The following is a 948761-nucleotide window of genomic DNA, read 5'->3' as shown; positions in this document are numbered from 1 at the left end:
GCTAATTTATGGTGCTGTGACTAATTTCCATTCCTTGTGCTTGGAGTTGCCTCGCTAATTACAGGGATGTTTTCTTGGGTAATTGCGCTGCCCGCACCACCGCCCCCCCCCCACACGCCCCATGTGGACTTTGATGGGCCCCCACGGGGTGGCTGCGGCGGGGCGCTGCCCTAATTAGATTGGCTCCCTTAATTAAAGGGAGATGTGGGGGTGCAAGGAGGGGTGGTGGCCCTGAGCCCCCTGCTACGGAGGCACGCGTGGGGTTGGTGTGTCCCCAGGCTGCCCAGATGTGTGGGGTGAAGTCAGCCCTGAGATAGGCACTTGTGGGCTTGCCGGGATGGAAGCAGAAACCAGAGGAGCCCTGTACCCTAAACACTGACATCTGAGCATCCAGCCCATTGGAGCATCCTTCCCATCCAAGCATCTAGCCCACTTCAGCATCCATCCTTTCAGAGCATCCATCCCACTTGAGCAACTATCCCATCCAAGCATCCATCCCATTGGGGCATCCTTCCCATCTCAGCATCTATCCCATCCAAGTATCCATTCCACTGGAGCATCCTTCCCATCTCAGCATCTATCCCATCCAAGCATCCACTCCCCTGGAGCATCCTTTCCATCTCAGCATCTATCCCATCCAAGCATCCATCCCACTGGAGCATCCTTCCCATCTCAGCATCTATCCCATCCAGGCATCCATCCCCCTGGAGCATCCTTCCCATCTTAGCATCCATTCCACCCAAGTGTCCATCCTACCCAAGCATCCATCCCATCCCAGCATCTGTCCAATCCCAGCGTCCATCCCCACCAAATTCACCCCACCAGGCTGCCTACACAGTGCAGGGCTCCTATCAGGAACCATCCCTAAACAGAAACCCTGGTGGCTGAGCCCTCAGCACTCATGTCCCTGTGCTGCCTGCCATGCCTTAAACCAAATCTGCTGCCTTCATTTTCCATGTGGAAGTCACTCATGCATTTAAAATTATTAGAGAGATAATCACTTCCTTGAAATAATTCCAGCACTCATTTGTAATAAAAAAAAAATCTTTCAAAGGACCCTCAGTTAAATGGGCTCAGTGCTACTTTCTGTATCACACAGGTCAATTTGATTCTGCTCCATCCTCTCTATACAGCTAAACAATTGCTTTTCATAAACTGAAGAGCGGAGTGAAAGCAGCCTTTAATATCCACCCAGAGATGGCCTTGAACACTTTTCCTTAATAACAGCTTGACATCTGAAATTCCACATCTTTATTCCTCCCTTATCGAAGAGTTGGTCAAGATTGCAGAAAATTAATGTCATATTAATAAAGACTAATAACCCAATAGCCAATGGCAGCAGGAAGATGAAGAAAAGGCCCCGGCCCCCAGCTATGGAGACCACAGGAGAAGCATCACTTCCAGATGGGACTGACATGTCTCTGCAGGACTGGACCACAGCCACCTCACTCACATCCAGTAGGACCTTGCCAGGGAGATGCAGTGAGGCTGGTGAGGGGTTTAGAGGGCATAACACACGAGGAGTGGCTGAGGGAACTGCAGTTGTTTAGTCTGGAAAAGAGAAGGCTAAGGAGAGATCTTAGTTCTCTACAACTACCTGAAAGGAGACTGGAGTGAGGCTGGTGTTGATCTCTCCTCCCAGGTAACTAGTGATAGGATGAGAGGAAATGGGTTTAAGCTGTGCCAGGGGAGGTTTAGATTGGGTATTAGGAATGGTTTCTTCCCTGCAAGAGTGACCAGGAATTAGAATAAGGCTGCCCAGAGAGGTGGTGGAGTCACCATTCCCAAAGGTGTTCAAGAAGTGTGGAGATGTGGAGCTTCAGCACGTTTCAGTGGCCATGGTAGCTGGGTTATGGTTGGACTCAATGACTTTGAAGGTCTTTTCCAACCTTAATGTTCTGTGATTGATTCTATGATTCTATGATTGAGTCTATGGTACTCTGATTGATTCCATGATTCTATGCTTGGGAGAGACAATTCTGGCTGTACATGGAGCTCCCGGATTTGACCCAACCAAGGGAATTCCACCCTGGCACACCCTGTGCTGCTCCAAGATGACTTTAAACCTTCATTTAGCCTGGAGATGCATTTCTCCATGAATTTGGGACCTCTGACAGCTTGAAGGAATGCCACTATTTTCCTTTTACATTAAAGAAATAAAGCATTTCAGCTCACGTTTAAAGGCTAGGAGACCTGGCTTCAGAGACCACTTACACCAGAGACCTGAGTAGGGAAGGAATTGAGTTTCTCTACCACAGAGTTAACGGAAACCAAAACACAGATAGGAATCATGCATGTGACACCTGCACCTCATGAAATTCTCCACCACTGGCCAGCCTCTTGCATGTGTCTTCCCCACACTCCTTTCCCAGTCATTATCCCTGCACTTGAGGCTTTGAGCTTGGAGGGACTGACCATGTCATCTAACAGGTTCTGGCACTTCAGTTTTGAAGTTGGGCAGACTTGAAGCTCCCTGCAGCCTGTTGTGCAAACAACAACTGCATTTTACATACACTATGCTGAGCAGAATGGTTTTCTTCTACCTGGGAACAGTCCTGGTCTTTGTGATTTGTCCATGGAGGAGCAAGGTGCTCTGAGCTGGAGTTATTAAAGAAAAAGACAAAAGCCCTGACATGGCCCATTCATGGCTTTAGCCTGGCTGCTCCTGTGTTGTCCTGAGCCAGCACTCCTGCTCTCCTTGCTCCAGCCCATGCTGCAGTACTGCTCAGCTGGCCTTTGGGCTGGCAAACAGAGACAAATAAAAATCAGAATCAGCACAGCTCCTACCCCACAATGCAACAAAAACCCTCCTGGAGGGTTTTCCTGAAGGTGCCCAGAGTGGTTGTGGAATAAACTTAGAATAAACTTAGAATAAACCAAACCAGGTTGGAAGAGACCTTCAAGATCATCGCGTCCAACCCATCAACCATTCCAACCCACCTAAACAACTAACCCATGGCACCAAGCACCCCATCAAGTCTCCTGAAAACCTCCAATGACGGCGACTCCACCACCTCCCCGGGCAGCCCATTCCAATGGGCAATCACTCTCTCTGTATAGAACTTCTTCCTAACATCCAACCTAAACCTCCCCTGGCGCAGCCTGAGACTGTGTCCTCTTGTTCTGGTACTGGGTGCCTGGGAGAAGAGACCATCATCCACCTGTCTACAACCTCCCTTAAGGTAGTTGTAGACAGCAATAAGGTCACCCCTGAGTCTCCTCTTCTCCAGGCTAAGCAGCCCCAGCTCCCTCAGTCTCTCCTCATAGGGATTGTGTTCCAAACCCCTCACCAACTTTGTTGCCCTTCTCTGGACTCGTTCCAGCAAGTCAACATCCTTCCTAAACTGAAGGGCCCAGAACTGGACACAGTACTCAAGGTGCGGCCTAACCAGTGCAGTGTACAGGGGCAGAATGACCTCCTGCTCCTGCTGGCCACACTGTTCCTGATGCAGGCCAGGATGCCATTGGCCCTCTTGGCTGCCTGGGCACACTGCAGGCTCATGTTCAGACTACCATCGACCAGTACCCCCAGGTCCCTCTCTACCTGGCTGCTCTCCAGCCACTCTGACCCCAGCCTGTAGCTCTGCATGGGGTTGTTGTGGCCAATGTGCAGAACCTGGCACTTGGATGTGTTCAATCTCATGCCGTTGGACTCTGCCCATCTGTCTCCTTCTCTAGAGACTTTCCAGACTTGTCTGTGTGACCTGCCTTAGGTGATCCTGATTTGGCAGAGGTGCCGGACTCGATGATCTTCAGAGGACCCTTCCAAACTCTACCATTCTTTGATTCTATGATTCAGCAGCCAGCCCTGCCCTGCTCTCCAGAGCCAGTGACCCATTTTGGTGCTCTGAACAGAGATGGGTGCAACCTACTGGCACCAAACCAGCTGCCAGCTGCCACAACTGAGCACAAGATGAGGGGGGTCTCTCACCCACTCCCACCCTGCTGTCATATCACACTTTACCCAACTAGGCACTGAGGACTGAGCTGCGAATGTCACACAACGCTGTTGAGGCTGCGCCTGCATCCTGCTGCCAGGGACCATACAGACATATGAGATGCTCACACACATAAAGCACCTTCTGAGGCTTTGCTGCCAAAAAGGAAATATAAAAAAAAAAAAGAAAAAAAAAAGAGGGGAAAAAAAAGGCATCTCCCCCCATGAGCTGCCTTCAGTGCTTCGCCTCTAATAACTTGGCATATTCACTTAATACAGCCTGGCTCCTTCCAAGTTGTTAGCGGCGGCAGGAGACACAGCCTGAACATTGACCTGGTTTGCTTGCCAAGACAGAGCAAAGAGAAACCTTCACATAATCATTTCCAAACATTAAAATGGCTCCATTGTCATTATAGCTGAGAGATTGAATTCGCCTCATCAAAGCGGCGTGTGACAGGTGACTCAATAGGATGGTGCCAAGCACAGAGGCAAGGAGATTAGCAGGGCACTGATATCATTATTTCCGCCTATCACAGATTCGGCAGGGAGGCAATTGTAATTTCTGGGCTTATTAGTCTGCATTTGCAGGAAAAAACCTGGTGATAAACCTCAGTGTGACAGCCAGGCATTTGTGCAGCAAGTGCTGTCATAGTGACACTTAGAAAATGCCAATGTGGCTGCGTTCTCATAATCCCCCCTAATAGAGGTTAAAGCATGGCACAAAGGCACTCTTATCAATGATTGGGACACTAATAACATTTGCATTTTTAAGTTAAGTATAGTAAGTAAAGACTAAGGCTCCTCTCCCTGGCTTTGACAATTAACTCGCCACTGGGAGAATAAAAGCAAAGCAGAAATTTCATCTGGAACTCCTCTGCTTTGTGGTGGGGTAAGGATCCTCACTGGGTCGGTGTTCGGGGACAAGCCACAGCTTCCCGCCTCACAGATTCACAGGTGGCATCGGGTTGGAAGGGAAACTCAAAGGTCATCTTGTCCAGCCCTACTGCAGGCAGCAGGGACACCCCCAACTACATCAGGTTGCCCAGGAACACATTAAGGCTCATTTTGAAGATCTCCAGGGACAGGACCTCAACCACATCCCTGGGCAACCTGTTCCAGTATTTCATCACTCTCATGGGAAAGAACTTCCTCCTGACATCAAACCTAAATCTCCTCTGCTCCACTTTCAAACCACTGCCCCTCGTCCAAGCCCTTCTAAACAATCCTTCCCCAGACTTCTGTAGGTTGCCTTCAGATACTGAAATGGAGCTCCAAGGTCTGCCTGGAGCCTTCTCTTCTCCAGGCTGAACAGCCCCAACTCTTTCAGCCTGTATTCATAGGATAGGTGCTCCAGCCCTCTGATCACCTTTGTGTCCCTCATCTGGGCCCAATCCAGTAGGTCTATGTCTCTCTTGTGTTGGGGTACTCCAGGTGAGGTCTCACCAGAGCACAGTGGAGTAGCTGTCTGTGGCAATGCCAGTGACGAGCAGTGTGAGCAATCTGGCAGTGCAGGCCTAGAGCCTGACATGGTGGTAGGCCATGCTCAGCATAAGTGCAGAGCCAGCTAGCAGTTTAGCAAAACAGTGCTGTGCCTGCAGCATGTAACTAAAACAGGGCACTGGTAGCTATAAACACAGAAAGTTCTCTTGGGACAACAGGACATGCACCTGCATCAACAAACCTCCTGTGTCATTAGTAGTTGGACCAATAATCTCCAAGATTCAGTATTTCTAAGGTTGGAAGAGACCTCAAAGATCATCGAGTCCAACCTGTCATCACTACAGACCTCATGACTAGAGTAGGGAGGACACTACTGCCCACTGCAGGCTTGAACTCATGACCTTCCCATTAAGGGTCTGATGTGCTACCAACTGAGCCACCTGAGGCTAAATCTATAATCTATAATAGTGCGATGTGTGGTCACTCCTAGGGAACCAATGAAGCCATGCCAACAAGGCACTCCAGGTTTATATAAGTTGTAGAAGTTCCCTTGCTACGTACTTCTGCCTTTCCTTTCCCTTCTTCTTCTATGCTTTACTTTACTGTGCTATACTTGCACCATAGGCCTGCACCATAGGCCTGCAATACTGGAAGAATAAAGGAACAATACTCAATCATATTGGTCAGCTGTATTGACTCCAATCTCCGTCGTCCCATTAGCTGTCCATGACTGGGAGATGCCAGTGGAGCTGGGATGGAGCTGGCCAAGACAGAGGATGGATGCTCATGGATATCACAGAATTATAAAATGGTAGGGGTTGGAAGTGACTTCTAGAGATCATCCAGTCCAACTCCCCAAGGAGGATCACCTAGGGCAGGTCACACATGAACACATTCAAACAGGTCTTGAAAGTCTCTAGAGAAGAAGACTCCATAATCTCTCTGAGCAGCCTGCTCCAGGGCTCCATCACCCTCACAGAGATGCTTGCCCCCAGCATGGGGCTCCTGGGAGATGGGGGGTGTTGCCTGAAGAGGGAGGAGACATCTTGGCTGCTTTTACAGACTTCTACGAGTGGCTGCATTTTGGAGACACAAAATTTTGTGGGATTTTTTTTCTTCTCTACAGCCTGAGGCCCCCTGGCCATGACCCCATGTGACCGTTTGAGGCTGTGCCTTTAAAAGAGGGACGCTGTGACTGAATGTTTTATAAACAAAGGACAGGTCTAATTTCATTGGTAGATTGGTAGAAAGCAAATTTAAGTTCAGTCTTCAGTCTTCGAGAAAGGTAACAAAATCATTGACATTCTTCTGGATGCAGGTTTTGCCATCAAACGAGACAAGGTGAAAGGACCTACCACAGAGATTCAGTTTCTAGGAGTGCGGTGGCAGGATGGACGCCGACACATTCCAGTGGATGTGGGAAATAGAGTCTCCACCATGGCAAATCCCACCAACAAGCAAGAGACCCTACGTTTCTTGGGGATAGTGGGATTTTGGAGACTGCACATTCCTGGATACAGTCAGATTGTGAAACCTCTGTATGATGTGACTCGAAAGAGAAACCATTTCCACTGGGGACCTGAACAACAAGCAGCCTTTGACCAGATAAAGCAAGAGGTAATTCAAGCAATGGGTCTGGGACCTGTCCGAGATGGTCCAGACATTAAGAACATTTTGTACACGGCTGCAAGTGACAATGGTCCAACCTGGTGCTTGTGGCAAAAAGCTCCAGGTGAGACACGTGGACGACCTCTTGGTTTCTGGAGTCGAGGTTACAGAGGTTCAGAGGCTAATTATACTCCAATAGAGAAAGAAATTTTAGCTGCCTATGAAGGAGTAAAAGCATCTTCTGAAGTGATTGGAACTGAATCACAACTTCTCTTAGCTCCCAGATTACCAGTTTTGAATTGGATGTTCAAAGGCAAAGGCTCCACACCACATCATTCTACAGACTTGTGACCGTTTGAGGCTGTGCCCTTAAGAAAGGGAATATGGTGGACGGAAGTTGGTAAACGGAAAGAATAATCTAAACTATTTCATTGGTGAAGTGGGAGGAAGCACCTTCTGAACTGGGAGTGAACTGGGCATTTCCAGCACTTCTCTGTCAGTCTTGCTTCCGCCTCTTCTTCGTGCAGCAGCTCTGTCTGTGCTGGGCTTTCTGCCAAGGCCTCGGCCTTGAAGACCAGATAAAGGCCGGTATTAACTCCCTTCCAATTAACACGAACTGCTTCTAACATTTTTTTTTTTCCTCTCTTTTCTCTCTCTTTCTATCCCACTCTGGGGAAAGGGGGAGAGAGGGGAGAGCGGAGGTGGGGAACCCCCTCTGCTGAGGGGGGTTACTTTCATTTCTGTGTTACTCTGTTGTATATCTTTGTATATATTGTAAATATTGTAAATTTGTAAATATTCCCCTGCATATCCTTCATTGCTTTGTAAATATAAAGCTCCACTGCTTTGCTAATTCAGCTTGTGAGTTTTTTTTCCTTTCCCTTCAATTATTTTTTCCCTTTTACCTTACAAGGGGGAAGGGAGGAGGCTTCTTGGCCTTACCCTTCCACCCCACCACATTTTTTTTTTTATTGGCGCCCAACGTGGGGCAGATAATTAGTTTAATTTATTATTTGATTGATTTAGTGTTTTCTAGCTGAATTAGCAAACATGAAGGTATTGTGGATTGTGGAGCGATTATTCTTTTCAATTTTTGGGGCTCTGATTTACAGATATTGTTTGGGTTTGATTTTGGATTACCTGGATAAATATTTGGTGCAGACAATATATATGTGGGTTATGTATAGAGTTAAACTATTGTATGGAAAATATATTAATTTATTATGGCCAGTGAGATACAAAAATGTTACCTCCACCACTCTCCCAATTGAGATAAAGGGTTTTAAGATTCCACCGGAGGAGAGAGTAACTTTAGGTGATGCCTGGGATCCAAAGGTGATTTATGTGATGTGTATAAATCTGTTGCTGGTGATGGTAATTGCATATTTACTGTTCTCTCTGCGGCGAGAGAGAAAGATATCCAGAGCTTGTTTTGTTATTAAAACTAGATCAAAAAGAAAACGCCGTGGCTCTCGATCAGTACCAGAGTCATCTAGTGACGAGGACTGTGGAGAACCCGTGTCAGTCAAAAAGAAGGCTAAAAAGTTAATTGGTAAAGCAGCTCTAAATGACTTTGCTGATTCTGGCAAGCAGCCAAGGGCATCGGCTGGTATCAACATGGCGCCTACTCCTTCTCCCACTCCTTCTCCTCCTTCTTCTTCTCCGTCGGCCATTAACGGAGCAATGTCACTTCCACCCACTCCCTCAGTGGGACCGGAAGTCACTGCCCCAGCAGCTGATTTATCTCAGGACCTGTCAGCTTCCATTAAGGTGGCCGTAAATTCAAACACAGCTCCAGTTAAGGTGGCTCCTTTAAAGACTAGAGGTGCAAAGGCCAAAGATGGAGAAGAAGAGGAGCTGGAGACTGATCCTGGTGAGGGGCCCTCTACTCTAAAAGATCCTGCTGAGGAGGAAGAGAAGGTTTGTTTTAAAGATCTAGCTAACCTAGTGAGATCAAAGCAGGATAGAGATGAAGTTAGGAAGGCAGCTGGCAAAGGTGGTTCTCAGCTTAAAGAGATCCTTAGGAGAATGACAGCAGGATTATATGGACAAAAAATTCAGGGAGACGAGGAGGAAGATGATATTTCAGTGTGTTCGTCACCCCGTGAGGAATTGCGAAATGTCCGTAAAGATTTCACCAGGGCAGATAAGGAGCCAGTTCTAGCTTGGCTTAGTAGGTGTTATGATACAGGTGCTCCAGCTCTAACAGTTAGAGACAAGCCAGCAGCTCAGTTAGGAACTCTCTCAAGGGACAATGGAATAGATAGACATCTAGGCGAAGCTCTCGGTAAGGTTAATCTGTGGATACGCCTTTTAATAGCGGTTGCTCTGAGATACCCTTCCCGAGATGATCTTCCATGGAATCCTAAACCCTGGACTACCATAGATGAGGGAATTAAGCGCTTGAGAGAATTTGCTGTTAGAGAGCTACTCTATGGTGAACATGAAACTCTGAATCCTGATGACATTCCTGTGGGTATTGGTCTTGCTAAAAAGATCATCAAGCTTGCTCCTTCTAATTATGCAAACATTCTGGCAAGCAGAATTGTGTCAAGAAATTATGGTGGAGCTTCTCCTACGGTTGGCCAATTCAGTGATCAAATGAGACAATTGGAAGATAGCATGACACGTGGTTCTTTGGTTTCAGCCATTGAAACTCTGTCTGGAAAGATTGAGAATTGCATGAAGGATCTGAAAGATTCCATATCCCAATTGGCACAAAGGGATAATTTCAATTCTTCCTCCAGGTGGGTACAAGTCTCATCTGTGAGGAATACACGTCCTCCAAGGAGGTCATTCCAAAACAGGTCGTTCCAAAACAGACCACCAAGGCAGTCACGTAGAACTATTTGGATAACTCTGCGTGATCAGTTTGGTGAGAACATGAACCGCTGGGATGGCCAACCAACTTCTAATCTTTTCAGGAGACTGAGGGAATTGCAAAGTGGCAGAACCGAGGTAGCAATACCAGAAGGGTAGCTGTTACTTCCACAGTTCCCCAGAACGAGTCTTATGGCTCCAACAGTGGCTCCCGTTATAACATGCAAAGTTATAACCCTGCAAACTATGTGCAATGCACATGTGCGCATGTTCCCCATAACTAGGGGTGCCCTGCCTCCCGCCAGGGGGAGGAGAGGGATAACAGAGATAATAGAATCTATTGGGATGTGTACATCCAGTGGCCTGGCACTTCACAATTTCGGAAGGACAGGGCCTTGGTTGACACAGGAGCTCAGTGCACCATAATACCATCAAATTATCAGGGATCAGAGTCTATAACTATTCTTGGAGTCACTGGTGGATCTCAAGAGTTAAGTAAGGTGGAAGTTAATATAAGTCTAACTGGTAAACAATGGAGGAAGCATACAATTGTGACCGGACCTCACGCACCTTGTATTTTGGGAATTGATTTTCTGAGAGAAGGGCGTTTCAAAGACCCTAGAGGTTACAAATGGGCTTTTGGAGTAGCTTCTATAGAAATTGATGGACAAAAATTGAAGCTGTCTGCCAGACCTGAACTTTCTGATGAATCTGCAGTTGTGGGACAACATAAGATACAGGACATTAAATTGCCGGTTGCTTCTCAGACTGTGCATCTGCGGTGGGTTTGGAAGGGTAAGGCCGAGAAGCCTCCTCCCTTCCCCCTTGTAAGGAAAAAGGGAAATAAAATTGAAGGGAAAGGAAAAAAAAAAACTCACAAGCTGAATTAGCAAAGCAGTGGAGCTATATTTACAAAAGCAGTGTAGGATTTGCAGGGAAATATTTACAAATTTACAATATCTACAATATATACAAAGATATACAACAGAGTAACACAGAAATGAGAGTAAGCCCCACGGCAGAGAGGGGGTTCCCCACCTCCTCTTTCCCCTCTCTCCCCCCTTTCCCCAGATTAGGTTAGGAGAGAGAGAGAGAGCGAAAGAAAGAAGTTAAAAGCAGTTTTGTGTTAATTGGAAAAGCAGTTAATACAGGCCTGTATCTGGACTTCAAGGCCGAGGCCTTGGCAGAAAGCCCAGCACAGAGATAGCTGCAGAGCTGCTGCACTGTGGAAAGGCGGAAGCAAGACTGAAGATAGAAGTACCAGAGTGCCCAGCTCATTCCCAGTTCACTCCCAGTTCAGAAGGTGCTTCCTCCCACTCTTCCAATGAAATTTGTTTAGACTATTCCTTCCGTTTACCAACTTCCGTCCACCATATTCCCTTTCTTAAGGGGGCAATGTCAACCGGCCACAGCATCACAGACAATACAGAACCAACCGTGACACTTTGTTGCCCATTCAGAATCTGATTCGTCAGTTGGAAAGTCAGAAAGTCGTCAGCAAAACTCATTCACCTTTCAACAGTCCAGTGTGGCCTGTGCGGAAACAGAATGGAGACTGCCGTCTGACAGTCGACTACCGAGCCCTAAATGAAGTGACACCACCTATGAGTGCAGCAGTGCCAGACATGATGGAGCTACAGTATGAGCTGGAATCCAAAGAGGCCCAATGGTATGCTACCATAGACATTGCTAATGCATTTTTCTCTATTCCCATAGCAGAGGAATGCAGGCCTCAGTTTGCTTTCAGCTGGAGAGGAATCCAGTACACTTTCAACAGACTGCCAATGGGCTGGATCCACAGCTCAAGCATCTGTCATGCAGTAATCCACGATGCTCTGGAGAAAGGCGGTGCTCCAGAACACATCCAGTTCATCGATGATATCATCGTCTGGGGTAAAACTGCTGAGGAAGTCTTCGAGAAAGGTAACAAAATCATTGACATTCTTCTGGATGCGGGTTTTGCCATCAAACGAGACAAGGTGAAAGGACCTACCACAGAGATTCAGTTTCTGGGAGTGCGGTGGCAGGATGGACGCCGACACATTCCAGTGGATGTGGGAAATAGAGTCTCTACATTGGCAAGTCCCACAAACAAGCAAGAGACCCTACGTTTCTTAGGGATAGTGGGATTTTGGAGACTACACATTCCTGGATACAGTCAGATTGTGAAACCTCTGTATGATGTAACTCGAAAGAGAAACCATTTCCACTGGGGACCTGAACAACAAGCAGCCTTTGACCAGATAAAGCAAGAGGTAGTTCAAGCAATGGGTCTGGGACCTGTCCGAGATGGTCCAGACATTAAGAACATTTTGTACAAGGCTGCAAGTGACAATGGTCCAACCTGGTGCTTGTGGCAAAAAGCTCCAGGTGAGACACGTGGACGACCTCTTGGTTTCTGGAGTCGAGGTTACAGAGGTTCAGAGGCTAATTATACTCCAACAGAGAAAGAAATTTTAGCTGCCTATGAAGGAATAAAAGCATCTTCTGAAGTGATTGGAACTGAATCACAACTTCTCTTAGCTCCCAGATTACCAATTTTGAATTGGATGTTCAAAGGCAAAGGCTCCACACCACATCATGCCACAGACTCAACATGGTCTAAGTGGATGGCTCTGATAACACAGAGAGCTCGAATGGGAAATCTTGAAAGACCTGGTCTAGTGGAGGTGATCTCAAGTTGGCCTGAAGGCATCAACTGTGCTAAACCTCCAGAGGAGAAAGTAACTCGTGCTGAGGAAGCTCCTCCTTACAATGACCTTTCTGATGATGAAAAGAAATATGCTTTGTTCACAGACGGTTCCTGTCGTCTTGTTGGAAACAAGCGGAGGTGGAAGTCTGCAGTGTGGAGTCCAACACGCCGAGTTGCAGAGGCGAAAGATGGAGAAGGAGAATCCAGTCAGTTCGCAGAGGTAAAAGCTGTCCAGCTAGCTCTCGACGTGGCTGAACGTGAGAGATGGCCAAAGCTTTATCTCTACACCGACTCATGGATGGTAGCCAATGCTCTATGGGGTTGGCTAAAGAAGTGGAAGAAGAGTGGTTGGCAGAGGAAAGGAAAACCCATTTGGGCAGCCAACCTGTGGCAGGACATTGCTGATCGAATCGAGAGAATTCCAGTGAAAGTGTGACACATCGATGCTCACATTCCTAAGAGCAAAGCTACTGAGGAACAGCAACACAACCATCAGGCAGATCTAGCTGCAAGAGTTTCCCAAGTAGACATGGACTCTAATCTTGATCTCGACTGGAAACACCGAGGTGAGATATTCTTAGCTCGGTGGGCTCACGATACCTCAGGACATCAGGGCAGAGATGCGACATACCAATGGGCTCGTGACAGATCCATAGACATTTCCATGGATGCTATCACACAAGTCATCCATGACTGTGATATTTGTGCTGCTATTAAGCAGGCAAAACGACTTAAGCCCTTGTGGTATGGTGACAGATGGTCCAAGTACAAGTATGGTGAAGCTTGGCAGATTGACTACATCACTCTACCACGTTCTCGTTCTGGTAAGCAATATGTGCTTACTATGGTAGAGGCAAACACTGGATGGTTGGAAACTTATCCAGTTCCACATGCAACTGCACGCAACACCATTCTCGGTCTGGAGAGACAGATCCAGTGGAGACATGGAACTCCAGAGAGGATTGAGTCAGACAACGGAACTCATTTCAAGAACAACCTTGTAAAGAGCTGGGCAAAAGAGCACGGTATTGAGTGGATATTCCACATTCCCTACTATGCACCAGCTTCAGGGAACATTGAACGCTGCAACGGTTTGTTGAAGACCACTCTTAAAGCCATGGGGGGTGGATCTTTGAAAAACTGGGAAAAACATTTAGCACAAGCAACCTGGCTGGTAAATAGTAGAGGTTCAGTGAACCGAGCTGGACCTGCACATTCAGATTTGCTACGGAAAGTAGAAGGTGATAGAGTTCCTGTTGTTAGAGAAAAGAATCTGTTAGGTAGAACTCTTTGGGTATTTTCGCCCTCAGGAGAGGCTAAACCTGTCCGAGGAGTGGTTTCAGTTGAAGGTCCGGGTCACACTTATTGGGTAATGCAAGAGAATGGTGAAATTCAGTGTATTCCACAAAGAAATTTAACTTTAGCCGAAAGAGGTTGATTTCGAACTGTTGTACAGCTACATCGCGTCCATAGGAAGAATCAACGAGGAATCTATGGTGCACGAACCCTGAGATCCCTGAGAGCCCTGAGTCAACTAAGAGACCCTGAGAATCCCTGTTTTCTTTTTCTTTGCTTCATCGGCAAAGAAACAAACTGTTTTCCATTTTTCTCATTTTCTGATTTTCTTGGACTTTTGAATCATCTACATCTGAGCATAGCTGGAATGGACTATGAACTTTACTTACGAACTGTAAATATCATTTTGGATTGGATGGACAGTATGAACAGCCAATGAAATTGTTTAGAAGGGGTGGACTGTGACCGTTTGAGGCTGTGCCCTTAAGAAAGGGAATATGGTGGACGGAAGTTGGTAAACGGAAAGAATAATCTAAACTATTTCATTGGTGAAGTGGGAGGAAGCACCTTCTGAACTGGGAGTGATCTGGGCATTTCCAGCACTTCTCTGTCAGTCTTGCTTCCGCCTCTTCTTCATGCAGCAGCTCTTTCTGTGCTGGGCTTTCTGCCAAGGCCTCGGCCTTGAAGACCAGATAAAGGCCGGTATTAACTCCCTTCCAATTAACACGAACTGCTTCTAACATTTTTTTTTTTCCACTCTTTTCTCTCTCTTTCTATCCCACTCTGGGGAAAGGGGGTGAGAGGGGAGCGCGGAGGTGGGGAATCCCCTCTGCTGAGGGGGCTTACTTTCATTTCTGTGTTACTCTGTTGTATATCTTTGTATATATTGTAAATATTGTAAATTTGTAAATATTCCCCTGCATATCCTTCATTGCTTTGTAAATATAAAGCTCCACTGCTTTGCTAATTCAGCTTGTGAGTTTTTTTTCCTTTCCCTTCAATTTTTTTTCCCCTTTTACCTTACAAGGGGGAAGGGAGGAGGCTTCTTGGCCTTACCCTTCCACGCCACCACAAGACTCAACATGGTCTAAGTGGATGGCTCTGATAACACAGAGAGCTTGAATGGGAAATCTTGAAAGACCTGGTCTAGTGGAGGTGATCTCAAGTTGGCCTGAAGGTACCAACTGTGCTAAACCTCCAGAAGAGAATGTAACTCGTGCTGAGGAAGCTCCTCCTTACAATGACCTTTCTGATGATGAAAAGAAATATGCTTTGTTCACAGACGGTTCCTGTCGTCTTGTTGGAAACAAGCGAAGGTGGAAGTCTGCAGTGTGGAGTCCAACACGCCGAGTTGCAGAGGCGAAAGATGGAGAAGGAGAATCCAGTCAGTTCGCAGAGGTAAAAGCTGTCCAGCTAGCTCTCGACGTAGCTGAACGTGAGAGATGGCCAAAGCTTTATCTCTACACCGACTCATGGATGGTAGCCAATGCTCTATGGGGTTGGCTAAAGAAGTGGAAGAAGAGTGGTTGGCAGAGGAAAGGAAAACCCATTTGGGCAGCCAACCTGTGGCAGGACATTGCTGATCGAGTCGAGAGAATTCCAGTGAAAGTGTGACACATCGATGCTCACATTCCTAAGAGCAAAGCTACTGAGGAACAGCAACACAACCATCAGGCAGATCTAGCTGCAAGAGTTTCCCAAGTAGACATGGACTCTAATCGTGATCTCGACTGGAAACACCGAGGTGAGATATTCTTAGCTCGGTGGGCTCATGATTCGTCAGGACATCAAGGCAGAGATGCAACATACCAATGGGCTCGTGACAGATCCATAGACATTTCCATGGATGCTATCACACAAGTCATCCATGACTGTGGCATTTGTGCTGCTATTAAGCAGGCAAAACGACTTAAGCCCTTGTGGTATGGTGACAGATGGTCCAAGTACAAGTATGGTGAAGCTTGGCAGATTGACTATATCACTCTACCACATTCTCGTTCTGGTAAGCAATACGTGCTTACTATGGTAGAGGCAAACACTGGATGGTTAGAAACTTATCCAGTTCCACATGCAACTGCACGCAACACCATTCTCGGTCTGGAGAGACAAATCCTGTGGAGACACAGAACTCCAGAGAGGATTGAGTCAGACAACGGAACTCATTTCAAGAATAACCTTGTAAAGAACTGGGCAAAAGAGCACGGTGTTGAGTGGATATTCCATATTCCCTACTATGCACCAGCTGCAGGGAAGATTGAAAGCTACAACGGTATGTTGAAGACCACTCTTAAAGCCATGGGGGGTGGATCTTTGAAAAACTGGGAAAAACATTTAGCACAAGCAACCTGGCTGGTAAATAGTAGAGGTTCAGTGAACCGAGCTGGACCTGCACATTCAGATGTGCTACAGAAAGTAGAAGGTGATAGAGTTCCTGTTGTTAGAGAAAAGAATCTGTTAGGTAAAACTGTTTGGGTATTTTCTCCCTCAGGAGAGGCTAAACCTGTCCGAGGGGTGGTTTCAGCTGAAGGTCCGAGTCACACTTATTGGGTAATGCAAGAGAATGGTGAAATTCAGTGCATTCCACAAAGAGATTTAACTTTAGCTGAAAGAGTTTAATTTCAAACTGTTGTACAGCTACATTGTGTCCAAAGGAAGAATCAACGAGGAATCTACGGTGCACGAACCCTGAGATCCCTGAGAGTCCTGAGTCAACTAAGAGACCCTGAGAATCCCTGTTTCTCTTTTCTTCGCTTTGTCGGCGAAGAAATAAACTGTTTTATATTTTTCTCATTTTCTGATTTTCTTGGACTTTTGAATCTTCTGCATCTGAGTATAGCTGGAATGGACTATGAACTGTAAATATTGTCTTGGATTGGATGGACAGTATGAACAGGCAATGAAATTGTTTAGAAGGGGTGGACTGTGACCGTTTGAGGCTGTGCCTTTAAAAGAGGGATGCTGTGATTGAATGTTTTATAAACAAAGGACAGGTCTAAAGTAATTCCATTGGTGGATTGGTTGAAAGAAAATTTATGTTCTGAGTCCGGCAGAGATTTCGGGCAGTCTCGCACTTTTTCCCCTTCCTTTCGCAGCTCACAGTTTCTGGGCTTTTGGCCAGACTGACCTTGGACAGATAAGGCCTCTACTAACATATTCTGCTTTAATTAACAATTGCTCTTTTTCTCTCTTTCTAACCCTCTTTGGGGAAAAAGGGGAGAAAAGGGGGGGTACGGGGGGGGGGGGAACCCTCCTCAGCAGAGGAGGGAATTTCATTCCTGTGTTACTTTGTTGTATATTTCTGTGTATATATTGTAAATACTGTAAATTGTGTGTATATATATATTCCACTGCATATCCTAAACTGCTTTGTAAATATAGCACATTCTCTTGCTCATCTGGCTGTGCTTGGCTGTGGTTTTTTTCCCTTCACTCACAGGGGGGGAGAAGGCTGAGCCTTCCCCTCAACCCTCGACACCCCAGCAAGCACATGTGCTCACAACAGGAATTTTGTAAGGGAGAGAAGGGAAAAGAAAAAAATTACAGGTGGTAAACTCTTACTTTTCCACATTTAAATAAGAGACCAATTAAGAAGACTACATAATTCAATTCTTGAGTGAGTGCCACTGAATTCAATTTGTTTCAGGTCAATGAATATAATGTGAAGTTATTAACAAAAAGGTCAGGGACTGCATATAAAATATACACACATGACACAGGCAGCAGTAATTAGTACACATTTCACATGTTCTGTGGAGCAGACATATGGTGGAGAAAATCTTAACAGGATTAGATGTTAATAAATGTTCCCCTCTTCCCCCCCTCCACCTCCTCCTCCCTATTTAAATGGGGTTTAAAGCTATTCCCCCCAGAGTTCCTGGGATCCATGGGAGGTTAAGGACCCACAACTCACACAGCAGCCCTGGATCCTTGGGCAAGAGAATGCACCCAACTCACCAAACCCAGGGTTCTTTGGGATGTGTCCTGGACACCGTCTCCAAGAAGCCAGTTAACAGCATCTCCCACGTGCTGGGGGTGTGTGGGGTGGAGCCCATCATCCACAGCTCCACCAGCTTCTGCACAGACAGCGTGGGCAAGATTTTAACATCTGCTCTGCAGCAGAGGGGAAGAGCAGTGCCTGGCTTTGACAGCAGCTCCTACAGCCTGCCCATTGCATTGTGGGTAGTTGGAGGTGTCTCCTCCCGCTTCCACTCTGCCCTACTGAGACCACATCTGCAGTATTGTGTCCAGTTCTGGGCTCCCCAGTTCAAGAGGGACAGGGATATACTTGTGTCCAGTGGAGGCTACAGAGATGATGAAAGGACTGGAACTTCTGATGGAGAAAGGCTGAGAGACCTGGGGCTGTTTAAACTGGAGAAAAGAAGACTGAGAGGAAATCTTATTAATGCTTATAAGTATCTGAAGGGTGGGTGTCAAAAAGAAGGGGCCAGGCTCTTCTCAGTGGTGCTCTGGGATAGGACAAGGGGCAATGGATACAAACTGGAACACAGAAAGTTCCACCTCAACATGAGGAAAATCTTCTTTACTGTGAGGGTGCTGGAGCCCTGGAGCAGGCTGCCCAGAGAGGTTGTGGAGTCTCCTTCTCTAGAAACTTTCAAAACTGTCCTGGACACGTTCCTGTGTGACCTGCCCTAGGTGATCCTTCTTTGGCAGGGGTTTGGGTTGCTCAAGCCAGATCTCACAGGTGGTGGGGTGCCTTGGGAAATAGCACTCGAGAGCACACATCTCTGGCTGGCCTTTTTCAACAGTAAAGGTCAGAGGCCAGGTCTGGTTTCAGGACAATCCAGCAAAATGCTGCCCTAAGCCACCGCTTAGGAAAAGCCCTCAAAGATCATTGAGTCCAACCATCAATCTAACACCACCATGGCCATTAAACCATGTCCCCAAGTGCCATGTCCACAAGTTTCTTGAACACCTCCATGGAGGGTGACTCCACCACCTCCCTGGGCAGCCTGTTCCAATGCCTGACCACTCCTTCTGTAAAGAAATTGTTCCTAATATCCAACTTAAACCTCCCCGACACAATTTCAGGCCAATTTAAGAGAAGATCTACTCTAGCCAAGAGCATTCTCCCTGTGTCAATCAAGAATTGAGGCTGTCCAGGCTGGACAAGAGAAGGCTCTGGGGAGTCCTTATAAGTACATTTCAGTATCTGAAGGGGACCTACAGGAAGGATGAAGAGTGACTGTTCAGAAGGGCTTGTAGAGGTAGGATGAGGGGCAATGTTTGAGACTGGAGCAGGGGAGATTTAGGTTGGACATCAGGAGGAAGTGAAATGTGGAGTCACCATCCCTGGAGGTGTTCAAGAGGGGATTGGACGTGGCACTTGGTGCCACGGTTTAGTCATGAGGTCTGTGGTGACAGGTTGGACTTGATGATCTTTGAGGTCTCTTCCAACCCTGGTGATTCCGTGATTCTGTGAAATACTAGAAGAGGTTGCTTAGGCATATGGCTGAGCCCTATCTCTTGAGACACTGAAGTCAGACTTGATGTGTCCCTGAGCAGCCTGATGTAGTTGGAGGTGTCCCTGCAGGATTGGACGTGGCACTTGGTGCCACGGTTTAGTCATGAGGTCTGTGGTGACAGGTTGGACTTGATGATCTTTGAGGTCTCTTCCAACCCTGGTGATTCCGTGATTCTGTGAAATACTAGAAGAGGTTGCTTAGGCATATGGCTGAGCCCTATCTCTTGAGACACTGAAGTCAGACTTGATGTGTCCCTGAGCAGCCTGATGTAGTTGGAGGTGTCCCTGCAGGGGTTGGACAAGATGAGTTTTGAGTGTCCCTTCCAACCCAACGTGATCTATGAATCTGTGAATGTACAGAACATGGCACATACAGGCCCTTGGTTTTTTCACTGGCCAGATCCCTCCATTTCAGCCAGTATTCATCTCCTGTCAGTAAAACAGCTATTTTTCTACTTACAGAGATTTAAACTCCTATTTTTCTCATTGGCTGCTAGCAGATGAATGCCTGCCTAATTCCAGTATCAGCTTTGGGAAGCAGGGCATCTTTGGGACTATGGAAACATCTTTACATGTGAATGGCTGCAGCCTTTCTGGAAGGAGCAGCAACGCTGTGAAGGACAGGTTAACTGATGCCTGGCAGCTTCCCCAGCACTAAATCTTATTTATAGAGATGCTCTGGTGTCCATTCAAATCTGCTCGAGATTCTTTACTGGGAAAAGATCATCACGTTAATGAGCCAGATGTGTTTACTTGCTCTGATGGTGGCTTTTTTCCTTCACATCTTCTGTTCAGAGTGAAATATGCAACCAATATTTCAAGTTATACTTTATCTCCAGTGCTGCCTGATGTGTTAAAGGAATTAAGTCATTTGTATATATTGACTAATAATTGTAATTTATTACTGAACTTGTTAGCATAACCCTCCACTGGAGATAGCTGTTTGTTTTGCCCGTGCCCTGCTGTATTGTTGTTGTGTTAACTGATGGCAGAGAGCAACAGGAAAATGCAGGAGCAAGAAGTGGAGAGCTTCAGGAGTGGGTATGAATCATGCTACCATATGGGCACAAGCCCAGATATATATGGGTCTAATATTACATAGAACCATACAATGCTAGGGGTTGGAAGGGACCTCCAGAGATCACGGAGTCCAACACCCCTGCAAAGAGGACCACTTAAGACAGGTCACACATTCGTCTGTAAAGAGCAAACTCCAAAGTGAGACTGACTCAGATAGGTTCAAGGGGGAATTAAACCCAAGATGAGTGTGCTAATTAGCACTTCCCAGGGATCGTATTAATGCTTACAAATGTCTGAAGGGTGGGTGTCAAGAAAAAGGGGCCAGGCTCTTTTCTGTGGTGTCCTGTGATAGGACAAGGGGCAACAGATACAAACTGGAACACAAGAAGCTCCACCTCAACATGAGGAAAGACTACTTTACCGTGAAGGGGATGGAGCCCTGAAGCAGGCTGCCCAAAGAGGTTGTGGAGTCTCCTTCTCTAGAGACTTTCAAGACCAATCTGGATGTTTTCTGTATGACCTGGACTAGATTATTCTGCTTTGGCATGGGGCTGAACTTGATAGAATAGAATAGAATAGAATAGAATAGAATAGAATAGAATAGAATAGAATAGAATAGAATAGACCAGGTTGGAAGAGACCTTCAAGATCATCACATCCAACCTATCGTCCAACACCACCTAATCAACTAAACCATGCAACCAAGCACCCTGTCAAGTCTCCTCCTGAACACCTCCAGTGATGGCGACTCCACCACCTCCCAGGGCAGCCCATTCCAGTGGGCAATCACTCTGTGTAAAACTTCCTCCTGACCTCCAGCCTGAACCTCCCCTGGCACAGCCTGAGACTGTGTCCTCTTGTTCTGGTGCTGGCTGCCTGGAAAAAGATACTAACCTCCACCTGGCTACAACCTCCCTTTGGGTAGTTGTAGAGAGCAAGAAGATCTCCCCTGAGCCTCCTCTTTTCCAGGCTAAGCAACCCCAGCTTCCTCATGATCCTCAGAGGTCCCTTCCAACCCATACCATTATTCTATGATTCTATGGCTAGAGAGACTGGATCCTAGTTCCACAGCCATCTGCAGTGGCCCAGCTTCACCCTGGGACCCTCACCACGTGCCAGCCTCCAGCATGACATAAGGTACAAAGTGTACCTGGGATAGGATGAGTTTTTCACAGAATCACATAAACATTCAGGTTGGAAAAGAGCCTCAGGATCACCAAGTCCCACCCGGAACCCTACTCCACAAGGTTCACCCCTAAACCATATTCCCAAGCACCACATCCAAATGACCTTTAAACACATGAAGGGTTTGTGACTCAGCCAGCTCCCTGGGCAGCACATTCCAATGCCAGTTTTAACTGGTTCTACCAAAACTGATTCATTTCTCCCTGCTTACAAAACTGCAACACCACCACTTCATCTGTAGGGAGTGGACCAAGGAAGCGCCAGCTCAACACATCACTGAATATACCAAGTGGAAGGGTGAGAAGCAAAGCAAAGCAACAGATGTATTTTCTTTTCAGCTAAAAAGTGATTACCCTGCAAGTGGCCCATTTCTTCTCTCCCTGAATCCCTCCTTTAAAAAACTCTGAAGCTCTTTACTTTTCATTTTACTCTTTGACTTGCAGGTCTAGGGAGGTTCTTCTCCCCCTCTACTCTGCCCTGGTGAGACCACACCTGGAATACTGCATCCCATTTTGGGCTTCCCAGTTCAAGAAAGACAGAGAACTGCTAGAGAGAATCCAAGGGAGAACCATGAGGATGATTAGGGGACTTGAGCATCTCCCCTGTGAACAGAGACTGAGAGCCCTGGAGCTGTTTAGTCTGGAGAAGAGAAGACTGAGAGGGGATCTCATCAATGTGTATAAATATCTGAGGGGTGGGTGTCCAGTGGAGGGGGCCAAGCTCTTTTTGGTGGTGCTCAGTAATACGACAACAAACAACAGGTTCAAGCTTGAACGTAGAAGGTTTCACTTCAACAAGAGGAGAAACTTCTTTACAGTGAGGGTGACAGAGCCCTGGAACAGGCTGCCCAGAGAGGTTGTGAAGTCTCCATCTCTGGAGACTTCCAAAACCTACCTGGATGCATTCCTGTGCAGATTAAGTGATCCTGCTTTGGCATGGGGGGTGGACTTGATCTCTTGAGGTCCCTTCCAACCTCTAACGTACTGTGATATTGTGACTGGAAGAAAATGGATAAAAAAAGAAGAAAAATATCTATCTGAAGCCTTTGGGTTTTATTTTACCCCTTTTCTTTTGTGTTTCCTTTTCCTTTTCTCAACAAAACCCACGACCACCTTTCCTCTAACACACGACATGACTCCTGAAACCTCTTCCTGACATGGCTGAGCCCAGAACGATGCCTCTAACCATTTCTGACATCACTAACTGGATTTTTCATTAATGCCACTAGGATTTGCTCAGCATTTCTGCACATTTTTAGGGAGGCAGGTAATGATAGGACTAGGGGGAATGGGAAAAAAATAGAAATGGGTAGATTCAGATTGGATGTTAGGAAGAAGTTCTTCCCCATGAGGGTGGTGAGACACTGGCACAGGTTGCCCAGGGAGGTGGTGCAAGCCTCATCCCTGGAGGTTTTTAAGGCCAGGCTGGATGTGGCTGTGGCAACCTGATCTAGTGTGAGATGTCCCTGCCCATGCCAGGGGGATTGGAACCACCTAAAGGGAGGTTGTAGCCAGGTGGAGGGTTGTGTCTTCTCCCAGGCAACCTGTGACAGAACGAGAGGACACAGTCGCAAGCTGCGCCAGGGGAGGTTTAGGCTGGATGTTAGGAAGAAATTCTTCCCAGAAAGAGAGATTAGTCATTGGAATGTGCTGCCCGGGGAGGCGGTGGAGTCCCCATCACTGGAGGTGTTTAAAAAGAGGCTGGATGAGGCACTTGGTGCCATGGTTTAGTTGCTTAGATGAGGTTGGACTCGATCTCGAAGGTATTTTCCAACCTGTATTCTGTAGATGACCCTTGAGGTCCCTTCCAACTCTAACAATTCTATGATTCTAAAATATCCTTAGAAAACAAAACACAAAAACCCAACCCAACCCCCTCCAGCCCAGCGAAGCCAGGGGCAGGCAGAGGTGAGGGCAGACCTCCCAGGCTCGGGCCAGCGCAGCCTGCCGCCGGCAGGGCTCCTAAGCCCCTCGGCCAGCCCCGCAGCACGCGCGCGGCGCCGGGGAAGGGAGGGGCTGAGGGCTGGGGGCTCTCAGCTTCCCGCCGCGGCGGGGTCAGTGCCTCCCAGCTCGGCAGCCTCTTACAGCTCCCATTCCTCGGTGTTTTCATTAACTGAAGATTGCAAATGGGTCAGCAGATCTATACACTTTTTGTGTTCTCTCTGCTGGGTTTATTTATTTCTTTTTTTTTCCTTTTTTTTTTTTTTTTTTTGTCTGGATGCTGAATAAGGAAACCTTTCCTTCAATAGATAGATTTATAACAAAAAAAAAGGGGGAAAAAAAGAAGGATCCATCACACAGCAGCAGGCTAGCCTTGCTCTGTTTTGACCTTTCTGAAATTAATTTCCCAATCTTAGCTTTCAAAATCAGAGGCTGAAAAGACCTATTAGATCAGCCAATCCATCTTATCACTGGCACGGCGGCGAGTGGAGACCCCAGCTAAGTGCTCCTCTACACAGCAAAAAAAAACAACCCAACATTCTGGAGTCAGATGGGGCAGGAATTTAAAGTGAAAGACCTGTTCTAGAATATTCTGCACATGGGTGGTTTATAAGGGCTTGCAGTGATAGGACGAGGGGAAACGGTTGGAAAGCAGAGCACAGGAGGTTTAGGTTGGACATCAGGAGGAAGTTCTGCACAATGAGAGTGGTGAAATGCTGGAAGAGGTTGCTCAGGGATGTGGTTCAGGCTCCATTCAAGATCAGACTTGATGTGTCCCTGAGCAGCCTGGTAAAGTTGGAAGTGTTCCTGCTGACAAGATGACCTTTGAGGGTCCTTTCCAACCTGATGCAACCTGTGAATCTCTGACACCTACTCTGGAATTACTGCAGCTTTTCCTGAGTTTGCTTAGAATCATAGAATCAACAAGGTTGGAAAAGACCTCAAAGATCATCAAGTCCAACCTGTCACCACAGACCTCATGACTTACTAGCCATGGCTTCAAGTGCCACATTCAGTCCCCTCTTGAACACCTCCAGGGATGGTGACTCCACCACCTCCCTGGGCAGCCCATTCCAATGGCTAACAACTCTCTCTCTGAAGAACTTTCTCCTCACCTCAAGCCTAAACTTCCCCCAGTGCAGCTTGAGACTGTGTCCTCTTGTTCTGGTGCTGGTTGCCTGGGAGAAGAGACCAACCCCCTCCTGGCTACAACCTCCCTTCAGGTAGTTGTAGAGAGCTGACTTCTAAAGCCAAGCACTGTAACAGAGGAGAGGGAAAAAAAAACCCAAACCACATTTTAGGCTTAGTGCCTCTCTCTGGAGTGTTTTTCTGGGGAGTAATTCACTGATCCTTTTTCCCCATGCAGGGGTGCTGCCCACAGGGAACATCCACCTGGGGAGGAGAGGAAAGGATGCAAACCTAATTGCAGGGCTGAGCTCCCTGTGGCTTCTGCAGGAAATTTACTTTCTGCTTCCAGAATCAGTGATGGCCTCAAAGAATTTGGGCCAGAGGAAGATATTCTAGTCTGCAGGTACTTGAAGTGATGTTAAAACACCTCTTTGACAGGTGGCAAAGGTCTTCCCACAGGATTGGTGCTTTTCTGTATAGCAAATAACTCAGCACTTTGGGGTGAAACCCCCAAAGATCAAGGACCTACACCACATGTGCCAGGAGCCCAAGGGCATGGCCAGGTCCAGCTGTCCTGAGCAGCACTCCCAGTCACAGAATCACTGAATGCCAGGTGGGAGGAACCCCAAGGATCATCTGGTCCAACCTTTCTAGGTGATAGTGGAATTGAAATGAGGTGGTCCAGCACCCTGTCAAGCTGAGTCTTGCAACTGTCCAGTGGAGGGGAATCCATTCTTCCCTTGGGAGATGATTCCAATCTCTAACTGTTCTCATGGTGAAACATTTTCTTCTGGAGTCCAATGGGAATCTCCCCAGGAGAACTTGTCCCCATTGCCCTTGTCTTTTCCATGTGACTCCTTGTAAAAAGGGAGTCTCTATCATCTTGGAAGCCACCCTTTATGTACTGGTATGTGGTAATAAGGTCTCCCCTATGCCTTCTCCATGGTGGACATCCCCTTTAGGGGAAGGGCAGCACTCCCAGGGCCTCATGTCACTCTCCTCCCATTCCCTTTGGTTTTACCTAATACCTGGTGATGCCATGCTTGTGGCATTGCTCATTCTGCAGTTAGCACTGCTCTATCCCAGCCCAAGGGTTGTGTTTTAATGCCAGCACTGCCAACCCTGAGGGAATACCCCAAAAAGCAGCTCTGACCTGGTGAGGGCAGGGCCAAGGTCCTAGCTGTGAAAGCACCTGACAGAATAGGGACAGTGCTAACAGATTTCATAGAGGACAATTAGAAAATAAGTCACCTGAAGGAGATTTCTGGGTGGTTGACTGCCAGAACAATGAGGGTTTGTAATGCTGTGAACCATATCTAACATAACTATCTACTCCTTTTGTGATACATCCTACAGAACTCTGCTCCAGTGACACTGTGGGAGTGTCACAAGTGAATCACCATGGTATAAGACATCCTTTTCCTTCAAATCCTCAAATGGCATAACTTTTCACATTGTTATTCCACATGTAGGGGGTCTGGGAAGGATGAAATCACAAGATCTCATCAGGTCAGGCTGGGAAGAATCCCAATCCACCACCCAGCAGTGTTCTTTAAGGATGCTAAACCTCGGGTGAGGTGGAAGGGAAGTAAGGCTTGATGGACACATCCATTAGGTACTCACACCAGCTCAGCATGACAAAGCTCTCTCCAGCCCATGGCCTAGGGCTTGTCTTGTTGCCAAAAGGAGGGTTCACCCCCTGCAGCCAGCAGGAGATGGGTGCTCACCAAGAGTCCACCAGTCTGGAGGGGATGGGTTACTCTCTGCAGATCTTAGCCTTCATCTTCAGGCTCTGCAAACCCACCACCCATCCTAGATGGCTGTGGCTGACATGAATCTGGCCCTTCCCCACTCAGCCATGCCTGCAAGGTTCAAACCCACAGGATGTGGCATCCCCAGACAGCCTGCTTGCCTCTTGGGAAGTGGCTGGGGATGTCTGATGGTGTTGCAGCCGTGGGGGGGGGTTCAGAAGAGCAGAGCAGTGCCCTTACAGAAAGCAAAATGAACCAGACCAACACAGCATTGTTCAGACCAACTGGGTTTCCAATGCTGATGATGTCAGAAGTGTAGTCAATTAATTAAAAAAAAAAAAGACACACCCCCCCTGCCAGGCCAGAGCAGGCTTGTGGGGAGCATTTTGCTGCAGCCTTGGGGTTTCCCATCTGCACTGTAACAAACCAACACTCTGCGTGCCATGCTGACTGAAACTCAAATACCTACCAGACCTCAAAAAGTCATTGAAGAGAGGAAATTGTCAGCAAGTCAGTGTCTTCTGGAGGGTCCTGGGGGGTCAGCATAGATCAGGGATGGCTTCACTCAGGCTGGAGGGAAATCATTTGGTGGAGATGGCAGTGGGGATCCCTCCAGCAGCACCCCACCCTCGTCAAAGGGATGCATGGACAGACACACAGAGAGGGGAGACACCAGTGATGCCGGTTTTGCTGCTGGTGGCAAATGAACACCAATGCCACGAGGGGCTTTGGTCATGGTGAGAGGAGAACACATTCAAAAGTGTTTGAAAATGAGTTTCTTGCTACCAAATTCAATGGGAATGAGCCTCTGCCTGGGCCTGCAGTAAGTCTGTTCCTAAAGAAATGGAAAAGGTCTATAAACACCTCTCAGTTGAAAGCCCTTTTTACATTTCCCTCAAACACTGCAGTTCGGTCGACAACTGTAAGTCTTTTCTCATCAAAATGCCTCTATTATGCCTCTGCTGCTACTGCCCTTCTCAAACATCACTAGATTGTGAGGAGCTGCCACTACACCCTCACAATGGGGAGAATGGAGAGCACACAGATAAACCGGAGCTGCAAACTTTGTGCACTCAACAAGTCTTCTCTGCAGACAATTGGGGCCCAAAAGGATAAATATTGACACATTAAGCGATTTTCCTCCATTTGTTTTTTTGTTGATGGTCTGAACGATCTGATGGGGCAAAATTTCACTTTCCCCATATCTGGGGTTCTTGGCTAATAGAAACAAATAAAATGAAAGCTTCTGTCCACAATGGGTTGGGAGCATCTATTGTTGGCAGGCACTAATCGGATTAAATTGGCTCCTGGCTCTATTGCTAGGAGGCTAACTCAGTCCTAAATTTTTTTTCCCTTCTCAAGGGGATGTGTCATTGTTGCCTTTTTTTTTTTTTCCTTCTCTCTCTTTTTATTTTTTTTTTTAACTATTTAAATCTGAGGGATAGAAAGGAATAAGGAACAGCTCGAGACGACGGCCATGCCCACCGGCCCGCACACAAAGCGTGGGGCTGGCAGTCACAGCCATGCTGCAGGGTGGTGGTTTGGGGTGGCTGGAATAACCATTCATTTATTCTTGCTTTATCCTTTCTTTATCATTTAAAAAAACAACACAAAACCAAAAAAACACTTTTATTTATCCTTAATTTATTTATTGTTTACTCCTGGCAGATTTTGATTGGAATCCAGAAGAAAAAGGTTTCACCACGAGAACAGTCAGACATTGGAATCATCTCCCAAGGGAAGCAGAGGATTCCCCTGCATGGGACAGTTTAAGACTCACCTTAGCAGGGTGCTAGGCCAGCTCATTTCAACTCCACTATCACCCAGAAAGGTTGGAGCAGATGATCCTTGGGGTTCCTTCTAACCTACTATTCTGTAATTAATTATTCTAATTATTTTTTGTTGTTATTAACATTTATAACAAACATGACTCTATCCCCCTCTAATTTAACTCACTGTATTTTACCCATTGCCATTTCTCTGCTTCACCACAGAGACTGGCACATTTCTTAAGGTGGGGACTCACATTCACAAGGCTTAGCATGAAGCTGTGGGAAGCAAGAAGGAACCCAGCTCTGAGGAGAGATTTCAACATTCCTGATGGTTGGACTCGATGATCTTAGGAGGTTTTTTCCTCAACCAGAACAGTTCTATGTTGGTCATGAAACAAATGCAAAGAGGAAACACTGAGTTGATACTTGCTTTACATTTCTCTTAAAAGCACTAGAAACAGTCTTCTCTCCTGCACACACTTCACCAACAAACCCAACAATGGAAACTTTGAAACAAAAACCAAGCCGGTAAGATTTGTAAGACCTAGGGAGCCCCTTCTCCTGCCTGGAGCCAGTCTAGCATCCCCACTGCCGCCGCTCCCCTTTGGAAATGGCATTTAAACCCAAGCACTAAGGCACCCGGGCAGGAAAAAGGCTCCCTCCTTCCACGCCGGGCTGCGCTCAGGTTGCTTCCCATTAGCATTTTAATCCTTACCCCAGCACCAGCCCCTTAAAAGGCAGCAGAGGCGTTTATGCAAGCAGCCGAAAGAGACGGCCTTAAATAATGTCGCCTTTGGAGGGAGGCCCGTGAGCCGCGAGGTAAATTTTTTTGCCCACACTCTGATAATTTTCAAAGCTATTGGCAACCTGGGAATTTTCCTGCCTTATCGCCAGGGCTCAGCTAACTTCACTAACACTAATCAGAGCTGGAATCATTCATTCAAGGATTGCATGATCATGTTTTTCTTTAGCGGTGACAGCTGCCTGAGCCGTATTAGCAATGCAGATGAGTCAGCCTAATAGGTTAATGCAGAACACGCGAAAATTAGGTTTAATCCCCAGTGAAATAATCTAACATTTTCACATTTCTTGATGTTGGGATAGAGACATTGGTGGTGACTCAATTAGGTGTAATGTACATCAAAGCAAATTTACCTTCTGGCTGAACCTTCCCCGTAGTTTAGATAGAAGAATATAAGGGTTCTTTACTAATTGGCCAAAGGCTGTGGGGGAACATCACATTAAAAGCCCGCGCACCGCAAGAATTGTGCTTCGGATTTGGACCGAGGAGAGGTTGGGCTTTGCAAACAGCCCAACACGTCCCTTTGCCAGGACCGAGCTTTTTGTGCCCGTCCAAGGCGCGGCTCTTTGCAGCATGTCGTTTACAAATGAAAGCGTTTGGGACTCGCTTTATTTACGTGTCTTTTGTTGTTGTTTGTTTTAAACTCTCTTAATTTTTAACCTCCCGCACTGAAATATCCCCGCTGAGGTGTGAAAGGGCTTGGATTATAAAAGAAGCATAAAGGGAAAACAAACCAAACCAAAACCGAAACAACCCCAAAACTACAAACTAAAGAAAAACAAACAACGCCCCCCCCAACAACCCACCCACCAGTGTGTGGTTGCCTAACGTTTTCATTCTTGGGGAATAACATATCGAACAGCAATCGTTCTCAGTCATAAAGGGAGGGGAACAAAAAAATTACATGCCCTCCGTTGCCAAATTATTTTTTTGCCTTGACATCTTAATTCTTAATCCTTGTGTGTGGTCAAATCAGTCTACTATAGACAACCAATCAAGCAATTATTCCTAAATTATATTTGCCCAACTCTCATTGATTGGTTATTCTTTTCTTATTGGGTAAGCTCATTAATTCTGAGCAGTTTGCTTATTATGCTTTCCACATAATTTTCTTTCTGAGCCTATCTACTCACACCAGCCTGCTGATGTTTCAAGATGCCATACAGAAAAAAAAGGCCGAGTGATCTATTGCATTGTCTCTTCCAGCAATTACAATTCACATTGCTGATTAACTTTGATGTGAAAACTAATGAGATAAGGCAAGTTATCAAGGCGGACCTGATCGTCATCTCATTTATAGAGCATTTGCCATCAGTGAATGACAAAAACTAATGAAGATGTATCTGACAGCAGGCTGAGCCGAGGCAGAATTTCGATTCTCATCAGCAAGTGCTCTGCTTCCAACTCATCAGTCTATCTGAAACATGTGGAAATTAGCTTAATAATGAAAACACTTCATCCAAATAGACAAATATTTACATTAAAATAGCGCCATGATAAATAGATATTAAAGATTTTATGCCTTCTTGAGTCTAAACAATGGAACACAAAATTTGTTCTGCTATTCACTAAATCATCCCCATAAACCTCCTCACGTGCTGCTGTACCTGCGAGCTCCCCGCTTTACGGCTCAGAAGCATTTCTGGGCTGCGGCTCTCCCTTTCAGAAACACACAGAGTCTGGGCTGTAATTAATTAATGCCTGTGCCGTGGTAGCTGGCAGGGGGAAAAAAAAGGCAGGAGAACCCAGAGTCAGCGACGGGGGTGGATTTGTCCCTGTTTGGTGGGGACCGGGAGGATGTCCTGGCACAGGGAGCTCCCAAAAAGCAGAGTTTTAACAGCACCAGCAAAGAAGCAAAAGATGCTGATGCACGTTGTGCCTCGGGGACAGATTTATACCATGTATACAAGGAATCTGGTTATGGTTTGGTGATTTTTTCCCCCCCTTCCCCTAGACAAAAATATAAAGTACAGATATAATTCATGTAAATACATCAGCAATTCATGCCTGAGCCAGGGCTGCCAAAAAGTCTCCTGTGATATCAGTCTAGTTTAGAAATGTCCCTGATAACAGGGAGGTGGGCAGAGCTGCTCCCATTTTTTAATAGTATGGCTTCAGTATCTTTATTTATGGGAGACTATTTAATATTTGCTGTGCATTTTTCTCACATGCTTATACTATGTCCAGTATGATTTTTATATCTGAGATATTCATTAATCGACCAGGATCAAAAATACTGCTTTGAATTAAAGAGAAAGATGTAAGGCAGAAAGTGAAGTAAGGCAGAATGGTGAAACTCTCACCTTAGAAATTATTTCAGTTAAAATAAATAGTTGGTATAAGACTTTTCTATTCTTTTCCATTATCACGATTTGTTTTCCCCTCTCTGAAAAAGAAAAATATATCTGGACAGCACGTGCCAATGCCTCTCCCGGGAAGAAAAAAATAAAACAAGAGGGGAAGGAAAAAACAGGGGGAAAAAATCGGGGGAAAAAAAACTAACCTCAAACAACAGGGGGAAAAAAAAAAAAAACCCAAACATATTGCTACCAGTGTAAGAGGAATTTTTACATCGATTTAAAAAATATTATCCGACTAGACTGGAAAAAAAAGAAAAAAGGACAGACTTTGAGGGAAAAGCTGCAGGAGCTTCTGTAAATTCCACACCCCAACAGCTCCCTGCACGCACGTGAAAAAAGGCTCAGATCCTGACCAAGTTCCGTGCGCCAGGAATCGTGAGGATGCTGGGGCTCTCCGAGCCGCCGCCGCTGACAATTCCCATCTCACCCTTCCCATCCCACCTTCCATTCCCCCGCGTTTGGAGGAGATGCGAGGTGCACGCCTGCGATACCCCGAGCAGACTGGCAGTGTGCGTGGCAGATTAGCCCGCACAAAGAGGCCGCAGCCCGGCAAAGTTAAAAGAAAAGCCTGTTATAAAGAAACGGCAACAAATTACTACTTCAATGCTAGATTAAATGTAAAAACTCATCACAGAACTGCAGATAAATCCTATATATTAGAAGAAACCATAAAAGTACTTGTTCAAGAGCTAAAGGCATAAGTGGAAATTTGACCCCAAAGATTTTTTTCCCCCCTTTTTTTTAATAGCCTGCTAAGTTTATAAAATTTCTCAGCTGTGGAGAGGGTTAGACGTTCCCTCGGTGTAATGCTCAGCAGCGCGGAGCTAACACGTGCGGGTCGGGCCGGCTAATGAAGTCAGACAGAGATCTGAAGCAATCAGAAATAAGATGACAGCAAGCTTTGGTTTTGTTTTTTTTTTTTGGGGGGGGGGGGGGGTGTTGCAGGGGTTTTATGTTTGGGTTGGGTTTTTCTGGGGGTGTGTGGGGTGTTTTGTTTGTTTTGGTTGTTGGGTTTTGGTTTGGTTGTTTTGTTTTTTTTTTCCTTTTACCTAGCCAGTGAAGCAGGATGGTTTCTCTTTCACCACTCATTCACGCAGCAGGGAAAACCATTGATCCCATCCTATTTCCCTTGCTACACGGAGCCATAAGGACAGGTACACAGCCACCTTCCTCCCAGCCCGGAGCTTGGCGTTTATATGGGAACCCAGCAGCCACGCTGCAGGGTGAGGATGCTCAGAAGGGGTCAGAACTTGGCGCTTTTGGTTCATAACAACACGTGAGATCGGGTCAGGCTTTCTCTTTCCTTCCTGCACACCCATTATTTTACATTTCTAAAATACAGGGCTTGGAGACTCTGATTGCTTGGTTTGGTTGCTGTATATACATAAGAATACCTATATCTGCACGGAGGGGACCTACAGAGAAAGGAATGCTGCCTCTCCCTCCCCCTCCTTGTCCTTTATCCTGGTAGCCTATTTTAATAAATAATTAGAGGCAGCTAAAGGATTTGTTCATTCCAAAAGGTCTCCCCTTCACATTTCTCGGAGGTTCAGCTCAAGGAGACACCACAATAAGAAGGCTGACTTGGGATCCCTATTTCACAATGTCATTATGAGCTAGCATTTAAAATGAAGGGGGAAAAAATAAAAATGTATATTATACCTAAAAGCATTACAAGGTTACAGTCTTGTCTCTGAGAATATTTAATGCTGCCAGGAAAGCAGAGCTGCTGCACTGAGGAGGAGGTAAAGGGGGGGGAAGAGAAAAATCCTTTCTGAAATACAAGCTTAGAAAAAAAGATGTTGGGAGCAAGCATGGAGTTCATTTGCATTTCCAATGACTAGGACTAATCCTCCTCTACCATGTTTATTTTTCTTATTACTTTTCCTAATTACCTTCTTTTTTCACTTGTAGCTTTTTCTCCTCTCTCCTTTCCCTGCTCCTCCTCCCTGTTCCCAAACACCCACCATGTTGTTGGATGACCAAGGGCTAATGGATGGCCTATCCATACATCCTCCTAAAAATAATGGGGTGAGGGCAGATGGGTGCCTCTGTGCCACTGCCCCTCAAACCACTGGGGCACTCGCAGCAGCCCCTCGTGCAGCATGGGTGCTGGGTTGCTTTGTCAGGGCCTGGTAAGTGATGTTTCTGCAGTTAAGAGCAGAGGGGTTTGGGGCAGGGTCCTTGGGGTGTGGTGCAGGCAGCGGGCCTCATCCCGATGGGGTTGTGAGATGCATGTGCGATGACCTCTTGGCAAGGTGCACCCAGGCCTTGGAGCTTCTAATCAGCTCCTGAAAGGCACCGTTGCCCCAGGAGCTGCCCCAGTAACTGCATGTCACCGGCTGAGGCTGTCCCCTTAAGAAAGGGAATATGGTGGACGGAAGTTGGTAAACGGAAAGAATAATCTAAACTAATTTCATTGGTGAAGTGGGAGGAAGCACCTTCTGAACTGGGAGTGAACTGGGCATTTCCAGCACTTCTCTGTCAGTCTTGCTTCCGCCTCTTCTTCGTGCTGCAGCTCTCTCTGTGCTGGGCTTTCTGCCAAGGCCTCGGCCTTGAAGACCAGATAAAGGCCGGTATTAACTCCCTTCCAATTAACACGAACTGCTTCTAACATTTTTTTTTCTCTCTTTTCTCTCTCTTTCTATCCCACTCTGGGGAAAGGGGGAAAGAGGGGAGAGCGGAGGTGTGAAACCCCCCTCAGCCGAGGGGGGGAACTCTCATTTCTGTGTTACTTTATTGTATATCTTTGTATATATTGTAGATATTGTAAATTTGTAAATATTCCCCTGCAAATCCTACACTGCTTTGTAAATATAGCTCCACTGCCTTGCTAATTCAGCTTGTGAGTTTTTTTTTCCTTTCCCTTCAATTTTTCTTTCCCTTTACTTTACAAGGGGGAAGGGAGGAGGCTTCTTGGCCTTACCCTTCCAACCCACCACACTGCAGGTGGCACCAGTGTATGAGACAGGAAAATCAAACCAAACCCAACCTGCCACAAAAGAGACAGCCACCCAACACGGCTCTTACTGACAAATTTAGCTGTATCATCACATCAAGACCTTGCCAAAAACCAACACAGTTTAATCTTTAAAGCCCTGTTCAAAATGGCACTCAGCAAAGAGTTAAGACATGAAACTGGGGCCGGTATCTTGCCGGCAATAAACATCTACTGTCTTTGACGAGTAATTTACACTACTAAATGATTGCCTGAGACCCGCCACTAAACTGCTGTTTCAGTATTATCCTAAAATTTGCTAATAGAGTCTCTTTCAAATAAATTATTAAGTGATAATGAAAAAGAAAAGTCCTGCTTTGAATTTTTATATATATATATTTCAGCAGAGAAGAATTTTTCATTTAAAATAGTTACAGCATGCCTTTTGATTTGGAGTTTAAAGTAAATAATATTTGTACATCTAAAACGTACTCAAGACAAATGAAAAGCCTCTAGATGCCTTTGTATGAGATGCTGAAGAGCTCTACAAACTTAAAAGCACAACCTCAATTAAGCCCATCTTCATCTGGGAAAAAAAAATTAGCAACTGAAAGCTGAATATATTAGATAATGCACACTTGCAGAAGAGCATTCTCTTAGCAAAAAAATTCTTGATAACCAACCTAAAGCAAGCCTTAGAGTTGCTCAATGCTAATTTTGTTTGAAACTGTTTAACTAACTACGCATAGATATCCATATTCAACAAAGCCATAATTAATGTCAACCTTTCCTTTGGCTCAGCAGACATCATAACGAGCGGGAAAAGTACAAAAAGATTTTTATAGCAACTAATTTAAGGACAATAGGGTTGACCTCTAGCATTTCATTAAATAAACGGAGCGAATAAAAGGAGAGCGACAGTATTCATCCTTGTTCAATTCAAGCAGGCAATTTCAAAATGCAAATCATAATCTGCAGATGTTGGAGCCTGATATATATATATTTTATTTTATTTAATTTAATTTTTTTTCTTTTAAATATAATTTGTTCTATTTAAGAACATCAGACATTGGAATTTTCAATAAGAATCAAACCCAATTCCTAGCTTTCTCGGTTTTAGGCGGAGCGGAGCGTGCCTGCGTGCGGAGGTCTGTGGGTGACTGGGGCTCCCCTCCCTCCCCAGCCGTTTGAAACTCGCAGGGTGAACCATTCATTTCATAGATTAGCTCCAAAACCTTTTAATGGAGAACTTCTAGTAAGCCAGGCATTATTTCTGATTAGCACAGCCCACAAGCGCTGCTGCGTTTACAGCCGGGTATGGAGGATGAGAAACGCCGTGGGCCAAGCCCACCCAGCTCCTCATCCTCCCCACTCACGGAGGCTCAGCATGCGAGCCCAGGTAGCACAGGGAGTGATGGATACAGCCCCCAGGCTGTGATGCAATGGGGCTGGTCTGGCTGCGGAGAGGAGTGTCTCCAAAGGCCACATGAGCCTGAAGCAAGATGTGGCAGTGCACCTCAACCAGGGCACTGCAGGGAAAACATAACAGAAAATGAATTTTCTTGGGAAGACCACCCCAAACCTCAGCAGCCTGGATTCTCTCCTGGATGTCAAGGGAGAAAGCAAGGAGATTTTGGTTGGGCTGTGGGTGATCTGCTGTCTTTCATCTCTGGAGGAACTAATTCTCACACCAGCTGGACATTTCCCACACACCTGCCTTCTCCACAGATTTAAGGGAGGATGAACACATGCTGGAGCACCGCACTCAGAGAAGAGAGCAATGGGGAGGCAGCTCCCATTCAGGAGATATTCTACACTTCGCTGACAGGCAAGGAAGAAGGGGTGGAGGGGTGGCCCTGTACATCAGGGAGGCACTAGATGCCATTGAGATGGAGACTAGGGACGATTGGGTTGAGTGCTTGTGGGTAAGAATTAGAGGGAAGACTGGCAGGGCAGACATCCTGGTTGGAGTCTGTTATAGACCACCCAACCAGGAAGAAGATGTTGATGAAGCATTCTATAGGCAGCTTAAGGCTGTCTCAAGATCTCCTGACCTTGTTCTCATGGGCGACTTCAACCTGCCTGACATCTGCTGGGATCTCAACACAGCAAAGAGGAGACAGTCTAGGAGGTTCTTAGAGTGCATGGAGGACAGCTTCTTATCCCAGGTGCTGCATGAGCCTACCAGGGGTAAGGCTATGCTTGACCTCCACTTCACCAACAGGGAAGGGCTGGTGGGTGATGTAGTGGTCGGAGGGTGTTTAGGGGCCAGTGACCATGAGATAATTGAACTTTCGGTATTCGGTCAAGCTAAGAGGGGCAGCAAGAAGACCTCCACTCTGGACTTCTGGAGGGCAGACTTCAGGTTACTCAAGGAACTAACTCAGAGGGTTCCTTGGGATAAAGCACTTAAAAATAAAGGGATCCAGGAGGGTTGGACCTACTTCAAGGAAGAACTGTTGAAGGTGCAGGAATAGGCTGTGCCAGTGTGCTGGAAGATGAGACGCCGGGGCAGACGGCCAGCCTGGATAGGTAATGAACTTTTAATAGAACTAAGGGAAAAAAAGAGGGTGTATCATCTTTGGAAGAAAGGTGAGGCAACCCATGGAATGTTTAAGGATGTTGCTAAATCATGTAGGAAGAAAATTAGGGAGGCAAAAGCACATTTGGAGCTTAGACTGGCCTCTGCTGTGAAGGACAACAAAAAGTCCTTCTATAAATGCATTAATAGCAAGAGGAAGGGCAAGGACAACCTCCACTCCTTGGTGGACATGGAGGGAAACGTATCAAGGCAGAGATACTTAACACCTTCTTTGCCTCAATTTTTACTAGCAGGACAGAATGTCTTCCAGAAAGCTGGCCTGCAGAGCTGGCAGAAGGAGCCAGGGAGCAGCACAGTTTCCCTATGTTCCAGGATCAGCTAGTTGCAGTTCTCCTCAGCTGCTTGGATCCCCACAAGTTCATGGGTCCGGATGGGATCCCTCCTAGGGTGCTGAGAGAGCTGTCAGATGAGCTGGCCAAGCCACTATCCATCATTTTTCAGCAGTCCTGGCTCACTGGAGAGGTCCCAGAGGACTGGAAGCTGGCCAACGTGGTGCCCATCCACAAGAAGGGCCGGTTGGATGAGCCAGGGAATTACAGGCCTGTCAGCCTGACCTCAGTGCCAGGCAAGATCATGGAACAGGTCATCTTGAGTGCAATCACACAGCACTTAGAGGATGGCCAAGGGATCAGGCCTAGCCAGCATGGATTTAGGGCAGGTCCTGCCTGACCAACCTGATCTCCTTCTATGATCAGGTGACCCGCCTGGTGGATGTGGGGAGGCCTGTGGATGTGGTCTACCTGGACCTCAGCAAGGCCTTTGACACCATCCCCCATAGCAAACTGCTGGCCAAGCTGTCAGCCCATGGCTTGGACGGGAGCACACTGCGATGGGTTAGGAACTGGCTGGATGGCCGAGCCCAGAGAGTGGTGGTGAATGGTGCCACATCCAGCTGGCGGCCAGTCACTAGTGGTGTGCCCCAAGGATCAGTGCTGGGCCCTGTGCTCTTTAACATCTTTATTGATGATCTGGATGAGGGCATTGAGTCCATCATCAGTAAATTTGCTGACGACACCAAGCTGGGGGCAGGAGTTGATCTGCTGGAGGGTAGAGAGGCTCTGCAGAGGGACCTCGACAGGCTGGACAGATGGGCAGAATCCAACGGCATGAGATTTAACACATCCAAGTGCCGGGTTCTGCACATTGGCCACAGCAACCCCATGCAGAGCTACAGGCTGGGGTCAGAGTGGCTGGAGAGCAGCCAGGTCGAGAGGGACCTGGGGGTACTGGTCGATGGTAGGCTGAACATGAGCCTGCAGTGTGCCCAGGCAGCCAAGAGGGCCAATGGCATCCTGGCCTGCTTCAAGAACAGTGTGGCCAGCAGGAGCAGGAGGTCATTCTGCCCCTGTACTCAGCACTGGTTAGGCCGCACCTTGAGTACTGTGTCCAGTTCTGGGCCCCTCAGTTTAGGAAGGATGTTGACTTGCTGGAACGAGTCCAGAGAAGAGCAACAAAGTTGGTGAGGGGTTTGGAACACAATCCCTATGAGGAGAGACTGAGGGAGCTGGGATTGTTTAGCCTGGAGAAGAGGAGACTCAGGGGTGACCTTATTACTGTCTACAACTACCTAAGGGAGGTTGTAGACAGGCGGATGATGGTCTCTTCTCCCAGGCAGCCAGCACCAGAACAAGAGGACACAGTCTCAGGCTGCACCTGGGGAGGTTTAGGTTGGATGTTAGGAAGAAGTTCTATACAGAGAGAGTGATTGCCCATTGGAATGGTGTGACCGTTTGAAGCGGTGCCTTTGACTAAGGGATACTGTGGCCGAATGTTTGTAAACGAAAGACGGATCTAAACTAATTTCATTGGTGTAGAGGCAGAAGCACTGCCTTAAGTTTGATTCCCAGTGGGACTAGTCTCAGTCTTGCTTTTCCCTTTGCAGCTCACAGCTTTCTGGGCTTTCGGCCAGGCTTGACCTTGAAGCAGATAAAAGCGTGAGGCCTTTTCTAACATTCTAACACATAACTGCTTTTTAATGAACAGTTTCTCTTTTTTCTCTCTTTCTAACCCTCTCTGGTGAAAGGGGGAGTGAAGGGGGAGCAGCGGTGGGGAACCCCCCTCAGCAGAGGAGGGACCCTCATTTCTGTGTGACTTTGTTGTATATTTCTGTACATATTGTAAATACTGTAAATTCTGTACATAAACCTGCATTTCCTAAACTGCTTTGTAAATATACAGCACCCACTCCTTTGCTAATCCAGCTGTGTGTTTTTTTTTCCTTTCAATTTTCTTCCCTCTACTCACGGGGGGGGAGAAGGCCCCAGCCTTTCCCCCAACCCTACGACAAATGGGCTGCCTGGGGAGGTGGTGGAGTCGCCATCATTGGAGGTGTTCAGGAGGAGACTTGATGGGGTGCTTGGTGCCATGGGTTAGTTGATTAGGTGGGTTGGATTGGTTGATGGGTTGGATGCGATGATCTCAAAGGTCTCTTCCAACCTGGTTTATTCTGTGTATTCTATGTATTCTATTGATCCACAACTTAAAGTTCGTCACATCTATGCCAAGTCTTCTTCATTTCCACACTTTAATAACACTACTTCAGCATTTTTCACCTTAACAATCTGAAGTTGGAGAAGAGATGCCAAGAGGTCTAAAGAGACCAGAAGATGCCTTGCTGCATCTGACACGTGGGTAACACGAGTTCCTCCCTCTCCTATTTCCACACTGAAGTCGACAGTGTTTTACAAGTTTGTGGAGGATAATCCACAGAGCACAGAATCGGATCAGCCTGGAAAACCACAGAGTTTCTCTTAGGAATTTGCTTTGGGGTGTATGGAAGGGTTTTGGGGGAAGGAAGAGATTTTCTTTGTTTATTCTGACAAATACACAGACTCGTGGGATGAGTTTCTGGCTTTGCTGAACTTGGCCGTAGGTGACAGTGGATTGATGCTGAAGTCTCCTTAGAGAGTAATTTCCTTCCTCTAATAAAGGGAAAGCGTCCCAAGTACCCACCACATGGACCTGAGTTACTGCTAAGTCACAATGAAAAGGATCTGTACAAACATGCATATTAATTAAATTGCTGTTGATTAGAACATGAGCTGAAATAAACAGTCAGAAGCATCACTTGGGAGGAGACAGCATAATCACACCGTGGCTGGCAGTCAGTGATGCTTCAACCCAAGCAGAGCAGAGCAATTTCTGGGATTCACAGATTCATAGAATGGTTTGGGTTGGAAGAGACCTTAAAGATCGTCTAGTTCCAACCCCCTGCCATGGGTAGGGACACCTTCCACCAGACCAAATTGCTCAAGGCCTCATCCAGCTTGACCTTGAACACCTCCAGGGAGGGGGCATCCACAACCAAACTGGGCAACCTGTTCCAATGTCTCACCACCTTCACTGTAAAGAATTTCTTCCTAATCTCCAGTCTAAATCTGCCCTCCTCAAGCTTTGCTCCGGATTCTGAGATGCAAAGCACAGGGGTTTTGCAAGACCCTTCCAAAAGGGTCGCTCAGGAGCAGTCAGCAGCCTCCACCCCTCTGGCCCCGGGCATGGAGAGTGAGGAAGGGCTGAGGTCTTGCCAAGTGCCTGCAACCCTCCTACACAAACAGACCCTGCAGCTGTCGCGGGGCAAAATAAATTACTTCCGGAGGGTGCAGGGAATAAATGAATTCATTCATGCAAAAGTGAAGGGGACATTGTTTTCCTCCTCCTCCTCCTCCTTCGAGAGAGAGAGAGAGGAAAAAAAGAAAAAAAAACCACCCCAACACCCTATATATTAAGGTATCAATGAACAACAAATTCATTCTGTTATGACACAGGAAATCTAAAAGAGAATAGGCTGCAAAACAAACTTGATTTATCTTCGCCACACATGCAAAAGGGAAGAGGGGGGGAAAAAAAAGAAAGAAAGAGAAAAAATTTCTCTTGTTAGCTGTTCTGATTAGAGAGGGTTCTTTGACTGGCAGGTTTGGCTCGCCAGCCTCTTGACTGCTGCTTAGAATTCAAGCCACACATGGAGAATTATTTTTTGTTGGGTTTGGATTTTGGTTTTTGTTTGTTTGTTTGGTCCCCCGTCCCCCGTCCCCCCCCCCCATCTCCCGCCAGTGCTTTAGCAGTTGATGCTAACTTCTTAGATTAAGGCTGTTGCCTTAGGTTTATCCTCTTCAGCAACAGTGTGTGCACAATACACCTTCAGAGCACGGTTAAAAGCAGGCTGCAGATGTGCATAATCTCTGCATGACAAACAGGAGATGTGGAGGTTTGGGTTGCTGGGGATTTTGTTGTTGTTGTCTTTGGGGTTTTTTTGTTTGTTGGGGTTTTTTTGTTTGTTTGTTTGGGGGTTTTCTTTCTTTTCTTTTTTCTTTTCTTTCTAAAGGCAGAGGAACTCTTGTTCAAAGAACCTGAGCCTTTTGTTTTTACTTTGGCAACCTTTGTTTTTAGACTAAAAAAGGGGAGGGGGGAAGAGAAGATAACAAATTGGAAAGGCAGGCTCTGACCAGACTCTGCTTCTCAAAATAAGACAAAAAGCAAAAGACTGAGCCTCCTTCATCAGCCCCTTGTCCTTTCCTCCTGTGTGCTGGGAAGCCTCCAGCACTCCTCAGCTTCATCCTCTCCTCACCTCCCTCCAGCTGCCCTAAGCCCACACAGGGATCCCCATCAGCTCCATAACATGTTTTCAGGCACACATTTTCCCTCAGCAGATGTGGCATCCCCAGACCTCACCCTGGAATGGGTAGAGGTGCAGAAGGTGCTTCTGGCATAGCATCTTCTACCTCTACATCTCCAGAACAAACATCACCCATCCTGTCACAGGAGCTCTAGGGGCACAGGAGGGTGGGAATCAGGTGACACCTTCACTCTGGCTGTTAAACAGCCTCCTTGGGATTATGCTTTTGGTACCTGTAGGGTTACAACCCAGCACAGCAGCTCTCCATCCCCCCCCTGCAGATGTGGTCACTCCTGCCCTTCCTTTCCACGTGCCCCATTCAGCATGGACACGTACTCGTGCTTCTCTGAACGTGCTCTGATTTGTTTGCTGCACACTATTAAACCCACAGTGTGGCTGAGATACAAAGCCCATATTGCTCTTATTTCTAAAACATTTGTGCTGAGCTATTCTCTCCAAGTAACATTAAAAAAAAAATCTCTTAAAAGTGAGTGTAACGGGTCAGCCCTGCCATAGAAATGGAATTTGTACACTTGTATGCAGCTGCATGAAGCACTCAGCTTGCAGGGGAATAATCCAAAAGGTTTTAATTAGGGAAACCAACAATAAATGAAATAATATGAGCTAGGATGAGAACACTTGAAAGTAAAAATAACTCAGAGATATGTGGCATGTTTGTGCTTGGAAGGGAGATGGCCCTCTCCAGAAGGGCAGACATGAGCATTTTTCGCCCTGCCCAGCAACCCTGAAAGAAGGCACAAAGCGGTGCCCAGCTCCAGTCAAAGGGGCTTTTCAGGGGCGGCAGCCCGGGCAATGCCCAGCACATTAATGCCGAGCACATCGCTGGACCCGCGTGCAGCCGAGCCGGGAGCCCACCCCTTCCGTCAGCTGGTGACTTCCTAAGCCTCCCGGACAGCTGCACGTCTGTCTGTGGCTCTCCGAGACGCCTCATCCTGCCCGAATTTCTTGGGAGCACCGGCTCCAGAGGGGGTCCCCGAGAAAGGCAGGATGCGGCCGGGCTTGAGGGGCCGAGGCCAAGCAGCGGGGTCCTCCCCGGCCGCTTCTTTACACCCATGTCACGCTCCCACCACAACCGCTCCTCTGTGCTTGTTTGAACTGTCCCTCCCAATTAGCGGTAATAAGTGACTCTGTAAAGATAAGCAAACACAGCGCATTCATTAGCCCCAGCAGCCCCCTCCCTCCCAGCAGCTCCTGGAGATCCCCAGGGCCCTGCTCCAGCGGCGCCCCGAGGATGCTGAGCACATCTCCCCTGGCCTCAACGAGCCCTGGCAAAAGGCAAATTAATGACGAGTCGTTCCCGGAGTTTGCCTGAAATTATTTTATTCTGCCCATCTCCCCAAGAATTGATTCCCCTCTGCCTGAAAATATGTCCAAATCAATACGCTAAAGCTAAGAGCAGGAAAGACATGCTCGAGCCCCATTTATTTAATCCACTTTTTTGAGGAATGGCACATAATTTACCGGGCAGGAATGGCTAAGTCTTTCCAGAGCCAGGACTAATGACAAGCTATGGGAAGCCGGTGCCTCCATCCATCTCCTGGGCTTGCTGCGGGGCCCTGTGCCCGCCTGTGACAACCCTGAAGACTCTTACGGTGCCAGGCTGTGTCCTCTGTCCTTGTCAGGCAGGGAGAGATGGATGTGAAGCATATTGTGCAGGATGCCAATCAGGGAAATAATTTCAAAGCTCTCCATCAGATGAATGACAGAACGCTGGAGCAGGCTGCCCGGGGTGGCTGTGGAGTCTCCCTCTCTGGAGATACTCAAAACCCACCTGGATGTGTTCCTGTGTGATCTGGTATAGGTGATCCTGCTCTGGCAGGATTGGACTGGACTAGATGATTTTTTGAGGTCCCACTGGCCCCTAACATTCTGTGTGATTCTGTGAGTACTTTCAAAAGAAGACAAACACCCACCAAAAAGGGTGTCTGGCTGCTGCCCAGCTGGCACACCCTGCTTCACCCATATTTGTGCACCCTACACCATTTCTACAGATAACATGGCCTGCAGGCTAACATTTGCTCCAGGCTATTAGAGCACATAATCAATATTCCAAAATCTCATAGAAACAGCCCTCCCATGTTGCTTTAGGGCAGTAAACTAGAGACAAAACAACAACCCTGCAACTGTTGGAGGCAAAGGTAGTGCAAATGTCCTACTCCTGCTTGAGAGCTCCCATCTGGCACCCAAAACCCAAGACACCTTCCCAGAGGAGCAGGAGCACGCACCAGCATCAAAATTCTGTGAAATGGCTGCTCAGGAGACACCTCAGGCTCTATGGCAGGATGAGCTGTTAAGGCAGAAATCTTGCAGCTAGGAGGCAGCTGAATTTGGGGAGGGGATAGGCAGGACTGTCAGCTTTCCCTGTAGACCTGGCTCTGGTGCAGTGAGCTAAACCAGCTGTGGAGCAAACACTAGCTAGGGAGTGAACTAAAGATGAGGCTGGATGTATACAACAGAGGCACAGAAATGACTGGAGCAACATTTAAGGCTGAACTACATCATTAGCAGGACAATACACTCCCCAGAGCGACTGAATCCAGCTCCCAGAAATAAATGGCATGAAGGACACTTGGCAGGACAAGGATGTGCCACCTTGTCACAGGGCTGGGACCTAGATCTGGGGAAATTTTAGCAGCACATGCTGGTTTCCATTTAAAGTGCTCCATCCCACCTTGCAAATGACACACAACCTGCTGACTGACCAATGGAGCAGCATCTGCAGCACACCCCATTTACAAATCCTCTGCATGCTCTGCAGGGTCCCACATTTTCCAGGGCATTAAACTCTACCCACCCCCCCCCCAAAAAAAAAAAAAAGCTTCATGGCAGCTGTCATCCTCCTTGAGGGGGGTGGATGGCTGGGCTCCTTGCTGGAGACCATCAGTGTCACTCTCGAACCATCGGTGGGTGAAGGACGAGAGGGCACAGTCAGCCCCAGCAGCCCCACCATGCCCCGAGGGCACAGCAGCAACCAGCCTCTTTCTGGGGGTTTCTCATTGCTTGCCTGAAACGGAGGTGCAAGAGCAGCATCTGTCACTAAAGTGCAGAGGGAAACCAGCACATCTGTGTGTACACATAGCTGTATGGGCTCACATATGGCTTCCCATGCACTGTCATGGGAAGGTTCAAGGAAAGGACAATCCAAACTGCTTTGAACAAGTGAATTCAAGCTTTTCTGCTTGCTACAAGCCCTTGAAGTGAGCATCTTTACATAAAACAAAGGAATAAGGAAGCAAAGGATTGCAAAAAACAAACTCCACCATTTGCTGGCTTCTCCTGTCAGGTTGTAACTTGGGCACATCCTGTAGTGAAGGATGCTTATGGTCAAGATTGTGCCCATAACATTTGTGTAGGATATATTTTCTCTGTGTGTTAACCCTCCTTTGTTCCCCCTTCTTTCTGGGGGCAGCAGGGGGGATCCTGGCGCCACTGAGTCCAGGTAAACAGCCTACCTGGGCGTGGTCTCACCCCTGCAGTACTAGAGTCAGGCTATATGTTTGTTTCCCCAAGTATAGTATCATAGTATCATAGTATCAGTCAGGGTTGGAAGGGACCACAAGGATCATCTAGTTCCAACCCCCCTGCCATGGGCAGGGACACCCCACACTAGATCAGCCTGGACAGAGCCTCATCCAGCCTGGGCTTAAACACCTCCAGGGACGGGGCCTCAACCACCTCCCTGGACAACCCATTCCAGGGTTTAACCACTCTCATGGGGATGAACTTCCTCCTCACCTCCAGCCTGAATCTCCCCACCTCCAGCTTCATTCCATTCCCCCTAGTCCTATCACTACCTGACATCCTGAGAAGTCCTTTCCCAGCCTTCCTGTAGGCCCCCTTCAGATACTGGAAGGCCACAATTCAATACTGGAAGGCCACAATACTCAGCATATACTCAGGCCATATTTGGTAGGTGTCAGTTGATTGGTTAATGTTTGCGTTGGCAACAGATGCTTATTGGACCAGTATTCACTGGGGCAAATGGTAAATAGGGGTCGTTTGGTAAATGAGCCCCCCCCACCTCGGTGTTGGAGCCTGTGTGTGTGTGCGTGCGTGCCAGCCAGTGCTTCGGGAGGCCTCGTGGTCCTTTTGCCACCGTCACCCAGCTGCGTGCGGTGCCGTGGACAGCACTCCGTGGGATCAACCGCTGCGTGATCCATCGTAGGAGAAAACCTGGTAGCCCGTGTGAACCAGCGTTGCTGACCTGCCACTGCCCCCCTCCAAGCGAGGAAACTTTTGTATCCTGGGAGAGAACAGCAGAGCCACACGGTGCGGCCACAAGGCCGGCGCCATTTCCTGTCTCCTTATTACGGCACATCCGTGCCACGTTCTCTGGATTATAAACATTATTGAAGAAAGACTCCACGAAGTTCCCAGCTTGTGAGTAAGCCAAGCCCTTCTTTATAGAGCCTCAGTTAGCATAGCGTTTATATTGCTCCGGGTGGAGGGTTGCCGGTCACTGACCAACCCCTCCCCTGCCACTCTGACTCAGTTTAGATTATAAGTTCTGTGAATCATTTTGATTTAAATGCCCATATATAACATTCTGTAAAGATAGTTCCACTAACCGAATATTGATACCTGTGAAGGGCGATTGTAAATACCCCATTACAGAGTTTGTACATATATAAATAAACTTATATTTTCATTGATGGATCTACCGCGCATTTCTGAGGGCATATCCATGACACATCCTTTCCCTGCCTCTGGGAAGCAGGGAAAGAAAATTCCTATTCTGTCCAGGGGCTTCTGACAAACACCCTCTTTGGCTTCTCTGCACAGCCCAAGGGCATCACACTCCCACACCCATGACAGTTCCAGGCTGGAAGAGAATTACTGCTGGCCCCATTTCACCAACGAGAGACTCTGACCTGGGGAGATGCCAGGGTGGGAGAGGGAATCCAAGGAAAGAGCAAAACAAAACAAGGCTTGAAGTCAGACTTGTTGAAGCCCAGCCCAACTCCTCAGAGTCAGGGGATAGGAGAAAAAGTGATTTTGTGTTCTGAGAGAGGTTATCCGTGCTCTGCATTTCTGGCACTGCAGTGAGCCCACAGCCACCTTGGCTGGGAGAAGGGCTCCTCACTGGGCGGCTGCAGCCCAGCTGCTGCACTGCCTTCAGCTGCAGTTGGCTTCACTTAGAAGGGATTTTTCTAGATTAAAAATGATGCTTCTCTCCCATTCAGAATGAGAACATCCATGAAAAGGAGTCTTTCATTATAAATTTGTGAGTGCTGGACAGAAAAAAAGTTAAAAAAAACTACAGCCCAGAAAACAACATGGCCTTTATTTCCTGGCCAGAAGCTCCTCCATGGGTGATGCACCTCCTGCAGCAGCCTCAGCAAGGGCTCTGGAGGGCTTAGCACAGCCCAGGCTGCACCCAGCCTTCAGCAATTCCCTTTGCACAGTGTTACAAGCACAGGGCAGGGAGATCAGAATCGTAAAGGGAAAACTGTCAGGGCCAGGCCACTGATTGCTTCCCTCACCTCCCTTACATTTAAACAGGCACAAATCCCCAGCTGTGGCAGCAATGTAAAGTCAGTTTATTGCTCATTAAAATATTTGAAACAAAATAAATGCTTTTGCCAAACACTATATCTCCTCAAATAATAATGCACCAGCTCACAAAAGAAAAACAACCGACATTCATATTCTACTGCAAAGTTTTATTTCCCCTCCCAGAGGAGAGGGAGGCAGGCATTGCAATTCTGAATTCAAATACTGTATAGGAATACAGTAACTATAGTTCTCAGAGGGTTTGTGCAAATGCCAGCAAAACAAACCCCAAATCAAATTTATTAGCTGGTGGAGATCTCTAACAATTTTACACAGTGACTGATAAAGCCATCTGGGAATTTCTTTCAGCATTAAGTGATTTAAAGTCCCTACAGAAACTTCATTGTCTGTGACAATGTAGGAAGACTTTCTCAGTACTGAGGAAGGCTAGAGCAGCAGTGGCTGGATTGTTTGTTATTGCCACTCTATGTTTTCCTTAATCTGGAAGCCCACCAGGAATCCTAATAGCCAGAGGACTATAAAGGGAGAAAGTGAAAATTAATTAAGCCCCCCAGTCTGTGTTTTAAAGGAACTATCTGAGCTTTGATTGCAAGGGGGAGATGCTCACTTCTGCTGTAAGTGTGCTCACAGAAAATGATACATGGCTTATTCCCTCTTTAAGATCAGGCCTTAAATGCCCACAATCTGTTCTGCATAGAGTGCAAGTGCACGGAGGAGGACTCCCAGCCCTGCGGTTTTGGACACAGCCAAATCCCACCGAAATAAGCAGGAGGCAGAACTGGGCTGGTTCTGTGCTGCTGTGGGTGCCAAGCTGCTTTCTTGGGGAAAGCAATGAAAGCACGGCCTGGTTCCTGCTCTGGGATGAGAGATGCCCTTCCCCAGGGTGAGTGGGGAGGAAGGTGAAGGCACAGCCAGTGCCTTCAGCAGTCTGCAAGAAAGCCAGGAAGGGACTTTTCAGAAGGGCTTGTAGTGATAGGATGAGGGGAAATGGGTTGAAGCTTGAGAAGGGCAGATTTAGACTGGAGATTAGGAAAAAAATCCTCAGAAAGATGGTAAGACACTGGAACAGGCTGCCCAGGGAGGCTGTGGATGTCCCCTTCCAGAAAAGGTGACCAGGCTGGATGAGGCCTTGAACAACCTGGTCTATTGGAAGGTGTCCCTGTCCAGGGCAGGGGGGTTGGAACTAGATGATCTTTAAGGTCCCTTCCAACCCAAACCATTCTGTGAATCTCTGCCACATCCACACCACCCTGCCCAACTCCTCTGCAACCATTTTGAAAAGCAAACTCAGACATACCCAACTCAAACTGGCCAGATTTGTATCAGCACATTCAGAACTGTGTCATTTGCATTTTAGCTGTTAAAATATCGAGGTGGGGGTGGGGGTGTTGGTGGTGGGTGTTATTTAATCAATCATCACAGCTCACAAACTCCTAAGTGAGAGAATATTTTTTTCTGATTGCCTCTGCTCCTATCTGAGTATTTCCCAAACCCAACAGACAGTTCTTCATTTCAATTAGGGGAATGCTGATCGTTAGCTAACTAATAAGGACCAATTTTCTGTCACAACTATTTCCTAATTAAATTCAAACCAGAGATTTCTAACCCAGATGGTCAGTGATGCTACAGATTTGTTTAAATTTGTTATCACAGTAACAAACTACTAATTAGGGTTTGTAAATACACCAATTCCCTTATGACTCAGTTGTTAGTAATGCATACAACCAGTTTATTAAAGCACTAATTGTGTCTGGCTTTACTTGGGCCTAACACATAATCCACTTATCACATACTGGTACCAACTCATTTTGAAGGGATTATGAATGGAATCATAAATGAGGTCTCGCATCCAGTTCCCTGGTGCTGTTAATAAAGGTTTGGTGTCATATTTAGATGATTTTCTGCCTCTGACAGAGAGGCCTTGCAGTGATGCCGGCCCTCTGTTCTCCAAGGGGTATTTAATGAAAAAAAAAAGTACTGGATACCACCCCAGGGCTTCAGATAGTCAGCAAATCACAGAATGGTTTGGCTTGGAAGAGACCTTTAAAAGCCATCTCGTACAAGCCCCTCTGCATTGAGCAGGGGCATCTCCTACTTGATCAAGTTGGTCACTACATCACAGAATCATAGAATCACCAAGGTTGGAAGAGACTTCAAAGATCATCAAGTCCAACCTGTCACCACAGACCTCATGACTAGACCATGGCACCAAGTGCCATGTCCAATCCCCTCTTGAACACCTCCAGGGACGGTGACTCCACCACCTCCCTGGGCAGCCCATTCCAATGGCCAACGACTCTCTCAGTGAAGACATCAGCCAAGCTCCTCAAAAGGAGCCCAAATGTTTCCCAGAGGCAGCATCAAATCAACAGCTAATCCCTGTTTAGTTCCCACTGAGGTCAAGCTTAGCACCTCCATGGGCCTGAGTCTTTCACATGGAGCTCGTGAGATCCCCAACCCTTGGCCTGAAGCCCTCCAGCAGCATGAGACTTGATCCCTGTCTCATAGAAGGATGGTGGAGAACTCCTGGTGCCACCAAACCTCCCCCTGCTAGAAGTGCCGGATTTTTCTCACTCTGCAGAACAAGAGGACACAGTCTCAAGCTGTGCCAGGGGAAGTTTAGGCTTGAGGTGAGGAGAAAGTTCTTCACTGAGAGAGTTGTTAGCCATTGGAATGTGCTGCCCAGGGAGGTGGTGGAGTCACTGTCCCTGGAGGGGTTCAAGAGGGGATTGGATGTGGCACTTGGTGCCATGGTTTAGTCATGAGGTCTGTGGTGACAGGTTGGACTTGATGATCTTTGAGGTCTCTTCCAACCTTGGTGATTCTGTGTGACAGCCCTCCCCACAGACCCCCTGAATGGGATTTCATGGGCACCCCCTGTCACGAGGAACATAAACCAGCAGCGTGCTGCTGCCAGAGTGTGGTGGCAGAACACCCCATGGCGGCCTGGGCTCCATCGAGTGCGTGCAAAGTAGGAAATAAATGATAGATAACTGTGAATTGCAAGGTTATGTAAACATGGAGGGGGGTTGAGAAGAATCCTATTAAACCATAAAAGAAAAGCATGGATGTTTTATCACATCACTACGACCCAAGAATGCATTAATAAATAGAATAATAGATAATGAACCATGGAGTACAAGGCTAAACTATCAGCCATTGTGAGGATCCTGTGACAGTATAAACAATGAAGGGGAAGAAAAAGCTTTGTTGGTCTGTCACCAGAACCTTGTAGTGTATCTTTTATGGCCTATTTTAATTAATTCACAGCACCTATCATTCTCCTCCCCTAGTCCCTCATTTTCCTCTCTCTTAAATGCAAATTCCCATGCTTGGCTCTTCCCTCACCATGACTTCCCCTGTTAAACTTGGGGGTTCTGGGGTTTCAACAGCACAGCAAAAACAGATTTCTGCTTTCATATTTCCAAAGGGTTACTAGAATTGTTTTCTAATGCAAAGCAGGAGTACCTCTCAGCCCTGTTGCAGTCCTTGCTGCTCCTCCAACAGGAGCAGAAATGATCAGAGAGGTTTAATTCAATCCAAAGTGATGATGCCCGGAGACACACCTGCAAGAAAAAAAAGCATCAAAGCTGCTGCTTCTCTTCCTGCTCTCCAGCCTTCTGCAAACAACACTGAGAGTTATTGGAGGGGACAGGAAATTAATTCAAAAGATAGTCCCCTCGTTGTAGGCACTACTGAGACTCACTAACACTTTATTTTCATGGCACTGAGGTGTTTTTGTCGTGAATTAGGTACCCAGGATACATTTAGTGTAGATTACTTTTATTTTTACAGCAGTGTCGTTAGGTACAGAGGACTGAGGACAGAGGGATGAGCACAGCGAGCTCAGCTGCAGTAAACTTCAGTCTTACCTCTGCTACAACCTGAAATACTGATCAGGTTTCCATGTAAAAACCAGAAGGGCTTTTGACTGCTGTGCTGGCAGCTTTCACAGCTTCATAGAAGGGTTTCACAGTATCACAGTATAACTTAGGTTGGAAAGGACCTCGAGGATCATTGAGTCCAACCTATCAACACAGACCCCATAACTAGACCATGGCACCAAGTGCCACGTCCAATCTCCTTTTGAACACCTCCAGGGTCGATGACTCAACCACCTCCCTGGGCAGCCCGTTCCAATGACGAATGACTCGCTTGGTGAAGAACTTCCTCCTCACCTTGAGTCTAAACCTCCCCTGGCGCAGCTTGAGACTGTGTCCCCTTGTTCTGGTGCTGGTTGCCTGGGAGAAGAGACCAACCGCTTCCCGGCTACAACCACCTTTCAGGTAGTTGTAGAGGGCAATGAGGTCTCCCCTGAGCCTCCTCTTCTCCAGGCTAAACAATCCCAGCTCCCTCAGCCTCTCCTCATAGGGCTTGTGTTCAAGGCCTCTCCCCAGCCTTGTTGCCCTTCTCTGGACATGTTCAAGTGTCTCGATGTCCTTCTTGAACTGAGGGGCCCAGAACTGGACACAGTACTCAAGGTGCAGCCTAACCAAAGCAGAGTACAGGGGCACAATGACTTCCCTGCTCCTGCTGGCCACACTATTCCTAATGCAGGCCAGAAGGTGGCCTGCATTGGGGTGCATTGGGGTGGAAGGGACCTTGAAGATCATCTAGTTCCAACCCCTCTGCCATGGGCAGGGACACTTTCCACTAGACCACGTTGCTCATCCAGCCTGGTCTCTCCTTCAAGGAGGGGGCATGTATGACCTCCCTGGGCAACCTGTTCTGGTGTCTCACCACCCTCACTGTAAGGAATTTCTTTCTAATCTCCAGTCCAAATCTACTCTCTTACCTGGTGGTAGTTGGTGCAGCACCAGTATCTTGTGTGACTGCAGTCTCAACCAGCAAGTTTCAGAGGGACTAGAGGGGCTATATTAAACACAGGGAGACTGGACACATGCCCCCAAATCCCAAATTATAGAGGTGGCAAACACCACCTGCAGCAAAAGGTCACCCAGGGAGCCCATACTGGATCCAGGCTATGCATTAGCAGCTACTTTAAACTCATGATTACTCCTCACATTTCAGAAAGATGCTGCAGGTAGCTGTGAAAAGCCAGGCAGCTGTTGGCTTGCTCCTTACAATATAAAGTGAATGCAAGAGACAAAACCCTAGCAGCAATCAGTCATCTGCACTTGCCTTTAGTTGTTTTTGGACTATTTGCACCCAAGTCCATAGCAACCTTTCACACCTGTCCCATGCTACTAAGTATCCTGCAGAACAGCTGCACTGCACCAGAGGGTCACTGTCCCCAAGGATGGGACAAGCTGGGAAACCACCTTGCCAAGGCACAGGCAGGGAGGTGGCTGCCCTCACTCTCAGGCTGGAGAAGCCTTACTCCTGATTGCAGAGGAGGCAGAAAGCAGGCAGCTGCTCTGCCAGGAACACACTGCAGGCCACTGAGGAGTACAGCCATGTGCTCAACAGACTCTGGAAATAAGTGGAAGTCGAATAAGTTTGCCACTCTTTGTCCCCCCCTTTCAATATCTAGCTTTGATCAAATCCTTGGATACTCAAGTGGTTGTTGACTTAATGTAGTAATGAGACGTAGCCTTAAGTGAGGCTATTTCTGTGCCCATTCAGCCTCCCCAAGAGCAAGAGATGCAGGAGGAAAAACCTCTTCTGGTCTCTGCAAGCTGGAGGCAGCACAGCAGAGCCCACAGTACAGGCCTGGCTCCAACTACCTTGTGATGCAGCAGGAGGATCTGTATGGCCACTGCTAACACAAGACACACTTAGTTGCATCTTCTCTTAACACACTGCAGCCTTACTAGAATGGTGCTGGATAACAACAACTGAAAAATGCCTCCTCAGAAAGCTGCACCATGCCCAGAGCACTTCCAGAGATGGCCTAGGAGGAACCCATTTAGAGACCAAGCCAGGTCCTTGAAGATGTCAAGCACATGATGTCCCTCAAGCACGTGATGTATTGTAGGATCTGGGCAGCGAGGTCCCTCAGCCGGAGACAGGGTTGTGGTCTTCTGACAGCAAGCATGGTCTGGAAGAAGCCATGCAACAGCAGGGAAAGCCACTCTGCCCGGCTCCAGAGTGCAGTTAAGCCCCATACATGCACTGGTGAGTAGCACTGCACAAAGACCAGCTCCAGGTTGGGGTGAGGTGCTCGAGCAATGCACAGAAACTGCCTTTTCAGCATGCACCTGCAAGGATTCCTTGTCACAGAGAGGGAAGCCCCACGGCTTTGGACCCTGCAGGTGATGTGGGACATGCTCTAGGCTACAGAAGCAGTGCCCAGCCAGTGGCACAGCCCTTCACATGCGGCCTCAGAAGAAATTTGCAGCAAGCTTTTAAAATCTAGAGGGCTGAAATTCAAAGAAATATCCTTCTTCCCTGTACACTGCTGGGGAGAAAGAAAGCAGCAGAAAGCAGAGAGCACAGGTGAGGTTTCTGCAGGGGAGCATTTCATGAGCCAGCTTATTGCTAGACAAGATACGATGGTGCCTTCAGAGCGCTGTGACTTGCAGCACAGAGCAGGCCTGGTGTTTCACTCACACTTTGTCTTCCAGACAAGTGCTATTTCCTACTTTAATACAGCAAACATGCTCTAGTTTTGTGCTGATGATGGAAATCCTAGCAAAGTTTACTCTGGAAGGGAGGGCATATTCCAGTCTACACCAAAGCCACTGCAAGGGACATGCCTCCTGCTCTGGGAGGTGGGCCACAAAGTGGCTCTGCACCCCATGTCAGTCTTTGACTCTCATCCCTTGCCAAGCAACCAGCCCTGAGCACCAGCCAAACTCCAGCTGGGGTCTGGATACCAGATACCATGAACACTGTTGCATCCTCCTCAAGATCACTGGTGAAGAGAATAGAATAGAATAGAATAGAATAGAATAGAATAGAATAGAATAGAATAGAATAGAATAGAATAGAGCAGGTTGGAAGAGACCTTCAAGATCATCGTGTCCAACCTATCATCCAACACCACCTAATCAACTAAACCATGGCACCAAGCACCCTATCAAGTCTCCTCCTGAACACCTCCAGTGATGGTGACTCCACCACCTCCCCGGGCAGCACATTCCAATGGGCAATCACTCTCTCTGTATAGAACTTCTTCCTAACATCCAGTCTAAACCTCCCCTGACACAGCCTGAGACTGTGTCCTCTTGTTCTGGTACTGGGTGCCTGGGAGAAGAGACCAAACTCTGCCTGTCTACAACCTCCCTTCAGGTAGTTGTAGACAGCAATAAGGTCACCCCTGAGTCTCCTCTTCTCCAGGCTAAGCAACCCCAGCTCCCTCAGTCTCTTCTCATAGGGCTTGTGTTCCAAACCCCTCACCAACTTTGTTGCTCTTCTCTGGACTCGTTCCAGCAAGTCAACATCCTTCCTAAACTGAGGGGCCCAGAACTGGACACAATATTCGAGGTGTGGCCTAACCAGTGCAGTGTACAGGGGCAGAATGACCTCCCTGCTCCTGCTGGCCATACTGTTCCTGATGCAGGCCAGGATGCCATTGGCCCTCCTGGCTGCCTGGACACGCTGCAGGCTCATGTTCAGCCTACCATCAACCAGCACCCCCAGGTCCCTCTCTGCCTGGCCGCTCTCCAGCCACTCTGATCCCAGCCTGTAGCACTGCATGGGGTTGTTGTGGCCAATGTGCAGAACCCGGCACTTGGATGTGTTAAATGATGGCATCCTCCCAAGGAGATGGGTAGGCTTTCTACACTTACATCTCAGCCTCATAAACCAGAACCAGCAGGGTAGGAGAGGGAGAGGAAAGAGCCCAGGAACCCTGCTAAAAACATCCAGACCCAACCAAGGTAAGAATTCTCAAACTGACAGGGAGCAGCTCAGCCAATTAGGTTTTTAATTCCCCTCGTTATGCACAGTTGGTCAATAAATTCTGCACCAAGCAGCTGCTCTAATTCTTAAGCCCATTAAACCCTACATATGATGGGCAGCAGGGAGGGGCTGCCGGGGGGCACATATGGCACTCCTTGAGATATGAAACATTCCCTCTTGTGCATCTGGGTCACCCCCACCCAGCCCCACTCCTCAATAGGTATTTTATGAAGCCAGCAAATAAGAATGTATATAAATATACATGCCAGAGGCACACACACACCACATATGGAGAGAATAAATAGGTGACTGGATTAGCTGTACTTCAGGATTTTTTTGGTTGGCATAATAATAAAGCAGGAGAGCACAGCCAGAGAGGTCAGGGGATGTCCCTTCACCATCAGCAGTACTTGCACCCTGCAAGGTGCCAGTAGAGGGACCAGGATGACTCCAGCACCATCAGTGTCCTCAGTCCTGAGCTGACCACAGCACAAGCTGTGGACATGAGCACCCACATCAGCGCCAGGAGAGATTTTCTTAGTGGACAAATTCTCTGGTCTGCTTGGTTCCTCTGTTCTGTGGCTGAGCTGAACCATGGCCTGGCAAGACTCATTTCCATCCTTTCCCATGGAAGGGCAGTGGAGGCAACCCATCACCTGAAACTGTGTCAAGAGAGAGATCTGCTTGGATAAGTCCTATTCCACATACCCATGTGGTCCCCACTCTGCCCAGGACAGCCTGTCATGGTCAGGGGTCATATCAGATGTGTGCTGTCACAACAACAGCATGAGATCTCTTGCTTCAGAGCCAAAAGGCAAATGGAGACACAATCTGAAGGCCTTGTCAGCCTTGATGGTGCCTGTGACTCAAAGTCCCCTCCCTACTGCTAGCAGAAGGCAAAAGGACACAACCATATTTGCCTTCAGTTCCTTCCCATGCTTCAACCCAAGTTTCAGTGAAGTCATTATTGAAGCTGGGCTGCAGATCAGGCTTTTATATCTCCACAGCAATGCACAACCTTTTGGGACAGGACAGTTAACCTGCCTTCTTGTTCTCCAACTCACCTCCATTGAGGTGAACCCACCATCACCTTCTCAACAACACAGGAATGTCCTCAACCCCTCCAGCTAACCTATGCAAGAGTTGGCCACCACTGGCCTACTAGAGGGACATACCCAAAGAGCTAATAATGCAAGAGGAGAAGGACAAGACACATCTCAGTCACCAACACAGCGTGAGAGACTGCTTGAAAAGTCAGTCTGGGATTTCTGTGTCTGAAATGGAGGGAAAGGATCCCAAAGAGATAGACAGGCAGCCAAATGTAGGGACAAGCAGGATGAGAGATGAAGGGAGGCAGGAAAATCACGAAGCAGTGAGGCAAGCCCTGAGAGGGCTGGGTCTGACTCAGTGAGGGACCAGAAGCTATGACAGCAATTCCCAGAGCAAAGGGGCAGATGGCTTCAGCGGTGGTATCCGACTGGCTGGGGTGATGAAAGACAGTGGGGGAAAAAAGAGGAATATATTGGGAGTGGAGAAGCAATCAGCAGCTGAGGCAGTTTTTCTTGCTAATTGGCAACCAGCTAACATGTTAATGACAAAGTTACTGCACAGTCAAGACAAAACTGGCAGCAGAACCATCTCTATTCCTTGTCAAACACACTCCTCGCTGCACAGACCCTGCTGCTGCCATCAATGTGCAGCACTTCAAGCACCCAAAGTCTTGGGAGCCTCCCCAAAAATGCAAATATGGCAGCAGCTGCATCCAATCCAACCTGAGAAGCAGCTTGAGCCCTGGACCTCCCTCCTTCCACACTCTGGATTAAGCCATGGCCATCAAAAGCCTCATCATTCAGTGAGCAGGAGGTTATGGTGCCAGCCCCATCAGCCCTCACTCTCTTGGCTGCAGAAGTCTGACCACAGCCATGCAGGCATGCATGCTTCTGGCAGGGCTCTGACTAATGGCAAAGGGTTTTGTGCTACAGCAAGAAACACACTTTGCTTAATCATTGGCTAACTGGTTATGACCCAGACCTGTGACAACATTTTCACACCTGGCACCCATTGATAGGAATAGGGACCTAAATATTTTACAGAGTCAAAGATTGCATCAGGTTGGAAGGGACTCTCAAAGGTCTTCTTGCCCAATCACCCTGCAGTCAGCAGGGACACCTCCAACTACCTCAGGCTGCCTAAGGACACATCAAGTCTGATCTTGAAGGTCTTCAGGGACAGGGCCTCAGCCACATCACTGGGCAGCCTGTTCCAGTATTTCACCACTCTCACTGTCAAGAACTTCCTCCTGATGTCCAACCTAAATCTCCCCTGCTCCATTTTCAGACCATTGTCCCTCATCCTATCACTCCAGGCCCTTTTAAACAGTCCTTCCCCAGTGTCGTAGGGTTGGAAGGGTAAGGCCAAAAAGCCTCCTCCCTCCCCCCTGTAAAGTAAAGGGAAAGAAAATTGAAGGGAAAGGAAAAAAAACTCACAGCTGAATTAGCAAAGCAATGGAGCTGTATATTTACAAAGCAGGGAAACACAGGGAAATATATACAAATTTACAATATTTACAATATATACAAAGATATACAATAAAGTAGCACAGAAATGAGAGTTCCCCCCTCTGCTGAGGGGGTTCCCCACCTCCACTTCCCCCCTCTCTCCCCCTTTCCCCAGAGCGGGTTAGAAAGAGAGAGAAAAGAGGAAAAAAAGTTAGAAGCAGTTATGTGTTAATTGGAAAGCAGTTAATACAGGCCTTGCAGTTTATCAGTTTTGTCAAGGTCAAACCCTGGCCGAAAGCCCAGCACAGAGAGAGATGCTGCTCGGCAGAGGAGCAGAAGAAAGACTGAAGATAAAAGTGCCAGAATGCCCAGGATACCCTCCTGCACTCCCAGTTCAGAAGGTGCTTCCTCCCACTCTACCAATGAAATTAGTTTAGATCCTTCTTTTTGTTTACCAACTTCCGTCCACCATATTCCCTTTCTTAAAGGCACAGCCTCAACCGGTCACACCCAGCCTTCCTGTAGGTCCCCTTTAGATACTTCAATGCAGCTTCAAGGTCTCCCCAGAGCCTTCTCTTCTCTAGGCTGAACAGCCACAATTCTTTCAGTCTGTCTTCGTGGGAGAGGTGCTCCAACCCTCTGTGGCCCTCATCTGGACCAGCTCCAGCAGGTCCATGTCTCTCTTGTGTTGGGGCCCATTATTCCAGGGCAAGGTCTCACCCTCATTTGCAAACTGGTTATGACCCAGACCTGTGACAAGATTTTCACACTCAGCACCCACTGATAGGGACGAGTGACCTAAATATTTCCCAAGTTTGGACTTGGTTTTGGGGATTAGAAGAAGTGGTCCCACTTCCAGTTGTTTAGCTCTCAGTATTAGATTAGCTTGAAAGGTTATTTGCAGAACTTGTGCCATCTAGCCAGAGTGCATTCTTAATTCTTAGATGATATATGAAAATAAGGTACCCCCTGTGAGTTGCATGCCTACTGCCCAGCAGGAAAACAACAGCCCTCCTGCCTTGGTTTTCTTTCCTTATCAGCATGCAAAGGCACTAGAGCAGTGACAAGCCCTTAAGCTTTAGTCAAGGCAAAGGGCATAAATGAAAGTTTGCTTGACTTCTGTGAAAATAGAGCCTGCAAAGAGGCTGTTACTATAATCCCATCCAGCCTAAAAATGTAATTTCCTCACTTGGAAGGCTGGCTGGAGCTGCTATTCATGTTTCAGTCCCCAGCCTGTGCCTGATTTCTTGCCAGAGGCGGTTTCTAGACTGGAAGTCAAACACAGGTTTTATTGTGGGGAATCAAATGGAGCCATCAGCATGTGCTGAAGTTGTGGCAATCAAAGCCTTCCCACAGCGCCCTGCTATCTCCCACCTGCCACACACGGCTCTTGAAAAGCAGACACACAGCCTTGGTTTGAAGCAGAATGCCAAGCCAGGAGCCTGGAAGCCCAGCCAGGCACAGAGAAGCCCCCAGCCCTGCTCTGTGCTGTGCTGCAGATCAAGCGCAGCACGCTCTGCCCCTCCAAACCTGCCAAGAGCCAAGCATGGCAGCACTCCAGGCTGCTGGACAACTCCTATCACTGCCCCACGTTTATCTCAAATGAAAGAATAGGTCCTGTTTCCCTGAACTCGCCAGCAGCTGGAGTCTGTTGGTGTTCTTTGCTTTCAGTTGAAGTCTGGCTCTTGCAGCTGTCTTCCCTCAAGCTGAAGACTCGATTTTTTGGGGGTTATTTGGGTTGGTTTTCGTTTGTGTTGGGATTTTTTTTGATTGCTTAAGAACAACACTCAGAAGTAGACCTCTGAACTGCTTTGCTTCCCACCCCAAGGACAGTGATTTACCACAAGACACAACAGAAAGCTGCCAGGCAGGGCACAGCAGGGTTTGACTCCCACCCCAGCAAACCAGCAGTTTAATGCAAAGGCATCAAAACACCCCAGGAGGAATTAGCATTATAAAGGATTCCTGGCCTCTTTGCATGTGTGAGGCTCTTCATCAAGAGACAGAGAAGAGATAATTACTTGAAATAAAATATCTGCATGCTAGAAGTCTGATTAAACCTTTTCCTTCTGCACCATCAGAACATTCACTGTATGTTAGACAGGATCCTGACAACTCTGATACCTCCTTTAACAGGACTTCCTTTCCCCAAGCTTTGGAGACGGTTGTATAAAGGTTACCTTCTGCTGCAGGGCAAGGCAAGGCGAGGGCCTGCCACATGTTTAGGGGCTCTAAGGGTCTCCTGTGCCTTCAGCAGCCACCTCTTAACCTCTGCATTGGTAGAGCTGCAGGGGAGGTGATTTTAAGTGGCTAGAAGCAACAGCAGCACAGTTTGCAGGCAGCAAATTCTTGGATTCATCCCACGTGCAACACTGGAAGGTGTTTGGCCTTACAAGTTTCATTTGTTCTCCCATTGCTACAGGAGCACACAGAAGTCACCCAACAGGAGAAGGAGAGTTCTAAATCTTCACCACTGAACATCAGCACATGCTAAAAGAGACCATGTGTTGAGGATTGTTTTGAGCAAGAGGGGCCTTGGGTCCCAGGAACGCCTGTGCAATTCAGGCCTTGAAGAATTCCCTGTTGATAATATAGTGGCGCCGTAAGAGATGTGAGAAAGTGCTGATTGCTTGGTATGCTAAAGCCCAGCTGCCCCTGAGATGGGAGGCAAGCAAGATAAGGAGGAGGCGAGATCTGGGAAAGAGAGCAATTAGGCCGGATAGAAGAATTCCACAGAGTTGTGAAAACAATGATGTAACCTTTTAGAGAGCAGCCAATAGTATGTTGCCAAGTGGGCATAATTATAGCAAACTGTATATAAGATGTGTCTGATGCTCAATAAAGTTGGATTCCGCTGATCAAATTGGTCGAATAAGCGGCCCCTTCTTGCGGCAAATGGCGCTCGAACACGGGACCCTAATGAAGACAAAGGTTAGGGTCTAAGAAGTTCTTCGGGACTTGGGAGATTCGGAGTAAGCCGGAGGCAAGAAGAAGGCTGGCCCGGGATAGCAGTACTGGAGGCTGCAAGAAAAGGGAAGACAGCCTTGAAGCCGAAGACGCTGTAGAGCCGGGAACTGCTTAAACGAGGACTGTGCGCACAGGTATTAACGTTTAAATACGGACATGGATAGGCAGGCAGCGTATGATTTATTTATATGCTTTTTAGAAAAGCGACAGTGTAAGTTAAATTTTAAAAAGGAGTTGGTGCCGCTGTTAAGCTATGCAGAAGAATTAGGATATTTTAAGGATCCAAATGAGGTGTTTGAAAGATTGCAGTGGAAAAAGTCTGGACAAGACTTGTGGCTGCGTGGGTTAGATGATGAAAAACGAGCAAAGGAGTGTGGAAAATGGTGGAAGATGGTTATGACAGCACTGGATCAGCATCATGCTGAGCAAATGGCAGCTTATCAAGCCAGGGTACGATTAGATCATACGGACCCAAATGGAGCAAGTGTTACACATGCTGGGTTGCCTTTGTCAGAAGAGGTTCAGGATTATTTAAGAAAGGAGAAGGCTGCGTGTGTAAAAGGGCTAGGTGGCAGAGTTGAATTACAATCTGTAACACAGGACTCTGGTGAGGAGCCTTCCCCGTCTCTTTTAGCTGAGCAAATTGTACAGGAGAAGAAAGTAGGTGAGGGAGAGGAGACAAACAGGGCGGTAGATCCTGGAGGTGGTGTTAAAGATCATGCAAGAAAGCACGCAGAGTATTGGCGAAAGGTTGCAGAACACTTAAATGCCGAAGGAGATCAGGAAGGGCTTAGCCGGCTGGCTGCTTCACATCAAGCTTTTCCAGTAATGTATACACAGGTCCCTGGGGAGCAAAATGTTGTTCAGGCTGATGTAACTCAATTGCCATGGAAATTGTTATCTCAATTAAGACAGACTGCGAGTCAGTTTGGGGTTCAATCTGAACCAGCTAGACAGATGATTGATTTTATTTATATGAACTATAATATGTTACCTAGAGATTCTTATAATGTTATGAACCTGATCCTAACAGCATCTCAATTTATGACATTTTTGAATGAGTGGGAACACCTAGCTAGACAATCAGCTGGAGTACAAAGACAGCAAAACGATCCATTATTTGGTGTAACAGTAGATCAGTTGTGTGGAACAGGACAGTATGAGAGACCAGAGTTACAGGCACTTTTACAGCCGCCTGTTTTGCAAGCATCAGCCCAGATAGTAAGGAGGGCTTTTGAAAAGCAGAAGGATGGAAATGCAAATCCTCACTATATGGGAATTAAGCAAGGTAGACAGGAACCTCTTGGTGAATTTGTAGATAAGTTGCTTGCCGCACTTAGAGCAGCAAGCGTAGGAGAAGGTATCCGAGAGGCAATTTTAAGGCAGTGTTTAATGCAGAATGGGAACCAGCAGACGCAGCAGCTTATTACATCAGCAGATCCTAGATGGACGGTAGCCGAATTGTTGCAGAGGGCTCAGGACTTGCCAAGCAATCCGATGGCCATGTTGACGGAGGTGATTGATAAGGGATTACAAAACCAGGCTGAGGTGTTGTCAATGACAATGACAAAACAGCTTGAGCATAGTCAACAGGTTATAGCAGCCTTAGTACCTTTGCGCACAAACTCCAAAGGGCAAGGCCGACCCTATAAGCAGTCATCAGACGAAATACAGTATCATCGAAAAGCGTAAGGCGGAGATATCGTCTAAAGTAATGCCTGGACTTTTGGCCCATAGATCCGCTTTAGGGCATTTCCCTAGCGGAGATAGTTATTTTGATGAAGCTTGTTGGAGAGAATACAGGAACAAGTTGTGGGACTTGGTTATAGATGGTGATAAAACTGCTATAAAGCTGCAAAAGTCGTGGCGAGAATGCATGAACTGTGTTAAAACCTCTGAACTGAAACAGCGAATGGCTGCTGCAGTTAGAGCAACTTTGTCAGGACAAGATGCAGCGCCAGGTGTATCTGAGTTGCAGCTGAAAGATGTGTCTGAGAACTATCGACCGATCGACCGGGGCCGCCCCCGATACATCTTGCGGCGACCACACCACGTTTACCAGCCGTCACCACTGCCGTTTGCACACAGCGGGGAAAAAGCCGGAAAAAGGCAGCTCAGTGTGTTCGACCCCTTTTTATCAACACCTTCCTCTGACATCGCCAGCGACGGCTCGGATTCGGAAGACAACACCGGCAACGAGGAATTCAAACAGCGCCGACTTTGCTTTACGGCCTCTCTTAGAAAAAATGGAGCGCTTGAAGGCTCGCGGTTACAGCGTTCCTGCCACCGCACTCCTCCCGCAAGCCCTGCCGGCCCCCGCGGATACCGACGGCTCCGACCTAGGCGGTACCGGCTGACGCACCACCGACACCGACAGCACCGACAGTAACAGCGGAGCAGCTGCCACGGCAGCAGCCCCCACCCCTTTCCCCCACAGCGGCTTTAGCCGCACTACTCTGTTTTGATTTAAAGCAACAGTACTCATTTTGTCATTTCTGATTGTAACGTCTTTCAGAGATTTGTTATTTAGAGTTTTGTTAAGTTTTTCTAATAAGCATAATGAATAAGTAAGCATTTGGTATTTATAAGTACTTAGTACATAGTAATTGCAGTAAGGTGTATGCACTTAGTTAAGAGTTCAAATTGTAAGATTTTCTTTTGGTTCGAACCTTCTTAGTTGTCTGCCTAGGCATTTCAAAGGAGCTCCATGTAATATAGTTAAGGAATGTATAAACAGGTTTTAATTTTGGAAAGTGTTTTTTAGTTAATGTAACAATTTTATTTCTTTTTAGACACTGATTTGATGGATTAATTTCAACATAGTTTTTTAAGGTTTTAAGGATTTTTTGGTATTAGCATAAGTTAAGGTTTGTAGTAAATAGGTATTAATTTTAACAACTATTCCTTCACTAATGTGCCGAAGAATCAAGACTAAGAGGAAACAGCATTTCCCATGAAGTCGAACATCGATCACAATAACTGTTATGATAATCTAGGGTCAAAAGCATCAATCAAAAAAAATATTTTGTCCTGAATGCTGAATTTGAAAATAGGCAGTTTGGGCTGGTAAATACAGAAAACCTATTTTGTGGTGAGATAAAGGATTTAAATCCCCATGGAAAATTATTGAAAGGGATTGGCATAAGTGGGAAATAAAGACTAGAGAAATTTTAGTTGGGAAATATCAGGAATAATTAAAAGGATTAGTAAAAGGAAAAGTAAGAGACATAAGATTTTGAAGGAAGAGGAATTGAAATAACAAAAGCACAATGGGAAATGGTAAACGAACTAACCAAGGAAGTAGAGAAGAGACTCCAAATGGAATTTTGAAGTGGGTTAAGGAGTTAAAATCTGTAGGGCTCCTGAAGAATGTAACTGCTGCCGAGAAGAAAATACACCCGGCTGCTGGTTGCACCCCAGCAGGCCGAGGAGGCAGAGTTAACATATACTGGTGGAGCCTAATTTTGATCCTAATCCTATTTGCACATAAGGAGTCCAATCGAAATCAAAAACCACGTTCCCATGTGTGGAATCTTGATCAGACCGGAGAGAAAAGACTTGAACTTGAAAAAGCAATAATAAATTTTTTTGCTACAGTTGAAATTATGATGAATGCAAGCATAGATGCAATAAAAGTGCAGCAAATTGAAATCAATAGTCTCTCGAAAATATCTACTCAGAATAGATTAGCTTTGGATTTTTTATATGTTAAGGAAGGGGGTGTATGTGTAGTCATAAATGTAAGTTGTTATAGTTATGTTAATCTAGATAAACAAGTGGAAACAGATTTACAGGCGATTGTAAACCACAATCAGATATTACATCAGATTTCTTTGGATGATACTTCTTCTGGATTTAAAGAAATATGGGATAAGTTAACTTCTTGCTTATCGAATATAAGTTGCTTTAAAAAATTGTTTGTAATACCTGTTGGAATAATTGTAATACTGATCTGTGTAATTCATTGTAATTGTTGTTTTAAAATGGTAAGACCTTTAGGTAAAATTGTTTATGCCAATAAGTTACAAGCAAATGGTTATGATCAGAAGGTGATCAAAACAGAGGAACTTAATTATGATCCAATTAAGAAGGTTCTGAAATATCTGGAAATTTTAACACAAATCAATGGTGACAAAAAAAAAAAAAAAAAAAAGGGGAATTGTGATGAATATACTGGTGATTTGTGTCAAAATTATAAGACTTAGAGTGCACTGGGATTAAGGGTCAGGATCTTGTGAGGCCTGTTTAGAGGGTAAAGAGAAAGAAACCTATCTTGCAGACTTGCAAGGACACTGTCTGGTTAATTGGAGACATCAAGGCTGAGAAGGAGCTGTCTTAAAGATAAACATTCAGAACTAGGAATTTGTTTTCTTCAGATAAGAAGCCTGCACAATTGGGCATGCGTGAAAGTGGATGCTTTGACCCTTACCACACTGAATGTAGGGAGAAGGGATTTATATGTTATCTCACCAGTTCGCTATAATTTTACACACCTAGAGGGAAAATCAAAATTCATAACAACACAACATGCATTTTCATTTTCGGTTGAAAACATCAACAAATGGTACCAATAAGAGATCAGTATTACTAGGATGAGCAAAAACACATTATTATGGGTAATTTTATATTGGGCAAAGCAATGAAGCTCTTTTGCTCTTGCTGATTGCCTGCAAGTTTTCTGTCTGTGAAGCTAGAGCCTGGCCAGATCTACCTTTACAGATTAAAGAAATCTTGCTACCATTAAACAAATTATGATTTTTGACCATCCTAGAGAAAATAAAGATGCAACATAACAGGTAATAATGAATTGATTAAACTTTTTCAGACGTGTCTGATAGGGATACCCAGACTTAATGTAAATATGTTTGTTAATTATAGTAGTAAGTTTTAAGGTTCTTAGGTATCATTGTACTCATTTTGATTATTGTTAAGCTTGTTATAATTGTATTATGCAAAGTGTTCAAAGAATAACCTCCAAGGCCTTACTTGCACAAAAGAAAAACGGGGGAATTGTTGAGGATTGTTTTGAGCAAGAGGGGCCTTGGGTCCCAGGAACGCCTGTGCAATTCAGGCCTTGAAGAATTCCCTGTTGATAATATAGTGGCGCCGTAAGAGATGTGAGAAAGTGCTGATTGCTTGGTATGCTAAAGCCCAGCTGCCCCTGAGATGGGAGGCAAGCAAGATAAGGAGGAGGCGAGATCTGGGAAAGAGAGCAATTAGGCCGGATAGAAGAATTCCACAGAGTTGTGAAAACAATGATGTAACCTTTTAGAGAGCAGCCAATAGTATGTTGCCAAGTGGGCATAATTATAGCAAACTGTATATAAGATGTGTCTAATGCTCAATAAAGTTGGATTCCGCTGATCAAATTGGTCGAATAAGCGGCCCCTTCTTGCGGCAACCATGTAAATTAGCACCAAGCCTGCTGCCTTGGGAAATCCAAGATTTCTTGATGATTGCTACCAGTACAGAGGCACTAAGTCGACCTCAGCAACCAGCTGCAGGAAAGCCACTCTCCAGCCCCCTCCAGGCAGTTAATGAGATTCACTGTAATTAGCTCTGTAAGAGATGGGAAACTAATAAATGGAACTAGCCACTGAATCAGTACATAACTTTTATGCTTTCTTCCTTTTGGTTCTCATATTGCTGCAGTAAGAATCGATTTTATGCTTGAAATGAAATGGCACAAGTCTGTCTTGGGGAGGCACTGGGCTGTGAGCCAGCAGCCCGGCGGCTACCCAGGGCAGAGGGCTGCAGAGATGAGCACACAGCACTGCAGGATCCACACCTGAGGAACAACCAACAGAGCTCAGAAAGCCTCAGAAAAGAGCTTGTGGGTTCAAAGCTCCCTGTATTTTGCACTGGGCTGGTAAATTTACTGGTCTGTGTCAACAAAAGCATCCATCTTACCAGTTACCAGATGCAGCAGTTGTGGGGCAGGCGAGTCGCATGGAACAGAGTTCCTCAGGCAAGGCAGTTGCACACCAGCCCTCAGAGCTGATGTCTGACTGGAGAAAAGTGAGCTGCAGAAAACCCTCTGCATGGGAGTGTGAACTTGGGGGTCCAAAGCCAAGGTAGGAGCAGCTGCCTAGGGCAGCACTGAGCTCCAGGAATTACACCACATGCAAGGAAAGAGCACCCGGCATCTGCTCCAGTGGGTACCATGACCACACCATGCAGGCATTTGTGCAGATTTATTGCACCTCCTGCAAACAGCATAAGCTCACTCATACTGGTACAGATCAGAACTTGCTGCTCCAAGTAAATTAACTACAAATAGCATTGCTATGATCAGATTAGTTGCCATCTCCCTACCTTGTAGATGGACACAGATTTTTGTGGCCAGCCTTGCTCAGCCTGCCTGCTCATTTTTCAAACTGCATTAGAAAGACTTTAGCAAGTTTCTACAGACAGGAGGACCTGCAGTACTGGGTCCATATTCAGGACCAGGGGAACATAGTTTTTAAGTCTTAGCAAGTTTGTCAAGGTCAGGTTATTCAATGTAATTCATCTGTCATTTTAAGAGCTTACCAAAGATGCTCCCCAGAGGTCTTCACCCCTTCAGAACAGGGCTACACACAACTGAGCTGGTGCCAACAGAGCATGGGGCTAGAGCCAGACCCAGTAGCCTAGGGGATTGAAGCCTCTGGAGACTGTCACCTTAAGGGGTCCCAAAACAGTCTGGAAGACAGATTCTGTTTCAGTGATTTCCCTTCCCTGGGTGCACATTGCCACTTCCTGCTGCCCCAAGAAGGTGAAATCACAGGATGTTAGGGGTTGGAAGGGACCTCTGGAGATCACTGAGTCTAATCCCCCTGCCAGGGCAGGACCATAAAATCTAGTGCAGATCACACAGGAATGCATCCAGACAGAGCTGGAAAGTCTCCAGAGAAGGAGACTTCACAACCTCTCTGGGGAGCCTGTTCCAGTGCTCTGTGACTCTTACAGTAAAGAAGTTCTTCTTCATGTTGAGATGGAACTTCCTGTGATGTAGTTTACATCCACTGCTCCTTGTCCTACCACAGGGCACAAGTGAGAAGAGGCTGTCCCTTCCTTCCTGACCCCCAGCCCTCAGATATTTATAAACATTTATTAAATCCCTTCTCAGTCTTCCCTTCTCCAGACTTAAAGAACCCCAGGTCTCTCAGCCTTTCCTCACTAGACAGTGCTCCAGTCCCTTAGTCATCCTTGTAGCCCTCAGTTGGACTCTCTCAAGTAGATCCCTGTCCCTCCTGAACTGGGGAGCCCAAAACTGGATGCAAAAATCCCTTGTGATCAGGAGGCAGGGACCATTTTCCTTTAATAAGTTGCACTACCAGAGTTAGTAACAAGAAATTGACAAGACTTCTCCCTTGCCCTACCCATTTCCTCCAGAAATGAGCTGACAATGGATGCCTCTTGCAGAAACATTTCTGTATTGCCTTTCCCCTCTCAAAACCATTGCAGCAGCTCAAAACTAATGATTATAGAGGTTGCCTTCTGGGGTTTGAACTTGGAGCTCTCAATTTCTTCTCATTTGAGAATTGGGAATTAAGTGAAAGTTTGAATTCAACACAAAGATCACTTAACACTACAGATGTGAAGGACACACCTCAAAAGACCTAGGGCAGTAGTTACAAGAGTCAACACTCCAAACCTTTAATTGTCAGGCTCACTACTTCACTTGTGGCAGCAGAGACAGATTTGAGGACAGAAGTATCTCCATCACTTCAGATTATTTAGAGCCATAATTCATCAGGAAATCAGGTTCCTGGTGGTCATTAGCATTAATTATTCTGAAATGCTCCACCCCTGAGAAGAGGAAATGAATAAGGATGCTGCAATCTGCCAAGCGATTTGCTGATACGCTACCTGCCTGTCAATTAGCTGTCTGCAGCAGAGAGCATTCTAATTAAAACATAAGCAACACCACCTCCTCCACCCCCACCCCCACCCCCCTTTGAAGTTCCAAGAAAACAGCCAGCAAACAATTGTTGAGGACAGTTCAAATGCATCTGTGCACTTGCTGTACAACATTCACACAGTGTTACACCACTGCTGATTACGACAAACAAAGCCAGGGAGCAGAAGGGACAATAGTCTGTAATCAAGGATATCTGCATAATAGTTTTCCTGAAGGATATTTGTGCAGGTGAGAAAAAGAGGAAAGCATTGTTTCCACAAATGGTAATTTCCTTCTATCTCAAAGCATGAATCCCCTTTGGTAGTCGGGGCATAATTCAATTAAAAGGGAGAATCCTGTGAGGGGGAATGAAATCCATTGGTTCAACTGGGATGCTGCAAGTCACACCAAGAGAGAAAATGGCATTTGGGCCTGACATTATGATTTATTTCCTACTCAGTATCTTGTAATTCCTACAAGATAAGCCCAGACTAACCTGTGTACATGGGGGCTGTGTCTGATCCTCTTTATTTTCTCTTCTTGAGTGCAGGACTGCATGCTTCAACCTTATCTTTTAAGAGGCCAGCAAAATAAACAGTTATATTTTCACAAAGGCAAAGCAACTCCTGCTCTGCACCCAAGGCAAGATCAGCTGGTGTAAGCCTACCCCATGGACTCAGAGGAGATTTACAGGGCTGCTCAGAGCCATGCCAAGATCCTACCCCAGTGCTGCCCACTCACACATAGAATCAGAGAGTTGGAAGGGACCACAAGGATCATCTAGTTCCAACCCCCCTGCCATGGGCAGGGACACCTGTGGTAGGGTTGGAAGGGTAAGGCCAAGAAGCCTCCTCCCTTCCCCCTTGTAAAGTAAAGGGAAAGAAAATTGAAGGGAAAGGAAAAAAAAACCTCACAGATGAATTAGCAAAGCAGTGGAGCTGTATATTTACAAAGCAATGTAGGATATGCAGGGGAATATATACAAATTTACAATATTTACAATATATACAAAGATATACAATAAAGTAGCACAGAAATGAGAGTTCCCCCCTCTGCTGAGGGGGTTTCCCACCTCTGCTCTCCCCTCTCTCCCCCCTTTGCCCAGAGCGGGTTAGAAAGAGAGAGAAAAGAGAAAAAAATTAGAAACAGTTATGTGTTAATTGGAAAGGAGTTAATACAGGCCTTGGTAGCTTATCGGTTTCAAGGCCAAAGCCTTGGCCGAAAGCCCAGGAGCTGCAAGCTGCTGCCCGAAGGAGAAGCGGAAGCAAGACTAAAGATAAAAGTGCCGGAGTGCCCAGGATACCCTCCTGCACTCCCAGTTCAGAAGGTGCTTCCTCCCACTCTTCCAATGAAATTAGTTTAGATCCTTCTTTTTGTTTAACAACTTCCGTCCACTATATTCCCTTTCTTAAAGGCACAGCCTCAAACGGTGACAACACCTCAAACTACAGCAGGTTGCTCACAGCCACATCCAGCCTGGCCTTAAAAACCTCTAGGGATGAGGCTTCCACCACCTCCCTGGGCAACCTGTGCCAGTGTCTCACCACCCTCATGGGGAAGAGCTTCTTCCTAACATCCAATCTCAATCTACCCATTTCTATTTTTGTTCCATTCCCCCTAGTCATCCCACTGCTCAGGGCACCTGGGGAGCTCTGGAAACTTCATCCTGCACTCTTCATGACTGCCTGTTCTGGCAGTCCCTCTGGAAACAGCAACCCTGGGCCAGAAATCAGGCTTCTGGGCTTTGAGCTAAGCAGCACCTTCTTCCAAGGAAGGCCAACCTCCTGAGATGTTGGCAGCTCACCCAGTACTTCTGGGTTTGGACATGAGCATTGATCAGTAGAGCTTTGACCGAGGTCAAAGCTTGCACCCATTGAAGAGCTGCTGTGAGACCATGGGGGACAAACTCCTCTGCTCCTCTTTGGATGTCTCAAACAGTTGTCCAGGTCCAGCATGGGAACAGAGGGCCCTGCTGCCAGGCCCTGACCCCTGGCCAAGCTCTCTTCCCTCCACCCCACTCCCCAAAACCCACACCCAAGAGGGCTGAGATACACCCAGAGTACTTTGCTTAGTGAAGATGTCTCTCCTGCTCTAGGCAAGTGGTCCCCATGGGAATCCTTAGATGACTTCTATCTGAGCTTGTATCAGCAGCAGGTGCCCTCAGCAGATTGCCCTAGTGTTGGAAGCTTTCTCCAAAGGCAAATACCCTGAGACAGGCCAAGGCTGCTGCGTTCCACATTGTGTTAGAGTTCAGTGTTACCTCTTTGCACAAGGCAGCATTTGAATCTCTACAGTTCCCATGAGAACATAGGAACAGTTATGGATTGCTAGGAGCAGCCAAGTGGGAGACTCCAGACCAGGGTCCAGAGCTCAAGCAGTGGGCTGCTGCTCTTGCAGTGGATGAGCAGCCAACTGGCAATTTGGATTTACAGCAGACACCCCACTGTTGCCACAATTCATAAATCCACTGATAGCTGAGGATGCCAAGAACTCTCCTGCTCTTTATCCCATGTGGGCAGAAGCCAAACAGAAGGAGTGAATGTAGCCAACCTGACCTTCATTAACAATAATAAATCAGTTCCAGTGAATGTTTGCCAACTCAGAGCAAGGAAAGTTCCCTTCAGCCACAGCAGAACTATGTATTTGAGGACAGAACTGCAGCAGACCTGGAGCTTGTTGAGCTCTTAGGCTGAAATGCAAAGACCAACAGTGAAACACAAGCTGCCACTAACTCCAGGCCACCAGTAACAGCTAAGGTTCAAAGAGGACACATGGTCCTCCTCAGACTTTCCAGAGCAGCTCTTGTCTCTGATTTGTCTTGGACAAGGAATTAAAGCCCCCAATTAATGATTTAGTCACAATGCTTTTGTAAACCATCATGCTCTGTGAGGCTGGAGACATGCCTCAGCCTTGCAGAGACCTGCACACCAGAAGCAGGAGGAAAGGGGGCACACAGGGTGCCAGCCACCCTATCCCAGTGAGCAGCACAGCACCTAGTGGATAAAAAAAAACACCTTGCATAGGACCAATATCACCTCTAAAACCACCTGCAAACACCCATTCCAACTAGGAACAAAAGGAGATGCATACCTCCCAGGCTTCCCTGCCCTCCTGCAGCGTTTCCCCAGAATGCTCAGCACAGGAGAATCCTCAGCAGCTGGGAAATCACAAGGTGTCAGCCATCCCCACTGGACAAAATCCAGGCTCAGGAGCCCTGCCTGGGTAAAGTACCATTGTCTGCCAGCCCAGAGACACTGCCTGGGCCATGCTCAGCCTACAGAGCCTGCCTGCATTTTTCTCTCCTCCCTCGGCGCCAGCCTTTAAGGGAACCTCAGCTCATCTCCTTGGCCACCAACAGGAATGCCCGGGAGGGGGGATGTGTTTTGATGCCTCTGCCCTTCTCAGAAAGATGTCAGGCACCCCTGGTCTGCTAACAATTTGTGAATTCATTAATCCGGCTAATGGAGCTCATTTCTTGGCTATTTCACAGCCACCTTTTTCAGGGCAGTGGGGAGAAGCCATGTGCAGTATTCCCAGCAACACTTAGTTACCTTTGGAGGTATTCTTAGTTAACTGACCCTGCTGCTGCTGCTGCTGCTGCTCCTCCTCCTCTTAAAACCTCTCCCTACATCCCTTCAAGGGAAGGTCTTTTCCTCTCCAGGCCCTTCTTTGCACTTCAAATTCCCAAGCACAGGTAAACAGACATTAATTCTGGCCTGTCAGCAGGCAAAAAAAAACCCAAACCAAAGAAGTTAATTCAGGTACCTGCAACACTGCTGTGCAGCATTGCAGTTCTCTGCAGCTGCATTAGAAAGTCACCTGGTGTCGTAGGGTTGAGGGAAAGAAAGTTGAAAGGGAAAAAAAACTCACAGCTGGATTAGCAAAGGAGTGGGTGCTGTATATTTACAAAGCAGTTTAGGGAGTGCAGGGAAATATATACAGAATTTACAGTATTTACAATATATACAGAAATATACAACAAAGTCACACAGAAATGAGGGTTCCCTCCTCTGCTGAGGGGGGTTCCCCACCCCTGCTCCCCCTTCTCTCCCCCTTTCCCCAGAGAGGGTTAGAAAGAGAGAAAAAGAGAAAATTAATTAAAAGCGGTTATGTGTTAGAATATTAGAGAGTGTCTTATCTGCTCCAAGGTCAGGCCTGGCCGAAAGCCCAGAAAACTGCGAGCTGCAAAGGGGGGAAAGCAAAGTGCAGGAATGCCCAGGATTCTCTGCTGTACTCCCAGTTCAAAAGGTGTTTTCTCCCAATCTACCAATGAAATTAGTTTAGATCCGTCTTTCGTTTACAAACATCCAACCACAATATTCCCTTTCTTAAGGGGACAGCCTCAAACAGTCACACCTGGCCAGCAAGTTTTACTTCAACTTGTTGTATTTCTTTTATGCAGTTCCATTTACTGTTACCTCCATAACACCCCCATGAAAATGTCACCACTCCACATCAGTCTCTTTTCTCACTGCCTCAGCCTTTCCCAAGGAGTCAGGTGCCCACACAACCTGCCTGATAACACAAAGCCCTCTTGTTGAAGCCTAACTGCAACTGAGGAATTAAATGATGCTTCCACCTCTGCTGGGTGTGAACAGACAAGCTGGGGACACTACAGCAGAGCAGCCACCCCAACGTGAGCTGGAGGAAAAGGCAGTTTTGAAGATCTTATGCTTCACGCTTCACCTCCCACTTCTGCCTGCCTGTACTGTCCCTCACTTGCTGCCTGAAGGAGCACTTCCAGGAGGTCAGTGGCAATGAACTGCAGGCCTGTGTTGTGTGGAACACCAGGAGATGCAGGCACACCAGCTTACTTTAACTTTCACTTCAGGAGTAAAACTTCATCTAAATTTGAGAACAAAAGCATTCCTATTTGTCCTTGCACATCAAGGATTAGGACTATTGAAAGTGTTTTCCATTATCATCTTGTCACTTCCTCAGCTGCTTAATCTTCTCCTTGCTGCTTCTGCCTCCCTCTTGCCAGCTCTCCCACCACCCTCAGGATGCTCAGGGCTGGCAGGGTGCTCCCAGGAATGCTCAGTGGACTGGTTGGTTGTCCATTCAGCTCCCTAACGAGATCATTACCACAGGCTAAACACCAGGCTGACCCCACTGCCCTGCAGGAAATGAGGCAGGATCAGCACAAGGCATTCACAGGCCACTGGGATCACCAGGCAGCTCACCAGAATCCCGAGGCAAGGCAGGGCTGGGGCACCCGCAGCAGTCCCCCACCCCAGCAGGGACATAGGAACCTATAGGTCTAGAAGAAAAGGTGGGGTTCCTCTTTTGGAAACAGCTGGCACCCCATCTCATCCCACCCACAAGAACTGTTGTCCTCCAAATGCCATCCTGCACCCACAATACCTCAGCCTCCTGCTCCACACCCACAGTAGGATCCTCTTTACCACTGAGCCCAAATCCTGTTGGAGAAACACCCATCAAAAAGAACTGAAACGTCTAAAATCCTTTACTACCAGAGTTCTGGCAGACAGGGATGTTTAGCAACACAAGCATTGCAGGTCAGAATGAAGTGGTTGGGTTAGATCTCCAAACACTACCCTGCAATTAAGGTTTCCCTTAACCCCAAATTTATAACATGATCTGCTGACAGACTGTGGCAAACTCCAGTTTTAAGACACCCCAAGTGCTCTGGGAACTTGGGTACCAGCGTAACACACGCTGATAGCTGGTGACAACCAAGTGCTGTCACATCAGTCAGCACTGCAGCAAACAAGCATTATTTGCCCATCAGCCCCTGACAGCCATCAGCACGACCTGGGAAAGAGGCAGGAGACATTTAACACGATTTGGACAAAGCCCCCATCCAGCATTATCATCTCTAAGTGAAAGGAAGGCAGCTGGGTCTTTCAAACCTCCAGTGGAGGAATTCAGTGCTATCTCCTGGCTGACAGGAGGAAATCTCCATGCAGCCATAATCCAAGAGCAAAGTGATTTTGTAGTTTGCAAAATTAATAGTATTTAGCCTGCTAGTTTCTGTAGTAACCAGCCCCACCATCCATCCCTGCCTGCCTGCAACAAGGTCTCTTAAGCATTTCACATAGTACTTATCCATTTTCTTGCTCTCACCTCTCTCTCACCTTTACTTTCAGCACAGAATGCAACACAATCCACTGCCACTAAAGACCAGGCTGAGAGTCAGATTAAAATTATCCTTGTTTGCCCTGACCTCTTTTCTCTGCAGGAGAGTGTCCCCCCATTCAGCAGCTAAATGAAGCAGAAATGATGGAGTGTTTGTTTTCCCTGAATTTTCCTCAGCTTGCCAGTAAATTTACAGCCACAAATATGAAGTGTTAATTTAATGTTCCCACTGAGCATCTCATTGTCAACAAAGGCTTCAAACCATAAGAGAGGAAAAGGTTAGCTCATGCAGAAAATGACCCTTATGGTTTGATTGTCTTCTGGTCCAGACTAGCAGCAAGCAGAAAGCTAAGGGCTTTGACTTCCAGCCTAATGCATTTGATGGTGATAAATGGAAGCTCTCTACCTCGGTGCAAAGCAGGAATCACCTGTAATGCTCATTTATTTGTCTGGGCTGGCAATCTCTGCAAAACCAAAAAGGGAAACGGGCTTCTCTCCTCACTCCCACAACTAATTTGACAGAAGAGAAACGTTAAACCCTTCATTATCCCAACCTTGAAGGGAAGGGGCTTGCTCACTGGAGATTACAACAGAACATTAATGGTGGCATGAAGCATGAAATTGCTTTCTTCACCTGATGCTTCAAAACTTTAAAGCTTCAGCTCTGGGGATGCACAAGAAAGTTCTCCCAGTGACAAGCCAAGGGAGGAAGGGGGAAAAAAAAAGAGAGTTTAAATAATCAAAAGCTGTTATGGACTTCTTGTGGCAGAATTACACATGCAGAAAGCTTTATTCTCAGCACATTTTAGCTCCTTTATCTGCTAAAAGGAGCTAAACACAGGCTGTAAGTAATGTTTACAGCAATAATTTACAGACCAACCAGAGCATGAGCAAATGCATCGTGGAATCACAGAGTGCCAGGTTGGAAGGGCCCTCAAAGATCATCTGGTCCAACCTTGATAGCTGATAGTGTAGTTGAAATGAGGTGGTCCAGCACCCTCTCAAGCTGAGTCTTAAAACTGACCAGGGTAGGTGTGACCGTTTGAGGCGGTGCCTTTAAGAAAGGGATACTATGGCCGAATGTTTGTAAACGAAAGACGGATCTAAACTAATTTCATTGGTGGAGAGGCAAAAGCACTGCCTTAAGTTTGATTCCCAGTGGGACTAGTCTCAGTTGTTCTTCTTTTTCTTCCTTGCAGCAGCTCACAGCTTTCTGGGCTTTCGGCCAAACTGACCTTGAAACTGATAAACTGCAAGGCCTGTATTAACTGCTTTCCAATTAACAACTGCTTTTTTTTTCCCTCTCACTTTCTAACCCTCTCTGGGGAAAAGGGGGAGAGAAGGGGGTACAGGGGTGGGGAACCCCCCTCAGCAGAGGAGGGAACCCTCATTTCTGTGTGACTTTTTTGTATATTTCTGTATATATTGTAAATACTGTAAATTCTGTATATATTTCCCTGCACTCCCTAAACTGCTTTGTAAATATACAGCACCCAGTCCTTTGCTAATCCGGCTGTGCATTTTTTTTTTCCTTTCAATTTTCTTTCCTCTACTCACAGGGGGAGGAGAAGGCCCCGGCCTTTCCAATGCTTTCCTGGGGAGATTATTCCAGTCTCTAACTGTTCTCATAGGGAAACATTTTCTTCTGGAGTCCAATGGGAATCTCCCCAGCAGCAACTTGTACCCATTGTCCCCTATCTTTTCCATGTGACTCCTTGGAAAGTGGGAGTCTCCATCATCCTGGTAGCCACCCTTTATGTACTGGTCCAACCCTGTTTGGTACCTTTAGGAAAAGAAAAAAATGAAATCCTCATGGTATTGTGGAATACTACATTGAAATTAAGAATATTATATATATATATATATATATATGTTTTGGTTTTTTTTCCCATATAAAACTAAACTTGGAAGCAAAATGGAGATAACACATGCTTACACAGTGTTGGAATAGTCAATGAGTGGTGAAGAGGAATGTTTTTCACCATGAGAACAGTCAGACATTGGAACAATCTCCCAAGGGAAGCAGAGGATTTCCCTATATTGCATCATTTGAAGACTCAGCTTGACAGGCTGCTGGGCCATCTCATTTCAACTCCACTATCACCTCGAGAGGTTGGACCAGATGATCCTTGGGATCCCTTTCAACCTGACATCCTGTGAAGTTAGTTCAGCAACTTCTTTTGTGCCCTGGCAAACCCCACTAATTAAACTGGCAATTTCACAGGCTGCTCACACTCATTCACAGTCTGCCCACACTGGTGCTCTGCAACACAATTTTTTTTATTTAGAATAAACGTTTATTTAGAATAAACCAAACCAGGTTGGAAGAGACCTTCAAGATCATCGCGTTCAACCCATCAACCAATCCAACCCACCCAAACAGCTAACCCATGGCACCAAGTACCCCATCAAGTCTCCTCCTGAACACCTCCAATGACGGCGACTCCACCACCTCCCTGGGCAGCCCATTCCAATGGGCAATCACTCTTTCTGTATAGAACTTCTTCCTAACATCCAACCTGAACCTCCCCTGGCGCAGTCCCTTCAGGTAGTTGTAGACAGCAATAAGGTCACCCCTGAGTCTCCTCTTCTCCAGGCTGAGCAACCCCAGCTCCCTCAGTCTTTCCTCATAGGGCTTGTGTTCCAAGCCCCTCACCAACTTTGTTGCCCTTCTCTGGACTCGTTCCAGCAAGTCAACATCCTTCCTAAACTGAGGGGCCCAGAACTGGACACAGTACTCGAGGTGTGGCCTAACCAGTGCAGTATACAGGGGCAGAATGACCTCCCTGCTCCTGATGGCCACACTGTTCCTGATGCAGGCCAGGATGCCATTGGCCCTCTTGACTGCCTGGGCACCCTGCAGGCTCATGTTCAGCCTGCCATCAACCAGTACCCCCAGGTCCCTCTCTGCCTGGCTGCTCTCCAGCCACTCTGACCCCAGCCTGTAGCACTGCATGGGGTTGTTGTGGCCAATGTGCAGAACCCGGCACTTGGATGTGTTAAATCTCATGCTGTTGGATTCTGCCCATCTGTCCAGCCTATCGAGGTCCCTCTGCAGAGCCTCTCTACCCTCCAGCAGATCAACTCCTGCCCCCAGCTTGGTGTCGTCAGCAAATTTACTGATGATGGACTCAATGCCCTCATCCAGATCATCAATAAAGATGTTAAAGAGCACAGGGCCCAGCACTGATCCTTGGGGCACACCACTACTGACTGGCCGCCAGCTGGATGTGGCACCATTCACCACCACTCTCTGGGCTTGGCCATCTAGCCAGTTCCTAACCCATCACAGTGTGCTCCCGTCCAAGCCATGGGCTGACAGCTTGGCCAGCAGTTTGCTATGGGGGATGGTGTCAAAGGCCTTGCTGAGGTCCAGGTATACTACATCCACAGGCCTCCCCACATCCACCAGGCGGGTCACCTGATCATAGAAGGAGATCAGGTTGGTCAGGCAGGACCTGCCCTTCCTAAATCCATGCTGGCTAGGCCTGATCCCTTGGCCATCCTCTAAGTGCTGTGTTATTGCACTCAGGATGACCTGTTCCATGATCTTGCCTGGCACTGAGGTCAGGCTGACTGGCCTATAATTCCCTGGCTCATCCAACTGGCCCTTCTTATGGATGGGCACAACGTTGGTCAGCTTCCAGTCCTCTGGGACCTCTCCAGTGAGCCAGGACTGCTGGAAAATTATGGATAGTGGCTTGGCCAGCTCGTCTGCCAGCTCTCTCAGCAATAATTATTCCAATATAGCAAAGCCATAACATTAATTGGTCATTTGCTTATGAACCCTGTGTTACCAGGAGAAACATGCTGAGGCAGAGGCAGGATGCTGCAGCAGCGCCTTACCACAGGCCTCTGGGCGTTCAGTGCTTACCTGGGGGCATTAAACACACATTAAGGTTCCTGGTGCATCACAACCGGCTGAGCCAGAAAAGCCTGAAAGCAAAGCACAGCATACAGCAAGGAAGCAACCTGCTTTTGGCTCTCCTTGCTCACACCTTGCTCCCATTCATTTGACAAGTATCATAGTATCATTAAGGGTTGGAAGGGACCACAAGGATCATCTAGTTCCAACCCCCCTGCCATGGGCAGGGACACCCCACACTAGATCGGGCTGGCCAGAGCCTCATCCAGCCTGGGCTTAAACACCTCCAGGGACAGGGCCTCGACCACCTCCCTGGACAACCCATTCCAGGGCTTCACCACTCTCATGGTGAAGAACTTCCTCCTCACATCCAGCCTGAATCTCCCCACCTCCAGCTTCATTCCATTCCCCCTAGTCCTATCACTACCTGAGATCCTGAGAAGTCCTTCCCCAGCCTTCCTGTAGGCCCCCTTCAGATACTGGAAGGCCACAATTAGGTCACCTCGGAGCCTTCTCTTCTCCAGACTGAACAGCCCCAACTCCTTCAGTCTGTCCTCATAGGAGAGGTGCTCCAGCCCTCTGATCATCCTTGTGGCCCTTCTCTGGACACATTTTAGCACATCCATATCCCTCTTGTAATAGGGGCTCCAGAACTGGACACAGTACTCCAGGTGGGGTCTCACCAGAGCTGAGTAGAGGGGGAGGATCACCTCCCTTGGCCTGCTGGCCACACTTCTCTTGATGTAGCCCAGGATCTGATTGGCTTTCTGGGCTGCAGGTGCACATAGGTAGGGGCCTGAACCATGACACTGAGATGTTACAAATCTACATGCAAAACTGAGACTCAAATGGGACAAGGAGACCAACCAAAGGGGATCCCAGCAAGCCCACCAGGCACTAACTGAGGCCTGAAAACCCAGACTGCACTGCCAGTCTGCTGTCTAAAATGCACCTCCTTTTGAAAAAGCTACTTTGCAACACTTGTGCTTCTAAAACTAAACAAATCCCTGTATTAGTAGTCAGAATTAAAAACCAAGTGTATCAGCCACACCCAGAAACCATTAAAATCCACAGAAGTTTGTCTCTGAGCACTGAACACTGGGACATTTTGAAAGCCTTGTACTCAAACATGACATAATCTGTATCAAAACCTTTTCAACTGCTATCATTTTGACTTCCACAGCCTGCTTGTATTCAAACAGGTAAGCAGAAGAACATTTCATACAGTGCCAAAGCAGCATTTCCAGCCCAGGCAGTACGAGGCAGACAGCTACTTCAGACATCAGAACTGCAGCTCTGAGGTTTCATAAAATGACCTAAACTACCTGAATGAGTTAAAACTCATCTGGCTGACTGTTAGGTTCTTGAGAAGCAGCCCTTAATGTCTCATATGAATATTACTGAAATCATAGAATGGCAGGCATTGGAAAGGACCTCTGAAGATTAAGTCCAACCCCTCTGCCAGAGCAGGGTCACCTAGGGCAGGCCACACAGGAACACATCTGATTAGTCTTGAAAGTCTCCAGAGAAGGAGACTCCACAACCTCTCTGGGCAGCCTGCTCCAGGGCTCCAGCACCCTTACAGTAAAGAAGTTTTTCCTCATGTTGAGGTGGAACATCCTGTGTTCCAGTTTGTAGCCGTTGCCCCTCGTCCTATCACAGGACACCACTGAAAAGAGCCTGGCCCCTTCTTCGTGACACCAACCCTTCAGATATTTATGAACATTAATGAGATCCCCTCTCAGTCTGTTCTTTCTCAAACTAAACAGCCCCAGGTCTCTCAGCCTTTTCTCCTATGTTGCAGTCCCTTCATCATCATCATCATCATCATCATCATCATCATCATCATCATCATCATCATCATCATCATCATCATCATCATCATCATGCTGGACTCTCTCCATTAGCTCTCTGTACCTCTTGAACCAGGAAGCCCAGAATTTGACATAATACTCAAAATCTGATCTCACCAGGGCAAGGTAGAGGGGGAGGAGAACTTCCCTTGACCCACTGGCTACACTCTTCTTAATGCACCCCAGGATACCATTTACCTTCTTGGCCACAAGGGCATATTGCTGTCCCATGGGTCTATCAGGACTCCAAGGTCCTTCTCTATGTTGCTGCTTCCAAGACAAGCTGCTTGGAAACAGGTGAAGCTGATGGCTCTTAAAACCAATTCAAGAAAGACAGGGATCTGCTAGAGGGAGTCCAGTGGAGAGTCATTGGGATGATTAGGGGACTTGAGCATCTCCCCTGTGAAGAGAGACTGAGAGCCCTGGGGCTGTTTAGTCTGGAGAAGAGAAGGCTCAGAGAGGATCTCATAAATGCCTATCAATATCTGAGGGATGGGTGTCAAGTGGAGGGGACCAATCTGGTTTTGGTGGCACACAGTAATAAGACAAGGAGCAAGGGATACAAACTTGAACATAGAAGGTTTCACCTCAACATGAGGAGAAACTTCTTTAGAGTGAGAGTGACAGAGCCCTGGAACAGGCTGCCCAGGGGGGTTGTGGAGTCTCCTCTGAAGACTTTCAAACCCCACCTGGATGCATTCCTGTGGGGACTACCCTAGGTGATCCTGCTTTTGGCAGGGGGGTTGGACTCGATCTCTGGAGGTCCCTTCCAACCTCTAATATTCTGCAATTCACAAACAACAGTGGAAAATGAACTCTAGAAGTCCCCTTTCTTCAGCAACAAACACAGAATTCAGGATCTAAAAAAAAAAAAAAGAAGAGACATTTAAGTGCCTGCAAGGCACACAGGTATGTCTGGAGAGACAGTTGCTTTTCATTCCAAATGTATTATTCAGTGTTTAGAAGCACCCTGCCAGAGCTCACTAACACTGCCCAAACCCCACCTTGCCTTTGGTAACCATTTGCTGGTCACACTGACAGTTAGCAGGAGTAATTCTGAAAACAACAATTCATTCTCTTCAGTCCTTCCTTAGCACCCTTTTCAGCCTGCAATTTCTGTGATAGGAAAATTACAGCCCTGCTGCACTGTATTATGTGCTATAAATGTTATTGCAATTAAGACAATGAGGAAAGTTCCCGCAAAACGAAGTTGTTTAGGTCATGCTTTCTCCATCTTTCCCCAAAACTCAAGTAGCTGTCAAAGGGTAGAAAAATGTTTCCATTAGCAGAAGGTGCCTGCAAACAGCAGGAGCTCAGAAGCAACTCAACCCCATCAATGGCAAGGTTTTTTTTTCCCCTCTCAACAAGTCATTTGCCTAGGGTAGGCATGAGGGAGAACAAGGCATTATTAAGTGTAGCCAGAATCCTAGAATAGCTTGAGTTGGAAGGGACCTTCAAGATCATCTAGGTCAAATACCTCTGCCACAGGCAGGGACACCTCCCACTAGACCAGCTTGGTCTTAAACAGTTCCAGGGATGAGGCATTCACAACTCCCCTGGGCAACCCACTCCAGTGCCTCACCACCCTCAGAGTGAAGACCACTCTGCTTGTAAGAACAGAACTTTGCCAGAAACCCTCAAGAAAGAAGACTTGCCAAGATTAGCCAAGATTATCCTCCAGGTCCCCTCCAACCTGGTATTCTATGACTCCATGAAATCAGAATCATTAAGGTTGGAAAAGTGGGCCAGGCATCCAGCATCCTTCTGGCAGTGTGGAATAATGCTAGGATACCCTAGTGGGGATTGCCCACCAACTTCCTGGGAGATTTTCCCTCTTCATGTTCACAACATCCATCTCAGATGGTCTTCTTCTGGCCACAGACCCAAATGCCTCTTGAGCTTTGTGTGCTGGTGGGGGTAATGTAGGTGGAACACAAGTCAATGTCTCCATTTCAAGAGCAGGAAAATGGTTTCTACACATCAAGAGCAGAGCCATACAGCAGCCAGGCTGCCCTTTCAGTTCTGCCTCACTTCTTTCTTCCCACCCTCCAGCCATAGCTAATGATCATAGAATCACAGGATTGTTTTGGTTGGAAAAGACCTCTAAGATCATCAAATCCAACCATCAACCCAACACCACCAATTAAACCATGTCCCATTGTGCCATGCCCACAGAGCTCCTGAATACCTCCAGGGATGGTGACTCCACCATCTCCCTGGGCAGCCTGTTCCAATGCCTCACCACTCTTGCAGGAGAGAAATTTCTCCTAATCACAGTATCACAGTATCACAGTATCACCAAGGTTGGAAGAGACCTCAAAGATCATCGAGTCCAACCTGTCACCACAGACCCCATGACTAAACCATGGCCCCAAGTGCCACATCCAACCCCCTCTTGAACACCTCCAGGGATGGTGACTCCACCACCTCCCTGGGCAGCCCATTCCAACCAGGGTCTCTCTTTCATCCTTTTGCATACATTTGTACCTTGACTGTGAATATATTGATCTTCAACCATCCACATTTCTCAACAAACATGCTACACACTACAGGCATGACAAGGATAGAGCAATTTGCCTGTCAGCTGAACTGCACTGTAAATTTATGAGGCTATGTTTTCCCTCTCATTCTATTCAGTATTCCCATCTTATTTTGTTGACATTCATTTCTCCATCTGTCCACAGCCGGTGAAATTAGTCTATCAGTCTAATGAGCCCATATCAGTCATCACTTCTCAGTCATCAGAGAGTCTTTAATGCAAATTGATGCTTATCCAACCTAAATCTCCCCTGGCACAATTTGAAGCCATTTCCTCTGGTCCTATCACCCAATACAAGAGAGAAGAGACCAACCTTAAGTCAGTTCCAACACTGAAGTCAATCAACTATTTCAAACCCTTCTTGGCTGACATTCAGTAAGTGAATTTTGCAAGGAAGAGACCTGCACATTATTTTGGTACTTTTAAAGTAATGATAAATACAGGGACAGTATTTTTGACAGCTTGTTTAAAAGTCTAAACTAGATAGATGGGGACAACTTAATTGCCACAGCAGCTCAGGGAAGTGAGCTGGGCTGGACCCAGGGCACACAGGAATGGACAGGGTTTGGATTTAAAATGCTTGCCTGAAGCAGCCACAAGTTTGTGCCGAAATACAGATGTCTAATTAGCCCCAGAAGGCTGAAACATCCCAGCTGGCATCAGGGGCTGGACTCCGTATCAGAGGCCTTCTCCAACAAAAGCAAGTTCAGGATTACCTTGATGTGACACAATTAGAAATAAGACCTTCCTGGGCCCTTACAGCTCCCAGTTTCACATGTAACATATGGGCAGTGCTGGGCAGACTCAGGAAAAACACTGCACCAGGTTTGCATTGCAGACACCTTGTACCTTCACTGATCTCATGGAATGGCTGAGGATGGAAGGGAGCTTAGAGCTCATCTACTCCAACCTCCCCACCATGAGCAGGGATGCTTCTCAACTGGACTTGGTTGCTCAAGGCCTCATCCCACCTGGCCTTGAAGACCCCCAGGGAGGAGGCATCCACAACTTCCCTGGGCAGCATATGCCAGAGTCTCACCACCCTCATACTGAAGACTTCTTCCTAAGATCTCCCTCAGCTTCAAACCATTCCACTCTTGTCCTATTGCTAGACACCCTTATGAAAAGTCCATCTCCAGCCTTCCTGCAGGATTCCTTCAGGTCTCTCAGCTGGGTGTCAAGCAACTGGTTAGTGTAATATGGTTGACACTGAAGAGGAAGGAAAAAACATAGAATGGAAAAGCATTCATCATTTACTCCAAGGTCCTGCAGCCAGCCAGGTGGAAGCTTGTCTTTCATATACTCAACTCCATTCATGAAAACACATTATCTTGAAGCAGGCATTGTAGGAACCACATGCACAATATTGACTTCATGACATCACTAAGACTGGATGTTTCAATCATTTGAAGTGAAGATTAGCAGAGTTACAGTTTGAGCTGGGTGCCCCCCTGCAGCGTTTACTTCCTGTGTCCAGAAATCCAGCCCAGGGGTGGACACAGGAAATTATGTAGTATTTCATACCACAATCCTTTTGTGGTGGGTTAACACCTTTTTCTGAAAACAAAAGAAGAAAGCAGGGTGGAGGGCTTGTGGGTACTTTACACTCCCTGAAGGGCGTCTCCCCCCGGGAAAGCTGAGTCTGTTCCACTTCCCCCTCCCTGCCCAGCAAGGGTATAAAAAGCAGGACCTCATAGCTGTTGGATCTCCTTTTTGGCTCCTGCCTCTGCTGGATGAGAGCTACTGCAGCTGCTCCCCTGATCCTCAGCCACGTGGCTGGACCTGATCCTTCTCCCTGCTGCCTCTGCGCCTCTTCAGAGACAGACTGGTTTTGTATTATTTTTTTTCTATTCCCCTCCCATCCATTCTTGTTCCTTGCCCTTGTGAACCTTATTCCCTGTTATTGCTATATATATATATATTTGAAGAAAAAAAATTATTTGCCTCTCTACTTCCAAGCTGACTCCAGATTGTTGATTAGTGGATTTGCTCCTTACCTTTTTTTTTCCCTCCTCTCCCTGTTTGGAGGGAGGAGGTGGGGGGGGAAGTGGGGAAGAGATTCTCAGCCTTTTCCCCATTTGAGCTTTTAACTCTCAGTTAAGGCTCCAACCACTACACCTTTGCACCACTATAAGATGCAGTGCAGAGTCTAGCACTGTCTCTTTTCTTCCTCCTCCGTCAGCCGGTAACTGGGGGAGATGTCTCCTGGCTTTGGGCCTGGCTAGGCCCAAGGACATGGGGGATGGGCAGTCTCAGATCTGGCCAGCTGAGACTAGCCTAGCAGTGGGAGGGGGAAGAAGGAGCCCTGGGGGTCTTGGGTGTACCCTCAGGTGGGGATGGGATCTCTCTGGGTCTGCTTTGGGATTTTTCTTTGTCACTCTGCTTTTGCTTTTCTGTAAAAGTTCACTGCTTTCTATTTAAACTTTCCATCACTTTTGCAATCCGTTTGTCTGAGTGTTTATTGTTGCCGGGGTGGGGAAGGGGGCTGCCTCAACCCAGCACATTCTTGGCAGCAGAGGATGGTTAAGGTGGGTAGAGGATCTGCCCCCAACCCCTTTACATTCTTGGCGAGCCAGCCAGGAGTAGGAGTTGGTTATTGTGGCTACTCTGCAGATCGGATTGCAAAAGATAAGAGAGTTTAAATTTAGTTCTGGGCGTCGTTCTGGTTTTTGGCAGCTGGGGGCTCGTGTTGTTGTTGGGGCGACTGTGTCAGTTCTTGTGGATTGCAGGGGGACTCCTGGTGCGTGACCGGTGGCAGAGAGTCCCTCCTGCTATTTCTAGCAGGGGTGGTTCTTAACCATCGGAATGGGGGCACCGCTTGAGAATGCGGGACCTGCCTTCCCCCACCTTTATTCTCTGCGGAGCGGTAAAAGCGGCAGGGAGTGAAGTGGGGGAGGAGCAGTGGCGAGCAGATCAAAGTCAGGTCCGCTCTCACTGCGGGGTAGGGCCAGCCGCGGCGAGCGGGCGAGCTCGGCTCCCTATGGGCGAACAGGGACTCCAGCTGAAAGCTGTTCTCAAGGGCCCTGAGGACGTGCTTATGGTTTTTGCTGGAGGAGACGTTTGAATGCCCGAGGGGTGGAGGCGATTTTGATTCTGTACCGCGGCGGCAGAGGTGGACGGAGCCCTGCTGTGTGCTCGGGCGGCGGCAGGACCGGCCGTGCGCTCGGAGCGGCAGCGGCGGTCCCCGGCCGTCCACTTGAGCTGCGGTGGCGGCGGGACCGGCCGTGCGCTCGGAGCGGCGACGGCGGTCCTGGCCGTGCGCTCGGGCTGCGGAGGGGCCGGCCCTAGTCTCTTCCCCGACCTTTTCGGAAGAGTTCCGAAAATGGCGCCGAGCACCTGGCTCCACCTCCCTTCTTCTCACTAGGTTGTGGTGCAGCCCCTCCCTCCGCCAGGGGAGGTTAAGTTGTTGGATGCTGTCACGTTTTGGTACGCGAACGCCTAGCGGGAAGGCGGTGTACTGTGATAAGCATCTGTAGAGCCTCGGGCCGCGGCTGGAAGCGGTCAGCACTGGGCTTGGGATAGGTCCGTGCAGGGTTGTGAAAGGCTCAGCGTGCTGTTTTCCTGGAGGGGTGGAGAAGCAGTTAGAGCCTGATTGTTCTGACTGGCTTGCCCCAGGGGTGGAAATATGCCGCTGAGTAAATAGAGATGGGAATAAAGGTTGGTTGAGAAGTTGTGAGGTTCCTTCCAGGTGACCAGGATGTCCAACGGATCCATGAAGATCTTGCACCGCAGAAGAGTGAACTCTGCATCGCTGAGAGGTTCTACTAGATGAGGGAAGAAGAACTGGAATGGACTGACACTAGAGCCTGAATGAGAGACTGTTTGGGTGGACGCCCAGATGAAGATACGGACTTTGCCGAACATGTCATCGGAAGATTTCTGATTTAATGATGTGTTTGAGTGCAAAGATTGTGGTATGAAATAAGGGGTGGTATGTTACAGTTTGAGCTGGGTGCCCCCCTGCAGCGTTTACTTCCTGTGTCCAGAAATCCAGCCCAGGGGTGGACATAGGAAATTATGTAGTATTTCATACCACAATCCTTTGCACCACTATAAGATGCAGTGCAGAGTCTAGCACTGTCTCTTTTCTTCCTCCTCCGTCAGCCGGTAACTGGGGGAGATGTCTCCTGGCTTTGGGCCTGGCTAGGCCCAAGGCCACGGGGGGATGGGCAGTCTCAGATCTGGCCAGCTGAGACTAGCCTAGCAGTGGGAGGGGGAAGAAGGAGCCCTGGGGGTCTCGGGTGTACCCTCAGGTGGGGATGGGATCTCTCTGGGTCTGCTTTGGGATTTTTCTTTGTCACTGTGCTTTTTGCTTTTCTGTAAAAGTTCACTGCTTTCTATTTAAACTTTCCATCACTTTTGCAATCCGTTTGTCTGAGTGTTTATTGTTGCCGGGGTGGGGAAGGGGGCTGCCTCAACCCAGCACAAGCAGAGACCTCACCTGCATCTTTCTCTGTCAGTTCAGTGCTTTTTGGACACGCTCTGCAGCAGCAAAGCTCCTTACAAAGGAACAGCCACAAAGAAGTCCTTATGCCTTTGTAGCTTTGTCCCATTAAATAAGAACAAGGACTGGCAGTTGCTTGTGCCCTTTGTGAAACCAGAGCAGTGCCCTGGTTGGACATGACTAGGCCCAAAACAGGTTTCAGTAAGATCCCTAAGAAGCTGGGGGAGATAGACAAAAGGAAACATGTACCAATAAAAAGCTAGCCAAACCTGTTTAGCAGGTATCCTGACCACTCACCACTGTGCTGATGCCCAGAAGGTGATTGGCTAAGTTTCAAATCACTTTTCTGCCAGTGGTCAGTTTTGTTTCAAAAAAGCAGTTAAACAGAGGGGTTCTTCAGTAACCCGGCCCCCTTTTTTTTTCCCTTTGGTTCTGGCTCGTCTTCAGCCAGCGAGGTGTGTGCTACTCGCCCATCCCCCTCCACCAGCATCCACCACGTGTACTCCAGTTTCACTTTCAGTGTCAGGCAACGTGCTTGGGTCCTATTTTTACTTTTCCTTGGCTTTACAAAATTATACCGAGAACAGAATTCTGGATTATAAATTTTCCTGCCTGCTGCTCTCAACACCAGGTCTTGGACTGATTCAGAATGCGGAAGGATCATTAGTTTAAATTCTACAAGCAACTGAAGGCCGTCTCAAGATCATCAGATCTTGTCCTTGTCGGCGACTTCAACCTCACAGATATCTGCTGGGAACTTACTTCAACAGAGAGGAGGCAATCCAGAAGATTCCTGGAGCAAATGGAGGACTGCTTCCTGACACAGCTGTTAAGCGAGCCTACCAGGGGACAGGCTCTGCTTGACCTGCTGTTCTCCAATAGGGAAGGGCTGGTGGGAGACATTATCGTGGGAGGCTGCCTAGGGTGTAGTGCCCACGAGATAGTAAAGTTTTCAATATGCAGGGAGATAGGGAGGACTGCCAACAGAATCTTCACCCTGGACTTCCGGAGGGCTAACTTCAGCCTATTTAAGAAACATGAACTAAGGGGTTCAGGAGGGTTGGACCTACTTCAAACAGGAGCTCTTGAAGGCACAGGAACTGGCAGTTCCCACGTGCCGAAAGGCAAGCCGGTGGGAAAGGCGACCGGCCTGGATGAGCAAACAGATCCTGGAGGATTTAAGGGGGAAGAAGAGGCTGTATCACCTTTGGAAGGAGGGGAAGGCTTCTCGAGGTATGTTCAAGGAAGTTGTTAGACTATGTAGGAATAAAATTAGGGAGGCAAAGGCCCAGCTGGAACTGAAGCTGGCCACCTCAGTCAAAGATAATAAAAAGCATTTTTATAAATATATTAACAATAAGAAGAAGGGCAGGAAGAACCTGCACTCCTTATTGGACCTGGAGGGGAACACAGTGACTGAAGACAAGGAAAAGGCTGAGGTCCTGAACACCTTCTTTGCCTCAATTTTTAACAGCAAGGCAGGAGTTCAGGATGAGTGGCCTCCTGAGCTGGGCGATGGGGTCGGGGAGCAGTGTAATGCCCCGGTAATCCATGAGGAATTAGTTCGGGACCTGCTGAGCCACTTGGACACTCACAAGTCCATGGGACCAGATGGGATCCATCCTAGGGTGCTGAGAGAGCTGGCAGATGAGCTGGCCAAGCCGCTCCCCATCATTTTCCTCCAGTCCTGGCTCACCGGTGAGGTCCCAGATGACTGGAAACTGGCCAACGTGGTCCCCATCCACAAGAAAGGTCAGATGGAGGAACCTGGAAACTACAGGCCGGTCAGCCTGACCTCAGTGCCAGGGAAAGTGATGGAGCAGATTATCCTGGCGGCAATAACTGCGCACCTGAAGGATGGCCAAGGGCTCAGGTCCAGCCAACATGGATTTAGGAAGGGCAGGTCCTGCCTCCCCAACCTGATCTTCTATGATCAGGTGACCCGTCTGGTGGATGTGGGGAAGCCTGTGGATGTGGTCTACCTGGACTTCAGCAAGGCCTTTGACACTGTCCCCCACAGCAAACTGCTGTCTAAGCTGTCAGCTCGTGGCTTGGACCACTACACTCTGTGCTGGGTTAGGAATTGGCTGGAGGGCTGAGCCCATAGAGTGGTGGTGAATGGTACCACATCCAGCTGGTGGCCAGTCACCAGTGGCGTCCCCCAGGGATCAGTGCTGGGCCCTGTCCTCTTCAACATCTTCATTGATGATCTGGATGAGGGGGTCGAGTCAGTCATCAGCAAGTTTGCAGATGACACCAAGTTAGGAGCAGATGTTAGTCAGTTAGAGGGTAGAAAGGCTCTGCAGAGGGACCTCGACCGACTGGACAGATGGGCAGAGTCCAATGGGATGGCATTTAACAAGTCCAAGTGCCGGGGGCTGCACTTTGGCCACGGCAATCTCATGCAGAGGTACAGGCTGGGGTCGGAGTGGCTGCAGAGCTCCCAAACAGAGAGGGACCTGAGGGTGCTGATCGACAGCCACCTGAATATGAGCCAGCAGGGTGCCCAGGTGGCCAAGAGGGCCAATGGCATCCTGGCCTGCATTAGGAATAGTGTGGCCAGCAGGAGCAGGGAGGTCATTGTGCCCCTGTACTCTGCTCTGGTTAGGCCGCACCTTGAGTACTGTGTCCAGTTCTGGGCCCCTCAGTTTAAGAAGGACATCGAAACACTTGAACGTGTCCAGAGAAGGGCAACAAGGCTGGGGAGAGGCCTTGAACACAAGCCCTATGAGGAGAGGCTGAGGGAGCTGGGATTGTTTAGCCTGGAGAAGAGGAGGCTCAGGGGTGACCTCATTGCCCTCTACAACTACTTGAAAGGTGGTTGTAGCCGGGAAGGGGTTGGTCTCTTCTCCTAGGCAACCAGCACCAGAACAAGGGGACACAGTCTCAAGCTGCACCAGGGGAGGTTTAGGCTCGAGGTGAGGAGGAAGTTGTTCACCAAGCGAGTCATTCGTCATTGGAACGGGCTGCCCAGGGAGGTGGTTGAGTCACTGTCCCTGGAGGCGTTCAAGAGGAGATTGGACATGGCACTTGGTGCCATGGTCTAGTCATGGGGTCTGTGTTGATAGGTTGGACTCGATGATCCTCGAGGTCTCTTCCAACCTAAGTTATACTGTGATACTGTAATAGAATCTCTTGTCTGAATATTGCTTCGTAAGTGATTCTGATTATTGACTTCATAAAGCATATTGGACATTAATTTCCTTCTCACCCTCTGCCTTTGCTCCACCAGGGAGCAAAGGAGACCCACCTTGTTATTGAATCAGGAATTGCAGCTCCTTGCTCTCCCTTCAACTTTGAGTTTTATATCAGGAGTATAGTTAGTCTAGATCGAATCCTTCCTCTGTCTAAAGTGTTCACATCATTAGTATCACCAACATTTTGTGTAAGTGATTCCCCACTTGATACCCGAACCTAAACAAATTGCAAATAAGTTTATTAACGTTTGGCACAGAAAAGTTATTATTAATAAAATAAATTAATTCCTTTTATTAATTGATCATCCTGCTTATCAAGCGTTAGTAGCCTTATTTTCTGAATTAATTCAATTCAGATGGTGCAGATCAAAGCAGGCTATCCAATGCTGGAATACTTACATAAAATGGGGTACGTTATTAGACATTCTGATTTAGAATGGGCTAGATATAATTGCGAAAATCTGAATGCAATCATTAAAAAATTGGCTGAGAGTGCGACTGACCTATGTTGCGAACTTACAGTTGAAAGATATGCTGTGGTGCTGGGCTCCTGCATAAGTCAGTTGCAGAGAGAATTTAAATGTTATCATCCTGCTTATCAAGTGTTAGTAGCCTTATTTTCTGAATTAATTCAATTCAAGCAGCTGCTGACTGGCTTCCAGTGGACCAAAAAGTCAGCAGTGGAGACACCCCTGGAGAGGTGGTTTTGCTACACAACAGCCTATCTGGTGAGGGTTTACCCTGGAAATGCAGCAGTGTCAGCTGAGCTATCCAGAAAACAGAATACAACCTAAGCAGGTGTCTGTATCCGCACCATCCCCTTTGTAGTCCCAAGCCCATGCTCAGACTCCTGCAGAAACTGGTCTCTGTCCAGAACCCACCTGCCTTGCTGTCCAATGTGCTATAGATCACCTCTCACTTGTGCTTCAATTACTTTCTTATCATATACCTCAGAGTGTTTTGCAGAACAAGACATATGCCATAATCCCCATCCTGGGCAAAATCAGAGTGGCTTTCAAAGGGCACCCAGTTCTTCCTCACTAGGCTGCATGTGCAAAGCCTGGACAGCATGTGAGCAGAAATGTCATTTCTTCAGAACTCTGCCACACAGGAGAACTGAGAAACAAGATAGCTTTGACAGATGTGGAAACCATCACAGATTCACACATTGCATCAGGTTGGAAGGGACCCTCAAAGATCATCTTGTCCAACCCCTCTGCAGTCAGCCAGGACACCTCCCACTACATCAGGCTGCCCAGGGCCACATCAAATCTGATCTTGTAGGTCTCCAGGGATGGGGCCTCAACCATGTTCCTGGGCTTTTGCAATTTGCAGTTAGGCAGAAATCATTTGGGGTGACAGACAGGAGACTGTGTGGAAGGTCTCCACAACTCCACATTCAGGAGATTGAGAAAAGCTCTTACAGAAGCTGAAAGGGAAGACTGGGTGCTGACCAGACAGGCCATTCAAGAGCAGCTCCCACCCTCGTGGCTGGATGTTCCCCAGCCCACTGAAAGCCCTTTTTCCTCTGCCAGGTGCCCAGGCAGCAAGGGTGATCTGGCAGGTCACAGAGCAGCCCCAGCGCTGCCTGGGCACACCGCCCCGCAGCCACATGTCCCTAATGGCTCTCCCCAATGTGCTGCCATGTTCTGCTGATTAGTTGTGGGTGATCTGAAATGTCAGGCTAATAGCCTTGACAACTACTGCCAAGGTTACTATTAAAAAGAGATTTGCCACCTGTAATGTAACTGTTTGTGAGTGGAAGAGATGATGCTTAAAATACAAAGCAGTAATAAGTATGAATTACTGAAACAAACCAGAAATAGACTTTTGTTTTTGCTCAGCCTTTCCTGCCTGGTTCATGAAGGGATCATGTCCTTGCAAGGCAATTTGCAATATCATAATTAAGACAGCAGAACCATTAAGGACAGAAAGCCTCCTGCTAGAGCATCCCCTCCAGCCGCACCTCTAATGCATGGCTACCTGCACACCCATCCTGCTGCGGAGCTGCAACCTCTACACCCACAAACTCCCAGCCCAGAGGGGGAATAATAGGAAGCAAAACATCTCCTCCTGCAGAGGGAAAGAGGGACAGAGCTCTTCACAGCCCTGAATGAAATACTCACCTCACCCAGGATGGAACCAAATCAATCCGCTCTTCCCCAGATGCATTTTATCTGAGCAGTTTCTCCTGGACCGCAGCAATTTGCTATGATTTGCTTCCTCTCACTATTAGCAACTGTGGTGGGTTAACGCCTTTTTCTGAAAACAAAAGAAGAAAGCAGGGTGAAGGGCTTGCGGGTACTTTACCCTCCCTGAAGGGCGCTTCCCCCTGGGAAAGCTGAGTCTGTTCCACTCCCCCCTCCCTGCCCAGCTAGGGTATAAAAAGCAGGACATCATAGCTGTTGGATCTCTCCTTTTTGGCTCCTGCCTCTGCTGGATGAGAGCTACTGCAGCTGCCCTCCTGCTCCTCAGCCACGTGGCCGGACCTGATCCTTTTCCCTGCTGCCTCCGCACCTCCTCAGAGAAAGACTGGTTTTGTATTATTCTTTTCTGTCCCCCTCCCATCCATTCTTGTTCCTTGCCCTTGTGAACCTTTTTTTTTTCCCTGTTATTGTCATATATATATAATTTGAAGAAAAAAACTTATTAGCCTCTGTACTTCCAAGCTGACTCCCGATTGTTGTTTAGTGGATTTGCTCCTTACCCTTTTTGTTTTTTCCCTCTCCCTGTTTGGAGGGAGGAGGGGGGGGGAGTGGGGAAGAGATTCTCAGCCTTTTCCCCATTTGAGCTTTTAATTCTCAGTTAAGGCTCAAACCACTATAGTTTTTGGCACCTCCAATGTGGGGCTTGGAAATTAATCTTGTGTTGGGAAAGCAATACGTTTTTCTGAAAAAGGTGCTGGAAGTAGAAATGGCAATTTTAAAGAACCTCATGGTCCAAGCCTTTGCATGGGCTTTTGCCTGGATCTTTTGGACCCACATCTACAAATTAATAACTTACCATGTGGTGTGGTTAATGATAGAGATGCTGATCAAGTGGATAAAAACTTTACCAATTAAGTTAGGCATGTATCTCTTGAATTCATTGAATTTCACTGTCAGTGGTAACTTTTCTAACATAGGAAACTTTCCTGAAGCAAGTTATGAAACCAATGGTGTAGATAAAAGTGCCTGTGATGGAAAATTGCTCTACGTTGCAATATGCTCCATATGCCTAAATGTAATCCTTATAGGGGCATTTGCTGTTGGGTGGGGGACGAGCTAACCCATTAAGAGCTGTTTGGAGGGTGATAACACACTCCTTTGTGCTCTTTAATGACTGGGGGCGTGTCTGCTGTGGGCATTGTTAGCACTCTGTAGACACAAAGAGGGAGGGGTCGGGTTGTAATGACTGTGCCAGCTCTCAGCCTGAGCCCCAGGCACAAGGGTTTGCCCCACCACCAGCTGTTCCTCAGTTGACTGCTGATGCTCCTGCCAATGCAGTCTCTCTAGCACCGGTCACCACATGCAGGAAAAGAAATCAAAAATCATCGCCAAGCACAGATGGTGAGGAAGGAACCTCAGCAGGCCCCAGCACCTCACAGAACCCATCGGTGGATGAAGATGATTCAGACCAGGAAATAACTGTTACATCGCTGCCCAGAAAGGAACTAAGGCAAACTCGTCTGGATTACGCAAGGAAAGAGGGTGAGCCAATACTAAGCTGGGCCCTGAGATGCTGGGACAAGGGGGTGGACACAGTGGACCTGGATAAGAGGGAGGCGAAGCTTTTAGGCTCCGTGACTCGTGATGCTGGTCTGGACAAAGAGTTAGCCAAACTTGATGGAATACACATTCTCTGGGCCCGGATTCTCAATGCCATCAAGAGCCGGTACCGCTCAAGAGATGACCTGCCCTGGGCCCCAGTTAGATGGACAACTATGGAACAAGGCATTCGGTATCTGAGGCAGATGGCCGTGGTGGAAATAATTTATGGGGATGGCCAGCTCCCTTTGGACCCAGATGAGGTGCCCATGAGACGGCCCTTCGTAAAGAAACTCACCCAGGGTGCTCCTCAGAAATATGCTCACACATTAGGAGGGGTACTCTTGACTGGACAGGATGGAAGTCCTAAAACTGTCTGTGAGTTTGCCAATGATTTAAGGGAATATGAGGACAGCGTAAATCAGAAACCCCTGATCTCAGCCATAGAAACTATAGCTAAAGACATTGTCAAAGAGATCGAGACCTCCATGTCTGAACTGAAAAAGGGGAGCGATGCCTCCTTTCCCCCTTCTCCTTCAGAATGGGTCCAGGTTTCAGCAATCAGGAACAGGCGACCTTCCCCTAGGAGATCACCCCAAGCCAATCGGGGAATGTCAAGGGGGTTTCTGGAGGTTCCTCTGTAACCATGGAGAGGACATGGACACCTGGCATGGCCAACCCACCTCTGCCCACTGGAACAGGGTGTGGGAACTGCAAGGTGGGCACCACGGGGATAACTCATCCAGGAGAAGGGCTGCCCCAGTTTCCCGGAGTGGTCCCTCTCGCTCAAGAGACCCTTCCCCTAGTAACACAGGACCGTGTGACAAGTGTGGACATTGCCGTCAGCATTAGAGGTGCCCTACCTCCAGCCAGGTGGAGGCTAGGGATAACAGAGTATACTGGGATGTGTACGTGAAATGGCCTGGCACTTCAGAAGCCCTGAAGTACCGAGCTCTGGTGGACACAGGGGCCCAATGCACCCTGATACCATCGGGGTACAAAGGGGCTGAGCCCATAAGCATTCAAGGAGTCACAGGAGGCTCACAAGAGTTGACTGTACTGCAAGCTGAGATAAGCTTGACCGGGAATGAATGGGGAAAGCACGACATAGTGACTGGTCCAGATGCACCTTGCATTCTTGGCATTGACTTTCTGCGGGAGGGATGCTTCAAGGACCCTAGGGGGCACAAGTGGGCGTTTGGGGTGGCAGCTGTGGAGACTGCAGGCAAAGAACAGCTGTCCACCATGCCTGAGCTGTCGGATGACCCCTCCGTAGTGGGCAGCCATAAGGTGCAGGATTTGAAGTTACCTATTGCCTCTCGCATAGTACATCGCAGGCAATACAGGACCAACAGAGATTCTCTGCACCCCATACACCAACTGATTCGACGACTGGAGAGCCAGAGGGTGATCAGCAAGGCTCACTCCCCCTTCAACAGCTCGATATGGCCAGTACGAAGGGGGAAGGGGTTGAAACCAGTCCCCCCAGGCTGGGGTCTGGGGGTGATAAGCCTGAGCCAGAGGTGAAACCAGCAGCCCGGATGAAGTGCATGTACACTAATGCACGAAGCATGGGCAACAAACAAGAGGAGCTGGAAGCCTTGCTGCAGCAGGAAAGTTATGATGTAGTTGCCATCACAGAGACGTGGTGGGACGACTCACGTGACTGGAGCGCTGCAATTGATGTCTACAGGCTCTTCAGGAGAGACAGGCAAGGAAGAAGGGGTGGAGGGGTGGCCCTGTACATCAGGGAGGCACTAGATGCCATTGAGACAGAGATTGGGGATGATCGGGTTGAGTGCCTGTGGGTGAGAATTAGAGGGAAGGCCAACAGGGCAGACATCCTGGTTGGAGTCTGTTATAGACCACCCAACCAGGAGGAGGATGTTGATGAGCCATTCTATAGGCAGCTTAAGGCTGTCTCAAGATCGCCTGACCTTGTTCTCATGGGTGACTTCAACTTGCCTGATATCTGCTGGGATCTTAACATAGCAGAGAAGTGGCAATCTAGGAGGTTCTTAGAATGCATGGAGGACAGCTTCTTATCCCAGGTGCTGCGAGAGCCTACCAGGGGCAAGGCTATGCTTGACCTCCTCTTCACCAATAGGGAAGGGTTGGTGGGTGATGTGGTGGTCGGAGGGTGCTTAGGGGCCAGTGACCATGAGATAATTGAATTCTCATTATTTGGTCAAGCTAAGAGGGGTAGCAAGAAGACCTCCACTCTGGATTTCCGGAGGGCGAACTTCAGGCTACTCAAGGAACTAATTCAGAGGGTTCCTTGGGATAAAGCCCTTAAAAACAAAGGGGTCCAGGAGAGCTGGTCCTACTTCAAGGAAGAACTGTTGAAGGCTCAGGGACAGGCTGTGCCAATGTGCCGGAAGATGAGCCGCCGAGGCAGACGGCCAGCCTCGATGGTTAAAGAACTTTTAATGGAACTAAGGGAAAAAAAGAGGGTGTATCACCTTTGGAAGAGAGAGGAGGCAACCTGTGAAAAATTTAAGGATGTTGCTAGGTCTTGCAGGAAGAAAATTAGGGAGGCAAAAGCGCACTTGGAGCTTAGTCTGGCCTCTGCTGTGAAGGACAACAAAAAGTCCTTCTATAAATACATTAATAGCAAGAGGAAGGGCAGAGACAACCTCCACTCCTTGGTGGACACGGAGGGGAACATTGTGATAAGGGATGAGGAAAAGGCAGAGATACTTAACACCTTCTTTGCCTCAATTTTTACTAGAAGGGCAGAACGTCTTCCTGACAGCTGGCCTGCAGAGCTGGCAGAAGGAGCCAGGGAGCAGCATAGTTTTCCACTGTTCCAAAATGGGGTAATTGATCTGCTCAGCCGCCTGGATCCCCACAAGTCCATGGGACCAGATGGGATCCATCCTAGGGTGCTGAGGGAGCTGTCAGAGGAGCTGGCCAAGCCACTATCCATCATTTTTCAGCAGTCCTGGCGCACTGGAGATGTCCCAGAGGACTGGAAGCTGGCCAACATGGTGCCCATCCACAAGAAGGGCCGGTTGGATGAGCCAGGGAATTATAGGCCTGTCAGCCTGACCTCAGTGCCAGGCAAGATCATGGGACAGGTCATCCTGAGTGCATTAACACAGCACTTACAGGATGGCCAAGGGATCAGGCTCAGCCAACATGGATTTAGGAAGGGCAGGTCCTGCCTGACCAACCTGATCTCCTTCTACGAGCAGGTGACCCGCCTGGTGGATGTGGGGAGGCCTGTGGATGTAGTTTACCTGGACTTCAGCAAGGCCTTTGACACCGTCCCCCATAGCAAACTCCTGGTCAAGCTGTCAGCCCATGGCTTGGACAGCAGCACTCTGAGCTGGGTTAGGAACTGGCTGGATGGCCGAACCCAGAGAGTGGTGGTGAATGGTGTCACATCCAGCTGGCGGCCAGTCAGTAGTGGAGTCCCCCAGGGATCAGTGCTGGGCCCCATCCTCTTTAACATCATTATTGATGATCTGGATGAGGGCATTGAGTCTATCATCAGTAAATTTGCTGATGACACCAAGCTGGGGACAGGAGTTGATCTGCTAGAGGGTAGAGAGGCTTTGCAGAGAGACCTCGACAGGCTGGACAGATGGGCAGAGTCCAACGGCATGAGATTTAACACATCCAAGTGCCGGGTTCTGCACATTGGCCACAACAACCCCATGCAGTGCTACAGGCTGGGGTCAGAGTGGCTGGAGAGCAGCCAGGCAGAGAGGGACCTGGGGGTACTGGTTGATGGTAGGATGAACATGAGCCTGCAGTGTGCCCAGGTGGCCAGGAGGGCCAATGGCATCCTGGCCTGCATTAAGAACAGTGTGGCCATCAGGAGCAGGGAGGTCATTCTGCCCCTGTACACTGCACTGGTTAGGCCACACCTCAAGTACTGTGTCCAGTTCTGGGCCCCTCAGTTTAGGAAGGATGTTGACTTGCTGGAACGAGTCCAGAGAAGGGCAACGAAGTTAGTGAGGGGCTTGGAACACAAGCCCTATGAGGAGAGACTGAGGGAGCTGGGGCTGCTTAGCCTGGAGAGGAGGAGACTCAGGGGTGACCTTATTGCTCTCTACAACTACCTGAAGGGGAGTTGTAAACAGGCAGAGGTTGGTCTCTTCTCCCAGGCAGCCAGCACCAGAACAAGAGGACACAGTCTCAGGCTGCGCCTGGGGAAGTTCAGGCTGGAGGTCAGGAGGAAGTTTTACACAGAGAGAGTGATTGTCCATTGGAATGGACTGCCCGGGGGGTGGTGGAGTCGCCGTCACTGGAGGTGTTCAGGAGGAGACTTGACAGGGTGCTTGGTTACATGGGTTAGTTGATTAGGTGGTGTTGGGTGATAGGTTGGACGTGATGATCTTGAAGGTCTCTTCCAACCTGGTTTATTCAATTCTATTCTATTCTATTCTATTCAAATGGGGAATGGAGACTGACCGTGGACTACTGTGGCCTGAATGAAGTGACTCCTCCGTTCAGCGCTGCTGTGCTGGACATGCTGGAGCTCCAGTACGAGCTGGAATCGAAGGCAGCCAAGTGGTATGCCACAATTGACATTGCTAATGCCTTTTTCTCCATCCCCATTGCAGAAGAATGCAGGCCACAGTTTGCTTTCACCTGGAGGGGAGTACAGTATCAATGGAATCGGTTACCTCAGGGCTGGGTCCATAGCTCAATCATCTGCCATGAGGTGATCCAGACTGCCTTGGAGAAAGGTGGAGCCCCTGAGCATCTGCAGTTCATCGATGACATCATTGTATGGGGTGAGACAGCAGAGGAAGTTTACCAGAAGGGTAAGAGGATAATCGACATCCTGCTGGAGGCTGGCTTTGCCATCAAGAGAAGCAAGGTGAAAGGGCCTGCCAGGGAGATCCAGTTCCTGGGTGTTCAATGGCAGGATGGCCGTCGCCACATCCCTCAGGAGGTGGTGAACAGGGTAGCCACTATGGTGCAGCCCACGAACAAGAAAGAGACACAGTCGTTTTTGGGACTTGTGGGCTTCTGGAAAAATGCACATTCCCGGGTACAGTCAAATTGTGAAGCCTCTCTTCCATGTAACAAGGAAGAAAAATGATTTTGTGTGGGGACCTGAGCAGCAGGTGGCGTTTGACCAGATCAAATGAGAGGTGGTCCATGCTATGGCTCTGGGACCTGTTCGAACTGGGCCAGAGATCAAGAATGTGCTGTACACTGCAGCTGGTGAGAATGGTCCTACATGGAGCTTGTGGCAGAAGGCTCCTGGTGAAACCAGGGGCAGGCCCCTAGGTTTCTGGAGTAAGGGGTACAAAGGCTCTGAGGCCAACTACACCGCAACAGAGAAGGAAATCCTAGCTGCCTATGAGGGCGTCCGGGCTGCCTCTGAGGTAATTGGGACTGAGTCACCTCTATTTCTAGCTCCGAGGCTTCCAGTCCTGACTTGGATGTTCAAAGGGAGAGGCTCAACCCCACATCATGCCACAGATGCTACCTGGAGTAAGTGGATGGCCCTGATAACTCAGCGAGCTCAGATGGGGAACTTCGAATGCCCTGGCATAGTGGAAGTGATCACCAACTGGCCAGAGGGTGCTGACTTTGGAATGCCACCAGAGCAGACAGTGACCCGTGCTGAGGAGGCTCCTCCATATAACGATCTCCCTGACAACGAGAAGGGCTATGCTCTATTTACAGATGGGTCCTGCCAGCTTGTAGGAAGCAAGCGGAGATGGAAGGCAGCTGTCTGGAGCCCAACAAGGCAAGTGGCAGAAGCAAGGGATGGAGAAGGTGAATCCAGTCAGTACGCAGAGGTAAAAGCTGTCCAGCTGGCCCTGGATATAGCAGAACGAGAGAAATGGCCAGTGCTGTACCTCTACACTGACTCCTGGATGGTAGCCAATGCCTTGTGGGGGTGGCTGAAGGAATGGAGGAGGAACGGGTGGCAGAGAAAAGGGAAGCCTGTTTGGGCCACTGACCTGTGGCAAGACATCGCTGCCCGCCTGGACAGGCTGTCAACCAAGGTACGGCACATCGATGCACACATCCCCAAGAGCAGAGCCACAGAGGAGCACAAGCACAACCACCAAGCAGACCTGGCTGCTAAAATCTCCCCAAGAGACTTGGACTGGGAACACAAGGGTGAGCTGTTCTTAGCTCGCTGGGCCCATGACACTTCTGGCCACCAAGGGAGAGATGCCACATACCGGTGGGCTCGGGACAGATCCGTGGACATCTCTATGGAGGCCATCTCACAGGTCATCCATGAGTGTGACATCTGTGCTGCCATCAAGCAGGCCAAGCGCATGAAGCCTCTGTGGTATGGGGGGAGATGGTCGAAATATAAATATGGAGAGGCCTGGCAGATCGACTACATCACCCTTCCTCGGTCTCACAGTGGCAAGCAGTACGTACTGACCATGGTGGAGGCAAGTACAGGGTGGCTGGAGACCTATCCAGTTCCTCATGCCACTGCTCGCAATACCATCCTGGGCCTAGAGAGACATATCCTGTGGAGACACGGCACCCCCGGGAGGATTGAATCAGACAATGGAACCCACTTCAGGAACCATCTCATAAGGGACTGGGCAAAGGAACATGGGATTGAGTGGATTTACCACATCCCATACCAAGCACCAGCTGCAGGGAAGGTCGAGCGCTACAATGGCTTGCTAAAGACCACCCTAAAAGCCATGGGGGGTGGAACCTTCAGGAACTGGGAAAAGCAACTAGCTCAAGCCACTTGGTTAGTGAACAGCAGAGGATCTGTGAACCGAGCTGGTCCTGCCCAGTCCGACCTGCTGCAAACAGTGGATGGAGATGGAGTTCCTGTGATTGCTGAGAAGAACCTGCTGGGGAAGTCAGTGTGGGTTTTCCCTGCTGCTGGTGGGGGCAAACCAACCCGAGGGGTGGTCTCGGCTGAGGGTCCTGGTCACACGTACTGGGTTATGTTAGAAACTGGGGACATTCAGTGTATCCCACAGCAGAATGTGACTCTGGCTGAGAGGGGATGAACTCAGAGGAGGCAACACTCATCAATGTAATTATGTGAATAGTTATAAGTTGTTCTAAGTTTCTCCATCCTAGCTTAATACCAGCCTAGCATCCAGGACTCAACGTACCCACTGCACACCAACCCAAAGAGCTCCTGCATCATCTCACCTGCACCCGTTCCTGATGTCCTTACAGCAATGGACTGTTCCCTATGTCACAGTATCACAGTATCACAGTATCACTTAGGTTGGAAAGGACCTCGAGGATCATCGAGTCCAACCTGACACCGCAGACCCCATGACTAGACCATGGCACCAAGTGCCACGTCCAATCTCCCCTTGAACGCCTCCAGGGTCGATGACTCAACCACCTCCCCGGGCAACCCATTCCAATGCCGAATGACTCGCTCGGTGAAGAACTTCCTCCTCACCTCGAGTCTGAACCTCCCCTGGCGCAGCTTGAGACTGTGTCCCCTTGTTCTGGTGCTGGTTGCCTGGGAGAAGAGGCCAACTCCCTCCTGGCTACAACCACCCTTCAGGTAGTTGTAGAGGGCAATAAGGTCACCCCTGAGCCTCCTCTTCTCCAGGCTAAACAATCCCAGCTCCCTCAGCCTCTCCTCATAGGGCTTGTGTTCAAGGCCTCTCACCAGCCTTGTTGCCCTTCTCTGGACATGCTCAAGTGTCTCAATGTCCTTCTTAAACTGAGGAGCCCAGAACTGGACACAGTACTCAAGGTGCGGCCTAACCAGAGCAGAGTACAGGGGCACTATGACCTCCCTGCTCCTGCTGGCCACACTATTCCTAATGCAGGCCAGAATGCTATTGGCCCTCCTGGCCACCTGAGCACACTGCTGGCTCATATTCAGGTGGCTGTCGATCAGCACACCCAGGTCCCTCTCTGTCTGGGAGCTCTCCAGCCACTCCGACCCCAGCCTATAGCTCTGCATGGGATTGCCATAGCCAAAGTGCAGCACTCGGCACTTGGACTTGTTGAAAGCCATCCCATTGGACTCTGCCCATCTGTCCAGTCGGTCGAGGTCCCTCTGCAGAGCCTTTCTACCCTCTAACTGACTAACATCTGCCCCTAACTTTGTGTCATCTGCAAACTTGCTGATGACTGACTCTACCCCTTCATCCAGATCATCAACGAATATGTTGAAGAGGACAGGGCCCAGCACTGATCCCTGGGGGACACCACTGGTGACTGGCCTCCAGCTGGATGCGGCACCGTTCACGACCACTCTCTGGGCCCGGCCCTCCAGCCAGTTCCTAACCCAGCACAGAGTGTAGTGGTCCAATCCACAGGCTGACAGCTTAGTCAGCAGTTTGCTGTGGGGGACGGTGTCAAAGGCCTTGCTGAAGTCCAGGTAGACCACATCCACAGGCCTCCCCACATCCACCAGGCGGGTCACCTGATCATAGAAAGAGATCAGGTTGGAGAGGCAGGATCTGCCCTTCCTGAATCCATGTTGGCTGGACCTGAGCCCTTGGCCATCCTTCAGGTGCGCAGTTATTGCTGCCAGGATAATCTGCTCCATCACTTTCCCTGGCACTGAGGTCAGGCTGACTGGCCTGTAGTTTCCAGGTTCCTCCATCCGACCCTTCTTGTGGATGGGGACCACGTTGGCCAGTTTCCAGTCATCTGGGACCTCACCAGTGAGCCCTACAGCAACGGACTGTTCCTGATTTTTTTTTCTTTCCCTTTCAAAGACAGACTGATTCCTGATTCTTCTCCACATGCCTGCCCAGTTCAAGCACCACCTACAGTGACCATCACCAGAGAGAGAGAGAGACTGCCCTGGGAGAGAGCGAGCCGGGATAACAAGAGACTTGCACCAAAGATTCAAATACCACGTGTCAAAATTGCATGAAGGGGCTGTGGCAGGAGAGAAGTGGAACAGAGGGGTGGATTGTGGTGGGTTAATGCCTTTTTCTGAAAACAAAAGAAGAAAGCAGGGTGGAGGGCTTGCGGGTACTTTACCCTCCCTGAAGGGCGTTTCCCCCTGGGAAAGCTGAGTCTGTTCCACTCCCCCCTCCCTGCCCAGCTAGGGTATAAAAAGCAGGACATCATAGCTGTTGGATCTCTCCTTTTTGGCTCCTGCCTCTGCTGGATGAGAGCTACTGCAGCTGCCCTCCTGCTCCTCAGCCACGTGGCCGGACCTGATCCTTTTCCCTGCTGCCTCCGCACCTCCTCAGAGAAAGACTGGTTTTGTATTATTCTTTTCTGTCCCCCTCCCATCCATTCTTGTTCCTTGCCCTTGTGAACCTTTTTTTTTCCCCTGTTATTGTCATATATATATAATTTGAAGAAAAAAAATATTTGCCTCTGTACTTCCAAGCTGACTCCTGATTGTTGTTTAGTGGATTTGCTCCTTACCCTTTTTTTTTTTTTCCCCTCTCCCTGTTTGGAGGGAGGAGGGGGGGGGAGTGGGGAAGAGATTCTCAGCCTTTTCCCCATTTGAGCTTTTAACTCTCAGTTAAGGCTCAAACCACTACAGCGACTCTGGAACCAAGGGTTTGAGAATATTCCTAGCCCCAAAGAAACCCATTTAGCTGCTGTTCTGCTTGACATTTCTTAATGTTTTCTCCCCCCCAAGAAATCCTGATTTCAAACATTTTTATGCTCCATGCCAGTGCCACAGCAGGGAGCAATTGCCACAGTTCAAACTCGGAGCCAGACAGACACAGGAGAAAATGAAACATGGATAACAGTAAGAAACTGTTAATGGCCAGAAATATTCTTTCTGCAGGTCCAACAACAAAGTCTGAAGGAGGTAAGTCTATGTGCACTAACATGACATAAAAAAAAGTGATTATTCAGCCATTCATGGGAACAGAGCTATTGATTCAAGTAACAAAGGGCACTATGTATAAGCTACAGTGAGTTTGCTCTTTTTAGCCTGGGGAAATTGATTTTCTTAAACTTTCCCTTGAACCTGCAGTAGGGTTTAATCTGAACCTAAAGGAGCCTTTTAAGAACTCCCAGAAATTAAAAAAATATATCTCTTCATTTCACACAGTTTGAGTTCCTGCTGTTACAGCAGAAACCAAAGAGACGCAGGAGAAAGAGGGGAGAGGAAGTGATAATTGCATTTTGTTACTGTTACCAAGAGACATTTGGTCACGTGCATTAAAATAACACAAACACTGAATGGCAGCGAAGCAAAGCGTAAGACAGCTCAGTCCTCCTACAAGACTTTGAGGCTGAAATTCAGCAAGCAAAAAGACAGAGAAGAGCTGTGAGAATGCACTAAGCTCATCACAAACAATCTGTGAGCATACAAAGGATGTAGAACAGCCAGTGAGCCATCTTTGCATCCTTCTGGGCAGGTTTTGCTCTGCTGACCAGGCAGAGAAGCAAAGATGCCCACAACAGCCAACACTAAGCCCTTTGTATTGGCTTTCTGGCTATAAACAGGTGGCAGATGGAAGCAGCATCCATGGTGAAGGCGTTGCACCAAGCCATACCGGAGAAGCAAGAGGCAACAGCAGGAACTGAATACAGGCTTGAGACTGTCCTTGGTCTCTGATCCCACCCAGCTGTGAAGCCCATCCCCAAGACATACACCTGTCTCTGCAGGATGATCTTCTGAACCTGAGCAGGGTGTCAGGAAGGGAGCTGCACCCTGCAGGAAGCCCCAGGTAGGAGACAGGGGTTAAACAGGAACATCTAGGGCAGCAAGTATCATCTGCTTTAGCTGTTACTAACACCAAGTCTTAACAAGTCTTAACAAGGATGAATCATGGAAATTCTGCAGGTTAAATATCAGAAGAGCATGTGGAGGTGTGGTGGGTTTGGAAGGGTAAGGCCAAGAAGCCTCCTCCCTTCCCCCTTGTAAGGTAAAGGGAAAGAAACTTGAAGGGAAAGGAAACAAAAAAAACTCACAAGCTGAATTAGCAAGGCAGTGGAGCTATATTTACAAAGCAATGTAGGGTTTGCAGGGGAATATTTACAAATTTACAGTATCTACAATATATACAAAGATATACAACAGAGTAACACAGAAATGAGAGTGACCCCCCTCAAGACAGAGGGGGTTCCCCACCTCCGCTCTCCCCTCTCTCCCCCCCCCTTTCCCCAGAATGGGATAGAAAGAGAAAGAAGAGAGAGGAAAAAAAAAATGTTAGAAGCAGTTTGTGTTAATTGGAAAGGAGTTAATACAGGCCTGGTATCTGGACTTCAAGGCCGAAGCCTTGGCAGAAAGCCCAGCACAGAGACAGAGCTGCTGCACGAAGAAAAGGTGGAAGCAAGACTGATAGAAAAGTCCTGGAAATGTCCAGTTCACTCCCAGTTCCGAAGGTGCTTCCTCCCACTCTCCCAATGAAATTAGTTTAGATTATTCCTTCCGTTTACCAACTTCCGTCCACCATATTCCCTTTCTTAAGGGGGCAACGTCAAGCGGCCACAGTCCACCCCTTCTAAAAAATTTCATTGGCTGTTCACACTGTCCATCCAATCCAAAATGATGTTTACAGTTTGTGATGAATATACTGGTGATTTGTGTCAAAATTATAAGACTTAGAGTGCACTGGGATTAAGGGTCAGGATCTTGTGAGGCCTGTTTAGAGGGTAAAGGGAAAGAAACCTATCTTGCAGACTTGCAAGGACACTGTCTGGTTAATTGGAGACATCACGGCTGAGAAGGAGCTGTCTTAAAGATAAACATTCAGAACTAGGAATTTGTTTTCTTCAGATAAGAAGCCTGCACAATTGAGCATGCGTGCAAGTGGATACTTTGACCCTTACCACACTGAATGTAGGGAGAAGGGATTTGACCATCTATTCTAAGACTAATCATCATATGCCTGCCTTCTATTTAGCATAAGTTTGCTTATGTAAATGATGTAACTATATAAGATGAAGAAAACTATTGTAAGGGTGCTGTGGAGGTGAAGTTTTGACCCCTCCCAAGCCCAGCGCGCTGCTTTGCTTGCTGATATTGCTTTTATTACCTTTTTTACAACCTTTTAGTGCCAATAAATCAGTTACCAAAAACTTTTACCTGGAGTCATCTATAACAAATGGTGCATTGGCCGGGAAATCGTCTGAACCTTCACATCTTTTGAACTGCAAATGAAGGGGCGCCCCACAGCATTTTCTGTGGCTTCATTGTAGTCCAAAGACGGAAAGGTCAGCACGATCAGAACTCAATAGAGGCAAGCAAAGAAATTTTTAATTTTTTTCTTTTAATTTTTTTTTCTTTTTCTTTTATTTTCCTTTTTTTTTTTGTTGTTTGACGTCCAATTGGAGGACGTGGACCCCGTAAAACTTCGTATACGAGATCCAAGCGACGACAACCACGGTGGTGAGAATACCGCTTGGGGGGGGAAGGATTCGGCTACATTTGTATTCGGCTACCATAGTTTGAGTGTTTGAGTCCGCTGTTTCAGGTTCTGCAAGGGGGGAGGTACGGTGGATCTGGTGCGGTGGCTCTGGCTGGTAAAGAAGAGGGGTATTCGTGAGTAGGAATTATTTTGATTATTCCGCTTGCATGATTATTTGTGGTATTGTTCCACTTGAATGAGTATTTGTGGTTTATTCCACTTGCCTAAGTATTTGTGGTAGCCAGGAATTGTATTCGTGAGTAGGAATAGTTTAGGCTGTTCCACTTGCATGAGTTTTTGTAGTAGCCAGGAATTGTATTCGTGAGTAGGAATTGTTTAGACTGTTCCACTCGCATGAGTATTTGGAACTCTTTGGATTTTTTTTAGTTTTTTATTTTAGTTTTATTTTATTTTAGTTTTATTTTATTTGTTTATTATTTGTAAGATTTGTGGTAGTCAGGAGAAAATGGGACAAAAGAAGAGTAAGTCATCAAGGCAGGGTGGAGAGAAGGCTTTACCTTCTATTCCACCAGAGAGTCCATTAGGGTTGCTCATTCAATATTGGGAGGATGATGGTCAGAGAAAAGGGAAATCAAAGGAAAGAATGATTCACTACTGTATGGAGGTATGGCCAAAAGAACCATTAAGACCACATGTGTTTTGGCCTATTTTTGGATCTTCTGAGGATTGGATTTGTCAAGCCTTAAATTTACATGTGAACTCTAAAAAGCCTTTTAATCAAGAAGAGAGTGAGTATGCTGACATTTGGATTAGGGCTTCATGGCCTTCTCCTGTTCCAATACTGGCATTAAAAGCTGAGGATAAGGATAAGAGCAAAGAAAAGGAGGAGGAAAAATGGGAACCCTTGGACAACTTACCACCACCTTATCGCCAGGATAGGGGTCGTCAGAATCCCCCAAATCCTCCTCCTCCCCCTACTTCACCTCCCCAAACAAGAGGTAGGACTAGGAATGACAGGAATGAACAAGAGGGAGACATTGTAGGATTACATCCACTCAGGGAAGTACCTATGGGGGGGCAGCAAGGAGGAATAGGGTTTGTGACTGTACCTCTCAGTACCTCAGATGTCCGCAGTTTTAAGAAAGAGATGGGTACCTTGCTGGATGATCCCTTAGGTGTAGCTGAGAGACTGGACCAATTTTTGGGTCCCAATACATATACTTGGAAAGAGATGCAGTCTATTTTGAGTATTCTATTCACTGCAGAGGAAAGAAACATGATTAGACAGGCTGGTATGAGAATATGGGAAAGGCAGAATCAGGGGGGGCCACCAGGAGATCAAAAGTGGCCTAATCAAGACCCTGGGTGGGACCATCAGCAGCCCCAAGGGAGACAGAATATGAGTGACCTGAGAACTATAATAATACAAGGAATTAAAGAAGCTGTTCCTAGAGGACAGAATTTTGATAAAGCTTTTAGTGAACAACAGAAGAAAGATGAATCTCCTACTGAGTGGATGGAGAGATTGAAGAGAAGTTTGCAGATGTATTCTGGAATAGACCCCAATTCTGCAGCTGGAGTGACCCTTATCAGGACACAGTTTGTTGCAAAATCATGGGGAGATATTAGGAAGAAGTTGGAAAAAATCGAGGACTGGCAAGACAGGGGATTAGAAGAATTACTACGGGAAGCTCAGAAGGTATATGTGAGGAGAGATGAAGTTAAACAAAAAACAAAAGCTAAGCTGTTTCTAACTGCTGTAAGAGAAAGTCAGAAACCACAGGAAATAACACGGGAGTGGAAATGGGATAACAGGGTTCAGAAAAACGAAGTCCCTACTTGTCATTACTGCAAAAAGAAGGGACATATTCAGAAAAGATGTAGACAAAAGGAGAAAGATGAGAAAATGTTTAAGGAAGATTAGGGGTGTCAGGGGCTGTATATTTTGGGGACAAGAACATCAAACGAGCCCTTGATAAAGTTACTAGTAGGTCCCCAGAAGGAGGAGGTGACATTTTTGGTAGATACAGGAGCAGAAAAATCGACTATACAGAAGATTCCTAAGGGGGTTGAGGAAGGAAAAAAAACAGCAACAGTAATTGGAGCTAAAGGGGAACCTTTTAAGGTGTCACTGCTTGAAAATATAGAAATAGAATCGGAAAAAAGGATTTGTCTAAATGATTTGTTAGTTGTTCCAGAGGCTGAATACAATCTCTTGGGAAGAGATTTAATCATAAAATTGAAATTGAATTTAGAGAGTCAAGAAGATGGTTTGAGTGTTCGATTATATAAGTTAACTGCAAAGGATGAAAAGGATATAAGTCCAGAAGTTTGGTATGAATATGGGAGTAGAGGAAAAATTGATATGGATCCAATTAAAATTCAAATAATAGACTCAAGTAATCCTATACGTATAAAGCAATATCCTATACCATTAGAAGGGAGAAAAGGTTTGAAACCTATTATAGATGAATTAATAAACAAAGGAACACTAGAACCCTGTATGTCTCCTCACAATACCCCAATCTTACCGATAAAGAAATCAGATGGAACTTACCGTTTAGTACAAGATTTAAGAGCAGTAAATCAGAGAACATTAACTAAATTTCCTGTAGTAACAAATCCATATACATTGTTGAGTCATTTGACCCCAGAATACACTTGGTATAGTGTAATAGATTTGAAAGACGCTTTTTGGGCTTGCCCCTTAGACAAGGACTCAAGGGATTTATTTGCCTTTCAGTGGGAAGATCCTGAAACAGGAAGAAAACAGCAGTTAAGGTGGACTGTGTTGCCTCAGGGGTTCACCGAATCACCAAATTTATTTGGACAGACTTTAGAAAAACTATTACAAGGTTGGGAAATTCCAGCAAATATTAAACTCCTGCAGTATGTGGATGATCTGTTGATAGCAGGAAGAGATGAGGAAGAAACTCGGTCAGCCACAATACAGCTGCTAAACTTTCTGGGGGAAAACGGGCTTAAGGTTTCAAAGTCAAAACTGCAGTTTGTAGAGCAGGAGGTGAAATATCTGGGACATTGGTTAAGTAAGGGTAAAAAGAGGTTGGACCCTGAAAGGGTGTCAGGAATATTAGCATTAAGGGCTCCTGAGTGTAAAAAAGAAATCAGGCAGCTGCTTGGACTTCTGGGGTACTGTCGATCATGGATAGAGGGATACAGCGAAAAGGTGAAATTCCTGTATGAGAAATTGACCCTTAGTAATATCAAGTGGAGTCCAGAGGATGATGAGCGACTGGATAACATAAAAAGAATGTTGATTGAAGCCCCTGTTTTAAATCTGCCTGACGTGGAGAAACCATTTGACCTTTTCGTAAGCACATCTAACCACACCGCATATGGAGTGTTAACCCAGGATTGGGCTGGAAGTAAGAAACCTGTAGGGTATTGTTCCAAGTTGTTAGATCCTGTAAGTAGGGGATGGCCAGCTTGTTTACAAGCCTTAGTGGCAACAGCATTATTAGTAGAAGAAGCACAGAAAATAACTTTTCATGCTCCTTTGAGAGTATACACTCCACATAACATAAGGGGGGTGCTGCAACAAAAGGCAGAAAAATGGCTAACAGATAGCAGAATTTTGAAATATGAGGCTATTTTAATGGAATCACCGGAACTTGAGCTTAGGACTACCAAAGCTCAGAATCCTTCACAGTTTCTGTTCGGAGAACCACCAGAAGACTTACAGCATGACTGTATCGAGATAATTGAGTTACAAACTAAAATAAGACCAGACTTAAAGGACTTTGAGTTGGATGACGGAGAGCGACTATTTATAGATGGGTCTTCCAGGATAGTGGAGGGAAAAAGAAAATCAGGATATGCCATCGTAGATGGAGAAATGAGGATAGTTGAATCAGGTCCTTTAAGTGCCAGCTGGTCAGCCCAAGCCTGTGAACTGTATGCTCTACTCCGAGCATTAGAGTTGTTAAAGAACAAATCAGGGACTATCTATACCGACTCTAAATATGCATATGGGGTAGTGCATACCTTTGGAAAACTTTGGGAGGAAAGAGGATTAATAAATACTCAGGGAAAGGGGCTTATACATCAGGAGTTAGTGGTAAAAGTCCTTAAAGCCTTAAGGGGTCCTAAAAATATTGCAGTGGTTCACATAAAGGGACATCAAAGGGGATTAGAATATCACATTCGTGGAAACAATGCTGCAGATAGTGAAGCAAAGAGTGCTGCCTTAAGGAATCAGGGAAGAGATCTGAAGATTTTACACTTAGAACAAGAAAACCCAGAAAAAGCTGAATTAAAGGTTTATCAAGAGGAAGAATTGAATAAAATAAAAGAAATGGGGGCCATACTGAAGGAGGGAAAGTGGAATCTTCCAGATGGAAAGGAAGTATTACCCAAAGCTTATGCTAGGGTAATTATGAATAGGTTGCATGCTCATACTCATTGGGGTTCTAAGGCCTTGGGAGAGGCCTTCCTTAAGCAGTATGCCTGCATTGGAGTATACGAGATAGCGAGACAAGTAACACAGGGGTGCTTGACATGTCAGAAGATAAACAGAAAAACATTCAGACAGGCAGCAATGGGAGGAAGGCAAGTGGCTGTAAGACCATTTGAAAAGATACAAGTAGATTTTACTGAATTACCTAAAATAGGGAGAATTAAGTATTTGTTAGTCATAATAGATCACCTCACCCGGTGGGTGGAGGCTTTCCCTACAGCAAGGGCTACAGCACAGACTGTAGCAAAAGTGTTATTAGAAGAAGTGATTCCAAGATATGGAATAATCCAAGTAATTGACTCAGATCAAGGGACACACTTTACTTCTAAGGTTGTGAAATTATTAATGCAAGCCTTGGGAACTAGGTGGGAATACCATACTCCGTGGCACCCTCAGAGTTCCGGACGGGTGGAGAGGATGAATCAGACCATAAAACAGCAGTTAATGAAATTGATGGTGGAGACACGAATGTCTTGGATTAAATGTTTACCATTGGCATTGTTGAACATTCGAACCAAACCCCATGGGGATATGGGTCTTTCCCCCTATGAACTGCTATATGGAATGCCCTATATCCAGGGGATGCCCCTTAAAGATAATTTAATTGAAGATTGGAATATAAAGCAATATGTCATCCAAATTGGGAAAAGACTGAATGAGTTACGGAAAATGGGTATATTATCTCAGACCCCACCTTTGGGATTCGCTATACATGAAATTAAAGCTGGGGATAAAGTGTTGATAAAATCATGGAAAGAGAAATCATTGTTTCCCCTTTGGGAGGGACCTTTTCTTGTTTTATTAACCACAGATACGGCTGTCCGGACTGCTGAAAAAGGGTGGACGCATGTTTCGAGAGTAAAAGGACCAGTTCAGGAATGAATGGGACCCCTGAGCCTGGAGAGATAAAAGTGACTCGGCGGAGAAAGTGAAACTGTCATCAGTACGACTTCCACGCCACCTACACAAATTGCTTGAAGTACCTCCACAACTGCAGCGAGTGCCGACAGACCAGATAAACATTCTAATAGACATAGCACCACAGTCGGAGGCTCTGGAGCATGTGATCTTGAATCTGCACAGCACGAAAACACTGAAGAACATCCTCATTCCATTCCGTGTATAAAACATCATAGAACTTATGAAGGATGGGTGACTTGTAAATGTTTTAATTGTTGTAAAAAATGGTTTTATATTTCTCATAATCAAAAAAATATTTGGTCCTGAATGCTGAATCTAAAAATAGACAGTTTGGGCTGGTAAATACAGAAAACCTATTTTGTGGTGAGGAAAAGGATTTAAATCCCCATGGAAAATTATTGAAAGGGATTGGCATAAGTGGGAAATAAAGACTAGAGAAATTTTAGTTGGGAAATATCAGGAATAATTAAAAGGGATTAGTAAAAGGAAAAGTAAGAGACATAAGATTTTGAAGGAAGAGGAATTGAAATAACAAAAGCACAATGGGAAATGGTAAACGAACTAACCAAGGAAGTAGAGAAGAGACTCCAAATGGAATTTTGAAGTGGGTTAAGGAGTTAAAATCTGTAGGACTCCTGAAGAATGTAACTGCTGCCGAGAAGAAAATACACCCGGCTGCTGGTTGCACCCCAGCAGGCTGAGGAGGCAGAGTTAACATATACTGGTGGAGCCTAATTTTGATCCTAACCCTATTTGCACATAAGGAGTCCAATCAAGATCAAAAACCACGTTCCCATGTGTGCATGAATTCTCTTTCAACATTAGTAATGATATACAAATTAAAAGGAGCTAAGATCATAACCCCATTAATCATATTGATGATAGCACCATTTGAAGTAAGGTCATGGGAACAAAACACTTATCTGCATCTATTGAAAGGGATAGTGAATAGTTATAATTTGACTGATTGTTGGATCTGTTCCCGGCTACCTAAAAATTCGGCCCATGGGCTTCCTTTAATAGGAACAGCCTTTCCTAATGTAACAGAAATACAAAAAGTATTCCAAAATCATAAACATGAGGATCATATGGAGATTCCACAATCTCAGTTAAGGTGGAAATTACAATTTGAGGAACCTTTACATGCGAATATGCCAGTACCTTGTGTCCAGCGATGTTGGGAAATAACTATAGACAAGAATAAAGGGGGAAATAGAACTGACCCTGGATGTGGAGATGTAATTTTTATAGGGCAATATTCAAAGTGTTCACAATTTATTAGCTATGGAGAAGCAAATATGTGGAATCTTGATCAGACTGGAGAGAAAAGACACATACCTAAAGGATGGCAAATACCTATTGGATCAGGATGGTATTGGATATGTGGTAAAATTGCTTATAAGGTATTACCCTTAGGATGGCAAGGAAGATGTGCTATAGGACCAGTCTATCCTCATATCTTTATAGTAAATCAACCACAGGGATTACTTAGAAGCTTTGCAAGAAAAACTAAGAGAGGAGCAAATCCACTAGTAATCAGACATAGTAAGTTTCATAGTTTTGCTAGGTGGTTTCTGCCTTGGCTTGGAGTTAGTGAACTTGAAAAAGCAATGGTAAATTTTTCTGCTACAGTTGAAATCATGATGAATGCAAGCATAGATGCAATAAAAGCGCAGCAAATTGAAATCAATAGTCTCTCGAAAATATCTACTCAGAATAGATTAGCTTTGGATTTTTTATATGTTAAGGAAGGGGGTGTATGCGTAGTCATAAATGTAAGTTGTTGTAGTTATGTTAATCTAGATAAACGAGTGGAAACAGATTTACAGGCGATCGTAAACCACAATCAGATATTACATCAGATTTCTTTAGATGATACTTCTTGTGGATTTAAAGAAATATGGGATAAATTAACTTTCTGGTTACCAAATCTAAATTGGCTTAAACATTTGTTTGTAATATTTGTTGGAATAATTGTGATATTGCTATGCATAATACTCTGCAATTGTTGTTACAAAATACTAAGACCTTTAAGTAAGATTGCTCATGTTAACGAGTTACAAGTAGAGAATTATGATCAGAATGTGATCAGAACAGATGAACCTAGCCATGATCCAGTTAAAGAAGTATTGAAAAATTTAGAAATTTTAATACAAATCAATGATAACAAAAAGAAAATGGGGGATTGTGATGAATATACTGGTGATTTGTGTCAAAATTATAAGACTTAGAGTGCACTGGGATTAAGGGTCAGGATCTTGTGAGGCCTGTTTAGAGGGTAAAGGGAAAGAAACCTATCTTGCAGACTTGCAAGGACACTGTCTGGTTAATTGGAGACATCACGGCTGAGAAGGAGCTGTCTTAAAGATAAACATTCAGAACTAGGAATTTGTTTTCTTCAGATAAGAAGCCTGCACAATTGAGCATGCGTGCAAGTGGATACTTTGACCCTTACCACACTGAATGTAGGGAGAAGGGATTTGACCATCTATTCTAAGACTAATCATCATATGCCTGCCTTCTATTTAGCATAAGTTTGCTTATGTAAATGATGTAACTATATAAGATGAAGAAAACTATTGTAAGGGTGCTGTGGAGGTGAAGTTTTGACCCCTCCCAAGCCCAGCGCGCTGCTTTGCTTGCTGATATTGCTTTTATTACCTTTTTTACAACCTTTTAGTGCCAATAAATCAGTTACCAAAAACTTTTACCTGGAGTCATCTATAACACAGTTCGTGAGCAAAGTTCATAGTCTATTCCAGCTATGATCAGATGTAGATGATTCAAAAGTCCAAGAAAATCAGAAAATGAGAAAAATGGAAAACAGTTCATTTCTTCACTGACAAAGCGAAGAAAAGGGAAACAGGGATTCTCAGGGTCTCTTAGTTGACTCAGGGCTCTCAGGGATCTCAGAGTTCGTGCACCGTAGATTCCTCGTTGATTCTTCCTTTGAACGCGATGTAGCTGTACAACAGTTCGAAATTAACTTCTTTCAGCTAAAGTTAAATTTCTTTGTGGAATACACTGAATTTCACCATTCTCTTGCATTACCCAATAAGTGTGACCCGGACCTTCAGCTGAAACCACCCCTCGGACAGGTTTAGCCTCTCCTGAGGGTGAAAATACCCAAACAGTTTTACCTAACAGATTATTTTCTCTAACAACAGGAACTCTATCACCTTCTACTTTCCGTAGCAAATCTGAATGTGCAGGTCCAGCTCGGTTCACTGAACCTCTACTATTTACCAGCCAGGTTGCTTGTGCTAAATGCTTTTCCCAGTTTTTCAAAGATCCACCTCCCATGGCTTTGAGAGTGGTCTTCAACAAACCATTGTAGCGTTCAATCTTCCCTGAAGCTGGTGCATAGTAGGGAATATGGAATATCCACTCAATACCGTGCTCTTTGGCCAAGTTCTTTACAAGGTTGTTCTTGAAAGGAGTTCCATTGTCTGACTCAATCCTCTCTGGAGTTCCGTGTCTCCACAGGATCTGTCTCTCCAGACCAAGAATGGTGTTGCGTGCAGTTGCATGTGGAACTGGATAAGTTTCCAACCATCCAGTGTTTGCCTCTACCATAGTAAGCACGTATTGCTTACCAGAACGAGAACGTGGTAGAGTGATGTAGTCAATCTGCCAAGCTTAGCCATATTTGTACTTGGACCATCTGTCACCATACCACAAGGGCTTAAGTCGTTTTGCCTGCTTAATAGCAGCACAAATGTCACAGTCATGGATGACTTGTGTGATAGCATCCATGGAAATGTCTATGGATCTGTCACGAGCCCATTGGCATGTTGCATCTCTGCCTTGATGTCCTGACGAATCGCGAGCCCACCGAGCTAAGACTATCTCACCTCGGTGTTTCCAGTCGAGATCAAGATTAGAGTCCATGTCTACTTGAGAAACTCTTGCAGCTAGATCTGCCTGATGGTTGTGTTGCTGTTCCTCAGTAGCTTTGCTCTTAGGAATGTGAGCATCGATGTGTCTCACTTTCACTGGAATTCTCTCGATTCGGTCAGCAATGTCCTGCCACAGGTTGGCTGCCCAAATGGGTTTTCCTTTCCTCTGCCAACCACTCTTCTTCCAGTTCTTTAGCCAACCCCATAGAGCATTGGCTACCATCCACGAGTCGGTGTAGAGATAAAGCTTTGGCCATCTCTCACGTACAGCTACGTCGAGAGCTAGCTGGACAGCTTTTACCTCTGCGAACTGACTGGATTCTCCTTCTCCATCTTTCGCTTCTGCAACTCGGCGTGTTGGACTTCACACTGCAGACTTCCACCTTCGCTTGTTTCCAACAAGACGACAGGAACCGTCTGTGAACAAAGCATATTTCTTTTCATCATCAGAAAGGTCATTGTAAGGAGGAGCTTCCTCAGCACAAGTTACTTTCTCCTCTGGAGGTTTAGCACAGTTGATACCTTCAGGCCAACTTGAGATCACCTCCACTAGACCAGGTCTTTCAAGATTTCCCATTTGAGCTCTCTGTGTTATCAGAGCCATCCACTTAGACCATGTTGAGTCTGTGGCATGATGTGGTGTGGAGCCTTTGCCTTTGAACATCCAATTCAAAACTGGTAATCTGGGAGCTAAGAGAAGTTGTGATTCAGTTCCAATCACTTCAGAAGATGCTTTTACTCCTTCATAGGCAGCTAAAATTTCTTTCTCTGTTGGAGTATAATTAACCTCTGAACCTCTGTAACCTCGACTCCAGAAATCAAGAGGTCGTCCACGTGTCTCACCTGGAGCTTTTTGCCACAAGCACCAGGTTGGACCATTGTCACTTGCAGCCGTGTACAAAATGTTCTTAATGTCTGGACCATCTCGGACAGGTCCCAGACCCATTGCTTGAACTACCTCTTGTTTTATCTGGTCAAAGGCTGCTTGCTGTTCAGGTCCCCAGTGGAAATGGTTTCTCTTTCGAGTCACATCATACAGAGGTTTCACAATCTGACTGTATCCAGGAATGTGCAGTCTCCAAAATCCCACTATCCCTAAGAAACGTAGGGTCTCTTGCTTGTTTGTGGGACTTGCCATGGTAGAGACTCTATTTACCACATCCACTGGAATGTGTCGGCGTCCATCCTGCCACCGCACTCCCAGAAACTGAATCTCTGTGGTAGGTCCTTTCACCTTGTCTCGTTTGATGGCAAAACCTGCATTCAGAAGAATGTCAATGATTTTGTTACCTTTCTCGAAGACTTCCTCAGCAGTTTTACCTCAGACGATGATGTCATCGATGAACTGGATGTGTTCTGGAGCACCGCCTTTCTCCAGAGCATCGTGGATCACTGCATGACAGATGCTTGAGCTGTGGATCCAGCCCATTGGCAATCTGTTGAAAGTGTACTGGATTCCTCTCCAGGTGAAAGCAAACTGAGGCCTGCATTCCTCTGCTATGGGAATAGAGAAAAATGCATTAGCAATGTCTATGGTAGCATACCATTTGGCCTCTTTGGATTCCAGCTCATACTGGAGTTCCATCATGTCTGGCACTGCTGCACTCATAGGTGGTGTTACTTCATTTAGGGCTCGGTAGTCGACTGTCAGACGCCAGTCTCCATTCTGCTTCCGCACAGGCCACACTGGACTGTTGTAAGGTGAATGAGTTTTGCTGACGACTTTCTGACTCTCCAACTGACGAATCAGATTCTGAATGGGCAACAAAGAGTCACGGTTGGTTCTGTATTGTCTGTGATGCAATGTCTGAGAAGCAACCGGCAATTTAATGTCCTGTATCTGATGTTGTCCCACAACTGCAGATTCATCAGAAAGTTCAGGTCTGGCAGACAGCTTCAATTTTTGTCCATCAATTTCTATAGAAGCTACTCCAAAAGCCCATTTGTAACCTCTAGGGTCTTTGAAACGCCCTTCTCTCAAAAAATCAATTCCCAAAATACAAGGTGCGTCAGGTCCGGTCACAACTGTATGCTTCCTCCATTGTTTACCAGTTAAACTTATATTAACCTCTACCTTACTTAACTCTTGAGATCCACCAGTGACTCCAAGAATAGTTATAGACTCTGATCCCTGATAATTTGATGGTATTATGGTGCACTGAGCTCCTGTGTCAACCAAGGCCCTGTACTTCCGAAATTGTGAAGTGCCAGGCCACTGGATGTACACATCCCAATAGATTCTATTATCTCTGTTATCCCTCTCCTCCCCCTGGCAGGAGGCAGGGCACCCCTAGTTATGGGGAACATGCGCACATGTGCATTGCACATAGTTTGCAGGGTTATAACTTTGCATGTTAGAACTGGAGCCACTGTTGGAGCCATAAGAGTCGTTCTGGGGAACTGTGGAAGTAACAGCTACCCTTCTGGTATTGCTACCTCGGGTTCTGCCACTTTGCAGTTCTCTCAGTCTCCTGAAAAGATTAGAAGTTGGTTGGCCATCCCAGCGGTTCATGTTCTCACCAAACTGATCACGCAGAGTTATCCAAATAGTTTTACGTGATTGCCTTGGTGGTCTGTTTTGGAATGACCTGTTTTGGAATATCCTGTTTTGGAATGACCTCCTTGGAGGACATGTATTCCTCACAGATGAAACTTGTACCCACCTGGAGGAAGAATTGAAATTATCCCTTTGTGCCAATTGGGATATGGAATTTCTAAATTCATCCTTTAACTCTCTTATGCAATTCTGTATATCACCGGACATAGTTTTAATGGCCGAAACCAAAGAACCACGTGTCATACTATCCTCCAATTGTCTCATTTGATCACTGAATTGGCCAACCGTAGGAGAAGCTCCACCATAACTACTTGACACAATTCTGCTTCCCAGAATGTTTGCATAATTAGAAGGAGCAAGTTTGATGATCTTGTTAGCAAGACCAATACCCACAGGAATGTCATCAGGATTCAGAGTTTCATGTTCACCATAGAGTAGCTCTCTAACAGCAAATTCTCTCAAGCACTTAATTCCCTCATCTATGGTAGTCCAGGGTTTAGGATTCCATGGAAGATCATCTCGGGAAGGGTATCTCAGGGCAACCACTATTAAAAGGCGTATCCACAGATTAACCTTACCGAGAGCTTTGCCTAGATGTCTATCTATTCCATTGTCCCTTGAGAGAGTTCCTAACTGAGCTGCTGACTTGTCTCCAACTTTTAGAGCTGAAGCACCTGTATCATAACACCTACTAAGCCAAGCTAGAACTGGCTCCTTATCTGCCCTGGTGAAATCTTTACGGACATTTCGCAATTCCTCGCGGGGCAAAGAACAGTCTGAAATATCATCTTGTTCCTCATCTCCCTGAATTCTTTGTCCGTATAATCCTGCTGTCACTCTCCTAAGGATCTCTTTAAGCTGAGAACCACCTTTGCCAGCTGCTTTCCTAACTTCATCTCTATCCTGCTTTGATCTCACTAGGTTAGCTAGATCTTTAAAACAAACCTTCTCTTCCTCCTCAGCAGGATCTTTTAGAGTAGAGGGCCCCTCACCAGGATCAGTCTCCACCTCTTCTTCTCCATCTTGGGCCTTTCCACTTCTAGTCTTTAAAGGAGCCATCTTGACTGGAGCTGTGTTTGAATTTACAGCCACCTTAATGGAAGCTGACAGGTCCTGAGATAAATCAGCTGCTGGGGCAGTGACTTCCAGTCCCACCGAGGGAGTGGGCGGAAGTGACGTTGCTCCATTAATGGCCGACGGAGAAGAAGAAGAAGGAGAAGGAGTAAGTGCCATGTTGATACCAGCCGATGCCCTTGGCTGCTTGCCAGAATCAGCAAAGTCATTTAGAGCTGCCTTACCAATTAACTTTTTAGCCTTCTTTTTGACTGACACAGGTTCTCCACAGTCCTCGTCACTAGATGACTCTGGGACTGACCTAGAGCCACGGCGTTTTCTTTTTGATCTAGTTTTAATAACAAAACACGCCCTGGACACCTTTTTCTCTCGCCACAAGGAATACAGAGAAAACACATTAGTTATCACCAGCAGCAGAATTATACACATCACATAAATCACCTTTGGATCCCACGTATCACCTAAAGTTACTGTCTCCTCAGGCGGAATCTTAAAACCCTTTATCTCAATTGGGAGAGTGGTGGAGGTAACATTCCTGTATCTCACTGACCCTAATAAATTCACGCATTTTCCATACCATAATTTAACTCTATACATAACCCACATATAAATTGTCCGCACCAAATATTTACCCAGGTAATCCAAAATCAAACCCAAACAATATCTGTAAACCAGAGCCCCAAAAATTGAAAAGAATAATCGCTCCACAAACCACAATACCTTCATGTTTGCTAATTCAGCTGGAAAACACTAAATCAATCAAGTAATAAATTAAACTAATTATCTGCTGCACGTTGGGTACGCCAATAAAAAAAATGTGGTGGGTTTGGAAGGGTAAGGCCAAGAAGCCTCCTCCCTTCCCCCTTGTAAGGTAAAGGGAAAGAAACTTGAAGGGAAAGGAAACAAAAAAAACTCACAAGCTGAATTAGCAAGGCAGTGGAGCTATATTTACAAAGCAATGTAGGGTTTGCAGGGGAATATTTACAAATTTACAGTATCTACAATATATACAAAGATATACAACAGAGTAACACAGAAATGAGAGTGACCCCCCTCAAGACAGAGGGGGTTCCCCACCTCCGCTCTCCCCTCTCTCCCCCCCCTTTCCCCAGAATGGGATAGAAAGAGAAAGAAGAGAGAGGAAAAAAAAAATGTTAGAAGCAGTTTGTGTTAATTGGAAAGGAGTTAATACAGGCCTGGTATCTGGACTTCAAGGCCGAAGCCTTGGCAGAAAGCCCAGCACAGAGGCAGAGCTGCTGCACGAAGAAAAGGCGGAAGCAAGACTGATAGAAAAGTCCTGGAAATGTCCAGTTCACTCCCAGTTCCGAAGGTGCTTCTTCCCACTCTCCCAATGAAATTAGTTTAGATTATTCCTTCCGTTTACCAACTTCCGTCCACCATATTCCCTTTCTTAAGGGGGCAGCGTCAACCGGCCACAGGAGGGAAGCTGTAGTTAGAACACCAATGGATCACTGCTCAAGGGACAGCCAACTTGCCTGGGGTGTTCCAGACTTGTGCCTTTCCATCTTGGAATAGACCAGGCACCTTTGAGACCACCAGTAGTTACAAGTGAGATAGTTGCCCAGTTGCAGTAGGAACAAGGTCCTTGTCAGCAAGCTCTGTGGGAGTTCATTGGCAGAATAACCTTGTCCTGAGCCTGTGCCTGCAGGCTGCCTCAATTCACCAGCCACACATCCTTGTCTCCAGGCATACCCCATATCCCTGTGCCAACAGCATCTGCACCTTGCTAATCACAGACCAAGCACTCGGCACCCACCAGACCTGAGCCCACTGGGGCACCAGAAGCTAAATACTGCAGTGCTAACATCAAAGCCCTCCATCCAGGTGGGACATGCCACCTTGTTACAGTTTGAGCTGGGTGCCCCCCTGCAATGTTTACTTCCTGTGTCCAGAGGTCCAGCCCAGAGGGGTGGACACAGGAAATTATGTAGTATTTCATACCACAATCCTTTGCACCACTATAAGATGCAGTGCGGAGTCTAGCACTCTCTCTTTTCTTCCTCCTCCGTCAGCCGGTAACTGGGGGAGATGTCTCCTGGCTTTGGGCCTGGCTAGGCCCAAGGCCATGGGGGGATGGGCAGTCTCAGATCTGGCCAGCTGAGACTAGCCTAGCAGTGGGAGGGGGAAGAAGGAGCCCTGGGGGTCTTGGGTGTACCCTCAGGTGGGGATGGGATCTCTCTGGGTCTGTTTTGGGATTTTTCTTTGTCACTGCACTTTTGGCTTTCTGTAAATGCTCACTGCTTTCTATTTAAACTTTCCATCACTTTGCAATCCGTTTGTCTGAGTGTTTATTGTTGCCGGGGTGGGGAAGGGGGCTGCCTCAACCTAGCACATTTCTTGGTAGCAGAGGATGGTTGAGGTGGGCAGGGGGTCTGCCCCCAACCCCTTTACATTCTTGGCGAGCCAGGCAGGAGACAGAGTTGGTTATTGTGGCTACTCTGCAGATCGGATTGCAAAAGATAGGGAGTTTAAATTGAGTTCTGGGCGTCGTTTTGGTTTTTGGCAGTTGGGGGCTCGTGTTGTTGTTGGGGCAACTGTGTTAAGTTCTTGTGGATTGCAGGGGGACTCCTGGTGCGTGACCGGTGGCAGAGTCCCTCCTGCTGTTCCATGCAGGGGTGGTTCTTAACCATCGGAATGGGGGCACCGCTTGAGAATGCGGGACCTGCCTTCCCCCACCTTTATTCTCTGCGGAGCGGTAAAAGCGGCAGGGAGTGAAGTGGGGGAGGAGCAGTGGTGAGCAGATCAAAGTCAGGTCCGCTCTCGCTGCGGGGTAGGGCCAGCCATGGCGAGCGGGCGAACTCGGCTCCCTATGGGCGAACGGGGACTCCAGCTGAAAGCTGTTCTCAAGGGCCCTGAGGACGTGCTTATGGTTTTTGCTGGAGGAGACGTTTGAATGCCCGAGGGGTGGAGGCGATTTTGATTCTGTACCGCGGTGGCAGAGGTGGGCGGAGCCCTGCTGTGTGCTCGGGCGGCGGCGGGTCCGGCCGTGCGCTCGGAGCGGCGGCGGCGGTCCCCGGCCGTCCACTTGAGCTGCGGTGGCGGCGGGACCGGCCGTGCGCTCGGAGCGGCGACGGCGGTCCCCGGCCGTGAGCTCGGGCTGCAGCAGCGGGACCGGCTGTGCGCTCGTAGCGGCGGCGGCGGTCCTGGCCTTGCGCTTGGGCTGCGGCGGGGCCGGTCCTAGTCTCTTCCCCGACTTTTTCGGAAGAGTTCCGAAAATGGCGCCGAGCACCTGGCTCCACCTCCCTTCTTCTCACTAGGTTGTGGTGCAGCCCCTCCCTCCGCCAGGGGAGGGTTGTGTTGTTGGGTGCTGTCACGTCTGGGTACGTGAACGCCTAGCGGGAAGGCGGTGTACCGTGACATGCATCTGTAGAGCCTCGGGCCGCGGCTGGAAGCGGTCAGCACTGGGCTTGGGATAGGTCCGTGCAGGGTTGTGAAAGGCTCAGCGTGCTGTTTTCCTGGAGGGGTGGAGAAGCAGTTAGAGCCTGATTGTTCTGACTGGCTTGCCCCAGGGGTGGAAACATGCCGCTGAGTAAATAGAGATGGGAATAAAGGTTTGGTTGAGAAGTTGTGAGGTTCTTTCCAGGTGACCAGGATGTCCAACGGATCCATGAAGAGCCTGCACCGCAGAAGAGTGAACTCTGCATCGCCAAGAGGATCCATTAGATGAGGGAGGAAGAACTGGAATGGACGGACACTAGAGCCTGAATGAGAGACTGAGTGGACGCCCAGATGAAGATACGGACTTCGCCGAACATGTCATCGGAAGATTTCTGATTTAATGATGTGTTTGGGTGCAAAGATTATGGTATGAAATAAGGGGTGGCGTGTTACAGTTTGAGCTGGGTGCCCCCCTGCAATGTTTACTTCCTGTGTCCAGAGGTCCAGCCCAGAGGGGTGGACATAGGAAATTATGTAGTATTTCATACCACAATCCTTTGCACCACTATAAGGTGCAGTGCGGAGTCTAGCACTCTCTCTTTTCTTCCTCCTCCGTCAGCCGGTAACTGGGGGAGATGTCTCCTGGCTTTGGGCCTGGCTAGGATCCCAGGATGGGATGGCCGTTGTCTGCATTGCCTGACAGCTCCCCTGCTCGCCCATCTGGGCTGCTGGATCCCATGAAGGTGCCGAGCACCCTGCACATACCACCTGTCTCTGCAGTGCTGGGTCCCAGGGAGGTGCTGAGCACCCCATACATCCTGCTCAGCACCCACGCCTGACACAGCCACACATGGGGCTGTTTACAGCTTCTGCACACCACCTCCTTTGTGGAGCTGCTGAAAAACCCCAGTGTGCTGTACACCACTGTACATTTACATTGTTGTTTACCCCCCTCAAAAAGGCAGTAAATGACCTTTTATTCAAACAACAATTCCTAAAACAAAACCAAAAAACCCACCACTGTCAGAAGATCTGTGAGCAGAGAGGGACAGTTATTCGAGCAGCAGCCAGCCCTGTGTGCTATGCAAACAAACCCCACACTCTCTGTTCTCACAAACCTCCTGCTGACTTTGCAACTAATTTTGTCAGCAAGGAGAACACACTGAGCTGACATCAATGCATCAAGGAGACCAGAGCCGTTTGTTCCTAACTTTGTTACAAACACTGATCAATCGATTTCTGCCTGGCATGGGGAGGGAAGAGCCCACCGCCAAGACAACACATATGGGGAGATTTGTTTTAATGGCACAAAGGGCAATTAGGCACCCCAACCTTCCAGGGAAATTAGGCTCCTCGTGGAACCTCTGTGCTTTTAAAAGTCTTCCCCTTATGCTCAATTGTTGTGGGTTTGGGATAAAGGCCCAGCCTTCTCCCCCCACAAAGTGAAGGAAAAAAAATTACCACAGCTAACCACAGCCAGATGAGCAAAAAGGGATGCTGTATTTACAAGCAGTTTTTAGGGACTGCAGGGTATATATACACAATTTACAGTATTTACAATATATACACAGAAATATACAGCAAAGTAACACAGGAATGAGATTCCCCTCCCCCTGCTGGGGGAGGGTTTCCCACCCTGTACCCCCTTCTCTCCCTTTTTTCCCCAGAGAGGGTTAGAAAGAGAAGAAAGGAGCAGTTGTTAATTAAAAGCAGTTATAAATTAGAGCAAAATGTTAGTAGGTTTGCAGGCCTCACACTTATCAGTCCAAGGTCAGTCTGGCAGAGAGCCTAGAAGCCACAAGCTGCGAAAAGGGAGGAGGGAAAGTGCAATGAAGAAAGTCTCAGCTGGACTCAAAACTTAAAGCTGCACTCTACCAATCCACCAATGAAATTAGTTTAGACCTGTCTTTTGTTTATAAAACATTCAGCCACAGTGTCCCTTTCTTAAAGGCACTGCCTCAAATGGTCACATCAATGGAAACAAAATCCATTGTCAAGCCTCCAAAAGATGAAACAAAAACAAACACCAAAAATCATCTGCAACCAAAGGAATGGTTAGTGGGCCTGCACAAAGCAGTTCTGAGTGCAGCAGAACAAAAGCCAGGGAAAAGCTCCTTGCAAAGTGAAGGAGACCCTACCCCACTTGAGCAGCCTTCTGTAACGTGTCTTATATGAGAGCCCAAGTGTCAAAAATGAAGAAAACACTAATCAGCTATCAAAAAGAATTAAGTGGTCTGTAAACAGCAGAGCATGTGCTTATTTACTCAGACACATCTCCCCAACGCTAATGCCCATTCCCTCAGCTGTCAGCACTACAGCAACACTGTCAGGCTGCATCCCAGACCTTGCAAAGTCTAACATGGGCTACTCACAAGAGGCAGACCATGTCCCGAGGGGACTGAAGTCTGAGTACACAAGGAACAGGCAGAAGGCAAACAAAGGATTTGGTTGAGGTGAATTTTGCAACAGCAAACCCAAGGCAAAGCATTCCAGATCATGAAGTCCAACATCCCATTCAGGGGCTCAGGTTGCTTAAATCCCCTCCACCATGCAGCAGCCCAGCAGGATGAACCACACGAGCAAAGATGTGCAGCTCTTCAGACACTTTGCAGAACAGAGATGCTCATTTATACAGCTCACAAATTAACTGCCAGAACCAGCCACCAAGGGATGATCTCATGCCATCCCTGAGAGCCTCACTTGGAAGCACAGTTCAGAAGTGTCAGTGACACTATCCTGTATAGTAGCCCCGCATTGGTCCCTCCTCACCCTCACAGTTGATTAAAATTATAAATTAATTATAAATTAATACACATATGCATTTCAGGTGTGAAATAGCAATGCCAATGTTGGAATTTCCAGATGCAAGCTGTCAGCAGGATGGCTACTAAATGTTGGGGGTGTTCAGTCTGGAGAAGAGAAGGCTCTGAGGAGACCTCCTTGTGGCCTTCCAGTATCTGAAGGGGGCTCCAAGAAAGCTGGGGAGGAACTTTTTAGGGTGTCAGGGAGTGATAGGACTAGGGGGAATGGAAAAAAATAGAAATAGGTAGATCCAGATTGGATATTAGGAAGAAGTTCTTCACCACAAGGGTGGTGAGACACTGGAACAGGTTGCCCAGGGAGGTGGTGGAAGCCTCATGCCTGGAGGTTTTGAAGGCCAGGCTGGATGTGGCTGCGAGCAACCTGCTGTAGTGTGAGGTGTCCCTGCCCATGGCAGGGGGGTTGGAACTGGATGATCCTTGAGGTCCTTTCCAACCCTAACAATTCTGTGATTCTACTCACTGCTGCATTGGGACTCTCAGACAGCATTTTCCTTAGAGAACTTCCCTTGAAAACCCATTCAACTCTCTAGCCCTGTTAAAAAAAAACAACCCAGAAGTACAAACCAAACATCCAAACCAAAGTACCCCCAGACCCTATAAAGCTGTAAAACAAGTTATGGAGCCAGAGTTTTCCAGCTAGTTCTTTCCAACCCTTTGGAAAACAGAAATCTGGTACCTGGGTCCTCTCTAGTTCACTGTGCTACACACAAGAGAAACATAGCTGCTGTGGGTGCTCTCCAAAGCTGAGGGAAGGGGTGGTCTGGTTTGGGTTTTGGTGCTTCCCCAGCATGGCTGTGGTCAAAACCCTTGGCCACAGCACTTGAGGCCATGGTGGTGTTAGGCTGATGGTTGGACTCTATCTTAGAGGTCTTTTCCAACCAAAACAATTCTATGATTCTATGGTTCAATGCACCAGGGGAGGTTTAGATTGGACTTTAGAAGAAACTTCTTCACTGAAAAGGTTATCAAACAGTGGAACAGGCTCCCCAGGGAGGCAGCTTTAAGCACCCTCAGAGGTGTTTAAAAGATGAATAGACGTGCCGCTAAGAGACATCGTTTAGCACCAGCCTTAGCAGAGTTAGATAATGATTGGCCTCAATGATTTTAAGGTCTTTTCCAAACAAAGCAATTCTATGATTGTGTTAGTCCAACATACACACACCGTGCATCCTGGGGAAGCTAACAAAAACTTCAATAGAGGCAGTAATTCCACAGCTAATTTAAGAGGGGCTATAGAAATAGCTCAGCTGACCATGAGGAAAAGAGTATTTTTATTGAGAGAAAACTGACCCGTACTGAGGGCTGTGGAGCATCTACCGTTTCACTGGGTCTCTTCTGTACGCACAGCTAGATGGTAGGACAGCACTGAGGAAATACCTGAGCCCCCCAATCCAGCTGAGCTCATGGCAAGATTAACCCTGGCACAGCTGTTTCCATTCTTTGCAATGCAAGTATGCCCTCAGGTGTGTGAAACAAGCTGCACTTTTGCAGGCTCCCAGCCACCAACACTATGGTTCCGTTCTGAACAGAACAGATTTTGGCCACAGGTCTAATCAAATTTTTACCTAAACGTGTTTCACCTGAGCTCCAGCCTGTAGTGTGTGCCAGCAACGTTAAGATGTAATTTCCACACCCAGAACTGCTGCCTGAGTTGGTGCAGCTCTCTGGGATCCCGCCTGGTGGATGTGGGGAGGCCTGTGGATGTGGTCTACCTGGACTTCAGCAAGGCCTTTGACACCGTCCCCCACAGCAAACTGCTGACTAAGCTGTCAGCCCGTGGATTGGACCATTACACTCTGTGCTGGGTTAGGAACTGGCTGGAGGGCCGGGCCCAGAGAGTGGTCGTGAATGGTGCCACATCCAGCTGGAGGCCAGTCACCAGTGGTGTCCCCCAGGGATCAGTGCTGGGCCCTGTCCTCTTCAACATATTCGTTGATGATCTGGATGAAGGGGTAGAGTCAGTCATCAGCAAGTTTGCAGATGACACAAAGTTAGGGGCAGATGTTAGTCAGTTAGAGGGTAGAAAGGCTCTGCAGAGGGACCTTGACCGACTAGACAGATGGGCAGAGTCCAATGGGATGGCTTTCAACAAGTCCAAGTGCCGAGTGCTGCACTTTGGCTACGGCAATCCCATGCAGAGCTATAGGCTGGGGTCGGAGTGGCTGGAGAGCTCCCAAACAGAGAGGGACCTGGGTGTGCTGATCGACAGCCACCTGAATATGAGCCAGCAGTGTGCCCAGGTGGCCAGGAGGGCCAATAGCATACTGGCCTGCATTAGGAATAGTGTGGCCAGCAGGAGCAGGGAGGTCATAGTGCCCCTGTACTCTGCTCTGGTTAGGCCGCACCTTGAGTACTGTGTCCAGTTCTGGGCTCCTCAGTTTAAGAAGGACATCGAAACACTTGAACGTGTCCAGAGAAGGGCAACAAGGCTGGGGAGAGGCCTTGAACACAAGCCCTATGAGGAGAGGCTGAGGGAGCTGGGATTGTTTAGCCTGGAGAAGAGGAGGCTCAGGGGTGACCTCATTGCCCTCTACAACTACCTGAAAGGTGGTTGTAGCCAGGAGGGGGTTGGCCTCTTCTCCCAGGCAACCAGCACCAGAACAAGGGGACACAGTCTCAAGCTGCGCCAGGGGAGGTTCAGACTCGAGGTGAGGAGGAAGTTCTTCACCGAGCGAGTCATTCGGCATTGGAACCGGTTGCCCAGGGAGGTGGTTGAGTCATCGACCCTGGAGGCGTTCAAGGGGAGATTGGACGTGGCACTTGGTGCCATGGTCTAGTCATGGGGTCTGTGTTGATAGGTTGGACTCGATGATCCTCGAGGTCCTTTCCAACCTAAGTGATACTGTGATACTGTGATACTGTGATCCCACTTGCCCTTTGCCTAGTGAGTTCACCAGTGCTTTGGAGACACATTCCTCATACTACACGACTGCAGAGCACCTTGCACAGCAGTGTAGGTGCAATCCTTTAGATGCAAGGATGATGAAAACAAACACCACCATCTTTCAAGTGAACACACATATTGGGTTGTTCAGCAGCCGTCTCTTTGGTGGTCAGCAGCCATCTCCCTGCCCTCTCCTGCCTATTTCCACAAAAATAGCAGAGCTCCAGCTCAGCCTGGAACTGGGAAGAAGACAAGAAGGTGGCACTGGCTGCAGGCAGAGCAGGATTTTCAAGTCCTTCATGCTGAAATGAGTTCTCCTAGCAGTTTTGAGCATTTAAACAACTATAAATATTGACTGGGTGTATTTATAAGAATCAGCATAGCTGGAAAAATACCAAGAAGGAGCTGGCAGGAGAAAGCAGGGATGCTTCATAGATTAAATACACAAGTACTTGCATCCTACCTAGGTGATGGATGGTTAATGAACTTTTAATAGAACTAAGGGAAAAAAAGAGGGTGTATCACCTTTGGAAGAGAGGGGAGGCAACCCATGAAAAATTTAAGGATGTTGCTAGGTCTTGTAGGAAGAAAATTAGGGAGGCAAAAGCGCACTTGGAGCTTAGACTGGCCTCTGCTGTGAAGGACAACAAAAAGCCCTTCTATAAATACATTAATAGCAAGAGGAAGGGCAAGGACAACCTCCACTCCTTGGTGTACACGGAGGAGAACGTTGTAACAAAGGATGAGGAAAAGGCAGAGATACTTAACACCTTCTTTGCCTCAATTTTTACTAGCAGGACAGAACTTCTTCCAGACAGCTGGCCTGCAGAGATGGCAGAAGGAGCCAGGGAGCTGCATAGTTTTCCTTTGTTCCAGAATGGGGTAGTTGGTTATCTGCACAGCTGCTTGGATCCCCACAAGTCCATGGGACCAGATGGGATCCATCCTAGGGTGCTGAGAGAGCTGTCAGAGGAGCTGGCCAAGCCGCTCTCCATCATTTTTCAGCAGTCCTGGCTCACGGGAGATGTCCCAGAGGACTGGAAGCTGGTCAAGATGGTGCCCATCCACAAGAAAGGCCGGTTGGATGAGCCAGGGAATTATAGGCCTGTCAGCCTGACCTCAGTGCCAGGCAAGATCATGGAACAGGTCATCCTGAGTGCAATAACACAGCACTTAGAGGATGGCCAAGGGATCAGGCCCAGCCAGCATGGATTTAGGAAGGGCAGGTTCTGCCTGACCAACCTGATCTCCTTCTACGATCAGGTGACCCGCCTGGTGGATGTGGGGAGGCCTGTGGATGTAGTTTACCTGGACTTCAGCAAGGCCTTTGACACCGTCCCCCATAGCAAACTCCTGGTCAAGCTGTCAGCCCATGGCTTGGACGGGAGCACACTGCGATGGGTTAGGAACTGGCTGGCTGGCCGAGCCCAGAGCGTGGTGGTGAATGGTGCCACATCCAGCTGGGGGCCAGTCAGTAGTGGAGTCCCCCAGGGATCAGTGCTGGGCCCCATGCTCTTTAACATCTTTATTGATGATCTGGATGTGGGCATTGAGTCCATCATCAGTAAATTTGCTGACGACGCCAAGCTGGGGGCAGGAGTTGATCTGCTGGAGGGTAGAGAGGCTCTGCAGAGAGACCTCAACAGGCTGGACAGATGGGCAGAGTCCAACGGCATGAGATTTAACACATCCAAGTGCCAGGTTCTGCACATCGGCCACAACAACCCTATGCAGTGCTACAGGCTGGGGTCAGAGTGGCTGGAGAGCGGCCAGGCAGAGAGGGACCTGGGGGTGCTGGTTGATGGCAGGCTGAACATGAGCCTGCAGTGTGCCCAGGCAGCCAAGAGGGCCAATGGCATCCTGGCCCGCATCAAGAACAGTGTGGCCAGCAGGAGCAGGGAAGTCATTCTGCCCCTGTACACTGCACTGGTTAGGCCACACCTCAAGTACTGTGTCCAGTTCTGGGCCCCTCAGTTTAGGAAGGATGTTGACTTGCTGGAGCGTGTCCAGAGAAGGGTAACAAAGTTGGTGAGGGGCTTGGAACACAAGCCCTATGAGGAGAGGCTGAGGGAGCTGGGGCTGCTTAGCCTGGAGAAGAGGAGACTCAGGGGTGACCTTATTGCTGTCTACAACTACCTGAAGGGGGGTTGTAGACAGGCAGAGGTTGGTCTCTTCTCCCAGGCAGCCAGCACCAGAACAAGAGGACACAGTCTCAGGCTGCAGCAGGGGAGGTTCAGGCTGGAGGTCAGGAGGAAGTTTTACACAGAGAGAGTGATTGCCCACTGGAATGGGCTGCCCTGGGAGGTGGTGGAATCGCCATCACTGGAGTTGTTCAGGAGGAGACTTGACAGGGTGCTTTGTTGCATGGGTTAGTTGATTAGGTGGTGTTGGATGATAGGTTGATCTTGAAGGTCTCTTCCAACCTGGTCTATTCTATTCTATTCTATTCTATTCTATTCTATTCTATTCTATTCTATTCGGTGCTCAGCTCCAGTAAAGCAGGATAGCCACAGTACTGACACTTGAGCTATTCTGGTGTGCACAGCCTGAGGAGCCAGTCACTGAAGCACTAAGCAATATCACTCATTATAAAGCAAGGGTCTTTGGGAGCCCTATATATGCCTTTACTGCAGAGCTCCTGGCCTCAGACAGAGGCAGCACAGTTCATGCAGGCATCTGGCCCCCACCCAGGCTGGCTGCTTCAGCAGGAGCACAATATGTATTCTCCCCTTAGGCTATTTACTCACAGCTACAGATGTTGTCATAACAAAGATCTAAAGACAGATGGACAGAAGGGGAATAGTGTTGCAGCACAGACACTGAGGGCTCTATTCTTCAGCAAAGAGCATCTGACTTCCCCACCCGGCCCTGCAATTCATTTGAAAATCATCTGGGCTGGTGAAGCTTGCTTTCCTCTCTTGCAGGACACAGATGAATGTAAGTGAACATCATCTTAGCTGTTTGTTTCTGTGCTGAACTGAGCCCTTATAATTCCACAGAAAAAACCCAATTGTTTCAAATCAAGTGGCTAAAGCTCGTGGCTGTATTGGGCAGTGTGCAGCTTTGCCTCCTGTTGACCTGCCCCTGCCAAGGAGCTGTGCTGGGAAAGCAGAGCCTCCCACTAATATCTTCAGAAAGATAGATTTAAAGGGTTGACTTTTCCCACAGAATAAAAAAACCAAAAAAAAAGCAACTTTAAATCACAGAAGGGACACCAAGGATCATCTGGTCCAACCTTTCTAGGTGATAGTGGAGTTGAAATGAGGTGGCCCAGTACCCTGTCAAGCTGAGTCTTAAAGTTGTGCACTGTAGGGGAATCCACTACTTCCCTTGAGAGATGATTCCAATTTCTAACTACTCTTCTGGTGAAAAATTATCTTCTGGAGTCCAATGGGAATCTTCCCAGCAGTAACTTATCCCCATCACCCCTTGTCTTTTCATGTGACTCCTTCTAAAAAGGGAGCTGCCTACCTCCTGGTACCCCCTTTATGTACTAGTCCATGGTAATAAGGTCTCCCCTAAGCCTTCTCTTCTCAAGGCTAAACAAATGCAGTTGTCTCAGTCTTTCCTCACATGGCAGGTGGCACTAATTATCTTCAGAGAGCAAGATTTAAAGGGTTGACTTTTTCCACAGATGAAAGAATAAAAAACAACCCCAAACTTGAATGTTTTCTGGGAGACAGCAGCTTGCATTTCCACAGCTCTACAACAACACAAAAGTGTTCAAACAGCAAAGGAACATAAACATTCTGGTAAACAGAACTAGAAAAACTGGGAGAAGTTTGTGCTAGCCTGGGGCTCAGCAGGGTGGATTGTAGTGGCTTGGGCCCAGCATGGCAGCAGCACATCCTGGTCCCAGTCTCTGCATCTTCCTTCACACTGCTGGAAGATGACTGCTGCAGCAGAGTGGGTAGGTGCTGGGGTTTAGGACTCAAGAACCCAGAGCTGGCTTTGAGAGCCACAGAAATCCCAGTGCATTTGGAGAGAGCATACTGGAATTGCCAGGTGGTATTTTAGCTACAAGTCCCAAACATGATGCCTAGCAGTCAGTGATGGAAACAACCACAGAGGGTGGCCCAGTGCTGGCTATGTCAGCAAGGCTTTGCAACAGTGCTCAAAGCTCTGCAAATGTGCTCAGCACTGTTTTGAGGTGTTTGGTCCTGCTCTCCATGTGGCCAAGACAAATTACAATGTCTTTAAAGTCCTGCTTGTCTCAGTGATGTAGGCAGTGACCCTGACATTAAGCCCATTGCAAAAAGCCCCAGACCCACCAGGTTCACGGAACCTATGCACTTGTACATGGTCTCTTCACACACCACCAGCTGACTGGAAGCCTTTCACTGCAAACCAGCCCTCCCTCAAGCACCACACAAGCTAGAAAAGGGATTCTGTTTTTTAAACAGTTGCTTTTTTAAGCTTCTCAGGCAAACTACAGTTCAGATCCTTCACAAATGGCGGGAAAAAGATATTGCCTGGAACCATGCCCAGAAAAACTCCAAAGTCGAGCCTCCTTCTGACTCCACGCAGTTGCTGGCTCCCATCACTCGGACGTGATGCCATCTGGTGCTTACAGGCAGCAAACCCAGCCACTTCCCCAGCAGCACTGAGGCTCCTCCTGAGCAAAGAGTTCAGGAGATATTCGGGGGGGAAAAAGCAGCTCCCAGCTTAGCAAACACACAGTCATTCACAGCATTTGTTCTGCCAGAAGGTTAACATTCCCCTTGCAGCACACCGACTCACAACCTATCAACGAGTCTTAATGCTTCAGGCTGGGTTTCAAGGAGGATGTGGGTAACAGTTAAACTTTTGATTTTGCTAATGTCTCCACTGGATGGGGATTTGCAGTTCTGGACTGCAGACACCCCTACTGCTGAAGAGCTGTCCTGGCACAGCACTCAGCACTGGAGCAGCCTCCCATTCCAGAGCCACACGCTGCTGGTCCTGAAGGGTCTGTAAAGAGTCTTTGAAGAGCAAATAAATGAGATGACTTCATAAAAAAAAACCCAAGGAGCCAAGTGTGGTGAAGGCACATTGTGCCCAGATGTTGAATCTTGTCCCAGCATGTGGGCAAGTTCCCCCTCCTCCAGGAGGAAGACAAAAGCCAAGGCATTAGCCAGGCTTGCACGCACCCAGTGCATGCAGCGCTCGTGCTGACACAAAGTATGGGCATAATTCTAGCTTCACGCTTTCTATAGGCTGAAGCCAGTTGTTTATGAGAGTGCCCATTGGTCAAGCCCAGCCTCGAGGAATCTATAAGTATCACCCCAGTTGGTAAACAAGTTGCCCCCCTCATTCGCTTTGTCTCTGTGCTTGCTCGAGAGAGTAACTCTCGAGCTGCAGCCTCTGCCATTGAGCTTATTGTTGTTAGCTTCTGTTATACATGCACACATACTGAAAGCCTCTGCATCGTTAAGAAGCCCAGAGGGAGGACCTTCGCTGTTTCTGAGGAATCCAGCATCACTACAGCCAGTCGTACCGACCGGGAGAGCCCATTGTGCCACCAGAGGACTGGACCAACCCCCGAGGGTAAGATCTGCCCAGCTGATGGGGAGAAGGGACTTGATCGATACTGAGTCCACGTATGCCTAGCCCCGCCATAGCGGGAGAGGAGCCGCCCCGTGTGCCAGTCTGAGCCCTGTGAACCTCAGGGAAGACTAAAGCATTGTTCGTACCCATACTGCACCAAACCCGGGACCACTCCGAGTCGCGCTGTTCCTTTAAGCTCAGTAAACGAGAATCCACTGCCTAACGCAGCCGCATTCTCTCCCCGAGGCTGTTTACATCAGCCCCAAGAACCGCCGTGGTTGGGCCAACCCCGTAGCTTTGCCTGCTGCCGAGTCCTCCGAGCCCGCCTACCGGCAACCATCGCCCCGCCCTGTCGTGAGGGCCGATCCCACGGGCCGACCCCGACCAGGTCCGATCCCTGTTGTCTGGAGGGAATTGACCGAGTCCTGAAGGGAACCTGCTTCTGTGCTAAGCCCAGGTTCCATTATTCCCTCTTCCCTGCTGTGAAGAGAGGAGACAGTAACCCAACACCGCCATCCAACTCGACTAGGAACCAGTCCAGTGGCAGCCGTCTGCAGGACCCCCACCTTGCTACAAACAACAGCTACAGAGTATCTTCCACGTGCTTTCCATCCACTAGCACTCAGTTCAAAGTATCCGTGTCTAGCAGAGTAAGCGCTGATGCATAGAAAGATTGTAATATTGCTGTGTATAGCCAGAAGCCGCCCGTGTCCCGCCGAGTCGCCATCTAGTGGCCAAGCGGCAGAACGGCACCCTTTGTTATGTAAATAAAAATGGTCTATTTTTAATTGAACCATAAAAATGGTTCAATTAAGTTCTAATCATAGCGTTAAGCCACTTGTGGAATCTATTTCACAAACGTGCACTATAACATGCATATAAGTTGGTGATTCATCGGTTATTAATAGTTTGATAAAAATAAAAAATAATATTTTCATAATTCATATTTATAAATATAATAACCTCTTCACTACAGTAATGGCGCAGCGAGCAGGGTGCACAGCTGTGAAATATTTCCATAACTTGGGATACAAAATTACAGCCCCAGACTTGGAATGGCCAAAATTAAATTGTAAAAATATAGATGGCATTTTCACAAAGCTAAGAGAACCCAGCAACGAACACGCTGTCCTGATGGCATCTTGTATTATACAGATACAGGAGGAAATTAAATTCTTTGACCAAAAGGTTTCCCAATTGGAAAGGGAACTGGCAAAGTCAGAGGCAGAAAGGAGAATGAGCATGAACTAAATCTGCTCTGAAAGAAGGAACAGTGGCTTCGTTAATAGCGTTTCCTCCTCCCCCCCCAAGACAGTTCTGCTAGAAAGAGGATCACTGACTTTTCACCTCAAAATTCCCTGCAGTTCATGTCTATGATCCAGCACACCAAAGCTGGGTAAGTTTTGGTTTATTTCTCACCAGCAAGCATGCATCAAGAAGAAAAAAAGAAGTCTGACTCTTCCCACTGAGGGATGCTCAATGTTTCCTGGTTTTTAACACCTCTCCTCAGCACCCAGCCACCCCTGAAGGCAAGCACCTTGCAGATTCATCCAGCCTGGGCACTCCTTCAGGAGCAAGATAGAAGTTTGTCTTCCCAAGCCAAACACTCCAACTGCCCCTCCAACCTGATGCTACCCTTGAACTTGGCCTATTTTCAGCCCATAGTGGCACATCAGAGGTCCAGCAGCCAGATGCCCAGAAGAGCAGACATGGCTAATACAGGGGATGGCTAGTGGGCAGCAGACCTTGTACAAGGACAACTTCCTGCAGGTGAGTTGCTCCAAATCAAATCACCAGTGTCGAGGGTTGAGGGGAAGGCCAGGCCTTCTCCCCCCCCGTAAAGTGAAGGGAAAGAAAAATGAAAGAAAGGAAAAAAAACACAGCCGGATTAGCAAAGGATTGTGTGCTGTATTTACAAAGCAGTTTAGGAAATGCAGGGGAATATATACACAATTTACAGTATTTACAATATATACAGAAATATACAACAAATTAACACAGAATGAGATTCCCTTCCCCCGTCAGGAGGAAGGGTTTCCCTCTGTACCCCCTTCTCTCCCCTTTTTCCCCAAAGAGGGTTAGAAAGAGAGGAAAAAAAAGAGTAATTGTTAATTAAAACAGAATATAGTTAGAGCAAATGTGTTAGTAGAGGCCTTATCTGTTCAAGGTCAGTCTGGCCGAAAGCCCAGAAGCTGTGAGCTGCAGAAGGAGAAAGTGCAAGACTGAATGAGACCAGTCTCACTGGGAATCAAAACTGAAGGCAGTGCTCTGCTTCTCCACCAATGAAATTAGTTTAGACCTGTCTTGTTTATAAAACATTCGGCCATGGTGCACCTTTGTTAAAGGCACCGCCTCAAACGGTCACAGTCCACCCCTTCTAAACAATTTCATTGCCTGTTCATACTGTCCATCCAATCCAAGACAATATTTACAGTTCGTGAGTAAAGTTCGTAGTCCATTCCGCCTGTACTCAGATGTAGATGATTCAAAAGTCCAAGAAAATCAGAAAATGAGAAAAATGGAAAACAGTTCATTTCTTCGCTGACGAAGCGAAGAAAAGGGAAACAGGGATTCCAGGGTCTCTTAGTTGACTCAGGGCTCTCAGGGTTCGTGCACCGTAGATTCCTCGTTGATTCTTCCTTTGGACGCAATGTAGCTGCACAACAGGTTGAAATAAAACTCTCTCAGCTAAAGTTAAATTTCTTTGTGGAATACACTGAATTTCACCATTCTCTTGCATTACCCAATAAGTGTGACCTGGACCTTCAGCTGAAACCACCCCTCGGACAGGTTTAGCCTCTCCTGAGGGAGAAAATACCCAAACAGTTTTACCTAGCAGATTCTTTTCTCTAACAACAGGAACTCTATCACCTTCTACTTTCCGTAGCAAATCTGAATGTGCAGGTCCAGCTCGGTTCACTGAACCTCTACTATTTACCAGCCAGGTTGCTTGCGCTAAATGCTTTTCCCAGTTTTTCAAAGATCCACCCCCCATGGTTTTAAGAGTGGTCTTCAACAAACCATTGTAGCATTCAATCTTCCCTGAAGCTGGTGCATAGTAGGGAATATGGAATATCCACTCAATACCATGCTCTTTTGCCCAGTTCTTTACAAAGATGTTCTTGAAACGAGTTCCATTGTTTTACTCAATCCTCTCTGGAGTTCTGTGTCTCCACAGGATTTGTCTCTCCAGACCAAGAATGGTGTTGCGTGCAGTTGCATGTGGAACTGGATAAGTTTCCAACCAACCAGTGTTTGCCTCTACCATAGTAAGCACGTGTTGCTTACCAGAACGAGAACGTGGTAGAGTGATGTAGTCAATCTGCCAAGCTTCACCATACTTGTACTTGGACCATCTGTCACCATACCACAAGGGCTTAATTCTCTTTGCCTGCGTAATAGCAGCACAAATGTCGCAATCATGGATGACTTGTGTGATAGCATCCATGGAAATGTCTATGGATCTCTCACGAGCCCATTGGTATGTTGCATCTCTGCCTTGATGTCCTGACGAATCATGAGCCCACCGAGCTAAGAATATCTCTCCTCGGTGTTTCCAGTCGAGATCAAGACTAGAGTCCATGTCTACTTGAGAAACTCGTGCAGCTAGATCTGCCTGATGGTTGTGTTGCTGTTCCTCAGTAGCTTTGCTCTTAGGAATGTGAGCATCAATGTGTCTCACTTTCACTGGAATTCTCTCGATTCGATCAGCAATGTCCTGCCACAGGAAGGCTGCCCAAATGGGTTTTCCTTTCCTCTGCCAACCACTCTTCTTCCAGTTCTTTAGCCAACCCCATAGGGCATTGGCTACCATCCACGAGTCGGTGTAGAGATAAAGCTTTGGCCATCTCTCATGTTCAGCTACGTCGAGAGCTAGCTGGACAGCTTTTACCTCTGCGAACTGACTGGATTCTCCTTCTCCATCCTTCGCCTCTGCAACTCGGCGTGTTGGACTCCACACTGCAGCCTTCCACCTTCACTTGTTTCCAACAAGACGACAGGAACCGTCTGTGAACAAAGCATATTTCTTTTCATCATCAGAAAGGTCATTGTAAGGAGGAGCTTCCTCAGCACGAGTTACTTTCTCCTCTGGAGGTTTGGCACAGTTGATACCTTCAGGCCAACTTGAGATCACCTCCACTAGACCAGGTCTTTCAAGATTTCCCATTCGAGCTCTCTGTGTTATCAGAGCCATCCACTTAGACCATGTTGAGTCTGTGGCATGATGTGGTGTGGAGCCTTTGCCTTTGAACATCCAATTCAAAACTGGTAATCTGGGAGCTAAGAGAAGTTGTGATTCAGGTCCAATTACTTCAGAAGATGCTTTTACTCCTTCATAGGCAGCTAAAATTTCTTTCTCTGTTGGAGTATAATTAGCCTCTGAACCTCTGTAACCTGGACTCCAGAAACCAAGAGGTCGTCCCCGTGTCTCACCTGGAGCTTTTTGCCACAATCACCAGGTTGGACCATTGTCACTTGCAGCCGTGTACAAAATGTTCTTAATGTCTGGACCATCTCGGACAGGTCCCAGACCCATTGCGTGAACTACCTCTTGCTTTATCTGGTCAAGGGCTGCTTGTTGTTCAGGTCCCCAGTGGAAATGGTTTCTCTTTCGAGTCACATCATACAGAGGTTTCACAATCTGACTGTATCCAGGAATGTGCAGTCTCCAAAATCCCACTATCCCCAAGAAATGTAGGGTCTCTTGCTTGTTGGTGGGATTTGCCATGCTAGAGACTCTGTTTACCACATCCACTGGAATGTGTCCGCGTCCATCCTGCCACCGCACTCCCAGAAACTGAATCTCTGTGGTAGGTACTTTCACCTTGTCTCGCTTGATGGCAAAACCTGCATCCAGAAGAATGTCAATTATTTTGTTACCTTTCTCGAAGACTTCCTCAGCAGTTTTACCCCAGACGATGATATCATCAATGAACTGGATGTGTTCTGGAGCACCTCCTTTCTCCAGAGCATCGTGGATCACTGCATGACAGATGCTTGAGCTGTGGATCCAGCCCATTGGCAATCTGTTGAAAGTGTACTGGATTCCTCTCCAGGTGAAAGCAAACCGAGGCCTGCATTCCTCTGCTATGGGAATAGAGAAAAATGCATTAGCAATGTCTATGGTGGCATACCATTTGGCCTCTTTGGATTCCAGCTCATACTGTAGCTCCATCATGTCTGGTACTGCTGCACTCATAGGTGGCGTTACTTCATTGAGGGCTCGGTAGTCTACCGTCAGACGCCAGTCTCCATTCTGCTTCCGCACAGGCCACACTGGACTGTTGAAAGGTGAATGAGTTTTGCTGACGACTTTCTGACTCTCCAACTGACGAATCAGATTCTGAATGGGCAACAAAGAGTCACGGTTGGTTCTGTATTGTCTGTGATGCACAGTCTGAGAAGCAACCGGCAATTTAATGTCCTGTATCTTGTGTTGTCTCACAACTGCAGATTCATCAGAAAGCTCAGGTCTAGCAGACAGCTTCAGTTTTTATCCATCAATTTCTACAGAAGCTACTCCAAAAGCCAATTTGTAACCTCTAGGGTCTTTGAAATGCCCTTCTCTCAGAAAATCAATTCCCAAAATACAAGTTGCGTCAGGTCCGGTCACAACTGTATGCTTCCTCCATTGTTTACCAGTTAAACTTATATTAACCTCCACCTTACTTAACTCTTGAGATCCACCAGTGACTCCCAGAATAGTTATAGACTCTGATCCCTGATCAGAGGAGATTAGTCACCGGATGTGGCTCAGTTGGTAGTGCATAAAACCCTTAATGGGAAGGTCGTGAGTTGAAGCCTGCAGTGGGCAGTAGTGTCCTCCCTACTGTAGTCATGAGGTCTGTGGTGATAGCTTGGACTCGATGATCTTGGAGGTCTCTTCTAAACTTAGTGATACTGAATACTGAATAATTTGGTGGCATTATGGTGCACTGAGCTCCTGTGTCAACCAAGGCCCTCTACTTCCAGAATTGTGAAGTGCCAGGCCACTGGATGTACACATCCCAATAGATTCTATTATCTCTGTGTAGTGGTTTGAGCCTTAACTGGGAGTTAAAAGCCCAAATGGGGAAAAGGCTGACAATCTCTTCCCCACTCCCCCCCCCACCTCCTCCCTCCAAACAGGGAGAGGGAAAGAAAAAGGGGTAAGGAGCAAATCCACTAAACAACAATCTGGTGTCGGCTTGGAAGTAGAGAAGCAAATAATTTTTCTTTAAAGTATATATATATATATATATATATATATATATATATATATGACATTAACAGGAAAAGTTCACAAGGGCAAGGAACAAGAGTGGATGGGAGGGGGACAGAAAGGAATAATACAAAACCAGTCTTTCTCTGAGGAGGTGCGGAGGCAGCAGGGAAAAGGATCAGGTCTGGCCACGTGGCTGAGGAGCAGGAGGGCAGCTGCAGTAGCTCTCATCCAGCAGAGGCAGGAGCCAAAAGGAGATCCAACAGCTATGATGTCCTGCTTTTTATACCCTGGCTGGACAGGGAGGGGGGAGTGGAACAGACTCAGCTTTCCTGGGGGGAATCGCACTTCAGGGAGGGTAAAGTACCCACAAGCCCTCCACCCTGCTTTGTTTTTTTGTTTTCAGTTATGGGGAACATGCGCACATGTGCATTGCGCACAGCGTGCAGTGTTATAACTGGAGCCACTGTTGGGGCTACTAGAGTTGTTCTGGAGCCCCGTGGAAGTAACAGCTACCCTTCTGGTATTGCTACCTCGGGTTCTGCCACTTTGCAATTCCCTCAGTCTCCTGAAAAGATTAGAAGTTGGTTGGCCATCCCACCTGTTCATGTTCTCACCAAACTGATCACGCAGAGTTATCCAAATACTCCTACGTGACTGCCTTGGTGGTCTGTTTTGATTTGATCTGTTTTGGAATGACCTCCTTGGAGGACGTGTATTCCTCACAGATGAAACTTGTATCCACCTGGAGGGAGAATTAGAATAATCTTTTTGTGCCAATTGGTATATGGAATCTTTCAGATCCTTCATGCAACTCTCAATTTTTCCAGACAGAGTTTCAATGGCTGAAACCAAAGAAACACGTGTCATGCTATCCTCCAATTGTCTCATTTGATCACTGAATTGGCCAACCGTAGGAGAAGCTCCACCATAATTTCTTGACACAATTCTGCTTGCCAGAATGTTTGCATAATTAGAAGGAGCAAGCTTGATGATCTTTTTAGCAAGACCAATACCCACAGGAATGTCATCAGGATTCAGAGTTTCATGTTCACCATAGAGTAGCTCTCTAACAGCAAATTCTCTCAAGCGCTTAATTCCCTCATCTATGGTAGTCCAGGGTTTAGGATTCCATGGAAGATCATCTCGGGAAGGGTATCTCAGGGCAACCGCCATTAAAAGGCGTATCCACAGATTAACCTTACCTTGTGCTCTGCCTAGATGTCTATCTATTCCATTGTCCCTTGAGAGAGTTCCTAACTGAGCTGCTGACTTGTCTCCAACTGTTAGATCTGGAGCACCTATATCATAACACCTACTAAGCCAAGCTAGAACTGGCTCCTTATCTGCCCTGGTGTAATCTTTATGGACATTTCGTAATTCTTCACGTGGTGAAGAACACTCCAAAATATCATCTTCTTCTTCCTCAACTTGTTGTCCTAATAATCCTGCTGCCATTTTCTCAAGGAACTCTTTAAGCTGAGAACCACCTTTGCCAGCTCCTTTCCTAGCTGCATCTCTATACTGCTTTGCTCTCACTACCTCAGCTAAATCTTTAAAACAAATCTTCTCTTCCTCCTCAGCAGGATCTTTTCTAATAGAGGGTCCCTCACCAGGATCAGTCTCCTGCTCTTCTCCTCCATTAGCTCCTGGATCATCTTTGGTCTTTCCAATTCTAGTCTTTAAAACAGCCACCTTAACAGAAGCTGACAGGTCCTGAGATAAATCAGCTGCTGGGGCAGTGGCTTCCGGTCCCACCGTGCAAGAAGACGGAAATGACCTTGCTCCGTTAATGGCCGAAGAAGGAACAGGAGGAGGAGAAGGAGGAGATGCCATGTTGACACTTGCCGCCACCCCTGGCTGCTTGCCAGAATCAGTGGCAAAGCCGTTCAGTGCAGCTTTTCTAATTAACTTTTTAGCTTTCTTCTGAACTGACACAGATTCTCCACACTCTTCATCACTAGACGTCTCTGGGACTGACCCAGAGCCACGCCGTTTTCTCTTTGATCTAGTTTTAATAACAAAACACGGCCTGGATACCCTCCTCTCCCGACGCAGAGAAATTAGCAGATACACATTAATTGTCCCCGAGAGCAGGATTATACACATAAAATAAATCATCTTTGGATCCCAGCCATCACCTAAAGTTACTCTCTCCTCCACTGGGATCTTAAACCCTTTTATCTCAATCGGGAGAGTGCTAGAGGTCACATTTCTGTATCTCGCTGGCCACAAGAAATCCACACATCTTCCATACCATAGTCTAACTCTATACATAAACCACAAATAAATTGTCTGCACCAAATATTTACCCAGGTAATCCAGAACCAAACCCAAACAATATCTGTAAACCAGAGCCCCAAAAATTGAAAAAAAACAACACTCCAATATCCACAGCACCTTCATGTTTGCTAATCTGGCTATAAAACAATAAAGCAATAAATCAAGCTAATTATCGGCTGCACGTTGGGAAGCCAAGAAAAAAAATATGTCGAGGGTTGAGGGGAAGGCCAGGCCTTCTCCCCCCCCGTAAAGTGAAGGGAAAGAAAAATGAAAGAAAGGAAAAAAAACACAGCCGGATTAGCAAAGGATTGTGTGCTGTATTTACAAAGCAGTTTAGGAAATGCAGGGGAATATATACACAATTTACAGTATTTACAATATATACAGAAATATACAACAAATTAACACAGAATGAGATTCCCTTCCCCCGTCAGGAGGAAGGGTTTCCCTCTGTACCCCCTTCTCTCCCCTTTTTCCCCAAAGAGGGTTAGAAAGAGAGGAAAAAAAAGAGTAATTGTTAATTAAAACAGAATATAGTTAGAGCAAATGTGTTAGTAGAGGCCTTATCTGTTCAAGGTCAGTCTGGCCGAAAGCCCAGAAGCTGTGAGCTGCAGAAGGAGAAAGTGCAAGACTGAATGAGACCAGTCTCACTGGGAATCAAAACTGAAGGCAGTGCTCTGCTTCTCCACCAATGAAATTAGTTTAGACCTGTCTTGTTTATAAAACATTCGGCCATGGTGCACCTTTGTTAAAGGCACCGCCTCAAACAGTCAGAACCACCAAGGTCCCACCACATCACACCTCTTCCCTGCTACCAGTTGGTGTCACAGCTGGGCACACTGTTCCCACAGTACCAGGATAGCCCAGAAAATGGGGTTTGAGTTGCATTCCCTTGAACCCAGCCAGTTTTGGCCTCCCCAGAGCAACACCACAGGTTAACTTGGCCCTGTTTAGGAGGAAGCACTACTCAACCAGATCACCAAGTAAGAAACTGGCAAGGAAATAAAACATCTTTTCCAAATATTCAATGGGGAACATGTGAACCTAAAGCAAATACATACATTTATTGAAGATAACCACTACCATGAGACAAAGTCATAAGGGGAGATATTCACCATTGCAGACAGGATTTTTCTTGTCTTGGAAGAACAAATTAACATTCTTACACTTGGAGAATCTTTCTAAAATGGAAAAGGTGCTCAAAATCCTCTACTAACTCCTGCAACAGGACAAGTGTCAGTATTGAACCTCAAGGCTGAATCCTTTGCTCCTGGAGGAGCGCTGCGGCTCTCCCAGCAGTGCCAAGAGCATTTTCATTCCCTTGTGCACATTGCCACCTTGTGGCTTTCCTCCCAGTTTCTAGAAGAGGCCCCAAAATTCAGAGGTGCAGCCAGAACACCAAGTTCTTCGGAAACATTTTTATTTGCTTGATCATAACCTGCAGCTGGAGACACAGCAGGCAATGAAAACCCACTGTGGATTTCAGAGCAAGCTCCATCAGCCTTTAATTCTGCAGCAAAACTTCTCCTGGCCACTGACCATCGTGGTAGCAACAGATAGCAGGGAAGCAAAACATTTTGCACATGGCATTATAAAAAGCAGCCACTGCCTTTTTTGTTTTACATCTCCTGTTTCTCTTCTAATTGCTGTTTCAGTTAAACAGGTATGTTAGCTGCAGAATTATTTGTTTGCAGATAAGGTTGACACTGGTTTACAGAGCACCCACAACCATGTAATTCCTCTGCAGCTACATGGTAATTACTGTGCTACTATAATTAAACATTCAAATAAACATTAAACCAAGGATTCTGCATGGGAGCTGCCAACAACCATGGGCCAGAAAAGCAAACAGTAATTCAAATTATAGTGCACTACAGTGGTACCAGATCCAGCAGGTGTACTTAAGAGTCTATCACCTTTTACACTACAAATGATTGCTGTTGTGTTTTTGGCTCCACAAGTGTCAGGCCTAATGACCAAACAGAGGCCTAATTTGGCAAGTTCTCTATGTGAGTTAATCACTTTGCCACCCAGTTATCCCTCTCCTTTTCCTAAGGATAGAAGCAAATACATTATTTACACTAAAAATAGGACAAACACTATGACGCACTGAATTTAGGGAGTGCAATGCTCAAGCAATGCTCAGCTGATAGAAGGAAATGTTTTAGCTCTTGTAGGCCACAGACCTTGGGAAAAAACTGCAACGGTGTAGAGAGAAAAAGCCTTTAGCTGATTACCAACGGCCACTGTGACTCAGGAAGCCACAGAACGACCTGAGAATTAGAGCTGTTAAACGTTGCAAGAGAATCCTTTGTTTTCTCTCTGAACTTAGATAAGAGATGCTTGATCATTTGCCTTTTGTCTAACACCTGCCTGGGCCTTCCCCAGCGATGTGTGTTCCCTGCTATTTTCTCGGAAGCCAATCACGAATCTGTAACTGTCAGATGGACACATTTAATTGCCAATCACTAGTTACTTTTGATTATGTTAGCCTATATAAAGAACATACTTTGTACAATAAAGTAGACACATTGCTTGCATCAAGCTTTGTCTCCATCTCTCAATCGCGGTAACACACCAGGTAAGTGCTCTTCAGAAGGCCTTTCACAGGACATCTCCTAGCTCTACAAAAAAGCAAAGCCACAACTGCTGCTGCCAACCAAGGTAGGGATGCAGTAGCCCCATGTGGTGGCCAAGGTCCCAATCAGCACCCAACCCACCACAGGCTCCTGGAGCTGTGTCCCAGCAGTGCTCAGGTTAACAGATAGAATCATAGAATCAACCAGGTTGGAAAAGACCTCAGAGATCATCAAGTCCAACCTATCACCCAGCACCTCATGACTAACATAACCATGGCTTCAGTGCCACATTCAATCCCTTTTTTAACACCTCCAGGGACAGGGACTCCACCACCTCCCTGGGCAGCACATTCCAATGGCAAATTACTCTTTCTGTGAAGAACTTTTCCCTCACCTCCAGCCTAAACTTCCCCTGGTGCAGCTTGAGACTGTGTCCTCTTGTTCTGGTGCTGGTTGCCTAGGAGGAGAGACCAACCCCCACCTGGCTACAACACCCACCTGTCCCACCTGGGACAACTTTCACTGCAACCGACCTGCTGGGTCCTGATGGGGTGCATTTATCTAGAAGGGGTAAGTGAGGTGAAGAGGTTATTAAATTTATGAATATGAAATATGAATTATGAAAATATTATTTGTATTAATTATAAAACTATTAATAACCAATTAATCACCAACTTATATACATGTTCTAGTGCACGTTCGTGAAATAGATTCCACAAGTGGCTTAGTGCTATGATTATAACTTCATTGAACTATCTATAAACCCTTTCTATATTTATATAACGAAGGGTGCGGTTCTGCTGCTTGGCCACTAGATGGCGACTCGGTGGGACGCGGGCGGCTTCTGGCTATACACAGCAATATTATAATCTTTCTATGCGTCAGTGCTTACTCTGCTAGACGCGGATACTTTGAACTGAGTGCTAGTGGATGGAAAGCACGTGGAAGATATTCAATTCCCTCCAGACGACAGGGATCGGTCCTGGTCGGGGTCGGCCCGTGGGATAGGCCCTCAAGAGTCGGCTCGCACAGCAGGGCAGGACGACAGTGGCCGGTAGGTGGGCTCGGAGGACGCGGCAGCAGGCAAATCTACAGGGGTTGGCCCAACCACTGCGATTCTCGGGGCTGATGCAAACAGCCTCGGGGAAAGAATGCGGCTGCATTAGGTGGTGAATTCTCGTTTACTGAGCTTAAAGGAGCAGCGGGACTCTCGGAGTGGTCCCGGGTTTGGTGCAGTATAGGCACGAACAATGCTTTAGTCTTCCCTGAGGTTCACAGGGCTCAGAGCGGCATACGGCGGATCGTCCCGCTATGGCGGGGCTAGGCATATGTGGACTCAGTATCGATCAAGTCCCTTCTCCCCGGCAACTGGGCAGATCTTACCCTCGGGGGTCGGTCCAGTCCTCCGGTGGCACGGTGGGCTCTCCCGGTCGGTACGACTGGCTGTAGCGACGCTGGATTCCTCAGAAACAGCGAAGGTCCTCCCTCTGGGCTTCTTAACGATGCAGAGGCTTTCAGTATGTATGCATGTATAACAGAAGCTAACAACAATAAGCTCAATGGCAGAGGCTGCAGCTCGAGAGTTACTCTCTCGAGCAAGCACAGAGACAAAGCGAATGAGGGGGGCAACTTGTTTACCAACTGGGGTGATACTTATAGATTCCTCGAGGCTGGGCTTGACCAATGGGCACTCTCATAAACAACTGGCTTCAGCCTATAGAAAGCGTGAAGCTAGAATTATGCCCATACTTTGTGTCAGCATGAGCGCTGCATGCACTGGGTGCGTGCAAGCCTGGCTAATGCCTTGGCTTTTGTCTTCCTCCTGGAGGAGGGGGAACTTGCCCACATGCTGGGACAAGATTCAGTATCGGGGCGTAATGTGCCTTCACCACAGTAAGAGAGTCCTAGCACTGGAGTTGGCAGGGCTCATTAGGAGGGCTTTAAACTAGGTCTGAATGGGGTGGGTGAGGATATCGGTCCCTCTGCAGAGGAAAGAGTAGGCCGCAAGGCAGGGTCAATTGAGAAGTCAGGAACCCACCTGCGATGCATGTACACCAATGCACGCAGCCTGGGCAATAAGCAAGAGGAGCTGGAGGTCCTAGTCCATCAGGGCGACTATGATAGAGTTGCCATCTCAGAAACATGGTGGGACAACATTCATGATAGGAGTGCTACACTGGGGGGCTGCAGGCTCTTTAGGAGAGATAGGTGAGGGAGAAGAGGAGGAGGGGTGGCTCTGTATATTAGGGAGTCACTCTCTGCCACAGAACTGGAGGTGTAAGATGAGGGAATTGAGAGCCTGTGGGTTAAAATCAGAGGACAGCCTAACAAATCTGACATCCTGGTTGGAATCTGTTACAGACCACCCAACCAGGATGAGGAGGCTGATGAATTATTCTGCAAGCAACTGGAGGCTGTCTCAAGATCATCAGATCTTGTCCTTGTTGGTGACTTCAACCTCCCAGATATCTGCTGGGAACTCAATTCAGCAGAAAGGAGGCAATCCAGAAGATTCCTGGAGTGAATGGAGGACTGCTTCCTGACACAGCTGTTAAGCGAGCCTACCAGGGGACAGGCTCTGCATGACCTACTGTTCTCCAATAGGGAAGGGCTGGTGGGAGACATGATCATAGGAGGCTGCCTAGGGTGCAGTGATAACGAGATAGTAAAGTTTTCAATATGCAGGGAGATAGGGAGGACTACCAACAGAACCTTCACCCTAGACTTCTAGAGGGCGAACTTCAGCCTATTTAAAAAACTTGTCTGCAAAGTCCCCTGGGTACCAGCCCTCATGAACCAAGGGGTTCAGGAGGGTTGGACCTACTTCAAACAGGAGCTCTTGAAGGCACAGGAATTGGCGGTTCCCACGTGCCGGAAGGCAAGCCGGCGGGGAAGGCGACCGGACTGGATGAGCAAGCAGCTCCTGGAGGATTTAAGGGGGAAGAGGAGGCTGTATCAACTTTGGAAGGAGGGGAAGGCTTCTCGAGGTATGTTCAAGGAAGCTGTTAGATTATGTAGGAATAAAATTAGGGAGGCTAAGGCCCAGCTGGAACTGAAGCTGGCCACCTCAGTCAAAGACAATAAAAAGCATTTTTATAAATATATTAACAATAAGAAGAAGGGCAGGAAGAACCTGCACTCCCTAGTGGACCTGGAGGGGAACACGGTGACTGAGGATGAGGAGAAAGCTGAGGTCCTGAACACCTTCTTTGCCTCAATTTTTAACAGCAAGGCAGGAGTTCAGGACAAGTGGCCTCCAGAGCTGGGCGATGGGGTCGGGGAGCAGTGTAATACCCTGGAAGTCCATGAGGAGTTAGTTCGGGACCTGCTGAGCCACTTGGATATTCACAAGTCCATGGGACCGGATGGGATCCATCCTAGGGTGCTGAGAGAGTTGGCAGATGTGCTAGCTAGGCCACTCTCCATCATTTTCCTCCAGTCCTGGCTCAAAGGTGAGGTCCCAGATGACTGGAAACTGGCCAACGTGGTCCCCATCCACAAGAAGGGTCGGATGGAGGAACCTGGAAACTACAGGCCGGTCAGCCTGACCTCAGTGCCAGGGAAAGTGATGGAGCAGATTATCCTGGCGGCAATAACTGCGCACCTGAAGGATGGCCAAGGGCTCAGGTCCAGCCAACATGGTTTCAGGGAGGGCAGATCCTGCCTCTCCAACCTGATCTCTTTCTATGATCAGGTGACCCGCCTGGTGGATGTGGGGAGGCCTGTGGATGTGGTCTACCTGGACTTCAGCAAGGCCTTTGACACCATCCCCCACAGCAAACTGCTGACTAAGCTGTCAGCCCGTGGATTGGACCATTACACTCTGTGATGGGTTAGGAACTGGCTGGAGGGCCGGGCCCAGAGAGTGGTAGTGAACGGTGCCACATCCAGCTGGAGGCCAGTCACCAGTGGTGTCCCCCAGGGATCAGTGCTGGGCCCTGTCCTCTTCAACATATCCGTTGATGATCTGGATGAAGGGGTAGAGTCAGTCATCAGCAAGTTTGCAGATGACACAAAGTTAGGGGCAGATGTTAGTCAGTTAGAGGGTAGAAAGGCTCTGCAGAGGGACCTCGACCGACTGGACAGATGGGCAGAGTCCAATGGGATGGCTTTCAACAAGTCCAAGTGCCGAGTGCTGCACTTTGGCTACGGCAATCCCATGCAGAGCTACAGGCTGGGGTCGGAGTGGCTGGAGAGCTCCCAAACAGAGAGGGACCTGGGTGTGCTGATCGACAGCCACCTGAATATGAGCCAGCAGTGTGCCCAGGTGGCCAGGAGGGCCAATAGCATCCTGGCCTGCATTAGGAATAGTGTGGCCAGCAGGAGCAGGGAGGTCATAGTGCCCCTGTACTCTGCTCTGGTTAGGCCGCACCTTGAGTACTGTGTCCAGTTCTGGGCCCCTCAGTTTAAGAAGGACATCGAAACACTTGAGCGTGTCCATAGAAGGGCAACAAGGCTGGTGAGAGGCCTTGAACACAAGCCCTATGAGGAGAGGCTGAGGGAGCTGGGATTGTTTAGCCTGGAGAAGAGGAGGCTCAGGGGTGACCTCATTGCCCTCTACAACTACCTGAAGGGTGGTTGTAGCCAGGAGGGGGTTGGCCTCTTCTCCCAGGCAACCAGCACCAGAACAAGGGGACACAGTCTCAAGCTGCGCCAGGGGAGGTTCAGACTCGAGGTGAGGAGGAAGTTCTTCACCGAGCGAGTCATTCGGCATTGGAACCGGTTGCCCAGGGAGGTGGTTGAGTCATCGACCCTGGAGGCGTTCAAGGGGAGATTGGACATAGCACTTGGTGCCATGGTCTAGTCATGGGGTCTGTGTTGATAGGTTGGACTCGATGATCCCCGAGGTCCTTTCCATCCTAAGTGATACTGTGATACTGTGATACTGTAATTAGCAAACATGAAGGTGTTGTGGTTTGTGGAGCGATTATTCTTTTCAATTTTTGGGCCTCTGGTTTACAGATATTGTTTGGGTTTGATTTTGGATTACCTGGGTAAATATTTGGTGCGGACAATTTATATGTGGGTTATGTATAGAGTTAGACTATGGTATGGAAAGTGTATTGATTTATTATGGCCAGCGAGATACAGAAATGTTACCTCCACCACTCTCCCAATTGAGATAAAGGGTTTTAAGATTCCACCTGAAGAGAGAGTAACTTTAGGTGATGCTTGGGATCCAAAAGTGATTTATTTGATGTGTATAAATCTGTTGCTGGTGATGGTAATTGCATATTTACTGTTGTCTCTGCGGCAAGAGTGAAAGGTGTCCAGAGCTTGTTTTGTTATTAAAACTAGATCAAAAAGAAAATGCCGTGGCTCTGGGTCAGTCCCAGAGTCATCTAGTGATGAGGAATGTGCAGAATGTCTGTCAGTTAAAAAGAAGGCTAAAAAGTTAATTGGTAAAGCAGCTGTAAATGACTTTGTCAATTCTAGCAAGCTGCCAAGGGCAGCGGCTGGTATCAACATGGCGCCTACTCCTTCTTCTCCTCCTTCTTCTCCGTCGGCCATTAACGGAGCAACGTCATTTCCGCCCATTCCCTCGGTGGGACCGGAAGTCACTGCCCCAGCAGCTGATTTATCTCAGGACCTGTCAGCTTCCATTAAGGTGGCTGTAAATTCAAACACAGCTCCAATTAAGGTGGCTGTTTTAAAGACTAGAAGTGCAAAGACCAAAGATGATGGAGAAGAAGAGCTGGAGACTGATCCTGGTGAGGGGCCCTCCACTCTAAGGAATCCTGCTGAGGAGGAAGAGAAGGTTTGTTTTAAAGAGCTATCTAGCCTAGTGAGATCAAAGCAAGACAGAGATGAAGTTAGGAAAGGAGCTGGTAAAGGCGGTTCTCAGCTTAAAGAGATCCTTGAGAAAATGACAGCAGGATTATTTGGACAAAAAGTTCAGGGAGAGGAAGAAGATGATATTTTAGAGTGTTCGTCACCACGTGAGGAATTGCGAAATGTCCGTAAAGATTCCACCAGGGCAGGTAAGGAGCCAGTTCTAGCTTGGCTTAGTAGGTGTTATGATACAGGTGCTCCAGCTCTGACAGTTGGAGACAAGTCAGCAGCTCAGTTAGGAACTCTCTCGAGGGATAATGGAATAGACAGACATCTAGGCAGAGCACAAGGTAAGGTTAATCTGTGGATACGCCTTTTAATGGCGGTTGCCCTGAGATACCCTTCCCGAGATGATCTTCCATGGAATCCTAAACCCTGGACTACCATAGATGAGGGAATTAAGTGCTTGAGAGAATTTGCTGTTAGAGAGCTACTCTATGGTGAACATGAAACTCTGAATCCTGATGACATTCCTGTGGGTATTGGTCTTGCTAAAAAGATCATCAAGCTTGCTCCTTCTAATTATGCAAACATTCTGGGAAGCAGAATTGTGTCAAGAAATTATGGTGGAGCTTCTCCTACGGTTGGCCAATTCAGTGATCAAATGAGACAATTGGAGGATAGCATGACACGTGTTTCTTTGGTTTCAGCCATTGAAACTCTGTCTGGAAAAATTGAGAGTTGCATGAAGGATCTGAAAGATTCCATATACCAATTGGCACAGAAGGATAATTTCAATTCTTCTTCCAGGTGGGTACAAGTTTCATCTGTGAGGAATACACGTCCTCCAAGGAGGTCATTCCAAAACAGGTCATTGCTGACACCTCTCAGCAAGCGTCACCACACTGCAGATACAAGTGAGGTTCACCTGTTTCACCATCTCCAGAGCTGCTGCTTTGCTTCCAGATAAAGACAGCCCCATACCAGTGGCATCATCACTGGTGCCAAGTGGGTGTCAAAAGGATTTATACCTTTCCAGCTGCCAGAAGGGAAGGAAAACATGAGCCCAGACCCACCAGCACAAGCCACACACAAACACTCCCAGCCAGCACTGCACATGGCAGCTGCTTGCATGTGAGATACAGACACATGTGCAGGACCTACTTTCAAACACCAAAACAACTTCTCCCAGAGGCTCCTGAGGAGCTCTTGAAAGCTTTCTCAAATCAGTCCAAACTTCTCTGCTGCTCTGGAGTGCTTTGGGACCCCTTGAAGCCCCAAAACCTGCCTGTGCATGCTTTGTAAATAAATTACAGCACTCAGCAGGTCTGGCGCTGGTTCTTCTTCCCAACCAGCACAGACCAGAATAGATATGCAGCTCAGATAAAGTCTGAAGTGGAAGCAAGTTAACCCCACCCCACTGGGGTTAGTGGTACTGGTGAGCAACATGCTGTCTGGAAACACACAGAGAACACACAAAAGAGGAGGAACAGTAGCAGAGGACACTCAGTGCTCCCCAAGCAGGACCCAAGCCCAGGTGATGAGCCAGGGCTGAGGGAAGCAAGAAGCCTAAGGTCCAAACATGGACCAAGACTGAGTTAGGAAAACCAGCAGCAGTGCTAAGTACAAGGCCATCCCCAGCACAGCTCACACCAAAGGAAGCAAAGCCTGGCCCTGAGCTTAAATGGAGCTCACATGGGTGGGGGTCAGGGTGATGCTCCTTAGGGCAACTCAGTCTAACTGGTGCCTCCAATGCTCCCAAGTCTCCTGTCATTCTGGGCTTTGCAAACCTCTGCCTCCTCTGCACACCACACAAAATATCTGAAGGCTCCCCCCCAAATATCTGTAGGCCCCCAGTATCTGAAGGGGGCCTACAAGAAGGCTGGGGAGGGACTTCTCAGGATCTCAGGTAGTGATAGGACTAGGGGGAATGGAATGAAGCTGGAGGTGGGGAGATTCAGGCTGGAGGTGAGGAGGAAGTTCTTCACCATGAGAGTGGTGAAGCCCTGGAATGGGTTGTCCAGGGAGGTGGTTGGGGCCCTGTGCCTGGAGGTGTTTAAGAGCAGGCTGGATGAGGCTCTGTCCAGCCTAATCTAGTGTGGGGTGTCCCTGCCCATGGCAGGGGGTTGGAACTGGATGATCCTTGTGTTCCCTTCCAACCCTGACTGGTACTATGATACTATGATAAAATGCTGACAAAGCTGGTGGAGGGGGAGGTGGGAATGTAGCCTTTCCCCCTAAAATACAGCTTTCCCTGTGACAGGTGTAGCTGGGAAGCATCTGCTCATAATTTGTCAGGCACTGAACTGAAATTGTGGATAAGAATCATGCATTTTGTCTAGAAAATTGAAAATGAAATAGTGTCTAAAACTGTAGCTATTACACAGCACATTATCTTGAAGGGCTTTGGTATAATTTAGATAAACCAGCACATCTCTTCCTGCAGAAATGTCAACACCATTCTGAATGTCCATCTGCTCTTCCATCGGGGCCCTGTGGAAATGCACAACTCCACGAGCCTCCTTCTCTGGGTCTCTCCATTTTCTTTTGAAATTGGCAAATGAGTGTTCAATCTTCCAACATTTCAGGTGCATTTCTGTATGGGGGAAAAGTGCATGTTCAGAGGTGCCCTTCAATGGCTCCATCATGTCTCTTATCAGCTGTGACACACTACTAGAAATAAAATCACCCGGATGAAATAGAAAGAATTAATACCAAGCTCCAGAACAAGGATGAAATGTTTCACCTCCCTCCTATGCTCCTGGTATTTGTGCTGCACTTCATCCTCACTGCTCTGTACACCTGCAGTAGTGAGGTGGGACATGAATTAGTGCCCCAGGCATGGGGTCCTCAGCACTAGTCTGAAATGAAAGACCTCCCCAAAAACCTTCAGCACAAGCAGGCAATGTGACCTAATCAACCAGCTGGGAAAGGTCTGAAGTGCAGGAACAGCCCCCCTAAGAGTTGTGTCCCATCAGGGCTGTCTCCTGCCTCTTGGCTTCACACTGGGTCCAGCCCATCCCTGAGGACTCTCTGTGCACACTCCGAGCCTGGGGCTCCAGCAGACAGCAGAACAAGTTGGAGTTTGGTACCACAAAGCTCTCAGACCTTTAGCTCCCAGCACATCCTAAACCTGTGGTGGTGTGGTCTGGTTGGGGCTCTGGTGGTTTTGGTTGAGCAGGGGTTGGATGAGATGATTCATAGATCCATAGAATGGTTTGGTTTGGAAAGGACCTTAAGATCATCTAGTCAGGGCAGGGACACCTCCCACTAGCCCAGGTTGCTCAAGCCCTCATCCAACCTGGCCTCCCCTCCAGGGAGGGGACATCCACAACACCCCTGGGCAGTCTGTTCCACCCACACTGGAAAGGATTTCTTCCTAATCTTCAGTCTAAATCTGCCCTCCTGTGGCCGGTTGACGCTGTCCCCTTAAGAAAGGGAATATGGTGGACGGAAGTTGGTAAACGGAAAAGAATAATCTAAACTATTTCATTGGTAAAGTGGAAGGAAGCACCTTCTGAACTGGGAGTGAGCTGGGACTATCCTGGGCACTCCGGCACCCTATCTTCAGTCTTGCTTCCGCTCCTCCACAGTGCAGCTCTGTCTCTGTGCTGGGCTTTCTGCCAAGGCCTCGGCCTTGAAGTCCAGATACAGGCCGGTATTACCTCCCTTCCAATTAACACGAACTGCTTCTAACATTTTTTTTTTCTCTCTTTTCTCTCTCTTTCTATCCCACTCTGGGGAAAGGGGGGGGAGAGAGGGGAGAGCGGAGGTGGGGAACCGCCTCTCTGCCGAGGGGGGATTACTCTCATTTCTGTGTTACTCTGTTGTATCTCTGTGTATATATTGTAGATATTGTAAATTTGTAAATATTCCCCTGCATACCCTACATTGCTTTGTAAATATAGCTCCACTGCTTTGCTAATTCAGCTTGTGAGGTTTTTTTTTCCTTCCTTTCAATTTTTTTTTCCCTTTTACCTTACAAGGGGGAAGGGAGGAGGCTTCTTGGCCTTACCCTTCCAAACCCACCACATTTTTTTTTTATTGGCATACCCAACGTGCGGCAGATAATTAGTTTAATTTATTACTTGATTGATTTAGTGTTTTCCAGCTGAATTAGCAAACATGAAGGTATTGTGGTTTGTGGAGCGATTATTCTTTTCAATTTTTGGGGCTCTGGTTTACAGATATTGTTTGGGTTTGATTTTGGATTACCTGGGTAAATATTTGGTGCGGACAATTTATATGTGGGTTATGTATAGAGTTAAATTATGGTATGGAAAATGCGTGAATTTATTACGGTCAGTGAGATACAGAAATGTTACCTCTACCACTCTCCCAATTGAGATAAAGGGTTTTAAGATTCCGCCTGAGGAGAGAGTAACTTTAGGTGATGCCTGGGATCCAAAGGTGATTTATTTCATGTCTATAATTCTGCAGCTGGTGATAATTATCGTGTATCTCCTGATTTCTTTAAGGCGAGAGAGAAAGGTGTCCAGAGCTTGTTTTGTTATTAAAACTAGATCAAAAAGAAAACGCCGTGGCTCTAGATCAGTCCCAGAGTCATCTAGTGACGAGGACTGTGCAGAATCCGTGTCAGCTAAAAAGAAGGCTAAAAAGTTAATTGGTAAGGCAGCTCTAAATGACTTTGCTGATTCTGGCAAGCAGCCAAGGGCATCGGCTGGTATCAACATGGCACCTAGTCCTTCTCCCACTCCACCTCCTTCTTCTTCTTCTCCGTCGGCCATTAATGGAGCAACATCACTTCCACCCACTCCCTCGGTGGGACCGGAAGTCACTGCCCCAGCAGCTGATTTATCTCAGGACCTGTCAGCTTCCATTAAGGTGGCTGTAAATTCAAACACAGCTCCAGTTAAGGTGGCTCCTTTAAAGACTAGAGGTGGAAAGGCCAAAGATGGAGAAGAAGAGGAGGAGACTGATCCTGGTGAGGGGCCCTCTACTCTAAAAGATCCTGCTCAGGAGGAAGAGAAGGTTTGTTTTAAAGATCTAGCTAACCTAGTGAGATCAAAGCAGGATAGAGATGAAGTTAGGAAGGCAGCTGGCAAAGGTGGTTCTCAGCTTAAAGAGATCCTTAGGAGAATGACAGCAGGATTATATGGGCAAAGAATTCAGGGAGACGAAGATGAAGATGATATTTTGGAGTGTTCTTCTCCACGGGAGGAATTGCGAAATGTCCGTAAAGATTTCACCAGGGCAGATAAGGAGCCAGTTCTAGCTTGGCTTAGTAGGTGTTATGATACAGGTGCTTCAGCTCTAACAGTTGGAGACAAGTCAGCAGCTCAGTTAGGAACTCTCTCAAGGGATAATGGAATAGATAGACATCTAGGCGAAGCTCTCGGTAAGGTTAATCTGTGGATGCGCCTTTTAATGGCGGTTGCCCTGAGATACCGTTCCCGAGATGACCTTCCATGGAACCCTAGACCCTGGACTACCATAGATGAGGGAATTAAGCGCTTGAGAGAATTTGCTGTTAGAGAGCTACTCTATGGTGAACATGAAACTCTGAATCCTGATGACATTCCTGTGGGTATTGGTCTTGCTAAAAAGATCATCAAACTTGCTCCTTCTAATTATGCAAACATTCTGGCAAGCAGAATTGTGTCACGAAGTTATGGTGGAGCTTCTCCTACGGTTCGCCAATTCAGTGATCAAATGAGACAATTGGAGGATAGCATGACACGTGGTTCTTTGGTTTCGGCCATTAAAACGATGTCTGGTGATATTCAGAATTGCATAAGAGAGTTAAAAGATTCCATATACCAATTGGCACAGAAGGATAATTTCAATTCTTCCTCCAGGTGGGTACAAGTTTCATGTGTGAGGAATACACGTCCTCCAAGGAGGTCATTCCAAAACAGGATATTCCAAAACAGGTCATTCCAAAACAGACCACCAAGGCAATCACGTAGAACTATTTGGATAACTCTGCGTGATCAGTTTGGTGAGAACATGAACCGCTGGGATGGCCAACCAACTTCTAATCTTTTCAGGAGACTGAGGGAATTGCAAAGTGGCAGAACCCAAGGTAGCAATACCTGAAGGGTAGCTGTTACTTCCACAGTTCCCCAGAACGACTCTTATGGCTCCAACAGTGGCTCCAGTTATAACATGCAAAGTTATAACCCTGCAAACTATGTGCAATGCACATGTGCGCATGTTCCCCATAACTAGGGGTGCCCTGCCTCCCGCCAGGGGGAGGAGAGGGATAACAGAGATAACAGAATCTATTGGGATGTGTACATCCAGTGGCCTGGCACTTCACAATTTCGGAAGTACAGGGCCTTGGTTGACACAGGAGCTCAGTGCACCATAATACCATCAAATTATCAGGGATCAGAGTCTATAACTATTCTTGGAGTCACTGGTGGATCTCAAGAGTTAAGTAAGGTAGAGGTTAATATAAGTTTAACTGGTAAACAATGGAGGAAGCATACAGTTGTGACCGGACCTGACACACCTTGTATTTTGGGAATTGATTTTCTAAGAGAAGGGCGTTTCAAAGACCCTAGAGGTTACAAATGGGCTTTTGGAGTAGCTTCTATAGAAATTGATGGACAAAAATTGAAGCTATCTGCCAGTCCTGAACTTTCTGATGAATCTGCAGTTGTGGGACAACATAAGATACAGGACATTAAATTGCTGGTTGCTTCTCAGACTGTGCATCACAGACAATACAGAACCAACCGTGACTCTTTGTTGCCCATTCAGAATCTGATTCGTCAGTTGGAAAGTCAGAAAGTCATCAGCAAAACTCATTCACCTTTCAACAGTCCAGTGTGGCCTGTGCGAAAGCAGAATGGAGACTGGCGTCTGACAGTAGACTACCGAGCCCTAAATGAAGTGACACCACCTATGAGTGCAGCAGTACCAGACATGATGGAGCTACAGTATGAGCTGGAATCCAAAGAGGCCAAATGGTATGCTACCATAGACATTGCTAATGCATTTTTCTCTATTCCCATAGCAGAGGAATGCAGGCCTCAGTTTGCTTTCAGCTGGAGAGGAATCCAGTACACTTTCAACAGACTGCCAATGGGCTGGATCCACAGCTCAAGCATCTGTCATGCAGTGATCCACAATGCTCTGGAGAAAGGAGGTGCTCCAGAACACATCCAGTTCATCGATGATATCATCGTCTGGGGTAAAACTGCTGAGGAAGTCTTTGAGAAAGGTAACAAAATCATTGACATTCTTCTGAATGCAGGTTTTGCCATCAAGCGAGACAAGGTGAAGGGACCTACCACAGAGATTCAGTTTCTGGGAGTGCGGTGGCAGGATGGACGCTCACACATTCCAGTGGATGTGGTAAACAGAGTCTCTACCATGGCAAATCCCACCAACAAGCAAGAGACCTTACGTTTCTTGGGGATAGTGGGATTTTGGAGACTGCACATTCCTGGATACAGTCAGATTGTGAAACCTCTGTATGATGTGACTAGAAAGAGAAACCATTTCCACTGGGGACCTGAACAACAAGCAGCCTTTGACCAGATAAAGCAAGAAGTAGTTCAAGCAATGGGTCTGGGACCTGTCCGAGATGGTCCAGACATTAAGAACATTTTGTACACGGCTGCAAGCGACAATGGTCCAACCTGGTGATTGTGGCAAAAAGCTCCAGGTGAGACACGTGGACGGCCTCTTGGTTTCTGGAGTCGAGGTTACAGAGGTTCAGAGGCTAATTATACTCCAACAGAGGAAGAAATTTTAGCTGCCTATGAAGGAGTAAAAGCATCTTCTGAAGTGATTGGAACTGAATCACAACTTCTCTTAGCTCCCAGATTACCAGTTTTGAATTGGATGTTCAAAGGCAAAGGCTCCACACCACATCATGCCACAGACTCAACATGGTCTAAGTGGATGGCTCTGATAACACAGAGAGCTTGAATGGGAAATCTTGAAAGACCTGGTCTAGTGGAGGTGATCTCAAGTTGGCCTGAAGGCATCAACTGTGCTAAACCTCCAGAGGAGAAAGTAACTCGCGCTGAGGAAGCTCCTCCTTACAATGACCTTTCTGATGATGAGAAGAAATATGCTTTGTTCACAGACGGTTCCTGTCGTCTTGTTGGAAACAAGCGAAGGTGGAAGTCTGCAGTGTGGAGTCCAACACGCCGAGTTGCAGAGGCGAAAGATGGAGAAGGAGAATCCAGTCAGTTTGCAGAGGTAAAAGCTGTCCAGCTAGCTCTCGACGTAGCTGAACGTGAGAGATGGCCAAAGCTTTATCTCTACACCGACTCATGTATGGTAGCCAATGCTCTATGGGGTTGGCTAAAGAACTGGAAGAAGAGTGGTTGGCAGAGGAAAGGAAAACCCATTTGGGCAGCCAACCTGTGGCAGGACATTGCTGATCGAATCGAGAGAATTCCAGTGAAAGCGAGTCACATCGATGCTCACATTCCTAAGAGCAAAGCTACTGAGGAACAGCAACGCAACCATCAGGCAGATCTAGCTGCAAGAGTTTCTCAAGTAGACATGGACTCTAATCTTGATCTCGACTGGAAACACCGAGGTGAGATATTCTTAGCTCGGTGGGCTCATGATTCATCAGGACATCAAGGCAGAGATGCAACATACCAATGGGCTCGTGACAGATCCATAGACATTTCCATGGATGCTATCACACAAGTCATCCATGACTGTGACATTTGTGCTGCTATTAAGCAGGCAAAACGACTTAAGCCCTTGTGGTATGGTGACAGATGGTCCAAGTACAAGTATGGTGAAGCTTGGCAGATTGACTACATCACACTACCACGTTCTCGTTCTGGTAAGCAATACGTGCTTACTATGGTAGAGGCAAACACTGGATGGTTGGAAACTTATCCAGTTCCACATGCAACTGCACGCAACACCATTCTCAGTCTGGAGAGACAAATCCTGTGGAGACACGGAACTCCAGAGAGGATTGAGTCAGACAACGGAACTCATTTCAAGAACAACCTTGTAAAGAACTGGGCAAAAGAGCACGGTATTGAGTGGATATTCCACATTCCCTACTATGCACCAGCTTCAGGGAAGATTGAACGCTACAACGGTTTGTTGAAGACCACTCTTAAAGCCATGGGGGGTGGATCTTTGAAAAACTGGGAAAAACATTTAGCACAAGCAACCTGGCTGGTAAATAGTAGAGGTTCAGTGAACCGAGCTGGACCTGCACATTCAGATTTGCTACGGAAAGTAGAAGGTGATAGAGTTCCTGTTGTTAGAGAAAAGAATCTGTTAGGTAAAACTGTTTGGGTATTTTCTCCCTCAGGAGAGGCTAAACCTGTCCGAGGGGTGGTTTCAGCTGAAGGTCCGGGTCACACTTATTGGGTAATGCAAGAGAATGGTGAAATTCAGTGTATTCCACAAAGAAATTTAACTTTAGCTGAAAGAGGTTAATTTTGAACTGCTGTACAGCTACATCGCGTCCAAAGGAAGAATCAACGAGGAATCTACGGTGCACGAACCCTGAGATCCCTGAGAGCCCTGAGTCAACTAAGAGACCCTGAGAATCCCTGTTTCCCTTTTCTTTGCTTCGTCGGCGAAGAAATGAACTGTTTTCCATTTTTCTCATTTTCAGATTTTCTTGGACTTTTGAATCATCTACATCTGAGCATAGCCGGAATGGACTATGAACTTTACTCACGAACTGTAAATATCGTTTTGGATTGGATGGACAGTATGAACAGCCAATAAAATTGTTTAGAAGGGGTGGACTGTGGCCGGTTGACGCTGTCCCCTTAAGAAAGGGAATATGGTGGACGGAAGTTGGTAAACGGAAAAGAATAATCTAAACTATTTCATTGGTAAAGTGGGAGGAAGCACCTTGTGAACTGGGCGTGAGCTGGGACTATCCTGGGCACTCCGGCACCCTATCTTCAGTCTTGCTTCCGCTCCTCCACAGTGCGGCTCTGTCTCTGTGCTGGGCTTTCTGCCAAGGCCTCGGCCTTGAAGTCCAGATACAGGCCGGTATTACCTCCCTTCCAATTAACACGAACTGCTTCTAACATTTTTTTTTTCTCTCTTTTCTCTCTCTTTCTATCCCACTCTGGGGAAAGGGGGGGGAGAGAGGGGAGAGCGGAGGTGGGGAACCGCCTCTCTGCCGAGGGGGGATTACTCTCATTTCTGTGTTACTCTGTTGTATCTCTGTGTATATATTGTAGATATTGTAAATTTGTAAATATTCCCCTGCATACCCTACATTGCTTTGTAAATATAGCTCCACTGCTTTGCTAATTCAGCTTGTGAGGTTTTTTTTTCCTTCCCTTCAATTTTTTTTTTCCCTTTTACCTTACAAGGGGGAAGGGAGGAGGCTTCTTGGCCTTACCCTTCCAAACCCACCACACCTCCTCAAGTTTCAGTCCATTCCCCCTTGTCCTCTCACAACAAGGCCTTGTAAAAAGTCCCTTCCTGGATTGCCTGTAGGCCGCTTTGATCTCCAGAGGTGTCTGCCAACATCAAACACTGTGTGGGTTTACATTTCATTATTAGCTTATAGGAAAATGTGTGCAATTAATATGGGGTTTATCCATGTTTTGCCATCTGCAGGCTCTGATTTGGTTTCAGGAGTGTATCAGATCCCCTGCTAATTGCCCTCCAATGGTTTTTTACTGCTCTCCTGAGAGAAAAATGTCTTCTGCCACGGGAAGAAGACATTTGCCCTCTACAACTACCTGAAGGGTGGTTGTAGCCAGGAAGGGGTTGGTCTCTTCTCCCAGGCAACCAGCACCAGAACAAGGGGGGACAGTCTCAAGCTGCACCAGGGGATGTTTAGACTCGAGGTGAGGAGAAAGTTCTTCACCGAGCGAGTCATTAGTCATTGGAATGGGCTGCCCGGGGAGGTGTTGGAGTCACCATCCCTTGAGGTGTTCAAGAGGGGATTGGACGTGGCACTTGGTGCCATGGTCTAGTCATGGGTCTGTGGTTACAGGTGTGAGAGACTAATAAGTTTGTCTCTTTTGATGTGAGTCAACAAAGATAAACTGATAGCAGAGCCACTGGAAAGAAGGTGGAAAGAATCCTGTCTACCAATCCTGGATGCAAATCAGCTTGCGATTGCATCGTGATAACACGGGACTACAACAATGGACCCAAGGACCCAGCCATCACGCCTTTAGGGCAAGATAATCTCCACCCATCAAATACCCTGGGCAGGGTGACACAATGGTTTTTACCACCTGTTTCCTGATGTGTAAGGAATGTGGGGGGGCTTGTCTGGATGGAGACGGGGGGGGGGGGGGGGGGGGGAGACAGAGATTCCCCCCCCTCCATCCAAAATCTTGCCCAAACACACAGCAATACACAGAAAGATTTCCAGGGAAACGATACCTGGATATTTACCTAAGGATTATTTCCTGCCCCTGGAATTCCTGAGGGACAATATTTGAATACATACCTAAGGACTAAAAACTGTATAAAAGACTGGAGCAGCTACTGGTTTGTAGAGAGAAACAGAGGAGAAAAACGGGGAGAAAAACGGAGATGAAGGAAAACACAGGAGACGGGCCATGCCGCTGAGAAAGGAAAGCCGGGACAATGCTGCTCCGGAGAAACGAGGCTGCCCGGAGGACCACAGCTCTTCTCCAGCCAAAGCCTCAGCACCCTTTCTCTACAGACCCAGGCTGCCCAGAGGAGCCTCAGCACCGTTCTTGTACCAACCCAACATCTCCCCAGAGGACCACAGCTCTTCTCCAGCAAAAGCCTCGGCACCGTTTCTCTACAGACCCAACATCTCCTGCAGCACCTTTCCTCCACAGACTTTAACTGTCTTGGGGGGGATGAGGGGTGTGGTAAAATAATTCCTTTCCTCTTCTCTCTCTCTTCTCTCTCTCCCTCTCTATTTTCTCCCTCTCCCCTTCTTATGTCCACTTTATTTATGTAATAAATAGTCTAGCTGTTGATACTTTGGCCTCGTTTGTGCCTCTAATTTCACAACACAGGAATGTTCTAAAAGAACTTGAGTCTCTTTCCCTCTCTGGACCGAGACAACAGGTTGGACTCGATGATCCTTTAGGTCTCTTCCAACCTTGGCGATACTGTGATACTGTGATACTGTGAAGGGGAAAACAGGGTGTTGGCACAAAATACCATGGAAATTTGCCTCCTGGCAAATGCTGGAAACAGGGAGGAATGATCTCAAAAGCAGGGCACTGTTACAGCTCTATCAGTCACAGAATCACAGAATGTTAGGGGTTGGAAGGGACCTGAAAAGACCATCCAGTCCAACCCCCCTGCCAAAGCAGTATCACCTGGAGTATGTCACACAGGAATGCATCCAGGTGGGTTTTGAATGTTTCCATAGAAGGAGCCTCCACAACCTCTCTGGGCAGCCTGTCCCAGGGCTCTGTCACCCTCACACTGTAAGTTTTTCTCTATATTCACGTGGAACCTCCCCTGCTCCAGCTTGCACCCATTGCCCCTTGTCCTGTCTTTGGACAACACTGAGCAGAGCCTGGCTCCAGACTCCTGACACTGCCCTGCACATCTTTATCAATAGGAATGAGGTTGCCCCCCAGGCTCCTCTTCTCCAAGCTAAAGAGCCTCAGCTCCCTCAGCCTCTCCTCAGATGGGAGATGTTCCACTGCCTTCAGCATCTTTGTGGCTCTGTGCTGGACTTTTTCAAGCAGTTCCTTGAGGTCAGGGAGCAGGCTGCCCAGGGAGGTGGTTGGGGCTCCATCCCTGTAGATGTTCAAGGTGAGGCTCAACAGGGCTCTGGGCAACCTGATCTAGTTAAAGATGTCCCTGCTGACTGCAGGGCAGATTGGACTAGACAACCTTTGGGGGTCCCTTCCAACCTAGACCATTCTATGATTGTAAACTAAAAGAGGGGAGATTTATACTAGATCTAAGGAAGAAATCTTACACAATTAGCTTGGTCAGACACCAGCACAGGCTGCTCAGAGAGGCAGTGGATGATTCATCCCTGGAAACACTGCAGGTCAGGTTGGATGAGGCTTGAGCAATCTGACCTAGTGGAAGATCTCAGAACCACAGAATGGTAGGGGTTAGCAGTGGGACCTCTGAAGATCACCAAGTCCAACCCCCCTGCCAGAGCAGGATTACCTAAAGACAGCAGTGTGCCAAGAAGGCCAACAGCATCCTGGCCTCGATCAGGAAGAGGTGGTCAGCATGACTTAGGGAAGTGATCATGCACCTGTACTGAGAACTGGTAGGGTCTACCTCAAATACTGGGATCAGTTTTGGGCCCTTCACTACAAGGACACTGAGGTGCTGGAGCATGTCTGAGAAGAGCAACGAAGCTGGTAGAGAATGGGTCTGGTGAGGAGCAGCTAAGGGAAGTGGGATTGTTTAGTCTGGAGAAAAGGAGGCTGAGGGGAGACCTCATTGCTCTCTACAACTCCCTGAAAGGAGGTTGGAGAGGTTGGAGGGCGGTGGGGGTTGCTCTCTCCTCTCTAGTATCAGGTGATAGGATGAGAGGAAATGGCCTGAAATTGTACCAGGAGAGCTTTAGGCTGGATATTAGGAAAAATTTCATTGCTGCAAGAGTGGTCAGGCATTGGAACAGGCTGCCCAGGGAGCTGCTGGAGTCACCATCCCTGGAGGTGTTCAAGAAATGTGTGGACATGCACTTGGGGACATGGTTTAATGGCCATGGTGGTGTTAGGACAGTGGTTGGACTCAATGATCTTAGAGGTTTTTTCCAACCAAAACAATTCTATGGTTCTATATGGAGAGGGCAACCATTGACACTGCACCCACTACTGCAGTACATGCCATGAGTGCTGAGATGCCACCTGTGACCAAGTACAGGCTGTGCATCTAGCCCAGGCTGGGCTCCTGTGCCACCCCAGCACACAAGCCAGCAGCCTTTGCTTGCCCCTCCTGCACACAGAAATGGAACCAAACAAGGGGAATGTTTACAGGGATGCAAGACTGCAGCAGCAATTTACAAGTTCATTAACAGTGCCCCTGCAAAGATAGTTTTGGTTTTTTTTTTTTAATTGGAGCCCTAATTAGCAATGAATTCTCATTATTTTCCATTGAAATCCCAAAGCAGCTTTGGCACTTTCTCTTTGTTCTTTTGAAAATGGGGAAGTGGAGAAGCTGAGGGGAGATAAAGCAGCAGCTGAGGTTATACTAGGAGGTTTCTTTTCCTCTCCTGCCATTCCTTCAGTTTAATGCATTCTGCAGAAATTTTACTTATTATTTATGATTTGACGAACTAAGTATTTTCATAAAGAAACATTAACTTCACCACAGCTGACTGCTGCTCTCCATCCTCCCCAGACAGAAATGTCTCTAGGACAAAGAGGCTGGGATCGTCTCCCTTCACTCAGGCAACATCCCCATTGGCTTCAAGAGGAGTTTTCCAAGTGCTGGGGCAAAGATCCCAAAAGTGGTGATGGGGAAAGGCCTGCCAGAGAAACAGAAAAAGAGCACCCCCAGTCACAGCAGCTCTGAACAAGGAAATGTTAATCAGATGGAGATGTCTGCCAAAACCTTAATTTAGCACCAGTCAACTCAGGCCCCAGAGTAAGCACTTGGCACCAGGTGCCAACGTTGGCACCTCAGGGTTGTTTCAAGGACTGACTGCCAGTGTCATCTGAGGGATAGGCTACTCCTAAAACAATAGGCAAGGTGCTTATCAGCACTGAGGGCACCCAGCTCCCCCCAGAAATTCACAGAATGGTTTGGATTGGAAGGGACCTTAAAGACCATCCGGTTCTGAACCCCCTGCCATGGGCAGGGACACCTTCCACTAGACTAGGCTGCTCAAGGCCCTGCCCAGCCTAGTCTTGAAGACCTCCAGGGAGGGGCCTCTTTTGCTGAGGGCTAACTTTCTAGTCTGAGCGGCAGAAAGCCAGGGCCGTGGTGGCTGCTGGGGAAGAGCAGAGGCTGAAGCAGCATAGAGAGGCTTCCCTGCAGCCTCCCATCTGAGACAATGTTCCCTCAGGCCTCAGGGTGTCTTTTGCAGGGTTCTTACAGCTGTACCAGCCTCTCTGACCATGCAAACACAGTTCTGGGAGGCTAAACTATGCTATACTCCTAGGCAATCTCCCCAGATTTACTAAGATGTGCTTAATTGCCCCTCACTCTGCTAATTCTTCAAGAGATGTCAAAGGAGCCCTTCAAGCAAGTATAAATGCATTTTTTTCCCATGTTTTTCACCCCTTTTCATTGCCTGAGTGCCTTGAAAGGGCCACAGCAGAGACAAGAATCAGCCCTAGTAAATTCAATCCCTCAGTTTTGTTGCAGGTAACAAGCAAATAATGAAGAAGGAAAAAAAAGAGACTGGTTTTCCCAGCAAAAGAACAGTGCAGAGCCCATGGAATTTCTCCATCACGAAACAGGTGACCTAAACACACTCCAGTATCAGACTTGGCATTGGGAAAGAGGATCTAGCTGTCTGACCACAGTAGCAGCTCCAAACCCAGAAATGCTTTGGGCTCTTGGTAAACTTTGAGATTACTTTTTTTTTCCCCTAGAGGTATGGATAATCACCACATTGTTTCCACAGTCCTTCTACAAATGATTTTGATAATAAAGGACCTCCTGTGACATTAAGTACATTTTAATTACAACAATGTCAGTAATAAATATATCTAATTGCAAATAATTATTTTATCACATTTTGTCTGTCTGCCTGTTATATTCATCAGATATTATCTTCTGACTCAGTGGTACAGGTTAATTAAAATTTGTCTTTTAATACAGTTTCAAAGCTCACCACATAATTTCATATGAGCACCAGCTGTGTTGGGGGGGGGGGAAATAGGTTTTTTTACGATTTTGGTTTTTTTGGTCCTGCTTGGCCATGGAGGAAAACCTGACCCATTTCTGAAGGCTGTAATTACTGCACTGCCTTTCTGCAGTCATTTATTTGCAAGAGAAGAAAAGAAGGAAGAATCTGTGTAACATCAGTGCCCAGTGGTTGCTTTGTGTGTTTCTGGTTCATTTTGAAGGCTTTTTTGTTCTCTTATGCACAAGAGAATTTGAGATCTTACATTCAGAACGAGAAGTTAAGATGTTACACAGTGTCACACAGCCATTAGATAAAGTCTGGTTTGTCTGTATAAATTGCACTCAGGGTTAAGACAATCTGCATGGCCATTCTTGATGTCAACAAAGATCAGCTTAAGGTGATCCCAGTCCACTGTTCCCTTCCTCATTTATTGTTCCTTAGAGTGGCAAAGAGCAAACACAGGGTGAGAGAAAAATGAAAATAGGAACCTGATGTTGACTAAAAGAAAAAGAGAGCTTAGGTTAAATAATTGGCAATATAAAAACTAAGACAAGAAAGCTGAGCAGAGTACAAGAGGAGAAAGAAGATTCTTATTTCACATGGGAGAACATTTAATTTGTAACTTGCACTAAAAAATGACCTTTGCTTCTTATCCTCTGTGCATTGTCATAGGACATATTTCTGTAAGTCTGAGTGCCAGCTTCTTGCTGCTTCTTCAGACTGTACTGCTGAAATAAATATTCTGCCTGTCTGTTCAGAGCCAGCTCCAGGGAAGAGAGGCCGGCAGGGAGAGGGTTAACACGTGTTCCCCCAAAGCCAGGCTACAGCCGGGCAACCGAAGGAGGGAAGCAGGATGATTCGATGCTGGGCGGGCAGAGGTGAACACTGCCAGGAGGAAATTGCTGGGGCTCTACGAGCCCATGAGTGACCTCTCCTCTTGGAGAGGGGTGAAGTAAACACCACTTATCTCGGATTTAGTGCAGTTGAGTCAAGCAGCACTTTATCTCTGGACTGCTGCACACAGAGCGGGGAAGCAGAGTAGTGATTTTCCTGTTTTTATAGCATAAGCTATCTCTGCTTTCTTAGTCCAGTCTCAAGTTGAGCTGTAACTGCTCCTCACAGAAAGATCTTGGGAGGGGCAGTAGGTTATGGGCTTTCACAATCTGCCATAAACCTCTGCAAGCAGTACAACCTTTTGCAAGTGTAGTTCAGCCTCTCTTTAGCGGGTTGATATTTTTACCCCATGAAAATTTCCTCCTCCTCTGTGCTGTTTCCTTTTGGAAGGCACCAAGGGACATGCAATCAGTGTTCCTTCTATTTTAGACTTTTTTTCATTCACAGGCATAAATTCCTCCTGTTCCCTCTATACACACTTTGGAACTCTGATGTCTGGTTTTCACAGTGGTTTTCTCCTGTCTATCATTTTCCCTGTATGAATGACAATTTAATGCCTCACAGGCTATGACACTTAGGAATTTTCCATCATTTTTTCTCTACATAGCCCAGCACCCAGAAACTCCATTCCCTTTTACTTCCAGATGTCCAGGGGTAGGAACTTCTGAAAATCCAGTTCCTGAGTCTTCCAGTCCCTGATCAGGGACACTCCTACTCCCAGATTTGCATGTGGTTTATTTCAGCACCATTTATTTCACTGCTCTCACTCGCTGTTCGCTATGCTGCAGCCTACTGGAAGCCGGACACTGCTGGTATGAAAAGGGAGGCGATTCTGCCTCTCTACTCTGCTCTTGTGAAACCCTACCTGGAGTACTGCATCTGGTGTCCCCAGCAAAAGAGGGACATCAAACTGCTGGGGCAGATCCAGAGGAGGCCACAAAGATGATCATCAGAGGGCTGAAGAACCTCCACTATAGGAACAGGCTGAGAGAGTTGGGGCTGTTCAGCCTGGAGAAAAGAAAGCTCCAGGGAGATCTCAAAGCAGCCTTCCAGTACCTATAAGAAGGCCTACAAGAAGGCTTGGAAGGAGCTTTTTACAAGGGCTGACATTTTACAAGGGAGATAGGATGAGAGGGAATGGATTGAAGCTTGAGGAGGGTAGACTTAGACTGGAGATTAGAAAGCAATTCTTTCCAGTGAGGGCGGTGAGACACTGGCACAGGTTGCCCAGGGAGGTTGTGGATGCCCCCTCCCAGAACGTGTTCAAGGCCAGGCTGGATGAGGCCTTGGGCAACCTGGTCTAATAGGAGGTGTCCCTACCTATGGCAAGGGGGTTGGAACTAGATGATCTTCAAGGTCCCTTCCAACCCAACCCATTCTATCAATCTATGAATCAAGGACTAAAGTAACTGGTTATATGACTTCCATATGAACATATTAAACTATTCTCTGAATCTCTGGAGGGCCACTGACCTTCACCACACCATGCTGGCATCCAAGCACTTGCTGTGTGCTGAGCTCACAACTGATGCTGTAGCTATGCCTGGAAGTGAAAATGTCACAAACTTACACTCAGTTTCTGACACTTGATTTCTCTTCTTTTGCAAATGACCAGACATAGCAGATCACTCATGCTGATCCTGTGACTGAAGATCTTCATCTGCTATTGTAGCCTATCCCCAGAGGAACAGGAGAGAATGCTGCTGCTGCTAGTCCCCAGCCCATACACTAACCCAGACCTGTGTGTTGCAAGGCAGACCACTTTCAGCTTAAACTAGAACTAAATTCCTGTGAAGAGGATATGTTTTGTGCACCAAAGGGTTCTGCCTGCTTTTCCTAAAGTAAATATTCAACTTCTGTGAAATAGAGACTAAATGAGTAACTCAAACTAAATAATTAACTGTCTTCTGGGAAGCCTGTGGCTCTAGTGTACTTGTCTGAGACATCCTCTGCAGACACCTTTGGACTGCTCTTCTCTACCTGCCACATAAGCTAGGCACTGATTGCACCTCTCCTGACTTCTCATGCATTGCCAGCCCTTCCAACACTTCATTTATTCACCTGCAACAAAGGACTGTGAGAAACCCTGTAGCTGTTGAATGAGAGTCACTGGGGGAGATCCTCAGTGAGTGCAAGTGGATGAGGATCCTTTGCTTTCATAAACTCAGCCAAACTCTGACCCTTTGCAGGAACTGATCCATAAAAAGCAGTCTGCAGGATCCAGAGCTAGAAGTCAGGTGTGTATTAGAAATTAAACACTAACTATATGGCTCTGAGTCTGAAGCAGGGATCCATGTCTGTGTACCCATGTCTGTGTACCCTATAGGAACAGTTAGGAAAACAAACCCATCAAACTCAGAGACAGCTGGAAGAAACCTTTTACATACTCTTGGTCCTGCCAAGCAGAGTCTCATTTCCACATGCAGCATGCTGGCTCTTTTAACAACTGCACACTGTACCTAAGTTGGTAAGCATCAAGTGAGTCGATTCAAATGCAGGACTAAAAAGCTCAGGTGCCAGACCAAGGACACAGACAAAAAAATAACTTTCTGAGTACAATTTGAGGCATTTGATTTGAAGGATAAATAATGAGCACCAGCATCCTCTGCTAAGGAAATCATTATCTCACCTGTACATTATTTAGGAGCCAAGTCTCTTTTATTTACTTTTCCCTTACCCATTTTTCCTGGGCTCATTATAAAGTGTTATATTGACACAAGTAAGCAGAGAAGTTCCATAATTTAATCTCTGTCATTAAAATTTCAGACTCCACAGGAAAAGTAACCTTGCCTGTTCATCAGGTCCAGTGAAATTCAGGTGGCTGTATTTACAGTGGCAGCAGCAGGTTTCACCTTTCCAAACTCTGCAGCAAGAGGCAGAGTTTTCTTCGCCGCCTGCCCTTGCTTACGGCAAGTAGGAAAACAGGACAGAGATTCTACCCTCCGGTGACTAAGGAGCTTCATGCATGAAGAGCACAGAAAAGTGGGCCAACTCCTGCCTCTCCTGGCCCACCAAAGCAGAGATTAAAGCCAATGAGGCACATCCTGGTTTTACATTACTTGGACTATGGCTCTGTTTGGTTTATGCTACAGTAAGTCACTGCTCTCTGACCATCAAAATGAGATTGCATCAGCTTTCTGATCTGAGCTGCAGAAAGTAAGCGTGATTTCAAGCCAGCCCCTGAGACCCACAGACACATTCACACAGTGCATTAGAAAGACATTAATAATTTGGATGAAGATGATGTGGGATGTGTGCTTGTACCCTTGGGTCTTGAGTCAGTCATCCCTGGCAAGGTGAGTGCCCATGGCACAAGGACCAGCAGGTTGTGGCTTCCAGAAGCCAGCATCAGGCCAGCACCAGGTGAGGCACTGAGGATGCCCTGGTCTCTCAAGAGGTCACCATCCACCTGCAGCAAACAGACAGCCCCAGAGCAAGAGAAGGATCCCTGCTGAAGCACACAGTTCTTGGGCTCTGTCCTTTGGATGGTCTCAGGCCTTGGGCACGCCTGACAATAGGAAAGAGGCACAAGCCAGCAGACACATGGGGTGTGGGAAAACGTCCCTCCGGAGAGGCTGCAGCAGTGGACCCACAGCCTTTGTGTCTTGGAGAATTTCAGGAAGCCTTTTCCTTTCCAAGGCAGAGCTCTCTGGGGACAGCACTGCTCAGTACCCTCCCCTTCAGGCAAACTGCACCCCAGTGACTTGCTCCATCACAGTATGTGCTCGGATATGGCTTGCTGCTGCTTGATGGCTCTGTTAGCTGAGAGCAGCTGGCAGCCCAGAAGTGAGGGTAGAAAACACAACCAAAGCACTTTGCCCCTACTCCCCTGCCCTGTGCTTCCCTCACAGTATCCTAGAGGTGTCAAAAGCAGGCACTGAGCACCAGCAGCAGGGACTGGCTGCAAGAATCAGCAAAGGCAATGACTGCTGCAAGGCCATCACTGTTGGTATGACCCCCCCACTCCTTGGAAGGACCACACTGCTTCCAAGAGGGGAGGACCAAAATCTCAGAATGGTGGTGGGAGGAAAGGAGCTTCTGGAAATCTGTTTCAATGCCCCTGCTACAGTATGAGTGGTGCAACTCAGGGACAGTGTGATTGCCTGCAGTGTAAACACATATTAATAATTGAAGCTATTCTATTTTAAACTGGAAGTGTGCTGCCCCTTACCTATACTGCTTACATCCTACGGGTGCCCAAAATAGTACCTTCTATAACAGCTCTCTGCAGCACCCACATTGCGTGCACCAAGAGGGGCTGTGACTAGCAGGCAAGCTTTCCTCCCCAGGCAGGCACTGCTGTGACGTTGTCAAGGTCATCTTCCCCTTTGTCTGTGACGTCTTGGCTGTGCTACAACTTCCCAGAAGTCTCCCCCTCCTTAACGTGATGCTGATCCTCCTGCCCTGCAGCCAGCACAAGCAGGGGTCTGCCCATCCTATTATCCAAACCCACACACAGCCAATAAGGCAGCTTCCTGCAGAAGGGAGTGATTTATCTCAATGAATGCTGAATCCACTCACACCACTGCCATGCTTCTGTTTGGCTCGCTCAGGGATGGCACAATGTACTGTGACCTGTAAAAATGCAGTTCTGTGATAAGTGATTACTTATCTCTGTTCTCTTAAATGACTGCTTTATATAGACTTTGCTTCAGATCCTGAAAGCTGAGTGACCAAATCTCTTTCAGGAAATCATTCCACCTTAAGCATCAACTTTGGGAAATGAATCATCTGATTTTTCTGGAAACTGCAACTGTGATACTGTCAGAAAACACAAGCCAGAGGATTTTACAGGCAGTTGCCCTACACAGGCTGAAAGTTTACTGGGATTTCTGGTTTGCATTATCACCAAGTCATAAATGAGTCATTGGAAAAGTTCTATTTTTTGATGTTTTAACTGCTGGGTTAAAGGTCAGTTGTGTATAATTCTGAGCTCCTAAATGTGTATTTTTTTTCATTTGAATGTTTCTGCTTACCTAAAATTCAGAGGAGAAGCTGTTAAAAGGATTTTCACCTTGCTGCAAGACTGACTGCTTGCTCTTAATAAAAGATCATCCTATACCATGAAGATTAACCAACAGGTGGTGATGCACTTACATGCAGAACAAAATACTGTCTCATGGTCACAAAAGGACTTGGGGGGTACTGGTGGATGAGAAGCTGGACATGAGCCAGGAATGTGCACTTGCAGCCTGGAAGACAAATTGCATCTTGGGCTGCATCAAATGAAGTGTGGCCAGAAGGGTGAGAGAGGTGACTCTGTCACTCTTCTGCTCTGGTGAGACCTCACCTGGAGTACTGTGTTCAGCTATGGGACACAAGAGAGACATGGACCTGCTGGAGTGAGACCAGAGGAGGGCCACAAAAATGATCAGAGGGCTAAAGTGCCTCTCCTATGAAGACAGGCTGAGAGAACTGAGGCTGTTCAGCCCGGAGAAGGTTCTGGGGCACCTTATAACTACATTTCAGTATCTGAAGGGAACCTACAGGAAGGCTGGAAAAAGACTAATTAGAAAGGCTTGTAGTGATAGGATGAGAGGCAATGGTTTGAAACTGGAGCAGGGGAGATTTAGGTTGGACATCAGGAGGAAGTTCTTGACAATGAGAGTGGTGAAATACTGGAACAGGTTGCTCAGGGCTATGGTTGAGGCCTTGTCCCTGCAGACCTTCAAGATGAGCCTTGATATGTCCCTGGTTAGTATGATGTAGTTGCAGGTGTCCCTGCTGACTGCAGGGGCATTGGACAAGATGACCTTAGAGGATCCCTTCCTACCTGATATAATCTGTGAATCTATTATATGGCACGCAACGTGGAGAAGAAAATGAGAGTTAGAACATCCAGAGTTTATCATTCAGTTTCATACTGTGATAATGCAGCTAGTACAAAGGCATATCAAAACCAAACAGGAAGTTCATCAGAAGTCCTTGGGATAACTTCCATTTAAAAAAAGCTTTTAGAAGATGTAGTGCATTAGCATAGATATTAGCATATTTCCAAAGAATAGGTGCTCTGAAAAGTAGAAGAAGAACCCTTTGAGAAGCCAAATCTCTCATCACATCCTATAGGGAAGTGTGACTTAATTTACATGAGCTTTAAAAACTTTTCTCCTTGCAGACAAGTGGTCAAAACCCCTTCTCACAGGAATCCACTGAATTCTGCTAGTCTGCCCCTTTACCAGCTTGTTTCTATATCAGAAGAGCCAGTGGTGATACAGAGATGAGATTCAGTTCTCATTTAAGCAGAAAGGACATTACCACTTTAACTGCAATGGTAGGAGGATTGAATTTGATCTGTGTACCCTGAACTGGGATGGAAACAAGAAGGTAGCCTTCAAACTTCCTCTGGTTGCTTCCAGCTGGATATCACATCGTGATCACTGACCAGTGCCAGCCCTCCAGATACAAATGTCCTGCCCCACCAGTGAATTTACTCCATATCATCTACTTACAGCATGAGGAGCACTTTTCCACCTCTGCAGCTCACTGCTGCACAGGAACTGAGCTCAAATATCCTCAGTCCCCTGATTAAAGCACACAAGTGAAAAAAATCCACAACCCCAAACCAGTCTAATTATGCTAATGTGAAATGATGCTGGCTCACCCAGCACTTCACATTTTCTAGGACTTAACAGGCAGAGAGAGGACTGCACTGCAATTCAAGTCATGACATCTATATTCTGTGGAACTTTTCACAACAAGAATCTCTGGCAGACTTTAAAACATGACATGCCTAAAGCTATGCAGATGTAAGCACCAAAATACTTCCCTTGTTGTCACTAAAGTTATCAGACATTAGAGCAGCTACAGAACCACAAGGATTCTATTTTTGTTTTAGCAAAACAGAAGACAAAACCATACAATAACAGAATTGTTTTGGTTGGACATTCTGTTCCAGTGAGACCTCACCTGGAGTACTGTGTCCAGCTATGGGACCCCCAACACAAGAGACACAGATCTGCTCAAGTGGGTCCAGAGGAGGGGCACAAAGGTGATCAGAGGGCTGAAACACCTCTTCTATAAAGATAGTTGGAAGAATTGGGGCTGTTCAGCATGGAGAAGAGAAGGCTCTGGGGAGACCATAAGGTTTAACTATATTTCAATATCTGAAGCAAGCCTACAGAAATGCTGGACTGTTTAGAAGGGGTTGGAGTGATAGGATGAGTGGCAATGGTTTGAAACTGGAGCAGGGGAGATTTAGGTTGGACATCAGCAGGAAGTTCTTGACAATGGGAGTGGTGAAATACTGGAACAAGTTTGCCCAGGGATGTGGTTGAGGCCCTGTCCCTGCAGACATTCAAGATGAGCCTTGTTGTGTTCCTGGGCAGCCTGATGGAGTTGGAGGTGTCCCTGCTGACTGTAGGGAGCTTGAAGAAGATGACCTTTTAGGGTCCCTTCCAACCTAACACAACTTGTGAATCTGTGAAAAGACCTTTAAGATAATTGAGTCCAACCATGAAACACGGAATGATCAGAAATGATGAGAAGAGACAAACTGAAACTTATTTGTCTAAGTCAATTAAAGGGAAGGGAGAAAAACAAACCAAAAAACCCCAACAAACAAAACCACAAGCCCCGCCCAACAAACAAGAAAGAAAAGCACAAGCCAAGATTTTAGCCATGTGCTTAATGGGACAGAGATTGGAGTCAATACAGCTGACCAATATGATTGAGTATTGTTCCTTTATTCTTCCAGTATTGCAGGCCTATGGTGCAGGCCTATGGTGCGAGTACAGCACAGTAAAGCATAGAAGAAGAAGGGAAAGGAAAGGCAGAAGTGCGTAGCAAGGGAACTTCTACAACTTATATAAACTCGGAGCGCCTTGTTGGCATGGCTTCATTGGTTCCCTATGAGTGACCACACATTGCACTATTATAGACTATTGGTCCAACTACTAACGACACGCGAGGTTTGTTGATGCAGGTGCATGTCCTGTTGTTCCAAGACAACTTTCTGTGTTTATCATCACAGTATCACTTAGGTTGGAAAGGACCTCGAGGATCATCGAGTCCAACCTATCAACACAGACCCCATGACTAGACCATGGCACCAAGTGCCACGTCCAATCTCCCCTTGAACGCCTCCAGGGTCGATGACTCAACCACCTCCCTGGGCAACCGGTTCCAATGCCGAATGACTCGCTCGGTGAAGAACTTCCTCCTCACCTCGAGTCTGAACCTCCCCTGGTGCAGCTTGAGACTGTGTCCCCTTGTTCTGGTGCTGGTTGCCTGGGAGAAGAGGCCAACCCCCTCCTGGCTACAACCACCTTTCAGGTAGTTGTAGAGGGCAATGAGGTCACCCCTGAGCCTCCTCTTCTCCAGGCTAAACAATCCCAGCTCCCTCAGCCTCTCCTCATAGGGCTTGTGTTCAAGGCCTCTCACCAGCCTTGTTGCCCTTCTCTGGACACGCTCAAGTGTTTCGATGTCCTTCTTAAACTGAGGAGCCCAGAACTGGACACAGTACTCAAGGTGCGTCCTAACCAGAGCAGAGTACAGGGGCACTATGACCTCCCTGCTCCTGCTGGCCACACTATTCCTAATGCAGGCCAGGATGCTATTGGCCCTCCTGGCCACCTGGGCACACTGCTGGCTCATATTCAGGTGGCTGTCGATCAGCACACCCAGGTCTCTCTCTGTTTGGGAGCTCTCCAGCCACTCCGACCCCAGCCTATAGCTCTGCATGGGATTGCCGTAGCCAAAGTGCAGCACTCGGCACTTGGACTTGTTGAAAGCCATCCCATTGGACTCTGCCCATCTGTCCAGTCGGTCGAGGTCCCTCTGCAGAGCCTTTCTACCCTCTAACTGACTAACATCTGCATAGTATCATAGGATCAGTCAGGGTTGGAAGGGACCACAAGGATCATCCAGTTCCAACCCCCCTGCCATGGGCAGGGACACCCCACACTAGATCAGGCTGGCCAGAGCCTCGTCCAGCCTGGTCTTAAACACCCCCAGGGACGGGGCCTCGACCACCTCCCTGGACAACCCATTCCAGGGTTTCACCACTCTCATGGTGAAGAACCTCCTCCTCACCTCCAGCCTGCATCTCCCCACCTCCAGCTTCATTCCATTCCCCCTAGTCCTATCACTACCTGAGATCCTGAGAAGTCCTTCCCCAGCCTTCCTGTAGGCCTCCTTCAGATACTCGAAGGCCACAATTAAGTCACCTCGGAGCCTTCTCTTCTGCAGACTGAACAGCCCCAACTCCTTCAGTCTGTCTTCATAGGAGAGGTGTTCCAGCCCTCTGATCATCCTTGTGGCCCTTCTCTGGACCAGTTCCAGCACCTCCATATGCCTCTTGTAATAGGGGCTCCAGAACTGGACACAGTACTCCAGGTGGGGTCTCACCAGAGCTGAGTAGAGGGGGAGAATCACCTCCCTTGACCTGCTGGCCACACTTCTCCTGATGCAGCCCAGGATCTGATTGGCTTTGCGGGCTGCAAGTGCACATTGAGAGCTCATGTTGAGCTTTTTGTCCACCAGCACCCCCAAGTCTCTCTCCTCAGGGCTGCTTTCCAGCCAGTCCCTGCCCAGCCTGTATTTGTGCCTGGGATTTCCTCGACCCAGATGCAGGACCCTGCACTTGCTCTTATTGAACCTCATGAGGTTGGCTTGTGCCCACCTGTGACCGGTTGAGACTGTCCCCTTTAAGAAAGGGAATATGGTGGACGGAAGTTGGTAAACGAAAAGAAGGATCTAAACTAATTTCATTGGTAGAGTGGGAGGAAGCACCTTCTGAACTGGGAGTGCAGGAGGGTATCCTGGGCATTCCAGTACTTTTATCTTCAGTCTTTCTTCCGCTCGTCCTCTGGGTAGCAGCTGTTTCTGGGCTTTCGGCCAAGGCTCAACCTTGAAAATTGATAAAACTGCAAGGCCTGTATTAACTGCTTTCCAATTAACACATAACTGCTTCTAACTTTTTTTTTCTCTTTCTCTCTCTTTCTAACCCGCTTCTGGGGAAAGGGGGAGAGAGGGGGGAGCGGAGGTGGGGAACCCCCTCAGCAGAGGGGGGAACTCTCATTTCTCTGCTACTCTGTTGTATATCTTTGTATATATTGTAAATATTGTAAATTTGTATATATTCCCCTGCATATCCTACATTGCTTTGTAAATATACAGCACCCATTGCTTTGCTAATTCAGCTGTGAGTTGTTTTTTTTTCCCTTTCCCTTCAATTTTCTTTCCCTTTACTTTACAGGGGGAAGGGAGGAGGCTTCTTGGCCTTACCCTTCCAACCCCTCGACACCACCACTCCAGCCTGTCAAGGTCCCTCTGGATGGCCTCCCTTCCCTCCAGCATGTCTGCTGCACCACACAGCTTGGTGTCATCAGCAAACTTGCTGAGGGTGCACTCAATGCCACTGTCCATGTCACTGACAAAGATGTTTGTGGCCGGTTGACGTTGCCCCCTTAAGAAAGAGAATATGGTGGACGGAAGTTGGTAAACGGAAGGAATAGTCTAAACTAATTTCATTGGTGAAGTGGGAGGAAGCACTTTTTGGAACTGGGAGTGAACTGGACATTTCCACGACTTTTCTATCAGTCTTGCTTCCGTCTTTGCTTCGTGCAGCAGCTTTGCCTGTGCTGGGCTTTCTGCCAACGCCTCGGCCTTGAAAACCACATAACAGGCCTGTATACTAACTCCCTTCCAATTAACACGAACTGCTTCTAACCTTTTTTTCCTCTCTTCTCTTTCTCTTTCTATCCCATTCTGGGGAAAGGGGGGGAAGAGAGGGGAGAGCGGAGGTGGGGGACCCCTCTCTGCCGAGGGGGGCACTCTCATTTCTGTGTTACTCTGTTGTATATCTTTGTATATATTGTAGATATTGTAAATTTGTAAATAATCCCCTGCAAACCCTACATCGCTTTGTAAATATAGCTCCACTGCTTTGCTAATTCAGCTTGCGAGTTTTTTTTTCCTTTCCCTTCAATTTTTTTTTCCCTTTTACTTTACAAGGGGGAAGGGAGGAGGCTTCTCGGCCTTACCCTTCCACCCACCACATTTTTTTTTTTATTGGCGTACCCAACGTGCGGCAGATAATTAGTTTAATTTATTGTTTGATTGATTTAGTGTTTTCTAGCTGAATTAGCAAACATGAAGGTATTGTGGTTTGTGGAGCGATTATTCTTTTCAATTTTTGGGGCTCTGGTTTACAGGTATTGTTTGGGTTTGATTTTGGATTACCTGGGTAAATATTTGGTGCGGACAATTTATATGTGGGTTATGTATAGAGTTAAATTATGGTATGGAAAATGTATTAATTTGTTATGGCCAGTGAGATACAGGAATGTTACCTCCACCACTCTCCCAATTGAGATAAAGGGTTTTAAGATTCCGCCTGAGGAGACAGTAACTTTAGGTGATGCCTGGGATCCAAAGGTGATTTATGTGATGTGTATAATTCTGCTGCTGGTGATAACTAATGTGTTTTCTCTGTATTCCTTGTGGCGAGAGAAAAAGGTGTCCAGGGCGTGTTTTGTTATTAAAACTAGATCAAAAAGAAAACGCCGTGGCTCTCGATCAGTCCCAGAGTCATCTAGTGACGAGGACTGTGGAGAACCTGTGTCAGTCAAAAAGAAGGCTAAAAAGTTAATTGGTAAGGCAGCTCTAAATGACTTTGCTGATTCTGGCAAGCAGCCAAGGGCATCGGCTGGTATCAACATGGCACCTAGTCCTTCTCCCACTCCACCTCCTTCTTCTTCTTCTCCGTCGGCCATTAATGGAGCAACGTCACTTCCACCCACTCCCTCGGTGGGACCGGAAGTCACTGCCCCAGCAGCTGATTTATCTCAGGACCTATCAGCTTCCATTAAGGTGGCTGTAAATTCAAACACAGCTCCAGTTAAGGTGGCTCCTTTAAAGACTAGAGCTGCAAAGGCCCAAGATGGAGAAGAAGAGGTGGAGACTGATCCTGGTGAGGGGCCCTCTACTCTAAAAGATCCTGCTCAGGAGGAAGAGAAGGTTTGTTTTAAAGATCTAGCTAACCTAGTGAGATCAAAGCAGGATAGAGATGAAGCTAGGAAAGCAGCTGGCAAAGGTGGTTCTCAGCTTAAAGAGATCCTTAGGAGAATGACAGCAGGATTTTATGGGCAAAGAATTCAGGGAGATGAGGAGGAAGATGATATTACGGACTGTTCGTCACCACGGGAGGAATTGAGAAATGTCCGTAAAGATTTCACCAGGGCAGATAAGGAGCCAGTTCTAGCTTGGCTTAGTAGATGTTATGATACAGGTGCTTCAGCTCTAACAGTTGGAGACAAGTCAGCAGCTCAGTTAGGAACTCTCTCAAGGGACAATGGAATAGATAGACATCTAGGCGAAGCTCTCGGTAAGGTTAATCTGTGGATACGCCTTTTAATAGCGGTTGCCTTGAGATACCCTTCCCGAGATGATCTTCCATGGAATCCTAAACCCTGGACTACCATAGATGAGGGAATTAAGCGCTTGAGAGAATTTGCAGTTAGAGAGCTACTCTATGGTGAACATGAAACTCTGAATCCTGATGACGTTCCTGTGGGTATTGGTCTTGCTAAAAAGATCATCAAACTTGCTCCTTCCAATTATGCAAACATTCTGGCAAGCAGAATTGTGTCAAGAAGTTATGGTGGAGCTTCTCCCACGGTTGGCCAATTCAGTGATCAAATGAGACAACTGGAGGATAGCATGACACGTGGTTCTTTGGTTTCAGCCATTGAAACTCTGTCTGGAAAGATTGAGAATTGCATGAAGGATCTGAAAGATTCCATACACCAATTGGCACAAAGGGATAATTTCAATTCTTCCTCCAGGTGGGTACAAGTTTCATCTGTGAGGAATACACGTCCTCCAAGGAGGTCATTCCAAAACAGGACATTCCAAAACAGGTCATTCCAAAACAGACCACCAAGACAATCACGTAGAACTATTTGGATAACTCTGCGTGATCAGTTTGGTGAGAACATGAACCGCTGGGATGGCCAACCAACTTCTAATCTTTTCAGGAGACTGAGGGAATTGCAAAGTGGCAGAACCCAAGGTAGCAATACCAGAAGGGTAGCTGTTACCTCCACTGTTCCCCAGAACAACTCTTATGGCTCCAACAGTGGCTCCAGTCATAACATGCAAAGTTATAACCCTGCACAATATGTGCAATGCACATGTGCGCATGTTCCCCATAACTAGGGGTGCCCTGCCTCCCGCCAGGGGGAGGAGAGGGATAACAGAGATAATAGAATCTATTGGGATGTGTACATCCAGTGGCCTGGCACTTCACAATTTCGGAAGTACAGGGCCTTGGTTGACACAGGAGCTCAGTGCACCATAATACCATCAAATTATCAGGGATCAGAGTGTATAACTATTCTGGGAGTCACTGGTGGATCTCAAGAGTTAAGTAAGGTAGAGGTTAATATAAGTTTAACTGGTAAACAATGGAGGAAGCATACAGTTGTGACCGGACCTGATGCACCTTGTATTTTGGGAATTGATTTTTTGAGAGAAGGGCGTTTCAAGGACCCTAGAGGTTACAAATGGGCTTTTGGAGTAGCTTCTATAGAAATTGATGGACAAAAATTGAAGCTGTCTGCCAGACCTGAACTTTCTGATGAATCTGCAGTTGTGGGACAACATAAGATACAGGACATTAAATTGCCGGTTGCTTCTCAGACTGTGCATCACAGACAATACAGAACCAACCGTGACTCTTTGTTGCCCATTCAGAATCTGATTCGTCAGTTGGAAAGTCAGAAAGTCGTCAGCAAAACTCATTCACCTTTCAACAGTCCAGTGTGGCCTGTGCGGAAGCAGAATGGAGACTGGCGTCTGACAGTAGACTACCGAGCCCTGAATGAAGTAACACCACTTATGAGTGCAGCAGTACCAGACATGATGGAACTACAGTATGAGCTGGAATCCAAAGAGGCCAAATGGTATGCTACCATAGACATTGCTAATGCATTTTTCTCTATTCCCATAGCAGAGGAATGCAGGCCTCAGTTCGCTTTCACATGGAGAGGAATCCAGTACACTTTCAACAGATTGCCAATGGGCTGGATCCACAGCTCAAGCATCTGTCATGCAGTGATCCATGATGCTCTGGAGAAAGGGGGTGCTCCAGAACACATCCAGTTCATCGATGATATCATCGTCTGGGGTAAAACTGCTGAGGAAGTCTTCGAGAAAGGTAACAAAATCATTGACATTCTTCTGAATGCAGGTTTTGCCATCATGCGAGACAAGGTGAAAGGACCTACCACAGAGATTCAATTTCTGGGAGTGCGGTGGCAGGATGGACGCCGACACATTCCAGTGGATGTGGTAAATAGAGTCTCTACCATGGCAAATCCCACCAATAAGCAAGAGACCCTACGTTTCTTAGGGATAGTGGGATTCTGGAGACTGCACATTCCTGGATACAGTCAGATTGTGAAACCTCTGTATGATGTGACTAGAAAGAGAAACCATTTCCACTGGGGACCTGAACAACAAGCAGCCTTTGACCAGATAAAGCAAGAGGTAGTTCAAGCAATGGGTCTGGGACCTGTCCGAGATGGTCCAGACGTTAAGAACATTTTGTACACGGCTGCAAGTGACAATGGTCCAACCTGGTGCTTGTGGCAAAAAGCTCCAGGTGAGACACGTGGACGACCTCTTGGTTTCTGGAGTCGAGGTTACAGAGGTTCAGAGGCTAATTATACTCCAACAGAGAAAGAAATCTTAGCTGCCTATGAAGGAGTAAAAGCATCTTCTGAAGTGATTGGAACTGAATCACAACTTCTCTTAGCTCCCAGATTACCAGTTTTGAATTGGATGTTCAAAGGCAAAGGTTCCACACCACATCATGCCACAGACTCAACATGGTCTAAGTGGATGGCTCTGATAACACAGAGAGCTCGAATGGGAAATCTTGAAAGACCTGGTCTAGTGGAGGTGATCTCAAGTTGGCCTGAAGGCATCAACTGTGCTAAACCTCCAGAGGAGAAAGTGACTCGTGCTGAGGAAGCTCCTCCTTACAATGACCTTTCTGATGATGAAAAGAAATATGCTTTGTTCACAGACGGTTCCTGTCGTCTTGTTGGAAACAAGCGAAGGTGGAAGTCTGCAGTGTGGAGTCCAACACGCCGAGTTGCAGAGGCGAAAGATGGAGAAGGAGAATCCAGTCAGTTCGCAGAGGTAAAAGCTGTCCAGCTAGCTCTCGACGTAGCTGAACGTGAGAGATGGCCAAAGCTTTATCTCTACACCGACTCATGGATGGTAGCCAATGCTCTATGGGGTTGGCTAAAGAACTGGAAGAAGAGTGGTTGGCAGAGGAAAGGAAAACCCATTTGGGCAGCCAACCTATGGCAGGACATTGCTGATCGAATCGAGAGAATTCCAGTGAAAGTGAGACACATCGATGCTCACATTCCTAAGAGCAAAGCTACTGAGGAACAGCAACACAACCATCAGGCAGATCTAGCTGCAAGAGTTTCTCAAGTAGACATGGACTCTAATCTTGATCTCGACTGGAAACACCGAGGTGAGATATTCTTAGCTCGGTGGGCTCACGATTCGTCAGGACATCAAGGCAGAGATGCAACATACCAATGGGCTCGTGACAGATCCATAGACATTTCCATGGATGCTATCACACAAGTCATCCATGACTGTGACATTTGTGCTGCTATTAAGCAGGCAAAACGACTTAAGCCTTTGTGGTATGGTGACAGATGGTCCAAGTACAAGTATGGTGAAGCTTGGCAGATTGACTACATCACTCTACCACGTTCTCGTTCTGGTAAGCAGTACGTGCTTACTATGGTAGAGGCAAACACTGGATGGTTGGAAACTTATCCAGTTCCACATGCAACTGCACGCAACACCATTCTCGGTCTGGAGAGACAGATCCTGTGGAGACATGGAACTCCAGAGAGGATTGAGTCAGACAACGGAACTCATTTCAAGAACAACCTTGTAAAGAGCTGGGCAAAAGAGCACGGTATTGAGTGGATATTCCACATTCCCTACTATGCACCAGCTTCAGGGAAGATTGAACGCTACAACGGTTTGTTGAAGACCACTCTCAAAGCCATGGGAGGTGGATCTTTGAAAAACTGGGAAAAACATTTAGCACAAGCAACCTGGCTGGTAAATAGTAGAGGTTCAGTGAACCGAGCTGGACCTGCACATTCAGATTTGCTACGGAAAGTAGAAGGTGATAGAGTTCCTGTTGTTAGAGAAAAGAATCTGTTAGGTAAAACTGTTTGGGTATTTTCACCCTCAGGAGAGGCTAAGCCTATCCGAGGGGTGGTTTCAGCTGAAGGTCCGGGTCACACTTATTGGGTAATGCAAGAGAATGGTGAAATTCAGTGTATTCCACAAAGAAATTTAGCTTTAGCTGAAAGAGGTTAATTTCAAACTGTTGTATAGCTACATCGCGTCCAAAGGAAGAATCAACGAGGAGTCTACGGTGCACGAACCCTGAGATCCCTGAGAGCCCTGAGTCAACTAAGAGACCCTGAGATTTCCCTGTTTCCCTTTTCTTCGCTTCATCGGTGAAGAAATGAACTGTTTTCCATTTTTCTCATTTTCTGATTTTCTTGGACTTTTGAATCATCTACATCTGAGCATAGCCGGAATGGACTATGAACTTTACTCACGAACTGTAAATATCGTTTTGGATTAGATGGACAGTATGAACAGCCAATGAAATTGTTTAGAAGGGGTGGACTGTGGCCGGTTGACGTTGCCCCCTTAAGAAAGAGAATATGGTGGACGGAAGTTGGTAAACGGAAGGAATAGTCTAAACTAATTTCATTGGTGAAGTGGGAGGAAGCACTTTTCGGAACTGGGAGTGAACTGGACATTTCCACGACTTTTCTATCAGTCTTGCTTCCGTCTTTGCTTCGTGCAGCAGCTTTGCCTGTGCTGGGCTTTCTGCTAACGCCTCGGCCTTGAAAACCAGATAACAGGCCTGTATACTAACTCCCTTCCAATTAACACGAACTGCTTCTAACTTTTTTTTCCTCTCTTCTCTTTCTCTTTCTATCCCATTCTGGGGAAAGGGGGGGAAGAGAGGGGAGAGCGGAGGTGGGGGACCCCTCTCTGCCGAGGGGGGCACTCTCATTTCTGTGTTACTCTGTTGTATATCTTTGTATATATTGTAGATATTGTAAATTTGTAAATAATCCCCTGCAAACCCTACATCGCTTTGTAAATATAGCTCCACTGCTTTGCTAATTCAGCTTGCGAGTTTTTTTTTTCCTTTCCCTTCAATTTTTTTTTCCCTTTTACTTTACAAGGGGGAAGGGAGGAGGCTTCTCGGCCTTACCCTTCCACCCACCACAATGTTGAATAAGACAGGTCCCAGGACTGATCCCTGAGGGACTCCGCTTGTCACTGGCCTCCACTGGGACATGGAGCCATTGACAGCCACTCTTTGGGTGCGGCCATCAAGCCAGTTCCTTATCCATCTAGTGGTCCACCCATCAAACCCATGTGTCACCAGTTTGGAGACCAGGATGTGGTGCGGGACAGTGTCAAAGGCTTTGCTCAGGTCCAGGTAAATGACATCAGTTGCTCGCCCCTCATCTATTAATTTTGTCACCTGCTCATAGAAGGCCACCAGGTTGGTCAGGCAGGATTTGCCCTTGGCAAAGCCATGCTGACTGTTCCCAATCACCTCTTCACTATTCTTTTGAGCCAGTAGTGCCTCCAGGAGGATCTGCTCCATGATCTTTCCAGGCACAGAGGTGGGACTGACTGGCCTGTAGTTCCCTGGTTCCTCCCTCTTACCCTTTTTGAAAATGGGGGTAATGTTTCCCCTTTTCCAGTCTGTGGGGACTTCCCCAGACTGCCATGACTTTTGAAATATAATAGAGAGGGGTTTAGCAACCTCATCTGCCAGTTCTCTCAGTACCCGTGGGTGTATCCCGTCGGGTCCCATGGACTTGAACACTTTCAGGTTCTTCAGGTGATCATGAACCTGATCTTCACTTACAATGGGCAGTTCTTCCTCCCTGTCCCTGGCATTGTCTTCCATAACATCAGGAGTGTGGCTAGAGGCCCTTGCAGTGAAGACTGAGGTAAAGAAGTTATTAAGTACCTCAGCCTTTTCCTCATCACTTGTGACCATGTCACCAGTTTCCTTTCTGAGGGGGCCCACACCTTCCCTAGTCTTCTTCTTCCCATTAATATACCTGTAGAAGTTCTTAGTGTTCCCTTTAATCTCCCTGGCTAGATTCAGTTTGAACTCTGCTTTGGCTTTCCTAACCAGGACTCTTGCTGCTCGGGCAGCTTCCTTATATACCCCCTGTTCTACCTGTCCTTTTCTCCACTTCCTGTAGAGTTTCCTTTTAAGTAATAGTGTGTCCAGTATCTCCTTGCTCATCCAGCCAGGCCTCCTAGCATTCTTACCTGCTTTTCTCTTTGTTGGTGTACAGAGCTTCTGGACACAGAGGGGTCCTTGAATACTGACCAGCTGTCCTGGGTCCCTCTTCCCTCCAGGGCTTTGTCCCACGACACTTTGGCTAGCAGATCCCTGAAGCGATCAAAATCTGCACGCCTAAAGTCTAGGGTCATAAGCTTGGAATACTTCCTCCTGATTGCCCTGAGGAGATTAAATTCAACTGCTTCATGGTCACTGCAGCCAAGGCCGTCTCTGAGCCTCACATTGCTTACCAGCCCTTCCCTGTTGGTGAGAACAAGGTCCAGCATAACACCATTTCTTGTTGGTTCCTCTACCATTTGGAGGAGGAAGTTGTCTTCTGTGCAGTCCAGGAACATTCTGGATTGCTGGTCCCTCCAGCAGATGTCCGGGTGGTTGAAATCACCCATGAGGACCAGGGCTTGTGACCTGGAAGCTGCTTCTATTTGCCTGTGGAGGGCCTCATCTGCTTGGATCTGCTGGTCAGGTGGCCTGTAGGAGACCCCCACAGTAATATCTCCTTCCCCTGTCCTGCCTTTAATTTTAACCCATACACTCTCAACCAGCTCATCATCCCTCCCCAGGTGGAGCTCCACTGATTCCAACTGGTTATTGACATAGAGGGCAACACCTCCTCCTCTCCTTCCCTGCCTATCCTTCCTAAAGAGTTTATACCCATCTATCCCTACATTCCAGTCATGGGATTCATCCCACCAAGTTTCAGTAACAGCCACTATGTCGTGGCATCCCAGCAGCACAGTGGCCCTTAACTCATCCTGTTTGTTGCCCAAGCTGCACGCATTCGCATAGAAGCACTTCAGCTGGGCTGGCCCTGTCCTCCTCTTGTGCCAGTTTCCCTCGGTTTCCACAGAATGTCCTGGTGGATCATTCATGGCTTGCCTCAGGGCAGCAAGTTGAGAGCCCTTACCAGCTCTCCTTCTCTCTGCTGCTGGTGAGCTGCCCCTCTGTGTTTATAGCTAGCAGCCTCCTATTTTAGTTACATGCTGCAGGCACAGCACTGTTTTGCTACACTGCTAGCTGGCTCTGCACTTATGCTGAGCATGGCCTACCATCATGTCAGGCTCTGGCCTGCACTGCCAGATTGCTCACACTGCTCGTCGCTGGCATTGCCACAAATCCCCCTTTTTGTTTTTGTGAGCAATCTGGTCATGGGAGTTGTTCTCATCCCATACAAGATGCTACTGCAAACACAGAAGCAAGCAAGGTAAAGCTAAGCTGTATAGCAAAAGCAAGAGTTCTGTAGTGCAGCATGTCTAACAGACTGATGCAACCCATACAAGGCACAAAGCTTAAGTTGAACTAGTTACAATGCTCTACAGAGCTGGCGTAATACGTGGTCAAAGATAACAAACATTGTAAAGAAGAACTTAATAGTTCCGATCTTTACATTTCACTCCTCTTATTGACAGAGAAGACTTGATTATGCCTGAACACATTGCACAGAGAGATTGAGGCACAAATGCAATCCTTAGCACTGTCTTTTACAATCTGCTTTAGGATTATGTTGCATCTTTATTTTCTCTAGGATGGTCAAAAATCATGAATTGTTTAATGGTAGCAAGATTTCTTTAATCTGTAAAGGTAGATCTGGCCAGGCTCTAGCTTCACAGACAGAAAACTTGCAAGGCAACCAGCAAGAGCAAAAGAGCTCCATTGCTTTGCTCAATATAAAATTACACATAATAATGTTTTTGCTCATCCTAGCAATTCTAATCTCTTAATGTTCACACAACAGTTAAGCAGTCACGACACTCAGTTATAAGTTAGATGCTTTCTGTTGACATCTTGGATTATCGTGACAGTCGTTGAGGTCAGTGCTAAGCCGGTTTGCTGATTGTCATTGTCATGACAATTGTGCCATGCTTGTGTGTCTTGTGGTGAGAGGGTTACAGCATTTTGCAAAGTTGATGTTTCTAGGGTTACAGCAGTTTCTAGGGTTGATGTCCCTAGGGTTACAGCATTTCTAGGGTTACCATGAGTGTGACCATTTGAGGCTGTGCCTTTATAAAGAGACAGTGCTGGGACACTCTGGCTGAATGTTTTGGAATATTAACGAAAACAATCAGATATTCTAAACGAATTTCATTGGTAGATTGGTAGAATGCAGCATTACGTTTTGAGTTCAGTTGGAACTTTCCTCAATTCGCTCCCTTCCTTCTCCCTTTCCAGCTCGTCTGCTTCTGGTCTCCCTGCCACAGTGACTCTGAACAGATAAGGCCTACTAATACTCTGCTTTATTAATCTCCTGCCTTTTACTCTCTTTCAAACCCCCTTTGGGGAAAAAGGGGAGAGAAGGGGGTACAGGGGGGGAACCCTCCTCTGGAGGAGGGAATTTCATTCCTGTATTATTGTTATATTTTTACTTTGCTGTATATTTCTGTATATATGTTGTAAATACTGTAATTTGTGTACATATCCTGCATTCTCCAAATTGCTTGTAAAATATAGCATTTTTCCTTGCTTCCCCGGTTGGGTTAGCTGTGGTTTTTCTTCCTCTTTGTGGGGGAGAGGAGGCTGGGCCTTCTCTCCAAACCACCACACATGAGCTAATTTTTTTTGCTATGGGGGTATTCTCTCTCCCCCCCCCCCCCCCTTTTTTTTTTTTAATCTCTACTAAGCAAAATGTAAAGATGAAACTTTATCCCCTAGGATGTCTACATTCAGAGGCACATTTAGTTAACAAGAGAAAATACAATGTTATCAAACAACCACAATATTCAGTCCTAATTCGCGTGATGCTGTGGTACATTCTTCTGATTGATGTTTTTGATGCCAGATTATCATAACAGTTATTGTGATTGATGTTCGACTGCATGGGAAATGCTGTCCCATCACGGTCTTGATTCTTCTGCCGTTGTTTATTGCGATGATTGCAGTAAACAGAAAAGAAGGCTCGAGGTGCCCTTATTGTGGCCATCCAGTATCTGAAGAAAGCCTACAAGAATGCTGGGGAGGGACATCCTAGCATGTCAGGAAGTGACAGGACTAGGGAGAATGGAACAAGGCTGGGGCTGGGAAGATTCAGGCTGGATGTGAGGAAGAAATTCTTCACCGTGACAGTGATGAAGCCCTGGAATAGGTTGTCCAGGGAGGTGGCCGAGGCCCCATGCCTGGAGATATTCGAGACCAGGCTGGACGAGGCTCTAGCCTGCCTGATCCAGTGTGAGGTGTCCCTGCCCATGGCAGTGGTTGGAACTAAATGATCCTTGTGGTCCTTTCCAAACCTGACTCATTCTACGAGTCTATAATCCCAAATATTTTCGAAACTAATTATTCCTGTTTGTTTTGAATGTAGACTATTTTTAACTTAGTAATTAATTTTTGTGTCATTTCTTTAATATTTTGAATTATATTTTAAATAAATATGTTTCATTTTTAATGTTGTTTTAATTTTTTTATTATTTATTATTTTTTCTTTTTTGCTATTTTTCATTTTTAGTTATTATTTTCTATTCTGAATTTATTAATTATTTTTATATGTTTAATATTTTAACTTTTAATCTATGTGGTAGGGTTGGAAGGGTAAGGCCAAGAAGCCTCCTCCCTTCCCCCTTGTAAAGTAAAGGGAAAGAAAATTGAAGGGAAAGGAAAAAAAAACTCACAGCTGAATTAGCAAAGCAGTGGAGCTGTATATTTACAAAGCAATGTAGGATATGCAGGGGAATATATACAAATTTACAATATTTACAATATATACAAAGATATACAATAAAGTAACACAGAAATGAGAGTTCCCCCCCCCCCGCTGAGGGGGTTCCCCACCTCCGCTCTCCCCCTCTCTCCCCCTATTCCCCAGAGTGGGTTAGAAAAGAGAGAGAAAGAGAAAAAAAAGTTAGAAGCAGTTTGTGTTAATTGGAAAGGAGTTAATACAGGCCTTTATCAGTTTTTCAAGGCCAGAGCCTTGGCCGAAAGCCCAGCACAGAGAGCTGCTGCTTGGCAGAGGAGCGGAAGACTGAAGATAAAGTGCTGGAATGCCCAGTATACCCTCCTGCACTCCCAGTTCAGAAGGTGCTTCCTCCCACTTTACCAATGAAATTAGTTTAGATCCTTCTTTTCGTTTATCAACTTCCGTCCACCATATTCCCTTTTCTTAAGGGGACAGCCCCAACCGTTGACATCTAGTTCTTTTGTTTAATCTTTAATTAATTTTTTATGCTTGTGTTTTAATTATTTTTATACCGTTTTAATTTTTTTAAATTTTAATCTAATTTTGATATATTTTTTCTAATTGTTTGTTATTTTTGTGTTTTACTTTATTTTTTAAATTATTTAAATTTTTATTATTATTTTTAATTTACTTTTTGTAATTTTTAAATTTATTTCTTTTTTACCTTCCTTATTATTATTTATATTTTGTTATTGTAATTTTTTAATCTGTATTTTAATTTTTTATTCTAATAATTTATTTTCAATTTCTTTTATATATATTTTTTTCCTAGTTTTTAATATTTTATTTTTTTAATCTTATATTTTTTATTTTAATTAACTTTCTCTTTGCATGTTTATTTTATTTAATCTATTTTCTATTTTAATTGTGATTTTTGGTTTTTTTATTTTTTAACCTTCTTTTCTATTAATTCTTTTTTATTATCACTTTTCATTTTAATTTTCTTGATTTTTTCTTTTTATAGAGTTTTTTATTTGTTTTAATCTAGTAGTCTTGATAATCCTTATTTTTATTTTTTGCTAAAAATTCTTATGATTTTTGTGAATAGCTATTTTTTGTTAGGAATCCTTATGATTTTTTAGTGTGTCATATTTTGTTTTTATTATTTTGTTTTTAGTATTGCTCTTCTTTCTTATTATCATTCTGTTATTTAGTACTCTATTTTTTGTATCCAGAGTTTTTGTACTTTTTGTTATATATTTCTATGTTTACTTTTTTTCTTTGCACTTGTTACCTTTTTGCTTACCTTTTTTTAATTTTTTGTATTTTTTCTAGTCTATGTCTAAGAAGGAAATATAAAGACATTACCTTAGCTAAAGAATACTTTTTTAAAATTAATACCTATTTGCTACAAACCTTAACTATATTACATGGAGCTCCTTGGAAATGCCTAGGCACACAACTTAGAGGGTTCGAACCAAAAGAAAATCTTACAATGTGAACTCATTACTAAGTAGGTATACCTTGCTACAATTACTATGTATTAAGTTGTAATGGGTTGGGGCAAACCCCCTCCCCACCACGCGCAGAAATAACGACTCAGACAAACGGATTGCAAAAGTGATGGAAAGTTTAAATAGAACAGTGAGTGCGTGCAGAAGGCTAGGAACACAGTGACAAGAGAGACCCCAAAACAGACCCAGAGAGATCCCATCCCCACCTGAGGGTGCACCCAAAACCCCCAGGGCTCCTCCTTCCCCCCCCAACTGCTAGGCTAGTCTCAGCTGGCCAGATCTGAGACTGCCCATCCCCCCCGTGGCCTTGGGCCTTACCAGGCCCATGGCCGGGAGATCTCTCCCCCAGTTACCAGGCGGCGGAGAGGAAGGAAAGAGCCAGTGCCAGACCCCGCCGTGAGACTTATAGTGGTGCAAGGGATCATGGTAGGAAATAACCTAATTTCCTGTGTCCACCCACTGGGCTGGACTTCTGGACACAGGAAACACCCCTGTAGCAGAGGGCACCCAGCCCAAACTACGACATAAGTATCTGTAAATACCAAATGCTTACCATTCATTATGCTTACCAGGAAAACTTAGCAAAATTCTAAATAACAAATCTCTTAAGGACATTGCAGTCAGAAATGAAGAAATTAGCACTGTAGCTTTAAATCAGAGTAGAGCTTTGGTCAGCAAGAGTTGTACCAGAAAATCCTCCCTTTTCTGGGGGTGGGGGTAGGGGTGGGGTGAGGGTGGCTAGCAAGGTGTGCCCTCATTGCTATTGTTTCCATATTAGGGTCTTAAGGACTTGCAGCCTATTGTGTCTGAGCAACCATTGTTCCACCCATACTGGATTATGTGTTTTCCATTTTAATTTGAGGGTTGGTTGCTGACTAGTCGCCGCTACAGAAAGGAAACAGTAACAAGTTTTGCTCCTAGCTAACTTAAGGCATCTCAGCCCATTAGAGCAACTGGAAGGGTTAACACGTACGGTCTTACAGTGATTGATTTGCCGTAGTTAAAAGCTAATTGCACTGGCTCTTTGCTAACCCAGGTTGTTTGGATACCTTTTAAACCCATGACTTCAGCATTTGCCATGAGCAATGGCTAGTGACCATTCCATTTATGACGAGGTATAATGATGACATCGTCTCCAGTATCCACAATCATTGAAAATTGCATGAAGATTGTATAGTTTGTCCACAAGGGTGTCTGACAGATACAATCTGTTCCAGTTTTCCCTTTGGGATTGTGACCGTTTGAGGCTGTGCCTTTAAGAAAAGGGACAGTGCTGGGACATTCTGGCTGGATGTTTTGGTGAAGACAAATGAAAACATCGATATTCTAAACAAATTTCATTGGTAGATTGGTAGAGTGCAGTTTTAAGTTTTGTGCAGCTGGGATTTTCTCTCAGTTCGCTCCTTTCCTTCTCCCTTTCCAGCTCGTCTGCTTCTGGGCTCCCTGCCAGAGCGACCCTGAACAGATAAGCAACTAATTCGCATGAGGCCTACTAAGATTCTGCTTTATTAATAATTACCTTTTCTCTCTTTCTAACCCTCTTTGGGAAAAAGGGAGGTAGGGGGAGAGAAGGGGGTACAGGGGGGGAACCCTCCTCTGTCCGGAGGAGGGAATTTCATTCCTGTATTCTTGTTTTTTTTACTTTGCTGTATATTTCTGTGTATATATTGTAAATACTGTATATTGTGTACATATCTTGCATTTTCCGCATTGCTTGTAAAATATAGCATTTCCTTTTTGCTTCTCCGGCTGAGTTAGCTGTGGTTTTCTTTCCTCTTTGTGGGGGAGAGAAAGCTTAGGCCTTCTCTCCAAACCACCACATGGATTTCTAGGGCTAATAAGATATTAGGCATATCGGTGGAACCCAAGCCTTCTTGCTCTCAGATCCTGTTAGAAATTTTAGGCATTCGGGACTCAAATGGTATTAGCTGAACAATTTCTGTCCCAACAAGAGTGCTAACAGGAGGGGCAATGGTATAGAACATAATTTTCATAGCCCAGTCATAATCAGAATGTATTGAACCAGGAATTATAAGGATGCCCTGTCTAGAGGTAGACAATCTGCCAATTAACAGAGCACAGGGTCTGTGACCCAAAGGACCGGGCCAATTGAACTCGACAATGCTTTGTGGATTCAAAAGTGATATGCAGCTGTTGTCAGGTCTGCTACGCGCTGCCAGAGGTGGCTGCGGGGGGGGGGGGGGGAGGTGCGGTCCAAGCACCCTGGTTTGGTGTCGTCGCATGGGGTATATTCACGCTGCAGGAGCAATTTCCCTGCCTACGACAATCTGCAGTAAAATTATTAGGTCTGTGACACTTTCGAGTCTGTCCAGTAGTCAGGCAATTTGATTTAAGGTACCTAGGTTTCCCAGAAGCACGATGATTTCCACCCAGGTTGTTTCCCTTGTGTGATGGTGTTGTGGTCTATAAAAGGATAAATTAATGATCAATAAACAGGGTGATTAATTAATAAAAAAATAATAATTTTATTAATAAAAAAAAAGTCCCGCAAAAAAAATAAATTAATCAAAACCTATTTACAGATTCGAGGGGTTGGGTCGTGGAACAGATACCTCACCAGCAGGAACAAGTAACAATTTAAACAATATGTACAAAAATCCAGAAACAACAAACAGCACTTTAAACTATAAAGAAAAGCAACCTCGGCAATGAAGCCAGCGATTGCCCACAACGGGGTGGGGGAACTCTAGAATTCCCTAAGGCAACAGACCTTCAATAGATGCTTATAAAAATCAGATATTGTAATTACTCACTGATCCTGATACCTCATGGCACACGTTAAGATCTAGACAAACCAAAATGGCGTCAACCATGTGGAAGCTGCAGGAGCACCGTTTCACTTTCTGTTGGTGTCTGCAGCTTATTACTGAGGCAGGATTTGTTCCCAAAGGGTTTGCAGCTGAAAGCTTTGTAGAGAGGAGGTTTCTCGGCTGTAATCCTTTTGTAGCAGCACTCGCTCCTTTCTCCAGTCAAACAAAACTGTCCTGGGGACTCAGCTCCTCTGGGGTTTCGCCTCTCGGCCCGGCAAGACGTGTGTCTGTCATCTGGGCTTTACAACGCTGAAAATAGCAAGGGGTCTTTGCTGTCTTATCTGGGTAAACTGAAGCACAGTTCAGCTTCCAAGCAAAGCTTGTGGTCCGTTCCAGAGTGTGGACAACTGCAAGACAAGGCTCTGGCTCTTTGGGCTGATACTTATAGATTTCCCGAGGCAATAATGGCCAGTAGCAACACAGATCTAGGGATAAAACCCTGGTATTGCAACCTATAGAAAGCCTTCTTTCCAAATGTGGCCAAAAGCATGCCCACCTGGCTCATTCTGGCTCTGAGACATGTTCAAGCAAGCCTAAAGAACCAGATCTACTAACTTCTGCCTCATTGTCTGATTCAGAGTAATTTTGAGGCCTTTTGTCCATCCAGGACAGATGGTCCTACTGGTGGTTTCAGGACTGTTTCTATGGCCGTGGCTAGATACATTGCTGTTTGTCGGTGCTTCATTCGTTCTGCTGTCATGAGACAGTGGCACCTGTTGAGAAAATGCTGAAAACCTGTTTAGTTTCTTCATTAGCATTGTCAAATGCCAGAATATCCAGCATTTTTACCTTTGTGAGAAACTGGTTATAATATTTGGCTTTCGCAAGGGGAATTGCTGGGGACCGGGCGGGCCCCATCGTTGTGCCTGGATCGTTGGGCTGATGGGTCTGTATTGTCTGGGGTATATTTTAATATATTAATATGTATGTTTGCTGTCAATTTAAGTTAACCTCGTGTTGTTGGGGTGCGCCTCTAGCAAACTCGCTATGCGCCCAGCGCTGTGTTGCCTTTATTTTATAATAAACTGGTTATAAATTTTCAACAGTGAGTTCGTTTCTCACACCTTCATATCGTGAATCAGATCTGAATTAGTATTGATGTCATATGTGTGGTATCGACAAAGGAACCAGATGGCCCTGTTAGACCCTGCTGAATAGTGAGAAGCACAGGATCAGAGTTATTGTCCTGGATTCTGGACCACTCTTTGATCGCTAAATCCTGATTTAATTGCATAGCCTTATCAGGAAGCTGTAATTGCTGATATGATCTAGCAAAGGTCTCGCCCCAATGGGGTGGTTAGCGGTGACACCTTATAAAGAGTCTGCTGGCTGCCGGGGTGTGGCTTCTGAGGCATTTGCAAGTGAATTGCCACTTAATTGCAAGGTCTGAGGCGGTGTGACTTTCAAGTCCCTGCTTGCTGACCGGGGCTGAGAGCATTGTCCTAGGATGTAACCTTTTTGTTGCAATCAGAATATCATCCATAGAATTACAGATGAGAAAGTCACAATGGGTCTGTCTAAATGGGAACAAAGACCCAGCCAGAGAATTCTGGCATGCCTTGAGGCTACCCATTGATATCGGTGGGTGGAGTCTGCCTTAATTGATGACTCAGTAGATGCAGACTTTGTTGAATCCTCCGGGTGTAAGCAAATTGTAAAGAAAACAATCCTTCAAATGAATAATAATCAGGTCCCAATTTGTGGGGATTGGGAGCTGGGAGGCCAGGTTATAAGGCACCCATCTCCTCCATGATCGATTGCTCTCAGACCATGTAATAAACACCATTTGCTGACATACATGTGTCAAAAGGGATTAACAAATGTGTTGAAAACAACTGATTGATTACAGCAGTTGTGTATCCTGACTGTAATCCATAGGTAGCTATGGCTTGTCTAGCTTCCTTTAACATTTGTGAGTCCCGAGATTGCCATAGTCGTTGTTAACCTAACTTAGAGAATGACACACAAGAGACTCAGTAAGTTTCTTGTATTATGCTTCTATTCTGGCGCGCCTGACACAGGTAGAATCATTTCAAAAGACCTGTGTGCCTTCAGAGAGTTTTGGGCAAACTTTTATACAAAAAGTTATCTGTCTATAATGACAGAGGTCCAGATGCTTCCTATCTATACAAAGCTTATCTATCTAAAAATAGCAGAAGTATACATATCATGCAGGTGTCCTTTATCTTATACAAAAGATCATCTTGTCCAAGACTAACAGAAGTGAATCACTGAAAAATCCTGCTATTCCTTATCTATCCAAAGGCTGTCTGCCAACCCCTCTCCCCCTCCCTGCATTCCAGCATTTCAGCTAACAAGCAGAAAATTCTTATCAACTCTGTTACTCTGTTAATGAGACTTTTCTGTTCATCAAACCTTCTAATACCACAGGAGATGCATGTACAGTCTGTGACTACATTTCCCACAATACCTTTCCACCAGCGCAGCGGGACAGTTCCCTGACCCTCCCACCTCCCAATCGTCCTACCGGAACTCAATTGGAACCTCCATCCAGTGCTATACTCTGCTGATAATGTTTGGAATGTAGGAGGCAGGGGGTGTGTAGTGCAGCTGAAAGCGCGGGGGGGGAAGGGGCCGCTGGTGCGGGCCGTTTCTGCCGCTGCCATGGGGACGGCCGCTGCCGGGGCTGCTGCCGGTGCTAGTATCGGTGGTGCATCGGTCGGTGCCGCGGGGGCCGTGGGGGCTCGCAGGAGCCGTTGCCAGGAGAACTGCTGGGGTGTGGGGCGCTGCTGGGGTGGGCGCCGCCGGGCTCAGGGCCACCGGGCTGAGCGCTGCTGGGGTGGGAATCACCGCCGGGGTGGCCGGGGCTTGCGGGTGGGGTGCAGTCGCAAGAATGCCGCAATTGCGAGCCTGCAAGCGCTCCATTTTTTCTAAGAGGAGTTGTAGAGCAGAGTCAGCACTGTCCGGCCTCCCAGCATCGGTCCTCTCGGCTTCCAAGTCCAAGCCGTTGCTGGCAGTATTAGAGGAATATGTTGATGAAGGGGATCGAAAACCCTGAATCACAGGTTTCGCTGCCTTTTTGTGGCTTTTTCTCTGCTAGGTGTGAACAGCTGTGGTGGTGTCTAATAAACACGGTGTGCTCACCAAGATGGCGGACGTGGTGTCTTCTTTGTCTAATTCTGCATACGTAGTTTCCTCCATTTTGATTTTGCGCGCCTTATCAGTTCAATCAGGATTCGCTTCTACAACTATTGACGTGGTAGAAGCAGATTTTTTCGTGCAAAAGGACGGTAATAAGAGAGACGCGATTTGTGTAGAGGGAGGAATAGCGGGCAATTGAAATTGTGAGGAGGATGGTGACGGAGCGGCAGACGATGTGCAGGGAGAGAGGAGGGGGGCAGAGGGCGGGGGGTGCCTTCCGAGTCTCCCTTTTTTGTCTCAGTTAGAACCAAACGCCGCAGCAGCTGAATCGGGAGTAGACTGCTCTGCTTTTTTCGATTGCAATGTATGTGACAGTCCGTCACACGGTGCTATAGCGAAAAACTTCTTTTTAAGTATTTAACACCTCATCCCACAGCTGGGCTGCAATTTTGTCCCATGCTTCGGAAGTAAAAGCTTAGTTGCTGTGGGGATGATTCCAGGCCCAGGCTAATAGCCCTTTTAAGATTCCAGAATTGCCAGTAATACCTCTCATGGAGAGGATAGTTTGGAGGGCATTTAGCACAGCCTCTTCTGTTTCGTGGCATGCTCCCCCTTGCCCCTTCCCGGTCGCTCACCGGGCCTAGGTGAGATTCACTTCCTTTTCTGAGCGCGTACTGCTTATTTTGTCAGCACCGGGGCAGTGCTGGTTCGACCGGCTTTCTGTATCGCTCAGACATACCTTTTTATGCTGAGTCAAGCAGCATCGTACTCCGAGGATCCCTTGTCCACGAGTTCGCGTGTATTCGGGCGCCAGGTAATGGGACGGAGATTGGAATCAATACAGCTGACCAATATGATTGAGTATTGTTCCTTTATTGTTCCAGTGTTGCAGGCCTATGGTGCAGGCCTGTGGTGCAAGTATAGCACAGTAAAGTAAAGCATAGAAGAAGAAGGGAAAGGAAAGGCAGAAGTGCGTAGCAAGGGAACTTCTACAACTTATGTAAACTCGGAGTGCCTTGTTGGCATGGCTTCACTGGTTCCCTATGAGTGACCACACATTGCACTATTATAGATTATTGGTCCAACTACTAACGACACGCGAGGTTTGTTGATGCAGGTGCATGTCCTGTTGTTCCAAGATAACTTTCTGTGTTTATAGCTACCAGTGCCCTGTTTTAGTTACATGCTGCAGGCACAGCACTGTTTTGCTAAACTGCTAGCTGGCTCTGCACTTATGCTGAGCATGGCCTACCACCATGTCAGGCTCTAGGCCTGCACTGCCAGATTGCTCACACTGCTCGTCGCTGGCATTGCCACATGTGCTTCCTTGGTTCACCTCATGTATTGATTTGTCGCAATGAAAGGGAAAAGCTGGAATGAGCAAACGCTCTTTTCAGGAAGCTTCAAATGCTCAACCTGCAATGTGTGATCAAGAATTCTAGACAACTGTTGGAGATTTATAAATTTTCTAGAATGAGCCATTGTGTAACAGGGTTATGGGAAGAATATGCACCATGAATTACTGTAAGCCTTCAGCAGGCTCCAAAACAATAGGCTGTTAGGCAACAATAACCTAACTCCAAGGTCATGCATTCAGAATTTTTATGTAAGGAAAAGGATGAAGATTTTTGTTAAGCAATGCAACATGTCAGAACTATTCATCTTCTTATGACTCCAGGAGGTGCATTTCTTAAAGGGCAGCAGGAATACCACAAGGTTTGATGGCTCTAGAGGGCAACACTATGAGACATGACCAGTTTTTGCTCTCCTCCTTCCATCTCATTTTAACTCCACTATCACCTGGAAATGTTGGAGCAGATGATCTTTGGGGTCCCTTCCAACCTGGCATTCTGTGATTCTCTGAATCTGCCTGTGCCATGGTCACAACTATGCTGTGCCATCAGCAGCACCCACAAGCACTGGAGAGAGGAGGAGCTGGAACTGTCCTCTCGCTAGTGGGATGTGCTTAGGGCTTGTTGATGTGTTGCTTTGGTATCCTTGGGTCCTTGTAGAGAAAACAATCCCTGAGAGGGCTCAGGGGAAGCAAGATGAGGCAGTACTGTATTTTCTGGTCCTAATTCTTGTGACATTTTAATTTTTTTCTATAGTGAGTTCTAGCTGAAAAATAATGTTTATAAATATACCACAGATGTGTTAATTATGTTAACAAATAAGAAGTACACATGCATTTTTTTTTTTTTCACTGGAAAATATTGCTTTGTGGTTTAGGACCTCATCCTGCCCTGGAATTTATTGAAATTTACCTTTCTACCCAGGAGTTTTACTGAGAGACTCTAAAAGCCTTTAAATGAAACCCTGCTAGCTTGTAATTCTGGGGCAAATCATGATTTTGTTGTGTTAAGTCAAACTCCTAAGTCTTTTACCTTACCTGTGTGTCATGGGAGTTAAGCCAACATTTATTATTTACAAAGTCATAATGCAATCAGCTCTTCAAAACATGAAGGTTCTTCCTCTCAATCAAATGGAGTGTAGGTGGGTGCTATTCCAAGTGGTGCATCCATCCCAAACACATTAGAGTGCCACCTTGCCTCAGGTGCTCACACAGCTTTCTCAGCTCCACTATGCCTCACAGGAAATCCTGCCTTGGCCATCACTGTCCTGATCCCCACACATAGCTAGACTTTCCACCCAGCATTGCTGCCTTGGTGGCTTCACTGAGCACAGTGCTGCAGGAGGGTTGTGGCCTCAGTGCCTGGAAAAAATATAGAATCATTTAGGTTGGAAAAGCCATTTGAGATCATTCAGAGCAACTATTAACCCAGCACTACCAGGTCAACACTAAACCATACCCCTCAGTGCCACATCTGCATGGATTTTAAATCCCTTCAGGGAAGGTGACTCCACCACTTCCCTGGGCAGCCTGTTCCAGCACTTGACAACCCTAATTTCCAACCTAGGCCTCCCATGGCACAGCTTGAGGCTGTTTCCTCTTGCCCTGTCACTTGTTACTTGAGAGAAAAGGGCTGTTCAGTCTGGAGAAGAGAAGGCTCTGAGGTGACTTAATTGTGGCCTTCCAGTATCTGAAGGGGGCCTACAGGAAGGCTGGGGAAGGACTTCTCAGGATCTCAGGTAGTGATAGGACTAGGGGGAATGGAATGAAGCTGGAGGTGGGGAGATTCAGGCTGGATGTGAGGATGAGGTTCTTCACCATGAGAGTGGTGAAACCCTGGAATGGGTTGTCCAGGGAGGTGATCGAGGCCCCGTCCCTGGAGGTGTTTAAGACCAGGCTGGACGAGGCTCTGGCCAGCCTGATCTAGTGTGGGGTGTCCCTGCCCATGGCAGGGGGGTTGGAACTAGATGATCCTTGTGGTCCCTTCCAACCCTGAATGATACTATGATACTATGATCTCTGCCTTGCTACAGCTTCTTTTACCTGAAAAGTAAAGATGTAGAGAGCAATGTCTCACTTCAGCCTCCTTTTCTCCAGGCTGAACAACCCATTCCCTTATCTGCTCCTCACAAGACCTGTGCTCTAAGCCCTTCCTCAGCTTCATTGCTCTTCTTTGCACACTCTCCAGCACCTCAATGTCCTTTCTTGGAGTGAGTGGCCCAAAACTGAACCCATTATTAGAGGTGTGGCCTCACCAGTGCTGAGTAGAGTGTGCCAGCCCCTGCCCTTGTGCAGCTAGCCACACTCCTGCTGATCCAGGGTATTAGAATAAACCTTTATTAGAATAAACCAAACCAGGTTGGAAGAGACCTTCAAGATCATCGTGTCCAACCCATCAACCAATCCAACCCACCCAAACAGCTAACCCATGGCACCAAGCACCCCGTCAAGTCTCCTTCTGAACACCTTCAATGACGGCAACTCCACCACCTCCCCGGGCAACCCATTCCATAGCGCAATCACTCTTTCTGTATAGAACTTCTTCCTAACATCCAACCTGAACCTCCCCTGGCGCAGCCTGAGACTGTGTCCTCTTGTTCTGGTACTGGGTGCCTGGGAGAAGAGACCATCATCAGCCTGTCTACAACCTCCCTTCAGGTAGTTGTAGAGAGTGATAAGGTCACCCCTGAGTCTCCTCTTCTCCAGGCTGAGCAATCCCAGCTCCCTCAGCCTCTCCTCATAGGGCTTGTGTTCCAAACCCCTCACCAACTTTGTTGCTCTTCTCTGGACTCGTTCCAGCAAGTGAACCTCCTTCCTAAACTGAGGGGCCCAGAACTGGACACAGTACTCGAGGTGTGGCCTAACCAGTGCAGTGTACAGGGGCAGAAGGACCTCCCTGCTCCTGCTGGCCACACTGTTCTTGATGCAGGCCAGGATGCCATTGACCCTCTTGGCTGCCTGGGCACACTGCAGGCTCATGTTCAGCCTACCATCAACCAGCACCCCCAGGTCCCTCTCTGCCTGGCTGCTCTCCAGCCACTCTGACCCCAGCCTGTAGCACTGCATGGGGTTGTTGTGGCCAATGTGCAGAACCCGGCATTTGGATGTGTTAAATCTCATGCCGTTGGATTCTGCCCATCTGTCCAGCCTGTCGAGGTCTCTCTGCAGAGCCTCTCTACCCTCCAGCAGATCAACTCTTGCCCCCAGCTTGGTGTCGTCAGCAAATTTACTGATGATGGACTCAATGCCCTCATCCAGATCATCAATAAAGATGTTAAAGAGCACAGGGCCCAGCACTGATCCTTGGGGCACACCACTAGTGACTGGCCGCCAGCTGGATGTGGCACCATTCACCACCGCTCTCTGGGTTCGGCCCTCCAGCCAGTTCCTAACCCATCGCAGTGTGCTCCCGTCCAAGCCATGGGCTGACAGCTTGGCCAGCAGTTTGCTATGGGGGACGGTGTCAAAGGCCTTGCTGAGGTCCAGGTAGACTACATCAACAGGCCTCCCCACATCCACCGGGTGGGTCATCTGATCATAGAAAGAGATCAGGTTGGTCAGGCAGGACCTGCCCTTCCTAAATCCATGCTGGCTAGGCCTGATCCCTTGGCCATCCTGTAAGTGTTGTGTTATTGAACTCAGGATGACCTGTTCCATGATCTTGCCTGGCACTGAGGTCAGGCTGACAGGCCTGTAATTCCCTGGCTCATCCAACCGGCCCTTCTTATGGATGGGCACCACGTTGGCCAGCTTCCAGTGCTCTGGGACCTCGCCAGTGAGCCAGGACTGCTGGAAAATTATGGAGAGTGGCTTGGCCAGCTCATCTGCCAGCTCTCTCAGCACCCTAGGATGAATCCCATCTGGTCCCATGGACTTGTGGGGATCCAAGCTGCTAAGGAGAGTTCCAACCACCGCCTCATGGAACATAGGGAAACTGTGCAGCTCCCTGGCTCCTTCTGCTAGCTCTGCAGGCCAGCTGTCAGGAAGACGTTCTGCTGTTGGCCACCTTGGCCATCGGAGTACACCGCTGACTCATCTTCAGCCAGCTGCCAACTAGCGCTCCCAGGTACTGAGGTGTTGAACTGAAGACCACAGTAGATGCTGGCAGGTCATAGTATCATAGTATCATTCAGGGTTGGAAGGGACCACAAGGATCATCTAGTTCCAACCCCCCTGCCATGGGCAGGGACACCCCACACTAGATCAGGCTGGCCAGAGCCTCGTCCAGCCTGGTCTTAAACACCTCCAGGGACGGGGCCTCGATCACCTCCCTGGACAACCCATTCCAGGGTTTCACCACTCTCATGGTGAAGAACCTCCTCCTCACATCTAGCCTGAATCTCCCCACCTCCTGCTTCATTCCATTCCCCCTAGTCCTATCACTACCTGAGATCCTGAGAAGTCCTTCCCCAGCCTTCCTGTAGGCCCCTTTCAGATACTGGAAGGCCACAATTAGGTCACCTCGGAGCCTTCTCTTCTGCAGACTGAACAGCCCCAACTCCTTCAGTCTGTCCTCATAGGACAGGTGCTCCAGCCCTCTGATCATCCTTGTGGCCCTTCTCTGGACCCGTTCCAGCACCTCCACATCCCTCTTGTAATAGGGGCTTGTGACCAGTTGACGCCCCCCTTAAGAAAGGGAATATGGTGGACGGAAGTTGGTAAACGGAAAGAATAATCTAAACTATTTCATTGGTGAAGTGGGAGGAAGCACCTTCTGAACTGGGAGTGAACTGGGAGTGAACTGGGCACTCCGGTACTTCTATCTCTAGTCTTGCTTCCGCCTGTCCACAGTGCAGCAGCTCTGTCTGTGCTGGGCTTTCTGCCAAGGCTTCGGCCTTCAAACTGACAAACTTGATAAGGCCTGTATTAACTGCTTTCCAATTAACACAAAACTGCTTTTAACTTCTTTCTTTCTCTCTCTCTCTCTTCTAACCTATTCTGGGGAAAGGGGGGAGAGAGGGGAGAGAGGAGGTGGGGAACCCCCTCGGCAAGGGGGGCTACTCTCATTTCTGTGTTACTTTATTGTATATCTTTGTATATATTGTAGATATTGTAAATTTGTAAATATTCCCCTGCATATCCTCCATTGCTTTGTAAATATAAAGCTCCACTGCTTTGCTAATTCAGCTTGTGAGTTTTTTTTTTTTTCCTTTCCCTTCAATTTCTTTTTTCTTTCCCTTTACTTTACAGGGGGGAGGGAAGAGGCTTCTTGGCCTTACCCTTCCAACACACCACATTTTTTTTATTGGCGTACCCAACGTGGGGCAGATAATTAGTTTAATTTATTACTTGATTGATTTAGTGTTTTCTAGCTGAATTAGCAAACATGAAGGTATTGTGGTTTGTGGAGCGATTATTCTTTTCAATTTTTGGGGCTCTGGTTTACAGATATTGTTTGGGTTTGATTTTGGATTACCTGGGTAAATATTTGGTGCGGACAATTTATATGTGGGTTATGTATAGAGTTAAATTATGGTATGGAAAATGTGTGAATTTCTTATGGCCAGTGAGATACAGGAATGTTACCTCCACCACTCTCCCAATTGAGATAAAGGGTTTTAAGATTCCGCCTGAGGAGAGAGTAACTTTAGGTGATGCCTGGGATCCAAAAGTGATTAATTTGATGTGTATAAATCTGTTGCTGGTGATGGTATTCGCATATTTACTGTTCTCTCTGCGGCGAGAGAGAAAGATATCCAGAGCTTGTTTTGTTATTAAAACTAGATCAAAAAGAAAACGCCGTGGCTCTAGATCAGTCCCAGAGTCATCTAGTGACGAAGAGTGTGGGGAATCTGTGTCAGTTAAAAAGAAGGCTAAAAAGTTAATTGGTAAAGCAGCTCTAAATGACTTTGCTGATTCTGGCAAGCAGCCAAGGGCATCGGCTGGTATCAACATGGCGCCTACTCCTTCTCCCACTCCTTCTCCTTCTTCTTCTTCTCCGTCGGCCATTAACGGAGCAACATCACTTCCGCCCACTCCCTCTGTGGGACCGGAAGTCACTGCCCCAGCAGCTGATTTATCTCAGGACCTGTCAGCTTCCATTAAGGTGGCTGTAAATTCAAAAACAGCTCCAGTTAAGGTGGCTCCTTTAAAGACTAGAGGTGGAAAGGCCAAAGATGGAGAAGAAGAGGAGCTGGAGACTGATCCTGGTGAGGGGCCCTCTACTCTAAAAGATCCTGCTCAGGAGGAAGAGAAGGTTTGTTTTAAAGATCTAGCTAACCTAGTGAGATCAAAGCAGGATAGAGATGAAGTTAGGAAGGCAGCTGGCAAAGGTGGTTCTCAGCTTAAAGAGATCCTTAGGAGAATGACAGCAGGATTATATGGACAAAGAATTCAGGGAGACAAAGACCAAGATGATATTTCAGACTGTTCGTCACCACGTGAGGAATTGCGAAATGTCCGTAAAGATTTCACCAGGGCAGATAAGGAGCCAGTTCTAGCTTGGCTTAGTAGGTGTTATGATACAGGTGCTCTGGCTCTAACAGTTGGAGACAAGTCAGCAGCTCAGTTAGGAACTCTCTCAAGGGATAATGGAATAGATGGACATCTAGGCGAAGCTCTCGGTAAGGTTAATCTGTGGATACGCCTCTTAATAGCGGTTGCCCTGAGATACCCTTCCCGAGATGATCTTCCATGGAATCCTAAACCCTGGACTACCATAGATGAGGGAATTAAGCGCTTGAGAGAATTTGCTGTTAGAGAGCTACTCTATGGTGAACATGAAACTCTGAATCCTGATGACATCCCTGTGGGTATTGGTCTTGCTAAAAAGATCATCAAGCTTGCTCCTTCTAATTATGCAAACATTCTGGCAAGCAGAATTGTGTCAAGAAATTATGGTGGAGCTTCTCCCACGGTTGGCCAATTCAGTGATCAAATGAGACAATTGGAGGATAGCATGACACGTGGTTCTTTGGTTTCAGCCATTGAAACTCTGTCTGGAAAAATTGAGAATTGCATGAGAGAGTTGAAAGATGAATTTAGAAATTCCATATCTCAATTGGCACAAAGGGATAATTTCAATTCTTCCTCCAGGTGGGTACAAGTCTCATCTGTGAGGAATACACGTCCTCCAAAGAGGACATTCCAAAACAGGTCATTCCAAAACAGGTCATTCCAAAACAGACCACCAAGGCAGTCACGTAGAACTATTTGGATAACTCTGCGTGATCAGTTTGGTGAGAACATGAACCGCTGGGATGGCCAACCAACTTCTAATCTTTTCAGGAGACTGAGAGAATTGCGAAGTGGCAGAACCCGAGGTAGCAATACCAGAAGGGTAGCTGTTACTTCCACAGTTCCCCAGAACGACTCTTATGGCTCCAACAGTGGCTCCAGTTATAACATGCAAAGTTATAACCCTGCAAACTATGTGCAATGCACATGTGCGCATGTTCCCCATAACTAGGGGTGCCCTGCCTCCCGCCAGGGGGAGGAGAGGGATTACAGAGATAACAGAATCTATTGGGATGTGTACATCCAGTGGCCTGGCACTTCACAATTTCGGAAGTACAGGGCCTTGGTTGACACAGGAGCTCAGTGCACCATAATACCATCAAATTATCAGGGATCAGAGTGTATAACTATTCTGGGAGTCACTGGTGGATCTCAAGAGTTAAGTAAGGTAGAGGTTAATATAAGTTTAACTGGTAAACAATGGAGGAAGCATACAGTTGTGACCGGACCTGATGCACCTTGTATTTTGGGAATTGATTTTCTGAGAGAAGGGCGTTTCAAAGACCCTAGAGGTTACAAATGGGCTTTTGGAGTAGCTTCTATAGAAATTGATGGACAAAAATTGAAGCTCTCTGCCAGACCTGAACTTTCTGATGAATCTGCAGTTGTGGGACAACACAAGATACAGGACATTAAATTGCCGGTTGCTTCTCAGACTGTGCATCACAGACAATACAGAACCAACCGTGACTCTTTGTTGCCCATTCAGAATCTGATTCGTCAGTTGGAGAGTCAGAAAGTCGTCAGCAAAACTCATTCACCTTTCAACAGTCCAGGGTGGCCTGTGCGGAAGCAGAATGGAGACTGGCGTCTGACAGTAGACTACCGAGCCCTAAATGAAGTGACACCACCTATGAGTGCAGCAGTGCCAGACATGATGGAACTGCCGTATGAGCTGGAATCCAAAGAGGCCAAATGGTATGCTACCATAGACATTGCTAATGCATTTTTCTCTATTCCCATAGCAGAGGAATGCAGGCCTCAGTTTGCTTTCACCTGGAGAGGAATCCAGTACACTTTCAACAGATTGCCCATGGGCTGGATCCACAGCTCAAGCATCTGTCATGCAGTGATCCACGATGCTCTGGAGAAGGGCGGTGCTCCAGAACACATCCAGTTCATCTATGATATCATCGTCTGGGCTAAAACTGCTGAGGAAGTCTTCGAGAAAGGTAACAAAATCATTGACATTCTTCTGAATGCAGGTTTTGCCATCAAACGAGAAAAGGTGAAAGGACCTACCACAGAGATTCAGTTTCTGGGAGTGCGGTGGCAGGATGGACGCCGACACATTCCAGTGGATGTGGTAAATAGAGTGTCTACCATGGCAAATCCCACAAACAAGCAAGAGACCCTATGTTTCTTGGTGATAGTGGGATTTTGGAGACTACACATTCCTGGATACAGTCAGATTGTGAAACCTCTGTATGATGTGACTCGAAAGAGAAACCATTTCCACTGGGGACCTGAACAAAAAGCAGCCTTTGACCAGATAAAGCAAGAGGTAATTCAAGCAATGGGTCTGGGACCTGTCCGAGATGGTCCAGACATTAAGAACATTTTGTACACGGCTGCAAGTGACAATGGACAACCTGGTGCTTGTGGCAAAATGCTCCAGGTGAGACACGTGGATGACCTCTTGGTTTCTGGAGTCGAGGTTACAGAGGTTCAGAGGCTAATTATACTCCAACAGAGAAAGAAATTTTAGCTGCCTATGAAGGAGTGAAAGCATCTCCTGAAGTGATTGGAACTGAATCACAACTTTTCTTAGCTCCCAGATTACCAGTTTTGAATAGAATGTTCAAAGGCAAAGGCTCCACACCACATCATGCCACAGACTCAACATGGTCTAAATGGATGGCTCTGATAACACAGAGAGCTCGAATGGGAAATCTTGAAAGACCTGGTCTAGTGGAGGTGATCTCAAGTTGGCCTGAAGGTATCAACTGTGCCAAACATCCAGAGGAGAAAGTAACTCGTGCTGAGGAAGCTCCTCCTTACAATGACCTTTCTGGTGATGAAAAGAAATATGCTTTGTTCACAGACGGTTCCTGTCGTCTTGTTGGAAACAAGCGAAGGAGGAAGTCTGCAGTGTGGAGTCCAACACGCCGAGTTGCAGAGGCGAAAGATGGAGAAGGAGAATCCAGTCAGTTTGCAGAGGTAAAAGCTGTCCAGCTAGCTCTCGACATAGCTGAACGTGAGAGATGGCCAAAGCTTTATCTCTACACCGACTCGTGGATGGTAGCCAATGCTCTATGGGGTTGGCTAAAGAACTGGAAGAAGAGTGGTTGGCAGAGGAAAGGAAAACCCATTTGGGCAGCCAACCTGTGGCAGGACATTGCTGATTGAATTGAGAGAATTCCAGTGAAAGTGAGACACATCGATGCTCACATTCCTAAGAGCAAAGCTACTGAGGAACAGCAACACAACCATCAGGCAGATCTAGCTGCAAGAGTTTCTCAAGTAGACATGGACTCTAATCTTGATCTCGACTGGAAACACCGAGGTGAGATATTCTTAGCTCGGTGGGCTCATGATTCGTCACGACATCAAGGCAGAGATGCAACATACCAATGGGCTCGTGACAGATCCATAGACATTTCCATGGATGCTATCACACAAGTCATCCATGACTGTGACATTTGTGCTGCTATTAAGCAGGCAAAACGACTTAAGCCCCTGTGGTATGGTGACCGATGGTCCAAGTACAAGTATGGTGAAGCTTGGCAGATTGACTACATCACTCTACCACGTTCTCGTTCTGGTAAGCAATACGTGCTTACTATGGTAGAGGCAAACACTGGATGGTTGGAAACTTATCCAGTTCCACATGCAACTGCACGCAACACCATTCTCGGTCTGGAGAGACAAATCCTGTGGAAACATGGAACTCCAGAGAGGATTGAGTCAGACAACGGAACTCATTTCAAGAACAACCTTGTAAAGAGCTGGGCAAAAGAGCACGGTATTGAGTGGATATTCCAGATTCCCTACTATGCACCAGCTTCAGGGAAGATTGAACGCTACAACGGTTTGTTGAAGACCAGTCTCAAAGCCATGGGGGGTGGATCTTTGAAAAACTGGGAAAAACATTTAGCACAAGCAACCTGGCTGGTAAATAGTAGAGGTTCAGTGAACCGAGCTGGACCTGCACATTCAGATTTGCTACGAAAAGTAGAAGGTGACAGAGTTCCTGTTGTTAGAGAAAAGAATCTGTTAGGTAAAACTGTTTGGGTATTTTCACCCTCAGGAGAGGCTAAACCTGTCCGAGGGGTGGTTTCAGCTGAAGGTCCGAGTCACACTTATAGGGTAATGCAGGAGAATGGTGAAATTCAGTGTATTCCGCAAAGAAATTTAACTTTAGCTGAAAGAGGTTAATTTCGAACTGTTGTACAGCTACATCGCTTCCAGAGGAAGAATCAACGAGGAATCTACGGTGCATGAACCCTGAGATCCCTGAGAGCCCTGAGTCAACTAAGAGACCCTGAGAATCCCTGTTTCCCTTTTCTTTGCTTCGCCGGCGAAGAAATGAACTGTTTTCCATTTTTCTCATTTTCTGATTTTCTTGGACTTTTGAATCATCTACATCTGAGTATAGCAGGAATGGACTATGAACTTTACTCACGAACTGTAAATATCATTTTGGATTGGATGGACAGTGTGAACAGCCAATGAAATTGTTTAGAAGGGGTGGACTGTGACTGGTTGACGTTGCCCCCTTAAGAAAGGGAATATGGTGGACGGAAGTTGGTAAACGGAAAGAATAATCTAAACTATTTCATTGGTGAAGTGGGAGGAAGCACCTTCTGAACTGGGAGTGAACTGGGAGTGAACTGGGCACTCCGGTACTTCTATCTTTAGTCTTGCTTCCGCCTCTCCACAGTGCTGCAGCTCTGTCTGTGCTGGGCTTTCTGCCAAGGCTTCGGCCTTTAAACTGACAAACTTGATAAGGCCTGTATTAACTGCTTTCCAATTAACACAAAACTGCTTTTAACTTCTTTCTTTCTCTCTCTCTCTCTTCTAACCTATTCTGGGGAAAGGGGGGAGAGAGGGGAGAGAGGAGGTGGGGAACCCCCTCGGCAAGGGGGGCTACTCTCATTTCTGTGTTACTTTATTGTATATCTTTGTATATATTTTAGATATTGTAAATTTGTAAATATTCCCCTGCATATCCTACATTGCTTTGTAAATATAAAGCTCCACTGCTTTGCTAATTCAGCTTGTGAGTTATTTTTTTTCCTTTCCCTTCAATTTCTTTTTTCTTTCCCTTTACTTTACAGGGGGGAGGGAAGAGGCTTCTTGGCCTTAGCCTTCCAACGCACCACAGGGCTCCAGAACTGGTCATGGCTGGCAGCCCTGGGGGTCTAGGGGACCCTGAAGGTGTGGCAAAAGTCCATCCAAGCTCGAAAGCCCACAGGGCAAAGCAGCCGCCAAGGCTGACATCAGCCTGACGCCAGGGCGACGTCAGATGGCGGCGGCGCCTGGAGCTCCCGGCGTGCCCCGCGCGGGGCCTGCCGTTGCACAGCCCGCCGGGAGGCGTAGTTCTGCTCGCGCCGGTAGCCTTGCGCCTGCGCAGTGCGGCGGCCCGGGCGGGGGGCGGTCAGCCGGCACGCCTACCCGTGAGGCGGCGGCGGGCGGCGAGCTGGGGTTCCCGGCGGGGACGTTCTCATCGTCTCCGTTCCCTGTCTTCCTTCCCGCAGCCCCGATCGGCACAGCTGTGGACGCCCGTCCCCCGCGCCTGCCCGGCCGTCGGGGCCTCAGCCTCTGTCGCCCGCGGCCCGCATCCGCTGCGGCCCTGAGGGGAGCCCCTTCCCCTCAGCCGCCGGGTGCCATCACCCATCTGGGATGTTCTCCAGGAAGAGCCATGCCGATGTCAGGAAATCCACCCAGAAGGCGCTGGACCCCAAGCGGTATGTACTCACCCGCTTCAAGCACCTTCGGGCGCTGCTGGGTGAGTGAGGGGGGCTCGGTGGGGCGCTGAGGCGTTTCTCGCTGCGTCCTGAGGTGCCGGGGAGGGGTGAAGGCGGGGCAGGAGCCCTGCACCCTCTGGATCCTTTCAGGGCTTCTCTTCGCTGTCGCGTCTGGCCACAGTCCGCCGTGACTGTGGCCAGGGCGCGGGAAGCGCGGGAGGGAGCCGCTGCTCCCCTCCATAGGGAGAGCTACCGGTCGTGCCCACCGGTGCCAGGGCAGATCGCGGAGCCTTGACCACTTCGATGGTCATTCCTTTACCCTTCACTGTACCTCGAACCATAACATCGTACTGTTTGGGATGGCTGACTAAGAGCTGTTCCCAGCACGGTGTAAAACTGAGGTTTCTTTAGCTTTTTTTCAAGCTCCCTTTGCACTCTTGGGGAGCTCTGTAAGCTGTCCTGGTTATAGCTGTTGAAAGGTAACAGTACTTGGCCTGGCAAAGTTGCTGGAGCTCTTAAGGAAAGTCAGTGGTGCATTTTGCTGCTCCTGCCTTGGGAAACTTGTGTTGCCCAATGTCAGAATATTTGCATTGTTATTTGGGTGCAAAATACTACATAGATACATTCCCTGCAGTGCTCTTCAGGAGATGCATTCGTAGAAACTATGATATTGACAGCAAGACTAATGTGGGTTTATTTCTTAAACATTTAAAGAGGGGCATGTAATGGTATTTTGTGATGCCCGAAGTCTTTGGCAAGGTTGAACTGTCACCTCAAAGCTGAAGCCGTAACTCTGGTCTTTTTGTCCTGAATGTTGAAGCTAGTTGATGTGTGTTCCAGCTGTGAGCTATGGTTTGGGCAACCACCTCATGTTCTCTGTTAGTCAGCAAACTGTACCAGGGAGAGGCTCTGTTACGAGCTTTTCAGCACTGTCCTAGTTCAGGAGATCCAGTGACGGTGTTAGCATTTGTTTATCTGATTTCAGACTGTAGTTGTGCAAAACAAGACGTGCTGGAACATGTCCAGAGAAGGGCCACGAGGATGATCAGAGGGCTGGAGCACCTCTCCTATGAGGACAGACTGAAGGAGTTGGGGCTGTTCAGTCTGCAGAAGAGAAGGCTCCGAGGTGACCTAATTGCGGCCTTCCAGTATCTGAAGGGGGCCTACAGGAAGGCTGGGGAGGGACTTCTCAGGATCTCAGGTAGTGATAGGACTAGGGGGAATGGAATGAAGCTGGAGGTGGGGAGATTCAGGCTGGATGTGAGGATGAGGTTCTTCACCATGAGAGTGGTGAAACCCTGGAATGGGTTGTCCAGGGAGGTGGTTGAGGCCCCATCCCTGGAGGTGTTTAAGCCCAGGCTGGACGAGGCTCTGGCCAGCCTGATCTAGTGTGGGGTGTCCCTGCCCATGGCAGGGGGGTTGGAACTAGATGATCCTTGTGGTACCTTCCAACCCTGACTGATACTATGATACTAAAATGATCCTTTTTTACATTTGTATTTCTTGTTACTCTAATAATTTTTTAGTCTGCTGGTTCAGTCAAGTTTGGCAGGTATGTGGGAACCTCAAAGATGTGTTACGAGCTGTGAGAAGTAAATAAGTGGCTGGAGGAGAGGGCCTGAGGTTAGTGACTCACGGAGAGAGCAGAAGATAGCTGCTGTATCTTTTGCTGAGGAGCACCTCTGTGGTCACTGAGTGTTTGCGGTTTCCCCTTGAATGCCCTGTGTGCTTGCTCGTGGTGGTGTGAAGGATGACTAGAGCTGGAGTTACTTCTCAGGAAGTGGCTCTGGCATCGCAGAGCAAGGGTGCTCCACTTCAGTCCTCCACCTGGCTCATGCACCAGACTGCCAGGCTTGCACTAAGGAACTTCACTGTAGATCGGAGCATGGCTCAATCGTGGTGCTTGAAATTCATGTTGAGATTAAAAGCATTTTCCTGTGGAGTTTCCCTGATGGGAGAAAATACACAAAGGAAGCTTTCAATCTACTGTAGGAAAGTGAGGAACATGTGTGATGAGGACACTGAGTACCAACCTAAGAGAGAAGAGTCCCGATTAGCCTCCCTTGGGGTGGTCCCTTTATAAAGCTGTACTCTGAGAGCATGGAAATGGAGGAGTAGAAGAGTCTGTGAGAGTTCAGCTTGTTTGGGGCATCTTGCTGATTTTTTTTTGGGCGTGTTTCTTACAGTGTAAGTAGACATCATTCTGGTTTAAAGACATTATATCTCTGTGATCTCCTGCATTTGAGTAGCCTATCTGAAAAAGACTTTTGTGGGTAACTGATGAGTGGTCGAAGTGCTGGACCAATCCATAAGTTGTCTTGTGTTGTGCTCTACAAGTGGCCAGGTCTTGCTTGTCTTTTGAGCAACTGTACATGTAAATTTGACATGATCAGTCCATAGATATTTACCTTCATGGTTTGGACTCACAAGTGGAGCAGTTCTGCCTGGTGGTGGGAGATAGGAGGTTTACATATCAGTCTCTCAACACCTGCAGTCTTCAGGTATTTTGTGAACAACATTTAACCTTTGCTGTAGACTTAGCTGTGAGGGAAGGGTATGGTGACTGCTTTGGGTGTAAATTCCTTCTATTCCATAAATGTATGCAAAAGATCTCAATAGTTAGCAACCTGGTGGTCAGTTTCTTGTTCATTTCACTCTGGGGATCAGTTTGGACTGGAGGGGTACAAAATATTTTGTTTGCTTGGTTTTGTTTGTGTTGATTTTGTTTTCAATCATACCAGGACAGGAGAAGGTCTCTGCATTATGATATGCCTTTTATTGCTGATGTGCTGTGTAAACAATATTAAAATAAATTGTCATTGGGGGGAGGGGGCATGAAATAAAATTGGGAATTCTTTGTTTCCAAGATGAGGTTTAGAATGTTTTGTGAGACCATCCTTAGAAAGGTTGAGACAAGCAGTGTGAACTCACCCATGTTACATTTCTCCCTTTTCTACCAGCTTCACTAAATTGAACTTACTTGAAGAAATAAGAAACACAACAGCTATCTGTTAGTGTTCCCTATTCAGAATCTCAGGGGGAGCTGCCTGAAGCCAACACAGGACTAGTTCAAGATGAAATGCTGGATGTGCTTTAGCTCTGGCTTATACCCTTCTGTCGTGGATATGCCCTCAGAAATGCACGGCAGATCCATCAACGAAAATATAAGTTTATTTATATATATACAAACTCTGTAACGGGGTATTTACAATTGCCCTCACAGGTATCAATATTCGGTTAGTGGAACTATCTTTACAGAATGTTATGTATGGGCATTTAAACCAAAATGGTTCACAGAACTTAGAATCTAAACTGAGTCAGAGAGTGGCGGGGGAGGAGTTGGTCAGTGACCGGCAACCCTCCACCCGGAGCAATATAAACACTATCCTAAACGAAGCTCTACAAAGGGCTTGGCTTACTCACAAGCTGAGAACTTCGTGGAGTCTTTCCTCAGTAATGTTTATAATCCAGACAACGTGGCACGGATGTGCCGTAATAAGGAGGCAGGAAATGGCACTGGCCGCGTGGCCGCACCGCGTGGCTCTGCTGTTCTCTCCCAGGATACAAAATTCCTCGCTCGGGGGGGGGGGGGGCAGTGGCAGGTCAGCAACACTGGTTCACACGGTCTACCAGGTTTTCTCCTACGATGGATCATGCAGCGGTTGATCCCACGGAGTGCTGTCCACGGCACCGCATGCAGCTGGGTGACGGTGGCTAAAGGACCACGAGGCCTCCCGAAGCACTGGCTGGCACGCACGCACACACAGGCTCCAACACCGAGGTGGGGGGGCTCATTTGCCAAATGACCCCTATTTACCATTTGCCCCAGTGAATACTGGCCCAATAAGCATCTGTTGCCAACGCAAACATTAACCAATGAACTACCAGCTACCAAATATGGCCTGAGTATATGCTATACTCGGGGAAACAAATATATAGCCTGCCTCTAGTACTGCAGGGGTGAGACCACGCCCAGGTAGGCTGTTTACCTGGACTCAGTGGCGCCAGGATTCCCCCTGCTGCCTCCAGAAAGGAGGGGGGGACAAAGGAGGGTTAACACATTGTGGTGGTTTGGCTCTGGCCTGGAGGCCAGATACCCACCAAGCCGCTCTATCACTCCCCCTCTTAAGTGAACAGGGGAAGAAGGGAAAGAAAATATAACAGAAGCCGGGGATAAGATAGGAGCAATTTAATAACACTAATAAGCAAACAGCAAATAGACCGCGCGGAAGCAAAGAAAGAAGAGAGAGAGATGTTAATCTCTACTTCCCATCAGCAGGACGGTGGTCGGTCTCGGGAAGCAGGGCTCTCTAAGCTTGGTGGTTCCTTGGGAGGATAAACGCCATGGACGAATCCCCAACACTTCCTTCTTTCACATCCTTCTTATACCTGAGCTGACGTCAGATGGTATGGAATACCTCTTTGGCCAGTCTGAGTCAGCTGGCTCAGTTGTGTCCCCTCCCAAGATCCTGCCCACCCCTCAATGTACTCCTGGGGCAGGGAAATGTTGAAAGGACACAGCTCGGATACTGAATTCAGCCGTAGCCAAAACACTGCTGTGTTATCAACTGCTGCTGAAAAAAAACCACAGCACTAAAATGATGCTGTGAGGAGAATTAACTCCACCTCAGTTCAACCCAATACACACATACAGAAATATATCCTACCCAAATGTTTGGGGCACAATCCTGATCATAAGCATCCTTCACTACATTCCACCCCCTGCTTATGGGCAAGTATATGTGGGCAAACATTACTCTATAATTAAACTCTACCAAAGATGAATTAAACATTATATAGAAACATCACAAGAACATCATGCATATATATATATATATATACATATCTCAGAAGTGTACAACTGTACTCTAAACAAAGCATGCTACAACACAGTATAGAACTCCTTAAGTCTAAGGTCAGTATCGGTGACCTTAGTGTTTTCTAGTCTCCACCCCCTGACCGGTGGTGGATCCCTGTTACTCCCGAGACGGGTCTTCCTTTCCAGGATAATCTGTCCACTGGAACCGTTGTCATTCTGTGGAGAAACAAAACTGACCACGGTGTTTAAAGCCGGGCTTGACAGTTAGTAATTTGGAACGACCCACCGAGCACTTATGCGATGAGTTTTCCCATTGATGTCAGTAGCCTCCCAAGCGTATAGACCCCTGGGCTTAGTCAGTGTCATGGGTACAATCCCGATAGAAGGCAGTTTCACTAACACTGGTTGGCCCACCTGCATCTGTGTTACGGAATGTGGGTGTTCATCCTTTGCCTCCCCTGGCATGTGGCTGACATCCCTAACTGGGTCAGCAGGGCAAAATGCCTTGACTTTGGGGCTGCCATAATTCCCCCATCGATTGTTTACAATGAAAACTGCAGGCAGGCGTTTATCCCAATTACTCCTTGAAACATTTGCATGTTTCTTAATGAGGCCGTTTGCCCTCTCCACTATGCCATTTGCCTGGGGATAGTATGGAGTATGAAATGTCCATTTGACTCCTTCCCCTCGGGCCCAGTCTTGGACTGAGGTTGAGGTGAAATGTGAACCATTATCACTCTGAATATGTTCAGGCATAGGCAGAATGCTGAACCAATCCTTTAGAGTTTCAATGGTTTGAGCTCCTGAAGCAGTGCTAGTAGCAGTGGCCATGACTAAACCTGAAACCACTTCTACCCCTACCAGTATGTATTTTTTCCCATGTGAGGGTCGGAGGGGACCAACATAATCAATCTGCCATGTGCTCCATAGTACTTTGTCTTTCTTGATATGCTGAGCTGGAGCCAGACCGGGATGGTTAGCTTTTAATCTGATCTGGCACTGAGGGCATGCTGAAACAATGGTTTCGCATGTGGTCAAAGAAACTGGCCACCCCCTGGATCTGCATTCGTAGTAAAGTTCTGACTTACCTGAGTGACCTCTTTTAATATGTACCCACTCAGCCAATCGCTCCCACTCCTTTCCCTCACGATCAACCACACTGATTTTTGCTAAGTGATCTACTTGTTGATTCCAAGTAGCAGCAGGGGTTTGATTCCTGGAGTGTCCCTTTACCCATCCTACTTTGATGGTCCTGGCTCGACTTATCTCTAGTAGTCTTTGCCAGTCGGTTACCCTCCAAACTGGGGTATTGCCAACTATCCACTGGTTTGCTTCCCACTGGCAAATCCATTCTGTGGCACCTTTGAAAGTAGCATATGAATCAGTGTATATGGTCTCTGCACCATTTTCCACAGCTAGCATAAGGGCACGCAGTTCTCCCACTTGGGCAATGCCTTCACCCTCTTCAATGACAGTCCTGTCTGTGCCAATCTCCAGTGCTGCGGCCTTGTAATGCCACTGTGATTCTACCCTTTGGGCAGATGCATCTGTGAACCACACTCCCTCAGTATTGGCATCGGCAGTCAGTTCAGGTGCTACCTGAATAGGAGATGGCTTGTAGGGCTGGCACAGTGGGATAGTATGTGGGTTGATGGGCTGCTGCAATTTGGATACTTTTGTGGGCTGTGGTGGGATGGAAGGGTAAGGCCAAGAAGCCTCCTCCCTTCCCCCTTGTAAGGTAAAAGGTAAAAAAAAAATTGAAGGGAAAGGAAAAAAAACTCACAAGCTGAATTAGCAAAGCAGTGGAGCTATATTTACAAAGCAGTGTAGGATTTGCAGGGGAATATTTACAAACTTACAATATCTACAATATATACAAAGATATACAACAGAGTAACACAGAAATGAGAGTAACCCCCCCCGGAAAGAGGGGGTTCCCCACCTCCGCTCTCCCCTCTCTCCCCCCTTTCCCCAGAGTGGGATAGAAAGAGAGAGAAAAGAGAGGAAAAAAAAGTTAAAAGCAGTTTGTGTTAATTGGAAAGGAGTTAATACAGGCCTGGTATCTTATCGGCTTCAAGGCCGAAGCCTTGGCAGAAAGCCCAGCACAGACAGAGAGCGGCTGCACCGTGGAGAGGCGGAAGCAAGACTGAAGATAGGGTGCCGGAGTGCCCAGGATAGTCCCAGCTCACTCCCAGTTCACATGGTGCTTCCTCCCACTTCACCAATGAAATAGTTTAGATTATTCTTTTCCGTTTACCAACTTCCGTCCACCATATTCCCTTTCTTAAGGGGACAACGTCAACCAGTCACAGTCCACCCCTTCTAAACAATTTCATTGGCTGTTCATACTGTCCATCCAATCCAAAACGATATTTACAGTTCGTGAGTAAAGTTCATAGTCCATTCCTGCTATGCTCAGATGTAGATGATTCAAAAGTCCAAGAAAATCAGAAAATGAGAAAAATGGAAAACAGTTCATTTCTTCGCCGGCGAAGCAAAGAAAAGGTAAACAGGGATTCTCAGGGTCTCTTAGTTGACTCAGGGCTCTCAGGGATCTCAGGGTTCGTGCACCGTAGATTCCTCGTTGATTCTTCCTTTGGACGCGATGTAGCTGTACAACAGTTCAAAGTTAACCTCTTTCAGCTAAAGTTAAGTTTCTTTGTGGAATACACTGAATTTCACCATTCTCTTCCATTACCCAGTAAGTGTGGCCCGGACCTTCAGCTGAAACCACCCCTCGGACAGGTTTAGCCTCTCCTGAGGGTGAAAATACCCAAACAGTTTTACCTAATAGATTCTTTTCTCTAACAACAGGAACTCTATCACCTTCTACTTTCCGTAGCAAATCTGAATGTGCAGGTCCATCTCGGTTCACTGAACCTCTACTATTTACCAGCCAGGTTGCTTGTGCTAAATGCTTTTCCCAGTTTTTCAAAGATCCACCCCCCATGGCTTTGAGAGTGGTCTTCAACAAACCGTTGTAGTGTTCAATCTTCCCTGAAGCTGGTGCATAGTAGGGAATATGGAATATCCACTCAATACCATGCTCTTTTGCCCAGTTCTTTACAAGGTTGTTCTTGAAATGAGTTCCGTTGTCTGACTCAATCCTCTCTGGAGTTCCATGTCTCCACAGGATTTGTCTCTCCAGACCGAGAATGGTGTTGCGTGCAGTTGCATGTAGAACTGGATAAGTTTCCAACCATCCAGTGTTTGCCTCTACCATAGTAAGCACATACTGCTTACCAGAACGAGAACGTGGTAGAGTGATGTAGTCAATCTGCCAAGCTTCACCATACTTGTACTTGGACCATCTGTCACCATACCACAAGGGCTTAAGTCGTTTTGCCTGCTTAATAGCAGCACAAATGTCACAGTCATGGATGACTTGTGTGATAGCATCCATGGAAATGTCTATGGATCTGTCACGAGCCCATTGGTATGTTGCATCTCTGCCTTGATGTCCTGACGAATCGTGAGCCCACCGAGCTAAGAATATCTCACCTCGGTGTTTCCAGTCGAGATCAAGATTAGAGTCCATGTCTACTTGAGAAACTCTTGCAGCTAGATCTGCCTGATGGTTGTGTTGCTGTTCCTCAGTAGCTTTGCTCTTAGGAATGTGAGCATCGGTGTGTCTCACTTTCACTGGAATTCTCTCGATTCGATCAGCAATGTCCTGCCATAGGGTGGCTGCCCAAATGGGTTTTCCTTTCCTCTGACAACCACTCTTTTTCCACTTCTTTAGCCAACCCCATAGAGCATTGGCTACCATCCATGAGTCGGTGTAGAGATAAAGCTTTGGCCATCTCTCATGTTCAGCTACGTCGAGAGCTAGCTGGACAGCTTTTACCTCTGCGAACTGACTGGATTCTCCTTCTCCATCTTTCACCTCTGCAACTCGGCGTGTTGGACTCCACACTGCAGACTTCCACCTTCGCTTGTTTCCAACAAGACGACAGGAACCGTCTGTGAACAAAGCATATTTCTTTTCATCAGCAGAGAGGTCATTGTAAGGAGGAGCTTCCTCAGCACGAGTTACTTTCTCCTCTGGAGGTTTAGCACAGTTGATACCTTCAGGCCAACTTGAGATCACCTCCACTAGACCAGGTCTTTCAAGATTTCCCATTCGAGCTCTCTGTGTTATCAGAGCCATCCACTTAGACCATGTTGAGTCTGTGGCATGATGTGGTGTGGAGCCTTTGCCTTTGAACATCCAATTCAAAACTGGTAATCTGGGAGCTAAGAGAAGTTGTGATTCAGTTCCAATCACTTCAGAAGATGCTTTCACTCCTTCATAGGCAGCTAAAATTTCTTTCTCTGTTGGAGTATAATTAGCCTCTGAACCTCTGTAACCTCGACTCCAGAAACCAAGAGGTCGTCCACGTGTCTCACCTGGAGCTTTTTGCCACAAGCACCAGGTTGGACCATTGTCACTTGCAGCCGTGTACAAAATGTTCTTAATGTCTGGACCATCTCGGACAGGTCCCAGACCCATCGCTTGAATTACCTCTTGCTTTATCTGGTCAAAGGCTGCTTTTTGTTCAGGTCCCCAGTGGAAATGGTTTCTCTTTCGAGTCACATCATACAGAGGTTTCACAATCTGACTGTATCCAGGAATGTGTAGTCTCCAAAATCCCACTGTCCCCAAGAAACGTAGGGTCTCTTGCTTGTTTGTGGGATTTGCCATGGTAGAGACTCTATTTACTACATCCACTGGAATGTGTCGGCGTCCATCCTGCCACCGCACTCCCAGAAACTGAATCTCTGTGGTAGGTCCTTTCACCTTGTCTCGTTTGATGGCAAAACCTGCATTCAGAAGAATGTCAATGATTTTGTTACCTTTCTCGAAGACTTCCTCAGCAGTTTTACCCCAGACGATGATGTCATCGATGAACTGGATGTGTTCTGGAGCACCGCCTTTCTCCAGAGCATCGTGGATCACTGCATGACAGATGCTTGAGCTGTGGATCCAGCCCATTAGCAGTCTGTTGAAAGTGTACTGGATTCCTCTCCAGGTGAAAGCAAACTGAGGCCTGCATTCCTCTGCTATGGGAATAGAGAAAAATGCATTAGCAATGTCTATGGTAGCATACCATTTGGCCTCTTTGGATTCCAGCTCATACTGCAGCTCCATCATGTCTGGCACTGCTGCACTCATAGGTGGCGTCACTTCATTCAGGGCTCGGTAGTCTACCGTCAGACGCCAGTCTCCATTCTGCTTCCGCACAGGCCACACTGGACTGTTGAAAGGTGAATGAGTTTTGCTGACGACTTTCTGACTCTCCAACTGACGAATCAGATTCTGAATGGGCAACAAAGAGTCACGGTTGGTTCTGTATTGTCTGTGATGCACAGTCTGAGAAGCAACCGGCAATTTAATGTCCTGTATCTTATGTTGTCCCACAACTGCAGATTCATCAGAAAGCTCAGGTCTGGCAGACAGCTTTAATTTTTGTCCATCAATTTCTATAGAAGCTACTCCAAAAGCCCATTTGTAACCTCTAGGGTCTTTGAAACGCCCTTCTCTCAGAAAATCAATTCCCAAAATACAAGTTGCGTCAGGTCCGGTCACAACTGTATGCTTCCTCCATTGTTTACCAGTTAAACTTATATTAACCTCTACCTTACTTAACTCTTGAGATCCACCAGTGACTCCCAGAATTGTTATACACTCTGATCCCTGATAATTTGATGGCATTATGGTGCACTGAGCTCCTGTGTCAACCAAGGCCCTGTACTTCCAAAATTGTGAAGTGCCAGGCCACTGGATGTACACATCCCAATAGATTCTGTTATCTCTGTTATCCCTCTCCTCCCCCTGGCGGGAGGCAGGGCACCCCTAGTTATGGGGAACATGTGCACATGTGCATTGCACATAGTTTGCAGGGTTATAACTTTGCATGTTAGAACTGGAGCCACTGTTGGAGCCATAAGAGTCATTCTGGGGAACTGTGGAAGTAACAGCTACCCTTCTGGTTTTGCTACCTCGGGTTCTGCCACTTTGCAATTCCCTCAGTCTCCTGAAAAGATTAGAAGTTGGTTGGCCATCCCAGCGGTTCATGTTCTCACCAAACTGATCACGCAGAGTTATCCAAATAGTTCTACGTGACTGCCTTGGTGGTCTGTTTTGGAATGACCTGTCTTGGAATGACCTGTTTTGGAATGACCTCCTTGGAGGACGTGTATTCCTCACAGATGAAACTTGGACCCACCTGGAGGAAGAATTGAAATTATCCCTTTGTGCCAATTGGGATATGGAATTTCTAAATTAATCTTTTAACTCTCTTTTGCAATTCTGTATATCACCAGACATAGTTTTAATGGCTGAAACCTAAGAACCACGTGTCATGCTATCCTCCAATTGTCTCATTTGATCACTGAATTGGCCAACCGTGCGAGAAGCTCCACCATAATTTCTTGACACAATTCTGCTTGCCAGAATGTTTGCATAATTAGAAGGAGCAAGCTTGATGATCTTTTTAGCAAGACCAATACCCACAGGAATGTCATCAGGATTCAGTTTCATGTTCACCATAGAGTAGCTCTCTAACAGCAAATTCTCTCAAGCACTTAATTCCCTCATCTATGGTAGTCCAGGGTTTAGGATTCCATGGAAGATCATCTCGGGAAGGGTATCTCAGGGCAACCGCCATTAAAAGGCGTATCCACAGATTAACCTCACCGAGAGCTTCGCCTAGATGTCTATCTATTCCATTGTCCCTTGAGAGAGTTCCTAACTGAGCTGCTGACTTGTCTCCAACTGTTAGAGCTGAAGCACCTGTATCATAACACCTACTAAGCCAAGCTAGAACTGGCTCCTTATCTGCCCTGGTGAAATCTTTACGGACATTTTGCAATTCCTCACGTGGTGACGAACAGTCTGAAATATCATCTTCGTCCTCGTCTCCCTGAATTCTTTGCCCATATAATCCTGCTGTCATTCTCCTAAGGATCTCTTTAAGCTGAGAACCACCTTTGCCAGCTGCTTTCCTAACTTCATCTCTATCCTGCTTTGATCTCACTAGGTTAGCTAGATCTTTAAAACAAACCTTCTCTTCCTCCTGAGCAGGATCTTTTAGAGTAGAGGGCCCCTCACCAGGATCAGTCTCCAGCTCCTCTTCTTCTCCATCTTTGGCCTTTTCACCTCTAGTCTTTAAAGGAGCCACCTTAACTGGAGCTGTGTTTGAATTTACAGCCACCTTAATGGAAGCTGACATGTCCTGAGATAAATCAGCTGCTGGGGCAGTGACTTCCGGTCCCACCGAGGGAGTGGGTGGAAGTGACGTTGCTCCATTACTGGCCGACGGAGAAGAAGAAGAAGGAGAAGGAGTGGGAGAAGGAGTAGGCGCCATGTTGATACCAGCCGATGCCCTTGGCTGCTTGCCAGAATCAGCAAAGTCATTTAGAGCTGCCTTACCAATTAACTTTTTAGCCTTCTTTTTGACTGACACGGGTTCTCCACAGTCCTCATCACTAGATGACTCTGGGACTGATCGAGAGCTACTGCGTTTTCTTTTTGATCTAGTTTTAATAACAAAACACGCCCTGGACACCTTTCTCTCTTGACGCAAAGAGACCAGCAGATACACGATAATTATCACTGAGAGCAGGATTATACACATGAAATAAATCACCTTTGGATCCCAGGCATCACCTAAAGTTACTCTCTCCTCAGGCGGAATCTTAAAACCGTTTATCTCAATTGGGAGAGTGGTGGAGGTAACATTCCTGTATCTCACTGGCCATAGGAAATTAATACATTTTCCATACCATAGTCTAACTCTATACATAACCCACATATAAATTGTCCGCACCAAATATTTACCCAGGTAATCCAAAATCAAACCCAAACAATACCTGTAAACCAGAGCCCCAAAAATTGAAAAGAATAATCGCTCTACAAACCACAATACCTTCATGTTTGCTAATTCAGCTAGAAAACACTAAATCAATCAAATAATAAATTAAACTAATTATCTGCCGCACGTTGGATACGCCAATAAAAAAATGTGGTGGGATGGAAGGGTAAGGCCAAGAAGCCTCCTCCCTTCCCCCTTGTAAGGTAAAAGGTAAAAAAAAAATTGAAGGGAAAGGAAAAAAAACTCACAAGCTGAATTAGCAAAGCAGTGGAGCTATATTTACAAAGCAGTGTAGGATTTGCAGGGGAATATTTACAAATTTACAATATCTACAATATATACAAAGATATACAACAGAGTAACACAGAAATGAGAGTAACGCCCCCCGGAAAGAGGGGGTTCCCCACCTCCGCTCTCCCCTCTCTCCCCCCTTTCCCCAGAGTGGGATAGAAAGAGAGCGAAAAGAGAGGAAAAAAAAGTTAAAAGCAGTTTGTGTTAATTGGAAAGGAGTTAATACAGGCCTGGTATCTTATCGGCTTCAAGGCCGAAGCCTTGGCAGAAAGCCCAGCACAGACAGAGAGCTGCTGCACCGTGGAGAGGCGGAAGCAAGACTGAAGATAGGGTGCCGGAGTGCCCAGGATAGTCCCAGCTCACTCCCAGTTCAGAAGGTGCTTCCTCCCACTTCACCAATGAAATAGTTTAGATTATTGTTTTCCGTTTACCAACTTCCGTCCACCATATTCCCTTTCTTAAGGGGACAGCGTCAACCGGCCACAGTGGGCCCTTCTCTTAGAGGCGTAAGCTGAGCCATCCCTTCCCGATAGGCATACCATTTTCTTACGGTAGCCTTCTGAGCAATTCCTTCTGGTGGTGGGGTTCCATTGAGGATTGCTTTGAACAGAGAGAATGGACCTTGCACTACGATATCCTGCGTAGTGCGCAGCTTCTCTGCCTCTTTGACAGCTCGGGTCAGAGACAGGAGTCCCTTCTCCCATTCAGAGTATCTCCTTTCAGCATCTTTGAATGCTGTTGAAGAGAATAAAAGGGCTCTGTTTGGGCCTTTATGTCCCCTTTGAAAAATCCCACAGTAGGAAGCATGTTCAGAGAAGCCCCATTCTGCCCTTAAGGGGTCATGTGGGTGCAAAGGGCCCAATTTCTGGTAAGCCTTTAATTCGTCCTTCAAAACCTTTAGGCTTTCAGTATGCCTTGGGGTCCAGTCCCAGACTCTGTTCTTTTTAAGCAGGTCATAGAGGGGACGAGCAATTACTGAGAAACCTGGAATATGTTTTCTCCAGTAACCCAAGGTACTCAAGAGCCGCTGAAGCTCCCTTTTGTTATTGGGAAGTTGGCCCTTTTCAATAGCCTCAAGAGCATCCTCTGGCACTGATATTGCTCCTGCTACCCACCAGGATCCAAGAAATTTAATTTCTTGGCTCGGGCCTTGACATTTGGCTTGTGGAACCTTTAACCCATTTTTGGTCAAAAGGTCCCAGATCGCTGCAGCTACTGAACCCACCTTACCTTTGTCATTTCCCCTGACAAAGATGTCATCTATGTACTGGTAGACACTTACATCTTTTGGGACTTCAATGGTGTCTAACAGTGCTGCTAAGGAGTTGTGTGCAATGGTTCCTGAGTGCTTGTACCCCTGGGGGAGACGATTGAAGGTGTATTGGGAACCTTGCCATGTGAAAGCGAACTGTGGTTTATCCTCCTCACGTAGAGGGATCATAAAGTACATGTCCTTAACGTCCAGTGAAGCCATCCAAGTATGTGACGCAGCTTGGATTGCTGTCACGATGGATGTCAGGCTTGGGACTGCAGCGGTGAGAGGGGGCGTGTTGCTATTGAGCCTCCTGTAGTCAATGGTGAGTCTCCATCGTCCATCAGGTTTACGCACTGGCCGCACTGGCCACACTGGTGAGTTATAGGGTGAGTGTGTCCTGGTAATGATTTGTCTCTTTTCCAGGTCCGCAATCACCTCAGTGATGCCTTGTCTGGCTGCTGCTGGTAGGGAATACTGTGCAACACATGTGATACTCGATTTGGGTAAGGGTGGAGCAATTTGGAGAGTGCCTACCCGAGCGGTTTCAGTCCCTTTTGCTCCTACTCCATAGGAGCCAAAGCACCACAGGGTACCGTTAGGGAGATGCCACCATTTGCCAGCTAAAACATCAAATCCAAGGATGTTCTCAGGGTACGGACTCAGGGCAACTTCTACCAGGGTACTCCGCTTGTCACCAGGAAGCCACAACCTTGTTTTGGCTAAATGGCACGTATGAGGCATTCCTGTAACACCCTGTATCTTAATCCTTTTCCGGGATGGCAGGATCTTCAAGCGTTTAGCTTGTTGCACATTCAAAACACTGATTTGCGCCCCAGTGTCAATAAGGAATTTTACAGCAGTTCGAGTAGGTCCAGTGGGAATCAAAATGAAAGGCTCTGGATCCTCAGACCATTGACAAGTATTAACAAAGCGATGAGTGAGGCCTGGAACAGTCACCGCTGTGTCTAGTTTTTTGGCTTTTTATCTGGGCTCTGGCGGCGAGGTATGAAGGGGTTAGCATCCTTGCTGGGTGAAACAGTTTTAGGACTGCTGCTTCCAGCTTCATTCTTCCCCTTGCCGCGGCGGTCACTTCGGTAGTCGTCCTCTTCCCAGCTACCGGATTTATTTTGTATTCTCAGCACTACTTCTTTTAACATTCCCGTTGATAATGGCGCTATCACAAATTCAGGTACATTCAAAGACAGTGCTAGTCGATACCATTTCTCTCTGGGTGAAAATGATCTATTAGAAGTACGCCGTTTATCTCTCCAGCGGTCGGAATTTCTCCCTCTGGGACTTCCCGAGTGACGGCGATCTGACTCCGGGCTGCTGCTTGAACCCGCAGAAGTCGCAGTAGGGGATGTCTTAGTGTGGCGCACTTCCTGCTTTTTCCCCCGCGGTGTCGCCGCGTGGTTGCCTTTGAAACCAGTATGGTGTCTGTCGCTGGGAGTCTTGGCCATGAGCGTATGATCAGAGTAGCCCAAGTCTCGGCCCTTGTGGGATAATGCCATCAGAAGCTCTTCCCAAGTTAATTGGTGTTCCCGGGAATTAGTAGAGGCCATATTCCTTTCGACTACTCGTTCAATTTCCTCCTTTTTGGCATCACATACATTTTTCAGACCTGGCGGCAGACCACGGATTAGGATTTTGAGTCGCACTGGGTTAATTGGGGCATCTAGTGGGGAAGGATATGCCCCGCGATCGTACATTGCATGAACGCATGCCAACTTTTTAATCGCGGCAGTGAGTTCGGCCGAACTGGTAACCCTCACTTCTGTGGGTTCGTCTCTATCTACAGGATCTAAACTTCCAGCCCAGTGAGCGACACGGGAAGTTAACGAGTGGTATCCCTCTGGACCCATGCCCAAAAATACTTCATGACCCCATGAACAGCCTTTTGCTTCATTACGGTCCAAAATAATTGTATCCCCACCCAATTCCATAACGCGATACAAAAAGTCTGTTACCGACTCGTCCGGTTCTCGTGCAAACGTCTCCTGAAGGTCCCGAAGCTTTGCTCCGCTGTACGGGCGAACGGAGGTAGTTGTTGTCCCTTGGCCACGGCGGCCGTCCGTGTATTGCTCTTTAAGAACGGGATGTAAATGCACGGCTTTCCTCCGTATGGGTTCATCTTCCGAACTGTAATCCGTATCAGAATAAACCTTTATTAGAATAAACCTTTATTAGAATAAACCAAACCAGGTTGGAAGAGACCTTCAAGATCATCGTGTCCAACCCATCAACCCACCCAAACAGCTAACCCATGGCACCAAGCACCCCATCAAGTCTCCTTCTGAACACCTTCAATGACGGCGACTCCACCACCTCCCCGGGCAACCCATTCCATAGCGCAATCACTCTTTCTGTATAGAACTTCTTCCTAACATCCAACCTGAACCTCCCCTGGCGCAGCCTGAGACTGTGTCCTCTTGTTCTGGTACTGGGTGCCTGGGAGAAGAGACCATCATCAGCCTGTCTACAACCTCCCTTCAGGTAGTTGTAGAGAGTGATAAGGTCACCCCTGAGTCTCCTCTTCTCCAGGCTAAGCAGCCCCAGCTCCCTCAGCCTCTCCTCATAGGGCTTGTGTTCCAAACCCCTCACCAACTTTGTTGCTCTTCTCTGGACTCGTTCCAGCAAGTCAACATCCTTCCTAAACTGAGGGGCCCAGAACTGGACACAGTACTCGAGGTGTGGCCTAACCAGTGCAGTGTACAGGGGCAGAAGGACCTCCCTGCTCCTGCTGGCCACACTGTTCTTGATGCAGGCCAGGATGCCATTGGCCCTCTTGGCTGCCTGGGCACACTGCAGGCTCATGTTCAGCCTACCATCAACCAGCACCCCCAGGTCCCTCTCTGCCTGGCTGCTCTCCAGCCACTCTGACCCCAGCCTGTAGCACTGCATGGGGTTGTTGTGGCCAATGTGCAGAACCCGGCATTTGGATGTGTTAAATCTCATGTCGTTGGATTCTGCCCATCTGTCCAGCCTGTCGAGGTCTCTCTGCAGAGCCTCTCTACCCTCCAGCAGATCAACTCTTGCCCCCAGCTTGGTGTCGTCAGCAAATTTACTGATGATGGACTCAATGCCCTCATCCAGATCATCAATAAAGATGTTAAAGAGCACAGGGCCCAGCACTGATCCTTGGGGCACACCACTAGTGACTGGCTGCCAGCTGGATGTGGCACCATTCACCACCGCTCTCTGGGTTCGGCCCTCCAGCCAGTTCCTAACCCATCGCAGTGTGCTCCCGTCCAAGCCATGGGCTGACAGCTTGGCCAGCAGTTTGCTATGGGGGACGGTGTCAAAGGCCTTGCTGAGGTCCAGGTAGACTACATCAACAGGCCTCCCGGTCATATGGGTTTCTCTCCGTTCGGTAGTTACGGGATTTTTTCCGGGCTTCGCTTCTCGGAGCACTATTGTCAGGCGAATTTAATTCACGCGCTGCTGCTGACGTGCTGGGCTGAGCGAGTGAATCGGGACTCGGGCTTTGCAGTGTTCGGAGTCTCGGCAGGTCCAAGGGGACCGTGGGTCTAAAGTCTTGCGCTACGGTGGGATTCGCTACCCTTCTGTCCTTTCCGCGAGACTGCGGTGGGGGTAATTCGTAAAAGGACTGTACGGGAGAGCTGGCTCTGGGCGCGACATCGTGGTCGTGGGGCTGCTCGGGGCTAGGCGGTTGGGAGATCCCAGGAAGGCTTGAAACAGAGTCTCTGTCTGATCCCGCTAATGCCTTCATAGTAGTGTTGCTTTCTTTAATTTGCAACGTTAACAAGTTATGAAGTTTATCATTTTGTGCCTCAGACTTTCCTAACTCTCTTTCCAGGAAGTTATTTTTTTCCTCAAGTTTTTTAATCTTTTCCTCTAATGCTGTAAATTCGGCTTGTGCTCGCATTATGCAAGCCCCGATCGCAGTAACTCTATCCTCGGTTATTGCGGTTGGATCAGCACATAGCTCGACCACGTATTCGGATAATTTCGTGGTGATTTGATCCGGATTTGTCAGGTTTTCTATAGCCCATTGCATATCGGATCGTTTTATTACGTATCCCATTCTGTAGAGAGAGTCACTTATCGGATAACCCTGCTCGCTGCGCCATTAATGTCGTGGATATGCCCTCAGAAATGCACGGCAGATCCATCAACGAAAATATAAGTTTATTTATATATATACAAACTCTGTAACGGGGTATTTACAATCGCCCTCACAGGTATCAATATTCGGTTAGTGGAACTATCATTACAGAATGTTATGTATGGGCATTTAAACCAAAATGGTTCACAGAACTTAGAATCTAAACTGAGTCAGAGAGTGGCGGGGGAGGAGTTGGTCAGTGACCGGCAACCCTCCACCCGGAGCAATATAAACGCTATCCTAAACGAAGCTCTACAAAGGGCTTGGCTTACTCACAAGCTGAGAACTTCGTGGAGTCTTTCCTCAGTAATGTTTATAATCCAGACAACGTGGCACGGATGTGCCGTAATAAGGAGGCAGGAAATGGCGCTGGCCGCGTGGCCGCACTGCGTGGCTCTGCTGTTCTCTCCCAGGATACAAAATTCCTCGCTCGGGGGGGGGGGGCAGTGGCAGGTCAGCAACGCTGGTTCACACGGTCTACCAGGTTTTCTCCTACGATGGATCACGCAGTGGTTGATCCCACGGAGTGCTGTCCACGGCACCGCACACAGCTGGGTGACGGTGGCAAAAGGACCACGAGGCCTCCCGAAGCACTGGCTGGCACGCACGCACACACAGGCTCCAACACCGAGGTGGGGGGGCTCATTTGCCAAACGACCCCTATTTACCATTTGCCCCAGTGAATACTGGCCCAATAAGCATCTGTTGCCAACGCAAACATTAACCAATGAACTACCAGCTACCAAATATGGCCTGAGTATATGCTATACTCAGGGAAACAAATATATAGCCTGCCTCTAGTACTGCAGGGGTGAGACCACGCCCAGGTAGGCTGTTTACCTGGACTCAGTGGCGCCAGGATTCCCCCTGCTGCCTCCAGAAAGGAGGGGGGGGACAAAGGAGGGTTAACACATACAGAAATATATCCTACCCAAATGTTTGGGGCACAATCCTGATCATAAGCATCCTTCACTACACCTTCTTAGGGAGCGCTTTTGTTTTATGTGCCCATGTGCTACGGAGGAGGTTGTCAGGCTCCTCTGAGAGACCTGATGGGTGGAACAAATGGAAAAATAAGCCTGTGAGTGTGACAAAATTAATTTATATCCCAAAGCAGATGGTACTGACAGTAGTGTTGGCTGGTGGCTTTCTGTGCAGGTACTTATTACTCAGTTGGCAAAGGGGAGAAGAAATACACCCGTCACGTCTCAGGAAATACCTTTCCTTCCAAGTGTCTGGTACATTTGGAGACAGTGACCTGATTTTTTGATTACATTTATTATTAAACATTGGTATTAAGTGAAAATTGTTTTCAGTGCCAGAGGTTGGGTAGCATATAAGTGGCTTATTGGCTGAAGTGCTGTGATATGATAGCTGACTGTCTACTGGGGGGTGTGTTTTATTGCAGGGACTGTGTCAAAGTAGGCTTTTGTTATGATTCTGAGATATCTGCTTCTGAGAACATCAATGCACATGGGTTACATAATATGGAAACAGTTTCTTGAAAGTTATATCTTCATAGATACCTCTGCCAGTATGTGTTTTATGGTGTTCAGCACAGAAAATAAAGCAACTCATGGTAAGAACCTCTCCCATGTTCAAGAATAACAAAAATCTCTTGGTAAAAGGCTCAGAAATAGTTGCTTGTGGTGTTTTATTTTCTTTTTGTTGTTGTGTGGTTTTTGTTTGTTTCCTTTTTGGTTTTGTTTTCCCCCCCCATCAAGTGTGGCACTCTTCATGCTGGCTGGTGTAGGGAGTGTCTCTCACAACGTTCCTCCCACCCTAGGCATTGCAGGCTATACTGGCACATGTTGTCAGACTAACTGTTCCTGTTCTTGTTTTCTCCATGTTGCACTTAGAAACAAGAGAAAAATGGATAATAAAGGAGAGCAGTGGGGCTTTTAGTTATGGCACTGCCTTAGTTTGCATAATTTTATACACATTTTCCTTGAGAGGCATTAAAAAGTTGAATGCTTCCAAACTCGCTGAATTTACCACCTTAGATTTAACCTGAAATGTGAGATGTTAACATTATTCTAGAAATGGTTTGAATTGCAGGGCTGTTTTTTAGTAACAGTTTATTTCCCTGTTGACATTCCTTTGAAAAAAATTAAGAACAATTATCTTACAGGTTTTTATTTAGTATTTAAAGGTCTAATCTGAAAAAAGTGGGTGTGTGTTTTTGTTTGTTTGTGGGTTCTTTTAAGGTAAGTAAAAATTGTATGTAGTTTATGGGGTGAGGCTAGTAATAAAAGTTTATCATTAACCAGGGAATGACTGCAAAGTTGTCTCTTCCTCTCCTCTAATTTTTTAAGTACTTGAGATAAAGAAAACCCCCCAGGACTGAAAGAACTTTGTATAAGTTACAGAAAGCTAAGGGACTTTGGACGTTCACAAAATTAAAGGAAGGATTTCTAGCAGAAAAATAAAAGGAAAGGACACAATTGTTGTCCTCTCTAGGTGTAATTTTTTTAATATGAGGAAGAGTAGTCAGAACTTGGCATAAACTCCGCTGCTTACTAAATGGTACCTGAGTAATTTGTTTCCTAAATGTTAAACGTGAGTAGTAAGGACTTGCAGTTATCAAGGAGCCAACTGTTTCTTATTTATAAAAAGGAAATGTCATGTGTACCCTCTTGAATGTCCTGCCATTTCCTATGCATTGCTGTAAAAGCTGTACACTGTCAGTGCTGCTTTCCATGGCTCCTCACTGTCAACACCTGGGTGCTGAAGGAACAGAGGTGTGGAGGGTTTGAGAGAAAGGCCCAGCATTCTCCCCCCACAAAGAGAAAAAAGAAATAAAAACCACAGCTAGCCAGCCGGAGAAGCAAAAAGGGAAATGCTATATTTACAAGCAATTTTTAGGGAATCCAGGATATATATACAATTTACAGTATTTACAATATATACACAGAAATATACAGCAAAGTAAAAAGAAATACGATAATACAGGAACGAAATTCCCTCCTCTGCTGTGGAGGGTTCCCCCCCTGTACCCCCTTCTCTCCCCTTTTTCCCCAAAGAGGGTTAGAAAGAGAGAAAAAGAGCAATTGTTAATAAAAGCAGTTATAAATTAAAGCAAAGTGTTAGTAGGCCACACGCTTATCTGTCCAAGGTCAGTCTGGCAGAGAGCCTAGAAGCAGACGAGCTGGAAAGGAGGAGGGAAGAGTGAACTGAGGAAAGTCTCAGCTGCACTCAAAACTTAAAGTTGCATTCAACCAATCTACCAATGATATTCGTTTAGACCTGTCCTTTCTTTACAAAACATTCAGCCATAGTGCCCCAGTACTGTCCTTTTCTTAAAGGCACAGCCTCAAACAGTCACAGTCCACCCCTTCTAAACAATTTCATTGCTGTTCATACTGTCCATCCAATTCAAGACGATATTTACAGTTCGTAAGTAAAGATCATAGTCCATTCCGGCTATACTCAGATGTAGACGATTCAAAAGTCCAAGAAAATCAGGAAATGAGAAAAATGGAAAAGAGTTTATCTCTTGTCCAACGAAGCGAAGAAAAGGGAAACAGGGATTCCCAGGGTCTCTTAGTTGGCTCAGGACTCTCAGGGTTCTCAGGGTTCGTGCACCGTAGATTCCTCGTTGATTCTTCCTTTGGATGCGATGTAGCTGCACAACAGTTTGAAATTAAACTCTTTCAGCTAAAGTTAAATTTCTTTGTGGAATACACTGAATTTCACCATTCTCTTGCATTACCCAATAAGTGTGACCCGGACCTTCAGCTGAAACCACCCCTCGGACAGGTTTAGCCTCTCCTGAGGGTGAAAATACCCAAACAGTTTTACCTAATAGATTCTTTTCTCTAACAACAGGAACTCTATCACCTTCCACGTTCTGTAGCAGATCTGAATGTGCAGGTCCAGCTCGGTTCACTGAACCTCTACTATTTACCAGCCAGGTTGCTTGTGCTAAATGCTTTTCCCAGTTTTTCAAAGATCCACCCCCCATGGCTTTAAGAGTGGTCTTCAACAAACCATTGTAGCGTTCAATCTTCCCTGAAGCTGGTGCATAGTAGGGAAGGTGGAATATCCACTCAATACCGTGCTGTTTTGCCCAGTTCTTTACAAGGTTGTCCTTGAAATGAGTTCCGTTGTCTGACTCAATCCTCTCTGGAGTTCCGTGTCTCCACAGGATTTGTCTCTCCAGACCGAGAATGGTGTTGCGTGCAGTTGCATGTGGAACTGGATAAGTTTCCAACCATCCAGTGTTTGCCTCCACCATAGTAAGAACATATTGCTTACCAGAACGAGAACGTGGTAGAGTGATGTAGTCAATCTGCCAAGCTTCACCATACTTGTACTTGGACCATCTGTCACCATACCACAAGGGCTTAAGTCGTTTTGCCTGCTTAATAGCAGCACAAATGTCACAGTCATGGATGACTTGTGTGATAGCATCCATGGAAATGTCTATGGATCTGTCACGAGCCCATTGGTATGTTGCATCTCTGCCTTGATGTCCTGACGAATCATGAGCCCACTGAGCTAAGAATATCTCACCTCGGTGTTTCCAGTCGAGATCAAGATTACAGTCCATGTCTACTTGAGAAACTCTTGCAGCTAGATCTGCCTGATGGTTGTGTTGTTGTTCCTCAGTAGCTTTGCTCTTAGGAATGTGAGCATAGATGTGTCTCGCTTTCACTGGAATTCTCTCGATTCGGTCAGCAATGTCCTGCCATAAGTCGGCTGCCCAAATGGGTTTTCCTTTCCTCTGCCAACCACTCTTCTTCCAGTTCTTTAGCCAACCCCATAGAGCATTGGCTACCATCCATGTGTCGGTGTAGAGATAAAGCTTTGGCCATCTCTCACGTTCAGCTACATCGAGAGCTAGCTGGACAGCTTTTACCTCTGCAAACTGACTGGATTCTCCTTCTCCATCCTTCGCCTCTGCAACTCGGCGTGTTGGACTCCACACTGCAGACTTCCACCTTTGCTTGTTTCCAACAAGACGACAGGAACCGTCTGTGAACAAAGCATATTTCTTTTCATCATCAGAAAGGTCACTGTAAGGTGGAGCTTCCTCAGCACGAGTTACTTTCTCCTCTGGAGGTTTAGCACAGTTGATACCTTCAGGCCAACTTGAGATCACCTCCACTAGACCAGGTCTTTCAAGATTTCCCATTCGAGCTCTCTGTGTTATCAGAGCCATCCACTTAGACCATGTTGAGTCTGTGGCATGATGTGGTGTGGAGCCTTTGCCTTTGAACATCCAATTCAAAACTGGTAATCTGGGAGCTAAGAGAAGTTGTGATTCAGTTCCAATCACTTCAGAAGATGCTTTTACTCTTTCATAGGCAGCTAAAATTTCTTTCTGTATTGGAGTATAATTAGCCTCTGAACCTCTGTAACCTCGACTCCAGAAACCAAGAGGTCGTCCACGTGTCTCAACTGGAGCTTTTTGCCACATGCACCAGGTTGGACCATTGTCACTTGCAGCCTTGTACAAAATGTTCTTAATGTCTGGACCATCTCGGACAGGTCCCAGACCCATTGCTTGAATCACCTCTTGCTTTATTAGGTCAAAGGCTGCTTGTTGTTCAGGTCCCCAGTGGAAATGGTTTCTCTTTCGAGTTACATCATACAGAGGTTTCACAATCTGACTGTATCCAGGAATGTGCAGTCTCCAAAATCCCACTATCCCCAAGAAACGTAGGGTCTCTTGCTTGTTGGTGGGATTTGCCATGGTAGAGACTCTATTTACCACATCCACTGGAATGTGTCCGCGTCCATCCTGCCATCGCACTCCCAGAAACTGAATATCTGTGGTAAGTCCTTTCACCTTTTCTCGCTTGATTGCAAAACCTGCATTCAGAAGAATGTCAATGATTTTGTTACCTTTCTCGAAGACTTCCTCAGCAGTTTTACCCCAGATGAACTGGATGTGTTCTGGAGCACCACCTTTCTCCAGAGCATCGTGGATCACTGCATGACAGATGCTTGAGCTGTGGATCCAGCCCATTGGCAATCTGTTGAAAGTGTACTGGATTCCTCTCCAGCTGAAAGCAAACTGAGGCCTGCATTCCTCTGCTATGGGAATAGAGAAAAATGCATTAGCAATGTCTATGGCAGCATACCATTTGGCCTCTTTGGATTCCAGCTCATACTGTAGCTCCATCATGTCTGGCACTGCTGCACTCATAGGTGGTGTTACTTCATTTAGGGCTCGGTAGTCGACTGTCAGACGCCAGTCTCCATTCTGCTTTCGCACAGGCCACACTGGACTGTTGAAAGGTGAATGAGTTTTGCTGACGACTTTCTGACTCTCCAACTGACGAATCAGATTCTCAATGGCCAACAAAGCATCACGGTTGGTTCTGTATTGTCTGTGATGCACGGTCTGAGAAGCAACCTGGAATTTAATGTCCTGTATCTTGTGTTGTCCCACAACTGCAGATTCATCAGAAAGCTCAGGTCTAGCAGACAGCTTCAGTTTTTGTCCATCAATTTCTATAGAAGCTACTCCAAAAGCCCATTTGTAACCTCTGGGGTCTTTGAAACGCCCTTCTCTCAGAAAATCAATTCCCAAAATACAAGGTGCGTCAGGTCCGGTCACAACTGTATGCTTCCTCCATTGTTTACTGGTTAAACTTCTATTAACCTCCACCTTAATTAACTCTTGAGATCCACCAGTGACTCCCAAAATAGTTATAGACTCCGATCCCTGATAATTTGATGGTATTATGGTGCACTGAGCTCCTGTGCCAACCAAGGCCCTGTCCTTCCGAAATTGTAAAGTGCCAGGCCACTGGATGTACACATCCCAATAGATTCTATTATCTCTGTTATCCCTCTCCTCCCCCTGGCAGGAGGCAGGGCACCCCTAGTTATGTGGAACATGCCCACATGTGCATTGCGCACAGCGTGCAGTGTTATAACTGGAGCCACTGTTGGAGCCATAAGAGTCGTTTTGGGGAACTGTGGAAGTAACAGCTACCCTTCTGGTATTGCTACCTCGGGTTCTGCCACTTTGCAGTTCCCTCAGTCTCCTGAAAAGATTAGAAGTTGGTTAGCAATCCCACCAGTTCATGTTCTCACCAAACTGATCACGCAGAGTTATCCAAATAGTCCTACGTGATTGCCTTGGTGGTCTGTTTTGATTTGATTTGTTTTGGAATGACCTCCTTGGAGGACGTGTATTCCTCACAGATGAAACTTGTATCCACCTGCAGAAAGAATTAGAATTATCCTTCTGTCCCAATTGGTATATGGAATCTTTCAGATCCTTCATGCAACTCTCAGTTTTTCCAGACAGAGTTTCAATGCCTGAAACCAAAGAAACACGTGTCATGCTATCCTCCAGTTGTCTCATTTGATCACTGAATTGGCCAGCCGTAGGAGAAGCTCCACCATAACTTCTTGACACAATTCTGCTTGCCAGAATGTTTGCATAATTAGAAGGAGCAAGTTTGATGAGCTTCTTAGCAAGACCAATACCCACAGGAATGTCATCAGGATTCAGAGTTTCATGTTCACCATAGAGTAGCTCTCTAACAGCAAATTCTCTCAAGCACTTAATTCCCTCATCTATGGTAGTCCAGGGTTTAGGATTCCATGGAAGATCATCTCGGGAAGGGTATCTCAGGGCAACCGCCATTAAAAGGCGTATCCACAGATTAACCTTACCAAAAGCCCTGCCTAGATGTCTATCTATTCCATTATCCTTCGAGACAGTTCCTAACTGAGCTGCTGACTTGTCTCCAACTGTTAGAGCTGGAGCACCTGTATCATAAGATCTACTAAGCCAAGCTAGAACTGGTGCCTTATCTGCTCTAGTGTAATCTTTACGGACATTTCGCAATTCTTCCCTTGGAGAGGAACACTCGGAAATAATATCCTCTCCTTCCTCAACTTGTTGTCCTAATAATCCTGCTGCCATTTTCTCAAGGATCTCTTTGAGCTGAGAATCACCTCTGCCAGCTCCTGTCTTAGCTGCATCTCTATCCTGCTTTGATCTCACTAGGTTAGCTAGATCTTTAAAACAAACCTTCTCTTCCTCATCAGCAGGATCTTTTCTAGTAGAGGGCTCCTCACCAGGATCAGTCTCCTGCTTCTCTCCTTCATTAGCTCCTGGATCAGCTTTGGTCTTTCCACTTCTAGTCTTTAAAACAGCCACCTTAACTGGATCTGTGTTTGAATTTACAGCCACCTTAACAGAAGCTTACAGGTCCTGAGATAAATCAGCTGCTGGGGCAGTGGCTTCCTGTCCCACCGTGCAAGAAGACAGAAATTATCTGGCTCTGTTAATGGCCGAAATAGAAGCGGGAGGAGGAGAAGGGGGAGGCGCCATGTTGGCAGCTGCCGCCGCCCCTGGCAGCTTGCCAGAATCAGTGGCAAAACCGTTCTGAGCAGCTTTTCCAATTAACTTTTTAGCTTTCTTTTCAACTGACACAGATTCTCCACACTCCTCATCACTAGATGTCTCTGGGACTGACCCAGAGCCACGCCGCTTTCTCTTTGATCTAGTTTTAATAACAAAACACGGTCTGGACACCTTCCTCTCCCGATGCAAAGAAAACAGTAAATATGCAATCACCATCACCAGCAGCAGATTCACACACACCAAATAAATCACCTTTGGATCCCAGCCATCACCTAAAGTTACTCTCTCCTCCACTGGGATCTTAAACCCTTTTATCTCAATCGGGAGAGTGCTAGAGGTTACATTCCTGTATCTCGCTGGCCACAAGAAATCCACACATTTTCCAAACCATAGTCTGACTCTATACATAAACCACAAATAAATTGTCCGCACCAAATATTTACCCACATAATCCAGAACAAAACCCGAACAATATCTGTAAACCAGAGCCCCAAAAATTTAAAAAAAATAAATGCTCTAAAATCCACAGCACCTTCATGTTTGCTAATCTGGCTATAAAACAATAAATCAATAAAGCAATAAATTAAGCTAATTATCTGTTCCACGTTGGGCGCCAAGAAATAAAATAAATGTCGAGCATAGAATAGGAATTGCTTAAAAATCCAAAGCACCTTCATGTTTGCTTCTCCGAGTCAAGCAAGCAATAAATAAAGCTAATTATCTGCCGCACGTTGGGAAGCCAAAAAAGAAATGTGGTGTGTTTGAGAGAGAAGGGCCTAGCCTTCTCTCCCCCACAAAGAAGAAGAAAAAAACCACAGCTAGCCAGCCGGAGGAGCAAAGGGAAAATGCTATATTACAAGCAATTTTGGAAGATGCAGGATATGTACACAATTTACAGTATTTACAATATATGCACAGAAATATACAGCAAAGTAAAAAAAACCAAACCAATAATACAGGAACGAAATTCCCTCCTTTGGAGGAGGGTTCCCCCCCTGTACCCCCTTCTCTCCCCTTTTTCCCCAAAGAGGGTTAGAAAGAGAGAAAAAGCAGTTATTAATTAAAGCAAAGTGTTAGTGGGCCTCTTTGTTCAGGGTCAGTCTGGCAGGGAGCCTAGAAGCAGACGAGTGTCGAGGGTTGAGGGGAAAGGCCAGGCCTTCTCCCCTCCCCCCTGTAAAGTGAAGGGAAGAAAATTGAAAGAAAAAAAAAAAACACAGCCGGATTAGCAAAGGATTGTGTGCTATATTTACAAGCGGTTTAGGAAATGCAGGTTTATATACAGAATTTACAATATTTACAATATATACACAGAAATATACAACAAAGTAACACAGAATGAGATTCCCTTCCCCCGTCTGGAGGAAGGGTTTCCCCCTGTACCCCCTTCTCTCCCCTTTTTCCCCAAAGAGGGTTAGAAAGAGAGAAAAAAGAGCAAATGTTAATTAAAAGCAGTTATGTGTTAGAAGAGGCCTTATCTGCTCAAGGTCAGTCTGGCCGAAAGCCCAGAAGCTGTGAACTGCGGGAAGGAGGGGGGAAGAGTGCAAGACTGAGTGAGACCAGTCTCACTGGGAATCAAAACCTAAGGCAGTGCCCTGCTTCTCCGCCAATGAAATTAGTTTAGACCTGTCTTGTTTATAAAACATTCGGCCATGGTGTCCCTTTGTTAAAGGCACCGCCTCAAACGGTCACAACGAGCTGGAAAGGGAGAAGGAAAGGAGCAAACTGAGGAGAGTTCCAACTGCACTTAAACTTAAAACTGCATTCTACCAATCCACCAATGAAATTAGTTTAGAATATCTGATTGTTTTCGTTAATATTCCCAAATAGTGTCCCAGCCATAGTGTCCCAGCACTGCCTCTTTCTTAAAGGCACAGCCTCAAACGGTCACACCTGGAAATACCAGTTTTGTATGTTTCAAGGTTGTGTTTCTTATTTAAGTTCTAATGCTAAAGATTACCTGCTATTTAAGTTCTAATGCTGAAGACTACCTGATGTATTGTCAGAAGGAATTGTCTTGCTACAATATGGAAGACCTCTGAAGTTTTGCATCACAGAAGACATCTCTTCAAGGACTGTACTTTCCATAGCCTCACAGACATTCAGATCTGGCACTTCAATTCCAAACTGAAGGACTGATGGGGTGGGGGGGGTATCTGTTTGTTCTCCTGGCTTCCAGGAGGAACAAGGATGCTTTCACCTTGTGTAGTTACCTGGTTTAATTTTGCTATATTTTGTTAGTATTGTTACTCTTTCACCTTGTATAAATCCCTGTTGTATACAGTGATTCAGCATGTAGTGTCCAATATGCAGTTTGTGTCTAATGATGGTGTACAACAGATTTGTGCCATTAGCCAATCAAAACTTATGTCTATTGTAAAAATTGTTTAAAACTTATTTCCTTTCCTTTCTTTTCTTTCTTTCGTGCTTTTATCTTTGATTGACGGGGTGGTGTGAGAGACTAAAAGTTTGTCTCTCTTGGTGTGACTCAACAAAGATAAAATCACTTGCTGCTTGCCCAGACAATAGCCGATATGTGTTGGGCAGAGCCACTAGAATGACTCTTGGAAGGTGCAAAGATAACATTGCTCACTGGGCCACAGATGGCCTGACAACAATGGACCGAGGCCACCTTCAGGAATATGCATGAGACAAGATAATCTCCACCCATCAAGTACCCTGGGAAGGGTGACACAATGGATTCACCACCTGTTTTCCTGATGTGTAATGAGTGTGGGGGCTTGTCTGGATGGAGACGGAGGAGGCAGAGGGCCCCCCCACCCCCCATCTAGACCTCTTGCCCAAACACACAGAAATACACAGAAAAGATTTCCGGGGGAACGATACCTGGACATTTACCTAAGGATGATTTCCTGCCCCTGAATTCCTGAGGGACAATACTTGGACACATACCTAAGGACTGAAAAACTGTATAAAAGACTGGAGCCACTACTGGCTATTTAGAAGAAAAATGTGGGGGACTGTGTCCCCCAGACTAGATGATTAAAAGGAGAAGAAAAGCGCAGGAGAAAAACGGAGATGTAGGAAAACACAGGAGGAGGACCATGCCCCTGAGAAGGAAAAGCCCGGGACAATGCTGCTCCGGAGAAAAGAGGCCGTGGAGCCTGGAAGCCCTACAGACCCAGGCTGCCCAGAGGACCACATCTCTTCTCCAGCCAAAGCCTCAGCACCGTTTCTCTACAGACCCAACATCTCCTGCAGCACCTTTCCTCCACAGACTCAAACTGTCTTGGGGGGGTGAGGGGTGTGGTAATATAATTCCTTTCCTCTTCTCTCTCTCTTCTCTCTCTGCCTCTCTATTTTCTCCCTCTCCCCTTCTTATTTATGTAATAAATAGTCTAGCTGTTGATATTTTGGCCTCGTTTGTGCCTCTAATTTCACAACACGGGAATATTCAAAAAGAACTGAGTCTCTTTCCCTCTCCAGACCGAGACAAGACTGCTTTAATTAGAGTTATTACAGAAATATCTGGGAGAAAATGTCACTGGCTCAGATGAAAGCCTAACATGTAAAGTTTCTATAATGCTCACTAGAAGTCTTAGCATAAGCTCTACCTGTCTCTGAAGTCAGAGATCGGTGGTGCCTTTAGTTGTTTGTTTGGGGTTTTTTAAACTATTCATTAGGTAAATAATTTCCCTTATTTCTTTCTTAAGGGTAAATACATGCACCTTCTGTTGATTTCTCTTTGTTAATCCAACCAGTAACCTTTTATCTCAGTATTGCATTATAGCAATGTTATCTTTGTTTATATTGTGGGTTATTTTTGGTAGTGGTAGTAAAAAATACCCTCGAGCTTTCAGTGGCACTCTAGAAATTGAAGTAGAAACAAAAGCGAAATCTTCTCAACTATCTTTCCTTCTAAAAATGAAAAAAAACCCAAACAAACAAACAAAATAACACAAAACCCCACCCAAACAACAACCCCAAACCCTCAGAAATACATGGCTTTTTTTTTTTTTTGCATCAATGTATAGCTCATAGTTAGAATAACATCAATACTGCCAGTAAGAATGGTGTTTTATAGCCTGACATGCCTGTAATAAAAAATGGCCATGAAAATGATGACAGGAAATCCTGGAGTTTTGTGGTCATATATTCAGACTTTTATAAGGTAGCAAGTTGATCTCCTTTTCCTCTTCTCTCTCCTTTTACCCCTTAAACTACAAGATTGCATTTTCAGACTTAAATCTGAGAAGGAAATTTTTTTTTTGCTAATTAAGAGTCTGCTCTAGGAGCTTACATGAGGCAGTGTGAAAGACATATAAGGACTATATTCTTCCTCCCCCCTCCTTCATCCTTACTCGCATTGAAGAAGGTATCACCATGTTTACCAACCCTCCCCTCAGTCGAGAAGGTATCACCACATTTACCAAGCAAGGCTGTGCAGTTGGATGGAAGCTCATTAGTACACTTGCTCTGTGGTCTTGAATAAGTAATTACATTTCTGTGGCTATGTCATTGAATGGAAAATAGCTAATGCTTCCTGCCTGATGGAAGTGAATAAGTATGCATTCCTCTGTCTGGAAAAAGGGTGGCTAATCACTGCCTGTTTCATAGCACTTAAAAACATCAGGAGAGAAAAATACATAGGTCTAGGTGAACCAAGTACTGCTCTGGGCCCTGACCATGGAGAATTACATTATGGCCTAGTCATTGATGGCTTTGAGGAAGAAGAAATCCTTCAAGGTATTTGTGTGGAATTTGGAGCAATCCCCTTTATGGTGTTTATCTACTGGGAGTAACTCTGAAGTCCATTTAGAGCTGTAGCTGTTGATAGCTGTAGGAAAACAGCTTTTTGCTCACAGACTGAGAATACATCAGTGTGAACACAGAGGGGGAAGAAAAAAGTATATGCCATGTAATCAAATATTCATACTGTAAGCTATGGGCAACAAAATTAATTGGTTGTTAAGCCTGATATATTTAATGTCAGCATGAGCCAGAGGCTGCCCAGAGTTTTCTTCTAATTAACTGAATAGGTAATTACTTAGGGCTAACAACTCCTGAATCTAGGTGCTGAGGGTTAACAATTTAAAAATCAATACAGATATTTATGAAAGGAATTGACTTTTCTGCCTTTTCTGCTGGAGTTCGATGGGTATTTTGCTGCTGTTCTTGAGTGACACCTAGCGTGTGCATGAAGCAAAAGTAGCAAGTGCCTCTGCCACAAATCCTCTGAAAACTAGGTGACTGGGTTGTCATTTATTGAAGTTTTGATTTTACACCTCAGCTACATAGCTTGGCCACTCAACAAGAACATCAAACAACCTATCAGTCAAAGAAGCACTATTAATCAGAAGGGAATAATAGGAAAGGTTAACACTTCATTTTGTGAAGTGCATTTTTATAGTTAATATTAGAAAGTTGTTAGATCTACTTTTATATTCTCCAGGGTGCTTTGGCCTGGTCTTTCCCAAACAGATATTCCTGAGCTGATACACCAGCTGTAATTATCTGTATTATTTTTCCCCTCTTTCAGCTAAAGGGCCAAAAATTATGTGAAAAACAAATTTACTTTTTCTCTGGTAAGGCTTACCTACCTTCAGATCTGTAGTGTATTATTCAGAAAATGTTAATATTGTTGCTTATATGACCATCCCCTTGGATTTGAGAGCATTGTTTGTTATAGCAGGCAGCTTAGCAGTGTGTGTCACAGACCTCACAAAAGGTGCACTACGTTTATAGAAGTTTGCTGGGTCCTGTACAAGTCTCATGCCATCATTTGATTGTGAAAGCTTAGAGTTCTTTTTGTTATGGAAGTTCTATACCCACTGCACTATACATGCTCTATTTTGGCTTTTGTGCAACACTGAGTCTTTTTCCAGAGCTGGTAATCAATAATCTGTTAGAACTTGCCTCACCATACTTAGATCTCTTTATTTTGTAGCAGTAGCTACTGCTTTTAATACAGTATTATTCTTAGAAGCGCATCTAAACCTAAACTACAAATGGCCACACAGAAGATTAAGATGTGGTGTAGATCCATCAAAGCACGGGTGGCTCTGCTGTCAGAATGTGAATGCACTGATTGCAAAGCAGCTGTATAGCCTGAATTTATTACTGCAGATGTGCACTAGTTACTCTTTCTGCAAATGCTACTGGTGGTTCAGTTTAGGTTTGTAACTGGCTGTAATCTGCAAGGAATACTTTTGAAAAGTAGATGACAAACCCTCAGCAGTAAATACACAGCACCTGTCAGAGGAGCACCTGCTGTGGTGGGTGACCAGATGGCTCTCTGCACTGACACAGCTCAGGGAGATAGGTTTCTCTCTTACTGTGCCTAGTGATGCACACAAATACCATTACACATGTGTAATGTTGGTTCATTGCTGTGCTGGGATTGCTTTAGGTGTTTTAAACACCAAACTCTTCCATTACTGAACACCATCAGTACTGGTGGATGAGAAGCGGGACATGAGCCAGCAATGGGCACTTGCAGCCCAGAAGGCCAATCAGATCCAGGCCTGCATCAAAAGAAGCTTGGCCAGGAAATTGAGAGAGGTGATTCTGCCACTCTGCTCTAGTGGGACCTCACTTTGAGTACTGTGTCCAGCTATGGGACCCCCAACACAAGAGGGACATGACCCAGCTGGAGTGGGTCCAGTGGAGGGCCACAAAGACCAGAGGGCTGAGCACCTCTTTTATGAAGACAGGCTGAAAGAATTGGGGCTGTTCAGCCTGGAGAAAAGAAGGCTCTGGGGGGACATAGAGCTACATTTCAGTATCTGAAGGGGGCCTAGATGAAGGCTGCAGAAGGACTGTTTAGAAGGGCTTGGAGTGACAGCACAAGGGGCAGTGGTTTGAAACGAGCAGGGCAGATTTAGGTGGGACATGAGGAGGAAGTTCTTTACAGTGAGAGTGGTAAAATACTGGAACAGGTTGTTTAATGATGTGGTTGAGGCCCTGTCCCTGGAAATCCTCAGGGTGAGACTTGGTGTGGCCCTGGGTGGCCTGATTTAGTTGGAAATGTCCCAGCTGACAGCAGGGGGTTTGGAGTAGATGACCTTCGAGGGTCCTTCCAAATCAATGCAATCTTTATATAGGCTACTTTGTGAATTAGCAATATTGGTTAAACAGCTTAAAACACATTTCCAATTTCATAAGCTCTTGCAGGAGTGAAAATTTGAGCAATTTTTGGTTCCTAATGCTTAGAAGATTTGAGCACTGTGTTGCTGCTTTTATGGATGTATAAAAGGATGTTCTTTTTATATTTAGCATTTCCCTAGGGTGGCTGGCTCTCCTCAGGGTGTTGCTACTTAATTACTTGCTACATTTTAAATAAAACTGAGGAGAGTTTAATTGTACATTGACAAGTTGTGTGTTGAAGTACCATGTCTACATGTAAGGATTCTTTCTGTTCCTGACTTGTTTACTGAAATCTTCAGGATGATGAACAGCAAATCAGGGCAGGTAAATAATGAATGAATAACAAACAGTAGTCCAGCGTGCTTATCACCAGCAGCCTGCTGTTATTTTGGCCACTTTAGGTCTGACCTAGTAAAACCTTTGAACAAATTTAGAGGTGCATGAAGGGCCTACAAGAAAGCTGGGGAGGGACTTTTTACAAGGCCTTCTTGTGATAGGATGAGGGGGAATGGATTGAAGCTGGAAGAGGGCAGATTTAGACTGGATATTAGGAAGAAATGCTTTACAGGGAGGGTGGTGAGACACTGGATTGTATTGCCCAGGGAGGTGGTGGATGTCCTCTTCTGGAGGTGTTCAAGGCCAGGTTGGACAAAGCCTTGAGCAAGCTGGTCTAGTGGAAGCTGTCCCTGCCCATGGCAGGGAGGTCAGAACTAGATGATCTTTAAAGACCCTTCCAACCCAAATCATTCTATGAATCTATGATTGGCTAACATGAAAAGTATTTGTCAAATACTTCAGAAGGAATAATCAAGTGAAGATATTGTTGAATTCTTCTTGCCAGAGGTCCTGGTTTCTCATTTCGTGGGCTTATCCCCTTTTTTTAACCTGCGTTTTACTGTTTGTATTTTCCTTATGTCTGGCTGGCTCAGTGGCTTAATATCCCCATCTGCAGGTTATCTTACACTTGAAATCAAATTACTGTTAAGAATCACAGCTTTAAGTTCAAGTTGTAGGTTCTTTTACAGCTTGTCAGATGGTGCCACTTCCACTGTTTAATCTTGAGCTTGTCACTGACTTAGTTGTTTGTTTCTCAAGCTCAGCCCAGTGAAAAGAGCTTATTTGTTCATAAGAAAAACATTTTTTCTAGCCCTTCTTTCCTACACATGGAAAATTACTTTTTGGGACATCTGCAGTTTGTTCTGCCATAGTTCTGATTGGTTCATCTATTATTGCTCTTAAAATAACATCAATGTTGCTTTCACAGCATTCTGTTGTAAATCCCAACTATATGTTGCCTATGCTCAATGCAGAGATCTAACTGTTTAATGCTATGCCTAGGGCAAGAGTAACTGTCTTGTGTGCTTTGGGCAGATGTTTTCCCTCAACAAGTAACTGTGAATAATTTATTGATGCAATAAATGGAGTACCCCTTCATTTAGATTCAACTGCTGCAGGCGTACTAACTTCATTGGGCTCTTGCCTTCACCCAAATCAGGGAATAACAGCTGGAAATTCTTGAAAGTACTGCAGATTTTAGTAGGTGAGCACTCTGAAACTCTTGTGGCAATACCACCAAACAGTAGAATCATAGAATGCTTGGGGTTGAAAGGGACTTCTACATCTGGTCCAACCTCCCTGCCAAAGCAGGATCACTGAGGGCAGAACGTCTTCCTGACAGCTGGCCTACAGAGCTGGCAGAAGGAGCCAGGGAGCTGCGCAGTTTCCCTATGTTCCATGAGGAGGTGGTTGGAACTCTCCTTAGCAGCTTGGATCCCCACAAGTCCATGGGACCAGATGGGATCCATCCTAGGGTGCTGAGAGAGCTGGCAGATGAGCTGGCCAAGACACTCTCCATAATTTTCCAGCAGTCCTGGCTCACTGGAGAGGTCCCAGAGGACTGGAAGCTGGCCAACATGGTGCCCATCCATAAGAAGGGCCGGTTGGATGAGCCAGGGAATTACAGGCCTGTCAGCCTGACCTCAGTGCCAGGCAAGATCATGGAACAGGTCATTCTGAGTGCAATAACAAAACACTTACAGGATGGCCAAGGGATCAAGCCTAGCCAGCATGGATTTAGGAAGGGCAGGTCCTGCCTGACCAACCTGATCTCCTTCTATGATCAGGTGACCCACCCGGTGGATGTGGGGCGGCCTGTTGATGTAGTCTACCTGGACCTCAGCAAGGCCTTTGACACCGTCCCCCATAGCAAACTGCTGGCCAAGCTGTCAGCCCATGGCTTGGACAGGAGCACACTGCGATGGGTTAGGAACTGGCTGGATGGCCGAGCCCAGAGAGTGGTGGTGAATGGTGCCACATCCAGCTGGCAGCCAGTCACTAGTGGTGTGCCCCAAGGATCAGTGCTGGGCCCTGTGCTCTTTAACATCTTTATTGATGATCTGGATGAGGGCATTGAGTCCATCATCAGTAAATTTGCTGACGACACCAAGCTGGGGGCAGGAGTTGATCTGCTGGAGGGTAGAGAGGCTCTGCAGAGGGACCTCGACAGGCTGGACAGATGGGCAGAATCCAACGGCATGAGATTTAACACATCCAAGTGCCGGGTTCTGCACATTGGCCACAACAACCCCATGCAGTGCTACAGGCTGGGGTCAGAGTGGCTGGAGAGCAGCCAGGCAGAGAGGGACCTGGGGGTGCTGGTTGATGGTAGGCTGAACATGAGCCTGCAGTGTGCCCAGGCAGCCAAGAGGGCCAATGGCATCCTGGCCTGCATCAAGAACAGTGTGGCCAGCAGGAGCAGGGAGGTCCTTCTGCCCCTGTACACTGCACTGGTTAGGCCACACCTCGAGTACTGTGTCCAGTTCTGGGCCCCTCAGTTTAGGAAGGATGTTGACTTGCTGGAACGAGTCCAGAGAAGAGCAACAAAGTTGGTGAGGGGTTTGGAACACAAGCCCTATGAGGAGAGGCTGAGGGAGCTGGGATTGCTCAGCCTGGAGAAGAGGAGACTCAGGGGTGACCTTATCACTCTCTACAACTACCTGAAGGGAGGTTGTAGACAGGCTGATGATGGTCTCTTCTCCCAGGCACCCAGTACCAGAACAAGAGGACACAGTCTCAGGCTGCGCCAGGGGAGGTTCAGGTTGGATGTTAGGAAGAAGTTCTATACAGAAAGAGTGATTGCCCATTGGAATGGGTTGCCCGGGGAGGTGGTGGAGTCGCCGTCGTTGAGGGTGTTCAGAAGGAGACTTGATGGGGTGCTTGGTGCCATGGGTTAGCTATTTGGGTGGGTTGGATTGGTTGATGGGTTGGACACGATGATCTTGAAGGTCTCTTCCAACCTGGTTTGGTTTATTCTAATAAAGGTTTATTCTAATAAAGGGCAAGCCACACAAGAACGCATCCAGGTGGGTTTTGAATGTCTCCAGAGAAGGAGACTTCACAACCTCTCCTGGCAGCCTGCTGCAGGGCTCTGTCACCCTCACTGTAAAGAAAGGTTTCCTCATATTGAGGTGGAGCTTCCAGTGTGCTAGCTTGTAGCTGTTGTTCCTTGTCCTACTACTGGACACCACAGAAAAGTGATTGTCACCTTCATCTTGACACCCACTCCTCAGATATTTATAGACATTTATAAGATCCCCTCTCAAGACTAAACAGAGAGATGTTCAAGTCCCTTAATCATCCTTGTAGACTCTGTTGGACTCCTTTTCACATACAAGCTGTATGGAAAAAGCCATTGTTTTGTTTGTTTCTTCTCAGACTCCATTCTCCTGGAATGAACGTCATTCTAAGCTTGCCATTGACGTTGTTGCCAGGACCACATTTAATCAACAAGAACATATTTAATTTCATTGTTGTTTCATGAGAGTCTCGAAGATCCTTGCAGCTCTGGAAGGTAGAACAACACTTACCATTTGTGGTGAAGGCACATTATGGCCTGATACTGAATCTTGTCCCAGCACGTGGGCAAGTTCCCCCTCCTCCAGGAGGAAGACAAAAGCCAAGGCATTAGCCAGGCCAGCACGCACCCAGCGCATGCAGTGCTCGTGCTGACACCAAGTATGGGCATAATTCTAGCTTCACGCTTTCTATAGGCTGAAGCCAGTTGTTTATGAGAGTGCCCAGTGGTCAAGCCCAGCCTCGAGGAATCTATAAGTATCACCCCAGTTGGAAACAGGTTGCCCCCCTCATTCGCTTTTTCTCTGTGCTTGCTCAAGAGAGTAACTCTCGAGCTGCAGCCTTTGCCATTGAGCTTATTGTTGTTAGCTTCTGTTATACATGCATACATACTGAAAGCCTCTGCATCGTTAAGAAGCCCAGAGGGAGGACCTTCGCTGTTTCTGAGGAATCCAGCGTCGCTACAGCCAGTCGTACCGACCGGGAGAGCCCACGGTGCCACCGGAGGACTGGACCGACCCCCGAGGGTAAGATCTGCCCAGTTGCCGGGGAGAAGGGACTTGATCGATACCGAGTCCACGTATGCCTAGCCCCGCCGCAGCGGGAGGAGCCTCCACGTGTGCTGCTCTGAGCCCTGTGAATCTCAGGGAAGACTAAGGCATTGTTCGTGCCTATACTGCACCGAACCCGGGACCACTCCGAGAGTCCCGCTGCTCCTTTAAGCTCTGTAAACGAGAATCCGCCGCCTAACGCAGCCGCATTCTCTCCCTGAGGCTGTTTGCATCAGCCCCGAGAACCGCCGTGGTTGGGCCGACCCCCGTAGCTTTGCCTGCTGCCGCGTCGTCCAAGCCCACCTACCGGCCACCATCGTCCCGCCCTGCCGTGCGAGCCGACTTTTGAGGGCCGACCCCACAGGCTGACCCCGACCAGGACCGATCCCTGTCGTCTGGAGGGAATTGAATATCTTCCACGTGCTTTCCATCCAGTAGCACTCAGTTCAAAGTATCCGCGTCTAGCAGAGTAAGCGCTGACGCATAGAAAGATTGTAATATTGCTGTGTATAGCCAGGAGCCACCCGCGTTAAGGTGTTAAGTATCTCTGCCTTTTCCTCATCCCTTATCACAACGTTCCCCTCCGGTTGGATGAGCCAGGGAATTATAGGCCTGTCAGCCTGACCTCAGTGCCAGGCAAGATCATGGAACAGGTCATCCTGAGTGCATTAACACAGCGCTTAGAGGATGGCCAAGGGATCAGGCTCAGCCAGCATGGATTTAGGAAGGGCAGGTCCTGGCTGAACAACCTGATCTCCTTCTATGATCAGGTGACCCGCCTGGTGGATGTGGGGAGGCCTGTGGATGTAGTTTACCTGGACCTCAGCAAGGCCTTTGACACCGTCCCCCATAGCAAACTGCTGGCCAAGCTGTCAGCCCATGGCTTGGACAGCAGCACTCTGAGCTGGGTTAGGAACTGGCTGGATGGCCGAACCCGGAGAGTGGTGGTGAATGGTGTCACATCCAGCTGGCGGCCAGTCAGTAGTGGAGTCCCCCAGGGATCAGTGCTGGGCCCTGTGCTCTTTAAAATCTTTATTGATGATCTGGATGAGGGCATTGAGTCCATCATCAGTAAATTTGCTGATGACACCAAGCTGGGGACAGGAGTTGATCTGCTAGAGAGGCTTTGCAGAGAGACCTCGACAGGCTGGACAGATGGGCAGAGTCCAACGGCATGAGATTTAACGCATCCAAGTGCCGGGTTCTGCACATTGGCCACAACAACCCCATGCAGTGCTACAGGCTGGGGTCAGAGTGGCTGGAGAGCAGCCAGGCAGAGAGGGACCTGGGGGTGCTGGTTGATGGTAGGCTGAACATGAGCCTGCAGTGTGCCCAGGCAGCCAAGAGGGCCAATGGCATCCTGGCCTGCATTAAGAACAGTGTGGCCAGCAGGAACAGGGAGGTCATTCTGCCCCTGTACACTGCACTGGTTAGGCCACACCTCGAGTACTGTGTCCAGTTCTGGGCCCCTCAGTTTAGGAAGGATGTTGACTTGCTGGAACGAGTCCAGAGAAGGGCAACGAAGTTAGTGAGGGGCTTGGAACACAAGCCCTATGAGGAGAGAGTGAGGGAGCTGGGGCTGCTTAGCCTGGAGAGGAGGAGACTCGGGGTGACCTTATTGCTCTCTACAACTACCTGAAGGGGGGTTGTAAACAGGCAGAGGTTGGTCTCTTCTCCCAGGCAGCCAGCACCAGAACAAGAGGACACAGTCTCAGGCTGCGCCAGGGGAAGTTCAGGCTGGAGGTCAGGAGGAAGTTTTACACGGAGAGAGTGATTGCCCATTGGAATGGGCTGCCTGGGGAGGTGGTGGAGTCGCCGTCACTGGAGGTGTTCAGGAGGAGACTTGACAGGGTGCTTGGTTACATGGGTTAGTTGATTGGGTGGTGTTGGGTGATAGGTTGGATGTGATGATCTTGAAGGTCTCTTCCAACCTGGTTTATTCTATTCTATTCTATTATTCTTGTGGATGGGCACCACGTTGGCCAGCTTCCAGTCCTCTGGGACATCTCCAGTGAGCCAGGACTGCTGAAAAGTGATGGAGAGTGGCTTGGCCAGCTCCTCTGCCAGCTCTCTTAGCACCCTAGGATGGATCCCATCTGGTCCCATGGACTTGTGGGGATCCAGGTGGCTGAGCAGATCACCAACTACCCCATTTTGGAACAGTGGAAAACTATGCTGCTCCCTTTATTTTTATCCATGCATTTAGATGGATAATGATAATTCTTTGTCTGTGGATCCTGCAATCTGACTGGCAGAAGCAAGGTCCTTAACTACCAGGTAAAGCCCAGCTGTGATTCATTGCCTCATCTTCAGCCAGTTGGATCCTTCATCCCAAGCTCATTTGTCCTGATCATGGACATGGAGCTAGACCTCTGGCCACCAGCTGCCCGCTCCTTCAGTCCCTGCTGCCCAAGTGGCCTGGGGCGGGAGCTGAGTGAGTAACAACGTAACAAAATGCAACCAGAACATAGAAAGGATGTGTCCAATTTGTATTGTTATTCTAGGGAAACTTTTAGAGATGCCAAATGCTGTTTGGAGAGCATGTGCTATGGTGAAGATGTGGTGAAGGAAGACCAGTCTGTCTGTGTGACCTGAGGTCTAGTTCCGAAAGTCTGTGAACTTGTCATGACTTCATCTTCTGCCACAGAGAAAGGAATGCTCCATTCTCAGAAAGGCTCTGTTTTGAGTGTCATGTATAATTCCTGAAGCACTTTGCTGTCAACCCCAAAAGCCTGTCTTGCTCCATCTCTTGAGCATACCGTTCTGAACAGCAATAGTGATTCATGTGTTGGCCGTCTCTGAAGGGTTGCCTAAAATGCCAATTTTTCCTTTCCTGGTCCTGATGCTCTGTTTTCTCTTGTGAGCTTTTATGTGCAAAAGACCAACAAATGGGTCACCTTTGCTCCAATGACCTGTCATTCATTTTGCATGCTGCATGTAGTGTTTCTCAAAACTTACCAGAAGTTTATTTCAGTGATGTTTGTTTGATGATTACAAGGAACTCTGACTGTTAGTCTTTTGTAATGTTGTTGAATAGAATTTCATTCCCAGAAGTAGATGTCAAAAACTAATTACCCATTTAAATATACCTCCTCAATTCATATTTCAGTAGCTTCAAACTGAAAAGATCCAGACACATTTTTCTGTGAAATCTACACAACCCCATGTTTGTTCTCCCTGTTTTTGAGAGGCTGAGCAGCAGTAACTTATCTGTCCTGTCCTCGTGCACCTACTTGCCAAACCCTAGTCTGTACTTCTGATAGTTTATAAAAGGGATAAAAAGATGTCTTAGAGCCTGTTACCTTAGGTTCTTTTAAAAGTTATATTTACCCAAGTAAGACCCACAAATAGTTTTGGTTTATCCAGATGATTTAATAGTGTTACCGTCCCCTAAACTGGCACAGAACAGCATTTGGTAGCCCCAGCTGTTCTCTGCAGCTAAGACTGTGAGACTCCATTCAGGAAAGCACTTAAGCATATGTTTTAATTGCTTTGCTTTGCTCGTACCTTGTAGAATAACAAAACTGAAGGAGAGTGGGTTTGACCACAACGTCTCTCTTTGTTTGATCTGCCTCTGTTGGGATCAGTCCACAACTGCAGAGGCAGGCCACTACATATTATTCCACGTAAGTGCTTTATTAACGGCATGTGCTGTGAATTAAACTCGTCTAGCTTTGTGTGATTTGGCTGGGTTTCACTCACCAGCTGAAAACACAGGTAAATGATCTCACAGTGAAAATAGCTGCACCACTGTTCATCTCAGCCTGAGCTGGGAGATCAGACCCCATTAGCTGATGAAAAGACAGACCTAAGCCCCAAAGGCTCAAAGCCTGGCCTGTATCAATCTAGCAGGAGTCATTACCAGACACTTGAGAAAAATATAACCCAGAGTGAGCTGCTCAGAAATCTGTAAGTTCTGCATTAGGAATCAGTTGGTATTCTGGCTTTGCGTGGCAGTGGGAAAGGGAAAATGGCTCAGGACAGTGTCATGCTATTTATTCAGCAGCATTCTAACTATCTTTCTCCATAACAAGAGACTAAAATAATGGGCAGGACTCCTTACCATGATAGGTATTTGCTTTCTGTTGTGTTCTCTATGTATATATTATAATTTCATTTATGTCTTGTCTGTTAGTTTGTCTGTAACCTCTGAATTGAGCCAGTTTATTTTGCTTTGTGATGGAAAATGTGACTCCTTAGTTTTGTTTCCCGCAGAAAATATTGCAGCTACTACCTGAGAGGATTTTTTATCGATGGCATTTTCACAGTATAGGTAAGAAGGAATGGTTGCAAAGAGAATCAATGTTTTCTGTAGTCACTTCCCTGGTTCTGCAAGTCATGTTAACCACAGAATCCCTTAGTGTTGCCCATACACAAATAGTACTTAAATATGAAACTGGCAGCTGAAAAACCTCCAAGCATATTGAAACTATTCTTACCTGCTACAACAGCTCTGTTTCCTTGCTCTATGTGGGTTTGGTTGCCACCTTCATTTTGAGTTTTCAGGAATTCTCATTAATTGTTCTATTGAATTTCCCTGGACCCTCTTTTCTTTATTCCTCTTCACATGCTAGAAGCTCTGAAAGTGATGGGGATTATAAACAAACCAACCTTTTCCAGTGAGCTCTCCATTTGTATTCTCAAACTAACACCAGAAATTGAGATGGAGGAGGGTTATGGTATCTGTAGGTGACTCATGCAAGTTTGCATTGTCATAGTCATTTGCAAGTGATCATACACAAGATGCCCATACAAATTCCAACTCCTGAATATTGCCTTTTGCTTAGCATTAGGTGCTGTGCTGAACCTGACCTTTGCCACCTCCTGCCAGACCTATGCTGTGGGTTAGGTGGCTGTTTGGTAGCTGAGCACAGGCTGTGCTAAACTAAGTGCAGACAATGGAGTGGACCTGGAGGGGAACACGGTGACTGAGGATGAGGAGAAAGCTGAGGTCCTGAACACCTTCTTTGCCTCAATTTTTAACAGAAAGGCAGGAGTTCAGGACGAGTGGCCTCCGGAGCTGGGCGATGGGGTCGGGGAGCAGTGTAATGCCCCAGAAATCCATGAGGAATTAGTTCGGGACCTGCTGAGCCACTTGGATATTCACAAGTCCATGGGACCGGATGGGATCCATCCTAGGGTGCTGAGAGAGTTGGCAGATGTGCTAGCTAGGCCACTCTCCATCATTTTCCTCCAGTCCTGGCTCACCGGTGAGGTCCCAGATGACTGGAAACTGGCCAACGTGGTCCCCATCCACAAGAAGGGTCGGATGGAGGAACCTGGAAACTACAGGCCGGTCAGCCTGACCTCAGTGCCAGGGAAAGTGATGGAGCAGATTATCCTGGCGGCAATAACTGCGCACCTGAAGGATGGCCAAGGGCTCAGGTCCAGCCAACATGGATTTAGGAGGGGCAGGTCCTGCCTCTCCAACCTGATCTCTTTCTATGATCAGGTGACCCGTCTGGTGGATGTGGGGAGGCCTGTGGATGTGGTCTACCTAGACTTCAGCAAGGCCTTTGACACCGTCCCCCACAGCAAACTGCTGACTAAGCTGTCAGCCCGTGGATTGGACCATTACACTCTGTGCTGGGTTAGGAACTGGCTGGAGGGTGATGCCGAATTTTGCCCCAAAAGGCAAGAATAACTGCCTAAGAGACTCAGTTTAAGTCAGATAGACAGGAGGTATTTTATTAGCAACGCGTTGGAGAAATCACTAAATGGATTTCTCCCTTTCCCGTAACAAAAGCATGTCTTTTATACAGTTTTGGACGTAGTATTGCATCAGATCACATACATAATCATATCTCTGTATACATATTCATAAGAGGCGTGGTGTAGGCGGAGCGTGGGCGGGGACATCTCTTTTGAGGATCCTCTTGGTGGTCAATCCGGTGGCCTTCATCATGGGCAGGGGTCTTTTGATGAGTCTTCCTCTCTTGAACTTTTGAACCCTTTCCTAATTTGGTCAATTCCCGGTGTGCCTGGCTTAGTTTTACTGACTGGACAAGGCTGTTAGGGTCAGTTTGACCTTTCTGGTTCTGAATCATGCTCACTTCGTCAGCCCTTATCACTTATCTCCTTTTTCTGTCACAGTGTCCCGGGCCTCAGCTGATTTATTACTCTATGTGGTTTGTGCTCATTGCTTCACATTCTCGAAAGCTATCTGTTTTGGGGCTTCATTTCCCCCCTTTTTCTTATAACTTACGAATTCTTTCGTCAAATTCTAGTCCTATAGGGCTCTGATATGCTCGTACCATAGCCCAAACCATTTGGGTCCTTTTCATTATAATTCTTAGTCTCCACCACATACAAATATTTGTGAGAGTTAATAGTAACAGAACTACAATTATTATTAGTATTGGGTGTACCAGATAGTTGAAGACCTGTGTAGCTGTTGGGGAGTATCCTGTAAAGATGTCCCACCAATGATGCTGGCCTACTTGTTCTACTTTGGTCAGGACATCTGTTATTTTTTCTGAATTATGTTCTACCTGCCATACCATTCGTTTAGTCGTTTGATTCACCTGTTGCACCAATTTCTTCACTTTAGGATGTGCGAGCATCGCTTTAAGAATTTTGACGTCCATCCCTATTTGTAATTTCGGCATCTTTTGATATAGATTAAAATCTGCGTTAATTAGCTGTTGAGTAGTTATTGGGACAGTATAGTGAAAATCACAACCCACTATTTTGGTGAAGTTGCACACACAGAAATTAGTATTGTTAGTCTCCTCTTGACAATTATCTATAGTGACGTTGTCACAAGCTGTCCTCACGCAAGCACACCCATTCCCTATATAGTAAACTTGTGATTGTGTTCTATTATGTGAAAGCATTTCAAAGGTACATACACTATTTTCGACATCTAAGCATAAATCTTCTGCTTCTACTACAGCGTTTTCGCAAACATAGCCTAATTGTCCTCTAGGAATACATGCCTCAGTGCTAACTGATTGCCATCTATTTTTGGTATAATCATAACTGGCCCAGACATTGTGGTCTATTGGTCTGACAATGACATGTTGATGTATTGTCCCTAGAGTGAGGATAGGAAAGATAGCTCTTTCTTCTGCTGTACTGATGGTGAGGACATAGGCTTCTATGTGATCTCGTTGAGGCTCATAAGTGAAATTTACTAATTGCCACCAGGCTTGGTGGTCCTTCTCAAATTGTGTAGTATGATTGTCCTTTAATATTGTTTCCCTTATTTCTTGAGGTAATGTACCTGACGTTCCCTCTCTCATTATTCCTGCCGCTACTGATTGTACCCATTGTTGTGTCTGAGAGCATTGGATAGCGAGTGCAATGTCTCTACTAAGTTCCCCTGTATAATCAGCGAGCTTCACAAAATCCTCTGCAGTATGGTTTGCTACCATGGTCAGTAATTTTACTACTAGCGATTGCGTTTCTGCTAATGTAAGCACAGATGAACTCAGGGGCACTTTGAGTTTTCCTAAGTTGGTGGTGACAGTACTTAATTTGTTCACCAATACCTCTTGATCTACTGCGTTTAGTATTCCAAATCCAGTGCCGACCCATCCACTTATATCTCTTTGCGCCCGTCTGTGATAAGTCCTAGTTGCCAGCCATGCCTTCCATCCTTTAAGGCTTTGCTGTATAAATGGTCGGCAATCCTTCTGCAAATGTGTAACATCGGTGTGAATGTTCATCTGCACCTTTTTCAGGGAATAAGTGGGGTCTAGCAATAATTTTAGTTCATTAGACCTTCTTATCACTTGAGGGCCTATAAAGGTTAGGTTATGTACTACTTTACATTCCACCGGTAGAGTGGTTTCTTGGGGCAAGTCTAAATCTGGATAAAATGGGATCACGTCCCCCGGTAATTGCACCTTATATTCGACAACATGCCCAGGGAAGCTTAAACCCTGTTCCAGCATTTTCAACTGTCTTTCGCATACGAAGGACATCGATTGATCCAATATAAATGCCATTTCACACTGTGCTTTCCCTTCCTCAGGACCATTAGATGCTACGATCTTTCCCGCAGGAAAGAGAAGAGGCTGTAGGTCAAGGGTTATGTTTTGGGGTTGTAATCTGGGTGGATCTTCCCTGTAGTCACTCCACTGGCATGAAATTGGACCCTTTTGCTGGATCCAGACGGTGGGCTTGCCCATTTTCACTGGACTAAAGGTAATTAGGTTATGTTTAGAGTCTGGCATCAAGAGTCGAATTGTTAATACTAGCTGCCTTGTTTTTCCTTCCACTGGGTCAAGCTCTCGACACCCAATTTGGATTTGATCTCCCTTGTATGCTATCATGGAGGGCTGATGCCATACTGTACTCATGTATGGCTGATTGTTACGTAAGGCATAAACCTCGAAATAGGGTCCCTTCACTCCTCTCTCCGGGTGGATACACTGATGTGCATGAGACCATGGGTCTATTGGGGCAGAGCCTTGGGGAAGAGCTATACTTATCGAGAGTCCAATGATCAGAGTTGTAAATGTTCGAGGTGAAGTCAGGATCATGACGTCTGCTCCTCTGGTTTGTTCTCCGGAGCTTTCTTGACTCGTGAATAATGGATCCACGTAGGTCGCTCCTTGATCCGAACCGCGGTGAAGGTAGTCAGCAGCACTTGGAAAGGTCCTTCCCACTTCTCTTGTAGGGGTTTCACTAAAAGATTCTTAACATACACCCAATCACCGGGATTAAACGGATGCAATTTACAATCAGGTTGTTTAGGTTGGTGCTCTATCACCACAGTAGCATTTTTGTCGAATTGTTTTCCCACCGTAATTACATAATCATAAATGTACTGATCACCGATTTGGCCTATAGCGTCCCCATTCACGACTTGCATAGCATAAGGTCTACCGTACAAAATTTCAAATGGGCTTAACTTTTCTTTTGATCTTGGTTTGACTCTCAGCCTCAGTAGAGCAATAGGCAGAGCTTGATACCACTGCAAATTAGTCTCCTGACATATTTTGGCAATTTGCTGTTTAATAAGGTGATTCATCTTTTCCACTTGCCCACTGGCCTGTGGACGGTAAGGCGTGTGTAATTGCCATTTGATTTGTAATGCTTTGCTTATTGCTCTCACTGCTTTTGCACAGAAATGTGTACCCCTATCCGAAGAAATGCTCTTCGGTACCCCAAACTGTGGAATAATTTCATTCAACAGTACTTTAGTTACTTCTCTTTCCTTATTTGTCCTGCAAGGGAATGCTTCAGGCCACCCAGAAAACGTATCAGTTAATACCAACAAATACCGAAACCCCCCTTTTCTTGGGAGTTCAGAAAAATCAATTTGCCATACTTCACCTGGGAATTTACCTCGATTTATGGCTCCTTGGTGTACCTTGGTTCCCGTATTCGGGTTGTTTTTCAGACATCGCTCGCACTGGGATGTAACGTGTTTTATAGTAGTAAATAATTTTGGTCCCGCTATCCTGGTTTGCAAATATTGGTAAAGCGAATCTAGCCCCCAATGGGCCTTCTCATGTTCTGCCTTTACAAACTGCCACATCACGTTTCCTGGTATTACTAACTGTCCTGTTTCCAATTGACCCCAACCATTTTCTAATATTCTGCCTTTCCTTCTTTGTATCCACTTATGATCTGAGTCCTGGTAATCTGGCTGGATATAGATATCTAGCTCTCCTGGTATTAGGGCCGTTATTTTCACTTCCCTATTCCTTGTGGCAGCCAATTTAGCTTCTGTATCTGCCTTCCTGTTTCCTATTTCTGGAATAGTATTACCTCTCAAATGTCCCCTACAATGCATTATGGCCACTTGTGCTGGGAGTTGGACCGCCTCTAGCAATCGCAGAACCTCCTTTGCATGTTTGGCCGTTTTTCCTTGTGTAGTCAACAGTCCTCTTTCTTTCCAAATGGCTCCATGAGCATGTACAATGGAAAAGGCATATTTAGAGTCTGTCCATATATTAATTTGCATGTTCTCTGCCAATTCCAGGGCTCGAGTCAGAGCTATCAGTTCTGCCTTTTGAGCTGAGGTCCCTGCAGGCAAGGGGTTCGACTCAATTACCCTTTCTGTAGTAGTGACTGCATAGCCAGCCATTCTTACTCCCCGCTTCACGAAGCTGCTGCCATCTGAGAACCAGTTATCCGCCTCTTCGAACGGCTCTTCTTTGAGATCCGGGCGACTGGAGTAGACTGCTTCAATTGTTTCCAGGCAGTCGTGTTCGATGGGTTCTGCTGGGTCTCTTCCTTCTAGAAATGAAGCTGGGTTCACAATGTTAGTTACTTGAATGGTTATGTCATCTGATTCAGCCAGGATGGCCTGGTATTTTAGGAATCTGGAAGGCGACAGCCAATGGTTGCCTTTCTGTTCCAGCACAGCTGACACTGTGTGAGACACTAACACAGTCATCTTTTGACCCAACGTGAGCTTCCTGGCCTCTTCTATGTTAATTATTACTGCGGCCACTGCCCTCAGACAGCCTGGCCATCCTTTACTTACTTCATCCAATCGCTTGGAGAAGTAGGCCACAGCTCTCTTGTGTGGTCCCAATTGCTGTGCTAGGACTCCTAGTGCCATCCCTTGTCGCTCATGGGAGAACAGCCAGAATGGTTTTGATACATCTGGGAGACCTAAGGCCGGTGCTCTCATTAGCTCCAGCTTCAACTTCTTGAAGGCCCTCTCTGCCTCGGGAGTCCAAACTAGGACGTTCTTAGTCTCCTTCAGTAAATCATACAGTGGTTTAGCGAGTATCCCGTACTGGTAGATCCATAGCCGACACCAACCTGTCATCCCCAGAAAGGTGCGCAGATCTCTCACCGTCTCTGGTTTAGGTATCTGGCAGATGGCCTCCTTCCTAGCTGCTCCCAGGGATCGCTGTCCTCTGGAGACTTCGTATCCCAGATACACCACTTCTTTTTGCACCAGCTGTGCTTTCTGTTGAGAAACTCGATATCCACTTAAACCCAGGAAATTTAACAAGGAAATAGTCCATTCAATGCATTCTTCCTCTGTCATTGTTGCTATTAGGAGGTCGTCTACGTACTGCAGAAGGGTGCCATCTCCCAGCGGCCTTTCCCACTGTTCTAATTCTTTGGCTAACTGGTTCCCAAAAATCGTGGGGGAATTGCACCATCCTTGGGGCAATACCGTCCAGGTAAGTTGAGTCTTTCTTCCTCTATCTATAGATTCCCACTCAAAAGCAAAAATCTTTTGACTTTCGGGGGCTAAAGGAAGGCAGAAGAATGCATCTTTTAAATCTAATACAGTGAACCAGGCCAAATTATCCTTCAGTCTAGTTAAAAGTGTGTATGGATTAGCAACTACCGGATGTAATGTCTTGGTTATTTCGTTTACTGCTCTCAGATCCTGAACTAGTCTATAGGCTCCATTAGGTTTCTTTACTGGCAGGATTGGTGTATTAAAATCTGATTCGCATTCTACCAATAACCCCAATTCCAAAAACTTTTTGATTATGGGCTCGATCCCCTTCCTGTCTTCTATCCTCAGGGGGTATTGTTTTCTTATCACTGGTTTTGCCCCAACTTTAAGTTCAACAACAATCGGAACTGCTTGTTTTGATTTTCCAGGTATATCAGTAGCCCATACTAATGGGTATGTTTTGTTCAGGATTCGCTCGAAATTGTGATTCTCAGGTTTAGGTTCCACACAACTGATCGTTAAGCTTAGAGCTGTAATCAGTTGTTCCTCATTTACTTGTAATTCTAATTTGTCCTTGTTGAACTTTATTATGGCTCCCAAGTTCTCCAATAGGTCTCTCCCTAATAATGGCTTTGGCGAATTTGGTAAATACAGGAACTGATGAATTCCCATTTGTTTCCCAATTTTGTATTTAATGGGTTTCAAAAAGTAAGCTTTTTCTGGTTGGCCTGTTGCTCCCACAACTTGTACAAATTCGTCACTTTTAGGTACCAATTCCTGATTTAAGACCGAAAAAGTTGCTCCCGTATCAATCAAAAAGTTCAACTCCTTTTTACCTTCCCCTAGCTCCATTTTAACCAGTGGGTCTGCTAGGGTATGGCCCACCGGTCCCCCTCATTTACTATCCTGATGTGTGGTAGTAGTGGTGGCCATTAGCCTTTCCCCTTGTAGGGGGCATTCTCGCTTCCAGTGTCCCATCTGTAGGCAGTGTGCACATTGGTTCGTCCCTATCCTAGCTGGGTGGGGTTGGAGCCTCCCTCCCCTTCCTGCTGGGTTGCCTCTACCTCTTCCCCTGGTTCCTGTCTTCTGAGCTGCCACTGCTACAGCCACTACTCGCGCTATCCTCCTGTCCTCTTTTTTCTTCTCCTCAATCTCTCTATTATTGTACACTTTCCATGCCTCATTCAGCAGTGTCTCTAGGTTTTTATTTGCTGGATGCTCAAGTTTTTGTAATTTCTTCCTGATGTCTGGGTTACTCTGTCCCATCATCAACCCTAACAAGTGCTGTTTCCCTTCTTCTGTTGCTGGGTCCAGGGGTGTGTATTGTCTCATCGCTACCCTAAGTCTATCCAAAAACTCTGATGGGGTCTCATCCTTTCCCTGCCTGATGTCATATAGCATTGACCAGTTGATAGCCTTAGGGATCGCATTCCGCAAGCCCATCGCTATCAGTTTTCTATACTGCACTAGCTGTTGATAGTGCTCGGCATTGCCCGGGTCCCATTCTGGTTTACTGCTGGGAAAATTATCTTCTAGTCTTCCTGATAATACTTGAGCATGTCATTTTCCTGTTTCCAATACGAGTTCCCTTTCTGTATCTGTCAACTCTGACAGCATCACTTCTATATCCTCCCAATCAATATCTAAATTCTTTGCCATTAATTCAAACCTTTTCGCTACTCCCTCAGGATTTCTCCTGAAATTCCTTGCCTCATCCCTCCAACTGTTCAAATCATTTGTCGAGAACGGCACCTTTACTCTAGTCTTTTCCCCTAACATTGGTACTACTTGTCGGAGAGGAGCTATCGTATGGTTTCCTTCCTCTCTTTGCTTTGCTTCCCCCCGTGCCACAGATCTGGTATAATACGAGTGACTGATCCCTTCCCCGGGATCTCCTTCCTGTGCCTCAATGTCTCCCCAATTCTTTCTCTTCTCTTTCCTTTTCCCTCCTTCCTGTTCTTCATTTTCCCCTCCTATCTCTATTACATCATCCATCCGATTCTCGTCCTGCGTCTGTCGCCCTTTTTGTATCTGCTGGCTCCTATCCTGTCCCGGGCTGCTGTCTTTCTCACCTTCTGCTCCTCTCCCATTTCTCTCATCCTTTATCTGAATTACTATATTAAGTTGTTCCCTGCCCCCCTTTTTGCATGTCTCATTATCATCCTTCTCACTATATCCCAATTCGGAGATGTCGCCTCTCAGTTTAGAGATGCCACTTCCCAGTGAGTTGCTTTTGTCCCCAGTCTTTGGTGTGCTGGTTTCTATTCTACAAGCGTCTCCACTTCTGGATGTGTTGTTATTCCCATATGGACTGAGCTCGGGCAGGCTACGTGTCTCCCTTCGACTCTCTGCACCTGACGGACTGCCTTCCTCCCGTTCGACTTCCAGTCTGGGTGGACTGTCAGCATCCATGTAGCTCCCCGACCCCTGTGGACTATCCAGTCCCTGAGGGCTGCTTTTCCTCTCGTCTTTCCTCGATTTTAATGGACTATCTTCCTCCCAACTGTTGTCTAACTTCTGAGGGCTGTGCCCAAACTTAGATTTCCACCATCGCTCCAGTTCCTTTAATGGGCTGGGATCCCCTTGTTCCTCTTTTGGCCTGGGAAGAGGCCCTTCCCACCCTGGAGCGAATGGATGGTATTCCCTCAGGCTTATTTCGCTCTCCTTTCCACTATCTCTTCTTGTTAGCTTGAGACACTGCTGTCCAATACTACATGCATCACAGCAGCGTTCTTTAGGCTTTGGACCCTTCTTATCCCTTTCCAGGGCTAATACTAGGGGATCCTGAGGGGCTACATTAATTCCGCACTCTTTTTGCCACTCAGGTTTATTTCTTAGAGTAAAGAACATATCTGCGTACATTACCTCATCCCATTTATTAAGCCGGCGGAGGAAGAGCATCAGTTGTAAAACAGTGTTATAATTAGTTGTTCCCTCCGGTGGCCATTTCTCATTGTCGTCTAGCTTATACAATGGCCACCACTGTGTACAATATTTAAGGAGTGTCTTTTTACTTATGCTTCCCCCTGGAATTCCTCCCAAGTCATTCCAGTGCTTCAAGATACATCCTAATGGAGTTTTTATATTTACGTCCTTACTCTGTCGCCCTCCCATGGCTGTTCCCGGAATAGTCTCTTTCTCCCACAAGACTCAGTTTAAGTCAGATAGACAGGAGGTATTTTATTAGCAACGCGTTGGAGAAATCACTAAATGGATTTCTCCCTTTCCCGTAACAAAAGCATGTCTTTTATACAGTTTTGGACGTAGTATTGCATCAGATCACATACATAATCATATCTCTGTATACATATTCATAAGAGGCGTGGTGTAGGCGGAGCGTGGGCGGGGACATCTCTTTTGAGGATCCTCTTGGTGGTCAATCCGGTGGCCTTCATCATGGGCAGGGGTCTTTTGATGAGTCTTCCTCTCTTGAACTTTTGAACCCTTTCCTAATTTGGTCAATTCCCGGTGTGCCTGGCTTAGTTTTACTGACTGGACAAGGCTGTTAGGGTCAGTTTGACCTTTCTGGTTCTGAATCATGCTCACTTCGTCAGCCCTTATCACTTATCTCCTTTTTCTGTCACAGTGTCCCGGGCCTCAGCTGATTTATTACTCTATGTGGTTTGTGCTCATTGCTTCACATTCTCGAAAGCTATCTGTTTTGGGGATTCAAGGGCTGGGCCCAGAGAGTGGTCGTGAACGGTGCCACATCCAGCTGGAGGCCAGTCACCAGTGGTGTCCCCCGGGGATCAGTGCTGGGCCCTGTCCTCTTCAACATATTCGTTGATGATCTGGATGAAGGGGTAGAGTCAGTCATCAGCAAGTTTGCAGATGACACAAAGTTAGGGGCAGATGTTAGTCAGTTAGAGGGTAGAAAGGCTCTGCAGAGGGACCTCGACCGACTGGACAGATGGGCAGAGTCCAATGGGATGGCATTCAACAAGTCCAAGTGCCGAGTGCTGCACTCTGGCTATGGCGATCCCATGCAGAGCTATAGGCTGGGGTCGGAGTGGCTGGAGAGCTCCCAAACAGAGAGGGACCTGGGTGTGCTGATCGACAGCCACCTGAATATGAGCCAGCAGTGTGCCCAGGTGGCCAGGAGGGCCAATAGCATCCTGGCCTGCATTAGGAATAGTGTGGCCAGCAGGAGCAGGGAGGTCATAGTGCCCCTGTACTCTGCTTTGGTTAGGACGCACCTTGAGTCCTGTGTCCAGTTCTGGGCCCCTCAGTTTAAGAAGGACATCGAAACACTTGAGCGTGTCCAGAGAAGGGCAACAAGGCTGGTGAGAGGCCTTGAACGCAAGCCCTATGAGGAGAGGCTGAGGGAGCTGGGATTGTTTAGCCTGGAGAAGAGGAGGCTCAGGGGTGACCTCATTGCCCTCTACAACTACCTGAAGGGTGGTTGTAGCCAGGAGGGGGTTGGCCTCTTCTCCCAGGCAACCAGCACCAGAACAAGGGGACACAGTCTCAAGCTGCGCCAGGGGAGGTTTAGACTCGAGGTGAGGAGGAAGTTCTTCACCGAGCGAGTCATTCGGCATTGGAACCGGTTGCCCAGGGAGGTGGTTGAGTCATCGACCCTGGAGGTGTTCAAGGGGAGATTGGATGAGGCACTTGGTGCCATGGTCTAGTCATGAGGTCTGTGTTGATAGGTTGGACTCGATGATCCTCGAGGTCCTTTCCAACCTAAGTGATACTGTGATACTGTGATACTGTGAGTGTGGCACTGAGGAGGAGCATGATTTCTTCCCTGATACTCCTGCATTCTCTGTGCAGTTTAGCTCATAACCCTTTGTTGTAGGGTTGGAAGGGTAAGGCCAAAGAGCCTTCTCCATCCCCCCTGTAAAGTAAAGGGAAAGAAAAAAACCTCACAGCTGAATTAGCAAAGCAATGGGTGCTGTATATTTAAAAAGCAGGGAAATGCAGGGGAATTTACAGAATTTACAATATTTACAATATATACAAATATATACAATAAAGTAGCACAGAAATGAGAGTTCCCGCCTCTGCTTAGAGGGTTCCCCACCTCCGCTCCCCCCTCTCTCCCCCTTTCCCCAGAGCGGGTTAGAAAGAGAGAGAAAGAGAAAAAAATTAGAAGCAGTTATGTGTTAATTGGAAAGCAGTTAATAGAGGCCTTGCAGTTTATCAGTTTCAAGGTCAAGCCTTGGCCGAAAGCCCAGAACAGAGAGCTGCTGCTACCGAAGGAGCGGATGAAAGACTGACTGGAAAAGTGCCGGAATGCCCAGGATACCCTCCTGCACTCCCAGTTCAGAAGGTGCTTCCTCCCAGTCTACCAATGAAATTAGTTTAGATCCACCTTTTCATTTACCAACATCCGACCACAATATTCCCTTTCTTAAGGGGACAGCCTCAAATGGTCAGAGTCCACCCCTTCTAAACAATTTCATTGGCTGTTCACACCGACCATCCAATCCAAAACGATATTTACAGTTCGTGAGTAAAGTTCATAGTCCATTCCGGCTATGCTCAGATGTAGATGATTCAAAAGTTCAAGGAAATCAGAAAATGAGAAAAATGGAAAACAGCTCATTTCTTCGCCGACGAAGCGAAGAAAAGGGAAACAGGGATTCTCAGGGTCTCTTAGTTGACTCAGGGCTCTCAGGGATCTCAGGGTTCGTGCACCGTAGATTCCTCGTTGATTCTTCCTTTGGACACGATGTAGCTGTACAGCAGTTTGAAATTAACCTCTTTCAGCTAAAGTTAAATTTCTTTGTGGTATACACTGAATTTCACCATTCTCTTGCATTACCCAATAAGTGTGACCCACTGAAACCACCCCTCGGACAGGTTTAGCCTCTCCTGAGGGTGAAAATACCCAAACAGTTTTACCTAACAGGTTCTTTTCTCTAACAACCGGAACTCTATCACCTTCTACTTTCCGTAGCAAATCTGAATTTGCAGGTCCAGCTCGGTTCACTGAACCTCTACTATTTACCAGCCAGGTTGCTTGTGCTAAATGCTTTTCCCAGTTTTTCAAAGATCCACCCCCCATGGCTTTAAGAGTGGTCTTCAACAAACAGTTGTAGCGTTCAATCTTCCCCGAAGCTGGTGCATAGTAGGGAATGTGGAATATCCACTCAATACCGTGCTCTTTTGCCCAGCTCTTTACAAGGTTGTTCTTGAAATGAGTTCCGTTGTCTGACTCAATCCTCTCTGAAGTTCCGTGTCTCCACAGGATTTGTCTCTCCAGACCGAGAATGGTGTTGCGTGCAGTTGCATGTGGAACTGGATAAGTTTCCAACCATCCAGTGTTTGCCTCTACCATAGTAAGCACGTATTGCTTACCGGAACGAGAACATGGTAGAGTGATGTAGTCAATCTGCCAAGCTTCACCATACTTGTACTTGGACCATCTGTCACCATGCCACAAGGGCTTAAGTCGTTTTGCCTGCTAAATAGCAGCACAAATGCCACAGTCATGGATGACTTGTGTGATAGCATCCATGGAAATGTCTATGGATCTGTCACGAGCCCATTGGTATGTTGCATCTCTGCCTTGATGTCCTGATGAATCATGAGCCCACCGAGCTAAGAATATCTCACCTCGGTGTTTCCAGTCGAGATCAAGATTAGAGTCCATGTCTACTTGAGAAACTCTTGCAGCCAGATCTGCCTGATGGTTGTGTTGCTGTTCCTCAGTAGCTTTGCTCTTAGGAATGTGAGCATCGATGTGTCTCACTTTCACTGGAATTCTCTCGATTCGGTCAGCATTGTCCTGCCACAGGTCGGCTGCCCAAATGGGTTTTCCTTTCCTCTGCCAACCACTCTTCTTCCAGTTCTTTAGCCAACCCCATAGAGCATTGGCTACCATCCATGAGTCGGTGTAGAGATAAAGCTTTGGCCATCTCTCACGTTCAGCTACGTCGAGAGCTGTCTGGACAGCTTCTACCTCTGCAAACTGACTGGATTCTCCTTCTCCATCCTTCGCCTCTGCAACTCAGCGTGTTGGACTCCACACTGCAGACTTCCACCTTCGCTTCTTTCCAACAAGACGACAGGAACCGTTTGTGAACAAAGCATATTTCTTTTCATCATCAGAAAGGTCATTGTAAGGAGGAGCTTCCTCAGCACGAGTTACTTTCTCCTCTGGAGGTTTGGCACAGTTGATACCTTCAGGCCAACTTGAGATCACCTCCACTAGACCAGGTCTTTCAAGATTTCCCATTCGAGCTCTCTGTGTTATCAGAGCCATCCACTTAGACCATGTTGAGTCTGTGGCATGATGTGGTGTGGAGCCTTTGCCTTTGAACATCCAATTCAAAACTGGTAATCTGGGAGCTAAGAGAAGTTGTGACTGATTTCCAATCACCTCAGAAGATGCTTTTACTCCTTCATAGGCAGCTAAAATTTCTTTCTCTGTTGGAGTATAATTAGCCTCTGAACCTCTGTAACCTCGACTCCAGAAACCTAGAGGTCGTCCATGTGTCTCACCTGGAGCTTTTTGCCACAAGCACCAGGTTGGACCATTGTCACTTGCAGCCATGTACAAAATGTTCTTAATGTCTGGACCATCTCGGACAGGTCCCAGACCCATTGCTTGAACTACCTCTTGCTTTATCTGGTCAAAGGCTGCTTGCTGTTCAGGTCCCCAGTGGAAATGGTTTCTCTTTCGAGTCACATCATACAGAGGCTTCACAATCTGACTGTATCCAGGAATGTGCAGTCTCCAAAATCCCACTATCCCCAAGAAACGTAAGGTCTCTTGCTTATTGGTGGCATTTGCCATGGTGGAGACTCTATTTACCACATCCACTGGAATGTGTCGGCGTCCATCCTGCCACCGCACTTCCAGAAACTGAATCTCTGTGGTAGGTCCTTTCTCCTTGTCTCGTTTGATGGCAAAACCTGCATTCAGAACAATGTCAATGATTTTGTTACCTTTCTCAAAGACTTCCTCAGCAGTTTTACCCCAGACGATGATATCATCGATGAACTGGGTGTGTTCTGGAGCACCGCCTTTCTCCAGAGCATCGTGGATCACTGCATGAAGATGCTTGAGCTGTGGATCCAGCCCATTGGCAGTCTGTTGAAAGTGTACTGGATTCATCTCCAGCTGAAAGCAAACTGAGGCCTGCATTCCTCTGCTATGGGAATAGAGAAAAATGCATTAGCAATGTCTATGGTAGCATACCATTTGGCCTCTTTGGATTCCAGCTCATACTGTAGCTCCATCATGTCTGGTACTGCTGCACTCATAGGTGGTGTTACTTCATTCAGAGCTCGGCAGTCTACTGTCAGACGCCAGTCTCCATTCTGCTTCCGCACAGGCCACACTGGGCGGTTGAAAGGTGAATGAGTTTTGCTGACGACTTTCTGACTCTCCAACTGACGAATCAGATTCTGAATGGGCAACAAAGAGTCACGGTTGGTTCTGTATTGTCTGTGATGCACAGTCTGAGAAGCAACCGGCAATTTAATGTCCTGTATCTTATGTTGTCCCACAACTGCAGATTCATCAGAAAGCTCAGGTCTAGCAGACAGCTTTAATTTTTGTCCATCAATTTCTATAGAAGCTACTCCAAAAGCCCATTTGTAACCTCTAGGGTCTTTGAAACGCCCTTCTCTCAGAAAATCAATTCCCAAAATACAAGGTGCGTCAGGTCTGGTCACAACTGTATGCTTCCTCCATTGTTTACCAGTTAAACTTATATTAACCTCCACCTTACTTAACTCTTGAGATCCACCAATGACTCCCAGAATAGTTATGGACTCTGATCCCTTATAATTTGATGGCATTATGGTGCACTGAGCTCCTGTGTCAACCAAGGCCCTGTACTTCCAAAATTTTAAAGTGCCAGGCCACTGGATGTACACATCCCAAAAGATGTGTGCATTGCGTACAGTGTGCATTATTATAGCTTCGCATGCTATAACCAGAGCCACTGTTTGAGCTACTAGAGTTGTTCTGGGGAACTGTGGAAGTAACAGCTACCCTTCTGGTATTGCTTCCTCGGGTTCTTCCACTTCGCAATTCTCTCAGTCTCCTGAAAAGATTAGAAGTTGGTTGGCCATCCCAGCTGTTAATGTTCTCACCAAACTGATCACACAGAGTTATCTAGATAGTCCTACGTGATTGCCTTGGTGGTCTGTTTTGATTTGATCTGTTTTGGAATGTCCTGTTTTGGAATGACCTCCTTGGAGGACGTGTATTCCTCACAGATTAAACTTGTATCCACCTGGAGGGAGAATTGAAATTATCCTTCTGTGCCAATTGGTATATGGAATCTTTCAGATCCTTCATGCAACTCTCAATTTTTCCAGACAGAGTTTCAATGTCTGAAACCAAAGAACCACGTGTCATGCTATCCTCCAATTGTATCATCTGATCACTGAATTGGCTAACCGTAGAAGAATCTCCACCATAATTTCTTGACACAATTCTGCTTGCCAGAATGTTTGCATAATTAGAAGGAGCAAGTTTGATGATCTTTTTAGCAAGACCAATACCCACAGGAATGTCATCAGGATTCAGAGTTTCATGTTCACCATAGAGTAGCTCTCTAACAGCAAATTCTCTCAAGCGCTTAATTCCCTCATCTATGGTAGTCCAGGGTTTAGGATTCCATGGAAGATCATCTCGGGAAGGGTATCTCAGGGCAACCGCTATTAAAAGGCGTATCCACAGATTAACCTTACCGAGAACCCTGCCTAGATGTCTATCTATTCCATTATCCCTTGAGAGAGTTCCTAACTGAGCTGCTGACTTGTCTCCAACTGTCAGAGCTGGAGCACCTGTATCATAGCACCTACTAAGCCAAGCTAGAACTGGCTCCTTATCTGCCCTGGTGAAATCTTTACGGACATCGCACAATTCCTCGCGGGGTGATGAACACTCTAAAATATCATCTTCTTCTTCGTCTCCCTGAACTTTTTGTCCATATAATCCTGCTGTCATTCTCCTAAGGATCTCTTTAAGCTGAGAACCACCTTTGCCAGCTGCTTTCCTAACTTCATCTCCATCCTGCTTTGATCTCACTAGGTTCGCTAGATCTTTAAAACAAACCTTCTCTTCCTCCTGAGCAGGATCTTTTAGAGTAGAGGGCCCCTCACCAGGATCAGTCTCCAGCTCTTCTTCTCCATCTTTGGCCTTTGCACCCCTAGTCTTTAAAACAGCCACCTTAACTGGAGCTGTGTTTGAATTTACAGCCACCTTAATGGAAGCTGACAGGTCCTGAGATAAATCAGCTGCTGGGGCATTGACTTCTGGTCCCACTGAGGGAGTGGGCGGAAGTGACGTTACTCCGTTAATGGCCGACAGAGAAGAAGAAGGAGGAGAAGGAGTAGGCGCCATGTTGATACCGGCCGCCGCCCTTGGCAGCTTGCCAGAATCAGCAGCAAAGTCATTTAGAGCTGCTTTACCAATTAACTTTTTAGCCCTCTTTTTAACTGACAGAGATTCTGCACATTCCTCATCACTCGATGACTCTGGGACTGATCCAGAGCCACGGCGTTTTCTTTTTGATCTAGTTTTAATAACAAAACAAGCCCTGGACACCTTCTTCTCCCGACGCCAGGAATACAGAGAATACACATTAGTTATCACCAGCAGCAGAATTATACACATCAAACAAATCACTTTTCGATCCCAGGCATCCCCTAAAGTTCCTCTCTCCTCAGGGGGAATCTTAAAACCCTTTATCTCAATTGGGAGAGTGGTGGAGGTAACATTTCTGTATCTCACTGGCCATAGGAAATCCATGCACTTTCCATACCATAATCTAACTCTATACATAACCCACATATAAATTGTCCGCACCAAATATTTACCCAGGTAATCCAAAATCAAACCCAAACAATATCTGTAAACCAGAGCCCCAAAAATTGAAAAGAATAATCGCTCCGCAAACCACAACACCTTCATGTTTGCTAATTCAGCTAGAAAACACTAAATCAATCAAGTAATAAATTAAACTAATTATCTGCCCCACGTTGGGCGCCAATAAAAAAAATGTCGTAGGGTTGGAAGGGTAAGGCCCAAAAGCCTCCTTCCTCCCCCCTGTAATGTAAAGGGAAAAGAAAATTGAAGGGACAGGAAAAAAAAACCTCACAGCTGAATTAGCAAAGCAGTGGAGCTGTATATTTACAAAGCAATGTAGGATATGCAGGGGAATTTATACAAATTTACAATATTTACAATATATACAAAGATACACAATAAAGTAACACAGAAATGAGAGTTCCCCCCTCAGCAGAGGGGGTTCCCCACCTCCGCTCTCCCCTCTCTCCCCCCTTTCCCCAGAGTAGGTTAGAAAAGAGAGAGAAAGAGAAAAAAAAATGTTAGAGGCAGTTATGTGTTAATTGGAAAGGAGTTAATACAGGCCTTTATCAGTTTTTCAAGGCCGAAGCCTTGGCAGAAAGCCCAGGAGCTGCAAGCTGCTGCCCGAAGGAAAAGCGGAAGGAAGACTGCAGAAAAGTGCTGGAAAGCCCAGTATACCTTCCTGCACTACCAGTTCAGAAGGTGCTTCCTCCCACTTTAACAATGAAATTAGTTTAGATAATTCTTTTCATTTACCTTTCTTAAGGGGACAGCCCCAACCGGTGACACACATAGTTGGGATGAAAGCACTTGTCCTGCATTTTCTCACCTATTCAGCTGTTACTGTACTGACACATGTTTTAATATCTCTTTCTACAAAACCATTCCCTTGTAGATAAGATGTGAAGGAATCCGACTGTTTCTCCTCTGGCTTCAGGCACTTCAGACTAACTGTTTGGAAGAGCAGATATTAATATTTGCATGCCTTGTGCCTGGCTTTCCATCCATTATATCCTCCCGAGGTCCCTGTACACTAGACAACCTCATTAGTCCTCCTAATTCCCCTGATGGTGAGTAAACAAACACAATTTCTGTGAGGGGTGTATTGCCTCCCCCTTCCACCGATGTAATTATGGGGCTGGGGAGTTTCTTGTGGGGAAGCTGTCAGCTGGATGATGCTGTTTGTTGTTGAAAAGAAACTAGAAATGTGTAGATTCAGATGGGATGTTAGGAAGAAGTTCTTCCCCATGAGGGTGGTGAGACACTGGAACAGGTTGCCCAGGGAGGTGCTAGAAGCCTCATCCCTGGAGGTTTTTAAGGCTAGGCTTGATGGGGCTGTGAGCAACCTGAGCTCGTGTGAGGTGTTCCTGCCTGTGGCAGGGGGGTTGGAACTGGATGATCCTTGAGGTCCCTTCCAACCCTAGCAATTCTATGATTCTGTGTTCTGAGATGCACTGAATTTGTCAAGCTCTTGTGTTTGTTGCAGTTGTATGGCTTTCTGATCTTGCCATTCTGGGGTTTGGTTTCGTTGGGTGGTTGTTGTGGGTTTTTTTGCTTGCTGTGGTTTTGTTTGTTTGTGTTTTAAGTTGAAATGCAGCTGTATGAATGTGTTGCTCCAAAATCAGTAAGCATGTAGACTTAAAGCCTGTATGGTGTGAGGGTGGGGAGACACTGGAATGCACTGCCCAGAGAAGTTGTGGATGCCTCATCCTTGGATGTGTTTAAGACCATGCTGGATGAGGCTTTGAACAACCTGGTCTAGTGGGAGGTGTCCTTTCCCATGGCAGGGGTATTTGAACTAGGTGATCTTTAAGGTCCCTTCAAGCACAAGTCATTCTATGATTCAGTGAATCCCTGCTGGATGTAGGGGGGTTGGACTAGATGGCCTTTGAATGTTGCTTCCAGCCCAAACCATTCTGTGGTTCTGTATGGGTTCATCTGCAATGACTGCTTGTGGTAACCCTTCCAAACTGCAGTAAACCTGAGGTTGTTGCCATCCTTGTTTTAAGAACAGGGGAAATACAGGAAGCCCAAACAATTCATAGATTCATAGAATGGTTTGGGTTGGAAGGGACCTTAAAAATCATCTAGTTCCAACCCCCCTGCCATGGGCAGGGACACCTTCCACTGGACCAGATTGCTCAAGGCCTCATCCAACTTGGCCTTGAACACCTCCATGGAGGGGGCATCCGTGACCTCCCCAGACAACCTGTTTCAGTGTCTCACCACCCTCACTGCAAAGAATTTCTTTCTGATATTCAGTCTAAATATCCCCTCTTCAAGCTTCAATCCATACCTGCTTGTCCTATCCCAAGAAACCCTTGTGAAAGGTCCCTTCCTGGATTTCTCATAGGCCACTTCCAAGTACTTGAAGGCTGCTCTAAGATCTCTCTGGAGCCTTATTTTCTCCAGGCTGAACTTTGCCTTTGTACAACTTAGTAGCACATTAACAATTATTTTCAACTTAACTTTTTATTGAAGATGTCTTTTATTTGACTGTTTTCAGGTTTTCAATTTGTAATATGTTTCCCTTTTTTCCTTTTGTAATATGTTTCTCTTTTTTCCTTTTAGCTAAGATTTTTCCAGAAGAAATAACTCCACTTTTGCCAGCTGTCTCTGGAGAGAAAATTGCTGAAGACCAAACATGCTATTTTCTTCAGCTCCTGTTAAAATACATGGTACTTCAGGTGAGCAGGATGCAGCTTTTTAACTATTCATATTTGAAGGAGTGTACTTGTGGTCTGTTGAGTCTATGCTGTATCTACATGGATCTGGATTTACCCACAACCATCCACATGTTTAAATGAAAATAAGTCATCATATTACTGATGTAAACAAGTCAGTCTTCCTTTAATTTAATGATCATATGGGATATAGATTCAGTGACATTCTATACTGTTGGACAGGCTTTTCTAAGAGCTTTTTACTAAAAAATTAAGAGCCCTGTTGTGTTTTGGTATTGCTTAAAAAACATCAAAAAGGGAAGAAGCCTTAGGCCTGAATTTGAAGTGTATGGCAAAATATAAAACACTTTTGGTACTTACTTGAGTTTCACCAAAAAAAAGCAATGTAAGAGGCTAGGTTCAAGTCAGCAGTGGAAAAAGTGCTTCTGCTTTTACCTTTCTTTGAAATGGTGTTGGGTTTTCTTACACAAATAATGAAACACACCCACATTGCTTATGAGTAACTTACTCCAAAGTGAACGTGTTTTAGTAGGAAAAGACCAATTCTTTGGCAAAATTTGGCACAGTCTTCCAAGGAATTGTACTTCAAAACTATGGTTAAAGAGTAACTTGAAAGTACATGTATGACTCTGGCATTGATTCATAGAATGGTTTGGGTTGGAGAGGACCTTGAAGATCACTTAGTTCCAACTCCCCTACTATGGGCAGAGATACCTTTGACTAGACTAGGTTGCTCAAGGCCTTATCCAACCTGGCCTTGAAAGGAAGGGGCATCCACAACCTTTCTGGGCAATCACTTCCCTTGTCTCATCACCCTCACTGTAAAGAATGTCTTTCTAATTTCCAGTCTAAAGCTCCACTCCTCAAGCTTCAATCCATTATCTCTTATCCTATCCAAATAAGCCCTTGTAAAAAGTCCCTTCCCAACTTTCTTGTTAAGTCCCCTTCAAGTACTGAAAGGCTCCCTTCAGGTGCTGGATTTGTGCAAGAAGGGAGGAGGACTTTTAAAAACAAACTTGAGTGTCAGCCTCTTCCTTGTCAGTACAGAAGACTTCTATCTTGAGTCCAGTTTTGCCCAAGGGTGCTGCATATGTGTGTGCAACCATCTTAAACATGAGTGTTGAGAGTGTTTCAAGTGACAAAACAGCTCAGAGTAGCTTTCTCTAAATGTACAGGTAAGATGCAAATTGGTTCAACACATTAATATGTCATAGTCTGTGCTTCACTGCATTAGAACAGCAGAAATATGATGGCTTCTCATGAGCTTACTTTATTTGATGTGCTAAAGCCCTCACAGGAATATTTTTCTGTTCTTATGCAGTTTGTAAAGCTTCTTGGGGTAGTGCTAATTTTTTTCTCTCTCTTGTTGAAGTGTAATTGGTTTTGTGTTCAATGTGGAGTGATTGGCAGTGTAACCTATTAATGTAAAGTTTTTTGTTTGTTTCTCTCTAACTCCATGATGAAGGCTGAAAGCTTAGAGTGGAAGAATAAGGAGAACCAAGACACTGGATTTAAATTTCTCTTTGCCTTGTTTAGAAAATATTACCTTCCTCACTTGTTTCCATCCTTTACAAAGGTCACCAACCTCTACAAACCTGTTCTTGGTGAGTTGTGGATTTTGTCTTTTAAGTAGAATAAAAACAATAATGGTAGCATCTCTCTTACCTGCTGGCATATCACTGCACCTCTGATCAATGAGGATTTTTTCCTCCCTTGTCTCATGACTTGTTTTAGTCCCCTTGTTTGTAGCCCTTCTCTTTTGCCTTCCTTTTTGTGTGATACAAATTACAGCATTCAGGTAAGATCTGTCCTTTTAAGCTCTTGCTTTTTCTTCAGGAGTAATATCATTATGGTAGAATATCCACATCAGTATTAGTAAAAGCAGTCAGTCATTGCATCTGTTGTTTCATATGGAGAAAGTGTTGGTGATGTGTTCAATGCATTTAACCAGAGTCTGGGAGCAATGACTGCTATTTAAGATTACACTTTTTCTGTATCTTTTTGTCTCTCACCAGATATTCCAGATATCAGACCAAGGCCAGTGTACATTGCTGCAACACGAAACAATGAGAATGTCTACAGCACAAAGATCCCATACATGGCAGCTCAAGTTGTTTTTATCAAGTGGCTTGTTACCTTCTTCCTTGAAAAGAAATATTTAACTGCTGCCCAGAACACAAAAAATGGAGGAGAAGTGCTCCCTAAAATTATTCAGGTGTGCTTTAAAGGTTATCTCTCTTCTTCATGTGCATGCTAAGCTTGGACAGTGCACTGGCATCAGGAACAAGACAGACATTCTACCCCTGAGTGATGCACTTGATTATTTTATTGGGCCAGTGCCAAGTGCATGAGGTTCAACAAGTCAAAGTGCAGGGGCCTGCATCTGGGTTGGGCTAATCCCAGGCACAATCTAGCCTGGGTGCAGAGTGGGTTGAGTGTAGCCCTGAAGGAAAGGATTTGGGGCTGTTGATTGATGAGAAGCTCACTCTAAGCAGGCAGTGCCCTCATGCAGCCCAGAATGGAATCATATCATGAGCTGCATCAAGAAGAGTGTGGCCAGTAGCTCAAGTGGGGTGATTCTGCTGTTGTGAGACCCCACCTCAAATACTACAGAATTCTAGAGTGGTGAATTCACCAAGTCTTAACATAGAAACCTCTGCTGTGAGACTTGGCTGGGGGACCTGGGGTTGTTGCACTGAGAGAAGACAGTTGGGGGACCTTAGACCTGCCTTCCAATACCTGAAGGGATCCTACAGGAAAGCTGGAGAGGGACTTTTGATAAGGATGTTGAGCAGTAGGACAGGGAACAATGGTTTTAAGCTGAGGGAAAGTAGATTTAGACTGGATCATAGAAGTTCTTCAGTATAAGGGTGGTGAGACTCTGAAATAGGCTGCCCAGGGAGGTTGTGGATGCCTCCTCCATGGGGGTGCTGAAGACCAGGTTGGCAACCAAGTCTAGTTGAGAGGTGTCCTTGCCCATAGTGGGGAGATTGGAGTAAATAATCTCTAAGGTCCCTTCCAACCTAAGCGACTTGATGATTCTCTGCTTTATTTTGCTGAGGGAGGGAATATTTAAGGGAAACCCTTTAATAATTCCCTAGAGGTGCTTGTTTTATCTCAGAGCTTTTTGCCTTATCAGCCTCCCTGGTATTATGTTTAGACTTTTGGAATTCCATCTGTAAACTGTCATACTTACTTGTGCCATCTCCATGTCAATTGGTTTTTGTGTTCTTCACTGTAGAACTTAGAAGCTTTAAAGCAGGGAAGTGGAGCCTTTATTTCATGTGTATAATTCTGCTGCTGGTGATAACTAATGTGTATTCTCTGTATTCCTGGCGCCGGGAGAAAAAGGTGTCCAGGGCTTGTTTTGTTATTAAAACTAGATCAAAAAGAAAACGCCGTGGCTCTGGATCAGTCCCAGAGTCATCGAGTGATGAGGAATGTGCAGAATCTCTGTCAGTTAAAAAGAGGGCTAAAAAGTTAATTGGTAAAGCAGCTCTAAATGACTTTGCTGCTGATTCTGGCAAGCTGCCAAGGGCGGCGGCCGGTATCAACATGGCGCCTACTCCTTCTCCTCCTTCTTCTTCTCTGTCGGCCATTAATGGAGTAACGTCACTTCCGCCCACTCCCTCGGTGGGACCGGAAGTCAATGCCCCAGCAGCTGATTTATCTCAGGACCTGTCAGCTTCCATTAAGGTGGCTGTAAATTCAAACACAGCTCCAGTTAAGGTGGCTGTTTTAAAGACTAGGGGTGCAAAGGCCAAAGATGGAGAAGAAGAGCTGGAGACTGATCCTGGTGAGGGGCCCTCTACTCTAAAAGATCCTGCTCAGGAGGAAGAGAAGGTTTGTTTTAAAGATCTAGCGAACCTAGTGAGATCAAAGCAGGATGGAGATGAAGTTAGGAAAGCAGCTGGCAAAGGTGGTTCTCAGCTTAAAGAGATCCTTAGGAGAATGACAGCAGGATTATATGGACAAAAAGTTCAGGGAGACGAGGAGGAAGATGATATTTTAGAGTGTTCATCACCCCGCGAGGAATTGTGCGATGTCCGTAAAGATTTCACCAGGGCAGATAAGGAGCCAGTTCTAGCTTGGCTTAGTAGGTGTTATGATACAGGTGCTCCAGCTCTAACAGTTGGAGACAAGTCAGCAGCTCAGTTAGGAACTCTCTCAAGGGATAATGGAATAGATAGACATCTAGGCAGGGTTCTCGGTAAGGTTAATCTGTGGATACGCCTTTTAATGGCGGTTGCCCAGAGATATCATTCCCGAGATGATCTTCCATGGAATCCTAAACCCTGGACTACCATAGATGAGGGAATTAAGCGCTTGAGAGAATTTGCTGTTAGAGAGCTACTCTATGGTGAACATGAAACTCTGAATCCGGATGACATTCCTGTGGGTATTGGTCTTGCTAAAAAGATCATCAAGCTTGCTCCTTCCAATTATGCAAACATTCTGGCAAGCAGAATTGTGTCAAGAAATTATGGTGGAGCTTCTCCTACGGTTGGCCAATTCAGTGATCAAATGAGACAATTGGAGGATAGCATGACGCGTGTTTCTTTGGTTTCGGCCATTAAAACTGTGTCTGGTTATATACAGAATTGCATAAGAGAGTTAAAAGATGAATTTAGAAATTCCATATACCAATTGGCACAGAAAGATCATTTCAATTCTTCCTCCAGGTGGATACAAGTTTCATCTGTGAGGAATACACGTCCTCCAAGGAGGTCATTCCAAAACAGGTCATTCCAAAACAGACCACCAAGGCAATCACATAGAACTATTTGGATAACTCTGCGTGATCAGTTTGGTGAGAACATGAACCGCTGGGATGGCCAACCAACTTCTAATCTTTTCAGGAGACTGAGGGAATTGCAAAGTGGCAGAACCCGAGGTAGCAAAACCAGAAGGGTAGCTGTTACTTCCACAGTTCCCCAGAATGACTCTTGTGGCTCCAACAGTGGCTCCAGTTATAACATGCAAAGTTATAACCCTGCAAACTATGTGCAATGCACATGTGAGCATGTTCCCCATAACTAGGGGTGCCCTGCCTCCCGCCAGGGGGAGGAGAGGGATAACAGAGATAACAGAATCTATTGGGATGTGTACATCCAGTGGCCTGGCACTTCACAATTTTGGAAGTACAGGGCCTTGGTTGACACAGGAGCTCAGTGCACCATAATGCCATCAAATTATCAGGGATCAGAGTCTATAACTATTCTGGGAGTCACTGGTGGATCTCAAGAGTTAAGTAAGGTAGAGGTTAATATAAGTCTAACTGGTAAACAATGGAGGAAGCATACAGTTGTGACCGGACCTGACGCGCCTTGTAATTTGGGAATTGATTTTCTGAGAGAAGAGTGTTTCAATGACACTAGAGGTTACAAATGGGCTTTTGGAGTAGCTTCTATAGAAATTGATGGACAAAAATTAAAGCTGTCTGTTAGACCTGAGCTTTCTGATGAATCTGCAGTTGTGGGACAACACAAGATACAGGACATTAAATTGCCAGATGCTTCTCAGACTGTGCATCACAGACAATACAGAACCAACCGTGACTCTTTGCTGCCCATTCAGAATCTGATTCGTCAGTTGGAGAGTCAGAAAGTCGTCAGCAAAACTCATTCACCTTTCAACAGTCCAGTGTGGCCTGTGCGGAAGCAGAATGGAGACTGGCGTCTGACAGTAGACTATCGAGCCCTAAATGAAGTGACACCACCTATGAGTGCAGCAGTACCAGACATGATGGAGCTACAGTATGAGCTGGAATCCAAAGAGGCCAAATGATATGCTACCATAGACATTGCTAATGCATTTTTCTCTATTCCCATAGCAGAGGAATGCAGGCCTCAGTTTGCTTTCAGCTGGAGAGGAATCCAGTACACTTTCAACAGATTGCCAATGGGCTGGATCCACAGCTCAAGCATCTGTCATGCAGTAATCCACGATGCTCTGGAGAAAGGCGGTGCTCCAGAACACATCCAGTTCATCGATGACATCATCGTCTGGGGTAAAACTGCTGAGGAAGTCTTTGAGAAAGGTAACAAAATAATTGACATTCTTCTGGATGCCGGTTTTGCCATCAAACGAGACAAGGTGAAAGAACCTACCACAGAGATTCAGTTTCTGGGAGTGCGGTGGCAGGATGGACGCCGACACATTCCAGTGGATGTAGTAAACAGAGTCTCCACCATGGCAAATCCCACAAGCAAGCAAGAGACCCTACATTTCTTGGGGATAGTGGGATTTTGGAGACTGCACATTCCTGGATACAGTCAGATTGTGAAGCCTCTGTATGATGTGACTCGAAAGAGAAACCATTTCCACTGGGGACCTGAACAGCAAGCAGCCTTTGACCAGATAAAGCAAGAGGTGATTCAAGCAATGGGTCTGGGACCTGTCCGAGATGGTCCAGACATTAAGAACATTTTGTACACAGCTGCAAGTGACAATGGTCCAACCTGGTGCTTGTGGCAAAAAGCTCCAGTTGAGACACGTGGACGACCTCTTGGTTACTGGAGTCGAGGTTACAGAGGTTCAGAGGCTAATTATACTCCAACAGAGAAAGAAATTTTAGCTGCCTATGAAGGAGTAAAAGCATCTTCTGAAGTGATTGGAACTGAATCACAACTTCTCTTAGCTCCCAGATTACCAGTTTTGAATTGGATGTTCAAAGGCAAAGGCTCCACACCACATCATGCCACAGACTCAACATGGTCTAAGTGGATGGCTCTGATAACACAGAGAGCTCAAATGGGAAATCTTGAAAGACCTGGTCTAGTGGAGGTGATCTCAAGTTGGCCTGAAGGTATCAACTGTGCCAAACCTCCAGAGGAGAAAGTAACTCGTGCTGAGGAAGCTCCTCCTTACAATGACCTTTCTGATGATGAAAAGAAATATGCTTTGTTCACAGACGGTTCCTGTCGTCTTGTTGGAAACAAGCGAAGGTGGAAGTCTGCAGTGTGGAGTCCAACACGCCGAGTTGCAGAGGCGAAGGATGGAGAAGGAGAATCCAGTCAGTTCGCAGAGGTAAAAGCTGTCCAGCTAGCTCTTGACGTGGCTGAACGTGAGAGATGGCCAAAGCTTTATCTCTACACCGACTCATGGATGGTAGCCAATGCTCTATGGGGTTGGCTAAAGAACTGGAAGAAGAGTGGTTGGCAGAGGAAAGGAAAACCCATTTGGGCAGCCGACCTGTGGTAGGACATTGCTGATCGAATCGAGAGAATTCCAGTGAAGGTGAGACACATCGATGCTCACATTCCTAAGAGCAAAGCTACTGAGGAACAACAACACAACCATCAGGCAGATCTAGCTGCAAGAGTTTCTCAAGTAGACATGGACTCTAATCTTGATCTCAACTGGAAACACCGAGGTGAGATATTCTTAGCTCGGTGGGCTCATGATTCGTCAGGACATCAAGGCAGAGATGCAACATACCAATGGGCTCGTGACAGATCCATAGACATTTCCATGGATGCTACCACACAAGTCATCCATGACTGTGGCATTTGTGCTGCTATTAAGCAGGCAAAACGACTTAAGCCCTTGTGGTATGGTCACAGGTGGTCCAAGTACAAATATGGTGAAGCTTGGCAGATTGACTACATCACTCTACCATGTTCTCGTTCTGGTAAGCAATACGTGCTTACTATGGTAGAGGCAAACACTGGATGGTTGGAAACTTATCCAGTTCCACATGCAACTGCACGCAACACCATTCTCGGTCTGGAGAGACAGATCCTGTGGAGACACGGAACTCCAGAGAGGATTGAGTTAGACAATGGAACTCATTTCAAGAACAACCTTGTAAAGAACTGGGCAAAAGAGCACGGTATTGAGTGGATATTCCATATTCCCTACTATGCACCAGCTTCAGGGAAGATTGAACGCTACAATGGTTTGTTGAAGACCACTCTTAAAGCCATGGGGGGTGGATCTTTGAAAAACTGGGAAAAACATTTAGCACAAGCAACCTGGCTGGTAAATAGTAGAGGTTCAGTGAACCGAGCTGGACCTGCACATTCAGATTTGCTACGGAAAGTAGATGGTGATAGAGTTCCGGTTGTTAGAGAAAAGAATCTGTTAGGTAAAACTGTTTGGGTATTTTCACCCTCAGGAGAGGCTAAACCTGTCCGAGGGGTGGTTTCAGCTGAAGGTCCGGGTCACACTTATTGGGTAATGCAAGAGAATGGTGAAATTCAGTGTATTCCACAAAGAAATTTAACTTTAGCTGAAAGAGGTTAATTTCGAACTTCTGTACAGCTACACCGCATCCAAAGGAAGAACCAACGAGGAATCTACGGTGCACGAACCCTGAGATCCCTGAGAGCCCTGAGTCAACTAAGAGACCCTGAGAATCCCTGTTTCCCTTTTCTTCACTTCGTCGGCGAAGAAATGAACTGTTTTCCATTTTTCTCATTTTCTGATTTTCTTGGACTTTTGAATCATCTACATCTGAGCATAGCCGGAATGTTCTATGAACTTTACTCACGAACTGTAAATATCATCTTGGATTGGATGGACAGTATGAGCAGCCAATGAAATTGTTTAGAAGGGGTGGACTGTCACCGGTTGGGGCTGTCCCCTTAAGAAAGGGAATATGGTGGACGGAAGTTAGTAAATGAAAAGAACAATCTAAACTAATTTCATTGGTAAAGTGGGAGGAAGCACCTTCTGAACTGGGAGTGCAGGAAGGTATCCTGGGCACTCTGGCACTTTTATCTTCAGTCTTGCTTCCACTTCTCCTTCGGGCAGCAGCTTGCAGCTCCTGGGCTTTCTGCCAAGGCTTCGGCCTTGGAACTGATAAAGACCTGTATTAACTCCCTTCCAATTAACACAAACTGCTTCTAACTTTTTTCCTCTCTTTTCTTTCTCTTTCTAACCCACTCTGGGGAAAGGGGGAAAGAGGGGAGAGCGGAGGTGGGAAACCCCCCTCAGCAGAGGGGAGAACTCTCATTTCTGTGCTACTCTATTTTATATCTTTGTATATATTGTACATTTTGTAAATTTGTGTATATTCCCCTGCATATCCTACACTGCTTTGTAAATATACAGCTCCACTGCTTTGCTAATTCAGCTGTGAGTTTTTTTTCCTTTCCCTTCAATTTTCTTTCCCTTTACTTTACAGGGGGGAGGGAAGAGGCTTCTTGGCCTTACCCTTCCAACCCTACGACACTGCTGAAAGTGCTATTTTAATTGAACTTATCTTTCTCATTGGAAATTCCACCTTTTGTATGAACTGCTCTGCTGTTCCAACAGACATGGGTTTTCTGGTAGCAGCTGTCATATGGAATGGACAAGTCAGTCAGAAGTTCTAGGTTGTGGGGGGACCATATGAAGTGTACATCATGCAAATGCCTTCTTGAGCCAAGTAGCAGACTGAAAATTACACTTCCTTACTGCTAAGATTCACAGATTGCGTTGGGTTGGAAAGGACCCTCAAAGGTCATCTTGTCCAAGCCCACTGCAGTTATCAGGACACCTCCAACTACATCAGGCTGCCCAGGGACACATCAAGTCTGATCTTGAAGGTCTTCAGGGACAGGCCTCAACCACATTGCTGGGCAACCTGTCCACTCTAATTGTCAAGAACTTCCTCCTGATGTCCAACCTAAATCTCCCCTGCTCCAGTTTCAAACCATTGCCCCTCATCCTATCACTCTAAGCCCTTCTAAACAGTCTCTTTCCAGCCTTCCTGTAAGTTCCCTTCAGATACTGAAAGGTAGTTATAAGGTGCCCCAGAACCTTCTCCAGGCTGAACAGCCTCAGTTCTCTCAGCCTGTCTTCATAGGAGAGGTGCTTCAGCCCTCTGATCATCTTATGGCCTTCCTCTGGTCTCACTCCAGCAGGTCCATGTCTCTCTTGTGTTGGGCGTCCCACACCTGATCACAGGACTCCAGGTGAGGTCTCAGCAGAGTAGAGTGGCAGAATCATCTGTTTCCATATGCTGGCCACACTGCTTTTGATGCAGCCCAGGATGCCATTGGCCTTCTGGGCTTCAAGTGCACACTGTTGGCTCATTTCCAGCTTCTTCCACCTTCAGCACCCCCAAGTCCTTTTCTGCAGGGCTGCTCTCAATTTCATCATTCCCCAGCCCGTACTGACATCAAGGATTTCTCTGACCTCTCGTGTCTTGAGTTCTGTGTAAGCATTGCAGATTTTGGATGGCTGCTGTTTCAGTAACTCCAGGAGGCATGTGGTGTTGCTCTGTGCAGACCGTCGGTGGTGCCAGCCAAGATAAAAACGCCAAGCTGGAGGGCAGCATGCCGTACGCGGGCGAGCCAGAGAGAAGCCACTCCAACAGCAGCACCCTGTCCGACAGGAGGCTCAGCAACTCCAGCCTCTGCAGCATCGAGGAGCAGCACCGCAGCGTCTATGAGATGGTGCAGAGAATCCTCCTGTCCACTCGAGGATACGTGAACTTTGTTAATGAGGTTTTCCGACAGGTGAGTGCCTGTGTGCAGCTGCGAGCTCCTCTTCAGGGATGAGGGGCGAGCAACTGATGTTGTTTACCTGGACCTGAGCAAAACCTTCGACACTGTCCCACACCACATCCTGGTCTCCAAACTGGTGACACATGGGTTTGATGGGTGGACCACTAGATGGATAAGGAACTGGCTTGATGGCCGCACCCAAAGAGTGGCTGTCAATGGCTCCATGTCCCAGTGGAGGCCAGTGACAAGCGGAGTCCCTCAGGGATCAGTCCTGGGACCTGTCTTGTTCAACATCTTTGTGGGTGACATGGACAGTGGCATTGAGTGCACCCTCAGCAAGTTTGCTGATGACACCAAGCTGTGTGGTGCAGCAGACACGCTGGAGGGAAGGGAGGCCATCCAGAGGGACCTTGACAGGCTGGAGAGGTGGGCACAAGCCAACCTCATGAAGTTCAATAAGAGCAAGTGCAGGGTCCTGCATCTGGGTCGAGGCAATCCCAGGCACAAATACAGGCTGGGCAGTGACTGGCTGGAAAGTAGCCCTGAAGAGAGAGACTTGGGGGTGCTGGTGGACAAAAAGCTCAACATGAGCTCTCAGTGTGCACTTGCAGCCCGCAAAGCCAATCAGATCCTGGACTGCATCAGGAGAAGTGTGGCTAGCAGGTCGAGGGAGGTGATCCTCCCCCTCTACTCAGCCCTGGTGAGACCCCACCTGGAGTACTGTGTCCAGTTCTGGAGCCCCTATTACAAGAGGGATGTGGAGGTGCTGGAACGTGTCCAGAGAAGGGCCACAAGGATGGTCAGAGGGCTGGAGCACCTCTCCTATGAGGACAGACTGAAGGAGTTGGGGCTGTTCAGTCTGCAGAAGAGAAGGCTCCGAGGTGACCTAATTGTCACCTTCCAGTATCTGAAAGGGGCCTACAGGAAGGCTGGGGAAGGACTTCTCAGGATCTCAGGTAGTGATAGGACTAGGGGGAATGGAATGAAGCTGGAGGTGGGGAGATTCAGGCTAGATGTGAGGAGGAGGTTCTTCACCATGAGAGTGGTGAAACCCTGGAATGTGTTGTCCAGGGAGGTGGTTGGGGCCCCGTCCCTGGGGGTGTTTAAGACCAGGCTGGACGAGGCTCTGGCCAGCCTGATCTAGTGTGGGGTGTCCCTGCCCATGGCAGGGGGGTTGGAACTAGATGATCCTTGTGGTCCTTTCCAACCCTGAATGAAACTATGAAACTATGAAACTATGTGGTTTTGAGTACCTCTTTCTCTGGAGATACTCAAGACACACCTGGATGAGGTCGTGTGTGATCTACTCTAGGTGATCCTGCTCTGGCAGGAATAGAATAGAATAGAATAGAATAGAATAGAATAGAATAGAATAGAATAGAATAGACCAGACCAGGTTGGAAAAGACCTTTGAGATGATCAAGTCCAACCTATCCCCCCACACCATCTAATCAACTAAACCATGGCACCAAGCACCCCATCCAGTCTCTTCCTAAACACCTCCAGTGATGGTGACTCCACCACCTCCCTGGGCAGCACATTTCAATGGCCAATCTCTCTTTCTATGAAGAACTTCTTCCTAACATCCAGCCTAAACCTCCCCTGGTGCAGCTTGAGACTGTGTCCTCTTGCTCTGGTGCTGGCTGCCTGGGAGACTAGACCAACCCCTACCTGGCTACAACCTCCCTTCAGGGAGTTGTAGACAGCAATAAGGTCTCCCCTGAGCCTCCTCTTCTCCAGGCTAAGCAACCCCAGCTCCCTCAGCCTCTCCTCATAGGGCTTGTGTTCCAAACCCCTCACAAGGGTTGGGCTGGCTGGCTGGATCTTCTGAGGTCCCTTCCAACCCCTAACATTCTGTGATTCTGTGGAAGCACAGTGTGACAGTTGACTTTTCCCTGCAGGCTTTTCTGTTGCCATCTTCTGATGTATCTGCAACATGCAAAGTGGTTAAGGTGTACCGAAAGTGGATATTGCAAAAGAAGCCTGTGTTCATGGAGGAGCCAGATAAGAAGGAAGACAGCCAGGATGCTGTGGTCACCTTGGAGGATTCAGTAGTGCAAACAGATGGTAAACATGTATGGTATCAGAGTTACTTCTGTTCACCTACAATATGTGATTTAAGTTTGAAACTTGCTTTGTAAATGAGGAACAATTTAAAGACTTGTGTGGGAAGCCAAGATTTAAAAAGGCTTTGATTTAAGGTCTAGTAGCCCTTCCTGAGTGCAGGAAGAGACTGCACCTACCTTGAGAAGTGTAATTTGTGGATTATTCTCAGTCTGTATATATAGGACTGCAAGAACTTAACAGAAGAAATGCAATGTTAACAGTTACACTGGCTGTTGGCCTAGTGCATGTAGGAATCACAGAATATTAGGGTTTGGAAGGGAACTCTGGAGATCAAGTCCAACCTCCCTGGCAGAGCAGGACCATGTAGAGTAGGTCACCCAGGAACACATCCATCTGGGTTTTGAAAGTCTCCAGAGAAGGAGACTCCACAACTTCTCTGGACAGCCTTCTCAAGGGCTCTGTCACCCTCACAGTGAAAAATGTTTTCCTTATGTTCCCATGGAACCTCCTCTGCTCCAACTTGCACCCATTGCCCCTTGTCCTGTCATTGGGCATCACTGAGCAGAGCCTGGCTCCATCCTCCCAACACTGCCCTTCACATCTTTATAAACAGTAATGAGGTCACCCCTCAGGCTCCTCTGCTCCAAGCTAAAGACCCCCAGCCCATGGCCAGGGGGTTGGAACTATATGATCCTTGTAGTCCCTTCCAACCCTGACTGATACTATGATACTTGCTCCCTCAGCCTTTGCTCAGCAGGGAGATGCTCCACTGCCTTCAGTATATTTGTGGCTCTGTGCTGGAATCTTTCAGGCAGTTCCCTGAGGTCCTTCTTGAACTGAGGGGTCCAGAACTGGACACAATATTCCAGATGTAGCCTCATCAGGGAAGAGTAGAGGGGGAGGAGAACCTCCCTTGACCTACTAATCACAGCCCTTCTAACACACCCCAAGATGCCAGTGGTACTCTTTCCTTTTGGTGGTAGTTAAGAATTTGACAGTATTTACTAATTTGTGTATACTGGATGGAATATTTATCTTCAGACTTCTTCATTAGGAAACTGAAGTTCAGATGCAAATTCTGTGCATCATCTTTTTAGTATCCTGTATTGAACCATCAGTAAAAGGTGACTTTGACATTGTGAAGCCATTTAAAGGGAAGTTTCATTGTACTGAGAATGAGGTTTGAGTTGTAAAAACATAGTGAGAATTAGAAAACTTTGACAAATGATGTTTTGCAGAGGGCTTTATTGTTTTGCCAGGCTTAAATTCAAATATTACTGCAGTGGCTACAAAATGGAATATGAAATATTTTAAACCATGTAGCTCTTCAGACTTGTATGAACCTTTCAATTCCATATGCTGGGTGTTGGTTGAGAGATTAAGAAACAATGGATGTGAATTCTTTGCTGGAATGAATGGAGGACATGACAATTCCCCCTTTTCTGTTCTTGACTTCTGAAATGGTTTTGAATAAAAGTGGACATGTTCCTTTCTGCTTGGTCACTAACAGAATGATGTTTTTGAAAGCTTTCCTCTGACCATTCAGGACATAAGCGTTCATCCAGCTAGGGAAGAATCTATTCCTTTACCAGTGCTGTGAACAGAGGATGTGCGTTAGAAGAAGAGGACAAAAATGTTAAAGCTGGAGCTCAAGCTGCCTTACAGGTGAGGTATAGAGCATGCCTGGGGTTTACATGGTCATCTAATGTACACTCTGAATTATAGTCTGGTCTCTGAGGTTAAGGAAAATAACTACCAGGAAGGGACCCCAAAGACCATCTAGTTCAACCTTTCTATTCAGCAGTGGAGTTGGAATGAGGTGGCCCAGAACCCTGTGAAGATGAGTCTTAAAACTGACCAGTGTAGGGGAATCCACTGCTTCCCTTTGGGGATGATTCCAATGTCTGTCTGTGCTCCTGGTGAAACCTTTTTTTCTGGATTCCAGTGGGAATCACCCATCAGTAACTTGTTCCCAGCAGGCCTTGCCTTTTCCATGTGACTCCTTGTGAAAAGGTAGTCTCCATCCTCCTGGTAGCCACCCTGTATGTACTGGTAAATGTCTAACTTCAAAAAAATTCTTATTAAGCCATTTGACCATGTCTTACTTAAAGACTTTTTCCAACCTTAATGAGGTAGGCCAAAATGTTGTCACCTGCCCTGGGGCTCACAACACAGAATTCATGGATTTTCACTTTTGAAGAAATTTTAGGCTGTCTCTAGGAACACTTAATGAAGTGATAGCTATTATGGAGACATAAGTCACCCCTTCTGGTTCCATACCAGACTCCCAGGCCAGTTTTTTTTCCAAGCAGCCTCAAGGTGCACTGGAATCTGACTGGTTGAGTGAAGAGCTGAATTTATAAGTTGAAAACACCATTTTTTATCATATTTTGAGTACAGAGGGGCATTGGACTGGAGGATCTTTGGAGGTCCCTTTCAACCCAGACCATCCTGTGATTTCATAAGTTTATGATTCTATGTTTTAAGAAGGAAGGTTCACCCTTTTCCCACTGTGGATACTGGGAATAATCAGAACTGTACATTTGCTTTTGCTGAACCTCATTTATTAGAACTACTGGGGGTAGCTCGAGCACATAGTGCCAGGGAATGAGTAGCTGGAGAAACAGAAGAGACCCCAAGGACTGCTGTTTGCAGTGCATGCCTTTGGGTCTGAAATGCTATCAGACTTTCAGCCAGAGCAATGCCGAAACGTAAATTGTAGGCAAAACATGAAAGTGAAAGGTTTGGCTGGAGGAGAACTATTTAATTGTGAGACTTGGTGGTTTGTGTTCCTGAGACTACAAAAGCTAACTGTAAATGCCTGTCTTGAAGGTGTTCTTGACAAACTCTGCAAATGTTTTCCTACTGGAGCTGTGTGTTGAAGTCCCTGTGCTTCTCAAGGAGCAAGTTGATGCCTGCAAAGCAGTGCTGAGTATCTTCAGGCGCATGATAATGGAACTGTCCATGAATAAGAGGATGTGGTAAGCTGAATGTGTTCTGCATCATTTAGCAGAAAATTGTCAGCATTTAAACTGCCTTGGGAGAATTGTTGGGTGGGGAAAAGGCTGGCTTTCTCAGGAGCACACCTTACAGCATCAGTCCCACTGGTGACTGCTGTCTGAATTGATTTGTGAGATGGCAGGTTCTGCTGCATCTACATCACAGTACTGTTTGACTTCATGGTTCTGGCTGGTGTTTCCATTCCTGACTTCACCTTCTCAAGAATTGGTTTTTATAGTGCCCAACCAATTAATGTTGCTTTGCAAATGATCTGTGAAGTCTGAAGTGTGATCCTCTTCTCAGTGAGTGAGGCTTACTGGAGTATTAAGAGGGCCATTGGTGCATGAAAACTAACAAATACAATTACTGGAACATGTGAACAGAAAGTGCAATTTTATTTTGGAACCAGGGAACAGATGTTACAGATACTCCTTAGGATAACAGAAGCTGTGATGCAGAAGCCAAAAGAAAACCACATGAAGGATACATTTGCCCAAAGCATGTCAGGATTACTTTTCTGAGTAAATGTTTGGGGTTGTTTGGCTTTTATTGGTGTTTTTTCTTTGTTTCTTTTATTGCTCTTCTTTTTAATGATGATTACCCTTAGTTTAAGTCAAGAACTATCTCACAGCACTGTGCAACCTACTTGTAAAACATGGAAAGCTTCTCCCTTGCAGAAGTTCAAGTAATTATTTGGTAAACTGTCCCTCACAAAGGGAGACTGATGTGATCTCTTCTTCGGGGCTCTATTACAAGCCATGGTGGGAACAGTCAGGCACAAAGAGTCTCTGTGGGGGATATCTTCAATGAGTATCTCTAAAGTGTAAGCTTGATGTAAAATGTAAGCTGGATGTGGCTCTGAGCAACCTGATCTAGTGTGAGGAGTCCCTGTCCATGGCAGGGGGTTTGGAACTAGATGATCCTTGAGGTACTTCCAATCCTAGCAATTCTATGATGTAACTGTTTCTCTAGAAGTTTGTCTGGCAAGTCAAAACTGAGTCAAGTTGGATGAGATAAGAACATTTATACCTTGTATTGTACTTTACATGCTCAGCTACAGTGCCTAGGCCTGTGTGTCGCTGGTGTATCTCAATCTCTGCAGCCATTCTATGGCTGTAGGAAATAGCTCTTCATTCTCTGGAGTATTGTGTCCAGCTCTGGGCTCCCCAGTTCAAAAGGGACAGGGATATACTAGAGAGTGCCCAACAGAGGCTTTGAGGATGATGAAGGGGCTGGAACATCTGTCTGATGAGGAAAGGCTGAGAGACTTTGGACTATTTAGCCTGGAGAAGAGAAAGCCAAGAGGAGATCTTACTAATGTCTGTAAATATCTGAAGGGTGGGTGTCAAGAAGAAGGGGCCAGTCTTTTTCCATGGTGTGCTGTGATAGGACAAGGAGAATGGATACAAACTGGAACACAAAGTTTTACCACAATGGGGCAAAATTTCTTTACTACAAGGGTGCTGGAGCCTTGGAGCAGGCTGCCCAGAGAGGATGTGGAGTCTCCTCTGGAGACTTTCCAGATCCATCTGGATGTGTTCCTGTGTGAGCTGCCCTATGTGGTCCTGCTTTGGAAGGGGGGTTGGTCTGGATGATTTTTAAGAGGTCTCTTCCAACCCTACCATTCTATGATTACACAAAGTGTATTATTTCAGTTTATTAGAGGACATTCAGATCACCTGAAACATTTCAGGGTGTTTAGATTTCCTTAGTAACCTTCACAATTCTTTGCCCACTGGTTTCTGAGAGCATTTTTATGATGAAGAATAGCTCTATGTAATATCTGTACATCATGAATTGTCAGTGCTAATATTTAGGTCAGTGTTGGTGTGCTGAAATAATTTTGACATATACATGAACTGTCCCTTGTTTCTTTTCTTCCAGACCCTCATCGTGGCTTGGATCAGAGCAAACCTGAGTGTTTACATCTCCCGGGAGCTGTGGGATGAGCTGCTCAGTGTTCTGTCTGCCCTGACAGACTGGGAGGAGCTCATAAATGAATGGGCCAATATTATGGACTCTTTGACAGCAGTGCTAGCATGAACTGTGTATGGAGTGGAAATGACCAACTTACCCTTGGATAAGTTCAGTGAACAGAAAAAAAAAAAAGCAGAGAGGCAAAGGTTAGTGTCTGTCCTTCAGTGCTTGTTTATCCCAAACAAGTTAAACACTGAAGTTTAATCTTAACAATTAATTTAATCTAACCTTAAATACTGCTTAATCTTGTCTAAGAACCTGTTTAATCAAATGTGCAGTGCTTTGGATTTATGTATTCTTATCTTTCATCATGGGAAGAAAGGTGATTTGGGTCAGTGGGAGAAAGCTGTTGAGCAGGTTTTAGTATGTGCTCAAACCCAGGATTTTCTGTGTAGTGGAAATTTTACATTTCAGTGGTTTGCTGTGCTTTAGTCTGGTAGTCACAGTATCACAGTATCACCTAGGTTGGAAAGGACCATTGTTGCAAGAAGGGGCCGCTATACGATCAATGTGATCAGCGGAATCCAACTTTATTGAGCATCAGACACATCTTATATATGGTTTACTATAATTATGCCCACTTGGCAACATATTATTGGTTACTCTCTAAAAGGTTACATCATTGTTTTCACAACTCTGTGGAATTCTTCTATCCGGCCTAATTGCTCTCTTTCCCAGATCTCGCCTTCTCCTTATCTTGCTTGCCTCCCTTCTCAGGGGCAGCTGGACTTCAGCATACCAAGCAATCAGCACTTTCTCACAGCTCCTACTCCACCACTATATTATCAACAGAGAATTCTTCAAGGCCTGAATTGCACAGGTGTTCCTGGGACCCAAGTCCCCTCTTGCTCAAAACAAACCCCAACAAATTACCCGTTTTTCTTTTGTGCAAGGAAGGCCTTGGAGGTTGTCCTTTGAACACTTTGCATAATACAATTATAAACAAGTTTAACAATAATCAAAATTAGTACAATAATACCTAAAAACCTTAAAGCTTACTACTATAATTAACAAACATATTTACATCAAGTCTGGGTATCCCTATCAGACACGTCTGAAAAAGTTCACTCACAGTCTGAAGGCTCAATCAAAATTCATTATTGCCTGTTATGTTGGGCCATGTTACCTATACAAGGCACAAAGCTTAAGTTGAATCTAGATAGAATGCTCTAACAGAGCTGGCATAATACATGGTCAAAGATAACAGACATTGTAAAGAAGGACTTAGATCTTAATAGTTCTGATCTTTACATTTCACTCTTCTTATTGACAGAGAAGACTTGATTATGCCTGAACACATTACAAAGATTAAAACATAAATGCAATCCTTAACACTGTTTTACAATCTACTTTAGGGATATGTTACATTTTTATTTTCTCTAGGATGGTCAAAAATCATAAATTGTTTAATGGTAGCAAGATTTCTTTAATCTGTAAAGGTAGATCTGGCCAGGCTCTAGCTTCACAGACAGAAAACTTGCAGGCAATCAGCAAGAGCAAAAGAGCTTCATTGCTTTGCCCAATATAAAATTACCCATAATAATGTGTTTTTGCTCATCCTAGTAATACTGATCTCTTATTGGTATCATTAAAAAACCTTTTTATTTTTGCTATGGGGTATTCTCCCTTCCCCCCCCCCTTTTTTTTTTTTTTTTGTTTGTTGATGTTTTCAAGCAAAAATGAAAATGCATGTTGTGTTGTTATGAATTTTGATTTTCCCTCTAGGTGTGTAAAATTATAGCAAACTGGCGAGATAACATATAAGTCCCTATGAACATTTTCTCTAATCACACAACAATCAACCAACCACAATATTCAGTCCTAATTCACATGATGCTGTGTTACATTCTTCTGATTGATGCTTTTGACCCCAGATTATCATAACAGTTATTGTGATCGATGTTCGACTTCATGGGAAATGCTGTTTCCTCTTAGTCTTGATTCTTCTGCACATTAGTGAAGGAATAGTTGATAAAATTAATACCTATTTACTACAAACCTTAACTTATGCTAATACCAAAAATCCTTAAAACCTTAAAAGACTATGTTAAAATTAATCCATCAAATCAGTGTCTAAAAAGAAATAAAATTGTTACATTAACTAAAAAACACTTTCCAAAATTAAAACCTGTTTATACATTCCTTAACTATATTACATGGAGCTCCTTTGGAATGCCTAGGCAGAAAACTAAGAAGGTTTGAACCAAAAGAAAATCTTACAATTTGAACTCTTTACTAAGTACATACACCTTACTGCAATTACTATGTACCAAGTACTTATAAATACCAAATGCTTACTTATTCATTATGCTTATTAGAAAAACTTAACAAAACTCTAAATAACAAATCTCTGAAAGACATTACAATCAGAAATGACAAAATGAGTACTGTTGCTTTAAATCAGAACAGAGCCATGGTCGACAGTAGCCGTACCAGAAACCGCTGGGAGGGGGGGGTGGGGGTGTGGGTGTGCTGAGGTTAAGACCACACCCAATTGCTGCATCACATCCCGGCCCACCAAAGCATTGATTCCATTAGGCAATGGCATAACTGTAACTGTAATTAAGGCCTGTTTTCCTTCAATCTTCACTACAATTTTGTGGCTACTCTGCATTACTGCTTCATCTCCTCCAACACCTTCTACTTCTCCTATTGCTGGCTCTAAAGGCCAGTGTCTCGGCCAGTGTGCATTACTCATGATTGTGATGTCAGCACCAGTATCTAGCAGGCAAATTAATTTCACATGCTGAGACCCGTACCAAAATTCAACACCAGTGACTGGTCATCTTCCCATTGGTATAGTTAAGAGAGCCAGTCCCCCTGTGGATCCAAAGCCTTTGTCACCTTGTACAGGCTGATCGCATGCCATTTCCACATCACAACACAAATAACACCACTGTAATCCGCATCAATTACCCCTGGCAATACCATTACCCCTTTAACACCCATAGATGATCGACCCATTAACAATGCTCCTACAGGCTGACCATTGATGTATATAGGTCCCTTTACATTTGTTTCCACTTTAATGGGCCGATTATCTATTAAGGTAGCATCTACTGCTGTTGCCACGTCCAAGCCGATGCTCCCTCTGGTTGCTGGTTGTAAGGCTGAGGTGTCGTTTTCATTTCTGCGTCCTGCTGGTAATAGACTGGAGCTGCCACTTGTGTCCCGGCGCGGCGGCTCTTTGCGCTGCTCTGGCCGTTTCCCAAACTTTGACATGCATTGGTGGAATGAGAATTACTTTTACAATTATCACACCATACAAATTTCACTCTACATTGTGATCGGATATGCCCTTCTTTACCATACTTATAACATCGTATCTTCCATTGAAAAACATCCCCTTGTTGCCCCCTCGTATTAGCCTTTAAAGGAGCTAAGGCTGCCAATATTTGGGTCTGTGACTCCGCAGCCTCTTCCAATTTCAGTGATCGTTCAGCCAATTTGTGCATAGTATCTATGAGAAAAGCCTGTGGACCAGAAGGTATGTTAGCTGCTCTTTCCAGCATCTCCTCAATTGTGGTCCCCTGTGGTAAATTTACCAATACTGATTTTGGTTTTGTATTAGCTCCTTCAAAAGCTACACTTTTTAACATATAACCCTTTAAATAGTCAGGAATATCCGAATTACTCATTGCCTCACATACACGATCTACAAATTCTGCAAACGACTCCTCTGGCTTTTGTCTTAAAGACATATAGTGCGGACTTTTAGGGTCTGCTTGTACTCTTTTTAATGCCTTTTGGGCACATTCCATTGATTCCTGAAAGACCGCAGGACCACTTCGAACATGTCGTTCAACACCAAACCATTGTCCTGTTCCCATTAATTCATAGTTTCATAGTTTCATAGTTTCATTCAGGGTTGGAAGGGACCACAAGGATCATCTAGTTCCAACCCCCCTGCTATGGGCAGGGACACCCCACACTAGATCAGGCTGGCCAGAGCCTCATCCAGCCTGGTCTTAAACACCCCCAGGGACGGGGCCTCGACCACCTCCCTGGACAACACATTCCAGGGTCTCACCACTCTCATGGGGAAGAACCTCCTCCTCACATCTAGCCTGAATCTCCCCACCTCCAGCTTCATTCCATTCCCCCTAGTCCTATCACTACCTGAGATCCTGAGAAGTCCTTCCCCAGCCTTCCTGTAGGCCCCCTTCAGATACTGGAAGGCCACAATTAAGTCACCTCGGAGCCGTCTCTTCTGCAGACTGAACAGCCCCAACTCCTTCAGTCTGTCCTCATAGGAGAGGTGCTCCAGCCCTCTGATCATCCTTGTGGCCCTTCTCTGGACCCGTTCCAGCACCTCCACATCCTTCTTGTAATAGGGGCTCCAGAACTGGACACAGTACTCCAGGTGGGGTCTCACCAGGGCTGAGTAGAGGGGGAGGATCACCTCCCTCCACCTGCTGGCCACACTTCTCCTGATGCAGCCCAGGATCTGATTGGCCTTGCGGGCTGCAAGTGCACACTGAGAGCTCATGTTGAGCTTTTTGTCCACCAGCACCCCCAAGTCTCTCTCTTCAGGGCTACATTCCAGCCAGTCACTGCCCAGCCTGTATTTGTGCCTGGGATTGCCTCGACCCAGATGCAGGACCCTGCACTTGCTCTTATTGAACTTCATGAGTGTGGCCGGTTGACGTTGCCCCCTTAAGAAAGGGAATATGGTGGACGGAAGTTGGTAAACGGAAGGAATAATCTAAACTAATTTCATTGGGAGAGTGGGAGGAAGCACCTTCGGAACTGGGAGTGAACTGGACATTTCTAGGACATTTCTATCAGTCTTGCTTTCGATCCTCCACAGTGCAGCTCTGTCTCTGTGCTGGGCTTTCTGCCAAGGCCTCAGCCTTGAAGTCCAGATACCAGGCCTGTATTAACACCTTTCCAATTAACACAAACTGCTTCTAGCATTTTTTTTTCCTCTCTCTTCTTTCTCTTTCTATCCCATTCTGGGGAAAGGGGGGGGAGAGAGGGGAGAGCAGAGGCGGGGAACCCCCTCTGCCTTGAGGGGGGTCACTCTCATGTCTGTGTTACTCTGTTGTATATATTTGTATATATTGTAGATACTGTAAATTTGTAAATATTCCCCTGCAAACCCTACATTGCTTTGTAAATATAGCTCCACTGCCTTGCTAATTCAGCTTGTGAGTTTTTTTTCCTTCCCCTTCAAGCTTCTTTCCCTTTACCTTACAAGGGGGAAGGGAGGAGGCTTCTTGGCCTTACCCTTCCACCCACCACATTTTTTTTTATTGGCGCCCAACGTGGGGCAGATAATTAGTTTAATTTATTATTTGATTGATTTAGTGTTTTCTAGCTGAATTAGCAAACATGAAGGTATTGTGGTTTGTGGAGCGATTATTCTTTTCAATTTTTGGGGCGCTGATTTACAGATATTGTTTGGGTTTGATTTTGGATTACCTGGGTAAATATTTGGTGCGGACAATTTATATGTGGGTTATGTATAGAGTTAAATTATGGTATGGAAAATGTATTAATTTCCTATGGCCAGTGAGATACAGGAATGTTACCTCCACCACTCTCCCAATTGAGATAAAGGGTTTTAAGATTCCACCTGAGGAGAGAGTAACTTTAGGTGATGCCTGGGATCCAAAGGTGATTTATTTCATGTGTATAATCCTGCTCTCAGTGATAATTAACGTGTATCTGCTGGTCTCTTTGCGGCGAGAGAGAAAGGTGTCCAGAGCTTGTTTTGTTATTAAAGCTAGATCAAAAAGAAAACGCCGTGGCTCTCGATCAGTCCCAGAGTCATCTAGTGACAAGGACTGTGGAGAACCCGTGTCAGTTAAAAAGAAGGCTAAACAGTTAATTGGTAAAGCAGCTCTAAATGACTTTGCTGATTCTAGCAAGCTGCCAAAGGCGGCAGCTGGTATCAACATGGCGCCTACTCCTTCTCCCACTCCTTCTCCTTCTTCTTCTTCTCCGTCGGCCATTAACGGAGCAACGTCACTTCCACCAACTCCCTCGGTGGGACCGGAAGTCACTGCCCCAGCAGCTGATTTATCTCAGGACCTGTCAGCTTCCATTAAGGTGGCTGTAAATTCAAACACAGCTCCAGTCAAGATGGCTCCTTTAAAGACTAGAGGTGCAAAGGCCCAAGATGGAGAAGAAGAGGTGGAGACTGATCCTGGTGAGGGGCCCTCTACTCTAAAAGATCCTGCTCAGGAGGAAGAGAAGGTTTGTTTTAAAGATCTAGCTAACCTAGTGAGATCAAAGCAGGATAGAGATGAAGTTAGGAAAGCAGCTGGCAAAGGTGGTTCTCAGCTTAAAGAGATCCTTAGGAGAATGACAGCAGGATTATATGGGCAAAGAATTCAGGGAGATGAAGATGAAGATGATATTTTGGAGTGTTCTTCTCCACGGGAGGAATTGCGAAATGTCCGTAAAGATTTCACCAGGGCAGATAAGGAGCCAGTTCTAGCTTGGCTTAGTAGGTGTTATGATACAGGTGCTTCAGCTCTAACAGTTGGAGACAAGTCAGCAGCTCAGTTAGGAACTCTCTCAAGGGACAATGGAATAGATAGACATCTAGGCGAAGCTCTCGGTAAGGTTAATCTGTGGATACGCCTTTTAATAGCGGTTGCCCTGAGATACCCTTCCCGAGATGATCTTCCATGGAACCCTAAACCCTGGACTACCATAGATGAGGGAATTAAGCGCTTGAGAGAATTTGCTGTTAGAGAGCTACTCTATGGTGAACATGAAACTCTGAATCCGGATGACATTCCTGTGGGTATTGGTCTTGCTAAAAAGATCATCAAACTTGCTCCTTCTAATTATGCAAACATTCTGGTAAGCAGAATTGTGTCAAGAAGTTATGGTGGAGCTTCTCCTACGGTTGGCCAATTCAGTGATCAAATGAGACAATTGGAGGATAGCATGACACGTGGTTCTTTGGTTTCGGCCATCAAAACTATGTCTGGTGATATTCAGAATTGCATAAGAGAGTTAAAAGATGAATTTAGAAATTCCATATACCAATTGGCACAAAGGGATAATTTCAATTCTTCCTCCAGGTGGGTACAAGTTTCATCTGTGAGGAATACACGTCCTCCAAGGAGGTCATTCCAAAACAGGACATTCCAAAACAGACCACCAAGGCAATCACGTAGAACTATTTGGATAACTCTGCGTGATCAGTTTGGTGAGAACATGAACCGCTGGGATGGCCAACCAACTTCTAATCTTTTCAGGAGACTGAGAGAACTGCAAAGTGGCAGAACCCGAGGTAGCAATACCAGAAGGGTAGCTGTTACTTCCACAGTTCCCCAGAATGACTCTTGTGGCTCCAACAGTGGCTCCAGTTATAACATGCAAAGTTATAACCCTGCAAACTATGTGCAATGCACATGTGCGCATGTTCCCCATAATTAGGGGTGCCCTGCCTCCCTCCAGGGGGAGGAGAGGGATAACAGAGATAATAGAATCTATTGGGATGTGTACATCCAGTGGCCTGGCACTTCACAATTTCAGAAGTACAGGGCCTTGGTTGACACAGGAGCTCAGTGCACCATAATACCATCAAATTATCAGGGATCAGAGTCTATAACTATTCTGGGAGTCACTGGTGGATCTCAAGAGTTAAGTAAGGTAGAGGTTAATATAAGTTTAACTGGTAAACAATGGAGGAAGCATACAGTTGTGACCGGACCTGACGCACCTTGTATTTTGGGAATTGATTTTCTGAGGGAAGGGCGTTTCAAAGACCCTAGAGGTTACAAATGGGCTTTTGGAGTAGCTTCAATAGAAATTGATGGACAAAAATTGAAGCTGTCTGCTAGACCTGAACTTTCTGATGAATCTGCAATTGTGGGACAACATAAGATACAGGACATTAAATTGCCGGTTGCTTCTCAGACCGTGCATCACAGACAATACAGAACCAACCGTGACTCTTTGTTGCCCATTCAGAATCTGATTCGTCAGTTGGAGAGTCAGAAAGTCGTCAGCAAAACTCATTCACCTTTCAACGGTCCAGTGTGGCCTGTGCGGAAGCAGAATGGAGACTGGCGTCTGACAGTAGACTACCGAGCCCTGAATGAAGTGACACCACCTATGAGTGCAGCAGTACCAGACATGATGGAGCTACAGTATGAGCTGGAATCCAAAGAGGCCAAATGGTATGCTACCATAGACATTGCTAATGCATTTTTCTCTATTCCCATAGCAGAGGAATGCAGGCCTCAATTTGCTTTCACCTGGAGAGGAATCCAGTACACTTTCAACAGACTGCCAATGGGCTGGATCCACAGCTCAAGCATCTGTCATGCAGTGATCCACGATGCTCTGGAGAAAGGCGGTGCTCCAGAACACATCCAGTTCATCTGGGGTAAAACTGCTGAGGAAGTCTTTGAGAAAGGTAACAAAATCATTGACATTCTTCTGAATGCAGGTTTTGCCATCAAACGAGACAAGGTGAAAGGACCTACCACAGAGATTCAGTTTCTGGGAGTGCGGTGGGAGGATGGACGCCGACACATTCCAGTGGATGTGGTAAATAGAGTCTCTACCATGACAAGTCCCACAAACAAGCAAGAGACCCTACGTTTCTTGGGGATAGTGGGATTTTGGAGACTGCACATTCCTGGATACAGTCAGATTGTGAAACCTCTGTATGATGTGACTCGAAAGAGAAACCATTTCCACTGGGGACCTGAACAACAAGCACCCTTTGACCAGATAAAGCAAGAGGTGATTCAAGCAATGGGTCTGGGACCTGTCCGAGATGGTCCAGGCATTAAGAACATTTTGTACACAGCTGCAAGTGACAATGGTCCAACCTGGTGCTTGTGGCAAAAAGCTCCAAGTGAGACACGTGGACGACCTCTTGGTTTCTGGAGTCGAGGTTACAGAGGTTCAGAGGCTAATTATACTCCAACAGAGAAAGAAATCTTAGCTGCCTATGAAGGAGTAAAAGCATCTTCTGAAGTGATTGGAACTGAATCACAACTTCTCTTAGCTCCCAGATTACCAGTTTTGAATTGGATGTTCAAAGGCAAAGGCTCCACACCACATCATGCCACAGACTCAACATGGTCTAAGTGGATGGCTCTGATAACACAGAGAGCTCAAATGGGAAATCTTGAAAGACCTGGTCTAGTGGAGGTGATCTCAAGTTGGCCTGAAGTCATCAACTGTGCTAAACCTCCAGAGGAGAAAGTAACTCGTGCTGAGGAAGCTCCTCCTTACAATGACCTTTCTGACGATGAAAAGAAATATGCTTTGTTCACAAACGGTTCCTGTCGTCTTGTTGGAAACAAGCGAAGGTGGAAGTCTGCAGTGTGGAGTCCAACACGCCGAGTTGAAGAAGCAAAAGATGGAGAAGGAGAATCCCGTCAGTTTGCAGAGGTAAAAGCTGTCCAGCTAGCTCTCGACGTGGCTGAACGTGAAAGATGGCCAAAGCTTTATCTCTACACCGACTCATGGATGGTGGCCAATGCTCTATGGGGTTGGCTAAAGAACTGGAAAAAGAGTGGTTGGCAGAGGAAAGGAAAACCCATTTGGGCAGCCAACCTATGGCAGGACATTGCTGACCGAATCGAGAGAATTCCAGTGAAAGTGAGACACATCGATGCTCACATTCCTAAGAGCAAAGCTACTGAGGAACAACAACACAACCATCAGGCAGATCTAGCTGCAAGAGTTTCTCAAGTAGACATGGACTCTAATCTTGATCTCGACTGGAAACACTGAGGTGAGATATTCTTAGCTCGGTGGGCTCATGATTCATCAGGACATCAAAGCAGAGATGCAACATACCAATGGGCTCGTGACAGATCCATAGACATTTCCATGGATGCTATCACACAAGTCATCCATGACTGTGACATTTGTGCTGCTATTAAGCAGGCAAAACGACTTAAGCCCTTGTGGTATGGTGACAGATGGTCCAAGTACAAGTATGGTGAAGCTTGGCAGATTGACTACATCACTCTACCACGTTCTCGTTCTGGTAAGCAATACGTGCTTACTATGGTAGAGGCAAACACTGGATGGTTGGAAACTTATCCAGTTCCACATGCAACTGCACGCAACACCATTCTCGGTCTGGAGAGACAGATCCTGTGGAGACACGGAACTCCAGAGAGGATTGAGTCAGACAACGGAACTCATTTCAAGGACAACCTTGTAAAGAACTGGGCAAAACAGCACGGTATTGAGTGGATATTCCACATTCCCTACTATGCACCAGCTTCAGGGAAGATTGAACGCTACAACGGTTTGTTGAAGACCACTCTCAAAGCCATGGGGGGCAGATCTTTGAAAAACTGGGAAAAGCATTTAGCACAAGCAACCTGGCTGGTAAATAGTAGAGGTTCAGTGAACCGAGCTGGACCTGCACATTCAGATCTGCTACGGAAAGTAGAAGGTGATAGAGTTCCTGTTGTTAGAGAAAAGAATCTGTTAGGTAAAACTGTTTGGGTATTTTCACCCTCAGGAGAGGCTAAACCTGTCCGAGGGGTGGTCTCAGCTCAAGGTCCGGGTCACACTTATTGGGTAATGCAAGAGAATGGTGAAATTCAATGTATTCCACAAAGAAATCTAACTTTAGCTGAAAGAGGTTAATTTCGAACTGTTGTACAGCTACATCGCGTGCAAAGGAAGAATCAACGAGGAATCTACGGTGCACGAACCCTGAGATCCCTGAGAGCCCTGAGTCAACTAAGAGACCCTGAGATTTCCCTGTTTCCCTTTTCTTCGCTTCATCAGTGAAGAAATGAACTGTTTTCCATTTTTCTCATTTTCTGATTTTCTTGGACTTTTGAATCATCTACATCTGAGCATAGCCGGAATGGACTATGAACTTTACTCACGAACTGTAAATATCATTTTGGATTGGATGGACAGTATGAACAGCCAATGAAATTGTTTAGAAGGGGTGGACTGTGGCCGGTTGACGTTGCCCCCTTAAGAAAGGGAATATGGTGGACATAAGTTGGTAAACGGAAGGAATAATCTAAACTAATTTCATTGGGAGAGTGGGAGGAAGCACCTTCTGAACTGGGAGTGAACCACAATGAGGTTGGCTTGTGCCCACCTCTCCAGCCTGTCAAGGTCCCTCTGGATGGCCTCCCTTCCCTCCAGCGTGTCTGCTGCACCACACAGCTTGGTGTCATCAGCAAACTTGCTGAGGGTGCACTCAATGCCACTGTCCATGTCACCCACAAAGATGTTGAACAAGACAGGTCCCAGGACTGATCCCTGAGGGACTCCGCTTGTCACTGGCCTCCACTGGGACATGGAGCCATTGACAGCCACTCTTTGGGTGCGGCCATCAAGCCAGTTCCTTATCCATCTAGTGGTCCACCCATCAAACCCATGTGTCACCAGCCTGGAGATCAGGATGTGGTGCAGGACAGTGTCGAAGGCTTTGCTCAGGTCCAGGTAAATGACATCAGTTGCACGCCCCTCATCTATTAATTTTGTCACCTGCTCATAGAAGGCAACCAGGTTGGTCAGGCAGGATTTGCCCTTGGCAAAGCCATGCTGACTGTTCCCAATCACCTCTTCACTATTCTTTTGAGCGAGTAGTGACTCCAGGAGGATCTGCTCCATGATCTTTCCAGGCACAGAGGTGAGACTGACTGGCCTGTAGTTCCCTGGTTCCTCCTTCTTACCCTTTTTGAAGATGGGGGCAATGTTTCCCCTTTTCCAGTCTGTGGGGACTTCACCAGATTGCCATGACTTTTGAAATATAATAGAGAGGGGTTTAGCAACCTCATCTGCCAGTTCTCTCAGTACCCGTGGGTGTATCCCGTCGGGTCCCATGGACTTGAACACTTTCAGGTTCTTCAGATGATCACGAACCTTATCTGCACTTACAATGGGCAGTTCTTCCTCCCCGTCCCTGGCTTTGACTTCCATAACATCAGTAGTGTGGCTAGAGGCCCTTGCAGTGAAGACTGAGGTAAAGAAGTTATTAAGTACCTCAGCCTTTTCCTCATCACTTGTGACCATGTCAACATTTTCCTTTTTTTTTGTTGTGCTGTGACTCCAGCCAGGGGATCCCCCTGCTGCTGTTGTGTATTCTCTGAGAGCTGACAAAACTGACCCCAAAACTCATCAAACATCATTTGAGAAGGAGTCAAAATCATTCTCATCAGTGTCTTAATGTCCTCTGGAACCAACAAATCACTACCCCAGATATACTGCAGCATTTGTCGGGCAGGCTTGCCATGTAGCCTGCTTTCAGCTACCGTTGCTCTCAATCGCTGCAAAATCTTCCAGTCCAAAACCTGATAGTGTCCTTGATTATGATCAATATCATACGTTACAGGAAAACACAGTACCTTAGACAACTCAGCAGCCACATCGTAACATCCATTTTTCATAGCCTCCTGAGCAATCGCTTTCCAGTTAATTTGCACAACTGCTCCCGAGCTAGGTTTCTTCTCCATTTTATTTTCTAAGAGCATTTCTTTTCCCTGGGAACTTTCTAAAATCAGTTTTTGACACATGTGCTCCACCAACTTTTCTAACTGAGCCGGAGAAATAGATAATGGTGTCTCCCTCTGATTTACTGTCTCAGTTTATGATTCTACGCTGTTGTTCAGTTCAGCCGAAGCCCCCACTCCCTTAGCCAGGCAGGCTGCGCCTGGGGCTAGGTCATTAGGCGCCTCACTGAATTCCGTCGGTGGGGGTGGGGGTGGAGGTGGAAATTCAGGTCTTGCAGGGCACGGTAGTGGTATTGTGCTCTGTGCCGGAGGCGGCCCCGTGCGATATTTTTCAAACACCTCCTTCGGTCACAATTCAGATACAACTGGCGCTGCATCCCGTTCTGACAAATTCGCTGAAACTGCAGCAGCCATTCGCTGTTCCAGTTCATAGGTTTTAACACAGTTCATGCATTCTCGCCACGACTTTTGCAGCTTTATAGCAGTTTTATCACCATCTATAACCAAGTCCCACAACTTGTTCCTGTATTCTCTCCAACAAGCTTCATCAAAATAACTATCTCCGCTAGGGAAATGCCCTAAAGCGGATCCATGGGCCAAAAGCTCAGGCATTACTTTAGACGATATCTCCGCCTCACGCTTTTCTAAAAAGCACTTAAATAAATCATACGCCGCCTGCCTATCCATTACTATCTATTATGCGGTAATACCTGTGCGCACAGCCTCAGAGCAGTATTGGCTTACGGCGTCTTCGGTCTTCTGCTGTTTCCTCCGCCTCTCTGTGGGTCGGTAAACACAGCACCAGTACTGCTATCCTGGACCGGAATACTTCTTGCTTTCCGCGCTCTCGAACCCTGATAGTCCTCGTCGGAACGGCACGGCTCCCTTCTTCGCCGTGACTCCTTTCGGAGATTTGCAGGACCCTCCTTTTTGGGTTCAGGACCCACTCTGTGGGGTCCCTGTTCAAGGCGCCACTGCCCGCATTCTCCACCACTGTTGCAAGAAGGGGCCGCTATACGATCAATGTGATCAGCGGAATCCAACTTTATTGAGCATCAGACACATCTTATATACGGTTTACTATAATTATGCCCACTTGGCAACATATTATTGGTTACTCTCTAAAAGGTTATATCATTGTTTTCACAACTCTGTGGAATTCTTCTATCCGGCCTAATTGCTCTCTTTCCCAGATCTCGCCTCCTCCTTATCTTGCTTGCCTCCCTTCTCAGGGGCAGCTGGACTTCAGCATACCAAGCAATCAGCACTTTCTCACAGCTCCTACTCCACCACTATATTATCAACAGAGAATTCTTCAAGGCCTGAATTGCACAGGTGTTCCTGGGACCCAAGTCCCCTCTTGCTCAAAACAAACCCCAACAGACCATTCTTTTCCATGTATTTTTATTGAACTGCATTAATTACAACACTTCAACACAACAGAGCAACACACAGAACAAGAGGACAGACTCAAGCTGCACCAGGGGAGGTTTTGGCTGGATATTAGGAAGAAGTTCTTCACAGAAAGAGAGATTGGCCATTGGAATGTGCTGCCCAGGGAGGTGGTGGAGTCCCCTTCACTGGAGGTGTTTAGGAAGAGACTGCATAGGGTGCTTGGTGCCATGGTTTAGTTGCTTAGATGGTGTTGGATGATAGGTTGGACTCGATGATCTCAAATGTCTCTTCCAACCTGGTTAATTCTATTCTATTCAGCTAATTTATTTGCCACCTTGCAGCTGTTGCACATAGTGGAAGTAGTGATTGGTTTTTATTAATTGTAGAAATGAGTCTCTTGTTTGAAATGTTAATATTTTTCTTGTGAGAGTGCTTGAAAGTCCATTTGTTGTTGAGCATCAAAATGTGCCCAAGCACACAATGCTATGGAATTTTGTTTTCTTTATTTCTTAGGTGGCATTTTAGAACCTCAGAAGATAGCTGTAGTGGGAAGATCTTTTTCATTAAGCTGGAAAAGTCATCCTGAAGTTGTGGAGCCAATGAGGTTCAGAAGTGCTACAACCTCTGGAGCCCCAGGAGTTGAGAAAGCAAGAAACATTGTTCGTCAGAGAGCAACAGGTTAGACCACAACTAAATACTGATGTTCCCTGTGGTAGTTTAGCCTGCAGTTATCTTTTAAAGGCATAGCCCAAAACTGCCACAATCCCAAACACTCAGGAACACCCAAGTTTTAAATTTGCCTTTGAGATGTGGCTGCTTCCAGAAGTTGTGCAATTTGATAATTGCATTCCTCAACAGAGATGTTGTGCATCTCTGCCTGGCTGTCTTGACCATCACCAGTATGCATAAAGACTCCAAGTACTTTGAAAAATTCTGCATATATGCTTTTCAATGCATTCCATTTAGTTGCAAATTAGTCATGTGCTTTATTTGGTGTACTTCCAGAAACAGGAGAACAGATGTGAGGTGAGGAGTGATGAGGGAATGTGAGACCCCAGGCACTGAAGAGACAGATGATTTTTCAAGTATTTCATCAGCCTGAATTTGATCTCTTTCTATTCTATTCTTTTTATTTCATGGTATCATGTTTCTGTTCTCCAGTTCCTTGGGCCTTGTCTTAAAACTCATAGAATCGATTCAGTTGGCCTTTAAGGTCATCAAGTCCTTTAGCACCACATCTCTGCACCATCTAAACCTATCCAGGGATGATGATTCAACCATCTCATTCAGCTCTTCACAGAAAGCCTCTTCTGCTTTTGAGCAGGAGATATTTCAGGGCACAACTTCCTTCCTCATCCTCAACAGATTAGTCATGTTCCTTACCTGGAGAACTTGAAGGAGGTGATTTTAATATGGTTTTGTGGCTACGGGCTACATAACTAAGCTACAATCTTCAGCTTAGATCACAAAACATTTTGGCAATGGAGTAAATCCATATTTTGTGTCTATTTTATTGTAATTCATTGAGTTCCTATTTGTGCTCCAGCACAGCAGAGTCTTCTGCTACAGCATTTTTCCCCTAGTAGAGAGAACCTGAAAGTATTGCTCAGCACGGGCTGAGTTCAAATTGAAAGAACTTCCTACCTTTAGTATGAAAAGCTTATTTGGTAGGGAGCAAGTAGGTTGTTAGTTGGGAAGATGAACTTCTTTGCCTCAATTTTTACTAGAAGGGCAGAACGTCTTCCTGACAGCTGGCCTGCAGAGCTAGCAGAAGGAGCCAGGGAGCTGCACAGTTTCCCTATGTTCCATGAGGCGGTGGTTGGAACTCTCCTTAGCAGCTTGGATCCCCACAAGTCCATGGGACCAGATGGGATTCATCCTAGGGTGCTGAGAGAGCTGGCAGATGAGCTGGCCAAGCCACTCTCCATAATTTTCCAGCAGTCCTGGCTCACTGGCGAGGTCCCAGAGGACTGGAAGCTGGCCAACGTGGTGCCCATCCATAAGAAGGGCCGGTTGGATGAGCCAGGGAATTACCGGCCTGTCAGCCTGACCTCAGTGCCAGGCAAGATCATGGAACAGGTCATCCTGAGTTCAATAACACAACACTTACAGGATGGCCAAGGGATCAGGCCTAGCCAGCATGGATTTAGGAAGGGCAGGTCCTGCCTGACCAACCTGATCTCCTTCTATGATCAGGTGACCCGCCTGGTGGATGTGGGGAGGCCTGTTGATGTAGTCTACCTGGACCTCAGCAAGGCCTTTGACACCGTCCCACATAGCAAACTGCTGGCCAAGCTGTCAGCCCATGGCTTGGACGGGAGCACACTGCGATGGGTTAGGAACTGGCTGGGTGGCCGAGCCCAGAGAGTGGTGGTGAATGGTGCCACATCCAGCTGGCAGCCAGTCACTAGTGGTGTGCCCCAAGGATCAGTGCTGGGCCCTGTGCTCTTTAACATCTTTATTGATGATCTGGATGAGGGCATTGAGTCCATCATCAGTAAATTTGCTGATGACACCAAGCTGGGGGCAAGAGTTGATCTGCTGGAGGGTAGAGAGGCTTTGCAGAGAGACCTCGACAGGCTGGACAGATGGGCAGAGTCCAACGGCATGAGATTTAACACATCCAAATGCCGGGTTCTGCACATTGGCCACAACAACCCCATGCAGTGCTACAGGCTGGGGTCAGAGTGGCTAGAGAGCAGCCAGGCAGAGAGGGACCTGGGGGTGCTGGTTGATGGTAGGATGAACATGAGCCTGCAGTGTGCCCAGGCAGCCAAGAAGGCCAATGGCATCCTGGCCTGCATCAAGAACAGTGTGGCCAGCAGGAGCAGGGAGGTCATTCTGCCCCTGTACACTGCACTGGTTAGGCCACACCTCGAGTACTGTGTCCAGTTCTGGGCCCCTCAGTTTAGGAAGGATGTTGACTTGCTGGAACGAGTCCAGAGAAGAGCAACAAAGTTGGTGAGGGGTTTGGAACACAAGCCCTATGAGGAGAGGCTGAGGGAGCTGGGGCTGCTTAGCCTGGAGAAGAGGAGACTCAGGGGTGACCTTATCACTCTCTACAACTACCTGAAGGGAGGTTGTAGACAGGCTGATGATGGTCTCTTCTCCCAGGCACCCAGTACCAGAACAAGAGGACACAGTCTCAGGCTGCGCCAGGGGAGGTTCAGGTTGGATGTGAGGAAGAAGTTCTATACAGAAAGAGTGATTGCCCATTGGAATGGGTTGCCTGGGGAGGTGGTGGAGTCGCCGTCGTTGAGGGTGTTCAGAAGGAGACTTGATGGGGTGCTTGGTGCCATGGGTTAGCTGTTTGGGTGGGTTGGATTGGTTGATGGGTTGGACACGATGATCTTGAAGGTCTCTTCCAACCTGGTTTGGTTTGGTTTATTCATGTTTGAAAAGCTCTTAGTTCCTTTTGTGTCTTATGATCATAGCAAAAAGAGAATTCCTCTGGTTTTCATGGGGTTTGTGATCATCAGTGGCTCCCAAGTCTGCAGGTGCAAAAGTATTGTCATAAATACTGTGCAAAAATACTGTTTGCACATGCTGGTAAAACAAGTGACCATTTCAAATCTATCAAATGTCTGTCCCTTCTCTAATTTAAGACTATTTAGAAACACAGAAAACTCTGCTACTAAGCCAACACTTCCAGAGGTGCCAGCTTTCTAATTGCAGTGTAGCAGTCCCTAAGGTGAACACAGAAGCCAGGGCTGTTCATGGGAAGACTGGAGCTGTTTAGTCTTGAGAAGGCTGAGAGGAGATTTTATCAGTCTATAAATATCTGAAGGGTGGGTGTCCAGGTGGTGTCAGGCTCTTTTCAGTGGTGCCCAGTAATAGGACGAGGAACAATGGGTTTAAGTTAGAACACAGGAAGTTCCACCTCAATATGAGGAGACACTTCTTTACAGTGAGGGTGATGGAGCACTGGAACAGGCTGTCCAGAGAGGTTGTGGAGTCTCCTTCTCTGGAGACTTTCAAGAGCTGTCTAGGTGTGTTCCTGTGTGGCCTACCTTGGGTGATCTGGTATTGCCAGGGCATTTGGACTCAATGATCTCTGGGGGTCCCTTTCAACCCTGAACATTCTGTGACTTTAGCAGAGTGGACATTTTAGGAAAAGTGTCTCTTACTAGGGGCTTTTAAAAATCCCTGTATTTTCCAGCCCATATATAAAACCAACAAAGCAGCCCTTAACTCAGCATAAAAATACTAGAGCACCTCCTGCCCCTAGCTAAGAGGTTTTCTTGTGTTTGCTGCTTTTGTATCTGAGGTTATCAGAGAAACAGCAAAGTACAGCTGTAGCAGCAGAAAATCTTGTGCTCACTGCCTTGCTTGAATATTTTCACTGCCTCCTTCCTCCCTTTTGTCTTCTAATTGTCAACATAGGCATTGCTGTGTACAAGAAGAGAAAGTTTACAATGAATAAGATACTTGATTTTTCTTAATGATTTTATTTTAGACTTCTAATTCAGCATAACATTTAGTAATGTCATTAATGGTAAATTGCTCATTTTCTGTAGGGGAAACTTAAAGCTGTTGTCAAGGTTGTAAAGCTAATTCTTTGTTCTACAAAGCTTCGTGTTTAATGTATCATTTGTGTTTAATGTATCATGACATTCAGAATCCCAGGCACTACATCTTTTTGTCTTCTGACATAATTATTGCTTTATTTTTTTCCTGGAAGCTAAGCGAAGCCAGTCTATCAGCAACTGTGTTCATCTTTATGAGGCTTTGCCAGCCACTAAAAGTGTCCCTCTTCTGCTTCACAATGTGAGCTCTCTCTTACCTGGTCTTTCTTACACTTCTTGCTCTCACAGACTGTCAGGTACTGTACTTTAAAGTCAACTTTTATATGAATGTTCTTTATATTTTTAAGCTGCTGTCTGTCTATTCCCTTTCTGTCCAGTTGATTGTTCTCTGACAGTGTGGAACAAGATGTTTTGCACTGATGCTGTTTCCTGTGCCTCTGATCTGTTCAAAATGTGGAGTTAGGTAATATTGGTAGCTATTAAGAGATGAGTAATGGGAGTGTGTCTTGTCCTGTTACCAAGAGTGTTACCAAGAGTTACCTGTCAGAGTTACCAAGAGTGGCAAAATATGGCTACTCCTAAAGCTTTTTTTGTTGTTACTCTGTCCTTGGATTTATTGTCCAAAAAAGGAACTTTTACAGGGAGGAGGAGGAGAGCAGTATCTCTTCAAGGAACTACTGTAGAAACTAACTGTAGAAATTAACAATAAGAAGAACAGCAGGAAGAGCCTGCACTCCCTATTGGACCTGAAGGGGAACATGGTGACCGAAGATGAGGAAAAGGCTGAGGTCCTGAACGCCTTCTTTGCCTCAATGTTTAACAGCAAGGCAGGAGTTCAGGACGAGTGGCCTCCAGAGCTGGGCGATGGGGTCGGGGAGCAGTGTAATGCCCCAGAAATCCATGAGGAATTAGTTCAGGACCTGCTGAGCCACTTGGACACTCACAAGTCCATGGGACTGGATGGGATCCATCCTAGGGTGCTGAGAGAGCTGGCAGATGTGCTGGCCAGGCCGCTCTCCATCATTTTCCTCCAGTCCTGGCTCACCGGTGAGGTCCCAGATGACTGGAAACTGGCCAATGTGGTCCCCATCCATAAGAAAGGTCGGATGGAGGAACCTGGAAACACAGGCCAGTCAGCCTGACCTCAGTGCCAGGGAAAGTGATGGAGCAGATTATCCTGGCGGCAATAACTGCGCACCTGAAGGATGGCCAAGGGCTCAGGTCCAGCCAACATGGATTTAGGAGGGGCAGGTCCTGCCTCTCCAACCTGATCTCCTTCTATGATCAGGTGACCCGTCTGGTGGATGTGGGGAGGCCTGTGGATGTGGTCTACCTGGACTTCAGCAAGGCCTTTGACACCGTCCCCCACAGCAAACTGCTGGCTAAGCTGTCAGCTCATGGCTTGGACCACTACACTCTGTGCTGGGTTAGGAACTGGCTGGAGGGTCGAGCCCAGAGAGTGGTAGTGAACGGTGCCACATCCAGCTGGCGGCCAGTCACCAGTGGCGTCCCCCAGGGATCAGTGCTGGGCCCTGTCCTCTTCAACATCTTCATTGATGATCTGGATGAGGGGGTTGAATCAGTCATCAGCAAGTTTGCAGATGACACCAAGTTAGGAGCAGATGTTAGTCAATTAGAGGGTAGAAAGGCTCTGCAGAGGGACCTCGACCAACTGGACCAATCCTGATGCTGCATTTCTAATACATGAAATGGAACCTCTTAAATTTACAGACAGCAGCAAGTTCCTTGCTGATGACTGCAGTATAATTGCTGGTGGAAGTCTCATCGGTTGGCATCCTGATTCTGCTGCTGTGTTATGGAGGGGAATCCTGGGAATTCTTGGGGATGTGAACAATATTCAGTCACCTAAAATCCATGCAAAAGTTTTTGGCTATCTGTACGAGTTGTGGTACAAACTTGCCAAGGTATTGTACGGGAATGCTTACCTCTAACGTGAATCATTTCTCTTGTGAAAAGTGTTTCTAGGTTTGGTGTAGTATCAGCATCTGAAACAGAAGCATCAGATTTGGAGGATTCTGTCATAAGGAAACCTAGTCTTGTTTGAATGAAGAAGGTTCCTGAGAGTTTGGATTAATTGAAATGGAGTGAGAAAAGAAAATACAGGTACAGAAACAGTATGCTGCAAACGCTGCTATCTGGTTAAAGCCTGTGGTACGCCCTTAAAGAGCACTACTTGCTTAGGCTGTGGGGAAGCACTAAGGAACAAGCTTTCCTGGGAATTTTGGCTTAAGTAGGAGCTCTGAATAGTGTATAGTGTCTTAAAGTAAATAAAATGAGAAAGAATAACATGAGATGTAGAGCATTAATAAAGTGAGTTGTCAGTTCGATTAAGTCTCTTCTCCTTGAAACTTTAGATACGGGACAACCTTGTTATAAGCGTGGACAATCAGTCTACTCCCTCTCCTCCTGTCCTAATTCCTCCTCTCAGGATATTTGCCTCATGGTTGTTCAAGGTGAGTTACTTCTACAACTTTCACATGTTGGTGTTTTTGTCTGTATTGGACTGAATTTGTCTGTTTATGTGTTTGTGGTGGGTTTGAGAGAAGGGCTCAGCCTTCTCCCCCCACAAAGAGGAAGAAAGAAACCACAGCTAGCCAGCTGGAGAAGCAAAAGGGAAAATGCTATATTTACAAGAAATTTTGGGGAATGCAGGATATATATACACAATTTACAGTAGTTACAATATATACACAGAAATATACAGCAAAGTAAAAGAGACAATAATACAGGAACGAAATTTCCTACTCTGGAGGAGGGTTCCCCCCCTCTACCCCCTTCTCTCCCCTTTTTCCCCAAAGAGGGTTAGAAAGAGAGAAAAAGAGCAGTTATTAATTAAAGCAAAGTATATTAGTAGGCCTTAGTTGCTTATCTGTCCAAGGTCAGTCTGGCAGGGAGCCCAGAAGCAGATGAGCTGGAAAGGGAAAAGGAAAGGAGCAAACTGAGAAACGTCCCAGCTGCACCTAAGCTTAAAACTGCATTTTTACCAATCCACCAATGAAATTAGTTTAGAATATCTGATTGTTTTTGTTAATATTCCAAAACATTCAGCCATAGTGTCCCAGCACTGTCTCTTTCTTAAAGGCACAGCCTCAAACGGTTACAGTGTTAGAATAGAATTAGCCAGGTTGGAAAAGACCTTTGAGATCAAGTCCAACCTGTCACCCAACACCATCTAATCAACTAAACCATGGCACCAAACACCCCATCCAGTCTCTTCCTAAACACCTCCAGTGATGGTGACTCCACCACCTCCCTGGGCAGCCCATTCCATTCTATTCCGTTCTTTCTATGAAGAACTTCTTCCTAACATCCAGCCTAAACTTCCCCTGGTGCAGCTTGAGACTGTGTCCTCTTGTTCTGGTGCTGGTTGCCTGGGAGAAGAGACCAACCCCTACCTGGCTACAACTTCAGGGAGCTGTAGACAGCAATAAGGTGTCCCCTGAGCCTCCTCTTCTCCAATCCCAGCTCCCTCAGCCTCTCCTCATAGGGCTTGTGCTTGAGGCCTCTCATCAGCCTTGTTGCCCTTCTCTAGACACATTCCAGCAAGTCAACATCTTTCCTACACTGAGGGGCCCAGAACTGGACACAGGACTCAACTTTTCATGCTTATCATCACAGCTTGCTAACAAGATGAATATCCTCCAAAAGCAATTTGGGCTTGAATCTATTTTAATAAATATATGAAACAGATTTTCTCTATGGAAAATATGCTGGTTTGTGTTAGCTAGCTGCTAGAAAACAAGTCATAATACAATGTTTTTGTTCTTCTCAGGCAACCACCCTGCCAAATGAATACAAGGAGGGCAAGCTGCAGGCATACAGGCTGATCTGTGCTATGATGGCTCGGCGTCGAGATGTTCTGCCCAATTCTGATTTCCTGGTTCATTTTTATTTTGTGATGCACCTTGGCTTAACAAGTGAAGACCAGGTACCAGCTTTACTTGATTAAAAAGCCCCAGTTACTGCTGTGTGCTGATGGAAATGTCTGTGTTGCCACATTTGAAGGGCTGAAGCAGAAAGGAAGCAATGCTTTGCCACAATTGATGTATGAAATTATCCTGCGTTGCCCAGTCTGTGCCTCTCTTTAGGTTACACAGTCCTAGCTTATGTAGACTGCCAACATAGGACAGACATAGACCTGCTGGAGCAGGTCCAGAGGAGGGCAACCAGGATGATCAGAGGGCTGGAGCACCTTTGCTACAAAGACAGACAAAGAATTTGGGCTGTCCAGCCTGAAGAAGAAAAGGCTCCAGGGAGACCTACAGAAAGGCTAGGGAAGAACTGTTTTGAAGGGCTTGTAGCAATAGGATGAGGGGCAATGGTTTCAAATTGGAGTAGGATAGATTTAGGTTGGACATCAGGAGGAAGCTCTTTACAATGAGAGTGGTGAAATACTGGAGCAGGTTACCCAGGGATGTGGTTAAGACCCCATCCCTGGAGACATTCAAGATGAGACTTGATGTGTCCCTAGGCAGCCTGATGTAGTTGGAGGTGTCCCTGCTGACTGTATAGGGGTTGGATAAGATGACCTTTGAGGGTCCTTTCCAACCTAATAGAGTCTGTGAACCTATGACTTTTCTCATTGCTCTCTCAGTTACACATTTTTAAACATCAGTGAATCATTTGCAAGTTACTGTCGCAATTGCATTGCAGTTGCTTGTTGGTTTTTCTTTCTCCATTTCCTGACATTCCTGAGGAATAGTCTCTGGGTTTCTGTCCACCTGCATTGCACAGCTAGTAGCTGGGTCAAGCTGCTCACATTAATAATGTTCAAGTACTCCATTAATATTAAAGTCTCCAGCAGCACTGTGTTTGACCAGCATGTTTAAACTTGGGTTCTTTTGAAGTGGGAACCTCATTCTTCAGGGGATCTCTAAAACCATCATCCCAGCTCTTTTTGACTAGTGCAAAGGAGACTGAAGGGGAGGACTGAGACAAGTGGTTGTCTTATCACTGTAACCAAGATGTTTGAATGTCCCTGAGCCCTAGGTTGGCCTCAAAGTATTCAGTGAGAGATGAGGAAAAGGCTTAATCTGTTGAGATGTAAGAAGATTATAGGGCCATAAAGACTAAAAAAAAAATAATAATAAAGAATAATAAAGAAAGAATTAAAAAAAAAAGGAAAAAATATAAAACAACTATTTTGTGTTTTTATAGCTGTAGGAGTAAATTTTCTTCCCCAAAATGAAGTCTCAGAGCAGTGGACAGAGCTGTGTTGGGGATGCCAGCAGAGGGCAGATGAGAGAGTGAGAAGTAATGAATGGGTACCAGGCTCTTGGCCTCTGAAGCTCACTTCTCTTGAAAAGTTAGAGAATTTGGAAAGATCTCTCTTTAAATAGATAAAGGGGGGAGGAGAGCAGAAAGGGAAAGGATTTTCTTCTGGAATAACCTGAGTCCCAGCTGCTGCTGAACATCAGAAGAAAGTCACAAAAGCAGCTGGTATTTAATAAAGCACAAATGAAAATGTGACCAGTGAGAATCACTGAATGCCAGCCTGGAAGGGACCTGAAGGCTCATCTGCTCCAACCTTTCTAGGTGATAGTGCAGTTGAAATGAGGTGGCTCAGCACCCTGTCAAACTGAGCCTTGAAACTGACCAGCATAGAGGAATCCACTGCTTCCCTTGGGAGATGATTCTAATCTCTAACCGTTCTCATGGGGAAACATTTTCTTCTGGATTCCAATGGAAATCTCCCCAGCAGTAACTTGTCCCCTTCACCCCTTGTCTTTTCCATGTGACTCCTTGTAAAAAGGGAGTCTCCATCCTCCTGGTAGCCACCCTCTATGTCCTGGTCCATGGTAATAAGGTCTTCCCTAAACCTTTTCTTCTCAAGGCTGAACAAACCCAGTGCTCCCAGCCTTTCCTCACATGGCAAGTAAAGATGATGAAGACTGTATAATGAAGGTGGGTCCCACACATCACATCATTCCAGGGTTTCCCATTATTTAGCACTCTTGATGCTGCCCTTTTTTTCCTCCATGCCTCACTCATTTTGCTTTTTTGCCTCTTGGTGGCACACTTGACCACCAGTTCTCTCTGGTGTTACTGCTCTTCTGCTTTCCTTCCCTGAACCTGTTTGAAATGGTAACTGCTTTGGAGCTTAGCTTCTCATGCAACATGTTGACAAACAGCATTGTCCTTATAGCTGTTCCTACATTTCCAGTACAATTAGCTTCAAGGTGCTGGATGGGTGTAGAGTTTGCATGCTGAGGGTGGTGACCGCAGATGCAAAAACTCTTTTACTTGAAAGGATTTTAGTTAGGATCACAATTACATTTCTGGTCCCCCCCCCCATCCGGGTGAGACCACACCTGGAATACTGTATCCAGTTTTGGGCTCCCCAATTCAAGAGAAGCAGGGATCTGCTGGAGAGAGTCCAACAGAGTGCTATGAGGATGATAAAGAGACTCGAATCTCTCTTTTATGAAGAAAGACTGAGAGATCTGCGGCTGTTTGGTCTTGAGAAGAGAAGGCTGAGAGAGGATCTTATTAATGTCTATAAATATGAGGGGTGGGAGTAAAGATGACACCCTGACACAGCTGTTAAGTGAGCCTACCAGGGGACAGGCTCTGCTTGACCTGCTGTTCTCCAATAGGGAAGGGCTGGTGGGAGACGCGATCGTGGGAGGCTGCCTAGGGTGTAGTGATCATGAGATAGTAAAGTTTTCAATATGCAGGGAGATAGGGAGGACTGCCAACAGAACCTTCACCTTGGACTTAAGTGCAGATCAGGTTCGTGATCATCTGAAGAACCTGAAAGTGTTCAAGTCCATGGGACCCGATGGGTTACACCCACGGGTACTGAGAGAACTGGCAGATGAGGTTGCTAAACCACTCTCTATTATATTTCAAAAGTCCTGGCAGTCTGGTGAAGTCCCCACAGACTGGAAAAGGGGAAACATTGCCCCCATCTTCAAAAAGGGCAAGAAGGAGGAACCAGGGAACTACAGGCCAGTCAGTCTCACCTCTGTGCCTGGAAAGATCATGGAACAGATCCTCCTGGAGTCACTACTCGCTCAAAAGAATAGTGAAGAGGTGATTGGGAACAGTCAGCATGGCTTTGCCAAGGGCAAATCCTGCCTGACCAACCTGGTGGCCTTCTATGAGCAGGTGACAAAATTAATAGATGAGGGGCGAGCAACTGATGTCGTTTACCTGGACCTGAGCAAAGCCTTCGACACTGTCCCGCACCACATCCTGGTCTCCAAACTGGTGACACATGGGTTTGATGGGTGGACCACTAGATGGATAAGGAACTGGCTTGATGGCTGCACCCAAAGAGTGGCTGTCAATGGCTCAATGTCCCAGTGGAGGCCAGTGACAAGCGGAGTCCCTCAGGGATCAGTCCTGGGATCTGTCTTGTTCAACATCTTTGTGGGTGACATGGACAGTGGCATTGAGTGCACCCTCAGCAAGTTTGCTGATGACACCAAGCTGTGTGGTGCAGCAGACACGCTGGAGGGAAGGGAGGCCATCCAGAGGGACCTTGACAGGCTGGAGAGGTGGGCACAGGCCAACCTCATGAAGTTCAATAAGAGCAAGTGCAGGGTCCTGCATCTGGGTCGAGGCAATCCCAGGCACAAATACAGGCTAGGCAGTGACTGGCTGGAGGATAGCCCTGAGGAGAGAGACTTGGGGGTGCTGGTGGACAAAAAGCTCAACATGAGCTCTCAGTGTGCACTTGCAGCCCGCAAAGCCAATCAGATCCTGGGCTGCATCAGGAGAAGTGTGGCTAGCAGGTCGAGGGAGGTGATCCTCCCCCTCTACTCAGCCCTGGTGAGACCCCACCTGGAGTACTGTGTCCAGTTCTGGAGCCCCTATTACAAGAGGGATGTGGAGGTGCTGGAACGTGTCCAGAGAAGGGCCACAAGGATGATCAGAGGGCTGGAGCACCTCTCCTGTGAGGACAGACTGAAGGAGTTGGGGCTGTACAGTCTGCAGAAGAGAAGGCTCCGAGGTGACCTAATTGTCGCCTTCCAGTATCTGAAGGGGGCCTACAGGAAGGCTGGGGAAGGACTTCTCAGGATATCTGGTAGTGATAGGACTAGGGGGAATGGAATGAAGCTGGAGGTGGGGAGATTCAGGCTAGATGTGAGGAGGAGGTTCTTCACCATGAGAGTGGTGAAACCCTGGAATGTGTTGTCCAGGGAGGTGGTCGAGGCCCCGTCCCTGGGGGTGTTTAAGAGCAGGCTGGATGAGGCTCTGTCCAGCCTGATCTAGTGTGGGGTGTCCCTGCCCATGGCAGGGGGGTTGGAACTAGATGATCCTTGTGGTCCCTTCCAACCCTGACTGATACTATGACACCACTGAAGGGAACCTGGCACCTTCATCACAGTATAACTTAGGTTGGAAAGGACCTCGAGGATCATTGAGTCCAACCTATCAACACAGACCCCATGACTAGACCATGGCACCAAGTGCCCTTCTCTGGACCTGCTCCAAGTAGATTCATGTCTGCTGTACTGGGGGCTCCAGAACTGGTTGTAGTTCCAACCCCCCTGCCATGGGCAGGGACACCCCACACTAGATCAGGCTGGCCAGAGCCTCATCCAGCCTGGTCTTAAACACCTCCAGGGACGGGGCCCCAACCACCTCCCTGGACAACCCATTCCAGGGCTTCACCACCCTCATGGTGAAGAACCTCCTCCTCACATCCAGCCTGAATCTCCCTACCTCCAGCTTCATTCCATTCCCCCTAGTCCTATCACTACCTGAGATCCTGAGAAGTCCTTCCCCAGCCTTCCTGTAGGCCCCCTTCAGATACTGGAAGGCTACAAAAAGGTCACCTCAGAGCCTTCTCTTCTCCAGACTGAACAGCCCCAACTCCTTCAGTCTGTCCTCATAGGAGAGGTGCTCCAGCCCTCTGATCATCCTCGTGGCCCTTCTCTGGACACGTTCCAGCACCTCCACAATCCCTCTTGTAATAGGGGCTCCAGAACTGGACGCAGTACTCCAGGTGGGGTCTCACCAGGGCTGAGTAGAGGGGGAAAATCACCTCCCTCGAACTGCTGGCCACACTTCTCCTGATGCAGCCCAGGATCTGATTGGCTTTGCGGGCTGCAAGTGCACATTGAGAGCTCATGTTGAGCTTTTTTGTCCACCAGCACCCCCAAGTCTCTCTCCTCAGGGCTGCTTTCCAGCCAGTCCCTGCCTAGCCTGTATTTGTGCCTGGGATTGCCTCGACCCAGATGCAGGACCCTGCACTTGCTCTTATTGAACCTCACGAGGTTGGCTTGTGCCCACCTCTCCAGCCTGTCAAGGTCCCTCTGGATGGCTTCCCTTCCCTCCAGCGTGTCTGCTGCACCACACAGCTTGGTGTCATCAGCAAACTTGCTGAGGGTGCACTCAATGCCACTGTCCATGTCACCCACAAAGATGTTGAACAAGACAGGTCCCAGGACTGATCCCTGAGGGACTCCACTTGTCACTGGCCTCCACTGGGACATGGAGCCATTGACAGCCACTCCTTGGGTGCGGCCATCAAGCCAGTTCCTCATCCATCTAGTGGTCCACCCATCAAACTCATGTGTCACCAGTTTGGAGACCAGGATGTGGTGCGGGACAGTGTCGAAGGCTTTGCTCAGGTCCAGGTAGACGACATCAGTTGCTCGCCCCTCCTCTATTAATTTTGTCACCTGCTCCTAGAAGGCCACCAGGTTGGTCAGGCAGGATTTGCCCTTGGCAAAGCCATGCTGACTGTTCCCCTCGGTTTCCACAGAAAGTCCTGGTGGATCATTTGTGGCTTGCCTCGGGGCAGCACCTTACCAGCTCTCCTTCTCTCTGCTGCTGGTGAGCTGCCCCTCTGTTTGTCACCAGCCAGCAGGAGACTATTAACCCCTTCCCCCTTCAAATCTAGTTTAAAGCCTTATCAATGAGCCCTGCCAATTCCTGCCCCAGGATTCACTTTCCCCTCTGGGACAAGTGTGTCCCATAAGTTGTTTTCAGCTCTGGTGCCTTGAAAACCAATCCATGATTGTGGAACCCAAAGCCCTGTTGATGGCACCAGCCCCTGTGCCATGAATTGATCTGTCAGCCCTTCCTCAGTGTTCCCTCATCCATTGCTGATGTTAGAGGGATAGTAGAGAACACAACTTGAGCTCCTGATCCCTTTAGCAGTTGCCCTAAGGTTCTGAAGTCTTTTTTAATAGATTGTGAGCCTCCCATTGTTACATTGTCACTACCCACCTGAAAGACCAGAAGTGGATAGTAGTCCGAAGGACTCACAAGGTTGGGAATTCTATCTACAATGTCTTTTACTTGGGCAGCAGGGAGGCAGCTGACCTCTCTATGAAATGGGTCTGGTCTGCATATTGGGCCCTCTGTTCCCTTCAGTAGGGAATCTCCTGTAATGATGACACTACGAGGTTTCTTTTCCGGGTAAGTTTTGATGGCTGGCCTGAGGCAACCTGTCATTGGTGCAGCTTCTGACCTTCTTGAGTCCTCAACCTTACCAATGACCTGTTCCTCCTGCAGAGCCTCATACCTGTTCTCTAATTGCACTGTAGGCAGCGTGCTGCTCAAAGTAGCAGACTTTCTCCGTATGCATTTCTTCCATTGGGCAGAGACCTGTTCCCATTGGCCCTGCTCATGTGGGTTACTACAGGGAGGTTGAGAGGCTTGCTGCTGGGAAGGTATCAAACTCCCTGTTCCACTAAGTGTTACCCCCTGTTCTGGTTTAGAAGAGGTTAGATTATGGGAATTGTCAATTTTCCACTCACCATCTCTTATAGCTCTTAGCCTTTCGACCTCTTCTTTTAGTTCGACCACCATGCTCATCAGATCACTGATCTGCTCACACCTAACACAGAAGTTGTCCCTTCCATCCTCCATATCGAGTGCCAGGTTCCAGCATTCACTGCAGCCATCTACCTGAACATCTGCATGCTTGTGAGTGGTCTCTGTTTGGGTGCCCACTGTCCTTCTGTTAGCCTTTGCTCTAGTAGTAACCCCCGTCAGTAAGAAGGCTGAGCTGCGCTCCTCAAGCTGCCTCCTCTCTTCAGCCACACGCTGGGTGGTGCCCAACAATATAACAGGGAACAATGGGTACAAGCCAGAACCCAAAAGGTTCCACCTCGGCATGAGGAGAAAATTCTTTCCTGTGAGGGTGATGAAGCACTGGACCCAGCTGCCCAGAGAGGTTATGGAATCTCCTCTGTAGGCTTTCAAAATCTGCTTGGATGGACTCCTGTGTGACCTGCCTTTGATGATTCTGCTTTGGCAAGGGGGTTGGACTGGTCCCTGCTAACCTCTACCATTCTGTGATGATTTTTGAAATAAATTTCTTTCCTCTCTTAAGGATATATCAAACATTGCTGTATTGTGTAGACTTTGGTGTTGCCAGACACCCAAAATACCCCATTTTGCAGGAAGTTTATACATGAACACAATGTTAATCCCAGCAGGTACAGCCTGTCTGTGCAGCCCTGTCTCAGGGGTGTGTAAAAGAGCAGTGCAAAGGTATATTTCATGGAACACTCCCATGGCACTCAGGGTTCAAGATGTAGCAATTAGCTGAGCAGATGAGAAAGGGGATAAGGAGGTAACGAGCTGCATCTAATTTGTCCATGTGTGTCTAAGTGTCTAACAACAAGCATCTCCACATGAAGGAGTGAACAATTCTCCACAACAGTTGTGTCACCTTTTCAGGTGGGAGCAGTCCTTGTGTTAAAGGTGGTGCAGAGCAAGTCTCAGTCAGGAGCTGTTAACAACTTCCAGCTTGTGAAGGGGCCTGGGGGCAACGGAATGGCTGCAGGATGATGGTTCTGCTGCTGTACTGCTCAAGGCAGCAAGGTATTTTTCTGATACTGGAAAGAGCTCAGATTTTCTCCTGCAGGTTTTCACAAAGACTTTCAGACAATATATCTCTTTACATATAATGCAGAAACCTTACAACATCTTGACCTGCAGGTTATGCAGCAGCATTGTGTTGGAGCTTGGTGAGCCTCTGAGAGCTAGCATCAACATCAAGTAAAACAGAAGCATCTTCTTTTGAAGCTAGGGAGTTTTCAGTACTATGGAAGGCCAAAATGCTTCCTTCGGCTATGCAGCTGTAGGCAGCTAAGACCAAGACTCTGGGCCGCTTGTTATCACAAGCACAGTCCTGAGTTTCAGCACTGTGGAGCCCAAATGCCTTTTCTCAAGAAGGCTGCACCTACCACAACATGATGGAATATCGTGTACAAGCTTTCCCACAGAAGGTGTACAGTGGCTCCATTTATCATTACTGATCACCTACAACTCTGATTTAGTGAGTTCATCACTCTAGAGCCCTTCCACAGCACTGAAGGTTACACCTCAAGCCTCAGACTGTCCTGACATTGATCAGTGTTATTTTGGTGGGATTACATTTCTTTCTGTTGTTAGGCAAGGGCCTTATGGACAACTTCATTCTCAGGTTTTCTGAGACTCCAAAAGGCCTCTTCAGTGTTATTAAGACTACTTTGCTCTCAATATAGTATTTTGCAAAAAAACAAAATAGACAACATTAACAAAACACTGAAGCAATAAAGGGAAGAGTGGATTAATGTGCTGCCCAGGGAGGTGGTGGAGTCACCATCCCTGGAGGTGTTCAAGAGGGGACTGGACATGGCACTTGAAGCCATGGTTTAGTCATGAGGTCTGTGGACTTGATGATCTTTTAGGTCTCTTCTAACCTTGGTGGTTCTGTGGAAGGAAATTAATGTAGGTCCTAAATGCTACAGAGAACTGCATAACAGGTTTCGCCTGGATGTTAGGAAGAAGTTCTATACAGAGAGAGTGATTGCCCATTGGAATGGGCTGCTTGAGGAGGTGGTGGAGTCACCATCATTGGAGGTGTTCAGGAGGAGACTTCATGGGGTGCTTGAAGCTATGGTTCAGTTGTTTAGGTGAGTTGGATTGGTTCATGGGTTGGACATGATGATCTTGAAGGTCTCTTCCAACCTGGCTCTCTTCATCGGGCAGCCCGTCCGGGACAGCACCAAGACCAGCAACTGCTCTCCTTTTTGGGCTGCGGGAATCGCCATCGCTGCTGAGTTTTGCCACGAGGAAGGAGCAGCCGTCCTTTCACGTGGTCAGACTCGTGATCCCAGTGGTGGGAGCGGCTGAATTTAAAAGGGTCAGCTGCAGCCCGTGCGGGCTCTCTTCATCAGGCAGCCCGTATTCTCTTGTACTCTCACGCACCGCCCCACTTTTTCAATTTTTTTTTTTGGTTGGGGTTTTTTTTTTTTTTTGTTATTATTGTTGTGTAGTAGGTGCTGTGGCCAGGGACAGGCATGGTTGTAACTCACAGCAAAATCTCCCTAAAAAAAAATCAGTGTCGGCCCAGACTGAGGTAGAACACAAGCAGGTAGCTGTCCAGGTATCTGGCTGTAGAGAATGCTGGAGGCTGGCTCTTGAGAAGCAGGGTTGTGGGGGCAACTCTTGTATAAGGTGTGAGCAGGTTGACTATCTGCTTAATATGGTGGCCAGACTGAAGGATAAGGTTGCTAGCCTTAGAAATGTAAGGGAATGTAGGAAAGAGATGAACCAGAGGAGGAAAGAGTTGAATCAGAGTAAGCAGGCTCTGCAGGCTCCCCCAGCAGAGGCTGGTTATTCAAAAAGCAGAGAGGAATGGACGCAGGTTCCTCTCAAAAGACGCAAAGTTAAACCTCCTTGCCTCCCCTCACCTTCCCCGCTGCTCTTGGAAAACAGATATGGAGCACTGGAGATCGAGGGTGAGGTGGTCCTGATGCCAGAGGACACACCATCTGGGGTTCTCCCTGAGACTAAGCAACCTAAGGTTAAACAGCCTTCCCCTGACATCAGGACCTGTTCCCTCAAATCAAGAGAGGAGGGTAATTGTTATTGGTGATTCCCTTCTGTCGTAGTTTGGGCTGGGTGTCCTCTGCTACAGGGGTGTTTCCTGTGTCCAGAAATCCAGCCCAGTGGGTGGACACAGGAAATTAGGTTATTTCCTACCATGATCCCTTGCACCACTATAAGTCTCACGGCGGGGTCTGGCACTTCCTCTTTCCTTCCTCTCCGCCGCCTGGTAACTGGGGGAGAGATCTCCCGGCCATGGGCCTGGCTAGGCCCAAGGCCACGGGGGGATGGGCAGTCTCAGATCTGGCCAGCTGAGACTAGCCTAGCAGTGGGGAGGGGAAGGAGGAGCCCTGGGGGTTTGGGTGCACCCTCAGGTGGGAATGGGATTTCTCTGGGTCTGTTTTGGGTCTCTCTCTTGTCACTGTGTTTCTAGATCTCTGCACGCACTCACCGTTCTATTTAAACTTTTCATCACTTTTGCAATCTGTTTGTCTGAGTCGTTATTTCTGCGTGTGGTGGGGAGGGGGTTTGCCCCAACCCATTACACCTTCTGAGGGGAATGGAGGGCCCTATATGTCAGCCTGACCCATCTCATAGGGAACTCTGTTGTCTGCCAGGAGCCCAAGTTAATGATGTTACCAATAGGCTGCCTAGACTGGTGCAGCCCTCTGACTACTACCCTTTAATAGTTATGCAGTTAGGGAATGATGATGTTGCAACCAGAACTCCCAGGGCTATCAAAAATGACTTCAGGGCCCTGGGAGACCTGGTTGAGGGGTCAGGGGCACAAATAATTTTTTCATCAATACCCTTAGTTGCAGGAGGGAATACCATAAGGAACAGGTCAGCAGCTATAGTTAACAAGTGGCCTAGAGGCTGGTGCATTCAAAAGAATTTTGGGTTTTTTGATATTGGGAAACTTGCTACTGCACCAGGCCAGCTGGCAACAGATGGAGTACATCTGTCCCAGAGAAGGGGAAAGGTCACAGTATATGAGAACGGCCTGTCCCCCAAAGGTAAAAAGATCCTGGGAAAGGAATTGGCAGGTCTCATCGACAGGGCTTTAAACTAGATTTGAAGGGGGACGGGGCTGAAACCAGTCCCCCCAGGCAGGAGTCTGGGGGGGATAAGCTAGAGTCAGAGGTGAAACCAGCAGCCCAGCTGAAGTGCATGTACACTAATGCACGAAGCATGGGTAACAAACAAGAGGAGCTGGAAGCCTTGTTGCAGCAGGAAAGTTATGATGTAGTTGCCATCACAGAGACATGGTGGGATGACTCACATGACTGGAGCACTTCAATTGACAGCTACAAGCTCTTCAGGAGAGACAGGCAAGGAAGAAGGGGTGGAGGGGTGGCCCTGTACATCAGGAAGGCACTAGACGCCATTGAGACAGAGATCAGGGATGATCGGGTTGAATGCTTGTGGGTAAGAATTAGAGGGAAGACCGGCAGGGCAGACACCCTGGTTGGAGTCTGTTATAGACCACCCAACCAGGAGGAGGATGTTGATGAGTCATTCTACAGGCAGCTTAAGGCTGTCTCAAGATCTCCGGACCTTGTTCTCATGGGCAACTTCAACCTGCCTGACATCTGCTGGGATCTCAACACAGCAGAGAGGAGACAGTCTAGGAGGTTCTTAGAGCGCATGGAGAACAGCTTCTTATCCCAGGTGCTACGAGAGCCTACCGGGGCAAGGCTATGCTTGACCTCCTCTTCACCAACAGGGAAGGACTGGTGGGCGATGTGGTGGTTGGAGGGTGTTTGGGGTCCAGAGACCATGAGATAATTGTATTCTCGGGTTTTGGTCAAGCTAAGAGGGGTAGCAAGAAGACTTCCACTCTGGACTTCCAGAGGGCAGAATTCAGGTTACTCAAAGAACTAATTCAGAGGGTTCCTTGGCATAAAGCCCTTAAAAACAAAGGGGTCCAGAAGAGCTGGACCTACTTCAATGAAGAATTGTTGAAGGCACAGGGACAGGCTGTGCCAATGTGCCGGAAGATGAGCTGCTGGGGCAGATGGCCAGCCTGGATGGGTAATGAACTTTTAATAGAACTGAGGGAAAAAAAGAGGGTGTATCACCTTTGGAAGAGAGGGGAGACAACCCATGGAATGTTTAAGGATGTTGCCAAATCACGTAGGAAGAAAATTAGGGAGGCAAAAGCACATTTGGAACTTAAACTGGCCTCTACTGTGAAGGACAACAAAAAGTCCTTCTATAAATATATTAATAGCAAGAGGAAGGGAAAGGACAACCTCCACTCCTTGGTGGATACGGAGGGGAACATTGTAACAAAGGATGAGGAAAAGGCAGAGATACTTAACACCTTCTTTGCCTCAATTTTTACTAGCAGGACAGAATGTCTTCCAGACAGCTGGCCTCCAGAGCTGGCAGAAGGAGCCAGGGAGCTGCACAGTTTCCCTATGTTCCATGAGCAGGCAGTTGGAGCTCTCCTCAGCCACTTGGATCCCCACAAGTCCATGGGACCAGATGGGATCCATCCTAGGGTGCTGAGGGAGCTGTCAGAGGAGCTGGCCAAGCCGCTCCATTATTTTTCAGCAGTCCTGGCTCACAGGAGATGTCCCAGAGGACTGGAAGCTGGCCAACGTGGTGCCCATCCACAAGAAAGGCTGGTTGGATGAGCCAGGGAATTATAGGCCTGTCAGCCTGACCTCAGTGCCAGGCAAGATCATGGGACAGGTCATCCTGAGTGCAATCACACAGCATTTACAGGATGGCCAAGGGATCAAGCCTAGCCAGCATGGATTTAGGAAGGGCAGGTCCTGCCTGACCAACCTGATCTCCTTCTATGATCAGGTGACCCGCCTGGTGGATGTGGGGAGGCCTGTGGATGTAGTCTACCTGGACCTCAGCAAGGCCTTTGACACCGTCCCCCATAGCAAACTCCCGGCCAAGCTGTCAGCCCATGGCTTGGACAGCAGCACTCTGAGCTGGGTTAGGAACTGGCTGGAGGGCCGAGCCCAGAGAGTGGCGGTGAATGGTGCCACATCCAGCTGGCAGCCAGACACTAGTGGTGTGCCCCAGGGTTCAGTGCTGGGCCCTGTGCTCTTTAACATCTTTATTGATGATCTGGATGATGACATTGAGTCCATCATCAGTAAATTTGCTGACGACACCAAGCTGTGGGCAGGAGTTGATCTGCTGGAGAGTAGAGAGGCTCTGCAGAGAGACCTCGACAGGCTGGACAGATGGGCAGAGTGCACCAGCATGAGATTTAGCACATCCAAGTGCCGGGTTCTGCACATCGGCCACAACAACCCCATGCAGAGCTACAGCCTGGTGTCAGAGTGGCTGGAGAGCAGCCAGGCAGAGAGGGACCTGGGGGTGCTGGTCGATGGCAGGCTGAACATGAGCCTGCAGTGTGCCCAGGCAGCCAAGAGGGCCAATAGCATCCTGGCCTGCATCAGGAACAGTGTGGCCAGCAGGAGCAGGGAGGTCATTCTGCCCCTGTACACTGCACTGGTTAGGCCACACCTCGAGTACTGTGTCCAGTTCTGGGCCCCTCAGTTTAGGAAGGATGTTGACTTGCTGGAACAAGTCCAGAGAAGGGCAACGAAGTTAGTGAGGGGCTTGGAACACAAGCCCTATGAGGAAAGGCTGAGGGAGCTGAGGTTGCTCAGCCTGGAGAAGAGGAGACCCAGGGGCAACCTTATTGCTCTCTACAACTACCTGAAGGGAGGTTGTAGACAGGCTGATGATGGTCTCTTCTCCCAGGCAGCCAGTACCAGAACAAGAGGACACAGTCTCAGGCTGCACCAGGGGAGGTTTAGGTTGGATGTTAGGAAGAAGTTCTATACAGAGAGAGTAATTGCCCATCAGAATGGGCTGCCCAAGGAGGTGGCAGAGTCGCCGTCATTGGAGGTGTTCAGGAGGAGACTTGACAGGGTACTTGGTGCCATAGGTTAGCTTTTTGGGTGGGTTGGAATGGTTGATGGGTTGGACGCGATGATCTTGAAGGTTTATTCCAACCTGGTTTGGTTTATTCTAAATAAAGGTTTATTCTATTCTATAAGCACCTTTAGGAATGTAATTAGAAGCCTGTCAGCATCATTAGATGGCTAGGTATTCTTATAAACCTGCCTCTGAAGGCAGTGTGGCATAAAATAAACACTTAAACAAGAGTTTTACTTCTAACAATGCTCTTAGCAATGCTGAGCCCCAGCTGATACTGGAGGAGTCATCAATCCTTGTCCTAACAACCACGGAGCCACCAGGCCCCCCCAGCCTTTGTTGTCACCGCCACCCAGCATGCACCATGGGCACTCACCAGAGATGAGAGGAGGATCCTCCAGCCCAGATGAACTCAGCTTGAGGCTTCTGTCTTTCCTGGGGGGATTAAAAAGGAGAGTAGGTGGGGAGGGCAAAGTGGCCACACCTGGGATGGGAGGAGACTCCAACAGAACCCAGGTGCTCTGGGTTTAGAGGGGAAAAAGGGGGAAAATGGGGCAGGTGAGGGACTTTTGGGGTGTCAGGTAATGATAGGACTAAGGGGAATGAAAAAAAAAATAGGAATGGGTAGATTCAGATTGGATGTTAGGAAGAAATTCTTCACCATGAGGGTGGTGAGACACTGGAATGGTTTGCCCAGGGAGGTGGTGGAAGCCTCATCCTGGGAGTTTTTAACGCCAGGCTGGATGTAGCTGTTATCAACCTGCTGTAATGTGAGGTGTCCCTGCCCATGGCAGGATGGTTGGAACTGGATGATCCTTGAGGTCCCCTCCAACCCCAACAATTCTAGGATTTTATGATTGTAAAACAGTTTTGCAGTTTGGGCTGGATGTTAGGAAGAAATTCTTCCCAGGAAGAGAGATTGCCCATTGGAATGTGCTGCCCAGGGAGGTGGTGGAGTCACCATCACTAGAGGTGTTTAAGAAGAGAGTGGATGAGGCACTTGGTGCGATGGTTGAGTTGATTAGATGGTGTTGGGTGATAGGTTGGACTTGATGATCTTGAAGGTCTTTTCCAACCTGGTTAATTCTGTGATTCTGTGAAAGTTCATGGAGGCTGATCACCTGCTCTCACTGACCTCTAGTGGAAAGAGAAGTGAATTTGGACATTCACTGCCACACTGTGGGTTAGTGGAGGTGGTTCACCTACAGTTGCTCCAATTCCCCATCTGGATTATGACAGAATGCAAGGTTGGAAGGGGACCCCAAGGATCATCTGGTCCAACCTTTCTAGACAATAGCAGAGTTGGAATGAGATGGCCCAGCAGCCTATCAAACTGAGCCTTGAAACTCTCCAATTCAGGGAGATCCACTGCTTCCCCTGTGAAATTATGTCCATGTCTAACTGTTCTTATGGAAAATGATGAAACATTTTGGGGGTGATGCCATGGAATAGCCTCTTGCAGTTTGGGTAGGCATAGCTGCCTTGTGCTGCTAGGTGAGGGTGATGGTTGTAAACCCCTTGTTCCAGTGATTGCAACTATCCATGTCTTGATCTGGACAAGAGATGCAGGTTTTTAAGCTAAACTAAAGTCTAAGGCTGCACAAATTGTACAAATACTTGACCCAGGAAAGGAAATGTATTTCATTATTGCTACTGGCTGCTTACTGTAGCAGGAATTTTTGCTTCATGAAGTTGAAAAATTCCATAAGCATCTCCTTGCATTGTAGCTTCCTTGTGTTTGCTGAAGAACAGAAGTACCAAAAACCTAGTATGACCAGCAGGATGAGGGAGGTGATTTTTCCCCTCTGCTCTCATGAGACCCCTCCTGGAGCACTGCATCCAGTTATGGTGTCCCCAGCATAAGAGGGACATGGAACTGCTGGAGTGGATCCAGAGGAGGCCATGAAGATGATCAGAAGGCTGGAGAACCTCCTCTGTGGGGACAGGCTGAGAGGTCTGGAGACTAGAGAAGACAAGGCTCCAGGGAGACCTTATAAAAGCCTGCCAGTACCTGAAAGGGAGCCTACAAGAAAGCTGGGAAGGAACTTTTTCCAGGGGCTTGTTGTTATAGGATGAGAGGGAATGGATTGAAGCTTCAGGAAGGTTGATTCAGACTGGATATTAGGAAGAAACTCTTTACAGTGAGGGTGGTGAGACACTGGAACAGGTTGCCCAGGGAGGTTGATGCTGGTCTCTTCTTGCAGGTGATTCGTGATAGAACAAGAGGGAATGGCCTCAAGCTGCAGCAGGGTAGATTTAAGCTAGACATAGGAAAAAATTTTTCTTTGGAAGAGTGGTCAAGCATTGGAAGAGGCTGTCCAGGATGTGTTTAAAGGTTGTTTAAATGTGGCACTTAGGACTATGGTTTAGTGGTGAACTTGGTAGAGTTTCTAAGCTGAATGATTCTATGATTAAGGAACAGAACAAACAGTGTAGATTTCAGAAACCCTTTCTGGAGAGGACAACTAATAAACAAGGAAAAAGGCTGTGATGCTGCTTTTTTCTTTCAGTTCAGTGAGAGCAAAACTTGAAATACAGGAAGAAAAAAGCCTTCAAATCCAAATGAGTTGACAGATGTCCTTGGTGATTAAATTTCAGCACATACAGTCTGCCTGCCCACAGAATGTATCTCAGCTGTAGGTAGAGAAGTTAACAGCTATGCCTTAAGCTTGACTCCTTTTCATTGTGAAAGGATGATACAGGGTCCTGCACCTGGGTCAGAGCAATCCTCATTATCAGTACAGGCTGGGTAATGAGGTGATAGAAAGCAGCCCTGCAGAAAAGGACTTGGGGGTACTGGTGGATGGGAAGCTGGACATGAGCCAGCAGTGGCAAAGGCATCCTGGGCTGCATCAAAAGCAGTGTGGTCAGGGATCAAAAGAGGTGATTATGCCGCTCTGCTCTAGTGAGACCTCACCTGGAGTACTGTGTCTAGCCATGAGGCATCCTGTACAGGAAGGACATGAACCTGATGGTTTTGGTGCAGAGGAGGGCTAAAAAGATGATCAGAATGCCAGACAGCAGTCATAAAGAAGCTGAATCTTATATTTAAACCATAAATATAATTTCTGCATTAAATATTTACCTATGTGATTGAGAAGTCAGCCCAAACAATATTTGTAGATCAGGACAGAACATATTGAAAAGAGCAATTGCTTAAAAATCCAAAACACCTTCATGTTTGCTATTCCAACTCGAGCAGGCAATAAATCAAGCTAATTTTGCCCCACGTTGAGCGCCAATTAAAAATGTAGCGGGTTGAGAGAGAAGGCCTAGCTGGAGCATCTCTTATATGAGAACAGGCTGAGGGAGCTGGAGTTGTTCAGCCTGGAGAAGAGAAGGCTCCAAGAAGACCTAATAGCATCCTTCCAGTACCTGAAGAGGGACTGTTTCCAAAGGCCTGCAGTGATAGGATGAGGGGCAATGGTTTGAAATTAGAGAAAAGGAGATAGTAGTAGCAAGTTCTTTACTGTGAGGGTGGTGGAACCATGGAACAGGTTGCCCAAGGTTAGGCTTGACAAGGCATTAAGCCAGCCTGATGTAGTTGGAGATGCCCCTGCTCACTGCAGGGGGGTTGGACAAGATGACCTTTGGAGGTCTCTTCTAACCCAAACCAGTCTATGATTTTTTTTTTATCAGTAGGGAAGGTAATACCCTAATGCACATTATGCTCGTTTATAACCCTCTTCTTTTATTTCAAATATACTGTTGTGGTGGGTCGGAAAAGCAAAAGGGATCCTATATTTACAAGCAATGTGAGAATGCAGGTTATTTATACACAATATATACAGTATATACAGAAATATACAGCAAAGAAAAATACAGGAACAAAACTCCCTCCTCCGGACAGAGGAGGGTTCCCCCTCTATACCCCCCTCTCTCTCCCTACCTCCCTTTTTTCGCAAAAAGGGCTAGAGAGAGAGAGAAAAGGTAATTAATAAGGATGAAATTTTGTTAGGCCTCAAAAGCGCATGCAGGATAGGTGCTTATCTGGCATCCAAGGTCAAACCCCGGCTGCTCAGAAGCAGACAGGCTGGAAAAGCAGGACAGAGAGAAACTGAGAAAAAATTCCAACTGAACTAAAACTTAAAGTTGCATTCTACCAATCTACCAATGAAATTAGTTTAGAATATCTGATTGTTTTTGTTATTATCCCAAAACATTCAGCCAGAGTATCCCAGCACTGTCCCTTTCTTAAAGGCACAGCCTCAAACGGTCACAACTGTTTGTTACTAATGATGGGAAGTGTCGTAAGGTTGGAAGGGTAAGGCCAAAAAGCCTCCTCCCTCCCCCCTGTAAAGTAAAGGGAAGGAAAAATTGAAGGGAAAGGAAAAAAAAAACCTCACAGCTGAATTAGCAAAGCAATGGGTGCTGTATATTTACAAAGCAGGGAAATGCAGGGGAATATACAAATTTACAATATTTACAATATATACAAAGATATACAATTAAGTAGCACAGAAATGAGAGTTCCCCCCTCTGCTGACGGGGGTTCCCCACCTCCGCTCCCCCCTCTCTCCCCCTTTCCCCAGAGCGGGTTAGAAAGAGAGAGAAAGAGAAAAAAGTTAGAAGCAGTTATGTGTTAATTGGAAAGCAGTTAATACAGGCCTTGCAGTTTATCAGATTCAAGGTCAAGCCTTGGCCGAAAGCCCAGACACAGCGAGGTGCTGCCCAAAGGAGCAGAAGAAAGACTTAAGACAAAAGTGCAGGAATTCCCAGGAAACTCTGCTGCACTCCCAGTTCAGAAGGTGCTTCCTCCCAATCTACCAATGAAATTAGTTTAGATCCTTCTTTTCATTTACAAACATCCTACCACCATATTCCCTTTCTTAAGGGGACAGTCTCAAACGGTCACAGTCCACCTCTTCTAAACAATTTAATTGGCTGTTCATACTGTCCATCCAATCCAAAACGATATTTACAGTTCGTGAGTAAAGTTCATAGTCCCTTCCGGCTATGCTCAGATGTAGATGATTCAAAAGTCCAAGAAAATCAGAAAATGAGAAAAATGGAAAACAGTTTGTTTCTCCGCCGAGGAAGCGAAGAAAAGGGAAACAGGGATTCTTAGGGTCTCTTAGTTGACTCAGGGCTCTCAGGGATCTCAGGGTTCGTGCACCGTAGATTCCTCGTTGATTCTTCCTTTGCACGCGACGTAGCTATACAACAGTTTGAAACTAACCTCTTTCAGCTAAAGTTAAATTTCTTTGTGGAATACACTGAATTTCACCATTCTCTTGCATTACCCAATAAGTGTGACCCGGACCTTCAGCTGAAACCACCCCTCGGACAGGTTTAGCCTCTCCTGAGGGTGAAAATACCCAAACAGTTTTACCCAACAGATTCTTTTCTCTAACAACAGGAACTCTATCACCTTCTACTTTCTGTAGCAAATCTGAATGTGCAGGTCCAGCTCGGTTCACTGAACCTCTACTATTTACCAGCCAGGTTGCTTGTGCTAAATGTTTTTCCCAGTTTTTCAAAGATCCGCCCCCCATGGCTTTAAGAGTGGTCTTCAACAAACCGTTGTAGCGTTCAATCTTCCCTGCAGCTGGTGCATAGTAGGGAATGTGGAATATCCACTCAATACCGTGCTCTTTTGCCCAGTTCTTTACAAGGTTGTTCTTGAAATGAGTTCCGTTGTCTGACTCAATTCTCTCTGGAGTTCCGTGTCTCCACAGGATTTGTCTCTCCAGACCAAGAATGGTGTTGCGTGCAGTTGCATGTGGAACTGGATAAGTTTCCAACCATCCAGTGTTTGCCTCTACCATAGTAAGCACGTATTGCTTACCAGAACGAGAACGTGGTAGAGTGATGTAGTCAATCTGCCAAGCTTCACCATACTTGTACTTGGACCATCTGTCACCATACCACAAGGGCTTAAGTCGTTTTGCCTGCTTAATAGCAGCACAAATGTCACAGTCATGGATGACTTGTGTGATAGCATCCATGGAAATGTCTATGGATCTGTCACGAGCCCATTGGTATGTTGCATCTCTGCCTTGATGTCCTGACGAATCATGAGCCCACCGAGGTAAAAATATCTCACCTCGGTGCTTCCAGTCGAGATCAAGATTGGAGTCCATGTCTACTTGAGAAACTCTTGCAGCTAGATCTGCCTGATGGTTGTGTTGTTGTTCCTCAGTAGCTTTGCTCTTAGGAATGTGAGCATCGATGTGTCTCACCTTCACTGGAATTCTCTCGATTCGATCAGCAATGTCCTGCCACAGGTCGGCTGCCCAAATGGGTTTTCCTTTCCTCTGCCAACCACTCTTCTTCCAGTTCTTTAGCCAACCCCATAGAGCATTGGCTACCATCCATGAGTCGGTGTAGAGATAAAGCTTTGGCCATCTCTCACGTTCAGCCACGTCAAGAGCTAGCTGGACAGCTTTTACCTCTGCGAACTGACTGGATTCTCCTTCTCCATCCTTCGCCTCTGCAACTCGGCCTGCTGGACTCCACACTGCAGATTTCCGCCTCCGCTTGTTTCCAACAAGACGACAGGAACCATCTGTGAACAAAGCATATTTCTTCTCATCATCAGAAAGGTCATTGTAAGGAGGAGCTTCCTCAGCACGAGTTACTTTCTCCTCTGGAGGTTTAGCACAGTTGATACCTTCATGCCAACTTGAGATCACCTCCACTAGACCAGGTCTTTCAAGATTTCCCATTCGGGCTCTCTGTGTTATCAGAGCCATCCACTTAGACCATGTTGAGTCTGCGGCATGATGTGGTGTGGAGCCTTTGCCTTTGAACATCCAATTCAAAACTGGTAATCTGGGAGCTAAGAGAAGTTGTGATTCAGTTCCAATTACCTCAGAAGATGCTTTCACTCCTTCATAGGCAGCTAAAATTTCTTTCTCTGTTGGAGTATAATTAGCCTCTGAACCTCTGTAACCTCGACTCCAGAAACCAAGAGGTCGTCCACGTGTCTCACCTGGAGCTTTTTGCCACAAGCACCCGGTTGGACCATTGTCACTTGCAGCCGTGTACAAACTGTCCTTAATGTCTGGACCATTTCAGACAGGTCCCAGACCCATTGCTTGAATTACCTCTTGCTTTATCTGGTCAAAGGCTGCTTGCTGTTCAGGTCCCCAGTGGAAATTGTTTCTCTTTTGAGTCACATCATACAGAGGTTTCACAATCTGACTGTATCCAGGAATGTGCAGTCTCCAAAATCCCACTATCCCCAAGAAACGTAGGGTCTCTTGCTTGTTTGTGGGATTTGCCATGGTAGACACTCTATTTACCACATCCACTGCTTCTAGTAGTCCAGGGTTTAGGATTCCATGGAAGATCATCTCGGGAAGGGTATCTCAGGGCAACCGCCATTAAAAGGCATATCCACAGATTAACCTTACCGAGAGCCCTGCCTAGATGTCTATCTATTCCATTATCCCTTGAGAGATTTCCTAACTGAGCTGCTGACTTGTCTCCAACTGTTAGAGCTGGAGCACCTGTATCATAGCACGTACTAAGCCAAGCTAGAACTGGCTCCTTATCTGCCTTGGTGAAGTCTTTATGGACATTTCGCGATTCCTCATGCGGCGAAGAACATTCTAATATATCATCTTCCTCCTCTTCTCCCTGAACTTTTTGTCCTAATAATCCTCCTGTCATTTTCTCAAGGATCTCTTTAAGCTGAGAACCACCTTTGCCAGCTGCTTTCCTAGCTTCATCTCTATCCTGCTTTGCTCTCACTAGGTTAGCTAGATCATTAAAACAAATCTTCTCTTCCTCCTCAGCAGGATTTCTTAGAGTAGAATAGAATAGAATAGAATAGAATAAAGCAGGTTGGAAGAGACCTTCAAGATCATCGCGTCCAACCTATCATCCAACACCACCTAATCAACTAACCCATGTAACCAAGCACCCTGTCAAGTCTCCTCCTGAACACCTCCAGTGACGGCGATTCCACCACCTCCCCGGGCAGTCCATTCCAATGGGCAATCACTCTCTCTGTGTAAAACTTCCTCCTGACCTCCAGCCTGAACTTCCCCTGGCGCAACCTGAGACTGTGTCCTCTTGTTCTGGTGCTGGCTGCCTGGGAGAAGAGACCAACCTCTGCCTGTTTACAACCCCCCTTCAGGTAGTTGTAGAGAGCAATAAGGTCACCCCTGAGTCTCCTCCTCTCCAGGCTAAGCAGCCCCAGCTCCCTCAGTCTCTCCTCATAGGGCTTGTGTTCCAAGCCCCTCACCAACTTGGTTGCCCTTCTCTGGACTCGTTCCAGCAAGTCAACATCCTTCCTAAACTGAGGGGCCCAGAACTGGACACAGTACTCGAGGTGTGGCCTAACCAGTGCAGTGTACAGGGGCAGAATGACCTCCCTGCTCCTGCTGGCCACACTGTTCCTGATGCAGGCCAGGATGCCATTGGCCTTCTACCAGCTCTGGAGGCCAGCTGTCTGGAAGACATTCTGTCCTGCTAGTAAAAATTGAGGCAAAGAAGGTGTTAAGTATCTCTGCCATTTCCTCATCCCTTGTCACAACGTTCCCCTCCGTGTCCACCAAGGAGTGGAGGTTGTCTCTGTCCTTCCTCTTGCTATTAATGTATTTATAGAAGGACTTTTTGTTGTCCTTCACAGCAGAGGGCAATTTAAGCTCCAAATGCTCTTTTGCCTCCCTAATTTTCTTCCTACAAGACCTAGCAACATCCTTAAATTTTTCACGGGTTGCCTCCCCTCTCTTCCAAAGGTGATACACCCTCTTTTTTTCCCTTAGCTCTATTAAAAGTTCTTTAACCATCCAGGCTGGCCGTCTGCCCTGGCGGCTCATCTTCCGGCACATTGGCACAGCCTGTCCCTGAGCCTTCAACAATTCTTCCTTGAAGTAGGACCAGCTCTCCTGGACCCCTTTGTTTTTAAGGGCTTTATCCCAAAGAACCCTCTGAATTAGTTCCTTGAGTAGCCTGAAGTTCGCCCTCCGGAAATCCAGAGTGGAGGTCTTCTTGCTACCCCTCTTAGCTTGACCAAATAATGAGAATTCAATTATCTCATGGTCACTGGCCCCTAAGCACCCTCCGACCACCACATCACCCACCAACCCTTCCCTATTGGTGAAGAGGAGGTCAAGCATAGCCTTTCCCCTGGTAGGCTCTCACAGCACCTGGGATAAGAAGCTGTCCTCCATGCATTCTAAGAACCTCCTAGATTGCCTCTTCTCTGCTATGTTAAGATCCCAGCAGATATCAGGCAAGTTGAAGTCGCCCATGAGAACAAGGTCAGGCGATCTTGAGACAGCCTTAAGCTGCCTATAGAATGACTCATCAACATCCTCCTCCTGGTTGGGTGGTCTATAACAGACTCCAACCAGGATGTCAGCCCTGTTGGCCTTCCCTCTAATTCTCACCCACAGGCACTCAACCCGATCATCCCTGATCTCCAGCTCAATGGCATCTAGTGCCTTCCTGATGTACAGGGCCACCCCTCCACCCCTTCTTCCTTGCCTGTCTCTCCTGAAGAGCCTGTAGCCGTCAATTGCAGTGCTCCAGTCATGTGAGTCGTCCCATCACGTCTCTGTGATGGCAACTACATTGTAACTTTCCTGCTGCAGCAAGGCTTCCAGCTCCTCTTGTTTGTTGCCCATGCTTCGTGCATTAGTGTACATGCACTTCATCCGGGCTGCTGGTTTCACCTATGGCTCTGGCTTATCACCCCCAGACCCCAGCTTGGGGGGACTGGTTTCAACCCCGTCCCCCTTCAAAACTAGTTTAAAGCCCTATCTATGAGACCTGCCAATTCCCTCCCCAGAATCTTTTTCCCTTTGAGGGATAGGCCATTCTCGTACACTCTGATCTTACCCCTCCTCTGGGACAGATGTGCTCCATCTGTTGCCAGCTGGCCTGGTGCAGCAGAAGGTTTTTCAAGATCGAAAAACCCAAAATTCTTTTGACTGCACCAGCCTCTAAGCCACTTGTTGACTTCAGCTGCTGACCTGTTCCTTATGGTATTCCCTCCTGCAACTAAGGGTATAGACGAAAAAATTATTTGTGCCCCTGATCCCTCAACCAGATCTCCCAGGGCCCTGAAGTCATCTTTGATTGCCCTGGGAGTTCTGATTGCAACATCATCATTCCCTAACTGCATAACTATCAAAGAATAATAGTCAGAGGGCTGCACCATACCAGGCAGTCTTCTGGTAACATCTCCAACCATGGCTTGTGGAAGGCAACAAACCTCCCTGTGAGTAGGGTCTGGCCGACATATGGGGCCCTCTGTTCCCCTCAGGAGGGAATCGCCAATAACAATTACCCTCCTCTTTTTTTTAAGGGAGCAAGTCCTGATGCCGGGGGAAGGCTGTTTAACCTTAGGCTGTTTTGCCACAGGGAAAACCCCAGATGGTGTGTCCTCCGATATCAGAATCACCTCACCCTCAACCTCCAATGCCCCGTACTTGTTTTCCAAGGGCAGTGGGGGGGGTGAGGGGGGGCAAGGAGGTTTAACCTTGCATCTTTTGAGAGGAACCTGCGTCCATTCCCCTCTGCTTTTTGGATAACTGGCCTCTGCTGGGGGGGCCTGTAGAGCCTGGTTACTCAGGTTTGTCACCCTTCTGCAATTGCATACATCTCTAAATCTAGCAACCTTGTCCTTCAGTCCGGCCACCAGGCTAAGCAGACAGTCGATCTGCTCACACCTAATGCAGGAGCCGTCCCCTCTACCCTGCATCTCAAGTGCCAGGTTCCAGCACCGTCTGCAGCTAGATACCTGGACAGCTACCTCTTGCTTATGACACCTACCTATCTGCTTATATTCCCCCTCAGTCTGAGTCGAGACTGACTTTTTAAAGGAGTTATTGCGGCGAGTTACCACCCTGGCTAGCCCTGCCCCACGGGACCTACTGGAGAAAGTTTTTTTTTTTTAAAAAAATGTGGCGGCGCGCGCGACCGAGCGAGAAGCAGGGCTGAAACGGAAGCTGCCGCGAGCTGCCACGGGCTTTTAAACTGCCGCGGCATGCAGGGGAGCCCGCACGATCCCGAGCACGTGGAGAATCGGTGAAAGCTGATTCCTTCAGAGCGCAGAGACTCCACGCGGGTCCTTCAGGTCAAAAAAGGCAGCAGTCCGTGCTTTTCCGAGGCTTCTGGTCTCGACGTGTGTTCCCGGTGGAGCTTACCACTGAAATGGAAGCTGCCGCGAGCTGCCACGGGCTTTTAAACTAGTAGAGGGCCCCTCACCAGGATCAGTTTCCAGCTCTTCTTCTCTATCTTTGGTCTTTCCACCTCTAGTCTTTAAAACAGCCACCTTAACTGGAGCTGTGTTTGAATTTACAGCCACCTTAATAGAAGCTGACAGGTCCTGAGATAAATCAGCTGCTGGGGCAGTGACTTCCGGTCCCACCGAGAGAGTGGGCGGAAATGACGTTGCTCCGTTAATGGCCGAGGGAGAAGATGGAGGAGGAGAAGGAGTAGGCGCCATGTTGATACCAGCCGCTGCCCTTGGCAGCTTGCCAGAATCAGCAGCAAAGTCATTTAGAGCTGCTTTACCAATTAACTTTTTAGCCCTCTTTTTAACTGACAGAGATTCTGCACACTCCTCATCACTAGATGACTCTGGGACTGATCCAGAGCCACGGCGTTTTCTTTTTGATCTAGTTTTAATAACAAAACACACCCTGGACACTTTTCTCTCTCGCCACAAAGAAATCAGGAGAAACACGTTAATTATCACCGAGAGCAGGATCACAGACACCAAATAAATCACCTTTGGATCCCAGCCATCACCTGAAGTTACTCTCTCCTCCAGTGGAATCTTAAAACCCTTTATCTCAATTGGGAGAGTGGTGGAGGTAACATTTCTGTATCTCGCTGGCCATAAGAAATCCACGCATTTTCCATACCATAATCTAACTCTGTACGTATACCACAGATAAATTGTCCGCACCAAATATTTACCCAGGTAATCCAAAATCAAACCCAAATAATATCTGTAAACCAGAGCCCCAAAAATTGAAAAGAATAGCCGTTCTAGAAACCACAACACCTTCATGTTTGCTAATTCAGCTAGAAAACACTAAATCAATCAAGTAATAAATTAAACTAATTATCTGCCGCAAGTTGGGTAAGCCAAGAAAAAAAATGTCCTAGGGTTGGAAGGGTAAGGCCAAAAAGCCTCCTCCCTCCCCCCTGCAAAGTAAAGGGAAGGAAAAATTGAAGGGAAAGGAAAAAAAAACCTCACAGCTGAATTAGCAAAGCAATGGGTGCTGTATATTTACAAAGCAGGGAAACGCAGGGGAATATACAAATTTACAATATTTACAATATATACAAAGATATACAATTAAGTAGCACAGAAATGAGAGTTCCCCCCTCTGCTGACGGGGGTTCCCCACCTCCGCTCCCCCCTCTCTCCCCCTTTCCCCAGAGCGGGTTAGAAAGAGAGAGAAAGAGAAAAAAGTTAGAAGCAGTTATGTGTTAATTGGAAAGCAGTTAATACAGGCCTTGCAGTTTATCAGTTTCAAGGTCAAGCCTTGGCCGAAAGCCCAGACATAGCGAGGTGCTGCCCAAAGGAGGAGCGGAAGAAAGACTTAAGACAAAAGTGCAGGAATTCCCAGGAAACTCTGCTGCACTCCCAGTTCAGAAGGTGCTTCCTCCCAATCTATCAATGAAATTAGTTTAGATCCTTCTTTTCATTTACAAACATCCTACTACCATATTCCCTTTCTTAAGGGGGCAGCCTCAAATGGTCACAGGAAGGAAGCTACACCAGTTGTAGGGAAGATTAGGTGGAAACTCTGTCATAGCTCTTTGCTTGAGAGATGGCTAATTTATCATGTGAAGCATTTTCCAGTAGAGGTGCTACCACAGAAGCTATATTAATTTCCTATTTGGATTAGCATCGATCTGAAGTTCAAAAAACAAAAAAAGCACTTGTGAGCTTTTATATCCTTCTGCTCATTCCTTGTTCAGCAGTGAGGAGTGGTATACAACTTCCAGACTGCTCAGCCATTAGTGCTCTTCACTGGGACATGCAGAGAATTCTACTCTAAAGGTAAAATAAACAAGCAGCTTTACTTTTCTGTGCAGTAGGATAAGTACTTCTTGCCTGGATTTCTGCCTGATAATATTGCACATGAGGACCGTCACTTGTTGTGGTGGTTTGGAGAGAAGGGCCTAGCCTTCTCTCCAAAACAAAGAGGAAGAAGCAAAAGGAAAAAATGCTATATTTTACAAGCAATTTGGAGAATGCAGGATATGTACAGAATTTACGGTATTTACAACATATATACAGAAATATACAGCAAAGTAAAAAAACCAATAATACAGGAACGAAATTCCCTCCTCCGGAGGAGGGTTCCCCCCCTGTACCCCCTTCTCTCCCCTTTCTCCCCAAAGTGGGTTAGAAAGAGAGAAAAAGAGCAGTTATTAATTAAAGCAGAGTGTTAGTAGGCCTTATCTGTTCAGGGTCACTCTGGCAGGGAGCCCAGAAGCAGACGAGCTGGAAAGGGAGAAGGAAAGGAGCGAACTGAGGAAAGTTCCAACTGCACCTAAACTTAAAACTGCATTCTACCAATCCACCAATGAAATTAGTTTAGAATATCTGATTGTTTTTGTTAATATTCCAAAACATTCAGCCAGAGTGTCCCAGCACTATCTCTTTCTTAAAGGCACAGCCTCAAACGGTCACAGTCCACCCCTTCTAAACAATTTCATTGCCTGTTCATACTGTCCATACAATCCAAATCAATATTTACAGTTCGTAAGTAAAGTTCATAGTCCATTCTGGCTATCCTCAGATGTAGATGATTCAGAAGTCCAAGAAAATCAGGAAATGAGAAAAATAGAAAACAGTTTATCTCTTTGCCGACGATGCGAAGAAAAGGAAAACAGGGATTCTCAGGGTCTCTTAGTCGACTCAGGGTTCTCACTCAATACCATGCTCTTTTGCCCAGTTCTTTACAAGGTTGTTCTTGAAATTAGTTCCGTTGTCTGACTCAATCCTCTCTGGAGTTCCGTGTCTCCACAGGATTTGTCTCTCCAGACCAAGAATGGTGTTGCGTGCAGGTGCATGTGGAACTGGATAAGTTTCCAACCATCCAGTGTTTGCCTCTACCATAGTAAGCACGCATTGCTTACCAGAACAAGAACGTGGTAGAGTGATATAGTCAATCTGCCAAGCTTCACCATACTTCTACTTGGACCACCTGTCACCATACCACAAGGGCTGTAACCTCGACTCCAGAAACCAAGAGGTCATCCACGTGTCTCAACTGGAGCTTTTTGCCACAAGCACCAGGTTGGACCATTGTCACCTGCAGCCGTGTACAAAATGTTCTCTACATCTACCTGAGGGGTGGTTGTGGCCAGGAAGGGGTTGGCCTCTTCTCCCAGGCAAAGAGCACCAGAACAAGGGGACACAGTCTCAAGCTGCGCCAGGGCAGGTTTAGGCTCGAGGTGAGGAGGAAGTTCTTCACCGAGCGAGTCATTCGTCACTGGAATGTGCTGCCCAGGGAGGTGGCTGAGTCACCATCCCTGGAGGTGTTCAAGAGGAGATTGGATATGGCACTTGGTGCCATGGTCTAGTCATGGGGTCTGTGTTGATGGGTTGGGCTCGATGATCCTCGAGGTCCTTTCCAACCTAAGTTATACTGTGATACTGTGATACTGTTCTTAATGTCTGGACCATCTTAGACAAGTCCCAGACCCACTGCTTGAACTACCTCTTGCTTTATCTGGTCAAGGGCTGCTTGTTGTTCAGGTCCCCAGTGGAAATTGTTTCTCTTTCGAGTCACATCATACAGAGGATTCACAATCTGACTGTATCCAGGAATGTGCAGTCTCCAAAACCCCACTATCCCAAAGAAATGTAGGGTTTCTTGCTTGTTGGTGGGATTTGCCATGGTGGAGACTCTGTTTACCACATCCACTGGAATGTGTCGGCGTCCATCCTGCCACCGCACTCCCTGAAACTGAATCTCTGTGGTAGGTCCTTTCACCTTGTCTCGCTTGACGGTAAAACCTGCATCCAGAAGAATGTCAATGATTTTGTTACCTTTCTCGAAGACTTCTTTAGCAGTTTTACCCTAGACGATGATATCATCGATGAACTGTATGTGTTCTGGAGCACCGCCTTTCTCCAGAGCATCGTGGATTACTGCATGACAGATGCTTGAGCTGTGGATCCAGCCCATTGGCAGTCTGTTGAAAGTGTACTGGATTCCTCTCCAGGTGAAAGCAAACTGAGGCCTGCATTCCTCTGCTATGGGAATAGAGAAAAATGCATTAGCAATGTCTATGGCAGCATACCATTTGGCCTCTTTGGATTCCAGCTCATACTGGAGTTCCATCATGTCTGGTACTGCTGCACTCATAGGTGGTGTTACTTCATTCAGGGCTCGGTAGTCTACTGTCAGACACCAGTCTCCATTCTGCTTTCGCACAGGCCACACTGGACTGTTGAAAAGTGAATGAGTTTTGCTGATGACTTTCTGATTCTCCAAGTGACGAATCAGATTCTGAATGGGCAACAAAGCATCACGGTTGGTTCTGTATTGTCTGTGATGCACAGTCTGAGAAGCAACCGGCAATTTAATGTCCTGTATCTTGTGTTGTCCCACAACTGCAGATTCATCAGAAAGCTCATGTCTAACAGACAGCTTCAGTTTTTGTCCATCAATTTCTACAGAAGCTACTCCAAAAGCCCATTTGTAACCTCTAGGGTCTTTGAAACGCCCTTCTCTCAGAAAATCAATTCCTAAAATACAAGGTGCATCAGGTCCGGTCACAACTGTATGCTTCCTCCATTGTTTACCAGTTAAACTTATATTAACCTCCACCTTACTTAACTCTTGAGATCCACCAGTGACTCCCAGAATAGTTATAGACTCTGATCCCTGATAATTTGATGGCATTATGGTGCACTGAGCTCCTGCATCAACCAAGGCCCTGTCCTTCCGAAATTGTGAAGTGCCAGGCCACTGGATGTACATATCCCAATAGATTCTGCTATCTCTATTATCCCTCTCCTCCCCCTGGGGGGAGGCAGGGCACCCCTAGTTATGGGGAACATGCCCACATGTGCATTGAGCACAGTGTGCAGTGTTATAGCTGGAGCCACTGTTGGAGCTACTAGAGTTGTTTTGGGGAACTGTGGAAGTAACAGCTACCCTTCTGGTATTGCTACCTCGGGTTCTGCCACTTTGCAGTTCCCTCAGTCTCCTGAAAAGATTAGAAGTTGGTTGGCCATCCCACCTGTTCATGTTCTCACCAAACTGATCACGCAGATTTATCCAAATGGTCCTACGTGACTGCCTTGGTGGTCTGCTTTGATCTGTTTTGGAATCACCCCCTTGGAGGACGTCTATTCCTCACAGATGAAACCTGTATCCACCTGGAGGAAGAATTGGAATTATCTCTTTGTGCCAATTGGGATATGGAATTTTAAAATTCATCCTTCAGGTCTTTCATGCAATTCTTTATTTCACCAGACAGAGTTTAAATGGCTGAAACCAAAGAACCACGTGTCATGCTATCCTCCAATTGTCTCATTTGATCAGTGAATTGGCCAACCGTAGGAGGAGCTCCACCATAATTTCTTGACACAATTCTGCTTGCCAAAATGTTTGCATAATTAGAAGGAGCAAGTTTGATGAGCTTTTTAGCAAGACCAATACCCACAGGAATGTCATCAGGATTCAGAGTTTCATGTTCACCATAGAGTAGCTCTCTAACAGCAAATTCTCTCAAGTGCTTAATTCCCTCATCTATGGTAGTCCAGGGCTTAGGATTCCATGGAAGATCATCTCGGGAAGGGTATCTCAGGGCAACCACAAATAAAAGGCGTATCCACAGATTAACCTTACCAAGAATCTTGGCTAGATGCCTATCTATTTGATTATCCTTTGAGAGACTTCCTAGCTGAGCTGCTGACTTGTCTCCAACTATTAGAGCTGGAACACCTGTATCGTAAGATCTACTAAGCCAAGTTAGAATTGGCTCCTTATCTGCTCTGGTGTAATCTTTACGGACATTTCTAACCTCTTTGCGAGGAAAAGAACACCCAGAAAGGTCATCATCCTCTCCATCTATCACATCTCCCTGAACATGTTGTCCCCATAATCCTGCTGTCACTCTCCTAAGGATCTCTCTAAGGTGAGAAGCACCCTTAGCTGCTGTCCTAGCTGCATCTCTATCTGGGGTTGATCTCAATAATTCAGCTAGATCTTTAAAACAAACCTTCTCTTCCTCCTCAGCAGGATCTTTTCTAGTAGAGGGTCCCTCACCAGGATCAGTCTACTGCTCTTCTTCCCCATTAGCTCCTGGATCAGCTTTGGTCTTTCTTTAAAACTGCTACTTGCTTAATTGGAGCTGTGTTTGAATTTACAGCCACCTTAACAGAAGCTGACAGGTTTTGAGACAGATCAGCTGCTGTGGAAGTGGCTTCTGGTCCTGCTGAGAGGGTGGGCGGAAATGACCTTGCCTCGTTAATGGTGGCTACATCCGGAGCCGGGGGAGCCGCCATGTTGGGAGCTGCCACCGCCCCTGGCTGCTTGCCAGAATCAGCAACAGAACCATTCAAAGCAGCCTTTCCAATAGACTTTTTAACTTTATCTTTAACTGACACAGATTCTTCATTCTCCTCATCACTGGACATCTCTGGGGCTGACCCAGAGGTACGCCTCCTTTTCTTTGATCTATGCTTAATAATGAAGCAAGCTTTAGACATCTTCCTCTCCCGACGGAAGGAAAATAACAAATATGCAATCACTATCATCAGCAGCAGATTCACACACATCAAATAAATCACGTTTGGATCCCAACCATCACTTAAAATTACTCTTTCACCTACTGGAATCTTAAACTGCCTTATCTCAATCAGGAGATTGCTAGAGGTCACATTCCTGTATCTGGTAGGCCAGAAGAATCCCAGACAGCGATCATATAAAAGCTGGATTTTATACGTAAATCACAAATATAACTTCTGCATTAAATATTTACCTAGGTGATCGATAAGGAGGCCCAGACAATACTTGTATATCAGAACCGAACATATTGAGAATAGCAATTGCTTAAAAATCCAAAGCACCTTCATGTTTGCTTCTCCGAGTCAAGCAAGCAATAAATGAAGCTAATTATCTGCCGCACGTTGGGAAGCCAAAAAAGGAACGTGGTGGGCTGGAGAGAGAAGGGCCTAGCCTTCTCTCCCCCACAAAGAGGAAGAAAAAAACCACAGCTAGCCAGCCGGAGAAGCAAAGGAAAAATGCTATATTATACAAGCAATTTTGGGGAATGCATGATATGTACACAATTTACAGTATTTACAACATATATACAGAAATATACAGCAATAATACAGGAACGAAATTCCCTCCTCCGGAGGAGGGTTCCCCCCCGGTACCTCCTTCTCTCCCCTTTTTCCCCAAAGAGGGTTAGAAAGAGAGAAAAAGAGCAGTTATTAATTAAAGCAGAGTGTTAGTAGGCCTTATCAGTTCAAGGTCACAGTATAACAGTATCACTTAGGTTGGAAAGGACCTCGAGGATCATCGAGTCCAACCTATCAACACAGACCCCATGACTAGACCATGGCACCAAGTGCCACGTCCAATCTCCCCTTGAATGCCTCCAGGGATGATGACTCAACCACCTCCCTGGGCAACCCGTTCCAATGACAAATGACTCGCTCGGTGAAGAACTTCCTCCTCACCTCGAGCCTAAACCTGCCCTGGCGCAGCTTGAGACTGTGTCCCCTTGTTCTGGTGCTCTTTGCCTGGGAGAAGAGGCCAACCCCTTCCTGGCTACAACCACCTTTCAGGTAGTTGTAGAGGGCAATGAGGTCACCCCTGAGCCTCCTCTTCTCCAGGCTAAACAATCCCAGCTCCCTCAGCCTCTCCTCATAGGGCTTGTGTTCAAGGCCTCTCCCCAGCCTTGTTGCCCTTCTCTGGACACGTTCAAGTGTTTCGATGTCCTTCTTAAACTGAGGGGCCCAGAACTGGACACAGGACTCAAGGTGCGGCCTAACCAAAGCAGAGTACAGGGGCACTATGACCTCCCTGCTCCTGCTGGCCACACTATTCCTAATGCAGGCCAGGATGCTATTGGCCCTCCTGGCCACCTGGGCACACTGTTGGCTCATATTCAGGTGGCTGTCGATCAGCACACCCAGGTCCCTCTCTGTTTGGGAGCTCTCCAGACACTCCGACCCCAGCCTGTAGCTCTGCATGGGATTGCCGTAGCCAAAGTGCAGCACTCGGCACTTGGACTTGTTGAATGACATCCCATTGGACTCTGCCCATCTTTCCAGTCGGTCGAGGTCCCTCTGCAGAGTCTTTCCACCCCCTAACTGACTAACATCTGCCCCTAACTTGGTGTCATCTGCAAACTTGCTGATGACTGACTCTACCCCTTCATCCAGATCATCGATGAATATGTTGAAGAGGACAGGGCCCAGCACTGATCCCTGGGGGATGCCACTAGTGACTGGCTGCCAGCTGGATGTGGCACTGTTCACTACCACTCTCTGGGCCCGGCCCTCCAGCCAGTTCCTAACCCAGCACAGAGTGTAATGGTCCAATCCACGGGCTGACAGCTTAGCCAGCAGTTTGCTGTGGGGGACGGTGTCAAAGGCCTTGCTGAAGTCCAGGTAGACCACATCCACAGGTCTCCCCACATCCACCAGACGGGTCACCTGATCATAGAAAGAGATCAGGTTGGAGAGGTAGGATCTGCCCTTCCTAAATCCATGTTGGCTGGACCTGAGCCCTTGGCCATCCTTCAGGTGCGCAGTTATTGCCGCCAGGATAATCTGCTCCATCACTTTCCCTGGCACTGAGGTCAGGCTGACCGGCCTGTAGTTTCCAGGTTCCTCCATCCGACCCTTCTTGTGGATGGGGACCATGTTCGCCAGTTTCCAGTCATCTGGGACCTCACCTGTGAACCAGGACTGGAGGAAAATGATGGAGAGTGGCCTAGCTAGCTCATCCGCCAGCTCTCTCAGCACCCTAGGATGGATCCCATCTGGTCCCATGGACTTGTGAATATCCAAGTGGCTCAGCAGGTCCCGAACTAATTCCTCATGGATTTCTGGGGCATTACACTGCTCCCCGACCCCATCACCCAGCTCTGGAGGCCACTCGTCCTGAACTCCTGCCTTGCTGTTAAAAACTGAGGCAAAGATGGTGTTCAGGACCTCAGCCTTCTCCTCGTCTTCAGTCACCGTGTTCCCCTCCAGGTCCTCTAGGGGGTGCAGGTTCTTCCTGCCCTTCTTCTTATTGTTAATATATTTATAAAAATGCTTTTTATTATCTTTGACTGAGGTGGCCAGCTTCAGTTCCAGGTGGGCCTTTGCCTCCCTAATTTTATTCCTACATAATCTAACAGCTTCCTTGAACATACCTCGAGAAGCCTTCCCCTCCTTCCAAAGGTGATACAGCCTCCTCTTCCCCCTTAAATCCTCCAGGAGCTGCTTGCTCATCCAGTCCGGTCGCCTTCCCTGCCGGCTTGCCTTTCGGCACGTGGGAACCGCCAGTTCCTGTGCCTTCAAGAGCTCCTGCTTGAAGTAGGTCCAACCCTCCTGAACCCCTTGGTTCATGAGGGCTGGTACCCAGGGGACTTTGCAGACAAGTTTCTTAAATAGGCTGAAGTTTGCCCTCTGGAAGTCCAAGGTGAAGGTTCTGTTGGTGCTCCTCCCTATCTCCCTGCATATTGAAAACTTCACTATCTCGTGGTCACTGCACCCTAGGCAGCCTCCCACGATCACGTCTCCCACCAGCCCTTCCCTATTGGAGAACAGCAGGTCAAGCAGAGCCTGTCCCCTGGTAGGCTCGCTTAACAGCTGTGTCAGGAAGCAGTCCTCCATTCGCTCCAGGAATCTTCTGGACTGCCTCCTCCCTGCTGAATGAAGTTCCCAGCAGATATCTGGGAGGTTGAAGTCGCCAACAAGGACGAGATCTGATGATCTTGAGACGGCCTCCAGCTGCTTGTAGAACACTTCATCACCCTCCTCATCCTGGTTGGGTGGTCTGTAACAGATTCCAATCAGGATGTCAGACTTGTTAGGCTGTCCTCTGATTTTGACCCACAGGCTCTCAACTCCCTCATCTTCCACCTCGTGTGGCAGAGATTGACTCTCTAATATACAGAGCCATCCGTCCTCCTCTTCTCCCTCGCCTGTCTCTCCTAAAGAGCCTGTAACCCCCCATTGTAGCACTCCAATCGTGGGTGCTGTCCCACCAAGTTTCTGAGATGGCGACTACATCATAGTCGCCCTGATGGATTAGGACCTCCAACTCCTCTTGCTTGTTGCCCAGGCTGCGTGCATTCGTGTACATGCATCGCAGCTGGGTTCCTGACTTCTCAACTGACCCTACCTTGTGCCCTACTCTTACCTCTGCAGAGGGACCGATTGCCTCACCCACCCCCTTCAGACCTAGTTTAAAGCCCTCCTAATGAGCCCTGCCAACTCCAGTGCCAGGACTCTCTTACCCCTTTTAGATAGATGCACCCCATCAGGACCCAGCAGGTCAGGTGCGGTGAAAGTTGTCCCATGGTCATAGAACCCAAAGTTCTGCCTCTGGCACCATCCCCTGAGCCAATTGTTGATGGTGTGGGTTCTCCCATTCCTCTCAGTGTACACCCCTGCCACTGAGGGAACTGAGCAGAAAACCACTTGAGCTCCTGCCCCATCAATCAATTGTCCAAGGGCCCTGAACTCCTTCTTAATCGCCTTGGTGCCCTTTCTTTCAATCTCATCGCTTCCAGCCTGTATTACCAGCAGAGGGTAATAGTCAGAGGGCTGGATTAATTTAGGCAGTCTCTTTGCAATGTTCCTAACCCCTGCCCCTGGTAGGGAGCAGACCTCCCTGTGGGATGGGTTGGGACGACATATGGGTCCCTCAGTACCCCCCAGGAGAGAGTCCCCAACAACTATAACCCTTCTCCTTTTCTTTGTGGATCTGGTCGTTATAGCTGGTGGGGAACACTTGGGCTTAGGCTTCCCCCCGGAGTTGGTCGTTACAGCTGGTGGGGTCCGCTTGGCCTTAGGCTCCCCTCTGGATGGCTGCTCCTCAGCCTCAGCCCTCTCATCCTTACTGCCCTCAGCCTGCAGGGCCTCATACTTATTATGCAAGGGCAGTGGAGGAGGAGGAGAGGGTCGGGGTGGATTTCTCTTGCCACCCCTGGCAGGGACCTGTATCCATCCCTCTCCGCCTCCAGGAACCCTTCCCTCAGCAGGGGAGATCTGCAGAGCCTTCTCCCACAAGTCTAACTCCCTTTCACTTTCCCTTATTGTCCTTAGCCTAGCTACCTCCTCCTTCAGCTCGGCCACTTCATCCTTCAGCTCTGCCACCAGGCTGAGGAGAAAATTCACCTGCTCACACCAGACACAGGTATCCTCTCCCTCCCCCTCTATTCCAAGTGCCAGGCTGAAGCACTCTCTGCAGCTGGCAGCCTGGACTCCAGCATGTTGGTAAAACAGCTCTGTCTGGGCAGATGCTGCTTTTTTACCCTTCGTCCGAGTGACGACCATGATGCAACGTTTAAGGTTTTTGTGTTTGGGTGGTGTTTTCTTTGTTTGGTTTTTTTTTTGGTTTTTTTTTTTCACCCAGCCGATAGACAGCTACTGAACCACAATGGCGCCGCGCGCACAGCCCGGGCGGCTTTTAAAACTGCCGCGGCTGATGTCAGGCTCCCGTGCCCGTGCAATCTCACGTGAGCACGATCCTGCCGGCTCCTCCCCCTACCAGCAGTCCTCCCGACCCGCGAAGCCCCGAAAGGAAAGCAAAAAAACCCCGAGAAACTCACAGCTTAAGCGGAGCGGTTCCGGACGAGCGGTCCCGATCAGCTACTGAACCACAATGGCGCCGCGCACACAGCCCAGGCGGCTTTTAGAACTGCCGCGGCTGACGTCAGGCTCCCGTGCCCATGCAGGCTCACATGAGCACGATCCTGCCGGCTCCTCCCCCTACCAGGAGTCCTCCCGACCCGCGTAGCCCCGAAAGGAAAGCAAAAAAATCCTGAGAAACTCACAGCTTAAGCGAGCAGGGAGCCCAGAAGCAGACAAGCTGGAAAGGGAGAAGGAAAGGAGCGAACTGAGGAAAGTCCCAGCTGCACCTAAACTTAAAACTGCATTCTACCAATCCACCAATGAAATTAGTTTAGAATATCTGATTGTTTTTTGTTAATATTCCAAAACATTCAGCCAGAGTGTCTCAGCACTGTCTCTTTCTTAAAGGCACAGCCTCAAATGGTCACACTTGTACAGCATTTCAGAAACAATCATGCATTTGAGATTCCTTTCCAGACGGCCATTTAAAAGAAAATAATCACCACAGAGTCTGTTAAAGCTTACATTCCCATATTTGAGTTTCTTGTGACTGTGTCCTCTTGTTCTGGTGCTGGTTGCCTGGGAGAAGAGACCAACCTCTGCCTGTCTACAACCTCCCTTAAGGTAGTTGTAGAGAGCAATAAGGCACTGGAACACATCCAGGTAGTTATTGAAAGCCTCCAGAGGAGGGGACTCCATAACCTCTCTGGGCCGCCTGCTCCAGTGCCTCACCACTCTCTCAGTAAAGAAGTTTTTCCTAATGTCCAATCTAAGCCTCCCCTGGCACAACTTGCCAGGATTGCTTCATTGCAATAGATTTTTCTGATAAGCTAATCCCATGCTTTCTGAGGGTGTCAGAATACTTAATAAATTTGGAACTGGCACTTAATTTTCAGCAAGTTAACTCTTACCTACAGTGTAACCAGAGCTAGGAGAACCTGGAGTAAGTAAATGGACTTGTTCCTTTGCAATACAGAATGAGGGATTTACCACTTAAACCTGGTGTAAATTAATAATCTTCCCTGTGCTGTAAATTTCAGCCTCTGATGAGGTGTCTGTTGGTGAAGAACAGCGTGAACTTTAAGTGAAAAATCCATATTGTTCCTGCAGAGGGACAATTGGAAACGTGATGAAGGCAGATGGCAGCCTATTTGGTTACACCTGTAATCTGCACAAGCTTGAACTAAAATTGGGTGAAGAATATTTTTGTGATTGACCTTCCAGTGAACTTGCACAATTATTTGTATTTTTTTTCCCCCACTTGCTCAGTGGATGTTTACCAAATTATTATTTGGATTACTAGGTGAACCTGCACTGCAATATCATGCCATTTATAGGGTTAATGCATTGGAGAAGGGACATGCATGTGGTTGCCCCCTTCTTCCCCCTCCTCCCCGTTTTTAACACTCCAGAGCATCGTTTTGAATTGAAACAGTCCATAGTGGTCCTTTTTTTTTTCACTTTTCTCTAACAACATGAAGGCTAAATTATAGCTGTGCAATTATGTAAACAGTGGAAATGCTTCCAGAATGAATGCTTCCTTTTAAATTTTCATTCTGTGTAATTGCTGAAAGGTTTGGAGCCATAATAAAGCAAAATTATTTTACACATTTATCGTTCTAAAGGTCAGTTATGAAAGAAGTAAAGAAACAACACTGCTCAGAACAAGTAAACCAATTTCTATGGCCATCACCATATGTTTTTCTTATTGCTTGTGTTTTTCCAATTGCTGTGTACATAGCATTCAATTAAAGTGATTCATTTACTAGGCTGTAAGCTGCTGGACAGAGTTTACATTTAGAGAACAGCTCTTTGAAGGGAAGGAAACAACTTGCCTGTGTTTGAATTACCTGATTTTTGCAGTATCACTGATAGGACAGATGTTCTCACTCCCTGCCTTTCTCATAAGCCTGACTCTTCTGATAAGCTCTCAATGCTACTGAATTACTGCCTGAAATGGTGCTTTTATTGTGAGTTGGCTTCTGCAGGAGAGTGTGCTAAGTGGCAAAGGGGAGAAAACTCTCCCATTCTACTTGGAATTCCTTCCTGGGGGGTGGTTTCTTCCCTGTCCATGTTGTTTGGAATAAGCTCAAGTAGAAGAGCAGTGCTACAGTTAGGACATTCTTCACCTTGAGTTCATTTAAATGAAGTCACTCAAATTATCGCCTGAGGTGAAACATGGTGTCCTGGGGTGCATTAAGGAGAGTGGCCAGCAGGTCAAGGGAGTCTGGAAAAGAGAAGACTGAGAGGAGGTCTTATTCATGTTTATAAATATCTGAAGGGTAGGTGTAAAGAAGATGGTGGTCACAGAATAGGAGGGGTGGGAAGGGACCTCTGAAGATCACCAAGTCCAACCCCCCTTGCCAGAGCAGGGCAGGTCACAGAGGAATGCATCCAGATGGGTCTTGAAAGTCTCCAAGGAGACTCCACAACCATTCTGGGCAGCCTGCTCCAGGGCTTCATCACCCTTACAGTAATGAAGTTTTTCCTCACATTGATTTGGAACTTCTTGTCTTCCAGTTTGTATCCATTACCCCTTGTCCTATAACTGGGCACCAGTGAAAAGAGACTGGCAGCTTCTTTTTGACACCCACCCTTAATATGTTTACAAACATTGATCAGATCCCCACTCAGTCTCCAGACTGAACAGCCCCAGGTCCCCCAGCCTTTCCTTATCAGACATGTTCCAGTCCCTTCATTGTCCTCATAGCCCTGTGCTAGACTCTCTCCATTGGTTCCTCTTGAAACTGGGGAGCCCAGAACTGCACAGAGCACTCCAGATGAGGCCTCACTAGGCCAGAGTAAAGGGGCCAAAGAACCTCCCTCAACCTGCATTTGTTCATGCTGTGTTAGTTCTGCTGTTCTGTAAACTCCCAGGTATTATAGAATCATAGAATCAACCAGGTTAGAAAAGACCTCAGAGATCATCAAGTCCAACCTATGACCTAATACCTAACACCTCATGACAACTAAACTATGGCTTCAAGTGCCACATCCAATCTTTTTGAACACCTCCAGTGTTCAATGACTCCACCATCTCCTTGGGCAGCACATTCCAATGACAATTACTCTTTCTGTGAAGAATTTTCTCCTCACCTCCAGCCTAAACTTCCCCTGGCACAGCTTGAGACTGTGTCCTTTTGTTCTGGTGCTGGTTGTTTGGCAGAAGAGACCAACCCCCACCTGGCTACAACCTCCTTTCAGGCAGTTGTAGACAGCAGTGGGCCTGCAATAACTCTTTTTTATCCTCATTTTCTGAGTGTTGTAGGTGATGACTGTGGCTAGGAGTGAGAAGCTGATGAGGCTGGGTGGCAGTTACAGTGGTATTTGGCAGATGGGCTGGATGGAGTGGGGACAGGAGCTAACACTGCTGTTTGCAGCAGGCTTTGTGCTTCCGACGGTCGGTTACCTTTCAGGCCAGGTTATCACAGGCTCTTTTATCCTGGCATATGTCAACAGCAGCATGTTCGCATCTGCTGCTCCTTAGCACGGTGTCCAATTATTCAGAGCCCAAACACATCGCAGTACCTGGCTCAGCTCAACCCTACAGGTGTGTTCTGTGGTGGGGAGCGGGTGCACTAATCAGAGCTTTAATTAGAAAGAGGTGGGCCTTTTGTTCTGCTCCCAGTGGGAGTTTACCCCCCACTTTATGAGCTGCTGCATCCATCTGCTCCCTCTTTTTTTGAATGTTTGCACTGACTGATATTGACTTTAAAATGTATCAAAGGAAGTGATTAAAAGTCGTTTAAACATTAACTCGAGTGGCATTTTAGCTTATTCAGGAAAGTGAAAGCATTATCTGCTACTATGTTCAAAACTAATAGGATTTGTTTAAAATCTGGAAGACAGCTATTGCACAGGAGGTTGCTGCTTTAAGTACTTAGTGGAACACTCCCTAGGTGTTCAGTGGTGCTTTGAGAAAGTTCACAGATTGTATCAGGTTGGAAGGGACCCTCAAAGCTCATCTTGTCCAGCCCCCCTGCAGTCAGCAGGGACACCTGTCTACAGTTGCTGTCTACAACTACCTTAAGGGAGGTTGTAGCCAGGAGGGAGTTGGTTTCTTCTCTCAGGCAACCAGCACCAGAACGAGAGGACACAGTCTCAAGCTGCACCAGGGGAGGTTTAAGCTTGAGGCGAGGAGAAAGTTCTTCACTGAGAGAGTCATTCGTTATTGGAATGTGCTGCCCAGGGAGGTGGTGGAGTCACCATCCCTGGAGGGGTTCAAGAGGGGACTGGACGTGGCACTTGGTGCCATGGTTTAGTCATGAGGTCTGTGGTGACAGGTTGGACTTGATAATCTTTGAGGTCTCTCCCAACCTTGGTGATACTGTGATACTGTGTGATACCTCTGACTACAAGCTGCCCAGGGATATGTCAAGTCTCATCTTGAATGTTTTCAGGGATGGGGCCTCAACCACATCCCTGGGCAACCTGTTCCAGTGTTTTACCTCTCTCATTTTAAAGAACTTCCTCCTGATGTCCAACCTAAATCTCCCCTGCTCCAGTTTCAAACCATTGCCCCTTGTCCTATCACTACAAGCCCCTCTAAACAGTCCTTCCCCAGCCTTCCTGCAGGTCCCCTTCAGATACTGAAATGTAGCTCAAAGGTCTCCCCAGAGTCTTCTCTTCTCCAGGCTGGACAGCCCAAACTCTTTCAGCCTGTCTAGTGGTGTTAAAGCATAGCCTCATTCAGAGACAAGCATTTGAATTTAGCTTCTAGCAGTAGAGCAAACGTCACATTCTGGGGCTAAATTTAAATGCAGGGCTTCTTCAGCACACCATAAAGCCAATCAAGAGACTGAAAATGGTTTTCCTTTACAACTTTTCTTTGAAATTTTGAGACAAAAAGTAATTTTCTGATCGGTATAGCAATAACTTTAATTACAGGAAAACATTAGGAAAATTCCACTGTTGGAGCCATCATCCTATGTGAATTAATTTCAGCAGGACACCTTGAGACCTGAATTGCTCTGTGGGATGGAAAGCTTTGTAATTTAATGATCTTCATAACAATAATCTTGCAGGGAAAAATCAGGTGCCCTCCCCCAAAGACCCAACAAAGGTGACCTGGAGCATCACTTGCAGGTGAAACCTGCCCAAGTAATTGCCCTCACAGAACCTTACATTGCTTTTTGATAAACTCAAGGCACTATGGTGCCTGCACTGTACAAAATGAGATGTGGCTAGGGAAGAATATCCAGATTCCTTATGCAGCCTGAGAAGGTATAGCTGGGGAGAAAGCTAACCCTTTAGCACACTTGACTCCCATCTTACTTCCTTCATCAAGCCACAGAGTGTCATTGAAGCTGTGTTGGAAGTCTGCGTTTTGGAAGTGTCTTTTCTGTACTGAATAATACATGCAAATTTTTCATGACATGGCTTGCTTAGGACCTTGACACCATAGTTTGTATTATGAAGTGATCATCACTCATCATTAATAAATACATATCAACTCTGAAAACAAATTGGCTTCCATTTTTCTGTCTGTATATGATTTTTAGGTCAATTAGACTTCAACCAGAAGGGCCTGTATATTTGAGTTGCAATCAGTAAGTATTTTTCCTTGACAAAATAGAACTGACATGAGGTAAAAGTGCTTTCAGCACAGACTGAGAATTAAAGTTACTGCACTTGTAACTGTCAAAATTAATCAACTTTACATAAAGCAGATGCATGAAAAAGATGCTTATTCTAATTTTTATCATTATTATTTTAGTGTTACCTCATAAATATTTTATTGAAGAATGCTACAGAGGAGCCAAGTGAAGCTGCAAGGTAAAATACTGAGTAACAGAAATGGTAAAATGGGAAAGTCTGGCAGCTTATTTCTGGTGCTTGGACAGCTGAGTTGTTACTGCAGCCTTGGGGTTTGGTCTAATTTAGATGGGTTCTTCACTTTAGCCCTATTAAGATTCATGGATAGAATCATGTTGGAAGGGACCCTCTAAGGTCATCTGGTCCAGCCCCAGTGCAATCATCAGGGACACTTCCAACTTTATCAGACTACCCAGGACCACATCAGCTCTGATCTTGAATGTCTCCAGGGAAAAGGTCTCAACCACATCCCTGGGCAAACTGTTCCAGTATTTCACCACTCTTATTATGAAGAACTTCCTCCTGACGTCCAACCTAAATCTCCCCTGCTCCAGTTTCAAACCATTGCCCCATGTCCTATCACTATAAGCCTTCTAAAGAGTTCTTCCCCAGCTTTCCTGTAGGACCCTTTCAGATACTGAAATGTAGCTATAAGGTCTCCTTGGAACCTTCTCCAGGCTGAACAGCCCCAACTCTTTCAGCCTGTTGTCACAGAAGAGGTGCTCCAGCCCTCTGATCATTTTTGTGGCCCTGCTCTGGACTTGCTCCAGCAGGTCCAGGTCTCTCTTGTATTGAGGTCCCATAGCTGGAAACAATACTCCATGTGAAGTCTCACAAGCACAGTGGCAGAAACACCTCTCTTACTTTGCTGGCCACACTTCTTGCAATACAGCCCAGGAGGTCCACTCTGCACCATACAGGTGTTGACCTGTTCTGTGAGAGGAAAAAGAGGTGGCATCTCTGTGCACATCTTCCTTTTTCCTGTAAATGTTCTAAAACTTCTGACAAAACCACTTTTTCTTTCCCAAAAGATGCATAGCCATTTGTGGCCTGGGAGTCTGGATCTGTGAAGAGCTAACACAGTGCACAAACCACCCTCAAGTGAAGGAAGTGATCAATGTCATAGGTGTGACACTGAAGGTATGACTCTGAGAGTCTCTCTGACTGTGACCGGTTGACGTTGCCCCCTTAAGAAAGGGAATATGGTGGACGGAAGTTGGTAAACGGAAAGAATAATCTTAACTATTTCATTGGTGAAGTGGGAGGAAGCACCTTCTGAACTGGGAGTGAACTGGGCATTTCCAGCACTTCTCTGTCAGTCTTGCTTCCGCCTCTTCTTTGGGTAGCAGCTCTTTCTCTGCTGGGCTTTCTGCCAAGACTTCGGCCTTGAAACCGATAAGATAGAAGGCCTGTATTGACTCCTTTCCAATTAACACAAAACTGCTTTTAACTTCTTTCTTTCTTCTTTCCCCCTTTTTCTGACCTACTCTGGGGAAAGGGGGGGGGAAAGAGGGGAGAGCGGAGGTGGGGAACCCCCTCTGCTGAGGGGGGTTACTCTCATTTCTGTGTTACTCTGTTGTATATCTTTGTATATATTGTAAATATTGTAAATTTGTAAATATTCCCCTGCAAATCCTACACTGCTTTGTAAATATAGCTCCACTGCCTTGCTAATTCAGCTTGTGAGTTTTTTTTTCCTTTCCCTTCAATTATTTTTTTCCCTTTTACCTTACAAGGGGGAAGGGAGGAGGCTTCTTGGCCTTACCCTTCCACCCCACCACATTTTTTTCTTATTGGCGTACCCAACATGCGGCAGATAATTAGTTTAATTTATTACTTGATTGATTTAGTGTTTTCCAGCTGAATTAGCAAACATGAAGGTATTGTGGTTTGTGGAGCGATTATTCTTTTCAATTTTTGGGGCTCTGGTTTACAGATATTGTTTGGGTTTGATTTTGGATTACCTGGGTAAATATTTGGTGCGGACAATTTATATGTGGGTTATGTATAGAGTTAGACTACGGTATGGAAAATGTATTAATTTCCTATGGCCAGTGAGATACAGGAATGTTACCTCCACCACTCTCCCAATTGAGATAAAGGGTTTTAAGATTCTGCCTGAGGAGAGAGTAACTTTAAGTGATGCCTGGGATCCAAAAGTGATTTATGTGATGTGTATAAATCTGTTGCTGGTGATGGTAATAGCATATTTCCTGTTCTCTCTGCGGCGAGAGAGAAAGATATCCAGAGCTTGTTTTGTTATTAAAACTAGATCAAAAAGAAAACGCCGTGGCTCTAGGTCAGTCCCAGAGTCATCTAGTGACGAGGACTTTGGAGAACCCGTGTCAGTCAAAAAGAAGGCTAAAAAGTTAATTGGTAAAGCAGCTCTAAATGACTTTGCTGATTCTGGCAAGCAGCCAAGGGCATCGGCTGGTATCAACATGGCGCCTACTCCTTCTCCCACTCCTCCTTCTCCTTCTTCTTCTTCTCTGTCAGCCATTAATGGAGCAACGTCACTTCCACCCACTCCCTCGGTGGGACCGGAAGTCACTGCCCCAGCAGCTGATTTATCTCAGGACTTGTCAGCTTCTATTAAGGTGGCTGTAAATTCAAACACAGCTCCAGTTAAGGTGGCTCCTTTAAAGACTAGAGGTGGAAAGGCCAAAGATGGAGAAGAGGAGCTGGAGACGGATCCTGGTGAGGGGCCCTCTACTCTAAAAGATCCTGCTGAGGAGGAAGAGAAGGTTTGTTTTAAAGATCTAGCTAACCTAGTGAGATCAAAGCAGGATAGAGATGAAGTTAGGAAAGCAGCTGGCAAAGGTGGCTCTCAGCTTAAAGAGATCCTTAGGAGAATGACAGCAGGATTATATGGGCAAAGAATTCAGGGAGACGAGGAGGAAGATGATATTTCAGACTGTTCTTCTCCACGGGAGGAATTGCGAAATGTCCGTAAAGATTTCACCAGGGCAGATAAGGAGCCAGTTCTAGCTTGGCTTAGTAGGTGTTATGATACAGGTGCTTCAGCTCTAACAGTTGGAGACAAGTCAGCAGCTCAGTTAGGAACTCTCTCAAGGGATAATGGAATAGATAGACATCTAGGCAGAGCTCTCGGTAAGGTTAATCTGTGGATACGCCTTTTATTTGCGGTTGCCCTGAGATACCCTTCCCGAGATGATCTTCCCTGGAATCCTAAACCCTGGATTACCATAGATGAGGGAATTAAGCGCTTGAGAGAATTTGCTGTTAGATAGCTACTCTATGGTGAACATGAAACTCTGAATCCTGATGACATTCCTGTGGGTATTGGTCTTGCTAAAAAGATCATCAAACTTGCTCCTTCTAATTATGCAAACATTCTGGCAAGCAGAATTGTGTCAAGAAGTTATGGTGGAGCTTCTCCTACGGTTGGCCAATTCAGTGATCAAATGAGACAATTGGAGGATAGCATGACACGTGGTTCTTTGGTTTAGGCCATCAAAACGATGTCTGGTGATATTCAGAATTGCATAAGAGAGTTAAAAGATTCCATATACCAATTGGCACAGAAGGATAATTTCAATTCTTCCTCCAGGTGGATACAAGTTTCATCTGTGAGGAATACACGTCCTCCAAGGAGGTCATTCCAAAACAGGTCATTCCAAAACAGGTCATTCCAAAATAGACCACCAAGACAATCACGTAGAACTATTTGGATAACTCTGCGTGATCAGTTTGGTGAGAACATGAACCGCTGGGATGGCCAACCAACTTCTAATCTTTTCAGGAGACTGAGGGAATTGCAAAGTGGCAGAACCCGAGGTAGCAATACCAGAAGGGTAGCTGTTACTTCCACAGTTCCCCAGAATGACTCTTGTGGCTCCAACAGTGGCTCCAGTTATAACATGCAAAGTTATAACATGCAAACTATGTGCAGTGCACATGTACGCATGTTGCCCATAACTAGGGGTGCCCTGCCTCCCGCCAGGGGGAGGAGAGGGATAACAGATTTAATAGAATCTATTGGGATGTGTATATCCAGTGGCCTGGCACTTCACAATTTCGGAAGTACAGGGCCTTGGTTGACACAGGAGCTCAGTGCACCATAATACCATCAAATTATCAGGGATCAGAGTCTATAACTATTCTGGGAGTCACTGGTGGATCTCAAGAGTTAAGTAAGGTAGAGGTTAATATAAGTTTAACTGGTAAACAATGGAGGAAGCATACAGTTGTGACCGGACCTGACGCACCTTGTATTTTGGGAATCGATTTTCTGAGAGAAGGGCGTTTCAAAGACCCTAGAGGTTACAAATGGGCTTTTGGAGTAGCTTCTATAGAAATTGATGGACAAAAATTGAAGCTGTCTGCCAGACCTGAACTTTCTGATGAATCTGCAGTTGTGGGACAACATAAGATACAGGACATTAAATTGCCGGTTGCTTCTCAGACTGTGCACCACAGACAATACAGAACCAACCGTGACTCTTTGTTGCCCATTCAGAATCTGATTCGTCAGTTGGAGAGTCAGAAAGTCGTCAGCAAAACTCATTCACCTTTCAACAGTCCAGTGTGGCCTGTGCGGAAGCAGAATGGAGACTGGCGTCTGACGGTAGACTACCGAGCCCTGAATGAAGTGACACCACCTATGAGTGCAGCAGTACCAGACATGATGGAGCTACAGTATGAGCTGGAATCCAAAGAGGCCAAATGGTATGCTACCATAGACATTGCTAATGCATTTTTCTCTATTCCCATAGCAGAGGAATGCAGGCCTCAGTTTGCTTTCACCTGGAGAGGAATCCAGTACACTTTCAACAGACTGCCAATGGGCTGGATCCACAGCTCAAGCATCTGTCATGCAGTGATCCACGATGCTCTGGAGAAAGGCGGTGCTCCGGAACACATCCAGTTCATCGATGATATCATCGTCTGGGGTAAAACTGTTGAGGAAGTCTTCGAGAACGGTAACAAAATCATTGACATTCTTCTGAATGCAGGTTTTGCCATCAAACGAGACAGAGTGAAAGGACCTACCACAGAAATTCAGTTTCTGGGAGTGCGGTGGCAGGATGGACGCCGACACATTCCAGTGGATGTGGTAAACAGAGTCTCTACCATGGCAAATCCCACCAACAAGCAAGAGACCCTACGTTTCTTGGGGATAGTGGGATTTTGGAGACTGCACATTCCTGGATACAGTCAGATTGTGAATCCTCTGTATGATGTGACTCAAAAGAGAAACAATTTCCACTGGGGACCTGAACAACAAGCAGCCCTTGACCAGATAAAGCAAGAGGTAGTTCAAGCAGTGGGTCTGGGACTTGTCTAAGATGGTCCAGACATTAAGAACATTTTGTACACGGCTGCAAGTGACAATGGTCCAACCTGGTGCTTGTGGCAAAAAGCTCCAAGTGAGACACGTGGACGACCTCTTGGTTTCTGGAGTCGAGGTTACAGAGGTTCAGAGGCTAATTATACTCCAACAGAGAAAGAAATCTTAGCTGCCTATGAAGGAGTAAAGGCATCTTCTGAAGTGATTGGAACTGAATCACAACTTCTCTTAGCTCCCAGATTACCAGTTTTGAATTGGATGTTCAAAGGCAAAGGCTCCACACCACATCATGCCACAGACTCAACATGGTCTAAGTGGATGGCTCTGATAACACAGAGAGCTCGAATGGGAAATCTTGAAAGACCTGGTCTAGTGGAGGTGATCTCAAGTTGGCCTGAAGGTATCAACTGTGCTAAACCTCCAGAGGAGAAAGTAACTCGTGCTGAGGAAGCTCCTCCTTACAATGACCTTTCTGATGATGAGAAGAAATATGCTTTGTTCACAGACGGTTCCTGTCGTCTTGTTGGAAAGAAGTGAAGGTGGAAGTCTGCAGTGTGGAGTCCAACACGCCGAGTTGCAGAGGCGAAAGATGGAGAAGGAGAATCCAGTCAGTTCGCAGAGGTAAAAGCTGTCCAGCTAGCTCTTGACGTGGCTGAACGTGAGAGGTGGCCAAAGCTTTATCTCTACACCGACTCATGGATGGTAGCCAATGCTCTATGGGGTTGGCTAAAGAACTGGAAGAAGAGTGGTTGGCAGAGGAAAGGAAAACCCATTTGGGCAGCCAACCTGTGGCAGGACATTGCTGATCGAATCGAGAGAATTCCAGTGAAAGTGAGACACATCGATGCTCACATTCCTAAGAGCAAAGCTACTGAGGAACAACAACACAACCATCAGGCAGATCTAGCTGCAAGAGTTTCTCAAGTAGACATGGACTCCAATCTTGATCTCGACTGGAAACACCGAGGTGAGATATTCTTAGCTCGGTAGGCTCATGATTCGTCAGGACATCAAGGCAGAGATGTAACATACCAATGGGCTCGTGACAGATCCATAGACATTTCCATTGATGCTATCACGCAAGTCATCCATGACTGTGACATTTGTGCTGCTATTAAGCAGGCAAAATGACTTAAGCCCTTGTGGTATGGTGACAGATGGTCCAAGTACAAGTATGGTGAAGCTTGGCAGATTGACTACATCACTCTACCACGTTCTCATTCTGGTAAGCAATACGTGCTTACTATGGTAGAGGCAAACACTGGATGGTTGGAAACTTATCCAGTTCCACATGCAACTGCACGCAACACCATTCTCGGTCTGGAGAGACAAATCCTGTGGAGACACGGAACTCCAGAGAGGATTGAGTCAGACAACGGAACTCATTTCAAGAACAACCTTGTAAAGAACTGGGCAAAACAGCACGGTATTGAGTGGATATTCCATATTCCCTACTATGCACCAGCTTCAGGGAAGATTGAACGCTACAACGGTGTGTTGAAGACCACTCTCAATGCTATGGGGGGTGGATCTTTGAAAAACTGGGAAAAACATTTAGCACAAGCAACCTGGCTGGTAAATAGCAGAGGTTCAGTGAACCGAGCTGGACCTGCACATTCAGATTTGCTACAGAAAGTAGAAGGTGATAGAGTTCCTGTTGTTAGAGAAAAGAATCTGTTAGGTAAAACTGTTTGGGTATTTTCACCCTCAGGAGAGGCTAAACCTGTCCGAGGGGTGGTTTCAGCTGAAGGTCCGGGTCACACTTATTGGGTAATGCAAGAGAATGGTGAAATTCAGTGTATTCCACAAAGAAATTTAACTTTAGCTGAAAGAGGTTAATTTCAAACTGTTGTACAGCTGCATCGCGCCCAGAGGAAGAATCAACGAGGAATCTACGGTGCACGAACCCTGAGATCCCTGAGAGCCCTGAGTCAACTAAGAGACCCTGAGAATCCCTGTTTCCCTTTTTCTTCACTTCGTCGGTGAAGAAATGAACTGTTTTCCATTTTTCTCATTTTCTGATTTTCTTGGACTTTTGAATCATCTACATCTGAGCATAGCTGGAATGGACTATGAACTTTACTCACGAACTGTAAATATCGTTTTGGATTGGATGGACAGTATGAACAGCCAATGAAATTGTTTAGAAGGGGTGGACTGTGACCGGTTGACGTTGCCCCCTTAAGAAAGGGAATATGGTGGACGGAAGTTGGTAAACGGAAAGAATAATCTTAACTATTTCATTGGTGAAGTGGGAGGAAGCACCTTCTGAACTGGGAGTGAACTGGGCATTTCCAGCACTTCTCTGTCAGTCTTGCTTCCGCCTCTTCTTTGGGTAGCAGCTCTTTCTCTGCTGGGCTTTCTGCCAAGACTTCGGCCTTGAAACCGATAAGATAGAAGGTCTGTATTGACTCCTTTCCAATTAACACAAAACTGCTTTTAACTTCTTTCTTTCTTCTTTCTCCCTTTTTCTGACCTACTCTGGGGAAAGGGGGGGGAAAGAGGGGAGAGCGGAGGTGGGGAACCCCCTCTGCTGAGGGGGGTTACTCTCATTTCTGTGTTACTCTGTTGTATATCTTTGTATATATTGTAAATATTGTAAATTTGTAAATATTCCCCTGCAAATCCTACACTGCTTTGTAAATATAGCTCCACTGCCTTGCTAATTCAGCTTGTGAGTTTTTTTTTCCTTTCCCTTCAATTATTTTTTTCCCTTTTACCTTACAAGGGGGAAGGGAGGAGGCTTCTTGGCCTTACCCTTCCACCCCACCACATGACCAATAAGCTTTGTGTAAAAAAAAACTCCCCAAAAAAACCCCAAAAAAGTATTTTCATTTTTTATGAAGTTGTGGCTGGTTCCAGGAATCATGGCCTGCTAGTTTGTCTGTTCATTGCTCAAAGCCCTGAGAGTTTGCCACTTGACACAACTCCTTGGGGCTTGTTGCACAGTATTGGACACTGTGATTCTTACAGCATAAACATTTTTTTATTGTTTGTGTAGGTGCAAAATAATTCAAAGTGTAGAAAATTTGAATGCATTGTCTTGTGTGTGTCTGGATGTAGTTGACTTCTAACCACCTTTTCTCTTCCAGTTTTCTAATAAACTGGTAGCTCAGGTAGCCTGTGATGTTCTTCAGCTGCTGGTTTCTTACTGGCAAAAGCTTCAGAAGTATGAATCCTCCCTGTCCAGAAAAAATACTGAGGTACATCAACTTCTTCTAAGATGTTTGTGTGGAAATGGTATGCCCTGTTGTCTTAATCCTTGATTCATAAATTCATAGAATGGTTTGGGTTGGAAGGCACCTTAAAGGTCTTCTAGTTTCAACCCCCCTGTGATAGGTAAGGACAACTCCCACTAGCCCAGGTTGCTTAAGACCTCATCCAATCTGGCCTTGAACACCTCCTGGGAGGGGACATCCACAACCTCTCTGGGCAACCTGTTCCAGTGTCTAACCACCCTCACTGTAAAGAATTTCTTTTTCATATCCAGTCTAAATCTGTCCTCCTGAAGCTTCAGACCATTCCTTCACTACAAGCCCTTGTAAAAAGTCCCTTCACAGCTTTATTGTAGGCCCACTTGATGTACTAGAAGGCTTCTATAAGGTCAGGTCTCCCTTACTTGAGCTACTGTAGCTGTCTCTATGTTACCTTTTTCTTTCTTCTGCCTTTATTGTTGGGAGAGGTATTTGCTGTAGTCCTAGAAGCAATGTACTTCTCTTTGTAATGATTTATGTCCAAAATGCTTAGTGGAACTTCTTGTTTCACTTGGACACTGATTTACAAGGGCAGTTAGATGCTCCTTAGGGAAGTTAAACTTTTTTATAGCCTGTTCACTTGAAGTTCCTGCTCTGTCTTTATAGTGAAAGAAATTAAATGCCTTTCTGGAATTTTGTTTCTTTTACTCTATATCCTTGTGGCCACTACTGCATTTCTTTTGCCAAGTGCTGAATACTCCTCTGTGGAAGCAGATAAAAAGGTACACCCCTGGAAAGAGTGGTTTCCAGTCTGTGCTTATGCTGTTTGAGATGGTTATTAAATGAAGTTGCTTTGAACCAGAGCTGTTTGATACTTTCAGACTGATACCTTTTAAGTTTGGGTGAATTTAATAGAAGATACCTTAGTACTGTGTTACCTGTTGTTTAGTTTATAGTTTCACTACTGCTTTGCTTGCTGGATTGGTATATAGCATTACCCATGAAAATGCTACTGGAGCCAGTGTCTACTGGTGTTCTTGAAGATCAACAGGCATCCAAAGCTCCTCTACTGGACTACATTTACAGAGTGAGTATGAGGAATGAATGTGATCTATTGTGTCTAGATGTTTAGAGATGCCTTTCACAGATCCTGCTAGGCAGAGAAGCATGGTTAAGGGACTTGAACATCTCCCCTATGAAGAAAGACTGTTTAGTCTTGAGAAGAGAAGGCTGGGAGGGGGTCTTATTAATATCTGTCAATAGCTGAGGGGTGGGTGTGGCAATGCCAGCGACGAGCAGTGTGAGCAATCTGGCAGTGCAGGCCTAGAGCCTGACATGGTGGTAGGCCATAAATGCAGAGTTAGCTAGCAGTGTAGCAAAACAGTGCTGTGCCTGCAGCATGTAACTAAAACAAGACACTGGTAGCTATAAACATGGACAGTTATCTTGGGACAACAGGATATGCACCTGCATCAACAACCTTGTTGTGTCATTAGTAGTTGGACCAATCTGTAATAGTGCAATGTGTGGTCACTCATAGGGAACCAATGGAGCTATGCCAACGAGGCTCTCCGAGTCTATATAAGTCGTAGCAGTTGCCCTGCTACGCACTTCTTCTTCTGCCTTTCCTGTCTCCTGTTTCTTCTACACTTTACAGTGCTATACTTGCACTACAGGCCTGCTCCATAGGCCTGCACCTCAGGCCTGCACCATCGGCCTGCAACACTGGAACAATAAAGGAACAATACTCGATCACATTGGTCAGCCGTATTGATTCCTATCTCCGTCGTCTACATCTGGCACCCGAATAAACCTGAACTCATGGACAAGGGATCCTCGGAGTACCATACTGATCGACTCAGCACAGAGGTACGTCCGAGTGATATGGAAAGCCGGTCGGACAGCACTGCCCCGGTGCTGGAAAATTAGCAGCGCGCGCTCACAAAGGAAGTGAATCTCACCCTGGCCCGGTGAGCGACTGGAGGAGAGGCAAGGGGCAGCACGCCACCACAGAAGAGGCTGTGCTAAACGCCTTCCACCTATCCTCTCCGTGAGAGGTATTACTGGCAATTCTGGGGTCGTAAAAGGGCTATTAGCCTGTGCCCAGAGTCATCCCCACGGCAATAAGCTTTTACTTCCGAAGCGCGGGACGAAATTGCAGCCCAGCTGTGGGATGAGGTGCTAAATGCTTAAAAAAGCAGCTTTTCACTATAGCACCGTGTGACGGATCGTCACAAACATTGCAATCGAAAAAAGCAGAGCAGGCTACTCCCGGTTCTAACCGAGACGAGAAAGAGAGACTCGGAAGGCACTCCCCGCCCTCCGCCCCCCCCGGTCTCTCCTTGCACATCGTCTGCCGCTCCGTCAGCATCCTCCTCAATTTCAATTGCCCGCTACTCCTTCTACATGAATCATGGCTCTCTATTACTGTCCTTTTGCGCGGAAAAATCTGCTCCTGCCACGTCAATAACGGCAGAAGCGAATCCTGATCGAACTGATAAGGTGCGCGAAATCAAAATGGAGGTCGCTACGCATTAAGAATTAGACAAAGGAGGCGCCACCTCCGCCATCTTGGCCAGCACGCCGTGTTTATTAGCACACCGCCACAGCCGCCCGCGCCCAGTGGAGAATCTTAGTAACAAAAAAAAAAAAAAAAAAAAAGTGGCGAAACCTGCGGCTCGGCGTTTTCCATCCCCTTCATGAACATCTTCCTGATACCGCCAGCGATGGCTTGGCCTTGGAAGCCAGACAGTGCTAACTCTGCCCTAGAACTCCTGGAGCGCTTGCAGGCTCGCGATCATGGCATTTTTGCACCCCCGCCCCGCTGCGAGCCCCGGCCGCCCCAATGGTGGCCCCCACCACCCCGGCAGCGCTCACCTCGGCAGCCCTCAGCCCGGCAGCGCCCACCCCAATAACGCCCCACACTCTGGCAGTTCTGGCGATGCCTCCCGCGACCCCCCCATGGTCCCCGCGAGTACCGGCGGCTCCGATCAAGCGGCATCGACCGACGCACCGCCGACAACAGCGGCCCCCGGCAACAGCCACCCCCACAGCAGCGGCAGGAACGGCTCCAGCGGCCCCTTCCCCCCAGCGGTTTCAGATGCGCTACACGCCCCCGCCTCCTACATTCCAGTCATTAGCAGAGTATAGCCTCGGACGGAGATTTCAATTGAGTCCCGATGGGGCGATCGGGAGGTGGGAGGGACACGGAACTGTCCCGCTGAGCTGGTGGAAAGGTATTGTGGGAAATGTAGTCACAGATGGGGAAGGCTAACAATGACTATGGTCATCTGTACTGACTAATGTTCTTTAACACAAGCTAGACAAGCCATGGCTACCTATGGGCTACAGTCAGGATACACAACTGCTGTAATCAATTATTTGTTTTCAACACATTTGTTAATCCCTTTTGACACACGTATGTCAGCAAATGGTGTTTATTACGAGGTCTGAGAGCGATCATGTGTCGTGGGGTTGGAAGGGTACGGCCAAGAAGCCTCCTCCCTTCCCCCTTGTAAGGTAAAGGGAAAGAAAATTGAAGGGAAAGGGAAAAAAAAAACAAAAAAAAAACAAACTCACAGCTGAATTAGCAAAGCAGTGGAGCTGTATATTTACAAAGCAATGTAGGATATGCAGGGAAATATATACAAATTTACAATATTTACAATATATACAAAGATATACAATAAAGTAACACAGAAATGAGAGTCCGCCCCCTCAGCAGAGGGGGTTCCCCACCTCCGCTCTCCCCTCTCTCTCCCCCTTTCCCCAGAGTAGGTGTGGTGGGATGGAAGGTAAGGCCGAGAAGCCTCCTCCCTTCCCCCTTTGTAAAGTAAAAGGGAAAAAAAATTGAAGGGAAAGGAAAAAAAAACTCGCAAGCTGAATTAGCAAAGCAGTGGAGCTATATTTACAAAGCGATGTAGGGTTTGCAGGGAGATATTTACAAATTTACAATATCTACAATATATACAAAGATATACAACAGAGTAACACAGAAATGAGAGTGAACCCCTCTCGGCAGAGAGGGGGGTTCCCCACCTCCTCTTTCCCCTCTTTCCCCCCTTTCCCCAGATTAGGTTAGAAGAGAGAGAGAGCGAAAGAAAGAAGTTAAAAGCAGTTTTGTGTTAATTGGAAAGGAGTTAATATACAGGCCTGGTATCTTATCGGCCTCAAGGCCGAAGCCTTGCCAGAAAGCCCAGGACAGAAAGCTGTTGCCTGAAGAAGAGGCGGAAGCAAGACCGACTGAGAAGTGCTGGAAATGTCCAGTATAGTCCCAGCTCAGAAGTGCTTCCTCCCACTCGTCCAATGAAATTAGTTTAGACTATTCCTTCCGTTTACCAACTTCCGTCCACCATATTCCCTTTCTTAAGGGGGCAACGTCAACCGGCCACAGTCCACCCCTTCTAAACAATTTCATTGGCTGCTCATAGTCCATTCCAGCTATGCTCAGATGTAGATGATTCAAAAGTCCAAGAAAATCAGAAAATGAGAAAAATGGAAAACAGTTCATTTCTTCACCGATGAAGCGAAGAAAAGGGAAACAGGGATTCTCAGGGTCTCTTAGTTGACTCAGGGCTCTCAGGGATCTCAGGGTTCGTGCACCGTAGATTCCTCGTTGATTCTTCCTCTGGGCGCGATGTAGCTGTACAACAGTTTGAAATTAACCTCTTTCAGCTAAAGTTAAATTTCTTTGTGGAATACACTGAATTTCACCATTCTCTTGCATTACCCAATAAGTGTGACCCGGACCTTCAGCTGAAACCACCCCTCGGACAGGTTTAGCCTCTCCTGAGGGTGAAAATACCCACACAGTTTTACCTAACAGATTCTTTTCTCTAACAACAGGAACTCTATCACCTTCTACTTTCTGTAGCAAATCTGAATGTGCAGGTCCAGCTCGGTTCACTGAACCTCTACTATTTACCAGCCAGGTTGCTTCTGCTAAATGTTTTTCCCAGTTTTTCAAAGATCCACCTCCCATGGCTTTGAGAGTGGTCTTCAACAAACCATTGTAGCGTTCAATCTTCCCTGAAGCTGGTGCATAGTAGGGAATGTGGAATATCCACTCAATACCGTGCTGTTTTGCCCAGTTCTTTACAAGGTTGTTCTTGAAATGAGTTCCGTTGTCTGACTCAATCCTCTCTGGAGTTCCGTGTCTCCACAGGATTTGTCTCTCCAGACCGAGAATGGTGTTGCGTGCAGTTGCATGTGGAACTGGATAAGTTTCCAACCATCCAGTGTTTGCCTCTACCATAGTAAGCACGTATTGCTTACCAGAACGAGAACGTGGTAGAGTGATGTAGTCAATCTGCCAAGCTTCACCATACTTGTACTTGGACCATCTGTCACCATACCACAAGGGCTTAAGTCGTTTTGCCTGCTTAATAGCAGCACAAATGTCACAGTCATGGATGACTTGTGTGATAGCATCCATGGAAATGTCTATGGATCTGTCACGAGCCCATTGGTATGTTGCATCTCTGCCTTGATGTCCTGACGAATCGTGAGCCCACCGAGCTAAGAATATCTCACCTCGGTGTTTCCAGTCGAGATCAAGATTAGAGTCCATGTCTACTTGAGAAACTCTTGCAGCTAGATCTGCCTGATGGTTGTGTTGTTGTTCCTCAGTAGCTTTGCTCTTAGGAATGTGAGCATCGATGTGTCTCACTTTCACTGGAATTCTCTCGATTCGATCAGCAATGTCCTGCCATAGGTTGGCTGCCCAAATGGGTTTTCCTTTTCTCTGCCAACCACTCTTCTTCCAGTTCTTTAGCCAACCCCATAGAGCATTGGCTACCATCCATGAGTCGGTGTAGAGATAAAGCTTTGGCCATCTCTCACGTTCAGCTACGTCGAGAGCTAGCTGGACAGCCTTTACCTCTGCGAACTGACTGGATTCTCCTTCTCCATCTTTCGCCTCTGCAACTCGGCGTGTTGGACTCCACACTGCAGACTTCCACCTTCGCTTCTTTCCAACAAGACGACAGGAACCGTCTGTGAACAAAGCGTATTTCTTTTCATCATCAGAAAGGTCATTGTAAGGAGGAGCTTCCTCAGCACGAGTTACTTTCTCCTCTGGAGGTTTGGCACAGTTGGTACCTTCAGGCCAACTTGAGATCACCTCCACTAGACCAGGTCTTTCAAGATTTCCCATTCGAGCTCTCTGTGTTATCAGAGCCATCCACTTAGACCAGGTTGAGTCTGTGGCATGATGTGGTGTGGAGCCTTTGCCTTTGAACATCCAATTTAAAACTGGTAATCTGGGAGCTAGAAGAAGTTGTGATTCAGTTCCAATCACTTCAGAAGATGCTTTTACTCCTTCATAGGCAGCTAAAATTTCTTTCTCTGTTGGAGTATAGTTAGCCTCTGAACCTCTGTAACCTCGACTCCAGAAACCAAGAGGTCGTCCACGTGTCTCTCCTGGAGCTTTTTGCCACAAGCACCAGGTTGGACCATTGTCACTTGCAGCCGTGTACAAAATGTTCTTAATGTCTGGACCATCTCGGACAGGTCCCAAACCCATTGCTTGAATTACCTCTTGCTTTATCTGGTCAAAGGCTGCTTGTTGCTCAGGTCCCCAGTGGAAATGGTTTCTCTTTCGAGTTACATCATACAGAGGTTTCACAATCTGACTGTATCCAGGAATGTGTAGTCTCCAAAATCCCACTATCCCCAAGAAACGTAGGGTCTCTTGTTTGTTTGTGGGACTTGCCATGGTAGAGACTCTATTTACCACATCCACTGGAATGTGTCGACGTCCATCCTGCCAGCGCACTCCCAGAAATTGAATCTCTGTGGTAGGTCCTTTCACCTTGTCTCGCTTGATGGCAAAACCTGCATTCAGAAGAATGTCAATGATTTTGTTACCTTTCTCGAAGACTTCCTCAGCAGTTTTACCCCAGACGATGATATCATCGATGAACTGGATGTGTTCTGGAGCACCGCCTTTCTCCAGAGCATCGTGGATCACTGCATGACAGATGCTTGAGCTGTGGATCCAGCCCATTGGCAGTCTGTTGAAAGTGTACTGGATTCCTCTCCAGGTGAAAGCAAACTGAGGCCTGCATTCCTCTGCTATGGGAATAGAGAAAAATGCATTAGCAAAGACTATGGTGGCATACCATTTGGCCTCTTTGGATTCCAGCTCATACTGAAGCTCCATCATGTCTGGTACTGCTGCACTCATAGGTGGTGTCACTTCATTTAGGGCTCGGTAGTCTACCGTCAGACGCCAGTCTCCATTCTGTTTTCGCACAGGCCACACTGGACTGTTGAAAGGTGAATGAGTTTTGCTGACGACTTTCTGACTTTCCAACTGACGAATCAGATTCTGAATGGGCAACAAAGAGTCACGGTTGGTTCTGTATTGCCTGTGATGCACAGTCTGAGAAGCAACCGGCAATTCAATGTCCTGTATCTTATGTTGTCCCACAACTGCAGATTCATCAGAAAGTTCAGGTCTGGCAGATAGCTTCAATTTTTGTCCATCAATTTCTATTGAAGCTACTCCAAAAGCCCATTTGTAACCTCTAGGGTCTTTGAAACGCCCTTCTCTCAGAAAATCAATTCCCAAAATACAAGGTGCGTCAGGTCCGGTCACAACTGTATGCTTCCTCCATTGTTTACCAGTTAAACTTATATTAACCTCTACCTTACTTAACTCTTGAGATCCACCAGTGACTCCCAGAATAGTTATAGACTCTGATCCCTGATAATTTGATGGTATTATGGTGCACTGAGCTCCTGTGTCAACCAAGGCCCTGTACTTCCGAAATTGTGAAGTGCCAGGCCACTGGATGTACACATCCCAATAGATTCTATTATCTCTGTTATCCCTCTCCTCCCCCTGGCGGGAGGCAGGGCACCCCTAGTTATGGGGAACATGCGCACATGTGCATTGCACATATTGTGCAGGGTTATAACTTTGCATGTTATAACTGGAGCCACTGTTGGAGCCATAAGAGTCATTCTGGGGAACTGTGGAAGTAACAGCTACCCTTCTGGTATTACTACCTCGGGTTCTGCCACTTTGCAATTCCCTCAGTCTCCTGAAAAGATTAGAAGTTGGTTGGCCATCCCAGCGGTTCATGTTCTCACCAAACTGATCACGCAGAGTTATCCAAATAGTTCTACGTGATTGCCTTGGTGGTCTGTTTTGGAATGACCTGTTTTGGAATGACCTGTTTTGGAATGACCTCCTTGGAGGACGTGTATTCCTCACAGATGAAACTTGTACCCACCTGGAGGAAGAATTGAAACTATCCCTTTGTGCCAATTGGGATATGGAATTTCTAAATTCATCTTTTAACTCTCTTATGCAATTCTGAATATCACCAGACATAGTTTTAATGGCCGAAACCAAAGAACCACGTGTCATGCTATCCTCCAATTGTCTCATTTGATCACTGAATTGGCCAACCGTAGGAGAAGCTCCACCATAACTTCTTGACACAATTCTGCTTGCCAGAATGTTTGCATAATTAGAAGGAGCAAGTTTGATGATCTTTTTAGCAAGACCAATACCCACAGGAATGTCATCAGGATTCAGAGTTTCATGTTCACCATAGAGTAGCTCTCTAACAGCAAATTCTCTCAAGCGCTTAATTCCCTCATCTATGGTAGTCCAGGGTTTAGGATTCCAGGGAAGATCATCTCGGGAAGGGTATCTCAGGGCAACCGCTATTAAAAGGCGTATCCACAGATTAACCTTACCGAGAGCTTCGCCTAGATGTCTATCTATTCCATTGTCCCTTGAGAGAGTTCCTAACTGAGCTGCTGACTTGTCTCCAACTGTTAGAGCTGAAGCACCTGTATCATAACACCTACTAAGCCAAGCTAGAACTGGCTCCTTATCTGCCCTGGTGAAATCTTTACGGACATTTCGCAATTCCTCCCGTGGTGACGAACAGTCCGTAATATCATCTTCATCTTCATCTCCCTGAATTCTTTGCCCATAAAATCCTGCTGTCATTCTCCTAAGGATCTCTTTAAGCTGAGAACCACCTTTGCCAGCTGCTTTCCTAGCTTCATCTCTATCCTGCTTTGATCTCACTAGGTTAGCTAGATCTTTAAAACAAACCTTCTCTTCCTCCTGAGCAGGATCTTTTAGAGCAGAGGGCCCCTCACCAGGATCAGTCTCCACCTCTTCTTCTCCATCTTGGGCCTTTCCACTTCTAGTCTTTAAAGGAGCCATCTTGACTGGAGCTGTGTTTGAATTTACAGCCACCTTAATGGAAGCTGACAGGTCCTGAGATAAATCAGCTGCTGGGGCAGTGACTTCCGGTCCCACCGAGGGAGTGGGCGGAAGTGTCGTTGCTCCATTACTGGCCAACGGAGAAGAAGAAGAAGGAGAAGGAGTGGGAGAAGGAGTAGGCGCCATGTTGATACCAGCCGATGCCCTTGGCTGCTTGCTAGAATCAGCAAAGTCATTTAGAGCTGCCTTACCAATTAACTTTTTAGCCTTCTTTTTGACTGACACGGGTTCTCCACAGTCCTCGTAACTAGATGACTCTGGGACTGATCGAGAGCCACGGCGTTTTCTTTTTGATCTAGTTTTAATAACAAAACAAGCTCTGGATATCTTTCTCTCTCGCCGCAGAGAGAACAGTAAATATGCAATTACCATCACCAGCAACAGATTTATACACATCACATAAATCACCTTTGGATCCCAGGCATCACCTAAAGTTACTGTCTCCTCAGGCGGAATCTTAAAACTCTTTATCTCAATTGGGAGAGTGGTGGATGTAACATTCCTGTATCTCACTGGCCATAATAAATTAATACATTTTCCATACCATAATTTAACTCTATACATAACCCACATATAAATTGTCCGCACCAAATATTTACACAGGTAATCCAAAATCAAACCCAAACAATACCTGCAAATCAGAGCCCCAAAAATTGAAAAGAATAATCGCTCCACAAACCACAATACCTTCATGATTGCTAATTCAGCTGGAAAACACTAAATCAATCAGATAATAAATTAAACTAATTATCTGCCGCACGTTGGGTACGCCAATAAAAAAAAAATGTGGTGGGATGGAAGGTAAGGCCGAGAAGCCTCCTCCCTTCCCCCTTTGTAAAGTAAAAGGGAAAAAAAATTGAAGGGAAAGGAAAAAAAAACTCGCAAGCTGAATTAGCAAAGCAGTGGAGCTATATTTACAAAGCGATGTAGGGTTTGCAGGGAGATATTTACAAATTTACAATATCTACAATATATACAAAGATATACAACAGAGTAACACAGAAATGAGAGTGAACCCCTCTCGGCAGAGAGGGGGGTTCCCCACCTCCTCTTTCCCCTCTTTCCCCCCTTTCCCCAGATTAGGTTAGAAGAGAGAGAGAGCGAAAGAAAGAAGTTAAAAGCAGTTTTGTGTTAATTGGAAAGGAGTTAATATACAGGCCTGGTATCTTATCGGCCTCAAGGCCGAAGCCTTGGCAGAAAGCCCAGGACAGAAAGCTGTTACCTGAAGAAGAGGCGGAAGCAAGACCGACTGAGAAGTGCTGGAAATGTCCAGTATAGTCCCAGCTCAGAAGTGCTTCCTCCCACTCGTCCAATGAAATTAGTTTAGACTATTCCTTCCGTTTACCAACTTCCGTCCACCATATTCCCTTTCTTAAGGGGGCAACGTCAACCGGCCACAGTAGGTAAGAAAAGAGAGAGAAAGAGAAAGAAAGAAGTTAAAACCAGTTGTGTGTTAATTGGAAAGCAGTTAATACAGGCCTTATATCTTATCGGTTTCAAGGCCGAAGTCTTGGCAGAAATCCCAGCACAGAGAGCGCTGCAGCACTGTGGAGGAACGGAAGCAAGACTGATAGAAAAGTGCTGGAATGCCCAGTTCACTCCCAGTTCAGAAGGTGCTTCCTCCCACTTCACCAGTGAAATTAGTTTAGATTATTCTTTCCGTTTACCAACTTCCGCCCACCATATTCCCTTTCTTAAAGGCACAGCCTCAAACGGTCACAGTCCACCCCTTCTAAACAATTTCATTGGCTGTTCATACTGTCCATCCTATCCACAACGATATTTACAGTTCGTGAGTAAAGTTCATAGTCCATTCCAGCTATGCTCAGATGTAGATGATTCAAAAGTCCAAGAAAATCAGAAAGTGAGAAAAATGGAAAACAGTTCATTTCTTCACCGGCGAAGCAAAGAAAGGGGAAACAGGGATTCTCAGGGTCTCTTAGTTGACTCAGGGCTCTCAGGGATCTCAGGGTTCATGCACCGTAGATTTCCTCGTTGATTCTTCTCTTGGACGCGATGTAGCTGCACAGCAGTTTGAAATTAACCTCTTTCAGCTAAAGTTAAATTTCTCTGTGGAATACACTGAATTTCACCATTCTTTTGCATTACCCAATAAGTGTGACCCGGACCTTCAGCTGAAACCACCCCTCGGACAGGTTTAGCCTCTCCTGAGGGTGAAAACACCCAAACAGTTTTACCTAACAAATTCTTTTCTCTAACAACAGGAACTCTATCACCTTCTACTTTCCGTAGCAAATCTGAATGTGCAGGTCCAGCTCGGTTCACTGAACCTCTGCTATTTACCAGCCAGGTTGCTTGTGCTAAATGTTTTTCCCAGTTTTTCAAAGATCCACCCCCCATGGCTTTAAGAGTGGTCTTCAACAAACCGTTGTAGCATTCAATCTTCCCTGAAGCTGGTGCATAGTAGGGAATGTGGAATATCCACTCAATACCGTGCTCTTTTGCCCAGTTCTTTACAAGGTTGTTCTTGAAATGAGTTCCGTTGTCTGACTCAATCCTCTCTGGAGTTCCGTGTCTCCACAGGATCTGTCTCTCCAGACCGAGAATGGTGTTGCGTGCAGTTGCATGCGGAACTGGATAAGTTTCCAACCATCCAGTGTTTGCCTCTACCATAGTAAGCACATACTGCTTACCAGAACGAGAACGTGGTAGAGTGATGTAGTCAATCTGCCAAGCTTCACCATACTTGTACTTGGACCATCTGTCACCATACCACAAGGGCTTAAGTCGTTTTGCCTGCTTAATAGCAGCACAAATGTCACAGTCATGGATGACTTGTGTGATAGCATCCATGGAAATGTCTATGGATCTGTCACGAGCCCATTGGTATGTTGCATCTCTGCCTTGATGTCGTGACGAATCATGAGCCCACCGAGCTAAGAATATCTCACCTCGGTGTTTCCAGTCGAGATCAAGATTAGAGTCCATGTCTACTTGAGAAACTCTTGCAGCTAGATCTGCCTGATGGTTGTGTTGCTGTTCCTCAGTAGCTTTGGTCTTAGGAATGTCAGCATCAATGTGTCTCACCTTCACTGGAATTCTCTCGATTTGATCAGCAATGTCCTGCCACAGGTTGGCTGCCCAAATGGGTTTTCCTTTCCTCTGCCAACCACTCTTCTTCCAGTTCTTTAGCCAACCCCATAGAGCATTGGCTACCATCCATGAGTCGGTGTAGAGATAAAGTTTTGGCCATCTCTCACGTTCAGCCACGTCAAGAGCTAGCTGGACAGCTTTTACCTCTGCGAACTGACTGGATTCTCCTTCTCCATCTTTCGCCTCTGCAACTCGGCGTGTTGGACTCCACACTGCAGACTTCCACCTTCGCTTGTTTCCAACAAGACGACAGGAACCGTCTGTGAACAAAGCATATTTCTTTTCAGCATCAGAAAGGTCATTGTAAAGGAGGAGCTTCCTCAGCACAAGTTACTTTCTCCTCTGGAGGTTTAGCACAGTTGATACCTTCAGGCCAACTTGAGATCACCTCCACTAGACCAGGTCTTTCAAGATTTCCCATTCGAGCTCTCTGTGTTATCAGAGCCATCCACTTAGACCATGTTGAGTCTGTGGCATGATGTGGTGTGGATCCTTTGCCTTTGAACATCCAATTCAAAACTGGTAATCTGGGAGCTAAGGGAAGTTGTGATTCAATTCCAATCACTTCAGAAGATGCCTTTACTTTTTCATAGGCAGCTAAAATTTCTTTCTCTGTTGTAGTATAGTTAGCCTCTGAGCCTCTGTAACCTCAACTCCAGAAACCAAGAGGTCGTCCATGTGTCTCAACTGGAGCTTTTTGCCACAAGCACCAGGTTGGACCATTGTCACTTGCAGCCGTGTACAAAATGTTCTTAATGTCTGGACCATCTCGGACAGGTCCCAGACCCATTGCTTGAATCACCTCTTGCTTTATCTGGTCAAAGGCTGCTTGTTGTTCAGGTCCCCAGTGGAAATGGTTTCTCTTTCGAGTCACATCATACAGAGGTTTCACAATCTGACTGTATCCAGGAATGTGCAGTCTCCAAAATCCCACTATCCCCAAGAAACGTAGGGTCTCTTGCTTGTTGGTGGGATTTGCCATGGTAGAGACTCTATTTACCACATCCACTGGAATGTGTCGGCGTCCATCCTCCCACCGCACTCCCAGAAACTGAATCTCTGTGGTAGGTCCTTTCACCTTGTCTCGCTTGATGGCAAAACCTGCATCCAGAAGAATGTCAATGATTTTGTTACCTTTCTTGAAGACTTCCTCAGCAGTTTTACCCCAGACGATGATATCATCAATGAACTGGATGTGTTCTGGAGCACCGCTTTTCTCCAGAGCATCGTGGATCACTGCATGACAGATGCTTGAGCTGTGGATCCAGCCCATTGGCAGTTTGTTGAAAGTGTACTGGATTCCTCTCCAGGTGAAAGCAAACTGAGGCCTGCATTCCTCTGCTATGGTGTCATGGTCCAGAGACATTAGATGTCTCGGTCCGGAGACACAGTTCTTTTAAATATTCCCGTGTTGTGAAATTAAAGGCACAAACGAGGCCAAAGTATCAACAGCTAGACTATTTAATAAATAAAGTGGACATAAGAAGGGAGAGGGAGAAAAGAGAGAGAGAGAGAGGGACGAGAGATAGAAGAGGAAAGGAATTATAAGAAGGGAGAGGGAGAAAAGAGAGATGGAGAGGGGGACGAGAGATAGAAGAGGAAAGGAATTATATTACCACACCCCTCATCCCCACCAAGACAGTTTTTTTTATTTTTTTATCAACAGCTAGACTATTTAATAAATAAAGTGGACATAAGAAGGGAGAGGGAGAAAAGAGAGAGAGGGACGAGTGATAGAAGAGGAAAGGAATTATAAAGTGGACATAAGAAGGGAGAGGGAGAAAAGAGAGAGGGAGAGAGGGACGAGAGATAGAAGAGGAACGGAATTATATTACCACACCCCTCATCCCCCCCAAGACAGTTAAAGTCTGTGGAGGAAAGGTGCTGCAGGAGATGTTGCGTTTGTAGAGAAACCGTGGTGAGGCTTTTGCTGGAGAACAGCTGTGGTCCTCTGGGGAGATGTTGGGTTGATACAGGAACGGTGCTGAGGCTCCTCTGGTCAGCCTGGGTCTGTAGAGAAGGGGTGCTGAGGATTTGGCTGGAGCTGTGGTCCTCCGGGCAGCTTCTTTTCTCCGGAGCAGCATCGTCCCGGCTTTCTCTTCTCAGCGGCCTGGCCCGTCTCCTGTGTTTTCCTTCATCTCCGTTTTTCTCCCCGTTTTTCTCCTCTGTTTCTCTCCTCTGTTTCTCTCTACAAACCAGTAGTTGCTCAAGTCTTTTATACAGTTTTTTAGTCCTTAGGTATGTATTCAAATATTGTCCCTCAGGAATTCCAGTGGTAGGAAATCTGTGTGTTTGGGCAAGATCCTGGCTGGAGGGGGGGAATCTCCGTCTACCCCATCTCCATCCAGACAAGGCTCAGGAAACAGGTGGAGATTATCTTGCCCTAAAGGTGTGATGGCTGGGTCCTTGGGTCCATTGTTGTAGTCCCGTGTTATCACGATGCAATCACAAGCAGATTTCCATCCAGAATTGGTGGACAGGATTCTTTCCACCTTCTTTCCAGTGGCTCTGCTATCACTTTATCTTTGTTGACTCACACAGAGAGAGGCAAACTTATTAGACTCTCACATATGGGAATAGAGAAAAATGCATTAGCAATGTCTATGGTAGCATACCATTTGGCCTCTTTGGATTCCAGCTCATACTGGAGTTCCATCATGTCTGGTACTGCTGCACTCATAGGTGGTGTCACTTCATTCAGGGCTCGGTAGTCTACCGTCAGACGCCAGTCTCCATTCTGCTTTCGCACAGGCCACACTGGACTGTTGAAAGGTGAATGAGTTTTGCTGACGACTTTCTGACTCTCCAACTGACGAATCAGAATGGGCAACAAAGAGTCACGGTTGGCTCTGTATTGTCTGTGATGCACAGTCTGAGAAGCAACCGGCAATTTAACGTCCTGTATCTTGTGTTGTCCCACAACTGCAGATTCATCAGAAAGTTCAGGTCTAGCAGATAGCTTCAATTTTTGTCCATCAATTTCTACTGAAGCTACTCCAAAAGCCCATTTGTAACCTCTAGGGTCTTTGAAACGCCCTTCTCTCAGAAAATCAATTCTCAAAATACAAGGTGCGTCAGGTCCGGTCACAACTGTATGCTTCCTCCATTGTTTACCAGTTAAACTTATATTAACCTCTACCTTACTTAACTCTTGAGATCCACCAGTGACTCCCAGAATAGTTATAGACTCTGATCCCTGATAATTTGATGGCAGTATGGTGCACTGAGCTCCTGTGTCAACCAAGGCCCTGTACTTCCGAAATTGTGAAGTGCCAGGCCACTGGATGTACACATCCCAATAGATTCTGTTATCTCTGTTATCCCTCTCCTCCCCCTGGCGGGAGGCAGGGCACCCCTAGTTATGGGGAACATGCGCACATGTGCATTGCACATAGTTTGCATGTTATAACTTTGCATGTTATAACTGGAGCCACTGTCGGAGCTACTAGGGTTGTTCTGGGGAACTGTGGAAGTAACAGCTACCCTTCTGGTATTGCTACCTCGGGTTCTGCCACTTTGCAATTCCCTCAGTCTCCTGAAAAGATTAGAAGTTGGTTGGCCATCCCAGCGGTTCATGTTCTCACCAAACTGATCACGCAGAGTTATCCAAATAGTTCCACGTGATTGCCTTGGTGGTCTGTTTTGGAACGACCTGTTTTGGAATGACCTGTTTTGGAATGACCTCCTTGGAGGACATGTATTCCTCACAGATGAAACTTGTATCCACCAGGAGGGAGAATTGAAATTATCCCTTTGTGCCAATTGGGATATGGAATTTCTAAATTCATCTTTTAACTCTCTTATGCAATTCTGTACATCTCCAAACATAGTTTTAATGCATGAATGAATATAAGGAAGCTGCACGAGCAGCAAGAGTCCTGGTTAGGAAAGCCAAAGCAGAGCTTGAGTTGAATCTAGCCAGGGACATTAAAGGGAATACTAAGAACTTTTACAGGTATATTAATGGGAAGAAGAAGACTAGGGAAGGTGTGGGCCCCCTCAGAAAGGAAAATGGTGACATGGTCACATGTGATGAGGAAAAGGCTGAGGTACTTAATAACTTCTTGTAAAGGGGTTGGGGGCAGATCCTCTGCCCACCTTAACCATCCTCTGCTACCAAGAATGTGCTGGGTTGAGGCAGCCCCCTTCCCCACCCCTGGCAACAATAAACACTCAGACAAACGGATTGCAAAAGTGATGGAAAGTTTAAATAGAAAGCAGTGAACTTTTACAGAAAAGCAAAAGCACAGTGACAAAGAAAAATCCCAAAACAGACCCAGAGAGATCCCATCCCCACCTGAGGGTACACCCGAGACCCCCAGGGCTCCTTCTTCCCCCTCCCACTGCTAGGCTAGTCTCAGCTGGCCAGATCTGAGACTGCCCATCCCCCCGTGGCCTTGGGCCTAGCCTGGCCCAAAGCCAGGAGACATCTCCCCAGTTACCGGCTGACGGAGGAGGAAGAAAAGAGATAGTGCTAGACTCCGCACTGCATCTTATAGTGGTGCAAAGGATTGTGGAATGAAATACTACATAATTTCCTGTGTCCACCCCTCTGGGCTGGACTTCTGGACACAGGAAGTAAACATTGCAGGGGGGCACCCAGCTCAAACTGTAACACTTCTTTACCTCAGTCTTCACTGCAAGGGCCTCTAGCCACACTACTGATGTTATGGAAGTCAAAGCCAGGGACGGGGAGGAAGAACTGCCCATTGTAAGTGCAGATCAGGTTCGTGATCATCTGAAGAACCTGAAAGTGTTCAAGTCCATGGGACCCGACGGGATACACCCACAGGTACTGAGAGAACTGGCAGATGAGGTTGCTAAGCCCCTCTCTATTATATTTCAAAAGTCATGGCAATCTGGTGAAGTCCCCACAGACTGGAAAAGGGGAAACATTGCCCCCATCTTCAAAAAGGGCAAGAAGGAGGAACCAGGGAACTACAGGCCAGTCAGTCTCACCTCTGTGCCTGGAAAGATCATGGAGCAGATCCTCCTGGAGTCACTACTCGCTCAAAAGAATAGTGAAGAGGTGATTGGGAACAGTCAGCATGGCTTTGCCAAGGGCAAATCCTGCCTGACCAACCTGGTGGCCTTCTATGAGCAGGTGACAAAATTAATAGATGAGGGGAGAGCAACTGATGTCATTTACCTGGACCTGAGCAAAGCCTTTGACACTGTCCCACACCACATCCTGGTCTCCAAACTGGTGACACATGGGTTTGATGGGTGGACCACTAGATGGATAAGGAACTGGCTTGATGGCCGCACCCAAAGAGTGGCTGTCAATGGCTCCATGTCCCAGTGGAGGCCAGTGACAAGCGGAGTCCCTCAGGGATCAGTCCTGGGACCTGTCTTATTCAACATCTTTGTGGGGGACATGGACAGTGGCATTGAGTGCACCCTCAGCAAGCTGTGTGGTGCAGCAGACACGCTGGAGGGAAGGGAGGCCATCCAGAGGGACCTTGACAGGCTGGAGAGGTGGGCACAGGCCAACCTCATGAAGTTCAATAAGAGCAAGTGCAGGGTCCTGCATCTGGGTCGAGGCAATCCCAGGCACAAATACAGGCTGGGCAGTGACTGGCTGGAAAGTAGCCCTGAAGAGAGAGACTTGGGGGTGCTGGTGGACAAAAAGCTCAACATGAGCTCTCAGTGTGCACTTGCAGCCCGCAAAGCCAATCAGATCCTGGGCTGCATCAGGAGAAGTGTGGCTAGCAGGTCGAGGGAGGTGATCCTCCCCCTCTACTCAGCCCTGGTGAGACCCCACCTGGAGTACTGTGTCCAGTTCTGGAGCCCCTACTACAAGAGGGATGTGGAGGTGCTGGAACGTGTCCAGAGAAGGGCCACAAGGATGATCAGAGGGCTGGAGCACCTCTCCTATGAGGACAGACTGAAGGAGTTGGGGCTGTTCAGTCTGCAGAAGAGAAGGCTCCGAGGTGACCTAATTGTGGCCTTCCAGTATCTGAAAGGGGCCTACAGGAAGGCTGGGGAAGGACTTCTCAGGATCTCAGGTAGTGATAGGACTAGGGGGAATGGAATGAAGCTGGAGGTGGGGAGATTCAGGCTAGATGTGAGGAGGAGGTTCTTCACCATGAGAGTGGTGAAACCCTGGAATGTGTTGTCCAGGGAGGTGGTCGAGGCCCCGTCCCTGGGGGTGTTTAAGAACAGGCTGGATGAGGCTCTGTCCAGCCTGATCTAGTGTGGGGTGTCCCTGCCCATGGCAGGGGGGTTGGAACTAGATGATCCTTGTGGTCCCTTCCAACCCTGAATGAAACTATGAAACTATGAAACTATAATGGCCGAAACCAAAGAAACACGTGTCATGCTATCCTCCAATTGTCTCATTTGATCAGTGAATTGGCCAACCGTAGGAGAAGCTCCACCATAATTTCTTGACACAATTCTGCTTGCCAGAATGTTTGCATAATTAGAAGGAGCAAGTTTGATGATCTTTTTAGCAAGACCAATACCCACAGGAATGTCATCAGGATTCAGAGTTTCATGTTCACCATAGAGTAGCTCTCTAACTGCAAATTCTCTCAAGCGCTTAATTCCCTCATCTATGGTAGTCCAGGGTTTAGGATTCCATGGAAGATCATCTCGGGAAGGGTATCTCAGGGCAACCGCTATTAAAAGGCGTATCCACAGATTAACCTTACCAAGAGCTCTGCCTAGATTTCTATCTATTCCATTATCCCTTGAGAGAGTTCCTAACTGAGCTGCTGACTTGACTCCAACTGTTAGAGCTGGAGCACCTGTATCATAACACCTACTAAGCCAAGCTAGAACTGGCTCCTTATCTGCCCTGGTGAAATCTTTACGGACATTTCGCAATTCCTCACGTGGTGACGAACACTCTAAAATATCATCTTCCTCCTCGTCTCCCTGAATTTTTTGTCCATATAATCCTGCTGTCATTCTCCTAAGGGTCTCTTTAAGCTGAGAACCACCTTTGCCAGCTGCTTTCCTAACTTCATCTCTATCCTGCCTTGATCTCACTAGGTTAGCTAGATCTTTAAAACAAACCTTCTCTTCCTCCTTAGCAGGATCTTTTAGAGTAGAGGGCCCCTCACCAGGATCAGTCTCCAGCTCCTCTTCTCCATCTTTGGCCTTTCCACCTCTAGTCTTTAAAACAGCCACCTTAACTGGAGCTGTGTTTGAATTTACAGCCACCTTAATGGAAGCTGACAGGTCCTGAGATAAATCAGCTGCTGGGGCAGTGACTTCCGGTCCCACAGAGGGAGTGGGCGGAAGTGATGTTGCTCCGTTAATGGCCGACGGAGAAGAAGAAGGAGGAGAAGGAGTAGGAGAAGGAGTAGGCGCCATGTTGATACCGGCCGCTGCCCTTGACAGCTTGCCGGAATCAGCAGCAAAGTCATTTAGAGCTGCTTTACCAATTAATTTTTTAGCCTTCTTTTTAGCTGACACAGATTCTGCACATTCCTCATCACTAGATGACTCTGGGACTGATCCAGAGCCACGGCGTTTTCTTTTTGATCTAGTTTTAATAACTAAACAAGCTTTGGATATGTTTCTCTCTCGCCACAGAGAGAACAGTAAATATGCAATTACCATCACCAGCAACAGATTTATACACATCAAATAAATCACTTTTGGATCCCAGGCATCACCTAAAGTTACTCTCTCCTCAGGTGGAATCTTAAAACCCTTTATCTCAATTGGGAGAGTGGTGGAGGTAACATTCCTGTATCTCACTGGCCATAAGAAATCCATGCATTTTCTATACCATAGTCTAACTCTATACATAACCCACATATAAATTGTCCGCACCAAATATTTACCCAGGTAATCCAAAATCAAACCCAAACAATATCTGTAAACCAGCGCCCCCAAAATTGAAAAGAATAATCACTCCACAAACCACAATATCTTCATGTTTGCTAATTCAGCTAGAAAACACTAAATCAATCAAGTAATAAATGAAACTAATTATCTGCCCCACGTTGGGCGCCAAGAAAAAAAATGTCGTGGGGTTGGAAGGGTAAGGCCAAGAAGCCTCCTCCCTTCCCCCTTGTAAGGTAAAGGGAAAGAAAATTGAAGGGAAAGGGAAAAAAAAAACAAAAACAAAAAACAAACTCACAGCTGAATTAGCAAAGCAGTGGATCTGTATATTTACAAAGCAATGTAGGATATGAAGGGGAATATATACAAATTTACAATATTTACAATATATACAAAGATATACAATAAAGTAACACAGAAATGAGAGTTCCCCCCCCTCAGCAGAGGGGGTTCCCCACCTCCGCTCTCCCCTCTCTCCCCCCCTTTCCCCAGAGTAGGTCAGAAAAGAGAGAGAAAGAGAAAGAAAGAAGTTAAAAGCAGTTTTGTGTTAATTGGAAAGCAGTTAATACAGGCCTTATATCTTATCGGTTTCAAGGCCGAAGTCTTGGCAGAAAGCCCAGCACAGAGAGAGCTGCAGCACTGTGGAGGAACGGAAGCAAGACTGATAGAAAAGTGCTGGAATGCCCAGTTCACTCCCAGTTCAGAAGGTGCTTCCTCCCACTTCACCAATGAAATTAGTTTAGATTATTCTTTCCGTTTACCAACTTCCGTCCACCATATTCCCTTTCTTAAAGGCACAGCCTCAAACGGTCACATCATGGAGGAGATGGGTGCCTTACAACCTGGCCTCCCAACTCCCAGTCCCCACAAATTGGGACCTGATTATTATTCATTTGAAGGATCGTTTTCTTTGCAATTTGCTCACACTCGGAGGACTTAACAAAGTCTGCATCTACTGAGTCATCGATTAAGGCAGACTCCACCCACCGATATCAACGGGTTGCCCGAAGGCACTCTCTTCCCACTTAAACAGACTCATTGTGACATAGACTTGTGACATCTATAAGACTATGGATGGCATTCTGATTGCAACAAAAAAGTTACATCGTAAGACAGTGCTGTCTGAGTTTCAGCAGCAAGCAGACTTGAAAGTCACACCGTTTTAGCCCTTGGAACTCCTCAATTAACTGACAATTCACTTGCAAATGCCTGAGAAGCCATGCCCCGGCAGCCAGCAGACTCTACGAGGTGTCACCATCAACCATCTCATTGGGGCGAGATCTTTGCCAGATCTTATCAACAAATGCAGCTTCCTGAGAATGTTTTGCAATTAAGTCAGGATGTAGTGATCAAAGGGTGGTCCACCACACAGGACAATAACTCTGATCCTGTGTTTCTTATTACTGAGCAGGGTCTAACAGGGACACTTGGTTCCTTTGTCAATACCATCCCTTACATACAGCATTCAATACTAATTCAGACCTTACTCACGATATGAAGGTAGAAATGTGGATATTTTGGAATTTGACAATGCTAATGAAGAAACTAAACAGGTTCTCAGCATTTTATCAACAGGTGCCACTGCCTCATGACTGCAGGACCACAACGAATGAAGGCATCGACAAGCAGCAATGTATCTAGCCACGGCCATAGAAGCAGTCCTGAAATCATCGTGCCTCTGAGAAACCTAGGTACCTTAAAGTGTCTGACTGTTGGACAGACTCGAAAGGGTCACAAATCTAATAATTTTACTCGAGATCGTCGAAGAAGCTGCTCCTGCACGACGACACCAAACCAGGGTCCTTGGACCGCGCCCCCCACGTTCCCCTCCCCCTTCCCCCCCCCAAGCCCCCTCTGGCAGCGCACAGCGGACCTGACAACAGCCGCATATCCCCTTTTGAATCCACAAAGCGTTGTCGAGTTTAACTGGCATGGTCCTTTGGGTCACAGACCCTGTGCTCTGTTAATTGGCAGACGACAGTCTATCTTTAGACAGGGCATTCGTATAATTCCTGGTTCAATACATTCTGATTATGACTGGGCTATGAAAATTATGCTCTATACCATTGCCTCTCCTGTTAGCACTCTTGTTGGGACAGAAATTGCTTAGCTAATACCATCTCAGTCCCAAGTGTCTAAAACTTCTAACAGAATCCAAGAGCAAGAAGGCTCAGGTTCCACCGATATGCCTAATACCTTATTAGCCCTAGAAATCCAAAAGAGAAAACTGGAACAGATTATATCGGTCAGACACCCTTGTGGACCAATTATACAATTTTCAATTATTATGGATACTGGAGACGATGTCATCATTATACTTAGTCATAGATGGAATGGTCACTAGTCATTGCTCATGGCAAATTTTGAAGTCATGTGTTTAAAAGGTATCCAAACAAGCTGGGTTAGCAAAGAGCCAGTGCAATTAGCTTTTAACTACAGCAAATCAATCACTGTAAGACCATACATGTTAACTCTTCCAGTTGCTCTATTGGGCTGATATGCCTTAAGTCAACTAGGAGCAAAACTTGTTACCATTCCTTCTTTATAGTGGCTACTAGTCAGCAACCAACCCACAAATTAAAATGGAAAACACATAATCCAGTATGGGTGGAACAATGGTCGTTCAGACACGATAGGCTGCAAGTCGTTAAGACCCTAATACAGAAACAATAGCAACTAGGTCACACCTTGCTAGCCACCCACCCCTACCCCCACCCCCAGAACAGGGAGGATTTTCTAGTACTACTCTTGCCAACCAAAGCTCTGCTCTGATTTAAAGTTACAGTGATAATTTCTTAATTTCTGATTGCAATGTCCTTAAGAGATTTGTTATTTAGATATTTGCTAAGTTTTCCTGGTAAGCATAATGAATGGTAAGCATTTGGTTTTTACAGATATCTAGTACATAGTAATTGTAGTAAGGTGTAAGTACTTAGTAATGAGTTCACATTGTAAGATTTCTTTTGGTTCGAGCCTTCTTAGTTGTGTGCCATGGCATTTCAAAGGAGCTCCATGTAATATAGTTAAGACTTGTAGTAAATAGGTATTCATTTAAAAAAAAAAGTATTCCTTAGCTAAGGTAATGTCTTTATATTTCCTTCTTAGACATAGGCTAGAAAAAAAAAAAATACAAAAAATAAAAAAAAAGGTAAACAAAAAACCCCATAGAAATATATAACAAAAGCACAAAAACTCTGGATACAAAACATAGAGTACTAAATAACAGAATAGTAATAAAAAAGAAGAGCAACAATAAAAACAAAATATTAAAAACAAATATGACACATTGAAAAATCATAAGGATTACTAACACAGAATAGCTATTAACAGAAAAAACATAAGAATTGTTAGCAAAAAAATGAAAATAAGGATTATCAAGACTACTAGATTAAAACAAACAAAAAATTATACAAAGAAAAAGTTGAGAAAATTAAAATGAAAAATGATAATAAAAAAGAATTAATAGAAAAGGTTAAAAATATAATAAAAAAGTAAAAATTAAAATTATAATATAAAATAGATTAGATAAAATAAACATGGAAAATAAAAAATAATTACAATAAATAATATAAGATAAAAAATAAAAGATTAAACACTAGATAAAAAGAAAAAAATAGAAATTACAAAAATAAAAGAAATTAAAAGAAAAAATTGATTGGAATAACAAATTAAAATACATATTAAAAAATTGCAATAAGAAAATAAAAATTAAAGAAGGTAAAAAAGAAATAAATTGAAAATGACAAAAAGTAAGTTAAAAATAATAATAATAAAAAGTTAAAGAACAAAGAAAAATTAAAATACAAAATAACAAAAATTAATTGAATAAAATTATATCAAAATTAGATTAAAATTAACAAACAAAAAAGTTAACAAAAATAATTAAAAAGTGCAGACAAAAAAAAAATATATATATAATAAAATGCAATGAAGAAAATACCACATTAAAACAGTATAGAAATAAATTTAAAAACAAAAATTGAAATTAATTAAAGATTAAACAAAAGAACTAGATTAAAAGTCAAAATATTAAACATATCAAAATAATAAATTCACAATAGAAAATAATAACTAAAAATTAAATAAAACAACAAAAGAAACAAAATAAATAATAAAAGAAATACATTCAACATAAAGCGTGAAACAACTCAAGTTAGAATTAAAAAGAAAGAACTATAAAAATAATTTACAAAATCAAAATTGAAATGAAAATAAATTAAAAAATCAAATAAAAACAATTGCAAACATGTAAAAAATAATAAAAAATAATCCATAAATCCATATAATGAAATCAAACAAAAATGAAATAGATTTATTGAAAGTAGATTTCAAAATATTAAAGAAATGAAGCAAAAAATTAATTACAAATTTAAAAATAGCTCACATTAAAAACAAACAAAAAACACTCAAAATTAGTTAGAAAATCTGTGGAATCATAGACTCGTGGAATGAGTCAAGGTTGGAAAGGACCACAAGGATCATTTAGTTCCAACCACTGCCTGGGCAGGGACATCTCACACTGGATCAGGCAGGCTAGAGCCTCGTCCAGCCTGGTCTTAAACACTTCCAGGCATGGGGCCTCGGCCATCTCCTTGGGCAACCCATTCCAGGGCTTCACCACTTTCACAGTGAAGAATTTCTCCTTCACATCCAGCCTGAATCTTCCCATCCCCAGCCTTGTTCCATTCTCCCTAGTCCTGTCATCTCCTGACATGCAAGGATGTCCCTCCCCAGCATTCTTGTAGGCTCTCTTCAGATACTGGATGGCCACGATCAGGTCACCTCGAGCCTTCTTTTCTGCTAACTGCAATCATCGCAACAAACAACGGCGGAAGAATCAAGACCACGAGGACACAGCATTTCCCATGCAGTCGAACATCGATCACAACAACTGCTATGATCATCTGGGATCAAACAGCATCACTCAGACGAATGTACCACAGCATCATGTGAATTAGGACTGAATATTGTGGTTGCTTGATAACTTTGTATTTTCTCTTGTTAACTAAGTGTGCCTCTGAATGTAGACATCCTAGAGGGTACAGTTTCATCTTTACATTTTGCTTAGTAGAGATTATTAACAACAACAACAACAAAAAAAAAAAAAAAAAAAAAAGGGGGAAAAGAGAGAATACCCCATAGCGAAAAATTAGCTCATGGCAACCCTAGAAATGCTGTAATCATAGAAAATGTTGTAACCCTAGAAAGTGCTGTAACCCTAGAAACATCAACTTTGCAATGTGCTGTAACCCTCTCACCACAAGACAGCACAAACACGGCACAACTGTCATGAAAATGACAATCAGCAAACCTGCTTAGCACTGACCAGAATGACGGTCACGATAATCCAAGATGTCAACAGAAAACATCTAACTTATAACTGAGTGTCGTGACTGCTTTACTGTTGTGTGAACATTAAGAGATCAGAATTACTAGGATGAGCAAAAACATTATTCTGTGTAATTTTATATTGGGCAATGCAATGAAGCTCTTTTTGCTCTTGCTGCTTGCCTGCAAGTTTTCTGTCTGCGAAGCTAGAGCCTGGCCAGATCTACCTTTACAGATTAAAGAAATCTTGCTACCATTAAACAATTCATGATTTTTGACCATCCTAGAGAAAATAAAGCTGCAACATAATCCTAAAGCAGATCGCAAAAGACAGTGCTAAGGATTGCATTTGTGCCTTAATCTCTGTGTGCAATGCGTTCAGGCATAATCAAGTCTTCTCTGTCAATAAGAGGAGTGAAATGTAAAGATCGGAACTGTTAAGATCTAAGTTCTTCTTTACAATGTTTGTTATCTTTGACCATGTATTATGCCATCTCTGTAGAGCATTGTAAGTAGTTCAACTTAAGCTTTGTGCCTTGTATGGGTTACATCAGTCTGTTAGACATGCTGCACTACAGAACTCTTGCTTTTGCTACACAGCTTGGCTTTACCTTGCTTGCTTCTGTGTTTGCAGTAGCATCTTGTATGGGATGAGAACAACTCCCATGACCAGATTGCTCACAAAAACAAAAAGGGGGATTTGTGGCAATGCCAGCGACGAGCAGTGTGAGCAATCTGGCAGTGCAGGCCTAGAGCCTGACATGGTGGTAGGCCATAAATGCAGAGCCAGCTAGCAGTGTAGCAAAACAGTGCTGTGCCTGCCGCATGTAACTAAAACAAGACACTGGTAGCTATAAACATGGACAGTTATCTTGGGACAACAGGATATGCACCTGCATCAACAACCTTGTTGTGTCATTAGTAGTTGGACCAATCTGTAATAGTGCAATGTGTGGTCACTCATAGGGAACCAATGGAGCTATGCCAACGAGGCTCTCCGAGTCTATATAAGTCGTAGCAGTTGCCCTGCTACGCACTTCTTCTTCTGCCTTTCCTGTCTCCTGTTTCTTCTACACTTTACAGTGCTATACTTGCACTACAGGCCTGCTCCATAGGCCTGCACCTCAGGCCTGCACCATCGGCCTGCAACACTGGAACAATAAAGGAACAATACTCGATCACATTGGTCAGCCGTATTGATTCCTATCTCCGTCGTCTACAGGTGGGTATCAGGATGAAGGTGCCAGGCTCTTTTCAGTGGTGTCCTGTAGTAGGACAAGGAACAAGTACAAGCTGAAACACAGGAAGTTTCACCTCAATATGAGGAGGAACTTCATTACTGTGAGGGTGATGGAGCCCTGCACCAGGCTGCCCATAGAAGTTATGGAGTCTCCTTCTCTGGAGACTTCCAAAACCCAGTTGGATGCATTCCTGTGCGACTTGCCTTAGGTGATCCTGCTTTGGCAGGGCAGTTGGACTTGATCTCTGGAAGTCCCTTCCAACCCCTATTATTCTATGATTTCATTATTTTTAGCAGGTTTTAGAATATGATGAATTCCCTCAGTGTGGGCACAAGCTGTAGAGATGAGAAGTTAAGAATGTGAGATGTTAGAATAGACAAATGATGGTGAAGAGTAAAATGCTTAAAACACCAGGCCAAGGAAAATACCTTTGCAGAAATGTTTGAGCTGTTTGTAATGGGATGGCAAAATATTTCTGTGGCGTCACACTTGTCCACTTGCAGGTCCTGCACTGTTGTGTCAATGGCTCCAGCACATACATTCAGCAAAGCCACTATGTGCTGAGTCTGGCAGACCTCTCCTCCAGCGATTACGACCCATTTTTGCCACTAGGCAATGTGAAGAGCTCTGAGCCAGCCCAGTGCCACTCTTCCACTGATCTGGGCAACCTGCTCACTATTGCTGAGGGTAAGAGAGCTTCAGACTTCAACATTCAGCAGCTGATTGAAGCCCTGTCCCTGAAGGCATTGAAGATCAGATTTGATGTGGTCCTATGGGGGGCAGCCTGATATAGTTGGAGGTGTCCCTGCTGACTGCAGGGTGGTTGGGCAAGTTGAGTTTTGAGGGTCCCTTCCAACCCAGTGCAATCTGTGAGAGTGATTGTAAGCAGTTTCTTGGACAGGATTAGGAGTGCAATTAAGGCAAGCCTCTGAAATAGGACAGAAGTTTGCAGATGCTTTTTTAATCACCTCTTGCTGCTCTTACTGATCTCTTATCTTTCCACTGATTGCTTTAGAGAAAAGGAGAAGGAATGTGGAGTTGATACCTTTAACGGCTCGGATGGTTATGACTCACCTGGTGAATCACCTCAGCCACTACCCTCTCAGTGGAGGCCCTGCCATCCTTCACAGTCTCCTTAGTGAGGACCATGACAATTCCTATGTGGAGTCCTCCGAGCTCTCCTCAGAAGTCTTCCGGAGTCCCAACCTGCAGCTCTTTGTGTTTAATGACAGCACTCTCATATCATACCTCCAGATCCCCGCCGAGAAGACAGCGGACACTGAGCCCACAGCAACCCCCTTGGACATCAGGGTGATCGTCAGAGATATCTCAGGGAAGTACTCTTGGGATGGCAGAATATTGTATGGACCTTTGGAGGGCTGCCTTCCACAGCAGAGTGCAGCCAACCCATTTGTCATCTCAGGCAACCCTGAGCAGCACTTCATTTCCCAGAGGGATGTTTCTCAGGTGGAGGAAGGAGAAGATGCTCTCAACCAGTTGCTGGAGAAGATTGGTAACACCAGTCCCGAGTGCCTTCTGCATCCCCAGTGCAAGCTGAACGAGCCAGCACTGCCACCCTTTGGGATGAGCTATGAGCAGGAGAATGCTATCACTGAAGCCCTGATGAGGCAGAGTGCCCAGGAGAAAGAGCACATTCTGAAATACAACTCAGACTGCAGTATGAAGGTGGCTCGTCGGGAAGAGCCACGTCCTTCTGAGCCTCAAGCATCCTTTTATTTCTGTCGGCTGTTGCTAAATGACTTGGGAATGAACTCCTGGGACAGAAGGTGTGGACTGAAGCTTGAGGAGGGCAGATTTAGACTCAATATTGGAGAGAAATTGTTTACATTCAGGGTGGTGAGACACCGGAACAGGTCACCCAGGGAGGCTGTGGATGCCCCCTCCCTGGAGGTATTCAAGGCCAGGCTGGATGAGGCCTTGAGCAACCTGGTCTAGTGGAAGGTGTTTCTGCCCATGCAGAGGGGTTAGAATTAGATGATCTTTAAGGTCCCTTTCAACCCAACCCATTCTATGAATCTATGAAATCTATGCAGTGTGCCCAGGTGGCCAAGAAGGCAAATGGTATCCTGTTCTGCATCAGAAATAATGTGGCCAGCGGGAGCAGGGAAATCAATCTGCCCCTGTACTCAGCACTGGTCAGGCCACACCTTGAGTCCTGTGTCCAGTTCTGGGCCCCTCAATTTAAGAAGGACATTGAGACACTTGAACGTGTCCAGAGAAGGGAAACAAGGGTCTTGAGCATGGCCCTGTGAAGAGAGGTGTGGCAATGCCAGTGACGAGCAGTGTGAGCAATCTGGCAGTGCAGGCCTAGAGCCTGACATGGTGGTAGGCCATGCTTAGCATGAATGCAGAGCCAGCTAGCAGTGGAGCAAAACAGTGCTGTGCCTGCAGCATGTAACTAAAACAAGACACTGGTAGCTATAAACATGGACAGTTATCTTGGGACAACAGGACATGTGCCTGCATCAACAACCTTGTTGTGTCATTAGTAGTTGGACCAATAATCTGTAATAGTGCAATGTGTGGTCACTCATAGGGAACCAATGGAGCTATGCCAACAAGGCACTCCGAGTTTATATAGGTTGTAGCAGTTCCCTCGCTACGCACTTCTGCCTTTTTTGTCTCCTGTTCTTCTTCACTTTACTGTGCTATACTTGCACTACAGGCCTGCTCCATAGGCCTGCACCTCAGGCCTGCACCATCGGCCTGCAACACTGGAACAATAAAGGAACAATACTCGATCATATTGGTCAGCTGTATTGATTCCTATCTCCGTCGTCTACAGAGAGGCTGAGGGAGCTGGGGTTGCTTAGCCTGGAGAAGAGGAGGCTCAAGGGAGACCTTCTTGCTCTCTACAACTACCTGAAAGGAGGTTGTAGCCAGGAGGAGGTCAGTCTCTTCTCCCAGGCAACCAGCAACAGAACAAGAGGACACAGTCTCAAGCTGTGCCAGGGGAAGATTAGGTTCAAGGTGAGGAGAAAGTTCTTCCCAGAAAGAGTAATTGGCCATTGGAATGTGCTGCCCAGGGAGGTGGTGGAGTCACTGTCTCTGGAGGTGTTCAAAAAAGGATTGGATGTGGCACTTAAATCCATGGTTTAGTTAGTCATGAGGTGTTAGGTGGTGGGTTCAACTTGATGATCTCTGAGGTCTTTTCCAACCTTATTGATTCTATGATTCTATGAAACGCAGGGAGAGAAGACCCAGGATATGTTTATGGTACTTTGGCTCTCCTCACTGCTACCCCAAACATGTACATGGTAGTCAGTGGTAGTCAGAGCATCTTTTCAAATGCTTACATAGAGCTGGTCCAGTGGTTATTTTAAGTAGACATCCACAGAGTGCTTTTAATTAGACTAATAAAAAAATAACCTGAATCATGCTGATTTGATTCTACTCTCATGGATATTCAAATGAGAAAATCCTGCACCTCCTCTGTGCTGCATTTTTCTTCAAATCTTTTTGGTGTTGTGTTTTTTTTTCTGTCTTCCTAGAAAAAGCTTTCATCTGCTGAAGAAAAACTCCAAGTTGCTGCGAGAACTGAAAAATCTGGACTCCCACCAATGGTAGGTGATGTGTCCTCAGCATACCAGTGGCCAGGTTGTTAGCCTTTCCAAAGGAAGAGCAAATGAATCCCAAAAGCTTCATAAAATTGCATCTATGGGAAAAAAAAAAGGATTATTTCTAACGAGTTCTGGAGCCTGAATGGACAAGCTGCTTCTGCTGGCACGATGTACACAAGATGCAAAATCAGCAGCAAATAATAAACCACAGCAACCTAATTCCTGTTTTCTTCAGCTGAGGTGGGAGGGATGTAATTCCAAATTTTGTTGTGGCCTTGGCTCAACTCATAAAGGATTATTTGGTGCCCACATCATAAGAAGTACACAGAGCTGCTGGAGAGAGTCTAAAGGAGGGCCACAAGGATGATCCAAGGGCTGGAGCACCTCTGCTATGACTGATGATGGGCTGAGGGAGGTGGAGTTGTTCAGCCTGGACAAAAGAAGACTCTGAGGGGACCTTGCAGTGCCTGAAGGGAGCCTACAGGAATGCTGGAGTGGGTGTATAGAAATAAGATAGTGGGGAATGGTTTAAGCTGAGGGAGAGTGGATCTTAGGAAGAAGTTCTTCAGTACAAGGGTGGTGAGACTCTGCAGTAGTTTGCCCAGGGAAGTTGTGAAGCCTTGAACAGCTAAGTCTAGTTGAGAGGCATCCCTGGCCACGATGGGGAGTTTGGAGTAGATGACCTCTAAGGTCCCTTCCAACCTGAGCCATTCTATGATTCTGTGATTTTTCACAGAATGCCAGGTTGGAAGGGACCCCAAGGATCATCTGGTCCAAACTTTCTAGGTGATAGTGGAGTTGAAATGAGGTGGCCCAGCACCCTGTCAAGCTGAGTCTTGAAACTGTCCAGTAGAGATGAATCCACTACTTCCACTGGAATTTTCTCAGGATGAGTCAAGTGTCAAGAGCAGTAATCAAGGGGTAATCTCCATACATCTACCCTACAGGCAGGGAGTGGCAGAACAGCCTTTGAATATTGTTTGATTTCTCATTACTTGATGCACAGCTATTTTTAAAACATCTGCAGCACTGCAGAGTTCTGATTTTCCTATGTCCTGATGATTTTCCTACCAAATCCACTCAGCTTCAGATCAAGAAGCCAGCTGTTGCTGTCGGCATTGTAAAACGTGCCTGGGATCTGAAAGCCAGAGATGTTTTTAATGTTCTCCTATACTATCACCCTGCAATTAAAATACTATAGGTGAAGAGATGCAATCCACCTGTTTCAGCAAGCTGGCATAGAAGTATGGAAAGGTTTGGGTTGGAAGGGATCTTAAAGATCATCTAGCTCCAACTCCCCTGCCATGGGCAGGGACACCTTCCACTAGACCAAGGTTGCTCAAGGCCTCATCCAACCTGGCCTTGAACACCTCCAGGGAGGCAAAATCTGCAACCTTCTTGGGCAGCCTATTCCAGTGTCTCACCACCCTCCTCAAGCTCCAATCCATTCCCTTGCATCCTATCACTACAGGCCCTTGCAAAAAAATTCCTTCCCAGCTTTCTTGTAGCCCTCCAGGTACTGGAAGGCTGCTATAAGTTCTCCCTGGAGCCTTCTTTTTTCCAGGCATGGATGAAAGTGATTAACCCCATAACTGGTCAGTAATTCTTGTGCTGAGTCACAGAATGCACAGCCTCAGCTCTGCTCTCTGAACTGTGTCTACACTGTGGTCACAGGGGATAAAAATGGTGAAAATACATTTCTGCAGCTGAAATTGAGTGATGCATTTGTGCACGTGAAGGAAAGGCACATGGGTGTTAAATATGGTCCCCTGCTCATAGCTTTTGAATGTGGGTGAGCTGTGCCTTCCCAGAGCCAGAACTTGTTTAACTTCAGTTTCTTTTTACATCTGATTGCAGACGTGAAACTCACAAGATTTCTGTGTTCTACATCGCAGAAGGCCAGGAGGATAAGTGCTCCATACTCTCCAATGCCAGGGGAAGCCAGGCCTATGAGGATTTTGTGGCTGGATTGGGCTGGGAGGTAATAGTCATGAATGCAGGCAAGCTAGAGGATACTTGGTGAGCTACAAACATCTGTGTAAGGTGGTTAAGATAGGCAAATGCAAAATAAAGTCCTTTTGTCACTATGTATTTTGTAATTCTCAAAAGAGAGAAATTCTGGTGTGCTTGGTGAGGCCTGAGAGCAGCTGTGCAGCACAGAATGCTTTTGCTTCCTTGCTCCTGTTTGCTGGAACCAGGGGAAAATAGCCATATAGTAGAAGAGAAGGCTCAGAGGGGGTCTTATTAATGTTTATAAATAGAATAGAATAGAATTAACCAGGTTGGAAGAGACCTTTGAGATCATCGAGTCCAATCTATCATCCAACACCATCTAATCAACTAAACCATGGCACCAAGCACCCCATCCAGTCTCTTCCTAAACAACTCCAGTGATGGTGACTCCACCATCTCCCTGGGCAGCCCATTCCAATGGCCAATCACTCTTTCTATGAAGAAAAATATCTAAAGGGTGGGTGTCAAGAAGAAGGAGCCAGTCTTTTTTCAGTGGTGTTCTGGGATAGGACAAGGGGCAATGGATGCAAACTGGAACACAGGAGGTTTCGCCTCAACATGAGGATAAACTTCTTTGCTGGGAGGGTGCTGGAGCCCTGGAGCAGGCTGCCTAGAGAGGTTGTGGAGTCTCCTTCTCTGGAGACTTCCTGGACTCATCTGGATGCATTCCTGTGTGACTTGCCCTAGGTGGTCCTGCTTTGGCAGGGTTGAACTGGATTATCTCTAGAGGTCCCTTCCAACCCCTACCATTCTATGATTATACAAAGTATATTATTTCAGTTTACCTGAGACATTTCAGAATGTTTAGATTTCCTAATTAACTTTCACAGTTCTTTGCCCACTGATTTCTGGGAGTGTGCATCATGAATTGTCTTAACTTTTAGTAAAGGTCAAATAAAGGTATGGGAAACACAGATCTAACACAAAGATCACAAACCCACAGGGGAAAGCTTCCCTGTCTCTGGGATGGCTACGGAATTCTAGAGTGGTGAATTAACCAACTCTTGACATATAAACCTCTGCTATGAGAATTGGCTGGGGGAGCTGGGGTTGTTCAGCCTGGAGAAGACTCTTGGGGGGACCTTAGAGCTGCCTTCCAGTACCTGAAGGGATCTTACAGGAAGGCTGCAGAGGGGCTTTTCATGAGGGTGTCTAGCGGTGGGACAAGGGGAATGATTTTAAGCTGAGGGAGAGTAGGTTTAGACTGGATCTTAGGAAGAAGCTCTTCAGTACGAGGGTGCTGAGATGGGAATAGGTTGCCCAGGGAGGTTGTGGATGCCTCCTCCCTGGAGGTGTTGAAGGCCAGGTTGGATGAGGCCTTGAGCAACTGAGTCTAGTTGAGCGGCATCCCTGCCCATGGCAGGGAGGTTGGAGTAGATGATCTCTAAGATCCCTTCCAACCTGAGCCATTCTGTGATTCTATGGTAAACAAATCCTGATCATTCCTCAGCCTTTCCCTATTTCTTCTAATGCTGACTTTCAATCACTCAGGTTGACCTCTCAACCCACGGTGGGTTTATGGGTGGCCTGCAGCGCAACGGCAGCACAGGACAAACAGCTCCCTATTATGCTACTTCTACCGTGGAGATCGTTTTCCATGTGTCCACAAGAATGCCATCAGACCCAGACGACTCACTGACCAAAAAGGTAAATCACTTGTGTGTTTCACAACATGGTCTGTAGTCTTCAAAGTGCTTAAATTAAACTGCAAACAGATTGTGCTAACTGGTCCTAGCAGGCTGTCTTTGCTGTGCCACGTGGTGCTCTGCAGCTAGATGATCTGAATTAAATGGCATCTAAATTCTGGATTCTGAAACACAATTAACATTTCCATGGTAGTCTCAAATACCCCCATCAGTAATAATATTAGCAATAATTTCATTTGTAGGCTGTCTGCCTGCCAAAACTGTTGTAGTTTGGTTGGACAAAACAACCAAATGCAGCATAATAAAACCTTAGAGATTAATCATCCCTCGTGTAAGTAACCAGGAAAGAAAAGAAGTGAAAGAGGAGTGACAAGGACAGTACCAAAAGCAGCCAGCTGATATTTGATGATCTTGAAGGTTTCTTCCAACCTGGTTTTATTATTATTATTATTATTATTATTATTATTATTAAGCCATTATCCAGTTTTATTCACAATTCCAACAAACATGGCCAGAGCCCAGCCCAAAATTTTGTTTGGTATCATTTGTCTTTCATAACAAGGAGTGATTTGAAATTATTGTGCTTGCTAGTCGCTGCTTAAGGTCAAAGAAGATTTTAGGTGCATACCTTTGCCTTTTTAATTAGCAGGGGCAGCTTGTCCTGCTTGGATTGTTAATGTGCATGAATAATGTTGCTACATCTCCCTGGTTTGCCATGAGATACACTGCTGTGCTCTGAAAGTCACCTATAAATGTGTCACTGGGGGATTGTGTTTGTTGTCCAGGTAGTTTCAAAAATAACATGTACCCTTCCTGGAAATAAAAAGGTGGAATTTCAGATTACCAGTCCTGAAAACTTGCCCAGCATTTAATAGTTAAACTGTCATATTTTCTTTTTTGTTGTCATATCTGTCATTAAAAAAAAAAAAATCAACAAAATCTAGAGCGGAGATTAGGAAGAAATTCTTTACAGTAAGGGTGATGAGACACTGGAACAGGTTGCCCAGGGAGGCTGTGGATGCCTCCTTCCTAGAGGTGTTCAAGACCAGGCTGGTTGAGGCCTTGAGCAACCTGGGCTAGTGAAAGGTGTCCCTGCCCATGGCAGGGGGGTTGGAACTGGATGATCTTGAAGGTCCCTTCTAATCTAACTCATTCCATGTATCTATGAAAATTACATTTTTTTCTTTATGTATGCAACCAGTTTATGATTTTGCAGCACACACATTCATGTTGGAGAATTGCTCCCATATCTTTCCTAAAGAGATTGTGGTCCTTTTAAGTTGTAGCTCCTGGGGTTTATGGAAGCATAGCAAAGGCTGTGAAATCGGAGAATGGGTTGGAAGTCATCTAGACCAACCCCCCTGCAGTCAGCAGGGACATCCTCCACTAAATCAGGTTGCCCAGAGCCTTGGTGAGCCTGACCTTGAATATCTCTAGGAATGGGGCCTCAACTGTCTCCATGGGCAACCTGTTCCAGTGGTCCACCAAATACTGTCTAGCTGTTGAGTACTACATCACCTGGGAGAGGAGGGAGCATGGTCTGACAGAGCTACTGCAAGGGGGGAAAATGGGTTTTAATTGCAAACAGTCTGTTTTACTAATTCTCCTAATTCCCACCCACGTTAGGGATTAACACAGACATTCAGAGAGTCTGGCTGTTCTGTGTAATTATCTTCTCTGTTTGCTTTAAGAGAATTTCTTTTTTGTGAGAAAGAAAAAGCAAAAGTACTTAGTATTTGCCAGTCTCCATATCATGAAGTGCTAGGAAACAAGGCCAGCTCCAGTAGATACTATCCACAGAAAACACCACCAAGTAATTGCTTGAAGACTTAAATCTGCTAAAGGAATGGAACCCTGCAGGGATCAACTGTGTGTTCCTGTGAAGAAGGACAAAGGTCTGAGCAACCTAATTGATAAGGAGAGCTGCCCCCACTGTAAGAAGTGGATTGGACCAGATGACTTCCAGGGGCCTTTTTTGAAGAGTGATCTTCCATGGTTCTGTGCTCTTGCATGGAATGGCCTAGTTTAAATTCTCAGAGCTCTCATGGAAGCAAGCATGGGTTTCTGTGAAGGCTGGCAGAGTCCTTAGCAAAGTCCACAAAACTGCAGCTGGAAGTGAAGGCTTTGTGTGTTTCAGCAGCAGTGTAAAATTTCTGCAGGTCTAATGCTTCTGTTTCATATCAGGGTGTGAGAAGGCAGCTTATGATGTCACTCTCAGTACCTGCTCCACTTCAATTCTTGCTGCAGTAGAACCGTGTGTGGTGACACAGTTACTGGGAGAATATGAAAGGTTGAACTAGATGATTCTTGAGGTCCTTTCCAACCTGGTGTTCTGTGAATGAATCCAAAACATTTTAGCGTGCTGTCAGTCAGGATGCAGTGGGGGCCACAACTGTTCTTTTCTTGCATTCCCCATGCTTCCATCAGATAGGTCTGAGTGGATACAATCTGGGATCTAAGCTCCCCCTTATCTCTGAAATCTTGATTTCATTTCTGGGGTTTCTTCTCTGCTTGCTTTGCCTGCAGATAGGCAAAAAGAATTCAGTCCCACTCAGTGTGCTTGGTTTGCAAGCTCCCAAGCGGAACAGAAGGTCTTACCACCTGCTGGCCAAGGAAGTAGTACAGCAGGCCATAAATTCTGTGGGCTGGGGGAATTAAGCAGATGCAGTAATTTTACTTAAATTTGTTATTATGGTTCTTTGTTTTTATTGAACACAAGAGGATAAATTAATTTCTATGAGTTCACAAGAATAAGTGCACTTCTACTGGGGATAAACTTGGTCCCCTTATTTTTGTGCAGTGCAGTTGTGATTTGCAGTTTGTCTTCATGTTTCTGAAGTATATTCTGGCATTAGATTGCTTATTCTGGGCAGGAAATAAAACAAAGCAATCTCCAAATAAATCTTAGCCCTGAAAGAAACCTTTTCAAGTGGCATAATCAAAATTCAGCTGATATCTTTCTCTGCTGTAGGGTTCAGCATCGCTGATTCTAAACTTTTATTCTTTATCTGCCTGTCTTGAGGCAGAAGTGAAAATCAATCATTGTAACAGCATCCTACTGTCCCCTGTTGTGTTCTGCCTAGATTGTACTTAAGGGTTTAAAAATGAGCTGCAAAATTTGTAAGCGATTTATTCCATCTTCTCCATTGTCATAGCAGAACTTTTTCAATTCAGAAATCTGGTTGCAACCCCATACTGAACTCTTGCTCCTTCGCTGCAGAAATTTGTTAGCTAGAGCTAGATTAGATTTTTAGCAGCTAATCTAACTGCTGTAGGGGTTTGCAAAGTGGGGACAGAGCTGTGCTATTGGATTTGTCCAATTCATTTGACTCCAGGACTATAATTGCACTTATGTCTTACAAGGCTTTTATAGCCTAGGGCTGGCGAGCAGCAGAAAAACAAATTGGCAGTGATACAGTAAGAGTGAAAGGGAATGAAAGGCGCACATTATCAGTCTCCAGGCAGCACTGTTCTGGCAGGAAGTTTCTTGGTTAATTTACAAATAAAACTTGGATTTTAGGATGGGTCCACTGTCAGGCAAACAATGGGAATGTCAGGCCTGACTGTTACTTAGCAAAAGTAGCAGCCCTGCCTGCCCAAAAGCAGGAATTCTTCAGTCAAACAGACGACTCCTCTCTGGAGCCAGCTGGCTGTGTAATGCAATTAGCAGGGAAAGGAGGTCAGGCCATGAGGTGTGTACCGTGACCAGTGTCGGCAGCGTGTTGCCTGGCAGGCAGCGGGCAGCCCTGCCGCAGCGGGCAGCCTGCAAAACTGTTTGCTCAGGCGCAGGGGAGCAGCCTGCCAGCGCCGGGGAGAGCTGCGGGGCTCCTGGAGCCCGCATCGGGGCTGAGACAGCGCAGAGCCGACGTGATTAACGGCGGCGTGACGCACCTCAGAGCCTGTGCTCTGAGCCAGCTTCCAGGCACGGAGTGCTGGGCAGGCCTGAGGCACCAAGCGTGTGTGGCTCAGAACCTATAGATTCTGTTCATGTTGTGTGCAGGCTAAAAAGCAACACACTCAGCTCGCATGGGGAGAAGCTGGTGGCAATTTCATAGAATGCCAGGTTGGAAGGGATCCCAAGGATCACCTGGTCCAACCTTGTGAGGTGATAGGGGAGTTGAAATGAGCTGCTTTCCCTGAACACTTGTAGAGAAATTGCTCAAGTCAGCAGTATACCCAAAAAATAAACACTTTCTTTTGGTTGAGGTGGTCTGTTGTTTGGGTTTGCTTTTTAATTGTATTTTATTTCCTGGCTGCTTTGGGATATTGGTTTTTTTTAGATGTATTTCTTTCTGTTTTTTTCCCTTTCCCTAAACTCCATGGAGGGCAATTCATGAACCCATGGCTCCAGACATCGTTTGTGTCACTTTGAGCCTGTGAGCAAAACTTGGGTCCTTCAGGGTACTGAGTCTATCTGACAACTCATGTTTTGAATGAGACACACAGGTAAATAGGAGGTGGTTTGTTGTCACTGCAGAGTTTATGATATTCAGTCAATGACAGTATCTTTCAAGAGCAAATATTTGTGATTAATACCAATTTGCTATTTGCCGCAATAGGCCTTTTAAATGTAATGAATAAAGGTGGATGACTTCATAGCTATGGCAGGCAGTACCTCAAGCTTTAATATGAGTTACTAGTATGAGGATTGTGGCCAAGGTAGCAGAATAGAATAGAATAGAATTAACCAGGTTGGAAAAGACCTTCGAGATCATCAAATCCAACCCATCACCAAGATTTTGAGCTCACAGCCACCACTCCCTGCCTCAAACAAGTACAATGTGCCTCAGTTGGTCTAATTTGTCCCTGTTTTCTGTATTGTGTTCTCTTGGATATAACTGTGAAGTGTTTTGGGATTCCTCAGTAGGAAAAATATTAATTATCAGAATAATCCCATGTGATTTAAGGAAGGACTTGTAAGCAGTATTTGGGCCTATTTTGCTCCATGGTTTTACAGCAGTGTGTGCTATTTATCACTCTGAAGGCACTGCGAGGGAAGGCAGTGAAGGGCCTTTCCTTCAGGGTCTGTTTGATTCCGTTTCTAGATTTCTTTGTGGGGCTTTTTAAGGCAGAGGTGGTAAATACCATGGGTGTGGGCTTTCCCAGTGCTTTGGCATCAGGGCACGCCGAGTTCAGCCTGATGAGTTGTAGGCACAGCTCACAAACACGTTGCCGTTGGGCTTCTCTGAATGCAGCTGGTGCGAGCCGGGCCCTTCCTTCCCTCAGCTCTCAGAAAATTACAGCTGGGTTTGGGCCGTGTGCTGCCAAGCACTGAGACCCTCAGCCTGTGGAACCTTTAGTGCACAAAGTCTTTCAGCCAGGCACCTTTAGGGTTTTTAAAGACTAAACTTTCCATCTCACTTTTAGTCACTTTTAAGGTGACCTGGCTGCGTCTGTTCACAGAAAAGGAAATTGGGATTCTGTTGTGCACATAAATTGCTGCTTACTTTTGTATGTCAGTCTGCACTGGGGTTCTATCCACTGAAGTATGTTCTTGGATGCTGCTGTGGTGTGGGGTTTTTTGCTTTGGTTTGTTGTTTTTTTTTTTCTGATTGATTAAGAAAATAGTAATAATAAATTAATATAAATTAAAACTCTCTGCCTCTGAGAGATTACAAAGAATGTTTATCAATATGGTGAGAGGTGCTTTATATCTAAATATAAATGCCTGCTCATAAATCAGGATGACCATGAGAACAGTAATTTATACTGACTTCTGTAGATGTAAGAAGCTCTACTAATAGGATCATTCATGTTTTTGTGAGGCACAAATGGTTTGCATTTTCTCCAGACAGAACTATAAATATCTTTTATTGATAGGTGTAAATAAAGTATAACTATCTTCATTTGAAATAAACTGGGACTCAAAGTCACTCTGAACTTAGCTGGAAGATAAACTGTAAGTGTAGTTCATCATTGGAACTTTGTGTTTTTCGATGTATTATGCTTCTTGCCATGTTTCTCTTACAACTGCAGCCCAGGAGTAGGAGTGAAAGAAAAACAAGGAGTGAAAACCTTTACTTTTAAAAGTGCTGTGTGGTTCTGGAGAGGGAAAATGCAGTGGTGCAGTACAGGCTGATACAGGGCACGTTGAGATTACTTAGTTGTTATTTACCAGTAAAAATCACTACCTTTATTTTTCTTCTTTTTTTTTCCCCCTGCTCAGAGACAGTAAAGAAGGCAGAGCTATGTTTTGGCTTCTTTGTTAGCTCTATTGTGCACATTGTTCCAGGGGCTAGCACCAAATTGGGGAGGGAGGGGGGACAACTGTGTGCATGTCTTTTAAGCTTTAAGAGGGACTGAAATTCTCTTTATGCTTTGGGCTGGCATTCTGCATGTGGATTAAATTTTAACTTTAAAGCTTACAGTTGAAACTATTGTGTGTGGCTCGTACATGATTGCCAAACACTTTTTGCCATCTGTTAGATCACCTCCAGCCCCTCCAATAACAAAGCAAACACGCAGGCTTGCAGATGCATTTTGTGTGTGTCACATTTAAATTTCCTTCATATTTTATGCAACTCTGCTTCAAAAAAAAAAAAAGAAAAAAAAAAGGGCGGGGGGAGAGGGGGAGGAACTCCCCCAGTTTTTCTCTTAATTCACATTGCCCAGCTATTTCTCCTTATGTCCTCTTAACAAAATTCCTCTCCAGGCACAATCAGCAAGGAGCTGTTTGTAAGTGTAACAAATTCAACAAGAGTGCTTCACGAGGGAAAGTTTCTTGACACCCCGAGTCAAGGCATGTTCATATTTCTGTGGCAGCTGCCCTGTTTCAGCTGGAATATGGGGTTCTGCTGGCGAGTGTTTTGTTCCAGTGATTCAGATTTCCATCTTAAATTAGTGTAGGTAATGTACATTTACATATTGTGCTAATGGCTAGTTTGATAATTACTTAATTAAGCCATCAGCCAACAATGCGTGCTGAATGACGCGAAGTATTTAGCGGAGTTTTTCATGAGCAACTGGAGAAAAACAATATTTTAACTTTTTTATTTTCCCTTGCTGTAATGAAATATTTCTACTATTGAGCATTGTAATTCAATTTGTAAGCCGTGACCCCTCATAAACTGTTGTTATCACTCTGATTAATAAAGAGCCAATTTGCTATTGCAGCTTCGTCACTTGGGAAATGATGAGGTTCACATTGTCTGGTCTGAACACACCCAGAACTACCGCAGAGGCATTATACCAACGGATTTTGGAGATGTTCTAATTGTTATTTATCCCATGAAGAACCACATGTTTTTCATAGAGATCATGAAAAAAACTGAGGTACGTTTTTTTTTTTTGACTGCTTGTTGGGGTCTGTGGTGCAAGCGACCAATGGTTTTGTTGCTTGGGTGAAGATTGGTGGGTTAGAGTTTGGGTTGTTTTTTTTCCAGCAAAGAGTAAATTCAGTCTCTCCATCTTGGTTTAGAAGTCTGCTGAGCAAGGAGCTTTTGTTTGGAGATTAGAATTGTTAATAGTGATTGCAACGGCTACTAATTAATTTTACATTCATGCTTAGTGAAATATTACTGTACAAGTGTCAAGGTCCGGAGACATTAAATGTCTCGGTCCGGAGACACAGTTCTTTTAAATATTCCCGTGTTGTGAAATTAGAGGCACAAACGAAGCCAAAGTATCAACAGCTAGACTATTTATTACATAAATAAAGTGGACATAAGAAAGGGAGAGGGAGAAAATAGAGAGGGAGAGAGAGAAGAGAGAGAGAAGAGGAAAGGAATTATAAGAAGGGGAGAGGGAGAAAAGAGAGAGGGAAAGAGAGACTATTTATTAAAGTGGACATAAGAAGGGGAGAGGGAGAAAAGAGAGAGGGAGAGAGAGAAGAGAGAGAGAAGAGGAAAGGACTTATATTACCACACCCCTCATCCCCCCCAAGACAGTTAAAGTCTGTGGAGGAAAGGTGCTGCAGGAGATGTTGGGTCTGTAGAGAAAGGGTGCTGAGGCTTTGGCTGGAGAAGAGCTGTGGTCTGGGCAGCTTCTTTTCTCCGGAGCAGCATTGTCCCGGCTTTCCTTCTCAGCGGCATGGTACGTCTCCTGGGTTTTCCTTCATCTCCGTTTTTCTCCTCTGTTTCTCTCACTACAAACCAGTAGTTGCTCCAGTCTTTTATACAGTTTTTAGTCCTTAGGTGTGTATTCAAATATTGTCCCTCAGGAATTCCAGGGGCAGGAAATAATCCTTAGGTTCTGTGTATTGCTGTGTGTTTGGGCAAGATTTTGGATGGAGGGGGGGAATCTCTGTCTCCCCCGTCTCCATCCAGACAAGGCCCCCCACATTCCTTACACCTCAGGAAACAGGTGGTAAAACCCATTGTGTCACCCTGCCCAGGGTACTTGATGGGTGGAGATTATCTTGCCCTAAAGGCGTGATGGCTGGGTCCTTGGGTCCATTGTTGTAGTCCTGTGTTATCACGATGCAATCACAAGCTGATTTGCATCCAGGATTGGTAGACAGGATTCTTTCCACCTTCTTTCCAGTGGCTCTGCTATCAGTTTATCTTTGTTGACTCACATCAAGGGAGACAAACTTATTAGACTCTCACAACAAGGAACAGTGGTTAAAATCATTGTGAATTTCCTATGTCAGGCAACAAAAGCAAAATGCTAAAGCTTTAAGTTCCTCATTTGCTAATAATTCACCCTGAACGGGTTGGTGATCGTTATGCATATGGTACTGTACAGAACCTTGTGTTTTTGAGACTGTCATCATAATCTGACTCCCTGGGATGATGTAGGCATTGGATATCCTTACACTAGAGAAGTAGTTTTCTGTTGAAATCGTTAAACAACCGCAATTTAGAATCTTCTTGGAAGTCATTGATTTTGTCTTTTGCAAAATGTCAGGGGTGTATGTACATCCATGCAGATGTATATAAAAGCAAATCTCTGTCTGGTACATTGTGGATGGCAAAAAAATCTATAGAAAATACTCTCTATCAAAGTCATCAGTGTGATAAATACCATTTCCCCTCTATGAAGGACAACAGTTGACCAAGAGAATAACCAGCTGTGGAAAAGGGTGCACATCAGATGACTTCTTTACCAGATTTTGAGTTGTGAATGAGGGAACCATGATATTGAGAACCAGTGGCTTGCCAGCACACATTTCACCTTTAAAAACTGTTATTAATTGATTTATTAATTTTTTTTCCTCTCCAATTGATTTTGAACTCTTCAGTATACTTGTTGGGAATTTTAGCTTTTCATGTTCCGTCAGGAAGATGGGGATTTAGTGTTCCAAACATGCTTGACAATTCCATGAACCAATGGAGAAAAGCTATGTCATCTTCCATATTAGTCAAAAATACCCAACGGGCAGAAAGAATAATAGCTAACTGGAAATTTAGTGTTATCCCTACATTTAAAGTACAAACCATTACAATGTAATAAAATTAATCCAGACATTTCCAGGGCAAGTGTGGCTGACCTTTTGTTCACCAGCTACTGACCCCAGGTTGAATGAAAGAGGCTTGCATAGAGAAATGTCTGTTGTTTGGCTTCAGTCCCTGGTATTTAAATTGCATTCCCTAATCAAATGAAAAGGCTGTCTTCTCTATCAGGTTACAGAATCCATGGCAACATTTGGCCTTTTATATACATAATGTTAGCCTCTTTGTTTGCATCTAAGTAGAGACACCTGGAGCAATGTTAACATTAACTGATTTAGCATTAATAGCTTCATTATATAAGAATTTCTGATCAGATAGCTGTTACTTTTGTTATATTGCTTCAGCTCGTATTGTTTTCATTTTTTATCTCCCTGCTTGGCAACCGGGCAATGATTTGCAAATTTTTTTTGTCTTGATTAATTAAGCAATATAATTATCGGGAACCGTGATGCAGTCTTTGCTCAACAAAGCTTCTGGGAGAAGACAATAGTAAGTCTGTTAGTGTGAATGCATTCCACGCGTCACAGATGCATGAGGATATTCTGAACAATGAGACGAAAAGCTGCCTGCAAAAGAGGACAAAGAATGCCAGGCAGACTCTACACACTGCACATACCGCCAGGGACATACTGCGGGTTCCCTGGGACACAGATGCCTCGTTAGATTGCAGCTAGTCATCAGAGATTAATTCTCAGCCATTTGGTACAATAATTTACCCATTCCCCACTCTTTTAACTAGTGCTGCTTGCTATAGAGTGGAACGCTTTGTGCTCAAAAGGTTTATTTGACCTTGTCTACTTTTACTGCATGCAACAGAAATAACTATTCATTTCCCCCCCCCCCCCCCCCCCCCAAAAATTGTAATGAAGCAGGTGTTTGCAGCGGGCTGAATATTAATTTTTGTTTCATGGATAACTTGCACTGACATTTGGAGTACTCAAGGAAGGGGATATTTCCCTTTACTCTTTTTTTTTATTGATTCCTGTCAAAGCAGAATATTTTTTTGGGGGGTGGGGGGGCTGTTGCCATTCAGAACGCTGTTTTCCTCAAATGGGTATTTAATCCCAACTTACAGAAGAGGCATGAGCAGGGGGCGTGCAGTGGGGTCTCCCCCCTCGAACTCCTCATTAAGGCAGAGCCCCCTGTACAGATGGATGCTGACGATATGCGAGTTCCATTGACTTCAGTGACCCTTGGCATGGCCGCAGGTCTGCTCGGGAATTAATAATTCCCAGCTTTGTGTCCAGGTGGGTGTACGGCCTGGCTGCGTGCCCCTTGCCTCGCCCTGGGCTCCACAAGCCTGCCAGGGCAGGGCAGCGATGCCCCGCGGGGCTCCTGCGGGTTACCCCCCACAAGGAAAAGCCATGAAGCAATCCGGGGTAAAGCTGCAATCCCGGGGGTTCCGATTGCTTTTCTCCGCTGATGTAAAATCCGTCACTCTCCTACAAAGACACTTCCATCCTCTGCCTGATTTTCTGTACCCATCTGGCAGTCTGTGCCAGCGCTGGGTGTGCTTTTGGACAAACCATGAGCCTCAGACACAGTTTGTGAAAGAATCTATTGAATTATTGTTGAAAAAAAACACTTCCCCCATTTCATGAAAGTCACTCACTGCAGCTATGCTGTAGGGACAGGTTGGGGGGACTAAGCAAAGCTCTCAGGTTTTAGTGTTCAGCTTGAATTAGCCGGATTTCTGTTAAAAGGAAAACTCTGTACAGAAAACTCTGCTGTATTGGAGTGTGACTAGGAAACTTTTAGAGAAAAAGCTGATTATTCACCAATCGCTGATATTCACCAATAAGGAAGGGCTGGTGGGTGATGTGGTGGTTGGAGGGTATTTAGGGGCCAGTGACCACGAGATAATTGAATTTTCAGTATTTGGTCAAGCTAAGAGGGGCAGCAAGAAGACCTCCACTCTGGACTTCTGGAGGGCGGACTTCAAGCTACTCAAGGAACTAATTCAGAGGATTCCTTGGGAAACAGCCCTTAAAAACAAAGGGGTCCAGGAGAGCTGGACCTACTTCAAGGAAGAATTGTTGAAGGCGCAGGAACAGGCTGTGACAATGTGCCGGAAGATGAGTCGCCGGGGCAGACGGCCAGCCTGGATGGTTAAAGAACTTTTAATAGAACTAAGGGAAAAAAAGAGGGTGTATCACCTTTGGAAGAGAGGGGAGGCAACCTGTGAAAAATTTAAGGATGTTGCTAGGTCTTGCAGGAAGAAAAGTAGGGAGGCAAAAGCGCATTTGGAGCTTTGTCCGGCCTCTGCTGTGAAGGACAACAAAAAGTCCTTCTATAAATACATTAATAGCAAGAGAAAGGGCAGAGACAACCTCCACTCCTTGGTGGACACGGAGGGGAACGTTGTGATAAGGGATGAGGAAAAGGCAGAGATACTTAACACCTTTGCCTCAATTTTTACTAGCAGGACAGAATGTCTTCCAGACAGCTGGCCTCCAGAGCTGGCAGAAGGAGCCAGGGAGCAGCATAGTTTTCCACTGTTCCAAAATGGGGTAGTTGGTGATCTGCTCAGCCGCCTGGATCCCCACAAGTCCATGGGACCAGATGGGATCCATCCTAGGGTGCTGAGGGAGCTGTCAGAGGAGCTGGCCAAGCCGCTCTCCATCATTTTTCAGCAGTCCTGGCTCACTGGAGACATCCCACAGGACTGGAATCTGGCCAACGTGGTGCCCATCCACAAGAAGGGCCGGTTGGATGAGCCAGGGAATTATAGGCCTGTCAGCCTGACCTCAGTGCCAGGCAAGATCATGGGACAGGTCATCCTGAGTGCATTAACACAGCACTTAGAGGATGGCCAAGGGATCAGGCTCAGCCAACATGGATTTAGGAAGGGCAGGTCCTGCCTGACCAACCTGATCTCCTTCTACGAGCAGGTGACCCGCCTGGTGGATGTGGGGAGGCCTGTGGATGTAGTTTACCTGGACTTCAGCAAGGCCTTTGACACCGTCCCCCATAGCAAACTCCTGGCCAAGCTGTCAGCCCATGGCTTGGACAGCAGCACTCTGAGCTGGGTTAGGAACTGGCTGGATGGCCGAACCCAGAGAGTGGTGGTGAATGGTGTCACATCCAGCTGGCGGCCAGTCAGTAGTGGAGTCCCCCAGGGATCAGTGCTGGGCCCCATCCTCTTTAACATCTTTATTGATGATCTGGATGAGGGCATTGAGTCTATCATCAGTAAATTTGCTGATGACACCAAGCTGGGGACAGGAGTTGATCTGCTGGAGGGTAGAGAGACCTCGACAGGCTGGACAGATGGGCAGAGTCCAACGGCATGAGATTTAACACATCCAAGTGCCGGGTTCTGCACATTGGCCACAACAACCCCATGCAGTGCTACAGGCTGGGATCAGAGTGGCTGGAGAGCAGCCAGGCAGAGAGGGACCTGGGGGTGCTGGTTGATGGTAGGATGAACATGAGCCTGCAGTGTGCCCAGGCAGCCAGGAGGGCCAATGGCATCCTGGCCTGCATTAAGAACAGTGTGGCCAGCAGGAGCAGGGAGGTCATTCTGCCCCTGTACACTGCACTGGTTAGGCCACACCTCGAGTACTGTGTCCAGTTCTGGGCCCCTCAGTTTAGGAAGGATGTTGACTTGCTGGAACGAGTCCAGAGAAGGGCAACGAAGTTGGTGAGGGGCTTGGAACACAAGCCCTATGAGGAGAGACTGAGGGAGCTGGGGCTGCTTAGCCTGGAGAGGAGGAGACTCAGGGGTGACCTTATTGCTCTCTACAACTACCTGAAGGGGGGTTGTAAACAGGCAGAGGTTGGTCTCTTCTCCCAGGCAGCCAGCACCAGAACAAGAGGACACAGTCTCAGGCTGCGCCAGGGGAAGTTCAGGCTGGAGGTCAGGAGGAAGTTTTACACAGAGAGAGCGATTGCCCTTTGGAATGGACTGCCCGGGGAGGTGGTGGAGTCGCCGTCACTGGAGGTGTTCAGGAGGAGACTTGACAGGGTGCTTGGTTACATGGGTTAGTTGATTAGGTGGTGTTGGGTGATAGTTTGGACGCGATGATCTTGAAGTTCTCTTCCAACCTGCTTTATTCTATTCTATTTTCTATTTTCTATTGCCCTCTACAACTGCCTGAAAGGTGGTTGTAGCTGGGAAGGGGTTGGTCTCTTCTCCCAGGCAACCAGCACCAGAACAAGCGACACAGTCTCAAGCTGCACCAGGGAAGGTTTAGACTCGAGGTGAGGAGGAAGTTCTTCACTGAGCGAGTCATTCGTCATTGGAACGGGTTGCCCAGGGAGGTGGCTGAGTCACCGTCCCTGGAGGCGTTCAAGAGGAGATTGGACATGGCACTTGGTGCCATGATCTAGTCATGGGGTCTGTGTTGATAGGTTGGACTCGATGATCCTCGAGGTCCTTTCCAACCTGATTTATACTGTGATACTGTAATTTCTTCTCCTGCCACCTTTCTTTCCAGCTGCCTGTCTAGTAATAGTAGAATGAAAAGGCAAAACCATTATGGAAACATTTTACACTAATCTATTTTTTTTTGCGAGGCTGGTGGATAATCATTTTAAGTAAAGGAATGACCAAATAACTGTGTGAAAAGACAGCTGTCATTTGCACATGTTATATTAAACCCAAATTTCTTCTGCAATTCATTGCCACTTCTAATTAGAGGAATTCCCTAGATGCAGGAGATTTATATTATTCCCTTTGTCCATTTATTGAATGACTGTCACAGTCACCCACTAGCAGTTGCAGAAGAATAATGGAGGGCATTTATTTATGTGATGAACCTCTGTACAGATGGAAAAAATCCATAACTTAAATATTGATAATTGCTTCATGTGTCTGTTTCAGGTTTTGGTTGGGTTGATTTTGGTTTGCTGTTATTGAGTTATGAAAGGGACATGAATTTGACTACTCATGAATGCTAGCATTTGTTATAGATCTACACATAAAAATTCCCTGGGTTTGACATAGCAAAGGCTGTTACATGTATAAAGCATCTCTTGTACCTGGTATAGCCTTTATCTGAGGAGCCATACGTCACCAAATGACATTCTCTGGTGGTTTCCTCTGCATGTAATCCTGAAGGAGCAGCATTGTCTCTGTGCTCTACGCTAACCTGCTGGCTCAGCTTTACATGTGTTGTCTTTGTTTGGGGCCCACAGGTGCCATTTTTTGGTCCTTTCTTTGATGGAGCCATTGTGACTGCAAAGCTGCTGCCAAGCCTGGTATGTGCCACATGCATCAACGCCAGCAGAGCCGTCAAGTCACTCATCCCGCTCTACCAGAGCTTGTATCCTTTCCTCCTGCTGGGGCATGGCTCCCCTGGGTAGTTCTTACTCCTGAATGCTCTCTGCAGAAAGGTAAGCTTGATTGAAAGTCCTTCCTGTTGGATTTTTGGGAAAAGCACAAAACTTTCTTCATATCAAGCTCAACGATTTCTGTTGTTCACACTCAGCTGTCATCTTGTGTTTTTAAATTGAGATCAGAACATCACAAGGCTGTTTCGACCAGCAGCTTTGCACTTTGAACTGTAAATAATGATAATACTCAACTTTCTGTCACACTAGTAGAAGTTATCTACAGTGTATACTAGGCTAATAACAGAGATCAGCTCTATTCCTACCTTGCTCAAAGCAGCAATCCAATTGATTTTACGTGGACTCATTGCATTCATAAGACAGATGGGATATGACTTGGATAGAGCTGTTTCCATTCCTGATTTCCAGTTTCATTTCATCCATATCTGTATTTGGGCATTTCAGGACATATTTTCTTGCAGTGGCTGGAAGATAACTAGAGGGTAGGCCTCTTATTATAGGAATTGTAGCAGAGGCTTCTCTTCTTGTGTGATACACCAAGTAACAGTGTGGGTTTCACATACTCTAGGAGTTTCTCAGAACGCCAGAATTGTGCTAGCTTCTGTTAATTATATCACATCTCAGGACCAGCACTCACTGCATGGCATGTTCTTTGGAAAGATATTGGTTTTGAGTATTTTTCCTAACCATAAGACTTTGCGAAAGAAAGTTTGTGAATGAAATGTTTTGATCTTTGACAGAACATTTATTAATTATAGACAAAATATCTTCTGAGTACTGTGTTGTGTTTTTTTTTTTAAAAAAAGGCTAAATATTTTCCAGTATGCTTAGCAAAAGCCACCAGAAACTGAAAGTAGCAGTGTGATGAAATAGATTTGTATTTTATTAACTTCACTGTGTACTCATTTTAAAACAAAGGCAGTTGGTGTTTGAATGTGATACATGAGCCACAAAACCATGGCAGTACCTGACAGGTGATTCCAAACATGCCAAGTTTTCCACTTCCATTTCATGAGAAATATAGCTCATTATGGAACTTCTGTTCAGAATTTAGCTTAATCCATCTGCATCTATAGTCAATATGTAATAATAGAACAGTAACATAGCAAAATTAATGTAACAGTGATTACAAGGATGAGGAGATCCTGCTGCCTCTTACTGCTATCCCAGCACCCCACTCCTCGTCAGAATCCTCTGATTCCTAACCCTGCTCATCCTCTGTCTTTCAACACTGTGTGAGCAAACAGCACTTGCCAGCCTGCTGTGCTCCTGGTTTCCATCAGGGTTTGTCCCTGGGTCTCTCGCTGTCCCCAGGGAAACATGAGCAGCACAAATATGATAGCACATGCCACTTCTCAGCATATGCCTGAGGTCTAGCTGAAACAGCATCTGGCCCCAGATTCTTTTCTTCCCTCTTTTTGTGCCTGCTTTTGCACCAACGATTTCTGTGGTGAGTCAGCTGCCACTTTTCTGTCCAATAACTGCAAGTGGATTGAGAAACTTCTGAAACTGGACAAAGGTAATGTGCTGGGAAGATCCCAAAAGAACAACATTGGAGTGGGAGAGAAATCTATCCACAACTTTTACTATAGATTGTGAAATGTTAGTATATCATTTTAGATATACCAAAATTTTTAGTGAGTCAGAAATTGGAATGTAAGCGTATAGATGTGTAAAGAAGGTGTTTGAGCCTTTCCAGTGTAATAATATGGCCTTCCCGCTCCCAAAGGGCATACAAGCAGTGGATGACTTTGCTCTGGGGTTCCCTTTGCCAACTGCTGTGAGGAGAATGGGGGAAAGCAAACATGGTAATTTGAGCAGTAAATGAAAGAGTTTAGTAACTTTGTCAGACTGGAGATGCAAATAACTCGTGCTGGAGCAGTGGCAGAGTGTGATATATCTGCTGGGTCCCTGCTCCTGCCAGGGCAGAGCCCTGATCCCAGCTCCTGCCTTGCAGGGTACAAGGGGATGGAGCTGGCGGTGGTGCCTGTGCACGTCGTGTGCCGGGAGCCGAGGCAGCATCTTGCCAGCAGTGACAGCTGAAGTCACTTGTTGGAAAGTCTGTAAACTCCAGTTACAGCTGCACTTGTCAGGGGCTCTAAGGGAAGTGTAATCAGCCACAGAGATTAATTTGCATCTCAATTAGGAAAGAGTCAGGAGGAAGCATGGGGTCTGTTGCTGGAAGGTTGTGGAAGAAATCTCATCAGGCACAAAAGGCTTGCAAGTCTCAGTGCTCCAGCGAGTGGAGGACAATATCCGAGTCTGGTTTCCATGGGGACCAGGACTGCAGAGCCACAGGAGAATCTCGCTGTGTGCTGTAATCGCTTGGTCATGATGACACAAATTCCACTGTTGTACCCAAATACAGTTTTCTGTTGGAAACTCCTTTGAAAATGAGGAAGGTAACGATGGCAGACCACATCAGATTAATGTTTTGAATCCCTTTTTTTGATGGCTGTGTAACTGGTTTTGGTTTAAGGAATTCATTAGGGTGAGCCAAATATTAATTTAAAAATAATTATGCTTAAACTTGAGTTTAAAGCCATCTTAAAGCCTAAAAGTTCTTTGTGTACCTCAAGGGGCACAGGAGCAAAAGCAGGGTGGTTAATGCACAGCTCAGGGGGAAGGAGTTGAAACCAGTCCCCCCAGGCTGGGGTCTGGGGGTGATAAGCCAGAGCCAGAGGTGAAACCAGCAGCCCGGATGAAGTGCATGTACACTAATGCACGAAGCATGGGCAACAAACAAGAGGAGCTGGAAGCCTTGCTGCAGCAGGAAAGTTATGATGTAGTTGCCATCACAGAGACGTGGTGGGACGACTCACATGACTGGAGCGCTGCAATTGATGGCTACAGGCTCTTCAGGAGAGACAGGCAAGGAAGAAGGGGTGGAGGGGTGGCCCTTTACATCAGGGAGGCACTAGATGCCATTGAGACGGAGATTAGGGACGATCGGGTTGAGTGCCTGTGGGTGAGAATTAGAGGGAAGGCCAACAGGGCTGACATCCTGGTTGGAGTCTGTTATAGACCACCCAACCAGGAGGAGGATGTTGATGAGTCATTCTATAGGCAGCTTAAGGCTGTCTCAAGATCGCCTGACCTTGTTCTCATGGGTGACTTCAACTTGCCTGATATCTGCTGGGATCTTAACATAGCAGAGAAGTGGCAATCTAGGAGGTTCTTAGAATGCATGGAGGACAGCTTCTTATCCCAGGTGCTGCGAGAGCCTACCAGGGGCAAGGCTATGCTTGACCTCCTCTTCACCAATAGGGAAGGGTTGGTGGGTGATGTGGTGGTCGGAGGGTGATTAGGGGCCAGTGACCACGAGATAATTGAATTCTCATTATTTGGTCAAGCTAAGAGGGGTAGCAAGAAGACCTCCACTCTGGATTTCTGGAGGGCGGACTTCAGGCTACTCAAGGAACTAATTCAGAGGGTTCCTTGGGAAACAGCCCTTAAAAACAAAGGGGTCCAGGAGAGCTGGACCTACTTCAAGGAAGAACTGTTGAAGGTGCAGGGACAGGCTGTGCCAATGTGCCAGAAGATGAGCTGCCGGGGCAGACGGCCAGCCTGGATGGTTAAAGAACTTTTAATAGAACTAAGGGAAAAAAAGAGGGTGTATCACCTTTGGAAGAGAGGGGAGGCAACCTGTGAAAAATTTAAGGATGTTGCTAGGTCTTGCAGGAAGAAAATTAGGGAGGCAAAAGCGTATTTGGAGCTTAGTCTGGCCTCTGCTGTGAAGGACAACAAAAAGTCCTTCTATAAATACATTAATAGCAAGAGGAAGGGCAGAGACAACCTCCACTCCTTGGTGGACACGGAGGGGAACGTTGTGATAAGGGATGAGGAAAAGGCAGAGATACCTAACACCTTCTTTGCCTCAATTTTTACTAGCAGGACAGAATGTCTTCCAGACAGCTGGCCTCCAGAGCTGGCAGAAGGAGCCAGGGAGCAGCATAGTTTTCCACTGTTCCAAAATGGGGTAGTTGGTGATCTGCTCAGCCGCCTGGATCCCCACAAGTCCATGGGACCAGATGGGATCCATCCTAGGGTGCTGAGGGAGCTGTCAGAGGAGCTGGCCAAGCCGCTCTCCATCATTTTTCAGCAGTCCTGGCTCACTGGAGATGTCCCACAGGACTGGAATCTGGCCAACGTGGTGCCCATCCACAAGAAGGGCCGGTTGGATGAGCCAGGGAATTATAGGCCTGTCAGCCTGACCTCAGTGCCAGGCAAGATCATGGGACAGGTCATCCTGAGTGCATTAACACAGCACTTAGAGGATGGCCAAGGGATCAGGCTCAGCCAACATGGATTTAGGAAGGGCAGGTCCTGCCTGACCAACCTGATCTCCTTCTACGAGCAGGTGACCCGCCTGGTGGATGTGGGGAGGCCTGTGGATGTAGTTTACCTGGACTTCAGCAAGGCCTTTGACACCGTCCCCCATAGCAAACTCCTGGCCAAGCTGTCAGCCCATGGCTTGGACAGCAGCACTCTGAGCTGGGTTAGGAACTGGCTGGATGGCCGAACCCAGAGAGTGGTGGTGAATGGTGTCACATCCAGCTGGCGGCCAGTCAGTAGTGGAGTCCCCCAGGGATCAGTGCTGGGCCCCATCCTCTTTAACATCTTTATTGATGATCTGGATGAGGGCATTGAGTCTATCATCAGTAAATTTGCTGATGACACCAAGCTGGGGACAGGAGTTGATCTGCTGGAGGGTAGAGAGACCTCGACAGGCTGGACAGATGGGCAGAGTCCAACGGCATGAGATTTAACACATCCAAGTGCCGGGTTCTGCACATTGGCCACAACAACCCCATGCAGTGCTACAGGCTGGGGTCAGAGTGGCTGGAGAGCAGCCAGGCAGAGAGGGACCTGGGGGTGCTGGTTGATGGTAGGATGAACATGAGCCTGCAGTGTGCCCAGGCAGCCAGGAGGGCCAATGGCATCCTGGCCTGCATTAAGAACAGTGTGGCCAGCAGGAGCAGGGAGGTCATTCTGCCCCTGTACACTGCACTGGTTAGGCCACACCTCGAGTACTGTGTCCAGTTCTGGGCCCCTCAGTTTAGGAAGGATGTTGACTTGCTGGAACGAGTCCAGAGAAGGGCAACGAAGTTGGTGAGGGGCTTGGAACACAAGCCCTATGAGGAGAGACTGAGGGAGCTGGGGCTGCTTAGCCTGGAGAGGAGGAGACTCAGGGGTGACCTTATTGCTCTCTACAACTACCTGAAGGGGGGTTGTAAACAGGCAGAGGTTGGTCTCTTCTCCCAGGCAGCCAGCACCAGAACAAGAGGACACAGTCTCAGGCTGCGCCAGGGGAAGTTCAGGCTGGAGGTCAGGAGGAAGTTTTACACAGAGAGAGCGATTGCCCTTTGGAATGGACTGCCCGGGGAGGTGGTGGAGTCGCCGTCACTGGAGGTGTTCAGGAGGAGACTTGACAGGGTGCTTGGTTACATGGGTTAGTTGATTAGGTGGTGTTGGATGATAGGTTGGATGCGATGATCTTGAAGTTCTCTTCCAACCTGCTTTATTCTATTCTATTCAGTTGTCTTGTGACGGGTTCAAGCTCAGTTGTCTCTGTAGCTGCTGCAGTGTTTACATGGTCATGGATGATGAGACATCAGGATATGTTCAAAATAATCATTTTTCGGGAGTGCATTTGTGCTTGGTGCAGCAAAGCACTGCAGCTCGGCCGCTGTAGACCACAGTAATTGGTGCTCTCACCAGCCTTAAGTAAGCATTGAGTGCTGGGTAATGTGTTTCAGCAGCCTCACCAGTCTGTGTTCTTAGGTAGTAATGTTGATTTCAAACATGCCTGTGTGCTTTACGGAAATCATAAACAATAAAGTGATTTAAATTATAGAAGAACAAGGAGGAAGAATGTTTAGACTTACTAAAATTCTTGTGTAAAATTGCTTGTATTTATGCAGGTTTTTGAGAGCATTAAAGCCTCCTTTTCATGTCCTGGGGAAAGGAAGGACCAACAAATCTCATAGAGGAATAATTACTTATCCAAACTAGGGTTCCCTTTAATTAAGCACAGTTAAAGCAGAGGTTGCTAACTGTTAGTATTTGAGAGTAATGTGAGTCTGTAAGCCTTAGGAGATGAGAGCAGGGATGAAAACCAGTGCATTGGTAGCTATAGTTGGCTTGAGCCAGACCCTTTAAGCAGGGTCTGTTCTGGTTCCAGTAATACTGAGTAGTTCAAACTATGGTGGGAGTGATGTAAAACTGCATCTTTGTACTCTCTTCCATCTTAGATTAGTTGTGTACCGGGAAGGGCTTTTGGACACTAGTACCTTCTGAAGACCCAGTCACCCTAAGCTGTAGTAATGCACATTTGGAAACTGATCTTGTCTGTTCAGATAAATACTGGTGGCAGGGGCAAGAGTGTTTGTGTTTAAGACTTTATGACGGGTCTGATTTACAGATGCTGTGTAAGATGACAATTTTTAAACTCAGGTGCTAGTAAATCTGCAAACCTGAAAGTGCAACTAAGTCCGCAGGCAATATGGTCGGCCCGTAATTCAGTGCTGGTGTCCTAGAAGGCTGTGGGATTTGGGGATAGTGATAGCTGAGCAAAAGCATTTTTCAGTACCCAGAATCTAGATTGTCTTTCAAAGTGGAGTCACTTCCTTGCTCCTCAATGAAATTGTTCATGTCTAGACATTTGTAAGTTTGGTCTGTGCCTTTGGACAGAAAACCAGAACATGATGAGGGTGCTTTACATAATATCTGAGCACTGGATGTCACCATTTGCCTGCTCTGTGATTTGCAATCCTGTTTGTGGGCCAGCAGAAAACCCAGCCCTTAACTTTGGAGAACTGAATTTGCTATGTGAGTAAAGTTTTATCCCCTGCCATGAACACAATACGCCTGCTTCACTGCACCACATCACTGAGATGAAATCAAAAGGTTGTTTAAATGCATAACAAAAAAAGATACCCAGAACTTTAATTCATTGCATTGCATCCAGATACAAACACATCTGCCATCTATTAGTATGTCATGTCTGGAATCAAGAAGATTAAGACAAGAACATCAACTTTGAATTCTGAAATAATTCCTTTTATTGGCTTAAGCCAATTTCTTATTAACTTAATGTAGAGTGGCTGATCTGCTTACCTGCTTTATCAGAGACTGAAAAAAAAGAAAGATATTTGCTTTGATGGGGTTAATTGTGTGTGACCATTTGAGGCTGTGCCTTTAAGAAAGGGACAGTGCTGGGACACTCTGCCTGAATGTTTTGGGATAATAACGAAAACAATCAGATATTCTAAACTAATTTCATTGGTAGATTGGTAGAATGCAACTTTAAGTTTGAGTTCAGTTGGAATTTTTCTCAGTTTCTCTCTGTCCTGCTTTTCCAGCCTGTCTGCTTCTGAGCAGCCGGAGTTTGACCTGGGATACCAGATAAGCACTAATCCTGCATGCGCTTTATGAGGCCTAACAAAATTTCATCCTTATTAATTACCTTTTCTCTCTCTCTAGCCCCTTTTGGGGAAAAAAGGGAGGTAGGGGGAGAGAGGGGGGTGCAGAGGGGGAACCCTCCTCTGTCTGGAGCAGGGAGTTTTGTTCCTGTATTTTTTTCTTTGTTGTATATTTCTGTATATATATTGTAAATACTGTATATTGTGTATATATATAACCTGCATTTCATTTGTTGCAGTTTGAGCTGGGTGCCCCCCTGCAATGTTTACCTACTGTGTCCAGAAGTCCAGCCCAGAGGGGTGGACACAGGAAATTATGTAGTATTTCCTACCACAATTCTTTGCACCACTATAAGATCCAGTGCGGAGTCTAGCACGCTCTCTTTTCTTCCTCCTCCGTCAGCCGGTAACTAGGGGAGATGTCTCCTGGCTTTGGGCCTGGCTAGGCCCAAGGCCATGGGGGGATGGGCAGTCTCAGACCTGGCCAGCTGAGACTAGCCTAGTAGTGGGAGGGGGAAGAAGGAGCCCTGGGGGTCTTGGGTGTACCCTCAGGTGGGGATGGGATCTCTCTGGGTCTGTTTTGGGATTTTTCTTTGTCACTGCGCTTTTGGTCTTCTGTAAAAGTTCACTGCTTTCTATTTAAACTTTCCATCACTTTTGCAATCCGTTTGTCTGAGTGTTTATTGTTGCCAGTGGTGTGGAAGGGGGCTGCCTCAACCCAGCACAACTTGTAAATATAGCATTCCTTTTGCTTCTCCAACTGAGTTAGCTGTGTTTTTTTTTCCTCTTTGTGGGGGAGGGAGAGCTAGGCCTTCTCTCAACTCACCACATTGTGTGAATGGCTGTGATGTATTTTGTAGGTGCACGTAATGTCAGATGCCTGCAAACATATTTTGTGTAGCTCTCCAAACGAGCTTGCACTTAGATAGAACTCTGGTTATAAAGCAGCGTTTGATCATACTGCAAACATAAACCAGAAAGGCTGCTACTGTGTTTCGAGAAGGGTTCACAATTTGCTCCCTTGATTCCATCCGACAAAGTTATGCCCCTGAGCTATAGAGATGCTGTTAGAAATTGCTATGAAATTCTGAAGCATGTGTCACATGAGCTGTGCAATTTATATGACATGGCATCTGACAGTTTTCTGCCAAAGTGATCAGTTCTGGCTTACAGGAGCGTCTGCCTGTAGCCAGCCCTCCGCTGCTTTGTCTGCACTGAGCAGCAGGTCTAACTGTCCCTCCTTCTCTTCTCTGGTGGTTGTGGTAAGCAGCTGAAGCAGAGGGTTTGAGTTTCAGACGTTGGGAGCGTTTGGTCCTGCCGCAGCAGTCTCTGAGGGATGCTGATGAATGTGCCGTCGGCTGTTTGGGGTGGCATAAAGCGGTGCTGACTGTCATTCTGCAGCGCAGCTCCCCGCTGCAGCGGATCGATGGCCAGGCTGTCTGCCTCTGTGGCTGCCTTCCCTCCTCGCAGCCAGAACCTTCTCCAGGCAGTGATTGGTGCCTCTAATCTGCTCCAGCCTGTAATAAGTCATGCGAGGCAAAGCTTTTAGGTGGCATTACATGGGATTGTGTAGGCAGCTCTTCAGCTCTTATTCATAGAACTCTTCATAGACTTGCAGAGAAATCTACTGCATCCCGCTTGTGAATATATAAAGAGTATATAATGCTTCTGTGGATTTAAACTTCTCCTCGTGCTGCTGAATGATGTGCAGCCACAATGGGTTTAAATTTCATCATTTTTGTGCTGTACCTACCTGTCCCCATTGGCAGCCCCTCGTTAGACACGCGGCGTGCATCCGTGGTGCTGCGAACTGCCAGTGAGCTTCACCGTGTGACAGAAGGCAAGGCAGTCAAGTTTGCATCTTAACAATACAATTTATTTTTCTGCAATACCAGCAATAGCTGGTAGCTGTTCACAGTGTTCTTTGTAGCACCTGAAGCTGGCCATATTTCTAGATTTATTTGCCACTTATTTCTGACTCACCTGCTGTCCACTAACTCATTAAATACCTACAGAGTGGTTCTGTTGTTCTCCATAAACATAACCCAAGTTTATTAGAAGTGCAGTTTTGTTACTGAATGCCCTACTCAAAGGGCTCCTGGGAGGTGTGTGGTGGAAGTCTGCTTTCAATTTAACAGTATCACAGTATCACAGTATCACAGTATCACTTAGGTTGGAAAGGACCTCGAGGATCATCGAGTCCAACCTGACACCGCAGACCCCATGACTAGACCATGGCACCAAGTGCCACGTCCAATCTCCCCTTGAACGCCTCCAGGGTCGATGACTCAACCACCTCCCTGGGCAACCCATTCCAATGCCGAATGACTCGCTCGGTGAAGAACTTCCTCCTCACCTCGAGTCTGAACCTCCCCTGGCGCAGCTTGAGACTGTGTCCCCTTGTTCTGGTGCTGGTTGCCTGGGAGAAGAGGCCAACTCCCTCCTGGCTACAACCACCCTTCAGGTAGTTGTAGAGGGCAATAAGGTCACCCCTGAGCCTCCTCTTCTCCAGGCTAAACAATCCCAGCTCCCTCAGCCTCTCCTCATAGGGCTTGTGTTCAAGGCCTCTCACCAGCCTTGTTGCCCTTCTCTGGACACGCTCAAGTGTCTCAATGTCCTTCTTAAACTGAGGAGCCCAGAACTGGACACAGTACTCAAGGTGCGGCCTAACCAGGGCAGAGTACAGGGGCACTATGACCTCCCTGCTCCTGCTGGCCACACTATTCCTAATGCAGGCCAGAATGCTATTGGCCCTCCTGGCCACCTGAGCACACTGCTGGCTCATATTCAGGTGGCTGTCGATCAGCACACCCAGGTCCCTCTCTGTCTGGGAGCTCTCCAGCCACTCCGACCCCAGCCTATACCTCTGCATGGGATTGCCATAGCCAAAGTGCAGCACTCGGCACTTGGACTTGTTGAAAGCCATCCCATTGGACTCTGCCCATCTTTCCAGTCGGTCGAGGTCCCTCTGCAGAGCCTTTCTACCCTCTAATTGACTAACATCTGCCCCTAACTTTGTGTCATCTGCAAACTTGCTGATGACTGACTCTACCCCTTCATCCAGATCATCAACGAATATGTTGAAGAGGACAGGGCCCAGCACTGATCCCTGGGGGACACCACTGGTGACTGGCCTCAACCACTGGTGACTGGCCTCACCACTGGTGACTGGCCTCAGTCCTGCAGTGACAACCATCCAGTCAGTATGGTGTAGGGTTTTGTTTCTAACTAACCAGTAAATGCCCCTTTCCTAGTAAGGTGTGAACTCCAGCCCCTGTTTTCATCCAGCAGGGTGTACAGAGGTGCCTATCACACCTACCGCATGCTGGTCAATGTTTGCTGTTGTATTAGACAAGGAACCTCTAAGCTGTGTTTAATGAGGGTCTCTCTCTAAAGTTTGACAGAAGCAAAATTGATATATTCAAGTCACTACTAAGTACTTCCTTCAGTCTTAGGGGTTTTTTTGCCTTTCCCCCCCTTCTGCTCTCCTCCCCCTTTATACACCAGCTAAGTTAAAGGGGTTTGTGTTCTTTGTATTTGCAGAGTGGTAGTGTTCTATCCCTATTACCTTTGAAAATATTTGGGTAGCTAAACTCTGCTGTATCTTTACAGTGAGAGTGGTGAGACTATGGAACAGATTACCCAGGGAGATCATGGATGCCCCTTCCCTGGAGGTGTTTAAGGCCAGGTTGGATGAGGCCTTGAGTAACCTGATCTAGTGATGGGGGGTTGGAATTAGATGATCCTTGGGGTCCCTTCCAACCCTAACAATTCTATGGTCTGAACAGAGCCAGGTGCCTGGCGCCCAGCTCTTGCCGCAGCTCTGGGGGTGGGAACAGGGGAGCCGCAGCCAGGCGATTTGGAGGAGCAGGCCCCAACCCCCTCCCCCACCAAAATGTTGGGGGCAGAGGGCCGGGTCCCCTCCGCGGCGCACTTTGTGCCGTCTCATTAGCATGCTGGCCGGCGGGCGCGGCGCGCTGGCTCTGCTGGCTCTGCTGGCTCTGCTGGCTCGGCCAGCCCTGCGAGCTATGCTAGCTTACCAGCTGTTCCTGCTGCTCGCCACAATGTCCAGCGCGTTGGGACGGCCGCAGTCCTGCGCTGGCCGCCGCACGCAGACAGCCTTTCCGCTGGGGATGCCCACGTGGCCGCCCGTCAGCGGCGGAACCTCACGGAGGAGCAGGCCCTCGCATGGCATATGGTGTCTGGATTCATACAAGATGCAAAACTATTCTGCCGCTAATTCACAATGACTCATAGCATTGCTAATTTTTCTAACAAAAGCCCCACTTCCACACACACACTTTTAACCCCTCAGGCTAAAAAAAAAAAAAAAAAAAGCCTCTTCTTTAGTTTCAAAGCTTTGGAAATGCAAGGAAGTGGCTTCTGGATCAATAAATGAAACCCTATATTTATTTAAAGCATATGCAAGTTCTAGCAGTTATTTTACATTGCAGCTTCCAAATCACCCTTCTAACATATGGTAATTTATTTTTTTGTGGTGATGGTGTTGTTCCAAAGTAGATTCCCTGTCAGCTGGGGAATTGTTAACATTTTGGTAGTTCTGTATTATAAAAATAGAAGTCAGCACTGATGATAAAAAGTTCTTCCCATTTAAGAGAGAATCAAAGCCGTGCAGCTAAGCAGATCTACGACAACTGTGTATCACAGCACGCCTTACCAAGCTGCTTATTGTAAGAAGCTTGTAATATCTGGCTCTTTTTTCCTATAAACCAGCTCTTTGGGGGGAAAAAAATTAATGCACGTTCCAACTAGAGGGAGCTGCTGGGATTGCCGAGGCTGATTCTTAACCTTCCAGTCTAATTCCTTTGTGCAGAATGCACAGCCATCCCTTCTACGTTTTAATAAAATTAAGTTAAATCACCCCAAGTAGTTCAGAGTAAAAAGACGAATCTTAATTTTTGCAGCGTAATTATCAGATTAAACTGCAAAATTCAGAGAAAACTAAAGCCGCTTCTGGTCGGCACCCATGAATGTGGAATTATATAGGTCATGAAAAGAGTCGTTAGAGGAGGGAGTGAAAAGCTGAGGCTCGCTTACCGTTGTTAAGAGACAAAAAGCGTAAGGGAGGTGTGAGCGGTGGGGAAGGGAGCGGGCGGCACAGCGGGAAGCTCCTGTTCCCTCCATCGCAACAAAGGAACAAAGGGACCTGCGGTGAAGGTGGCCAGGCTCAGTGGCACGGGCTCCCAGGAAGCAACTTGTTACAGGGCACCCCTGCGGGCACCGCTTCAGCAAGGGGAATGCCCCTTCAGGGAGTCTGCTGAAGGAGAAGCCTTAGCTTCAGGGAGTCTTTGCTAGGGGATAGTTTGAGAGCTTCTGTGGGACTGGTGACTCCACACTGGCCTACTCTGATACCAACCTTGGAAATCATGGTTTGGATCCATCAAGGCAGCGTCTGTGTCCCTGCAACCACTCATTCACCTCTCCGTGGGTGGTAAGGAGGCACAGAGATGCAGGAGTCCAGCTGGATGTGCACATGGAGAGTTTCATGTGCACATCCCCACTGAGCTGGGCACTCGTGGGGATTACACACAAGTGTGTAATCACTGCACAGGGTTACCTCACCTCTCAAACTTTTCTTCTCTTTCTATTGTGAAGAAAATCTGACTTCCAGGGATGCTTTCCATGAACGGTAGATGTGTCATCACTTTATTCAAAAGCTAAGAAATCTTTTTCTAAGCAGGACATTTTTTTTTTTTTGAGCTTTGAACTTGATTAATTGCTTTGTTTCTTAGTTAAAGTGAGCTCCTGCATTCAGTGTTGACAATGCTTGAAGAGGTGAGACTGGATCACCTCCTGACATCCCTCTATCTCACTAATGGTGTGCAGGTGACACTGAGAGGATGAGGCACAAAAGCTACTTTAATGGGGAGCATCATTCTTTAAAGAGGAAAGGTTTTCCCTCTACATGCCTTTGAAAAACTTTTGAAGCCCTACTGTTATTGAGGGCTTTTTTTGTTAAGTTGGGGATGTAAATGTAGAGACAGGAAGAGAGGAAAAGGAGAAAGCTACTTTTTCATGGGGGGGTTATTGGCTGGCACATTTAACTGGTGTTTTTTCTTTCTTCAGAATCATACTTTTGTGTGCATTTCACAGTAAGTTTAACTGTCAGGGTTCTAGTGTATAAATGGGAGCAGATGGCTGTTAATGATTTCTTAAATCTAATGCTAAGTAACAATCTAGTACATGTACAGCACTTTCTGTTAAAAAAAGAAAGAAAGAAAAGATAAATCTCAGTTTCCCTGAACTGGTCTTTGAGACCTGCATCTGTAAATCCTGCTTAACAAAGAGATTTATTGTACCTGTTTCATAAGGATGATAACTGACAGGGCAAAGGGGCATGGTTTGAAACTGAAGGAGAATAGGTTTACAGTATCACAGTATAACTAAGGTTGGAAGAGACCTCGAGGATCATCGAGTCTAACCTATCAACACAGACCTCATGACTAGACCATGGCACCAAGTGCCACGTCCAATCCCCTCTTGAACGCCTCCAGGGACGGTGACTCCACCACCTCCATGAGCAGCCCATTCCAATGATGAACAACTCGCTTGGTGAAGAACTTTCTCCTCACCTCAAGTCTAAACCTCCCCTGGCACAGCTTGAGACTGTGTCGCTTGTTCTGGTGCTGGTTGCCTGGGAGAAGAGGCCAACCCCTTCCCAGCTACAACCACCTTTCAGGTAGTTGTAGAGGGCAATGAGGTCTCCCCTGAGCCTTCTATTCTACAGGCTAAACAATCCCAGCTCCCTCAGCCTCTCCTCATAGGGCTTGTGTTCAAGGCCTCTCCCCAGCCTTGTTGCCCTTTTCTGGACACGTTCAAGTGTTTTGATGTCCTTCTTAAACTGAGGGGCCCAGAACTGGACACAGGACTCAAGGTGCGGCCTAACCAAAGCAGAGTACAGGGGCACAATGACTTCCCTGCTCCTGCTGGCCACACTATTCCTAATGCAGGCCAGGATGCCATTGGCCTTCTTGGCCACCTGGGCACACTGCTGGCTCATATTCAGGTGGCTGTCGATTCAGCACCCCCAGGTCCCTCTCTGTTTGGGAGCACTCCAGCCACTCTGACCTATGCCTGTAGCTCTACATGGGATTGTCATAGCCAAAGTGCAGCACCCGGCACTTGGACTTGTTAAATGCCATTCCATTGGATTCTGCCCATCTGCCCAGTTGGTCGAGGTCCCTCTGCAGAGCCTCTCTACCCTCTAACTGACTAACATCTGCTCCTAACTTCGTGTCATCTGCAAACTTGCTGATGACTGATTCAACCCCCTCATCCAGATTATCAATGAAGATATTAAAGAGTACGGGGTGCAGCACTGATCCCTGGAGGACGCCACTGGTGACTGGCCGCCAGCTGGATGTGGCACCATTCACCACCACTCTCTGGGCTCGGCCCTCCAGCCAGTTCCTAACCTAGCACAGAGTGTTGCAGTCCAAGCCACGAGCTGACAGCTTAGACAGCAGTTTAACCTTTTAGTTAGAATAAACCAAACCAGGTTGGAAGAGACCTTCAAGATCATCATGTCCAACCCATCAACCAATCCAACCCATCTAAACAACTAACCCATGGCACCAAGCACCCCATCAAGTCTCCTCCTGAAAACCTCCAATGACGGCGACTCCACCACCTCCTTGGGCAGCCCATTCCAATGGGCAATCACTCTTTCTGTATAGAACTTCTTCCTAACATCCAACCTGAACCTCCCCTGGTGCAGCCTGAGACTGTCCTCTTGTTCTGGTACTGGCTGCCTGGGAGAAGAGACCAACATCCGCCTGTCTACAATCTCCCTTCAGGTAGTTGTAGAGAGTAATAAGGTCACCCCTGAGTCTCCTCTTCTCCAGGCTAAGCAACCCCAGCTCCCTCAGTCTTTCCTCATAGGGCTTGTGTTCCAAACCCCTCACCAACTTTGTTGCCCTTCTCTGGACACGCTCCAGCAAGTCGACATCCTTCCTAAACTGAGGGGCCCAGAACTGGACACAGTACTCGAGGTGTGGCCTAACCAGTGCAGTGTACAGGGGCAGAATGACCTACCTGCTCCTGCTGGCCACACTGTTCCTTTATTAGAATAAACCTTTATTAGAATAAACCAAACCAGGTTGGAAGAGACCTTCAAGATCATCGTGTCCAACCCATCAACCAATCCAACCCACCCAAACAGCTAACCCATGGCACCAAGCACCCCGTCAAGTCTCCTTCTGAACACCTTCAATGACGGCGACTCCACCACCTCCCCAGGCAGCCCATTCCATAGCGCAATCACTCTTTCTGTATAGAACTTCTTCCTAACATCCAACCTGAACCTCCCCTGGCGCAGCTTGAGACTGTGTCCTCTTGTTCTGGTACTGGGTGCCTGGGAGAAGAGACCATCATCAGCCTGTCTACAACCTCCCTTCAGGTAGTTGTAGAGAGTGATAAGGTCACCCCTAAGTCTCCTCTTCTCCAGGCTAAGCAACCCCAGCTCCCTCAGCCTCTCCTCATAGGGCTTGTGTTCCAAACCCCTCACCAACTTTGTTGCTCTTCTCTGGACTCGTTCCAGCAAGTCAACATCCTTCCTAAACTGAGGGGCCCAGAACTGGACACAGTACTCGAGGTGTGGCCTAACCAGTGCAGTGTACAGGGGCAGAATGACCTCCCTGCTCCTGCTGGCCACACTGTTCTTGATGCAGGCCAGGATGCCATTGGCCCTCTTGGCTGCCTGGGCACACTGCAGGCTCATGTTAAGCCTACCATCAACCAGCACCCCCAGATCCCTCTCTGCCTGGCTGCTCTCTAGCCACTCTGACCCCAGCCTGTAGCACTGCATGGGGTTGTTGTGGCCAATGTGCAGAACCCGGCATTTGGATGTGTTAAATCTCATGTCGTTGGACTCTGCCCATCTGTCCAGCCTGTCGAGGTCCCTCTGCAGAGCCTCTCTACCCTAAAGCAGATCAACTCCTGCCCTCAGCTTGGTGTCGTCAGCAAATTTACTGATGATGGTCTCAATGCCCTCATCCAGATCATCAATAAAGATGTTAAAGAGCACAAGGCCCAGCGCTGATCCCTGGGGGACGCCACTACTGACTGGCCGCCAGCTGGATGTGGCACCATTCACCACCACTCTCTGGGCTCGGCCCTCCAGCCAGTTCCTAACCTATCACTGTGTGCTCCCGTGCAAGCCATGGGCTGACAGCTTTGCCAGGAGTTTGCTATGGGGGACGGTGTCAAAGGCCTTGCTTAGGTCCAGGTAGACCACATCCACAGACCTCCCCACATCCACCAGGTGGGTCACCTGATCATAGAAAGAGATCAGGTTGGTCAGGCAGGACCTGCCCTTCCTAAATCCATGCTGGCTTGGCCTGATCCCTTGGCCATCCTGTAAATGCTGTGTGATTGCACTCAGGATGACCTGTTCCATAATCTTGCCTGGCACTGAGGTCAGGCTGACAGGCCTATAATTCCCTGGCTCATCCAACCAGCCCTTCTTGTGGATGGGCACTGCATTGGCCAGCTTCCCGTCCTCTGGGACCCCTCCAGTGAGCCAGGACTGCTGAAAAATGGTGGATACTGGCTTGGCCAGCTCATCTGCCAGCTCTCTCAGCACCCTAGGATGGATCCCATCTGGTCCCATGGACCTGTGGGGATCCAAGCTGCTGAGGAGAGTTCCAACCACCTCCTCATGGAACATAGGGAAACTGTGCAGCTCCCTGGCTCCTTCTGCCAGCTCTGCAGGCCAGCTGTCTGGAAGACATTCTGTCCTTCTAGTAAAAACTGAGGCAAAGCAGGTGTTAAGTATCTCTGCCTTTTCCTCATCCTTTGATACAACATTTCCCTCCATGTCAACCAAGGAGTGGAGGTTGTCCTTGCCCTTCCTCTTGCTATTAATGTATTTATAGAAGGACTTTTTGTTGTCCTTCACAGTAGAGGCCAGTTTAAGTTCCAAATGTGCTTTTGCCTCCCTAATTTTCTTCCTTTACTGTGGGCAATGGTGTCAAAGGCCTTGCTGAAGTCCAGGTAGACCACATCTACAGGCCTCCCCACATCCACCAGATGGGTCACCTGATCATAGAAGGAGATCAGGTTGGAGAGGCAGGACCTGCCCTTCCTAAATCCATGCTGGCTGGACCTGAGCCCTTGGCCGTCCTTCAGGTGTGCAGTTATTGCCGCCAGGATAATCTGCTCCATCACTTTCCCTGGCACTGAGGTCAGACTAACTGGCCTGTAGTTTCCAGGTTCCTCCATCCGACCCTTCTTGTGGATGGGGACCACATTAGCCAGTTTCCAGTCACCTGGGACCTCTCCAGTGAGCCAGGACAAGAGGAAAATGATGGAGAGTGGCTTGGCCAGCTCATCTGCCAGCTCTCTCAGCACCCTAGGATGGATCCCATCCAGTCCCATGGACTTGTGAGTGTCCAAGTGGCTCAGCAGGTCCCGAACTAATTCCTCATGGATTTCTGGGGCATTACACTGCTCCCCGACCCCATCGCCCAGCTCAGGAGGCCACTCGTCCTGAACTCCTGCCTTGCTGTTAAACATTGAGGCAAAGAAGGTATTCAGGACCTCAGCCTTTTCCTCATCTTCAGTCACCGTGTTCCCCTCCAGGTCCAATAAGAAGTGCAGGTTCTTCTTGCCCTTCTTCTTATTGTTAATATATTTGTAAAAATGCTTTTTATTGTCTTTGACTGAGGTGGCCAGCTTCAGTTCCAACTGGGCCTTTGCCTCTCTAATTTTATTCCTACATAATCTAACAACTTCCTTGAACATGCCTCGAGAAGCCTTCCCCTCCTTCCAAAGGTGATACAGCCTCTTTTTTCCCCTTAAATCCTCCAGGAGCTGCTTGCTCATCCACGCCGGTAGCCTTCCCCGCTGGCTCGTCTTTCGGTACGTGGGAACTGCTGTGGCAATGCCAGCGACGAGCAGTGTGAGCAATCTGGCAGTGCAGGCCTAGAGCCTGACATGATGGTAGGCCATGCTTAGCATAAATGCAGAGCCAGCTAGCAGTGTAGCAAAACAGTGCTGTGCCTGCAGCATGTAACTAAAACAAGGCACTGGTAGCTACAAACATGGACAGTTATCTTGGGACAACAGGACATGCACCTGCATCAACAAACCTTGCTTGTCATTAGTAGACCAATAATCTGTAATAGTGCAATGTGTGGTCACTCAGAGGGAACCAATGGATCTATGCCAACAAGGCACTCCAAGTTTATATAAGTTGTAGCAGTTCCCTTGCTACGCACTTCTGCCTTTCCTGTCTCTTCTTCTTCCTACACTTTACTTTACTCTGCTATACCTGCACTACAGGCCTGCTCTACAGGCCTCCACCTCAGGCCTGCACCATCGGCCTGCAACACTGGAACATTAAAGGAACAATACTCGATCATATTGGTCAGCCGTATTGATTCCCATCTCCGTCACCATTAAACTGCCAGTTCCTGTGCCTTCAAGAGCTCCTGTTTGAAGTAGGCCCAACCAGCCTGGACCCCCTGGTTCATGAGGGCTGGTACCCAGGGGACTTTACAAATAAGTTTCTTAAACAGGCTGAAGTTTACCCTCTGGAAGTCCAAGGTGAAGGTTCTGTTGGTGCTCCTCCCTATCTCCCTGCATATTGAAAACTTCACTATCTCGTGGTCACTGCACCCTAGGCAGCCTCCCACGATCACGTCTCCCACCAGCCCTTCCCTATTGCAGAACAGCAGGTCAAGCAGAGCCTGTCCCCTGGTAGGCTCACTTAACAGCTATGTCAGGCAGCAGTCCTCCTTTCGCTGCAGTTTAGACTGGATCTTAGGAAGAAATTCTTCAGTATGAGGTTGGTGAGACTCTTAAATAGATTGCCCAGAATGGTTGTGGATGTCCCCTCCCTGGGGGTTCTTTAAGGTCAGATAGGGTGAAGCTTTGGACAACCAAGTCTAGTTGTGAGGCATCCCTGCCTACAGCAGGGGGTTGGAGTTGATGATCTCTGAGGTCCCTTCCAACCTAAGCCATTCTGTGATGATGATTCTATGTAGGGTTATCCATCCCATTCATTTTCACCTGTGTAACAGTGGATGCTCTCAGAAAAACCTTGCTACTCTCCACTTTGTTGGCTTCCTCAGCTGAAACAGGCACTCCCCTGCTGTCTCGGTCCGGAGACACAGTTCTTTTAAATATTCCCGTGTTGTGAAATTAGAGGTACAAATGAGGCCAAAATATCAACAGCTAGACTATTTATTGCATAAATTAAGGGGAAATAAGAAGGGGAGAGGGAGAAAATAGAGAGGGAGAGAGAGAAGAGAGAGAGAAGAGGAAAGGAATTATATTACCACACCCCTCACCCCCCCAAGACAGTTTGAGTCTGTGGAGGAAAGGTGCTGCAGGAGATATTGGGTTGGTATGGGAATGGTGCTGAGGCTCTGGCTGGAGAAGAGCTGTGGTCCTCTGGGGAGATGTTGGGTTGGTACAAAAACGGTGCTGAGGCTCTGGCTGAAGAAGAGCTGTGGTCCTCTGGGGAGATGTTGGGTTGGTACAGGAACGGTGCTGAGGCTCTGGCTGAAGAAGAGCTGTGGTCCTCTGGGGAGATGTTGGGTTGGTACAGGAACGGTGCTGAGGCTCTGGCTGAAGAAGAGCTGTGGTCCTCTGGGCAGCCTGGGTCTGTAGAGCAGCATTGTCCCGGGCTTTCCCTTCTCAGCGGCATGGTCCGTCTCCTGTGTTTTCCTTCATCTCCGTTTTCCTTCTCGGTTTTCCTTCCTTTAATCATCCAGTCTGGGTGACACAGTCCCCCACATTTTCCTTCTGCGTTTTTCTTCTAAAGTAGCCAGTAGTGGCTCCAGTCTTTTATAGTTTTTAGTCCTTAGGTATGTGTCCAAGTATTGTCCCTCAGGAATTCAGGAGCCAGGAAATCATCCTTAGGTAAATATCCAGGTATTGTTCCCCCGGAAATCTTTCTGTGTATTTCTGTGTGTTTGGGCAACATTCTGGATGGGGGGGGGGGGGGGGGGGGCCTCCACCTCCTCCGTCTCCATCCAGACAAGCCCCCACACTCATTACACATCAGGAAACAGGTGGTGAACCCATTGTCTACCCTTTCCAGGGTACTTGATGGGTGGAGATTATCTTGCCCTAAAGGCGTGATGGCTGGGTCCTTGGGTCCATTGTTGTAGTCCAGTGTTATCATGATGCAATTGCAAGGTGATTTGCATCCAGGATTGGTCTTTGCACCTTCCTTCCAGTGGCTCTGCCCAACACATATCAACAATTGTGGGCAAGCAGCAAGTGATTTTATCTTTGTTGAGTCACACCAAGAGAGACAAACTTTTAGTCTCTCACACCTGCCTGTTGAAGTGGTGTGGGTCAAGCAGCAGTTCCATCAGGTGGAGATCTGAGCATTCGTATTGTAACAAACAAACCGGAGGTTAGCTCAGGTTTTCATTGCTGCAGAGTCTTCATACCAAAAATGAAGCAGCATGAAAGTGAAGTTGTTACAAGTAGAAACCTGAAGCTAGCATGCAGTTTTGTTCCTGAGAGTTCTTACCCTGACTTGTGCCATACCTGTAACTCTTAACTTCTTGGCGTTGAAAGTTGACTTCTGGAGTTTTTAAGGGTACTGTCTGCCAGCCTGATGCTGTTAAGCCAGTGGAAGTTTAGCAGAACAGAGAAGGTGGTAAGAGTCCTTGCTTTAGGGAATGAACACTGAACTACAGCTATCATACAGGAACTCTTCTTCCTATTAATTTCTATCTCCATCTTAACCACCTTCCTGCCCAGAGAAGTTGTCAGTCTCATTCTCTGGAGACTTTAAAAACCCATCTGGATGAATTCCTGTGTGGCCTGTCCTAGGTGATCCTGCTCTGGCAGGGGGATTGGGCTAGATGATTTCTAGAGCTCCCTTCCAACACCTAACATTCTGCAATTCCTCTCCTGTCTACCAGCATGGGAAATCCAAGGCTCTGAAAATGCTGTTTCCACAGGCAGCTCCAGGGGTCAGAAATGGAAGTGGCTGCAATGATTTCTCTCTTTAATTTTTAAATGCCACTTGGTGTTATTTAAAGGTTCTGAGTTGTAGGTTTGGTACTTCCACCTACCCGTATCAGTCTGAGTGACCTCAACAGCACAGCTTTCCACACAGCCCTGTTTCTGATGGTGCTGGTTTTAAACAACCTCTGTGCCTGATGCTCGACATCTCCATTTCACCAGGAAGATAAAAGAAACAGCTGTGTCTTTATTTTCAATGAGGTATTTAGTGTGTGACAAAAGGTTCCCTTCTCTCTGATTCCCTACCTGGTTCTTTTTCAACTCTTTGCCTTGTTTGCCTTGCTCTTGTTAACCCTTTTGGTTCTGCAGAGCCCAGCTGATCAATCCTCTGGGATGTCCCCCCGAGAGGGACAGCGCAGCCCTTACGGTTCAATCGCTCGATCGTTTTTATGGCTTGGCAGTGAGGAGGAATCTGTTCCAAGCTGGAACAACTCTTTTAATTCAGAAACATTTTCTTTATATCCTTCCACAGAGCCTGCTGGGTTTTGTGCTCCCGTGTTTTATAACTTGTTGTCATGATAATTCAGCTCATCTTACAGGTTCCTCTAATTGTGATTGATGTGTAATCATTCATTTTATTGAACCTCATTAAGGTCTGCGAACCTCTGTACCAACTTACAGTAATTAGAGCCCAGATAGCCATTCCATCTGTTCACAAGCACTGTTTAATTAATGAACTTTTAACGTGTTCTTTGCCTTGTAAAAGCCCTCAGCATTCTCAAGTTGTTGAATAGGATTTGCATGCCAGCATTTCCGTTTTTTGAAATGCCACAGCAACATGCATTTTGGAATCCCCAAGGTCAACACCCAGAGTGCTGGGAGCTCAGAAAGCAAAATGGAGAGGTTTTACTTTTTGATTCAATGTTGTTGTTGGTTTGGGGTTTTGTTTGGGGTTTGTTTTTTTCCCAGGTCAGTTACAGTAGCTGGTGAAACTGGTGCTTACAAATAAAAGGCTCACACGGATTTTTAGTGTTCTTTTTTATGTCCCAACCAACAATGTTTAATCTTCCCTTGTGTCACTGAAGAAGATACAGAGAAACCAGTAAACAAATTGATTCATTTTCCATTTTAGCACTGACTGGAAGAACATTAAGAATCCACACACTTTCCTGCCCTTATAGCGTGTCTTTTTGTTACATTTAGAGCACAGGCCTGAGACAGTTTTGTTAGCTTTTTTTTTCCAGTATAATGAGATTTTAGGATGGAGAGGAATCTACCAGTGCTGCTGGAGTTATAGAAACCATTGAAAACTGATCCAGAATTGTGAGAAAACAGCAGGACAGATGTTCCTAAACACTTGGAGTGTTTCTGCTGCTTTACCTCTGGGTGTTTTGGCAGTGCAGTAACCTGCTGAGTCACTGATTGATGCAGAGCGAATAAATAGTTGCATTTTTGAAAAATGAAAGTAAATTTCTGTGCCCCAATCAGTCACAGAAGAGGCAATGTTTCCAGAGTGTCTGGACTAGATAAGGTCCTTTCTGCCCCCCAACATTCTGTGATTCTGTAGATTAAGCATGTGAAGTCAAGCAGTTGTGCTTCATGTGAATGTCAAATTACTCTGTCGACCACCTTTGGAGCTGGAGAGATTGATGAAGGAGAAAGAGGACACTTCTTCCTAGGGTGTTTTTGCACTCAGGATCTGTTGCTGGTTTTTATCTAGGGCATAGCATTGTAGAGCTGTAGTTGTGCTTTACCTAATTTGGATTGATCTGTGTTTACCTTAAATATTCAGGACAAGAATTAAGTCATACTTACTCAACTCCCTCAATCCTTTTCAGCAGCCAAAGGCAGACCATCTGTCCGGTCCAGCCATTCTTTCCTCCCCCAGCACGCATTTGAGCTAGTGCTTTGAGTAAGGCTGTGTCCTGGAAAAGCTAAATAGGAAGTGATATACAAGGCTTGGGTTTGGGGCTGAACCCAGTGTGTTTAGAGGAGTAAGCATGTTGCCTGCCATCTAAATTTCAGATGTTATTTGTGTAATGAATGCAAAGAGCCCCTGGGTTTTGTTGTACCTTCAGTGTCCTGTAGCATTCTGGGTGTTTTAAGGTACAGCACAGGCAAACTGTTCTGTGTTGCTGACCATTCCTGGCCATGCTAATCTTTTGTCATGGGTTTTCCTCATGCTACTGTCCTCTTTTGGACTGATTCTAACAGGATTGTCGAGTGTTTCCATTGTCCTAAAAAAGACATTTCCAGAGGAGTTATTCTTAATTCTTTTTCTAGCCTTCTCACATGCTAACTCATTCTCTAACTGCCAACCTCACACTTTACAGTCTTTATAGGTGAATCTAAGTGTGATCTGCTGCTGCTTTTTGTAACTGAAGTAGCTTGGCTTTCAGGTCACTGGCGTATTTGTAAGAAAAAGACCCCATGGTTTTCCCAGTCTTTTGGGGAAGTGTTTTGTTTGGGACTGTCCCATTTTGTGCAATGTGTCAGGTGTGAGAGGCTCAACTTTGGTGCCTCCTCTTTTTCCACTGGTTACATTCTGCAAGTCTAAGACTGTGATCTTATTTCAATTCTTCTGATGTATTATTCTGCTGGCTGTGACTGAGTTATAACTAAGTGAATTAGGCCCTTTTTTAAAGAGCAAGTTCAGCATATGCATCTACCAACACTTGTCTATAAAATCATCATTCCTTTTCAAGCTGATAGTTAGGAAGATGCAGTTCTGCTTACAAGAAAACTCCAGGATGTTTCTATGCAGTCCTTCCCCTGCTCCCCACAAGCATTTGGACTCAACAGTTTAACATGTCAGCAGAAAAAACCCCAAAGCTGTACAGGCAGTCTTGATGAAATCTTAGCAAGAAACAGATCATCCTGGTTTCCCTTTCCCTCTCATTCCTCTGCAGGCCGGTGCAGATCCACCTGAGTGTGTGGCTGTGATTAACTCTTGCAGCAATCCTGTACCATCTCTAGGCTTTTATCTGCTGCAGAAACATACTTAAAGACTTCTGATTCCCTGTATTTTCCTTTTAGCTGCTACTTTAAGGGATGAGAATATAAATAAGTTTTGCCTACGTGGAAGTGGGACAATGAAAGTCACCCCATCTGTGGTGTTATAGTTTCATAGTTTCATAGTTTCATAGTTTCATTCAGGGTTGGAAGGGACCACAAGGATCATCTAGTTCCAACCCCCCTGCCATGGGCAGGGACACCCCACACTAGAGCAGGCTGGACAGAGCCTCATCCAGCCTGCTCTTAAACACCCCCAGGGACGGGGCCTCGACCACCTCCCTGGACAACACATTCCAGGGTTTCACCACTCTCATGGTGAAGAACCTCCTCCTCACATCTAGCCTGAATCTCCCCACCTCCAGCTTCATTCCATTCCCCCTAGTCCTATCACTACCTGAGATCCTGAGAAGTCCTTCCCCAGCCTTCCTGTAGGCCCCCTTCAGATACTGGAAGGCCACAATTAGGTCACCTCAGAGCCTTCTCTTCTGCAGACTGAACAGCCCCAACTCCTTCAGTCTGCCCTCATAGGAGAGGTGCTCCAGCCCTCTGATCATCCTTGTGGCCCTTCTCTGGACACCTTCCAGCACCTCCACATCCCTCTTGTAATAGGGGCTCCAGAACTGGACACAGTACTCCAGGTGGGGTCTCACCAGGGCTGAGTAGAGGGGGAGGATCACCTCCCTCGACCTGCTAGCCACACTTCTCCTCATGCAGCCCAGGATCTGATTGGCTTTGCGGGCTGCAAGTGCACACTGAGAGCTCATGTTGAGCTTTTTGTCCACCAGCACCCCCAAGTCTCTCTCTTCAGGGCTACTTTCCAGCCAGTCACTGCCCAGCCTGTATTTGTGCCTGGGATTGCCTCGACCCAGATGCAGGACCCTGCACTTGCTCTTATGCTGCAAGAAGTCATAGAATCATAGAATGGCTTAGGTTGGAAGGGATCTTAGAGATCATCTACTTCAGCCTCCCTGCTATGGGCAGGGATACCTACCTCTCAACTAGGCTTACCTGCTCAAGGCCTCATCCAACCTGGCCTTGAACACCCCCACAGCGTCCACATCCACAGCCTCCCTGGGCAGTGTATTCCACAGTCTCACCACCCTCCTACTGAAGAACTTCTTCCTAAGATCCAGTCTAACCCTTCTCTCCCTCAGCTTCAAATAATTTCCCCTTCTCCTGTTGCTAGACACTCTTGTGAAAAGTCCCTCTTCAACCTTCCTGTAGGATCCCTTCGGGTATTGTCATGATTTGCTTGGGAGGCTGTAGGGAGCTGTGTCACTGAGGTGGTGTTGCAGTGTTTGGCAGTGGCGTGCTGCTGGTGAGTGTTCTGTGTGCTCTCTATGCTTTTCTATATGCTTTGCTGAGCAGAGAACTCTGTAGATCAGAGAAGCTCCTTAGTGTTTGCTTCTCTGGGCTGATGGACAAAAGTCTTCTGCAATGTGAGAAGATCTGGGAGCAGAAATCTCTGTGTTTACTACAGCAGAATGAGCATGATTAGTACAATACCTGTTGTGTATCTATTTTAGTTATATTGCCTTTTAAACCTCCAAGTACAGGTCCCATTCCACCCTTAGTTAGCTACACAGAAGTGCTAATTGAGTGAATTACAGTAAAGGCTGTTATTATATTTATATGTATTATTTTATGTATTTTTATATATCTTTAATAGGAGCCACTATTACAGGAAGGATCTGGAGGTGCTGGAATGTGTCCAGAGAAGGGCCGTGAGGATGAGCAGAGGGCTGGGGCACCTGTCCTATGAGGGCAGAGTGAGGGAGTTGGGGCTGTTCAGTCTGGAGAAGAGAAGGCTCCGAGGAGACCTTATTGTGGCCTTCCAGTATCTGAAGGGGGCCTACAGGAAGGCTGGGGAAGGACTTCTCAGGATATCAGGTAGTGATAGGACTAGGGGGAATGGAATGAAGCTGGAGGTGGGGAGATTCAGGCTGGATGTGAGGAGGAGGTTCTTCACCATGAGAGTGGTGAAACCCTGGAATGGGTTGTCCAGGGAGGTGGTCGAGGCCCCGTCCCTGGGGGTGTTTAAGACCAGGCTGGATGAGGCTCTGTCCAGCCTGATCTAGTGTGGGGTGTCCCTGCCCATGGCAGGGGGGTTGGAACTAGATGATCCTTGTGGTCCCTTCCAACCCTGAATGAAACTATGAAACTATAAACTATGAGACTTTTTAAGGTGTCAGGGAGTGATAGGACTAGAGGGAATGGAAAAAAAATAGAAATGGGTAGATTGGATATTAGGAAGAAGTTTTTCACCATGAGGGTGTTGAGACACTGGAAGAGGTTGCCCAGGGAGGTGCTAGAAGGCCCCATCCCTGGAGGTTTTTAAGGCCAGGCTGGGTGGGGCTCTGAGCAACCTGATCTAATGTGAGGTGTCCCTGTCCATGGCAGGGGGGTTGGAACTGGATAATCCATGAAGTCCTTTCCAACCCTAACAATTCTATGATTCTGTTAGTTATATCTATTTATAAAGCACCTATCACCATATCCATAAACATTCTTTGGAATCAATTCTGTGATGGGGAACTGATTCTGAATAATAGACATTTAGCTGAAGATTTTAATATTCACTGTATTTTGTTTACTACTGATTTTTTATTGTTTTTTTTAGCTATTATTATTTGATGATTAAACCCACTTCTAATGTGTTGCTTCCGTGTGTTGCCTGTAAAATGTGTTTGACGTTATTTGGGTCTATTAAGAGAGATGAGAAGGGTGTTCTATCAGTTGTGAAATACTATTATTGCATGTTAATCCATATTTTTGAAGTTCAAAGCTTGCTCTAGCATGTCCTTCTCTGTTCTTTTTTGCTGCTGGTAAAGATGTTCTTGTAGTGAGCATTCACATTTGTGTGAAAAACAGAATTCAGATCAATCCACAGATAGATTGTCAGAAAGATTAAAGTGTGCATCATGCAATTTTTCTTCTTTCAGAAAGAGGCCTTTGATATGCTAATGCTCACTGTCTCTCTTTTCATTCAGAAGTGCTGGTCATTGTTTTGAGTTGCAGAACATTTTCTGCTTCATGCAGGAGTTCTGATAACCTGGGCAGCCCAACCTTGCTCAAGGGGGCACAGTAAGAGGAGGCAGTGATATCGATGGCATTGTATAGGGGGGGATCAGGTAGCAGTGTGCCTGCGCAGAGAAACAGCATGGCAAAGCCAAGGCATTTACTGCAATGTGGCAAAAAAAGCCAAATAGTTGATTTCAAATAATCCCCTTATGTGTGTCAGTGTCGCTGCTGTTACACCAAGCCACAGGACTCGGTTTAGAGAGCAAGCTTGGTGGTGCAGGAAGCAATGCAGTCCGCTAAAGTCACTCCTGAAAACCAGGCTGCCATCTACTTCCAAAGTTAATTAGCAAGTGAAATTATTTGGATGGCCTCATCTTGTGTGTGGCAGTGGATTTTATCCAGCAAATGGATGAAATTTTGCAGGCTACTCAGAGGGCCAGCTTGAAGCTTCTGTAGCAGGGGACTGATGTCATGGCACAGTGATTGTACCAAATTTACATGGAGAAGGACTGTTCATAGCTGCTCTAACTTCTGCCAAAGACACCAGTTCTTCTTTGGTTGTTGTGAAGAAACAGTTCACTGAATTCCTCCTGCGGGAGTTAACTTCAGTGTTGCTTGTTGGTTACAGAATACAGAACACAATTAACCAGGTTGGAAAGGACCTTCCAGATTGAGTCCAGCCTATCACCCAACACCATCTAATCAACTAAACCATGGGACTAAGTGCCCCATCCAGTCTCTTACATTCTGTAGGAGGCAGAATAGTTGCCAATTGAGTGGTAAACCCATCCTTTTTAAATTGGGTAAATTCTGGAGTTCTGAGAGAGTCACTGTAAGCTATTTTCTGGTGATGAATGTTTGTGGTGGGTTGAGAGAGAAGGCCTAGCTTTCTCTCCCCCACAAAGCGAAAAAAAACTCACAGCTAACTCAGCCGGAGACACGGAAGGGATGCTATATTTTACAAGCAATGTGGAAAATGGAGGATATGTACACAATATATACAGTATTTACAATATATATACAGAAATATACAGCAAAGAAAGAAATTCCCTCCTCCGGACAGAGGAGGGTTCCCCCCCCGTACGCCCTTCTCTCCCCCTACCTCCCTTTTTCCCGAAGAGGGTTAGAAAGAGAGAAAAAGGCAGTTATTAGTAAAGCAGAATTCTAGTAGGCCTATTAGTAGGATTAGTTGCTTATCTGTTCAAGGCCGCTCTGGCAAGGTGCCCATAAGCAGGCAAGCTGGAAGGGAGAAAGAAAGGAACGAACTGAGAAAAAAAATTACAGCTGCACTAAACTTAAAACTGCATTCTACCAATCCACAAATGAAATACGTTTAGACCTGTCTTTTGTTTACAAAACATTCAGCCAGAGTGTCCCAGCACTGTCCCTTTCTTAAGGGGACAGCCCCAACCCGTGACAGTCCACCCCTTCTAAACAATTTAATTGGCTGTTCATACTGTCCATCCAATCCAAAATGATATTTACAGTTCATAAGTAAAGTTCATAGTCCATTCCGGCTATACTCAGATGTAGATGATTCAAAAGTCCAAGAAAATAAGGAAATAAGAAAAATGGAAAACAGTTTATCTCTTCGCAGACGAACTGAAGAAAAGGGAAACAGGGATTCTCAGGGTCTCTTAGTTGACTCAGGGCTCTCATGGTTCTCAGGGTTTGTGCACCGCAGATTCCTCGTTGATTCTTCCTTTGGACGTGATGTAGCTGTACTACAGTTTGAAACTAACCTCTTTCAGCTAAAGTTAAATTTCTTTGTGGAATACACTGAATTTCACCATTCTCTTGCATTACCCAATAAGTGTGACCCGGACCTTCAGCTGAAACCACCCCTCGGACAGGTTTAACCTCTCCTGAGGGAGAAAATACCCAAACAGTTTTGCCCAACAGATTCTTTGCTCTAACAACAGGAACTCTATCACCTTGTATTTTCTGTAGCAGATCTGAGTGTGCAGACACAGGTCCAGCTCGATTCACTGAACCTCTACTATTTACCAGCCAGGTTGCTTGTGCTAAATGTTTCTCCCAGTTTTTCAAAGATCCACCCCCCATGGCTTTAAGAGTGGTCTTCAACAAACCGTTGTAGCGTTCAATCTTCCCTGAAGCTGGTGCATAGTAGGGAATATGGAATATCCACTCAATACCAAGCTCTTTTGCCCAGTTCTTTACAAGGTTGTTCTTGAAATGAGTTCCGTTGCCTGACTCAATCCTCTCTGGAGTTCTGTGTCTCCACAGGATTTGTCTCTCCAGACCGAGAATGGTGTTGCGTGCAGTTCCATGTGGAACTGGATAAGTTTCCAACCATCCAGTGTTTGCCTCTACCATAGTAAGCACGTATTGCTTACCAGAACGAGAACGTGGTAGAGTGATGTAGTCAATCTGCCAAGCTTCACCATACTTGTACTTGGACCATCTGTCACCATACCACAAGGGCTTAAGTCATTTTGCCTGCTTAATAGCAGCACAAATGTCACAGTCATGGATGACTTGTGTGATAGCGTCCATGGAAATGTCTATGGATCTGTCACGAGCCCATTGGTATGTTGCATCTCTGCCTTGATGTCCTGACGAATCATGAGCCCACCGAGCTAAGAATATCTCACCTTGGTGTTTCCAGTCGAGATCAAGATCAGAGTCCATGTCTACTTGAGAAACTCTTGCAGCTAGATCTGCCTGATGGTTGTGTTGCTGTTCCTCAGTAGCTTTGCTCTTAGGAATGTCAGCATCAATGTGTCTCACCTTCACTGGAATTCTCTCGATTTGATCAGCAATGTCCTGCCACAGGTCGGCTGCCCAAATGGGTTTTCCTTTCCTCTGCCAACCACTCTTCTTCCAGTTCTTTAGCCAACCCCATAGAGCATTGGCTACCATCCATGAGTCGGTGTAGAGATAAAGCTTTGGCCAACTCTCACATTCAGCTACGTCGAGAGCTAGCTGGACAGCTTTTACCTCTGCGAACTGACTGGATTCTCCTTCTCCATCTTTCGCCTCTGCAACTCGGTGTGTTGGACTCCACACTGCAGACTTCCACCTTCGCTTGTTTCCAACAAGACGACAGGAACCGTCTGTGAACAAAGCATATTTCTTTTCATCATCAGAAAGGTCATTGTAAGGAGGAGCTTCCTTAGCACGAGTTACTTTCTCCTCTGGAGGTTTAGCACAGTTGATACCTTCAGGCCAACTTGACATCACCTCCACTAGACCAGGTCTTTCAGGATTTCCCATTCGAGCTCTTTGTGTTATCAGAGCCATCCACTTGGACCAGGTTGAGTCTGTGGCATTATGTGGTGTGGAACTAAGAAAAGTTGTGATTCAGTTCCAATTACTTGAGAAAATGCTTTTACTCCTTCATAGGCAGCTAAAATTTCTTTCTCTGTTGGAGTATAGTTAGCCTCTGAACCTCTGTAACCTCGACTCCAGTAACCAAGAGGTCGTCCAGGTGTCTCACCTGGAGCTTTTTGCCACAAGCACCCGGTTGGACCATTGTCACTTGCAGCCGTGTACAAAATGTTCTTAATGTCTGGACCATCTTGGACAGGTCCCAGACCCACTGCTTGAACTACCTCTTGCTTTATCTGGTCAAAGGCTGCTTGTTGTTCAGGTCCCCAGTGGAAATGGTTTCTCCTTCGAGTCACATCATACAGAGGTTTCACAATCTGACTATATCCAGGAATGTGCAGTCTCCAAAATCCCACTATCCCCAAGAAACGTAGGGTTTCTTGCTTGTTTGTGGGATTTGCCATGGTAGAGACTCTATTTACCACATCCACTGGAATGTGTTGGTGTCCATCCTGCCACTGCACTCCCAGAAACTGAAGCTGTAGTAAGTTCTTTCACCTTGTCTCGCTTCATGGCAAAACCAGTGTCCAGAAGAATGTCAATTGCTTTGTTACCTTTCTCGAAGACTTCCTCAGCAGTTTTACCCCGATGATGATATCATTGATGAACTGGATGTGTTCTGGAGCACCGCCTTTCTCCAGAGCATCATGGATTACTGCATGACAGATGCTTGAGCTGTGGATCCAGCCCATTGGCAGTCTGTTGAAAGTGTACTGGATTCCTCTCCAGGTGAAAGCAAACTGAGGCCTGCATTCCTCTGCTATGGGAATAGAGAAAAATGCATTAGCAATGTCTATGGTAGCATACCATTTGGCCTCTTTGGATTCCAGCTCATACTGGAGCTCCATCTTGTCTGGTACTGCTGCACTCATAGGTGGTGTTACTTCATTCAGGGCTCGGTAGTCGACTGTCAGACGCCAGTCTCCATTCTGCTTCCGCACAGGCCACACTGGACTGTTGAAAGGTGAATGAGTTTTGCTGACGACTTTCTGACTCTGCAAGTGATGAATCAGATTCTGAATGGGCAACAAAGAGTCACGGTTGGTTCTGTATTGTCTGTGATGCACAGTCTGAGAAGCAACCAGCAATTTAATGTCCTGTATCTTGTGTTGTCCCACAACTGCAGATTCATCAGAAAGCTCAGGTCTAGCAGACAGCTTCAGTTTTTGTCCATAAATTTCTACAGAAGCTACTCCAAAAGCCCATTTGTAACCTCTAGGGTCTTTGTGTCGTAGTTTGTGCTGGGTGCCCTCTGCTACAGGGGTGTTTCCTGTGTCCAGAAGTCCAGCCGCGTGCGTGGACACAGGAAATTTGGTATTTCCACCATAATCCCTTGCACCAATATAAATTTTACGGCAGGGTCTGGCTCTTGCTCATTCCTTCCTCTCCACCACCTGGTAACTGGGGAAGATGCCTCCCGGCCATGGGCCTGGCTAGGCCCAAGGCCATAGGGGGGATGGGCCGTCTCAGATCTGGCCAGATGAGACTGGCCTAGCGGTAGGGGGGGGGAAGGATGAGCCCTGGGGGTTTTGGGTGCACCCTCAGGTGGGGATGGGATCTTTCTGGGTCTGTTTTGGGGTTCTTCTTGACACTGTGTTTCTAGCTCTCTGCACGCACTCACTGTTCTCTATTTAAACTTTCCATCACTTTTGCAATCTGTTTGTCTGAGTCGTTATTTCTGCGCGTGGTGGGGAGGGGATTTGCCCCAACCCATTACACTTTGAAATGCCCTTCTCTCAGAAAATCAATTCCCAAAATACAAGGCGCGTCAGGTCCGGTCACAACTGTATGCTTCTTCCACTGTTTACCAGTTAAACTTATATTAACCTCCACCTTACTTAATTCTTGAGATCCACCAGTGACTCCCAAAATAGTTATAGACTCTGATCCCTGATTATTTGATGGCAGTATGGTGCACTGAGCTCCTGTGTCAACCAAGGCCCTGTACTTCCGAAATTGTGAAGTGCCAGGCCACTGGATGTACACATCCCAATAGATTCTGTTATCTCTGTTATCCCTCTGTGGTGAAGGCACATTATGCCCCGATACTGAATCTTGTCCCAGCATGTGGGCAAGTTCCCCCTCCTCCAGGAGGAAGACAAAAGCCAAGGCATTAGCCAGGCTTGCACCCACCCAGCGCATGCAGTGCTCTTGCTGACACAAAGTATGGGCATAATTCTAGCTTCACGCTTTCTATAGGCTGAAGCCAGTTGTTTATGAGAGTGCCCATTGGTCAAGCTCAGCCTCGAGGAATCTATAAGTATCACCCCAGTTGGTAAACAAGTTGCCCCCTCTTTCACTTTGTCTCTGTGCTTGCTCGAGAGAGTAACTCTCGAGCTGCAGCCTTTGCCATTGAGCTTATTGTTGTTAGCTTCTGTTATACATGCATGCATACTGAAAGCCTCTGCATCGTTAAGAAGCCCAGAGGGAGGACCTTCGCTGTTTCTGAGGAATCCAGCGTCGCTACAGCCAGTCGTACCGACCGGGAGAGCCCACCGTGCCACCGGAGGACTGGACCAACCCCCAAGGGTAAGATCTGCCCAGTTACTGAGGAGAAGGGACTTGATCGATACCGAGTCCACATATGCCTAGCCCCCCGTAGCGGGAGAGGATCCGCCATATGCCGCTCTGAGCCCTGTGAATCTCAGGGAAGACTAAAGCATTGTTCGTGCTTATACTGCACTGAACCCGGGACCACTCCGAGAGTCCCACTGCTCCTTTAAGCTCAGTAAACGAGAATCTGCCGCCTAACGCAGCCACATTCTCTCCCCGAGGCTGTTTGCATCCGCCCCGAGAATCGCCGTGGTTGGGCCAACCCCATAGCTTTGCCTGCTGCCGCATCGTCCGAGCCCACCTACCGGCCACCGTTGTCCCACCCTGCCGTGCGAACCGACCCCGACCAGGACCGATCCCTGTTGTCTGGAGGGAATTGAATATCTTCCACGTGGTTCCCATCCACTAGCACTCAGTTCAAAGTATCCGCGTCTAGCAGAGTAAGCGCTGATAATATTGCTGTGTATAGCCAGAAGCCGCCCGCGTCCTGCCGGGCCATCTAGTGGCCAAGCGGCGGAACCGCACTCTTCGTTATATAAATATAGAGATAGTCTGTAACTAGTTCAATTAAGTTATAATCATAACACTAAACCACTTGTGGAATCTATTACACGAACGTGCACTAGAACATGTATATAAGTTGGTGATTCATCGGTTATTAATAGTTTGATAATTAATAAAAATAATATTTTCATAATTCATATTTCATATTAATAAATTTCATAACCACTTCACCACACCCTCTCCTCCCCCTGGCGGGAGGCAGGGCACCCCTAGTTGTGGGGAATATGCCCACATGTGCATTGAGCACAGTGTGCAGTATTAGAACTGGAGCCACTGTTTGATCTACTAGAGTTGTTTTGGGGAACTGTGGAAGTAACAGCTACCCTTCTGGTATTGCTACCTCGGGTTCTTCCACTTTGCAGTTCCCTCAGTCTCCTGAAAAGATTAGAAGTTGGTTGACCATCCCAGCGGTTCATGTTCTCACCAAGTTGATCACGCAGAGTTATCCAAATAGTCCTATGTGATTGCCTTGGTGGTCTGTTTTGATTTGATCTGTTTTGGAATGACCTCCTTGGGGGACGTCTATTCCTCACAGATGAAACTTGTATCCACCTGGAGGAAGAATTGGAATTCTCTCTTTGTGCCAATTGGGATATGGTGTTTTTAAATTCATCCTTCAGCTCTTTCATGCAATTCTCATTTTTTCCAGACAGAGTTTCAGTGGCTCAAACCAAAGAAACATGTGTCATGCTATCCTCCAATTGTCTCATTTGATCACTGAATTGGCCAACCGTATGAGAATCTCCACCATAATTTCTTGACACAATTCTGCTTACCAGAATGTTTGCATAATTAGAAGGAGCAAGTTTGATGATCTTATTAGCAAGACCAGTTCCTACAGGAATGTCATCAGGATTCAGAGTTTCATGTTCACCATAGAGCATCTCTCTAACAGCAAATTATCTCAGGTGCTTAATTCCCTCATCTATGGTAGTCCAGGGTTTAGGATTCCATGGAAGATCATCTCGGGAAGGGTATCTCAGGAAAACTGCCATTAAAAGGTGTATCCACAGATTAACCTTACCGAGAACCTTGTCTAGGTGTCTATCTATTCCATTATCCTTTGAAAGAGTTCCTAGCTGAGCTGCTGACTTGTCTCCAACCATTAGAGCTGGAGCACCTGTATCATAACATCTACTAAGCCAAGCTAGAACTGGCTCCTTATCTGCTCTGGTGTAATCTTTACGGACGTTTCTGAATTCTTCCCGAGGTGACGAACATTCAGAAATATCATCTTCTTCTTCCTTTGCCTCGTCTTCCTCAACCTGTTGTCCAAATAATCTTTCTGTCACTCTCTCCTAAGGATCCCTTTAAGCTGAGAAGCTCCCCCACTAGCTGCTCTCCTACCAAGAGCTGCATCTCGATCCTCTGCTGATCTCAATAACTCAGCTATATTTTTAAGACAAATTTTCTCTTCCTCCCCAGCAGAAGTACCTTGCTGTCGTCCCCCATCATCTCCTGGATCAGCTCTTGCATCAGCTTTGGCCTTTCCACTCCTTGTTGTTAAAACTGCTACTTGCTTACTTGGAGCTTTGTTTGAATTTACAGCCATCTTAACAGAAGCTGACAGGTTTTGAGACAGTTCTGCTGCCTGTGGCTCAGTTGGTAGGGTGTGGAACTATGAGTGTTGAGGTCATGGGTTCGAATCCTGCAGTGGTCATCAAAAGCTGAATCTTATACTTGAACCACAAATATAATTTCTGCATTAAATATTTACCTATGTGGTTGATAAGTAGGCCCAGACAATATTTGTAAATCAGAACCAAACATATTGAAAAGAGCAATTGCTTAAAAATCCAAAGCACCTTCATATTTGCTAGTCTGACTCGAGCAAGCAATAATTCAAGCTATTTTCGTGCCCCACGTTGGGACAGCCAATTAAAAAATGTAGTGGGTTGAGAGAAGGCCAAGCTCTCCCTCCCCCACAAAGAGGAAAAAAAAATCCACAGCTAACTCAGTCAGAGAAGCAAAAGGAATGCTATATTTACAAGCAAAAATGAAATGCAGGTTATATATATACGCAATATACAGTATTTACAATAATATATACACAGAAATATACAATAAAGAAAAATACAGGAACAAAACTCCCTCCTCCAGACAGAAGAGGGTTCCCCCTCTGTACCCCCCTCTCTCCCCCTACCTCCCTTTTTTCCCAAAAAGGGCTAGAGAGAGAGAAAAGGTAATTAATAAGGATGAAATTTTGTTAGGCCTCAAAAAAGCGCATGCAGGATTAGTGCTTATCTGGTATCCCAAGTCAAACTCCGGCTGCTCAGAAGCAGACAGGCTGGAAAAGCAGGACAGAGAGAAACTGAGAAAAAATTCCAGCTGCACTAAAACTTAAAGTTGCATTCTACCAATCTACCAATGAAATTCGTTTAGAATATCTGATTGTTTTCGTTATTCCAAATCATTCAGGCAGAGTGTCCCAGCACTGTCCCTTTCTTAAAGGCACAGCCTCAAATGGTCACAACTTCACAGATGGGAATTGCAGTAGGCTCATGCCAACAGTCCACATTAACATCCTTGACAGTCCCTCTCGAGCCAAAGGAACAGTTGTTGCAGTGTGCGCTCTCCATGGACCTGAGCAGTTGGGTTCCAGTCTCAGGACTAGAGCCCCTTGGCGCTGGCACAGCACAAACGATGAGCTGGTGAGGGCAGCCAGTCAGTTCTCCCTTTGACTGTTCACAACCCCCCAAATAATTTTATCTTTTACTTTCATGAAGAGAGTGCTGTGTCCACACAGTTTATGGTTGTTTCAATGGGTTGGCAAGAGAATATAAAGGTTGCCAGAACATTTTTGTTTTCTAAAACCAGTGGGGGGTGGAAGTTGCTGACTACTGTCATCACCACTGATGGCAGCTGGTAGCTCTGCCTGAGGTCAGCACAGAGCTGAGGTTAATAAGCCAAAGTTCTAAATTTTCAGGATCTGTCTGAATAATCACTTTTCATAGTCGTCCCCCCCCGTATCCAAACAGGTAGTTAGTTATGGTTGAACCTTGTGTGTATGTGCAGAGAGGGAAATGCTGGCCAGATCTTGATTCCAGGATGTCTCAGTTCACCTGCATAACCCAGATGGTGAGGACTGAAGGCTTTTCAAAGTTTTTATATTTTAAACCATGTGTCTGAAACTGGCTCTGCATTGTAGAGGTGTGACTGTTTGAGGATGTCCCCTTAAGAAAGGGAATATGGTGGTCAGATGTTGGTAAACGAAAAGACGGATCTAAACTAATTTCATTGGTAGATTGGGAGGAAGCACCTTCTGAACTGGGAGTGTAGCAGAGTATCCTGGGCATTCCTGCACTTTTCTAGTCAGTCTTACTTTTCCCCCTTTGCAGCTCACAGCATTCTGGGCTTTCAGCCAAGCCTGACCTTGAAACTGATAAACTGCAAGGCCTGTATTAACTGCTTTCCAATTAACACATAACTGCTTCTAATTTTTTTCTCTTTTCTCTCTTTCTAACCCTCTCTGGGGAAAGGGGGAGAGAAGGGGGAGCAGAGGTGGGGAACCCCCTCAGCAGAGGGGGGGAACTCTCATTTCTGTGCTACTTTATTGTATATTTTTGTATATATTGTAAATATTGTAAATTCTGTATATTCCCCTGCATATCCTATATTGCTTTGTAAATATACAGCAACCATTGCTTTGCTAATTCAGCTGTGAGGGTTTTTTTCCTTTCACTTTTCTGGGTGGATGAGGCCTTTCCCTTCCAACCCTACGAAATTCTTTTTTTCTTCACTTACCTAACGTGCGGCAGATAATTAGCTTAATTTATTACTTGATTGATTTAGTGTTTTCTAGCTGAATTAGCAAACATGAAGGTGTTGTGGTTTGTAGAGCGATTATTCTTTTCAATTTTTGGGGCTCTGGGTTACAGATATTGTTTGGGTTTGATTTTGGATTACCTGGGTAAATATTTGGTGCGGACAATTTATGTGTGGTATACGTACAGAGTTAGATTATGGTATGGAAAATGCGTGGATTTCTTATGGCCAGCGAGATACAGAAATGTTACCTCCACCACTCTACCAATTGAGATAAAGGGTTTTAAGATTCTGCCGGAGGAGAGAGTAACTTTGGGTGATGGCTGGGATCCAAAGGCAATTTATTTTATGGGTGTAATTCCGCTGCTGGTGATAATTATCGTGTATCTGCTGATTTCTTTGCGGCGAGAGAGGAAGATATCCAGAGCGTGTTTTGTTATTAAAACTAGATCAAAGAGAAAACGCCGGGGCTCTGGGTTAGTCCCAGAGACATCTAGTGATGAGGAGTGTGGAGAATCTGTGTCAGTTAAAAAGGGGGCTAAGAAGTTAACTGGTAAAGCAGCCCTGAATGACTTTGCCACTGATTCTGGCAGGCTGACAAGGGCGGCGGCTGGTATCAACATGGCGCCTGCTACTTCTCCTCCTTCTTCTTCTCCGTCGGCCATTAACGGAGCAACGTCATTTCCGCCCACTCCCTCGGTAGGACCGGAAGTCGCTGCCCCAGCACCTGATTTATCTCATGACTATCAAGGTGGCTGTAAATTCAAACACAGCTCCAGTTAAGGTGGCTGTTTTAAAGACTAGAAGTGGAAAGACCAAACCTGATGGAGAAGAAGAGCTAGAGACTGATCCTGGTGAAGGGCCCTCTACTCTAAGAAATCCTGCTGAGGAAGAAGGGAAGATTTGTTTTAAAGATCTAGCTAACCTAGTGAGAGCAAAGCAGGATAGAGATGAAGCTAGGAAAGGAGCTGGCAAAGGTGGTTCTCAGCTTAAAGAGATCCTTGAGAAAATGGCAGCAGGATTATTAGGGCAACCAGTTGAGGGGGAGGGGCAAGAGGAAGATGACATAACTGACTGTTCGTCTCCAAGGGAGGAGCTAAGAAATGTCCATAAAGACTAACACAGGGCAGATAAGGAGCCAGTTCTAGCTTGGCTTAGTAGCTGTTATGATACAGGTGCTCCAGCTCTAACAGTTGGAGACAAGTCAGCAGCTCAGTTAGGAACTCTCTCAAGGGATAATGGAATAGATAGACATCTAGGCAGGGTTCTCGGTAAGCTTAATCTGTGGATACGCCTTTTAATGGCGGTTGCCCTGAGATACCCTTCCCGAGATGATCTTCCATGGAAACCTAAACCCTGGACTACCATAGATGAGGGAATTAAGAGCTTGAGAGAATTTGCTGTTAGAGAGCTACTCTATGGTGAACATGAAACTCTGAATCCTGATGACATTCCTGTGGGTATTGGTCTTGCTAACAAGATCATCAAGCTTGCTCCTTCTAATTATGCAAACATTCTGGCAAGCAGAATTGTGTCAAGAAATTATGGTAGAGCTTCTCCTACGGTTGGCCAATTCAGTGATCAAATGAGACAATTGGAGGATAGCATGACACGTGTTTCTTTGGTTTCGGCCATTAAAACTATGTCTGGTGATATACAGAATTGCATAAGAGAGTTAAAGGATAAATTTAGAAATTCCATATCCCAATTGGCACAAAGGGATAATTTCAATTCTTCCTCCAGGTGGATACAAGTTTCATCTGTGAGGAATAGACATCCTCCAAGGAGGTCATTCCAAAACAGATCAAATCAAAACAGACCACCAAGGCAATCACGTAGAACTATTTGGATAACTCTGCGTGATCAGTTTGGTGAGAACATGAACCGGTGGGATGGCCAACCAGCTTCTAATATTTTCAGGCGACTAAGGGAATTGCAAAGTGGCAGAACCCGAGGTAGCAATACCAGAAGGGCAGCTGTTACTTCCACAGTTCCCCGGAGTACTCTAGTAGCTCCAACAGTGGCTCCAGTTATAACATGCTAAGCTATAACACTGCACACTGTGCACAATGCGCATGTGGGCATGTTCCCCATAACTAGGGGTGCCCTGCCTTCTGCCAGGGGGAGGAGAGGGATAACAGAGGTAATAGAATCTATTGGGATGTGTACATCCAGTGGCCTGGCACTTCACAATTTTGGAAGTACAGGGCCTTGGTTGACACAGGAGCTCAGTGCGCCATAATGCCATCAAATTATCAGGGATCAGAGTCTATAACTATTCTGGGAGTCACTGGTGGATCTCAAGAGTTAAGTAAGGTAGAGGTTAATATAAGTTTAACTGGTAAACAATGGAGGAAGCATAAAGTTGTGACCGGACCTGACGCAACTTGTATTTTGGGAATTGATTTTCTGAGAGAAGGGCGTTTCAAAGACCCTAGAGGTTACAAATGGGCTTTTGGAGTAGCTTCTATAGAAATTGATGGACAGAAATTGATGCTGTCTGCTAGACCTGAGCTTTCTGATGAATCTGCAGTTGTGGGACAACACAAGATACAGGACATTAAATTGCTGGTTGCTTCTCAGACTGTGCATCACAGACAATACAGAACCAACCGTGACTCTTTGATGCCCATTCAGAATCTGATTCGTCAGTTGGAGAGTCAGAAAGTCGTCAGCAAAACTCATTCACCTTTCAACAGTCCAGTGTGGCCTGAGCGGAAGCAGAATGGAGACTGGCGTCTGACAGTCGACTACTGAGCCCTAAATGAAGTGACACCACCTATGAGTGCAGCAGTGCCAGACATGATGGAGCTGCAGTATGAGCTGGAATCCAAAGAGGCCAAATGGTATGCTACCATAGACATTGCTAATGCATTTTTCTCTACTCCTATAGCAGAGGAATGCAGGCCTCAGTTTGCTTTCACCTGGAGAGGAATCCAGTACACTTTCAACAGGCTGCCAATGGGCTGGATCCACAGCTCAAGCATCCGTCATGCAGTGATCCACGATGCTCTGGAGAAAGGCGGTGCTCCAGAACACATCCAGTTCATCGATGATATCATCGTCTGGGGTAAAACTGCTGAGGAAGTCTTCAAGAAAGGTAACAAAATCGTTGACATTCTTCTGAATGCAGGTTTTGCCATCAAACAAGACAAGGTGAAAGGACCTACCACAGAGATTCAGTTTCTGGGAGTGCGGTGGCAGGATGGACGCCGACACATTCCAGTGGATGTGGTAAATAGAGTCTCTACCATGGCAAATCCCACCAACAAGCAAGAGACCTTACGTTTCTTGGGGACAGTGGGATTTTGGAGACTGCACATTCCTGGATATAGTCAGATTGTGAAACCTCTGTATGATGTGACTCGAAAGAGAAACCATTTCCACTGGGGACCTGAACAACAAGCAGCCTTTGACCAGATAAAGCAAGAGGTGATTCAAGCAATGGGTCTGGGACCTGTCCGAGATGGTCCAGACATTAAGAACATTTTGTACACGGCTGCAAGTGACAATGGTACAACCTGGTGCTTGTGGCAAAAAGCTCCAGTTGAGACACATGCACGACCTCTTGGTTTCTGGAGTCGAGGTTACAGAGGTTCAGAGGCTAATTATACTCCAACAGAGAAAGAAATTTTAGCTGCCTATGAAGGAGTAAAAGCATCTTCTGAAGTGATTGGAACTGAATCACAACTTCTCTTAACTCCCAGATTACCAGTTTTGAATTGGATGTTCAAAGGCAAAGGCTCCACACCACATCATGCCACAGACTCTACATGGTCTAAGTGGATGGCTCTGATAATACAGAGAGCTCGAATGGGAAATCTTGAAAGACCTGGTCTAGTGGAGGTGATCTCACGTTGGCCTGAAGGTATCAACTGTGCCAAGCCTCCAGAGGAGAAAGTAACTCGTGCTGAGGAAGCTCCTCCTTACAATATCCTTTCTGATGATGAAAAGAAATATGCTTTGTTCACAGACGGTTCCTGTCGTCTTGTTGGAAACAAGTGAAGGTGGAAGTCTGCAGTGTGGAGTCCAGCAGGCCGAGTTGCAGAGGTGAAGGATGGAGAAGGAGAATCCAGTCAGTTCGCAGAGGTAAAAGCTGTCCAGCTGGCTCTCGACGTAGCTGAATGTGAGAGATGGCCAAAGCTTTATCTCTACACCGACTCGTGGATGGTAGCCAATGCTCTATGGGGTTGGCTAAAGAACAGGAAGAAGAGTGGTTGGCAGAGGAAAGGAAAACCCATTTGGGCAGCCAACCTGTGGCAGGACATTGCTGATCGAATCGAGAGAATTCCAGTGAAAGTGAGACACATCAATGCTGACATTCCTAAGAGCAAAGCTACTGAGGAACAGCAACACAACCATCAGGCAGATCTAGCTGCAAGAGTTTCTCAATCAGACATGGACTCTAATCTTGATCTCGACTGGAAACACCGAGGTGAGATATTCTTAGCTCGGTGGGCTCATGATTCGTCAGGACATCAAGGCAGAGATGCAACATACCAATTGGCTCGTGACAGATCCATAGACATTTCCATGGATGCTATCACACAAGTCATCCATGACTGTGACATTTGTGCTGCTATTAAGCAGGCAAAACGACTTAAGCCCTTGTGGTATGGTGACAGATAGTCCAAATACAAGTATGGTGAAGCTTGACAGATTGACTACATCACTCTACCACGTTCTCATTCTGGTAAGCAATACGTGCTTACTATGGTAGAGGCAAACACTGGATGGTTGGAAACTTATCCAGTTCCACATGCAACTGCACGCAGCACCATTCTCGGTCTGGAGAGACAAATCCTGTGGAGACATGGAACTCCAGAGAGGATTGAGTCAGACAACGGAACGCATTTCAAGAATAACCTTGTAAAGAACTGGGCAAAAGAGCACGGAATTGAGTGGATATTCCATATTCCCTACTATGCACCAGCTGCAGGGAAGATTGAACGCTACAACGGTTTGTTGAAGACCACTCTTAAAGCCATGGGGGGTGGATCCTTGAAAAACTGGGAAAAACATTTGGCACAAGCAACCTGGCTGGTAAATAGCAGAGGTTCAGTGAACCGAGCTGGACCTGCACATTCAGATTTGCTACAGAAAGTAGAAGGTGATAGAGTTCCTGTTGTTAGAGAAAAGAATCTGTTGGGTAAAACTGTTTGGGTATTTTCTCCCTCAGGAGAGGCTAAACCTGTCCGAGGGGTGGTTTCAGCTGAAGGTCCAGGTCACACTTATTGGGTATTGCAAGAGAATGGTGAAAATCAGTGTATTCCACAAAGAAATTTAACTTTAGCTGAAAGAGGTTAATTTTAAACTGTTGTACAGCTACATCGCGTCCAAAGGAAGAATCAACGAGAAGTCTACGGTGCACGAACCCTGAGATCCCTGAGAGCCCTGAGTCAACTAAGAGACCCTGAGAATCCCTGTTTCCCTTTTCTTCGCTTCATCTGCGAAGAGAATGAACTGTTTTCCATTTTTCTCATTTTCTGATTTTCTTGGACTTTTGAATCATCTACATCTGAACATAGCCGGAATGGACTATGAACTTTTCTTACGAACTGTAAATATTGTCTTGGATTGGATGGACAGTATGAACAGCCAATGAAATTGTTCAGAAGAGGTGGACTGTGACCCTTTGAGGCTGTCCCCTTAAGAAAGGGAATATGGTGGTCAGATGTTGGTAAACGAAAAGACTGATCTAAACTAATTTCATTGGTAGATTGGGAGGAAGCACCTTCTGAACTGGGAGTGCAGCAGAGTATCCTGGGCATTCCTGCACTTTTCTAGTCAGTCTTACTTTTCCCCCTTTGCAGCTCACAGCATTCTGGGCTTTCAGCCAAGCCTGACCTTGAAACTGATAAACTGCAAGGCCTGTATTAACTGCTTTCCAATTAACACATAACTGCTTCTAATTTTTTTCTCTTTTCTCTCTTTCTAACCCTCTCTGGGGAAAGGGGGAGAGAAGGGGGAGCAGAGGTGGGGAAGCCCCTCAGCAGAGGGGGGAACTCTCATTTCTTTGCTACTTTATTGTATATTTTTGTATATATTGTAAATATTGTAAATTCTGTATATTCCCCTGCATATCCTATATTGCTTTGTAAATATACAGCAACCATTGCTTTGCTAATTCAGCTGTGAGGTTTTTTTTCCTTTCACTTTTCTGCGGGGAGGAGGCCTTTTCCTTCCAACCCTACGACAAGAGGTTAAATGTGGGAGTGATGCTTTAGGTCAGAGCCCTGCACTGGCTGATAACAGCATTTACGAAAGAATCCTACCTTTTGTCTTTGTTTGGATTCTCCATCTGGAAGGAGATCCTGTGTGTGTTACACCACAGAGCTTCACAGGCCATCCCTCTGCCTGCACCGAGTTTAATCCTTATTTGGAGTAAGGCATGGTTTAATGCAAATAATTAATCTTCACATTTTACTATTGTTTTCAAACATCTTACCTGGTACAGATGAACTGTGAAAATAATTGATAAAGTGATAAAATGGTTGTAAAAGTTAATAACATTCAACTCCTGAGATGTGATCGCTGCATTCAAATAGGAGCTAAATTCCTGCTCTCCCCCAGTTCTATCTGTGTATTCACTGTCAACAATTCACCCCTTGTCATGGCTCTGTACGTCATTTAACATAGCAAATAAATAACATTTTGCTCTGGAGTTTGGCCTTAGTAGAAGCAAAATGTAGAATAATGCAGCCGTTGGAAGAGGTGGGTCAAATTGCCATATATATTAAAAGGGGGCTGCTTTTGATCAGCTCCTTTGAATGTCTCCTATAACTCCATTTATCTGAAGATCTCCAGGGATGCCCAAAACCTCCAGATAAATGGGGGCTTAGTTAATCAGGGAAGCCAGCTGTCCAGCTTCTTCACTGGGCAGGGTTCAAGATCATCACCCGTCCTCCCCGCAGCCAGGCCGTCTTCAGAAAATTATTTGCATGCCTCACTTGAGAAATCTAGCCCTGAGGCTTGTGTGGAAAAGCCAGGCAGGCACTTTCCTTCTGGCCGTGCTCAGCCCAGAGCAGAGCAGTGAGCTGGGAGTGGGAGTTTGCTGATGTGTGCGTTGTGGGGTTTTTTGGTTGTTTCCTCAAATGCAGTAGTTGGTGTGGCACTGTGTGCATATTGGCTCGGTCTAAATAATGCATACACATTCCTGGGCACCTTTGTGTCAGGCACACTGTGCTGAAAACTCACAGGAGAGAGGTGGCATGAATTTCATAGCGAAACGATGCAGCTCAGTGTTGTAACATATGTAAGCCAATGAAACTACATTGCTGGTTCTTAAGGGTGAAGGCAGAGCGCAGTGAGAGGGGCTGCAGTTTGACAGCTCCAGTGTTTCAGGAGTGATTATCCAGATGAATGCATTCTTACGTGGTGATAAATGTGAAGCTTCTTGAGGTTGCAGCTGAAGATTACTGTTTCAAGCTGCTGCTGTGCAAACAGTCCTGAAATGCTGAGTTTTCCTCTTCTATCTCCCCATCTATCTCTTATTATTGTGCTTTGTGTGGGTTATGTTCTCTCAGATCCTCAAAACACCTCACTGGGGACTCGGAGGTATCTGACAGGTGATTAACATAACAATACCAATGCAACCTCCAGACATAAACACAATTAAGCAGCAGAATGCTGGTTTTCTTTGCATACAGGAGTGAGTTTTGTTTGCAACTTGAGCAAGTGACAGAACAAAGATTTTGCTGGAGAGATCAGATGGTTTTCATGGTGTCATTCTGCTTCCTTGACCTGTATTCTCAGGCTGGAGGTATTTCTTAGAGGGTTCTTTACAGCTTGTTTGCTATGTTCCCAATGCCCCCATTGCAATTCCTACCCTTTGGCAAAACTTTGATTTTAATGCCTCCAAACTGCTTCCCCTGATATGTGTGTGTGTGTGTCTTTAAAAAGAGACAGCAGAGTTTAATTTTCCTGCAGTGACTTAATGCTCTTTAGATTAGGCTGGAAGTGAAACTGACTAGGAGCACCTCGCTCACTGCCTGTACGGCAGGTGCTTGGAGGAGCCTGAGAGAGGCTTAAGGAGTGTGTTGAGCTGAGAAGGGTGCTGGTGCCAGCAGGGCCGGTTCATGCAGCAGCCTTCCTTGCTGGGTCTTTGGTATCTGCACCTACCACCTCGGCTTTTTAATCTGCAGGAGCAGCACCAAACGAGGATCTGCCTTGTGTCCCCTAAAGCTGCCAATCGATCCGCACAGCTCCCCAAACCTTGGCTTAGCTCAGTAGGTTATTTTTCGCTTGCCTCTCCGCTAGCTGCCCAGCTGTTTGGCAGAGAGGGTTTATTCCCAGCCTTTTGTGTGGCTAGGGGCATCTCGTGTCACATAAATAAGGATTTTACGAGACGTGAGGCTAACCCGGTCCAAATCTCCTCACTTTTCTTTTTTATTTCCCCATGCAATATTTAGCACAAGGGGTACAAACCCGCGGTGTGTCCGCAGTTGTTGGGCGCATTGTGCACCTACGTGTCCGATGTGCAAAGTCTTTCATTAAACAGCAGGATGTTATTAGGCATAGCATGAAAAGCCTTTTCTAGCCTCCCCGCCTTGTTTAAAGCGGGCCCACAAGCAGCCCGCGAGCCTAAAAGGCTTGGGCGATGAATCGAGCGCTGCCGGCCGGCCCGCAGGCTCAGGTGGCCGTCGGCCGGCGCTTTAGCCGAGGTCTTTCAGCAATTTGTCACGCCGGGTCCGCTCCTGCTGCGCCAGCACGTGCCGGCTCGGTGGCGGAGGCTGTTGGCCAGACGGCCCCGGCTCGGTGGCGGAGGGGCTGTTGTGGCCAGACGGCCCCGCGGCCCCCCGCGCACCCCGCACGGCCCCGGCAACAGCCTGAGCGCGCCGCCGAGCGAGCGCCTTCGCAATGAGAAGTGAATGGCATCAGTCGGCCCCTCTCAGAACAGGGCCTAGGCGTGTGCCTCCTCTCCCAGGAAGTTTGGCAGCCTATTCATTAACAAGAGTCATGAGGAGTTCAGCCCATAATGGGGAGGCAGCCCCGAACGCAGGCGGGCTGATGCTTGCGCTACCAGGAATGCGTTCTCCTGGGCTTAGGGGAGAGGGGAGAGCAGAGCTAAGCAAATAACGCTGTCAGCAGGTGCAAACTCTGAATCGCCAGCTATTGATTTCCTTTCTCCAGCCTTCCACGGAAACTTCATAAGAAGATTTATCACATAGCAGTTGTCCTCTGCTACCATTAAAGGCTAAATCCTTTTCTCTCTCTCTTTTTTTTTTTTTTTTTTTTTTTGGTTGTTTTGGTTTTGGTCCTCTTGCCTTTTTCTTCTTTCTTTCTACTTTCTCCTTTTTTCCTCCTTTTTTCTTCTTCCTTCTTTTTTCCTCTTTCCTTTTTCCTATTTTTCTCTTTTTTTCTTCTTTCCTTTCTCCCATTTTTCCTTTTTCTTTTTTCCTTCTTTTATTTTGACTTTTTTATTTTTCCTTTTTAGTAGATTTTCTTTTAGCCTTTTTCCTATTGTTGTTCTTTTCTTTTTTCCTTTTCCATCTTTTTTCTTTATTCTCTCCTTTTTCTTCTGTTTTCCTTATTTATTGTCTGCTTTATCCATTTTCATTTGTCTCTTATTTCCTTTATCTTTTTTCTTTTACCCTATTCCCTCTTTTTTCTTCTTTTTAATTTTGTCTTATTTCCTTTGTCTTTTTTCTTTTACCCTATTCTCTCTTTTTTCTCCTTTTTCCTTTTCTTTTTCTGTTTTCTCCTTTTCTTTTTCTTCTTTTTTCTCCCCTTTTTTATTTTCTTATTTTTTATCCTTTATAATTTTTGCTTCTTCTTTCTTTTCTTTTTTAATATTTTTCTTCTTTCCTTTTTACTTTTCCTCTTTTTTTCCTTTTTCCTTTTCCTCTTTTTCATTTTTTCCACCATGCCTGTAGGAACTCGGGTACATTTGAGACAACCCTTTGATGGTTCCCTTGAGGTAGAACACTAGACCATCCTGTCCTATTTTCAAGCACCGCTTTACTCTGATGGTTTTGTTGTGGGTGTTTTGTTGTTGTTGTTTGTGGTTGGTTTTTTTTCCCTAAATAAAAAAATACTCTTTTCAGAGTGGTTTTGTTAATGTAATGAAAGTCACAAATGGCACTTCACTATTAATTAGTAATGCTTTTCAATTTTAAATACCCTCACCTGCATTATGTTGTCACTGGTGTTATTCTCACCACCTGCAATTTCTAGATTTGATTTGGCCTTTGCTCCTGCCTAACAGCCTCGCAGAGTCAGAACACATTTCCCCGCAACAGCCACACAATGAGGCTGGGGAAACTTTTGTTTTAGATGAGGAAACAGAGAATGAGATGTCATCCTGGCTCCTGCGAGCCTTAATTCATAAAGTCATACGTGAGGCTCTCCAGTCCCATTGTAGATTTGTTTCAGGCGTTATCCTGTTATTGGAAGTGTATGATTCACCTTCTGAGAAAACAGAAGCTGCACACAAAAGGGAAAGATTTGCTTTCTCTGCTGTGAAAAGCTGCCGCAAGCAGGGGTCCTATTAAGACAGCTGGAAAGTTGCTTCAGCTTGTTACACTTGTAAGTTTTATTGGTGACTGGTTTTTGATTACACATTTGAATGTTGTGTGTTCCAGGTTGATGAGTTTTAATTAAAAGGCAATAGTCTTGATTTTAGATTGCTTTGTTGCCCGCATTATGCAGACTATAATGCATGCAAGTTGTGGGGTGGATTTTTCCACCGTGCATCCTTTATTTAGGGTATAGACGATTACACCTCCCAGCACCTGCCTTAAATATCAGCATCACGCTCTCAGGAATTGGGTTTAGTGTGGTTAATTTCTTTTAAAAGTACAGTGATCAAATAAACATTGGGAAGGAGGGGGGGAGCGCTGGGTTCTTCTCTGTCTTACAGCTTGTTTCTCCACTCTGATCATTTTTCTACTCTGACAGGGTTATTGTCATAGGAATATGGTGCACCAGGACCTTTCTGTAATGCCACAACTCATCTGTACAGTTGGATTTCAGTTTTAAAAGCCTGCAGACCTGGGGGTTTGCTCTGCCCCCAGTAACTTTAGCAATCTGCCGGACCTACTGAGTCACTGCCTTTCATTCCCAAAGCTAAAAGGTGTAACCCTTAATTTCAAGCCACTAAGTGTTTACTCCTTGTTGCCTGTGTTCAGAAATGTTAAGCAGCATCGCTCTCCCCTTTTCCATTTCTGTAGATCCAAAGTGCCGGTGCCGGCATGGAATTCTGCGCACACATTTCCTTAACCCGGCTGCTGCAGCTACGAGGAGCGAGTTCTGTATCTCGAAGCAATAATCCAGAACCACAAAGAAGTAATGACATTTGAGGATTTTGCCGCTCAGGTCTTTTCTCCCTCTCCCAGCTACTCCCTGAGTGGAACTGGTGAGTCTCTGCACGTTATTCTTCTCTTTAGCACTAAGAAGCACTTGAGCAGCAGATGTACACCTGTTTTTTGTAGATAAATTCTTGCAAATTTAAGATGACCATTCTTCCCCTGAATCAACTAATGAATATCAAAAGGAATGATGACATTCATTTTAATTTGTTTTGCATCAGAGCTATTCACTCTGCTCCTTTCTTTGGCTATCCTGTTAACCCCCGAATCTAGCAAGGTTAATGAACTTTCTCTCAGTAATGTGCTCGGGTTCATTCAGGAGTGTGGGTTTCTTGCTGAGCTGGGAATATGTTGTTCAAAAGCTATGCCTGAATCGCTGCTTACTTATTGAAAAATAGTTCCTCACAGTAGAAGCCGTTGCTACTAATGCTAAATGGGGATTATGCTGCTGAGATACCAGGGTCAGGGATTAATGCAAAAGAAATGTAAGAACGGTGTTCTGTTAGGAAATCAGAGCGTCGTGCAGTGTGCTGACGCTTCCCTTCAAAACAGATGAGCAAATGTCAGGCTGCCTTCCAACACCTGGCCTGGAACCTGTCTGGGGGCTTTTAATCTACGTACGTCTATACGTGTGTGTATGTCCACACACGCTGATGCTGATCATCATTCATCAACCCTACCGAGTGATGAAAATGCAATGCTGAACCCCGGGAGCTGATGCGTTTCGTGCCCTGTCGAGACTGGGAGCTAGCACGTGGTCGGTGAGATCCGAACCGCTGCTTTAATTGGAGTTTAAACAAGTGTCTTCTGAAAGGAAGCTTGTGGCTCTGAAATGCAGATTTCTAGTACCCTCAAGATTTGTTTCTCCAGCCTCCAAGAGAAAAAAAAAGAGTATATGGTCGCCGTGTGTCGGACTCCTTAACAAAGATTCCTTAATCCCCTTTTTTACACTCACAGGGTGAAACTGGCACTTTCTAATTATTTCCTGCCGCTCTTCCGGATTGTTTAATAGATCATTTCGGAGCCGTATAGATGTTTCAGGACATCTGCTCTATTTCTCTTTAGCCTGAACTCATTAGCCAATCTCTTCCATCTAAAATGAAAAATTGAAGGAAGAAATTAAATTTGCCCAAATAAATCGCTTACAAATAAAATCAGGCACACAGCATTGTTTAGCGTTACTGGCTGCAATCCTCACGCGCTCAGAGCTTTGTGAGGAGATAAGAGATGTTCGGGTGTCCTTGCATCGGTCGCCAGGAGCAGCAGGCAGAAGGCTTTGGAGATAAGCAAGCTGGCAGAAGTAAAGGGGAGCTGGTGCTATTTACATAATCGCGCCTCTGCTTCCTGGAGAGGTGTCAAGAAACACAGGGATGGCCTCATTGATCTTTGTTGAACTGGAATACTAAACAACAGTAGAAAAGCTTGTAACTTAAAGCTTTGATTAATGTTTTCTACATTAAAACAAAAGAAAAAAAAGAAAGAAAGAAAAAAAAAAGTGGGACAGCTGTGAATTGAATTCTTTTATACACTCTGCCAAAAGTCTGAGACAAGAGAAAAAAAAATAATTTCGTTTTCACCCTCTTCTATCCAGCCCACGGGGCCCTCACTGCGCACAAATTTAGTTCAACTAAATAGTAGCACGCAGGTCATGCTTCCTGAAGCCTGTGATAGATTTTGTATGCCAGAGATTCTTAAAATGCTTCCTAATAGCTACTGAAGTGTGTCAGAGTGCTGAAAGTATTAGTACCTGAATGTGGTTTTGTGATTTCACACTTTTGTTCTTTTTAAGAGTAAAACCTGACACAGTCAGGTCCTGATTTTTGGGCTTAGGAACGTCAGGATTGATTTCACCCTCCCAAAGAAACCAGAGGCCAGTCTCGACTTCCAGCATCAAAGTCTCCAGAGAGTCTGCTCACATTCCCTACCTCTCTGCTTGCACATTTGGTTGAGTGTTGCCAAGAGCCATGCCAGTCGTTGCCGTTTTGCTGTATTTCCCACCAAATGCCATGCTGGCCAGGAGCTGAATGCATCCTCCCTACTCCAGCATTGCTGCCAGCCGCCACTCGGACAAGTGCCTGTCCCACATGCAGAGAGCCCTGTGCAGAGCTGCCTACGGAGCACGAGCACCTGCCTCAGCCTTGTCTTTTCCATGTTTATCCTGGTTCAGGTTGGCAGGGTACTGCTAAAATGTACTGGCAGCACCTGGAAATAAAGAGTGAACCAGCAGACTGAGTAAGTGTGCAGCCATCTCTTCCTCCCTTAGTGATCAGACAAGGATGAAACACTCTTCTGGAGGCATGGGCACAGACAGGGGCAAGCAGCCCTGCATTTTCCAGCATCCAGCCTGTCCCCCTGTGCCACAGGCAGTCAGACCTCCTCCAGGCTTACATTCACCTGTCCTGCGCCTGCCAAGTGGCTTTCTTCCACTTAAGGAGTAGGGATGACACTTTCCTTTGTGTGGAAGGGGAATTTCTGTTGTGAAACAGAGAAATGAAATCGCAGAGTCATAAATGTGTGGTGCTGACACCAGTCTGTGTGTCTCCTTCCCAAGTAACGAGCCCACTGATACCACTAACCCTGCCTAGCTTCAACTTTTCAGGTCAATTTAAGATTGATTCTCCTCTGATCTTAAAACCAACTAATTGTCATCACTGTGTACATGTGTGCACAGTGGAAAGGGTCACTTTTAAAGGAAACAAAGATTGTTTTCAGTGGCTGACACAGCATAAGAAGCAAGTCAAGGCCACTAAATGAAGCCAATCTGTAGCTGTCCATAGCACACATTATTAGTGTGCTATTAACGATGATCTGGTTATTTAAACTAAATGTTTTTGTGTTTTCTAGCACTGCCTCTCTTGGGATGCTTCCCCAGGGTCAGATGGGGTGGGGTTTCCTACAGTCTGCCCTGGCTTCTCCTCCCCTATCACAGAGAGTCTTGCAGGTGCTGTGTTTCATGCACCAAAATCGTCCAGTTGACCTCATTTGCTGTTTTCACAAGCAGAGCCTTAAACTCCCTCTCTCTGTATCGCACCACAGCCCTGTGTATCCCAGAGGCTGCAAACGCAGCCGGGTAGGCAGGATGGACATCCCTGAACTCATTTAGGGGATGTGCATATTAGGAACAAAAGCCCAGAGTAGGGTCCTTTGTTGTTAAACTGGTACATTACATGCTGTATTTTAATTAGGCTGGGTTTGAAAGTCAGCCCAAGAAATCCTTCGTAATCCAACACTATTGAATTATTCTTATCCTTTCCCTCTGCAGATTTCCCTCCTTGTAGAGATTGGCAGGTTTAAGCTGCTATATTTTTTTCCCTGTTCTTTCTCCCTCAGCCAGAAAAAAAAAAACAAAAAACCAGTTATCCAACAAAATAGTTGTGTGTTCTTTAAAAAAAAACCCTGATGGAAAGGAAGCAGACACAAACAGATACAGAAGCGTTCCAACTTTAATTACCTCATCTGGCTAAGAAGCATTTGTTGGGCTTGTGTGTTTTTTAAGATCAGAAGCCAGAATTGTGTTAACGCTTAGGAAATGGAAGCAGTTGGCTGTTCCAGAGAGGGAAGAGAGAGAACTTTTCCACCCGAGCAAGATGTGTATTTCAGGGTTGTAGACTTAGAAGGGTGGATTTCTGCTTTCAAGAAAAGCTGCAAACCTGCCTTCCCCCCAGCAGCGCAGCCATGCAGTTAGTGCTTCAAAGGGTTAATTGAAATGGGCACACTTGACTGCTGAGAGGACTGATCTAATCACTGCCATATCCAAGTACATCTGTTCACTATGAGGTCATTCTTGTGCATGCTAATGATTTGGAAAATAAAGCATAATGCTTGACGTTATCAGAAAGGATATAGTGTAAATCTTGGCAGGTTGAGTCGCTAATGGCTATTGGGGAGCAGAGCGGCAGCAGCAGAAGCATCTTGGATTATTGCCTTCCATCTCCCTTTTATAAAGCAGCATATTCGGTGGAGTGTCAGGAAAACTGTGCTGGAAAACTCTGACATGTGGTATCTGTTGATAAATGGATTCTTTAATGAATATTATAGCCTTGCCCAGGAGCAACACTTGAGTCGGGGCACTATAGACGTTTGCAGCATTCCTTGGTTTTTCCAAGCCTTGGGAGCTGTGCCTGCTTATTTACATAAAACAGATTTTTGCAGCCTTTTTGTTAAAAAGGTGACATAAGCTTTTCTTTTGTCTCTGGACTTCTACAGGCATATACATTTCTTGGGGAAAACACTCAAAATGTACAACAAACAAGATTTGCTTTTGGTTTTTTTTGCTAGGTGTGGAGCTTTGTCTTTCCCACTTTAAAGCAAAGGGAGTATTTCAGAGGGGGATGGGATTTGGAAGTAGATTTTTGATGGAAACAAAGCTAAACAAATCCCAGATAAGCTGTTGTCTAAACCAGACTTGTGCTCTTTTTAATCTAAACAGAGCAATGATTCCTTTTGGGTTTGTTTGGTTTGGGGTTTTTTTTTCTGCTCTTCCCCCCCCCCCCCTTGGAAATCTGCAGGCTGTTTTGTCCTTTATGGTGCTAGGGGGAAATGAAAGTCTCTCCAGGTGCTGTATAATATTTTTGCATATTTTTAGGGAAGCTGAATGGAGCTGAACATTAAACAAACACACATCTGAAAACGAGGAGCTGTGCCATGACACTACAGCACAAGCCAAGTGTTGCGTTTGAGCAATCTGACAGTGTTGCCTGAAACTGAAAAATTAATTTCTAGTAACTGGGAGTTAGAAAATTCCAGGCTGCATGGGCAGATAGGGGCCCAATGGCTCAGCCCTTCCCTCTGCAGGAAGAGGCGGTGCTGAAACCATCTGGCCCTTGCTGCCGACCCTGCCGGGAGCTGCCGTGGAGCTACACCCGGTGCTTCGAGTGGGCTTGACCCTCAGAGCCAAATCCTCCCTTTTCCAGCACGGGCGTTGCCCTTCGAGGTGGAAGGAAGCAGGAGAAGTTCAGTCATTAGCAGATAACTCATTAGGAGGTCTGTGTGAACTCAGTTCTCAGGAGGTGAGAAGGAAAATGTGCAACCGTGGGTGCCAGACGGTGCAGTTCTGGAGGTTGTCCAGGCAGTAAACAAAGGGGGAAAGTTCAGGGGTGTGTAGGAGAGGAGTGGGAAGAGTTACCAAAGGAGGCAGAGCTTGAGGTGTTTGTTGGTTTATTTCCTCTACCCTGTGTAGAGTATTCAGGAGCTGATGCAGGGGCTTGGCCTGCTTCCCCTCTCTGATCTTCAGCAAACCAGAGCATCTTTCCCTGCCAGGTGGGCAGCCTGTTGTAGCCAGCAGCTTGGAGCATCTTCCAAGGGGCCCTGAAGCTGCACAAGTGGATTCAGAAGGTGCTCCTCATCTGTTCGCCACAGGATCTTGGTTGTCATTGACCCATGTGGCAATGCCAGTGACGAGCAGTGTGAGCAATCTGGCAGTGCAGGCCTAGAGCCTGACATGGTGGTAGGCCATGCTCAGCATAAATGCAGAGCCAGCTAGCAGTGGAGCAAAACAGTGCTGTGCCTGCAGCATGTAACTAAAACAAGACACTGGTAGCTATAAACATGGACAGTTATCTTGGGACAACAGGACATGCACCTGCGTCAACAACCTCGTTGTGTCATTAGTAGTTGGACCAATAATCTGTAATAGTGCAATGTGTGGTCACTCAGAGGGAACCAATGGAGCTATGCCAACAGGGCACTCTGAGTTTATATAAGTTGTAGCAGTTGCCTTGCTACGCACTTCTGCCTTTCCTGTCTCCTGTTTCTTCTACACTTTACAGTGCTGTACTTGCACTACAGGCCTGCTCCATAGGCCTGCACCTCAGGCCTGCACCATCGGCCTGCAACACTGGAACAATAAAGGAACAATACTCGATCATATTGGTCAGCCGTATTGATTCCTATCTCCGTCGCTGATAACCATAGACCCATGCATGGCTGTCCTGCCCCACAGAGCTGCTGCCTGCCTTCTCACCAGCACAGGAACATGCAGTGCCTAGCAACCCAGTAATGTGCTGGGACAGCTTTTAGCACCATGCTGCTGTGGGCCTGTACCTCCTAACCTCTACTCATCAGCAGAAATGGCAATTCCATAACCACCTCCCTTACTCCCAGCCTCAGACCCCTGGATCAGAAATACAGAGGGTTCCCATCCCTCTCCCAGTAGCTACCAGCTCACCTAGGCACTGGCAGAGGCTCTGTCTGCATCTCGGCATCACTAAGAGGCAGAGCCTGGTGGCAGACCGTCCTTTCCTGCTTGGTGAAATTGTCTCTTGGCCCATGGTAGCTGCTTAACAGCAGAGAAGGAAAAGGTGCCAAATGAAATTTCCAATTGAATCAAGCATAATTACCTGATTTAATGAAGGAGGGAAGTCAAGATGTTCTGCAGAAACCCCAAATTTACCCTTTCTCCCCAGAGATGCCTTTCAGCGAGGCACGTGGAGTAAATCCATAAACATCCTTCCATCCTTCCTTTCCTCACAGTTAGGGAAACCCACATGGGTGTGTTCAAACATGGCACAGCGATTCTGGTCCACTTGCTGGATAGTTTAATGGGAAAGCTGAGAAATCCCAAAGATTTCTGAGGGTGCTACAAACAGAATCCCATTTTTGCAGCCAGGGCAGGCAGTGGTGGAGCAGAGGCACTTCCCTCCTACAGCAGCAACACTGGTTACCAGAAATCACAAGCACCACTGCTCCACTTCCAGACTTGGGCAGTGAGTGCAGATCTTTGCCAGGCTGTGGTGTCTTCTTTAGTTCATTAACCTGGTCATGCATTCAGCAGCCTGGAGAGCTTAAATGCCTTGCTGGTAGCTATGGATGGAAGACTGGAAGACGAAGCGCTGCCATGTGAGGAAAGGCTGAGAGCACTGAGTTTGTTCAGCCTTGAGAAGAGAAGGCTTAGGGGAGACCTTATTACCATGGACTAGTACATAAGAGGTGGCTACCAGGACAATGGAGACTCCCTTTGTTACAAGGAGTCACATGGAAAAGACAAGGGGCAATGGGGACAAGTGACTGCCTGGGAGATTCCCATTCAAATCCAGAAGAAAATGTTTCCCCGTGAGCACAGAGATTGGAATCATCTCCCTAAGGGAAGCAGTGGATTCCCCTACACTGCTCAGCTTTAAGACTCAGCTTGACAGGGTGCTGAGCCAGTTCATTTCAACTATACTATTACCTAGAAAGGCTGGACCAGATGATCTTTGGGGTCCCCTCCAACCTGGCATTCTGTGATTCTGGATTCTCCCTGCACCACCCAAAGGTTATGCTGTGGACAGTGTGGTAGTTAGTGTTTTTTCATGACAGAGGAATACTTTCTTGAACTAGTAAAACTCTCATCATCCTTATAAGGATTAGAGATGGTTTGTTAATAAAGAGGACAAAACCATAATCAATATCATGGAACTGTTAGGTGCCATCAGCTTTGTACCCTCTGCAGCTCCTCAGGCCTGGGTGATCTGGTGTGAGTTGACACCAGGATGCCCAGGCTTGGTTCAGAGGTGCATGAATGGTAAGGAGGTTGCATCATTACTCTGCAGGTCCCTGCAAGTAAGTCACAGATAGCTTTGGGTGCCAGGGCAGTCTTGCCCTTTGCCCACCACCTCTGAGGTCATACAGCCTGGATCTGTCCCTGAGGCTGGGTAGGTACTGGGCTTGCTTCTCCCTCATCCCAGTGTAACCTCAGGATGTGCAGCAGAGTAACCTCAGGGCTCTCTGCACAGGCCCCTTTTTTTCACCTAATTGATCATCTCAGAGGGAGCTCTCCCAGGGTTACAGTCCCCGTGAGGGAAGATGGCAAGGGCAGGCTTCCTCCCTAGCAATCACTGCAGGGATGGGAAAAAATATTAGCTTTGATGGGCCTGTCTCTGCTGCTGGGTGACAGCTCCAGCTGCTTGAGCTGTCAGCTCATGAGAAGGCTCCAGGTTATGTGGCCCCTTTGCATTTTTCCTCTGCAGGGATGCAGCCATGGGGAGGAGAGCCCCCAAACAGTGCCATCCTGCTGCCTTTGGGGCCATGGTTGAAGGCCACACCATGTGTTGTGTGCCTGCATGCCAAGGAGAGACACCCACTAGTGCTTCCTGTGGTCCCATGAGCCAGCTGACCAGTGCAGATCTATTCAACTCCCAGGTCACAGCTAATTAGAACTTTGATTTTGGGGAGTTATTTCCAAACCCCTAAAACAACCAAGGCTGTGTACAGGTGCACTCAGCACCTGAGTTGGGGGCTGCCAGCACTGGTTTTAGGGTTGTTTCTTCCCATGGTAGCCAGCAGGTCGAGGGAGGTGATTCTCCCCCTCTACTCCACTCTGGTGAGACCCCACCTGGAGTTCTGCTTCCAGTTCTGGAGCAAGAAAGATGTGGACACGCTGGAACATGTCCAGAGAAGGGCCACAAGGATGAGCAGAGGGCTGGAGCTCCTCTCCTGTGGAGACAGACTGAGAAACCTGGGGCTGGCTGTTCAGTCTAAAGAGGAGAAGGCTCTGAGGAGACCTTGTTGTGGCCTTCCAGTATCTGGAGGGGCCTAAAAGGAAGCTGGGGAGGGATAGAATAGAATAGAATAGAATAGAATAGAATAGAATAGAATAGAATAGAATAGAATAGAATAGACCAGGTTGGAAGAGACCTTCAAGATCATCGCATCCAACCCATCAACCAATCCAACCCACCTAAACAACTAACCCATGGCACCAAGCACCCCATCAAGTCTCCAATTTTTTAGGATTTTTTAGGGTGTCAGGGAGCGATAGGACTGGGAGGAATGGAGCAAAACTAGAAATGGGTAGATTCAGATTGGATGTTAGGAAGAAGTTCTTCCCCATGAGGGTGGTGAGAAACTGGAACATGTTGCACAGGGAGGTGGTGGAAGCCTCATCCCTGGAAATTTTTAAGGCCAGGCTGGATGTGGCTGTGAGCAACCTGCTGTGGTGTGAGGTGTCCCTGCCCATGGCAGGGGGTTTGGAACTGGATGATCCTTGAGGTCCCTTCCAACCCTGACAATTCTGTGGTTAACCTCTAGTTCAGACTCTTCTCACTGCTTCAGGTACTTCTTTGCAAGGTGGTGTTTTATTTTTCATAACCAAGCAGCACTGAAGCAAACCTCCCCTTTTAGAACCTTTCAGCTTTGCAGTGCCTCACATGGGGATACCTTCTGGAATTTTATTACCTTGGCATTTACTGGGAAAGATTTCCCCAGACCTGTCGTGGCTGATAGGTGCATTGGGGCAGGGTGGGGGTGGGTGATGGCCTGTATGAAAACTTCTCAAGGGTCTTATCAAATATAAAGCTTCAAAGTCCTTAATGATCACACATGACCTGCAATCCTTTTCCCATAAGTGGGTTACACACCATGACATTTGCCATACACAACCTGCACCCTTTTTGCAGTTGTGGTTCTTGAAAGAAACTCATCAGCTTCTCAGCACATCAGCAAGGGTCCCATATCTCAAGGACCTGTGTGAAGTACCTGCTGTACCATTAAATGCTGCTGCTGCTAACAGTGTCAACCTGGAAAGCTGCTTGTCAGCCACAGGAGCACTGGGAAACACTGCAAGTGGGTTGGTTGGGTTGAAAAAACTCCTCTGACATCAGTGTCCCTTTGAGGGAGCTGACAGGTTGGTTTAGTTTCGGTTTTCTGCATGTGAGGTCCTTGAGGAGGGTTCAGCCCATTTTGGTGAGGAGCTGGACCCCAGCAGCTCAGTGGCATGGTGGTAGTGCTGTGCTTCTCCAGTCCTGGCACAGGTCTTATCTGTTTCCTCCATGGGAAGGCTGAGAAGATGTTTCCCCACCTTCAGTACCAATATTGCTGTGCTTGTGTATATGCTAAGGGGTGGGCAAAGGGAAGTATTTTGCTTTCAGGAGTCTCCTTCAGAAGAAGAGAAACTGTTAAAGGATCTTTCTTTCCTAGAGCACATCCCAGTGGTGTTTGAGAAACCAGATTTGCTCTGTTCAGCAGATTTAGAGTACAATAAGCTACCTGTCTCTAGCTTTCCAGAGGACTCTGCATTTACAGTGTATCTTATCTGTGTTACTAACTGAATTTTTCATCCCCCCCTGCAAGGAACCTATTTGAAAGGCTTAAGCCCTCCCTGGTGAAGCATTTGTACCTGTAGGAGACCAGAGACCTCTGGTCTGTCATTCACAGGCCTGTTATTTGCATGCAGTCATGTGCCCACCCACGATGTGGATTTGCACATCCAGGGGTTTCCACTCCTGGGAAGTTCATGTGGCCCAGGGAAAGGTCTGATGGTTGCTTTCTGAGGTTTTAACCTGCCTGCAGTGTCACTGTGCTTTAGGGCTGTGTGAAGCCTCAAATCTCAGCCAGTTTGACACACTGTGACCACTAATGGCATTGAGAGTGTAGCTGGAGTAAGAGGCTCCCCACGTACCACACCAGCAGGGCTGGCACAGGTGGCAGGGACATGACTACTTGTTCCAGTTTTGCCCAGCACAGCCTCCCTCCAGATTTTCACTCAAGAGCTCAACAGGGGCCAGGACAAAGCTGTGGGTACCCATTTCTCCCTGGCTCCCTTAGGGTATCGAGGTGAACTTCCTATTGCGAGCTGCCTTACAACAGGCACCCACCCTGTGCCAGCTTTGCTGCAGTGCCTGGGGGCAGCTCTGGCTGCACCATGCACCCGTGGGCAGCCATCCCGAGCCTCCTGCGGGATGTGCTGGACGTGCTGCTCCTGCACTTACCTGACTTTGTGTTCTCTCCCCTCAGATTAGAGCTCGTAACGGTCTCATTACGGTAATTGCCGCAGGTAAGAGCCGTGCTTCCCGCAGGCCCTGCTGCTGGCCTTGCGCTGCATCACTAACAGCTCTCCTCCTCTGCCTCCTCCTCTTCCTCCTCCTGTGCTCAGTGCGCGGCTGTGGTGGCTGTGGGGCTCTCGGGGTCTGTCTCTGCCTGTGCCCAGTGCCATCTCCTCCTGCTACCCCCACACTGAGTCCTGTGGGTGATGCCCACCCGTGCAGCTGCTGGGCATGGTCAGCACTGGCTCCTGCCCCAGTGGGAAGCGTTCTGGGCCCAGTGAAGCCTGCTCGTGACCCTTTGTGTCTGAGGCAACACAAGATGGGAGCGGGGATAGGGCAGCCACGGGCCAGCACCCACAGGAGCTGCACAGCATCACCTCTGTGGCAGAGTTCACCTGGAAACCAGCCTGACTTGCAGGAAGGAGTGGGTGCTGTGCAGCTTCTGTTGGGGTTTCCCCCTGATTTTGGAGATTTCACACGTTTGGCTGAGTTGTAAATGTTAACCTCTCCTCTGGTCCACCTGTGAGTCAGAAACCAGCATTTTTTGTTGAGTATACCGCTGCCCAGCTGTTGCTTGGTCTTGGCCACTTACAATTTCACACTGCCTGTGCAGCCCCCGAAACAAGCACAGCAAGAGGCAGGGGGCAAGTGGGAAGCCCTCCTTGATCTCCCTGCAAAAAGAACTCAGCCTCTCACGAGCATCTGAATGTCAGCACTGCTGCACGCCCGAGCGAGGGGAGGCTCCGAACGGAGCCGCAGGCTTCCCTGGCAAGACGGCCAAGTAATTAGAGCTCTGCCAGACAGCTTGCAAGTGGAATTATAATATTTGTATGAAAGCCTTTTTCTCCTCTGTGCTTCCTGCTTGCTCAGTCCACAGCTGCTGTCTCCATATCAATCACGGTGGCGCAGGAGTGTGTGGCCAAGCAGCAGCCAGGGGCGAGGTGGACTGAAGGAATGTGTGGGGTGCTGCCGAGCAGGGGGTGCTGCCGCCCTGCTTTTCACCTGCACGGGCCGGGCACTGTGCAGCTCTTGCATGAGTGTTGCTTCAGCTCCTCCGGTTGGTGACCATCTGCCGCTCTTCCTGACCGCAGGAATGGGAAGTACGGACACCTCCCGCGGGGCCCTGCATGCCTTCCTCCCCACCAACAGCACCACAGGGCTTGGTTTGAACCCAAACCTGACAGCTCCACGTTTTTTTCACAGCAACTGCCTCTTCACACTGAGTCATGCTTCTCACCTTTTTTGTGTAGTACAGTAGTTATTCTTTAATACAGTGTTTAATACCATAATGTTTATAAAGATGTGAGGGGTGAGTGGCATGAAGACGAAGCCAGGCTCTGCTCAGTGATGCCCAATGACAGGACAAAGGGCACTGGGTGCAAGCTGGAGCAGGGGAGGTTCCAGGTGAACATAAGGAAAAACTTTTTCTCTGTGAGGGTGACAGAGCCCTGGAGCAGGCTGCCCAGAGAGATTGTGGAGTCTCTTTCTATGGAGCCATTCAAGACTTACCTGGATGTGTTGACCTACTCTAGGTGATCCTATTATGGCAGGGGTGATGGAACTCAATGATATTTAAGGTCCCTTCCAACCCAAACCATTCTATGAACTGCATGTTGCAAGCACAGCTCAGTCAACTGTGGGATGTGGTTGAGGCTCAGTCCCTGGAGACATTAAAAATCAGCCTTGATGTGGTCCAGGGCAGCCTGAAGTAGTTGGAGGTGTCCCTGCTGCCTGCAGGGGGGTTGGACAAGATGACTTTTGAGGGTCCCTTCCAGCCTGTTGCAATCTGTGAAATAAAGGTGCAGCCTGAAAATTCAACTTCTTGAATTAGCAATAGCTTTGTGCAACCATCAGGTTGTGCTCTGCAGCACAGAGCTACTTCCAGCTCTCTCAGCCAGGAGTTCACCTTTGTGTTACAATTTAGAGCATTGTGACATGGATTAAAAATACCCTGCCCTGAGGGAGCTGATGAAATGGTGCTCAGAGCAGGAAGCACCCTGGGGACAGGTGGCAGCCCCAGAAGCAAGAGCAGGGGCAGGTTGCAACATGCGTGTGGCATATCCCTCGGAGCGCCATTACCTCTCCACATCATCGCTGCATCCTCACCCATGCTCCTTCTGGCACACATTTACTGCTGCCTCCAGGCCTGTGGGGAGTAACTGAAATGTCACTTAATGTTCTTCAACAACAAACCTCCAACACACATGGACACCTCCACAGCCACCCAGGTGCCTCAGCCCTTGAGTTGAATTCACAGATTGCATTGGGTTGGAAGGGACCCTCAAAGGTCATCTTGACCAAGCCCCTGCAGTCAGCAGGGACACCTCCTAGATCAGGCTACCCAGGGTCACAGGTTCACATTGCTGGCTCATGTCCAGTTTCTCATCCCCCAACACCCCCTCTCTCCTTTCCTCTCTCACCTCATTGTCCCCCAGTCTGGATTGATATCGAGGATTGCCCCAACCCAGATGCAGAACCTTACACTCAGCCTTATTGAACCTCATGAGATTCTCCTCAGCCCACTTCTCCAGCCTGTCCAAGTCCCTCTGGATGGCAGGCATCCCCTCCTTCAGTCTTAACAACCACACCACTCAGCTTGGTATCACTTCAGGCTGGCTGAGGGTGCCCTCAATCTCACTGTCTATAGCATTGATGAAGGTATTGAACAGCACTGCTCCCAGTTCAGCCCCTTGAGGGACATCACTTCACCATTCCTTAGAGTTTCTTTAAATCAGAGGCTAAGATGGCAGCTTCCAGGTTGAGTTTTGTGGACGCTCTCCACAAGAGATTAACTACAAGGGTGCTGTTCAGTGACACACAGCAAACCCCCAGTTTCCTAGAACACACACTTCAAAGAAGTATTTGGAAGTATTTTTGGAGTCCTGCTGTGCTGGCAGTGTTGGAGCTCTGGACAAGCAGGATTGGTGTGGGGCTGCTTTGGTGCCTGTCGGCGTGCAGCTGCAGGCACGGCTGGTGCCGGGGTTGATTTGGATGAGGGTCTGCATTAGGACAGCCATGGAGCCGCTTTCTCTGACCCACTGTGCCCCTTGTGTCTTGCAGGCTGCCTCCCCAGCAACGTGAGCACTGACCTGCCTGTCACCACAGGGCTGGAGCTGGCGGAGCAGCCCTCGCCCTCACTGCCGCGCACCTCCAAGAGCAGAGTCTCCGGCAAGCTGCAGCGCTCCGCCAGCGCGCTCGGCAAGGCCTCCAGCTGAGCTGCTGCGGAAGCAGAATCCCAGCCCAGGGGACCCCAGAGACCTTACCATGGATAATGGACTGACAGCCTCTGTGGAACTCGTTGCTGGGCTGGGCGGGTGCTGAGGGGGCAGGGCCTGCTCTGATGCTCACAGAGCCACGGATGTGGTCAGAGCTCACCTGCGCTACCATCACACAGTTCACAAGCCGTGTCCGTCACACGGCCTCCAAAGGCCACAGGAGCTCTGGCTGCTGCTGGCAGCACTTCTCCTCCCCCAGCACCTGTGCACAAGTGCTGGTGTCCCATCAAGAGGGCACAAACCAGTACTGACACCAGTTAGTGAATGGAACTCTAGAGCATCTCTTTTAATCATTCCGGTCGCCACTCGATGGTGTGTTAGGGCCTTGTGTCTGAGTGGGGCCAAGCCTTGTACAGATGTTCCCCTTCTCTGGGGCACAGGTGAATGCTGGAGGTGCTGCCCAGCCTGTGGTCAGCCTCTGCTCCCCTCCTGTGTCCATGTCACACCCAGCTCCAATTCTGTGCACATAGCTAAGGATAAGTACTCACCAAGGAGGTCTCTTACCCACATCCAGGAGGGCACTGCCAGTTTCCCGTGCACTAAAATCAGTTCCACCATGGTGTCTTGCTCAGGGGCTTACATCACTACCTAGTATCTTAACACCCTGAAGCTGATGCTGCTGTAGCCGCTGCTGGGTCATGCCTGGCACAACACAGCAGAGCCAGGCCCAGGCCTGAGGTGCCAGTTAGCAGCTGCTGTGCCAGTGGGGTCCAACCATTCACCCCTCTGCATTGACTTCAGAGGGAAGCCCCTTCCTCTGCCCTGCCTTTGGCCTTGTTATTGCCCTGGCTGGTGCATGCAGTGGCTGTGGACTCCTAGAAAAACAACCCCAAATTCCCTTTGGAAGAGCCAGTGCCTCACAACTGCTTCTCACCGGGCTGTGAATCATGAGACAGGCACCTCCTAGGTAACCACCTCCCCTTGTCACAACTTCGGGGCAATGGTCTGCAGCCTGACTCCTTAGTTAGAGTACAAGCTCTGTGTACTACCCAAAGGGCCAGGAGGACCCTGCATATCCTCAGAAGCCTTCAGGTTGGGTTTGTTCTAAGTAGGAAATGTAGCTCAGCCTACGTGGGTCATAGCTTTGTAGGGGCAATAACTTTTCATGGCTAACATCCCCTGTGTTAAAAAAAAACTACAGAAGAAACTCAACCTGCAGCCCCTGGGTGTGAACCAGGCCAAGGGCAGAAATCCATCACTGCTCTACCCTGAAGGGCCTCATGAAACACCGACTGGTGCTGGGCCTGAGCTCCCATCCAGCCTGGGCTGTCCTGCTCCTGGCAGCAGGGATGCAAAGCCAGTGCTACACTTTAACATCAGTGGCTGATGTTTGACCATCAGTGTCTGCCCCAGTGCTGTGTCAGCCCCTCCAGCTCTCCTCACCTCTGGGTCCCCTTGTTGGTCTTGGTTTGGTTTGTTGCTTGACACTGCAATACACTCCTTTGAACTTCTCGTGGTTGGCTCTGAGGGTCACCATGGTTTTTGCACTCCCACTCCCGTGTTACTGTGACCATCCATCCGTCTGTCTGCCTGCTGGCGTCCAGCTCCGTCACTTCCCTGCAGGGAATTCTGTTTCATGAACGTTGCCACCAGGGTAGCTCCATGGGCTCTCTGGTGGGTGATTTGGTCTGAGGTGCCCAGCCCAGGGTGCTGCCAGGCTGCCCAGAGTGACACTGAGCGTGACCCTGGCTGGTCCACTGGGGCGTGGATGACTCAGCATCCTGCTGGGAAGGAACCTCCTTCACTAAGGGCTTTGACTGCCAGTTCTGCCTCACATCTTGGGTTTGCTTTCTACTGATTTTTGTGTTGGGAAAGGAAATGAGGAAATAAACCACGTGTTGTAATTTAATTTATTTGCAGGGCTGGCCTGGGGAGGGCTGCCTTGTTCTTAGCACATCGATGGTCTGAAAGAATTTCATTCTCCTGAGTGAAAGGAGACTTTTTGTGTTAGAGCAATACACACCTCGAATTCAGGGAAGAATTCAAACTCCAATGGAAATGGAATTTTCCTGATGTAAAAAGAAAAAAAACACCAACTGAAAATACTCCTTTGTAAAAAAAATCAGCTGTGGTTTTGTAGGATGAACTGGATCATGAAACTCTTCTGTTACCCCCACACCCGGCTCAATAAATCTCGGCTCACAACAAAAGGAGCAATAAAAAGGTCCCTACCTGTGTGGTATGTGGGGGGCCTGGGGGGGTGCTGCAGTTCTTTGCCCACCCAGTGATGCCAGCAGCTGGTCTCAGCTGGTCCTAATCTGGGCTGCAGCCCCGGGGCACGATTCAAGCTGCCCCAGTGCTGTGGCTTTGCAGATCTGAATCCCCACCTTGCATTCCCCTCATTGTCTCTTGGCTTGGGGGCCCAAGACCCCCAGCCACACTGGCTGCACCTCCTAGGCTCCCAGCTGCTCCTATAGTGTGTGTGCTTCCCACTGTTCCCAGCACTTCCTGCTGTGCAGGGTGACAGGGACTGTCTCACCCTGCCACCAACCATGGGCTGAAGAGGAAAGAAAAGGTTTGTTGGCCTGAATTCTGCCAGGCTACTCCTGAGAATTGCTTTTGTCTGGCTGAGAAATGAATGGCTTCAGGCAAAGTCAGAGGATTTTAACCCCTTCTAAAGAATAAAAGTCAGTTGCATGTCCTCAGCAGTGTGCCTTTGTCACTGTCTGTAAGGACAGGATGGCCACAGGTGTCTCAGCCCACGTGTCAGGCACCTTATCTGGGGGGGACCATCCACACACCACCAGACTCGCCCTTCCTGGCAGGCTCCCACACATGCCTGCAGGTGCTCCTCTGCTATGTGCAGATCCTGCTGCTCAAAATTCCTCTCCTTCCTCATCTGCTTGCTACAGACCACTTGTCTTTATTTGGTGGTGGGGGGTGGGTTTCATCCCATTCCCTGACACATTCCCATTGCACTGACCCCACCTCAGCAGCCACCCTGGCGGGATGGAAGCCACAGCCCCCCATGTGACAGTGGCATTCACTACAGCTGCCACTGCCAGGCTGGTGGAAGTTTGCTAACACCAATGGCAGCCCATCAGGAACCCCCAGCAGACTTTATTTCCACCCCAGCACTGCAGAAAGGTGCTGTTGTGGCACCCTGCTCCAAACCATGCAGCCCTTTATGCCCTAGCACCAAGCCACCTGCAGCAACATCAAACCCAACCTTCCTAATGGTGAGGTTCTGCTCCATGGAGACAGCCCTGAAGAACATGGAGGAGTCCACTCTGAGTCATAGTTCCATCAGGGTGCTCACACCTTGTGCTGGGGGGATGTTGAGGGCTTACTTGGCAGCAGGAAAAGACAGCTGGTGACAGCTGACCACAAGATGGAGAGAGGTGATTCTGCCACTCTGCTCTGCTCTGGTGAGAGCTCACCTGGAGTACTGTGGCCAGCTATGGGACCCCCAACACAAGAGAGACATGGATCTGAAGGAGCAGGTCCAGAGGAGGGCTACAGAGCTGAACAGAGTGATGGAGAACCTCTCCTATGAAGACAGGCTGAAAGAATTTGGGCTGTTCAGCCTTGAGAAGAGAAGGCTCTGGGGAGACCTTAGAGCTACATGTCATTTTCTGAAGGGGACCTAGAGGAAGGCTGGGGAAGAACTGTTTAGAAGAGCTTGGAGTGTTAGGATGAGGGGCAATGATTTGAAACTGGAGCAGGGGAGGTTTAGGTTGGACATCAGGGGGAAGCTCTTTACAGTGAGAGTGGTGAAATACTGAGAGAAAAGAGGGAAAAGAGGGGAAGGGAAGAAAATAATTTTTAAAAGGGGAGGAAAGAAGAAGAAATAGGAAAGAAAAGGATAAAGAAAAGGAAAAAGGGAAATATGTATGTTCCTCACCCTGATAACTAAGCTCTGCACTGCTACACAACTGAACCTGAAGTCATCCTGCAGCCACCCACACTCTGACAGAGGTCAGTAGTCCAGTGCAGCACAGGAAGAGTCACAGACTAATAGAGTGTGGAAGGGACCCCAAGGATCATCTGGTCCAAGGTTGATAGCTGAATAGCTGGCTCAGCACCCTGTTAGGCTGAGCCTTAAAACTGAGCAATGCAGAGGAATCCACTGCTTCCCTTGGGAGATGATTCCAATCTCTACCTGTTCACATGGGGAAACATTTTCTTCTCTATTCCAAAGGGAATCTCCCAGGCAGTCACTTGTCCCCATTGTCCCTTGTCTTTTCCATGTGACTCCTTGTAAAAAGGGAGTCTCCATCCTCCTGGCAGCCACCCTTTATGTTCTGGTCCATGGTAATGAGGTCTCCCCTAAGCCTTCTCTTCCCAACTGAACAAACCCAGTTCTCTCACCTTTCCTCATATGCAGGGCTTCCAGTCCTCTCTGGCCTTTCTCTTCACCCTAGCTCCCCCAGCACATAAGAAAAGGTTTAAAAATGAAGTTTTTTAAGTTAACAAATTTTTCAATCTAAACTGGCAGCATTCCTCTGGCACTGGGCAAGGCAGTTGGGGCCCAAGAGAGAAGGCAGGAACCAGCTGGCTTTGTGCTCCCTGGCCTTTGAAGCCCCAGGAGTTTATTGTTATTTATTAATAGTGATGCTTTCCCAAAGGCCAGGAGGTGACAGTGGGGCTGCCTATTAGCAACAGCAGCCAGGTTACCGTAACAGGAGGATGGCTTCCAAAAGGTGTCCCAGCACTGGCTCTCCTCTGTGCCCATGACGTTGCCACAGCCATGCCAGCGCCCTGCCTCCACGCACACTGCTGCCTGGTTTCAGTCCCTTCCTGCCTGCACTGGGGTAAGAACAGAAACATCAGGAGCTGGGGAGAGAGTATCACTGGGATCACAGAAATCACAGAAATATTCAGGTTGGAAAAGACCCTCGGGATCACCAAGTCCAACCAATAGCACTGCTCTAAAAGGTTCACCCCTAAACCATAGCCCCAAGCACCACATCCAAACCACCTTTAAACACATCCAGGGTTGGCGACTCAACCACCTCCCCGGGCAGCACATTCCAATCCCTGACCACTCTTGCTGGGAAAAACTTCTTCCTACTGTCCAGTCTAAACCTACTATGACCGTTTGAGGCTGTCCCCTTAAGAAAGGGAATATTGTAGTTGGATGTTTGTAAACGAAAAGACGGATCTGAACTAATTTCATTGGTAGAGTGGGAGGAAGCACCTTCTGAACTGGGAGTGCAGGAGGGTATCTTGGGCATTCCTGCACTTTTCTGGTCAGTCTGTCTTCCCCTCCTCCTGTGGCTTTGCAGCTCACAGCGTTCTGGGCTTTCGGCCAAGGCTTGACCCTGAAACTGATAAACTGCAAGGCCTGTATTAACTGCTTTCCAATTAACACATAACTGCTTCTAATTTTTTTTTCTTTTCTCTCTTTCTAACCCTCTCTGGGGAAAGGGGGAGAGAAGGGGGAGCAGAGGTGGGGAACCCCCTCAGCAGAGGAGGGGAACTCTATTCTTTCTGTGCTACTTTATTGTATATTTTTGTATATATTGTAAATATTGTAAATTTGTATATTCCCCTGCATACCCTGTATTGCTTTGTAAATATACAGCACCCACTGCTTTGCTAATTCAGCTGTGAGGTTTTTTTCCTTTCACTTTCCAGGGGGGAGGAGAAGGCGCCGGCCTTTCCCTTCCAGCCCTCCACACCTACCCAGTCGTAGCTTGAGGCCATTCCCTCTTGTTCTATCACTAATTACCTGTGAGAAGAGACCAGCACCAACCTCTCTAACACATCCTTTCAGGTAGTTGTAGAGAGCAATGAGGTCTCCCCTCAGCCTCCTCTTTTCCCAACTAACCATCCCCATCTCCCTCAGTCACTCCTCATCAGATTTATTCTCCAGGCCCTTCACAGCTTCCTTGTCCTCCTCTGCACTGGCTCCAGCACCTCCACATCTCTCTTGTATTGAGGTTCCCAAAACTGGACCCAATACTCAAGGTGTGGCCTCACCAGCACTGAGTACAAGGGGACAATCCCCTCCCTGCTCCTGCTGGATGTTTGTGCACTAGGCACTATGATCTTTGCAGCTGTGAGCTTAAGGAAGATTCATTTTCACACAAACCCTGCCGGTGTCCTGCGCCAGAGGTGTTGTCTGTAGGACAGCCCCAGGAGATGGAGGGCCATGCTTGGGCTGCCCATCTCCCCATTTAACAGATCAGATGCCTCCATGAGGCAGACCTCTGTAATGGGGACTCTCACCTAAATTTAGTGGAAACTCTCTAAATCCATAATGAGGTCATTTATCTACATGGAAGGATTTGAACTGTTTGAATGGAAGGTGTGGCCCTGGCACCACCATCCTTCACCTGGGTGCCCAACTCGCTGCACTGTGCAGCTAGCCTAAACACCCACGAGGACCCAGCACCCTTGAAGGTGGGTGACAGGACAGGAGGAGTGCCAGCACTGCCAGCCCACATCACCCTGTGGCACACTGCATCACCACACATCATCCTGTGGCACTGTGTGCCCACCAGGGATGGCCAGGCAGACACTCCTGCAGCTCCAAGAGCTGTTTTCCAATCCACCAGCTCACTACCAAGCAATGTGGGTGACTGAACAGGTTGGCATGGGGAAGAGATCTGAAATCCATGGCAAAACCCCTGTCCCCAGCCTATTCCTGGACTTGCCCCAGTGCCTGGGACACCTCCCACCCTCTTGCTGGGCACAGCCAATCCCCAGAAGCTTTGGGTGTGCCTACTTGTGTCTCCCAGCAGCTCCTCCAAGGGAGGCAGTCAGCAGACTGATGGCTGCAAGTGGCAGGTCATTGAAACCAAAATTGCTGAAAAAATGACACTGGAGAAGTAGAGAAGTGGCACCACAGAGACTGTTCCTCTGCTGGCAGCTGGCTCTTCCCAGCTTCCTGCTCGCTCTCTGCCCAGCTTCCTGCTCGCTCTCTGCCCACAATGGTATTCAAGTTGCATCTTTGAGGACCCTGAAGGTCCCTGCAGCCTGTAATTAATCTCCCTGGTTCCTTTCAGTTTGCAACCAACCTGTTCCAAACCATGTGTTCAGCTCTTTGTGTGCTGGGAGGAGAGGAAGGCTCTGGCAGTTCACAAACCAGGCAGACATCTCTCTCCCTGTGCCTGGGGAGCGAGCAAGCCACCTCCGGACCTGAGCACCAACCCCCGCCAAGACCTGCAGCTCACGTCACACTCGGGGCAGGATCAGCACTTTCCATGGTGCCCAGACCTGTTCCTGCTGGATGCACTGAGAGGCATCAGGAAATTGATTTGTTAGCTGACAGCAGGAGGCTTTGTTTGCACAGCCCTGGCCTGCTGGATGGGGAGAGCATGGCACCGAGACCACGGCACCTGCATTCCCAGAAGCTGCTGGGTTCAGGGCTGGGTGAGCTCTGACTTTGGCCAATTAACTACCTTCCAGCACATCCACCAAGCTAAATGTGAGCTTGAGGGTCTCATGGCCAAGGAGGCAGAGGCAAAGGGAGCCAGGCTGAAGTCCAAATTTCAGGTCTGGGTTGGTGGGAGCAGCTCCATGCTGGAGCAAGTTGCTGAGGGGTGGGGACAGAGTCCTCAAAATACCACCCAAAGGAGGCCTGCCATGAGCAGCCATGGTGACACGATGCCCCTTGCTGCCTGAGGCACAAGAGACACGAAATGGAGATGCTGAGCTGGTGCTTCACAAAGCTCTTCTCCAAAGCTTGGCAGCAGTGCAGCTGATGGAAGGAGGGGTGCAGCCTGCGCAGCTTCACAGCTCTCTGCCAAGGCTGCTGCAGAGCATAAAGTGATGCCAAAATCAGTTGTGTTTGTGATCAGAGCCCAGTTTCCAAAGCACTCCAGAGTCACCCCTCCTTACTCTCCCCACAAAACAAACCCCCACTAACAACACTTTCCCCTAAAGGGTTAGGGTCCCATCAGCAGAAGACGCTGAGGCGTGGGTGTTCATGGCCACTACACCAGCTCCCTAAGCCTGGGGAATTCTTCTGAGCCCAACAGACTTTATCTGACTCCCAAGAGGCCAGGCATGAATTTACTTGACTATAGGGAAATCGAGAGTGGCATGAAGCAGCTGTGCCACAGGCTCAGAGCAAATACTTCAGCAGGGACACTGCCACAATGGTGCAGATGGAGCCTCTCTGAGGGATGGGCCAGGAGAGCCTGGCCTGCCTGGCTCACAGGCAGCTGTGACAGCCCAGCACTTGGGGCTTTCCAAGGCCAGGGCAGGTGGGAAGAGCAAACCTACAGGTTTCTTCCCAATCACGTTTTGCTGCCTGCATCTCTCGGGCTGTGGAGGCCACGCTCTCAGCATATCAGTTTACAACTGAAACCACAGCTTCACCTAGACCTGAAGGCAGTCCCACGATAACCAAGCTGGTTTCCTAGGAACCAAGGCAGGAGGAGCACACTGGTTCTGGTGCTTTTTAGTCTGACTGAACAAGGAGGGGAAAAAACCCAACCCCCCAAAACCTTTCTGTAGAAAGATTTTTCTGTCTAGAAGCTTTACTCTATGAAAAAATACTCAGACATTTCCTGGGGAGCTTCCCTGCAGGAAGCTCCAGAAGATCACCTGCCATGACAAAGCACTAGCATCTCAGACCAGAGCCTTTGGGTGAGTGAAGATGACAAGAACAGCTTCTTCCCACGAGCAAAAGCCTCAAAGCCATTATGGTCCTGGAGATAAAGTGTGACAAACACCCAAGCCAAGACCTCTCAGCCCAGCCTCAGCCCTTCACTTGCGTCCAGGGTTGCCAAGCAGATCTGTGTGCCCTGAGATAGCTTCTCCTGCTGGCAGAGATTCTTACTGCAACACCTGAGAGAGGGGTTTCACTGACCCCCTATATCTTCCCTCTTACACTGATTTTTGCTAAGATTAAGAAGCTACTTTTTGCCCAAACCCATGTAAACCCCACACATTGGTGCCTTCCCACCTTCCTAGGAGTCCTAGTACACCTGGCTTCCCAAAACCCTGTGGTTATTATGAGGATGCTGCAGAAATCCCTCTACAGAACAGAGCAGGACCAGGCAGAATCAGGCCCTAGCCTTGAGAGGAATCACACCAAAGCTTGGCCTTCCTTGCACCAGCCTCCACAGCTCACAGTGAGAGCTGGGTGCAGCCTCCCCACAGAGTCCCTTAACCACACCTCAGCAAGCTGAGCACCAGAAGCCACCCATGCAAACAGAAGATTCCCTCATAGGCAAGGATTCCCCTTCTCTACTTCTCCTTCAAAGACGCTCCCCCCATCGGGTTTTCCCTGTAACACCTTCCAGGGAAGCTCTTCCACAGCACTTCCCAGCAGCAGAGCACGGGGGCAATCTGTGCAGTCCACGGGCAGTGCGCCGGGGCGGTGCCACAACCTTCCCCCCCGGACCGGACACACCTCACACCCTGCTCCTCTCCCTCCTGCCTTTAATTCCTTTTTAATTAATCTCATCAAAAGGTGCAGAGCAGGCTGGTGCCTAGCAGGGAATCCTGCCAGCTGAAGCCCAGAGAGTCTGGCCTCAGTTCCTCCCAGAGCACCCTCCTGGGAGCAGCCAGCAGGGAGAAGCAGGAGGGGGCAGATGTGAATTTGAAAATATTTTATTTGAATAGTAAATAATTATACAGTTGAAACAGTTCTATCCAAGCACTCTATAAATAGCCAATAGTTAAGAAAATAATGTGTGTAGAAAAAGAGATTGCATCTAGAAGTAAGAGCTGTCAGCTGCACAGGATAAAATGGTTAAGACTGTGAGTTATTCTAGGTATAAAAAGTTAAAACCTTTTTATTTTCTTTTTTTAGCAGATCCCTTGAGAAAAAAAAATCTTCTAAAAATGCACAGTGAAATGGCAGGCAGGGGAGACAAAAATAAAAGGAAGGAAGGAAGGAAGGAAGGAAGGAAGGAAGGAAGGAAGGAAGGAAGGAAGGAAGGAAGGAAGGAAGGAAGGAAGGAAGGAAGGAAGGAAGGAAGGAAGGAAGGAAGGAAGGAAGGAAGGAAGGAAGGAAGGAAGGAAGGAAGGAAGGAAGGAAGGAAGGAAGGAAGGAAGGAAGGAAGGAAGGAAGGAAGGAAGGAAGGAAGGAAGGAAGGAAGGAAGGAAGGAAGGAAGGAAGGAAGGAAGGAAGGAAGGAAGGAAGGAAGGAAGGAAGGAAGGAAGGAAGGAAGGAAGGAAGGAAGGAAGGAAGGAAGGAAGGAAGGAAGGAAGGAAGGAAGGAAGGAAGGAAGGAAGGAAGGAAGGAAGGAAGGAAGGAAGGAAGGAAGGAAGGAAGGAAGGAAGGAAGGAAGGAAGGAAGGAAGGAAGGAAGGAAGGAAGGAAGGAAGGAAGGAAGGAAGGAAGGAAGGGGAAAAGTAGCACTTTAGAGTATCTGCAATCAAATAATATCAATCTTCATAATTAATATAAATAAACAAGGAATAAATAACAATTACTGAAACCAACATATACAGATAGTCAACTCATGAGCTAACCTCAGGGAGAGCAAACCGAACAGAAACAGAGTTGGCATGTCATGGTTAAGGCAGTTTCTACAGCATTTTCTGGAGACCATCAACAGCAGAGTCAAGGCATTTGTGGCTATACTAAGGGAAAGTCTCGTTTCTCCTCAAGCGGTTTGATCTGTTCACAATTAGAAAAACCGAGATGAACGGACAAAAAACCCCCAACGAACAAACAAAAAAGAGGAAAAAAAAAAAGGAAAAAAAAAAAAACAAACAAAAAGAGAAAAGCCAACAACGACAACAAAAAGAAACAAAAAGACCCCGGAAAGGTAAATGTAAAGCCAGATTCCAGCAGTTCACAAGCCGTATTAAAGCTAATGGTGTGGCGAGTCCGAAGCGCAGCCTGCGGGACGGGCTCAGCGGCGGCCCCGGGAGCGGCCCCGGTCCCCGGGAAGGCACGGGCGGCTCTAGCAGGCGGGACGCAGCGGCACCTGGAGCAGGATGACCTGCCTGTTCTCGGAGGGATGGCACTTGTTGATATGCCGGGTGAGGCCGGGCGAGCTGTAGAAGGTGGCCGGGCAGTACTTGCAGGGGAAGACCTGGGCGGTGTGCAGGAGGCGGAGGTGCCGCTCCTGACTGCTCTTGCTGGGAAAGGTCTCCCCGCAGACCGGGCACAAGCGGCACTCGGCGGAGGGCGGCGCGGGCAGCTCCTCGGCAGCGGGCTCGGGGGCCGGTGTGGGCCCCGGTGCGGGTGTCGGGTGCCCCAGCAGGTGCTTGCGCAGGTAGGCCTGCCGGCGGAACCGCTTGGCGCAGCGGGGGCACTCGAAGAGCCCCTCCTCTGAACCGGCCTCCGAAGCGCCGCCGGGGCTCGGCGTGTCCCGCTCGCTGCCGCTCCCGCTCCCGCCGCCCGCCTCCTTCGGCGGCTCCTCCGCCGGCGCCCTGCCCGCCTCAGGACCGCTTTTTGCGGCAGGCGGGCGCGGCTTGTGCCAGCGGCGGTGGGAGGCGAGGTTAGCGGGACAGGAGAAGACCTTGTCGCACTCGGGGCAGCGGTACTCCACTCGGACGATGCGGGAGCAACGGTGCTGCGCCAGCGCGAAGGGGTCCCCGTACTCTTCCTTGCAGAGCTGGCAGATGAACTCGCCGAGCGGGCGGGCGCAGCCGCCCCGTGCCTTAGCCGGCGTCTCCACCGGGCCCTCCTTGATACGCAGCCCCAGCACCGGCGACGTGGTCACCTCGTCCTCGAAAGTTAGCTTGCGGATTGCCTTCGCCTTCTTGCCCGACAGAACCTTTTGCCGCCCGGGCTCCGCGGCGGCCAGTGGGCGCTTGGCGGGTTGTGGGCGGTTGGAGACGGGCGGCGCGGCCGCGGCAGGCGCGGCGGGGACTCCGCCGGCACCAGGTTCAGCGTGGCCAGCGGCGGCAGCAGCCCAGAGCTTGAGCTCAGCCGGGGCGAAGAGGAGCGGGTCCATGGTGCCGGGCACGGCCGGGGCAGGAAAGGACTCGGCAGAGACGGGGGAACCCAGGCTGAAGCCTCGTTCTAGATACTTGTCCCTACTGACTGGCCGCGTGGGGCTGTACAGCGCCTGCACAGCGGCATCGGGCGTCCCGAAGGGCACCAGCGACGAGTCCCGCGGCGGCGGGGCGGCGGGACAGACAGGCGGCGGGGCACCGCCGGCTGGGAGCGGCGGGCCGGCAGCGGTGGCCTCGCGGCCGCAGCGTGCACGGTACGAGACAGGGGTGGGCCGCCGGCTGCGCTTCACCAGGAAGCCGCGGGGCATCTCCGGGCCGGTAGCGGCCGCGGCGCACGCTGATCTCTGCGATGCGATGCGATGCGATGCGATGCGATGCGATGCGATGCGATGCGATGCGATGCGATGCGATGCGATGCGATGCGATGCGATGCGATGCGATGCGATGCGATGCCCACCGCGCCGCCACCGCCGCCTTTAAGCGGCCCGGGGCCATTGTTCGGCCCGGCGGCAGGGCGGGCCAATCAGCGGCGGCGCGGCGGCGGGCGGGGAGGGTGCACCTGAGTCCGCGCGGCCCCCGCCCGCGGCACACGCCCGGCCCCGCCCCCGCCCGGCCCGGCACGCGCGCCTTTGTGTGCCGCCCCGGGGCCACTGCCCCCCCTCGACCGTGCCGGGACCGGCGGGGACTGGGGCCACGCAGCCCGGCGACGACAGGAACTAGCGGCAGCTGTCCGCGGAGCTGTTCCCGGCGCGGTGTGAAGCCGGGACAGTGGTTCTGTCCCCGCGAAGTCCGGCACGGCGGGCAGGCTGTGGGTGGGGGTAGGCCAGCACCGGGAGCTCGGGGAGAAGGAAACTTGGCGCAGGAGGAGGAAAAAGTCGCTTGTGCGGCGGGTACCGGGAGAGTGGGGGGGTGGAAAAGGCTGACCGCCGGGAGGGGGCGGCCCGTAGGTATAGCGGATGGGTTCTGTCCGCCGCCTGCATCAGGTGCTAAACAAAAAGTCTAACCAAACCGGGAAGAACAACCAACGGGCCTACGGCGGCGGCGGCCTGGTGCCCGCTAATATCGTGAGGGACGTAAGCCCCGCGGTACCGAACGGCGCCGCGGCCGATCCGACGGGGCCGTGACCGGGAAGCGCCGCAGCCCTTTCCCCGCGAACCGGCAGATCCCGCTAGCGGTAACCTGTTACGCGGTGCGCCCTCCGCCCGGGCCGCCCCTGCCGCGGGGACCAGAGCACTTCATGTCGCTCGCCGCTCTTCCCGCTTTCCCCGGGCAGCCCCGGGCCGGCCTGACTCCGCGGCAGCGGTGGCACGGCTCCCGAGTGTGTCTGTCCCAATGGTTACGCGTTTGGTGCAAGGCGACGCAGCTAACATGCGGGGACGCCCCTCTCTCCCCGTCCACTTCCCGCATGCCACCGCGGGGTGTAAAAGCAAACATCCCGAGCTCCGGCGCAGCGGACGGACCCTGGTAGGATGCTCCCGACACGCTGCCCGGGCTGCGTTTGCAGGGACCGGGGTGGAGGTCAGCGCCCGCTCCCGGCTGTACGAGGTGCCGAGTCCCCAGCAGCAGGTGCAGCCTCTGTGGACCGAGCCCCGGGCCCCTTAACCCTTTGTCCGCGACCGGGCCCACGCGGGGATTTGCGCGGGGCGCTCCGCGCCGCAGCCCGCAGGGGCGGGCGGGCGAGCGGGCCGCGCTGCTCGGCGCGTCGCAGGTGGTGGCAGGGCGCGGGGGGGTGGCGGGGCTTTCCCCTGCTGCGAGCAGCCGGCCGGCCCCGGGAGTGCGACCTCCCCCCCCCCCCCCCCCGCTGCGGGTCCCTTTGTGGGGGGCGGCGGGGGGAATGCGGGCGGCACGCGAGCGAGCGGCGGCCCCCCCCCGGAGTCGCGCCCCCCCGCCCGCCGCCTTTGTGCGCCTCATTAGCATAAAGCTGCGCGACCCTCCCGGCGGGCGACACAAAGGGCGCGGAGAAACCGGGCCGGGCCGGGAGAGCGCCCGGCACCGGGGGCCGCCGAGATCCCGGACACCCTTGCCGCCGGGCCGGGCCGGCCATAGTCGGGTCCTGCGGGGAAGTAGGGCCAATGCTATGTTTTCGCCTTGCCCGTGTTATCCCCTCCCCTCCATCCCGCCTGGTGGGGACAGTCGTGCGGCGGGGCGGCCCGCTGCACATTAGCATACAGCTGCGGGCCCGCCGGGCACGCGCCGCTGCCCCCACGCCGGGGCTGCACACCGAGAGCCGGGCCCCCTTCCCCCGCCGGGGCTACACACAGAGTACCTCCTTCCCCGTCGAGGCCCTCCCGTTACCCCCGGCGCGGCTTTTACGCAAGCGGGCTGCCACTGTCCTGCGGAACCGGCGCTGTCGTCTCACCTGCGGCGGGCGAGGGTCCGGTGGCGGCGGTCTCTACCGGGCTGTACATGGGCGGATGGTAGCGATGGCAGCGCAGGTAGCGAAGGATGGGCTCCCGCAGCTGCGGCGGGCAGGGACTCTGCTCCGTGAGGTCCTCTGGGGTCGACTTGGCGGCGGAGGGCAGCCCGGCAACCTGCAAGGCACAGCCGTCAGAAGGGCACCCCGGGAAGCGCACTCACACGGGATCGCGCCCCCGAGTCATTAAGTGTGACGGTGGGGGCCAAAAACGGCGTGAAAACACATCGGGGGTGACACGCGTGGAGGGAAGAGGGCGCGGAGCAGAGCTGGCACCCAGCGGCGCCGAGGGCCCGGGCAGGCACCGTTCCCTGGAAAGCATCAGCTGGGCTGGCTGCCCGGTGAACTGGCGCTTCCCTCGAGAGCATGGTGGCGGCGCCGGCCCTGCTCGGTTGTTTTTCCCCCTAGAATAACCCTCATGGTACACGGCCACACATGGAAGGTCTGCATGGGACTGACCCAACGTCTCTGTGTGCAGGAGCCTGTGGACGTGCCACGGCCCGGGCCACTCGCTCACCGGAGGAGATTTCTCTCGGTGACTCATTTAGTGGTTGCTTCCAAGTGACTTCCCGAAGCAAGCCCAGCTGCCATTCAAGAACAAGCCCAGCCCTGCCATCTGCATGTTTGCATCGCTGGAGCCCTGCATGTCACAATAAACACAATGTTTGTGATCCTGCTGAGGGGTAAACATCGCCAGTGCCATCGCCTGCTTCCAGCCACAGGCAGCAGCAGCCCCTGCCAGAGCCAGGCATACAGCAAGCACAGCACCGGGGCGCAGTTTGAACACACATGCACACACACACACACTCCTAGTTTCCATCCCAGCTATAACTGGCTTTTCCATGTGTATTTCCTTACTGCTGGTGAACGTTTCCATAAATATTATCCCTAAAAGCATGAGACCCATATCCAGTTTCTGTGGAAAGTGTCACGTCTGACTTCCGTGTATTTACACTCACTGTTCTTAAACATCCCTTTCAAAGGTGTCTTTGCCCCTCCTTTTGACGTGTCCTTACTAGCTTATCTCCATGCTAAAGAGAGCTGGAGCATGAGCAACAGGAGGCAAAAGCACTAATCTGTTGCTCCATAGTGAAAAAACACCCAGTCCTGAGTCAAATGCAGTAGATCTGTTGCTCCATATTAAAAATACACCCAGTCCTGAAGCATTTAAGATATATGGTATCTACCTGCTGGCCTAGAAGGAACATCCAAGGACAAAACAAAAATGTGACATTTAGTAAATATGGTTAAAATCACCCCGAAGAAACTTCATGTAATAAGACTGTCAAGGGTTGAGGGGAAGGCCCAGCCTTCTCCCCCCCCGTAAAGTGAAGGGAAGAAAATTGAAAGAAAACCGCAGCCGGATTAGCAAAGGATTGTGCTGTATTTACAAGCAGTTTAGGAAATGCAGGTTTATATACATAATTTACAATATTTACAATATATACAGAAATATACAACAAAGTAACACAGGAATGAGATTTCCCTCCCCCACCAGGAGGAAGGGTTTCCCCCTGTACCCCCTTCTCTCTCCCTTTTCCCCAGAGAGGGTTAGAAAGAGAGAAAAAGAGCAATTGTTAATTAAAGCAAAATATGTTAGTAAGTTTTAGTGCAGGCCTTACGCTTTATCAGTTCCAAGGTCAGTCTGGCCGAAAGCCCAGAAGCTGCAAGCGTGCATAAGGAGGGGGAAGAAGTGCGAGACTGAGACAAGTCTCACTGGGAATCAAAACTTAAGGCAGTACTTTGCCTATCCACCAATGAAATTAGTTTAGACCTGTCTTTTGTTTATAAAACATTCGGCCATGGTGTCCCTTTGTTAAAGGCACAGCCTCAAACGGTCACTGTGGCCGGTTGACGTTGCCCCCTTAAGAAAGGGAATATGGTGGACGGAAGTTGGTAAACGGAAGGAATAGTCTAAACTAATTTCATTGGTGAAGTAAGAGGAAGCACCTTCTGAGCTGGGACTATACTGGGTTTTTCCAGCACCCTATCTTCAGTCTTGCTTCCGCCTCTTCTTCGTGCAGCAGCTTTGTGTGCTGGGCTTTCTGCCAAGGCTCCGGCCTTCAAACTGACAAACTTGATAAGGCCTGTATTAACTCCCTTCCAATTAACACAAACTGCTTCTAATTTTTTTTCCTCTCTTTTCTTTCTCTTTCTATCCCATTCTGGGGAAAGGGGGGGAAGAGAGGGGAGAGCGGAGGTGGGGGACCCCTCTGCCGAGGGGGGTCACTCTCATTTCTGTGTTGCTCTGTTGTATATCTTTGTATATATTGTAGATATTGTAAATTTGTAAATATTCCCCTGCATTCCCTACATTGCTTTGTAAATATAGCTCCACTGCTTTGCTAATTCAGCTTGTGAGTTTTTTTTCCTTTCCCTTCAATTTTTTTTCCCTTTTACTTTACAAGGGGGAAGGGAGGAGGCTTCTTGGCCTTACCCCTTCCAAACCCACCACAGTCACAAAGACAAAAAAGGTAAAGCCAGATTTGTGTTCAGCTGAAGATACAGTCAGCTGTGTTCAGGTAAGCAGTTTTGACTCACAGAGGTGCTTTCAGTCCCCTCAGTGAGACTGGTTTTTGCGTGGCAGGATGACTTCAACAAGGCTAAGGCAAGTGAGTCTTTTCATTTGTAGGACACCAATTCCCCTTTTCTCTAAAGTTGTTCCCACTTACAGCACATGAAATGTGCTTGAATGATGGCAAGAAAAACACTTCTCATCAGGCCTCCCATTCAGCACAGGATTTCATTTTGTGCTCTTTCATAGCTGTCTTCCAAGAGAATCTCAAATAAACCTGCACTGAGGCACTTTCTGTATCGTGGGATAGCCACATGGGATCTGATAGCCAGAGTTTCGTGGGACAAAGACCTGGAGGGAAGAGGGACACAGGACAGCTGGTCAGTATTCAAGGACCACCCCCTCTGTGTCCAGGAGATCTGTATACCAACAAAGAAAAAAGCAGGTAAGAATGCTAGGAGGCCTCCCTGGATGAGCAAGGAGCTACTGGACACACTATTACTTAAAAGGAAACTCTACAGGAAGTGGAGAGAAGGACAGGTAGAACAGGGGGTATATGAGGAAGCTGCCCGAGCAGCAAGAGTCCTGGTTAGGAAAGCCAAAGCAGAGTTCAAATTGAATCTAGCCAGGGAGGTTAAAGGGAACACTAAGAAGTTCTACAGGTATATTAATGGGAAGAAGACGACTAGGGAAGGTGTGGGCCCCCTCAGAAAGGAAACTGGTGACATGGTCACAAGTGATGAGGAAAAGGCTGAGGTACTTAATAACTTCTTTACCTCAGTCTTCACTGCAAGGGCCTCTAGCCACACTCCTGATGTTATGGAAGACAATGCCAGGGACGGGGAGGAAGAACTGCCCATTGTAAGTGAAGATCAGGTTCGTGATCACCTGAAGAACCTGAAAGTGTTCAAGTCCATGGGACCCGACGGGTTACACCCACGGGTACTGAGAGAACTGGCAGAGGAGGTTGCTAAACCCCTCTCTATTATATTTCAAAAGTCATGGCAGTCTGGGGAAGTCCCCACAGACTGCAAAAAGGGGAAACATTACCCCCATTTTCAAAAAGGGTAAGAAGGAGGAACCAGGGAACTACAGGCCAGTCAGTCTCACCTCTGTGCCTGGAAAGATCATGGAGCAGATCCTCCTGGAGTCACTACTCGCTCAGAAGAATAGTGAAGAGGTGATTGGGAACAGTCAGCATGGCTTTGCCAAGGGCAAATCCTGCCTGACCAACCTGGTGGCCTTCTATGAGCAGGTGACAAAATTAATAGATGAGGGGAGAGCAACTGATGTCATTTACCTGGACCTGAGCAAAGCCTTCGACACTGTCCCGCACCACATCCTGGTCTCCAGGCTGGTGACACATGGGTTTGATGGGTGGACCACTAGATGGATAAGGAACTGGCTTGATGGCCGCACCCAAAGAGTGGCTGTCAATGGGTCCATGTCCCAGTGGAGGCCAGTGACAAGCGGAGTCCCTCAGGGATCAGTCCTGGGACCTGTCTTGTTCAACATCTTTGTGGGTGACATGGACAGTGGCATTGAGTGCACCCTCAGCAAGTTTGCTGATGACACCAAGCTGTATGGTGCAGCAGACACGCCCGAGGGAAGGGAAGCCATCCAGAGGGACCTTGACAGGCTGGAGAGGTGGGCACAAGCCAACCTCATGAAGTTCAATAAGAGCAAGTGCAGGGTCCTGCATCTGGGTCGAGGCAATCCCAGGCACAAATCCAGGCTGGGCAGTGACTGGCTGGAAAGCAGCCCTGAGGAGAGAGACTTGGGGGTGCTGGTGGACAAAAAAGCTCAACATGAGCTCTCAATGTGCACTTGCAGCCCGCAAAGCCAATCAGATCCTGGGCTGCATCAGGAGAAGTGTGGCTAGCAGGTCGAGGGAGGTGATCCTCCCCCTCTACTCAGCCCTGGTGAGACCCCACCTGGAGTACTGTGTCCAGTTCTGGAGCCCCTATTACAAGAGGGATATGGAGGTGCTGGAACGTGTCCAGAGAAGGGCCACGAGGATGATCAGAGGGCTGGAGTACCTCTCCTATGAGGACAGACTGAAGGAGTTGGGGCTGTTCAGTCTGCAGAAGAGAAGGCTCCGAGGTGACCTAATTGTGGCCTTCCAGTATCTAAAGGGGGCTTACAGGAAGGCTGGGGAAGGACTTCTCAGGATCTCAGGTAGTGATAGGACTAGGGGGAATGGAATAAAGCTGGAGGTGGGGAGATTCAGGCTGGAGGTGAGGAGGAGGTTCTTCACCATGAAGGTGGTGAAGCCCTGGAATGGGTTGTCCAAGGAGGTGGTTGGGGCCCTGGTGGTGTTTAAGACCAGGCTGGACGAGTCTCTGGCCAGCCTGATCTAGTGTGGGGTATCCCTGCCCATGGCAGGGGGGTTGGAACTAGATGATCCTTGTGGTCCCTTCCAACCCTGACTGATACTATGATACTATGACAATAGAAAGAAAATTGCACCTGGCCCTTCTGGGAGGAGGCTGCATCCAGTGTGTGGGTGGCTACAGCTGTGACACACGGCAGCATGCCAGCTAGCCTGGGCCACCAAAACAGGTGGGCTACAGCCTATGCAGTGTCCCTTCCTTTTGTCGCCCTGCCTTCGTTTCCCCTTGGTTCCGTTTGTTTGCTCTCAGCTTAAAGCTCAGTGAGCACACAGTTTCAATTACGGCTGTGGCATGGAATGCCACTGAGCTGAACAAAAGCAGCGTGAGGAGAGAGAGGCTGAATCTGTCCCGAGCAGTGGACTGCAAGTATCAAGATCCCAACTGCAAATTATGTTTGACATCAGTCAGAAATTCATCAGGGGTGGGGGAGGCAGTTCTTGGGGCTGTTAAAAAAGCCTGCTGCAGTTAACAGTTCCTGGGCTGCAGTGGGATTTGGAGGCAAAGTTAAGGGCTGCTGAGACTTCATGCCTCCATCTACTGTACTGAGGCCAAGGCTGTAAATAGCGCTAGCAAACAATTTCATCCTTAGTCAGGAAATCTATTTATGACTGAAAAAAGCCAATTTCTTTCACTCTTTCAGCTACAAAATCTGTTCCCTGTGGGTAGATGTTGAAAAAAAATGTCCTTTTCCTAGGCTCAGCTGAGATGGGTTTAGGATGGCCAGTAGTGTATTTGTGTTAGGAAACATTAATTAAAAAGGGGGATAACTGAACAAATAAGCCTCCAGATTCTGCTTAGACAGATGTACTAAAGTGCACATGTAAAGCAAAAAAGCTGTGAAGGAAAACAAGGTAAAGTTCTACTGGTGAATATGAAAACGTGCCCAAGTCACAGAACTGAACAATGTGCTGTCCTTGGTGAACTCCCCTTGTGAGGACTAGGATCTGCTCAGGTTTCCCGGAGGAAATAGCTAAACAGAAAGGTAAGGCTTCAGGAGAAAGATGGGAGAAGAGACCCAAGTGAGCAACACTAACAAATTGGCTAAATAATAGAATGCAGTCGCCAGTCATTTCTCTTACCTGTTCCGACCCCAGGATTTGGCGCAGTTCCTTCTTGAGATCAATAAACCGATCGTGATAGATGGTCATGGACCAAGGCTCCCTGAAGTAGCTGGTTAAAAAAGAAGAAATTTAGCTATCCTGTGAACCTTTCATTAACCACTAATAAAGTATTTACCTGCTTTTTTGCCTTTATAAATTACAGTTCTGGACCCATTGTGATTGTTTGTTCATAAAATGCCTCCTGTAACAGCATGGTCAATCAATTCTTTTAATGGATGTTCCTGATGTACAGCCAACTTCAGTAATTACATTTAAAGTGGCTTAATTCAGAGCTGTGGCAAGACCCAGTGAAGAATCCTGATTTTATCAGAATTTAAAAGCCTGAAGACCTGTAAAGAACGGTGTCTCCATTATCTGTCCTCATTTGAGAAAAGCAGATTGCAGGATTAACTGAACCGCTGCATAAACAAATTAAATTTGTGTAGACAATGACACAAATGTTGTTCATCATTAAGGTTTCTGGATTAATACAGGCCAGAAAAACAGGCCACTGTGGTGTTGCAATATGTTCTTTGCACCAGCTCGCTGCAGCTAAATTCAACCTCTTTTGGGGAGGGTTAGCTCTGCTAACTTTTTCTTTCAGCAACGGTGTTTTGTGACAGCATTCTGTGGGAAAAAATGGTATAAAGATGGAGAAGACAAAACTTGATGCAGAACCTCCAGGTTGTAAGTGGAACTGGAGGCAGCTGGATTACAGAGCTGTGATTGATTTCTCTTTCCTCTATGAGGAAAAATAATTTCTGCGGCTCCAGTGACATGCCCCCCCTGTGTGTAATTGTTGTTAATGCTAACTGGAGTCAGGAGGTGCAGCACGTTCCTCCCAGCAAGGGTTGAACAAATGTCAGCAGGGTCACCCAGGAAGTTTGAAGATGGATGCATGTGTGTGGCTGCGCCCGACACATGGCATCAGCATGCTCGGCACTGCTGTCAGGAATCAGCTGTGTAGTCTTTGAATGAACATCTGGAAAGAGCAACTTAGAAGGTGCCACAATGGTTTAATAATTCTGGCAGATCTGCACACAGCAAACTGGTGTGCAGGTTCCTTTTTGCACAAGATTGTATTTTCATTCCTGTCAAATGGCAGGATTTCCTTCTCCCACTCTCAATGGATCTCCAGCTCTCACTGATGCCCTGATGCTCTGCACAGTTAAAACTAGAGTGGACCTGACAGGACTTGGCTGAGCTTTTGCACACTCATCCCATCATGATCTCTCTTCTCTGTGCCCGTTCATCTCACAGCTTCACAGACTGCACTGGGTTGGAAGGGACTCTCGAAGGTCATCTTGTCCAAACCCCCCATAATCACCACAGACACCTGGTGGTAGTTTTAGGCTATGCCTTCAAAATTTTTTCACAGATCTTGACCAGAAAGTAGTAAAATATAAATAAATCAGTATTGGGTGTAAAAAGGAAAATTATGATAGTTCTAAAGAATCCCATTGGAAAGGTAATAGACTTAAGCTACTAATGTCAACAACTTATCGCTTCTTTGGGCTGGGGGACACTAACTGGCTTTACTGACTTTGGCTGCACTGCTTTTCTTGTGACTGTTATGAACCCACCACAACTTCTCTGCTCTGTCTCTTTTCCCTTTTATGTACGGGGGGGAAAAGGGGAGCAGGGAGGGAGAAGCTATTAGCTTCCTCTGGTCTTTGACCAGGGGGGTCCTTGTGCTGTTGATTAATTGTAAATACCTGTAAATACTGTAAATACTGTATATTTTGTACAGAGTCATTGCATTTATTGGAGATTGTAGTTTTGCTTCTAAATACAGCTTTCATTTGCTTCCAACTGAGCTGGTCTGGCAAATTTAATGTTGGGGGGTGGAATTTCCAACTCACCACACACCTCCAACTAGATCAGGCTGCCCAGGGCATGTCAAGTCTGATCTTGAATGTTTCCAGGGATGGGGCCTCAGCTACATCCCTGGGCAACCTGTGCCAGTATTTCACCACTCTCATTGTAAAGAACTTCCTGATGTCCAACCTAAATCTCCTCTGCTCCAGTTTCAAACCATTGCCCCTTATCCTATCAGTAAACAGTCCTTCCTCATCCTTCCTTGTGACCGTTTGAGGCTGTCCCCTTAAGAAAGGGAATATGGTGGTCGGATATTTGTAAACGAAAAGACGGATCTAAACTAATTTCATTGGTAGATTGGGAGGAAGCACCTTCTGAACTGGGAGTGCAGCAAAGTATCCTGGGCATTCCTGCACTTTTCTGGTCAGTCTGTCTTCCCCCTCCTTCGGTGGCAGCAGCTCGCTCTTTCTGGGCTTTCGGCCAAGGCTTGACCTTGAAACTGATAAGCTGCAAGGCCTGTATTAACTGCTTTCCAATTAACACATAACTGCTTCTAATTTTTTTCTCTTTTCTCTCTTTCTAACCGTCTCTGGGGAAAGGGGGAGAGAAGGGGGAGCAGAGGTGGGTAACCCCCTCAGCAGAGGGGAGAACTCTCATTTCTGTGCTACTTTATTGTATATCTATATATATATATTGTAAATATTGTAAATTCTGTACATAAACCTACATTCCCTAAACTGCTTTGTAAATATATAACAACCCTCCTTTGCTAATTCAGCTGTGAGTTTTTTTTTTCCTTTCACTTTCCGGGGGGGAGGAGAAGGTGCCGGCCTTTCCCTTCCAACCCTACGACATTTTTTTTTCTTGGCGCCCAACGTGGGGCAGATAATTAGCTTAATTTATTACTTGATTGATTTAGTGTTTTCTAGCTGAATTAGCAAACATGAAGGTGTTGTGGTTTGTAGAGCGATTATTCTTTTCAATTTTTGGGGCTCTGGTTTACAGATATTGTTTGGGTTTGATTTTGGATTACCTGGGTAAATATTTGGTGCGGAAAATTTATCTGTGGGTTATGTATAGAGTTAGACTATGGTATGGAAAATGTATTGATTTATTATGGCCAGCGAGATACAGAAATGTTACCTCCACCACTCTCCCAACTGAGATAAAGGGTTTTAAGATTCCGCCGGAGGAGAGAGTAACTATAGGTGATGGCTGGTATCCAAAGGTGATTTATTTGGTGTCTGTAATCCTGCTGCTGGTGATAATTATCGTGTATCTGCTGATTTCTTTGCGGCGAGAGAGAAAAATATCCAGAGCGTGTTTTGTTATTAAAACTAGATCAAAGAGGAAATGGCGTAGCTCTGGGTCAGTCCCAGACACATCTAGCGATGAGGAGTGTGGAGAATCTGTGTCAGTTAAAAACAAAGCTAAGAAGTTAATTGGAAAGGCTGCCCTAAATGACTTTGCTGCTGATTCTGGCAAGCTGCCAAGGGCGGCGGCTGGTATCAACATGGCGCCTACTCCTTCTCCCCCCTCCTTCTTCTCCGTCAGCCATTAACAGAGCAACATCATTTCCGCCCACTCTCTCAGTGGGACCGGAAGTCACTGCCCCGGCAGCTGATTTATCTCAGGACCTGTCAGCTTCTATTAAGGTGGCTGTAAACTCAAACACAGCTCCAGTTAAGGTGGCTGTTTTAAAGACTAGAAGTGGAAAGACCAAAGATGATGGAGAAGAAGAGCTAGAGACTGATCCTGGTGAGGGGCCCTCCACTCTAAGAAATCCTGATGAGAAGGAAGAGAAGATTTGTTTTAAAGATCTAGCTAACCTAGTGAGAGCAAAGCAGGATAGAGATGAAGCTAGGAAAGGAGCTGGCAAAGGTGGTTCTAGGCTTAAAGAGATCCTTGAGAAAATGACAGCAGGATTATTAGAGAAACCAGTTGAGGGGGAGGAGCTACAAGATGACATAACTGACTGTTCGTCTCCGAGGGAGGAGCTAAGAAATCATAGTATCATAGTATCGTAGTATCATTCAGGGTTGGAAGGGACCACAAGGATCATCTAGTACCAACCCCCCTACCATGGGCAGGGACACCCCACCCTCGACCAGGCTGGCCGGAGCCTCATCCAGCCTGGTCATAAACACCTCCAGGGACGGGGCCTCGACCACCTCGCTGGACAACACATTCCAGGGTTTCACCACTCTCATGGTGAAGAACCTCCTCCTCACATCCAGCCTGAATCTCCCCACCTCCAGCTTCATTCCATTCCCCCTACTCCTATCACTACCTGAGATCCTGAGAAGTCCTTCCCCAGCCTTCCTGTAAGCCCCCTTTAGATACTGGAAGGCCACAATTAGGTCACCTCGGAGCCTTCTCTTCTGCAGACTGAACAGCCCCAACTCCTTCAGTCTGTCCTCATAGGAGAGGTACTCCAGCCCTCTGATCATCCTTGTGGCCCTTCTCTGGACACGTTCCAGCACCTCCACATCCCTCTTGTAATAGGGGCTCCAGAACTGGACACAGTACTCCAGGTGGGGTCTCACCAGGGCTGAGTAGAGGGGGAGGATCACCTCCCTCGACCTGCTAGCCACACTTCTCCTGATGCAGCCCAGGATCTGATTGGCTTTGCGGGCTGCAAGTGCACATTGAGAGCTCATGTTGAGCTTCTTGTCCACCAGCACCCCCAAGTCTCTCTCCTCAGGGCTGCTTTCCAGCCAGTTACTGCCCAGCCTGGATTTGTGCCTGGGATTGCCTCGACCCAGATGCAGGACCCTGCACTTGCTCTTATTAAACTTCATGAGGTTGGCTTGTACCCACCTCTCCAGCCTGTCAAGGTCCCTCTGGATGGCCTCCCTTCCCTCCAGCGTGTCTGCTGCACCACACAGCTTGGTGTCATCAGCAAACTTGCTGAGGGTGCACTCAATGCCACTGTCCATGTCACCCACAAATATGTGGAACAAGACAGGTCCCAGGACTGATCCCTGAGGGACTCCGCTTGTCACTGGCCTCCACTGGGACATGGACCCATTGACAGCCACTCTTTGGGTGCGGCCATCAAGCCAGTTCCTTATCCATCTAGTGGTCCACCCATCAAACCCATGTGTCACCAGTTTGGAGACCAGGATGTGGTGCGGGACAGTGTTGAAGGCTATGCTCAGGTCCAGGTAAATAACATCAGTTGCTCTCCCCTCATCTATTAATTTTGTCACCTGCTCATAGAAGGCCACCAGGTTGGTCAGGCAGGATTTGCCCTTGGCAAAGCCATGCTGACTGCTCCAAATCACCTCTTCACTATTCTTCTGAGCGAGTAGTGACTCCAGGAGGATCTGCTCCATGATCTTTCCAGGCACAGAGGTGAGACTGACTGGCCTGTAGTTCCCTGGTTCCTCCTTCTTACCCTTTTTGAAGATGGGGGCAATGTTTCCCCTTTTCCAGTCTGTGGGGATTTCACCAGATTGCCATGACTTTTGAAATATAATAGAGAGGGGTTTAGCAACCTCCTCTGCCAGTTCTCTCAGTACCCGTGGGTGTAACCTGTCGGGTCCCATGGACTTGAACACTTTCAGGTTCTTCAGGTGATCACGAACCTGATCTTCACTTACAATGGGCAGTTCTTCCTCCCCGTCCCTGGCATTGTCTTCCATAACGTCAGGAGTGTGGCTAGAGGCCCTTGCAGTGAAGACTGAGGTAAAGAAGTTATTAAGTACCTCAGCCTTTTCCTCATCACTTGTGACCATGTCACCAGTTTCCTTTCTGAGGGGGCCCACACCTTCCCTAGTTGTCTTCTTCCCATTAATATACCTGTAGAAGTTCTTAGTGTTCCCTTTAATCTCCCTGGCTAGATTCAATTCAAACTCTGCTTTGGCTTTCCTAACCAGGACTCTTGCTGCTCGGGCAGCTTTCTTATATACCCCCTGTTCTACCTGTCCTTTTCTCCACTTCCTGTAGAGTTTCCTTTTAAGTAATAGTGTGTCCAGTAGCTCCTTGCTCATCCAGGCAAGCCTCCTAGCATTCTTACCTGCTTTTTTCTTTGTTGGTATACAGATCTCCTGGACACAGAGGAGGTGGTCCCTGAATACTGACCAGCTGTCCTGAGTCCCTCTTCCCTCCAGGTCTTTGTCCCACGACACTTTGGCTAGCAGACCCCTGAAGCGATCAAAATCTGCACGCCTAAAGTCTAGGGTCATAAGCTTGGAATACTTCCTCCTGATTGCCCTGAGGATATTAAATTCAACTGCTTCATGGTCACTGCAGCCAAGGCCGTCTCTGAACCTCACATTGCTTACCAGCCCTTCCCTATTGGTGAGAACAAGGTCCAGCATAGCACCATTTCTTGTTGGTTCCTCCACCATTTGGAGGAGGAAGTTGTCTTCTATGCAGTCCAGGAACATCCTGGATTGCTGGTGCCTTGCTGTGTTGTCCCTCCAGCAGATGTCAGGGTGGTTGAAATCACCCATGAGGACCAGGGCTTGTGACCTGGAAGCTGCTTCTATTTGCCTGTGGAGGGCCTCATCTGCTTGGATCTGCTGGTCAGGTGGCCTGTAGGAGACCCCCACAGTAATATCTCCTTCCCCTGTCCTGCCTTTAATTTTAACCCATACGCTCTCAACTAGCTCATCATCCCTCCCCAGGTGGAGCTCCACTGATTCCAACTGGCTATTGACATAGAGGGCAACACCTCCTCCTCTCCTTCCCTGCCTATCCTTCCTAAAGAGTTTATACCCATCTATCCCTACATTCCAGTCATGGGATTCATTCCACCAAGTTTCAGTAACAGCCACTATGTCGTGGCATCCCAGCAGCACAGTGGCCCTTAACTCATCCTGTTTGTTGCCCAAGCTGCATGCATTCGCATAGAAGCACTTCAGCTGGGCTGGCCCTGACCTCCTCTTGTGCCAATTCCCCTAGGTTTCCACAGAATGTCCTGGTGGATCATTAGTGGCTTGGCTCAGGGCAGCAAGTTGAGAGCCCTTACCAGCTCTCCTTCTCTCTACTGCTGGTGAGCTGCCCCTCTGTTTGTCACCAGCCAGCAGGAGACTATTAACCCCTTCCCCCTTCAAATCTAGTTTAAAGCCCTATCAATGAGACCTGCCAATTCCTGCCCCAGGATTCCTATCCCCCTCTGGGACAAGTGTGTCCCATGAGTTGTTTTCAGCTCTGGTGCCTTGAAAACCAATCCATGATTGTGGAACCCAAAGCCCTGTCGATGACACCAGCCCCTGAGCCATGAATTGATCTGTCGGCCCTTCCTCAGTGTTTCCTCATCCATTGCTGACATTAGAGGGATAGCAGAGAACACGACTTGAGCCCCTGATCCCTTTAGCATTTGCCCTAAGGTTCTGAAGTCTTTTTTAATAGATTGTGAGCCTCTCATTGTTACATCGTCACTGCCCACCTGAAAGACCAGAAGTGGGTAGTAGTCCGAAGGACTCATGAGTTTGGGAATTCTATCTACAATGTCTTTTAGTTGGGCACCAGGGAGGCAGCTGACCTCTCTATGAAATGGGTCTGGTCTGCATATTGGGCCCTCTGTTCCCCTCAGTAGGGAGTCTTCCTATGACGATGACCCTACGAGGTTTCTTTTCTGGGTAAGTTTTGATGGCTGGCCTGAGGCAACCTGTCATTGGTGCAGCTTCTGACTTTCTTGAGTCCTCGACCTTACCAATGACCTGTTCCTCCTGCAGAGCCTCATACCTGTTCTGTAACTGCACTGGAGGCAGCATGCTGCTCACAGTAGCAGACTTCCTTCGTTTGCATTTCTTCCGTTGAGCAGAGACCTGTTCCCATTGGCCCTGCTCATGTGGGTTACCACAGGGAGGTTGAGAGGCTTGCTGCTGGGAAGGTATCAAACTCCCTGTTTGTATTGGGTTGAACTGAGGTGGAGTTAATTCTCCTCACAGCATCGTTTTAGTGCTGTGGTTTTTTGCAGCAGCAGTTGATAACACAGCAGTGTTTTGGCTACGGCTGAATTCGGTATCCGAGCTGTGTCCTTTCAACATTTCCCTGCCCCAGGAGTACATGGAGGGGTGGGCAGGATCTTGGGAGGGGACACAACTGAGCCAGCTGACTCAGACTGGCCAATGAGGTATTCCATACCATATGACGTCAGCTCAGGTATAAGAAGGACGTGAAAGAAGGAAGTGTTGGGGATTTGTCCATGGCGTTTATCCTCCCAAGGAACCACCAAGCTAAGAGAGCCCTGCTTCCCGAGACCGACCACTGTCCTGCTGATGGGAAGTAGAGACTAACATCTCTCTCTCTGCTTTCTTTGCTTCCGCGCGGTCTATTTGCTGTTTGCTTATTAGTGTTATTAAATTGCTCCTATCTCATTCCCCGGCTTCTGTTATATTTTCTTTCCCTTCTTCCCCTGTTCACTTAAGAGGGGGAGTGATAGAGCGGCTTGGTGGGTATCTGGCCTCCAGGCCAGAGCCAAACCACCACAGTCCTTTTTTGGTGCATTGGCCGGGAAACGAAAATATAACGTAGCTGTAGTTTCTGCAGTTTTTTTTTTTTTTTATATAAGCTTGCTTATGATACAGGCTTCTGTGCTGGTCACATGGCTTGCTGATAATTTCTGCTTTGTTTTGGAAATACTTCATTTGTTTAGGAACATGCCGAAGCAAATAACGGCTATGTGTCTCTTTCTCCTGTTTGTAGGGCTGCTGTTCTGTGGGAGCTATGCTAGAGAGATCATCATTTCTGTCTCCCCACCTGAAATGAGTGTAGAGAATTTTATTATGCAGGCCCCCAAGATTTTGATCCATCCATATGTGAGCTCCCTAGTGCTGCTAATCAACATTACTGGCATGTTGCGGGTTTTGTGGAGTTTGATTCCATCATGGCATGAGAAGAGACAGTCTTTGGGTGGGGATATATTGAAGTGTGACTTGAAGCGCTCAGTCCCTGGGTGGCAGGGTGTGTGGAAGGATTTGGGCAGATTCCTAGGACGGTTATCACCTCCCATAGCCTGGGACTTTACCCCAGAAGAGGCGAGCGATCCTACTAAAGTAACTCGCCATCTGATAGAAGGGTGCCTCGCTTATCCCAATGAGAACAAACAACTTCTTGCACTTTACTGGGGCCTGGCCTGTGCTTACCGAGCCACAGTTCAATACTCTATGAGGACTATGGCTGAGGCAGGCACCCAAACACTACCTGAGGACACCATGGTGGAGATGGGGACCCAGACAGCAACCAGAGAGATTGCCCCAGTTGTAAAAAAGAAGCAGTGGACAAGGAGGTCAACAGGTCCCTCTCATCGATTGATAAGGGATGAGGAGGATTATGATCAAGAGGCTGGTCCATCAAGTGGGCGATCAGAGGATGTGAGTGAGATTAGACAAGAGGCAGAGACTACTCGGTCCTTGACCTCAGCAGAACTGAGAGACATACGCAAGGATTATAGTCGCCAGCCAGGAGAGCGAATTGCTGCTTGGCTGCTCCGGTGCTGGGATAATGGGGCTGACAGCCAACTGCTGGAAGGCAAAGAGGCCCAACAATTGGGACCCATTGCTAGAAACAGAGGTATTGAGAAAGGCATTGCAAAGGAGACAGGCATATGCAGCCTCTGGAGACGACTCCTGCTAAGTGTGAGGGCCAGGTACCCATGCAAGGAGGACCTTATGAGTTCTCCAGGGAAGTGGAATACTGCAGATGAAGGAATCCAATACTTAAGAGAATTAGCGGTGTTGGAAGTTATCTATAGTGATTTAGATGATCAAAGTGTCTCCACAGATCCAGAAGATGTCCCATGCACACGGGCCATGTGGAGGAAAGTGATCCAAGGCGCTCCAGCATCGTATTCTAACAGCCTAGCAATGATGTACTATTTGGATGAGGACGCACGGTCTGTGGAGATTGTGTCAGCCTGGCTCCAGAATTTTGAAGATAACCTCTGTACTAACTCATCTCCACGCGCCAATGCCTCATTGACCAGGTCTACTCCAAGAAATCTGTCCCCTCCTGCCTCAATCGGAGAGAGAGGGAGCCCCAGATGCACACCACGTGGAATACTCTGGTTTTTCCTTCGTGACCAGGGGGAGGACATGAGGAAGTGGGATGGTGAACCCACTTATAAACTGGAAGCTCGGGTACGTGAACTGAAAGGAAAAACAACAACTAAAAAGGGATCATTTAAGAAAACAGCAAAGGTATCTGCTGTAAAGAGCCAGGAAAGTAATCAACGATCTCTCAGGAGAAGAATTGAGGTTACACCCCTTGATCCCGATGAGGGGACCTCTGGCCAGGTACTACCCAGATCAGACAGTGAATGTTCTGATGAGGACCAGGAGTAGAGGGTCCCTGCCTTCGGCCAGGAGGAGGAGAGGGATGACAGAGTGTATTGGACTGTGTGGATTCGATGGCCTGGCACATCAAAGCCACAGAAATACAAGGCGCTGGTAGACACAGGGGCGCAGTGTACATTGATGCCATCAGGGCATAGAGGTGCTGAATCTCTTTGGATTTCTGGAGTGACAGGAGGCTGCCAAGAGCTGTCTGTATTAGAAGCTGATGTGAGCCTAACAGGGGACAAGTGGGAAAGACATCCCATTGTGACTGGACCAGAAGCCCCTTGCATTCTTGGTATTGATTATCTCAAGAGAGGGTACTTCAAGGATTCAAAGGGTTATAGATGGGTTTTTGGTGTGGCCACGGTGAATACAGAGAAGATCAGACAGCTGTCTACCCTGCCTGGCCTTTCAGAAAGTCCTTTCGTTGTGGGATTGCTGCAGGTTGAAGAACAACAGGTGCCAATTGCTACTAGAACAGTGCATTGACGGCAGTATCGTACAAACCGAGACTCCCTGGGTCCCATTCATGAACTGATTCACCAGCTGGAGATCCAGGGAGTGATCAGCAAAACACACTCACCTTTTAACAGCCCCATATGGCCAGTGCCAAAATCTGATGGAGGATGGAGATTAACTGTGGACTATCGTGGCCTGAATGAAGTGACACCACCACTGAGTGCTGCTGTACCAGACATGCTAGAGCTCCAGTATGAGCTGGAGTCAAAGGCAGCTAAATAGTATGCTACTATTGACATTGCCAATGCGTTCTTCTCAATCCCATTGGCAGCAGAGTGCAGGCCACAATTTGCTTTCACCTGGAGGGGTGTTCAATACACGTGGAATCGATTGCCCCAGGGGTGGAAGCATAGCTCCAACATTTGTCATGGACTAATTCAGAGTGAACTGGAAAAGGGTGAGGCCCCTGAACATCTCCAGTACATTGATGACATCATTGTGTGGGGCGATACAGCAAAGGAAGTGTTCGAGAAGGGAGAAAAAATCATTCAAATACTCATAAAGGCTGGGAATTGTCAATTTTCCACTCGCCATCTCTTCTAGCTCTTAGCCTTTCGACCTCTTCTTTTAGTTTGACCACCATGCTCATCAGATCACTGACCTGCTGACACCTGACACAGGAGCTGCTCCCTCCATCCTCCATATCGAGTGCCAGGCTCCAGCACTCACTGCAGCCATCTACCTGAACATCTGAATGCTTGTGTGTGGTCTCTGTTTGGGTGCCCACTGTTCTTCTGTTAGCCTTTGCTCTAGTAGTGACCATCTTGCAGTAACCACCCTCTCCACCCGTGGCACCCAAATGGTGCATTGGCCGGGAATCGTCTGAACCTTCACATCTTTTGAACTGCAAATGAAGGGGCGCCCCACAGCATTTTCTGTGGCTTCATTGTAGTCAAAAGACGGAATGGTCAGCACGATCAGAACTCAATAGAGGCAAGCAAAGAAATTTTTAATTTTTTTCTTTTAATTTTTTTTCTTTTATTTTATTTTCCTTTTTATTTTTTTTCTTTTTATTTGGTGTTGTTTTGTTGTTTGACGTCCAATTGGAGGACGTGGACCCCGTAAAACTTCGTATACGAGATCCAAGCGACGACGACCATGGTGGTGAGAATACCGCTTGGGGGGGGAAGGATTCGGCTACATTTGTATTCGGCTACCGTAGTTTGAGTGTTTGAGTCTGCTGTTTCAGATTCTGCAAGGGGGGAGGTACGGTGGATCTGGCGCGGTGGCTCTGGCTGATAAAGAAGAGGGGTATTCGTGAGTAGGAATTATTTTGATTATTCCACTTGCATGATTATTTGTGGTATTGTTCCACTTGAATGAGTATTTGTGGTTTATTCCACTTGCCTAAGTATTTGTGGTAGCCAGGAATTGTATTCGTGAGTAGGAATAGTTTAGGCTGTTCCACTCGCATGAATTTTTGTAGTAGCCAGGAATTGTATTCGTGAGTAGGAATTGTTTAGACTGTTCCACTCGCATGAGTTTTTGGAATTCTTTGGATTTTTTTAGTTTTTTATTTTAGTTTTATTTTATTTGTTTATTATTTGTAATATTTGTGGTAGTCAGGAGAAAATGGGACAAAAGAAGAGTAAGTCATCAAGGCAGGATGGAAAGAAGGCTTTACCTTCTATTCCTCCAGAGAGTCCGTTAGGAATGCTCATTCAATACTGGGAGGATGATGGACAGAGAAAAGGGAAATCAAAAGAAAGAATGATTCACTACTGTATGGAGGTATGGCCAAAAGAATCATTAAGACCATGTGAGAGTCTAATAAGTTTGTCTCTCTCTATGTGAGTCAACAAAGATAAAGTGATAGCAGTGTGACCTCCTCGAGAATCCTCTGTACCCTGCTTTAAATTTGTGTGCTTTCCCGGGGAAGATTATCTGGGGTACAAATGTTGACTTTATAGTGTGACCTCCCCGAGAATTCTCAGTACCCTCTTTTAGGAAACCCAGTGTTGGTGATATTTGTAAAGTGTGGCTTTCCCGAGAAGCCCAGTATTGAAGCAAAAGTTGAGAAACTTCTGCCGGTGTGTGTTCTCTCAGGGAAACAGAGTAACTCTTCCCTAAGAATCACAGGGTTGTTGTCCTAGTGTAACATAAAATTTAAGGTACAAAAGCTGAGAAGCTTTTGCAAGTGTGGGTTCTCTCAGCGAAATAGTGCGACTTCCTTGAGAAGCCCAGGTTGTTGTTGTTTTTTTTTTTTCTTGTGTGTGACCTCTCCTGAGAAATCTATTGTGCATTTTTCCTGGAGAAGATTATTTTGTAGTAAGCCTTTTAAAAGTGTACGTTTTTCCAGGGAAGATTTTGCTGGTACAAACAGTGTTTTGATCTGACTTCCCCGTGATACTTAGTGCCCTATTAAGAAGTGCTTTGTGAAACAAAAGAGATGGCCCGGTGTGAGAGGCTTTTTAACCTTTTAGAAGTTCACGGTGCCCGCCCATCTGTACAGGTACTTGACTGGGCCCGTGAAAATTGGCATAATTTCCAGAGTGTGGCTGATAGAATTGTGGCCCTGCAGAAAGATGCAAGAGCAAAAGCCGGGAAAGGCAAAGGTTTTATTTGTGCGGTTTTAGGTGCCTGTTTAGCCGCCTCAGTGAAGGAGAAAGAGGAATGGCATGAACAGGAGAATATAACTATTTCCTCTTTGCAGGACTTAGTTTCGTCACTACAAAGCCATGTTGCCACTTTGAAAGACGTAGTGGCAGATCTTAAAATTCAATTGGAAAAGGAGAGGAGGCAAAATTCGTATTTGGACTCAAAAGAGGGTGTGAATTACTTGGAGTCTGCCCCTATGTGCCCTCGGGCAGAATTGACAGCAGCTAAGGAAGCTGCTGCGCATATCAGACCTCTCATTAAAACTGAAGTTTTATATGAGGATGGGGAGGTTACCCCCACTATCACAACCAAAGAAACGCCTTTCTCCTACACTGAATTGGCCAAAATTCATAAAGAATTTGCACGCTCTGCTGAGGAATCTGAGGTGGAATATGTCTGGCGAGTTTCAAAAACTGGAGGTGATCAGATTCTGTTAACAGAAGCTGAAGCCATGGGCTATTGGGGTGATAATGTTTTCCTAACTACAAAAAACAGAAGTGGACCCTGGAGTCTTACGCAAAGAGCTGCCTATTGGGCAGGGGGGTTTGATCCAAAGGAGAGGGGTGAACCCCTAATTCTGCGGGGAGGGATGAATCAGATAATGGAGAATGTGCAAAAAGCTGCATGCCTGCAGATGATATATGAAAGGGAACTAAAACATCATTTTGAATCCCCTCTTTCTGTCCTGGTGGATGCAAACAGAATGACTCCTTTGATCAGGGGTCTCAATGACTTGCTTAAAATAAGAGGTATCCAGCTTCAAAAAGAAATAGCTAATACCCCACTTTCTTCCAGGACATGGCAAGACGTGGGGAGGGAGTTATTAGATTATGCTAGGCAGTATAGTGTACCTGAGGAAATGAAAAAACCTCAAACTAGAGGCTTGAGACATGTGAAAATGACTCACCCACCAAGCCCCCAGGGCCAGATGCGCCGTATTCCTAGTAGGCACCTGGCTAGGGGCAGGGAACACTTGAATACCCGGCAATATTGGTGGGGGGTGGGCCAGAAGAAACGTATTCCAAAAGAAGTGGTTGATGGGGTAGCCATGAGGCAATTAGAAATCATTGTGAAATGCTGGCCCGAGCCTAAAAAGAGGGCTGAGGTCACTGCTCCCCTCTTGGTGGGACCATTTGGTGAATTGAGGGGTATGCACCCCAGGGCAACCAAGGGCTTCACTTCCCAGTGGTGAATTGGGGGGTGAAGCATGAATCAGGAGATCACCAAAAAATTGTACTTGGTTTGGAAAAAGGCCTTTGTTTGTGTTTAGCTTGCCTTTGAGAGAACCTGAAACAATCAACGATACTTACAGGCCCATTCAAAGTAATTATCACCTGAGAGGGTGGCTCTGAATGGTAACCTGGAAATACCAGTTTTGTATGTTTCAAGGTTGTGTTTCTTATTTAAGTTCTAATGCTAAATTTAAGTTCTAATGCTGAAGACTACTGATGTATTGTCAGAAGGACTTGTCTTGCTACAATATGGAAGACTTCTCAAGTTTTGCATCACAGAAGACACCTCTTCAAGAACTGTACTTTTCATAACCCCGCAGACATTCAGATCTGGACGGAAGCTCTCACTTCAATTCCAAACTGAAGGACTGACGGGGTGGGGGGGGGTATGAGTTTGTTTGTTCTCCTGACTTCCAGGAGGAACAAGGATGCTTTCACCTTGTGTAATTACCTTGTTTAATTTTGTTATATTTTCTTAGTATTGTCAATCTTGTATAAATCCCTGTTGCATACAGTGATTCAACATGTAGTGTCCAATATGCAGTTTGTGTCTAATGATGGTTTACAACAGATTTGTGCTGTTAGACAATCAAAACTTATGTCTATTGCAAAAATTGTTTAAAACTTCTTTCCTTCCTTTTCCACTTCTTTCCTTTCTTTTCTTTCTTTCTTCCTTTTATCTTTGATTGATGGGGTGGTGTGAGAGTCTAATAAGTTTGTCTCTCTCTATGTGAGTCAACAAAGATAAAGTGATAGCAGAGCCACTGGAAAGAAGGTGGAAAGAATCCTGTCCACCAATCCTGGATGCAAATCAGTTTGTGATTGCATCGTGATAACACGGGACTACAACAATGGACCCAAGGACCCAGCCATCACACGTTTAGGGCAAGATAATCACCACCTGTTTCCTGAGCTTTGTCTGGATGGAGACAGGGTAGACGGAGATTCCCCCCTCCTCCAGCCAGGGTCTTGCCCAAACACACAGATTTCCTGCCACTGGAATTCCTGAGGGACAATATTTGACTACATACCTAAGGACTAAAAAACTGTATAAAAGACTTGAGCAACTACTGGTTTGTAGAGAGAAACAGAGGAGAGAAACAGAGGAGAAAAACGGGGAGAAAAACGGAGATGAAGGAAAACACAGGAGACGGGCCAGGCCGCTGAGAAGCCGGGACAATGCTGCTCCGGAAAAAAGCTGCCCGGAGGACCACAGCTCCAGCCAAGCCTCAGCATCCTTTCTCTACAGACCCAGACTGCCCAGAGGAGCCTCAGCACTGTTCCTGTATCAACCCAACATCTCCCCAGAGGACCACAGCTGTTCTCCAGCAAAAGCCTCACCACGGTTTCTCTACAAACCAAACATCTCCTGCAGCACCTTTCCTCCACAGACTTTAACTGTCCTGGGGGGGATGAGGGGTGTGGTAATATAATTCCTTTCCTTTTCTATCTCTCGTCTCTCTCTCTCTCTTTTCTCCCTTTCCCTTCTTATGTCCACTTTCTCTATTTTCTCCCTCTCCCTTTCTTATTTATCTAATAAATAGTCTAGCTGTTGATACTTTGGCCTCATTTGTGCCTTTAATTTCACAACACGGGAATATTTAAAAGAACTGTGTCTCCGGACTGAGGCAGTTAATGTCTCCGGACCGTGACAGACCACATGTGTTTTGGCCTATTTTTGGATCTTTTGAGGATTGGATTTGCCAAGCTTTGAACCATCATGTGAATTCTAAAAAGTGTTTTAGTAAGGAAGAAGCTGAATATGTTGCTATTTGGATTAGGGTCTCACGGCCCTCTCCTGTTCCAATATTAAGAACTGAGGATAAGGACAAAGACAAGGAGAAGGAGAAATGGGAACCCCTAGATAACCTACCACCACCTTTTCAGCAGAACAGGGGTCAAAGTCCCCTACATCAAATAGCCCTGCAACCAACTTCTCCTTCACCCACCCAAACAAGAAGCAGAGTGAAGAATGATAGGAATGAACAAGAGGGAGACAGTGTAGGATTCCATCCACTCAGGGAAGTGCCTATGGGGGGGCAGCAAGGAGGAATAGGGTTTGTGACTGTACCTCTCAGTACATCAGATGTCTGCAGTTTTAAGAAAGAGATGGGTACCTTGCTGGATGATCCCTTAGGTGTAGCTGAGAGACTGGACCAATTTTTGGGTCCCAATATATATACTTGGAAAGAGGTGCAGTCTATTTTGAGTATTCTATTCACTGCAGAGGAAAGAAACAGGATTAGACAGGCTGGTATGAGAATATGGGAAAGGCAGAACCAGGGGGGGCCACCAGGAGATCCAAAGTGGCCTAATCAAGACCCTGGGTGGGACCATCAGCAGCCCCAAGGGAGACAGAATATGAGTGACCTGAGAACTATAATAATACAAGGAATTAGGGAAGCTGTTCCTAGAGGACAGAATTTTGATAAAGCTTTTAGTGACCAACAGAGGAAAGATGAATTTCCCACGGAGTGGATGGGAAAATTAAAGAAAGATTTGCACATGTACTCTGGAATAGACCCCAATCCTGCAGTTGGAGTGATACTTCTCAGGACACAGTTTGTGGTAAAATCATGGGGAGATATTAGAAAGAAACTGGAAAAGATTGAGGATTGGCAAGACAGGGGATTAGAGGAGTTACTACGGGAAGCTCAGAAAGTATATGTAAGGCAGGATGAAGAGAAACAAAAAGCAGAGGCTAAACTGCTTGTAACTGCTGTAAGGGAAAGTCAGAAATCAGGTAGCTGCTCGGACCTTTGGGGTACTATCGATCATGGATAAAGGTGTCAGGGGCTGTATCTTCTGGGGACAAGAATATCTAATGAGTCCCCAGAAGGAGGAGGTAATTTTTTTTGGTAGATATGGGAGCAGAAAATTGATTATACAAAAGACTCCTAAGACTCCTAAGAGGGTTGAAAAGGAAAAACCCCAGCAACAGTAATTGAAGCTAAAGGGGAACCTTTTAAGGTGCCCCTGCTTGAAAACTATAGAAATAGAATCTGGAAAAGGATTTGTTTAAATGATTTGTAAGTTGTTTCAGAGACTGAATACACTCTCTTGGGAGAGATCTTTTTTTGTTTTGTCAACAACAGATTGCAGCTGTCCGGACTGCAGAAAAAGGGTGGATGCATGTGTCGCGAGTGAAAGGACAGTAACCTCATCCTGGAGAGATTAGAGTGACTCTACAGACAAAGCAAAACTGACATCAGCATGAATTCCACACCACTTATACAGATGATTGGAAGCATCTCCGAGACTGCAGTTAGTGCTGACAGATAAGTACTCGATGCAATACTGTAACATCTCAGTCTGAAAGCTCCGGAACTTACAAGACAGACCCACCTCCTGAAATATATGCAATAGTGTGTGATATTGAATCTGTGTTGCAAGAGAACATTGAGGAATATCCCCATTTCATTCTGTGTATAAAACATCATAGAACTCATGGGGGATGGGTAACTTGTAAATGTTTTAAATGCTGTAAGAAATGGTCTTGTATCTCTTATAATTGAGGTGTATTTTGTCCTGAATGCTGTAACTGTAAAACTGTAAAAGTAGGCCCAAAAATAGGCAGTTTGGATTGACAAATATAGAGATCTTATTTTGTGGTAACGAAAAAAGATTTAAATCCCCATGGAAAATTCTTGAAAGGGATTGGCATAAGTGGGAAATAAAGGCTAGAGAAATTTTTAGTTAGGGATACCAAGAACAATTAGAATAGAATAGAATGGAATGGAGTAGGCCAGGTTGGAGGAGGCCTTCGGGATCATCGTGTCCGGCCTATCGACCAATCCAGCCCACCTGATCAACTGGGCCATGGCACCAAGCACCCTATCGGGTCTCCTCCTGGGCACTTCCAGTGGTGGTGACTCCACCACCTCCCCGGGTGGCCCATTCCAATGGGCAATCACTCTCTCTGTGTAGAACTTCTTCCTGGCATCCAGCCTAAACCTGCCCTGGTGCAGCCTGGGACTGTGTCCTCTTGTTAAAATTTCCAGATATTTCAGAACCTTCTTAATTGGATCATAACCATCTGCTTGTAACTTATTGGCATAAACAATTTTACCTAAAGGTCTTACCATTTTAAACCAACAATTACAATGAATTACACAGATCAGTATTACAATTAGTCCAACAGGTATTACAAACAATTTTTTAAAGCAACTTATATTCGATAAGCAAGAAGTTAACTTATCCCATATTTCTTTAAATCCAGAAGAAGTATCATCCAAAGAAATCTGATGTAATATTTGATTGTGATGTACAATCACTTAGCAAAACTACAGATTAACATAACTACAACAGCTTACATTTATGTCTACACATACAACATGTAAGAAATCCAAAGCTAACCTGTTTTGAGAGACTATTGACTTCAAGCTATTGAGCTTTTATTGCATCTATGCTTGCATTCATCATAATTTCAGCTGTAGCAGATACGTCACTGCCCTCCAGCACGTAGGCAATCCGAGCCCCCTGCCCCTCCTCCTCTCTTCGGGAAGTCCCGAGCCACCAGTCCCTTACCGCCTGAAAAGCAAGGGAAGCAAAGTCAAAAGCCAAACTCCCAGAGCTGCGCTCCTCAAGCTGCCTCCTCTCTCTTCAGCCACAGGCTGGGTTCCGTATGTCCGTAAAGACTACAACAGGGCAGATAAGGAGCCAGTTCTAGCTTGGCATAGTAGGTGTTATGATACAGGTGCTCCAGCTCTAACAGTTGGAGACAAGTCAGCAGCTCAGTTAGGAACTCTCTCAAGGGATAATGGAATAGATAGACATCTAGGCAGGGCTCTCGGAAAGGTTAATCTGTGGATACGCCTTTTAATAGCGGTTGCCCTGAGATACCCTTCCCGAGATGATCTTCCATGGAATCCTAAACCCTGGACTACCATAGATGAGGGAATTAAGCGCTTGAGAGAATTTGCTGTTAGAGAGATACTCTATGGCGAACATGAAACTCTGAATCCTGATGACATTCCTGTGGGTATTGGTCTTGCTAAAAAGATCTTCGAACTTGCTCCTTCTAATTATGCAAACATACTGGCAAGCAGAATTGTGTCAAGGAATTATGGTGGAGCTTCTCCTACGGTTGGCCAATTCAGTGATCAAATGAGACAATTGGAGGATAGCATGACACGTGTTTCTTTGGTTTCGGCCATTAAAACTATGTCTGGTGATATACAGAATTGCAAAGGAGAGTTAAAGGATGAATTTAGAAATTCCATATCCCAATTGGCAAAAAGGGATAATTTCAATTCTTCCTCCAGGTGGATGCAAGTTTCATCTGTGAGGAATACATGTCCTCCAAGGAGGTCATTCCAAAACAGATCAAATCAAAACAGACCACCAAGGCAATCACGTAGAACTATTTGGATAACTCTGCGTGATCAGTTTGGTGAGAACATGAACCGCTGGGATGGCCAACCAACTTCTAATCTTTTCAGGAGACTGAGGGAATTGCAAAGTGGCAGAACCAGAGGTAGCAATACCAGAAGGGTAGCTGTTACTTCCACACTTCCCCAGAACAACTCTAGTAGCTCCAACAGTGGCTCCAGTTGTAACATGCAAGGCTATAACACTGCACACTGTGCGCAATGCACATGTGGGCATGTTGCCCATAACTAGGGGTGCCCTGCCTCCCGCCAGGGGGAGGAGAGGGATAACAGAGGTAATAGAATCTATTGGGATGTGTACATCCAGTGGCCTGGCACTTCACAATTTTGGAAGTACAGGGCCTTGGTTGACACAGGAGCTCAGTGCACCATAATACCATCAAGATACAGGACATTAAATTGCTGGTTGCTTCTCAGACTGTGCATCACAGACAATACAGAACCAACCGTGACTCTTTGTTGCCCATTCAGAATCTGATTCGTCAGTTGGAGAGTCAGAAAGTCGTCAGAAAAACTCATTCACCTTTCAACAGTCCAGTGTGGCCGGTGCGAAAGCAGAATGGAGACTGGGGTCCGACGGTAGACTACCGAGCCCTGAATGAAGTAACACCATCTATGAGTGCAGCAGTACCAGACATGATGGAGCTCCAGTATGAGCTGGAATCCAAAGAGGCCAAATGGTATGCTACCATAGACATTGCTAATGCATTTTTCTCTATTCCCATAGCAGAGGAATGCAGGCCTCAGTTTGCTTTCACGTGGAGAGGAATCCAGTACACTTTCAACAGATTCCCAATGGGCTGGATCCACAGCTCAAGCATCTGTCATGCAGTGATCCACGATGCTCTGGAGAAAAGCGGTGCTCCAGAACACATCCAGTTCATCAATGAGATCATAATCTGGGGTAAAACTGCTGAGGAAGTCTTCAAGAAAGGTAACAAAATCATTGACATTCTTCTGAATGCAGGTTTTGCCATCAAGCGAGACAAGGTGAAAGGACCCACCACAGAGATTCAGTTTCTGGGAGTGCGGTGGCAGGATGGACGCCGACACATTCCAGTGGATGTGGTGAATAGAGTCTCCACCATGGCAAATCCCACCAACAAGCAAGAGACCCTACGTTTCTTGGGGATAGTGGGATTTTGGAGACTGCACATTCCTGGATACAGTCAGATTGTGAAACCTCTGTATGATGTGACTTGAAAGAGAAACCATTTCCACTGGGGACCTGAACAACAAGCAGCCTTTGACCAGATAAAGCAAGAGGTGATTCAAGCAATGGGTCTGGGACCTGTCCGAGATGGTCCAGACATTAAGAACATTTTGTACATGGCTGCAAGTGACAATGGTCCAACCTGGTGCTTGTGGCAAAAAGCTCCAGGTGAGACACGTGGACGACCTCTTGGTTTCTGGAGTCGAGGTTACAGAGGTTCAGAGGCTAATTATACTCCAAGAGAGAAAGAAATTTTAGCTGCCTATGAAGGAGTAAAAGCATCTTCTGAAGTGATTGGAACTGAATCACAACTTCTCTTAGCTCCCAGATTACCAGTTTTGAATTGGATGTTCAAAGGCAAAGGCTCCACACCACATCATGCCACAGACTCAACATGGTCTAAGTGGATGGCTCTGATAACACAGAGAGCTCGAATGGGAAATCTTGAAAGACCTGGTCTAGTGGAGGTGATCTCAAGTTAGCCTGAAGGTATCAACTGTGCTAAACCTCCAGAGGAGAAAGTAACTCGTGCTGAGCAAGCTCCTCTTTACAATGCCCTTTCTGATGATGAAAAGAAATATGCTTTGTTCACAGACGGTTCCTGTCGTCTTGTTGGAAACAAGTGAAGGTGGAAGTCTGCAGCGTGGAGTTCAACACGCCGAGTTGCAGAGGCGAAGGATGGAGAAGGAGAATCCAGTCAATTAGCAGAGGGAAAAGCTGTCCAGCTAGGTCTCGACATGGCTGAACATGAGAGATGGCCAAAGCTTTATCTCTACACCGACTCATGGATGGTATCCAATGCTCTATGGGGTTGGCTAAAAGAACTGGAAGAAGAGTGGTTGGCAGAGAAATGGAAAACCCATTTGGGCAGCGTTGCTGTGGCAGGACATTGCTGATCGAATCGAGAGAATTCCAGTGAAGGTGAGACTCATCGATGCTCACATTTCTAAGAGCAAAGCGACTGAGGACCACCAACACGACCATCAGGCAGATCTAGCTGCAAGAGTTTCTCAAGTAGACATGGACTCTAATCTTGACCTCGACTGGAAACACCGAGGTGAGATATTCTTAGCTCGGTGGGCAAAACGGCTTAAGCCCTTGTGGTATGGTGACAGATGGTCCAAGTACAAGTATGGTGAAGCTTGGCAGATTGACTACATCACTCTACCACATTCTCGTTCTGGCAAGCAATACGTGCTTACTATGGTAGAGGGAAGCACTGGATGGTTGGAAACTTATCCAGTTCCACATGCAACTGCACGCAACACCATTCTCGGTCTGGAGAGACAAATCCTGTGGAGACACGGAACTCCTGAGAGGATTGAGTCAGACAACGGAACTCATTTCAAGAACAACGTTGTAAAGAACTGGGCAAAAGAGCACGGTATTGAGTGGATATTCCATATTCCCTACTATGCACCAGCTTCAGGGAAGATTGAACGCTACAACAGTTTGTTGAAGACCACTCTTAAAGGCATAGGGGGTGGATCTTTGAAAAACTGGGAAAGACATTTAGCACAAGCAACCTGGCTGGTAAATAGTAGAGGTTCAGTGAACCGAGGTGGACCTGCACATTCAGATTTGCTACAGAAAGTAGAAGGTGATAGAGTTCCTGTTGTCAGAGAAAAGAATCTGTTAGGTAAAACTGTCTGGGTATTTTCTCCCTCAGGAGAGGCTAAACCTGTCCAAGGGGCGGTTTCAGGTGAAGGTCCAGGTCACACTCATTGGGTAATGCAAGAGAATGGTGAAATTCAGTGTATTCCACAACGAAATTTAACTTTAGCTGAAAGAGTTTAATTTCAAACTGTTGTACAGCTACATCGCGTCTAAAGGAAGAATCAATGAGGAAATCTACGGTGCACTAACCTTGAGAACCCTGAGAGCCCTGAGTCAACTAAGAGACCCTGAGAATCCCTGTTTCCCTTTTCTTCACTTCGTTGGCGAAGAGATAAACTGTTTTCCATTTTTCTCATTTCCTGATTTTCTTGGACTTTTGAATCATCTACATCTGAGCATAGCCGGAATGGACTATGAACTTTACTCACAAACTGTAAATGTTGTTTTGGATTGGATGGACAGTATGAACAGCCAATGAAATTGTTCAGAAGGGGTGGACTGTGACCATTTGAGGCTGTCCCCTGCTCTCTTTTTTGGGCTGCGGGAATTGCCATCGCTGCCGAGTTTTGCCGCGAGGAAGGAGCAGCCGCCCTTTCACGTGGTCAGACTCGTGATCCCAGCGGCGGGAGCGGCTGCAGCTCGAGCGGGCTCTCTTCGTCGGGCAGCCCGTGTTCTCTTGTACTCTCACGCAACGTCCCTTTTTATTTTTTTTATTATTTTTTTTTAATTGTCAGTAGGTGCTGTGGACAGGGACAGCCATGGTTGTAACTCGCAGCAAAATCTCCCTAAAAAGATCAGTGTCAACCCAGACCGAGGTAGAACAGAAGCACGTAGCTGTCCAGGTATCTGGCTGTAGAGAATGCTGGAGCCTGGCACTTGAGATGCAGGGTAGTGGGGGCAACTCTTGTATAAGGTGTGAACAGGTTGACTATCTGCTTAATATGGTGGCCAGACTGAAGGATAAGGTTGCTAGCCTTAGCAATGTAAGGAAATGTAGGAAAGAGATGAACCAGAGGAAGAAGGTGATGGACCAAAGGAGGAAAGAGGTGAATCAGCAGAGGAAAGAGTTGAACCGGAGTAAGCAGGCTCTGCAGGCTCCCCCAGCAGAGGCTGGTTATTCAAAAAGCAGAGGGGAATGGACGCAGGTTCCTCTCAAAAGACGCAAAGTTAAACCTCCTTGCCTCCCCTCACCTTCCCCGCTGCCCTTGGAAAAGAGATATGAAGCACTGGAGATTGAGGGTGAGGTGGTCCTGATGCCGGAGGACACACCATCTGGGGTTCTCCCTAAGGCTAAGCAGCCTAAGGTTAAACAGCCTAAGGCAAAGCAGCCTAAGGTTAAACAGCCTTCCGCTGGCATCAGGACCTGTCCCCTCAAAAAAAAGAGGAGGGTAATTGTTATTGGTGATTCCCTTCTGAGGGGAATGGAGGGCCCTATATGTCGGCCTGACCCATCACATAGGAAACTCTGTTGTCTGCCAGGAGCCCAAGTTAATGATGTTAACAGTAGGCTACCTAGACTGGTGCAGCACTCTGACTACTACCCTGTTACAGTTTGAGCTGGGTGCCCCCCTGCAATGTTTACTTCCTGTGTCCAGAAGTCCAGTCCAGAGGGGTGGACACAGGAAATTATGTAGTATTTCATACCACAATCCTTTGCACCACTATAAGATCCAGTGCGGAGTCTAGCACTATCTCTTTTCTTCCTCCTCCGTCAGCCGGTAACTGGGGAGATGTCTCCTGGCTTTGGGCCTGGCTAGGCCCAAGGCCACGGGGGGATGGGCAGTCTCAGATCTGGCCAGCTGAGACTAGCCTAGCAGTGGGAGGGGGAAGAAGGAGCCCTGGGGGGTCTCGGGTGTACCCTCAGGTAGGGATGGGATCTCTCTTGGTCTGTTTGGGGATTTTTTCTTTGTCACTCTGCTTTTGCTTTTCTGTAAAGGTTCACTGCTTTCTATTTAAACTTTCCATCACTTTTGCAATCCGTTTGTCTGAGTGTTTATTGTTGCCAGGGGTGGGGAAGGGGGCTGCCTCAACCCAGCACATTTCTTGGTAGCAGAGGATGGTTCAGGTGGGCAGAGGATCTGCCTCCAACCCCTTTATATTCTTGGCGAGCCAGCCAGGAGAAAGGAGTTGGTTATTGTGGCTACTCTGCAGATCGGATTGCAAAAGATAAGAGAGTTTAAATTTAGTTCTGGGCGTCGTTTTGGTCTTCTAGCAGTTGGGGGCTCATGTGTTGTGTTGGGGCGATTGTGTGAAGTTCTCGTGGATTGCAGGGGGATACCTGGTGCGTGACCGGTGGCAGAGAGTCCCTCCTGCTATTTTCAAGCAGGGGTGGTTCTTAACCACCGGAATGGGGGCACCGCTTGAGAATGCGGGACCTGCCTTCCCCCACCTTTATTCTTTGCGGAGCGGTAAAAGCGGCAGGGAGTGAAGTGGGGGAGGATCAGTGGCGAGCAGATCAAAGTCAGGTCCGTTCTCGCTGCGGGGTAGGGCCAGCCGCGGCGAGCGGGCGAGCTCGACTCCCTATGGGCGAACGGGGACTCCAGCTGAAAGCTGTTCTCAAGGGCCCTGAGGACGTGCTCATGGCTTTTGCTGGATGAGGCGTTTGAATGCCCGAGGGGTGGAGGCGATTTTGATTTTGTACCGCGGCGGCAGAGGTGGGCGGAGCCCTGCTGTGCGCTCGGAGCGGCGGCGGCGGTCCCCGGCCGTCCACTTGAACTGCGGTGGTGGCGGGACCTGCCGTTCGCTCGGACTGCGGCGGCGGTGAGCACAGCCGTGCGTTCAGAGCGGCGGCGGGGCCGGCCCTAGTCTCTTCCCCGACTTTTTCGGACGAGTTCCGAAAATGGCGCCGAGCACCTGGCTCCACCTCCCTTCTTCTCACTAGGTTGTGGTGCAGCCCCTCCCTCCGCCAGGGGAGGGTTGTGTTTTGGATGCTGTCACGTCTCGGTACGCGAACGCCTAGCGGGAAGGCGGTGTACTGTGATAAGCATCTGTAGAGCCTCGGGCCGCGGCTGGAAGCGGTCAGCACTGGGCTTGGGATAGGTCCGTGCAGGGTTGTGAAAGGCTCAGCGTGCTGTTTTCCTGGAGGGGTGGAGAAGCAGTTAGAGCCTGATTGTTCTGACTGGCTTGCCCCAGAGGGGAAACATGCCGCTGAGTAAATAGAGATGGGAATAAAGGTTGGTTGAGAAGTTGTGAGGTTCCTTCCAGGTGACCAGGATGTCCAACAGATCCATGAAGAGCTTGCACCGCAGAAGAGTGAACTCTGCATCGCTGAGAGGTTCTACTAGACGAGGGAAGAAGAACTGAAATGGACGGACACTAGAGCCTGAATGAGAGACTGTTTGGGTGGATGCCCAGATGAAGATATGGACTTCGCCGAACATGTCATTGGAAGATTTCTGATTTAATGATGTGTTTGGGTGCAAAGATTATGGTATGAAATAAGGGGTGGCGTGTTACAGTTTGAGCTGGGTGCCCCCCTGCAATGTTTACTTCCTGTGTCCAGAAATCCAGCCCAGGGGTGGACACAGGAAATTATGTAGTATTTCATACCACAATCCTTTGCACCACTATAAGATGCAGTGCGGAGTCTAGCACTATCTCTTTTCTTCCTCCTCCGTCAGCCGGTAACTGGGGAGATGTCTCCTGGCTTTGGGCCTGGCTAGGCCCAAGGCCACGGTGGGATGGGCAGTCTCAGATCTGGCCAGCTGAGACTAGCCTAGCAGTGGGAGGGGGAAGAAGGAGCCCTGGGGGTCTCGGATGTACCCTCAGGTGGGGATGGGGTCTCTCTGGGTCTGCTTTGGGATTTTTCTTTGTCACTCTGCTTTTGCTTTTCTGTAAAGGTTCACTGCTTTCTATTTAAACTTTCCATCACTTTTGCAATCCGTTTGTCTGAGTGTTTATTGTTGCCAGGGGTGGGGAAGGGGGCTGCCTCAACCCAGCACATTCTTGGTAGCAGAGGATGGTTAAGATGGGCAGAGGATCTGCCCCCAACCCCTTTACATACCCCTTACTAGTTATGCAGTTAGGGAATGACGATGTTGCAACCAGAACTCCCAGGGCTATCAAAGATGACTTCTCAACACGGCAGAGAGGAGACAGTCTAGGAGGTTCTTAGAATGCATGGAAGACAGCTTCTTATCCCAGGTGCTGCGAGAGCCTACCAGGGGCAAGGCTATGCTTGACCTCCTCTTCACCAATAGGGAAGGACTGGTGGGTGATGTGGTGGTTGGAGGGTGTTTGGGGTCCAGTGACCATGAGATAATTGAATTCTCGGTTTTTGGTCAAGCCAGGAGGGGCAGCAAGAAGACCTCCACTCTGGACTTCCGGAGGGCAGACTTCAGGTTACTCAAGGAACTAATTCAGAGGGTTCCTTGGGATAAAGCCCGTAAAAACAAAGGGGTCCAGGAGAGCTGGTCCTACTTCAATGAAGAATTGTTGAAGGCTCAGGGACAGGCTGTGCCAATGTGTCGGAAGATGAGCCGCCGGGTCAGACGGCCAGCCTGGATGGTTCATGAACTTTTAATGGAACTGAGGGAAAAAAAGAGTGTGCATCATATTTGGAAGAGAGGGGAGGCAACCCACAGAATGTTTAAGGATGTTGCTAGGTGTTGTAGGAAGAAAATTATGGAGGCAAAAGCACACTTGGAGCTTAAACTGGCCTCTGCTGTGAAGGACAACAAAAAGTCCTTCTATAAATACATTAATAGTAAGAGGAAGGGAAAGGACAACCTCCACTCCTTGGTGGACACGGAGGGGAACATTGTAACAAAGGATGAGGAAAAGGCAGAGATACTTAACACCTTCTTTGCCTCAATTTTTACTAGAAGGACAGAACGTCTTCCTGACAGCTGGCCTGCAGAGCTGGCAGAGGGAGCTAGGGAGCTGCACAGTTTCCCTATGTTCCATGAGGAGGTGGTTGGAACTCTCCTTAGCAGCTTGGATCCCCACAAGTCCATGGGACCAGATGGGATTCATCCTAGGGTGCTGAGAGAGCTGGCAGATGAGCTGGCCAAGCCACTCTCCATAATTTTCCAGCAGTCCTGGCTCACTGGCGAGGTCCCAGAAGACTGGAAGCTGGCCAACGTGGTGCCCATCCATAAGAAGGGCCAGTTGGATGAGCCAGGGAATTACAGGCCTGTCAGCCTGACCTCAGTGCCAGGCAAGGTCATGGAACAGGTCATCCTGAGTGCAATAACACAGCACTTAGAGGATGGCAAAGGGATCAGGCTCAGCCAACATGGATTTAGGAAGGACAGGTCCTGCCTGACCAACCTGATCTCCTTCTATGATCAGGTGACCCGCCTGGTGGATGTGGGGAGGCCTGTTGATGTAGTCTACCTGGACCTCAGCAAGGTCTTTGACACCGTCCCCCATAGCAAACTGCTGGCCAAGCTGTCAGCCCATGGCTTGGACGGGAGCACATTGCGATGGGTTAGGAACTGGCTGGATGGCCGAGCCCAGAGAGTGGTGGTGAATGGTGCCACATCCAGCTGGCGGCCAGTCACTAGTGGTGTGCCCCAAGGATCAGTGCTGGGCCCTGTGCTCTTTAACATCTTTATTGATGATCTGGATGAGGGCATTGAGTCCATCATCAGTAAATTTGCTGACGACACCAAGCTGGGGGCAAGAGTTGATCTGCTGGAGGGTAGAGAGGCTCTGCAGAGGGACCTCGACAGGCTGGACAGATGGGCAGAATCCAACAGCATGAGATTTAACACATCCAAGTGCCGGGTTCTGCACATTGGCCACAACAACCCCATGCAGTGCTACAGGCTGGGGTCAGAGTGGCTGGAGAGCAGCCAGGCAGAGAGGGACCTGGGGGTACTGGTCAATGGTAGGCTGAACATGAGTCTGCAGTGTGCCCAGGCAGCCAAGAGGGCCAATGGCATCCTGGCCTGCATCAGGAACAGTGTGGCCAGCAGGAGCAGGGAGGTCATTCTGCCCCTGTACACTGCACTGGTTAGGCCGCACCTCGAGTACTGTGTCCAGTTCTGGGCCCCTCAGTTTAGGAAGGATGTTGACTTGCTGGAACGAGTCCAGAGAAGAGCAACAAAGTCGGTAAGGGGCTTGGAACACAAGCCCTATGAGGAAAGACTGAGGGAGCTGGGGTTGCTCAGCCTGGAGAAGAGGAGACTCAGGGGTGACATTATCACTCTCTACAACTACCTGAAGGGAGGTTGTAGACAGGCGGATGATGGTCTCTTCTCCCAGGCACCCAGTACCAGAATAAGAGGACACAGTCTCAGGCTGCGCCAGGGGAGGTTCAGGTTGGATGTTAGGAAGAAGTTCTATACAGAAAGAGTGATTGCGCTATGGAATGGGTTGCCCAGGGAGGTGGTGGAGTCGCCGTCATTGAAGGTGTTCAGAAGGAGACTTGATGGGGTGCTTGGTGCCATGGTTTAGCTGTTTGGGTGGGTTGGATTGGTTGATGGGTTGGACACGATGATCTTGAAGGTCTCTTCCAACCTGGTTTGGTTTATTCTAATAAAGGTTTATTCTAATAAAGTTAGGAAAGGAGCTGGCAAAGGTGGTTCTCAGCTTAAAGAGATCCTTGAGAAAATGACAGCAGGATTATATGGACAAAAAGTTCAGGGAGAAGAAGAGGAAGATGATATTTCAGAGTGTTCGTCACCACGTGAGGAATTGCGAAATGTCCGTAAAGATTTCACCAGGGCAGATAAGGAGCCAGTTATAGCTTGGCTTAGTAGATGTTATGATACAGGTGCTCCAGCTCTAACTGTTGGAGACAAGTCAGCAGCTCAGTTAGGAACTGTCTCAAGGGATAATGGAATAGATAGACATCTAGGCGAAGCTCTCAGTAAGGTTAATCTGTGGATACGCCTTTTAATGGCAGTTGCCCTGAGATACCCTTCCCAAGATGATCTTCCATGGAATCCTAAACCCTGGACTACCATAGATGAGGGAATTAAGCGCTTGAGAGAATTTGCTGTTACAGAGCTACTCTATGGTGAACATGAAACTCTGAATCCTGATGACATTCCTGTGGGTATTGGTCTTGCTAAAAAGATCGTCAAACTTGCTCCTTCTAATTATGCAAACATACTGGCAAGCAGAATTGTGTCAAGGAATTATGGTGGAGTTTCTCCTACAGTTGGCCAATTCAGTGATCAGATGATACAATTGGAGGATAGCATGACACGTGTTTCTTTGGTTTCAGCCATTGAAACTCTGTCTGGAAAAATTGAGAGTTGCATGAAGGATCTGAAGGATTCCATATACCAAATGGCACAGAAGGATAATTTCAATTCTTCCTCCAGGTGGATATAAGTTTCATCTGTGAGGAATACACGTCCTCCAAGGATGTCATTCCAAAACAGATCAAATCAAAACAGACCACCAAGGCAATCACGTAGAACTATTTGGATAACTCTGCGTGATCAGTTTGGTGAGAACATGAACCGCTGGGATGGCCAACCAACTTCTAATCTTTTCAGGAGACTGAGAGAATTTCAAAGTGGCAGAACCTGAGGTATCAATACCAGAAGGGTAGCTGTTACTTCCACAGTTCCCCAGAACAACCCTAGTAGCTCCAACAGTGGCTCCAGTTATAACATGCGAAGTTATGACCCTGCACACTATGTGCAATGCACATGTGGGCATGTTCCCCAGAACTAGGGGTGCCCTGCCTCCCGCCAGGGGGAGGAGAGGGATAACAGAGACAATAGAATCTATTGGGATGTGTACATCCAGTGGCCTGGCACTTCACAATTTCGGAAGTACAGGGCCTTGGTAGACACAGGAGCTCAGTGCACCATACTGCCATCAAATTATCAGGGATCAGAGTCTATAAGTATTTTGGGAGTCACTGGTGGGAAAGTCCTGATGCCGGGGTGTTGCAGTTTGGGCTGGGTGCCCCCCTGCAGTGTTTACTTCCTGTGTCCAGAAGTCCAGCGCAGAGGGGTGGACACAGGAAATTATGTAGTATTTCCTACCACAATCCTTTGCACCACTACAAGATCTAGTGCGGAGTCTAGCACTCTCTCTTCTGTTCATAGTTTCATAGTTTCATAGTTTCATTCAGGGTTGGAAGGGACCACAAGGATCATCTAGTTCCAACCCCCCTGCCATGGGCAGGGATACCCCACACTAGATCAGGCTGGACAGAGCCTCATCCAGCCTGCTCTTAAACACCCCCAGGGACGGGGCCTCGACCACCTCCCTGGACAACACATTCCAGGGTTTCACCACTCTCATGGTGAAGAACCTCCTCCTCACATCCAGCCTGAATCTCCCCACCTCCAGCTTCATTCCATTCCCCCTAGTCCTATCACTACCTCATATCCTGAGAAGTCCTTCCCCAGCCTTCCTGTAGGCCCCCTTCAGATACTGGAAGGCGACAATTAGGTCACCTCGGAACCTTCTCTTCTGCAGACTGTACAGCCCCAACTCCTTCAGTCTGTCCTCATAGGAGAGGTGCTCCAGCCCTCTGATCATCCTCGTGGCCCTTCTCTGGACACGTTCCAGCACCTCCACATCCCTCTTGTAATAGGGGCTCCAGAACTGGACACAGTACTCCAGGTGGGGTCTCACCAGGGCTGAGTAGAGGGGGAGGATCACCTCCCTCGACCTGCTAGCCACACTTCTCCTCATGCAGCCCAGGATCTGATTGGCTTTGCGGGCTGCAAGTGCACACTGAGAGCTCATGTTGAGCTTTTTGTCCACCAGCACCCCCAAGTCTCTCTCCTCAGGGCTATCCTCCAGCCAGTTCCTCCTCCGTCAGCCGGTAACTGGGGGAGATGTCTCCTGGCTTTGGGCCTGGCTAGGCCCAAGGCCATGGGGGGATGGGCAGTCTCAGATCTGGCCAGCTGAGACTAGCCTAGTAATGGGGGGGGGGAAGAAGGAGCCCTGGGGGTTTTGGGTGTACCCTCAGGTGGGGATGGGATCTCTCTGGGTCTGTTTTGGGATCTTTCTTTGTAACTGCACTTTTGGCTTTCTGTAAATGTTCACTGCTTTCTATTTAAACTTTCCTTCACTTTTGCAATCCGTTTGTCTGAGTGTTTATTGTTGCCAGGGGTGGGGAAGGGGGCTGCCTCAACCCAGCACATGGGGGAAGGCTGTTTAACCTTAGGCTGTTTTGCCACAGGGAAAACCCCAGATGGTGTGTCCTCCGATATCAGAATAACTTCACCCTCAACCTCCAATGCCCTGTACTTGTTTTCCAAGGGCAGTAGGGGTGGTAAGGGGAGGCAAGGAGGTTTAGCCTTGCGTCTTTTGAGAGGAACCTGCGTCCATTCCCCTCTGCTTTTTGGATAACCGGCCTCTGCTGGGGGGGCCTGCAGAGCCTGGTTACTCAGGTTCGTCACCCTTCTACAATTGCTTACATGTCTAAATCTAGCAACCTTGTCCTTCAGTCCAGCCACCAGGCTAAGCAGATAGTCAGTCTGCTCACACCTAATGCAGGAGCCGTCCCCTCTACCCTGCATCTCAAGTGCCAGGCTTCAGCACCGTCTGCAGCTAGATGCCTGGACACCTACTTCTTGCTTATGACGCCTACCTACCTGCTTATATTCCCCCTCAGTCTGAGTGGAGACTGGCTCTTTAAAGGAATTATTGCGGAGAGTTACCACCATGCCTAGCCCTGCCCACGGGACCTACTGGAGAAAGTGTGGCGGCGCGCGCGTTTGAGCGAGAAGCCGGGCTGAAACGGAAGCTGCTGCAAGCTGCTGTGGGCTTTTAAACTGCCGCAGCACGCAGTGGAGCCCGAACGATCCTGAACTCGTGGAGAATCGGACAGAGCCAATCCTTGCCGAGCGTAGAGATTCCACGCGGGTACCTCAGGTTGAAAAGGCAGCAGTCAGTGCTTTTCCGAGGCTCCTGGTCTCGATGTGTTCTTGGTGGAGCTTACCGCTGAAAAACAGAAAACAGAAAAAAGAAGGCCAATGGCATCCTGGCCTGTATTAGGAATAGTGTGGCCAGCAGCAGAAGGGAAGTCATTGTGCCCCTGTACTCTGCATTTGTTAGGCCGCACCTTGAGTACTTTGTCCAGTTCTGGGCCCCTCAGTTTAAGAAGGACATCAAGACACTTGAACATGTCCAGAGAAGGGCAACAAGGATGGTGAGAGGCCTTGAACACAAGCCCTATGGGGAGAGGCTGAGGGAGCTGGGATTGTTTAGCCTGGAGAAGAGGAGGCTCAGGGGTGACCTCATTGCCCTCTACAACTACCTGAAAGGTGGTTGTAGCCAGGAAGGGGTTGGTCTCTTCTCCCAGGCAACCAGCACCAGAACAAGGGGACACAGTCTCAAGCTGCACCAGGGGAGGTTTAGACTCGAGGTGAGGAGAAATTTCTTCACCGAGCAAGTCATTCGTCATTGGAATGGGCTGCCCAGGGAGGTGGTGGAGTCACCGTCCCTGGAGGTGTTCAGGAGGAGATTGGACATGGCACTTGGTGCCATGGTCTAGTCATGAGGTCTGTGGTGATAGGTTGGACTCGATGATCCTTGAGGTCTCTTCCAACCTTAGTGATACTGTGATACTGTGATACTGTGATTAATGATATGATAGATCTCATTTTTTCAGATGCTCCTCTCTCCATAATAACCACCCTTAATTAAGTTTGCATTTCCAAAAGCAATGAAAAATTCTCTCAGGGCAGATGGCACATACATCTTGGCTAGGAAGAGCCAGGCTCTTTAGCCTCTCCCATTACTTGAGAGAACTTCAGTCCTTGCCTTGGAACATACAATCCCCAGGACTCCCTCCTGGTGGAAGGAACACCTCAAATTCTGCATGACCTGTTTCATTACTGCAAAATGCTGTGGTGGGAGAGGACCTGAAGGCTGGAGGGAGAACCTCCAGTAAACATACAGCAACCTGACACAGCCCCCTGTTATACAATTAAGTGAAAATAACTAACTCCCTTGCACAGACAACACAGTCCAGAGGATACATCAGGGGGTTTGTTTTATCACCAGATAAGCAGAAAAGCTGTTGACCTTTAAATGTGACTTTTCAATATGAATCTTCCTTTAGAAAGGACTGCTCAGGTTCAGCTTAATGAGTTAAGCCAATTGAATGTACTGAGCAAAAGTTATAAAGACACTGAAATACTCTTTCAGAGGAAAGATGGGCAAGCAAACCACTGATGCTTCTCCAGACAACTTTCAAACACACAGCTCTTCCCAGGAAGAATAGAATAGAATAGAATAGAATAGAATAGAATAGAATAGAATAGAATAGAATAGAATTAACCAGGTTGGAAAAGACCTTTCAGATCACCGAATCCAACCTATCACCCAACACCATCTAATCAACTAAACCATGGCACCAAGTGCCTCATCCAGGCTCTTCTTAAACACCTCCAGTGAGGGTGACTACACCACCTCCCTGGGCAGCACATTCTAATAGCCAGTTACTCTTTCTGGGAAGAATTTCTTCCTAACAGCCAGCCTAAACGTCCCCTGGCACAGCTTGAGACTGTGTCTTCTTGTTCTGGTGCTGGTTTCCTGGAAGAAGAGACCAACCCCCAACTGGCTACAACCTCCCTTCAGGTAGTTGTAGAGGGCAATGAGGCCGTCCCTGAGCCTCCTCTTCTCCAGGCTAAACAATCCCAGCTCCCTCAGCCTCTCCTCAAAGGGCTGTGCTCCAAAACCCTCCCCAGCTTTGTTGCTCTTCTCTGGACACCTTCCAGCAAGTCAACATCTTTCCTAAACTGAGGGGTCCAGAACTGGACACAGGACTCAATGTGTGGCCTAACCAGTGCTGAGTACAGGGGCAGAATGACCTCCCTGCTCCTGCTGGCCACACTGTTCCTGATACATTCCTGGCCATTGTGGTTCAGTAGCTGATCAGGACCGCTCATCCGGAACGGCTCCGCTTAAGCTGTGAGTTTCTCGTGGTTTTTTTGCTTTCCTTTCGGGGCTTCGTGAGTCGGGAGGACTGCTGGTAGGGGGAGGAGCCGGCAGGATTGTGCTCACGCGAGCCTGCACGGGCACGGGAGCCTGACGTCAGCCGCGGCAGTTTTAAAAGCCGCCCGCGCTGTGCACGCGGCGCCATTGTGGTTCAGTAGCTAGCCTAACGGCTGGGTGACAAAAAAAAAAAAAAAAAAAAAAAAATCCCAAACACAAAAACCAAACCTTAAACGTTGCATCATGGTCGTCACTTGGACGAAGGGTAAAAAAGCAGCATCTGCCCAGACAGAGCTGTTTTACCAACATGCTGGAGTCCAGGCTGCCAGCTGCAGAGAGTGCTTCAGCCTGGCACTTGGAATAGAGGGGGAGGGAGAGGATACCTGTGTCAGGTGTGAGCAGGTGAATTTTCTCCTCAGCCTGGTGGCAGAGCTGAAGGATGAAGTGGCCGAGCTGAAGGAGGAGGTAGCTAGGCTAAGGACAATAAGGGAAAGTGAAAGGGAGTTAGACTTGTGGGAGAAGGCTCTGCAGATCTCCCCTGCTGAGGGAAGGGTTCCTGGAGGCGGAGAGGGATGGATACAGGTCCCTGCCAGGGGTGGCAAGAGAAATCCACCCCGACCCTCTCCTCCTCCTCCACTGCCCTTGCATAATAAGTATGAGGCCCTGCAGGCTGAGGGCAGTAAGGATGAGAGGGCTGAGGCTGAGGCTGAGGAGCAGCCATCCAGAGGGGAGCCTAAGGCCAAGCGGACCCCACCAGCTGTAACGACCAACTCCGGGGGGAAGCCTAAGCCCAAGCGTTCCCCACCAGCTATAACGACCAGCTCCACAAAGAAAAGGAGAAGGGTTATAGTTGTTGGGGACTCTCTCCTGGGGGGTACTGAGGGACCCATATGTCGTCCCGACCCATCCCACAGGGAGGTCTGCTCCCTACCAGGGGCAGGGGTTAGGAACATTGCAAAGAGACTGCCTAAATTAATCCAGCCCACTGACTACTACCCTCTGCTGGTAATACAGGCTGGAAGTGATGAGATTGACAGGAAGGGCACCAAGGCGATTAAGAAGGAGTTCAGGGCCCTTGGACAATTGATTGATGGGGCAGGAGCTCAAGTGGTGTTCTGCTCAGTTCCCTCAGTGGCAGGGGTGTACACTGAGAGGAATGGGAGGACCCACACCATCAACAATTGGCTCAGGGAATGGTGCCAGAGGCAGAACTTTGGGTTCTTTGACCATGGGACAACTTTCACTGCACCTGACCTGCTGGGTCCTGATGGGGTGCATCTATCTAGAAGGGGTAAGAGAGTCCTGGCACTGGAGTTGGCAGGGCTCATTAGGAGGGCTTTAAACTAGGTCTGAAGGGGGTGGGTGAGGCAATCGGTCCCTCTGCAGAGGTAAGAGTAGGGCACAAGGTAGGGTCAGTTGAGAAGTCAGGAACCCAGCTGCGATGCATGTACACCAATGCACGCAGCCTGGGCAACAAGCAAGAGGAGTTGGAGGTCCTAATCCATCAGGGCGACTATGATGTAGTCGCCATCTCAGAAACTTGGTGGGACAGCACCCACGATTGGAGTGCTACAATGGGGGGTTACAGGCTCTTCAGGAGAGACAGGCGAGGGAGAAGAGGAGGAGGGGTGGCTCTGTATATTTGAGAGTCAATCTCTGCCACACAACTTGAGGTGGAAGATGAGGGAGTTGAGAGCCTGTGGGTCAAAATCAGAGGACAGCCTAACAAGTCTGACATCCTGGTTGGAATCTGTTACAGACCACCCAACCAGGATGAGGAGGCTGATGAGTTGTTCTACAAGCAACTGGAGGCTGTCTCAAGATCATCAGATCTTGTCCTTGTTGGTGACTTCAACCTCCCAGATATCTGCTGGGAACTTAATTCAGCAGGGAGGAGGCAGTCCAGAAGATTCCTGGAGCGAATGGAGGACTGCTTCCTGACACAGCTGTTAAGCGAGCCTACCAGGGGACAGGCTCTGCTTGACCTGCTGTTCTGCAATAGGGAAGGGCTGGTGGGAGACGTGATCGTGGGAGGCTGCCTAGGGTGCAGTGACCACGAGATAGTGAAGTTTTCAATATGCAGGGAGATAGGGAGGAGCACCAACAGAACCTTCACCTTGGACTTCCGAAGGGCAAACTTCAGCCTATTTAAGAAACTTGTCTGCAAAGTCCCCTGGGTACCAGCCCTCATGAACCAAGGGGTTCAGGAGGGTTGGACCTACTTCAAACAGGAGCTCTTGAAGGCACAGGAATTGGCGGTTCCCACGTGCTGAAAGGCAAGCCGGCGGGGAAGGCGACCGGCCTGGATGAGCAAGCAGCTCCTGGAGGATTTAAGGGGGAAGAAGAGGCTGTATCACCTTTGGAAGGAGGGGAAGGCTTCTCGAGATATGTTCAAGGAAGCTGATAGATTATGTAGGAATAAAATTAGGGAGGCTAAGGCCCAGCTGGAACTGAAGCTGGCCACCTCAGTCAAAGACAATAAAAAGCATTTTTATAAATATATTAATAAGAAGAAGGGCAGGAAGAACCTGCACTCTCTAGTGGACCTGGAGGGGAACACGGTGACTGAAGACGAGGAGAAGGCTGAGGTCCTGAACACCATCTTTGCCTCAGTTTTTAACAGCAAGGCAGGAGTTCAGGACGAGTGGCCTCCGGAGCTGGGCGATGGGGTCGGGGAGCAGTGTAATGCCCCAGAAATCCATGAGGAATTAGTTCGGGACCTGCTGAGCCACTTGGATACTCACAAGTCCATGGGACCGGATGGGATCCATCCTAGGGTGCTAAGAGAGCTGGCAGATGTGCTAGCTAGGCCACTCTCCATCATTTTCCTCCAGTCCTGGCTCACAGGTGAGGTCCCAGATGACTGGAAACTGGCCAACGTGGTCCCCATCCACAAGAAGGGTCGGATGGAGGAACCTGGAAACTACAGGCCAGTCAGCCTGACCTCAGTGCCAGGGAAAGTGATGGAGCAGATTATCCTGGCGGCAATAACTGCGCACCTGAAGGATGGCCAAGGGCTCAGGTCCAGCCAACATGGATTTAGGAAGGGGCAGGTCCTGCCTCTCCAACCTGATCTCTTTCTATGATCAGGTGACCCGTCTGGTGGATGTGGGGAGGCCTGTGGATGTGGTCTACCTGGACTTCAGCAAGGCCTTTGACACCGTCCCCCACAGCAAACTGCTGACTAAGCTGTCAGCCCGTGGATTGGACCGTAACACTCTGTGCTGGGTTAGGAACTGGCTGGAGGGCCGGGCCCAGAGAGTGGTAGTGAACGGTGCCACATCCAGCTGGCGGCCAGTCACTAGTGGAGTCCCCCAGGGATCAGTGCTGGGCCCTGTCCTCTTCAACATATTCATTGATGATCTGGATGAAGGGGTAGAGTCAGTCATCAGCAAGTTTGCAGATGACACAAAGTTAGGAGCAGATGTTAGTCAGTTAGAGGGTAGAAAGGCTCTGCAGAGGGACCTCGATAGACTGGACAGATGGGCAGAGTCCAATGGGATGGCATTCAACAAGTCCAAGTGCCGAGTGCTGCACTTTGGCTACAGCAATCCCATGCAGAGCTATAGGCTGGGGTTGGAGTGGCTGGAGAGCTCCCAGACAGAGAGGGACCTGGGGGTGCTGATCGACAGCCACCTGAATATGAGCCAGCAGTGTGCCCAGGTGGCCAAGAGGGCCAATGGCATCCTGGCCTGCATTAGGAATAGTGTGGCCAGCAGGAGCAGGGAAGTCATTGTGCCCCTGTACTCTGCTTTGGTTAGGCCGCACCTTGAGTCCTGTGTCCAGTTCTGGGCCCCTCAGTTTAAGAAGGACATTGAAACACTTGAACGTGTCCAGGGAAGGGCAACAAGGCTGGTGAGAGGCCTTGAACACAAGCCCTATGAGGAGAGGCTGAGGGAGCTGGGATTGTTTAGCCTGGAGAAGAGGAGGCTCAGGGGTGACCTCATTGCCCTCTACAACTACCTGAAGGGTGGTTATAGCCAGGAAGGGGTTGGCCTCTTCTCCCAGGCAACCAGCACCAGAACAAGGGGACACAGTCTCAAGCTGCGCCAGGGGAGGTTTAGACTCGAAGTGAGGAGGAAGTTCTTCACCGAGTGAGTAATTCGCCATTGGAACGGGTTGCCCAGGGAGGTGGTTGAGTCATCGACCCTGGAGGCGTTTAAGGGGAGATTGGACGTGGCACTTGGTGCCATGGTCTAGTCATGGGGTCTGTGTTGATAGGTTGGACTCGATGATCCTCGAGGTCCTTTCCAACCTAAGTGATACTGTGATACTGTGATACATGCCGCGATGCCATTGGCCTTCTTGGCCACCTGGGCACACTGCTGGCTCATGTTCAGCCTACTGTCAACCAGTACCCCCAGGTCCCTTTCTGCCTGGCTGCTCTCCAGCCACTCTGACCCCAGCCTGTAGCACTGCATGGGGTTGTTGTGGCCAATGTGTAGAACTTGGCACTTAGATGTGTTCAATCTCATGCCGTTGGATTCTGCCCATCTGTCCAGCCTGGCAAGGTCCCTCTGCAGAGCCATCCTAGACCTTCAGGGCTTGCATTGTCGCTGGTATATTAGCCAAATAATGGGAAATATTTGTTTTTAATCCATCTTTTGTTCTAAAGGAAAATGGCCAGAGGATAAACCATAGTAATATTAAACTAAAATTCTGCCAGAATGTAGAATTTAGGCCTGGTGTTGAGTTCCTCTTAGCTGTAAAGATCTGTTATCTGCCCATCATTACAGCGGTAGCACAGATCATTGAGCAGCTGCTCGTGCTGCCCATACAAGCAAATGTAATTGGAGACAGGAAAGAGCTCCTTTGCAAAGCAGGTGATGCTCTCCACCATGCTGTCCTTGTTGAGATGCATCCAGAAATAATCCCCATGGCTTGCCTCTCCTGTTACAATCTCCATCCCCTGGAACAGAACGTTGGAGGAAGGGTGTTGAGATTAGCCTGGAGAAGAGGAGGCTCAGGGGAGACCTTATTGTTCTCTACAACTACCTGAAGGGAGGTTGTAGCCAGGAGGGGGTTGGTCTTTTCTCCCAGGCACCCAGCACCAGAACAAGAGGACCCAGTCTCAAGCTGTGCAGGGGGAAGTTTAGGCTTGATCTTAGAAAGAAGTTCTTCACAGAGAGATTGCCCATTGGAATGTGCTGCCCAGGGAGGTGGTGAGGTCAACGTCCCTGGAGGTGTTTAAGGAAAGCCTGGATGAGGCACTTAGTGCCATGGTCTAGTTGATTAATTAGTGTTGGGTGATCGTTTGGACTTGATGATCTTGGAGGTCACTTCCAACCTGTTTGATTCTGTGCTTCTGTGACCTGGCACACAAGCAGGACTGGCTAGGCTTCCCTAGCTGGTATTTACTATTTCTTAAAACCCACAACCCTTTTATTTTTAACCAAGAATACTCCTTCCTGGTAACAGGTTTTATACAACAAGGCACTTCACTATGGTTTGGACACAGAGATTTGCTGTGTTGTTTAGACCCTGACCAACAGCACAGAAACTGTGCAGCATATGAGTTTCAGTTCCCTGATCCCAAGTGTCATTTCAGACACTGAAGGGTATCAAAGCCATCTGAACTGCGCTGGCAGTTATGACACAGGATCCATGGGAGACCTGTGACCTCCTGGAGCAGCAGCTGGAGGTCAGGAGGGATGCCCTGGGGCATCCTAAACAACACTAGATGCCTCTGTTTAGGCAGCTGAACTGAACTCCATTAATCCTAATTTATTATACAGTCCATATCAGTGTGTACACATGGTACATCATCATTTACTGTGGGACATGGTCCTGACAAATGAAGAACATGCTGATACACTGCCACTCTCTCTCTGGATTTATAACTATACAGCTAGATTTTTATATATGTATCTTCAGACAGTGTATGAGAAGAGCCCAACACTGCAGAAGCTATGTGATGGTGGGTAGAGGGCTGATGCTACCACACTAATCAGTTACAAGCAAACTTCACTGATTTCTCATGTATCAATGAAACATTTTTGGCTTTGTGCAGAAGCTTCTCAGCAGTCAGAAGTGTGATGAGGTAGAACAGCCTTTTGACAAGGAGAGGACTCCTCTATTCAGTTCTAAAACCTGCAGGAGACTGGGATTGATCTCTTGGAACATTTCCTTTAGGCTGTGTTCTAGACTTTGCTTTAAAAAAATATACCAACATACACTTACACCTCACATACATGTATGTGTATATACACACATCCCCACACAAACATACACATGACTGAGTGAGTCCCTCTTTGGGTTGGGGCTGCCAAGTGTTGCTAATACAACTCTCCTATCAATAGAAGAAGAAGAAGGAGAAGAATGTGGATGTTGATGCTCAAATTGTAGCATTTAGTTTCAGCTAGCTAAAGCAAGCACTTAAAAGGGAAATGCAAAAATCTGTTCCTAACCTCACAGTGCAGTGGGATGCTCAAATAGCCTGAAGCTATTTTTCAAAGCTGCATTCATGTTCCAGTTCTCTATTTCTAAAACCTGTTGCTAGGCTACAGTAACCTTTGTTACTTCCACATCTCTCAGCTAATACATTTCACTGACTTCTCTTACTTCTTTCTTAGGAAACTTTTTTAGGATTTACAGGAAGTTTCTGGAGTGGCTTTAAAGATGTTCCCTTTTCAGAGACCAGGTAATCAAAGCTGCAGCAAAAGAATCCTAATCATGTTCTAGCAATCTAGAGTGATAAAACCTTTTATTTTTTTCTCTCTCTGATAGTTCTGTCTGCTCTCCAGTGAATGCTGCTTTGCCAGCTCATCCTGGGTCTGCAAAGCTGGAACCATGCTTTGATTCCTCCCCACAAAGCATGGATTCCTTCATAAACAAAACAAAGCCTTTTTTTTGCCCCTATGGCACATTAGTGTCTGAGCTTTAAAATCAACAATGAAGTAGAATTTTAAAACCCACTCTTTAGTCTTTTTTTTCAGCTACAAGAATGGACTGGATGCAGAAATCCAGGAGGAAAAAGGTATCTGCATGGAAGAGGAGCTTACCTAGGTGGATGGTTCTCTCTGGCTTTATAGCACATGACCATCACCCTTTTCTTGCTTCACAAGTCAGGTTCTCCAGATTGTGGGCTGGTGTTGTACGGTTGGAAGGGTAAGGCCAAAAAGCCTCCTCCCTCCCCCCTGTAAAGTAAAGGGAAAGAAAATTGAAGGGAGAGGGAAAAAAAGTCACAGTTGAATTAGCAAAGCAGTGGAGCTGTATATTTACAAAGCAGGGAAACGCAGGAAAATATATACAAGATTTACAATATTTACCGTATATGCAGAAATATACAACAGAGTAGCACAGAAATGAGAGTTCCCCCCTCTGCTGAGGGGGTTCCCCACCTCTGCTTCCCCCTCTCTCCCCCTTTCCCCAGAGCGGGTTAGAAAGAGAGAGAAAAGAGGAAAAAAATGTTAGAAACAGTTATGTGTTAATTGGAAAGCAGTTAATACAGGCCTTGCAGCTTATCAGTTTCAAGGTCAATCCTTGGCCAAAAGCCCAGCACAGAGAGAGCTGCTGCTCGGCGGAGGAGCGGAAGAAAGACTGAAGACAAAAGTGCCGGAATGCCCAGGATACCCTCCTGCACTCCCAGTTCTGGATTAGAATAAACCTTTATTAGAATAAACCAAACCAGGTTGGAAGAGACCATCAAGATCATCGTGTCCAACCCATCAACCAATCCAACCCACCCAAACAGCTAACCCATGGCACCAAGCACCCCATCAAGTCTCCTTCTGAACACATTCAATGACGGCGACTCCACCACCTCCCCGGGTAACCCATTCCATAGTGCTTCCTCCCAATCTACCATTGAAATTAGTTTAGATCTTTTTCGTTTACCAACTTCTGACCACCATATTCCCTTTCTTAAGGGGACAGCCCCAACCGGTGACAGTCCACCCCTTCTAAACAATTTCATTGGCTGTTCATACTGTCCATCCAATCCAAAACGATATTTACAGTTCGTAAGCAAAGTTCATAGTCCATCCCGGCTATACTCAGATACAGATGATTCAAAAGTCCAAGAAAATCAGAAAATGAGAAAAATAGAAAACAGTTCATTTCTTCGCCAACGAAGTTAAGAAAAGGGGAACAGGGATTCTCAGGGTCTCTTAGTTGACTCAGGGCTCTCAGGGATCTCAGGGTTCGTGCAAAGTAGATTTCCTCGTTGGTTCTTCCTTTGGACGCGATGTTGCTGTACAACAGTTTGAAATTAACCTCTTTCAGCTAAAGTTAAATTTCGTTGTGGAATACACTGAATTTCACCATTCTCTTGCATTACCCAATAAGTGTGACCCGGACCGTCAGCTGAAACCACCCCTCGGACAGGTTTAGCCTCTCCTGAGGGTGAAAATACCCAAACAGTTTTACCTAACAGATTCTTTTCTCTAACAACAGGAACTCTATCACCTTCTAGTTTCTGTAGTACACCTGAATGTGCAGGTCCAGCTCGGTTCACTGAACCTCTACTATTTACCAGCCAGGTTGCTTGTGCTAAATGTTTTTCCCAGTTTTTCAAAGATCCACCCCCCATGGCTTTAAGAGTGGTCTTCAACAAACCATTGTGACGTTCAATCTTCCCTGAAGCTGGTGCATAGTAGGGAATGTGGAATATCCACTCAATACCGTGCTCTTTTGCCCAGTTCTTTACAAGGTTGTTCTTGAAATGAGTTCCATTGTCTGACTCAATCCTCTCTGCAGTTCCCTGTCTCCACAGGATTTGTCTCTCCAGACCAAGAATGGTGTTGCGTGCAGTTGCATGTGGAACTGGATAAGTTTCCAACCATCCAGTGTTTGCCTCTACCATAGTAAGCACGTACTGCTTACCAGAACGAGAACGTGGTAGAGTGATGTAGTCAATCTGCCAAGCTTCACCATACTTGTACTTGGACCATCTGTCACCATACCACAAGGGCTTAAGTCGTTTTGCCTGCTTAATAGCAGCACAAATGTCACAGTCATGGATGACTTGTGTGATAGCATCCATGGAAATGTCTATGGATCTGTCACGAGCCCATTGGTATGTTGCATCTCTGCCTTGATGTCCTGATGAATCGTGAGCCCACCGAGCTAAGAATATCTCACCTCGGTGTTTCCAGTTGAGATCAAGATTAGAGTCCATGTCTACTTGAGAAACTCTTGCAGCTAGATCTGCCTGATGGTTGTGTTGCTGTTCCTCAGTAGCTTTGCTCTTAGGAATGTGAGCATCGATGTGTCTCACTTTCACTGGAATTCTCTCGATTCGATCAGCAATGTCCTGCCATAGGTTGGCTGCCCAAATGGGTTTACCTTTCCTCTGCCAACCACTCTTCTTCCAGTTCTTTAGCCAACCCCACAGAGCATTGGCCACCATCCATGAGTCGGTGTAGACATAAAACTTTGGCCATCTCTCACGTTTAGCCACGTCAAGAGCTAGCTGGATAGCTTTCACCTCTGCGAACTGTCTGGATTCTCCTTCTCCAACTTTCGCCTCTGCAACTCGGCCTGCTGGACTCCACACTGCAGACTTCCACCTTCGTTTGTTTCCAACAAGACGACAGGAACCGTCTGTGAACAAAGCATATTTCTTTTCATCATCAGAAAGGATATTGTAAGGAGGAGCTTCCTCAGCATGAGTTACTTTCTCCTCTGGAGGCTTGGCACAGTTGATACCTTCAGGCCAACGTGAGATCACCTCCACTAGACCAGGTCTTTCAAGATTTCCCATTCGAGCTCTCTGTGTTATCAGAGCCATCCACTTAGACCATGTTGAGTCTGTGGCATGATGTGGTGTGGAGCCTTTGCCTTTGAACATCCAATTCAAAACTGGTAATCTGGGAGCTAAGAGAAGTTGTGATTCAGTTCCAATCACTTTAGAAGATGCTTTTACTCCTTCATAGGCAGCTAAAATTTCTTTCTCTGTTGGAGTATAATTAGCCTCTGAACCTCTGTAACCTCGACTCCAGAAACCAAGAGGTTGTCCATGTGTCTCACCTGGAGCTTTTTGACACAAGCACCAGGTTGGACCATTGTCACTTGCAGCCGTGTACAAAATGTTCTTAATATCTGGACCATCTCGGACAGGTCCCAGACCCATTGCTTGAATCACCTCTTGCTTTATCTGGTCAAAGGCTGCTTGTTGTTCAGGTCCCCAGTGGAAATGGTTTCTCTTTCAAGTCACATCATACAGAGGTTTCACAATCTGACTATATCCAGGAATGTGCAGTCTCCAAAATCCCACTGTCCCCAAGAAATGTAAGGTGTCTTGCTTGTTGGTGGGATTTCCCATGGTAGAGACTCTATTTACCACATCCACTGGAATGTGTCGGCGTCCATCCTGCCACCGCACTCCCTGAAACTGAATTTCTGTGGTAGGTCCTTTCACCTTGTCTCGTTTGATGGCAAAACCTGCATTCAGAAGAATGTCAATGATTTTGTTACCTTTCTTGAAGACTTTCTCAGCAGTTTTACACCAGATGATGATCTCATCGATGAACTGGATGTGTTCTGGAGCACCGCCTTTCTCCAGAGCATCGTGGATCACTGCATGACAGATGCTTGAGCTGTGGAACCAGCCCATTGGCAGTCTGTTGAAAGTGTACTGGATTCCTCTCCAGGTGAAAGCAATCTGAGGCCTGCATTCCTCTGCTATGGGAATAGAGAAAAATGCATTAGCAATGCCTATGGCAGCATACCATTTGGCCTCTTTGGATTCCAGCTCATACTGGAGCTCCATCATGTCTGGTACTGCTGCACTCATAGGTGGTGTCACTTCATTTAGGGCTCGATAGTCTACTGTCAGACGCCGGTCTCCATTCTGCTTCCGCACAGGCCACACTGGACCGTTGAAAGGTGAATGAGTTTTGCTGACGACTTTCTGACTCTCCAACTGACGAATCAGATTCTGAATGGGCAACAAAGAGTCACGGTTGGTTCTGTATTGTCTGTGATGCACAGTCTCAGAAGCAACCAGCAATTTAATGTCCTGTATCTTATGTTGTCCCACAACTGCAGATTCATCAGAAAGTTCAGGTCTAGCAGACAGCTTCAATTTTTGTCCATCAATTTCTATAGAAGCTACTCCAAAAGCCCATTTGTAACCTCTAGGGTCTTTGAAACGCCCTTCTCTCAGAAAATCAATTCCCAAAATACAAGGTGCATCAGGTCCGGTCACAACTGTATGCTTCCTCCATTGTTTACCAGTTAAACTTATATTAACCTCCACTTTACTTAACTCTTGAGATCCACCAGTGACTCCCAAAATAGTTATAGACTCCGATCCCTGATAATTTGATGGCATTATGGTGCACTGAGCTCCTGTGTCAACCAAGGCCCTGTACTTCCGAAATTGTGAAGTGCCAGGCCACTGGATGTACACATCCCAATAGATTCTATTATCTCTGTTATCCCTCTCCTCCCCCTGGCGGGAGGCAGGGCACCTCTAGTTATGGGCAACATGCCCACATGTGCATTGTGCGCAGTGTGCAGTGTTATAGCCTTGCATGTTACAACTGGAGCCACTGTTGGAGCTACTAGGGTTGTTCTGGGGAACTGTGGAAGTAACAGCTACCCTTCTGGTATTGCTACCTCGGGTTCTGCCACTTTGCAATTCCCTCAGTCTCCTGAAAAGATTAGAAGTTGGTTGGCCATCCCAGCGGTTCATGTTCTCACCAAACTGATCACGCAGAGTTATCCAAATAGTTCTACGTGACTGCCTTGGTGGTCTGTTTTGGAATGACCTCCTTGAAGGACGTGTATTCCTCACAGATGAAACTTATATCCACCTGGAGGAAGAATTGAAACTATCCTTCTGTGCCACTTGGTATATGGAATCTTTCAGATCCTTCATGCAACTCTCAGTTTTTCCAGACAGAGTTTCAATGGCTGAAACCAAAGAAACATGTGTCATGCTATCCTCCAATTGTCTCATCTGATCACTGAATTGGCCAACAGTGGGTGAAGCTCCACCATAATTTCTTGACACAATTCTGCTTACCAGAATGTTTCCATGATTAGAAGGAGCAAGTTTGATGATCTTTTTAGCAAGACCAATACCCACAGGGATGTCATCAGGATTCAGAGTTTCATGCTCACCATAGAGTAGCTCTCTAACAGCAAATTCTCTCAAGCGCTTAATTCCCTCATCTATGGTAGTCCAGGGTTTAGGATTCCATGGAAGATCATCTCGGGAGGGGTATCTCAGGGCAACCGCCATTAAAAGGCGTATCCAAAGATTAACCTTACCGAGAGCCCTGCCTAGATGTCTATCTATTCCATTATCCCTCGAGAGAGTTCCTAACTGAGCTGCTGACTTGTCTCCAACTGTTAGAGCTGAAGCACCTGTATCATAACACCTACTAAGCCAAGCTAGAACTGGCTCCTTATCGGCCCTGGTGAAATCTTTACGGACATTTCGCAATTCCTCACGCGGTGAGGAACATTCTAAAATATCATCTTCTTCTTCCTCTCCCTGAACTTTTTGTCTTAATAATCCTGCTGTCATTTTCTCAAGGATCTCTTTAAGCTGAGAACCACCTTTGCCTGCTCCTTTCCTAGCTTCATCTCTATCCTGCTTTGATCTCACTAGGTTAGCTAGATCTTTAAAACAAATCTTCTCTTCCTCCTCAGCAGGATTTCTTAGAGTAGAAGGCTCCTCACCAGGATCAGTCACCAGCAAAATCAGCAGCAAAATCATTTAGAGCTGCTTTACCAATTAACTTTTTAGCCCTCTTTTTAACTGACAGAGATTCTCCACATTCCTCATCACTAGATGACTCTGGGACTGATCCAGAGCCACGGCATTTTCTTTTTGATCTAGTTTTAATAACAAAACACGCTCTGGATATCTTCCTCTCTCGCCGCAAAGAAATCAGCAGATACATGATAATTATCACCAGCAGCGGAATTACCCCCATAAAATAAATCGCCTTTGGATCCCAGCCATCATCCAAAGTTACTCTCTCCTCTGGAGGAATCTTAAAACCCTTCATCTCAATTGGGAGAGTGGTGGAGGTAACATTTCTGTATCTCGCTGGCCATAAGAAATCCACGCACTTTCCGTACCGTAATCTAACTCTGTAGGTATACCACAGATAAATTGTCCGCACCAAATGTTTACCCAGGTAATCCAAAACCAAACCCAAACAATATCTGTAAACCAGAGCCTGAAAAATTGAAAAGAATAGCCGTTCTACAAACCACAACAACTTCATGCTTGCTAATTCATCTAGAAAACACTAAATCAATCAAGTGATAAATTAAGCTAATTATCTGCCGCATGTTGGGTAAGCCAAGAAAAAAAAATGTCGTAGGGTTGGAAGGGTAAGGCCCAAAAGTCTCCTCCCTCCCCCCTGTAAAGTAAAGGGAGAGAAAATTGAAGGGAAAGGGAAAAAAACCTCACAGCTGAATTAGCAAAGCAGTGGAGCTGTATATTTACAAAGCAGGGAAACGCAGGAAAATATATACAAGATTTACAATATTTACCGTATATACAGAAATATACAACAGAGTAACACAGAAATGAGAGTTCCCCCCTCTGCTGAGGGGGGTTTCCCACCTCCGCTTCCCCCTCTCTCCCCCTTTCCCCAGAGCGGGTTAGAAAGAGAGAGAAAAGAGGAAAAAAAATGTTAGAAGCAGTTATGTGTTAATTGGAAAGCAGTTAATACAGGCCTTGCAGCTTATCAGTTTCAAGGTCAATCCTTGGCCGGAAGCCCAGCACAGAGAGAGCTGCTGCTTGGCGGACGAGCGGAAGAAAGACTGAAGATAAAAGTGCCGGAATGCCCAGGATACCCTCCTGCACTCCCTGTTCAGAAGGTGCTTCCTCCCAATCTACCAATGAAATTAGTTTAGATCCTTCTTTTCGTTTACCAACTTCCGACCACCATATTCCCTTTCTTAAGGGGACAGCCTCAACCGGTGACAGCTGGGTTTTGTTGTTTGTTGTTGTTTGTTTCTTTGTTTGTTTTAAAGTAAAATATCAGAAAGCATGGAAAGGGACATCTAAGATGTTAATAATGTCACTCACATTTGTTCACTAGCTGTGCCTACTTTATATGATGCAGCCAGGCTTAGCTGACTCTTCCTGATGGCAAGCACCACCACTACCACCTTCCAAACTTCCAAAGCAACATACTCTCTATGACAGAAAATTATTTCTCTCTCTCTCCCCCTCTCCAGAATCAAGCAAATAAAAGCCTCACATGACTGGAGCGCTGCAATTGACGGCTACAGGCTCTTCTGGAGAGACAGGCAAGGAAGAAGGGGTGGAGGGGTGGCCCTTTACATCAGGGAGGCACTAGATGCCATTGAGATGGAGATCAGGGACCATCAGGTTGAGTGCCTGTGGGTGAGAATTAGAGGGAAGGCCAACAGGGCTGACATCCTGGTTGGAGTCTGTTATAGGCCACCCAACCAGGAGGAAGATGCTGATGAGTCATTCTATAGGCAGCTTAAGGCTGTCTCAAGATCGCCTGACCTTGTTCTCATGGGCGACTTCAACTTGCCTGATATCTGCTGGGATCTTAACATACCAGAGAAGAGGCAGTCTAGGAGGTTCTTAGAATGCATGGAGGACAGCTTCTTATCCCAGGTGCTGCGTGAGCCTACCAGGGGTAAGGCTATGCTTGACCTCCTCTTCACCAATAGGGAAGGGCTGGTGGGTGATGTGGTGGTCGGAGGGTGCTTAGGGGCCAGTGACCACGAGATAATTGAATTTTCGGTATTCGGTCAAGCTAAGAGGGGCAGCAAGAAGACCTCCACTATGGGCTTCTGGAGGGCAGACTTCGGGTTAGTCAAGGAACTAATTCAGAGGGTTCCTTGGGATAAAGCCCTTAAAAACAAAGGGGTCCAGGAGAGCTGGGCCTACTTCAAGGAAGAACTGTTGAAGGCGCAGGAACAGGCTGTACCAGTGTGTCGGAAGATGAGTGGCCGGGGCAGACGGCCAGCCTGGATGGGTAATGAACTGCTAAAAGAACTAAGGGGAAAAAAAGAGGGTGTATCATCTTTGGAAGAAAGGTGAGGCAACCCATGAAAAATTTAAGGATGTTGCTAGGTCTTGTAGGATGAAAATTAGGGTGGCAAAAGCACATTTGGAGGTTAAACTGGTCTCTGCTGTGAAGGACAACAAAAAGTCCTTCTATAAATACATTAATAGCAAGAGGAAGGGCAAGGATAACCTCCACTCCTTGGTGGACACGGAGGGGAACGTTGTAACAAAGGATGAGGAAAAGGCAGAGGTACTTAACACCTTCTTTGCCTCAATTTTAACTAGAAGGACAGAACGTCTTCAGACAGCTGGCCTGCAGAGATGGCAGAAGGAGCCAGGGAGCAGCATAGTTTTCCTCTGTTCCAGAATGGGGTAGTTGGTGATCTGCTTAGCCGCTTGGATCCCCACTAGTCCATAGGACCAGATGGGATCCATCCTAGGGTGCTGAGAGAGCTGTCAGAGGAGCTGGCCAAGCTGCTCTGCATCATTTTTCAGCAGTCCTGGCTCACTGGAGATGTCCCAGAGGACTGGAAACTGGCCAACGTGGTGCCCATCCACAAGAAGGGCCGGTTGGATGAGCCAGGGAATTATAGGCCTGTCAGCCTGACCTCAGTGCCAGGCAAGATCATGGAACAGGTCATCCTGAGTGCAATCACACAGCATTTACAGGATGGCCAAGGGATCAGGCCTAGCCAGCATGGATTTAGGAAGGGCAGGTCCTGCCTGACCAACCTGATCTCCTTCTATGATCAGGTGATCCACCTGGTGGATGTGGGGACGCCTGTGGATGTAGTCTACCTGGACTTCAGCAAGGCCTTTGTCTTGTGAGTCGTCCCACCACATTTCTGTGATGGCAACTGCATCATAACTTTCCTGATGCAGCAAGGCTTCCAGCTCCTCTTGTTTGTTGCCCATGCTTCGTGCATTAGTGTACATGCACTTCAGCCGTGCTGCTGGTTTCACCTCTGGCTCTAGCTTATCACCCCCAGACTCCTGCCTGGGAGGACTGGTTTCAGCCCCTTCCCCCTTCGAAACTAGTTTAAAGCCCTATCTATGAGACCTGCCAATTCCCTTCCTAGAATCTTTTTCCCTTTGAGGGATAGGCCATCCTCGTACACTCTGATCTTTCCCCTCCTCTGGGACAGATGTACTCCATCTGTTGCTCGCTGACCTGGTGCAGTAGAAAGTTTTTCAAGATCGAAAAACCCAAAATTCTTTTGACTGCACCAGCCTCTAAGCCACTTGTTGACTCCAGCTGCTGACCTGTTCCTTCTGATATTCCCTCCTGCAACTAAGGGTATAGAGAAAAATATTATTTGTGCACCTGACCTCTCAACGAGATTTCCCAGGGCCCTAAAGTAATTTTTGATAGCCCTGGGAGTTCTGGTTGCAACATCACAATTTCCTAACTGCATAACTACCAAGGGATAGTAGTCAGAGGACTGCACCAGACCAGGAAGCCTTTTGGTAACATCTCCAACCCTAGCTCCCGGGAGGGAACAAACCTCCCTGTGAGTAGGGTCTGGCCGACATATGGGGCCCTCTGTTCCCCTCAGGAGGGAATCGCCAATAACAATTAGCCTCCTCTTTTTTTTAAGGGAGCAAGTCCTGATGCCGGGGGAAGGCTGTTTAACCTTAGGCTGTTTAACCTTAGTCTGTTTTACCACAGGGAAAACCCCAGATGGTGTGTCCTCTGGCATCAGAATCACCTCACCCTCGACCTCCAATGCCCTGTACTTGTTTCCCAAGGGCAGTGGGGAAGGTGAGGGGAGGCAAGGAGGTTTAACCTTGTGTCTTTTGAAAGGAACCTGCATCCATTCCCCTCTGCTTTTTGGATAACCAGCCTCTGCTGGGGGGGCCTGCAGAGCCTGGTTACTCAGGTTCATCACCCTTCTACAATTGCTTACATCTTGTTGTGGGTTTGAGACGAAGGCCCAGCCTTCTCCCCCCCACAAAGAGAAAACGAAATAAATACCACAGCTAGCCACAGCCAGAGAAGCAAAAAGGGAAATGCAGTGCCCCATTACTGTCCTTTTCTTAAAGGCACAGCCTCAAATGGTCACACATCTCTAAGTCTAGCAACCTCGTCCTTCAGTCTGGCCACCAGGCTAAGCACACAGTCGATCTGCTCACATGTTATGCAGGAGTGTCGTGGGATGGAAGGGGTAAGGCCAAGAAGCCTCCTCCCTTCCCCCTTTGTAAAGTAAAAAGGAAAAAAAATTGAAGGGAAAGGGAAAAAAAACTCGCAAGCTGAATTAGCAAAGCAGTGGAGCTATATTTACAAAGCGATGTAGGGTTTGCAGGGAGATATTTACAAATTTACAATATCTACAATATATACAAAGATATACAACAGAGTAACACAGAAATGAGAGTAATCCCTCTCGGCAGAGAGGGGTCCCCCACCTCCGCTCTCCCCTCTCTCCCCCCCTTTCCCCAGAATGGGATAGAAAGAGAAAGAGAGGAAAAAAAAAAGTTAGAAGCAGTTTGTGTTAATTGGAAGGGAGTTAGTATACAGGCCTGTTATCTGGTTTTCAAGGCCGAGGCCTTGGCAGAAAGCCCAGCACAGAAAGCTGCTGCACGGAGAAGAGGCGGAAGCAAGACTGACTGAGAAGTGCTGGAAATGTCCAGTATAGTCCCAGCTCAGAAGTGCTTCCTTCCACTCGTCCAATGAAATTAGTTTAGACTATTCCTTCCGTTTACCAACTTCCGTCCACCATATTCCCTTTCTTAAGGGGGCAACGTCAACCGGCCACAATCCACCCCTTCTAAACAATTTCATTGGCTGTTCATACTGTCCATCCAATCCAAAATGATATTTACAGTTCGTGAGTAAAGTTCATAGTCCATTCTGGCTATGCTCAGATGTAGATGATTCAAAAGTCCAAGAAAATCAGAAAATGAGAAAAATGGAAAACAGTTCATTTCTTCACTGATGAAGCGAAGAAAAGGGAAACAGGGATTCTCAGGGTCTCTTAGTTGACTCAGGGCTCTCAGGGATCTCAGGGTTCGTGCACCGTAGATTCCTTGTTGATTCTTCCTCTGGACGCGATGTAGCTGTACAGCAGTTCAAAATTAACCTCTTTCAGCTAAAGTTAAATTTCTTTGTGGAATACACTGAATTTCACCATTCTCTTGCATTACCCAATAAGTGTGACCCGGACCTTCAGCTGAAACCACCCCTCGGACAGGTTTAGCCTCTCCTGAGGGTGAAAATACCCAAACAGTTTTACCTAACAGATTCTTTTCTCTAACAACAGGAACTCTATCACCTTCCACTTTCCGTAGCAAATCTGAATGTGCAGGTCCAGCTCGGTTCACTGAACCTCTACTATTTACCAGCCAGGTTGCTTGTGCTAAATGTTTTTCCCAGTTTTTCAAAGATCCATCTCCCATGGCTTTGAGAGTGGTCTTCAACAAACCGTTGTAGCGTTCAATCTTCCCTGAAGCTGGTGCATAGTAGGGAATGTGGAATATCCACTCAATACCGTGCTCTTTTGCCCAGTTCTTTACAAGGTTGTTCTTGAAATGAGTTCCGTTGTCTGACTCAATCCTCTCTGGAGTTCCGTGTCTCCACAGGACTTGTCTCTCCAGACCGAGAATGGTGTTGCGTGCAGTTGCATGTGGAACTGGATAAGTTTCCAACCATCCAGTGTTTGCTTCTACCATAGTAAGCACGTATTGCTTACCAGAACGAGAACGTGGTAGAGTGATGTAGTCAATCTGCCAAGCTTCACCATACTTGTACTTGGACCATCTGTCACCATACCACAAAGGCTTAAGTCGTTTTGCCTGCTTAATAGCAGCACAAATGTCACAGTCATGGATGACTTGTGTGATAGCATCCATGGAAATGTCTATGGATCTGTCACGAGCCCATTGGTATGTTGCATCTCGGCCTTGATGTCCTGACGAATCGTGAGCCCACCGAGCTAAGAATATCTCACCTCGGTGTTTCCAGTCGAGATCAAAATTAGAGTCCATGTCTACTTGAGAAACTCTTGCAGCTAGATCTGCCTGATGGTTGTGTTGCTGTTCCTCAGTAGCTTTGCTCTTAGGAATGTGAGCATCGATGTGTCTCACCTTCACTGGAATTCTCTCGATTCGATCAGCAATGTCCTGCCACAGGTTGGCTGCCCAAATGGGTTTTCCTTTTCTCTGCCAACCACTCTTCTTCCAATTCTTTAGCCAACCCCACAGAGCATTGGCTACCATCCATGAGTCGGTGTAGAGATAAAGCTTTGGCCATCTCTCACGTTCAGCCACGTCGAGAGCTAGCTGGACAGCTTTTACCTCTGCGAACTGACTGGATTCTCCTTCTCCGTCTTTCGCCTCTGCAACTCGGCCTGCTGGACTCCACACTGCAGACTTCCACCTTCGCTTGTTTCCAACAAGACGACAGGAACCGTCTGTGAACAAAGCATATTTCTTTTCATCATCAGAAAGGTCATTGTAAGGAGGAGCTTCCTCAGCACGAGTTACTTTCTCCTCTGGAGGTTTAGCACAGTTGATACCTTCAGGCCAACTTGAGATCACCTCCACTAGACCAGGTCTTTCAAGATTTCCCATTCGAGCTCTCTGTGTTATCAGAGCCATCCACTTAGACCAGGTTGAGTCTGTGGCATGATGTGGTGTGGATCCTTTGCCTTTGAACATCCAATTCAAAACTGGTAATCTGGGAGCTAAGAGAAGTTGTGATTCAGTTCCAATTACTTCAGAAGATGCTTTCACTCCTTCATAGGCAGCTAAAATTTCTTTCTCTGTTGGAGTATAGTTAGCCTCTGAACCTCTGTAACCTCGACTCCAGAAACCAAGAGGTCGTCCACGTGTCTCACCTGGAGCTTTTTGCCACAAGCACCAGGTTGGACCATTGTCACTTGCAGCCGTGTACAAAATGTTCTTAATGTCTGGACCATCTCGGACAGGTCCCAGACCCATTGCTTGAACTACCTCTTGCTTTATCTGGTCAAAGGCTGCTTGTTGTTCGGGTCCCCAGTGGAAATGGTTTCTCTTTCGAGTCACATCATACAGAGGTTTCACAATCTGACTGTATCCAGGAATGTGCAGTCTCCAAAATCCCACTATCCCCAAGAAACGTAGGGTCTCTTGCTTGTTTGTGGGACTTGCCATGGTAGAGACTCTATTTACCACATCCACTGGAATGTGTCGACGTCCATCCTGCCACCGCACTCCCAGAAACTGAATTTCTGTGGTAGGTCCTTTCGCCTTGTCTCGCTTGATGGCAAAACCTGCATTCAGAAGGATGTCAATGATTTTGTTACCTTTCTCGAAGACTTCCTCAGCAGTTTTACCCCAGACGATGATGTCATCGATGAACTGGATGTGTTCTGGAGCACCGCCTTTCTCCAGAGCATCATGGATCACTGCATGACAGATGCTTGAGCTGTGGATCCAGCCCATTGGCAGCCTGTTGAAAGTGTACTGGATTCCTCTCCAGGTGAAAGCAAACTGAGGCCTGCATTCCTCTGCTATGGGAATAGAGAAAAATGCATTAGCAATGTCTATGGTAGCATACCATTTGGCCTCTTTGGGTTCCAACTCATACTGTAGCTCCATCATGTCTGGCACTGCTGCACTCATAGGTGGTGTTACTTCATTCAGGGCTCGGTAGTCTACTGTCAGACGCCAGTCTCCATTCTGCTTCCGCACAGGCCACACTGGACTGTTGAAAGGTGAATGAGTTTTGCTGACGACTTTCTGACTTTCCAACTGACGAATCAGATTCTGAATGGGCAACAAAGAGTCACGGTTGGTTCTGTATTGTCTGTGATGCACAGTCTGAGAAGCAACCGGCAATTTAATGTCCTGTATCTTATGTTGTCCCACAACTGCAGATTCATCAGAAAGTTCAGGTCTGGCAGATAGCTTCAATTTTTGTCCATCAATTTCTATAGAAGCTACTCCAAAAGCCCATTTGTAACCTCTAGGGTCTTTGAAACGCCCTTCTCTCAGAAAATCAATTCCCAAAATACAAGGTGCATCAGGTCCGGTCACAACTGTATGCTTCCTCCATTGTTTACCAGTTAAACTTATATTAACCTCTACCTTACTTAACTCTTGAGATCCACCAGTGACTCCCAGAATAGTTATAGACTCTGATCCCTGATAATTTGATGGTATTATGGTGCACTGAGCTCCTGTGTCAACCAAGGCCCTGTACTTCTGAAATTGTGAAGTGCCAGGCCACTGGATGTACACATCCCAATAGATTCTATTATCTCTGTTATCCCTCTCCTCCCCCTGGCGGGAGGCAGGGCACCCCTAGTTATGGGGAACATGCGCACATGTGCATTGCACATATTGTGCAGGGTTATAACTTTGCGTGTTATAACTGGAGCCACTGTTGGAGCCATAAGAGTCGTTCTGGGGAACTGTGGAAGTAACAGCTACCCTTCTGGTATTGCTACCTCGGGTTCTGCCACTTTGTAATTCCCTCAGTCTCCTGAAAAGATTAGAAGTTGGTTGGCCATCCCAGCGGTTCATGTTCTCACCAAACTGATCACGCAGAGTTATCCAAATAGTTCTACGTGATTGCCTTGGTGGTCTGTTTTGGACTGACCTGTTTTGGAATGTCCTGTTTTGGAATGACCTCCTTGGAGGACGTGTATTCCTCACAGATGAGACTTGTACCCACCTGGAGGAAGAATTGAAATTATCCCTTTGTGCCAATTGGTATATGGAATCTTTTAACTCTCTTATGCAATTCTGAATATCACCAGACATCGTTTTAATGGCTGAAACCAAAGAACCACGTGTCATGCTATCCTCCAATTGTCTCATTTGATCACTGAATTGGCCAACCGTGGGAGAAGCTCCACCATAACTTCTTGACACAATTCTGCTTGCCAGAATGTTTGCATAATTGGAAGGAGCAAGTTTGATGATCTTTTTAGCAAGACCAATACCCACAGGAATGTCATCAGGATTCAGAGTCTCATGTTCACCATAGAGTAGCTCTCTAACAGCGAATTCTCTCAAGCGCTTAATTCCCTCATCTATGGTAGTCCAGGGTTTAGGATTCCATGGAAGATCATCTCGGGAAGGGTATCTCAGGGCAACCGCTATTAAAAGGCGTATCCACAGATTAACCTTACCGAGAGCTTCGCCTAGATGTCTATCTATTCCATTGTCCCTTGAGAGAGTTCCTAACTGAGCTGCTGACTTGTCTCCAACTGTTAGAGCTGAAGCACCTGTATCATAACACCTACTAAGCCAAGCTAGAACTGGCTCCTTATCTGCCCTGGTGAAATCTTTACGGACATTTCGCAATTCTTCCCGTGGTGACGAACAGTCCGTAATATCATCTTCATCTTCATCTCCCTGAATTCTTTGCCCGTAAAATCCTGCTGTCATTCTCCTAAGGATCTCTTTAAGCTGAGAACCACCTTTGCCAGCTGCTTTCCTAGCTTCATCTCTATCTTGCTTTGATCTCACTAGGTTAGCTAGATCTTTAAAACAAACCTTCTCTTCCTCCTGAGCAGGATCTTTTAGAGTAGAGGGCCCCTCACCAGGATCAGTCTCCACCTCTTCTTCTCCATCTTGGGCCTTTGCAGCTCTAGTCTTTAAAGGAGCCACCTTAACTGGAGCTGTGTTTGAATTTACAGCCACCTTAATGGAAGCTGACAGGTCCTGAGATAAATCAGCTGCTGGGACAGTGACTTCCGGTCCCACCGAGGGAGTGGGTGGAAGTGACGTTGCTCCATTAATGGCCGACGGAGAAGAAGAAGAAGAAGGAGTAGGAGAAGGAGTAGGTGCCATGTTGATACCAGCCGATGCCCTTGGCTGCTTGCTTGGATCAGCAAAGTCATTTAGAGCTGCCTTACCAATTAACTTTTTAGCCTTCTTTTTAACTGACACGGGTTCTGCACAGTCCTCGTCACTAGATGACTCTGGGACTGATCGAGAGCCACGGCGTTTTCTTTTTGATCTAGTTTTAATAACAAAACACGCCCTGGACACCTTTCTCTCTCGCCACAAGGAATACAGAGAAAACACATTAGTTATCACCAGCAGCAGAATTATACACATCACATAAATCATCTTTGGATCCCAGGCATCACCTAAAGTTACTGTCTCCTCAGGCGGAATCTTAAAACTCTTTATCTCAATTGGGAGAGTGGTGGAGGTAACATTCCTGTATCTCACTGGCCATAATAAATTAATACATTTTCCATACCATAATTTAACTTTATACATAACCCACATATAAATTGTCCGCACCAAATATTTGCCCAGGTAATCCAAAATCAAACCCAAACAATATCTGTAAACCAGAGCCCCAAAAATTGAAAAGAACAATCGCTCCACAAACCACAATACCTTCATGTTTGCTAATTCAGCTAGAAAACACTAAATCAATCAAATAATAAATTGAACTAATTATCTGCCGCACGTTGGGTACGCCAATAAAAAAAATGTCGTGGGATGGAAGGGGTAAGGCCAAGAAGCCTCCTCCCTTCCCCCTTTGTAAAGTAAAAAGGAAAAAAAATTGAAGGGAAAGGGAAAAAAAACTCGCAAGCTGAATTAGCAAAGCAGTGGAGCTATATTTACAAAGCGATGTAGGGTTTGCAGGGAGATATTTACAAATTTACAATATCTACAATATATACAAAGATATACAACAGAGTAACACAGAAATGAGAGTAATCCCTCTCGGCAGAGAGGGGTCCCTCACCTCCGCTCTCCCCTCTCTCCCCCCCTTTCCCCAGAATGGGATAGAAAGAGAAAGAGAGGAAAAAAAAAGTTAGAAGCAGTTTGTGTTAATTGGAAGGGAGTTAGTATACAGGCCTGTTATCTGGTTTTCAAGGCCGAGGCCTTGGCAGAAAGCCCAGCACAGAAAGCTGCTGCACGGAGAAGAGGCGGAAGCAAGACTGACTGAGAAGTGCTGGAAATGTCCAGTATAGTCCCAGCTCAGAAGTGCTTCCTCCCACTCGTCCAATGAAATTAGTTTAGACTATTCCTTCCGTTTACCAACTTCCGTCCACCATATTCCCTTTCTTAAGGGGGCAACGTCAACCGGCCACAAGGAGGTGTCTCCACTATCCTGCCTCTCAAGTGCCAGGCTCCAGCACTGTCTGCAGCCAGATGCCTGGACACCTACCTCTTGCTTATGACACCTACCTACCTGCTTATATTCCCCCTCAGTCTGGGTCGAGACTGACTTTTTAAAGGAGTTATTGCGGCAAGTTACCACCATGGCTAGCCCTGCTGATGGGACCTACTGGAGAAAGTTTTAGAAAAAGTGTGGCAGCGCGTGCATCCGAGCGAGAAGCCACGGGCTGAAACGGAACCGCCCGCGAGCTGCCGCTGGCTTTTTAAAGTGCCGCGGCACGCAGGGAGCCCAAACAATCCCGATCACGTGGAGAAATGGCAAGAGCAAATCCTAGCCAAGTGCCGAGATTCCGCGTGGGTCCCGCAGGTTGACAAGGGAGTAGTCAGTGCTTTTCCAAGGCTCCTGGTCTCGGTGTGTTCCCAATGGAGCTTACTGCTGAAACGGATACATTTAGCCTGATACATTTAGCAGTCAGTTACTGAGCCTGGTAATGAGCACAGCAGATACCTATTCACTATGGTTTTGTTTGTGGGACTGAAAAAAGACATTACTTCCATTCTTTGAAAACAGTGCCTGTGATGCCTTGCTCCTCCTTACAGAACTGGCCCTGAGGTAAGGATTTATTCTGGGACCAGCATCTACTGAAGCCATGAGCTCATCTTCCTCATAGGAAGATTTCAAGGGCATTGAAACAGAATCACCCCTAATCCTTAAATTCCTCCTCTAAGTCTCACAGAGAAACAGCTAGAGATAATTCCCTTTTGTCTTCTTGTGACACCTGCACGCCCCCTCTCCTGGGACACAAGGAAGCAGATCAGACCCTATCTCCCCAGAACAGGAGCCAAGGCAGCACTACCAGGACAAGCACTCGAAAGGAGGTGGTGCTGGAAGTGGCCACTGACTTGCCCTACGTGGAACAGATGTGCAGGCAGCACATCATGAGAAACATGCCAGATGCCTGAAGAGCCGCTTTGAAATCCAGTGCAGCGCAGGAGGCCGAGCAGCAGGCTCCCAGCACAGCCCTCACCCTTTGTCTGCATGCTCCACACGGGCTCCCAGCAGTCATTAGCCCAGAGGAACTTTCTAATTGATTTAGAGCCACACACAGCTGACATTTCCCTTGGGACGTGTTTTATCTGGTTTTCTATATTGCCTAAAAGTAACTTTCAAGAGGCAAAAGCCCGTTTGAAGCCAGAAAAGCGCTTGCCAAGGACAAAAGCGCCTGCTCGAGTGAAGCGGAGAGAGGTGCTGGGGAAGGTAAAACCTGTGTCACCTGGCCGTGCCTGAGCTCTGAAACGGGAGGAATGAGGAGCAGATAAGCAAGGTTGCATCCAGACGCCTTTGTGAAGCTCCAGAGCCTGTATAAAGAGCTTTCCCTTTCACCAGTGCCCACAGCTTTTATAAAATGATTAGATGAGTTGAATGTTCCTGCTCATCAGCAGGAAATATTACTGTACAGGCTGAGGACAGGGTGGGCAGTTATCAGATGAGTGTGTGCTGATTATCTTGTTGCCTTCATCTTGAACAGCCTGAGACCTAACTGTGTCAGGGCAAACCAGCAGCAGTAATATGTCCTTCCCTTTGTGTCAGCCTCAGGGAGGACACGGTTGTGACCTGGGTAAAGATATTACCCAATTATGGCACCAAAGAGCTTTTCTGTGAGCTAAGGGCAAGCATCAGATGCTCAGGAGAGGCTGGATGAACAGCCACGAGGAAAGACACTGGTGAGGGAAGAAAAGTGAGCTGGAAATTTTAGCCACACTGCTACTGCAGATCTGCAGCAGCAGAGGAGCCAGAGCCTCTTGGCTTGTTTGTACAGAAAACAGGTCACAAAGTATGCCCAGTTCAGGGAATTCTAACCATCTAGCAGATCCAAAATCAGAGAAGCTCTGTCTGCAAGGGTAAGGGGACCACACAGCCCCACATCCTGCTGGCTGACAGGCAGGGCAGTGTCACCAAAGGGGAGGGGATGGCTGGGAGCCATCTGTCAGCCCAGGAGGGGAGGCAGGGAGCCTGCCGCTTCAGGGGAAGAGGAGATTTTCTTCCATTTCTTTTTTATCCTGCAGGACTCAACAAATTAAGCCCCCAAGAGCTGCCAATCAACAGTTGATATTGGCTCAAATCCCAAGAGGCCTGGAGCTGCTTCAGTGCTGATTCCTGCACAGCCTGCTCCCTTGCAAACTCAGCTCCCTCCTTGGTTGAGATGGTTCTATGGAGCCCTGTGCTTCTCTGAGCCCATCCTCTAGGTAGCTAATGGCAGGTACAGGAGGTTTACAGGACAGCTGAACCAGTGCTGGAGAACATGAGGCCCCTGACATCACAAGTAATTGCATGCCTCTCATCTTAGATACTGGGTAATAGAGACCTGAAGAGGGAAAACCACAGCTGAGGGAAGGATGAGCATAGGGCATGGGGTACAAAAGGGTAAGAGAACCAAACCACAAGGAAATTTGGGTCTTGAAGGAGCAGAATAGGCTAGATATGCAAGGTGGTGGTGAAAAGTGAGGGGCTGATGGGGAGGTGGTGAATGGATATTAAGTTACAATAACCACACTGAGATCTCTGTGGAAGAAAAATAAAACCAGAGATATTTAAGGGAAGGAGGAGAGAAGGCGAAGAGCGGCATGTGAGGAAAGAGTGGAAGGAACATAACTGCTGATATGGGGGCCAAAGTCAGGAGACTGCTATCAGATGAAGGAGCTATTCCAAGTATTCACCTCCATACAGGTGCTCCAGCTCTAATAGTTGGAGACAAGTTAGCAGCTCAGCTAGGAAATCTCTCGCGAAGGATAATGGAATAGATAGACATCTAGCCAAGACTCTCGGTAAGGTTAATCTGTGGATACGCCTTTTAATGGCAATTGCCCTGAGATACCCTTCCCGAGATGATCTTCCATGGAATCCTAAACCCTGGACTGCCATAGATGAGGGAATTAAGTGCCTGAGAGAATTTGCTGTTAGAGAGCTACTCTATGGTGAACATGAAACTCTGAATCCTGATGACATTCCTGTAGGAAATGGTCTTGCTAAAAAGCTCATCAAGCTTGCTCCTTCTAATTATGCAAACATTCTGGTAAGCAGGATTGTGGCAAGAAATTATGGTGGAACTCCGACGGTTGGCCAATTCAGTGATCAAATGAGACAATTGGAGGATAGCATGGCACATGTTACTTTGGTTTCAGCCATTGAAACTCTGTCTGGAAAAATTGACAATTGCATGAAAGAGCTGAAGGATGAATTTAAAAACAACATATCCCAATTGGCACAGAAGGATAGTTTCAATTCTTCCTCCAGGTGGATACAAGTTTCATCTGTGACGAACACACGTCCTCCAAGGAGGTCATTCCAAAACAGATCAAATCAAAACAGACCACCAAGGCAGCCACGTAGGATTATTTGGATAACTCTGCGTGATCAGTTTGGTGAGAACCGGAACAGGTGGGATGGCCAACCAACTTCTAATCTTTTCAGGAGACTGAGGGAACTGCAAAGTGTCAGAACCCGAGGTAGCAATACCAGAAGGATAGCTGTTACTTCTACACTTCCCCAGAACAACTATAATAGCTCCAACAGTGCCTCCAGTTCTAACACTGCACACTGTGCTCAATGCACATGTGGGCATGTTCCCCATAACTAGGGGTGCCCTGTCTCCCGCCAGGGGGAGGAGAGGGATAATAGAGGTAACAGAATATATTGGGATGTGTACATCCAGTGGCCTGGCATTCCAAAATTTCGGAAGTACAGGGCCTTGGTTGACACAGGAGCTCAGTGCACCATAATACCATCAAATTATCAGGGATTAGAGTGTATAACTATTCTGGGAGTCACTGGTGAATCTCAAGAGTTAAGTAAGATGGAGGTTAATATAAGTTTAACTGGTAAACAATGGAGGAAGCATACAGTTGCGACCGGACCTGATGCACCTTGTATTTTGGGAATTGATTTTCTGAGAGAAGGGTGTTTCAAAGACCCAAGAGGTTACAAATGGGCTTTTGGAGTAGCTTCTGTAGAAATTGATGGACAAAAATTGAAGCTGTCTGCTAGACCTGAGCTTTCTGATGAATCTGCAGTTGTGGGACAACACAAGATACAGGACATTAAATTGCTGGTTGCTTCTCAGACTGTGCATCACAGACAATACAGAACCAACCGTGACTCTTTGTTGCCCATTCAGAATCTGATTCGTCAGTTGGAGAGTCAGAAAGTCATCAGCAAAACTCATTCACCTTTCAACAGTCCAGTGTAGCCGGTACGAAAGCAGAATGGAGACTGGGGTCTGACGGTAGACTACCGAGCCCTGAATGAAGTGACACCACCTATGAGTGCAGCAGTACCAGACATGATGGAACTCCAGTATGAGCTGGAATCCAAAGAGGCCAAATGGTATGCTACCATAGACATTGCTAATGCATTTTTCTCTATTCCCATAGCAGAGGAATGCAGGCCTCAGTTTGCTTTCACCTGGAGAGGAATCCAGTACACTTTCAACAGATTGCCAGTGGGCTGGATCCACACCTCAAGCATCTGTCATGCAGCAATCCATGATGCTCTGAAGAAAGGTGGTGCTCCAGAACACATCCAGTTCATCGATGAGATCATCATCTGGGGTAAAACTGCTGAGGAAGTCTTCAAGAAAGGTAACAAAATCATTGACATTCTTCTGAATGCAGGTTTTGCCATCAAGCGAGACAAGGTGAAAGGACCTACCACAGAGATTCAGTTTCTGGGAGTGTGGTGGCAGGATGGACACCGACATATTCCAGTGGATGTGGTAAATAGAGTCTCTACCATGGGAAATCCCTCAAACAAGCAAGAGACCTTACGTTTCTTGGGGATAGTGGGATTTTGGAGACTGCACATTCCTGGATACAGTCAGATTGTGAAACCTCTGTATGATGTGACTCGAAAGAGAAACCATTTCCACTGGGGACCTGAACAACAAGCAGCCTTTGACCAGATAAAGCAAGAGGTAGTTCAAGCAGTGGGTCTGGGATCTTTCCGAGATGGTCCAGACATTAAGAACATTTTGTACATGGCTGCAAGTGACAATGGTCCAACCTGGTGCCTGTGGCAAAAAGCTCCAGGTGAGACACGTGGACGACCTCTAGGTTTCTGGAGTCGAGGTTACAGAGGTTCAGAGGCTAATTATACTCCAACAGAAAAAGAGATTCTAGCTGCCTATGAAGGAGTAAAAGCATCTTCTGAAGTGATTGGAACTGAATCACAACTTCTCTTACCTCCCAGATTACAAGTTTTGAATTGGATGTTCAAAGGCAAAGGTTCCACACCACATCATGCCACAGATTCAACCTGGTCTAAGTGGATGGCTCTGATAACACAGAGAGCTTGAATGGGAAATCTTGAAAGGCCTGGTCTAGCGGAGGTGATCTCAAGTTGGCCTGAAGGTACCAACTGTGCTAAACCTCCAGAGGAGAGTGGTGACAGATGGTCCAAGTACAAGTATGGTGAAGCTTGGCAGATTGACTACATCACTCTACCACGTTCTCGTTCTGGTAAGCAATACGTGCTTACTATGGTAGAGGCAAACACTGGATGGTTGGAAACTTATCCAGTTCCACATGCAACTGCACGCAACACCATTCTTGGTCTGGAGAGATAAATCCTGTGGAGACATGGAACTCCAGAGAGGATTGAGTCAGACAACGGAACTCATTTCAAGAACAACCTTGTAAAGAACTGGGCAAAAGAAGCACGGCATTGAGTGGATATTCATAGTTTCATAGTTTCATTCAGGGTTGGAAGGGACCACAAGGATCATCTAGTTCCACCCCCCTGCCATGGGCAGGGACACCCCACCCTCGACCAGGCTGGACAGAGCCTCATCCAGCCTGGTCTTAAACACCCCCAGGGACGGGGCCTCGACCACCTCCCTGGACAACACATTCCAGGGTTTCACCACTCTCATGGTGAAGAACCTCCTCCTCACATCTAGCCTGAATCTCCCCACCTCCAGCTTCATTCCATTCCCCCTAGTCCTATCACTACCTGAGATCCTGAGGAGTCCTTCCCCAGCCTTCCTGTGGCCCCCTTCAGATACTGGAAGGCGACAATTAGGTCACCTCGGAACCTTCTCTTCTGCAGACTGAACAGCCCCAACTCCTTCAGTCTGTCCTCATAGGAGAGGTACTCCAGCCCTCTGATCATCCTCGTGGCCCTTCTCTGGACACGTTCCAGCACCTCCCTATCCCTCTTGTAATAGGGGCTCCAGAACTGGACACAGTACTCCAGGTCGGGTCTCACCAGGGCTGAGTAGAGGGGGAGGATCACCTCCCTCGACCTGCTAGCCACACTTCTCCTGATGCAGCCCAGGATCTGATTGGCTTTGCGGGCTGCAAGTGTACACTGAGAGCTCATGTTGAGCTTTTTGTCCACCAGCACCCCCAAGTCTCTCTCCTCAGGGCTGCTTTCCAGCCAGTCACTGCCCAGCCTGTATTTGTGCCTGGGATTGCCTCGACCCAGATGCAGGACCCTGCACTTGCTCTTATTGAACTTCATGAGGTTGGCTTGTGCCCACCTCTCCAGCCTGTCAAGGTCCCTCTGGATGGCCTCCCTTCCCTCCAGCGTGTCTGCTGCACCACACAGCTTGGTGTCATCAGCAAACTTGCTGCGGGTGCACTCAATGCCACTGTCCATGTCCCCCACAAAGATGTTGAATAAGACAGGTCCCAGGACTGATCCCTGAGGGACTCTGCTTGTCACTGGCCTCCACTGGGACATGGACCCATTGACAGCCACTCTTTGGGTGCGGCCATCAAGCCAGTTCCTTATCCATCTAGTGGTCCACCCATCAAACCCATGTGTCACCAGTTTGGAGACCAGGATGTGGTGCGGGACAGTGTCAAAGGCTTTGCTCAGGTCCAGGTAAACGACATCAGTTGCTCGCCCCTCATCTATTAATTTTGTCACCTGCTCATAGAAGGCCACCAGGTTGGTCAGGCAGGATTTGCCCTTGACAAAGCCATACTGACTGTTCCAAATCACCTCTTCACTATTCTTTTGAGCGAGTAGTGACTCCAGGAGGATCTGCTCCATGATCTTTCCAGGCACAGAGGTGAGACTGACTGGCCTGTAGTTCCCTGGTTCCTCCTTCTTGCCCTTTTTGAAGATGGGGGCAATGTTTCCCCTTTTCCAGTCTGTGGGGACTTCCCCAGATTGCCATGACTTTTGAAATATAATAGAGAGGGGTTTAGCAACCTCATCTGCCAGTTCTCTCAGTACCCGTGGGTGTATCCCGTCGGGTCCCATGGACTTGAACACTTTCAGGTTCTTCAGGTGATCACGAACCTGATCTGCACTTACAATGGGCAGTTCTTCCTCCCTGTCCCTGGCTTTGACTTCCATAACATCAGGAGTGTGGCTAGAGGCCCTTGCAGTGAAGACTGAGGTAAAGAAGTTATTAAGTACCTCAGCCTTTTCCTCATCACTTGTGACCATGTCACCAGTTTCCTTTCTGAGGGGGCCCACACCTTCCCTAGTCTTCTTCTTCCCATTAATATACCTGTAAAAGTTCTTAGTATTCCCTTTAATCTCCCTGGCTAGATTCAACTCAAACTCTGCTTTGGCTTTCCTAACCAGGACTCTTGCTGCTCGGGCAGCTTCCTTATATTCCCCCTGTTCTACCTGTCCTTCCCTCCACTTCCTGTAGAGTTTCCTTTTAAGTAATATTCCTTACTATGCGGCAGCTTCAGGGAAGATTGAACGCTACAACGGTTTGTTGAAGACCATTCTTAAAGCCATGGAGGGTGGATCTTTGAAAAACTGGGAAAAACATTTAGCACAAGCAACCTGGCTGATAAATAGTAGAGGTTCAGTGAACCGAGCTGGACCTGCACATTCAGATGTACTACAGAAACTAGAAGGTGATAGAGTTCCTTTTGTCAGATAAAATAATCTGTTAGGTAAAACTGTTTGGGTATTTTCTCCCTCAGGAGAGGCTAAACCTGTCCGAGGGGTGGTTTCAGCTGAAGGTCCGGGTCACACTTAGTATCAGTATTCAGTATTCAGTATCACTGAGGTTGGAAGAGACCTCAAAGATCATCGAGTCCAACCTGTCACCACAGACCTCATGACTAGAGTAGGGAGGACACTACTGCCCACTGCAGGCTTGAACTCACGACCTTCCCATTAAGGGTCTTATGCACTACCAACTGAGCCACATTTCATAGGCCAATTGGGTAATTGGTAAATGGGCCAATTATTGGGTAATGCAAGAGAATGGTGAAATTCAGTGTATTGCACAAAGAAATTTAACTTTAGCTGAAAGAGTTTAATTTCAAACTCTTGTACAGCTACATCACGTCCAAAGGAAGAATCTACGAGGAATATATGGTGCACGAACCCTGAGAACCATGAGAGCCCTGAGTCAACTAAGAGATCCTGAGAATCGCTGTTTCCCTTTCCCTTCGCTTCATCTGCGAGGAGACAAACTGTTTTCCATTTTTCTCATTTCCTGATTTTCTTGGACTTTTGAATCATCTACATCTGAGCATAGCCAGAATGGACTATAAACTTTACTTACAAACTGTAAATATTGTTTTGAATTGGATGGACAGTACGAACAGCCAATGAAATTGTTTAGAAGGGGTGGACTGTGACCGTTTGAGGCTGTGCCTTTAAGAAAGGGACAGTGCTGGGACACTCTGGCTGAATGTTTTGGTGAAGACAAATGAAAACATCGATGTTCTAAACGAATTTCATTGGTAGATTGGTAGAATGCAGTTTTAAGTTTTAGAGCAGCTGGGATTTTCTCTCAGTTCGTCCCTTTCCTTCTCCTTTCCAGCTTGCCTGCTTCTGGCCTCCTTGCCAGAGCGACTTTGAACAGATAAGCAACTAATCCTACTAATAGGCCTACTAGAATTCTGCTTTATTAATAACTGCCTCTTTCTCTCTTTCTAACCCTCTTTGGGAAAAAAGGGAGGTAGGGGGAGAGAAGGGGGTACAGGGGGGGAACCCTCCTCCGGAGGAGGGAATTTCATTCATGTATTCTTGGTTTCTTTTACTTTGCTGTATATTTCTGTATATATATTGTAAATACTGTATATAGTGTATATATATAACCTGCAGTTCATTTTTGCTTGTAAATATAGCATTCCTTTTGCTTCTCCATCTGAGTTAGCTGTGGTGGTTTTTCTTCCTCTTTGTGGGGGAGAGAAAGCTTAGGCTCTCTCAAACCACATCTTCCTCACCAGAATCACAGCAGATTTGCTGCACAAAGAGGCATGCAGGCAGCAGGCTGTTCCAAGGGTACCACATGGCTTCCTGCAGTGCACCTTTTTGAAGTGACTCTGTCAGGAGTGCTCACTCATAATAAAGAAAACCAGAACTATTCTGCCTGCAAGGAAAGGCTAAAACCTGTCCGAAATCTCATGATGAGTGTGCCTGTAATTTATTTAGACATTAATACTGTAGATGAACAAACATCTGCACTGTGCTGCGACACTGGAACAGGTTGCCCAGGGAGGTCATGGATGCCCCCTGCCTGGAGGTGTTCAAGGCCAGGTTGGATGAGGCATTGAGCAACCTGGTCTGGTGGAAGGTGTCTCTGCCCATGGCAGGGGGGTTGGAACTAGGTGATGTTCGAGGTCCCTTCCAACCCAAACTATTCTATAAATCTATGCAAAAGGCAGTCATTGATGGAGATGGAGAAAAATCTGTTTAAAATAAATTTTGATTGAGTTACATAGTAGGCCTCTGTATCCTGGCATTTTTGGCTTCTGTTATGACTTAATCAAATCACAGAACTCTAGACAGGAGTCACCATGCACATTTAAATAATAAAAGGATTTCTGGAATTTTTTAGAAAAGTGAATTAAGAGTATTTATTACTCAGCAGTGAACAACTATCTGTGAGTCAGGTGACTTAAATACATTCTAATCCAAAGCAGCCAGGGCATTAACAACAGTTTGATTGGGATATTAAAAAAAAAACCAAAACACCCAATCCCTTTTGACTAACAAGTGGATGTTCAGTCTCCCAAGAGACAATGAGGAAAGGGAGCATATGATGGTCTTTGTTTCAAAAAGCAGCCTGGAGGCAAGACAAAGCAAGCCGGCACTTACCAAGCACTGCAATTTGAAGTAGTGAAGGCAGTGTTTGTGATCAGGCCTGGGTCCTCGCCTGGGCTCCACTCTGCAAGGATGCTGTCACAATGAACAGCCACGCCAGCCTCTGACAGCGCCTCCTGAATCGCACTTTCGATTTCGCTGTTGTTAAGGCAAGTCAGGCTGGAGCTGAGCAGAGGCTGCACCAGATGTATGTGGGAGCCATTAATTCCAAGAGATAAGAGGGTTTCTACTGCAAGAAGGGGGCCGCTTATTCGACCAATTTGATCAGCGGATTCCAACTTTATTGAGCATCAGACACATCTTATATACAGTTTGCTATAATTATGCCCACTTGGCAACATACTATTGGTTGCTCTCTAACAGGTTACATCATTGTTTTCACAACTCTGTGGAATTCTTCTATCCGGCCTAATTGCTCTCTTTCCCAGATCTCGCCTCCTCCTTATCTTGCTTGCCTCCCATCTCAGGGGCAGCTGGACTTCAGCATACCAAGCAATCAGCACTTTCTCACATCTCCTACTCTGCCACTATATTATCAACAGAGAATTCTTCAAGGCCTGAATTGCACAGGTGTTCCTGGGACCCATGTCCCCTCTTGCTCAAAACAAACCCCAACAACAATTCCCCCATTTTTCTTTTGTGCAAGTAAGGCCTTGGAAGTTATTCTTTGAACACTTTGCATAATACAATTATAAACAAGTTTAACAATAATCAAAATGAGTACAATGATACCTAAGAACCTTAAAATTTACTACTATAATTAACAAACATATTTACATTAAGTCTGGGTATCCCTATCAGACACATCTGAAAAAGTTCAATCAATTCATTATTACCTGCTATGTTGCACCTTTATTTTCTCTAGGATGGTCAAAAATCATAATTTGTTTAATGGTAGCAAGATTTCTTTAATCTGTAAAGGTAGATCTGGCCAGGCTCTAGCTTCACAGACAGAAAACTTGCAGGCAATCAGCAAGAGCAAAAGAGCTTCATTGCTTTGCCCAATATAAAATTACCCATAATAATGTGGTTTTGCTCATCCTAGTAATACTGATCTCTTATTGGTACCATTTGTTGATGTTTTCAATCGAAAATGAAAATGCATGTTGTGTTGTTATGAATTTTGATTTTCCCTCTAGGTGTGTAAAATTATAGCGAACTGGTGAGATAACATATAAATCCCTTCTCCCTACATTCAGTGTTGTAAGGGTCAAAGCATCCACTTTCACACATGCTCAATTGTGCAGGCTTCTTATCTGAAGAAAACAAATTCCCAGTTCTGAATGTTTATCTTTAAGTCAGCTCCTTCTCAGCCGTGATGTCTCCAATTAACCAGACAGTGTCCTTGCAAGTCTGCAAGAGAGGTTTCTTTCTCTTTACCCTCTAAACAGGCCTCACAAGATCCTGACCCTTAATCCCAGTGCACTCTAAGTCTTACAATTTTAACACAAATCACCAGTATATTCATCACAATTCCCCCCTTTTTTTTTTTTTGTCACCATTGATTTGTGTTAAAATTTCCAGATATTTCAGAACCTTCTTAATTGGATCATAATTAAGTTCATCTGTTCTGATCACATTCTGATCATAATTCTCTACTTGTAACTCATTGACATGAGCAATCTTACTTAAAGGTCTTAGTATTTTGTAACAACAATTGCAGAGTATTATGCATAGCAATATTACAATTATTCCAACAATATTACAAACAAATGTTGAAGCCAATTTAGATTTGGTAACCAGAAAGTTAATTTATCCCATATTTCTTTAAATCCACAAGAAGTATCATCTAAAGAAATCTGATGTAACATCTGATTGTGGTTTACAATCGCCTGTAAATCTGTTTCCACTCGTTTATCTAGATTAACATAACTACAACAACTTACATTTATGACTACACATACACCCCCTTCCTTAACATATAAAAAATCCAAAGCTAATCTATTCTGAGTAGACATTTTCGAGAGACTATTGATTTCAATTCACTGCACTTTTATTGCATCTGTGCTTGCATTTACTATGATTTCAACTGTAGCAGAAAAATTTACCATTGCTTTTTCAAGTTCAAGTCTTTTCTCTCCGGTCTGATCAAGATTCCACACATGGGAACGTGGTTTTTGATTTCGATTGGACTACTTATGTACAAATAGGGTTAGGATCAAAATTAGGCTCCAGCAGTATATGTGAACTCTGCCTCCTCGGCCTGCTGGGGTGCAACCAGCAGCCGGGTGTATTTTCTTCTCGGCAGCAGTTACATTCTTCAGGAGCCCTACAGATTTTTTAACTCCTTAACCCACTTCAAAATTCCATTTGGAGTCTCTTCTCTACTTCCTTGGTTAGTTTGTTTACCATTTCCCATTGTGCTTTTGTTATTTCAATTCCTCTTCCTTCAAAATCTTATGTCTCTTACTTTTCCTTTTACTAATCCTTTTAATTATTCCTGATATTTCCCAACTAAAATTTCTCTAGTCTTTATTTCCCACTTATGCCAATCCCTTTCAATAATTTTCCATGGGGATTTAAATCCTTTTTCTCACCACAAAATAGGTTTTCTGTATTTACCAGCCCAAACTGCCTATTTTCAAATTCAGCATTCAGGACAAAATATTTTTTTGATTGATGCTTTTGACCTCAGATTATCATAACAGTTATTGTGATCGATGTTCGACTTCATGGGAAATGCTGTTTCCTCTTAGTCTTGGTTCTTCTGCACATTAGTGAAGGAATAGTTGTTAAAATTAATACCTATTTACTACAAACCTTAACTTATGCTAATACCAAAAAATCCTTAAGACCTTAAAAAACTATGTTAAAATTAATCCATCAAATCAGTGTCTAAAAAGAAATAAAATTATTACATTAACTAAAAAACACTTTCCAAAATTAAAACCTGTTTATACATTCCTTAACTATATTACATGGAGCTCCTTTGAAATGCCTAGGCAGACAACTAAGAAGGTTTGAACCAAAAGAAAATCTTACAATTTGAACTCTTTACTAAGTACATACACCTTACTGCAATTACTATGTACTAAATACCTGTAAATACCAAATGTTTACTTATTCATTATGCTTATTAGAAAAACTTAACAAAACTCTAAATAACAAATCTCTGAAAGATGCTACAATCAGAAATGACAAAATGAGTACTGTTGCTTTAAATCAAAACAGAGTAGTGCGGCTAAAGCCGCTGCGGGGGAAAGGGGTGGGGGCTGCTGCCGTGGCAGCTGCTCCACTGCTGCTGTCAGTGCTGTCGGTGTCGGTGGTGCATCAGCCAGTACCGCCTTGGTCGGAGCCGTCGGTATCCGCGGGAGGAGTGCGGTGGCAGGAACGCTGTAACCGCGAGCCTCCAAGCGCTCCATTTTTTCTAAGAGGGGCCGTAAAGCAAAGTCGGTGCTGTTTGAATTCCTCGCTGCCGGTGTTGTCTTCCGAATCCGAGCCGTCGCTGGCGATGTCAGAGGAAGGTGTTGATAAAAAGGGGTCGAACACACTGAGCTGCCTTTTTCCGGCTTTTTCCCCGCTGTGTGCAAACGGCAGTGGTGACGGCTGGTAAACGCGGTGTGGTCGCCGCAAGATGTATCGGGGGCGGCCCCGGTCGATCGGTCGACAGTTCTCAGACACATCTTTCAGCTGCAACTCAGATACACCTGGCGCTGCATCTCGTCCTGACAGAGTTGCTCTAACTGCAGCAGCCATTCGCTGTTTCAGTTCGTAGGTTTTAACACAGTTCATGCATTCTCGCCACGACTTTTGCAGCTTTATAGCAGTTTTATCACCATCTATAACCAAGTCCCACAACTTGTTCCTGTATTCTCTCCAACAAGCTTCATCAAAATAACTATCTCCGCTAGGGAAATGCCCTAAAGCGGATCTATGGGCCAAAAGTCCAGGCATTACTTTAGACGATATCTCTGCCTTACGCTTTTCGATGACACTGTATTTCGTCTGATGACTGCTTATAGGGTCGGCCTTGCCCTTTCGAGTCTGTGCGCAAAGGTACTAAGGCTGCCATAACCTGTTGACTATGCTCAAGCTGTTTTGTCATTGTCATTGACAACACCTCAGCCTGTTTTTGTAATCCCTTATCAATCACCTCCGTCAACATGGCCATCGGATTGCTTGGCAAGTCCTGAGCCCTCTGCAACAATTCGGCTACCGTCCATCTAGGATCTGCTGATGTAATAAGCTGCTGCGTCTGCTGGTTCCCATTCTGCATTAAACACTGCCTTAAAATTGCCTCTCGGATACCTTCTCCTACGCTTGCTGCTCTAAGTGCGGCAAGCAACTTATCTACAAATTCACCAAGAGGTTCCTGTCTACCTTGCTTAATTCCCATATAGTGAGGATTTGCATTTCCATCCTTCTGCTTGTCAAAAGCCATCCTCACTATCTGGGCTGATGCTTGCAAAACAGGCGGCTGTAAAAGTGCCTGTAACTCTGGTCTCTCATACTGTCCCGTTCCACACAACTGATCTACTGTTACATCAAATAGTGGGTCGTTTTGCTGTCTTTGTACTCCAGCTGCTTGTCTAGCTAGGTGTTCCCACTCATTCAAAAATGTCATAAATTGAGATGCTGTTAGGATCAGCTTCATAACATTATAAGAATCTCTAGGCAACATATTATAGTTCATGTAAATAAAATCAATCATCTGTCTAGCTGGTTCAGATTGAACCCCAAACTGACTCGCAGTCTGTCTTAATTGAGATAACAATTTCCATGGCAATTGGGTTACATCAGCCTGAAAAACATTTTGCTCCCCAGGGACCTGTGTATACATTACTGGAAGAACTTGATGTGAAGCAGCCAGCCGGCTAAGCCCTTCCTGATCTCCTTCGGCATTTAAGTGTTCTGCAACCTTTCGCCAATACTCTGCGTGCTTTCTTGCATGATCTTTAACACCACCTCCAGGATCTACCGCCCTGTTTGTCTCCTCTCCCTCACCTACTTTCTTCTCCTGTACAATTTGCTCAGCTAAAAGAGACGGGGAGGGCTCCTCAGCAGAGTCCTGTGTTACAGATTGTAATTCGACTCTGCCACCTAACCCTTTTACACATGCAGTCTTCTCCTTTCTTAAATAATCCTGAACCTCTTCTGACAAAGGCAACCCAGCATGTGTAACACTTGCTCCATTTGGGTCCGTATAATCTAATCGTACCCTGGCTTGATAAGCTGCCATTTGCTCAGCATGATGCTGATCCAGTGCTGTCATAACCATCTTCCACCATTTTCCATACTCCTCTGCTCGTTTTTCATCATCTAAGCCATGCAGCCACAAGTCTTGTCCAGACTTTTTCCACTGCAATCTTTCAAACACCTCATTTGGGTCCTTAAAATATCCTAACTCTTCTGCATAGCTTAACAGCGGCACCAACTCCTTTGTAAAATTTAACTTACACTGTCGCTTTTCTAAAAAGCATATAAATAAATCATACGCTGCCTGCCTATCCATGTCCGTATTTAAACGTTAATACCTGTGCGCACAGTCCTCGTTTAAGCAGTTTCCGGCTCTACAGCGTCTTCGGCTTCAAGGCTGTCTTCCCTTTTCTTGCAGCCTCCGGTACTGCTATCCCGGGCCGGCCTTCTTCTTGCCTCCCGGCTTACTGCGAATCTCCCAACGTCCCGAAGAACTTCTTAAACCCTAACGTTTGTCTTCATTAGGGTCCCGTGTTCGAGCGCCACTTACTGCAAGAAGGGGGCTGCTTATTCGACCAATTTGATCAGCGGATTCCAACTTTATTGAGCATCAGACACATCTTATATACAGTTTGCTATAATTATGCCCACTTGGCAACATACTATTGGTTGCTCTCTAACAGGTTACATCATTGTTTTCACAACTCTGTGGAATTCTTCTATCCGGCCTAATTGCTCTCTTTCCCAGATCTCGCCTCCTCCTTATCTTGCTTGCCTCCCATCTCAGGGGCAGCTGGACTTCAGCATACCAAGCAATCAGCACTTTCTCACATCTCCTACTCTGCCACTATATTATCAACAGAGAATTCTTCAAGGCCTGAATTGCACAGGTGTTCCTGGGACCCATGTCCCCTCTTGCTCAAAACAAACCCCAACAACAGGTTTCTACCGTGGTGTAAATGTCAATTGTATTCCCATAGACAATGATGTTCCCTAAGGGAGGGGGAAAAAAAGAAAAAACACCAACAAAAAAGGGTGGGTGGGGGGAAATTCTAAGATGTACAATGAAAACCTTATTAGTATAACTCAGATGATAATAACACGAAATTGCTCTCTTTGACCCTCTTAGTTCTCTGATGCTATGAGGCAAACAATGTTACCTAGCAACAGTAGCTAAGATAATTTAGTGAAGAATCTGTACATAACATCCCATAAAGTAGGCAAGTACTTAACAGAAGTATGACGTTCATTTTGAACCTGTAATTTGAAACTATTTTGATTGAAAATCCTCTAGGGGAAAAAAATAAAACCAAACCACAAAACAACCCACAACAAACTCAGTTTTATTTTATTCCCCTCTCCCTTCTCAATTTGGCTTATTCAAAGGACTTATAGTGGGGGGTGTGGAGAGAGAGGAATGAAACATATCATGCAGAAGAACCCCCCCTCCCTCCCAGAGCAGGGAAAGGCCAGGTTCTAGAAAACAAGCTATTGTGCAATATGAGAGGCCGCCAGTGCTGCCACCAAAGCCTAATCTCCAGTGGAGGAGCACGGGGGGCCTGGGTGCTAGCAGGAGCAGCTGGCTGCTCTGCACTGCCCTTTGAACACAGCTGCCTCCCTAGAATGCACCTCAGAGGACACCCCAAACCCAACCACATTAGCCAGCCCCCAGCCCTGCAGGCTGCCTAGAAATCAGCAGGCTTGAGGCAGGCATTTCTGAGCAGTTAGGAGAACAGCCTCTGGCTGTTGCTGCACCCTTTGCAGGGCACTGCCCACCAGAGCAGAAACCACTGCTTAAACCAGCTCCATGTTTCCACTCTCTGGGGGAAGGCAGCTCTGATCCAAACCCATGTCTCACACCTTCCAGGGGAGTGAGTGTGCTTCACTGGATTTAGTTTTGGGCCCCTCATTACAAGAAAGACATTGAGTTGCTGGAGTGTGTCCAGAGTAGGGCAACAAAGCTGGTGAAGGGCCCGAAGACATAAAAAGCAGCTGGCACTGGCTCCCCACAAGCTCTGGAGCAGTAACTGCAATCAGGCTTTGGACAAAGAATTGCATTTCCAACACATCCAGCTTGATATCTTGACTTTGGGCAGTGTTTGTTCTCCTGCATGGTTCTGCAGGAAGCACAATGAGCAGGTAGGAGAGTGCCTTGAGCAGCTAACTTGCATGTTTATCTTGGCATTGGCATTTATGTCTCACTACAAGCAACAGCAATCCCCTACAACCTAAATTTTATTATTTCATAGGCTAAACTAATTTCCCCATGTTTTACTGCATGAGGCACAGAGCAATACCAAACACAGCATTCGCAATCCCTAGCTCCTAAGAATATTAATGAGACACATTTTTAGCAGATGTTCTATTATTCCCCTTTGTCTACAAAATATTTTTATCTGTCTGTATCAGCTTGGCTACTTGTGGCTGCCAAATAAATGCATCTCTTCACAACTGCCAGAGAAAAGAATTGCCCCATGATTACACATACTCAGAAAGTGAGACCTCATTTGGAAAACTGTGTCCAGCTATGGGACCCCCAACACAAAAGGGATGTAGACCTGCTGGAGTGGGTCCAGAGGAGGGCCATAAAGATGAACAGATGGCTGGAGCACCTTTCCCATGAAGTATTTGGGCTGCTCAGCCTGGAGAAGAGAAGGCTCCAGAGACAACTTATAACTACATTTCAGTATCTGAAGGGGACCTGCAGGAAGGCTGGGGAGGAACTGTTTAAAAGGCTTGCAGTGATAGGATGAGAAGCAATTGTTTGAAAGTGGAGCAGGGGAGATTTAGGTTGGACATCAAGAGGAAGTTCTTTACAATGAGAGTGGTGAAATAGTGGAACGAGTTGCCCAGGGACGTGGTTGAGGCCCTGTCCTTGGAGACATTCAAGATCAGACTTAATGTAACACTGGGCAGGAGTGCAGGAGGTTTGGACAAGATGGCCTTTGAGGGTCCTTTCCAACCCAATGCAATCTGTGAAATGATGGAACACATACTTTTGCCATTCACATCAACAACCAGGGGGACAGAACAATTTCACCTGCAAAAGCATTCCTCTTACTGCTCTCAGAAATATAACACAGACTCTGTATAATGTGTGATAATGGAAATTCCACCCAAGGTGTGCATGGCCAAGCTGACTTTCTAAGCCAGAACCCTTTCCATTGCTCATGCCTCACAGGACACCTATCTGCAGGCTGTACTGCTCTCACGAGAAAGCTAAAAAAAGAAGGAAGACACAAGGCTGATTCTTTGTGGTTTTTGCACTACTGCAGCCAGGTGTAATGCAAGAAGTAAATGAGCAGCACCAGTGGTGACCACAAACTTGGATATACTCATTATCAGTCATCTAATGTGCTAATGGTGCAGGTAAGTACACGACAGGTGGATGCTGACAGCCCTGCATTACCTTTACACATTTTCAACTAGCAAGAAGAGAAAAACATAAGCAGCTGAGGAGGGTGCAGGGGCTGGGGAAGGGGAATGAAGCAGTCTCACAAAGAAGGACTTGGAGGTTTCAGTTGAAAAACTCAGTGTCAGCTAACCATGGTCACTTACAGCCCAGAAGGCAGCCCTGTCCTGGTGCTCTGGTGAGACCCCACCTGGAGTACTGTGTCCAGTTCTGGTGTTCCCAGCATAAGAAGGACATGGAACTGCTGGAGCAGGTCCAGAGGATACCATGAAGATGATTAGAGGGCTGGAGAGCCTCCCCTGTGGGGACAGGCTGAGAGAGTTGGGGCTGTTCAGCCTGGAGAAGAGAAGGCTCCAGGGAAAGGAGACCTTCCAGTACCTGAAGGGGGCCTGCATGATATCAGGTAGTGATAGGACTAGGGGGAATGGAATGAAGCTGGAGGTGGGGAGATTCAGGCTGGATGTGAGGAGGAGGTTCTTCACCATGAGAGTGGTGAAACCCTGGAATGGGTTGTCCAGGGAGGTGGTCGAGGCCCCGTCCCTGGGGGTGTTTAAGAGCAGGCTGGATGAGGCTCTGTCCAGCCTGATCTAGTGTGGGGTGTCCCTGCCCATGGCAGGGGGGTTGGAACTAGATGATCCTTGTGGTCCCTTCCAACCCTGAATGAAACTATGAAACTATGAAACTATGAAACTATGAAAGCTGCAAAGGGACTCTTGACAAGGGCTTGTAGTGATAGGATGAGAGGGAAAGGATTGAAGCTTGAGGAGGGCAGATTTAAACTGGAGATTAGAAAAAATTCTTTACAGTAAGGGTGGTGAGGTCATGGATGCCTCCTCCCTGGAGGTGTTCAAGGCCAGGCTAATGAGGCCTTGAGCAACCTGGGCTAGTGGAAGGTGTCCCTGCCGATGCCAGGGTTGTTGGAACTGGATGATCATTAAGGTCCCTTCCAACAAAAACCATTCTATGAACCTATGGAAGGCATGGCCTAGCCCAAAAGGGGAAGGGGCTGAAACCAGTCCCCCCAGGCAGGAGTCTGGGGGTGATAAGCTAGAGTCGGAGGTGAAACCAGCAGCACGGCTGAAGTGCATGTACACTAATGCACGAAGCATGGGCAACAAACAAGAGGAGCTGGAAGCCTTGCTGCAGCAGGAAAGTTACAATGTAGTTGCCATCACAGAGACGTGGTGGGATGACTCACATGACTGAAGCACTGCAATTGATGGCTACAGGATCTTCAGGAGAGACAGGCAAGGAAGAAGGGGTGGAGGGGTGGCCCTTGACATCAGGGAGGCACTAGATGCAATTGAGCTGGGGATCAGGGACCATCAGGTTGAGTGCCTGTGGGTGAGAAATAGAGGGAAGGCCAACAGGGCTGACATCCTGGTTGGAGTCTGTTATAGACCACCCAACCAGGAGGAAGATGCTGATGAGTCATTCTATAGGCAGCTTAAGGCTGTCTCAAGATCGCCTGACCTTGTTCTCATGGGCAAATTCAGCCTACCTGATATCTGCTGGGATATTAACATAGTAGAGAGGAGGCAATCTAGGAGGTTCATAGAATGCATGGAGGACAGAGTCTTATCCCAGGTGCTGTGTGAGCCTACCGGGGTAAGGCTATGCTTGACCTCCTCTTTACCAATAGGGAAGGGCTGGTGGGTGATGTGGTGGTCAGAGGGTGTTTAGGGGTCAGTGACCATGAGATAATTGAATTTTCGGTATTCGGTCAAGCTAAGAGGGGCAGCAAGAAGACCTCCACTCTGGACTTCCGGAGGGCAGACTTCAGGTTACTCAAGGAACTAATTCAGAGGGTTCCTTGGGATAAAGCCCGTAAAAACAAAGGGGTCCAGGAGAGCTGGGCCTACTTCAAGGAAGAATTGTTGAAGGCACAGGAACAGGCTGTGCCAGTGTGCCGGAAGATGAGTCGCCGGGGCAGACGGCCAGCCTGGATGGGTACTGAACTTTTAATAGAACTAAAAAAGAACTAAAAAGAGAACTAAAAAGAGGGTGTATCTTCTTTGGAAGAAAGGTGAGGCAACCCATGAAAAATTTAAGGATGTTGCTAGGTCTTGTAGGATGAAAATTAGGGTGGCAAAAGCACATTTGGAGGTTAAACTGGTCTCTGCTGTGAAGGACAACAAAAAGTCCTTCTATAAATACATTAATGGCAAGAGGAAGGGCAGAGACAACCTCCACTCCTTGGTGGACACGGAGGGGAACGTTGTAACAAAGGATGAGGAAAAGGCAGAGATACTTAACACCTTCTTTGCCTCAATTTTTACTAGCAGGACAGAATGTCTTTCTGACAGCTGGCCTGCAGAGCTGGCAGAAGGAGCCAGGAAGCAGCATAGTTTTCCTCTGTTCCAGAATGGGGTAGTTGGTGATCTGCTTAGCCGCTTGGATCCCCACAGGTCAATGGGACCAGATGGGATTCATCCTAGGGTGCTGAGAGAGCTGGCAGAGGAGCTGGCCAAGCCGCTCTCCATCATTTTTCAGCAGTCCTGGCTCACTGGAGACATCCCACAGGACTGGAAGCTGGCCAACGTGGTGCCCATCCACAAGAAGGGCCGGTTGGATGAGCCAGGGAATTATAGGCCTGTCAGCCTGACCTCAGTGCCAGGCAAGATCATGGGACAGGTCATCCTGAGTGCATTAACACAGCACTTAGAGGATGGCCAAGGGATCAGGCTCAGCCAACATGGATTTAGGAAGGACAGGTCCTGCCTGACCAACCTGATCTCCTTCTATGATCAGGTGACCCACCTGGTGGATGTGGGGAGGACTGTGAATGTAGTCTACCTGGACTTCAGCTAGGCCTTTGACACTGTCCCCCATAGCAAACTCCTGGCCAAGCTGTCAGCCCATGGCTTGGACGGGAGCACACTGTGATGGGTTAGGAACTGGCTGGATGGCCGAGCCCAGAGAGTGGTGGTGAATGGTGCCACATCCAGCTGGCAGCCAGTCACTAGTGGTGTGCCCCAAGGATCAGTGCTGGGCCCTGTGCTCTTTAACATCTTTATTGATGATCTGGATGAGGGCATTGAGTCCATCATCAGTAAATTTGCTGATGACACCAAGCTGCGGGCAGGAGTTGATCTGCTGGAGGATAGAGAGGATCTGCAGAGAGACCTCGACAGGCTGGACGGATGGGCAGAATCCAACGGCATATGATTTAACACATCCAAGTGCCGGGTTCTGCACATCCGCCACAACAACCCCATGCAGAGCTACAGGCTGGGGTCAGAGTGGCTGGAGAGCAGGCAGGTAGAGAGGGACCTGGGGGTACTGGTTGATGGTAGGCTGAACATGAGCCTGCAGTGTGCCCAGGCGGCCAGGAGGGCCAATGGCATCCTGGCCTGCATCAGGATCAGTGTGGCCAGCAGGAGCAGGGAGGTCATTCTGCCCCTGTACACTGCACTGGTTAGGCCGCACCTTGAGTCCTGTGTCCAGTTCAGGGCCCCTCAGTTTAGGAAGAATGTTGACTTGCTGGGAGCGTGTCCAGAGAAGGGCAACGAAGTTAGTGAGGGGCTTGGAACACAAGCCCTATGAGGAGAGGCTGAGGGAGCTGGGGTTGCTTAGCCTGGAGAAGAGGAGACTCAGGGTTGACCTTATTTCTGTCTATAACTACCTGAAGGGGGGTTGTAGACAGGCTGAGGGTGGTCTCTTCTCCCAGGCAGCCAGCACCAGAACAAGAGGACACAGTCTCAGGCTGCACCAGGGGAGGTTTAGGCTGGAGGTCAGGCGGAAGTTTTACACAGAGAGAGTGATTGCCCATTGGAATGGGCTGCCCGGGGAGGTGGTGGAGTCGCCATCGCTGGAGGTGTTCAGGAGGAGACTTGACAGGGTGATTGGTTGCATGGCTTAGTTGGTTGGGTGGTGTTGGATAATAGGTTGGACTCGATGATCTTGAAGGTCTCTTCCAACCTGGTCTATTCTATTCTATTCTATTCTATTCTATTCTATTCTATTCTATTCTATTCTATTCTATTCCATTCCATTCCATTCCATTCCATTCCATTCCATTCCATTCCATTCCATTCTATTCTAAATTTCATTCTGACTCTCAGGCAAGCAAGTTTGGCTAAGCAGGTGGTGCTCAGCCTTTGGCTGCAGCGGCTTCCTCAGAGCACACTGCAATTACTGCATTACCTGTTGGCATTTTGGTGTATACAAGATCAGATTCAAGCCCTGCCTTTCTGAGGGAAAATTAACATTCTTGGTTTATATTGTGATTTTAAACACAACTGCATTAGCTGAGGGAAGGCAATGTTCATTCAACAGTTGACAGTTTCTGCTTATTCCAATTTTAGTGGCTTTTTAGATTACAGTGCTAGTAGCCTCGGAACTACAGATATTCATTATGCACTTAAATTATGTTCCCTGGACAGAGAGCAGTTCCTCAGGATGCTTTTATTATTTAACCACAGGAAAATGTATCTATCTGTGAGTAAACATCATAACCTTCCACGGGGAAAAAAAGCAGCCATAAATAAAGAGCACTAGAGTAGTTTGAACATTTATTACTAGAATGTCAGCATTCTGCTGCAGAGCAGGCTCATTCATTTTCCACAAGTGGAAGCAGAAGATTTCAGTGACCCCACCATGACCTGAATCTTCCTAGTTTGCAAAAGCTAGAGGAGAAAACCAGTATTAGCTGAACCACCGGGGGTGCTCAGGCTGGTGATTCATGCACTGGAATTTTAATGCCAGAGTATTCCTACAAACATGCTTTTAATAAGGCAGTAAACTATGTTTAGGTAAAGAGAAAAAAATAATTGCTCCATTTTGGGCCATTAAAGCAGTTTCGTTCCTTAGCTCTACTCCCATCCTACTTTTTATTTTCATGGAAAGTACAGAGCTAATAGGAGATGAATTTCAATTAGTCACAATTACAGTTGTAATAGGTTACATGCATTAGGCAGCTGGGTTTCATCAGGGAAGCTGTAGCCCTTGGGGCTGCTGCTTGCCCCACTCCCCAGCCCCCAGCAGCAGGAGGGCTTTCTGGAGCCACCAGCACCACCCAGCTTGGGGACCACGCTGCAGGAGCTAGCAGCATCAGAGCTGCCTCACTACTTCTCCACAGGCTCCTCGAGCAACTCTTGCTACTGAGTGCCAGCCACCTTAGGCAAGGAGGAGCCTGAGGAGGAACTAGATGATCTAGCTGGATTAGGGGATCTTCAGAGGTCCCTTCCAACCTGTGATTCTGGGAAGGCTGTAGTGCCTAGGCTGCTGCCCATCCTTGGTGGTACAGTCACTGCTGGAGCTTCAACAGCCTTTGACACCGTCCCCCACAGCAAATTGCTGGCTAAGCTGTCAGCCCGTGGATTGGACCATTACACTATGTGCTGGGTTAGGAACTGGCTGGAGGGCCGGGCCCAGAGAGTGGTGCTGAATGGTGCCACATGCAGCTGGTGGCTAGTCACCAGTGGCATCCCCCAGGGATCAGTGCTGGGCCCCGTCCTCTTCAACATATTCATTGATGATCTGGATGAAGGGGTAGAGTCAGTCATCAGCAAGTTTGCAGATGACATCAAGTTAGGGGCAGATGTTAGTCAGTTAGAGGGTAGAAAGGCTCTGCAGAGGGACCTCGACCGACTGGACAGATGGGCAGAGTCCAATGGGATGTCATTCAACAAGTCCAAGTGCCGAGTGCTGCACTTTGGCCACGGCAATCCCATGCAGAGCTACAGGCTGGGGTTGGAGTGGCTGGAGAGCTGCCAAACAGAGAGGGACCTGGGGGTGCTGATCGACAGCCACCTGAATATGAGCCAGCAGTGTGCCCAGGTGGCCAAGAGGGCCAATGGCATCCTGGCCTGCATTAGGAATAGTGTGGCCAGCAGGAGCAGGGAGGTCATTGTGCCCCTGTACTCTGCTTTGGTTAGGCCGCACCTTGAGTACTGTGTCCAGTTCTGGGCCCCTCAGTTTAAGAAGGACATTGAAACACTTGAACGTGTCCATAGAAGGGCAACAAGGCTGGAGAGAGGCCTTGAACACAAGCCCTATGAGGAGAGGCTGAGGGAGCTGGGATTGTTTAGCCTGGAGAAGAGGAGGCTCAGGGGTGACCTCATTGCCCTCTACAACTACCTGAGGGGTGGTTGTGGACGGGAAGGGGTTGGCCTCTTCTCCCAGGCAACCAGCACCAGAACAAGGGGACACAGTCTCAAGCTGCACCAGGGGAGGTTTAGACTCGAGGTGAGGAGGAAGTTCTTCACCAAGTGAGGCATTCATCATTGGAATGGGCTGCCCAGGGAGGTGGTGGAGTCATCGACCCTGGAGGCGTTCAAGAGGAGATTGGACGTGGCACTTGGTGCCATGGTCTAGTCATGGGGTCTGTGTTGATAGGTTGGACTCGATGATCCTCGAGGTCCTTTCCAACCTAAGTGATACTGTGATACTGTGATACTGTGAACACTTTCACCAGTGCCTCCTGCCAGCATGCACACCCAGCCTGGCTCTGCCTTCCACCCCCAAAAAGCATCCACTGATTTAATCCAGAACAAAGTAGTACCCAGTGCTCACAGGGAAGGGAAGTGTAGTGAACGATGCTTATGGTCAGGATTGTGCCCCAAACATTTGTAGGATATATTTCTCTGTGTGTTAACCCTCCTTTGTTCCCCCTCCTTTCTGGAGGCGGCAGGGGGGGGGATCCTGGCGCCACTGAGTCTGGGTAAACAGCCTACCTGGGCGTGGTCTCACCCCTGTGGTACACAAGGGCAGGCTATATGTTTGTTTCCCTAGGTATAGCATATACTTAGGCCATATTTGGTAGGTGTCAGTTCATTGGTTAATCTTTTCATTAGCAACAGATGCTTATTGGACCAGTATTCACTGGGGCAAATGGTAAATAGGGGTCGTTTGGTAAATGAGCCCCCCACCTTGGTGTTGGAGCCTCTGTGTGTGCGTGCCAGTGCTTCAAGAGGTCTCGTGGTCCTTTGCCACCGTCACCCAGCTGCGTGCAGTGCGGTGGACAGCACTCCATGGGATCAACCGCTGCGTGATCCATCGTTGTAGGAGAAAACCTGGTAGCCCGTGTGAACCAGCGTTGCTGACCTGCCACAGCCCCCCGAGCAGGGAATCTTTGCGTCCTGGGAGAAGCAGCAGCCACGCGGTGTGGCCACGCGGCTGGCGCCATTTCCTGTCTCCTTATTACGGCACATCCGTGCCACGTTCTCTGGACTATAAACATTATTAAGGAAAGACTTCACGAAGTTCTCAGCTTGTGAGTAAGCCAAGCCTTTCTTTATAAAGCTTCAGTTAGGGTAGCGTTTAAATTGCTCCGGGTGGAGGGTTGCCAGTCACTGACCAACCCCTCCCCCGCCACTCTCTGACTCAGTTTCAATTATAAGTTCTGTAAATCATTTGATTTAAGTGCCCATACATAACATTCTGTAAAGATAGTTCCACTAACCGAATATTGATACCTGTGAAGGGTAACTGTAAATACCCCATTACAGAGTGTGTGTATATATATATATAAATAAAATTATATTTTCATTGATACATCTGCCACTCATTTCTGAGGGCATATTCACTACAGGAAGCAATTAAAAACCCTACCTTAATTCTCAGAATCAGAGCCACTAATGGAAGATTTCATCCAATTAGGCTAATAAGACTCACATTGTGAAGCTCAGTGACTAACAGTTCCCTTAAAAACCCTCTAGAACTACAGGTGGTCTTGAAAGCACATTTGCTTTCCCCCATCCTGGGCTTTTCTCCCCAGACCAGGTAGCTCCATGCACCCATCATGCTGAGTGCTGGGGGGGAGCAGGTCCCTGTCCCCACCCCTGGGCTGGCTACATGGGACCCTGGAACGGTTCACCCAGTGGCAGATCAGGAGAGTGGGGCTCAGCACAGCAGGCTCCAGGCTACTTCTGATAAACATAGCAAGTGGCTGAATGAGAGGAGCACAAGCAGAAGAAAGTTGTATGGAGAAAAAAAAATCAAGTATCAGCTGAGAAGTATCTGAAGTGGGAGGATGAAATGCCTATTTCCATGCAGCCACAACAACCAGCAGAAAACATCTTTGCCAGCCCCTTCATTTCTTCTAAACAGAAGCTAATCCTAAAATGGTTTGGATTCTAACAGCTTGAAGTAGGTTAGCAGGAATCTGACAACCAATACAGTTTTGATGAGATGAAGTGTGATATGCAGTTTATTGGAGGCAAACCTAGGATCTGGGGAATGTCAGAGCTGAAATGTAAACACAAGCATAAGACTTTGCTCATCCTAGTAGAGTGTAGTATGGCTTGCAGAGAGCTGATAGACATCCAGATCTGTTGCTGAAGCCCACAGAAGCCTTGCCTCTGCATCTCTGTGAGCCTGTTGAACTGTCTCCAAAACAGGGGAGGTGCTCAGAAGCAGACTGATTTTCAGAAAGAGCAGGGACCTTGGATGTAGCTGTGATCAAGTGTGAAAGAATGGTTGTAAGAATATGGCTGCAAAAAGAAGCAGAGTGAGGAAGAACAGAAATGCAGATGGATGGAGAAAGACTTCCCCAGATGGACACTCTAGCTTGCACCTGCAGAGGCAGCAGCATGAGGTGGAAAGAGCAACAGAAGGGAACTGGGGCCAGAGGCAGAGTGAGGAGAAAGAGGGAAGGTATCATATCTCCTACAGACCATATCTCCAAAGAGTCCCTGTGGACCAGCCTCCTTGGAGGCTGGGGATTTAGCTTGTAATTGAAGACAGGGCAGCATCTAAGATACCCAGCTTTACCTTGCAACTACAGTCAGCAGCAATAATGAAACTATGATTAATGCAGCATTAATTTAGTATTAATAGAGGTGCATTCATCCCAAAGCAGATGAGGAGCTGTAACCCTGCTGTTGGCCTGAAGAGTGATTCTCCTGGGTGCCTTAGCTAGTGGCTAGCTGGCAGGCCATGTTTCTGCACAGGTGTACATGAGCACATTCCAGGACTGGGCATTGCAGGGATTTACATAGAAGACAAGTAGCAGCAATGAGGAAAATTAACCACCTCATCTGTCTGTGCAAATGCAGCTGTGCCCATCAGCTGGCCATCAGGTAAAGCTGTGCAAGCAGGGCCAGGTGTCAGCTGGAAACCAGGCAAGAGGCTGCTAAAGAGGCTCTGTTTACATGCCCAAGGCCAGGAAGCTGTTGGAGGAAAATGTGAGTGCAAACACTATCATGTTTCTTGTCTCCTGTCCTCACCACAGCAAGATGTGGAGGATGATAAAGAAACTTTTCCTGAGGAAATTCCCCAAAGGTCCACCAAGAAGGACATGAACCTTGTAGACCACCACATCAAACATTCCTGTTATGTTCTTTATGAATAAGGCAGATAGCCTGAACCTTTAGGAAACTCCTGTTGTTGCACTCATTCAACAGGGACTTCCCACAAAGAGCTTTCCTGCTCTGAACTCTGCCCACAGAACTGATGACACATGAATTCATGTAGTGTTTGGTGTCTTTTTCTGTAGTTAAAAGTTTGACTGGGAAGCCTGAGTGACTCCAGATCTTTCCAGCAGCATTACACATTCAGGGAATGAACTAATGAATATATGAACAACGTAATGAAGAGGCTGAGGAAATACAGCTGCGTGATTTCAAGGGTTAAAAAGAAAATACCATGAGCCTGCAGTTCTGTGTGAGTATCTGTGGCTGATGCAACCAAATACAAAGCTGACAGACAGTGAAAGAAATCACTTCTGAATTTCTTTGTATTACACCTCAAACCTGGTGGTTTTTTTTCCCTACACAGCAGGACCCCCCCCCCCCCCATTCATTAATTAAATTATTATTTAATTGGCTAATTAATGACATCAGCCAGATTTGCTTTAGGGACTCATTTTGTTTCATATAATAATTATAGATAATTAATCTTTCTCAAGCCTCTCTTTCCTAGCTAAATATGCCAGGTATCAAAAATGACAACAAATTGTAGATTAATCTGGAAAAGAAAGAACAGCAGATGAAAGACTTTGTTAGAACTAATCAGTCATCAATTATACCATAGTATTAAGGGAAACAATAGGCCCAGAAAACATTTCTGTAAGTGTGTGTTTGTGTGTTAGGGAACTGCTTACCTTCTGAGCTGACAGCATTCTCCTTCAGCCACTGCAGTGCCTTTAAGCAATCCTGGTCATCATTGAGGGTAAAGTGATTGGAAGGGACTTTCCCTGTGTACCTCTGTGGCCACTTACTGAGGACTTCCCTGTTAGTTGGGAGTTTACTGATGTCTGCTCCAGTGGGAGACAGGACCTGGAAGAAACAGATCAATGAGTGAATGAATATACAGCATGGACCTGTTAATATTTAACCACAAAGAAAGAAAAAAAAGACACAAACTGTGCAACACCAATGCCACATCTTGCTTCAGATTGGATGTTAGGAAGAATTTCTTCACCATGAGGGTGGTGGGACACTGGGACAGGTTGCCCAGGGAAGTGGTAGAAGCCTCATCCCTGGAGGTTTTTAAGGCCATGCTGGATGTGGCTCTGAGCAGCCTGATCTAGTGTGAGGTGTCCCTGTCCATGGTAGGAGGGTTGGAACTAGATGATCCTTGAGGTCCCTTCCATTCCTAACAATTCTATGATTTGACTACCTACAGGTTTCTATCTTCCTGCATCCTAACTTTTCCTAACATTCAGCAGTAGTGTCGAGGGTTGGAAGGGAAAGGCCGGGCCTTCTTCTCCCCCCGTAAAGTGAAGGAAAAAAAACCTCACAGCCGGATTAGCAAAGGAGTGGGTGCTGTATATTTACAAAGCAGTTTAGGGAAAAATGCAGGTTTATGTACAGAATTTACAGTATTTACAATATATACAGAAATATACAACAAAGTCACACTGAAATGAGGGTTCCCTCCTCAGCTGAGGGGGGTTCCCCACCTCTGCTCCCCCTTCTCTCCCCCTTTCCCCAGAGAGGGTTAGAAAGAGAGAAAAAGAGAAAAAAACAGTTGTTAATTGGAAAGCAGTTAATACAGGCCTTGCACTTTATCAGTTTCAAGGTCAAGCCTGGCTGAAAGCCCAGAAAACTGCGAGCTGCAAAGGGAGAAAGCAAAGTGCAGGAATGCCCAAGATTCTCTGCTGCACTCCCAGTTCAAAAGGTGCTTTCCCCCAGTCCACCAATGAAATTAGTTTAGATCCGTCTTTCGTTTACAAACATCCAACCACAATATTCCCTTTCTTAAGGGGACAGCCTCAAACGGTCACAAGTAGCAAACCCAGCAGTGGCCACAGAGAAGACAGATTCATGCTAGTCTAAGTACACACAGAGGCACACACACGTATGTAAGTATTCCATGCAGTGCCAGAATAACTCAGTCACAAACCAAGCAAAGCACCAATGAAAGGGACTCCACAGCCAGCTGCAGAAATGCACAGATACACACCTGAAGGATCCCTGCAGTCATTTCAGTAACACTGACATTTAAATAACTCTTGAAACTTTCTGTAGCAAGTCTGCCTCTGTGTCTTGTCAGCAAAAAACAACCTCCTGAAATATGAGAGATTTTGTCCCAGAGAGAGGGCTAAAACCTGACAGACTCCTAAAATACCAGGATTGACTGAAGTGCTACTTTACAGTGACAAGCTTAGTCTGAATGATATAGAGGGGAAAAAAAGGAATCTCATCTATGGCTTCTACAGCATCAGTGATTATCATCCTGAACAATGCTCTCACTGCCAGTTGGGTCAACTGATAGACTATTTGGTTGTATAAAGACAGGCATGACATCGAAAGATCAATGTTACCCAGCCAGTAAATCCTCTTAATCATAATGAATAATGTTTTACTAGGCATTAATCTGACTGCTTACCAAATAGGGGACAACTTATAGAAAGGGCAGACTACAGTTCTGTGTAATAAAAGAGAAGTCAGATGTTAAAAATGATTCCTTCTTATTTTTTGTAGAACTTAAGACTGAGAATAGATGGCATTAGGTTTTCTTCTCTAAGTTTTCCCTTGCTTTTTCAATCTTTCTTTCTCCTCCAGCATAGTTACTTCCCATAATGTATTTTGCAAGCCAGAGTTACCTCCAAACTCCTTTTTCTAGGAGCATTTTAAGTCGTGCAGACCATAATTCAGCCTTTGTTTTATCCCTGCTTGAACAGGGAACATGGATTGTTGTTTGGGGTGTGGCTCTACTCTGAAAATTATTAGGGAAAATCTGGGGCAGTCCAGATCTCACTACACATTCACATTTGTGACCTGTGGTGAACAGCACTGTTAAAACCTGCTCAAACACACGCTCAGCTCCATCTCCTGATTTTAAAGACAAACTGCCTTGGCTTGCTATTCCTTTCCAAACCCAATTAGTAAGGCAAAATCACTGCAGGCAGCAGGGCTACATGAAAGGCGGCCACTTGGTTCACAGAGCTTGAAGGCCACATGATGATACACAAGAACAGATGAATCCTGCCTGGGATGCCTGAGTGGAAGCTGAGCCTGAAGGGCTGAAAGTGAGCTTCATTTCACATGTAACTAAAGGTCTGCTTCCATCTCTCTGGAAACATAATGAGTGCTACAATAGCATACAGCACCACGTGCATGCCCAGGCACAGTCAGCATGTGAGAGGAGTAATTACTTTGATAAGGAATTCTCTCCATTGCCCAAACTAGGTCAAATGGTGCTAGACCAGCTGGAGCTAAGTCTCCTGTGGCTGGGGCCACATGTCAGTTGGGCCTATCTTCAGCAGGTTTAATGGTCATGGTAGCAAAAATACTGCCAGCTTTGCTTGACATCTCATACTGAGCAGTGACTTTGCTGGTAGAAACCTTTGCAAAACCTCTCATCTACAGCAGCACTGAAATAGTCCAACCAGCTACACGGGAGAGCTGCAAACTTTCTGGTTATACACTTGCGAAGGACCACTCTGCTGCTGTGCCTATCACAGAAAGTCTGTTCACTGTGAAATCTGAATATATTACTCTGGTTTTCACTCTGCACATGACCTTACCTGGTATTTCTGCCCCGTGCAGAGAACAAGGTATTCATATGGTACCTTTATCTCCTTGGACACCACCACATATTTGGCAGGGCGATTGATGCTGGTCATTTTACCAACCACCACCTTAACCCAGGAACAAAGTGACATCTGTGCATAATCTTCATCATTAAAACAGTGGCCGTGAAGAAAGAATATCTGTAAGTGACATTTCGGCAGCTGACAGCAGGCATTAATTAGACATCTGGTGGGTTAGCCCAAGTCCCCCAGTGGTTCAAACCTCTTCCCTCGTTGTGAGTTTATGGCAGCCCAGAGGAAGAGATTAGTCATTATGAAATACTCGGTTACAAACTGACAACTTTCTGCTAAACCCAAACAATCCCTCCCAGTGCTGGGCCACACAACCACCTAATGTGAAAACAAAGTCGGAAATGTGGGGTTCACTCTGCCTTTACTGTGCAGGCTGATGAGAGGAGAAGAGTTTTGTACCTGCAAAGAAAATATTTTAACAGTTTAATTCTTCCCCCTATGTAAAACTCCCTTATTAAGCTTTTTCTCCCTTTTTTACTTCATTTGGTGCTCAACTTCACCAGCAGTGACTATGGTGAGACATAAATGCAATGAAGGCACCACTTGCTCTTCTTTACCCAGTAATAGGATGAGGAATAATGGATATAAGCTAGAACACAGGAAGTTCCATCTGAACATGAGGAGAAACTTCTTTACTGTGAGGGTGATGGAGCCCTGCACCAGGCTGCCCAGAGAGGTTGTGGAGTCTCCTTCTCTAGAAATGTTCAGCCTGGATGTGTTCCTGTGTGACCTGCCCTAGGTGATCCTGCTTTGGCAAGGGGGTTAGTCCCAATGATTTCTGGAGGTTCCTTCCAAACCCTAACATTCTATGATTCTATGATACAATTTCTGCCATCCAGTGTTGCAATCTATTTTCAGTGTAAAGTATCTTATGTATCCCTGTGCAGGAAGAAAGTATTAAAGATCTTCAGGCTCCTATTTAAAGAGCCAAATTTGAAGCAAAACCTGAATGGAACAAAACCTCTTTTAATGCCTCAGTAATGAAATTGAAAATTGTTTCCAAAGATCTTTTGTGAGTCAGAATATAGCCCTCCCCACACACTCAACTAATCAAACCCCAGAATGCTTCTTTATTATTGCATTTCTACCACCCTCTCTGCTTAATAGAATTCTGGCAAGACAAAGATTTCTGAAGATAAAATGTTTCCACATAGATATGCCATAGACACACCATTATAAAATGTGTGAACAGCAGAGAGAACATCTTCCATAAGGCCTGTTGTGATGCTTGAGCACCACTGGATCTTGCAACAGCCTGCTATCAAAACACAAAACATGCTGCTGACCATTCTGCAAATCCAGCTAGACTCCACTCTACACCTTCCTGAGACTGAGAACCAGGAAAAAATTCTGTTAAATTAGTTTTTTTCAGTACAATGTTACATGTTAGTTGTTGTTATTGAGTTCCCCACACTGTCATACAAGATGCCACAGAGGCAAATAAAGCTGCTTGGACAAACTGAAGAATTTCAGGACTGACTGATGAGGCTTTCTGAGGTGCTCTGCATCCTCTGCACTCACAAATACCAGAGGCAAATAAATAAGGGAAGAAATCCACTGACAGTTCTGAACTGTAATCATGCAGAAATCTATAAATAAAATGGGCATCAAGGACAGAGGAGGGTTTTCAAATGCACCTTTATAATTGAGGTGCACAGCTCCCAGGAGACTGACACTCCAAACTCACAGGGATGCTTTCAAAAATAATACCCTGCAGAGTTCAATTTTCACCCTTAATCTGCTTTCAAATTTTAAGGGCTAATTCTGGTGAGGCAGCTAGGAACTGCAACTTTCCATCAGGAAAGCTGCTTTGTTACTGCAACTCTTTTTTTTACAGTATACTTTGGAAAAAAGAGCCACATGCTTTTATGTCAGCACACACTCCCCTCATTTGCTAGGGTTGTATTTAAGCACCGCCCTTTCTACAATAAAAAGGGAATTTAGGTAACTATTTATAAAAATAAATTGCTTGACGGGGCAAAATACCAAATGAGAAGGTAGGTTTTAAACATGTTCAGGTCAAAACCATTTTCATATCTTCAAAGAGACTTTGTGTTTAAGGTTCAGCAAGCAGACATTGACTTGTTTTCATAGAATCATAGCATTATAGAATGGTCTGGGTTGGAAGGGACCTCTGAAGGTCATCTAGTCCAACCCCCTCTGCAGTAAGCAGGGGCATCCTCAACTAGGTCAGGTGAATAGAATAGAATAGAATAGAATAGAATAGAATAGAATAGAATAGAATAGAATAGAATAGAATAGACCAGGTTGGAAGAGACTTTCAAGATCATCGCATACAACCTATTATCCAACACCACCTAATCAACTAAACCATGCAACTAAGCACCCTATCAAGTCTCCTTCTAAACACCTCCAGTGATGGTGACTCCACCACCTCCCTGGGCAGCACATTCCAATGGGCAATCACTCTCTCTGTGTAGAATTTCTTCCTAACCTCCAGCCTAAACCTCCCCTGGCACAGCTTGAGACTGTGTCCTCTTGTTCTGGTGCTGGTTGCTTGGGAGAAGAGACCAACCTCTGCCTGTCTACAACCTCCCTTCAGATAGTTGTAGAGAGCAATAGGTCTCCCCTGAGCCTCCTCTTGTCCTTTAGTGCACTTGCACATACCAAGTAAGAGTTCTGGTAAAAAATAACATGCAGGTTTCAAACAGTCACATGCTAAATCTATATAAGTTAGCATAAGTTCATTCCCCAGCTATTCAAAGCAACTGGTTCAGCTGGAGATGCTCAGCCTGGAGGAGACTCCAGGGACACCTTATAGCAGCCTTCTAGTACCTGAAGAGGGCCTAGAAGAAAGCTGGGGAGGGACTTTTGACAAAGGCTTGTAGTTATAGGATGAGAGGGAATGGATTAAAGCTCGAGGAGGGCAGATTTAGACAGGAGATTCGAAATTCTTTAGAGTGAGGGTGGTGAGACACTAGAACAGGTTGCCCTCACCCTGGAGGTGTTCAAGGCCAGGTTGGATGAGGTTGAGCAACCTGGGCTACTGGAAGGTGTCCGATTAGAATTAGATGATCTTCAAGGTCACTTCCAAGCCAAACTACACAATGAATCTGTGAATCTATGACTTTAATTCTATGTCTCCTGTCTACAGTGAGGATTCCTAGTCACTACTCCAAGGTAAAAAGCAAACCCATCAAAATAGAGTAAATTTAAGTGTGTCGTAGGGTTGGAAGGGTAACGCCAAAAAGCCTCCTCCCTCCCCCCTGTAAAATAAAGGTAAAGAAAGTTGAAAAGGGAAAAAGAACTCACAGCTGAATTAGCAAAGCAATGGGTGCTGTATATTTACAAAGCAATATAGGATATGCAGGGGAATTTACAGAATTAACAATTAGAATAAACCAAACCAGGTTGGAAGAGACCTTCAAGATCATCGTGTCCAACCCATCAACCAATCCAACCCACCCAAACAGCTAACCCATGGCACCAAGCACCCCATCAAGTCTCCTTCTGAACACCCTCAACGACGGCGACTCCACCACCTCCCCAGGCAACCCATTCCAATGGGCAATCACTCTTTCTGTATAGAACTTCTTCCTAACATCCAACCTGAACCTCCCCTGGCGCAGCCTGAGACTGTGTCCTCTTGTTCTGGTACTGGGTGCCTGGGAGAAGAGACCATCATCAGACAGGCCCAAAGCCAGGAGGCATCTCCCCCAGTTACCGGCTGATGGAGGAGGAAGAGAAGAGAAAGTGCTAGACTCCACACTGTATCTTATAGTGGTGCAAAGGATTGTGGTATGAAATACTACATAATTTCCTGTGTCCACCCCTGGGCTGGACTTCTGGACACAGGAAGTAAACATTGCAGGGGGGCACCCAGCTCAAACTGTAACATACCACCCCTTATTTCATACCATAATCTTTGCACCCAAACACATCATTAAATCAGAAATCTTCCGATGACATGTTCGGCGAAGTCCGTATCTTCATCTGGGTGTCCACCCAAACAGTCTCTCATTCAGGCTCTAGTGTCAGTCCATTCCAGTTCTTCTTCCTTCCAAAATAGTGGCAGTCGCTCTTCCAAAACCTTCAAGCCAAAGAAGAACATTCCAGAGGGCTCTCACCAGTATGAGCTGCTGAAGCACGCCGAGGCCACGCTGGGCAGCGGCAATCTGCGCATGGCTGTCATGCTGCCCGAGGGGGAGGACTTAAACGAGTAGGTTGCAGTGAACACTGTCGACTTCTTCAACCAGATCAATATGCTTTATGGAACCATCACAGACTTCTGCACGGAGGAGAGCTGCCCTGTGATGTCTGCTGGCCCCAAATATGAGTACCACTGGGCAGATGGGACAAACATAAAGAAACCAATCAAGTGCTCAGCTCCAAAGTACATTGATTACCTGATACAATAAACACTCAGACAAACGGATTGCAAAAGTGATGGAAAGTTTAAATAGAAAGCAGTGAACTCTTACAGAAAAGCAAAAGCAGAGTGACAAAGAAAAATCCCAAAACAGACCCAGAGAGATCCCATCCCCACCTGAGGGTACACCCGAGACCCCCAGGGCTCCTTCTTCCCCCTCCCACTGCTAGGCTAGTCTCAGCTGGCCAGATCTGAGACTGCCCATCCCCCCGTGGCCTTGGGCCTAGCCAGGCCCAAAGCCAGGAGACATCTCCCCAGTTACCGGCTGACGGAGGAGGAAGAGAAGAGATAGTGCTAGACTCCGCACTGGATCTTATAGTGGTGCAAAGGATTGTGGTATGAAATACTACATAATTTCCTGTGTCCACCCCTCTGGGCTGGACTTCTGGACACAGGAAGTAAACATTGCAGGGGGGCACCCAGCTCAAACTGTAACATACCACCCCTTATTTCATACCATAATCTTTGCACCCAAACACATCATCAAATCAGAAATCTTCCGATGATATGTCCGGCGAAGTCCATATCTTCATCTGGGCGTCCACCCAAACAGTCTCTCATTCAGGCTCTGGTGTCCGTCCATTCCAGTTCTTCTTCCCTCATCTAGTAGAACCTCTCGGCGATGCAGAGTTCACTCTTCTGCGGTGCAAGCTCTTCATGGATCCGTTGGACATCCTGGTCACCTGGAAGGAACCTCACAACTTCTCAACCAAACCTTTATTCCCATCTCTATTTACTCAGCGGCATGTTTCCACCCCTGGGGCAAGCCAGTCAGAACAATCAGGCTCTAACTGCTTCTCCACCCCTCCAGGAAAACAGCACGCTGAGCCTTTCACAACCTTGCACGGACCTATCCCAAGCCCAGTGCTGACCGCTTCCAGCCGCGGCCCGAGGCTCTACAGATGCTTATCACAGTACACCGCCTTCCCGCTAGGCGTTCGCGTACCCAGACGTGACAGCATCCAAAACACAACCCTCCCCTGGCGGAGGGAGGGGCTGCACCACAACCTAGTGAGAAGAAGGGAGGTGGAGCCAGGTGCTCGGCGCCATTTTCGGAACTCGTCCGAAAAAGTCGGGGAAGAGACTAGGGCCGGCCCCGCCGCAGCCCGAGCGCATGGCCGTGCTCACCGCCGCCGCCGCTCCGAGCGCACGGCTGTGCTCACCGCCGCTGCAGCCCGAGCGCACGGCAGGTCCCGCCGCCACCGCAGCTCAAGCGGACGGCCGGGGACCGCCGCCGCCGCTCCGAGCGCACAGCAGGGCTCCGACCACCTCTGCCGCCGTGGTACAGAATCAAAATCGCCTCCACCCCTCGGGCATTCAAACGCCTCATCCAGCAAAAGCCATGAGCACGTCCTCAGGGCCCTTGAGAACAGCTTTCAGCTGGAGTCCCCGTTCGCCCTTCAGGTAGTTGTAGAGAGTGATAAGGTCACCCCTGAGTCTCCTCTTCTCCAGGCTAAGCAGCCCCAGCTCCCTCAGCCTCTCCTCATAGGGCTTGTGTTCCAAACCCCTCACCAACTTTGTTGCTCTTCTCTGGACTCGTTCCAGCAAGTCAATATCCTTCCTAAACTGAGGGGCCCAGAACTGGACACAGTACTCGAGGTGTGTCCTAACCAGTGCAGTGTACAGGGGCAGAATGACCTCCCTGCTCCTGCTGGCCACACTGTTCTTCATGCAGGCCAGGATGCCATTGGCCTTCTTGGCTGCCTGGGCACACTGCAGGCTCATGTTCATCCTACCATCAACCAGCACCCCCAGGTCCCTCTCTGCCTGGCTGCTCTCTAGCCACTCTGACCCCAGCCTGTATCACTGCATGGGGTTGTTGTGGCCAATGTGCAGAACCCGGCATTTGGATGTGTTAAATCTCATGCCGTTGGACTCTGCCCATCTGTCCAGCCTGTCGAGGTCTCTCTGCAAAGCCTCTCTACCCTCCAGCAGATCAACCCTTGCCCCCAGCTTGGTGTCGTCAGCAAATTTACTGATGATGGACTCAATGCCCTCATCCAGATCATCAATAAAGATGTTAAAGAGCACAGGGCCCAGCACTGATCCTTGGGGCACACCACTAGTGACTGGCTGCCAGCTGGATGTGGCACCATTCACCACCACTCTCTGGGCTCGGCCCTCCAGCCAGTTCCTAACCCATCGCAGTGTGCTCCCATCCAAGCCATGGGCTGACAGCTTGGCCAGGAGTTTGCTATGGGGGACGGTGTCAAAGGCCTTGCTGAGGTCCAGGTAGACTACATCAACAGGCCTCCCCACATCCAACAGGCGGGTCACCTGATCATAGAAGGAGATCAGGTTGGTCAGGCAGGACCTGCCCTTCCTAAATCCATGCTGGCTAGGCCTGATCCCTTGGCCATCCTGTAAGTGTTGTGCTATTGAACTCAGGATGACCTGTTCCATGATCTTGCCTGGCACTGAGGTCAGGCTGACAGGCCGGTAATTCCCTGGCTCATCCAACCGGCCCTTCTTATGGATGGGCACCACGTTGGCCAGCTTCCAGTCCTCTGGGACCTCGCCAGTGAGCCAGGACTGCTGGAAAATTATGGAGAGTGGCTTGGCCAGCTCATCTGCCAGCTCTCTCAGCACCCTAGGATGAATCCCATCTGGTCCCATGGACTTGTGGGGATCCAAGCTGCTAAGGAGAGTTCCAACCACCGCCTCATGGAACACAGGGAAACTGTGCAGCTCCCTGGCTCCTTCTGCCATCTCTGCAGGCCAGCTGTCAGGAAGACGTTCTGCCCTTCTAGTAAAAATTGAGGCAAAGAAGGTGTTAAGTATCTCTGCCTTTTCCTTATCCTTGGTTACAATGTTCCCCTCTGTATCCACCAAGGAGTGGAGGTTTTCCTTCCCCTTCCTCTTACTATTAATGTATTTATAGAAGGACTTTTTGTTGTCCTTCACAGTAGAGGCCAGTTTAAGCTCCAAGTGTGCTTTTGCCTCCATAATTCTCTTCCTACAAGACCTAGCAACATCCTTAAACATTCTGTGGGTTGCCTCCCCTCTCTTCCAAAGGTGATACACCCTCTTTTTTTCCCTTAGTTCCATTAAAAGTTCATGAACCATCCAGGCTGGCCGTCTGCCCCGGCGGCTCATCTTCTGGCACATTGGCACAGCCTGTCCCTGAGCCTTCAACAATTCTTCATTGAAGTAGGTCCAGCTCTCCTGGACCCCTTTGTTTTTAAGGGCTTTATCCCAAGGAACCCTCTGAATTAGTTCCTTGAGTAACCCAAAGTCTGCCCTCCGGAAGTCCAGAGTGGAGGTCTTCTTGCCGCCCCTCTTGACTTGACCAAAAACCGAGAATTCAATTATCTCGTGGTCACTGGACCCCAAACACCCTCCAACCACCACATCGCCCACCAGTCCTTCCCTGTTGGTGAAGAGGAGGTCAAGCATAGCCTTGCCCCTGGTAGGCTCTCGCAGCACCTGGGATAAGAAGCTGTCCTCCATGCATTCTAAAAACCTTCTAGACTGTCTCCTCTCTGCCGTGTTGAGTTCCCAGCAGATGTCAGGCAGGTTGAAGTCGCCCATGAGAACAAGGTCCAGAGATCTTGAGACAGCCCTAAGCTGCCTATAGAATGCTTCGTCAACATCTTCCTCCTGGTTGGGTGGTCTATAACAGACTCCAACCAGGGTGTCTGCCCTGCTGGTCTTCCCTCTAATTCTTATCCACAAGCATTCAACCCGATCGTCCCTAGTCTCCATCTCAATGGCATCTAGTGCCTTCCTAATGTAAAGGGCCACCCCTCCACCCCTTCTTCCTCGCCTGTCTCTCCTGAAGAGCTTGTAACCGTCAATTGCAGCGCTCCAGTCGTGTGAGTCGTCCCACCACGTCTCTGTGATGGCAACTATATAATAATTTTCCGGCTACATCAAGGCTTCCAGCTCCTCCTGTTTGTTACCCATGCTTCGTGCATTAGTGTACATGCACTTCAGCTGGGCTGCTGGTTTCACCTCCGACTCTAGCTTGTCGCCCCCAGACTCTTGTCTGAGAGGACTCTTTTCAGCCCCTTCCCCCTTCGAAACTAGTTTAAAGCCCTGTCGATGAGACCCGCCAGTTCCCTACCCAGGATCTTTTTATCTTTGGGGGACAGTCCGTTCTCATATACAGTGATCTTTCCCCTTCTCTGGGACATATGTACTCTATCTGTTGCCAGCTGGCCTGGTGCAGTGGAAAGTTTCCCAATATCAAAAAACCCCAAATTCTTTTGACTGCAACAGCCTCTAAGCCACTTGTTAACTATAGCTGCTGACCTGTTCCTTACTGTATTTCCTCCTGCAGTTAAGGGTATTGATGAAAAAATTATTTGTGACCCTGACCCCTCAACCAGGTCTCCCAGGGCCCTGAAGTCATCTTTGATAGCCCTGAGAGTTCTGGTTGCAACATCATCATTCCCTAACTGCATAACTAGTAAGGGGTAATATATTTACAATATATACAAAAATATATAACAAAGTAGCACAGAAATAAGAGTTCCCCCCTCTGCTGAGGGGGTTCCCCACCTCTGCTCCCCCTTCTCTCCCCCTTTCCCCAGAGAGGGTTAGAAAGAGAAAGAAGAGAAAGAAGTTAGAAGCAGTTATGTGTTAATTGGAAAGCAGTTAATACAGGCCTTGCAGTTTATCAGTTTCAAGAGGTGTTTGCCTCTACCATAGTAAGCACGTATTGCTTACCAGAACGAGAACGTGGTAGAGTGATGTAGTCAATCTGCCAAGCTTCACCATACTTGTACTTGGACCATCTGTCACCATACCACAAGGGCTTAAGTCGTTTTGCCTGCTTTATAGCAGCACAAATGTCACAGTCATGGATGACTTGTGTGATAGCATCCATGGAAATGTCTATGGATCTGTCACGAGCCCACTGGTATGTTGCATCTCTGCCTTGATGTCCTGACGAATCATGAGCCCACCGAGCTAAGAATATCTCACCTCGGTGTTTCCAGTCGAGATCAAGATTAGAGTCCATATCTACTTGAGAAACTCTTGCAGCTAGATCTGCCTGATGGTTGTGTTGCTGTTCCTCAGTAGCTTTGCTCTTAGGAATCGATGTGTCTCACTTTCACTGGAATTCTCTTGATTCGGTCAGCAATGTCCTGCCACAGGAACGCTGCCCAAATGGGTTTTCCTTTCCTCTGCCAACCACTCTTCTTCCAGTTCTTTAGCCAACCCCATAGAGCATTGGCTACCATCCATGAGTCGGTGTAGAGATAAAGCTTTGGCCATCTCTCACGTTCAGCCACGTCGAGAGCTAGCTGGACAGCTTTTTCCTCTGCGAACTGACTGGATTCTCCTTCTCCATCGTTTGTGTCTGCAACTGGACATATTGGACTCCACACTGCAGACTTCCACCTTTGCTTGTTTCCAACAAGACGACAGGAACCGTCTGTGAACAAAGCATATTTCTTTTCATCATCAGAAAGGTCATTGTAAGGAGGAGCATCCTCAGCACGAGTTACTTTCTCCTCTGGAGGTTTAGCACAGTTGGTACCTTCAGGCCAACTTGAGATCACCTCCACTAGACCAGGTCTTTCAAGATTTCCCATTCGAGCTCTCTGTGTTATCAGAGCCATCCACTTAGACCATCTGTGGCATGATGTGGTGTGGAGCCTTTGCCTTTGAACATCCAATTCAAAACTGGTAATCTGGGAGCTAAGAGAAGTTGTGATTCAGTTCCAATCACTTCAGAAGATGCTTTAACTCCCTAATAGGCAGCTAAAATTTCTTTCTCTGTTGGAGTATAATTAGCCTCTGAACCTCTGTAACCTTGACTCCAGAAACCAAGAGGTCGTCCATGTGTCTCGCCTGGAGCTTTTTGACACAAGCACCAGGTTGGACCATTGTCACTTGCAGCCGTGTACAAAATGTTCTTAATGTCTGGACCATCTCGGACAGGTCCCAGACCCATTGCTTGAACTACCTCTTGCTTTATCTGGTCAAAGGCTGCTTGTTGTTCAGGTCCCCAGTGGAAATGGTTTCTCTTTCGAGTCACATCGTACAGAGGTTTCACAATCTCACTGTATCCAGGAATGTGCAGTCTCCAAAATCCCACTATCCCCAAGAAACGCAGGGTCTCTTGCTTGTTTGTGGGATTTGCCATTGTGGAGACTCTATTTACCACATCCACTGGAATGTGTCAGCGTCCGTCCTGCCACTGCACTCCCAGAAACTGAATCTCTGTGGTAGGTCCTTTCACCTTGTCTCGCTTGATGGCAAAACCTGCATTCAGAAGAATGTCAACGATTTTGTTACCTTTCTCGAAGATTTCCTCAGCAGTTTTACCCCAGACGATGATCTCATCGATGAACTGGATGTGTTCTGGAGCACCGCCTTTCTCCAGAGCATCGTGGATCACTGCATGACAGATGCTTGAGCTGTGGATCCAGCCCATTGGCAATCTGTTGAAAGTGTACTGGATTCCTCTCCAGGTGAAAGCAAACTGAGGCCTGCATTCCTCTGCTATGGGAATAGAGAAAAATGCATTAGCAATGTCTATGGCAGCATACAATTTGGCCTCATTGGATTCCAGCTCATACTGGAGTTCCATCATGTCTGGTACTGCTGCACTCATAGGTGGCGTTACTTCATTGAGGGCTCGGTAGTCTACCGTCAGACCCCAGTCTCCATTCTGCTTTCTCACAAGCCACACTGGACTGTTGAAAGGTGAATGAGTTTTGCTGACGACTTTCTGACTCTCCAACTGACGAATCAGATTCTGAATGGGCAACAAAGAGTCACGGTTGGCTCTGTATTGTCTGTGATGCACAGTCTGAGAAGCAACTGGCAATTTAATGTCCTGTCTCTTATGTTGTCCCACAACTGCAGATTCATCAGAAAGCTCAGGTCTAGCAGATAGCTTCAATTTTTGTCCATCAATTTCTATAGAAGCTACTCCAAAAGCCCATTTATAACCTCTAGGGTCTTTGAAACGCCCTTCTCTCAGAAAATCAATTCCCAAAATACAAGGTGCGTCAGGTCCGGTCACAACTGTATGCTTCCTCCATTGTTTACCAGTTAAACTTATATTAACCTCCACTTTACTTAACTCTTGAGATCCACCAGTGACTCCCAGAATAGTTATAGACTCTGATCCCTGATAATTTGATGGCATTATGGTGCACTGAGCTCCTGTGTCAACCAAGGCCCTGTACTTCCGAAATTGTGAAGTGCTAAGCCACTGGATGTACACATCCCAATAGATTCTATTATCGCTGTTATCCCTCTCCTCCCCCTGGCGGGAGGCAGGGCACCCCTAGTTATGGGGAACATGCCCACATGTGCATTGCGCACAGTGTGCAGTGTTGTAACTTTGCATGTTACAACTGGAGCCACTGTTGGAGCTACTAGGGTTGTTCTGGGGAACTGTGGAAGTAACAGCTACCCTTCTGGTATTGCTACCTCGGGTTCTGCCACTTTGCAATTCCCTCAGTCTCCTGAAAAGATTAGAAGTTGGTTGGCCATCCCAGCGGTTCATGTTCTCACCAAACTTATCACGCAGAGTTATCCAAATAGTTCTACGTGATTGCCTTGGAGGTCTGTTTTGATTTGATCGGTTTTGGAATGACCTCCTTGGAGGACGTGTATTCCTCACAGATGAAACTTGTATCCTCATGGAGGAAGAATTGAAATTATCCTTCTGTGCCAATTGGTATATGGGATCTTTCAGATCCTTCATGCAACTCTCAATTTTTCCAGACAGAGTTTCAATGGCTGAAACCAAAGAAACACGTGTCATGCTATCCTCTAATTGTCTCATTTGATCACTGAATTGGCCAACCGTAGGAGAAGCTCCCCCATAATTTCTTGACACAATTCTGCTTGCCAGAATGTTTGCATAATTGGAAGGAGCAAGCTTGATGATCTTTTTAGCAAGACCAATACCCACAGGAATGTCATCAGGATTCAGAGTTTCATGTTCACCATAGAGTAGCTCTCTAACAGCAAATTCTCTCAAGCTCTTAATTCCCTCATCTATGGTAGTCCAGGGTTTAGGATTCCATGGAAGATCATCTCGGGAAGGGTATCTCAGGGCAACCGCCATTAAAAGGCATATCCACTGATTAACCTTACCGAGAGCCCTGCCTAGATGTCTATCTATTCCATTATCCCTCGAGAGAGTTCCTAACTGAGCTGCTGACTTGTCTCCAACTGTTAGATCTGGAGCACCTGTATCATAACACCTACTAAGCCAAGCTAGAACTGGCTCCTTATCTGCCCTGGTGTAGTCTCTACGGACATTTCTTATCTCTTCATGGGGTGACGAACACTCAGTTATGTCATCTTGTTACTTGTCCCCCTCAACTGGTTTCCCTAATAATCCTCCTGTCATTTTCTCAAGGATCTCTTTAAGCTGAGAACCACCTTTGCTAGCTCCTTTCCTAGCTTCGTCTCTATCCTGCTTTGATCTCACTAGGTTAGCTAGATCTTTAAAACAAACCTTCTCTTCCTCCTCAGCAGGATTTCTTAGAGTGGAGGGCCCCTCACCAGGATCAGTCTCTAGCTCTTCTTCTCCATCATCTTTGGTCTTTGCACTTCTAGTCTTTAAAACAGCCACCTTAACTGGAGCTGTGTTTGAATTTACAGCCACCTTAATAGAAGCTGACAGGTCCTGAGATAAATCATCTGCTAGGGCAGTGACTTCCGGTCCCACCGAGAGAGTGGGCAGAAATGACGTTGCTCCGTTAATGGCCGACCGAGAAGAAGGAGGGGGAGAAGGAGTAGGCGCCATGTTGATACCAGCCGCTGCCCTTGGCAGCTTGCCAGAATCAGCAGCAGTCATTTAGAGCAGCCTTTCCAATTAACTTCTTTTACTAACACAGATTCTCCACACTCCTCATCACTAGATGTCTCTGGGACTGACCCAGAGCCACGCTGTTTCCTCTTTGATCTAGTTTTAATAACAAAACACGCCCCGGACACCTTCCTCTCCCGTCGCAAAGAAATCAGGAGATACACGTTAATTATCACCGAGAGCAGGATCACAGATACCAAATAAATCACCTTTGGATCCCAGCCATCACCTATAGTTACTCTCTCCTCCGGCAGAATCTTAAAACCCTTTATCTCAATTGGGAGTGTGGTGGAGGTAACATTTCTGTATCTCGCCGGCCATAATAAATCAATACATTTTCCATACCATAGTCTAACTCTCTACATAACTCACAATTAAATTGTCCGCACCAAATATTTACCCAGGTAATCCAAAATCAAACCCAAACAATATCTGTAAACCAGAGCCCCAAAAATTGAAATGAATAATCGTTGTACAAACCACTATACCTTCATGTTTGCTAATTCAGCTAGAAAACACTAAATCAATCGAGTAATAAATTAAGCTAATTATCTGCCACACGTTGGGTAAGCCAACAAAAAAAAAAATGTCGTAGGGTTGGAAGGGTAAGGCCAAAAAGCCTCCTCCCTCCCCCCTGTAAAGTAAAGGGAAAGAAAGTTGAAAAGGGAAAAAAAACTCACAGCTGAATTAGCAAAGCAATGGATGCTGTATATTTACAAAGCAATACAGGATATGCAGGGGAATTTACAGAATTAACAATATTTACAATATATACAAAAATATATAACAAAGTAGCACAGAAATAAGAGTTCCCCCCTCTGCTGAGGGGGTTCCCCACCTCTGCTCCCCCTTCTCTCCCCCTTTCCCCAGAGAGGGTTAGAAAGAGAGAAAAGAAAAAAAAATTAGAAGCAGTTATGTGTTAATTGGAAAGCAGTTAATACAGGCCTTGCAGTTTATCAGTTTCAAGGTCAAGCCTTGGCCGAAAGCCCAGAACGCTGTGAGCTGCAAAGCCACCGAAGGAGGGAAGAAAGACTGACTAGAAAAGTGCAGGAATGCCCATGATACCTTGCTGCACACCCAGTTCAGAAGGTGCTTCCTCCCAATCTACCAATGAAATTAGTTTAGATCTGTTTTTTCGTTTACAAACATCCGACTACAATATTCCCTTTCTTAAGGGGACAGCCTCAAACGGTCACAAAGTGAGAATTACATAATGTGCCTTTTACTGAGGTAACATTTTATCCTACTAACTGGAAGGTATTTAATGTATCAGCAAACAAGAAACGTCCAGCCACTCACTAGACACATCATAGCTACCTTTCACACCTTTCCCTTCATCTGTTTGGTACCAGAGCCATGGCTCTGCCAGCTCAGGAAACAGGACCTGGCTGGGACTGGAGATAGACTTCCACAGTCCACTGCTAATCTCAGTTCTTACATTTTCATTTGTTCAAAATCATTTGGAACAAAACTCATGGAAGTTAAAACCCCAAAACTATTTGTTACAGTTTGAGCTGGGTGTCCCCCTGCAATGTTTACTTCCTGTGTCCAGAAGTCCAGCCCAGAGGGGTGGACACAGGAAGTTATGTAGTATTTCCTACCACAATCCTTTGCACCACTATAAGATCTAGTGCAGAGTCTAGCTCTGTCTCTTTTCTTCCTCCTCCATCAGCCGGTAACTGGGGGAGATGCCTCCTGGCTTTGGGCCTGGCTAGGCCCAAGGCCACGGGGGGATGGGCAGTCTCAGATCTGGCCAGCTGAGACTAGCCTAGCAGTGGGAGGGGGAAGAAGGAGCCCTGGGGGTCTTGGGTGTACCCTCAGGTGGGGATGGGATCTCTCTGGGTCTGTTTTGGGATTTTTCTTTGTCACTGCGCTTTTGGCTTTCTGTAAGAGTTCACTGCTTTCTATTTAAACTTTCCATCACTTTTGCAATCCGTTTGTCTGAGTGTTTATTGTTGCCAGGGGTGGGGAAGGGGGGCTGCCTCAATCCAGCACACTATTTCAAAATTTCTCTTTAACTTGGAGCTCTGAGCAATCTAAAAAGTCTTGGAAAGCAGAGGCAGTGCCCTGGTGCAATGCAATGGATTGCTGTCCTGGTTGCTGCTTCAGCAACATTTCATTCAACTCATTTTGCAGGTGAATGCACCTTGTACAGACAGACTGGATTATTTTGAAGCTATCTGTCCATATATCTACCTAAAATTTAAGACAAGCTCACAAAGAATTATGAAGTGTTTTCCCTTTGAAGCTATGGAAGCATTCAGATATTAAATCAAACCTGTTAATTAAAAATCTTCTGTGTTTGGAGCCAGGTAGGTCTTTTCCTGGAAGGCCATGAATTGAAATCAAGGTCAGGTTGTTGAACTTCAGATGTGGACTGTGGAAAGAAGAACAAACTGTCATAGTTGAACCAGTGTAAGTTTGCTGAGGCTCTGTTTGGTACCAGCACAAGGCAAGTGCATTTGAACATACAGTTATACACAGTGGTCACAGCTCAGTGCAGCACTGGGACTTTCCAGCTGTACAACATCCACCACAGCACTGTCTTGGTCCTGACAGAGATGTTTAAGACTCCAGCATGCAACCAACAAGCTGTCCCTAAGTTTACCTCCCATGACTACAAAAGACACCACAAGCCCACCAAGCCTTTGCTCAAACAGCTTTGCTGTTCATAGCTCATCTTCCATAAGCTGCAGAAAAGAATTCTTGACAGCTGCTTAATTCATCTACTTCCTGCAACGGCTCTGCTCAACTTAGGAGGACAAATCAAAGGAACAGCACAGACTTTAATTCCATATTCAGGAGGATACAGAAAGCAATTCCTTTACCCAGGCCAGGTACCAAGTGTTCTGTCACTTTGCTGAGACAATATCTGTGGACACAAAAAGAAGAATGCTTTCCTCTGTACTTTCTAATGCCAGAGTGCTGGAGGGGAAACAAGACTGACAGTATGTTGAACTAAATGTGATATGACATTTAAAAACAAATAAATATTAGGAGTGATTAAGCCTTCTAATCTTCCAGGCTTTCTGCGAGTTAATTGTGGATTGATGCAAATGGTAGGAAGGAATCAGAATGTTTTCTACCAACCGCTGTTAATTTGTTATTCATACCTTTTAAAAATATACTCAAACACAGTTGATGGTCAGTCTTAAACCAAGGAATTTCAAGGTTATGGCTGCCCCTCTCAAAATGCATATTAATAGTTTAATTCTGGATTATGGATTATCTATGGTAAATCTCCATGCATACTCAGGCTGAGTGCAATGCAATAAATAACCTTAATGTAACAGAGTGCATACATTTATACAGATTATGGGCCTGATTCTCCTTTAAATTAAGGTCACTCTGCAGAGGTGGTTGTAAATAGAATTTGCTCTTCATTTGTGGCCACATTAAGCCAGCTGAGTGACACAGAGTGGTCTCTTCACGTAGATGAGAGTTAGCCCTACAGGCTAACCTGAATTTAGAGCGTACAGACTATCATCTGCACTCATGGAGCGCTTCTAGTGGGGAGCAAGTGCGGAGGGACAATTACAATAACTTTATACACCTGAGTAATGTGACTCCTTAGCAGTTAATTTGCATGTAATTATGAGTAAAATTGCTACAACAGTACATAAATAACCCAGACATTCTCCTATCCTGCCTGCCCTCATTGCAACCAAGCTCCTTTTCAGCTCAGGGCTGAAACTACCTCTGCTCATGCTGCATGGCCTCTTGCCAACCGGTCTCCAGCTCCAGGTGCTACAATAATCCTGAGTTTAAACCACATGAACAAAGTTTAGGATGGAAATGTTGCAAGCAAGCATTGGGAAAACCACAGAAAGAAGGTCCTAGGCACCGCTAATATGCTTCTTGTGCACGACTGCACTACGATGCACTGTATTAATCTGGTCACATACTATTTTGTGCTGCAGATGCTCTACTTTTCTTTAGCCCACATGCAGCCATCCAGTATTTCCACAGTCATATGGAATTTGTTCAGTTCTTCCCCATTGAGCGTGAGGCTTCAATTCAGACCTTTCACTCGGCACGATTTACTAACTAATGATTTACTTCTACCTCAGTGCTCCTATGGCATTCCCATATGCCCCAAACATTAATTCATGTTTCCCATTCATTAATCTTGGAGGCATCAAAATGTTCATTAGCATCTTCTTAGAATACTGTGATGGAACGAGTCGTATCTTTGATTCCCATTTCACATCGAGGAAAATCAAGGCACAAAGGGAACTGGGTTAATGCTATCAGAAGGGCACACTGCTGTTGGAGGCAGAACTGGAGAGACCCCAAGGCTGCTACCTGACACTGCCCCATGCCTCGGAGAATTGGGCAGGCCACCCTCAGGGAGCCACAGAACTCTGGGCACAAGTTCATCCAAATAATGGGCACCTTTTCAAGCAGACAGGTAAAACTCTTCTTCAGCTAAGAACCAGCACTTTTGTTAAGTGTCTAAGCACAGGCTGGCATTTGTTAAAATTGCCAGAAGCTTTAGATGATTTTAAAAAATCCTGAGTATCTTGTATGACAAAAGGTTGATTTCAGACCTGTAGCTGGTATGCCAAACCTTAGGACGTTAAATATATATACAGGCACTTAAATACAAGCCTGGGAACTACAGGCAAGCTGTTTGTTACCATCAGGCACTGGCATGCAGGCAGTTACAGGCAGCTAACAGGTCTGGGTGTTTTGATCAGTGACTGTTGTGCACCTTATCACACTGTACCATCCTCTCCTTTCCTCTACATAGCATTATTACTTCTAGGCTAATAAAAGGGTGGTTTATTTATTATGGCTTTTATGGCTTTTGCTTCCTTACTGCTGCCTAAAAGCTCCTAATAAGAGAAAACCAACAAAGGCTGTGAGGAACAAAAACTGCATATAACGATGTCTAACATGAAGCAGGGGAAAAGCAGAGGTTCCCGTTTGGTGAAAGTGTCTCCAGGTTAAGAGCCTGAACCAACACAACACTAAACAAGTGCACCTGCATTTTAGAAGCAAATAATTCCAGCAGGGATTCATGTTGCTGTGGATACAAAGGGAAGAACAGCTCAAAGATACTGCTAAAGCAGGGAGGGATTAGAGTATCTAGGGAAATAAGTAAAAGGTATTGGGTTTCATTGCACAGTTCTAGAGGGCAGCCACAAAAAAAACCCACTCACCAACAGTCTAAACACCCTTGTCCTCAAAAACAGAAAAGAGGAAAAAAGGATTGCAATTTTTCTGGACCAAAATCAATGGAACAGACCAAAAAGGTTGGAATATCCCTTTGCAAGTTTTCAAGTTTTTCTGGATTCCTTCCCCCCCCCCAGCTTATGTGCAATGTGTAATGATGGAGGCTTACTGAACCCCTCATTATCACAAATCAAAAGTCAAATCACTTTTGTTACAAAAAAAAACAAAAACAAAGTAAAGTGCAGTGAAGTTGTCTCCATGAACAGAAGAGTTTCAACCTATTTGAAAAGCAGATTTTGGTTTTTGCCCCCAAGTCATTTATAAAAACTAAAATATATACAGAGTGGCAGGAGAGAATACTTTATCTGTCTACCAAAACTGGTAACCAGGTACACTTCTCTCCTGGACCATAATGTCTAAGCAGTAACTTTAATACCTGGAATTACAACCCAAAGGAAAGTCCTAATTTATCCTCTGCCATGGCAGAGTGCTTGTGAAAACTGCAGCTCCAGCTCCTTCTAAAACTGGTGACAAATAGTCTGTTTGCAGCACTACAAACCTAGCTGTGATAAATTCTTATATCAATAAAACTTCAAAGTCAGAGAAATCTCTGTCCTGCAGCAACAAGAACAAACCTTAAGATTTTTCACAGTATCACACTATCACCAAGGTTGGAAGAGACCTCAAAGATCATCAAGTGCAACCCATCACTACAGACCTCATGATTAGACAATTTTTGTGAGGATGAAGGTGCCCAGAATGGGAGAGAATGATGCAATGATAAAAGGATACAATGGGAGAGAACCAGATGATGCCATAAAAGAGCTCCAGCAGGCAATAACCTGGTGTTTAAGGCACAGAAACACAAAGTGCCCAGGTATTAGCCTCACTGTAAAAGGCAGAGGGTTCTCTTTGTCCCAAAGAATAGAATAGAATAGAATAGAATAGAATAGAATAGAATAGAATAGAATAGAATAGAATAGAATAGAATTAACCATGTTGAAAAATACCTTGGAGATCATTGAGTCCAGCCTATCATCCAACACCATCTAATCAACTAAGCCATGGCACCAAGCACCCCATCAAGTCTCTTCCTAAACACCTCCAGTGATGGGGACTCCACCACCTCCCTGGCCAGCACATTCCAATGGTAAATTACTCTTTCTATGAAGAATTTCTTCCTAACATCCAGCCTAAACCTCCCCTGGTGCAGCTTGAGATTATGTCCTCTTGTTCTGGTACTGGTTGCCTGGGAGAAGAGACCAACTCCCACCTGGCTACAACCTCCCTTCAGGGAGTTGTAGATAGCAAGAAGGACTCCCCTGAGCCTCCTCTTCCTTTAACTCTGGTTGCATGTTGGCTGTCTGTATTGCAGTCTCTGTGGACCCACTAGCTGAAGACAGTAGATGAATCCTCTGTCCTAATCACTTCAAATCATAACTACAACAGCATACATTTATAACCACACACACTCTCAGCACATCATTATAGTGCAGCAGGAAAATTTACCATCACTTTTCTAAATAACCAGTTTACCATTACTATTACACTTTACCCATCCCCAATGACATCAAGTCCCAGGATCTTTTATACACAGAATGAAATCCTTGGTATTTTCTTGCAATGCAGATTCAGATGTTTCAAAGGTGGGTTTGTCTCGCTAGTTCCAGAGCCTTCAGACCGAGGTGTTCCTGAAGTGGTCCTTTTACTCATGAAGCATGTGTCCACCCTTGTTTTGCAGTACGGACAGCTGTATCTGTTGTTAACAAAACCAAGAAAAGATCCTTCCTGGGGGGAAATTAGTGACTCTCTATTCCAAGTTGTTATTAACACTTTACCCCCAGCTTCAATCCCATATACATCAGGAATCCCAAAGGTGGGATCTGAGACCAGAACAAAACAAAAAGCCGCTTTCTGGGCCTCCTCTACTAATAAAGGTCGCTGATAAGCAAATTGGCCCTCACCTACTTACAGAATCTAGTAACTTGGAACAATGCCGTACAGGATTTTTATTTCCAGTCCAGTCCTGGGTCAACACCCCATATAGATGTACACAAAGATCAAATGATTTGTCCATGTCAGGCAAATTTCAATCAACATTCTTTTTATTTATCCAATCACTCATCATCTTCTGAACTCCATTTAATATTACTATTGAGGGCTAATTTATCATATAAGACTTTTACCTCTTTTTTTTTTCCTCTCTATCCATAATCACCAACATTCTAGCTTTTGCCTTGTTTCTCTACATCCCTCCTTACAAACACCTTCTGAGCTTGACGTAGTAATTCTTCTAAACCTCTGTCTTGCCAATCCTCAATCTTTTCCAGTTTCTAATATCTGCCCATGGTTTTGCCACAAACTGCATCCTGAGAAGTATCACCCCAGCTGCAGAACTGGGATCTATTCCAGAATAGAGCTTCAAACTTCTCTTTAATCTTACCATCCACTCCATAGGTGGCTTCCTCTGATACTCACTATAGGCTTTATCAAAATTTCTGGGCACAGCTTCTTCAATTCCTTGTCCCATGTTCTGTCTCCCCTGAAGCTGTTGATGGTCCCACTGAGGATCTTGATTAGGCCACTTCTGATTTCTTGGTGGCCCCCCCACTCTGATTTTACCTTTCCCATATTCTCACACCAGCCTGTCTGCCTTTTCCTTGTCTTTGTCCTTAAATATGGGAACAGGCGTAGGGCGTGAAGCCCTGTGGCCGGTTGACATTGCCCCCTTAAGAAAGGGAATATGGTGGACGGAAGTTGGTAAACGGAAGGAATAGTCTAAACTATTTCATTGGTAAAGTGGGAGGAAGCACCCTCTGAACTGGGAGTGTAGGAAAGATATCCTGGGCACTCCGGCATTTTATTTTCAGTCTTGCTTCCGCCTTTCTACGGTGCAGCAGCTCTGCAGCTATCTCTGTGCTGGGCTTTCTGCCAAGGCCTCGGCCTTGAAAACAAGATACCAGGCCTGTATATTAACTCCTTTCCAATTAACACAAACTGCTTCTAACATTTTTTTTTCCTCTCTTTTCTTTCCCTTTCTATCCCATTCTGGGGAAAGGGGGGGGAGAGAGGGGAGAGCGGAGGTGGGGAACCCCTCTCTGCCGAGGGGGTCACTCTCATTTCTGTGTTACTCTGTTGTATATCTTTGTATATATTGTAGATATTGTAAATTTGTAAATAATCCCCTGCATTCCCTACGTTGCTTTGTAAATATAGCTCCACTGCTTTGCTAATTCAGCTTGCGAGTTTTTTTTTCCTTTCCCTTGAATTTTTTTTTCCCTTTTACCTTACAAGGGGGAAGGGAGGAGGCTTCTCGGCCTTACCCCTTCCACCCACCACATTTTTTTTTATTGGCGTACCCAACGTGCGGCAGATAATTAGTTTAATTTATTACTTGATTGATTTAGTGTTTTCTAGCTGAATTAGCAAACATGAAGGTATTGTGGTTTGTGGAGCGATTGTTCTTTTCAATTATTGGGGCTCTGATTTACAGATATTGTTTGGGTTTGATTTTGGATTACCTGGGCAAATATTTGGTGCGGACAATTTATATGTGGGTTATGTATAAAGTTAAATTATGGTATGGAAAATGTATTAATTTATTATGGCCAGTGAGATACAGGAATGTTACCTCCACCACTCTCCCAATTGAGATAAAGGGTTTTAAGATTCCGCCTGAGGAGACAGTAACCTTAGGTGATGCCTGGGATCCAAAGGTGATTTATGTGATGTGTATAAATCTGTTGCTGGTGATGGTAATTGCATATTTACTGTTCTCTCTGCGGCGAGAGAGAAAGATATCCAGAGCTTGTTTTGTTATTAAAACTAGATCAAAAAGAAAACGCCGTGGCTCTCGATCAGTCCCAGAGTCATCTAGTGATGAGGACTGTGGAGAACCCATGTCAGTCAAAAAGAAGGCTAAAAAGTTAATTGGTAAAGCAGCTCTAAATAACTTTGCTGATTCTAGCAAGCAGCCAAGGGCATCGGCTGGTATCAACATGGCACCTACTCCTTCTCCTTCTTCTTCTTCTCCGTCGGCCATTAACGGAGCAATGTCACTTCCACCCACTCCCTCGGTGGGACCGGAAGTCACTGCCCCAGCAGCTGATTTATCTCAGGACCTGTCAGCTTCCATTAAGGTGGCTCCTTTAAAGACTAGAGCTGGAAAGGGCAAAGATGGAGAAGAAGAGGAGGAGACTGATCCTGGTGAGGGGCCCTCTACTGTAAAAGATCCTGCTCAGGAGGAAGAGAAGGTTTGTTTTAAAGATCTAGCTAACCTAGTGAGATCAAAGCAGGATAGAGATGAAGTTAGGAAGGCAGCTGGCAAAGGTGGTTCTCAGCTTAAAGAGATCCTTAGGAGAATGACAGCAGGATTTTACGGACAAAGAATTCAGGGAGATGAAGATCAAGATGATATTACAGACTGTTCGTCACCACGGGAGGAATTGCGAAATGTCCGTAAAGATTTCACCAGGGCAGATAAGGAGCCAGTTCTAGCTTGGCTTAGTAGGTGTTATGATACAGGTGCTTCAGCTCTAACAGTTGGAGACAAGTCAGCAGCTCAGTTAGGAATTCTCTCAAGGGATAATGGAATAGATAGGCATCTAGGCGAAGCTCTCGGTAAGGTTAATCTGTGGATACGCCTTTTAATAGCGGTTGCCCTGAGATACCCTTCCCGAGATGATCTTCCCTGGAATCCTAAACCCTGGACTACCATAGATGAGGGAATTAAGCGCTTGAGAGAATTTGCTGTTAGAGAGCTACTCTATGGTGAACATGAAACTCTGAATCCTGATGACATTCCTGTGGGTATTGGTCTTGCTAAAAAGATCATCAAACTTGCTCCTTCTAATTATGCAAACATTCTGGCAAGCAGAATTGTGTCAAGAAGTTATGGTGGAACTTCTCCTACGGTTGGCCAATTCAGTGATCAAATGAGACAATTGGAGGATAGCATGACACGTGGTTCTTTGGTTTCAGCCATTAAAACGATGTCTGGTGATATTCAGAATTGCATAAGAGAGTTAAAGGATGAATTTAGAAATTCCATATCCCAATTGGCACAAAGGGATAATTTCAATTCTTCCTCCAGGTGGGTACAAGTATCATCTGTGAGGAATACACGTCCTCCAAGGAGGTCATTCCAAAACAGGTCATTCCAAAACAGGTCGTTCCAAAACAGACCACCAAGACAATCACGTAGAACTATTTGGATAACTCTGCGTGATCAGTTTGGTGAGAACATGAACCGCTGGGATGGCCAACCAACTTCTAATCTTTTCAGGAGACTGAGGGAATTGCAAAGTGGCAGAACCCAAGGTAGCAATACCAGAAGGGTAGCTGTTACTTCCACAGTTCCCCAGAACAACTCTTATGGCTCCAACAGTGGCTCCAATTATAACATGCAAAGTTATAACCCTGCAAACTATGTGCAATGCACATGTGGGCATGTTCCCCATAACTAGGGGTGCCCTGCCTCCCGCCAGGGGGAGGAGAGGGATAACAGAGATAATAGAATCTATTGGGATGTGTACATCCAGTGGCCTGGCACTTCACAATTTCGGAAGTACAGGGCCTTGGTTGACACAGGAGCTCAGTGCACCATAATACCATCAAATTATCAGGGATCAGAGTCTATAACTATTCTGGGAGTCACTGGTGGATCTCAAGAGTTAAGTAAGGTAGAGGTTAATATAAGTCTAACTGGTAAACAATGGAGGAAGCATACAGTTGTGACCGGACCTGACGCACCTTGTATTTTGGGAATTGATTTTCTGAGAGAAGGGCGTTTCAAAGACCCTAGAGGTTACAAATGGGCTTTTGGAGTAGCTTCTATAGAAATTGATGGACAAAAATTGAAGCTGTCAGCCAGACCTGAACTTTCTGATGAATCTGCAGTTGTGGGACAACATAAGATACAGGACATTAAATTGCCGGTTGCTTCTCAGACTGTGCATCACAGACAATACAGAACCAACCGTGACTCTTTGTTGCCCATTCAGAATCTGATTCGTCAGTTGGAGAGTCAGAAAGTCGTCAGCAAAACTCATTCACCTTTCAACAGTCCAGTGTGGCCTGTGCGGAAGCAGAATGGAGACTGGCGTCTGACAGTCGACTACCGAGTCCTGAATGAAATAACACCACCTATGAGTGCAGCAGTACCAGACATGATGGAGCTACAGTATGAGCTGGAATCCAAAGAGGCCAAATGGTATGCTACCATAGACATTGCTAATGCATTTTTCTCTATTCCCATAGCAGAGGAATGCAGGCCTCAGTTTGCTTTCACCTGGAGAGGAATCCAGTACACTTTCAACAGGCTGCCAATGGGCTGGATCCACAGCTCAAGCATCTGTCATGCAGTGATCCACGATGCTCTGGAGAAAGGCGGTGCTCCAGAACACATCCAGTTCATCAATGATATCATCGTCTGGGGTAAAACTGCTGAGGAAGTCTTCAAGAAAGGTAACAAAATCATTGACATTCTTCTGGATGCAGGTTTTGCCATCAAGCGAGACAAGGTGAAAGGACCTACCACAGAAATTCAGTTTCTGGGAGTGCAGTGGCAGGATGGACGTCGACACATTCCAGTGGATGTGGTAAATAGAGTCTCTACCATGGCAAGTCCCACAAACAAGCAAGAGACCCTATGTTTCTTGGGGATAGTGGGATTTTGGAGACTGCACATTCCTGGATACAGTCAGATTGTGAAACCTCTGTATGATGTGACTCGAAAGAGAAACCATTTCCACTGGGGACCTGAACAGCAAGCAGCCTTTGACCAGATAAAGCAAGAGGTAGTTCAAGCAATGGGTCTGGGACCAGTCCGAGATGGTCCAGACATTAAGAACATTTTGTACACGGCTGCAAGTGACAATGGTCCAACCTGGTGCTTGTGGCAAAAAGCTCCAGGAGAGACACGTGGACGACCTCTTGGTTTCTGGAGTCGAGGTTACAGAGGTTCAGAGGCTAATTACACTCCAACAGAGAAAGAAATTTTAGCTGCCTATTAGGGAGTTAAAGCATCTTCTGAAGTGATTGGAACTGAATCACAACTTCTCTTAGCTCCCAGATTACCAGTTTTGAATTGGATGTTCAAAGGCAAAGGCTCCACACCACATCATGCCACAGACTCAACATGGTCTAAGTGGATGGCTCTGATAACACAGAGAGCTCGAATGAGAAATCTTGAAAGACCTGGTCTAGTGGAGGTGATCTCAAGTTGGCCTGAAGGCATCAACTGTGCTAAGCCTCCAGAGGAGAAAGTAACTCGTGCTGAGGAAGCTCCTCCTTACAATGACCTTTCTGATGATGAAAAGAAATATGCTCTGTTCACAGACGGTTCCTGTAGTCTTGTTGGAAACAAGCGAAGGTGGAAGTCTGCAGTGTGGAGTCCAACACGCCGAGTTGCAGAGGCGAAAGATGGAGAAGGAGAATCCAGTCAGTTCGCAGAGGTAAAAGCTGTCCAGCTAGCTCTCGACGTAGCTGAACGTGAGAGATGGCCAAAGCTTTATCTCTACACCGACTCATGGATGGTAGCCAATGCTCTATGGGGTTGGCTAAAGAACTGGAAGAAGAGTGGTTGGCAGAGGAAAGGAAAACCCATTTAGGCAGCCAACCTATGGCAGGACATTGCTGATCGAATCGAGAGAATTCCAGTGAAAGTGAGACACATCGATGCTCACATTCCTAAGAGCAAAGCTACTGAGGAACAACAACACAACCATCAGGCAGATCTAGCTGCAAGAGTTTCTCAAGTAGACATGGACTCTAATCTTGATCTCGACTGGAAACACCGAGGAGAGATATTCTTAGCTCGGTGGGCTCACGATTCGTCAGGACATCAAGGCAGAGATGCAACATACCAATGGGCTCGTGACAGATCCATAGACATTTCCATGGATGCTATCACACAAGTCATCCATGACTGTGACATTTGTGCTGCTATTAAGCAGGCAAAACGACTTAAGCCCTTGTGGTATGGTGACAGATGGTCCAAGTACAAGTATGGTGAAGCTTGGCAGATTGACTACATCACTCTACCACGTTCTCGTTCTGGTAAGCAATACGTGCTTACTATGGTAGAGGCAAACACTGGGTGGTTGGAAACTTATCCAGTTCCACATGCAACTGCACGCAACACCATTCTTGGTCTGGAGAGACAAATCCTGTGGAGACACGGAACTCCGGAGAGGATTGAGTCAGACAACGGAACTCATTTCAAGAACAACCTTGTAAAGAACTGGGCAGAAGAGCACGGTATTGAGTGGATATTCCACATTCCCTACTATGCACCAGCTTCAGGGAAGATTGAACGTCACAATGGTTTGTTGAAGACCACTCTCAAAGCCATGGGAGGTGGATCTTTGAAAAACTGGGAAAAACATTTAGCACAAGCAACCTGGCTGGTAAATAGTAGAGGTTCAGTGAACCGAGCTGGACCTGCACATTCAGATTTGCTACGGAAAGTAGAAGGTGATAGAGTTCCTGTTGTTAGAGAAAAGAATCTGTTAGGTAAAACTGTTTGGGTATTTTCACCCTCAGGAGAGGCTAAGCCTGTCCGAGGGGTGGTTTCAGCTGAAGGTCCGGGTCACACTTATTGGGTAATGCAAGAGAATGGTGAAATTCAGTGTATTCCACAAAGAAATTTAACTTTAGCTGAAAGAGGTTAATTTCGAACTGTTGTACAGCTACATCGCGTCCAGAGGAAGAATCAACAAGGAATCTACAGTGCACGAACCCTGAGATCCCTGAGAGCCCTGAGTCAACTAAGAGACCCTGAGAATCCCTGTTTCCCTTTTCTTCGCTTCATCGGTGAAGAAATGAACTGTTTTCCGTTTTTTTCCATTTTCTGATTTTCTTGGACTTTTGAATCATCTACATCTGAGCATAGCCGGAATGGACTATGAACTTTACTCACGAACTGTAAATATCGTTTTGGATTGGATGGACAGTATGAACAGCCAATGAAATTGTTTAGAAGGGGTGGACTGTGGCCGGTTGACGTTGCCCCCTTAAGAAAGGGAATATGGTGGACGGAAGTTGGTAAACGGAAGGAATAGTCTAAACTATTTCTTTGGTAAAGTGGGAGGAAGCACCCTCTGAACTGGGAGTGTAGGAAAGATATCCTGGGCACTCCGGCATTTTATTTTCAGTCTTGCTTCCGCCTTTCTACGGTGCAGCAGCTCTGCAGCTATCTCTGTGCTGGGCTTTCTGCCAAGGCCTCGGCCTTGAAAACAAGATACCAGGCCTGTATATTAACTCCTTTCCAATTAACACAAACTGCTTCTAACATTTTTTTTTCCTCTCTTTTCTTTCCCTTTCTATCCCATTCTGGGGAAAGGGGGGGGAGAGAGGGGAGAGCGGAGGTGGGGAACCCCTCTCTGCCGAGGGGGTCACTCTCATTTCTGTGTTACTCTGTTGTATATCTTTGTATATATTGTAGATATTGTAAATTTGTAAATAATCCCCTGCATTCCCTACGTTGCTTTGTAAATATAGCTCCACTGCTTTGCTAATTCAGCTTGCGAGTTTTTTTTTCCTTTCCCTTCAATTTTTTTTTCCCTTTTACCTTACAAGGGGGAAGGGAGGAGGCTTCTCGGCCTTACCCCTTCCACCCACCACAAGCCCTAATCCAAACAGCAGCATATTCAGCTTAAACCATTTTTTTATAATATGATCCCTAAGGCACTCTCTGAGATGGGAATGGGAGGGAGTTCTGATGACTTGATTTTGTCCCATTCTCCTGATCACTAATCTCTGCCCGGGGGTCAAAACCGAGCGACGGCAGTTGAAACGCCAGCTCCGACCCACTAGCCCGCTCCCTGTGAACGACCGACCCCCCCCTCACTGTGCCGATTCCCTGCAGAGTCAAACCGCAAAAAAAACCTCACCCGCCGCAGCACAGGTCCCTGCCCTCCTGCGGAAACCTGAAACCACGGAAAAAAACCTTCCCGAAGCAGGTCCCTCAAACTGAGGTCCCCCCCTAAAAACCGGGACATCAGTCCTGCGAGCGTGACCGTGCCACGGACCCCCACAGTTCAAGTCCCCCTAAGGAACCGACCGCAGGATACAAATAACTCCTGAACCCGGGTCCCCCACCGACGGAACCCCGGAAACCAGGACGTCAGACCCGCGACCGCCACCGCGACGCGGGCCACCACAGCCCAGGCCCCTCCAGAAACCAGACCGCAGGATACCAAAACCCCGGAACCGGGCCCCTCACCACCGGGACGCCAGACACCGGGACGCAGCGCTGGTCGCCCGATCCCTACGGACAACCAGTCTCCACAGCCCCCAGACCGTAGAAACAACGCTGCCCCTTCACAGCCCAAATTCTCCAGGGCTGTGAAGACCACCTGACTACTATCCAGAATCCTGGAATCCCCACCCACAGTGAAATTCCGGGTCCCCGTAGCCAGGACCCCTCCTTAGCTACCGGGACTTTAAACCTTTCCCCTTTTGTCCCTAAAACTCGCTCTCCACACCCCCTCTAGGAACCTTAACCCTAACCCTCCTTCTCCGACCTGAGCTTGGCCACCTCCTGGGCCTCATCCTTTACCAGTCCCTGGTGGGCACGGCTCAGCCACTACAGCTCTCCCCGCAACAGCTCCTGCTCCGCCCGCCGCAATACCGCAGGCGCTGGTGCAAACAGTGACTTGCAGCTCCGGCTGCTCTACGTGCAGCCCCTACCCTAATGGCCCCGGCTCCAGGCCCGCCCGGAGCCGATCCAACTAAGCTTAAAAAAATACCCTTAAAATCTCTCTTCCCACAATCTACTTTTCTCTCTAGGCCCTTCCTCCATTACCCTTTTGCCTTATCCTTATCCTGCATATTGTGCCTCCAACACGCAACCCCAGAGGACTGTACGGGGGTATATCCCTGGTACCCTTGTTGCTCCCATGTTTCCCGGGGCTGGTCTACACGTGACCCTTGCCCCATTTCCCGAGGTCCACGCTTTCCATCACCAACCGCTTCGTCCCTTCACTGGCCAAGTCCCTCGCGGGAGATTGGAAATGCAGTTAGAAGAACTCCACAATCACTTTGTGAATCTGGACTGTCTAGTCCACGTCTCACGCACGCACACACTCTCACTGACCTCAATACCCGCCCAACCGGACAATACTTACAGTCCTTTTCTTGCCCGGGTCTTTGTGCACTAGAATTACAGGCTAGTTCCGGGAGCTCCTTCCCTTGCCTTTATCTTATAATATCAGTTGGATCATCTACCCGTGTTCTGAGAGGCTTCCAGGGTCCTCCTTCTGGGCCGCCGAAATCGGCGGGGGCGCCCCCCCTTCTGAAGGGTCCTGAAAGCCGTTGCAGACAGGGTAATCATGTCGGGGTCACCAAATTGTGAGAAACGAACTCACTGCTGAAAATTTATAACCAGTTTATTATAAAATAAAGGCAACAGCGCTGGGCGCATAGCGAGTTTGCTAGAGGCGCACCCCAACAACACGAGGTGAACTTATATAGACAGCAAACATACATATTAATATGTTAAAACGTACATATTCATATATTCCCCAACTTGCTCCCACCCCTCTCCATCAGGACAGACAAAACCTGCACTTTTGACCTGGCCAGTCTTTAGACCTGTTGGCACCTCCCCTTTCTCTCCCAATACCCCACACAATACAGACCATCAGCCCAACAATCCAGCCCAACGATCCAGACCAACGATCGGCCCGCCCGGTCCCCAGTAATTCCCCTTGCGAAAGCCAAATATTATAACTAGTTTCTCACATCTATGAGTAATGTATTGTCATATTGCCGCCACTCTAAATTGCTTTTGTTCACTTGGACAAAGCCCGTTGCTTTCACTGGCAGAGCTGCAAAAGCCTTCAGCCTTTTCTCCCCTTCCTCCAAACCTCTGGGCAGCTACATTTGACTCAGAGAAGGAAGAATCAATACAAAATCCAGTATGAGGATATGTGAAAACACAGCAAAACTGTGCCCTGCTACGTGATGCCATTCCTCAAGGCTCTGCAACCGATCCTACAGCACTTGGTTACAAAGCTTTAGGTAAGGGAGTCAGCAACAGAAGCAGCAGAAAGGGTTATTTGTTTGTATCAACAATTACCAAACGCCTCTGTTCTGCAGAACCTTATGTAAGTGCATCAATTACAGCCTTCCGAACAGGGCTGCAGCTTAACTGCTGACCAACAGATGTCCATCTAGAAGTTATCCCTCTTTAATTACGAGTAAACAAAGATAAGCCAGTTCTCCGTTGGATCAGCCTCAGGAAAAAGTGTTAAGATTGTGAATTAATTTGCTCGAGTAAAGAAGGGATAACAACAAAGTCTTTTCTGGGACACTTCTCAAAGCAAGGGTCAAGCAAAGGGGGGTTTCACATATTCCTTTGTCCTCTAAACTGCACCCATGATGACTCTTCCCCACCCAAGATCAGCAACCGGCACATCAAGAACCTCCACTGAAATACAAAGATAAAGGAATCTGATTGCCAGTCGTTCACATTTAATTTGATTGCTGCTTTTGGCACAAGGGAACAGAGAAGTCGGGTGCTTCGGTGGGAGAATTCCCATCTTTTTCTTCCCAAAACACAACCATTTCCATTCCAAGATGTGCCACAACATTAAAAAGGATGGTGAATTTCCTCAGTTTCAGAAAATGCTCTTTCTAAATTGTTCAGAGCAGAGATTAAGAGGAAACTGTTCAGTTCTGATTTTGGTTTTTTGAACAGTTCAAAATGTAACTGCTATAAAACCAAAATAGCTGATGGTTTGTTTTGTTTTGGTTGTTTTGTTTTGCTTTGTTTTGTTTCAAATGGCAGCTCAGCAAAATATTTTGTCATGTCCCAGCTACATTCTCTCTTCTAAAACCTACATTTTAATGAGACAATGCTTTCTATTATAGTCCTGGGGTGTTTTTTCTAGAAACTGTGAGAAACGAACTCACTGCTGAAAATTTATAACCAGTTTATTATAAAATAAAGGCAACACAGCGCTGGACCTCAGCAAGGCCTTTGACACCGTCCCCCATAGCAAACTCCTGGCCAAGCTGTCAGCCCATGGCTTGGACGGGAGCACACTGCGATGGGTTAGGAACTGGCTGGAGGGCCGAGCCCAGAGAGTGGTGGTGAATGGTGCCACATCCAGCTGGCGGCCAGTCACTAGTGGTGTGCCCCAAGGATCAGTGCTGGGCCCTGTGCTCTTTAACATCTTTATTGATGATCTGGATGAGGGCATTGAGTCCATCATCAGTAAATTTGCTGATGACACCAAGCTGGGGGCAAGAGTTGATCTGCTGGAGGGTAGAGAGGCTCTGCAGAGGGACCTCGACAGGCTGGACAGATGGGCAGAATCCAACAGCATGAGATTTAACACATCCAAGTGCCGGGTTCTGCACATTGGCCACAACAACCCCATGCAGTGCTACAGGCTGGGGTCAGAGTGGCTGGAGAGCAGCCAGGCAGAGAGGGACCTGGGGGTGCTGGTTGATGGTAGGATGAACATGAGCCTGCAGTGTGCCCAGGCAGCCAGGAGGGCCAATGGCATCCTGGCCTGCATCAAGAACAGTGTGGCCAGCAGGAGCAGGGAGGTCATTCTGCCCCTGTACACTGCACTGGTTAGGCCACACCTCGAGTACTGTGTCCAGTTCTGGGCCCCTCAGTTTAGGAAGGATGTTGACTTGCTGGAACGAGTCCAAAGAAGAGCAACAAAGTTGGTGAGGGGTTTGGAACACAAGCCCTATGAGGAGAGGCTGAGGGAGCTGGGGTTGCTCAGCCTGGAGAAGAGGAGACTCAGGGGTGACCTTATCACTCTCTACAACTACCTGAAGGGAGGTTGTAGACAGGCGGATGATGGTCTCTTCTCCCAGGCAGCCAGTACCAGAACAAGAGGACACAGTCTCAGGCTGCGCCAGGGGAGGTTCAGGTTGGATGTTAGGAAGAAGTTCTATACAGAAAGAGTGATTGCGCTATGGAATGGGTTGCCCGGGGAGGTGGTGGAGTCGCCGTCATTGAAGGTGTTCAGGAGGAGACTTGATGGGGTGCTTGGTGCCATGGGTTAGCTGTTTGGGTGGGTTGGATTGGTTGATGGGTTGGACACGATGATCTTGAAGGTCTCTTCCAACCTGGTTTGGTTTATTCTAATAAAGGTTTATTCTAATAGCGAGTTTGCTAGAGGCGCACCCTAACAACACGAGGTGAACTTATATAGACGGCAAACATACATATTCATATATTAAAACGTATATATTCCCCAACACGCTCCCACCCCTCTCCATCAGGACTGCGACAAAACCTACACTTTTGACCTGGCCAGTCTTTAGACCTGTTGGTGCCTCACCTTTCCCTCCCAATACCCCACACAATACAGACCATCAGCCCAACGATCCAGCCCAATGATCGAGCCCCACGGTCCCCAGTAATTCCCCTTGCGAAAGCCAAATATTATAAACAGTTTATCACAAAACTTCCCATTAGATTTCCTGGTGGTTAATTTTATCAGATCACAGAATACACCTGGTTGGAAGAGATCTCAAAGATCATCTAGTCCAGCCCTCAACCCAGCACTGTGTTCCAAAGGAAAGCAGCTTTACACCTGGCTTTACATCATTTCTTCCAGAAATCTCTTTTTTTTCAGTTCCTTCTTTCAAACTCCCATCCATATCACAACTCATTTTTTCTGACACAGCCCAGCCATCCTCCTGTCACTTTCACTTCTTTTATCCCTTCTAAGCACCTCTCATTTCCCAGCAACTGTTTTTGCTTTCCTCACCTATGTCATCTCGTCTCTCCCAGTTCTTTTTTGCACCATTCTTCTCCGGTGATTGTGGCTCTTTACTGTAATCCAGCTGAGTCGTTTTTCCTTTGTCAGACTAATTCTTTTCCACACTTTGCTTCTCAACCCATACTGACCTTTGCAATTTTACCACTCAGCTCTTCTCCCTCCCTTAACCACCTCTCATTACACTTTCTCCTCAGCAGTCTCTGACTCTGCATCCTGTCAGTGCTTACAGGGTGGTGCAACAGGCTGTGAAAGGGTGCTATCAATATACAGATGCTGGAGAACAGCACTTGGGAGCAAACTTCTAGCACAGCTTAACACTAAGCCTTAAGCACTTGCTTATTTATATATTGGCCTATTCACTTCTTCAGTGTAATTTTACTTCAGGTTTAAATGTGAATGGCCTCAACACTGCACCAAGAAACACCAGGAGCACAGCACCAAGCAAATCATGACTCATCTGAGAACCCAGCTACAGATTTCTTAGAAGACTCTTTCTAAAACAATAGTAGTCACCAAAGAGCCAAGGCATTTCCAGGGTCTATAGACCTTATAATTTGTGACCGTTTGAGGCTGTACCCTTAAGAAAGGGAATATGGTGGACGGAAGTTGGTAAACGGAAGGAATAATCTAAACTAATTTCATTGGTGAAGTGGGAGGAAGCACCTTCGGAACTGGGAGTGAACTGGACATTTCCAGCACTTCTCTGTCAGTCTTGCTTCCGCCTTTTCTTCGTGCAGCAGCTCTGTCTTGTGCTGGGCTTTCTGCCAAGGCTCCGGCCTTGAAAAACTGATAAGGCCTGTATTAACTCCTTCCCAATTAACACAAACTGCTTCTAACTTTTTTTCCTCTCTTTTCTTTCTCTTTCTATCCCATTCTGGGGAAAGGGGGAGAGAGGGGAGAGCGGAGGTGGGGAACCCCCTCTCTGCCGAGGAGGGTCACTCTCATTTCTGTGTTACTCTGTTGTGTATCTTTGTATATATTGTAGATATTGTAAATTTGTAAATATTCCCCTGCATACCTTACATTGCTTTGTAAATATAGCTCCACTGCTTTGCTAATTCAGCTTGTGAGTTTTTTTTTTCCTTTCCCTTCAATTTTTTTTCCCTTTTACTTTACAAGGGGGAAGGGAGGAGGCTTCTTGGCCTTACCCCTTCCAAACCCACCACATTATCTGAAGGGGATCTGCAGGAAGGCTGGGGAAGGACTGCTTAGAAGGGCTTGGGGTGATAGGACAAGGGGAAACGGTCTAAAACCAGAGCAGGGGAGATTTAGGCTGGACATCAGGCGGAAGTTTTACACAGTTGAGGGGTGAAATACTGGAACAGGTTGCTCAGGGATATGGTTGAGGCCCCATCCCTGGAGAAATTAAAGATCAGAGTTGATGTGTCCCTGGGCAGCCTGATGGAGTTGGAGGTGTCCCTGCTGACCACAGGGAGGTTGGACAAGATGAGCTTTGAGGGTTCCTTCCAACCCAATGCAATTGGTGACTCTAGATTATCAAAATCAGTGTGCCGAAGTCCTTACAGTATGAGTTGTTACTGAATTGAATTAATTCAGAAAATAAGGCTACTAATGCTTGATAAGCGGAATGATCAATTAATAAAAGGAATTAATTTATTTTATTAATAATAACTTTTCCACACCAAACGTTAATAAACTTATTTACAATTTGTTTAGGTTCGGGTATCCAGTGGGGAATCACTTAACACAAAACGTTGGTAATACTAATGATGTAAACACTTTAGATAGAGGAAGGATTCGATCTAGAGTAACTACACTCCTGATATCAAACTCAAAGTGGAAGGGAGAGCGAGGAGCCGCAATTCCTGACTCAATAACAAGGTGGGTCTCCTTTGCTCCCTGGTGGAGCAAAGGCAGAGAGTGAGAAGGATATTAATGTCCAATATGCTTTATGAAGTCAATAATCAGAATCACTTACAAAGCAATATTCAGTCCAGAGATTCTGAATCAGTCCAAGACCTGGTGTTGAGAGCAGCGGGCAGGAAAGTTTATAATCCAGAATTCTGTTCTTGGTATAATTTTTGTAAAGCCAAGGAAAAGTAAAAAATAAGACCCAAGCACGTTGCCTGACACTGAAAGTGAAACTGGAGTACACGTGGTGGATGCTGGTGGAGGGGGATGGGCGAGTAGCACACACCTCGCTGGCTGAAGACAAGCCAGAACCAAAGGGAAAAAAGGGGCCGGGTTACTGAAGAACCCCTCTATTGAACTGCTTTTTTGAAACAAAACTGACCACTGGCAGAAAAGTGATTTGAAACTTAGCCAATCACCTTCTGGGCATCAGCACAGCAGTGAATGGTCAGGATACCTGCCAAAAAGGTTTGGCTAGCTTTTTACTGGTACATGTTTCCTTTTGTCTATCTCCCCCAGCTTCTTAGGGATCTTACTGAAACCTGTTTTGGGCCTAGTCATGTCCAACCAGGACAATCCAGCCCGTTGCCTGTGGGCAGTTTTGTATCTATATCAACAATAATTATCCTTGTGATTGAGGATCCGCTCTCTCCCTTCATGAAACAGAACAACTTACATTAAACACATAAAAGTCACTTTTGAACATTCTATGAACAATATCATAAACCATATAACTAGGAACAATGTCAGTTTTAGTCCAATCAATCCTTATTTGGGTAATTCTCCGTCAGCTTTCTTCAGTTGTCCACCCCATTGATATGCTTGTGTCTCTGCGGGAGAAATCCTTGCTCACCAGGTGTAGTATGCTTTATTGGAGCTGGTTCTTGCCCTGTAGAGAAACAAACCTGCCCATGGTATGTAAAACTGGGCCTGTCAGTCAATAGTCTGGGATGATCCACCTAGCACTAATGTGGTGTGTTTTACCATTTCTGTCTATAGCTTCCCAGGCATACAGCTCTCTGGGTTTGGCCAGTGTCATAAAGACTACACCAATTGATTGCAACTTAACTAACACAGGTTGGCCTGCTTGAATTCAAAACAGTGATGGCGGTGTACTACCTTCTGGCTCATCTGGCACTTGGCTAGCATTCATTGCTGGTTCACCTGGGCAAAATGCCTTTATTTTGGGGCTTCCATAACCACCCCAGCAGTTATTGACAATGAATACTGCTTGGGCCAATCATGTACTCCAATTACCTTTAGATGCGTTCGCATGTTTTTTATGAGACCATTTGTCCTCTCCACTATGTATCACAGTATCACAGTATCACAGTATCACTTAGGTTGGAAAGGACCTCGAGGATCATCGAGTCCAACCTATCAACACAGACCCCATGACTAGACCATGGCACCAAGTGCCACGTCCAATCTCCCCTTGAACGCCTCCAGGGTCGATGACTCAACCACCTCCCTGGGCAACCCGTTCCAATGACGAATGACTCGCTCGGTGAAGAATTTCCTCCTCACCTCGAGTCTGAACCTCCCCTGGCGCAGCTTGAGACTGTGTCCCCTTGTTCTGGTGCTGGTTGCCTGGGAGAAGAGGCCAACCCCCTCCTGGCTACAACCACCTTTCAGGTAGTTGTAGAGGGCAACGAGGTCACCCCTGAGCCTCCTCTTCTCCAGGCTAAACAGTCCCAGCTCCCTCAGCCTCTCCTCATAGGGCTTGTGTTCAAGGCCTCTCACCAGCCTTGTTGCCCTTCTCTGGACACGCTCAAGTGTTTCGATGTCCTTCTTAAACTGAGGAGCCCAGAACTGGACACAGTACTCAAGGTGCGGCCTAACCAGAGCAGAGTACAGGGGCACAATGACCTCCCTGCTCCTGCTGGCCACACTATTCCTAATGCAGGCCAGTATGCTATTGGCCCTCCTGGCCACCTGGGCACACTGCTGGCTCATATTCAGGTGGCTGTCGATCAGCACACCCAGGTCCCTCTCTGTTTGGGACCTCTCCAGCCACTCCGACCCCAGCCTATAGCTCTGCATGGGATTGCCGTAGCCAAAGTGCAGCACTCGGCACTTGGACTTGTTGAAAGCCATCCCATTGGACTCTGCCCATCTGTCCAGTCGGTCGAGGTCCCTCTGCAGAGCCTTTCTACCCTCTAACTGACTAACATCTGCCCCTAACTTTGTGTCATCTGCAAACTTGCTGATGACTGACTCTACCCCTTCATCCAGATCATCAACGAATATGTTGAAGAGTACAGGGCCCAGCACTGATCCCTGGGGGACACCACTGGTGACTGGCCTCCAGCTGGATGCGGCACCGTTCACGACCACTCTCTGGGCCCGGCCCTCCAGCCAGTTCCTAACCCAGCACAGAGTGTAATGGTCCAATCCATGGGCTGACAGCTTAGTCAGCAGTTTGCTGTGGGGGACGGTGTCAAAGGCCTTGCTGAAGTCTAGGTAGACCACATCCACAGGCCTCCCCACATCCACCAGGCTGTCATGTCATTTGCCTGTGGGTAGTATGGGGTATGGAACACCCATTTGACCCCTTCACTTCGAGCCCAGTCCTGTACTGAGGCTGCGGTGAAGTGTGACCCATTGTCGCTTTGAACACACCCAGGCATTGGCAGAATGCTGAACCAGTGCCTGAGAGCCACAATGGTATGGGTTCCTGTGGCTGCACTGGTGGCTACGGCCATCGTTAAGCCTGAAACCACTTCTACCCCTACTTGTGCACTACCTTTGCCCTCTTCAGTTACAGTTTGGCCTGTGCCAATCTCCAGGGCTGCAGCCTTATATTGCCATTGTGATCCCACTCTACAGGAGGATGTGTCTGTGAACCATACTCCTTCTGTATTGGAGTTTATGGCCAGTCCAGGCGCTACCTGAATTGGGGATGGTTTGTATGGCTGGCATAATAGAGCACCATCTAAATTCACAGGCTGTTGCAGTTTGGACACTTTTGTGGGCCCTTCTCTTAGAGGCATAAGCTGTGCAATCCCCTCTGGTGGAGGAGTTCCTTTAAGGATTACTTTTAACAGAAGGAAAGGGCCTTGTACCATAATATCCTGTGTAGTGCACAGCTTCTCCGCCTCTTTGGCGGCTCGCGTTAGGGACAAGAGTCCCTTTTCCCATTCAGAATACCTCTTTTCAGTACCTTTGAATGCCATTGGGGAGAACAGAAGGGCCCTATTTTCAGACCGTTGTAAAGCGTGTATGAAGCGGTGAGGGAGGCCTGGATCAATCGCTGACGTGTTTAGTTTTTTTGATTCTCCTGGGGACTCTGGGGTCGAGGCAGAAAAGGATTGGTTCCCTTGTTTGGTGAAACTGCTTTGTGGGGGCTATTGCTGTGGTGCTCTCTCCTCTGGTCACCTTTTCTTGTCATGGTGATCACTATTTCTTTGATTTGCTGGGTTGACAGCTGCTTCAAACGATACTCAGCCACTCCCAAAGCAAGTGCTTGCTGGTACCAGCTTCCAGGCAGTGAATAGGATCTTTTAAATACATTGGGAAAACTGTTTCTTCTGTAGTAGTCCTGTCGTCCTCGGTTGTAGCGTCGATTCTGCTCCGGGCTGCTTCAGGGGCTTGCTTGGGGGAATGCTTTTGCTGGGCGAACCTCACGTGTTCTGCCATTTGGTGGTGTCACATCATTGCGTCTGCCTGTGCCATACTGGTGTATCCCCTCGCTTGGCTTAGCTGCAAGCATATGGTCTGTATATCCGAGGTCCTTGCCATTACAGGAAAGGTCCACTAAAAGCTCCTGCCAAGTCATAACGTGCTCTGGGGTGTTTCTTGGGTCAAGACTTTGCTCAAGTGTTTGTTCAATCTGTCCTTTTAATACATTGGTATGTGCCTTTAAGGCTGCAGGCATGCCCCTAATAAGAATCTTAAGGGGCATCCAGGGGAGAGTCAAAAAGTGATCTGTGGTGCATCGCTTGTATGCAGACAAGCTTCCTAATAGCTACAAACAGTTCAGGTGCACTGTTTCCTTTCACTTCATCTGGTTCCCCCCTGTCTATTCTGAAGAGACCACCAGCCCAGTAGACAATTCGTGCAGTTAAAGAAAGGTTTCCCTCTGGCCCTGGGAATAGAAAGACCTCATGCCCCCAGTTGCCTCTCGCTTCCTTGTCACTCAAAAAAATTTCATCACCTCCCATGTTTGAGACTTGAAGTAAAAACTCAGTAACCGATTCTTCTGGTTCCCAGGTAAATTTCTCCCGTATCTCACTCAGTTTTGAATCAGAGTAAGGACGAATCCACGTGGTGGCTGTGGCGCCACGGCGACTCTTTGTGATCTCTTGTTTGATCACAGGGCGGACGCTCCGTTCTCTTGCGGTGTCCTCGTCCGAGCTAGCCTCCCCAGAGCTGCGATCCGAAGGGGGTTGTGTCGATCGGGCAGTCGTAGTTTTTTTCTTTCGGGGTTTGCCTGCGTTGGGATACACTGTTGCATCTACCAGATGAGCCACGGGTGGTCCGGGCTGCAGACTTGTCGGCTGCAGGGCGAAAGGGTTCGATCCGGGCTGCCAGCTCGTTGGGTAAGCGGCAGGCAGATTCGGCTGGTTTTGCATCGAGGCTCGCACCTATTGCATGGCTGTAGAGCCAGCGGTAAAAGCTCCCAGCTGGTACAGGGTTGTTGGAGCTGAGTAGGGAACGGCCCGCTGCGGCGAGACGCATGGTTCTTCTCCTGGCGTATATAGTGTGGAGAAGTTCACCATTATCGTGCCCGCCGTTGTCAGCACTCGGTTCCCCTACCCAGTTAACGTCCACTGCTTGTGGCTCGGGCATCCAGTAGGTAGGAGAACTCGGTGAATGGGGTCTGGCAGCTAACACCCGTTCGTCCTTTTGGTTCCCGCCAAGATTATAAAGTTCGGGGCTCGGCTCGCTTTGCATTCTTAGAGCTACCCTTGCCCCTTTAATTTCTTTAGTTTGTACGGCTGATAAATCATGGAGTATCTGGTTCTGTGCCCTTTCCTCCATTAATTTTCTATCTAAGTCATCATTCATTTCCTTCAAAGACTGAATCTTTTCCTCATAGCATTTAAATTCTCTCTGCAAATGACTTATGCAGGAGCCCAGCACCACAGCATATCTTTCGACTGTGGGCTTGCAACATAGGTCAGTCGCACTCTCAGCCAATTTTTTAATGATTGCATTTGGATTTTTGCAATTCTATCTAGCCCATTCTAAATCAGAATGTCTCATAGCGTACCCCATTTTATGTAAGTATTCCAGCATTGGATACCCTGCTCGCCGTGCCACCTGAATTGAATTAATTCAGATAATAAGGCTACTAACGCTTGATAAGTGGGATGATCAATTAATAAAAGGAATTAATTTATTTTATTAATAATAACTTTTCCACACCAAACGTTAATAAACTTATTTACAATTTGTTTAGGTTCGGGTATCCGGTGGGGAATCACTTAACACAAAACATTTGTAATACTAATGAAGAAAACACTTTAGATAGAGGAAGGATTCGATCTAGAGTAACTATACTCCTGATATCAAACTCAAAGTGGAAGGGAGAGCGAGGAGCTGCAATTCCTGACTCAATAACAAATAAACAAATGCAATAAATAAATAAATAAATAAATAAATAGAATAGAATAGAATAAATAAATAGAATAAACCAGGTTAGAAGAGACCTTCAAGATCATCGCGTCCAACCTATCATCCAACACCACCTAATCAACTAACCCATGCAACCAAGCACCCTGTCAAGTCTCCTCCTGAACACCTCCAGTGATGGCAATTCCACCACCTCCCTGGGCAGCCCATTCCAATGGGCAATCACTCTCTCTGTTGTCGTAGTTTGGGCTGGGTGTCCTCTGCTACAGGGGTGTTTCCTGTGTCCAGAAGTCCAGCCCAGTGGGTGGACACAGGAAATTAGGTTATTTCCTACCATGATCCCTTGCACCACTATAAGTCTCACGGCGGGGTCTGGCACTTCCTCTTTCCTTCCTCTCCGCCACCTGGTAACTGGGGGAGAGATCTCCCGGCCATGGGCCTGGCTAGGCCCAAGGCCACGGGGGGATGGGCAGTCTCAGATCTGGCCAGCTGAGACTAGCGTAGCAGTGGGGGGGGGAAGGAGGAGCCCTGGGGGTTTTGGGTGCACCCTCAGGTGGGGATGGGATCTCTCTGGGTCTGTTTTGGGGTCTCTCTTGTCACTGTGTTCCTAGCCTTCTGCACGCACTCACTGTTCTATTTAAACTTTCCATCACCTTTGCAATCCGTTTGTCTGAGTCGTTATTTCTGCGCGTGGTGGGGAGGGGGTTTGCCCCAACCCATTACATTTTGGCGCACCAACGTGGGGCTGGCTGTTGTGCCCACTCTGCAGATCGATTGCAAAGGATGGAGAGTTTAAATTTAGTTCTGGGAGTCGGTTTGGGTTTGGCAGTTGGGGGCTCAAGTGATGTTGCCGGGGCGACCGTGGAAGTTCTTGTGGATTGTGGGGGGATAACTGGTGCGCTACCAGTGGCACGGACCTTCTCCTGCTATTTCAAGCAGGGGTGGTTCTCGACCATCGGCATCGGGGGTACCGCTTGAGAACGCGGAACCTGCCCTTCCTCCGCGGCGGGAAGCGATGTGGGGGAGGGGCAGCGGCGAGCAGATCAGAGTCAGGTCCGTTCTCACTGCGGGGATAGAGCCAGCCGCTGCGAGCGGGCGAGCCAGCTCCCGAAGCCCTGGGGGGCGATGGGGACTCCAACTGGAAAGCCACTTTCAAGGGCTCTGAGAACGCGTGTATGGCTTTCGCTGGAGAAGCCGTTTGAGTGTCCGAGAGGTGGAGGTGATTTTGATTCTGTGGTGGGGAGGGGGTTTGCCCCAACCCATTACATCTGTGTAAAACTCCTCCTGACCTCCAGCCTGAACCTCCCCTGCCGCAGCCTGAGACTGTGTCCTCTTGTTCTGGTACTGGGTGCCTGGGAGAAGAGACCAAACTCTGCCTGTCTACAACCCCCCTTCAGGTAATTGTAGAGAGCAATAAGGTCACCCCTGAGTCTCCTCTTCTCCAGGCTAAGCAGCCCCAGCTCCCTCAGCCTCTCCTCATAGGGGTGGTGTTCCAAGCCCCTCACCAACTTCGTTGCCCTTCTCTGGACTCGTTCCAGCAAGACAACATCCTTCCTAAACTGAGGGGCCCAGAACTGGACACAGTACTCGAGGTGTGGCCTAACCAGTGCAGTGTACAGGGGCAGAATGACCGCCCTGCTCCTGCTGGCCACACTGTTCTTAATGCAGGCCAGGATGCCATTGGCCCTCCTGGCCGCCTGGGTACACTGCAGGCTTTTTTGTCCACCAGCACCCCCAAGTCTCTCTCCTCAGGGCTGCTTTCCAGCCAGTCACTGCCCAGCCTGGATTTGTGCCTGGGATTCCTCGACCCAGATGCAGGACCCTGCACTTGCTCTTGTTGAACCTCATGAGGTTGGCTTGTGCCCACCTCTCCAGCCTGTCAAGGTCCCTCTGGATGGCCTCCCTTCCCTCCGGCATGTCTGCTTGTGCTGGGTTGAGGCAGCCCCCTTCCCCACCCCTGGCAACAATAAACACTCAGACAAACGGATTGCAAAAGTGATGGAAAGTTTAAATAGAAAGCAATGAACCCCTACAGAAAAGCAAAAGCACAGTGACAAAGAAAAATCCCAAAGCAGACCCAGAGAGATCCCATCCCCACCTGAGGGTACACCCAAGACCCCCAGGGCTCCTTCTTGCTACCCCTCTTAGCTTGACCAAAACCCGAGAATTGAATTATCTCGTGGTCACTGGACCCCAAACACCCTCCAACCACCACATCGCCCACCAGTCCTTCCCTGTTGGTGAAGAGGAGGTCAAGCATAGCCTTGCCCCTGGTAGGCTCTCGCAGCACCTGGGATAAGAAGCTGTCCTCCATGCATTCTAAAAACCTTCTAGACTGTCTCCTCTCTGCCGTGTTGAGTTCCCAGCAGATGTCAGGCAGGTTGAAGTCGCCCATGAGAACAAGGTCCGGAGATCTTGAGACAGCCCTAAGCTGCCTATAGAATGCTTCGTCAACATCTTCCTCCTGGTTGGGTGGTCTATAACAGACTCCAACCAGGGTGTCTGCCCCGCTGGTCTTCCCTCTAATTCTTATCCACAAGCATTCAATCCGATCGTCCCTAGTCTCCATCTCAATGGCATCTAGTGCCTTCCTGATGTAAAGGGCCACCCTTCCACCCCTTCTTCCTCGCCTGTCTCTCCTGAAGAGCTTGTAACCGTCAATTGCAGCGCTCCAGTCGTGTGAGTCGTCCCACCACGTCTCTGTGATGGCAACTATATCATAATTTTCCTGCTGCATCAAGGCTTCCAGCTCCTCCTGTTTGTTACCCATGCTTCGTGGATTAGTGTACATGCACTTCAGCTGGGCTGCTGGTTTCACCTCCGACTCTAGCTTGTCGCCCCCAGACTCTTGTCTGAGAGGACTCTTTTCAATCCCAGCTCCCTCATCCTCTCCTCATAGGGCTTGTGTTCAAGGCCTCTCACCAGCCTTGTTGCCCTTCTCTGGACACGCTCAAGTGTTTCGATGTCCTTCTTAAACTGAGGGGCCCAGAACTGGACACAGGACTCAAGGTGTGGCCTAACCCAAGCAGAGTACAGGGGCACAATGACCTCCCTGCTCCTGCTGGCCACACTATTCCTAATGCAGGCCAGGATGCCATTGGCCCTCTTGTCCACCTGGGCACACTGCTGGCTCATGTTTAGGCGGCTCTCGATCAGCATCCCCAGGTCCCTTTCTGTTTGGGACCTCTCCAGACACTCCGACCCCAGCCTGTAGCTCTGCATGGGATTGCCGTAGCCAAAGTGCAGCACTCGGCACTTGGACTTGTTGAATGACATCCCATTGGACTCTGCCCATCTGCCCAGTTGGTCGAGGTCCCTCTTCAGCGCCTTTCTACCCTCTAACCAACTAACATCTGCTCCTAACTTGGTGTCATCTGCAAACTTGCTGATGACTGACTCGACCCCCTCATCCAGATCATCAATGAAGATGTTGAAGAGGATGGGGCCCAGCACTGATCCCTGGGGGACGCCACTGGTTCCTTATGGTATTCCGTCCTGCAGCTAAGGGTATTGATGAAAAAATTATTTGTGCCCCTGACCCCTCAACCAGGTCTCCCAGAGCCCTGAAGTCATCTCTGATAGCCCTGGGAGTTCTGGTTGCAACATCATCATTCCCTAACTGCATAACTAGTAAAGGGTAGTAGTCAGAGGGCTGCACCAGTCTAGGCAGCCTATTGGTAACATCATTAACTTGGGCTCCTGGCAGACAACAGAGTTCCCTATGAGATGGGTCTGGCCGACATATAGGGCCCTCCATTCCCCTCAGAAGGGAATCACCAATAACAATTACCCTCCTCTTTTTTTTGAGGGAACAGCGGAAGGCTGTTTAACCTTAGGCTGCTTTGCCTTAGGCTGTTTAACCTTAGGCTGCTTAGCCTCAGGGAGAACCCCAGATGGTGTGTCCTCTGGCATCAGGACCACCTCACCCTCGATCTCCAGTGCTCCATATCTGTTTTCCAAGAGCAGCGGGGAAGGTGAGGGGAGGCAAGGAGGTTTAACTTTGCGTCTTTTGAGAGGAACCTGCGTCCATTCCCCTCTGCTTTTTGAATAACCAGCCTCTGCTGGGGGAGCCTGCAGAGCCTGCTTACTCCGATTCAACTCTTTCCTCCTCTGGTTCATCTCTTTCGTCCTTTGGTCCATCCCCTTCCTCCGCTGGTTCATCTGTTTCCTACATTCCCTTACATTTCTAAGGCTAGCAACCTTATCCTTCAGTCTGGCCACCATATTAAGCAGATAGTCAACCTGCTCACACCTTATACAAGAGTTGCCCCCACAACCCTGCTTCTCAAGAGCCAGGCTCCAGCATTCTCTACAGACAGATACCTGGACAGCTACGTGCTTCTGTTCTACCTCGGTCTGGGTCGACACTGATTTTTTTAGGGAGATTTTGCTGCGAGTTACAACCATGCCTGTCCCTGGCCACAGCACCTACTGCCAACAACAACAACAACAAAAAAAAATTAGAAAAAGTGGGGCGGTGCGTGAGAGTACAAGACAATACAGGCTGCTCGACGAAGAGAGCTCGCGCGAGCCGCAGCTGACCCTTTTAAATTCAGCCTCTCCCGCCGTTGGGATCATGAGTCTGACCATGTGAAAGGACGGCTGCTCCTTCCTCGCGGCAAAACTCAGCAGCGATGGCGATTCCCTCAGCCTGAAAAGGAGAGCAGCGGCTGGTCCCCGGCGGTTGCTGGTCTTGGTGCTGTCCCGAGTGAGCTGCCCAACGAAGAGCATTTATATACACATTAACACAGATTCTGTGACCCTGCTGACTGCTTGCTTTCTGCCCTCTTGGAGCAATACTCCATTGCTCTCAAATTTCTTCTCCAGCTGTGCAGCACTCAAGACAAGCACTCTCTGCTCTGTAGAAGGACACAGGCCACAAGAATTCTTTGCTAGACTATGGTTTGCACAACACTTCTGGCTGAACAGTCTTGGCTGAGGCATCTCAGAGAAGGATACTTACAGAGGACTGCCTCACAGACACAACACTATTTGCATGTCTTGTTCAATACAGAATGTCTTAGATTCATAGAATAGTAGGGGTTGGATGGGCCAGAGATCATCAAGGCCAGCCCCCCTGCCAAAGCAGGATCACCTAGGGCAGGTCACACAGGAATGCATCCAGGAGAGTTTTGAAATACCCCAGGAAGGAGACTCCACAACCTCTCTGACCAGCCTGCTCCAGGGCTCTACCTCCACTGTTAAGAAGTTCTCCTCATTTTGAGATGAACTTCCTGTGTTTCAGCTCATACCTGTTGTTCCTTGTCCTATTACGGAGCACCACTGAAGAGATACTGGAACATTCATCTTGATATCCACCCCTCAGATATTTATAGATGCTGATAAGATCCCCTCTCAGCCTTCTCTTCTCTAGACTAAACAGCCCCAGGTCTCTCAGTCTTTCTTCATAGAAGAGAGATGTTCAAGTCCCTTTATCATCCTTGTAGCTCTCTGTTGGACTCTCTCCAGCAGATCCCTGTCTCTCTTGAAGTGGAGAGCCCAAAACTGGGCACAGTATTCCAGGTGTGGTCTCACCAAGGCAGAGTAGAGGAGGAGGAGAACCTCCCTAGACCTGCTGGACACACTTTTCTTGATGCACCCCAGGATACCATTGGCCCTTTTGGCCACAGAGGACACATTGTCTTATCTTCTGACTGACAGACCTGGATTGTAAATAGGCTGTGTTTTTCTCTCACAGTATTTTATATTGAAAGCCTAGTAATAAGCAGCACAGGATGAATAACAAGAAAGTGGTTGATAGATCTAAAGTACATTTTTAACTGAATTTTGAGTGGAACTGAAAGCCTAAAAGCTACTGAGAATGGAAGGATAACAGGAGAATGGATCTACCCCAAGTAAGGTTGCTCTGCAGGAAGTCAGGAACTAAGAGAGCAAGAAGCAGGCAATTTTTGTTCACTGCTCCAGAAATAACAACATCCATAGAGCACTTCAGCTTGTTCTTTTCTTGCCAAATTGCTATTTTAATTTGTGACGTTATTAATGGTTGGTGTAGAAATACAATCTCTTGTCTGCAAATACAAACTCTTGTCTGAAAAAATAGGTAAAAGTTTCAATTCTTTGCCACCCATAAAATGCAGCCTCCCTTAGTTTTTGTAACCAATCTTCTGTTGTAACAATCACATTCAGAGCTTGAATTTTATGTTCATGTATGCAAGTTTTTCAAGACACCTCTAGCATGTTTGATTTATGAGGAAAACAACTGCATTAAAGGAATTACATTCTCACACACAGAATGTGACTTCCTCATACCCCCTAAAACTACTATGGAAGGGATGTTGGCAAAGAAGGTGCAAGCAGCAAGATCAGGGAGAGACCACTCCTGTCCTAGGTTTGAAAAGTCTGTAGAACATCAAGATTTGTCCACAAGTTGACTCTGGCTTAAACTGGGGACAGTCTAAGAACAGCTGTATACATTTCTTCCTCTTATATAGTTTGTGTGTCACCAGTTCAGGTAACTCAAAGCAAGCACAGCTACTCGATGTGCAGTTCTACTGCAGAACCCTTTCCCACAGTAGGACCCACTCCAGGGGCCTACAGCAGAAGTGGCAGGAGGACCAGGAATGACCATTTGTTTGGTTGCTGAAGAATCCCAGACATCAGCCATTTTGGCTCAGTAGCTGATCGGGACCGCTCGTCCGGAACCGCTCCGCTTAAGCTGTGAGTTTCTCGGGGTTTTTCTTTTGCTTTTGCTTTCCTTTCGGGGCTTCGCGGGTCGGGAGGACTGCTAGTAGGGGGAGGAGCCGGCAGGATCGTGCTCACGAGAGCCTGCACGGGTCACGGGTCACGGGAGCCTGACGTCAGCCGCGGCAGTTTTAAAAGCTGCCCGGGCTGTGCGCGCGGCGCCATTTTGGCTCAGTAGCTGTCTAGCAGCTGGGTGAAAAAAAAAAAAAAAAAAAAAAAAAAAATCCCAAACAGAAAACCCGAACCTTAAACATTGCATCATGGTCGTCACTCGGACGAAGGGTAAAAAAGCAGCGTCTGCCCAGACAGAGCTGTTTCACCAACATGCTGGAGTCCAGGCTGTCAGCTGCAGAGAGTGCTTCAGCCTGGCACTTGGAATAGAAGGGGAGGGAGAGGACACCTGTGTCCGGTGTGAGCAGGTGAATTTTCTCCTCAGCATGGTGGCAGAGCTGAAGGATGAAGTGGCCGAGCTGAAGGAGGAGGTAGCTAGGCTAAGGACCATAAGGGAAAGCGAAAGGGAGTTAGACTTGCGGGAGAAGGCTCTGCAGATCTCCCCTGCTGAGGGAGGGGTTCCTGGAGGCAGAGAGGGATGGGTACGGGTCCCTGCCAGGGGTGGCAAGAGAAATCCACCCCGACCCTCTCCTCCTCCTCCGCTGCCCTTGCATAATAAGTATGAGGCCCTGCAGGCTGAGGGCAGTAAGGATGAGAGGGCTGAGGCTGAGGAGCAGCCATCCAGAGGGGAGCCTAAGCCCAAGAGGTCCCCACCAGCTATAACGACTAGCTCCACAAAGAAAAGGAGAAGGGTTCTAGTTGTTGGGGACTCTCTCCTGGGGGGTACTGAGGGACCCATATGTCGTCCCGACCCATCCCACAGGGAGGTCTGCTCCCTACCAGGGGCAGGGGTTAGGGACATTGCGAAGAGATTCCCTGAATTAATCCAGCCCACTGACTATTACCCTCTGCTGGTAATACAGGCTGGGAGTGATGAGATTGACAGGAAGGGCACCAGGACAATTAAGAAGGAATTCAGGGCCCTTGGACAATTGATTGATGGGGCAGGAGCTCAAGTGGTGTTCTGCTCAATTCCTTCAGTGTCAGGGGTGTACACTGAGAGGAATGGGAGAACCCACACCATCAACAATTGGCTCAGGGGATGGTGCCAGCGGCAGAACTTTGGGTTCTATGACCATGGGGCAACTTTCACTGCACCTGACCTGCTGGGTCCTGATGGGGTGCATCTATCTAGAAGGGGTAAAAGAGTCCTGGCACTGGAGTTGGCAGGGCTCATTAGGAGGGCTTTAAACTAGGTCTGAAGGGGGTGGGTGAGGCAATCGGTCCCTCTGCAGAGGTAAGAGTAGGGCGCAAGGTAGGGTTAGTTGAGAAGTCAGGAACCCAGCTGCGATGCATGTACACCAATGCACGCAGCCTGGGCAACAAGCAAGAGGAGTTGGAGGTCCTAATCCATCAGGGCGACTATGATGTAGTCGCCATCTCAGAAACTTGGTGGGACAGCACCCACGATTGGAGTGCTACAATGGGGGGTTACAGGCTCTTTAGGAGGGACAGGCGAGGGAGAAGAGGAGGAGGGGTGGCTCTGTATATTAGAGAGTCAATCTCTGCCACACAACTTGTGGTGGAAGATGAGGTAGTTGAGAGCCTGTGGGTCAAAATCAGAGGACAACCTAACAAGTCTGACATCCTGATTGGAATCTGTTACAGACCACCCAACCAGGATGAGGCGGCTGATGAGTTGTTCTACAAGCAACTGGAGGCTGTCTCAAGATCATCTGATCTTGTCCTTGTTGGTGACTTCAACCTCCCAGATATCTGCTGGGAACTTAATTCAGCAGGGAGGAGGCAGTCCAGAAGATTCCTGGAGCGAATGGAGGACTGCTTCCTGACTGTAATGGGTTGGGGCAGGCCCCCTCCCCACCACGCGCAGAAATAATGACTCAGACAAACGGATTGCAAAGGTGATGGAAAGTTTAAATAGAACAGTGAGTGCGTGCAGGAAAAAAAAACCTAAAAATACAGTGACAAGAGAGAGAAACCCAAAAACAGACCCAGAGAAACCCATCCCTACCTGAGGGTACACCCAAGACCCTCAGGGCTCCTTCTTCCCCCTCCCATTGCTAGGCTAGTCTCAGCTGGCCAGATCTGAGACTGCCCATCCCCCCGTGGCCTTGGGCCTAGCCAGGCCCAAAGCCAGGAGATCTCTCCCCCATGTTACCAGCTGATGGAGGAGGAAGAAAAGAGGAAGTGCCAGACCCCGCCGCGAAACTTATAGTGGTGCAAGGGATCATGGTAGGAAATAACCTAATTTCCTGTGTCCACCCACTGGGCTGGACTTCTGGACACAGGAAGCACCCCTGTAGCAGAAGGGCACCCAGCCCAAACTACGACAGGAGCCACCCCTTTATTTCAAACCATGATGCCTGCACCCAAACACATCATCAAATCAGAAAACTGATGACATGTCCGGCGAAGTCCGTGTCTTCATCTGGGCGTCCACTCAGTCTCTCAGTCATGCTCAAGTGTCTGTCCATTCCAGTTCTTCTTCCTTCATCCAATGGAACCTCCCGGCGATGCAGAACTCATTCTCCTGCGGTGCAAGTTCTCCATGGATCCGTTGGGCATCCTGGTCACCTGGAACAGCCTCACGACTTCTCAGCCAAGCCTCTACTTTTCACCCATGGTCACTCGGCGGCATATTCTCCACCCCTGGGGCAGGCCAGTCGAAACAATCCAACCCACGACTGCCTTTTTCAATCCATCCAGGGTGCCGCAACCAACCGCTTCCAACTGCGGTCCAACCACACGGATGCTTGTCCGAGGTACACCGCCCCCCCACTAGGCGTACCCGTACCAAGGCAAGACAGCATCCGGCTGCACACACACCCCCCCACCACCAGAAAGGGAGGGGCTGCACCACAGCTCACCGAGAAGAGGGAGGTGGAGCCAGGTGCTCGGCGCCAGTTTCGGAACTCGTCCGAAAAAGTCGGGGAAGAGACAAGGGCCGGGCCCGCCGCAGCCCGAGCGTACGGCCGGGTCCGCCGGCGCCGCTCGCCCGCAGCAGGGCTCCGCCCACCTCTGCCGCCGCGGCGCAGAATCAAAATCACCTCCACCCCTCGGACACTCAAACAGCTTCTCCAGCGAAAGCCATGCGCGCGTTCTCAGAGCCCTTGAAAACGGCTTTCCAGCTGGAGTCCCCGTCGGCCCCCCGGGGCTTCGGGAGCTGGCTCGCCCGCTCGCAGCGGCTGGCTCTATCCCCGCAGCGAGAACGGACCTGACTCTGATCTGCTCGCCGCTGCCCCTCCCCCACTTCACTGCCCGCCGCGGAGGAGGGGCAGGTTCCGCGTTCTCAAGCGGTACCCCGATGCCGATGGTCGAGAACCACCCTTGCCTGGAATAGCAGGAGGTCCGTGCCACCGGCAGCGCACCAGTCATCCCCCCACAATCCACAAGAGCTTACACGGCCGCCCCGGCAACATCACTTGAGCCCCCAACTGCCAAACCCAAACCGACGCCCAGAACTGAATTTAAACTCTCCATCCTTTGCAATCGATCTGCAGAGTGGGCACAACAGCCAGCCCCACGTTGGTGCGCCAAAATGTAATGGGTTGGGGCAGGCCCCCTCCCCACCACGCGCAGAAATAATGACTCAGACAAACGGATTGCAAAGGTGATGGAAAGTTTAAATAGAACAGTGAGTGCGTGCAGGAAAAAAAAAAACTAAAAATACAGTGACAAGAGAGAGAAACCCAAAAACAGACCCAGAGAAACCCATCCCTACCTGAGGGTACACCCAAGACCCTCAGGGCTCCTTCTTCCCCCTCCCATTGCTAGGCTAGTCTCAGCTGGCCAGACCTGAGACTGCCCATCCCCCCGTGGCCTTGGGCCTAGCCAGGCCCAAAGCCAGGAGATCTCTCCCCCATGTTACCGGCTGATGGAGGAGGAAGAAAAGAGGAAGTGCCAGACCCCGCCGCGAAACTTATAGTGGTGCAAGGGATCATGGTAGGAAATAACCTAATTTCCTGTGTCCACCCACTGGGCTGGACTTCTGGACACAGGAAGCACCCCTGTAGCAGAAGGGCACCCAGCCCAAACTACGACACTGACACAGCTGTTAAGCGAGCCTACCAGGGGACAGGCTCTGCTTGACCTGCTGTTCTGCAATAGGGAAGGGCTGGTGGGAGATGTGATCGTGGGAGGCTGCCTAGGGTGCAGTGACCACGAGATAGTGAAGTTTTCAATATGCAGGGAGATTGGGAGGAGCACCAACAGAACCTCCACCTTGGACTTCCGAAGGGCGAACTTCAGCCTATTTAAAAAACTTGTCTGCAAAGTCCCCTGGGTACCAGCCCTCATGAATCAAGGGGTTCAGGAGGGTTGGACCTACTTCAAACAGGAGCTCTTGAAGGCACAGGAATTGGCGGTTCCCATGTGCCGGAAGGCAAGCCGGCGGGGAAGGCGACCGGCCTGGATGAGCAAGCAGCTCCTGGAGGATTTAAGGGGGAAGAGGAGGCTGTATCACCTTTGGAAGGAGGGGAAGGCTTCTCGAGGTATGTTCAAGGAAGCTGTTAGATTACGTAGGAATAAAATTAGGGAGGCTAAGGCCCAGCTGGAACTGAAGCTGGCCACCTCAGTCAAAGATAATAAAAAGCATTTTTATAAATATATTAACAATAAGAAGAAGGGCAGGAAGAACCTGCACTCCCTAGTGGACCTGGAGGGGAACACAGTTACTGAGGATGAGGATAAAGCTGAGGTCCTGAACACCTTCTTTGCCTCAATTTTTAACAGCAAGGCAGGAGTTCAGGACGAGTGGTCTCCGGAGCTGGGCGTTGGGGTCGGGGAGCAGAGTAATACCCTGGAAATCCATGAGGAGTTAGTTCGGGACCTGCTGAGCCACTTGGATATTCACAAGTCCATGGGACCAGATGGGATCCATCCTAGGGTGCTGAGAGAGCTGGCGGATGTGCTAGCTAGGCCACTCTCCATCATTTTCCTCCAGTCCTGGCTCACCGGTGAGGTCCCAGATGACTGGAAACTGGCCAACGTGGTCCCCATCCACAAGAAGGGTCGGATGGAGGAACCTGGAAACTACAGGCCGGTCAGCCTGACCTCAGTGCCAGGGAAAGTGATGGAGCAGATTATCCTGGCAGCAATAACTGCGCACCTGAAGGATGGCCAAGGGCTCAGGTCCAGCCAACATGGATTCAGGAAGGGCAGATCCTGCCTCTCCAACCTGATCTCTTTCTATGATCAGGTGACCCGCCTGGTGGATGTGGGGAGGCCTGTGGATGTGGTCTACCTAGACTTCAGCAAGGCCTTTGACACCGTCCCCCACAGCAAACTGCTGACTAAGCTGTCAGCCCGTGGCTTGGACCACTACACTCTGTGCTGGGTTAGGAACTGGCTGGAGGGCCGGGCCCAGAGAGTGGTCGTGAACGGTGCCGCATCCAGCTGGAGGCCAGTCACCAGTGGTGTCCCCCAGGGATCAGTGCTGGGCCCTGTACTCTTCAACATATTCGTTGATGATCTGGATGAAGGGGTAGAGTCAGTCATCAGCAAGTTTGCAGATGACACAAAGTTAGGGGCAGATGTTAGTCAGTTAGAGGGTAGAAAGGCTCTGCAGAGGGACCTCGACCGACTGGACAGATGGGCAGAGTCCAATGGGATGGCTTTCAACAAGTCCAAGTGCCGAGTGCTGCACTTTGGCTACGGCAATCCCATGCAGAGCTATAGGCTGGGGTCGGAGTGGCTGGAGAGCTCCCAGACAGAGAGGGACCTGGGTGTGCTGATCGACAGCCACCTGAATATGAGCCAGCAGTGTGCTCAGGTGGCCAGGAGGGCCAATAGCATACTGGCCTGCATTAGGAATAGTGTGGCCAGCAGGAGCAGGGAGGTCATAGTGCCCCTGTACTCTGCTCTGGTTAGGCCGCACCTTGAGTACTGTGTCCAGTTCTGGGCTCCTCAGTTTAAGAAGGACATTGAGACACTTGAGCGTGTCCAGAGAAGGGCAACAAGGCTGGTGAGAGGCCTTGAACACAAGCCCTATGAGGAGAGGCTGAGGGAGCTGGGATTGTTTAGCCTGGAGAAGAGGAGGCTCAGGGGTGACCTTATTGCCCTCTACAACTACCTGAAGGGTGGTTGTACCCAGGAGGGTGTTGGCCTCTTCTCCCAGGCAACCAGCACCAGAACAAGGGGACACAGTCTCAAGCTGCGCCAGGGGAGGTTCAGACTCGAGGTGAGGAGGAAGTTCTTCACCGAGCGAGTCATTCGGCATTGGAATGGGTTGCCCAGGGAGGTGGTTGAGTCATCGACCCTGGAGGCGTTCAAGGGGAGATTGGACGTGGCACTTGGTGCCATGGTCTAGTCATGGGGTCTGTGGTGTCAGGTTGGACTCGATGATCCTCGAGGTCCTTTCCAACCTAAGTGATACTGTGAATACTGCTAACTCAATCAATCAAAAAGTCTCATTGGAATCAAAAGGTATGAAGAGGTGTTGTCAAAATCAAAAGGCTCACAGTGAGAGTACAATCCCACAAGCTCATGACATACATGAGAATGGATCTTAGGAAAAAGTTCTTTACTATGAGGGTCTTTGTACTCTGGAATAGGCTACCCAGGGAGGTTGTGGATGCCTCTTCCCTGAGGGTGTTCAAGGCCAGTTTGGATGAGGCCTTGAGCAGCCAAGTCTAGTTGAGAGGCATCCCTGCCCATGGTGGGGCGGTTGGAGTAGATGATCTCTAAAGTCCCTTCCAACCTAAGCCATTCTGTGATTACAGCCTAACTCTGAAAACAGCATTACAAGGAAAACAGCATTACAAGGAAAACAGCATCACAAGGAGGTATAAGAAGTGGTTCACTGATTTGTGACCCCCTGGGCACACCTAGCTTTAAAGTTAATAGGGCTATGGACTTAACATCCTCCTCCAGTATTTTTGTGTAAGAACAACAGACAAAGAGATTGTAAGCAGCTGAGTTTCTCATCTTCTGTGTGCTTTCACCTTGAGGATCTATGAGCAACTCTGTCAGCACTTGAGAGTTCTAGAGACAGCCAGCATGACAGCGTCTGTCTCTTCACATCCTCAGACACACAGACCTTTAACACTTAGCACTTGGTTAGACACAAAGCATGTTTCTAAACGGAAGACACAAGCCCCTTTGAACAAAAGGCAAAACACTCTGCTCAGGAAAGGAAAGGAAACAAAGAACTGTGACTGTTTGAGGCTGTGCCTTTAAGAAAGGAGACAGTGCTGAGACACTATGGCTGAATGTTTTGGAATATTAACGAAAACAATCAGATATTCTAAACTAATTTCATTGGTGGATTGGTAAAAATGCAGTTTTAAGCTTAGGGGCAGCTGGGACTTTCCTCAGTTCGCTCCTTTCCCTCTCCCTTTCCAGCTCGTCTGCTTCTGGGCTCCCTGCCAGACTGACCTTGGACAGATAAGCAACTAAGGCCTACTAATATACTTTGCTTTAATTAATAACTGCTCTTTTTCTCTCTTTCTAACCCTCTTTGGGGAAAAAGGGGAGACAAGGGGGTACAGGGGGGGGAACCCTCCTCCAGAGGAGGGAATTTCGTTCCTGTATCATTGTTGTTTTTTTTTACTTTGCTGTATATTTCTGTGTATATATTGTAAATACTGTAAATTGTGTATATATCCTGCATTCCCCAAAAATTGCTTGTAAAATATAGCATTTTCCCTTTTGCTTCTCCAGCTGGCTAGCTGTGGTTTTTTTTTCCTTCCTCTTTGTGGGGGGGAGAAGGCCTAGCCCTTCTCTCAAACCCACCACAAGAACTTACCAAAAAATGAGCGTTTCCAGAAAAGAGATTCCAACATCAGATGCACCAACCACCACAATCCTGCTGTTGAGAGACACTCTTGAGTCCAGCACCAGCTTTCGGTTTATGTGATTCAAAGAATAACTCAGCTGTAGGGGGGGGAAAATCACATAGAAATGCATTAAAACCAAATAAACCAGCCAAAGTCTGCTAGTTAGAGAATCAGAAAATGTTAGAGGTGTTGGAAAGGAAATCATCGAGTCCAAATCCCCCCTGCTGAAGCAGGATCACCTAGGGCAGTCACACAGGAATGCAGCCAGGGGACTTTTTGAAGTCTCCAGAGAAGGAGACTCCACGATCTCTCTGGGCAGCCTGCTCCAGAGCTCCACCACCCTCACTGTAAAGAAGTTTCTCCTCATGTTGAGGTGGAACCCCCTGTGTTCCAGCTTGTACCTGTTGTTCCTTGTCCTATTACTGGGCACCACTGGAAAGAGCCTGGCACCTTCATCTTGACATCCACCCCTCAGTAATAGGATCTCCTCTCACCCTTCTTTTCTCCAGACTAAACAGCCCCAGGTCTCTCAGTCTTTCTTCATAGAAGAGAGATGTTCAAGTCCCTTCATCATCCTTGTAGCTCTCTGTTGGACTCTCTCCAGCAGATCCCTGTCTCTCTGGAACTGGGGAGCCCAAAACTGGATGCAGTATTCCAGGTGTGGTCTCACCAGGGCAGGTAGAGGGGCAGGAGAACCTCCCTAGACCTGCTGGACACACTTTTCTTGATGCACCCCAGGATGCCATTGGCCCTTTTGGCCACAAGGACACATTGGTGTTCCATGGATAACTTATAGTTTCATAGTTTCATAGTTTCATTCAGGGTTGGAAGGGACCACAAGGATCATCTAGTTCCAACCCCCCTGCCATGGGCAGGGACACCCCACACTAGATCAGGCTGGACAGAGCCTCATCCAGCCTGCCCTTAAACACCCCCAGGGACGGGGCCTCGACCACCTCCCTGGACAACCCATTCCAGGGTTTCACCACTCTCATGGTGAAGAACCTCCTCCTCACATCCAGCCTGAATCTCCCCACCTCCAGCTTCATTCCATTCCCCCTAGTCCTATCACTACCTGAGATCCTCAGAAGTCCTTCCCCAGCCTTCCTGTAGGCCCCCTTCAGATACTGGAAGGCGACAATTAGGTCACCTCGGAGCCTTCTCTTCTGCAGACTGTACAGCCCCAACTCCTTCAGTCTGTCCTCATAGGAGAGGTGCTCCAGCCCTCTGATCATCCTCGTGGCCCTTCTCTGGACACGTTCCAGCACCTCCACATCCCTCTTGTAATAGGGGCTCCAGAACTGGACACAGTACTCCAGGTGGGGTCTCACCAGGGCTGAGTAGAGGGGGAGGATCACCTCCCTTGACCTGCTAGCCACACTTCTCCTGATGCAGCCCAGGATCTGATTGGCTTTGCGGGCTGCAAGTGCACACTGAGAGCTCATGTTGAGCTTTTTGTCCACCAGCACCCCCAAGTCTCTCTCCTCAGGGCTATCCTCCAGCCAGTCACTGCCCAGCCTGTATTTGTGCCTGGGATTGCCTCGACCCAGATGCAGGACCCTGCACTTGCTCTTATTGAACTTCATGAGGTTGGCCTGTGCCCACCTCTCCAGCCTGTCAAGGTCCCTCTGGATGGCCTCCCTTCCCTCCAGCGTGTCTGCTGCACCACACAGCTTGGTGTCATCAGCAAACTTGCTGAGGGTGCACTCAATGCCACTGTCCATGTCCCCCACAAAGATGTTGAATAAGACAGGTCCCAGGACTGATCCCTGAGGGACTCCACTTGTCACTGGCCTCCACTGGGACATGGAGCCATTGACAGCCACTCTTTGGGTGCGGCCATCAAGCCAGTTCCTTATCCATCTAGTGGTCCACCAATCAAACCCATGTGTCACCAGTTTGGACACCAGGATGTGGTGTGGGACAGTGTCAAAGGCTTTGCTCAGGTCCAGGTAAACGACATCAGTTGCTCGCCCCTCATCTATTAATTTTGTCACCTGCTCATAGAAGGCCACCAGGTTGGTCAGGCAGGATTTGCCCTTGGCAAAGCCATGCTGACTGTTCCCAATCACCTCTTCACTATTCTTTTGAGCGAGTAGTGACTCCAGGAGGATCTGTTCCATGATCTTTCCAGGCACAGAGGTGAGACTGACTGGCCTGTAGTTCCCTGGTTCCTCCTTCTTGCCCCTTTTGAAGATGGGGGCAATGTTTCCCCTTTTCCAGTCTGTGGGGACTTCACCAGACTGCCAGGACTTTTGAAATATAATAGAGAGGGGTTTAGCAACCTCATCTGCCAGTTCTCTCAGTACGCGTGGGTGTAACCCGTCGGGTCCCATGGACTTGAACACTTTCAGGTTCTTCAGATGATCACGAACCTGATCTGCACTTACAATGGGCAGTTCTTCCTCCCCGTCCCTGGCTTTGACTTCCATAACATCAGGAGTGTGGCTAGAGGCCCTTGCAGTGAAGACTGAGGTAAAGAAGTTATTAAGTACCTCAGCCTTTTCCTCATCACAGGTGACCATGTCACCATTTTCTTTTCTGAGGGGGCCCACACCTTCCCTAGTCTTCTTTTTCCCATTAATATACCTGTAAAAGTTCTTAGTATTCCCTTTAATCTCCCTGGCTAGATTCAACTCAAACTCTGCTTTGGCTTTCCTGACCAGGACTCTTGCTGCTCGGGCAGCTTCCTTGTATTCCCCCTGTTCTACCTGTCCTTCCCTCCACTTCCTGTAGAGTTTCCTTTTAAGTAATAGTGTGTCCAGTAGCTCCTTGCCCATCCAGGCAGGCCTCCTAGCATTCTTACCTGCTTTTCTCTTTGTTGGTACACAGAGCTCCTGGACACAGAGGAGGTGGTCCTTGAATACTGACCAGCTGTCCTGGGTCCCTCTTCCCTCCAGGGCTTTGTCCCAGGACACTTTGGCTAGCAGATCCCTGAAGCGATCAAAATCTGCATGCCTAAAGTCTAGGGTCATGAGCTTGGAATACTTCCTCCTGATTGCCCTGAGGATGTTAAATTCAACTGCTTCATGGTCACTGCAGCCAAGGCCGTCTATGAGCCTCACATTGCTTACCAGCCCTTCCCTGTTGGTGAGAACAAGGTCCAGCATAGCACCATTTCTTGTTGGTTCCTCCACCATTTGGAGGAGGAAGTTGTCTTCTATGCAGTCCAGGAACATCCTGGATTGCTGGTGCCTTGCTGTGTTGTCCCTCCAGCAGATGTCCGGGTGGTTGAAATCACCCATGAGGACCAGGGCTTGTGACCTGGAAGCTGCTTCTATTTGCCTATGGAGGGCCTCATCTGCTTGGATCTGCTGGTCAGGTGGCCTGTAGGAGACCCCCACAGTAATATCTTCTTCCCCTGTCCTGCCTTTAATTTTGACCCATACACTCTCAACTAGCTCATCATCCCTCCCCAGTTGGAGCTCCAATGATTCCAACTGGCTATTGACATAGAGGGCAACACCTCCTCCTCTCCTTCCCTGCCTATCCTTCCTAAAGAGTTTATATCCATCTATGCCTACATCCCAGTCATGGGATTCATCCCACCAAGTTTCAGTAACAGCCACTATGTCGTGGCATCCCAGCAGCACAGTGGCACTTAACTCATCCTGTTTATTGCCCAAGCTGCGCGCATTCGCATAGAAGCACTTCAGCTGGGCTGGCCCTGTCCTCCTCTTGTGCCAAATCCCCTCGGTTTCCACAGAATGTCCTGGTGGATCATTCGTGGCTTGCCTCAGGGTAGCAAGTTGAGAGCCCTTACCAGCTCTCCTTCTCTCTACTGCTGGTGAGCTGCCCCTCTGTTTGTCACCAGCCAGCAGGAGACTATTAACCCCATCCCCCTTCAAATCTAGTTTAAAGCCCTATCAATGAGCCCTGACAATTCCTGCCCCAGGATTCTTATCCCACTCTGGGACAAGTGTGTCACATGAGTTGTTTTCAGCTCAGGTGCCTTGAAAACCAATCCATGATTGTGGAACCCAAAGCCCTGTCGATGGCACCAGCCCCTGAGCCATGAATTGATCTGTCGGCCCTTCCTCAGTGTGTCCTCATCCATTGCTGACGTTAGAGGGATGGCAGAGAACACGACTTGAGCCCCTGATCCCTTTAGCATTTGCCCTAAGGTTCTGAAGTCTTTCTTAATAGATTGTGAGCCTCTCATTGTTACATCGTCACTGCCCACCTGAAAGACCAGCAGTGGGTAGTAGTCCGAAGGACTCACGAGGTTGGGAATTCTATCTACAACATCTTTTACTTGGGCACCAGGGAGGCAGCTGACCGCTCTATGAAATGGGTCTGGTCTGCATATTGGGCCCTCTGTTCCCCTCAGTAGGGAGTCTCCTATGACGATGACCCTGCGAGGTTTCTTTTCTGGGTAAGTTTTGATGGCTGGCCTGAGGCAACCTGTCATTGGTGCAGCTTCTGACCTTCTTGGGTCCTCGACCTTACCAATGACCTGTTCCTCCTGCAGAGCCTCATACCTGTTCTGTAACTGCACTGGAGGCAGCGTGCTGCTCACAGGAGCAGACTTCCTTTGTTTGCATTTCTTCCGTCGGGCAGAGACCTGTTCCCATTGGCCCTGCTCATGGGGGTTACTACAGGGAGGTTGAGAGGCTTGCTGCTGGGAAGGTATCAAACTCCCTGTTCCCCTAAGTGTTACCCCCTGTTCTGGTTTAGAAGAGATTACCCCCTGTTCTGGTTTAGAAGAGATTACATTATGGGAATCGTCAATTTTCTGCTCGCCATCTCTTCTATCTCTTAGCCTTTCTACCTCTTCTTTTAGTTTGACCACCATGCTCATCAGATCACTGACCTGCTCACACCTGAAACAGGAGCTGCTCCCTCCAGCCTCCATGTCGAGTGCCAGGTTCCAGCACTCACTGCAGCCACCTGCCTGAACATCTGCATGCTTGTGTGTGGTCTCTGTTTGGGTGCCCACTGTCCTTCTGCTAGCCTTTGCTCTAGTGGTGACCATCTTGCAGTAACCACCCTCTCCACACGGCTTTTCTTTTTTTTTTTTCTTTTTTTTTTTTTTTTTTTTTTTTTTTTCCCTGTCGGTGAGAAGCCGAGCTGCGCTTCTGAAGCTGCCTCTCTCCTCAGCCACGCGCTGGGGTCTGTTTGGTTTGCGCGCGGTCTCCGCGGCAACCCCTCCCCCAGCTACGTCACTGCCCTCCGGCAGGTAGGCAATCCGAGCCCGCTGCCCCTCCTCCTCTCTTTGGAAAGTCCCAAGCCACCAGCCCCTTACCGCCTGAAAAGCAAGGGAATCAAAGCCAAAAGCCAAACTCCCAGAGCTGCGCTTCTGAAGCTGCCTCTCTCCTCAGCCACGCGCTGGGGTCTGTTTGGTTTGCGCGCGGTCTCCGCGGCAACCCCTCCCCCAGCTACGTCACTGCCCTCCGGCAGGTAGGCAATCCGAGCCCGCTGCCCCTCCTCCTCTCTTTGGAAAGTCCCAAGCCACCAGCCCCTTACCGCCTGAAAAGCAAGGGAATCAAAGCCAAAAGCCAAACTCCCAGAGCTGCGCTTCTGAAGCTGCCTCTCTCCTCAGCCACGCGCTGAGAATCACGAAACCATCAGTACTGCATTATCTTCCTTTCACTCAACACCTAGCCTGGCTCACCAGCATGACTAATGCTATGATTTTTCTGTGCACAGCACAAGATGAGTGGTACTAAGAAGTGGAAAGCTGTGCATGTTTAATAGGTCACCAAAAATCAGCAGAGCTTAATGGTCTGACTCCTCCTGCAAAATACTCTGTGGAGTGCTTGTAAGAGAGGAGAAAACACTGTTGCTTCTCCAGTTTACTACCACTTAGCCAGAACCTGGGGAACACAAAATTACCTGGTGTTAAGGCCATTTTTATACCTTCTGCCCTTTATACCTTCCAGTTTTCAACTCTTGCTGTTTCCTTTTGGAAATGGTTTTACTTGTAAATTAATGACAAACTTTTATCTTGAGTGTTTTTGTGTGTTTAATTGAAAACTCTCTTCCAAAATGATTGGATTAACTTACTTTTTTTTTCTCAGATATAGAGCAGCTACACTGCAAGCCAGGCTGTCAGAGGAGTAAACTGGAATCCCAGTGCCACCAAGATCAGTACTCTGGCCAAATGTCTTACAACAGAGTTTTTAATTACTGGCTTCTCATGGAATCACAGAACTGTTGGGGTTGGAAAAGACCTCTAAGATCATCAAATCCAAACGGTGACCTAACACCACCATGGTCATTAAACCGTGTCTTGAAGTGCTATGTCCCCACAGCTCTTGAACACTTCCAGGGACAGTGATTCCACCACTTTCCAGCCTGTTCCCATACCTGACCACTTTTTCCATACAGAATTTTTTCCTAGTCTCCAACCTAAACCTCCCCGGCACAATTTCAGGCCATTTCCTCTCATCCTTTCAGCTAACACTAGAGAGAAGTGACCAATCCCCACCTCATTCCAACCTCCTTTCAGGGTCTCCCCTCAGCCTTCTCTTCTCCAGACTGAACAACCTCAAGTTCCTCAGCTGCCCCTCACTAGACCTGTTTGTTCTCCAGACCCTTCACCAGCTTTGTTGCCCTTCTCATTTCTATTCTTCTTAATGCAAACATTGGTTTAGACAATAATGGTGAGGGACTTTTCAGGGTGTCAGGTAGTGATAGGACTAGGGGGAACAGATCCAAGGTAGAGGAGGGGAGATTTAGATTAGATGTTAGGAAGAAGTTCTTCACCATAAGGGTGGTGAGACACTGGAAGAGGTTGCCCAAAGAGGTAGTGGAAGCCCCAGCCCTTAGTGTTTTTTAGGGCTGTTGTAGGGTTGGGGGAAAGGCCGGGGCCTTCTCCTCCCCCTGTGAGTAGAGGGAAGAAAATTGAAAGGAAAAAAAAAATGCACAGCCGGATTAGCAAAGGAGTGGGTGCTGTATATTTACAAAGCAGTTTAGGGAACGCAGGGAAATATATACAGAATTTACAGTATTTACAATATATACAGAAATATACAACAAAGTCACACAGAAATGAGGGTTCCCTCCTCTGCTGAGGGGGGTTCCCCACCCCTGCTCCCCCTTCTCTCCCCTTTTCCCCAGAGAGGGTTAGAAAGAGAGAAAGAGATCAAATGTTAAAAAATGTTAAAAAGCAGTTAGGCGGTTATGTGTTAGAAGAGGCCTTATCTTATCAGTCAGTCTGGCCGAAAGCCCAGAAAGCTGCGAGCTGCAAGCCACCGAAGGAGGGGAAAAAAGACTGAGACTAGTCCCACTGGGAATCAAACTTAAGGCAGTGCTTCTGCCTCTCCACCAATGAAATTAGTTTAGATCTGTCTTTTGTTTACAAACATTCGGCCATAATATCCCTTTGTTAAAGGCACCGCCTCAAACGGTCACAAGGGCCAGGCTGGATGTGGCTCTGGGCAACCTGATTTAGTGGGAGGTGTCCCTGCCCATGGCAGGGAGGTTGGAACTGGACGATCCTTGAGGTCTCTTCCAACCCTAACATTTCTGTGATTCTGTAATAAACTCTGTGCTGGGTTTTCTTTTTCCAGTTATGTCTCTAGGTGTCTCAATAGCTAACAGAGACTCTCAAATATAGAAGAAAGTGCCAAGAGGTAACACTGCAGTTGTCAAATTTGCCCTGAACTATAGTTTGCAAATTTCTAATGCAAGACAGGGAAGTATTTTCCATCTTGCAGCATCACACATTTATTACTGCTTTGGGTTGCATACACTCCCCTTTCACAGGGTGCACAGCTGCAGATTTATAAATGCACTGAAGAGACCAACAGAAGATGCAGCCACTTTGATCCTGTCAGACACTGATGTATTTCTGCTGTGTCACTTTGGCTGGGAGCAATCTAAGGCTTCTAACGTGTTCTTCTCTTATGAATAGGAGACAGAGGGCTAATAAAATTCAGTCCTCTAAATTCTTCCTATGAAATTGCAGTATAAAGACATTCTTTATGTAGAAGTTAACAGAATAACTCAAGATATTCACAGATTGCATCTGGTTGGAAGGGATCCTCAAAGGTCATCTGCAGTGAGCAGGGACACCTCCAACTAGATCAGGCTGCCCAGGGCCATGTGCAGAATAAGCATTTTGATTTAAAGCTATGGCAATGATAGTGGCCTTCTCAAGAAATACTTGGCACACTGTGATTCCTAAAAGACCTTCAATACCAGGTCTTTGCAACAGCACAGACCCATAGCTGAGATTTCAACACACCCTCCCTGCACAAGGTGGTGAATTATCCACGTAACACACCAGAGAGCTGTCCTATACCTCACAGAAAGGTCATGTACCAATTACTTGCAAACTGTCATCACTGTAGAGCAAGTAATTTAAAATGTGAGAAAATGAAGTCTCTTCCTTGGCCAGGCAACATTATTTTTTACTGCCAGATAAATGTTCTCCCAGTTGCAGTTCATCACAGTGCAACGATGACATCCAGTGGTGAGACAGATTCATCTCAGGGACCTCACTTCACTGAGAAAATTCCAGAAGATAATTGCAAACATTTTATCTTTATTGAGAACTGGAAAGACATTGAAAACTCTAAGAGACATCAAGAAGTGAGAAGAACTGATGCCAATTATTAAAGGCAAGCCCCACTGCTTAAAAATCCAGCTTGTGTGTTTTCTACAGCACTAAATGGCTCTGCCTCAACTACAACATCTGACATGGTCCTGACCATTCTGGTGTTGTTTTAACACTTGCACAGATCTGATGTACCACAAACAGGTGCTGGGGACACTGCACTTAAAGCCCTGCTCTTGGTACTCAATTTCCTTGGGTTGTGAGCTCTGCACACAGGAGCTCTGACAGGCTTTTTGTGCTGCTCATAGAAAAGCAACATCTTCTGGAGGGGAAATTAGTAGTGATGGTTTCTCTGAAATGTGGCTTTTAACATAATTAATAAAATGGTGAAATTAAGAGAAGCTACTTGTAATGGACCTAATCAACCAGAATAACTAGACAGGAACATCACCAGCTAATAAGATGAACCCAAGAGACCTTAGAGCCATGCCTAGTTCAAACACCTCCTTGCCTTGCAGTGCTGTGTTGTTGTGGTTTGGTTGGTTTTGAAATGTACTCCAGCAATAAAATCCAAACACAAAGCCATTTCCTAGGCAAGAGTTGCATCTAATTTATGAAATGGCTTCTGTAGCAATGATAAAAAGGCAGCATGTGAGTAGAGTGGAACTGTTTTTGTTCCCCACACAATGGCCCCAACACCAACAGCTGTCATGCTTCAGAAATCACCTTTCTAACAGCTAAGTACACTAAACGGCCCCAGGGAGTAAGGAATTAGGTGGATGGGTCCCATAATACCACCTTATTCTAATGAAATATCAGGACAAATGACTACATATGTTCCCCAGAGGAGCAATCAGACATCATAATTGATAGGTCAATAGCAAAGTAACTTGTTTAATTTGTGTCCAATTTATTAAATAAACCAGCAATCATTAACTAATGGAAGGTAAAAAAAAATAATTGCCATCATTAGAGGAGGCATGCATAGCTCAGAAAAAGAAAGAAAAGTATTTTCTTTGGTTATCAGAAGGATGATTTTTCCCTCCTGGCCACTGTGGCACCTGACAGCCTCTGCAGTTGCACTACCTACCACCTTGCTTCCCCATAGGTGGGCAGAGGTGCCACCCACAACCCCAAGCTCAGGTGCTGACAGAGCTGGCTTGCCTTCTTAAATCACAGGGGACAGGGCTTCATGGGGACAGCCAGTGGCAGGCAGGGAGAGGCTTTGCAACTGTTCCTGCACTAAAACTGCTTATGCATTTCTCAGGGTACTCCTCTGAAAACAGAGAGGAGGAAGCTCAGGGGAGACCGTATTGCTCTCTGCAACTACCTGAAGGGAGGTTGTAGCCAGGTGGTCTCTTCTCTTCTCCAGGACCAGAACAAGAGGACACAGTCTCAAGCTGCACCAGGGAAGGTTTAGGCTGGATGGTAGGAAGAAGTTCTTCCCAGAAAGGGAGATTTGCCATTGGAATGTGCTGCCCAGGGAAGTGTTGGAGTTACCATCACTGGAGGTGTTTAAGAGGAGACTGGATGAGGCACTTGATGCCATGGTTTAGTTGATTAGATGGTGTTGGGTGATAGGTTGGACTTGATGATCTCAAAGGTCTTTTCCAACCTGATTAATTCTGTTCTATTCAAAAACCTGCCTGCCTCCCACTTGTGATCTCGCAGCATAATTGGTGTACATTGGTGGTACACACTCACAGAGTATTTTGCAGCTCCTTTTAGTTCTGTTTACATTTACAGTGAAAAAAATGGAGACTAACCACCCAAAAATGAACATACAAGCTGGACAGAGGATTTCAGCTTGGACAGGAAAGCAGCAGTGCTATGCTCTGAACAGGGTGTTGGTAAATGTATCTTGGTGAAACATCAACAGTGTGCAAAGAGGTGTCACAGGAACTCTTCACACAAAGGGTCTGTAACACAGCAGAACTTAGACTTGATTTGATTACACACCAAGGACTTGGACCTTTTCAAGCTAAACACTTGTTTATTGGACTCAATTTTAAGTCTCTTAAAGTGTCCCTGAATTTGGGAGGACTGCTCAAGGTACAAACATGGGACTGACTTGACAGGTACTCAGTGTCTTAGAATCATAAAAAGGTAGGGGTGGGAAGGGACCTCCAAAGATCATTGAGTCCAAACCCCTTGCCAAAGCAGGATCACGTAGGGCAGGTCACACAGGAATGCATCCAGATGGGTTTTGAAGATCTCTACAGAAGGAGACTCCACCAACTCTCTGGGCAGCCTGCTCCAGGGCTCCACCACCCTCACAGTGAAAAATGTTTTTCTCATGCTGAGATGTGATTAGTTTACATCCACTGCCCCTCATTTTACTACTGTGTATCACTGAACAGAGCCTGGCTTCATCCTCCAGACAACCACCCTTCAGATATTTGTAGAACAGAATAGAAGAGAATAAACCAGGTTGGAAGAAACCTTCAAGATCATCGCGTCCAACCCATCAACCAATCCAACCCACCTAAACAACTAACCCATGGCACCAAGCACCCCATCAAGTCTTCTCCTGAACACCTCCAATGATGGTGACTCCACCACCTCCCCAGGCAGCCCATTCCAATGGGCAATTACTCTCTCTGTATAGAACTTCTTCCTAACATCCAACCTAAACCTCCCCTGATGCAGCCTGAGACTGTGTCCTCTTGTTCTGGTGCTGGCTGCCTGGGAGAAGAGACCAACATCCGCCTGTCTACAACCTCCCTTCAGGTAGTTGTAGAGAGCAATAAGGTCACCTCTGAGTCTCCTCTTCTCCAGGCTAAGCAACCCCAGCTCCCTCACCCTCTCCTCATAGGGCTTGTGTTCCAAACCCCTCACCAACTTTGTTGCCTTTCTCTGGACACGCTCCAGCAAGTCAACATCCTTCCTAAACTGAGGGGCCCAGAACTGGACAAAGTACTCGAGGTGTGGCCTAACCAGTGCAGTGTACAGGGGCAGAATGACCTCCTTGCTCTTGCTGGCCACACTGTTCTTGATGCAGGCCAGGATGCCATTGGCCTTCTTGGCTGCCTGGGCACACTGCAGGCTCATGTTCAGCCTACCATTGACCAGTACCCTCAGGTCCCTCTCTACTTGGCTGCTCTCCAGCCACTCTGACCCCAGTCTGTAGCTCTCCATGGGGTTGTTGTGGCCAATGTGCAGAACCCGGCACTTGGATGTGTTAAATCTCATGCTGCTGCATTCAGCCCATCTGTCCAGCCTGTCGAGGTCCCTCTGCAGAGCCTCTCTGCCCTCCAGCAGATCAACTCCTGCCCCCAGCATGGTGTCGTCAGCAAATTTACTGATGATGGACTCAGTGCCCTCATCCAGATCATCAATAAAGATGATAAAGAGCCCAGCACTGATCCTTGGAGCACACCACTAGTGACTGGCCGCCAGCTGGATGTGGCACCATTCACCACCACTCTCTGGGCTCGGCCATCCAGCCAGTTCCTAACCCATCGCAGTGTGCTCCCGTCCAAGCCATGGGCTGACAGCTTGGCCAGGAGTTTGCTATGGGGGACGGTGTCAAAGGCCTTGCTGAGGTCCAGGTAGACTACATCCACAGGCCTCCCCACATCCACCAGGCGGGTCACCTGATCGTAGAAGGAGATCAGGTTGGTCAGGCAGGACCTGCCCTTCCTAAATCCATGCTGGCTGGGCCTGATCCCTTGGCCATCCTCTAAGTGCTGTGTGATTGCACTCAGGATGACCTGGTCCATGATCTTGCCTGGCACTGAGGTCAGGCTGACAGGCCTATAATTCCCTGGCTCATCCAACCGGCCCTTCTTGTGGATGGGCACCACATTGGCCAGCTTCCAGTCTTCTGGGGCCTCTCCAGTGAGCCAGGACTGCTGGAAAATGATGGAAACTGGCTTGGCCAGCTCATTTGCCAGATCTCTCGGCACCCTAGGATGGATCCCATCTGGTCCCATGGACCTGTGGGGATCCAAGTGGCTGAGGAGAGTTCCAACTGCCTGCTCATGGAACATAGGGAAACTATGCAGCTCCCTGGCTCCTTCTGCCAGCTCTGCAGGCCAGCTGTTTTGAAGACATTCTGTACTGCTAGTAAAAATTGAGGCAAAGAAGGTGTTAAGTATCTCTGCCTTTTCCTCATCCTTTGATACAACGTTCCCCTCCATGTCCACCAAGGAGTGGAGGTTGTCCTTGCCCTTCCTCTTGCTATTAATGTATTTCATAGTTTCATAGTTTCATAGTTTCATTCAGGGTTGGAAGGGACGACAAGGATCATCTAGTTCCAACCCCCCTGCCATGGCCAGGGACACCCCACACTAGATCAGGCTGGACAGAGCCTCATCCAGCCTGGTCTTAAACACCCCCAGGGATGGGGCCTCAACCACCTCCCTGGACAACGCATTCCAGGGTTTCACCACTCTCATGGTGAAGAACCTCCTCCTCACATCTAGCCTGAATCTCCCCACCTCCAGCTTCATTCCATTCCCCCTAGTCCTATCACTACCTGAGATCCTGAGAAGTCCTTCCCCAGCCTTCCTGTAGGCCCCTTTCAGATACTGGAAGGCGACAATTAGGTCACCTCGGAGCCTTCCCTTCTGCAGACTGAACAGCCCCAACTCCTTCAGTCTGTCCTCATAGGAGAGGTGCTCCAGCCCTCTGATCATCCTTGTGGCCCTTCTCTGGACACATTCCAGCACCTCCACTTCCCTCTTGTAATAAGGGCTCCAGAACTGGACACAGTACTCCAGGTGGGGTCTCACCAGGGCTGAGTAGAGGGGGAGGATCACCTCCCTCGACCTGCTAGCCACACTTCTGATGCAGCCCAGGATCTGATTGGCTTTGCGGGCTGCAAGTGCACACTGAGAGCTCATGTTGAGCTTCTTGTCCACCAGCACCCCCAAGTCTCTCTCTTCAGGGCTACTTTCCAGCCAGTCACTGCCCAGCCTGTATTTGTGCCTGGGATTGCCTCGACCCAGATGCAGGACCCTGCGCTTGCTCTTATTGAACTTCATGAGGTTGGCCTGTGCCCACCTCTCCAGCCTGTCAAGGTCCCTCTGGATGGCCTCCCTTCCCTCCAGCGTGTCTGTTGCACCACACAGCTTGGTGTCGTCAGCAAACTTGCTGAGGGTGCACTCAATGCCACTGTCCATGTCACCCACAAATATGTGGAACAAGACAGGTCCCAGGACTGATCCCTGAGGGACTCCGCTTGTCACTGGCCTCCACTGGGACATGGAGCCATTGACAGCCACTCTTTGGGTGCGGCCATCAAGCCAGTTCCTTATCCATCTAGTGGTCCACCCATCAAACCCATGTGTCACCAGTTTGGAGACCAGGATGTGGTGCGGGACAGTGTCAAAGGCTTTGCCCAGGTCCAGGTAAACGACATCAGTTGCTCGCCCCTCATCTATTAATTTTGTCACCTGCTCATAGAAGGCCACCAGGTTGGTCAGGCAGGATTTGCCCTTGGCAAAGCCATGCTGACTGCTCCCAATCACCTCTTCACTATTCTTTTGAGCGAGTAGTGACTCCAGGAGGATCTGCTCCATGATCTTTCCAGGCACAGAGGTGAGACTGACTGGCCTGTAGTTCCCTGGTTCCTCCTTCTTGCCCTTTTTGAAGATGGGGGCAATGTTTCCCCTTTTCCAGTCTGTGAGGACTTCCCCAGATTGCCATGACTTTTGAAATATAATAGAGAGGGGTTTAGCAACCTCATCTGCCAGTTCTCTCAGTACCCGTGGGTGTATCCCGTCGGGTCCCATGGACTTGAACACTTTCAGATTCTTCAGATGATCACGAACCTGATCTGCACTTACAATGGGCAGTTCTTCCTCCCCGTCCCTGGCTTTGACTTCCATAACATCAGGAGTGTGGCTAGAGGCCCTTGCAGTGAAGACTGAAGTAAAGAAGTTATTAAGTACCTCAGCCTTTTCCTCATCACTTGTGACCATGTCACCATTTTCCTTTCTGAGGGGGCCCACACCTTCCCTAGTCTTCTTCTTCCCATTAATATACCTGTAAAAGTTCTTAGTATTCCCTTTAATCTCCCCGGCTAGATTCAACTCAAACTCTGCTTTGGCTTTCCTAACCAGGACTCTTGCTGCTCGGGCAGCTTCCTTATATTCCCCCTGTTCTACCTGTCCTTCCCTCCACTTCCTGTAGAGTTTCCTTTTAAGTAATAGTGTGTCCAGTAGCTCCTTGCCCATCCAGGCAGGCCTCCTAGCATTCTTACCTGCTTTTCTCTTTGTTGGTATACAGAGCTCCTGGCCACAGAGGAGGTGGTCCTTGAATACTGACCAGCTGTCCTGGGTCCCTCTTCCCTCCAGGGCTTTGTCCCACGACACTTTGGCTAGCAGATCCCTGAAGCGATCAAAATCTGCACGCCTAAAGTCTAGGGTCATGAGCTTGGAATACTTCCTCCTGATTGCCCTGAGGATGTTAAATTCAACTGCTTATAGAAGGACTTTTTGTTGTCCTTCACAGCAGAGGCTAGTCTAAGCTCCAAGTGTGCTTTTGCTTCCCTAATTTTCTTCCTACGTGATTTAGCAACATCCTTAAACATTCCATGGGTTGCCTCACTGGGAACTGGCCAATGTGTTCCCCATCCACAGGAAGGGTCGGATGGAGGAATCTGGAAACTACAGGCCAGTCAGCCTGACCTCAGTGCCAGGGAAAGTGATGGAGCAGATTATCCTGGCGGCAATAACTGCGCACCTGAAGGACAGACAAGGGCTCAGGTCCAGCCAACATGGATTTAGGAAGGGCAGATCCTGCCCCTCCAACCTGATATCCTTCTATGATCAGGTGACCCGTCTGGTGGACGTGGGGAGGCCTGTGGATGTGGTCTACCTGGATTTCAGCAAGGCCTTTGACACCGTCCCCCACAGCAAACTGCTATCTAAGCTGTCAGCTCGTGGCTTGGACCACTACACTCTGTGCTGGGTTAGGAACTGGCTGGAGGGCCAAGCCAGAGAGTGGTGCTGAATGGTGCCACATCCAGCTGGTGGCCAGTCACCAGTGGCGTCCCCCAGGGATCAGTGCTGGGCCCCATCCTCTTTAACATCTTCATTGATGATCTGGATGAGGGGGTTGAGTCAGTCATCAGCAAGTTTGCAGATGACACGAAGTTAGGAGCAGATGTTAGTCAGTAAGAGGGTAGAAAGGCTCTGCAGAGGGACCTCGACAGGCTGGACAGATGGGCAGAATCCAATGGAATGGCATTTAACAAGGTCATGTGCCGAGTGCTGCACTTTGGCTACAGCAATCCCATGCAGAGCTACAGGCTGTGGTCGGAGTGGCTGGAGAGCTCCCAAACAGAGAGGGACCTGGGGGTACTGATTGACAGCTGCCTGAATATGAGCCAGCAGGGTGCCCAGGTGGCCAAGAGGGCCAATGGCATCCTGGCCTGCATTAGGAATAGTGTGGCCAGCAGGAGCAGGGAAGTCATTGTGCCCCTGTACTCCGCATTGGTTAGGCCGCACCTTGAGTCCTGTGTCCAGTTCTGGGCCCCTCAGTTTAAGGAGGACATCGAAACACTTGAACGTGCCCAGAGAAGGGCAACAAGGCTGGTGAGAGGCCTTGAACACAAGCCCTATGAGGAGAGGCTGAGGGAGCTGGGATTGTTTAGCCTGGAGAAGAGGAGGCTCAGGGGAGACCTCATTACCCTCTACAACTACCTGAAAGGTGGTTGTAGCCGGGAAGGGGTTGGTCTCTACTCCCAGGCAACCAGCACCAGAACAAGGGGACACAGTCTCAAGCTGCGCCAGGGGAGGCTTAGACTCGAGGTGAGGAGAAAGTTCTTCACCGAACAAGTCATTCGTCATTGGAATGGGCTGCCCAGGGAGGTGGTGGAGTCACCATCCCTGGAGGCATTCAAGAGGAGATTGGACGTGGCACTTGGTGCCATGGTCTAGTCATGAGGTCTGTGTTGATAGGTTGGACTCGATGATCCTCGAGGTCTCTTCCAACCTTAGTTATACTGTGATACTGTGATACCTTTCTTCCAAAGATGATACACCCTCTTTTTTTCCCTTAGTTCTATTAAAAGTTCATTACCCATCCAGGCTGGCCATCTGCCCCGGCAGCTCATCTTCCGGCACATTGGCACAGCCTATTCCTGCGCCTTCAACAGTTCTTCCTTGAAGCAGGTCCAGCTCTCCTGGACCCCTTTCTTTTTAAGGGCTTTATCCCAAGGAACCCTCTGAATTAGTTCCTTGAGTAACCTGAAGTCTGCCCTCTGGGCAGACACAGATAAGGTCCCCATTCAGCCTTCTCCTCTCCAGACTAAATAGCCCCAGGCTGCTCAGATCCCTCCTTACTACAGCAAGACACAGGGACCTTCCCTGCTTGATCTTGGAGGATTCTATGCCAGTCTGCAGTGGGTTTGTTTTAATTTAGCATTTGCTCTCGAGAAACTTGAGTGATAGCTACTGCAGTACATTATGTGCATAATCTGTACTCTCTTAGTGTAAAAAACAGCAGTAGGAGTATAAATGATTAACAAACCTGTTCCTAGATTAGTGCTGAGATCAGCAACAGTGGTGGGCAAACAAGGTGTTGAACAAACAGAGCTATTTTAATTTCCAACTCCATTTTAATCACAAGAGAAAAAGGAAAATTAATGTTTACTAAAGAGATATGAACAATAATTACTGGGAAATGCATGCTTTTTCAGCCTGCATTCTTGTTTTTTTCCTACATACTCCAAAAATTCTCATTAGGAGTGTCTGCAAACATGTTTTCAAAAGTTGTTTCCAAGCTATCACAGATTTACACAAACACCAGAACCAGAAGGCAAAAGGAAATGAAATACAGCTCTGGTGAAGATTTTAGCCTTAACATGGAATCACAGAATAGTAGGGGTTAGAAAGAACCTCTGAAGATCACCCAGTCCAACTCCACTGCCAGAGCAGTATCACCTAAGGCAGGTCACACAGGAATGCATCCAAACTGGTCTTGAAAGTCTCCAGAGAAGGAGACTCCACAACCTCTCTGGGCAGCTTGGTCCAGAGCTCTATCACCCTTACAGTAAAGAATTTTTTCTTCATGTTGAGGTGGAACTTCCTGTGTTCCAGTTTGGATACACACTGGCTACAAACTGGAACACAGATACAAACCATTTGTAGTCAAACACTAACAAATCACATTGCTGTCTTTGTCAAAGAATCTTTCTTTAGTAACTGTGGCTCTACAAAAGCAGTTTGCACAGATAATACCTAATCCTTCTATGACATAGAATCATAGAATCAATAAGGTTGGAAAAGACCTCAGAGATCAGCAAGTCCAACCTGTCGCCCAACACCTCATGACTACTAAACCATGGCTCCAAGTGCCACATCCAATCCCTTTTTGAGCAGTGTGGCCAGCAGGAGCAGGGAGGTCATTGTGCCCCTGTACTCTGCATTGGTTAGGCCACACCTTGAGTACTGTGTCCAGTTCTGGGCCCCTCAGTTTAAGAAGGACATCGAAACACTTGAACATGTCCAGAGACGGGCAGCAAGGCTGGTGAGAGGCCTTGAACACAAGCCATATGAGGAGAGGCTGAGGGAGCTGGGATTGTTTAGCCTGGAGAAGAGGAGGCTCAGGGGTGACCTCATTGCCCTCTACAACTACCTGAAAGGTGGTTGTAGCCAGGAAGGGGTTGGTCTCTTCTCCCAGGCAACCAGCACCAGAACAAGGGGACACATTCTCAAGCCAGGGGAGGTTTAGACTTGAGGTGAGGAGAAAGTTCTTCACCGAGCAAGTCATTCGTCATTGGAATGGGCTGCCCAGGGAGGTGGTGGAGTTGTTGAACATCCCTGGAGGTGTTCAAGAGGAGTTTGGATGTGGCACTTGATGCCATGGCCTAGTCATGGGGTCTGTGTTGATAGGTTGGACTCGATGATCCTCGAGGTCTCTTCCAACCTTAGTTATACTGTGATACCTCCAGTGATGGTGACTCCACCACCTCCCCGGGCAGCACATTCCAATGGCCTATTACTCGTTCTGTGAAGAACTTTCTCCTTACTTCCAGCCTAAACCTCCCCTGGCACAGCTTGAGACTGTCCTCTTGTTCTGGTGCTGGTTGCCTGAGTGAAGAGAGCAACCCCAACCTGGCTACAGCCTCCCTTCAGGTGGTTGTAGAGAGCAAGAAGGTCTCCCCTGAACCTCCTCTTCTCCAGGCTAAACAACCCCAGCTCCCTCAGTCTCTCCTCATAGGGCTTGTGCTTGAGACCTCTCCCCAGCCTCATTGCCCTTCTCTGGACATGTTCAAGTGTCTCAATGTCCTTCTTAAATTGAGGGGCCCAGAACTGGACACAGTAATCAAGGTGTGGCCTAACCAGTGCTGAGTACAGGGCCACAATGACTTCCCTGCTCATGCTGGGCATTCTTCATCCATAGACCTCAGAGGCCTTTAGGAAGGAAGTCAGTGCTATGCCAGTCATCATATGGGTTGATGTTGATCTTCAGCTTCTGGAAACACAGCCTGTCCATTCGTGAGCTGTCCTATGCCATCCCTGTGCCTCCCTGGGAAACTGTGAAGCTCCAGAAAGCAGCAAAGGAGAGCAGAGCATCAACACATGGATTCCCAGCCCAAAGAGGGACTTCATTTGCATAAAGATCTCATAACACATGGAATTTCAGGGGCTGGAAAGGACCTTGGAAGGTCATCCAATCCAACCCTGCTGCTCAGTTTGAAACCAGATGTAAATGGTGCCATTTTCAAAGAGTTCAGTTCTCCTCCCTCTTTGAGGGAAAGAGAATCATATACAGGAAGGCACAGAAGGTTACAGCTCAAATACAGGGTTCAGTTTTAGGCGGCTCACTACAAGAAGGACATTGAGGTGCTGGAATGTGTCCAGAGAGGAGCAACAAAGCTGGGGAAGGGTCTGGAGAACAGGGCTGGTGAGGAACAGTTGAGGGAACTGGGGGTATTCAGTCTGGAGAAGAGGAAACTGAGGGGAGACCTCATTGCTCTCTACAACTCCCTGGAAGGAGGTTGGAGTGAGGTGGGAGTCAGTCTCTTATCTCTAGTACCAGGTGACAGAACAAGAGGAAATGGCCTGAAATTGTGCCAGGGGAGGTTTAGGTTGGAGATTAGGAAAAAATAATTTACTGGAAGAGTGGTCAGGCATCAGAACAGGCTGCCCAGGGAGGTGGTGGAGTCACCATCCCTGGAGGTGTTCAAGATATGTATGGACATGGCACTTCTGGATGTGGTTTAATGGCCATGGTGGTGTTAGGTCAGTGGTTATACTTAATGATCTTAGAGATCTTTTCCAACTGAAACAATTCCATGATTCTATAATCAGTCACTCAGGCTGGCAAGGGGGTAAAGCACGTGGCTGGTCAGTTTTCCTTGATTTTTAAGATAAAGAATTCTGCTTTATGGAGACCAGTTTTCATTTGCTAAGAAAGTCAAGGACCCTCTGACAGCAGTCAGTGTTTCCCAGTTCATCTTTGCCTCTTTATTTCTGTCCCACAGGGTATTCTTGGAGGGGGAGGACATCAGGCAGTAAACAGAAACTTTTTTTTTTTTTTTGCCAAGATTTAGAAAAACAAAATTAAGAAATTATATATATATATATTTACAAAAATGTAGCAGCATCCAGGAACTTCAGCCTGAAATACCTCACAGATATTATCTGCTTGTACTCCTAACATAAATATGGAAGGAAATGCAGGAGAGGTTGGGCTGGATGGCTTTCAATTCTGTATGCCTGATTTACATAAAACATCTTCACCAGGTCAAGAGAGGTGATTCTTCCCCTTTACTTTCCTGCTCATGGCAGGGTGGTTGGAACTAGATGATCTTCAGGTTCTCTTCCAACTCAATCCATTCTATGAATCTATGGACTTTCCAGCATTGTTATGCCATCAGAGTACACGTTGATTCCACTGTCCCCATGTACAATAAGCAACCTAAAATAACATTAAGAATTATCTGTAAACAGCAAATATATTTAACTGAAAATACTGCCAGACTTTACTCTCTGCCATAATGAACAAAAGGACTTTGTGAAGCTTTGATTTTAAGCAGGTCTTGCTTCAACTATCTGGTCCAGCTCCAAAAGGCACTACGAAACCCCCCTGAACAACCATGATCAGACCTGTGGCCGGTTGACGTTGCCCCCTTAAGAAAGGGAATATGGTGGACGGAAGTCGGTAAACGGAAGGAATAGTCTAAACTAATTTCATTGGACGAGTGGGAGGAAGCACTTTATGAGCTGGGACTATACTGAGTTTCTCCAGCACCTTATCTTCAGTCTTGCTTCCGCCTCTTCTTCAGGCAACAGCTTTCTGTCCTGGGCTTTCTGCCAAGGCTTCGGCCTTGAGGCCGATAAGATACCAGGCCTGTATATTAACTCCTTTCCAATTAACACGAACTGCTTCTAACTTTTTTTTTCCTCTCTTTCCTTTCTCTTTCTATCCCATTCTGGGGAAAGGGGGGGGAGAGAGGGGAGAGCGGAGGTGGGGGACCCCTCTCTGCCGAGAGGGATTACTCTCATTTCTGTGTTACTCTGTTGTATATCTTTGTATATATTGTAGATATTGTAAATTTGTAAATAATCCCCTGCAAACCCTACGTTGCTTTGTAAATATAGCTCCACTGCTTTGCTAATTCAGCTTGCGAGTTTTTTTTTCCTTTCCCTTCAATTTTTTTTTCCCTTTTACTTTACAAGGGGGAAGGGAGGAGGCTTCTCGGCCTTACCCTTCCACCCACCACATTTTTTTTTATTGGCGCCCAACGTGGGGCAGATAATTAGTTTAATTTATTATTTGATTGATTTAGTGTTTTCTAGCTGAATTAGCAAACATGAAGGTATTGTGGTTTGTGGAGCGATTATTCTTTTCAATTTTTGGGGCTCTGATTTACAGATATTGTTTGGGTTTGATTTTGGATTACCTGGGTAAATATTTGGTGCGGACAATTTATATGTGGGTTATGTATAAAGTTAAATTATGGTATGGAAAATGTATTAATTTATTATGGCCAGTGAGATACAGGAATGTTACCTCCACCACTCTCCCAATTGAGATAAAGAGTTTTAAGATTCCGCCTGAGGAGACAGTAACTTTAGGTGATGCCTGGGATCCAAAGGTGATTTATTTCATGTGTATAATCCTGCTTTCAGTGATAATTAATGTGTATCTGCTGGTCTCTTTACGGCGAGAGAGAAAGGTGTCCAGAGCTTGTTTTGTTATTAAAACTAGATCAAAAAGAAAACGCCGTGGCTCTCGATCAGTCCCAGAGTCATCTAGTGACGAGGACTGTGCGGAACCCGTGTCAGTTAAAAAGAAGGCTAAAAAGTTAATTGGTAAAGCAGCTCTAAATGACTTTGCTGATTCTGGCAAGCAGCCAAGGGCATCGGCTGGTATCAACATGGCACCTACTCCTTTTCCCACTTCTCCTTCTTCTTCTTCTCCATCGGCCATTAATGGAGCAACGTCACTTCCACCCAATCCCTCAGTGGGACCGGAAGTCACTGCCTCAGCAGCTGATTTATCTCAGGACTTGTCAGCTTCTATTAAGGTGGCTGTAAATTCAAACACAGCTCCAGTTAAGGTGGCTCCTTTAAAGACTAGAAGTGGAAAGGCCCAAGATGGAGAAGAAGAGGTGGAGACTGATCCTGGTGAGGGGCCCTCTACTCTAAAAGATCCTGCTCAGGAGGAAGAGAAGGTTTGTTTTAAAGATCTAGCTAACCTAGTGAGATCAAAGCAGGATAGAGATGAAGCTAGGAAAGCAGCTGGCAAAGGTGGTTCTCAGCTTAAAGAGATCCTTAGGAGGATGACAGCAGGATTTTACGGGCAAAGAATTCAGGGAGATGAAGATCAAGATGATATTACAGACTGTTCGTCACCACGGGAGGAATTGAGAAATGTCCGTAAAGATTTCACCAGGGCAGATAAGGAGCCAGTTCTAGCTTGGCTTAGTAGGTGTTATGATACAGGTGCTTCAGCTCTAACAGTTGGAGACAAGTCAGCAGCTCAGTTAGGAACTCTCTCAAGGGACAATGGAATAGATAGACATCTAGGCGAAGCTCTCGGTAAGGTTAATCTGTGGATACGCCTTTTAATAGCGGTTGCCCTGAGATACCCTTCCCGAGATGATCTTCCCTGGAATCCTAAACCCTGGACTACCATAGATGAGGGAATTAAGCGCTTGAGAGAATTTGCTGTTAGAGAGCTACTCTATGGTGAACATGAAACTCTGAATCCTGATGACGTTCCTGTGGGTATCGGTCTTGCTAAAAAGATCATCAAACTTGCTCCTTCTAATTATGCAAACATTCTGGCAAGCAGAATTGTGTCAAGAAGTTATGGTGGAGCTTCTCCCACGGTTGGCCAATTCAGTGATCAAATGAGACAATTGGAGGATAGCATGACACGTGGTTCTTTGGTTTCAGCGATTAAAACTATGTCTGGTGATATACAGAATTGCATAAGAGAGTTAAAAGATGAATTTAGAAATTCCATATCCCAATTGGCACAAAGGGATAATTTCAATTCTTCCTCCAGGTGGGTACAAGTCTCATCTGTGAGGAATACACGTCCTCCAAGGAGGTCATTCCAAAACAGGGCATTCCAAAACAGGACATTCCAAAACAGGTCATTCCAAAACAGACCACCAAGACAATCACGTAGAACTATTTGGATAACTCTGCGTGATCAGTTTGGTGAGAACATGAACCGCTGGGATGGCCAACCAACTTCTAATCTTTTCAGGAGACTGAGGGAATTGCAAAGTGGCAGAACCCGAGGTAGCAATACCAGAAGGGTAGCTGTTACTTCCACAGTTCCCCAGAACGACTCTTATGGCTCCAACAGTGGCTCCAGTTATAACATGCAAAGTTATAACCCTGCACAATATGTGCAATGCACATGTGCACATGTTCCCCATAACTAGGGGTGCCCTGCCTCCCGCCAGGGGGAGGAGAGGGATAACAGAGATAATAGAATCTATTGGGATGTGTACATCCAGTGGCCTGGCACTTCACAATTTCAGAAGTACAGGGCCTTGGCTGACACAGGAGCTCAGTGCACCATAATACCATCAAATTATCAGGGATCAGAGTCTATAACTATTCTGGGAGTCACTGGTGGATCTCAAGAGTTAAGTAAGGTAGAGGTTAATATAAGTTTAACTGGTAAACAATGGAGGAAGCATACAGTTGTGACCGGACCTGATGCACCTTGTATTTTGGGAATTGATTTTCTGAGAGAAGGGCGTTTCAAGGACCCTAGAGGTTACAAATGGGCTTTTGGAGTAGCTTCAATAGAAATTGATGGACAAAAATTGAAGCTGTCTGCCAGACCTGAACTTTCTGATGAATCTGCAGTTGTGGGACAACATAAGATACAGGACATTAAATTGCCGGTTGCTTCTCAGACTGTGCACCACAGACAATACAGAACCAACCGTGACTCTTTGTTGCCCATTCAGAATCTGATTCGTCAGTTGGAGAGTCAGAAAGTCGTCAGCAAAACTCATTCACCTTTCAACAGTCCAGTGTGGCCTGTGCGGAAGCAGAATGGAGACTGGCGTCTGACGGTAGACTACCGAGCCCTAAATGAAGTGACACCACCTATGAGTGCAGCAGTGCCAGACATGATGGAGCTACAGTATGAGCTGGAATCCAAAGAGGCCAAATGGTATGCTACCATAGACATTGCTAATGCATTTTTCTCTATTCCCATAGCAGAGGAATGCAGGCCTCAGTTTGCTTTCACCTGGAGAGGAATCCAGTACACTTTCAACAGATTGCCAATGGGCTGGATCCACAGCTCAAGCATCTGTCATGCAGTAATCCATGATGCTCTAGAGAAAGGCGGTGCTCCAGAACACATCCAGTTCATCGATGATATCATCGTCTGGGGTAAAACTGCTGAGGAAGTCTTCGAGAAAGGTAACAAAATCATTGACATTCTTCTGAATGCAGGTTTTGCCATCAAGCGAGACAAGGTGAAAGGACCTACCACAGAGATTCAGTTTCTGGGAGTGCGATGGCAAGATGGACACCGACACATTCCAGTGGATGTGGTAAATAGAGTCTCTACCATGGCAAGTCCCACAAACAAGCAGGAGACCCTACGTTTCTTGGGGATAGTGGGATTTTGGAGACTGCACATTCCTGGATACAGTCAGATTGTGAAACCTCTGTATGATGTGACTCGAAAGAGAAACCACTTCCACTGGGGACCTGAACAACAGGCAGCCTTTGACCAGATAAAGCAAGAGGTGATTCAAGCAATGGGTCTGGGACCTGTCCGAGATGGTCCAGACATTAAGAACATTTTGTACACGGCTGCAAGTGACAATGGTCCAACCTGGTGCTTGTGGCAAAAAGCTCCAGGTGAGACACGTGGACGACCTCTTGGTTTCTGGAGTCGAGGTTACAGAGGTTCAGAGGCTAATTATACTCCAACAGAGAAAGAAATTCTAGCTGCCTATGAAGGAGTAAAAGCATCTTCTGAAGTGATCGGGACTGAATCACAACTTCTTCTAGCTCCCAGATTACCAGTTTTGAATTGGATGTTCAAAGGCAAAGGATCCACACCACATCATGCCACAGACTCAACATGGTCTAAGTGGATGGCTCTGATAACACAGAGAGCTCGAATGGGAAATCTTGAAAGACCTGGTCTAGTGGAGGTGATCTCAAGTTGGCCTGAAGGCATCAACTGTGCTAAACCTCCAGAGGAGAAAGTAACTCGTGCTGAGGAAGCTCCTCCTTACAATGACCTTTCTGATGATGAAAAGAAATATGCTTTGTTCACAGACGGTTCCTGTCGTCTTGTTGGAAACAAGCGAAGGTGGAAGTCTGCAGTGTGGAGTCCAACACGCCGAGTTGCAGAGGCGAAAGACGGAGAAGGAGAATCCAGTCAGTTCGCAGAGGTAAAAGCTGTCCAGCTAGCTCTCGACGTGGCTGAACGTGAGAGATGGCCAAAGCTTTATCTCTACACCGACTCATGGATGGTAGCCAATGCTCTATGGGGTTGGCTAAAGAACTGGAAAAAGAGTGGTTGGCAGAGGAAAGGAAAACCCATTTGGGCAGCCGACCTGTGGCAGGACATTGCTGATCGAATCGAGAGAATTCCAGTGAAAGTGAGACACATCGATGCTCACATTCCTAAGAGCAAAGCTACTGAGGAACAGCAACACAACCATCAGGCAGATCTAGCTGCAAGAGTTTCTCAAGTAGACATGGACTCTAATCTTGATCTCGACTGGAAACACCGAGGTGAGATATTCTTAGCTCGGTGGGCTCACGATTCGTCAGGACATCAAGGCAGAGATGCAACATACCAATGGGCTCGTGACAGATCCATAGACATTTCCATGGATGCTATCACACAAGTCATCCATGACTGTGACATTTGTGCTGCTATTAAGCAGGCAAAACGACTTAAGCCCTTGTGGTATGGTGACAGATGGTCCAAGTACAAGTATGGTGAAGCTTGGCAGATTGACTACATCACTCTACCACGTTCTCGTTCTGGTAAGCAATACGTGCTTACTATGGTAGAGGCAAACACTGGATGGTTGGAAACGTATCCAGTTCCACATGCAACTGCACGCAACACCATTCTCGGTATGGAGAGACAGATCCTGTGGAGACACGGAACTCCAGAGAGGATTGAGTCAGACAACGGAACTCATTTCAAGAACAACCTTGTAAAGAACTGGGCAAAAGAGCACGGTATTGAGTGGATATTCCATATTCCCTACTATGCACCAGCTTCAGGGAAGATTGAACGCTACAACGGTTTGTTGAAGACCACTCTCAAAGCCATGGGAGGTGGATCTTTGAAAAACTGGGAAAAACATTTAGCACAAGCAACCTGGCTGGTAAATAGTAGAGGTTCAGTGAACCGAGCTGGACCTGCACATTCAGATTTGCTACAGAAAGTAGAAGGTGATAGAGTTCCTGTTGTTAGAGAAAAGAACCTGTTAGGTAAAACTGTTTGGGTATTTTCACCCTCAGGAGAGGCTAAACCTGTCCGAGGGGTGGTTTCAGCTGAAGGTCCGGGTCACACTTATTGGGTAATGCAAGAGAATGGTGAAATTCAGTGTATTCCACAAAGAAATTTAACTTTAGCTGAAAGAGGTTAATTTTGAACTGCTGTACAGCTACATCGCGTCCAGAGGAAGAATCAACGAGGAATCTACGGTGCACGAACCCTGAGATCCCTGAGAGCCCTGAGTCAACTAAGAGACCCTGAGATTTCCCCATTTCCCTTTTCTTTGCTTCGTCGGCGAAGAAATGAACTGTTTTCCATTTTTCTCGTTTTCTGATTTTCTTGGACTTTTGAATCATCTACATCTGAGCATAGCCGGAATGGACTATGAACTTTACTCACGAACTGTAAATATCGTTTTGGATTGGATGGACAGTAGGAACAGCCAATGAAATTGTTTAGAAGGGGTGGACTGTGGCCGGTTGACGTTGCCCCCTTAAGAAAGGGAATATGGTGGACGGAAGTTGGTAAACGGAAGGAATAGTCTAAACTAATTTCATTGGACGAGTGGGAGGAAGCACTTTATGAGCTGGGACTATACTGAGTTTCTCCAGCACCTTATCTTCAGTCTTGCTTCCGCCTCTTCTTCAGGCAACAGCTTTCTGTCCTGGGCTTTCTGCCAAGGCTTCGGCCTTGAGGCCGATAAGATACCAGGCCTGTATATTAACTCCTTTCCAATTAACACGAACTGCTTCTAACTTTTTTTTTCCTCTCTTTCCTTTCTCTTTCTATCCCATTCTGGGGAAAGGGGGGGGAGAGAGGGGAGAGCGGAGGTGGGGGACCCCTCTCTGCCGAGAGGGATTACTCTCATTTCTGTGTTACTCTGTTGTATATCTTTGTATATATTGTAGATATTGTAAATTTGTAAATAATCCCCTGCAAACCCTACGTTGCTTTGTAAATATAGCTCCACTGCTTTGCTAATTCAGCTTGCGAGTTTTTTTTTTCCTTTCCCTTCAATTTTTTTTTCCCTTTTACTTTACAAGGGGGAAGGGAGGAGGCTTCTCGGCCTTACCCTTCCACCCACCACAAGACCTCACTGGGGAAAATCTTTCAGTGTTGCCTGGCTCAGGAAAGTTCCTTTCTGAGAGAAGACAGCAACACAAGATGTCACACAACCACCTCCATGCCCATATCAAAACAGGACTGGGTTTTGGACAGGAAGAAGGCAGCAGCATCTCTGCCCACTTACAGACTCACAGCAACTAAGGGAGCATTTTCTGCACATACCAAATTCAGTGACAAATGTAATAGATGAATACAATTAAAAGCTTTAAAAACAAAATGTCACAAACATCATCACATTTCCTGCTGAAAATAATGGACAGAAGGTAACTAAGTAACAGAATGAGGCTACGAGGGGAGATTGATTTGCAGCTTCCTAGAGCTGGCAGCAGCTGTGGCTCTCCATTTTGTAACAGCAAACATTACCTTCCAGTGGAAAAAAAAAACCAACCAAATACCTGTGCCCTCCTCACAAGTTGGAATTGTGCTATTTCCAAAGGCAGGCTACAAAATGCTCTGGAAAAGCTTTAAAATGAGTCTGACCTGTATTGAGCCAAACCAACTACTTTAGTTAGCTGCAAATGCCATTAACACCTGTGTATCACTGACACCCTGCTTTCAAAATAAAGAGAGGTCATCTTACTTTTAATTTCACACATGCACATAAGTGGTAAACATTCAGAGCATTCCTGTTAATGACGCCATCTGGTGTCTCCCATAATTGTGTAATATTCAGCCTTCCAAACAAGATGTAATGGCAGCACCACACAAAACTCGCTGACATTTACAGTAAGGAAATTTATTGTTATCAGCCACCAGTTCAAAATGGGCTCTGAGTGCATGACTACTGCTGCTAGGAAATCATCACCTTTACCCATCAAGTGGACACACAAAAAATAATGGATTTTCATCCACACACACAGGACAAAAGCATTAAAAATTCATCACTTGAGCACAATAGCATCTTAAGCAACAGTTACTGGTTTAAAAATTAATAATCCTTTCTGGTTAAGTAAAAACTATAAATACCAATCCTTTGTTTGGAACACCAGTGTCCACACAAACAAATTAGAACACGTAGGAATGCTTCTGTCTCCACTTGGATACACAAATCATCATATTTATAAAGAAGGGAATTCTCTTGCCCATCCTAGCTAGGCTCTCTTTGCTCTGTTTTTTACCTATCCTGTCTTAGTAGAGTCCTAAAGACTAAACAATTCCATCAAAAGCCTTCCACATTTTAGCCCCTTCCAGTATCACAGTATCACAGTATAACCAAGGTTGGAAGAGACCTCAAGGATCATCGAGTCCAACCTATCACCACAGACCTCATAACTAGACCATGGCACCAAGTGCCACGTCCAATCTCCTCTTGAACGCCTCCAGGGACGGTGACTCAACCACCTCCCAGGGCAGCCCATTCCAATGATGAATGACTTGCTCGGTGAAGAAATTTCTCCTCACCTCGAGTCTGAACCTCCCCTGGCGCAGCTTGAGACTGTGTCCCCTTGTTCTGGCGCTGGTTGCCTGGGAGAAGAGACCAACCCCTTCCTGGATACAGCCACCCTTCAGGTAGTTGTAGAGGGCAATGAGGTCACCCCTGAGCCTCCTCTTCTCCAGGCTAAACAATCCCAGCTCCCTCAGCCTCTCCTCATACAGCTTGTGTTCAAGGCCTTTCACCAGCCTTGTTGCCCTTCTCTGGGCACATTCAAGTGTTTCGATGTCCTTCTTAAACTGAGGGGCCCAGAACTGGACACAGTATTTAAGGTGCAGCCTAATCAATGCAGAGTACAGGGGCACAATGACTTCCCTGCTCCTACTGGCCACACTATTCCTAATACAGGCCAGGATGCCATTGGCCCTCTTGGCCACCTGGGCACACTGCTGGCTCATGTTCAGGCAGCTGTCGATCAGTACCCCCAGGTCCCTCTCTGTTTGGGAGCTCTCCAGCCACTCCGACCACAGCCTGTAGCTCTGCATGGGATTGCTGTAGCCAAAGTGCAGCACTCGGCACATGACCTTGTTAAATGCCATTCCATTGGATTCTGCCCATCTGTCCAGCCTGTCGAGGTCCCTCTGCAGAGCCTTTCTACCCTCTTACTGACTAACATCTGCTCCTAACTTGGTGCTATCTGCAAACTTGCTGATGACTGACTCAACCCCCTCATCCAGATCATCAATGAAGATGTTAAAGAGGATGGGGCCCAGCACTGATCCCTGGGGGACGGCACTGGTGACTGGCTGCCAGCTGGATGTGGCACCATTCAGCACCACTCTCTGGGCTTGGCCCTCCAGCCAGTTCCTAACCCAGCACAGAGTGTAGTGGTCCAAGCCACGAGCTGACAGCTTAGATAGCAGTTTGCTGTGGGGGACAGTGTCAAAGGCCTTGCTGAAGTCCAGGTAGACCACATCCACAGGCCTCCCCACGTCCACCAGACGGGTCACCTGATCATAGAAGGATATCAGGTTGGAGGGGCAGGACCTGCCCTTCCTAAATCCATGTTGGCTTGACCTGAGCCCTTGTCTGTCCTTCAGGTGCGCAGTTATTGCCGCCAGGATAATCTGCTCCATCACTTTCCCTGGCACTGAGGTCAGGCTAACTGGACTGTAGTTTCCAGGTTCCTCCATCCGACCCTTCTTGTGGATGGGGACCACATTGGCCAATTTCCAGTCAACTGGGACCTCACCAGTGAGCCAGGACTGGAGGAAAATGATGGAGAGTGGCTTGGCCAGCTCATCTGCCAGCTCTCTCAGCACCCTAGGATGGATCCCATCCGGTCCCATGGACTTGTGAGTGTCCAAGTGGCTCAGCAGGTCCCAAATTAATTCCTCATGGATTACCATGGCACTACACTGCTCCCCAACCCCATCACCCAGCTCAGGAGGCTATTCGTCCTGAACTCCTGCCTTGCTGTTAAAAATTGAGGCAAAGAAGGTGTTCAGGACCTCAGCCTTTTCCTTGTTTTCAGTCACCATGTTCCCCTCCAGGTCCAATAAGGAGTGGAGGTTCTTCTTGCCCTTCTTCTTATTGTTAATATTTTTGTAAAAATGTTTTTTATTGTCTTTGACAGAGGTGGCCAGCTTCATTTCCAACTGGGCCTTTGCCTCCCTAATTTTATCCCTATATAATTGTAGTGGTTTGAGCCTTAACTGGGAGTTAAAAGCTCAAATGGGGAAAAGGCTGAGAATCTCTTCCCCACTCCCCCCCCAAACAGGGAGGGAAAAAAAAAAAAGGGTAAGGAGCAAATCCACTAAACAACAACAATCGGGAGTCAGCTTGGAAGTAAAGAGGCGAATAATTTTTCTTCAAATTATATATATGGCAATAACAGGAAAAAAAAGGTTCACAAGGGCAAGGAACAAGAATGGATGGGAGTGGGACAGAAAAGAATAATACAAAACCAGTCTTTCTCTGAGGAGGTGCAGAGACAGCAGGGAAAAATATCAGGTCCGGCCACGTGGCTGAGGAGCAGGAGGGCAGCTGCAGTAGCTCTCATCCAGCAGAGGCAGGAGCCAAAAAAGGAGATCCAACAGCTATGATGTCCTGCTTTTTATACCCTAGCTGGGCAGGGAGGGGGGAGTGGAACAGACTCAGCTTTCCCAGGGGAAATGCCCTGCAGGGAGGGTAAAGTACCCGCAAGCCCTCCACCCTGCTTTGTTCTTTTGTTTTCAGAAAAAGGCGTTAACCCACCACAATAATCTAAGAACTTCCTTGAACATACCTTGAAAAGCCTTCCCCTCCTTCCAAAGGTGATACAGCCTCTTTTTCCCCCTTAAATCCTCCAGGAGCTGCTTGCTCATCCAGGCCGGTCGCCTTCCCCGCTGGCTCGTCTTTCGGCACGTAGGAACTGCCAGTTCCTGTGCCTTCAAGAGCTCCTGTTTGAAGTAGGTCCAACCCTCCTGGACCCCTTGATTCATGAGGGCTGGTACCCAGGGGACTTTACAAATAAGTTTCTTAAACAGGCTGAAGTTTGCCCTTTGGAAGTCCAAGGTGAAGGTTCTGTTGGTGCTCCTCCCTATCTCCCCTGCATATTGAAAACTTCACTATCTCGTGGTCACTGCACCCTGGGCAGCCTCCCACTATCACGTCTCCCACCAGCCCTTCCCTATTGCAGAACAGCAGGTCAAGCAGAGCCTGTCCCCTGGTAGGCTCGCTTAACAGCTGTGTCAGGAAGCAGTCCTCCATTCGCTCCAGGAATCTTCTGGACTGCCTCCTCTCTGCTGAATTTGAGTTCCCAGCAGATATCTGGCAGGTTGAAGTCGCTGACAAGGACAAGATCTGATGATCTTGAGACAGCCTCCAGTTGTTTGTAGAATAATTCATCAGCCTCCTCATCCTGGTTGGGTGGTCTGTAACAGATTCCAACCAGGATGTCAGATTTGTTAGGCTGCCCTCTGATTTTAACCCACAGGCTCTCAATTCCCTCATCTTCCACCTCAAGTTCTGTGGCAGTGAGTAACTCCCTAATATACAGAGCCACCCCTCCTCCTCTTCTCCCTTGCCTGTCTCTCCTAAAGAGCCTGTAACCCCCCAGTGTAGCACTCCAATCGTGGGTGTTGTCCCACCAAGTTTCTGAGATGGCGACTATATCATAGTCACCCTGATGGATCAGGACCTCCAACTCCTCTTGCTTATTGCCCAGGCTGCGTGCATTGGTGTACTGCACTGCAGCTGGGTTCCTGACTTCTCAATTGACCCTACCTTGTGCCCTATTCCAGTACATTCCAGCGCCTCAAATGTGTTCACACAGGAGTGAAACCAGGCCAAAATTAAACCTCCTATTACTGAAGATTTTCTACAAACTCACCGCACACTCTGTATGGAGACAGCACCAGCAGCTTTTCTTAACCACTCTTGGTAATTCAGTGCATTTCCAGCTTTGATGGAAGAATAGAGCTGGAGAGCAGGCACTAATCGACACACATCGAACTGTGCCTGTGGTAATGCATACAGACCCCAGCAGGGAATCACAGAACAGCTTAGATTGGAAGGGAACTTAGAGATCATCTACCGCGACTGAGAGATGGAGACAAAGCTTGATGCAAGCAAAGTGTCTACTTTATTGTACAAAGTCTTTTCTTTATATAGGCTAACATAATCAAAAGCAACTCATGATTGGTAAAAGGCCCAGGCAGGTGTTAGACAAAAGGCAAACGATCAAGCATCTCTTATCTAAGTTCAGAGAGAAGACAAAAGACTCTCTTGCAATGTTTACCAGCTCTTATTCTCAGGTCGTTGTGTGGCTTCCTGAGTCACAATGGCCGTTGGTAATCAGCTAAAGGCTTTTTTCTCTCTACATAGCTGCAGTTTGTTCCCAAGGTCTGTGGCCTACAAGGGCTAAAACATTTCCTTCTATCAGCTGAACATTGCTTGAGGTTCTACTCCCTAAATTCAGTGTGTCAATCATCTAACCTCCCTGCCATGAGCAGAGACACCTCTCAGCTAGACTTGGCAGCTCAAGGCCTCACCCAACCTGGCCTTGAATACCTCCAGGGAGGAGGCATTCACAACCTCTCTGTGCAACCCATTCCAAAGTCTCACCACCCTTGTACTGAAGAACTTCTTCCTAAGATTCAGTCTAAACCTACTCTCCCTCAGCTTCAAACCATTCCTCTTATCCTATCACTAGACACACTTAGGAAAAGTCCCTCTTCAGCTTTCCTGCAGCTTCTCTTCAGGTATTGGAAGGCAGCTATGAGGTCCCCCCAGAGTCCTCTCTTCTCCAGGCTGAACAACCCCAGCTCCCTCAGCCTATTCCCACAGCAGATGGGCTCCAGCCCTTGGGTCATCTTTGTGGCCCTCTTCCAGACTCGCTCCAGCAGTTCTATGTCCTTGTTATGATGGGGACACCAGAATGGATACTTCCCAGTAACTGCAGCCCTGTAAGCTGTGTTTTGCTCTGGCACACCTCTGCACTTCAGGCAGCCATGCACTCCACAGCAAAGGCTGTTTTGCTTTATAATGCTTGTATCCATCCCTGGCTACCTTCTTGACATTTCCCTCTGGAAATGTAAAGTGAAAAACCCTGCTCCCCTAATTCCTCTCAACTGCTCAGTTAGAAGCAAAAAGCTTTGCTTGTTCAGAACAGATTGTTCTGTCACACAGAGCCTGTCCACCATGTTTAAAAAACCTGTTTACTTCAGCTCCTTGGGTTTATTATCTCTTAGATGCAACCAAGCTAAAATTCTCTCACAGCACTCTCTAGTCTAGCTGGGACTTGCAGTCCTGTGTCCTTCCTGTTCCTCTGCTCTCCTGGACCTTGACACCAAAGTATTAGCTGTCAGTCCTTTCTACTTCTCTTCCATGAAAGATCAGGGTAATGGATTATACTCAGTCTGGGCTGATTCATAGATGCATAGAATGGTTTAGGTTGGAAGGGACTTTAAAGATCATCCAGTTATAGAATCATAGTATCATAGTATCAGTCAGGGTTGGATGGGACCATAAGGGTCATCTAGTTTCCAACCCCCCTGCCATGGGCAGGAACACCCCACACTAGATCAGGCTGGCCAGAGCCTCATCCAGCCTGGTTTTAAACACCTCCAGGGATGGGGCCTCAACCACCTCCCTGGACAACCCATTCCAGGGCTTTACCACTCTCATGGTGAAGAACTTCCTCCTCACGTCCAGCCTGAATCTCCCCACCTCCAGCTTCATTCCATTCCCCCTAGTCCTATCACTACCTGAGATCCTGAGAAGTCCCTCCCCAGCCTTCTTGTAGGCCCCCTTCAGATACTGGAAGGCCACAATTAGGTCACCTCGGAGCCTTCTCTTCTCCAGACTGAACAGCCCCAACTCCTTCAGTCTGTCCTCGTAGGAGAGGTGCTCCAGCCCTCTGATCAGTTGCAAACCCTGTGCTATGGGCAGGGACACCTTCTACCAGCCCAGGTTGCTCAAGCCTCATCCAACCTGGCCTTGAACACCGCCAGATAGGGGACATCCATGACCCCTCCGGGCAACCTGTTACAGTGTCTCACCACCCTCACTGTAAAGAATTTCTTCCTAAATCTGCCCTCCACAAGCTTCAATCCATTCCCTTTCATCCTATCAATACAAGCCCTTGTAAAAAGTCCCTTTCCAGCTTTCTTCTAGGCCCCAAAACATTCCAAAACACTCAAGGTCCAACTCAGTTTTCAGTAAGAAGCACTGAAGGAGGTGTAGTCAGGTATGTATACTTGCCTGGCAGGGGAGACACCATGATCAGGCAGGTGGTTTTCCCAGGGCGAGGCTCATCCTTTGCACTCCGGGTGTGCTGACCCCTGCGATTTCCCCAAATGCGGGAAACTTGACTGCATAACTTGTGGTAGTGGGGGACTGCGTTCACGCTCTTTTTATTTGACAGACTGAAGGAGTTGGGGCTGTTCAGTCTGCAGAAGAGAAGGCTCCGAGGTGACCTAATTGTGGCCTTCCAGTATCTGAAGGGGGCCTACAGGAAGGCTGGGGAAGGACTTCTCAGGATCTCAGGTAGTGATAAGACTAGGGGGAATGGAATGAAGCTGGAGGTGGGGAGATTCAGGCTAGATGTGAGGAGGAGGTTCTTCACCATGAGAGTGGTGAAGCCCTGGAATGGGTTGTCCAGGGAGGTGGTCGAGGCCCCGTCCCTGGGGGTGTTTAAGAGCAGGCTGGATGAGGCTCTGGCCAGCCTGATCTAGTGTAGGGTGTCCCTGCCCATGGCAGGGGGGTTGGAACTAGATGATCCTTGTGGTCCCTTCCAACCCTGAATGAAACTATGTCCCAATGTGAAGAGTTAAGTGAACTTCTAATTAGCTGGCCTAAGCATAAAAAAAGTAGAAGCTACAGAGTGAAATGCCTCAAGGGTTTGCTGGTGCAGGCTATCATCTAGAGAAGGATTTCTTATACCAACACTCAAAATATATCTTAGTTTCCTTTTAAAACAAGTGAAAGTTTCTGTTAGGCTTGAGAATGTTTGAATAAGTTTTAATTCTAATTTAGCATTTTTAGGTTCTAATTTCTTTCAGAAACCATGGCAAACATACTGGGTGTGTTGTATTCTGTTTTCATAGTTTCATAGTTTCATAGTTTCATAGTTTCATAGTTTCATTCAGGGTTGGAAGGGACCACAAGGATCATCTAGTTCCAACCCCCCTGCCATGGCAGGGACACCCCACACTAGATCAGGCTGGACAGAGCCGCATCCAGCCTGCTCTTAAACACCTCCAGGGATGGGGCCTCGACCACCTCCCTGGACAACACATTCCAGGGTTTCACCACTCTCATGGTGAAGAACCTCCTCCTCACATCCAGCCTGAATCTCCCCACCTCCAGCTTCATTCCATTCCCCCTAGTCCTATCACTACCTGAGATCCTGAGAAGTCCTTCCCCAGCCTTCCTGTAGGCCCCCTTCAGATACTGGAAGGCCACAATTAGGTCACCTTGGAGCCTTCTCTTCTGCAGACTGAACAGCCCCAACTCCTTCAGTCTGCCCTCATAGGAGAGGTGCTCCAGCCCTCTGATCATCCTTGTGGCCCTTCTCTGGACACCTTCCAGCACCTCCACATCCCTCTTGTAATAGGGGCTCCAGAACTGGACACAGTACTCCAGGTGGGGTCTCACCAGGGCTGAGTAGAGGGGGAGGATCACCTCCCTCGACCTGCTAGCCACACTTCTCCTCATGCAGCCCAGGATCTGATTGGCTTTGCGGGCTGCAAGTGCACACTGAGAGCTCATGTTGAGCTTTTTGTCCACCAGCATCCCCAAGTCTCTCTCTTCAGGGCTACTTTCCAGCCAGTCACTGCCCAGCCTGTATTTGTGCCTGGGATTGCCTCGACCCAGATGCAGGACCCTGCACTTGCTCTTATTGAACTTCATGAGGTTGGCCTGTGCCCACCTCTCCAGCCTGTCAAGGTCCCTCTGGATGGCCTCCCTTCCCTCCAGCATGTCTGCTGCACCACACAGCTTGGTGTCATCAGCAAACTTGCTGAGGGTGCACTCAATGCCACTGTCCATGTCACCCACAAAGATGTTGAATAAGACAGGTCCCAGGACTGATCCCTGAGGGACTCCGCTTGTCACTGGCCTCCACTGGGACATGGAGCCATTGACAGCCACTCTTTGGGTGCGGCCATCAAGCCAGTTCCTTATCCATCTAGTGGTCCACCCATCAAACCCATGTGTCACCAGTTTGGAGACCAGGATGTGGTGCGGGACAGTGTCAAAGGCTTTGCTCAGGTCCAGGTAAATGACATCAGTTGCTCGCCCCTCATCTATTAATTTTGTCACCTGCTCATAGAAGGCCACCAGGTTGGTCAGGCAGGATTTGCCCTTGGCAAAGCCATGCTGACTGTTCCCAATCACCTCTTCACTATTCTTTTGAGCAAGTAGTGACTCCAGGAGGATCTGCTCCATGATCTTTCCAGGCACAGAGGTGAGACTGACTGGCCTGTAGTTCCCTGGTTCCTCCTTCTTGCCCTTTTTGAAGATGGGGGCAATGTTTCCCCTTTTCCAGTCTGTGGGGACTTCACCAGATTGCCATGACTTTTGAAATATAATAGAGAGGGGTTTAGCAACCTCATCTGCCAGTTCTCTCAGTACCCGTGGGTGTATCCCGTCGGGTCCCATGGACTTGAACACTTTCAGGTTCTTCAGATGATCACGAACCTGATCTGCACTTACAATGGGCAGTTCTTCCTCCCCGTCCCTGGCTTTGACTTCCATAACATCAGGAGTGTGGCTAGAGGCCCTTGCAGTGAAGACTGAGGTAAAGAAGTTATTAAGTACCTCAGCCTTTTCCTCATCACATGTGACCATGTCACCATTTTCCTTTCTGAGGGGGCCCACACCTTCCCTAGTCTTCTTCTTCCCATTAATATACCTGTAAAAGTTCTTAGTATTCCCTTTAATCTCCCTGGCTAGATTCAACTCAAACTCTGCTTTGGCTTTCCTAACCAGGACTCTTGCTGCTCGGGCAGCTTCCTTATATTCCCCCTGTTCTACCTGTCCTTCTCTCCACTTCCTGTAGAGTTTCCTTTTAAGTAGTAGTGTGTCCAGTAGCTCCTTCCTCGTCCAGGCAGGCCTCCTAGCATTCTTACCTGCTTTTCTCTTTGTTGGTATACAGAGCTCCTGGACACAGAGGAGGTGGTCCTTGAATACTGACCAGCTGTCCTGGGTCCCTCTTCCCTCCAGGGCTTTGTCCCATGACACTTTGGCTAGCAGATCCCTGAAGCGATCAAAATCTGCACGCCTAAAGTCTAGGGTCGTGAGCTTGGAATACTTCCTCCTGATTGCCCTGAGGATATTAAATTCAACTGCTTCATGGTCACTGCAGCCAAGGCCGTCTATGAGCCTCACATTGCTTACCAGCCCTTCCCTGTTGGTGAGAACAAGGTCCAGCATAGCACCATTTCTTGTTGGTTCCTCCACCATTTGGAGGAGGAAGTTGTCTTCTATGCAGTCCAGGAACATCCTGGATTGCTGGTGCCTTGCTGTGTTGTCCCTCCAGCAGATATCCGGGTGGTTGAAATCACCCATGAGGACCAGGGCTTGTGACCTGGAAGCTGCTTCTATTTGCCTATGGAGGGCCTCATCTGCTTGGATCTGCTGGTCAGGTGGTCAAGTTCTGACACATACAATGGACATAAAAAAGCTCCACAACCTCTCCAGGCAACCTGTTCCAGTGCTGTCACCATCGCAGTAAAAAAGTTTCTCCTCAGTTTGTATCCATTGCCCCTTGTCCTATTACTGTGCATCACTGAAGAGAGCCTGGCACCTTCATCTTGATAGCCACCCTTCAGATATTCATAAACACTCATAAGATCCCCTCTCAGTGTTCTCAAGACTAAATAGTCCCAGGTTTCTCAGCCTTTCCTCGTCACACAGATTTTCAAGTGTCTTCATCATCCTTGTAGCTCTCTGTTCAGGTTGGACTCGATGATCCTCGAGGTCTCTTCCAACCTTAGTGACACTGTGACGTTGTTGGACTCTCTCCAGCAGATCCCTGTCTCTCTTGAACTGGGGAGCCCAAAACTGGATACAGTATTCTAGGTGTTGTCTCACCAGGGCAGAGCAGAAGGGGAGGAGAACCTCTCTAGACCTGCTGGACACACTTTTCTTGATGGAGCCCAGGATGCCATTGGCCCTCTTGGCAACAAGGTCACTTTGCCGTCCCATGGATAACTTACTATCCACTAGGACTCCAAGGTCCTTCTCCATGGACCTGCTTTCCAGCAAGAAAGTAGCTTTCCAGGGGAGACCTTATTGCTCTCTACAACTACCTCAAAGGAGCTTGTAGACAGGTGAGGGTTGGTCTCTTCTCCCAAGCAACCAGCACCAGAACAAAAGGACACAGTCTCAAGCTGTGCCAGGGGAGGTTTAGGCTGGATGTTAGGAAGAAGTTCTTCACAGAAAGAATGATCAGCCATTGGAATGGGCTGCCCATGGAGGTGGTGGAGTCACCATCCCTGGAGGTGTTCAAAAAAGGATTGAACATGGCACTTGGAGCCATGGTTTAGTTGTCCTGTTAGGTATTAGGTAATAGGTTGGACTTGACGATCTCTGAGGTCTTTTCCAACCTGGTTGATTCTATGATAAGATGACCCCTGTTCTGTACTGGTGCCCTCTCCCAGATGATGACACTGCTCATAACAAAAGGGGGCACATTTTCATGCACTGTGTTACTGAATTTTATGTACATGAGGTCTTTCATTCAGCTCCCAAACAGTGTTTCTCCTGATGAGGTCCTATGTGTGCTTTTCAGTCAGGTCAATTGACTTTCAACTAACTTCAGGAAAATTTATAACCTCCAGCAGCAGATTAAAGGCTGTAAGATGAAAGCTGACTTTGTTTGGAGGTGCAGCTAAAGGACTGCTGAGAAAGCACACTGTTTAATCACACAGACATGACACCAGTTCAGTACAAAACTTGCTGCTGTACAGACATTGACCCCCAAGTAATTTCCTGGATATCCATCCAGCCACCCTGGCAACACTCAGTTTTGAAGTCAACTAGCCTGGAGAACTTAAAGCTGAGCTCAGCACCCCACTTGCTTTTTGCCTGACCCTCGTTCACTCAGTACTTCTTGTCCTGACTTAAACATTTCATGCCATGCACCTGTAGCACCACCTGAGAAGGACAATATTAACTGAGAAAGCACTGGGTTAACTTGGTTTCCTTCAAAATAAATTCATGCAACATTGTATGAGCTTCTGCAGTGATTCAGTAGTCATTCAAACTGTGCTGGCTTCTTTCTGTGAGCTACAGCAGCAAAAAAAATTAATAATTCTGAATTGTGCAATAAAACCTGACAGCTTGAATGAAATAAAAAAAACCCTAAACAACTAAACACCCCCCCCAAAAAAACTCACCCCCCAATAGCATGAATAATAATGAAAGGGCAGGACCAAGAAAATAATTCAACAGATGTGTGACATTTTTGTTGCTCATAGTGGATCAGTTATTCTTGTTAATTATATCACCTATTCTTTCCTTTTATTGATAATTATATGAAGCAGATGGATAACAGAATGCTCCCAGATGGTGAGAAAGCAAACAAGTTTATAAAATTGTTTATTTATGAATTAATAATTAAAAATTATTTCATTACCTATAGTTTCCTACTCCACCAATAATTACATGCACCGTAAAGGCCAGTAGCACTACATAAGATAGTATTCTGTTGTAACCAACTGGCTTTTAACATCACATGACTGGGATGACTGACAGATGTGCAAAACACAATAATAATCTGATCTGTTTTCACACTGTGGGAATTAAGATTTTGAGTTTTTGGATCTTCTGCCAGTTGGCACTTCAATGCTGCTTACTGGCTCAGAATACCAAAATCAGAGATCTCCTTTTGATTCTGAACAAGTGTTTGATCTAATGAGCAGACAGGAGCTTTTTCAGGTCCATCCCCTGGAACCCTAGAGCATGGCAGATGTGTGGTCTGATGCAATTTTGAGCCAATATGTGGAGCCTCTGACATGCTTGCTGCGGAGGCAAGGCCTGCACAGGCATGCCCAGGTCTGGGCACTTCCAGGACTAGTTGGAAATAAGACCACTAGCATCTGTGTCATTCAAGAGGGCTGCAAGTGGAAGACAGGGGAGTTTAATGCCTCCCCCTCTGTGCTTTCTCAGTCAGGCCTTAACCAATCTACCCAAATCTCTTCAGTAGAGCAATGGGAGATGGAGTTTGTAGGAAGAGACACATAGGGTGCTTGGCTGCGTGGCTTAGTTGATTAGGTGGTGTTGGATGATGGGTTGGACACGATGATCTTGAAGGTTTTTATTCAAGCTGCTGGACAATTGAAGAGTCACCAGCATGTTCACACCTCTGGGGAAAAGGGGAGGTAAATGTGTTGCTGCAGTTACAAACTATGGCTTCAGTATCTGACTTACATGCTGCAGGAACAAAGCCTGGCCCGGCCAGTCAGAAAACTTCCATTGCAGCACTCAGTTTCCTGGCTGCTGTCACTCTAGGACATACATTTGATGTGGGAAGTGGTGGATTCCCCTATACTGGGCATTTTTAAGACTCAGTTTGACAGGGTGCTGGGCCAGCTCATTTAATCTGTTTTATTGCCTAGGTTGGACCAGATGATCCTTGGGGTCCCTTCCAACCTGGCATTCTGTGATTATTTTTTTTTTCCCCTCATACAAGCAGTAAAAATCTTCTCAACTGCCTTTTGCCTGGCTACTATCAGAGCTAACAAAATATCCAAGACTTAATGGCAGCACCAGCTTCATTCTTTCATGAGCCTACTCAGTCCCCTATGGTAGGTTACCTCTCAAGTTATAAAGCTCTCCCAGCGTATGGTGCCCAAAGGTCATTTCATTCACTCAGAAGAGTCAATTTAGCTTTGCATGGTTTCAAATTCTTGGTATTTCTGACAACTACCAGCAGTAGTAGCAGACTAGCTTTATCTTCAAGTTACCACCTAGGGATCAGCCCCAGATGTCAGGCTTGATAGAACACAGTCTGTCTAAATCCATAATTAATGCCAGCACACATTCAGGGATCCTTCTACAGTGGCTACCCTTCAGAGTTTTTCAGCCAAACTTTGTTAGGAGAAATCTAACACATTTTATTAAATAGAAATTCATTAAACTTTGAAGGCTTCAAATAATCATTTCACTACCTGTGACTCTAACAACTCCTCAGGAGAAACCTGGGGACAGAACAGACAACAGATCTGCAAATCTCTTGAGCGCAGGAAGTCAGATTTTGCAGCTTTAAAAAAAAAAACAACTAAGATGAGCTCTTCAAGTATGAAAGCAACAGTTCACTGTCAAGATAAAACAGTTCAAAGAACAGCTTCAGACAGTTTATTCTGCAGGGAAGGCAGGAATGTGCATGTTGAGGGAGGACTGTTCAAAGCTGAAATCAGACCAATGGCCGCAGCCATATTCTAGATTTTGCTTTGCCAACTGCTGCCTAATTAAGACTTTTGGATGCCAAAAATTACTTACTAACTGTGAAAAGGACAGCACTAAAAATATTATATGGGAGCCCATCTCAGCCAACTGTAAGTTAGAAGACAGATATAAAGCTCCCTAATTATGTTTCTTTAGGAAATTACAGCTACCTACTGAGAGTATTCATCGCTAATGGAGTTTTCCATATTATTTCAGCTTTGCTGGTTGCTTTTATGAGGCATCATTGTCACATTGAGTTTTAGTTACTTAAAACTGTAACAGGCGTTGCTTAAAAATGTAAAGGCAGAATAAGGTACAGAAGTTATTTAACAAATAAAATTCTAAGAGACTTCATTTAGAACCCACAGACTGCCTTAGTGCTACACAAATAAGAAGTAGCAGTAGTGAAAACAATCTTTGCCCTTGTTGTTACATCATTCCTGAAGTGCTCTTTGAGGGTATCTGGTGCACAGAAGAAACCTAAATTGGGGCCTGGGAAATAAAATTTACTTCAGCAGTTTCTCCAGGAACTGTCAAAAGAGTGCCATTGTCTTTTTTACACTTGCAGAGCACAGTACCTAGCTAAACTTCACAGGAGAAGGGCTAAACAGTAAGCCAGAGCATTTAAACTGTGTTGGGAGCTTGAAAGTACTGAGAGGAGAGAAGAGTGTTCAGCTGTAAGTATTTAGCACGTTATAGTTCAGTGATTGGTGTTTGTAATACATTTGAAATTCAAGCCTAGAGGCAGCGACCGTCGTGCAGAAGCTGGGATCGTAAGGGTGTGGACTCCACATTCAATGTAATTAAGAAGCAACCTATCAACATGAAGATGGTAATGCCACCCCATCTGCCAAACCCTGCATTAGCTGGCACTGTGCCTCGTGCCTGCTGCTGCTTCTGTTACCCACCTGATCCTTGGAGACCTGCTCTGATGGAGGGTTTATGCCAAGCTCTTCCAGAGGATAGACAATCTGTCATCTGGGTCGCACGGGAACCATGTAATGAAGGGCAGATGTCAGGGAATGGGCACAGGGATTCTGCAACTGAAAGGCAGCAATCTGTATTTCAGCAGAGAGAATGTCAGAACACTGCATCACAGATGTCTGCTGAATGGCTTTGCAAATACAAAAATTCTTAGCTCTGTTGGCGAAATCTGAGAGAAAAAAAATTGGTAAACAAACAAACATACTCAGAGCAGAGGAATGAATTGCAGATAATTCCTGACACTAATGAAGATAATTATGAGAGTAATTACATTACTATCTCTGTGGGAATGACAGATAAACAAGTGGTTTGGTTTATGGGATTTTTCAGCACAAGTATTTTCCCCAGGAGGATATTTTTCTCCATAGTGATCATGAATCAGCTTGATTTGACCTCATTAAGCTATGTTAGCTGCTTACTGCTAACCTTTCCTTGTTTGGCAAGGAAGGGTTATGAATTTATATAGAAATCCTATACTCACCAAAATGTCAATTTCATCCAAGTGATAAATGTTAATAAACTGGCATCAGCTTGAAGTGAACAAAATCCTTAATGCTAATGTGAATAGCAGGCATCATTAGAAATAGCTGTGTACCATTTGTCACAGTGTGACTGGCTCTGTCATCATTTACGACATGAAAGGGGAAAAAAATAAGTAAGAGAATTACAGGAAACAGAGAATGAACATTAATGCAAACTCAATTACATCCAAGTACCATTCCATCTACAAATCCTGAAAAAAAAAACCTTGATCTCACTATGCTGATAATTGAGGAAAATTGCACATTTACCACTTATTAGAGACCAATGATAAGCTAAAGTAACTTGAACTCTGTAGCCTGGAAATAGACCAAACCAGAATCATTAGTAAGATTTAACTTTTCTCTTCCATCCCCTGCCATTAAACTGCACATTTCTAAGTGCCTCTTAAGAATCTGAGATTTTCATGCTACAAGAGGACATTGGTTCCTCAAGAGAACACTTCATAAAACCCCACAAAGGTGCACAGGAAAAAAAACATCCTTCTGAAAATGTACCTGTGGCTAACCTGTCAAAATCCCCTGTTAAAACCAGTGGTGATTTCAAAAGCACTCAAATCACTGAGGGCAGGACTCACCTCAGCTGCCATCTAAAAGCTCTTGCTGGCCATGCAGTCACCCTCTAGAATTATAAACCAGCAACTCCAGAGGGCAATTCCTTCCATCCTAGATAGGCAGTTCTGACCGAGGGATGAACTGCCCTCCAGATATACCCTGTGTTCCTGTAATGGGTTGGGGCAGATCCCCTCCCCACCATGGGCAGAAACAACAACTCAGACAAACGGATTGCAAAAGTCATGGAAAGTTTAAATAGCAAAACAATTTAAAAATTCAAACAACAATGAAAGCTTTACAGAGAACCACAAGCACTGTGACAAAAGAGAGAAAATCCCACAACATACCCAAGAACATCCCATCCCCACCTAGGGGTACACCCAACCCCCCCCAGGGCTCTATCCTCCCCCCCCACAACCCAGCCTTGGGCCTGGGCAGGCCTAAGGGAGGCAGCTCACGCCATTTTACCTAGGCAGCAGCTGGGGACAAAAAGAGGAAGTGAAGACCCCACATGGACATTTTATAGGGAAGCAGGGCATTATGGGAATGGAATACCTGCCTGTGACCACCCCCTGGGCTGGGCCCACCCCTTGGGACCTCCCAGGTGTGCTCTGTGCAGTGGCATCCGGGCCAGCACCCAGCCTAAACCACCACAGTTCCCCATGAATGCTGGCAGGAGATAAAGTGATTAGGCTGGGCCAGACAGTGCCTTCAGGGGGCTACACATCCATCAGTTGTAAATTTTACTTTGTGTTCCCTTTTTAAACATCAGACTGATGACAAGACACATCACAGAATTGTCATGGTTGAAAGGGACCTCAAGGATCATCTAGTTCCAACCCTTGTGCCATAGGCAGGGATGCTTCTCAGATACACTTGGTTGCTCAAGGCCTCATCCAACCTGCCCTTGAACACCTCCAGGGAGGGGCCACAACCACTCTGGGCAACCTATTCCAGAGTCTTGGAACCCTCATATCGAAGAACTTCTTCCTAAGATGAAGTCTAAACCTACTCTCCCTCAGCTTCAAACCATTCCCCCGTGTCCTATTGCTAGACACTCATATGAAAAGTCCCCTACAGCCTTTCTGTAGGTTCCCTTCAGGTATTGGAAGGCAGCTATGAGATCCACCCAGAGTCTTCTTTTCTCTGGGCTTAACAACCCCAGCTCCCTCAGTTTATCCTTTCTGGAGCAGAGGTGCTCCAGAAAGTACAACTTGCTGCAGGTTGCTAAGAAAAAACTCTGTTTAAAATCATAGAATCAATAAGGTTGGAAAAGACCTCAAAGATCATGAAGTCCAACCTGTCACCCAAGACCTAATCACTACTAAACCATGGCAATAAGTGCCATGTCCAATTCCTACAGTCATCCACAGAAGCCAAGAGAAAAAGAGAGCAAAGCTGACAATATTTAATGTTAAGAAATACAAGTAACTGTCTCCTTACCTTGCCTTCCACATGCTGTGGATAAACAGGATAGTAAAGACAGGATTTGTGGGCCAAGCGAAGAATCTCCTTCAGAAAGTGTTTTGCATAGTGATGAAATATAGGATTCAAAGCAAAGCAGTTACCTGGAAATCAGGAGTGATGAACCAGCTACGTTTATGGCATTTTAGCAAGGGGCAGTGAAGATCAAAATTAAGTGCCTGTGGGAGCTGTTCTTAATTAAAGCACACTGACTTAACATCTTTTTCTTGCAAATCTTTCTGTTGCACCAAACCTGCTACTGCAGCTCACCCACCTCTCTTTACGTCTTCGACCCTTTCACCATAATGTCTGATACAGGTCAGCAAACATTTGGGGCAGGAGGAGGAAGAAAAGAAAAATATCCCTCTCTTTTGCTGAGTTCAAGCCAGAGAAGCCCAGACTGCCCTCTCAAAACTTAAAGTGATAAAGGGCAGTTGTACAGAGAATAGCTGTGTAAGAAATGTCCTCCAGCAAGTTTCTTCCTGTGGCTGGGAATTTGGTCCATTTAAAGAGAAACTGCTCCATGTTCTTACCTCAAAGCTCTTCGGAGAATTAAGAGCTAATTTCTGAAAACAGGAGTGACTGTTTTAAAGCACTGAGCATTACAGCTGCTGAACAATCCAAACTTTGCCTTTTCAGCCATAGCAGAATGCCATAAAAGTAAGGAAGACTAATGTGCAACATTGGTTTTTACTTGTTTTGAAATTCAGTGTGTGAGTCATAATCTTCTGCTGGAGAAAAAGCAAATTTAGAAGGACAAGCAGTGCATAGAAGCAGTGTCTTTGACATCAACTTTCTGTTAGGTATACATATGGTGGCAAGCACAAAACTCAGCCTTTAGTGCCGAGGGCCAATTATTACAGTTTCATACAAAACAGAAACAGCAATTACCATTTCATCTCTGATGACAGAAATGCCAACTGTTTGATCCAAGACTTGTGCTACAAAAGTCTGTACTGGGATCCCATCCTGGAAGGCAAAAGCAACATGTGCATGTTTTCTGTTCTGTTAGCAATCTGGTTTGGGCCCATATGATGACAGTTAACTCTCCTCCCCATGCACATGCTACATACTACCCTCATTTAGCCACTCTTGCACACCTCAAGGCATAAGGCTTAATCTGTGTATAAGACCCAAAAGGTGGGCTGAGGAGAATCTCATGAGGTTCAATGAGGCCAAGGGCAAAGTCCTGCACCTAGGTTGGGGCAATCCTCAATATCAGTACAGGCTGAGGGATGATGAGATTGAGAGGAGCCCTGCAAGAAAAGATTTAGGATGTTGGTGGATGAGAAGCTGGACGTGAGCCAGCAATGGGCACCTGCAGTCCAGAAGGCCAATGGCAGCCTGGGCTGCATCAGAAAAAGTGTGGCCAGCAGGTCAAGAGATGTGATTCTGCACTCTGCTCTGGTGAGACCTCACCTGGAGTACTGTGTCCACTTATGGGACCACTCATACAAGGGAGACATGGACCTGCTGGAGTGGGAATCCACTGCTTCCCTTTGAAGATGATTCCAGTCTGACTGTTCTCATGGTGAAACATTTTCTTTTGGAGACCAAAGGGAATCTCCCTAGCATTAACTTGTCCCCATCACCCCTTGTGTTTTCCATGAGACTCCTTGTAAAAAGGCAGTCTCCATACTCCTGGTAGCCGCCCTTCATGTACTGGTCCATGGTAATAAGGTCTCCCCTAAGCCTTCTCTTCTCAAAGCTGATCAGACCCAGTATTCTCAGCCTTTCCTTCACCAGCTTTGTTGCCTTTCTCTGGACATGCTCCAGCACCTCTTGGAGTGAGGGGCCCAAAACTGAAACCAGTATGCATGGTGTGCCCTTGAACATGCATTCAGCCTCCTTCTGCCCAGAATTTGAAGAATCTGTAATAAGTTCTGGATGTTTTTAACCAACATTTATCCAGTCTCTCATAAATCTCCTTGCCAGAAATACTCACTGGATCTTTGCGAGCCAGAGTAAATATCCTGAAGTAATTCAATATACTTTCTTTCAAGGTAAGGGTTTTAAAGAGCATTCTTACACCAAGCAGGTCATTGGCTGTTGCCTTTCTTACATGAAAAAGAGTGTAAAATTTCACTCTGTGATGAATTAAAGACAACAATTCCCATGTTCAAGTTAACATGCCTTCCAGAAGCACTGAACAGCATTTTTAGAAGCTGAAATTGATTGCTGTGACTGTAGATCCAAATACATGCTGATGTGGTAATCATGTGGCAGCAAAAGGACACACAACAAACATAGGCTGGATGAGGAGTGGCTCGAGCAGTCTGGAGGAGAAGGATTTGGGGGTGTCAGTTGATGAAAAACTCAACATGAACCAGCAATGGTCATAGGCAGCCCAGAAGTGCTGAGCTGCATCAAAAGAAGTGTGACCAGCAGGATCATAGTAGTATCATAGTATCATAGTATCATTCAGGGTTGGAAGGGACCACAAGGATCATCTAGTTCCAACCCCCCTGCCATGGGCAGGGACACCCCACACTAGATCAGGCTGGCCAGAGCCTCATCCAGCCTGGTCTTAAACACCTCCAGGGATGGGGCCTCAACCACCTCCCTGGACAACCCATTCCAGGGCTTCACCACTCTCATGGTGAAGAACTTCCTCCTCACATCCAGCCTGAATCTCCCCACCCCCAGCTTCATTCCATTCCCCCTAGTCCTATCATTACCTGATATCTTGAGAAGTCCCTCCCCAGCCTTCTTGTAGACCCCCTTCAGATACTGGAAGGCCACAATTAGGTCACCTCAGAGCCTTCTCTTCTCTAGACCGAACAGCCCCAACTCTGAGGAATGAGGATGAGGGAGGGGATTCTGCCCCTCTACTCTGCTCTCGTGGGACCCCACCTGCAGTACTACATCCAGTTCTGGGGCCCCCAGCACAACAAAGACATGGAGCTGTTGGAGCAGGTCCAGAGAAGGGCCACAAAGATGATCAGAATTACATTATTAACACGATGAAACAGGGAACATGCAAAAGAATTGAAGATGATTTTCAAACAAACCAACCAACCCACCAGATCCACTGTCAGAATAAAGTAGTGGGGAAGGACTATTCAAGGTCTGTGCTCATTTCTCTTCCAGCAGTGAATTAACTCATTCTAGTTGCCCAATTCTTTTGACTGCTCGGGCACCAGGATGCTATTATTATTATTAAGCTTTTTAGTGAAAATTGAGGGAAAGTGTCCATTAAGCATTTCAGGCTATGCCTTCTCCTCTGTTATTTTTTCCTCCTTCACTCTTAAGTAGCAGGCCTACACTTCCATTTGCTGCACTCTTGCTTTTTGTGTACTTAACACTTTTTCTTACTCCTTTTACAACATTTACTAATCAGTGTCTCATTTTGTGCCTGTGTGTGGTGGGTTAAAGCCCTTTTCTGAAAACAAAAAACAAAGCAGGGTGGAGGGCTTGCGGGTACTTTACCCTCCCTGCAAGGAGTTTCCCCCTGGGAAAGCTGAGTCTGTTCCACTCCCCCCTCCCTGCCCAGCTAGGGTATAAAAAGCAGGACATCATAGCTGTTGGATCTCATTTTGGCTCCTGCCACTGCTGGATGAGAGCTACTGCAGCTGCCCTCCTGCTCCTCAGCCACGTGGCCGGACCTGATATTTTTCCCTGCTGCCTCCGTGCCTCCTCAGAGAAAGACTGGTTTTGTATTATTCCTTTCTGTCCCACTCCCATCCATTCTTGTTCCTTGCCCTTGTGAACTTTTCCGGTTATTGTCATATATATAGTTTAAAGAAAAATTCTTTGCCTCTCTACTTCCAAGCCGACTCCAGATTGTTGCTTAGTGGATTTGCTCCTTACCGTTTTTTTCCCCCCTCTCTGTTTGGAGGGAGGAGGGGGGGGAGTGGGGAAGAGATTCTCAGCCTTTTCCCCATTTGGGCTTTTAACTCCCAGTTAAGGCTCAAACCACTACAATTTTTGGCGCCTCCAACATGGGGCTTGGAAATTAATCTTGTATTGGGAAAGCAATACTTTTTCTGAAAAAGGAACTGGAAGTAGAAATGGCAATTTTAAAGAACCTGATGGTCCAAGCCTTTGCATGGGTGTTTGGCTGGATCTTTTGGACCCACATCTACAAATTAATAACTTACCATGTGGTGTGGTTAATGATAGAGATGCTGATCAACTGGATAAAAACTTTACCAATGAAGTTAGGCATGTAGCTCTTGAATTCATTGAATTTCACTGTCAGCGGTAACTTTTTTTTTTTTTTTTTTTTTTTTTTAATAGTATCAGTGTGGTGGGTGGAAAGGCAAGGCCAAGAAGCCTCCTCCTTTCCCCCTTGTAGGGTAAAGGGAAAGGAACTTGAAGGGAAAGAAAAAAATCTCACAAGCTGAATTAGCAAAGCAGTGGAGCTATATTTACAAAGCAGTGTAGGATTTGCAGGGGGATATTTACAAATTTACAATATCTACAATATATACAAAGATATATAACAGAGTAACACAGAAATGAGAGTAACCCCCCTCGGCAGAGAGGGGGTTCCCCACCTCCGCTCTCCCCTCTCTCCCCCCCTTTCCCCAGAGTGGGATAGAAAGAGAGAGAAAAGAGAGGAAAAAAAAATTGTTAGAAGCAGTTCGTGTTAATTGGAAGGGAGTTAATACAGGCCTTATCAGTTTTTCAAGGCCTGAGCCTTGGCAGAAAGCCCAGCACAAGACAGAGCTGCTGCACGAAGAAAAGGCGGAAGCAAGACTGAAGATAAGGTGCTGGAAAAACCCAGTATAGTCCCAGCTCAGAAGGTGCTTCCTCCCACTTCACCAATGAAATTAGTTTAGACTATTCCTTCCGTTTACCAACTTCCGTCCACCATATTCCCTTTCTTAAGGGGGCAACGTCAACCGGCCACAATCAGTCAGGGTTGGAAGGGACCACAAGGATCATCTAGTTCCAACCCCCCTGCCATGGGCAGGGACACCCCACACTAGATCAGGCTGGCCAGAGCTTCATCCAGCCCGGTCTTAAACACCTCCAGGGATGGGGCCATAACCATCTCCCTGGACAACACATTCCAGGGCTTCACCACTCTCACAGTGAAGAACCTCCTCCTCACATCCAGCCTGAATCTCCCCACCTCCAGCTTCATTCCATTCCCCCTAGTCCTATCACTACCTGAGATCCTAAAAAGTCCTTCCCCAGCCTTCCTGTAGGCCCCCTTCAGATACTGGAAGGCCACAATTAGGTCACCTCAGAGCCTTCTCCAGACTGAACAGCCCCAGCTCCTTCAGTCTGTCCCCATAGGAGAGGTGCTCTAGCCCTCTGATCATCCTCGTGGCCCTTCTCTGGACACGTTCCAGCACGTCCATATCCCTCTTGTAATAGGGGCTCCAGAACTGGACGCAGTACTCCAGGTGGGGTCTCACCAGGGCTGAGTAGAGGGGGAGGATCACCTCCCTCGACCTGCTAGCCACACTTCTCCTGATGCAGCCCAGGATCTGATTGGCTTTGCGGGCTGCAAGAGCACATTGAGAGCTCATGTTGAGCTTTTTGTCCACCAGCACCCCCAAGTCTCTCTCCTCAGGGCTACTTTCCAGCCACTCACTGCCCAGCCTGGATTTGTGCCTGGGATTGCCTTGACCCAGATGCAGGACCCTGCACTTGCTCTTATTGAACTTCATGAGGTTGACTTGTGCCTACCTCTCCAGCCTGTCAAGGTCCCTCTGGATGGCCTCCCTTCCCTCCAGCGTGTCTGTTGCACCACACAGCTTGGTGTCGTCAGCAAACTTGCTGAGGGTGCACTCAATGCCACTGTCCATATCACCCACAAAGATGTTGAATAAGAGAGGTCCCAGGACTGATCCCTGAGGGACTCCGCTTGTCACTGGCCTCCACTGGGACATGGAGCCATTGACAGCCACTCTTTGGGTGCGGCCATCAAGCCAGTTCCTTATCCATCTAGTGGTCCACCCATCAAACCCATGTGTCACCAGTTTGGAGACCAGGATGTGGTGCGGGACAGTGTCGAAGGCTTTGCTCAGGTCCAGGTAAATGACATCAGTTGCTCTCCCCTCATCTATTAATTTTGTCACCTGCTCATAGAAGGCCACCAGGTTGGTCAGGCAGGACTTGCCCTTGGCAAAGCCATGCTGACTGCTCCCAATCACCTCTTCACTATTCTTCTGAGCCAGTAGTGCCTCCAGGAGGATCTGCTCCATGATCTTTCTGGGCACAGAGGTGAGACTGACTGGCCTGTAGTTCCCTGGTTCCTCCTTCTTACCCTTTTTGAAGATGGGGGCAATGTTTCCCCTTTTCCAGTCTGCGGGGACTTCTCCAGACTGCCATGACTTTTGAAATATAATAGAGAGGGGTTTAGCAACCTCATCTGCCAGTTCTCTCAGTACCTGTGGGTGTATCCCGTCGGGTCCCATGGACTTGAAAACTTTCAGGTTCTTCAGATGATCATGAACCTGATCTTCACTTACAATGGGCAGTTCTTCCTCCCTGTCCCTGGCATTGTCTTCCATAACATCAGGAGTGTGGCTAGAGGCCCTTGCAGTGAAGACTGAGGTAAAGAAGTTATTAAGTACCTCAGCCTTTTCCTCATCACTTGTGACCATGTCACCAGTTTCCTTTCTGAGGGGGTCCACACCTTCCCTGGTCTTCTTCTTCCCATTAATATACCTGTAGAAGTTCTTAGTGCATAGGAAATTTTCCTGAAGCAGGCTATGAAACCAATGGTGTAGATAAAAGTGCCTGTGATGGAAAATTGCTTTACATTGCGATATGCTCCGTATGCTTACATGTAATCCTTATAGGGGCATTTGCTGTGACCTTGTTGGGTGGGGGATGAGCTAACCCATTAAGAGCTGTTTGGAGGGTGATAACACACTCCTTTGTGCTCTTTAATGACTGGGGGCGTGTCTGCTGTGGGTATTGTAAGCACTCTGTAAACACAAAGAGGGAGGGGTCGGGTTGTAATGACTGTGCCAGATCTCAGCCTGAGCCCCAGGCACAAGGGTTTGCCCCACCACCAGCAGTTCTACAGTTGACCCCTGATGCTCCTGCCAATGCAGTCTCTCTAGCACCAGTCACCACATGGAGGAAAAGAAGTCAAAAATCATCGCCAAGCACAGATGGTGAGGAAGGAACCTCAGCAGGCCCTAGCACCTCACAGAACCCAGCGGTAGATGAAGATGATTCAGACCAGGAAATAACTGTTACATCGCTGCCCAGAAAGGAACTAAGGCAAACTCGTCTGGTTTACGCAAGGAAAGAGGGTGAGCCAATACTAAGCTGGGCCCTGAGATGCTGGGACGAAGGGGTGGACACAGTGTACCTGGATAAGAGGGAGGCAAAGCTTTTAGGCTCCCTGACTCGTGATGCTGGTCTGGACACAGTTAGCAAAACTTGATGGAATACACACTCTCTGGGCCCGGATTCTGAACGCCATCAAGAGCCGGGACCGCTCAAGAGATGACCTGCCCTGGGCCCCAGTTAGATGGACAACTATGGAACAGGGCATTCAGTATCTGAGACAGATGGCTGTGTTGGAAATAATTTATGGGTATGGCCAGCTCCCTTTGGACCCATGAGACGGCCCTTTGTAAAGAAACTCACCCAGGGTGCTCCTCAGAAATATGCTCACACATTAGGAGGGGTACTCTTGACTGGACAGGATGGAAGTCCTAAAACTGTCTGTGAGTTTGCCAATGATTTAAGGGAATATGAGGACAGTGTAAATCAGAAACCCCTGATCTCAGCCATAGAAACTATGGCTAAAGACATTGTCAAAGAGATCAAGAGCTCCATGTCTGAACTGAAAAAGGGGAGCGATGCCTCCTTTCCCCCTTCTCCTTCAGAATGGGTCCAGGTTTCAGCAATCAGGAACAGGCGACCTTCCCCTAGGAGATCACCCCAAGCCAATCGGGGGATGTCAAGGGGGTCTCTGTGGAGGGTCCTCTGTAACCATGGAGAGGACATGGACACCTGGCATGGCCAACCCACCTCTGCCCACTGGAACAGGGTGCGGGAACTGCAAGGTGGGCACCATGGGGATAACTCATCCAGGAGAAGGGCTGCCCCAGTTTCCCGGAGTGGTCTCTCTCGCTCAAGAGACTCTTCCCCTAGTAACACAGGACCATGTGACAAGTGTGGACATTGCCGCCAGCATTAGAGGTGCCCTACCTCCAGCCAGGTGGAGGCCAGGGACAACAGAGTATACTGGGATGTGTATGTGAAATGGCCTGGCACTTCAGAAGCCCTGAAGTACCGAGCTCTGGTGGACACAGGGGCCAAATGCACCCTGATACCATCGGGGTACAAAGGGGCTGAGCCCATAAGCATTCAGGGAGTCACAGGAGGCTCACAAGACTTGACTGTACTGCAAGCTGAGATAAGCCTGACCAAGAATGAATGGGGAAAGCACGACATAGTGACTGGTCCAGATGCACCTTGCATTCTTGGCATTGACTTTCTGCGGGAGGGATGCTTCAAGGATGCTAGGGGGCACAAGTGGGTGTTTGGGGTAGCAGCTGTGGAGACTGCAGGCAAAGAACAGCTGTCCACCATGCCTGAGCTGTCGGATGACCCCTCCATAGTGGGCAGCCATAAGGTGCAGGATTTGAAGTTACCTATTGCCTCTCGCATAGTACATCGCAGGCAATACAGGACCAACAGAGACTCTCTGCACCCCATACATCAACTGATTTGATGACTGGAGAGCCAGAAGGTGATCGGCAGGGCTCACTCCCCCTTCAACAGCCTGATATGGCCAGTGCGGAAGGCAAATGGGGAATGGAGACTGACCGTGGACTACTGTGGCCTGAATGAAGTGACTCCGCTGATCAGCGCTGCCGTGCCGGACATGCTGGAGCTCCAGTACGAGCTGGAATCGAAGGTGGCCAAGTGGTATGCCACAATTGACATTGCGAATGCCTTTTTCTCCATTCCCATTGCAGAAGAATGCAGGCCACAGTTTGCTTTCACCTGGAGGGGAGTACAGTATCAATGGAATCGGTTGCCTCAGGGCTGGGTACATAGCTCAACCGTCTGCCATGAGGTGATCCAGTCTGCCTTAGAGAAAGGTGAAGCCCCTGAGCATCTCCACTCTGGATTTCCGGAGGGCGGACTTCAGGCTACTCAAGGAACTAATTCAGAGGGTTCCTTGGGATAAAGCCCTTAAAAACAAAGGGGTCCAGGAGAGCTGGTCCTACTTCAAGGAAGAATTGTTGAAGGCTCAGGGACAGGCTGTGCCAATGTGCCAGAAGATGAGACGCCGGGGCAGACGGCCAGCCTGGATGGTTAAAGAACTTTTAATGGAACTAAGGGAAAAAAAGAGGGTGTATCATCTTTGGAAGAGAGGGGAGGTAACCCATGAAAAATTTAAGGATGTTGCTAGGACTTGCAGGAAGAAAATTAGGGAGGCAAAAGCGCATTTGGAGCTTTGTCCGGCCTCTGCTGTGAAGGACAACAAAAAGTCCTTCTATAAATACATTAATAACAAGAGGAAGGGCAAGGGCAACCTCCACTCCTTGGCGGACGCGGGGGGGAACGTTGTGATAAGGGATGAGGAAAAGGCAGAGATACTTAACACCTTCTTTGCCTCAATTTTTACGAGCAGGACAGAATGTCTTCCTGACAGCTGGCCTGCAGAGCTGGCAGAAGGAGCCAAGGAGCTGCATAGTTTTCTGCTGTTCCAAAATGGGGTAGTTGGTGATCTGCTCAGCCGCCTGGATCCCCTCAAGTCCATGGGACCAGATGGGATCCATCCTAGGGTGCTGAGGGAGCTGGCAGAGGAGCTGGCCAAGCCGCTCTCCATCATTTTTCAGCAGTCCTGGCTCACTGGAGACATCCCACAGGACTGGAAGCTGGCCAACGTGGTGCCCATCCACAAGAAGGGCCGGTTGGATGAGCCAGGGAATTATAGGCCTGTCAGCCTGACCTCAGTGCCAGGCAAGATCATGGAACAGGTCATCCTGAGTGCAATAACACAGCACTTACAGGATGGCCAAGGGATCAGGCCTAGCCAACATGGATTTAGGAAGGGCAGGTCCTGCCTGACCAACCTGATCTCCTTCTACGAGCCGGTGACCTGCCTGGTGGATGTGGGGAGGCCTGTGGATGTAGTTTACCTGGACTTCAGCAAGGCCTTTGACACTGTCCCCCATAGCAAACTCCTGGCCAAGCTGTCAGCCCATGGCTTGGACAGCAGCACTCTGAGCTGGGTTAGGAACTGGCTGGATGGCCGAACCCGGAGAGTGGTGGTGAATGGTGTCACATCCAGCTGGCGGCCAGTCAGTAGTGGAGTCCCCCAGGGATCAGTGCTGGGCCCTATGCACTTTAACATCTTTATTGATGATCTGGATGAGGGTATTGAGTCCTTAATCAGTAAATTTGCTGATGACACCGAGCTGGGGACAGGAGTTGATCTGCTAGAGGGTAGAGAGGCTTTGCAGAGAGACCTCGACAGGCTGGACAGATGGGCAGAGTCCAACGGCATGAGATTTAACACATCCAAGTGCCGGGTTATGCACATTGGCCACAACAACCCCATGCAGAGCTACAGGCTGGGGTCAGAGTGGCTGGAGAGCAGCCAGGCAGAGAGGGACCTGGGGGTGCTGGTTGATGGTAGGATGAACATGAGCCTGCAGTGTGCCCAGGTGGCCAGGAGGGCCAATGGCATTCTGGCCTGCGTTAAGAACAGTGTGGCCAGCAGGAGCAGGGAGGTCATTCTGCCCCTGTACACTGCACTGGTTAGGCCACACCTCGAGTACTGTGTCCAGATCTGGGCCCCTCAGTTTAGGAAGGATGTTTACTTGCTGGAACGAGTCCAGAGAAGGGCAACGAAGTTGGTGAGGGGCTTGGAACACAAGCCCTATGAGGAGAGGCTGAGGGAGCTGGGGCTGCTTAGCCTGGAGAGGAGGAGACTCAGGGGTGAATTTATTGCTCTCTACAACTACCTGAAGGGGGGTTGTAAACAGGCAGAGGTTGGTCTCTTCTCCCAGGCAGCCAGCACCAGAACAAGAGGACACAGTCTCAGGCTGCACCAGGGGAAGTTCAGGCTGGAGGTCAGGAGGAAGTTTTACACAGAGAGAGTGATTGCCCTTTGGAATGGACTGCCCAGGGAGGTGGTGGAGTCGCCGTCACTGGAGGTGTTCAGGAAGAGACTTGACAGGGTGCTTGGTGCCATGGGTTAGTTGATTAGGTGGTGTTGGATGATAGGTTGGACGCGATGATCTTGAAGGTCTCTTCCAACCTGGTCTATTCTATTCTATTCTATTCTATTCTATTCTATTCTATTCTATTCTATTCTATCCTATCCTATCCTATCCTATTCTATTCTATTCTATCTGCAGTTCATCGATGACATCATTGTATGGGGTGAGACAGCAGAGGAAGTTTACCAGAAGGGTAAGAGGATAATTGACATCCTGCTGGAGCCTGGCTTTGCCATCAAGAGAAGCAAGGTGAAAGGGCCTGCCAGGGAGGTCCAGTTCCTGGGTGTTCAATGGCAGGATGGCCGTCGCCACATCCCTCAGGAGGTGGTGAACAGGCTAGCCACTATGGTGCAGTCCACAAACAAGAAAGAGACACAGTTGTTTTTGGGGCTTGTGGGCTTCTGGAAAATGCACATTCCCGGGTACAGTCAGATTGTGAAGCCTCTCTTCCATGTAACAAGGAAGAAAAATGATTTTGTGTGGGGACCTGAGCAGCAGGTGACGTTTGACCAGATCAAACGAGAGGTGGTCCATGCTATGGCTCTGGGACCTGTTCGAACTGGGCCAGAGATCAAGAATGTGCTGTACACTGTGGCTGGTGAGAATGGTCCTACATGGAGCTTGTGGCAGAAGGCTCCTGGTGAAACCAGGGGCAGGCCCCTAGGTTTCTGGAGTAAGGGGTCCAAAGGCTCTGAGGCCAACTACACCGCGACAGAGAAGGAAATCCTAGCTGCCTCTGAGGGCGTCCGGGCTGCCTCTGAGGTAATTGGGACTGAGTCACCTCTATTTCTAGCTCTGAGGCTTCCAGTCCTGACCTGGATATTCAAAGGGAGAGGCTCAACCCCACATCATGCCACAGATGCTACCTGGAGTAAGTGGATGGCCCTGATAACTCAGTGAGCTCAGATGGGGAACTTCGAACACCCTGGCATAGTGGAAGTGATCACCAACTGGCCAGAGGGTGCTGACTTTGCAATGCCACCAGAGCAGACAGTGACCCGTGCTGAGGAGGCTCCCCCATATAATGATCTCCCTGACAACGAGAAGGGCTATGCTCTATTTTCAGATGGGTCCTGCCGGCTTGTAGGAAGCAAGCGGAGATGGAAGGCAGCTGTCTGGAGCCCAACAAGACAAGTGGCGGAAGCAAGGGATGGAGAAGGCGAATCCAGTCAGTACGCAGAGGTAAAAGCTGTCCAGCTGGCCCTGGATATAGCAGAACGAGAGAAATGGCCAGTGCTGTACCTCTACACTGACTCCTGGATGGTAGCCAACGCCTTGTGGGGGTGGCTGAAGGAATGGAGGATTAATGGGTGGCGGAGAAAAGGGAAGCCTGTTTGGGTCGCTGACCTGTGGCAAGACATCGCTGCCCGCCTGGACAGGCTGCCAATGAAGGTACGGCACATCGATGCACACATGCCCAACAGCAGAGCCACAGAGGAGCACAAGCACAACCACCAAGCAGACCTGGCTGGTAATATCTCCCGAATAGATTTGGACTGGGAACACAAGGGCGAGCTGTTCTTAGCTTGCTGGGCCCATGTCACTTCTGGCCACCAAGGGAGAGATGCCACATACCGGTGGGCTCGGGACAGATCCGTGGACATCTCTATGGAGGCCATTTCACAGGTCATCCATGAGTGTGACATCTGTGCTGCCATCAAGCAGGCCAAGTGCATGAAGCCTCTGTGGTATAGGGGAGATGGCCGAAATATAAGTACGGAGAGGCCTGGCAGATCGACTACATCACCCTTCCTCGGTCTCACAGTGGCAAGCAGTACGTACTGACCATGGTGGAAGCAAGTACAGGGTGGCTGGAGAACTACCCTGTACCTCATGCCACTGCTCGCAACATCCTGGGCCTAGAGAGACATATCCTGTGGAGACACGGCACCCCCGGGAGGATTAAATCAGACAATGGAACCCACTTTAGGGACCATCTCATAAGGGACTGCGCAAAGGAACATGGGATTGAGTGGATTTACCACATCCCATACCATGCACCAGCTGCAGGGAAGGTCAAGCGCTACAATGGCTTGCTAAAGACCACCCTAAAAGCCATGGTGTTGGGGATTGTTTTGAGCAAGAGGGGACATGGGTCCCAGGAACACCTGTGCAATTCAGGCCTTGAAGAATTCTCTGTTGATAATATAGCGGTGGAGTAGGAGATGTGGGAAAGTGTTGATTTCTTGGTATGCTGAAGTCCAGCTGCCCCTGAGAAGGGAGGCAAGCAAGATAAGGAGGAGGCGAGATCTGGGAAAAAGAGCAATTAGACTGAGTAGAAAAATTCCAGAGAGTTGTGAAAACAATGATGTAACCTTTTAGAGAGAAACCAATAGTATGTGTTAAATTAGAATAGAATTAACTATGCATAAGATAAGACTATAAATAATGAAATGTGGAACAATAAAGTTGGATGATTACTATCACTCATATTGAGTGCTGTCGTCCCTGTCTCCATTCTCGTCAAGTGGCGCCTCGAACACGGACCCAATTCTGCGGGTACTCTGAGCCGTTTCGACGGGGATGACAGTGGAGACCGCACCCGGGAATTACGGGCGAGCCGACCGCGGAGGAAGGCTCGGGCGGGCCAGTCTTGGCGGGCCGAAATTGGCATGCCAGTGGAAAACGTCAGCAGGATGGAGTTGGCGGGCCAACGGCAGCTTGGGCAGGCCGGTATCGGCGGGCCTGAGGAAAGGAGCAGCGGACACCGGCGGGAAACGGAACGTGGCAGTGAAGTTCGCGGACGTCGGTGAATATGGAAAAAGAGGTAGCACTCTCCTTATTTCAATGCTTTTTAGAAAAGCGTAAGGTGGAGATATCGCCCAAAGTAATTCCTGGGCTTTCGGCCCATGGATCCGCTTTAGGGCATTTCCCTAGCGGAGACAGTTATTTTGATGAAGCTTGTTGGAGAGAATACGGGAGCAAGTTGTGGGACTTGGTAATAGATGGTGATAAAACTGCTATAAAACTGCAAAAGCCGTGGCGAGAATGCATAAACTGTATCAAAAAATATAATTTAGAACAGCGAATGGCTGCTGCAGTTACAGCGAATTTGTCAGAACGGGATGCAGAGCCAGTTGTATCTGAATTACAACCGAATGATATGTTTGAAAAGTATCGACTGATTGACCGGGGCCGCCCCCGATACATCTTGCGGCGACCACACCGCGTTTGCCAGCCGCCACCACTTCTGTTTCGCCTCAAGCAGAGAAAAAGCCGAAAAAGGGCAGCGAAACCTGTGCCTCAGTGTGTTCAATCCCGTTCATCAACATCGTCCTCTGACATTGCCAGCGAGGGCTTGGATTTGGAAGATTCAAACAGCGCCGACTTTGCTTTACAGCCCCCCTTAGAAACAATGGAGCGCTTGGAGGCTCGCAGTTACAGCATTCTTACGACCACACCCCTCCCGTGACCCCCGATGGCCCCTGCGGGCACCGACGGCTCCGACCGAGGCGGCACCAACAGCTCCGATGACACAGGCAGCACCGACCGTAGCGGTGGCCCCGGTGGCACGCACCAGTGTCGTAGGGTTGGAAGGGTAAGGCCAAGAAGCCTCCTCCCTCCCCCCTGTAAAGTAAAGGGAAAGAAAATTGAAGGGAAATGGAAAAAAAACTCACAGCTGAATTAGCAAAGCAATGAGTGCTGTATATTTACAAAGCAATGTAGGATATGCAGGGGAATATATACAAATTTACAATATTTAAATATATACAAAGATATAAAATAAAGTAGCACAGAAATGAGAATTCCCCCCTCTGCTGAGGGGGTTCCCCACCTCCGCTCTCCCCTCTCTCCCCCCTTTCCCCAGAGCGGGTTAGAAAGAGAGAGAAAGAGAAAAAAGTTAGAAGCAGTTATGTGTTAATTGGAAAGCAGTTAATACAGGCCTTTGCAGCTTATCAGTTTCAAGGCCAAAGCCTTGGCTGAAAGCCCAGCACAGAGAGGTGCTGCTCGGTAGAGGAGCGGAAGCAAGACTGATAGAAAAGTGCTGCAATGCCCAGGATACCCTCCTGCACTCCCAGTTCAGAAGGTGCTTCCTCCCACTCTACCAATGAAATTAGTTTAGATCCTTCTTTTTGTTTACCAACTTCCGTCCACCATATTCCCTTTCTTAAGGGGACAGGCTCAACCGGTCACAACCAGCGGACACCCCCCGGCGGTGGCTCGCACCAGCGGACCCCCCCCCAGCGGCTCCAGCTGCACTACACCACACCCCACACCCCCCAGCGGTTTCTGGTACAGCTATTGTCGATCATGGCTCTGTTCTGATTTAGAGAAACAGTGCTAATTTCTTCATTTCTGATTGTAATGTCTTTCAGAGATTTGTTATTTAGAGTTTTGCTAAGTTTTCCTGGGAAGCATAATGAATGGTAAACATTTGGTATTTACAGGTACTTAGTACATAGTAATTGCAGTAAGGTGTATGTACTTAGTAATGAGTTCAAATTGTAAGATTTTCTTTTGGTTCAAACCTTCTTAGTTGTCTGCCTAGGCATTTCAAAGGAGCTCCATGTAGTATAGTTAAGGTTTGTAGTAAATAGGTATTAATTTTAACAAGTATTCCTTCACTAATGTGCAGAAGAATCAAGACTAAGAGGAAACAGCATTTCCCATGAAGTCGAACATCGATCACAATAACTGTTATGATAATCTGGGATCAAAAGCATCAATCAGAAGAATGTAACACAGCATCATGTGAATTAGGACTGAATATTATGATTGGTTGATTGTTGTGTGATTAGAGAAAATGTTCATAGGGACTTATATGTTATCTCACCAGTTTGCTATAATTTTACACACCGAGAGGGAAAATCAAAACTCATAACAACACAACATGCATTTTCATTTTCGGTTGAAAACATCAACAAACAAATAAATAAATTAAAAAAAAAAAAAAGGGGGGGGGGGAAGAGATAATACCCCATAGCAAAAAAAAAAAAAGTTTTTTAATGGTACCAATAAGGGATCAGTATTACTAGGATGAGCAAAAACACATTATTATCGGTAATTTTATATTGGGCAAAGCAATGGAGCTCTTTTGCTCTTGCTGATTGTCTGCAAGTTTTCTGTCTGTGAAGCTAGAGCCTGGCCAGATCTACCTTTACAGATTAAAGAAATCTTGCTACCATTAAACAATTCATGATTTTTGACCATCCTAGAGAAAATAAAGATGCAACATAACCCTAAAGCAGATTGTAAAAGACAGTGCTAAGGATTGCATTTGTGTCTTAATCTCTGTGTGCAATGTGTTCAGGCATAATCAAGTCTTCTCTGTCAATAAGAAGAGTGAAATGTAAAGATCAGAACTATTAAGATCTAAGTTCTTCTTTACAATGTCTGTTATCTTTGACCATGTATTATGTCAGCTCTGTTAGAGCATTCTATCTAGTTCAACTTAAGCTTTGTGCCTTGTATAGGTAACATGGCCCAACATGACAGGCAATAATGAATTTTGTTTGAGCCTTCAGACTGTGGGTGAACCTTTTCAGACGTGTCTGATAGGGATACCCAGATTTGATGTAAATATGTTTGTTAATTATAGTAGTAATAATTGTAGTAATGAGAATGAAGTGGCAAATTGTAGTGCATTATTGATTAAGGGACTGACTCAGCGGTTACCGTATGATCCTGAAGAACTGCAATAATTGGGCTCTCAACAGGTTGGCAATGCATCGAGAAACTGGACTCGAATGTGTCTTGTGATTGGAGGTGTGTTTAAAGGACAGCAAGGTTTTGAGCAAGTGTTAGAAGGTTGGGGGAAAGTGCCAGTTGGGATACAAAGCAGCTCTCAGGGATGGACTGACGTTCGTCCCAAAAGACCATATAACGTGTATGGTGACTATTGTGGATGGAATGACAAAGCAACAATAAAAGGTCTCATCGAGCCAAAACTGTGGGGTGCATATGGAGCTCAAGATCTCAGTGCAGGGACTTCAACAATTAAGAACGAAAATATACCCCTTTTATGGAATAATCATATAGCAAAAGCATTGCCGCCAGGTATATTTTTGATTTGTGGAGATCATGCCTGGCAGGGAATTCCAGCTAACCCAGTGGGGGGTCCCTGTTATTTGGGGTCTTTATCCATAATAGCACCTTCTCAGACTCAGTGGTTAAAACTTTTAAAGCAAATAAAACAACGGAAAAAACGCACGATTGAGCAATTACCATCAAATTGTAATGACCAAGTGGAATTATGGGGGTATGCAATGAGAGCCTTTGTAAGTATAAGTGTGCCAGGTGCCGCTGCAGGAAAAACCTTAAGTGCAGTAGAAAAATTAGCGTGTTGGTCAGTAAAAAACGCAAATGTTACCACTCAGGTGTTAGAAGGCTTATTGTTAGATCAAAAATCATTGAAGCACGCATTACTGCAAAATTGTGCTGCAATTGATTTTTTGTTGTTGGCTCAAGGGCATGGATGCGAAGATTTTTAAGGAATGTGTTGTTTTAACTTGTCGGATCATGGAGTGTCGATGCATGCTGAGATTAGGTGGCTAAAGAATCATACGCACGCTGTTACAATTGTAAAAAGTCCCTGAGATGATTGGTTAAGATCAATGTTTGGGAATATGTCACAGTGGGTTATAAAATGGATAAAAGAAGCTTTAAGGTTTTTAGGTATTATTGTACTAATTTTGATTATTGTTAAACTTGTTTATAATTGTATAATGCAAAGTGTTCAAAGGATAACCTCCAAGGCCTTACTTGCACAAAAGAAATACGGGGGAATTTGTTGGGGATTGTTTTGAGCAAGAGGGGACATGGGTCCCAGGAACACCTGTGCAATTCAGGCCTTGAAGAATTCTCTGTTGATAATATAGCGGTGGAGTAGGAGATGTGGGAAAGTGTTGATTTCTTGGTATGCTGAAGTCCAGCTGCCCCTGAGAAGGGAGGCAAGCAAGATAAGGAGGAGGCAAGATCTGGGAAAAAGAGCAATTAGACTGAGTAGAAAAATTCCACAGAGTTGTGAAAACAATGATGTAACCTTTTAGAGAGAAACCAATAGTATGTGTTAAATTAGAATAGAATTAACTATGCATAAGATGAGACTATAAATAATGAAGTGTGGAACAATAAAGTTGGATGATTACTATCACTCATATTGAGTGCTGTCGTCCCTGTCTCCGTTCTCGTCACCATAGGGGGGTGGAACCTTCAGGAACTGGGAAAAGCACCTAGCTCAAGCCACTTGGTTAGTGAACAGCAGAGGATCTGTGAACCGAGCTGGTCCTGCCCAGTCTGACCTGCTGCAAACAGTGGATGGAGATGGAGTTCCTGTGATTGCTGAGAAGAACCTGCTGGGGAAGTCAGTGTGGGTTTTCCCTGCTGCTGGTGGGGGCAAATCAACCCGAGGGGTGGTCTTGGCTGAGGGTCCTGGTCACACGTACTGGGTCATGTTAGAAACTGGGGACACTCAGTGTATCCCACAGCGGAATGTGACTCTGGCTGAGGAGGGATGAAATCAGAGGAGGCAACACTCATCAATGTATTATAGTAATTGTGTGAATAGTTATAAGTTGTTCTAAGTTTCTCCCTCCTAGCTTACTAGAAGGACAGAACGTCTTCCAGACAGCTGGCCTGCAGAGTTGGCAGAAGGAGCCAGGGAGCTGCATAGTTTCCACTGTTCCATGAGCAGGAAGTTGGAGCTCTCCTCAGCCACTTGGATCCTCACAAGTCCATGGGACCAGATGGGATCCATCCTAGAGTGCTGAGAGAGCTGGCAGATGAGCTGGCCAAGCCAGTTTCCATCATTTTCCAGCAGTCCTGGCTCACTGGAGAGGTCCCAGAGGACTGGAAACTGGCCAACGTTGTGCCCATCCACAAGGAGGGCCGGTTGGATGAGCCAGGGAATTATAGGCCTGTCAGCCTGACCTCAGTGCCAGGCAAGATCATGGAACAGGTCATCCTGTGAGCAATCACACAGCACTTAGAGGATGGCCAAGGGATCAGGCTCAGCCAACATGGATTTAGGAAGGACAGGTCCTGCCTGACCAACCTGATCTCCTTCTATGATCAGGTGACCCACCTGGTGGATGTGGGGAGGCCTGTGGATGTAGTCTACCTGGACCTTAGCAAGGCCTTTGACACCGTCCCCCATAGCAAACTCCTGGCCAAGCTGTCAGCCCATGGCTTGGATGGGAGCACACTGCGATGGGTTAGGAACTGGCTGGAGGGCCGAGCCCAGAGAGTGGTGGTGAATGGTGCCACATCCAGCTGGCAGCCAGTCACTAGTGGTGTGCCCCAAGGATCAGTGCTGGGCCCCATGCTCTTTAACATCTTTATTGATGATCTGGATGAGGGCATTGAGTCCATCATCAGTAAATTTGCTAACGACACCCAGCTGGGGGCAGGAGTTGATCTGCTGGAGGGTAGAGAGGCTCTGCAGAGGGACCTCGACAGGCTGGACAGGTGGGCAGAGTCCAACGGCATGAGATTTAACACATCCAAGTGCCGGGTTCTGCACATTGGCCACCACAACCCCATGCAGAGTTACAGGCTAGGGTCAGAGTGGATGGAGAGCAGCCAGGTAGAGAGGGACCTGGGGGTACTGGTCGATGGTAGGATGAACATGAGCCTGCAGTGTGCCCAGGCAGCCAAGAAGGCCAATGGCATCCTGGCCTGCATCAAGAACAGTGTGGCCAGCAGGAGCAGGGAGGTCATTCTGCCCCTGTACACTGCACTGGTTAGGCCGCACCTTGAGTCCTGTGTCCAGTTCTGGGCCCCTCAGTTTAGGAAGGATGTTGACTTGCTGGCGCGTGTCCAGAGAAGGGCAACAAAGTTGGTGAGGAGTTTGGAACACAAGCCCTATGAGGAAAGACTGAGGGAGATGGGATTGCTCAGCCTGGAGAAGAGGAGACTCAGGGGTGACCTTATCACTCTCTACAACTACCTGAAGGGAGGTTGTAGACAGGCGGATGATGGTCTCTTCTCCCAGGCAGCCAGTACCAGAACAAGAGGACACAGTCTCAGGCTGCACCAGGGGAGGTTCAGGTTGGATGTTAGGAAGAAGTTCTATACAGAAAGAGTGATTGCCCATTGGAATGGGCTGCCCAAGGAGGTGGTGGAGTCAACGTCATTGGAGGTGTTCAGGAGGAGACTTGATGGGGTGCTTGGTGTCATGGGTTAGTTGTTTAGGTGGGTTGGATTGATTGATGGGTTGGACGTGATGATATTGAAGGTCTCTTCCAACCTGGTTTGGTTTATTCTGAATAAAGGGTTTGGTTTAATACCAGCCTAGCATCCAGGACTCAACGTACCCACTGCACACCGACCCAGAGAGCTCCTGCATCATCTCACCTGCACCTGTTCCAGATGTCTCTACAGCAACAGACTGTTCCTGATTTTTTTGTTTCCCTTTCAAAGACAGACTGATTCCTGATTCTTCTCCACATGCCTGCCCAGTTCAAGCACCACCTACAGTGACCATCACCAGAGAGAGAGAGAGACTGCCCTGGGAGAGAGCGAGCTGGGATAACAAGGGACTTGCACCAAAGATTCAAATACCACGTGTCAAAATTTCATGAAGGAGCTGTGGCAGGAGAGAGGAAGTGGAACAGAGGGGTGGATTGTGGTGGGTTAACGCCCTTTCTGAAAACAAAAAACAAAGCAGGGTGGAGGGCTTGTGGGTACTTTACTCTCCCTGCAAGGAGTTTCCCCCTGGTAAAGCTGAGTCTGTTCCACTCCCCCCTCCCTGCCCAGCTAGGGTATAAAAAGCAGGACATCATAGCTGTTGGATCTCCTTTTGGCTCCTGCCTCTGCTGGATGAGAGCTACTGCAGCTGCCCTCCTGCTCCTCAGCCACGTGGCCAGACATGATCCTTTTCCCTGCTGCCTCCGTGCCTCCTCAGAGAAAGACTGGTTTTGTATTATTCTTTGTCTGTCCCCCTCCCATCCATTCTTGTTCCTTGCCCTTGTGAACTTTTCCGGTTATTGTCATATATATAGTTTATATATATATATATATAGTTTCTGGGGACTTGAGCTACTGTATTTTCAAGCTGTTGTGCCACAGCAGCTTGGTCTGAGTGTGCTGGGTTGAGGCCCCCTTCCCCACCACTGGCAACAATAAACACTCAGACAAACGGATTGCAAAAGTGATGGAAAGTTTAAATAGAAAGCAGTGAACATTTACAAAAAGCCAAAAGCACAGTGACAAAGAAAGATCCCAAAACAGACCCAGAGAGATCCCATCCCCACCTGAGGGTACACCCAAAACCCCCAGGGCTCCTTCTTCCCCCCCCCCATTACTAGGCTAGTCTCAGCTGGCCAGGTCTGAGACTGCCCATCCCCCCGTGGCCTTGGGCCTAGTCAGGCCCAAAGACAGGAGGCATCTCCCCCAGTTACCGGCTGATGGAGGAGGAAGAGAAGAGAAAGTGCTAGACTCCACACTGTATCTTATAGTGGTGCAAAGAATTGTGGTAGGAAATACTACATAATTTCCTGTGTCCACCCCTCTGGGCGGGACTTCTGGACACAGGAAGTAAACATTGCAGGGGGGCACCCAGCTCAAACTGCAACACTGAGATAGGAGAGGAACATCCCTTTGGTACTAGGTGGGATGGCCGAAGTCTATTGGGCAAAAGCAGATCAGAGCACATCATTTGTTGTCACTCACTTGATCAGTGCTGCACGGTGGAACACGTAAAGCTCATGACTGAGTCTGGATGTAAAGGAAGGCACAACCCAAACAAAACTCCGGAGCAGGTGGGGCTCTGGGACATGATGTGGCACTAGGATGACACAGAAGTCTTTGTCCTGAAGAAAAATTGTAGACAATAAAGGCTCTTAGTGATCTCATTGTAAACCTTACAGAAAAGCTTCTGACTAGAGGGGACAGGAAAACTGAATGCAGTGCTTATAACATGTGTGTGCTCCAAGTGTGGCTCTACCTAGATGGCTTGGCTCCAGGGCTGCAGAGGAACCGAGGAGCCCAACATTAATTTGGCTCACAGTGATGGGCCTTTTAGATACCATATTGAAGATTTATTTAATACCTGATATTCCCCATCACCCCTCCTCTTTTCTTCCTCAGCAGAATAGAATATTCCAGTTGGAAGGGACCTGCAATGACCATCTAATCCAAATGCCCAGCAGCAGCACTATTAGGGTTACCATTTTCCCTCCAAAGGTACTTTTTTTCCTACCTTACTCTTCTTTCACAGTAAAATCTCAGGACAATGTATGCCTGTAGTGGGTTGAGAGTGGCTTTCTCTCCCCCACAAAGAGGAAAAAAAACAACCAGATAACTCAGCCTGAGAAGCGGAAGGAATGCTATATTTTACAAGCAATGTGGAAAGGCAGGTTAGATATACACAACATATACAGTATTTACAATATATGCACAGAAATATACAGCAAAGAAAAAAAAAAGAATACAGGAACGAAATTCCCTCCTCCAGACAGAGGAGGGTTCCCCCCCTGCACCCCACTCTCTCCCCCTACCTCCCTTTTTTCCCAAAAAGGGTTAGAAAGAGAGAAAAAGGTAATTAATAAGGATGAAATTTGGTTAGGCCTTAAAAGCGCATGCAGTATTAGTGCTTATCTGGTATCCAAGGTCAAAACTCCAGCTGCTCAGAAGCAGACAGGCTGGAAAAACAGGACAGAGAGAAACTGAGAAAAATTCCAACTGAACTCAAACTTAAAGTTGCATTCTACCAATGGAATTTGTTTAGAATATCTGCTTTCATTATTATTCCAAAACATTCAGCCAGAGTGTCCCAGCACTGTCCCTTTCTTAAAGGCACAGCCTCAAACAGTCACAGTCCACCCCTTCTAAACGATTTCACTGGCTGTTCATACTGTCCATCCAATCTAAAACAATATTTACAGTTCATAAGTAAAGTTCATAGTCCATTCCGGCTATACTCAGATGTGGATGATTCAGAAGTCCAAGAAAATCAGCAAACAAGAAAAATGAAAAACAGTTTGTCTCTTCACAGACGAGCAAAGAAAAGGGATACAAGGATTCTCAGGGTCTCTTAGTTGACTCAGAGCTCTCAGAGTTTGTGCACCGTAGAGTCCTCATAGATTCTTCCTTTGGACGCGATGTAGCTGTACAACAGTCTGAAATTAAACTCTTTCAGCTAAAGTTAAATTTCTTTGTGGAATACACTGAATTTCACTATTCTCTTGCATTACCCAATAAGTGTGACCCGGACCTTCAGCTGAAACCACCCCTCAGACAGGTTTAGCCCCTCCTGAGGGAGAAAATACCCAAACAGTTTTACCTAGCAGATTTTTTTCTCTAACAACAGGAACTCTATCACCTTCTACTTTCTGTAGCAGATCTGAATGTGCCGGTCCAGCTCGATTCACTGAACCTCTACTATTTACCAGCCAGGTTGCTTGTGCTAAATGTTTTTCCCAGTTTTTCAAAGATCCACCCCCCATGGCTTTAAGAGTGGTCTTTAACAAGCCATTGTAGCATTCAGTCTTCCCTGCAGCTGGTGCATAGTGAGGAATATGGAATATCCACTCAATACCGTGCTCTTTTGCCCAGCTCTTTACAAGGTTGTTTTTGAAATGAGTTCCGTTGTCTGACTCAATCCTCTCTGGAGTTCCTTGTCTCCACAGGATCTGTTACTCCAGACCGAGAATGGTGTTGCGTGCAGTTGCATGTGGAACTGGATAAGTTTCCAACCATCCAGTGTTTGCCTCTACCATAGTAAGCATGTATTGCTTACCAGAACGAGAACGTGGTAATGTAGTCAATCTGCCAAGCTTCACCATACTTGTACTTGGACCATCTGTCACCATACCACAAGGGCTTAAGTCGTTTTGCCTGCTTAATAGCAGCACAAATGTCACAGTCATGGATGACTTGTGTGATAGCATCCATGGAAATGTCTATGGATCAGTCACGAGCCCATTGGAATGCTGCATCTCTGCCTTGATGTCCTGACGAGTCATGAGCCCACCGAGCTAAGAATATCTCACCTCGGTGTTTCCACTCGAGATCAAGATTAGAGTCCATGTCTACTTGAGAAACTCTTGCAGCTAGATCTGCCTGATGGTTGTGTTGCTATTCCTCAGTAGCTTTGCTCTTAGGAATGTGAGCATCAATGTGTCTCACTTTCACTGGAATTCTCTCGACTCGATCAGCAATGTCCTGACACATTTCAGCTGCCCAAATGGGTTTTCCTTTCCTCTGCCAACCATTCTTCTTCCAGTTCTTTAGCCCACCCCACAGAGCATTGGCTACCATCCATGAGTCGGTGTAGAGATAAAGCTTTGGCCATCTCTCATGTACAGCCATGTTGAGAGCTAGATGGACAGCCAGAGGGTTCCAGCACTGTCCCTTTCTTAAAGGCACAGCCTCAAATGGTCACAGTGCCTGTCTGGTAGTCTTTTGCACATTTGCAGCCAAGTGAGACCACAGCTAGAGCAGCATGCCCTGAAATCCTGACCAAGCAGCCAATGTGTAGAGACTGACATGAATCCATGGGTGTGGTGATGTCCAGCTTGTCCTGCATGAATCTGGCACTGCTGGGGTGTATGCACTATGCACACCTGTGACCGTTTGAGGCTGTGCCTTTAAGAAAGGGAATATGGTGGACGGAAGTTGGTAAACGGAAAGAATAATCTAAACTAATTTCATTGGTGAAGTGGGAGGAAGCACCTTCTGAACTGGGAGTGCAGGAGGAGTATCCTGGGCACTCCGGCACTTTATCTTTAGTCTTGCTTCTGCCTCTTCTTTGGGCAGCAGCTTTCTGTGCTGGGCTTTCTGCCAAGACTTCGGCCTTGAAACCGATAAGATAGAAGGCCTGTATTAACTGCTTTCCAATTAACACAAAACTGCTTTTAACTTCTTTCTTTCTCTTTCTCTCTCTTTTCTGACCTACTCTGGGGAAAGGGGGGAGAGAGGGGAGAGAGGAGGTGGGGAACCCCCTCGGCAGAGGGGGGAACTCTCATTTCTGTGTTACTCTGTTGTATATCTTTGTATATATTGTAAATATTGTAAATTTGTATATGTTCCCCTGCATATCCTACATTGCTTTGTAAATATACAGCTCCACTGCTTTGCTAATTCATCTTGTGAGTTCTTTTTTCCTTTCCCTTCAATTTTTCATTCCCTTTACTTTACAAGGGGGGAGGGAAGAGGCTTCTTGGCCTTACTCTTCCATCCCTCGACATTTTTTTTCTTGGCGTACCCAATGTGCGGCAGATAATTAGTTTAATTTATTACTTGATTGATTTAGTGTTTTCCAGCTGAATTAGCAAACATGAAGGTGTTGTGGTTTGTGGAGAGATTATTCTTTTCAATTTTTGGGACTCTGGTTTACAGATATTGTTTGGGTCTGATTTTGGATTACCTGGGTAAATATTTGGTGCGGACAATTTATATGTGGGTTATGTATAGAGTTAGATTATGGTATGGAAGATGTATGGATTTCCTATGGTCAGTGAGATACAGGAATGTTACCTCCACCACTCTCCCAATTAAGATTAAGGGTTTTAGGATTCCGCCTGAGGAGAGAGTAACTTTAGGTGATGCCTGGGATCCAAAGGTGATTTATTTGGTGTCTATAATTCTGCTGCTGGTGATAACTAATGTGTATTCTCTATATTCCTGGCGTCGGGAGAAAAAGGTGTTCAGGGCATGTTTTGTTATTAAAACTAGATCAAAAAGAAAACGCCGTGGCTCTGGATCAGTCCCAGAGTCATCTAGTGATGAGGAATGTGCAGAATTTGTGTCAGCTAAAAAGAAGGCTAAAAAGTTAATTGGTAAAGCAGCTCTAAATGACTTTTCTGCTGATTCTGGCAAGCTGCCAAGGGCATCAGCTGGTATCAACATGGCGCCTGCTCCTTCTCCTCCTTCTTCTTCTCCGTCGGCCATTAATGGAGCAACATCATTTCCGCCCACTCCCTCGGTGGGACCGGAAGTCACTGCCCCAGCAGCTGATTTATCTCAGGACCTGTCAGCTTCCATTAAGGTGGCTGTAAATTCAAACACAGCTCCAGTTAAGGTGGCTGTTTTAAAGACTAGAGGTGGAAAGGGCAAAGATGGAGAAGAATATCCTCAGGGCAATCAGGAGGAAGTATTCCAAGCTCACGACCCTAGACTTTAGGCGTGCAGATTTTGATCACTTCAGGGATCTGCTAGCCAAAGTGTCGTGGGACAAAGCCCTGGAGGGAAGAGGGACCCAGGACAGCTGGTCAGTATTCAAGGACCACCTCCTCTGTGGCCAGGAGCTCTGTATACCAACAAAGAGAAAAGCAGGTAAGAATGCTAGGAGGCCTGCCTGGATGGGCAATGAGCTACTAGACACACTATTACTTAAAAGGAAACTCTACAGGAAGTGGAGAGAAGGACAGGTAGAACAGGGGGAATATAAGGAAGCTGCCCGAGCAGCAAGAGTCCTGGTTAGGAAAGCCAAAGCAGAGTTTGAATTGAATCTAGACAGGAAGATTAAAGGGAACACTAAGAACTTTTACAGGTATATTAATGGGAAGAAGAAGACTAGGGAAGGTGTGGGCCCCCTCAGAAAGGAAAATGGTGACATGGTCACAAGTGATGAGGAAAAGGCTGAGGTACTTAATAACTTCTTTACCTCAGTCTTCACTGCAAGGGCCTCTAGCCACACTCGTGATGTTATGGAAGTCAAAGCCAGGGACGGGGAGGAAGAACTGCCCATTGTAAGTGCAGATCAGGTTCGTGATCATCTGAAGAACCTGAAAGTGTTCAAGTCCATGGGACCCGACGGGATACACCCACGGGTACTGAGAGAACTGGCAGATGAGGTTGCTAAACCCCTCTCTATTATATTTCAAAAGTCATGGCAATCTGGGGAAGTCCCCACAGACTGGAAAAGGGGAAACATTGCCCCCATCTACAAAAAGGGTAAGAAGGAGGAACCAGGGAACTACAGGCCAGTCAGTCTCACCTCTGTGCCTGGAAAGATCATGGAGCAGATCCTCCTGGAGACACTACTGGCTCAAAAGAATAGTGAAGAGGTGATTTGGAGCAGTCAGCATGGCTTTGCCAAGGGCAAATCCTGCCTGACCAACCTGGTGGCCTTCTATGAGCAGGTGACAAAATTAATAGATGAGGGGAGAGCAACTGATGTCGTTTACCTGGACCTGAGCAAAGCCTTTGACACTGTCCCGCACCACATCCTGGTCTCCAAACTGGTGACACATGGGTTTGATGGGTGGACCACTAGATGGATAAGGAACTGGCTTGATGGCCGCACCCAAAGAGTGGCTGTCAATGGGTCCATGTCCCAGTGGAGGCCAGTGACAAGCGGAGTCCCTCAGGGATCAGTCCTGGGACCTCTCTTATTCAACATCTTTGTGGGTGACATGGACAGTGGCATTGAGTGCACCCTCAGCAAGTTTGCTGATGACACCAAGCTGTGTGGTGCAGCAGACACGCTGGAGGGAAGGGAGGCCATCCAGAGGGACCTTGACAGGCTGGAGAGGTGGGCACTGGCCAACCTCATGAAGTTCAATAAGAGCAAGTGCAGGGTCCTGCATCTGGGTCGAGGCAATCCCAGGCACAAATACAGGCTGGGCAGTGACTGGCTGGAAAGTAGCCCTGAGGAGAGAGACTTGGGGGTGCTGGTGGACAAAAAGCTCAACATGAGCTCTCAGTGTGCACATGCAGCCCGCAAAGCCAATCAGATCCTGGGCTGCATGAGGAGAAGTGTGGCTAGCAGGTCGAGGGAGGTGATCCTCCCCCTCTACTCAGCCCTGGTGAGACCCCACCTGGAGTACTGTGTCCAGTTCTGGAGCCCCTATTACAAGAGGGATGTGGAGGTGCTGGAAGGTGTCCAGAGAAGGGCCACAAGGATGATCAGAGGGCTGGAGCACCTCTCCTATGAGGGCAGACTGAAGGAGTTGGGGCTGTTCAGTCTGCAGAAGAGAAGGCTCCGAGGTGACCTAATTGTGGCCTTCCAGTATCTGAAGGGGGCCTACAGGAAGGCTGGGGAAGGACTTCTCAAGATCTCAGGTAGTGATAGGACTAGGGGGAATGGAATGAAGCTGGAGGTGGGGAGATTCAGGCTAGATGTGAGGAGGAGGTTCTTCACCATGAGAGTGGTGAAGCCCTGGAATGGGTTGTCCAGGGAGGTGGTCGAGGCCCCGTCCCTGGGGGTGTTTAAGAGTAGGCTGTATGAGGCTCTGGCCAGCCTGATCTAGTGTGGGGTGTCCCTGCCCATGGCAGGGGGGTTGGAACTAGATGATCCTTGTGGTCCCTTCCAACCCTGAATGAAACTATGAAACTATGAAACTAAGAAGAGCTGGAGACTGATCCTGGTGAGGGGCCCTCTACTCTAAAGGATCCTTCTGAGGAGGAAGAGAAGGTTTGTTTTAAAGATCTAGCTATCCTAGTGAGATCAAAGCAGGATAGAAATGAAGTTAGGAAGGCAGCTGGCAAAGGTGGTTCTCAGCTTAAAGAGATCCTTAGGAGAATGATAGCAGGATTATATGGACAAAAAAACTTCAGGGAGACGAAGAGGAAGATGATATTTCAGAGTGTTCGTCACCACGTCAGGAATTGTGAAATGTCCGTAAAGATTTCACCAGGGCAGATAAGGAGCCAGTTCTAGCTTGGCTTAGTAGGTGTTATGATACAGGTGTTCCAGCTCTAACAGTTGGAGACAAGTCAGCAGCTCAGTTAGGAACTCTCTCAAGGGATAATGGAATAGATAGACATCTAGGCAGGGCTCTCGGTAAGGTTAATCTGTAGATGCGCCTTTTAATGGCGGTTGCCCTGAGATACCCTTCCCGAGATGATCTTCCATGGAATCCTAAACCCTGGACTACCATAGATGAGGGAATTAAGCGCTTGAGAGAATTTGCTCTTAGAGAGCTACTCTATGGTGAACATGAAACTCTGAATCCTGATCACATTCCTGTGGGTATTGGTCTTGCTAAAATATCATCAAACTCGCTCCTTCCAATTATGCAAACATTCTGGCAAGCAGAATTGTGTCAAGAAATTACGGTGGAGCTTCTCCTACGGTTGGCCAATTCAGTGATCAAATGAGACAATTGGAGGATAGCATGACACGTGTTTCTTTGGTTTCAGCCATTGAAACTCTGTCTGGAAAAATTGAGAATTGCATGAGAGAGTTAAAAGATGAATTTAGAAATTCCATATCCCAATTGGCACAAAGGGATAATTTCAATTCTTCCTCCAGGTGGATACAAGTTTCATCTGTGAGGAATACACGTCCTCCAAGGAGGTCATTCCAAAACAGGACATTCCAAAACAGGTAATTTCAAAACAGACCACCAAGGCAATCACGTAGAACTATTTGGATAACTCTGCGTGATCAGTTTGGTGAGAACATGAACCGCTGGGATGACCAACCAACTTCTAATCTTTTCAGGAGACTGAGAGAACTGCAAAGTGGCAGAACCCGAGGTAGCAATACCAGAAGGGTAGCTGTTACTTCCACAGTTCCCGAGAACAACCCCAGTAGCTCCAACAGTGGCTCCAGTTATTACATGCAAATTTATAACATGCAAACTATGTGCAATGCACATGTGCGCATGTTCCCCATAACTAGGGGTGCCCTGCCTCCCGCCAGGGGGAGGAGAGGGATAACAGATTTAATAGAATCTATTGGGATGTTGTGGCCGGTTGACGTTGCCCCCTTAAGAAAGGGAATATGGTGGACGGAAGTTGGTAAACGGAAGGAATAGTCTAAACTATTTCATTGGTAAAGTGGGAGGAAGCACCCTCTGAACTGGGAGTGTAGGAAAGATATCCTGGGCACTCCGGCATTTTATTTTCAGTCTTGCTTCCGCCTTTTCTTCGTGCAGCAGCTCTGCCTGTGCTGGGCTTTCTGCCACGGCCTCGGCCTTGAAGACCAGATAACAGCCAGTATTAACTCTTTTCCAATTAACACAAAACTGCTTTTAACTTCTTTCTTTCGCTCTCTCTCTCTTCTAACCCAATCTGGGGAAAGGGGGGGGAAGAGGGGAAAGAGGAGGTGGGGAACCCCCTCTCTTCCGAGGGGGTTACTCTCATTTCTGTGTTACTCTGTTGTATATCTTTGTATATATTGTAGATATTGTAAATTTGTAAATATTCCCCTGCATACTCTACATTGCTTTGTAAATATAGCTCCACGGCCTTGCTAATTCAGCTTGTGAGGTTTTTTTTCCTTTCCCTTCAAGTTTCTTTCCCTTTACCTTACAAGGGGGAAGGGAGGAGGCTTCATGGCCTTACCCCTTCCAAACCCACCACAGATGTGTACATCCAGTGGCCTGGCACTTCACAATTTCGGAAGTACAGGGCCTTGGTTGACACAGGAGCTCAGTGCACCATAATGCCATCAAATTATCAGGGATCAGAGTCCATAACTATTCTGGGAGTCACTGGTGGATCTCAAGAGTTAAGTAAGGTGGAGGTTAATATAAGTTTAACTGGTAAACAATGGAGGAAGCATACAGTTGTGGCCGGACCTGATGCACCTAGCATTTTGAGAATTGATTTTCTGAGAGAAGGGCGTTTCAAAGACCCTAGAGGTTACAAATGGGCTTTTGGAGTAGCTTCTATAGAAATTGATGGACAAAAATTGAAGCTATCTGCCAGACCTGAGCTTTCTGATGAATCTGCAGTTGTGGGACAACATAAGAGACAGGACATTAAATTGCCGGTTGCTTCTCAGACTGTGCATCACAGACAATACAGAATCATCCGTGACTCTTTGTTGCCCATTCAGAATCTGATTCGTCAGTTGGAGAGTCAGAAAGTCGTCAGCAAAACCCATTCACCTTTCAACAGTCCAGTGTGGCCTGTGTGGAAACAGAATGGAGACTGGCGTCTGACGGTAGACTACCGAGCCCTAAATGAAGTGACACCACCTATGAGTGAAGCAGTACCAGACATGATGGAGCTACAGTATGAGCTGGAATCCAAAGAGGCCAAATGGTACGCTACCATAGACATTGCTAATGCCTTTTTCTCTATTCCCATAGCAGAGGAATGCAGGCCTCAGTTTGCTTTCACCTGGAGAGGAATCCAGTACACTTTCAACAGACTGCCAATGGGCTGGATCCACAGCTCAAGCATCTGTCATGCAGAGATCCACGATGCTCTGGAGAAAGGAGGTGCTCCAGAACACATCCAGTTCATCGATGAGATCATCGTCTGGGGTAAAACTGCTGAGGAAGTCTTCGAGAAAGGTAACAAAATCATTGACATTCTTCTGAATGCAGGTTTTGCCATCAAGCGAGACAAGGTGAAAGGACCTACCACAGAAATTCAATTTCTGGGAGCGCGGTGGCAAGATGGACGCCGACACATTCCAGTGGATGTGGTAAATAGAGTCTCTACCATGGCAAATCCCACCAACAAGCAAGAGACCCTACGTTTCTTGGGGATAATGGGATTTTGGAGACTGCACATTCCTGGATACAGTCAGATTGTGAAACCTCTGTATGATGTGACTCGAAAGAGAAACCATTTCCACTGGGGACCTGAACAACAAGCAGCCTTTGACCAGATAAAGCAAGAGGTAGTTCAAGCGATGGGTCTGGGACCTGTCCGAGATGGTCCAGACATTAAGAACGTTTTGTACACAGCTGCAAGTGACAATGGTCCAACCTGGTGCTTGTGGCAAAAAGCTCCAGGTGAGACACGTGGACGACCTCTTGGTTTCTGGAGTCGAGGTTACAGAGGTTCAGAGGCTAATTATACTCTAACAGAGAAAGAAATCTTAGCTGCCTATGAAGGAGTAAAAGCATCTTCTGAAGTGATTGGAACTGAATCACAACTTATCTTAGCTCCCAGATTACCAGTTTTTAATTGGATGTTCAAAGGCAAAGGCTCCACACCACATCATGCCACAGACTCAACCTGGTCTAAGTGGATGGCTCTGATAACACAGAGAGCTCGAATGGGAAATCTCAAAAGACCTGTTCTAGTGGAGGTGATCTCAAGTTGGCCTGAAGGCATCAACTGTGCTAAACCTCCAGAGGAGAAAGTAACTCGTGCTGAGGAAGCTCCTCCTTACAATGACCTTTCTGATGATGAAAAGAAATACGCTTTGTTCACAGACGGTTCCTGTCGTCTTGTTGGAAACAAGCGAAGGTGGAAGTCTGCAGTGTGGAGTCCAACACGCCGAGTTGCAGATGCAAAAGATGGAGAAGGAAGAATCCAGTCAGTTCGCAGAGGTAAAAGCTGTCCAGCTAGCTCTCGACGTGGCTGAACGTGAGAGATGGCCAAAGCTTTATCTCTACACCGACTCGTGGATGGTAGCCAATGCTCTATGGGGTTGGCTAAAGAACTGGAAGAAGAGTGGTTGGCAGAGGAAAGGAAAACCCATTTGGGCAGCCAACCTATGGCAGGACATTGCTGATCGAATCGAGAGAATTCCAGTGAAAGTGAGACACATCGATGCTCACATTCCTAAGAGCAAAGCTACTGAGGAACAGCAACACAACCATCAGGCAGATCTAGCTGCAAGAGTTTCTCAAGTAGACATGGACTCTAATCTTGATCTCGACTGGAAACACCGAGGTGAGATAGTCTTAGCTCGGTGGGCTCATGATTCGTCAGGACATCAAGGCAGAGATGCAACATACCAATGGGCTCGTGACAGATCCATAGACATTTCCATGGATGCTATCACACAAGTCATCCATGACTGTGACATTTGTGCTGCTATTAAGCAGGCAAAACGACTTAAGTCCTTGTGGTATGGTGACAGATGGTCCAAGTACAAGTATGGTGAAGCTTGGCAGATTGACTACATCACTCTACCACGTTCTCGTTCTAGCAAGCAATACGTGCTTACTATGGTAGAGGCAAACACTGGATGGTTGGAAACTTATCCAGTTCCACATGGAACTGCACGCAACACCATTCTCGGTCTGGAGAGACAAATCCTGTGGAGACATGGAACTCCAGAGAGGATTGAGTCAGACAACGGAACTCATTTCAAGAACAATCTTGTAAAGAGCTGGGCAAAAGAGCATGGTATTGAGTGGATATTCCATATTCCCTACTATGCACCAGCTTCAGGGAAGATTGAACGCTACAACGGTTTGTTGAAGACCACTCTTAAAGCCAGGGGGGGTGGATCTTTGAAAAACTGGGAAAAACATTTAGCACAAGCAACCTGGCTGGTAAATAGCAGGGGTTCAGTGAACCAAGCCCGACCTGCACATTCAGATTTGCTACGGAAAGTAGAAGGTGATAGAGGTCCTGTTGTTAGAGAAAAGAATCTGTTAGGTAAAACTGTTTGGGTATTTTCACCCTCAGGAGAGGCTAAACCTGTCCGAGGGGTGGTTTCAGCTGAAGGTCCGGGTCACACTTATTGGGTAATGCAAAAGAATGGTGAAATTCAGTGCATTCCACAAAGAAATTTAACTTTAGCTGAAAGAGGTTAATTTCAAACTGCTGTACAACTACATCGCGTCCAAAGGAAGAATCAACGAGGAATCTACGGTGCACGAACCCTGAGATCCCTGAGAGCCCTGAGTCAACTAAGAGACCCTGAGAATCCCTGTTTCCCTTTTCTTCGCTTCATCAGTGAAGAAATGAACTGTTTTCCATTTTTCTCATTTTCTGATTTTCTTGGACTTTTGAATCATCTACATCTGAGCATAGCTGGAATGGACTATGAACTTTACTCACAAACTGTAAATATCCTTTTGGATTGGATGGACAGTATGAACAGCCAATGAAATTGTTTAGAAGGGGTGGACTGTGACCGTTTGAGGCTGTGCCTTTAAGAAAGGGAATATGGTGGACGGAAGTTGGTAAACGGAAAGAATAATCTAAACTAATTTCATTGGTGAAGTTGGAGGAAACACCTTCTGAACTGGGAGTGCAGGAGGAGTACCCTGGGCACTCCGGCACTCTATCTTTAGTCTTGCTTCCGCCTCTTCTTTGGGCAGCAGCTTTCTGTGCTGGGCTTTCTGCCAAGACTTCGGCCTTGAAACCGATAAGATAGAAGGCCTGTATTAACTGCTTTCCAATTAACACAAAACTGCTTTTAACTTCTTTCTTTCTCTTTCTCTCTCTTTTCTGACCTACTCTGGGGAAAGGGGGGAGAGAGGGGAGAGAGGAGGTGGGGAACCCCCTCGGCAGAGGGGGGAACTCTCATTTCTGTGTTACTTTATTGTATATCTTTGTATATATTGTAAATATTGTAAATTTGTATATATTCCCCTGCATATCCTACATTGCTTTGTAAATATACAGCTCCACTGCTTTGCTAATTCAGCTTGTGAGTTTTTTTTCCTTTCCCTTCAATTTTTCTTTCCCTTTACTTTACTGGGGGGAGGGAAGAGGCTTCTTGGCCTTACTCTTCCATCCCTCGACAACACCACAATAGACTGTATTGGCAGTTGGTGTAACTGTCCAGAGATCTGTGCTCTGAAGGCTGCAGAGGTGGAAAGGAATGCAGGAATCTCCAGTGAATGCTCTCAGATGGAAGAGAGCATCCTCTGAAGATAAAACTGCATGCCACAAATAACTTTATCCATTCAAACTGCTCAGGGCTCCCTTCCACCAGAGTCTCCCTCATCCTTGTGTATTGAATACACATTTTAAGGTAATCTCACTGTACACTGGGATGTTGGAGAACTCTGACAATGCAGAAGGAATGCTTCATGCAACATGGCACATGCTGAGAGACTCCCAAGTAGCACAGATCTGAAAGATCTTTAATCTGTTTAACTCTGGCTGATTAGTCTATTGGGTATCTTTCAGTAAGAAGATAGTATTTGAATCTCACTCATTTTCTCCTCCTCCAGCACACTACAGTCTGGATCTAGACATGATTTTAAAGGAGTTGAAAACATTTGCTTTCTGCATCTGCATCTCATAAAAGTGCCAATGGAATATAAACAAAGGATTTACGTACACAACATAAAGCCCAAGAACAGGCAAGGAGAGGAGTTAAATCCCTCAAGGGGACTCAGCCCAGGGTAATAACCCATTGCATACTTCTGTGAGCCACTTATTTGGCCTTCACATCCCAACACTCTGGCTGACAACTGCACTACTTCCCATCATGTTTTAGGCTCCCCAATTAAAGAGAGACAGGAATGTCCTGGAGAGAGTCCAATGGAGAGCTACAAGGATGATGAAGAGACTGGACCACCTCTCTTCTGGCAAAAGGCTGAGAGACCTGGGGCTGTTTAGTCTGGAGAAGAGAAGGCTGAGAGGGATCTTATCAATGTCTATAAATATCTGAGGGGTAGGTGTCAAGAAGGAGCCAGCCTCTTTTCAATGATACCCAGTGATGGGACAAGGGGAAATGGGTATAAGCTGGAACACAGGAGGTTCTACCTCAACATGAGGAAAAATTTCTTTATTGTAAAGGTGACAGAGCCCTGGAGCAGGTTGCCCAGAGAGGTTGTGGAGTCTCCTTCTCTGGTGACTTTCAAGACCCATCTGGATGAATTCCTGTATGACTTGCCCTAGATGACCATGCTTTGGCAGAGGAGCTGGACTCAATGATCTCTAGAGGTGCCTTCCAACCCCTAACATTCTGTGATTCTATGCATAGAAACATTAAAACTTTAGTCATACATACCGGGAAAAGCTTGAAAACATAAGGCAGAAAATCCAGCGACCTGCAACCCAGAGGAAACACTGTGAAATAAAGCACACCTCAGACAGATCCTCTACACTTCCGTATTTACATGCCCACAGGTGCAAGGAACATTCATTCACAGCACTAATCAGCAGTCCTGCTAGTTCATCATTAACCTACTGCAGGTGTTGCACGCTGCACACCGGCTGCTGACTTCCAGTGCTTAAAGCATCACTGGTAGCAAAGCTAACCCCCAGTGTCTGAAATAATATCAAAATATTGGTCTCTTCACTAAAAGAAGACAGTCTGACTCTCAGGTTGTTTACTCCAACGTTGTTCAGAAGCCATTTATGTTCTGTCAGAGCAGCATTAGGATACAGCAAACATTAGCTGAGGTTACAAACAGTTGTTGCTATGTCCCACAATATTTTCTTCCAGTTCTCTCACTATCCACTTGGACAACCCAATCAATGTCACCTTAGCAGGCTACAGGAACATCAATACCTAGAAATGGGGTTTGAGTACTTCGCTTCATTCCACTTCTCACCTGCTGGTTTAGAGTAATTCTGCTCTCTTTTCCATGGTGACAGTGAAATGTGAGACATGAGCAATCTAACAGATTCTTCCTGTTTCTCCTATGGTTTCGGATATCAGAGCTCTGAAACTATCAGAGTTGTGCTGAAGCTTTATGAAATATTTCCCACCACACAAAATGTGGCTTTTGAAAAAAGTGAATAGAGATGTTACCTAAATATATTCCTCAAACCCTCTATTCCCTCCAAAGCTGTAATTAAATTGCCATTAACTACTTCACCAATAATATTACTGAATTAAAAGAGTTGAGGCTGTTCAGCCTGGAAAAAAGAAAGCTCCATGGAGACCTTATGGGGGCTTTCCAGTACATGAAAGGGGGCTACAAGAAAGCCAAGAAGGGACTTTTTACAAGGGCTTCTACTGATAGGATGAGTGGGGAATGGATTGGAACTTGAGGAAGGCAGATTTAGACTACAGATAGGAAGAAATTCTTTACAATGAGGGTGGTGAAGCACTGGAACAGGTAGCCCACAGAGGTCATGAAAGTCCCCTCCCCAAAGGTGTTCAAGGCCAGGCTGGATGAGGCCTTGAGCAACCTGGTCTAGTAGGAAGTGTCCCTGCCCATGGCAGGGGGGTTGGAACTAGATGATCTTCAAGGTCTCCCAACTCAAACCATTCTATGAACCTATGAAATGAGGTAGGGGATTCTTCAGGGGGCATTAGGAGGTATCACTATCTTCTGAGAAACCAGTAACTTTGCACTTCACTAAAGCACTAGCAAGCCTCATAACAGCTCTGTATTTAAGAGATGGAAACATTCAGCAGTGTGACTGGCTAGCACAAATTCCCCAGCTGTAAACTTGCCCTGAGGGCTACGATGCAATCATACCTACGCTTTCAACCAACCATTTCTGGATTCAGGTTGTGCAGGGGCAGCAGAAACTCCTTCAGGACAAGACTCTGGGATACAGTCAGGATTACCTCATGCCATCCTTTCAACATATGTGCTTTTCTAGTGTTTTTCACAAACAGGTGGATCAAGCAAATGCAAGCAAGGGGAGCCCACAAGTGAAATACTTGAAAACACCAACATCTACAGATTCCTCAGCTCTAAGAAGAGGATCTTTCATGAGTTAACCTTAGGAAAATTCTTCAGAGAGGAATGCTATCTTCTCCACTGATATCCATCTTGGAGTCCAAACTGTTAGAGAGATGTCTCCAGGGATAAATAAATGGGACTGTTGAATGATAAACACAGTGAAGGTAACTTTAACAGACACAACAATGGGGCATATGAAGAACAGAATATCAGAAGGGGGCAAAAAAAGTGACAGATTCAAAGCAGAATGCTGCAAGTAGAAAACTCAGCTGTTTTCCAGAGAGATTATTTCCCGACACAGGTATAGATCACTGCTTTATGTTGCGGTTTCAGTGTAAAGGAGCCATTCCAGAGTAAGTCACTCATCTCGACACTGTCTTCGACAGTCGTCTTTTTTTAAGATAAAAAAAAAAAAGCCTCTGTCTTCACCCTGCTGCAGTGGATTATAAAAAAGTGAATCAATTCTCTCAGTGATGGGAGACTGAGTGTTTGGAAATGAGCTTATTTAACTGCAGAGTTAAAAACCATTTTATTGCTCCATGAAATGAGATTGCCAGCATTGTAAGGTCCAGCTCTTCCTGCAGTCAGGCAGCTCCTTAATTAGTGTTTCTTCAGAGGAAGAAGTGGCCTTCTGCCACAACTTCAACTAGCATTTTTCCAACAGCAATACATTCTCAGCTTTTTGTCCCCACAAGAGATGGAAGTCTGCATCTGGAGGTTGAAATTTTGAGTAAGTTATTAGTGATGGTTAAAGAAATGGAAATCAAATCAAACCAAGAAGTCATGAAAAGTACAACCTAACTGCAGTTGATGCTATCATTTTCAGATTTGCCCTGAAAACAACACAGAAAACTTATTAAGATTGGTAATGCAGGAACAATTATAGAATAGAATAAACTTTTAGAATAGAATAAACCAAACCAGGTTGGAAGAGACCTTCAAGATCATCACGTCCAACCCATCAACCAATCCAACCCACCTAAACAACTAACCCATGGCACCAAGCACCACATCAAGTCTCCTCCTGAACACCTCCAATGACGTTGACTCCACCACCTCCTTGGGCAGCCCATTCCAATGGGCAATCACTCTTTCTGTATAGAACTTCTTCCTAACATCCAACCTGAACCTCCCCTGGTGCAGCCTGAGACTGTGTCCTCTTGTTCTGGTACTGTCTGCCTGGGAGAAGAGACCATCATCCGCCTGTCTACAACCTCCCTTCAGGTAGTTGTAGAGAGTGATAAGGTCACCCCTGAGTCTCCTCTTCTCCAGGCTGAGCAATCCCATCTCCCTCAGTCTTTCCTCATAGGGCTTGTGTTCCAAACCCCTCACCAACTTCGTTGCCCTTTTCTGGACTCGTTCCAGCAAGTCAACATCCTTCCTAAACTGAGGGGCCCAGAACTGGACACAGTACTCGAGGTGTGGCCTAACCAGTGCAGTGTACAGGGGCAGAAGGACCTCCCTGCTCCTGCTGGCCATACTGTTCCTGATGCAGGCCAGGATGCCATTGGCCCTCTTGGCTGCCTGGGCACACTGCAGGCTCATGTTCAGCCTGCCATCGACCAGTACCCCCAGGTCCCTCTCTGCCTGGCTGCTCTCCAGCCACTCTGACCCTAGCCTGTAGCACTGCATGGGGTTGTTGTGGCCAATGTGCAGAACCCAGCACTTGGATGTGTTAAATCTCATGCCGTTGCATGCCCATCTGTCCAGCCTGTCGAGGTCCCTCTGCAGAGCCTCTCTACCCTCCAGCAGATCAACTCCTGCCCCAGCTGGGTGTCATCAGCAAATTTACTGATGATGGACTCAATGCCCTCATCCAGATCATCAATAAAGATGTTACAGAGCATGGGGCCCAGCACTGATCCTTGGGGCACACCACTGGTGACTGGCTGCCAGCTGGATGTGGCACCATTCACCACCACTCTCTGAGCTCGGCCCTCCAGCCAGTTCCTAACCCATCGCAGTGTCCTCCCATCCAAGCCAAGGGCTGACAGCTTGGCCAGGAGTTTGCCATGGGGGACGGTGTCAAACGCCTTGCTGAGGTCCCGGTAGACTACATCCACAGGCCTTCCCACATCCACCGGGCGGGTCACCTGATCATAGAAGGAGATCAGGTTGGTCAGGCAGGACCTGCCCTTCCTAAATCCATGATGACTGGGCCTGATTCCTTGGCCATCCTCTAAGTGCTGTGTGATTGCACTCAGGATGACCTGTTCCATGATCTTGCCTGGCACTGAGGTCAGGCTGACAGGCCTATAATTCCCTGGCTCATCCAACCGGCCCTTCTTATGGATGGGCACCACGTTGGCCAGCTTCCAGTCTTCTGGGACATCTCCAGTGAGCCAGGACTGCTGAAAAATGATGGAGAGTGGCTTGGCCAGCTCCTCTGACAGCTCTCTCAGCACCCTAGGATGGATCCCATCTGGTCCCATGGACTTGTGGGGATCCAAGCTGCTGAGGAGAGTTCCAACCACCTCCTCACGGAACATAGGGAAACTGTGCAGCTCCCTGACTCCTTCTGCCAGCTCTGCAGGCCAGCTGTCTGGAAGACATTCTGTCCTGCTAGTAAAAATTGAGGCAAAGAAGGTGTTAAGTATCTCTGCCTTTTCCTCATCCTTTGATACAACATTTCCCTCCATGTCAACCAAGGAGTGGATGTTGTCCTTGCCCTTCCTCTTGCTATTAATGTATTTATAGAAGGACTTTTTGTTGTCCTTCACAGTAGAGGCCAGTTTAACCTCCAAATGTGCATTTGCCTCCCTAATTTTCTTCCTACATGATTTGGCAACATCATTAAACATTTCGTGGGCTGCCTCACCTTTCTTCCAATGGTGATACACCCTCTTTTTTTCCCTTAGTTCTATTAAAAGTTCATTAACCATCCAGGGTGGCCGTCTGCCCCGGCGGCTCATCTTCCGGCACATTGGCACAGCCTGTCCCTGAGCCTTCAACAATTCTTCCTTGAAGTAGGTCCAGCCCTCCTGGACTCCTTTATTATTAAGGGCTGTATCCCAAGGAACCCTCTGAATTAGTTCCTTGAGTAACCTGAAGTCTGCCCTCCGGAAGTCCAGAGTGGAGGTCGTGCTACCCCTCTTAGCTTGACCAAAACCCGAAAATTCAATTATCTTGTGGTCACTGGCCCCTAAACACCCTCCAACCACCACATCACCCACCAACCCTTCCCTATTGGTGAAGAGGAGGTCAAGCATAGCCTTGCCCCTGGTAGGCTCTCGCAGCACCTGGGATAAGAAGCTGTCCTCCATGCATTCTAAGACTGTCTCCTCTCTGCTGTGTTGAGATCCCAGCAGATGTCAGGCAGGTTGAAGTCACCCATGAGAACAAGGCCCGGAGATCTTGAGACAGCCTTAAGCTGCCTATAGAATGACTTAACATCTTCCTCCTGGTTGGGTGGTCTATAACAGACTCCAACCAGGGTGTCTGCCCTGCTGGTCTTCCCTCTAATTCTTACCCACAAGCATTCAACCCGATCGTCCATAATCTCCATCTCAATGGCATCTAGTGCCTCCCTGATGTACAGGGCCACCCCTCCACCCCTTCTTCCTTGCCTGTCTCTCCTGAAGAGCCTGTAACCGTCAATTGCAGTGCTCCAGTCATGTGAGTCATCCCACCACGTCTCTGTGATGGGAACTACATCATAACTTTCCTGCTGCAACAAGGCTTCCAGCTCCTCTTGTTTGTTACCCATGCTTCGTGCATTAGTGTACATGCACTTCAGCTGGGCTGCTGGTTTCACCTCCGACTCTAGCTTATCGCCCCCAGACTCTTGCCTGAGGGGACTAGTTTCAGCCCCTTCCCCCTTCGAAACTAGTTTAAAGCCCTGTCGATGAGACCTGCCAATTCCCTTCCCAGGATCTTTTTACCTTTGGGGGACAGGCCGTTCTCATATACTGTGACCTTTCCCCTTCTCTGGGACAGATGTACTCTATCTGTTGCCAGCTGACCTGGTGCAGTGGAAAGTTTTTCAAGATCGAAAAACCCAAAATTCTTTTGACTGCACCAGCCTCTAAGCCACTTGTTAACTATAGCTGCTGACCTGTTCCTTACTGTATTCCCTCCTGCAGTTAAGGGTATTGATGAAAAAATTATTTGTGCACCTGACCCCTCAACCAGATCTCCCAGGGCCCTGAAGTAATTTTTGATAGCCCTGGGAGTTCTGGTTGCAACTATTTATCCATCCTTATTTAGTTTCATGCTTCGCATCAATGCAAATCTGTTGGATGCAGAAAGCATTTGAAGCTCCTCTGTAGACTGGATGAAAAGCGCCTTGTTCTTTGGTCTCAAGAAATGTGGCAGAGGCTTTGAGATCTTTGACATCATCTACCAGCAGGTCAGCATGGGAAGGGGTAATGGCTCCATCCTTCTGCAGTAACAACAGACAGTGGAGCAGCTGCAGCATTTCAGAAAATAGATACAATTTTTACTTGCATCATTCCTATCTTGTGGCATTCCAAGCACACACAGAGGGATGTACAAGAATGATCAGGAGACTGGAAGCTCTGCCATGAGAAAAGGCTGAGAGAATTGAGTTTGTTCAGTCTTAAGAAGAGAAGGCTTATGGGAGATCTTATTACCATGGACCAGTCCATAAAGGGTGGCTGCCAGGACAATGGAGACTCCCTTTTATAATGAGTCTCAGAGAAAAGACAAGGGGTGATGGGGGCAAGTTACTGCTGGGGAGATTCCCATTGGAATCCAGAAGAAAATGTTTCCCCATGAGAACAGTCAGACATTGGAATCATCTCCCAAGGGAAGCTGTGGATTCTCCTCCATTAATCTAGTTTTAAGACTCAGCTTGCCAAGGTGCTGGGCCATCTCATTTCAACTGCAGAATCACCTAGAAAGATCCTTCGGGTCACTTCCAACCTAGTGTTCTGTGATGCTCGTCACATTTTCACAAACACAGAAGTTCAAGGAGGTATAAAGATACTGTGGTATCTATCTGTTTCTGATCTTTACTGTGGTATCTATGTGTTTCTGAAATACTGGCTAAAAGCAACCTTTAAAAAGATACACACTGGTGCTGAAGAGCAGTACATTCACCACCTAGTTAACATTGCAGTCACTTTGTGAGGCAACAGAATATCCACCTTTCAGAAATGTTTAAAACAACTGATAAGAAAATGTTTGTTTCCACATGAAAATATGTGTAGGCTACAAACATGTTGCTGAAGAAAATGAGGCTATTGTGCAAATGGAAATGAACAGCAATGAGAAGAAAAGCAGAGCAGCTTTGACACATTGCTGAGAGACTAAAATACAGATGCAACCATATAAAGTTTCTCAGGATAAAGGTCCTGCTGATTTATGCTGCCCCAAGACATTTCATAGTAGTGGTCTTTTATCAAGCTGAGCTTCACACAACAGAAGAGGCATAGACAGAACATGTGCCCTTTAACTTCTGCAAATGACAGGGGCAAATGAAGCTATATTGCTCCTTCTCAGCTTTGGTTGCTTTCTGTCAGCCAAATTTTTAGCTCAGTTCCTCAGTTCCACAGTCTCAGAACTTGCAGATGTTCAGAGTATGAGAATTCTTGCCCTGTGATACAGGAATGCTCTCTCCACATCTGCAGAGGAGCCCACTCAGAAGCTGTGCTCCCACAAGCCTTTACTCAGCAGCAGGCCTGCACAAATATGGTCCTCATCCTTCTCTCAGGGCCACTTTATTCCTACCCCATGCTGGCTGGCTGTTTGGGTGGAACTGGAGGGGAGAACTCATCCCATTAAAACCCACCTCCATCCAGAATCTAGAGCAGCTTCTGATCCACATGCAGTAGGTAAGTAGCAATGTGGGCCTGGGCAGAGGGCAGTGCAGAAGTGAGAATAAGAAGCATTTCTTGTCCTAGCAGCCTCCACCTTTTCTTTCTGATTTCTTTTAATGTCATCAGCATTGCTCCATACAGTGGTGCTACCTGCACAACTGCATCCTGGTCCTGAATAGCTTCAGCATTTATAGATGAAACAGACTCTGTTTCTTGACTTGTTTGCCTGCTTAAATCTTCATCTGAGTAATAAAAAAAGAATAAACTGATCAGGTTTAAAATCAGGAGCTTAACCCTCAGAGTCACAGCAATAACCCGTGTGTGCCAGACTACCTCTGTTGCAAGGCTGATTTATTTTTAGCAACCACAGCTAAAATGGACCCTCCTACAGTTATTTGGCTAAGAACTTAATTAGACTATTTGATTTCAAGGCAAAACCAAAAGAAGTCAGATAATTAGTTGTAAAATAAGAACTGAACAAGACACAGTTTGGAAGCAATTCCTGACTTGTGTATTGCATGCAATAAATTTGTACCTATCTGAAGAGAGTAGAATGAGTCATTAGTGTGTTGACTGGTGTCTCAAACCCTGTGCCTCATGTTAATTTGTGTTCTGATAACCTCAAGGATGATCAAGGGCTCGTGATTCTCAGATTAGTTCCCTGAACAGAACTGAAATTCAAAATAAATCCTAATCAAGTCAAACCCCTTACTTATTGGCACCAGGAGGGACAAGAAACAGGGATTTAACTTTCCTTCCCAGGTCCTAAACCTAACTAGCTCTCTGAACAACTTCTTTTCTTCTTCATCAGTGTGTCTCTAAAGAAAGAAATGTTGAAATACTCATAAAGCCTACATATTACTCTGAATACCACCAAAATGACTAAAGCAAAGTGTCAGCTGCTGTATTTTTAGCCCCTGAACATGTCTTCTTTAAATTGTCATCTCCATATTTTTACAGATATGTTTAAAAATAAAGCCTGAAAATAAATGTAACTAATAAACTCTTGAGGTGTAGGTATTGCAGCTGCAGAAAAACACATCAGGGCAGGCCACCCAGTAACAAAGTCAAAGCTTCTGTGCTCCAGAAGGAGGACAAAATAACTTCAGAAAACCCAGGGAGACCTCAATGCTGTCTACAGCCATGTGAAAGGACATTGTGGAGAGGTTCAGTGCTGGTCTCTTCTCACAGGTAATTAGTGGGTAGAACAAGAGGGAATGGCCTCAATCTGCAACTGGGTAGAGGTTTAGACTGGACAGCAGGAAAAAAAAATTCACAAGAAGAGTGGTCAGGGATTGGAATGTGCTACCCAGGGAGGTGGAGAAGTCACCAACCCTGGATGTATTTAAAGGTGGTTTGGATGTGGTGCTTGGGGATATTGTTTAGGAGTGAACCTTGTAGAGTAGGGTTCTGGGATGGACTTGGTGATCATGAGGGTCTTTTCCAGACTGAATGTTTCTGTGATTCTGTGACAAGGAGTTGGGGCTCTTCAGTCTGGAAAAGAGAAGGCTCCGAGGAGACCTTGTTGTGGACTTCCAGTATCTGAAGGGGGGGCTACAAGAAAACTGGGGAGGGACCTTTTATGATGTCAGGGAGTGCTAGGACTAGGGGGAATGGAACAAAAATAGAAATAGGGAGATTCAGACTGGATGTTAGGAAGAAGTTCTTCCCCATGAGGGTGGTGAGAGACTGGCACAGGTTGCCCAGGAAGGTTGTGGAAGCCTCATGCCTGGAGGTTTTGAAAGCCAGGCTGGATGTGGCTCTGAGCAGCTTGCTATAGTGTGAGGTGTCCCTGCCCATGGCAGGGGGGTTGGAACTGGATGATCCTTGAGGTCCCTTCCAACCCTAACAATTCTATGATTCTAGGATTCACTCCTTTCTCTGAACTTCACCTTGAGAACCCTCCCTAAGCTACATTCACCAATGTAAGCATTTCTGCACCCAGTAATGAGCTCTTCTAAAAAGAAAAACACCTCCAAGGTTTAAAATAATTTAGCCAAAAGTATTTTAATACATCTGTTATCTGAAAATCTCTTTCTCTGTGAGTAGAGAAGAATGCAGAGGCAATATGCAGGGCAAGAAGAAACAGAGGGGTTAGAAAACATGGTTTCTCCAGGGGTATCACAGATGTCAGACTTCACAGAAATGATCAAATGTTGCCTTGATTAACCCAGTCACATTTCTCATTATAAACAGCCTTGCAGGTGTCAGGAGTTAATTAATACAAGTCTCCTGTTGTCATGTAAATATGGATATGTTGTTTCTGACTTTGTACAACAAGGAAATCCTTTAATGGCTCCACCATCACTAGTGTCAAACGTGGCTGCATTGCCAAACAGTAAGGAAAGAGCAGAAGCTGGACTTAAAGGAAGTAAGATGACACAAAACAGTGGGACAACATGACAGTTAACCAGCTGCTTAGTGACAGAACGATTCACACAGATTCACAGGTTGCATCAGGTTGGAAGGGACTGTAGTGGGTTGGAAGGGTAAGGCCAAGAAGCCTTCTCCCTTCCCCCTTGTAAGGTAAAGGGAAAGAAAATTGAAGGGAAAGGGGAAAAAAAACTCACAAGCTGAATTAGCAAAGCAGAGGAGCTTTATATTTACAAAGCAATGTAGGGTATGAAGGGGAATATATACAAATTTACAATATTAGAATATTAGAATAAACCAAACCAGGTTGGAAGAGACCTTCAAGATCATCGTGTCCAACCCATCAACCAATCCAACCCACCCAAACAGCTAACCCATGGCACCAAGCACCCCATCAAGTCTCCTTCTGAACACCCTCAACGACGGCGACTCCACCACCTCCCCAGGCAACCCATTCCAATGGGCAATCACTCTTTCTGTATAGAACTTCTTTCTAACATCCAACCTGAACCTCCCCTGGCGCAGCCTGAGACTGTGTCCTCTTGTTCTGGTACTGGGTGCCTGGGAGAAGAGACCATCATCAGCCTGTCTACAACCTCCCTTCAGGTAGTTGTAGAGAGTGATAAGGTCACCCCTGAGTCTCCTCTTCTCCAGGCTAAGCAACCCCAGCTCCCTCAGCCTCTCCTCATAGGGCTTGTGTTCCAAACCCCTCACCAACTTTGTTGCTCTTCTCTGGACTCGTTCCAGCAAGTCAACATCCTTCCTAAACTGAGGGGCCCAGAACTGGACACAGTACTCGAGGTGTGGCCTAACCAGTGCAGTGTACAGGGGCAGAATGACCTCCCTGCTCCTGCTGGCCACACTGTTCTTGATGCAGGCCAGGATGCCATTGGCCTTCTTGGCTGCCTGGGCACACTGCAGGCTCATGTTCATCCTACCATCAACCAGCACCCCCAGGTCCCTCTCTGCCTGGCTGCTCTCTAGCCACTCTGACCCCAGCCTGTAGCACTGCATGGGGTTGTTGTGGCCAATGTGCAGAACCCGGCATTTGGATGTGTTAAATTTCATGCCGTTGGATTCTGCCCATCTGTCCAGCCTGTCGAGGTCTCTCTGCAAAGCCTCTCTACCCTCCAGCAGATCAACCCTTGCCCCCAGCTTGGTGTCGTCAGCAAATTTACTGATGATGGACTCAATGCCCTCATCCAGATCATCAATAAAGATGTTAAAGAGCACAGGGCCCAGCACTGATCCTTGGGGCACACCACTAGTGACTGGCTGCCAGCTGGATGTGGCACCATTCACCACCACTCTCTGGGCTCGGCCCTCCAGCCAGTTCCTAACCCATCGCAGTGTGCTCCCGTCCAAGCCATGGGCTGACAGCTTGGCCAGCAGTTTGCTATGTGGGACGGTGTCAAAGGCCTTGCTGAGGTCCAGGTAGACTACATCAACAGGCCTCCCCACATCCACCAGGCGGGTCACCTGATCATAGAAGATCAGGTTGGTCAGGCAGGACCTGCCCTTCCTAAATCCATGCTGGCTAGGCCTGATCCCTTGGCCATCCTGTAAGTGTTGTGTTATTGAACTCAGGATGACCTGTTCCATGATCTTGCCTGGCACTGAGGTCAGGCTGACAGGCCGGTAATTCCCTGGCTCATCCAACCGGCCCTTCTTATGGATGGGCACCACGTTGGCCAGCTTCCAGTCTTCTGGGACCTCGCCAGTGAGCCAGGACTGCTGGAAAATTATGGAGAGTGGCTTGGCCAGCTCATCTGCCAGCTCTCTCAGCACCCTAGGATGAATCCCATCTGGTCCCATGGACTTGTGGGGATCCAAGCTGCTAAGGAGAGTTCCAACCACCGCCTCATGGAACATAGGGAAACTGTGCAGCTCCCTGGCTCCTTCTGCTAGCTCTGCAGGCCAGCTGTCAGGAAGACGTTCTGCCCTTCTAGTAAAAATTGAGGCAAAGAAGGTGTTAAGTATCTCTGCCTTTTCCTTATCCTTGGTTACAATGTTCCCCTCTGTATCCACCAAGGAGTGGAGGTTTTCCTTCCCCTTCCTCTTACTATTAATGTATTTATAGAAGGACTTTTTGTTGTCCTTCACAGTAGAGGCCAGTTTAAGCTCCAAGTGTGCTTTTGCCTACCTAATTCTCTTCCTACAACACCTAGCAACATCCTTAAACATTCTGTGGGTTGCCTCCCCTCGCTTCCAAAGGTGATACACCCTCTTTTTTTCCCTCAGTTCCATTAAAAGTTCATGAACCATCCAGGCTGGCCGTCTGCCCCGGCGGCTCATCTTCTGGCACATTGGCACAGCCTGTCCTGAGCCTTCAACAATTCTTCATTGAAGTAGGTCCAGCTCTCCTGGACCCCTTTGTTTTTAAGGGCTTTATCCCAAGGAACCCTCTGAATTAGTTCCTTGAGTAACCCAAAGTCTGCCCTCCGGAAGTCCAGAGTGGAGGTCTTCTTGCCGCCCCTCTTGACTTGACCAAAAACCGAGAATTCAATTATCTCGTGGTCACTGGACCCCAAACACCCTCCAACCACCACATCGCCCACCAGTCCTTCCCTGTTGGTGAAGAGGAGGTCAAGCATAGCCTTGCCCCTGGTAGGCTCTCGCAGCACCTGGGATAAGAAGCTGTCCTCCATGCATTCTAAAAACCTTCTAGACTGTCTCCTCTCTGCCGTGTTGAGTTCCCAGCAGATGTCAGGCAGGTTGAAGTCGCCCATGAGAACAAGGTCCAGAGATCTTGAGACAGCCCTAAGCTGCCTATAGAATGCTTCGTCAACATCTTCCTCCTGGTTGGGTGGTCTATAACAGACTCCAACCAGGGTGTCTGCCCTGCTGGTCTTCCCTCTAATTCTTATCCACAAGCATTCAACCCGATCGTCCCTAGTCTCCATCTCAATGGCATCTAGTGCCTTCCTGATGTAAAGGGCCACCCCTCCACTCCTTCTTCCTCGCCTGTCTCTCCTGAAGAGCTTGTAACCGTCAATTGCAGCGCTCCAGTCGTGTGAGTCATCCCACCACGTCTCTGTGATGGCAACTATATCATAATTTTCCTGCTGCATCAAGGCTTCCAGCTCCTCCTGTTTGTTACCCATGCTTCGTGCATTAGTGTACATGCACTTCAGCCGGGCTGCTGGTTTCACCTCTGACTCTAGCTTGTCGCCCCCAGACTCTTGTCTGAGAGGACTCTTTTCAGCCCCTTCCCCCTTCGAAACTAGTTTAAAGCCCTGTCGATGAGACCCGCCAATTCCCTACCCAGGATCTTTTCATCTTTGGGGGACAGTCCGTTCTCATATACAGTGATCTTTCCCCTTCTCTGGGACAGATGTACTCTGTCTGTTGCCAGCTGGCCTGGTGCAGTGGAAAGTTTCCCAATATCAAAAAACCCAAAATTCTTTTGACTGCACCAGCCTCTAAGCCACTTGTTAACTATAGCTGCTGACCTGTTCCTTACTGTATTCCCTCCTGCAGTTAAGGGTATTGATGAAAAAATTATTTGTGCACCTGACCCCTCAACCAGGTCTCCCAGGGCCCTGAAGTCATCTTTGATAGCCCTGGGAGTTCTGGTTGCAACATCATCATTCCCTAACTGCATAACTAGTAAGGGGTAATAGTCAGAGGGCTGTACCAGTTTAGGCAGCCTACTGGTAACATCATTAACTTCGTCTCCTGGCAGACAACAGAGTTCCCTATGAGATGGGTCAGGCCGACATATAGGGCCCTCCATTCCCCTCAGAAGGGAATCACCAATAACAACTACCCTCCTCTTTTTATTGAGGGAACAGGTCCTGATGCCAGCAGAAGACTGTTTGACCTTAGGCTGCTTTGCCTTAGGCTGTTTAATCTTAGGCTGCTTAGCCTTAGGGAGAACCCCAGATGGTGTGTCCTCCGGCATCAGGACCACCTCACCCTCAATTTCCAGTGCTCCATATCTGTTTTCTAAGAGCAGCGGGGAAGGTGAGGGGAGGCAAGGAGGTTTAACTTTGCGTCTTTTGAGAGTAACCTGCGTCCATTCCCCTCTGCTTTTCGGATAACCAGCCTCTGCTGGGGGAGCCTGCAGAGCCTGCTTACTCCGATTCAACTCTTTCCTCTTCTGATTCTGATTCACCTCTTTCCTCCTTTGGTCCATTTCCTTCCTCCTCTGGTTCATCTCTTTCCTACATTTCCTTACATTTCTAAGGCTAGCAAACTTATCCCTCAGTCTGGCCACCATATTAAGCAGATAGTCAACCTGCTCACACCTTATACAAGAGTTGCCCCCACTACCCTGCGTCTCAAGGGCCAGGCTCCAGCATTCTCTACAGCCAGATACCTGGACAGCTACGTGCTTCTGTTCTACCTCGGTCTGGGTCGACACTGATTTTTTTAGGGAGATTTTGCTGCGAGTTACAACCATGGCTGTCCCTGGACACAGCACCTACTGCCAATTTAAAAACAAAAACAAAAACAAACAAAAAAAAAAAAGGCGGCGCGTGAGCGTACAAGAGAATACGGGCTGCCTGACGAAGTGAACTCCCCGAGCCGCAGCAGAGCCTTTTAAATTCAGCCGCTCCCGCCGCTGGGACCACGAGTCTGACCACGTGAAAGAGCGGCTGCTCCTTCCCCGCGGCAAAACTCAGCAGCGATGGCGATTCCCGCAGCCCGAAAAGGAGAGCAGCGGCTGGTCCCCGGCGGTTGCTGGTCTGGGTGCTATCTCGAGGAAGCTGCCCGACGAAGTGAACCCCCCGAGCTGCAGCAGAGCCTTTTAAATTCAGCCGCTCCCGCCACTGGGACCACGAGTCTGACCACGTGAAAGACCGGCTGCTCCTTCCCCGCGGCAAAACTCGGCAGCGATGGCGATTCCCGCAGCCCGAAAAGGAGAGCAGCAGCTGGTCCCCAGCGGTTGCTGGTCTGAGTGCTGTCTTGAGGAAGCTGCCCGACGAATATATATATTTACAATATATACAAAGATATACAACAGAGTAACACAGAAATGAGAGTAACCCCCCTCGGCAGAGGGGGTTCCCCACCTCCGTTCTCCCCTCTCCCCCCCCCTTTCCCCAGAGTAGGTCAGAAAAAGGGAGAAAGAAGAAAGAAAGAAGTTAAAAGCAGTTTTGTGTTAATTGGAAAGGAGTCAATACAGGCCTTCTATCTTATCGGTTTCAAGGCCGAAGTCTTGGCAGAAAGCCCAGCAGAGAGAGAGCTGCTACCCAAAGAAGACGCGGAAGCAAGACTGAAGATAGGGTGCCGGAGTGCCCAGGATAGTCCTCCTGCACTCCCAGTTCAGAAGGTGCTTCCTCCCACTTCACCAATGAAATTAGTTTAGATTACCCTTTCCGTTTACCAACTTCCGTCCACCATATTCCCTTTCTTAAAGGCACAGCCTCAAACGGTCACAGTCCACCCCTTCTAAACAATTTCATTGGCCGTTCATACTGTCCATCCAATCCAAAAGGATATTTACAGTTCGTGAGTAAAGTTCATAGTTCATTCCGGCTATGCTCAGATGTAGATGATTCAAAAGTCCAAGAAAATCAGAAAGTGAGAAAAATGGAAAACAGTTCATTTTCTTAACTGACGAAGCGAAGAAAAGGGAAACAGGGAAATCTCAGGGTCTCTTAGTTGACTCAGGACTCTCAGGGATCTCAGGGTTCGTGCACCGTAGATTCTTCGTTGATTCTTCCTTTGGACGCGATGTAGCTATACAACAGTTTGAAATTAACCTCTTTCAGCTAAAGTTAAATTTCTTTGTGGAATACACTGAATTTCAACACTCTCCTGCATTACCCAATAAGTGTGACCCGGACCTTCAGCTGAAACCACCCCTCGGACAGGTTTAGCCTCTCCTGAGGGTGAAAATACCCAAACAGTTTTACCTAATAGATTCTTCTCTCTAACAACAGGAACTCTATCACCTTCCAATTTCCGAAGCAAATCTGAATGTGCAGGTCCAGCTCGGTTCACTGAGCCTCTACTATTTACCAGCCAGGTTGCTTGTGCTAAATGTTTTTCCCAGTTTTTCAAAGATCCACCCCCCATGGCTTTAAGAGTGGTCTTCAACAAATCGTTGTAGGGTTCAACCTTCCCTGAAGCTGGTGCATAGTAGGGAATGTGGAATATCCACTCAATACCATCCTCTTTTGCCCGGCTCTTTACAAGGTTGTTCTTGAAATGAGTTCTGTTGTCTGACTCAATCCTCTCCGGAGTTCCGTGTCTCCACAGGATCTGTCTCTCCAGACCGAGAATGGTGTTGCGTGCAGTTGCATGTGGAACTGGATAAGTTTCCAACCATCCAGTGTTTGCCTCTACCATAGTAAGCACGTATTGCTTACCAGAACGAGAACGTGGTAGAGTGATGTAGTCAATCTGCCAAGCTTCACCATACTTGCACTTGGACCATCTGTCACCATACCACAAGGGCTTAAGTCGTTTTGCCTGCTTAATAGCAGCACAAATGTCACAGTCATGGATGACTTGTGTGATAGCATCCATGGAAATGTCTATGGATCTGTCACGAGCCCATTGGTATGTTGCATCTCTGCCTTGATGTCCTGACGAATCATGAGCCCACCGAGCTAAGACTATCTCACCTCGGTGTTTCCAGTCGAGATCAAGATTAGAGTCCATGTCTACTTGAGAAACTCTTGCAGCTAGATCTGCCTGATGGTTGTGTTGCTGTTCCTCAGTAGCTTTGCTCTTAGGAATGTGAGCATCGATGTGTCTCACTTTCACTGGAATTCTCTCGATTCGGTCAGCAATGTCCTGCCACAGGTTGGCTGCCCAAATGGGTTTTCCTTTTCTCTGCCAACCACTCTTCTTCCAGTTCTTTAGCCAACCCCATAGAGCATTGGCTACCATCCATGAGTCGGTGTAGAGATAAAGCTTTGGCCATCTCTCACGTTCAGCCACGTCGAGAGCTAGCTGGACAGCTTTTACCTCTGCGAACTGACTGGATTCTCCTTCTCCATCTTTTGCATCTGCAACTCGGCGTATTGGACTCCACACTGCAGACTTCCACCTTCGCTTGTTTCCAACAAGACGACAGGAACCGTCTGTGAACAAAGCGTATTTCTTTTCATCATCAGAAAGGTCATTGTAAGGAGGAGCTTCCTCAGCACGAGTTACTTTCTCCTCTGGAGGTTTAGCACAGTTGATACCTTCAGGCCAGCTTGAGATCACCTCCACTAGACCAGGTCTTTCAAGATTTCCCATTCGAGCTCCCTGCGTTATCAGAGCCATCCACTTAGACCAGGTTGAGTCTGTGGCATGATGTGGTGTGGAGCCTTTGCCTTTGAACATCCAATTAAAAACTGGTAATCTGGGAGCTAAGATAAGTTGTGATTCAGTTCCAATCACTTCAGAAGATGCTTTTACTCCTTCATAGGCAGCTAAGATTTCTTTCTCTGTTAGAGTATAATTAGCCTCTGAACCTCTGTAACCTCGACTCCAGAAACCAAGAGGTCGTCCACGTGTCTCACCTGGAGCTTTTTGCCACAAGCACCAGGTTGGACCATTGTCACTTGCAGCCGTGTACAAAACGTTCTTAATGTCTGGACCATCTCGGACAGGTCCCAGACCCATCGCTTGAACTACCTCTTGCTTTATCTGGTCAAAGGCTGCTTGTTGTTCAGGTCCCCAGTGGAAATGGTTTCTCTTTCGAGTCACATCATACAGAGGTTTCACAATCTGACTGTATCCAGGAATGTGCAGTCTCCAAAATCCCACTATCCCCAAGAAACGTAGGGTCTCTTGCTTGTTGGTGGGATTTGCCATGGTAGAGACTCTATTTACCACATCCACTGGAATGTGTCGGCGTCCATCTTGCCACCGCACTCCCAGAAATTGAATTTCTGTGGTAGGTCCTTTCACCTTGTCTCGCTTGATGGCAAAACCTGCATTCAGAAGAATGTCAATGATTTTGTTACCTTTCTCGAAGACTTCCTCAGCAGTTTTACCCCAGACGATGATGTCATCGATGAACTGGATGTGTTCTGGAGCACCTCCTTTCTCCAGAGCATCGTGGATCTCTGCATGACAGATGCTTGAGCTGTGGATCCAGCCCATTGGCAGTCTGTTGAAAGTGTACTGGATTCCTCTCCAGGTGAAAGCAAACTGAGGCCTGCATTCCTCTGCTATGGGAATAGAGAAAAAGGCATTAGCAATGTCTATGGTAGCATACCATTTGGCCTCTTTGGATTCCAGCTCATACTGGATTTCCATCATGTCTGACACTGCTGCACTCATAGGTGGTGTCACTTCATTTAGGGCTCGGTAGTCTACTGTCAGACGCCAGTCTCCGTTCTGCTTTCGCACCAGCCACACTGGACTGTTGAAAGGTGAATGAGTTTTGCTGACGACTTTCTGACTCTGCAACTGACAAATCAGATTCTGGATGGGCAACAAAGAGTCACGGTTGGTTCTGTATTGTCTGTGATGCACAGTCTGAGAAGCAACCGGCAATTTAATGTCCTGTATCTTATGTTGTCCCACAACTGCAGATTCATCAGAAAGTTCAGGTCTAGCAGACAGCTTCAATTTTAGTCCATCAATTTCTATTGAAGCTACTCCAAAAGCCCATTTGCGACCTCTGGGGTCTTTGAAACGCCCTTCTCTCAGAAAATCAATTCCCAAAATACAAGGTGCGTCAGGTCCGGTCACAACTGTATGCTTCCTCCATTGTTTACCAGTTAAACTTATATTAACCTCTACCTTACTTAACTCTTGAGATCCACCAGTGACTCCCAAAATAGTTATGGACTCTGATCCTTGATAATTTGATGGTATTATGGTGCACTGAGCTCCTGTGTCAACCAAGGCCCTGTACTTCCTAAATTGTGAAGTGCCAGGCCACTGGATGTACACATCCCAATAGATTCTATTATCTCTGTTATCCCTCTCCTCCCCCTGGCGGGAGGCAGGGCACCCCTAGTTGTGGGGAACATGCGTACATGTGCATTGCACATAGTTTGCAGAGTTATAACTTTGCATGTTGTAACTGGAGCCACTGTTGGAGCCATAAGAGTTGTTCTGGGGAACTGTGGAAGGAACAGCTACCCTTCTGGTATTGCTACCTCGGGTTCTGCCACTTTGCAATTCCCTCAGTCTCCTGAAAAGATTAGAAGTTGGTTGGCCATCCCAGCGGTTCATGTTCTCACCAAACTGATCACGCAGAGTTATCCAAATAGTTCTACGTGATTGCCTTGGCGGTCTATTTTGGAACGACCTGTTTTGGAATGACCTGTTCTGGAATGACCTCCTTGGAGGACATGTGTTCCTCACAGATGAAACTTGTACCCACCTGGAGGAAGAATTGAAATTATCCTTCTGTGCCAATTGGTATATGGAATCTTTTAACTCTCTTATGCAATTCTGAATATCACCAGACATCGTCTTAATGGCCGAAACCAAAGAACCACGTGTCATGCTATCCTCCAATTGTCTCATTTGATCACTGAATTGGCCAACCGTGGGAGAAGCTCCACCATAACTTCTTGACACAATTCTGCTCACCAGAATATTTGCATAATTAGAAGGATTCAAGTTTGATGATCTTTTTAGCAAGACCAATACCCACAGGAATGTGATCAGGATTCAGAGTTTCATGTTCACCATAGAGTAGCTCTCTAAGAGCAAATTCTCTCAAGCGCTTAATTCCCTCATCTATGGTAGTCCAGGGTTTAGGATTCCATGGAAGATCATCTCGGGAAGGATATCTTGGGGCAACCGCCATTAAAAGGCGTATCCACAGATTAACCTTACCGAGCGCCCTTCCTAGATGTCTGTCTATTCCATTATCCCTTGAGAGAGTTCCTAACTGAGCTGCTGACTTGTCTCCAACTGTTAGAGCTGAAGCACCTGTATCATAACACCTACTAAGCCAAGCTAGAACTGGCTCCTTATCTGCCCTGGTGAAATCTTTACGGACATTTCGCAATTCCTCCCGTGGTGACGAGCATTCTGAAATATCATCTTGTTCCTCGTCTCCCTGAATTCTTTGTCCATATAATCCTGTTGTCATTCTCCTAAGGGTCTCTTTAAGCTGAGAACCACCTTTGCCAGCTGCTTTCCTAACTTCATCTGTATCCTGCTTTGATCTCACTAGGTTAGCTAGATCTTTAAAACAAACCTTCTCTTCCTCCTGAGCAGGATCTTTTAGAGTAGAGGGCCCCTCACCAGGATCAGTCTCCACCTCTTCTTCTCCATCTTTGGCCTTTCCACTTCTAGTCTTTAAAGTAGCCACCTTAACTGGAGCTGTGTTTGAATTTACAGCCACCTTAATAGAAGCTGACAAGTCCTGAGATAAATCAGCTGCTGGGGCAGTGACTTCCGGTCCCACCGAGGGAGTGGGCGGAAGTGACGTTGCTCCGTTAATGGCCGACGGACAAAAAGAAGAAGGAGAAGGAGTGGGAGAAGGAGTAGGCGCTATGTTGATACCAGCCGATGCCCTTGGCTGATGCCAGAATCAGCAAAGTCATTTAGAGCTGCTTTACCAATTAACTTTTTAGCCTTCTTTTTAACTGACAGAGATTCTGCACATTCCTCATCACTAGATGACTCTGGGACTGATCGAGAGCCACGGCGTTTTGTTTTTGGTCTAGTTTTAATAACAAAACAAGCTCTGGATATCTTTCTCTCTCGCCGCAGAGAGAACAGTAAGTATGCAATTACCATCACCAGCAACAGATTTATACACATCACATAAATCACCTTTGGATCCCAGGCATCACTTAAAGTTACTCTCTCCTCAGGCGGAATCTTAAAACCCTTTATCTCAATTGGGAGAGTGGTGGAGGTAACATTCCTGTATCTCACTGGCCATAATAAATTAATACATTTTCCATACCATAATTTAACTCTATACATAACCCACATATAAATTGTCTGCACCAAATGTTTACCCAGGTAATCCAAAATCAAACCCAAACAATATCTGTAAACCAGAGCCCCAAAAATTGAAAAGAATAATCTCTCCACAAACCACAATACCTTCATATTTGCTAATTCAGCTGGAAAACACTAAATCAATCAAGTAATAAATTAAACTAATTATCTGCCGCACGTTGGGTACGCCCATAAAAAAAATGTGGTGGGTTGGAAGCGTAAGGCCAAGAAGCCTCCTCCCTTCCCCCTTGTAAGGTAAAGGGAAAGAAAATTGAAGGGAAAGGGAAAAAAAAACTCACAAGCTGAATTAGCAAAGCAGAGGAGCTTTATATTTACAAAGCAATGTAGGGTATGCAGGGGAATATATACAAATTTACAATATTTACAATATATACAAAGATATACAACAGAGTAACACAGAAATGAGAGTAACCCCCCTCGGCAGAGGGGGTTCCCTACCTCCGCTCTCCCCTCTCCCCCCCCTTTCCCCAGAGTAGGTCAGAAAAAGGGAGAAAGAAGAAAGAAAGAAGTTAAAAGCAGTTTTGTGTTAATTGGAAAGGAGTCAATACAGGCCTTCTATCTTATCGTTTTCAAGGCCGAAGTCTTGGCAGAAAGCCCAGCAGAGAGAGAGCTGCTACCCAAAGAAGAGGCGGAAGCAAGACTGAAGATAGGGTGCCGGAGTGCCCAGGATAGTCCTCCTGCACTCCCAGTTCAGAAGGTGCTTCCTCCCACTTCACCAATGAAATTAGTTTAGATTACCCTTTCCGTTTACCAGCTTCCGTCCACCATATTCCCTTTCTTAAAGGCACAGCCTCAAACGGTCACAGGGACTCCCAAAGCTCATCTTGTCCAACCACCCCTGCAGGCAGCAGGGACACCTCCAACTACATCAGGCTGCCCAGGGACACATCAAGGCTGATCCTGAAGGTCTCCAGGAACAAAGCCTCAACCACATCCCTGGGCAACCTGTTTCAGTATTTCATCACTCTCATTGTGAAGAACTTCCTCCTGATGTCCAACCTAAATCTCCCCTGCTCTACTTTCAAACCATTGCCCCTCATCCTATCACTACAAGCTCTTCTAAACAGTCCCTCCACAACCTTTCTGTGTGTCCCCTTCAGGTATTTAAATGTGCTTATAAGGTCTCCTTGGAACCTTCTCTTCTCCAGGCTGAACAGCCCAAATTCTTTCAGCCTGTTTTCATAGGAGAGGTGCTCCAGCCCTCTGTAATGGTTTGGGGCAAACCCCCTCCCCACCACAGGGCAGAAACAACGACTCAGACAAAGGGGTTGCAAAAGTGATGGAAAGTTTAAATAGGAAAACAATTTAAAAAAACAAACACCAATGAAAGCTTTACAGAGAACCACAAGCACCGTGACAAAGAGAGAGATCCCAGAACATACCCAAGAACGTCCCATCCCCACCTGGGGGTACACCCAACCCCCCCCCAGGGCTCTTTCCTCCCCCCCAACCCAGCCTTGGGCCTGGGCAGGCCCAAAGGAGGCGGCTCACGCCATTTTACCTAGGCAGCAGCTGGGGATGAAAGAGGAAGTGGAGACCCCGCATGGGCATTTTATAGGGGAGTAGGGCATTATGGGATTGAATACCTGCCTGTGACCACCCCCCTGGGCTGGGCCCACCCGTAGGGACCTCCCAGGTGTGTTCTGTGCAGTGGCATCCGGGCCAGCACCCAGCCTAAACCACCACACCCTCTGATCAACTTTGTGGCATTAGAAGCAGATTTCAAATGAAGTCTTCAATTACCATACAACTGTAGCTAACTGGTAGAAAAATACATCTGATGCTTAACCCCAGGCTTCAAGTTTTGGAAAGCTATCCCATACCAAGTATAGAGCACCCGCCACACCCAACCATCATTTCTGAGTCAGAGATTAAAAAAAAACCAACCCAGGCAACCATCTCCAAAAAGGAGACATTAATTGCTTTTCTCTCACCACTGAACCTATATCCTCTACCAATCTTTTGAAGAACCTACTCAGAAGCTAGAAATGAATGCCTCTTGAATCTGTCATAGAATGGCTCAGGTTGGAAGGGACCTGAGAGATCATCTGCTCCAATATCCCTGCCATGGGCAGGAACGCCTCTCAACTAGACTCAGCTGCTCAAGGCTTCATCCAACCTGGTCTTGAACACCTCCAGTGAGAAAGCATCCACAATCTCCCTGGACAACATATTCCAGTGTCTCACCACCCTCATACTGAAGAGCTTATTTCTAAGATCCAGCCTAAAACTCCTCACCCTCAGCTTCAAACCATTCTGTGGCCGGTTGACGTTGCCCCCTTAAGAAAGGGAATATGGTGGACGGAAGTTGGTAAACGGAAGGAATAGTCTAAACTATTTCATTGGTAAAGTGGGAGGAAGCACCCTCTGAACTGGGAGTGTAGGAAAGATATCTTGGGCAGTCCGGCATTTTATTTTCAGTCTTGCTTCCGTTTTTGCTTCGTGCAGCAGCTTTGCCTGTGCTGGGCTTTCTGCCAACGCCTCGGCCTTGAAAACCAGATAACAGGCCTGTATACTAACTCCTTTCCAATTAACACAAACTGCTTCTAACATTTTTTTTTCCCTTTCTTTTCTTTCTCTTTCTATCCCATTCTAGGGAAAGGGGGGAAAGAGGGGAAAGAGGAGGTGGGGGACCCCTCTGCCGAGGGGTTTACTCTCATTTCTGTGTTACTCTGTTGTATATCTTTGTATATATTGTAGATATTGTAAATTTGTAAATATCTCCCTGCAAACCCTACATCGCTTTGTAAATATAGCTCCATTGCTTTGCTAATTCAGCTTGCGAGTTTTTTTTTTCCTTTCCCTTCAATTTTTTTTTCCCTTTTACTTTACAAAGGGGGAAGGGAGGAGGCTTCTTGGCCTTACCCCTTCCATCCCACGACATTTTTTTTATTGGCGTACCCAACGTGCGGCAGATAATTAGTTTAATTTGTTATTTGATTGATTTAGTGTTTTCTAGCTGAATTAGCAAACATGAAGGTATTGTGGTTTGTGGAGCGATTGTTCTTTTCAATTTTTGGGGCTCTGGTTTACAGGTATTGCTTGGGTTTGATTTTGGATTACCTGGGTAAACATTTGGTGCAGACAATTTATATGTGGGTTATGTATAGAGTTAAATTATGGTATGGAAAATGTATTAATTTATTATGGCCAGTGAGATACAGGAATGTTACCTCCACCACTCTCCCAATTGAGATAAAGGGTTTTAAGATTCCACCTGAGGAGACAGTAACTTTAGGTGATGCCTGGGATCCAAAGGTGATTTATGTGATGTGTATAATTCTGCTGCTGGTGATAACTAATGTGTTTTCTCTGTATTCCTTGTGGCGAGAGAAAAAGGTGTCCAGAGCTTGTTTTGTTATTAAAACTAGATCAAAAAGAAAACGCCGTGGCTCTCGGTCAGTCCCAGAGTCATCTAGTGACGAGGACTGTGGAGAACCCGTGTCAGTCAAAAAGAAGGCTAAAAAGTTAATTGGTAAGGCAGCCCTAAATGACTTTGCTGATTCTGGCAAGCAGCCAAGGACATCGGCTGGTATCAACATGGCGCCTACTCCTTCTCCCACTCCTTCTCCTTCTTCTTCTTCTCCGTCGGCCATTAATGGAGCAACGTCACTTCCGTCCACTCCCTCAGTGGGACCGGAAGTCACTGTCCCAGCAGCTGATTTATCTCAGGACCTGTCAGCTTCCATTAAGGTGGCTGTAAATTCAAACACAGCTCCAGTCAAGATGGCTCCTTTAAAGACTAGAAGTGGAAAGGCCCAAGATGGAGAAGAAGAGGTGGAGACTGATCCTGGTGAGGGGCCCTCTACTCTAAAAGATCCTGCTCAGGAGGAAGAGAAGGTTTGTTTTAAAGATCTAGCTAACCTAGTGAGATCAAAGCAGGATAGAGATGAAGCTAGGAAAGCAGCTGGCAAAGGTGGTTCTCAGCTTAAAGAGATCCTTAGGAGAATGACAGCAGGATTTTACGGGCAAAGAATTCAGGGAGATGAAGATGAAGATGATATTACAGACTGTTCGTCACCACGGGAGGAATTGCGAAATGTCCGTAAAGATTTCACCAGGGCAGATAAGGAGCCAGTTCTAGCTTGGCTTAGTAGGTGTTATGATACAGGTGCTTCAGCTCTAACAGTTGGAGACAAGTCAGCAGCTCAGTTAGGAACTCTCTCGAGGGACAATGGAATAGATAGACATCTAGGCGAAGCTCTCGGTAAGGTTAATCTGTGGATACGCCTTTTAATAGCGGTTGCCCTGAGATACCCTTCCCGAGATGATCTTCCATGGAATCCTAAACCCTGGACTACCATAGATGAGGGAATTAAGCGCTTGAGAGAATTTGCTCTTAGAGAGCTACTCTATGGTGAACATGAAACTCTGAATCCTGATGACATTCCTGTGGGTATTGGTCTTGCTAAAAAGATCATCAAACTTGCTCCTTCTAATTATGCAAACATTCTGGCAAGCAGAATTGTGTCAAGAAGTTATGGTGGAGCTTCTCCTACGGTTGGCCAATTCAGTGATCAAATGAGACAACTGGAGGATAGCATGACACGTGGTTCTTTGGTTTCAGCCATTGAAACTTTGTCTGGAAAAATTGAGAATTGCATGAAGGATCTGCAAAATGAATTTAGAAATTCCATATCCCAATTGGCACAAAGGGATAATTTCAATTCTTCCTCCAGGTGGGTACAAGTCTCATCTGTGAGGAATACACGTCCTCCAAGGAGGTCATTCCAAAACAGGACATTCCAAAACAGGTCATTCCAAAACAGACCACCAAGACAATCACGTAGAACTATTTGGATAACTCTGCGTGATCAGTTTGGTGAGAACATGAACCGCTGGGATGGCCAACCAACTTCTAATCTTTTCAGGAGACTGAGGGAATTGCAAAGTGGCAGAACCCAAGGTAGCAATACCAGAAGGGTAGCTGTTGCTTCCACAGTTCCCCAGAACGACTCTTATGGCTCCAACAGTGGCTCCAGTTATAACATGCAAAGTTATAACCCTGCAAACTATGTGCAATGCACATGTGCGCATGTTCCCCATAACTAGGGGTGCCCTGCCTCCCGCCAGGGGGAGGAGAGGGATAACAGAGATAACAGAATCTATTGGGATGTGTACATCCAGTGGCCTGGCACTTCACAATTTCGGAAGTACAGGGCCTTGGTTGACACAGGAGCTCAGTGCACCATAATACCATCAAATTATCAGGGATCAGAGTCTATAACTATTCTGGGAGTCACTGGTGGATCTCAAGAGTTAACTAAGGTAGAGGTTAATATAAGTTTAACTGGTAAACAATGGAGGAAGCATACAGTTGTGACCGGACCTGATGCACCTTGTATTTTGGGAATTGATTTTCTGAGAGAAGGGCGTTTCAAGGACCCTAGAGGTTACAAATGGGCTTTTGGAGTAGCTTCAATAGAAGTTGATGGACAAAAATTGAAGCTATCTGCCAGACCTGAACTTTCTGATGAATCTGCAGTTGTGGGACAACATAAGATACAGGACATTAAATTGCCGGTTGCTTCTCAGACTGTGCATCACAGACAATACAGAACCAACCGTGACTCTTTGTTGCCCATTCAGAATCTGATTCGTCAGTTGGAAAGTCAGAAAGTCGTCAGCAAAACTCATTCACCTTTTAACAGTCCAGTGTGGCCTGTGCGGAAGCAGAATGGAGACTGGCGTCTGACAGTAGACTACCGAGCCCTGAATGAAGTAACACCACCTATGAGTGCAGCAGTACCAGACATGATGGAACTACAGTATGAGCTGGAATCCAAAGAGGCCAAATGGTATGCTACCATAGACATTGCTAATGCATTTTTCTCTATTCCCATAGCAGAGGAATGCAGGCCTCAGTTTGCTTTCACCTGGAGAGGAATCCAGTATACTTTCAACAGATTGCCAATGGGCTGGATCCACAGCTCAAGCATCTGTCATGCAGTGATCCACGATGCTCTGGAGAAGGGCGGTGCTCCAGAACACATCCAGTTCATCGATGATATCATCGTCTGGGGGAAAACTGCTGAGGAAGTCTTCAAGAAAGGTAACAAAATCATTGACATTCTTCTGGATGCAGGTTTTGCCATCAAGCGAGACAAGGTGAAAGGACCTACCACAGAAATTCAGTTTCTGGGAGTGCAGTGGCAGGATGGACGTCGACACATTCCAGTGGATTTGGTAAATAGAGTCTCTACCATGGCAAGTCCCACAAACAAGCAAGAGACCCTACGTTTCTTGGGGATAGTGGGATTTTGGAGACTGCACATTCCTGGATACAGTCAGATTGTGAAACCTCTGTATGATGTGACTCGAAAGAGAAACCATTTCCACTGGGGACCTGAACAACAAGCAGCCTTTGACCAGATAAAGCAAGAGGTAGTTCAAGCGATGGGTCTGGGACCTGTCCGAGATGGTCCAGACATTAAGAACATTTTGTACACAGCTGCAAGTGACAATGGTCCAACCTGGTGCTTGTGGCAAAAAGCTCCAGGTGAGACACGTGGACGACCTCTTGGTTTCTGGAGTCGAGGTTACAGAGGTTCAGAGGCTAACTATACTCCAACAGAGAAAGAAATTTTAGCTGCCTATGAAGGAGTAAAAGCATCTTCTGAAGTGATTGGAACTGAATCACAACTTCTTCTAGCTCCCAGATTACCAGTTTTAAATTGGATGTTCAAAGGCAAAGGATCCACACCACATCATGCCACAGACTCAACCTGGTCTAAGTGGATGGCTCTGATAACACAGAGAGCTCGAATGGGAAATCTTGAAAGACCTGGTCTAGTGGAGGTGATCTCAAGTTGGCCTGAAGGCATCAACTGTGCCAAACCTCCAGAGGAGAAAGTAACTCGTGCTGAGGAAGCTCCTCCTTACAATGACCTTTCTGATGATGAAAAGAAATATGCTCTGTTCACAGACGGTTCCTGTCGTCTTGTTGGAAACAAGCGAAGGTGGAAGTCTGCAGTGTGGAGTCCAACACGCCGAGTTGCAGAAGCAAAAGATGGAGAAGGAGAATCCAGTCAGTTCGCAGAGGTAAAAGCTGTCCAGCTAGCTCTCGACGTGGCTGAACGTGAGAGATGGCCAAAGCTTTATCTCTACACCGACTCATGGATGGTAGCCAATGCTCTATGGGGTTGGCTAAAGAACTGGAAGAAGAGTGGTTGGCAGAGAAAAGGAAAACCCATTTGGGCAGCCAACCTGTGGCAGGACATTGCTGATCGAATCGAGAGAATTCCAGTGAAAGTGAGACACATTGATGCTCACATTCCTAAGAGCAAAGCTACTGAGGAACAGCAACACAACCATCAGGCAGATCTAGCTGCAAGAGTTTCTCAAGTAGACATGGACTCTAATCTTGATCTCGACTGGAAACACCGAGGTGAGATATTCTTAGCTCGGTGGGCTCACGATTCGTCAGGACATCAAGGCAGAGATGCAACATACCAATGGGCTCGTGACAGATCCATAGACATTTCCATGGATGCTATCACACAAGTCATTCATGACTGTGACATTTGTGCTGCTATTAAGCAGGCAAAACGACTTAAGCCCTTGTGGTATGGTGACAGATGGTCCAAGTACAAGTATGGTGAAGCTTGGCAGATTGACTACATCACTCTACCACGTTCTCGTTCTGGTAAGCAATACGTGCTTACTATGGTAGAGGCAAACACTGGATGGTTGGAAACTTATCCAGTTCCACATGCAACTGCACGCAACACCATTCTCGGTCTGGAGAGACAGATCCTGTGGAGACACGGAACTCCAGAGAGGATTGAGTCAGACAATGGAACTCATTTCAAGAACAACCTTGTAAAGAACTGGGCAAAAGAGCACGGTATTGAGTGGATATTCCACATTCCCTACTATGCACCAGCTTCAGGGAAGATTGAACGCTACAATGGTTTGTTGAAGACCACTCTCAAAGCCATGGGAGGTGGATCTTTGAAAAACTGGGAAAAACATTTAGCACAAGCAGCCAGGCTGGTAAATAGTAGAGGTTCAGTGAACCGAGCTGGACCTGCACATTCAGATTTGCTACGGAAAGTAGAAGGTGATAGAGTTCCTGTTGTTAGAGAAAAGAATCTGTTAGGTAAAACTGTTTGGGTATTTTCACCCTCAGGAGAGGCTAAACCTGTCCGAGGGGTGGTTTCAGCTGAAGGTCCGGGTCACACTTATTGGGTAATGCAAGAGAATGGTGAAATTCAGTGTGTTCCACAAAGAAATTTAACTTTAGCTGAAAGAGGTTAATTTCAAACTGTTGTATAGCTACATCGCGCCCAGAGGAAGAATCAACGAGGAAATCTACGGTGCACGAACCCTGAGATCCCTGAGAGCCCTGAGTCAACTAAGAGACCCTGAGAATCCCTGTTTCCCTTTTCTTCGCTTCATCAGTGAAGAAATGAACTGTTTTCCATTTTTCTCATTTTCTGATTTTCTTGGACTTTTGAATCATCTACATCTGAGCATAGCCGAAATGGACTATGAACTTTACTCACGAACTGTAAATATCGTTTTGGATTGGATGGACAGTATGAACAGCCAATGAAATTGTTTAGAAGGGGTGGACTGTGGCCGGTTGACGTTGCCCCCTTAAGAAAGGGAATATGGTGGACGGAAGTTGGTAAACGGAAGGAATAGTCTAAACTATTTCATTGGTAAAGTGGGAGGAAGCACCCTCTGAACTGGGAGTGTAGGAAAGATATCTTGGGCAGTCCGGCATTTTATTTTCAGTCTTGCTTCCGTTTTTGCTTCGTGCAGCAGCTTTGCCTGTGCTGGGCTTTCTGCCAAGGCCTCGGCCTTGAAGACCAGATAACAGGCCTGTATACTAACTCCTTTCCAATTAACACAAACTGCTTCTAACATTTTTTTTTCCCTTTCTTTTCTTTCTCTTTCTATCCCATTCTAGGGAAAGGGGGGAAAGAGGGGAAAGAGGAGGTGGGGGACCCCTCTGCCGAGGGGTTTACTCTCATTTCTGTGTTACTCTGTTGTATATCTTTGTATATATTGTAGATATTGTAAATTTGTAAATATCTCCCTGCAAACCCTACATCGCTTTGTAAATATAGCTCCACTGCTTTGCTAATTCAGCTTGCGAGTTTTTTTTTTCCTTTCCCTTCAATTTTTTTTTCCCTTTTACTTTACAAAGGGGGAAGGGAGGAGGCTTCTTGGCCTTACCCCTTCCATCCCACGACACATTCCCCCTTGTCCTGTCACTAGACACCCTTATGAAAAGTCCCTCTCCAATCTTCCTGCAGGTTCCCTTCAGGTATTAGAAGGGAGCCATAAGGTTCCCCATGAATCTTTTCCAGGCAGAATAACTCTAGCTCCCTCAGTCTATCCTCACAGCAAAGGTGTTTCGGCCCTCCATCTATCCAGCATTTCAGACTGTAGATACCTTCTTGAGTGCTGGGCTGCTGTGGCATGTTGAGAACATCTTCAGGATGTGGTTTACAGAGCCCATGGAACAGTCTTAGCTCAAAACACTCTTGTAACAAGGAAAGATTTACTTGAGAACATAAGCTCATGAATCCTACTGCAGTGTCACCATCCTGGAACATAAAAGCAGCATTACACATGTAAAGGCTGAGCATGTGATTTTAGTTCAGGACAAAAAAACTCAACAAAAGAAATTTCTGGAACTTGAGGTTAGTGTTCCATCTCTGGCTGTGCATAATGGAAAAGTACAAAGGAACTGCTTCAGCAAAAGCTGAGGATATATATTTTTCCCTTCTAGTGTGTGTATTAGTACTTCTATATTAGATAGTATAATTCTTTTGTCAGGTATAGCATTAGGACTGCATATATGTGTCCTGAATGGACAAAAAGCCTCAAAATTACTCTGAATCAGACAATGAGGCAGAAGTTAGTAGATCCGGTTCTTTAGGCTTGCCTGAACATGTTTCAGAGCCAGAATAAGCCAGGTGGGCGTGCTTTTGGCCACGTTTGGAAAGAAGGCTTTCTATAGGTTGCAATACCAGGGTTTTATCCCTAGATCTGTGTTGCTACTGGCCATTATTGCCTCGGGAAATCTATAAGTATCAGCCCAAAGAGCCAGAGCATCATCTTGCAATTGTCCACGCTCTGGAAGGAACCACAAGCTTTGCTTGGAAGCTGAACTGTGTTTCAGTTTACCCAGACAAGACAGCAAGGACCCCTCGCTATTTTCAGCGTTGTAAAGCCCAGAGGACAGACACACGTCTTGCCGGGCCGAGAGGCAAAACCCCAGAGGAGCTGAGTCCCTGGGACAGTTTCGTTCGACTGGAGAAAGGAGCGAGCGCTGTTACAAAAGGATTACAGCTGAGAAACCTCCTCTCTACAAATCTTTCAGCTACAAATCCTTTGGGAACAAATCCTGCCTCAGTAATAAGCTGCAGACACCAACAGAAAGTGAAACGGTGCTCCTGCAGCTTCCACGTGGTCAATGCCATTTTGGTTTGTCTAGATCTTAACGTGCGCCACGAGGTATCAGGATCAGTGAGTAATTACAATATCTGATTTTATAAGCATCTATTGAAGGTCTGTTGTCTTAGGGAATTCTAGAGTTCCCCCCCCTCATTGGGGGCAATCACCGGCTTCATTGCTGAGGTTGCTTTTCTTTAAAGTGATGTTTGTTGTTTCTAGATTTTTGTACATATTGCTTAAATTGTTACTTGTTCCTGCTGGTGAGGTATCTGTTCCACAACCAAACCCCTCGAATCTGTAAATAGGTTTTGATAAGTGTTTTTTGCGGATTTTTTTTTTTTGTGATTAATAAAATTATTAATTTTTTTTTATTAATCCCTCTGCTTATTGAACATTAATATAACCTTTTATAGACCACAACAATATGGACCAAACAATGAACTACAGCTTCAATAAAACATTGATTACAGTAAATAAAAAATACCTGAACTACATACCTCCAAAAAAAAAGGTGTAATTTTTCTTGGACTTAAAAGCAGAGCTAAAGCAAAATCTGGGTATAGCCAGCTGTGACCGGTTGATGTTGTCCCCTTAAGAAAGGGAATATGGTGGACGGAAGTTGATAAACGAAAAGAAGGATCTAAACTAATTTCATTGGTAAAGTGGGAGGGAGCACCTTCTGAACTGGGAGTGCAGGAGGATATCCTGGGCATTCCAGCACTTTATCTTCAGTCTTGCTTCCGCTCCTCCGCAGGGCAGCAGCTCTCTGTCCTGGGCTTTCGGCCAAGGCTTTGGCCTTGAAACCGATAAGCTACTAAGGCCTGTATTAACTCCTTTCCAATTAACACAAACTGCTTCTAACCTTTTTTCTCTTTCTCTCTCTTTCTAACCCACTCTGGGGAAAAGGGGGAGAGAGGGGGAGAGCGGAGGTGGGGAACCCCCTCAGTAGAGGGGGGGATCTCTCATTTCTGTGCTACTTTATTGTATATCTTTGTATATATTGTAAATAGTGTAAATCTGTATATATTCCCCTGCATATCCTATATTGCTTTGTAAATATACAGCTCCACTGCTTTGCTAATTCAGCTGTGAGGTTTTTTTTTCCCTTTCCATTCAATTTTCTTTCCCTTTATTTTACAGGGGGGAGGGAGGAGGCTTCTTGGTCTTACCCTTCCAACCCTATGACATTTTTTTTTCTTGGCGCCCAACGTGGGGCAGTTAATTAGTTTAATTTATTATTTGATTGATTTAGTGTTTTCTAGCTGAATTAGCAAACATGAAGGTGTTGTGGTTTGTGGAGCGATTATTCTTTTCAATTTTGGGGGCTCTGGTTTACAGATATTGTTTGGGTTTGATTTTGGATTACCTGGGTAAGTATTTGGTGCGGACAATTTATCTGTGGGTTATGTATAGAGTTAGACTATGGTATGGAAAATGTATGGATTTCTTATGGCCAGTGAGATACAGAAATGTTACCTCCACCACTCTCCCAACTGAGATAAAGGGTTTTAGGATTCCGCCTGAGGAGAGAGTAACTTTAGGTGATGCCTGGGATCCAAAGGTCATTTATTTCATGTGTATAATTCTGCTGCTGGTGATAATTATCGTGTATCTCCTGATTTCTTTGCGGCGAGAGAGAAAGATATCCAAAGCTTGTTTTGTTATTAAAACTAGATCAAAAAGAAAATGCCGTGGCTCTGGATCAGTCCCAGAGTCATCTAGTGATGAGGAATGTGCAGAATCTCTGTCAGTTAAAAAGAAGGCTAAAAAGTTAATTGGTAAAGCAGCTCTAAATGACTTTGCTGATTCTGGCAAGCTGCCAAGGGCGGAGGCTGGTATCAACATGGCGCCCACTTCTTCTCCTCCTTCTTCTCCGTCGGCCATTAATGGAGCAACGTCACTTCCGCCCACTCCCTCGGTGGGACCGGAAGTCATTGCCCCAGCAGCTGATTTATCTCAGGACCTGTCAGCTTCCATTAAGGTGGCTGTAAATTCAAACACAGCTCCAGTTAAGGTGGCTGTTTTAAAGACTAGAAGTACAAAGACCAAAGATCATGGAGAAGAAGAGCTGGAGACTGATCCTGGTGAGGGGCCCTCTACTCTAAGAAATCCTGCTGAGGAGGAAGAGAAGGTTTGTTTTAAAGATCTAGCTAACCTAGAGAGATCAAAGCAGGATACAGATGAAGTTAGGAAGGCAGCTGGCAAAGGTGGTTCTCAGCTTAAAGAGATCCTTGAGAAAATGACAGCAGGATTATTTGGACAAAAAGTTCAGGGAGAAGAGGAAGAAGATGACATTTTAGAATGTTCGTCACCCTGCGAGGAATTGCGAAATGTCCATAAAGATTTCACCAGGGCAGATAAGGAGCCAGTTCTAGCTTGGCTTAGTAGCTGTTATGATACAGGTGCTCCAGCTCTAACAGTTGGAGACAAGTCAGCAGCTCAGTTAGGAACTCTCTCAAGGGATAATGGAATATCCTCTTCTGCAGAGGGACCTCGACAGGATGGACAGATGGGCAGAGTCCAACGGCATGAGATTTAACACATCCAAGTGCCAGGTTCTGCACATTGGTCACAACAACCCCATGCAGTGCTACAGGCTGGGGTCAGAGTGGCTGGAGAGCAGCCAGGTAGTGAGGGACCTGGGGGTGCTGGTTGATGGTAGGCTGAACATGAGCCTGCAGTGTGCCCAGGCAGCCAAGAAGGCCAATGGCATCCTGGCCTGCATCAAGAACAGTGTGGCCAGCAGGAGCAGGGAGGTCATTCTGCCCCTGTATACTGCACTGGGTAGGCCACACCTCAAGTACTGTGTCCAGTTCTGGGCCCCCTCAGTTTAGGAAGGATGTTGACTTGCTGAAACGAGTCCAAAGAAGAGCAACAAATTTGGTGAGTGGTTTGGAACACAAGCCCTATGAGGAGAGGCTGAGGGAGATGGGATTGCTCAGCCTGGAGAAGAGGAGACTCAGGGGTGACCTTATCACTCTCTACAACTACCTGAAGGGAGGTTGTAGACAGGCGGATGATGGTCTCTTCTCCCAGGCAGACAGTACCAGAACAAGAGGACACAGTCTCAGGCTGCGCCAGGGGAGGTTCAGGTTGGATGTTAGGAAGAAGTTCTATACAGAAAGAGTGATTGCGCTATGGAATGGGTTGCCTGGGGAGGTGGTGGAGTCGCCGTCATTGAAGGTGTTCAGGAGGAGACTTGATGGGGTGCTTGGTGCCATGGGTTAGTGTGGTGAAGGCACATTATGCCCCAATACTTAATCTTGTCCCAGCATGTGGGCAAGTTCCCCCTCCTCCTGGAGGAAGACAAAAGCCAAGGCATTAGCCAGGCTTGCACGCACCCAGCGCATGCAGCACTTGTGCTTACACCAAGTATGGGCATAATTCTAGCTTCACGCTTTCTATAGGCTGAAGCCAGTTGCTTATGAGAGTGCCCATTGGTCAAGCCCAGCCTCGAGGAATCTATAAGTATCACCCCAGTTGGTGAACACGTTGCCCCCTCATTTACTTTGTCTCTGTGCTTGCTCGAGAGAGTAACTCTCGAGCTGCAGCCTTTGCCATTGAGCTTATTGTTGTTAGCTTCTGTTATACATGCACGCATACTGGAAGCCTCTGCATCATTGAAGAAGCCCAGAGGGAGGACCTTCGCTGAGCCTGAGGAGCTCAGCATTTCTACAACCAGTCGTGCCGACTTTAGAGGGCCGACCCCACGGACCGACCCCGACCAGGACCGATCCCTGTTGTCTGAAGGGAACTGAATATCATCCACGTGCTTTCCATCCACTAGCACTCAGTTCGAAGGATCCGCGTCTAGCAGAGTAAGCGCTGACGCATAGAAAGATTGTAATATTGCTGTGTATAGCCAGAAGCCGCCCGCGTCCCGCCGAGTCTCCATCTAGTGGCCAAGCGGCAGAACTGCACCCTTTGTTACATAAATACAGAAAGGGTTTATAGATAGTTCAATTACGTTATAATCATAACACTAAGCCAGTTGTGGAATCTATTTCACGAACGTGCACTAGAACATGTATATAAGTTGGTGATTCATTGGTTATTAATAGTTTGATAATAAAATAATAATTTTCATAATTCATATTTCAAATTCATAAATTTAATAACCTCTTCACCACAGTTAGCTGTTTGGGTGGGGTGGGTTGGATTGGTTGATGATCTTGAAGGTCTCTCCCAACCTGGTTTGGTTTATTCTAATAAAGGTTTATTCTATTCTAATAGACAGACATCTAGGCAGGGCTCTCGGTAAGGTTAATCTGTGGATACGCCTTTTAATGGCGGTTGCCCCAAGATACCCTTCCCGAGATGATCTTCCATGGAATCCTAAACCCTGGACTACCATAGATGAGGGAATTAAGCGCTTGAGAGAATTTGCTCATAGAGAGCTACTCTATGGTGAACATGAAACTCTGAATCCTGATGACATTCCTGTGGGTATTGGTCTTGCTAAAAAGATCATCAAACTTGAATCCTTCTAATTATGCAAATATTCTGGTGAGCAGAATTGTGTCAAGAAGTTATGGTGGAGCTTCTCCCACGGTTGGCCAATTCAGTGATCAAATGAGACAATTGGAGGATAGCATGACATGTGTTTCTTTGGTTTCGGCCATTAAAACTATGTCTGGTGATATACAGAATTGCATAAGAGAGTTAAAAGATGAATTTAGAAATTCCATATCCCAATTGGCACAAAGGAATAATTTCAATTCTTCCTCCAGGTAGATGCAAGTTTCATCTGTGAGGCGTACATGTCCTCCAAGGAGGTCATTCCAAAATAGATCAAATCAAAACAGACCACCAAGGCAATCACGTAGAAATATTTGGATAACTCTGCGTGATCAGTTTGGTGAGAACATGAACCGCTGGCATGGCCAACCAACTTCTACTCTTTTCAGGAGACTGAGGGAATTGCAAAGTGGCAGAACCCGAGGTAGCAATACCAGAAGGGTAGCTGTTACTTCCACAGTTCCCCAGAACAACCCTAGTAGCTCCAACAGTGGCTCCAGTTATAACATGCAAAGTTATAACCCTGCACACTATGTGCAATGCACATGTGTGCATGTTCCCCATAACTAGGGGTGCCCTGCCTCCCGCCAGGGGGAGGAGAGGGATAACAGAGATAATAGAATCTATTGGGATGTGTACATCCAGTGGCCTGGCACTTCACAATTTCGGAAGTACAGGGCCTTGGTTGACACAGGAGCTCAGTGCACCATAATACCATCAAATTATCAGAGTCTATAACTATTCTGGGAGTCACTGGTGGATCTCAAGAGTTAAGTAAGGTGGAGGTTAATATAAGCTTAACTGGTAAACAATGGAGGAAGCATACAGTTGTGACCGGACCTGATGCACCTTGTATTTTAGGAATTGATTTTCTGAGAGAAGGGCGTTTCAAAAACCCTAGAGGTTACAAATGGGCTTTTGGAGCAGCTTCTGTAGAAATTGATGGACAAAAATTGAAGCTGTCTGCCAGACCTGAACTTTCTGATGAATCTGCAGTTGTGGGACAACATAAGATACAGGGCATTAAATTGCCGGTTGCTTCTCAGACTGTGCATCACAGACAATACAGAACCAACCGTGACTCTTTGTCGCCCATTCAGAATCTGATTCGTCAGTTGGAGAGTCAGAAAGTCGTCAGCAAAACTCATTCACCTTTCAACAGTCCAGTGTGGCCTGTGCGGAAGCAGAACGGAGACTGGCATCTGACAGTAGACTACCGAGCCCTAAATGAAGTGACACCACCTATGAGTGCAGCAGTGTCAGACATGATGGAACTCCAGTATGAGCTGGAATCCAAAGAGGCCAAATGGTATGCTACCATAGACATTGCTAATGCCTTTTTCTCTATTCCCATAGCAGAGGAATGCAGCCCTCAGTTTGCTTTCACCTGGAGAGGAATCCAGTACACTTTCAACAGACTGCCAATGGGCTGGATCCACAGCTCAAACACCTGTCATGCAGTGATCCACGATGCTCTGGAGAAAGGCGGTGCTCCAGAACACATCCAGTTCATCGATGATATCATCGTCTGGGGTAAAACTGCTGAGGAAGTCTTCCAGAAAGGTAACAAAATCATTGACATGCTTCTGAATGCAGGTTTTGCCATCAAACGAGACAAGGTGAAAGGACCTACCACAGAAATTCAGTTTCTGGGAGTGTGGTGGCAGGATGGACGCCGACATATTCCAGTGGATGTGGTAAATAGAGTCTCTACCATGGGAAATCCCACAAACAAGCAAGAGACCTTACGTTTCTTGGGGATAGTGGGATTTTGGAGACTGCACATTCCTGGATACAGTCAGATTGTGAAACCTCTGTATGATGTGACTCGAAAGAGAAACCATTTCCACTGGGGACCTGAACAACAAGCAGCCTTTGACCAGATAAAGCAAGAGGTAGTTCAAGCGATGGGTCTGGGACCTGTCCGAGATGGTCCAGACATTAAGAACATTTTGTACACGGCTGCAAGTGACTGTGGCCCAACCTGGTGCTTGTGGCAGAAAGCTCCAGGTGAGACACGTGGACAACCTCTTGGTTTCTGGAGTCGAGGTTACAGAGGTTCAGAGGCTAATTATACTCCAACAGAGAAAGAAATTTTAGCTGCCTATGAAGGAGTAAAAGCATCTTCTGAAGTGATTGGAACTGAATCACAACTTCTCTTAGCTCCCAGATTACCAGTTTTGAATTGGATGTTCAAAGGCAAAGGCTCCACACCACATCATGCCACAGACTCAACCTGGTCTAAGTGGATGGCTCTGATAACACAGAGAGCTCGAATAGGAAATCTCAAAAGACCTGGTCCAGTGGAGGTGATCTCAAGTTGGCCTGAAGGTATCAACTGCGCCAAACCTCCAGAGGAGAAAGTAACTCGTGCTGAGCAAGCTCCTCCTTACAATGACCTTTCTGATGATGAAAAGAAATATGCTTTGTTCACAGACGGTTCCTGTCGTCTTGTTGGAAACAAGCAAAGGTGGAAGTCTGCAGTGTGGAGTCCAACACGCCGAGGCGCAGAGGCGAAAGTTTGAGAAGGAGAATCCAGTCAGTTCGCAGAGGTAAAAGCTGTCCAGCTAGCTCTCGACGTGGCTGAACGTGAGAGATGGCCAAAGCTTTATCTCTACACCTACTCATGGGTGGTAGCCAATGCTCTATGGGGTTGGCTAAAGAACTGGAAGAAGAGTGGTTGGCAGAGAAAAGGAAAACCCATTTGGGCAGCCGGCCTGTGGCAGGACATTGCTGATCGAATTGAGAGAATTCCAGTGAAAGTGAGACACATCGATGCTCACATTCCTAAGAGCAAAGCTACTGAGGAACAGCAACACAACCATCAGGCAGATCTAGCTGCAAGAGTTTCTCAAGTAGACATGGACTCTAATCTTGATTTCTACTGGAAACACCGAGGTGAGATATTCTTAGCTCGGTGGGCTCACGATTCGTCAGGACATCAAGGCAGAGATGCAACATACCAATGGGCTCGTGACAGATCCATAGACATTTCCACGGATGCTATCACACAAGTCATCCATGACTGTGACATTTGTGCTGCTATTAAGCAGCAAAACGACTTAAGCCCTTGTGGTATGGTGACAGATGGTCCAAGTACAAGTATGGTGAAGCTTGGCAGATTGACTACATCACTCTACCACGTTCTCGTTCTGGTAAGCAGTATGTGCTTACTATGGTAGAAGCAAACACTGGATGGTTGGAAACTTATCCAGTTCCACATGCAACTGCACGCAACACCATTCTCGGTATGGAGAGACAGATCCTGTGGAGACACGGAACTCCAGAGAGGATTGAGTCAGACAACGGAACTCATTTCAAGAACAACGTTGTAAAGAACTGGGCAAAAGAGCACGGTATTGAGTGGATATTCCATATTCCCTACTATGCACCAGCTTCAGGGAAGATTGAATGCTACAACGGTTTGTTGAAGACCACTCTTAAAGCCATGGGGGGTGGATCTTTGAGAAACTGGGAAAAACATTTAGCACAAGCAACCTGGTTGGTAAATAGTAGAGGCTCAGTGAACAGAGCTGGACCTGCACATTCAGATTTGCTACGGAAAGTAGAAGGTGATAGAGTTCCTGTTGTTAGAGAAAAGAATCTGTTAGGTAAAACTGTTTGGGTATTTTCACCCTCAGGAGAGGCTAAACCTGTCCGAGGGGTGGTTTCAGCTGAAGGTCCGGGTCACACTTATTGGGTAATTCAAGAGAATGGTGAAATTCAGTGTATACCACAAAGAAATTTAACTTTAGCTGAAAGAGGTTAATTTCAAACTGTTGTATAGCTACATCACGTCCAGAGGAAGAAATCAACGAGGAATCTACAGTGCACGAACCCTGAGATCCCTGAGAGCCCTGAGTCAACTAAGAGACCCTGAGAATCCCTGTTTCCCTTTTCTTCGCTTCGTTGGCGAGGAAATGAACTGTTTTCCATTTTTCTCATTTTCTGATTTTCTTGAACTTTTGAATCATCTACATCTGAGCATAGCCGGAATGGACTATGAACTTTGCTTACGAACTGTAAATATCGTCTTGGATTGGATGGACAGTATGAATGGCCAATGAAATTGTTTAGAAGGGGTGGACTGTCACTGGTTGACATTGTCCTCTTAAGAAAGGGAATATGGTGGACGGAAGTTGATAAACGAAATGAAGGATCTAAACTAATTTCATTGGTAAAGTGGGAGTAAGCACCTTCTGAACTGGGAGTGCAGGAGGATATCCTGGGCATTCCAGCACTTTATCTTCAGTCTTGCTTCCACTCCTCCGTAGGGCAGCAGCTCTCTGTCCTGGGCTTTCGGCCAAGGCTTTGGCCTTGAAACCGATAAGCTACTAAGGTCTGTATTAACTCCTTTCCAATTAACACAAACTGCTTCTAACCTTTTTTCTCTTTCTCTCTCTTTCTAACCCACTCTGGGGAAAAGGGGGAGAGAGGGGGAGAGCGGAGGTGGGGAACCCCTTCAATAGAGGGGGGGGGAACTCTCATTTCTGTGCTACTTTGTTGTATATCTTTGTATATATTGTAAATATTGGAAATCTGTATATATTCCCCTGCATATCCTATATTGCTTTGTAAATATACAGCTCCACTGCTTTGCTAATTCAGCTGTAAGGTTTTTTTTTCTCTTTCCCTTCAATTTTCTTTCCCTTTACTTTACAGGGGGGAGGGAGGAGGCTTCTTGGCCTTACCCTTCCAACCCTACGACACCAGCCACAAGGGATGACTAATTACTAAGCACACTGCTTAGGAAATCAAGTTGGGCTGCCATCAAAAAGTGCATTTTATTTCCTTATGACAGCGATTCAGACAGGAAAGCAATTATATATGGATATAAACAGTATGTAATACCAAATATAGTGTGTGTGGGACAAACTATTTGCAGCAATAGTGAGAACTAAATGTTTACAGTATCACTAAGGTTGGAAGAGACCTTGAGGATCATCGAGTACAAACTTTCACCACAGACCCATGACTAGACCATGGCACCAAGTGCCACGTCCAATCCCCTCTTGAACACCTCGATGGATGGTGACTCCACCACCTCCCGGGGCAGCCTGTTCCAATGATTAATGACTCTCTCGGTGAAGAACTTTCTCCTCACCTCAAGTCTAAACCTCACCTGGCGTAGCTTGAGACTGTGTCCCCTTGTTCTGGTGCTGGTTGCCTGAGAGAAGAGACCAACCCCTTCCTGGCTACAACCTCCTTTCAGGTAGTTGTAGAGGGCAATGAGGTCACCCCTGAGCCTCCTCTTCCCCAGGCTAAACACCCCCAGCTCCCTCAGCCTCTCCTCATAGGGCTTGTGCTCAAGGCCTCTCACCAGCCTTTTTGCCCTTCACTGAACACATTCAAGTGTCTTGATGTCCTTCTTAAACTGAGGGGCCCAGAACTGGACACAGTACTCAAGGTGCGACCTAACCAATGCAGAGTACAGGGGCACAATGACTTCCCTGCTCCTGTTGGCCACACCATTCCTAATACAGGCCAGGATGCCATTGGCCCTCTTGGCCACCTGGGCACACTGCTGGCTCATGTTTAGGTGGCTGTTGATCAGCACCCCCAGGTCCCCCTCCGTTTGGCAGCTCTCCAGCCACTCTGACCCCAGCCTGTAGCTCTGCATGGGGTTGCTGTAGCCAAAGTGCAGCACTCGGCACTTGGACTTGTTAAATGCCATTCCATTGGACTCCACCTATCTGTCTAGTTGGTCGAGGTCCCTATGCAGCGCCCTTCTGCCCCCTTACTGACTAACATCTGCTCCTAACTTGGTGTCATCTGCAAATTTGCGGATGACTGACTCAATCCCCTCATCCAGATCATCTTAGTTTCATAGTATCATTCAGGGTTGGAAGGGACCACAAGGATCATCTAGTTCCAACCCCCCTGCCATGGGCAGGGACACCCCACACTAGAGCAGGCTGGACAGAGCCTCATCCAGCCTGCTCTTAAACACCTCCAGGGATGGGGCCTCGACCACCTCCCTGGACAACCCATTCCATGGATTCACCACCCTCATGGCGAAGAACCTCCTCACATCTAGCCTGAATCTCCCCACCTACAGCTTCATCCCATTCCCCCTAGTCCTATCACTACCTGAGATCCTGAGAAGTCCTTCCCCAGCCTTCCTGTAGGCCCCCTTCAGATACTGGAAGGCCACAATTAGGTCACCTCGGAGCCTTCTCTTCTGCAGACTGAACAGCCCCAACTCCTTCAGTCTGTCCTCATAGGAGAGGTGCTCCAGCCCTCTGATCATCCTTGTGGCCCTTCTCTGGACACCTTCCAGCACCTCCACATGCCTCTTGTAATAGGGGCTCCAGAACTGGACACAGCACTCCAGGTGGGGTCTCACCAGGGCTGAGTAGAGGGGGAGGATCACCTCCCTCGACCTGCTAGCCACACTTCTCCGGATACAGCCCAGGATCTGATTGGCTTTGCGGGCTGCATGTGCACACTGAGAGCTCATGTTGAGCTTCTTGTCCACCAGCACCCCCAAGTCTCTCTCCTCAGGGCTGCTTTCCAGCCAGTCACTGCCCAACCTGGATTTGTGCCTGGGATTGCCTCGACCCAGATGCAGGACCCTGCACTTGCTCTTGTTGAACCTCATGAGGTTGGCTTGTGCCCACCTCTCCAGCCTGTCAAGGTCCCTCTGGATAGCCTCCCTTCCCTCCAGCATGTCTGCTGCACCACACAGCTTGGTGTCATCAGCAAACTTGCTAAGGGTGCACTCAATGCCACTGTCCATGTCCCCCACAAAGATGTTGAATAAGACAGGTCCCAGGACTGATCCCTGAGGGACTCCACTTGTCACTGGCCTCCACTGGGACATGGAGCCATTGACAGCCACTCTCTGGGTGCGGCCATCAAGCCAGTTCCTTATCCATCTAGTGGTCCACCCATCAAACCCATGTGTCACCAGTTTGGAGACCAGGATGTGGTGCGGGACAGTGTCAAAGGCTTTGCTCAGGTCCAGGTAAATGACATCAGTTGCTCGCCCCTCATCTATTAATTTTGTCACCTGCTCATAGAAGGCCACCAGGTTGGTCAGGCAGGATTTGCCCTTGGCAAAGCCATGCTGACAGTTCCAAATCACCTCTTCACTATTCTTTTGAGCGAGTAGTGACTCCAGGAGGATCTGCTCCATGATCTTTCCAGGCACAGAGGTGAGACTGACTGGCCTGTAGTTCCCTGGTTCCTCCTTCTTGCCCTTTTTGAAGATGGGGGCAATGTTTCCCCTTTTCCAGTCTGTGGGGATTTCACCAGATTGCCATGACTTTTGAAACATAATAGAGAGGGGTTTAGCAACCTCATCTGCCAGTTCTCTCAGTACCCGTGGGTGTATCCCGTTGGGTCCCATGGACTTGAACACTTTCAGGTTCTTCAGGTGATCACGAACCTGATCTGCACTTACAATGGGCAGTTCTTCCTCCCCGTCAATGGCATTGTCTTCCATAACATCAGGAGTGTGGCTAGAGGCCCTTGCAGTGAAGACTGAGGTAAAGAAGTTATTAAGTACCTCAGCCTTTTCCTCATCACTTGTGACCATGTCACCATTTGGGGGGCCTCATCTGCTTGGATCTGCTGGTCAGGTGGCCTGTAGGAGACCCCCACAGTAATATCTCCTTCCCCTGTCCTGCCTTTAATTTTAACCCATATACTCTCAACTAGCTCATCATCCCTCCCCAGGTGGAGCTCCACTGATTCCAACTGGCTGTTGACATAGAGGGCAACACCTCCTCCTCTCCTTCCCTGCCTGTCCTTCCTAAAGAGTTTATACCCATCTATCCCTACATCCCAGTCATGGGATTCATCCCACCAAGTTTCAGTAACAGCCACTATGTTGTGGCATCCCAGCAGCACAGTGGCCCTTAACTCATCCTGTTTGTTGCCCAAGCTGCGCGCATTCGCATAGAAGCACTTCAGCTGGGCTGGCCCTGTCCTCCTCTTGTGCCAATTCCCCTCGGTTTCCACAGAATGTCCTGGTGGATCATTCGTGGCTTGCCTCAGGGCAGCAAGTTGAGAGCCCTTACCAGCTCTCCTTCTCTCTGCTGCTGGTGAGCTGCCCCTCTGTTTGTCACCGGCCAGCAGGAGACTATTAACCCCTTCCCCCTTCAAATCTAGTTTAAAGCCCTATCAATGAGCCCTGCCAATTCCTGCCCCAGGATTCCTATCCCCCTCTGGGACAAGTGTGTCCCATAAGTTGTTTTCAGCTCTGGTGCCTTGAAAACCAATCCATGATTGTGGAACCCAAAGCCCTGTTGATGGCACCAGCCCCTGAGCCATGAATTGACCTGTCGGCCCTTCCTCAGTGTTTCCTCATCCATTGCTGACATTAGAGGGATAGCAGAAAACACAACTTGAGCCCCTGATCCCTTTAGCAGTTGCCCTAAGGTTCTGAAGTCTTTTTTAATAGATTGTGAGCCTCTCATTGTTACATCGTCACTACCCACCTGAAAGACCAGAAGTGGGTAGTAGTCTGAAGGACTCACGAGGTTGGGAATTCTATCTACAATGTCTTTTACTTGAGCACCAGGGAGGCAGCTGACCGCTCTATGAAATGGGTCTGGTCTGCATATTGGGCCCTCTGTTCCCCTCAGTAGGGAGTCTCCTATGACGATGACCCTACGAGGTTTCTTTTCAGGGTAAGTTTTGATGGCTGGCCTGAGGCAACCTGTCATTGGTGCAGCTTCTGACCTTCTTGAGTCCTCGACCTTACCAATGACCTGTTCCTCCTGCAGAGCCTCATACCTGTTCTGTAATTGCACTGGAGGCAGCTTGCTGCTCAAAGTAGCAGACTTTCTCCGTTTGCATTTCTTCTGTTGGGCAGAGAACTGTTCCCATTAGCCCTGCTCATGTGGGTTACTACAGGGAGGTTGAGAGTCTTGCTGCTGGGAAGGTATCAAACTCCCTGTTCCACTAAGTGTTACCCCCTGTACTGGTTTAGGAGAGGTTACATTATGGGAATCGTCAATTTTCTGTTCGCCATCTCTTCTAGCTCTTAGCCTTTCCACCTCTTCTTTTAGTTTGACCACCATGCTCATCAGATCACTGACCTGCTCACACCTGACACAGTAGCTGCTCCCTCCATCCTCCATATTGAGTGACAGGTTCCAGCACTCACTGCAGCCACCTACCTGAACCTCTGCATGCTTGTGTGTGGTCTCTGTTTGGGTGCCCACTGTCCTTCTGTTAGCCTCTGCTCTAGTAGTGACCATCTTGCAGTAACCACCCTCTCCACCTGTGGTTTTTTTTTTGGTTTTTTTTTTTCCCTGTCAGTAAGAAGGCGAGCTGCGCTCCTCAAGCTGCCTCCTCTCCCTTCAGCCACGTGCTGGGTTTTGTTTGGTTTGCACGCGGTCTCCGCGGCAACCCCTCCCCCAGCAATGAAGATGTTAAAGAGGATGGGGCCCAGCACTGATCCCTCGGGGAATGCCACTGGTGACTGGCCACCAGCTAGATGTGGCACCATTCACCACCACTCTCTGGGCTCGGCCCTCCAGCCAGTTCCTAACCCAGCACAGAGTGTTGCGGTCCAAGCCTCGATCTGACAGCTTAGCCAGCAGTTTGCTGTGGGGGACGGTGTCAAAGGCCTTGCTGAAGTCCAGGTAGACCACATCCACAGGCCTCCCCATGTCCACCAGATGGGTCATGTTATGGTTTGTTTTGAGCAAGAGGGGACATGGGTCCCAGGAACACCTGTGCAATTCAGGCCTTGAAGAATTCTCTGTTGATAATATAGCGGTGGAGTAGGAGATGTGGGAAAGTGCTGATTGCTTGGTATGCTGAAGTCCAGCTGCCCCTGAGAAGGGAGGCAAGCAAGATAAGGAGGAGGCGAGATCTGGGAAAAAGAGCAATTAGACTGAGTAGAAAAAATTCCAGAGAGTTGTGAAAACAATGATGTAACCTTTTAGAGAGAAACCAATAGTATGTGTTAAATTAGAATAGAATTAACTATGCATAATATAAGACTATAAATAATGAAGTGTGGAACAATAAAGTTGGATGATTTCTATCACTCATATTGAGTGCTGTCATCCCTGTCTCCGTTCTCGTCAAGTGGCGCCTCAAACAGGGACCCAATTCTGGGGGTACTCTGAGCTGTTTCGACAGGGACGACAGTGGAGACCGCGCCCGGGGATTACGGGTGAGCCGACCACGGAGGACGGCTCGGGGGGGCCAGTCAGCGGGCCGCAATTGGCATGCCAGTGGAAAACGTCAGCGGGCTGGAGTTGGCAGGCCGACGGCAGCTTGGGTGGGCCGGGATCGGCGGGCCTGAGGAAAGGATCGGCAGGCTAGATGTGGCGGGCCTGCGGTGAGCTCAGGCGGGCCAGAATCGGCGGGCCTGAGGAAAGGAGCAGCGGACACCGGCAGTAAACGGAACGCGGCGGTGAAGTCTGCGGACGTCGGTGAATATGGAAAAAGAGGTAGCGCTCTCCTTATTTCAGTGCTTTTTAGAAAAGCGTAAGGCGGACATATCGTCTAAAGTAATTCCTGGGCTTTTGGCCCATGGATCCGCTTTAGGGTATTTCCCTAGCGGAGATAGTTATTTTGATGAAGCTTGTTGGAGAGAGTACGGGAACAAGTTGTGGGACTTGGTAATAGATGGTGATAAAACTGCTATAAAACTGCAAAAGCCGTGGCGAGAATGCATAAACTGTATCAAAAAATATAAGTTAGAACAGCGAATGGCTGCTGCAGTTACAGCGAATTTGTCAGAACGGGATGCAGCGCCAGTTGTATCTGAATTGCAACCGAAGGATGTGTTTGAAAAATATCGCCCGGGGCCACCTCCGGCACAGCGCACAATACCACTACCGTGCCCTGCAAGACCTGAATTTCCACCTCCACCCCCACCGACGGAATTCAGTGAGGCGCCTAATGACCTAGCCCCAGGCGCAGCCTGCCTGGCTAAGGGAGTGGGGGCTCCGGCTGAACTGAACAACAGCGTAGAATCACAAACTGAGACAGTAAATCAGAGGGAGGCACCATTATCTATTTCTCCAGTTCAGTTAGAAAAGTTGGTTGAGCGTATGTGTCAAAAACTGATTTTAGAAAGTTCCCAGGGAAAAGAAATGCTCTTAGAAAATAAAGGGGGTAAAATGGAGAAGAAACCTAGCTTGGGAGCGGTTGTGCGAATTAACTGGAAAGCGATTGCGCAGGAGGCTGTGAAAAATGGATGTTACGATGTGGCTGCTGAGTTGTCTGAAGTACTGTGTTTTCCTGTAACGTATGATATTGATCATAATCAAGGACACTATCAGGTTTTGGACTGGAAGATTTTGCAGCAATTGAGAGCAACGGTAGCTGAAAGCGGGCTACATAGCGAGCCTGCCCGACAAATGCTGCAGTATATCTGGGGTAGTGATTTGTTGGTTCCAGAGGACATTAAGACACTGATGAGAATGATTTTGACTCCTTCTCAAATGATCATGTTTGATAAGTTTTGGGTGTCAGTTTTGTCAGCTCTCAGAGAATACACAACGGCAGCAGGGGGATCCTCTGGCTGGAGTCACAGCGCAACAATTAATGGGAACAGGACAATGGTTTGGTGTTGAACGACAAGTTCGAAGTGGTCCTGCGGTCTTTCAGGAATCAATGGAATGTGCCCAAAAGGCATTAAAAAGAGTACAAGCAGACCCTAAAAGGCCACACTATATGTCTTTAAGACAAAAGCCAGAAGAGTCGTTTGCAGAATTTGTAGATCGTGTATGTGAGGCAATGAGTAATTCGGATGTTCCTGACTATTTAAAGGGTTTGTGGTGGGATGGAAGGGGTAAGGCTGAGAAGCCTCCTCCCTTCCCCCTTGTAAAGTAAAAGGGAAAAAAAAATTGAAGGGAAAAGAAAAAAAACTCGCAAGCTGAATTAGCAAAGCAGTGGAGCTATATTTACAAAGCGATGTAGGGTTTGCAGGGGATTATTTACAAATTTACAATATCTACAATATATACAAAGATATACAACAGAGTAACACAGAAATCAGAGTGCCCCCCACGGCAGAGAGGGGTCCCCCACCTCCGCTCTCCCCTCTCTTCCCCCCCTTTCCCCAGAATGGGATAGAAAGAGAAAGAGAAGAGAGGAAAAAAAAGTTAGAAGCAGTTCGTGTTAATTGGAAAGGAGTTAATATACAGGCCTGGTATCTTATCGGCCTCAAGGCCGAAGCCTTGGCAGAAAGCCCAGGACAGAAAGCTGTTGCCTGAAGAAGAGGCGGAAGCAAGACTGACTGAGAAGTGCTGGAAATGTCCAGTATAGTCCCAGCTCAGAAGTGCTTCCTCCCACTCATCCAATGAAATTAGTTTAGACTATTCCTTCCGTTTACCAACTTCCGTCCACCATATTCCCTTTCTTAAGGGGGCAACGTCAACCGGCCACAATCCACCCCTTCTAAACAATTTCATTGGCTGTTCATACTGTCCATCCAATCCAAAATGATATTTACAGTTCGTGAGTAAAGTTCATAGTCCATTCCGGCTATGCTCAGATGTAGATGATTCAAAAGTCCAAGAAAATCAGAAAATGAGAAAAATGGAAAACAGTTCATTTCTTCACTGATGAAGCGAAGAAAAGGGAAACAGGGAAATCTCAGGGTCTCTTAGTTGACTCAGGGCTCTCAGGGATCTCAGGGTTCGTGCACCGTAGACTCCTCGTTGATTCTTCCTTTGGACGCGATGTAGCTATACAACAGTTTGAAATTAACCTCTTTCAGCTAAAGTTAAATTTCTTTGTGGAATACACTGAATTTCACCATTCTCTTGCATTACCCAATAAGTGTGACCCGGACCTTCAGCTGAAACCACCCCTCGGACAGGTTTAGCCTCTCCTGAGGGTGAAAATACCCAAACAGTTTTACCTAACAGATTCTTTTCTCTAACAACAGGAACTCTATCACCTTCTACTTTCCGTAGTAAATCTGAATGTGCAGGTCCAGCTCGGTTCACTGAACCTCTACTATTTACCAGCCAGGTTGCTTGTGCTAAATGTTTTTCCCAGTTTTTCAAAGATCCACCTCCCATGGCTTTGAGAGTGGTCTTCAACAAACCGTTGTAGCGTTCAATCTTCCCTGAAGCTGGTGCATAGTAGGGAATGTGGAATATCCACTCAATACCGTGCTCTTTTGCCCAACTCTTTACAACGTTGTTCTTGAAATGAGTTCCGTTGTCTGACTCAATCCTCTCTGGAGTTCCGTGTCTCCACAGGATCTGTCTCTCCAGACCGAGAATGGTGTTGCGTGCAGTTGCATGTGGAACTGGATAAGTTTCCAACCATCCAGTGTTTGCCTCTACCATAGTAAGCACGTATTGCTTACCAGAACGAGAACGCGGTAGAGTGATATAGTCAATCTGCCAAGCTTCACCATACTTGTACTTGGACCATCTGTCACCATACCACAAGGGCTTAAGTCGTTTTGCCTGCTTAATAGCAGCACAAATGTCACAGTCATGAATGACTTGTGTGATAGCATCCATGGAAATGTCTATGGATCTGTCACGAGCCCATTGGTATGTTGCATCTCTGCCTTGATGTCCTGATGAATCATGAGCCCACCGAGCTAAGAATATCTCACCTCGGTGTTTCCAGTCGAGATCAAGATTAGAGTCCATGTCTACTTGAGAAACTCTTGCAGCTAGATCTGCCTGATGGTTGTGTTGCTGTTCCTCAGTAGCTTTGCTCTTAGGAATGTGAGCATCGATGTGTCTCACTTTCACTGGAATTCTCTCGATTCGGTCAGCAATGTCCTGCCACAGGTTGGCTGCCCAAATGGGTTTTCCTTTCCTCTGCCAACCACTCTTCTTCCAGTTCTTTAGCCAACCCCATAGAGCATTGGCTACCATCCATGAGTCGGTGTAGAGATAAAGCTTTGGCCATCTCTCACGTTCAGCCACGTCGAGAGCTAGCTGGACAGCTTTTACCTCTGCGAACTGACTGGATTCTCCTTCTCCATCTTTCGCCTCTGCAACTCGGCGTGTTGGACTCCACACTGCAGACTTCCACCTTCGCTTGTTCCCAACAAGACGACAGGAACCGTCTGTGAACAAAGCGTATTTCTTTTCATCATCAGAAAGGTCATTGTAAGGAGGAGCTTCCTCAGCACGAGTTACTTTCTCCTCTGGAGGTTTAGCACAGTTGATACCTTCAGGCCAACTTGAGATCACCTCCACTAGACCAGGTCTTTCAAGATTTCCCATTCGAGCTCTCTGTGTTATCAGAGCCATCCACTTAGACCAGTTTGAGTCTGTGGCATGATGTGGTGTGGAGCCTTTGCCTTTGAACATCCAATTCAAAACTGGTAATCTGGGAGCTAGAAGAAGTTGTGATTCAGTTCCAATCACTTCGGAAGATGCTTTCACTCCTTCATAGGCAGCTAGAATTTCTTTCTCTGTTGGAGTATAATTAGCCTCTGAACCTCTGTAACCTCGACTCCAGAAACCAAGAGGTCGTCCACGTGTCTCACCTGGAGCTTTTTGCCACAAGCACCAGGTTGGACCATTGTCACTTGCAGCCGTGTACAAAATGTTCTTAATGTCTGGACCATCTCGGACAGGTCCCAGACCCATTGCTTGAATCACCTCTTGCTTTATCTGGTCAAAGGCTGCTTGCTGTTCAGGTCCCCAGTGGAAATGGTTTCTCTTTCGAGTCACATCATACAGAGGTTTCACAATCTGACTGTATCCAGGAATGTGCAGTCTCCAAAATCCCACTATCCCCAAGAAACGTAGGGTCTCTTGCTTGTTTGTGGGACTTGCCATGGTAGAGACTCTATTTACCACATCCACTGGAATGTGTCGGCGTCCATCCTGCCACTTCACTCCCAGAAATTGAATTTCTGTGGTAGGTCCTTTCACCTTGTCTCGTTTGATGGCAAAACCTGCATTCAGAAGAATGTCAATGATTTTGTTACCTTTCTTGAAAACTTCCTCAGCAGTTTTACCCCAGACAATGATATCATCGATGAACTGGATGTGTTCTGGAGCACCTCCTTTCTCCAGAGCATCGTGGATCACTGCATGACAGATGCTTGAGCTGTGGATCCAGCCCATTGGCAATCTGTTGAAAGTGTACTGGATTCCTCTCCAGGTGAAAGCAAACTGAGGCCTGCATTCCTCTGCTATGGGAATAGAGAAAAATGCATTAGCAATGTCTATGGTAGCATACCATTTGGCCTCTTTGGATTCCAGCTCATACTGTAGCTCCATCATGTCTGGTACTGCTGCACTCATAGGTGGTGTTACTTCATTCAGGGCTCGGTAGTCTACCGTCAGACGCCAGTCTCCATTCTGCTTCCGCACAGGCCACACTGGACTGTTGAAAGGTGAATGAGTTTTGCTGACGACTTTCTGACTTTCCAACTGACGAATCAGATTCTGAATGGGCGACAAAGAGTCACGGTTGGTTCTGTATTGTCTGTGATGCACAGTCTGAGAAGCAACCGGCAATTTAATGTCCTGTATCTTATGTTGTCCCACAACTGCAGATTCATCAGAAAGCTCAGGTCTGGCAGATAGCTTCAATTTTTGTCCATCAATTTCTATAGAAGCTACTCCAAAAGCCCATTTGTAACCTTTAGGGTCTTTGAAACGCCCTTCTCTCAGAAAATCAATTCCCAAAATACAAGGTGCATCAGGTCCGGTCACAACTGTATGCTTCCTCCATTGTTTACCAGTTAAACTTATATTAACCTCTACCTTACTTAACTCTTGAGATCCACCAGTGACTCCCAGAATAGTTATGGACTCTGATCCCTGATAATTTGATGGTATTATGGTGCACTGAGCTCCTGTGTCAACCAAGGCCCTGTACTTCCGAAATTGTGAAGTGCCAGGCCACTGGATGTACACATCCCAATAGATTCTATTATCTGTGTTATCCCTCTCCTCCCCCTGGCGGGAGGCAGGGCACCCCTAGTTATGGGGAACATGCGCACATGTGCATTGCACATATTGTGCAGGGTTATAACTTTGCATGTTATAACTGGAGCCACTGTTGGAGCCATAAGAGTCGTTCTGGGGAACTGTGGAAGTAACAGCTACCCTTCTGGTATTGCTACCTCGGGTTCTGCCACTTTGCAATTCCCTCAGTCTCCTGAAAAGATTAGAAGTTGGTTGGCCATCCCAGCGGTTCATGTTCTCACCAAACTGATCACGCAGAGTTATCCAAATAGTTCTACGTGATTGCCTTGGTGGTCTGTTTTGGAATGACCTGTTTTAGAATGTCCTGTTTTGGAATGACCTCCTTGGAGGACGTGTATTCCTCACAGATGAGACTTGTACCCACCTGGAGGAAGAATTGAAATTATCCTTCTGTGCCAATTGGTATATGGAATCTTTTAACTCTCTTATGCAATTCTGAATATCACCAGACATCGTTTTAATGGCCGAAACCAAAGAACCACGTGTCATGCTATCCTCCAATTGTCTCATTTGATCACTGAATTGGCCAACCGTGGGAGAAGCTCCACCATAACTTCTTGACACAATTCTGCTTGCCAGAATGTTTGCATAATTGGAAGGAGCAAGCTTGATGATCTTTTTAGCAAGACCAATACCCACAGGAATGTCATCAGGATTCAGAGTTTCATGTTCACCATAGAGTAGCTCTCTAACAGCAAATTCTCTCAAGCGCTTAATTCCCTCATCTATGGTAGTCCAGGGTTTAGGATTCCATGGAAGATCATCTCGGGAAGGGTATCTCAGGGCAACCGCTATTAAAAGGCGTATCCACAGATTAACCTTACCGAGAGCTTCGCCTAGATGTCTATCTATTCCATTGTCCCTTGAGAGAGTTCCTAACTGAGCTGCTGACTTGTCTCCAACTGTTAGAGCTGAAGCACCTGTATCATAACACCTACTAAGCCAAGCTAGAACCGGCTCCTTATCTGCCCTGGTGAAATCTTTACGGACATTTCGCAATTCCTCCCGTGGTGACGAACAGTCTGTAATATCATCTTCATCTTCATCTCCCTGAATTCTTTGCCCGTAAAATCCTGCTGTCATTCTCCTAAGGATCTCTTTAAGCTGAGAACCACCTTTGCCAGCTGGTTTCCTAGCTTCATCTCTATCCTGCTTTGATCTCACTAGGTTAGCTAGATCTTTAAAACAAACCTTCTCTTCCTCCTGAGCAGGATCTTTTAGAGTAGAGGGCCCCTCACCAGGATCAGTCTCCACCTCTTCTTCTCCATCTTGGGCCTTTGCAGCTCTAGTCTTTAAAGGAGCCACCTTAACTGGAGCTGTGTTCGAATTTACAGCCACCTTAATGGAAGCTGACAGGTCCTGAGATAAATCAGCTGCTGGGGCAGTGACTTCCGGTCCCACCGATGGAGTGGGTGGAAGTGATGTTGCTCCGTTAATGGCCGACGGAGAAGAAGAAGAAGGAGAAGGAGTAGGAGAAGGAGTAGGTGCCATGTTGATACCAGCCGATGCCCTTGGCTGCTTGCTAGAATCAGCAAAGTCATTTAGAGCTGCTTTACCAATTAACTTTTTAGCCTTCTTTTTGACTGACACGGGTTCTCCACAGTCCTCGTCACTAGATGACTCTGGGACTGATCGAGAGCCACGGCGTTTCCTTTTTGATCTAGTTTTAATAACAAAACAAGCTCTGGACACCTTTCTCTCTCGCCGCCAGGAATACAGAGAATACACATTAGTTATCACCAGCAGCAGAATTATACACATGAAATAAATCACCTTTGGATCCCAGGCATCACCTAAAGTTACTGTCTCCTCAGGCGGAATCTTAAAACCCTTTATCTCAATTGGGAGAGTGGTGGAGGTAACATTCCTGTATCTCACTGGCCATAATAAATTAATACATTTTCCATACCATAATTTAACTTTATACATAATCCACATATAAATTGTCCGCACCAGATATTTACCCAGGTAATCCAAAATCAAACCCAAACAATACCTGTAAATCAGAGCCCCAAAAATTGAAAAGAATAATCGCTCCACAAACCACAATACCTTCATGTTTGCTAATTCAGCTAGAAAACACTAAATCAGTCAAATAATAAATTAAACTAATTATCTGCCGCACGTTGGGTACGCCAATAAAAAAAAATGTGGTGGGATGGAAGGGGTAAGGCTGAGAAGCCTCCTCCCTTCCCCCTTGTAAAGTAAAAGGGAAAAAAAAATTGAAGGGAAAAGAAAAAAAACTCGCAAGCTGAATTAGCAAAGCAGTGGAGCTATATTTATAAAGCGATGTAGGGTTTGCAGGGGTTTATTTACAAATTTACAATATCTACAATATATACAAAGATATACAACAGAGTAACACAGAAATGAGAGTGCCCCCCTCGGCAGAGAGGGGTCCCCCACCTCCGCTCTCCCCTCTCTTCCCCCCCTTTCCCCAGAATGGGATAGAAAGAGAAAGAGAAGAGAGGAAAAAAAAGTTAGAAGCAGTTCGTGTTAATTGGAAAGGAGTTAATATACAGGCCTGGTATCTTATCGGCCTCAAGGCCGAAGCCTTGGCAGAAAGCCCAGGACAGAAAGCTGTTGCCTGAAGAAGAGGCGGAAGCAAGACTGACTGAGAAGTGCTGGAAATGTCCAGTATAGTCCCAGCTCAGAAGTGCTTCCTCCCACTCATCCAATGAAATTAGTTTAGACTATTCCTTCCGTTTACCAACTTCCGTCCACCATATTCCCTTTCTTAAGGGGGCAACGTCAACCGGCCACAGGGTTATATGTTAAAAAATGTAGCTTTTGAAGGAGCTAATACAAAAACAAAATCAGTATTGGTAAATTTACCACAGGGGACCACAATTGAGGAGATGCTGGAAAGAGCAGCTAACATACCTTCTGGTCCACAGGCTTTTCTCATAGATAGTATGCACAAATTGGCTGAACGATCACTGAAATTAGAAGAGGCTGTGGAGTCACAAACCCAAATATTGGCAGCCTTAGCTCCTTTAAAGGCTAATACGAGGGGGCAACAAGGGGATGTTTTTCAAAGGAAGATACGATATTATAAGTGTGGTAAAGAAGGGCATATCCGATCACATAGTAGAGTGAAATTTGTATGGTGTGATAATTGTAGAAGTAATTCTCATTCCACCAATGCATGTCAAAGTTTGGGAAACGGCCAGAGCAGCGCAAAGAGCCGCCGCGCCGGGACACAAGTGGCAGCTCCAGTCTATTACCAGCAGGACGCAGAAATGAAAATGACACCTCAGCCTTACAACCAGCAACCAGAGGGAGCATCGGCTTGGACGTGGCAACAGCAGTAGATGTTACCTTAATAGATAATCGGCCCATTAAAGTGGAAACAAATGTAAAGGGACCTATATACATCAATGGTCAGCCTGTAGGAGCATTGTTAATGGGTCGATCATCTATGGGTGTTAAAGGGGTAATGATATTGCCAGGGGTAATTGATGCGGATTACAGTGGTGTCATTTGTGTTGTGATGTGGACTATGTATCCTCCAATTTTTATACAGCAAGGTAGCCGTGTAGCTCAATTGGTACCAATTCCAAATTTAGTTGCAGAAATGGCATGCGATCAGCCTGTACGAGGTGACAAAGGCTTTGGATCCACAGGGGGACTGGCTCTCTTAACTATACCAATGGGAAGACGACCAGTCGCTGGTGTTGAATTTTGGTATGGGTCTCAGCACGTGAAATTAATTTGCCTGCTAGATACTGGTGTTGACATCACAATCATGAGTAATGCACACTGGCCGAGGCACTGGCCTTTAGAACCAGCAATAGGAGAAGTAGAAGGTGTTGGAGGAGCTCAAACAGTAATGCAGAGTAGTCACAAAATTGTAGTGAAGATCGAAGGAAAACAGGCCTTAATTACAGTTACAGTTATGCCATTGCCTAATGGAATCAATGCTTTGGTGGGCTGGGATGTGATGCAGCAATTGGGTGTGGTCTTAACCTCAAAAAACATTTTTAATTGCGGCCATTGGAAGGCAGTCTTTCCCCATAAAATTACACTGGCATGATAATCAACCTAAATGGGTCGAGCAATGGCCGCTTTCAAAAGAAAGACTGCAACAAGCTCACATCCTGGTAAATGAGCAGTTGGCTGCAGGACATATAAGGCCATCAACAAGTCCATGGAATACGCCTATTTTTGTTATTCCAAAGAAATCAGGCAAATATCGCTTGTTACATGATTTAAGGGAGGTCAATGCTCAGATGGAAGATATGGGAGCCTTACAACCAGGCTTACCCTCACCTGCTATGATTCCAAAGGATTGGCATCTGTTGGTTGTGGATTTAAAGGACTGTTTCTTCACTATTAAGTTACATCCTGATGATTGTAAGAGATTTGCTTTTACTGTGCCCTCTGTCAATAGGCAAGCACCTGCTATGTGATTTGAATGGGTGGTGTTGCCTCAAGGAATGAAAAACAGCCCTACTTTATGTCAACTTTATGTTGATGATACACTCATCACTTAGGGTAACATGGCCAGGGACACTTATTTATCACTATATGGATGACATTTTAATTGCACAATCAGAGCCTATTACACAAATACAAGAACAACAATTAGAGGTAACATTAAAACGTCGGGGTCTGATTGTGGCTCCAGAAAAGGTACAACGTATATCTCCTGTTAAATATTTAGGGTGGAAAATCACTGACAGTCATATTACACCACAAAAGCTGAATCTGCGTACCGAGATCAAAACACTGCATGATATGCAAACATTTATGGGAGAAATGCAGTGGTTGCGTCCAGTAGTTGGCATCGCACCGGATGCTTTAGAAAAATTGAGACCATTGTTAAGGGGCACTAATCCATCTTTGCCTGTGGCACTTACATCTGAGCAAAAGGCAGTAATTCAAGAAATTGCAATGCAAGTTATGGAACGCAAAGTCCATCGTAGAGATCCTGAGTTGCCTATTTCAATTGCGGTATTGGGCCTAGATGTAACTGTCTTTGGTGCACTTGTTCAGTGCAAAGAAAAAACAGGGGAGCCTTGGGTGTTGGAGTGGATCTTTCAAGCAATGCAACCAAAAACATCTATTTTAACACGAATGGAGGCTATAGCAAATATCATTTGTAAGGGTCGAAAACGGTTGTTGGAAATCTCTGGTGAGCACCCCAATTGTATTATGGTGCCAATGAAAAAGGATGCTTTGGACTGGGCTATGAATAATAGCGTAGCATTACAAATGGCATTGCTTAATGATATCACTCTCATTCAAACTGGATGCAAAGATTTTGAAGGAATGTGTTGTTTTAACTTGTCGGATCATGGAGTGTCGATGCATGCTGAGATTAGGTGGCTAAAGAATCATACGCACGCTGTTACAATTGTAAAAAGTCCCTTGGATGATTGGTTAAGATCAATGTATGGGAATGTGTCACAGTGGGTTATACAATGGATAAAAGAAGCTTTAAGGTTTTTAGGTATTATTGTGTTAATTTTGATTATTGTTAAACTTGTCTATAATTGTATTATGCAAAGTGTTCAAAGGATAACCTCCAAGGCCTTACTTGCACAAAAGAAAAACGGGGGAATTTGTTGGGGATTGTTTTGAGCAAGAGGGGACATGGGTCCCAGGAACACCTGTGCAATTCAGGCCTTGAAGAATTCTCTGTTGATAATATAGCGGTGGAGTAGGAGATGTGGGAAAGTGCTGACTGCTTGGTATGCTGAAGTCCAGCTGCCCCTGAGAAGGGAGGCAAGCAAGATAAGGAGGAGGCGAGATCTGGGAAAAAGAGCAATTAGACCGAGTAGAAAAAATTCCAGAGAGTTGTGAAAACAATGATGTAACCTTTTAGAGAGAAACCAATAGTATGTGTTAAATTAGAATAGAATTAACTATGCATAAGATAAGACTATAAATAATGAAGTGTGTAACAATAAAGTTGGATGATTACTATCACTCATATTGAGTGCTGTCGTCCCTGTCTCCGTTCTCGTCAGGGTCACCTGATCAAAGAAGGAGATCAGGTTGGAGAGGCAGGACCTGCCCTTGGCCATCCTTCAGGTGCGCAGTTATTGCTGCCAGGATAATCTGCTCCAACATTTTCCCTGGCACTGAGGTCAGGCTGACTGGCCTGTAGTTTCCAGGTTCCTCCATCCGACCCTTCGTATGGATGGTGAAAGAGTTTAATTTCTTTGTGGAATACACTGAATTTCACCATTCTCTTGCATTACCCAATAAGTGTGACCCGGACCTTCAGCTGAAACCACCCCTCGGACAGGTTTAGCCTCTCCTGAGGGAGAAAATACCCAAACAGTTTTACCTAACAGATTATTTTCTCTAACAACAGGAACTCTATGGCCTTCTACTTTCCATAGCAAATCTAAATGTGCAGGTCCAGCTCGATTCACCGAACCTCTACTATTTACCAGCCAGGTTGCTTGTGCTAAATGTTTTTCCCAGTTTTTCAAAGATCCACCCCCCATGGCTTTAAGAGTGGTCTTCAACAAACCGTTGTAGCGTTCAATCTTCCCTGAAGCTGGTGCATAATAGGGAATATGGAATATCCACTCAATACCATGCTCTTTTGCCCAGTTCTCTACAAGGTTGTTCTTGAAATGAGTTCGGTTGTCTGACTCAATCCTCTCTGGAGTTCCGTGTCTCCACAGGATCTGTCTCTCCAGACCGAGAATGGTGTTGCGTGCAGTTGCATGTGGAACTGGATAAGTTTCCAACCATCCAGTGTTTGCCTCTACCATAGTAAGCACGTATTGCTTACCGGAACGAGAACATGGTAGAGTGATGTAGTCAATCTGCCAAGCTTCACCATACTTGTACTTGGACCATCTGTCACCATACCACAAGGGCTTAATTCGTTTTGTCTGCTTAATTGCGGCACAAATGGCACAGTCATGGATGACTTGTGTGATAGCATCCATGGAAATGGATCTGTCACGAGCCCATTGGTATGTCGCAATGTCAAGGTCCGGAGACCTTAAATGTCTCGGTCCAGAGACACAGTTCTTTTAAATATTCCCGTGTTGTGAAATTAGAGGCACAAACGAGGCCAAAATATCAACAGCTAGACTATTTATTACATAAACAAAGTGGAAATAAGAAGGGGAGAGGGAGAAAATGGAGAGGGAGAGAGAGAGGGAGAAGAGGGAAGGAATTAGAAGGAGAAAGTCGGAAAGAGATTATATTACCAGTGGTCAGGGGTGGTGAGAGTCCAAGATGCGTTGTGTTGCCCCGTGATGTTCCAGCGTATGGTGCCGTCTTCTCTCTTCTTTGACAGTGTCACAGGAATTCCAGGGGCAAGGAAATAATCCAGGTATCCGTTCCCCCGGAAATCTTTCTGTGTATTGCTGTGTGTTTGGGCAAGATTTTGGAGGGGGGGGGGGGGGGCCTCCGTCTCCCCCGTCTCCATCCAGACAAGCCCCCCACATTCCTTACACATCAGGAAACAGGTGGTGCACCCTCCCTAGGGTACTTGATGGGTGGAGATTATCTTGCCCTACAGGCGTGATGGCTGGGTCCTTGGGTCCATTGTTCTAGTCCTGTGTTATCACGATGCAATCACAAGCTGATTTGCATCCAGGATTGCTAGACAGGATTCTTTGCATCTTTCCAGTGGCTCTGCTATCAGTTTATCTTTGTTGACTCACACCAAGAGAGACAAACTTGTTGTCTTCCACACCTCCCCGTCAATCAAAGATAAAAGCAAGAGAGAAAGAAAAGAAAGGAAAGGAAAGGAAACAATTTTTAAACTATTTTTACAATACATTTTGATCGCCTAATGGCACGAATCTGTTTTACATTGTCATTAGTTACAAATTGCATATTAGACACTACATGTTGAATCAAATGTATAAAACAGGGAATAATACAGGAGTAACAAGGCCAAAACACATAACAAATAATACAAAAATTGTTTCATCCACGGTCCTCCTGGGAGCCAGGAGAGCCAGCTCATATCCCATCACTCCCAGGTTTGGACAGGGACATGTGTTAGCTTCCTAAGTCCAGTTGATATTTTTTTTACTACTTTTCCATTGTCATCAATTTGTAGACAACAGTTAGAATCATTTAATTTCCCACAGACCCCTCCTTCTTCTGCTAACAAATAATCGAGAACCATCCTATGTTGTAGAATGGCTGTTCGCATCTGTGTAGCTTGAGCTGCTAATAAATCTAGGGCACGAGCTGTCTCATTGCTGATTACTTCTAAGAGGGCTTGCAGCCTTATGATACGGTTTAAGTTATAGATTGGTTCTCGAGCACCACTAATCCTTTCATGGGGGTTCCAGGTGGCAGGACCATAATATTCGATAATCCTTTGGGGAGTCCATTCACCCTTTCCCCATTGTTGACCACTACCCCTGGTCAAGTGAGTGGAGATGGACCTCTTCCTTTTTCCCAGGTTATCATATACTTTGATCCCCAGGGCATTTCCTTCTCCACCTGGGAGTAAGAAAAACAATGGGTGGATTAGTCCAACATAGAATATCCCGGTCCAATTCGGTGGTAATTTTTTATAGGCCCGGTGCCCGCATATCCAATAATGGCCTTTCAGTGCAGTAGTTCCATTTTCAAACAGGCCTGTGGGGGTCGTAGGCATCTGGAAATATGTAGAATTTATCATGCCCAATGGATTAGGGAAAAGGACATGGTTCCATCTCCCCTCAGGGTGAGCATGACCCACCATTGTACAATACCAAGCACCCGAATCATTTTTCCACTCACACGATTGGTAGAGGAGTGGACCATATCTTTCTCTGAAATCATATATACGAGACACATTTTCTCTTGACCAAAACCCCTCAAAGTCCTTAACTCCCCCAGTTTTGTTAACCCACATCCACCCAGATGTGTGCCTAAAACTGGGTCTTTTCTTTTGGTTTTGTAATCTCAGATTGCGATATGTAATTGTCCATTGACATGTACTTATACCTACAAAAACACCACCAGGTTGTGTGCGGTTTAGACAATAGATTCCTTGGCCTGGATACTGGACTGGCCATGGGGCTGTATCTTCTTCAGCCCAAAAGGTGTTTTTGTCCACTTCACTAAGGGAGCTCACAAGCCATTTGGGAGCTACTGGAGTCGAAACCCAAGGCCATGCTTCGAATCCCTGCGGCCCTCCACACACCCAACAGTTTGTAAGGTTGTACACAGAGGACACTTCTGCCAGCTGCATGAATAGATTGGTTACAAGAAACCCCTCATTAGGATCTGAGGAGGCAGATGCAGAAATATCAAGGGTTAATGCTCCAAGGGTACACCAAAATAGAGAGACAAACATCTTGTTCATATCATAGGGAATATCACATAGATAATTATAACAAGGTGGTTTCCCAGAAGGTCATGCAGACGATCAACAGCTACACAGGTTCTCTAAGGCAGACCTCGTGTCTCTCACCTAGAAGGGAAAAAAAAGAAGACCGACTCGGTCCATTGTAAGGGACCGGTAGATTATTATTATTAGGAAGATGGAATAATCCACCTTGTATTAATATTGAATTCTTTTCTATGAGCATCTTTTGCCCTCCAGGTATATTTATTAATTCGAGTTTTGAGTACCAGGGGTATTGTTCCCACAGTGGGGAGTTCAACCAAAACTGGTTGGCCTGGAGAGTATGAGGGAGATTTGGAATGCTCAAGTATGGTTGGCATGATTTCCGGGGCTTTGGGGCAAAAGGCTGTAATTTTTGGGCATCCGTTTACCCCCCAACGGCTATTAACACTGGTCAATGCTTCCCTTCCCGCTTAGAGGAGGCATCTGTGAACCATGCATTCAGTATCTGTCCAGAGAATGTAGGGGCTACTTGTATTACAGAGGAGGGTTTGTTAGCCTCCCAGTCTGGACCCATTTCCTCCTGGAAGGTCAACATTTTGGTGGTTCCCTCAGATACTGAAAAGATGTCACAGTAGTGCTCTATCTGGGCATACCATTTCCTCACAGAGGCCCTCTGGGCCACCCCCTCAGGTGGTGGTGTTCCTGCCAGAATTGTCTTAATTACTTTGAATGGGCCTCTAAGCACTATTTGTTGTTGTTTAATGGTCTTCTCAGCTTCCCGCAGGGCTAAACTAACCACAAACAAACCCTTTTCCCACACCGTATACCTTTTTTCTGCATCCTTAAAACTACGACTGTAAAATGAAATTGGCCTGACAGGGGCTTCTGGACCCTTTTGCCATAAGTGGACTGATAAGCCAGACTTAGCAAATCCCCATTCAATGTGCACAGGGTCAGTAGGGTGAATAGGACCAAGAGCTTGGTGGGCAGTGGCTTCAAATATTAGCAGCTGTAATGCTTCTTCGTGGGGCTCTTCCCACTGCCACTGAACCCCTTTGCGTAACAAATCATATAGGGGTCTTGCAATAATTGAAAAATCAGGAATATGTTTCCTCCAAAACACAAGTAATCCTAGTGCATGTTACAAATCCTTTTTGGACTCTGGCATTTTGATCTGGTCCAGGGAGGAAAGGGTGTCTGGTGGAATACAGGTCAATCCCCCCTTCCACCAGATTCCCAAAAACTTCACTTCACTTGAGGGCGTCTGTATTTTCTCAGGTGCTATCCTCAGCCCCAAATTTTCTAGATGTGAAATTATATTATCTTGGGTTATTTGTACCCCTTCAATATCTTCTCCTGCCACCAGAATGTCATCAATATATTGGTAAACACTGACTCCTGGCTCTAGTTGGACCTTTTCCAGTTCCTGTGCCAGGGCATGGTGGGCAAAAGTGGGTGAGTGCTTAAATCCCTGTGGGAGACGTGTGAATGTGAATTGTTGACCACCCCATGTAAAAGCAAAGCGGTCTTGGTCCTCAGGTTGCAGCGGGACCATAAAAAACATATCTTTCACATCCACTGTACCCATAATTGAGTGCGCTTTCTCCTGTATTGTAGCTATGAGTTCAGCAATATTTGGCACTGCAGCTGTTAGTGGTTCAGTATTGGCATTAAGCCTGCGGTAATCAATGGTCAGCCTCCATGTCCCATTAGGCTTTCGTACAGGCCAAACTGGGGAATTGAAAGCAGAGTGGGTGGGAACCACAATACCCTGTTTCTTTATGTCCTCCAGTACAGGCACTATTCCTTCTTTAGCTCCCAGAGGTATAGGATAAGGTTTGACATTTGTAAGCTTTGAGTGAGGCAGGAGAGGTACTGCTTTCAACAGCCGAATGCTCATTATGGGAGACCCAAAAGACCATTTTCGCCCTTTGTTGTCTGACCAGGTCTTCCCTTTTAAAACATCAAGCCCTAGGAGGTTAGTTGGAAACTCCCCTACGACCATTGACACCTTAGTGTCCTTATCTTCCCCTGGCAAGCGTAACCGGATGGTTGCTAATGCCTGTGCATGGGTTTGACCCAGAGCATCTGCTACCAGCAATTTCTGTTTGGAGAGCACCACTCCACAATCAGTAGCATCCTTTGTTTTAATAGCTGAAATCTGGGCCCCACTGTCTACTAAAAATGTAATAGGAATTTGTTTTGGTCCTACAATGCCAGTGATTAATAAATTGCCCTGGCCATTTTCGGTGAGCTGACGAATATACATCCACCCCTCACCCCTCTGCCCACCATTGAGGAGTGAAGACTTCAGCTTCCCTGAGGCTGAAAAGAAGGCATGCCTTTATTCTCATCAGACAAGTCTATTAAGGGGGGCGCGGTGGGCTCAATTTTCTGATTGGGCTCAGGCCAGTTCTTCACAGTAATTTCTAATTGCTTTGTGTTTAGCCCATCTATCACTTCTTTGGGGATATTTTTCTTTAGGCCTAAGCTCCACCAATATTGCCGGGTGTTTGTGTGTTCCCTGCCCCCTGTTCCAAGCCGGCTGGGGGCATGGTTAAACCCCTGAGGACTTGAGGGTAGGTGGTTCATTTTTACATGCCTCAAGCCTCTAGTGTCAGGTTTTTTAATTTCTTCAGGATACTATATTGCCTGGCATAGTCTAATAACTCCCTTTCGACCTCCTCCCACGTCCATGGTTTCAAGTCAGGCTGGTTGCCTCTGTGTGTTAAATTGTCTCTTAGAGCAGCCTGCATCCTGGAGGAAATTGGGGTATCAGCTATTTCTTTTTGGAGCTGGATACCTCTTATTTTAAGTGAGTCAGGGAGACCCCTGACCAGAGGAGTCATTCTGTTTGCATCCACCAGGAGAGAAAGGGGGGATTCAAAATGATGTTTTAGTTCCCTTTCATATATCATCTGCAGGCATGCCGCCTTTTGCACATTCTCCATTATCTGATTCATCCCTCCCCGCAGAACTACGGGTTCACCTCTCTCCTTTGGATCAAACCCCCCTGCCCAATAGGCAGCCCTTTGAGTAAGACTCCAGGGTCCACTTCTGGTTTTTGTAGTTAGGAGAACATTATCACCCCAATAGCCTATGGCTTCAGCTTCTGTTAACAGAATCTGATCACCTCCAGTTTTTGAAACTCGCCAGACATATCCCACCTCAGATTCCCCAGCAGAGCGTGCAAATTCTGTACGAATTTTGGCCAGTTCATTTTAATGAGAGGTCTGATATGCACAGCAGCTTCCTTAGCCGCTGTCAATTCTGCCCGAGAATATATGGGGGCAGGATCCGAGTAATTCCCCTCCTGTTTTGCTTCTAACTGAAGTTTAAGATCTGCTACTACGTTTTTTAAAGTAGCCACATGGCTTTGTAGTGCGTCTACTAAGCCCTGCCAAGAGGAAATAGTTTTATTCTCTTGCTCGTACCATTCCTCTTTCTCTCTCACTGCAGCTGCTAAACAGGCGCCTAACACTGCACAAATAAAATCTTTCCCTTTTCCGGTTTTTGCCTTGGCTTCTTTTTGCAGAGCCAAAATACGATCAGCCACACTCTGGAAATTATTCCAGTTTTCATAAGCCAAATCAAGACCTTGTATAGATGGGCGGGCCCCGTGAACTTCTAAAAGGTTAAAAAGACGCTCACTCTGGGCCATCTCTTTTGTTTCACAAAGCATTTCTTAATAGGGCACTAATTTTCACCCAGAAGTCAGATCAAAACACTGTTTGTACCAGCAAAATCTTCCCTGGAAAAACGTACACTTTTAAAAGGCTTACTCAAAAAAAATCTTCTCCAGGAAAAATGCACAATAGGTTTCTCAGGAGAGGTCACACACAAGAAAAAACAACAACCTGGGCTTCTCAAGGAAGTCACACTATTTCCCTGAGAGAACCCACACTTGCCAAAGCTTCTCAGCTTTTGTACCTCAAATTTTCTGTTACACCAGGACAACAACCCTGTGATTCTTAGGGAAGAGCCACTCTGTTTCCCTGAGAGAACACACACCGGCAGAAGTTTCTCAACTTTTGCTTCAATACTGGGCTTCTCAGGAAAGCCATGCTTTCCCCGAGAGGATACACACTTTACAAATATCACCAAAACTGGGTTTCCTAAAAGAGGGTACTGAGAATTCTCGGGGAGGTCACACTATAAAGTCAACAGTTGTACCCCAGATAATCTTCCCCGGGAAAGCACACACATTTAAAGCAGGGTACAGAGCATTCTCGAGGAGGTCACACTATAAAACCAAGAGTTGTACCCCAGATAATCTTCCCCGAGAAAGCACACACATTTAAAGCTTTTGAGAACTCCCACACAGCCTCTCTGAAAATTTCGCTTCGTCCTTCTCTGGCCACGTCACTCTCGAGAGCGTGAAAACGCGAATCTGGACTCCGCACTTCGCTTCGTACTCAGAATACGTCTCAGACACAAACACACATTTCGGGGTTCTCAGAAATGCAATAATTTTGCTGTGATACTTTTCACTGCACGGGAATCCTGACAACTATGCCAATCAAATGTCAAGGTCCGGAGACATTAAATGTCTTGGTCCAGAGACATAGTTCTTTTAAATATTCCCGTGTTGTGAAATTAGAGGCACAAACGAGGCCAAAATATCAACAGCTAGACTATTTATTACATAAACAAAGTGGAAATAAGAAGGGGAGAGGGAGAAAATGGAGAGGCAGAGAGAGAGGGAGAAGAGGGAAGGAATTAGGAGAAAGTCGGAAAGTAATTATATTACCAACGGTCAGGGGTGGTGAGCGTCCAAGATGCGTTGTTGTAGAGGGTTGGAAGGGTAAGGCCAAAAAGCCTCCTCCCTCCCCCCTGTAAAGTAAAGGGAAGGAAAAAACTGAAGGGAAAGGAAAAAAAAACTCACAGCTGAATTAGCAAAGCAATGAGAGCTGTATATTTACAAAGCAACGTAGGATATGCAGGGGAATTTACAAATTTACAATATTTACAATATATACAGAAATATACAACAGAGTAGCACAGAAATGAGAGTTCCACCCCTTCTAAACAATTTCATTGGCTGTTCATACTGTCCATCCTATCCAAGACGATATTTACAGTTCGTGAGTAAGATTCATAGTCCACTCCGGCTATGCTCAGATGTAGATGATTCAAAAGTCCAAGAAAATCAGAAAATGAGAAAAAAAGGAAAACAGTTCATTTCTTCACTGGCGAAGCAAAGAAAAAGGAAACAGGGAATCTCAGGGTCTCTTAGTTGACTCAGGGCTCTCAGGGATCTCAGGGCTCGTGCACCATAGATTTCTCGTTGATTCTTCCATTGGAAGGAGGAGACGCCATATTGATATCTGCCGCCGCCCCTGGCAGCTTGCCAGAATCAGCGGGAAAACCATTCAGGGCAGCTTTTCCACTTAAATTTTAAGCTTTCTTTTTAACTGACACAGATTCTCCACACTCCTCATCACTAGACGTCTCTGGGACTGACCCAGAGCCACATCGCCTTTTCTTTGATCTAGTTTTAATAACAAAACACGGTCTGGATACCTTCCTCTCCCGACGCAGAGAGTACAGTGAATACACATTAGTTATCACCAGCAGCAGAATTACACACGCCAAATAAATCACCCTTGGATCCCAGCCATCACGTAAAGTTGCTCTCTCCTCCACTGGGATCTTAAACCCTTTTATCTCAATTGGGAGAGTGCTAGAGGTCACATTTCTGTATCTCGCTGGCCACAAGAAATCAACATATTTTCCATACCATAGTCTAACTCTATACATACACCACAGATAAATTGTCCGCACCAAATATTTACCCAGGTAGTCCAGAATCAAACCCAAACAATATCTGTAAACCAGAGCCCCAAAAATTGAAAAAAATAAACGCTCCAATATCCACAGCACCTTCATGTTTGCTAATCCGGCTATAAAACAATAAATCACTAAAGCAATAAGTTAAGCTAATTATCCACCCCACGTTGGGTGCCAAGAAAAAAAAAATGCTGAGGGTCGAGGGGAAGGCGAGGCCTTCTCCCCCCCCTGTAAAGTGAAGGGAAGAAAAATTTAAAGGAAAAAAAACCACAGCCAGATTAGCAAAGGGATTGTGTGCTGTATTTACAAAGCAGTTTAGGGAATGCAGGTTTATATACAGAATTTACAATATTTACAATATATACAGAAATATACAGCAAAGTAACACAGGAATGAGATTCCCCTCCTCCGCCAGGACGAAGGGTGTAGTGGGTTGGAAGGGTAAGGCCAAGAAGCCTCCTCCCTTCCCCCTTGTAAAGTAAAGGGAAAGAAAAATTGAAGGGAAAGGAAAAAAAAACTCACAAGCTGAATTAGCAAAGCAGTGGAGCTTTATATTTACAAAGCAATGAAGGATATGCAGGGGAATATTTACAAATTTACAATATATACAATATATACAAAGATATACAACAGAGTAACACAGAAATGAGAGTAACCCCCCTCAGCAGAGGGGGTTCCCCACCTCCGCTCTCCCCTCTCTCCCCCTTTCCCCAGAGTGGGATAGAAAGAGAGAGAAAAGAGAGAAAAAAAAATGTTAGAAGCAGTTCGTGTTAATTGGAAGGGAGTTAATACCGGCCTTTATCTGGTCTTCAAGGCCGAGGCCTTGGCAGAAAGCCGAGCAGAGAGATAGCTGCTGCACCGTGGAGAGGCGGAAGCAAGACTAAAGATAGAGTGCCGGAGTGCCCAGTTCACTCCCAGCTCACTCCCAGTTCAGAAGGTGCTTCCTCCCACTTTACCAATGAAATTAGTTTAGATTATTCTTTCCGTTTACCAACTTCCGTCCACCATATTCACTTTCTTAAGGGGACAGCATCAACCGGCCACAAAGGGTTTCCCCCTGTACCCCCTTCTCTCCCCTTTTTCCCCAAAGAGGGTTAGAAAGAGAGAAAAAAGAGCAATTGTTAATTAAAAGCAGTTATGTGTTAGAAGAGGCCTTATCTACCTAAGGTCAGTCTGGCCGAAAGCCCAGAAGCCGCAAGCTGCGAAAGGAGAAAGTGCAAGACTGAGTGAGACCAGTCTCACTGGGAATCAAAACCTAAGGCAGTGCTTCTGCTTCTCCACCAATGAAATTAGTTTAGACCTGTCTTGTTTATAATACATTTGGTCATGGTGTCCCTTTCTAAAAGGCACCGCCTCAAACGGTCACAGTTGGGGACCACATTGGCCAGTTTCCAGTCATCTGGGACCTCACCGGTGAGCCAGGACTGGAGGAAAATGATGGAGAGTGGCCTAGCCAGCACATCTGCCAGCTCTCTCAGCACCCTAGGATGGATCCCATCCGGTCCCATGGACTTGTGAGTGTCCAAGTGGCTCAGCAGGTCCCGAACTAATTCCTCATGGATTTCCAGGGCATTACACTGCTCCCTGACCCCGTCACCCAGCTCAGGAGGCCATTCATCCTGAACTCCTGCCTTGCTGTTAGAAATTGAGGCAAAGAAGGTGTTCAGGACCTCAGCCTTTTCCTCATCTTTAGTCACAGTGTTCCCCTCCAGGTCCAATAAGGAGTGCAGGTTCTTCCTGCCCTTCTTTTTAGCGTTAATGTATTTGTAAAAATGCTTTTTATTGTCTTTCACAGAGGTGGCCAGCTTCAGTTCCAGCTGGGTCTTTGCCTCCCTAATTTTATTCCTACATAATCTAACAGCTTCCTTAAGCATACCTCGAGAAGCCTTCCCCTCCTTCCAAAGGTGATACAGCCTCTTTTTTCCCCTTAAATCCTCCAGGAGCTGCTTGCTCATCCAGGCCAGTCGCCTTCCCCGCCGGCTTGTCTTTCGGCATATGGGAACTGCCAGTTCCTGTGCCTTCAAGAGCTCCTGTTTGAAGTAGGCCCAACCAGCCTGGACCCCTCGGTTCTTGAGGGCTGCTACCCCGGGAATTTTACAAATAAGTTTCTTAAACAGGCTGAAGTTTGCCCTCCAGAAGTCCAAGGTGAAGGTTCTGTTCGTGGTGAAGGTTCTGTTGGAGTGTGGCACCTGCTGGAAGTTGTGCAGAAAGTTGCAGTCTTCGGAAAGAAATATGCTCTGAGAAATGAGAACTGGCATGCTGGAGTGCTTTTGGCTTTAAGCTAAGACAATTCTCGAAGAAACTCTTCAGTTTTTAGTGTTAGATGCAACTTTCTGGTAAAACACACAATCCAAATTATGTATCATAACAAAGGCCTCCTTTATAAACATAATGAAAACACAGCAGCAGGCCATCAGCACTCCAACAAAAATACAGTCAACAAGTTTGATATTTCCTCCCCCCCTCCTCCAACAACAAGTGATTGTTTGTTTGCCTTGTTTGCGTAACCGAACAAAAGCTGGGTCGCTGCAGTTGTCTGGCTGCTCTGTAATTCTGGACTCAAGACTCAGCAGAGGCTGATTAACCAATCCATCTACCATATGTGCAAAAAGAGGCTTCCAGCTTCATTCTCTGCAGGGAAAATTGGCATCTATCTTGGTTCATGTGGAGGTGTCTTTCCAATCCGTGGCAGTGGTGGCAAGAATAAACTATGAGGGATTGAAACACCTTTTGCTGGTATCATATGGAGCTCTAAATGGACAATTGAAATGTATTATTTATAAAGATAGCCCTCTGTAATGTGCTATTACACTAATGGTTTATTGTTTCCCATTTGGCTCCCAATGGCAGCGATTACACGTTAAGGTTTTACAAAATCATTTGCTTTGGAAAGCAGACTTCTGGAATTAAATAGGTTATGCAGCCTGTTAGCTTATCATGCCATGCACAATTACTAGCACATGAAAATCTTAACAGGAATTTCCAGTAGTATAACTATTACCACCTCTTTCTTATGTAAATTAATTCCTGGGTTTCTGTCTTCAACTCAAGGAAAAAAAACCAAACCAAAACAAAAAACAACAAACCAAACCTGACTGCCTCAGCCAGGAGATGGAAAAAAAACACCCCATCCACATCATTTTAAACTGTGAAAGCATTACTGGCTACTGGCTTTCACATGCAATATTCATTTTCACCAGGAATGAAAACTGAGCATCCATAATGCAAATGTGTAAAAGGGCAGCGTGGTTTCCTCAGGATGGTCTGTTCCAACCACTTGGAAAGAATCTACCCAGTCACTGAGAACTGCTGCTTCATTTACTTCATAGGTGACATCACTCCCAAATAAAGACACAAAACACGTGGTGGAGGGCACTCTGTGTGTTCAGATCCCAAATTCTAGCTTCCAGAAGCGAGCTTGCCCTTTTTATTCACTGACCAGCAGCGTGAGCAGTCACTGCCATGCAACAGCACTAACTTTATGATCAGACAAATGGCTCATGGCAGACTGACCTCGCAGACAACAGCCTGGTTTTCTTCATCTTGATGTGCTATGAGATCAGCAAGGAAATGCTCTCTATAGGTTTCCTTCAGAGCCTCACTCTGATGTGTCCAGATTGCCATGAGATGACCATAGTCTTCCAACCTACAAAAAACAGATGAGGTCCTAAAAATTCTGCCATTAATAGGTCTCAAAACTCTGCTCTACTCTTGTGGCATATGGACAATTCAATATACTTGATCCAAAGCCTCTGCCCACAGATAATTTCAACTAGGACATGTCTTCAGTGCACAGTAAGCTGGGAGCCTCAGCACCAGAGCAGACAGATGACCATCCCCAAAAGCCAGCACAACACACCTAAGATTTGGACTGCCCAACAGAGATGCTCACCTTTCTCCTACAAAATAAGAAGGCAGCCCAGTTCAAAAGTCTCTTGCCTAAGGCATCTCAGGCCAGGTGGATCTAAGCTTTAGGCCTCACTTAAAATAATTATACTCAGTGAGCCCAGGCATCAGTTGGTTGGAGTTGGCAGAGATCTCAAAGAGCAACATAGGCGCAATTTGGACAAGGAAAAAAAAAGAAGATTAAAAAAAGGGGGGCAAAAAGTGTCTTCCTGTAAGGCAGAAACAAGGCTGAATGTTGGGCACCATTTTGGTTCGATAGCTGATCAGGACCGCTGCTTCGGGACTGCTCCGCTTGAACTGTGAGTTTCTGCTCGGGTTATTTTGCCTTCCCTTCGGGGTTTTGCGGGTTGGGAGGACTCCTGGTAGGGAGGAGCTGGCAGGATCGTGCTCTCACGAGCCTGCACGGGAACGGGAGCCTGACGTCAGCCGCGGGAGGTTTAAATCCCGCCTGGGCTGTGCGTGTGGAGCGATTTTGGTTCGATAGCCGATCGGCTGATTGCAAAAATAAAAAAATTTTAAAAATTGTTTTGTTTTGTTTTGTTTTCACTCAAACGTTGCACCATGGTTGTCACTCAGATGAAGGGTAGAAAAACAGCATCTACCCAGACAGAGTTGTTTCACCAGCATGCTGGAGTCCAGGCTGCCAGCTGCAGACAGTGCTTCAGCCTGGCACTTGGAATAGAAGGGGAGGGAGAGGACACCTGTGTCAGGTGTGAGCAGGTGAACTTTCTCCTCAGCCTGGTGGCAGAGCTGAAGGACGAAGTGGCCGAGCTGAAGGAGGAGGTATCTAGGCTAAGGACAATAAGGGAAAGCGAAAGGGAGTTAGATTTGTGGGAGAAGGCTCTGCAGATCTCCCCTGCTGAGGGAAGGGTCCCTGGAAACGCAGAGGGATGGATACAGGTCCCTGCCAGGGGTGGCAAGAGAAATCCACCCCAACCCTCTCCTCCTCCTTCGCTGCCCTTGCATAATAAGTATGAGGCCCTGCAGGCTGAGGGCAGTGGGGATGAGAGGGCTGAGGAGCAGCCATCCAGAGGGAAGCCTAAGGCCAAGCAGTCCCCACCAGCTATAACGACCAGCTCCACAAAGAAAAGGAGAAGGGTTATAGTTGTTGGGGACTCTCTCCTGGGGGGTACTGAGGGACCCATATGTCATCCCAACCCATCCCACAGGGAGGTCTGCTCCCTACCCGGGGCGCGGGTTAGGGACATTGCAAGGAGACTCCCTAAATTAATCCAGCCCACTAACTATTACCCTCTGCTGGTAATACAGGCTGGGAGTGATGAGATTGACAAGAAGGGCACCAGGGAGATTAAGAAGGAGTTCAGGGCCCTTGGACAATTGATTGATGGGGCAGGAGCTCAAGTGGTGTTCTGCTCAGTTCCCTCAGTGGCAGGGGTGTACACTGAGAGGAATGGGAGAACACATACCATCAACAATTGGCTCAGAGGATGGTGCCAGCGGCAGAACTTTGGTTTCTTTGATCATGGGACAACTTTCACTGCACCCGACCTGCTGGGTCCTGATGGGGTGCATTTATCTAGAAGGGGTAAGAGAGTCCTAGCACTAGAGTTGGCAGGGCTCATTAGGAGGGCTTTAAACTAGGTCTGAATGGGGTGGGTGAGGATATCGGTCCCTCTGCAGAGGAAAGAGTAGGGCACAAGGCAGGGTCAATTGAGAAGTCAGGAACCCAGCTGCAGTGCATGTACACCAATGCACGCAGCCTGGGTAATAAGCAAGAGGAGTTGGAGGTCCTGATCCATCAGGGTGACTATGATGTAGTCACCATCTCAGAAACATGGTGGGACAACACCCACGATTGGAGTGCTACACTGGGAGGTTACAGGCTCCTTAGGAGAGACAGGCGAGGGAGAAGAGGAGGAGGGGTGGCTCTGTATATTAGGGAGTCACTTTCTGCCACAGAACTTAAGGTGGAAGATGAGGGAATTGAGAGCCTGTGGGTTAAAATCAGAGGGCAGCCTAACAAATCTGACATCCTGGTTGGAATCTGTTACAGACCACCCAACCAGGTTGAGGAGGCTGATGAATTGTTCTACAAACAACTGGAGGCTGTCTCAAGATCATCAGATCTTGTCCTTGTCGGTGACTTCAACCTCCCAGATATCTGCTGGGAACTCAAATTCAGCAGAGAGGAGGCAGTCCAGAAGATTCCTGGAGCGAATGGAGGGCTGCTTCCTGACGCAGCTGTTAAGTGAGCCTACCAGGGGACAGGCTCTGCTTGACCTGCTGTTTTCCAATAGGGAAGGGCTGGTGGGAGACGTGATAGTGGGAGGCTGCCCAGGGTGCAGTGACCACGAGATAGTGAAGTTTTCAATATGCAGGGAGATAGGGAGGACCACCAACAGAACCTTCTGCTTCTGCCAGGAGCCCAAGTTAATGATGTTACCAGTAGGCTGCCTAGACTGGTGCAGCCCTCTGACTACTACCCTTTACTAGTTATGCAGTTAGGGAATGATGATGTTGCAACCAGAACTCCCAGGGCTATCAAAGATGACTTCAGGGCCCTGGGAGACCTGGTTGAGGGGTCAGGGGCACAAATAATTTTTTCATCAATACCCTTAACTGCAGAAGGGAATACAGTAAGGAACAGGTCAGCAGCTATAGTTAACAAGTGGCTTAGAGGCTGGTGCAGTCAAAAGAATTTTGGGTTTTTTGATCTTGGGAAACCTTCTACTGCACCAGGCCAGCTGGCAACAGATAGAGTACATCTGTCCCAGAGAAGGGGAAAGATCATTGTATATGAGAACGGCCTGTCCCCCAAAGGTAAAATGATCCTGGGAAGGGAATTGGCAGGTCTCATCGACAGGGCTTTAAACTAGTTTCGAAGGGGGAAGGGGCTGAAAAGAGTCCTCTCAGACAAGAGTCTGGGGGCGACAAGCCAGAGGACTGGAAGCTGGCCAACGTGGTGCCCATCCACAAGAAGGGCCGGTTGGATGAGCCAGGGAATTATAGGCCTGTCAGCCTGACCTCAGTGCCAGGCAAGATCATGGATCAGGTCATCCTGAGTGCAATAACACAACACTTACAGGATGGCCAAGGGATCAGGCCCAGTCATCATGGATTTAGGAAGGGCAGGTCCTGCCTGACCAACCTGATCTCCTTCTACAATCAGGTGACCCGCCTGGTGGATGTGGGGAGGCCTGTTGATGTAGTCTACCTGGACCTCAGCAAGGCCTTTGACACCGTCCCCCATAGCAAACTCCTGGCCAAGCTGTCAGCCCATGGCTTGGACGGGAGCACACTGCGATGGGTTAGGAACTGGCTGGAGGGCCGAGCCCAGAGAGTGGTGGTGAATGGTGCCACATCCAGTTGGCGGCCAGTCACTAGTGGTGTGCCCCAAGGATCAGTGCTGGGCCCTGTGCTCTTTAACATCTTTATTGATGATCTGGATGAGGGCATTGAGTCCATCATCAGTAAATTTGCTGACGACACCAAGCTGGGGGCAAGAGTTGATCTGCTGGAGGGCAGAGAGGCTCTGCAGAGGGACCTCAACAGGCTGGACAGATGGGCAGAGTCCAACGGCATGAGATTTAACACATCCAAGTGCCGGGTTCTGCACATTGGCCACAACAACCCCATGCAGTGCTACAGGCAGTGGTCAGAGTGGCTGGAGAGCTCCCAAACAGAGAGGGACCTGGGGGTACTGATCGACAGCCACCTGAATATGAGCCAGCAGTGTGCCCAGGTGGCCAAGAGGGCCAATGGCATCCTGGCCTGCATTAGGAATAGTGTGGCCAGCAGGAGCAGGGAAGTCATTGTGCCCCTGTACTCTGCATTGGTTAGGCCACACCTTGAGTACTGTGTCCAGTTCTGGGCCCCTCAGTTTAAGAAGGACATCGAAACACTTGAACGTGTCCAGAGAAGGGCAACAAGGCTGGGGAGAGGCCTTGAACACAAGCCCTATGAGGAGAGGCTGAGGGAGCTGGGATTGTTTAGCCTGGAGAAGAGGAGGCTCAAGGGAGACCTCATTGCCCTCTACAACTACCTGAAAGGTGGTTGTAGCCGGGAAGGGGTTGGCCTCTTCTCCCAGGCAACCAGCACCAGAACAAGGGGACACAGTCTCAAGCTGCACCAGGGGAGGTTTAGACTTGAGGTGAGGAGAATGTTCTTCACCAAGCGAGTCATTCGTCATTGGAATGGGCTGCCCAGGGAAGTGGTGGAGTCACCGTCCCTGGAGGCATTCAAGAGGGGATTGGACGTGGCACTTGGTGCCATGGTCTAGTCATGGGGTCTGTGTTCATAGGTTGGACTTGATGATCCTCGAGGTCTCTTCCAACCTTAGTTATACTGTGATACTGTGATTGGTTGTTATTGCACACAGCATCGTGGGAGTCAGCTGGCAGAAACTAAGCCATTATGCCTCTGTAAGTTCAAGTTAATGCTCCACCACTGAAAAAGATACAAAGGCCAAAGTGCAGTCATCCTATTCCTCTGCCTCAGGAAGGGCTTTCTTCATAGGTGGGAACCTGCCACAGGCTTTAACTGTCTCTACTACTCCGGTCTGTGATGCTGGCATAAAAGCTGCCCAAGCCCATTTCCAGTCAGTCCAAGTTTCAGATTCATCCAGGCCCCATGCTAGCAGACACAAAGACTCTTTCCCATTAAGCCATTAAAAAAATAATAAATCTTAATTCTTAGCCAGGATCAGTGTAAGTCTTAAGACCTTTTGGTGTTTTTACCAACACAATGAAAGAATTCATTCATCATGTGCTGCGATCGTGGCATAAAGGCCAATGGCAACCAGCTCTAACACAAAACAGCTTTCATAAATTGCATTAGGTTGGAGGAGATCCTCAAAAGTCATTGTAGTGGTTTGAGCCTTAGCTGCGAGTTAAAAGCTCAAATGGGAAAAGGCTGAGAATCTCTTCCCCACTCCCCCCCACCTCCTCCCTCCAAACAGGGAGAGGAGGAAAAAAAAGGGTTAAGGAGCAAATCCACTAAGCAACAATCTGGAGTCAGCTTGGAAGTAGAGAGGCAAATAATTTTTATTTTCTTCAAATTATATATATATAACAATAACAGGGAAAAACAAGGTTCACAAGGGCAAGGAACAAGAATGGATGGGAGTGGGACAGAAAAAAAAATAATACAAAACCAGTCTTTCTCTGAGGAGGTGCAGAGGCAGCAGGGAAAAGGATCAGGTCCGGCCACGTGGCTGAGGAGCAGGAGGGCAGCTGCAGTAGCTCTCATCCAGGTGAGGCAGGAGGCAAAAAGGAGATCCAACTGCTATGATGTCCTGCTTTTTTATACCCTAGCTGGGCAGGGAGGGGGAAGTGGAACAGACTCAGCTTTCCCAGGGGGGAAACGCCCTTCAGGGAGTGTAAAGCAGGGCTCATTGATAGGGCTTTAAACTAGATTTGAAGGGGGAAGGGGTTAATAGTCTCCTGCTGGCTGGTGACAAACAGAGGGGCAGCTCACCAGCAGTAGAGAGAAGGAGAGCTGGTAAGGGCTCTCAACTTGCTACCCTGAGGCAAGCCACGAATGATCCACCAGGACATTCTGTGGAAACCGAGGGGATTTGTCACAAGAGGAGGACAGGGCCAGCCCAGCTGAAGTGCTTCTATGCGAATGCGCGCAGCTTGGGCAATAAACAGGATGAGTTAAGGGCCACTGTGCTGCTGGGATGCCACGACATAGTGGCTGTTACTGAAAATTGGTGGGATGAATCCCATGACTGGGATGTAGGCATAAATGGGTATAAACTCTTTAGGAAGGATAGGCAGGGAAGGAGAGGAGGAGGTGTTGCCCTCTATGTCAATAGCCAGTTGGAATCAGTGGAGCTCCAACTGGGGAGGGATGATAAGCTAGTTGAGAGTGTATGGGTCAAAATTAAAGGCAGGACAGGGGAAGAAGATATTACTGTGGGGGTCTCCTACAGGCCACCTGACCAGCAGATCCAAGCAGATGAGGCCCTCCATAGGCAAATAGAAGCAGCTTCCAGGTCACAAGCCCTGGTCCTCATGGGTGATTTCAACCACCCGGACATCTGCTGGAGGGACAACACAGCAAGGCACCAGCAATCCAGGATGTTCCTGGACTGCATAGAAGACAACTTCCTCCTCCAAATGGTGGAGGAACCAACAAGAAATGGTGCTATGCTGGACCTTGTTCTCACCAACAGAGAAGGGCTGGTAAGCAATGTGAGGCTCATAGATGGCCTTGGCTGCAGTGACCATGAAGCAGTTGAATTTAACATCCTCAGGGCAATCAGGAGGAAGTATTCCAAGCTCACGACCCTAGACTTTAGGCATGCAGATTTTGATCGCTTCAGGGATCTGCTAGCCAAAGTGTCATGGGACAAAGCCCTGGAGGGAAGAGGGACCCAGGACAGCTGGTCAGTATTCAAGGACCACCTCCTCTGTGTCCAGGAGCTCTGTGTACCAACAAAGAGAAAAGCAGGTAAGAATGCTAGGAGGCCTGCCTGGATGGGCAAGGAGCTACTGGACACACTATTACTTAAAAGGAAACTCTACAGGAAGTGGAGGGAAGGACAGGTAGAACAGGGGGAATACAAGGAAGCTGCCCGAGCAGCAAGAGTCCTGGTCAGGAAAGCCAAAGCAGAGTTTGAGTTGAATCTAGCCAGGGAGATTAAAGGGAATACTAAGAACTTTTACAGGTATATTAATGGGAAGAAGAAGACTAGGGAAGGTGTGGGCCCCCTCAGAAAAGAAAATGGTGACATGGTCACCTGTGATGAGGAAAAGGCTGAGGTACTTAATAACTTCTTTACCACAGTCTTCACTGCAAGGGCCTCTAGCCACGCTCCTGATGTTATGGAAGTCAAAGCCAGGGACAGGGAGGAAGAACTGCCCATTGTAAGTGCAGATCAGGTTCGTGATCATCTGAAGAACCTGAAAGTGTTCAAGTCCATGGGACCCGACGGGTTACACCCACGGGTGCTGAGAGAACTGGCAGATGAGGTTGCTAAACCCCTCTCTATTATATTTCAAAAGTCCTGGCAGTCTGGTGAAGTCCCCACAGACTGGAAAAGGGGAAACATTGCCCCCATCTTCAAAAAGGGCAAGAAGGAGGAACCAGGGAACTACAGGCCAGTCAGTCTCACCTCTGTGCCTGGAAAGATCATGGAACAGATCCTCCTGGAGTCACTACTCGCTCAAAAGAATAGTGAAGAGGTGATTGGGAACAGTCAGCATGGCTTTGCCAAGGGCAAATCCTGCCTGACCAACCTGGTGGCCTTCTATGAGCAGGTGACAAAATTAATAGATGAGGGGCGAGCAACTGATGTCGTTTACCTGGACCTGAGCAAAGCCTTCGACACTGTCCCACACCACATCCTGGTCTCCAAACTGGTGACACATGGGTTTGATTGGTGGACCACTAGATGGATAAGGAACTGGCTTGATGGCCGCACCCAAAGAGTGGCTGTCAATGGCTCCATGTCCCAGTGGAGGCCAGTGACAAGTGGAGTCCCTCAGGGATCAGTCCTGGGACCTGTCTTATTCAACATCTTTGTGGGGGACATGGACAGTGGCATTGAGTGCACCCTCAGCAAGTTTGCTGATGACACCAAGCTGTGTGGTGCAGCAGACACGCTGGAGGGAAGGGAGGCCATCCAGAGGGACCTTGACAGGCTGGAGAGGTGGGCACAGGCCAACCTCATGAAGTTCAATAAGAGCAAGTGCAGGGTCCTGCATCTGGGTCGAGGCAATCCCAGGCACAAATACAGGCTAGGCAGTGACTGGCTGGAGGATAGCCCTGAGGAGAGAGACTTGGGGGTGCTGGTGGACAAAAAGCTCAACATGAGCTCTCAGTGTGCACTTGCAGCCCGCAAAGCCAATCAGATCCTGGGCTGCATCAGGAGAAGTGTGGCTAGCAGGTCGAGGGAGGTGATCCTCCCCCTCTACTCAGCCCTGGTGAGACCCCACCTGGAGTACTGTGTCCAGTTCTGGAGCCCCTATTACAAGAGGGATGTGGAGGTGCTGGAAGGTGTCCAGAGAAGGGCCACGAGGATGATCAGAGGGCTGGAGCACCTCTCCTATGAGGACAGACTGAAGGAGTTGGGGCTGTACAGTCTGCAGAAGAGAAGGCTCCGAGGTGACCTAATTGTCGCCTTCCAGTATCTGAAGGGGGCCTACAGGAAGGCAGGGGAAGGACTTCTGAGGATCTCAGGTAGTGATAGGACTAGGGGGAATGGAATGAAGCTGGAGGTGGGGAGATTCAGGCTGGATGTGAGGAGGAGGTTCTTCACCATGAGAGTGGTGAAACCCTGGAATGGGTTGTCCAGGGAGGTGGTCGAGGCCCCGTCCCTGGGGGTGTTTAAGAGCAGGCTGGATGAGGCTCTGTCCAGCCTGATCTAGTGTGGGGTGTCCCTGCCCATGGCAGGGGGGTTGGAACTAGATGATCCTTGTGGTCCCTTCCAACCCTGAATGAAACTATGAAAGTACCCGCAAGCCCTCCACCCTGCTTTCTTCTTTTGTTTTCAGAAAGAGGCGTTAACCCACCACAGTCATCTTGTCCAACACCCCTGCCATGAGAAGGGACAGCTCCAACTACAGCAGGCTGCCCGGGGACACAAAGTCTGATCTTGAATGCCTCTAGGGATGGGGCCTCAACCACATCCCTGGGCAACCTGTTCCACTCTCATTGTAAAGTACTTCCTCCTGATGTCCAACCTAAATCTGCTCTGCTCCAGCTTCAAACCATTGCCCCTCATCCTACTACTACAAGCACTTCTACATATTCCTTCCCCAGTCCTCTGAGCATCTTTGTGGCCTCCTCTAGACCCACTCCAGCAGGTTCATGTCTCAAGTTGGGGATCCCCGAGCTGGACACAGTACTCCAGGTGAGGTCTCACCAGAGCAGAGGAGCAGAATTACCTCTCTCAACCTGCTGGCCATGCTTCTTTTGATGCAGTCCAAGATGCCACTGACCTTCTGAGCTGCAAGTGCACATTGCTGGCTCACATCCAGCTTCTCATCCACCAGCACCCCCCAAGTCCTTTTCTGCAGGGCTTGCTCTCAATTTCATCATACCCCAGCCTGTATTAATATCAAGGATTGCCCCGACCTAGGTACAGAACCTTACTCTCTGCCTTACTGAACCTCATGAGATTCTCCTCAGCCCACTTCTCCAGCCTGTCCAGGTCCCTCTGGATGGCACCCATCCCCTCCTTCACTCTTAACAACCACACCACTCAGCTTGGTATCAGATGCAGAGTGGCTGAGCGGTCTGCACCCTTCTCTCCGGAACATCCCCTCAGCTACATCACCTCTAACAACCGAGTTTAACTCCTGCCTCACGCACACACAGGCGTCCGGGGGTTGTGTCCAAGGCAGGCGCCCCGGGGATGCTCGGGGTCCCGCAGCCGTTCCAACTCCGAGCCGCTCTAAGGCTGCGGGATTCGCCTGACCTCTAGTGGCCGCGGTTGGGATAGCCAGCGGAGCGGCTCCGAAACGGCTAGAAACGGCTCTCTGCATTTACAAATAACACTTCAGAAGGAGCTCTCTTTGCTTTAGAAGTGTTATGTGTTGCAGAAACATATTTCTGACCATCAGTACCAGGAATTATGATGAACACGTCCCTCAGTTCTAGGAAAACTTATGCTTTGCTTCCAGCTCCTATTGCTGAAGTTTACACATGCTTTTATCATAGAATCACTGAATCATAGAATGGCTAGGGTTGGAAGGGACCTCTGAATATCATTGGGTCCAATCCCCCTTACCAGAGCAGGATCATCTAGGGTAGGCCACACAGGAATGCATCCATATGGTTCTGCAAAGTGTCCAAAGGAGACTCCACATCCTCTCTGGGCAACCTGGTCCAGGGCTACAACACCCTAACAGTAAAGGATTTTTTTCCTCATCCTGAGGTGTTCCTGTTTGTATCCATTGCCCATTCTGCTATCACAAGACACCACTGAAAAGAGACTGGCCCCTTCTTCTTGACACCCAGCCTTCAGATATTTATAAACATTACTAAGGTCTCTTCTCAGCCTTCTCTTCTCTGGACTAACAGCCCCAGATCTCTCAGCCTCTCCTCATCTGAGATATGTTCCAGTCCCTTCAACATCCTCATAGCCTTTGTCAGACTAGTAGTTCCCTGTCCCTCCTGAACTAGGGAGCCCAAAACTCAACACAATACTCCAGATGTGCTCTTATCAGAGCACAGTAGAGGGGGAGTATTTAAATACTTGTACCTATAATTTGAAGACCTTAGTTCTGCATATCCAGAAATTTAGGAAAAAAATAATAATGAAGTGCATGTACACTAATGCACGAAGCATGGGCAACAAACAAGAGGGGTTCGAAGCCTTGCTGCAGCAGGAAAGTTATGATGTAGTTGCCATCACAGAGACGTGGTGGGACGACTCACATGACTGGAGCGCTGCAATTGATGGCTACAGGCTCTTCAGGAGAGACAGGCAAGGAAGAAGGGGTGGAGGGGTGGCCCTTTACATCAGGAAGGCACTAGATGCCATTGAGATGGAGATCAGGGACCATCAGGTTGAGTGCCTGTGGGTGAGAATTTAGAGGGAAGGCCAACAGGGCTGACATCCTGGTTGGAGTTTGTTACAGACCACCCAACCAGGAGGAAGATGTTGATGAGTCATTCTATAGGCAGCTTAAGGCTGTCTCAAGATCACCTGACCTTGTTCTCATGGGCAACTTCAACTTGCCTGATATCTGCTGGGATCTTAACATAGCAGAGAGGAGGCAATCTAGGAGGTTCTTAGAATGCATGGAGGACAGCTTCTTATCCCAGGTGCTGCGTGAGCCTACCAGGGGCAAGGCTATGCTCAACCTCCTCTTCACCAATAGGGAAGGGCTGGTGGGCGATGTGGTGGTCGGAGGGTGTTTAGGGGCCAGTGACCACGAGATAACTGAATTCTCATTATTTGGTCAAGCTAAGAGGGGTAGCAAGAAGACCTCCACTCTGGACTTCCGGAGGGCGGACTTCAGGCTACTCAAGAAACTAATTCAGAGGGTTCCTTGGGATAAAGCCCTCAAAAACAAAGGGGTCCAGGAGAGCTGGTCCTACTTCAAGGAAGAATTGTTGAAGGCTCAGGGACAGGCTGTGCCAATGTGCGGGAAGATGAGCTGCCGGGGCAGACGGCCAGCCTGGATGGTTAATGAACTTTTAATAGAACTAAGGGAAAAAAAGAGGGTGTATCATCTTTGGAAGAAAGGCAAGGCAACCCGTGAAAAGTTTAAGGATGTTGCTAGGTGTTGTAGGAAGAAAATTAGGGAGGCAAAAGCACATTTGAAGCTTAGACTGGCCTCTGCTATGAAGGACAACAAAAAGTCCTTCTATAAATACATTAATAGCAAGAGGAAGGGCAAGGACAACGTTGTAACAAAGGATGAGGAAAAGGCAGAGATACTTAACACCTTCTTTGCCTCAATTTTTATTAGCAGGACAGAATGTCTTCTAGACAGCTGGCCTGCAGAGCTGGCAGAAGGAGCCAGGGAGCTGCATAGTTTTCCTCTGTTCCAGAATGGGGTAGTTGGTGATCTGCTCAGCCGCTTGGATCCCCACTAGTCCATGGGACCAGATGGGATCCATCCTAGGGTGCTGAGAGAGCTGTCAGAGGAGCTGGCCAAGCCACTCTCCATCATTTTTCAGCAGTCCTGGCTCACTGGAGATGTCCCAGAGGACTGGAAGCTGGCCAACGTGGTGCCCATCCACAAGAAGGGCCGATTGGATGAGCCAGGGAATTATAGGCCTGTCAGCCTGACCTCAGTGCCAGGCAAAATCATGGAACAGGTCATCCTGAGTGCAATAACACAGCACTTACAGGATGGCCAAGGGATCAGGCCCAGCCAGCATGGATTTAGGAAGGGCAGGTCCTGCCTGACCAACCTGATCTCCTTCTACAATCAGGTGACCCGCCTGGTGGATGTGGGGAGGCCTGTTGATGTAGTCTACCTGGACCTCAGCAAGGCCGTTGACACTATACCCCATACCAAACTCCAGGCCAAGCTGTCAGCCCATGGCTTGGACCGGAGCACACTGCGATGGGTTAGGAACTGGCTGGAGGGCCGAGCCCAGAGAGTGGTGGTGAATGGTGCCACATCCAGCTGGCGGCCAGTCAGTAGTGGAGTCCCCCAGGGATCAGTGCTGGGCCCCATGCTCTTTAACATCTTTATTGATGATCTGGATGAGGGCATTGAGTCCTTCATCAGTAAATTTGCAGATGACACCAAGCTGGGGGCAGGAGTTGATCTGCTGGAGGGTAGAGAGGCTCTGCAGAGGGACCTCGACAGGCTGGACAGATGGGCAGAGTCCAACGGCATGAGATGGAACACATCCAAGTGCCAGGTTCTGCACATCGGCCACAACAACCCCATGCAGTGCTACAGGCTAGAGTCAGAGTGGCTGAAGAGCGGCCAGGCAGAGAGGGACCAGGGGATGCTGGTTGATGGTAGGCTGAACACGAGCCTGCAGTGTGCCCAGGCAGCCAAGAGGGCCAATGGCATCCTGGCCTGCATCAAGAACAGTGTGGCCAGCAGGAGCACTGTAGTGGTTTGAGCCTTAACTGAGAGTTAAAAGCTCAAATGGGGAAAAGGCTGAGAATCTCTTCCCCGCTTCCCCCCCACCTCCTCCCTCCAAACAGGGAGAGGAGGGAAAAAAAAGGTAAGGAGCAAACCCACTAAGCAACAATCTGGAGTCAGCTTGGAAGTAGAGAGGTAAGTAATTTTTTTTCCTTCAAAATATATATATATGTAGCAATAACAGGGAAAAAAGGTTCACAAGGGCAAGGAACAAAAATGGATGGGAGGGGGATAGAAAAAGAATAATACAAAACCAGTCTGTCTCTGAGGAGGCGCAGAGGCAGCAGGGAGAAGGATCAGGTCCGGCCAAGTGGCTGAGGATCAGGAGAGCAGCTGCAGTAGCTCTCATCCAGCAGAGGCAGGAGCCAAAAAGGAGATCCAACAGCTATGAGGTCCCTTTTTTTTATACCCTTGCTGGGCAGGGAGGGGGAAGTGGAACAGACTCAGCTTTCCTAGGGGGGAGACGCCCTTCAGGGAGTGTAAAGTACCCGCAAGCCCTCCACCCTGCTTTCTTCTTTTGTTTTCAGAAAAAGGTGTTAACCCACCACAATCCACCCCTCTGTTCCACTTCCTCTCTCCTGCCACAGCCCCTTTATGTGATTTTGACACATGGTATTTGAATCCTTGGTGCAAGTCTCTTGCTATCCCGGCTTGCTCTCTCCCAGGGCAGTCTCTCTCTCTGCTGATGGTCACTGTAGGTGGTGCTTGAACTGGGCAGGCATGTGGAGAAGAATCAGGAATCAGTCTGTCTTTGAAAGGGAAAGGAAAAAGTCATGAACAGTCTGTTGCTGTATGGACATAGGGAACAGTCCCTTGCTGTAGGGACATCAGGAACGGGTACAGGTGAGATGATGCTCTTTGGGTTGGTGTGCAGTGGGTACGTTGGGTCCTGGATGCTGGGCTGGTAAACTAGGATGGAGAAACTTAGAACAACTTATAACTATTCACATAATTACATTGATGAGTGTTGCCTCTTCTGAGTTCATCCTCTCTCAGCCAGAGTCACGTTCTGCTGTGGGATACACTGATTGTCCCCAGTTTCTAACATAACCCAGTACTAGTGACCAGGCCCCTCAGCCGAGACCACCCCTCGGGTTGGTTTGCCCCCACCAGCAGCAGGGAAAACCCACACTGACTTCCCCAGCAGGTTCTTCTCAGCAATCACAGGAACTCCATCTCCATCCACTGTTTGCAGCAGGTCGGACTGGGCAGGACCAGCTCGGTTCACAGATCCTCTGCTGTTCACTAACCAAGTGGCTTGAGCTAGTTGCTTTTCCCAGTTCCTGAAGGTTCCACCCCCCATGGCTTTTAGGGTGGTCTTTAGCAAGCCATTGTAGCGCTCGACCTTCCCTGCAGCTGGTGCATGGTATGGGATGTGGTAAATCCACTCAATCCCATGTTCCTTTGCCCAGTCCCTTATGAGATGGTTCCTGAAGTGGGTTCCATTGTCTGATTCAATCCTCCCGGGGGTGCCGTGTCTCCACAGGATATGTCTCTCTAGGCCCAGGATGGTGTTGCGAGCAGTGGCATGAGGAACTGGATAGGTCTCCAGCCACCCTGTACTTGCCTCCACCATGGTCAGTACGTACTGCTTGCCACTGTGAGACCGAGGAAGGGTGATGTAGTCGATCTGCCAGGCCTCTCCATATTTATATTTCGACCATCTCCCCCCATACCACAGAGGCTTCATGCGCTTGGCCTGCTTGATGGCAGCACAGATGTCACACTCATGGATGACCTGTGAGATGGCCTCCATAGAGATGTCCACAGCTCTGTCCCGAGCCCACCGGTATGTGGCATCTCTCCCTTGGTGGCCAGAAGTGTCATGGGCCCAGCGAGCTAAGAACAGCTCACCCTTGTGTTCCCAGTCCAAGCCTATTTGGGAGATCTTAGCAGCCAGGTCTGCTTGGTGGTTGTGCTTGTGCTCCTCTGTGGCTCTGCTCTTGGGGATGTGTGCATCAATGTGCCGTACCTTGGTTGGCAGCCTGTCCAGGCGGGCGGCGATGTCTTGCCACAGGTCAGCGGCCCAAACAGGCTTCCCTTTTCTCTGCCACCCGTTCCTCCTCCATTCCTTCAGCCACCCCCACAAGGCATTGGCTACCATCCAGGGGTCAGTGTAGAGGTACAGCACTGGCCATTTCTCTCGTTCTGCTATATCCAGGGCCAGCTGGACAGCTTTTACCTCTGCGTACTGACTGGATTCACCTTCTCCATCCCTTGCTTCTGCCACTTGCCTTGTTGGGCTCCAGACAGCTGCCTTCCATCTCCGCTCGCTTCCTACAAGCCGGCAGGACCCATCTGTAAATAGAGCATAGCCCTTCTCGTTGTCAGGGAGATCGTTATATGGGGGAGCCTCCTCAGCACGGGTCACTGTCTGCTCTGCTGGCATTCCAAAGTCAGCACCCTCTGGCCAGTTGGTGATCACTTCCACTATGCCAGGGTGTTCGAAGTTCCCCATCCGAGCTCGCTGAGTTATCAGGGCCATCCACTTACTCCAGGTAGCATCTGTGGCATGATGTGGGGTTGAGCCTCTCCCTTTGAATATCCAGGTCAGGACTGGAAGTCTCGGAGCTAGAAATAGAGGTGACTCAGTCCCAATTACCTCAGAGGCAGCCTGGACACCCTCATAGGCAGCTAGGATTTCCTTCTCTGTCACGGTGTAGTTGGCCTCAGAGCCTTTGTACCCCTTACTCCAGAAACCTAGGGGCCTGCCCCTGGTTTCACCAGGAGCCTTCTGCCACAAGCTCCATGTAGGACCATTCTCACCAGCCGCAGTGTACAGCACATTCTTGATCTCTGGCCCAGTTCGAACAGGTCCCAGAGCCATAGCATGGACCACCTCTCGTTTGATCTGGTCAAACGCCACCTGCTGCTCAGGTCCCCACACAAAATCATTTTTCTTCCTTGTTACATGGAAGAGAGGCTTCACAATTTGACTGTACCCGGGAATGTGCATTTTCCAGAAGCCCACAAGCCCCAAAAACGACTGTGTCTCTTTCTTGTTCGTGGGCTGCACCATAGTGGCTACCCTGTTCACCACCTCCTGAGGGATGTGGCAACGGCTATCCTGCCATTGAACACCCAGGAACTGGATCTCCCTGGCAGGCCCTTTCACCTTGCTTCTCTTGATGGCAAAGCCAGCCTCCAGCAGGATGTCAATTATCCTCTTACCCTTCTGGTAAACTTCCTCTGCTGTCTCACCCCATACAATGATGTCATCAATGAACTGCAGATGCTCAGGAGCTCCACCTTTCTCCAAGGCAGTCTGGATCACCTCATGGCAGATGGTTGAGCTATGGACCCAGCCCTGAGGTAACCGATTCCATTGATACTGTACTCCCCTCCAGGTGAAAGCAAACTGTGGCCGGCATTCTTCTGCAATGGGAATGGAGAAAAAGGCATTAGCAATGTCAATTGTGGCATACCACTTGGCCGCCTTCGATTCCAGCTCGTACTGGAGCTCCAGCATGTCCGGCACGGCAGCGCTGATCGGAGGAGTCACTTCATTCAGGCCACGGTAGTCCACAGTCAGTCTCCATTCCCCATTTGCCTTCCGCACTGGCCATATCGGGCTGTTGAAGGGGGAGTGAGCCTTGCTGATCATGCTCTGGCTCTCCAGTTGTCGAATCAGTTGGTGTATGGGGTGCAGAGAGTCTCTGTTGGTCCTGTATTGCCTGCGATGTACTATGCGAGAGGCAATAGGTAACTGCAAATCCTGCACCTTATGGCTGCCCACTACGGAGGGGTCATCTGAAAGCTCAGGCATGGTGGACAGCTGTTCTTTGCCTGCAGTCTCCACAGCTGCCACCCCAAATGCCCACTTGTGCCCCCTAGGGTCCTTGAAGCATCCCTCCCGCAGAAAGTCAATGCCAAGAATGCAAGGTGCATCTGGACCAGTCACTATGTCATGCTTTCCCCATTCATTCCCGGTCAGGCTTATCTCAGCTTGCAGTACAGTCAAGTCTTGTGAGCCTCCTGTGACTCCTTGAATGCTTATGGACTCAGCCCCTTTGTACCCCGATGGTATCAGGGTGCATTTGGCCCCTGTGTCCACCAGAGCTCGGTACTTCAGGGCTTCTGAAGTGCCAGGCCATTTCACGTACACATCCCAGTATACTCTGTTATCCCTGGCCTCCACCTGGCTGGAGGTAGGGCACCTCTAATGCTGGCGGCAATGTCCACACTTGTCACATGGTCCTGTGTTACTAGGGGAAGGGTCTCTTGAGCAAGAGGGACCACTCCAGGAAACTGGGGCAGCTCTTCTCCTAGATGAGTTATCCCCGTGGTGCCCACCTTGCAGTTCCCGCACCCTGTTCCAGAGGGCAGAGGTGGGTTGGCCATGCCAGGTGTCCATGTCCTCTCCATGGTCACAGAGGAACCTCCACAGAGACCCCCTTGACATTCCCCGATTGGCTTGGGGTGATCTCCTAGGGGAAGGTCGCCTGTTCCTGATTGCTGAAACCTGGACCCATTCTGAAGGAGAAGGGGAAAAGGAGGCATCGCTCCCCTTTTTCAGTTCAGACATGGAGCTCTTGATCTCTTTGACAATGTCTTTAGCCATAGCCATATGGCTGAGATCAGGGGTTTCTGATTTACGCTGTCCTCATATTCCCTTAAATCATTGGCAAACTCACAGACAGTTTTAGGGCTTCCATCCTGTCCAGTCAAGAGTATCCCTCCAAATGTGTGAGCATATTTCTGAGGAGCACCCTGGGTGAGTTTCTTTACGAAGGGCCGTCTCATGGGCACCTCATCTGGGTCCGAAGGGAGCTGGCCATCCCCATAAATTATTTCCATCACGGCCATCTGCCTCAGATACCGAATGCCCTGTTTCATAGTTGTCCATCTAACTGGGGCCCAGGGCAGGTCATCTCTTGAGCGGTACCGGCTCTTGATGGCATTCAGAATCCGGGCCCAGAGAGTGTGTATTCCATCAAGTTTGGCTAACTCTTTGTCCAGACCAGCATCACAAGTCAGGGAGCCTAAAAGCTTTGCCTCCCTCTTATCCAGGTCCACTGTGTCCACCCCCTCGTCCCAGCATCTGAGGGCCCAGCTTAGTATTGGCTCACCCTCTTTCCTGGCGTAGTCCAGACGAGTTTGCCTTAGTTCCTTTCTGGGCAGCGATGTAACAGATATTTCCTGGTCTGAATCATCTTCATCCACCGCTGGGTTCTGTGAGGTGCTGGGGCCTGCTGAGGTTCCTTCCTCACCATCTGTGCTTGGCGATGATTTTTGATTTCTTTTCCTGCATGTGGTGACCGGTGCTAGAGAGACTGCATTGGCAGGAGCATCAGGGGTCAACTGTGGGACTGCTGGTGGTGGGGCAAACCCTTGTGCCTGGGGCTCAGGCTGAGAGCTGGCACAGTCATTACAACCCGACCCCTCCCTCTTTGTGTCTACAGAGTGCTTACAATGCCCACGGCAGACACGCCCCCAGTCATTAAAAAACACAAAGGAGTGTGTTATCACCCTCCAAACAGCTCTTAATGGGTTAGCTAGTCCTCCACCCAACACGGTCCCAGCAAATGCCACTATAAGGATTACATTTAGGCATATGGAGCATATTGCAACGTAGAGCAATTTTCCATCACAGGCACTTTTATCTACACCATTGGTTTCATAACTTGCTTCAGGAAAGTTTCCTATGTTAGAAAAGTTACCACTGACAGTGAAATTCAATGAATTCAAGAGATACATGCCTAACTTAATTGGTAAAGTTTTTATCCACTTGATCAGCATCTCTATTATTAACCACACCACGTGGTAAGTTATTAATTTGTAGATGTGGGTCCAAAAGATCCAGCCAAAAGCCCATGAAAAGGCTTGGACCATCAGGTTCTTTAAAATTGCCATTTCTACTTCAAGCTCCTTTTTCAGAAAAAAGTATTGCTTTCCCAATACAAGATCAATTTCCAAGCCCCACGTTGGAGGCGCCAAAAATTGTAGTGGTTTGAGCCTTAACTGAGAGTTAAAAGCTCAAATGGGGAAAAGGCTGAGAATCTCTTCCCCGCTTCCCCCCCCCTCCTCCCTCCAAACAGGGAGAGGAGGGAAAAAAAAGGTAAGGAGCAAACCCACTAAGCAACAATCTGGAGTCAGCTTGGAAGTAGAGAGGCAAGTAATTTTTTTTCCTTCAAAATATATATATATATATAGCAATAACAGGGAAGAAAGGTTCACAAGGGCAAGGAACAAAAATGGATGGGAGGGGGATAGAAAAAGAATAATACAAAACCAGTCTGTCTCTGAGGAGGCACAGAGGCAGCAGGGAGAAGGATCAGGTCTGGCCACGTGGCTGAGGATCAGGAGAGCAGCTGCAGTAGCTCTCATCCAGCAGAGGCAGGAGCCAAAAAGGAGATCCAACAGCTATGAGGTCTCTTTTTTTTATACCCTTGCTGGGCAGGGAGGGGGAAGTGGAACAGACTCAGCTTTCCTAGGGGGGAGACGCCCTTCAGGGAGTGTAAAGTACCCGCAAGCCCTCCACCCTGCTTTCTTCTTTTGTTTTCAGAAAAAGGTGTTAACCCACCACAAGCACGGAGGTCATTCTGCCCCTGTACACTGCACTGGTTAGGCCACACCTCGAGTACTGTGTCCAGTTCTGGGCCCCTCAGTTTAGGAAGGATGTTGACTTGTTGGAGCGTGTCCAGAGAAGGGCAACAAAGTTGGTGAGGGGCTTGGAACACAAGCCCTATGAAGAGAGGCTGAGGGAGCTGGGGCTGCTTAGCCTGGAGAGGAGGAGACTCAGGGGTGACCTTATTGCTGTCTACAACTACCTGAAGGGGGGTTGTAGACAGGCAGAGGTTGGTCTCTTCTCCCAGGCAGCCAGCACCAGAACAAGAGGACACAGTCTCAGGCTGTGCCAGGAGTGGTTCAGGCTGGAGGTCAGGAGGAAGTTTTACACAGAGAGAGTGATTGCCCATTGGAATGGGCTGCCTGGGGAGGTGGTGGAATCACCAGCGCTGGAGGTGTTCAAGAGGAGACTTGACAGGGTGCTTGGTTGCATGGTTTAGTTGATTAGGTAGTGTTGGATGATAGGTTGGACGTGATGATCTTGAAGGTCTCTTCCAACCTGGTCTATTCTATTCTATTCTATTCTATTCTATTCTATTCTATTCTATTCTATTCTATTCTATTCTATTGATATTTATTCTCATTTCCACTCTGTACATGTTTCTGGACTTGGAAGATGCCTTAAAGTTAGCACACTGGGCCAAAGTCCTGTATTTCTAATTGTAGTAGATGTGGTCTTAGTTTCTAAGCAGTGCCCACCTCTAGGCTAAGCCTGAAGGACAGTCCAGGTGGAGCATAGATGTCTTTTGCTGCTCTTACACACCAGAATGAAAGCGACCTTAGCGAGATTGCCTTTCTGATAGGGGACAGTGATCCCTTTCATTCTGATGTTGTTTCTGCTTTTTCATTCTCAGGCCATCTGAAAGCTCTCTCTTTCCTCCAGTTGCTCCCATGGTTCAACACAGCCCGGGGATGAGACCCTGGACAACTTGACCCTGCTGTGCCGAGGTCAGTCTGTCAGCATGCTGGGGTAGGATGGACAGGAAGGGAGCTGCCAGAGCCCTGGGTGAGGACTGGCTATACAACCCTTACTAACAGCCTTCTTAGCTGGGAGAATAAATGCTTAACTTTTGACCTTTAGGTACTACTCCATCTGCCAGGAGCTTGAAATAATCTAATTATTCTTCTGAAGGGCAGTAACCAGATTCTTCCATTCTGCTTGTAAATTAAGAAAGCCAACCTAAGAAACCAGTAAAAATGAGAATCACCACTGCCCACTCACAGTTCAAAACACCTGCCAGGGGTGACAAATTTCTAATCCCCACACTTTTTTCCATTCTTTTTAAGTGAGAATCTTCATTGCAATAGATTCTTTCCAAAAGGAAAAAGTACAGAAAATGTAACACACCATCAATTACTTGTCTGGAGAATTGATTCAAAGGATGGAACTAAAAGGAAGTTCTTAGACCAATGAAACCCTGTAAAAATTTCTAGTAGTTCACACTTTTTTTTTATCTCAAACAAAAAACAGCAGAACACCTCTTCTTTGCAGGCAGCATCTCCAGGAAAAAGCTGCAGCAAAATTTTTCCATTTTCACTGCTTCAGCACAATCAATCAAATCAAGCAAGCAAGCAAATCTGAAAGTGCTGTGAAACCTCAGACCCACAGCTTAGGGGTAAAGGAATGAGACTGTGCTCCAACTGAAACCTGCTGTTTCACTGGGGTTGAAGATAGACACACACCACCTCTAAATGCATTTTTGCCCACTGCTCCAAGTCCTTTACAGCACTGTGCTCTACAACACAACGTGCCATGAGGCCACACATCAAGATGCAGATGACAATTCTGCCAGCTCATGGTACGTGGAGAGACTGACCTAGCAGTGATGCTCTGTGTAAGCCTATTCATCTCCACACACAGCCTCCAAAATGTAGGAAAAGAACTGTTTAAATTTCCTTATATTATCTTCCACTAGCACCATAGTCTTAAAAAACCAAACAGACCTCAAACAACAACAAAAACACCAAACAAACCCCACCAAAAATCCCCAAACATCCAAGAGCTTTTTAATACAAAAATACTACAAAATGCCTATACTGTGAGAGCAAGCACAAGAAAGGCATTCCACAGAGCTGCAAGTTTGTCAGCTCTTGTGCATGTGGAACAAACCCCATGTGGTGGTTTAGGCTGGGTGCTGGCCCAGATGCCACTGCACAGACCACACCTGGGAGGTCCCAAGGGGTGGGCCCAGCCCAGGGGGTGGTCACAGGAAACCAGGTATTTCATTCCCATAATGCCCTGCTCCCCTATAAAATGTCCATGCGGGGTCTTCACTTCCTCTTTCATCCCCAGCTGCTGCCTAGGTAAAATGGCGTGAGCCGCCTCCCTTGGGCCTGCCCAGGCCCAAGGCTGGGTTGGGGGGGGGAGGAAAGAGCCCTGGGGGTTTGGGTGTACCCCCAGGTGGGGATGGGATGTTCTTGGGTATGTTCTGGGATTTCTCTGTCATGGTGCTTGTGGTTCTCTGTAAAACATTCATTGTTGTTTTTTAATTGTTTTTCTATTTAAACTTTCCATCACTTTTGCAATCTGTTTGTCTGAGTCGTTGTTTCTGCCCTGTGGTGGGGAGGGGGTTTGCCCCAACCCATTACACCCCACCATCTAGACAAGGTATCAGCAAGAAACTTAAATATAGAAGCTCAGTGGACTGTGTTCTGGCACACTACAGATTTATTTCACATTAAAAGGTCAGATGGAGAATAGCTTCAAAATTAATGGTTAAGCAAAGTATCAGTTTACAGCTCCTTTCCCCCCTCCCTTATGAGCAAGGGAAGAGGGAGCAGAGATTACCCTAATCTCCTTTCATTGACCCAGAACATGTTGCTAGGCAGGTGGCTGGGGACAACTACTAGAGATAAGTCTCTAAAGTGCTCCATGGAACGTTATTATGGATGCCGGTGAAGTACAAATGTGAATACAGAGGAAAAGGAAAGGCAAAGCGTCAACTGCAAACAGAATTTAGCTCATGCAGAGCATCTATTGATTGACAACATTCAAGTATAAATTCTCTATCACCAGGCACTGGGTAATTGAAGAGGGGGAAAAAAAATAGTTCCCTAATAATAAAAATCCTAAAGGTAAGTATTTTTTATTATTCAGAACAAACCACAGAAATCCCACGCAAGATGGTGTAGCATAGATTCATAGAATGGTTTTGGTTGGAATGGACCTGAAAGATCATTTAGTTCCAACCCCCCTGCCATGGGCAGAGACACCTTCCACTAGACCAGCTTACTCAAGGCCTCATCCAACCTGGCTTTGAACACTTCCAGGGAGGAGGCATCCACTACCACCCTGGGCAGCCTGTTGCAGGTTCTCATCACCCTTACTCTAAAGAATTTCTTTCTAATTTCCAGTCTAAATCTGCCCTCCTCAAGCTTCAATCCATTCCCTCTTGTCCAATCACTACAAGTCCTTGTAAAAAGTTCATCCCCAGCTTTCCTGACAGCCCCTTCAGGTACTGGAAAGCTGCTATAAGGTCTCCCTGGAGCCTTCTCTTCTCCAAGCTGAAAAGCCCCAACTCTGGTAACCTGTCCCTATAGAGGAAGCCCTATAATCATTAACACAGAGAAATCTGCTCACAGAGGTGGAAGGAAGAAATTCCATTACCTTGCCTGGCGAATATGCAGCTGTGGGTGATACTGTTGCCTGGGGAACACCAGCAAGGTAAAGTTTTTATCCACTAATGAACCTGGAACAGCTGCCATCTTTTCAAAGACATTTCCCATCTCTGGCTCTGTGAATGACAAAAATCTGTGAGGATCCGAGAAACTTCATTGTGTAAACTTTTAAATTATCACAAAACTGAGGAAAAGGGAGTTCTGAACTTAAACCATAGATGCCTTAGTGCTCTAAGTCTTCTAGGATAAGCAATGAAGCTTAAATGACTGTAGTAGACAAATGTAGAAGCAGCATCTTAAAGTTGAATAAGCTTCAAATCAACCAAGAACTGGTAGAATCAAACCCCTACAGAAATGCTCCCATAACCAATCTGTAGTGGGTTGAGAGAGAAGGCCTAGCTTTCTCTCCCCACAAAGAGGAAAAAAAAAACACAGCTAACTCAGCAGGAGAAATGGAAGGAATGCTATATTTTACAAGCAATGTGGAAAGCCAGGTTAGATATACAATATATACAGTATTTACAATATATGTACAGAAATATACAGCAAGGAAAAAAAGAATACAGGAACGAAATTCCCTCCTCCAGACAGAGGAGGGTTCCCCCCCTGTACCCCCTTCTCTCCCCCTACCTCCCTTTTTTCCCAAAGAGGGTTAGAGAGAGAAAAAGGTAGTTATTAAGAAAGAAGAATTTTAGTAGGCCTATTAGTACAGGATTAGTGCTTATCTTTATCCAAGGTCAGAACTCCGGCTGCTCAGAAGCAGACAGGCTGGAAAAGCAGGACAGAGAGAAACTGAGAAAAATTCCAACTGAACTCAAAACTTAAAGTTGCATTCTACCAATGAAATTCGTTTAGAATATCTGATTGTTTTCGTTATTATTCCAAAACATTCAGCCAGAGTGTCCCAGCACTTAAAGGCACAGCCTCAAACGGTCACACAATCCTATACACCACTGGAGAATCTCTTGGTCAGGACTTGTTATGCTGAAGGGAAGTTGGCATCTGCTGTTGGGTAGGTTTGACAAACACCATTATTCAGGTGCTGTTTTCTGTAGTTGACACAGCACCACAGAGCGATTTAGCATGACTTGGAAACTAAGATGTCTAGAAAATGGCACATCAGAAAAGGTTCCAGGTCATTTCAAGGAGGGCTCCAAGCAAATGATTTAAAAAATAAATAAATTACAAAATCAGACACTTTGTTTAGTCTAAATTAGTCTGAATTCAGGACTGAAATTCCAAGCCAGGTGCTGGTCTCTGGTTAAGATGTGCATTTTCCACATTTGTGCCTCTGCTCTAAAAGATTTCCTTCTGTGTCTCCAGCACCCTGAGTCTTGCCAAAGTGTCCTCTCCCCATCCTGTACTCACTGGCTAAATGAAGATTTCAATCTCTTTACTCCACAGAATCAGAGAATTGTTTTGGTTGGAAAAGACCTCTTAGATCAGTGAGTCCAACCATCAACCTAACAACACCACGGCCATTAAATCACATCCCAAAGTGCCATGGCCACAGGGTTCTTGAATGCCTCCGGGGACAGTGACTCCACCACCTCCCTGGGCAGCCTGTTCCAATGCCATAAAGAACTTTTTCATAATAGCCAACCTAAACCTCCCTGGCACCATTTCGGGACATTCCCTCTCAATCTATCACCTGGTACTATAGAGAAGATACCAACCCCCACCTCCCTCCAACCTCTTTTCAGGGAGTTGTAGAAAGCAATGAGGTCTCACCTCAGCCTCCTCTTCTCCAAGCTATACAATCCCAGTTCCTTCAGTTGCTCTTCACAGGACTTGTTCTCTAGACCTTCACCAGCTTTGTTCCCCTGTTCAGCCAGAAATCTTCACAGACTTTGTAGGAATTTATTTCTGAGATCTTTCCCTGTTTGAAGTCCTGTTTCTGGCAAATTTAAGATGCAGGAAATGGACAGACTGCTGGAGGAACAGGCAGCCACATAAACCTCTTTTACAATGTCCATTAGAGGATACTTCAAAACTCTGTTTTCCACATGCAGAAAATGATAACTTTTCTCAGTATTTAAAACCCACAAAGCAGCCACCCTCTAAGTGTGTATTAATGGTCATGAGATTTTAGATTGTTCTCATCATTTAAAGAATAAAATACCATTAATTCTTACCTAAATTCTCATCAGCTGGAATAAAGAGAAGCATAAACTGCAGCTCTGGGACTGTGATAAAAGCTCTCCCGGACAAATAAACAGCTGTATTCAGTCTTTCATCATTACACCCAATCAGATATAGCATCTAGGCTTTTAATATATACAATTCTGTCTCTAATTTTCCTTCAGGAGTCCACATGGCTCAAAAAATAAAACATTTCTGACAAATAAGATCATGTGAAATTCATCTGGGCATTTTTTACTACCATATTCCTCTCAATTTCCTAATTCTTAGATTTCAAACATCCTCCTTTTCATATCAGTTCCCCAGTGGTGAAAAAATTGAAGATGCCAGATCTCTGCTGGCAGATGCCTGACCTGGCATGTGGATGAGCAGGCTTGACATGACAAAGTAACTGTCAATTCAACAGCACCAGCACCAAGGGTAAGTCACTGTTTATGCAACTGTATTCTGAGCCATACCAAATAACCTGAGCTGTGTCATACTGAAATATTGAACTAACTTAGTAATCCATTGTGCTGTTTGTACCATAGAGTTCACAGCCTTACCATATAACCTGTAGCTAACAAAGTATGAATGGGTTAACTGGGAAGAAGTGTTTTCTAGCAACTGCAGAGCTATTTCTGTGGAACAGGGCAGCAAAGACACAGCTAAACCTTAACACTGTTTGGGAAGCAAACTTGGGACTCTCACAGCTTGGTTTCAAAGCCAACAGGGCACATTTGAACAACACAAGGTTATGTTTTATTACTTTCCCAGAGATATGGCATTTCAATCCAGTGATCACTTTAGCTAATTTGAAATTTTGCAGCCTCTCAAATTAATGAATGCACATCAGAAAGATTCATATCAACTCACCTAACAACTTCTTGGGAACATGCAGCTCTATACTCTCTTTTTGCCACAAAAAGATGCATGAACAATGTGTTCAAAGGCTACAAATGAAGAATGAAAAGGTAAACACTGTGCAGCTAATATTAAGCCAGCCCAAGCATTAATATGCACATTTATTTCCAATCTGTATGATCTACACTCAAAATGAGTAGCTTCATATAGGTAAGTAACTGCAAAGCATGTGTGGATAGGTGTCTAGATCCGAAGAGGGAAAGAGACTCAGTTCTTTTAGAATATTCCCGTGATGTGAAATGAGAGGCACAAATGAGGCCAAAATATCAACAGCTAGACTATTTATTACATAAATAAAGTGGACATAAGAAGCGGAGAGGGAGAAAAGAGAGAGGGGGAGAGAGAAGAGAGAGAGAAGAGGAAAGGAATTATATTACCACACCCCTCACCGCCGCAAGACAGTTTGAGTCTGTGGAGGAAAGGTGCTGCAGGAGATGTTGGGTTGGTACAGGAACAGTGCTGAGGCTCTGGCTGGAGAAGAGCTGTGGTCCTCTGAGCAGCCTGGGTCTGTAGAGCTTCCAGGCTCCACAGCCTCTTTTCTCCGGAGCAGCATTGTCCCGTGCTTTTCCTTCTCAGCGGCATGGTCCATCTCCTGTTGTGACCGTTTGAGGCTGTGCCTTTAAGAAAAGGACAGTACTGGGACACTAATCATCCAGAACGGGGGACACAGTCCCCCACATTTTTCTTCTGCGTTTTTCTTCTAACAAGCCAGTAGTTGCTCAAGTCTTTTATACATTTTTTAGTCCTTAGGTATGTATCCAAGTATTGTCCCTCAGGAATTCCAGGGCCAGGAAATCATCCTTAGGTAAATGTCCAGGTATCGTTCCCCTGGAAATCTTTCTGTGCATTTCTGTGTGTTTGGGCAAGGGTCTGGATGGAGGAGGGGGGGGGGGGGGCTCCGCCTCCTCCATCCTCATCTACATGCCCCCATACTCATTACACATCAGGAAACAGGTGGTAAACCTATTGTCTACCCTTTCCAGGGTACTTCATGGGTGGAGATTATCTTGTCCTGAAGGCGTGATGGCTGGGTCATTGTTGTAGGCCAGCTGCAGTCCAGTGTTATCATGATGCAATCACAAGGTGATTTTGATCCAGGATTGGTAGACAGAATTCCTACATGATCTTTGCACCTTCCTTCCAGTGGCTCTGCCCAACACATATCAGCTATTGTCTGGGCAAGCAGCATGTGATTTTATCTTTGTTGAGTCACACCAGGAGAGCCAACTTTTAGTCTCTCACAATAGGTTATGAAAAGACTTTTTATACCATGATTTGTTCTTCTGTAATATTTTTTGCTTTACATTCAAGCTCACTTGTTGTTTGACTACAGCACTCACACATTATTTCACAATGGACAGTATTCATCTCGGACTAGTACCATTTTCATTTAACCACAACAATTAACAACTACATCTCAACATTTAATTCAGCATTTGGCTGATAAAGACATTCTTCCTAGGCTTAAATAAAAGAAACCAAACCCCTAAATTCAAATATTTCCATACTCCTAAAATGTTTTTTCTTTAAAAGAAGAAAAATTACAAAGTCTTAAGAACACTAGACACATTTTACATCCAAGCAAAACCAGGGCGGACTAAAAGATGTCTTTATCTTACATGCTTCCAGTTAACCAAAGATATGGACCTGCTGGAGTGGATCCAGAAGAGGGCCACAGAGATGACTTGTCCCAGAGGGGGATAAGAATCCTGGGGCAGGAATTGGCAGGGCTCATTGATAGGGCTTTAAACTAGATTTGAAGGGGGAAGGGGTTAATAGTCTCCTGCTGGCTGGTGACAAACAGAGGGGCAGCTCACCAGCAGTAGAGAGAAGGAGAGCTGGTAAGGGCTCTCAACTTGCTGCCCTGAGGCAAGCCACGAATGATCCACCAGGACATTCTGTGGAAACCGAGGGGAATTGGCACAAGAGGAGGACAGGGCCAGCCCAGCTGAAGTACTTCTATGCGAATGCGTGCAGCTTGGGTAACAAACAGGATGAGTTAAGGGCCACTGTGCTGCTGGGATGCCACGACATAGTGGCTGTCACTGAAACTTGGTGGGATGAATCCCATGACTGGGATGTAGGGATAGATGGGTATAAACTCTTTAGGAAGGATAGGCAGGGAAGGAGAGGAGGAGGTGTTGCCCTCTATGTCAATAGCCAGTTGGAATCAGTGGAGCTCCACCTGGGGAGGCATGATGAGCTAGTTGAGAGTGTATGGGTTAAAATTAAAGGCAGGACAGGGGAAGGAGATATTACTGTGGGGGTCTCCTACAGGCCACCTGACCAGCAGATCCAAGCAGATGAGGCCCTCCACAGGCAAATAGAAGCGGCTTCCAGGTCACAAGCCCTGGTCCTCATGGGTGATTTCAACCACCCTGACATCTGCTGGAGGGACAACACAGCAAGGCACCAGCAATCCAGGATGTTCCTGGACTGCATAGAAGACAACTTCCTCCTCCAAATGGTGGAGGAACCAACAAGAAATGGTGCTATGCTGGACCTTGTTCTCACCAACAGGGAAGGGCTGGTAAGCAATGTGAGGCTCATAGACGGCCTTGGCTGCAGTGACCATGAAGCAGTTGAATTTAATATCCTCGGGGCAATCAGGAGGAAGTATTCCAAGCTCACGACCCTAGACTTTAGGCGTGCAGATTTTGATCGCTTCAGGGATCTGCTAGCCAAAGTGTCGTGGGACAAAGCCCTGGAGGGAAGAGGGACCCAGGACAGCTGGTCAGTATTCAAGGACCACCTCCTCTGTGTCCAGGAGCTCTGTATACCAACAAAGAGAAAAGCAGGTAAGAATGCTAGGAGGCCTGCCTGGATGAGCAAGGAGCTACTGGACACACTATTACTTAAAAGGAAACTCTACAGGAAGTGGAGAGAAGGACAGGTAGAACAGGGGGAATATAAGGAAGCTGCCCGAGCAGCAAGAGTCCTGGTTAGGAAAGCCAAGGCAGAGTTTGAATTGAATCTAGCCAGGGAGATTAAAGGGAACACTAAGAACTTTTACAGGTATATTAGTGGGAAGAAGAAAACTAGGGAAGGTGTGGGCCCCCTCAGAAAGGAAAATTGTGACATGGTCACAAGTGATGAGGAAAAGGCTGAGGTACTTAATAACTTCTTTACCTCAGTCTTCACTGCACGGGCCTCTAGCCACACTCGTGATGTTATGGAAGTCAAAGCCAGGGACGGGGAGGAAGAACTGCCCATTGTAAGTGCAGATCAGGTTCGTGATCATCTGAAGAACCTGAAAGTGTTCAAGTCCATGGGACCCGACGGGATACACCCACGGGTACTGAGAGAACTGGCAGATGAGGTTGCTAAACCCCTCTCTATTATATTTCAAAAGTCATGGCAATCTGGGGAAGTCCCCACAGACTGGAAAAGGGGAAACATTGCCCCCATCTACAAAAAGGGTAAGAAGGAGGAACCAGGGAACTACAGGCCAGTCAGTCTCACCTCTGTGCCTGGAAAGATCATGGAGCAGATCCTCCTGGAGGCACTACTCGCTCAAAAGAATAGTGAAGAGGTGATTTGGAGCAGTCAGCATGGCTTTGCCAAGGGCAAATCCTGCCTGACCAACCTGGTGGCCTTCTATGAGCAGGTGACAAAATTAATAGATGAGGGGCGAGCAACTGATGTCGTTTACCTGGACCTGAGCAAAGCCTTCGACACTGTCCCGCACCACATCCTGGTCTCCAAACTGGTGACACATGGGTTTGATGGGTGGACCACTAGATGGATAAGGAACTGGCTTGATGGCTGCACCCAAAGAGTGGCTGTCAATGGCTCCATGTCCCAGTGGAGGCCAGTGACAAGCGGAGTCCCTCAGGGATCAGTCCTGGGACCTCTCTTATTCAACATCTTTGTGGGTGACATGGACAGTGGCATTGAGTGCACCCTCAGCAAGTTTGCTGATGACACCAAGCTGTGTGGTGCAGCAGACACGCTGGAGGGAAGGGAGGCCATCCAGAGGGACCTTGACAGGCTGGAGAGGTGGGCACAAGCCAACCTCATGAAGTTCAATAAGAGCAAGTGCAGGGTCCTGCATCTGGGTCGAGGCAATCCCAGGCACAAATACAGGCTGGGCAGTGAGTGGCTGGAAAGTAGCCCTGAGGAGAGAGACTTGGGGGTGCTGGTGGACAAAAAGCTCAACATGAGCTCTCAATGTGCTCTTGCAGCCCACAAAGCCAATCAGATCCTGGGCTGCATGAGGAGAAGTGTGGCTAGCAGGTCGAGGGAGGTGATCCTCCCCCTCTACTCAGCCCTGGTGAGACCCCACCTGGAGTGCTGTGTCCAGTTCTGGAGCCCCTATTACAAGAGGGATGTGGAGGTGCTGGAACGTGTCCAGAGAAGGGCCACAAGGATGATCAGAGGGCTGGAGCACCTCTCCTATGAGGACAGACTGAAGGAGTTGGGGCTGTTCAGTCTGCAGAAGAGAAGGCTCGGAGGTGACCTAATTGTGGCCTTCCAGTATCTGAAGGGGGCCTACCAGAAGGCTGGGGAAGGACTTCTCAGGATCTCAGGTAGTGATAGGACTAGGGGGAATGGAATGAAGCTGGAGGTGGGGAGATTCAGGCTAGATGTGAGGAGGAGGTTCTTCCCCATGAGAGTGGTGAAGCCCTGGAATGTGTTGTCCAGGGAGATGGTTATGGCCCCATCCCTGGAGGTGTTTAAGACCAGGCTGGATGAGGCTCTGGGCAGCCTGATCTAGTGTGGGGTGTCCCTGCCCATGGCAGGGGGGTTGGAACTAGATGATCCTTGTGGTCCCTTCCAACCCTGAATGAAACTATGAAACTAAGATGATCAGAGGGCTGGAGCACCTCTCCTATGAAGACAGGCTGAAAGAATTGGAGTTATTCAGCCTGGAGAAGAGAATGTGCCAGGAAGACCTTACATCTACATTTTGATATCTGAAGGGGACCTACAGAAAGGCTGGGGAGGGACTGTTTAGAAGGGCTTGCAGTGATAGGATGAAGGGGAGCAGGGGAGATTTAGGTTGGACATCAGGAGGAAGTTCTTGACAGTGAGAGTGGTGATATACTGGAACAGGTTGCCCAGGGATGTGGTTGAGGCCCTGTCCTGGAGACATTCAAGATCAGAGCTGATGTGTCCCTGAGCAGCCTGATGTAGTTGGAGGTGTCCCTCCTGACAGCATGGATGTTGGATAAGATGCCCTTTGAAGGTCTCTTCCAACCCAGTGCAGTATGTCAAAACACAAGCAAAGGAAAACCCTTGTGCTGGAATGGAGAGGGCTCATAACAGCTGATTTCTCTTGCATACTATTTTCAAGTGCTGAGTCAATGGAGGTCTACCTCTAGATGAAGTATTTCTGTGAAAGACATTTTAAATTGTGGTGGGTTGAAAATCCCCCCCCCCAACATTAAATTGCCAGACAAGCCTAGCTGATGGAGACATAAATGGAATAGCTTGAGGTCTTCTGAATGGTTTAATATTCTACTAAAATGTCATAGCTAGAGCCTCCAATAAATGTCAGCAACTTTAGTGCAAGAATGATTTGAATAGGGGTTGCAATATATGGACCAGAACAAAGACAACACGCTGTTGAAATGGAGAAACATCAAAAGCCATGTCTAAAACTCAGGTTTCTCTTTGTTTTGTTAAATGTAGAAGAAAATGAAGGAAGGGGAAAAAAGACCACCTGGTTTGTTTTTGAGATCCAAGAGGAGGCAAGATTTGGCCTGTAAGTGTTTCTGAATAGTGATGGTAACCAGGCAATGCTGTAAAGGACCTTCACCAGACCTTTAAACTACCTCATCATTTCCATGCTCCAAAAAGAAGACTTGTCAACTAGACTTTTATGAAATTCTGGTTTTAGAAGGTCCCTATTTTGAGGTTGTGCCTTTAAGAAAAGGGACACCATGGCTGAATGTTTTATAAACAAAGGACAGGTATAAACTAATTTCATTGGTGGATTGGTAGAAAGCAACTTTGAACTCTGAGTTCATCAGAGACTAGTCTCAGTCTCGCACTTTCTCCTTTGGCAGCTTGCAGCTTCTGGGCTTTCGGCCAGACTGACCTTGAGCAGATAAGGCCTATATTAACATGTTCTGCTTTGATTAACAATTGCTCTTTTTCTCTCTTTATAACCCTCTTTGGGGAAAAAGGGGAGAAAAGGGGGGTACAGGGGGGGGAACCCTCCTCAGCAGAGGAGGGAATCTCATTCCTGTGTCACTTTGTTGTATATTTCTGTGTATATATTGTAAATATTGTAAATTCTGTATATAAACCTGCATTTCCTAAACCGCTTGTAAATACAGCACATTTCCTGTGCTAATCTGGCTGTGTTTTTTTTTCCTTTCTTTCATTTTTCTTTCCCTTCACTTTACGGGGGGGGGAGAAGGCTGGGCCTTCCCCTCAACCCTCGACAGTGAATCACATCTACATGGATTTAATCTGCAGTTACCTGACAATATCTCTTCTAGTTATAAGACAGAACAGGTTCAGCTGGTTTGGCAGTGCAGAAGCATCAAAGCCACACTGAATCTTTCCCATGTATTTCAGAAGATAATCTGCACTCATGAAAAAAGAAGAGTTCTGCTCCCAAAGTTCTATGTCCCAATGCACTTTTCACTTCTGTTTATGAACAGTAATTCCTAACATGATCAAGCTTTATTTTTGCTGTCTTCTCCCTTTGTGTGCCCTGCGCCCCGCAGTCAGCTGCAGCTTTGCTGCCCGAGGAAGAGCTCAGAACTGACAGCATGGCATAACCCAAGAGGACCAGCTGCAGCTGCAGAGTGATTGAATGAAGTGGCTGTGCCTGCAATATGCCTGTACACAAAGTACTGCTCGAGTGACAAAGAAAACAGATTACAAGAAAATTACATGTTTTTTTTTACTATACTCCCTTTGGCTGTAATAATTTTGCTCCTTTTAACAGCACACAGCATTTTCAAATACAATTGCTGTATTTGTTGGGTTTTCTGCAAGCCACATCTTCAAGTCCCCCAGAACAACCCTGGAAAACTGATGAACAAAGTGCCTAGAGAGAACATCAGTGCTGACAGTTCCTCCTTAGGCCGTGTGCTGCCCAGCTGCTGAGTGCTCATGGTCAACACAGATTCACAGGTTGCACTGGTTTCGGAGGGACCTACAAAGGTCATCTTGTCCAACACCCCTGCAGACAGCAGGGACACCTCCAACTGCATCAGGGACACATCAACTCTGATCTTGAATGTCTCCAGGGACAGGGCCTCAACCACATCCCTGGGCAACCTGTTCCAGTATTTCACCACTCTCATAGTAAAGAACTTCCTCCTGATGTCCAGCCTAAATCTCCCCTGCTCCACTTTCAAACCATTGCTCCTCATTCTATCACTACAAGCCCTTTTAAACAGTCCCTCCTCAGCCTTTCTGTAGGTCCCTTGCAGATAGTGAAGTATAGTTATAAGATCTCCCTGGACACTTCTCCAGGCTAAACATCCCTAAGTCTCTCAGCCTGTCTTCATAGCAGAGGTGCTCCAGCCCTCTGATGATCTCTGTGGCCCTCCTTTAGACCCACTCCATCTGGCCCATGAATCTGGTTAACTGACATGTGTTGGGGGTCCCATAGCTGGACACCAGGTCTCACCAGAGCAGAGCAAAGTGGCAGAATCACCTCTCTTGACCTGCTGGCCATGCTGTTTTTGATGCAGCCCAGGATGCCATTGGCATTCTGGATTGCAAGTGCCCTCTGCTGGCTCATGTCCAGCTTCTCATCCACCAACACCCCTAAGTCCTTTTCTGTAGGGCTGTTCTCCAATTTCATCACCCCACAGCCTGTACTGATATCAAGAATTGCCCTGAACTAAATGCAGGACCTTGCACTTTCATACTATCATAGTATCATAGTATCAGTCAGGGTTGGAAGGGACCACAAGGGTCATCTAGTTCCAACCCCCCTGCCATGGGCAGGGACACCCCACACTAGATCAGGCTGCCCAGAGCCTCATCCAGCCTGCTCTTAAACACCTCCAGGGACGGGGCCTCGACCACCTCCCTGGACAACCCATTCCAGGGCTTCACCACTCTCATGGGGAAGAACCGCCTCCTCACATCTAGCCTGAATCTCCCCACCTCCAGCTTCATCCCATTCCCCCTACTCCTATCACTACCTGAGATCCTGAGAAGTCCTTCCCCAGCCTTCCTGTAGGCCCCCTTCAGATACTGGAAGGCCACAATTAGGTCACCTCAGAGCCTTCTCTTCTGCAGACTGAACAGCCCCAACTCCCTCAGTCTGTCCTCATAGGAGAGGCGCTCCAGCTCTCTGATCATCCTCGTGGCCCTTCTCTGGACACGTTCCAGCACCTCCATATCCCTCTTGTAATAGGGGCTCCAAAACTGGACACAGTACTCCAGGTGGGGTCTCACCAGAGCTGAGTAGAGGGGGAGGATCACCTCCCTCGACCTGCTAGCCACACTTCTCCTGATGCAGCCCAGGATCTGATTTGCTCTGTGGGCTGCAAGTGCACATTGAGAGCTCATGTTGAGCTTCTCATCCACCAGCACCCCCAAGTCTCTCTCCTCAGGGCCGCTTTCCAGCCAGTTACTGCCCAGCCTGTATTTGTGCCTGGGATTGCCTCAACCCAGACGCAGGACCCTGCACTTGCTCTTATTGAACCTCATGAGGTTGGCTTGTGCCCCCCTCTCCAGCCTGTCAAGGTCCCTCTGGATGGCCTCCCTTCCCTCCAGCGTGTCTGCTGCACCACACAGCTTGGTGTCATCAGCAAACTTGCTGAGGGTGCACTCAATGCCACTGTCCATGTCACCCACAAAGATGTTGAATAAGACAGGTCCCAGGACTGATCCCTGAGGGAGCCCAGGAGCTGCAACATGCTGCCCGAAGGACAAGCGGAAGCAAGACTGATAGAAAAGTGCTGGAATGCCCAGTTCACTCCCAGTTCAGAAGGTGCTTCCTCCCACTTCACCAATGAAATTAGTTTAGATTATTCTTTCCGTTTACCAACTTCCATCCACCATATTCCCTTTCTTAAGGGGACAGCCCCAACCGGTGACAGCCCCTCATCTATTAATTTTGTCACCTGCTCATAGAAGGCCACCAGGTTGGTCAGGCAGGATTTGCCCTTGGGAAAGCCATGCTGACTGTTCCAAATCACCTCTTCACTATTCTTCTGAGCCAGTAGTGCCTCCAGGAGGATCTGCTCCAAGATCTTTCCAGGCACAGAGGTGAGACTGACTGGCCTGTAGTTCCCTGGTTCCTCCTTCTTACCCTTTTTGAAAATGGGGGCAATGTTTCCCCTTTTCCAGTCTGTGGGGACTTCACCAGACTGCCATGACTTTTGAAATATAATAGAGAGGGGTTTAGCAACCTCATCTGCCAGTTCTCTCAGTACCCGTGGGTGTATCCTGTCGGGTCCCATGGACTTGAACACTTTCAGGTTCTTCAGATGATCACGAACCTGATCTGCACTTACAATGGGCAGTTCTTCCTCCCCGTCCCTGGCTTTGACTTCCTTAACATCAGGAGTGTGGCTAGAGGCCCGTGCAGTGAAGACTGAGGTAAAGAAGTTATTAAGTACCTCAGCCTTTTCCTCATCACTTGTGACCATGTCACAATTTTCCTTTCTGAGGGGGCCCACACCTTCCCTAGTTTTCTTCTTCCCATTAATATACCTGTAGAAGTTTTTAGTGTTCCCTTTAATCTTCCTGGCTAGATTCAATTCAAACTCTGCTTTGGCTTTCCTAACCAGGACTCTTGCTGCTCGGGCAGCTTCCTTATATTCCCCCTGTTCTAGCTGTCCCTCCCTCCACTTCCTGTAGAGTTTCTTTTTAAGTAATAGTGTGTCCAGTAGCTCCTTGCTCATCCAGGCAGGCCTCCTAGCATTCTTACCTGCTTTTCTCTTTGTTGGTATACAGAGCTCCTGGACACAGAGGAGGTGGTCCTTGAATACTGACCAGCTGTCCTGGGTCCCTCTTCCCTCCAGGGCTTTGTCCCACGACACTTTGGCTAGCAGATCCCTGAAGCGATCAAAGTCTGCACGCCTAAAGTCTAGGGTTGTAGGCTTGGAATACTTCCTCCTGATTGCCCTGAGGATATTAAATTCAACTGCTTCATGGTCACTACAGCCAAGGCCGTCTATGAGCCTCACATTGCTTACCAGCCCTTCCCTGTTGGTGAGAACAAGGTCCAGCATAGCACCATTTCTTGTTGGTTCCTCTACCATTTGGAGGAGGAAGTTGTCTTCTATGCAGTCCAGGAACATCCTGGATTGCTGGTGCCTTGCTGTGTTGTCCCTCCAGCAGATGTCAGGGTGGTTGAAATCACCCATGAGGACCAGGGCTTGTGACCTGGAAGCCGCTTCTATTTGCCTGTGGAGGGCCTCATCTGCTTGGATCTGCTGGTCAGGTGGCCTGTAGGAGACCCCCACAGTAATATCTCCTTCCCCTGTCCTGCCTTTAATTTTAAACCATACACTCTCAACCAGCTCATCATGCCTCCCCAGGTGGAGCTCCACTGATTCCAACTGGCTATTGACATAGAGGGCAACACCTCCTCCTCTCCTTCCCTGCCTATCCTTCCTAAAGAGTTTATACCCATCTATCCCTACATTCCAGTCATGGGATTCATCCCACCAAGTTTCAGTAACAGCCACTATGTCGTGGCATCCCAGCAGCACAGTGGCCCTTAACTCATCCTGTTTGTTGCCCAAGCTGCACGCATTCGCATAGAAGTACTTCAGCTGGGCTGGCCCTGTCCTCCTCTTGTGCCAATTCCCCTCGGTTTCCACAGAATGTCCTGGTGGATCATTCGTGGCTTGCCTCAGGGCAGCAAGTTGAGAGCCCTTACCAGCTCTCCTTCTCTCTGCTGCTGGTGAGCTGCCCCTCTGTTTGTCACCAGCCAGCAGGAGACTATTAACCCCTTCCCCCTTCAAATCTAGTTTAAAGCCCTATCAATGAGCCCTGCCAATTCCTGCCCCAGGATTCTTATCCCCCTCTGGGACAAGTGTGTCACATAAGTTGTTTTCAGCTCTGGTGCCTTGAAAACCAATCCATGTTTGTGGAACCCAAAGCCGTGTCGATGGCACCAGCCCCTGAGCCATGAATTGACCTGTTGGCCCTTCCTCAGTGTTCCCTCATCCATTGCTGACATTAGAGGGATAGCAGAGAACACAACTTGAGCCCCTGATCCCTTTAGCAGTTGCCCTAAGGTTCTAAAATCTTTTTTAATTGATTGTGAGCCTCTCATTGTTACATCGTCACTACCCACCTGATAGACCAGAAGTGGATAGTAGTCTGAAGGACTCACGAGGTTGGGAATTCTATCTACAATGTCTTTTACTTGGGCACCAGGGAGGCAGCTGACCTCTCTATGAAATGGGTCTGGTCTGCATATTGGGCCCTCTGTTCCTTCAGTAGGGAGTCACCTATAACAATGACCCTACGAGGTTTTTTTCCGGGTAAGTTTTGATGGCTGGCCTGAGGCAACCTGTCATTGGTGCAGCTTCTGACCTTCTTGGGTCCTCGACCTTACCAATGACCTGTTCCTCCTGCAGAGCCTCATACCTGTTCTGTAACTGCACTGGAGGCAGCGTGCTGCTCACAGGAGCAGACTTCCTTTGTTTGCATTTCCTCCGTCGGGCAGAGACCTGTTCCCATTGGCCCTGCTCATGTGGGTTACTACAGGGAGGTTGAGAGTCTTGCTTCTGGGAAGGTATCAAACTCCCTGTTCCACTAAGAGTTACCCCCTGGTCTGGTTTAGAAGAGGTTACATTATGGGAATCACCAATTTTCTGTTCGCCATCTCTTGTAGCTCTTAGCCTTTCCACCTCTTCTTTTAGTTTGACCACCATGCTCACTGATCTGCTCACACCTGACACAGGAGTTGTTCCTTCCATCCTCCATATTGAGTGCCAGGTTCCAGCACTCACTGCAGCCACCTGCCTGAACATCTGCATGCTTGTGAGTGGTCTCTGTTTGGGTGCCCACTGTCCTTCTGTTAGCCTTTGCTCTAGTAGTGACCATCTTGCAGTAACCACCCTCGCTGCCTCCTCTCTTCAGCCCCTCGCTGGGTTCGGTTTGGTTTGCATGCGGTCTCCACGGCAACCCCTCCCCCAGCTATGTCCACCCCTCCCCCAGCTACATCCTTTGACTTATTGAACATCATGAATATCTTTCATCTTTTCTCAGTCACAGGACCTAGTTCCAATCTGGACTGAATGAAAAGCAGCTGAACTCCTAGGTGCCTATTTTTAGTTCCTAACTCCTATAATTCATAAACTTGTCTAAGAAGTATGAAAACTGCCACCACACAAAGCAGAGTGCAGCAATCTCCACACCAGCATCAAACTTACCCCAAAATCAAGATGCTAATGTCAGCATACTTTTTGTGACTGAGCCTTAAATGAAAACTCAACTGAAGTCACACAGTTTACTTACAGTGCATTTATTGTTGATGTAGTTTTCTTCTAAGAATGATTCCCACTCAGACTGATCAGTGATGTTCCAATTTGGATAATCCAGAAAGGCAGCATGAGCTATCACCTCATCTTTTTCATTGCAGTGTCAAGGCAAGTTTTGCTTTTTCTCTAGAAAACAATTTAAGTTTTCAGAAGTTCAAGAAGCTACACAAATTAAAGTGGCTGACTCCTATTCCTGTTAGGATAGGAAAAATAACCATGTTCAAACACACTCCCAGGATTGAGCCTCAATAAAAGTTCATTACCCACATCTTGACATTAATGGCTCAATTCCTGATATTTATGCAGTATATTCTGACATTATAACAATTCACCTGAATTGTCAAGCTCTCAATTATTTTAAGTTGGATGTGCAAGACTTAAATGCTCCCTCTTCTGTGCATGTTACCTCATACAGCCATGTTTTCCCCTAAATAGCTGCCATCCAAGACATTTATGACTAAGTCAGGTGGGAAAACCTAAATGACCCACCAGCATTCCACACAGTCTGTCTCTGCTGTTCACCACTACTGTGACCGTTTGAGGCTGTCCCCTTAAGAAAGGGAATATTGTAGTCGGATGTTTGTAAATGAAAGACGGATCTAAACTAATTTCTAATTAATCTAATTTCTAATTAATCACTGCTCTTTTTTTTTCTCTTTTCTCTCTTTCTAACCCTCTCTGGGGAAAGAAGGGGGAGCAGAGGTGGGGAACCCCCTCAGCAGAGGGGGGAACTCTCTTATTTCTCTGCTACTTTGTTGTATATTTCTGTATATATTGTAAATACTGTAAATCCTGTATATATTCCCCTGCATATCCTATATTGCTTTGTAAATATACAGCACCCACTGCTTTGCTAATTCAGCTGTGAGGTTTTTTTTTTCTTTCCCTTCAATTTTCTTCCCTCCACTGACAGTGGGGGGGGAAAGGCCTGGACTTTCCCCCAACCCTACGACAACTACACAAAAAGATGAAGCACAGAAGCAATTAAAGTGTGGTAACAGAGAAGTTCTACAACCACCCACTTCCACCAAGGGCATAGTCACACTATCAGCTAGGGGACAAATGTCAAAATACAAGACTAATAGGTAAATTAGGGGCATGAAAAGAGGCATTTTGAAAGAAATTTTATGGCATAGAGTATGTCTCCCCAAGGGAGGACAGAGAGATAAAAACCCAACTCAGACAGCAGACATTGGAATCTGATGGTTTCAGCAGGTATTATTCAAAAACATACTGTGACAATTTGAGGCTGTGCCTTTAAGAAAGGGACAGTGCTGGGACACTCTGGCCGAATGTTTTGGTGAAGACAATGAAAACATCGATGTTCTAAACGAACTTCATTGGTAGATTGGTAGAATGCAATTTTAAGTTTTAGCACACCTGGAATTTTTTCTCAGTTTGCTCCTTTCCTTCTCCCTTCCAGCTTGCCTGCTTCTGGGCTTCTTGCCAGAGCGACCTTGAACAGATAATCAACTATTCCTACTAATAGGCCTACTAGAATTCTGCTTTATTAATAACTGCCTTTTTCTCTCTTACTAACCCTCTTTGGGAAAAAAGGGAGGTAGGGGGAGAGAAGGGGGTACAGGGGGGGAACCCTCCTCTGTCCGGAGGAGGGAATTTCGTTCCTGTATTCTTGTTTTTTTACTTTGCTGTATATTTCTGTATATATAATGTAAATACTGTATATTTTGTGTACATATCGTGCATTTTCCACATTGCTTGTAAAATACAGCATTCCTTTTGCTTCTCCAGCTGAGTTAGCTGTGTTTTTTTTTCCTCTTTGTGGGGGAGAGAATGCTAGGCCTTCTCTCTCAACCCACCACACATTTTTTCTGAACTTTTATAAGGATGAAGACAGTCCAGAGTCAAACCTTGTTCACCATACTGGCAGCCACAATTGAAGTCTGCACAAAGTCATGAATGTGTAGAGACAAGGGAAGTGGTGCAGAAAAAAAGTGGATTTTCTTTCTCTTTTTGTGAACAGCATAAAAAGTCATTCTGCCACACCATCCAAAGGCTCATAATGTCTTCTGTCATTTTAAATGTAACCTAATTCCTTGAGGTTTCCTACAAGACAGGTAATGTAATGCCTCTAAAATAAATATTACTTACAAAAGGTACACAACATCAATCCTTCCAAAAATGACTTCTGTAAAATAGCTGAAGAGGTTGATAATATCTGAAACATCACGAGATTCTGTTCTTCTGGCACTGAACACTTCTGCATTTCCTCCTGAAGAGGTTATTGGAGTAATCTTACAGACTGCAGCAAGAAAGAGAGAAAAAATTGCTGCAATCCATCATTCAGCATGGTTACTTGAAATGAGTTTTAAGAAAAGCTATGAAATGGTGCAGCTCAGGTGGATTTTAGAATAGAACAGAACAGACCAGACAAGACCAGAATAGAATAGAATAGACCAGACCAGACCAGGTTGGAAAAGACCTTTGAGACCATCAAGTCCAACCTATCACCCAACACCATCTAATCCACTAAACCATGGCACCAAGCACCCCATCCAGTCTAAAAATCTTTTTAAACACCTCCAGTGATGGTGACTCCACCACCTCCCTGGGCAGCACATTCCAATGGTCAATCACTCTTTCTGGGAAGAACTTCTTCCTAACATCCAGCCTAAACGTCCCCTGGTGCAGCTTCAGACTGTGTCCTCTTGTACTGGTGCTGGTTGCCTGGGAGAAGAGACCAACCCCCATCTGGATACAACCTCACTTCAGGCAGTTGTAGACAGCAATAAGGTCACCTCTGAGCTGCCTCCTCTTCATGCAAAGCAACCCCAGATCCCTCAGCCTCTCCTCATAGGGCTGTGCTCCAGACCTGTCCAGCCTGTCAATGTCCCTCTGCAGAGCTCTCCCACCCTCTAACAGATCAACACCTGCCCCCAGCTTGGTGTCATCTGCAAATTTACTGATTAAATTTAGTGTCTCTGAACAAATACTTACTGCCTGCATACACATACAGCATGCAAATGGTGTCCAGTTGCAAAAGCAGCAGGCAGTCATCCCTACTGTATTCATTCTACATGCTGCACAGCAAACATGTTTTTATTAGGCTACAAATTGCTTTTGCATCTATTCATTTATAGGCATTTGCAGAACTATCTAGCAGAACAGTGGCCATCATTAGTAACTTCAAACTTAATCGCCTTAAGTCTGCAGGGTTGGGAGGATCACCTGCAGACAATCAGGAGAAGAATGTCCTGGTAATTTAAACAGCAATTTCAAGTGAGTTCAGTGTATTTTGTTCAAAACAGCTCCTCCAATTTCTTTAAGTCAACAGTAAGGCTTACATTTCAGAAGGAATTGTATTTCTCTAGAGGTTTCCTGTGTGGAGGAAAAATGGGTTTTCACAGTATCACAGTATCACTTAGGTTGGAAAGGACCTCGAGGATCATCGAGTCCAACCTATCAACACAGACCCCATGACTAGACCATGGCACCAAGTGCCACATCCAATCTCCTCTTGAACGCCTCCAGGGTCGATGACTCAACCACCTCCCTGGGCAACCCATTCCAATGGCGAATTACTCGCTCGGTGAAGAACTTCCTCCTCACCTCGAGTCTAAACCTCCCCTGGCGCAGCTTGAGACTGTGTCCCCTTGTTCTGGTGCTGGTTGCCTGGGAGAAGAGACCAACCCCTTCCTGGCTACAACTACCTTTCAGGTAGTTGTAGAGGGCAATGAGGTCACCCCTGAGCCTCCTCTTCTCCAGGCTAAACAATCCCAGCTCCCTCAGCCTCTCCTCATAGGGCTTGTGTTCAAGGCCTCTCCCCAGCCTTGTTGCCCTTCTCTGGACACGTTCAAGTGTTTCGATGTCCATCTTAAACTGAGGGGCCCAGAACTGGACACAGTACTCAAGGTGCGGCCTAACCAAAGCAGAGTACAGGGGCACTATGACCTCCCTGCTCCTGCTGGCCACACTATTCCTAATGCAGGCCAGGATGCCATTGGCCCTCCTGGCCACCTGGGCACACTGCTGGCTCATATTCAGGTGGCTGTCGATCAGCACACCCAGGTCCCTCTCTGGGAGCTCTCCAGCCACTCCGACCCCAGCCTGTAGCTCTGCATGGGATTGCCGTAGCCAAAGTGCAGCACTCGGCACTTGGACTTGTTAAATGCCATCCCATTGGACTCTGCCCATCTGTCCAGTCGGTCGAGGTCCCTCTGCAGAGCCTCTCTACCCTCTAACTGACTAACATCTGCCCCTAACTTTGTGTCATCTGCAAACTTGCTGATGACTGACTCGACCCCCTCATCCAGATCATCGATGAAGATGTTGAAGAGGATGGGGCCCAGCACTGATCCCTGGGGGACACCACTGGTGACTGGCTGCCAGCTGGATGTGGCACCGTTCACTACCACTCTCTGGACCCGGCCCTCCAGCCAGTTCCTAACCCAGCACAGAGTGTAATGGTCCAATCCATGGGCTGACAGCTTAGCCAGCAGTTTGCTGTGGGGGACGGTGTCAAAGGCCTTGCTGAAGTCCAGGTAGACCACATCCACAGGCCTCCCCACATCCACCAGACGGGTCACCTGATCATAGAAGGAGATCAGGTTGGGGAGGCAGGACCTGCCCTTCCTAAATCCATGCTGGCTGGACCTGAGCCCTTGGCCATCCTTCAGGTGCGCAGTTATTGCCGCCAGGATAATCTGCTCCATCACTTTCCCTGGCACTGAGGTCAGGCTGACCGGCCTGTAGTTTCCAGGTTCCTCCATCCGACCCTTCTTGTGGATGGGGACCACACTGGCCAGTTTCCAGTCATCTGGGACCTCACCTGTGAGCCAGGACTGGAGGAAAATGATGGAGAGTGGCCTAGCTAGCACATCTGCCAGCTCTCTCAGCACCCTAGGATGGATCCCATCCGGTCCCATAGACTTGTGAGTATCCAAGTGGCTCAGCAGGTCCCGAACAAATTCCTCATGGATTACCGGGGCACTACATTGCTCCCCGACCCCATCGCCCAGCTCCGGAGGCCACTCGTCCTGAACTCCTCCTTACTTGCTGTTAAAAATTGAAGCAAAGAAGGTGTTCAGGACCTCAGCCTTTTTCTCATCTTCGGTCACCATGTGTCCCTCCAGGTCCAATAGGGAGTGCAGGTTCTTCCTGCCCTTCTTCTTATTGTTAATATATTTATAAAAATGCTTTTTATTATCTTTGACTGAGGTGGCCAGCTTCAGTTCCAGCTGGGCCTTTGCCTCCCTAATTTTATTCCTACATAATCTAACAGCTTCCTTGAACATACTTCGAGAAGCCTTCCCCTCCTTCCAAAGATGATACAGCCTCTTCTTCCCCCTTAAATCCTCCAGGAGCTGCTTGCTCATCCAGGCCGGTCTCCTTCCCCGCCGGCCTGCCTTTCGGCACGTGGGAACCGCCAGTTCCTGTGCCTTCAAGAGCTCCTGTTTGAAGTAGGTCCAACCCTCCTGAACCCCTTGGTTCATGAGGGCTGGTACCCAGGGGACTTTGCAGACAAGTTTCTTAAATAGGCTGAAGTTTGCCCTTTGGAAGTCCAAGGTGAAGGTTCTGTTGGTGCTCCTCCCTATTTCCCTGCATATTGAAAACTTCACTATCTCGTGGTCACTGTACCCTAAGCAGCCTCCCATGATCACATCTCCCACTAGCCCTTCCCTATTGGAGAACAGCAGGTCAAGCAGAGCCTGTCCCCTGGTAGGCTCGCTTAACAGCTGTGTCAGGAAGCAGTCCTCCATTCGCTCCAGGAATCTTCTGGACTGCCTCCTCTCTGTTGAATTAAGTTCCCAGCAGATATCTGGGAGGTTGAAGTCACCAACAAGGACAAGATCTGATGATCTTGAGACAGCCTCCAGCTGCTTGTAGAATAATTCGTCAGCCTCCTCATCCTGGTTGGGTGGTCTGTAACAGATTCCAATCAGGATGTCAGATTTGTTAGGCTGTCCTCTGATTTTGACCCACAGGCTCTCAACTCCCTCATCTTCCACCTCAAGTTGTGTGGCAGAGATTGACTCTCTAATATACAGAGCCACCCCTCCTCCTCTTCTCCCTCGCCTGTCTCTCCTAAAGAGCCTGTAACCCCCCAGTGTAGCACTCCAATCGTGGGTGCTGTCCCACCAAGTTTCTGAGATGGCGACTACATCACAGTCGCCCTGATGGATTAGGACCTCCAACTCCTCTTGCTTGTTGCCCAGGCTGCGTGCATTGGTGTACATGCATTGCAGCTGGGTTCCTGACTTCTCAGCTGACCCTACCTTGTGCCCTACTCTTACCTCTGCAGAGGGACCGATTGCCTCACCCACCCCCTTCAGACCTAGTTTAAAGCCCTCCTAATGAGCCCTGCCAACTCCAGTGCCAGGACTCTCTTACCCCTTCTAGATAGATGCACCCCATCGGGACCCAGCAGGTCAGGTGCGGTGAAAGTTGTCCCATGGTCATAGAACCCAAAGTTCTGCCTCTGGCACCATTCCCTGAGCCAATTGTTGATGGTGTGGGTTCTCCCATTCCTCTCAGTGTACACCCCTGCCACTGAGGGAACTGAGCAGAACACCACTTGAGCTCCTGCCCCATCAATCAATTGTCCAAGGGCCCTGAACTCCTTCTTAATTGCCCTGGTGCCCTTCCTGTCAATCTCATCGCTCCCAGCCTGTATTATCAGCAGAGGGTAATAGTAAGTGGGCTGGATTAATTTAGGGAGTCTCCTTGCAATGTCCCTAACCCCTGCCCCTGGTAGGGAGCAGACCTCCCTGTGGGATGGGTTGGGACGACATATGGGTCCCTCAGTACCCCCCAGGAGATAGTCCCCAACAACTATAACCCTTCTCCTTTTCTTAGTGGAGCTGGTCGTTATAGCTGGTGGGGACCGCTTGGCCTTAGGCTCCCCTCTGGATGGCTGCTCCTCAGCCTCAGCCCTCTCATCCTTACTGCCCTCAGCTTGCATGGCCTCATACTTATTATGCAAGGGCAGCGGAGGAGGAGGAGAGGGTCGGGGTGGATTTCTCTTGCCACCCCTGGCAGGGACCTGTATCCATCCCTCTCCGCTTCCAGGGACCCTTCCCTCAGCAGGGGAGATCTGCAGAGCCTTCTCCCACAAATCTAACTCCCTTTCACTTTCCCTTATTGTCCTTAGCCTAGCTACCTCCTCCTTCAGCTCGGCCACTTCGTCCTTCAGCTCTGCCACCATGCTGAGGAGAAAATTCACCTGCTCACACCTGACATAGCTGTCCTCTCCCACCTCCTCTATTCCAAGTGCCAGGCTGAAGCACTCTCTGCAGCTGGCAGCCTGGACTCCAGCATGTTGGTAAAACAGCTCTATCTGAGCAGATGCTGCTTTTTTACCCTTCGTCCAAGTGACGACCATGATGCAACGTTTGAGGTTTGGTTTTTGTGTTTGGGTGGTGTTTTGGTTTTTTTTTTTGTCACCCAGCCGCTAGGCAGCTACAGAACCAAAATGGCGCCGCGCGCACAGCCCGGGCAGTATTTAAAACTGCCGCGGCTGACGTCAGGCTCCCGTACCCGTGCAGGCTCGCGTGAGCACGATCCTGCCGGCTCCTCCCCCTACCAGGAGTCCTCCCGACCCGCGAAACCCCGAAAGGAAAGCAAAAGAACCCTGAGAAACTCACAGCTTAAGCGAAGCGGTTCCGGATGAGCGGTCCCGATCGGCTACTGAACCAAAATATTTTGTGCCTCCACACAGAGGGAATTAGCCAGCTCCAAGTGATTTATTGACATGTCTTGCAATTTTAGAACATAGAGGCATTGAGACCATTTGTGACTAACAATTAATAGCTCATTTATCTTTCAGCTGTCTTGCTGCTCAGGATTGTAGCCTGTTGTGATACAATGAAGAGTTAGCCATGTAAAACCTAAACTGACCAAACACTACAGCTTTCTGCAATTTCTTGAGTATATTTGTACAAAGTAGGGCACTGCTAACTCAGATTCTAAATAACCAACACACCTGGACAAGCAGAATGCTTTCACCAAACTACCAAACACAGCAGCTCCAAACCCAGTTATTAGGCCCCACAGATCCCAACTAAAATGGGACAACAGAGGAAATCCAGTATTTTGTATCTTTTAAACACAGAGAAAGTCATGTGTACAGGTACATCTTTCACACAAAATCAGGACATTGGTATAGGTGACAGCACAGGTACAGGATCACCAAATTGTTTTGGTTGGAAAAGACTTCTAAGATCATCAAGTCCAACCATCTGCCTAACACCACCATGGCCGTTAAACCACATCCTGAAGTGCCATGGCCACACATTTCTTGAACACCTCCAGGGATGATGACTCCACCACCTCCCTGGGCAGCCTGTTCCGATGTCTGACCACTCTTGCAGCAAAGAAATTTTTTCCCCCAAAATCCAACCTAAACCTCCCCTGATACAATTTCAGACCCTTTCCATTTGTCCTATCACCTGATCCTAGGGAGAAGAGACCAACCCCCACCTCACTCCAACCTCCTTTCAGAGAGTTGCAGAAAGCAATGAGGTCTCCTCTCAGCCTCCTCTTCTCCAGGCTAAACCACCTCAGTTCACTCAGCTCTTCCTGATAACACTTGTTCACTTGTCAGCAGATCCCTGACGGCTTGGAGAGATGGCAGCCGGCACCCACACACTCCATGCCTGAGCAGACCCACAAAGAATGGCTCATCTCAGCAGCAGGGGTGCAGCAGGTTGGCCCTTCCCCAAAACATATAGCAGGAAGAGGCCAGACCCATGTTTTAAGGCTTAGGTGGCTCAAAGGAAGGCTTGTGTCCAGTTCTGGGCCCCTCAATTTAAGAAGGACATTGAGACACTTCAATGTGTCCAGAGAAGGGCAACGAGGCTGAGGAGAGGCCTTGAGCACAGCCCTGTGAGGAGAGGCTGAGGGAGCTGGGGTTGTTTAGCCTGGAGAAGAGGAGGCTCAGGGGAGACCTTATTACTGTCTACAACTACCTGAAGGGAGGTTGTAGCCAGGTGGGGGTTGGTCTCTTCTCCCAGGCAACAACCAACAGAACAAGAGGACACAGTCACAAGCTGCACCAGGAGAAGTTTAGGCTGGAGGTGAGGAGAAAGTTCTTCCCAGAAAGAGTAATTGGCCATTGGATTGTGCTGCCCAGGGAGGTGGTGGAGTCCCCATCCCTGGAGGTGCTCAGAAAGGGGTTGGACGTGGCTCTTGAAGCCATGGTTTAGTTGTCATGAGGTGTTGGGTGACAGGTTGGACTTGATGATCTCTGAGGTCTTTTCCAACCTTACTGATTCTATGATTCTAAGTCTAAGGACCAGGCAGAGCTCTCCCCTGAGAGGGGAAGTATCGCAGGCGGTAAGGGCAGGACAGGATTTTACCGCCCTCACCGCGAACACGTCTGGGCCTCGCGTCGTTAGCCTAGACCCTGCCACACCGCAAGACGCGCGCGAATCACTCCTACGGCCGTCAGTCCTCCGTCCCCAGGCACCCATCTCTGGCTCCCCGCCCTCATCCCACAGGCTATCGGCGAAACTCGCCCAGTGCCTCTCTCCCGCATCGTCGAGCCCTTGGGGAGCGCCGGTCCTCTCTCTGCGCCGGGCACTCACCGTCCTGCCGCAGTGGCGATTCCCGTTCCCCGGCACTACCGGAGAGGCCTGGCTCGGAACCGTCTATCCGTCCAGCCCGACTCAGCTGCCTGCCGGCGTCGGGACGCGCCGCCGTTACCCCGGCAACGACGCTCGCCAGTGCTGCGTGAGGTCGGGGGGTGACAGGGCAGGGCCAGCCCGGAGAGGCGGCAAGATGGCGTCTACGGCGGCCGGGAAGCAGCGGATCCCCAAAGTGGCGAAGGTGCGCGGGAAGAGGGGGCCGATCCGGGGCACAGGCTGGGGAGGGCGGTCGGAGAGACCGGGTGAAGCGTCCAGTAACCTTCACGGTCGCACAGCGATGCTGAAACGCGGTGCGAGAGGCGGCCGGGCGCGGCTCTGTGCCTCTCCGCGCTTCTCCGCTGGTGCGACCGCCCGTCCCGCGGCCTCGGGCGGCTGTGCTCCGCCTCGCGTCCCGGACAGGAACTGCCTAGGCCTGGGCTGATGCTGGCTGTAAGGTCCCCGTCGATCTCGGAGAGGGAAGTGGGGGAGGACTCCGGGCCCGTCTGTGGTAAATCGCGAACGTAGTAAGGCACCCAGCACCATAACAAGAGGACACAGTCTCAAGCTGGGCCAGGAGAGGTTCAGGCTGGATGTTAAGGAAGAAATTCTTCCCAGAAAGAGAGATTTGCCATTGGAATGTGCTGCCCAGGGAGGTGGTGGAGTCACCATCACTGGAGGTGTTTAAGAAGAGCCTGGATGGGGTGCTTGGTGCTATGGTTTAGTTGATTAGATGGTGTTGGGGGATAGGTTGGACTCGGTGATCTGAAAGGTCTTTTCCAACCTGGACTATTCTATTCTATTCTATTCCATTCCATTCCATTCCATTCCATTCCTGTCACGGGGGGAACCTTTCAGGTTTGCATTAAAAGGAGAAAGTGTGAATCAAGCCACTTTTCTTTTACAGGTGAAGAATAAAGCGCCTGCAGAAGTTCAGATAACAGCAGAACAGCTTCTGAGAGAAGCAAAAGAGAGAGAACTTGAACTTCTTCCACCACCACCACAACAGAAGATCACAGATGTTGAGGAGTTAAATGACTACAAGCTCCGGAAAAGGAAGGTAAAGGAAGAACCTCAAACCTTGATGCTCATATAAAGCACTACAGTTTTACTACATTGTAGACTTAAACAAGGTCTAACTTGTATTACTTGTGTGTGGTTCCTGCTTGAATAGCAATTCTTCATGTTTTCACAGAAGTTGTTACTTCTGTGCAAAACCCTGTAAATTTAAAAAGCCAGGTTGTTTAACATAAAATCTGGTAGCACACAGCAGCTCACACATGTTCAAAACATTGCAAGGGTTAATACATGGTTTACACATAGCTTCTTTACCACTAACATCTGGCCAGTCAGCATGACAGGACTGCAGCAAACTTTGAAGGGAGGTTGTAACCAGGTGGGGGTTGGTTTCTTATCCCAGGCAACCAGCACCAGAACAAGAGGACACAGCCTCAAGCTGCACCAGGGGAGGTGTAGGCTGGATATTAGGAAGAAGTTCTTCATAGAAAGAATGATTGGCCATTGGAATGGGCTGCCCAGGGAGGTGGTGGAGTCATCATCACTGGAGGTGTTTAGGAAGAGACTTGATGGGGTGCTTGGTGCCATGGTTTAGTTGATTAGATAGTGTTGGATGATAGGTTGAACACGATGATCTCAAAGGTCTTTTCCAACCTGGTCTATTCTATTTTATTCTATTGCAAAATTGGTTTTGTATCTCACCAGTTTAGAAAAACAATGTTTGCAAATTGTATTTATTTTCTGTGTAATTATGGTACTTCTTCAGCACCCTTTGGAACACAGGTTTCTACACCAATCAGGGTTAGCTTTGATGAGTGGCATGGAGGACAGCTTCTTATCCCAGGTGCTGCATGAGCCTACCAGGGGTAAGGCTATGGTCAACCTCCTCTTCACCAATAGGGAAGGGCTGGTGGGTGATGTAGTGGTCAGAGGGTATTTAGGGGCCAGTGACCACGAGATAATTGAATTTTCGGTATTTGGTCAAGCTAAGAGGGGCAGCAAGAAGACCTCCACTCTGGACTTCTGGAGGGCAGACTTCAGGTTACTCAAGGAACTAACTCAGAGGGTTCCTTGGGATAAACCCTTTAAAAATAAAGGGGTTCAGGAGAGCTGGACCTGCTTCAAGGAAGAATTGTTGAAGGCTCAGGGACAGGCTGTGCCAATGTGCCGGAAGATGAGCCGCCGGGGCAGACGGCCAGCCTGGATGGTTAATGAACTTTTAATAGAACTAAGGGAAAAAAAGAGGGTGTATCATCTTTGGAGGAAAGGTGAAGCAACCCACGGAATGTTTAAGGATGTTGCTAGGTCTTGTAGGAAGAAAATTAGGGAGGCAAAAGCACATTTGGAGCTTAGACTGGCCTCTACTGTGAAGGACAACAAAAAGTCCTTCTATAAATACATTAATAGCAAGAGGAAGGGCAAGGACAACCTCCACTCCTTGGTGAACATGGAGGGGAACGTTGTATCAAAGGATGAGGAAAAGGCAGAGATACTTAACACCTTCTTTGCCTCAATTTTTATTAGCAGGACAGAACGTCTTCCAGACAGCTGGCCTGCAGAGCTGGCAGAAGGAGCCAGGGAGCAGCATAGTTTCCCTGTGTTCCATGAGCAGGTAGTTGGAGCTCTCCTCAGCAGCTTGGATCCCCACAGGTCCATGGGACCAGATGGGATCCATCCTAGGGTGCTGAGAGAGCTGTCAGATGAGCTGGCCAAGGCACTCTCCATCATTTTTCAGCAGTCCTAGCTCACTGGAGATGTCCCAGAAGACTGGAAGCTGGCCAACGTGGTGCCCATCCACAAGAAGGGCCGATTGGATGAGCCAGGGAATTATAGGCCTGTCAGCCTGACCTCAGTGCCAGGCAAGATCATGGAGCAGGTCATCTTGAGTGCAATCACACAGCACTTAGAGGATGGCCAAGGGATCAGGCCCAGCCAGCATGGATTTAGGAAGGGCAGGATCACTGCTGGGCCCTATGCTCTTTAACATCTTTATTGATGATCTGGATGAGGGCATTGAGTCCTTAATCAGTAAATTTGCTGACGACACCAAGCTGGGGGCAGGAGTTGATCTGCTGGAGGGTAGAGAGGCTCTGCAGAGGGACCTCGACAGGCTGGACAGATGGGCAGAATCCAACGGCATGAGATTTAACACACATCCAAATACCGGGTTCTGCACATTGGCCACAACAACCCCATGCAGTGCTACAGGCTGGGGTCAGAGTGGCTAGAGAGCAGCCAGGCAGAGAGGGACCTGGGGGTACTGGTCGATGGCAGGCTGAACATGAGCCTGCAGTGTGCCCAGGCAGCCAAGAGGGCCAATGGCATCCTGGCCTGCATCAAGAACAGTGTGGCCAGCAGGAGCAGGGAGGTCATTCTGCCCCTGTACACTGCACTAGTTAGGCCACACCTTGAGTCCTGTGTCCAGTTCTGGTCCCCTCAGTTTAGGAAGGATGTTGACTTGATGGAGTGTGCCCTGAGAAGGGCAACAAAGTTGGTAAGGGGTTTGGAACACAAGCCCTATGAGGAGAGACTGAGGGAGCTGGGGTTGCTTAGCCTGGAGAGGAGGAGACTCAGAGGTGACCTTATTGCTCTCTATAACTACCTGAAGGGAAGTTGTAGACAGGCAGATGTTGGTCTGTTCTCCCAGGCAGCCAGTACCAGAACAAGAGGACACAGTCTCAGGCTGCGCCAGGGGAGGTTTAGGTTGGATGTTAGGAAGAAGTTCTATACAGAGAGAGTGATTGCCCATTGGATTGGTTTGCCCCGGGAGGTGGTGGAGTCACCATCATTGGAGGTGTTCAGGAGGAGACTTGATGGGGTGCTTGGTGCCATGGGTTAGTTGTTTAGGTGGGTTGGATTGGTTGATGGGTTGGACGCGATGATCTTGAAGGTCTCTTCCAACCTGGTTGTTTATTATTATTATTATTATTATTATTATTATTATTATTATTATTATTATTATCATTATTATTAAATGTGAGCTCTGTGAGATGAGGTATATGTTTTTTTCCTAATGCATTTAAAAGAATTGTTTTGCTTGTGCAAACTTATTTATGGTTTTGTTCAGCTTTTTTGCTTTGACAGTTGCTGTCTTGAATCAGCAAAGCAAGCACCTTTCCAACAGGGAGCTCCAAATGTTTTCCGCACTCAGCAATTGTTTCAGACACAGGCAGCGTAAGTTACGACTGGTATTCACAGATTGCATCGAGTTGGAAGGGACCCTCAAAGGTCATCTTGTCTAACCCCCTTGCAGTCAGCAGGGACATCTCCAGCTGCCCAGGGCCACATCAAGCCTGATCTTGAATGTCTTCAGGGATGGGGCCTCAACTACATTCATGGGCAGCCACTCTCATTGTGAAGAACTTCCTCCTGATGTCTAATTTTCTGAAGCTTATAGGCCTGGGTTCCATTGTAGCACAACCATCATCCCCGTACTGAGCCTTGAGGGTGCATTTCCCTCCTTGCTGTTGTAGCTAGGACTCCTGATGAAGGCTGCACTGTGCTGGGTGCTGGCTGCTGGTTTACCTCACTGAGACAAACACAGAGCGGATGGAGTCAGATAATCAACAGCACAGCCCTGGAAAGACAATGGTTCATGTTACTTATGTTCATCTCTCAGGATCAGCAGTAAGAAGTGCCACATTAACTGTGTTAACCATGACCTGTGTTAAGGAGGAAGTTCTTTGCAGTGAAAGTGGTAAAATACTGGAACTGGTTGCCCAGGCATGTGGTCGCAGCCCCATCCATGGATACATTCAAGACTAATCTTGGTGTGGTCCTGGGCAGCTTGATGCATTTGGAGGTGTCTCTGCTGACTGCAGGGAGGTTGAACAAGATGAGTCTTCCAAACCAATGCAGTCTGTGAATCTGTGTAAACCATTTTCAACCATTTGTTAAATACTAGTAGTACTGATCTTGTCAATAGCCAGAGGAACCTTGACAGACTGGAGAAGTGGGCCCATGAGGTTCAACAAAACCAAGTGCAAAGTCCTGCATTTGGGTTGGGGCAGTCCCAGGCTCTAATATAGATTGGGCAGTGACTGACTTGAGAGCAGCCCTGAAGAAAAGGACCTGGGGGTGCTGGTGGATGAGAAGCTCAACATGAGCCAGCAGTGTGCACTTGCAGCCCAGAAAGCCAGCCAGAGCCAGGGCTGCATCAAGAGAAGCATAGCCAGCAGGTCGAGGAAGGTGATTCTTCCCCTCGACTCTGCTTTGGTGAGATCCCACCTGGATTACTGTGTCCAGTTCTGGAGTCTCTATTACAGGAGGGATCTGGAGGTGCTGGGAGGTGTCCAGAGAAGGGCCACAAGGATGAGCAGAGGGCTGGAGCTCCTCTCCTATGAGGACAGACTAAGGGAGTAGGGGCTATTCAGTCTGGAGAAGAGAAGGCTCCGAGGAGACCTATTTGTGGCCTTCCAGTATTTGAAGTGGGCTACAAGAAAGCTGGGGAGGCACTTTGTAGGGTGTCAGAGAGTGATAGGACTGGGGGGGAATGGAAAAAAAATTAGAAATGCGTAGATTGAGATTGGATGTTAGGAAGAAGTTCTTCCCCATGAGGGTGGTGAGACACTAGAACAGGTTGCCCAGGGAGGTGGTAGAAACCCCATCCCTGGAGGTTTTTAAGGCCAGGCTCGATGTGGCTCTGGGCAACCTGATCTAGTGTGTGGAGTCCCTGCCCATGGCAGGGTGGTTGGCACTGGCTGATCCTTTATTTAGAATAACTTTTATTTAGAATAAACCAAACCAGGTTGGAAGAGACCTTCAAGATCATCGTGTCCAACCCATCAACCAATCCAACCCACCTAAACAACTAACCCATGGCACCAAGCACCACATCAAGTCTCCTCCTGAACACCTCCAATGACGTCGACTCCACCACCTCCTTGGGCAGCCCATTCCAATGGACAATCACTCTCTCTGTGTAGAACTTCTTCCTAATATCCAACCTGAACCTCCCTGGCGCAGCCTGAGACTGTGTCCTCTTGTTCTGGTACTGGCTGCCTGGGAGAAGAGACCAACATCCGCCTGTCTACAACCTCCCTTCAGGTAGTTGTAGAGAGTGATAAGGTCACCCCTGAGTCTCCTCTTCTCCAGGCTGAGCAACCCCAGCTCCCTCAGTCTTTCCTCATAGGGCTTGTGTTCCAAACCCCTCACCAACTTTGTTGCTCTTCTCTGGACTCTTTCCAGCAAGTCAACATCCTTCCTAAACTGAGGGGCCCAGAACTGGACACAGTACTCAAGGTGTGGCCTAACCAGTGCAGTGTAGAGGGGCAGAATGACCTCCCTGCTCCTGCTGGCCACACTGTTCTTGATGCAGGCCAGGATGCCATTGGCCCTCTTGGCTGCCTGGGCACACTGCAGGCTCATGTTCAGCCTGCCATCGACCAGTACCCCCAGGTCCCTCTCTGCCTGGCTGCTCTCTAGCCACTCTGACCCCAGCCTGTAGCACTGCATGGGGTTGTTGTGGCCAATGTGCAGAACCCGGTATTTGGATGTGTGTTAAATCTCATGCCGTTGGATTCTGCCCATCTGTCCAGCCTGTCGAGGTCCCTCTGCAGAGCCTCTCTACCCTCCAGCAGATCAACTCCTGTCCCCAGCTTGGTGTCATCAGCAAATTTACTGATGATGGACTCAATGCCCTCATCCAGATCATCAATAACGATGTTAAAGAGCACAGGGCCCAGCACTGATCCCTGGGGCACACCACTATTGACTGGCCGCCAGCTGGATGTGACACCATTCACCACCACTCTCTGGGCTCGGCCATCTAGCCAGTTCCTAACCCAGCTCAGTGTGCTCCCATCCAAGCCATGGGCTGACAGTTTGGCCAGCAGTTTGCTATGGGGGACGGTGTCAAAGGCCTTGCTGAGGTCCAGGTAGACTACATCCACAGGCCTCCCCACATCCACCAGGCAGGTCACCTGATCATAGAAGGAGATCAGGTTGGTCAGGCAGGACCTGCCCTTTCTAAATCCATGCTGGCTAGGCCTGATCCCTTGGCCATCCTGTGAGTGTTGTGTTATTGCACTCAGGATGACCTGTTCCATGATCTTGCCTGGCACTGAGGTCAGGCTGACAGGCCTATAATTCCCTGGCTCATCCAACCGGCCCTTCTTATGGATGGGCACCATGTTGGCCAGCTTCCAGTCCTCTGGGACCTCGCCAGTGAGCCAGGACTGCTGGAAAATGATGATAATCCTTGAGGTCCCTTCCAACCCTAACGATTCTATAAGACTGAAAATGCCCTCACCATTGACACTAAGCTGTGAACTTTGTCTAGCACCTTTGAAGCCAGCATATTAAATCCAGAGAATAAGGCATCTTGCTTTAAAGAGATAGCTTGCTTTAAAGAGATAGCAAAGAGGTGGTGGAGTCAAAACCCATCTGGATGCATTCCTGTGTGGCCTGCTCTAGGAGAGCCTTAGCAGGTGGATTAGACTAGATGATCTCTAGAGGTGCCTTCCAACTCCCAACACTCTATGATTATCCCATCAGTATTTCATGTATCAGGTTGCAGGAACTGGAGTTTAGTCCTGTTCTGTTTAGTCCTGATCCACACTTCAGGCTTCTCTGTTACATGACTTTTAGAAAGTGTTGTATCGAGTATGATTTGTTACTCCATCTGCATTGGTGTAAGACATTCAGAGTTCATTCCCATCATAAGCCAGTGTCCAGTTCTGGGCCCCTCAGTTTAAGAAGGACATCGAGACACTTGAACGTGCCCAGAGAAGGGCAACAAGGCTGGTGAGAGGCCTTGAACACAAGCCCTATGAGGAGAGGCTGAGGGAGCTGGGATTGTTTAGCCTGGAGAAGAGGAGGCTCAGGGGTGACCTCATTGCCCTCTACAACTACCTGAAAGGTGGTTGTAGCTGGGAAGGGGTTGGTCTCTTCTCCCAGGCAACCAGCACCAGAACAAGGGGACATAGTCTCAAGCTGCGCCAGGGGAGGTTTAGACTCGAGGTGAGGAGGAAGTTCTTCACCGAGCGAGTCATTCGTCATTGGAATGGGCTGCCCAGGGAGTTGGTTGAGTCGCTGTCCCTGGAGGCGTTCAAGAGGAGATTGAACGTGGCACTTGGTGCCATGGTCTAGTCATGGGGTCTGTGTTGATAGGTTGGACTCGATGATCCTCGAGGTCCTTTCCAACCTAAGTTATACTGTGATACTGTGATAATATCCCATAAGCCACTGATAAGAAGATTGGTCTGCACAGAAGGATATGTCACTCTCAGAAATCATTTTCTCCTCAGACTTTTGAAGATAACATAAGAAAAAACAGGACTGTTATCAGCAACTGGATAAAGTATGCACAATGGGAGGAAAGCCTGAAAGAGATACAGAGGTAATTTGTGATCCAAATCTGTTGTGGCACACATTGACAAACACCATGAATGTCTTGGAGGCAAGTTACACACCCAACCTCTCTTTGCTTTCCAGGGCCCGATCCATTTACGAGCGTGCTTTAGATGTGGACTACAGAAACGTCACCCTCTGGCTGAAATATGCAGAGATGGAGATGAAGAACTGCCAGGTTAATCATGCCCGCAACATCTGGGACAGAGCCATTACCACCCTCCCCAGGGTGAACCAGTTCTGGTATGTTTGCAGGGCATGGAGCATTGCTTCTACCCCCAAAGACTACAGAGCGCTTCTCCATTTTGGTGTCATGTGAAAGTGCTTTGTTTGCTGTTTCTCCAAGTCTTCAGGCTTAAGTGTTGGAAAGGTTTTTTACTTAGGCTCTGGCCAACCTGATCTAGTGTGAGGTGTCCCTGCCCATGGCAGGGGGTTTGGAATTGGATGATCCTTGTGGTCCCTTCCAACCCTGACTGGTTCTATGATTCTATGATTATTTTTGGGCCAATCACAGGCACAGAGAGAGACTGGGTGCAGAGTGTGTTGAGGGAAGTCCTGAAGAAAGAGACCAAGGGCTCACCATGAGCCAGCCATGCACTCATGCAGTCCAGAAGGCAGCTGCATGCTGGGCTGCATCAAGATGAGTGTGGCCAGCAGGTCAGGAGAGGGGATTCTGCCCCTTTACTCTGCTCTGCTGAGACCCCACCGCAAATACTGCATCCAGTTCTGGTGTCCCCATCGTAAGAAGGACATAGAACTGTTAGAGTAAGTCCACAAGGACTGGAGCACCTCTGCTATGAGGATAGGCTGAGGGAGCTGGGGTTGTTCAGCCTGGGGAAGAGAAGACTCCTGGGTAACCTTATAGCTGCCTTCCAATACCTGAAGGGAACCTACAGGAAGGCTAGGGAGGAACTGTTCATAATGGTGTCTAGGAACAGGACAAGGGGGAGTGGTTTGAAGCTGAGGGAGAGTAGGTTTACACTGGATCTGAGGAAGAAGTTCTTCAGTACGAGGCTGCCAAGACTGGAATAGGTTGCCCAGAGAGGATGGAGTTTTTCAAGGGCATGTTGGATGAGGCCTTGGGCAACTAAGTCTAGTTGAGAGGTGTCCCTACCCATGACAGGGAGGTTGGAGTGGATAATCTCTTAAGTTCTTGTCGTAGGGTTGGAAGGGTAAGGCCAAAAAGCCTCCTCCCTCCCCCCTGTAAAGTAAAGGGAAAGAAAGTTGAAAAGGGAAAAAAAACTCACAGCTGAATTAGCAAAGCAGTGGGTGCTGTATATTTACAAAGCAATACAGGATATGCAGGGGAATTTACAGAATTTACAATATTTACAATATATACAAAAATATACAACAAAGCAGCACAGAAATGAAAGTTCCCCCCCTCTGCTGAGGGGGTTCCCCACCTCTGCTCCCCCTTCTCTCCCGCTTTCCCCAGAGAAGGTCAGAAAGAGAGAAAAGAGAAAAAAGTTAGAAGCAGTTATGTGTTAACTGGAAAGCAGTTAATACAGGCCTTGCAGTTTATCACTTTCAAGGTCAAGCCTTGGCTGAAAGCCCAGAAACAGCAAGCTGCTGCTACCGAAGGAGGGGGAAGACAGACTGACCAGAAAAGTGCCGGAATGCCCATGATACTCTGCTGCACTCCCAGTTCAGAAGGTGCTTCCTCCCAATCTACCAATGAAATTAGTTTAGATCCGTCTTTTCGTTTACAAACATCCGACTACAATATTCCCTTTCTTAAGGGGACAGCCTCAAACGGTCACAGTCCACCCCTTCTAAACAATTTCATTGGCTGTTCACACTGTCCATCCAATCCAGAATGATATTTACAGTTCATAAGTAAAGTTCATAGTCCATTCCGGCTATGCTCAGATGTACATGATTCAAAAGTCCAAGAAAATCAGAAAATGAGAAAAATGGAAAACAGTTTGTCTCTTTGCCGACGAAGCAAAGAAAAGGGAAACAGGGAACCTCAGGGTCTCTTAGTTGACTCAGGGCTCTCAGGGTTCTCAGGGTTCGTGCACCGTAGATTCCTCGTTGATTCTTCCTCTGGACACGATGTAGCTATACAACAGTTTGAAATTAACCTCTTTCAGCTAAAGTTAAATTTCTTTGTGGAATACACTGAATTTCACCACTCTCCTGCATTACCCAATAAGTGTGACCCGGACCTTCAGCTGAAACCACCCCTCGGACAGGTTTAGCCTCTCCTGAGGGTGAAAATACCCAAACTCTTTACAAGGTTGTTCTTGAAATGAGTTCCGTTCTCTGACTCAATTCTCTCTGGAGTTCCGTGTCTCCACAGGATCTGTCTCTCCAGACCGAGAATGGTGTTGTGTGCAGTTGCATGTGGAACTGGATAAGTTTCCAATCATCCAGTGTTTGCCTCTACCATAGTAAGCATGTATTGCTTGCCAGAACGAGAACGTGGTAGAGTGATGTAGTCAATCTGCCAAGCTTCACCATGCTTGTACATGGACCATCTGTCACCATACCACAAGGGCTTAAGTCGTTTTGCCTGCTTAATAGCAGCACAAATGTCAAAGTCATGGATGACTTGTGTGATAGCATCCATGGAAATGTCTGTGGATCTGTCATGAGCCCATTGGTATGTTGCATCTCTGCCTTGATGTCCTGACGAATCATGAGCCCACCGAGCTAAGAATATCTCACCTCGGTGTTTCCAGTCGAGATCAAGATTAGAGTCCATGTCTACTTCAGAAACTCTTGCAGCTAGATCTGCCTGATGGTTGTGTTGCTGTTCCTCAGTAGCTTTGCTCTTAGGAATGTGAGCATCAATGTGTCTCACTTTCACTGGAATTCTCTCAATTCGATCAGCAATGTCCTGCCACAGGTTGGCTGCCCAAATGGGTTTTCCTTTCCTCTGCCAACCACTCTTCTTCCAGTTCTTTAGCCAACCCCATAGAGCATTGGCTACCATCCATGAGTCGGTGTAGAGATAAAGCTTTGGCCATCTCTCACGTTCAGCTACGTCGAGAGCTAGCTGGACAGCTTTTACCTCTGCGAACTGACTGGATTCTCCTTCTCCATCCTTCGCCTCTGCAACTCGGCGTGTTGGACTCCACACTGCAGACTTCCACCTTCGCTTGTTTCCAACAAGACGACAGGAACCGTCTGTGAACAAAGCATATTTCTTTTCATCATCAGAAAGGTCATTGTAAGGAGGAGCTTGCTCAGCACGAGTTACTTTCTCCTCTGGAGGTTTAGCACAGTTGATACCTTCAGGCCAACTTGAGATCACCTCCAGTAGACCAGGTCTTTCAAGATTTCCCATTCGAGCTCTCTGTGTTATCAGAGCCATCCACTTAGACCATGTTGAGTCTGTGGCATGATGTGGTGTGGAGCCCTTGCCTTTGAACATCCAATTCAAAACTGGTAATCTGGGAGCTAAGAGAAGTTGTGATTCAGTTCCAATCACTTCAGAAGATGCTTTCACTCCTTCATAGGCAGCTAAAATCTCCTTCTCTGTTGGAGTATATTTAGCCTCTGAACCTCTGTAACCTCGACTCCAGAAACCAAGAGGTCGTCCACGTGTCTCACCTGGAGCTTTTTGCCACAAGCACCAGGTTGGACCATTGTCACTTACAGCCGTGTACAAAATGTTCTTAATGTCTGGACCATCTTGGACAGGTCCCAGACCCATTGCTTGAACTACCTCTTGCTTTATCTGGTCAAAGGCTGCTTGTTGTTCAGGTCCCCAGTGGAAACTGTTTGTCTTTCGAGTCACATCATACAGAGGTTTCACAATCTGACTGTATCCAGGAATGTGCAGCCTCCAAAATCCCACTATCCCCAAGAAACATAGGGTCTCCTGCTTGTTTGTGGGATTTGCCATGGTGGAGACTCTATTTACCACATCCACTGGTATGTGTCGGCGTCCATCCTGCCACTGCACTCCCAGAAACTGAATCTCTGTGGTAGGTCCTTTCACCTTGTCTCGCTTGATGGCAAAACCTGCATTCAGAAGAATGTTAATGATTTTGTTACCTTTCTCGAAGACTTCCTCAGCAGTTTTACCCCAGACGATGATGTCATCGATGAACTGGATGTGTTCTGGAGCACCGCCTTTCTCCAGAGCGTCGTGGATCACTGCATGACAGATGCTTGAGCTGTGGATCCAGCCCATTGGCAATCTGTTGAAAGTGTACTGGATTCCTCTCCAGGTGAAAGCAAACTGAGGCCTGCATTCCTCTGCTATGGGAATAGAGAAAAATGCATTCGCAATGTCTATGGTAGCATACCATTTGGCCTCTTTGGATTCCAGCTCATAATGGAATTCCATCATGTCTGGTACTGCTGCACTAATAGGTGGTGTCACTTCATTTAGGGCTCGGTAGTCTACCGTCAGACGCTAGTCTACAGTCTGCTTTCGCACAGGCCACACTGGACTGTTGAAAGGAGAATGAGTTTTGCTGACGACTTTCTGACTCTCCAACTGACGAATCAGATTCTGAATGGGCAACAAAGAGTCACGGTTGGTTCTGTATTGTCTGTGATGCACAGTCTGAGAAGCAACTGGCAATTTAATGTCCCATATCTTGTGTTGTCCCACAACCGCACATTCATCAGGAAGCTCAGGTCTAGCAGATAGCTTAAATTTTTGTCTATCAGTTTCTACTGAAGCTACTCCAAAAGGCCATTTGTAACCTCTAGAGTCTTTGAAACACCCTTCTCTCAGAAAATCAATTCCCAAAATACAAGGTGTGTCAGGTCCGGTCACAACTGTATGCTTCCTCCATTGTTTACCAGTTAAACTTATATTAACCTCCACCTTACTTAACTCTTGAGATCCACCAGCGACTCCCAGAATGGTTATAGACTCTGATCCCTGATAATTTGATGGTATTATGGTGCACTGAGCTCCTGTGTCAACCAAGGCCCTGTACTTCCGAAATTGTGAAGTGCCAGGCCACTGGATGTACACATCCCAATAGATTCTGTTATCTCTGTTATCCCTGTCCTCCCCCTGGCGGGAGGCAGGGCACCCCTAGTTATGGGGAACTTGCCCACATGTGCATCGCGCATAGTGTGCAGTGTTATAGCTTTGCATGTTATAACTGGAGCCACTGTTGGAGCTACTAGAGTTGTTCTGGGGAACTGTGGAAGTAACAGCTACCCTTCTGGTATTGCTACCTCAGATTCTGCCACTTTGCAATTCCCTCAGTCTCCTGAAAAGATTAGAAGTTGGTTGGCCATCCCAGCGGTTCATGTTCTCAACAAACTGATCACGCAGAGTTATCGAAATATTTCTACGTGATTGCCTTGGTGGTCTGTTTTGGAATGACCTGTTTTGGAATGACCTCCTTGGAGGACGTGTATTCCTCACAGATGAATCTTGTATTCACCTGGAGGAAGAATTAGAATTATCCTTCTGTGCCAATTGCTATATGGAATCTTTCAGATCCTTCATGCAACTCTCAATTTTTCCAGACAGAGTTTCAATGGCTGAAACCAAAGAAGCACGTGTCATGCTATCCTCCAATTGTCTCATTTGATCACTGAACTGGCCAACTGTAGGAGAAGCTCCACCATAATTTCTTGACACAATTCTGCTTGCCAGAATGTTTGCATAATTAGAAGGAGCAAGTTTGATGATCTTTTTAGCAAGACCAATACCCACAGGAATGTCATCAGGATTCAGAGTTTCATGTTCACCATAGAGTAGCTCTCTAACAGCAAATTCTCTCAAGCGCTTAATTCCCTCATCTATGGTAGTCCAGGGTTTAGGATTCCATGGAAGATCATCTCGGGAGGGGTATCTCAGGGCAACCATGATTAAAAGGCGTATCCACAGATTAACCTTACCGAGAGCCCTGCCTAGATGTCTATCTATTCCATTATCCCTCGAGAGAGTTCCTAACTGAGCTGCTGACTTGTCTCCAACTGTTAGAGCTGGAGCACCTGTATCATAACAGCTACTAAGCCAAGCTAGAACTGGCTCCTTATCGGCCCTGGTGTAGTCTTTACGGACATTTTTCAATTCCTCACGCGGCGAGGAACATTTTAAAATATCATCTTCCTCTTCTTCTCCCTGAACTTGTTGTCCTAATAATCCTGCTGTCATTTTCTCAAGGATCTCTTTAAGCTGAGAACCATCTTTGCCAGCTCCTTTCCTAGCTTCATCTCTATCCTGCTTTGATCTCACTAGGTTAGCTAGATCTTTAAAACAAATCTTCTCTTCCTCCTCAGCAGGATTTCTTAGAGTAGAGGGCCCTTCACCAGGATCAGTCTCTAGCTCTTCTTCTCCATCAGCTTTGGTCTTTCCACCTGTCGTCTTTAAAACAGCCACCTTAACTGGAGCTGTGTTTGAATTTACAGCCACCTTAATAGAAGCTGACAGGTCCTAGGATAAATCAGCTGCTGGGGCAGTGACTTCCGGTCCCACCGATAGAGTGGGCGGAAATGACGTTGCTCTGTTAATGGCCGATGGAGAAGAAGGAGGAGGAGAAGGAGTAGGCGCCGTTTTGATACCATTCGCCACCCTTGGCAGCTTGCCAGAATCAGCAGCAAAGTCATTTAGAGCAGCCTTTCCAATTAACTTCTTAGCCCTCTTTTTAACTGACACAGATTCTGCACACTCCTCATCGCTAGATGTCTCTTGGACTGATCCAGAGCCACGGTGTTTTCTCTTTGATCTAGTTTTGATAACAAAACAAGCTCTGGATACCTTCTTCTCCCGACGCCAGGAATACAGAGAATACACGTTAGTTATCACCAGCAGCAGAATTATACACATGAAATAAATGACCTTTGGATCCCAGCCATTACCTAAAGTTACTGTCTCCTCCGGCGGAATCTTAAAACCCTTTATCTCAATTGGGAGAGTGGTGGAGGTAACATTTCTGTATCTCACTGGCCATAATAAATCAATACATTTTCCATACCATAATCTAACTCTATACATAACGCAGAAATAAATTGTCCGCACCAAATATTTGCCCAGGTAATCCAAAATCAAACCCAAACAATATCTGTAAACCAGAGCCCCAAAAACTGAAAAGAATAACCGCTCTACAAACCACAACACCTTCATTTTTGCTAATTCAGCTAGAAAACACTAAATAAATCAAGTAATAAATTAAGCTAATTATCTGCCCCACATTGGGCGCCAAGAAAAAAATGTCGTAGGGTTGGAAGGGTAAGGCCAAAAGGCTTCCTCCCTCCCCCCTGTAAAGTAAAGGGAAAGAAAGTTGAAAAGGGAAAAAAACCTCACAGCTGAATTAGCAAAGCAGTGGGTGCTGTATATTTACAAAGCAATACAGGATATGCAGGGGAATTTACAGAATTTACAATATTTACAATATATGCAAAAATATACAACAAAGCAGCACAGAAATGAGAGTTCCTCCCTCTGCTGAGGGGGTTCCCCACCTCTGCTCCCCCTTCTCTCCCGCTTTCCCCAGAGAAGGTTAGAGAGAGAGAAAAGAGAAAAAAGTTAGAAGCAGTTATGTGTTAATTGGAAAGCAGTTAATACAGGCCTTACAATTTATCAGTTTCAAGGTCAAGCCTTGGCCGAAAGCCCAGAAACAGCGAGCTGCTGCTACCAAAGGAGCAGAAGACAAAACCTGACTGGAAAAGTGCAGGAATTGCCAGGAAACTCTGCTGCACTCCCAGTTCAGAAGGTGCTTCCTCCCAATCTACCAATGAAATTAGTTTAAATCCGTCTTTTCGTTTACAAACATCCAACTACAATATTCCCTTTCTTAAGGGGACAGCCTCACACGGTCACAGTTCTCTTCCAACCTAGGCCATGCTATAATTCTATGATACTTTCCAAGTGGTAAGAGTACTGGGAGAGGAGGATGTTTGTGTCATGCTGCCAGTCGCAACAGTATCTAGAGTCATTTCTAGGGTGGAGATGGGTAATAGGTGAAAAAAAATATCTGTAATGCTCTTACTAAGCACTCACCAAAAAGAAATCTTTGTAATTTATGTGTTTACTAAGTGACTGTAAAAGCTTGCTTTTGTTTTCTAAGGTATAAGTACACTTATATGGAAGAGATGTTGGGGAACGTTGCTGGGTCACGTCAGGTGTTTGAACGTTGGATGGAGTGGCAACCAGAGGAGCAAGCTTGGCATTCCTACATTAACTTTGAGCTGAGATACAAGGAGGTGGACAGGGCACGTACCCTTTATGAGAGATATATCCTTTTTAGTGCTTTACAACACCTGCCCAAGTTCAGGCCTGCATTCTTCATTTCTTTATCTATTCCATTTCCAGCCACATCCCCATGCTCGTTTTCACTGTGGTGTGTTGAGAGTCAGCTACCATGCAAAGAGCCAGCAGTAGGTGTTGAAAGCATGTTTGAGGTGTGCCTCCAAATTCAGTTAAGTGGCTGTTCATCCTACCACAACAGTGTATAACAGCACATATGCTTTCTGCTTTTCCCTCCATCATCATGTTTCAAGTTTCTCCTCTTTAAACTTCTCCCTGACCATTGCCCAGTTTTTGTCCTGTTTGAAGTTCTCAGTAAGACACAAAGCCTTGGCATGCTTAAAGCCAGTTTGTGTCTTCTTCCCAGTTGCATTTCTCTCATATGCTATCCTTGGGAGTTGTTTCATGTAGTTCATGACCACATAGTTGCTGAGGAGAGTGCAATTTGAAAGATCCAACTCAGCTGCCACTGTTTCTTTAACATGCTGCACTTGTCATTGTTCATCCTGATGTGAAGAACTGGATCAAGTATGCCCGCTTTGAGGAGAAGCACAGCTATTTTGCTCATGCCAGGAAAGTGTATGAGAGGGCAGTGGAATTCTTTGGAGAAGAGCACATGGATGAGCATTTGTATGTGGCTTTTGCAAAGTTTGAGGAGAACCAGAAAGAAGTAAGTCCTCCTTGATAATATATCAGGGTAATGCCCCCGTCCAACTCAGGCCCATTTAGCATTCAGTGCACCTTAAGAGATAGCTATTGTAGGCAGAGTTGAGGAGACAAGTATTTGCCTAGATTCTATGTGCCTTTTGGCAACATCAAGGAAATATGTTTCAAAGAAAGCTGGGCACCAGATCTGCCAAGCCTGTCAGATCAAATCCATATGCTCAGATTTGTATGTTTCTGAGAGGTTGTAGGTCTGCATGATGAAAACCTGAGTCAGCCACCGTCTTCCTAGATCATCTCTCTAAAAGGCTTGGGCCATCAAAAGAATTGAAAAACGTTCTCTGAACCCAAAACTATGACCTCTTAAAAATATTCAAAACATTCCAAGCCTGTAAATGTGTAAGAAAGAGAGTGTGGTTTGGCATTTAGAAGATTGCTTGGGGGTTTGGGTTTTTTTTATTCCAAAGTTTATTCTTCAGGGACATCTGTTAGTCTTGTCATAAACCAAATAATCTGCATGGATGTATTCTATGATTATGTATTCTATTAAATATTGCCAAAAGCTCACTGAGAAATGAGGGAGGACAGAAGCTACTTTGTAAATATTACTCAAGTGATATTTAATATATTTGCAGTTTGAAAGAGTAAGGGTGATCTACAAGTATGCCTTGGATAGGATTCCCAAACAGGATGCTCAAAATCTCTTCAAGAACTACACTATCTTTGAGAAGAAGTTTGGAGACAGAAGGGGAATTGAGGACATCATTGTCAGCAAGAGGAGATTCCAGTATGAAGAGGAAGTGAAGGTAGGTATCACATATCCCGTAGGCTTACCATACATCCAGCCAGTGCTGGTACACAAGTGTCTCATACGAAGGCTGATTAGTTTCTCGTTAGCCTTGATGCTCAGTCCAAGCAAATGGAAATTCTGTGGAGGCAGAATTTCATCCACAGGGCAGAACATCACACCTACATTCACTGCTTTTGTTTCTGTGTTCTAATGTGGAGGCAAAGTGTGCGTGAACTCTGAGCAGTTTAAGCTTGTATCTCATTTCATTTCTAGTATTCAGTATTCAGTATTCAGTATTCCTAAGGTTGGAAGGGACCTCAGAGATCATCAAGTCCAACCTGTCACCCCAGACCTCATGACTAGAGTAAGGAGGACACTACTGCATGCAGTAACCCTTACAGGACACCACCTGTGTCCATACCTTTATGAGGAAGCTAGTGTGCCACAGATTCACAGATTGCATTGGGTTGGAAGCGACCCTCAAGTACCACTTATCCAACCCCCCTGCAGTCAGCAGGGACACCTCCAAGTACATCAGGCTGCCCAGGGACACCTGGAGTCTGATCTTGAATATCTTTAGGGACAGGGCCTCAACCTCACCTGTCTACTATCCACTGAATACTGCATGTTTCATCATTTCCTCTCATAGTTCAGTTTGTTTGCCGTAAAGAATGTTTATAGGTAAAATAATAATAAAGAAACAAAAGCACATTAGCTTTAACCAAAAACTCTAACTTAAGGATATCTAAGACTGAGAGTTTTTATTACTATTCCAATGATCTGTCTTAAAGGAGAGATTCTGAATTAAAATTGCACAAGGTCTGTTATTTGCAATTACTGAAGTTTTCCCTGTTTCCATGCTTCCCACCTTTCTGGAAGGCCAGTCCCCATAACTATGATGCCTGGTTTGACTACCTGAGGTTAGTTGAAAGCGATGCAGACGCCGAGACTGTCCGAGAAGTGTATGAAAGAGCCATCGCCAACGTGCCCCCAATTCAGGAGAAGAGGCACTGGAAAAGATACATCTACCTTTGGATTAACTATACATTGTATGAAGAGCTGGAGGCAAAGGCAAGTAGTAAGAACTCATTTTTTTTTCTTTTTCCTCCCTTCCCAAATGGTTTCTAAACTAAACAGTGTCTTATTTTTGTAATTAACTACAAGATTTGCTGTTTGTATGGGATTTCTTGCCCCTTATTTTTCCCCTCTCATGCAGATTGCCCAGTGAGGTTGTGGATGCTCCCTCCCAGGAGGTGTTGAAGTCCAAGCTGGATGAGGCTTTGAGCAACTTGGTCTAGTGGAAAGTCTCCCTGCCCATGGCAGGAGGGTTGGAACTGATGATATTTTAAGGTCCTTTCCAGCCCAAACCATTCTATGAATCTATGCATAGGGGGAAAAACATATTTCAGTTTTGCCCCAATTCATCCAGAAATATGCTGGTAATAAAAGTAGAAGTAGGTCTTCCTGGCCCCATCTTAATGACCTGTTCCAGGCTGTTACCTGAAGTTTTGAAATAGTTCTGTTAAATATGAACTTTTTTGTAAAGTTATGTAAAGCAGCTGTAGTGTTTTTTTGAGGCTGTGCAAGTTTTTCTTCTCCAACATTACAGCAGCTCTTTAGTTCATACAATTGTAGAGTACTAAAGCCATTCAGAGTCTGTTAAAGAAAGGACTTTTTCTCCCAAATGGGGACAGTCCTGGCTTTATTGTGCAATTCTTAGTGTTGATCTTTGATTTTAAAGAGATGACTTATGGGGCGATGGAGATTGGAATCAATACAGCTGACCAATATGATCGAGTATTGTTCCTTTATTGTTCCAGTGTTGCAGGCCTATGGTGCGGGCCTGTGGTGCAGGCCTGTAGAGCAGGCCTGTAGTGCAAGTATAGCACAGTAAAGAGTAGAAGAAGAAGAGACAGGAAAGGCAGAAGTGCGTAGCAAGGCAACTGCTACAACTTATATAAACTCAGAGTGCCTTGTTGGCATGGCTTCATTGGTTCCCATCGCACTATTACAGATTATTGGTCCAACTACTAATGACACAATGAGGTTGTTGATGCAGGTGCATGTCCTGTTGTCCCAAGGTAACTTTCCATGTTTATAGCTACCAGTGCCTTGTTTTAGTTACATGCTGCAGGCACAGCACTGTTTTGCTCCACTGCTAGCTGGCTCTGCATTTATGCTGAGCATGGCCTACCACCATGTCAGGCTCTAGGCCTGCACTACCAGATTGCTCACACTGCTCGTCGCTGGCATTGCCACAATGACTTAGTAATGGTCAGAAGGTGCCATCTGAACTGAACACAGGACGTAGATGAATGTGCTTAACTAAACACGATCCTAAACAGCTTGACTTAAAAATACTGTTCTGCCATTAAAATAGAGTGCAGCTTTAGCAGTGAATGAAGCATTTACTTTTGTTCTTGCAGGATCCAGAGCGAACCAGGCAGGTGTATCAGGCATGTGTGGAGCTCATTCCCCACAAGAAGGTATGGATCCTTCAGCACTTCCTATTGAGTCTTGGATTAAAAGTCCTCAGATAAGATCCTTTAGTTTTTCTTCCCTTCCCAGCCTGTGATGTGTGCTGTTAGCACATTTATGAAGACTGCTCAGGGATTTGTATCCTTTCCAGTTCCTTGTAACATCCATCTTCCACAATTGATTATTCTGGTTTTTTAAGCTAAGGTGTTAGTTAGAATTTACATCAGTGGAAAATAGCAGGTCATGAACTTAGATCAGAGTTGCTCACTCAAGATGCAACACAAGGCTTCTGTTTTAAAGTTACTAAGTATTTTCTGAGAAGATTAAATAACACATAGTCAGGGACTAGCCCAGTAGTATTAAGCAGCAGGGAAAAACACTTGCATATACCTTATTAATTTTCTTCCTCAGCCTAATTGCTTCTGCTCTGCAGAATACTTGTTGCTCTGTTTTAGATGGGGTCCACCTTTTATAACTACTGCCATAATTGTCTGCCTGTCCCTAGCTGAGGGATGTGCATTTGACAAACCATCTCTCAGGTGTGTGTTTCCCATCTAAAAGGCTGGGCTTTGGGGTTTTGTTTTGCCAGTGAGGTTTAATTAAAATATTTACATAGTCAAACCGTTAAGACAATGAATCAGCATTGCCTTGGAATGTCAAGTACTTCCATTTCTAGTTTGTCATTAATCATGTCATCTGAGTATCAACTGTGTAGAGTAGGATTAATATCTGTAATTAGAGTTGATTAGCTGTTAATTGATTGAGGGATGGCTGATATTCCAACAAACAATTGACTAGTTAACAAGCTATTTTCTTTTTTTAAGAAGATTTCAGTCCTGGCCCTTTGTCCTTTCATCCATGGTGGAGTATATATTTTCTTCTAGAGAGGTTCCTTTGGGTTATGAACTCATGGCTTTCCACAGAATCACACAGAATGGTAGGCGTTGGAAGAGACCTCTGAAGATCAAGTCCAACCCTGCTGCCAGGGCAGGATCACCTAAATCATATCCCATAGGAAGACATCCAGTTGTTTTTAGTTGCTGTGACCGTTTGAGGCTGTGCCTTTAAGAAAGGGACACTATGGCTGAATGTTTTGTAAACAAAAGCCAGGTCTAAACGAATTTCATTGGTAGATTGGTAGAATGCAACTTTAAGTTTTGAGTGTCGCTGAGATTTTCTTCACTTCGCTCTTCCCTCCCTTTCCAGCTTGTCCGCTTCTAGGCTCTCTGCCAGACTGACCTTGGACAGATAAGCGTGGCCTACTAAAACTTTGCTCTAATTTATAACTGCTTTTAATTAACAACTGCTCCTTTCCTCTCTTTCTAACCCTCTCTGAGAAAAAAGTGGAGAGAAGGGGGTACAGGGGGGGAACCCTTCTCCAGAAGGGGGGGGAATTTCGTTCCTGTATTTCTTTGCTGTATATTTCTGTGTATATATTGTAAATACTGTAAATTGTGTATATATACCCTGCATTCCCTAAAACTGCTTGTAAATATAGCATTCCTTTTGCTCCTCCGGCTGTGGCTAGCTGTGGTTATTTTTTTTCCTTCACTTTGTGGGGGGGGGGGAGAAGGTTGGGCCTTCCTCTCAAACCCATGACATTTTTTTTGGCGCCCAACGTGGGGCAGATAATTATCTTGATTTATTGCTTACTCTAGCCGGACTAGCAAACGTGAAGGTGCTTTGGATTTTTAAGCAATTGCTATTCTCAATATGTTCGGTTCTGGTCTACAAGTATTGTCTGGGCCTCCTTGTCGATCATCTGGGTAAGTATTTGATGCACAAAATTTATTTGTGGTTTATGTATAGACTGGGGCTCCTGTATGGACGCTGTATGCATTTTTTCTGGCCAACGAGATACAATAATGTGACCTCTAGCACTCTCCCGATTGAGATAAAGGAGTTTAAGATCCCAGTAGGGGAAAGTGTAACTTTAAGTGACGGCTGGGATCCAAAGGTGATTTATTTGATGTGTGTGAATCTGCTGCTGGTGATAGTGATTGCATATTTGCTATTTTCCTTGCGTCGGGAAAAACGTCCAGAGCATGTTTTATTATTAAGCATAGATCAAAGAGAAGGCGACGTTCCTCTGGGTCAGCCCCAGAGACGTCCAGTGATGAGGAGTGTGGAGAATCTGTGTCAGTTAAAGAGAAAGCTAAAAAGTCTATTGGAAAAGCTGCTTTGAACAGTTTTGTCGCTGATTCTGACAAGCTTCCTGGGGCAGCGGCACCTGCCAACATGGCGGCTCCTCCTTCTTCTTGTCCTTCTTCTTCGTCGGCCATTAACAAGACACAGTCATTTCCGCCTCCTTGCACGGCAGGACCGGAAGTCACTCCTACAGCAGCTGATCTGTCTCAAAACCAGTCAGCTTCTGTCAAGGTGGCTGAAAATTCAAACACAGCTCCAATTAAGCAAGTAGAAGTTTTAAAGACTAGAAGTGGACAGGCCAAAGCTGATCCAGGAACTAATGGAGTAGAAGACTAGGAGACTGATCCTGGTGAGGGACCCTCTACTAGAAAAGATCCTGCTGAGGAGGAAGAGATTTGTTTTAAAGATCTAGCTGAATTAGTGAGATCAACTCCAGAAAGAGATGGAGCTAGGACAGCAGCTAAGGGTGCTTCTCAGCTTAGAGAGATCCTTAGCAGAGTGACAGCAGGATTATGGGGACAACGTGTTCAGGAAGGTGTGGTAGATGGAGAAGAAGATGATATTTCCGAATGTCCTTCGCCATGCAAGGAGTTAAGAAATGTCTGTAAAGATTACACCAGAGCACATAAGGAGCCAATTCTAACTTGGCTTAGTAGATGTTATGATACAGGTGCTCCAACTCTAATAGTTGGAGACAAGTCAGCAGCTCAGCTAGGAAATCTCTCGAAGGATAATGGAATAGATAGACATCTAGGCAAGATTCTCGGTAAGGTTAATCTCTGGATACGCCTTTTATTTGCAGTTGCCCTGAGATACCTTTCCCGAGATGATCTTCCATGGAATCCTAAACCCTGGACTACCATAGATGAGGGAATTAAGTGCCTGAGAGAATTTGCTGTTAGAGAGATACTCTATGGTGAACATGAAAATCTGAACCCTGACGACATTCCTGTAGGAAATGCTCTTGCTAAAAAGCTCATCAAACTTGATCCTACTAATTATGCAACAATTCAGGCAAGCAGAATTGTGTCAAGAAATTATGGTGGAGCTCCTCCTACAGTTGGCCAATTCCCTGATCAAATGAGACAATTGGAGGATAGCATGACACGAGTTTCTTTGGTTTCAGCCATTGAAACTCTGTCTCGAAAAATTGAGAATTGCATGAGAGAGTTGAAGGATGAATTTAAAAATTCCATATACCAATTGGCACAAAGAGATAATTTCAATTCTTCCTCCAGGTGGATACAAGTTTCATCTGCGAGGAATACATGTCCTCCAAGGAGGTCATTCCAAAACAGATCAAACCAAAATAGACCACCAAGGCAGTCACGTAGGACTATTTGGATAACTCTGCGTGATCAGTTTGGTGAGAACATGAACCGCTGGGATGGTCAACCAACTTCTAATCTTATCAGGAGACTGAGGGAACTGCAAAGTGGCAGAACCCGAAGTAGCAATACCAGAAGGGTAGCTGTTACTTCCACAGTTCCCCAGAACAACACTAGTAGCTCCAACAGTGGCTCCAGCTATAACACTGCACACTGTGCTCAATGCACCTGTGGGCATGTTCCCCATAACTAGGGGTGCCCTGCCTCCCGCCAGGGGGAGGAGAGGGATAACAGAGATAACAGAATCTATTGGGATGTGTAGATCCAGTGGCCTGGCACTTCACAATTTTGGAAGGACAGGGCCTTGGTTGACACAGGAGCACAGTGCACCATAATTCCATCAAATTATCAGGGATCGGAGTCTATAACTATTCTGGGAGTCACTGGTGGATCTCAATAGTTAAGTAAGGTGGAGGTAAATATAAGTTTAACTGGTAAACAATGGAGGAAGCATACAGTTGTGACCGGACCTGACACACCTTGTATTTTGGGAATTGATTTTCTGAGAGAAGGGTGTTTCAAAGACCCTAGAGGTTACAAATGGGCTTTTGGAGTAGTTTCTGTAGAAATTGATGGACAAAAACTGAAGCTGTCTGTTAGACCTGAGCTTTCTGATGAATGTGCAGTTGTGGGACAACATAAGATACAGGACATTAAATTGCCGGTTGCGTCTCAGACTGTGCATCACAGACAATACAGTACCAACCGTGACTCTTTGTTGCCCATTCAGAATCTGATTCGTCAGTTGGAGAGTCAGAAAGTCATCAGCAAAACTCATTCACCTTTCAACAGTCCAGTGTGGCCTGTGCGGAAGCAGAATGGAGACTGGCGTCTGACAGTCGACTACCGAGCCCTGAATGAAGTAACACCACCTATGAGTGCAGCACTACCAGACATGATGGAGCTACAGTATGAGCTGGAATCCAATGAGGCCAAATGGTATACTGCCATAGACATTGCTAATGCATTTTTCTCTATTCCCATAGCAGAGGAATGCAGGCCTCAGTTTGCTTTCACCTGGAGAGGAATCCAGTACACTTTCAACAGACTGCCAATGGGCTGGATCCACAGCTCAAGCATCTGTCATGCAGTGATCCACGATGCTCTGGAGAAAGGCGGTGCTCCAGAACACATCCAGTTCATTGATGATATCCTCGTCTGGGGTAAAACTGCTGAGGAAGTCTTCGAGAAAGGTAACAAAATCATTGACATTCTTCTGAATGCAGGTTTTGCCATCATGCGAGACAAGGTGAAAGGACCTACCACAGAGATTCAGTTTCTGGGAGTGCAGTGGCAGGATGGATGCCGACACATTCCAGTGGATGTGGTAAATAGAGTCTCCACCATGGCAAATCCCACAAACAAGCAGGAGACCCTATGTTTCTTGGGGATAGTGGGATTTTGGAGACTGCACATTCCTGGATACAGTCAGATTGTGAAACCTCTGTATGATGTGACTCGAAAGAGTAACAGTTTCCACTGGCATAAAGCAAGAGGTAGTTCAAGCGGTGGGTCTGGGACCTGTCCAAGATGGTCCAGACATTAAGAACATTTTGTACACGGCTGCAAGTGACTGTGGTCCAACCTGGTGCTTGTGGCAGAAAGCTCCAGGTGAGACACGTGGACAACCTCTTGGTTTCTGGAGTCGAGGTTACAGAGGTTCAGAGGCTAATTATACTCCAACAGAGAAAGAAATCTTAGCTGCCTATGAAGGAGTGAAAGCAGCTTCTGAAGTGATTGGAACTGAATCACAACTTCTCTTAGCTCCCAGATTGCCAGTTTTGAATTGGATGTTCAAAGGCAATTGTTCCACACCACATCATGCCACAGAGTCAACATGGTCGAAGTGGATGGCTCTGATAACACAGAGAGTTCGAATGGGAAATCTTGAAAGGCCTGGTCTAGTGGAGGTGATCTCAAGTTGGCCTGAAGGTACCAACTGTGCTAAACCTCCAGAGGAGAAAGTAACTCGTGCTGAGGAAGCTCCTCCTTACAATGACCTTTCTGATGATGAAAAGAAATATGCTTTGTTCACAGACGGTTCCTGTCATCTTGTTGGAAACAAGCGAAGGTGGAAGTCTGCAGTGTGGAGTCCAACACACCGAGTTGCAGAGGCGAAGGATGGAGAAGGAGAATCCAGTCAGTTTGCAGAGGTAAAAGCTGTCCAGCTAGCTCTCGACGTAGCTGAACGTGAGAGATGGCTGAAGCTTTATCTCTACACCGACTCATGGATGGTAGCCAATGCTCTATGGGGTTGGCTAAAGAACTGGAAGAAAAGTGGTTGGCAGAGGAAAGGAAAACCCATTTGGGCAGCCGACCTGTGGCAGGACATTGCTGATCGAGTCGAGAGAATTGCAGTGGAAGTGAGACACATCGATGCTCACATTCCTAAGAGCAAAGCTACTGAGGAACAGCAACACAACCATCAGGCAGATCTAGCTGCAAGAGTTTCTCAAGTAGACATGGACTCTAATCTTGATCTTGACTGGAAACACCGAGGTGAGATATTCTGAGCTCGGTGGGCTCATGATTCGTCAGGACATCAAGGCAGAGATGCAACATACCAATGGGCTCGTGACAGATCCATAGACATTTCCATGGATGCTATCACACAAGTCATCCATGACTGTGACATTTGTGCTGCTATTAAGGAGGCAAAACGACTTAAGCCCTTGTGGTATGGTGACTGGTAGTCCATGTATAAGCATGGTGAAGCTTGGCAGATTGACTACATCACTCTACCACGTTCTCGTTCTGGCAAGCAGTACGTGCTTACTATGGTAGAGACAAACACTGGATGGTTGGAAACTTATCCTGTTCCACATGCAACTGCACACAACACCATTCTCGGTCTGCAGAGACAAATCCTGTGGAGACACGGAACTCCAGAGAGGATTGAGTCAGACAACGGAACTCATTTCAAGAACAACCTTGTAAGGGGACTGGGCAAAAGAGCAAGGCATTGAGTGGATATTCCATATTCCTTACTATGCGCCAGCTTCAGGGAAGATTGAACGCTACAACGGTTTGTTGAAGACCACTCTTAAAGCCATGGGGGGTTGATCTTTGAAAAACTGGGAAAAACATTTAGCACAAGCAACCTGGCTGGTAAATAGTAGAGGCTCAGTGAACCAAGCTGGACCTGCACATTCGGATATGCTACAGAAAGTAGAAGGCGATAGAGTTCCTGTTGTTAGAGAAAAGAATCTGTTAAGTAAAACTGTTTGGGTATTTTCACCCTCAGGAGAGGCTAAACCTGTCCGAGGGGTGGTTTCAGCTGAAGGTCCAGGTAACACTTATTGGGTAATGCAAGAGAATGGTGAAATTCAGTGTAATCCACAAAGAAATTTAACTTTAGCTGAAAGAGTTTAATTTCAAACTGTTGTGCAGCTACATCGTGTCCAAAGGAAGCATCTATGAGGAATCTACGGTGCACGAACCCTGAGAACCCTGAGAGCCCTGAGTCAACTAAGAGACCCTGAGAATCCCTGTTTTCCTTTTCTTCGTTGGCGAAGAGATAAACTGTTTTCCATTTTTCTCATTTCCTGATTTTCTTGGACTTTTGAATCATCTACATCTGAGCATAGCCGGAATGGACTATGAACTTGTGACCATTTGAGGTTGTCCCCTTAAGAAAGGGAATATGGTGATTGGATGTTTGTAAACAAAAAGACGGATCTAAACTAATTTCATTGGTAGATTGGGAGAAAGCACCTTCTAAAGTGGGAGTGCACCAGAGTATCCTGGGCATTCCTGCACTTTTCTGGTCAGTCTGTCTTCCCCTCCTCCGGTGGCTTGCAGCTCGCTGCTTCTGGGCTTTCGGCCAGATTCGGCCTTGGGAAGAGATAAGAACTTTCTAACACGTAACGGTCTAACTGCTTCTAATTAATCACTGCTCTTTTTTTTCTCTTTTCTTTCTTTCTAACCCTCTCTGGGGAAAGGGGGAGCAGAGGTGGGGAACCCCCCTCAGCTTGTGGGGGGAACTCTCACTTCTGTGCTACTTTATTGTATATTTTTGTATATATTTTAAGTAATGTAAATTCTGTATATTCCCCTGCATATCCTATATTGCTTTGTAAATATACAGCACCCACTGCTTTGCTAATTCAGCTGTGAGGTTTTTTTTTCCTTTCACTTTTCAGGGGGGGGAGGCCTTTCCCTTCCACTCCTCAACAGAACTTTACTTACGAACTGTGAATATTGTCATGGATTGGTTGGACAGTATGAACAGCCAATGAAATTGTTTAGAAGGGATGGACTGTGACCGTTTGAGGCTGTGCCTTTGTGGTGGGTTTGGAAGGGGTAAGGCCAAGAAGCCTCTTCCCTCCCCCCGTGAAGTAAAAAGGGCCACAGTCCACCCCTTCTAAACAATTTCATTGGCTGTTTATACTGTCCATCCAATCCAAAACGATATTCACAGTTCGTGAGCAAAGTTCATAGTCCATTCCGGCTATGCTCAGATGTAGATGATTCAAAAGTCCAAGAAAATCAGAAAATGAGAAAAATGGAAAACAGTTCATCTATTCACCGACGAAGCGAAGAAAAGGGAAACAGGGATTCTCAGGGTCTCTTAGTTGACTCAGGGCTCTCAGGGATCTCAGGGTTCGTGCACCGTAGATTCCTCGTTGATTCTTCCTCTGGACGTGATGTAGCTGTACAGCAGTTCAAAATTAACCTCTTTCAGCTAAAGTTAAATTTCTTTGTGGAATACACTGAATTTCACCATTCTCTTGCATTACCCAATAAGTGTGACCCGGACCTTCAGCTGAAACCACCCCTCGGACAGGTTTAGCCTCTCCTGAGGGTGAAAATACTCAAACAGTTTTACCTAACAGATTCTTTTCTCTAACAACAGGGACTCTATCACCTTCTACTTTCCGTAGCAAATCTGAATGTGCAGGTCCAGCTCGGTTCTCTGAACCTCTACTATTTACCAGCCAGGTTGCTTGTGCTAAATGTTTTTCCCAGTTTTTGAAAGATCCACCTCCCATGGCTTTGAGAGTGGTCTTCAACAAACCATTGTAGCATTCAATCTTCCCTGAAGCTGGTGCATAGTAGGGAATATGGAATATCCACTCAATACCGTGCTCTTTTGCCCAGTTCTTTACAAGGTTGTTCTTGAAATGAGTTCCGTTGTCTGACTCAATCCTCTCTGGAGTTCCGTGTCTCCACAGGATTTGTCTCTCCAGAGCGGGAATGGTGTTGCGTGCAGTTGCATGTGGAACTGGATAAGTTTCCAACCATCCAGTGTTTGCCTCTACCATAGTAAGCACGTACTGCTTACCAGAACGAGAACGTGGTAGAGTGATGTAGTCAATCTGCCAAGCTTCACCATACTTGTACTTGGACCATCTGTCACCATACCACAAGGGCTTAAGTCGTTTTGCCTGCTTAATAGCAGCACAAATGTCACAGTCATGGATGACTTGAGTTATAGCATCCATGGAAATATCTATGGATCTGTCACGAGCCCATTGGTATGTTGCATCTCTGCCTTGATGTCCTGATGAATCGTGAGCCCACCGAGCTAAGAATATCTCACCTCGGTGTTTCCAGTCGAGATCAAGATTAGAGTCCATGTCTACTTGAGAAACTCTTGCAGCTAGATCTGCCTGATGGTTGTGTTGCTGTTCCTCAGTAGCTTTGCTCTTAGGAATGTGAGCATCGATGTGTCTCACTTTCACTGGAATTCTCTCGATTCGATCAGCAATGTCCTGCCACAGGTTGGCTGCCCAAATGGGTTTTCCTTTCCTCTGCCAACCACTCTTCTTCCAGTTCTTTAGCCAACCCCATAGAGCATTGGCTACCATCCATGAGTCGGTGTAGAGATAAAGCTTTGGCCATCTCTCACGTTCAGCCACATCGAGAGCTAGCTGGACAGCTTTTACCTCTGCGAACTGACTGGATTCTCCTTCTCCATCCTTTGCCTCTGCAACTCGGCGTGTTGGACTCCACACTGCAGACTTCCACCTTCGCTTTTTCCAACAAGACGACAGGAACTGTCTGTGAACAAAGCATATTTCTTTTCATCATCAGAAAGGTCATTGTAAGGAGGAGCTTCCTCAGCACGAGTTACTTTCTCCTCTGGAGGTTTGGCACAGTTGATACCTTCAGGCCAACTTGACATCACCTCCACTAGACCAGGTCTTTCAAGATTTCCCATTCGAGCTCTCTGTGTTATCAGAGCCATCCACTTAGACCATGTTGAGTCTGTGGCATGATGTGGTGTGGAGCCTTTGCCTTTGAACATCCAATTCAAAACTGGTAATCTGGGAGCTAAGAGAAGTTGTGATTCAGTTCCAATTACTTCAGAAGATGCTTTCACTCCTTCATAGGCAGCTAAGATTTCTTTCTCTGTTGGAGTATAATTAGCCTCTGAACCTCTGTAACCTCGACTCCAGAAACCAAGAGGTCGTCCACGTGTCTCACCTGGAGCTTTTTGCCACAAGCACCAGGTTGGACCATTGTCACTTGCAGCCGTGTACAAAATGTTCTTAATGTCTGGACCATCTCGGACAGGTCCCAGACCCATTGCTTGGATCACCTCTTGCTTTATCTGGTCAAAGGCTGCTTGTTGTTCAGGTCCCCAGTGGAAATGGTTTCTCTTTCGAGTCACATCATACAGAGGTTTCACAATCTGACTGTATCCAGGAATGTGCAGTCTCCAAAATCCCACTATCCCCAAGAAACGTAGGGTCTCTTGCTTGTTTGTGGGACTTGCCATGGTAGAGACTCTATTTACCACATCCACTGGAATGTGTCGGCGTCCATCCTGCCACCGCACTCCCAGAAACTGAATCTCTGTGGTAGGTCCTTTTACCTTGTCTCGCTTGATGGCAAAACCTGCATTCAGAAGAATGTCAATGATTTTGTTACCTTTCTCGAAGACTTCCTCAGCAGTTTTACCCCAGACGATGATATCATCGATGAACTGGATGTGTTCTGGAGCACCTCCTTTCTCCAGAGCATCGTGGATCACTGCATGACAGATGCTTGAGCTGTGGATCCAGCCCATTGGCAGTCTGTTGAAAGTGTACTGGATTCCTCTCCAGGTGAAAGCAAACTGAGGCCTGCATTCCTCTGCTATGGGAATAGAGAAAAATGCATTAGCAATGTCTATGGTAGCACACCATTTGGCCTCTTTGGATTCCAGCTCATACTGGAGTTCCATCATGTCTGGTAGTGCTGCACTCATAGGTGGTGTCACTTCATTCAGGGCTCGGTAGTCTACCGTCAGACGCCAGTCTCCATTCTGCTTCCGCACAGGCCACACTGGACTGTTGAAAGGTGAATGAGTTTTGCTGACGACTTTCTGACTTTCCAACTGACGAATCAGATTCTGAATGGGCAACAAAGAGTCACGGTTGGTTCTGTATTGTCTGTGATGCACAGTCTGAGAAGCAACCGGCAATTTAATGTCCTGTATCTTATGTTGTTCCACAACTGCGGATTCATCAGAAAGTTCAGGTCTGGCAGACAGCTTCAATTTTTGTCCATCAATTTCTATTGAAGCTACTCCAAAAGCCCATTTGTAACCTCTAGGGTCTTTGAAACGTCCTTCTCTCAGAAAATCAATTCCCAAAATACAAGGTGCATCCGGTCCGGTCACAACTGTATGCTTCCTCCATTGTTTACCAGTTAAACTTACTTAACTCTTGAGATCCACCAGTGACTCCCAGAATAGTTATAGACTCTGATCCCTGATAATTTGATGGTATTATGGTGCACTGAGCTCCTGTGTCAACCAAGGCCCTGTACTTCTGAAATTGTGAAGTGCCAGGCCACTGGATGTACATATCCCAATAGATTCTATTATCTCTGTTATCCCTCTCCTCCCCCTTGGCGGGAGGCAGGGCACCCCTAGTTATGGGGAACATGCGCACATGTGCATTGCACATATTGTGCAGGGTTGTAACTTTGCATGTTATAACTGGAGCCACTGTTGGTGCCATAAGAGTCGTTCTGGGGAACTGTGGAAGTAACAGCTACCCTTCTGGTATTGCTACCTTGGGTTCTGCCACTTTGCAATTCCCTCAGTCTCCTGAAAAGATTAGAAGTTGGTTGGCCATCCCAGCGGTTCATGTTCTCACCAAACTGATCACGCAGAGTTATCCAAATAGTTCTACGTGATTGCCTTGGTGGTCTGTTTTGGAACGACCTGTTTTGGAATGACCTCCTTGGAGGACGTGTATTCCTCACAGATGAAACTTGTATCCATCTGGAGGGAGAATTGAAATTATCCCTTTGTGCCAATTGGGATATGGAATTTCTAAATTCATCTTTTAACTCTCTCATGCAATTCTCCATTTTTCCAGATAGAGTTTCAATGGCTGAAATCAAAGAACCACGTGTCATGCTATCCTCCAATTGTCTCATTTGATCACTGAATTGGCCAACCGTAGGAGAAGTTCCACCATAACTTCTTGACACAATTCTGCTTGCCAGAATGTTTGCATAATTAGAAGGAGCAAGTTTGATGATCTTTTTAGCAAGACCAATACCACAGGAATGTCATCAGGATTCAGAGTTTCATGTTCACCATAGAGTAGCTCTCTAACAGCAAATTCTCTCAAGCGCTTAATTCCCTCATCTATGGTAGTCCAGGGTTTAGGATTCCAGGGAAGATCATCTCGGGAAGGGTATCTCAGGGCAACCGCTATTAAAAGGCGTATCCACAGATTAACCTTACCGAGAGCTTCGCCTAGATGTCTATCTATTCCATTGTCCCTTGAGAGAGTTCCTAACTGAGCTGCTGACTTGTCTCCAACTGTTAGAGCTGAAGCACCTGTATCATAACACCTGCTAAGCCAAGCTAGAACTGGCTCCTTATCTGCCCTGGTGAAATCTTTACGGACATTTCGCAATTCCTCCCGGGGCGAAGAACAGTCCGTAATATCATCTTCATCTTCATCTCCCTGAATTCTTTACCCATAAAATCCTGCTGTCATTCTCCTAAGGATCTCTTTAAGCTGAGAGCCACCTTTGCCAGCTGCCTTCCTAACTTCATCTCTATCCTGCTTTGATCTCACTAGGTTAGCTAGATCTTTAAAACAAACCTTCTCTTCCTCCTGAGCAGGATCTTTTAGAGTAGAGGGCCCCTCACCAGGATCAGGCTCCTCCTATTCTCCTCCATCTTTGGCCTTTCCACCTCTAGTCTTTAAAGGAGCCACCTTAACTGGAGCTGTGTTTGAATTTACAGCCACCTTAATGGAAGCTGACAGGTCCTGAGATAAATCAGCTGCTGGGGCAGTGACTTCCGGTCCCACCGAGGGAGTGGGTGGAAGTGACGTTGCTCCATTACTGGCCGACGGAGAAGAAGAAGAAGGAGAAGGAGTGGGAGAAGGAGTAGGTGCCATGTTGATACCAGCCGATGCCCTTGGCTGCTTGCCAGAATCAGCAAAGTCATTTAGAGCTGCCTTACCAATTAACTTTTTAGCCTTCTTTTTGACTGACACAGGTTCTCCACAGTCCTCGTCACTAGATGACTCTGGGACTGATCCAGAGCCACGGCGTTTTCTTTTTGATCTAGTTTTAATAACAAAACAAGCTCTGGACACCTTTCTCTCTCGACGCCAGGAATACAGAGAATACACATTAGTTATCACCAGCAGCAGAATTATACACATGAAATAAATCACCTTTGGATCCCAGGCATCACCTAAATTTACTGTCTCCTCAGGTGGAATCTTAAAACCCTTTATCTCAATTGGGAGAGTGGTGGATGTAACATTCCTGTATCTCACTGGCCATAACAAATTAATACATTTTCCATACCATAATTTAACTCTATACATAACCCACATATAAATTGTCCGCACCAAATATTTACCCAGGTAATCCAAAATCAAACCCAAACAATACCTGTAAACCAGAGCCCCAAAAATTGAAAAGAATTATCGCTCCACAAACCACAATACCTTCATGTTTGCTAATTCAGCTAGAAAAACACTAAATCAATCAAATAATAAATTGAACTAATTATCTGCCCCACGTTGGGCGCCAATAAAAAAAATGTGGTGGGTTTGGAAGGGGTAAGGCCAAGAAGCCTCTTCCCTCCCCCCTGTGACGTAAAAAGGGAAAAAAAATTGAAGGGAAAGGAAAAAAAACTCAGAAGCTGAATTAGCAAAGCAGTGGAGCTATATTTACAAAGCAATGTAGGGTTTGCAGGGGAATATTTACAAATTTACAGTATCTACAATATATACAAAGATATACAACAGAGTAACACAGAAATGAGAGTGACCCCCCTCAAGGCAGAGGGGGTTCCCCACCTCCGCTCTCCCCTCTCTCCCCCCCCTTTTCCCAGAGTGGGATAGAAAGAGAGAGAAAAGAGAGGAAAAAAAATGTTAGAAGCAGTTTGTGTTAATTGGAAAGGAGTTAATATACAGGCCTGGTATCTTGTTTTCAAGGCTGAGGCCTTGGCAGAAAGCCCAGCACAGAGAGCTGCAGCACGAAGAAGAGGCGGAAGCAAGACTGAAGATAGGGTGCTGGAAAAACCCAGTATAGTCCCAGTTCAGAAGGTGCTTCCTCCCACTTCACCAATGAAATTAGTTTAGACTATTCCTTCTGTTTACCAACTTCCGTCCACCATATTCCCTTTCTTAAGGGGGCAACGTCAACCGGCCACAGCCTTTAAGAAAGGGACGCTATGGCTGAATGTTTTGTAAACAAAAGCCAGGTCTAAACGAATTTCATTGGTAGATTGGTAGAATGCAACTTTAAATTTTGAGTGTCGCTGAGATTTTCTTCACTTCGCTCTTCCCTCCCTTTCCAGCTTGTCCGCTTCTAGGCTCTCTGCCAGACTGACCTTGGACAGATAAGCGTGGCCTACTAAAACTTTGCTCTAATTTATGACTGCTTTTAATTAACAACTGCTCCTTTCCTCTCTTTCTAACCCTCTCTGAGGAAAAAGTGGAGAGAAGGGGGTACAGGGGGGGAACCCTCCTCCAGAAAGGGGGGGAATTTCGTTCCTGTATTTCTTTGCTGTATATTTCTGTGTATATATTGTAAATACTGTAAATTGTGTATATATACCCTGCATTCCCTAAAACTGCTTGTAAATATAGCATTCCTTTTGCTCCTCCGGCTGTGGCTAGCTGTGGTTATTTTTTTTCCTTCACTTTGTGGGGGGGGGGAGAAGGTTGGGCCTTCCTCTCAAACCCACGACAGTTGCTGTGGCAATGATAGCTTGTGTAAACAGAGTAATTGTTATATTCTTTTAAGCACCACAAACTGTATTATTCAGTAAACCCCCGCCTAAGCTCCACATTGTTCTTTTTTCTTCTAGTTTACCTTTGCCAAGATCTGGCTGCTGTATGCCCAGTTTGAAATACGCCAGAAAAATCTCCTACTTGCCAGGAGAGCTTTGGTAAGCTTTGGTTAATTCCATAATTGATTTTGCTAGCCAATAGTAATGAGGGAATGACATTAAAATATCTTAAATTGTCCTTTATGAATGGCTGGTTTAATCCACTTATAGCATCCAAGGTGTCTGCAAGGACCAGTATTTACTGTCATGTATGATTTAAAAAGAAGCAGAGCTTGATAATAATGAATTAGCCAGGGGCAGAAAGGAATTGCAGCTCTTGTGTTTCTGCTGACAACACACCTCTGAATGCAGGAGGACCCAAATCAGCTTAGTGCACTGGGGAATTTTTGTCTGCTGCTGATTTCTTTAAGAGATACTTATTCTAACAATAGCATTTTCAAGAAACACTTTCAATAAATGGGAGGTTTTAACTCTCAGAAATTGGGACCTGCTGAATAGAGGGTTTGAATCCCAGCTACCAAGCTGCTGATAGAAGCAATCACAGGGACTTTGGGCAGGCTCAAGAGCTTCTGTGCAAATTCCCTCTTTGAATGTCAGCATGTCAGAGAACAATGGAGTACATTTGGGCAGCAAAGCCTTTTGAAATGAAAAACTGTCTTCCCCTTCAGTTCAGACACTCTGAATAAGCTCAGTGATAGCATTTAGGAATTTGGGGAGAAGGCTGATGTTGGTAACAGTCAAGGTGGCTTGCTTTAAAGAGGAAACTGATGGGGTCTCCAACAAGGTCCCAGCACAGCAGTGATCAAAGCATAAATGTGAGTGGCCTGTAGATGACACTGGACCAAATCTCTCCCCAGTGTGCTAGTAAAGCTTTGTCTCTTGAGCTGGACTTTGCCTGCAGCCAGATAAAAGTGAAATACTAAGTTTCCTCAGTTTCTTTTTAGTCTTCTCTTCTGGTTTTGGTTTGTTTTGTTTTCCATGCCTCCCCCTTTTTCTTATGTTGGAAAGCAAATTGGTCTGCTGCAGCCACGATACCTGTATGGGCTGGCTCCAGATTGGGCAAGCTGTTCTTTTGCAATGAATTGACTTTGAAGCACCTCTTTGATAAGAAAGCTTGCTGCTAACCTGAGGAGAACATCCCACACTGTCCCCATGCAGAAGAGAAGGTCCAGCTCCTGATGCTGAAGCTCTCCTCAGCGTGGAGGCAGCACCATGCTCTGCCTTACTTTCACTGGCTGCAGATGGCGTGTGAATTCTTTGTTTTCCCTGAGCCTGAGAGATGCTGGGACTTGGAGATCAGCTGGAGCCTAGGCTGCCTGAGAAAACAGGGGCAGGTGGGGAAGAACTCAGCATATTTTGAAATAGAAAAGGCATATTTTGAAATAGAAATAGAGCTGGGGGGCCACAGTGGTGACCAAAGTGATAATCCCAAGGGGTGGTTCCCTCCAGTTTAAGTAAGTGCCAAGATAATCAATATGCAGGAAAGATCTGCAGGAGAATTATAGTAAGGGAATTTGATCTCAAATTACTTAGTACTCATTAGCTTGAGGGAACAGAGCCTGCAGTGCTTCATTAAGAATAGCTGCCTACAGAAGTGGCTCAGAGTGAAGCTCACTGTGTGCTTGTCTCAGATATGCTCCAGCTTAACTCTTACTTGGAAAGATTCCCAAATTTAGAATCAGAAGCCACTGTGGCTCAGGACAGACAGTTTTGTTCAGATGCTGAAGCATATAAAAAGGAAATACTTTTACAGAACATTATTCTCCATCTAGCTCTTACCATAAGGCAGCAGGCAGTGAGTGTGGACAATTCTCTGTGCAGTGATGAATAGCAGTGGTGGTCCAGGAGACAGCTGCTCTAGATAGAATTTGTTTTATGAGATACTTGAGAACTGCTTTTCTAGAAGACTGGTGCAGACTGGTACTGTGCTTTCTGCAAGTTTTGATGCAAGATGAAGTATTCATTTGATGAGCCAGGGTGAGTTTCGACTTGTACTTCATAGGGAATCCATGTTACATAGAAGCTGACAGATTCACAGATTGCATTGGGTTGGAAGGGACCCTCAGAGGTCTGGGGACGACGGAGATTGGAATCAATACGGTTGATCAATATGATCTAGTATTGTTCCTTTATTGCTTCATCATTGTTCCATTATAAAGCAAGCATAGTGCAAAGCAGACAGTAGAGCTGACAGGCTAGTAAGGAGTGCGCAGAAGAAGTGCGTATTAAGAAAAACTTTACAACTTATATAAGCTCGGGGGGCATTGCTGGCATGGCTTCATTGGCCCCTCACGAGTGACCACACACTGTACTACTGTGGATTATTGGTTAACACGCGGGATTGTTGATATACGTGTGTGTCCTGTCATTCCAAGATAACTCTCTATGTTTATGGCTACCAGTGCCCTGCTTTGGTTACACAGTGCAGGCACAGCACTGTTCTGCTATACTGCTAGCCACTTCCGCACTCATGCTGGGCACAGCCTACCATCATGTCAGGCTCTAGGCCTACACTGCCAGATTGCTCACACTGCCTGTCACAACCACTACCACACAAAGGTCATCTTGTCCAACTGCCTTGCAGTCAGCAGGGATACTTCCAACTGCATAAGCCTGCCTAGGGACACATCAAGTCTGATCTTGAAGGTCTTCAGGGACAGGGCCTCAAACACATCCCTGGGCAACCTATTTCAGTATTTTACCACTCTGATTGGAAAGAGTAAAGTGTAAGGAGTTAGAAGGCTTTCTGCCTTCAGAGTTTTTGTTAATGTTGATGGGTGCATGTTTTGCAAACAGTGGCTGGGCTTCCTACTGTCCTGAAAGCTGCTTCAAAAATGAATTTTAGTTCTGTGGTGGGTTGAAATATCCCCCTCAACATTAACTTCACCAGACCAGCTCAGTTGGAAGCAAATGAAAGCTGTATTTACAGGCAAAACTACAATCTACAATGGAATGAACTGGATATGTACAAAATATACAGGATTTACAATATTTGCAGATATTTACAATTAACAAACAACATGAGAACCCCCCTGGTCAAGAAGCAAGGGGCTTTGTTTTACTCTTCAGGAGTAGAGTGGTTGAGAGCAGCCAGGCAGAAAGGGACCTGGGGGTGCTGGTTGACAGCAGCTGAACAGGAGCCAGCAGTGTGCCCAGGTGGCCAAGAAGGCCAATGGCATCCTGGCCTGCATCAGGAAGAATGTGGCCAGCAGGAGCAGGGAAGTCATTGTGCCCTGTGCTCAGCACTGGTTAGGCCACACCTTGAGTACTGTGTCGAGTTCTGGGCTCCTCAGGTTAGGAAAGATGTTGAGATGCTGGAATGTGTCCAGAGAAGGGCAACAAAGCTGGGGAGGGGTCTGGAGCACAGCCCTGTGAGGAGGGGCTGAGGGAGCTGGGGTTGCTTAGCCTGGAGAAGAGGAGGCTCAGGGGAGACCTTCTTGCTCTCTCCAACTACCTGAAGGGAGGTTGTAGCCAGGTGGGGGTTGGATTCTTCTCCCAGGCATCCAGCACCAGAACAAGAGGACACAGTCTCAAGCTGTGCAAGGGGAGGTTTAGGCTGAAGGTGAGGAGAAAGTTCTTCCCAGCAAGAGAGATTGGCCATTGGGATGTGCTGGCCAGGGAGGTGGTGGAGTCCCCATCCCTGGAGGTGTTCAAGAGGGGATTGGATGTGGCACTTGGAGCCATGGTTTAGTTGTCAGGAGGTGTTGGGTGACAGGTTGGACTTGATGATCTGTGAGGTCTTTTCTAACCTTATTGATTCTGTGATTCTGTGAAGACCAGGGAAACTGTCTCTCTGCCCCCACAGCCCCTGTCCAAAAAGAGAAAAAGGAGCAGAGAAAAGTAGCTGTTAACCAAAACAATGCAGCCAAGGTCAAGCAGAAGCAGATTAGTATCCCTCTAGAGCAATGAAGCGAGAAGAGAAGCCCCCAGATTGTTTTGCTAAAACCAGAGGTAGAAATCTCTCCAATGCAATAGGTTAGAATTATCTTTATTTCCCTTGTCATGCCCAATAGTGATTTATTGACATTTTTTCTACTTTTCTGCTCAAGATCTGTGAAAAATTTTAAAAGCATATTGAGACACTTGGTTAGGCCACACCTTGAGTCCTGTGTCCAGTTCTGGGCCCCTCAGTTTAAGAAGGATATTGAGACACTTGAACACATCCAGAGAAGGGCAACGAGGCTGGGGAGAGGTCTTGAGCACAGCCCTGTGAGGAGAGGCTGAGGGAGCTGGGGTTGCTTAGCCTGGAGAAGAGGAGGTTCAGGGGAGACCTTATTGCTGTCTACAGCTACCTGAAGGGAGGTTGTAGCCAGGTGGGGGTTGGTCTCTTCTCCCAGGCAACCAGCACCAGAACAAGAGGACACAGTCTCAAGCTGTGCAAGGGGAAGTTTAGGCTGGAGGTGAGGAGAAAGTTCTTCCCAGAAAGAGTAATTGGCCATTGGAATGTGCTGCCCAGGGAGGTGGTGGAGTCCCATCCCTGGAGGTGTTCAAAAATGGATTGGACGTGGCACTTGAAGCCGTGGGTTAGTTAGTCATGAGGTTTTGGGTCACAGGTTGGACTTGATGATCTCTGAGGTCTTTTCCAACCTTATTAATTCTATGATTCTAAGTTCAAATACTGGTGGAGCAAAACAGATGCTCAGGGGCACTCGGTGCCATGGTTTAGTAGTCATGAGGTGTTGGGTGACAGGTTGGACTAGATGATCTCTGAGGTCTTTTCCAACCTTTTTGATTCTATGATTGATTCTATGAAATCAAGTGGGATTATTTTTTTTCTTTTCTTGCAAGATTTTTGAGTGGCTTTGTTTGTTTGTTTGTTTGTTTGTTTTGGGGGTTGTTGTTTCCACTTCGTGTGTGTGCTTAACAGGGGACATCCATAGGTAAATGCCCAAAAAACAAACTGTTCAAAGGCTACATCGAGCTGGAGCTGCAGCTGCGAGAGTTTGATCGCTGTCGAAAGTTGTATGAGAAATTCCTGGAGTTTGCTCCGGAGAACTGCACCTCCTGGATTAAATTTGCTGAGCTGGAGACCATCCTGGGTGACATCGACAGAGCCCGTGCCATCTACGAGCTGGCCATCGGCCAGCCCCGCCTAGACATGCCAGAGGTAAGGGGGTGGCTGAACTTTGCAGCTGGCACAACTTGAAGGTATTTATTGCACAGCCTGGCTAATTAAAATGTAAATAATCTAGCAGCTCGAGCAGAACTGCTTACAGCGGGGGCTTAGTCCGTGTATCATTAATTTAGCATCTGTTTCTTGGCAGGATACACAGGACTATAAAAGCCGTGATAAAACAGAGAGGGAGGAACATGCTCACAGGAGCAGGCTAAATGGATTATCTGCACAAGATTTTATATTGCTTAGTCTTAATCCTAGTTTATGGTCAATAAATACTCTGATCTCTCAACCTTTTTTTTCTTCTTTCACAGCAATTTCACATTTCTCTGTGAGAAGGCTGAGGGGGGGAACTTTCTCAGTGCTTATAAATACTTGAATGCTGGGTGTTGGGGGGGCTATCTTTTGTCAGTGGCACTCAGTTGACAGGGCAAGAGTTGATGAGCACAAACTTGAACATAGGAAGTTCTGTCTGAATGTGAGGAGGAGCTTCTTGAGGGTATTAGAGCACTGGAACAGACTACCCAGAGATAGTAGAGTCTCCACTTCTGGAGTCACACTTCTGGAGAGAGCTAGGGTTGCTTAGCCTGGAGAAGAGGAGGCTCAGGGGAGACCTTATTGCTGTCTATAGCTACCTGAAGGGAGGTTGTAGCCAGGTGGGGGTTGATCTCTTCTCCCAGGCAGCTAGCACCAGAACAAGAGGACACAGTCTCAAGCTGTGCCAGGGGAGGTTTAGGCTGGATGTTGGGAAGAAATTCTTCCCAGAAAGAGAGATTGGCCATTGGAATGTGCTGCCCAGGGAGGTGATGGAGTCACCATCACTGGAGGTGTTTAGGAGGAGACTGGATGAGGTGCTTGGTGCCATGGTTTAGCTGATTGCATGGTGTTGGGTGATAGGTTGGACTTGATGATCGCGAAGGTCTTTTCCAATCTGGTCTGGTCTAGTCTAGTCTATACCATACCATACCTGGACATCATCCAATGCAACCTGCTCTAGGGTGAACCTGCTTTGCCGTGGGGGTAGGACTGGATGATCTCCAAAGGTCCCTTCCAACTCCACTGACACTGAGTGAGAGTGAGTGATTCTCCTCCACTTTTTATTTTCATTCTCTTGCTATGCTGTGAGTGTAAGGAGAGACTTCTTCTTTTTGCAGGTTCTTTGGAAATCCTACATTGACTTTGAAATTGAGCAAGAGGAGTATGAGAAAACAAGAAATCTGTACCGCAGATTGCTGCAGAGGACACAGCATGTCAAGGTCTGTATTGGGTTACCCACTGAGTGGTCCTACAAGGAGGCACATGGAAAGGACAAGGGGTGATGGAGACAGCTTACTCCTGGAGAGATACATGACAAATTCTGCCTAGCTCAGGGAATAACATCATGGTTTAAAAGTGTGTCAGGGAAGTGGGCTATGAGAGAAGGGCTGCCTTCTGGCTAGTAGTTCTATGCACCATGGTTTCCAGGCCAGTCCCTGAGCCCTGATGAGGCTTCAGCTAGAATATTGTGCCCAGTTCTGGGCACTTCAGTTCAAGAAGGACCTCAGGGAACTGCTTGAAAGAGCCCAGCACAGAGTCACAAGGATGATTAAGTGAGTGGAACATCTCCCTGCTGAGGAAAGGCTGAGGGAGCTGGGGCTCTTTAGCTTGGAGGAGCCTGAGGGGTGACCTCATTAATGTTTACAAAGATGTGAGGGGCAGTGTTGGGAGAAGAGAGTCAGGTTCTGCTCAGTGATGTCCAAGGATAGGACAAGAGGCAACAGGTGCAAGCTGGAGCAGAGGAGGTTCCATGTGAACAGAGGGAGAAACTTTCACTGTGAGGGTGATAGAGCCCTGGAACAGGCTGCTTAGAGAGGTTGTGGAGTTTCCTTCTCTAGTGACATTCAGAACCCACCTGGATGCATTCCTGTGTGACCTGCTGTAGGTGATCCTGCTGTAGAGTAGGGGGATGGACTGGATGATCTTTCAAGGTCCCTTCCAACCCTGAACATTCTGTGATTCCCATTGGAATCCAGAAGAAAATGTTTCACCATGAGAACAAGATTGGAATTGTTTCCCAAGGGAAGCAGTGGATTCACCTGCATTGGACAGTTCAAGACTCAGCTTGCCAGGGTGCTGGACCAGCTCATTTCAACTACACTATCACCTAGAAAGGTTGGACCACATGATCCTCGGGATCCTTTCTGACCTGGCCTTCTGTAACACAGAACTGGTCTGGAATCCTGTGGATGGAAACCTCTGACTGCTTGGGTGTCTGGCTTTTTCCAGTCATCAGAGAACCTAAGTTTTATCCTGTGCCATGAAGAGGGGAAAGACATTTCTGAATCACACATGACAGCAGCCATATATTACATGGATCAAGGCTTTGCAGAGGGTTTCCAAGCAGCTGAGTGGCTTTGGAATTTTAGTTGCAAAAATATTGCAAGGAAAAAGTAGTTGTGATTTATTTTAAAATTTTCCCCCCAGTGTGGCTTGCTGCTGTTGCTTGACTAAATGCTGATGGATTTGTCATGACCCAAAGCAGCTGCAAGAAATTGGTCAGCACGGCTTACATAAATGTTCTGTTTGACCAAAGGGTAGCAAACCTCACCTGTGTGAAATGAACATAGCTTCCTAGAATGGGTTGGGTTGGAAGGGATCTTAAAAATCATCCAGTTCCAACCCCCCTGCCATGGGCCAGGGACACCTTCCACTAGCCCAGGTTGCTCAAGGCCTCATCCAGCCTGGCTTTAAACACCTCCAGGGAGGGGACATCCACAACCTCCCTGGGCAGCCTGTTCCAGTGCCTCACCAGCAACATGAATCCCTGCTTATGAAAAAGTACTTCAGAGTGGCACGGACATTTGCTTTTTTGGCTGCTTTGGGTGTTTTTTAAACTGTGACTTATGTATCAGATGTCAGAGTGGAGGTTTGAGCCTGCCTTTGGTTTGCTTTCACCACAGGTATGGATGAGCTTTGCACAGTTTGAGCTGTCTGCAGGAAGGGAGGAGAGTTTGTCAAGATGCCGGCAAATTTATGAAGAGGCCAACAAGGCAATGCGAAACTGCGAGGAGAAGGAGGAGAGGGTGATGCTTCTGGAATCCTGGAGAAGCTTTGAAGAGGAGTTTGGAACTGAGACCACTAAAGAGAGAATAGATAAACTTATGCCTGAAAAGATAAAGAAGAGGAGGAAACTGCAGGCTGAAGATGGGGTAAGAGTTATGCAAGTAGTCACTTGGAATCCTTGGTGGCTATATGCTGGGGTCTGGCACTTGGAACAAACTCGACTATGGTGGGTGCTGGAACTCCAGTTTGACTGCAGTAACTGGAGAAAAGCATGGGCCAGCAACAAGAGCTCCCTGCTCTTCAGCAGTTCAGGGTGAAACACCCCTGCCAAATGCTCAACCTGCCTTTGCTTTGAACTCCTCCCACAGACAAACCAAAACAGTTTTGGGTAGTCCTGTGCAGGCAGTGTGTTTCTTCCCTTTATTTGAGAAACTGTAGCCAGGCTGTTGATCAGCTCTGCCTGCTCGCTGGGCACAGCAGGGCTTCTGCCTTGCACCCATTCAGCCCCTTGGTTTCAGCTCCTGCAGGTGGTGTAACAAACACCAATTTGAATTCTGTCTCCCTGGTACTCTTACTAGAAGCATCTTCTAACAGCTGACACAGACATGCAAATTAACTTGCTTTGTGGTGTTGCTTTTTCCATAGTCTGATGCTGGCTGGGAGGAATACTATGATTATATTTTTCCAGAAGACACTGCCAATCAGCCTAACCTCAAACTGCTGGCCATGGCTAAACTCTGGAAGAAACAGCAGCAGGAGAGCGAAGCTGCTGAGGTGGATCCAGACAAAGACATTGATGAAAGCCAGTCTTAACCCATTGCCTTTCCCTGCCCCTTCTCTTGGGTACTGTACAGTATTTTCATTGGTGACAAATAAATGGATTTGAAGAGTTTTACTATTACTGACTGGAGACACATTTTGTTTGGGAAAATGTGGTGAAGGCACATTATGCCCAGATACTGAATCTTGTCCCAGCATGTGGACAAGTTCCCCCTCCTCCAGGAGGAAGACAAAAGCCAAGGCATTAGCCAGGCTTGCACGCACGCAGCGCATGCAGTGCTCGTGCTGACACCAAGTATGGGCATAATTCTTGCTTCATGCTTTCTATAGGCTGAAGCCAGTTGTTTATGAGAGTGCCCGTTGGTCAAGCCCAGCCTCGAGGAATCTATAAGTATCACCCCAGTTGGTAAACAAGTTGCCCCCCTCATTCGCTTTGTCTCTGTGGTTGCTCGAGAGAGTAACTCTCGAGCTGCAGCCTTTGCCATTGAGCTTATTGTTGTTAGCTTCTGTTATACATGCATGCATACTGGAAGCCTCTGCATTGTGAAGAAGCCCAGAGGGAGGACCTTCTCTGTTTCTGAGGAATCCAGCGTCGCTACAGCCAGTCGTACTGACCGGGAGAGCCCACCGTGCCACCAGAGGACTGGACCGACCCCCGAGGGTAAGATCTGCCCAGTTGCCGGGGAGAAGGGACTTGATCGATACCGAGTCCACGTATGCCTAGCCCCGCCGTAGCGGGAGAGGAGCCGCCATATGCCGCTCTGAGCCCTGTGAATCTCAGGGAAGACTAAAGCATTGTTCATGCCTATACTGCACCGAACCCGGGACCACTCCGAGCATCCCGCTATTCCTTTAAGCTCAGTAAACGAGAATCCGCCGCCTAACGCAGCCACATTCTCTCCCTGAGGCTGTTTGCATCAGCCCTGAGAATCGCCGAGGTTGGGCCAACCCCCGTAGCTTTGCCTGCTGCCGCGTCGTCCAAGCCCACCTACCGGCCACCGTCGTCCCGCCCTGCCGTGCGAGCCGACTTCGAGGGCCGACCCCACAGGCCGACCCCAACCAGGACCGATCCCTGTTGTCTGGAGGGAATCGAATATCTTCCACATGTTTTCCATCCACTAGCACTCAGTTCAAAGTATCCACGTCTAGCAGAGTAAGCGCTGACGCATAGAAAGATTGTAATATTGGTGTGTATAGCTAGAAGCCGCCTGCGTCCCGCCGAGTCACCATAGTTTCATAGCTTCATAGTTTCATTCAGGGTTGGAAGGGACCACAAGGATCATCGAGTTCCAACCCCCCTGCCATGGCCAGGGACACCCCACACTAGATCAGGCTGGCCAGAGCCTCATCCAGCCTGCTCTTAAACACCTCCAGGGACGGGGCCTCAACCACCTCCCTGGACAACACATTCCAGGGTTTCACCACTCTCATGGTAAAGAACCTCCTCCTCACATCTAGCCTGAATCTCCCCACCTCCAGCTTCATTCCATTCCCCCTAGACCTATCACTACCTGAGATCCTGAGAAGTCCTTCCCCAGCCTTCCTGTAGGCCCCCTTCAGATACTGGAAGGCCACATTAGGTCACCTCGGAGCCTTCTCTTCTGCAGACTGAACAGCCCCAACTCCTTCAGTCTGCCCTCATAGGAGAGGTGCTCCAGCCCTCTGATCATCCTTGTGGCCCTTCTCTGGACATGTTCCAGCACCTCCACATCCCTCTTGTAATAGGGGCTCCAGAACTGGACACAGTACTCCAGGTGGGGTCTCACCAGGGCTGAGTAGAGGGGGAGGATCACCTCCCTCGACCTGCTAGCCACACTTCTCCTGATGCAGCCCAGGATCTGATTGGCCTTGTGGGCTGCAAGAGCACATTGAGAGCTCATGTTGAGCTTTTTGTCCACCAGCACCCCCAAGTCTCTCTCCTCAGGGCTACTCTCCAGCCAGTCACTGCCCAGCCTGTATTTGTGCCTGGGATTGCCTCGACCCAGATGCAGGACCCTGCACTTGCTCTTATTGAACTTCATGAGGTTGGCCTGTGCCCACCTCTCCAGCCTGTCAAGGTCCCTCTGGATGGCCTCCCTTCCCTCCAGCGTGTCTGCTGCACCACACAGCTTGGTGTCATCAGCAAACTTGCTGAGGGTGCACTCAATGCCACTGTCCATGTCCCCCACAAAGATGTTGAATAAGACAGGTCCCAGGACTGATCCCTGAGGGACTCCACTTGTCACTGGCCTCCACTGGGACATGGAGCCATTGACAGCCACTCTTTGGGTGCGGCCATCAAGCCAGTTCCTTATCCATCTAGTGGTCCACCCATCAAACCCATGTGTCACCAGTTTGGAGACCAGGATGTGGTGTGGGACAGTGTCGAAGGCTTTGCTCAGGTCCAGGTAAACGACATCAGTTGCTCGCCCCTCATCTATTAATTTTGTCACCTGCTCATAGAAGGCCACCAGGTTGGTCAGGCAGGATTTGCCCTTGGCAAAGCCATGCTGACTGCTCCAAATCACCTCTTCACTATTCTTTTGAGCGAGTAGTGCCTCCAGGAGGATCTGCTCCATGATCTTTCCAGGCACAGAGGTGAGACTGACTGGCCTGTAGTTCCCTGGTTCCTCCTTCTTACCCTTTTTGTAGATGGGGGCAATGTTTCCCCTTTTCCAGTCTGTGGGGACTTCCCCAGATTGCCATGACTTTTGAAATATAATAGAGAGGGGTTTAGCAACCTCATCTGCCAGTTCTCTCAGTACCCGTGGGTGTATCCCGTTGGGTCCCATGGACTTGAACACTTTCAGGTTCTTCAGATGATCACGAACCTGATCTGCACTTACAATGGGCAGTTCTTCCTCCCCGTCCCTGGCTTTGACTTCCATAACATCACGAGTGTGGCTAGAGGCCCTTGCAGTGAAGACTGAGGTAAAGAAGTTATTAAGTACCTCAGCCTTTTCCTCATCACTTGTGACCATGTCACAATTTTCCTTTCTGAGGGGGCCCACACCTTCCCTAGTTTTCTTCTTCCCACTAATATACCTGTAAAAGTGGCCAAGCGGTGGAACCGCACCCTTCGTTATATAAGTATAGAAATAGTCTGTAACTAGTTCAATTAAGTTATAATCATAACACTAAGCCACTTGTGGAATCTATTGCACAAACGTGCACTAGAACATGTATATAAGTTGGTGATTCATCGGTTATTAATAGTTTGATAATTAATAAAACCAATATTTTCATAATTCATATTTCATATTCATAAATTTAATAACCTCTTCACCACAGAAAAAAAAAGAAACCATGGAGTTGATTCCCTTTGGTTTTCTGCTGACTGCCAGCAATTTAAAGGAAGGGGAGGTGCAGTCTGCAGCTATGACCAGAAGGCTGAGATCTGGAAGAACTGGTCAGCAGGGGGTTTTTAGCACAAGACCCCCAGGTCTTTATCACATGCCAAGACAGCAGATCTGCTTTCCTTAACAAGAGAGATGTCTCTAACCACTCCTGATTTCTTTTTTCAGTCCTTTGCTAAAATGCATATTGATCATTGAGTTAGAAGCAACAAATCCTGCAGACTGCAACCTGGCCACCTTCCTGTCCAGGTCAGCTTTTACCTGGCCACCTTCTTATCCAAGTAAACTTTTATCCCAGAAAACTCTAATAGGGATGACAATAGAAGTTAAATATACTGAAATTAACTTCTAGAAGACAAAGATGTAGAAATTGACATCACACAGTCTGTGTTGTAGTGTTTTGTAGTAAATAACCTATTGGGAAGTGAAGCAGCATCAGCAGAGCTAGAGGCTTCTCAGTGTCTTTTATATTTCATGGGAAAAGAACACTGAGTGTGCTCTCTAAGTTCTTAGGGGGAAGGAGCCTTTCTGTACACTTGTGTCCGGGGGAACTGGGCATCCTGTCCTCATGGTAGGAAAGGAGGGCAGGGGTTGCTGCTCTGGGGCTCAGTTCCCCTAGTTGGGGACCTTGCCCACCACAAAGAATAGTGACCTTTAGAAAAAAAGTGAAAGTGTGCCTCAATAACCACCAAAGCTATGAGTCTGGTCTTAAACAAAGCTGTTGTTGACTAAAGATGGGGCAGTTGTCACTGCTCTGGGCACATCTGGCCTGGCCATGGGCTGTGCTTTGCAGGGAAGTGCCAGGAGGGCAGTGTGGTGGGGAAAACTCTCTTTTTCCTGGGAAACCTGCAGGAATGGGACTCTCCCTGTCTGGAGTGCCCAGGGCCAGCCCTGTCTGTGCAATGCTCTGCTTGGTCAGCTTGGATGTCAGGAAGAAGCTCTTCACCATGAGGGTACTGAGACACTGGAACAGGTTGCCCAGGGAGATGGTAGAAGCTTCATCCCTGGAGGTTTTTAAGGCCAGGCTGGATGTGGCTGTGAGCAACCTGCTGTAGTGTGAGGTGTCCCTGCCCATGGCAGAGCGGTTGGAACTGGATGATCCTTGAGGTCCCTTCCAACCCTGTCAATTCTATGATTCTGTGGTCTGGTAAGTTCTTTCTGCCTGTTTTGTCCCATATTTGTTCATTTTGTTAACCTGGCTGGCAAGGAAGAATTACTGGTGGCTACTGTCCTGGATTGCTTGCTAACCATCATTCTTCTGAGGGAAAAGCCAGACATTTGGATTTTTCAGCCAGCTATGTAACTTTATGCCTTCTAATTCCATTCTTGATGAATCTCTGTGGCTTTTTTTCCTGAGCAGTAGTGCCACTGGTGGTTGTAAGAGGGCTGTCTGCTTGTGCCAATTGTTCTTTCTCCCTCAGTTTTATAGTCCTGCATGGTAAAACAGTGCTGCTTCATCACAACAGCTGAGAGCAGCACACTGACAGGATAAAGATCTAGTTTATTTAAGGTTAGAGTGGCTCTTATGCCTTCTGGGCTTTAGATTTGACAGCATTTTGATTTTGGGGGGAGCAGGTTTCTGGTGGTTTTTTTTGTTGTGGTCATTGGGAGGGTGTGAGGAGCTCCTTCCCTCCTCCAGTTCCAGGAATGGCAGAGGTGCCCTGGTGGAAACCACTGAAGAGGTTTCTCTTCTGCAGTGGTTTTCCCTCCACACTGTAAGTTGCATGCCAGCAGAAAAATGAAAGTGTGTGTATTAAAAGGGAGGGCAGAAGAGGGAGGTTCCACAAGGCAGTGGCAGGCAAAAATTGGATGCAGCAGTGCTGTAGTGTCAGCAGATTTATCTTGAGCTTTCTTGGAGGTGATGTTTGCTTTGTTCTTAAAAGCAGAAGTTAAGTGAAGTACATCATCTGAAGTAAAGGTATGAGAACAGAACACTTACTGCACTTGTTGAAAGGGAGCACAGTCAGCTCAGTCAGTGGAGCATGAGACTCTCAATCTCAGGGTCGTGGGTTCAAGCCTGCAGCGAACAGGCAGCAGTGTCCTTTTACTGTTGGATATGTTCCCAGCTACCTGAGAATTCAGCACACAGGTTTCCTTTGATAGGGACAGTCTTTCCTGATGTAACAGAAATACAAAAAGCATTCCAAAAGCCCAGCAACTTGAGGATTGTACCGAGATTCCACAATTTCAGTTAAGGGGGAGATTACAATTTGAAGAACCCTTGGATGTAAATATGCCTGTACCTTGTATCCAGCAATGTTGGGAGACAACTATAGGCAGGAATAAAGGGGGAAATAGAACTGACCCTGGATGTGGGAATGTAATTTTTATAGGGCAGTATTCAAAGTGTTCACAATTTATTAGTTAGGAAGAAGGAAATATGGGGAGCCATGATCAGACGAGAAAGAAAGGACACATACCTAAAGGATGGCTGATACCTATTGGGTCAGGATGGTATTAGATATGTGATAAAAATGCTTATAAGGTATTATCCTTAGGCTGGTAAGGAAGATGTGCTATAGGACTGGCCTATCCTCATATCTTTATAGTAAATCAGCCACAGGAATTACTCAGGAGCTTTGCAAGAAGAACCAAGAGGGGAGCAAATCCACTACCAACCAGGCATAGCAAGTTTCATAGTTTTGCTAGGAGGTTTCTACCTTGGCTTGGGGTTAGTGAACATGAAAAAGCAACGGTAAATTTTCCTGCTACAGCTGAAATTATGATGAATGCAAGCATAGATGCAATAAAAGCTCAACAGCTTGAAGTCAATAGTCTCTCAAAAGTATTTACTGAAAATAGGTTGGCTTTGGATTTCTTACATGTTGTATGTGTAGTCATAAATGTAAGCTGTTGTAGTTATGTTAATCTGTAGTTATGTTAAGAGATTGTAGATCACAATCACATATTACATCAGATTTCTTTGGATGATACTTCTTGTGGATTTAAAGAAATATGGGATAAGTTAACTTCTTGGTTATTGATTATAAATTGGTTTAAACATTTGTTTGTAATACCTGTTGGAATAATTGTAATACTGATCTGAGTAATTCATTGTAATTGTTGTTTTAAAATTATAAGACCTTTAGGTAAAATTGTTTGTGCCAATAAGTTACAAGCAGATGGTTACAATCTGAAGGTGATCAAAATAGAGGAACTTAATTATGATCCAATTAAGGAGGTTCTGAAATATCTGGAAATTTTAACACAAATCAATGGTCACCAGTTGGGGCTGTCCCCTTAAGAAAGGGAATATGGTGGACGGAAGTTGGTAAATGAAAAGAACAATCTAAACTAATTTCATTGGTAAAGTGTGAGGAAGCACCTTCTGAACTGGGAGTGCAGGAGGGTATCCTGGGCATTCCAGCACTTTATCTTCAGTCTTGCTTCCGCTCCTCCACAGGGCAGCAGCTCTCTGTGCTGGGCTTTCGGCCAAGGTTTTGGCCTTCAAACTGACAAACCTGATAAGGCCTGTATTAACTCCTTTCCAATTAACACAAACTGCTTCTAACTTTTTTTTTCTCTTTCTCTCTCTTTCTAACCCACTCTGGGGAAAAGGGGGAGAGAGGGGGAGAGCGGAGGTGGGGAACCCCCTCAGCAGGGGGGGAACTCTCATTTCTGTGCTACTCTGTTGTATATCTTTGTATATATTGTAAATATTGTAAATTTGTATATATTTCCCTGCATATCCTACATTGCTTTGTAAATATACAGCTCCACTGCTTTGCTAATTCAGCTGTGAGTTTTTTTTTCCCTTTCCCTTCAATTTTCTTTCCCTTTACTTTACAGGGGGGAGGGAGGAGGCTTTTGGGCCTTCCAACCCTACGACAGTGACAAAAAGAAAATGGGGGATTGTTATGAATATACTGGTGATTCTGTGATTTGTGTTAAAGGTAGAGAATTCAGAGTGTACTGGAACTGGGGGTCAGAAGCTTGCAGGAGCCTGTTTTGAGGACAAAGGGGGAGCCGCATATTTTACAGACTTAAACAGAGACAGTGTGTTTGGCTAATTGGAGACACCAAGGCTGAGGAGAAGTAGAAATTTGTTTTCTTTAGATAAGAAACCTGGACAATTGAGCATGCGTGAAAGTGGATGCTTTGACCCTTATCACACCGGATGTAGGGAGAAGGGATTTGATCACCTATTCTGAAGACTCATTATCATATGCCTGCCTTCTATTTAGCATAAGCTTGTTTATGTAAATGATGTAACTATATAAGATGAAGAAAGCTATTGTAAGGCTGCTGTGGGGTGAAGTTTTGTACCCTCGCATGCCCAACCGGTTGCTTTGCTTGCTTTTATTGCCTTTTATTACCATCTTAAGATCTTTTAGTGCCAATAAAACTGTTAACAAAAACTTTTACCAGGAGTCATCTATAACAGACTGGATGATCTTTCAAGGTCCCTTCCAGCCCCCAACATTCTGTGGTTCACTGCTATGGCCAGAAGATAACTGGCACAGAGAGTTGTAGGCAGTTTTTACCAGCACCTTTGTCCAAGACCCTGTAGTGTCTCATCTCCAGGCACATTCTGGCTACCCTCCGGTTAAAGAGCTATAGGTAGAACCTATGGATGTGGGTTCTACCTAGGCATCCACTGACCTGCAGTAAGGTGTTGGGATGCTGTCTGACCTTTCCAACAGCCCCTTGAATCTGTGCCCCAGCCTCTGTGTGCTGCTGTGGTCTTCTTGCCTCCCACCCCACCAAAGCCTTTAGTAACACACTGAGGAAGCCTTGGGGTGCAATGGGAATAATAAATACACCAATTAAGGACAAGCATGAGAGCCCTCAAGCAAAGAAACCTCCTCAGTATGCGGCTTTGGTCAGAGCTTTGGCTATTTGCAGCTCACCATGAGTTTTGGCAGCCTCTCCACACCTTCCAGTAGCTGTGCTCCAAAAAGAGGTTGTGTGTTTGCAGCCAGCATGCTCGTAAAATTACAGCAAATGCATCTTGGTAGGTGTAGACGACGGAGATAGGAATCAATACGACTGACCAATATGATCGAGTATTGTTCCTTTATTGTTCCAGTGTTGCAGGCCGATGGTGCAGGCCTGAGGTGCAGGCCTACGGAGCAGGCCTGTAGTGCAAGTATAGCACAGTAAAGTAAAGAAGAACAGGAGACAGGAAAGGCAGAAGTGCGTAGCGAGGGAACTGCTACAACTTATATAAACTCAGAGTGCCCTGTTGGCATAGCTCCATTGGTTCCCTCTGAGTGACCACACATTGCACTATTACAGATTATTGGTCCAACTACTAATGACACAATGAGGTTTGTTGATGCAGGTGCATGTCCTGTTGTCCCAAGGTAACAATTGGTATATGGAATCTTTCAGATCCTTCATGCAATTCTCAATTTTTCCAGACAAAGTTTCAATGGCTGAAACCAAAGAACCACGTGTCATGCTATCCTCCAATTGTCTCATTTGATCACTGAATTGGCCAACCGTGGGAGAAGCTCCACCATAACTTCTTGACACAATTCTGCTTGCCAGAATGTTTTCATAATTAGAAGGAGCAAGTTTGATGATCTTTTTAGCAAGACCAATGCCCACAGGAATGTCTTCAGGATTCAGAGTTTCATGTTCACCATAGAGTAGCTCTCTAGCAGCAAATTCTCTCAAGCGCTTAATTCCCTCTTCTATGGTAGTCCAGGGTTTAGGATTCCAGGGAAGATCATCTCGGGAAGGGTATCTCAGGGCAACCGCCATTAAAAGGCGTATCCACAGATTAACCTTACCAAGAGCTTCGCCTAGATGCCTATCTATTCCATTGTCCCTTGAGAGAGTTCCTAACTGAGCTGCTGACTTGTCTCCAACTGTTAGAGCTGAAGCACCTGTATCATAACACCTACTAAGCCAAGCTAGAACTGGCTCCTTATCTGCCCTGGTGAAATCTTTACGGACATTTCGCAATTCCTCCCGTTGAGAAGAACACTCCAAAATATCATCTTCATCTTCATCTCCCTGAATTCTTTGCCCATATAATCCTGCTGTCATTCTCCTAAGGATCTCTTTAAGCTCAGAACCACCTTGGCCAGCTGCTTTCCTAACTTCATCTCTATCCTGCTTTGATCTCACTAGGTTAGCTAGATCTTTAAAACAAACCTTCTCTTCCTCCTGAGCAGGATCTTTTAGAGTAGAGGGCCCCTCACCAGTATCAGTCTCCTCCTCTTCTTCTCCATCTTTGGCCTTTCCACCTCTAGTCTTTAAAGGAGCCACCTTAACTGGAGCTGTGTTTGAATTTACAGCCACTTTAATAGAAGCTGACAGGTTCTGAGATAAATCAGCTGCTGGGGCAGTGACTTCCGGTCCCACTGAGGGAGTGGGTGGAAGTGACGTTGCTCCATTACTGGCCGACGGAGAAGAAGAAGGAGAAGGAGTGGGAGAAGGAGTAGGCGCCATGTTGATACCAGCCGATGCCCTTGGCTGCTTGCTAGAATCAGCAAAGTCATTTAGAGCTGCCTTACCAATTAACTTTTTAGCCTTCTTTTTAACTGACACGGGTTCTCCACAGTCCTCGTCACTAGATGACTCTGGGACTGATCTAGAGCCACGGCGTTTTCTTTTTGATCTAGTTTTAATAACAAAACACGCCCTGGACACCTTTTTCTCTCGCCACAAGGAATACAGAGAAAACACATTAGTTATCACCAGCAGCAGAATTATACACATCACATAAATCATCTTTGGATCCCAGGCATCACCTAAAGTTACTGTCTCCTCAGGCGGAATCTTAAAACCCTTTATCTCAATTGGGAGAGTGGTGGAGGTAACATTCCTGTATCTCACTGGCCATAGGAAATTAATACATTTTCCATACCATAATTTAACTCTATACATAACCCACATATAAATTGTCCGCACCAAATATTTACCCAGGTAATCCAAAATCAAACCCAAACAATATCTGTAAATCAGCGCCCCAAAAATTGAAAAGAATAATCGCTCCACAAACCACAATACCTTCATGTTTGCTAATTCAGCTAGAAAACACTAAATCAATCAAATAATAAATTGAACTAATTATCTGCCGCACGTTGGGTACGCCAATAAAAAAAAATGTGGTGGGTGGAAGGGTAAGGCCGAGAAGCCTCCTCCCTTCCCCCTTGTAAGGTAAAAGGGAAAAAAAATTGAAGGGAAAGGAAAAAAAACTCACAAGCTGAATTAGCAAAGCAGTGGAGCTATATTTACAAAGCAATGTAGGGAATGCAGGGGAATATTTACAAATTTACAATATCTACAATATATACAAAGATATACAACAGAGCAACACAGAAATGAGAGTAACCCCCCTCGGCAGAGAGGGGGTTCCCCACCTCCGCTCTCCCCTCTCTTCCCCCCCTTTCCCCAGAATGGGATGGAAAGAGAAAGAAAAGAGAGGAAAAAAAAAATTGTTAGAAGCAGTTCGTGTTAATTGGAAGGGAGTTAATACAGGCCTGGTATCTTGTTTTCAAGGCCGAGGCCTTGGCAGAAAGCCCAGCACAAGACAGAGCTGCTGCACGGAGAAAAGGCGGAAGCAAGACTGAAGATAGAAGTACCAGAGTGCCCAGTTCATTCCCAGTTCACTCCCAGTTCAGAAGGTGCTTCCTCCCACTCTTCCAATGAAATTAGTTTAGACTATTCCTTCTGTTTACCAACTACCGTCCACCACATTCCCTTTCTTAAGGGGGCAACGTCAACTGGCCACACTGTCCATGTTTATAGCTACCAGTGTCTTGTTTTAGTTACATGCTGCAGGCACAGCACTGTTTTGCTACACTGCTAGATGGCTCTGCATTTATGCTGAGCATGGCCTACCACCATGTCAGGCTCTAGGCCTGCACTGCCAGATTGCTCACACTGCTCATCGCTGGCATTGCCACAGGTAGGGAGTCAGCAGGCACTCCGTTGCTTTCATGTGTAGCAGGGAGGCCTGCAGAAAGGCACAATGAGTTCTCCTAATTGGAATGCCCAGCAGGCACCAATGCAACATCAATCTGAACACAAATATTTTCCATAACTTCTGTTTAAAGTACTGGGAGACAATGGAGAGGCTGCGAAGCATTGTGGATTGAAATTCACACTTGTACCCCAGCAATTTACTGCAGGCCTTGTTTCTTTGCAAAAGTTATTTTTATTCTCTCAAAAGAAAATTCCCCAAGGAAATCTCCTTGGTAACCAGAGATTATGTTATGGGGTCCCATGACAATGTACTGCTAGTTTGTGGTGGCTTCTAGAAAAAGCATTGATTTTAACAGCAGCAAATCCTAATCAGCAGGTACCTTGCAAATGTCTCTGAATTGAAGGGCTGCATTGATCTGGGAAGCAGAGTTTTGAGGAGGGGACAGCCTGTGGAAATGATCATAGAATCAGTAAGGTTAGAAAAGTCCTCACAGATCATCAAGTCCAACCTGTCACCCAACACCCCATGACTAACTAAACCATGGCTTCAAGTGCCACGTTCAATCCTTTTTTGAACACCTCCAGGGATGGTGACTCCACCACCTCCCTGGGCAGCACATTCCGGTGGCAAATTACTCTTCCTGTGAAGAACTTTCTCCTCACCTTCAGTCTAAAATTCCCCTGGCACAGCTTGAGACTGTGTCCTCTTGTTCTCTTGGTGGTTGTCTGGGAGAAGAGACCAAACCCCACCTGGCTACAACCTCCTTTCAGATAGTTGTAGAAAGCTAGTGATGCTACTGTGATAGGCCAGAGTTATTTGGAACAATGAGTGGAGAGTTTTAATCTAATGGTAAACACCAGTGAAATTGTGCCAGGGGAGGTTTAGGTTGGATATGATGGGAAATTTCTCTGCTGCAAGAGTGGTCGGGCATTGGAATGTGCTGCCCAGGGAGGTGGTGGAGTCACCATCCATGGAGGTGTTCAGGAAATGAGTGGGCATGGCACTTTGGGACATGGTTTCATGGCCAAGGTGGTGTTAGGCTGGTGGTTGGACTTGAAGATCCTGAGGGCTTTTCCAACCAAAACAATTCCATGATTCTGTGGATTAAAAGTTAAATAACTTATGACTACTAATGTAAGTGCTCCAAGAGAAAAACCTCTGGGCATCAAAACTAAGGCTAAATGGATGAGCTCACAGCTTGCAGTCCTGTAGTAATTCCAGTGAGTAAGGAATTAAAACTGCTGTGATTTATAGAGAGGTGGCAGCTCTCAGCAGATCCCCATCTGACATGTTGGCCATTGCTCTCTATTCATAGTATCAGTGAGGGTTGGAAGGGACCACAAGGATCATCGATGATCTGGATGAAGGGGTAGAGTCAGTCATCAGCAAGTTTGCAGATGACACAAAGTTGGGGGCAGATGTTAGTCAGTTATAGGGTAGAAAGGCTCTGCAGAGGGACCTCGACCGACTGGACAGACGGGCAGAGTCCAATGGGATGGCATTCAACAAGTCCAAGTGCCGAGTGCTGCACTTTGGCTACAGCAACCCCATGCAGAGCTATAGGCTGGGGTCAGAGTGGCTGGAGAGCTCCCAAACAGAGAGGGACCTGGGTGTGCTGATCGACAGCCACCTGAATATGAGCCAGCAGTGTGCTCAGGTGGCCAGGAGGGCCAATGGCATCCTGGCCTGCATTAGGAATAGTGTGGCCAGCAGGAGCAGGGAGGTCATAGTGCCCCTGTACTCTGCTTTGGTTAGGCCGCACCTTGAGTACTGTGTCCAGTTCTGGGCCCCTCAGTTTAAGATGGACATCGAAACACTTGAACGTGTCCAGAGAAGGGCAACAAGGCTGGGGAGAGGCCTTGAACACAAGCCCTATGAGGAGAGGCTGAGGGAGCTGGGATTGTTTAGCCTGGAGAAGAGGAGGCTCAGGGGTGACCTCATTGCCCTCTACAACTACCTGAAAGGTAGTTGTAGCCAGGAAGGGGTTGGTCTCTTCTCCCAGGCAACCAGCACCAGAACAAGGGGACACAGTCTCAAGCTGCGCCAGGGGAGGTTTAGACTCGAGGTGAGGAGGAAGTTCTTCACCAAGCGAGTAATTCGCCATTGGAATGGGTTGCCCAGGGAGGTGGTTGAGTCATCGACCCTGGAGGCGTTCAAGAGGAGATTGGATGTGGCACTTGGTGCCATGGTCTAGTCATGGGGTCTGTGTTGATAGGTTGGACTCGATGATCCTCGAGGTCCTTTCCAACCTAAGTGATACTGTGATACTGTGATACTGTGATCTAGTTCCAACCCCCCTGCCATGGGCAGGGACACCCCACACTAGATCAGGCTGGCCAGAGCCTCATCCAGCCTGGTCTTAAACACCCCCAGGGACGGGGCCCCAACCACCTCCCTGGACAACCCATTCCAGGGCTTCACCACTCTCATGGTGAAGAACCTTCTCTTCACATCTAGCCTGAATGTCCCCACCTCCAGCTTCATTCCATTCCCCCATGTCCTATCACTACCTGAGATCCTGAGAAGTCCCTCCCCAGCCTTCTTATAGGCCCCCTTCAGATACTGGAAGGCCACAATGAGGTGACCTCGGAGCCTTCTCTTCTCCAGACTGAACAGCCCCAACTCCTTCAGTCTGTCCTCATAGGAGATGTGCTCCAGCCCTCTGCTCATCCTCATTCCCCATCAGCAGCTGTGTGAAGGTGAGTTTTGGTTTCAAAGTCATTTACTGAATCTGACTCAGTTCATAGATTCACAGGTTCATAGAATGGTTTGGGTTGGAAGGGACCTTGAAGATCATCTAATTCTGACCCCCCTGCCATGGAGGGCTGCTAGCCCAGATTGCTCAAGGCCTCATCCATCCTGGCCTTGAACACCTCCAGGGAGGGGGCATCCATGACCTCCCTGGGCAACCTGTTCCATTGCCTCACCACCGTCACTGTAAAGAAGACACAGTCTCAAACTGCACCAGGGGAGGTTTAGGCTCGAGGTGAGGAGAAAGTTCTTTACAAAGAGAGTTGTTAGCTGTTGGAATGTGCTGCCCAGGGAGGTGGTGGAGTCACTGTCCCTGGAGGCGTTCAAGAGGGGATTGGACGTGGTACTTGAAGCCATGGTTTAGTTAGTGTGGTGGGTTTGGAGGGGTAAGGCCGAGAAGCCTCCTCCCTTCCCCCTTGTAAGGTAAAAGGGAAAAAAAAATTGAAGGGAAAGGAAAAAAAATACTCACAAGCTGAATTAGCAAATCAGTGGAGCTATATTTACAAAGCAATGTAGAGTATGCAGGGGAATATTTACAAATTTACAATATCTACAATATATACAAAGATATACAACAGAGTAACACAGAAATGAGAGTAACCCCCTCGGCAGAGAGGGGGTTCCCCACCTCCGCTCTCCCCTCTTTCCCCCCCCTTTCCCCATAGTGGGATAGAAAGAGAGAGAAAAGAGAGAAAAAAAAATGTTAGAAGCAGTTCGTGTTAATTGGAAAGGAGTTAATATACCGGCCTTTATCTGTCTTCAAGGCCGAGGCCTTGGCAGAAAACCCAGCACAGAGACAGAGCTGCTGCACGAAGAAAAGGCGGAAGCAAGACTGACAGAAAAGTCGTGGAAATGCCCAGTTCACTCCCAGTTCCGAAGGTGCTTCCTCCCACTCTCCCAATGAAATTAGTTTAGACTATTCCTTCCGTTTACCAACTCCCGTCCACCATATTCCCTTTCTTAAGGGGGCAACGTCAACCGGCCACAGTCCACCCCTTCTAAACAATTTCATTGGCTGTTCATACTGTCCATCCAATCCAAAACGATGTTTACAGTTCGTAAGTAAAGTTCATAGTCCATTCCGGCTATGCTCAGATGTAGATGATTCAAAAGTCCAAGAAAATCAGAAAATGAGAAAAATGGAAAACAGTTCATTTCTTCGCCGACGAAGCGAAGAAAAGGGAAACAGGGATTCTCAGGGTCTCTTAGTTGACTCAGGGCTCTCAGGGATCTCAGGGTTCGTGCACCGTAGATTCCTCGTTGGTTCTTCCTTTGGACGCGATGTAGCTGTACAGCAGTATGAAATTAACCTCTTTCAGCTAAAGTTAAATTTCTTTGTGGAATACACTGAATTCCACCATTCTCCTGCATTACCCAATAAGTGTGACCTGGACCTTCAGCTGAAACCACCCCTCGGACAGGTTTAGCCTCTCCTGAGGGTGAAAATACCTAGACAGTTTTACCTAACAGATTCTTTTCTCTAACAACAGGAACTCTATCACCTTCTAATTTCCGTAGCAAATCTGAATGTGCAGGTCCAGCTCGATTCACTGAACCTCTACTATTTACCAGCCAGGTTGCTTGTGCTAAATGTTTCTCCCAGTTTTTGAAAGATCCACCCCCCATGGCTTTGAGAGTGGTCTTCAACAAACCATTGTAGCGTTCAATCTTCCCTGAAGCTGGTGCATAGTAGGGAATGTGGAATATCCACTCAATACCGTGCTCTTTTGCCCAGTTCTTTACAAGGTTGTTCTTGAAATGAGTTCCGTTGTCTGACTCAATCCTCTCTGGAGTTCCGTGTCTCCACAGGATTTGTCTCTCCAGACCGAGAATGGTGTTGCGTGCAGTTGCATGTGGAACTGGATAAGTTTCCAACCATCCAGTGTTTGCCTCTACCATAGTAAGCACGTACTGCTTACCAGAACGAGAACGTGGTAGAGTGATGTAGTCAATCTGCCAAGCTTCACCATACTTGTACTTGGACCATCTGTCACCATACCACAAGGGCTTAAGTCGTTTTGCCTGCTTAATAGCAGCACAAATGTCACAGTCATGGATGACTTGTGTGATAGCATCCATGGAAATGTCTATGGATCTGTCACGAGCCCATTGGTATGTTGCATCTCTGCCTTGATGTCCTGATGAATCATGAGCCCACCGAGCTAAGAATATCTCACCTCGGTGTTTCCAGTCGAGATCAAGATTAGAGTCCATGTCTACTTGAGAAACTCTTGCAACCAGATCTGCCTGATGGTTGTGTTGCTGTTCCTCAGTAGCTTTGCTCTTAGGAATGTGAGCATCAATGTGTCTCACTTTCACTGGAATTCTCTCGATTCGATCAGCAATGTCCTGCCATAGGTTGGCTGCCCAAATGGGCTTTCCTTTTCTCTGCCAACCACTCTTCTTCCAGTTCTTTAGCCAACCCCATAGAGCATTGGCTACCATCCATGAGTCGGTGTAGAGATAAAGCTTTGGCCATCTCTCACGTTCAGCCACGTCGAGAGCTAGCTGGACAGCTTTTACCTCTGCGAACTGACTGGATTCTCCTTCTCCATCTTTCGCCTCTGCAACTCGGCGTGTTGGACTCCACACTGCAGACTTCCACCTTCGCTTGTTCCCAACAAGACGACAGGAACCGTCTGTGAACAAAGCATATTTCTTTTCATCATCAGAAAGGTCATTGTAAGGAGGAGCTTGCTCAGCACGAGTTACTTTCTCCTCTGGAGGTTTAGCACAGTTGATACCTTCAGGCCAACTTGAGATCACCTCCACTAGACCAGGTCTTTCAAGATTTCCCATTCGAGCTCTCTGTGTTATCAGAGCCATCCACTTAGACCAGGTTGAGTCTGTGGCATGATGTGGTGTGGAGCCTTTGCCTTTGAACATCCAATTCAAAACTGGTAATCTGGGAGCTAGAAGAAGTTGTGATTCAGTTCCAATCACTTCAGAAGCTGCTTTCACTCCTTCATAGGCAGCTAAGATTTCTTTCTCTGTTGGAGTATAGTTAGCCTCTGAACCTCTGTAACCTCGACTCCAGAAACCAAGAAGTCGTCCACGTGTCTCACCTGGAGCTTTTTGCCACAAGCACCAGGTTGGACCATTGTCACTCGCAGCCGTGTACAAAATGTTCTTAATGTCTGGACCATCTCGGACAGGTCCCAGACCCATTGCTTGAATTACCTCTTGCTTTATCTGGTCAAAGGCTGCTTGTTGTTCAGGTCCCTACTGCAAGAAGGGGGCCGCTTATTCGACCAATTTGATCAGCGGATTCCAACTTTATTGAGCATCAGACACATCTTATATACAGTTTGCTATAATTATGCCCACTTGGCAACATACTATTGGTTGCTCTCTAAAAGGTTACATCATTGTTTTCACAACTCTGTGGAATTCTTCTATCCGGCCTAATTGCTCTCTTTCCCAGATCTCGCCTCCTCCTTATCTTGCTTGCCTCCCATCTCAGGGGCAGCTGGACTTCAGCATACCAAGCAATCAGCACTTTCTCACATCTCCTACTCTGCCACTATATTATCAACAGAGAATTCTTCAAGGCCTGAATTGCACAGGTGTTCCTGGGACCCATGTCCCCTCTTGCTCAAAACAAACCCCAACAACAATTCCCCCGTTTTTCTTTTGTGCAAGTAAGGCCTTGGAAGTTATTCTTTGAACACTTTGCATAATACAATTATAAACAAGTTTAACAATAATCAAAATGAGTACAATAATACCTAAGAACCTTAAAACTTACTACTATAATTAACAAACATATTTACATTAAGTCTGACACGTCTGAAAAAGTTCAATCAATTCATTATTACCTGTTATGTTGCACCTTTATTTTCTCTAGGATGGTCAAAAATCATAATTTGTTTAATGGTAGCAAGATTTCTTTAATCTGTAAAGGTAGATCTGGCCAGGCTCTAGCTTCACAGACAGAAAATTTGCAGGCAATCAGCAAGAGCAAAAGAGCTTCATTGCTTTGCCCATTATAAAAATTACCCATAATAATGTGTTTTTGCTCATCCTAGTAATACTGATCTCTTATTGGTACCATTTGTTGATGTTTTCAACCGAAAATGAAAATGCATGTTGTGTTGTTATGAATTTTGATTTTCCCTCTAGGTGTGTAAAATTATAGCGAACTGGTGAGATAACATATAAATCCCTTCTCCCTACATTCAGTGTGGTAAGGGTCAAAGCATCCACTTTCACACATGCTCAATTGTGCAGGCTTCTTATCTGAAGAAAACAAATTCCTAGTTCTGAATGTTTATCTTTAAGACAGCTCCTTTTCAGCCGTGATGTCTCCAATTAACCAGACAGTGTCCTTGCAAGTCTGCAAGATAGGTTTCTTTCCCTTTACCCTCTAAACAGGCCTCACAAGATCCTGACCCTTAATCCCAGTGCACTCTAAGTCTTACAATTTTAACACAAATCACCAGTATATTCATCACAATTCCCTCCTTTTTTTTTTTTTGTCACCATTGATTTGTGTTAAAATTTCCAGATATTTCAGAACCTTCTTAATTGGATCATAATTAAGTTCATCTGTTCTGATCATAATTCTCTACTTGTAACTCATTGACATGAGCAATCTTACTTAAAGGTCTTAGTATTTTGTAACAACAATTGCAGAGTATTATGCATAGCAATATTACAATTATTCCAACAATATTACAAACAAATGTTTAAGCCAATTTAGATCTGGTAACCAGAAAGTTAATTTATCCCATATTTCTTTAAATCCACAGGAAGTATCATCTAAAGAAATCTGATGTAATATCTGATTGTGGTTTACAATCGCCTGTAAATCTGTTTCCACTCGTTTATCTAGATTAACATAACTACAACAACTTACATTTATGACTACACATACACCCCCTTCCTTAACATATAAAAAATCCAAAGCTAATCTATTCTGAGTAGATATTTTCGAGAGACTATTGTATTCAATTCACTGCACTTTTATTGCATCTATGCTTGCATTTACCATGATTTCAACTGTAGCAGAAAAATTTACCATTGCTTTTTCAAGTTCAAGTCTTTTCTCTCCAGTCTGATCAAGATTCCACACATGGGAACGTGGTTTTTGATTTCGATTGGACTACTTATGTACAAATAGGGTTAGGATCAAAATTAGGCTCCAGCAGTATATGTGAACTCTGCCTCCTCAGCCTGCTGGGGTGCAACCAGCAGCCGGGTGTATTTTCTTCTCGGCAGCAGTTACATTCTTCAGGAGCCCTACAGATTTTTTAACTCCTTAACCCACTTCAAAATTCCATTTGGAGTCTCTTCTCTACTTCCTTGGTTAGTTTGTTTACCATTTCCCATTGTGCTTTTGTTATTTCAATTCCTCGTCCTTCAAAATCTTATGTCTCTTACTTTTCCTTTTACTAATCCTTTTAATTATTCCTGATATTTCCCAACTAAAATTTCTCTAGTCTTTATTTCCCACTTATGCCAATCCCTTTCAATAATTTTCCATGGGGATTTAAATCCTTTTTCTCAGCACAAAATAGGTTTTCTGTATTTACCAGCCCAAACTGCCTATTTTCAAATTCATCATTCAGGACAAAATATTTTTTTGATTGATGCTTTTGACCCCAGATTATCATAACAGTTATTGTGATCGATGTTCGACTTCATGGGAAATGCTGTTTCCTCTTAGTCTTGATTCTTCTGCACATTAGTGAAGGAATAGTTGTTAAAATTAATACCTATTTACTACAAACCTTAACTTATGCTAATACCAAAAAATCCTTAAGACCTTAAAAAACTATGTTAAAATTAATCCATCAAATCAGTGTCTAAAAAGAAATAAAATTGTTACATTAACTAAAAAACACTTTCCAAAATTAAAACCTGTTTATACATTCCTGAACTATATTACATGGAGCTCCTTTGAAATGCCTAGGCAGACAACTAAGAAGGTTCGAACCAAAAGAAAATCTTACAATTTGAAATCTTAACTAAGTGCATACACCTTACTGCAATTACTATGTACTAAGTACTTATAAATACCAAATGCTTACTTATTCATTATGCTCATTAGAAAAACTTAACAAAACTCTAAATAACAAATCTCTGAAAGACGTTACAATCAGAAATGACAAAATGAGTACTGTTGCTTTAAATCAAAACAGAGTAGTGCGGCTAAAGCCGCTGCGGGGGAAAGGGGTGGGGGCTGCTGCCGTGGCAGCTGCTCCGCTGCTGCTGTCGGTGCTGTCGGTGTCGGTGGTGCGTCAGCCGGTACCGCCTTGGTCGGAGCCGTCGGTATCCGCGGGGGCCGGCAGGGCTCGCGGGAGGAGAGCGGTGGCAGGAACGCTGTAACCGCGAGCCTCCAAGCGCTCCATTTTTTCTAAGAGGGGCTGAAAAGCAAAGTCGGCGCTGTTTGAATTCCTCGCTGCCGGTATTGTCTTCCGAATCCGAGCCGTCGCTGGCGATGTCAGAGGAAGGTTCCCCGCTGTGTGCAAACGGCAGTGGTGACGGCTGGTAAACGCGGTGTGGTCGCCGCAAGATGTATCGGGGGCGGCCCCGGTCGATCGGTCGACAGTTCTCAGACACATCTTTCAGCTGCAACTCAGATACACCTGGCGCTGCATCTCGTCCTGACAAAGTTGCTCTAACTGCAGCAGCCATTCGCTGTTTCAGTTCGTAGGTTTTAACACAGTTCATGCATTCTCGCCACGACTTTTGCAGCTTTATAGCAGTTTTATCACCATCTATAACCAAGTCCCACAACTTGTTCCTGTATTCTCTCCAACAAGCTTCATCAAAATAACTATCTCCGCTAGGGAAATGTTTCATAGTTTCATAGTTTCATAGTTTCATAGTTTCATAGTTTCATTCTGGGTTGCAAGGGACCACAAGGATCATCTAGTTCCAACCCCCCTGCCATGGGCAGGGACACCCCACACTAGATCAGGCTGGACAGAGCCTCGTCCAGCCTGCTCTTAAACACCTCCAGGGACGGGGCCTCAACCACCTCCCTGGACAACACATTCCAGGGTTTCACCACTCTCATGGTAAAGAACCTCCTCCTCACATCTAGCCTGAATCTCCAAGGCGACAATTAGGTCTCCTCGGAGCCTTCTCTTCTGCAGACTGTACAGCCTGAACTCCTTCAGTCTGTCCTCATAGGAGAGGTGCTCCAGCCCTCTGATCATCCTTGTGGCCCTTCTCTGGACACGTTCCAGCACCTCCACATCCCTCTTGTAATAGGGGCTCCAGAACTGGACACAGTACTCCAGGTGGGGTCTCACCAGGTCTGAGTAGAGGGGGAGGATCACCTCCCTCGACCTGCTAGCCACACTTCTCCTGATGCAGCCCAGGATCTGATTGGCTTTGCGGGCTGCAAGTGCACACTGAGAGCTCATGTTGAGCTTTTTGTCCACCAGCACCCCCAAGTCTCTCTCCTCAGGGCTACCCTCCAGCCAGTCACTGCCCAGCCTGTATTTGTGCCTGGGATTGCCTCGACCCAGATGCAGGACCCTGCACTTGCTCTTATTGAACTTCATGAGGTTGGCCTGTGCCCACCTCTCCAGCCTGTCAAGGTCCCTCTGGATGGCCTCCCTTCCCTCCAGCGTGTCTGCTGCACCACACAGCTTGGTGTCATCAGCAAACTTGCTGAGGGTGCACTCAATGCCACTGTCCATGTCCCTCACAAAGATGTTGAATAAGACAGGTCCCAGGACTGATCCCTGAGGGACTCCACTTGTCACTGGCCTCCACTGGGACATGGACCCATTGACAGCCACTCTTTGGGTGCGGCCATCAAGCCAGTTCCTTATCCATCTAGTGGTCCACCCATCAAACCCATGTGTCACCAGTTTGGAGACCAGGATGTGGTGTGGGACAGTGTCGAAGGCTTTGCTCAGGTCCAGGTAAACGACATCAGTTGCTCGCCCCTCATCTATTAATTTTGTCACCTGCTCATAGAAGGCCACCAGGTTGGTCAGGCAGGATTTGCCCTTGGCAAAGCCATGCTGACTGTTCCCAATCACCTCTTCACTATTCTTTTGAGCAAGTAGTGACTCCAGGAGGATCTGCTCCATGATCTTTCCAGGCACAGAGGTGAGACTGACTGGCCTGTAGTTCCCTGGTTCCTCCTTCTTACCCTTTTTGAAGATGGGGGCAATGTTTCCCCTTTTCCAGTCTGTGGGGACTTCACCAGACTGCCAGGACTTTTGAAATATAATAGAGAGGGGTTTAGCAACCTCATCTGCCAGTTCTCTCAGTACCCGTGGGTGTAACCCGTCGGGTCCCATGGACTTGAACACTTTCAGGTTCTTCAGATGATCACGAACCTGATCTGCACTTACAATGGGCAGTTCTTCCTCCCCGTCCCTGGCTTTGACTTCCATAACATCACGAGTGTGGCTAGAGGCCCTTGCAGTGAAGACTGAGGTAAAGAAGTTATTAAGTACCTCAGCCTTTTCCTCATCACATGTGACCATGTCACCATTTTCCTTTCTGAGGGGGCCCACACCTTCCCTAGTCTTCTTCTTCCCATTAATATACCTGTAAAAGTTCTTAGTATTCCCTTTAATCTCCCTGGCTAGATTCAACTCAAACTCTGCTTTGGCTTTCCTAACCAGGACTCTTGCTGCTCGGGCAGCTTCCTTGTATTCCCCCTGTTCTACCTGTCCTTCCCTCCACTTCCTGTAGAGTTTCCTTTTAAGTAATAGTGTGTCCAGTAGCTCCTTGCCCATCCAGGAAGGCCTTCTAGCATTCTTACCTGCTTTTCTCTTTGTTGGTACACAGAGCTCCTGGCCACAGAGGAGGTGGTCCTTGAATACTGACCAGCTGTCCTGGGTCCCTCTTCCCTCCAGGGCTTTGTCCCACGACACTTTGGCTAGCAGATCCCTGAAGCGATCAAAATCTGCATGCCTAAAGTCTAGGGTCGTGAGCTTGGAATACTTCCTCCTGATTGCCCTGAGGATGTTAAATTCAACTGCTTCATGGTCACTGCAGCCAAGCCCATCTATGAGCCTCACATTGCTTACCAGCCCTTCCCTGTTGGTGAGAACAAGGTCCAGCATAGCACCATTTCTTGTTGGTTCCTCCACCATTTGGAGGAGGAAGGTGTCTTCTATGCAGTCCAGGAACATCCTGGATTGCTGGTGCCTTGCTGTGTTGTCCCTCCAGCAGATATCCGGGTGGTTGAAATCACCCATGAGAACCAGGGCTTGTGACCTGGAAGCTGCTTCTATTTGCCTATGGAGGGCCTCATCTGCTTGGATCTGCTGGTCAGGTGGCCTGTAGGAGACCCCCACAGTAATATCTTCTTCCCCTGTCCTGCCTTTAATTTTGACCCATACACTCTCAACTAGCTTATCATCCCTCCCCAGTTGGAGCTCCACTGATTCCAACTGGCTATTGACATAGAGGGCAACACCTCCTCCTCTCCTTCCCTGCCTATCCTTCCTAAAGAGTTTATACCCATCTATGCCTACATCCCAGTCATGGGATTCATCCCACCAATTTTCAGTGACAGCCACTATGTCGTGGCATCCCAGCAGCACAGTGGCCCTTAACTCATCCTGTTTGTTGCCCAAGCTGCGCGCATTCGCATAGAAGCACTTCAGCTGGGCTGGCCCTGTCCTCCTCTTGTGCCAAATCCCCTCGGTTTCCACAGAATGTCCTGGTGGATCATTCGTGGCTTGCCTCAGGGTAGCAAGTTGAGAGCCCTTACCAGCTCTCCTTCTCTCTGCTGCTGGTGAGCTGCCCCTCAGTTTGTCACCAGCCAGCAGGAGACTATTAACCCCTTCCCCCTTCAAATCTAGTTTAAAGCCCTATCAATGAGCCCTGCCAGTTCCTGCCCCAGGATTCTTATCCCCCTCTGGGACAAGTGTGTCCCATGAGTTGTTTTCAGCTCAGGTGCCTTGAAAACCAATCCATGATTGTGGAACCCAAAGCCCTGTCGATGGCACCAGCCCCTGAGCCATGAATTGATCTGTCGGCCCTTCCTCAGTGTGTCCTCATCCATTGCTGACGTTAGAGGGATGGCAGAGAACACGACTTGAGCCCCTGATCCCTTTAGCAGTTGCCCTAAGGTTCTGAAGTCTTTTTTAATAGATTGTGAGCCTCTCATTGTTACATCGTCACTACCCACCTGATAGACCAGCAGTGGGTAGTAGTCCGAAGGACTCACGAGGTTGGGAATTCTATCTACAACATCTTTTACTTGGGCACCAGGGAGGCAGCTGACCGCTCTATGAAATGGGTCTGGTCTGCATATTGGGCCCTCTGTTCCCCTCAGTAGGGAGTCTCCTATGACGATGACCCTGCGAGGTTTCTTTTCTGGGTAAGTTTTGATGGCTGGCCTGAGGCAACCTGTCATTGGTGCAGCTTCTGACCTTCTTGGGTCCTCGACCTTACCAATGACCTGTTCCTCCTGCAGAGCCTCATACCTGTTCTGTAACTGCACTGGAGGCAGCGTGCTGCTCACAGGAGCAGACTTCCTTTGTTTGCATTTCCTCCGTTGGGCAGAGACCTGTTCCCATTGGCCCTGCTCATGTGGGTTACTACAGGGAGGTTGAGAATCTTGCTTCTTGGAAGGTATCAAACTCCCTGTTCCCCTAAGTGTTACCCCCTGTTCTGGTTTAGAAGAGATTACATTATGGGAATTGTCAATTTTCTGCTCGCCATCTCTTCTAGCTCTTAGCCTTTCCACCTCTTCTTTTAGTTTGACCACCATGCTCATCAGATCACTGACCTGCTCACACCTGAAACAGGAGCTGCTCCCTCCAGCCTCCATGTCGAGTGCCAGGTTCCAGCACTCACTGCAGCCACCTGCCTGAACATCTGCATGCTTGTGTGTGGTCTCTGTTTGGGTGCCCACTGTCCTTCTGTTAGCCTTTGCTCTAGTGGTGACCATCTTGCAGTAACCACCCTCTCCACACGGCTTTTTTTTTTTTTTTTTTTTCCTCTGTCAGTGAGAAGCCAAGCTGCGCTGCTCAAGCTGCCTCCTCTCTCAGCCACGCGCTGGGGTTTGTTTGGTTTGCGCGCGGTCTCCACGGCAACCCCTCCCCCAGCTACGTCACTGCCCTCCGGCAGGTAGGCAATCCGAGCCCGCTGCCCCTCCTCCTCTCTTTGGAAAGTCCCAAGCCACCAGCCCCTTACCGCCTGAAAAGCAAGGGAATCAAAGCCAAAAGCCAAACTCCCAGAGCTGCGCTTCTCAAGCTGCCTCCTCTCTCAGCCACGCGCTGATCCGCCCTAAAGCGGATCTATGGGCCAAAAGTCCAGGCATTACTTTAGACGATATCTCCGCCTTACGCTTTTCAATGACACTGTATTTTGTCTGATGACTGCTTATAGGGTCGGCCTTGCCCTTTCGAGTTTGTGCGCAAAGGTACTAAGGCTGCCATAACCTGTTGACTATGCTCAAGCTGTTTTGTCATTGTCATTGACAACACCTCAGCCTGTTTTTGCAATCCCTTATCAATCACCTCCGTCAACATGGCCATCGGATTGCTTGGCAAGTCCTGAGCCCTCTGCAACAATTCGGCTACCGTCCATCTAGGATCTGCTGATGTAATAAGCTGCTGCGTCTGCTGGTTCCCATTCTGCATTAAACACTGCCTTAAAATTGCCTCTCGGATACCTTCTCCTACACTTGCTGCTCTAAGTGCGGCAAGCAACTTATCCACAAATTCACCAAGAGGTTCCTGTCTACCTTGCTTAATTCCCATATAGTGAGGATTTGCATTTCCATCCTTCTGCTTGTCAAAAGCCCTCCTTACTATCTGGGCTGATGCTTGCAAAACAGGCAGCTGTAAAAGTGCCTGTAACTCTGGTCTCTCATACTGTCCTGTTCCACACAACTGATCTACTGTTACACCAAATAATGGATCGTTTTGCTGTCTTTGTACTCCAGCTGCTTGTCTAGCTAGGTGTTCCCACTCATTCAAAAATGTCATAAATTGAGATGCTGTTAGGATCAGCTTCATAACATTATAAGAATCTCTAGGCAACATATTATAGTTCATATAAATAAAATCAATCATCTGTCTACCTGGTTCAGATTGAACCCCAAACTGACTCGCAGTCTGTCTTAATTGAGATAACAATTTCCATGGCAATTGAGTTACATCAGCCTGAACAACATTTTGCTCCCCAGGGACCTGTGTATACATTACTGGAAAAGCTTGATGTGAAGCAGCCAGCCGGCTAAGCCCTTCCTGATCTCCTTCAGCATTTAAGTGTTCTGCAACCTTTCGCCAATACTCTGTGTGCTTTCTTGCATGATCTTTAACGCCACCTCCAGGATCTACCGCCCTGTTTGTCTCCTCACCCTCACCTACTTTCTTCTCCTGTACAATTTGCTCAGCTAAAAGAGACGGGGAAGGCTCCTCAGCAGAGTCCTGTGTTACAGATTGTAATTCGACTCTGCCACCTAACCCTTTTACACACGCAGCCTTCTCCTTTCTTAAATAATCCTGAACCTCTTCTGACAAAGGCAACCCAGCATGTGTAACACTTGCTCCATTTGGGTCCGTATAATCTAATCGTACCCTGGCTTGATAAGCTGCCATTTGCTCAGCACGATGCTGATCCAGTGCTGTCATAACCATCTTCCACCATTTTCCACACTCCTTTGCTCGTTTTTCATCATCTAAGCCATGCAGCCACAAGTCTTGTCCAGACTTTTTCCACTGCAATCTTTCAAACACCTCATTTGGGTCCTTAAAATATCCTAACTCTTCTGCATAGCTTAACAGCGGCACCAACTCCTTTGTAAAATTTAACTTACACTGTCGCTTTTCTAAAAAGCATATAAATAAATCATACGCTGCCTGCCTATCCATATCCGTATTTAAACGTTAATACCTGTGCGCACAGTCCTCGTTTAAGCAGTTTCCGGCTCTACAGCGTCTTCGGCTTCAAGGCTGTCTTCCCTTTTCTTGCAGCCTCCGGTACTGCTATCCCGGGCCAGCCGTCTTCTTGCCTCCCGGCTTACTGCGAATCTCCCAACGTCCCGAAGAACTTCTTAAACCCTAACGTTTGTCTTCATTAGGGTCCCGTGTTCGAGCGCCACTTACTGCAAGAAGGGGGCCGCTTACTCGACCAATTTGATCAGCGGATTCCAACTTTATTGAGCATCAGACACATCTTATATACAGTTTGCTATAATTATGCCCACTTGGCAACATACTATTGGTTGCTCTCTAACAGGTTACATCATTGTTTTCACAACTCTGTGGAATTCTTCTATCCGGCCTAATTGCTCTCTTTCCCAGATCTCGCCTCCTCCTTATCTTGCTTGCCTCCCATCTCAGGGGCAGCTGGACTTCAGCATACCAAGCAATCAGCACTTTCTCACATCTCCTACTCTGCCACTATATTATCAACAGAGAATTCTTCAAGGCCTGAATTGCACAGGTGTTCCTGGGACCCATGTCCCCTCTTGCTCAAAACAAACCCCAACAGGTCCCCAGTGGAAATGGTTTCTCTTTCGAGTCACATCATACAGAGGTTTCACAATCTGACTGTATCCAGGAATGTGCAGTCTCCAAAATCCCACTATCCCCAAGAAACGTAGGGTCTCTTGCTTGTTTGTGGGACTTGCCATGGTAGAGACTCTATTTACTATATCCACTGGAATGTGTCGGCGTCCATCCTGCCACCGCACTCCCAGAAACTGAATTTCTGTGGTAGGTCCTTTCACCTTGTCTCGCTTGATGGCAAAACCTGCATTCAGAAGAATGTCAATGACTTTGTTACCTTTCTTGAAGACTTCCTCAGCAGTTTTACCCCAGACGATGATATCATCGATGAACTGGATGTGTTCTGGAGCACCTCCTTTCTCCAGAGCATCGTGGATCACTGCATGACAGATGCTTGAGCTGTGGATTCAGCCCATTGGCAGTCTGTTGAAAGTGTACTGGATTCCTCTCCAGGTGAAAGCAAACTGAGGCCTGCATTCCTCTGCTATGGGAATAGAGAAAAATGCATTAGCAATGTCTATGGTAGCATACCATTTGGCCTCTTTGGATTCCAGCTCATACTGTAGCTCCATCATGTCTGGCACTGCTGCACTCATAGGTGGTGTTACTTCATTCAGAGCTCGGCAGTCTACCGTCAGACGCCAGTCTCCATTCTGCTTCCGCACAGGCCACACTGGACTGTTGAAAGGTGAATGAGTTTTGCTGACGACTTTCTGACTCTCCAACTGACGAATCAGATTCTGAATGGGCAACAAAGAGTCACGGTTGGTTCTGTATTGTCTGTGATGCACAGTCTGAGAAGCAACCGGCAATTTAATGTCCCGTATCTTATGTTGTCCCACAATTGCAGATTCATCAGAAAGCTCAGGTCTGGAGGTGATCTCAAGTTGGCCTGAAGGTACCAACTGTGCTAAACCTCCAGAAGAGAATGTAACTCGTGCTGAGGAAGCTCCTCCTTACAATGACCTTTCTGATGATGAAAAGAAATATGCTTTGTTCACAGACGGTTCCTGTCGTCTTGTTGGAAACAAGCGAAGGTGGAAGTCTGCAGTGTGGAGTCCAACACGCCGAGTTGCAGAGGCGAAAGATGGAGAAGGAGAATCCAGTCAGTTTGCAGAGGTAAAAGCTGTCCAGCTAGCTCTCGACGTAGCTGAACGTGAGAGATGGCCAAAGCTTTATCTCTACACCGACTCATGGATGGTAGCCAATGCTCTATGGGGTTGGCTAAAGAACTGGAAGAAGAGTGGTTGGCAGAGAAAAGGAAAACCCATTTGGGCAGCCAACCTGTGGCAGGACATTGCTGATCGAATCGAGAGAATTCCAGTGAAAGTGAGACACATCGATGCTCACATTCCTAAGAGCAAAGCTACTGAGGAACAGCAACACAACCACCAGGCAGATCTAGCCGCAAGAGTTTCTCAAGTAGACATGGACTCTAATCTTGATCTCGACTGGAAACACCGAGGTGAGATATTCTTAGCTCGGTGGGCTCATGATTCGTCAGGACATCAAGGCAGAGATGCAACATACCAATGGGCTCGTGACAGATCCATAGACATTTCCATGGATGCTATCACACAAGTCATCCATGACTGTGACATTTGTGCTGCTATTAAGCAGGCAAAACAACTTAAGCCCTTGTGGTATGGTGACAGATGGTCCAAGTACAAGTATGGTGAAGCTTGGCAGATTGACTACATCACTCTACCACGTTCTCATTCTGGTAAGCAGTACGTGCTTACTATGGTAGAGGCAAACACTGGATGGTTGGAAACTTATCCAGTTCCACATGCAACTGCACGCAACGCCATTCTCGGTCTGGAGAGACAGATCCTGTGGAGACACGGAACTCCAGAGAGGATCGAGTCAGACAACGGAACTCATTTCAAGAACAACCTTGTAAAGAACTGGGCAAAACAGCACGGTATTGAGTGGATAGTCCATATTCCCTACTATGCACCAGCTTCAGGGAAGATTGAACGCTACAACGGTTTGTTGAAGACCACTCTTAAAGCCATGGGGGGTGGATCTTTGAAAAACTGGGAAAAACATTTAGCACAAGCAACCTGGCTGGTAAATAGTAGAGGTTCAGTGAACCGAGCTGGACCTGCACATTCAGATTTGCTACGGAAAGTAGAAGGTGATAGAGTTCCTGTTTGTTAGAGAAAGAAATCTGTTAGGTAAAACTGTTTGGGTATTTTCACCCTCAGGAGAGGCTAAACCTGTCCGAGGGGTGGTTTCAGCTGAAGGTCCGGGTCACACTTATTGGGTAATGCAAGAGAATGGTGGAATTCAGTGTATTCCGCAAAGAAATTTAACTTTATCTGAAAGAGGTTAACTTTGAAACTGTTGTACAGCTACATCGCGTCCAGAGGAAGAATCAACGAGGAATCTACGGTGCACGAACCCTGAGATCCCTGAGAGCTCTGAGTCAACTAAGAGACCCTGAGATTCCCTGTTTCCCTTTTCTTCGCTTTGTCAGTGAAGGAATGAACTGTTTTCCATTTTTCTCATTTTCTGATTTTCTTGGACTTTTGAATCATCTACATCTGAGCATAGCCGGAATGGACTATGAACTTTGCTCACGAACTGTAAATATCGTTTTGGATTGGATGGACAGTATGAACAGCCAATGAAATTGTTTAGAAGGGGTGGACTGTGGCCGGTTGACGCTGTCCCCTTAAGCAAGGGAATATGGTGGACGGAAGTTGGTAAACGGAAAAGAATAATCTAAACTATTTCATTGGTAAAATGGGAGGAAGGACCTTCTGAACTGGGAGTGAGCTGGGACTATCCTGGGCACTCCGGCACCCTATCTTCAGTCTTGCTTCCGCCTCTCCACGGTGCAGCAGCTCTGCAGCTATCTCTGTGCTGGGCTTTCTGCCAAGGCCTCGGCCTTGAAGTCCAGATACAGGCCGGTATTAACTCCCTTCCAATTAACACGAACTGCTTCTAACATTTTTTTTCCTCTCTTTTCTTTCTCTTTCTATCCCATTCTGGGGAAAGGTGGGGAGAGAGGGGAGAGCGGAGGTGGGGAACCCCCTCTGCCTTGAGGGGGGTCACTCTCATTTCTGCGTTACTCTGTTGTATATCTTTGTATATATTGTAGATATTGTAAATTTGTAAATATTCCCCTGCATACCCTACATTGCTTTGTAAATATAGCTCCACTGCCTTGCTAATTCAGCTTGTGAGTTTTTTTTTTTGTTTTTTTTTTCCCTTTCCCTTTGCCTTACAAGGGGGAAGGGAGGAGGCTTCTTGACCTTACCCTTCCACCCACCACAAGAGTATATTTAGACTGGGCCAGGAGATAGCAAGGCAATCGTTCCTCATGCTTGTTCTCCCCACAAGTTCCTTCAGCCCTTTGAAGCATGAGGTTTGTTGTAGGTAAATAGCAAAAGCTCTCCAAAGCATACCCAGCTTTTCTCCCTTGTTAGTACAAGAAACCAATGCTCTTGATGCCTGAAGAATATAACTTGCCAGATTCAGAAGAGACCGAGGTTATTCCCTCCCCAAATTCAAAGCTACCTGCTGTGGGTGACCCTCCCTCTGGGCTGGAACAAGGCTCTGAGTGCTTGGATGCAAGCAGGGCAGTGTGTAGGGACCCTGGTAAACACCAGCTAGGGGGAATGGTATGCGTCAATATTGTGTTCAGTTCTGGGCCCCTCCCTATAGAGAGGACATTGAGGAGCTGGAGCATGTCCAGAGAAAGGCAATGAGGCTCAGGAATGGCCTAGAGCATAAGTCCTATGAGGAGTGGCTGAGTGAGCTGGGGTTGTTCGGTCTGGAGAAGAGAATGCTGAGGGGAGACCATATCACTCTCTATAGCTCCCTGAAGGGAGGTTGGAGCAAGGAGGCGCCAGCCTCTTCTCCTTGGAGTCAAGATGTTGAAAAACTTTCTTCTGCACCAGGCCAGCTGGCAACAGATGGAGCACATCTGTCCCAGAGGAGGGGTAAGATCAGAGTGTACGAGAATGGCCTATCCCTCAAAGGGAAAAAGATTCTGGGGAGGGAAATGGCAGGTCTCATAGATAGGGCTTTAAACTAGTTTCGAAGGGGGAAGGGGTTGAAACCAGTCCCCCCAGGCTGGGGTCTGGGGGTGGTAAGCCAGAGTCAGAGGTGAAACCAGCAGCCCGGATGAAGTGCATGTACACTAATGCACAAAGCATGGGCAACAAACAAGAGGAGCTGGAAGCCTTGCTGCAGCAGGAAAGTTATGATGTAGTTGCCATCACAGAGACGTGGTGGGATGACTCACATGACTGGAGCTCTGCAATTGATGGCTACAGGCTCTTCAGGAGAGACAGGCAAGGAAGAAGGGGTGGAGGGGTGGCCCTGTACATCAGGGAGGCACTAGATGCCATTGAGATGGAGATTACGGACGATCAGGTTGAGTGCCTGTGGGTGAGAATTAGAGGGAAGGCCAACAGGGCAGACATCCTGGTTGGAGTCTGTTATAGACCACCCAACCAGGAGGAAGATGTTGATGAGTCATTCTATAGGCAGCTTAAGGCTGTCTCAGGATCACCTGACCTTGTTCTCATGGGTGACTTCAACTTGCCTGATATCTGCTGGGATCTTAACATAGCAGAGAAGTGGCAATCTAGGAGGTTCTTAGAATGCATGGAGGACAGCTTCTTATCCCAGGTGCTGCGAGAGCCTACCAGGGGCAAGGCTATGCTTGACCTCCTCTTCACCAATAGGGAAGGGTTGGTGGGTGATGTGGTGGTCGGAGGGTGCTTAGGGGCCAGTGACCACGAGATAATTGAATTCTCATTATTTGGTCAAGCTAAGAGGGGTAGCAAGAAGACCTCCACTCTGGATTTCTGGAGGGCAGACTTCAGGCTACTCAAGGAACTAATTCAGAGGGTTCCTTGGGATAAAGCCCTTAAAAACAAAGGGGCCAAGGAGAGCTGGTCCTACTTCAAGGAAGAACTGTTGAAGGCTCAGGGACAGGCTGTGCCAATGTGCCGGAAGATGAGCCGCCGGGGCAGACGGCCGGCCTGGATGGTTAAAGAACTTTTAATGGAACTAAGGGAAAAAAAGAGGGTGTATCACCTTTGGAAGAGAGGGGAGGCAACCCGTGAAAAATTTAAGGATGTTGCTAGGTCTTGCAGGAAGAAAATTAGGGAGGCAAAAGCGCACTTGGAGCTTAGTCTGGCCTCTGCTGTGAAGGACAACAAAAAGTCCTTCTATAAATACATTAATGGCAAGAGGAAGGGCAGAGACAACCTCCACTCCTTGGTGGACACGGAGGGGAACGTTGTGATAAGAGATGAGGAAAAGGCAGAGATACTTAACACCTTCTTTGCCTCAATTTTTACTAGCAGGACAGAATGTCTTCCAGACAGCTGGCCTCCAGAGCTGGCAGAAGGAGCCAGGGACCAGCGTAGTTTTCCACTGTTCCAAATTGGGGTAGTTGGTGATCTGCTCAGCCACCTGGATCCCCACAGGTCCATGGGACCAGATGGGATCCATCCTAGGGTGCTGAGGGAGCTGTCAGAGGAGCTGGCCAAGCCGCTCTCCATCATTTTTCAGCAGTCCTGGCTCACTGAAGATGTCTCAGAGGACTGGAAGCTGGCCAACGTGATGCCCATCCACAAGAAGGGCCGGTTGGATGAGCCAGGGAATTATAGGCCTGTCAGCCTGACCTCAGTGCCAGGCAAGATCATGGAACAGGTCATCCTGAGTGCATTAACACAGCACTTAGAGGATAGCCAAGGGATCAGGCCTAGCCAGCATGGATTTAGGAAGGGCAGGTCCTGCCTGACCAACCTGATCTCCTATGATCAGGTGACCCGCCTGGTGGATGTGGGGAGGCCTGTGGATGTAGTTTACCTGGACTTCAGCAAGGCCTTTGACACCGTCCCCCATAGCAAACTCCTGGCTAAGCTGTCAGCCCATGGCTTGGACAGCAGCACTCTGAGCTGGGTTAGGAACTGGCTGGATGGCCGAACCCGGAGAGTGGTGGTGAATGGTGTCACATCCAGCTGGCGGCCAGTCAGTAGTGGAGTCCTCCAGGGATCAGTGCTGACCCTGTATACTTCAACATCTTTATTGATGATCTGGATGAGGGCATTGAGTCCATCATCAGTAAATTTGCGTACGACACCAAGCTGGGGACAGGAGTTGATCTGCTAGAGGGTAGAGAGGCTTTGCAGAGAGACCTCGACAGGCTGGACAGATGGCAGAGTCCAACAGCATGAGATTTAACACATCCAAGTGCTGGGTTCTGCACATTGGCCACAACAACCCCATGCAGTGCTACAGGCTGGGGTTAGAGTGGCTGGAGTGCAGCCAGGCAGAGAGGGACCTGGGGGTGCTGGTTGATGGTAGGATGAACATGAGCCTGCAGTGTGCCCAGGTGGCCAGGAGGGCCAATGGCATCCTGGCCTGCATTAAGAACAGTGTGGCCAGCAGGAGCAGGGAGGTCATTCTGCCCCTGTACACTGCACTGGTTAGGCCACACCTCAAGTACTGTGTCCAGTTCTGGGCCCCTCAGTTTAGGAAGGATGTTGACTTGCTGGAACGAGTCCAGAGAAGGGCAACGAAGTTGGTGAGGGGCTTGGAACACAAGCCCTATGAGGAGAGACTGAGGGAGCTGGGGCTGCTTAGCCTGGAGAGGAGGAGACTCAGGGGTGACCTTATCACTCTCTTCAACTACCTGAAGGGGGGTTGTAAACAGGCAGAGGTTGGTCTCTTCTCCCAGGCAGCCAGCACCAGAACAAGAGGACACAGTCTCAAGCTGCGCCAGGGGAAGTACAGGCTGGAGGTCAGGAGGAAGTTTTGCACAGAGAGAGTGATTGCCCATTGGAATGGACTGCCCGGGGAGGTGGTGGAGTCGCCGTCACTGGAGGTGTTCAGGAGGAGACTTGACAGGGTGCTTGGTGCCATGGGTTAGTTGATTGGGTGGTGTTGGATGATAGGTTGGACGCGATGATCTTGAAGGTCTCTTCCAACCTGGTTTATTCTATTCTAAGAGATGGAAACACAGGAAGCACTTACAAGCTGCTCCAGGAGATGCTTAGGCTGGATACTGGGAAATATTTCTTTACTGAAAGGGTTCTCAAACATTGGAATGGTCTGCCCAGGGCAGTGGTGGAGTCACAATTCCTGGAGGATTCTAAGTGGTGTGTGGACATGATGCTTAGGGACATGGCTTGGTGGTGCCCATCCAGTGCTGGGGTGACCTTTGGACTAGATGAGCTTGAAGGTTTCTTCCAACCAAAGACATTCTGTGATCCTTACAGGGGACAGGCCCCCACCCAGGGCAGCTCCAGAGCAAGTGTATCCCACAAAGCTGGCATGAGGTTAACAAAAACAAAAAAAAAGGGGGGGAAAAGAGAGAATACCCCATAGCAAAAAATTAGCTCATGGCAACCCTAGAAATGCTGTAACCCTGGAAACATCAACCCTATAAAGTGCTGTAACCCTAGAAATATCAGCTTTTCAATGTGCTGTAACCCTCTCACCACAAGACAGCACGAACACGGCACAACTGTCATGAAAATGACAATCAGCAAACCTGCTTAGCACTGACCTTAACAATGATGGTCATGATAAACCAAGATGTCAACAGAAAGCATCTAACTTATAACTGAGTGTTGTGACTGCTTAACTGTGGTGTGAACATTAAGAGATCTGGATTACTAGGATGAGCAAAAACACATTCTGTGTAATTTTATATTGGGCAAAACAATGAAGCTCTTTTTGCTCTTGCTGCTTGCCTGCAAGTTTTCTGTCTGTGAAGCTAGAGCCTGGCCAGATCTACCTTTACAGATTAAAGAAATCTTGCTACCATTAAACAATTCATGATTTTTGACCATCCTAGAGAAAATAAAGATGCAACATAATCCTAAAGCAGATTGTAAAAGACAGTGCTAAGGATTGCATTTGTGCCTCAATCTCTGTGCAATGCGTACAGGCATAATCAAGTCTTCTCTGTCAATAAGAGGAGTGAAATGTAAAGATCGGAACTGTTAAGATCTAAGTCCTTCTTTACAATGTTTGTTATCTTTGACCATGTATTATGCCAGCTCTGTAGAGCATTGTAACTAGTTCAACTTAAGCTTTGTGCCTTGTATGGGTTACATCAGTCTGTTAGACGTGCTGCGCTACAGAACTCTTGCTTTTGCTACACAGCTTAGCTTTACCTTGCTTGCTTTGTGTTTGCAGTAGCATCTTGTATGGGATGAGAACAACTCCCACGACCAGATTGCTCACAAAAACAAAAAGGGGGATTTGTGGCAATGCCAGCGACGAGCAGTGTGAGCAATCTGGCAGTGCAGGCCTAGAGCCTGACGTGGTGGTAGGCCATGCTCAGCATAAATGCAGAGTCAGCTAGCAGTGGAGCAAAACAGGGCTGTGCCTGCAGCATGTAACTAAAACAAGGCACTTGCAAAGTCAAACCACAAAAAAAACCTCACCCGCTGTAGCCCAGGTCCCTGCCCTCCTGCGGAAGCCTGAAACTACAGAAAAAAACTTCCTGAAGCAGGTCCCTCAAACCGAGATTCCCTCCCCTTAGAAACCGGGACGTCAAACCTGCAAGCGTAACCGCCCCACGGGCCCCCACAGTTCAAGTCCCCCTAAGGAACCAACCGCAGCATATGGAAAAACTCCTGAACTCGGGTCCCCCACCGCTGGCACACCAGAAACTAGGACGTCAAACCTGCGACGGCCACCGCGACACAGGCCCCCACAGCCCAGGCCCCTCCAGTAACTGGACTGCAGGATACCAAAAACCCCCGAACCGGGTCCCTCACCCCTGGTATGCCGAAAATTGGGATGCAGTGCTGGTCGCCCGATCCCTACGGACGACCAGTCTCCACAGCCCCCAGACCGTAGAAACAACGCTGCCCATTCACAGCCCAAATTCTCTGGGGGTGGGAAGACCACCTGACTACCATCCAGATTCCTGGAATCCCCACCCCCAGTGGAATTCTGGAACCCCGTAGCCAGGATGCCTACCCAGGCAAAACTCACCAAACGGCCCCAATTCTATGCATCACCTGATTGGCACGAATTATTATTCCATACATCACACACACCAATTCTTCAGGAAAAAACAACAACTGACTATCCACAATCCACAATATCCCAACAATCCTTCCTTGCCTTGGGGCTTTAAAAGACAGAGTCCTCCTCCTTCCAACCCCAATTGCCCTTTCTCCCAAGATCAACAGGTTATCTACACCTAACCCCCCTCTATTTTCTTCTGACCGTCATCTGCCCCTCTTCCAGAACTACCCTTATGTCCAATTGAACTATCTCTCCCTAGTAAATTATGTCTGGCACTTGGTACTACACTAAGATATACCCTAGCCCAATTCTAGCCTCAGTCTCCAATTTAACATCCTTCGCTCTCCACACCCCCTGACACTGGCCTTGCAGCTCCAGCTGCTCTACGCGCAGCCCCTACCCTAATGGCCCCAACTCCAGGCCCGCCCGGAACCGATCCAACTAAGCTTAAAAAAACCTTAAGATCTCTCTTCTCCTTGGGCACTCTCGTTTCAAGTGCCCAACTTTCCCACAATCTACTTTTCTCTCTAGGCCCTTCCTCCATTATCCTTTTTGCCTTATCCTGCGTATTGTGTCTCCAATATGCAACCCCAGAGGACTGTCTGGGGGTATATCCCTGGGTACCCTTGTTGCTCCCATGTTTCCCGGGGCTGCTCTACACCTGACCCTTGCCCCATTTCCCGAGGTCCACACTTTCCATCACCAACCACTTCGTCCCTTCACTGGCCAAGTCCCACACGAGATATTGGAAACGCAGTTAGAAGGACTCCGCACTCGCTTCGTGGATCCGGACTGTCCAGCCCACGTCTCATGCACACACACACTCTCACTGACCCCAATACCCGCCCAACTGGATAATGCTTACAGTCCTTTTCTTTCCCGGGTCTTTGTGCACTAGAATTACAGGCAACTTCTGGGAGCTCCTTCCCTTGCCTTTATCTTATAACATTGGCTGGATCTACCTGTGTTCCGAAAGGCTTCCAGGGTCCTCCTTCCGGGCTGCCGAAATCGGCGGGGGGGCCCCCCCTTCTGAAGGGCCCCGAAAGCTGTTGCAGACAGGGTAATCACGTACGGGTCACCAAATTGTGAGAAACGAACTCACTGCTGAAATTTATAACCAGTTTATTATAAGATAAAGGCAACACAGCGCTGGGCACATAGCAAGTTTGATAGAGGCGCACCCTAACAACACGAGGTGAACTTATATAGACAGCAAACATACGTATTCATATATTAAAATGTACATATTCATATATTCCCCAGAACACTCCCACCCCTCTCCATCAGGACTGAGACAAAACCTGCACTTTTGACCCGGCCAGTCTTTAGACCTGTTGGCGCCTCACCTTTCTCTCCCGATACCTCACACGATACAGACCATCAGCCCAATGATCGAGCCCAATGATCGAACCCCACGGTCCCCAGTAATTCCCCTTGCAAAAGCCAAATATTATAACCAGTTTCTCACATTGCTGAGAAAGAAAGCACAAGAGATGGAAAAGCCCGGGACAATGCTGCTCTGGAGAAAAGAGGCCGTGGAGCCTGAAAGAAGACGACTGAACCCTCTCTCCATGTCCTAAGTTCCACCTGCTGCAACTCATGGAGCTGAAGAGTCTGCCCAGAAGACGACATCTCTTCTCCAGCCAAAGTCTCAGCACCCTTTCTCTACAGACCCAACATCTCCTGCAGCACCTTTCCTCCACAGACTCAAACTGCCTTGGGGCAGGGGGTGTGTGTGAGGGGTGTGGTAATATAATTCCTTTCCTCTTCTCTCTCTCCCTCTCTATTTTCTCCCTCTCCCCTTTTTATTTCCACTTAATTTATGTAATAAATAGTCTAGCTGTTGATATTTTGGCCTCGTTTGTGCCTCTAATTTCACATCACGAGAATATTCAAAAGAACTGAGTCTCTTTCCCTCCGCGGACTGAGACAGCAGGGGGTTGGAGTAGATGGTCTGAGGAGGTCCCTTCCAACTCCCACCATTCTGTGATGCTGTGGGCAGAGTACCACACAACAGACACTTTGCTTTTTCCATGTCAGTGTCAAGTGGAGGGGGCCAAGCTCCTTTCAGTGGTGCACAGCAATAAGACAAGAAACAGTGGATGCAAAATTGAACATAGAAGATTTCACCTCAACATGAGGAGAATCTTCTTTACAGTGAGGGAAATGGAGCCCTGGAACAGGCTGCCCAGGGGGGTAGTGGAGTCTCCTCCTCTGGAGACTTTCAAAACCCACCTGGATGCATTCCTGTGCATACTACCCTGGGTGATCCTGCTTTTGGCAGGGGCGTTGGGCTCGATGATCTCTGGAGGCCCTTCCAACCTCTAACATTCTGTCACACAGCCACTTAATTGCCTTACATATAGATTTCCACGAGATTTCTTTGGATTACTTGAGGTCAGCAGAGCTGCTTCTGTGTGACCGTTTGATGTTGTCCCCTTAAGAAAGGGAATATGGTGGACGGAAGTTGATAAACAAAAAAAAGGATCTAAACTAATTTCACTGGTAGAGTGGGAGGAAGCACCTTCTGAACTGGGAGTGCAGGAGGGTATACTGGGCATTCCAGCACTTTTCTATCAGTCTTGCTTCCGCTCCTCTGCCGAGCAGCAGCTCTCTGTGCTGGGATTTTGGCCAAGGCTTCAGCCTTGAAACTGATAAGGCCTGTATTAGCTGCTTTCCAATTAACACAACTGCTTCTAACCATTTTTCTCTTTCTCTCTCTTTCTAACCTGCTCTGGGGAAAAGGGGGAGAGAGGGGGGAGCGGAGGTGGGGAACCCCCTCAGCAGAGGGGGGAACTCTCATTTCTGTGCTACTCTGTTGTATATCTTTGTAAATACTGTAAATTTGTATATATTTCCCTGCGTTTCCCTGCTTTGTAAATATACAGCATCCCATTGCTTTGCTAATTCAGCTGTGAGTTTTTTTTCCCTTTCCCTTCAATTTTATTTCCCTTTACTTTACAGGGGGAAGGGAGGAGGCTTTTGGGCCTTACCCTTCCAACCCTACCACATTTTTTTCTTGGCGCCCAACATGGGGCAGTTAATTAGCTTAATTTATTACTTGATTGATTTAGTGTTTTCTAGCTGAGTTAGCAAACATGAAGGTGTTTTGGTTTGTAGAGCGATTATTCTTTTCAATTTTTGGGGCTCTGGTTTACAGATATTGCTTGGGTTTGATTTTGGATTACCTGGGTAAATATTTGGTACGGACAATTTATCTGTGGGTTATGTATAGAATTAGATTATGGTATGGAAAATGCGTGGATTTCTTATGGCCAGCGAGATACAGAAATGTTACCTCCACCACTCTCCCAATTGAGATAAAAGGTTTTAAGATTCCGCCGGAGGAGAGAGTAACTTTAGGTGATGCATGGGATCCAAAGGTGATTTATTTGGTGTCTATAATTTTGCTGCTGGTGATAATTATCGTGTATCTCCTGATTTATTTGCGGCGAGAGAGAAAGGTGTCCAGGGCGAGTTTAATTATTAAAAATAGATCAAAAAGAAAACACCGTGGCTCTGGATCAGTCCCAGAGTCATCTAGTGATGAGGAGTGTGCAGAGTCTCTGTCAGTTAAAAAGAGGGCTAAAAAGATAATTGGTAAAGCAGCTCTAAATGAATTTGCTGCTGATTCTGGCAAGCTGCCAAGGGCGGCAGCCGGTATCAACATGGCGCCTACTCCTTCTCCTCCTTCTTCTTCTCCGTCAGCCATTAACGGAACAACCTCATTTCCGCCCACTCTCTTGGTGGGACCGGAAGTCACTGCCCCAGCAGCTGATTTATCTCAGGACCTGTCAGCTTCTATTAAGGTGGCTGTAAATTCAAACACAGCTCCAGTTAAGGTGGCTGTTTTAAAGACTAGAAGTACAAAGCCCAAAGATGATGGAGAAGAAGAGCTGGAGACTGATCCTGGTGAGGGGCCCTCCACTCTAAGAACTCCTGCTGAGGAGGAAGAGAAGGTTTGTTTTAAAGATCTAGCTAACCTAGTGAGATCAAAGCAGGATAGAGATGAAGCTAGGAAAGGATCTGGCAAAGGTGGTTCTCAGCTTAAAGAGATCCTTGAGAAAATGACAGCAGGATTATTAGGACAAAAAGTTCAGGGAGAGGAAGAAGATGATATTTTAGAGTGTTTGTCACCACGTGAGGAATTGCGAAATGTCCGTATAGATTTCACCAGGGCAGATAAGGAGCCAGTTCTAGCTTGGCTTAGTAGGTGTTATGATACAGGTGCTCCAGCTCTACCAGTTGGAGACAAGTCAGCAGCTCAGTTAGGAACTCTCTCGAGGGATAATGGAATAGATAGACATCTAGGCAGGGCTCTCGGTAAGGTTAATCTGTGGATACGCCTTTTAATGGCGGTTGCCCTGCGATACCCTTCTCGAGATGATCTCCCCTGGAATCCTAAACCCTGGACTACCATAGATGAGGGAATTAAGCGCTTGAGAGAATTTGCTGTTAGAGAGCTACTCTATGGTGAACATGAAACTCTGAATCCTGATGACATTCCTGTGGGTATTGGTCTTGCTAAAAATATCATCAAACTTGCTCCTTCTAATTATGCAAACATTCTGGCAAGCAGAATTGTGTCAAGAAATTATGGTGGAGCTTCTCCTACGGTTGGCCAATTCAGTGATCAAATGAGACAATTGGAGGATAGCATGACACGTGTTTCTTTGGTTTCAGCCATTGAAACTCTGTCTGAAAAAACTGAGAATTGCATGAGAGAGTTAGAAGATGAATTTAGAAATTCCATATCCCAATTGGCACAAAAGGATAATTTCAATTCTCCCTCCAGGTGGATACAAGTTTCATCTGTGAGGTATACACGTCCTCCAAGGAGGTCATTCCAAAACAGGTCATTCCAAAACAGACCACCAAGGCAATCACGTAGAACTATTTGGATAACTCTGCGTGATCAGTTTGGTGAGAACATGAACCGCTGGCATGGCCAACCAACTTCTAATCTTTTCAGGAGACTGAGGGAATTGCAAAGTGGCAGAACCCGAGGTAGCAATACCAGAAGGGTAGCTGTTACTTCCACAGTTCCCCAGAACAACTCTAGTAGCTCCAACAGTGGCTCCAGTTATAACATGCAAAGTTATAACCCCGCACAGTATGTGCAATGCACATGTGCGCATGTTCCCCATAATTAGGGGTGCCCTGCCTCCCGCCAGGGGGAGGATGGGGATAACAGAGATAATAGAATCTATTGGGATGTGTACATCCAGTGGCCTGGCACTTCACAATTTTGGAAGTACAGGGCCTTGGTTGACACAGGAGCTCAGTGCACCATAATACCATCAAATTACCAGGGATTGGAGTCTATAACTATTCTGGGAGTCACTGGTGGATCTCAAGAGTTAAGTAAGGTGGAGGTTAATATAAGTCTGACTGGTAAACAATGGAGGAAGCATACAGTTGTGACCGGACCTGACGCACCTTGTATTTTGGGAATTGATTTTCTGAGAGAAGGGCGTTTCAAAGACCCTAGAGGTTACAAATGGGCTTTTGGAGTAGCTTCTATAGAAATTGATGGACAAAAATTGAAGCTGTCTGCTAGACCTGAACTTTCTGATGAATCTGCAGTTGTGGGTCATCATAAGACACAGGACATTAAATTGCCGGTTGCTTCTCAGACTGTGCATCACAGACAATACAGAACCAACTGTGAGTCTTTGTTGCCCATTCAGAGTCTGATTCCTCAGTTGGAGAGTCAGAAAGAATAAACCTTTATTAGAATAAACCAAACCAGGTTGGAAAAGACCTTCAAGATCATCGTGTCCAACCCATCAACCAATCCAACCCACCCAAACAGCTAACCCATGGCACCAAGTACCCCATCAAGTCTCCTCCTGAACACCTTCAATGACGGCGACTCCACCACCCCCCCGGGCAGCCTATTCCATAGCGCAATCACTCTTTCTGTATAGAACTTCTTCCTAACATCCAACGTAAACGTCCCCTGGTGCAGCTTGAGACTGTGTCCTCTTGTTCTGGTGCTGGCTGCCTGGGAGAAGAGACCAACATCTGCCTGTCTACGACCTCCCTTCAGGTAGTTGTAGAGAGTAATAAGGTCACCCCTGAGTCTCCTCTTCTCCAGGCTAAGCAACCCCAGCTCCCTCAGCCTCTCCTCATAGGGCTTGTGTTCCAAACCCCTCACCAACTTCGTTGCCCTTCTCTGGACTCGTTCCAGCAAGTCAGCATCCTTCCTAAACTGAGTGGCCCAGAATTGGACACAGCACTCGAGGTGTGGCCTAACCAGTGCAGTGTAGAGGGGCAGAATGACCTCCCTGCTCCTGCTGGCCACACTGTTCCTGATGCAGGCCAGGATGCCATTGGCCCTCTTGGCTGCCTGGGCACACTGCAGGCTCATGTTCAGCCTGCCATCGTCCAGTACCCTCAGGTCCCTCTCTACCTGGCTGCTCTCCAGCCACTCTGACCCCAGCCTGTAGCTCTGCATGGGGTTGCTGTGCCAAATGTGCAGAACCCGGCACTTGGATGTGTTAAATCTCATGCCGTTGGACTCTGCCCATCTGTCCAGCCTGTCGAGGTCCCTCTGCAGAGCCTCTCTACCCTGCTCGCAGCTTGGTGTCGTACGCAAATTTACTGATGATGGACTCAATGCCCTCATCCAGATCATCAATAAAGATGTTAAAGAGCACAGGGCCCAGCACTGATCCTTGGGGCACACCACTGGCTGCCAGCTGGATGTGGCACCATTCACCACCACTCTCTGGGCTCGGCCCTCCAGCCAGTGGGGGACGGTGTCAAAGGCCTTGCTGAGGTCCAGGTAGACCACATCCACAGGCTTCCCCACGTCCACTAGGCGGGTCACCTGATCATAGAAGGAGATCAGGTTGGTCAGGCAGGACCTGCCCTTCCTAAATCCATGCTGGCTAGGCCTGATCCCTTGGCTATTGTTACCGTTTGACGTGGTGCCTTTAACAAAGGGACACCATGGCCAAATGTTTTATAAACAAAAGACAGGTGTAAACTAATTTCATTGGTGGAGAGGAAGAGCACTGCCTTAAGTTTTGATTCCCAGAGGGACTTGTCTCAGTCAGTCTCGCACTTCTTCCCCCTCCTTCTGCATGCTTGCAGCTTTTGGGCTTTCAGCCAGACTGACCTTGGAACTGATAACCGTGAGGCACTAACATATTCTGCTTTAATTAACAATTGCTCTTTTTTCTCTCTTTCTAACCCTCTCTGGGGAAAGGGGGAGTGAAGGGGGGTACGGGGGGGGGAGGGGGAACCCTCCTCAGTAGAGGAGGGAATCTCATTCCTGTGTTACTTTGTTGTATATTTCTCTATATATATTGTAAATATTGTAAATTCTGTATATAAACCTGCATTTCCTAAATCGCTTGCAAATACAGCACATTTCCTTTGCTAATCCGGCTGTGGTTTTTTTTCTTTCTTTCAATTTTCTTCCCTTCACTTTACAGGGGAGGGAGAAGGCTGGGCCTTCCCCTCAACCCTCAACATTTTTTTTCTTGGCTTCCCAACATGCGGTGGATAATTAGCTTAATTTATTGCTTTATTACTTTTTTGATTTATTGCTTTATAGCCGGATTAGCAAAACATGAAGGTGCTGTGGATATTAGAGCGTTTATTTTTTCCAATTTTTAGGGCTCTGGTTTACAGATATTGTTTGGGTTTGATTCTGGATTACCTGGGTAAATATTTGGTGTGGACAATTTATCTGTGGTTTATGTATAGAGTTAGATTATGGTATGGAAAATGTATTGATTTTTTATGGCCGGCAAGATTGGTAGAAAGCACCTTTGAACTGGGAGTACAACAGAGACTCCTGGGCAGTCTTGCAGTTCTCCCCCTTCCTGTTGGCAGCTTGCAGCTTTCTGGGCTTTCAGCCAAACTGACCTTGGAACTGATAACCGCAAGGCCTGACTAACTGCTTTTAATTAACAATTGCTACTTTTCTCTCTTTCTAACCCTCACTGGGGAAAAGGGGGAGAGAAGAGGGTACAGGGGTGGGGAACCCTCCTCAGCAGAGAAGAGAATCTCATTCCTATGTCATTTTGTTGTATATTTCGGTATATATTGTAAATACTGTAAATTCTGTATATATTTCCCTGCGTCTCCTAAACTGCTTTGTAAATATAGCACACAATCCCTTTGCTAATCCGGCTGCGGTTTTTTTTCCTTTCAATTTTCTTTCCCCTTCACTTTACAAGGGGAGGGAGAAGGCCTGGCCTTCCCCTTCAACCCTCGACAATTTTTTTCTTGGCTTCCCAACGTGGGGCAGATAATTAGCTTGATTTATTTCTTTATTGTTTTATTCCTTTAGTGTTTTATAGCCGGATTAGCAAACATGAAGATGCTGTGGTTTTTAGAGTGTTTCTTTTTTTCTATTTTTGGGGCTCAGGTTTACAGATATTGTTTGGGTTTGATTCTGGATTACTTGGGTAAATATTTGGTGCGGACAATTTATTTGTGGTTTATGTATAGAGTTAGACTATGGTATAGAAAATGTGTTGATTTCTTCTGGCCAGCGAGATACAGAAATGTAACCTCCAGCAATCTCCCAATTGAGATAAAAGGCTTTAAGATACCAGCGGAGAAGAGAATAACTGTAGGTGATGGCTGGGATCCAAAGGTGATTTATTTGGTGTCTGTAATCCTGCTCTCGGTGATAATTAATGTGTATCTGCTAATTTCCTTACGTCGGGAGAAGAAGGTATCGCGGGTGTGTTTTATTATTAAAAATAGATCAAGGAAGAGACAGCGTGGCTCTGGGTCAGTCCCAGAGACATCTAGTGATGAGGAATGTGGAGAATCTGTGTCAGTAAAAAGAACAGATAAAAAGTTAATTGGAAAAGCAGCGATGAATGGCTTTGCCGCTGATTTTGGCAAGCTGCCGGGGTGGCAGCAGGTATCAACATGGTGCCTACTCCTTCTCCTCCTCCTTCTTCTCCGTCGGCCATTAACAGAGCAACGTCAGTTCCGCCTACTCTCTCGGTGGGACCAGAAGTCACTGCCCCAGCAGCTGATTTATCTCAGGACCTGTCACCTTCTATTAAGGTGGCTGTAAATTTAAACACAGCTCCAGTTAAGGTGGCTGTTTTAAAGACTAGAAGTGGAAAGACCAAAGCTGATCCAGGAGCTAATGGAGGAGAAGAGCAGGAGTCTGATCCTGGTGAGGGGACCTCTACTAGAAAAAATCCTGCTGAGGAGGAAGAAAAGATTTGTTTTAAAAATCTAGCTGACTTAGTGAGAGCAAAACAGGATAGAGGTGCAGCTAGGACAGGAGCTGGCAAAGGTGGTTCTCAGCTTAAAGAGGTCCTTGAGAAAATGGCAACAGGATTATTAGGACAACAAGTTGAGGAGGAAGAGGATGATATTACCGAGTGTTCCTCTCCGAGGAAAGAGGTAAGAAATGTCCGTAAAGATTATACCAGGGCAGATGACCCGGTTCTAGCTTGGCTTACTAGGTGTTATGATACAGGTGCTCCAGCTCTAACAGTTGGAGGCAAGTCAGCAGCTCAGTTAGGAACTCTCTTGAGGGATAATGGAATAGATAGACATCTAGGCAGGGCTCTCGGTAAGGTTAATCTGTGGATACGCCTTTTAATGGCGGTTGCCCTGAGATACCCTTCCCGAGATGATCTTCCATGGAATCCTAAACCCTGGACTACCATAGATGAGGGAATTAAGCGCTTGAGAGAATTTGCTGTTAGAGAGCTACTCTATGGTGAACATGAAACTCTGAATCCTGATGACATTCCTGTGGGTATTGGTCTTGCTAAAAAGATCATCAAACTTGCTCCTTCTAATTATGCAACCATTCTGGCAAGCAGAATTGTGTCAAGAAATTATGGTGGAGCTTCTCATACGGTTGGCCAATTCAGTGATCAAATGAGACAATTGGAGGACAGCATGACACGTGTTTCTTTGGTTTCAGCCACTGAAACTCTGTCTGGAAAAAATGAGAATTGCATGAATGATCTGAAAGATTCCATATCCCAATTGGCACAAAGGGATAATTTCAATTCTTCCTCCAGGTGGATACAAGTTTCATCTGTGAGGAATGCACATCCTCCAAGGAGGTCATTCCAAAACAGATCAAATCAAAACACACCACCAAGGCAATCACGTAGAACTATTTGGATAACTCTGCGTGATCAGTTTGGTGAGAACATGAACCGCTGGGATGGCCAACCAACTTCTAATCTTTTCAGGAGACTGAGAGAACTGCAAAGTGGCAGAACCCGAGGTAGTAATACCAGAAGGGTAGCTGTTACTTCCACAGTTCCCCAGAACAACTCTAGTAGCTCCAACAGTGGCTCCCGTTATAACATGCAAAGTTATAACACTGCACACTGTGCGCAATGCACATGTGGGCATATTCCCCATAACTAGGGGTGCCCTGCCTCCCACGAGGGGGAGGAGAGGGATAACAGAGACAATAGACTCTATTGGGATGTGTACATCCAGTGGCCTGGCACTTCACAATTTCGGAAGTACAGGGCCTTGGTTGACACAGGAGCTCAGTGCACCATACTGCCATCAAATTATCAGGGATCAGAGTCTATAACTATTTTGGGAGTCACTGGTGGATCTCAAGAGTTAAGTAAGGTAGAGGTTAATATAAGTTTAACTGGTAAACAATGGAGGAAGCATACAGTTGTGACCGGATGTGATGCACCTTGTATTTTGGCAATTGATTTTCTGAGAGAAGGGCGTTTCAAAGACCCTAGAGGTTACAAATGGGCTTTTGGAGTAGCTTCTATAGAAATTGATGGACAAAAATTGAAGCTGTCTGCTAGACCTGAGCTTTCTGATGAATCTGCAGGATTTAAGGGGGAAGAAGAGGCTGTATCACCTTTGGAAGGAGGGGAAGGCTTCTCGAGGTATGTTCAAGGAAGCTGTTAGATTATGTAGGAATAAAATTAGGGAGGCTAAGGCCCAGCTGGAAGTGAAGCTGGCCACCTCAGTCAAAGATAATAAAAAGCATTTTTATAAATATATTAACAATAAGAAGAGGGGCAGGAAGAACCTGCACTCCCTAGTGGACCTGGAGGGGAACGTGGTGACTGAGGATGAGGAGAAAGCTGAGGTCCTGAACACCTTCTTTGCCTCAATTTTTAACAGAAAGGCAGGAGTTCAGGACGAGTGGCCTCTGGAGCTGGGCGATGGGGTCGGGGAGCAGTGTAATACCCTGGAAGTCCATGAGGAGTTAGTTCGGGACCTGCTGAGCCACTTGGATATTCACAAGTCCATGGGACCGGATGGGATCCATCCTAGGGTGCTGAGAGAGTTGGCAGATGTGCTAGCTAGGCCACTCTCCATCATTTTCCTCCAGTCCTGGCTCAAAGGTGAGGTCCCAGATGACTGGAAACTGGCCAACGTGGTCCCCATCCACAAGAAGGGTCGGATGGAGGAACCTGGAAACTACAGGCCGGTCAGCCTGACCTCAGTGCCAGGGAAAGTGATGGAGCAGATTATCCTGGCGGCAATAACTGCGCACCTGAAGGATGGCCAAGGGCTCAGGTCCAGCCAACATGGATTCAGGAAGGGCAGATCCTGCCTCTCCAACCTGATCTCCTTCTATGATCAGGTGACCCGTCTGGTGGATGTGGGGAGGCCTGTGGATGTGGTCTACCTAGACTTCAGCAAGGCCTTTGACACCATCCCCCACAGCAAACTGCTGACTAAGCTGTCAGCCCGTGGATTGGACCATTACACTCTGTGATGGGTTAGGAACTGGCTGGAGGGCCGGGCCCAGAGAGTGGTAGTGAACGGTGCCACATCCAGCTGGAGGCCAGTCACCAGTGGTGTCCCCCAGGGATCAGTGCTGGGCCCTGTCCTCTTCAACATATTCATCGATGATCTGGATGAAGGGGTAGAGTCAGTCATCAGCAAGTTTGCAGATGACACAAAGTTAGGGGCAGATGTTAGTCAGTTAGAGGGTAGAAAGGCTCTGCAGAGGGACCTCGACCGACTGGACAGATGGGCAGAGTCCAATGGGATGGCATTCAACAAGTCCAAGTGCCGAGTGCTGCACTTTGGCTACAGCAACCCCATGCAGAGCTATAGGCTGGGGTCAGAGTGGCTGGAGAGCTCCCAAACAGAGAGGGACCTGGGTGTGCTGATCGACAGCCACCTGAATATGAGCCAGCAGTGTGCCCAGGTGGCCAGGAGGGCCAATAGCATCCTGGCCTGCATTAGGAATAGTGTGGCCAGCAGGAGCAGGGAGGTCATAGTGCCCCTGTACTCTGCTTTGGTAAGGCCGCACCTTGAGTAGTTTCATAGTTTCATAGTTTCATTCAGGGTTGGAAGGGACCACAAGGATCATCTAGGTCCAACCCCCCTGCCATGGGCAGGGGCACCCCACACTAGATCAGGCTGGACAGAGCCTCATCCAGCCTGGTCTTAAACACCTCCAGGGACGGGGCCTCGACCACCTCCCTGGACAACACATTCCAGGGTTTCACCACTCTCATGGTGAAGAACCTCTTCCTCACATCTAGCCTGAATCTCCCCACCTTCAGCTTCATTCCATTCCCCCTAGTCCTATCACTACCTGAGATCCTGAGAAGTCCTTCCCCAGCCTTCCTGTAGGCCCCTTTCAGATACTGGAAGGCGACAATTAGGTCACCTCGGAGCCTTCTCTTCTGCAGACTGAACAGCCCCAACTCCTTCAGTCTGTCCTCATAGGAGAGGTGCTCCAGCCCTCTGATCATCCTTGTGGTCCTTCTCTGGACACGTTCCAGCACCTCCACATCCCTCTTGTAATAGGGGCTCCAGAACTGGACACAGTACTCCAGGTGGGGTCTCACCAGGGCTGAGTAGAGGGGGAGGATCACCTCCCTCGACCTGCTAGCCACACTTCTCCTCATGCAGCCCAGGATCTGATTGGCTTTGCGGGCTGCAAGTGCACACTGAGAGCTCATGTTGAGCTTTTTGTCCACCAGCACCCCCAAGTCTCTCTCTTCAGGGCTACTTTCCAGCCAGTCACTGCCCAGCCTGTATTTGTGCCTGGGATTGCCTCGACCCAGATGCAGGACCCGGCACTTGCTCTTATTGAACTTCATGAGGTTGGCTTGTGCCCACCTCTCCAGCCTGTCAAGGTCCCTCTGGATGGCCTCCCTTCCCTCCAGCGTGTCTGCTGCACCACACAGCTTGGTGTCATCAGCAAACTTGCTGAGGGTGCACTCAATGCCACTGTCCATGTCCCCCACAAAGATGTTGAACAACACAGGTCCCAGGACTGATCCCTGAGGGACTCCGCTTGTCACTGGCCTCCACTGGGACATGGAGCCATTGACAGCCACTCTTTGGGTGCGGCCATCAAGCCAGTTCCTTATCCATCTAGTGGTCCACCCATCAAACCCATGTGTCACCAGTTTGGAGACCAGGATGTGGTGTGGGACAGTGTCGAAGGCTTTGCTCAGGTCCAGGTAAACGACATCAGTTGCTCGCCCCTCATCTATTAATTTTGTCACCTGCTCATAGAAGGCCACCAGGTTGGTCAGGCAGGATTTGCCCTTGGTACCGTGTCCAGTTCTGGGCCCCTCAGTTTAAGAAGGACATCGAAACACTTGAGCGTCTCCAGAGAAGGGCAACAAGGCTGGTGAGAGGCCTTGAACACAAGCCCTATGAGGAGAGGCTGAAGGAGCTGGGATTGTTTAGCCTGGAGAAGAGGAGGCTCAGGGGTGACCTCATTGCCCTCTACAACTACCTGAAGGGTGGTTGTAGCCAGGAGGGGGTTGGCCTCTTCTCCCAGGCAACCAGCACCAGAACGAGGGGACACAGTCTCAAGCTGCGCCAGGGGAGGTTTAGAATCGAGGTGAGGAGAAAGTTCTTCACCGAGCGAGTCATTCGGCATTGGAACCGGTTGCCCAGGGAGGTGGTTGAGTCATCGACCCTGGAGGCGTTCAAGGGGAGATAGGACGTGGCACTTGGTGCCATGGTCTAGTCATGGGGTCTGTGTTGATAGGTTGGACTCGATGATCCCCGAGGTCCTTTCCAACCTAAGTGATACTGTGATAAGATACAGGACATTAAATTGCTGGTTGCTTCTCAGACTGTGCATCACAGACAATACAGAACCAACCGTGACTCTTTGTTGCCCATTCAGAATCTGATTCGTCAGTTGGAGAGTCAGAAAGTCATCAGCAAAACTCATTCACCTTTCAACAGTCCAGTGTGGCCTGTGCAGAAGCAGAATGGAGACTGGCGTTTGACGGTAGACTACTGAGCCCTGAATGAAGTGACACCACCTATGAGTGCAGCAGTGCCAGACATGATGGAGCTACAGTATGAGCTGGAATCCAAAGAGGCCAAATGGTATGCTACCATACACATTGCTAATGCCTTTTTCTCTGTTCCCATAGCAGAGGAATGCAGGCCTTCGTTTGCTTTCACCTGGAGAGGAATCCAGTACACTTTCAACAGATTGCCAATGGGCTGGATCCACAGCTCAAGCATCTGTCATGCAGTGATCCACGATGCTCTGGAGAAAGGCAGTGCTCCAGAACACATCCAGTTCATCAATGATATCATCGTCTGGGGTAAAACTGCTGAGGAAGTCTTCGAGAAAGGTAACAAAATCATTGACATTCTTCTGAATGCAGGTTTTGCCATCAAGCGAGACAAGGTGAAAGGACCTACCACAGAGATTCAGTTTCTGGGATTGCGGTGGCAGGATGGATGCCGACACATTCCAGTGGATGTGGTAAATAGAGTCTCCACCATGGCAGGTCCCACAAACAAGCAAGAGACCCTACGTTTCTTGGGGATAGTGGGATTTTGGAGACTGCACATTCCTGGATACAGTCAGATTGTGAAACCTCTGTATGATGTGACTCGAAAGAGAAACCATTTTCACTGGGCACCTGAACAACAAGCAGTCTTTGACCAGATAAAGCAAGAGGTAGCTCAAGCAATGGGTCTGGGACCTGTCCGAGATGGTCCAGACATTAAGAACATTTTGTACACGGCTGCAATTGACAATGGTCCAACCTGGTGCTTGTGGCAAAAAGCTCCAGGTGAGACACGTGGACGACCTCTTGGTTTCTGGAGTCGAGGTTACAGAGGTTCAGAGGCTAATTATACTCCAACAGAGAAAGAAGTTTTAGCTGCCTATGAAGGAGTAAAGGCATCTTCTGAAGTGATTGGAACTGAATCACAACTTCTCTTAGCTCCCAGATTACCAGTTTTGAATTAGATGTTCAAAGGCAAAGGCTCCACACCACATCATGCCACAGACTCAACCTGGTCTAAGTGGATGGCTCTGATAACACAGAGAGCTCGAATGGGAAATCTTGAAAGACCTGGTCTAGTGGAGGTGATCTCAAGTTGGCCTGAAGGTGTCAACTGTGCTAAACCTCCAGAGGAGAAAGCAACTCGTGCTGAGCAAGCTCCTCCTTACAATGACCTTTCTGATGATGAAAAGAAATATGCTTTGTTCACAGACGGTTCCTGTCGTCTTGTTGGAAACAAGCGAAGGTGGAAGTCTGCAGTGTGGAGTCCAACACGCCGAGTTGCAGAGGCGAAGGATGGAGAAGGAGAATCCAGTCAGTTCGCAGAGGTAAAAGCTGTCCAGGTAGCTCTCGACATAGCTGAACGTGAGAGATGGCCAAAGCTTTATCTCTACACTGACTCATGGATGGTAGCCAATGCTCTATGGGGTTGGCTAAAGAACTGGAAGAAGAGTGGTTGGCAGAGGAAAGGAAAACCCATTTGGGCAGCCGACCTGTGGCAGGACATTGCTGAATCGAGAGAATTCCAGTGAAAGTGAGACACATCGATGCTCACATTCCTAAGAGCAAAGCGACTGAGGAACAGCAACACAACCATCAGGCAGATCTGGTTGCAAGAGTTTCTCAAGTAGACATGGACTCTAATCTTGATCTCGACTGGAAACACCGAGGTGAGATATTCTGAGCTCGGTGGGCTCATGATTCGTCAGGACATCAAGGCAGAGATGTAACATACCAATGGGCTCGTGACAGATCCATAGACATTTCCATGGATGTTATCACGCAAGTCATCCATGACTGTGATATTTGTGCTGCTATTAAGCAGGCAAAACGACTTAAGCCCTTGTGGTATGGTGACAGATGGTCCAAGTACAAGTATGGTGAAGCTTGGCAGATTGACTACATCACTCTACCACATTCTCGTTCTGGTAAGCAGTATGTGCTTACTATGGTAGAGGCAAACACTGGATGGTTGGAAACTTATCCAGTTCCACATGCAACTGCACGCAACACCATTCTTGGTCTGGAGAGACAAATCCTGTGGAGACACGGAACTCCGGAGAGGATTGAGTCAGACAACGGAACTCATTTCAAGAACAACCTTGTAAAGAGCTGGGCAAAAGAGCACTGTATTGAGTGGATAGTCCATATTCCCTACTATGCACCAGCTTCAGGGAAGATTGAACGCTACAATGGTTTGTTGAAGACCACTTTTAAAGCCATGGGAGGTGGATCTTTGAAAAACTGGGAAAAACATTTAGCACAAGCAACCTGGCTGTTAAATAGCAGAGGTTCAGTGAACCGAGCTGGACCTGCACATTCAGATTTGCTACGGAAAGTAGAAGGTGATAGAGTTCCTGTTGTTAGAGAAAAGAATCTGTTAGGTAAAACTGTTTGGGTATTTTCACCCTCAGGAGAGGCTAAGCCTGTCCGAGGGGTTGTTTCAGCTGAAGGTCCGGGTCACACTTATTGGGTAATGCAAGAGAATGGTGAAATTCAGTGTATTCCACAAAGAAATTTAACTTTATCTGAAAGAGGTTAACTTTGAAACTGTTGTACAGCTACATCGCGTCCAGAGGCAGAATCAATGAGGAAAATCTACGGTGCACGAACCCTGAGATCCCTGAGAGCCCTGAGTCAACTAAGAGACCCTGAGAATCCCCGTTTCCCTTTTCTTTGCTTCGTCGGTGAAGAAATGAACTGTTTTCCATTTTTTCTCATTTTCTGATTTTCTTGGACTTTTGAATCATCTACATCTGAGCATAGCCGGAATGGACTATGAACTTTACTCACGAACTGTAAAGATCGTCTTGGATTGGATGGACAGTGTGAACAGCCAATGAAATTGTTTAAAAGGGGTGGACTGTGACCGGTTGACGCTGTCCCCTTAAGAAAGGGAATATGGTGGACGGAAGTTGGTATTCGAAAAGAACAATCTAAGCTAATTTCATTGGTAAAGTGGGAGGAAGCACCTTCTGAACTGGGAGTGCAGGAGGGTATACTGGGCATTCCAGCACTTTTATCTTCAGTCTTGCTTCCACTTCTCCTTCAGGCCCCAGCTTGCAGCTCCTGGGCTTTCGGCCAAGGCTTTGGCCTTGAAACCACCAAGCTACCAAGGCCTGTATTAACTCCCTTCCAATTAACACAAACTGCTTCTAACTTTTTTGCTCTCTTTTCTTTCTCTTTGTAACCCACTCTGGGGAAAGGGGGAAAGAGGGGAGAGCGGAGGTGGGGAACCCCCCTCAGCAGAGGAGGGAAATCTCATTTCTGTGCTACTCTATTGTATATCTTTGTATATATTGTACATATTGTAAATTTGTATATATTCCCCTGCATATCCTACATTGCTTTGTAAATATACAGCTCCACGGCTTTGCTAATTCAGCTGTGAGTTTTTTTTCCTTTCCCTTCAATTTTCTTTCCATTTACTTTACAAGGGGGAAGGGAGGAGGCTTCTTGGCCTTACCCTTCCAACCCTCGACAAGCAGATTATCCTGGCAGCAATAACTGCGCACCTGAAGGATGACCAAGGGTTCAGGTCCAGCCAACATGGATTCAGGAAGGGCAGATCCTGCCTCTCCAACCTGATCTCTTTCTATGATCAGGTGACCCGTCTTGTGGATTTGGGGAGGCCTGTGGATGTGATCTACCTGGATTTCAGCAAGGCCTTTGACACCGTCCCCCACAGCAAACTCCTGGCTAAGCTGTCAGACCGTGGATTGGACCACTACACTTTGTGCTGGCTTAGGAACTGGCTGGAGGGCCGGGTCCAGAGAGTGGTAGTGAACGGTGCCACATCCAGCTGGCGGCCAGTCACTAGTGGTGTCCCCCAGGGATCAGTGCTGGGCCCTGTCCTCTTCAACATATTCATCGATGATCTGGATGAAGGGGTAGAGTCAGTCATCAGCAAGTTTGCAGATGACACAAAGCTGGGGGCAGATGTTAGTCAGTTAGAGGGTAGAAAGGCTCTGCAGAGGGACCTCGACCGACTGGACAGATGGGCAGAGTCCAATGGGATGTCATTCAACAAGTCCAAGTGCCGAGTGCTGCACTTTGGCTACGGCAATCCCATGCAGAGCTACAGGCGGGGGTTGTAGTGGCTGGAGAGCTCCCAAACAGAGAGGGACCTGGGTGTGCCGATTGACAGCCACCTGAATATGAGCCAACAGTGTGCCCAGGTGGCCAGGAGGGCCAATGGCATCCTGGCCTGCATTAGGAATAGTGTGGCCAGCAGGAGCAGGGAGGTCATAGTGCCCCTGTACTCTGCTTTGGTCAGGCCGCACCTTGAGTACTGTGCCCAGTTCTGGGCCCCTCAGTTTAAGAAAGACATTGAAACACTTGAACGTGTCCAGAGAAGGGCAACAAGGCTGGTGAGAGGCCATGAACACAAGCTCTATGAGGAGAGGCTGAGGGAGCTGGGATTGTTTAGCCTGGAGAAGAGGAGGCTCAGGGGTGACCTCATTGCCCTCTACAACTACCTGAAAGGTGGTTGTAGCCAGGAAGGGGTTGGTCTCTTCTCCCAGGCAACCAGCACCAGAACAAGAGGACACAGTCTCAAGCTGCACCAGGGGAGGTTTAGAATCGAGGTGAGGAGGAAGTTCTTCACCAAGCGAGTCATTCGTCACTGGAACGGGTTGCCCAGGGAGGTGGTTGAGTCATCGACCCTGGAGGCGTTCAAGGGGAGATTGGACGTGGCACTTGGTGCCACAGAATATTATTCTAATATTCTATTCTACTTGGTGCCATGGTCTAGGCATGGGGTCTGTGTTGACAGGTTGGACTCGATGATCCTCGAGGTCCTGTCCAACCTAAGCGATACTGTGATAGTGTCTCCAAAATCGCACTATCCCCAAGAAACGTAGGGTCTCTTGCTTGTTTGTGGGATTTGCCATGGTAGAGACTGTTTACGACATCCACTGGAATGTGTCGGCGTCCATCCTGCCACCGCACTCCCAGAAACTGAATCTCTGTAGTAGGTCCTTTCACCTTGTCTCGCTTGATGGCAAAACCTGCATCCAGAAGAATGTCAATGGTTTTGTTACGTTTCTCGAAGACTTCCTCAGCAGTTTTACCCCAGACGATGATATCATCTGTGGCCGGTTGACATTGCCCCCTTAAGAAAGGGAATATGGTGGACGGAAGTTGGTAAACGGAAGGAATAGTCTAAACTAATTTCATTGGAAGAGTGGGAGGAAGCACCTTCTGAACTGGGAGTGAACTGGGAATGAACTGGGCACTCTGGTGCTTCTATCTTCAGTCTTGCTTCCGCCTTTTCTTCGTGCAGCAGCTCTGTCTCTGTGCTGGGCTTTCTGCCAAGGCCTCGGCCTTGAAGATAAGATAGAAGGCCTGTATTGACTCCTTTCCAATTAACACGAACTGCTTCTAACATTTTTTTTCCTCTCTTTTCTCTCTCTTTCTATCCCATTCTGGGGAAAGGTGGGGAGAGAGGGGAGAGCGGAGGTGGGGAACCCCCTCTGCCAGAGGGGGGTCACTCACATTTCTGTGTTTCTCTGTTGTATATCTTTGTATATATTGTAGATATTGTAAATTTGTAAATATTCCCCTGCATACTCTACATTGCTTTGTAAATATAGCTCCACTGCTTTGCTAATTCAGCTTGTGAGTATTTTTTTTCCTTTCCCTTCAATTTTTTTTTCCCTTTTACCTTACAAGGGGGAAGGGAGGAGGCTTCTCGGCCTTACCCCTCCACCCACCACATCATCGATGAACTGGATGTGTTCTGGAGCACTGCCTTTCTCCAGAGCATCGTGGATCACTGCATGACAGATGCTTGAGCTGTGGATCCAGCCCATTGGCAGTCTGTTGAAAGTGTACTGGATTCCTCTGCAGGTGAAAGCAAACTGAGGCCTGCATTCCTCTGCTATGGGAATAGAGAAAAATGCATTAGCAATGTCTATGGTAGCATACCATTTGGCCTCTTTGGATTCCAGCTCATACTGTAGCTCCATCATGTCTGGTACTGCTGCACTCATAGGTGGTGTCACTTCATTCCGGGCTCAGTAGTCTACCGTCAGACGCCAGTCTCCATTCTGCTTCCGCACAGGCCACACTGGACTGTTGAAAGGTGAATGAGTTTTGCTGACGACTTTTTGACTCTCCAACTGACGAATCAGATTCTGAATGGGCAACAAAGAGTCACGGTTGGTTCTGTATTGTCTGTGATGCACAGTCTGAGAAGCAACCGGCAATTTAATGTCCTGTATCTTATGTTGTCCCACAACTGCAGATTCATCAGAAAGCTCAGGTCTAGCAGACAGCTTCAATTTTTGTCCATCAATTTCTATAGAAACTACTCCAAAAGCTCATTTGTAACCTCTAGGGTCTTTGAAAGGTGCTTCTCTCAGAAAATCAATTCCCAAAATACAAGGTGCGTCAGGTCCGGTCACAACTGTATGCTTTCTCCAGAGCATCGTGGATCACTGCATGACAGATGCTTGAGCTGTGGATCCAGCCCATTGGCAGTCTGTTGAAAGTGTACTGGATTCCTCTCCAGGTGAAAGCAAACTGAGGCCTGCATTCCTCTGCTATGGGAATAGAGAAAAATGCATTAGCAATGTCTATGGTAGCATACCATTTGGCCTCTTTGGATTCCAGCTCATACTGGAGTTCCATCATGTCTGGTACTGCTACACTCATAGGTGGTGTTACTTCATTTAGGGCTTGGTAGTCGACTGTGGCTCAGTTGGTAGAGCATGAGACTCTTAATCTCAGCGTCGTGGGTTCGAGCCCCATGTTGGGCGCCAAAAAATGTGGAGGGTTAGAAAGAAAGGCTTAGCCTCCTCTCCCCCACAAAGAGGAAGAAAAACCACAGCTAGCCAGCCTGAGGAGCAAAAGGGAATGCTATATTTACAAGCAATTTTTGGGGAATGCAGGATATATACACAATTTACAGTATTTACAATATATACACAGATATATACAGCAAAGTATAAAAACAATGATACAGGAATTAAATTCCCCCCCCCCCCCCGTGGAGGAGGGTTCCCCCCTGTACCCCCTTCTCTCCCCTTTTTCCCCAAAGAGGGTTAGAAAGTGAGAAAAAGAGCAATTGTTAATTAAAGCAGTTATAAATTAAAGTAAAGTGTTAGTAGGCCACACACTTTTCTGTCCAAAGTCAGTCTGGCAGAGAGCCTAGAAGCGGACGAGCTGTAAAGGGAGGAGGGAAGAGCGGACTGAGGAAAGTCTCAGCTGCGCTCAAAACTTAAAGTTGCATTCCACCAATCTACCAATGAAATTTGTTTAGACCTGTCTTTTGTTTACAAAACATTCAGCCATAGTGCCCCAGTACTGTCCTTTTCTTAAAGGCACAGCCTCAAATGTTCACAGTTGCCCAGGAACATGGTTGAGGTCCCGTCCCTGGAGACATTCAAGATGAGACTTGATGTGCCCCTGGGCAGCCTGATGGAGTTAGAGGTGTCCCTGCTGACTGCAGGGGAATTGGATAAGATGATCTTTGAAGGCCCCTTCCAACCTAATGTAGTGTATGAATCTGTGTATGAGACTTGGTGGGATGGCACGTGAGCTGTGCTGAAAAAGCAAGGCTTAGGATAAAACCCAAAGCAAGGAAGCCTGTTCCTTTTTTCTGGTCTGCTTAAACCATGTTCAACAACAGTTTTGGGTGTGAAATGCAGCGGCAGGAGGGCTTGATGATTCTGCCATACAGATACCCTAAGCTGGTCTCTGCATGGGCAGCACTGCCCAGCCCCAAGATCAAGCTGTCCCTGATCTCACAGGTCATAGAATCATAGAATCAATCAGGTTGGAAAAGACCTCAGAGATCAAGTCCAACCTATCACCCAACACCTCATGACTAACTAAACCATGGTGCTAAGTGCCACATCCAATCCTTTTTTGAACACCTCCAGGGATGGTGATTCCACGACCTCTTTGGGCAGCCCATCCCAAGGGCCAATTACTCCTTCTGGGAAGAACTTTCTCCTCACCTCAAGCCTAAACTTCCCCTTGCACAGCTTGAGACTGTGTCCTCTTGTTCTGGTGCTGGTTGCCTGGGAGAAGAGACCAACTCCCATCTGGCTACAACCTCCCCTCAGGTAGTTGTAGAGAGTAATAAGGTCTCCCCTGAGCCTCCTCTTCTCCAGCCTAAACAACCCCAGCTCCCTCAGCCTCTCCTCATAGGGCTTGTGCTTGAGACCTCTCCCCAGCCTTGTTGCCCTTCTCTGGACACGTTCAAGTGTCTCAATGTCCTTCTTAAATTGAGGGGCCCAGAACTGGACACAGGACTCAAGGTGTGGCCTAAGCAGTGCTGAGTACAGGGGCAGAATGACCTCCCTGCTCCTGCATCTTTGGCTCCAGGGCAGCCACCGAGCCCCTGTTCCATTCTCTGAACTGACTCAGGATGCTGCCCATCAGTCGGAGATCACCTTGTCCGGCAGCCTGGGCTCTGTCTGGCTAAGGTCTGCTATAGATGCAGCTCTGTGTTAAAATGTAGTGGGTTGAGAGAGAAACCCGTCGTAGGGTTGGAAGGGTAAGGCCAAGAAGCCTCCTCCCTCCCCCCTGTAAAGTAAAGGGAAAGAAAATTGAAGGGAAAGGAAAAAAAAACTCACAGCTGAATTAGCAAAGCAGTGGAGCTGTATATTTATAAAGCAATGTAGGATATGCAGGGGAATATATACAAATTTACAATATTTACAATATATACAAAGATATACAATAGAGTAGCACAGAAATGAGAGTTCCCCCCTCTGCTGAGGGGGTTCCCCACCTCCGCTTCCCCCTCTCTCCCCTTTTCCCCAGAGTGGGTTAGAAAGAGAGAGAAAAGAGAAAAAAAAAGTTAGAAGCAGTTATGTGTTAATTGGAAAGCAGTTAATACAGGCCTTTGCAGCTTATCAGTTTCAAGGCCAAAGCCTTGGCCGAAAGCCCAGCACAGAGAGCTGCTGCTGCTCGGCGGAGGAGCGGAAGCAAGACTGATAGAGAAGTGCCGGAATGCCCAGGATACCCTCCTGCACTCCCAGTTCAGAAGGTGCTTCCTCCCACTCTACCACTGAAATTAGTTTAGATCCTTCTTTTTGGTTATCAGCTTCCGTGCACCATATTCCCTTTCTTAAAGGCACAGCCTCAACCGGTCACAAAACCCTACCTCCCTTTTTTCGCAAAAAGGGTTAGAGAGAGAAAAGGCAGTTATTTGTGGCAATGCCAGCGATGAGCAGTGTGAGCAATCTGGCAGTGCAGGCCTAGAGCCTGACATGGTGGTAGGCCATGCTCAGCATAAATGCAGAGCCATCTAGCAGTGTAGCAAAACAGTGCTGTGCCTGCAGCATGTAACTAAAACAAGGCACTGGTAGCTATAAGCATGGACAGTTACCTTGGGACAACAGGACATGCATCTGCATCAACAAACCTCATTGTGTCATTAGTAGTTGGACCAATAATCTGTAATAGTGCAATGTGTGGTCACTCAGAGGGAACCAATGGAGCTATGCCAACAGGGCACTCCGAGTTTATATAAGTTGTAGCAGTTGCCTTGCTACGTACTTCTGCCTTTCCTGTCTCCTGTTTCTTCTACTCTTTACTGTGCTATACTTGCACTACAGGCCTGCTCCATAGGCCTGCACCTCAGGCCTGCACCATCGGCCTGCAACACTGGAACAATAAAGGAACAATACTTGATCATATTGGTCAGCTGTATTGATTCCTATCTCCGTCGTCTACAGTTATTAAGGAAGAGGCCTCCAAGCGCATGCAGGATTAATGCTTATCTGTTATCCAAGGTCAGAACTCCGGCTAGTTGCCCAGAAGCAGACAAGCTGGAAAGGGAGAACAGGAAGGAACTGAGAAAAATTCCAACTGCACTAAAACTTAAAGCTGCGTTCTACCAATCTACCAATGAAATTCGTTTAGACCTGTCTTTGTTTACAAAACATTCAGCCAGAGTGTCCCAGCACTGTCTATTTCTTAAAGGCACAGCCTCAAACGGTCACATAATTCTAAATATGTTCCCCTAGAGTTGAAAACTCTGAGTCTAATCTGTCAGTCCAAACAGAAGAAAATCTCTCTTTGGTCTGAAGAACAGAGCTTGGCATGGTTTGCAGGGGAAAACACCAAGGAGGGGAGGCTGTGTGCTCTCCTTGAAGCAGTCATGACTGCTACTTAGCTCCACTAACACACATCTGGCTGTCATCTCTGCACATCTGTGTCCTGTGATTTACAGTTTTCTCCAAAAGCTTCATGTGGTTTTAGGCAGTGATGAGGCTCTGGAAAGAACAAGAGAGCATCTTTCTGAGTGCCAGCTCTCTGGGAACCTTTCTAGGGTGCTAGCAAAGTGAATGGGACCTCCTCTGGATTCTAGCAAAGCATTTTCATGGCCCTCCCAGGAGAATGGGCTACAGGCAGCAGGCAGAGGTGCAGGAAGTGACTTGTGGGGAATCTGTGCGCATCACTAAGGCATTGCAGGATGAATTTGGGATAGGAAGACATTTCTTTGCTCTTTTTCAGCCCCAAGGTGAGGCAGACTTGAACACCATTGCACTGACTAAGATTTATAAGTCAGTCTTTAAGTTTGGCATGTAGAAAGACTGGTTCCTGGCCTCATGGGTCCAGCAAAAGTTTCAGCCAGGCAGTTCAGGAAGGATCTCACCATGCACAGGTATCCAGACACCAGCTGGAACCTGTGAGCAACTGCTGAAAGAAGTAGCAGCTCCATCCTACGAGGAGTATAATTATGGAATGGGAGATGTTTATCCAGTCTGCCCTCCCTCCTTCTCAGCCCAGCTGATACTGAAGCTAGCTGAATAGGGCTTCCTCATTTGAGTTGCAGAAGGAATGCCAAAGAGCATGTGGTGGTTCAGCTACCTGCAACCCATCACCAACAGTCACAATGCCTTTAATATGGTATCTTTGTTGATTGGCATTCAAAGAGGTGGAATCAGATGATGGCCCAAACTCAGCACAATGCTAAGTTAGAATCATAGAATTGTTAGGGTTGGATCATCATCAAGGATCATCTAGTCCCAATCCCACCTGCCATGGGCAGGGACACTTCACACGACATCAGGTTGCTCACAGCCACATCCAGTCTCCAGGGGTGAGGCTTCTACCACCTCCCTGGGCAATCTGTTCCAGGGTCTCACCACCCTCATGGTGAAGAATTTCTTCCTAACATCCAATCTGAATCTATCCACTTCTATTTTTTCTCTATTCCCCCTAGTCCTATCATTACCTGTCACCCTAAAAAGTTCCTCCCCAGCTTTCTTGTGGGTCCCCTTCAGATACTGGAAGGCCACAATAAGGTCTCCTCAGAGCCTTCTCTTCTCCAGACTGAACAGCCCCAACTCCCTCAGTCTGTCCTCATAGGAGAGGTGCTCCAGCTCTCTCCTCATCATTCCAATATTCTCACATCATTCTAATATTAGGTGATCAAGAGATGCTCCTTTAAGAAGGAGCAAGAGTAAAAGAAGAAGAAAAGGTTAACAGGGCTCTGGGCAACCTGATCTTGTTGAGGATGTGCCATGCACCACACTGCTAAGTTCTTACATCATTCCAATATAAGGTGATCAATAAATGCTTCTTGAAGGAGGAGCAAGAATAAAAGAAGGGGAAAAAAGCTTGACAGGGCTCTGGGCAACCTGATCTAGTTGAGGATGCCCCTGCTTACTGCAGAGGGATGCAGACTAGATGACCCTTGGAGGTGCCTTCCAACCCAGACCATTCCATGAATCTGTGAAAAATGGAAGGGATGATGTAAAGCAGACTCCATATTCAGCAGCACCTTGGCCTCATCTGTTCTTTCTTTAGCAGTTCTTTTTATATATTTTTGTCTCTTGCAGAAGGCTGATGGAAAATAAATATAAAAGCTTTTCTCTCAGAAGAGTAACATCCACGGCGATCCCCTTCCTTCTGTTCCCTCCTGCAGACAGCTTAGTTCAAAGCCTGCTTCACCCACACTGGTTTATCAGTGGGAGAGCAGGGGAATTCTCCTGTCATGCTCCCCAGGAACTGAAATGTTTCACAAGCTGGCACTTACTATGCTAGTGAGGAATTTGCTAAATTGCTTTGTGATTCTGAATGGGAAATGTGTTCCTAAGTTACACAGGCTTCCCAGATCCTCTCTTGATTCTCAGCATGGTGAGCTTACACCTTGGTATCCACTAGCAGCTCTGCAGTAGTATGAAAGGAGGCTTATGACAGAGGGGTGAATAATGGGTTTGCAGTGACTCTCAGGGTCACGTTTTTGAGCCATTATAGGCTTGTAAAGGACATTTGGATTTGAAAGGAATACTTTGGAACTACTGTCATAGTACTCTGTACTGTCAGCAGTGGAGGCCTTCACCCTCAAGCTCCTCTTGCCCCAAATCTGGTGGATTGCCTTCATGTGGTATTGATCAAGAGGAAGCAACAGGGCAGACGAGCTTTCTCATAAACTACTGTGACTTACTGTGGTGTGTGACAGTGCTACATGTTTGAGTTGTTTACCCTGAGATAAAACCTGCCCTGCCAGGGAATATTTCCTACTCATGAAGAACTCAAACCAAAACAAAAACCTTCTTCCATAGTTACATCCCAGCTGCCTGGATGGGAACTGGCTCTGCCTGCCTGGGGCCAACAGGGACAACCAGCATCTCTAAAGTTGTGTGTAGGAGCACAATCAATAAATCTTTAAGAGCATTGCTGCAAACTGACATCCTGAATAAGTTCAGAATTGCAAGAAGCCCTTGGAGGAGAAAATGGAATCTGAGTGCATGATGAAACACTGAGCCTAGAACAAGACCCTCACTGAAGAGGATGGTTAGTAACTGAACAAAAATCCCTCCTGGGTGATATGTAGGCTATAGGAACAGCTGTATTTATTTTATTTTTTTTTTTGGTTAGTCTAATCTACAGGTGGCTCTCCAGTCTGAAAGTGTTTTGCTGTCATGGGCAGGGTGATATGTGGGTGTGTTGAAATGAAGATGCTGGGTGATTGCTGCTGTGCCTGTGTCCCAAAGCCCAGGTGTGCCTACCCAGTGCCTCTTCAGCCAGCTCTCAAGGGCTTTGATCCTGCACGGTGTGGAAGAGCCTCTCCACGGTGAGGGACAGCTCTAGCTTGGTGCAGAGGTTGCAGAGCTCCTCTATGCCTGTTGTGAGCTCTGCTGTCAGATGTGAAGCTGCTGAGCTGGGCCAGGCAAGGACCGGTGCTGCCTGTGGCTTGGGTGTTTATCAGAAGTATTTAATTTGAAATGATGAAATGTCTGAAATGCTTTTTTGGAGAGCTTCTGTTCTGTCACTGCATCAATCTCCTGTGATTTAATCCAGTGTGTTCGTGCTGAAGACACTGCTGCCCATACTCTCTCACTCTCTCCTCTCATCAATCTCAGCCAGCACCTCTCTGTCACCAGCTCACTCGCTAATGTTGCTGTTGGGATGTTAGCACCGGCAGGCTGGGAGAGCTGTGGAAGGTCCCAAAGAGTGGCTGAGGTTTTAAGGACACAGAACTGAAATGCAGGCTCTGACAGAGATTTGGTTTTCCTTGAGTAGGTAGATACATTACCCAACTCCAGTGCTGTTCCCAAAGCATGGGGATGGTGGTACTTCTGCACAGCTGCAGGCCCCACACAGGCAGCTGTTCCCTCATATCAGCACCATTCTCTGCTCTCCCTACAGCCACGAGCTGTTTGCTTGAAGGCTGCAAAAGTAATTATGATTTTAAACAGGGCAGGAGGGATGAGAGGTTCAGTCCACCTCAGGTTTTCAGACCCAGAAGCCCAAGCACTGGACATCTTCAGAGGCTGGGCATGGCTGCCTGGTGTCATAGCTGGTGGCACAGCTCCCAAGAAGTGTGTGAACCTGGGTGCTGGCACAGCCCAGCCCACCAGCTCGCACCCACGCCCCAGCCCTGGCACAGCCCAGAGGTGTGCTGTGTACAGCACCTGTGGGAGGTCTGCCATTGCCTGCTCTGGCACAGGACCAGCTGGAAGGGCAGGTGAGGTGGGCGGTTGCTTACCCAGCAAAAGGCTCAGTGTGGAAAAAGGGGGAAAATCCTCAAAACCGTCGTGAGAATCCTCCCGAGTGTCAGCATATGAAATGTGAAGGGATTGATACAAGAGAGGAATCACTGGTGTGAGGGAGCAGTGGGTTACTTGGGGCATTTTTGTTTTTAAACGGTGTGACAGCAGGTAAAAGTTTTAGCCCAGAAGGTGATGCTCAACGTCCCGATTTATCCCAGGAAAATTGGGGTCAGGTGTGGCTGTTTGTCGTAGTAGAAGGTCTGGGACCTGCAGCAGTGCATGGTGGGGGCTGATGGCACTAGGCCTGCAGAGGAGTGAGGCCAAGAGCTTCCTAC

General features: G+C 47.1%; 5 protein-coding genes, 4 long non-coding RNA genes and 1 other non-coding gene across 10 annotated transcripts; 8 read left to right on the top strand and 2 right to left on the bottom strand.

The window, feature by feature from the left end:
* Positions 1-270958: 270958 nt before the first annotated feature.
* Positions 270959-274341, top strand: LOC137443475 (uncharacterized). Its single transcript, XR_010987891.1, has 3 exons — positions 270959-271129; positions 272631-272746; positions 274209-274341. It is a non-coding gene; the product is annotated as an uncharacterized lncRNA (long non-coding RNA).
* A 10742-nt stretch (positions 274342-285083) lies between these two features.
* LOC137443474 (uncharacterized) lies at positions 285084-288222 on the top strand. The gene is made up of 3 exons (XR_010987890.1): positions 285084-285254; positions 286774-286911; positions 288079-288222. It is a non-coding gene; the product is annotated as an uncharacterized lncRNA (long non-coding RNA).
* Positions 288223-290071: 1849 nt separating this feature from the next.
* Positions 290072-308849, top strand: LOC137443476 (uncharacterized). Its single transcript, XR_010987892.1, has 3 exons — positions 290072-290369; positions 304551-304715; positions 308719-308849. It is a non-coding gene; the product is annotated as an uncharacterized lncRNA (long non-coding RNA).
* Positions 308850-354739: 45890 nt separating this feature from the next.
* On the top strand, positions 354740-363128 carry LOC137443477 (uncharacterized). Its single transcript, XR_010987893.1, has 3 exons — positions 354740-354800; positions 355652-355760; positions 363024-363128. It is a non-coding gene; the product is annotated as an uncharacterized lncRNA (long non-coding RNA).
* A 716-nt stretch (positions 363129-363844) lies between these two features.
* On the top strand, positions 363845-391918 carry LOC137443473 (ral GTPase-activating protein subunit alpha-2-like). Its single transcript, XM_068143238.1, has 4 exons — positions 363845-363907; positions 364075-364212; positions 390365-390548; positions 390877-391918. Exons 2-4 carry the CDS (start codon positions 364126-364128, stop codon positions 391815-391817), a joined length of 1212 nt encoding a protein of 403 aa, XP_067999339.1. The 5' UTR covers positions 363845-363907; positions 364075-364125; the 3' UTR covers positions 391818-391918.
* Positions 391919-395287: 3369 nt separating this feature from the next.
* LOC137443348 (ral GTPase-activating protein subunit alpha-2-like) lies at positions 395288-474685 on the top strand. Its single transcript, XM_068142942.1, has 7 exons — positions 395288-395423; positions 396947-397102; positions 404215-404373; positions 411633-411760; positions 460666-460787; positions 471451-471490; positions 474540-474685. Exons 2-6 carry the CDS (start codon positions 396974-396976, stop codon positions 471453-471455), a joined length of 543 nt encoding a protein of 180 aa, XP_067999043.1. The 5' UTR covers positions 395288-395423; positions 396947-396973; the 3' UTR covers positions 471456-471490; positions 474540-474685.
* A 10231-nt stretch (positions 474686-484916) lies between these two features.
* Positions 484917-486875, bottom strand: INSM1 (INSM transcriptional repressor 1). The gene has a single exon (XM_068142894.1). It carries the CDS (start codon positions 486873-486875, stop codon positions 485568-485570), a length of 1308 nt encoding a protein of 435 aa, XP_067998995.1. The 3' UTR covers positions 484917-485567.
* Positions 486876-494257: 7382 nt separating this feature from the next.
* CFAP61 (cilia and flagella associated protein 61) lies at positions 494258-839701 on the bottom strand (the record flags this gene model as incomplete). The annotated part of the gene is given in 29 exon segments (XM_068142941.1): positions 494258-494269; positions 494923-495061; positions 534238-534440; positions 539892-540049; positions 544411-544478; positions 563644-563875; positions 569725-569778; positions 582243-582417; positions 585114-585283; positions 600649-600746; positions 640268-640395; positions 683062-683196; positions 685675-685824; positions 685980-686004; positions 686567-686664; positions 687641-687782; positions 707469-707608; positions 721357-721399; positions 727195-727370; positions 728920-729011; positions 751439-751592; positions 791434-791566; positions 814531-814657; positions 816677-816741; positions 817539-817615; positions 829986-830109; positions 830111-830134; positions 832121-832271; positions 839554-839701. Coding segments are annotated over 29 exon segments (3441 nt in total), but the record flags the coding sequence as incomplete, so codon positions are not given.
* LOC137443543 (U1 spliceosomal RNA) lies at positions 674955-675118 on the top strand. The gene has a single exon (XR_010987923.1). It is a non-coding gene; the product is annotated as a U1 spliceosomal RNA (small nuclear RNA).
* A 28-nt stretch (positions 839702-839729) lies between the features above and the next one.
* On the top strand, positions 839730-883932 carry CRNKL1 (crooked neck pre-mRNA splicing factor 1). Its single transcript, XM_068143237.1, has 14 exons — positions 839730-839794; positions 840497-840649; positions 847854-847945; positions 848041-848199; positions 855954-856120; positions 856624-856802; positions 857431-857601; positions 858465-858656; positions 860012-860071; positions 874887-874967; positions 879736-879975; positions 881139-881240; positions 882924-883172; positions 883672-883932. The coding sequence occupies exons 1-14, from the start codon at positions 839747-839749 to the stop codon at positions 883837-883839; spliced, it is 2061 nt and encodes a 686-aa protein (XP_067999338.1). The 5' UTR covers positions 839730-839746; the 3' UTR covers positions 883840-883932.
* Positions 883933-948761: the final 64829 nt, after the last annotated feature.

This window comes from Melanerpes formicivorus, unplaced genomic scaffold, assembly GCF_026170545.1.
Source record: "Melanerpes formicivorus ecotype bairdi unplaced genomic scaffold, bMelFor1.0.p_v2 SCAF_9, whole genome shotgun sequence".
Classification (NCBI taxonomy): Eukaryota; Metazoa; Chordata; class Aves; order Piciformes; family Picidae; genus Melanerpes; species Melanerpes formicivorus.
Note: the sequence above shows the minus strand (reverse complement) of the source record. Positions and strands in the feature narration are given on the sequence as shown.

What these genes read in the sequence shown, in the direction of transcription:
- CRNKL1 (XM_068143237.1), top strand. Translation starts at nt 839,747, where the DNA reads ATGGCGTCTACGGCGGCCGGGAAGCAGCGGATCCCCAAAGTGGCGAAG. An exon ending in GGATCCCCAAAGTGGCGAAG is followed by an intron (nt 839,795 to 840,496) that starts GTGCGCGGGAAG and finishes TTTCTTTTACAG; the next exon opens with GTGAAGAATAAAGCGCCTGC. An exon ending in AACTGCAGGCTGAAGATGGG is followed by an intron (nt 883,173 to 883,671) that starts GTAAGAGTTATG and finishes CTTTTTCCATAG; the next exon opens with TCTGATGCTGGCTGGGAGGA.
- INSM1 (XM_068142894.1), bottom strand. Translation starts at nt 486,875, where the DNA reads ATGCCCCGCGGCTTCCTGGTGAAGCGCAGCCGGCGGCCCACCCCTGTC.
- LOC137443473 (XM_068143238.1), top strand. Translation starts at nt 364,126, where the DNA reads ATGAAAATGCTACTGGAGCCAGTGTCTACTGGTGTTCTTGAAGATCAA. An exon ending in TACTGGACTACATTTACAGA is followed by an intron (nt 364,213 to 390,364) that starts GTGAGTATGAGG and finishes GTCCACTTGCAG; the next exon opens with GTCCTGCACTGTTGTGTCAA. An exon ending in CCTGCTCACTATTGCTGAGG is followed by an intron (nt 390,549 to 390,876) that starts GTAAGAGAGCTT and finishes TGATTGCTTTAG; the next exon opens with AGAAAAGGAGAAGGAATGTG.
- LOC137443348 (XM_068142942.1), top strand. Translation starts at nt 396,974, where the DNA reads ATGGGTGGCCTGCAGCGCAACGGCAGCACAGGACAAACAGCTCCCTAT. An exon ending in ACGACTCACTGACCAAAAAG is followed by an intron (nt 397,103 to 404,214) that starts GTAAATCACTTG and finishes TTGCTATTGCAG; the next exon opens with CTTCGTCACTTGGGAAATGA. An exon ending in AGATCATGAAAAAAACTGAG is followed by an intron (nt 404,374 to 411,632) that starts GTACGTTTTTTT and finishes TGGGGCCCACAG; the next exon opens with GTGCCATTTTTTGGTCCTTT.